Raw genomic sequence first — 1,096,162 nt, 5'->3', positions numbered from 1 at the left:
GCAAAGGAACAAAATAGGTGAAAAAGCATAACATTTTTCATCTGGTCCTTTTTTGGCCTGGCTAAAATTTTGGGGTTTTTTTTCATATGTCTTACACCTGGAATGTAGATAAATTGGTTCTTGGCATATTTCACTCCAGCTGGATTTCTAGGCTAGTAATCTATGTTTCATGGTGCCCAGAAAAAGAGTTAGTGTATGGCCCACTGCAAACTCTTTTATTATGACACGCAGAAATATATATATTGGTTGCCATGTTGACCTTTTCTATTAGGATTTGTTTTGTATTCTTTCTGTAGCACCATAATGTGCTTGGTGCTGTGCAGATCATTTGAATAGATCTATGTCCCAGGAAATTTACAATCTAAGTTTGGTAAAGGATAACAAGAGATGGACAGTGTGAGGTATGGATGAAAGTTACAATAAACATAAGAGAGGGTTTTGTTCCTACACATCTTAGTTGTTGTTTTTTTAAAAACTAAACTATGCTGTATACAGGTTTCTTTCCTGTAACCAAACCTGCATGCTGACGTAGGAGGAGAATCAAGACAGAAGGGCTCACCTTCATGAGATGTATAGAGAGGATATAGGTATTGTATGAATTTATTAGGACAGAACCTAATTACCAAACTAGCTAATTTTTAAAAGTTAGCTGTAAGGCTGCATAACACCCAAGTTAAGAGAGACTGAGATTCAAGAAAACAGCATGTCTCAGTTCTCAAGTCTGGAAGGAAACATTTGCATATTGAAAAAAGGGGCAATGTAGTCTAACCCTTAACTGGTTGCCTTTGTGAATTGTTTTTTTTTTTAAACATACAGACATACATTGTATCTGATTAGGTTAATTCATGAAATGTGCAGTGAGGGGATGGAAATATAACACTCCCCATTCATCATCTTCCTGAGAAGTCAGTTTGTCTATAGCGTTGTCAATGTTTTTTTCCTTAGTTACCAGTTACTTACCTTATTGGTGTAACCCTTTTGCCCATCAGAGTTGGCAGCAACAAGGGCCGGGTTCAATATCTAGGGGATCCAGTCCAATAACACAATGCAAACCGGCTCGAGCCCCCACCCAGTGACCTGGGACAAATATATACCACCCCCGCTGGGCGCCTCCAAGAGGCAATACTTCCCCTCTCGCAAGCACATAGTCTGAGTGTAGCAAAAAGCCTTTTAATAACAGAGAGAAACAATGTGGCATTATGTTGGGGAAACACCACCAACAGGATTCATAACACAACCCATGAGCAAAAAACCCACCCCAAGCAAACTGGGACGTGTCCTTTCCCTTTGGTTCTTGAGTCCAGCAACCCCAAATCACCCAAAGTCCCAAAAGTCCAATGACCCAAAAGTCTCTGTCCCTGGTCAGGGCAGCCCCAGAGTTCGAAAGTTTATCTGTGGAGCTTTACCTCCCAACCTGGGTGGAGATGGGATGGGGGTAAGAGGCACCTTACATGATCTGAAGCTGACCGCCCCACAGCCCCATAGGCCTCCGCTCCGCTCTGCCAGCCGCCCCACGAACTCCTTCGCTCAGCCCCGCTCTGCGGCCCACAAGCAGCTCCCACCGTCCCACGAACTGCTCCATGTCCCACCAGCAGCTCCTGCCGTCCTACAAACTGCTCCACCAGCCTATCCACAAGGCACTCCAGCCGTCCCGCAAACTGCTCCACAATATATCTTCAGGCTCCCACACAACGCTCAGTGATTTCAGCTCTTTAGTGAATTCAGCTTGTAGTAGGGGAGCCTCAGTGCTGGTGCACCATTAGCCCAAAGTGAGCTCAGCAGCCTGTAACTAGACTCCTAATGGAATCAAAATTAGCTCTGATATTCCACAGTGGAGAGAGGAGGAAGTGCAATTAGCATGTAAGGCCCTCACCAAGGAGCCCATGCTACCAAGTATTAATACTTGTCCCCAGCCTCTCTTCCGTCCCAGAGTTTTAAAACCCATGACCCTTGCCTAGCGAGTGCTACTTAGTTGATGGTGAGTCCCTCCATCATAACGAAAGGCCACGTACAGTTCCAAGCACAGTTCCCATAATCAGCGTAACAACAATTTATTCTTCCTGCCCCAATAACAGAGACACTGGGGATCCCACAGCAGCCAAAGTGACCATTTGGGCAGCTATGGCCTCATTCTAGGCGGGGTGGGTGTGCCTATGCAAATTAGATCGGCCCCTGAAGTTCTTTTCCACAACTTGCCACACCTCACCACCAGATGTCAGGGTGGAGCTCATCCTAACACTGCTTACATTGGTCACCCAGACTCAACCATAACCTGTTTTCTTGGAAGAGCAGAAGCATAGTAATTGGTGTTTTCTAGTGATTAGTGAATAGCGCTGGCAATCAGGACTGCTATAGTCATTGCCCAACTCGGCCACAGATGTGCTGGGTGACCTAGGGAAAATTACTTTCCCTCTGTGTCTCAGTTTATGCAATGGGTGTAATACCTCACATTATGAGGCTTACATCTTTTTGTGAAGCACTTTGAGATCCTTCGTGCTACTTAAGTTCAAAGTATTACTAATAGTCAGAAGTGATTTTTGTTGTTCCTACCCTTGCAATGATGAGTAAGAAATTTTGAAACAGTTGATGCAGCAGGTTCTGGTGTGTAACTGCCTAGATAGTGTTCTATTTTCTCCTGGGAGAACAATGCAATGATTGTTCATGTTTGCAAACAAGATCCAAAGGACATTTAATGTGACCAGATGTTCATGGTCTTGCCATGATGAAGAGTTAAGAGTGAGGGATGTAAAGATTCCTTCCCTCATCTTATATTTGCTGATATCTGCATATGAACTTTAAATCTTTAAGATTGCTAATATATGGAGGTCATTTGACTGTCACATTCCTGGTGATTTAGAAGTACAATCTTACTGCTCAAGGAAGTATATATTTATAAAGTGTGTATATATATATATATATTTACTTTTACTCTCATCTTTGTTGATTTCTTTAGTGGAATGCTAGAATCAAAGAGCTTCAGAGGTTTGTTATCTGTAATCAAGAGGGCATTGATTGAATCCTTTGAACTAAGAGAACAAATTTCTTTAAATATATTGCATATTTCTAATGCAGAAAAAATAGTCTCAGCTATAGTCCATTTATCTTGAAACTGAAGGCTTCACTATCTGTCTTATCTGTTGAGCTGAAAGAACCTTTGACGTCTGATTGCTTTGCAACTAAAAATACTTCCTTTTGGTCCTGCAGTCTTACAACTAAGCTAATATTTTACTAAGTTTTAAATTCCACTCCCTAATCTTTGTAACACCAAGTAATTTTTGCTAAAATAAGTGCTGTCCTAATGCCACCAGAATGCCATCCTTCCACTGCGAAAAATCAAGATCGCTCTTCTCTAAATAATGGCTCATTTTTTGCTGCCATCTGCTGTGTATACAAACTGAGTGGAACACTCCCCTCACGGCCTAGCCAGTTGACCTAGATCCTAATAAAACACTCTAATTTTGTGTTATTAATTATATTAATGTGGCTCATTACTGATGGTGCCATAGAAGAAAGGAAGTCCTAATAAGCGATTTAATATGATCCCAGCATAAATACAAACTGATGTATAGTATAATGTATTTGAAAGTACTTTGAAGTGTGAAGAAGCGTATACATTTTCAGACACTTTCTCTGGTATGTCATATATCATGTAGGTACATAATAATGATTCCAGTCAGAGAGACTCAGGAAAGTGAGATGATACTCTGATCTGTTTGATTTCTGTAAAACAACTGTTTCACAACTGATGGCACACATTTCTCCAAGATCTAACTGCCTACACAGTCAATTAAGCAGAATCTGTAAGACTGTACCAGTGCCATCTGGTGACACAATAATACAGTATGGTTTATTGCAGCATTAGAATTCCATTTTTTTCTATAGCTTTCAGCTGTGGAATATTATTAGTCTTCCCTGCCCAAAAGTTGATCTAAATTTTTGTGTATAGTTGTAATTGGTTAGTTTATATAATTTCTTTAACATCATCTTTGTTGTTACCACTTAATATCTTTGAAGGATACAATGTACACTTTAGTTGAGTAAAAAATATAGATCAAATTATGGACTTCTTTATCTTATTTCGGTTGAAATAACACATTGAGGAAGTCTGTGGGGGCCTGAAAACGAAGTGATATTTCAGTGCTTTCTACTTACTAAAGTCTAGGGAAGCTGTAATTCTCTGTTGTTTCTCTACTATTGTAAAACTGTATCTTCCAAAATAAATAGACAGCACAGTGAACTCCTGTGCTGTGATTTGTTATCATTTGGAAAGCAATTGAAAGGAGCATTAACTCTCCTGGTTATGATATATAATTTTTAGGAGCTTGTTGCATTCTACATATGACCATGTATGTGTGTTGGGGGGCGGGGGGTATGCATGTGTGCAGTACGCTCCTGTTTATCCAAATGTCCTGGGGAACATCTGACAATTTCAGACAACTGGATGTTTGGATAAATGGAAGTGCTATTTTGAGCTGCAGTTTCACTGAAATAGAAATTTGGGGAATGGAAGGAGCAATGCTTAATACTTTCTACCTGATGGAAAAATATATTGAATATATTGAACCGTCAACATTGTATTAAAATCACAGTGGACATAGTTTCATTCTCAATTTTTTTTTTTTAAATCTGACTGCCATTTGTGAGGATTTCTTTTTTTGTACAGCATTCTGGCAGCTGATGCAACAGTAGCGTCCGTAAGATTCTGTATTCATCTGGTTTCCTAGCCAGATAATAACTTTCTCCAGGTAGTTGGTGGACTCACCATCACTTGGGATTCTCACATCATCTTGAGTTTGTTCATTACTGATTTCACGAACTTTGGTCTGCTCCCGCTCTAAGTTAGATTGCAGACTGTCACTGTCAGACAAGTCACTATATCCCTTATCGGCTCCCTCAGTCTGGGCCCAGTGTTCCACCTCTTGGGCATTAAAAGAAAATTGTTTGGCAAAGAGGTTGCTGACTGGGGGTATCAGATTCAGAGGCATTTTTGGGAAGCTGCAGCAGTGTATACTTAGCCTAGCTTTTTTTTTTTTTGGCGATGTTCGGATATCCTTCCATGACTTGGCCACCATATGGATGGCATCCTTAATCGACATTCACTTGATAATGTAAGTCACAGTTAGCTTCTTGTTTTCATCATTAAGGACATAGTGGGGCAATTTGCCTCTGTCCATTCTTTAGTGTTGCCAACACCTTCTAGTCCATTGGTTGAATTTTTGCTGGGGAGTTAGCCAGCAAAAATTCACATTATATGGACCATCAGCAGTTCTGAAGCTCTCTGTCGGTGCATAGTCCTTTTGAACGAAGAAAGGACCATGCAGCAGGGGTGAAGTTATCAAGAACGAGGCACAGAAGAGCTCAGTGTTCATCCATGCACTCATCTGGGCTCTGTAAATCATAGGAAGGGAGGCAAGGTTGATGTGCTTAAAACATTAGAGGTTGGCCAACTTCCCAAAGAGTAGGAGAGGTAGTTTATGCGGTGTTACTACAGGCTAATATAGTCAGGCTCTCCTTGTTCTTTTTGAAGCCTGGGTCACAGCACTAGTCAGAAGAGGCCACCGTTTTTTCTATCCAAACACCGCTGCCCATGGCTGCAGCAATGGTCCGCAGCTTGTCCCTCACAGATATCGCAGACAGTGGAGTTACCAGCATTGTGCAGCTGTGCCACATCAACAATTTTTTCTCCTCTTTCTAGGTCCCTGAGAATCTTTAGTTTCTGCTTTAGATTCAACGTAGATATTTTTCTTTTTGGTATTGTCCTGCCAAGCTGCTCTTGCTGCTGCCGAAGTATTAGGTCTCAGGATATGTATCCACCTAAAATGCTACAGCAGTGCAGCTCCCCCACTGTAGTGCTTCTGTGTAGACCTGTGGTTCTCAATCAGCAGCCCGGGGCTGCTTGCAACCCAGTCAGCACTCAGCTTGGCCCATGTGACATCCTCAAGGCCATGCAGGTAGTGTATATATATTGGGTGGATACAGCCCGCATAATACATAGAGAGCTGCAAATGTGACCCACGGTGGTAAATAGGTTGAGAACCACTGGTGTATACAGTACCTATGCCAGTGGGAGGGCTTCTCCCAATGGGATGAGTAATTCACCTCCCTGAGAAGCACTAGCTAGCTCAACGCAAGAATTCTTCCGTCAATCTAGTGTAGTCTACAGCAAGGTTAGGTCAGCATCCTCTCGGGGGGTGGAGTTTTCACACCCTAGAGAAACATAACTGTACGGATGTAAATTACTAGTGCAGAATGGGCCTCAGTTATTGCAGGTAACTGCTCATACAGAGCCACTGATTAGTTCTAACTGCTATTTGACACATTATTACTAGGTGATTAATGTACAGGGGTGTGTGTGTCAGAAACATACTGTGGATTCAGATGATTAAGCTTTTTGGGTAAAAGGAATTCGGATAACTGGAATTATACTGTATGTGTATATTTGCTTATGTAAAAATAAATTTTCAGATTAACAGTTTTGCACTTAATGTAGGTTTTATATCTTAGTCAAAAATATGAGATTTCCTAAGATTTGGTTATTTTAATTACATAAAGCATTCAGTAGTGATCAAAGAGCAGTACTTACTGAGCTTTAGAGAAAGAAGGGAGAACAAGTATACTTCTTTGAAAGTTGCTATTAGCAACTTATTAGCACATAGCTCTATGTAATGTCCCTGATACAGTGACAGCTATAAATATATGTGTTTTGTAACCTTGTATGTCAAAACAGGCCAATTTTTGCTGATGGCAGATGCAATAAATTCTTTATCTGTATCATTGGCAAGAGATAATATATCAGAAAATGCTACATCTTGAAAAAGATTATTCTGAAAATTGCAGAGCCAAACAGTTATTTATCTGACCTTAGCATGTTGAATTTGATCTATCATTCCCAGGGGTAACTGGGATATTAACTATTTGAATCCTATTAGACAAAAGTATGTATCAATTTCAAGAGGCATTTGTCAGAATCTCCTGGTTTTCAGACTGTGCACAAACTGAGCATTTAAGAAAATTTGGGATTTACACCTGCATTCCTTGATTTCAGTGTGAATTCAGGGTATTCAATGGGAGTTTTGGGTGTTTCAAAAAGTGAAGGGCAAGATTCCTACTGTGTACTTCATTTTTTTTTTTTTTGTTACAAACTTGGGCAACAAGCGGGTTTCAGGCACAGGTTGGAACCTAAACATTTAGAAAGATTTGGTAAAATGGAATTGCTCCAAGCAACCATCAACATGTAAATGAAAACCAGAAAGGTGTTTGGCTAAAACAATGGAGAAGTCTAGTTTTAGGAAATGGTGAACTCATGCATTATGAAAAATTGAAGTTTAGATTTGGTAAATACAAAGAAAAGTGATTTTCAGAGATTTTGCTTTAAAATATAATCCATTTGCAAATTTGAAACCCATGTTCTGCTAATGATTAGAAATCTTACACTTTTTTAAATTGTTTCCATAAAAATCTCTGCAGTTCACTTTTTAATATTTGCATTTCTTTGCAGATATGAAGTAAGTGCATATTTGGGGAGGGTAATGGCTGCAGCTCTCTACAATTATCCTGTTTGGGACATACGACATTAATACTCAGTAGTGGTTAATGCATCGACTATAGCAGTTGCCTGGACGAGACTGTTGCATCAATAAATCAGAGTGACAGCTCTGATATATTTAAGACCAGATTTCTATTTAAAGCTCAACTGTTCAAAGTAATCTAAAATTAATTTGGTTAATCATATTGCCTTGAAATTTGGTGTACTTCTTGTAGGTGTGGGGTGCTGTTAGTGACCCAATTTTGGGTCCACTTGACAAAACAGTTTCCAAGATACAGTCCTCGGGGGGGCGGAAGCTTTTCTTAAAGTTGACACATTTTGACAACATATTTTGCTCACAGGTACTGACCTGACCAGGGCTCAGATCGTTGCACCAGGGTCTCCAGTGCTCAATGGTTACCCCAATTATCTGGTTACCCATCTGAATGTAAAAGTGTAGTTGTTGTTCTACATCAGCCATATGAAGAAGAAACCCAACAGAATGTATAGCCCGCACTAGCCCTTTGGGGATAATCAAATTAAAATGTTATTTGAGCAAGATTTTTTTGTCCAGCTACGCGCACACAGGTTCATAGGCCTACTTGGGTGGCTAATGGATTATGCTGTGCACATAAGCTAACTTTCTGGAAAGCTACCTCAACATTGCAGGAGCTGGGTAGATCTGAGCACTATTCTAGGACTCTGAGTCCTAATCCAACCCAGGGCAGAAATCTCAAGTTAATGAGGCAGTCACGTTGGTCCAATCTGCCTTTATAAAAGTTTTTTTTCTTTTTTTTTTTTAATTTTGAGGAAATGTAATCTGAATACAGCAGAATATTCAGGAGGTACTGAAACGATTTTCTGAACAGATGATAAACTACACAAGCAAATGCTCACTGGGAGACAAGGGTAATTAGGGTGAAAGAGTGGATGGGAATGTGGGAGAGGGGTTGCAGGATTAGATGATGGGGAGAGGATGAGGACTTGGGGAGTGAGAAGGGAGGAGGTTGGTCAGGTGGGACACAGGGAAAGGAAACATGGGGCTGGGTGATGGGGACTGTGGAAGAATAGGGGCAAGGGCACCTATTAGTCCATGTTCCCCTCCAATGCGTGTGCCATAATCTGAGGGCACCCAGTGCATCCGTGGGGTGTGAACCCCCTCCCTGCCCCTTCACATGAGCCAGGTTCTCAGGGGCTTGCTTTTCTGGGGGAAAGGGGTCTGAGCCTGTCTCCCTCTCCCCATGTGAGCCAGAATCTGGGGAGACCTGCGCCTCTGGGTGGGGATAGGAGCATAGAACTGGCATGCTCAGAGCATGCACCAAGAACACACTGCTGACACTGGGGTGAAGAGCTGAGAATGGGTGTGTTTGACATATATCAGAAATTCTCCGACACGGCGGTTGGGGGTAGGAAGGGAACACCCACTGACATGAACAAAGGAGTTCACACATCTAATAGCTATTGTTTCAGGCTGTATTAATCTATTTCAGCTGAGAACAATTCATTGACTGGGCCACTTCATACCTCTCGGGGCCTGCTATGCTGCTGATAGATGTGGAGTGCCAATTCCTTCCATTCTCCATCTAATTTCATAAACAATTATGGAGCACCAGCTCTGCTCTGGCCTTAACTCTATGGGCTCATCTACGTTTCAAATGCTATAATGGCACAGCTGCACCACTGTATTGCTTCAGTGTAGACACTACCTATGCTGATGGGAGCTGTTCTTCTGTCAGTGTAGGTGATCCACCTCCCCAGAAGACAGTGGCTAGGTCAACAAAAGAATTCTTCTGTCGACTTAGCGCTATCTACATAGGTATTTAGGTCATCTTAACTATACTGCTGGGGGGGGGGGGCTGGATTTTTCACTCCCCTGACTGAAACATTTAAACCAGCCTAATTTTCTTGTGTTTGAGTTTTGCTGATCTTGATGTTCTGGAAGGGCACAAGCTATTAGCCAGCAAACTGAACTCTATGGCCATGAAGTTTGTTGCCATTTAATAAAGTACTAAGGTTGGATTACAAGGTAAGGTTTATAGTACTTTTAGAATCTATTATTTCATTGTTAATAACAGCTATTAAGGTGATAAGATATGTGTTATTTCCAAATAAGCTTTTGTAGCGCCATGGAAGAATGAGCCCTTGATATTGCTGTTTATATTGTACAGAGATAGTCACTCTTAGAACTGAACTTCTGAACTTGGCAGCCTTGGCCCAATAATAATGCAAAGATTAAAATATCAGTGTTTTGACAAACCATGGACGTACTGAGGTTGTGCTTGGCCTTCATGTCGTGGTCAATATAGAAGAATTTATAAACTGAACTTTCATAAAATGATGTTTTTGATAGACATTTCTTAAACTTGCCTCATGCTAAAAAATATATTTTACAGCTCCTAATATTATTGATGTATGAGCTTCTTATCTTGTACTGTCACTGACTCATAGGGGTAATAATAATAATAATTGCAATAAATCTAGAAAGCTTTCATGTTACTATAAGAATAACCTGACTTTCCTTCAGACAGCTAGAAGTTCATGAACAAAGAGAAGTGGGATAGAAAAGCTGCACATTTTACTAAGGGATTATTTGAGTTTCCAGAATTCTGAAATCTTTAATCAATTATATACTCTAAGGTAAGATTCTCTGTTTTGAAGTTTAGTCATTTCTATTTAGCAAATACTTTTGTTGCTGGTGGTTTTGTTTTGGCACTTTGCTTCTAGCCACCTTGAAAAATGCATGATTAGCCTCCCCACCCCTTAATACAATTAGGCTGTGAAGCACTGATTCAATATAGTTTGCTGGGTTTGTAGTACCATGGAATTGGAGGGTGAAACAAACAAAAATATTTTATGTAGCAAATTGGTTTGACACACAGACTTTTTTAATGTTATTTATAACTGACATCTTTTAAAACCACGTGACACCTTTTCCAAAGAGTTTAACTCCTTTCAATCAGTTGTTTTGACTGTGTATATATCACCTCTGTAAATTAGAAAAATGGCATAAGATGAGGCTATAGACTTCTTTTGTAGAGAACAACCTCTGTATTTAGAGTAAAATATAATAACATTTGTAATCATGAAACCTATACACACTAGGTGTCCCTAGCCTCTGTTTGCCAGAAGCTAGGGAATGGGCAACATGGAATGGATCACTTGATGATTACCTGTTCTGTTCATTCCCTCTGGGACACGTGGCATTGGCCACTGTTGGAAGATAGGACACTGGGCTAGATGGACATTTGGTCTGACCCAGTATGGCCATTCTTATGTTCTTATACAATAGCACAGGGACATATTCAAAATAATCTGGACAAATTGGAGAAATGGTCTGAAGTAAATGGGATGAAATTCAATAAGGACAAATGCAAAGTACTCCACTTAAGAAGGAACAATCAGTTGCACACATACAAAATGGGAAATGACTGCCTACGAAGGAGTACTGCAGAAAGGGATCTGGGGGTCAGAGTGGATCACATGTAAAATATGCGTCAACAGTGTGACTCTGTTGCCAAAAAAAAAAAAAAAGCATCATTCTGGGATGTATTAGCAGGAGCGTTGTAAGCAAGACACGAGAAGTAATTATTTTTCTCTACACTGCACTGATTAGACCTCAACTAGAGTATTGTGTCCAGTTCAGGGAGCCACATTTCAGGAAAGATATGGATAAATTAGAGAAAGTTCAGAATAGAGCAACAAAATGAATAAAGGTCTAGAAAAACCTGAGCTATGAGGAAAGATAGAGAAAATGTGTTTGTTTAGTCTGGAGAATAGAAGACTGAGGGGGGACATGGTCAAGGGGTAAATAACACATTCTGATTCACTTTCTCTATATTAGTCATGATTTCATAGACCTCTAGCATATCCCCAACCCCTCTAGTTGTCTCTTTTCTAAGCTGAACAGTCCCAGTCTTTTTAACCTTTCCTCATTTTTTGTTGCCCTTCTCTAAATTTTTCCAATTCTAATATTTTTTTGAGATGGTGGGAGTGTGTGTGACCATAACTGTATGCAGTATTCAAGGTGTGGGTGTAACACATATTTATATAGTGGCATTATAATATTGTCTGCCTTATTATCTATCTCTTTCCTAGTGGTTCCTAACGTTTGTTAGCTTTTTTGACTGCTGCTGCACATTGAGCAGATGTTTTCAGAGAACATCCACAGTGACTTCAAGATCTTTCTTGAGTGGTAACAGCTAATTTAGACCCCATCATACTGCATGTGTGGCTGGGATTATGTTTACCAATGTGCGTGACTTTGCATTGATCAACATTGAATTTCATCTGCCATTTTGTTGCCCCAGGCAACAGTTTTGTGAGACCCCTTTGTAACTCTTTGCAGTCAGCTTTGGATTTAACTAAATTTTAACTAGTTACGGAGAGGATATCCCCTTTTATCCTTCGAGTGCCTACTTATTTTTTCCCTCGATTTGTTCTTGGAAACAGCTGACCTGTTTTGGCTGAAACTTTCCAAAACAACTCAACTTTAGGCAGAAACCCAGCACGGAAAAGTTCAGCCCCAAATGGTTAAAGATTGGCAATTATAAGGAACTGAAAACAGAGGGAGGGGTCAGGCAACCATCATCATGGGCAGTGCTACCCAGTCCTTCTATAGTCTACTTGAAAAATTCACAGCACAAGCTTTAGCATTGTGCTTCCTTCCATCTGTGTGGTTTGATATATTGTCTGTATGATAGTAAAATAGCATAAGGATGCATAACAATGTTAAAGGTGCAGGGGGAAATCAAAACTTCCCATTAAGGAAAACATTACTGAGGGCACATGTGCAACCCCAGGAAAATATATAGTTAAGGACGTGATACATTTTTAAAGTCCACACCCAGAAAAGACAACACCCATGTAGCTGAGGTAACTGTTGGTTAAATCTATCCACTCCTTTCAGCACTGACTAGGAAGAAAGCTGCGGTGATTTTCATTTACTATTTATAAAAGATCATGGTGTGGCTGAAAGACTTGGTGAAGCAAATCTTTATACAAAATGTGAACCAAGAGTATAATATACAGTATTTTCATCCTAAGGAAATTTTATCTTCAATATTGATAATTTCAGCAGGTAAACTTTAAAAAATCATATAAATTATAGGTTTCAGAGTAGCAGCCGTGTTAGTCTGTATTCGCAAAAAGAAAAGGAGTACTTGTGGCACCTTAGAGACTAACCCATTTATTTGAGCATAAGCTTTCGTGAGCTAATGCTCAAATAAATGGGTTAGTCTCTAAGGTGCCACAAGTCCTCCTTTTCTTTTTGCATATAAATTATGTTGTAACAGCTAAAGTAGCAAAATATTTTCCATTATAACCCTCTGTTTTTGAAACATTTTGCTCAGTTGGTCTCTCCACATTGTTTTGGAGAGCTGGGTAAAACATATTTCGGGCTTTGTAATGTCATCACAATCACGACGTTTTCCAAATGGAAAAATATGTTGCTGAACGATGACACTTGAACTTTGTCCTGTGTCCAGTTCCAGCTGAGTAGTCTGTGTTTGCTAAGTTTAATAATGTCATTTGTACAATGAATTCTGTACGTTTTCAGAAGTGCTCTGACATATGCACTGTAGGGTATAAGCTGCTATATTAACCTCAGATATTCTGTGAATGGAGGATTTTTCATCTACTGAAGGGCTTCTAATCAGTTAGGGCTTATTTAAAAGTCAAGCACATTTTGTGGGAAACCCAGGACATGGTAGAAGAGATAGTTCTGCATCTGCTGTTCTCCCTATCCAAACGTGCCCTAGATAGGGAGCAAGGAGGTCCCTAAAGGGAAGGAGTTTGGTATGATCTGAAGTTAGCTGTGACATTGGAGGACATGGCCTAAACTTGCTTTGGACACACTGAACTGGGATCAGTGTGCTGACTTCTATTTGAATTTCTTACAGCTTCTTCCTCTTCTTTTTTCTGTAGTTTTTGTTCCTGCAATGGGTGAAAAGTGCAAATCCCGTTTCTCATGCCTGGAAGTGGTGCTCATTGTCCTCTTCACGCTGATGACAATAATTGCTTTGATTCTTCTCATTCTTCTCTTTGCCCCTAAAAAAAGCAGGACTGCAGAAAATAACGGCAAGTTACTTAAAGGTATTTTGATTCCATTATCAGATGCCATGCAACTGTTTTGATATAGAACGTTTTCCGGGCCTTGATGAAGCTTCATGAACAAAGGCTGAAAATGAATTTATTACAAACTAACTGGAAGTGTGTGAATTTATGATACTTATTTCTATTATGTTGATGTTTAGTTAGAGGCATCAGCTAGGATTTGGTCCCATTGTGCAGTGCACTATATAAACACATGGCGAGTGAGATTTCCTGCGCTCAGGATTTTACAGCGTAAACAGGCATGATAGACTAACGTGGAAGAGGAAACAGAAACAGAGAAGTGAAGTGACTTACTCAGAGTTACACAGCAGAGACAAGAATAAAAAAAAATCCTTGTTGCCTGACTTTCTATCCAGTGCGGTCCCCACTAGACCAGTGGTTTTCAAACTGTGGGTCGCGACCCAGTACTGGGTCGTGGAATGTAAGGGTTGCAGTGGCTTTGGTCAGCGCTGCCGTCCGGGCCGTTGAAAGTCCCATTGGTGGTGCTTCCTGGCTAAGGCAGGCTCGTCCCTACCTGTTCTGACACCGTGCTCGGCCCTGGAAGCAGCCAACAGCAGGTCCGGCTCCTAGGCAGGGGGATCATGGGGCTCCACGTGCTGCCCCCACCCTGTGCACCGGCTCCGCACTCCCATTGGCCGGGAAGTTGGGGGAGGGGTGGTGCTTGCAGGCGAAAGCTGCATGGAGCTTCTTGCGTGCCTCCACCTAGGAGCTGGACCTGCTGCTGACTGCTTCTGAGGTGCAGTGCCGTCTGCTGTGCCAGGATAGGCAGGAAGCCTGCCTCTGCACCCCTGCTGCACTGCTGCACCTGAGTCCCCCCCAACCTGGAGCCCCCTCCTGCACCCCAAACCCCTCATCCCTGGCCCCACTCCAGAGTCTGCACCCCCCAAACCCAGAGCTCCCTCCTGCACCCCAAACCTCTCATCCCTGGCCCCACCCCAGAGCCTGCACCCCCAGCTTAGAGTCCTGACCCCCTCCCGCACCCCAACCCCCCGCCCCAGCCCAGAGCCCTCTCCCACACCCTGAACCCCTCATTCCTGGCCCCACCCTGCAGCCCTCACTCCTGCACCCCAACTCCCTGCCCCATCCCTGAGCTCCTATCACACCCCAAACCCCTCATCCCAGCTCCATTGGGTCACGGGCATCAACAATTTTCTTCAACTGGGTCACCAGAAAAAAGTTTGAAAACCACTGCACTAGACCATGCTGACTGCCATATATTGCTTAACAACTGAGTCATAATAATTATAAAATGAAAAGTGTCTTGCCCATCAGTCACTGGGAACTTAGGCTCCTACAACTACATTTTTTTCATAGGAAGATCAATCTTTGAATTAACTGAATATGTCATCCAATTATGCACATACACATTTGTGGTGAGCAAAAATTTGTTTGTATAGTCTGAGTAGATAGACATAGGTATACCCTGGGTTGTAGGTACTAGGACCCACTTGGTAACATGACTCAGCAGAAGTAACTGCTTGTCTGACCAAGGTCTTAGAACCTTCCACACTGTTACACCCCTGTTGTGTCCAACCTGTTCTAACTAAGTCTCTATATGAGGCTTCCTTGTATGTAGAAGGATAACAACACAGAGGGTGAGATTGTGTCTTGCACCTCAAAGCAGCCCACTCAGAGCCTAAAGGGAGGATGTGCTACGGTGGTTTTAAGAAGCCTTTGCAGTCTGCTCATCCTTGATTGCTACAAAGGCTACAAGGGGCTCCAGCATAATTTAAATAGTACTCCGGGCATAAGTTATGGCACCCTTCTTGAGCTGTCATGGGGGCCACTGTGTGCCTGAAATCTTTGCAGTACTATAAATAGTGCACTACCCGGCCAACCTACCTCACACCCTGAGCACCACCCCTTCCGTCTTTCAAAGGGGGCCTGGGAGGGCAGCCTTATGGCTGTTGCCCTCAGTATTTGCATCAAGAAATCCTTCCTCCGCATTTCTGGAGCTTGTAGGCCCCCTTTATGCTGCTCCAGTTCTTTTACCTGGTGTAGAGAAGTTGGAGTGGGGGGTGAGGATCTGACCCCAAGAATTAAATGTTAAGTTTTGACTAGGCCCAGGGTTTAATGGTCTGTTTTTCATCTTTATTTATTACAAGTTTGGTGATTTGTTTTTCTGATTCAAACAACTGTCAGTAGGTGTGAAACACTGACTGCCGTGCCACTACCTATCTTAGGGTCTTTATGAAACTACCTGGGTTCCCATCCACTTCTTGTGAGGATGAATACGAAATTGAATAATGTTATCAGCAGAATAACCTCTGAGTTATTTATTTTGATGTTAAATTCAATTTAGTTTTCACTTTCCCCACATTTTCAGTTTTGATATTCAAAAGAGTTTTGCCCTGACAATGCAGAACTGCATCATAGAAGTTGTCAAGGACAAAGCTGTAAGTTTAGCATATTGAAGAAGCATCATTGAAAAAGAAATTATCCCATTATGGTTAGAGAGTTGGACTATATACATAGGCCTGGAACATATTTTTCAGCAACAGCCGTTAAAAAAGCTGGCAGAAGCTCTATGTGCATGTAATACTGAACTATGTTGACACAAACAGAATATTGATGGAGCTGAGAGGACTTATTTCAAAGGTTAGTGTACAATGATTGTGAATTTTCTTCAGCCTATAAGTAGGACCATGGGTTGCCTGCTCTGAATGCAGGGATCTGAAACCCCATATACGCTACAGGAAGCTAGTTTTGATATCAGGTTCAAAGATGGTAAATCCCACAGCCATTTGGCAACCATAATATTAATGGGACTGCTCACCATACACAGTAGTTATAAATAACAGAAAATTTACCACATAACCAGTTCCTCCTTGTTCAGTTTTGTGAGAAAAATGTGTCTGTTCATTTCTGATATGTTCATTGCATTCGTGTTTTCACTCATATTAACTCAAATCCCTTCAGCTGATGGTCCTAAAAACTACCTGATTGGTGTTGGTCGATCTGACTGCACTGGACTAGTTGCAGAAGTCCCTTTGGTATGTACAGGAACTTAATAAAGTATCTGTGAAACATGTTATCTTAGTATTCTTTCATGTACCAAATCCCATGGCTTGTATAGCACTGCTATACAGGATGTTTTCTTTACAAATAGAACTTTACATTGCATTTACATTACATGGGGCAGGATCACCCTTTGTTTTCAGTCTGTCAATCTGCATAGAATGAATGTCTCAAGGAACCATTCTTCAGAAAATTTGCTTTTTTTTGCTGCCCAGATATTTAAATACTGAATCACCAAATATTAATTTTATTCAATGGTTGGTAGACAGAAAACGGAAAAATCAGATGGGAAATATTTTTTTTTATTTTAAAACTTACATAACTATATCATGAAAGCTGGTGAACATATACGCTGTATAAATGTAATACTCATGGGGTGTGTATGTGCATTGATAATTTTTTTACTGTATGCTATTCTAACTTACCCCTCCAAGCTCCCCTCCCACAGCACACTGCGACCCCACTCCTCTGTCTACCTCCAGGTGTTTCCTGCCTCCAAACAGCTGTTTGGAGGAGCTTAGTGCTTTCCAGGAGGGAGGGGGAGGAGCAGCGGGGAGCCGCGCGCTCGGGGAGGAGGCGGAGAAGAGGCAGGGCAGGGGCAGGGATTTGGGGAAGGGGGTGGAATAGGGGCAGGGAGGGGGTGGAGTTGGGGTAGGAACTTCGGGGAAGGGGTGGGCAGGGGCAGGGCCTCATGGAAGTGGTGCAGTGAGGGTGGAGCCGGGAGGGCAGGCTTTTGTACTTTTATATGAAAAGGTATCAGTGATGCGGCCCTTGGGCCAATGTACTAGTCCTCATGTGGCCCTCATGGTGATTCAAGTTTGAGATCCCTGAGTTATGGGATACTTAATATTAGGGCTGTCAATTAATCACAGTTAACTCATGTGATTAACTCAAAAAATTAATCGTGATTAATCGCACTGTTAAACAACAGAATACCAATTGAAATTTATTGAATATGTTTGGATGTTTTTCTACTTTTTCAAATATATTGATTACAATTACAATACAGAATACAAAGTGTACAGTGCTTGCTTTTTATTATTTTTATTACAAATATTCGCACTGTAAAATGATAAAAGAAATAGTATTTTTCAATTCACCTCATGCGAGTATCGTAGTGCAATCTCTTTATTATGAAAGTGCAATTTACAAATCTAGTTTTTGTTACATAACTGCACTCAGAAACAAAACAATGTAAAACTTTAAAGCAGGGGTTCTCAAACTTGGGGTCGGGACCCCTCAGAGGGTCGTGAGGTTATTTTGGGGCGGGGTCACGAGCTGTCAGCTTTCACCCTAAACCCCACTTTGCCTCGAGCATTTATAATGGTGTTATATGTGTTTTTAATTCATAAGGGGGGGGGGTCGCACTCAGAGCCTTGCTATGTGAAAGGGGTTACCAGTACAAAAGTTTGAGAATCACTGCTTTAGCGCCTACAAGTCCACTCAGTCCTACTTCTTGTTCAGCCAATTGCAAAGAGGGCATGCTTCCATGCTGATGATGCTCATTAAAAAAATAATGCATTAATTAAATTTGTGGCTGAACTCCTTGGGGGAGAATTGTATGTGTCCTGCTCTGTTTTACCCGCATTCTGCCATATATTTAATGTTTTAGCAGTCTCGGATGATGACCCAGCACATGTTGTTCATTTTAAGAACATTTTTGCTGCAAATTTGACAAAATGCAAAGAAAACCAATTTCTGAAGACAGCTACAGCACTCCACCCAAGATTTAAGAATCTGAAGTGCTTTCCAAAATCTGAGAGGGACAAGGTGTGCAGCATGCTTTCATTTTAAAAGAGCAACACTCTGATGTGGAAACTACAGAATCCGAATCACCGAAAAAGAAAATCAACCTTATGCTAGTGGCACCTGACTCAGATGATGGAAATGAACATGCGATGGTCTGCACTGCTTTGGATTGTTATCAAGTAGAACACGTCATCAGCATGGACGCATGTCCTCTAGAATGGTGGTTAAAGCATCAAGGGACATATGAATCTTTAGCGCATCTGGCATGTAAATATCTTGCAACGCCAGTTACAACAGTGCCATGCAAAATGTCTGTTCTCATGTTCAGGTGACATTGTAAACAAGAAGCAGGCAGCATTATCTTCTGCAAATGTAAACAAACTTATTTGAGCAATTGGCTGAACAAGAAGTAGGACTGATTGGTCTTGTAGGCTCTAAAGTTTTACATTGTTTTATTTTTGAATGCAGGTTTTTTTGGTACATAATTCTACATTTGTAAATTCAACTTTCATGATAAAGAGATTGCACTACAATCCTTGTATTAGGTGAATTGAAAAATACTATACCTTTTGTTTTTTACAGTGCAAATATTTGTAATAAAATAAATATAAAGTGAGCACTGAACACTTTGTATTCTGTGTTGTAATTGAAATCAGTATATTTGAAAATGTGTAAAACACCCAAAAATATTTAAATAAATGGTGTTCTATTATTAACAGCACAATTAATCATGATTAATTTTTTTAGTCTCTTGACAGCCCTACTTAATATATAACCTATATCATTCTGCTTTTAATGGTTAGCTGTAATTTGGGTCCTGTGATGATTTTGCATGGAGAAATATATGCAAGTGGAAATATGTATCAATAAATTGGTCAGTGTGGGGTTGGCCTAATGCTGTGTTCTGCCGCAGATGGGCTATGCCAATCCAGACCAGCTGGCTGGTGGAATTCTCTCTCGTCTATATAGTCGAGCTTTCATTGTGGCAGAGCCTGATGATTCCAAAAGAGTGGTGTTTGTTAGTGCTGACATAGGCATGGTGTCTCAAAGACTTAGGCTGGAGGTATGTGAATAAAATCAATTGCTCTTTCCTTTTTGTGTTAGGTTTATTATTATTAACAATAATAAAAATAAATATTGTCATACTTACCCCAATCAGGCTTGCAGCATCATTGTTTTAGATGCTATATAAACATGTAGGAAGAGGCACTCCTTGTCCCAAAGAGCTGACAATTCTTTGATGGACAAAGGAGGGCTTTTATTATGTTTGTATTAGTGGAAAACTTAGCAACAGATCATGCCTGACAGTCCCCTGTAATATATGATTTCCAGTACTACTTAGTGGTGCTAACAGGTGTACAGAAATTCTGAAAATTTATTTAGAATAAAAATTTGTAAATCAAAAATGTATTTAATTGTTTTCTGTTTAGCTAACAGAATAGGTGGCTTCTAGATGATGTTTCAGTGCAGGTTATGCTACCTCAGGTAATTTAATTATGTTGAGTCTAGTTTCAGCCAGAAGTTAAAATTGAGTATTTTAATCTCTCTGATGTCTCAGGCACCCAGATAACGTATGATACTTATTCTTGTTTGTGGTGCGCACTTGGTTGCCAAAGCACAGTGGCACATATTGTTTTCTTGCCTGTAGTGCCTTCTTGGTAGCCGGCGAGCTAGTGTGGGGTGAATATCATCAATTAAGTGTTCCTAATTTACATTCTTAGAAGATCAAACTGGTGAGAGTGTCAAGAAAGGGTGTATGGTGGGAAGAAATGGAAATCCTCTATGTAATTTTCATATGTCTTGTAATAATATATAAGACTGGCTATAAATAAACCAAAGCAGCCTTTATTTACTGGATTTAACAACTTCAAGGGTTCTTCACTGACTGGTCAGATACACTTCCAATTACTCAGTCATTAGTGGGTCAGGGAGAGGGTAGGAGGATGGATATGGGAAAGGAGGACTATGCTATTACCAGAAAAATAAAAAAAGAAAGAAACCCAGGATTATACATGTCTATTACCGCCTTGATGCAAGGACTGACTTTTCAGGCATGAGAGAAAAACACTCCGTAATTACTGCCTCCTTCCTTTTAGGTAATCAAGAAATTGAAGAGTAAATATGGGGAGCTATACAGAGAAGACAATGTTATATTGAGTGGCACTCACACCCATTCAGGACCTGCAGGCTATTTCCAATATACTATCTTTTTGCTAACTAGCAAGGGACTTATCAAACCATCCCTTAATGCCCTTGTAAATGGGATTATAAAGGTAGGTGTTTTCAGTTAAATTTTCTCCCTAACATGTATGAACATGTATAGCAGGGATAACCTTTGTGTTATATTTTTATTTATTAGTATAGGAGTAGCCAAGAACTGTCATGGGGAGATTAGTTTTAGTGTTTCATGACATCATCATCTTATTTGTTGAAATATTTTAGATTTATCATGACCAACTTGGTCAGGTTAGCAAACAAAATGCTGCACTATTTCTTTATGAAGAGATGATTTAATATTACTTAAAATGTTAATTAAATTTGACTGATATTAGCTGTTTTAATTTCTAAAGGATAACACTACATCAAATGTATATATAAAAAAAAGTGCAACAAGCAATAGCCGCAGATCATCTATTGTAGGTGTAATGATTCATCTTTCCTTGTCTGGACTTTTAGTAAGGTCCTTAGACAGAGAAGACTCAAACTTGCTTTCCATGTAGCACCTCTTCATTGTTACTGTACTGATTTTCCTTGCCTTTCTGCTTTTCAGAGCATTGATATAGCACACCAGAATATGAAAAAAGGAAGACTTTTTATCAATAAAGGTTTGGTAGAAAATTGCCAGATCAACAGAAGTCCTTACTCTTATCTTCAGAATCCAGAGTCTGAAAGAAACAGGTGAAGAAGAAGGGGGGAGCTGTAGCTCTTAAAAACAGGCATGAACTATTGTCAAAAAATGTTTGAAAAACTACATTTCTGTATGTCATCAAAGGCAAATCAGATGTGGAAATTGCCCTAACCTGGGAAATTCAGAGCCCAACTTTCCCCCTACCAGGGGATGATGGGATCTGGGAGTTTTTAGCAACAATAAAGTGCAGAAAACTGCAATTTTATGCTGATAGTAGCCAACGCCAGGTGGCTCATGCTCACTTTTTTACTGTGCTCCTGAGAACATGTGCTGGTACCTCTGGTATCTTTCTGTGTAGGGAATCTTCTACCTTAGATGGCCTCATGCTGGGTTTTTGAAATTAAATAAAGCATTCCAAGGTTAGCATTGTGGTCAGATACACCCTCTTCCGATTGGAAGAACTACTATGTTTAAAAGAAACATTTGGGCATAATTACTGGCAGCTAAGAAATTAAACAGATTTACTGGGCCTGATTTTCAGTCACACAAGCCTCCTTTATGGCCCACTATCAGTGTAAAGGGGCCTTAAATGGGATCAAATAGCCCCTGAGAATACCCCCAGGGGAGGGCCTTCCTGACTGGGGAAGGGATTCTAAACCAGCCCCACTCACAGCCCGTGGTGTTTCTAGGACATTGGGTCACACAACACTATATCTGTTCTCTGCTACCCATGGTCCATAGGAAGCCTCAAAATGCAGAGCATAAGTTACAGAGGCTCAGGGCTATTCTAAGGTTGCACTGGAGGCTGCCCCCCAACCCCTGCAATTGCCACAGAATATGGGATGCCCAAAGGGACCTACAAGTCATTTTTGTCACTCCCCATTCCTGAGGGCAGAAAAGCAGTAACTGAGAATCTGGCCTCTGTGTTTCATTTAGAAAACATGCCACTGTTATAAATTCAAATTTTGGTTAGACGGTGACAAAAATGGAAGGCAATATCTACAGTCTTTGTAGAAAATAGTTTTATATCACAGCAAAATGAGAGTTCAGTTTTCTTCAGGCAGGCAGCATATAATACAGAATGTGACTTTTGTCACTGAATTCAGCAGCATTTTACCATAGCGCCTTGTAAATATAGCAGTTGGAAACTGATTATCTCAATTCATTTTCTTGTTTGGCATATAACAGAGTCATTTACAGATCATGATGTTGGTTGTGGCATTAAAGTGATTTCTCTGGTTTGTTGTCCAGGTATTCATCAAACACAGACAAAGAAATGGTGGTACTGAAGATGGTAGATATAAATGGACAGGAGCTAGGCCTTCTCAGGTACTGAATCCAAAAGTAAAATTCACTCTCAAACACTAAAATATAAGCTATGCCCCCGAACATGTCTTGTCTATTGACTGAGTTCTTTGTAGTCATCAAAAATGTCCATGATAACCTTTCTCCTTGAAGTCATTCATTCAAATCCCTCTCATAGACCAATGGCAGTGGGGGCTAAGGTAGCTTTAAGCCACCTTTGCACCCTACCCATTTAAGTTATGGCCACCTCCCCAGGCTGCCTCATGGCCTGCAGCACTGCCCCAGATCTCCTCAGGTCAAAATGCTGTGGCCCCGCCTCTGGCACACTCCCTACATCAGGGCTTGTGAAGGAGTCCGTGGAAAGCAGCCCTACAGCTGTCTTTCCCCCATAGCAACTGCACCAAAGGAATCCTCCCCTCGCTGGATACAGGGCTTTTAGGGTCACTTTATGCTACTCTGGCCCTTTTACCCAATGCAAAGCAGCTGGAGCAGGGGATGAGGATCTTTCTTCTTGAGTCTATTTCTATAAAATGCCCCATATATTGTGTAAAATATGCCATTGTCTCACTAAGGCCCTGACTTCATGTGCTGAGATATCATGTAAAATGGTGCATGTCAGTAACTCATTTTCTATTAAGCGATTTGAAGCGGAGTGTTTGGCTGTACAAAGTTCAGAAGTCAAGGCCAGGCAAACAAATAACAAAACTTGCAATACTTGCAATACTTACCCAACCTTACTAAACTGGGAGGAGTGGTAGATACGCTGGAGGGGAGGGATAGGATACAGAAGGACCTAGACCAATTGGAAGATTGGGCCAAAAGGAATCTGATGAGGTTCAATAAGGATAAGTGCAGGGTCCTGCACTTAGGATGGAAGAACCCAATGCACAGCTACAGACTAGGGACCGAATGGCTAGGCAGCAGTTCTGCGGAAAAGGACCTAGGGGTGACAGTGGACGAGAAGCTGGATATGAGTCAGCAGTGTGCCCTTGTTGCCAAGAAGGCCAATGGCATTTTGGGATGTATAAGTAGGGGCATAGCGAGCAGATCGAGGGACGTGATCGTTCCCCTCTATTCGACATTGGTGAGGCCTCATCTGGAGTACTGTGTCCAGTTTTGGGCCCCACACTTCAAGAAGGATGTGGATAAATTGGAGAGAGTCCAGCGAAGGGCAACAAAAATGATTAGGGGACTGGAACACATGAGTTATGAGGAGAGGCTGAGGGAGCTGGGATTGTTTAGCCTGCAGAAGAGAAGAATGAGGGGGGATTTGATAGCTGCTTTCAACTACCTGAAAGGGGGTTCCAAAGAGGATGGCTCTAGACTGTTCTCAATGGTAGCAGATGACAGAACGAGGAGTAATGGTCTCAAGTTGCAGTGGGGGAGGTTTAGATTGGATATTAGGAAAAACTTTTTCACTAAGAGGGTGGTGAAACACTGGAATGCGTTACCTAGGGAGGTGGTGGAATCTCCTTCCTTAGAGGTTTTTAAGGTCAGGCTTGACAAAGCCCTGGCTGGGATGATTTAACTGGGAATTGGTCCTGCTTTGAGCAGGGGGTTGGACTAGATGACCTTCTGGGGTCCCTTCCAACCCTGATATTCTATGATTCTATGATTCTATGAATGAACAGCTGAGTGGGGTCCAGCTCTGTCACAAGGGACCTGAAGCTTTATTGTGCAGGGGGATTTTTGTATCTCTTTTTTCACCCTGCTGCACACAGCTGTGCACTCTATAGGTGAGGGGGAAAGGTTTGTTACTTAGGCAGTTTGTAACACGGAATAAACCTTGTTATTTTGCAAGATTTTGTATGTATTCATATCACATGTCACAAAGTGCCATAAAACACCTCCTTGCATTAAACATCAGGGTGCAGACATATTAATAAACATTGCGAATTTATAATATATACCTCTTTACTACGTGAGACTGGTGGCAATTACTGAGCCTAAAGCTGAAAAACAATTTGCATTACAAACTCCTCTTTTATAGTTCTCCTAACTTTTCAAACCTTTCACCTTTTGAGTTGAACATTTCTGTGCTTGGTCCCTGCTTTTTCTTTCTTTCTGTGAGCAAAATTGCTTCAGCCACTTTTTAGTGACAAATGGGGACAAAGTGCACTTTCCCACTGTGACCAGCTTTTTTCTGTGGGAATAACTCCAAGAGTTGGCATGTAAACAGAGCTCGATGACCAGTATTTGCTTTTAAGTTTGGGGGGAAAAACTGAATCTAACAAAATTATGAATATTTGAAAATGCAGAAGTAAGCATGTGCAGTCAGACGTTCAAAGATGCAGTGAGCATATGACCACAGGTAGTGAAATACACAAGTGGACACTAGGGGCCTATTAGCTTTTAAGCAAGGGCAAGCCGATTTGCTCTGGGGAAAGAGGATGGCAAGCTGTGTCAATGAATGGCACATGGAGCTGACGTACTTTAAGCTTCCATGGGAAAACAATGGAAGTTTTTTCATGTACAATCAGAATTGTGCAACATAAACGTGCAAGCTGTGCCCTTAGAGTCTGATCCAAAGTCCATTGGGGTCAATGAAAAGACTACCATGGACTGCAATGGCTTCGGATGAGACCTTTAGCCCGTCGTTCTATTCTTTGGCGAGCTGACGTCTGTTATAGAACAGGGAGCCTTTATTTTTTACACCTTTATTTTTTCCCTTAAAAAAAGAGAAGGAAATCAAATGCAAAAAACTGACTAAATTAATGATGTACTTCTAATTTCACAAAAGTCAGGAAAGACAAAAGTTCAGGACGAAGCAACAAAAGTAATTTTGCCTCCTTGTTGGTACATTTTAGGATAGTTGTGTTACTGAGTGTGTGTGTAGCCCACAAACCTGAGACTTCGGAACCTTAGTACCTGAGCCTCTATTGCATGAGCTAAAAGTTACATGGCTCTGAGCTAAGGCTGTAGCAGACCCATTAATTTCCAAGTGGTCTTGGTGCCACTAGAGGGGACAGAGCACCGAACCCAGAAGGTGTGTGGGTTACATGATCACAGGTTATTTTAGTTACTAGTATATCAAACCTAGTAAGAAATGATATTGTGCTATATCCTCAGCAGCCTGCAGCTTGGGGACTGGAGCCACACTACACCCTGATCCTCAAGCCACCAGGCACCGATCTATTCTGAGAAGCAACTCACAGCAGCCTCAAGCTGAGCCAGCTGCACTGGTCCCCAAGGTCTCATGAATTTGGAGTACTCTTTGGTAGTAGGGAAAGAATGGACTTCCCCAAGCTTTTGAGCATGACAGCTGGCTGTAGCTAAAGATAGATTTTGATCAGATGTGTGTATTCAGGTGGAGGTTGAGAGATGGAGGAGGGAAGAGGGGGCAGCAACTCAACATTTGCTGATATAGCTCCAAATAACTACCTGGCTCTTTTTCCCAAGAGGAAAGATACCAGTAGGTCAGCTATAACTACTATTAGTGAATGCATTTCCTTTAATATTTGTTTTCTGATTGTTTATTAGCTGGTTTGCAATTCATCCTGTCAGTATGAACAACACAAATCTTCTCGTAAATAGTGACAACGTGGGCTATGCATCTTACCTCTTTGAACAAGAGAAGAATAAAGGACTGCTTCCTGGAGAGGTTGGACTATGTTATGGCTATCCTGAGGAGTGGGGGATAAAACATAAATAAAAAAGGGCCAATAAAATGTCTTTTATGGATAGATGCAGTCTCATTCAAACCGTGATCGTAAACTGCAGGACAAATACTGCAGATGCACAGTAAAGACATATCATACATTTTAGTATCTACTTTTTCCAATTATAGAAAAGAGAAATTACAAGGCAACTGCTGACTATGTATTGCTTCCCAAAATAGCAATTGACAACATTTATTTAGATTTCAAGGGACATTGCGATCTGATGAGATCCAAAATTTGATCTAGATTTTTTTAAAAAAACACAATTTTCTAATGACATTTGGTTCGATAGGAACTACTCACATGCATAAAGTTGAACACATGGGTAAGTGGGATTGGGGCTTTGTAGGATTGGGGCTTTGGTCAATTTCACTTTATCATTGGTTTCTATGCAGTTCTACTTTCTGGTTTTCACAGGTTCTTGGAATTCTGCAGTATTTGGAATTCAAAAACTGTAGGACCATATTATTTCTTTGAAAAGACAAGGTTTTAATTGAAATATAAATATATATTTAAAATAGAAATGGGTGAACCTCATGTGTTCAGAGCCCTTTGGAACTATTTAAAAAGTTTTTTCTATTAGGTGAACAGCCGTAAAAAGCAAACCTGACAGAAGTGGTGCCCTATTTATATCCAGCATAGAATATAAATTCACTTCTTTTCCCTTAGAATTTTTCTATTCTATTACATTTCCCCCCTCACAATTGGAAAGCAAGCTAATACCCATTAGATAGAGTCCAACCTTTCAAACCAAAGATGTTTGAATGAGTTGGAAATTAGACAAAAAAAGTTTGCTCATACCTACATGAAAGCATTTCTTTTTGAGGATAGATTTTATAAAAACGTTTATTAAACCCAAGACCCCAATCTTGCTGCCAAGGTTGCAGTGCTATTCTTACTCAAACTAGCTAGACCAAAGCAATCTTGGATATGTCTACATGTGCTGCAGTCATACCTCTGATTGCAGTGTAGACATACCCTAAATTGACATGTTATGGAGGGTGAGATATGCCATCTGTAAAGGCTTATCAGAAAAGTTAAGATGAATCAACTAAAGCTGTGAAACTAAAGCACGTTCAAAAGCTGTGTGGATGCTCTCATGCTAGAGTAAAGTGACCTTGAATGAAAGCATCAACACAAAGTTTTAATGCACTTTAACTTACGCACGTTAGCATCACAACTTTAGTTAATTCATCTTCACTTCCCTAACTAAGAGGTGAATACTGCATGTGATGAATTAGGTTACATTGTATAAATGTGTAATCTGTCCTTGATCACCCATTCAGTTTGCTACCTTTAATGCTAACTTCTTCTGTCTGTTTCTGTGCTCAGTGGCTCACTCAAATCATCAGAACAGAGAATGTTTTAAGCTAATCATCAGCTAAATCTGTCAGTAGAAATCATAGTGAAAAACAAGAGGTAGAATGGGAAAGTCAAGCAAAAGTGATGGCAAGGATTGCTAGAATTCAATATCTATAAATAAGAATTTACAAGACATTGGGCTAAGTCACTTAACCACTTGTGCCTCAGTTTCCTCATCTGTAAAATGGGAATATCAATACTTAATTATCTCTAAATTGCTGAGATGTGTGAAAGATTAATGTAAAGTGCTTTGTGCTCAGGCGAAAGAGATATATAAATTCAAGGTAATGACCTTAAGTTTCTATTTGAAATATTTAAAAAATCCTTACTGCAAAAAACGTAGGGCCTACATTTTCAAAAGTAATGTTTTTAGGCGCTGAAGGTTTTGAATGCCCAACTTGAGGCACTGATTTAGGGGGCTAGGTGCTCAGCATATTCCTGAGAATCAGGTTCCTTTAACGTAAGTCAAGTCAAAAATTCAGTCATCCAGAGCTACTAGTCACTTTTGAAAACTTCACCAATGTCCTATCACTGCCAACTGTATATGATATCAGTGATGATATGATTTTGCACATGTTGTTTGCAGCCCTAGGGGAATTTACACAAGCAGTTTGTTATTTTGGCAGTTTATGTTTATTTCACATCTTTGTATTACATGACGGGATTTTTTTTATTGAAACACCAGTATACATCTGATGTCCGCAGGTTGATGGCAATCAGTGCAAGAGACAGCAAAAGCCATAACACTTTATTTTCTTTTGGCAGGGATCTTTTGTAGCAGCCTTTGCATCATCCAACCTGGGAGATGTATCACCCAATATCAAAGGCCCACACTGCATAAACACGGGAGAGTCATGTGATAATCCCAACAGTTACTGTTCAGTCGGTGGGGTAGGTATATATCATTTTAAGGTAGATTTTAAGTATGGAATTGCAAATATAGGGCCAGATTGTGGTCCACCCTGCTGTAAAAGGATGTAAAGTGCTCCTATACTGGTTACCCATATGGGCAGCCTCCTTGGGGCTGCCACTTACTCATCCTGTACAGCAGGGGTCTCCAAACTTTTTGGATCATGCACCCCCAAGGCCAGCTCTAAGGAAGCGCAAAAAAAAAAAAAAGGTAAGAAAAAAAGAGAGAGCTGCCACCGAAGACTCAAAGGTCTAGGAGCGCAGCTGCCCCCATGCCAGCAGCGCTCCTTCGGTGGCGCGCCTTCTGCTGCGCACCCCCAGGGATGGCCTCGCGTGTCCCCTGCGGGGCACGCACCCCACTTTGGGGGCCACTGCTGTACAGTGTTGCTAGCATGCTGGGGGGATGTACACTGTGCCATGGGTAAAATGCTGATTTCAGGGAGGCAGATTACGGACTTTCAATATGCAGCTGGACTACAATACAAAATCTCTGGGAAGTTTTGGGTCAAGCATAAAATCAATATAATATTACAGTAAATAGCAGAGGATACTGCTCAAATCCTCCATATTTGAACTTACTGCAAGTTGCCAAAGAAATTCCAGTCTTCCATGAAAGTCAGCACTGGTATGCTCAGAAACCACAGATCTTGCCACAGAATTTAGTTCCAGTTTATAAAACAGTACCTGGTGCATGGATTAGTTTGTGTTTTAAAAGCAAAGATTTTTTCATGAAAGTGATCACAATAATTTGTGCCCTCATTCACAGAACAATAAAAGCTTGATATTGCTAGAAGGATGTCTTCTCCATTTACATTTGTTTAATTATTTGCTTTAAAAAATCCTTAACAGGCTAAAATGTGCATGGCTGCAGGTCCTGGCAGTGATATGATTGAAAGTACAAAAATTATAGGACAAAATCTCTATTTGAAAGCAAAGGTAAGTTAAACTGGGCTCTTTTTACTTGTGTATTCAAATGCAATTATTGGAAAAGCCAGTAAACATTTTCTTTATGACAAGTGAGTTTCTGAAATTTATTTTGCTAGAGATATTCTCAAAACATGTGGGTCAAGGCTGCAGGCCTACAGCTGTGCACTTAGATCCATATTTATGTATCTAAGTAAAAGTTGTCGGAAGTTCAAAGCAGTCACATTTTTATTTAGGTACCCAATTTTAGGCACCAGCATTTGAAAATGCTATCTTTTTATCTTAGCCTCTCTGTTCCTCACTGTACATTTCTGTAAAATGTGGATGATACCTACCAACCCCACAGAGAAGGTGTGACAGTTAAGTAGCTAATGTTTGCAAAGAGCTATCTAGGTCCCCAAACTCACAAGTGCACATGACTCTTTCACATAGCCTTTCAGTGTCTTGGGTTCCCCAGAACCCCAGCTTATCTGGAATCAGGGCTGTCTGGGGGGCAAGTGGGGCAATTTGTGCCAGGCCGCGGGCCCCACAGACAGGGCAGGGGCAATTTTGGCTGCAATTTGGGTCTTTCAGTCCCTCTCTTCCTCAGCGGCGGCACTTCAGCGGCAGCTCAATCGCTCCACTTCAGTCTTCTGTGGCAATTCAGCAGCAGGTCTTCCTGTCCTCTTCTTTCTTCAGCAGCACGACTTGGGTCTTTCTTTCTTTCTTTTTTTTCCGCCGCTTGGGGAGGCAAAACTGACTTTTTTTATGGAAGGGGCCCCCGAAATTGCTTTGCCCCAGGCCCCCTGAATCCTCTGGGCGGCACTGTCTGGAATATCAGTCCTGGCAAAATTCTTCCAAAATCTGATAACTGGGCACATATGTCATCATAAGTAGCTGGGTTCTACTTCTGCCACAGAAGCTAGGGAACAGAACCAAAAGGTTCACCTTTCCCCACACTTTACATAAATTATTATCATTATTATTATTTTTACACCAGCTAGTAGAGGCAAACCTTTTCCTACAGGAATTGCATTATGTATGTATGTATGTATTTATTAATTGCATTGTGATAGCTTATGCTCTAATAAATTGGTTAGTCTCTAAGGTGCCACAAGTACTCCTTTATTATTGAGGCTGGTAACCAAGAGTAACAGACCTCAGGGGTGTTCTTTTCAGGCAGATGGTAACAGATGCTTATCTCCCTGTCTGGTAATTGTGCAGTGTGTATTGTCTTGCCTCACAATGCATGACAATTTGCCTACTGAGCCTGAGGCTAATCAGTAGATTATGATAGTGACAGGAGAAAAAAGCCACAGGGAAAAACAACCAGCAACCAGTGGATTGATCTGATATATCTAAGGGTACCAAGACACACCCAGAATCCTTTACCTAGGAGACAAGTTGACTGTATGTCTTGCCTCATAAAAAAGGAATCTCAGCCTGCTTGGCTGGAAAGTGCTGGTGAGCGATACTTTATTAGACAAGAGAGTAACTTGTTAATTAAGCCTAGTCTCTAGAATGTGTGTTATGGTTTTATTTTGTATGTAATCATTTGTTTCCAATACTTGTTATCACTTGAATCTTTATACTTTGTTAATTAAACTTTTACGTGTTTTCATTATAAACTAAGTGCTGTATTTTATGTGGAAAAGAGATCTGAGGTGTAACTGATAAGCTGCAGCATATTGTTCCTCTGGGAGCAGCTGATCCATGAATACTGTGAGTGCCCAGTGGAACAGGGGCTAGACATTCCAGGGAGATGCTCCGAGGGCTCAGGGGTTGGAGAATGCCTATTCATAACCTGTAGTGAGTGAGTGGGGCCTGTGTAGGCTTAGGGGGCGTGCTTGGGTTGCCTCTAGCCAGTGGACTCCTAGCTGGCATAGACAAAGCTTCCTCATGCTAAGGTGCCTCGCAACCCTGGGTGCTCCTGGGAAGCATCACAGTAATGTTCAAAGGCCCAGTCAAGATAGAGACCTTACCATGATGCTAGGTGGTGTGGGTGGCATAAGAATCAATATACAATAGCCTCTGTAGACTAGAACTATGTTGTGCACTGTAATATGTCAGAACACAATAAATATAGGCCTTCTCCACTTCATAGCTAGACATGCCCCAAAATGCTTTTCTTTCCTGAAAGAGAGACCCAAGGAAGCCACAGATTTCATTTTTCTTCTAACCTGAAACGGATTCTCCTTTATCCATACTATCTATTTTAACGTTTGTCAAGGACAGCAGAGGAGGAAGTGCAATACCATTGCGCTTGGAGATTTCCGTGTCAGCAGCTTGCAGGGTCTGGAACAGATTCAGTGAATTAATGACAACAGCAGACTTGATTATAGCAGTTTTCTTTTTAATTGCCATTTTTGAGTGTTTGCAATAGAATTGCTCTAAAATGACAGTGATTTGTAGGTTAGTGGATATTCTAGTCTAATAGTACATTAGGGACTTGCATGTGTATCTAATTTAGAGGGAAATGCTTTTTCCATATATGACCTTTGTGGGTGGTGGTCCTATTGGATTTCAAAATATACATACCATAGTAAAATGATATTTCACATAGTTACATGAAATGTTACCAAATCTGTGTAACTTCTATTAATACTTCATATGTACTAGTTCTATGAACTATGAAAATTACTTATTATGGAAGATACCTTTTAATGAACAATTATAAATTAATTGTGAATTTAAATAAAGGAAATTATATCTTTGAATTATGAATATCTAATGATCAAACTAGAATCGAAGAATTGGGAAAGGTGTTTTCAAGCAGGTACATTTCCGCAAGGAGAGGGTCATCTAGGTTGGTGTTAAGATGAGAGAAACAAAAAAAAACTTCTACTATAAAATATGATGAGGCAACTTCTGTTCCTTAATGTTAGTCATTCCTTTTTGTTACTAACTTTATAGAATATCTTCACAAGAGCTTTTCCAGGTACTTGCGTGAGCTGTGCAACTTGTTTCATTTTGTATAATCTTTCTCTACTCCCTATTTGATATTTGAAGCCCTAATTTAATTTTGAAACTGCAATTCAGAGGTTCTGGATTGGTGGACTGCTGAAGGTCCACAGAAAACTTGCTGCACACCTGGTGCTAATTTTTCTCCTTATTTCCGCCTGATAAATGGTATGCAAGGCAGATACAAATATTATTCTTCCCTGTAAGCAATAGCTGTAGTTGCCATAGAGATGTTATGTGCTCAGGAATGGGAAAGGAGATGGTCTCTGCAACTGGGAAAAAGAAGGGGAGGTGATCCCTGAGGACACTCTCTCTATTGAAGTATGGCCCACATTGCAAAAAGGTAGAGAACTCCAGTTCCAGTTAACTTATTTTTGGACAGTTGCTGTCAGACACCCTCTTGAGTTACTCATTCATGGAGGAGAAAAGTGAGGTTGGTGTGAGTGACCATCTGCCTATTGCTTATAGGCAAAGTCACTGATGGAATCCTCTGCTCATGGGTCACAGAAAGCCCGATGAAAAAGCTGAAAAAGGTCCCACTAAAGGCTCCTTCGAACACTACTCAGAGAGGTAAACAACAGAGAGGGTGTGCAAAGAGTGGCCCCAGATAGATAGGGATGGTAGGGCATTGTTTATGCCCTAAGCAATGTCTGATAGTTTGGGAAGGATTTGGCTAATAAAGCACTAGCCTCTGTAACTGACCCACATCACAGAAACATGTTCTCAAAGATTTAAGCACATCATTTCTTCTACCTGAGGGACTAACGGCTTCCACCTGCTCCCAAGGAAGCTGAGATTGTATTAAAATAGTTCATATTTGTCTTGCATCTGTTTTTAACAGGTTCTTTGTGGTTCTATTTCAATAAAATATATTCTTTAGTTTTTGCACCCAGTGTTAATCAGTATAATATGTGTCTGTGTTTTAGGAACTGTATACTTCAGCTTCCCAGGAGGTAACAGGACCTCTCCATTCAGCTCACCAGTGGGTGAACATGAGTGATGTCACTGTCCAGCTCAATGCAACCCATACAGTAAGTACTGGGAATTTTCCTGCCTGTAGATAGGGAATCCTCATTAGAATATTCCAGGTAGAATTGTTGTGGTTTTACATCTGGAGTTGATATGCTGTATACAATCTAATTTTAAAATACTTTTATTAAGGGTAAAACATGTAAACCAGCCCTGGGCTACAGCTTTGCAGCAGGTACTATTGATGGAGTGGGATTCTTAAATTTCACACAAGGTAAGCAGAAGAACAGAGTCTGCAGATCTTGTTCACTGAGGTTTATTCTTTATGTGGCAATAATGCTCTCGGTCTTGTTCATGGAACTGTGCAAACACAGTCCCTGCCTCAGATAGCTTACAGTCTTAAAAATACAGACGAAGAGTGGGTGATAGGGATACAATGTATAAGGAAAGTGGCGAAGGTGAGAATTGGAACATGTCTTTTTACTTCCTCATTCATTCTTTATTTACAAATCTATCCCTAATTGCCCCCCTACATAACTATTGTTAGAGCTTTTATTTGATATTTTAAAAATCTTCCTTTATTTGCTCCCTCTTGCCATTAGTTCCCAATCCAGTGAGGAGGACGGTCCTTTCTATTTCTGTAATTCAGGGTCACTACCCATATAGTATGGTCACAGCCATGTTCAAAATGCTGATTGGTTAGAGCTGGAATATTTAAAGCAAACTATGGGAGTTAGGTGTCCAAAATCCCATTTTAAGATGAATGGATTCAAATCCCCTAAACTCCCCTGAAAATCCTAGCCTAGATACGTAGATACTTTGAGGAAATGCAGGTGAGGAATTAGACTTTGTCAAATATACACTGAGAAAAACCGAAGAAACTGTATTAAAAGAGGTTTCTACTTACAGGTTCACTAGAAGGCCAGCCGTTCTGGGAAATTGTTCATAACCAGCTGCTTGGAGAGCCGTCCAATGAAACAAAAGAGTGCCACAAACCTAAGCCTATCCTTTTAAATACTGGAGAGGTAGAGTGTGTTAGTGTATATCACTCTGAGCACAGCTAACGCTTAACTATGCTGGATTTTCCTGCCGAGAGAAAGGATATCCATTTCATTCCCGCCATAATTAAACTAATGATGCAGAAGTAAAGGCAATGAATGGTCGTATGACACTAATATTTTAAAGGGAATCTTACTTTAAAAGACATGAAAAGGAACACAAATATATGCTTATCAATACTCTGAAAAAGCACTAAAAGAGACAGGGTTTTTATTAGGAGAGAAGCATGATCTTCCATACATTCTTATTGTAGAACTTAAAAAAGGGGGAAAAGACATTCATGCTTCATAATGAAGGAGACATGTCTTTGTGATAAAATACAGTGCAGAAAATGTTCGAGAATGTTTGTCCTTATATAAAGATTACTACTGTGATGCTAGAAAGGGCAGTTTGATCTTTGGTTACCTGCCAAAATATATAATTTCATGGTAGAAGAGTTTTTGACTTGTGGAAATGTCTGATGAGAAATTTTGGACTAAAAGGGCAATGACATTAGAATTTTAAACCTTGTGGCTTGGGTAGCATGTCAAAGTTCTGGAATATTTAATTATATAAATGTAATTATATATTTGTAGCTCCAGTTACAAAAAATGGATAGAAAATAACAAAATGGGATTTGTTCTGAAAAAATGTAATCTGGAAAATTCAATCTAAAAAGAGCCCATCTATACTGTAATGCCAAGGAAGTAGTCTTAGAGCTGGAATGAGAGTGAACATTAAATTAAAGATAGGGAAAGATTTCAAAAGTGCCTGAGTGAATTATGATCTTTAATCCCATTTTCAAAAGAGACTTAGACATCTTACTGAAAGCCAATAGGGTTTAGGTTCCTAAATCACTTGGGGGCTTTTGAAAATTTTACTCATGATCTTGAAATATGATTTGGTGTTTTTTTTTAAAACAATATCTTTTTAAGCTGCCAGTTCCTAGGCATCATGTTGTTTTCACCAGAGTGCTCATGGCTCCTTTCTCTACGGTGTTGTTAGACTGCACCAAGAATGTTTCATACAGTTCTGGGCACCTCATTACCAGAAAGATAGTAACAAAGTGTTTAAATCCATGGAGGTATTGACCCATGGAGCACAAGGTAAAAGAACTAACTATAGACAAGCCAAATGCCAACTGAGGAGTGATATGATCACTGCCTACAAGTATCTGAAAGAGAGAGGAATTATTTAAAGCAGGTCAAGTAGGTAAATCAGAAGTAATGGGATAAAGTTAAACACAGGAAAATTTCGAATCAAATCATTCTTAATGGTGACATCTGTGAGATTGTGGAATAATGTCCCAAGAGAAGGGAATGAAAACCCATTGCTTCAGTCATTTAGAACTGAACAGAACAAAGCATTTAAGAACATAGGATTGGGAAGAGTGTTGCATGGGCATTTAGGCAGACTAGATAATACAATAGGTTTCTTCCATTCCTAATGAATATGGTTCTGGTTGAATGATTTAATGCATGGGTAGCCCAGAAGATAAAGTGAGACAAAGCATTAATTTTCTACAGACCAATGTAAATTTCTTACAAAAATAAATGTTTGCATCACTATTTTTATGAATATGGAAAGAACAAAACCAGATTGTATCTTATGGTCTTTATTCAAAAAAATGTAACACTATATTCTTTTTTTTCTTCTTCCAAGATTTCATTCCCTTATCCATGGCACCCTGAAATAGTTGATGTTCAGCTTTTTACCATTGGGTCCTTGGCAATCGTCGCTTTACCAGGAGAGCTGACGTATGTACTATTTTTACTCTTATTTTGTGTAACAAAGCAGACAGTTTTTATATCTAAAGAACACATAGTACTTGTGTATGCATATTTTTTATGGAAGGGATATAAAGCCAGAAACTACCTTATCACTGGTACAATGTGATGTGCAGCCACTGTATTTCAATGTCCATCCTAATGTTCTAACGCAGGTGCATTTTTGTGTGTGTGAGTGTGCGTGCAGTCTTTAACTGGACACATGGGGATTCCCTCTTCCCTGTTTTTAGACCAGCAGTTGCTGATCTATAGTTGAGGTTGAAACTGGCTTCCCATTCTTATAGCTGATCACTTTTTTGACAGAACCATTTTCCATCAGAAAATGTAGTTTCAATTCAATGGACAAAATTAGGAAAATTCTAGACCTCAGCCAGGGCCTGCATGATATCACATGTAGCTGATCAATTATTTATAGTCTCTTTTCCACATAGTGATGGTGATTTCTAAATGCCAAACTGTTGTAAAGGGGTGGGTTCTTTTATTGGCTCTAACTATACAGATAATTCAGGTGAGATTCAGCTGAGCATCCAGGTTTTGGGAGCCTTGTGTGATCCAAACCTTTCCTACTGATGCTCGTCCACAGTCCTTCCAACTCACCTTGCACTTCAGTATATCACACTTTCTCTACATTACTGGAGTTTAACATTACTATCATAATACTTCACAGGACAATGTCTGGACGGAGACTACGAGAAGCTGTTAAAAGTGTAAGTTACTGGCTAAAAACTTGAAGAGAACTTTTCTAGACAGCAGAGTTTATGGAACCTTTATTTTCTTGAGTCTATCATCTTTCTCTTGCCTCATACCGATATTGTTCCTTGGGGTGTAGCTGGAAGGTGTAATTTCCTACTTGAGTAGACCTACCCTCTCAAGCTGTGATTGACCTAGTGCACAAAAAATAGAAATGTAGCTGCAGCAGCGTGAGTAGTGGGATTGACTAACTGCCCAAGTACATACCTAGAGTTTTAGATGAGATTGTACTCAGGGCGGCTGGCCCCTCCTGTCACTAGCAACGTGGTGGCTAGTCTTCTGATTTTAGCATGCTAGACCCCATGCTAGATCCCCATTGAACTAGTGTAGATCCCCATTGAACTAGTGTAGGTGTGTCTTCTGAAGCTGGAGCTTACATCTCCAGCTCCAGTGTAGACGTACTCTTGGTCTCACATATTATGAAGGTATTTTTTTAAAATTAGTTGTGTATCTAATACAGGGGCAGGCAAACTTTTTGGCCTGAGGGCCGCATCGGGTTTCAGAAACTGTATGGAGGGCTGGTTAGGGGAGGCTGTGCCTCCCCAAACAGCCAGGTGTGGCTCGGCCCCCGCCCCCCATCTGACCCCCCCCTGCTTCTTTCCCCCTGACAGCCCCCCCGGGACTCCTGCCCCATCCAACCCTCCTTGTTCCCTGACAGCCCCCCGAGACCCCTGCCCCCATACAACCCCTGTGTTCCCTACCCTCTGACTGCCCTGCCCCCTATCCACACCCCCACTCCCTGAACACCACCCCAAACTCCCCTGCCCTCTATCCAACCTCCCCGCTCCCTGCCCCCTTACAACGCTGCCTGGAGGATTGGTGGCTGGCGGCACTACAGCCGTACCACCCGGCTGGAGCCAGCCACACCACCGCACAACACAGAGCAGCGGGTCAGGCCGGGCTCTGCCCCAGCTTGCAGCCCCGCCGCCCAGAGCATTGTGCTGGTGGCGCAGTGAGCTGAGGCTGCGGGGGAGGGAGGACAGCAGGGGAGGGGCCGGGGGCTAGCCTCCCGGGTGAGGAGCTCAGGGGCCAGGCAGGAGGGTCCCACGGGCCAGATTGCCCACCTCTGATCTAATACCTATCTATCAATCAGCATACCCCACCTCCCAATATGGCAATAAACAAACATGAGTGAAATCCTGGCCCCACTGATATTAATGGGAATTTTGCTATTGATTTCACTAGAGCCAAAATTTCACCCACTAACTCTATCAGTGTGGTGCCACCATGAGAATGATTAGAAACACTGTGAGAATCATAACATTATCCATCCATCATACTGAATATTATTTATTATTTTTATTCATCTTATTAATGACCCCAGAAATGTCAATACCTTCTTCTTGGACCAACATGGCTACAACAACACTAAATAGAAGATACGGCATGCGATGAATATAATTGTATATTTAATATTTATTAAAGTAATTATGTATTTGTACTCATCTTTCTTAGGAATTTGAATCCCATGGGACCCAGGGAATGAATGTCATAATTGCAGGCTTGTGCAATGTTTATACCCATTACATTACTACTTATGAAGAATACCAGGTAAAGAAAATAGCTCTAATATAGGACAAAGATGTTTACAGGACATGTTTACCATGCATTTTTACTTTTCAGTGATAATTTTCATGGGAGTTTAGATGTCTGTGGAATATTTTTTCTTTTTCACAAAGAAATGAAAACAGCAGCAACAACAAAATCTGTGGAAGAAATGCAGTGATCTTTTAATCTCTTTTGTAGGTTCAACGATATGAGGCAGCATCCACCATTTATGGGCCACACACTCTTTCTGCTTATATTCAGTTGTTCAGAGGACTGGCCAAGGCTATTGCTATGGTAATAAAAGATCATTTGAATCCGGTGTACACTTTCATATTTATATATTCTTTAGAAGTGAGGTTTACATAATTTTTCCATCCTATTATTTTAAATGCCATGGTCCTGATTCTCTGATCTGATCTAACTGCTGTATTGCTCTGGCGGTGCAAAATCACCAGAAACCAGCCTAATCAGCTTCCTGGGAATTTCCCTTCAGTAAACAGAATCTCCAGCTGGTACAGAAGCAGTATAGTAGGTCTATGTGTCCCAGTTCCTGGCCCTGCCATGAGGGTGATGTCAGTGTAGCTGGAAAAGCCTCTGCACTCTGACAATTCCTGGCTGCTAAAACAACCCTGTTGATCTGTGGACAGCTGCATGTACGTTAGATCAGCCCTTAAGTTGTTGCAGCTTTTGCTTGGGGCTGAACAGGATGCTAGCTCAAGCAAGAACAGGAGCTGCAACTTGGTGTAAAGTCATATGGAGATAAGATCGAAGAATGAAGTGGTGCTGAAAGTGGCATATAAACAAGAACCCTCTCACTTTTTTTGGTCACTTTCTTATTCTTGGCATTACAGCCAATTAGAGTCATTGTAGTTAATTAAAAAGACACATTTGACTTATTGGATTTTGTGAAATACATCATCATCTGTATATGATGTTTTGTCACAATTGTTTCACAGTAGAATTGACAAACAATATTTCTGCTTATTAAACAAATGTTCTTTTTTTCCTAGAATACAGTTCAGGATTTGCCAAATGGTCCAGAGCCAGAATTCTTCAGCGTAACCAACATAACTTTGTTACCTGGTGTTCTTGCTGATGTTGCACCAATCGGTAAAAAATTTGGGGATGTGTTACAGGAAGTACAACCACAGTACAGAGTGGTAAGACTGTGTGGGGAAATATCATTTATTTACTACTAGTCTGAATACTTGTCAGATTCTTAACTGTCTTCTTAATTAATGTGGGGTCTCTATAGAGACATAGGGCCAAATTCTGCTTTCGATTACACTGATGTTAATCAAAATTTACATCAGGATATATAAGAGCAGAATCTGACCCGTGATATCTAGACTAAGTAATCTGGAGCTTGGTTGTGATAGCAACTCAGTTTACCTCTGCGTGAGTTGCAAGAAAAAGTGAAACTGAAATAAAATTATAATAAAAGCAAATGAGAACTGAATAAGTATTCTGATGTTTATATAGCTGACATGAATGTCAAAATGCTCCTTTTCTTCCTTATTCTTTATAACAATAAACCAAACATGCCCCTTGAATATGAAATTCACATATGAATGAATTACTGAGTAAAGAATGTGCTTCTGAGAAGTGGATAATCACATCAGTGTTTTTATATTTAGGTTATTTGTCCTTATTTTAGAGCAACAACATAGATATAGATATTCTATCTGCCAATGTTTGTATAACGAATGTAGTTAAAATCAGTGAATAAAAAAAAAGAGCCCTTGACATCTCTCTATGAAGGAGAATCTTCTTCTTTCTATACATAAAATGAGGATTCATTGAAGTAGCAATTGTTGCATTATAATGTTTTGAAACAGAAATCTGATTGTCCTTTGATATACTTGCTTTGGAGTCTGAATAAGATAAAAATGTCATAAAGATTAATTATTTTAAATACTTGGCAAAATTAGGTTATAAGCTATTCAGAACAAGGGTCCTGTCGTCTTATCTGCACACTCTTGGGTGCAATAAAAGCAAGTGGAAGGTGTGAAGTAGCTACAATCTAGTACTTTAACCTTAAAATCCCACCTTCTTTTTTTTTTAATAGCTCAACTTAATGTCACATAATGGAATTCATCCAGCAGACAGGAGAGGTGGAATGTTAAGGCACTGTAGATAGTGGAATTCACGATAAAAAATCTACAATCCAATAGCAACTATTAAAATAATACAGAAATGTTAATAAAGATGTCTTAAATCGTTGATTTTATTATATAACGTATAGTCCACTCTCAAAATAAATTCTAACATTTCCTCAGGGAGAAGTTGCTGAAGCAACTTTTGTAGGTGCGAACCCCAGGAATTCTGCTCAGAACACTGTAAGTATAATTAAATTATGTTAGATTTTTCTATTCTTTCACAATGGCTAATGTTTAATTATTGTTCTGCTTGCTTACAAGGAGGACTTTGAGATACACCTTTCTAAAGAAAGATAAGGAGAAGAGAGAGAGAGAGTAAAATGAGATATAGAGGGAAATAAGAGGGGGAAAAAAAAGAAAGCAAATGGCATGGAGATAGAATAGGTCAGACATGGAAAGAGAAAAAGAGGCAGAGATGTTAGGCCTGCTCTACACCAGAAAATTAGGTCAGCATAACTGTCTCTCAGGAGTGTGGAAAATTTACACTTTTGAGTGGTGTCGTAAAGCCAACCTAAGACCCTATGTAGACAGCATTAGATTGACAGAAGAATTCTTGCATCTTCCTCTTGGGAAGGTGGATTACGTACAGTGAGGGGAGAGCCCCTCTCTTTGGTGTAGGTAGTGTCTACACTGAAGTGCTACAGTGGCGCAGCTATAGTAGCACAGCTGTGCAGCGATAGTGTTTTAAGTGTGAACATATCTTTACAAACACACACACACACAACTCTCAGAGAAGAAAATATTATTTGAGCTCTATTACTTTATTTTATTTCGGTGGCCAGTTGAATTAGTTGTAAACTGCAGGGAAGAGTCACTGAAGTTTAGAAGTTTATAAACAGTGATTCTTGCATATTATACTAAAACTATCATACTATAACTAGCCATTTACACTAGGATGAATACTGCACATTAAAATAATACATCCCAGATAAACCCTTCATTTTGGAATGTTTATAAATCACAACAAATGATATAGGTAAAGTGTCCTAAATATAATTTTCTAAACTTCCTGTAACTAAACACTCATTGGAGGCCCCTATTGGTTCATGTAAAAACACGTTCACCCTGTTTGTACTTACATGAGTTACTGACTTCAGCATATTCTTTGGGGCCTTACATTACCAGAAGCCCTTTGATTGTAAAGTTCCAGCTTGGAAGTTTGTCCAGCTAAGGGGATTTTGAGCACTGAATAGGAAAACTGCACAAAGTTCAGTCCTAGATAATTCATGACCTCTTCATACCATGTGAGTCAAAATTGCACATATGAGCAATGCAGAAACCTTTTCTCTACATTCTGGTGCAATTTAATGCAAGTCCAAGCTTTCATTCTCAGAATCAAAGTAAGTTCAAACCATTAACGTTTTTTTAAACATTTTTTAAAATAGAGAACAGACATGTCATATTGGTTATTTTTACTGGAAATTTGTTAAATACCATATATTTTGCAGTCTTCTTGCAATGAATGTGTCCTTTATTATACCCTACATTATATGTACAGCTTAGTCTTGTTATGTTTTGCCAATAAAAAATTAAAACAAAGAAAAAAAATCTGTTCTTCAATTTTAAGTTAAGCACTAGAAAGCTTACATGATTGGTCATTCAGTATCTGACTAGTTATATTAATTTTATTCCAGACTCACCAAACCTTCCTTACAGTAGAGAAATATGAGAATATTTCAGGAAATTGGCATGTAATGTATAATGATGCCTCCTGGGATACCAGGTGAGTAACTCCTCCAGGACTGACTCTGTTTCACAAATTTCACTGAGTATTAAGGATTCAGTGAACTGCTTATAAACGGGGGTGGCTCTACCAATTTTGCCACCCCAAGCAGTCGCTGCCAAATTGCCGCCGCGCCCGGAAGAGTGGCAGAGTTGCCGCCCAAAAGCCGCTGCCGGATTGTGGCCGCGGGACATGGCCTGCCGCCCCATTCTGAATGCTGCCCCAAGCACCTGCTTGGAAAGCTGGTGCCTGGAGCTGGCCCTGCTTATTAAAACCCCAGGGACCATGTTCTGGGACTCTTTTGCATTTTCCTCAAAAGGGGTGTACAATAACCCTGTAAGAGTGTTAATTGCACACACACATTCTGACTAGCCACTGTCTCATGCACAGTACCCCAGGGTAGTTTATGCCTATCCTTGTAGAAAAGAGTAACCTGCACACACTCTGGGGATACTTGAGCTATGGCTGTGTCGGTAAAATGCTCAGATCACAGCCTCCAGACCTGCCTTTGAACATCAGCAGAAGGTCTGTGAAGCAGCCTTTTTTTTAGGTTGGAATGCAGGGAGCAGAATCAGAGTTGGAACCATTCTGCCTTGTGTTTCCCCTTCTGGATGTGACTTTCCTTGAATGTATACAAACAGGAGGCAGATTTTAGAATTACTCACAATTACCGTATAACCATGATGAATTACTCACAATTACTATCAATATTGTGGAATGTAAGATAAATGAATAATTACTGTAAGAACAATGGGTAGAACTACCTCCTTCTGCATTGTTTTAATAATTTTTAATTAAATACTGCATTTTGCACTATAGTACTTATAAAGTAACTTATATGGACTAAAAAGGTTTCCTTCAAGCCCAGTCATTGAGATGTAAGATGTTGGTTCACTAGAAAGTCAAAAATCTTTGCTCTCTGCACAGGACTTGGTTTAGGGGTGACTTTATGCAGCTTTTGTACTTCCCATATTCTGGGGCTGCCTGCCTGGAGGCCAGCTGGCCCATGGCATAAATTAGAACCTCAGGGCTGCTTTAACTATATGAGGATGCTGGTCCAGCAGATGAACATAGCTGAATCACAAAGGCTTGGCTACATTACCTCTCCTCTGGCAATGGCCTCTGCACCAGGTGATGCAAAATGGAGGAGGTTGCATAGTGTTGCTCTGTGTGTATATAAAGTCTGCTGCAGTTTCCACGGTATGCATCCGATGAAGTGAGCTGTAGCTCACGAAAGCTCATGCTCAAATAAATTGGTTAGTCTCTAAGGTGCCACAAGTACTCCTTTTCTTTTAGTGTGGCTTTTTAGAGCTATAATCAGTAGAGTTAATAATGTTAAGATCCATACAAAGAATACAGAGGGGTTGTTTATCAGATCCTTGTTCAAAGAAGTTATTGCCTAATCTGATTAAAAACCGATGACTTATTTACCTCAGTCTCCTAAATATCAGTAAAAGGATGGAATCCCAAAAAGGTCCATTTTAGGATCCTGTAATGTTGGAGATATTCCAATAAAAACACCTTACACTTCAAAAGGAGAGAGACAATGTTCCCAGTATAACAGATTTACATCAGTAGATTCTGTTTCTCTGAATTTCTAATGGCTTCTTCCTGGTAGTGCATAATTTTCTCTGCCTGAGTGCAACCAATCACTTTCTGAATCTGATCTGGTACCCAAAGGATACTGATATTAAATCCACTGTCTCCTGAGACAGCTTCTGACACACTTTAGTAGCATACATAACAGCACTAAGCTTGGAGTTTTAGGAGATGGAAATCATGCCTGTGTTTATGGAATACAAACTGACATGCCCCTTTTCTACCAGAGGTTATTCTGGTCTTTTCCAGTGTATCTATGTATTTTGGGGGTTAGGGGGATTGTGTAGCTCTCTTATGTTGTCACAATATATTAGGATCCCCATTTCTGTAAATTTTCCTCCTAATATAATTTACTCAGATAAAGGTAGTGCTGTGTTTCATTACTTGTCAGTATTAATGTATAGTATGTCTATGCTTAGCAGCATAATAATAATTCCAGAAAGCAAGTAATGCTACAAACAAGGAATTTCTCCTTTTTTGAGTAACAAAATTTAAAACATTTAATAAAATTTCTATGAAAATTCCCACAAACTGGAAAGAGAAACTTCAATAACATACTCACTGTTATAATATTGAAAAGACTGGGTACCATCACACCCTTATTTTTGTTAGTGCACAAATAAACAAAATAAGTAAAGAGGTAAGATGCTGTAAACCATTGTGAACTCCATGTATATTTAGGGGAAGCATTTTCCAGTTGCAGTATTCCAGAATAATGGTCCTATTTAATCACACATGCTGACAGAGAGCACACATCTCTGACATCCATACCATTTAGGATTTAGGACAGCAGATCAATGGACAGATGTTTATTATTTATTGGTAGCACTGAGGATCCCAGGATCCCATTGTGCTAGGCTCTGTACAAACTGAACAAAAAACAAGGTTCCCACCTCAAAGAGATTATAATCTAAGTGCAAAACAAGACACAACAGACGTTGACAGTCACAATAGACAGGACAAGGAGGGAATGAATATGGAGATAAACTAATTTATTTTATAACCCTGAGAGGTGTTTCCCATTGGGGCTAGCTGGAAAAAAAACAATTCTGTTTCACAAAAAAATTTAGAGGTTTTGAAATTTGTTTTTATTCTGATGTAGAATGAAAATGAGACCTTTCAATAAAATTTGTGAAAAAGCATTGGTGTGTGTGTGTGTGTGTGTGTGTGAAATAGCTAATAGTGTGGTGGTTCAGGCTCTCACCTCGGATGTGGGAAACCTGCCTGATTTAGAGCAGAGCCTTAAACCTAGGTCTCCCACACCCCCAGTGAGTGCCCTCACCATTGGGCTATTTTGGGGGTCTTACTCTCACACCAGAAATTCCATCTTACAAAATGTTCCCAACAATTTTATTTGTCAAAATAGATACATAAAACATTTTGACAGAAACAAGTATTGTCAGCATTTTTGGGACTAACTCTGTTCCCCATAGGACATGCATCCCTGCTGAGACACATTGGTGTGGGCAGGGGGAGGAAGTTTTGCTGTTGTCTGATGTATACGGCACATGCTCTATTGTTAAAAAATTCAGGCTCCAGTTATATTAGCCTAAGGTGGTTCAGTTTCCTGAGCCCATTTTTAGCAATAAACATGAGGAAGGGGATGTGTGATTCTGGCACAGGTCTGGGACTCAACCTTATTTAGGTTCAATTTCCAGCTCTTTCACAGATTTTGCCTGACCTTTCACAATTTTCTTGCTCCATCTGTGCCTCAGTTCCTCTTCTGTTAAATGGGAATAATATTTTCTCATCTCACAGGGGAGTTGTGAGGGTAAATTCATTAATATGTAATAACCGTGATAATGATGTTGGGAGGTGCTCATTTAAATCGCTATGGGAGCCACATAATTACCTAGTCAGAAATATTTTTATCTACAGAAATAACCACTTATTTGTCATTTAGTGTTCCCTGGTGTATTTCATTGCTGTGCATTGTGTTATTAACAAAGCAACAAAAATAAAACACGGTAATTAAAAAAATCACAGAATCCTCTTGGGACAAATTGAGCCAGAGTGATTAGTTTAGTGTCTATGTCACTTAACTTGTAGTAAAAATATTTCTGTTCCATAATGGTTTGGCATTCAGATATGTTTAGTTCAGCCAGTTAGAGATCTTGGCTGGACTATTGCAATACACATTAACATGGATTATATTTTTAACCTGTAGTTTATTATTTTTCTATTAGATTTTACTGGACCAAAGGATTGCTTGGCCGCAGCAAGGCCAAAGTAGAATGGCATATTCCAAGTTCTACTGAACCAGGGCTCTACAGAATACAATACTTTGGGCACTACAAGGTTCAACCAATTCTGAAGCCAGCTCAGTTTTACCCATTCAATGGCACATCTTCAACATTTGAAGTTGTAAAATTGTAGCTACTTTCTCCTTGGGGACAAAAGGTTGCTTCATAGGAATAGTGTGTATGTTCCTGATTTTATATAAATATATAATTTGGAATTGTTGCTAGAGTACCAGTAATTCAATCTTGTTCTTGCTCTTTGGAATGATTTGCTCTATTTGATCTTCAGTCCTCCTTGGCTCTTCTGATGTATTTCCATTCTGGTTGCTCATGTCCAGCCCTGTTATCGCTGCAATCAACTCCCACTCTAATAAATGATTCACCGCATCCGATGAAGTGAGCTGTAGCTTACGAAAGCTCATGCTCAAATAAATTGGTTAGTCTCTAAGGTGCCACAAGTACTCCTTTTCTTTTTGCGAATACAGACTAACACGGCTGTTACTCTGAAACCATCTTTTTAAAGTCATCGACTGCACTTGAATTTTCATTCCTTATTTAATATAGAGCACTCAGAAAGAGTTGTTTCCTAATGGGGGTTATTTCAGACAATCCAGTCTATATAATATGGTGACCATAGGCATGCATACGGGGTGGGCCGGGTGTGCCTAGGCACACACTAATTCAGGGGTCGGCAACCTATGGCACACGAGCCGATTTTTAATGGCACGCTGCTACCTGCCGGGTCCCAGCCGCTGGCCCCGCTCAGCCCGCTGCCGAACCCAGGCTGGGACCCCGGCAGGCAGCAGCGTGCCATTAAAAATCCTGCCCACCCCGGCCCGCTCTTCTCCGCCCCCCCTCCAGCCTGGGGCAGGGTGAAGAAGCTTGGTCCTGCCGACTGCTGCTGCAAAGCAGGCAAGTTTCCCCTCCCCCGCCTCTTCCCCCCTCCTCCTCTGGCTCCCTGCTGCCGATCAGCCGATGGCCCTTGCGAGGGAGGGACGGGGAGAAGCGGAGCCACGGCGCGCTCGCTGCTCCGGAGAGGAGGTGGGGATGGGGCCGTGGGGAAAGGGGGTGGAATCAGGGCTTATCCCCTGAAGCTCCCTGCTGTGAGCCGCTCTGGGCAGGGGGCTGGGAGCACCCCCACGACCTCAGCCCATACCACCAGCCCTCTGCCCTGACTCCTACACCCTCCCACACACCCCCCTGACCCCTGCACCCCCTCACACACACCCAGCCCTCTGCCCTGACCCGTGCACCCCCCACGATGCCAGCCCTCACTCCAGCACCCCGACACATATCTAGCCCCCCCACTCCATACCCTGACTCTTGTACCCCCTCACTTGCCCCCAGCCCTCTGCCGTGACTTCTGCACCCTCCTCACACGCCCTTAACCCCCTGCCCTAAGTCCTGCATCCCCCACACATACCCAGCTTCCCCATGCCCTGACTCTTGCACCCCCCACATTCCCACCCCCACCCTGAGCACCAAACAGGAGCTCCTGCAACCTACCTCACATTCCCACCTGCACCCCTCACACTAAATGGGAGCTGCCCAGGTAAGCACTCCACACCCCAACCTCCTGCCCCAACCCTGAGCCCCCTCCCTCATTCTAGCTCCTGGCCAGACCCTACACCCCAACCCCCAGCCTGCTCCTTCCCCCCCAGCCCTGTGCTCAGTGCACTCCCACCCTCAGCTCAATGCAGAGAGAGAGGAAGAGGATGGGCTAGAACCAGGGAGAAGGTAGGTACCCACTCTGTGTGGGCAGGGCTGGGATCCCAGACCGGCAGTGGTCTGAGCGGGGCTGGCAGTGGGGACCCTGGCTGGCAGGAGCCGGCGGATGGAACCCCAGGCCGGCAGCGGGCTGAGCCGCTCAGCCCACTGCTGGTCTGGGGTCCCGGCCGCTGGCCCTGCTCATCACGCTGCCGGTCTGGGGTTCTGACTGCCGGCCCCTTGCCAGCCGAGGTCCCAGCTGCAGGCCCTGCTCAGCCTGCTGCTGGCCTAGGTGAATGGAACCCCAGGCTGGCAGCGGGCTGAGCGGGCCGGTGGCATAAGATCAGCATTTTAATTTAATTTTAAATGAAGCTTCTTAACCATTTTGAAAACCTCATTTACTTTACATTTACTCCGTGGGTGCTTCGGGGCTGGAGCACCCACGGGGAAAATTTGGTGGGTGCAGAGCACCCACCGGCAGCTCCCTGCCCCGCACTTGGCCCCAGCTCACCTCTGCTCCGCCTCTGCCCCTGAACGTACCGCCCCGCTCTGCTCCTCCGCCCCTCCCAGCCTTCCTGCGAATCAGCTGTTTGCGCAGTAAGCCTGGGAGGGCTGAGAAGCAAGCAGTGGCTTTGCTCTCAAGCCCAGGGAGGCGGAGGTGGAGGTGAGCTGGGGTGGGGAGCGGTTCCCCTGCATGGCCCCCGGCAGGTCCCTCTGGCTCTTAGGGGCAGGCGGGGTGGGCACCCACTACAGTGGCCCACGAGACCCTCTTGCCTGGTTCTGGGGGCAGTCGGGGACAGGGGAGGCCATGGGGCAGGAGTCCCGGGGGGTGGGGGGGCGTCAAGGAACACGGGGGGTTGGATGGGGCAGGAGTCCGAGGGGGCGGGGGCGGGCCATGACCCCCTCGTGGGGTGAGGAGGGAACCGGTTGTTAAGAGTTTGGCAGCTCATCACTGGCTGTACCCACATATGCTATATGGGTTTTCCTAATTGTATGTTATAGTTGGCAGTTGTGTTTTCCCCAAATAAAAGATTTGAATGGTTTGATGTTATAGAGGGCTCCCATATGCTTGTGAGTAGGAGAAGAAACCTTTGAAAAGCTGAACAGGGAGGTTACATTTTAGTTTCCTACAGCTCAGAATGGAGCATGCCTTTGGGCGGGGGCTTGAGCACATGTTTTATGGAACCTGACCTTTGATGCTGCAATCCATACTGACAAAAGGGTCACACAGGCAACCCCCTTTTTTGGTAATCTGAGACAAAATACCAATGCTCAGTTCCCAGGAAGCAACTGTGCCTCAGTAATTGTTGTTAGAGAAATTAAGACAGAGCACACATTCTCCTGCTGCTTGCAACAGTTCGCCCTTCACAAAGCCATCAAAGTTTAGCATGTTTTTAAGGGCTAATGCTGCTCTCATGCAAAGAAACTTGGAAAACTATGTGTAACAGCACCATCTAGTGACTCTCATTTTAATAATAAAAAAAATAATCCTCATTCCTTATGTTTCTGTGCACTTCTGCTGTCAGTATTTCTTACTCTATATAAACAAGAGCTGGTCAAACAATGCTTGTTTACATGCTGCATTTCAAAAATGCAGTTTTGTTGAAAGTAAAACATTTCACAGGAACATATGGATTTAAATGAAATTATTTGAAAGGCAACGTTATTTTTTTTTTCAGTAGCACTGCTTCAATTCATTTTGTCTTGGCTTTTATATTATTAAAATAATTTAAATATATGTATACAATATATTCTATTTAATATTTTAATACCATATAAAAGTTGAAATGAAATGAAATGAAATTACACTATTGAAACAAAACCGCCCGAATTTTTATTTAGCAAATTTTGTCTGTTCCTTTGGATTCAGACTGATATTTTCCTCCTAAATGTTGGAATTTCTTATGGAATGGAAGTTCTGGTTCCTGATTAGCTCTGATATAAATGTTAAATATCAAGAGTACCAGTACCTGTGAGTGTGCGCATGCTACAAATAATGGGATACTTACTGCCACCTTTGTAAAGCACTCTTGAGGTCTTAATACAAAAGATGCTACTGTAAATAAGTGCAAAGTATTAATAGTAGTAACTGGTTTAGAGTGAAAGTAATTTGAATCTTGCCTGAAATGCCTTGGGAAGATGACTCGAAGACTGGGATTCAAATAACTTTTTCTCTGTTGTCTGCCGTATAAACACTACAGAAATAAAAGAAAGGAAAAGCTAATGGAGCTATACCCTAAACAAGTGGTGTAACATAGTCCAGAAAGCAGACAAGTATAGCACACAAGGAATAGATAAATCAAAGGCCCTGCTAAATATAAATCCAGCAAAGATAGAATTTAAATTCTATACATTCAAAGATGAAGCAGACCCCAGGAAACCTTCTTATTTCAAACCCGTCTTCTTTCTCAAGGCATCTAAAAGCAACATATAGATATTAGTTTAATAGACTTTAGGGCCAGAAGGGTCCTTTATGATTGTCTGAACTCCTGCATATCACAGGCCATAGAATTTCACTCAGGTTTCAAAGATATTTGATATATTACAACAGCACATGTTAAAAAGTGTTTATCCACATTCTCCTGAGTGCCCTTTTTAGTCTGTCCCTTGTTGACCATCATTACATAGTATTCAAGAAGCAGAGGCTCTCACAGCTTCTCTTGCTGGCCTGGTGATACTGCATTCTAGAAGTTAGTGATAGTTTGGTGTGAGCTACTTAGATCAGTAGCTGATATAGTCGGCAGCCATTTAGAGTTAGCCTTCAGGCTGGTCAAGGTAGCTGACAATATAGTGTACCAAAAAAGGCTGCCATTGGAATTATAGGTAAGTAAATTGCCTCAGTTGCTTGTTGTAGGAGGATGTAGACTTCAGGCTCATTCTGAAAGAAAAGTGAGACAGCCTGCATGTGGCTCATGGAAGCAATGAAGAGGGATTTGGAGTGGGAACTCCTGGTTGCTTACAAATTATTTAACTCAACTCTTGTTTAGATCCTTCAGGAAACTGATGGGCAGGATCCCCGAGGTGGGAAAGGAGTCCAGGAGAGCTGGCTGTATTTTAAAGAAGAAGTATTGAGGCTGCAGAAACAAACAATCCCGATGTGCAGAAAGAATAGCAAATATGGCAGGCAACCAGCTTGGCTTAACAGAGAAATCTTCAGTGGGCTTAAACACAAAAAGGAAGTTTACAAGAAGTGGAGATTTGGACAGATGACGAGGGAGGAGTATAAAAATATTGCTCGAGTGTGCAGGGGTGTAATCAGGAAGGTCAAAGCACAATTGGAGTTGCAGCTAGCAAGTTATGTGAAGGGTTTCTACAGGTATATTAGCAACAAGAAGACGGTCCGGGAAAGTGTGGGATCCTTACTGAATGGGGGAGGCAACCTAGTGACAGATAATGTGGAAAAAAGGTGAAATACTCATGCTTTTTTTTGCCTCAGTCTTCACAGACAAAGTCAGCTCCAAGACTGCAGCAATGGCCAGCACAGTATGGGGAGGAGGTGAGCGGCCCTCATTGGGAAAGAACAGGTTAAGGACTATTTAGAAAAGCTGGACATGCACAAGTCCATGGGGCCAGATGCACTGCATCTGAGGGTGCTGAAAGATTTGGCTAGTGTGATTGCGGAGCCATTATCTTTGAAAACTTGTGGCAATCGGGGGAGGTCTCAGACGATTGGAAAAAGGCAAATATAGTGCCCTTCTTTAAAAAAGGGAAGAAGGAGAACACAGGGAACTAGAGACCAGTCCGCCTCACCTCAGTCCCTGGAAAAATTATGGAGCAGGTCTTCAAGAAATCCATTTTGAAACACTTGGAGGAGAGGAAGGTGATCAGGAACAGTCAACAGGGATTCACCAAGGACAAGTCATGCCTGAACAACTTGATTGCCTTCTATGATGAGAGAACTGGCTCTGTGAATATGGGGAAAGTGGTGGACGTGATATATCTTGACTTTAGCAAAGCTTTTTGATACGGTCTCCCACAGTATTCCTGCCAGAAAGTTAAAGAAAAATGGATTGGATGAATGGACTATAAGGTGGATAGAAAGCTGGCTAGATTGTTGGGCTCAATGGGTAGTGATCAATGGCTCCATGTCTAGTTGGCAGCCGGTATCAAGTGGAGTGCCCCAGGGGTCGGTCCTGAGGTGAGGTTTTTTTCAACATCTTTATTAATGATCTGGATGAAGGGATGGATTGCACTCTCAGCAAGTTCGCGGATGACACTAAACTGGGGGGGGGAGAGGTAGATACACTGGAGGGTAGGGATAGGGTCCTGAGTGACCTATACAAATTGGAGGATTGGGCCAAAAGAAATCTGATGAGGTTCAACAAGGACAAGTGCAGACTCCTGCACTTACAATGGAAGAATCCCATGCACCGTTATAGGCTGGGGACTGACTGGCTAAGCAGCAGTTCTGCGGAAAAGGGCCTGGGGATTACAATGAATGAGAAGCTGTGACCTTGCTGCCAAGAAGGCTAACGGCATATTGGGCTGCATTAGTAGGAGCATTGTGAGCAGATCGAGGGAAGTGATTATTCCCCTCTATTCGGCACTGGCGAGGCCACATCTGGAGTACTGCGTCCAATTTTGGGTCCCACACTACAGAAAGGATGTGGACAAATTGGAAAGAGTCCAGCGGAGGGCAACGAAAATGAATAGGGGGTTGGGGCACATGACTTATGAGGAGAGGCTGAGGGAACTGGGCTTATTTAGTCTGCAGAAGAGATGAGTGAGGGGGGATTTGATAGCAGCCTTCAACTACCTGGAGGGGGGTTCCAAAGAGGATGGAGCTCGGCTGTTCTCAGTGGTGGCAGATGACAGAACAAGGAGCAATGGTCTCAAGTTGCAGTGGGTAGGTCTAGGTTGGCTAGTAGGAGGGTGGGTTACCTAGGGAGGTGGTGGAATCTCCATCCTTAGAGGTTTTTAAAGCCCGGCTTGACAAATCCTTGGCTGCGATGATTTAGTTGGGGTTGGTCCTGGTTTTAGCAGATGACCTCCTGAGGTCTCTTCCAACCCTAATCTTCTCTGATTCTTCTATGATTCTATGATCTCAGTTCTCATGTGGCAAAAGAACTGCATTGTGGATGATAGTTTATGCATGAAGAGTTATGTCTCTGTGATTAGCACATAGTGAATCAATTATAACCCCTACTAAGTCTCAATAATGAATGAAGATTTTTAGTAGAGAAGAGAGCATGGGCTGTCAGGCCTGGTCTACGCCAGAAATGTGTTTCTGGTATAACTATACCATTTAAGTTCTCCCAGTGGTTTTGCCAGTATAGCTTATTCCAGCCCTCCTTGAGCTAAATAAACGATACCAGCAAAAAACAGTTTCACTGGTATATCTGCATCTGGATAGGAGCTTTTGTCAGCATGGGTTTGTTGGTTACAAACCTTACCTCATTATACCCATGACTGACATAACTATGCCAACAAAAAATTGTCAAGTAGCCTTAACATTACTTGGTTCTAAAATCCATTTTAGCACAGTAACTTCAATAGAATATTGACTCTGAGAGATATCATGGGGACTATTCAAAATACTGAACTGTCATTAATTTCACCAGCCAGTGGGTGACAGTGTTGTTCTACACAAAAACAAGGCTGTCACTAAATAAATTGATGTACGTAAAATTCAGTGAGAATGGTGACCTAATGTGTCAGATCTTCAGACATAGAACTATTAGTTTATAGATGCTTCTATCTTTCCCTAAAGTTGACCTGAAGAAGAACTCTGTGTAAGCTCGAAAGCTTATCTTCCTCACCAACAGAAGTTGGTCCAGAAAAAGATATTACCTCACCCACCTTATCTTTCTAGTATCCAGGGAGCAATATGGCTACAACACTGCATCTAAAATTTCTGTCCTTTAAAAACACACATTTGTGTCAGCAATCTAGAGTCCCACTTTTCATTATAGGACATGAAATAATTAGGGCTTTCAAGTGATTAAAAATTAATTGTGATTAATCATGCGATTAATCGTGCTGTTAAACAATAATAGAATACTATTTATTTAAATATTTTTGGATGTTTTCTACATTTTCAAATATATTGATTTCAATTGCAACATAGAATACAAAGTGTACAGTGCTCACTTTATTTTTGATTACATATATTTGTACTGTAAAAAAACAAAAGAAATAGTATTTTTCACTTCACCTCATATAAATACTGTAGTACAATCTCTTTATCATGAAAGTTGAACTTACAAATGTAGAATTATGTACAAAAAATAACTGCATTCAAAAGTAAAACAATCTACAACTTTAGAGCCTACAAGTCCACTCGGTCCTACTTCAGCCAATTGCTCAGACAAACAAGTTTGGTTACAATTTGCAGGAGATAACACTGCCCACTTCTTGTTTACAATGTCACCTGAAAGTGAGAACAGGCATTCACGTGGCACTGTTGTAGCCGGCGTCACAAGATATTTATGTGCCAGATGTGCTAACGATTCATATGTTTCTTCATGCTTCAACCACCATTCCAGAGGACATGAGTCCATGTTGGTGATGGGTTCTGCTCAATAACGATCCAAAGCAGAGTGGACCGACACATGTTCATTTTCATCATCTGAGTCAGACGCCGCCAGCAGAAGGTTCATTTTCTTTTTTGGTGGTTCGGGTTCTGTAGTTTTCACATCTGAGTGTTGCTCTTTTAAGACTTCTGAAAGCATGCTCCACACCTCCTCCCTCTGAGATTTTGGAAGGCACTTCAGATTCTTAAATCTTGGGTTGAGTGCTGTAGCTATTTTTAGAAATTGGTACCTTCTTTGCATTTTGTAAAATCTGCAATGAAAATGTTCTTGAAATGATTATGTGCTGGGTCATCATCCAAGACTGCAATAACATGAAATATATGGCAAAATGGGGGAAAACCGAACAGGAGATATACCATTCTCCCCCAAGGAGTTCAGTCACAAATTTTATTAAAGCATTATTTTTTTAATGAGCATCATCTGCATGGAAGCATTTCCTCTGGAATGGTGGCCCAACCATGAGGGGCATACGAATATTTAGCATATCTGGCACGTAAATACCTTGCAATGCTAGCTACAAAAGTGCCATGTGACCACCTGTTCTCACTGTTAGATGGCATTGTAAATAAGAAGCAGGCAGCAATATCTCCCGTAAATGTAAACAAACTTGTTTGTCTAAGCAATTGGCTGAACAAGAAGTAGGACCGAGTGGACTTGTAGGCTCTGAAGTTTTACATTGTTTTGTTTATGAGTGCAGTTATGTAACAAAAAAACTACATTTGTAAGTTGCACTTTCACAATAAAGAGATTGCACTACAGTACTTGTATGAGGTGAATTGAAAAATGCTATTTCTTTTATCATTTTTACGATGCAAATATTTGTAATAAAAATAATAATATAAAGTGAGGATTGTACACTTTGTATTGTGTGTTGTAGTAGAAATCAATATATTTGAAAATGTAGAAAAACATCCAAAAATATTTAATACGTTTCAATTAGTATTCTATTGTTTAACAGTGCGATTAATCGCGATTAATTTTTTTGAGTTAATTGCTTGAATTAACTGCGATTAATCGACAGCCCTAGAAATCTTTAAAATCTTTAAATCTTTACAATCTTTAAAAACGAAACTGTCAAAGAAATACTCTTGTAGCCTGATATGACCCCTGTTATGCTTAAGAGTCCACTGAAATGTTACATTATTTTGGAGAAAAGTGCTAGTTTTAGCTGGTAACGTGTTTTGCATTCATAACTTAAACAACCTTTATCTTTCTAGGGTTATCATTAATCTTTGTTAGTTACCATAAAGATATGCTATAAATTTGAGCCTGATCCAAAGCCTATGAAAGTAAATAGAAAGTTTACTCATAGTTGCTAGCAAAGGTACAGATAAAGATCTGTCTAGTTATAGTCTGGTATAGTGTTAAAATATTTTCATGTCACATGTCAGCAATAAGAAGGAACTTTGGTACTTAACATGAACAAAACACATCATTACTAGCCTGACGAATTCCTATGCTGTTGCTCTGCCTGATTAAGGACATGTCTGTGATTCACTGCAATGTGCTCTAATCCTCTGTGCAAGTGGCTGCTTCTCATTCATTTATGCATTATTATTTCATCTCTGGCAGTTTACATGCATAATTTACTTCTAAGTTAATGCAAGTTAAATGTATACATGCCTCTTTGTGGAGATAAGCATTTACTGCAGTCATGAGGGGCTAATGGTGTGAAGCCCCACCAAGCACATTCCCTCTTTTGTCTTCTTAAACTGCCCCCCTCCACCCCCCCCCCCGTACCCACCACACCAATTTTCTGCTAGTTCCCTTCTCTCCCAGCGCAGTCCCTGCCAGGGGAAGAAGTGGTGGAGGGGAGTGGGTGAAGGAGCTGGTATGATGGGGGCTGTTTTAGCTCTTGGAGTGTAGTGTACAAAGGGAGGAAATGTCTAGAGCTCTGAGTGCAGTTGTAGCACCATGAGGTGAAGTCCACCAATAAAGGGAAAGGTGATTTTCATCAATCTGGACAACATCCACATTTTCCCCCTAAAAGCTACTCCCTACGCTGAAAGAACCCGTTACTCCTCTAGCTGAAATGGAAGAAATCTCTGCTGTGGATCTGAAGGTTGTTGTCTCAGACTGTTGGGATGAAAAAAAATACATATATGTATGCAAGTCAGTGTGAGTACAAAAAAGCAATTGTTGGAGAGGATTTTCATTTTTTTCTGAAAACAGACCCTTCATGAATATCATGTCCACAGTATCCAAGAGAGGCTCCATCAACACTATCTTTATGCAAAGCCAGAAAAGTGCAAGTTTGACAAGGATGGTATTTAATTCATTGGGTATGTTATCTTGCCCAGATGACTGACCATGGAGATGTGCAAGGTCGCTGCCATATCTGATTGGGCTGCACCTAAGGATGTCCATGAGTTAAAGCAATTCCTAGGGTTCACCAGTTTTTACAGGCAATTTATTAAGGCTTTTCTAGCTTAATTACCCCTATGATTGCCCTTCTGTGCAATGGAACTCAGTCCATCTGGCCTCTGGGGGCACAAGCTGCCTTCAGTCAACAAAAAGAGACTTTCACCATGGTACATGTCCTGATCCATCTAGATGCCACAAAACTATTTACAGTAGAGGCAGACACGTCCAACTTTGTGCTAGGGCTGGTTTTGTCCCAACCAGTGGACCCTTGTGATCAGCTGTACCCCTGAGATTTCTACTCCTGTAAACTAACCAAGGAAGAGAAAAACTATGAAATATGGGTCAAAGAACTGCTAGTCATCAAAGCAGTATTTGAAGAATGGAGTCATTTACTGGAGGGAGATAGGTACTCCTTCCAGAGTCTGATAGATCACAAAAACCTGGAATACCTTTGGACAGCGAGACTCTTAATCAACATCAGATCCACTGGTCCCTCTTCTTTGCCTGGTTCGATTTTTGTGGTCACCTATTACCTGGGGGCCAGAAATGGACAGGCCAATGCCCTGCTCTGAAAAGATGAATACCATGAGTCTGGTAGGAAAACTCCCTCCATGATCAACAAGGTGTCCAACTTTGTTTCTGAGACAGTAGGGAACAACCTGATGTCTTCCATCTATTCCCTGTTACCCCCTGTCTCCTTTGCCACTCGAACCGGCCAGACCATGGGTGATGCTGGAACTGTTGTTGAGTTCAGGCTACAAGATGGCATTCTATTACAAGGACTATGTCTGTGTCCCAGACGGACAGTCCTGGCTTCAGGTCCTCAAGCTCTGCCATGTTACCCCTCTTGCTGGCCACTTCAGTTATTTCAAGAATTGGAACTTGGTCTCAAGGACCTTCTTGTGGCTAGGCCTGCATACCTCTGTCAAGCAATGTATAAAATCTGTGACCTCTGCACCAAATGCCCAGGCTCAAGGCTTCTTGGTCTTCTCCAGCCCCTGCCCACTCCACCTCAGCTGTGGTCCACCATATCTATGGACTTTATTGTGGAGCTGCTGGGCTCTCAAGGGCATACAATGATTTTATTGATGGTGGACCTTTTTGCCAAAATGGTACACTTTATCCCATGTCCCACCATCCTACGACTCCAAAGACTGCCTGTCTTTTCCTGAGGGACATTTTTCATTACTACCGATTGCCAATGGCCATCATGTCAGACAGAGGCTGTCACTTCATCTGCCATTTCTGGCAGCAGTTTCTAAGTCTTCTGGGCACATTATCCCAACTCTTGTCTGTTTATCACCCGTGCAATAATGGGAAAGCAGAGGGGATTAACCAGGTCCTTGAGCAATATCTTCGCTGTTTCGTGAATTACTACCAAGTTGACTGGATTTCCCTGCTGGCAATACTGGGAATGTGAAGTTAGGGGGACAGAAGTTATATTGCTGGGACCTTCTGGACGTGAGTCCTGGTGGCCCCGTGGAAAGGGGAAGGAAATTGGTCCCTGCCTTCCAGCTTTGTAGACACAATTACTCCACTGAAACTAACTGTCTTTGTAAGTGCTATATAATATATAATATGCTATAGTTGAGGCAGAGCTCCTTCTAAAGGAGATTTTAGTAAGTAATCTGACTTATTTTCAATGTCCTAGTGAAATAGAAAATTTCTATTCCCTGCCCGACATCTGCCTAGCTCCAAATATGGGATCCCACAGGAAAGGTTTGTTTTTGCTTCACTACCTCAGAGGTGTGTCAGATCCTCCCAGGAAAGCTCTGACAGCACCAGAGGGTGAGAACAGTCCCAACATAGTCGCAATCTTTGGCACCTTCTGTCCAATGAACCGATGTATGTGTGACCATCTTCAGGTTTTCCAGGTCTTCAATCTTCTCTCTGAAGGTTTCAATTCTCCATGTTTGTCCTATTTCAGAGAACTAATATGATTTTCAGCTGCATCTTACCATCCAACATGAGCATATTGCTTTAATTTAGGAAAGTATTATTTCTCTGATCTTCTTTGGGTTTTTGAATTTCAGTCACTGGTATTCATGAAGAAAATCTGACTGTTGCTTGATGTATCATCTAGTCAGGTGAGAAAACAAAGTGAATGGCAGTTTCTGAGAGCTCCAAGAAACCTTCTGAAGGAAGAAAAAAAACCTGAGTTCTGTGTTTGCCATGATTTTAAAAAGAAATGAAAGCAGGAAATAAGTGGAGTTAAATGAGGTAGAGCAGAAAATTAGTAAAGTAAATGAGCTAGAATAATAGAACTGGCAGAACAAATTCTTCTTGACGGAGTAAAGCTCAGAATACAGCTGACGTCCTTAAAATTCTTCAGAAATTGCTTCTGGGTATTTAAGGCTATTCTTCAGTTCTTCCTAGGCTGTTGTTTTTTTCTGATTAAGTATCTGCCCAGATTTGGGAACCTTCCTAGTGAGCTTTATATAATATAAATAGTTAGCAGAATGTTGAATTCCCTCTAATCATTAGGATTCAGTACTTCCATAAATAATGATATTGAAGAATGCTGGAACAAAGCAAATTGTAATGCTACCTATTCTAGCACGGGGAGCTCTGGACGCTACTGCCCAATCCAGTGGAACAGGTAAAATTCAGAATTAATGTAAAGCAGCAAAAATGTAAATATACACATTCAGGCATTTTAAGGAATAATTTCCATGTCTCTATTCTGAGACAAGCTCAATGGAAACTACATTATAACTTCTGCTCACACAAGTCCCAGATCTTGCAATTCTAGCAGGTTGCCAATAAGAGCATCATTGCTGACTGTCACCTCTTCTGTGTACCCTTCTCCACTGCCCCAGAATGAACTCACTGACACGGTATGATGGCTAAAGGTTTTGGCCAAAATTTTGTTTTGAAAACTTGATTGAACTAAATTTATCTACTGCAAGAGTTAACTGGCTACCTACTCACCCTGTCCTTCCAGTCAACCAATTCAAATTTTGGCTATAAAGATAGGCCATATCCTCCCATGCAACTATGAGATGGTCTCCTCCAAACTGCTCATTTCACCTCGTCTTTTCCTCTTGAAAGGAATTGGGGCTTGCAAATTGGAGTGGTGTCCCAAGGAATACCTCAGCATCTAAACTAACTGGTGATGGGGCCTTTTACTCCTGACCCCTCACCATCTGCCTGAGGTCCTGTACCACCCCCTTCTGGCTGACCACCCACTTGTTACTTTGAATACTCTTACCTCACCTCGTGTGTGGTCTATGCAGCCCCACACATTTCAGGGACTCATGTTTGAATGTATGTCAGGAACAAAACCATTTCCCCTGTTAAACACTCAACTGACCTTTTATTTTCGTCTCTCAGCCTGTGGGCTCTGCAGTTGAATGGGGATTTAAACTGTGGACGAGAGTGGGGTCATGTCTTAGACACAAATCAGAATCTTGTATCCTTATCTGCCCTGAGCTACACTTCCTTGTTCAGGAATCCTGACTGGCCTCTCGTTGCTGTACATACCTCCATATTACACAGTACCTGAACATAACAACACATCTATTTGGGTGTTTCTTCAGTAGAAGGTTAGTGCTTGGGAAACTGCTACTGTGCAGTTGGCCAATATAGTGGCATTTTTCTGACATTTTGCTTTCTTCTTGTCCTTGTTGGTACCGATACCAATGCTGCCTGATTGCACTTCGCAGAACAAGAAGGAAAAAACATCCATGTAATGCACCATCCAAATATATTTCTTTGTCTCCTTCAATAAGTATAACCTACAGAAGTCTCTTATCCAGCAAAAGGCTGCCTCTTGTCATGTCTGATCATTCCATTTACTTCTCTGCTAGCACTTTTCATTTGTGCCTTATTCCCTGACAGAGCCAGGTCTAAGCTAATGGTGAATGGGCTGAGACCGGTCATGCCTATGTCTATCATGGGGGGCTAGACAACCCAGCAAATGCCCTGTTCCCTTGGGAGTCTGAGGGGAAATTCACTGCACAGGCCAGACCCTTTGAGAGCTGGTTGTTATAGCCCACAGAAATCACGGCCTGTGCCAAGGTTAAGCATGCTGCATCCAAATGCATTTATAGCCTGGTGGTATCTTTAGACAGTGACTCTGTTTCCATTTGTCAGCGCTGTAACTGACATTTGGGATAATTTTACTCGAGATAGTCACCGCGTGAGCAGGAGAAAAGAAAATTACACAAACCCGGAACTTTTGTAAACATATATTTTCAATAAACTGCAACTTTTCAGATGTTAGTGAATACATTTGTGTTCTATGGGCCAAATTGTGTGTTGATATAAAGGAATGCAGCTCCACTGAATTTAATGAGGATACCCATTTACACCAACGGGAATTTGGTCTGATAACTACTGCCAGAAATCCAATTTCAATTGACATCTGCTGTAGCAGTCCCAGAGAAGGTTTGTCTTAATATCCCCCCTTTTTTTTCTTCACTTGAGTGGCTAGTCAAAGTTTGGTGCCCTGGGATGTTCCAGGTGGGAGAAGAAATTGATGGAGTATTGATGGTATTTTCTTTGATGCAATCTTGTTTATTTACAAGGAATGTACAAAGTCCTGCTTCTCTGAAAGCAGGAGGAATTACGAACAAAAGGAGCAGTTTCTTAGCTTACAGATACAAGCCTTTTTAACCAATAGACCTCAGTGCTCTCTTTCTCTAGCTTTTTTTCCAGGGTGTCACTGTGAACACTGGCTATAACTTGTCTTTCTCGCTTTTTTCCTTTGCCTCACTGTGTTCTTTCTGTTCTCAGTTTCTGCACATTCCTTTTCTCTCTCTCTCTCTCCTTTCTTTAGACAATGCCCATAGAGTGCTGGGCTCGTTGCTAAACAAATTAAATGGATGATCCTTGCACTGAGGAGTTTATAATCTAATTAAAGAAATGATTCAATCCTGGCTGAAATAGGGTGAAAGGGAGGGCAAGAGACTGATAATAAATTATGGGGTTACTTTCATTATGAGTAATATCTTAGTGGTATTTCTATATGTTCCTTTTAATATATTTATATCATATATTGAGTTATCTTAATCCATTCCATGGAATTTTATTAAATCTAGGTCCAGTAATCCAATTGAGAACAAGAATAAAATTCTGGTTTTCTGAAAGTACTAGAAATATCATGAGACATTTTCTTCTTGCAAGATTCCTCGTTCAGTTTTACAGACCTAAGAAGCACAGATAGTTTAGAAAAGATTCAGAGAAGAATCCAGAATTTTAAATTTGGCTTATATAACCAAAGTCCCAAACCCATCCTTCCTATAGCTCCGATTCAGATCTTATATATACCATTTACAAATTCTTAGATTTAATGGAATTTATAATATTTGTCTTGTATTTTATCTGTGATTTTACATTTAGCAAAGGCCTACATGTATGTGCCAAACCAGATTGTTTTTTTATATGAAGCTTGGGAATTTGGATTTGTGAGACATTCCATGAAGGAAAGAAAAGCAGTGAGCTTTTGAAAAATTGCTGTTTTTCTAATCGTTCAGGGCTGGCCAGCTTTCAAACAAATGCTGTTATCTGAAGTATTGGAGTGACCTTGACTGTACAAAACAATTTAGTACTGTCTACCCTGATGGACTGCAGTTGTACAGGAGGGACAGATTGCTTTGAAAACGCGTCAGCTCTGTAAACTCCGAACTGCTTATGCTGTGTGTGCTCTAGCTCAGCCCAAAGCAGGAGAGAGGAACCAAACTAATATTGAGGTTTTTGCAAGTTGCAGGCTACATTTTGGCTTGCTTTTAGAATAATACCTAGGCTCTTCTGCCTGTTTTATACACATGAACCCACCTTGGATTCCAAACCCCTTAGACTCCCAACTATTCAGTTTAGAAGTTGCATGTTTTCCTTAAAATTAAATAAGCCATTTAGTTCCCATTCCAGGAAAATAACCGGGCCTTTGGATCTTGATTGCATTATATCCTTATGGAACGTCCTTCTGAAATCCTCGTTTAAATTGAAGATGTTATATATCTAGTCCTGAGTGAGAGTCAGCAAAGGGCTCAGGGCTTACTGTTGCAGAGCCACTCCTATAGAGATCACCAGTACTTCTTTGTGAGTCTGGTGAGAGTGATCTGATGGGACACAGCATTGTTAAATAACATATAGAACTATTCCTATTGTAACAATTTTAAAAGCAAATGTAACTGTTTATTTTTTCCACTAGGTGGCACAGTTAAATTTAATTTCACTGATCACTTATTTATTATAAATGGAACATCAAATCAAAGATTAAGGGTGTTTTCAGATTTAAGATACAGTTTAATAATGATACATTTTTATTTGCATACTTATTGTATGGCATCACTGTATTTACATCACTCCATATTGAGATGTTTTTACGTACTATACACAGAATGACTTTAGATGAAGCTACGGCCAACTGACCAAAAAAAACCCAAAAAAAAACACTCCAACAGAGAAACTTTCAGGTTAGTTTAGAAAGTTTAATAATATTTCAAAGTCCAGTTAATGCCCTGTGATGAGCCTAGAATTACAAAATTGCTTCACAGTATTTAATCCAATTTACAATTTCCCTTGAATTCCTGATTCTTAGATGACAATTTTATTTTATTTTATTTTTTCAAAACAGATGATTGTCTTTCCAGTAAATGGATGGTATGATTTTTATTACATTTCACAGTATAGAACTCTATACAAATATTGTACTAAAAGTACAAAAATAAGTGCTTTATGCACACACTTTTTAATACTGTTCCTGTCTCTTTGCTTTGGCACCTGTTATAACTTACCTTATATAAATAGCTGGAAAAAAAGAAGTATATAGTTATTTAACAAATGAAAGGGAGAAACATTTTTTTTACTGACAGTAGCCTTTTTCACTAATAGTAGATGTATGGGTACATTAGTTCCTGGCAATTTTCACGAGTGTATCATTGCTAAAAATGATTTAAAACGGATATGTATAAGAGCAAATTGAGCTAAAACACCAACAGTACTATTAATTATTTAAACCTCTGAGTACAATGGCTGGGCTTAAATGGTTTCCATGCAATGCTGTCATTCTCTGCAAGCAAACAGTTCTGTAGCAATTGCAGAGGAGAATGCCATGGTTTTTTTTAAAATCACGTTAATGAGATAGTGTCTAAAGTGTATAAATAGAAATAAGCTCGTTAGCTCCAGCAGTTACAGAAGAACTGAACTTTCACAAATGTGGCCAGATCTTGCACTTTTTATTCAGGCAAAACATTCGCTGAAGTTAATGAGAGTTTTACCTCACCTAAGAAGAGCAGGACTGGGGCCCAATTCGTTTCAGTGACTCTGACATATGAATAAGCTTTTGACAATACAACAATGAACTAAATTAATATGACACTCTAGAGACTAGGGGGCACCAAAGAATTGACAAACAGTGTAATTTCCCTTTTGTTTTCCAAAAATCCTTAAAGGGATACTGCCAAGATGGGTAAACCCCAAATGATTTCGTGTCCCCTTTTATGTATGAGTACTTTGCACTTAGATACCACTCTCCATCTGAAGATACTAAGGTGCTTTACAGACATTAATGAATTTAATCTATGAAGAAGGGGAAAGGACAGTTTTATTAGGCAAGTTTTACAGATAAAGAAAGTGAGCACAAAGGCATTAAGTGACTTGCCAAAAGCAGGGTTCCTCATTCTAAGTGATAAAACCGTCCTCCTTCCTACAAACTTTGCAAAGCCAATGAGCTTGATTCTCCTTTCATGCTGGCCTAAATCAAGAATAATGCCATTGAACTCAGTGGAACTACATGGGTGTATATCTGGTACGAATGCAATCAGAATCAGACCATAAATATATATAAACTATTGTTTTTCTTACCAAAGCTAATGCTTTAAACCTTAAAATGAACAAACAACCTGGAAGCTGGAAACAGCATGGATAAGCAATCTTATGATGCCAAACCAGGGCATGGGTGTGATGGGTGGAGAGGAAATAGGCCTGATTCTGCTCCCATTGTAGTCCAGGGCAAATGGGCTTCAATGCCACTGTAGCAGGCCCAATGTTAAAAACATAGTTTACTCTCAAGCCTCCAGTGGGTTACAGAGAATAATGAACTAAAAAGAAAAAGCAAGAGTTTTAAAAATGATTACAAATATCTTGACAGTGTCCCTTTAAGTTTCCTATATAAATTCCATAGAGCATATACATTTAAAAGAGTGATTAGGGCTTAGAAGAGTGATCCCTGTCTCTCTATAACAAAGTTGCAAAACACTGCAGGAATAGGTAGACTAATAGCATTAGAGACTATACAATTTATACATTTGTTCCATTACTACTACAAGTAAGTCAACAAAAATACGAGAAAAAAGTAAATATAAACACTTAACTGTTACTAGTCTAGTAAACGGTATTTCATATACCAATGTGCTTTGAAGAGCTTTATATATATTAAAAACTCTACTTAGAAAAGCAAAATAATTTTCACAGTGTCGTTGTTTCACATATACTGGTTTACAAATTTGGGGCCTAATCCATTTCTCATTACAATCAAGGCAACACTCTTAACTACACTGGGTGCAGGCAGGATTAGGTAATTTTTTAGCACTGAGTGCCTCTCATGTGACCAGTGTGTCAGAGGGTGAAAGGTGGTGAAAGTTCTTGTTTTGCTCTTTGATGGAGAAGATGCGTAGCTGAAACAGTGGCATTAAAAAAATGATTGGTGACTACAATATGAAAATCTGACAGTGTAAATCCTCTCCATTAATAATGGAAGGGGTTTGTGGATAACGTTGAGATATAGACTGAGATATTGTAAGCTTCCTTTCTCTCTGTACTAAAACTATTATCTATGGGGACCTTAATAACCATTTATTAACTTGCATGACATTTTGTCACTAAAAAGAGACTAGTACTGAATTATTTTGAATAATAACTTATTGCGCTCTCTCTGTCTGTCTCCGAATTTTGATCTCTACTAGTTTTGAACTTATAATTGCCTCATACTCCTAATCGTGCAATAAAATATATAATTTTTTCAAGGAAGAGAGATTTGGGTGCGGACTTATTTTTCTTGATTTCATATGCATAGAGTAACATTTACAGTTCACCTAATAAGGAAAACCTAGAAATCCAGGACCATAGGATAAGCTTTCTTATTCTGCTCTTATATGTGCAAACTGTAGCATTGTCTCAAGAGCATCCTGTTAGAGTGAAGTCAGTTGTCATCAGAGCACCTTACAAGGCAGTACTTTGTTTCTATAAAAGCAAGTGTGTGTTGTACAGTGTGATCACTATTGTCTGCAGCTGCACAACTGTATTGTGTCTGGTTCTTGCACCTCACCCTACAAACAATCTGCAGTGTGTTTTCTTGCTGATTATTTCATTTCATTTCATTTCATTTCAAGCATTGCAAATTATTGATGTTAATTAGGTGCAACTTCTGTAATTTAGTATAGTTTAGTCTTAGCTCAAGTTTTATTAACTAAAAATGGGCGCAAACCAAAACCTCATATATGGACACTCTTGAATTTTGGGACAGGTGGGTCCAGATCTGGTGCCTCAGGTACACTTCTGCGTGATATGTCTGGAACCAAAGAGCCCTACATTTTCTATAACGTTTGCATATTTACAGTAGTAAAAAGATCAAGTCTCATATTCAGCAAACTCCTTTGGGCTTATCTTCTCAGAAATGTTGCAGCTTTCTGAGTACACAATTTCATAACTAGTGTTGACTCACTAAGCTTAAAGTGAAGTGAGTACCATAGGGGTACAGTGGGATACAAACTAGGAGGGTCTGTGTGGCTACAGTATGCATTATAGGCTCTACATCCCATAGAAAGATCATGTGAAAGGAGAATGCAAGCTTTCTGAGATGCTCAGAAAGACCAGTCTGCCATATTGTCCCCTCAGGAATTGGCGTGCAGTATCTTACAGTTGGAAGCTCTCCACATTTGGGTGTGATTAAAAGATGTGTGCTATACCTCAGTCTTTTCACTTGTTGGAGAGGAGATGGTTATTCCTGGGTAGGTCTGAGGTGACTGATATTGCAATGAAAGGATGATTCTCCCATGCTGTAAATCAAAGGGGAATTTTAATATCTAATATTTAATATCTAATAAAAGCTTGCCTGTATGATATAATGTCATTTTACAGCCTATAGACTCTGGCTCCTCAGGCTAATGGAGACATCAGATCGTTTCAACAGCTGATTTTTAAGAAACTTAAAAGGCATATATATGTACAATGGCTTTTGGGAGGTTCAAAAGATCACCATCAACTTGCAACCCTCAGAAATTGTAATAAGATCAGGCACTGCACAGACCCTTGCCATACTTGTTACAAGACTAATAAATATAATGGGAAAACATATTGTTCAATTAATTAGTCAAGGGCTGGCTATAGACTGCAACAGATGATATTTCAGTTATTAAATTGATACTTCATTGGATTTTGGCCAAAAGGCCATAAAAATTCTATTGGTTTAAATTATAATGCAACTTTGACATGGCTTCAGTGTCATGCTAAACTGTTGATGAACACACAGCTTTCTCCAAAGTTCCATTTTCTTACATTTTACATGGCTTTAAATTTCTCTTAGTATAATTTTTATAGTAGAGGACAATGCTCTCAGGGACAATAGGTAATTAACTGCTAGTGTAAGAGGGTGTAATTCCAAGAACTTGCTTACACCTGCGGTGAATTTGTCCCAAAGAGATGACTTGCGCTAGAAGGACAGTGACTTTCAGAGAGGTTTAGCAAGCATGATGATTAAATCTCACTTCTGAATTCTCATGGGCTGGTTTAACTGAAAATCAGCCACGATAAACAAGCCCTTTTTTGGATTTCACCATAAGTAGTTATGGGACGCTTTTCTAAATTATTTACTCTCTAGGGCAAAGGGATGGGAACTGAAAATACTACATTGTTTTGTTGAGATTTTGCCTTCTTCTATACAGACCTGAGCACTACAAGAAGATAGAGAAAACTCCAGTGACTGAAACCTATCCACTACATTAAACATCAAATCAGCTCTGAAATGCACATAAATAAGCACATCAGATTTTTCTGCTAAATGTGTGAAAACCAGCTTTTGCTGTCAGTTTCAACCTGGCCTTTGATATATTGGCCAGAGTTGTCAAAACATTTTAGATACCTAAACAAGCATTTAATGTCTCTAATCTAGTGTTTATATGGAAGATAGGCTCATATATGATTTTCAAAGGAAGCAAAGCTGTGTGCAGGACCTCTGTGCACACAGAGTTGCCTTAAATTTCACACATTGTTTGCTTGACCTAGGATATAGGAGGATTTTCTAGGTGGGTGGAGGTGCACATGGGTCAACATAGGCTCATGAAAGTTAGGCATGGTCAGGGCACATCTAACTCATTATGCTTGTTATGGATGAGCAGGCAGAGAATCAATTCCCCATTGGCTTATTTGAATGAGGTACAAGTACAAAAGAGGTATCCAAGGACACAAAAAGCCCCTCCTATCCATACACACAGCTGAGAGGAAGAAAGGAAAACAGAGAATGAGACATAATGTAGCTAGTTGGAGAGAGCCAGGCAATTAGGTACTGGACTGGGTGGTAGCCAGCGAACACAGGCTCGGCTGGGGATAGCATCGGAGCTTTGTTATGCGGAGGAAGTGAATTGTTTTGTAGAATGGGGTGAGAGGTTTTCTGTGTTTCTCAAGGGGAAGGACAGTGATCCCACCAACCATTCATGTCATACAGTAGTGGTTGAGGTGCAACACTACAACTCAGCAGCCTGCAAAGAGGATTCTGTTCTAACGCCTTTTTGCTCCTCTCCCCACTGTGTATAGCCCACTTGTGCCCCCGAGGAATTAGGGGGAGACTTAAAAAATTGTGGGAGTTGGGTGCCTAACTGCCCCCATTTATGCTTTTAAGTCTTGCTATGCACCACGAATATGGGTATGATAACATAGCTAGCTCATCTGAGATGTCTAACTGCTTTTCAAGCTCTAAAGTCGCTACATAATTGGGAATATTTCTGTGTTCAGCATGGATTGTTGTTTGTAAACACACACAGTAATATATACCTGAGAACCTTTAAGAACTTTTTCCTGGGCCAAGGTAATTTGTTGTTGTTTTTTTTCCAGTGCGAAAAATTGATTTTTAAAATTTGTTTTGGTATATGTTCCATTGTAAAACTATCAATCTAGAAGTATAAAACTATCACTAAATCTAAGTTTGGACAATAGATTAGTTTAAAATATTGAGGTCACAATAATTATCAGACTGAGCTAGCCTCTTGCCGCACTTGATTAAAAGAAAACATTGATTTAAAAAAAAACAAAACAGTCTCTCAAAACGTTCCATAACCATCACTACGAGTAGCTACTGCAAAGGCAGGGTAGGCTTCATACGTTGCGTAAGGTGCTAAATCTTGTCCCAGCGTCACTGCTTGTTTTAGTTGTGTAACTGGTACAGTAGCAGCTGGATTAGCAATGGTGTATCCTGCAATGAAAAACAGACACAAAAATGCATTTTGATGCAAATGTACCTGCAGAGCATGATATAGCTGATAACCATCCTTTTGTCTACATGATTACATAAACAGGTGAAGATTTCATTGTGAATGGTAACAGTATATTTGTCAGATTAAATATACTTACTTGTTCTGATGTCTGTGTTTATCAGATGTTATTATAAATGATCATTTTCTCTACTTTGTAGTCATATTGGACAGTGACAATTTTGGTATAGCTAGTTAGCAAAGTTTTCAAAAAGAATCTGTAAAACACATCATTTCCCAACTTTTCCCCCACCCTGTTATTCACTGAATGATTTTTCCCCAGTATTTGGTTATCTCTAAACTAAGGATGTTACTATAGGCCTATATACTCTACTTCACACTTGGCATATGAAGGACAAGACAGATACCTGTAGCACAAGAATGTTCCCGGTCAGGTTTCATGAGCAGAAATCTGTATAAATGATGGAATTGCATACTACCACTCAATCATGCTTATTCTCTACCATAGTCTCCTCTCAAAATGTGTGTGTATGTATAAGTAACATGTGTAGAGACGAGAGATATTTCCAATACATAAACTTGGGAAAATAGTGGAAATTACGCTTCATATGGCTATATAGCACACCTCCACAGCATGTCAGGTGGCTCAAGTGGGATGGGCTAAAGCGGGTGGTCCCAGGAACGGGGGGTTCCAGGGAGGGGTTCAGGTACTGATCCTGGGGTTAGGTGGGAGGCTGTGGAGAAGACTTGCATGTGGCCCCAGGGGCGGAGTTCAAGAGCAGCAAGACTATTGGGAGGGCTGGGCCCCCTGTGAACAGTGTTGCAACCCCATGCACCAGGGGCCAAGTTACAAAGCCTGGAGCAGATAGCTGAGCCCAGCCAGTCCCATAGGACAGTAGCTACTTCAGCCAGGACAGCAGTTTTGGGGGTCGAAGTGGGACAGTCTTGCAAAAGCCAGGGCTATTGAGAGGTCTGGTACAGAGAATTTTCCATCTGAATGATTTTTCAACAGAAAATACAGTTTCCAAAAATTGAAATGTTCTGTGTAAAACTTTTGAGTTTGCTGAAATTTTTTGATATTTTATCAAGAAAACTGAACCACCATAATATTTCATTTTGGGTTGGTTAGACCAGAAATCAAAATATTTTCATTTGTTGAACTGACACAAAACCTTTTGTTTAGAATTAAGCCAATATTAAACTGCAGTCCATAATCTCCCATGATGCAGCATTGTCTCCCCTCTGACCAAAGGGTGTGGTGTATCATGGAAAATGTAGGCACACCAGGGAACCTAGCCTATAGGGGACAGTGGAGAGGATCAGGCAATCGGAACGACAATTCCCATGAGGCAATGTACCAAAATAAGGAAATACAATTTAATCTTGAACTCGCTCAAAATGAAGTATTTTTGGTCAGTTCAACAAACCAAAAGGAAATATTTAAATTTGAGAGCATTGAAATTTTTTGTTTTTGATCAAAATTGCCCAAACATTCATTTCTGAACTGAAATTTTTCTAAGTTTTTATTTAATAAAAAATGCTGATTTTTCAACTTTTGACCCAATTGAGGACAGAAAAAAATGGGACGGAAATTCCAATTTTTTGCTCCGCTTTAATATATATGTGTGTACTGATTATGTCCGTATCAACTCCCACTCCATTCACTGTGAACACAATTGAATCACATGAATGAGAAGAGAAGTCCATATCCATGCCAGAAGTAAAGCAAATAAATGCACGTGGATTGGGATCTGCAGGCTTTCAGCCATCATTGACTAAGAGTCTTTGTTCATGAGTGATACTTCATGCTCCTCTGAAGTCACGCACATTTGAAAGCAAGATTTATCCCCACATGCCTGACTTAGTATTCAGAAAATTATGGAAATATAACGGCAAGTCAAATGTGTTGCGGGCTGAAAAGTTAATGTACGTGTATTTGTCAAGTTTCCAAGACAAATAAAAAGGGTGGGTGAAAGAAAGGGAGATATTATAATTAAGCAGTAAGTGGGGACTGGATTCAATAAAAAGTCCATTTGGCTTACATGCTGCGGAAGCCTTCACAAACCCAGACAAATTGATTTTTCTGTGGCTTTTGTGGACTTCTGTGGCAGAATCTGGAGATATATATATATATATATATATATATAAATTATTGAATCTGTCCTCAAGACACTGCAAAAAATTCAGTAGTATGATTAATGCATGCTTTGTGTGCAGTTTGGCTCAAGGCATTCCCAAGATCTCAGTGGAGAACAGTGTAAATGCAGTGTCTATAAATTGGATTTGTGTTTCTGTCTGACTTTTTCCACAATTTTCCGAGCCATTTTGGCTAGTTATTAAAGCTATTTATCAGAGATGGGCCCCCAGACTGGAATAATGAGTACTAATGCTTTTGAATTTTGGGAAAATTTGGATTAGTTCCTAAATTTAGTGATTGTCCTCATTTTTCTTGTGGGTCAAATCAAAACTGTAGCTCCAAACACTCCCAACTTTGAGGAAGTTCTGATGTAGATTATAGTTTATAGCTCAAGCCCATCTCCAATACTTATTTAAACAAGTTTTCTCCTCCCATCCCCTCTCACTTGATCCTACAGTGGAGTCATAGTACATCATTTGAAAACATGCATTCTTATGCCAGCAAACTATCATAACCCAGAGTATTATATTGTGTTCTCCATAAATAAGGGACAGGAATGGATGCACGTATATGTAGACAGATAGCCAATATGTGCATTTCCATTCAGTAGATTTGAATCTGAACACGCCTGCAATCCTGCTATATGTAATTAAGTAGCTAACAAAAATATATCTTCAGAAGAGCTTCTCAGTACAGACCTTCACATACCTGGAAATGCAGGAGCTGTAGCAGGAGTCTCTGCTCCCTCTGTGGGAATGCCCAGGGTCTGAAGAGTATATTCTGCAGCATAGGTCTTGGCTTCATCAACATATGCACTAAGCTTAGGAGGTGTGAAGGGATGTCTATGAATCAGAAATAAAACATTAGCTGTTTTTTGTATTCTAAGGATCAGACACAAACTCCTCACAGACCAGGACACACCAACTCAGAGTGGCACCAGCTCCTGCCAGAACAACAGATGCAAAACCTGCAGACCTACCTCCTCTGCTACAATGATCAAAACCTCCCACAATGCACCTTTCAAGGTCTATGAACCCTACACCTGCCTACCACAATGTGTGATGTATTTCATCCAATGCACTATACGCCCCTCAAAACAACTATGTGGATGAAACCAGACAAGCACTATGCTCCCAAATGAATTCAAATGATAAAAGACAAAAACACTGTATCACCCATGGGTGAACACTTTTCACAAAATAATCACTACATATCTGACCTCTCAGTCTTTATCCTCAAAGGAAACCGGCACAACATCTCCAAAAGATGAGCCTGGGAGTCTAAATCCATAACTTTGCAAGACTAAAAATCATGGACTGAACAGAGACACGGGATTTATAGCTTATTACAACCAGCTATAACCCACTTACTCTTACCATTCCTCCCCCCACATATGTCTTTGTTTCCCCTCTTCTTTCTTTCCCCCCGGATGACTGGAGGGGTGTTAACAGCTCACTAATGCTAGTTTGTTCTACCATGTATTTAGCTGTGACACTCTGGGTATGTCTATACCGCAATTAGACACTTGTGGCTGGCCCATGCCAGCTGACACAGGCTTATGGGGCTGTTTAGTTTTGATGCAGACATTTGGGCTCAGGCTGGAGTCTGAGCACTGGGCCCTAGAGTCTAGGCTCCAGCCTGAGCCTGAACGTCTACATTGCTATTAAACAGCCCCTTAGCTTGAGCCCGGTGAGCCTGAGTCAGCTGGCATAGGCCAGCTGCGGGTTTTTAATGGCAGTGTAGACAAACCCTCAGAGTACAATTCCCAGCACTGAAGAACAGCTCTGAGTAAGCTCAAAAGCTTGTCTATCTCACCAACAGAAGCTAGTCCAATGTAAGATATTACCTCAACCATCTTGTCTCTTGCATATTCTGGCACCAACAGGGCTACAACAAAACTGCGTCCTATTACTGATATTCTGTGAGAGAATACGTATTTGAGAAAAACACTACTATAAAAGAAAAACACTTACTTAATATTAATGTATGCACTAGTACACAAATGTTAGCAGCCTGAAGTTCACTGTTCATGCAGGAAAAAAAGACATGTATCTTGAAAACTTGCATATTTCTGCTTATTTTTGCAAACTTCCTCAAACTGGAGGTGTAAATAGATATATAAAATATCTTTTAAATATAAAATGGATATTTGCTAAATATGACTCATTAACCATTCTTTTTGCTTACATGATGTGGTGTAACCTGCTGAAATGAATCCAAAACATTGTTATGGGTTAGCAGTGAAAATGTACTGTATTTGATTTCTAGCTGGTATAATTATAGACAGGGTTAGTGGCTCAGCCTATTATTAAGGTTACCCAACACGTCCCATTGTAAGACCCTTTTATTTTGTTTATACTTTGCTAAATTTTAACAGTTTGGCCTGAAATTTTCCAAGCTAGTTGTCTGCCTCAGACTGATTTTAATTTTTTTAATTTGGAAAATTAAAAAATGGTTCAGCCATTTCTAAAAGTTGAGTCTATGGAAAAATATATTGTTTTTGCTGACTGTTAAAAAATCCTGCAGATCTTGTCTTTGAAAAGCTGTAGTGAGCCAATGTTTTGGAGCAGGGGCTTGAAATTTGGCAGAGAGTCATGGTGGCCTTTGCATCAGGATCTGATTTTTGCCATCCCTGTGAAAAATCAGGGAGAGAGTCATGCTGAGAGTTGTGGGTAGGGAAGGACAGATCTGACAAGGAGCTGGAATACAGAGGGAGAACTGGCACTGACTAGGCAAACAGACTGGGACAAGCAGTCGGTGGTGGGTGGACACTGAGTTTGGACGAGGAACTCGGGTTCTGTGAGACAGTGGGGATGAGCAAGATATATAAGGGTAGGATGGTGACTGGAGACCAGGGGCTGAGGCGACAGAGACAGATTAGCTGGGGGTGAGGAGGGAGGGAACTGAGACTGGCTGGACAAAAGTCTGGGGAAAAGGAACTTGGGGGAGATTGAGCCTGGGAGGGGGAAGACTACAGCTAGCTGGGCAAGAGGCCTGGGACTGGTATGAGAAGCCTGGGAAGTGGAGACTGGGATTGGGTAGATAAGGAGACTGGGATGAATAGCTAGGGTGGGGAAGAGTTGAACTTGGACAGGGGCAAGTTGGAGGGGATAAGGCAGAAACAGTCAAGCTTGAGGAGAATAGGCAGAAAAGTTTGAGCCCTCTACAGAACATTCCCCTCCAGACTGGGGAATAGAATCCAAGGTTCCTGAGTCTCACCATTCCTCTGGTGTCAGCAAATACCTGTGAAACCCACTAGCAGTGTGTGTGATAAATCCTCCTCTAGTGCTGGTTCATGTAGAGCATAACAGCCCACTACTGCTATTAGCTCAGGTGACAGAAGTCTGTGAGGTGGGTCTAAAGGTTCCAAACCTGCTGATGAACCATGTGGGTATCACTATGATGCCAGTTGATGGCTTGTCTGTTTATTCAGTTTGCTTTTTAAAAATCCTCAGAAATTACCCAGCAAAAACTATTTAAAAAACATTATTAAGGTTGAAAAGTCAAGCACCTAATTCTGGCATTTCCTAATTTTTAAGGTTGCCTGTGCAACTTTAATTTGTCTCCCTTATACAAATGCTCTGATACAGCCTTTAATTACCTGATCATATACTATTTTTTTCCACAGGACTCTTGCCTCATTCAGTAGACAGGATGGATAGTGCATACTGAATGAGTAGCTATCTAATGTTTTGTTCAATGTAGAGCTTTATCCTTCCTCTCCAAATCTAAAATTAATATAAATAGTGGTCTATGTAGTTGTTTCTAGCAATGATGCTGAATAAATAGAAAATTTTAAAAACTGATTAAAAACCATACAAAATGGAATAGTTACATACATAGTAGGATTCTGGCTGGCAAGGGCAGGAATAGTGATTTTATATAGGAATAGTTGTCTTTGGTCCTGGCCAATTGCAGAATGAAGCTGATAAACAGGTTGTCCCCAGTTATTTTTCTGGCAGATTTCTTCTAAGACCTATACGAGAAAAATGTATACCAGTTACAACCACATTTTAATGTTCTGTCCCATCTCCGGCACTACCTGCTGCAAAAATACATTGCTTTCCATTAGTTTTCATCTGTAGATTATATGCTCCAAATTCTTAGCTATATATATAACTATATACACACACACACAGAGAAGTTTTGTGTGTTTAAAGGGTCATAAAATCTAGGAATAGTGTAAGCAACTTAAACATTCAACCATGAATTATTTCATGAAGATAATTGTTATACCACTGAATCTGATGTATTTTCAGTTTAGCCCATTAACTGTTTTACTTTGATGCAGCATTGGAATAATTTCCTTTGACTTCTATTCATTAAGCCATTTATGTACTCCAGAATGCTGCATTTTTAACGTCTGTTAAAGAATTGTGACTGTATTATCCTTCACTTTTTCTCCGCTTCTTCTCCTGCTTAGTTGTGTGTAGTGAATGAATAGTGGGGGTGTATCCCTCTTCAAATTATTTGCCTAAAACCTATTTAAGTTACATTTCTGCACAGTTTACTGCAGAGGCTACTTGCTTGCTGATGCTCCTGGTCTGTAACAGAAATTCTAAATGGTATTGCCCTCTTCCTTTGCATTGATTATTCCACAAAATAAATCATTGTACTCAAATGTTATCACCCTACTTTATATTCCGTCTTCCAAATCACTGAATATATAGAGTGTCCCAAATCAGTCTTAATACTGATAATTAAGAGTCCTACTAGGGCTCACTTTCTACATAGCTTTCTATTAATGAGGTCCAAGCCAGTTGTTTGTTCAGACAATGTCATCCACCAGTTTTATGGATAGGAATCTTGACTGGATCCTCAAGGTGCCGGCTGGCTTTAGAATTAAAGGGGAATTAATATCCCCTTGGGTGCTCTGCTGCTCATCAGCCAACAAAGGAGATGCAAGGTGATTGGTTCTTGCTTCCCACAATTATGTACTTAAACCCCTGTACAGGATTTATCAGGCCTCTTGCCCCATGTTTAGCTAAACTCACCCACCCTCCCTCCTGATAGTTATATAACATAGGAACTGTGTTTTTATGTTGTTTTGGGACTGACTAATTACTTGTTTAAAAGTTCAGGAAGGAATTTTTCCCACTGGGGCCAAATTGGCTATGACCTAATGGAGTTTTTTGCCTTCCTCATAGTATCGGGAAGGCAAATTCAGGTTAAATAGGTATAGGATTTAGGAATTTCATTTGAGGAACTTTATGAATGTTAGTTCATTGCAACTTGAGGCCAGTGTCTGGTGTGGACAGAAGGCCAAAGGGCCAGTGACCAGACGAGCTGAAAGCCTTTCGCTGGTGGACCCCAGGTCTATGGGCAAGAGGGAGACTAGATTTGAGTTTGCAAATGGCAGTGGTACATAAATCTGTGCAGACCCTCTTTGGTACCCTCTGTCCCCTTTGAAGGGGAAGCGGGGGAAGATGAGAAGGTTCAGCAAAGCAAACTGTATCCTTGGGGTAGGCAGTGGAGAGTCTGCTCTGAGTTATGGGTTATATAATTGGAGCTATGTAAAAGTCTCACTGAACCCACGTATATGCCTGTTATTGGGAGATGTGGGACAAGGTTGATGAAAGATTAACGTTGGAGAAAAGCACTAACAAAGTTGCAGCCTACTGCCTAAAAATCATCGCCGTCTCTGTCCTCATTCACTTGCATATCCTGATCAAGTAGCTCTACCATATACCATGTTCAGTGACCTTAAAATGGAAACACACTACGGCAAAAAAGACTATCACGAGTTTTCCAGTTAAATTTTCATCAAGGCTGCCGCCTCTAAACTGTTTGTTCAGTGTTGTAATGATTTACACTTAAATTTGCTCAAAGTGCTTTATAAACACTAGTAAATTTACCTCCCTGCTGTCCTCTTAGCTGGGAAAGTATTAACTCTACTTTTTTGTAAATGGGGAAATTGAGGCAGAGGGCAGTAAATAGACTTCAAAATGTCATAGAGGAAGGTCTCTTGATTCTGTTATCTGATGTATCCACAAGACTATCCCTCTTCTAATGTGATAGACCTTATCTTTGTTTTATAAATGTGTGCAGGCTATTCATACTCATATTCATTCTTATAGCACTGCTTTGGACAAGTTTTTCAAGGCATCACAATCCATCCATCAAAACCACATTAGTGATTTTTCACATTTCAAATTTTACATATGTTCAATTTCATTTTTAAATTCTTATTTGAATAACAAACTCAGATTTCAGTTTGCAAATGGCAGGAGTTCATAAATTGGGTAGTTAGGCATCTACCTGATTCTCATGTATAAATGTAGCTTGTGTGCAAAAGGGCAAATGTTTGTGTATGCAAGAACTTATATATGAAAAATTGCAAATGCAGAATCTTAAATATGAAAAATTGCTGGCAACATTTTAGAAGCTGCTTTTAAAATATTAGCCACCATAGCCCAAAGCTAGTTTATGAACAGCTGGTTAGGCCCATTTTAAGATGTTCAATCAGTATTGAAATCCTATGTGAGACGTACATATATATAACAACTTAGCGGGGGAGAGGAAACAGAATTTGGAAGGGTCTGACATTAAAGCCTTTCTGAAATGGACCTAGATTAATGAATAATATTGACCAGATTCAAAAGTGAATCTAAACTACTGTCATTTATACCTTCTTCTATCCTGCCACCATGAGTGTGGGTTTGGTACTTTAATTTCTATCTGTGTATTAATTGTTTTTCCTTCTAAACAATTTTTTTTTTACTCCTTAGCCTGTCAGCTAGACTCTTTTAGATTCAGTAGGCCAAATGCAGAAGTAATGTGAAAGGAGCTATAAGTACTATGTTTGGATATGAGTGTGCTCTCAGTGAGTCTGCTTCTCAACTGTTATAATTTACATACTGAAGAAAGTATGAATTACACCAGAGTAGTTTGTCCCAGGCTTAGATTCACTTAAGCCCACCTCAGAATTTGTCACTGTGACAACATTTTGTATGTTCCTAAGGAAACCACTTTATCAAGAAGATTTTCATATTAAATAAATGTCAGTATCAGTTCTATTTCAGGTTGTCTCTTGTATATCCTTAAAATCATTAGAGGTAATTCATCTATAACTATCAAAGAACAGCCTCTGGGCACTGGGACACAGGATTCTCAGGAGACTCACATAGTCATACTTGTGATTAGAAAGAGAGAAATTTTCAACTGTATTTTAGCAGGAATAAGCATTCTACAACATGTTTCTTGTGCTAATTAACAGACCTCTTTTATTATAAGCAGTGTCACTTTTAAATATCAAGGGCAACATTTTCCAAAACATTTAATTGATTTAGAAGCATAAATCCCACCATGTGGAATTAAGTGGTGCATCATAGAAGATATCGTCCAACCAGGGAGCCTAGTCTATAAAGGAGAATGGGAGCATGAGGTACCTGAACTACACCTCCTGTCAGGCCCTGCAGTGCTATTTTTAAATGGAAATGTTTAGGTTTTCAGGTATTCCATATTTTGATGAAATATCAGAGTTTTCTGTGGAGAACAGAAGCTTTTTGCAAAAAACTCACTTAGTCAAAAACCCAATTCTCCACTGAAAAATAGTTTTGACAGAAAATTTATGACTGGCCTTAGCCCGTAGGTACTACTGTGATGGTAAGTATTAATAACAATAAGTTTATATCTAATCCAGAACTTTCCCAAAATTCAGGATGGTCTGAATTGAGAATTTTGCATTGCCCAATTAAAGAGAGAGCGGGCTCATCATATCATGAAGGCCAGACCCTCAAAATTCCAGGTAATTTTGTTCTGATCTGGGATTCTGTTTTGAGCCTTTCTCTAATTTCAACAAGTTTGTTATCTGTGTTGAGCCCAGTCCTGCATGTTTTACCTATAAATAACTTTGTGACTTCCATAGGAGTTCTGCTTTTGTCAGGGACTGAATGATTGGATCAGTACATTAAGTTTAAAAGGAGGCTTTGCTGAGAAAATATTCAGGTTCTCAGCAGTAGTCTTTCATGTTAGATTTCACAGTATGCATAAAGTTCTGCCCTCGGATCTGGCAAGTAACTCTCATTGAAATTATGAAAGTCAATGGGAGCTGACATGGTGAGAACTGAGGGAATGTTTAAGTTAATAATTTTTTATTCTGTTACCATATTGGAATGATTATTATAGTTTGAGGCCTCTAGCTATGTAATGTTAATATTGTGATATGCTGTGGAAAGCAGAAACTTTTTTTTAATATGTCCCCATTCTTTGTTTTTCTGTTTTAATAAGTGTTTTTCATTGCTTCCTAAACTAAATGTGTTTTTTAAAAATAAAACATATCAGTAATAATTTCTGAGTAGATATCTCTTTATTAGTGCACCTCCCAAGGATATGCTGGGGCTGAAGTGATAGTAAAAGTAACTTCAATCCAACTTGTGTAGTCTTCAAGAATAGTTGGAACAGGCCCTAAAACAGCAAAACCCTTCTTTAGGCCTAACAATGGTAACTAGTAGTTATTCTCTGTAATGTCTCTTTCAAAGGTGAGCAGATCACTGTGTGAACATACTTATGATCAACTATCAGCATTTTCAAAACAAGTAACCATTCAAACTGAGTCTAAATCTATTGTATTGCTCAGAAAGCATTAAAACGAAGACTAATATGGATCTGACCAGAGAAATTTTTCCTAATTTATTGTACCTACCTGAGGAGCAAGTTTAATTCCATGTGGTTTTAAAGCAATATGGTTCATTGGGGTAAGCTCCATTCCAGGCAAAAGATCATAGAGTTTGTCTTCTCCCCTCTTTTCTCCTTTGACCTGGTATCCACGACCCAAGCCAGTGTAAGCCAAGTATCCACGTCCTCCTAGTCCTCTAACTCCCGCAGCCCCTACAGGTACATTCATGTAAATTTCTAGGAATGTAAGAAGCATTAAACTGAATCAAATCACCGGAAAATCACCCTGATTCTTACTGTAATGGAAAAGTTAGCCCCATTCACTGATTTCTGATAAGAAGATGGGTAGGAACACTGACTGACTGAGAACTGCTGCACATTCATACCACACTATTCACCACGAAGTAGAACTCACAAGGGGAAGTTTCTTTATTACCTTTGGAGGAAAATACAATAATACCATGAATATAGAGCTAGTACCTACACAATTGTATCATTCTGGCTTTTATCATACTTCTTGGGGGGTTTATTTATGTTTAGTGCCTGTAATTTCAGGCTGCAAGGTATGAGCAGCATAGTTTCCTTAGAAAATTCACTGCAGATGAGAAGATATGGTGAATCAGGAAATTCTAATTGATTACAGTACATAACTAAGATTTTCCTTATTCCTATGGTATCACTTCTCTTATGGATTATCAATAATTTAATCAATATAAACCAGATCTCTACCCCCATATCTTTTAAATTGTTTTCCTAAAGTGCCTTGAGATGTTTTAGTTAGAAGGAATGTCCTAGTCGTTTCTGACTGACTTTCCCATCTTCTCTGTTCTGTTCAGTCAACATAGGGCTTAACTTTCCATTGAATTAATGCACAGATTACTTTTGATTTTTTGCCATGTTTCTAACCTGATTTACAGTTGAAGAGTAACAGGAATAGTTAAAAATTAGATTGATTACTGCCCACTGGTATAATTTAAGATTTTAAATGAATTTAGAATACATAGATTCCCCCCCTTCTTTGAACTAATGACTGTTTTCTCACATTACAACTGGTTCCTTTCAGAAGGATTGTTTGGGAATTTAGGAGATTAACAAGTGAGAGCATACTAAGGAAAAGTGAACTGAGTGATCTGGCAGTTTTGACACATTTTCCAAATGTAATTTTAATGGGTTTTAGATTTATATATGCACAGTAAAGCTAAAGTACGGGCAGAAGCAGTGCAAATTTCCCAAACCATACCATCCAGCCAATGTATCTTAATCTTTCTCTGAAGGGATCACTTCTAGGGGAGTTAGAGATTAGGTTAGTTAATTCAGTCCTCATCAACTCTACTGAGTACTTCAGACTGAGAACTGTTTTCTTTAGGACATCTTTCTACCTGGAAATGGGTTGAGAACACCATCTGATTTCACTTAGGACATCAGTCTTCTGTCAGTTGTTAATGATTTCAGTCACTACTAGACATGAGTGAGAAGACTTGGTTTTTGAACACCCCAGCATTTAATTAAACCATTATAAAATAAGTGGGCATGTGTAACATTCACACCTTAGTTTTGGGAATGTTTCGGACTGAAGGCTTCATTCAGGATTCTCGCTAGTCTTTCAAATATTAACTTTAACTTTACCAATCTCTTATGCTATCCATTCCAATAGACTGTTGTTTTTGTTTTGTTTTGTTGCAGGAAACAAAACACAAAACAAAACAAAAACCCTGCTAAGAAGCATGACCTTTTATCATGTTAAATAGTTAATGTTTTGTCTACACTGTGATAGAGCAAAATTGGAACTATATTTCCAAATCTGTGGCGTGAGATATAATAGGATCCCACACTGAAATACCAATCATTTGATTGTTTCAAAATTAAAACCCAACCAACAAGATAGTGCAACAAAACCATCCTCAGTTTTGATTTCTGTAGTCGACATACTTGAAAAGATACTTAATGTCGACAGTGTAACCTGTTAGTGCTTATGGCCACTTCTTGTAGCACAGTCTGAAGCACTTTCTTGTTTTCATCTCTGTTTTGGAGGTTCATTTGTCATTCCCTGTAATGATGCTGTAATGCTTCTTAGGGCCCCAGGATGACTAGGGTAATGGCCTTGCTAGAAAATTTTCTGGTTGTGGGGAGGTAAGAGTCAATACACAGAGCACTGAAGCTCCTGGGACTAGTTAGCTTTCCTGAAATCCAGCCTTGAGCCACTAAAAGGAGGAAAAAGTCAACTGCTAGGCTTCTGGGATTGAATCAACAGCCAGCTGTGGGCAAGGAGTTCTGTTGTGAGTGGAAAACTCTTGTTTTGTTTGTTTTTTTCCCTCCTGGGACAAAATGGAGGATTTTTGGTCTGTTTACTTTGGAGCAAGAGTAATTCAGAGACTGTTAAAAGACTTTAGGCTTTCTCCTGGGCTGATGAGGGAATATATATATTTTTTGTTTGCTTAGCCTGCCTGAAGGTTCTCATCCCCTTTTAAAGGAGAGATTCCAAAGACTGTGGCTATTTTGCAGTGCATGAAGGCTTTTAGTCTCTTTCTTAAAAGGATGCATGATCTGAGGCTATGCAGAATTATAGAAAGCTGGGCTATATGCATAGATCTGCCCCAGTGAATGGAGATTGTGGTAGGTGTAAAGAAGAGGAAGTAGCTGAGAAAAGCAGGAAATTTGGGAGACGATTGTGTGTTCCAGGAAGATTTATTGAATGTTTCAGTGCTAGCAATGGGAACTCCTAAGAACGGGTGGGCTGGAGTTCCTCCATAGTGAGGAACCATAGGACAATGATCATGAGACACTCCTCAGATCATTAAAGACTCAGGAGCAGCCCCAAATTATGGTCCTCTCCGAAGGACTCTGAAGTGCCTGAGTGATGGGGATATGCTTCAACTCATATAATCCGAGGTGGTTTATGCTAATTTCTCCATTTAGTTAAAACTGGTGGATGCCCTAAGGTTTTTAAAACTGTTTAGTGGAACCAGCTTTAATGTGGTGCATGGATATTTGATTTCATAAATTTACCTCCTACTCTAGCTACAAAGCTTTTTCAAAGATAGATTTCTGGGTTGCCATAGACATAGCTGCTGGAGTTACCTCTAATGGATGGAGTTCGGATAATGCCCCTACTGCTGAGGTCACCCTTGGTGGCAGGGAAATGAAGGTTAGGAATAGTCGTGAAGGCCTGAGGTGCATAGAAGACTGGAGCTCCAAGGTAGGCTGTGGCGGGATCATACACATGTCCAAATGTGTAAGTATATTCTCCTTGTGGCATGGTACCTCGTCCCCCTGTACCTCTGGTGTGTCTAACGTAACTGTCTTTGTCTACTGGTTTTGCTAATGTCACTTCAATAGAGGAACCATCCAGCACCTTTAAAACAAGGAGAAATGCATGGAAAAATGCAAGGGAAGCACAAATGCAGTACAATATCCAACATCATAATGACTGTTTTGTATAAGGCCAGCGAAGTTCTGCATTTTGTTAAGCACAGCTACTTAGGTGGGGTGGCTGAAAGAGTCTGAGAATCTTCTGCAGTGAAGTTATGTTCCCACGGGAAGAAAGGCCCCTGGCTGCTGTTGCAAAATGCGTGAACCATGGCAGTCTGCTCGTCTTCTGCCTGCAGCTGCTCTGAGGTTAGAGGAACTTGGGCTATATCTACGCTTGGAGCTAGAGCGTGTGATTCCCTGCTCCCAGGAAGCTAGCGCTCAAGGAGCTAGTGAGCTAAAACTAGTAGCGTAGCTGCGTGGTGAGTGTCAGCATGGGGTAGCTGCCCCAGGTACAAACCTTCCTGGACCTCATGGGGGTGTACTCAAGATGCTGGCCTGTGCTACCATGGCTACACCACTGTTTTTATCTCTATGAGAGCTAGCACAAGTATGCTTACAAGAGCCGGGAATCACAACCCCAGCTCCAAGTTTAGACATAGCCTTAGAGACACTCCTCTTCTGCCCACAGTAATGTGTGGATTCAATCAACCGCTCATTTTAAAACTACACTTTCTGAGAAGGTTCAAAATTAGGTAAGACCTGTTTGCCCCTTTCCTAACCCAAACCTTACCATTTATATTAACCTGAAAACAATAATAAGCATATGAAAACGGAATCCGGTTTTCATTGTGATGTTAATTGTAAGTACCACAACTTCAGTGTTGATTCCAATAGGTGATGCAAAATATGTATCAAAGGGCTTGATGCAATGAGGTACTGTAGTACAGCACCCTTCAATGGAAAAGTGACTGCATTACCTATTTTCCCAACATAGATGTTCAAGATAGTGATTGTACATCTCAGAACATGTGGAGTACATTTGTACATGCACAAGGTGGCTTTATTCGGCTTCTAGATTGAAAAGCACTGCAATTACAAGAAAAATAGCCTCTGTGAAGAGAGTTTTTGAGCTGTATGATACCTGATCAATGACTGTTTGTTTTACCAGAGACAAATGGATTAATTTTCCTAGCAAGCATGTACGCAGTTGCAATGCAGAGCCTATGGAGGGTGTGAATAAAATATCCCATATCGTTGAATTCATGGACCCTGAATTTCCTCTCTTGCTGTCATGTTCTCAGCACAGGAATATATTTTTAATATGTGTGTAGCTCCTATTAATTAAGTTGGGGTTATGTTAACACACTTTTTTGAACTGTACACTCTTCAGAGCAGGGGCTATTCCTATGTGTTTGGAAAGAATTTGGCACATTTGAAGTGATTCCTCAGTAGAAGCAGGAACAAAAGAGGGATGAGTAACACCCCATGATAAGTATGTAATACTATTACATAATATTATACACAATATTTGCAACATATGAAAATAATAAAATAGTTAACTCTTAAGACCTGGTTATTGCATTATAATGCCAAAAAATTGTATATGGCATTAAAATTGGCTGAATTCTGGAAGAACAACAACAGTTTTGACAGATCTTTGTTTGAATTCTGAACAGCTGTTTTGGTTTGACCATGTTTGTAGTCATCATTTACTATTGCACATTGCCTTGTTTTTTTGTTGACACATAAGGAAAAAAAATACAAAAAAAAAGCGCAAGCATGAGATTTTGTGACCTGTTATTCAGTATTAGTCATTTGTTCATTATTCTGTTTCTTGCATCGAATCAGAACAGAACACTACTATATGATTTAGGTGACCAGTTTCCCATTATGCAGATAAATAGTAAATAGTCAAAATGAATAGTTTGTGAACACCCAAAAGGCCGAAACTTGATCACATAAATTGCAAACAATTACAAAAAAGCAAATACAGTTGTATGACACCAATATACTATGAATGCTACTCGTGCAGCATTACCTTCCCGTTTAAGGCTTTCATAGCTTCAATTGCATCGTCTCTGTTATTAAAGTGTACAAATGCATAGTCTCTGATTTTCTTTATTCTTTCAACTGCACCTACAAAAATGTTGGGATATTAGTTCTGCAACTGTCTTTTCAAAGGAATACAGATTCGAAATTAACATTCTGGGTTGTGTTTTTAGCTCTCAGTTTTACAAAGCACAGTTCTGATCTGCAGATGCTTGTGCATATGAGTATCTCACTGAACTCAGTAAGATTACTTGTGTGTAAAGCTAAGCTTGTGCATAAATAATTGTAGGGTCATGATCAAAATGAGTAATTACTGAACCTGTCATGCTATTGTTTTAATTTGGTCTGATTACCCAACTCAGAATGTTACACTTCTCAGAGTTTAAAAGTTTAAACAGACGAAGTTAACTAAGTAGTCTAGAGACCTGATATTGCCAAGTACTTTTTAAAACTACATTGGTTTAGTTTTTCATTTATGGTTACAGAAAAGTACAGTTAATTGAACAGAAAAAGTAAACTTAAATATATGTGATGTTAATACACACTAAAATAAGAGTAACCCTCTTTTACCTAACAAGTCAAGGCAACCCTTGCAGTCCTATTTTCAGATATATGAAGTCAGCTACATCAGACTTGGTAAAAATCAGGGCTGAGAAGGAAACCATGTGCAGTAAATGGAAATAGAGCAATAACCTTTACCAAGTGCAATAGAACCATGATCTTAGCTTTTAAGTGAAGCTCTTAAGTATTCTAGAACCAGATATATGAAAATTAAAAAAAAAAAATTACAGTGAGGAGGTGCATTCGAGTGCATTTCAACTCTGAGGAATTTTTATGTCTGGTAGTCTCCACCAGGATGGCTGAATGCAACTGTCAGCTGGTTATGTAATATATTCTTGAATTATGTCAGATTCCATAGAACATTCACATTCAGTTTGTTTAAAATGTCATTTGGTGTCATATGCTTGCATGATGGATTCAGATTACTTCTGGGCATATGTGATACAAATTCACTTTGGTTTTGTTTATTTCTTGCAGCTTGTCCTGACTTTTACATCCAGGCAGCCTCAGCGCAGCCAGCAAGTTTAGAAGTACTAGTTTCCTTTTACAAAAATTTGCCTCTTTCTCACTTTATATCAGAGCCTTTTCCTGTGTTTCCACTGGCTACATGAGATGTGATGTGTGTGTCAGCACCCATTATAAAGTCAACAAACAGGTTTGTCATCTGTCTTGAAGAACTCAAAGCAGTCCTGATTTCTGAATATTTGTTCTACCCCCTGATTGCCAAGCAATTTTGCAGAACACATGAATATACAGACACATCAGCCACACAGCAGGAGTGGGGGGAACAAGGATCAGAGAAGATGAGTTTATAATTGATGGTGTATTGAATATGCATCAGTTTACAGATTTTCAGTGAAAATGTCAGATTTTTTAATCAATACAACAGGCCTTACTGCCCCATAACCTCAGCCGTGCTGAACACAATGCCATCAACAGCCTCAGGAACAACTCTGACATCATAATCAAAAAGGCTGACAAAGGAGGTGCTGTTGTCACCATGAATAAATTGGAATATGAACAAGAGGCTGCTAGGCAGCTCTCTAATACCACATTCTACAGGCCATTATCCTCTGATCCCACTGAAGATTACCAAAAGAAACTACACCATCTGCTCAAGAAACTCCCTGAAAAAGCACAGGAACAGATCTGTGCAGACACATGCCTAGAACCCCGACCTGGGGTATTCTATTTGCTTCCCAAGATTCATAAACCTGAAAATCCTGGATGCTCCATCATCTCAGGCATTGGCACCCTAACAGCAAGATTGTCTGGCTATGTGGACTCTCTCCTCAGGCCCTATGCTACCAGCACTCCCAGCTATCTTCGAGACACCACTGACTTCCTGAGGAAACTACAATCCATCGGTGATCTTCCTGAAAACACCATCCTGGCCACTATGGATGTAGAAGCCCTCTATGCCAACATTCCACACAAAGATGGACTACAAGCTATCAGGAACAGTATCCCCGAAAATGTCACAGCAAACCTGGTGGCTGACCTTTGTGACTTTGTCCTCACCCACAAATATTTCACATTTGGGGACAATATATACCTTCAAATGAGTGACACTGCTATGGGTACCCACATGGCCCCACAATATGCCAACATTTTTTATGGCTGACTTAGAACAACGCTTCCTCAGCTCTCGTCCCCTAATGCCCCTATTCTACTTGCACTACACTGATGACATCTTCATCATCTGGACCCATGGAAAAGAAGCCCCTGAGGAATTCCACTATAATTTCAACAATTTCCATCCCACCATCAACCTCAGCCTAGACCAATCCACACAAGCAGTCCATTTCCTGGACACTACTGTGCTAATAAGCGATGGTCACATAAACACCACCCTATACTGGAAACCTACTGACCACTATACTTACCTACATGCCTTCAGCTTCCATCCAGGACATACCACAAGATCCATTGTCTACAGCCAAGCTCTAAGATACAACCGCATTTGCTCCAATCCCTCAGACAGAGACAAACACCTACAAAATCTCTATCAAGCATTCTTAAAACTACAATACCTACCTGCTGAAGTGAAAAAACAGATTGACAGAGCCAGAAGAGTACCCAGAAGTCACCTACTACAGGACAGGCCCAACAAAGAAAATAACAGAAGTCACTAGCCATCACCTTCAGCCCTCAACTAAAACCTCTCCAGTGCATCATCAAAGATTTACAACCTATCCTGAAAAATGATCCCTCACTCTCACAGATCTTGGGAGACAGACCAGTCCTTGCTTACAGACAGCCCCCCAACCTGAAGCAAATACTCACCAGCAACCACACACCACACAACAAGAACACTAACCCAGGAACCTATCCTTGCAACAAAGCCTGATGCCACTCTGTCCACATATTTATTCAAGTGACACCATCATAGGACCTAATCACATTAGCCACACCATCAGGGGCTCATTCACCTGCACACCTACCCATGTGATATATGCCATCATGTGCTAGCAATGCCCCTCTGCCATGTACATTGGCCAAACTGGACAGTCTCTACACAAAAGAATAAATGGACACAAATCTGACATCAGGAATCATAACATTCAAAAACCAGTAGGAGAACACTTCAACCTCTCTGGCCACTCAGTAAAAGACTTAAGGGTGGCAATTTTGCAACAGAAAAGCTTCAAAAACAGACTCCAATGAGAAATTGCTGAGCTTGAGTTAATATGCAAACTAGATACCATTAACTTGGGTTTGAATAGAAACTGGGAGTGGCTGGGTCAATACACATATTGAATCTATTTCCCCATGTTAAGTATCCTCACACCTTCTTGTCAACTGTATAAATGGGCCATCTTGATTATGACTACAAAAGTTTTTTTCTCCTGCTGATAATATCTCATCTTAATTAGCTAGCCTCTTGCAGTTTGTATGGCAACTTCCACCTTCTCTGTATGTATATATATATCCTCTTACTATATGTTCCATTCTATGCATCCGATGAAGTGGGCTGTAGCCCACGAAAGCTTATGCTCTAATAAATTTGTTAGTCTCTAAGGTGCCACGAGTACTCCTGTTCTTTTTGCAGATACAGACTAACACTGCTGCTACTGTGAAACCTATTACCACTAAAGTTAATGGGAAATGTGGGTTTCAGAGACTCTTTGGGTAATCTGATCCATAGTGGCAGCTCTAGATTTTAACTCCTCTAAACTGAACAAATTGTTACTGGATGCTGCGTTACTGTCAAAAGGCTTTCCCAGTACAGGATCACTGGCTCAAATGTACAATTCAGTCCCAAGGTGTTGCAGTTCAGCATTATGTCCAGTGCAAGAGGCTCGAGGAGGGGGAAAATCATTTCAGACTGTTGCTGACATTTCTGAATATAATTTCACTATAACTAGAGCTGTGCTCGTTTCCCCAAAGCTCAGATTTGCTACTATATAACCAGTTTCTTAGAACATACAACAATCTCAAAAACAAGTTGTTTCAGAATTTTAATCCATCTAAAACAATAATAATAATAATAAATATTATTAATAGTAAAATAAAAAAGAGGGAGAGACAGAGAAATTTCCAGTTTCAAAATGATCAAACTGCAAAAACATATCATTAAAGCAAATGCAATTTAAAAACTTCCATAAACTGTTTGGAATCCATTTCCTTTGAGCAAATTTGGTTTAAGTAAAAAATGATGGAGTTTTATAGACACTTTAGGTGACTATAAATGTGTTTTTTAGGGAGTGCTAATAAGTTAAGTGTTCTGGAGCAAATTGGGATTAATAATGGAGGAAGAAGCTGAAAGTAAAATGATTTGTCTAACAACTTCATGTTTGCTAAAAGTATTATACTGAGGGATTAAGAAGACAGGAATGACTCATAAAGGAATTTCTAATATATCTTTCAGCTGCAGCCTAATGTGAAAAAGAGAAATTTATGTAGCAAAGAGAAAGCAGAAGAGTTAAGATGCTCTGTAATACAGCTTTAAACTTTAAGGAGAAAGTTAATAGAAGTGAGTTAAATTATGAATGATTTTCTGGTGCTGAGCACAAGAAAGTAGTGCAGAGATTGTTGTATTTCTTGGAGTTCCAAAATGCACTTCTTTATACAGAGTTGGATTTTCAAAAGCTTCTACATGATTTAGGAGCAAAACTCCCATTGAAAATTAATGGAACTTATGCTCAACTCATGTAGACACTTTTGAAAATTGCACCCTACATACTCATAGGTGGAAAGGATAATATTAGGATAATTTATGGATTAAATTATAAATATCGGTTTGTATTTTTATATAAGTTTCTGTATGTTATTCATTTCTATGATGGGCAATTAAGCTTATACATTTTCAAGCGTTGTATTCGATGCGAGTTCTGGAATGTAGAACATAAGTGAATTAAATCCAGAGCAACCCACCCATCTCACTTGGTGGAAAACATGAATGGACCTGCAGTGTGGTAGGCAGCTGGAGGGGGTGGGGAATACATGCCTGGGAACTCGGGGCAGGTTTTCCCCTGCCTCCCATTGGCCACCCAGAGGGAGATGAGATCTGAGTGGCCCCTCACCCCTATAGCCCTTTGTTATTTTAACAACTGCATGGGGTTTTTTGGAGTATCTAGCTCCAAAAAGCTGCTCCTTAGTGGCCCCACTCTCCCTCTCTGTCATTGTAATATAGAAGCAGTGTTTTTTGAGTGTTGTGGGCCAATTGCCTATTTTGGTATCAGGAAGGAATTTTTCCCTTTGGGGCAAAATTGGCAGATGCCTGCAGGGTTTTTGGCCTTTCTTGAACATCATGGAAGCACATTTTGGTTTAAATAGCAGTAGAATGTAGAAATTATTAGTCATTTGCAGGAAAGTTGCAACCAGAGTCCAGTGCGGTTACAAAGCCAAAAGGGCCAGCAGCTCTAGGTAATTTACTGGGATTTTGCTGATGGACCTTGTGCCTCTGGGACAAGAGCAGCCTGAATTCTTCACAGAGTGAGGTATCTTTTTAGTACCTTCTGTCCCACTTCTGGAGGTGGGGAAGGTGAGAGGATTCAGAAGAGTGAGCTGAGTACTATGCGTAAGCTGAGGAGAGTCTATCCTGAGTTATGGGATATAGGTTGGGAGCCTGTAATCCCATACTGAACCCACTCAGATGCCTGGTACTGAGAGATGGAGAAGGAGGGGCATACTGCCCTCTCCCCAGTGTTAATAACTTTGTGGTCTGTCACTTAAATCCCACCCTGTGCCTGTCTTCATTCACCTGCATGTCCTGGTCAAGTTAAATACGGGTTTAAAAAATCCAAGTGCTTTGTGATTCTTCAGTGCGCAAGTTTTATGTCAATATTCATTATGTAAAACCACCTTTAGAAAGCGTATGGAATTTTCAAAAGTCAGTCAATCATTGCGGGGAGGAGTGAAGCAGCCATACTGAATCACTCTCTTTTGAACATTGTCCTTTTTCATAGAAGAAGAATAGTGAAAAGAGTCTATCCCACTTACATAGGCTCGCTCTCCTGGGAGGTAAAACCTACCCCTGAAACAAAGCTAATGTTTAAAAAAATCAAAATAACCTTTCTGCAGAAATCAAGTTACTGGAGAGCATATATACAAAAATCATGTCACAACAGAAGTAATTTTTACTAACGTAGAATCCTTAGGACTTTTCATATACCATTTTGGACTGCAGCAGAGCTATTTGACTTGCCAAACCACCCTGAAAATGTCAGTTGTCCTGTCAATTAGAAAACAAGCCGCTTACTGGATGATCTAATGCCAGCAGTCGCTGTTTTAGGAATTTAAACTGGGTGAAAATTGTTTCAACACTTGAAGGTTTTACAGGGGAAAAAACAGCTATTTTATCCTTTATGCTGGTGTTCCACCAATTTAATATTTCAGAGAAACAGACCAACTTCTGTTAGTTTACTATAACTGAACAATATCTACCAATTTAATGGACTCAAACCTGCAACAGCTAAAAACCTACTTTATGTCATTTCCTACCTGGTTTAATATTGTTGAATTCTTTTTCAATCGTCTCTTCGGTGGTTGATAGCATAAGGTTTCGCACATACAGGATTTTAACTGATGACATTGTATCTTCATCAACTTCAACTTCTGGTTCTGCCCAGTCTACAGCAATAGGATGTCCCCATAACTGTATTCTTCCTGCAAAAAATAATAAATAATTGAAAGTACCATTGTTCAATTGGTTTCTAGGCATATTGATGTTTTGTATAACATTATGCTGTGGTAGTAGAAGTAGTAGAATGGAATGATTATACAGAAGGTCTAAAATTTCATGCTCAAAGCAATGGCACATATACCATATGTTTCCAGAAACAGATAGTCAGATGTCCAGATTTTATTCTTCTAGCACTGCAGATGTGCAGAATCCAACAAGGATGGAGAGAAAATATGGTACGGTCCTCAAACATTTTCATTCTATGAACCACTTAGAGAGATCTCTTAATGAACCTGCTTCTCTTCCAAAAATTCCTTCCCTCCACTGCTTGGTTTCAAAATGTTTCTTTCTGCAGCTGACTGGAAAGACTCCACTGACTACAGTATGATAAACACTGTGATTCTAAGAAGTTTAAGTAAGACTTATGTTCTCAGAAATTTGATTTGTGTGCAGTAGTTTGGTCCCTGTAGCATAGTGCTTCAATGGAAATAGCGAAGATAGGGGAATGCAAGGCAATACATTATTACAAGAAGGGCCTTATGTGGGGGAAAGAAATGTCACTGACTTGGTGTGTATTGGATGAGCCCCCCAAGGAGAAATTGTAACTGATTTGGGGAACTCTAAAGGGAAAAAATTAGATGGCTAAAAAATCAGTGCTATGGCAGCATCATGCATCTCATGTCCATAGTAATAATTTACATTTGGTTAATTAATCCACTGCTTTTAAATTCATCAAGAGTGTTGGCATAGCTTTGCATGCAGCCACAGAGCTGGTCTTGAGGTCATGCAAATGATGCTAATGAGCACTGGCAAGCAGCCTTGTGCAGAGGCACCTCTTGTCTCCTACAGATGGCAACAGTAACTGCTTCACCCAGCTTTCCTTCCATTCCTGCACATCCTGTAGGGAATTTCTCCTCTTCCAACAGTAATTGAAGCTTAGCTCAGCCACAAAAATCTCAGGACCTTATTTCCTGCCCAGTCTTGTCCTGGATTCACCCAATAACATCAGAGATGTTGTGACAAAGTCAGTGCTTTTTCATTGGCAATTTGAATGAGTTCAGTAAACCAGTTTTCTCCAGATGATGCATTTATATCCAGCCTAACAATGGAGGTTAACAGTGTAGTCCTTCCCTTATCTTGTCTTTCTATGATTTTTTTTTTACATTTGACAAAATAGAGACAAATTTTAGGGACTCTCCCCCCTTTTCCCTTGGGAACGGGGGTGGGGGGAGGAAGGGGAAGAAAATAAGGAGGGAAGGAATTTGAAAACTTATTTTTGTTGAAAAACTTGGAACATTTATGAAGACAAAAATGTTTCCTTTCAAAACAAGAAACTTTTTGTTCTAAATAAATCTGAAGTGAATTTGGCCAACTCTAGCTCTATATCTTTTCAGTGCTAGCCTAAACTTGGCTTGAACTGTTAATGACTAAAAGTAGTCATCTGATAGCTAATTGATAGCCTATGTAACATGTATGGCTTTGGTCCAGTTCTCAGTGGTCATGTTCAAATCATCATGAAATGGTAGAAATAACTGGCTGGTTTTGCTAGCACTCTCTTCAAGGCATAAATAAGCTTGGACGCTGAACTTCCCTCATACTAGAACTTGATAAAAAATTGCATGGAGGGAGGAGAAGAGACAATGTTTTTTTCAAAAATTGTGTTCCTATTTTTGACCACCTCTACCTCATTCCCTGAACTACCCTTAGAAATAGTCCCTCAAGCAGTGGTTAGGCTCATAGTATGATGTAGCTTGCTCTGCAACTACCTGAGTTCTATATATCCACAGAACAGTGGAAGCTTTACTTTTCAATGAGAGCTTAAATCTACCTTAAAGCAAAACATATCTTAAAACTTTGCCCACTGCATCACGTGGTGATATCACAGTATAATTTATTTAAAAAGCTTTGAGTGATATTAAGTTGGCCAGCTGCATATGATCTTAAATTATGCTCACATGCCAAGGTAAATATAGAACAAACAAAAATGGCTATCTAGCACCATACTTAAGCGGAAGAACATTTTACAATTATTTGACCCTCAAAGCACCTCTGTGAAGTATTATTCCTATCTGGCAAATAGGGAAAACTGAAGGAGTAGGACTTGGCCAAAGTCACACTGTGAGAGACAGAGCTACTTAGAGAATCTTGAACTCTTAACCCCATCTCCTTGCTTTTGTCACTATTCCACATTTCTGCCCATATGTAAAGTTCAGTATAAACATGGAACTTTTGTAACACTAGATGTGTTGTAAGAGTGATGGTACCAAGATCTAGTTCTCTTTTCTGACTTTCATTGTACACAATTTGAAGATCAAATATTGATGATTAATAATGCATAGTGACTTTCACATGATGTGTGTATTATGGAAGTGGATCTCTTAAAGGCCAGTTGTGTAAACTTATCTTGGGGACTGACAGTCAAGTTGGTTTCTTTCCATCTTGATCATTATCACAAGTATTAGAGGTTCTATAGGCCAATTATAAGATACCTATGTAACTCTACTGTATTCATATTACCCCCTTGGTAATACCTGTACAAACCTACTTAAAAATTAATCAGATCTCATGGCTAAATAATAGTAAACTTTGCTCATGTCTTCAAATGTAGCATGTAGTAAATTCTTATTCAAAGATAATCCTTGTGTAATATAAGTCTAGGCATAAATGCAATTCCTCATTAGAGATTTCTTCGTTAGGCTCCAGTTAGGAAAGCATCCCTGTTCAGGAAAATGCTTAAGCACATTCCTAAAGCTAACTATGTTCATAACCACTTTCCTGAATAAGTGCCTCAGACTGTATTCGCCAAATCCTGCAAGGTTCTGAGTACCATTGATTCCCACTGTAGTTAATGGGAGTCCCCAAACTTCTGGATTAGGGCCCATAAATATTCCCACATTCAGCAATCTTGCCATCTCCCACACCCTCCTGGGAAGAAAACAAGTTTTTTTCTTTAATGCAACTTTATATCCTTGCAAAATCTGTAGCAGCTATACTATCTCAAATATATTAGACTGCATCAGTACAAAGAATGATAAATGGAGTTTATCAGAGATTTATTTCTAATTTCAACAGAGATTGAGCCTAGCAAATCTCTTTGAACTAAGAAAATGGCCTAGCAGGGCTTATTCCACTGAATTCCACTAAATGGAGGTTAATCTGACCTGTATTAACTGCAAAAGTATTGTCTTTTGCAGCTGATTTTGATGTATATAATAAAGTACATGCATGTGTATGTGTTGGGTGTCTTTGTATTATGTGATGTGATGGTGGCAAAGATCACATTAGGCTTTGTATTAGAGTAGAACTGGTTGGGAAATTTTTGTTGGAATGATTTTTCCGATTGAAAATGTCCTTCTCCCAAAATCAAAACTTTCCATGGGAAAATTTCAATTTTGCCCCAAAGTCTCTTGATCAAAATGATGGCTTCCCAACTGCCCCCTTGGAAGGCTCTTTCCAATTGACAAAGCTTTCTGGGGGGGCGACCAAGACTGAGCTCCCTGTCTCTGCCTCCCAGTGTTCCCCCAAGTTCCGGGACTGGACAGTCAGCCAGCTGGGAGACTCAGCCCCCGTCCCTCGTGCCACTCCAGGGCAGTAAAGGCTAAGCATCCCATCTCTTTGCCTCGCTGGCTCTGGAGCTGGGGAGAAGTGAAGAAGTTCAGTAGCTAGGCTTTCTGCCTCTCCAGCAGCTCTCCAGGGCAGACAATAGGAAAGCTGAAAAATGTCAGTGTTTGCTGTTGGTTTCTTTAATGCTAAATGACCTCGTGAAGCGCCATAGTGAAGGAAGCTGCATGACCAACACTGCAGACAAACCTGGTAGCAGTTTTCTTCTTGCCATTGCTGCTGCTCGATGACTTTCATATTCCACAAAAGCAAAGCCACGGTTTTTTGTTTTGTCTGCTGCACTGGGATACACAATGACATCAATGACCCCATCTGTGACTTTCCTCATCTCTGCTAAAATTTCTTCTCTCTTCTTGTTTTTTGGGATTCCTCCTACAAACAAACGGCAGTTGTCTACACTGGCACAAACCCCTAGGAGTCGTCCATTCCTGCATACAAACAACAGTTCCAGTTTGTAATGAATCAGGCTCATTTCTTTGAGAAATCACAAGCCTCATCTTCCCAAAAACCATAGTTTAAAACTTATCAATCAGACCAGTCCTTTTGAGCAGTGTACTCCATCCAATACACAATCAGCAATTGTGCCAGACAAAAAGGAATATATTCAGAATTGATTTTGAATGTTCACACACCCACAACTTGAAGGTGAAATTGGAGCTGCAGGCAGTTATCAGTATTGTGAGAATATATTGCTTGGAAATAATTTGAGACTTTGGGAGAAATAAATTTCAATCTTTAACTTCCTAGGTGTTTATTTCCACAACTAGCCATTGAGGGTTGTCTTTACCACAAAACTTTACCATTGATGAACACAACAGTGAAGAATTGTGTTTAGCTAATATGATGCTGACCGTGATTTACAGTCACTGTAGACGAGGACAAATCATGTTCACCAAAGTGTCAGCTAACTGGGAAATCATAGTCAACCTGTGGGTCAGCACAACTGGGGGTCTGGGGAAACAACTTCTCACTGTTCTCCAGCCTGCATGATTCAGGCCATAGGGAGTGCTAATTCCTGTTCTCTCTGGGTGCTTCGTGCTTCTCTCTGTGCTCTGTGGAGAGTCCCAGAGAGTGAAGGCTCCTTCATTCATTCCCATTTTACCTCCTCTTGTTCCCCAGCCCCTCTGGAGGGCTTTTGAGGAGTTACAGCTTCCTTCCCCACAGGCCTTAAAAGGCTCTTCATTGCCTAGACAGCTTCCAAATTCCATCCCCAGACAGCCTTAAATAATACATCAGAAAGTCCAATCCCTCATGGGCCTTTGCATGATGCCCCACTCATACTCTGTGAACTTAAGAAGGCTCCCCGCCCAGTTCACAACTCCTCACAAAGCTCAGAAGGGGCTAGTCAGCAGCTCCTCCTGCCTCCCCAGGAGCCAAAATAGGGTTGTCAGAAAAGCTGATCCAGAATTTTTTGATAAAACACATTTTTGTTAGAAAATGCAGATTTATCAAAATGGAAACTTGTGTATTTTCATCAATGGGAAACTGACTGATTGTACAAGGGAATGGTGGATGATGTGATTTTAAGCTTTAGATAACTACACATTCATTTTTCAAGTCGCAGGAAAAATACATAATGTATAATAAAACAGACTAATACATCATTTGATTTCAACTTTATATGAACATACCAGTCATGCTTACCTAATTTCATAATTATTAAGTTGCTTGATTGCATTCTTAGCCTCCTGTTTGTTAGAGAATGTTACAAAGGCATATCCCCTATTGTTTCCATTGAAGTCCATCATCATTCTCATTTCATAGATTTTACCAATCTGCAAATGAAAAGAAAAGTCAATAACCCATTCTGAAAGGAAACTTTCACCAACAGCACAGAAGCTATTTACACAAAGCTGGTTATTTCCCTGACTGTGTCTTGTGTGCATATCACCTCAGAGTTGTTTGAACATCTCCATCAATGTGACCATCAGCCAGAACCTATTTTACTTGAGAGCTGTTTTCTGACCCATGAATGAAGTCAGAATAAATAAAGGCAACATATGCTTAAGTGACAGTTAGGGCAGAGTTAGCACTGCAAGGTAAATGACCTCTATTCACACCATCTGATAACACATTACCAGAGTTCCAATGTGTGCCTCAGGAACCGTACTGTGCAGTTGTCACAGTAATGATTTCTTGCACTGATTTGCTCTTTGTTTTTAAATATTTAATTTCAGTCTGTGCTAGGAAAGAAAAGGACTAGAGGCTCCAAAGTCACATAGCATCAGCCTCATTCTCAAAGTCAGTATGTGCACCTCAGTTAATCAAACTTTTTTTTGTGCCACTATTGGTGGGATTTTTCTCTTTCCGTATAGAATTAAGAATGGCAGTGAAGACTATTTAGAAGTGCTGCAGGAGGATGAGGATAAACTTTTGGGAGTTTCCTTATTTGGGAATGTGATTACCGTTAGTGATAGGGAGGGCACAGTATGTGCATGTCTTGATATAACCATTATTATCAAGTACCTGAGGTATGCTAAGCACTTTACAAAAAATAAGACATGGAGTGAAATCCTGGCCCCACTGAAGTCAATGCAAGTTTTACCACTGACTTCATTGGCGCCAGAATTTCACCTATGTTGTCCCTGCTTCAGGGAGAATACAATCTAATTTTGGAACTCATGCAACAAAGAGTAGAGTTAAAAAAAAATTAAGGGGGGGAGGCAGAAGCGTTACAATAATGTAATTATGTGGTGACTTAGGTTAATCAAATGATCATGTTGCTGCTACTACTTTCATGCTTTTAAACTACTCCCGTCTTGTGTGTGCAAAAATATGTGAGTGACTGCATGCCAGTTCACACATCCAATGACAGTGGCTGCATGTGCATATCAGTGAAGGCTGGTTATAACCTGTGGTGTTTCATGGTCCAGTAGGGGACGTTAGACAGGATGGGGCACATTAAGGGCCCTACACACCTGCTAGGATCTGGAAGGAGTCATTGAAGGAGCATGCTGCTCCTTTCAAAATCAGGTGGAAGGAATGCTATATCACGCTTTCTCTGCCCAGTGCTCCCGGAGGCATTCTGCTTGTATCAGCCCTTTGCAGATAGCATGCGTCAGAGCACCTCTGCTCAGCGCTTCTGCTCTATACCCCCACATTTCCGTAGCTCCAGACAAGTATAAGAATACAGCTTAGTCCTGTAATAGAAAGTGAGACTCAGAACAGATTTAGGTAACAGGAGCAAACTATACAGTAGCCTCACCAAACACAGAAGTACTATGGGTTATACACTGAGCAATGTACACACACAAAAGAATAGTCGCTAATGTTTGTGTATTAGAATTATATACATTTCAATTTTCCATTTGTTATTTCATGTACCAGGCCTTTGAAAATGCAGCCTTCTTTCTGCATACAGTTTTTTCAGGAGCATGTGTATAGTACAAGAGGAGGAAAATCTCTTAAATGTAAGACATTACTTTTTCACATAATGGAATAAGTTCATCTTCAAAAAGGTCTCGGGGTAATTTCCCAATGAAAATCTCACAGCCCCTCTCTGGTGGCGGGGCATCCCAACCAGGCGGTGGACCTCCATACTTTCTTTGTCCATTTTCCTGCATCAAAGAAAAGAAACGTAGTTTAAAATATATGGAATCAACAGAAATATCTCAAAATTGCCTTATTTGTTTCTGTAACTCTCCATGGACTTATCTGCATAACTGTGCCTTTCTTTCTATTCCCCCCCCCCTTCACTTGGCCTCTCTGCTCATCTAACACTGGCATCCTCTCTGACCCTTCATAAAATTCTGATTCAATAACATCCTTCTTTTCAGCTCTTGCCATCTGAAACAATGTCTCTGTGCAACTCTCCCTCATTAAGACGTGATCCAATGCCCAATGAAGTCACTCAGTATTTGCTAAAATGTTACCTATCTTTGTTTACTTAAAGTTGAACTATGTGGATAGACCCTAGTCAAATACTACCTTTCTGATGCTGTAGTGTTTAATATAACATGATGTATTGGACAAGGATGCCAGCCTGCCATAGGCTAAAATGTTGCCTGCCTAGCATCAATCTCCTTTTACAGAGTCAAAGTTTATAATTTACTAGTGTTTAATGAGCTTCAGAAAGCAACCAGGTGTCATAATCCAGCTCCACTGAAGTCAATAAAAAAAATCTCCCATCAACTTCAAGAAGAACAAGATCAGCAAGAACAAGATCAGCTCCTGTGTGCTTTCTACAGTGGCTAATGACAGTTTCCTGATGTACTTGAGAGAAGACCAGTTTGTACTGTAGACTAGAGAGTTTCTCTGAGGGTCACAAACAACATACGTTAGAGTATTGGAGAGATGAGTGTCTTGACTTGAGTTATTTTGGTCAACATTTTCTCAAATGTTTGAGTTGGCTTAAAAAGTCAATGTCCAATGGCTTTTCTAAACCCGACATGACATGTGCACTGAGCAGTTAGTTTTGGTTCCAGCCTAGTAACACATTCAACAAAAGTACAAGTTTTCAACAATCCGCCTACTGCTCGGAAACATTTAATTAATTATTACATGTATACTGGATTTTTGTAGTTAATGGTGAGCTTCTTATTATACAGAACAAAGAGATGAGCTTACATGTCTGTTCTTGGAAGAATTATGTTTCTAGGAGGTATGGGAAAGAGGAGAGGGTGGGACATTTACTAAGTTACAGCAGTGTCCACACAATGAGTTACTGCATGACAAGCTGGTCCACTGTAGAGTCACACCCTGGTTTGCTGTATAGACAAGCCCTAATTCTCTAGTTATTTGCCCTCCGAAGTCATTCCAACCATAAACTATTTAATAAACAGGGAAACTGTTTCAAGCTCCTTACATAGTAAGAGAGCACAGCAAAGTGAAACTGATTAGGATCTTGAAGGGAAACTAATTAGGAATATAAGTGATAAGGGACCAAGAAGTCTCTTCCAGCCTATTGTCTATGGATTACCACTTGAACAGATGTAGTAGTAAATTATCCATTTTCATTCTTACTGTAAACATTTTCATCATAATGGGAGAGTCATAACAGTACTTTCAGGAGTGAATTCCTGCAGTATCAAATTTTAAAACATTGAAGCTGGCAACGTTAAACACCATTTCCCTGAAGGTGTAATTCTGCTGAGTGATGCATGAACGTCTATTGATTCATTTTGTATAGCTAAGGTGCGATAAATCTGTTCAGTTTTGTCACATTCTTAATTGTGATTACTATGTAATGCATGCTTATGGATCCTGCAGGATCCATTCAAGAGAGGCTAAGTAAAAGGAATGAAAAAAAACCCCTGACCCAAAGTAGATTCAGATAAGAAAGGTTCGAGAAGATTTACTATGCCACTGCAAAACAAAGGACTGGAAAAACAAAACCTTTTATTTTAATTAGGTCATTGTGTTAATGTATTTGTAAGTGAATGGGATGACTCAGCAGAATAAAAAAAAACCCCTATTTCAGTCAGCAAGGTCTTCACCTCACTGGTTGAAAGAAGGAAAAAGTACTCCAACCCAATTCTCAGCTCTCCACAGATTTGGTGGAAGGAGGAAGAACTGTTTTCTTAAATCCTCTTCCCTTTTTGCAGGTGAGTGAGTGGGCAGTGGGGAGAGTGAGGGTGGGATAAGGGGCAAGCTAAGAGAGCAGATACTTGGGTACTGTGGTGATGAGTTTGATATAAAACACCAGAGAATGTGAGGAAAGGAATGGGGTGAAAGGAGAAATAGGATAAACTCTGAAAATGGCAGGGAGGGACAAAGAACCTGGGAAGCAAAGAGAAATAGAAAGGTGTCAAAGGAAGAAGAGATGAAGTAACTGAAAATGGAGGTAAATCAAATATTGAAAAATACAGATGAAGGTAAGAAAGAGAAAAGAAGACTGGGATAAAGAAACTAATGCAGAATATAAATACAGCAGACTTATGTTATTTTTATCTCACTTTGTGTAAAGTATAGTAGATAACAATGTTAAAATGCAACAAACCCAAATGCTTGCTTACCTATAATGTGTGCACTCAGCTTTATATGCTATATAAACACACTGTTTTTTGTTATTTTAATTGTCTGCCCTGTTGTTTTGGTAGCTCCAAGTTCCTTTTAGTCCAAAACTGCCTCTTTGGGCTACTGTGCTGCTTCTCATACTTCTGTCCCTAAACAACTGACAGGATCTGAGCCTTAGTAAACTCCATAAAACTCACTCTCATTACCATTTGCAATTATAGTCCCTTAGAGTTTACCAGATTATTTCATAGTATTGCCTAATTTTCTATTGCATTTGAAAATGAAATATGTTGAGGCCATGTTTGTTTTGAGGATGAGTCCAAAATTCAGTAAACAGATGGATAATTTGACTTTTGAAGGGCTCCCCTGCCTGCTACAAATTTAGTAAAAATAAACAAAGATGGCTCCCATTTTGAGACCTTCTCAAACAGACTTTAAACAAACCTCTGATTATTAAGGCTGATAAATAATCTCTCTCCTATGTCAGATAAAGTTAAATACTTAATCTTCAGAGACTAAAAATGGTCCCAGGATGTCAAATTCAGCCCTGGGCCTAAACACTTTTAAAGTTCAAAGGGTATCTTATTCAGGCCTGGTTTACACTTAAATGTGAGGTTGACATAGCTACAGGGCTCAGGGATTGTGAAAAATCTACACTTCCGAGCGCTGTAGCTATGCCGACCTAACCCTTGGTGTAAAAGCAACTAGGCTGATGGAAGCATGCTTCTGTTGAACTCACTACCATTGCTTAGGAAAGGGTATTCCTATGATGATGGAATAACCTCTTCAATTGCTGTAGGCTACAGGGTTAAGCCAGTATAGCTACAACACCTCAGCTCCGCCACTGTAGTCCCCACAGCGTGGACATTGAGTTTGCTTTGGTATATTATAAAGATAAAGTGCAGCTGTGATGTTCAGATTGCAATCCAAAACTTCCCTGAGATTCAGAGACATTCAGCTCTAGGTTTTTGGTTAGCTTATCATGACTGGTTACAGTGTAACAAAAAAATCAATGTAAGAATTCAGTCCTACTTATTAAAATAAGCATCTTTCAGACATACACAACAGAGAGAAGGGAAGAGAACCAACAAAGAAGGAAAGTTTCCTTGTTAAATATTTACCACTCAAGCCCTTGACACGACTACTTAATTAAAGCTAAAATTACATGCTATGCAAAAAATAGCACTCAAACATGTGACCACATGTTCTTACCTGGATCAAACTATATCCTGTGCGGTGAATTAATGCACGGAGAGCAGCTTCTTTCTGTGTGCCGGTCAAACCATCCCCCGATTTTTGATTTGATTCCATTGTGAGTGATTATCAGCAAAAAATCAGGTTAATTAGGGGTGCTCACTGCAATCAAATTTAAGATAAATTAAGTAAATTAATTTTTCTGGGAGGAGAAAGTCCATTTTACTGAGGATATTTACATGATTCATTCTCCCTAAATAAGTAAGTTGAGATAACTTTGTCAGAAAAACAAAAGGACAAAAAGGAAAGAGACCTCCCCCTTTACCTTATGCAGAGTAGGGACATGACACAACATGTTGATCCTGCATTCGCTTAGATTTATGTATGTGAATAATCCCATTGAACTAAATGACACGAAATCACATAATTAAAGTTGAGCAGAGTAGGGACACGACACATCATGTTGATCCTGCAATCACTTAGATTTATGTATGTGAATAATCCCATTGAACTAAATGACACGAAATCACATAATTAAAGTTGAGCATTTTTTGAAATGTTTGTAGGATTAGGGTCCTTGTGACAACTTTGGAAAACAAAGTGTCTAAGTACATATATGCAGAACCAAAGTCCAAAAAGACAACTAAACAGGATTGTTTACTGCAACGCTAATACAGCACATGGAGTGTAAAATATCCCAACCCTGCACACTTAAAATAATTTCTAGTATTACTTTCAATCTATCAGATAAACACTAAAATGTCACACAGTAGCTTCCTTTTGTATAACACATCATCTGTTTACTCCTTAATATTTTTTTAAGGCAGGGCTGAAATAATTGCTTTAACCCCACTTTTCAGGAAAGCAAGGGGTAGGGTGAATACAAATTTTAGTCTTTAAAAAACTGTGTATGGTATTTTGGGGGCCCCGTTGCTCCAACTCTTGTTCTTTCTTAGAAGCCCCGTATTCTGCTGCAAGTTGCTGCTGTCATCAGCATACCGTATAATAGAAACACCAGAAAGAGCAGCAGAGACCAACCAGCCTGCTGTTGCTTTAAAGTGAGTAAATTTGTCTGATAGGAAGCACCAGAATGAGTGAAACTGGGTAACCTGTTTCAGAGTAACAGCCGTGTTAGTCTGTATTCGCAAAAAGAAAAGGAGTACTTGTGGCACCTTAGAGACTAACCAATTTATTTGAGCATGAGCTTTCGTGAGCTACAGCTCACTTCCACGGTATGCATCCGATGAAGTGAGCTGTAGCTCACGAAAGCTCATGCTCAAATAAATTGGTTAGTCTCTAAGGCGCCACAAGTACTCCTTTTCTTTTTGGGTAACCTGTGTAAGTGTATTAGAATGAGAAATTGGGGCACCTGTGAGAGTGAGTGAGTGCAGTGACTACCCCTGAGTGGCCATATGAGTGATGAGCATAGGGGGTAGGGAGGGAACAGAATGAAGGAATATGGAGGAAGGGAAAGAAAAGGAGAAATCAGGCTGGGGAAAGACAGGCATTGAAAAAGGGAGAAGAAAAGAATATTGCCTGCCATAGAAAGAAGGAAGAAAACAAAAAGCAAAGACCACCTTGTCAATTTATTTTAGTTAAGAATATGTAATCTCAAAACATTGTAAATGGCACAATTGTATGATAGTTAGAAATATGCCATTTTTAGAGGGCCCCATAAAATTCTACTGTGCTTCCCCTCAGCACACCAGAATTGTTTGTGTATGAAGCATTTCATTATACGCATGTCTTATGCACCAAATTAGCCCAGCAGGAGGGGGGTAGAGAAAAAGGAAGTATTTTTGTAGGGCTAAAAACAAATAACGCAGAATAAATTGTGTTATATACGTAAAAATAAACCTTTATCCATTAATTTTCTCTCTAATGCCAAAATTATTTGATTTGCACTTGCTGTAATGTGTATTGTTTTGGGGTTCATTGAGAAGGACCACATTTTTGAACCAGGAAATGGCTAGCATGCTGCTAGGCTACTTGTTGGTGACTGGGACTACAGCAGACCTCAGAGAGAGCAGCAGGGGAGAATTAAAAATTCAGTAATGCTAGGACTGAATTAGTGCCTTGGTGCTTTGCCATTGCAGTTGTCCCAGTCACTGTGCAATGGCATGTGTTCTCTCTAGTTTGTTACCCTAAAAATACGAGCCTTATGTGTCGCACTTTACAGCGAAGGACTATGAAGTATTGTATTTCTTCTAAGCTAGTTCTCAATTTTTTTTTAAAGCCACTTGAGATGTAAATGGTTACAGCTGACATCTCTTCCTTGAGCTGCTGCTTGATAAATATCTGTACGTGGATACAACCTGCAATATAAGGGTCCCACCATTACAGGATGAGAGCCTGGAGATGCAAAGACAAGTGAATGTGCTTGATCTGAAATCAAGGGGATATCTCTTAGTGCATAAAGTCAAATGCATGCATGTGACCTTACATACCAATTTAGGCCTCAATCCTGTAACTTGACCTTTGCCTAGCAGCATGCTAGCTATTTCCTTAGGGGTGTGTCCTTCAGTGAGAAACTTAATGTCATGCAAAATGTAGTCACTATGGCTATGTATATATGTATATAGCTATTTGACTAAAAGTAATCTTTTTTTATTCCAAAAGTGGTATTTCTCTTCACTCACTCTTTAGTTTGATCATTTTGTATTTATAATTTCTGCTCCCCCTTTTTCCTGCCATGTTGAGTTGATCTGTAAAGATTTTAGGATGGACTTTAATTTTAATGTGTTTAAAATTGTCCTTGTGATTTAAAGTGGAACCAGTGATAGCTGCCTCAGAACGTTGTTACATTAATGAGCTGTTTTCAGTTTTACTTAACTCTCTAACTGTGAAGCTAAAGGAAATTACATAATGTACAGTGACTGTATCACTCTGAGGTGTCTCTTCTTAAGTTTATTGGCCAAATTGTGCTATCAAATGCATGTGTGACATTCCTATTGGAATAATTGAATGAAAGGCAGATTTTGGCCTAGAGGATTTTTGAGCAGAAATTGGGTCACATAATTGTACTGAACTGAGGTCTAAAGAACTCATGATCAGTTTTTGTTATGTGTTCATTGTATAGGTAAATGGACTCCTCTTCTTTAAGGTTTTGATAAAAGGCATAAAAACTACCTGGCTCCAAAATCTTCACTGACATTCAGTACAGTTAGCTTTATTTTCATATCTTATTGTTTTGTAGCTCTTGGTCTGTTGTTAGATTTATTTACAGTTTTCATTATCTACAATACAACTTAATGATGATAGTCCCTGTAATGTTGTACACTTGAACTATTTATCACATAGGGTTGGGCCACTTGGGATATCTATTCTGATTCTTTGCATTTTTGTCTTTCACTCCTTGTAATGTCTTAATTACCACTCATGTGCACTGGGTGGGCGATGGACTAGACAATATAATAGGTCTTTTCCACCTCTAATTACAGAGCGAATGTCTTCTTTTAAATCAGCTAAAGCCTAATTATTGCTTGTTTTATAGGCACATATTATTGTTACAGAAGCTGGTATATGTTTATTGCTTTGATTTTTTAAAAATAGTTATCTGAATTGCAATTAACTTGCTATGAAATATTTTTGTGAAAACTACAAGGAAATGTGTAATATATTTCAAAGCTGAGGCCCAAAGGCTACTCATTAGTTGCCAATATGACCCATGCATGACGTGACTTCACAACTTTATTATACTGCTCTAAGCCCTGATCCTGTTTCTACTGAAGTCAATGGCAAAACCATCATAGAACTCATCAGAAATGTTACTTCTATGGACATCTCCACAGCACATATGAAATATAATTTCTAATGCAAGAACTCCAGCTCTCAAAGCCTCTTTAAATTCCTGTCCTTACTTACCAATATGTGGTTCAGACCTGTCACAAGAATAGAAGTTTTTTGATTGATAAAGATGAAAAGGAGAAATAAATGAAATGCTCTGACGATTTTTTTCTAAAAATGAAGAACCTAACTGTTGTGTGTAATATTCTCTTGTTTCAAAAGTCAACAGCTAATCAATGACCACTTAAAGGAATACAATTTAAAAAAATCAGATACTGCTGTTGAGTACTCCTGTCACTTCCTGTGGTTTTACTGTTGCATTTTGTTTTCACAAGGCAACAAGTGGTATTGTTAGAAAACACCCACACACCTATGAGCTGCTAAAGGCCTCATGTCCTGAAACTCTGAGGACCTTCAACTCCTGTTGAAAATATGCACCACCTGACGGGACTGGTCCTTGCCAATGATATACTGGGATATCCTATATATATTCTGTACATTAAAAGTTATTTTATAGTTGCTAACTATTCAGGGAAATAGTAGAACTTATCTAGGCATTACCATAACAATCTCTGACCCACCTCCCCCCAAGTCAGGGATCTTCCCATAACCACATTTCAGATGCAGTTTGGAGATGGGAATCATAACTCCCTTTTGCTCTGAACCAGCTCTTCAACTCTTAATCACTTCTGATAAGCTTGGTCTGACTTCAGCTCATGTCTGAGGTGCCTCATAAGTGACTGGTTTCAACTTCGTTTGGGTTGAATTCCATTTATGGTAAATAAACAGATTTTACTAGCATAGCACAGAAAACAAAGCTGCAAAACAAACTCTAATGTTAGCTAAAAGACTTTAAGTCAGATTCCACTAACTAGCGACAATGTTTGATTTTCAAAGTATCGAAAAATGTACCTGAGCCCTAGTCATGCCTGAAATCAGATGGCCTTGCATCAGTTGCTGGTCAGAAGTTATGTCCAGGCTACACAAATAATTTCTCAAAGGCAATGCTGGCAAGGGAAACAATACTCACATTACAGTTCTTTCCCAGTCCAGCCAAGCTAATTTTGATCTTGTTGGTATTCATACACAACTAATTGAGCCATCAAATCATGGATTTCTATGATGCAGGTGTCATAACAGCTAATGTCCCGCTCAAAATCTGGAGGCAGGTACCATTAGATAACACTTAGTCCTGCCATGCATGCAGGGGACTGGACTAGATGACTTCTCGAGGTCCCTTTCCAGTCCTATATTTCTATGATTAGTATAACAGCAATGCCCTAAACCCAAATTTTTCCATTAAGGAATATATAAAAACTGAAGAGGAACAGGGATGAAACCACATGGCCCAAGAAGAATTCCACAGTCGAAGATTATGGGGTATGACCAAAATCAATTGAGCAACATTCCCATCCATACCCAACTGTGATCACACAGCAAAACCCCATTAGCTGTAATATCAAATGCTATTGATACACCTCCCAGGATCAGGCCTCTACTGTCCACTGAGGTAAATAGCTCAGTATTTTTGCCCTAAACTATTGTAAAGGCTGTCATATAAATCAAGTGATATCTAAGGAAGGATTTTTTAAAATTTGTGTAGGGGAATCAGCAAGTGGCAAAGAGATTATATAGTAGATTCTTTCCTACTCTCAATCCCTGCTGACAAGGTAAAGGATATGGCTAGGGATTTCTTATGCCCAGATGATTCTAATCGGACATTGGTCCTCTTGAGACCATTAGCAAGCGGAAGGTGTAACGAAGGCTACCGTGGTGCACAAACTGCACTATGTGCTCCTCTGCTATGGGTCAGTATCTGAGTCATATTTTTTTATGCTGTGTATCAGGGCCTACATTAGGAAATATGACAGGTTTCAGAGTAGCAGCCGTGTTAGTCTGTATCTGCAAAAAGAAAAGGAGGACTTGTAGAAACTTAGAGACTAACAAATAAATTTGTTAGTCTCTTTGGTGCCACAAGTCCTCCTTTTCTTATTAGGAAATATATTTATCTAGATGGAAAGATCACAGGTCAAACCCCATTTGCCTTACTAACACTGGTAGGCCTACTGGAATCTGTGAGTGAGGCAAGCTGAATTACTGCATTCTAATGAGTCACTTGCACAAGTGTGTTTCCATAGCAGCTGAATTTTTCAGGTTGTTACTTTCCTGCTGTCTCTGTCCTCAGCAGTGACCTAGATAGAGAACTACTGTAACAGCCTTTTTTTCAGTTAATGTGGTATGAAGTAGCCCCAGTTCCTGATCTGTACATTTCTGAAACCCCATGTAGGTTCCCATGAATGAATTCAGATTTGCCCACTTGAATGCTGCAGAGGTCTGTATTAGCCTTTTGCTCAGGCATGAATTTAATAATACATTGAATCCAAGTTTATCCAAAATGCTATAAGTACTTTACTGTATGAACTCTCTTCACCATTTTCTCATAACTGCAAAATGGTTAACATGATGATTTCATGTAGGAATCATGGTAGATAACCAACTAAATGTGCGCTTTCAGTGCAATGCTCTGAAAAGAAGCTGACAACTTGGAAAGGTTTCGGAAAAGAGCTACGAGAATGATTTGAGGTCTGGAAAATTTGTCTTACAGTGGAGGACTTAAGAAGTAGCTTGTTTCTTACCTATAAAAGATGATACATTTTTCATGACATTTGCTTCTTGGTTGTGATCTTTTGTGCTATACTCTGAGAACATTAATGTATACCTTATCAATTTAAAAATTATATTTACAATTAAAATTGTAAAGTAACTGATCTCAAAGATACCCAATACTGAAATTTACTATTTCTCCTAAGGTAGCAAAAGCAACCCAGCTGGTGTTGTAACTTGCTTTTTGGTGACTACAGCAGCAGAAAGTAAATGATTTACTAAAGTCCAGTCATTTCAGCCTCTCTTTGGAAACATTTGTCTGGTGGGAAGACCTTACTCTGACTGTATGTTACCTGGTAAAAAAATGCACAGAGTATGGATTTATGACTGTTTGGTATTGTCACACTCCTGCAGAGATTACTGTGTGTTTTGGTGACTTACGCAATGCACGGGCATTATGCTGGCAGTCTGCAGAGCAATGAATTTCAGACTGTTCTTAAAATGTAATGGATATGTATTTATACTGATCTGATATGTTGAAGACTATTGGAGAATTTATAATAGGTATATACTGTAACATATAACCACCATCCAACACACTCAGTCCTGCTTCAGATTTGAGAGGTATGTGCAATGCTGGCAGCAGCTTTTGCACTGTGGTATACTAGCAAGAAATAAATGGCTTTCATTATATGTGAAATCACGATTACCCTTATTTTTATTGATTTTATTCTTTTAAATCCTTGGATTGGATCAATTTGTTTAGACCACAGTATGTCAGTAGCCTGTTCATGAACTCCAGTGAAAAACCTACTTTCAGCAAGCTGTTTGAACTAACAGGTGAGGTACTTTCAGGATAACACAAGGTATTAATCACTGGAATCTGGTGTTGACTATTTTTAATTTATTTTCTAAAGGAGCCTGTGGGGAAATCCTTGCCTATCATGTTCCAAAAACATTTCCTAAAAGTCTTTCTGAGGGGTAAGCAGAAATAATTATCTCTGAACTTAACACACAGCATAACATTTTCACTGACAGCCATAAAAATCCTTCAAAAATGGATGGCAACAAAGTAGGACGTAGGTACCTCTGAGTTATGCTGTTACCCTCTTAAACTCTGATTGTTCCAGAGATTTGGTTTGTTGCTGCTGTTAAGATTTTTTTTAAAAAATAGTGTCTTTCAATAGGTAGAAACTATCCATCTGTGTGCTGAGAGTGGATTAACTTTTAACCAATTAAATTCACATACACTTTTTTTGAAAATTGATTTGTAATTCAGTTTTGTAATGTACCAGAAAACATTACTTGACTGCTGAATGAAGGGTTAAAAATTCAGAAAGTAGAAGCGGCTAAGAGGAGCAGCAGATTGTCAATTCCTTGTATAGCTTTTTCACCTTTGAAGTTACTGGTTCAAAACCCCATAGTAGCGAGTTCTTTAGCATCTGAAGATTGTTTTATGACTTAGGCTACACGAAATCTGGGCCCTTTCACAATTATTACAATTACTTAGAAGGAAACGGAGGGGAGGAGGGAAGGGAAACCTTGGCATGTCTGGATCAGATTTTCATTTGCAATATCTTCATGGATGCTTCTGTTTTTTAGTAGACTAATACCAGCTTTTGAACAGTGCAAAAGACCATAGGAGTCCACTCATACACAAGGGAGTATTCATCCTAGGATTGCCAGTTTTGGTTGGACATATTCCTGGAGGTTTCATCACATGATTTAATCTTTAAGTAAAGATTAATCTTTTATTCCTGGAACCTGCTGGACAATCCTGGAGGGTTGGCAACCCTAATTCATCCCTTCCGACCTATATTCTGCTTTGTGCTTTCTACAAGCTGCTATGTGAAGGGTGAATCATCCTCCCCTAAACCTTGCTCTAGCTCTTGCTATTTCATGTATATTGGGGACATTTTCCAAGCCATAACTCCCACTAAATGCATTTATAAATTAAATAAAAATATGTTCCCACAAGCATTTGGACCTACAATGACCCAGGATTAGTATCTGGTGCTACAACAGTGCAATATTATCATATTCTACACTACTAGGAATACAGCCTTCCCACTCTAGCCTTGAGTAACATGACACCAGCAAGGAGAATTGCTGCCATAGAAGTTGAGGGGATAATTATTACTTTCTCTGTTGTTTCTTGCTGAAGCCAATAATCAGTTAAGAAATGGACATTGCAACAGGGGAAAACCAATTTCAGTACTCATCATTAAAAAGCTGTTAATGACTGCATTTAAATCAATGGGTATGTTTATAAATACATCTTAATGAGCAGTGATCACTCAAGTAGTTAAATCTGTGACATCACACTGTTGAAAATATACTGCCAAGTTATCACTGGCTGAGAACCAGGAATATCGGATTGATTCCACCCCTTATACCCATTTGGCAAGTGCTCTAATATTTTTTCTTTTCTAAATGATTTTCTTTCACCTTTCTATGTTAAAATACTTTGAAAAGAAAATGTGAACATAGGCATAATAAATCCCCAACATAAGAAAAATCCAAGTTTATTATAGTATTATTTTGCTTATGTCATTTTACTCTAGTCGTCTATAGTATCTGTGTATGAACTATGAATCTTTCATCTACTGTGTTTTCCTGAGGCAATAAGCATTCAGGAACACTTGCTCCTTGAGTATAATTTCTGCGTGATGATGGTTTGGGGAAGCTCTGCTGAACATTATGCTTCATTTTAAAGTGAGAGAATAGGTGTGGTGATATAAAATATGAGAGCTATTTGTCAGATTAAGTGTGACAATGAGGTTCTGATCACTCATGGTCTTCAGAGGTATCTTCTTATTAGACTGGGATTGTTCACCCCCCCGAATTCTAATATGAATAGTTGTGTTCTGCCTACTGAAATCCCCTTGCAACTTCAATTGGTGCAGTACTCTCTACTTCCTTTCCTAAAACGTTGCGTAGCTCTTTTTACTAAAGAAATAAGTGCAGTTTGGTATGTGAAGTGATGAATCTTGAGAGTGAGAGAGGCAGAGTTTGTAAAATACTTTGTGATCTTTCAGGATGAAAGGCACTACATAAATGTTGCTATTTCAAAAATCAAATTATCTTGAGCCAAGTCCTGAGAGGAGCTGAACATATGCAAGTCAGTGGGAGTAGCTGCTGCAGTGGCAGAACCAACAGGGGGGCAAAGGGGATGGTCTCCCTTCCCCCACCCTGAGCCCTTTAGGTATATGCATGGTACTTTTTCAAACACATTTTTCAACTATTCAGCCTACCTCCTCCCCTCCCCCAACTCCTCTTAGTTACAAAACCTGGCTCCACTACTGTGCAACTGCTCAGCATCAATCAATTAGTTTGTCATGTGGCTGTTCTCTGTGGCACTGAACAGGGAGAAAGGATAAATTCACAATATTGAATGTGCTTTGGATAGAGAGGTTCTCAGTGCCCAAATTATGTACTTATGACACTTCAATATGCATTGTACAAAGATCAGTCTACCATAAAGCAGCTGATACCTTGAAATAATTTCTTACTCAGATGGAAATTTCCATTTCCAATATACTACTCTTTGCATTCAGGTCTTTCTTGTTAGCAATGCTCTTTAGAGAAACCTAGTTACTGTTTCCATGAATAAGATAACAAAATGGTGTTTATCCTGTGTAGATCAATATAGTGTCTTGTTTGAACATATTGAGTCATTCAAAGACACATCTAATGAAGGCCATTTTGCTGTCATACAGCAGTACCACTGCTTGTGAAGAGTAGCGTTCTTTGAAAACAGCTACTGAATTCACTAACTAAAAATGCATATTTACTTGAGAAACCATTCAGTTCTTAACTGGAATTTTAAGGATACTCTTCACCCCCTTTTAAGTCCTCAACTAAGATTCTTAATTAACAAAGTATTCTTTCTTAAACTATTTTTTCCAATTAATCCAAAGAGAAGAAATGTTTTGCTTTCCCCCAGGCTTTTACCCCAGAAACACTTAGGGTATTAAGCACTTTGGTTGGTTGCGTTTGCAGAATCGGGTCCTGTATTAGCAGTACAACCGCAGAGCTCAATTCTGACACCCTTACATATAGTATCTATCTTCACGTGGTCATAATGAAAATTATTACTACTCAGTGCCAATAGGGGTAGCAAAATGGGAACTCTGAAAGCTAACCTACATTTAGGCTATTCAAAAAAGCCACAGATGTGATGGGTAGTGATTACAGTCCACAGGTTCTTTACAAGATTAATATTAATATAAACTAAAAGCTTGTGCACACTCCATTTACATATCTTATTTACTCTTGAAAAATGGCTTATGCATATAGTTTAAAAAGATCTTAGACCACATAATTAAATATTTGTTCATTACCAATTGTTTGGGGCTTTTGAACGTGAAAGAAACAATCAACACAACTCTATTACAGAAAACCATAAACATGCCAAAAAACTCCCTCTAAAGATGACGTTTGTTACTGAATCTACTCCCCCTTTTATTTTAAACATCAAAAAAATCTAAGACTTTTGATTCGTTTAATAAAGAAGTCAACCTCACACCCACATGTGTGATCTTTGAAGCCTTATATATATATCTTGCGGGAGTGGGGAAGGAGAAACTATTTGAGAAGCTTAATATATTAAACATTATACTTTTTTCCCCCTGTTTTGATGAAGTTGTGTATATGAACTCAGGTATTTTGGAGCAGTGATTGCCTACAAAATGGAGAATAACATTTTATAAAAGGATGAAGAAATATTGTAAAAATAGATCTTGGGAAATATACCCAGCTTGTTGGTGAAATGATCCAATATCCTGATGATTAGCAATGGAAAGTTGTGATTTAACAACTCAAAAGTGAATTATCTTGGGTAAAATCCCCCTTCTCTTTCCTTCACCTTTTCACTATCCATAAAAAAATGATGGCAACGTTGGGCAGGTGGAGTTCTTTGAATGCCCCACTTGCTTTCTGAGGCTTGCAAAAGCTTTTGGCGGGGGTGGGGTGGGGTGGGGGGGCACTAGCTAAAGAGCCTGGGGCATAAAGACTGTAAGCTGATGTGAAATCTGATCAAGAGCAAGAAGTGCCGTCTCTAGCTGTTGTCACTACTATGCCTGCTTCAGCACTTTTCTGTCTGACACAACAATGAGCAATCTAGCACAGCCTGTGATGTTCAGTGGTGGTAAGCTTTCAAGAGTGCTCACCTCCTCATTGCTTCTGAGTTAGAGAAATTAACGCAAGAAATAAGCAGAACACATGAAAAGTGTGAATGCGGGTCCTTCCTATATTCTCTAACATGTGCATTAAAATTTTCCAGTGGCTCCTTTGTAGAAAGCAAGCAAGCTGTAATTAAAACACTCCTTACAAATCCTAGTAAAGCAGATAGCGATGAAAGCTGCTTTTAGCTAGATAACAATATTCCCTCTTTTTAGAGACTTAAGATGGAAAAACCAAACAACATGGACTGTACCTGAGCAATTTCAGAGATCACCACCCGGAAAAGTTCGCCTTGATTATGGGGAATTTGCGACGTGTCACTCTGGTTATTCTCTAATCATCATATCAAACTCCAAAGGTTCAGCAGCCTCAGCTTGGTTTACAGTCCCTGCAGGTTAAACTTTAACTCACCCTATCTCTCAGTTCCATGCAGCCCTTTGACCAGCTAATTGGGTCACTGCAGCTCAGACAATATCTACATGAACTGCATTTGTTTACAAAATTCAAAAGACTAAGTCAGAATTTAACTCGAATAGAAGTATATAAGCTGGGAATGCAATACCATTTTGAAATTGATTACGTTTAGTTTTTAATCTAATTTCCTGGTTCACACATCCTCACTTTAAAGATCAGATTCTTTAACTTTGTTCTCTTAACAGGGTTCTAATGTAGCTCTTGAGGGAAGATATGGGTGTCCTATCTCATCTATACAGTACCTACCCTGTCTTACATACTACTTTTGTTCAGGTATTTAGCTATAAGTACAATATTTAAGTCAGGTAAGAACTTTGTCCATATTACATAACACAAGCTTTCAGTCCATAAACTGAATAGGGTCTTACAACTTAGAAAATTGATGAGCATCACATAACCTTATTTGTTCTCCAAATAAACAGAATAATAGCTACAGTGGGAAATAGGACAAAAACGCATTGCCCATTGCAAAGAAATCTCAAGGCTAATTATGTCTTTCACAGAATAACACTTACGAACATACAGCCAATATGTATGGAAACACATTTTGAAAATCCCAAGTAGTGCTCTAACAGTTCAGTTTACATACAAAAATTTCATTGGTAGGTGCTGAAAGATGATTTCTCTTCACCCCTGTTCCTCTAAGAAAAATCTCAGTTGCAAATGAACTAAATACACAATACTTTTAAAATGCAACATTTAAACCTTTTAAGACTATATTTCCAGCAAGAAATAAGGGGGTTGTTAGGTGTGGGAATTGCATTGTGTTCTGGTGGTTTTAAAAAAAAGACCCCAAATCCTGCACAAATTTAAAACTGCTAAAACAATTTTTCAGTTATAAGCTCCTTTAATGTAAGAAAAACAGGCCACAGCTGCTTCTTGGATCTGGTGCACTTCAGTCCCAAATTATAACTTGCTATGCCATCAGAAAATTTTGCTTCCAGGAGCAAATCCATCCTCTTCTTCTTATAACCTCATATGAGTACCTATCCTATTCCAAAACATCTTGCATTACTTTTGTCACAATGGGAAGTATTTAGGTAATAAGGACCCGCTAGGGAATCCACAGCGATGAACAGGACCAGGGGAACAATGACAAAATATCCACTGATGAGGGAACTTCAGGGACTATAGTTTTGAAATGTTTTATTGCCTGCATTTTTAAATAGTTGTTTTTAAGATTTCCTCTTGTAGGAAAAAGAAAAGGAGTACTTGTGGCACGCCATTCTCCAAGGATTTCCAGAAATGAGTAGCCGTATCCCAGTCTGCCACACTTCCTCTGATAAAAGTAGAAAGATGAAAACTAGTTAGAAATTCCCATGAGCATCCCCCTTCTTGCCTCACCACCAACCTGCCCCCATGAAATCCTCCCTATGGGAGGAATACTGAGTCACAGACAAAACAGGAAGTGATTGATCAACCACTTCTAGATGAAAGTGGTCACTTATTCTTCCACACTATGAAGTCAGTGTATATAGTTAGACAATGCAAACACCATCACATATATAAACCAGCAAGAAAAAAAACATTGCCCCTTTGAGAAATAGCATATTTTGGAGACTTTCATGATGACTTCCTAATGGAGGAGAAATTAGTGATGCAGAGTCTGGATATATTCTTTATGCAACTTGTCCTATTTAAGAGGTCCTGGACCAGAGGTAGTTGCAAACAGCATGCAGGAAATTCCCTCTTTCAGGGGTCCCAGCTCAAATCCAAACACCTGGTTCCAAAAGAGCAACTCTACCCTAAAAGTTAACTCTAGTTAGATTAAGGAAGAGCACAACTTCCTTTGCTGCTTGGCACCTACGCTTCCCCAAGAAACTCAGTAAGAAAAGCAACATCCTACAATTTTCTAAAAACTTGCTCTCCTGCTTAAAAAAACCTGTAAGACTATTTATAACAGTGCCATCTGGTGACAACAATAATATAGCCCAAGATAGCAAATTGCTCATGGTATAGACCAGTGTTTTTTAACTTGTGGTCCATGGACTATGTCTAAGATTTCCAAAGGGGTCTGCACATCCATTCAAAATTCACAAATGAAAAAATGTTGAAAACCACTGGTATAGACAAAACCTAACCATCCCTATCTGTTCTTCACATAGCTGGAACAGGCTGTACATTGGATCTGTTGAGCAGATTGTAAATATTTCTGGGAGAGTGGAAAATCATCACACTGCTTTTGAATGAATTGCCAGAGATGGAGGCGAGTGGAAAGAGATTGATCGTGAAGTCCAACAGAAAAGTTTCCAGGTACTGTTTCCATCTAATGTCAGGCATCTAGACTGGCATAAAAGATCTCAAAGTAAGAATTAGTAAGTAAAGGAAAATTTCCCTTAGATTCCCTGAAATTAAGAATGAAGTTCCTGTATAATGGAAAATATTTTATTTCAATTTCAAATCTCTTCAGCACAATTTAATAATGAAATTAATATATCTGAATGACTTGACAGAGTGTGCTCTAATGTGGGTCGCCATGTTCATTAAAGTTTAAATATATAACGCTAAAGATCTAATCCTGCACATGTTTACTGCTGTCAGAATTTTGCCTTGCATCAGTGAGACTGCTCAGGGTAGTAACATTCCAGTTGATACAAACGGTAGCAGGTTTGGGCCCTAATAAGCGTTCTGGACTTTGGGGAGTTTTCCATCGTGCCATTGCACTGAATTAGTATTAAACTAAAATTTTTAGGGTTTGTTTTCAGGAATTTCAAATATTTATACAGTTTGCTGATACTTTAGAATTGGAAAAGTGCCATATCAGTGTGTGTCTAGTTTTTAAAGGAACTAGCCAAACTCCACAATGTGACTAGATTACAGAGGGGCTTACCCAAAGCGAGCAGAATCTATTTGTTAAACAGTGGAACTGAGTCATGTTAATAAGCCAAACAAATCTCACTGGCACTGCATTATATTTATCAATTTGATGGTGTTGCAGTGGCACAAGTTGGCAATACAAAAATTATTTTAAAAAAAGCATAACTGGAAAAAAGCCAGGAAATTCAGAGTTCAGAGTAAAATGCAGGGACAAAATCCTTGGCACACAGACCAAGAAACCAGAACAGTACAGGTGGTGTTTGTAGTATTTGTTTAATGACCATTGAATCTTCTGGTGCATAAGTATCAGTAGACACTACCTCACTTCTACCAGCACAGGCATGTGCAGGTAGCGTACAGTCTTGTAATATGCTTTATGCTGTGTTTATGCTTTTTGCAACCTATTACCATTCCTGTGGGAGCGTATTAAAGTTGGTGGGAGGTGATTGCATGTGCACTGGAAGGGAGAACTTGTATATAAGATAAAACACATTTTCTGACAACAGAAGCAATGGTGAACCATGGTATCCCAAAAAGTTATTCCTATTTTTAACTCTTGAAATGCTACACAGAGTTTACACTGTAGAGTCCTGAACCCAGGCTGTTTTGTTTTCGAGCATTGCGAGAGGAATTCAGTCATAAAGCTAAATGGCTTTCTAAATAATCATGGGTTCAAGTGAAGGCTGCCCTCTTGAGAGGGAACAGTAACATCAGCACAGCAGGAAGAGCTTCTGGGCCACAAGGATGTCACATGAATGCATGAGGTTCAGACCTGACTTCCTGCAGATATTTAATCTTTTGGGGCCAGATGGCCAGGAGCCCTTGTCCCCATCCTGACAGGTTTCAGAGTAGCAGCTGTGTTAGTCTATATTCGCAAAAAGAAAAGGAGTACTTGTGGCACCTTAGAGACTAACGCATTTATTTATTTGAGCATAAGCTACATCTCACTTCATTGGATGCATTCAGTGGAAAATACAGTGGGGAGATTTATATACATAGAGAACATGAAACAATGGGTGTTACCATACACACTGTAACGAGAATGATCAGGTAAGGTGAGCTATTACCAGTAGGAGAGTGGGGGGAAAAACTTTTTGTAGTGGGCCAAATCAAGGTGGGTCATTTTCAGCAGTTGACAAGAATGTCTGAGGAACAGTGGGGAATGGAGCAGGGGAATAAACAAGGGGAAATAGTTTTACTTTTGTAATGACAGATCCACTCCCAGTCTTTATTCAAGCCTAAGTTAATTGTATCCAGTTTGCAAATTACTTCCAATTCAGCAGTCTCTCGTTGGAGTCTGTTTTTGAAGTTTTTTTGTTAAAGAATTGCCACTTTTAGGTCTGTAATCGAGTGACCAAAGAGATTGAAGTGTTCTCCAACTGCTTTTTGAATGTTATAATTCTTGACGTCTGATTTGTGTCCATTTATTCTTTTACGAAGAGACTGTCTGGTTTGGCCAATGTACATGGCAGAGGGGCATTGCTGGCACATGATGGCATATGTCACATTGGTAGATGTGCAGGTGAACGAGCTTCTGATGTGATTAGGCCCTAGGATGGTGTCCCCTGAATAGATATGTGCAGCCACAAACCCCACCTTTTTAGAGGAGAGACTATATCAGATTCTCTGCAGACTTTTCCCCATCTTGTGAATATTTTGGCAAGTATTTCTCTCTTCTTTAAAGAGCTGTCCTGCTTCTTGTTTTTTAGTGACATGTTTAGGAATAAAATGTAATCACTCATTTTTTAAAACCCCATTACTGGTAAAAATTGTGCCGCTTGCTTGATGTTTCATTTTTCTGATGGCTAAATAGAGTAAAAATGCTTCCAACTCAAGAAACAACTTTTTTTTAAATTTAATTTGAACGAACAAGCTCCTTTATATTTTAATTGTTAGTTGTGTGCCATTGTGCAATCATAAAAGCATAATGAAGATTATGAACACTACAGTGCTAATAATGAATATTACAGTGCTAATAATGAACACTACAGTGCTAATAAACAATGGTCACATAAACACCACCCTATACCAGAAACCTACTGACCGCTATTCCTACCTACATGCATCCAGCTTTCACCCTGACCACACCACATGATCCATCATCTACAGCCAAGCTCTGCAATACAACCGCATTTGCTCCAACCCCTCAGACAGAGACAAACACCTACAAGATCTCTATCAAGCATTCTTACAACTACAATACCCACCTGCGGAAGTGAAGAAACAGATTGATAGAGCTAGAAGAGTTCCCAGAAGTCACCTACTACAGGACAGGCCTAACAAAGAAAATAACAGAACGCCACTAGCCCTCACCTTCAGCCCCCAACTAAAACCCCTCCAACGCATTATTAAGGATCTACAACCTATCCTGAAGGATGACCCAACACTCTCACAAATCTTGGGAGACAGGCCAGTCCTTGCCTACAGACAGCCCCGCAACCTGAAGCAAATACTCACCAACAACCACATACCACACAACAGAACCACTAACCCAGGAACCTATCCTTGCAACAAAGCCCGTTGCCAACTGTGCCCACATATCTATTCAGGGGACACCATCACAGGGCCTAATCACATCAGCCACACTATCAGAGGCTCGTTCACCTGCACATCCACCAATGTGATATATGCCATCATGTGCCAGCAATGCCCCTCTGCCATGTACATTGGTCAAACTGGACAGTCTCTACGTCAAAGAATAAATGGACACAAATCAGATGTCAAGAATTATAACATTCATAAACCAGTTGGAGAACACTTCAATCTCTCTGGTCACGCGATTACAGACATGAAGGTAGCTATCTTAAAACAAAAAAACTTCAAATCCAGACTCCAGCGAGAAACTGCTGAATTGGAATTCATTTGCAAATTGGATACTATTAATTTAGGCTTAAATAGAGACTGGGAGAGGCTAAGTCATTATGCAAGGTAGCCTATTTCCCCTTGTTTTTTCCTATCCCTCCTCCCCCCCCCGAAATTCTGGTTAAACTTAGATTTGTGCTGGAAATGGCCCACCTTGATTATCATGCACATTGTAGGGAGAGTGGTCACTTTGGATGAAATATTATCAGCAGGAGAGTGAGTTTGTGTGTGTGGTTTTTGGAAAAAGGGGTGGGGGGTGAGAAAACCTGGATTTGTGCTGGAAATGGCCCACCTTGATTATCATGCACATTGTAAAGAGAGTGGTCACTTTGGATGGGCTATTACCAGCAGGAGAGTGAGTTTGTGTGGGGCGGGGGGGGGGGGCAGAGGGTGAGAAAACCTGGATTTATGCTGGAAATGGCCCACCTTGATTTTCATACACATTGTAAGGAGAGTGATCACTTTGGATAAGCTATTACCAGCAGGAGAGTGAGTTTGGGGGGCGGGGGGGGCAGAGGGTGAGAAAACCTGGATTTGTGCTGGAAATGGCCCACTTTGATTATCATACACATTGTAAAGAGAGTGGTCACTTTGGATGGGCTATTACCAGCAGGAGAGTGAGTTTGGGGGGCGGGGGGGGCAGAGGGTGAGAAAACCTGGATTTGTGCTGGAAATGGCCCAACTTGATTATCATACACATTGTAAGGAGAGTGATCACTTTAGATAAGCTATTACCAGCAGGAGAATGGGGTGGGAGGAGGTATTGTTTCATGGTCTCTGTGTATATAATGTCTTCTGCAGTTTCCATAGTATGCATCCGATGAAGTGAGCTGTAACTCTCGAAAGCTTATGCTCAAATAAATTGGTTAGTCTCTAAGGTGCCACAAGTACTCCTTTTATTTTTGCGAATACAGACTAACACGGCTGTTACTCTGAAACCTGAATAATGAAGATGGTAGGAAGAACTCAAACCTCCCAATTAAGTGATTCAAAACATCTGTATAAAATATTGTGTAAGGGTTTAATTACACAGCCCCAAATAGCACAATAATAAAATCACATAAAATCAAAATCTTTGATTTCTCTGCCCGTTTTCATTATGTGTTAGTCAGCAGTTAGTAAACTGCCATGACACATTCTGTGCAGAGCTGGCTGGTCATATGGTGCTTGTTGATTTCATGGTGCTTGCTCTTCCTACTTGGTGAAACATCTGGAAATAGGTATCGAAGTGTTGTATTGCAAAAAAGGATAGAAGAATTGTTCTTTCTCTCACGGGGATTAAAATACTCGGCTTCTTTGTAATGGTGGGGTGGGGGGAGGGGTCTACGTTTTCGGATCCACTATAAAAGCCAAACGGGGCAGATTGCTTACAAAATACAAAGAATATGGCTACATCTCTATAGATGATCCACAGAAGGCTCACTGTACTTTTAGTGTTGTCTCCCGAAACACTCCTGCTATCTGCATATTTTTTTTAAACAGGGACCTGTCCTTGAAGCTGCCAGTTTGTGAAATTCATTTTTTTAATACTTGACATTTAATTTGTATCTTGTTAATGGAAATAGAAAATAAACCCATCTCTTTTTCCCTGATCCATGCACACTTGTGCACAGGAATGACTAAACATTTTCCGCACACTGACATTTGAAGAGAAAAGGCAGAGAGACAATTATTTCCTACATTCTTAATGTAAGGGAGTGAAATTCACCCATGAGTGAGGTATCAGGCTAGTGTCTCCACACTACTTAACCTCTGCAGAGGGCATGAGTGAGCAGAGTGGTCATACTATGGGACTTGACACATGCTTTCTGTGCTACAATGGGCCAGTCTATTCTGGATCCAAATAAGCTGAGGGGGCTATTGGATGGACTGGGAAGGAGCCATAGAATTTCAGACCCTCTAAAAGATGGCTGGTAGGGCAGCAGTTACTATCCAACCCATGACCAACACCACTTTTGGCATAATTCCAGAGGATCACTGCGGACATTGCTGGCATCAGCTGCATCCCAGTACTTGGAAGATTTTCTTAAGGCCATGGTGAAACAACACAATATGCAATTTCACCCACTGATAAAATAAACAACTGGAGATAATGCAGGGATTTTATGAGAGCCACCTTTTATCAGCGCTAGCATAGGGGATGGCAAACATTATATATACCATGCAGAGTTGCAGAGAACAATCACAAATACGACTGTATTAGAAAATTCATTGTTTAGTACTGTCTCCTTCCTTCTTGCACAGAATACCTCTTGATGAGCCTTCACAAAGACAGAGCATAGGTATAGCTGCCCACAGTTCCACTAGAATGGTAATAGAAAAGCCAAATAACTTTTCTAAAATAAGATTCAGGTGTCTGCAACAGACTGGTGGCACATTACAATGTGCACATTAGTAAGTTAATATGTCTGAGGAGACAGATACACATGAATTAATGGAACCACCTAGGGAAGCTGAGGTTTGGGCTCAAGGGGGCTCAAGCTCCATGAAGTGCTGGTGGAGCTGGGCCTACAAGTAGCATCCAGCTGGACTGACTCCTGGGACTACTAGGGTAGGCTGATCACTAAAAAAATTTGTGGTGACAGCAGGCTGAATGAATAGTTGTGAAACTATTCATGTTGCCCATGAAAATGTGACTAATGTTTTTTTTCAGAATATTGTGGTGCCTGTGGGCAAAGCAAAAAGTTCAATCATCTTGTGAGATTAGAGGATAATGAGGCTGGGGAATGGAAAACTAGCTGTTCCGATAACTCAGCGATGATGCGGGGGAGAAGGACCCTTCATCAGTCTGCGCTTATGTCTACGTAGGATGGGGAAAGGGGAAGGGTTGCAGTATCTTGTCCCAGCAACTGCTTGAGATTTTGTAGGCTTTCTGGCGTTGCTGTTTTTTCAGATTATCTGGTAGTCACTGCTTGCATTCTGTAAGGCTTATTGCTGGGTGCTAGGGTCCAAGAAAAGTGAAGGAACAGTGCTTAATATTTGGTACTTCATGTTCACAGCAGTTGCTGGGTACCAAAAGTTAATGACAGCTGCCTTAATGAAAATCTCATAGACTTATAGACACAGCTAGTGTCAAAGCACTCTGGCATCTCAGACACCCAGACAGAGCTGAAAACTTCACAACTTTAGCACTGTCCAGCTCCATTTTGGAGCTGCCCCAGATTTCCAAACCATCTAAAACTAAGCACTCAAAATACCTTATTGCACACCTGAGTCACCCTCCCCCTCCTTTGAAAATGACCTTAGCATGCACACTGGGTAGAAAAAGGCAAATTACAATTGTTAATATTGGGGAGTGAATTAAAGGAGCATGGGAGTGCAGGCCTACACTTCCAAAGTAGGCAGTGATTTCTGGAGGTCAGGCTTCAAACATTAGATCTGATTGCTCAGCAGTGCTGAGTCATTCATAGCTCTCATTGAGTGAGCTGGAACTGTAAGTGCTCAGCACTTCTGAAAATCTGATCCATTGCATTTCAAGTTTGGCACACACTATTAGTCTCTGCTTTGGGAATTTAAGCCTTGAATATGTCAAGAGTACATATTCCACTAAGAGAAATACCACCTCCTGTTTGGGGGTAATGAGGCTGGGAAATGAAAGTGAGACTTACAGACACAGACATTCCTTTAATGCTTTTTTATCTAGCAAATGAATCACCAGTGGTATGTGATGTCATTTTGAGCAATAGTGGGAAATACGTAGAAAACCCTTATATGTCTGTCAAGGCTTGTGTATTATATATTCTATTTAACTAATGAAGAAAAATCTTCTCAAAATAGCAATGTGAACATTTGAGATTTTTGTCTCATAGCCAATAGGGAATATTAATTGTAAACAAGATTGTACTTTTTTTCATCTGAGCCTTATTTTGTTGACTAAGGGGTAGACTGTGACTTTAAGCTGCTGTTCAGATTGGGGGAGGAGGCCAGAAGAATGGAGGGGTGCTGCCCTGACAGTAGTTTCCAGAAGCCTTATGCCTCAGGTGGACACAATGGGCTCTTTCCTGAGCCTCACTCTGCTCCCTATTCAAGGCTCTTGCGGCATAAAGGGAGAAGACAGCATCTAGATCTCCTCTGTTAGGGATTCCTCTGGCATGGACATAGAGCCAGCATAGCCAATTCCTGTGCTACCACCCCCACAACTGTCCATGCTGGGGGTCTGTTGGGGGATAAGAGGGAGCATGGCCAGTGTGTGCAGTATGTCCTGGCAATTCCCAGATGGTAGCAGGACCATTGTAGGTGTCAGTGGACAGCCAGGGTAGAATAGAGCAGCTCTCGGTGTAATTCTCACCATCTTAGAACTGGCCTAAGGCTCAGGGAGCTGCCGGTGCAGGTGAGTGTCTGAGAAGAAAACACTGTAATATAACCCAAGTGCACCCTATAGGCTCAAAATCCAGAGGGAAATAAAAATAACAAAAAAAAATAGCACACAAAAAAATGAAATAAAAAAAATTTGCAATAGAAATAAACTATCCCATGATTTTAAAACCATCTCATAACTTTTTGGGGGCCTCACTCATGACTTCTGAGCCTTCAGGGGTTAGCAATATTGGAAATGAATTCTATATTTCTGAAAGTGTTATTACCATAATCTAGCTTCAGTTCATGTGAGACCTGTCTCTGCACTCACAATCCTCTCTCTACTAGTCAACAGTCTTGCTGTGGTGGCTGTTGTAGCATGAAGGGAGAGGTGGCCAATCCACAAAGGGCTTTGAACATCAACAGAGAAGCCTTGAACTGAACTTTGTATTCAAAGGAAAGCCAGTACAGACTAGGTAGGGAAATGTCTTCATGTTCTTGGCAACCTGTGTTGCTAAGCAGCCTGGTTTTAAGGAGAAAGAATTATATATTATTAATTTATTTACTGTCTGTCTTTCCCATGAATTATACATTTACACACTCAAAAGATGCCAAGACAAAAACAGGCATATTATTCCATTGTACAACCACAAAAGATAAAACTGAAATGTCCAATGGGGTTTAGAAGCAGTTCTCACATTTCAAAGTCCAAGAAGTGGCCAGAGCAGAGGATATCTGACCTAAAAGCATTTACATTGGAAGTGGGTGCCAAGATTAGTGGCACATCTAATTTGGACACAAGAATAGCAATGGTGAGTAGGGCTGACCAGAAAACAAAAATTCTGATTAACAAACATTTCTTTTGGGGTGGCGGGTTTGAAATATTTCATTACAATGCAGGACAATATGAGATCTTTAGAAGCTTTATGAGGGGGGGAATCATCAGTGACTCTCACTCCAAAATAACACTTGCCTGGGATATGGGAGACCTAGGCTCAAGTCTCTGCTGCTCTGCCTGATTCAGAGCAGAAACTTGTGCACAGTGTGTGTGTGTGCGTGTCTCTTTCTCTTTCAGTCTCTTGTTACCACTGTTCTGCTTTGTATAACTAATTATTCATAGGGCTGGGGTGAGAGACTGACTCCAGGGCTCTAAATCCCTGCTCCAAATCAGGCAGGGCCAGGACTAGGACTTGGGTTTTCTATTTCTCTGGTGAGGGCCCTGATCACTTGGCATTCCTGCTCTCATTTTATGTTTCTGTGAAATGTTTTGGTTTAGACAAAATGACCTTTTTTGATAAAGGGAAGTAGTTTAATTGATTTTTTTTTATCAGCTGCAGTTGAGTAATGGATATTAGTAATTGTCAGCACAACACTGTATACTATCTTGAAAAACACAGAGTTGTTTGTTGGCAAAGGGAATAAAATAAATAAGATTTGAATAAACACACAAGGTAAGGCAATGTTAATAAGAAATATTCAGCATATAATATTTTGTGCAATGAGTGGTTAATATAGTAAGCAATGTTCAGGCATTGCAATTACTTTTCCAATAACTAAGACTTTCTATATTCAGTTCCTAGTTCAGTGCTGAGGGCTGTGTTGTTTTTTAAAGTCTGTTATCTTTCATGAGCCTTCATACCAATGACCTAATACTGGATATGATCAGAGACTTATGATTTTTTAGCTCTCCAGAGCTATGTGACATTTGTTAGTGACACTGATGGATCATGAGACAACAGATTTTAAAGATGTCATTTGGATTACTATTTTACTTCCTCCCGCTCCCACTTACATTCTTGTACTATTTTAATGGTCACTGTCATGAAAATAGCCTGAAGTAGGAGGTAATGTTTTCTGCCACCTGAAACAGGGTAATGCCATCTGTTAAGCAGTATAAAGCATTAATTTGTAACTTTAGATGTCTCATGAAATATTTGCTTCTAAAATCCATGTCAAAACTGAATTGTGAAAAAAGAAGATATGGCTTAATAATGGAAGCCGGCTGCAACCTTTACTATAGAGAGTACGCCTCCATAATATAATTTTAAAAATGAGTTGTTCTGTATCTGATGGGAGTGAACTTCTAACTGATGTTCCAGAGTATGACAATAGAACCAAGTTCCTGAGAAACTAATTATTTGCTAATTCTTTCTATTTACTCAGATAATTTCCCAATTTACCTCCTGGCCATCCTTTCCTCAATCATATATGTCTGGACACTTTTATTTCTCATATCACTAAATTCTGGTTTAGAAAAGAATAATGATATATCCTATTACAAATAGCATTAAAACTTCAATATATGACTAAGCAATGAGTTAAAAGCAACATATTTATATAGAAATATTTTATGAAAATATGAAGGAAAAACTTAAGAACTCTTTATGTGAAAAAATGAAGCTTTTATAGATTTTAGAATTTTTTGTTGACACAAACTTCTAAAAATACTCATTTTATAACAGAGAAAAATATTGTATAATGTCAGTTCTTTCCTTCCGACTAAATATACAAAATTAAGTTGGATGGCTCATCACTTTCGTTGATCACAGTTCTTGGGAAACAAATGGAAATATTACCAAACAGCAAATGCAAGCTGTAGGGGGACAAAAATTAAACAGTAATAAGTCACCAGGACCACCAGCTAGTATTCAACCAAGAGTTGTGAAGGAACTCAAATATGAAACTGCAGAACTAACTGTGCTGTGTAATCTATCATTTTAAGTCCACTTCTGTACCAGATGACTGGAGGATAACTAATATGATGATGATTTTTAAAGAAGGCTCATGAGGCGACTCTGGCAATTAAAGGCCCGTAAGTCTAACTTTAGTACCAGGCAAACTGATTGAAACTATATTAAAGAACAGAATTCTCAGACACATAGACAAATACAATTTGTTGGGGGAAGAGTCAATGTAGCTTTTGTAAAGGGAAATCATGCCTTACCAATCTATTAGAATTCTTTGAGGGGGGTCAACAAACATGTGGGTAAGGGTGAGCCAGTCAATATAGCATACCTGGACTTTTAGAAAGTCTTAAGAAAAATAAGTAATCATGGGATAAGAGGGATCAGTAACTGACAGGAAAAGACAGGAGACAGGGTAAGAATAAATGGTCAGTTTTCAGAATGGGGAGACAAGTAGGTAGTGGTGTCCCTCAATAATCTGTACTCGGACCAGTGCTGTTCAACATATTCATAAATGATCTTGGAAAAAGAGGTAAACATTGAAGGGCAAAACTTGCAGACACTACTAAATTATGCAAAATAGTCAAGTCAAAAGCAGACTGCAAAGAGCTACAAAAGGATTTTACTAAGGCTGTCAAGGGATTAAAAAAAGTAATCACAATCAATCGTGCGATCAATCGCACTGTTAAACAATAATAATATACCATTTATTTAAATAGTTTGGAATATTTTCTACATTTTCAGCAGAACTGTACTTAGCCTGCTTTGACTGTGGGGGTCACCCTAAACTGAATCTCAGTTACTAAGCAGGGGGAAAGGATGTCAAATTCCAGTGAAGGAGAGAGAGAGAGGGTGGGGACAGGTGTTCCTACCTGGTGGTGTGGGCTCTGCCTAAGTCTTAGGCACAATTTGACCCTCTTTTCTTCACTGTTGAAAGACCAAGCTGATTAAACTCAATAGAGAATCCTTGTTTTGCTCAGTGATCACTAGAGCTGAAATCACTGGTAACCAGGTGCTGAGCCTTAGACATAGGGTGCAACAATATTGCAGTGAAGGAGCCTGCACTAGGAGTGAGGTTCCCCACTACCTGCTGAAATCACTGAGAGCTGGGGTAAGTGGTGGAACCTCAGAACACAGCAGCCAGCGGTGGCAAAGAGCATCAGCAGAGGGGTGGTGGCAGTGGCCTGTGGTGGCAGAGTGAACAACGGCACTGTGGCAGAGTGAGTGGCAGCAGCAGCTGCTGATAGTGAAGGCAAAATGAAGAGTAGTAACGGTGAGCCAGTTGCAGAGGCTACTCCAGCAGCTGAGGTGTTGCTCGATACCTTCCCCTCCTGCACTCCCCATTCACATGCACTCATGTGAGCACACCTCTGAACTCTGGGTCTTAGCTGACCAAGGACAGCGACTGTAAGTGGGTGTAGTGGAGGGAGAGAGGAGGAGCACGTTAAAGGCATATTTGTTTGTTGGACTTTGACACCACAAGGTGAGAAACTGAGGCAAAAGATACCACCCAACGTACTTCAGGGTGAGTGTTACCTCACAGTCACAGGCTTTCAAATCATGATTGTGGTGTTTTCATGAATTAATGCTGGGGTCCTTTTCCTGCATCGTCTTTGCTATACACAGACTCAGTGCTTACGAGAGGGAAGTATTGCCTCTTAGAGATGCCTGGGTTAGTGGTTAATTCTCCCAGATCACTGGGTGTGGGGCTCAAGCCAGTTCTGTTTTGTGTTGTTGAGATGTACCCTTAGATATTGAACCCAGCCCTTGTTGCTGCCACCTCCACCTGGCAGAAAGTTTCCTTTAGAGTCTGTGATGTGCATGTCTAGGGGCTGGTCTACACTAACGCTGTAAGTTGATCTAAGTTACCCTAGTTCAGTTATGTAACTGAAGTTGACAAAACTTAGGTTGACTTAGCTCAGTATGGACACTGCTGTATGTCAACAGGAGACGCTCTCCCATTGACATAGCTTCCACCTCTCGTGGCGGTGGAGTACAGACATTGACAGGAGAGCACTCTCCCATCGACTTAGTGTGTCTTCACCAGATCTGCTAAATTGACACTGCTGCATTGATCGCAGCTGTGCCGATTTAGCCAGTAGTAGACATGGCCTGAGAGTGCCCCAATCATTTCTTTAGGCACTCCTCCTATTGGTAAGGTTAGGTCATTCAAACAGGAAACAAAAACCATGTCACATGACAGCTTCAAATGGCAAACTCCAGATGTTGCATACTTGAGAGAGCATTTCAGTTGGGGGCAGAGGGGAGGAGACCCCAGAACATAGGTGCAGATGTTTGTAAAAGGTATTCAAACAATTGCAAAATAATTTAAAAAATCATAAAAACCATGATCTCTCTGTAGACAATTTACAAACAAAGACTAAATCCAATAATTTGACTGTGGAACAAAATCCTTCAGGATCGAAGAACCAACTCAAACATTCACACTTTTCATTCCATATGCAAGATGCACGTGATCTTCCCAAACATATAGCATCACTTAATGCACTTGAATGTAGTGGCCTCATTGCCATAAAAAATTAAACAGAATAGAAGAAACACATTGTTTGTTTGTAACAAACAGTCTGACCAATGCTAGATGTTAGTCTTATAAAATGTGTACAGTAAAAATGAAGCAGTAAAGAACAGAATGCAGAGACTTGTTAAGAACTGTTTTATTTGTTTTTTATTCCTTTTTTCATTGCAAACAGTCTATTCTGTATATGCTGTATAGACAGTGACTTTTGACCTACTCATATTTTAAAAATATGGTGGCCAGTAAACTCATTTTCAGATCTCATTGCTAATTTTTAAATATGTTGCGTCCTTTTGTACTAGTATAAAATTAGACAACAAAATCAAACTTGTTTCAGAAAACTGCCAAGAGAGAAACAATGCTTGTTGAAATAGTGGAATTTTTCAAGTTTGGCCCAGCCTCTTAATGATAACATTAGTAGATGCAAGAGACTTAGTAGGTATAGGCATTTTGATTCTGTTCTTGTATCAGAAGTCATTTTGAATAAGCTTCTGTTTTTTCTTATCTTGGCAGGAGCTTAGCTAGAGATTGAGGCCATGAATGGGGTGACAAATTTATTTTTGTAAATAAACTATTTTTCATTAATAGTCAAAGACGTGTTCTGGAATGATGTACTGGTACTTCATTGAAATTCATGCTGATCATTGGGCTGATTAGCCCATGGGTGCTGGAGCAGAAAAAGGAAAACCAGTCTCATATATTCTGTAGTTGTCAGCTGTTCCGTCCCTTTTATGCCATTGGCAGGGCCGGCTCCAGGCACCAGCTTTCTAAGCAGGTTCTTGGGGCGGCATTCAGAATGGGGCGGCAGGCCGTGTCCCGCGGCGGCAGTTTGGCGGCAGGTCGGCAGCAGCTCCACCGCTGTTCTGGGGTCGGCAATTTGGTGGCGACTGCTTGGGGCAGCAAAAGTGGTAAAGCCGCCCCTGGCCATTGGTACACGTATACTATCTAGTGAGTACATTTTCAGGCCTCAGGGACAATAACCAAGGCATCAGGAGCCAATATGGAGCTGAGGAAGGCAACAGCACTGACATCAGCCCAAAATTTCAGTGTATAATGAATAAAGGTACATGAGTGGGAGATCATCTTAAAGGAGGAATATTTGGGGTGCGAAGTTGGAGAGCGGCAAGCCTAATGGCACAACTTTCGCATTCTGGGGGTAGGAAATAGTGAGTGTGAAAGAGCAGAATTGCAGATATGTAATTTAGGGTAAAACGATCTTGTGTGAGAGAGGGAGCTGAGTGGCATAGCTGTGGGGGGAGAAGGGCATTATGAAGCAGGACAGTAGCTTGTCTTTTGGGTAAAGTAGTAGAGAATGCTGGGTGTAAGAGACTAGGGAACAGGCTTGGGAGAAGATTAACTGAAGTGTAAAGCACTTGGTTTGGATGTATTTATTAATATTTGAAATGATTAATATCACCAAACACTAATTTAACCATAAATTCCTTTTTTTAATCTGAAGGCCAAATGGTATTTACACAATTTCTCTAAACATGCCTAAATAATAAGCAATTTACAACATCCAAACAGTAACAAAATATTTAACCATTTGATCAAGGTAACTACAAATGGGTTCACCCTTATTTCCAGTATGAATCCAAGTAAGATTTGCAGCCTTCTTCATTCACAGGTTCTTTCCTCTCTGCCTTCTGACTGCCCATCAGTTTTTTCCCCATTGCACCTGGGTTCACACAGGCTTTAACACTGATATGTTAACCCTGGTGAGTTGGAAAGGGCTATGTTGGCTCATTGTAAAACAGATTATTTATCTTATTTAAAACCATCTGTAATCACCCCTACTAGTCAGAGGCTGCCTTTTTAGAAACTTTCCCTTATTTCATTAGTGATTCTTTGAACCAGGCATCCTCCATATTTCATTCCTTCCTGCCTTATAACTTATTTTCAAGGCTTTCCTTCTACTTGCTAGTCAGATTCCTTCTTTACAACACACACATTTCCTTAACCAAACTTCAGCTAACTTTAATTCTTTAATTTCATATTTATCATACAACTTGGGGCTTTTTCTTGGTTTTGCGGCCTTTTGGAGATGGGAAAAGGGACTCTATTTTGGAGACATTTTCTTCAGATAATTATTGTAATTTTGACTCCTCTGTTAAAATGTCCTTGGTATGTTTCTGTCTCTTGGTCTGTTTTGATCCATTCAACCTAACAAACTAAAGAATGCAAGAGGAAAACTAATTCATAGCGGTTTTCCTAAGTTTCCTACATCTCCAAACACTCGTTTTATGATGTTTGTTAGTGTAATCAAACTTCCACTGTATCAGAGGAATACTTAATGCTTCCATTGGGTAAGACAAATGGCATTGTACAAGACCTTTGAAACCTGCTGGATTTCTGATTCACTTATCAAGTTTTTCTGATGATAAGCCCAGTACATTTGTGCTGAGTTTTGCCAGTTGTCTTTCATGAGCTGAGAATTATGTAAGGTCTGCATTGGGCATTATAACTGGATATTCCAAAGCAATAATAACTTAAAGCTTTTGGTGCTCATAAACTCCAGCTGGGTCAACCTGACCACACCTCGCCCTTACCTGGGCTTCCAGAAGCAGAGGACAACTGTATGGTCTTCTGGAATTCAAATAAACGTACAGAGCTAATCCTCTTTATCTACAGAGCTCCAGCTTGAGCTCTGTTCCTACTCCACACTTGACAGCTCTTGCAATAGGAGTACAACAGTGATGATGGAGCTCTTGGATTATTTATACAGTGGTTATGAAGGGACACGTTACAGGATATCAGAACATTATCCTATGGGGAGTGGAAGGATGGGATCCGTGGCTCAACAGCACCTTCCTCCAATCCCATGGAAACCCCTATGTGGGCATGTGAATCAGGATTGTTTGTGGAGAAGGGGGAATGGTTGGCTGGGGACAAGGACAATGATACTGACACTCTATGTACTGTTCTTCCCTCCAGTTTCCCAGGGCACCCAGCACAAGATAATATTAACCAAGTTAGCATTACATTGATAGATGTGGGCCACTGCACAACTGGGAGTCCTCTTGAGGAACAGTTCAGAGGCAGTGTCCATATTGGGAGACTATGCAGCCATGGGGGTTGAAGGCAAGTCGCAGCCACAGGGATGTGCATGAAATCAAACAGGATGCTCCTGGGCCTTCTCCTGTTTTCAGAGATCTGTGGGTTTAGGACTCCTGACTAATTCCATTGAGAAGAGAGGAAGGAAACCCAGCCTATCCACTGTGATTAGTCAGTGTTGAGGAAATGCTGAGAGCAAAGTTGCTGAATTTTCATAGTTTTTCTCTTACTGTGAGACAACCTACCCATTTGACATCCCTTTGGACTGGTCTCCACAATGGGGAGATCGACGCTTCTGCAATCGATGAAGCAGGGATCGATTTAGTGGGTCTAATGAAGACCCATTAAATCAATGGCAGAGCACTCTCCATTCGACCCCAATACTCCAGCTCTTGGAGAAGAGTAAGCAAAGTCCAGCAATCTAATTTCTCTCAATGAGAACAAAAATTAAAGCAAAGACAGAAATCCCAATTCCTTCCACACCCCCTAAAAACATACATGACTTTTGTTTGGTTACAGCCATTACGCATTCCAGGGCATGCATGTTAATCAGAATTCCTGGATTTTGTTCCCAGCTTTGCCAGTGGCTGAGTAAGTGGCCCTATGTGCTACAGAATTTAAAGAATTATTATACTATAATAAAACAATAACACTTCTCAGGTGCATGAAAAATATACCTGTGTCTTTTAGTATTAAACTATATTGCACACTCTCACATGTGATCTTACTGACATACTGTGTATAACTGTAAAAAGAAAAGGAGTACTTGTGGCACCTTAGAGACTAACAAATTTATTTGAGCATAAGCTTTCGTGAGCTACAGCTCACTTCTTCGGATGCATAACTGTAACACTCCTGTTCTTAGCACAGCGGAATGAATAAAACTTACAATGTGATTTAAAAAACATAAGTAATGAATTCAGAATTCATTAAATGTGTTTTTTAAAGGTTCTAAAATTGCTGTAATGTTATGGAATCAATATAGAATTGTTACCGAAAGTGTTACAATGAATTCACAATTTAAAGTTTTCTTACCCTTCAGTGTCAGAAGGAATGCATATCATTGCTTTAGTAAGTTCACAGAGAAATAAACACACATTGTAGAAGAATTATTGAAAACAGAGCAATGATAGAACTTCTGAACTTAATTACATATCTTTATAGCCTGTGGGTGCGGACAAGTTAAGCTGGGGAACACTATTCATTTGGCTACACCTGAGACAATTTTCATCTAATTAGGGATTGGCCCAAACCAAAGACCTAGATCTAAATATGTATTGCTACATCTTCCCATCTTTCTTTAAACAAGATATTCTTACTATTTATTAGTAACTATCTAACCATCTCAGATGTGCAAAAATCATCATTCAGTTTACAATTTGCTTATTTCTACATCTCTTCTCTTAAAGCAGTGCCATTTCCTATGTACATCCTTATTTATATGCTATTGCCAATGGAGCTGAGTAGGGTATAGCTGAGTGGGGAGGCCAAGTGACCTTATTCTATCAACATGCACATAAGCAAAAAAATTCATCCAGTTACAAGACAAAATTCTTTTTAATTCAGACATTTTTCTTCCACCCAAGTCATCGTTCAGGTATATAGTTTGTTATAAAAATCTTGAAAAGGTAGAGGACTGAAGCTGGCTTATGTTTATAGACAGACAATTTCCCCCTTTCCATTCCTGTAACTTTACTTTCATTCCCTGGGAATTCTTGCTGATGCCATAAAACAAAACATAGTTCTTTAGGATTCATTCTTCACAGTATGCCAACATTTTTATGGCTGACTTAGAACAATGCTTCCTCAGCTCTCGTCCCCTAATGCCCCTACTCTACTTGTGCTACACTGATGACATCTTCATCATCTGGACCCATGGAACAGAAGCCCTTGAGGAATTCCACCATGATTTCAACAATTTCCATCAACCTCAGCCTGGACCAGTCCACACAAGAGATCCACTTCCTGGACACTATGGTGCTAATAAGAGATGGTCACATAAACACCACCCTACACCGGAAACCTACTGACTGCTATTCCTACCTACATGCCTCCAGCTTTCATCCAGACCACACCACAAGATCCATTGTCTACAGCCAAGCTGTACAATACAACCGCATTTGCTCCAATCCCTCAGACAGAGACAAACAACTACAAGATCTCTATCAAGCATTCTTAAAACTACACTACCCACCTGCTGAAGTGAAGAAACAGATTGACAGAGCCAGAAGAGTACCCAGGCCCAACAAAGAAAATAACAGAACGTCACTAGCTATCACCTTCAGCCCCCAACTAAAACCTCTCCAACGCATCATCAAGGATCTACAACCTATCCTGAAGGACGACCCATCACTCTGACAGATCTTGGGAGACAGGCCAGTCCTTGCTGACAGACAGCCCCCCAACCTGAAGCTAATACTCACCAGCAACCACACACCAAACAACAGAACCACTAACCCAGGAACCTATCCTTGCCACAAAGCCCGTTACCAACTGTGTCCACATATCTATTCAGGGGACACCATCATAGGACCTAATCACATCAGCCACACTATCAGAGGTTCGTTCACCTGCACATCCACCAATGTGATAATATGCCATCATGTGCCAGCAATGCCCCTCTGCCATGTACATTGGCCAAACCGGACAGTCTTTACGTAGAAGAATAAATGGACACAAATCAGACATCAAGAATTATAACATTCAAAAAGCAGGTGGAGAACACTTCAATCTCTCTGGTCACTCGAAAAATGAAGTCCAGGATCTTTGTAAGAGACCATGCTGAAGCATGACTGATCAATGATTGGGAGTTGTTTCAGTTCTGGGAACTGCACACAGGTTGGAATCAAAGAAGAGAGAACCTGGCTGAGTGTCAGCATGTAAACAGGGAGGTGATATTTGGTCAGTATGATCTTCAAGAAGTAGCAGGCACATAAGGAAACAGACTGATGACCTAGGTAGTCAGCAAAGCAGTGTGAGATACCCGTAGAAGAACTTGTTTTGAGATGGGGATGCATCTACTCATCCTGCATCTCAGCAATCCTGCTTTCAAAATGTGTTTAACAGTGCATGTTAAAATGCCAGATATTTGCCAGAAAAATGTGTGTGGACTCAAGGCACTTAGAGGTAAAATAACACAAATTAACCCACAACAAATATCCAGTGTAGACAAGAGCAAATGGAATGTGGCTGCCCTGCTCTGGTAGTGCTGCTCTGCTGGGGCATCAAGGTGGGCTTTAAAACCTAACTTGTGAATTAAATGACTGCATACTTCTTCCCAATGTCCCCCTTAAAATGGTAAGTCCTTATTCACAGAGTGCAAGTTCCAACGCAGTACATATAACTACAACACATCTACTTATTAGAGAAGAGTATTTACAGGGTAACTGGTAATTCTGTTGTTTAATGACAGTTTAATAATGGGTGATAATTTTGTAATGATTTTTGGACTCAGTGTGACCTCTTGTAACTCTCTCTTCATTTGATCCCTTGTCTGGCTGGTGGACTTTACATGCTGCCATCTTCCCCCACAACTGATTTCACAGATGCAGAGCAAAATATATCAGGGAGGATATGTGTAAACTCTGTAGTTGTTACTCAGGCTGAACTGCCACTGGAATAAGCAAAGAACTGGCTCTTATTCTGTGTTGGGAGCTCACCTTGCATGGCTTTAGGTGGGAAAGTACTGCGAAGTGAAGTGGAATATTTCAGTTACACTGCAGATATGAGAAGTGACATGTGAGCTGGAAGAAACATTGGCATGAATACTTTGCTAGGTTTTTTTAAAATGCAACAAAACAGTATAAGAGAAGATTAAAATGTTAAGCTTTAAAAAAGTCACATGCTTGCAAAAATTAGTCTCTCTCAGAGGCACAACATGGATGGATGCCAACTTCTCTGTTCAAATAGAAAGTTTTGTAACAAATAATGTAAGTCCTTGAAGTTATCTTAATGAGACTCTCTCTAGTAGGAACACAGCTCAATGGTCTGCCAGGTCCTGCCTCATGCAAGTGCACATTTTAGTAAGTATAAAATGTATAAACAGATTCGAGATGTAGTGAGAGAAAAAGGAGATAAAGTGGGAACCTTTACGTTTTCTTTATCTCAGGTCTGTGTCGTCACCCTTGTGCTAACTTCAAGGTCAAGCAGATGCTCCCTTTACTTTACTGGGCTTAGCTTACTAGCTACTTGGATCTTTACAGGGCTAGACTGGAACCTTATGATCCGCCCCAAGTAAGGGGCAGTATGAGGCTGCACTGACCCAGGGGCAGACTTCTCAGACCTAACTTTTTCCCTGCTCTATGGGGAATTAAGCTGTTCATCCCTTTGGTGCAACTTACTCCCACAATCAGTTGCCTGGCATGTGGGAAAAGGGTAGAACCAAGGCTCCATTTACTGCCTGCTTCTGCCTGTCCACTTCTTGACAACTTCTGCAGCAGTGCAGTTGCAGCCCAATACTAGCTGCTTTCCCCACACCTTGATGTGACCTGCAATGCAGGTACCCTATGTGGAAGAATATAGGGGTATCTTAACACCTCTTATCTCTCTCTGCAAGCATATAGGCTAGCTCACAATGTGAAATAGCTAAGGTCTCTTAAAAATTGCTGAGGGCAGGCACAAGGGTTACTAAGAAGTCTTATTCCTCCTGACCATCTTTTGTTTTTTCCATTGAGCTTATGATATTTTGTTGATCTCTAGAAGTCTGGGGCCTGAGAGTTACGAGCTACAATGTCACACAAATTAGCTGAATATTTGTTCTGATGTATGAGATCCAGCTTGACCTCAGCAAGCAGGGCCAGCTCTACACACCAGCAAAACAAGCAGGTGCTTGGGGTGGCACATTTATAGGGGCGGCATTCCGGCGCCGGCCACGCCGCCTCTAGAAATGTGCCCCCGTTGCCCCAGTTCACCTCCACTCTGCCTCCGCCTGCTCCCCTGAGCGCGTCGCCGCTGTTCTGCTTCTCCCCTGCTCCCTCCCTCCCTCCCAGGCTTGCCGTGCGCCAAACAGCTGTTTTGCATGGCAAGCCTGGGAGGGAGGGAGGAGAAGCCGAGTGGCGGCACGCTCGGGGGAGGCAGTGGGGGTGAAGCAGAGGTGAGCTGGGGTGGGGAGCAGTTCTTCTACCCCCCCGTTACTTCCTGTGCTCCCCCCCCACCTTCGCTCCCCTCCACTCCGCCCGCTCCCCTGAACGTGCTGCCTCGCCCTCGCCTGAGAGGGAGGGGGAAGAAGCGGAGCGGCAGCATGTTCAGGGGAGCAGGCAGAATGGAGGTGAGCTAGGGCGAGGGGTTGGGGGTGGAGTCGCAGGAAGCAACGCGGGGAGGGGAAATGCAGAAGAGGCGGAGCCCGGGATTTGGGGAAGGGGTTCAGAAGGGGTGGAGTTGGGGCATAGGGGGCACGAAAAAAAGAAGGGGAAGCCAAAATTTTTTTTTGCTTGGGGCAGCAAAAATCCTAGAGCCGGCCGTGTCAGCAAGAAGGAGATATGAAAAGTAATGATGGGTCAAAATGATTAAATTTGAATCCAGAGCCTCATCCAAAAGTGAACTTCCCTGGGGATTTGGTTTTCAGGTTTAGTCTATTATTAGAGAAACCCAAGTCACAAAGTTACTATTCAGATCCGAATCTAAACTTTCCCAGAGTCTGGGTGGCTGGGTTGGGTTGATGTTCTGGATTAGATCCAACTCTAACAAAAAAATTGTTTGTGATGCAAGGGTAGTGGCACATATTTTTAGATGTGTGTGTACAAACCACTACATCAGTAAGTATTTAATATATTAGGTTGGAAAAAGGAATGCTCTGACTAGTCTGGGCAGACTTATGTAATTTGCTGCTCTAAAAGGAAACTTAATTTTTTTCTTTTTTTAATGTGTCTTTTTTGAATAAATATGAAAACATATTAGCCTTAGGTACATCAAGGTTTTTCTCTTCTGAATTCCAGTAACTGGTATTTTGCCAGCACCCTCAGTGAAGTTGCCCTGGCATAATTATATGTGGGAAATGTAGTCATTTTGAAGCACTGGTTTATACAAACCATTTATTTTCTAATGAGCCAAGTTTAGACCTTAAAAGTTTTCCTGATTAGAAAAATGGTGCTAGTTGAAATAATAATAATAATAATAATAAAACCCACTTCCTGGGGAGTCTTTTTCCACTCTTCCTTCCAAACTGTGGCAAAGGAACAGTCGTGAATGTCAGTTTAATGACACTTTTTTATATATAGGTTTCTTATGTTAGTGAAACTGAGGTGATCAGAGAGATTGAGGCAAGAGCGGTGCAAATTTCTCTAAGCAGCTCTGATTACAACATATTTGAATCCTAACCCCCAAATGCTCTTCTTAATGCAGTCTTAAGCCTCTGCTGAGCAGAGAATACCAATCATGTCAAATTTTGCCAAGATATGTGTGGTGTTGACAAATGTATATCTGGCTTTTCCAATCCTGGACAGGACTGAATTTCAGCCAGCTAAGTCTATTCTTGATAAGATGGTGGCTAAGTGATACTGGGGGAAGCAGCTTGGGGGGTCAGGGGGAATGGTAAAGAATATTTGCCCCTGTGATGGAAGGAGTGAGCTTTCCAATTTTCAAATTGCAAATATTACAACTGAATCTGCAAATCTGACATTCATTTTTAGCCAATTTTGAAACTAAAACTTGGCTTTTCCTGAGTAGTTGCATTAGTTTGCAGAAAATGACCATGAAAATCTAACGAAAAGGGCAGAACTTAAATTCACTTTCAAATTCAAAGGAATATTCAGTGAAAATTTGTTCCCTACTCCTCGCTCCTTTTGTGTTTAGATTATATTTAGATTTATAAAAGGTCAGTCTATTCTAATCTGTGTAGACTTCTCATAAAAAAAATCATTGCCATTAAGAGACCAACATAATTGTGAGACTGCTGTTATGCTAAGAAACTATCTCCTGAAGTAGTTGGAGGAATGTTCAGAACCCCTGATTTTAGGTCATATTTCCCAATGTCATGACTCCTTTTAAAAAAAAACCACCCTTTATTTTTGCCTTCCTCTTTTCTCCTAACAGCTCTGCCCATTGCAAGTGTGAGCACTGTAGACCCGGAGTAAACTCAGTAATGAATGGTACAAGAAACAGAATTTACCCTCTTGCCTTGCCCTGGCCTTTCTTCTGTGTGGCATGCATTCTCCCCCACCTTCAACCTCCAATTTCTGTTAAAGGCAATATTTACTGGGTAAACTACTTTATTTTGCTTGTCACAAGATTTACAAATCTCACTTTTCTGCCCCTTTGTGGAAAATAGCACAGAACCAAACTTGACTGTTTCTTACGGACAATTTTTTTTTTCACAGCTATTGTAGTAACTGTTTAATTTTATTTTACACAATGCTTAGCGAGTAATGCTGTTGACTTCAGCTTTACAAATGGAAATATCTCTCAATGACCTCTAATGCCATATATTCAAATTACTTGTTTGAGGTTCATTGACATTATGCTTGGCTACTCAATGATTAAGCAAAACATGGAAATTTTGAATCATGTACAAATACTTTTTTCTTGGAGTCTTTAATTTTACTCTGCTTACTGTTAATGATGGAAAACAGATCAGTGTTAAGTTTAGATGTTGATTTATTCAGATATGCATGAAGCCAGTCAAAATATCACAGATGTCATAAGTGTTGAGATTTGGCCAGCCTTGCCTCACAACAACAAAGTACTAGTGTTACTCCTTGTTAAGCACAACCTTCCCCAAATAGGGACCAATGTTATATTTTAATCTGAGCAGTCTTTCCTGTAGGTATTGAAATCCTTTAAGTGCACTATTTTTGGTTTTCTCTTATTTTGGTCCAACAAATTCCTATGTACAGAACTAAAAGCTAGTGAATAGGAAAGGAGACTAAACAGAAGCCATGTATGCTGCAGTTCCAAACTGGGATGGGTGGGATGAGGGAGGAAGATGATGGCGGTAATGCAGCCATGGAGTTTCTCCAGGCAATCTCCTTTCACATTTCAGATTCTCATGGAGACTGTAGTCCAAACATGGGCCCATTCTGTGAGCTGTGTAAATCAGGTATTCTTTTTCAAAATGTCACATTTAGAACAGTAATGCCAGGTTATATATTTACTATTTTGTTCTGTTTCCCTTCGAGAATATGAAAGAATTGTTTGAAGTAACTCTCCTGTAGGTGTGTTATTGCCCCTCCCTTGAAATGCATTGTAAATCCTCAGCAAATCCTCCTTGAAGTCTAGGGCTCTGAGTCTCTGGTGCGATGACACTCAGTTTGGAGGGGATTGGCACCAAGTAGTATATAGGAATTGGGTAGTAGCATATTAAATAGTTTGTGAACTGTCAAGTGGTGCTCACCTTGTCTGGTTTCAGAAACCAGCCAGAGCAGTAGTGTGTATCTACACTACAGTGTATACCAAGGTTTGTGGAACTCAGGATTGTGGATTTGGTGTTTCCAAGCCTACGCTTGAGTGTCCACAAAGAATTGTAAACCTGGGCTTACAACTGCTGGACCTGGCTCTCACTGCCATGTTAATAAGTCCATACTGCACTGCACAAGCCTTCTGACTCAGGTTTGCAGCTTCTGACTCAGGTCTCTGCATCCACACTGCAGAATTATAGAGCTTGGATCCAAGACACAGAAGGACTCAGGCTCTGACCCATCCTCTAGCACGATTCTAGGACCTGGGTCCTGAGTGCTTTCTGACCTAGTCAAACTGATTTGTGTGTGGACAGAAGGGAAGCTTGGATCAAACCTGAGTCAGAGCCTGGGCTTAGTGTGCAGTGTAGGCATACCCTATATGACTAGGCCTAGTCATACAGGGTATGTTGGTTGACGCTGTTCTCTGGAGCTCTGCCATGCCTATGTGGCTTCTAAATGTTATTTTGTTGTGTCAAGAGACAACACACCACATTGCAACTTCCTGATTCTGGGACTAGCTTGGCATTGGTTCAACCCCCAACATAGGTAAAACCTGCTCCTGGAGCCCAGAATACTGAAGCCCACCTCACCCCGGCTACATCCTTTTCTGTTTCACTTTCTTCAGTTCTGGGAGGATATGAATGGGGCAACATATGGTCTATGGCACCAGTCAGTCCTCCTTATGCTGGGTGAATTTCCTGTGGCTTGGTGGGTTTTCCAACCCAGTGTGCTAGCAGCACCCAGAATCGAGGCCAGGGAGTTTTGTTTCAGCAGACAGAAATTTCAGGTCCTGCAATTGCTGAAGCCCTACCTTTATTTTTCAGTGGAAGGTGCTCTAGCCAGGGCTCAATGGTGCTTTCCATGTCCTCCATGGGGGCAGGAAGGGGAGAGGATTGAATAGTGCTCTATTCAGCTGTGGATTCATTTAAGACCACAATATTAACAATAATGTTCTCACCATATAAAAGTAGGATGAGTTTACTACAATTACTCAATATCAGCTTATATTTTTTATTTGATATGAGACTTTAGGCTGTTTTAGCTAAGTGGGAGCTCTGCAGCAATCCCATGCTGAAGAGCTATTTCAAAGATCAGATTCTCATTCACATAAGAATTCTGGTCCGTGTCACTGTTTCAGGTGACTTATAGCTACTTGCTATTGGCTGGTAAATTGTAAAACACTAGTATGTATTTGTATGATAAAGAAGAGCATCTGAGAAAACTAGAGCTATGTCTGTGTGAAGAAGCCTTTATGTACAAATATAGTATGTAGCTGTGTATTATTCACAGACAAATGTCACCTTTATTAAATCCCATAATGTGACTGCGTTTTGCTGTTTAGGGGTAGAGGAACTCTGCAGTTTACTAATAAAATCTATAACTATGTGCATGTCATCCATTCTGCACTGAACCATACTAATATTAATTTGACATGCCTTTTAGAAAATGACTTTTGGCAGATACAAATAGACAGCATTCTAAGAAATGACAAAACGAATTTACCCAAAATATGGCTTTCAAGCCCCAGCAAAATTCCTTACATGTATTTTAAAAGAGAAATAACCTTGGAAAATAACTTTTTTTTTAAAAGTGTCTGTCATGCAGTCCAAAGTGGTTCACAACAGTGAGTACCAACCTCAGGGCAGACTGTCAAAAAGCAGGGCAAAGACTCCAAACTGGTTGTATGCTCTGTAATTAGATTTCACTAACTTTGTAACAAATGTGATCTCCTAAAGCCCTAAAACAGTCTTACTGTGGAATCACAGATGGTCTCCTTGGGCACTCCAGTCTATCTTGCAAGCCCAGCAAACTAAATTTAGTGACAGTTGATTGCTATATACCATTGCTATACAGTGTTTCTCAACAACTGGTCTGTGGACCAGAGCTGTTCCCTGATATCTTCCTGACACAGTTAGGAAGGCAGCCAGCTGGTCCCTGGTATCAAAAAGGTTGAGAAACATTGCTATATGCCAAAGATCACAAAAGATTCAGGTTGCTTCCAGTCCCAAGAGACCAGTCACTTACCCAAGGTCAATTTGTACCTTAGATCTCTCATTAAAGATAGTGCTTGTAGCCAATTGTATAGTAAACTATTTTAGGATTTATTAACTAGGAAAAGAAATGCCTTAGTACAAAGTTAATGCATGCAAACCTATACACACACATGAAGTACAGCCTATAGCTTTAAAAGGTCACAGAGTTCTAATCTGTCAGATCAGAATGTGTTTTAGGGCTAATCCAGGTTGACCCATGGGATCTCTGCTTTGTAACTCCAGCCCTGAGAGAGTGAGACATACCGGACTATGTGATCAGGAACAGTCAACATGGATTCACAAAGGGCAAGTTATGCCTGACCAAGCTGATTGCCTTCTATGATGAGATAACTGGCTCTGTGGATGAGGGGAAAGCAGTGGACATGATATATCTTGACTTTAGCAAAGCTTTTGATTTGGTCTACCACAGTATTCTTGCCAGCAAATTAAAAAAAGTATGAATTGGATGAATGGACTATAAGATGGATAGAAAGCTGGCTAGATCATCAGGCTCAATGGGTAGTGATCAGTGGCTCCATGTCTAGTTGTCAGCTCATATCAAACAGAGTGCCCCAGGGGTTGGTTCCGGGGCCAGTTTTGTTCAACATCTTCATTAATGATCTGGATAATGGGATGGACTGCACCCTCAGCACGTTCGCGGATGACACTAAGCTGGGGGGGAGAGGTAGATACACTGAAGGGTAGGGATAGGGTTCAGAGTGACCGAGAAAAATTGGAGGATTGGGCCAAAAGAAATCTGAGGAGGTTCAACAAGGACAAGTGCAGAGTCCTGCACTTAGGAAGGAAGATCCCAATCACTGCTACAGGCTGGGGATTGACTGGCTAAGCAGCAGTTCTACAGAAAAGGACCTAGGGATTACAGTGGACGAGAAGCTGGATATGAGTCAACAGCGTGCTCTTGTTGCCAAGAAGACTAACGGCATATTGCGCTGCATTAGTAGGAGCATTGCCAGTAGATCGAGGGAAGTGATTATTCCCCTCTATTTGGCACTGGTGAGGCCACATCTGGAGTATTGTGTCCAGTTTTGGGCTCCCCCGCTACAGAAGAGATGTGGACAAATTGGAGAGAGTCCAGCGGAGGGCAATGAAAATGAATAGGGGGTTGGGGCATATGTCTTACAAGCAGAGGCTGAGGGAACTAGGCTTGTATAGTCTGCAGAAGAGAAGAGTGAGGGGGGATTTGATAGCAGCCTTCAACTATCTGAAGGGGGGTTCCAAAAAGGATGGAGCTAGGCTGTTCTCAGTGGTGGCAGATGACAGAACAAGGAACAATGGTCTCAAGTTGTAGTGGGGAGGTCTAGGTTGGATATTAGGAAAAACTATTTCACTAGGAGGATGGTGAAGCACTAGATTGGGTTACCTAGGGTGGTTATGGAATCTCCATCCTTAGATATTTTAAGGCCCAGCTCGAAAAAGCCCTGGCTGGGATGATTTAGTTGGGGTTGGTCCTGCTTTGAGCAGGGGGTTGGACTAGATGACCTCCTGAGGTCTCTTCCACCCTAATCTTCTATGATTCTATAACCGCTCCTACATGGCGACCGCCCCTCCATCGCAACCTCCCCTCCACAGTAACCACCCTCCGATTCTGTAATTAAAGATTGTATCATCCTGCATTTGCAGTAGGGAGTAGAATTAGGTTGCACAGGCCTTTCCTAACTTTTCGAGTGCTTGACTTCGCAACCTTAACTTTCTTTTAATGTAATTCACTTTTATGTAGACTGCAGTATGGGATATATATGGAACAATATGATTTGACTGAGTGGTCATGGGATGTAGATGTGTAGTTTCTGAGTTTAGATTTGCAGCAACTGAAAGTTAACTTTGGAGAGCTGTTTTGTGGCGTATGTGAAATGCATTTGAGGTCTCAGTTCAAGAACATCAAAATGGGCATCATGGGTCAGACCAATGGTCCATCTAGCCCAATATCCTGTCTTCTGACAGTGGCTGGACGAGATGCTTCAGAGGGAATGAACAGAACAGAGCATCTATCAAGCGATCCTTTCCCTGTTGTCCAGTTCCAGCATCTGACAGTCAGAGACTTAGGGTCACCCAGAGCATGGGGTTGTGGCTCTTATCATCTTGACTAATAGCCACTGATAGACCTATCCTTCATACACTCATCTAATTCTTTTTTTAACCCTGTCAAGGTTCCTTCCCCACTCTGAACTTTAGGGTACAGATGTTGGGACCTGCATGAAAGACCCCTAAGTTTATTCTTACCAGCTTAGGTTAAAAACTTCCCCAAGGAACAAACTTTGCCTTGTCCTTGAACAGTATACTGCCACCACCAAGCGTTTTAAACAAAGAACAGGGAAAGAGCCCACTTGGAGACATCTTCCCCAAAAATATCCCCCACAAGCCCTCAGCCCCTTTCCTGGGGAAGGCTTGATAATAATCCTCACCAATTTGCATAGGTGAACACAGACCCAAACCCTTGGATCTTAAGAACAATGAAAAATCAATCAGGTTCTTAAAAGAAGAATTTTAATGAAAGAAAAGGTAAAAGAATCACCTCTGTAAAATCAGGATGGTAAATACCTTACAGGGTAATCAGGTTCAAAACATAAAGAATCCCTCTAGGCAAAACCTTAAGTTACAAAAAGACACAAAACAGGAATACACATTCCCTCCAGCACAGCTTATTTTACAAGCCATTAAACAAAAGAAAATCGAACGCATTTTCTAGCTAGATTACTTACTAACTTTACAGGAGTTTTAAGGCTTGCATTCCTGGTCTGTTCCCGGCAAAAGAGTCACTCAGACAGCCCAAACCCTTTGTTCCCCCCTTTCCAGATTTGAAAGAATCTTGGCCCCTCATTGGTCATTTTGGGTCAGGTGCCAGTGGGGTTACCTTAGCTTCTTAAACCTTTCAGGTGAAAGGATTTTGCCTCTGGCCAGGAGGGATTTTATAGCACTGTATACAGAAAGGTGTTTACCCTTTCCTTTATATTTATTGACAAACCCATTTACATTTTTGGCCTTCACAACATCCCTGGCAACAAATTCCAGAGAGTGACTGTGCATTGGGTGAAGAACTTCCTTATGTATGTTTTAAATCTGCTGCCTATTAATTTCATTGGATGACCACCAAGATTCTGCAATGTCTATTATAATAATATCCTCTGCTTGATACCAGTACATCCCTCGGTCCACGCCGCTTCCAGCAGCTCCCATTGGCCTGGAGCAGCGAACCGCGGCCACTGGGAGCTGTGATTGGCCGAACCTGCAGATGCGGCAGGTAAACAAACCGGCCCAGCCCACCAGGGCTTTCCCTGCACAAGGAGTGGAACAAGTTTGGGAACCACTGGTCTAGAGTATCCCCTCTAATAAATCCTCCCCTAAGGGATGACTGTCTGAACTGTGTGCTTCTTCTGGTCATTTCACTTCAAAATCTAGTTGTCATTTTATCACAAGTCCACAAGAATTGGCACTGATTAGGGCCTGTGCCAAAGCTAATTGGAGTCAGTGAAAAGATACATATTGACCTTCTAGTAAGCTCTGGATCAGGTCCTTGTTTCTTCTTCCTTTCCTCCCCCCATTTTTTAAAAAAATTATTTATTGAAGCAAGAACTGAATGAACACTGAGCCTGAACCACTCTTTTCTAGAGATGATACCTCTCGGCAACAAGGTGTAGTGTTTTGGCTGAAGAGACTTCCATTTTGCTGCCTTCATATTAAGGTCTTTGGGAAGTTGTCATTTCCCTGTTTTCTGTAGTGCTCAGGTGCCCTGTAAGTGCACTGGTGCTCCACAAGTATTTCCTAATTTTGTGTGTGTGTGTAAAAGAAATAATTCTTATTAAAGTACTGATAGTGTCCTAGTCTACCAAAATACTGTAAGTTGTCTATCACTTGCTATAAAGTACTGGAACTGTTAGCATTTGAATTATGTCCCAACTGGCCCCTCATACTATTCTGTTGTTACCGCCTTTTGATCAGATTGATTAGGCAAAATGTTGAGGTCCTGTGAGTTGTTTACGTTCGGAGGAGAAATTAATGATGATGGAGTCAAGTATTTCTCTGCATCCTGTTTTATTACCATAAACTCCTATTTCCCTGAGCATAGTAGGAATAAAACAGTAGGAGACAGTTTCTTTCCTCACAGTTCGAAGACCCTTTCTAGACAGTTCTTTTTTTTTTTTTTTTAGCTTTTCTGAAGGGTCATGTTAAAAGGCCTTCTCTGGCTATACTTGGCTTTCTGCTGCCTTCTCTGTTTTCTAGGGTGTTTATTTCTCCCCTCACTCTTCCCACTTGCATATTGTGCACAATCTACCCAGTCGTCTGCCCGTACCTTTATCAGATCTGTGGGAAACCCTTTAGGCCGAATGGCTCAGCTCCTACTCCAGCCTTGCATGTGGCCTCTCTTTTGAGTGGAGACTCTGACTGTTTCAGCTGGCTATTTCACAAGAGCTCAATTGCTTTACTTTGAGCCTGAATGAATGATGGTTGCTAGGCCTGCCACTTTCAGTGATGTTTCACCCAGCCCCCCAGTATAACAGCATAGTGTTCTTTATTTTGTTACATGTTTCTTATGAACAGTAATCTATTTACATTTGTTCTTTCTTGGGAGGGGAGCTTTTTATTGGACATTTCTTCACTTGGTAAGAGAAGTTAAATGAGGTAACTGGGTTTTATTTGAGGATGGTATAACAAAGAGAGGGAAAAATTATTTGACTATTTGATGGGAATACTGACTTTTTTCCCCCTGTTGTTACCATCAGGTTCTAAAGTCCTGTAAAAATATGAATTGCTGTATTATCTTCAGGACCATCAATTTTATCAGTTAGCTACTATCGGAGTTCTTTAAAAACCTTTAAGATTGCAGACTTTCACTGCATATTGTTCCACTGAAGTGCAGCAAGGTCACTCAAAGCACTATGGGAGACCTAACTGCTCATATTTCATAACAGCCACAGGTGATATGAGTAAGTGGTTATAACTAACTAAATCACTTTGAGGAATGGCTTTAAGAGTCTTTGATCATATTAAGCATCAGGAGCTATGAAAATGCACCTGAATTATAACTAAAACACCAGAATGCATTTGGATTGCTAAAGGATACAGCTGAATTTAAAATATTCCTGCAAAATATATATATATATTTTTAAACCCCTGCATTCTTTATCAGATTTAGATTATGAAATAAATATTTTTATACACAGACTATTGCAAAGCTTTGAGTTTAAAATTCAAATCTTCACCGCACTGAAACCCATCTGTTTACCAACAATGCCTTCTAACAAACCACTTCAGATAAAATGAACTCAGTGACGTGGTGAGGGATTTAGATAATGCTATGACAGATTATGAAAAACCAAACTGCTATAGTTTAACATCGGTAAACAATGAATAAGGTATTTGGTGGTTTTCTGATACAGTAGACTTTCAGAGTTTACTTTCCATCTTTACGGCAAACAGCTCTGTGTCTCTTTGTGAGTGATATAGTGGTAAGTGCACACTGATTTTGAGCTTTAGAGACAGAGGGTTGGCTTCTTTTCCTCATGACAAACTGGTTAAGATGAAATTCTTTCCCATGCAAAAAGCCTACACAAGACCCAATAAAAGCTTACATTAAGGCTTGGATCTGTTTGCTCTGTGTATGAGGATGAATTTCACACTTACCGAACTAAACAAACTGACAAGGAGAACCATGCCTGTCTTTTATCATTTGCCGCATAAACTCTGGCCTTGATCCTGCAAGCATTTATGTGTATAAATAACGAGGCGTCCTTGTGGCACCTAGGGACTAACAAATTTATCTGGGCATAAGCTTTCGTGGGTTAGAACCCACTTCATCAGATGCATGGAGTGAAAATACAGGAGCAGGTATAAATACAAGAAAGGATGGGGGTTGCTTTACCAAGTGTGAGGTTAGTCTAATGAGATAAATCAATTAACAGCAGGATACCAAGGGAGGAAAAATAACTTTTGGAGTGGTAAGAGAGTGGCCCATTACAGACAGTTAACAAGAAGGTATGAGTAACAGTAGGGAGAAATTAGGATTGGGGAAATTAAATTTAGGTTTTGTAATGACCAACCACTCCCAGTCTCTATTCAGGCCTAATCTGATGGTATCCAGTTTGCAAATTAATTCCAGTTCTGCAGCTTCACGTTGGGGTCTATTTTTGAAGTTTTTGTTGTTGAAGAATTGCCACTTTTAGGTCTGTTATTGAGTAACCAGATAGATTGAAGTGTTCTTCTACTGGTTTTTGAATGTTATGATTCCTGATGTTAGATTTGTGTCCATTTATTCTTTTGCATAGAGACTGTCCAGTTTGGCCAATCTACATGGCAGAGGGGCATTGCTGGCACATGATGGCATATATCACATTGGTAGATGTGCAGGTGAATGAGTCCTTGATGGTGTGGCTGATGTGGTTAGGTCCTATGATGATGTCACTTGAATAGATATGTGGACAGAGTTGGCACTGGGGTTTGTAGCAGGGTTTGGTTTCTGGGTTGGTGTTTTTGTTGTGTGGTGTGTAGTTGCTGGTGAGTATTTGCTTCAGGTTGGGGGGCTGTCTGTAAGCTAGGACAGGCCTGTCTCCCAAGGTTTGTGAGAGTGATGGGTCGTCCTTCAGGATAGGTTGTAGATCCTTAATGATGCGTTGGAGAGGTTTTAGTTGGGGGCTGAAGGTGATGGCTAGTGGGGTTCTGTTACTTTCTTTGTTGTAGGTGACTACTGTAAGACAGGCCCAACAAAGAAAGTAACAGAACGCCACTAGCCGTCACCTACAGCCCCCAACTAAAACCTCTCCACCACATCATCAAGGATCAAATGACTGATTTTTTTGCTCTTTTAATCACCTAATAAGATAGATACATAAGAGCCAAATTCTCAGACCCTTACCCAGGCAAAACTCACATTAGCATCTTACTTTTTCATATTTCTATAGAATTGTCATTTAAAATTTATTTTTTCAAAGATGAACACTGTCTACACCAGGAGTTCAGTCGGTAAAACTGCCTTGCTTATGGGTGTGCTCATTTTCCACACACCTGAGCGATGTAGTTATCCAACATAAATTTGTAGCATAAACTATGGCTTAATCTGCTGTGCAACTAAGGACACATAAACCAGTACCCTGACTTCTCTGAGAAGCCAGTAACATTGGCAATTATTTGAATTTTAAAACTTTCACTTAATTGCATGAATAGTAAGATTCTTTTCAAACAACTGGATATGGAGACAAGATTGAGGACATCTGAAAACAGCAAACAGCATACCAAACAGAAAGCCAGATGGTGAAATCCTGGCCAGTAAGGAAGAGTCAGGACTGACTTCATGACTTTAAAACCATCTGAGGAGAGCCTAACTACTTTACCAGATATTGAGGGGAAGTTTGCATCTTTTAATAGGCTCCATGATATATTTGTTTTTGTAATATAAAGGCAGTGTGGGTGGGTGGGTGTGAGTAATGCCCTCTAGTGGCTATTCCACAGACAGGATAAGGGACTTGCTACTTTTACTACCAACTAAGGGAAATCTTTTTCAGCTCAAGTGGTATTAGAGATCATTTTTTTGTTGATTGGAAGGACTAAGATTCTAGTCTCAGTTCTCCAGCTGTGTGTGTTGTTTATCTAACATTTGTGTAAATGATCTAGAACACATGGATTATCCGCAAAATATAGAAATTTTGATAGAAAATGGAAACTTCCTTCAAAATATTGAAGGGAATGTTTTTAAAGTGCTTTGACCACTCTGTTTTTGTTGTGAGGAACATGTAGTCATGGAAACAGTCCCTCAAAGAGCCACTGTGCAGAGTACTTGGCTTGTTGTAGTTCACTTTTCACCACAGGGGGTGCATTCCAGTAATTTTTATAAATTATGTAGTTTGTGAATGGCTTGGGATTCTTCAGGATGAAAGGTGTGAAGAATGTGTGTATGTATATATATCCCCTAAGACAATGACGTTATACCCATATGCTATTTCTTCCCCATCTCTCTAGTTGAAAACAAGCAGTCCTGAGTTTGGATTAACTGTGCTTGATTTTTCATTTTAAAAACTATTGTTGCATAGCCACTAGACATGCTGAGATCCTGGACCTGCGCCACTAGGCCATCCGTGAAGTGTGGGAGACCGGGGGGCCTGCCCCTACTCCATCCCAGCGGGGGCTGCTGCAGGGGAAGGAGTGAGGCTGAGAGGGGAATAGAGGTGCTGCAACATAACTACTACTTTGATCAGCTGTGTCTCAAACTGCAGGTAATGTTTAGGACACTATTTTCAGCTTATCAGTTACTACACTAAAATGCTATTCCAAAATTGGTATCAGAGTTGCTTATTGCAATGTAGTTGAATCAAGACTAAAGAGTGTCTCATAAAATACGTCCCAAGTTTCATGTTGTCAACATGAAAATTATTCTGATAAAATGAACTTTAACCCAATTTTAATGCAGAATGGTTTTATGGATGTCACATTTTTATAATGACCTCAATATGTTCAATCTAAGTAAATACACTTAAAGTGTATCTTGCCTATACTAAGGGAACACATATTCCAGATTTTTTTCATTTTTTACCTCTACTATAGTTTTAATTACAATGACAAGTATGACTAAAACAATTTTTTTCTTCACTAATGCTTAGTTTGAAAATATTACCATTCAAAGCATAAAGACTAAACATCTATACACATTATTTTCCTTTAATAAGCACTAGCTGTAGCTTGGTCAGTCCCTCACCTGATAATACAGATATTACATACCAAGTATGTTCAAAAGAAACCAAAAGTTTTATTCTGCAAAGTCATTCATGTCTGTACTACCGAAAGACATTTTTTTCCATAACATCGTTTGATCCTGCTAATGCATTACTGTACTAAAAAAAATCCCTCAGTTTGACGTGAAGTTCAATGAAAATGTGGTGTTTTGTTTTTTTTTCAAAAGTTTGTGTCTTGGCTATTCCGTGATTCAAAAATATATACTGAGTCACTTTGATCATTGACGGGATGTGATGTCAATGAGAGAATTTCACTTGTTACTTTTGGATGATTTTGCTCTGCACAGTAAATCAGTATTTGTAGTCCACACAAATCTTATAAAGTTCACAATTCAAGCAGGAATTAACAGATTTGTAGCTGACGCCAGAGATTATAACTTTTCTTGAGCGGTCAGCAATGATTCCCGGAATATTTTTGCTCTCAAGGTATAATGTGATACACAGATTAAAAAAAGAAAAGGAGTACTTGTGGCACCTTAGAGACTAACCAATTTATTTGTAAAAACTTTAGCATGACTTATTACCTGGGCATATATCATAGGGACTAGTATATTTTGTTTTGATAGCATGAAAAACTAACAACACTGTTAACTTAATTGATTATCATACACATTGTAAGGAGAGTGATCCCTTTACATAAGCTATTACCAGCAGGAGAGTGGGGTGGGGGGAGAGAAAACCTTTTGTAATGATAAAACACCCATTTTTTCATGATTTGTGTGTATAAAAACATCTTCTGTATTTTCCACAGTATGCATCCGATGAAGTGAGCTGTAGCTCATGAAACCTTATGCTCAAATAAATTGGTTAGTCTCTAAGGTGCCACAAGTACTCCTTTTCTTTTTGCAAATACAGAATAACATGGCTGTTACTCTGAAACAGATTAAAAAGTGTGTGTACTTTTTTTACCCTTTTTTTTTATCTTGAATTTCACACAGTAGCTGACAAATTCCAGCACAGATTTATTTCAAAGGAGATCACTTCAGTGTGGTAAGGTGCTACTTTTAAGCCTTTGTAGACTAAAGAATTGCAAATATTAATATTTTCAAAAAGTATATTGATATAATCTAGTCTAAATACAAATATTGAATAACTCCTAGATTATGATGTGAGCTATCAAAATTCAGTTACAAGAGAACTACTCATTTTGAAAGGTCCCATGGTAAGAAAAAACATTGGCGACACCCACATCCCTCCGTCTTCTACAATCAGCTATAAGAGGATACCCAACAGCGTGGGAGCTAATATCCCCATTTTAAAGACCCTCTTCAAGACGTCATGTAAAGATGCTATTATTACCGTTGGCACTTGAGACCTCCTGGCAGCAGTTTTCATATTGATTTAAGGTATAGAGTTATACAGAACACATTGTAATAACCTAATCTTGAGGTTACATGGGCATTGATGATGGTAGCAAGGTCTATATCCAGTTGAAAACGTCTCAGCCTCCTACACAGACACAGATATAAAAATACCCATCCTGGTACTGCTGTTATCTGATCATCTAACAGAATTTGGGTGTCTGACTGCCAAATTGCAAACTCATCTAACAAAACTGGGTCTCAAAACCTCTGACAGAGGGGCAGATATAACACCCTCCAGCTGCATAATTAGCAAATTTACATATATCCTCTCAATGACAAAATGTCCCAAACCATCTTACTTAATTCTCATTTGTTTATTGTGACTGTTATTAAACAAGTGGCAGATTGGACAAATGGCCAGGAAAGAGTATAAAAATATTGCTTGGGCATGCAGGAGTGAAATCAGGAAGGCCAAATCACACTTGGAGTTACAGCTAGCAAGAGATGTTAAGAGTAACAAGAAGGGTTTCTTCAGGTATGTTAGCAACAAGAAGAAAGTCAAGGAAAGTGTGGGCCCCTTTCTGAATGAGGGAGGCAACCTAGTGACAGAGGATGTGGAAAAAGCTAATGTACTCAATGCTTTTTTTGCCTCTGTCTTCATGAACAAGGTCAGCTCCCAGACTACTGCACTGGGCAGCACAGCATGGGGAGGAGGTGACCAGGCCTCTGTGGAGAAAGAAGTGGTTCGGGACTACTTAGAAAAGCTAGACGAGCACAAGTCCATGGGGCCAGATGCGCTGCATCCGAGAGTGCTAAAGGAGTTGGCGGATGTGATTGCAGAGCCATTGGCCATTATTTTTGAAAACTCATGGCGATCGGGGGAGGTCCCGGATGACTGGAAAAAGGCTAATGTAGTGCCCATCTTTAAAAAAGGGAAGGAGGAGGATCCTGGGAACTACAGGCCAGTCAGCCTCACCTCAATCCCTGGAAAAATCATGGAGCAGGTCCTCAAGGAATCAATTCTGAAGCACTTAGAGGAGAGGAAAGTGATCAGGAACAATCAGCATGGATTCACCAAGGGCAAGTCATGCCTGACTAATCTACTTTCCTTCTATGACGAGATAACTGGCTCTGTGGATGAGGGGAAAGCAGTGGACGTGTTGTTCTTTGACTTTAGCAAAGCATTTTACACAGTCTCCCACAGTATTCTTGCCAGCAAGTTAAAGAAGTATGGATGGGATGAATGGACTATAAGGTGGATAGAAAGCTGGCTAGATTGTCGGGCTCAACGGGTAGTGATCAATGGCTCCATGTCTAGTTGGCAGCCGGTATCAAGTGGAGTGCCCCAAGGGTCGGTCCTCGGGCCGGTTTTGTTCAATATCTTCATAAATGATCTGGAGGATGGTGTGGATTGCACCCTCAGCAAGTTTGCAGATGACACTAAACTGGGAGGAGAGGTAGATACGCTGGAGGGTAGGGATAGGATACAGAGGGCCCTCGACAAATTAGAGGCTTGGGCCAAAAGAAATCTGATGAGGTTCAACAAGGACAAATGAAAAGTCCTGCATTTAGGACGGAAGAATCCCATGCACTGCTACAGACTAGGGACCGAAAGGCTAGGCAGCAGTTCTGCAGAAAAGGACCTAGGGGTTACAGTGGACGAGAAGCTGGATATGAGTCAACAGTGTGCCCTTGTTGCCAAGAAGGCCAATGGCATTTTGGGATGTATAAGTAGGGTCATTGCCAGCAGATCGAGGGACGTGATCATTCCCCTCTATTCGATATTGGTAAGGCCTCATCTGGAGTACTGTGTCCAGTTTTGGGCCCCACACTACAAGAAGGATGTGGAAAAATTGGAAAACATCCAGCGGAGGGCAACAAAAATGATTAGGGGACTGGAACACGTGACTTATGAGGAGAGGCTGAGGGAACTGGGATTGCTTAGTCTGCGGAAGAGAAGAATGAGGGGGGATTTGATAGCTGCTTTCAACTACCTGAAAGGGGGTTCCAAGGAGGATGGATCTAGACTGTTCTCAGTGGTAGCAGATGACAGAAGGAGGAGTAATGGTCTCAAGTTGCAGTGGGGGAGGTTTAGGTTGGATATTAGGAAAAACTTTTTCACTAGGAGGGTGATGAAGCACTGGAATGCGTTACCTAGAGAGGTAGTAGAATCTCCCTCCTTCAAAGTTTTTAAGGTCAAGCTTGAGAAAGCCCTGGCTGGGATGATTTAGTTGGGGATTGGTCCTGCTTTGAGCAGGGGATTGGACTAGATGACCCCTGAGGTCCCTTCCAACCCTGATAGTCTATGATTCTAAGGCACTGATTACATCATGCATTTCTGTAGAATAAATGTGAAATACCATACTTACATTTTAAATATTTGGTCTGTCAGCTGTAATGAGAGGATAAAAGATGACATGAGATTATATCATGAACTTTTCCTGGCTGAGAGAGAATGATTGCTTAATGAAAACCTTCTAATGTGTTGTACTTCTAAAGAGATTCATAAGAATCAAAACATTGATAGACGGAAACAAATGGATCTAGAGATGTGAACACTGAATATGACACAAATAATCCATCCTTAAATCCTTTCTGTCATTTCAATTTGAAAAATGAGTAACTGTTTTTGAGTAAAATAGTTTTATGGGGCACACCTTGAACGTCTATCAACTTTCAGCCTTTAATTTAGCAATTATCTGATATCCAAAATCTCTGAAGAAAAGAAAAACACTACCACAGGAAGGATGCTAGTTTATAAAAGGCATCCGCATGCTCTGTGTGTTCACCTCATTGAACTGGTCTCCATACAGAAATGGTTCAGAACCTAGCGTGGCCCTGGTTTTTATTTATGCATCTTCAACAAAAGGTGTAAAGTTGAGGTGGTAAATACTGACTTGGACTTATGAGTGAAAAATTAATAGACAGCTTGTCAAACTCTTTAAATTACAGAAAAGAGAGACCCAACACTCTCACAAATCTTGGGAGACAGGCCAGTCCTTGCCTACAGACAGCCCCCCAACCTGAAGCAAATATTCACCAGTAACCACATACCACACAACAGAACCACTAACCCAGGAACCTATCCTTGCAACAAAGCCCATTGCCAACTGTGCCCACATATCTATTCAGGGGACACCATCACAGGGCCTAATCACATCAGCCACACTATCAGAGGCTCGTTCACCTGCACATCCACCAATGTGATATATGCCATCATGTGCCAGCAATGCCCCTCTGCCATGTACATTGGTCAGACTGGACAGTCTCTACATAAAAGAATAAATGGACACAAATCAGACATCAAGAATTAGAACATTCATAAACCAGTCGGAGAACACTTCCATCTCTCTGGTCACGCGATTACAGACATGAAAGTTGCGATATTACAACAATAAAACTTCAAATCCAGACTCCAGCGAGAGACTGTTGAATTGGAATTCATTTGCAAATTGGATACAATTAACTTAAGTTTGAATAGAGACTGGGAGTGGCTAAGTCATTATGCAAGGTAACGTATTTCCCCTTGTTTTTTCCTACCCCCCCCCCCCAGATGTTCTTGTTAAACCCTGGATTTGTGCTGGAAATGGCCCACCTTGATTATCATACACATTGTAAGAAGAGTGATCACTTTAGATAAGCTATTATCAGCAGGAGAGTGGGGTGGGGGGAGGTATTTTTTCATGCTTTGTGTGTATAAAAAGATCTTCTACACTTTCCACAGTTTGCATCCGATGAAGTGAGCTGTAGCTCACGAAAGCTCATGCTCAAATAAATTGGTTAGTCTCTAAGGTGCCACAAGTCCTCCTTTTCTTTTTGCGAATACAGACTAACACGGCTGCTACTCTGAAACCTTCAGAGTCTAACACTGATAACATTCTTTTGTGAGTTGTAAATATATTTCCTAAATAAAAAGCATAAAAATGTGACACGTAGGTAGGTAGACTGTGCTGCACAGTTGATTTTCTAATACTAAAAGTGGGATAAAACTCAGTGAAATATGTTTCTACTTTCTTGCACCACAGCAGAGCTATCACTTATTAGGCACTCTCTGGCATGGCCAGGCTTAGGGAAAATGGCACCCTGGGTGAACTTTCTTTGGCACCCCTTTGAGTACTGCTCCCTGAGCAGTGGGTGGCAGACAGAGCAGCAGCAGGTGTCGCGTCGGCAGCTCTGCAGGTGTCATGCTTCTGGGACCGTGAAGAGAGGACTCATGTGAACACCTGGTCCTGCCCCATAGCCCCATTTCTCCCCTCCCCCCACCTCCTGGATGGGCACAGCCCTTGTGAAGCCTCTTGACCACAGCGCCCTGGGCGGTTGCCCACCCACAAGGATAGCCCTGTGCTCTGGCACTAATAAGTACCAAATACCACATACATCACTTCCAAAACCTTAACCTTTAAATATTGATATATTTGAACCTAATCAGACAAGCACTTATTTAAAACATTGGGTCCAATGTATTCTCACTGAAGCACTTGGACTTTTGAAATTAACATTAGTGGGAGCAGGATTGGGCCCATAGGCTTTGTGTATTACTTTGTGACAGAAAATTAGATTTTCTCCACACTCCCTTTGAGGCAAAACTCCCCAAAAGGGTGAGAACATCTGTGCTGTACTATGGTCATTGTTATTCCTTAGTCAGAGAGGTACTTATTCTGAAGAGTTTTGTAATTGGCAGCATTCAATTATACATGCAAGCTATTGTTGCAAGTATTTGTAGGTAGCTAAATAATTGCCCTCATTCTCCAAACAGTTGTTGGGTCAGCAGTTTACTGAATTGTAATGGACAGCAGAGGTTTGGGTGCCTGAGAATATCAAATTAGAATGTGTTAAGTACAGTGTGCTTAAAGGAAAAATACATTCTGTACATTTCAAAACACAACGAGGTTTTGCAACAATGAAAACATACATTGATTTTAATCAGTGTTGCATTTGTTAGTTCCTTATGATGCTATATTAATTCACTTAAAGGAATGTGCAAGAAAACTACAGTTGAAACCCAGACAGAGAACAGTAAACCCTAAAATGCTACTCCAGGGCATCCTTTGAGATTCATACATTTAATGTGAAGCACCAAAATAAAACAAAGTTTTTCTATTAAAAGGAAGGCTTTCTAGCCGTTGTAAAATAAAACAGACAATAGTTACAATAGAACAACCCAAGAGCAGTCAGTTCCACAAGATGAGAGAGTCTGTGTGGCCATGCACTCAAATTTAGTTGAAACCTATGAATGGTTCTAGCATGGTTTCCCAAAACATAGAGTGATTTGTTTTTTCTGAGAATCTGTAATAAAAGTAAGTTATAGACTGCTTGACTGGGTACAATGTGTTTTACAAGGAATCTCTCTCTATGCTGTTCATGGGAAAACATGCTGAAACTATGCTGGGTTTGAAATGTGATAATTACCTTAATGGTTTTACAAAGTCTATGTGTGCAGATTATCAAGCAGATGAGCCAGGAATGACCAGCCAGTCCAATGAACTGATTAAACTTTTTTATACTAGTTCCTATGATCAGGAAAATTTGAGCACTACAGGACCTACAGCAAAATTCTGACATATTAGCCAGATTAAGTTGAGATCTGAAAAGAGGTTTGGTGGAGGATTCTGTCTTAAAAAATAATGAGGAGTCCTTGTGGCACCTTAGAGACTAACATTTATTTGGGCATAAGCTTTTGTGGATTAGAACCCACTCCACTGATGAAGTGGGTTCTAACCCAGGAAAGCTTATGCCCAAATAAATGTGTTCGTTTCTAAGGTGCCACAAGCACTCCTCGTTATTTTTGTTAGTCTGATACAGACTAACACGGCTACCACACTGGATCTTGTCTTTGTTACATTCCAGGAGTGAGCTTAAAACTGAGATTTTAGAAACTTTAATATACTTGAGGCAGCCTGCATAAACCTTACATCAGTTTAGTCACACACACACACACCCCAACCATGCCTTGCTTCCACACTTTGTTCCCCTTTACCTCTTCAGCAGTACTCCAAATCCTTAAAGGGACAGTCCACAGGTAAATTAACTTTTACATTCCCTTATGAATGTTACATTTTGAAGATTTTTTCTTGGAGAAAGAGCTAAAAGTTTTTCTTGTAAAAGTCTTTCTTTCTACTTTCTTGCTCTCTGGATGAACAACTCTTAACTAGTATTAAGCTAAATCCAAAGTATTTTGAGCCTGAAGGCACTTTGAGAGTTTTGGTTTTAAGGAATGTCCTAACTTGAGATTACAGGCCAAAACTTGATCCTGTTGAAGTCCAAGAGAATTCTGTCCATAGAACTTAACTTTTTGGGGGATTTAATTCATGATGCTGAAATAGGAATAGTGTTGTTTCCGGAACTGAAAAAATTCTTTGAAACATTTACATATTGCACATAAATTAAGGGTCCACTAGGGAAGACATACTTTGTTAGAGTGAGCATTGGCATTTTATATTAAAGCCAGGCCCAATTATTTCTTTCCCTCAAACGCTTTATAATGTGAAAATACGTGGTATTTAAGGGGTTTGAGTGTTCTATCATTAATGAATCAATTAGCAGTCAAAATTAATATTAATGAACTCAGTGAATCATCCATTTCTATTTCTTGAATGATCTTTACTTCATCAGAAGCCAAGTGATTTCAAAGTGGAAATAGTTTAATTTCTTACTAAGTGTCAGCCATCACCTTTTGGCTATACACGATTGTTTTTCCTTGTAAATTAAATGGATAACTGACCATATTTAGAATGACTAAACACAGTAATTCAACAGTATATGTCACTTAAATGTTCATTCTTTTCATTGTTCAGAATTTTGCTCACTCAAGGGATCGAAAACTCTTCCTGAATTAAACTGATAGAAAAAGTCACATCAACTAAATTGTGATGGCTGTAAAAGGAAGGTTGTATGGCTTGCAACAAACTACCTGTTACATTAATTTCAGCAAGTGTTTAAACAAAAATAAATGCCAAATCCTTTTTTCAAAATGAAGTATGTATATCTTCTAGTGTTTCATTCTCAAGTCTGGTTTCAGAGTAGCAGCCGTGTTAGTCTGTATTCGCAAAAAGAAAAGGAGTACTTGTGGCACCTTAGAGACTAACCAATTTATTTGAGCATAAGCTTCCGATGAAGTGATCTGTAGCTCACGAAAGCTTATGCTCAAATAAATTGTTTAGTCTCTAAGGTGCCACAAGTACTCACTCTCAAGTCTGTTTCAGATAACATTTAAATTCGTAGCTATGTATTAACATGTAGTTATAATCAAGTGATTTGGTAAATAATGTGTATAACTGATGCAGCATGTCACATCTGCTAACAGACAGCCCCCCAACCTGAAGCAAATACTCACCAGCAACTACACACCACACCACAAAACACTAACCCAGGAACCAATCCCTGTAGCAAACTTCGTTGCCTACTCTGTCCCCAGATCTACTCTAGCGACACCATCAGAGTACCCAACCACATCAGCGACACCATCAGAGGCTCATTCACCGGCACGTCTACTAATGTTATATGTGCCAGCAGTGCCCCTCTGCCTTGTACATTGGCCAAACTGGACAGTCCCTACGTAAAAGAATAAATGGACACAAATCGGACATCAGGAATGGTAACATACAAAAGCCAGTGGGAGAGCACTTCAATCTTCCTGGACATTTTATAACAGATTTGAAAGTAGCTATATTTGAACAAAAAAACTTCAGAAACAGACTTCAAAGAGAAACAGCAGAACTAAAATTCATTTGCAAATTTAACACCATTAATTTGGGCTTGAATAGGGACTGGGAGTGGCTGGCTCATTATAGAAGCAGCTTTGCCTCTCCTGGAATTGACACCTCCTCATCTATTGTTGGGAGTGGACTACATCCACCCTGATCGAATTGGCCCTGTCAACACTGGTTCTCCACTTGTGAGGTAACTCCCTTCTCTTCATGTGTCAGTATATTTATGTCTGCATCTGTAACTTTCACTCCATGCATCTGAAGAAGTGGGGTTTTTACCCATGAAAGCTTATGCTCAAATATATCTGTTAACCTTTAAGGTGCCACCGGACTCCTTGTTGTTTATCTGCTAAGTATAGTGACTGGAAACAAATTTGCCACTATAAAAACTGTAAAGAAAGCTGTATTAGTCAATAATATTTTGCCTCCTGGAAGTAGTAAAAAAGTAAAATTATTAGCTAAGTTAAGATTCCAGAAACTTTGTGGATATTTTTGTGACTACTTGATATAACATACTGAGCTAAGTGTTACCACTTAATAAAAAGAAAGCCTTTGTTTTTGTTTTGTAAATTAAAGTGGCTCAATACAAAAGACATTAGTGGAAAATAAATATGGAAATTCAAAACTAGATTTTAAGGTAGTTATTTCTTTAAAATTTACACAGACCTGCAAGCCCATTTTTTGGGCGTCATGTCAAGTTGTTTTTGATACAGCCTCTGCTGAACATTCCTTATTTGGCAAATGAGTTTGTGGTTATTTTCCATCAGTTCTGTCACCTGCCTAATTTTAAAGAGCTATATTTGATACTTAAAGTGAGAGTTGCCTATTCCTTGGTACATTTTGGGTCAGTATATTTAGTACTGTGTTCAAATGCAGTGGATTAACTGATCTCAGTTAGGAAAAGATGGATTATACCTTTAAGTAGACTTCCACAAATACTGTTGCTAAAAATGCAGTGTGCTTTCAAAACTGATCAAATATAAACACTGACTGGTGTTCACAGTCTATTTCAGCCATGCCTGGTGTCATTTTCCCAAGATAATCTTCAGTTGTCATACTAAGTATGTTGGTTTTATTTTGGCTCTTGAACTTAATTATAAGGAGTAGAAGGCCTTTCGGATTTGTCACAGATGAGATGGTGAGCCTTTTAGAGAAACATTTCATTCTCCAAATAGAGCTTCTCTAGCTTAATGTATTTGTGGTTAGCCAGGTGGTGGTTAACAGCTGTGTGATGTTGCTGGAAATTGTAATCTAACACATACATTATTCAGCATAACAAAACATAAGGAGGAAGGTATATGTAAAATCGATATTATTTTGCACAAAGCAGTTTAAGCAAGAAAAACCCCAGTTATGGCTTAAATCCCTCCTTTAGGATGTATCTATGTCAGCATTGACCCCCTATTGAGATCTGCTTCCCACAATGGGAGCTGCTGGGTGCTCAGAACTTTTTGAAAATCAGACCACTTATTTAGGTGCCGTGGTGTTGAATTTTCAAAAGTTCCCAAATGACTTGGGAGCAGAAGTTCTACCAAAAGTTAAATGGAATTGTGTTCCAAAGTCACTTTGGCTCTTTGGAAAATCCCCCCACCAAATAACTGTTCAGGAGAACTAATTTTAGGATCTGATGTTTGTGCTCAGGTTAGTTCTGAGTAACAACAAAAAAAGGGTTTTCTGTTCTTTCCTATTATGGGTCCATTTGATGGTCACTAGACTCCATGATGATGGCCATGATTCCCTTAGGCTTTTGGTTAACATACTCAGCATCACTCTTTCCTGAGAATTATAGTTTTGGCAATGTAGAAGGATATCACTTCTGAGCTGTCTGCTAGCTCTTCCCTTTAGAAGGGATGGCCTTTTAAGAAATTGTGTGTTCAACTTTGTCTGTGCCAGCCTCCCCGAAAAGAACCTTAAACCTTCTACATCATGGAGAAGTGTTTTCTTCAGTCATTATCTACAAGATGAGATAATTGAAAGTGATGCTACAATATAGAAAATATAGAAGGATCAACAGGTAATATTTTGGTCATCAGCACCCAGAAACAAGAAATAATAAATGAATTTATCTAGGCAATGGATATAATTTTTTGTTTGAGTTATGAGGTTTTGTCTGAGGAATCTAAGGATCTAAGAATTTGACATTAGTCTGTTTATAATCCATATCAATAAAAGGAATTAATGAATGAATCCTTCTATGGTAATTGTTGGGAAATGAAAGCAAACCTTAAGAGACCTATTAATACATCCTGTACATCATGCTGCACAGCGGTTTTGTGAATGCCATTGACATTTCGTACCAAAGAAATATGTAACATATTACATTGAGTTGTTAATCCCTGATACATGAGAGCTGTTAACCCTAACTACAATTTTAAATTAATCTATTAACCCTGTTACTTTTTCTGTAAGAACTGCATGTTTTGTTGGCCATAATTTCTTATGGAACCACCTTTTAAATGACTATGAAGTCAGACATGGGATATGTAGTCTTTTTGAACAGTCTCATTAGATTTGGAGATGTTATCTCCTTTGTGAAATGGTTAACATAGAAGCAAAATCTTAAAAGCAAACTTTCACCACCTCCTGCACCGAATGAATCTATGGAAAACAGCAAAAAGTGCCCATCTGATAGATACATAGTTAGGTCAAGGGGAAAGAAAACGGTTTTATCAGTTTGTCATTTCGCATTAGGCTATTGGAATATTTGCCTTATGAAGAATTTAAGCTTTGTTAGTCTTTCTCATTCAGCTTTGTGTCAAGATTCTAATACCTCATCCTTTAATGATTGAGATCCATAGTTACTAATGTTTTGGATCAAATATTTATGTGCAGTAAGCTTATTTCATGGTTAAAATGCCATTAGCAGTCTATATTGTAAGACTGACAACAGAACTCTGAAATGTGGTGTTTTCCTTCCCTGTCAGAATTCTGATAACATCTCCAATTTTCTTGGCTTGTTTAAGTCCTTTTCCAGCAAGGTGCTTAAGCTCAAGCCTAACTTTAAACATGTGAGAAGTCTTACCACTGAAGTGTTCAAAGTTAGATATGTTGTTAAATACCTGTTGAATCTTGGTCTTTTACCCAAAGATCTTGCAGAAGAAAATGAAAAAATAACAGAGGACGGTTGAAATTAAATTTGCCCCAATTTTCCTGTGAGTGGTTTACAGTACAATTTATAATGAATATTTGCCATTGGTGAAAATTTTGTGTTCCAGTATAGACATTTTAAGAAGAGTATAACAGCTAGAATATTTTAATATGACCTGACTTCCACCCATTGTCAACTAGACAGTAGTAAGGGTAGAAATAGAAACCCTTTGTCCGATGGTAACTAATTTTTGTTTTCTATTTAAAATGGGGAGAAGAAACCTTGAAGTTCTTTTTGACTTTTGAAACCTACGTGTTTTAAAACGTCTTTCAACATACTTTAAATTTTTCAAAGATGGGGATGATTTTGTAGTCCAGAATAGTAACCTCAAAGTTGTGGCTGATGCAGTTCATAATTTCTGAAGAAAATATTCTCTAAGCTTGCTCTACATGCCCATTTGAACAGTCTTTATTCACTGCTGCATCATCTAGCTTCAGATCAAGCAGTCTGATTGTATTTTCTCCCTTGATTCTACATAAGTTCTAAAGCTATCTCAATTCCATGAGCTCTGATTGCAAATATACGGTGTCAGCAAAGAGTATACTAAATATTATTTGATATAAACTGACTCTTGCTTTACTAGAGAACTGTCAATGGCTCCACCAGCAAGCACTGTAATAAAACCCACTTTTCTATATGCATTGCTGGAATACTTCCTGAAGAGACTTTGTAATTGCTTATCTAATGTCTTTCATTCCTTGATTATTGTTATAGTTTGATCTAAGCTACTGGTTCAGCCTTTGAGACAACTGTGAGCTATTTCAGAGGTATCCATCCCGCATACAGAGGGTGAAATTTTCAAAGTGGCTTAGGAGCACAAGTTTTATTGAAAGTCAGTGAGATCTGGTGCTGTACTAGGTTACTGGTCAGGCCAGAGAACTGAACTCAGTAATAAAAAGTTGTCACCTAAATTATTTTTATTGCAGAAGTAGAGTCAAGGGATGAAGTGGCCTGAATGAGGAGCATTCCAAAATAAATTAAGAGGCAGATTTTGTAGCACACTATTTCATGGTGGATTTAATCACCATTGTGACAACTTTTACTTTCTGAAGAGAGGATCTCTTCATGTTTGAGGCTTTAGAGCTAGAAAAAGTTATGCTGGAGGTCATAGCCCTGGAAGATGATCATATTATTAAGTTGTTATAATTACTTGAATTTAAATGTATTGATGTCCACTCCAATTCTGTCTCAGACTTGTGATGGCAATGCCATTTTAATTTTATGTTAAAGCAAGGATAAACTAAACATATAGGACCAAGTATGAGTCATACTCAATTTAAAAATAACTAAATAATAATAAAAAATAAAACAGCCCAAACTAGAACAAGCATAATGCAAAGAAATGCAATCATAGCAGCAACTCTATTTACCTGAGAGAGGGAGACTGAAACCTGGGACAACTGTTTCTTTTCAGCCAATTACTACATCTTAGCTGTTCATGGATAGGTGATCAGAATTTTATTCTAGTTTGTGGTCACATAAATAAATAAAGTCTGTATTGCAATGCACAAGCATATGGGGCAGAGGTAAATTTTATGAATGGAACCTTTTATTATAATTTCTTGACTTTAACTGCACAACTAGGCAACCTCGGTGTCCCTTTAACATAATTTTAATGGAATTTTCTAGGGTTTTCCCCCTAATAGAGAAGAGGAATAGAATCATTTTTTGTGCACATCATGGAATACCTCACATAATCCACAGAAATGAGCCCTTCTTTTGCACAAGTTAATAGCTGCACAATTTACAAGTTGTGATGCTTTCTCAGGGTGCTCAGGACTCAATCACCTTGTCTCCCAGCTAAAGAAGTGCTTGTGCTTAGCTGGGTATCAGCTCCTTGACACCTCCAATCAGTTAGGTACCCAAACAGTGTCTTCAATGCAATGCTAGCCCTCACCATCCTTGGCAGGTTAATAGGTGTACTCCAATCCCTGAGCCCCTTTGAAGTATTCTCCTGTGTTATCCAGCCACTGTCACTGGCTACTCACAGAAATACCACATTTGCTACCCACCAAGGGACTGTGTACACACTAGTTTCTGTGATTCAACTGAGGGTCAGCTCCTATGTAACATCACAGCACTGAGATATAGTAAAAATAATCACAAGTTTACTATCAGAGGCTCAGATCTGAGGGTGAGTGAGGGTAATGGAAACAAATTATTATATATAGATCAAAATTATAACATGCTTCCTAGAGTCTAAACTTTAACTTGCTAAACCCTTGTCTAAAGTAGTTTCTCACCTAAAGCAATCTCAGTGTCTCCAACCAACTTCAGTGGGATCCCTCTTTAATGAATGCAAAAAGCACTGTCCTTTTTGCTTCCTCAGTGAAGGACAAAAAGGTGTCCTTTTGTCTTCTCTTATCTCCCCGAAGTCCATTATATGTACCCGGGATCAGATGCATCACTGTCCACCGAGTCTATCCTACAGTGTGCTGACTTCGTACGGAAATTGGGCTTCTGCTGTGTTGGCTTACACTGCTTGATTTACATGAAAACTGAGGCAGACAGGTGAATATACATCCTGTGTCTAACAGAAAACAGTTTGTCAACCCTGTTTTGATTCAGTCTTTAAAACTTATTTATCTCTGTGTGTACACACAACGTCTTAATATTGTCCGTACATACATTTCATGACACTAATGACCAGTGTGATCCTGGCTTTCATTTAAGATCTCACATGACAGTCTTCATAGATCAATACTATGAAAGCAATGTGCTATGTGTAGTGAGTTTGTCAGGTCTGATAGGAGTTGCTGTTATATAATAGTGAACCCTTTGCTAGCTGGTGTAAATGGTCCTCTGTGTCATACTAGTGAATTAAGAAAGAGCTCCTCTGGAACACCTTGGAAGCACCTCTTTGGAGCACTACACGCCTCCAGTGTACTCTGGCATTGTGTAAGCCACACAAATTTAAACTTTTTGTCTAGGGCAATTTTAGTGGTAGAGCTTTTAAAACAAAATTGAAATATATTTTTGGCAATATGGAAATTATTCTCACTTCATTTCAAAACTACTCAACTATGTTTGCTCAAACTGAATTTACTTGCAGGCAGGTATCATATATGGAAAGTTTCAGGCAATACATTAAGTTTCAGAAATATACGAGTTGACCAGAAATGGGGCTTAAAATAGACTTATGCAACCTTAATTATAATGGGCCTTGATTAATGCTTTGCTGTGTAATAAAAAAAGTTGCAACATTCAAGGAAGATTTTGGTCAGATACTCTGCAAAATACATACACATTGTAGTTTGATTTACAAAAGCTTCTTATGCCTTTCCAGGATGACCAGTTTTCTGTTCACATATTTACAAACTAACCTGTGGGGGAAAGGAAGTCTAGTTAACTAGTTTTGAACTATATATTGAAAAGGTTATAAACTATATTTCCATAATATAATGTGAAATATATTATACATTCAGTCCTGATTCTGGTAAGAATGATAGTAATTAGGATAGGCATGCCACAAAATTAATTCGTTCTAACTCCAGTCTCATTGTAAATGATCTTGAATACTATAAAATAATGGGGAAGCAATGTGAAACTAAAAAAAAATGAAACTAAGAGAGATCATATTATTAAAACTGCCCACTAAATACTATGCAATGTCTTCTTTCTATTATGATATTCCAACTAGTAACTTCATAGTCAAACAATAGCTAAATTACATGTTGTTTTGTACTTAGTATCACAGGCACAAACAGTTTTCAGTACTGATTAATCGCTGTTTGGGTTTTATTATGACATCTGCTTTATTCCACATGCAGATGCTAATACATGAAACATTCTCACACTCTGTAAGCCCATGACATTAATAAAGAATGCGCTTATCAATAAAATGCCAGTAGCAGACATTATAAAGAAGACACACTTCTGCATTTTTGGTCATGTCATACAATTTTGAATGTAATTTATTAGAATTGAACCTATTCCCAAGATGTACATTACCACATCAACCAAATAAAGCTAAAACCTAAAATAAGAAATTGTGTAATTGAAATAGAGAAATTAACTGTTCTAATGAAAGAATGAACTCTGTTTCTGAGATTCTCCCAAGAAGGAAAAAAGTATATTTGAAAAATGTAGATTAAATCTAAATCTGGATGGCTTCGGCAACTAGTGATGAGATACATCACTAGAGTAATTTACCTCTAGTTCACCAGTTTGAATATAGCCCAGGTAAACACTGACCGCAAGTCATTGCCATGTGATGACTGCTCATTGGCCTGTATAAAGTGAGTTGGTGACTTCGGTCAAGTTCCCCTTGATCAGTTGTCTGTTTGTCAACAATCACTTCCACAACTGGCAATCACTGAAAGCCAAGGAATGAATAATCATAAAGACAGGAGCCCACCCAAAAGGGGGTAGAGGAACTTTAAGGAAGCAATTTGAGGCCATGCTGTGCCTGTACAGAGGATAAAATAGTTCAGTTTCCACTGCTAAGTGTCAACCCTGCAGCCTTGAACACTGTATTTACTTCACACACAAACACAAAGGAATATAGCTTTATAATTTCAGCTAAAGTAAATATAAAAATGGGGAAGCTCTTTCTTGCTGTTCGGCCTCTTCTTTACTGCTAATTGACCATATGTCATTTGGATAAAAGAATAATTTAGCTTCACATTAAAAAAAATAAGGCTACAGTTTTGTCACTCTTGAATTATGTCTTAATGATATATGTGGACAGACTCAAAGCACTTACTGAGTCCACCTAGCTCCAAACTTTTCTTAAAAATCATAGGTCAAATCTGTGGCCTTAATTCTTTTATACAGCCTCATAATTTGTGCATGAGGATTTCAAAGAAAAATAGTAGGGACCTGACACCTTTTGATCTGTTATACACTAAAGGTTTACTGGCATAGTTTCTAATGGGATAATTACAGCCACAGTCTGAGTAATGTCTACATGCTTTTCTTTTGTAAAGTGATCTCTTATTATTAGAGGGAGTTGTGAATGAAAAACGGAGGCGCTGGCTCTTCCTGGTTCAATAACTGGCATGTTCTGTGTGTCTGTTTTCTATAATGCTGAGTAACAGTGATTCAGTTTAGGACCAGGAGTATGCTTTGGAAATGCTAGCCCAGCCCAATAGTTACTTTCAGGAAATTAAATTTGCCCCTTTTATAAATAACATACATTCTTCTTCTACAAGTAGTGTCCTATTGGTGCGCCACTTCAGTTGCACATACACTCCATGTGCTTTTGATCAGAGATTTTCAGTAACAGTGCCCATTCTGCCCAAATATGCACTCTCTAGTCCTCCTCGTGCCCCTTACTGAGGATATATAGAGCTGCAGGGGTGAACTACCCTTAGTTCCTTCTCAAATGCTCTTCGGCCTGAAAGCCGAACATCTAATTTGCCCACTTTACAGTAGTTTGTAGCTTTAGTTTACTTGAGTTTACATAGTTAATTATTTTATTATTTGATAATTCTTTTACTTGGGGCTTTTCTTTCACTCCTTCCCCGCATCCCAGCTCTCCCCTTGTTGAGCAAGCCTTGAGACCAGCCTCCAATCCAGGCTTCAATAATCCTGCTGTGCAACAACCTTTAAAACCCACTTAGCACCCCCCCCACCAACTTCTATGTTCCTGTCACAAGGCCTTCGTGGTATAAGAATGGCAGTACCAATAACACGTCCACAAATACAAGCTCTAAATCTCCCACCAGAGAAGAGATTTCTTCAAAGAAATCTGTCACCACACAAAAGGACCATTTTCAGAAACTTCAGGTTGCAAAGTGAGTACTATTGAGGCTCCATGTGGTTCCAGTATAGGAAATTTGTTGAAGACTTCAACTTCTCCAGGAACCACGGTACCAAGCATGCGTCTGTATTGAAACTTCTCCTGGTATTGACCAGACATAGCCATTCCAGCAGAGATCATATTTAGAAAAGTTCTACACCATCAGACTTCCCTGTACTAACCCTGGTACCCAAACTGCTGCCCCAGGCTCTTATACTAGTGCACCAGAAGATGACAGCTTCTACAATACCATCTTCGTCCAGCAAAAATGCATCACCAAAGCATTCAACATCCTCAGTACCAATGCTATCTTGACAGGCACTGATGTCCTCAGGTACAAACATCGGTCATCTGTGAATCCTATCAAGTTTCAGCTCACCTATGTCCAGTACTGTGGGAGTTCAGATAATCCAGAGATCTATTTGTTTCTGAGTCGTCAGAGTCCCCATGGCTAGCTGGTACCTAATGTTAGTTGATAATGAGATCTTCTGGGTCACTGAGACTGTTTTTCCCTGATAAACACTCTGGGGGACAACAGTCCCTATTTTAATGATCGGTTCTACCTTTGGAGTATGTTGAGAAGGATTCCTCTGATTTTCAGATTTCTGTCCAGGGATCTCCTATCTACCATACAGGGCACTACTCTCCTCTGACCTATACTGAAAGAGAAACTCTGAGGGGAAATATGATCTCAAGTCCCACCTCACTGATATGACCAACAGTGGATGCCTCCTTCCCTATCCTCTGGGCCCTCTTGGTGGCCTTATTTGAATCTGTTGGCTCTATATCACCAACAGTTCAAGAGCTCTAGTTTCTCCTGTGCGGAACGTATAGGGAGACATTTCTCTGTTCCAATTCTCCCTCATCAACAGCCTGAACATATGAAGGGGACTTTTGAGGAGCAAATAGTCAAGCATCTTGGTTGCAATTATTATGAAATTTCTCTATGGAGATTCAGAAGAACTTCCTTTTGATGTATTTAAGCTCTTCTGAGTCCACAGATAAATCTCTTGTGCAGGGCAAGGGGAAGGGTTTCTATTCAGACTATGTTCTTGTTCCAAAAAAGAATGGGGGATGGAGACTGATACTAAATCTTAGACTTCTAAATGCATTTGTAAAATCACAGCAGTTCAGGATGGCTAATCGTTAGACTCAGATTGGTTCATGGCCTTTGACTTTCTGGAGATGCATTTTCATGTTGTAATTTATCCCTGTCTCACAAGAGGTTTCTTTTGTTTTACATTCCGTCAGGATCACTTCCAGAATTCAGTGCTTTCTTCTATCCTAAGGGTGATCTCAAAGATCATAGTACCAGTAGCCACTCTCCTAATAGTCTTCCCCTGTGTTGATGATTGGAAGTTCTTCCTCCAGTTCAGACAACCATGTGCCTGTTCCAAAGGTTAGGTCTTCAGCTCAACATCAAAAAGTCAACTTTGTCCGCAGAACACCTGAAGTGGAACGTCCATGTGAAAACTACTTGAAGGTTATTCACTTTTGTGCAGTAGCTGGAATTTTGTGAGATATGTCCCCCTAAGGGTGCTCCACTACCTTCACCCCTGTCCCCTTCTTTTCTGCTTCAGAGTCCTCCATCTTGGGGCTTTGCCATGGAGAAGAAACTGAGAATGGTTTGCCTGTGCAGCTTTATATATTTTTGGTACAGTCGCAAGGAGGACTAGAACATGTGCATGTGCAAGGCAATATGTGTCTTGAACTCCAGTTACTACTGCACAAGATGAATAACCTCTCCCTGTCACTGTGATTGTTCCTCTGTAACTTGGACTTAGTGATTCAAACCATGAAACATGCTTATTCAAAACATCACCTCTGGAGAATCTAGTGTGGATTGGCAATTTCCTAGTAATACTATTCTTAAAGTCTGATGCAAGATCCTTTTTTGCAGATATAGTGGATCATTATAATTAAGGCCCTATTTTAATTGTGGGATGATTATCAAATAGTTGTGGCTGAGTTGCAGACAAGACATGGAAAATCATAGAAAAGTAATTAGTGGACCTTTATTAATTGAAGTAATTTGGAAAAGCCAGAGAAGACTTATTTGTTTTTTTTTTAATTGCTGAAACAATATAAACACTCAAGTATTATGTTATGCTTGCTAATTTTTTGATAACCAGACATTTTGCTGCAACTATATTAGTCATTAATGTGTGGGGCTGACAGCGGGAGCCCCGTCGTGCCTGGGGTTGACAGCCTGAGCCCCAGCCACTCAGATAAATGGAATTCACCTGTAATAATGGGGGGGAAAGGTGTGTGTTGCAAACCTCAAAATGTATTCAGAATTGTGGGCTGTGCAAAGTAAGTTAATTAAAATCAAAATTGCAGTGGAAGCCTAATATTGCAGGATCTGCAATTTCCCCAATATCACAAATTAAGTAGGGCCTTATTTATAATTGCTTTGGGTATTACAAATTGGTCTCAAAATTATAGAAACTTAAAATAAAAATGCAATTGTAGAGCACTGACACTGATGCCATTACAAAGTCAGCATTTGTCAAAAGCTGCAACTTAGAGGTGTCTGAGATACTACAGGGTTTTTTGCTATACTTACCATGGGAAATAAATATAACTTAGCAGTAATTATTAGCAAAGGTAGAATGTTTATTGGCAACCATTTTTGTTAAAAAGTGAATAAAACACTGTTTGTATACTTTAGCAATGGAACTCTTTGCTATCGCCATCAATATAATGGCTTCTATGACATTACCAAAATCTTTAATGAGAGGTTAGATGAGACCCTTGGAATTTTATCATGTATTCTGTTGATTATGTGTCACAGTAGAGGCTAGAAGAGCTTTTCTTTAAGGCTTTTCTGTAGCAAGGACAGGGAATTATCTATCTGTATGGAACTCTTCTGGGTTTACGGGTGTGTTGGTAGCATGATGAACATGATCTGCCTGAAACCTAGAATAGGCACAAATGGTTCTTCCTGTGATAATGTTTTTGTTTATTGGCAAGTAAATGAATCACATTAGAAGTAGCTTGATGATCACTATGGCATTATGTAAGCAGGAGGTAAAGAATACCCAGTTTGTCCGGGCTATTTGTCGGACTTTGAGCTCTCCTAAATCCAAGTGGTGCTTGGTGGCCTCAAGAGACTTGCGTTCTTTCCAACAGTTGAAGGCTAATGGGGAGGTTCTGATCCTGCAGCTTGTGGAAGTATGTAAAGTCTCTCTGGGAAGGCAGAAACTCATTTATATATAAAGGTGTAAAAGTGTGTTCCAAACTTAATAACAAGAGAGAATGTATTTTGTTCTCTCTTCTTGAGGGAGGTTATTGACAAGCGATTGAAGCTACCTAGCCACAGCCCTCTGGATCAGGCTAGCTTTTATGACCTCTTTTAATGTGGAATGATAAAGTCTGCATTGCATAGAAGCAGCTCCAATCAATTTGGTAGATCATATTCTCCTAGCAATGTACAAAGGATATATGTCCTTGCTGATGATGATAGTTCTGCAAGTGACTTTTGACACAGTCGATCAATGGAATGGCTAGCTAGGTTGAACTTTCTCTTTAATGGAACTGAGGTCTCAAAAGCTGGTGATGGGCACTTGATGTCATTGCTCAAACATTTCCCATTTGGGGTTCTGCAGGATTTTATCTTGCCCCTCCCAAAAGCGTATAAGCCTACATGTCACTGAAAGTGGCTGAATATACATAATGTTTTGGTCCCTTTAACTGTTGCTACATTGTAGGCTGTCTTCTGTCTTTGTGATTATCTGGCAGATGCTTTTATGCTTAGATGAGATACGGTTGCTTTAAGCTGAACCTGGATAGATGGTGGCATTGTTCATGGTTGGGGGAAATGTAGATATTCTGTGAACTGGAGGATAACTTGTGCATGCACATTACTCCAGGAGTGAGACTGACATATGTCAGATAGGCCTGCAGTTTAGTGGTCCTCATAAATTGCTATCTCAGCACTGAAGACCATATTAAATTCCACTCTTATTTGGGCTTCTCCTGAAATTGACTTTGAAGCTGTAGCAGTTGCAAAATTGTCACCAATCACCTTCTATGATTTATAGTAGCTGTCAGTGAGCTAACAAACTTGGTGTGTGTGTGTGCGTGTGTGTGTGTGTGTAAATAAATAAATAACTGTAACCCTTAATGTAGGTCCCAAGTAGTCCAATGACTGTGTTTTCCTCTGTTCCTCAGCTGACCTTTGTTATTTTGGAGGTATTAATTAATAGTCCAGCAGGCACTTTAGATGCACAAATAATTCTGTATTGAAGTGGAGACTATGGGGTCTCATGTGGAGGTGCTGAAAGACCAGGGATTACAAGAAGGTGGTGTTTCAGCTTCTATCTGGACACATTGTTCTCCTGGGCTCCTAGTGAAGTGCTGCATAGATGTGGGAAAGAGCTGGCTCAGCACTGTGAGCAGGGGTTAAAGCAACTGGCTCCTCACCATACTTAAATAGACCTTGTAGTGGAGAATGGTGAAGGAGGAATAAGGTAGAGGTAAAAGCCTGCAGCTCAGTGACTTTGGTTCACGCCACTGGTTCCTAGCAGCCTCCACACAATATATGGTTTGCTGTGACCTCTGACTTTCCCCTTCTAAGGGTTGTGAGCCTTAATCTGAAAACTCCTATTGTAGTTAATTCCATTGGTTTATATAGAAATGTGCAGATATTAATCATTAAACTGCACATACCTTGTTAAAAGAAAGTATGACCTATCAATTGTTTTTATAATACTTTAAATTCAAAGTACTAATGAAGTTTAAATTACAAGAGGCCAATCGTGATCCATACACAGAACATCTTTTGTTGCTGGTCTCTTTTAAAATGCCAAATTGCATTAGGTGCTTTACTAAACAGACAAAAGATAAGACTTGGTCTGTCCCCAAAAGATTACAATATAATTGTAGATGTGTTTTGTGGACACAAGGAGCATAATTAACAGTAGGAGAGAGAGGGGGTAAGCAAGACCAAGGATTACAGTAATGTAGTCACACTTTACTCAATTTAAGCATACATTTGTCTTTAAGCATACATTCATGGTTCAATGTAGTCCGTGGATGTCCCACACACAATGGAGTTGCAGGATGATTCCGTACTTACATGGGTCTCTACTCATGTGAGAAGTTTCATTTACTTCGCTGGGAGCACTCATGTAAATAAGGGTTTCTAGGATCAGGAAACCTTCCTTCCTTTCTTGACTTCATGCTTTACATAATTTAAATGAGAACAACAGGCCACTCCATATCTATTTTCAATTTCCAGTCTGAGTGGAGTGTAATACATTTTAAATTAAGAAAGCTGGGTCAATTTTGGCACAGGGGTTAATATGACCTAATAAGATTGGAATTATACACACACTATCCAGCCTCAAAAATAAAATTTAAAGTGAGCATGCATTATTTAGCAGACTGTACAGCACCAGTCTCTGTGGAGCTTCAGAGGCAATTTATAATGATATATTATACTGTGAGCGCCCCAAAATAACAATGGGCTTGATCCTGTTCCCACTGAAGACATTGGCAAAACTCCCATTCACTACAGTGGGAGTAGAATAGAATCAAATAATTGATGGACAAATGAGTTCTCTAGCAGGTGCATGCTGTAAATTAATATTAGTATAATATAGATTTTTGGACACAGTAATATTGTGTTCCTAAGCTTAGCTCATAATTCCTTTGAATGGCAATGCTGAACAGAAACTTTGAACTTCAATGTTCTGGAAATCTTGGAAAAATTATATTGTTGGCTCTTTTTTTGAGAAGACTGTTTCTTCTCAAACCAGAGATTCAAATTGGAAACCCCAAACTACCAGATGTTCTTCTTTTACAAATAGTATGGGAAAGCTGCATGTAGTTAGCTTGGTAAATTTTAGACTTAACCACTAGCAATTTGTCTACAATAATATTTTTCCCTAATCTTGAAATTAACACCACTGTGTTAAACCTCGTAATACGACTATAGAAAACTGTGATCTAGGGATTGGAGAACCTGTTTTGCCAAATGTAAATTGCTTGTGTACATCTGTTGGTCTTGCCTCTTATTTTGTAAGATCTTCAGGGCAGGAACTGCTTCTCTGTATGTGAAGTGTCTAGAACAATGGGAGATTGGGACCTTCAGGTGCCACTGCAATATTAGTAACAGATTTTTGAAAAGAACTAAACAAAGTTAAGACACTTGATTTGATTTTGGCAAAACCTGCATATCTTTTTCTTTTGTGTTTCTGTTTTATTTTCCTGGAAGTCCTACAAGCTGGAGAAGAATCAAACAAGAATCTGAGTAGCACAGATTTCCATTTAAAAATAAGTTTTTATCATTTTTTCCTCAAAAACCAAGAGTTTAAGGCGGAAAATGTTTAATAAAAATCCAGAAGTGGGAAAATAAGGCTTCTTGAAATTTTATTGAATTTTATTGAATTCTCCATTTCTATATACCTGATCCAAAATTCCATGTAAGTACTACAGGACTGGACTGCCTTTAAAGCATTTAAATATTTTTTTCTTAATTTTAGGCTTTTCAACAAGTGTATGGATAGCAATCATATCACTTGTGATCTGTGGGTGTCTTTCCATCATTCCCGAAAGTGTTCTGGTACTGACCCTGGAAGCAGTCATCAGGACCATGTAGCATAAAACGAACTGGTAAATGAGCTATTTGAGATCAGAGCACAGCTGAACTTTGTATCTGACTTGTTTTTTCAGTCTTGAATAATGTGATTTATTTGTAAAAAGCGTGTTGCCTTTGTTCTAAAAGTCATTTTTGCACACAAGATGGCGCTGTTTTCCTTTTAATGAGAAGTGTGCAACAAAACGAAGTTTCAGCAATCTGTCACTGATTTACGGTGTTATTCACATTTCTGATTCACACGTGTTGAAATAAGACTCTTTGAAGAACTCCCTTATTAAACATATTTCCTCTATATGAATGCTTTTAAAATAAATAATGGTGGCGGGTTCACAAATTCTGTAGCTGAGGATTTTTCAAACTATTTAAATACTTTTATTTCAATTAGAGAGACTTCATTGGGGCAAGAAAGCAGAAATAATTTCCCAAGAGAATTTAAAAAAATCACTTAGAATAGTTAAATGGAGGTGGCCAACTTGACTTTCTTTTTTAAATTGATATAGCTTATTTTTTAAAGTGTTCTTTCAAGAAAAGGAAATGCTTTCCCTCTCACCCCCCTTCCTTCTGTGTTCACATTTAGAAGGACTTTTTGTGGGGACCTGAGAGCATGACACCAGACATGCTTAGCCCCACTCTTTCTCCTTTCTTTTCACGCACACAAATGCCTAAATGCAGTCTTTTGACTTTGAGTTTCATCCTTGCTGTTATTGTTACTAGGAAAGGACCTTCCAGCTTGAAGTACCCTTCAGGAAACTGTGAACCTAACAATGCTCATACTGCTGTCAAATGCACAAAGGTAAGAAACTAAAAAGAGAGAAATATATTTTTCTTTTTATCTCTTTAAGCCATGGGGGCATTGAGTCTGAGGGGCTTACTGTAACACAATTTTCAGACAGAAATGTGATAGTAAAGTTGAATGGTGTCCTTTTTTTTTTAAAAGCTTCCATAAAAATCATGTGTAGTAGTCTATTCCTAATAAGTACCATAAGGGTGATATCCTGGCCCAGTTTATGTCAAGGGCAAAAATCTCATTTGACTTCAGTGGGGCCTGATATGAGGCATCACTGTTTGGTATCATATGAAATGTTCCATTGACCTCACCTATTGTACCTGTAATAGATCAGATTCTGATCTCATTTACACTAGTGGAAATCCTAAGAAATCCCACTGATATCAGTATAGTTGCTTAGCACTGGAACTAGATAATATGAGAACCAATCTGGCCTAGGTTATATGAAGGAGTAATAAGAAGAATAAGTATGAATTTAGAATGCATTTCCATGTGCTGTGAATCACCGAGGCCCACATCCTGAAAACTGCACCATGTAGAGGCCTATTAACTTGCATGACACTTTTTATTTTGCTTATCAGTCAACTTGCTACAAATTTTAGATTTTATTGGATTAAAATTCTAACTTTCAGAGGCAGTGAAAGCTCTTTCTACCACCATTTGGTGAGTATGAATGATTTTTTAATGTTATAAAGAGGCATTGTTACAACAAGAGTAACAAGCAAGTACTTGGAAGTGTACTCTGGTGTTAGAGCCTTATAGTTTATAAGTGAGAGAGTGAATTGTTGAACATTTAGTACTATAATAAAGAAATACTGAAAATGCACTTCAGATGGGATGCAAAAATTAATTTGATAAGAGGCTATGCTAATAGTAAACTGTAATATCAGCAGAGGTATTTTTTAGAATAAAAGTTGCTAAAATTTATTTAGTGTCATGGGTGCATAAGGTGCTTGGTTTTAAAATTACATTCCTTCCATATAATTACTGGGGTTATGATAATGTAAAACTAAGCTGCTTTAAGCAACCAGCGATTGGAATTTTTATGGTGTTTTCTGAAGATGGGAAAAGCAGTTCTGATGCCCCATTTGTCCTCTTTTCCAGGAGATAACTAGTATCTACTATCAAACAAATACTTTTTTTTAAAGTACAGTGAAAATGGTGCCCTATCAGTGCTCCTCATATAAATTGGTAGAGTATGAGTAGAAGGTCATCAGATTTAAAACAGAGAAATAATTCTGCACACTGAGCTTCTAGGTACCTAAAGACTCAAACGACTGACAAAACAACTATGCCCATAGATTTTTAGGTGTCCTTTGCCATCAACAGCTACTTACTCTTTGTTACCTTTCAGTTCATGAACATAAAACAGTACAGTCGTGGCCTCACTTAACGATTTAGTAAAAATATTGAAGCTTTTTTGTGGGAAAAGTCCTGATTCTTGTGTCGAAATCTAATTACAAGTGATTATACACTCTTCTTATACAACAAACTGGACCACAAAAGCCTTGTCATGCAACCCAGATGAGCAGTGGCAAGAGATGGGAGGGTGGGGGGTGGAGAAAGAGAGAGAGAGAGAGAGAATGGATTCATGTAGTTATTAGCTGAAGACGCTTTAATATTTATGAAGTGTTCTTTTTTTTTTTAATCCAAAGTCTTAGGATCCAGTTACAGGGAGCTGCGTCACCCTCTAGATCACATGGTAATTGTTGCTATTTCAAGGATCAAGTCTTGCAGAGTGGCACAAAGCCCCCCACCCACTTCTTTTGTACCACTTAATGTCGGACAGTGATTATTGTATGATGGAGGGAGAGCTGCTGTTCTGATCAAACGCAGTTTAGGAGCTCAGTGTACTGTGCATGCTTCCCCCTTTACCCCCCCCCCCCCGAGTGAATTTGGCGGATATCAAGGGAGGAAGGACAGCTCTAATTGGTTTCTCAATGAAAGATAATCACCTATTCCCAGCAGAGCGTTCGGATTAGCACTCAGCATCTCCTCTCCACTGATTTCAGATTTCTCTGCCTCCGTTTACAGCCCATTCAGCAGTAAGTGGATCGAAGAAAGCTGTTCACCATCCATTAGTGGCAGCAGATCTCCCTGCTCACTTATTTAGAAGCTTCATTCACTCAGCGCTCGCCTTCCCTGCTGCTGCAGGCTAACAAAGTTAGCAAAGGTTGGAAAATGAGCGAGCTGGAAGGGGACTTTGCCAAGATTTTGCAGCTGAAGGAAGAGAGAATTAAAGAGTTGGAGAAGCGGTTGTCAGAGAAGGAAGAGGAGATCCAGGAACTGAAAAGAAAACTGCACAAATGCCAGTCAGTGCTGCCAGTGCCTACCACCCATATCGGACCCCGCACTACCCGGGCACAGGGCATCTCCGCGGAACCCCAGACCTACAGGTCTTTCCACGACCTCAGGCAGGCCTTTAGGAAATTCACCAAATCGGAAAGGTAGGACCAGCCGCTGGGGACATGGGCAGACCCCCTCTGCCCCAGGTCGCCGCCAGCATCGCGTTAGGTTTCGGGAGGGGTGGGCACAGATCCTGTCTCCTCGGGGCTCCGCGCTCCTCCGGTTTAGGAGACCAGGTGGCAGACGGTAGCGAGCCGAATGAGAGGAGTTGTCTCTGCCCGTCTCGGGCTGCTGTCAGGCCGGGGACGGGTCAGAGCCCCGAGCGAGGCGCGGGCTGAATCCCCCCCTGCGGGGCAGCCGGAGCGGGGAAGCCTCACAAAGTTTCTTTGGGCTCTTGTATAAATCGTGGCTGACTCCAACCCTCCCCGGCTCCCAGGCTCGGGCGAGCCGCCTTCCCTGGCGCCCCCCGCCTCCCGGCAGCGGTCAGGACGTCCCGGGACGGGCAGGGTCACAGCTCGCTCCCCATCAGCGTGTGCTCCCTGGCTGTTGTTGAGCGTGCCTGAGCGCTCTGCGCATGCTCCCTAACCACCCTTGGCCCCGCCGGACGGACACCACAACTTGCTCCCTCAACCCAATGGCGGGGGGGGGGGGAGCGGGGGGGTGTCTGATGTGCACTGGGGCGGGCGGGCGCGCGGTTCAGGACTGGAGACCGTGACAGCGGAAAGCGGAGGGGGAGAGAGCGGCTGAGAGGCAAAACCCGGCTCCCGGCCCCCTCCTGCCTGGCGGCTGCTGCTGCGAGACTCCCGGACACCGGAGAAGCCCCATCGATCGGCTCCAGCCTGAAAGCCCCTGTGGGCAGCCGCGGGAGGAAGCCCAGAGCGCATTAGGGGCTTTTAGGCGCGGGAAGTGCAGAGCACGCAGTGCACACTGCAGGATATTGGATATCCCATTAACCCGAGCGTCCCCCGCCCGCTCTGTCCCGGGGGGTGCGGGGCTGGGCGGGGAGCAGCGGTGCAGTCACGCTGCCGGGAACCCGGGGTGGGGGAGGTTCAAGCAATAGGCGCGTGACAAGTTGCTTGGCGGTGGCGCCTCGGCTGCACCAGGGGTCACCCCCCCAGAGCCCGCCCGGGGGCCCCCCTGCTTTGGGCCCGGGGGGGGGGGGCTGCTGGCGAAGTGGGGGCCTGCCCTGCCGTGGCGATGGAAGCGGAGGGAGAGGGCAGCGGTCGCTGCTCCGGGGCCCGGCCAAGCTGGCAGAAATGTCCGCTCCTCTTCTCCGTCCGGGGCTGGAAACTTTGAGCCTTCCCCGCCTACAGCCACAGGGGCAGAAGAGACATTATCCTCCCCCTCCCCCCCAGCTGCCCTAGAGACTCTGTTCCCCGTCCCCTACTAATCTCCTGTGCGGGAGCCGCGCTCCCCGCCTTCCCGAGAGAAGCGCTGGGTTCAGAGCGCGGCCCGCGGGGCGGCGAGGGGGTGGCCTGGGAACAGTGGAGAATTGTTAGTGCGAGGGCAGCACAGTTCCCCAGTGGGCCTGTGTGAGAAACGTCTGTGAGCCTGTGTTACAGACACAGACCATTTGAAAGAGCCAGAAGGGTGTGATTAAAAGTTGGCTTCGTCACAGCGTCAACTGCTGCCTCTGTGTGTGTGTGTTTGATGTGATTCCCTTGACTATTTCCCAGCTGGTTTGGGTGACTTACTCCCCTCCTTTCTAGCAGACCCAGACTTCGACCTGTCTGCCTCTTTAAGAAACTCAGTTCCCCAAAGATTGATTTGGGTGTAAGCCTGATTCCCCCCCCCCCCTTCAATGGTTCCTTTGCTACATTTCGCCAAGCTTTTTAATTGCTACTTGAGGACTGGGTTTATTTTAAAATTCCTCTCAGTCTGACAGTCCTGCTTTTCAGGCTGGAGGGGTTTCCACCAGAGCTTGAAAGAGGGCACTGTGGGTCTACAATTAAAATTCATTTGGGCTTGCAATATGGCATTCCAAGTGATAATTGTCAAGTGTGTGACATTCCCCCTGGAAAAGCCTTTAAAAAGAGATTTGGTATGGAAGTGGCAGCCACCAGCCCCCTCCTGCTGTGTCCAAAGTCGAGAAAAGCTCCTAGTGGAGGGATCCTCTAGCTGCAGACAGATTATTCATTCTATTAGATGTGTCAAAGCACATATTTTTCTTGCAATATACTTTGCAAGTATGTCCCCACTTCCTCCTCTTTCTGGTTTACACTAGGACAGCGGGTAAACTTTTCCACTCAGTATTTGGGCTCATGCTTTAAAATGGAAACCATAAAGTTTATTTTCAGCAGGCTGACTCACTATAGTGTAAAGAGTTATGACAAGTATAATATATGGATATAGCAATGGTTGAAATTGGGGGTGGTGGGTGCACCAGAACATTTAAAGGAGCAGTATATGGTTAATAGCAATATCAAACAATGCCTTTTTTCTTTGTCAGAAGAATATGGCTGATTGGCTCATTCAGACCCAATATTTTATTCAGAAATAAGGGTGTGCCCTTCAAATTTCTGACATTCCACTTTAAACGCTTTACTTTTTAAATGTTGGTCTTGTTCTGGGTTCCCTTGCTAAAAGTTGAAGTAATCTTGATAGGTTTATTGGGGCTGAAAGAGACAGTTTTATAGAATGACTGATCCTACAATAACATAGCCTCAAGCACTGTGCCAGTGACAGCTGTTAAAGTTATAAAGTCTTTAAGGTCTTCTTTTTAATTGCAGGACCACTTTGAGATTTCTCATCAACTGCAGAATAAACGTACTATGAATATTTTGTTCCCGTTTAGAACCTGAAAATGACACAATAAAAACTATGTATGTGAATATGATTGTTACTGAAATTGTGTTCAAAATATTTGAATTTCAATATCTATTTTTCTATTATTGTGTTCAATTTGAACACAATAATAGAAAAATAGATATTGAAATATTTATTGCTACAAAATTAAAACAAACCTCTCTAACCACAAACTATAATCACTACTCAAATGCCTTATGATACATTATCCAGATTTACTTGCATTAGTGGAGTGTATATATTAAGACCTCCATAAATAATCTTCACAAAATGCATATGTCATCAGTGAAAACAGGGAGAAAAAGAGATCTGGGCTCTTAGCATATTTCAAGCAAATAATTACATTATTGAGAAAATATAAAAATCCTACTGATTGAATAAGGCCTGTGGACATTTCAAAATTCATAGTATCCATCAAACAGATGACTGAAATGTACAGCATTATCTGAATCTATACTATGAATTGCCCCCAACCTGATATTCAGTGGATGAGACAGCTGTCAATTAAAAAAATTAAAAATAAAAAGCTAAAATCGGCATTGGAAATGAACCCTTTTCTTCAAATTAAAACAAACTCATCTTCACTCTTTCACAAGTGTTGTTTCTGAAACTAAATATGTTTTCTTCAACAGCCAGGCATCTGCAATATGTGAGCTGCAAAAACCGGAAGACCTGCATTTTTAAAAATTTGGCCAAATTATCCATAAAGAAATCAGCTTGGATCATAGGCTATTTTGGTTGTCACTTCAGAAAACTGCTCTGCATTGGACAAATTGTTATAAAATATAACTTAACATGGCCAAAACCAAGCTCCCGATCTTTCTCCCTACATCCCTCTCCTCCCCTGTGCTTGTAATGGTGAACAACACCATTGTCCCTGTGGCTCAGAACCTGTCATCTTTTGGCCTTCTCCTTTGACTCATGCATCCAGACCATATTGAAATCTTGTCACTTCTTCCTGTGCAATATTCCAAGATTCAGCTTCTGCTGTCTCCCCATGTTGTCAAAAACTCTTGTCCAATTGTGATCATCTCATGCCTTAACTATTGTAACCTTCTCCTCTCTGGTCTTGTAATACATATAGAAAACTACAACCTGATAACAGCCAGAGAGGTGACAAGCTGTGACCACTACTAGGGACTGGCTAGGGATCAAACATTCTATTATATTTGTTGCTTTGTCTCCCCATCCTGCCCGATTTTTGTTCCATCCATCTTTTACTTTTTTGTCTTTTAGCCTCTGAGCTCTTTGGGACAGGGACTGTCATTTGTTGTGTTTACACAGTGCCGAGCACAATTGGGCCCAATCTGATTGAGGCCTTTAGGCAGTACTGCAGTGGGAACTTTTCTCTCTTCCACCAGCAAAATGCCAGTTAATGAGTTAATACTTGCATATCCTTAACAATTTTTGTTTCTCCTCTGAAAATTCTCTCCAGTTTGTCGACATCTTTCTGCCACTGAGGTGCTCAAAAAGGGATACATAGTTCTAGGTGCATTCCTCCAGGCCATAGCGGAGAGATGATTTTCTTGTTCAATGATGCCTCTGTATGTACATTCCAAAAATCTCAATGACTTTTTATATTGTTGCATCATACTCCAAGTTCACATCCTCTGTCACCCCTTTCAGCATTTCTACTTTCCAAATATCTCCCTCACATTAATTATCTGTGTTTTCAGACTGTTTTTATCACATGTATTTGTTTATATTTTTCCAGAGTGAATCTCATTTTGGTCTTGTTCCTGAGAGATGCTTCTGTCTTCTGTAGGAGTTGCAGGTGCTCAGTATTTCACAGGATCAGACACCTATTTCTTGAACATATTTCTAACTTTGTAATATATTCTGCAGAATTTTTCCATTGTTAATAATTGTATGAGTCCTATGCCCTTACTGCTGGTTGCAACATTTTTCAATTTAGTGTCTGAGAGTTTGTTTAAGGCTTTGAGTTCTTGTCCCATATAATTAATTAAGTTAAACAAAACTTGGCCCAGTAATGATCCTTGCAGCATTCACTAATCAACCTCCTTCTCCTCCATTTACTGCCAAACTAATGTATTGAAAATTAGTGTATCATTCCTAACTATTTTTGCTTCATGGGTTTTCAGGGGGCATGGGTTATATCAAATCCAATCTTTCAAATATACAATGTATCAAAATGTTAAAATGATTTGCTGAAGTCCAGGTATATTGCAAGGCTCCAACTACTGTGTTTTGTTTGTCCATTAAGCCTAAACCCTGCAGTTGACTGAAAATGAGATCTTATTTGTGTGGAATTATGCTTATAAACACATGGTACTTAGTAATTATGTTCCTACATGTTTAATAATTGCATGGAATTTTGTTCCAGTATTTTACTAGGGTTAAAAGTTTGAGTTTCTAGATAGTAAATGCCAGGTAGATGTGGTATCATTTTTCTCTAGGTATCTCGATGATTCTCTGACTTTTCACCTAAAATTGCTAATAGATCAGTATCTTCATTAACTAATCACCTTGGAACTCCAGGATATGATAATATATATATATATATGTGGGTGTTTATCTCATATAGGATTTCCATTGTATATTTAATTTTTCCAAATATTCCTCTGTCTGCTTTTTAGCAATAACTACTGACCAACTACTCTTATTGTAGTTCTTTAGAGCTGAAATTGATTTGGAGAGTACAGGATGAGGCTCATTTCTAAATCTGGAGACAACTTCCATATAATAGAAGCCAATAAGATATTTAGACTAGTTGATTAATCCTAGTTAACGCACGGGATTAACTCAAAAAAATTAATCATGATTAAAAAAATTAATTGCAATTAATCGCAGTTTTAACTGCATTGTTAAACAATAGAATACCAATTGAAATTTATTAAATATTTTGGATGTTTTTCTACATTTTCATGTATATTGTATTCCGTGTTGTAATTAAAATCAAAGTGTATATTATTTTTATTACAAATATTTGCATTGTAAAAATGATAAAAGAAATAATATTTTTCAATTCACCTCATACAAGTACTGCAGTGCAATCTCTTTGTTGTGAAAGTGCAATTTACAAATGTAGATTTTTTTTTTGTTACTTAACTGCACACCAAAACAAAACGATGTAAAACTTCAGAGCCTACAAGTCCGCTCAGTCCTACTTCTTTACATTTACAGGAGATAATGCTGCCGTCTTCTTATTTACAATGTCACCAGAATGTGAGAACAGGCATTTGCATGGCACTTTTGTAGCTGGCATATGCTAAACGTTCATATGCCCCTTTATGCTTCGGCCACCATTCCAGAGGACATGCTTCCATGCTGATGATGCTCGTTAAAAACATAATGTGTTAATTAAATTTGTGATTGAATTGTATGTCCCCTGCTCTGTTTTAGCCACATTCTGCCATATATTTCATGTTATAGTATTCTTGGATGATGACCCAGCACATGTTCATTTTAAAAACACTTTTACTGCAGATTTCACAAAAGGCAAAGAAGGTACCAATGTGCGATTTCTAAAGATAGGTACAGCACTTGACCGAAAGTCTAAGAACTTGAAGTGCTTTCCAGAATCTGAGAGGGACGAGGTGTGGAGAATGCTTTCAGAAGTCTTAAAAGAGCAACACTCTGATGTGGAAACAAAAGAGCCCAAACTACCAAAAAAGAAAATCAACCTTCTGCTGGTGGCATCTGACTCAGATACTGAAAGTGAACATGCATCGGTCCGCACAGTTTTGGATTGTTAGCGAGCAGAATCCATCATAAGCATGGACGCATGTCCTCTGGTATGGTGGTTGAAACATGAAGGGAAATATGAATCTTTAGCGCATATGGCATGTAAATATCTTGCAACGCCGGCTGCAACAGTGTCATGCAAATGCCTATTCTCATTTTCAGGTGACATTGTGAACAAGAAGCAGGCATCATTATTGTCTGAAAATGTAAACAAACTTGTTTGTCTGAACAAGAAATAGGACTGAGTGGACTTGTAGGCTCTAAAGTTTTACATTGTTTTATTTCTGAATGCAGGTTTTTTTGTACATAATTCTACATTTGTAAATTCCACTCTCATGATAAACGGATTGGACTACAGTACTTGTATTAGGTGAATTGAAAAATACTATTTCTTTTGTTTTTCTACAGTGCAAATACTTGTAATCAAAAATAAATATAAAATGAGCACTGTACACTTTGTATTCTGTGTTGTAACTGAAATAAATATATTTGAAAATGTAGAAAACATCCAAAAATATTCAAATAAATGGTATTCTATTATTAACAGTGCGATTAACCCCAATTAATTTTTTTAATTGCTTGACAACCCTAATTTAGACCAATATTGACATCAGTCTATCCTTAAGTTTTGAATTGTTCTTAATTTAACCCAGTAGGGCCTGATCCACAGATGTCAATGGGAGCCTTCCTTTAGATGCCAGTGGGCTTTATATCCCTTTGCTTGCCCGAAGAACATTGATAATTAATTACTCTATATATTTATAACAAATATTATTGTAATTTATACAAATGAATCTGAAATCCTCATACTAAAGAACATTAAATAAACACGATAGAAATTTTGAAAAACAATTATCTTACTGAGCACAGAAAATAGAGTAAATTGTAGATATGAAATGTATTTGGCAGAATGTTAATATTATTGTTTTGTTCTATTTCATTCACAATTTAATGGGTCAGCATTTTAAAGTTTCACTATGATCTGAAGAAATTTGTATTAAAATAGAAATACATTAATATTTTCCCTTTTTATATGCAAGTACTTCTCTTTTTCGCCTTAATCTTAAAGATTTGCACCTATAAGACTAATACTGTTTTTTTTAAAGGTCACTAATTGAGGAGTAATTTGTCTTCACATAACAGAATTAGTGTTATATGCAAACATCCTGAAAAGACTCTTAAACTATATCACTCCAAACTATTGGATAATATAATTTAGTTGTAATGAGAAAAGAAAAGCATTCTTGCGTACACTTCTATAGATTTGTGAATATTCTGGTATAAATTAAAACCTTGCAAACTTTACAGATAGTCATCCTATCAATGACGGCAGGTAGCTTTCTATGTGCGTGTGTGTAGTCTTCTAAAAAATGCAATTCTTTCTGATTTTGAAAGGGGTTTGTGTGTAAGTAATTTTGTTGAAGAAATAAATGTGCTTGTTTATAAATCTCACAGAAAACTTTCGAGGAAGGGGTCATGCTGCCTTTTGAGTTTGAAATAGACCTAGCATTTTGTTGACTGGGGGAAAAAATTGATGTGATTGAAGAAAATCATTAACACCACTCCAACGGTAATAGCATGTAATCTTCTATATTTGTTTTTATATTTACATACCATGGGTGTGTTTAAATACTTATGTATATAGATACAGACTACTAGATGAAGTCTAAAAGGTCTGTCCTCTAGTTGCTGGTTATCTGAACCTAAAATGGAAAAAAATCCCCTAAATTATTCCTTTATAGCTTAATAACAGCTATATAGCTAGTAACTAGGTACTATGGGCATGTCAGTAATGTCTGAGAGAGATAGTATAGTATTCCTAGTTGTTAAGCAAAACTTTTGGGCACTGAGCACTTCTCATGTACAAAGCACAGCCAAATTTTAAACATGTTTTGGTGCCTAAAGATGCAGATATGTTCTTAGTGGGATTTTCATACACCCTTATTTTACTGTTTCCACAACAAAGTAGCAAAATGGAAATGATCTGTCCACTGTAATTTTGCTGCAAGGAGTTTATCCCAAACTATTCAAAGGTGTTTTTGCTTTTATGTTCAGAAAGAAGAGTTATAGTGTTTGCCACAAGATGGCAGTGGGACTTAATGTTTAACACACAATTTTGGGGTGTGTTTCGGTTTCCGTCAAAAATTCCATTTTTATTCTTTGTGCAACTACTTGTTCTCCTGACAAGCAGACATAATTCAGCTTTCCAGAATCAATAAACCATACCACGTCTTAATTTTTATGTCTTTGACATTGTCTAATACGTCAAACTATAGGAAAAGAATGTATAAAGAGAACACTGTACAACTTTTCTCTCTTCAATACTGCTAGATTTCAACATACACCTGTATGATTCATCCAGTATAATGCTAGGATTTGGCTCTTCCAACATGATCTCAGGGAACATTGTTGATGAATTCCCCATAACTCCATCTTAATAACATTTGGAATAAACAAGTGTCTAAAAATTTTTCTTGCAATATTTAATCATAAAAAATATCATGTAAGGTCTAGAATCTGACTAGGTACAGTCCTGAGTACACAGTGGTGGTGCATAAATTGCACCACTCTAGGGGTAGTCCCAGGAAGTATTGTGACTCAGAAAAACACACCATTGAGTCAAATTCCTCTTGCTCCCAGAAGCTAGTTACCCGCTGACCTTTATTACTAGCCATAAATTATGACTGCTCATGCTGGCTTGGATACTATAGGCAGGGAGTGGGGATGTAGCCAAGCTTTCGTCCATTCCCTGCTCTCCTCCATCCCACTTGGTTTGGTAAGGAGTAAGCAGGTGAATAGCATCGCTTATTCCTATGTGCCTGGATCCAAGGCCTCAGAAGCCTTCTTAAAGGCATTTTTTACTTCCTTATGCATTTGCATCAGCATCTAGTCCTATGATTATTTTTTTTTGCATCCTCTGTTAAAGGAGAAAGAACCCATTCCCCATAGCTGAGGTACCATGGTAGGGGATGAGTTAATATGAGGTCATGTCTAATTCACTGCACCATTGGAAAATACCATTCAGCCTTCTTGTATGAAACCTATGTAATTCAGCTCTACCTGTGTGTCTACTCACAAGAACAGCCAAGAGGCTGGAAATGAAGTGATAACTCTGGTGCCATGGCTTGTGTTTTTTATACCCTTGATGGAGACTTAGTACAGTGTATTAATACATATAGAAAGCAAAACTTGAATGATGCTAAGGTTAAATCTTTAATGAAAGAAAGGGAATTCAGATCTCAGGCTTTCACTACGTTATGCATAGAGTTTCTTGGACTCTGGATCACTTGCTGATAGAGATGGAGTGGCTGCCCTAAAACAGTATTTTCTTGATTTTTTTTGTCATGTTAAAGTTATTAAACTGTCTTGAATGATTTTTCGGTGTGTTTGTTATTTCCATTTGGCTTTAAATCTTTACTAAAATCATAATTGTGTAAAGATAACTATAAATGTATATGGAACTCCATTTTCAATATAATTACTGTAGCATCTTTTGAGGTTGTAAAGGCTTTGTTAAATATTTTATGACCTTTATGTCTGAGACTCTGTCCAAGGTGCTTTGGGGTGTGTCACAATAGGCTAAGCCTCCTCATGCTCCTAGGTAACTACAATATGCAGAAAACAGTTACAGGTGGTTAATAGTCAACAAGATAGATAACCAAAGAATATCTTCTTTGTCTGTCTAGGTTAGCCACCACAACCTATTCAGGAAAAGTATAATTGTTTTAAAGGTATAGTTTAAAAAGAAAATCTCCATGTTAGTCATCCTACAGATTACTGATACGATGCCATCTGGCTTCAGTGTGTTGCGACAGGGCATACTTTAAGTACTTAGTCCATGGCTGATTGACACAAAAGATCACAATGGCTTCATTAGAATCATTAGGCTCTATTATGTCAATATATTTTAAGGAGCCTTTATTCCATAGATCCTTTCGTAGAAAGTAACACAGTATAAAAAACCCTTATGAAATTTTTGATGCAAACTAACTGCTGTGTGCATGCAGCTGCTACCTCTAAATGGTAAATCACTCATTTGCAGTTGTATTTCAGTAATAAATACAGAAGCATAACTCTACTTTTGACTCACATCCTGCAAAAAGAATCCCTTTTGCTAATGCAGAGAGCATGGTCTTGCGAGGTGATTAGTGTCCTTACCTTTGAAAAGCAGCTAACATGTACTTGAAGCAACTACTTTTATTATTTCGTTAGACGCCCGAGCATTTTGCAGGCCTTGAGAGAAGATGATCTGTTACCGGAATTCTACTGTAACTTAAAATATATATGAACATTCTGAAAAGTATGGCTGAATCTAAGCCTGATCCTGAAAAATCTATCTTTCTTGACTAATCCTTTCTCGTTCAAGTTGTCCTGTAGAATTCTGTTGTGCAGAGGTCTGGGCTTTAAGTTGTCCAAGGTAACAAAAGTTCAGTTCAGCTCGTTCCATAAGTGTTTAGAAAAGTAAGCAAGAGCTGCAGACAAGTATCCAATTACTAACTGGATCACTTAAGTAAAAAGAACTCCAGGTACAATCAGGGGTTGGCAAAACCACAAGCTGAAAGATCCCAGAAAAGAGAGGAAAAGCTTATAGTTTAAAATCACTGAAATGTGGTGTGGTTGATTTTAATGGGATGAGGATATTCTTTTATGTGAGGAGCACTGACAAGAATAGTGGGATGGGTGGACTGCAAGGAGTGAGCTTCGCTATCATGTCTGCTAACCCCACCTTCTCCGGAGAGCCACCATGAACTGTTTTGTTTTCTTGATGCTGAAAGGCAGTTAACAGGACCAGGCCATTGAGTGGAAATCAGCAGCTTCAGCTAAATCCTGAACAACACCTGAGATGTGAGCCTGAGGTTTTTGCTGTCACCTTCTCCCTCGTGTCACTCTGCTCTTTCCCATCTTCCTTCCTACCTTGCTCTTTCTGTCTCTGTCTACTAAGAGTCTGGCATAGCCAGCAGAGACAACTTCACCTTTGCAGTGCTGCTGTGGCCCTGTGACCAGAAAGGCAAGCTAAGCAAAGCCTTTACTTCTGCCAGCACCTGTCAGCCTTTTATTAAGTCTTGGAGTGGCTGATCAGACTGTGTGCTGGGTCTGTTTATCCAGAAGTGAGATGGCAAGTGAGAGTCAGCCGTGGAGATAGAAGTTGCATTTTCTATCTTTGCTATTATTTTCTCTCCCCTTTTGTTTGTGTCTTTTTTTCCCTTGAAGGAAACAGAATTGACCTTGAACAAGTTTGACTTGATGCTGTTTTCTCTAAACTAACGTTTTCTCCACAAAAACAAAAAAACAAAAACCCAGTAAATACTACTTTATCTCCATCTAAAAGGTTATCAAACAGAGGTTTTCCCTGTGCAAGGCTATACAGCTACAGAAAAAAGGAATAAAGGATATCATTAAAATGAAAGTCTTACTTAATGTTTTAACTGTTTTCTATTTTCTGTGTCTTTAGTAAAAGGCTAAAAAGATATTTAATCAGGCTTGTTCCAATGGGACTAAGCCAGCAATAGCTTGACATAAAACTCTGGACCACACTTAACTGTTCTATGATATAACAGTGAACAAGGGTTTTATTAACATCTTATCCCTGGGTTGGGCCCAAGATACCTGCTTATCAACACAACACTTCAGTGGGACTCATCATATGGAGTAACACTTGCAGGATTGGGCTCAGAAACAAAAAAAGATCATCCTGTCTTTTCCCCTGCCAATACAGAGTTGTCCCCAATAGTGTATTCTTGAATGCTTTGTTCTGCCCTCTTTTAAATTATGTAAGTGATAGGACTTTCACTGCTTCCCTGGGGAGACTAACCCACAATCAAGCAGACTTCACTGAAATTGAGAGATCACAGTATAATGCAACTTTAGCCTGGAGAAAATTTTCCTGGTTTTTTTTTTTTAATAAATACCTAAAAGTGTTATATATAACTTTATCATAGCATTGCCTGGAACCACATCTATAATTTTAAACTGTTTCTGTCTCTCAAATCTTTCATCTCATCTTAAAAATAAAAAAAGGAAAGTTCTTTATGTGGGGGATATTATCTTTCAAAATAACATTTGGATATAATAGAAATTATATGTGTGGACTTTGGAAAGGAAAAAAAGTTAATCTCTCATTTGCTGTTGTATTTTTAAGAGCAGTGCATAGATTTAGACATATATGGCATTGTAAGCTACTCCACTACAGTGGGCTTTTTTTTTTTTTTTTTTAGTCACACAGAATGTAGTTTTCATAAGAACTTTAGGCTACGTTATCTGAAAGATGGTATAAAATATATAATATATGAATAAAAATAAATTCCTCAGGGTGATAAAGTGTAGAAAAGGAAAATTATATTCAAAGGGATAAAATAACAAAATTAAGCCCTCTTTGCAGCCTAACTGACAGACATAGGAAAAAAAGCCCTCCCAAGATACCCGTTCAGTCGCACCTGGAGTTAGATGCTGCTCCTGGAAAATATCTTGCACAGTTCGAGTTCTGTGAGAAAGTTGTAATGCATGTTGACCTCGTTGCTGCAAAAGAAAAAGGATTGTTTCAACATTTTATTATTTAGCTTTTTAATATTCCATTCATGGAATTTCTTTAAACATCTTTGTTCCCTTTGTGTTAAACAATTTGTAGATGAGTGTAATTAAAATAGGTGGACAGTAGAAAAGGAATAACTAGTGAAAGTAATAAGGAAATAAAATGAAAAGAAAATTCTTAATCAAATCCAAAAGTGTCCATTTTAGCAGAAGAAGCTAATATATTGTAATACCAGTTATCATTGCTTGTAAACAGCAGGATTCATTAGCACAATATTGCCTTTTTATTTTGGGGTAAACTCCTCCCCTCCCTCCCCCCACATATAACCTGAGCAAATAGGCTTTGTGAATGATACTACACCAGGGTTGTTGAGGGGAGTATGGAATTCACTGCTTCAAGCCATGGGCAGGCCATGGCCACTCATACACAATATGTAGGTATGACAATTTTGATGTATTCTAAGACTATCTTTCACTAAGTTCGCTGTTTACACTATTCACTGCTCACTAGGACTCTTGAATTCAAATCCAATTGAAAGAGAGACATGGTATAATGGTCTGTGTACTAGAATAGAGAATTTGAATTCCTGAGATTAATTTGCACCTCTGACACTTCCTGTGCCAACATCTATCTAATCTATATTTCCAAGCCTCCTATTATCTTAGTTCTGCTGGTGCAGTGCCTGGGGGGAGCCCTGATGTTGAAAAACCTGTTAGGAGGGTGATTGTGATGGCTAACCCCCCACAACCTCCCTGCTACCAGGAGTGATCACACTTGACACAAAATTGGACAGTCATGATTTGGGAATGGGTTTGGGCATGGCAGCAGAAGGGTGTATTGATTCAGTAGAGTCTTCAGTGAGGTTCCACTTACAGGATTACTATAGAGCTCCTGACAGATTAAAGCTGTCCACCCCAATGAATTCCTGTTGGGATGCAGTGGCTCTTTCTGGTGCTGGGAGAGGCAATTTGCCTGATTCTAATTGTATATATATATTTTATTAGATGCTGTTCTTTAGTGGTTTCCTTGTTGTTATTCAGTGGGCTCAATTCTGCCCCCAGATACACAGGCACAATGTGCATTGGCATCATTAAGAGTTGTGATGGTGTAATTGAGAGCAAAATTAAACGTATGAAGCAGTGTACAGCACTGGTCCCTGAAACCTGTAATTTGTTTACCTATAACTGTGGAATAATGTTGCTTGTAGGTTATTTCAAGGACACACTTCTTTCTCTAATCTGATGAACTGGCCGAGACCTTTTAAAAAGGATGGTGAAGAAAAGGTGTAGAGGTCCCAGCAAACTCCTTGGTTCTTCAATGTGTATTCTGCTCAGCATATCTGTGCCACGTATGCTGGAGCTGGAGATTTCTTTCCTGCAGCAATACCCGTTGGTACGACTTGCCTCAAACCCCCTTGTGGCCCCTCCTGAGGCTTTATGAGGTTGGCACCACTCCGACCTCCTTTGTTCATCTTATTGCCAGTGGCTTTAGTCAGAACTCCCCATGTGTGAGCCTTCTACAGTTTTTCTTTGCATCACACTTGTGTCATTGAGTCTTACCCTATAAATAGTTAGTACTTGTAGTTTATTGTAGTTCTTAGTTCAGTTATTTTTTATACTAATTTGTTGTGCTTAGAACTGGAGGGTTTGCACCATTCTCCAGTTTTCAAATGTTGCCTGTTGTGGGAGCGGGGTCTTGATCCCCAGCAGTGACTCCTATGCTCGCTGCTTGCTATGTGTAGACAAAGATCACCTTAAGGGAAAGTATAATATCTGCTGCTCCTTCAGAAAGAGAATGCAGATTTCACGAGACCTTTGCCTGAAGCAGCACCTGTTGGAACAGGCTATGAGGCATTCATTGGCACAGGAACCTTCTTCAGCCAGTGGGACTGGCTGTCCTCAATCATCTTCCGCTTTGTTGGTAATAGTGGAAGGACTCCCGGGCTCTGATTCTTCCCTGAAAAAGGGAAGTGGGTTGATCCACATCTTCTCACGTATCTCGGAAAAGGACCCATAAAAGGAATCAGGGATGTTCAAAGTCAACAAGAGATTTGTCCTCTTCATCAAAAACAGTCGCACAATGTTCACAAGAGTCAGGCATCCCGGGTAGAGCTGTGCCATTAGCTTGCATCTCCCTGGTATCAAGGCAAGAAAATTCCAGTGCTGTATTGTTGACTCTGATACTGTCTGGGAGACAGCTGCCAATTCCAGTACCTATGGATAGTGTGGTGCTACTTCTTTCCATACTAATGGCGCTAAAAGCCTATGTGGCAGTGATGGACTTATTCTACCTTCCCACTAATTGAAGAGGAGGACATAGTATTGGTACTGCTGGCTGTCCAGGCTCCTCTGCTTCTACATATTCAGGGCTAGTGCTGCTACAATGAATGGCTTTGGTACTGACAAAAAAGCAAGCACCTTCCTTGGTGCAGAGGCCTGTAGAGCTGGTACCGATACGGTCCTCATCCCAGCACAGTCTACATCCCCTATTTCGGCATCTGTCACTTTGGCACCTATGTACCCCCACCAACTCTGTTATGCTCTTTGGCACTGACAATGGAAGATTTCCTGGTACAGGACCCTTCGGTGGAGAACTCTACTTCGAGAGGCTTTTCCAGTACCGACAATGGTTTCTGACCTTTGTACTGACTTTGCCTGTCGCCCAATGGCCTGTAGGTCAGATGCAAAGTGATACTGCAATCATTGTTCAAGTAGACTCCGAACCCATCCCCCAAACAGTACTGCTTGGGAGTCATCTGAGTGGAATACAGACCTGCAAACACTCAAAGAAGAAAAAAGCTTACCAACCTGTTCTGTAACTGTTGCTCTATGAGATGTGGGTGCAGACTTGTGTTCCACAGTCTTCCCTCCATTCCTTCTCCATTGGAATTTTAAACTACCTGCTCTGGGGTGAAGCAACTGAGGGTGGGATCAGGATGCTGTTGCCCTTATATTGCCTCTTCAGGAACTGTGAGGGGGTAGGGTGTGTGCACTCCCCTGACTGGTACTGTTGCGGAGGGAAAACCCTCCAACAGCAGTGCGCTTGGCATGAACAAACCTGAGTGGAATGTACACTGACAGAGCAGGTTAGTAACCATTTTTTTGTTATGAAGGCAACTGTGCTTTTAGAATGTACATCTTGGAACATGAACTATGTAGTTTGAGAAACTGGTTCTTTATAAGGAAAAATAAGTTCATTTTTGCATGTGTGTACATCCCCAGAGCAAAATTGTGCACTGATTTTTTTCACTCTTCTGTTCCTCTGAAGTAACTGATTTTGAATGGGATGCAAGTCAATGCAGATTTTGATCCATGATGTTCATTTGAGGCTCATCTATTCTGAGGATAGTTTTCTAAACAAGGCTTTGAATAAAGTGAATCAGACTTGTGGCTGGTGTAATGGGTTTTCTTGTAACTAAAATTAGCTCATCAAATAGTACCAGGCCAAATGAATAGTTTTTTAATTGAATAAATAATTTCCTTTTTATTAGGCCTGGCTTTACAGTAAATGGGCCTATTAGTTACCTTTAGATTTCACAGTGCAATCTGATTCATTCACTTACAAATGAATTAACTAACGTTGTTTCTCATAATCAAAATTTCAACTTGAATAGGAAATATATATATTTTAAGTCCCTTTACACCATTTTTTAAGAAGGCGCTTTGAGGGACATGTAAGGAGGACAGATTTTTTATTTTTTAAATTCATTGTTGATGTAGCACAGGGGTCGGCAACCTTTCAGAAGTGGTGTGCCAGGTCTTCATTTATTCACTTTAAGGTTTTGCGTGCCAGTAATACATTTTAACGTTTTTTAGACGGTCTCTCTCTATAAGTCTATATATTATATAGTAAAACTATTGTCGTATGTAAAGTAAACTAGGTTTTCAAAATGTTTAAGAAGATTCATTTAAAATTAAATTAAAATGCTGATCTTATGCTGCCGGCCCACTCAGCCCGCTGCCGGCCTGGGGTTCCATTCACCTAGTCCGGCAGAAGGCTGAGCTGGGCTCTGGCTGGCAAGGGGCCGGCAGCCAGAACCCCAGACTGGCAGCGGGCTGAGTGGCTCAGCCCGCTGCCATTCAGCCTGCTGCCAGTCTGGGGTTCCGTCCGCCAGCTCCTGCCAGCCAGCGTCCCGGCTGCTGGCCCTGCTCAGCCCACTGCCGGTCTGGGATCCTGGTGCTGCCCACATAGAGTGGGTACCTACCTTCTTCCTGGTTCTAGCCCATTCTCTTCCTCTCTCTCTGCACTGAGCTGAGGGTGGGAGTGCACTGAGCACAGGGCTGGGGGTTGGGATGTAGGGTCTAGCCAGGAGCTAGAATGAGGGAGGGGGCTCAGGGTTAGGGCAGGAGGTTTTGGGGGTGAAGTGCTTTCCTGGGCAGCTTCCATTTGGTGCGAGGGGTGGGGGTGGGAACGTAGGGGGTGCAAGAGTCAGGACATGTGGTGTGGGGGGGCTAGGTATGTGTTTGGGGGGATGCAGTAGTCAGGGCAGGGGGCTGGGGGCATGTGAAGGGGTGCAGGAGTCAGGGCAAGAGCTGTGTGGGGGCTGGGTATGTGTGGGGGGTGCTGGAGTCAGGGCTGGGGTCAAGGCAGGAGGCTGGGGTGTGCGTGGGGTGCAGGGGTCAGGGCAGAGGGCTGGGTGTGTGAGGGGGGATGCAGGGGTCAGGGCAGAGGGCTGGGTGTGTGGGCTGGGGTCGTGGGGGTGCTCCCAGCCCCCTGCCCTGAGCAACTCACGGCGGGGGGCTAGAGTGGATATGCCCTGATTCCGTCCCCGTCCCCACCTCTTCTCCGCCTCCTCCCCGGAGCAGCCAGCACGCTGTAGCTCCGCTTCTCCCCCTCCCTCGCATGGGCCATCAGCTGATTGGCAGCAGGGAGCCAGAGGAGGAGGGGCAGGAACCCAGCGCGGGGGGTGGGGGGGGGGAGAAGAGGCAGGGGAGGGGAAACTTGCCTGCTCTGCAGCAGCAGTGGGCAGGACCAAGCTTCTTCACCCTGTCGGGGGAGGGGCGGAGAAGAGCGGGCCGGGGTGGGCAGGATTTTTAAGGGCACGCTGCTGCCTGCCGGGGTCCTGGCCTGGGTTCGGCAGTGGGCTGAGCGGGGCTGGTGGCTGGGACCCGGCAGGCAGCAGTGTGCCGTTAAAAATCAGCTCGCATGCCGTCTTTAGCACACGTGCCATAGGTTGCCGACCCCTGATGTAGCATATCTGTGCTATCTGCTGAGGCATTTCATAAGGCCAGATGCCTGAAAGACTTCAGTGAGAAGTCATGCCAATTGTCCAATACAAATATAATATATTATTGTATATAAACATTTAAAATTAGAAAATCAAAGTAATTAAAGAATGCAAGTTCAAAAACATATCATTTGAACATACAAATTGGAGCCTTTCTTCAATCTTTAACTTGCTAAAACAACTGCATTAGCAACAGTATTTACTAATACAGCACCAGATGTTCATTGCACTTCATAATGAAAAGACATTGTCCCTACCCTAAGGAAATCATGATTTGAAATAGGTAAGACACAAAATGAGAGAGAACACCTTACTAAAGGTGGGCTAATACTACAAAGAAAGTCTGACTACTTGCTTCAATTTTTAAATGAATTGGCTCGGTATATGCTTGCACCACTTTTGCATTTGCGTTCTTGGGTTATCAGTATATACTAATGCACATTTTCCCAGAATGTGCACATGGAACTATTTGTGCCAGGGTGCTTGCAAGAGAATCAATACTACCTGACTTAGCTGACCAGTTACAACTCAGCACAGGTAAGATGTTTAATCTACAAAGTTTTGAATGCTCTGAATGAACTTGTCACAATCTTTAAAATGAAGATAGATTGCTTTAAATTGTTTAATAAATTCAGCTAATGAATGACAGTGTTACATACCATGATATGCTCTGATTTTTAAAAAAAATAAAATCTGCAGACAAATTATGAATAGTTCATTCAGTTTTAAGATGTATTCAGTATAAGGCCATCAGGTTTGTTGATTTCCATATTTTTTTAATAAAGATTTATTTATTGTAGTTAGTTTGGCATGGGAGTATGGGTTTCCTTTGACAAGGCATTTGAAAGAGGTGGAGTTTGACGAGGTATTTGGAGCCAAGAATGGAGGTAGTATGGCATATGACACCTAGGAGATCATTCCAGCTGTATTTGAGAAATCTGTATGAGAAGGCACAGAAGTGGTTATGGAAGAAGGATACAAAGTGTGTGTGAAAGGAAGGAGAAGTGGCAAAACATAGGGTTTTAGCAGTCAGAGAGAAGCAGGGATGGAGATATGTAGAACCGTGAAGGTAAAGTTGAGGATTTTGATTTTGATTCTCTCTCCATGCAAATGTCTAGAAAACAGAATGCCCCAAACATTGAAATGTTTAACCCCAAAGCTAAAAAATTTTATGCTGAGAGGAAATGATGCCAATGTAACAATTTAAAAATTTTGGTTTTTTTTTTAATTTACAGTATACAGTAAAAATAAAACACCCTTAGATTTTGCACATATAGAAAATTGAGAACAATTACAAATTGTGTTGGAAGGTGTTGTGAGAGTTTTATTATTTTTTCTGCCATTCTGAAGCTGCTGTATCAATCAATAATCAAAGATTATTGCAAGGATAATTTCATTTTAATTGAGAAATCAATACATTTCTACTTAAAATAGTTTTTTTCCCTTTAATATAATTTATATGACTCAACCAAATTTTTGTTTTAAGAACATAAGAATGACTGTACTGGGTCTGACTGGACCATGTAGCCCAGTATCCTGTCTTGACAGTAGGCAGTGTCAGAAGCTTCAGAGGGAATGAACAGAAGAGGGCAATTATCAAGTGATCCATCCCCAGTCATCCAGTCTCATCTTCTTATTTTATCATTTATATGCTTACGTGGTGCCCCATGTCCAAAATTGATTTTTTTAAAAACTTTTTTTTGGTGCTTTGCATAGTATTGGTAAAATATGAATATTTAGTTCTCTTCCTATCATGTGTTATTTATCCTCTGATGCATCCATTGTCTTGATTACTGGAAGGAACAAAAATTGAGTGTGTAATATTCAAAGATCCCAGGTGGATTTCCCAAAGTTTTCTGAATGACCTGGAATTCATGCAGAATTTTGACATATATAGCATATGCCATTAAACAAGACTAATTATAATGCAGAAGTGCAATTATGGTAATTGGAATCAATCAGTGGCTGTGAGAATGACAGGCCCCATAAGAAATTACACTTATTAAATGTGTCCTAAAGGAAGGTTTCCAGTTTGGATATTTTTGTATTGCTTTGAAGAATCCCCTGAAGCGAAAATAGTACAGAATTAGATAATGGAAATGGGGGCATTTTAACAACTATGGAGCCAGATCCTGGCGTTTGGCTTTCGTGAGAATTGCTGGATTGGGCCGTTAGTTTAGAATTCTGCTACAAAGTATAGAATCATGCGGACATTTTTCATCTTCAGGTTTTACACTTCAGTGGAGGTAACAGGTGGTGTTGGAATTACTGTCTTTATGAAATACTCTAGGAAGATTGAAAAAATATGTAATTTTTTTTTTAAAAAACTGTGTGCAGGGAGGAATATAGCATATTTACTGATAATTTTTAGCACAAAGAAACGAGATTTTAAGTACACCTGAAAAGTGAATTAAGCTATTAGCAAACTTTCAAAAAATGGATGTGTCTAAATTCTGAATACACGTTCATTTTATAATATAAAATTGTTGTATTGTAATTAGAGGATGGATTTATTTAACCTCCATAGGAGTATGTCTATTTCTGCACACCCAGGTGTGTGTTGGTTATTGTATTAGTTGGTACAGTTCAACAATGTAAGACCATGCCTTTTTGTGAAATATGTGAAGTCTGGATTCTGATCTGGGGATAAGGATGACTATTATTGGACGAACAACAAGAAAGAAGCAAACTGAAGCAAGAGACAGTGTTTCCATAAAATCTTTAAACAGTTTTTCATTCTACCTCTGTAACCTTGAGGTCCCAAGGCTCCCTCTCTGCTAGCATGAACCCCTAGCTTTCTCATTTCTCAGGGTTCAGACTATAATCACTCTTGAGCCTCTTTTTTTGTGACTTTGGCAGTGCTGGGTCAGTGGATTCTACCTGTTTGTTTTACATCATCCAAGAGGAGAGCTTTTCTTATATTCCAAAATGGACAATCAGCATTTGGTCCCTCAGTATGGACAGCCAAATACAAATTATAGTTACTATTTATTTAAGTAAGAAAGGAAGCAGAAAAAATCCTCAGACATAAAGAAAAGCATTGTTCTGTTCTTTCCTGTGCAAGGATTGCACAGAACCTCAGTGGATCAAGTAGACATTCTTATTAAAGAGGTTAAAGGAAGGTCATTTACATGTTTAAATCTATTGAACAAATTCTCTGCTAGCATAATTCTGACTTCAATGGAGTTATGCCAGCAGAGAATTTGCTCTCAGGTCTGTACCTTTCCCTTCCCATCCTCTCTCTCCCTCTCTCTCTCTTCCCTCCCACACCCCACCATTTACGACCAGCTGATGAGCTCTTTTTTCTTAGCTTCCTAATAGTCTGTTTTCTCCCCCTCTTTCAGGAAGAAACTCCTCTAGATAATCAAACTAGTCTTTTATATAGTCAAACTCCTGCCGTATTACTTCCAGTCCATGTTCCTGAGGCATGTTTGAACACATTTCTTGCCCCTGTCCTCCTTGGGGAGTCTTCCTGTACACAAGTCCATAACATATGATAATTTTTGTATGATTTTTAGTAAGGCTTTTGATATAGTCTCTCATGACATTCTCATAAGCAAACTAGGGAAATGTGATCTAGATGAAATTAGTATAAGGGTGGGTGCACAACTTGTTGAAAGACTGAACTAAGAGAAGTTGTCAATGGTTCATTTTCATACTGGGAGGGAATATCCAGTGGGATCCTACAAATGTCAGTCCCTGGGTCCACTACTATTCAATACGCTTATAAAATTTGCAGATGACATTAAGCTGAGAGCAATTGCTAGCACTCTGGAGAACAGGAGAAGAATTCAGAAGGACCTTGATGAACTGGAGAATTGGTTTGGTTTCAGCAAGATGAAATTCAATCAAGACAAGTGGAAAGTATTACACTTATGAAGGCAAAATCAAAGGCACAACTACAAAATGGGGAATAACTGGCAAGTGGTAGTACTGCTGAAAAGGATCTGGGTGGTAGAGTGGTGCAGTTGAGAAAAAAGGCTAATAGTCTGGGGTGTATTAACAGGAATGTCATATGTAAGACATGGGAGGTAATTGTCCTTCTCTACTCGGCACTTGCGAGGCCTTAGCTGGAGTACTGTGTCCAATTCTGGGCACTATACTTTAGGAAAGATGTGGACAAATTAGAGAGAGTCCAGTGGAGAGCAACAAGAATGATAAAAGTGTTAGAAAATCTGATCTATGAGGAAAGGTTAAAAGTGGGTATGTTTAGTCTTGAGAACAAAAGACCCAGGGGGACTTATAATAGTCCTTAAATATTTTATGGGCTGTGACCAGTTGTTTTCCATGTCCACTGAAAGTAAGACAAGTAGTAATGGGATTAATCTGCAGAAAGGGAGTATGACATTACCCAGGGTACAGTCTGGACAGTTGAACAGCTGTGTCCCTTCAATTCTCCAGCCTGGGATTCCTTTTACACTGCTTTGCTGTGAGCATAATCACTCCTTGTCAGCTCACACAGCCTCCAGCCTGTATATTACTCCCAGCTATACTATAGGAGTGCTAAGGCCAATCACTTTTAAATTACACTGCAGCCGAACACCAGCATTTCCAAGTCCCAGATTTCCCCCCAGAAATGTGCGTCTTATGCTGCCCAGCCCTCTCCAGGTCAGTGCAAGCACCACACGCTCATATAAAGTCTGTCATTTTATTAGAAAATGATATGCACAAATCCTGTTATCTCAAATAAAGTTTCCCAAACACTTCAATTCAAGAACACTGGTTTAGATAAAACGATAAACAAGTTTATTAACTCCAGAAGGATAGATTGTAAATGATTACAAGTAATGAGACATAAAAGTCAGAATTGGTTGCTGTCTCAGTGCAGGCAGACAGTGCCTTCTTCATTCCCTTGTGTGGCTAGAAAAGACCAACACAGAGGAGGAGGAAGCCAAGGCCAAGGATTTCCAGAATCATTTTCCACCTAAGAAACAGATCTTTACATTGTGAACATGAATTAATTCATTTTAATACAGTAAGAAAATGCTACTCTGCATTATACTGTCCCAAACATTTAGCACAATCCATGTGTACAGAGACCTTCTTTCATCTGGTAAATATGTAGTTGGAGATTTTTTACTTTGGAGATTGTGCAATTAAGGATTACCTCGCCGCAACTCATTTAATACAGACAGTAGAGTACCTTTCCTTCACCAGGACATTTCCAACTGCAGGAAAGCTTGGTATTTTCCCCCAAAGTCTTTCAGTGCAATTGAAATACCTTGAACTAACCACAAGTACATAGCTCAGGAACTTGAACTACGACTGTCTCCTTTTTACTTGCAGTATCTGTTCTGGAGGAAGGGCAGAAAAAAAGCCAGGGAAAAAAGTGTGGAAAGCTTTGGTGTTGCTAAATTCTGTGACACGTTACTGCTGTTTTTCAGGAAAATTTCCCCTTACTTATCCATGTCTTGTTGCTTTCCTATTTTGTTCTAAGACTATTCAAATGTACTTGACCTCTGAAGAGTTACTAGATCACAATGTCTTGTCTGTAAATAAATGCAGCTTTGCCAAAGTCGCAGAATAGCAAGAAGGATGACAAGATGAATAAGATATATTATCTACATTCCACTATAGCAGCCTTAATTGCAATTAGTTTAGAACAAGAGGGCAGGCATTGAGAAGACTAGCATACCAACTTCATAGGCTACTGTGGCTTTAAAAATCTGTTTCACCTTCAGAAGAGTCATCAGTAAACAGATGGATTGAAAGGATTAGTTAGCTGATACCACTAGCATCAACAATTGCTGCTTTAAGGGTTAACAAGGGGGCATGAGTCTTGTTTAAATCTCCAGGGAATGGGTGAGATAAACAGCTTCACCCTTGATATTTCTGTAGTGCTGCAAAATTATATAGCTTTCTTTTTCAGCTATTTCTTTATACAGAAAAAAGAATTCTGTCTAACTAGAATGTCAGCTTCCTCAATAAGTGTTTGCTTTTGGCTCCTGGAGATTTTCTGCACTACATTCAACAGCTATCCTGCAGTCCTATCTTGTTTTTCAGGTTATTGTGTAACACTCAATTGTACATTAAGCAAATCAAAGGATATCTCAATAAGTCATGGCTAAAATCGTTAATGGATTTGGGCGCCTCGCACTGGGCAAATAAGTTTGAAAATTGTGTTCTATATATTTAGGGTTATAACTAATTTGTATTACAGTACTACTGCCCAACCAAGATTGGGTCCCCATTGTGCCAGGCTCTGTACAAACACACAGTGACAGCTTCTGCCTCAAAGAGTTTACAATCTAAATAGACAAGACAGAAAAGGGTGAGCAGGGCAACTGAGGTACAGAGGGTGAAGTGACTTGTCTAAGGGCATATAAAAGGTCAGTGACAGAGTTGGAAATATTGTACCTCTATTCTTTGTTTGATTCAACCCCTTCCTATCTGTCTTACATTGGACTGCAGGGTAGGCAGCAATTCTGAAGTTCCTAGATAAATCACACAACACACTGTGGAGCAGGGACTCAAACATCAGCTCTGAAAGTAGGCAGATAGGCCTCTCCAACATGAGCTAAAAAAGATTGTCCTTAGATGGCAATATTTGTATTTGTTGTGGGCCCGCCGTCAAAGACAAAAGTGTGTGTGTGTGTGTGTGTGTGTGTGTGTGTGTGTGTGTATATATATATGTGGGCCAGCCATCAAAGGCAAAATTGTGGATGGATGTGTGTGTGTGTGTGTGTATATATATACACATATACCCACCCACCCATACATGTGAAGTCAGTACGTTCTAGGAGAAAGGACTGTGTGGGTGAATGGACTAGTCTGTCTGTTTGAGATAGAGAGAAAGGATGGAGATAGAGGGTACACCATTTTTCTTAGGAGGGATGTAATTTATTTTTATCCATGGACGCTGTCTGGCAATAAAATAAACCAAATTACACCTAACCGAAAACATTTAAAAATATGCATAATCACATAAGACAGGCATTCAAAATCCAGTGCTTTCCAATTGATGTGAATGCAGTATATCTTACATCCCAATCTAATTTCTGTTACTTGCTGCTTGCTAGCAGGAAAATGGCAGTTTCGGCTGATAAGTTTTGTATTTTTAAAACTGACTATGTTAATTAAAAAAAAAACTTCAAATGCAAGTTAATTTTGAAACTTTTGACAGGTCTGGAGATTTTATTTCTATTTTCTTTTAAAATAATACCAAAAAGCACATCTTATGCTTAAAAAATAAGTTTTACAAACAAGTTTGTTTCCGCGTTTTTGAAGGGCCCATTCTTTGCATTGACCAGAATGCAGCTTTTTAATAGTGGAACAATGTCTTTGCTACACCAAAGTGCATAAAAGTCTGTTATACTTTAATCAGTAGGTGTAGTAGAAATAAAGCAGTTTGGCATAGCTGCTACACGAGATAAATATCTCCCACTTTAAAAATAAGTGTCTCAGCTTGGCCTCAATGTTTATCTTAGATAAATGCCAAGGCAAAGAAAAGGCATTTATCTACTAACAAGAAAAGTATGTTATAATTACAAAAGGGGAACACTCCGTAGAAGTGTGATATTTGGAAGAATAAATAGTTGTCAAGATCAGTAGGTGAGGTTGTCCAATTAAGGAATTTCATTCCAGAGTGCCTAAACTGAGAGTAAGGAATAGCCAGCTCTCAGCAGGGCTTATTTGTGAGGTGTGGATTTCCTATACACTTGGCCCAGTGTTCTCGGTACAATTCTTACTCTTTCAAATTATAAAATTAAACTGAATTCCAACAGTAGGGATTCTCTTTTTATAGACTTTTGTATTTACTTTATATTTGGTGAAAATCTTGGGGAAAAAGCCTTTTGTTTTGTTAACTGAATAATGTTAACTGATCTTGACTTTGAACATCCTGCTAACAATTGTATCTAGTATTGATTTTCTTGGAAAGGCATTGAGAAAGGGGAATAATTCTAGAAGTAGCTGAAGCCTGAGAAATCCTTGAACTTGGCAACTTAGGGTGCAGGACTTGGTTTAGGATTTATGGGTACATTCAATTATCTACTCCTTGCAGTTATCGATGGGCATGAAGTACCCATCTTACTTTGTTAGCGCCTGACTTTAAAACCATTGGCTGTGAGGTATTGGGACATTTGTGATTCATAGCAAGAGCTAATAGAATCCTTCTTGAATCACTTTGTTATTTTCTTCGTGGGAGATCCCAGAGGGTAATTTGGGGGAAGTGCTCTGCCGTGTAGGCTAAGTACAGAAAGTTCTAGCTCTTCACCTTTCCATCTCAGCATCTGTATAGGAAGGTTGGTAGGGATTAGTAAGAAGCCATGAGTTCAAGCATCTTTAGTTCTTTGAGTCCTCTCTACATCTCCATGTCTTGCACCCAACTGATGCAGTGAAACGAGTAACCTTGTAACTGAATGAGACTGAAGCTTGCACAACAGCTAGCTGGCTGAGGCTCAGCTCGCACAAGACTGAGGTAATGGGGGAAGCAACAGAAGAGGTGGCAAATATAGTCACAGTCTGAACACAGATTTACCATTTAGCAGCCTTACTAGATTGTTGGGCTGCTCATAGATGCTAAGTCAGCGGCTGTAAGAAGAGCACTTTCTTTGTGCACCTGATGAATTACCTTATTAAGGCCATTCCAAAACCTAAGCTAGTGTAGAATGTGGCTGTGCTTTAGATAGCAAACACATCACTCACGTGTGCTATAAAAAAGCTTAGGAGTAAATTTTGTTGCAAAAATCACTGACTCAGGAAAAAATTATCTTTATTTCTAGTGTGGACTAGAAATTGTTACCTTGGAATCTGCAGGTTGCAACTGTACTAATCAATGATCTACAGTAATCTACAATGTTAAAATGTTTATTTTTATTTTTTTCTCTGAGCTTTTATACATTTTTAACATGAGCTGTTATGGTAATACCTGTCCTTTAAAATATAAGTTGTTTTGATGAAATTCTTGGGTACATATGAATTCACAAGTCTATACATACTGCCGGTATTTTCTATAGTTTCCTGAAGAGAACATGACATTTACATGTCTATGTTTTAATGATTGCATGTTAAATATTACATATAGAGGGCTGGCACAAGGTATCAAAACTAAGCTGTCTGCTGCTATCATGGCAAAGCAACAGCTGCAGGGGACAAATGCTACATGTTCTTTGCTTAAGTTGTGGGTGGTGTCACTTGCTGAGGTCCTGGCAGTGCTGGGAAAGCTTTGTTATGAACTCTGAGGTGGTTCCATGTACTTTATGGCTGGTGAAGGGCAGCAGGGAAGTACTGAGATGGGCCTTATCAACTACTTCCTTCAGGAGGCTAGGGTCCTAGTTCCCTTTTTCTCTGTCACCTTTTAGGTTCCAGGCTTTTGTAGATAGAGCTGATGAGGGATGTGGGATGATTGGTTCTGGGGTCTTAGTCTTCATGGTAGACCATATTTTATAAAGGATGTTGCACTGGGGCCTGACTGCTGCCTCTGTAGAGTCTTATCTGAGTTGTGTGCAGCACCCAGAGCTTCGCCTGGTACTATATTGAATTTCAATAATTAAATAAGCAAGTTTAGGGAGGTATTTTTTTTGTGCAAGGGTCATGTACATTTGCAGTCCCTGTGCTTTCCTGACTGCAGGAATAGCTCCCTAGGGCAATAGCCACCCCAAAAAGGACAGAGAATGGTGGGGAGAAGTCATAGCCATGGGACCAGTTACCTTCCATGGCCATTCATCAGAGCTGGATAGTCACAGAGGAAGCGAATATTGTCCCCTCCAAAGGAGCGGTGGGACTGGCACAGTTGCTGCCACGAGGAAGCTCAGGAAGCATTGTGAATTCATGATGCACAGTTGTTACTGTTCTTACTCTTTTATTATTTGTTTCCCAACAAATCCTATGTCCTCCTTATGCTAAGTGTTGTACAAATACAAAAGCACAGTCCCTTGTCCTAAAGGGCTTACATGCTAAGAGAGAAGGGGAGGGCAGGAGAGAAGAGAAACAAACAGGAAATAAATGGATCAGCTGGTAGCCACCATGTCTTTATGACGCAGCAATGCTTCTGGAGCTCCCTTCTGAGCAGTGCCACCATGAACTGCCACTATCTCGGTCAGACTTGGGCCTGTACGGTACATCTCACTCTGGTCTTGTAGCCTTTATTTGAGTTTCTCTTTTTGTGCAGTTTCCATTGTAGAATTCAATCATTGCATAGGATTTTATTGTTCTGAGGATTATGTTTGAGGATTATGCCTTTGGCTATATTTGCTGTTGTTTCCCATTTTCTCAAAGACTGTGTGAACTAAGTGATGTCACATGGTGGCACCGGCCCATTAAGAAGAAAGAGGCTAGAGACCAGCAGACTGTGGGAGATCCCCAAGGGAACTGTAGCTGGTTCCTAGGAGAAAGTTGAAGGTCAAAGAGCAGGAACAATGGTTTGCCAGATGGCTGCCCCAAGCGGGAGAGCCAGGGCTAGGAGAGAGTAGAAGGCCAGAGAACAGCAGAGGGAGTTGCCTGCTGACTTCAAATCTGAAGGGATGAAGATAGGAGGGAGAACAGCAGAGGGTCTTACCCACTAATACATCCAGGATGGTAAGCTGGAGCCAAAAGGGCGAGAGAGGGCTGAGGACTAGGGGAAGTGAGGGATGTTCCCCTGGTGAGGATGATCTCCTAGCAGAGATGCTGTGGGGGCTCCTGCTGGAAAGAGTGGGGTTGCTCTCCTGCTGGAGGAGCTGGGGTGGCTGTCCTGGAAAAAGGATAAGGACCAGAGAAGAGCCCAAGTGTGGTGGAAGATGCCAGAGTGTGGTATGTGCTACCCTGACAGACGAGATGATGTGGGATTTTAAGGATTTCATGCACTGGGGTAATAAATGGAGTGTTTGCACCAAGTTTTTGTTTCAAACCAGCCCCAAAAAGGCTTGTGTAGGGTTACTGGGGACTCTGAAGGAGGGAAACTGAGGTGAGCATGCCTGTTCTGCCACAATCTGCCACAGGAGAACCCCTCAAGTAGGAGCTGCCCTGAACATGATCTTTGAGTAATCATTGAGGAGACAGAAAAGGGGTCATTTGGCATCTTCATCACTGGAATAATAATACACAGAACCTTGTGTATTCTACAATCAACTACTGAAACTTTGGAATCTTGGAAATGAACTTCAGTGCTGTTTTAGGAGTCTAGCTGAGGTGTTAATACAGCCAGGATACAGAGAGCATGCAAAGAAGTAGGTCTAGGCTTGCAGACTACAACACACTGCAACTGGTTAACCTAAGTAAGGTTTGATTTAGAATAGAATAAGCAGTGAGTACTATAGATCTAGAGAAAATAGAACTAGAAGCAATAAGTGCTTTATCGGTTTGAGGTAAATTATGTTTATTTAGCCGTGTACCATTTACATGAACGCTTCTGTAAACATCTCCCCCTCTCCATCATAACAAGGAACAGAACTCAAAACTATCATCTCGGAGAGCTGTGAGATAGCAGTGTCATGGTTCTGTGTTCTTCTTTGCTCATTTTGCTGTACCAGCTTTTGTTACCTTAAGTTGGACTTGTGAACAGCCATATTAAGATACTAGTCATAACTAGGCTTTTAAATAAATTCCAGTGGAATAGTGCAGGTTGAAAGAAATATCTTATTGGTGTTCTCATAAAGGGTGGGTACTGTGACTCCTCATGTTTACCTGAAATCCTTGAGACTTTATTTTGCAATGTGATGCAGTTTAATACAGTGGTTCTCAAAGCCAGTCCACCGCTTGTTCAGGGAAAGCCACTGGCGAGCCGGACCGGATTGTTTACCTGCTGTGTCTGCAGGTTCGGCCGATCGTAGCTCCCACTGGCAGCGGTGCGCTGATCCAGGCCAATGGGGGCTGCAGGAAGGGCAGCCAGCACGTCGCTTAGTCCGCACCGCTTCCTGCAGCACCCATTGGCCTGGAGCAGTGAACCATGGCCAGTGGGAGCTGCGATCGGCCAAACCCTGTGGACACGGCAGGTAAACAAACTGGTCCGGCTTGCCAGAGGCTTTCTCTGAACAAGTGGCAGACCGGCTTTGAGAACCACTCATTTAATGCACACATTGGGGCTGTTCTTGTGACTTAAAACATCAAATTAAATTAAATAGTACACACGTTTTTACACTCACACAGATGCATCCGCTTTGGAAGCAGAGTAATTATATTGGAATAAAGAGACTTTTATTTCAGAATACAGCCACAATATAATTATTCCACTATAGCTATGCCAGTCAATTTCCTCATGTAGATGAGCCCATGGATGGGAGACAGCTTGGTATGATGGAGAGGGTGACCATGGGCAAGACATTTAACCTCTCTGTGCCTCTGAGCAGGAGAGGCTTATCAGCCAGCGCAGGCAGTCCACCTAGGAGAAAGACAACACTGATTTCAAACCAAGTATGTCAGGTCTGGCCAGCCGGTTTGCAGAAGTTGTGCCAATCACACATGCTGTATGGGTTGCACCACTGAACGCAGCTAATGGTCAAGGTGAAGCAAGCCAGCAAGATAAGTCCATAGAGATATACTGTGTGTTTCAAAATCAGTCCAAGTAGTAAATCAAAGCTTAATTGAGAGACCAAATGAGTACAAGCTTAGGGTAATTTCTTAATTCAGTAGGAAGGACCTGGCGATATTTGATATATGCAAAGGTGGAAATATGCTGTTCATGCTTAAACATCAATAGCTATGAATCACAGCAGAGCCATGAATTAACTTTTAACAAGGTAACGAATATATATATTTATTAGGATTGATTTAATTAAGACAAAGTTTATTATTTAAACACTGTCAGTGGTTGGTTGATCACTGTTTTGTTAATTACATTTGATGCATTAAATTATTACTAGCTTAAGAATAATACATTAATGTCAACTTTACAGCAGAAAGTAGAATAAAATGTATAAAATTGGTATATAAGGACAAATGAAGGACCTCTGATGATGCATCAGAGTGAATTAAAACAAGTTTCAGATAAAATCTGTTTTTACTTGCAAATACTAGCGATGGCTGAGAAAATGGTGTTCAGTTCTGGATTGTGGTTAGACTGGGGGCTTGGGTCTAAGGCAAAGTCAGGCTATAGTTTAGACTTCATAGTGTCAACAAATCTTGCAAATGGTTCTCATGAGATTTGAGCCCAGAATTATTAAGTTTTCCTAAGATCAGCTTGTACAGTGGAAAACCAGCAAGGTCAGTTGCTCTTAGAATAATAAATATCCAGCACTCGTACAGTGTTTTTCATCTGTAGATCACAAAACGCTTTACAAAGAAGGTCAGTATCATTATCCCCATTTACCTCAGATGGAAAAACTGAGGTAAAAAAAGGGAAGTGACTTGCCCAAGGTCATGAGCAAGATAGGAGCAGAGCTGAGAATAGAACCCTGGTCTTCTGAGTCCCCATCCAGTGCCCTAGTTACTTCATAGGCAGAAATCTCATGAGAACAGCCCGTCTCATGACATTTCAGGGACATCCAAACCAGAACAGGAAAAACAAGCTGCTTCTCAGTTTTGGATCCAATCTGGAGCCAAAGGTACTGGAGTGGGAGGGGGTCAGTCCTGTGAATTTGAATCCTAATCTTGCTGAAATGTGCAGGGATTTAGAGTCAAGTTTCCAGATGGAATACCCCCTAGACATCTCAATTCCTCACTCCTGCACGTAACGATCAGTTATATATTTAAAGCTTTGTTGTTTTCTCCTTTCTCCTTCCTAAAGTGCTCACACCAAATGAACAAATGATCTCAGATGGCCCTGTGAGTGCTTCCACTATGAATGCACTTGCAAATGCATGCATTTATGTGAATATGAGCTTCCCCTTCATGTGAACAAAACCTACCTAGCACAAATTTTCATGGCATGTGATTGAACTGAAATCTAAGTAGAATTCAATGGAATGTTTAGAGGATCTTTGTCATAGGGTGAAGTGCACTATTTCTGTACTGTTTCTAACCTTGCCAAGAGTCAGGAGTTGCACAAAATTCCTTAAATTTGTCTGCACTAGACCTTTTTCCCCCAAGAGATTTCCCACTGCTGCTATCATTGGTACTGCTCCACTAGTGGTGACAATTATGAGAGTGCTAATGTTGAGTGATTACCAGCGTTTCAACCCGTGTCATCTAACCTTGCTCTGAGCAGCATTACAAGACTGAGCAAAATGCTGACAGTGGCATGTCTATGCAAGTGCTCCCACTGTCACTACTAGCAAAGTTGCATTGATGATAGCACCGGTGAGAAATTTATGGCGGGGGGGGGTGGAAGGGGGGAGCAGGGGAAGTCTAGACTTTCAACTTTCATTCCCAAATGGTCTATTTTTCCCCTCAGAATGTTGTCTCTACATTATGATTATAAGACAACACAGCAGTCTTTATGACCGTGAATTACTATTTTCCACCAGGGCAAGTGGAATATGTCTATGAACTTTAAATAACCTTACAATCGCCATCTGTTTTAAATATATCCAAGTAATTACTAATGTTGTGCTATCTTACTTTTTTGTTCTAGAGTGTCTGGTTAAAATCTGTTGCATGAGATGCATTGTAAATATCTGCTGTGATTCACTGCTTTTATACAAATGACAGTTTCTGATCCAGTATTTAAGTTCCAGGAAGTGACGTGTATATCCAGAGTGCAAAACACTTGTGTGTTTTTAATTCTTGCGTGGGTCTCTCTGAAAGAAGGAGCTCCAAAGATAGCTGTGTGATCACTACTGTGCAGCTAGCAGTCAAGGAGTCATCTCTTCAAAGAATCAGCAGATGACATACAAAATTAAATGAAACATGGTGGGTTTTTTAAAAAAAAGGATGAGTCACATGTCATTCATGATCAAAGTTCTTAGCGTTCTTTTCTCTGAACTTGGCTGGCTTTATAGCTCAGGAGAAGCTAATGAATATTTTAAAAAAGAATACCAAAGTAGCATGAAAGGTTTTTCTATTGATTTTCATGCTACATTAAGAAAACAAATATGTCTGTCGTAGGCTAACGGATGAAATCTATATATTTCCTTTTATTGCATAAGCTTTCAAACCGTATTTGGCTGGTGCATTAACCTAATGCTTTAGTAATAAAGCATATGTTTGTTAGGCCTGAATGCCTCATTATTGGGACCCTGATCCATATATGGTTGGGACCTTCCATTCTAAGCAGCTGGAATGGAAAATCTGCCTCCTCCATGACAGCTTCCTCCCCCCCCCCCCAGACTTTCAGGAGGGCCTTCTGTGATCTGGGATTCCACAGCGGGAGGTTGTATGGGGCAGATGATTGGCCTGTGGTTAGCTCAGTGGTAAGAATCAGAAATCCTGGCTCCATATGAGTCAGTAGGAATTTCGACATACATGTCAATAGAACTAGAATTTCACTCACAATATACCAGTAGGCTATAAGGTGTAATTTCAGAAGGGATGATTTTTTTTTACTTTGGAGAATTATCATTGGTTATTGGCTGTATGAAATTTTAGTTTGTACTGACTTTGCTTGTGTTTTTTATGTAGCCTGTTGTAAAACTAGGCAAATATCAAAATGAGTTGATGTACACCTTGGAAGACCTCTGCATACCCCCAGGGATATGTGTACCACTGGTTGAGAACCACTGGTTTAAACCATGCTTAAACTGCTTTAGTTAAATTTAATAAATGTACTGGATGAAGCTAAATTGTTATAAGCATGGCTTCAATGTGTGTGCGAAACTGAGTTAGCTACATGTGTAGCTACACGCTTCCCAAGGGTACCCAGGACTGTGAGATACCTCGTTACCACCAGCCCTTAGTGTGAGGGAGCCTTGTCAGACCATGACTGCAGGGGTCAGCCCCTTTAACTCTCCCAGCCACAGGCTACACAAGCACTTCCCTCTCAGCCCATGTTGGCTAGTGATAGGCACACTTCACCCCCCCCCCCCCTCGGCCTCCCAGTCTTTTGAGCATCCCTCTGTTGTAACCAGTGCCTTCTCCACTGAACATTTACAGAATTGCCAAACCTGATCTTTCCAAAGGAAGAGTATACTGCAGCTTACTAGTTACACCTCAAATCACAGCTCCGCTTAACACACAACACTTAGATTTGTTTATAGAGAAAGGAAGTATGTTTATTTAACAAAGAACAGAGCTTCAAATGATAGCAAGCTGAAATACTGGAAACACAGGTTTACATGTAAAACAAAATTATAACATGCATTCTCAAGCCTAAACTCAATTAGCAAGATTAACTCTTATTAGTTGTCTCACAACTAACAAGTGAGAAGTTGTCTCACAGCATTTTTCAGCCTGGGTGACTGAGACTTTTTTTGGAGGCCAAGTTTTCATCCTTCCCCTAGTGAAGGATGCCTGGGTGTCTTTCTGCACCTCTAGATGTATGAGCTCAGGCCTTTGATCTTCACCTGAAAACAGGGTCCGTTCCACCCCTTTGCTGATGACCTTTTTCTGTTAATTTTCCTTCTGAAGTCCTCTCATACTTCATTAGTATTTGACTCTGTATGCTAATAGACATCTAATGTAAGACACACAATGGTCAACCAGGGAGATGCTTTCCATCTTCGACTTTCTGGAACCTGACTTAAGGCACAGTACCTCTGGGTGTCCTGCCTTTAACTACAAGGCCACAGGAACATATTTTCCAATATACATATATATCTCCTTATGTATTATCCACACATACAGTTTGCAATGATTATGATGTTTTAGGTGACACAGGCTTTCAGTGTCTTCTGTGGAGACCTTACATGATGCTCCTTAGTGAACTAGACTGTAAGTAGGGGGTAGTAGTACCAGGCCCAGGGGTTCCCTGTAACACTTAGCCACCTCTAGTTGGCATCACAACATGGTACAAAAACATGTATTCTTCATCTTTGCAATATTGGCAGATTAAGTCACAGTAAAATAATAATTTAAGAGATTTATTTTTTTCTGGTTAGAATATGAAGGCTGTTATTCAGATGAGAGAATATTGTTTTTCATATTTATGCTCTATTTTGATCCATAATGATCAGACTGCTTCCCAGTTCCCAGAAGCAAGGAGGAAGAGCAGGTGAGCCATGCTTATTTTTAGTCCTGCAACTGGTTGGCAGGCATGTATGGGTCTATTTCAGCAGTGGTGGCTGGTGCCTACAGAAATTGGTTTATAATTATCAAAATGAAAAACTAGGACACTGGTTGGAGTGTGTAGTTACAAGGAAGTGTTTTATTGAGGGATAAGAGAGGTTGGTGGAGAAGCAGGAAGAAAGAGGGCTGCCCTCTCTCCTGCTCCCCATTTCAGAATGAAAAACTGGGGTATATGTCCTACAATTCTGCAATGCCGTTTTGTAAAATTAGACAACAGACCACTCCAACTTTGGCTTGAAGTGAGAATTACAAACAGAAGGATTTTTGTATTTTCAAGTTTCAGTGTGAAAAAGGATCAGTTTCCCAGCATGTCACAGAAAAGTGGAATCTCAGGGATGTGAAATTACCTGAAACGAATAGCCTAACATGTTCATCTGAATATACCTCTCCCCTGCAATATACATGTGTTTTTTGTGCTGCTTTAGCATTCACATTCTTAAAGGAGTAAGATGATGTTTGGATTGTGGATGTGAAAACCATGATGACTTTTGTCATAGCATTTTGTTGAATTATTTCACAAACCAAAATTATGTGCTTGGAACAGATGTAGGAGAAAAGAACCATTTTGGAGAGGGGAAAAGAAACCATATCAAGGACCAATGAAGAATGATTTCATAGTAATTTTGCTGTCTGTTTAATCTCTTCTGATTAGGCACAATAAAACAGTGTCTGAAACAGTATATTAGCTTAGTGCTGTCCTAGAGAACGGAATACACTCAGCTGGTGCTGATTTCAAGTCAGCAACTATAATTATGGGGGAGAATCCAAAACAGTTAATGCTGTTTTATTATGCCAGTTCTCTGCCATAATTATATGCCTGCAAATTTTCAGAAGGAATCAGAGGCCCTTGAGATGAATTTACTTGAATAATAACAAGAAACAATGTACATAATTTGATTCTTTCTTGATTTACTAATATATTGAAATTGTAAAGATGCCACAAGAAAACATGAGTTCCAAAATATGCAAGATTTGAAAAGACTCTCTTCAACTAACTCTATTTATTTACAATGAATAAATTAATAGTAGCTGTTGAGAGCAGCTCACTCAGTCCCAGTGCTGTAAAACTTTTGTCTATTTTGGTTTTTTGTAAGATGTAGATGGTGTGCTAAGTGTCTGTTTCATAGGATTTAGGTTGCAAAAATAAATGCCCCTTAAGAATACATCTGCAAAGTGATATGCAAACTGGTGACCCTAAATAATTATACCAATATAGAAATAACAGGTCAAAAGTCGTGTTCAGAGGAGGAGATTGGATAGGGCCTGGTCTAGAGAGCATTTCATCTCCATGTTTATCTTTTATTAATCCTCTTATGAGTTGGCTGTGTCCAAAAGGCTACAGCTCCTTCATTGGTCAATACAAGTGAATTGGTGATCTCATATCAGTTACTGTGTGTGCACTCAGAAAAGCCATTCAGAAAACAAAGTAACCCTATCGTTAATTGGCATCCTTCTTGACAATATAATCTATGTTCAGGAAACATAAATACCTCAGCTTCAAGGAAGAATGGAGCTAGCCATAAAGGAATCAGAGAGGGGGTTAGCGGGAACTCAGAGGAGGTCAGATGTTTGTAACCACTAGAGGCAAGAGGTCACTGTGATATTCTACATGACTGGAGACAGATGAGGATACTTAGGCTATGTCCACCAGAGAGAAGAGAAGCAGGAGGAATTCCACGCTGCTAGAAATTTCAAATTGATACCAAACTCCTTTGAGTTCATTTGTGTCCCAGGGGTGAAGAAAGAAGGCAATAGATTATGAAAGTGAACCACTGGCTAAGTAAGTGGTATGGGGTGGAGAGTTTCGGTTTTCTGGCATGTTGGTCCACCTTCTATAGGGATGTACGGCTGTAGAATTGTTAGGAGAGCATTAAACTCATTGCAAAAGATGAGGGTAAAAAGAGCAAAAATATGAGCACTCAGTTAACACTAAATCAAGATGCTGAGAACAAAATCAAGAAAATAAAGGACACAAAGAGAAGATATTTAATTGCTTATACACCAATGCTAGGAGCATACCATTTTGTTTATCTTTTTAACAGTGCAAATATTTATAATAAAAATAATAAAAAGTGAGCACTGTACACTTTGCATTCTGTGTTATAATTGAAATCAATATATTTGAAAATGTATAAAAACATCCAAAAATACTCATAATACATTTAAATTGGTATTCTATTATTGTTTAACAGAGCAATTAATCTGCTATTAATCATGGCGTTTGTTTTAATCTCACAATTAATTGTGATTATTTTTTTTAATTGTTTAACATCCCTACTCCCAATAAAAGTTTATTTTCACATTCACAGGCATAACTCTCATTTATTTTAATACCAGATCTACACACATTCCTGTCAATTGATGGAGAAAGAGATCAATATTATTTCCAGTACATTGGATCTAAAACTTTTTTGGAAACTGGTGACTAACTTTTATTTACACTAAGGCTACTTTTCATCCCTCTGGCAGTGTAAAGGGGCTTTAAAGAAGGTGCAAACGTAACTGTATAGTGGCCTTAGTGTAAGTGAGAATTTGACAACCTGGAGAACCTTATGATTGGATATTTCTAGCTTGGAGGCCATCCAAACTGGACCATGCCCTTTCCTCACCGAAGGTGGACTAATGTTCCAAAAAACCAAAACCCTTTGCCTTGTACCACTTACCTAACGAGTTGTTCATTTACAGAAACATCTATCTTCTATCTTCCTTCACTTGCAGGGCAGGAAAGATCTCTGAGAAGATCACTTGTATATTTTTCTCCTACAGCACCTTTTTAAATTCCTTGAAGTCATCTATAATCTGTGAGGTATTCCATGAAGCAATGCCATTAGTGCCAGTGTGCACCATCACTAATGGATCTTGGCCCACTGCCTTCAGAAGCCTATCCAGTCTTAGTCATGTTATGTGTCTTGTCTCCAGGCAGAACGTTTTTTCTATACTTCTTAGCATAGAAGCTTTGACAAGGATCATCTGTCTTCCTTGGATATCTCCTTGTGGGCATGTTTTAGTGTCTTTCAGATTTGGCTGAGCAGCTATCCACACATTATGTCATGTACAGCTCTCCATTCCATTTGATGAGCTCAATTATCAGATATTTTCTGCAGTTTCCAAGCTGAGAACATAATGACTGGGTACCTCTAGCTATTTGGCCCTCTTCTCTCTGGTGGGCACAACTTGCCTATCCTCTTCCACCTCCACCAGCTCTGTGGAATGCTGCCTGCTCCTCTTGTCTGTAGTGGTTATGTACTGACAAGCTTCCTCTCTGGTTTCCATGGTCTGCTTCCTTCTTTCTTGAATCTGTGAAAGGAAGGGGTCCCAGATTTGCTTGTCTAAGAACTCCTCACCCTCTGTGGTGCTCTCGTACTATGTCTATACTTTCCACAAATCTCTTCTTCCAGCATGGTCACCAGCTTGTACTTCCTATAGAAATCCCTTCTGGCTTCCAGCAGGAAAGAGAACATGATGCATCTATTGTTGGTCACGATTAATGGAGATAGATCAGTGTAAAACTGGAGCAATCCAGTGGTGAATCACGGCTGACATGGGGGCTGTCTAACAGTTTTGGATATATGTGTCTGATGGACAAAATAGGCGATGGAAAGGGTATTTGGAACAGTAGGACTGGTTTAATCAGAACCTCAGATTAATGGTTATTTTTGTCTTCCCTCCCCCCAAGTTTTAGATCCTCTCAGACCTCAAGTTTTAGCACCTTTTGTCTATTTCACTTTTTGATCTTTGGTTTTCATAGTCATCAGTCCCATATAATGATAGAATCATTAAGACTCCATTATATGATTTTAGACATTGTTCCCATTATAGATAGGTTCTGAAAAGTATTTTTAATACTGGTTTCAATTTAAAATCCTTATGTCCTTCCCCATTTTTTATTTAAAAAGCCATGTACTCAAATATCCATTTAAGGCTTATACATTAAGATGAAATAAAATAATGAGATCAGAGCTGTTCATCAGTAAAGCAATGTGTCCGAAGAGATTCCTGGCACAGCATGAAAATAAATAGCACTTGTAACATTATTTTAAAAGCAAAACCATTATTTCATCATATAAAGGATTGAAAGCAGATTTTAGAACTTTCTTTCAAATAAAAGAGAACCAAATCACGGTAAAAAATTTAAACAAAACATACTGGATCAGATTCTTTTGTGAGTTACACCACTGTAATAACAATGAAAACAAGTTAAATAGATATAAATGAAAACAGATTCACCTTCTGGAAAAGCTCCAAAGCAAAAAGTTAAGAGCTAGATTCTCTGGCCCATCCCATTCACCCTGTACTACCGAGGTGGTTCAAAGGGAGCAAAGATTGGCCATATTCCCCTAACCTGGGGCTCCTGTGACATGGATGAAGTTCCAGTGGGCACATATCTAGCAAAGCCAGCTCTTATATGGCCCTCCCTGCAGCCACTGGCACAGCTTCTGGTTAAGGCTAAATTCCACTATTTTTAAAGAGGCAAGACTCTCATTCAAATCCAGGGGATTTTTGCAGGCACAAGAAATGCAGCATGTGGCCCTTAGGAGACAATAACTGAGAGGTGTGTGTGTGTGTGTGTGTGTGTGTGTGGTGGGGGGGTGGGGAGGGAAGAGGAACCATGAATTTCCTTGAATATTAACTGGCTTCTCCATCTGGAATAAAGGGGTCAAAACATTGGGTGGGGCGAAGCTTTATTTTAGAGCTGCACGTACATATAAATATATTTTTAAATTAAAGGAGATAGATTACTGCAGGTGATGACAAATGTGCACAATTTAAGGTCCACAGTTGTGTGCAGACAATGTTACAAAATTAAGTATACAGATATAAGCAGAAGACAATTCAACAAGGAGAAAAGTTATTCAAGGCTTGGGCTTATATAAATTATTAGGCTTTTTTAATGCTAGTATTAAGGAACCATCACATGGAGTGAAACCATGTAGCTAGATAGTTTATTTCCTACGGTGAGGATTTTTCATTCCTAAGGAATCCTGCAAGTTCAGAAGCCAATTACCAGTTAGCAGACCATGCTGAATCTTCCATTCGGCTGCTCTGATCATCTTAGTGGCAAGTTACAGTAGCTGGAGAAAAGCTTGAGTGACTTTCTTCAATTTGTTCACCAAATGCTAGTCATGCAAGAGTGGTGGCAAGACCCTTTCCCAAATAGCAATAAGAGCATTGATTCCAGAAAAGCGTGATAGTGTGGTAAAACTGTCACATACTGTCTGGTTTAAATGGCCTGTGGCTCCATACCTTCTCCAAAATGCATCAGTCAGAATTACCCATATTAAAACAGTTTATTGGCAGCTAATGAAAGTTGTATAAAGTAAAATTTTTTTTAAAATTGGTAATTAAATGACTTTTATAGCTGTAAACATCACTGATATGCCCATGAATTTTAAACTACTATTCTTCAGTATGAAGTAAATTAAAATACCTTTGGCAGGCTATGGCATTGGAACTACTAATCGTAGAGAGAGTTTAGAGGGCAAAAAGAAACTAAATATAATGTAGGTACCTTTTGGACAGGAGTGAAAACGCATGATATGTTAGAGTTCATTTAAGGGCTTTAAAAATGCCTTTCTGTTTTTGCAAGTAAAATGTCTGATCTCAAAACATTGTATAAGGGGGAGTTTACTAATTGGATACTTTCTGAAATATGGTCTAGTGTAATGATTTGGCTGTTTTGCAACTAAATGACAAAACTGAAATATGCTTCACACATGACAATAATTAAGATCAGATGACAGATTGAGAACAGGGATGAGCCTGGATATGGGTTAGAGGGGAGAGAGAACAAGAAATTAAGTAATGTAGTTAATCTTTTCCATGTGTTCAGAGCATGTACAGGGTTGTGTGATGTTGGGATATATTTCGGTGACTCTAAAAGCACAGTTGACACACTGTTGTCATGTTATATACCTAAAAGAGGGCATGTACTGTATCATTAGAAAACTAACTTTTCATGGTTCATTCATATTCTTGTGTGATGTATGTCCAGTAAACCCACAAAGGACTTTATAGATATGGGCTGCAAATATGTTCTTAAAACACATTTGGCAAGGTATTGCCTAAGCAATTTCTGTTTCATACAGAGGAATGTGGTTCCACCTCCTTGACTGTGTCTCCGATGTAAACTCAGCCAAGTGTGACCAGAGACAAAGAAAACCACATTTACACGCCTGGTAAACAAAGCCATCAGGAGAACAAGTGGGGAAAGGTGACTATTGAACAATCTTGACCAGGGATGGAGACTGCACTTCCAGGAAGCCTTGCTGCCTCTTAAAGCAGGGTCAGTGAACTCTGGGAAGATATGAGTGAGAGAGCCATTTTGGCATCCATCACTTGAGGGACTAAAGGGGTCAGAGCTCTTGAAATCTCCAAGTGTTGGATCCTTCAAACAAGGGGGTTGAAGTTTCTGGAAACTAACTATAGGTACGAAACCTGGTTAGGCAAAGACTGTAACTTGCTGAAATTAAGTTTTAGTCTAGAAGCATAGTTTTACTTTGCTTGCTTGTAACCCTCTCTATCTTTATGCTGTATGCTGGTATCACTTAAACCTATAACCTTTTGTTTAATAAATTTGTTTTACTTTTACTATAATTCAGTTCAGTGCCGTGATTAAAATAGTGTGTTAACCACAGTTAAGGTAGTAGGCGGCTGAGTACTGTCTCTTTAAGGGAGCAGTGAACTTAATAACTTCTGTAAGTGTTCAGTGAGAGGGGACAGATGGTTTTTGAGAAATTTGGGCTTGGGGGTGGGTGTTACCCTGCAAAGGTAACTGGGCGGTGTAAAACAGGGTGTGACCTGGATGCTCCTATGCTGGCTGTTGGTGTCAGTTTTGTGAGTCACAGCAGCATAGAATATAAAGCACCCAGATTTGCAAGGCAGGCACCCCAGAATATCACACTTTACTAAGTACAAATGGGGGGTTGGAGCACTGAAAATTAAAAAGAATTATTTTGGCTTGGGTTTTCAAGTGCTGATGGTAAAAGTATGGCAAAGCCAAGTTGCCTTTTCTTTCCTTTGGCAGAGTCTTTTAGCTTCAATGACTTTGACAGAATGTTTTAGTTAGTGTTCTGAAGGGGAAGAGAAAGATTCTGGTACCATTAGTAGAAGAATCTGAGACCAATTAAGTCAGGATAAAAATATTCGTTTAAGCCATTTGAAGATTCCCTCTACCTAGGGTAATCTTTGGGTGGCATAGAACTGCTATACTAGTTACTATACCAACTTGTCTCCTAACTGCCGGTGTATGGGCAGGATCCCTATGTATCAGCAATCTTGAGTTACTGGAATGGCCCTTTGGTCTATCAGCAGGCAGTGTAAGTTGGAACAGCCTGAAAGCTACTTTATCTTGTGCTGGAGACGAGGGGTGAGTGTCCTTCTATCACACCAAGTCATAAATTAAATGATAACATCTCATCATCATAATCATAAATCTGGTAAGCAAATACTAAAATCTCATCATTGTACTAAAATACTGTGGTCCTGATTCTCTTCTCACTTACATTGGTTTAACATTAACTTCAGTGCAGTTACACCTATTGACAGCAGAGTAAGAGGAGGGAAAATCTGGCCATATGAATGAAAAAGATATTGAAGTCAGTGCTGAGACTTCAAGATTTCTCTAAGTGTTTATGTACTAGGGGAGGAAGACTTTGTGGGGGAGGAGAGAAAGAAAGGAATGATAGATACAAAATATTTTGAGATCCTTTCTACACCTACTGCAAAATAATTTGAGAATGTGTAATAATGTCAGACTATTTTTCTCCAAAATTAGTGTTTACTGACAAAGAGTAAAATGAAGTGACTACTTCTTTCATATTTTTTCAGAGAAATAAAATGGTTTATGGAAGAAGGTGCTGGAAGTTCCATGCCTAGCAGCTTGGAGTTCAAGTAACACACCTCTTGAAAGAGCAGATACGAAACCTGATGAGGGAAGTGAAATCCAGAAGATGGCAATTGGCATGCTATTAGGACGCTGTGTTGAAAAAAATTATATAAAAAAATCTTATTTGCCAGTGAATGAAAGAGAAGGCAGTGTTGGGAGGAAAAGTTTTATATTTGTTGAAGGTTTGCACAGAGCCAAATCTTTCGAGTGCATGAAAAATACTTTTAAATTTAGGTCCTTACCTTATGCTTCGAAAGAAAGGAGTCTTAGAATTTCCTGAAAGACATAATTCTTTAAATAGATGGTTTGAGCAAGGTACAGTACATAAACAGTGGGCCAAACTCTGCCCTCAGTTACATCCATGAAACCTCATTGGCTTGAGTGGGCTTACACAGATCTGAGGGCAGAATTTGGCCCAGGGAGACCCACGAAAATTGAAAAGCTTCAGTGTTCAGTCACTGGTATTTTTATCTGAAAAAACAAAACAAAACAAACAAACATTAGGCAGGGTGAAGCCTGTGTGGTTTGCTAGCACACAAAATTTGGCCATATTAAATATTTTCACTGCTGTCAGGAAGAAGATGACTATTAGCAGTAACTATAAATGGAGGGTCCATTTAGGTGACTGGAACGTTCACAAACAAAAAATCTTCACATAGAGCGAAGTTTGTAAATTATCTACTAGTGGGGTTTTTTTTTATAATAATCCCAGTGTTTGAAAGTCTGGAAACTCAAAAATTATAAGGATAGTTAAACAGCTAAGTATCAAAAAGTCAGGAAATAATGAGGGTTCTGATGCCAGCTCTGCACTCCTTACCTTTACTTACCATACAGGTTCCACTGGTGGCAGAATGCAGCACATGGCTACCACAATAATGAGCTCTACAGGGAAAAAAACCCCACCTAATATAGAAAAGAATGCTACTAATGGTTACTGAAAGCAATTTGTCTGTCCTTTTGTGTATGCGGTGTTTGACAATCTTGTAATCTTTTGCAATGCAGTGATTGTAAGTTATGACTTCCTTTCCAAGCAATGGTAAAAGTAGACTAAAAAAGGAAGAGGAGCTCTCACTAGAGCCACCAGCCAAGGAGGAAGGAGAGTTCTCTTTCTGCTGTTAGCAGGGGAGCATGAGATAGACTCACCATACCTTCATTATATTAACCCCTGCTTCCACCCTGGCACTGATGTTCTTGGACCTTTCTTGCTAGGGTGTGTGGGCCCCTGTATTCAAGGCAAATATATAAAATGCTGATCTCTGACTTATATCTCAAGAGTGTGTTTTTGCCCGATTATAGATTCGTGGAGTTTAAAGCCAGAAGGGATTATTTGATCATCTAGTTTGACCGCCTGTGTATCACGTGTTAGGTCTCTGGGTGAAGATATAAAGGAGACCTGGGGTGGAAAACAAGGGTGATGTCCATGGTAGGGGTCTCCTACTGGCCACCAAATCAAGAGGAGGAAATGGATGAGGCATTTCTACAACAAATTAGAGGTAGCCAAATCACAGGATGTTATAATGGGGGACTTTAATTATCCTGATGGCTATGGGAAAAACAATATGGCAGGATACAGGTATTGAACAAGTTCCTACTATGTATTGGAGATAAGATTTTGTTTCAGAAGGTGAAGAATGTTCCTGTGGAGTTGCTATTTTAGAATCTGTTCTGACAAATCGGAGGGAACTGGCTGAAAATCTGAAAGTGGAAAGCAACTCGGATGAAAGTGACCATGAAATAATAGTAAGCCATGATCCTAAAGAAAGGAAGGAGTCCAAGCAGCAAAGTGCAGACTTCAGCAAAACTCCAGCAAATTCATGGAATTGGTGTGGTCCTAGGTGGAGGGTTATCTAATGGAAATGGAGAGCTGGCAGTTTCTCAGAGACATTAAAAGCACAACAGCAAACTATCTTGATGCAGAGGAAAGATAGGAAGAATAGTAAGAGACCAATATGGCTCCATCAAGGGCTCTTTAATTACAAGAAAATCAAAAAAGGAAGCCTACAAAAAGGAAACGAGGAAATATTTCTAAGAACGAATATTAATGGCATAGCACAAGGATGTAGGAACAAAATCAGAAATGCTAAAGCACAAAATGAGATAAAACAATAAAGGGACATAAAAGACAATAATAAGAAGAAGTTCTAAAAGAAGTAAGAGAACGACAAAAAGTGTAGGTCCATTACTTAACTGGAAAGGAGAGCAAATACCAGACAAAAAGACTGAAATATTTAAAGGGGTTTTTATTTGTCATCAGTAAAAAAGCTAATTGTGACCAGATGATTAACACAATTAATATTAACAAGGCAAAAGGATCTTAGGCCAGAATAGGGAAAACAGGTTAAAAATACTTATCTAAGATAGATGTATTCAAGTCAGCAGGGCCTGAGGAAGTTCATCGTAGAGGACTGAAACTAGACAAAGTAATCTCCGTACCTTCAGCAATTATCTTTGAAAACTCATGGAGGACAGGTGAGGTTCTAGAGAACTGGAGAAGGGGAAACATAGTACCTATCTATGGTGTGAAAAGGAGGACCCTGGGGCTTATAGACTTCTGTCTAACTTCAATATCCAGAAAGATACTGGAACAAATTATTAAACAATCAATTTGTTCAAATTTGGAGGATAGTAATGTGATAAGTAATAGCCAACAGGGATTTGTCAACAAAAATCATGCCAAACCAATTTTTTTTTTACAGGGTTTCTGGCCTAGTGGGGGGTGGAGAGGAGCAGTAGATGTGATATATTTTGATTTTAGTAAGGCTTTTGGCACAGTACCACATGGCATTCTCATGGGCAAACTAGGAAAATATGGTCCAGATGAAATTCCTGTGAGGTGGATGCAAAACCGGTTGAAAAACCAAACTCAGAGTAGTTATTAATGGTATGCTGTCAAACTGGGAGGAGGTATCAAGTGGTGTCCTGCAGAGTTTATATTTGGTCTAGTGCTATTCAATATTTTGATTAACGACTTGGTTGGTTGAATGGAGAGTGTGCTTATAAAATTTGCAGAGGACACCAAGCTGGGAGGGTTGCTAGCACTTTGGAGAACAGGATTAGAATTCTAAATGACTGTGACAAATTGGAGAAATGGTCTGAAGTCAACCAGATGAAATTAAGTAAAGACAAGGGTGAAGTACTGCACTTAAGAAGGAAAAACCAAATGCACAACTACAACATGGGGAATAAAGAAGATGCTGAAAAAGATCTGGTGGTAATAGTGAATCACAAACTGAGTATGAGTCAGTGTGGTGCTGTAGCAAAAAAGGCTAATGGTGTTCTGGGATGTATTAACAAGCATGTAGTACATAAAACATGGGAGGTAATTGTTCTTCTCTACGTGGCACTAGTGAGGCCTCAGCTGGAGTAGTATGTCCTGTTCTAGGCACCACACTTTATGAAAGATGTGAACAAATTGGAGAGAATCCACAAGACAGCAACAAAAATAAGAGGCTTAGAAAATGTGAGGTATGAGGAAAAGTTGAAAGAATTGGTCATGTATAGTCTAGAGAAGAGAAAGTTGAGGGGTGACTTAAGTCTTCAAATATGTAAACAGTCATTATAAAGAGGCTGGTGATCAGTTCTCCATATTCACTGAGTGTAAGACAAGTAGTAATAGGCTTACTTTGGAACAAGGACGATTTAGGTTAGTGTAGCGGGGTTGTCACCTCACTCCGGCCCTGAAGGTGTTAAAGCAGCCCTGGAGAGGGCTGCGGCGGGGAACAGCTAGGCTGATTGGGGGAAGCAGCCACAGCTGGGGCCATGCCCCAGTCAGGCCACAGCTCGCCATTATAAGAGGGCTGTGGGCCAAAAGTTGTAAGAGTCTCACTCTATCCCTGGGGTAGGAAGGGCTAGCTGCTTGAGAGCAAGGAACCTGAAGCAGAGCAGAGCAGAGCAGTGCTGGGGAAGGGCAAAAGGAAGGGGGGAGCTCTAGCCTGGTAAACCCCCCAGGCAGCAGGCCTTGGTGAAGGCCTACAGAGGTACTGGGGCTGCAGAGGTGTAGCCTGGAGACAGGAAGAGGCAGCAGGTCCTAATCCCTTGCCAGTGATGAGTGGCCATTACAGACTGCAGTCTGCCCCCGTGAAGGAGGTAGAGTCCTGTGAGAACTACATGTGCAGCTAATATCTGGGATACTGTGGGATGTACCATGAGGAAAGGGCTGTGACTAGCATTTGCTCTCTAATGTGTGAGTTTGCAGTTTATGGGCTCTGATCTTGAGTTTTCTTTGCAGAGGAAGGGGAGGAGTTCTGTTACCTATAGCTGAAAGTTACGTGGGGATGACTGTCAGAAGTAAGACGGCAGAGATTTGGATGGTATCAACCTTTAAGCTGTGTTTTTTTTATTTTTGACTATTTTTGTCTGAGTGACCAGGGCAGGCTTATAACGTGATGATTTGGAGCAACTGGAGGCAAATTTCATAAAATAAATGTATTAAAGATGTCTTGGTTCTTCATGCATTTTGGACTTCCTATATTAGCCACACCAGTACCTAAATGGCAACGGAACTTTTACATCCTTTTCTTTCAGCAAATCTTTTTATATGTAGACCTCGCTATGAGCAGGGTTTCCAGAGCCATGTTTCTGGCAAATATGGTTGGTGTCTAACCCAAGTTTATGCTTATATATTGGTGTCTATTTACAGTATAGTATTATGTGTTTTTTTCTGACCATCCAATATTCCTAGCCATTTGGTTACTTAATATACAGTAAATAAACATAGCAATTGTGATTGTCTCTTCCTCTCATAATCCTAATAGTTGTCTCACTGCAGAATCTACACTTAACAGTATGTCCAGGAAATAATTATATGATCCTTAGATGTAAGGAACTATATAGAAAGGTCCCTGTTTCTGATATTTATTCCCTACTGTTACAAGCAAAATGTACATAAAGTCTCGCAATATAATTTATTGATCAGTATAGATATTCCACAATTTCTTGGTATGTGTAAAGAATTGGGACCTATCTTATACTGCCCTCCTCTGACTGAGCCCGGTTTTGCTCTTGCTGAGCCAGCTCACTCCAGGGGGCAAAGATAGGGAATAAGTTAAAGTCAAGAAAATATTGATTCTACTGAGCTGTCAGCAGAGATTCCTCATAATCCTAAGAATGCTAGCTAAGGTACTCCATATTGCACAGTGCATGATTGTTAGGGAACTCTGTTAGTTTCTTGGTTCGTACGCTGGGGATTATGGGATGCATGGGCAGACAGCTCAATAAAGACAGTAACTGACAATAGAGATTTCTGCACTGAAGTCTTGCCACCTTAATGTATAATAGAAAGACTAACCAAACCACTTGCTGTGTAACAGAGAAATCTGTTTTGTTTCCTTTGAACTTATCTGTGTCCTCCATAAATCAACCACTAGAGGGTAGAAAGAAATAATGCACTGATGGCATTTGATGGCTAAAAGCATTGCCTCCCACTTCCCTCCTGTAATCTCAGTGGTAGTTTCAGCAGATAAGGTAATTCTGAGTGTGGAATTTGCCCCCCAGGGGCAGCACTTTGCTCCATCTGCCAAGTCTAATAATTGGAGCTGGCTCCTAATAACTTTGAAAAGAAATCTAAAGTATAAATAATTAATACCTGTTAAATAATTCAAGATGAAATATGGTACGTTAATTTAGCAAACTGAACTTGATAGGAATGTGTTTTATGGGTTAATAAAATAATTAATCAATTAGTGGGATCTTTCAGTAAGTTCACTTTTATGATTTGCATTCTTAGGCATTGAGATAAGCCACATACTGTAGAAAACAAAAACTAGATTTAAATATATGGGTTGAATTTTAAGGTTAAATTATGAAAAAGCAAACTTTATTCCAATATGATTGTATCCAAAATGAAATATCTAACAGATTTTTTTTTCTATTTTGCAATTTATTTTCTTTGTAATGTTTTTTAAAAGTCATAGTCCCTGGTAGCTTTAAAAACTTGACACTGTTTCAAAATTTTGCTAGCATTGTGATGGAAGAAGGAAGGGGAAAGCTATCTTTTGAATAACTGTCTCTCGTGTTCCCTTTTCTTCCTACTACTTCAAATCCCTCCTAAAGACTCACTCCTTCCACAAAGTTCACAAACAACTAACTAAAATCATTGAATAGTGTTCTCCACCCTAATATAATGTATCTTAAGGGGATAGGAAAGCTAAAATGAACATAAAGATACTTACTTTTGTAAGGAAAGCCCCAGTTCCACAATAAGAAAAGGAGTACTTGTGGCACCTTAGAGACTAACCAATTTATTAGAGCATAAGCTTTCGTGAGCTACAGCTCACTTCATCAGATGCATATCGTGGAAACTGCAGCAGACTTTATATATACACAGAGAATATGAACCAATACCTCCTCCCACCCCACTGTCCTGCTGGTAATAGCTTATCTAAAGTGATCATCAGGTGGGCCATTTCCAGCACAAATCCAGGTTTTCTCACCCTCCACCCCCCCACACAAATTCACTCTCCTGCTGGTGATAGCCAATAGAAATAAATAATATACAAAACCGAGCCCTAGTTCTTCAAACACTTATGTGAGTAATTTTAAACTATGAAGTAGTCCCACTGAGTTCAATAGAACTACTTGTATAAATTTACTCACGTGGGTAAGTGTTTGAAGAATAAGGCCCAAGTTATTTTTTCGGAGTTGTGAATTTAATTAAGATCTGAAAGCACTGTACAAGGCTTCTCCAGTAGAATGCATAACACAGCTTAATAAAAAGCAAAACCATAAAATTAATTTGTCATCTTAGAACTCATTGATTAATATTAATTGAGGTTTTAGAATTTACTAATGGTCTGTGACCAAATCTTCAGTATTTTATCTGCATCATACCTCGCTGCAGACAAATAATCTGAGGTTTTTCATGAAAGCAGAGAATTTTTTTCAAACCATATGAATTGGTGTGTATTAATGTATGAATGATGATTTTATAGAACTGTATATAGTGTTTCCTGTGGAAGTATACCCATGATGACTCTCCCTACTTAAATATATAAACAGATGCACATTGATCTTTTTTTTCTTCTCCCCTCCCACTTTGGCATTTTCTGTGTGTATAGACTAAGGGCCTCATCCTGCAAATTTAAGCATATGTAGAACTTCTTACATGAGTAGACACATTGATTTTAATGACACTACTGTTGTGAATAAAGTAGTGTACATGCTTAAATTTTTGCAAAATCAGAGTCTTAGGCAGGATATCTCAAGAAGTTTGTATTGGATTTTGAAAATATATCACTTTAATTCTAAGTTTATTCTCTGCTCCTGCTCAGTTAAATATTAATATATGTTGATTTTTCTTATAAAGGTGATTTTCATTTATTCTTGAGTTTTAACTGATATATCACTACTTTTTTAGTTTTCTGCAGTGAAGTGGAAAATCTATGGGATTATTTTCCCTTCCTCTATGTACCTCCATAAGTTTTAACTGACAGGTAAATGTGTTCATTGAAGAACTGGTAGGGCTGAGAGATCCAGTATTATATTGCTGGCTTTTGCAGGATGATTGTTTAAAGCACAGCTGAAAGGCTTTATTGCAAAGGGTTGTTTTACATTTTCTAGGTCTCTGGTGGTGTAAAGAGAAGGGAGTTCTTAGCTTAGAATCTCAAGACCAAGGCTTGAGTATTTTTGGTGACAGATTTTCATAGAATCATAGGACTGGAAGGGACCTCGAGAGCTCATCTAGTCCAGTCCCCTGCACTCGTGGCAGGACTAAGTATTATCTAGACCATTCCTGATAGGTGTTTGTCTAACCTGCTCTTAAAAATCTCCAGTGATGGAGATTCCACAACCTCCCTAGGCAATTTATTCCAGTGCTAAACCACTCTGATAGGAAGTTTTTCCTCATGTCCAACCTAAACCTCCCTTGCTGCATTTAAGCCCATTCCTTATAGTCCTAGCCTCAGATTAAGAACAATTCTTCTCCCTTCTCCCTGTAACAACCTTTTATATACTTGAAAACATTTATCATGTCCCCTGTCAGTCTTCTCTTTTCCAGACTAAACAAACCCAATTTTTTTCAATCTTTCCTCATAGGTCATGGTTTCTAGACCTTTAATCATTTTTGTTGCTCTTCTCTGGACTTTCTCCAATTTGTCCACATCTTTCCTGAAATGTGGCGCCCAGAACTGGACACAATACTCCAGTTGAGGCCTAATCAGCATGGAATAGCGTGGAAGAATTACTTCTTGTGTCTTGCTTACAACACTCCTGCTAATACATCCCAAAAAGATGTTCGCTTTTTTTGCAACACTGTTACACTGTTGGCGCATATTTAACTTGTGGTCCACTCTGATCCCCAGATCCCTTTTCGCAGTACTCCTTCCTAGGCAGTCATTTTCCATTTTGTATGTGTGCAACTGATTGTTCCTTCCTAAGTGGAGTTCTTTGCATTTGTCCTTATTGAATTTCATCCTATTTACTTCAGACCATTTCTCCAGATTTGTCCAGATCATTTTGAAATCCTATCTTCCAACGCACTTGCAATCCCTCCCAGCTTGGTATCGTCCACAAACTTTATTAATGTACTCTCCATGTCATTATCTAAATACTTGATGAAGATATTGAACAGAACAGAACTGGACCCAGAACTGATCCCTGTGAGACCCCACTCAGTATGCCCTTCCAGCATGACTGTGAACCACTGATAACTATTCTCTGGGAATAGTTTTCCAACCAATTTTGCACCCACCTTATAGTAGATCCATCTAGGTTGCATTTCCCTAGTTTGTTTATGAGAAGGTCGTGCAAGACAGTATCGAAAGCTTTACTAAAGTCAAGATATACCGTGTCTACCGCTTCTTCCCTCCCCCCACCCCCATCCACAAGGCTTGTTACCCTGTCAAAGAAAGCTATCAGGATGGTTTGACAGGATTTGTTGTTGACAAATCCATGCTGACTGTTACTTATCACTTTATTATCATCTAGATGTTTGCAAATTGATTGCTTAATTATTTGCTCCATTATCTTTCCGGGTACATAAATTAAGCTGACTGGTATGTAATTCCCTGTGTTGTCCTTATTTCCCCTTTAGAGACTGGCATTATATTTTGCCTTTTCCAGTCTTTTGGAATCTTGATGACAAGTATCAATATACAGATGTAATTTGTTTTTTGGTTAATACCAAATAATAGGAATATCATTTATCAATAAATGTGAGGGGCTAAGAAAAGTCAACAGTTCCAAATGAGCACAGTATAATTTTTTAAAAAATCAGACACCAATTCACTAGAGATGATTCGCACAGAGCACATTTTCATGTATGTGTGCAAGTTCATGAAACTGTTATAAATGCTTCCAGATATTTCAGATCTAGTCTTAAGGTTATTATAGGGCTATTTTAGAATAATATTGTTAGGACATAAATGTCTATGGCCAGAATTGACTCCCCTTTCACAGGGACACAAATTTCATAGAATCATAGAATATCAGGGTTGGAAGGGACCTCAGGAGGTCATCTAGTCCAACCCGCTGCTCAAAGCAGGACAAATTCCCAATTTTTGCCCCAGATCCCTAAATGGCCCCCTCCAGGATTGAACTCACAATCCTGGGTTTAGCAGGCCAATGCTCAAACCACTGAGCTATCCCTCCCCCCGATTTGCAGAATTGCTCATTTTTATGCCACTGCTTTGACATCTTATGTGCTGATTTCGGCATGCACTCTGTCAAGACTTAAGCTACTAGTTCAACATTACATTTTTGTTACTTAAAACAGAGGGGCATCATATGGACTAGTACATTTTGGAAGCTTGTAAATGTATTGGGCAATTTGAATATCCAATATAAAAGGTGGCTGTTGCCACCTTTAATGACATTATTTTTAGGCCTGGTCTACACTAAAAAGTTAGGTCAACCCAACGTGTTGCTCAGGATGTGAAAAATCCATATCCTGGATTGGCATAGTTAAGCTGACCTAACCCCCAGTGTAGACAGTGCTAGTTTACGGAATAATTGTTATGTTGACCTAACTACTGCCTCATGGGGAGGGGGATTATCTTCATCAGTGGAAGAACCCCTCCCATGAGCATTGGTAGTGTCTACTCTGAATCACTACTGTGGCGCAGCGGCAGTAGCGTTTCAAGTATAGACGAGCCCTTAGAAATGCTGAGGCAGATCCTCAGATGGTGTAAATTGCCACAGCTCTATTGACATCCGTGGAGCTATGACAGTTTTCATCTGCTGAGGTTCTGTCTCACTGTCTTCAAAAATGGCACTCCCGTGAATTATATTACATTACAGTTCTTTAGTTTGTACTTACTAGCTAATGCTATTATTACCAGAAGCACAGCCTTTCATAAAAAATAATTCCCATTTATGTCAAAGTATGATTTGCAAGTGAATAAGAAGGCTATTTAAAAGGTGTCCTATGGGTCATCAGAGGGAACATTGTACTACTCAAACCTAAACCCTCACTAGTTTAATGTTTAGTTCAATATTAAAAATTGAACTTGCAGGCATCCAGCTTAAAAAAGAGCTAGTTAGAAAAAAGTGAACAGAACCTGTGTGAGCAAAGCTCAGTTACATCAAATTCTAGTAGTAAAACACATTCAATACTCAGGTCTCTGCACTTCATGAATAAACCAAGATTTAATTATAGGTGGGGCTGGTAGCGTCACCTGTTAAGGTTGCATGTCACTTTGCATTATAAGACACTGTTTTTAATTGCTTATAACTTTGCCAGACGTTAACTGTTTGGGCTGACATTTTCCATGACCAGTATCTGCCTGAGGTTGCATATTTTTGGAAAATTGCAGCCAAAATACTATAGCCATTTCTGAGAAAAGGGTTAGGGGAAAATATGTTCTGCTCACGTTAAAAAAAATTCTGGTGACCTTTTTTTCAGAAAAATTATAGTGCCCACATGCTTTGGATCAGGAACTTGAAATTTGGCAAGGGGATGTCTTTTGTGTCAAGAGTCTGCCTTTTGCCATCCTTGTGAAAATCTGCCTAAATTTGGCCATGTTATAAACCTTTGAAAAATTGCAGTTCACATATGCTCAGTAGAAACTTCTTCAATTTTAGCTGCTAAAATTGAAGAAGATTCCATCCTTGCTAAGAATGATTGAGCTTCATAGCATTTAGGGACCAGGTTGTGCATGTGCCATCCCCACATAGTAACTGATCATTCTCCTGCCCTGGGCAGCAGGGCAAAAGCCAAACTTTCCTTCAAATTGCTGCTCCAGGCCAGGGAGGGGCCAGCCACTAGAGCTGACAGCAAGAAGACTGTCTCCCTCACTCTTCAGCGATGTACCTGCATGCAGCATGGAGGAGGAAGCAGCCTGCTTCAAATCTAGAGGGGGATAACAGCATGACAAAGAGGAGTAGACTGGAACAAGGAGTCTGGTGAAACTGGGGCTGGATGGCAACGGGGCAGAAACTGATTGGGATTTGGATGGAGAGACTGGGAGCGGCTGGGCAAGGAGACTGGGACTGAGGTCCATGGGAGAGACTGGAACTTAGTTGGCTAAAGGGGAATACTGAAACTGGACAAAGAGCTGGGAGGAAGGGCAAGACTGGGACTGGCTGGACAAGGAGATTGGGACTAGAATGGAACCCAAGATTCCTGAGTCTCATTGTTTCTCTGCTGTCAGCAAATACCTTTAAAACCCACTGGCAAAATCTCTCATCCCCCCCTAGTACTGGTCCACACAGAGCATGACAACCTAGTGTTGCTATCAGTTACTCCATTGGCTCAAGTAACAGAGGTCTGTGTGGTGGGTCTATAGGTTCCAGTCCTGGTGATGGCCATGTGAGTGTCAATATGATGCCAAGTAATGAAGGGCGTTTTTGTTTTTGTTTTCTTTTGAAATCTTAGGAAATCACGGTCATGTTCTTGGGTGCAACCCAGACCAGTGATGGGTTGTCACTTCCTGCCTTGTAATCCTGGGTTCCTCAGAATGCTCTGCTGCTGTAGTGCCCTTTTCTGCACTGTCCCAGCCAGCATACCATCCGGCACTGAGCATCTGTGTTAAAGAGCTCTGACTCAGCAATTCTAATTCCAGCAGCCCACTTATTATGTCCCCACTACATGCTGGTTACACCTGGCAAGATGACCCAATGACCCCCAGTCCTGAATTTTTCCAAAACCATGTGTTCTTCATTGTCCAGCCCTCCCTGGGACCATTCAGAGAGAAATCAAGGTTCATTTGTTTCTCTAAAGACATAATAACCAGCAGTTTACCTCACAGACTGGTGTTAGCATTCACTTTAAATCAGCCACAGCACTGGGGTGGTTTAGATTAAAAATAAAAAGTTTATTAACAGGAAGGGATGAGATTTTAAGTGAGTTTTAGTATAAAGGATAGCATTAGAAATGGTTATAAGCAAATAAAGGTGAAAAACACTTTCTAGCGCTGTCTTAACAGAACAAGCTCTATGGCCTTTGTTCAATATAGTTTCCTTATCAATCTACCTTCAAGCAAGGTGCTGACTGCCCCTCTGTTTAGGATCTCCTTCACAGCCCACATGCTCCATTTAGTTGTCATCTTAGGTGAAAGACAACTTGGGGTCTTTGTCCTCTTGTGTAGTTCACTAAAATAGATTCTTCTGAAGGTTACTATCCAAAGTAAAGTTCATTCGTGCTGTGAAAAAGGTGACATGGAGTCTTCTGGTAAAGGAAGTTTCATGAAAATTCATCTGTTTCCTGCAATCTCAACCACTCAGCATCAGAGCGGAGGGAGATCTCCCCTTGTTGGCTTGATGGTCCTGTTTACCTTCATTTGTAAATTGCGCTCCCATTGTTTTAGTGTAACTTGGAAGTACCTTCAAGGTAGCTGAACCACATTCTTTTGTCTATGATGGGGTAACGTTAGCCCTGCCTGGCAGACATACTTGGATTATCCCTAATATGTTTGTAATTTTGGATTTGTTATCCAGACATACACCACATAATATTATTGATCAGTATGTGATTAGTTTTCTATTGATATTTTAGATGACACCTTCTAGACACAGTTTATTTTATTATTGAGCTGGGATACACTGAACTGGTCACACTAGTTGAAACGTACTACCAGATATCAGTGAGCGCCTTACTCTCTTGCACTGGGATGCTGTTAGGGTCACAGTCATACATAAAGATACATTAAAAGAACATTGTTAAGGTTGCAAAGTCAAGCACTGAGAATTTAAGAAATGCCAGAATTAAGGTGTACAACTTTAATTTGGCCCCTTTGTATGTGTTAGAATACAATCTTTAATTACATGATCACTTTTTTTTTTTTTTACACAGGATCATGTAGTGCACAGATCATTCAGTGTCTCATTCAGTGCACAGGGTGCATGGTGCTCACTTAATGAGCAGCTATTCCATATTTTGTTTTATAACTCACTGTTTAATGTGTGGCACAGTGACCCGAGGACTTATTTATTGCACACTATTCAAATCTTGCCAGGAAGACAGAATTATTTGTTTCCTTATGGGCATTTCAGTGGTGCTTATCATTCTAGTATGTGCATGCTTCACAAACATTAATGAATTTATCTTCAAAGCTCCTGTGAGGTGAGAGTGGTATTCTCTCCATTTTGCAGATAGGGTGCTGAGGCATAGAAATAAATGAAAAATATTAGGGCTGTCAATTGCAGTTAACTCAAGCAATTACTGCAAAACAAATTAAGTATGTTTAAAAATAGCCATGATTAATTGCAGTTTTAATCGCACTGTTAAACAATAATAGAATAATAAAAAATGTTTACATTTGCGGGAGATATTGCTGCCTGCTTCTTATTTACAATGTCACCTGAAAGTGAGAACAGGTGTTCACATTACACTGTTGTAGCCTGCGTTGGGGTATTTATGTGCCAGATATGCAAAGTATTCATATGCCCCTTCCTGCTTCGACCACCATTCCAGAGGACATGCTTCTATGCTGAATTTAAATTGGTATTCTATTACTGCTTAACAATGCGATTAAAACTGTGATTAATGGCGACTATCAATTAATCTCATGATCAACTGTGATTATTTTTTGAATCATTGAACAGCCCTAATAAATATATCCACTAATTTTGGGTGTCCAATTTGAGAAGACTAGAACCTTATTTTTCAGAGTACTTAGCAATGTATAGAACTTTACACATTCAAGTCCAGTTTCCATTGACTTCAGGTGCAGCTGTGAATTCTCAGCACTTCTGCAAATCAGGCCCCAGGGTCTCAAGCTGGGCACCTAGAAAATGAAGAACACAAATTAATTACCGCCAGTGAGAAGTTTGGATTAGGACCTCTGTGGCTTAGACAGAGGTAGAAAACATTCTTCCTGCACAGCATTTAATCATGCCTTAATCATGAGACCATCCCTTTTCCCGGTTCCATCAACTTTTTTTTTTTTTTACATTACTGTACTCAAAAACAAAACAATGTAAAACTTTAGCACCTACAAGTCCACTCAGTCTGGAACCACAGTTTTAATTGCACACCTTCCAACTTCTGCAACAAACCAGGTAGTGTCCTACAGACAATAGTCTTCTTTACTACATAACCCCAGTTACTCCTTAGAGATGTCCAGGCTGTGCACTGAATGAAGTGGCGGTCTTGTGGAAAAATAATGTGATTGTGTAATTAAAGACTGTATTATAGTGCATGTGAACAAGAGTACTGAATTAAGGTTTCAGAGTAGCAGCCGTGTTAGTCTGTATCCATAAAAAGAACAGCAGTACTTGTAACACCTTAGAGACTAACAATTTTATTAGAGCATAAGCTTTCGTGAGCTACAGCTCACTTCATCGGATTGAATTCAGGTTGTACAGGCAACCTTAGTGCTTGACTATGTAACCCTAATAATGATCTTTTTACATAGTTTTTGTGTGTAATTATGGTCTCACAGCTGCAAGACCGTAATTACAATTGCATCAGAATTTTCTGGCTTGAGAGCTATGACTTTCTGAATATTTACCTTTTTAAAAAATGGGGGTGGGGGGGATTATAGCTGAGTTCCTACTTAGTTTTCTGTCAAATAATTTAAAAAAAGTCACTTAGAAGTTGCAATAAAACTGAAGTTGTGTTAAAATTGTTTTGTTTATATAAAGTTCAAGTTAATTACTTACAATATATTGGTTAGCATGATGCTGAGTGGTGAAATATGGACCTTCACAAAAATAACAATGGCAATAAAACTATACATTGAGACAACAAATGTGTAAGTGCTTTTTTTTAAAAAAAGAAAAAAGCAAAGGAAATTCACAAAAACAAAACTTCCTTTCATAGGAATTAAGGTAATCAATAAAATAAACTATGAAAAACTAAGAAAAACAAAATTAAGGATTAATAAGGATTATAAAATTGCAAAGTCAAGCACTGTCAAGTTAGGAAATGCCTGAATGAATATTCTCCATGCACTCATATTTTGTTTCCCTTTGTGTGTAAGTATGTATGATACCACCTTTAATTACATGCAGAAGTGACTTCATGTGAAAAGTTTGGTGTGATTTGCCCATCATCACATAGGAAATCAAAGGGAGAGGCAGGAATAGAATCCAAGTCTCCAGGGTAGCATTCAACTTCCCTAACCATTAGACTATTTTTCTCCCCCTTCCTACAGCCCCCTGTCTTATTCATTATAAACCTTCTGACTTCTGCAATAAATAAGGCAGGAATCCTACAGGAAATATGGGATCAGGTAATTAAAAATAGTCTCATAATGTATATGCACAAGAGGGACAGTGTGCAGGGAGTGAACAGGTGAGCTTGCACGTTGATCACTTATTCTAATTAGTTTCCCAGAGGAAGCTAGTTGTGGTAATTATCTGATCAGGTTGGTGGGGCTGGGTGGGGTAAAAATTCAATTAGTCTATCAGCCCAAGTCTGATAGAGACACAGAAATAAAGTGCCCAGAGGAGGAGGGAAAATAGATTGAGAGAGGAGGGGAATAGGGCTAGCTGAGGCCAGTCATACAGAGGCCTCAGAGAAAGGAGACCCCTGTTCCCCTCAGGTCCTAAAAAAGCATTGTAGATATAGTGAATAAATTGTTGCACGGAGTCTGTAATGATTTTGGTGGAGGTAACTTGAAATAAAAAGTCACTGAGTGTACACCTGGTAGAGTTGGTGCAGTTCTGCAGGGAAGAAAATAGGAGAGGAGCCACAACCTGTTACAGGGCTGATCTAAGGTTGTATGGGTAGTGTTCATTCTGGCATTTCCTAACTTGAGTGCTTGACTTTGAAATATTTTAATTGTTAACTTTGTTTAATGTTAGTTAAGATTGCTTTCACCAATCAACTAAAGCAGAAGAAAAATAGGAATACAAAGGTTTTCGTTTTTGAATAAGAAATGTGGAGCTGAGGACTTGGTCTCATTGAAATATATGGCAAAACTTCTATTGACTTCAATTGGGCTAGCATTTCATGCATAGCAACTAGTAACCTTTGGTGTAATGGCATTGCATTCAATGCCATTAAACTAGGGATAAAATTTGTCCCTGTTAATGTCTTAATTTAGTCTAAGGTTTTTCTTAGTGTTTGGCTTTTTTTAGTTCTTCTGCCTCCTCGTAAATTTCTCAAATTGAAATACTTAAAATTTTAAATAACAGTACACTTGCATGTATAAAATATTACTTTCCTGCAGTGATCATATATTGATTTTCTCCCCTCCCTCAGGATTATGGTCAACTACCACAGACCTGTTAGTCTCTCTCTCTCAATCAATATAAAATTTCTTCTGAAAATTACATTTTTAATGTACTTTGTAAAATTTAACATCTCTATATTTAAAGAGCTATGGAATTTTTTGAGATGATGGATAAAGTTGCCATTTTAATGGTCTAAAATATTAAATCTGCTTTAAACTAGTTGAGTTTGATGAGCACTGGGAAAACAATGATTACAAAGTGATTTTAGTAAGATAATCAAAAATATTTCTATATTTTGGTATTAAAAACCCCCCACAACAGAGAAGATTGAATATATTTTTACTGAACAGCAATCGTTCAGTTTTTAAGTATTTTTGTTCAGATTGGTCATGTTTAAGAATTAGATTTGTCTATTAATGTTCATAAATAGAAACTACAGTATTAGGTTTTTGTGCCCTTGAATTTGTATGAAAGCCTTCTAAGTTATCTGTCCATTATTATAAAGGCAATAATGGTCTAATACATTATTTTTAGGTCTGGAAGCCAGGAATTCCTTAGTTCTAATCAGGCTTCTTCCTGTGACTCACTAGTCTTGGTTCTGATAGTGATTTAAATAAAACACTTCATCTCTTTGCCTGCCCCCATGGGAATTTCTGTAGGATATTGTACAGAATTATATCCCTGCTATAAGATTCTACAGAAATCTTAAAACAACCTATAGAAAAGTTACAATTCTCTATTAAATTACACAGAAGCCTTCCATAATGGGATTAATTCCCCTTCTGTAAAATGGAGATATTCCTCTGTCAGAGAGAGTTCTTGGGAGAATTCATTAGTTAATATTTGTACAGCATTTTGAAACATTTAAGAATGCTAAGTATTATCCCAAAGTCCAACTTGAGTACAAAGATTATGGTGGATGGGTTTGGCAAGGAGAAATAAATGCACACAATCTGCAAGTGCTTCATTCACACTCATTTCTTACCACCCTACATATCTTGGAGTCAGAGCAGGGCAAAGGTTAAGCATCCTGCCCCCTCCTCCTGCCCCCCAGCCCCAAACGAGATTCAGGGTATGGAAATGATGGGGTACAACAAAGTTTTGTGTGGGGGCATTTTACATTTGTTTGGCGTCTTTTCTGAATATTGTTACATTCCTGCCAGACATAGTCAAAAATGCTTTAATTCAGGTCCAAATGTTTGCTAAGAAGAAAAGCTGTCATTGCAGGATGAGATGTTACCCTGCTTGCTTAAATAAAATGTATTATTCTAAATGCAAATATGATTCTTTAAAAATGTTATGTTAACTTGCTCTAAATTCTAATAATAAGACAAAGAACCAATTATAGAATATCCTTTTAGTTACAAAAGTAACAATGTTGCTGAATATTATCATACTGATTAGATGTACTACAGCTTGAGTTTGGATTGTGTTTCTTAATGTAACTGCATGTATTTGGATTTTCACTTTCAAATTTTTGTTTTCATATTGATATTTGTTTCATTTTCAGTAATAAAAAGGGTCTAGAGAGTGGTTCTGGTTGTCATCGAATTAAAGAAGCTGGACACTAGAGGGTGCAATTGTACCTTAAGTTTTGTCTGGTCTTTACAAAAATTAACATTAAATAACAAGGGAAAAAATCTGAAGAATGTAATACCTATAAAGCTATATACCATTTAAGGGAACATATTGAAGGCTGAATACCCATAGAAAGATGACAGGGAAAATGAAGGTTGAAATTACGTTATGCCAAATGAAAGAGTTTAAAACAATCCAATTACTAGATACTTATCATAGAATATCAGGGTTGGAAGGGACCTCAGAAGGTCATCTAGTCCACCTATCCTTTATGTAAACAATCATGTATTTTATAATAAAAGAACAGTGACAATTTACAAAATTGTCTTGAATTAATAATCCTGGCTCTCAATAGAGGACACACAATAAATTTACTTTCTATTTTCCATTATTGAACACCTGCATTTTGGCAATGATGGATAATATTAATCATTTATATTATACCAGCAGTACATCCATTAACAAGGTGTCTAATGCTTTTAATTTGAGACGGAGGTTGGACTTCACATGGATGGATTCTGTATGAAAAGTTATCATGATTGTTTGGGGCAAGGTTCAAATAAGAGCACGGAAGATAAAGCACTAGTCTTAGCCAAAATCTCCTCTTTCATAGACACAGATTAACCATGAAAGGTTGTGACCATCATAGGTTTGAGACTGAAAAGATTTGTTAGCAAAGCACAGACCAGCAGAACCAAGGGTCTTTTGTTTTTCCCTTTTGAATGACCATTTGAAAAGGTATTTTTATTGTTTATTGAGAAAGTTTGTATGAGTTAATATCATTGATCTCTTGGGATTAAATTCATCTCACCCCACACGGCAGAACAGATATGAAGGTGAAGGGGCATAGGTGAAGCTGTCATGCAGCAGGATATGTACTGTCTGCATACTACAGAGAGGATTCCATGTTGGATCAGGAAATTTGAAGCTAGCAGTGATTGTGGAGGTAGGCTCAGGGGGTGGTCACTGGACCAGTGATTGCGTAGATCTGCTTGCTACAAATTCCTGTATAAGCAAACTGTGGTCATAATTTCAGCTCCTAGAATAGAGTAGTGGCCACATAATAGCCTGTTGATGGGGATGAAATTCAACCCTAGTTCCCAAACCCAGGGTGGGTCATCCTTCATGTATGCACATAGAAAAACTTTGTTTCACAAATTTGGTGTTGGTGTTTTGTGAAGGTGTGAGCAAGAGCACCGTTCATGTCCTGAATTACAATACAATTCCAGGACAGTCAAGATTTAAAATAAATAAAAAAATTCAGGGTTGCTTAGTGCAAAATCTGACAAAAGTTGATCTATTATGTTTTGATGAATGCAGCAGTTACTTACTAAAAATATTAACAAAGAGAAGAGTGCTTTTTTTATATAAAGAATTTTTGTATTAACCTAAACATTTCTGCACACTCCAGGGATTGATGCTGATTTATCTTACTCCATGTAAATCAGAAATAATTCAATTTAAATCAATGGAGTTACAACAATGTAAAATCTGTGAGATCAGAGTTTGGTCCTTGACCTTTAGATTTTGCTTGGATAATCCCTGGAGACTACATCAGTATTCTTAGCATAAAAAACTCTAGGCTATGAAACAGTTGTGACTTCAGTGTGAGAAAGCGGCATATGATGATGGAAACCAGCTTTTTTAAAGTTACGCCCACATTGGAGTTGCCTCCTGAAAGAGAGGCTTATCATTAATGGAAACCTGTTAATATTCTGGATATAAAATCTTCATGGAAAACTTCATGGATTTCTAAAGCCTATTGAGATGCCCTACCTAAGTGAAACTTTTATAGTTGCATTGGACACATAGATATTATAAAAAAAGCTTCAGATTAAATTCTTTCATTTTAGTCTCATTTAGTCAAATCAAAAAGAAAAGGAATACTTGTGACACCTTAGAGACTAACAAATTTATTTGAGCATAAGCTTTCGTGAGCTACAGCTCACTTCATCTGATGCATGCAGTGGAAAATACTCTTGGTACAGTGTGTATGGTAACACCCTCCCCATTGTTTCATGTTCTCTGTGTATATAAAATCTCCCCACTGTATTTTCCACTGCATGCATCCAATGAAGAGAGCTGTAGCTCACGAAAGCTTATGCTCAGATAAATTTGTTAGTCTCTAGGGTGCCACAAGTACTCCTTTTCTTTTTGCAGATACAGACTAACGTGGCTGCTACTCTGAAATTAGTCAACTCAGTCTCTAAAAAGGAAGAAAAATGTAAATTGCACTGAAACTGATCTGCAAGAAGAACATGTATCTCCTTACAAATAGTGCAAATACATACAATAGAAACAAATATTTTATATGTATGTATACTCACAGTGGATATGGAATAAATTTAATAAGTATTCCATGTAAATTTGATCACTTAGGCTATATATTTGCTTATGAAGCACCCATTAATAAACATAACACACAACAGAACCACTAACCCAGGAACCTATCCTTGCCACAAAGCCCGTTGCCAACTGTGCCCACATATCTATTCAGGGGACACCATCACAGGGCCTAATCACATCAGCCACACTATCAGAGGCTCGTTCACCTGCACATCCACCAATGTGATATATGCCATCATGTGCCAGCAATGCCCCTCTGCCGTGTACATTGGTCAAGCTGGACAGTCTCTACGTAAAAGAATAAATGGACACAAATCAGATGTCAAGAATTATAACATTCATAAACCAGTCGGAGAACACTTCAACCTCTCTTGTCATGCGATTACAGACATGAAAGTTGTGATATTACAACAAAAAAACTTAAAATCCAGACTCCAGTGAGAAACTGTTGAATTGGAATTCATTTGCAAATTGGATACAATTAACTTAGGCTTGAATAGAGACTGGGAGTGGCTTCGTCATTATGCAAGGTAACCTATTTCCCCTTGTTTTTTCCTACCCCCCCCCCTCCTCAGACGTTCTTGTTAAACCCTGGATTTGTGCTGGAAATGGCCCACCTTGATTATCATACACATTGTAAGGAGAGTGGTCACTTTAGATAAGCTATTACCAGCAGGAGAGTGGGTTTGTGTGTGTGGTGGGGGTGGGGGGGGTGAGAAAACCTGGATTTGTGCTGGAAATGGCCCAACTTGATTATCATACACATTGTAAGGAGAGTGATCACTTTAGATAAGCTATTACCAGCAGGAGAGTGGGGTGGGGGGAGGTATTTTTTCATGCTTTGTGTGTATATGAAAAGATCTTCTACACTTTCCACAGTATGCATCCGATGAAGTGAGCTGTAGCTCACGAAAGCTTATGCTCAAATAAATTGGTTAGTCTCTAAAGTGCCACAAGTACTCCTTTTCTTTTAACTTTTAAAAATTAGAGGGTATTTTAATACTGGTAGAGTAATAGACCTGTATTACTCATCCAATTTCAAATATTATTTGAGATATTTTGAAGATTGGCTAGATCAATACAACAGACATAAGCATGATAGTTAAGTGGTACATTACTAGCAAAAGGAGGTAAGACAAAGGGCCATCAGGGGGAAAGTCCAGGACTAGACACCAGGAACTGACAATAGAGCTGAATCTGTTAGTATTAGTAGTTGTAAAATATCACCAAAAAGCTTTTTTTTACTGCTTAAAAAAAGAAAAATGTTATGGAAAAAAATGTCTTGGATAAAAACAATAAACATCTCACTATTTCCTGATATGCCTTTCTGAAAACATTCTGTTGTTATCAACTATTTTGCTATCTGAGAACTACAATAAAAAAGCATATTGGGAAGGTTGATAGAGGCTTCGGTAGATGAAGGATGGCACCACTAGAACATTGAGATTTAAGTGGAACTGAACATAGATGTTTGAGAGTTTAGCTGAGATACCAAATAATGTTTTAAAAGTAGAATGCCACTATAGTACATTTTAGATTAACTTGTAAAATAAACAAAGTTGATATTTTCACTCAAACCATAGTATATTCTATATACTGATTTTTGTCAATATAACACAGACTACTGGTGTAACAAATCACCATTCATAGATGTATCAAAAACTTATTTAGTTGTATTACAGTAGTGTCTGGAGGACCCACATCTGTTAGGCTTTTTACAGAGTAAGGCTTTGTCTACACTCGCACTTTTGTCGGTAAAACTTTTGTCAGTCAGTGGTGTGAAAAAAACGCACCCTGGATTGACAAAAGTTTCACTGACAAAAGCGCTGGTGTGGACAGCACTATGTTGGTGGGAGATGCTCTCCCGCCAACATCTCTACTGCCGCTTGTTAAGGGTGGTTTAATTATGCTGGCAGAAGAGCCTTCTCTCGCCGGCATAAAGTGGCGACACAGGAGACCTTACAGCAGCGCAGCTGCAGCGGTACAGCTGTTCCACCATAAAGTCTGTAGTGTAGACAAAGCCTAAGAAACAGTCCCTGTCCTGAAGAGCTTACAATCTAAATAGACAAGCCAGACAAAGGGTGGGAGGGGAAACAGAGGCATAGATACAGGACAGTGACAGAGAAGAGAATAGAATATGTCCTAGTCTGGTGCCCTCTCATATGGTCCATGTACAATAATTGCCAAACCTTTTCACTGAACAACCTAATAAAAATATTTTGAAATATGCTCGTTTAGCATGTGAAAAGATGACTGGCTGTATAAGCTTTATCGTTTAACTTAATTATCTCCTGTGCCAAAGCCATTACCTGTCTGTAAGGATTCTTTCATCTCTGTAAAGGAAAATTTGCGATCTGCATGAAGCTTTCACTTATACTTGCCCCACCTACTGTGTGCTGATTTTTATCTTTCACATTTCTCATTTAAAATGCAAACTGTAGAGTTACTAATCATCCAGTTTTCATCCTGATGAAAAAAATATAAAGGACTAAGAATTGAGTTGCTTTAGTATGGAAATGCGAAGGAGGGGGAGAAGGTACAGGGAGCCTTCCCCATCCTGAGTTGGATGGGAGCAGCTAGAATGGCAGTGTTTGTGTTCGCTAAGTGCAAGGAATGGATCATCTAGGATGACATGGGGTACTCCATGCTTTAAAGAGTAGATGGGTGGAGGTCTACCCAGGGTGCTGCTCTCTGAACACTGACCAGCAGTCGGAGGCCTTGTTCCATACACTGTAAAGGTGAGTATGGAATGAGGCAATGCTCCAAGGGAATCTCTGCTCTACTAAATGCCTCATTCTATATGATGTAACATGCACATAAAATGACACAGAGCTCTGTAGGCCATTATGGTCACAACTTAGTTACATGATCACATAATATTTTTTCTCAAGATCTCTGTGCTATTGTGTACAGAATGGATAGTAAATGAGGCAGGATTGTAAGGACTGAGTTATGGGGAACCCCTACCGAGTTCCTTGGGAGAGGGGGGCTGCATGATTACAGTGAATGAGGAAGAGGATCATACACTGACTACTCAAGATAAAAAATTATCTGAGCACCATCCATCCTGCACACTGATGACTGAATTAAGGTAAATGGAATGTGAGAGTCTGATTGGGGCCTGAATGAGGCAGGACAACCAATTTCAAGGAGCAGGCCCGGCTTCCCTACCCTTATCACAGATCCTGCACCTTCAAGTGCCCTCCACATTTTGCAGCCTCCCATATACCCTCCTCACCCCTTGTAAAGGACTGTACATGACGATCAGAGTGTGACACATACTTGGCTTATATTTAACTTCATCAGTCCTTAGGTTCATATGTCAGTAGCTTTAGCTGGAAGGAAAAGGAAGCTGCACTTACAGGGTTTTCCTTATTTATAAGTGGTGCTTTTGCTGTAAGCAGTTTGTGCCCTGGGACTGAGAAGAGCTTATCTGTGCAGGGATGTAGTCAATGTCTGACTGCAGTAAGTGGAAAACAGCAGTAAGAACTTGTTTTGGTAGCATTCAGAATGCTTAACATGTCCCCCTAAAGATTATTTAAGGTATCTAATTCCCCACTCATTTTGAAGATGCCTGTGACCTGATCCATCTTACACCACCATGTACCTCTGCTCTACACTGGACTGACTTATTCACATAGTCAGCCTTATGTGCTTAGGGGCGGAGGGAAGGGCGGAAGCATGGGCATCAGGTGAAATACTGGCTCGGGGAGGCTAGCCTCCAGACCTGCCCCTTCTGCCCTAGGCCCTGCCCCTTCCATGCCCCCCACCCTCTGGAGCCCAGAGGTCTTCCCTCCCCCCCCCCACTGTGGCCACTGGCCCCTGCCCCAGACTAGCATGCGCAGTCCCAGAGCGCCAGGAGGCCAGGCAGTGCGGCCCCAGTACAGGCCCCAGCTGGGGCCATGGCACAGGGGAAGAGCCGCCCTCAGATTGGGAAGCAGGATGGGGACTGGGGGTAGAGTGTGGGCAAAGCCACACCTGGCTGTTTGGGGAGGCTCAGTCTCCCCCAGCCTATGATACCCACTGCCTATGGGGGAAAGTAAATAAAACTTCAGCTCAGGGGTGCAGGAATACAGTTGCTCAGTATCAAGGAACTCACTCAATTGTGCTCCTGTTCTATTAGGAAGTATAGGCTGCTGGCCTACCTCCAGGTCCCAGGAAGGGACCCACACTCAGAGTCTCTTCGGGCCTTTCCTTCAGGGCACAATTTTATTCTTCAAACATCAAACTTAAGCAAAACATCAAAACAGAGCTGTTCTTCTGCTCATCATTGGCTATATCTCCCAGAATCATTTCCCCTTGCCTCTCTCTATGATGAAAAAAGGACACACTCTTCCCTTCAATCACCCTGCTTCAGTGCCTATCTCAGCAGCCCATCTCTCTCATACAGCAGTGTACCTCTGCCAATACTTTACAGGGATCACCTGATCCCTTCCATGCTGGGTCTGATTATAGAACAAGGCTGGATGACTGTAGAATCTCCTGGCCCTGAAAGGGCTGACAATCTTCTCTATGTTCATTTTATCCTGTGCCTCCATGAGGTAGCTGTGCAGGGAATGGGAATTATTCTCTTCCAAATGCTTCACAGCCCCAAAAGAACGGAGAAAGACTAGGTGTTGTCCGTTTAGGACATTAAACAACAGCAGCAAACATCTGGATGAGGTATCCTACTCATCTGCCAACTATAGGGGACAGAATGGAAGCTTCTAATTCCACTCAGATGAGGAGGCGGCGGACCCATTAGTCTCTGACAGACTCTCCCAATTAAAGGGGACTCTCTTTTTGCCCCTGCTTGTCTTAACCTCAGTGTTAGTGTGGCACTATAAAAAAATCTTCCAATAAAAGAGTGTCTCCTTTTCTGTTCCTAGATGATATGGCTAGCCTGTTAACAGAGGGTTTAGTTGGTAGAGTGTTTTAGGCAGATTGGTCCTTTAGCAACCTTCCTGACAGCCTGCCAGTCAGGGAGGAACCTACTTACTCATCATGGGACATAGAACACGCACGGAGCACCTTGAACGTTTCCTTGTTAGTGTTTTATGGGTGCAGAGAAAGAGACAATGCCCCTGGTGAAAGGGGGAAAGATTATGGGACCCTGGCAGAAAAGTGCTTTGGTGGTATTACATGAGTATTTCTCAAGTGGAGGGAGCCACCGGAGAAGCAAACAGCTTGTGTGACTGCAGAGGCAAAGTGGATTGCAGAGGATCTGTGCCTTCTGTAGTCACAAAGGCAGATTAGGGCCTTTTTCTTAGTCAGAGAAAAAACCCAGAGGGGACAATTATGGTGCTCTATGGGAAGGACTGGATAATAGGATCCTTGAATGTGTATAAAAATGCTTCATCAGGCACTTCACAAAATATTTTAAATATTTTAATATCATGTTTAAAATATCTCAACTTTAAAATTTTATGCATCTTCAGGAAATTTGCCAGTTTTGCCTCAGTATTTTTAGTTTTCAGAGTGGTAGCCATGTTAGTCTGTATCAGCAGAAAGAATGATCTTGGGAGACAGGCCAGTCCTCGCTTACAGACAGCCCCCAGGCCTGAAGCAAATACTCACCAGCAACCACACACCACACAACAAAAACACTAACGCAGGAACCTATCCTTGCAACAAAAGCCATTGCCAACTCTGTCCACATATCTCTTCAAGTGACACCATCATAGGACCTAATCACATCACACTATCAGAGGCTCATTCACCTGCACATCTACCAACGTGATATATGCCATCATGTGCCAGCAATGCCCCTCTGCCATATACATTGACCAAACCGGACTGTCTCTATGCAAAAGAATAAATGGACACAAATCAGATGTCAAGAATTATAACATTCAAAAACCAGTCGGAGAACACTTCAATCTCTTTGGTCACTTGATTACAGACATAAAAGTTGCAATTCTTCAACAAAAAAACTTCAAAAACAGACTCCAAAGAGAAACAGCAGAACTGGAATTAATCTGCAAATTGGACACCATTAAATTAGGCTTGAATAAAGACTAGGAGTGGATGAGTCATTACAGTAACTAAAAACTATTTCCCCATGCTAATTTTCCCCCCACTGTTGCTCACACCTTGTCAACTGTTTGAAAAAGGCCATCCTGATTATCACTACAAAAGTTTTTTTTCTCCTGCTGATAATAGCCCACTTTAATCGATTGGTCTTGTCAAGAGTTGGTATGGCAACCCCCATTTTTTCATGTTCTTTGTGTATATATATATGTAATCAATCTTCCTACTGTATTTTCCACTGCATGCATCTTATGAAGTGGGAATTAGCCCACGAAAGTTTATGCTCAAATAAATTTGTTAGTCTCTAACGTGCCACAAGTACTCCTCATTCTTTCAGTATTTTTAGTGTTCCCGGTTTCCTGTTCTTCCGGTCCCCAAACCAGGATTTGCAGGTGCAGGCTCACCTCCAGAAAGGCTGAAGTGAAGGGGGTATTTAATCTTTTTAGAAAATCTCACCAATGCAGTAATTTCCTCTTGGATGCTTTCTGTCATTCATGTGTCTAACTTCTATGGTTCAAAGGTCCATAAAAGACTACAAGAAATCTAAATCTGATTTTTTGTTGTTGTTGCAGAATAGGGTGAGGTGAGAGAAGCAGAATCCATTTATTACGTAGATGATTTTGTGCTATTATGTAGTAGTAAAATCTTTTCACTTACATGATATGGGCATTCATTTTTGCTGTTATGTCTGTAACGTGATATCAACAGCTAAGTATATTACTAGTTATAATATAGTGCACTATTATTTTCCTTTTTTATTTGCAGCAAGCTTTTTTCTTCAGGTTTTCTTTTTAAATTTAATAGATCTTGAGGTTTTTTTCTCACATATTGTCTGGTTTTATCTGTTCAAAATGATCCTTGCACCAGGGTGACTTTCCTGGGCTGGCAGACTGGAAAAGTTGCATGTTCTTTACAAGTGCTGCCTCTAATTGTTCCTTTTTGATAACTGAAAGAATCCAGGTTTCAGAGTAGCAGCCCTGTTAGTCTGTGTCCGCGAAAAGAACAGGAGGACTTGTGGCACCTTAGAGACTAACCACTTTATTTGAGCATAAGCTTTCGTGAGCTACAGCTCACTTCATCGGATGCATGCAGTGGAAAACACAATGGAGAGATTTTATATACACAGAAGACATGAAACAATGGGTGTTACCATACACATTGTCACAAGAGTGATCAGGTAAGGTGAGCTATTACCAGCAGGAGCTGGGGTGGTGACCTTTTGTAGTGATAATCAAGGTGGGCCATTTCCAGCTGTTGACAAGAACGTGTGAGGAACAGCACCCTGACAGCAGGATTGTCTGGCTATGTAGACTCCCTCCTCAGGCCCTACACTAGCAGCACTCCCAGCTACCTTCGAGACACCACTGACTTCCTGAGGAAACTACAATCCACTGGTGATCTTCCTGAAAACACCATCCTGGCCACTATGGGTGTAGAAGCCCTCTACACCAACATTCCACACAAAGATGGACTACACGCTATCAGGAACAGTATCCCCGATAATGTCATTGCAAACCTGGTGGCTGAACTTTGTGACTTTGTCCTCACCCATAACTATTTCAGATTTGGGGACAATGTATACCATCAAATCAGCGGCACTGCTATAGGTACCCGCATGGCCCCACAGTATGCCAACATTTTTATGGCTAACTTAGAATAACGCTTCCTCAGCTCTCGTCCCCTAATGCCCCTACTCTACTTGTGCTACGTTGATGACATCTTCATCATCTGGACCCAAGGAAAAGAAGCCCTTGAGGAATTCCGCCATGATTTCAACAATTTCCATCCCACCATCAACCTCAGCCTGGACCAGTCCACACAAGAGATCCACTTCCTGGACACTACAATGCTAATAAGCGATGGTCACATAAACACCACCCTATGCCAGAAACCAACTGACCGCTATGCTTACCTACATGCCTCCAGCTTTCATCCAGACCACACCACATGATCCATTGTCTACAGCCAAGCTCTACGATACAACCGCATTTGCTCCAACCCCTCAGACAGAGACAAACACCTACAAAATGGCTATCAAGCGTTCTTATAACTACAATACCCACCTGCTGAAGTGAAGAAACAGATTGACAGAGCCAGAAGAATACCCAGAAATCACCTACTACAGGACAGGCCCAACAATGAAAATAACAGAATGCCACTAGCCGTCACCTTCAGCCCCCAACTAAAACCTCTCCAACGCATCATCAAAGATCTACAACCTATCCTGAAGGACGACGCATCACTCTCACAGATCTTCGGAGACAGGCCAGTCCTCGCTTACAGACAGCCCCCCAACCTGAAGCAAATACTCACCAGCAACCACACAACAAAAACACTAACCCAGGAACCTACCCTTGCAACAAAGCCCGTTGCCAACTCTGTCCACATATCTATTCGGGGACACCATCATAGGGCCTAATCACATCAGCCACACTATCAGAGGCTCGTTCACCTGCGCATCTACCAATGTGATATATGCCATCATGTGCCAACAATGCCCCTCTGCCATGTACATTGTCCAAACTGGACAGTCTCTAAGTAAAAGAATATATGGACACAAATCAGACGTCAAGAATTATAACATTCAAAAACCAGTCGGAGAACACTTCAATCTCTTTGGTCACTTGATTACAGACATAAAAGTTGCAATTCTTCAACAAAAAAACTTCAAAAACAGACTCCAACTAGAGACTGCTGAATTGGAATTAATTTGCAAACTGGATACAATTAACTTAGGCTTGAATAAAGACTGGGAGTGGATCTGTCATTACAAAAGTAAAACTATTTCCCCTTGTTTATTTCCCCTCCTACTGTTCTTTGTAAAGTGCTGGAAATGGCCCACCTTGATTATCACTACAAAAGGTTTTTTTTTCTCTCCTGCTGGTAATAGCTCACCTTACCTGATCACTCTTGTTACAGTGTGTATGGTACCACCCATTGTTTCATGTTCTCTGTGTATATAAAATCTCCCCACTGTATTTTCCAGTGCATGCATCCAATGAAGTGAGCTGTAGCTCACGAAAGCTTATGCTCAAATAAATTTGTTAGTCTCGAAGGTGCCACAAGTACTCCTTTTCTTTTTGAAAGAATCCACATACTAAAAAAGGACCTTGAATCCCCCTACAACCATAAGATAATAACATTCAATCATGAGACACTGACATGATTTCAAGCACATAAGAATCATTGGTGTTTAAGGTGCACTGTTCAGTGCAAAAGATTCTAGCTTTTCTGGACAGCTGTGTTCTCTCTTTCTTGTTCCTCCAAGTGGAGGAGGGAGTGGACTTTAGTTTTTGTATTGGCCATATATTCATTTAATAGCGCTTACTGGGAAAAGGAAAAAAGTCCAGAAACTTCCTCAATCATAAATATCATGAACTACTGATGTTTATTTAGGAGAGAAAAAGGAAAAATACACTGCCTGCCATCATTAAAAAAGGGTGAGAGTTATTGTAACTTAGTCTTAGTAAAGTAGACTTCTATGAACCAGTAACTACAGAAACCACACTATTAACTCCTAGAGTTGAATTGATTCCTAGTTCATTAATCTGATTCATATTGTATGGCTCTCTTATACCTTTGAGAGGCTGTGCTGTGCTGTAGCAACGGAGGGCGGGGGGGGTGTAGAGCCTGAATGGGAGTTGCTGGAGGCATTCTGTGAAGGACACAAGCAGACAGAATGCTTCTGAGAGCACTGGGGAATATGCTCAGAAATGACAATGCTTCACTGTTTTATAAGGCATAATGTGTGCTTTCCCCCCTCCCCTCCCCTCCCCGCTCCCCGCAGTACTATCCTCCATTTACAAGAAAATGTGCACAGGGAACAGATCCAGAGCCAAACCCACCTGACCATGCCTCCTCTAGGGTGTGGAGTGCCCATGACCTTGCTGACCCCTCCCCCCATACCCCATTTGTGCTGGAGGAGAGAAAACACAGACATTCTGGATACCCTCTGTGTAGGTGCACTAGAGGGAGAGACTGAGGGTCAGGTTCCATGCTTTCTTTCTCCTACTTGTTTTTTTAGTCCTGTTGGTATCCTGAATCTAACCTTTGTAGACTTTATTAATTTAAGGATGTAATGATAATTTGCAGACATAACATCTTGGACTGTGATCTTCTCAGATCCCCTAAACTAAACCAGGTCAGGTTTGGTTAGCCCCTCCTTGGAGACTTCAGGAAAAACTCATATGCAGGGGAATGGTGTTGGTGTTTCAGTAGGTGGCACTCTTTCCTCTGAGTCAGTACCCCAAAATAATGATATAAGGGAGCAGTGTGAAGCTGAAGGTATCATCTCTCAGATGGGACAGAATACATCTTTTCTGATGAAATGTAAAACTAATGACCACTTGTCACCAAAGATCATATAGCACTTTTTATTGCTAGAATTCCAGTGTGAATCAAATTCCAGTTTACTTACACACTACTTATCTGAATTTCCACCTGTAGTTTTAATAGGGCTTGCTCTTCAGTTCTTGACTTAAACTGTAATGTAGTGTTGCTGTACACTGTTAAATAGTAATGTATTCCATTTCATAAGTGGTTCCATTCTATTGGTAGTTAGAGATACATGTGATATTTATTTACAGAACTCTGGCATTGTGTATCCGTATTTCTACTGCTTGTGGGAAAATGTCCTATAAACTCCCAGCAGTTCAGATCTCATAAACCCTGCTTCCTACTTAAAACTGTAGTCTGATCTCCTCCTACAAATAGTTTGGAGAGGAGCCAGTAACAGGACTGCAGTGGATTAAACCAGAAAAAATATCCCCAGCTGGAGGAGGATATTTAGGCATGCATAAACCGTGCAGCTCCATGCAGCTCTGGCTCTTGGGGGTACCTCTCAGCTACTCTGGCTTGTTCCAGCCTGATGGTGTCAAATCTGATCATTGAGAGGTGCATATTTTCATTCTGATTGAAGGGTTTTAAAATATCTGTCTTCAATCTGGAGGATGGCCGTTAAGTGGAAGTGCTAGCTGCGGCTGTTGACAGACAATCCTTGCAGAAGGATTAGTAGCAATGCCATTTAAAACAGAGGAGCTAGGAATATAACGACTATTCTGAATCCTGGTGCAGGAGCTAGGAAAATAAGGACCATCCAACTTTAAAGGGATGTATAATCCCTACTTTCAGGAACAGAGGTGTGTGTCCTCTGTGGTGGGCTCATTCTTTCGGGCCAAAGATTGGAAGTCTTGTTAGATAATGAGTATGTTTCTGAGTGCTAGCCCTTTTGGACATGAAATTACAGCTATGTGATCTGAAATAGACTTGGGGGATCCACAAGAACACTTACTCTTACAAAGATTTACACTGCCAAAGATAGATAGATTACAGCTAGAATTGGTTCTGTTCCTCAAAGAAGTTGCAGCCTTCTTGTGTATAAATTGCCTTTTTGTTTTCATTCATTTGACCACTGCCTTACCTATGAGAGTATGGCAACATTTAATGTGTGCAGCATCTAGAGCAGATACTTAAGGGAAACTAATTGGCCACTCTAAAATCAGAATTTTACCTTGGGGTACGTAGCTGCACATGAACTCATTAACTGTAGGCCCTTTTGTTTGTGTGCCTCATTCTTCTACTGTGGTTTGCTCTACACCATGGAGCTCTAAGGTAGGTGCCTCACAAGGATTCCTCAACTGGAAAATAGAAGCGTTAAATTATTCACTTAATACTTACGAAATGCACAGAGAATTGGGATTAAAGCACTGTGATAAGGTGGCTGGCCCCTGTAAATGAAGCAGGTCTGGCACCCCTGTACTGGAACAGGTGCTCCCTGTCTGGCCAATTAAGAAGATGGGGCAGCAACTGGAGGCTATAAAAGATTAGGGAGTGACCCAGTGAGCGAGAATTCTAGTGAGTCAGCCAAGAAAAATCAGGCGAATCAAGGAAGTCTGTGTAGACAACTGCAGAGAGCAGAAAAGCTGTCTAGAAAAAAAGGAATGAGTGGGAAGACAGTGGAGGGGCCAGCTGGCTGACTTTTAAGGGCTAAAGCCAATGGGAGAAGGCTGAAAAGGGCTAGGGCCTAAGAAACCAGTGAAGGGGCAGTTTGCTGTCCTTCCTGAGCCACAGAGAGCAAAGGCTGGAAAGGACTGAAGTCTGAAAATAAACAAGGGATGATGGCTTTAAGCTGGAGCCAACAGCTTTTGAGGGCTGAAGGTGGGGAGCAGTGAAGGAACTTACCCACTTACATTTCCAGGGCTGGAGAGCTGGACCCAGAGGAACCACCAGAAAGCCAGGGTGCGTGAGGGATACTCCTAGCCAAGAGGCTGTGGGGGTTCCTGTAGGAAGAGCAGGCTTGTACTCCAATTGGAAGGGCTGGAGTGGCTTCCCTGGTAGAAGGATTGGAGAAGACTACAACGAACAGCCCGGGCACGGTGAGTGCTGCTGTGGCTGTGTCAGAGAGCCAGGTGCGATCAGGGATGTTGAGGTTGTATTAGATCTATTGCCTAGATTATAGTGCTGGGACTTCATATACACAGGGTTTTCTCTTCTGATAAATTAACTCTCCAAGGGCTCTTTATACTCAGAAAAACACTTTAAACTATTTGTGGGGTCTATGATACAGGAAAACTGAGTTCAGTGTGTCTGTCATGGTGCAGCCTGCCATGGAGGGTGCTCTAGGTGGGGCTGCCTCATGACAAGCACATTTTTTTGTAGAATTTTTTAAAAATTATTTTTGAGTGGGACAGCCCTCCAGGTCCCCCAAAGACAACTGTCACTGAGAACACAAATGAGATCACTAACCCATAAGCTGCCCCGGAGATTCAAAAAAGGAGATACATGCTGATTTCACAATTGCCCTTTGGTGTCCTTAGGACATTAGAAAACAAATGCTATTAAGCTAATGTCAACAGTCTTCAGAGTTGATCACCTGGGAAGATTTGGCTGATAGTTGGTAAAGTGCATTGGGATTCTTTGGGATAATATTATCCTTACGTTTATTTGTTACATTATTTGTTTGCTGCAATGTGTCACTCAGACTGTCTTTGGATCTCATGGTTTCCTTGGCTACCACAAGAGCCTGTCCTTTATGCATAATCATGTTTTTTATTTTAGAAATAATTCAAAGTAACCAATTTTATTGCTCATAAAAATGAGAAGCCAATAGCAATGGCTTAAGCAACAGAGTAAGCAGAAGATGTGTGCACTTTTATAACCATTGCTGTCAACCTATTTCAGAGCATGGTGCGTATGATGCTTCATAAAACACATCAGTCCTGACCTTCTACACCTTTGCCAGCATTATTGATCTAGTGTAATTTCATGGATGTCTTTTCTCTGACAAGTAAAATACAGATATCTAGATTGTAGGTTATGCACTGTTAATGAAATCTAAATAAAATAATTTTATGTAGCTTTGTTATTTATTACTCAAAAGTTATATAGAACAATTTTCATTTTGTGTAACAATTGTTTTGAAGTCTTGGCTTGAGTCAACAGCCTTAATCCATTATCTAGGTGTCCGTGTCCAATTTGATAGAGAAGAAAATGAAAAATAAACACATACTACATCCATTTTAACATTGGTTTCTAGTTTGTAAACAGAGTATATCTGCTTAACTTTAAAATTGAAATATTGTGATAGTATTGGGTGTTGTGAATCTTAGTAAATTGTGCAGGTTTTATTTAAGTGGGGTAAAATATGCAGCACAATTGGTTCTGAAGTTAAAGCACTTTAGAAAATGTCCATATTTTGCAAAGACAAATTAAATTGCATCACTTTTGGGTTTAACACAAATGCAGAGTCAAAAGATTTAAACTGCTGTATATTTATTTGAAATGGTATTTGAACATTACGTGTAACCCAAAGTTGTTCCTTGAAAATTATATAGGGGACCAAATATATTCAAGCAGCACAGAGGCTCACAAAATATTTATGGTAAGTGTCCAGCCCTTTAAAAAATACTTTGCATACAGGATTTCTGAAGTATTTCCCCCCCTCCCCCCCAGCTCTTCATTCTTCTTAATATTATAGAGACCATCAGCAGGTGGAAAGCTGGGATCGTGGAGTCAGTCAAATGACCATAATCAACAACAGAAAAATTAAAAACTGGATCCATCTGCAGTTTGTTGTATCTTGTATATTTTCAATCATGTGCCCTGAATTATACTTTCAAAAGAGGGAACAAGTCTAGCCACTCCTACCACACACACAAAGTTTGCAGCACTCATGCGGTAAGATGTCAGGGCTCAAACATCCATTTATGGCACCCTACCACTGCTATATTCTACTAATTTTGGAGCTTTGCCCCAAAATTCTAATGCCTAAAAGGAGAACAGATGTAGCCACTTCTACTGCACTGACAAAAACTGAACCATACCACATCTTGGTACATGAGGGCTGCAAAAACCCACATCCAGTACCTGGATCTCGGCAACTTCTGTCCCTAAACCCTTAAATTGTATAATTGCGATAGAGCACAAGTGCTGCCTGTGCATGGAGCCCTGCTGGATCCTTCCATTTTTGGCACCAACCCCCAGGTTGTACTGTCCTGTCCAAACCTATATCATTGCTCTACTAGACAAGAAAATCTATGCTCCAGCACACCATTTGCAAGACCAAGCTAAAACACACATTTTGTGCCTGGGTTTTGCTAGATCTGGAGAAAGTTCTATTGCACATGTAGAAGCCAAGTGTGTCTGCTCGGATTCCATTATAAAAATATCAACTGATACATCCTGGCCCATGAACATGTGAAAAATCCAAATAGACACCTAGATCCAGCAGGGTATAGCCAAGTTTTTTTTTTTTTTTACTTACAGTATGGGGATTTAGGGCCAAAAGATTTTGTGACTTTACTGGACAGTGGAAATGGGGTGGTTGCTGTCAAAAATTGGCAGGACCAAGATGCCAGGTTCTTTGCACTGTTGTTCAGTTGGAATTTGGTTTGGTCTGGCTTTTTTTTTTTTTTTAAATGCAGTAGAATAACACTCATTCTCTACGGATGCGGTGGAATTTGGGAGATGAGGGATAAAAACTGCCTGGATACAGCTACTGGAACATTTTTATGCCCTTATTCTCTTGGAATGCATCAGAGACCAGAAACTTTTATGAACCAAGTGGCTTGTTCTCTATTCATGTAGTGGTATTTTGGGGATTGGTGCCCAGCACGAGCAGAATCCACCAAGATTCAAGTGATGTCAATTTTTTTTTTGAAGCATCCATGCACTAGGATGTGCCAGGGTACACACTTTTTTTTTTTTTTGGTGGGGTGGGGGGGAATGCAGTAGGAGTGACTATACTTGTTCCCTATTCATGCTGTGCAATTTGGGATGTGGGCCAAACCCCTGCAAGATCTAATAGGCACCCTCAGTAACACTATGAGCGGATCTTGTGCTTAGCAGTCTGTTTCAGGCTAAATGAGAGTTTAAGTTTCTTCTAAATTTAAAACCGACTTACTGGACTGTGAAACATTAACCGTAGTTGCTTATTTCTAATAGTTGTAATGACAGTGAATTAATGAACAAAGTGATGGCTGTAAAATCTGAATGCCTAGGAAAGGGGGAAGCAAAGAGATCCTACACTGTAACTGTACTGGGTAGAAACAGATCAAGTCGCGAAGATTTTTTTCTGCAGTTGGAGTAGATTTAGCAGCCTGATGATGTATTTCTTTATTTGAGGAAGTGTAACGGGTGGAATCTCAACCTGTAGCGAACTGCAGCCCTGTCGGCTGCCGGCCGTGCCCCGAAAACGTGGCATTGAGCATTAAGCGGCTGGAATGCAAAATCGCCTTCTGATGCCCCCGCTTCCACAACAGTGTCGGGGCAGAGGCTCGGAAACCTCGCTAGCCTTCAAGCAGCCCTACCAGTGCCACAGTCCTAGGGGCCGTGCCTGTGCAGCGGCACCCTGCAGACGCCCCTTTCTCTCGGTCTCCCCCGCCCCGCTCTGGCTCTGGCTCTCTCCAGTCTAGCCTGACGCAGGCAGATCGAAATCACCCTTAACAACCCAGCCTCCGGTAGAGTGGTGCCGGTGGGGTTCCGTTTAAGATTATGTCTCTAATCCTCCTTCCGTAGCTCAAGCGCGGCTCGCTGCCAAATCGCCCAGCCAGCCGGCGCAGGCTGGAGGCGTGTTTAAAGGGCGAGCGGAATCTGCCGGCGGCAGGTCGATCGGGAGCGATCGGCAAAGTTGGCTGAAGTGGGAAGCTGCGGCTACTTCGGGGAAAGTTGCTGGGAGCGGGGGAGAGACCGGCTGCGGAGGAAGGCGCCCCTGGCCCGAGGAGGAGTATGGGCACTTTGCGGGATTTACAGTACGCGCTGCAGGAGAAAATCGAGGAGCTGAGGCAGCGGGATGCTCTCATAGACGAGCTGGAGCTGGAGTTGGATCAGAAGGACGAACTGATCCAGAAACTACAAAACGAGCTGGACAAGTACCGCTCGGTGATCCGGCCCGCCACCCAGCAGGCGCAGCAGCAAACCTCCAGCACCCTGCAGGGGGAACACAGGACCAAGAGGCAGGCAATTTCAGCCGAGCCCACCGCATTTGACATCCAGGATCTCAGCCATGTCACCCTTCCCTTCTACCCCAAGAGCCCACAGTAAGCAGGGTTTAAGCGTTGTGTACATCCTGTCTTTGGTAGTTGAATGGTCTCTGTATTGTCTGTCCATCCACTTGTTTAGACGAGTCCTGCACCTTCTGCTTTCCATTTCTGTTCTCATTCTCAGAAATATGCCTCCTAACGCTTCTCTTGGGCTGCCCACATTTCTTCAGCCACGGTAACTGCTCGCATCCCTATTCCGTGGTGTCTTTGTCAGAGGTCCAGGTATTCCCGAACCCACTGTGAGCAGAGTTCCTAGACCGTGAAGGGGGAAAGCGCATTCTCCCTATTACTGGGGTGAAATTGCCCTTCCAAAAAAAAAAAAAAAAAAAAAAAAACCCGCTAACGCCTGCTTCATCAGACTGTCTTTTCCAATGTGGTACGTTTTTATGTCTGTTTTTGTGCTCATGGTTTCTGCCCTGAATTTGTCCGCATTGCTGAATGGTTGGCGTTTGAACTCTATGAAGCAAAACAGAATTGACTCTCCTGATTATTTTTCCCCTCTAAGAAAGGTGTTACTAATTCCTGAGCTGCTATAGTTAGCACCCAGAATTTGACAGGCAAATCCAGTCTCGTGATTTCTTTCTTTCTTTTTTTTAATTTGGTATTGCATCTGACAAGTGTGGGGTTTTTAAAGGTCTTATCTGACGCAGATCCTTAGTGTTACTGGTTTCATAGCGCTCTGCACAACTGCTTTGCATGTTTCCTGAGGTCAAGGCAGTATCTGAGCTGTGGCTGCTGGCGCTGTTGTCAGGTAGCTAAGTTTGCACATTTTTAGGTTTAAACATCATCCTCCGGGACGCAGAACTTGGATATAAAAATTGGCTCCTGGCTGTAGCTTAGCAGCCAAGCCTACCGAACTACTAGAGGAGATTTAAAATATAAATCCGACACGCAAGAGTCGCTATACTGCATTTCAGTCATCACCGAGGTTGTGATACAAGTGTCTCAACCAAGGAAATTCCGAGGTTAAAAGTTGCGTTGCATGTATACACTGAGCCAATTATGGCTAAGTATTGGAGCAGATGTTGTCATGCGGCACTGGGAAACTCCTACACTGTCTATGCGCAACAGGAGTGAAGGGCTGAGGGGAAGAGTGTTTGTTTCCTTGCTTTTTTTGGTTTTATTTCCATCCGCAATAGTCTTTGTCTACATCATTTTGTAACTAGACTGCTCTAGCTGTAACTTGACTGCTGAAAATTTGGCGGTCGTCCTTGGTTCGGGTGTGTAAAGTGTTTTCACTGGTGCTCCTCATGCAGCATCTCCCCTTCAGTTTGGAGTGAGAGAAGGTGTTCATGGTTTGACTGGGCAGGGACTGTAGGTATTTGCGGATGCTGTTTAGAAGGGAGTGTCTGCTGATTTTTGAGCTCCAGGAGCAGTTTTTGTAGCTCAGCTAATAACGCTTACTTGGCGACACAAGTTCTCACCCCACTTCTAACTTAGTCTTGTAAGGTATTGGCAGACATACCTGTGTATCTAATGAGGCATGTGGCCTTGTCTACTTAGGCACATTTGGCTAAGGAGAAGGTGATAAACTAACAGTTCCCTGGATAGTTCTGTGGCATTTTATGGAGAGCTTTGGAGTAACAAATATCAAGCAATTAAATTTGTTAAAAGATAAAATGAGAGATAATTAGTTTGGGGTGAACAACGATCAACACCAATAAGAGACCTCTTGTCAAGGAAAAATATAGCCGATCAAAGCTTTGCTGACGGTGTAATGTAGAGTGAGAGGTGAGGTGAAGTTGGTGGGTGAGTGACAGGTGTGGGGAGTTCCTTACCTGCCCAACTACAGGACAAGTGGGGAAGAGCCTAAGGTTGAAAACAATGCGCAGGTTTCCATCAGACTCACGTTCTGAGTAACGCCCTGCCTTTCTTGATATTACTCCTCCCCGCGCTTGCGAGCTTTTTCAGGAGGGGAGAAAGCTACTCCTGTGACGTTCGCCACTGTGCTGGTTTGGTTGTCAACACACTAGATGAAGGGACAGTTGCAATAAATCTCTTTCAAGCTTTAAATAAAATTGGGAGATCATCTATCCTTGTTTTACACTTGCCGTCACAGACTATGCAAATTGGTTTAAGTGAGAAAACTGAGCACGTATGGAAGAGAGACACTATCCTCCATACAGTGCTTAATATCTTTTTCACTCCCCAATAAATGTTGATGTGTTTTGGTCTCATAATCACGAAAAAGCTTGTATACTCTTTAATTCATGTCTTATATCAGAACACCACACGCAGTTTAATGTGTTATCAGCACGATTATTTTTAAGTCATTTTGGAAATTTTTCATTTTTGATATATAAAAAAGGTTTGCAGTTCAATATCTTAACTTAGAACATTCTCTTAGACCATAAGGTGAGTAGGAATTTGTGTGGGTGAAGCAAATCTGCTAGAGGAAATATCTCCTAAGTAAAATATATACCCAATACTAAAAGCTAGCATTGAGTCTCTTGTACACATTACAATAGGCTAGCCTCTTTCTGTTAGATTCAGTTCACTGCTTGCCTAATGTTTTGTTTTATTATTTGACGTGTCCAAATGTATTTGTCTGGTCTGTAACCATCAAATGTGTCTCATTAAGAGTTAAAACTCAGAATCCCTGCTTCTGGGAAGTCTCTCTCCCCCCCCTTTCCCCCCCCCCCCCACTAAAGCTAGTCAAAGGCTGGAAGGGGAGAGGGGCCTCATTAAGTCATATCTGTCTGATGTTTATAGCTGGCATTTTCCTTACGGTATGAGCGGTTAGTGAAAGGAAGGTGGGGGGGGCGGGCGGGGATTTCTCACAACAGCATGGCTTATGGGTTATTTAGGCCATTCTTGTACTACTTTTTCTGATGTGGGAAGTATGAAGCAGGGCACTCCAGCAGTTTGACACGTGGCCCTTGTATTCATTCCAGTCTGTATCGGATTTCCCATAGAAAAGCCTTTGAAGACTCTCTTTATTTGTGTCAGTGAAGCATAATAAGCAAGGAATAATATAGGTCTGCACTGTCCCTCAGTCTGGCTGAAGTGAAAAACAAAGTGGCTAACAGATCTGGAAGTTTGAAAGTGAGCTATACATTCACTGAAGTGGTTCTTGGAAAGTGACATAATGCAATAACTCTGATAGGTAATACAAGATCAGGAAAGTTTATGCTCAGATAAATTAGTTAGTCTCTAAGGTGCCACAAGTACTCCTTTTTTCTTTTTGTGGCTACAGACTAACAGGGCTGCTACTCTGAAACCTTAAATAATTGGGTTATTGATTATGAATATCCAGATTGTTTTATATACATAGGTTTAAATTACCACCTTTTAAGCAAGTGAATGTGAGCACATCTTGTGTGGAGATATTTTTAAATATCTGTGTAGTGTATATACAGCACCTTTGTCTAAATCTAATAAACCAAGACACCAGTCATATCACTTTTAAAAAGTTAATTCCAAGTCTGCAGGCCCTGTGTACAACCAGGTCAAGTTTAGTAATTGTGGCTAATTTTTCTTCTTTTTTTAAAGAAAAAGGTGGTTTAGAAAGCACCATTCAGAGTTTACAGAAATATCTTGCATAAGAACCACTTTCCCTTCAAGGTTAAGGGCAATTCAGATCCAGTTGTGAGAGTCAGAAATAAGATATGTAATTCACTGTGTTATCCAAATATTGACGGGGGGGAGGGTGTGTGTGTCATGAAATCATACCAAAATAAGGTACTTTGCTGGCATCCTTTTATTTAGGAAACTAATTCGCAAGAGTGCACTTCTAATTCTCTCTGGCCTCTTTAGGTAAGGGAGTGATTTCCTGCTGTAGTTTGGTTGAATTTTTTCAATAGTTTAAGAATGTAACTATAATGTGTACTTTTGAGTGACTGTAACATTTGACTGAGAAGATTGTTGCATCCCTTCAGGAGGAAAAGGGATTGTATTTTAAAATACATCATTCCACAGAGTACTCATTCCATTGTGAAACCTTACACATCTCATCCTATTAATTATTTCAGTGCTGTATATCCCTTGCAGCATGTCCATAACCCTCTTACAATTAGTAGAGATCACATGGCTTTAATAAAAGACAGGAATCATTAACACGAGGTGAAGGGCAAGCATGCCTTCTATATTTCGCACTGTTTGGCTCAAGGTTTGCAGCAGTTATTGCGTTTCCCTGCAGTTCTAGGTAGAAGTGTAGTTATGTGTTTAATTTACTTATTCATTAATAGCCATTTAGGAGAAAATCCTCCAACTCCTTTCAGTTCTTCCATGGACACTAGGACAATGAAGACATCAATAGGCTCTTTTGAGAGGAGGTAGTGGGATAGTTTGAGGGGCAGCCAAATTCTGTACCCCAGAAAAGGGGGTTTATAATGGAAACACTAACAGATCCTTTAATACAGAGGCACTAGCTGCTGCCACTAGAATACAAATGGCAGTTTTCTCTGGCTGCTGGGGCCCCATTTCCAGGCTTGTGTTCCTTGTTTCGCTGAAGACTAGGATTTGGTTTCCTGATGGGGGTGGAGGGGAGGGGGTCAGAGGGAAGCAGACTCTGTTTCTATTGTTGCTGTTGGCTGCGAAGGCCTGGTACTTTTTTTTTCTTTCCTTGTCGGCCTAGCAATGGAGGAGCTCCAGCGTATCCTAGCAACCAGTGTCTAACGCTCGCCTGCGGGTCTCTTCGCCCTCTCTCCTCTAGGTGCCTGCCCAGGCCCATGAATTGGCTGGGTTCGCCCGTCAGCCCAGCCGCGCGCACTGGCAGCGGAACGCCGCTTTACAGCTTACTAGGCAACAAGCCCGCAGCGAAAGCGGCACCCCAGGCTTCGAGGGCGAGCCAGTTATTGCAATCCTAGCTTTGGTGCTTGAAATTCCAGTCTGAATTGGCTAGCAGCTGCTGCTGCCTCCCCCTGCTCTCTCCTGTTAGTATCCGGTATGCTGCGGGCTCGGCTGCCTGCAAGATATTTCAGCTATTCAGTCTGAAGGACAGTGCATGGGAATGTTCTCGGTAGAGTTCACAACCCCTCCCACAGCTAACGTGTGATGGGGGGGAGCAGTACCAGGTGAGACAGTCCCAGGAAGGCTTCCCTTTGTCTCTCTGCAATAGAATAGCTCTTTAAGACCGGAAACTAGCATTTGGGGAAGTGTTCGAAGGGGTCGGCAGGTCCCAGACTCTCCTGCGGAGTCGACCTGAACTGTGTGTGTGTAGAATGGGAAGAGGGAGGCGCTGAGGATGGGGAGCAGAGCGAGAGAGGGGATACTGGTATTTCCACCCCCACCTCAGCTTGGACACCTGGGTTACCTAAAGGTATGGTCGTGGGCGGGGAAGTACAGGAGACCTGGCCTGTTTTGTGGGGAAGTTTGGGGAGAAGGTTGCACACATTCAAAGCTCCCTTCAGACCTGCCCCCGCTTGTGCTGTATTTGCAAGTCATCAGTATCCTGCAGCGGCTAATTCCCCTCTTTGCTGGGGGGGCAGCGTTTCCCCTACGACGCAGCTCCTGGGTATTTGCGATGGTGACTACTAGGTTGCATCGTAGGAAGACGTCCACCCCTCGCAGCTCCAGACTGTAACAGCCTTCTCTCCCCCCCCCCCCCCCAATCGTCTTCCCAGCCAGCTGAAGTTTTTCCATAGATATTTTTCCTTTTAAGGCAAATAGCCGGAGCTCAACACTGGATCTCGAATTGAAACAGACGGCTCCAGTAGAGAGACAAGCAGAAAAGAGAGAGACACCCCCCCGCCCTCAAGCCCAGTCCGCCCCCCACCCGCCCTTGTCTGGTTAATTACAAAACATCCGGGTTCATATTGTTAGTCGATCTCACCGCTCTGCGAGGCTCGACGGAAACGAACGAGCAGCGGTGACTAGGGGAGGTGGCGACACCTGGGAAGAGACTAACTACCTGGGTCTAGTCCGATATTGTAGTGTCAATTTTCTCCTCCCTCTTCCCCCCGCCCCTTTCAAATTGTACAATAAAAATACAGGGAACAAGTCTTCCTGCTCCAGTCCTACTGCACAGAAGGGGGGCGGGAGGGGGAAATCTGGACCTTGCCACAGCTCTCCTCAATACAGCCCCCTTCCCACCTCCACCCACTCCCCCACCAAAAAATGGGTCCAGCACCTAATCCAACCTATAGCTACGCAAACTTTTGCTTCAAATTATGGTGTTTAGAAAACCTGTGTAACCATTCCTACCACATGAAAAACATGTTTTTGACCCTGGCACACAGGCTAAAAGCTGGCTGTGGCTCCCAATTCCACAGTGAAGTAAGAGCAGCTACACTTGTTTACTATTTAGCTTGCATAGTTTGGGGGTTAGGGTAAAAAGAAATTGCTCATATCCAGGTTCTGGATAGGCATTTTTGGCCACACTCTTGTGCCCCCAACACACCGAGGTCCCTATTTTTCTGGGAGAGTAGGAGTGACTCTTGTTTTTGATCCCATAGAATTTGGGAAAGTGAGGCCCAAAACTGGCAGAATCCAGGTATATACATCTTTTACTCCCTCCTCTCACCCCCAAGGCTGTATATCTCTGAACTTCCATTGAAGCTCTGGCCCAGTTGCCGCCACCTCACCAGCCCTCTTCATTTCTGGATTCAGGCTGATGGAGGGTACTGGTAGCTTATCTCTCCCTCTTACTGTAAATTCTTTGATAAATGGTTAGACACTTCTAATTGTTTCTGATAGGGCCCCTTTAAAAGTGTAATTTAATAATTTCTTAGGGCTAAGAATGGCAAAAGGAAAGGCTTTATATGCGAGATGCATGTTTAATATAATTGCAAATACCTCTGATGAAAATAAGCTTAATCTAATCAATGTCAGTAGCAAAGTATTATTTTCCTCTCTGTCTTAGCATATGAAAATGTATTCAGCAGCTATATAGCACGTAAAGCACAGTAGATGTAATAAGGATGTCTGGAGTACCAGAGGCGTTAATTACAGAGGGACGTTAATCCTAAGGAAAAATAAATTTATTAGGAATAAATGTTTGTCACACATTTGTTGTACCTAAATGTCATGGATAAAATCACATGAATTTGGATAGGTAATCTTAGTTTCTAATTTAACATTTTATTCTCCAGCAATTTGGTGTGAAGGAATCTGAATGACTGTCAAAGCACTAGAAAACCCACAGGACCCTGCCTTGTGATTTTCAGATAATATTACCAGATTTAGGATTTATCACATTAAACTGTGTGGTCAATAAATTGACTGTAAAGCTTGTGGAAGTGATGTGACTTGAAGCAAAACAAGTTCTGAATTTGTGCAGGGTATCGTAAAATATAGAGAACCTGGCAAAGTTTTAATATATCTAGTGTTTCTAATAATTCAAGCTTACTTCCTCATCCCATGGTTTGTTTTTTTCTGTACATGTTGGTGATAATGGACGATAAAGTGGATAGAAAGCTGGCTAGATTGTCGGGCTCAATGGGTAGTAATCAATGGCTCTGTCAGGGTTCCCTCCCCACTCTGAACTCTAGTGTACAGACATGGGGACTCACATGAGAGACCCCCTAAGCTTATTTCTACCAGTTTAGGTTAAAAACTCCCCAAGGCACAAATTCTCTCTTGTACCTTGGATTAGGTAACGCTGCCACCACCAAGTGATTTAGACAAACTCAGGGAAAAGACCACTTGGAGTTCCTACTCCCCCGTAATATCCCCCCAAGCCCCCCCTCCTTTCTTGGGGAGGCTTGAGAATAAACAAGATGAGCACAGACCAACCTTGTGGTTTTTTTTGTTTGTTTTTTTTAGTGTCCTAAAAAAACCCCAATTGGATTCTAAAAGAAACAGAACTTTATTAGAAAGAAAAAAAGGTAAAAGAAACACCTCTCTAAAATTAGAATGGAAGATAATCGTACAGGGCAATCAGATTCAAAAACACAGAGGATTTCCCTCTGGGCCAAACTTTAAAGTTACAAAAAGAAAACCAGGAATACACCTTCCGCCCAGCACAGGGAAAATCACAAGCCAAAACAAAAATAAGCTAACTCATTCCCTTGCTAGTACTTGCTAATTCTAATGGAATTGGATTGCTTGCTTCCTTGATCTGTGTCCAGCAAGCACACAGAACAGACAGACCAAAACCTCCTCCCCCGCCACCCCCCGATTTGAAAGTATCTTGTCCCCTTATTGATCCTTTTGGTCAGGTGCCAGCCAGATTACCTGAGCTTCTTAACCCTTTACAGGTAAAAGGATTTTGTGCTCTGGCCAGGAGGGATTTTTATAGTACTGTATACAGGAAGGTTGTTACCCTTCCCTTTATATTTATGACCGGCTCCATGTCTAGTTGGCAGCTGGTATCAAGCGGAGTACCCCAAGGGTCAATCCTGGGGCCGGTTTTGTTCAATATCTTCATTAATGATCTGGAGGATGGCGTGGATTGCACCCTCAGCAAGTTTGCAGATGACACTAAACTGGGAGGAGTGGTAGATACGCTGGAGGGTAGGGATAGGGTCCAGAGCGACCTAGACAAATTAGAGGCTTGGGCCAAAAGAAATCTGATGAGGTTCAACAAGGGCAAATGCAGAGTCCTGCACTTAGGACAGAGAAATCCCTTGCACCGTGACAGACTAGGGGCCGAACAACTAGGCAGCAGTTCTGCAGAAAAGGACCTAGGGATTACAGTGGACGAGAAGCTGGATATGAGTCAACAGTGTCCCTTGTTGCCAAGAAGGCTAACGGCATTTTGGGCTGTATAAGTAGGGGTATTGCCAGCAGATCGAGGGATGTGGGCATTGGTGAGGCCTCATTTGGAGTACTGTGTCCAGTTTGGGGCCCCACACTACAAGAAGGATGTGGAAAAACTGGAAAGCATCCAGCGGAGGGCAACAAAAATGATTAGGGGACTGGAACACATGACTTATGAGGAGAGGCTGAGGGAACTGGGATTGTTTAGTCTGCGGAAGAGAAGAATGAGGGGGGATTTGATAGCTGCTTTCAACTACCTGAAAGGGGGTTCCAAAGGATCTAGACTGTTTTCAGTGGTACCAGATGACAGAACGAAGAGTAATGGTCTCAAGTTGCAGTGGGGGAGGCTTAGGTTGGATATTAGGAAACACTTTTTCACTAGGAGGGCAGTGAAGCACTGGAATGTGTTATCTAGGGAGGTGGTGGTGGTGGTGAAATCTCCTTCCTTTGAGGTTTTTAAGGTCAGGCTTGACAAAGCCTTGGCTGGGATGATTTAGTTAGGGATTGGTCCTACTCTGAGCAGGGGGTTGGACTAGATGACCTCCTGAGATGCCTTCCAACCCTGATATTCTATGATTGTAGCCTAATGCATTATGTTATGCATTTAATATTAAAGTTCTATACAGTTACCTTAAATAATGCTTTTATTCTAAATTAAAATATTTTACAATGTAACTATTACAGTGAGAGAGGGTGATTTCCATGTTAATTGGCCACAATTTTGCAGGTAATAAATATGCTTTGCTCAAGAAAATATCAGGTATTTTTCTTGAACAGTCATGAGACAGTGGCATGAAGCCTTGTGCCTAAGGGTAATACCTTTTCAGGTAATGTGTGAAGTCTTCTGGAGATATACTGTTCATCATCCTAACTGTCCAGTCAAATCTGTAAATTATGGCTTTGATAGCATTTCTAACTTGAGCCTCAGAACTATGGGAGGGAAAGAGAGGGAGAGAGTACTGTCATGCCAAAGAAGAAAAATGAGAACAGTGAGTTTTGCCCCTCTGGAGTTATTGTTTATTATAGAATATAACATGTATTAGTCACACTCTGCCAGTTGTGCATGTGCCTAGATAATGTACTGTATGAGGAAGCTGATACAACTGATACTCTTGTCATTTTTAGACTTAGTTTATTGAAATCCATAATGACTGAACTACAAGTTTCACGTACATATTTACATGCAAAGAAGATATCTTCATTGGGTTTACGTGGGTTTGGCAGGAAAACATGTCTTTTTGCTTATATAATTAAAGTCAAACTAGCAGACAGGCAAACCTTGGACTAGCTTGTGATGTTCTGTGAAACAATTATGGCAGCAGGGGAAGCTGGATACAGAACAGAAAATAACCCGGAATATGCATCACAACCAGTAACATGCACATGGGCAAGGCACGATCAGGGCCTTATTGCAAGTAATTCCATTGACACAATGGGATCAAACCTGCAATTTAGAGGAGCTTTGAAGGTCGCTGGAATGCAGAACTACTTGGCCATGTCCACTTTCCCCAGCTATACATCTGGTGTACTGTGACTTGAAAGTGAAGCAGCAGACATCTTCAGATGACTGGTTAATACACCTTTACAAGATCTGGCCCTGCTAACATGAATAAGGACTAATCAAATCAATAACAGTTAATTAATCTGGGTCCTGGAAGTGCATCATAGGGACTAGGAAAAGTGATCCTAGACATTTTAGAAGGCACTATGCAGTTAGTTGTATGGACGAATAGTACTGGAATGAAGCTGTAAAGTAGACTTTTTGTGTATGAGAAGACCCTTGGTCTAATATTATTCACATGACTGAGACTACTTATCTGAGTAAGATTGGCAGGATTTGGTCCTATTATAATTCTAAACTCATGAAGTCCAGATTTTGGGGGCTAATAGTAATACTGAACACATACAATGTTGCATATGAAAAGCTGTGTACAATAACAAACTGCAGCAACCCTCTGAGGATTTTCTGCAGATGGAAAAGTTGAGTCACAGAGAAGTTAAATAGCTTGCCCAAGGTCACACAGCAAGTCTGTCAGAGGCTAGAGCTGGGATTAAAACCCAGTCGTTCCTGGCTCTTTATCCCATAGCTGGATCACAAGGGCTAGGTAATCGATCGAGAGCCAAATTTTGATTGCTTTAGTCAGACAAATAGTGATTTTAATTTCAATGGGACTACTTGCATGAGAACAGTGAACAGAATATGGCCATAGGTTTGCTAAACACAAAGATTTATAATTAAAAGTAATGCCAGCCGAAAATTTTCTTATAACTGAATAGCTTAAAAGAAGTTTGAATAATTGGCAAAGATTTTGGGATAGCTGACTAGCTTTCTACTATGGAAAACTGGTCAGGAAATCCTATAACAAGTCTTATTTTCCTATCTGTGAAAGTTGTCTCTGTTTTTCATTGCCTCCAATTTGATCTCCCGCATGTTGATATACAAAATAGCATCAGGCATTAAAGGGATTATGTTAGACTGAATTTGGACCAAAATTGAGATTTTTTTTTAAAAATATTTAAATCTAAGACCAATAGGGTTGCCCACAATTAGGGAGTCTGGGAGTCCTAATTTTCCCCAAGAATCAGGCTTTCATGCAGTTCAAATTTGCACCAACATCAACGGGCTTGTGCCCCTTGATGCCTAGAACATTCCCTGAAATTTTCAATTGATTAGATATGTCACTCCAAAGTTATTGGGTTACAGAGAAGTGCCGTTGAGTTGAGTGTTGGACCTTACTTCACTCAGCTATGGCCGAACAATTCACTCCGCTTTTATGATTAAAGATGCTATTAACTTCTCTGTGATATGATTTGATTGGAATCAAATCAGGGAATATGACTAAGAATGCTTTTTTAACAACGGTTAAACTTTATACTGGCTATTTTCCCATAGTAAAAACAAAAATGATTTTAAAAAAATTGTCAGAAACAAAAGCAGATTTATGCTTTTGTTATACCAATAAAATAAAAACCAGCAGGATCTTATTAAAGGGAAAAAGGCAAAATACCACATTTATTGTGAATCCAGAAAGAATCATAGTAAGCAATTAGTTATAGCTATAACATTCCATTCAATCTCATATTTATTCATACAAACACACACACACACAGGTTCTGCAAGGTTGTTATCATAGTTACCAGCCTTAGAGTTGCTCATGCCAAGCCACTGGCCAGGTGGCCTGGACATGAGGAGGGAGCAGGGCCTTGTCAGTTGCTCATCTGATGCTCCTGGAAGTTGGTTTGCAGAATCAGACCCCAAAGTTCTCACTTTCTAGAGTCCATTTTTATAGGAATTTCTTCCTATGCCACTCTATGGGAATTGCTTCATCATGCTGTTGCTGAATCAATCAGCGGATGGCACATTCCTGACGGCTCCGTGCTGCTAGATGTTATCTTGTTCTTTGGTTCTCCCATTCTTGAGGCTGTTGGGTGGATTCCAGTCTGCCCTCCGGGGGTCCTCTGGTTATTTCCACTTGACGCCGCCTTCAGCCGATGGACACTGGATTCTTAGGCTGGCACCTCCCTGATCATTCAGTTATTATCCACACCAAGCATCCATCCACATACATCCTCTATCTCTATTTTAATCACAATTGTTAATACAACAAAAGGGCGGGGAGTCTCTGGGTGCTGTTTCTGTTGTTACAGAGTATTGCTTTGAGTCTCTCTCTGTGTGAATTGCTTTGAGAACAGATTCTGTCTTAGAATGTACTAACACAGTTAGCAGCTTGCAAGTTTCACACATAGAGAGAGAGAAACAGTACCAAAAACCAAGAGACCTCTTAATTAGTAATACCCTGGAATTTAAACTATGGGGAATCAAACTCATTTGTGATTTTATTACAGAACTTTTTTGATATGATCCAACACTTTCTGAAGGCTGTACAGTTTGTCCCTGTGGAAATAATAAAATTATGCTGGGAATACAAACTTAGTTTTACAAAAAGTAAACAGCTAATGGGTGTACAGTGTATATTGAGCCTAATCTTATTCCCATCAAAGATAATGGGCATTTTGCCATTGTCTTCCGTGAGAATAGGGTTGGGACCATAAAAACTAGGGTGGCTGATTAATCACTGTTAACTCACGCAATTAACTCATACAAATTAACTGCAATTAAAATTAATCATGATTAATCACACTGTTAAAGAAAAGAATACCAATTTAAATGTATTAAATATTTTTGGATGTTTTTCTACACTTTTCAAATATATTGATTTCAGTTACAACACAGAATACAAAGTGTACAGGGTTCACTTTATATTTTTGATTACCAATATTTTCACTGTAAAAATGATAAACAAAAAATAGTATTCACTTCATACAAGTACTGTAGTGCACTCTCTTTATCATGAAAGTGCAATTTACAAATGTAGATTTGTTTGTTTTTTTACTTAACTGTTTTGTTTTTGAGTGCAATGTAAAACTTTGGAGCCTATAAATCCACTCAGTCCGACTTCTTGTTCAGCCAATCACGCAGACAAACAAGTTTGTTTACATTTACAGGAGATAATGCTGCCTGCTTATTATTTACAATGTCACCTGAAAGTGAGAACAGGCATTCACATGGCTCTTTTGTAGCCGGCATTGTAAGGTATTTACATGCCAGATATGCTAAACATTCGTAGGCCCCTTTCTGCTTCGGCCACCGTTCCAGAGGACATGTGGTGATGCTTGTTTTTAAAAAAAGAGTTAATTAAATTTGAACTTCTTGAGGGGAGACTTGCGTGTCTCCTGCTCCGTTTTACCCACGTTCTGGTATATTTCATGGTATAGCAGTCTCAGATGACAACTCAGCACATGTACAATGACAGGTTTCAGAGTAACAGCCGTGTTAGTCTGTATTCGCAAAAAGAAAAGGAGTACTTGTGGCACCTTAGAGACTAACCAATTTATTTGAGCATAAGCTTTCGTGAGCTACAGCTCACTTCATCGGATGCATACCGTGGAAACTGCAGCAGACTTTATATACACACAGAGAATATGAAACAATATAAAGTCTGCTGCAGTTTCCACGGTAGGCATCCGATGAAGTGAGCTGTAGCTCACGAAAGCTCATGCTCAAATAAATTGGTTAGTCTCTAAGGTGCCACAGGTACTCCTTTTCTTTCAGCACATGTAGTTCATTTTAAGAACACTTTCCCTGCGGATTCGACAAAACACAAAGAAGGTACCGTTGTGAGATTTCTAAAGATAGCTACAGCACTCGACCCAAGTTTTAAGTATCTGAAGTGCCTTCCAAAATCTCAGAGGGAAGAGGTGTGGAGCATGCTTTCAGAAGTCTTAAAAGAGCAACACTCTGATGTGGAAACAATAGAACCCGAACCACCAAAAAAGAAAATCAACCTCCTGCTGATGTCATCTGACTCAGATAATGAAAATGAACATGTGTCTGTTCGCACCGCTTTGGATTGTTATCGAGCAGAACCCATCATTGGCATGGACACATGTCCTCTGGAATGGTAGTTGAAGCCTGAATGGACATATGAATCTTTAGTACATCTGGCACATAACTGTCTTGTGATGCTGGCTACAACGGAGCTGTGGGAATGCCTTTTCTTACTTTCAGGTGACCTGACATAAATAATAAGCAGGCAGCATTATCTCCTGCAAATGTAAACAAACTTGTTTGTCTGCGTGATTGGCCAAACAAGAAGTTGGACTGAGTGGACTTATAGGCTCTAAAGTTTTACATTGTTTATCCGTGTGATTATTCATAATTGATTTTTTTAATCCTTTGACAGCCCTAATAAAAAACACATTTTTCTTATGTAAGTATTTTCTGTAAATTACACAGCACTCTTCCATACAATCTAGTAAGAAGAAGACTTATTTTTTATCAGTTACCAAACTTTTAAAAATGCTGTGAATATAAAATTGGGAAATCTGCCAAAATCCCACAAATTCATTTTCTACAAAGAGGAAATTCTACAAGTCATTTATATCTACAAGAGTTATGATTTAAAAAAAATGGTTGTATAGCCTTGGGGAAAGTACAAAACATATAATATATACAAGAGATTTAGTTGAATCCCTTAGAAAGCTAACTTGGTTCTTTGAAGACATATGCATACATCTTTTGTGGACCAGAGGCATATTTTCAAGTGATTATAATAGCAATAAAGTAAACCAGAAATATTTATACTGAGGTGCTCTTTCTAGTTCAGTGTGTTTGCATAAAGTAATTTATAAATGGTACATTTGTCTCAGTTTAGATGGAACATAAGGGCCCAAAGAGTCAAAGGTGTCTATGTCCCTGTAATTGTCTAACTTGAAACAAGGTTTGGTATACAGAGATCTTAGCCTGCTTAGTATCATGGCAACCACTATTAAAAATCCTTTAAAATATTTTAATAAAGGTACTGAAAAAGAAGAAAAAACAGTTAAAGCATTTGAAGTGTGAAATATTATATAACTCTCTCATTATAACATATTTTATTCCCGTTCCCTTTCCCTTTAGCTGTGGAGTTGTTAGAAGGTGACCTCCCATACTCAACAGTTTCTAAAATGGTATTAAAGATGGAAATGACTGTCCTTTTTAAGGGAACAGAGAAAAAGTTAGATGAGATGGTCTGGAGCAGTGGTTGTTTCCTAGAAGACAAAAAAGACACATGCACACAAAAAGAAAGAAAATGCAACTTCTGTCTCTGCCTTTGGCTCTCATTTGCAACCTGACTGTTTGGAAACACACAGCCCTAGCACATGGTCTTACGAGCTGACAAACATGTACCAGCAGCATGGGCTGTTTTGGGCATTAATTTTACCAGCTGCTGGTCACACTTACAGCAGCATAGGCAGACTCTTAGTAGACAGAATGCAAAATAAGAGCAATAGGAAAAAGAAAATGAGGTGTGAAGGGGTGGTGGGAGGGGGGTGGGAGGACGTGACCCAGCTTTAGCACTTCAGTGTAGATTCTACCTATGCTAGTGGGAAGGCTTATCTACCTCCCTGAGAGGCAATAGTTAGGCTGATGGAAGAATTCTTCTGTTGACCTAGAACTGTCTACATTGAAACTTAGGTCACCTTAACTGTGTTGCTCAAGAGTGTGGATTTTTTTACACCCTAGGGTAGTGTAGTTAGGTCAACCTAATTTTTTAGTGTAGACCAGGCCAGAGTCTCCCAGCCCAGATGGTGTGTAGCCAGAGCCAATGGAGGAGGTGATGTCATCTGGGTCCCTCAGTTTGGGCAGGACTTCACTCAGGATCAGGATGAAGAACGTCTGACGGTGTTATGGTAGATTTCTGGGGTCCATGAGACAGCAGGGGTAGCAGTCATGATGGTAAAGCTCACTCCTTCCTTATCTTTCAGTGACTAATCATTGCATTCACTCCTCTCCCCCAAAGTCTTTCCTTTTAAGGACACCAAAAGGGTTCCACCCATCTCCTCATTACTTTAGTAACCAATTAGGTTTCCTGATTTCCAACACACCAATTTTGGTTCATTGGTTTCTGGTCCCACACTTTGTCACACACTGTGGTGTAGGTGGTGCAACCAAGCAGTCAAAGCAGGAGTCAGGCCTAGTGGTAACAACACAGCTAGAAGGCAGAACCAGAGTCCTGGTCACAAGGCAAGACAAGCCAATGGTCGGAATCCCGAGTCAGAACAGAACCAGAGTTGTGGTCAGGAGACTGGTCAGTGGTCAGAGATGGGGTTTGGAGCAGGAACAAGTGCAGGTCGGAGCTACAGGAAGCATCCGTGGCACAGCTGTGGGTGGAGACCACATTGAGCAGCTGCTGTATTACTGTTGCTACAAGGCTTAAATGATGATCTGCTGACTTTTTGGTCCAAGCAGGGAGCACAGTCTCTTAGTGAGAGCTCATTGGGTCTACTCAAGCTTGTGGGGTTGCCAGGCGACCTCACCCTGAGCCAGCTGTGTTCCTGACATACTTTTCTTGTTTACTAGTGTCAAGGTTCCTCCCCCACTCTGGACTCTAGGGTACAGATGTGGGGACCTGCATGAAAAACCTCCTAAGCTTATCTTTACCAGCTTAGGTCAAAACTTCCCCAAGGTACAAAATATTCCACCCGTTGTCCTTGGACTGGCCGCTACCACTACCAAACTAATACTGGTTACTGGGGAAGAGCTGTTGGGACGCGTCCTTCCCCCCAAAATACTTCCCAAAACCTTGCACCCCACTTCCTGGACAAGGTTTGGTAAAAAGCCTCACCAATTTACCTAGGTGACTACAGACCCAGACCCTTGGATCTTAAGAACAATGAACAATCCTCCCAACACTTGCACCCCCCCTTTCCTGGGAAATGTTGGATAAAAAGCCTCACCAATTTGCATAGGTGACCACAGACCCAAACCCTTGGATCTGAGAACAATGAAAAAACATTCAGTTTCTTACAAGAAGACTTTTAATAAAAATAGAAGTAAACAGAAATGAAGAAATCCCCCCTGTAAAATCAGGATGGTAGATATCTTACAGGGTAATTAGCTTCAAAAACATAGAGAACCCCTCTAGGCAAAACCTTAAGTTACAAAAAAGATACACAGACAGAAATAGTTATTCTATTCAGCACAATTCTTTTCTCAGCCATTTAAAGAAATCATAATCTAACACATACCTAGCTAGATTACTTACTAAAAGTTCTAAGACTCCATTCCTGGTCTATCCCCGGTAAAGACCAGCATATAGACAGACACAGACCCTTTGTTTCTCTCCCTCCTCCCAGCTTTTGAAAGTATCTTGTCTCCTCATTGGTCATTTTGGTCAGGTGCCAGTGAGGTTACCTTTAGCTTCTTAACCCTTTACAGGTGAGAGGAGCTTTCCCCTGGCCAGGAGGGATTTCAAAGGGGTTTACCCTTCCCTTTATATTTATGACAACTAGGCATGATCTGAACACACTCCATGAGTTATTAAAGTAGGCCTTTTTGTCTAGACTAATTCAGCCTGTCTATTTTTTATACCTCTTTTCCATCAACATTTATTATTATAGGTTGTTGTAATTATTTTATGAACTTTCATCAACTTTCCCATAGCTAGGCTCACAAGTGGTTTAAGTGTATAGGCCCAATTATCACAACAGTCCTTGCTGCAGTAACTGGGAGCTTTACATTAACTAAATTCACAAAATACAGGTGCTTGAAACCCATATATTCTGTTTTTAAAATGAGGTCAGTAAAAGCCATGACTAAATCATTAGAAACTAAAATTCATTAGGGAGCTCTCATTTGAGAACTACACAACCTCCAAAATACAGCTTAAATTATTACTATCTAAAATGGAGGGAGAAAAAAGCAGTCAAAGCTTACAAGTAATACCAGCATCTATACATTAGTTACTTTACATTATGGCTTCAGTGTTTCACTGCAGAAAATGACATCTCAAGAACAATGTTGTAATTGAAAATGGTGGTCAGTCATTTTAGCACATAGTAGGGGGACAGCATTATAGTAGGTTACAGGCATCATATCACCTGATGGGGTAATAATGAGAACTGAAGTCATAAACTAATTTAATTTGGCATATATCCAAGTAATACAAGATAAATGCATTTTTCATGTGATCCTATTTATTATTCTTTTGACCGTAATTAACATTTAAAAGTAACCACAATGGAACAGTGATACAATGTTAAACTGACTGAATGTGGTTTCTCTTGGTTTAAAAAAAACAAAACAATTTATGTACACAGGGAAATCTGTTAATTCTCAATTAAACAGGGAAATTCACTAATGTCAGTAAGTTTCTGCTGGTAGCAAAAGGTTGTGAGTTCCACTCCCTGGGGTTTTAATCAAATGCTGACATTGTGATGTAGTATCAGTGCAATGATGCACTATTAGAAATGTCAGCTTTCAGATGTGATGCTGAACAGAAGTCCTTTCTGCCTGTCTTTGTGGCTGTCCAGTGGGAAGTTAAAGATCCCAGGTCAGATTCTCTCCTGCTGTTGTGATCATTCTGTACCACTCAGGCTGTATAAAATGGCTGGTATCTGGTGCTAGCTGAGAATGTCCCTCCGCTATCCTGATGTGAAGGAATGATATGAAGAATAAGATGCCAATGTGGCTTCACCAGGAGCTCTTTAATGATCTGAAAATCAAAAAGGAAGCCGACAAAAAGTGGAAATGTGGACAAATTGCTAACTAGTACAGAAGAATAGCACAAGCATGTAGGAACAAAATCAGAAAGGTGGAGGCACAGAATGACTTACGCTTAGCAAGGGACATAAAGGTCAATAACAGGTTCTTTAAATACATTAGGAACAAGAAGAAAAAGGGCAAGTGTAGTGTAGTAGTGGGCGGGGGGGTGGGGGGAGAGCTATTAGCTCATGGATTTAAGAAAGCTGAAGTGTTGATGCCTATTTTGGTTCAGCCTTCATTTAAAAAGGTTAAAGATGGCCAGATACTCAAAACAATTAATATGAACAACAAGGGGGAAGGAAGGCAAGCCAACATAGGGAAAGATCAGGCTAAAGAATATTTAGGTAAGTTACATATATTCAAGTTAACAGGCCTGATGAAATTCATCATAGGATACTTAAGGAACTAGCCAAAGTAATACTGGAACCATTAGCAATTATCTTTGAGAACGCCTGGAGGATGGGTGAGGTCCCAGAAGACTGGAGAAGAGCAAAGGTAGTACTTATCTTTAAGAAGGGGGAGCAAAGAGGACCATGGTAATTACAGACCAGTCAGCGTAACTTAAAAACTTTTAAAGATCCTGAAGCAAATAATAAAACAATCTGTAAGTACCTGGAGGTTAATAGGGTTATAAGAAATAGCCAGCACGGCTTTGTCAAGAACCAAATAATTTCAAACCAATCTAACTTCCTTCTTTGACATGTTTACAGACTTTGTGGATATGGGGAGAAGCAGTAGATGTGATATCTTAATTTTAGAAAGGCTTTTGAGAGAGTTCCACATGACTTTCTCATAAGCAAACTAGGGAAATGGGATCTCGATGAAGTTACTACAGTATAAGGTGGGTGCACAACTGTACTCAGAGTAGTTATCAAAAGTTTGCTGTCAAACTGGAAGGGTATATCTAGTGAGGTCCCTAACGGGTCCGTCCTGGGTCCGGTACTAGTTAATATTGTGATTAATGACTTACATAATTCGTAGATGACCCCAAGCTCGGAGGAGTTGCTAGCACTTTGTAGGAAAGAATTAGAATGCACAATGACCTTGAGAAATTATTGAATTTCACCTTGTTGAATTCAGACCAAAGACAAGTGCAAAGTACTTCACTTAGGAAGGAAAAATCAAAGGCCCAACTGCAAAATGGGGAGTAACTGAAGAGGTGGTAGCCCTGCTGAAAAGGATCTGGGGGTTATAGTAAATCACAAATTGAATGAGTCAACACTGTGATGCTGCTGAGAAAAAGGCTAGTATTCTGGGTGTATTAATGGGAATGTTGAATGTAAGACATGGGAGGTAATTGTCCTTCTCTATTTAGCACTGGTAGGGACTCAGCTGGGGTATTGTGTCCATTTCTGGGTACCACACTTTAAGAAAGATGTGGAAAAATTGGAGTAAGTCTAGAGGAGAGCAACAAAAATGATAGAAGGTTTTGAAAATCTGACCTATGCCGAAGGCTTTTAAAAAAACTGGTCATGTTTAGTTTTGAGAGAAACAAGACCGAGTGGGGACCTTATCAGTCTTCAAATATGCTAAGGACTGTTGGAGGATAGTGATCGATTATTCTCCATGTCCACTAAAGATAGAACTAAAAGTAACAGAGTCAATCTGCAGCAAGGGGGATTTAGGTTAAATACCAAGAAAAGCTTTCTAAGTATAGGGGGCAGTTAAACTCTGGAGTAGGCTTCCAGGGAGGTTGTGGAATCCCTATCATTGGAGGCTGTTTAAAAACAGGTTGGGTAAACACCAGTCAGGGATGGTTTAGATTTACAGCTCAGGGGGCTGGATTTGATGACTTCTCAAGGTCCTTTCTAGCACTACATCATGGAGGGCCGGTGACCCGACCATCGGGGGAGGCTAGCTCCCAGCTCCTCCTCTTGTGTCCAAGGCCCTGCCCCTCCCTATCTGCATCACCACCGCAGCCCCCAGCACCGGGTGGCCATGGGGCAAAGCCCCTGCCCCAGTGCTCTGGGCGGCACAGCCAGCCCCAGTATGCCGGGCGGCAGCGCTCCCAGCCATGGTGTTCCGGGCGGCCAGGTAGTGCGGCCAGCCCAGGTGTGCCAGGCAGCATGGCCCCAGCACTAGCTGCCCTGACTCCCTGTGGGAGGCAGGCCAGCCAACCCCTGTCAAGGCAGAGCACTCTGGGAACTGCAGGAGGGGACCTGGCCTGGCCTGGCCTGGCCTGGGGGCAGAGTGCGGGCAGGGCCATGCTAAGATGTTTGGGAAAGCACAGCCTACTCATGCCTACGATACCTGCCACCCATGCCTTACATTTCTATGATGCTTAGGAATAAAGGCACCACATTCTCTGGTGTGGTGTAGCCAGAGCAAAATGACCCTAAAGTTGGTGTAATTGGACAAGAGAGGATCACTGCTGTGTAAGCATGATCCCTCAGTGGCATAGTGATGACAAACAGGGTTTTGTGCCCCTCAGTCTGTCTGCTGCTGGGATGGCCAAGGATAGTATAGGCATGACCAGGTTGAGCCTATGCCACAATGATTCCCCAACTGCTTTTTAGCTCCTTGAGGCTGTTTGTATTAGGCATAAATTAAAGCAATCCTTAGGATACTCTTACTTTGAGCTCTGTGCAGGACAGGACCCTGTGCATGGAGTGCAATGGTGATATTTAAAACCACCTTTTCACATGTACTCTGACCTGTGCTCTGCCAAAGCTTAAGATAGTGCCTAGACTGTTTGAAGATTTTATGGGAAGAAGCTTTTCCTATGATATTTAAGTAAGTTAAATTGAACAGTCTTCAGTTTGTTCCCCAAAGTGAGTATTTTGTTGTGACCAACTCTCCAGACTCATTGTGAAAGTACAATTAAGTTCTAGCAGCTTGTATTCCTGAAAGCATTGTGCACCTTACAGGTTGGGTAATTACTCAGAAAAATGAGCTAATGTCCTAATATTACAGGGGAATTACTATACCAGAACAGAGCAATGGCATATCTAACTTCTAGCAGTAATCTACACTGAATGCTTAAGAGGAAGGCAAAACACATACATGCCCACTGCACAAAACATAATGTTCTCTGCCTCAGAGGTGATTTCATGAGTCAAAGGAAAATTTGTTCTGAATCATATATTGATGAAGAATTTTATGTATTTTTAGAGAATACTGCAAAGGACACACTGACGTGATATGTCGCTGCTTCTTTGACTGCTTGTGCTCTTTGGTACAGATATTGTATGATTCTAGTAGTCCAGAAGCACAGTCACATACCATGCCTTATCCAACTATGTTAAGGGTAATGGAGATACTGAAATCTTTTTTCGTTAAATTGTGGCTGTTGGTAGTTCTGATGCTAGATCCATTGTTACCACTCCATTTAATGTCATTGGACACCTTCAATGCCCTATGTCATTGCTACTTCTAGTCCACTGGCTTTCGTTCTGCATAAGACCTATTAAAAATTCCTAAAATTTTTACGGTTTAAAAGAGAAACATTGGCTGGAAGTGTCTGAATATGTAGGGTTTTTTTGGAAAAAAAAAAAAAAAGACATAATTTGGAAGAAATCAACCTAGGGTATATATGTATGCAGAGAAATCCATACCACTACCTTGTTTTTTATATTTTGTGAAAAGTTGGTGGAATGAGGAAGACCTTTAGTACAATGAAGCTTATTACTATTATTTTTCCCCTTTTTCTTCCTCTAACAGCAGTGATGGTTCACTGTCCTCTGTAGCAGCAAATCAGATGGATTGGTTATAAAATGAGTGTAAAAGATAGGCGCATGTATACTCCGTAGGGTGTTTACTAAAGTCTCTGCAATTGCATTAAAGTCTATTAGCTACAATGGTAGACTGCATACCTAACCTCCACAGTAGGGTTTGTGTCATGGAAATAACAGCATACTTGTGGTACAACAGCAAGCACAAGAAACTACATTTTATAGTGTTCATGCAGTCACTGGTTTCCTAGGAAACTAGTATCTGAACACACATGGTAAAACTTTAGCGTTGGTGGTTGGTTTTAAAGTATATCAATAGAAAATAATCTCAGACTTTTTAAAACAGAGACATTAGGATTCAAACGATTGGACACTGTGTAAGCCTTGTTTATGTTAGCAAAAATCTTGAAATAAAATATTGCTCGCTAAAACTGTGGTCGAGCCAGACTGTAGTAATTGTGGGGTTTTTTTCTGTCTGTGGCTGCATTTCCCCCTTTCCCCCCCTGCCCTGAAATCTGTCTGTGATTAGGTTTATAAGCATATGTCTTAGAGATGCCTGTCTTTAGAATCCACAAAACTGTTGTGACATATGAGTCTCAGACCAGATCCGGGTACATTATAAGAAATAGATTTGAAGATTTCACTGTCAGAGCAGTTCATTTTGTTCAAATATTTAATTTTCTGCGAGCTGAATGAAAATCTTAACAAATACGAGAGATAACTAACATCTGTCTGTTGCTCAAACCTGAAACCTGGATCTTGGACAACAAATAGCATATTTTAGATATAAAAATATTTGTATTTTAGGTACAAGAAAAATATGTAACTAATTTTACACAGGCACACTAATATTTATACTGACTTTTAAAATGGCACAGTTGTTGATTTTTAACATACATAATCAGTAGATTCCAATATTAAATAGAGTGTGTGTGTGTATATATATGATTCTGTCCAAAAAAACTAAGCTTTGCGAGTTCAGAATCTCCATTGGTTTCTGCAGCTTGGCAGCCACAGCCTAATTCTGATTCAATAGTTTAAAAATAATTTCAGACATGGAACACTGGCTTTAGACTTTTCATCTCATCCTATTCCTTCCCTTTTCCCCACCCCCATAACACATTTCCTCGGACTGGCCAAGGCTTATGACTATTTAACCATCTGTCTGATGTGGATTTTTGCACCAAATTCACAAGGGGAGAAGGATTCGTTAGTGTCCGTGTGGCCCAAATATAAATGGAAAAAAACGAATTTCATGAGATGGACACCCTTTCTGATGAATTCTGTGGCTCAGACAACAGAGGTTCAAGATCAGCCAGTAATAGCATGATTTAAACTTATATTCTCTATTGAATTGGTGATTTGCTTTATTTAATCACAGTGTGTCACACACGAAAGAATGCATTTAAGCTGTTAAGTGGGTTCACAACACTGACAATCAGAATAGCTGTGGAGATGTTTTGAAAATGCTGAACTTTTAACATCTTGAAAAATCCCTTCACTAAATGGAAACTAAAGAATATTTCTATCATCAAATATTTGCACCTTCCTCTTTTATTATTTATTTTTTGTACTGTAAAGTGCATTTACATTTGTGGTGATTGTTCTTAATTTCATTATTGTTTAGATCAGTCATTAGCACTTGCTCAATTTTGTAAGGGAATGTGTATCAATCTGAATTTTCTGGTGGGTAGTTGATACTCAACCAGAAATTCGAGATGAATAATTTTTTTTTTAATTGCTCTGAGAGGGTCCTTTTTCATGTTTTGGAGTGGTGTAAAAATTATTTAAACCAATGATACCCAAATTGTGGCATTGAAGCTCAGTATATCTCTTGTGGAAACCCATGTCTGATTACAGCTCTTCTTGCTTTGCTTGGTCTTGACTAGACTGAGCAAAGTGTCAATTTGAAGAACTGACCCTTAAGGCTGCAGAAGTTTGCTGGGCAGGTGGGCTGTCTTTTGCAGCAAAAAGGAGTTGGTGGTAAGGAGGTGGGGGAGAAAAGAAAAATACCATTTACTTCTCTGTGCAACAGCAAGTGAGGCAGAGAGGAATCTAACAAACCCTATCAGTATTTGGGAACAAGGAGATGAAGTGGGGTGGGGAGGATGTAATGAGATTCATTTTATGCAGAGATCCACAAAATAGTCACAGCACCACAGGCTAACAGTTTTTCCCTTCTGACAATGCAAAGCCTAAGTGGTCACACACTGCACAGCTGCTGAAGGCTGAGTACATTCCACCCACCAAGAGCTCCTTGCATTCCTCCTCACAAGCTCCTTGTGTGTCATCCTCTCACCCTCCTCTATTTCAGGGACTTTTTGCAAGTCCCCCATTTCCCCCTCTGCCAGATTCCAGGGGTGTGTCCCCCATGTTCCTCCCTTATACCATCGTCCCGCCCCATGGCTCCCCATTTCTTCCTCCCCACTTCCCTGGCAAAGACTCTGTGTCCCCATTTCACCCCCCCTCCCCCAATACCAGGGTCCTGCATTTTCTACCCTCATGCTAGGGGCTCTGTGCACCCTCCCTCTACCTGCAGCACCAGGCAGTCTTGGGAAATGGCTTTCCTGATGTTTGTTTTGCACCAAAATCAATAGGCTTGGAATTGATTGGCTATGCATTCCAAAGTTATCACATTACGGACAGAGAAATGCCATCAAACTGTTAGATCTTACTTTGCTTGGCCAAAAAGCAGATAATACCCATACTCTGCCGTAACAAACTTATGATGTAAGGGACACAAAACGAGACAGGACAGTTTGCCTTGTAACATTGCATTAATTCATGATGACATTGAGTTATATCAACAAGGCATCATGATTCAAACAATCCAATGACAGAATGTCAAGCTATGATTATTTGATGTTTCTCTGTGACTCCATTTGATAATAAAAGCTCTTCAAGGATGCAAACCACAGCTCCAGTATTATGAATCTTGTTTATTTTCCACTGAATGTATCCGATGAAGTGAGCTGTAGTTCACGAAAGCTTATGCTCAAATACATTTGTTAGTTTCTGAGGTGCCACAAGTACTCCTTTTCTTTTTGCGAATACAGTCTAACACGGCTGCTACTCTGAAACCTGTTTATTACAGTGGTGTCTAAGAACCACCAAGACGGGGGGCCCCACTATATAAACATAGAGAAGTAGGCACTGTCTAACTTCGCACATACCTCAAGGTACATAAGCATGTGTCCAACTTTTAGCAGATGAATGGTGCTTTAAGTTATGCACTTATTAAAAACTTGCTGAATTAAAGCCCATTGCCTCTATTTTCCCCATGGTACTGTGCACACTGAAATCCCATTAATACGAGTGGAGTGGCATGCATTGAGAGAAGAACAGACTCCATATTAATCAGATATTTGATTCACTTTCCATAATGGAAGTCTAGACAAATGACGGGAAGAAATGCAGAGCAGATACGCAATCACTTTTTCTACAAATAATCTATCCAAAGCAGGTGTGTCAAGTTGCTCTTATTTATGGAGCAACTCTGGATAAGGCACTTGTAAATCATAATGATGTGTGTGATGTAAGAATTTAAATAGAGAAGATTCTATTTTATTTGATCTTGCCTTGGTTGAGACCACTGCTTGCCTTTCAAGAATGAAAAGCATAGCCTGTGTTGGCGCTGGGAGATAGGCTTGTTACTTGGGAATATAATTACTCTTTTATTGACTTCCATATTTTGGGGAGTGCAGGTGGTGCAACTTTTTGTTACTTGTTAACTGCTCAGATGTGGCATTCATACTCACAGATTGCATTGGCAGGGTCAGATCGTGTGTCTTCTTTGGAGACAGCATAATATTCCCTTGCATGGTTTCTATTGTCCTACAGCAAAGAGGAATGCTACATCTGTCGCTTTTCTCCATATATTTTGTAGATTTATTAATCTGCTTGCAGGAAGGGGTGGGATATGGAGTATGGAAGCGTCTTTGGAAATATGGCAGGTCTGAATTCCATAGTATTATAGCCAATAATCACAAACCAGGTTTAAGTGCCATTGTTTGTTTGATACCAGGCACTGGGGGGAAAACTAGCTTTGATTCTTCATCATGCCAGACCTCTGCTCCAATTATGCAAGAACATCTGTTACACCTTCTGCTTTTACAAGTATCATTATCTTCCCATCAACCATCCTGGCAGGTACTTCACAAACATCTGTTTTCTAACACCAAGAACAGATGATCATTTAGTCATCAAAGCCAAAACCATTCTGCAATCTTTTCTCAAAGTTTCAGTCACTCTAGTGTGTGACACAAAGGCATGATTCCTCAAATCACCAACCACATAAGTGGCAAAAGTAAAGCACTTCAAGTTGCAGTGGGGGAGGTTTAGATTGGATATTAGGAAAAACTTTTTCACTAAGAGGGTGGTGAAACACTGGAATGCGTTACCTAGGGAGGTGGTAGAATCTCCTTCCTTAGAGGTTTTTAAGGTCAGGCTTGACAAAGCCCTGGCTGGGATGATTTAACTGGGAATTGGTCCTGCTTCGAGCAGGGGGTTGGACTAGATGACCTTCTGGGGTCCCTTCCAACCCTGATATTCTATGATAAGTCTAAAACGCCTATCATGAATTTAAATTATACTTGTGTGATTTATCTCTAAACCATCAGCCTTGGTGTGATACCACATGCATAGCATATCAGGAAGTGTTCATGTAGCAAAATATTTTGTGAAATCACTCAGTGTAATTGTGACATATCCAGGGTACAATCTGAGCTGGTGAACAGTTGTCCCCTCAGGTCTCTAACCTGAGGTGCCTTTTACACTGCTTCACTGTGAGAGCTACCACTCCTCCTGGTCTGCTTACACACAGCCTCCAGCCTGTAAATTACTCCGTTATATTGTCTGAGTGCTGTAGCCAGCCACTCTCTTGATTTCATTGCAGAGTGACACCAACAAATTCCCAGTCACAGACTTTCCCCAGAAAGTGTATGTCTTGTATTGTCCAGGAGAGAGCTGGACAGTACAATTTCGTATAAAGTCCATTTTATTAATAGAAAATTACATGCACAAACTCTGTTATCCCAAATGGAATTTCTCAAACACTTCAACTCAAACACACTGGTTTATATTCAACAATAAAACAAGTTTATCCACTCCAAAGGGATAGATTTTAGTGAATAAAAGTAATGAGGCATGAAAGTCAGAATTGGTTACGAGAAAAAGAAAAGTAAAATGCAACTAACGCCTAACTTAAACTAGAGTGAATTCAGAAAGCAAAGGTTTCTCACCACATTTCAGCAGTCCTGCTGGCTGAATTTGTTTACGTCTGGATCCCTTCCCCAGTCCAATGCTGCTTCTTTTGTTCAAGTGCTGTGGGCAGAGAGAAAGGGAGGAAGGATTTGGGGTCTGCCCTACTTTTCTTAAAGTTCCTTCCCGTCTTTGAGAAGCATTTCCAGCTGAGGTTCAGGAGACAAAATCCCATGATGTTTCTTTTTAAGATGTAAATTTTTCATGTGTGTCCCTTTTCCTGCCAACTAATAGGCACTTAAGCAGGTGATGGCCCATTTCACCTGTTTACACCTGGCTGAGGTGTCTGCTTGTCTTTTGTCTCTGAGTAACTGATTTGGCTGCTCCCCAGACTTGGAGTATGTTTTAGTAACACCATACAGTGGAATCTTATAATGTCACATACAACGTGTCCACACAGTTTATTAGGACAGTATCGACCAGCAAGTTGAGTTTCAAATGATACCTCACAAGCTGAAATTGTACAAAGATTATCATAAGGGTGCAAAGGGTGAATACAGGGATACAGAGCATCACAGTAATAGGCAATTGTAATTAAGAACTAGATCAATTTATTGTAACACCTTTGAAAAAAATTCTATGCTATGGAAAAGAATCTGCAAGTAGTGAGAATTTCTTTTGCCATAAGACAAAGTGGTCTGAAGAAGATTGTATAATTGCATTTAGTAGTAAGTAATAGTACTTGCTGAACATAAAATTTCAAGACAAGGTTGTAGTGGTAACATTGTCACAAAATGGTGCAAATGGATAAACCATTTTTGTTTGAGGAAAAGCTTTACAAAATGAATATTTTCATAAATCTACTAGCCTATGGCATTTGGAGTGTGTGGAAACTGGTAGCACATGTACAGTAGATGGAGAACTGGCTGACTTGTGAATTGCAGCAGTACACAGGTCTCCAGACATGACTGAGAGAACCAGGTAGGACCTGCAGAGGCAGTAATTCCTAAGGAAGGAGAGAATCTTCAAAAAATTTGGTGTAAATAGGTCTAGAAACAGCCTTAAAGATCTAAATTTTAATGCTTTGATTATGCTATGGTCAAATTTACGAAATATGGTAGTTTTGTAATCTTGTTCTCTGTATGTATTCTGAATCTGAGTTTACTGAGCTTACTTTAGTGACATTATTTTTACCTTTTTGTTAGCACTGTGGAGCTCATACAGCTACTATTGAGTGTGCTGCATTCTTTTCAGAACAGCATGTATTCAGTAGAGTCATTTAATAAGTTCTAGTTGAAGTATCATAGAAACTGGTGGTACAACACAAGCCAGAAACTAACTTGATTTCAAGTTCCCAGGCTAGTCACTGTGCAGCACGTTAGAAACGTGTTGTCCTGATTCTCCAGTCAGACGTAGCTGACAGTGCTGAACACAGGGATCTGGATGTGGCTCCCTAATTCAGGGACACTTTGCTCCAGGAGGGGGTCTACCCTCTTCTTCCACTTCTGAGAAAGCTGGTGTAATGTCTCTTATGCTAGGAAAGGCTCCGAGGTAGCATTGCTCAGCTTTGCCAAATCCTTACTGTGACGTGCCCTCATCCCCCTTAACCTCCCAGCCTCTGCTTATCTCCATTGCTTCCGCCTGTTTGGTGCCATTGGAGGTTCTACTTACACAGGTAGAACTATCTGCTGGGAATCTCGGGGCGTTTTAAGGCCACTCTGCACTGCTTAAGTTTTTTAGGAGACCAGAGAATCTGCCCATATAGCTCTTTATTGGTAAAGGTAATACAGGGGTCACCGAGAGACAATAAATATTGAGCTCCTTGACCCTTTTTTGAGGATCACTTTCTAGAATCAATGGCACTTTTAAGCAGTGCCCATATAGAGGATAAGAGTTGCTACCTCAGCAAATCAATGTAAAAATATTGACAATGTTTCATATTTTTAAAAGGGGTGGGGCCATTAGCAAAAAGGCACTTTTTTTCTCTTGTATGCCCTTTTTTGTTTTATATAACTGTATCTCCTGTGCCGTAAGTATCTTGTCTCTCGCTTAGTAGGCTTGATAAAATTGCAGGATCCTAAAAGGGTGTTTGTGTTTTGTCAGTAGGTATCATTGGAGAAGCCAACGTAGAGCTTCTCCAAAGCAATTCCTGGAAGTTAAATCAGTTGTCTGGTTGCATAACTACTTCCTGCACATTTCTCAAAAGATAAAGCATACCCTGAGGGTGATGAAGCTTCATATCTGGATTGTGAAACTTCTACAGTTTGAGGATTAATTTTTAATTTGGGTGATTAGTAGAAAAAAGCATGACATTCATTGTCTCCATTTAGCAAGCTGCGTATATAACATTCCCTTTCTCATGTGTAAAAAAAATTAGAAACATTTCTGAATGGAGAAAACAGGGGTGTATGTGGGGCAGGGGAAGAGGGTCCCTCTCTGTGATGCTGCCTAGGAGTCCCTTGGGTTGTGAGGTGCCTCACTTCCACCTCCCCTTAGGAAGCATGTCTGTGCCTGCTGTGAGTCAATTCCCTAACACCGCCAGCCTCTGGTACCACAAGCACTGCCTTCTAGGCCTCTGTGGGCTCTTCTCTCTCTTTATACGTTAATGATAAGTACAGTTCAAACCCCAAGTCCTCTAAGTGTCTCCCTGGAGTGCTCAGTCCCCAATCCACTGGACACTCACAGAATTTCCAGAGCCTCTATTTTCAAAGGAACAGTACACCACAGCTTACCAGTTACACAGTAGAATACAGCTCTGCTGAACACACACTACTTAGATTTCTTTACAGAAAAATAAAGTATAAATTTAACAAAACAGAGATTCAATGATAGCAAGCTGAAATATTGGAAACAAAGGGTTACATCAGGGATCAGAAACCTTTGGCATGCAGCCCGCCAGGGTAAGCCCTCAGTGGGCTGGGCCGGTTTGTTTACCTGCCATGTCCACAGGTTTGGCCAATCGCGGCTCCCACAGGCTGCGGTTTGCCGCTCCAGGCCAATGGGGGCTGCAGAAAACGGTGGACAGCACATCCCTTGGCCTGCACTGCTTCCCGCAGCCCCCCATTGGCCTGGAGCGGTGAACCGCGGCCAGTGGGAGCCGCGATCAGCCGAACCAGCGGACGTGGCAGGTAAACAAACTGGCCCAGCCCACCAGGGGGCTTACCCTGGTGGGTCACGTGCCAAAGGTTGCCGATCCCTGGGTTACATACAAAGTAAAATCATAATGTGCATACTAGAGTCGAAACTTAACTGACAAGATATTCAGAAAATATCTGTGTAGAGAAAAAGCTCATCCAAAATCCTTCCACCATATTGCAGTTTTGCTTGGCTGTGATCTTCCAGTCATGAGGCAAGCATGCTGTCTTCTTGACTCCTCAGTGGAAGGATCCAGCGTGTGTCTGTCTCTATAGTTTATATACAGTGTTGTTGTAGCTGTGTTGGTCCTATGATATGAAAGAGAGAAGGTGGGGTGACGTAATATCTTTTATTGGCCCAGCTTCTGTCAGTGGAAGGTACAAGCTCTCAAGCTACACAGAGCTTTTCTTCAGCTCTGTCTCTGCTTCCTTCCTTGGACATGAAGGAGAATGCTGTGTTAGCTCCATGAAGAGAAGTTCTGATCCAATGAAAGATATTACCTCCTCTACCTTGTTTCTCTATGGGTATAGTCCACAAATCCATTGTCTTCACTTGCAAACAGGATAAGCCCTGCTGCTTGTGTTTTCCTTTCTAGGATCTCCCCAGAGTCTTTGCAATTACTGGATTAGGATTTTGCTCAGATTGGAAATAGGTGTACATTGTGAAGTATGATACTCAATTTACATGTAGACAGAGCGATTAAACAAATATCTTCTGCTTGAAAGAAACCTTTTTTTTTCACATTAGGTGACCAGCTCCAAGTCCAGACATTAAGAACATAATGTTAGGTGTATATGGACGTAACTCCTCGCATATTATCTGTGCGTACGTTTCACAATAATTATGAAGACCACTGTGATACAAGCTATCAGCAGAGACCTTGCATGACTCTCTTTGGTGAATTACTATGTAGATACACTGGGTCTTGCAGCCTTTATGCACCCATCTGCCAGTTGGCACCAAAAGATCCCTGGATCACGCTCCCTACCCCCACAAGTGTCCATTGATTAGTCACATTTAACGAAGAAAAAAATATGTTTCAGCTACATAGTGCTTTTTATTCAAGGATTTCAAGATGCTAACTCAATTAGTCTTGCTTGCTAACTGAACAGACTTCTGTAGAAGACAGCACTTGTGTTCTGAATGCTATCTTTTACTATCATCTGTCTAGAATAATATCCCTTCGGTCAAAATTATGAAATGAATATCTAGATTTGATTGTAGGTGTTAGAGAAAAGCAGTACACTATGTACATTTATTTTCATTGTTAGCGGCTCGATTCACATCCAAGCATGACAAAGCAGCAGTCTGTTCAGAGCTTCCTCATATAAGGTTGACTAAGAACATATGTTATTACTAGCACTCTCGCTGAAATCGGGATGTGTACAGTAAAGCTTAAAATAGCTTTCATGGCCATTTAAGGCAAGTATTGGCTCTGAAAAATCGTATTTAGTAAGGACACAAGCAAATTGTTATAATGCATCCACAGAACCTAAAATCTTAGTCAAAATGATGTATGGCATAGCAAAACTTTTAACTGAGTAGCTAGGCTGTATTGAGAAGCCAAGTCTACAAGTTCTTCTTTCTGTGATGCACAGACACCCCTCATAATTTCTGCTACAGAAAGTCCCAAAATGATGGCAATAATTAGCCTTTTGCTGTGTGTGGCTTTTTTTTCTCCCAAAAAAGTTTTTATTCATGAACAAAAACTCATGAATTTGTTCTTTCACCAATTTATTTCTGTTACAGTAGTGCTGGCACTAGGTGTTATCTGTTTTAGCTCCTTCCAATTACAAGTGCAAAATACTGTTCGTTCCTTCCTAAAAGGAGAAAAGTATGTTTAAACTTCTGCCAAAACAGGTGTAGGAGTAGGGGGTCATTTAAAAAAAAAGACTTGTTTTAATCTGCACACTGGAAGAAAAGTGTTCTGTAACGACAGAATAATTTAATACTGAACTTTGGTCACCTGTAGTTGTAAGAAATATTTTATTCAATCTGCCTCATTATTCCTTTCCTATGGCAGGCTAATGTTAATACATTTTAACTAATTTTATCAAATTAGAAAAAGAGACAGTAAGCATGGGGTATCCAGTGTGCTATCTGAGATTAACTGGATGCTGACCAGAAGAGTTGGTTCAATCTGTATTTACAGTAGGTTATACAGACCTTAATTTAATGCATCTGGTTTTCAAGGCAGATTATTAGGTTTTTGAAAAGTCCTAATTTTTTAATAATTGAAACTATGTTATACCTACTGAGCAATTGCAGTTAAGAACTTGGTGATTGGAAGTTAGATTTTATAGTTTATTAAATGGCAAACTGCAAGTCTTTAAAAAGCCTAACACACACACAGAACAGTTACACATTCAATATTAATTTATCTGTCTAGCTGTGAGCTAATAAGCATTGATTATTTTACAAAGTCTTCAGCCAATATAACAAACCTAAATTCCTGTTTAACAAGAGTGCTTTCTTTTACTAAATAAAGCAGCAGGAACTACGAGTAATTTATACAACAGAAGCTCCATGATAGTTAGATCATATTTAGAAAGAGTCCAGAACTTCTCTATCTAGAATATCTTCCAGTTTTGGTGAGAGAGGCTATTCAGACTATCAGTGGTGGATCTGAACATCCCCACCTCTGATATTTTCTTTTTTTCTTTTTTTTTTTGGTCAGAGCTGAATCTGGAAACGGTTCTATTTCCTAGCTCTGTTTCAGATATAGTCAGTCTTCAGAAAACGCACTCAGAGGGGTAGGACAATTGGACAGCTCTGGTCTAGTCACCTCTTGCTATGTGTGCATTGCTCCCGTTGACATTGTAAAAGATACATGTGTTTTGAGAGGAGAATAGGCCAGTCTCTAATTAGACTGCATAGACTGCATTCCTATTTGATGTTGGTTCCCTAGCACAAGACAGTATAGAACTCTGCTCTCAAACATTCACTAGTCCCTTGAGGTACTAGCAGGTGAATCTCATTCTGCACGTAGCTGCTTTAGAGCCCCAGTTCTTGAACATTTAACTTCCTGGCCATAGCCAGCTAAGGAATTTTCCCCATATTGTGACTTCATTCACTGAAGCCAGTTCTAGCCTCCAACAGTGAGCTGATCTGGAAGGTATTTCTGTGCACTTTCATTGATATGCTGTGTTTCCTTTTAGTTCCTCAGGGCACCACCTAGGCTCTGGGGCAGGCCCCTGCACTCACATGGGCTTCTAGTCTGCAATGTCTGGGTATTCCACTAAAGTCATAAAAGGCTGAGCCCCACACAGTCAGTCCCTTCCATAGTTGTCAACAAATGCAAAAACAAATTCTCTTTCAGAGAGCCTTCAGCTGTGGCCCCAACAAGGCTCACAGGCTTCTATGAAGAAATAATCCTCCCGAAGATCAGTCAGTATTAGTCTGCCCTTCTTTCAGGGAGGGACCATCACACAGTGGTCATCTGAGGAGCTCTTGCCTAAAGCCAGCCCTCTTTCTAGGAGAGGAAGATTCAAGGTCTTCTCTCTTTTTGTCTGACACAAACTGCTGTTTTAAGGTCCTCTCTCCAGGTCTGACATCTCTCAGAAGTTGGCCGGGATGGGGGGTTAAGGCTGGCTGAGCCCATAATAATTTATTAGCCCTGTGTTGCCCAGTGTGGGGCACCTTTTGACTAAGACCACTGAGATGGGCCTTCAACCCCCCGGTGTCCTGAGGACTGTTTTCTGTTTTGGAGACAGCCTGTCTCTCTTAGAGTAGAGAGAAAACATCAAATTCCAACAAAAAAAAGAAGTCTTACATACTTAATCTGGATACTTTGCAAAACTCAGCAAGATAGGTACACTAAACGTAATTAAAGTGAATATAAAGGAAAATATATGTGCATAAAGCAGCATCCTTTTCTTGGCTCTGCTTTGGTCAGAGAGATGCAGTCAGCAATTCCTTTCTTTTCTAACTCGGAGACTGATCTTGTATCAACGCACACCTTCGTTATTGTGGCCCATTATCTTGTTGCACTTGCTCTTCTTTCCCCTGATTAAATCTTGTCAAGAGAGATAATTTGATATTTAAGTTTACAGAATTCACCATCATATCTGGCATCTTTCACAAAAGGTATTTACTCAGCTGTTCTGGTTGATTATCCCTAAAATGGTGGTCCCCAAATCCATTCAGGGTTGTATTCATTACTAGACTTCCTATTCCATTTTATCCTGAAATAGCCCTTTTGAAGGCAGATGTGCACATACAATAAGTGTTTTTAAAAATGAATTTCCCCTCTCACTCGGGAAGATCTTTAGAGATGCTAATTTATTTTTCAAATATTTAATTGTGTGTAAACACAGGTGTTAACTGTCTCTCACAGGTGTCACTCACTGTATCTTAATGGGATGAAGGGGTGTGTGTGTGTGTGTGTGTATTTTATTATAAATCTCTATTAGCAATGTTTGTCCTCCTCCTCGAAAAGAAATATAAGCTATGGATAGCTACCCATTCCTCTGTCAGAATCACTTTGCAAGTTTCCTAGTTAACCATCTGAACCAAGTTATTTTCATAACTGATTTTTTTATAGTCTTTTCCTATGATAAATACTCTTTGGGCATCTATTACCTTGTGGAGCTATTTGCTTTAGCTAAACAAGGATTTACTGGAGTGCCATGTTCATGACATTACAGAGGCACTGGGAGTTGCTCCTCAAAATGAAACTCACTGCCCCAGAGACCCCCAAATCTTTGAGAGCGAGGCATGTTCTAGTCTTGTGTCGGTGAGTGTGATGTCCCTATAGTTACAGTGAAATAATTACAAAGAATATGGTTTTCTATTGCCTAGACAGATAGGCTTTGAAAGACATTACTAAATTTTAGGCTAAAGGTACACTTTAGCTTGGGTGATTGGGACATTGTATTGACATTCTTCCATGTAATTTTTGCTTGCACTTTAATGAGGAAAGCTAAAACATGATATAGTGAGCAAAACTGCAGGTGAATTGCATATTTTTTTTAAAAAAATTTAAATGAAGAAGATAATTTCAGCCTAGCAGTAAAATATATTAATGGCATATTTAGATATTCACACTGGGGTGCACAGTCAACACAGCTTATAATTTGGAAACTCTTTCTCATAAGGAAGTAAACAATAAAACTTTAGAAACAAGTGTGACAAATACTCTTCATGGTGTGGTGTGTTTGTGGTGTGCGTGTGGTGAGTTTTTTTTTTTAAAGACCAAATGTTTCATTTTTAAAAAAATTTAGGTCAAAAACCACATTTAATTTCTCTAGGGTCTAGGTTTTTTCAGTTCCAAACACTCCATTTCAAAAGTTGTGTACTAGTCCAAAAGTGGTGGTCCCTTCGTGTTGTCGAATACCCTTCTTGCCAGTGAACTGTTGTACTTTGCGTAAGTGAACACTTCTAAAAATTCACTCTAATCACATGATCATGAGGCTTACAAATTCTCCTGTTGAGCAATGCTTCTGTTTTCTTTTTTAGTTAAGATGCTGGGAGGAACACAAAACAGGTTTTGTACTGCACTTGATGGAAAATCAGTTGTTCACAGGTGTTATGCATGCATGTTAAAGGAAAAGGGGTCTATTTTTCCTTCAACTTTGGACTTGACTTTTATTCTGTTTCCAATCCATGAGGTTAGAATATCTGTCAAACCTAGGAATGATTATATTTAAAATTCTCTTAAGAAAAAAACACAAGAAAAATATTCCCAAAATACACAAGTAAAATACAACCACCTAGTGTAAGGAGATACAGCAGCACAAACAAAATTTAAAGATTATTGCTAGGCCTAGATTTCTGCCTGCTCCATTTTACCTCTAAGATTTTTTTTATAGAAGGACATTTCCTAGAATTCCCTATCCAAAAGATTTAAAATCTTCAACCACTTTGCTCCTGTACAACAAAAAGCCATAATACTCATATGCTACACATATACCTTAATCCACTCCTTAATGCAAAATTCCCATAGTGAAAACATATTTTTATTTAACCTCCCACAAATAATATGTCCTGTAACAAAATTGCCGCAAGTACAAAACTACATCTGAAAAAGGGAATAAGTTTGATCTCTGATTTTTAGGCTATCTTCTCAAGCATATGGAGTCTAAGCTTCTGCTTGCATATTTTATATAGGAAGATTCAAACCACACATGCGAGATCTAGGTACAACCACCAGAAGTGTGTGTGTGTGTGTGTAAACAGGTTTCCCTCAACTTTTTGCTGTTCTGGTGGTGGTCACTTTGATATGGTTAATGGATTGAGACATTTTCACTGTAGATCCCTCCATAACTTCTGCATCTTTGATTGCTCAGAGTGAGTAGCAGTTTACAGCTTTCACAATTTAGTTGCATAAGCAAACATATAATTTACAAACCAAAAAAGAAGATACCATATGTGAATCAATATGCATGAGTAATCTGGTATACAACAACCCTCTCTGGATTGAATATCAGTTTGGTAATCTGATTCTTCTGTACTCTTCCCATGAAAGAACAAGTTACTTTTATGTCCTAATGGCTACTTCTGCATCCAGAACCTTCTAAACATCTTTCTTTTTGTACTGTACATGTAAAACCTTAATATTTCCTGATTATTTTTTTCTCCCCTTTTGGTAAATTAACTTTGCATTCTTTTAACATAATGGATAATTCTTAGGTTCTTTTTGTTCGTGGTGTGTTTTTTGGTTTTTTTTTTTAAAGACTATTTTTAAATACTTTTTTAAAGACTTTTTTTAAACTATTTGGCCAGTTACCACCAGAAATCATCCTCTTCTGTAGGTATGCCCTGCTTCAGGACAGCAAGTATAAATTTAACATAATGTACTGTACTGAACAGAGAAGGACTTAAGCATGTGTGTTAAAAGCTTTCCTGAATCAGGACTTTAATGGGGAAAGGGTTGATAGATGAAAGCTTTGTAGATGTCATGAATGACTTAAATCAAAGGATCACAGGTAGGCAAGCGTTATAACAGTAACTTGAAAATACTCTGTAAATTTGGTAATAATCACATCCTGAATTAATACGCTTTCCAGCTTTTTCCCTTGGAGTTTATTAGCCCGTGGCATGGATAATGCCTTATAAAAAGGAAGTAACTCAAGGTATCATTTGAATTAAGTTTCTCTACTTCTCATAAATTGCCTTTGAGACTTTTACAGACAGTTTGGGTCCCATTGAATAGCTAATGGAAAGCTAGATTAGACAACATTTCCTGGTACTTGCTCCCAGACTGTAAATAGGAAATGTGTATCTCTGTTGCCATGTTTTAATTTTGTAGCAAAATGTCCTCATTTTAAAACATCATGTGTGATGGATTTAAATAGGAGAATACTGTGGTGGTAGTCTGGAGTCCTGCAGGACTTACACTCTAAAAGGGCCTGATCCTACAGCATGTCTCTTTTACAGTAGTCTGTTGAACTCCAAGTGGGAAAGGACTGCAGTCCTAGCTGCTGATCTGGAGGTATTCAGAGACCATTCCAAAAAGGCAGAATTTAACCCTAAATTTAAACAAACCGAATGGATTTATTTGCATGTAATGAAATGAACTGTATTTGGCTCATAGGAGTTTTTTTCCCCCCCATCACAGTGATGTAATAACACAAGAAAGACATACTTTTGATGGTTCTAAGGGGTCAGTTTGCAAGAGATAGACCTCACCAACATTAAGATTTTATTTTTTACCTTCCTGAACTCCATTCTCCTCAGTAAGCATTTATTGTGTATCTCATAACCCAAAGCCCTGCAAGTCCTTCCCTATTATATGTGGTACTTAGTCTGGGAGCCACTAACTGAGAATTTTTGTATGGGTAGGCTCCAGGCAAGTTTGTTTCCCATCTGTGATGATCTGCATGAAATTTCCATATTGAAGAGTCAAGCAGTTAGTTAAAAATAAGATTTATTAAGTATATAGAGAGGTTCAATTTAAAACATCACTTTTGTACAAAACTATTCTGGTTTTCTGGAAAAACTCTATCAGATACTTCAATTACACCTAAGGGGAACTGAAGACAAAATATGTTACCTTCTGAAAAGGCACTTTATTTTCTCTAGTCGTCTTAGCCAGCCAGTCTGCCTGATATATTTCCTTCTAGTTTTGCCCCTAGCTGCTTCCCTTCAGGTGTTTCTGGTGTAGCTGGTATGTTTATACTGGATGCCCCAAGTTATGTTCCTGATCTCTGTTCCTAAATTTGTTCTGGCTTGCGTAGAGTGCTGTTTCCCTTCCCATATACTTGGTCCACCTTTGTTTCTCTAAATGTCCCTTTTGAAGGTACAAACCACACAAATGGCAGCCTGTCTAAATCAGGGAAATTGGCACCAGTGTAAACTTCACTGGTGCAATCTTCACCAAAAAGTAGAGAGTAAATTCCATTAAGCATGCTCCAGTTCATGCCATGCAGCACATCCACATTAGGGCTAGGGGTGGGTTCAGCTATACCAATGCACATTTTCCTGATGTTATGCAGGATCTGGGTCTTTCCATCCACATTTGCATTTTCTCTTTCCTCTCCTTTGAGTGATTGTCGGATGTTGAAAAATCCTTTTGGGATGTTAATTAAACTTTGTTCTTGTATTTATTGTATGTCACTGAAATTGTTGTTCTAGCAGACAGCTAATTGCCTGCTTTTAGCCCAGTGTTTCAAGAGACTGGGATCATATTCTTAACATGAATTCTGGTTTCTCTAAAATGTGAATTACTGACAGATTAACTCCAGTCTGTCACATGAGGTTTTGGTGCATTACTGTGTACATTACTAATTACTGTAGCATTAATTTCTCTTGTAATCTAAGGTTGTGTAGTACTTCATGTTATTTTGAATTGCCCACTATAGTAAATCTTCCTATTTTAGTGAAACTTCTCACATTTTATGCAGGTGTTATCAACAGCTTGTTCGCTAATTGGGCCAAATTCTGCACTGAAGTGTGCCCACTTCCAAAAAGCAGCTCTACACCTGGCATAGGTGGATCACTCCAGTGTAGAGAGAGGCTCTGTGGGCAGATAGCTAGTGTAGTGGCTTCTGAGCCAAGTCTTCCCCTTGCTGGTGTAGGGTGTGTAGCTGTATCTTCTGTGTGTTCTGGCAGTCTTCAACTGCCATATTGGCTCCTTGGAGCTGTTGGCAGCGACACAAGTTAGAGATACTCAAACATACACACTTGAGTACAGAACTGTTACACAGCCAGCTCAGGCTTGGTAACTTGAAAGGTGGTTTAAAGTCACTGTTGAATCTTCTCTTGAGAGGAGGTCACAGCTGAAGATCTGGGCCTTTATATAGCACAATTATTTAAATAAATGTTTAAGATACTCTTTTTCAAATCCTATCAGTCCCAATATAATTAGTTTGGTGGCTGTCCTATTGCCTTATTGATTATCTTGATGGTATTAAAATTGACTTGGAAAAGATTGAAGTCTATGGAGTTGTTGAGTGCCATTATTTCCCCTCTTATTCCTGATAGTTTCTCCATTATAATTAATCATTAACTTCCTCAGAACACAATGACTGCTTATTGCCAGGGTTCCTAACTATTCTTGTATCTTCCTTTAGAGAGTAATAAGAAAATGAATAAGTGCTACTTTCTAGTCTGAGTGTCCCGTAAAAATTAAACTCCATATTAAATAAATATTCATGAAAGGGAACTCTTCTTCAAATGGGGTCATCTGGAGATAGCCTGCTCCATTAAAAATATTGTAGGTTTATTTTACTTACAGATGGCCTCCATTGGGATAGCAAATCAGAAAATACAAATGAAATAGTGAGTCTCCTTCAAACATAAAAAGAGAATGCAGTAACTGTCCATTATTAAACCACTTACTCTTGATTGAAAAGAACATACTTTGGGGCTGTCTATCCTTCTCTGTCAAAAAGTTTAGATGCATACTTTTCTTAGTTCAGGGATTGATGCAATTTTATAAAACTAAAAATTAAGGAATAATGGGTGATAAAATATAAGTTTCATTATGCTGTGTATGAATTAATTTCACATGCTTGGATAAATATCCTATATAAAATACATTTTTAAAATCTGAAATACTTCCAAAATTAATTTTATTGTATGAAAACTGTGTTTATTAGACAAGCTAGAGAAAGTTAAGTATCTAGGAATGGTACTGGACTTACACAAGTAATTCTGTATATTACCAGGCTGACAAATATCCACCCCTTGGCACAACAGAATAAGTCTTACTGTAATCATGACCATATATTTGCACTTAATTTTGGATTAGTTCAAGTTGAGCATTATTTTATAAAATGGATGCAAAAAATCATTGATTAAAGGAATTCACGTTGCTCAAGCAATTTTTTTTGAAGGTGGTGATAGGATGTGAACACTGGCATAAGCTTACCTGTGTAAACACTGGGGGATTCATTCATTCATTCATATGTGGTTTCTCTGCATGAAGAGGAAGACTGTTTACAGACATTGAAATAGTGCTCATCACTGTGGTTGTTGTCTTCTACTAAAAATGTCTGTCTAAGGCTGACTACTTCTAAAAATGACTATTTTTAATGATATGTTGATGGGTAAATGTGATTGAAATCAAGATTATCCACAATAGTCTGTGGAGACATTTATTTGTATGATTTTTCACTTTTGGCTAAGATGAAGTATTATCAATATAATATTTGGCATATCTTTTGTCTCGTCAGAGTGTCCTGTACTGGTAGGGAAACGGTCTCAGTGATTTAGTGGGTCGTAGCCTTAATTTCTGCAATCCTTCTTCATGTGCTTCTTTGTAGGACCTTCATACGCTGTAAACATACTATGTCTGAGCTTTCCTTACATGGAGATAGGAAGTCTGTGTGAAAATGTTACCAATTCCTGTAGTTTACTTGTATCATACTTGCTCTGTGGCTTCTGTTCCCCGAAAGAGAATTCCTAATGGTTTTTCTGCTCCTTTTGCCTGCTTTATCATTCAGACTTTCTGAGGCCCCTTCTGGAGCCCCTGAGTTGTGTTCCCCCTACCTTTACTTTTCATAGTCTGCAATAATTTATATAATTTTCTGTTGCCTCCCTAACTGATCAGATTTGGCTTTCACTCTGTGTCTGAATTCCCTACAGTCACTTGATGGATATTCTTATTCTTATTTATTATGAACACTCTCTATTTGAAAGAATTGGACCTTATTTTATCAAGAAGAGTCTTGTTTTGACAATTAAAACTGAAATAAATGTCTGTAAATGTAATGTTAGTTGATACGATTAACGTGGAGGTTTCTGTTATATTTGTTGGCACTCTGTGAATGTAAATAATGAACACTCTGGTGTGGTGAGCATCATCTGTTTTTTTTTTTTTTTTTTGAAGGGTAGGAAGCACCAAGAAAGCACTTAGGCAAATCACAGTATTAAAACAGTACTTCTGAGAGCATGACAAAGGCTCAGTCTTGTAGTAGCATAGAGAAGCCAATGAGGGAGGAAGCTGAATATCCATTTCTTCATCCTTATAAATTTCCATAGTCTTTCATTACCAAGAACAAAAGCAATAAAAGAATAGGTGTGGTTTGGGTTGTTTTTATTTGCTTGCCCTAGTAATCATAATGATGACATTTTAACTTTAATTAGATATCATGAAAGTAAAAAGTTTTCCACAAAGCTAGTCTAGCTGTTTTTCTAAGTCATACTGAAAAGGCTTCTGTGCTCCAGACACATCAATTAGGTCAGTGCTGTTTGTGTTTGATGTAAAGCATTTTGTTTAGAATATTTCAATGAAATAGAAGATTGAAAGCCATATTTGACATTAAAGAATAAATTCTATGCCTAACATAAGGTTGATCTGTGTTTTCCCAATACACTTGAAACACACATGCTATATGGAGTAATATCCACAAGACTTATTTTGAAAGACAATTTCTATAATGCAAGAAAAACAAGTGTATTTTTAAGTACGTATTTTCTAGATTTTCATTTTTGTTTTAAGCTTCTAGAGCCACAACCTGGGCTCCTGTTCAAGAAAATGTGGTTGTGTCTTGAAATAAACTTGTTTTATATTGCTAGATTATACTTTCATATAGTAAACTTCATCCCAGTGCTTAGACTCTACACATGGTCCTACCTACCACTTGTGCGTTTGATCTGGGGAAAGGAGTTTAACATCTACTCTTAATAGTCGGACTAGGCACTGAGGAAATGTGCAGGAGGAAAAGGTGGAAACAACACTGCTCCGTTAGGACCAAGCAGCCACCTCATGAACAGGGAGGATGGGAGGAGCTGGGTGGCAGCGAAGCATCCTCTTGTAGCTACCACCAGCATGTTGGTGTGCAAACAGCTGCTGAGAAGTTAAAATTAACATCATGCCAAGGGTGTGTGATTCCTGCATGTTCCCCGCATATCTTGCTTCCACTTTATGTGGAGCTTAAGTGTTGCATACAGTTTTGTGAGGGTCTGCAGCACTAGAATGAATTTAACTGAGAACGGCAGATCATTTGGCAGGTTTCAATTGTCATTGCTCCATTGAAGTATATTGACTTCAGTATAACGATAACAATTTACACTGACAGAAAATATGCTCTTCTGTCTGAACGTCGAATATAGTAGTGACAGACTATCTGGTAATGTACTGTATAAGTAAACTGACTACCCAGGACATGAACCATCTAAGCCTTTTAGATGTGGGGCCTGATTTTGATGTCAGTTTCACTGGGGGAAATCATGAGACTTCATTTAAATCAAAAGGAGTACTTGTGGCACCTTAGAGACTAACCAATTTATCTGAGCGTAAGCTTTCGTGAGCTACAGCTCACTTCAGCGGATGCACAAAAGTGAGGTGTAGCTCACGAAAGCTTATGCTCAAATAAATTGGTTTGTCGCTAAGGTGCCACAAGTACTCCTTTTCTTTTTGCGAATACAGACTAACACGGCTGCTACTCTGAAACCTGTCATTTAAATCAAGTAATCATCTGGTGTAAATGAAATCAGAAGTAGACCCAAGGAGTCACTAATCAAATTAATCAAGTCAAAGTGCTTCAATACAATAAGATACCTTTTACATCTTCTTTATTATAGATAGATAGACTTTGAAGTGAATTTTTAAAATTCAAATTCTTACGAGCTTTGTTATCCTGGAACAGGCCAATAGATCATTTGGTCCACTATTTTGAGTCCACAAAAGGACGCTCCTCACCCCACAGACCTGGCATATTTTGTAATCTAGTATAAGGAGCGGGTTTTGGGGAAAATAACTCTTCCTAACACCAGGTGATGATTGACTTACTGAACATTAATACTCCCTCTTTTAAAATCCCAGCTTGTTGTAAATGTAGTAGCCGTTTTGTTTTTGTTAGTGTCTGCTCTCTAAAAAGTAAAAATCATTTGCACTCTAATCAAATGTTTATATAAAGCCAACATGTAGAGTAAAAGTGTATATGTGTGTGATCCCACAAATGCTAAAGACAAAGGTATCAAACAGAGATGGATTAATGACAAAGATATTGCTTCCAAATGATCCTTATTTAAATTATCTTTGTTAATCCCTAGTTTGTACACATACCATCCTCAGGTATTCATTTGTACAAAATCCTTTAAGAAGCTTTTTTTTAAATTGTGTTGTGATCTTATTACTCTGTACTAACAGATGGCTTAAGATGGACATGATAGACAATCTGAGGGAAATATGTTGAGCATGAATAATAGTACACTATTTAACAGTTACACCTGAGGACTCAATATAGGAGACGATCTTTCACGTAGTAGGAGTTGATGATACCTCAGTAAAAACTTTCTAAAATATTTAGAAACGATTCTGTTGGTCATAGAAAATATATATCCTGTGGTGGCAGAGATACTGAAGTACTTCTGAAAAAACAGGTTAAACTGTACATTCAGCTATACATTCCAGAATATTCTAAGAATAAGGATGTTAAAATAACTGGTTAACAATTTATACCTTTTTATATTCTCGATGTTGACAATAAACTGCTTTCCTGCTAACACTATCAAAAGTTGCTACTTAAGCTGGGAACCTCTGACTTCTACTTCTAAAGCAATTGCGTGCAAAAAACCCGAACGATTGTATATTTTTTGCACATGCTAATAAAATAATTCCTTAAAGACACCACTAATGTATAATCAAATAAATTAATTCTTATTTCTGTAATAATGTTTTCTATGTTGTATTTAATGAACTTTTGGAATATCCTTAATACTACAGAAGGAATGCCCAACATGTACATTATTGCAACTTTTTGTATTCTCTATTTTTTGTCATTATTATACAAATATAAATAAACTACAAGTCACAAAATCTTAAATTTCTCTTTTGTTTTGTGTACATTGAGAATAAATACTGGAGTAGTTACGTTATTCTCATGACATCAGTATAAACATGAAACCTGTAGGTAAAAGAGATGACAAAATTATAAGTATCGAACTCTACTTCTCTTCAAAACTTGATATGTCTAATGTACTATTTATGATAAGCATTCACAAGTTAACAAACACGTGCACATATACCCCTTTGTATTTTTCATTTCTTCACAGATGGACTTTGCTTTCAGATTTTTTGGGAAAGTATTGGAATCTTTACAAGCAAATACATCCATCAGCGCACCAGGACACTGTGTGAATGTGCTAAACTTCACATACTGTTAATTAACTAAATTGTCAGACAAGTGGATAAATCTTGCCTTTCTTGCCATAGGTCCAAGGATCTAATAAAGGAGGCAATCCTTGACAATGACTTCATGAAGAATCTAGAACTATCTCAGATCCAGGAGATTGTGGATTGTATGTATCCAGTGGAATATGGCAAAGACAGTTGCATCATCAAAGAAGGAGATGTGGGTTCACTGGTGTATGTCATGGAAGGTATGGTTTGTAACCCTGACACTTTGACCATTTCAATTTTTCCTTTTCATCTTATCAGCCTGCACCGAGACTGAAAGTATATTTCCTGACACAGATCTATTTTTATCTGTAGGGAAAGCGTGTGTGTGTGTGTGTGTGTGTGTGTGTTTGAAAAAGAGGTGAAATACGACTTAGATATGATTACTGACTGATTGTATGGTCTATTCGTTTTTGAAATGTTAGTACTAGAATTCATTGTGAGCTAAGGCCCTGACCCTACATTGAGGTCCACTAGCACTGACCTGAACCTGCGTAAAGTTCTTTGAGTTTATGCTGGTAGATCTTGATGTAAGCTCAGAGCATAAAGAAAGAAGGATGGTCTTGTAGTTAAGGCACAGGACTGGGGCTCAGAAGAGCTGACTGTAAAATGGTGATAATCTATTACTTCCCCACCTCCTGGAGCATCTTGTTTCTGAGACTGGCTAGTACCAGAGGCTTCAGAGAGAGGTGCCCCTGGCATTGGCCACTGTCAGAAACAGCTGGACTATGGTATATCTGGCTGGTATAGCAAAATAAATATACATGCAAACAATAATTTTCCTATTCCTTGTCAGAAACATCTCTTATAGTTATGTTAGTTTGTTACACCAGGTAAACACTGAAGAAGAACGTAGTTTTGAACTGTACGTACCATACTGGTTCAAGTCTCTGAACAATGTACTGGAAAACATGTATCTATGAATTCATTTCCTATACTTAGATTGTTCATTTAAACAAAAGGATGCTTAAGGCAGTAAGCCATGCTTTTAAACAAAATTTCTTGCCAAACTCTTAATAATGCTCTCCAGTTGCAAAATTCTTCAGCAGTTTCCTAAAACAGCTTTCATTTTTCCATCCTTTTAAGGCTAATTCCTTTCTCAAGGCACAGATTTGATTTCTTCAGCTTTTGATATTTATATATTTATGCATTAGAACAATATTCTGCACTGTGAATTAGTAAATGGGAGAGTAAAAAAACCAGCTCGCTAGACAGGTTTTTCCCATATTATATGAAAAGGCAAGTAATTTAAAAAAAATCAGTTTGATTGTATGAAATGTCAGAAATAATCATTTTTACTTAACTTTAAAATGTACCACGTTGAAACAGAACACTTGTTTCAAATGTGGGGTTTTTTTTTATTTTTTTATTTAGTAATGTGGTAAGTTAAGGTTCATAGACTTTTGCATGCATTGTTCAATGCCATCTCTCAGTACAAAAGATTTCCAAAATGCTCAAAATCCAAACCTGTGCTAACGCTAATATATGCAAGGAGCATGGCTGGTGACAGCCATTCTTTGCAGCATCGTCCCTTGGTAAATCTGAGAGGAAATAACTACAGAACCAATGTTGACTCTGTTGGTTCCTGTTGCGTGCCTTGGAGAGGAATTTTGGGCCAAGGTACAGGGACGAATGCGAAGAAAGGGTTCCTCAGGCTGCCATTTTGTCAGTAGAATCTGGTTGGGGAGTACTAAAGAGGATTTGACTCTTCATTGGAAGACCTGGGCTTACATTACTCCATGAGAGTTATAGAATTTCTATAGACTTTAGTGTTAGTTTCACTGGAAAAATCTCTCATTAGTTTACTATCAACACTATTTTCTCAAATCACATTGAAAACATTCTTTTCATGGATTCTATTCTTTACTTGTAAGGGAATTCTGCACCAAAAAAATAAATTCTGCACAAAATATTTTAAAATTCTGCAAATTCTATTTGTTGATAAATTAACTGTGGAGTCTTCACCATGGCAGCGGGGAGCACAGACCACTGGCTGAATGGAGAAGGGAGATCCTGCACCCGGGACAGAGACTTTGGTGGTGAGGCTGCACCCTTCCCTGACACAGGGCAAGGTCAGGCTTGCCCCAGACACATCCTGGGGTCCTGCCCCTCTGTGCCAGGTGTACCAGGTGTGGGCAGGCACGCTCAGCCCAGCAGGATCCAAGTGTGGAGGAGCTTAATGTTGGGGGATCCAGGTGTGGGGCAATCTGGGTGCAGGCAGCTCAGTGGGGAATTTGGATGTACAGGAGCTTGTTGGGGGAGGGTTCTGGGTGCAGGGGCAATGGGACTCTGCAGGGGGGATCCAGGTGAAGATGGTTGGGGCTCATGGGAGGTGTCTGGCTGTGGGGGGATCGGGCTTGGCAGGGGGGATCTGGGTGCTCTGAGTGGGGCTCAGTCAGGTGGGGACTTGGGTGCGGGAGGCTTGTTGGGGTGGTCCAGGAGCAGGGGAGTGGGACTTGTCGGGGTGTGCGTTTGATGAGCCTGCTTGATGGGGGAGCTCCAGCTGCCACTGCTGCCACCATTGAGGGGGACACATGCTGGGTTTCTGATTTACCACTCCACACACCCCTCTATTCCCTCCTCTTCTCTACTACCCCTGCCCCTCTTCCCTGCCCCACTGCTGGCACTCACCGTTGTACGGAAAACAAGATGGTGGCCATATAGGATACCAAGCGCACATAGAAGGGAGGATGACTGGCACTAGGACCCAGGAGGTGGCCTCCAGCTGCAGAGTCAGCAAACTGAAAGGGCTCTCTCCCTCACCTGGACAGCTCTGCACTTGCAGAAATGGGGATGAGGGGGAGAGGCAGTGGCATGTGACCCTGCATACCCCTTACATGTTGCCTCTGGGGGGGAATGCCCCCCAATCTATGCCCATAGGCATCCCCAGCCCCGTGGTGTATAAAACATGCTAGTTCCACTGGATCTAGTGGAGTTTTGACAGTTAAAGTCCCTGTGCTCCATAGTTTGAATTCCTAATTTTTCTTCAGTTCCCTTTCCATGAACATTAAAAAAAAAAAAAAACAACTATGTATGTTTGCAGAATTCCAGTGTGAACGCTGTAGATCTGAGAATCTTGATAGAGTATAAAGCTCCTAAACTCTGGCTTGACCACGAGGGGTTTTCTATGCTTTGTAAAGGTAATTCCAGATCTGCTAAATTCCTTAGCCTAGATTCTGTGGTTTTACCTGCCAAGAACAGCCCAGGGAAGGATTTATGACTGAGTTACAATTCCCTCCTTGGTTCTCCACTAGCTCCAGCAGGGAAGTAATCTGCTATTGCCCTATATATCAGATTACTTTTCCATCTGTGATAGCTGGTGTACTGGGAGTCAGTCTGTCCGTTCCCCACCCTCAGCTACAAATATGGGTCCTCTGACTCCAGTTCCACTGACTATGACGCACTCCCCACTGCTCAAGCCCTGACCAGTGATGTGGGTAGCATATGCTGGGGCTTTCTATGCCTCCCTTCTCCATTGCACAGATGCATAGAGCAATAGACAGCCTTGCCTTATAAGGGCTACTGAGTGATCTCTATAGAGCTACATCTTGTAGTACCATTCAAGAAATAATTTTTAAATGTCTACATAAAAATTGAGGCAATTCTTATGGAACAGCTTTGATTAAGGCAATTCAAGTTGTAAATAATTATACATTGAGCACACATCATTAGAACATTATTAAAAAGTTAAATATTTAAAGTGAAAAATCACACTTAAGGCTCCTAAAATAATGTTACTACTTCCACATCACTCTCTACCATACTGTCTTCAGTGTAACCCCTCATCACCAGTACAAAAATACAGTAACACTATGCTAAATCAGGACCCTTGACTGTACATCCTTTCAAACTGTTTTTTGATTTTTTTTTACTAACTAGTGTAATTATTTACACTTTTAACTCTCAGATAAATTTTGTCTATAAATTCTACACATAGAATTATGACATTCTCTCTGTATGCCTTCTTTTTGCCAATCTTTCTTCTTGGTTTCAGCTGAAGTGGAGAATGAAGGCATTACACAAGGACACGGATCTTTCTCTGACTTCATGTCAGGTTGTGATTGAATTACCTCTGAAATTAGAGGTATTTAGTTTCAAAGAGGTTATTTTCTTGTTTTTATTCCTTTGCTCCCTTCCCCCATCTTTTTATATATATTTATGTATAATATTTTTTAAAGGTGCCATGCATCTTCGTTCACTTGATCCAGAATTAAACAGCTCCTATTATGAGAATTTTTTTCAGTTAAATGAGTTCTACTTTACTTAATCCCAAGTCTATAGCTCTTACAGTTCTTTTGTTTCCCTCATTACTCACTCCTCCACACATCTTTCTGTTATGCAAGTACTGATTTTTATTCCTTTCCCGAAGAATGTTCTATTGACTATGGCTTTAGCCTAGGACTTGGGAGACATAGGTTTGGGTCCCTCCTCTTCTAAAGACTTCCTGGGTAATCTTGGGGAAGTCACTTAGAGTGTCTATGCCTCAGTTCCCAAGCTGTTAAATGGGTTAACTACACTTCCTTATACTTCCAGGGGTGTTATGAGGAAAAACAAATTAAAGCTTGTGAGGTGGTCAGATACTGTGGTAATGAGGGCCATATGAGCACCTTAAAAGGGTTGATACAGCACTGCTTATAACTCAATGGTTTTGTCATTTAACAATGATTCCCTCATGCAAATAGATGAAATAAAAATAGATAATGAAATAGGGGATTTCATGTTCTATTTGTGCATCAATGATATTCCTACCTATAGTCATTAATGTTCAACATTTCCTAAGAGCATAAGGGTATCATACCCATTTTCATGTGAATGAGGTCTTGAGTAAATTTAACATGAGAACATCGTATATTAATACTCTGAAGAACTTTGGCCTTATGTAAGTAAGTTTCTCTCTGTGATCATTGTCATGTAAAGTCCACATGGTAAGCTTACTCTATTACTCTATAACTCTGCTGAAGCCAATGGAATGACACTGATGTAAAGTGACAGGAGAATCAGCTCCACTGTCTCTAGTTTCTAACATCCAAGTGCATATTTATTTGTCATTTACTTAATTTTCTTCAGAAAAGAAATTAAAATATGTATTCAGTCTGTGCACCATAAGTTATTTCAGCATTATTAACATAGTGTAAAAGCTAACTAAACTTAATTTAGTCAGTCTTCAAGGCAAAGGGGCTAGGTGGTGGAACTATTTTTATAACTGGTTTTCATCGTGTTTTATAGACCTATAAGAAGACACAATCCCTTCTTTGATCTCATAATCTAAATAATATATCAGAACAAGTAATGACAATATGGCATGATGGCCAGATGGTAGTAAAGGGCTAGGAGAGAACAGCAAGCAATGAAAAGGGAATGGTGCCAGCAGAAAGGGCTGTTTGCTCAGGATTATGTGAAGTTTTTGTTCTTTATCTCATTTCACTTTTTTTTCTCTCACTCTTTGTTCTTATGCTTTCTGTTTCTTTCTTTCATCATCAAGAAGTAGAGCTGCAGTGGGTAGGGCCAGAATGGAGACCAATGACGAGAAGATAGATGAAGTGAGATTTGAGGAAAGATTGAGGTTACTTGGAACGCAAGAAGAAGGCAGTCTTGTCTTTTTCTACATGTGTCAGATGGTATGATAAAAGACATATAATTGTAAATAGGGGAAAGAGACAAGAGCAGCAATAATAGGAGAAAAGAAGGTGAAGCATAGGATGCAAGAGAATAAGAACAAGAAGAGGTTTAGACAGGTTCAGAAGCATACAGAGGTTTGAACATGAGGGCAAGTAGTTTGGTCTTAATGTGGAAAAAGTATAGAAGCTGCAGAAGGGAAATGAGAAGTGGGTGACATGTTCACAGTGATGTGAGGAAAATTTTAGCTACAACATTTCGGATAACTGAAAAAATTTGAGAAGTAGGAAGCAGGACTTTTAAGTATGCCATATTTTGTGGAAATTCAGCATTTTGATTTAATTAGACTTTCTGTTCAATGGTCCCACAAAGTCAGAATGAGAGAGATCCCCATCCAAATACTTTTTAGCCTAAGGAAAGGTTCATTCATCTGGGAGTCCATGTGTGACCTCTACTGATTGCTGTTTATATTTCTATGCATTTATTATTGAACAAAGCCTCATCCATCTCCCCTAGAAGATACACAAGTATCATTCCCATTTTACAAATAAGTTTACTGAGGGGTTGCACAAAGTCACCTCAGGGCATGGAGGGTGTTTACAGTCTTGGCTGAGCTCCCTCTCTTTGATGAACACCAGTTAGCTGAATTTGGATCCATGATCTGGATCTGTGTGCTTCTAAACTCGCCTGGGCAGGCACCAGCCACAGTCTCTGGCTTCTCGGACATACCTCCTGAGTGCCAGTATTTCTGTAAGTACTGATAAAAAGGACTTGCATATAAATGCCAAGTACACCATTAAAGAAGTATTTATAAGTACAAGTATGCTGTGGAAATAGTACTTATGTGTATATAAGTACAAGTACTTTCAACACCTGTATTCCCTGCAATTGTCTGTCTAATATATGGATGACAACAACCTAAGTAATATAAGCACAGTGTGGAAGAGAAATAAAAAGAGCAACAGGATTTTATTCATATATACAAGTAAGCATTGAATACCATGAAAAAATCTTTCAAATGTAAATAAATTTATAAATTTCCTTTTCATTTTGTTTGTGCATGTGTGTGGGCATTTTTCTTCAGTACCAGCATAATTTCAAACATGTCATTCTGAAGACAGTTCCTTTTTGGCAAAAGGATTTGTCCATAGGGTAGGCAACTCTCCAGGATTGTCCCAGAGTCTCCAGGAATTAAAGATGAAGCTTTAATTAAACATTGTCATGTGATGAAACCTCCAGGAATACATCCAACCAAAATTGGCAACCCTATTTGTCCAGCATTACAGAAGAGAAGGGAGTGGGGCATCATCCTGCTGCTGTAGCAGCAGGGCCAATGAAAAAAAACAACAACTGTCAAATGGAACTCAGGGCCTGAGCACCCAAGCCAATACAGTGGGCAATGGGGGCCAGCCAGAATGCAGAATAGCTGTGATTGTTTAAAAAAAATTGTTTTTAAAAGTACTTAGATTTCAAAAAGTTATTTATGCTTTTTAAGTACCTTTTTAAAAAGTACCTAAATGTAAGTCCTAAGTACAGAATATTTAAAGTACTAAGTACAAGTGTGAAAAATACCTCAAAATACTTAAGTACATGAGAACACTGCTGGGTACAGACTGTCTGGTACTACCTCTAGGAAATGGTACCCCAAATCCTGCTGCCCTAGGTCCCCCAAATCAATTTTGAGCACCCCCAAGACCCCGTAATTATTCAAGCACTCCCTTCCCTTAACCGTGCCTTCATGGGTACTTTGATTTATAGTTTGTCCCTTCAGGGACACGTGGTAGTTGAAGCAAGTAATGTACAGACTTTGCAGAGGAATTTCTAATCCAATCACACTTTACTCATAGACAAATCGAAAAAGGTGCATGGCTATGGTGCCAGAATAAGGGGTGATGGGGTCATGGCGAGCAATGGAGGGAGGGGGGGGTGGTGGAGAGGAGGGAGCTAGGTCTTAGGGGTGGGGGGAAAGGCAGCACAGGAGCAGGGCCTCAGGGGAAGTGGTGGGGCAGGGTCTTGGGGAGAATGGGTGGTGTGTGGGCAGGGTCTAGGGGGAAAAGGCTGCATGGGGGAGTAGATCCACAGTTCAGGCAGCTGTGCCCTCCTCCCCCAGTTTTAGGGTATGTCCTCCTCTCCTGTGCATGGATCTCTGGGCAATATAATAACCACGTGTGTGCAATTCATTCCCTTGTATTCCTTGCCACTTTTGAGTGTTCTTTGGATTTTGTTCACTATCTTCAGGGGTCCCAAGGCTCCAATTCTGGACTCCTCCATCTCAGGTTTGTCTTCATGGCCATGAAGACTTCTCAGAGTCCTGCAGCAGCCTTCCTTCCATTGTTCATGACAGACAATTACTAAGTTCCCCACTTAATGAACAAGATTCTTCTTCTTTCTTTTTTTTTTTTAAACAGTAACTCCTAACACTTTTTTTCATCTTTGTTTCTTCATGTCTGTTGGGGATTTTCCACTGCTCCAACCCCACCCTCTGCAGACAATGTGGGGAAGAACCGATTTCATTAGGCTGAAGCCATCTCCTTTTTCAAGGGTGCTTCCATCTGAATGGAAAATTATTTAAATTAATGACTCTTAATTGTTCCTGTCAGATCTCCCTAGCCCAGGTGACACAGCTCATTAGCAAATGGCTTATTTAGTACACCCTGAGGCACTGAAGGATACAGCAATTTCATAACATCAACCAGAAATCATAAGTTTTGCATAAATTAGACTGTCAGAGAGGAAATAGAATCCAGGTCTCTAAAATGGCATTCTCAAGTCACATCTGCTCAGCTTTTCAGAGTGAACGTTCCAATGTGCGTTTGGCTGTCCTGTCTGTAAGCACTTGACTACACTCTCCTGTCAGGAATAGAACACAACTTTCTGCTGTTGTCTTGCAAGTGGTTATGACCTGCTGAGAGAGCTTATGTCATTTTCCCCACCTAGGTCCACAGAGAGGATAACAGTTATTCCTTTAGCACAGAGGTTCTCAACCTTTTTCTTTTTGAGGCCCTTCAATATGCTATTAAAAACCCAACAGCCCACCTGTGCCACAATAAATGGTTTTCTGCATATAAAAGCCGGGGCTGGCATTAGGGTGCAGCAAGCAGGGCAACTGTCTGAGTCCCCATGCCACAGGGGCCCCTATGAAGCTACATTGCTCAGGCTTCAGCTTTAGCCCCAGGCAGCGGGGCTCAGGGACCTGGGCTTCAGCCCCATACAGTGGGTTTCGGCTTTCTGTCCTGGGCCCCAGCGAGTATAATGCTGGCCCTGCTTGGAGGTCCCTCCGAAACCTGATCAAGGCACCCTAGGGGCTCCCAGACCCCTGGTTGAGAACTACTGCTTTAGCTGAAGTGATAAAGGTCTGTTCTAGAGATCTGAAAGTCCGGGTTCAATTTCTGCTGACAGTCCATTGGGGGAGTAGTCTTTATGGCTGGTGGAATGGAATTTCTCCAGTTTTCTTTCTTTAAAACTGAAAAAATATCCTTTTTAAAACAAGTTTTATAGTTGAAACCAATATAATCTGTCAACTCTGGCATGATGCTTAACAAAATACAGGTGTCCCACTATCTGGCCACTTTGTCACATGCCTTGTGTCATACGTTTAGAGGTTGAAGGTTGGGAGACAAGGCAAGGAGGCCAGAATGGATTGTGTAAGTCAAGGAAGTAGTGGATAGTGCTAAGACTGTATGGAAAGTTCACACTGAAACCAGAGCCCAATCAAAATGAGGTTCTATGACACTTTTAAACCTTAGTCCAGGCTTGGGAACCAGTATGGGCTCATGCTATTTGCCCAGTCCTTCTCACCATTTTCAGTATTTCTCTGCCTGTGTTTTAGTTATGTAGTCCTCATCACTTATCTAAGTAGTGAAAAAATAGAAATAACAGCAACTCTCCCTGTTTCCCATCGTGTGTCTGTGTGTGGAGTGGGATCGGGGAGGAGAAAGAGAGAGAGAGAAGACCTTTTCCGGGAAAGCTAAGTTGAAGAAATGAATTTTGCTTTTTGATTAGAAAGTAATTATCCTTCTCTCTTTTGTGGGAGTGAGCTCTACAGTCTAGTGCCCATGAAAGTTCTGTCTCTGACACTCATGAACCTCTGCTTCTTTGACAGTGTGTTCTAGTGTAATGTAGTTGTCATGAGAGATTGTAGTCCTGGAGGGAGAAGTGATATCTTAGGCAGTTTGGGCCAGTCCCTTGGAGAGTTCTGCATATCAAGACAGACCTTGGACTAGAATAATCTGCACTATAGAGCAAGTACAGAGAGTGGACTACCCTCCCATTTGTGTATAATCTGAATTAGCTGCAGAGACATCCCACAATCCCTACCAACACCTTGGAGGTTCCTTAGAAAGCATGCTGTGGTGAAGAAATTGATTTTTATGATGTGAACAAATATCCACTAGAGAGAGAATTCTCCAGATCACCTACAATAGGCATGTTCCACTGGAATGATGAAATTTTCAATGACCAGGTGGAGACTTGTCTCTTGCACAAACAATAAAAATCTGCTGTTACCTGTACATGTAAGATAACATCTTTGCCTGGAATCAAGCCAGTTTGCCCCAGCAGAGAATAATTTGAGAATTAAATAAATTTAGCAGACATTTTATGTTAGTGTTTTGGTTTTTAAAATCATATGGGGTATATGTTTTACTTCTATGTGCAGTTGAATTGGTTCTTTGTTTCCTGCTTGAGAGCCGTGGTTTCCCTCAAAGCCTAAGAAGTGGTAGTCTCAATCAGACAGTCACTTTCTGCCCTGATATTTCCCTAAGTGTCCCCACCACCTTTAACTTAGTCTAAGGGCATGTCCTCACTAGCAACGTGGGTGTGTAGTGGCAGCACCAGCAGTGGGGAGAGCTTTCCCAGTGCTGTAAAACCCGGCTCCATGAGGGGAAGTAGCTCCCAGCACTGGGAGGGGGGCTCCCAGGCCTGTAGCACTGTCTACACTGCCACGTTACAGCGCTGAAACTTGCAGCGCTCAGGGGTGTGTGTGTTTTTTCACACTCCTGAGTGAGAAAGTTGCAGCACTGTAAAGTAGCAGTGTAGACAAGTCCTAAATGAAAAAAAACCAACAGTTCAGGGTCAGATATAGGGGGAGGCCCAGTGAAGTTATTTGTTGTCTTGTACCCTCTCTTTAGGCAAAATATTGCTGGAACTTCGCAATTTTAAACATGTTGTAAAAATTGGAAAAGGTACATGTGTAAAGAATGTGCAGCATTTTCATACATCCAGCTCTGCTTTGTGTTAACAGTTCTGACTTGTGTGTGGAAGTTACTTCTCACTAATGATGTGGTATGATATACGCCATGTCTAAAACCAAATGTTTCCTCTTGTGCTCCTTCTCTGGAATTTATCTATATCAGTGTGTTCTATCTGATGGTTGGATTACAAAAGAAAAGGTGGTCAGTGTGACATTACCCATGGTACACTCTGGACTGTTGAACGGAGGTGTCCCCTTAACTCTCTCACCTGGGATGCCTTTTACAGTCAGAACAGCCATCCCTAGCCTGCTCACACAGCCTTCATCATGTAAATTCACTCCCAGCTGAACACATGAACACTCATGAATTACACACAGGGCAACACCCACGTGCTCTCTAGTCCTAGCCTTGTTCCCCCAGAAAAGTGCATATTATACTATCCAGCTCGCTATTGAACAATGCAAGTACCGTAGAACGGCCGTCATTTCATCAAAGGAAAATGTTCACCAGCCTAGTTTATCCCAAATGGAGTTTCCCATACAACTTAATCCAAAAACACTGGTTAAGATTAAACAATAAAGTAAGCTTATTAACTACAGAAAGATAGATTGTAAGTGATTACAAGTATTGATGCATAAAAGTCAGGATTGCTTAAAAAAAGAAAATAAAAGGTATTAGCTTGTGTATTACTCTAATTTAACATGCTAAGTAAACTTAAAAGCAAAGATTTTGTCTCACCATGCTTTGTTGTAAATTTCACAGGCTAAGCCTCCTTCGAGCTTGGGACCACTCCCCATTAGTTTTGCTCTTTGAGAATCGTTGATGTTGAAAAGGAAGGAGGAGAAGTAAAATGGAGGCCACAGTCTCTCTCTGATACCACCCTCCCCTCTTTGAGGATTACCCCCCAACTGGGGTTCAGGTCACAAGTATTCTATTGCGGTCATGAGGCTTGAAAAGTTCCTGTGACGCAATGTAAATTTCTTATTCACGCCTTTCTTCCTGCCAAGGAGTAGCTGTTTAACTAGGTGATTATGCTGATAATTGGCTGGGGGCAGCAGGGTATCTTTGGATTTGAAGAACTTGTTTGAGTCTGCCTTTCTAACTTTGGAACATGTTACAGCAATGTTATACAGCAGAAACTTATAACTTTACATACAATATTGGTACAAAGAAAAGGAGTACTTGTGGCACCTTAGAGACTAACCAATTTATTTGAGCATAAGCTTTCGTGAGCTACAGCTCACTTCATCAGATGCAGACTGTGGAAACTGCAGAAGACATTATATACACAGAGACCATGAAACAATACCTCCTCCCACCCCACTCTCCTGCTGGTAATAGCTTATCTAAAGTGATCACTCTCCTTACATGTAAGGATGTCTTCTGCAGTTTCCACAGTATGCATCCGATGAAGTGAGCTCTAGCTCACGAAAGCTTATGCTCAGATAAATTGGTTAGTCTCTAAGGTGCCACAAGTACTCCTTTTCTTTTTGCGAATACAGACTAACATGGCTGTTACTCTGAATATTGGTACACATATTTTACCAGGACAATGACTTTTCAAATGATACCTCACAAAATGTATCATAGTCTTGTAAAAGTGATAACCATAATAGTATAGACTGTCACAGTCAGCAAGTATAATAGATAAACCTACTGATAATGTTCATCTTATAGGCTCTCATATGAACCTCAAATATGCCATTCTAAACAAATGTTTTGGCATTTAAAAAAACTTTTAATACGTCTAAAAAGAAATTTGTTCATGCTGCTGATTCGTAAAGCATGGAAGAAAAAGTGTATTTAACTGGGAAAAAAATGTTACTTGTTCCCATACCTGAAGATATTCATATCTGAATTTTTACCATTTTTTCATTTTTAATTTTCTATCACAGTAGTGATGGATACTGTATATTACTCTGCACAGTCAATGCTTTTCATAACTCTGACACAGAATAGAGGTTCTGAGCACTCAGTCTCCATCCATACCTCAAACTTTGAAGATGTTCAGATTGAAATCTAATATCAGATCCATCCCTAGTCTTGACTGCTGCATCAGATGTGTTATATTTTGTTGTTCTTAGATTTAAGTTACCAAGAACACATTTCTCAAAGAATGTTCATTTCAGGTAAACAGTTCTGCTGTTTCTGTAACTGTTTCGTAATGGTACTTTTGTGTTGTTTATCCATAATTCTACAGCCTCAGTGTTTGTTTGGTGAATTGACCAGATACCAATGACCCTGAATGGGCACCTGGGGAGAGTGGGCTGCATTGTGCATATATTCGTATACATTAAAATGCATATGACTATATTTGTATACGTGGAGAGAAATAAAACATAATTTGGTTAGTATTTCTTAAATCCCATTATAAGTTGACAACACAAGCACAATTTTTTTTTTAAGAAGACTTCTTCCACAAACTAGAAACTGTAGGCTTTTTATTAATGCAGTGTGAAAAAGCTTGCAACACAAGAAAATCACCATAAATTATACATTGATTCAAAAAAGCTATACAATTCCTGCAGCAGTCTCAGATGTGGCTTGGGCAACCAATTTTGACATTTAATTGACGGCCTTATGCATCTAAATAGCTTTTTGTGAATTTTAAAAATGCAAAATCCATCAGTGTACAGATAGAGAAGGAGCCTGTAGCTCGCTTTTGTAGGTGAAGACTTCTTAAATATTATTGGGGGAAAAAAATCTGAAATTGTTAAAATTGTTTAAATTTAGCATTACTACAATTGGAAGTCATGACACTTGGATGCTTTTTTCAAAATAACAAGAAGTTATTACTAAATACCTTTACATTAATAATCTGTGCAGTCTTTTTCATGCATTTACTGTATAAGCCTATATTAAAATGTATTTGTTTCAGACTATTAAAAACAAGGTATATGTGAACATTATTAAAAAGATGTGGGAACAAATGCTTTTGAACCAATAATTGTCAACCTACTTCTAGCAATCTTCAAGATTTAACAAGAGTGTTGTTGAATGTTCAATTACTCTGCTTATTTTTTCCATATCAAAGTAATATTAAAGAGCATCTGTTGAAGATGGTCAAACTCTTAGGAAAAAAGTTTTTCTGTTGTGTTTATGTACTGTCATTTTTATATTTAGCACAGTAAAAATCAAAGTCCTCCATAACTGCATATCTACTTAGTGTAACCTTTCTTTCAAAATTCAAACTACCTTAACAGTTATGCTTCTTGAAAATAATTTTTTATTCCCTAATTCTAGAGAGAGATTATTCTGCTTCCTGTGGATATTAATTTGTAAATTACATGGTCACATTTGAATAACGCGACTAATAAAAAATTGTATTTTGTTATTGGCGGTGTTTGGGTGCCTTATGTAATGAGTATACACATATATACAGAATGATAGTAGTTACAGGTATAGCTGGTCTGGAAGTTGTCAATGAAACATTTTTTGGTGGAAAATATCAATTCATCAAACTTTCTGCAGAAACGTATCTATTTAAACTCTTGTTGAAAAGTTTCTAACGTCCAAGAAGGAATTACTTATCAGAGAGTGAGGGAGAAAAATCCCACATCCAAAAATATCCAGTAGCCCAGTGTTTAGTGTAGGAGATGCCTGATTCAGAACAGGGACTTGAGCCTGCTAATCCCATGTAAGTGCCCTAAACACCAGTTTATCTGTCTCTCTCTTTCAGTCTCTTCTGTTGCAGCTATTCCACTTTGTAGAAATAAATATTAATTGGAGCAGAGTGAAGTGGAATGAAAATTCCAAAACCTCAATGTTTTTGTGAACTGGAATTTTGTTTCCTGGCCAGTCTGAGTTACAGGTCAAATACATTTGTTTTACTTTTTCTGTATAGCAAAAATTTTTTTTCTCGATATTTTTCTAAAACTTACACAATAATGCTTAGCACTTTAAATAACAGATAAGAGAGGATGTGTTTATAGATGTACAAAATAATGAAGAATACTGTGCAGAGATGTTATATTGGGTGTTTCAATTTACCCTTTCTCATAATAGATGAGAAGAAATCCAATGAATCTGTAAAACAGCATATTTAAAACTGATTAATGTGTTATGAAAATGTATTTCCATTTAACTGTGTAAGTTTGCTGCTATAAGAGAGCTTAATCAAACTTAGCAGAATTAGAAAAAATTGTTAGACATTTATGCAGATAATGAAAACATCCACAATTACATTAGAAAGGATTAAAAACAAAAAGTACAAAACCCATATGCTTCAGGACATTAATTACTAACTAGTGGGAGGGGAGTAAGAAGAAACTTCCATAATGGGCAGGTTATTCCATAATTGTCATTGTAGAGGTCTGTGGTGGTGGTTTGTTTTGGTTTTTTTGGGCATCTTCATTTATGTATCTAGCACCAGCCAGTGTTAGGACATGATACTGGGCAACATGGGTTATTGGCTGTACAGAGAGGTATCCTGTGTTCCTCTGTACCAGTTTAATAATCAGGAGGGAAAAAAGAACTTTAGCATTTAAGAATGTTCACCAACTTTATAACATTAAAATTCTAATGTGGGCAGAGTATTAGTTACTTTCTCATTTGGTCTTGTGTTTAATAATTCATTTAACCACAGCAATATTTAAATTAAGTAATGGGCCCTTTGCACCTTCCAATGAGAGAATCTGTGGGAGGGACTGAGGGAGTGGAAAATTCAATGAGATTTTCCTTGAGTTTTCTCCTGAATTGTTTAGGCAGGACGGATGGTGTTTCCTCTTTGGAACAGGCTGCTGAGCCGGCTAACTCCTTGAGGACCACCTTTGTTTGATAGCTAATCCAGTCTGATCAGATTTATATATGTTTCAGTGAACGTACTGTGGCCAGTGTAAAGCTCAACAGTTCAATACTGGAAAAAAAACAATCCAAACATAGGCTAATGAATCTGATATTACAAAGTACTTCCGTGTAACCACATTTAATTATTAATAAAACAATTTCTACATTAACTAAACATCAAGACAAACTCACAAATATATAAACAATAGAAGAATGAAATATAGATAGTGCTTTTATGTATCTATTGGGTACTGAATAGTGAAGTATCTCATCTGTTCACAGGGTTGAATTGTGATATATAGAGCTTACCCATTGGGTTGGCATGCAAATATAAATGGTCAGTTTTTCATAAAATCTTTTTTTATTCTCATACTACAATGAAGAATTTGTTCTAAAACTGAAGGTGGAAGGCAATTTGGGTGAAAGTGATCATGCAATGGCAGATTTTCATGATTCTAAGGAAAGGAAGGAGTGAGAGCAGCAGAATGAGGACAATAGACTTCAAAAAAGCAGAAGTATTGAACAAATTGAGAACTGGTAGGTAATGTCTTGTGGGAAGAAAATCTAAGGGATAAAGGCATTCAGAAGAGCTGGCAGTTTTTCAAGGAGACAATGTTAAAGGCACAACTGCAAATTATCTGGATGCGAAGGAAAGATTGGAAGAATAGTTAGAGGCCAATATGGCTCCATCAGAAGCTCTTTAATGACCAGAAAATCAAAAAGGAATCCTACAAAGTGTAAATATGGATGAATTGCTAAGGAGGAGTACAAGAAAATAGCACAAGCATGTAGGAGTAAAATCAGAAAGGCAAAGGGACAGTGTGAGTTACACCTAGCAAGGGACAACAAGAGGTTAGAATAGAAGGCAGTAAGAAGTTCTTTAAATAATTAGGAGCAAACGAAAGAAGAAGGAAAGTGTAGGCCTTCTATTTAGCAGGCAAGGAGTGCTAATAATGACATCAAGAAATCTGAGGTGTTTAACGCCTGTTTTGCTTCAGCCTTCACTAAAAAGGTTTAATGGTGCCAGATACTCAACACAAGTAATATTAACAACAAAGGGGAAAGGCACACAAGCCAAAATAGGGAAAGAACAGGTTAAAGAACATTTAAATGTTAGATATATTCAAGTTGGCAGGGCCTGATGAAATTCATAAGGAACTAGTTTAAGCCGTCTCCGAACCATTAGCAATTATTTTTGTGAACTCATGGAGGACAGATGAAGTCCCAGAAGATTGGAGAAAAACAAACATAAAACCTATCTTTACAAAAAGGGGCGGGGGGGGGGGTGGAAGAGGATCCAGGGAATTATAGACCAGCCAGCCTAACTTAGATAGTTGGAATACTGAAACAAATACTGTAAACAATTAATTTATAAGCATGTAAAGAATAATAGGATTATAAGACAGCATGGATTTGTCTAGAACAAATCATGCCAAATTAACCTAACTTCCTTCTTTGATCCCATTACTGGCCTTGTGTATAGTCGGTAAGCAATAGATGTGATATCTTGATTTTTAGTAAGGCCTTTGACACAATCCCATATGACTTTCTCATAAGCAAACTAGGGAAATAGGGTCTAGAAGAAATTACTATAAAGTGGATGCACAACTGGTTGAATGACCATACTTGGAGTAGTTATCAATGCTTTGCTGTCAAACTGGGAAGGCATATCTAGTGGGGTCCCAAAGGGGTCTGGTACTATTCAATATTAACATTAATGACTTTGATAATGGAATGGAGAATATGGTTATAAAATTTGTGGATGACGCTAACCATTTTGGATGAAAAGATTAGAATTCAAAAGGACCTTGACAAATTGGAGAATTGGTCTGAATTCAAGAAGATGAAATTCAATAAAAGTAAGGGCAAAGTATTTCACTTAAAAGGAAAAATCAAATGCACAACTGCAAAATGGGGAATAAGTGGATGGGTGGTAGATTGCTAAAAAGGATCTGGGGTTTATAGGGAATCACAAATTGATTATGAATCAACAGTGTGATTACAGAATCCTAGAATCATAGGACTGAAAGGGACCTCGAGAGGTCATCTAGTCCAGTCCCCTGCACTCACAGCCGGACTAGGTATTATCTAGACCATCCCTGACAGGTGTTTGTCTAATGTGCTCTTAATCTCCAATAATGGAGATTCCACAACCTCTCTGATGTGACTGAGGAAAAGGTTAATATCTTCCTGGGGGTTATTAAAAAGACTGTTATATGCAATAGATGGGAGATGATTATCCCATTCAACTTGGCACCAGTGGGGCCTCAGCTGGAGTCATGATCCAATTCTGGGTGCCACACTTTAGGAAATACCTGAAGAAATTGGAGTGAGTCCAGAGGAAAGCAACTAAAATGATAAAAGGTTTAGAAAACCTGACCTATGATGAAAGGGTTTAAAAAATCTGGGCATGAGTTTTGTTTTCAGTAAAGAAGACTGGGGGGACCTGCTAAGTCTTCAAATATGTTAAGGGCTGTTATAAAGAGAACTGTGATCAATTGCTCTCATGTTTGCTGGAAGTAGGATAGGAAATTAGCTTAATCTGCAGCAGGGGAGATTTAAGTTAGATATTGGGAAAATCTTTCTAACTATAAGGGTAGTTAATCTCTAGATTAGTCTCTATACTTTCTAAGGGAGGTTGTGGAATCCCCATCATTGGAGGTTTTTAAAAACAGGTTGGACAAGTACCTATCAGTGAAGGTCTTTGAGTTCCTTTCCAGCCCTACATTCCTGTGATTCTATGACCTGAAAATTCTGGGAAAGTACAAATATTTTACAAATGATGTGTGGTTTCCTCTAGGGCTTATTCATATTCACATTTATTTGATTATTCTTAACATTTTTGCCAACCATGTCTCAGGGTTCTTGGAAATATGTTACTTGTTTCTTTCCTCTGAGAGGTCACACTTAGATGTGATATGAAGAAAGCAAAGCAGGACTAAATTCAATCAAATCAAAAGCTTGGATTGATAGGGATGAATACTTTGAATATATCAAGTAGAATATATCCTTTTGTAGAGGTATTCATGCACTTGGTTTCCCAGTAGCCAAGTATTCATTTCCCCAGTATTCTACCTTTCTAGCGAAGAACATGCATAGCTATGGCTTCCTCCTAAAGGAGTTCTGATCCTCACAAATGTTAGTGTCAGCCATAAGTAACTATGGGAAACAGATTTCAGAGTAACAGCCGTGTTAGTCTGTATATGCAAAAAGAATACCAGCAGGAGAGTGGGGTGGGAGGAGGTATTGTTTCATGGTCTCTGTGTATATAATGTCTTCTGCAGTTTCCACAGTATGCATCCGATGAAGTGAGCTGTAGCTCACGAAAGCTTATGCTCAAATAAATTGGTTAGTCTCTAAGGTGCCACAAGTACTCCTTTTCCTTATGGGAAACAGAATAAATGTTTTTTCTCCCCCTTTAAATAGGGGCATGACTGACATTCTGTGCCATTTTAGTTTTGTTTTTCAGCAGTTATGCAAAATACTCTTTTGGTCTTGAATGGTTTCTTTTACCAAATGAATTGTTTAAATAAAGATCACATTCATTTTAGTGGTAGATGAAAAAGGGGAAAAGAATACGTCTTTCTCCTTTGCTTACTGTCACTCCCGCGCCCCACAATTGCATGACTCCTATTTAATTTAAAACTCCCACAACTGAAAATTAAAATAAAAGGAATTTTTATTGTAATACTATACATAAACATGCTCGGAGTCTTGACCTTTAATTCTTCCCATTAAAGTGTATGTACGTCAATGGAAAGAATACAATGTTAGAATCCGAAGCCATTATTCAAGGAATGTTAAATGTAAATCTTTCCTTTTATGATTTTTATATTTGTTGTGTAGTTTTTTGTGGTGATTCTCAAAGGTGACCTCCAAAAGTAACTGGGTCTTTTGCCCATTTTTTGCTGCTTTATAATGCATAAAGAAGACTTTAAATGTTTTTGTTTTGTTTGTGTTTTTGTTTTTGTTTGTTCTTTTTCTGCCTGTTCTATACAATGAAAGCTCAGGTCCTGTGTATTTTGGAAGACTCTCTTATGACTGGAGAGTTAGTAAAAGGATGAGAGAATGAAAACTGACCAAATGAGAAGGCAAGGGATTTTTAGTCATGTTGTTTAAAACTCTGTGGACTAAAAGCTTTGGCAGTGGCTGAGGAGTGCAGAGCACAAGTTAGTAGGAATGGGCAGTGAGTTGGGACTTTAAGCCATCTCTGTGTTCCTCTGCTTCTGGGACAGTGGTGTGCTGGTTCAGTCCCTCATAAGTAAGAAGTAAAAAACTGAGAACCACATGTGCTAGTGATCGCTGAAGATCTAACACCACTTTTTTAAAATCAGAGTTTAACAGTATATGTGCACATACCCTACTCTTGGATCTTAGGTGATTGCTAGTTGGTCTGGATTTAGTTTTAGTGATAATTTATGACCATCACTGCTTAGTGCTGCACTGAATAGAGGAACAGAGGCTAAAAACAGGGAAAGGGCACAGTGGCTAGAACTTTTAGTGCTTATACATACTCCCTCAAACCTTTCATTTTGTTGCTGTTTTTTTATTTGTAACACACCCAGAGGTAAGCTAGGTGTGCCACAGAATACAGTTAACAGGTCCCTTCCCCAAGGAATTTAGGGGTAGATCCATCTCCCATTCAAATCAACACTCATGGACCTGAATGAGAAAGGATCAAATCCTTACACTCTAGAATTTAGGCATGACATAAATGGATAGTGAGCATAAACAAGAGGTAATATAGTGGGTTGGACAGGGATGTGAATACAATCATACATAGATTCATTTCTATACATTGCTTAGTGAGCATTCTCCCCCCCCCCTTTTATTTTGGTTTTTGTTTGGTATAGTCAATTCTTGTAGGCTTCACTGTATGAGTGAGCCTCTGAGAGGAATTTGAATGATGGTCCCAGGAAACAAATACTTCATAAATATCAAAATGTGTTATCTATATTTGCACTGCATTTTCCCAATAAACGATGAAAAGTACAAAATATCAGTACAGCTCTTTAAAATTCAGCTCTAGATAATTATTAGGTGCCTATTTAATTCTGTATCATTAAAAATCTGAAAGTTATCCACCAGTTGAACTTTTTAATGACTGGCAATACCTTTTGGAGTATCTTCCATATTATGATTTCTAATTCTGGTGTAAAATATTTGAAACTAAACTTGTGGAAATTATGATTTAGAAACTAAAGACATATTAAGAAGTTTGTAATCCTGTTGCTAAAGATTCGTATTAAGGAAAATACCTTTCTGGCCTTGGTTTAGGAGAGCAATTTCATGAAATATCATTGGGAATATATTCTAATATTAAAAATAAGGCGGCAGTAGATGTTCTCGATGGTGCAGATTTTGAAAAGGCAGTATATAAGCCTGTTATAGTTATAAGCCACATCCTTCCAATCCTGATCCGTAAGGGACTCCTTTTTTTCACAGCCTAAATGAAATAAACTCTTTTTATCCTGGAGAAGAGGGAGGAAAAAGGAAAACCACTCTTTAAAATAATGAAAAGCTTTGTAATAACTTCACATTTCTCACATCTATCTTGTCTTTAATTAAAAAACACATTGAGAGCCTTAAGAAAAAGCAGCTTTCAGTTTAGCCATATTTTATGCTATCTCTTGCAACACAACTATATGGAATGTTTTTATAATTCTATTGTTATTCTCTAGGGACAGTGGAGATTTCCAGTAACATAAAAAGGAGGTTTGTTTAGGATTAGGTAAAATAACTTAGAAACTACTCCCCAAAATTCAGTACATATTTTTTTGAGTAGATTCTTTCTGAGCATTTGAGTTCTGCGTTTTTTTTTTAATTTTGTTTGTGGATATTGTTGTTTTGTTTTAATTCAAGGGCCATGCTCAAGGTGTTTAAAACAAAATATTACTCTACTTTTCTGTGTGGTCTTTGTTCGGAAGGTCTTTTATAACCATCTGAAAATATGACACAAGATTTACTGTAAGACTGATAAATTGGTGCATATTCTCTATAATGGGAACTAAAGAGAATCAGTGGCAAAGCTCTATTGATTTCAATAGCATAAAACCATATGCATCTGATGGAATGACAAGTCACAGCTATTTTGTTAACAAATTTCAAATAGGTCATTAATACATTGCATACAGAATGAATACATTGCTAGATTTCAGAGGGTAAAATTTTCCAGTTCTGTAAGCAAAGAAAGGTTATTTTTGTGTTTCTAATTCTTAATAATGTAGTTTTAACACTATGTGACACACTATCTAGGGGCTTTGGAAGCTAATAATGTGTATATTCTCTCTAATTTAATGGTAAAAGGACCACGTGGCTTCTGTGTCTGCACATGGGCATCAAGTGGATTTAAGTCTTCCTCTTTTTGCCCATTTGTGATGTCGGCAGACTGAAGCCTGCATGCACAGGGGAAGATTAAGCCAGTGCCATGAGAACACTACTTCCCCTCTGTGAGCAAGTGGCTGGGTATTGGGTGACGTGTCTAGACAATGCACTAGACAAAACAACTGATCTGCCAGGGGGGAGCTCTAGTAATTTTCTACTGGTGAAGGCCTGTAGGAGATTACTACCCCACTGGAGCAAGGGGGTAAGAGGGAAGGAATTGTCCTCCTTCCCCATGCTGCTGCTGAAGTGGAGCATCTCTGTGCTGCTTCTTATGCATGACACATTGCATATGTGTAATCTATCCCACCATAGTTTTTTAGGTCCTGTTTCTGATGTGATTTCTCAGCTCTTAAAGTCATTCTCTCAGACAGATTATAGTTTCCTGCCTATCTGAATTAAACAAGGACAGTTAATTTAACAATTGAAAAAACATACCTTAGATTAAACAAAATTCCTATTTGGTGATCAGAATTTGATGTGCCAATTGGCAGAGGGCATAAAGAGGTCCCTGGATTACTTCATTCCAGCACATCCTTGTTCAAGGAAGAGGGCCTTGAGTCAGTTCAAATCTTTATGCCAAAAGCTCTTTCTTTGCTCATCTCTGGCAAACCAGTTTAAATGAGCATATGGTGGTGGTACCTCTTTGGTGTTTACAACCTAAGTAACACACCTTACAACCTTAACTACCCCACCCCCGCACCACACTGTTTTTTGTTTCTTGGAGTTGTGGTAACCCTACTTCACCTGCACTGAATTGTATGCAGTCACCAACCCACAGTGATGATTAACCCATTCATACACTGAATACAACATGGTCGTGTGACAGGGGGCTAGCTATAGCACCCTGGTCACCGAGGTTGCTGCAGCACAGACAAAGCTTAATGTGGAAGCAATTAACCAGTTTCTGTTGGGGTGGGTGGGGTTACTGACACCTGAGTGGTAATTGCTGGGCTAATGAGGTAATTCACTCATTAACTGGGAGGAATAGGGAGCTTAAAGGTTGAGCTGTGGGATGTGAGCCAGAGCTATGTATAAGTGCAAGACAGAGTCCACCATGGACTCGATTATTCTACAGCAGTTCATGCAGAGCCTCTCCTGGAAAAATACCCAAAGCAACCTTTCTGCCCCTAAACCTTATTGATTTGATGATATACTGAAATCAAGGGTTGTTTGTATGGAGGCTGCTAAAATTGCTGTCAGGCCCCCTGCCCTCTCCTGTTCATTCTCTCTCTCTCTCTCTCTCTCTCTCCCCGGGTGTGTGTGTGTGTGTTTATTTTTATGGGAAGTATGCTGACAGAATTGCAAGATGGTAACTAATGCCAGAGATCTTCTTTAAACAGGAGTTTTTCATGCAGAAGTCAAGGCAGCTTTGGACTGTATTAACAGGGAATTCAGTTCTAAATTGGTGGAAGAGGAATGTTTCTGCCCAGGTACATGACTGTGCCTGATTGGTACAGGATAGTAGAAAGCATGAAGGGTCCCATGTGTGTTGATCATTTAAAGGGAACAATTGGGCCTAAGAAATTCAAGAACCAAATTCCTCACTTGGTTAAATTACCAAAATTTAATCCTTGATTATAGCCTGTTTCTGGTCATTGTCATTTACCAGCTAAAATAATCTTAAATACTTTCTTTCCTCACAATATGAGCCTCTCTGCAGTTATCTTCACAGCACCCACCAAGCTGCAAACAGATAACAACATTGCAAAACTGACCAGGCTCACAGTTAAACTCCACCCATGGCCTTTGTTATTTATTAGACTCACTTTTTGTTGGCTAGGATTTTCCTGAGTGGCAGTATTCAGGACTTGGGAGTTATAGAGGCCTGTGATGCCCATAGATTTTCTGAATTTTTGGCGTTATTAAATGTTAATGGCAATTTCAGCTTACTTTCCATCTTTAGTTTGTAAAGTAAATGTATAACCTATTTCATTGCAAAGATAAAACTGAATTGTCTTGCCATGCTGTGAGTTAGACTGTGGAGGGATGAGGCTGTGGAGCTGCAGTAGTCAAGTGCAGGGTTTAGGAGCCACTTTTCCCTAGCAGGACAGGTCTAGCAGGGTTTTGGACTTAGTGGTCATTACTGGTACTGAAGAGAAAGTGTGCATTCTTCCTGGGGTCTGATTCTGCATGGCAGGAGGTATCCAGTGGGCTAAGGGAAACCATTCAAGGCCCTGACTGACTCGAAATTGATTGGCCCACAGCCCTTTTGGGGTCATGAGGTGCCACTTGGATCATGGACTAGTGCTAGATCAACATTCTGCATAACTCATGTACAAGTGTAGTGGGAATGAGGAGAAAAGAGGGGTCTTCCCCCTCCCCCCAACAAATGCTGATATATCACAGGAAGACTTTTGCACCAAACCTTCAAAATATAAACTCCTCTCTGGACAGAGTCTGACAATTTTTCAAACATTCTTATATTCATGATTATCTCCAAACCGTACAATGAGTACATTCTGCAGACATGGGACCAAACCACCATCTTGGAGGTCTTTCCAATATTCCTAAGGCTAACCATAACAATGTCACATGGAGAATTGATCAGATTTCCCACATTTCTTTACTATTGACCTTTAATTAGTCTTCTCAGTGGCCAAACCCTTGTTGGGGATAAATATGATGAGCGACATCCTCAGGTAGTGTAAATCGTCACCGTTCCAATGAAATAAAGGTAGCTACACTCATTTATGTTGGGTTAGGACCTGGCCCTCTGCATTTTACATTTGCTCTTAAAACTGCATTATTTATCATAGCAAGAAGATAGTTACATTAAACTTATTTACATTGTATACTGTCAATGGGGAAAAAGTTAAAAAGGAAAAAAATCCACCCAGACAAGCAGAGGATCACTGGGCACAGATAGTGTTGGGGAGAATGGGAATTGAGAAACAGTATACATATATGGGGACAGGTAAGCAATTTTTCAATATAAAATCTGACACAATCACTGTGAAGCAGAAACAAGATATTAAATTAAGCAATAACATTTGAGGCCCATGGCATTTCATATGTAATTAATGACTGGATGGGGTTAATGGATAGAAACTCTCTCAGACCATCATTAACCCTGAGGAAATGCCAGTGATGTTCTTACAAGTATTCCAATTTTTTCACACCTTTAATTTAGTACTGGCTTCTACTGTGCCTTTCCCATAAATATTTGTGAATATGAGCTCTGCTACAGATAAGTTATTTCTGACTTTTTATTTGTTATGACAATGTTATATAATTTGCTAATTGTCTGTCAAACTATGGCTGTGACATGGGAACTGAGAGTTTTTTAGGAATATGTTGGTTTGAGGATAGAAACCAGTCAGGTATCAGATGGTATTTTTGTGTTGAGGAAAAGTGTGTTTTATTTAAAATTCCAAAAGAACTGGATGGAATCACCAAATAAAGTTTCAAGTAAAAAGTATCCTTAAACAATAATTTAGTTTTTGTTTTGCAGTTCTGGCCATTATTAATATTAGTGTTTTTTCTAAAGTGCCTATCAATGAAATATCCAGGTGGCCCTACATTTGTTTGTCTTGTACAAAGAAGGGTTTCCTTCATCACCCCCTCTTACTACAGAGCTGTTTAGTATGAGGATGGATCCACAGTTAATTAACAAAATGACCGCACAAAGATGTGAAAATTGCACCGTTCCTTGAAAGTGGTAAGATTTTGGCTCTGCCTAAGTTCCAGCAGGAGCTTGTTCCACAGCAACAGGTCCTCAAGCAAGACAGCTTGATCCTTGGTTCCTGAAAAATGTATTCTGCACTTCATACACTACACTGCCCCAGCTCACTCTGCTGGTGCTTTGGGCACAGAGGGAGAAACAGTCCCTGAAATACCTCCTATTTTTAAACAAAAATTTTCAATTGGGCTCAGAACTGTATTGGAAGACTTTGAAGCATTGGCTTGATATGTTCTCGTCTTTGTCTTGATTGATTGCTGCATGCTTTGCAAACTTTGTTTCCCTGAGAATAAATCTACTTGAATTCAGAAGCTTTCATGCCAACAGTCCCATCACTTCCATAATCATTAAGAAGCCCACATTCACTGCAATAAAAAATATATCCGGAAATGCAAAACTAATCTAATTTCTGACCTCTGATTCATGGGGACCATCACTTAATATGTTGACAAATTAGTGCATTTTACAATAGTTGAAATGGTCAAGATAAATACTAATATGTTCATACATCAGAGAGCAGAAAGTTTAATTGGAACAATTGAAATAGACCTCTTGAAAAGGTGATATAAAGATTAAAGACTTAAGTTATCTGCCATGAAGGAAAATGTGAGAGTATTACCATAAATCCATGGTGCGCACTACCATACTACAGAGGGTTATAAAAAGTAAATATTAAATACTTGCTTTATGTCTTTCACAGGAAGTTGCTTCTAGTAAAATGTTGAATATTTGTAGCCTTGCTGTGAGAGACCCATACCTTGTCTTTCAAATATAACTATTTTAAAGGTGCACAACTGTATATATGGAAATTCACCCACAGTTTTACTTAGTTAGCAAACTACTATTCTTATGTTAATCTATCTTTTAAGTAACAACATTTACAGCATGTATTAGCCAGAGATATGAAAGAGGAAAGAGGTGGTGTTCTGCCATCTGAATTACATAGATGTCACTCCCACACCTGTGCTATGTCAACAGCTATAATTTCTTTCATTTTAACAGTGTCTTCCCAGGTGAATACCATTCTGCTTGGGCACACACTGAAGTTCTAGTGACCGGAATCATCATCATGCTTCTGCTTTTGTTGTTGTTTAAATAGTGAAAATAATTGGTGCACTTCAATTCCCCATCTACTAATGAATGTATTTGCAGGAGTTACATAATCTAATCAAAAACATATCACATTTACAAATAACCAAGTTAAAAGAACATTTCTATTATTTAAAGCTGTGTTGGTGATTAAAAATGACAGTATTAGAAAGGAAATAATTATTTAAACCAGATCAGGTTAAAACAGGCATAGCTACAGCTAACTTGTTCCTTATCTTTAGGATTCATAAATACATAGGACTCATAACTGGGGAGAGAAGCAAGTCAATGTTTTAATGTAAGAACAGTTTAATAGATGGACAATGTAGGTTTCAAAGTATAAATGACAGCTTTTACTTAATATCTGCTCCCTGTGTGTCTTTGGGTCATTTGCTTACTTCCCTGACAAAAGTAAGATTTCCTCTGTTAGAATAGCTGAGCTAATATAAGCAGAGAATGAGCTGGTTCCTATTTCACCCTTTGCAGCATCAACTGAGCTAATATAAGCAGAGAATGAGCTGGTTCCTATTTCACCCTTCGCAGCATCAACTAAGCTATCAACTGAATTCTAATTGCAGAACCTTTATTACTGGAGATGATGTGAAAGCCAGAGAGCTTGATTTTTTTTCCTCCAGATCCCAGGTTGAATTTGTAGGTAGTTCTGGCAGTTAGAAAAATAATCTTATGTGTAAACTGAGCAAATTTACTATATGTGAGTCGCTGAGAATAAATCTGGCAGTGTGTTATCACTTTTCAGAGCGTAACCAGGAACTCTCTGCCTAATGTGCAGTTAATGTTGCTGTTTATCTTGATATCGTCTGTGTATATAAGCTTAACTTTCTATATGCAATAAATGTGAAATATTTTCATGTGTTACTTCTTTGTTTGTTTTTCACTAGGACAAAATCTTGCTCACACAAGTGGGCTCATAGCATAAAATTCTGGCCCCACCGAAGACCATAGTAATTTTGCCATTGACTTAAATGGGGCCCAGATTTCACTCATAGGGTCACAAAGGCAACAAAATCAGTGCAACATAAAACAGGGTTAGACCATGAAGAGCAGAACTCAAGAGCTTACATCCCAGTGCACTGTGGAACACTTCTCTGCGGGAGTTTACACTGTGCCTCTGAGTGGGCATTTATGTTGAAAGACCAATGAGTCATCAATGGTAAAACTCACTGTCTGTGCAGTACAGCGGACATTACTATAGCCTATTGGCTGTAATGGCAAATGTGGAGCACCTGCATTATTGTTCTTCTGTCTGGGGGAAGGATTTAATTCCTTGTATTCCTATGAATTTCCCTTATTCAAAGCCCATTTACTTGGTCTTTGTGGAGTATGAATGGATTTGGACCCTAAGAAACTGGTAAGAATAAATCTATTTTATAGGAAAATAGGAACAGAAATTCTAAAATGGGAACTGGTAGGACTGAGCCTCTGCCCTCAGACAATGCGCACTCAGTTTCATGAATGCAATGGGAACTTTTATACTGACTACAGTATATTAATAAAAAAACGGGGGCGGGGGGAGAGAATTAGTTTTGCTGTTGTGATTTTTGTAACAGGTAATATTTGTCCTGTGGGTGCAGAGAAATGTTGATAAACTTCTGATACAAATTACTCTGACGTAAAACATTATGAAATAAAAAGCAGCCCTTCAGGTGCTGCAGACATACACCTGTTCTAAGCAGATACTAGACTGATGTCCCAATAGATTACATTACAGTATCCTCTGGGCTAATACTCCTAGAAATGTGTAGGAAGCATCTATGATGATGATGAGGAAAGTGGGTTAGGCCATGTGTCTCAACTCATTTTGTAAGTGTGGGGAGGATGTCCAGTTCAAGTACTCCATAGGGAACGCATCCAGTGACCAGATAAATGGCCTGGTAAAGGATTAAAAAGGAGATGCTGTATAAAGGAACAGAATGGGGGAGAAGGGAATTCAGGGCTCCTATCATTGGTACAGCAGGGAACCCCCCTTTCTTATAGCCCACCTAAACCCTCCTACAAGGTATGGATTTAAGAGGTTTGAAAATTTTGATCTGAGTCTATAAACAAACTCTTAAATTGTAAACTCATTGTTTGACAGAGACCATTTCTACCTGTATATTAGTACAACATGTAGTATGTACCTGATCCTGATAGAGGCCTTTGGTTGGTAACACAGTGCAAATAACTAATAATTGATTTTTGACTGTTTGGTATGATGTACTAATATATAACTGATGACATCAAGAAAGCTGAGGTGTTTAATGCCTATTTTGCTTCATTCTTCATTAAAAAGTGTAATGGTGACCAGATATTCAACACAATAAAGGTTAACAGCAAGGATGAAGGAATGCAAGCCAAAATAGGGAAACATCAGGTTAAAGAATATTTTAAAAAGTTAGATGTGTTCAAGTCTGCAGGGCCTGATAAAATTCATCCTAGGGTACTTAAGGAACTAGCTGAAGCCATCTTAGAGCTGTTAGCAATTACCTCTGAGAACTCCTGTAGGACGTGAGTTCCCAGAAGACACGAGAAGGCCAAACATAGCACCTGTCCTTAAAAAGGAGAACAAAGAAGATCCAGGGAATTCTAGACTAATCAACATAACTTTTTTTTTTATGTGGAAACATACTGGAACAAATTATGAAACAATCAGTTTAAATACTCGGAGGATAATAAGGTTATAAAGAATAGCCAGCATGGATTTGTCTTGAAGAAATCACATCAAACTAACCTAACTTGCTTCTTGACAGGATTACTGGCCTAGGGGGCAGGATGGAAGTGCCAGATGTGATATCTGTACAGCTTTTGACACAGTGGCACATAGGCAAACTAGGGAAATGTGATTTAGATTAAATTTATTGTAAAATGGATAAGCAGCTGGTTGAGTGACTCTACTCAGAGTATTTATCATTGGTTCTCTGTGAAACTAGGAGGGTGTATCTCGTGGGGTTTCACAGGGGTCAGTCCTAGGTCCAGTACCTAGGTTTTCATTAATGACTTGGATAATGGAATGGAGAATATGCTTATAAAATTTGCAGATGACACCAAGCACTTTGGAGGACAGGATTAGAATTCAAAAGCACCTTGATGAATTGGAGAATTGGTCTGAACCGAACAAGATGAAATTCAATAAAGATAAGGGTAAAGTACTTCAGTTAGGAGGAAACATCAAATTCACAACCACAAAATGGGGAATAACTAGCTCAATGGTATTATTACTGAAAAGGATCTGTGGGTTATAGTGGATCACAAACTGTACATGTGATGCAGCTGCAATAAAGGCTAATATCCTTCTGCAGTGTATTAACAAAAGTCATATGTAAGGTATGGGAGGTAATTGTCCTGCTCTAGTTGGCATTTTGTGAGGCTTCAGCTGGAGTATGGTGTCCTAGGCACCACACTTTTGAAAAGTTGTGGAGAAATTGGAGAGGATAGCAACAAAAATTATGAAAGGTTTTGAAAACCTGACCTATGAGGACAGGTTAAAAAAAGGGGGGGGCGGCATGTATGGTCTTGAGAAAGAAGACCGAGAGGGAGACCTGATAGTCATCTTCAAATATATTAAGGGCTGTTTAGAAAGAGGATGATGATCAATTGTTTTGCATGACCACTGAAGGTAGGACAAGAAGTAATGGGTTTAATTTGCAGCAAAGGATATTTAGATTAGATATTAGAAAAACCCTTTCTAACTATAAGGGTAGTTAAGCTTTGGACTAGACTTCCAAGTGAGGTTATGGAAGGTTTTTAAAAACAGGTTGGAGAAACACTTGTCAGGGATGGTCTAGATTTACTTGGTCCTACCACAGTGCAAGGGCCTGTACTTGATGACTGCTCAAGGTCCCTTCCATTTCTATGATTCTATATAACAAGAGAGAGAAAGAGTGGAGGAATTGGGCAGAAAAAGGGTTCCATTTAATATAATATTAAAAGTTGTTTTCAAATTGTAGCTGTCACTAGGTAACTTTGTTTTGGCACTAATGCATGATTGTCCATTGTCTCTAGCATCATTACAGAAGACCTCTAGACATAATTGTATCTTTCGATAAAGTTGCCATTTAATCAGGCACACTTAAGGAAGACCCAAAAAAGGTGTGTATAGGATCATAAAGATTAAAAAGGCCTTTTTGATTATCAAACCCATTCTGGTTTCTATATCCCCTTTTCCATGCTGCTTACCAAGATAAAGCATATTTCTTGAAACATTAAAGTTGCTAGATGATAATATTGTCAATGTCTAAGAAATAATTCACCTGTTATATCCCCTTCTCAGTTTCTTCATCACATAGCTGTTACATATTCTTAAGGCAGCTTTCTATTTCAGGTCAGTTTTCTATTTCTGAAACTATTTAAATGAAAGAACAGCACCAGTATATAGCATACTATATCCTAAAACTGGCATGAATCTAAAACCGTCTACCACAGACAAGTTTCATAGTAGCAGCCGTGTTAGTCTGTATTCACAAAAAGAAAAGGAGTACTTGTGGCAACTTAGAAACTAATAAATTTATTTGAGCATAAGCTTTCGTGAGCTACAGCTCACTTCATCGCTTATGCTCAAATAAATTTGTTAGCCTCTAAGGTGCCACATGTACTCCTGTTCTTCTTACCACAGACAAGTTATTCATAATGTCAGTAAGCAATAATTTAGACAATTATGTGAACTAAAGGAATCCATTTTACAAAGATTGCAAAATCTTTCCATCAGCACCATATCACAAGTCAGTAACTCTGATAAACGATTTTGACTTGCAGCTAGTGTGTTGAAGGTTTGAAATAAAGTATAATGAATTCCTACATAGCTTGTGACAAAAAAGCATCTCTAGCTTCTTTCAAAACATGTTATTGATCTATGAGTGTATAGAGAGAAGTAAAATTCTGCTATTTCATGTCCTCTAAGTGAATGGAAAAAAGAGTTAGTAAACAGAGGAGGTCCACTGAGAAAATGGCAATTAAGAGGGGGAAAAATGGTGTGACTGGGTGCTGTGATGGAAAGAATAAGTGAATGAAGAAAGAAAAGGAGTACTTGTGGCACCTTAGAGACTAACCAATTTATTTGACTGTTACTCTGAAACCTGAATGAAGAAAGTTAATCAGGACCAGTTCCTGCACACACATCTCTCACAATGACTGACTATAATGGGAATTACGTGCCAGGAAGAGCTGCAGTATTGGCCCCAAATGATGGCCTGATGGTTAGAGGCACTGAACACCTGCAGCATTGACTTAAAGGGGAGCTGCTGCTGCTTAACATCTCTTAGTAACAGATACTGAGTGAATAAGAAAGTCTAAATAAATGAACATGCAAGCAAACAAATCCATAAGGAGTGAGCAAACAATAAGTAGGATGAATGGCTAACGGTGGTGTGAGTTAACCTGAATTGACAAATTGAGTAAACCCTAGTGACCATTCAGAAGACTGATTAAGAAGTGACACAGCTGAGTGATGAGTAAGCTAAAGTGAGTGAGAAAGTATGCCATAAAGTGACACAGCTGAGTGATGAGTAAGCTAAAGTGAGTGAGAAAGTATATGAGCATCAATAAAACAAGTGTGCCCAGAGAGCACAATGCCCTTTCACATAATCAGAAACCTTTATATTTGTTTGCAAAAATCACAGTTTGCACTGTGTGGATATGTTTAAAGAAGACATACATGTATGGAACAGAGAAGATACCACATGTAGTTGAATGAATACATTATAGAGTATGAGTGTTCTAAACAAAATGCTCCTGAATGATCTTCAGGCAAAAGTTGCTCCACTGAATGCATCCAATGAAGTGAGCTGTAGCCCACGAAAGCTTATGCTCAAATAAATTGGTTAGTCTCTAAGGTGCCACAAGTACTCCTTTTCTTTTTGCGAATACAGACTAACACGGCTGCTACTCCGAAACCTGTCATTATGCAAGGCACTGAATTTAGCCGTATGGAGTGGAAATCTATCAACTTCATGAAAAAACTCATACAGATACAGACAGACATCATCTTCCTTTCCAAATGCAAACAGATGGACATCATACAGTCCACTGAATGCATCCGATGAAGTGAGCTGTAGCTCATGAAAGCTTATGCTCAAATAAATTTGTTAGTCTCTAAGGTGCCACAAGTATTCCTTTTCTTTCAGTGGAGAAAATTGTGAATAATTCCAAATAACAAATATAGTAGACAATTTGATAATCTATTCATCAATAGTTCACAAACATAATAGAAAGGTGAAATTGTTCAATTTACTTGTAATGAATTATTTGCAGAGTTCTACCTAAGGCTTCAAAGGCTGAATATTTTATTTTAATTTTTCAGAGCTCTTTTTACTTTTCACCTGTGTTTTAAAATTCTAGTCCATTATCCTAATAAGCTTTTATGCATTAAAGGCTATGTCTTGAGCCTGGTTTATGTTACAGTAAGGAACTCATAAACCCATCTGACTAAGTAAATCAGCTGTACTCCAGGTCAGAGTATGATATTGCATAAATCCACACCTGCTTTGCAGGTGGAATATGAAGAGTTGCGTGTAAATAAGCTGCAAGTTTCCTTTCTCTCTCTCCCTCCTCCAAAAAGCTGTTCTCAAGAGATTTGCGACCAAGTCTTGCAAATTTGGTAGGTTCAGATAATCCTCCACTCTACTGTTTGCTTATCTAAACTGATCTGAGTCTTTTGAGATATGCCTGTTTACTAGCTAAGATTTTTAAATATAGTTTTTCTTTGTCTTCACCAGGATCATCTCTATTTTTGAATCTCAGATTTTTCTTCAGGAAAGCTTTTTAAAAACCCAATAGGCCTACTCAACAGGGAATCCTAATCCTAATCCTAACAAGAATGTGTTTTGGTTCACATGCAATACTGTATAAAATAGCACCACTGAAAGGGTTTGGGGAAAAAATGGAAGACATTTTCATGGTATCAATGAAGAGGATAGATGGGAAACACTTCTTTTATTCAAATAAAAATTCTCAGAATTCTACATGGGTAATTCAGAATAGCCATTGGTTCACAAATAGCTTCATGCTTAATATAAAATATAATATTAAGGCAATGTTTTGTTTGAAAATTTAAATGTACAAAGCCAAGAAATATAGTTATGTAATAAATAAAGCTATAGTTCTCAAAACAAGTGAAACTCATTAACACTGTACACAGTAGACTGTATTACTCAATATACTGTTACCTTAAGAAAAATGGGGATAAGTTACAGTGGCTGTAGGAAACATCTCTTTGGATTTACTGAATTTGGTCCATTTAAATTTTCTGTCATAATATTGTACTAATATTGGGTCAGATCATACCCAATATGATAATATGCCTACAGTCAGTGGGGGATACTTCTTAAAATTGCTGTCAACATATGCTCTATTACCTTATGCTAAGGGAAGTTATGTACTATGGTGAATCCAATATTACCCAGTCTCAATACTAAAAAATCATGAATCAGCTCCAGAAATTTTGAAATTAGCTTAAAATTACACTTTTAAAAAAATTAATAAATTAGGGGTTCTTTTTATTTGCCTTCTGGTATTTGAGCCTTTAGCGGATAGGTTTTCAAGCTTTTCTCTGCGACCATTAGGGCTAGAAACTTACTTTTAAAAAATGAGAACTAAGATTCTTAAGTAATCACATGACTGTAGAAGCCAGAACTTAAAAAAAAAACAATTATTGTGAGATTTGTGATAAGATTGAGAGATATATTCTCACTATATTACTGACTCCTGAGTGACTGAGCAAGACAATTCGTCGTCTTGGGTTACCTACTTGCACCTAAATGGTGAAAATAATACTTACCTCTATAGTGATGTTCTGAGGATTAGTTAGTTAACATTATCACAACATTTTGAAGAAACACTAGATAAGGTTGAGAATTATTCTTGGTTTCTTATTGTCTAATTACATTTACAAAATAGGACAAAACATGCATTTTTCATAGAGGATTTACATGATTGAGATTTAAAGACAAAATTCAATATCTTCCATTGTTTGAGCAGTTATTGTACCATGTTGGGTCCCAGGATATGGGTGAAACATGGTAGGTGAGGTATTAGCTTTTAATGGACCGACTTCTGTTGGGGAAAGAGATGAGCTCCACAGAGCTCTTCTTCTTTGCTTGTCTCTTTTACCAACAGAGTTAGTCCAGTAAAAGATGGTACCTTGCCCACCTTGTGTCTCTCATTTAAAAACAAAGCAGTTTGTTACTTAATTACAAAAACACCCAAAAAACTTTAGATATGGAAAAACATCTTTTCCCACATTTTTTTATAACTTAAAAAAAATAGCTAGTTTTTCTTTATCTATGATGTAACAGTCTGTCACTGTACAAGATACTTGACAATGGAGGCTAATAATGATTGTGTCTCCTCAAGCAAAACAATAATGTCACTATTATGATACATAATATATTTTCCAGTGTCTGTGGAATTGCTTGGATTGTGGTTCCCCTCCCCCGCAAGAAAGAGTGGGTTTTGAGTAATCTAATAGCAAACTGAAACCTTATATTTATTGGTGCTGTCATAAATATAAAGGGAAGGTAAACACCTTTAAATCCCTCCTGGCCAGAGGAAAAACCCTTTCACCTGTAAAGGGTTAAGAAGCTAAGACAACCTCGCTGGCACCTGATCAAAATGACCAATGAGGAGACAAGATACTTTTAAAGCTGGAGGGGGTGGGGGGGAAACAAAGGGTTCTCTCTGTCTGTGTGTTGTTTTTGCCGGGACCAGAGCAGGAATGCAGGTCAGAACTCCTGTAAAAAGTCAGTAAGCAATCTAGTTAGATATGCATTAGATTCTGTTTTGTTTAAATGGCTGAATGGAATGTATATTCCTGTTTTTGTGTCTTTTTGCAACTTAAGGTTTAGCCTAGAGGGATTCTCTATGTTTTGAATCTGATTACCCTGTAACGTATTTACCATCCTGATTTTACAGAGGTGATTCTTTTACTTCTTCTTTAATTAAAATTCTTCTTTTAAGAACCTGATTGCTTTTTCATTGTTCTTAAGATCCAAGGGTTTGGGTCTGTGTTCACTTATGCAAATTGGTGAGGATTTTTATCAAGCTTTCCCCAGGAAAGGGGGTGTAGGGATTGGGGAGATTTTGGAGGGAAAGACGTTTCCAGGTGGGCTCTTTCCCTGTTATATTTGTTAAACGCTTGGTAGTTGCAGCAATAAAGTCCAGGGACAAAAGGTAAAATAGTTTGTACCTTGGGGAAGTGTTAACTGAAGTTGGTAAAAATAAACTTAGGGGGGTTTTCATGCAGGTCCCCACATCTGTACCCTAGAGTTCAGAGTGGGGAAGGAACCTTGACAGGTGTATATTTCTAAAATATGCTGTATGAAGTATACTGAATATTATCAAGCAGGAAATGTATGATTTACTTTTTCATGTTACAAATTATGGAAACATTATTTGTGCCCTTTATTGCTGCTTTTTAAAGACTCTCTTATACAGATATTTCAAAAAATACACTTTTTTTCCTTTTTTTGCATGTTACAGCACTATCAGCTCTTCTGTATTTTGGGTGGGGAATTCTTTGGAAAACTAGAGAACTGCAGTGAATTAGTAACAGTGCAATAAGCTGAAACCTGAGCTAATGTATGACACCTAATGCAATGATTAGAATAGGTGTACTGTGTATTGATATTAAATAGACAAGACTTTCAAACAATAGTTTTCAGTAAATAATTTGCTACTTAATACACAAGAAAATGAAAAAAAAAGGGGGGGGGAAGGAAATCTACCCCAAGTAGTGATTTCTAGGGAGAAGAGACAGAGATTGCATGGAGTCTTCTAAGCACTTTGCTGCTGGTGGTCATCTTCATGTGGAGGACACTCATGCTACAGTGATGGAGCACTACATTTGTCTGAGTTTAACATTTTCACTGTTATAACGTACATCAGTTAAACTGCTGTGTCATACTCAGATTTTGTGTTTATTTTGTTGTGTTAAACTGTGCAACTGAGCCTTGTGTCTACACCGTGCAGTTGTAGTGCCTAGTCATATTGGTCGCTATTCTGGAGTTCTTGGGACTATTCCCAGGTCTACTCCCATTTTGGTCAGTTTTCACACCAGATTGTGGGATTCTTCCTAGAGGCCATGGGGAGTTTAGGCATAACTCCTATTATTTCCTCTCTGTATCCCAGAGCTCACCTGGTGCCAGTGGCATTCCCAAATTAATCTGTCATCATGGAGGAGGCCCAGGGGTATCCTATCCATTACTGAGTTAGAAAAGCAAATTATGGTGTATTTGAGAGCCTGCATTGTGGTGTCTGTGGCAGCAATCAGGAGGCAATGGGAGATTTTGCATTCATTCAAGTGGAGATAGTGGAAATTGAATTCTCAGTCTGATCAAATCCCAGGTGAATTTCTCTGATTTACTTTCTGATGACTTTCCCTCAGTGGAACTGTGCTTTTGGTTCAGGCCAATGAGACCAGAGAGTTCTGGAGACCTGGGATGATTAGCACCAGTTCACCACCTTTAATGTTGGCTGGTTGGAAAAAGTTCCCTATGCCAAGATATACAGAAATTAAATTCTATTAACAAGAATGAAACAAGGAACTCTCTCTTCTTTTCCTGTACCATAGATATTAATAGGGTGAATGTACCAACTCTGTAAATCTATCTCCCTGGCTTACTGGAAATCTTAACCAGGGCATGGAACTACTAACATCAACCAGAGTTACTGTAGGATGCCTGTGGGGTGTGCTTTTGGTAAGCTGGTGGAGGTTTCTGATTACTTTGACTGTGCTGTGGATCAACTGTCCCACATATTAACTGTTGTATTTTTAACAACATTTGTGGAGCCACAAAGAGGAAGTATTTGCTGATGACTGGGGATAAGAGATGTCAAGGTTCCTCCCCCACTCTGAACTCTAGGATACAGATGTGGGGACCGGCATGAAAACCTCCTAAGCTTACTTTTACCAGCTTAGGTTAAAACTTCCCCAAGGTACAAATTAATTTTATCCTTTGTCCTTGGAATAACCACTGCCACCACCAAACTCTAACTGGGTTTACTGGGAAACGTAGTTTGGACACGTCTTTCCCCCCAAAATCCTCCCAACCCTTGCACCCCACTTTCTGGGAAAGGTTTGGTAAAAATCCTCACCAATTTGCATAGGTGACCACAGACCCAAACCCTTGGATCTGAGAACAATGAAAAAGCATTCAGTTTTCTTACAAGAAGACTTTTAATAGAAATAGAAGTAAATAGGAGTAAAGGAATCACCCCTGTAAAATCAGGATGATAGGTACCTTACAGGGTAATTAGATTCAAAACATAGAGAATCCCTCTAGGCAAAACCTTAAGTTACAAAAAAGACACACAGACAGAAATAGTCATTCTATTCAGCACAATTCTTTTCTCAGCCATTTAAAGAAATCATAATCTAACGCATACCTAGCTAGATTACTTACTAAAGTTCTAAGACTCCATTCCTCTTCTATCCCCGGGAAAGCAGCATACCGACAGAGAGAGACCCTTTGTTTCTCTCCCTCCTCCCAGCTTTTGAAAGTATCCTGTCTCCTCATTGGTCATTTTGGTCAGGTGCCAGCGAGGTTACCTTTAACTTCTTAACCCTTTACAGGTGAGAGGATTTTTCCTCTGGCCAGGAGGGATTTTAAAGAGGTTTACCCTTCCCTTTATATTTATGACAAGAGATATGGAAGCTATTTACACTGATTTTTATTTTGGATATAGTCCAGTTCATTCAATTAGATGCTCTAGACATTAGCATTCCAGTGCTGCAATCTTAGCTGTGTCTGGATGTGTTCCTCACTTCACAGAGCAATGAGGACAATGACCTTCTCACTGCTGCGGCAGATGAATGAGGCATTGTGAACAAAGAAAATGTTGGTACTGAAAAAATGGAATTTGCTCACTTTGAAAATAGTTCACAAATGTCACCACTACTAAGATAACCTCAAAGCAATTCACTGTAGAATATCAACCAGACAGGTCATTTCTGCAGCGAGGGACAGCTAGGAGAAGACTTATTTACATGTATTTAGTTACCTTGGAAGTGGGGATATATCCATACATGCACTATACTGTAGTAACTCTCACTGATGCAGACTTCTCTTAGATATGAATAGGGTAATTTGCATTGATGGATGCCCAGAACACCACTGATAGGAGACGTGTGCAGATGCATGACAGATCCCACCAAAGGAAGGGAAAGACGATTCTTGATGGTACTTTCTAATTCAAATAAGCTCCAAGATAGAAACTGTGTTTTTAAGGTTCATCTTCATATATGGTATGTGATGACATTTCATACCAAATATTTAGTTTCTGACAATTTAAAAAAAAGTTTATTAAAATTACTGCTAAAGTTGTGTAGCTTAATCTTAATCTACATTGTGATAAATATGCCAATTTCCAATTTTGACACATTTTAGTCATTTTGTACTGTAACTAAGTATCAGTGAGTTGGATTCCAACTGCCCCTGAGGCAAGCTGCTGGTATTTGCATTTGAATTGCTTTCCTGAGTCAGTCTAAACTTTAATTTTCAATTTCTCAATTCTTTTGCAGTTCAAATTAATCAAATAAATTGAAGATGAAATTTTGCTGGCTCTGTTCCTATAGTTACAAGTGTCACTTTTGTACAAGTTCAGGAGTAAGGCTTGCTGTCTTAGTGTTTCCTTGTTTGTCCCGTTCCAGTTAGGTCCTGAAGTCCCATAAAGGATAGTGTACTTTTGCTTGGTCTGTGGCATTCGTACTCAAATCAGAAGGTAGAAGGCAGGGGAGAAGCTAGTCAAGGGGAGAGGCTAGTCATTAGGAGAGCGGGGGGAGGGTGTGGGGAGGTGGAGCGGTGGGGGGGCATTAGCTAGACTGTAAGCTCTTTAGTGGGCAAAGACCATTTTCCAGCCTGGCTATGTACGTATAGTGCCTAATATTATGGACCCTAATCCAGATTGGGGTCTCTAGGTTGAATCACAAGAGAAGTAAATGAAGATGATAATTTGCTTGCATCATAAGAGTCTGAAATCACTTCAATTTTTTCAGTACATTTTAAAATGTTTGGATGACATGAACTTTCTTCTATATTGATGTTGAATCTTGAGAATAAAGTGAAGCAAAATCAGACAGCCCCTAATACAAGTATATGTGGCAGCCCACAGTAACACTCAGCTATTGATTCAGTACATGGATGAAAGAAAAACGTAACTTGATTACACACACAAGGCCTGTTTCCTTAACAAGAAAATAGGATTATAAGTGGCTGTCTAGCTTACAATTTGAATGCTAAAAATAATAAAATGCACCAGAATATGGTATTTGTTCCCATTATTATGTATTTTATTGGTTAAGCACTGTCAGTGTTTGTGGCCCTGTCAATGAGCTCATAGGGAAGTAGTTTCACATGACAGTAAAAGTCAATTCAATACACCAATCCAATGGTAATCCAGCCTGTAACAACCAGCATGGCCATCATTACGGAGGTAGTGTGACCGTAAGAGTACCCCGGAGGCTCGGGGGTTACCTGGTATTTAGCAATTAATCTGAGCTGGCCTGATCAGCTGAGTGTATCCCACATGCTGTTGTCATGATATTTATTTAAAAGGTGTCTTGTAATATTGTGACATTCTACAGGATGCAACCTGAACTGCTGTGTCCCCTTAGTTCTCCAGCCTGGGATGCCTTTTACACTGCTTGCTGTAGTGGACAGCAAACCACTCTGGGCTCTGAGTAACAGCCGTGTTAGTCTGTATTCGCAAAAAGAAAAGGAGTACTTGTGGCACCTTAGAGACTAACCATCAGATGAAGTGAGCTGTAGCTCACGAAAGCTTATGCTCTAATAAATTGGTTAGTCTCTAAGGTGCCACAAGTTCTCCTTTTCTTTTTGCACGCTGGGCTCTGTTCACTCTCAGCCACCAGGATTCAAAGTCACTCCCACCTGAGTACATGAATGCTATGCCCAGTCATCCATGAATACAAGGCAACACCCATATATCCCTCAGTCCCAGGCTTGCCCCCCATTCCCCACAGAAGTGTGCATCTTGTACCATTCAGTAGAACACTGGAGCATACAAGCTCATAAATTAGTCCATCATTCGAACAAAGGGTAACAAATACATACTTGTTGTCTCAAGCGGAGGCTTCCCAAATACTTCAATCAAACACACTGGTTTAGATAAAACAAGTTTATTAACTAGAGAGAGATCAATTTTAAGTGATTTACAAGTGATAAGGCATAAAAGTCAGAATTGGTTACAAAAGAAGTAAAAAGATAAAGCCTCAATCTAATAGCTAATAGTTCTAAAAGCAAAATAGGTTGTCTCACCATTAGCTGCAATACAATGCACAGGCTGCTTCTCTTTCCAGTCTAGGAGCACTCCCTTTAGTTTAGTATTCTTTAGGTATTCATTGATGTCAGGGGAGGCAGAGAGGCAAGGTGGCCCAAGGTTTTTCCCCCACCCTTCTTATGTTCTGATCCTTTGTACTGGAAAAGTATTTGCTGGGTCGTGGGGTCAGTAGTTCCATTGCAAACGTGCTCTGCAAGCTGCCCTTCAGGTGAATTGTTTTTAATTCCCCTGCTAGTGACACTCCAATGAAGGTGCCTAGCTGGCGTGCCAGTGTGCCTTTGAGAAAATGGTCTGAAGGCGTTACCCAGAACGACATTGTATTTCAGTAACAATCAGAAGTAAGATCTCCATAGATTCATATACAATGTTGATACACACATTTTAACAGGTCAGTGAAGTTTAGTAGATCATCTTTTCAAATGATACCTCACAAGGTATACTTTGTACAAAATATATCATAACCATATACAGTAACTCCTCACTTAACCTTGTCCTGGGAAATGTTGTTTCATTCATACATTGCTGATCTATTAGAGAACATGCTCTTTTAAAGTTGCGCAGTGCTTCCTTATAAGGTTGTTTGGCAGCCGCCTGCTTTGTCCGCTGTTTGCAGGAAAAGCAGCCCAGTGGAGCTAGCGGGTGGGGGCTTGGGGCTGCAGGCCCACCCTCTTTCCCCTATCAGCTCCCCTAAGTTCCCTGTGCAGCAGCTGCCCAGCAGGTTATCAATTGCCAGGCAGTTCAGCTGTCCCTCCCCCCCACTGCCATGTGCTGCTCCTGCCCTCTGCCTTGGAGCTGTTCCTGGGAGCTCCTGCTTGCTGTGCGGGCGGGGGGGGAGGGGTGCTGATGTCAGGGTGTTTCCCTCCCTCCACTCCTGTACCCCATCTCCAGAGAGTGGAGGGGAGGTTGGGGAGGGGGGGAAGACAGGGCTCAGGATGGAGGGGCTAGCTGGCAGCAGCTGTTGTCTCAACTTTTCTACTGAAAGAGGCAGTGTACTTAGAGTGGGGTCAGCGTACTTAAAGGGGCAATCCGTGTCCATCTCTCTCACACACACATGCACCTCCTGGCACTTTGAAAAGTGGAGGGAGTTGTGTGCTCCAGTGGGATCATCATCACGTTCAGTTTCCACAGGGAATGTTTGCAGCCACTGCCATGCATCTATTGTGTCTCCTCCCTCCATTGATGCTGCCTTGTAGAATGTGAGGCTACATTAATAACGTGTTAACCCTTGAGGGCTCAGCCGAGTGCTAGTTCATCATTTAGCAGCAAGGCTTTCCCTGGGAAATATCCCACCCCCTTCCACCCTCTGACGCCACCACCTCAACCAAGCTTCACAATCATCATTGCTGTGTACAGTATTAACTTGTGTGTATGTATAAATAAAATGTCTTGTGTCTGGCAAAAAAAAATTCCCTGGAACCTAACCCCTGCTACTTACATTAATTCTTATGGGGAAACTGGATTTGCTTAACATCTTTTTGCTTAAAGTAGCATTTTTCAGGAACATAACTACAACGTTAAGCGATGAGTTACTGTACAAGTGGTGAACATGAGGTACAGGGTGTCACATGGGGTACGGTATCACAACTATATCATTGGAAAACTAGTAACACATTGATCATTATCTTGTGTGATGTATGTACAGTTAATATATGGAAAATTATAAATATGTTCTGGAAATGTGTGTGGCAGGTACAGTATAAGGCGCCCCAACCTATTCAAAGGAATGCAGTTTCACCCGCTTGAATGTGGCTCCAGTGTAAATTGTCCCAGAAGAGACCATGGAAGTATATTTACATAAAATGTAAACAAAGCCATCAAACTATAGGGGGGAATAGTCACTTAACTATCACGACAGGGAGAGGAGACTGCAAAAATTAACATGGTCTCAGCTCCCTAGTGGACACAACAAGCTGAGCCCCCAGAAGGGCTTCCTGACTTTGAAACCAAAGATAAACTTTGAAAATATAAGCAGAGAGAGTGAGCCATTTTTGGCATCCTTCACTGGAGGAGACAAAGAAACCAAGCACTTTGGGCTCTGTTTGGATCATGGCTAAAGACTGGCCAACCATGTTGGAAGAATGACTATGGTGAGAAAGCTATTCTGAACAAAAGGCTCTAGTTTGTTAACTTTAATTTTAGTCTTAGAAACATATTTTTGCTGTTTCTTTTTAACCATTTCTTTCCCAATTTTTTCTCCTTGGTATCACTTAAGTATCTATTTTTGTTAATAAACTTAATCTTGGTTTACTATATAACTATCTCAGTGCAGCGTTTCAAACTGAAGAGTAAAATCCTCAGCCAAACTATCAGTCGGATGCTGTGTTCTGTCTCTTTAAAGGAGCAGCAAACTTAGTAAGGTTTTGTGAGTGAGAGGGGCTGAGCACAGCAGAGGAGATGGTTTTGGGGAGATTCAGGAGCGGAAGGCCTTTGGTATCACCCTGCCAAGGAGTAACTAGGCTTAAGAAAGCCAGGGTGAGGTCACTGTACTGCTGGTGTCCAGGCTGTAAGCCAAAGCTGCACAGCACAGAAGCACCCAGGGTTACAGGGCAGACAGTATCACAAGCCCCTTACTGATCTGGGCAAACCCCCAAAACAGCACAGGCAGGACATAGTTTTATTGATACATTTTTCTAAATGTTTTCATTACTTTGTGTGAATTTGCCATTATTCAAAATGACTTGCTACTTGTTTTTTTCTGAACAAATGTGTATTGATCAAATAACTTCCTATGCAAATCCTTCTTTCCTAGAAAATAGAATTATATGTGCATTTGTCACAGGCTTATTCTTGTTAAGCTGATCATTTCAGAGGTTATGCAGGGTTATGTATTCTTCCAACCCTTCATTCTTTCAAGGTGACATTTCCTAATTAAAGAATAAAATACGACAGTGCATAGTGAACAGCACAGCTCATTATTAAATGACACCAGAGGTGATATCCCCAGCCACCTTCTTCTCTTTTTTACTCCTCTTCATTCACTTTCAGTACACAACTCGGTTGGTTGTAAGACAAGTCAGTGAAAGAATGAGTGCAGTCAGATATGTATGCAGTGTACGCTGATTGAGGCTATTATAAATTTTGTAAAGCTATAGCCTTAGCCTCTGGATTTCCTCTACGTTACTTTTGTCTTTAAAAATTGGTTACTGCACCAATAAGCCTTTTTTTCCTTCAAAAATCTAGTTTCTTGTAAATCCTAGACATTATTAAATCTGTCCTGTGTACAATAAGAGCTATCATAAAGCATGTGCATAGCTTTGTTTGTTAGGAGCTACAAGAAGTTGTGTGGCCTCTTAAGGAATCACATGAAGTGAATCAGAGATTCAAAGCTACAGACCAATACAAAACTTGAATTAAATGCAGCCTATTCATCTAACCTGGTTATTAAAAACTTCTGGGGGGTCAGAATGAGTTTCCATGACACAGAGAAAAAAATGGGTGAGGTAATATCTTTTATTGGACTGACTTCTGTTGGTGAAAGACACAAGCTCTTGAGTTATACAGAGTTCTTCTTCAGGTCTGGAAAAGTTGCTCAGAGTGTCACAGTTAACACAAGATGGAACAGAGTGTAAGTAATTAACACACATTTCAAGGGACCATTCAAGACGAAGTGGTCAATACCTCTGCAGTCATAGGACAAAAAGTGGGGGGTGAATTTAGTGGGTTATAGATTGTTGTAATAAACCATAAACCCAGTGTCATTATTCAGACCATGATTTTTACTGTCTAGTGAAGTTATGAATTTAAGCTCCCAGGTTCATCATTTCCTTGACTGAGAGGTCAGCTGTGGATTGATCGTTTTGTGAAAAGTATTCACCCACAGGTGATGAGGAGTTTTTGTCTTTTATCATTTTCCTGTGTAAATTTATTTGAGAGTAATATTTGTAGTAATAGTCTAGTTTCATCTACATGGTTATTGGAGGATTTAGTGTGTTGGATGAGGTACATCACCCATTGTGATAGGCATGTGTAGGACCCATGAACTTTAAAAGGTGTGTTGTGGGGGGTATTGATTATTGCATGGTGGAGATATGTCTGAAGGTTTTGTATCTGTTCTGGCTGGGTCTGGGGCCACTTTGAGTTGGTGGGTCCTGGCTGGTGGGAAGCTTGCTTCTAATTATGAGGTTGGGGACTTGTTTGAAGGCCTGAAGAGGGGGTTAAGGAAAGGTGTCTTTCAGGTTCATTGGTTAATGATAGCCGATATGGGTTCCAGTTGGACTGGTAGGTGAGAATTAGGGGTGTGTGGTTGGAGAAGGAATTTTTTTTCATATTGAAGCAGATTCTCTGGGGGATTTGGGTGGCCCATTCCACGATGAAATCTACTTCTCTGTCATTGTCTGGTGAAGGCAGTTTAAGTATGTTAATGTTTGTATCCTAGACTTTCTCCTTGGAGCATATTCTGTGATATCTGAGTCCCTGGCTGCTGCTAATAGATTTCTTGCTGTGTGTGGGTTGGTTACTGGATCTGATAAGGTAAGTGTGGTGATCCATGGGTTTCTTGTATATAGTTGTGTGTGGGGTTCCATTGTTGAATCTGATTGTGATGTCAAGGAAGTTTAATGGTAATTGCAGATAACACTCTCTAGAATACTCCCACACTAAGTCGGGAGACTAAGCCGACCCACTGCCACACACCTGGGCCATGGTGGCCCTGCCTGCACTCCCCCTTGCTCCAACCCTTCTCTGAGTCCCCCATTGCCTGCCGCTGCCTGGTGAGTCCCTTCTCACTCCTCTCTTCCACTCCACCCCCACCACTGGAGGTCCCCACTACTCACCACATGCCTTTCTCCCTGCAAGACCTGCCCGCCAGTCATCGCGTCCCTCCTCATTCCCCCTCCCCGTGAGATCTCCTGCTCAACAAGTCCCTCCTCACCCCTCCTCCTCCATGAGAACCCCCCCCCGCCTGCTGCGTCACTCCTCTCCTCCATCCCCGCCTCCATGAGACTCTCCTGCCTGATGCTTTCCACGCCCCTTCTCATCTCCCCACCCCACCCCGGTCAATGCAGGGGAGAGAGGTGGTGGTGGGGGGCCGAGCAGGGAGGGGGACAAATGGGGGAAGGAGCAGGTCTAGGGCACAGCAGAGGCAGAGTGTGGGTGGGGCCAGGGGCAGAAGAGGCGGGGCTGCGGGCAGAAGAGGTGGGACAGGGTGCTAGCCTCCCACAGAGGAAGCTTCACCTGCCACCCATGCATGAATGGGCACTACAATATGTGAGAGACAAGATGGGTGAGGTAATATCTTTTTCTGGGACCAACTTCTGTTGGCGAGAGAGAAACGCTTTTAAGTTACACAGAAGAAAAAGAGCTCTGTGTAGCTCGAAAGAGCGTCTTTCTCACCAACCGAAGTTGGTCCAAAAAAAGAAAAAAAGAGAGATTACCTCACCCAGCTCGTCTCTTTAATATCCTGGGACTGACACAGCAACAACAACACTGCATCTTTACAATATGTGTTAACTACTTATGCTGAACTATCTGTTCCACCTTGTGTTTAGCTGGGGCACTTTCCCTTCCCAGTACCTTTCTCAGATCTGAAGAAAACTCTGTAGCTCAAATCCTTGTCTCTTTCACCAGCAGAAGTTGGTCCAATAAAAGATATTACCTCACCACTTTCTCTCTCTAATATTCTGGGGCCAACAACATTGCAAATTTCCACTACACAGGTAGCTGAAAACTAGAGAATTACAATATAAATATGGTACTTGTATTCCTAAACCTTTCTTGTTTTACAAAGGACACAGTTTAATTTTTAGCTCTAGCTTGTCTCAGGATTCAAGTTCCGTAATCACTTGGGTTTGCAGGGGTGAGCTATTATATCTCAGCTTGCCCTCCAGCAATAAATTAAAATCAGTAGAAATTGGTTGACTAAAACTCCATATACCAGTTTTAAAATGTAGATTACAAACTATTGAACATATTTAATGTGGAAATTAATATTTGTGATAATATGAACATTAATGTGGGGAAACCTTGAACCATATATTGGTCACCTTTGATTCTACAGCAGATCAGAACTTTTCCTTCCAACTCTTTTTAGTTAAAAATACTTTAGTTTTTGTCAAAACAAATTTATGATGGAAATGTCTGGTTTTGACAGCATTTTAAGTTTTTCCATCAAAAACCTAAAAAATCCTAATGGCCAAACAATTTTTAGTTTTCAGACTTTTGATTAAAACCTTAGAACTTCAGAAGAAAAAAGTCAAATAAAATGAAAACTTTGTAGTTTTAATCTAAATATTCCGTGAGGACAAAAAACATTTCCCAATCAGCTATGATTAATTCCTCTTTGGGCCTGAAACTGAGGTCATTCATGAAAACGTGAATTTCTTCAAGTATAACAATAAAAGTAAAATAGGTTATGGTCTAAATGGTATCTCTATGCTGTAATTAAACATCTCAGATTTATGGGGCTCGAGCTACAGGGCTGTTTATTTGTGCTGTAGATGTTAGGGCTTGGGCTGGAGCCAGGGCTCTGGGACCCTCCCCGCTTCACAAACCCAAGCATCTACACCACAATTAAACAGCCCTGGTGCCCAACTCAGCTGACGCAGGCTAGCTCTGGATTTTTAACTGCAGTGTAGACCTACCCCAAATCCCTAATAAAAGGGAAGGAAGCTATATAGTTTAACCAATTAAAACATCTCCTTATCAATTTACTTTGCATATGTCTTCATTGCTGATGAAACATTCTTCAAAGTATTCTATCTGAGAAAAAAGCTAATAACCATGTTTTAAATTTCCCAATTTTAAAAAAGAAACAAAGTATAGAAACAGACACTCATCCATTCTTCTTTTTCACCTGTTGTGCCTTTTACTTTGTCAGAAGGGTCAAAAAGTAGATCTCATAAAAAAGGGCAAGGTTGCTTTTTTTATAATAGTTAAACAGTGTATTGAAAATGTGTGGTTTCTGACTATCCGTATATATCTCCCTCTTCATGCCTGTAGGAAGGACAGATGAAATGCACCCAATTATACTGAAATTGAACCAAACAGATGTTGATATTACTCATCAGTATGCAGGGTAGCCAAAGAGCAGTAGCTGTATATTGGAGTTAATATTATAACAGAGAACCTTACAGAGAGGACAGTGGATTCAGTTAATGCTTTTTATTGCAACAGAACAAGAATAGCATACAACTGTCAGACATCCTTCAGGGTATAAACCAGAAACATTCCAGTCACCTACAGTTCATGTTTGTGTCTGGCTGGGGAACAGTAGGGAAAAGTTCACAGACCTCTGTTTGCTGCATTCCACTTTGCTGCTGTTTTTAACCCCCCGCTTCAAAAGCCTTTTTATAAATTGGTAGCAATATCCCAAGCCAAAAATATGTGAGTAGTGCTTTAACATTTTGGCAGAGAGCTATTATAATCGTTTAGTTGAATCACTTTGTTAGATTGCAAACATGGCAGATAAGCCATGTATTTACAGTTTATTGACACAACAGGATTAAATGATAATACACCATTCCCTGTCATTATACATGTATATTGTCTTAGGTTTACTTAATAACATATTTCCTCATCAGAAAAATGGCAGCAATCTAGGCATCATTGTTCAAGGAAAAAGCAAATACAATCCATTTACCAGTATTTGAGCCACTTGAGAAATGTTTGTTACAGTAGAGCTCAGTAGTGGAGGGTTCATTTTCATGGTAACTTACATGAACGAGGAAGCTGCTTAAATTCTCTCTCCTGTAAATCAATCTGTTCCTGATGTTTTTTAACTGAAAAAAATGAGAAATGTCGATCTCCTAGTATGGAGTCGGCAGGGAGGGAGAGTGCAAGTAGGAAGAACTTAGCTAGAACATGAGCAATCTTTTTATTTATTTTTATTTTTGGGGTTTAAAACACAAAAAAATTCCCATACAAATTGCACCAGGTGCCCTAACAATTAATTAAAAGTAGCAATAACACAATTATGACCATCCAGCAGCTTTTAGCTCTCATTCTGGTAGCAAATTGACTGAAGCAACCAGTAAATCAAAGCAAGAGAAGATAAGTGCTATTGAATAGCCCTGAAGCCACATTTTCAGCAACCGCAATAGTCCTGTATACCATGTAATTGTTTGCATTCTTGTTTCCTTCAAATAGGCATTCCACCCCCCCTCCAAAAAATAAAAAAAATCATACAGTAATTATGAGAAAAAACTGTTTTGTCTTTGTTTCATGCTTGTGTGTGTGTGTATGTGTGTGAGGTCAGCTATAGCTCCCTTTCTGATCTGATTTGATCCTCTCAATGCAGGCATGTCAAAGCACAGAGAAAACTGATTTTTAAAAGATATATTTGCTTTCTTCTATTATATCTTGGCAGGGCTAGTCCAGCTGTCCTGTTGTGCCCACAAAAACTGCTCTCTCCCTCATGCAGTGCTTCCTAACTGTTGACTTTTGAGGAAAATACACCCTATTGTGGGTATAGTGTAGCAGGGGTGGAAATATGCAGACTACCTGTAGAATCATCAAAAATCCTTCCTTCCAGCAGTGAAAATTGAGATTCTTGTTCTGACACTGTTACATGCATACAGTGAAACAATAGGCCATTGTATTAGACAAGTTTAAGAGTCCACTTAATAGTGCTGCCGAACGTATAATTCTGCAAAGAGACTACTTCATTTAGCAATTGATTTAGTCTGCTTGTTGCATAAGAGAGGTTTCATATGTTTATATACATTCTGAGGTACATATTTCCAGGAAAGAGAGATGATGATTTGGCCAATGTTGGTGTCCAAGAAGCTGTTTTCTGGCTAATGAGATGTTCTGCTCCCTGATAGCATGTGCAAGGTTCCAATCACCTGGCAGATTCACAGACATGACTCTGCCATCACTATGAGTAAGTCATAAGCAAAATCTAAATTATGCACTGTGATAATCCATAATATGATGACTATACAGATCCCATGTTTGTGAGCCAACTGCAAACACAAAATATGCTTCCCCCCCTCATTTCCTATATCTGCTTCCCCACCTGTGTCTGAAAGATTGGAACAAAGAAAGGTGCTGAGCATCAAGCAGAGGAGCATTTATCTAGTCAATGCTGAACTGCCTACTGGAGTAAATGAGTGAGAAGAACAGATTGGCAGAGTGCTGTTCTGTCTCAGAACCAGGGGCATCTGCTGAGAGGGTCATTTTCCCGTCTCCTATTTTTATGAAACATTACTTCTCCCTGTTTCCTTGTTTGCTTTTTAACTATTTGAAGCAGCATCTCCTGCCTCTTCTCTGTTTCATATTCTGCTTTCCCCACTCTCCCTACCCATTGACTTTCCTCTCTGTGCTACAGCACAAGGTCCTTTAATTTGTGCTTGTACCTAATAGACTTAAAAGTGAAATGTAGCTAGTTTGGGATGTTCCATTGTCTTCAGATAAGGGGCAAGGAATGATGCTGTATGATAAGAAAAGTGAAACTTGTTCAAGACAATACATTTCTGTAGGGATGCCAACAAAATAAAAAAGCTATATTGGAGAAGGGGGAAGGCTAGGAAGAGAGACAACTAGAGAACAAGTCCTGGGGAGATGCTTCTAATAGTGGTATATAGGAGACATGGTGGATAGGAGAAAGGAGTTACTTGCATTATGGACCTGTCTGAAGTTGGCATTTTGGCAGGTCTGTATCAGATCTGATGTATTCCATCTAGTGTAAGGTAATCACATCTGTGTACATATCACAAAAGGCATAAAACAATCAAATTGCAAAACTGACTCTCATTATAGAGTGAGTCCCTGTACTGGATCTCTGTGGGGTTTTGGATAGTAAGGTTGGGAAAGAGTAGAGCTGGGGAGATGCTGATCTCCATTACATGCTTTCCTCCAGCGGTGGCAGATAGTTAAGCATTGATCCTCATTTACGCTAATGGTACTAGGCACAGCATCAGTTGAGGCTTTAGGTCTGCTTCCCTCTCAGGAAGGTGTGTTTTGCATGGGGCGGGCAGGCAGTCACTGGAAAGGGGACACCGCAGCAGTGCAAATCAGATGGGCAGTTCATAAAACTTGAGTTTCCTTTCCTGTGATCCATGGGACTAAAAGGTCAAACTTCCTACTTCCATGAGGAAGTACTACACTGGCCCTCACAATTTATTTGTTCACACAAGAAATATTTATTTTGGGCTAGAACTGGGAGTCCTCATTCAAGAAAAATACCACAAGGAGTTCCGAATCATGTCTTTTGCAAGAAATATATTGGTTTATACAGAAAAAGAAATGATAGGAGAATCTGATGTTATAGGTTTCTCACACCCTCTTCAAGCAACCAGAATCTTTAGAACTGAACCCTGATATAGTTTAATATTTGCAACATTTGTCATAGACCAGAATCTGATTCTTTTTTATTACCTAAGATATTATCCATATGGATAATATATTGTTAATAGATGCAGCACTTCTGCCTAATGATGGAAAACTAAGCCAGTTCTCATATTAAAAAAACCCCACAGGTTTTAGTTTGCTCACTGTCTAAAGAAACGTCAGGAATTTCAAGCATATTAAATAATTGTTGCAAGTCAGGTCCTTATTGTATCTAGAGTGCAGCAAATGCAGACTTCCATTTTATTTTCATTGTAGTCCACCCATGAAGATAATAGTGCACAAGGGTTCTGGGGTTTATATGTGGTGTTTTGCTTAGGAATTTCCTTCATAGTGACTTAGTGTTCTATTATTCTTTAATATGTGAGCAGAACCCTTTTCAGGGAACAGAATAGAAGCCATGAAAATGCAGACTGCCCACTTACCCTGTCTTGCTCCTATTTTATTAGTGGTAAATAGAAGGTGAAAACAGACCTGGTATTTGCATATTTTTTTTCCTGTCTGAGGAGCATTATATTGTACTACCAGAAGTTGGGGAGGGAAGGATAGCTCAGTGGTTTGAGCACTGGCCTGCTAATCCCAGGGTTGTGAGTTCAATCCTTGAGGGGGCCATTTAGGGATCTGGGGCAAAAATTGGGGATTGGTCCTGCTTTGAGCAGGGGGTTGGACTAGATGACCTCCTGAGGTCCCTTCCATCCCTGATATTCTATAAGTAATTCATCTTAGTAGTTCAAAATATTATTGGTTTTCAGTTTACGTGGCATATCTAGAAAAAATGATTCTCTAAAATTGTGCATTTTTTATACCTTGAACTTTGTTTGAGAGTATTTACAAAATATATTTTTCATGTTCCAAACTGTAATGTTTGAATAGACTCATCTGTGGCCATAAAACAATACAAACTGTTAAGATGCTATTTCAGAAAAATTGGATCCTGCCCCAAGCACCTCAGAAGTTTTCTTTTCCTTGTGTGACAGAGTGCTTTCTTTGTGTTCATGGATCAGTCTGCTGTCTATAATAAAGTGGAAGCAATTACAGTGGCACTTATGAGTGTCTTAAATTAGCATTCTTAATGATCTTGAAAGTAAAAAGAGATTGTCTTTCCAGAAAAACATGTTTTTCTAACCACCTGTAGGATGTAGTATTGTAGGATGGCTGGGTATTGAAATAGAGCACCTAAAATTTCAATGCTAAACTGCATATTTTACACGCCTAATCACAGGACTCAGGTTTTCAAAGAGAACATTATTTTGTTTGTTTTGGGAATTCAATAGTTTTGCTTTAGGAGTTTCTTGCAGATAGAGACCTCCTCAGTGTCAGCTACAGGCCAGCCTTTAGCAGCAGCACGCTCCCTGACATTCTGTCCCCTACAGTAACTCTCTCAGTTACAGTGTGTTCCAGTATTCAGCAACTACTATTACATATATTTCTATTTCCCGCTCCCCCTAAAATGCAGCTTAGTTTTGGTGGCTGACCATGTCCACCAAACTGTAGACTTGAAAAAGCTGATCATATGTCAAATGATCATATGTCATTATATCTTTTGGCTGTTGTAGTCTATCTGATTGTCTCTGAGGTTTTCCTACAGATAGTGGTACCTCCTCTTGTACTGATATAGTCTCATTTCCTGATGACTGTAGCTGAGTTATGTGTTCTTCCAAATGTTCTGAAATGGAGTCATGAGCATGCAGTTCAAGATCAGTAGGTCCCAATCCCTCTGGAGATGGCTGTATATGGCTGGAGCTGTTAATGAATTTGCTTGCTTCTCTGTGCAGAATGGTTTTTGTCTTGTAGCAGGAAGATAAGATAAGCGGGGTCAACTGTTGAAACTGGTTCAGTTCCAAAAATCTTCTCTTACTGAGCTTTCAGAGTCTTCTAGAACAGTCTGTGATTCCTTCAGTCATTCTGCAAAGATGCTCCCTTAATTTGGAAACATCTTTCCTGTTGGATGGCTCTTGACTTTCCTGTTCAGAAATAATGCAGTCACTGGGCACGAGCAGGTTGTGATTAATGATGCTACTTCTCCCCACTCCACTTTCTGTTTTAACCTCACACACATAAGGCTGTCTTTTCTTTGTCTCGTAGTGACTATATGAATCTGATCCTCTCAAAATGCTCAATGTTTTCCTGATTCTCCCTTCTCTGACAGATTCCTCACCAACATGCAGCCAACCAGGCTGAAGCTCAAGTTCTTGCACTTTTCTGTCATAGTATTCTTTTTCTTAGTAACTGATTTCTGAATATTGTTTTGTGCAATATAGTAAGCTTCTTTCATCTGCCTCTTCCAGTGCTCAGCATATCACTCATCAGTGTCACTTTCTGGATTTGGACTCAGTCCAAGCAATAAGACTTTAGGTAGCTTTGGGTGTTTCCCATTCAAAAGGGAAGACTCTTCTTCACCCTTGATCAACCTATCACTTTACTAATTGTGCAATTATAGGCATGCACCACTTTGTGCTGATACTCCTTCCAGTTTGATTTCTTATCTTTCTCAAGAGTTTTGAGCATGGAGAGTAAAGTTCAGGTAAAACACTCAGCTGGATTTACTTGAAAATGGTAAGGAGTTGTTTTTAGAATTTTGGATACGTGTGCATTCTTGGAGTTTTTTAAACAGCTGGTTCTCAAATTCCTTTCCTTGGTCATGGTATATTTTTGAAGGAAATATAAATTTCATTATAAAGTCATTGACAATTTTCTCAGCAGTAGTTCTGCTTTTTGTAGGGTATGCATGAATAAATTTTATGATATTATGCACAGTCACCAGGATCTTTCCTACCTTATTGGATGTGGAGCTTGCCAAGCCAATTTGCAGCAGCCTCATCAGTGAAGTGTAGAGCCTCACACCATCATCAAATCTGATTACAGGGCACTCATCAATTATGTGTGACCTTGTCTGTCTCTCTTTGGTCACAGCTGCATGTTGGATCCTTTCCTTGGCTCCAGATGTGAAGGTTGGCTGTACGTTGGTCTTGGCCAGTTTGAAATTGGCTCAGAAAGCTCCACGAGTGGCATGGTAAATCAAAGGTGGATACACACGTTGTTGGGTCAGTTATAAGAGACTGGTTTCTGATGTCAGCTGCAGATCATTCTTCCCACCACATCAACATCACAGAGAAATATGGGCAGGGCAAGTGGGCCCACAATAGGTACCTTGACAACAAGCACACTTTTTGTGGTCAAAGAGGTCTGTGCATAGTGCTAGGCTTGAGTTTGCCCTAATTCTCTCAGCCATTTAGGGTGTATCATCCTCACAACAGATGTGTGGAGGAGTTAAGTTGCTTAACTCAGGAAGCCACAGTACTGGTGTGGGTTGAATTATCCCACTTATGCTATGTAGTGTTGAGTGTAGCTTTGTGTCAACCAACTTGATAGGAAACAAATGAAGCCAGACCAGAGCTATGATTAGAAGCATTTAATTCAGGCAATGTCATCACATACGTTAGATGGTTATTATCACTACAGACTGTAAGTGAAGGTGATTAGAAAGGTTTGGAGATTACCTCTTCTGCTTCTAACCCACTTTAGAACTAGAAACTTCAGTTTCCCAGAATGCAAGTGGTAGTTCTTCTTTGTAGGTGTCAGAGTTCTGGATCTACAGGCCCAAAAATCACCTAGAATTTTCCTTCTTAAACTGGAACAGGACAGCCCTCAAGTCCTCATTTGAGTTATTAGTATGCAAGGTGATTGGGTTCTGGAAATCTGGGTAGGCCATGACTGGAGGAGTGGGCAGAGCATGAATCAGTTGTTCTAAACTCCTTGATGTGGTTCTGTCCATACCACCAGTTGGTTGGCAGGTAGCTGTCCAGTTCCTTTCACATGTTTGTCTTTTTCTTTTGGAAGCCAGGATGTTCGGTACTAGAAAGATTGTGCAGTGGTTTCGCCACCCATGAAAAATCCTTTATAAACCCTCTGTAATAGCTAAGGAACCCAATCAGATTTTTTTCCTTCCCTCACCATGGAAGGAATCTTTCCTTTCAAAACCTGTGCAGCAGCTATGTCTTTTGGATCCCTCAGCTGACAATATCCTTCCACAGTAACGTATCCCCTCCTTGAACAAATCTCATTTATTTGGTTGCCATTTGCTACCACTTTTCTGCAGTCTTTTGAAAATTTTCCTAACGTCTTCCATACAGTCCCTGAAATCTTTGTTGTAGATAAGCACATCATGAAGGCAGAGTGTAGAAATTTCATCTGTCAAATATTTCATGCCTGCTTCCATGCAGCAGTGTTATGGCTACAGAGGCATCAGTAAGTCCAAAAGGAATGTGAACCCATTGACATCCCCGGGCTGTAATGAAGGCAGTCAGATGTGTACTTCCCTCACTTATAAACTGCGATAAGCTTTACCTTGATCAAGGATAGAATACCATAAATTTCCACCCAAGTGGAATCTCTCGAATTCTGCGCATAGGATTTCTATCTGGAATAATTTTTATTGTTGTTGATGTTGCTTTTGTAGTCCATACTTAGTCGTAACATGCCGTCTTTCTTTCTGACACAAACCATGGGTGAAGATTACGTTGACTTACATTTTTTTATCCAACTTTTGGCAAGATGATGTTTTATATAGCTCTTCACTTCTTTATACAATGTCGGAGATAGCATTATATGTTTCATGGAAAGGAGTCTTGTCAGCTAGGTTAATATCTATTTTCAAAACACTCTACATCTGAATCATCTCTTGAAAAGGTGTTGCATTCTTTGCTCAGCATTCCTCTGACTTCCTGTTCTCCCTCTGAAGTGTTGTAGAAGGGTCCCATATTTTGTTAGAGGCTGTGAAGTGCCAAGCAATATTGATTGGTTATTGTAATGCTCATTTCCTTTCAATTCCACTTCCTGGCTTCTGTAGTAATTGTGAGGATAGATGGTCTCAACAAGCTATAAACAAGGTGACATTGTGTTCAGTGACATTCTTGACATTTACTGCAATCTGATGAGATTTTCCTTTTGGGAGACTATTAAGGGTTCTGTAATATCCAGACCTTCAGGCCATGATGCGGTTTCATTTGGAATAAACCGTATGTCTCCCTCTGTGGAACTGTTTGTTTCCTGCTACACACGTCACTTTAATGGGTTGTCCTCTTGGAATAGTGATCTCTCTTGTTTCTATATTGACTGTTTAAATATCCTCTGTCCTTTTGTTCTTCTGCTGTATAAAATTAATTAAATTAATTATCTTTGCTCGATTTACCTCTGTGAAGTGCTGTGCTTAAAAAAGGAGCATTAGCTGTTCTTTGAATCATTCTAATAATTTCTTTAATGATGTTGAAGCCTATTACAGGTTGCTTTATGCTAGTGAGTTGTGAGGAGATAGGGACACACGACTTAATAGTATGATTGGCAGTAGGTAGTGATAAGCAGAATTCTATTTAACCCAACGTTCAAAAGGAATTTTAGTGCCATTGTCTGTTTTTATGTCTAGTCTTTCTTCAATGTCTAACAATTCTTCAGTGGATCTTAGTTCCAGCTCTGGAAGATGGTCATCCTTCCATTGTCAATAATTGATATCTGGGCACCTATGTCCCATGATGCTTTTACTTTCCTATCATTGAGATTATACCACACTAAACACTTTATTCCAACTCACTTGGCAACTTCTCCTTGCTATCTAGAAGTATTTACATTTAAAACTTTGAACCACAGGATTAGGTAATTTATTACTGTTCTCTCCAGAGCTTTGCTGTGCTTGGCAGATAGTTTTGTTTTCTGTAGTGCTAGGTGACAATTCCTTGAACAATACCTTCCTGAAGACCCGTTGAACACTGCCTAAATTGTCCTTTGTCTCCTTTTTATTGGCAAAATGATTGTGACTCTCTCATTTCCCAATTGCTAGTATTGACCTCATACTCAATATTCTCTTGTCCATTGTGTACTGCCAGCACACTTGTAGCCATGACTGCACCTTTCAATTGACTTCCTTCATGGGCAATTTTGACAGTGTCCCTGGTAACTCTTCGGCATTTGTCCTTTCTGGATAGCATAATATGGGGAATTTTATAGGTCTTGCCTGCACTCATGGTCTTTGACGTTTTTGATTGCTTCATTGTTCTGTTCCATCTGAGTAGCCAATGAATTTGGCTTTGGCAGTTGTTCTTTGAAAGTAATGAGATCTTTAGTTTCTCCTTCTTTCAAAACAGAGTGCATAGCATTTATTTATTTATTATTCAGGGGACACCATCACAGGGCCTAATAACATCAGCCACACTATCAGAGGCTCGTTCACCTGCACATCCACCAATGTGATATATGCCATCATGTGCCAGCAATGCCCCTCTGCCATGTACATTGGTCAAACTGGACAGTCTCTACGTAAAAGAATAAATGGACACAAATCAGATGTCAAGAATTAGAACATTCATAAACCAGTCGGAGAACACTTCAATCTCTCTGGTCACGCAATTGCAGACATGAAGGTCGCTATCTTAAAACAAAAAAACTTCAAATCCAGACTCCAGCGAGAAACTGCTGAATTGGAATTCATTTGCAAATTGGATACTATTAATTTAGGCTTAAATAGAGACTGGGAGTGGCTAAGTCATTATGCAAGGTAGCCTATTTCCCCTTGTTTTTTCCTACCCCCCCCACCCCAGACTAGTTCTGGTTAAACTTGGATTTGTGCTGGAAATGGTCCACCTTGATTACCATACACATTGTAAGGAGAGTGGTCAGTTTGGATGAGCTATTGCCAGCAGGAGAGTGAGTTTGTGTGTGTGTGGGGGGGGGGGTGAGAAAACCTGGATTTGTGCTGGAAATGGCCCACCTTGATTATCATGCACATTGTAGGGAGAGTGGTCACTTTGGATAAGCTATTACCAGCAGGAGAGTGAGTTTGTGTGTGTGTATTTTTGGGGGGGAGGGTGAGAAAACCTGGATTTGTGCTGGAAATGGCCCACCTTGATTATCATGCACATTGTAGGGAGAGTGGTCACTTTGGATGGGCTATTACCAGCAGGAGAATGGGGTGGGAGGAGGTATTGTTTCACGGTCTCTGTGTATATAATGTCTTCTGCAGTTTCCACAGTATGCATCTGATGAAGTGAGCTGTAGCTCACGAAAGCTTATGCTCAAATAAATTGGTTAGTCTCTAAGGTGCCACAAGTACTCCTTTTCTCATTACAGAGTGTATGGTAACACCCATTGTTTCATGTTCTCTATGTATATAAATCTCCCCACTGTATTTTCCACTGAATGCATCTGATGAAGTGAGCTGTAGTTCACGAAAGCTTATGCTCAATAAATTGGTTAGTCTCTAAGGTGCCACAAGTACTCCTTTTCTTTTAGCATTTATTTGTAATAGCTTCAGTTGCCCTGATGCTTAGTTTTTGCTGGTGCTCCATTTCAATGCTTCAAGCAGTATTCATTTTTTTCCAACAAAAGTTCATCAGATACATTTAAAAACTGTTCGTATTTACAGGTCAGCTGTAATGTTCTCATTATGTAACCTAGACAGAATAGACTGTAGAAACTGACTTTGGACTAAGGCTGATACTTTAGTATAGACTCTGTCTTCTCTGATGCAAAGATAATTTTTTGATGAAGATCTATTGCACATACCATGAAATCCAGTGGAGTCTCTTTAGGTTCTTGAACTGCTTCAATTAACTACTTCAAAATAATAGAGTTCTGTGGCATTTTCTTCAGAATAATGTGTTTGTAGGGTCTGACTTAGTTTGAGCAATGTGAGGTAACTCTTGCCCTCCAGAGTTTTAATTCTGCGCTGACTGCACAAATTGCACTTTCTATAATTTCTGGCTCTGGATAAACCTTTCTTTAATCCCTTTTCAGTTTGGCATTCCAGACTGCTATATTTAACTTGTCCTGTTGTGTGGAATAATCAATCTGACCTGTAATTCTGAAACCTTTCTAAGTACTAATAGCAGATTTTGATGGATCTGAGGTTGTTTCCTTATTACTGTCATTTTCAGGAGGCTGTACTGATTCATTTCTCATCCTCTTAGCTCTAAATTGCTCTATTGTCTTTTGATGCTGCAGCACTACCTGTTCCATGTTCTGACAAACTCCCAAAGCTTCTTTCCACTCCTGAGAGGGGCTTTCTTGTTTTGCCTTTTCTGGCTCTGATTTGTCTTTCCCATTTTGAGTCCGATCCTAAAAGTGATTGTTCAGATGGAGCAAGATGGACATTCCTTCCACCTCCATTGAGTTAACAGATTCACTCTCTAAATGCTGGAGAATATAGTTGGTCAAACCTCTGTGGCTTTTGAGCCTTATGTTTGTTTGATCATCCTCTGCGATTTGCAGCCATTCAGTTACACTCAGGGGATTTTGCTCGGCTAGGAGCCACAGGCACCTCTCAGTCTCAAGCAACAAGTTGTTAGTCACCACTATTTTGTATCCTATTCAACTGCACTCCTTCAAATGGGCCCAGAAAAAATAATCTCAGTGGGGCCTCCAAATTTGTTACACCCTTAATCACAAGACTCATCTTTTCAAAGAGAACATTGTTTATTCTGGGAATTCAAACCTTTTGCTTTAGGAGCTTCTTGCAGATAGAGACCTCCTTTACGACCAGCTACACGCTAGCCTTGTTCATATACATTGAATACTCTAGCCTCTATGGTAGCTCATTCAATGTGTCTCAATGCTGTTCTTAAAGGGGCATATCCCATTTCTCATTATATTTATCTCTATTAACAAAAATATGTACAAATATTATAAACAATATATTAAAATTATTCAAAATTATTACTAAATATAAACTGTTTGAATCTTTTTTTCTAAAACATCTGTTCCAGGGACCTCACACAAGCTAATAGTAATTTTGATACATGTATAATATGGTCATCATATTTTCAAAATCAAATAGTGGGATGCTTTGGTGGGAACATGTTTTAGGGTCATGAAATCTACTTGAATTCAGTATTTTAAACCATATGTAATAAGATTTCAGATCAATATGACATGGTTTCCTAACTGTATGAAACCATATGTTATCTACATAAAAAATCCATATGCCTCTGGTGACCATACAGACAAGGGAAGTGAGGAATGGAAGAGCCAGCACGTATTTCACCGTAGGTTTCAGAGTAACAGCCGTGTTAGTCTGTATTCGCAAAAAGAAAAGGAGTACTTGTGGCACCTTAGAGACTAACCAATTTATTTGAGCATAAGCTTTCGTGAGCTACAGCTCACTTCATGAAGTGACCTGTAACTCACGAAAGCTTATGCTCAAATAAATTGGTTAGTCTCTAAGGTGCCACAAGTACTCCTTTTCGTGTTTCATCACATTTACCAATTCTCTTTAGGGCACACAGCAGGGTGCTTGCACTGTCAAACCTGGCTTGAGTATGTAGATGTGTATTACTGTGCTGTTGCCTGACAAGTTATGACATGTTTTGGCCTTGAATGATACTTAGCTTGAAATACTTACTATGTGATGAGAGTGAAATGGGGGTTGTACAAAATATTAGATGCAAGGTAGAAAATAAGGGCAAAATGACGTGAAATTCCTGGAAGACATAAAGATCTTGGTTTTCTCCTCTCCCCCATCCACCCACAAAATAAATACCTTATTTTGCTCTTTAATTTTAGTGATTTGGGTTGGCTACTACTTTGCAAACTCTAGGGTTTGGAGGCCTCTAGATCTCAGAAAAGGCTCAGGGGTGGCACAAAGGGAATTAGTCACCCATAGAATCTCCTACTGATACCAAGGTGGTGTGGAACAGGCTTCCTCTTCCTGGTCCTTGAATAATATTTTAGCTGTTTTTGGAAAGCAGTCAGCAGGTGGGAGATATTAATATCATTCTGGAGTTGCTGGTTATGGCTACATAGTTAAGATTGCATTGACTCTATATTGATATAAAACTATATAATGCCTATTTGTGAACATAAGATCAGTTCTCTTAAGTAACATGAGTCACTTTTTCATTCAGGTCCTGGTTCTCTTGCAAATCGATGACTGTAATTTTCCTCCTTACCCCGGACCTGTGCCACCTCCCCCACTTAAGTTCTTTAGAAAGGCCATTGATAAAATCACCTTCCCAGTCCATCCCTCTTATCATGTCACACATACCCCCTCTCAATTGCCTTAAACATAAACTGCTGGTCCTTGCCTTCAAGTCCCTCCACAATTTAGTTCATTCTTATTTTTCTAATCTCTTACATCACTGCTTTGTGACCCACCCCTTGGCTCTGACAATAATGGCAGCTTCCCACAGGCACCTTCCTCCATGCATAAAAATTCTAGCCCCAAATCAGTTTTCACAGCCACTACTCTGTTTTCCTTCAGATCCCTTCTTAAGACCCACTGCTACTGTGACCTTCATAGTAAACTACCTAATGATGGTGTCCAGATAATATCCAGATAGCTAGCCTGTTTATTGATTCAGTATTAACTCTTGTTCACTCATCTCATTTAAAAAACAAAAAAAGCCCCCCACCCCTTACTACCTAAATAATGTGTTGTCTTGTGTATCTCATACTGCCACCCTCTGTTTTGTTTTTACCCCCCTGTTGTGTCTTGTTCATATTTAGATTTTAAGCTTTTTGGTGCAGGAAATGTGCAGAGACCTCTAGCTGTGGGAGAGGCCCCCTTCTGGCTGAACAGCTCCGCAGCAGGTCAGGGAGCCCTCTGCAGCCCCTCTCTTACAGCAGAGAGTGAGCGGGGATGTGTGGAGCTGCAGAGGGCTTCCTGTGCTGCTACAGCGCTGGTGATCCCCTCTCCCTGCAGGCACAAGGTGCAGGGAGGGTTGTGGCCCTCGTGGGGTGGGGCAGAGCAGAGTCCTGGCCGAGGTATCCTTCGTAGCCTCACAGTGTCATGGGAGTGAGCGAGCCGGCCATGACAGCAATGCTGCAGAGAGGTCCCTGCGCTGCTGCTCCTGCCTTCTCAGTTATCCCAACTCCTGATTATCTGAATAAAATCTTTGTCCCCCAGGCTGCCTGGATAATCGGGACCATATTGTACATTCCTTAATCATTCCATCCCCTCACTTCCAGCATACGCTTCCCTAGACCGATTCAAATGCAACCCAAATCTTTCATGAAAGTTCCATCCAAAAATAGTAGAAGGTTTATATTTTCAATTTTCTTGTTCGTTTGTTTTTAAATACCTGGATCCCTGACGGATCAGTTCAGAAGATATAGTGATAAAAATTGCATAATCCTAGTATCTTTTCTTTTACCAAAGGATCAAGTTTAAAGCTTGAAGTTGATAAAATGTGAAAACTCTGGAAAGCTCAACAATGAAAAAAAGTCACTCAAGTCCAACAGGAAATTTATCCGCTTCTAACATTTTGCAGTCCTTATGCCAAGAGGGTATCTATTTTAAACTGTAAAGCATCTGGTTAAAGTATTGCTTATAGCACCCCCTAGTTAAAAACAGTATCCTAATTAGTTGCTAAACATTTTTAATTAATTCTTCGGCAAAGTCTAAACTGATATTTTCAAAGGAGGCTTAACTCACTACAGTGCAATATCTAGCAGGTAAATAAAGGATTTACCCCAGAACCCTACATCTGTAGTGTTTTTCTCTGCAATTGTTTATTCTAGAAAATGGAGTTCCCAGCAAAATGGAACATAAATGAATAGGACAAAACACTCTGAAAACAGTGGGAACTCCCAGGATAGAGAACAGCTTTTACTATGCATTAAAAGTGCCAAAATGTATGTGATGACTGTCATTGCATTGTATTGTATGTGCTATAACCACCTGTACAATGCAACAAATGATGGAGTTTATAAAAACAGTTAGTGAGGAATATGAACTATTTCTGAATTTGACAAAAACAGGATGTAAGTGGACATCTTTATTAATGGACAAGCTGTAGATGAATTGCAGTTTCTGAGATCATATATATCCAATCAAGGAGCTGTTCCAAAGAAATGAGAAGATAAGGAATTGCTTGCTCAGCTTAAGAAAATCTGGCATCTCAAGATATATGAAAGTGTGACTGGTGAAAAGTCTAATTTTTTCCCATAGCGATTTATGAATGTGAATCGTGGGAAATTAATGCTGCTCACAAGAAAAAATAAACAAATTGTTAAAATGTGGTGCTGGTAAAGACTCTTGAGTATCTCCTGGATGGGGAATAAAAAAGGAATGACTGTTTAGAAATATTGGAGGGAAACAAACCCTGATGTCAGAAACCAACAGATGCAAACATAAGTACTTGTTTCAAAGTAACAGCCGTGTTAGTCTGTATTCGCAAAAAGAAAAGGAGTACTTGTGGCACCTTAGAGACTAACCAATTTATTTGAGCATAAGCTTTCGTGAGCTACAGCTCACTTCATCGGATGCATACTGTGGAAAGTGTAGATCTTTTTATACACACAAAGCATGAAAAAATACCTCCCCCCACCCCACTCTCCTGCTGGTAATAGCTTATCTGAAGTGATCACTCTCCTTACAATGTGTATGATAATCAAGTTGGGCCATTTCCAGCACAAATCCAGGGTTTAACAAGAACATCTGAGGAGGGGGTGGGGGGGGTAGGAAAAAACAAGGGGAAATAGGTTACCTTGCATAATGACTTAGCCACTCCCAGTCTCTATTCAAGCCTAAGTTAATTGTATCCAATTTGCAAATGAATTCCAATTCAGCAGTCTCTCGCTGGAGTCTGGATTTGAAGTTTTTTTGTTGTAATATCGCAACTTTTATGTCTGTAATCGCGTGACCAGAGAGATTGAAGTGTTGTCCGACTGGTTTATGCATGTTATAATTCTTGACATCTGATTTGTGTCCATTTATTCTTTTACGTAGAGACTGTCCAGTTTGACCAATGTACATGGCAGAGGGGCATTCCTGGCACATGATGGCATATATCACATTGGTGGATGTGCAGGTGAACGAGCCTCTGATAGTGTGGCTGATGTGATTAGGCCCTCTGATGGTGTCCCCTGAATAGATATGTGGGCACAGTTGGCAACGGGCTTTGTTGCAAGGATAGGTTCCTGGGTTAGTGGTTCTGTTGTGTGGTATGTGGTTGCTGGTGAGTATTTGCTTCAGGTTGGGGGGCTGTCTGTAGGCAAGGACTGGCCTGTCTCCCAAGATTTGTGAGAGTGTTGGGTCATCCCTCAGGATAGGTTGTAGATCCTTAATAATGCGTTGGAGGGGTTTTAGTTGGGGGCTGAAGGTGACGGCTAGTGGCGTTCTGTTGTTTTCTTTGTTAGGCCTGTCCTGTAGTAGGTGACTTCTGGGAATTCTTCTGGCTCTATCAATCTGTTTCTTCACTTCTGCAGGTGGGTATTGTAGTTGTAAGAATGCTTGATAGAGATCTTGTAGGTGTTTGTCTCTGTCTGAGGGGTTGGACCAAATGCGGTTGTATCGCAAAGCTTGGCTGTAGACAATGGATCGTGTGGTGTGGTCAGGGTGAAAGCTGGAGGCATGTAGGTAGGAATAGCGGTCAGTAGGGTTCCGGTATAGGGTGGTGTTTATGTGACCATCGTTTATTAGCACTGTAGTGTCCAGGAAGTGGATCTCTTGTGTGGACTGGACCAGGCTGAGATTGATGGTGGGATGGAAATTGTTGAAATCATGGTGGAATTCCTCAAGGGCTTCTTTTCCATGGGTCCAGATGATGAAGATGTCATCAATATAGCGCAAGTAGAGTAGGGGCGTTAGGGGACGAGAGCTGAGGAAGCGTTGTTCTAAGTCAGCCATAAAAATGTTGGCATATTGTGGGGCCATGTGGGTACCCATAGCAGTGCCGCTGATCTGAAGGTATACATTGTCCCCAAATGTAAAATAGTTATGGGTAAGGACAAAGTCATGAAGTTCAGCCACCAGGTTAGCCGTGACATTATCGGGGATAGTGTTCTTGATGGCTTGTAGTCCATCTTTGTGTGGAATGTTGGTATAGAGGGCTTCTACATCCATAGTGGCCAGGATGGTGTTATCAGGAAGATCACCGATGGATTGTAGTTTCCTCAAGAAGTCAGTGGTGTCTCGAAGGTAGCTGGGAGCGCTGGGAGCGTAGGGCCTGAGGAGGGAGTCTACATAGCCAGAAAATCCTGCTGTCAGGGTGCCAATGCCTGAGATGATAGGATTTCCAGGTTTATGGATCTTGGGTAGTAGATAGAATATCCCAGGTCGGGTTTCCAGGGGTGTGTCTGTGCGGATTTGATCTTGTGCTTTTTCAGGGAGTTTCTTGTGCAAATGCTGTAGTTTCTTTTGGTAACTCTCAGTGGGATCAGAGGGTAATGGCTTGTAGAAAGTGTATCACATTAGACACAGAGATGGAAATAAATCTTGGGAAAGTTATTATGGAAGGAAAGGTCAAGGGTCATCCTAGTGGGCGGGGGGGGGGAGGGGAATCACCAGAGAGGTGATGGATGGTGTGCACTGATCACTGGAGGGTCAGCAGCTGAGTGCTCAGTTAGGGATGGATCCTGAAATCTTCTGAAAATTCTGCTATGATGTCACTGATATTCAGACATGAACAAATAGATTTACTTACTTACTTATTGTATCCACAGATGAACTAGTCTGTAGTTAATAGTGTTCTAAGTTTTATGAGAAAGTCAAAGTAGAGCTCAGGACTAAAATTCTTGTTTGTATACGTGATATCAACCCAGTTGTCATCCCCCCCAATCCCCCCCCAAATCTAATTATAGTAAAATATACAACCACGTCTTTCAATATATTGCTCATGTCCTTGTCATGCTGATGAATGTGGGGGGAAATAACAAGATAAAAATATTTACTTAGGATTTTAAATATTTTAAAAATGAATGTTTTCCTTAAAATACAATTTATATAATTTAGAACCAGTTTAACCCCATTCTTTTATAAGACATCATTACCATACATTTTCAACTACTTGCGAGAAGTTTATGGTCGCTAAATATATCTGGAATGGTGTTTGACTATACCGTGGTCTGATTACACCATTATTTGAGCTTGTGAAAATATGCAATGAGTCTCCACAAAAGATTTTTAATTAATGTGTTTTCCCTGAAACACACTGAAATGTAGGGCCAAACTCTTGCTTCATTTACTTCAACTGAGCTACTCCAATTTACACTACATTAGGATCCAGCCCAAAGTGAAGAGAATAATCTCACTGAATCTAATATTTTGTCAAAAAATTAACTAGAATATTTTTTTACACTTTCAGAATAAATATGTTCATGGAAAAATATAGATTTTCATTCAAAGGAATATGAGTTACTAGGACTGGCAGCTTTTGATAGAAATCAATATTTAGTTTCAGCTCTAATGCATTTTAATCTTTAGTGATATATATCACATCAATATGTTTTTGTAGTTGAAAATATTTACTATAAGTAAATCCCTCCATCCTGTATTTGTCATGCTTTGAATTTACCCTGAGTTAGATTAAACCAAGAAAGAACAGGAATACTTGTGGCACCTTAGAGACTAACAAATTTATTAGAGCATAAGCTTTCATGGGCTACAACCCACTTCAGCAGATGCATAGAATGGAACGGTTTCAGAGTAACAGCCGTGTTAGTCTGTATTCACAAAAAGAAAAGGAGTACTTGTGGCACCTTAGAGACTAACCAATTTATTTGAGCATAAGCTTTTGTGAGCTACAGCTCACTTCATCAGATACTGTATGCATCCGATGAAGTGAGCTGTAGCTCATGAAAGCTTATGCTCAAATAAATTGGTTAGTCTCTAAGGTGCCACATAGAATGGAACATATAGTAAGATACAGATAAGTTGGAAGTTACCATACAAACTGTGAGAGGCTAATTAGTTAAGATGAGCTATTATCAGCAGGAGAAAAAAACTTTTGTAGTGATAATCAAGATGGCCCATTTAGACAGTTGACAAGGTGGTATGAGAATACTTAACTTAAGGAAATAGATTCAATACGTGTAATGACCCAGCCACTCCCAGTCTCTATTCAAACCCAAGTTAATGGTATCTAGTTTGCATATTAATTCAAACTCAGCAGTTTCTCGTTGGAGTCTGTTTTTGAAGTTTTTCTGTTGCAAAATTGCCACCCTTAAGTCTTTTACTGAGTGGCCAGAGAGGTTGAAGTGTTCTCCTACCAGTTTTTGAATGTTATGATTCCTGATGTCAGATTTGTGTCCATTTATTCTTTTGTGTAGAGACTGTCCAGTTTGGCCAATATACATGGCAGAGGGGCATTGCTGGCACATGATGGCATATATCACATTGGTAGATGTGCAGGTGAACGAGCCCCTGATGGCGTGGCTAACGTGATTAGGTCCTATGATGGTGTCACTTGAATAAATTTGTGGACAGAGTTGGCATCGGGCTTTGTTGCAAAAATAGGTTCCTGGGTTAGTGGTTCTGTTGTGTGGTTGCTGATGAGTATTTGCTTCAGGTTGGGGGGCTGTCTGTAAGCGAGGACTGGTCTGTCTCCCAAGATCTGTGAGAGTGAGGGATCATTTTTCAGGATAGGTTGTAAATCTTTGATGATGCGCTGGAGAGGTTTTAGTTGGGGGCTGAAGGTGACAGCTGGTGACGTTCTGTTATTTTCTTTGTTGGGCCTGTCCTGTAGTAGGTGACTTCTGGGTACTCTTCTGGCTCTATCAATCTGTTTTTTCACTTCAGCAGGTGGTATTGTAGTTTTAAGAATGCTTGATAGAGATCTTGTAGGTGTTCGTCTCTGTCTGAGGGATTGGAGCAAATGCAGTTGTATCGCAGAGCTTGGCTGTAGACAATGGATCGTGTGGTGTGTCCTGGATGGAAGCTGGAGGCATGTAGGTAAGTATAGTGGTCAGTAGGTTTCCGGTATAGGGTGGTGGTTATGTGACCATCACTTATTAGCACAGTAGTGTCCAAAAAATGGACCGCTTGTGTGGACTGGTCCAGGCTGAGATTGATGGTGGGATGGAAATTGTTGAAATCATGGTGGAATTCCTCAAGGGCTTATTTTCCATGGGTCCAGATGATGAAGTTGTCACCAATGTAGTGCAAGTAGAGTAGGGGCATTAGGGGACGAGAGCTGAGGAAGCGTTATTCTAAGTCAGCCATAAAAATGTTGGCATACTGTGGGGCCATGCGGGTACCCATAGCAGTGCCGCTGACTTGAAGGTATATATTGTCCCCAAATGTGAAATAGTTGTGGGTGAGGACAAAGTCACAAAGGTCAGTCACCAGGTTTGCCGTGACATTATCGGGGATACTGTTCCTGATAGCTTGTAGTCCATCTTTGTGTGGAATGTTTGTGTAGAGGGCCACATTCTGTCACCTTCAGCCCCCCAACCTTCTTTTTGCGGATATAGACTAACACGGCTTCTACTCTGAAACCTGTCATTAAACCAGGCATTTCTTTATATCATTAGTGAATAATAACTAAAATCAAGTCAATAGTTTTTTAAAAAGGAAAAATAAAAAGGCATTGTGGACCAATTGTCTAATTAGGTGTATAATTATGACTCTACATCTATTTGCCATTTTAAAATAATTTAACAAATGTATTTAACTTAAAACATGCATCCATTTAATACAGCAACTATGCTAACCCACTTCAGATTATCCATATGCCTTAATTTGAGGAAGGCAGAGGTGTTTGACTTGAATATGCTGTCAATGTACCACTATGACATCACATATGCAAAGGATAGAGACTTATGAAGGAAACATCACATTAAACTTTAAAAAAAATACTGAAGTAAAGGAATATTTAATTGAAACAAAGTAAAAGTATGACTCAAAACTTCAGTTTGATTTTTATTTAATACCAAGTGTTTGTTTACATTGTATCATTACTGGTGAAAACTGCAGTGCTATTTTAATCAGGCAATTTCTATTTTCTCCTTCATTTATCACTGTTTTATCATTTGTTTTTGTAACATTTGGTTGTACTTTCCATACACAGTGTGCTAGATGACAAAAAGCCTAAACATTTGTTAGCAACAGAAGAAAGCTCTGAGGGTTCTTGCACATGATTTCAGTTACCACCTTGATACATTGAAATGATTTATTTAAGTGTATAATAAAAATGTGGAGTTGCAACTGTATATGTTCTTTCCTTGGTTGATTTTTTTTTTTCAATCTGCCTCAATTTACTAGCTGAAGCAGTGCACTTAGTTTGGTCCACTCTGAAACTTTCATACTTATTTTTTAATGATCCTTTGTTTATTAATAACCATGGAAGTGAATTATCTGCATTTCAGAAAAGGTCACTAAAGCACAAGCATGATGTCCTGGTTCTCATATAGAAAAATAGCAGACATATTGTGTTAATGCATTGGGTAATGCATTTACTCAGGTAGAAGGCAGACCGTATTACATTTCTGCCAGCAATAGTAATATGAGAAATCATTTTCTGCCCCCTTTGTGTGGAAATCTAGAAAAAGCAATATTTTTAGTCCAGAAAATTCCATTCTCTGGTTTGCAGTCAAGTAGTAAATTAACTCCAAGTTTATCTTGTATACGTATCCTTACATTGACTTGCTTGTTCTTACCTTTGTAATATAATTGGCTTATACAGTCTATTGTTTTGTTTTGTCCTTGGACCTTTGCTCATTTGGATCTTCCCACCATTCATATTTTAGACTTTTGGAATCCCCGAGTCAGTAAATATAAGCTTAAAATTTATGGCATATTGTGCATACTTTAAATGGATTTGTGTTTTACTTGATCTGTGAAGCATGCTAGAACATTAATATAAATAGACATTGATATTTGATTTAAGAATAGGTCTGAAAAATAAGGGTGAGGGGCTGCTTGTCCTCACCCTCTGTTGACTTCAGTGAGAGTTGAGAATGTTCAGCATTTCACAGGAGCAGGCCCTAGGTAGGAAGCTCAAAATTTCATTTCTATTATAACTCTAAAATAAAAGTAGAAGAAGAGGCAGACAATGTAGGTTTGGAAGGTAGGAATAGGACAAAATATAGAATTTCAATGGTGCATGAAATGATCCTTTCATGGATTCTCTCCAGATGAATGTGAGGAAGCAGTATATAGATTTTTTAAAAGAACAGAAAAATGTAACGTTAAGGGTGGCCTCATGTTTTGTTTACACACACAAACTTCTTCAAGTGGGTGTTTTGGGTGCAGAAGAAATGCAGGATCTGGACCCAATTAATATGTTTATATATCTACTTTTGTAACTGGAGTTTTGCTTAGATAAATAGAAGTCTAGATTGTGTATTCCTCTGGAATCTTTCCTTGATTTAGACATTTAATAATCCTCTCAATAGCATTTTAATTAAACTGGTAAATTGTCTTTGTTTGAAAACTACTTTTTCTTCGGAAGGTTTAAACAGAAGTCACCATCTCCTGCTAAATTATTTCAGAAAAACATCAGATCTCTAGTCTCACTTTTCCCCCCCTGAATCCTGAGGTTATTCTGATAATTTCTGACATTTTCCAAACTTATATGTACAAAGATTAGGTAACTGTAATTTAAGCGGATTTGTTCCAAATGACCTTGTATACTTGAAACTAGGGAAGATGGGGAGGTGTTTGAATAGCCTTCTTGCAGATTATTTGGATGGTTCACAGGACCCTTTAATGCAGTGGTTCTCAAACTTTTGTACTGGTGACCTCTTTCACATAGCAAGCTTCTGAGTGCGACCCCCCCTTATAAATTAAAAGCACTTTTTATATATTATATATATAAAACGCCATTATAATTACTGGATGCAAAGCGGGGTTGGGTGGAGGCTGACACCTCGCGACCCCCCATGTAATAACCTCATGACCCCCTGAGGGGTCCTGACCCCTAGTTTGTGAACCCCTGCTTTAATGTAAGAAATTTCATTTCAAAACCATAAATAGAGGAATACTTGCAAATAGGTCAGTGAACTCAAGCATCAGCGATTTTAAACAAGTGTTCATAATGAAGGTGAAGTTTCCACAATGACATTCAGCCACCATCAATAGGGCACTTTATTCAGACTTTGGTAATATTAGTCTATTTAGTTAGCCCCAGTTCAGACTGTGAATATGGGGTCATTCAACATGCTGAAACCTATCCCTGATTGGATTCTTAAAATTTTATTTTAAAAAATGTTTCTTTTTCTGGTAACTTTTTGCAGGGTTGATTGAATACACGTAGCTTAGGAAAGTCATCATCATCCTTTTAAGAAAATTAAATGGTTGGTCTCCTTAATTAGTGTAACTACATAGTCAGCAATGAATGTCTGGTTGACTGGGTTACTCTCTGCATGAATCTTATTTTTGCTGCTTCTGTTCTGGAAAGTAAATGAATAGCTGTAATCCAGTTATACTCCTACATATTTCCACAAACTGTCTTTCCAGCTGCCAAATGCTGACAAGTAATTTTGATTGAATAGTTTTTGCTTGGCACCCGAATGATACAGAAACAGGGTTGCAATTGACAGTCATGAATACAAGGGAACAATTTTCAAGGACAGGTGTGCATATCAGTCAGGTCTGTGAGGAAAATGTAGAAGCAGTGTCCAAATGAACAATCCTCAGAAGGTGAAATGTTGTGATTTACAAGTGACAACATACTTCATACTTTTGAACCTCTAAACTGGCCTTACAGACAAAATCCAACATATGGCCTCATAATGAGTCACATTAACAAATTCAGAAATAAATAGCACAGCAGAACTGGTTGTGAACAGCCTTCTCGTCTAATAGAGAATGATAACTAATTTCTTATAAAACAGCTGTTTACTAGGTATGTAATATTGCTGTCTGAAATAGTGACACATGATGCAGTAGACTATATTAAGTGTGTTAATGAGATGAATATGACAGTGGTTTGCTATTTTATAATAAGATGACCAGATATTCTGATTTTATAGGGACAGTCCTGATTTTTGGGTCTTTTTCTTATATAGGCTCCTGTTACTCCCCACTCCATGTCCTGATTTTTCACACTTGCTGTCTGGTCACCCTATTTTATAATGACATTTATTAGCACTGGAATAGGGGTCGTAGCAATCCATAAGGATGAATGTACAAGCAATTCCTATCTTGAAAAAAATACTGCAGTTTCAAAGGACAAATGAGAGAAAGTTTAATAGTTTTGGATAACGATTAAAATCTTGTGGGTTGCTCCTCATACCAGAACAGCCAATTAGTGGACAGAGATTTTCCTTCCTTTTCATTTTAGCTCAGCATACTTGTCTCCTGTACCTTACCAGACATCAATCATGGCAGCTCTATGATGGAGTCCAGCCTCAGAAATGCCCAGATGTATGGTTTTCCCTTGAAGCCAGCTGTGGGACCGATCTTTATGGTGTGAAAAGCCAGCAGAACAGTCTGAAGATATCTGATTTTTAACTTATCCATCTATTCATGGCCTATCCACTTTATGCATGAGAAGAAAGGACAAGGATCCCAAACTCTGTTATTGAGGAGAACTTCACTTCACCAGCTTCTTTCCTTTCAATCCCAATATGTATTCAGAAATCAGGAGGCATAAGTTAGCTAAGCACAGAAGGAAAAGTAGCCCCATCATAAGGTTGTAAGCTGCACAAAATATCAAAATTCATCTCCAGGCCCTGCCTATTGGACCTCTGAATCCAGGCCTCACCGCTACCTTGAATGAGAGAAGACTCTTTTCAACACCTTCACTAGCACTCACTCATGGGGAGGACAGACCTGAAAAGCTTTGGAAGTTCTTGCAATCAGACAGACCCTCTTGTAAGTGTCAATCTGCAAAGTCCCTTCCCTACATAAATTTTATTTTTGTCATTCATATTCCTATCTTCAAAAAAATTACTAACAGTTCAAAAAAGATGGGATTGAGGGGGAAAAGTCAATAAGGTATTGCAGAACAACAAAATATTCTCTGACTTAGATTAAAATACCACACAACAACTACATAGCTCTCTTTGAAGCAGAGAACTGAGCTGACTTATTTCTTCCTAATTCACAGGCCGCCAGCCCTCATTCAACCCTTGCTTTCACCAATAACGCTAATATTACTTTAGAGAGACTTTTCTTCACAGAATTATTGGAAAGGGGAGAGGGGAAGATTCTTGGGAGGATGGTGAATAGTTTACCATCATCATCATCATCATGGCAAATCCCAAAGGGCCATGCCTTCATTGCAAGAATACAAACAAGTGTGTTCATGCCTGAGGTCACTCAAGATCATTGTTTTAAAAAAAAAATTTCTTGTCACAAACCTGTGAAAATAAGAGTTAAACATAAGAGCGGTTATTTTAATAAACATGCTTTAGAAGGTGTTTGAATGAGTTTCACCCGAAGGTTTTAAATACAAACCAGTCAGAAAAAAAATCCTAAAGATTTGCACTTAGAACACAATCTCTAAATGGAAAAGTAGCTCCACTTTCCCTACCACCTTTACACACACACAAAAAAGGCTTATTCTGAAACTAATCAATCATTACAAAGACAACACTAAAAATAAATAAGGGAATTTTAACGGAAAAAACGCAGCAGACCTAAGCCACTTAGAAAGTCAGTCAGCCAGTGGAATAACAAATAGTAATAGAAATTAGAACAGACAATATCAAACCCCACTCACCCAAAGCAGATCATTAACAGACATACATACAAGAGTTCAAAAAAGTACCATTTGTGGGAGAAGTGACTATAGAAATAGGTTTCAAAACCAATGGATAATGAAGTTACATAGAATTATTTGGACACCTACTTCTTCCTCTGTTATATATCTATATATGTATATATAGATGTGGGTAAGAGTGTACACCTTAATTTCATTTTTTTCCTTAGGACAGGTGAAAAGATGTGGCATTGCCCTTGATTCTGTGGGCCAGTTTGATGCCTTATTCACGATGTGTAGACCCTGGTAATTCTCACACTGAGTTCAGTGAAGCTACTTTCAGAGTAAAGTGCCACTCAGCATACCTAGTGCCAATAGTATTAGAATCTGACCGTGTGCATTGTATTTATTAGAAATTATTTACATACACTGTTTCTGAATACTTTATACACCACCTTATATTATTTATGACTTAGTAATATTATGTACATATATCAAGTCTCTCTAAGTAAATATGTTCTTGTTTTACACACAACTTATGAGGAAGTGGAGCAATGCGTTTCTATTAAATTCATGCTAATATAAAACTGTAGCAATATTTTGACAGTACCTGAAGAGTAATCCCTTGTTGCAAAGTTTATATGCTCTTTCTGTTTTCATCACTGAATGCAAGAAATGTTTTTGGTGAAGTCCTCCTAGTCAAAACACCAATGTTATCTTTTTCTATTTTCAGAGTTAATGTAAAACAAGGCTTCCACTGGCAGCCCATGTAGTGGGACAGTGCCCGTCCGCATACATTATCACACTTCTTTTTTTTTCTCTATGATGGAAACATTTCAAAGTCTCAGATTCACTGTACAACTATTTATTTTTATAATAAAAAATCTTAGTGGAAACCTTTTATATAAACCTAAAATCACGCAAGCTGAAAGGATAAGTTCTTATCAGTTTAGAACAGAATGATACCTTACTGATCTATGATTTTTTTCACTATGCAACTTCTATAGAATCTGTTTCATGTAAAGCATTTGAAAAAAAGTATTATCTGCTATGTTGTTGTGTCCATCCCACACAAGGCAGAGCAGATTAGATTAGTTTAATTCACCTGATAGGCTGCACCTGGGGGAAAGCCAGGGCTTGAAAGGCTAAATGGTAATGAAGATCAGCTGGGCAAGGGTAAATTGAGCTTGTAAAAAGCCAGCAAACTGAAAACAGTAGGGTACTGCAGGAGAAGTAACCTGCAGTTACTCTCTGGGAGAAGGAAGATGTGTTTAGGGCTGTAGAGCTAAGTAGTCTGTAGATACTTGCTGTGATGAGGGAGTTTGAGCTGGAAAACCCAGAGGATAAGGAGACTAGAAGATAGAGCAGAGAAATAGGAAGGAATTCAGGGAAATAGCAATAGGGTCTGGGAGCAATGAGATCATAGTTAGTGGATATAGGGTCCCTGGCCTGAAACCTGGACTAGTGGGCAGGCCCAGATTCCCCTACAAGTGGCTGGGAAAATGTTACAGGATCTTGGCATGGATTGGAGAGTATGAGGACAGTTGATCCAGTGAGAATGGGATACCCCAGAAGGGGAGGACTATAATGATTTTGCCAAAGGGCCAAGTCATGAAGAAGAAGGAGCACTCTGAGGCCCAGAAAAAGAACCAGGCGAGGCCGCAAGGGACCTCAGGCCTCAGTGGAGCTAATCCCCAGATACAGTCCCAAGGAGGCACCCCAGTGGTGAGTAAATCCTGTAACATCTAGAATAATCAGAGTCCATCCTAATTATTTCAGATAACTTTGATTAGATTAGAGGGGTAGCTGTGTTAGTCTGTATCCACAAAAACAACAAGGAGTCTGGTGGCACCTCAAAGACTAACAGATTTATTTGCACATAAGCTTTTGTGAGTAAAAAACCACTTATTCAGATGCATGGAGCAAAAATTACAGATATAGGCATAAATATACTGGCACATGAAGAGAAGGGAGTTTACCTTGTAAGTGGAGAACCAGTGATGACAAGGCCAATTCAGTCAGGGTGGATGTGGTCCGCTCCTTATAACTGATGAGGAGATGTCAATACCAAGAGAGGGAAAATTGCTTTTGTCCAAATAAATCTGTTAGTCTTTAAGGTGCTACCAGATTCCTTGTTGTTTTTATGATCAGATTGTTTTAAACAATGTTGCCTGTGAATTAACAAGGTGAAAACTGAAGTCCTGTGAATTTTCATTTACTATTCCAGACTGAAGGTTTCCCAGCCTTACCAGTTAATCAAGCATAATGCCAGAACAGTGGGATTTTTATAGATGTTTATTTACCTGAATATGCAGAAAGGAACCTAGTGGGACTTTAGGCACTGAGATGTTTTTAAATAAATGAGAGCTGAACTCCTAAGTGCTTTGGAAAGTGCCTGTGTGCATTTTAGGTGCCTAATTACCTTTAGTAATCTGGTCCTGGGGTGATTAGAACTTTGCTGCAATTGTTTCAGAATTCTGCAGCTTCCCTTGTGTTCCCCAGTGGTCATTCTGCCCACCATTATGTTCTCAAATTATTACGTTACAGTGTAAAGGTGGAGAGAAATATTGTTGCCGTGCAAGAGCAGTAAGCTATGATCAGTCTTTGTTACAACAGAGCTTCCCAATCAAACTGAATTCTGATTCAGAAATATGAAAAATGCCAGATCTTCGCATTTAATAAGAATTCTTGTGGTTGGATTAGCCTAGCAGACCACCAAAAGGAGAAGATTTATTTAGAAATGGCTAGCAGTCCTGTAAATGATTTCATGCGTCGCTTTCCTTCATGTAGAGAGATGTCCACCACAGCTATTTAGAAAATGGTGATCTTGAGTATCACTTTTTGGGGGGCGATGGTCCCATATTATTTGTCAGTGGTTCAGCTGCCTCCAGCCTTAACAAAAAGATCCTTCAGCACAGAGCCACTTTTGACTTCTAAACTCAGCAAGGGGACTTTCTGGGTGTTAGATTTCCCAAAAAGCTTGATAGTCATTTCACAACTGATCTTTAAATCAAAGCTCAGTACAGTTGAGAACAAATTTACTCCCTCTTTTGAGGGGAAAATACTTTCAACTTTGATGTCATGTTGGGCTTTTGACTACTACTGGATGTCCAAGAAGTCTTTGTTGAAAGTGTCAGGTTTGACTTATAAAACTGTAAATGAGGAATTCCTGTGCCTCGTTGGTTTTTTTGCTGATACAGACTAACACAGCTACCACTCTGAAACTTGTTATCTTAGGCTTCCTCTTTCATCTCTGTGATCCCACAGCAGTTATGACCAACTCTGCTGCTCAAGTTTATGGACCTCAGGCTTTAAATAAAAAAGGCCTAATAGCAGTGTTAACTCAGACGGGGCCTGTGACTCTGGAACTTGCATACCCTTCTATCATCTGGTCATCTACAAGGCCTATATACAGTATTTTCCCAGGCTTGCCCTATGAGGGTCGGTTGAGTTGGGGCCTCAGTGGGGAAGAAATTTATTTTTAATATGGTGGAAGTTTTTTTTTAAGTTCTTTTTTTTAAGACGTTGATTGATTTAAATGTCTCTATTTAAAGCCTTGAAGGTGCTTTGAGGTACAGATAGATGCTTCAGCAACTTGAAATAAATAAATGAAATTTCTGTGCTAAAATATGGGTAGTTGTAAGTTATGTGCAGACATGTATCTTCCTTTCTAAGTCCTTTGTTACTTAGAATCATAGAATATCAGGGTTGGAAGGGACCCCTGAAGGTCATCTAGTCCAACCCCCTGCTCGAAGCAGGACCAATTCCCAGTTAAATCATCCCAGCCAGGGCTTTGTCAAGCCTGACCTTAAAAACCTCTAAGGAAGGAGATTCTACCACCTCCCTAGGTAACGCATTCCAGTGTTTCACCACCCTCTTAGTGAAAAAGTTTTTCCTAATATCCAATCTAAACCTCCCCCACTGCAACTTGAGACCATTACTCCTCGTTCTGTCATCTGCTACCATTGAGAACAGTCTAGAGCCATCCTCTTTGGAACCCCCTTTCAGGTAGTTGAAAGCAGCTATCAAATCCCCCCTCATTCTTCTGTTCTGCAGGCTAAACAATCCCAGCTCCCTCAGCCTCTCCTCATAAGTCATGTGTTCTAGACCCCTAATCATTTTTGTTGCCCTTCGCTGGACTCTCTCCAATTTATCCACATCCTTCTTGTAGTGTGGGGCCCAAAACTGGACACAGTACTCCAGATGAGGCCTCACCAATGTCGAATAGAGGGGAACGATCACGTCCCTCGATCTGCTCGCTATGCCCCTACTTATACATCCCAAAATGCCATTGGCCTTCTTGGCAACAAGGGCACACTGCTGACTCATATCCAGCTTCTCGTCCACTGTCACCCCTAGGTCCTTTTCCGCAGAACTGCTGCCTAGCCATTCGGCCCCTAGTCTGTAGCGGTACATTGGATTCTTCCGTCCTAAGTGCAGGACCCTGCACTTATCCTTATTGAACCTCATCAGATTCCTTTTGGCCCAATCCTCCAATTTGTCTAGGTCCTTCTGTATCCTATCCTTTCCCTCCAGCGTATCTACCACTCCTCCCAGTTTAGTATCATCCGCAAATTTGCTGAGTGCAATCCACACCATCCTCCAGATCATTTATGAAGATATTGAACAAAACTGGCCCCAGGACCGACCCTTGGTGCACTCCACTTGATACCAGCTGCCAACTAGACATGGAGCCATTGATCACTACCCATTGAGCCCGACAATCTAGCCAGCTTTCTACCCACCTTATAGTGCATTCATCCAGCCCATACTTCCTTAACTTGCTGACAAGAATACTGTGGGAGACCGTGTCAAAAGCTTTGCTAAAGTCAAGAAACAATACATCCACTGCTTTCCCTTCATCCACAGAACCAGTAATCTCATCATAAAAGGCGATTAGATTAGTCAGGCATGACCTTCCCTTGGTGAATCCATGCTGGCTGTTCCTGATCACTTTCCTCTCATGCAAGTGCATCAGGATTGATTCTTTGAGGACCTGCTCCATGATTTTTCCAGGGACTGAGGTGAGGCTGACTGGCCTGTAGTTCCCAGGATCCTCCTCCTTCCCTTTTTTAAAGATTGGCACTACATTAGCCTTTTCCCAGTCATCCGGGACTTCCCCGGTTCGCCACGAGTTTTCAAAGATAATGGCCAATGGCTCTGCAATCACAGCCGCCAATTCCTTCAGCACTCTCTGATGCAACTTGTCCGGCCCCATGGACTTGTGCACGTCCAGCTTTTCTAAATAGTCCCTAACCACCTCTATCTCCACAGAGGGCTGGCCATCTCTTCCCCATTTTGTGATGCCCAGCGCAGCAGTCTGGGAGCTGACCTTGTTAGTGAAGACAGAGGCAAAAAATTACTTCTTCTGTAATTCAGTGCTTTCTGGGATCTGTGAGATTTCTTGTACTTGCCCCTTCACACTCATTTCTTAGAATTTCCTCTTGTTTTCTTCCAGATATTGGGTAGCAGAACTGCTTCTGAGTCTTAGCTTCTCTCTCATCTTATATACACACAAGAACTTTCCCTACTCATCTCTATCTCCAGTCGAAATGGGTGCTATATATAGAACTTCTTAAAAAAAAGATCATACCCAGTTCTGCTCCAAATCTTACTTTTTAAACTATTTTAGAACTAATAATAGTTTTAAGGACTTGATCCAAGCTAAACACAGACTCTTTTTATAAATGATTGATATACTACATTATTATTTTTATGCAGAAAGTACATATTCCCAAGATCATCTAGAGAACTATCTATTGCTTAGCTGGCACAGAGGACTATTAATACTACACAGATACTTTTCCAAAAAGTACTTCTATTTCTGTTCAAAAGTTACATTTACACTTTTGCCACTGGTTCCTTGAACCAACAGAAGTATGTTTTACATTGGTGCCAAAACTAGCTCCAAGGCGCCAGACTGCTCAGCTCACAATAATCAGATGGCATATTGTTCATTGCCTTTGGCAATAACCTATACCCTTATAATATTTTTCATAGTGATGCAAGGATTTTCAATACTCATGATCTATCAACATGATCTATACCTTCCCTTTGTGCTCATGGTAAATAGTATGTTTAAAGTAAATGCTTTTTGTGGGGGGGGTGTTTTTTTGTTTGTTTGTTTTTTTTTGGCTTATTAGTCGCAAAGATGACACCATCAGACTTTCCAGAGGTTGAACCAGAGGGGGGAAGTGGTGAGAACTCTATTGGCTTGTGTTAAAAGTAATATTGATTTAGTTTCTACTTGTAAAGGGACACTGTCAGTTTGCATTTTTTAAAGTTAAAGTCCCAATTTTTGCTTTTAAATGAATACCAGGATATATATATATATATATATATATATATATTTTAAAAAAAACTCTTAAATTGAATATATATATCTGCTCTTGACATTTATGAGGTTCCTCATCTTGGCAAGTGGAAAATTTACTGATTATGGGGGATGGTGAAATTTGACTACCAGAACGTGCTGTCAAATGCACAAAATACATAAACTGATGGTAATAGAAATTTTTTTTCCATCTATGTTCATTCATTTCTCATATTCTTGGATGCTTTTTCATAACTATAGTAGGAACAACATTTTCAGACAGAAATATGATTAAGTTGACATGGCCCTTTAAACTGGGCTCTTTTCTTTCCCTTTTATTTAAAATTCATTGAATGTTGTACCCCCTTGCATCTCTTGGTATGCTGTATTGGCCTTCTGTAGGCAGGCCTAACTGTTGACAGCAATGACCAGCTCAGGAAAGCATGGCACCATCCAAGACTATTAACAGTGGCAGTTAGACGACAACACAATTAATGGAAATTTTTATAGCTGGGATTAACTGGATGGGAGGAGATAAGAGAAAAATGAGCTAGAAAGAGGTACCCCATTTCTATTTTGTCCTACACATATGCCTCAAAAAATTGCCATGGGAATGATTTTGATGTCACTAATGCAATACTATGATTTCAGTGTAAATTAATTATGAAGAAAAGGCAGGCTGTAAGGGAACAAAGCATTGCTACTTTAAATGGATTTAATTTTACATTGGTCACAAAGTCTCTTCTGTTTACTAGTAGAGCTGTCGGGCAATTAAAAAAAAGTAATCGTGTGATAAAAAAATTGAATACCATTTATTTAAATATCTTTGGATGTTTTCAATTATATTGATTTCAGTTACAACACAGAATACAAAGTGTACAGTGCTCACTTTATATTTTTGATTACAGGTATTTGCTCTGTAAAAAAACAAAAGAAATAGTATTTTTCAATTCACCTAGTACAAATATTGTAGTGCAATCTCTTTATTATGAAAGTTGAACTTACAGAGGTAAAATTATGTACAAAAATAAAAAATCTAAAACATTAAGGCCTACTTCAGTCCTACTTCTTGTTCAGCTACTTGCTCAGACAAACAGGTTTTTTTACATTTGCAGGAGATAAAGCTGCTTGTTTAGTGTCACCTGAAAGTGAGAATAGGCACATGCATGACATTGTTGTAGCCGGCATAGCAAAATATTTACGTGACAGATGTGCAAAAGATTCATATGTCCATTCATGCTTTGACCACCATTCCAGAGGGGACACACCCACGCTGATGATGGATTCTGCTCGATAAGGATCCAAAGCAGTGTGGACTGATGCATGTTCATTTTCATCAGCTGAGTCAGATGCCACCAGCAGAAGGTTGATTTTCTTTTTTGGTGGTTCTGTAGTTTCTACATCTGAGTGTTGCTCTTTTAAAACTTCTGAAAGCATGCTCCACACCTCATCCTTCTCAAATTTTGGAAGGCACTTCAGATTCTTAAACCTTGGGTCAAGTGCTATAGCTATCTTTAGAAATCTGATATTGGAACCTGCTTTATGTTTTGTTGGATCCATAATGAAAGTGTTCTTATATCAAACAACATATGCTGGGTCGTCATCTGAGACTACCATAACACACAATATATGGCAGAATGTTGGTAAAACCATGGAAGGAAGGAGACATACAATTCTCCAAGGAGTTCAGTTACAAACTTTATTAACACTTAAAAGAAGCATCCGCATGGAAGCATGTCTTCTGGAATAGTGATCGAAGCATGAAGAGGCATATGAACGTTTAGCATATCTGGAACATAAATACCTTGCAATGCCGGCTACAAAAGTGCCATGTGAATGTCTGGTCTCATTTTCAGGTGACACTGTAAATAAGTAGGGGGCAGTATTATCTCCTGTAAGTGTAAACAAACTTGTTTCTCTTAGTGATTGTCTGAACAAGAAGTAGGACTGAGTGGACTTGTAGGCTCTAAAGTTTGGTTTTGTTTATGGAGTGCAGTTTATGTACTAAAAAAAATCTACATTTGTAAGTTGCACATTCATGATACAGTACCTGTGTGAGGTGAATTGAAAAATACTATTTCATTGTTACAGTGCAAATTTTTGTAATCAAAAGTAATATAAAGTGAGTACTGTACACTTTGTATTCTGTGTTGTAATTGAAAAGGATATATATTTGAAAATGTAGAAAAACATCCAAAAATGTTTAATACATTTCAATTGGTATTCTAGTGTTTAACAGCGCGATTAATCACACGTTTAATTGTGATTGATTTTTTAATCGTGATTCATTTGAGTTAATCACATGACTTAACTGTGATGAATCGACAGCCCTACTTACTATATACCACTTCCTCCCCAACACATCTTCGATCCTTTGTTCACACAGTGTATAGAGAAATTCAGATTGAAATATTCCTTTTAATTCCATTTTTATTATGGTCTCATCTTTTTTAGATCAAGTTTTATTGCTAGTGTACTTTCTCTGCATTGTGTGCATCATGTACAGTTGAACCTCAGAGTTACGAACACGTTGGGAATTGTTTGTAACTCTGAACAAAACATTATGGTTCTTTCAAAAATTTACAACTGAACATTGACTTAATAAAGCTTTGAAACTGTACTGTGCAGAAGAAAAATGCTGATTTCTTTTTATTTTATTTTTATTTCTATTTTTTAATAGTTTACGTTTAATACTGTACTGTATTTGCTGTATATGTGTGCTGCTTCCTGATTGCATACTTCTGGTTCCAAATGAGGGGTGTGGTTGACTGGTCAGTTCATAACTCTGGTGCTCATAACGCTGAGGTTCTACTATAATAGTATATTTCCCTTGCTTGGTTAAGTAATTTAAACAGCGTTGGTGCTTCATGGCATTTCTATATGCTTTGCCATTTTTTTAAAGTTTCCCAAGCAGGGGCGGCCCTTGACGAGCTGCAGCAACTGAGTTTCCTCGTGTAATGCTGAGCAGATAATTTTCTTTTATTTCCATCCTTAGGGAGGGGAAATTCATGAACTTGTTCAGGTCCATGTTCTACAAGAATTCGCTGCACACTGTCATCACATCTGGGCCATGAAGCTGGGCCCCCATACTGTAACTTGTTTGTAACATTCTCATCCTTTTCTTTCCTTCTACTTCATTTACTTCAATTACTGCATGTGTCTCTGAAGATGAATAAATTTTCTCCGCTTCCATATCAGTCTGATGCTGTGAGCTGCCTCCATCTAGAAGTAAATTTCCATCATCTTGATGTTCCAAACCGCTTCCATGCAGATGTGAGCTAACCTCCTCTCCAAATAAAATTCCTCCATCTGGATGCTGTGAACTGTTTCCATCTTTATTTGGATTAAAGAGAAGATATTTCAAGAAGGATCCTTGCTGTTTTCCTTGGACCTTTTCCTTCTCAGCCTTTGATTTACAATACTCAGCTCCTGAGGGTTTTCTTTTTTCTTTTCTTGTCATGGGGCATTTGAATATTGTTGTGTACTGTGCTCCTGACCGCAAGCATTATAGCGTTAAGGATGGTTGACACACCCACCACATGGTTGGCGATTTAAACCATATTGCAGCCATCCCAACATGTCTTTTCACTGCTTAAAGGTTCAATGATTAGTAACATACACTCACTTACCTATTAAAACAGTTAGTTACAGCATTTACATGGAAACAAAATGACCTTTTTCGACATTATAACCCGACACTGGTTGTTTGAAAAGTGATCCCCTTTCTCATGGTTACCCGCTTGGAGTGTGATATCATCACTTTCATAGTCTATTAAGTGTTAATGCTGTTCCTTTTCTTTTATTTATTACATGTGAACCAGTTATAACAAAGAAAAGTTCATAATTATACAACCCAATAATAATGCTAAGGTTTAATAACGCTTAAAGATACTCACATTTTGCATTTACATTGCTGAAAGATGTTATTCTTTATTCTTTGACACCAAGAAACACAATTTTCCACAGTATTCACTCGATTCTTAACCACCTACCCGCAATGTGTGTTAAAATGACCGTTTGACATGTATCAACTCACAATATCTCCACTCTACGTGAATTTCTGGCTATGCGACCTTGATGTATATTCGAGTTAGGTGTCACTAGCATTGCAGCTCTTACCGCCGGTGGATGTGTTTCATTGTGGCTGAGTTATTGCTTATTACAAAATTACAGAGTGGGTCATCTTGACCCTACATCACAAATTAAAAAACAATTTTGCTAAAATATTTATTAGTTGCAGTAAATTAAAGATTTGACATTAATAAATTCTCAGAAATGTAGAGAAGTGAATTAATTCATATTCCATCCGTAAATGCACAGGAATTTAAATAATGACATCTTTGTTTTATATGTATTTTTTTTATTTTCATTTTTTTAATTAGATTTTTTCCTCAAATTTGGCGCCCCATTTAACTTGGCACCCTAGGTGACCGCCTAGTTTGCCTATATGGAACGGCTGCCCCTGTTCCCTAATATGACTACACCAAATGTACCAGAATTTAGAATTGTAGAATATTCTCAACTTTTTGCACAAATAAGCAGTTTTTATTAATGCTTGTGAGGGTCACACATCTGAACTTCAGTATATTAAGAAGAAAATGTTTTATGTTATTTTTTGTTTTGACCATATGTTGGATCCTCTTGTCTGGCTGTGGTGTGTATGCACAAGATCAAAGGAGGGAAGTAAAGATTGTTTTAAGCTACCTTTGTAGGGCCAGTCAGAAAATAATGCAGTGCTTGATCTAAATGAGAGAAGACCCAGGGCTCTAAGAGTTTCTCCCACTAATCAGGGATAACCAAAGTAAGACTTGCTGTCACAGCTGGAGAGTACATGTGATCAAATGTTTGACTCCTTTATCCCCATTTGGAAGTTAAGGTAGCTTAAGCGCGGGAGACGTCCTGAATTGGTCCTTTGGAACTCTTCAGTTGAAGGATCTGCATGTGCTGATTACCTTCTTCAAATTGCTTTGCAGGGTTATGTCCAAAAGTAATCCACTTTGAGCTGGCCTGGTCTAATGTTACATGCTAGATCTGTTTTATACTGGGTCAAGGGTCATTACAATTAAATAAGGCCTATGTAAAGTACATAAAGTGAAGCCACAATTTCAGAAGTGTCACTGTCTAGTGATCTTTGTGTGCCTTTTTAGACACCTTGAAGGCACCTAATTTTTAGAAAGGGCTCAGCACCCACCCTCTGAAAATCATGCTAAGGTGTCTTAATTTGGAAATGCAGAAACTGACCCACTCAAGATCAATAATTACTTTTGAAAGTCTTGTCTGTAATTCAGTAGGAAATGGCAACTCCCAACCACTGGCAAGTTCAGTTCGCTATATTTGATGGATTTGGAGACTCTTGTTGTTCTCTTCCAAATTCTCATACAATTTCTCTCTTTTGACTTAAGTCCCATTTCTTTCAATTTCATGCAGTGCAGGAATGTCATCTTGGCTTAATAAACTGCGTGAGCACAAAAGCAAGCCGTGCTTATACGTTTGTTTTAGTTTTTCTAAGCCTGGGCAAACACTTGATTTAATAAAGTAAAAAAAGTTAATTGGCAGGTATAGAAAATGGAAAAACATTCAACATTTATTAGACTGATAGTAGTGAGCATTTTATTTTTTTTAAGAGTCTGCTAGTTCCCCATCAGGTCCATATGTTGGCAGTAAATTATACTTTTTTAAATACAGTCTGGTTTACAAAAACATGTTTGGATTTTTGTTTTTGTTTTTTAGAATAAACCAGAAGCTGTGTATTTTATTCCCGTTTCAAATTTACAGTACTCTTTGGCATTAGTAGTAACTGTGCATTGAAAGTTAACACAAAATACTGCTGTGCCTTTTTGCAGTCAGACTTGGGAGATTTAATCAGTTTGCAAATGCTATTTTTATTAGAATAAAAATAATTCAGATTCAACACATAATTAGCATATACAGAATATGAGTTTGGTTACTACATGAATCTTCTAATACCTAGAAAGATAACAATACAGATAAACAGCGCAGTAAATCTGGTCAGACTTTACTTCACTGTCAGATGTCTATTTTTCTGCCTGCAAGCAAAAATAGTGTGCTTTAATGAAGCTTTCAGCACTTTACCACATTTTTCCTCATTAAAATCTCCATTTCAATATAGAAATGAACCACATGGCAGATTTCATGAATTTTCTGGAACAGATGGCTTTCATTGCAGTTGAAAAAAAAATCGAACTGTTCCTGAACACCGATCAGTATTTTTGAGGCAATTAACTACTTTGCTGTAGGAATAATTGATCATTTTTTTTAAAACAGAGAAACTGACCTAAGTTCACATATACTGATTCATATGAATTAATTAGCTAAGTGAAGTTCAGAACTCTAAATATTGTTTGAAATACAGGTGATATGGTTTTCAGCAGAGGTTTTGTGATGCAAATGATTTACTGTAGTTTTCAAATTTCAGAATATTTTCTGACAATGAATTAAGGAGAATTTTTTTGCTCTTAAAAAAAGCCTACTTATTGCACAGGTGACATTTCAGTGTCTGCATGTTTGAATGAACAGAGTCTTTATTAAGAGTGTGCCTACCCTTGACAAGCTCCATTGTTTTAACCTCACCATTAAGACTGCTTTGGCAATGAATGTGAATGATGGCTTCAAGTGGAGTATAACGTAGCTTTCTGTGTCGTACACTGCACTGATAGCTGGTTTCCAGCTGTACTGCTGGTCCGGCTGATTGCAGATTGCTGTAGGCTAGTCCAGGGAGATCAGACCCTGATTGGTCTATGCTGCTGACAGTGGACTGAAAAACAAAGTGGGAGGTGACTGCCTCCTACAGCCCAGCTAATAGCAAGCCCCAGGCTTGAGCTGTTACGATTATCCTGACACTCATTTCTGCTTGGTAGTCTTTTTGTGATCCCTCTCTGATTGGAACTATAAAGTGGCATGCTTCCCAGGATCTTTTTTCTTTTTCTTACTCATTGTCTTGGTCTTTGTCGTCTTGAGCTGAACCACCTCCTCTCCACACAGCATCATGGTTTGGTTTGGTGGACTGTCAGGAATCCAAACATGCCCCATATCATGAGTCAGTCAGAGGTAGCATTGAATTATCTGGAGTTGTTCTTTCAGATTAAAGTTATATCACAAGGACAATTAAATAACTGGTTTTTATATTCCATTTTTTCATGCAGCTTAATTAGGGTGTGTTTATACCTTGGTTGGGTGGTCATATAAGCTCTTTGGAGATGCATCTATATATTTTCTCTTTCGGTCTCCCAAGACAGCAGGTTGAAGCAGGTTGTTCATCTCCCAGACCCTGGGCTCACTACAACAACTTCACAAGATGAGGCTTGATCAGGCAAATCATGGGAAATGCACTTATTTGTTTGTGCTGTATAAAACAGGGCTTCATTGTTGGGAGAGTGCATAGACACCACACATCCATGTTCAGGTTTTATCCTTGTGGTGAGACAAGCTATTTAAGGAGGAGCTTTGAAGGCTAATGACGTTTGGCCCTCTGCACAAAAGTTTCATTGTTTCTATAGTTCACATGGGAAGAACTATTTATTTGCTAGTATTTCCATGATGGAGACTTCCTTGATAGAGCAGCTCCATAGGACAGGGGAGAGGGTAAAGCAGGATGCTAGACAGCCACAAAGTCATGCTATGCAGATGGCCCTACCCTCCTTCAAGTCCATGGGCATCTGTGGGTGTAAAGGCAGAAGTGCTTCAAACCCCACTCCCAGGATGATCCCAAAATATCGTGCAGAAAAGATTCTGTGACAGGGAGCACAGACCCTGTCCCTGGGGTGGCAGGGAGCCGGGCTTCTGCCTAATCTACTGACATCCACTCTTGTAGGGTATGGTATGTGACAGGGTGTGCAAACCCCTTCCCTAGGCTGGGAAGGAAAGAATTAACCCTCTTGAACTGGACAGAGTTACAGCTGTTTACACCAAGTGCAAAGATATTCAGAAAGTGATAGAAATAGCCTTAGAATAGCGGGGGAGAGGGACCTTTTGTAGTGATAATCAAGGTGGGCCATTTCCAGCAGTTGACAAGAACATCTGAGGAACCGTGGAGGGGGAGAATTAACAAGGGGAAATAGTTTTACTTTGTGTAATGACCCATCCACTCCCAGTCTCTATTCAAGCCTAAGTTAATTGTATCCAGTTTGCAAATTAATTCCAATTCCTTAATTAATTTGCAAACTGGATACAATTAACTTAGGCTTGAATAGAGACTGGGAGTGGATGGGTCATTACACAAAGTAAAACTATTCCTCCCCCTCAACCCCCCCCCCACTATTCCTCAGACGTTCTTGTCAACTGCTGGAAATGGCCACCTTGATTATCCCTACAAAAGGTTCCTCCCCCACTCTCCTGCTAGTAATAGCTTACCTTAAGTGATCACTCTCCTTACAGTGTGTATGGTAACACCCATTGTTTCATGTTCTCTATGTATATAAATCTCCCCACTGTATTTTCCACTGAATGCATCCGATGAAGTGAGCTGTAGCTCACGAAAGCTTATGCTCAAATAAATTTGTTAGTCTCTAAGGAGTCATAAGTACTCCTTTTCTTTTTGCAAATACAGACTAACACGGCTGCTACTCTGAAACCTGTCTTGATGCCAGAAGAGAGTCTAATAAAGCTATTAGAAAGGTGAACAGTTGGCTTTGGTAGATTGAATGTCAGTTTTCCTAAAAATGCATGCTGTATCTGTCTCCAAATCTCAGACAGAGCTCCTCTGGCTTTAGTGGATTATGGACAAAAACAATAAGAAATTCTAACCACGATAGAAAAGATCACAGTTAAATTAAATATCTTAAAGATGAAAATTTGAAAGCAAAGCTCCCCATTTTATGTGAAGAAATATTATTGGTCAAGGGACTGATCAGAAATGTCAGTTAATTGTTGATGGTCAATACTGAGTCACATTTAATCCACTAATGATCAAGTGCTTTCACACTAGTAAACAACTATAAATCAAAATTATGATTTTATTGAATTAAATCCAAAATGGACAAAGTCTGTAATTTTCATTGAAAATGGACAAATTAGACACGGCTTCAAGTTAAATATAATCTAATAAAGGCTAGCAGAATCCTATAAACTAGAAATACAGAGATCAGCTCTGAAGTTAATGTGTTGCCATGGTTATTTTTAGTGGATTGCATCTTGGGAGAGTGAGATTTCTTTCATTTGTACCGTACGATAAACAAAGCTAACTTATTTGTTAAAGCAAGCTGCTAAACAAGCAGCTGATAATATTTTGCTGAATTAATTTAAAGCAAATAACTATGCACAAGAAATTGCGTAAGCTAAGAGTGGGGTTGAAAATGCACACACCTCTTATTTAGGTGGAAACAAAGCCCTTTTTTGCGTTTGATTGGGGACTATCAGGATTTTCACATTTATGGGAGAGTGACGGTAGATGCTCCTTTCCATAGGTGGCTGAACATGCTGCCCCTATAGAGTTCCCAGCTTCTGTTCAACTCGCTTCCCTTCTGCAGCCAGAGCTCTGATGCTGAAAATGACTGTCTAGGTTGGCTTCAATTCAATTTTCTTTTATTCATTTGAGCCTAAAACTCAAAGGAAACTTGAGTTGGTGTGAACCCAACGTTAAAAACTGAATAAAGTTCACAGAATCCTCTGTAAACTAAAAAGTTTTATGCACAGTTCTAGTTGCAACATAATGCTACTAAACTAATTGAACTGTGCACTTTCTTCTTACAGTTTCTTATTCATTCTCTTCCATTACTCAAATCAAATTTATTAACCCAGTATCTTAATCATAATCATCTTAGTCATAATGCTCAACAAAATACATACAAAAGTTAATATCCTCACATGGCAAAAATAAAAGCAAAGATGCTCCTAGAGTCTATTTACATTTTTTGAAATCGTGCCTAGAATATTATACCAAAATAAAATTACAAACATTAGGAACAAATTGATCCACTTCAACTTGAAAAGAGCATTAATTTCACACAACTTTTTTCTTCTTTTTGCCATCAACCAGGCGAAAAAGGCAACTGCCCATCCATGTAACTGAAACATTGCTGCATAACAAATGTTCCAGTTTTTGAACTAATCAGGAAAGTCTTCTGAGCCAAGATTGGAGATAGCCATTTGACAAATAAAATGGCTAATAAGTCTCCAGTATGTAATGTGGCAACTCTCAAGCCTGGCCTGACTCACAGGGGTAAAATCAATTAAGATCTGTAAAACCATAAAGGTCCTTTTTATCTTATTAAAATTTCCAAATATTTTTTGAATCTATATAGCCATAACTTCCAAAATAAAATAAATGAATTTTTCTTGGCAGCAAGTTCAAATTCCTTCCAAAGGGCCATTTGATATTTTTCTTATTTCACAAATTTTATATTCCCATCTAAAAATAATTAATTTTCTAATAGAATCCAGTTAACCATTATTTCTAAAAGCTCTTGCTTTCCAACAGTCTGAAGCAGTTTCCTATAACTGAAGCGTTTTCCAAATCATACCAGATAGTTTCATCCTGTAAAAGATTAAACCATCCTTCTTGATAGCAAAATCATCCTGAAGGTTTTTCTTAATAAGGGCGGTGACTACTATACAGATATGGAATACCTCCTCAAGGTCTGATAGTTGGTTCTTCAAAACTAACAGATCACTGGATGCACATGTCTTTGATTTTGAGTTTACCTAAAGGATTCCATTTAACTCCTCTCAAACTTATAATGTCAGGAATGGGGCAAAATGTGCCCGAACCCATATTCTCCATTACCCTTCCCATCTCCCCCCATAAAAATGTGGCAGATGAGCAAAAATTTACCTGAAAGAGATTGGTGACCACTATCTGTTTTAAAAGTCATTAGAAAAACAGGTCCAATTTAAAATCGGGACTGCAATATAATCTGTAACACTGGTCCCTCTAGATGAAGTGAAGGCAAAGTGGCTCTCCACCTCATCACCATTCAGCACCTCCAACCAAAATTAATTTTAAAGTACTGAAAATTACAACCTGGGGTATTTTTCACCTGGTTCAGAGATTTAGGGGCAATTAAAGGAAAAGCTCCTTTCACTAAGTGAGAAGACAGATAAAGAATTTCCCTATCCCACAACCAAGTCATAAATTTAAAATCACCCAGAACAATAAAGTTGGATAATGGATACTTTCTGTAAGCGAGTCATTGAGAGTTTCAAATTCCACACAGAGAAACACACACAAAAAGAGAGTCCAAGAGGAGAAAATAAACATTCAGGAACAATAGAGACAGATTTATCTTGAAAAGGTAAAGCTAAAAGACCTGAAAATAGCGATTACCTGATGTTAATTGATAGTTATGACATTTAATCTAGTGGGGATGAAGAAGGCCAGACCACATGCTAGTCTACCTCTCTTATCTTGCTTAATAACCTTTCTAAAAAGGATCCAAAGCCCCTTGGAGGGAGTCGAAATCAGATGTGGATAAATAATTCTTACAATCTAAATTCTGAAGTTTACTTTCAAGGCCAGCAATATGCCATGAGACCATCTTGATGCAAGATTTTATACAATCTCAGTCAGGCCCATCTGATCATTCCACTTCCATCTCTAGGGTCTTTACTGAGAGATTGTCTTGGTACTCTGTTGCATTGTCTGTACAGTTAGGTCTGTTTCTCCCAGAATGATGATCTGTAACCCGATGATTGACTCGTGGGTTTTGAGCAATAAGCCTAACTCTTGGCCATTTGGTTTCAGCCAAATAGGCCATAGACTGACAGGATTTACAAGAATGACTGGTAATTTGTTATGTAGAGCAGAAATTCTCTCTGAATTCTTTAAAATTGTTTCCCTTTAACCTTTTCTACTGAATAGCCTTTGTAGCTAAAGAGAGCTCTCATACTCCAGATTTTCTTAGTAGCCCCCCAGTCTTTAAATTCTGCCTCCACTCTTGTAATCCTGTGTTGGAAACACTTTCTATCTTTTGAATTTGATTTCTGGGAAAAGAATAAAACACTGCTCTCTCTAAGACTATGTATATATGGTGCTGCAGTCAGGCCTCTCTGGCTTACCTTTTCCTCTAGAAACATTATTAAAAACTGAACCACAGCCACTTATACCTAGGATTTCTTAGGGTATGTCTACACTACGAAATTAGGTCGAATTTATAGAAGTCGTTTTTTTAGAAATCGGTTTTATATATTCGAGTGTGTGTGTCCCCACAGAAAATGCTCTAAGTGCATTAAGTGCATTAACTCAGCAGAGTGCTTCCACAGTACCGAGGCTAGAGTCGACTTCTGGAGTGTTGCACTGTGGGTAGCTATCCCACAGTTCCCGCAGTCTCCGCTGCCCATTGGAATTCTGGGTTGAGATCCCAATGCCTGATGGGGCTAAAACATTGTCACGGGTGGTTCTGGGTACATATCGTCAGGCCCCCGTTCCCTCCCTCCCTCCCTCTGTGAAAGCAAGGGCAGACAATCGTTTCGCGCCTTTTTTTTCCTGAGTTACCTGTGCTAGCCGTGTGGAAGCTTGCAACGCCAGACAGCTACCGGTCAGTTGGGAATCAATTTGGAGTGGGCAAATCTACTGTGGGGGCTGCTGTGATGCAAGTAGCCCATGCAAAGATCTGCTGATATCAAGGGTAGTGACCCTGGGAAATGTGCAGGTCATAGTGGATGGCTTTGCTGCAATGGGATTCCCTAACTGTGGTGGGGCCATAGACGGAACCCATATCCCTATCTTGGCACCGGAGCACCAAGCCGGCGAGTACATAAATCGCAAGGGGTACTTTTCAATAGTGCTGCAAGCTCTGGTGGATCACAAGGGACGTTTCACCAACATCGACGTGGGATGGCCGGGAAAGGAACATGACGCTCGTATCTTCAGGAACTCTGGTCTGTTTCAAAAGCTGCAGGAAGGGACTTTATTCCCAGACCAGAAAATAACTGTTGGGGATGTTGAAATGCCTATAGTTATCCTTGGGGACCCAGCCTACCCCTTAATGCCATGGCTCATGAAGCTGTACACAGGCAGCCTGGACAGTAGTCAGGAGCTGTTCAACTACAGGCTGAGCAAGTGTTGAATGGTGGTAGAATGTGCATTTGGATGTTTAAAGGCGCGCTGGCGCAGTTTACTGACTCGCTTAGACCTCAGCGAAACCAATATTCCCACTGTTATTACTGCTTGCTGTGCGCTCCACAATATGTGTGAGAGTAAGGGGGAGACGTTTATGGTGGGGTGGGAGGTTGAGGCAAATCACCTGGCTGCTGGTTACGCGCAACCAGACACCAGGTCGGTTCAAAGAGCACAGGAGGGCGCGGTACGCATCAGAGAAGCTTTGAAAACCAGTTTCATGACGGGCCAGGCTACGGTGTGAAAGTTCTGTTTGTTTCTCCTTGATGAAACCCCCCACCCCTTGGTTCACTCTACTTCCCTGTAAGCTAACCACCCTCCTCTCCTCCCTTCAATCACCGCTTGCAGAGGCAATAAAGTCATTGTTGCTTCACATTCATGCATTCTTTATTCATTCATCACACAAATAGGGGGATGACTACCAAGGTAGCCCAGGAGGGGTGGTGGAGGAGGGAAGGAAAATGCCACACAGCACTTCAAAAGTTTACAACTTTAAAATGTATGGAATGCCAGGCTTCTGTTTTTTGGGCAATCCTCTGTGGTGGAGTGGCTGGTTGGCCGGAGGCCCCCCCACCGTGTTCTTGGGTGTCTGGGTGTGGAGGTTATGGAACTTGGGGAGGAGAGTGGTTGGTTACACAGGGGCTGTAGTGGCAGTCTGTGCTCCAGCTGCCTTTGCTGCAGCTCAACCATACACTGGAGCATGCTGGTTTGATCCTCCAGCAGCCTCAGCATTGAATCCGCCTCCTCTCATCATGCTGTTGCCACTTACTCTCTTCAGCCCGCCACCTCTCCTCCCGGTCCTTTTGTGCTTTTCTGCACTCTGATATTATTTGGCTCCATACATTCCTCTGTGCTCTGTCAGTGTGGGAGGACAGCATGAGCTCAGAGAACATTTCATCACAAGTGCGTTTTTTTTTCTTTCTAATCTTCACTAGCCTCTGGGAAGGAGAAGATCCTGTGATCATTGAAACACATGCAGCTGGTGGAGGAAAAAAAAGGGACAATGGTATTTAAAAAGACACATTTTATGAAACAGTGTCTACACTCTTTCAGGGTAAACCTTGCTGTTAACATTACATACATAGCACATGTGCTTTCGTTACAAGGTCGCATTTTGCCTCCCCCCACCGTGTGGCTACCCCCTCAACCCTCCCCGTGGCTAACAGCGGGGAACATTTCTGTTCAGCCACAGGCAAACAGCCCAGCAGGAACAGGCTCCTCTGAGTGTCCCCTGAAGAAAAGCACCTTATTTCAACCAGGTGACCATGAATGATATCTCACTCTCCTGAGGATAACACCGAGAGATAAAGAACGGATGTTGTTTGAACGCCAGCAAACATACACTGCAATGCTTTGTTGTACAATGATTCCCGAGTATGTGTTACTGGCCTGGAGTGGTAAAGTGTCCTACCATGGAGGATGCAATAAGGCTGCCCTCCCCAGAAACTTTTTGCAAAGGCTTTGGGAGTACATCCAGGAGAGCCACGAATGCCAGGGCAAATTAATCCTTTCACATGATTGCTTTTAAACCATGTATAGTATTTTAAAAGGTACACTCACCGGAGGTCCCTTCTCCGCCTGCTGGGTCCAGGAGGCAGCCTTGGGTGGGTTTGGGGGGTACTGGCTCCAGGTCCAGGGTGAGAAACTGTTCCTGGCTGTCGGGAAAACCGGTTTCTCCGCTTGCTTGCTGTGAGCTATCTACAACCTCGTCCTCATAATCATCTTCTTCGTCCCCAAAACCTGCTTCCGTGTTGCCTCCATCTCCATTGAAGGAGTCAAACAACACGACTGAGGTAGTGGTGGCTGAACCCCCTAAAATGGCATGCAGCTCATCATAGAAGTGGCATGTTTGGGGCTCTGACCCGGAGCGGCCGTTCGCCTCTCTGGTTTTCTGGTAGGCTTGCCTCAGCTCCTTAAGTTTCATGCTGCACTGCTTTGGGTCCCTGTTATGGCCTCTGTCCTTCATGCCCTGGGAGATTTTGACAAAGGTTTTGGCATTTCGAAAACTGGAACGGAGTTCTGATAGCACGGATTCCTCTCCCCATACAGCGATCAGATCCAGTACCTCCCGTTCAGTCCATGCTGGAGCTCTTTTGTGATTCTGGGACTCCATCATGGTCACCTCTGCTGATGAGCACTGCATGGTCACCTGCAGCTTGCCACACTGGCCAAACAGGAAATGAGATTCAAAAGTTCGCGGTTCTTTTCCTGTCTACCTGGCCAGTGCATCGAGTTCAGAGTGCTGTCCAGAGCGGTCACAATGGAGCATTCTGGGATAGCTCCCGGAGGCCAATACCGTCGAATTGTGTCCACAGTACTCCAAATTCGACCCGGCAAGGCCAATTTAAGCGCTAATCCACTTGTCAGGGGTGGAGTAAGGAAATCGACTTTAAGAGCCCTTTAAGTCGAAATAAAGGGCTTCATCGTGTGGACGAGTGCAGGTTTACATCAATTTAACGCTGCTAAATTCAACCTAAAGTCCTAGTGTAGACCAGGGCTCAGTCTTAAATCTGAAATATTTTCAGTTGAACAAGGTTGAGAGGTTGGAATACCTCACAAAGGACCATAGTACGGCTCTCTGTCGGAAGTATGAGAGAATTGTTTGGATGTTGGCATTACCCTTCTGACACATACTCAACTCTATCTGACTAGGCCTGGAACAGGTTAGAATCACAGAGTATCAGGGTTGGAAGGGACCTCAGGAGGTCATCTAGTCCAACCCCCTGCTCAAAGCAGGACCAATCCCCAATTTTAGCCCCAGATCCCTAAATGGCCCCCTCAAGGATTGAGCAGGCCAATGCTCAAACCACTGAGCTATCCCTCCCCCCAAACATGGTTCAGCTGTTCCAAATCAAAGGGAATGCCAAATACCCTATTGGGGTAGCAGTTACCAATGTGGGGTGTCAGGGTAATAACGCTTAAGATTTTTGGACTCTTGCCAAATATGCCACAATCTCCCCAACATAGCCTTGAAGTTAAAGAAAGGTTTCTCTGAGTACCTGAAATGTCTTTAAAAATCACTTCCATTAATTTCTGTATCGTCAAACAGCAATCCCAAAGTATTGGCTCTGTTGATAAAGCCTAAAGGTGGGGCATTACTATTTCCACATGAACAACTGGGGGAGCAAGCAATATCACGGTAAATATAAAAGAGAAGTTACTGAATGTTATTGAAGCATTACCTGAGCATGTTCATTACTGGGAGCCAAACACTCAACCAGAAAACTCAGACTGGGGCTGAGACAAGAGTATGATAGTAGCACTGGTGAATCACAAAATTCATCAGATAATATTTTCCATAAGAACTTTGCCTAAAAGTAACTGAGTTGAAATTGGTGTATAAGAACATGTAAAACTTTAAATTGGGGAGATGGTATGTACCTTTGCAGCTTCCCCTCCTCATCTCCCACCGTTCACCAATAGTATGTGGGATTATAAAGACTCTAATCTTGCTTTGGGCAACATTGGAAATCCAGGCCGCAGACTCCAGAGCAGTATCCAGGGAGCCACAGGGCCAGACATTTTGGCTTTGATAGCTAGTGATAACAATCACTTCTGGGGTTAGTCTGCTGGATACAGGTCCCTACCAAGGACAGACCCAACCAATATAGATCCCTTCCGGGATCACTCTCACTGGAAACCGTCTCTTCTTCTTCCTCCAAGTCAGTCTCTGCTTGCTCTCCACAGCTGAGTCTGCTCCTGTGCCAGCAGCTGCTGCCACTGCTTCCCAAATGGTGGCCCAGGTCTGCCACATCCTGGAGCTGGGAGAAAAAGGATGCAGTGCATCCAAATCGTTCTCACAAACTCAGCCTTAACAATTCACTATGTGGGAAGCCAGGAATCACCGCTACTGAAGCTGCCAGGCAGCTCTGCTGATTCCAAAGAGAGGGATAATATTTGGAATGAAACAATACTTTTAAAATTCTAACACTATCATATAATTAGTGGGAGGGATGACACTTTTGGCTGCTCTCTGTTGACTTTAAAATAGGCTTACGGGTGAGCTAGATATTCCTGTTCAAGTTAAATAAAAAAACAGACTTGACTTCCGCCCAACACTTGAACTGAGCTCAAATCTATTTTACACACTGAAGAAGTTTACATAGGGACCTCTCCTTCAAAAAGATTTTTTTGTGCGGGATCCCATCAACTTCAGTGAAGCACAAGCAGATCTTTTTGCAGGGTTAGTCACTCAATTTATCACCCCAGGTCTCTTGTTTCCAGGTTATTTGCCATGGGGCTGGAAGCAGAAGCACTGAATAGCTAAATTCCCTTTTTGAAGCAATTTCCACCCTTGCAAAAAGTTAGGAGTACAGGAAATCTTTCAAGAGAGTCTGTTCTCCTGAGATTTTTCTAGCCTGGTTACTACATCAAAGGAGTCTTGATATGCACTTGAACTTTTCAATGCTTATCTGAACAAAAATGAGATTTTGAAAACAGTTGACAGGAAATGTTTATTGTTGTAACTAAAATAACCCCCTATACTTTACTTATAAGTCTCTCTATTTTTCAAAAAATGTACAAACTCTACTATTAAAACCATGGGCATAAAAATGACTTGCACTAAAACAGAGATGAGGTAGGTAAGGTAATATTTTTTTATTGGACCAATTTCTGTTGGTGGAGGGTATGAGCTTTCAAGCTACACAGAGAATTCCTACTTTCTTTTTTCTGTCTCTTTCCCCTGTACAATTGCTATAAACTAATTACATGCACAGTTTCCTTTTTTATTTGTACGCTATTCGTTGAAGCCTGGAAGAAGGCAGAGCTGGGCAAGAGAAAAAAATTGTATCGCTCACATTAACTTTAAAACATTTAAAACCACAGCTTGTACTTATTATTCTCCAAGAATAGAGGCATGCTCCCTGTATTGTAAACACTTCAGCATTTTGAATTTCTTTAGTCATTGTAAATGTATGATATCAAGTGTTAGAGATAGTTTAATGCATTTTGATACGTGAGGCACTACAAATAATTTTCATATATATTCCATAGGGCAACAAGAAACTATGGTAATTGCAGGTCCCAGTAATTTACGCTCAAGTTTTCTTTTGCCTCTGTTACCAACAAGGGTTTTATTAGTAATCAGAGAGACCTCAGAGCCAGCTTGATTAATTTATTATTAGGTGGTACTAATGCATAATAGAAAGGCACAAACATATCACAGTCCATAAATCCCTGTTGCAACAAGATGCCAAGCAGCTTGCACTGTTGTTTGGATCAATTCTGAAGTTAGCTTGCAATCTGGTACAGTAATATGGCTGCATATAGTTTTACCTTCACTTATTTCCTCTTCCTCTGACAAACAACTTATTTTTATCCATATATTTCCAATATATTTAGATGTCTGTTTATCTGATGAATCAGATTTTTGCTGACTTAAGTGTTTGTACTTGTTTGTTATGACATCAGTAAAAAAAACAAACAAACCCAAACCCTTCTTAACAATACTAGTAAAGATTACGTCTTTCTGGTGATTCTTAGGAGATTAGTATTTTTCTCTTTTCAGCATGACACAAGCATAAGCAAGCTATAGGCCACACAAAAGCCTGTCCCAAAAGTCAACATCCTCAATATATCTAGCTAGCACAATTATTACAGATAAGCAATAGTGTCTTCAGAAAGGTGGGCTACATCTACCCTACCTAATGGGCTCTATGCTGGTGAAGAGAAACACATCTCTTACTTGTTAAGGGGCCTCCTCTGATCTTTTTTTTTTTTCTCCCTGGCAAGCAGTACCAGTTCCTACAGACTTGTCAACTTTGGCCCTTGAATCCATCATAAAAAACCCTCTATTCAATTGTAGTTTAAATCTTGGATTAGATTGTGAACCTCTTTCCTTATTTTGGGGTTTATCATGTTCCATGTGTAATTATGAAGCTACATATAAAGTAATTTCCAAAAGCAGGAGAAAGTCATCTATTCTTCCATTTTTAAAGGTGCTCAGATCTCTCCATAACTTCAATTTCACTCTCCAACGTGGGGAGGAGGGAGCTACGGTAGTCATACAATGAGTTGTTCAGCTGCCCTCAAGGGAAACGAATCCCTCCAAATATTAAATGGAAGAGCTGAGGAGGATTGGGTAGGCTCTACAACCATGCACCTTTTGTCTGAACAGAGACCTGAAATGGTGCAAATGAAACAAACACACACACATGCTCTCACTTTCCCTTTTATTACTTACAGATCTTGGAAGTGATGCTTGAGGGGAGTGAATCTTAAACCACTAAGGAATTTAAAGATCATAACTGGTACCCTGAATTTCACACAAGAATTCACTGGTAGCCAGTGTAGTGTGGAACAGAGATAAATAGATATTCTAGCTAGTTTGCCTCTCTCCCAATTAGCTGAGGTCCAGTTGGCAGTTTAGATTTGTGCCTAGAAGTAACAAACTATGCATGTCCAAGGAGAGGACTGGGGGTAAAAATTTCCAGAGCACCTAGATGAGTTTGGAGGCTAAGGCCAACTTTTAAAAGTGACATAGGCTTGATGTTGACTTTCAATGAGACTTAGTACGTAAATGACATAGAAGCCTTTTGAAATTTTACCCTGGATGGGAGAAGGATGAAATCTTCTAGCCAGATGAAGGCGGAAAAAATATTTCTGGCTATAGTTGTAATTTGTGAATCTAAGTGCATTTAGTAAGGCCCTGAGACTGCATAATATGCTAACAATGGGTGCGCTTTCATCCTACATTGTTGTATTCTCCCTACCAGTTGGTATCCTTTCTCTTTTCTGGACTGAACTTAAACCAATCAATTTTCATCCAGCTCTCTTTCTCTATGCTCATCTAATCCAATAAAAAGAGTCAAAAGCAAATTTCATCAGCATATTTATCCATTTTAGGGGGTTTTATACTACTGTCCATCACTATAGTAGCTGAGCACCTTCAACAAAATAGATAGTGATAGTAGTTATCCAGCTCATGTTGCCCCCTAAACTTCTCCTGTGACTTTGTATATACCTTGGAGAGGTAAAATGTTTGAGTCCTAAGCAAGGGAAGCTCCAAGGGAAGAGGAACCATCACCCTTCAACACCCTTTGGTATCTGTCATACAGCAATGCATAGAACCATTCTTATGACATTCCATCCATCTCTTCAGGGTCTCACTATTGAGTTAACATTATTTCATGGTGTTGCAGATGCTGAAGATATTGCAGAATTAGGAAGGACCTCTCACCTTCCTAATTGCCATGAGAAGATATTGAACTACTGAAGTTAAAACATTTCTGTATTGTGTCCTGGTCTGCTGATTGATATACAAAAGAGGGGAACTAACAAAGGAAATGAAAATAACCCTTATTTTGAAACTTTTTAAAAAACTTGGAGAAAAATATTTGAATTTTCAGGTATTCATTAAATTGCAAACAATATTTGAAATGTGCTTTCTTAAGTAGTATCTTCTTTCAAATGTGATATGCATGTACACTCCTAACAATACTCCAACAAAATGCAGTTTGGAGAACAATTCCCATGGAAATAAGTAGGACTTGTGCTCTTATACTCCTCAGATATTTTCAAATATCTCTCCCCTAGAGATTCTGAATTCAGGCTTTGTTGTCATTCTCAGTATGAATGTAAATTGATGCTACAAATGCAGCATTTGTAAATATTCATATTTTGGCCTACTGTGCAACTAAGCGCAACTTTCATTCAGTGTCATACAAATTACTGGTGCCATTTGCAGAAGTAATTTGCACTGGGAGTAGATCTAGTAGGTGTACTTTTAAAGACAATGCTCTTTGTCTGTAAATGTCACTCTGGAATTCTCCTCTGCCATTATTGCATGGAAAACGTGTGTCCCTTCTCTCGACGGGCAAAAATATGATGCTGGATGGAGGGTGAGTTTATTTATGTTTGCTCAGTTGAATGATCTTAACATGACTGAAAAGCTCTCAGTCCTTGTTATGATGCAAGTAAATATGTTTTAAAGTTCTATTAGCTGGCCAAGTTTTAGCCTGGGGAGAACATAGCCTCAACATGGCTTCTAAGATGGCGCTTCAATCATGGGGCCTTTCAGTCATGTTAAGCTAACATGATTGAACACACACTTTTTATCCATTAAGACAGGGCCATGGGAAGTCTACTTTGTAGGTTATTAGCAAAGCCAGCTAGATTGCCACAGTAACTCCTTGTGGTTCCTCTCTAGAATGCCTTTCTTCTTGGTGTAGACAGAAGGACCAGCCATAAATCTTATTTTTGATATTTCTGGTATATGTTCTCTTTAACAGGACAAAAATGAGAGCTGCATATAGGAGTGAGGAGATTATAAATCATTGTTTAATTCACTGGGGGGTGGTTCCTATGGGAAAGGGGGTGGGGTTATATCCAGTTCAGATACAACAATGTGAGCATCTCTGGATGAGGGATTTATATGCAAAATCATTTTTAGATAGATGCAAAGAGGCCAATTGATTATTTTTCTGTAGTCCAAAAAATAAGTAAATAAATGGAAAAGTTACCAAATTAACAATCGTGAAAAATTCATAAACGCTACAAGTAGAATAATGAAGAATGGGCAATGGAGGTGCACTATTTTTAGAACAAATATATATTATACATTTTAAGGATCTATTCTTTCTTTGGCTCCTGTAACTTGCAATGGGCAAAATTGTCCCATGAGTAAATATTTCAGTTCTGCTTTTTTCTTGTGGTTTTGCTCAGTTAGTGTCTTGTGTGATGGATATAATGAATTCCACTTAGAAAGCTTATACTTGTGGTTCTCCATAGGCCATGGTCTGTCTTTTTGCTTGAGTTACTTGCATTGTGCTATTCTGGCCATGCGGTATGGAACTTTGAGTAATTTTCAATAGAATTTATTCACGTATTGGCCTACTAGGCAAAGCAGGTTAGGTAGCTGCATAGATAGTAGGACCAGTGCGCCTCCATTGCCCGTTCTTGTTATGTTTGTAATGTGTCTTTGTCTCTGTGCTACTCCTTTAGGCATGCACAGAGCCTGGTCACAATGTTCCTTTTGCAGAGGCAGAAATTAGATGGTTTCGCCAAGAGAGAATTATGAGATGTCAGTGTTACTGCTGGGGATTTTGGGGTGGGGGAAATGTTGCTTCTCTCAGGTATGTACTAAGCAAGATACCACAAATCCTATCAGTAGCTGGTGATTATGTTTTCAGTCGTTATCTAACTCTGGAGCGCTTTCCACTTCAGATTGTCTCAGGCCATCACCCACACAACTCCACAGGACAACTTTCTGATGATCTCTTGAGACCTTACCTAGATACGTTGTCCATATCTTGCAACATTACTAGTCTTGTAAAGATAGAGGCACATCAGATCATCTTGGAAAGACCCTAGAAAATGCTAATTGCAGTAGTAGCCTCTTCAGGTGCTGCTGACATCACTTGGAGCCCTGTAGCTGCTCTGGCTGTGAGACTAACACAGCCTTGAGGTGTATTATGTTGTCAGGGTAGTGCAATCTTAAGGTATTATAAAGACAAATACTTTTTCTTTTCCTTCAGGTGACACCAAATTTCTACTGTGAAAGGTAGCTTCTTGGAACAGCTATACAGAGCTACAACATTACTCTTTCTCTGGCTTATGATGGTGCAGGGAATCAAATTATTTTAATTTGCAATGATCAGACTGAATCAGCTAATCACACGACTAAGAGGACTAGTTCATGGCACTATTATATCCAGTTCTTTGCAGTTTGGTGTGGGATTCTTCATGGCAATCAATATATATATTTTTTACTTGCATAAAATTTAACCAAAATAAAATAATCATACATACAGTATTCTGGTAATTTTGCTTGCATGAGGTGAACCAAGCCCATAAAAAAACCTTCTGTTGCACAAGCAGCCAATTTGAATTTGTCAACTCATTTTGCTGTTTATTAGAAGAAAATAACTCTGCGATGGAGTATAACCTGTCTTGTGTGCAGAATAGTCTGCAAAATGTATATTTAGTCACATCTGCATTAACATCTGTATTTATACGCACAGGCATATGCTACACAGTGATGATAGTTCAGGAATGTATTGTGTTCTCTTCCTAATCGTGCGCTCACTTGCACTCTGTCAGATATAGTGTATTGAAATTCAGATTGCCCTAATTCCCTGCAAAATCCAACTCTGGAGGGAATTTTGCTTTTTTAATAGTCTCTACTCCATATACAGCATTAGAGCTTAATTTAGCAATTAATAAAAATATTCTGAGGATTAGCACCAGTTACGAGGGCTGCTTCAATATAATTTGCTCCTTTTCCCCCTAAACAATTGTGGGTGATTCTTACTGTCTTTCTGTGTGTGTGTTGTGAAGTTTTAAGATAAGGTGTAGCCTTAATGAGGTTAATTTCCTATCATTATGACTAAGGCTATTAAGAGAAGTGATTTTAAAAACTGCTATTGTGTGTAAGAAAAGAGCCTATTATCCTCTGTGTTACGAGATAAGGACTATATTCTTCTTTACAACATGAAACTCACAATATGAGTTTATTGTAACCATCATATAACCAAACCTTTAAGATGTTGTGAATGTTCCTCTGAGAACAGTTTTCAAGTGATTGGAAAATTGCTGACAACTTTTTCAAGAGAATAGATGAGGCATTTTTATTTTGGACTGCAAGATAAGGGTTTTAATAAACAAATATACAAAGCATTTTGAGATTGTTAGTAAGCGTGTATTTTCCCCATTTGCTTTTGAATTTGTCATTTTAATCTTGTGATCCATACTCAGATAAGTGATCATCAGATTTCACTCATGTCCAAAAGCATGGAGCATGCAAGAGTAATTCTTAAAAGCTTTGGTGGTACTAGGGCTTAGAAAATTCTAAAACCAAAATAGAGCCAGCACATGCTGCAGAATCTCTATTTCTTTACCAACAAGAGCTAGGTTTAATCCTCGATGTGAAATGCTAGCAGCATTGTAAATGTGAATTCTCCTCTTCCTTACCATGTATTTTCCTTTCCTGCTAGAATCAAAGTTGAAAGATACTTAAATTTTGAAATAAAGAACAGACAAATGTGGTGTCCGTTATGAACAATATTAAATGTAATTTCTGAAACCAGGTGACAATTTACATCGCAAAGTGAACTCCCCAGGCACACATCTATTGTCAGACCTGCCAAATCTCATCTCGCTGAGCAAGGCTCAACCAACGTCTGGCGCAGCACATGCCTTTTTAAAATATATAATATTTTAAATTTTTAAAAAAAATTTGGGTGTTTTGTTTTGTTTATTTGGGGGAAACAACTGGGGAAAATGTTTTTTTTGCATCCGTACAAGCTTTTATTTTTAACATTTCAATTCCTTACAGCTTTGGGATGTAGCAATTTGAAAAGTTGTTATTAGATCTTTAATATTAATCTACACTATGAAAACAAATGTACAAATCTTACTCATTGGGTTATATTCTGACCATCCCTACTGTTACCTGGGGTTCTTTCAACCCAAAGCTCTTGGTAACTTTTACTCTGTGCGAGGTGGTGTCAGGAAATAAATCAGGGGAGACACGGCCGTCCGACCGATAGACAACACGAGTGCTTTCACTTAAAGCTAAACTTTACTTAGTCTCAAGCACTTATACACATGTCTGCAACAGGTTAGTAAAACACCCCAACCCTTGATAATTACCAAAGCTGAGTGTGGCTCTCAAGTGGCACAGCGGCAGCCTGTCTGCTAGTGGGGAACACAAGATGCATCCAGAGGGAGAGTCCAGTCCTGAAGAGTCCCCCTACCTCAAACTTATACATTAGTAATAGAATGACATGTTCCTTAAAGCAAACTTGTTAAGTAAGCAGTTTCAATGGTCAAGCAAGAGGTTCCTTCTGATTATCGATTAACCAGGTGTGGGTTTTTCCAGAGTTTGCAGCCTCGAGGCTACAAATAGACATTCCTGGGGCACATCCTGCTCTTCTAAGATGCATGTATCAGCAACTTCAACACAATTCTTATCAGGAAGGACGCAGGGTCAAGTTGCCCTGTCTGTGGCACCCAACCCCCCCTCCCCCGCCTTGGTTAAACTGAGACTGCTGAATGGCCAATTTACAGCCTGCTGACTTGGCTGTTTTTAGCAGTAAGCCATAGTGGTTTCAGGCACTTTACTGGTTTGCCAAAGTCTCCCCTTACACTACAACCTTGCAAACCCATTGAAGCCAATGATATTCGGGAATGTAACTGAAGCGGAGTTTGGGCCAAATGTACTAACACACGAACTGGGGAGATTTTGACATGTTCACTGGAGGCACTTTCATGAGTTTGTTCTCATATTCCCATTTTTCCCTTTCAAATGGAGATTCCTCCCCCCCCACACCCCCGTACCTTTCAGTATGGGTATCTGTCTTCTGATAGATTGGTAATGATCATTTGATGGTAATGTGGTTTTCCATTTTTTTTTCTTTATGATGATTTCCTCTAGGTTATTAGATTATGGATGTGATTTTTTTTAAAGGAGCCTTAAGGGAGATAGGTTCCTAAATCCCACTGAATTTTAGGAGGGATTGACTCTCATAAGCCTTTATAACGAACACAGCCTACAATATGTTGGTTCTTCAAGATTCTTAGATGACTGAAAGTATTTGTCTGAGAGGATGGCAAAGCTATGGGTGAAACCTGGAATTCTGTTGGATTTGGGCCCAGATCCTCTGATCTGAAAGTCAATGGTGGTGGTCTGGAGAGCACGGGAGCCTGACACAAACTCTTAATGTGATTTGTTTATCCATTCTGAGTACAAGGCATGACAGCATAATTAACAAGGTGACACAGTAAAATGGACTTGATGGAGAATTTCTTTTATTCTTTGGGCATTTCTAGGGCTTATTCTGCCAGCGAGGCAAAGCTCAACAGTTGGTTAGAGATGAGATATCATTAGTAAAGAATATGACAACTTGAAAGCTCATTCACACTTACTATGAAAGTAATGCAAACAAGGTGTTGGGGTCATTCTATATGCAGTCCAGATAAGCAGGATTTTGTCTACTGATCAAGTAATAATACAATTTGGTGATGGTGTGAATCCAATGCTCTAATTTATGCATAGTCATACAGTATTCCTAGAGTCAGATTGCTGTGTAATTAAATACTCATTGTAAAGTGCTTTGAAGACTAAAGTAGAGATGAGTGCAAACCAAATTCCTGCATCTGAACCACCCTAATTTTTGAGTGTTCCTTTCTAATTCTGAACTTGCTAGTGTTTGTTATTATCATTATTAGGACTAATGAAGCTGAAGTAGATAGAGTTGGTTGATTAACATGGTTTGTGACAGTTTAAGTGCTGCCCACAGGATAGATAGTATATGAAAAATAAAGGAAATAGACAAGAGTCTTATCGATTTCACTCTGCATTCTGCTTAGTAGAGCTATAAGCAGCAGAAGAGGCACTGAAATTGATGCAGACAGCACTGCACCTGTTTTGTATTTGGTCTGTTACCTTTTGAAGTTTATCTTTTCAAACTCTTATTTTCAACAAGAGTGATCAACAGGGTGGATTACTTTTGATTATGATAGTGCAGGTAGGCAGCAGTGAAAAAAAGTGAGTTCCTCATAAACTTGTTAGGTTGTGAATCTGTGATAGTGAGAATCACTATCAAGTAATGTGAGGTGACAAATCTGCACAAGTTCTGTTTCCATGTTGTTTTGAGATTGGAATAGTACACCAATTACTTATTAAAGTGTTTACAAAGAGCCAATGTTTCATGTTTTTATTTTCTTACTGCTCACATATATCTGGCTGTCAGGGTTCCCTCCCCACTCTGAACTCTAGGGTACAGTTGTGGGGACTCACATGAAAGACCCCCTAAACTTATTTCTACCAGCTTACAGTAAAACTTCCCCAAGGCAAAATCTTTTTGCCCTTGGAGGGTTCGCTGCCACTATCAAGGGTTTGAACAATGAATTAGGGAAGAGTCCACTTGGAGACGTCTTCCCCCAAAATATCCCCCCAAGCCTTACACCCCCTTTCCTGGGGAGGCTTGAGAATAAACAAGATGAGCACAGACCAGCCTTGGGTTTTTAGGCGCCTAAAAACCCAATCAGATTCTTAAAAAAATAGAACTTTATTAGAAGAATAAAACAAAGATAAAAGAACAACTCTGCAGAATTAGAATAGAAGATAATCTCACAGGCAGTCAGATTCAAAACATAGAGATCCCTCTAGGCAAAACCTTAAGTTACAAAAAGAAACAAGAACAGGAATACACATTCCCTCCAGCACAGCAAATGTCACAAGCCAAAAACAAAAGAAAATATAATGCATTTTCTAGCTAGATTACTTACTAACTCTATAGGAGTTGGATTGCTTGCTTTCTTGATCTGTCCCCGGCAGAGACATCACAGAGACAGACAAAGCCTTCCCCCGCCCCCACCCCACAGATTTGAAAGTATCTTGTCCCCTTATTTGTCATTTTAGTCAGTTGCGAGCCAGGTTACTGGAGGTTCTTAACCCTTTACAGGTAAGAGAACTTTGCCTCTGGCCAGGAGGGATTTTATAGCACTGTATACAGAAAGGTGATTACTCTTCCCTTTATTTTTATGACACTGGCACTTAAATGTAAATAAATATCAAATATGGCCAGATATAATTAAATATGATCAGTCAACCCACAGCACAAAATCAGCAAACATTCAAATGTATGCAGAATACCTTAGGTGTTTTTTAAACATTCTGGCATTAAGGGCTTCCTTCCGACCTTTCCTTTTCTTATATATTCCTGTTTTTGCTGATAAGGAGATTGTCTCCACAATTAGACAAAGCTTTGCAATGGGTTTCTGTATTTTCTGTTTCCCATATTTTACAACCCTCTATCATTTGTACAAGAAGGCTAATTCACAAACATTTTGTTGTTTTTATCGTTAGTTTTATGTACTGATTCTCTTAATGCACTCAGTGCATTGTATAAATTCAGTATAACATCTAAATTCAACTGCCTACAGTGGACAGCTCCCCGCCCTGTAACTCCCTGAACCACCCCTTTATAAATTGGTGAGCAATCACAGTCCAAGTCAGTAGGCGAATAGATAGAAGGAGCAAGTTTCACAGCCTAGTCCTCTCCAGTAATAGAATCCAACCTCTAGTTCCCAAATGTGCCTGTTGGAACAGTAGCTAAAATATCTTGGCTTATTAAATTAAATTACTCTGGCTGCTGGTGTTGCGTCCAGTTTTATAATTTAACACACTGCACTGTAGGAGTCTAGCATTGTAAACACCAATTATAAGGACAGTAGCAAGCCTAGCAATTATCTGAATACTCCAAAGAACATTTGACTTTGTTATTCACAGCTAGCAACCTTATTCCTATGAGCTATGTCCCATGGACAAACACAAACATTTGTGTCAGCAGCATTAATTAAAACAGACTGCAAAGTTAACATCTCATTAAAGTGACTGAGGAGAGCACAAGTCTTTTAATGTTATTGTTTAACATGTTTCGGCTGCAAACTCAAACTCCCCACTCTCTCCCATGAACACCACTAAAACAGCTGTCCATCCCACATGTGTCTCACGTCCCCTCCCTGAGGAAAAACTAAAAAACTAGTGCATCTTTTTAAACTGTGGAGATCTTTGCAACCAGATGGCTAGCAACTTTATTTTAGTAAAACCTTAAAGGTTGGAGTTGACCATCCTAGAGGGTTGTCCTGGAGACTCCAGGAATTGAAGATTAATCTTTAATTAAAGATTGTCATGTGATGAAACCTCCAGGAATATGTCCAACCAAAACTGGAAACTCTATTAAAGACACTATCAAAATCTTTCCAAAATCTGTGCCTGGGAAATTCTTAGGTCCTGGTCCTGCAAAAACATAGACACGCAAGTAACTGTATGGCCCATATCTTCAGAGATGTACTAAAGACACAACATTCAGCCCTTGATTTCAAACACCCTAAAGTTCAGGAGTATCCATATTTTGGTTGTTGGTTTAGACTCCTTTCTATATAGCATTGAAATTCATGGATATCCTGTGACAATATTTCTGTTGTTCTGGGTGGTAGTAATTGGAAAGATATCTGTGACATGTTGTGCATTCATGTACAACACTGATGGGAGTAATATAGTGAAAGAATTTTTTATTTTTTGTAATATAGTGAAAGAAATCATTCAAGCAGGGCTTTGTGCGTGTTTTGGTAAGTAGGTTAAGAAGTTCTGGAGAAATCTTGTATGAATATATTCAGTAAGAACAATAGTTTCTTAAAATAGTAGTAAAATGTAGAAGGCTGTAAATAGTTTCCAAAATTTGAGTGTGAAAGTTTAAGTATTCACTCAGATGTTCCTATACACAGGTAATGAAGTATTTGTGGAAGTTTATAGAGTCATGGGCCAAAGTGTCATTTAGAAACTTCAAGACGGAAAAAGGGGTTGTTTTTTTCTCCCAAACATTGCACAAAAGATTATTTTCCAACGGCAATGGTAATTTATCGCTATCCACTTTGCCTGATTATATGATAGTGGTTCTGGATTTTTGCACAAAGATGAAGGTATTTCTAATTTACTAATCTGCAGATCAGTAGTTTCTAATCTATAAAATACAGCAGTACTTAATAAATACAAGTGCCTTTTCTATTGTATTGTACAATAGCTGTGTACATTTGATAGTTTTAGAACAGCATGCTAAATTTTAAATAAGGTGTAGGATAGAACCATCAGGAACATATTGTAGAGTATGTATATGCTCTTTTTCATTTAGCTAATTTAAAAAGTTATACTGAGCAGAAATGTTAGGTTAATTACCATACCTAATTGTGTTATACTATAAAAAAGAATTTTAACAAGCCTATAAATTGAAAGCTAGCTATTTCTGTTTAAAAAAAGTCTAATTTCCATGAGTGGCTGCATTAATTTTATGTAAAATTTTATTCAGGATTTTAAACAGCAAATTACAACTCTCAGATCTAGAAGATTTTCCTTGGTAGGAAACACTAAAACTGAAAAGAAGAGTGTGGTATTGTCAGTTTAAACAATGAAAATGATGATTTGTGTTCTGTTCAAGGGGAGCAGCTTGACAGCTTTTCAGTTACAATACAAGTAGATAAGATCCAAGATGAAATGCAGCTAATAATAGTAATTCTTTTTGTAGAAGAGAGTTTTCCGTATCTCATTGTCTCACTGATGATCTGTGCTGCTTAAAACACAGGGTTGGAACGTGGAGAAAAAGGGCGCTACTTTTACTGATATGAGTAAGAGGTGGAAGAATCAATATCTAAGCTGCAATGATGATGATTCAAGGACTCATTTCGGCCCTTTCCCTATTAAAATGTTTGTGTCTCAAGATATTTTCATTGTTGTGGATTGGATGCCAACAATTTTATTGTTATGCAGAGCAAATGGGTACATGTGATTTTGCATGTTGGTTGAGGTTGAGATTCCAAGGTACAGTTATGCATTTAAGTATGGGTATACAATCACCTATGTTTCCTTGTGTGTGGTAATGACTGACATCCAAATATTATTTGCTCATGCATAGTATCAGTTTTTTTATTTCAGAAGAGCCACCTTTATAAGGCTCTTCTGAAATACATTTATATCATTTTGAAATGATAAATACAAACCTATAAACATCAGCTTTTCCCATTATTAAATACGATAAGGGATATCCTCTGAAAAAGTCTTTCAAATAGGTAGAAGGAAAAAATCCCTTATAAAATATTGTTTATATTTTGTGTGGATTTGATAATATGCCATATCAATTTAGAATGTGTTTTATTCCTGACTAGCTGCCTTCTGGCATGTAGATAGAGCTAAGAAACAGAACAGATTAGGAGATGTATGTTCAGTTTTAGAATGAAACATTTGGAACAGTCACATAAACCTTTATATCATCTTAAGTTGCTGAAGTATCACAAAGCTCTTCACAACAGCTTTGAAATTAAAGTTAGGTTAAAATTAATTTGTTAAAAATCAGATAAAATGCATCGAAGTGAAATGTTTTAGGTTTAGACTTAAACAAGAGATAACTTAGTGACTTTAATGTTGTTAGTATTTCTGTAGACAGTGGAAAATATTCAACACTAGAATACCCAGAAGAGGAGAGAAGAGTCAAGTAGAGGAAATAGTAATAATGTTCAAGCTGAAATGAGGACACATGGCCCCTCAAGCTTTGTCTAATATTTACACCCTCCATGTTTACTCTAAGTTCTTGCGTTAATGGTTACAGCTTTTATTGGTGCCTTGATGTATACATAGAACACATTAATTTCCTTTGGTATAAGGCTTTTCAAAGATCCCTATTCCTTTTCAAATTGATACCCTTGTGTGTTTGAAACTCTTACCCTCTCAAATACATTTATTTTGCATTTACAGCGGTATTTTTGGTGCTCTTTAAAATGTTACACTCCCATAGCCAGGATCACTTTCTGGTGTGTTTTCCTCATTTTCTTTGAACAATGAGAAAAAAAGTAATTTTTCCCAATAAAATCCTCCTCATCAGTCCCCAAGTTTCTGAGGCTATCCCGCAAGGGCCGTGCAGTTCCTCCCAGTGATTCTTTGCTCCTTACTTGTAAAATCTTTCATTGTTTGTTAAACAGAGCATTTTAAATTCTTTTCATTTATATAATCTACTCACTACATTTTTTCTCCTCTTCTTTCTTTATCCCCTATCATTATCCCTTTTCTCTATCACTTTGTCTTCTCCTCTCATTCTCTGTTCAACAGAACTATTTTCCTTGTGCTGGTAACATGACGTGTTTGATTCTGGTCTGGTGTCTAATTTTGATACCACTTGTTCTGATTGTTAAGTCACCATCTGTTAACAATTTTCTAATACACTTTTAACTGCATTTTATTGGAACCTCTGTGGCAAGATGAAGAAGTTGATCTAATCTGTCATCACTCAGTCTATTCTGTCATTCTTCTTTATTGTTGCCTTAACGTGAAGGAGAAAACTAGTTTTGCACACATTATGCAAGATTCATGCTCAGCAATTGGAAAAAGGAACAGTTTAGCCAGAAGACATGTTTTAAACTTGTCTGTGAAATCTTTTTAATTTCGTGAACTTCTATGGTAGTGGATTTGATTCACTGGATAATGTTGTGGTAAATGCTCTTTATGTAAAATTCATGTTTGCATTTTATTTTTGTAGGCTAAGTGCATAAGAGAAACGAATCAGGCTCATGCCTTTAGCCTGTCCTATATACCTCTATATTGCTCTACTGCCTCCTCTCCCTCCCCCGGACTGTCCTCCCCACCCACACTGGGCACAGAAGAATGATCATAATCCTTTGTTTAGACACACTGGGCAAAAAAAGTTGTATTGCTTTTTAATGGAGTAAATTAGCAGTTGGGTGCAAGGCATTAAAAAATAGTTATAAGAGGCAAAGCATTTTAACTTGTGCCAGTGAAGCATGAAGCAAATGGACTGTAATTGCCACTCTGGAACGCTTTACCTTTCATCTCTTTGACATGTAACTGAAAAGGTGGCCTTGTCAGGCATAATGTTCTGGGTGCCCTTTTACACTATACCCTGAACGATGTATTTCTTGTTTCATTCTTTGTACATTTCAGATTCTTAATTCTGCTTTTGCATCCATCTTTGGCTATGACTAATTCACAAAATACACCTGTTTTGTGCATTAATAAATTAACTTAGCCCATAATTTTCTTTTCTACTTAGAATTTTTTTCCTGTTACCTCGCTGAAATTTCTGCTTAATTTGAAAGCTTTGGTCACCAGATAAATCTAGTATACTTGTAATTAATTTTTAAACAATTGGTTAGTGGTCATATTATGATATCATTTGAAAAACATTTTAGCAAAATGATGAAACTATGAGGGCATTCATCGGATATCACTAAAAGAGTTGTGAATACTGGATCAGCTGATAACATTGCTTCTCAAGCAGCACTATCATCCACTTTTAAAGGCTAGAGAATCCATATATGTTGTTTAACTAGCACTCATGATACTTATGAAAATGTCAGTAGTTATTAGCAAATCAAATAACCGTACTGATGCACACTTGATTATGGCTTTCAGACGGTTACAGTGCACAGTTAATGTATAGTTATGAGACTGTACTGTTCTCAGCATGTGGAAGGAATGCACACTGAAACTCAGCAATTGTACCTTCAAAATTATGGTTAAATAGAAGAAAGTATCCTTATGTGAAATGACAGAATTAATGATTTTTTCCCTGCAGTTCTAGTCATCAGTGACATCAAGGAAAATCATTGCTAGTAGGTTCCTACTAGCATTTGGTTGCAAAACTTGCAAAACAATCAGTTAAAATTGCAAGAGTTCAGATAGACTACATCTACCTTCAGGAATTTTTACAATAAGTTCTCACTTTTGCTAAGATTTCTTCACCCCCATTCTGGAGACCTATTGTGACATCCTGGAAGGGGGGGGGGGTCCTATCTGTGATTTGAAAAACAATGAGTTGAGGCTAGGAAATACATTTGATTTGCTCACATTAAGACAAGAGACTGCAGTGCTTATCCAAACACACCTCCCACTGAGCACATAAGGGAAGCATTGATTCATTATCAGTAGGCTCGTAAAGAATCAGATACGTATTTTTACTAGTGGCACAAGAACCACCAAAAACATCAAGCATCTTAAGTTTCTGTTTGGAAAATCAAGGAAAGCTCTTGTAAACATTGAGTGCAATTTTCCTTTCTGGATAAGGTTAATGAGAAAATTCTGGTGAGGTTGCTCCCACAAGCCTCTATACCTCAGATTTCCATGAAAGGGAGTGCAGTTGACTGACTCCCATTGGCCTCCAGCTAACTTTGCTGGAGAGGTGTGGGTGGAACTCATTCTCCATCTTTCCTTTCCTTGGGGAAAACATTTGGAACACACCTTCTGTGCTCTTCAGAGGACCTACCCCGGACCTGGATTGCCCTAATTCAGGCACGCATAGAGTTGGCAAGAGCGTGGAGGGGGGCTTTAACCCCTCTTACTTCCCTGTTTGGTTACATTAAGGCTAGTTCCCACCATGGGCTTCATTAGTAGTTACATAACTCCTTGGCTATAGACTATTTTTGTCCATTCTCTTGATGTTTATTTCTTTAATATATGAGTGAATTTAAAAAATCATGACTTTTGAACAGCTTCTAAATGTACAAAGCAACCTCAATGTGAAAGTAATCAAATTTCCTATTTCTATTGTAATCAAATGTTCAGTGAATACAGAAGGATATTACTTCAGCAATTTTGTTTGCCTAAGTTGTGCCAGGCAATACCCACAGTGATGCATGCTTGAGGCAGATAAAAAAAAATTAAGCTCTTCCTATGAATTAGGTGAAGTGGCTGTTACAGTGAATAAACCAAGGAATCCAAAGAAGACTTCAAAATTATGATCTTATTCTGGCACAAAATAGTTTAAGCCAGAGGACTTAAAAAGCTGCTATTACATATTTCTTATATGTTTGAATAAAAACAATAGGATCTTTGCCAAATTCTTGAGCAAGAACATGTGGTTTGAATAAGAACTGATGATGCAGTCTTGTTGCTTTGCATGCTGAAAGTCACATGGCTTTTTTTCAAACCATATCTTTGTACCTTTGTTCAATTCTCATCTACTGTGCAGCTCATGAAATAGCTCCATCTTTCATGTGTAATTAGCTGACCTTGCTTTCCCTTCAAATCTATGTCAGAGGGCAAATTTTCCATTCCCTATTATTATGCACTCTCTGTTCATTTGAATTATTTATGCAGTTGATCATAAAATGACGATAAACATGTGCTTTTGAAAAAGCTTAGTGTGAGATAGGTTCATTTTAAATATAATGTACCTAATTATCCAAATAAAAATCTTATTTGCTTAGAAAATAAATAGAATTGGATGTTTTGAACAGTATTTACTAGCAATGTTTTAAAACAACATGCTGTTGCATTGAGCTGCTGCCATGTAGCAAAACTTCATTCAGGCAAACTAAGGGTCAGATTTTCAAAGGCATTTAGATATTTAAAGATGCAAATAGGCTTCTCGTGCAAGTTTCAAAAGGACCTAGGTGCCTAACTCTCACTGGAACCCTAGATGCTTTTTAAAATTCCATTGCATCTTTGAACACCTAAATATCTTCAAAAAACCTGGCCCTAATGTTCGGGGGGGGGGGGGGGTTGGGGAGGAGGCAGATGTGGCTAAAAGGGTTTCTGTGTAATGACCAGCCAGCACAACTGTCAAGTATTCTCTTTAAAAAATTTAGTTTTCTCCTCACTTCTCCCTGAAAGAGTAGCAGAAACAAATGTATGAGTCCCAGAAGTTGTTTACTTTTTTCTTCTATGGAGAAAGGTCACATGATTACAATGAAGAAGAAGAGAAGTAAGTTTCTGGTTCTTGTCTCTAGCAAACTGTTGGTTTGGAGCTGAAGGGAGGGGCTCGTGTCTCCCCCTTTTTAGGCTAGAGAGCATGGCTTCATGCCACCTCTCCTAAACCTGTCCAGCCTTTGTGCTGTTCTGTGTTCCTTCTGGTCCATTGTCTTCCTACATTCCTACCCCTCCACATATCCATTGTCTCCTATGTTTCCCATCTGTCTCTTCCCTTTTTTTTATTTTTTTTACTCCACCTGGCAGCTGCAACACGTCAGTTTATATCATGAATGTTTAAAATGTATACATGTGAACACTGCTGTCCAAAGATAGTCCAGGCTAGAAGAAAGGGGGAAAATACAATGAGGAAGAAGTTGGTAATCAGTGGGACAGGTGCAGCATAAGAAACTTTAGAGGAGAGAAGAGAAAATACTTCACTCTGACATTCCCTATAGAGTCACACCCAGTTGCTATCTCCAATGTCTTCACTATGAAACCAATGTCTTTATCATATTTATTGAACACCCTCTGAATTCCTGATTGGGCTTGCAGTCCCCAATCAGGCCTCAGTTAATTGTTCTCTAAAATTAAATGGGTTCTAAGGGGATTTACTCCTTCTCTGCTATAAAACAAACAAAACACACCACGTGCATTTTGTCCTATCAGACTTGAGAGTTCCCTTTTCAATTTGTATGCAGAAAATGTTTGCAGCCATACTAGTCCTTGAGAATAAGGGCACAAGATAGATAATGTGGTACACTTAATTGGTAGTTGGGTTTCTTGGTACCTTTTATGTTGGTTAAGAAAAAATTCTTGTCATGTTTTTGTCAGATTATATCCCCTCCCTTTTCTATTTCCCATTTTCATTTATTCTTCTCTTCTACTCATTGTCAGGCCACATTGTTTTTGAAGGGTCAGCTCATGTGGCTCCAGCTTAAATCTTTTGCTACCTCTCTGAGGGTATATAAAATCAAAGGACAGTTGCAAAACTACATATTTATATACATTGGGTGTAATAGCTATACTGAGTATTTCGACTTTATCTTCACTTGATGGGATGTCATCATTATCTACTCATAACTATGCCACTCAGGACTGGAGAGGTCATCCTTCTTCCTGAATATAAATTCAGTGGAATTCACTTCTTGTGAAGTCTTTTGTCCTCTAAAAAGTTTAATTATTAAAAAGTTTCAATGGAAAAAGACCTGTGACAAAATGTTCCCTTTCCTTCACCTCTGCATTGGTGATGAGACCACTCTCCTGATCCCCTGCAGTTGCAGAAGAGGCTGGAAGGGGCATGTGTGTGTTCATGTTCCTCTTCATTCTCCACTGAGACCAGGTACAGCAAGACTGCATTGGCTCCCTTTTCATTTGCTGACGGGAGTAGCTGAATTAAGACTATCCTAGAAGATTCATCTCTTTATTCCTCTGTCCCATGTCATATTACCAAAATCTTTTCTCCACTGGTTTTTGGTGAGGGGAGCCACTGGCCCACTGACAGCCCCTTATGCCCTTCAATGATGTCATCGGCAAAGCAATGTCCTGGAAGTCCTCTATAGTATGCAGGAGATAGCATTTTTTTCCTCTATGCTCTGTCCTTCTTCCTGATAAAGGTGAAATATTAGACCCATTTAACTCATTGGGAGTTTTGAGACTGACTTCAGTGGGACCAGGGTTTCACTCATGGTAACCACTGCATTTCAGGACTTGCACACCCACACATGGGTTCAAGATTACTTCCTTAAAGCAGTTTTGCTGTAACATAGTGTAACAATGTTTCTTTTTGCATAGTGTTGTTGTCATGAATATACATATGTGATAATTGCTGCCATTCCTGCTACAATCTAGGATTATACTGGTTTATAATCTTCTGTTTTCAATGTTCATAACGATTTTTTTAAAACCTGCACCTGTTAGGCTGAAATTCTGTAGCCTTGGTCTCTGCCTAAAAGTGATTTTTTTTTCCATGGGGAAGCAAAGTACAGTCAATTATCCAAACGTACTGTCATTTTACCATTTTACCAAGAGGGTCCTGAGATACAGCCCCCTGGGAGAGAAATCAGGTTTTCTTAAAGCTGACACATTCTGGCAATGTTTCTTTGCGCCCAGATGCATACAGACCAGAACAGGGCTCAGATTGTTGCCCCACCATCTCAGAGCTCGGGGATTAGCCCAACAGAATGCATGGTACCCACTATTCCTTTGAGGGAAATCAAATTTAAATGTTCTTTGAAAAGGAGTTTGCTTTGACAGTGAGGCAACATGGGGTTTGGGGACCTTTTTAGATGCCTAATGAATTACTCTGAACACGTGTGGACAGAGGAGTTAACAAGGTTTTTAGTCTTTGAAGTTCCATATCACCTGGTTCTGTGAAGGGGTTACACTGTAGTCCTTTGGACCAGACCCATGCAGGTAGTCTTTGTCCCTCCTTGGGTAGAAATTTGGCAAATTTTCAAAGGCATATTGCAGAAATCTTGATTCTGTAAGGCTTTTATTAACAGTAAAACCTGCCTTAGTGACCATTTCTGAAGAGACCACCTGTCACAAGTGACTACTTGCAGAGGCCATGGAACACCACCACTCTCTCTAGTGTGCAAACCTTTGGAGAAAGACCACCTCTTACAAGAGACCACTTTTGCTAACCCCCAGGAGTGGTCGCTTTTGGAAGGTTTTACTGAATTTATTTGGGGGGAATGAAATGAGGTTTTTTTTTTCCTCAACAAAAACAAGACTTGTAAAGGGAGGGACAGTTTTGTGGGTGGGAAAATAGGGGTGAGAGGACTTTGGGGCTGCATCAAGGGGACGGTGATAAGAGGGGCTGGGTGGTAGAGGAATGCAAGGTCTTGGAAAAAAATTTGAAGGAGAAAGTAGTTAAGGACATTGAGGTCACTGGTAATTGGGACAAAATACAACGTGGTTTTACAAAAGGTAGATCTGCCAAACCAACCTGATTTCCTTCTTTGAGAAGGTAACAGATTTTTTTGACAAAGGAAACGCAGTGGATCTAATTTACCTCTATTTCAGTAAGGCATCTGCTACCATGCCACATGGGGAATTACTAGTTAAATTGTAAAAGATGGGGATCAATATGGAAATTGAAAGGTGGATAAGGAATTGGTTAAAGGAGAGACCACAACAGGTCATACTGAAAGGTGAACTGTCAGGCTGGAAGGAGGTTACTAGTGGAGTTCCTCAGGGATTGGTTTTGGGACCAATCTTATTTAATCTTTTTATTACTGACCTTGGCACAAAAAGTGGTAGTGTGCTAATAAAGTTTGCAGATGACACAAAGCTGGGAGGTATTGCCAATACAGAGAAGGACCGGGATATCATACATCAAGATCTGGATGACCTTGTAAACTGGAGTAATAGCAATAGGATGAAATTTAATAGTGAAAAGTGCAAGGTCATGCATTTAGGGATTAATAACAAGAATTTTTGTTATAAGCTGGGGACTCATCAGTTGGAAGTAACAGAGGAGGAGAAGGACCTCAGAGTATTGGTTGATTACAGGATAACTATGAGCTGCCAATGTGATATGGCTGTGAAAAAAGCTAATGTGGTCTTTGGATGCATCAGGCAAGGTATTTCCAGTAGAGATAAGGAGGTGTTAGTACTGTTATACAAGGCACTGGTGAGACCTCATCTGGAATATTGTGTCCATTCTGTATGGTCTCCCTTGTTTAAGAAGGAAGAATTAAAACTGAAACAGGTACAGAGAAGGGCTACTAGGATGATCCGAGGAACGGAAAACCTGTCTCATGAAAGGAGACTCAAAGAGCTTGGCTTGTTTAGCCTAACCAAAAGAAGGCTGAGGGGAGATATGATTGCTCTCTATAAATATATCAAAGGGATAAATACTAGGGAGGGAGAGGAATTATTTAAGCTCAGTACCAATGTGGACACTGTAACAAATGGATATAAACTGGCCATCAGGAAGTTTAGACTTGAAATTAGAAGAAGGTTTCTTTCAGAGGAGTGAAGTTCTGGAACAGCCTTCCAAGGGGAGTAGTGGGGGCAAAAAACGTATCTGGCTTCAAGACTAAGCTTGATAAGTTTATTGAGGGGATGGTATGGTGGGATAGCCTAATTTTGGCTATTAATTGATCTTTGACTATTAGCGGTAAATATGTCCAATGGCCTATAATGGGATGTTAGATGGGATGGGATCTGAGTTACTACAGAGAATTCTTTCCTGGGTGTCTGTCTGGTGAGTCTTGCCCACATGCTCCGGGTTTAGCTGATCGCCATGTTTGGGGTCAGGAAGGAATTTTCCTCCAGGGCAGATTGGCAGAGGCCCAGGAGGTTTTTCACCTTCCTCTGCAGCAAGGGGCTGATAAAAATTAAAATAAATTAAAAGTGCTATAAATATTTTTCTAGTAAAAATGGTATATGGAATCATTGTGCTTTAATGCCCTGATCCTGCAAACCCTTACACATGTATTTTAACTGTACTCCTATGAGCAGTACAAATACTCATGGCAGAATAGTTAAACATGTATGTGTGAGCAGGATTGGGACCTAAATGAAATAGCCTCTTAGAAAATGCTGTTTAACTTGTAACAGGACTTTAGTTGGTGCTTGAGCATAAACTAAATAAAAGGCAAGATTTTAGTTATAAGATATCACATAGGTTCCAGTGACAAAAACAAGAGGAACTATTCATTCCACAATGAAACACCAAATAAAAATACAGAAATATGAAATATACAATAACATGAAGTGAAAATGCAATTATTTTGCAGGAAGTAGTGAGATGATATCACCATATGTATTAAGCAAAAGAATAAATATGGTGTTAGAGATAATTGTTTACTGAGATACCTGCTAGCAGTACTATAGTTAATATTCCTAGGTGAATAGCATGACTGTGTAACATTTACTTTTAATTTAATGCATCTGCACCTTTTCCTAGAAAGGCTGTATGCGTTGTTCCTTCACAATGTGTGACTGTGTTAATTAGACACTCCCAATATATTGGAGCCATTACTGTCTGTTGTCAATGAACTGAAAATAATGGGTTACTATGCAATTTTGAACCAAAGCTTTTAGATCCTTTCAGCAGTGTTCAAAGTATGATTTAAGGATGGATGGGTGTACACTGTGGATCAGTGTATATCAATGCAATTTTAAATATCTTGTTGCATATGTCATACTTTCTTTGTCATTGAATCATTATGGCACTCTTACTATGTTTTATAGACTTCGGTTGAAATTCCACTAGCCCTGCAATTATCCTTACCATTCCTGACTGCTTTCATTGGTCATTTGGTTGGTTGGTTTTAATTACAGGAAACTCTCAAATGATGATGAGCCTAAACTAATTGGCTGTATCCCTTTAATGTTGCTAGAGCAAGCACTTTCTAACCCTTGATGTAAAAGTGCCCAGATGCTGCAGGTCACGGATATGCTTTTGTGAAATCATTGCCCATGCAATGCTAACTTTGAATTTCTTGCTTTTTGTGTATATCTATAGTGCAGTTGAAGGTGTAGTTTCCATCTTGGGTAGATGTACCTGCTCTTGCTTTGATCAAGCCAACATGCTAAATGTAGATAGTCACTGCAGCATGGGTGGTGGCCCAGGCTAGCTGCCCAAGTACTTATTTAGGCTTTTGAAGATGTTGTGCAGGTTTCCTTTGAGGATGAGAACTGACTAGTCATGTATGGAGTCACCACTTTGTGAAAAAATGTTTTCATAGGTGATAGTATTTTTGTCTTATTTTTCTGTGTGAGTTAATTTGAGAGCATAGAGATTGTCTGTCTGGTTTCACCCACATCATTGAGGCATTTGATGCAGTGGATGAGGTATATATTGTGACAAGGATGTGCAGGACCCTTGGATTTTGAAAGGTGTGTTGTGGAGGTATTGGTCATCGTAGCAGTGGAGAAGTGTTTGCAGGTTTTGCATCCGTTCTGGCAGTGTCCGGTGCTGCTTTGAGTTGGTGGGGCCTGATCTATGGGGAGCATCCTTCTGCTGATGAGTTTGGCCATGTTAGGGGGTTGTTTGAAGGCAGAAGAAGGGGTTTGGAAAAGATTCACATGGACAATAACACGCTATTGCTTGTGGGTGAACACTTTTTCCAAAGTGATGACTCCATATCTGACCTCTCAGTTCTCATCCTCAAAGGAAATATGCATAACACTTTCAAAAGACAAGCCTTGGAACTCAAATTCATAAAATCTGCTGAATACTAAAAACCATGGCCTTAACAGAGACCTTGCTTTTATGGCTCTTTAACACTTCTGCAGTCATAGGATAATGGAGGGTTATCAGGCACCAGGATGTGTTTACAAATTGTTATAATTACCACTTCATTTTAAGTGGTCTCCTACAATATGTGTGACCCCCTAATGCTTAACAATCTGTCCAACCTTGTATTTAGCTTGGACACTGGTTACCTTCCCCAGACCGGACCTAAAGAAGAGCTCTGTGAAAGTCAGAAACTTGTGCCTTCCAGTAACAGAAGTTGGTCCAATAAAAAGACATTACCTCACCTACTATCTTTTTTTTTATTTTTTTTTCATTTTAATTTCATGATAAATTTCAACTTTCACTTCTGATTTGGAATAATTGCTTTTTTCAAAATTTTGGGATTTCTTGCGTAATGGAAATTGTGGTTTCTGACCAGCTCTGTGTAAAATTTTGTTTGATCTGTCTATCTTCTTTACTAAATACACTAATACTTTGCACCATTAGCTGTGTTCAGCAGTGCAGACATGTAAGAGCATGTATGATTGGCATAACTATTACAAACCAGCTGGCCAGGCCCAACACTTAGTTTGAAATCAGAGTTTTCCTTCTCCGAGGTGGACTGCCTGCCATGGCTGATGACCCCCACCTGCCTGATAGAGAAACAGAGAGGTGAAATAACTTTTTCAAGGTCATTCAACAGCAGAACCAGAAATAGAATTCAGGTCTCCTGTATCCCAGTGCTGTAGCCTCTCCATCATCCCACACCTCCTTGGGTTGTGTGTCAGTGAGATTTCAAAAGGGTTCTGGTATGTGAGAGGTGGGAGAAGTCATGGATCTTGTTGAGTGGGTCAGATCAGCATTTCTGGGGTGATAAATTTATAGACAAGTTTACCTGTCAGCAGTCACACAGTGTATTTTGGGGACAAGATACTTGTGCATTATTATATGGGTAAAATAAGATGCACTAGGTGCCAACAAAATAGCTTTCTAAATTGAGTGACTGCACCGTACTTTAAGCGGTGGGAGTGGGGACATTGTCTGACTTGCCGGAGGGAAGGAATATACCTCTTTAAGAAGTAGACAGGCATGGACTCTGGTGCAGCCACAAAGCAGGTCAGCATGTGGATGCTGACTCATTTCCCCACCCCATTACCTGTCTAGAAAGGAGCGGAGAATATATAGCAGTAAGCAGGGTGAGAAAAGCCCGCACCCAGACCAAGCGGAGCAGCACCCTCCCTCCCACCCTTGTAAGTGGCGAAATACCAGTTTGGTCAGGATCCACTATGGACACTGCGCTCACTGCTCCTTTCTCTGGGTGTGGGAGGGGAGCCTGAAAGAAAATTTCCTTCACTGCCTGATTGGCCAAGGCACAGTGGAGTTTGTTGCACCTTCCTCACAGCAGGTTCAGGGGGTGTAGTTAGGACAAGCATGGAACGGAAGGTAGGTTATGATGTTGCAACTCATTATGTAAGCATTGGATGGATGTCCAGGGCAGGTACTTCATAAGGAGTGATCAGATAAATCAAATGAGGCTTAAGGTGGACTTTAAAGGAGGAGTTTGTTCAAGGAGCAGAAACAGGGGCTCCCATGACTGGCAAAACAGTGAGCCAACCCACCTCCTTCTTTATAGGCCACCTTAACCCACATTTGAGGGGAAGGGTGGTAAGGTCCTAGCAATGGGTTGGTTGGGGACCAGGATGAAAAAGGGTTGGGGGCTGATGGAGGCCCCCAGGATAGACATTGAAATGGTCATGAATTTAACTACTCTCTACACTTTTTTATTTTCTGGGTACTCCCAGACTGTTGATGATAAAGTTATAGCCTAATTAAACCATATCCAGTGATTCCTGACCTCCTTCTGATATAGCTGGACAATGAATACATCTTAGAAGGATGGGAAAATAGAATACTTTAGGGTGACAAACTAGCCACTGAAATGCATAGTATTTCTATGTTTTATAAGATACAGATGAAGATACAGAATGTATACATTTCTGTGGAATTCACCATAATCTGGAAAATTGCAGGTCTTGTTTAGTATGGAGAAAGTGTTGAGGCTCTCTCTCTGGGATATTAATTAGCAAATTAAATGTAATCCTAAATAATAATGGTACAGTATTTGAGTTCTGCATCTTACTCTGATCCTAATGAGTGTCCAAGGCAGTTTTGTCTTACCAATTGCTTTTTTGATTGATTGTTTTCAGTTATATTCTATTTGAAATATGATGGTTTAGTGACTGTAACCATGTTTAGTGATATTAATTCATCAGTGTAACTTTAGGCATCATGTAATACAAGAATTTAAGTTTGTAGAACATATGAATTAAAAACCTGGAAGCTAGTGGTCAGTGCAAAATTTGTCTTTGGTAAATTTATTTTAATATTATAGGCTTGAATGTAAATGTTTCTCAGGGGGCATCATTATAATATCCAGATCAGGTCTGACTGTAAGAATTGTTAGTTCTTATTTTTTAAAGGGCATAATTTTGCCTTATTTGAAATATATTTCTTTATCAAATAAGGCAAAATTATTTCCTTTAAAAATGGAAACACTATCAATTCTCCTATATACATGTTTTTTCAGTGCGAGTAGCAAACTAAAGTGGTATCTCTGAAAATAATTGCAGAATCAATTAAGAACACTGTTGTTATAATGACCTTTCCTGGGATTTTTGTTTGTTTAAATCACTGGCATCAGAATCCTACTGGTTAAGCTTATTTGTTTTACATTTCTGTACTTTGCTCTGAAATAATTTTTGCTGGAACATAGTATGTTCACGTATTCTGAACATAAAAACACCTGAGAGGCAAGTAAAGTAAATTTTAAGGTACTGTTTTGTATTCATCCTGGCATCTTGATAATTGTACATTATACTACCACACTCATTGATAGTTTTGTTTGAATTAGACACTGTCTGTTTCTGTGCAGTAGCCTGAACTTTAAATTACAGTGAATCTTTATACTTTTAAAGTAATCTAGAGTAATAAAATATAAATGCGCTTTAAGCACTTAGCTATGTATGACATGGTTCCTTTCAATAACACTGCAACAAATCCTAAATGAATCCATAGCACACCATGATCAAATAGAGCTCAATTTCAAATCTGCTCTTTAGTATCACAATAACATTCCTTAATGAAGAATTCCTGGCCAGAACAGTTGCAGAAAATATTCTTATTTCATATTTCCCTGGATGACTAAACTATTCTTTATCTTAGATTTTGTATAAGGGAACTCTGGTTTATAATGGAATATGGTGGGATTATTATCTATTTCTAGTGCAATACTTGCCATGACCACTAACAAAAAGAATGTATTTTGTCTCTCTCTTTTTTTTAATATGGTAGAAGCAACAAATTTTGCTAACTTTTATTCTAATCCTTTTTTCTTCAGCTGAGGCGTCTAGAAATTTACTGGAAATCAAAATCCTTTGTGTGTATTGCAGCTCAAATATGATTGTTCTTGTTTATGATTCTCTTCCTTTATTTCTTACTCAGCTACCTTCCCTAGGTTCAGCAAATACTGTAGAGCAGTTAGCAGTCTGGAAATGTGTCTTGTCAGTCTCTCATTGACAATGATCTGTCATTTGCCCTGGTTCATGACAGTTGGTTTTTAATGCAACTTATAATTTTCTGTGGACAACCTAGACTAGCAATGTCTTTTTCTTTCAAAGTTCATTTTTCACTTGTAGCAGCAGACTTTCAGTAGCTAAAAGGTCTTTGATGAAGACAGAAATAAAATACATCAAATTAAAATATTCCGTTTGGCTAGTTTTCTTAAACCATTTTAGATGAGTGCAACCGACTACTGGGGCAGATCTGCCTTGTTTGTTTTTTTTTTTTATATACAATGAAACATTTTCCATTTCATTTCATGTCTGGCTGTCGCTCCTGTCAAGACAGAAACCTTTAAGGAATGCTGTGAATTTCTCTCTGCTGTTTTTTCCTGTCTCTTACCTCAAAAATGTAACTGTCTGCCAAAACACACATTTCTTCTATCAGAAATCATATACTTGTCTTTAACTTGTGTTCTTTAGCAGTAGATAGATATGGAATTTATTAGCACAAGGCTTATAAATACACAAAGGCCTGATCTTGCTCAATGCATCAATGGGAATAGAATGGGTTTTCAAAGTCTCTTATTGGTATCCAATTAAGAGCCTTTCCTTTCCTCTGTGAAAGCAATACTTTAATAAGATCATACCAAACTGTGGTTCTTTGCTTTCAAAACAAAGGCTAAGAAACATCTTTTCTAGACTCGTCCTAATGCTCTTCAGAGACATGTTAACTTAAATTGAATATTCTTCTCAGCTTCTCTTCATATTTACTTTTTTGAACAATATTCATGGAACATTTTTTTTTCGTGAAGGTATTACAATATTGTAAGTAGTAATACTATACATACCAGCTGCTTCTGGGACTGCATGATACCTACCAGAACACTGCATGATCCGTCTGATTCTAAATGCCTCCTGTCTTCTTATAGATGCAAATAGTAGTTGTTAGTTCACTGGCAGAGCAAAAACTGTAAATTATTCTCTAAACTTTAACTTATACGGCATGATCTCTTGCTGGTTTCATGCCACTCTTTAGTCCTTTGACTTCAGTAGAATTGCTTCTGATTTATGCTGGTGGAAGTGAAATCAGGCTCATAGTTCTTAACTCAACCAGTGGTGCTGAAAGTCAAATCTCAGTACTAGCACTGCCTATAATATTAAGTGTGCTGAAGAACACAGGGAGTTTTATTTTAAATGCTTTATTTGTTCTGGTCACTGAGCTCCAAAAATTAAACAAAAGTACTCCATTTTCTTTTTAGTCAAACTTCTCATTGAGGACATTAGAGAACATGAGATCTGAAAATGATCTGAGGCTATCTGTGTACAGATTTTCAGTGGTGCAGCAAAATACGTGTCACAGTCTAATATAGATCAAACCTGGATTCAGAAAAAGTCAATGAAAGCTTTGGATTCTGTTGTTCCTCTTGTGTTGTTATTACAAACCTGTTTGGAGAAGACTTGAATGACTTGTAAATAGAGACTGCTGCTACTCTGTAGGTGTTGGAGTATAGTATGTGCATATGGTGTGGTATGTAAGTCCCACAGTGGTAGTCAAAGGGTTAATGTGAGCCTGTGGGCTCAGTTAGTTCATCTGATTACACACCTCAATTTGTTATCAGATCCACAAGTTAGGCCTTCTTCATAAATAAATTTGCTCAGAGGACGAGATCCAGGAGGGTGGAGACTTAAGGCAAGTGTACACTACAAAATTAAGTCGACCTAAGTTACATCAATGTTAGCCACCACAGTAATTGTGTCGCTTTTACATGTCCACACTACACATCCTCACCAGGAGCACTTGCACCGATGTAACTGTCAGTGTGGGGCATTGTGGAATGATATCTGAAAAGCAGCAACAGGTGATGTAAGCAAGGCAGTGTCTACACTGACACTGCATTGACCTAACTACATCAATCTAAGAGCTATGCCTCTCACAGTGGTGGAGTTATTAATTTGGTGTAGTGGGTGAGTTACATCAGTGGGAGCTGCATTTTAGTGTAGACACTTAGAGTTAGGTTGATGTAAGCTGCTTAATGTTGACCTAACTCTGTAGTCCTAGACCAGGCTTTAGGAGAGAAGAAGTCTAAGGTTTCCTCTCTCTGGGAAAGGAATCATGTCAAAACTACTGGAGCACAGCGAGCCTGGGGGTCCCTGAAATAGTGGCTACTGTTCCGGGAAAGGAACAGGGAGCATAAAGCTCAAGCTTGGGATAGACAGAAATGGCTTAAATTACATTTTGATTTCATTTGGGTTTATTGGGTTTTGCTAGACGAGGGAGGCCCAGAAACCTGTGGTACAAAGGGAAGCAGCAGTGCTGAGGATCTGTCCTTATGGTTTTTATGTTACAGAATAGTACAATGGCTCTAACTCTTGAATATAATAAGTTCCAGGTTGCTGAATGAGCAGAGTCCTGTTACTTTTTCTGAGGACGGATTTCTAGGGAATCAGTGCCAATCTTAATATTAATTTTAAGTCAGTCATTCCATTGTAAAATGAACATCTATTAGTATTATCATAGTGCTTAGGCTCCCTAGTCATGGACCAGGACCTCACTGTGCTTGGTGCTGTGCAAACACAGAACAAAAAGAGAGTCCTTGCCCCAAAGAACTTGCGATCTAGGTATGAGGCAAAAGACAACAAATGGATGCCGACAGGAGGCTACAAAGAAATAATGACAATATTGATCATCATGATAGGCAGTGGTCTCTGTACACCAACGTAAAGTTTTTTTGTAGGTATCACAGCGAAGGAGAGATTTTTGAGAAGGTATTTGAAGGAGCATAAGGAAGTAACTTTTCAGATGTTTATGAGAAACACCTGCTGAATGTATGCAGCAGCATGGAAGAAAAATGGGCAAGTAGATAGTGGAGTCTGGCATCATGGGCTGATTAGAGATGAGCACTGACAGCTTGATAGCAAATGAGAGATGATAGGGTGGGGATTGGCCATGAAGATCCTTGAAAGAGAATACAAGCTATTTATATTTGATGCAATAGAGAAAGGGGAGCCAGTGGAAGAAGATCATGAAAACCATGTCAAGCCTGTCAAAGGCATCTGACAAGTTAAGGAGCATGAGGGTAGAGTACTGGTACTGAGCTTTAACTATGAAGAGATCATTAGAAACTTTGAGACTAGTTTCAGTGTAGTGCAAAGGTTGAAAGCCAGATTGGAGAGGCTGAAGGATGAAGGAGAGAAACTGCAGACAGTGATTGTAGACAGTGCATTCAATTAGCCTAGAGATGAAAGTGAGAATGGGAGGTAGTTAGAGAGGCAAGTGAGGTAAAAGGTGGGTTTTTTAAGAGATTAACCCATGTTTGTATTGTGAGGGGAAAGGACCAGAGGACAGTGAGAGGTTAAGGAGAAGAGTGAAGAGGGGATGAAAGTGGACACAAGGGAGATCAGGGAAAGATGGGGTCATTGGGGCAAGTGGAGGGAATAGAGGAGGAGATTCGATGAGAAATTCCTTAATCTTTGACAGGGGAGAAGGAAGATTGGGTTGTAGGAAGGGGAAGGAATGGCAAGCTGAAGGGAAGGGGGAAGGTCATTCTATTGTCAGTTTTCTCTTGGAAGAAATCAGCAGGATCATATGCAGAGAGAGAAGTGGAGTCAGGAGGTGCAGAGGGTTTGAAGAGTGAGTCAGAGGTGGTGAAAAGGTGGCTGGGATTATAAGCATGGGGTTCAATTGGGTTGAAGAAGTAGAATTGTTTAGCTAGCAAAATGGCAGACAGAAAGGAAGAGAGAATGAATTTGTAAGGAGGAAGTCAGCCTGGTCATGAGATTTTCACCAGACACCTTCTACAGCATGAGAGCGGGGATGAGCCAGGCTGGAGATCAGTAGGTAGATCTTGCAGTAAAAGAGCAAGGCAAGAGTGAAGCATGGAGAGAGTCAACAACCACATCAGTGGGGAAAAAAATAGGGAGAAGGGGCCTCATAGCAGACAGGGTGGTATCAACACTTTTATGGTTTGGAAGTCACAGAAAGATTGAATGACAGGGCATGATGGGGACTTGCTGATGGGTGATGCTGAAAGAGACCGGGTTGGTGGGGGAGAGGGAACTCCAGAACAAGAAGATAAATTGTTACTGATTTATTTAAAAATAGAAAATTCAAGGCAGTGTATTGTTAGCAGACATTTTGTACAATTCCATTTCTAACAAATCCTGTGGAATGTTTTCTTTATTGTGTTACTGACTCAGCCTTGGCAGAAAAAAGAATAATACTTAAAGCATGGACTTAGGGAAACACAGAATTAGCTAAAGAAGCATAAAGAATTTCATATGGTGATATCTACAGTACGCTTTTTGCGAGTGGCCGTTCTTTTCACTACATGGTAATGATGATAATAGAGTTGCTTTATGAGCAGATGCAGTGATCACAGTAATTGGAAATAGGATTTTCCTCTTGCCTGCATTTTCAGAAAGAACAAGAGCAGTGCATGATAGAGAGGGCTCAAAAGATATATCAGTGTTAATATTAGAACTTCTTTATATAGTGGTAATGCTAAATCTTAGGATATTTCCCCCCATTTTCAATAGAGCATGAACATCTTGTCTAAATAATACAAACTTCTTAAGATGCAACTTCAGAGCTCTGTATGAGATCTGCTACAAAGCCCTACAGGAAAAGAACACTAAACCACTTATAAAAATGCAGATTTCACCAATAAATGCTCTGCTAAAAAGAATAGTTAGTGAAAGCAAGTTTTAAATCATTTTTTTGTAAATGTGTTCGATTAGCAGATAGTGGTTTTTTATGTATTAGCATTATTCTGCGCTCATCATTCCCATGATCACATCCTCCCATGCACTAGGCTGTAAGCATAAATTTATAGTGCCAGATAAAACTGTGAAGAGCCAAAATTTTGCAAAAATACAGTGCAAGCTGCATGTAACACTTTCTAAGAGTCTGTTTCCTTATATTCAGTACAGTTAGGGTGACCATATTTCCCTATGCTGAATACGGGACACCTGGTAAAATTACTTGTATTCAAGCGAGTTCAGCGGCAATCAATCAGAACTATGAAGTGCAAATGTTCAAATTAACATCAAGTTGACTGAGCCCCTGTTAAAAATAAATACTGCATAGTTGGATTCTTTTTATTTACCTTTTTATCTTTAAGGCTTTAGGTTTCACATGGGGAGAGCTGACTGTCTGAATCTCTCTCTCTCTCTCTCGCACACACACCCGCCCCCCCTCTCTCACGCATGCGCGCGCACACACACACACACACACACACACACAGAGTGACTGACCAACCCAACCCTCCCTGCCCAGTGCTCTCCATGCCTGACTGGACCCCCGGGACAGACCCGCCTCTCCTAGTATCTGGCGCCATTTTCTCAAGGCAACGTGTGTGTGTGTGTGTGTGTGGAGGGGAAACGCACAAAGTCATATGCCATCTCACCCCAAATTTCTGCCAGGGTTCGCACCAGAATGTGGCCAGTAGCAGTCTTTTGGCGCTGTGCGGGAGGGAAGGAACGGGAGCTGCTTCCAGCCGCAGGGGAGTGAGGGGAAGGGATGACCTGGCCTGTGTCTTTGCAGAGATCATCTCTTCCCCCACCCCCACTTGTTGGAAGCAGCTTGTACCTTCCTGCCTGCACAGTGTCGAAAGGCAGCTAACACCTTCAGGCTCCTGCTGGCCACTGACATAACTCAGCTGCCTCCTGTCCTCTGGCTACAGTGCGGGCAGGAAGGGGTTAAGCCCTAAGGATGCATTGTGCATCAGGGCCTAGGGAACCTGACTAAAGGGGCTTCAGTGAACCCTGCCAGAGAGGTGGCTCAGCAAGACGGGGTGCTGGGGATGGAGCAGCCCCGCACTCCCTGGGGGTAGGACCCAAAGAGGTAAGCACACTCTTTGTGCCCCCCAAGTCCCTGCCCAGGGGGCTGCTTTGGAGCCTGCAGGGTTGGGGTGCGAACAGGCTGGAAATTGCTTCCCCTCTGCCACTCCAGAGCTTAGCTGAGGGGTGGAGAAGCTTTCCCATGCCAGAGCTGTGTGGGACTTTGGCACCGCAGAGCTTGGATCCTCCTGGACAGCGCCCCAGGCCGGAGGGTCTTCGGCTTTCCTGCGTCACTGGCCCAGCCAGAGGCAGTGGGGGAAGGAAGGAGCCTGCCAGCCAGGCTGTTGCTCCGACTGGGGGCTGGTTTTCTGCACAGTGCTGGGAGCAGGAAGTGCCCCGCCAGGGCGGGGAGGGGGGATGTGGAGGAGCAGCAGAGCTGGGCGGGTGAAAGGGCAAACCAGGGAGAGGACAGTGAGAGGGGGAGCACATAAAGGGCCAATCTCCCCCCCCCAGCACTAATCCCCCCCAAACCCAGAACCCCTTCCCGCACCCCAAACCGCTCATCTCTGGCCCCACCCCAGATCCTGCAGTCCCAGCCCAGAGCCCTGCCCCCCTCCTGCACTCCAACCCCCTGCCCCAGCCCTAAGCCCCCCTCAAACCCAGAGCCCCTCCTGCACCCCAACCCAGAGCCCTCTCCCACACCCTGAACCCCTCATTCCCAGCCCCACCCCACAGCCCACACCCCTGCACCCCAACCCTGTGCCCCAGCCCTGAGTCCCTTCCACACTCCAGACCCCTCATCCCCAGCTCCGTTCGGTCGCTGGCATCAACAATTTTCTTCAACTGGGTCACCAGAAAAAAAGTTTGAAAACCACTGGACTAGATGACCTCTTGAGGTCCTTTCCAGTTCTATCATTGTAAGGTATTTGACTAGGTACCGCACAATATTTTGAGTAAAAAAAAGTGAAACAAACAATCTTGAACAATCGAAAATGAATATGGCACAATTACATGGATTAAAAGCTGGCTAACTGATTTAGGTTTCAAAATATAAGTGTAAATAGAAAATCCTTATTGAGTGGTTTTGTTTCCAGGAGAGTCCAACAAGGATCAGTTCTTGGTCCTATGCTATTTAACATCTTTACTTGAAAGAAAACTTAAAATCATCACTGATAAAGGTTGCAGATGACACAAATTGGTGGAGTGGCAAATAATGAAGAAGACGGGTATCTGATTTGGAGTAATTTAGGTCACTTGGTGAACTGGGCACAAACAAACAATAGAAGTTTGAATATGGCTAAATGTATACATCTGGGAACAAACAATGTGGGCCATACTTACATGATGGGGGACCTTATCTTGGGAAGCAGTGACTGTGAGAAAGATTTGGGACTTATGGTGAACAGTGAGCTGAACATGAGTTCAAAATATGACGCTGTGGCCAGAAGAGCTAATGTGATCCTGGAATGTATAAACAGGAGACTCTCGAGTAGGAGTAGAGGTTGTTTTACCTCTGTATTTAGCACTGGTGTGAGAGCTGCTAGAATACGATGTTGAATTCTGGTGCCCACAACTCAAGAAGGATGTTGACAAATTGGAGAGGGTTCAGAGAAGAACTGTGAAAATGATTAAAGGAATAGAAAACATGTCTTACGGTGACAAGATACATAGATTAAGCTCTTTGATTCTAAGAAAGAGAAAGTTAATGGGTTACTTGATCACATTCTATAAGTACCAGCATGGGGAACAAATATTTAATAATGGGCTCTTGTATCTAGCACAGAAATGTATGCACAATCTAGTCACTGGAAGTTGAAGCTAGACAAATTCAGACTAGAAATACATGTTTAACAGTGATAGTAATTAACCATTAGAACAATTCACAGGGGTCATGGTGGATTCTCCATTATTGACCATTTTAAAATCAAGATTAAATATTTTTCTAAAATAATTGCTCCATGGATTATTTTGGGGGAAATTTTATGACCTGTGCTATACAGGAGGTCAACCTAGTAATTTGATATTATGGCAAAACGTCAATCTTCAGTGTGCCTTGTAGTGCTCCTGCATATTGGTGTTGCTTGGCAAACACTTGGTTACTTGGTTTTTTTGTTTTAATTTTCTGTCTTTCCAGCAGCACTTTTATTTGACCCTGAAAGTTTCTGCAGACCAGCTGTCTGCTGCCAACATAAATTCTTGCTGAATGTTTTATTCAGTTGTTATCATAATCCGGCTGTCTACATATCTGAAATCTGCCATAAAAGTACGAGAGTGGTGACTGTACTTTTCTCCCTCAAAAATACGTATTTTAGATCTCTTTAGTAGAGCTGAGCTAATAATGGATTTTTTTCGGTTTGGTGGTCAAGTCCAACAAATAATTTTGTTTCAGGTCAAACTAAATATTTTGTTTGATCTGAAACTATTTTATTCACCTTGTTACATTTGCAGATGTGTTAGATTTCTTAAAGTTTTTAAACAAGTCTAGTTAAATTTTGAAACTTTTTTTTAAAAAACTCTATGGTTCATTTGACATTGTGAAACAAAGCATTTTGATTTTTCATTTGAAACCATTTCATATTTTTTATTCAGATGAAAATGTTTGAATAGTTTTGGTTGTGTTGAAATGGCCTTTTTATTAATAAACTTTTTGACTAAATATTGTCATGCTGCTCTAACTTTTTCTTCCTCTCTTGAGCATAGCTATTTTTGTCTTTGAGTCAGCCAGCACTGCTGTTTAACATCAGGAGAAATATAAACAAAAATGAATTAATTTTGGAACAGGTGCTCTGGGAGATGCCATGTATATTATCATTCTACCCTCTCTCCCTGTTACTTTCTGTCTGTCTTCATTGCAATTTTGCTTTTCTTGGCCATGGCAAAACAATCAAGATTTTATTTTTCCAACCTGTACTGAAAACGAATTTGTTCTTGGTGGTCTTGCACATGCTTAGAGAGTGACCTATTGAGAAAACTTAAGATTTTATATTCTTTTTTTTTAGGTGTTGAAATTTTGCTATCAAAGGTACTCTCTTACTTTTTGTGTGTAATAGCTCTCACTTGATCCAAACTAAGATACTTACTCACTGCAATGCATTAAACTTTAAAGCTTTGGATTGACACTTGCAAACAAAACAACTGGTAATGTAGTTAATTATTTTTCATACTCAAAGAGCAAACTGATACCTTCAGCATAATAAGCTTTCTTTGATATCAAGAGGAAAAACTAAACAAGGAAGAATTGAAGCAAGGTCTCCATGTGAGAGCATGAGGTCTTTGTTTCCCCTGGCTGTGTGTACTGATTACTGAGGACAAAAAGATTGCTGAACTTTTCACAGGAGAGTGCTAGATATGTAAAAGTTCAGCATACAGAAAACACATTGTGCACAGTCTTTTCCCTTTTGGTATCTACTGTACATAAGCAAATGTACATTCTGCATATGGAAGCTATTTTGTATTTGGAATTTTGCTTGAGAAATTTGTCAGTATTGGTATGTAAATATAAATATAACCTCACAAAAATGTGTATTGTTTTTAGATTTTCTTTTCAAAGGAAACAGTTTGTGTTTAAGTAACCTTGAACTGAGTGGACTGTTTTGGATTATTGTGTGGTTTTCATAAATTAGGCTCTGGATCCAGTATTTTAGTAAGACTAGTAGTTAGCAAGTGGAGCTTAAATAATATTGGGTTGCCTGCCTAAAGTCAAGGCTAGGTTCTGAGTCATTTGGTTGAGATGCAATAGTTTTGTGATAGGTTGAGTTAAGCCTCCCTGAAGCTTGTGGGTGTACTTGCTGCCCTCTGTTTAAGATAGTAGAAAGTTAAGCTCCTTTATGAAATAACAGCCAACACTGTTGAAAACAAACGCACATCCAAAGCCATTAGAGCATTTGAAGTATGTGGCTGGGGACAGGCTTTTCTGGGTGGTGTTTGAATAGGGTAGGGACTAGCAAAGAAGCAACTAGAAAGAAACAGATAAAGGAAGCCCCAAATACAACCTGGACAATCAAGGCATATGGCCCTGAGAGCAGTGATGAGCTGCCAAAATCTTAACAACCTGTTCCCTATAAAAAGTTCTGATTTAAGGGATGTGCCACAGGATGTATTTTTTGTACCAATAGGGTTACCATACGGCCGTATTTTCCCAGGAGGAATTTTTAAAATTTAAAATTTTTAAAATTTAAAAATTCCTCCCGGACGACAATTAAAAAAACAAAAAGCATGACATGTCCGGGAAAACACAGATGTATGTTAACCCTACCTGAAGTTCTTTTTTAAAAAGATGGGCCTGAACTAGAAATGAGCTCCGTTTCACGTGTGTGGGTCCCCACCACTCCCTGGGGGTGTGCTAGGGTGATCGGATGTCCTGATTTTATAGGGACAGTCCCGATTTTGGGGTCTTTTTCTTATATATGCTCCTATTACCCCCTACCCCCGCCCTGATTTTTCACACTTGCTGTCTGGTCACCGTAGGGTGTGCACATGTGTGGGTCCCAGCTGCTCCCTGCCCCCCTCATTGAAGAAGGTGTGCAGAGTTACTGCCCTGGAACTGCAGGGCACCAATGGATGTGGGGCCAGCTGCTGACAGGGGCGTGGGGCAGGACTAGCTGGAGGCAGGGGGTGCAGGGCTGGCTGAGGGCAGGGCAGGGCAGGGGGTGCAGAGCTGGCTGGAGACAGGAGGGTGCAGGGTTGGCTGGAGGCAAGGGGGTATGGGGCTGGCTGGAGGCAGGGCAAGGGATGCGGCAGGGGCTGGCTTTGGGCAGGGAGGTGCGTGCGGCAGGGGTTGGCTGGAGACGGGCAGGGGGTGCGGCATGGGCTGGCTGCGGGCAGGGGGTGTGGCATGGGCTGGCTGCGGGCAAGGCAGGGGGTGCAGGGCTGGCTGGAGACGTGGCAGGAGGTGTGGCAGAGGATAGCTGGAGGCAGGGCGGGGGCTGGCGGCAGGCAGGGCAGGGAGTGCGGCAGGGGCTGGCTGGAGACAGGGCAGGGGGTGCGACAGGGGCAAGCTGCAGGCAAGGGGTGCGGGGGTGGCTGGTGCGGGCAGGCGGTGGCTGCAGGCAGGGGATGTGGGGGGGGCAGGCTGTGCAGGGGTGGCTGGAGGCAGGGGCTGGCTGCAGGCAGGGTGGTGGGTACTCATGGGGAGAGCTCGGAGCAACCCGAGCAGTAGGACGCAGCCCAGGCCCAGCAGAGCAGCTGGGGACCCACCAGGCAGCAGGGGGAGCCTCAGGGCCAGGGGTCGGGGCAGCAGCAACAGGGCTCGTGGCCAGGGCCAGGCGGCAGCCCACATGGCTCCCGCAGTGCAGCATCCCCGGTGCCTGGAGGAGGAATTACATCACTTCTCGGCCAGAGCCCATCAAAGCCTCAGCGCCCCCCCTGCAGGGAAGTGGGTTAACAACCGGTTCTAAAACTGCTTCAAAATTTAACAACCAGTTTGTGTGAACTGGTGCGAACCGGCTCCAGCTCACCACTGCCTGAGAGAAGCCTAAAGAGAGAGTTGGAGCAGGGGGGAAGAGGCTTACCAGTGTAAGCAAGGAAACTATTTCCTGTTTTTTTCTCCTGTGACCATGGAAATATGACTTTGTACATTCTTTGTAAATGAACAAGATTGCATGAAAGGTACCTGACTCCATCATCAGTTTCTTCTCCTTAGCAGAATATCCTAAGAGATGCCAAATTTTGGGGTAGCTGCTTGGGTCAAAAGGGGTAACAGACTTCTGAATGATATGGGGTTTTGTAAGGTTAACAGGTATAAAGAGTCTCTTGGTAGCATTCAGTCAGCAAACAGTGCATGCTCATGCTGTTCTTCTGTTAAATCCAGATGCATCTATAAATCTCCATGTTAAGAAGTGAACGAAAGTTGTAGAAACAGCACTATACAAAGAAATGTGAATATTTTGTCATTGGAACCTCTTATAACAAATCTGTTGTAGCCTTTTTTATTCTGGTATTGGAGCAGAACTGGGGATCCACATATTTCTAATGTTTAAAAAGGGAAATGAAATCATTTTATGTAGTATGACAGGTTTCAGAGTAACAGCCGTGTTAGTCTGTATTCGCAAAAAGAAAAGGAGGACTTGTGGCACCTTAGAGACGAACCAATTTATTTGAGCATAAGCTTTCGTGAGCTACAGCTCACTTCAGCGGATGCATCTGATGCAGTGAGCTGTAGCTCACGAAAGTTTATGCTCAAATAAATTGGTTCGTCTCTAAGGTGCCACAAGTACTCCTTTTCATTTTATGTAGTAGTTCTTTTCAACACATTCGATAGCAGAATGTTTTTGTTTTTCACTTACCTTCTTCTTGAATTTCTTCCTGCTCATGAAGGTTTTTTGTAGTAAAATAAAAAGTGTAATTTGTCTTGGATGTGCTCTTTTAGCAAACACTTAGACGTAGTGGCCTTCTTCATATGATTTAATTGTACTTAAAATTGTAATTGCCATCTGTCATTTTGAGCTATCAATTCCATGAAACAAGGCATATTACATTTAATCCCAACTACTAGTTAACCAGACTCTAATGAGCTGGGATCAAACAACAATTCCAGATCTAACTTTCTAACACTCTAAATTTCACAAATGTGTGGATTTTGGATTTTTGGTTGCTTTGTACCTTTCTCTTATGTATACTGTTGAATTCTGTTGAGAATTCTGGTAAAGTGTTGGTTTTGGAAGCATTTTAGAAATTTTTTGCATGACAACTGGAAAGAAGTTAATGTTCAAAATTCAACTATGTTTTCCTTTTAAATGTCTTGTTCCTAGAAAGAGAGAAACTGCTGAAAGAGGACCTCATGAGAAGACATTTAGTCTGACATTTTCTTTTGCCATGACTGGGTTACAGCTCAAGCATGTGTGTTCCTTCACTTCATTTTTTTTTGCCTTTCTCTACTCCTCTTTCAACAGGCAAATCATTAGGCCTCTTTTCTAGGGCTAGTGAATGGTACTACTTGAAGCAGTTAATCGTTATAAATGCTCTTTGTGGTTGCCTCCATTAATTGTTGCATTGCAAAGCACATAGATAGCTATAAAGATTTTTCTCTACCCACTGTAAAATGTTACCACATCACTGAAGTGGTGCTTTTGCTCACATGTCCATGGGCGTATAAGAGGTTTTCCTGCAAGAAAAATTGTCTGTTGCTTTTAGGTAGTGCAACAACTGCAGCTGCAGTATTTTTGGTAAAACTGTTCAGGGAAAGATGTGGTGCCAATCTGAACCAAACCAACACACCCTTTGAAGTTCACTCATTACTAGTTTTGGTACTGTATGAAATTAGATTTTGCAGTCCCTGGATATGTCTTGAATTTGTATATTACTTGAGCATGTTTCTCTTTATGAACTAGTCTCACAACTCTGGCTGCAAGGGATTTCTCAGTCCCTGTATTTTACCATTCACCATGAGTCACTTTTGGTTTGGAATTTACTTACCTGGGGCTAGGTTGTGCTAGGCTGACTTCCCTAAAAAGGCACAAAGGCTGCCTGATCTATTCTTTTATTGTGATTGACAAGGTGAAGGAGTTATTATTCCTTTTTTACATGATGCCTAAGGGTCAACCAAGAATGGGGCCCCATTGTGCTAGGCCTTTTACCAACACACAGAAACAGACAGTCACTAACCTGAAGAGCTTACAAATTAAATAGCCAAGACAGAGACATGATGGAGTAAGGGGTATAACACATAAGCAGAATGAACAATGTAATGGTGGCAAACAATGGTTAGTTCCACAATTTTTGGGGGGGCAGGGGTTAGTTAGGAGGGGATAAACTAAATGGAAGGAAGGAAAGGAGTGAGGGGGAAAGGGAAGACAGGGTAAGGGGCAGGTGTGAAAAGATTGAGAGAGGGTGAGGGAGAGGTTTGGAGCAAACAATCAGTCAATACAGAAAGTCTCTGAATGTCTGAAAATCCCTGTTTTGGCTACTTCTGTAGCTGGTCCTACTGGCTGGAGTCTCTTCCTGGTTCCACTCTACTGTTTCTCCCTAAGTCCATGTGTCGATGGGGAGGGGAGGCACCACCTGTGTCCTAGTGACTCAAAAGTGTGTATGGCAGGATCTCCCATGCACCGTTTTGGGTACGGAGAGATTACTGAGGGGGGGAGGGATGGCCCTGAATGGGCCCCTTTTTACCTTTTTGCCCCACTACAGACATCAGTCTCCACTTTGGTTACTTCAAGTTCAGCAGCTGCTTCGGTGGCTGGAATCTCTGGGTGATTCCTGTCTGCAGTTTTTCCCAAGGCTGCTTGTTGGGGGAATGAGAAGTCTCCACCTGGGTCCTGATGTCCCAGATGGGAGTTGTGGGAGGAGAGGATCAAGAGGTTAAACTCATTTTGCATCAGAACTTGAAGTGAGATCATGGAAGAGGGAGACCAGATGAGAATGGCTGAAAGGGTGACAACAGGAAGAAAATGGGAATGCATGATTCCTGCATCAGTTGGAGACTGTAATGGGAGTGCTGGTGTCTTTCTAGTCGTGAGAGTTCAGGGTGACGCATGTAACTGTACTGTTTATGAGAAGTAAACAATTAACTTCATGAATTTAGCCTGTCTTTTTCTGTTTGCAGAATGTCTCTGAGCACATCGCAATTAGTTCATTATTCAAATTTACTCAATTAATGTTTTGGCCGTATATTGTTTATGCTCAGTTCAAAGAATACTGATGCTCAATATTTGAAATTCGAGCCATGCTGCCTATTTGTGATTGGTGAAATAATATTCTCTGTTGCCTGATTGGGTGAACATAATTCTTAAGAGTGGGAACACGAAAAGTTAAACATGTTCTGGGTTTTGTCACTTCCAAATAAAAATCCTTTAATTGTCTAGACTGTGTTTGAGGGAATTTCTCTCTTACGCATAAACATATATCTCAACCTCTCAAAACTCTGGCAAACTATTTGAGAACACAACCAATCAAATTCCATCCTACAGTTGTTTCCTAGGTAACCAACACAGCTACAGAAAGAATTTAAAATACTTGCATCGTTTCCTATTTGAAATGCTAAAATATTATAAAGTATGTGAAAATTATAATATAAATTTACAAAGCAGATGGAAGTAGGATTGTTATCTTTAGTGGTACGGGATGGTTCTATGACTCATACACCAGTGAGGAGAAGAATATTGTACCACTAACATCCTGTGATGTTGCACTCCATATGTTCATGGAAATATGGTTATGAGTGTAAATATAATGTAACTGGAATATGCTTTATGCAAAAGGTCTCTTGTAAGGTATCATTACAAAGCTTATAATCTACTGAGTGTGTTCAATCTATTTGTATGAATGTATCATTCTTGTATCTGAAGCTAGAAATATGAAGTATTACTTTAAAGTCCTATTGCAATTATGCAAAGTGTGGGCCATTAATGGTGGTTTGGAATCTTGATGGCTCCCATTGGCTAGAACAATTAGGTCTATTTACCTACAAGCCTTCCTGTGTAGGTGACATGGGTAATGAGGAATGAGGTCTTACAGTGACATGTGACCATGTCACATGATACTGGAATCCATCTTAAACCTGATGCTTTTCCATTTAGAAGGAGGGGTGGGGACCTAGAGAGACAAGAGTCCCACCTTGGGCCAAAGCTAGAAAAGGGGATGGAACAGAACAAAGGGGGCTGCCAGTCATGAGAAATCCCCTAGTTACCACCTGAGCTGGAACTAAGAAGGTCTGTACCAGGGGAAAGGATTTGGCACAGACTAAAAAGGAGTCTAGTCTGTGAAAGAAGCTTATTGGAACATCTCTGAGTGTAAGATTTACCTGTATTCAGTTTCTTAAACATATTAAGCTTAGACTTGCATGTTTTGTTTTATTTTGCTTGGTAACTTACTTTGTTCAAATACATTTGTTAGTCTCTAAGGTGCCACAAGGACTCCTTGTTGTTTTTGCTGATACAGACTAACATGGTTACCACTCTGAAACTTTGTTCTGTCTGTTATTACTTGAAACCACTTCCACTTTTGTTTATTAGTAAACAGAGTAAGTGATTAATACCTGGGGGAGCAAACAGCTGGGCATATCTCTCTATCAGTGTAAAAGAGGGCGGACAATTTATGAGTTTACCCTGTATAAGCTTTATACAGAGTAAAATGGATTTATTTGGGGTTTGGATCCCATTGGGAACTGGGTGTCTGGATTCTGGAGACAGGAGTACTTGCTGAAGTGTTTTTTCAGTTAAGTTTGCACTTTGGGGGCATGGTTCAGACCCTGGGTCTGTGTTACAGCCGTCTAGCATGTCTGGCTCAACAAGGCAGGGTTCTGGAGTCCCAAGCTGGCAAAGAAAACTGGCTCAGAGGTAGTTTCAGCACATCACGTGACAGTCCCAAGGGGGTCTCTGTGACCAAACCCGTCACACATCCATTTACTGTTTGTTCAGAGGATAGGTGGTATTTAGAAGACTCATTCATGAAATGGGAAACTCCAAATTTGTCATGACAGGTATATCTAACTAACAATTTTGAAGATGTTTATCACCATGTTCTCTAAGTGCTATAGCAATATGCCTGTTTAATGCAAGGAAAAACAAGTGTTGTAAATCCTAATAGTTAGGGGCACAGCAGACTGTAGCCATTTATCTGGTCTTACCTGAGGGCCTATTTCATGGTTCTGGAGCAATGGTTAATAGAAGCCCTTGCCAACAGCTTGTGTTCTTCAGTGCATTGCAAATAACTTTACCATCCACATTCATACAGCACCCAAAACTTCAGAGTGCATTTGTAAATAACTTTACCATCCACAATTTCAAATGAGATGCCCAACATTTCTCTTGTGTAACTGAAACCTACAGCATACTTCTATCCCTATATCCCTCTCCATGTAGACAGAGTTCGCTTTGGAGCTAAAAGAAAAGGAGTACTTGTGGCACCTTAGAGACTAACCAATTTATTTGAGCATGAACTTTCGTGAGCTACAGCTCACTTCATCGGATGCATCACGAAAAGCTCATGCTCAAATAAATTGGTTAGTCTCTAAGGTGCCACAAGTACTCCTTTTCTTTTTGCGAATACAGACTAACACGGCTGTTACTCTGAAACCTCTTTGGAGCTGGTACTTGAATTTTCAAGACTTACTATTCTGGGCTATTTAAGTGTTCAGTGGCAATGACTTTAGTACATTCATTCATTATCTCATTCCCTCCATTAAAAAAAGTGAAATAATTCCAAGTGGGTTCAGACTCAACTCTTATCAGGGTATGCACTTTTGATCTTATTTTCAGGGTGTTTATATGATTCTGGAAATACTTTTTGCATTTGGCAGGTCAAATCCTGCAGGTCAGAATCAGAGTGTGTTCATTCTCTGTCAAGGTGGAAGACGTTTCTTGTTCTGTCTAAAGAGGCTGGTGAATCTATTTAAGGTTTAGCATGTTTGCTTCATACTGCTTCATGGCACTGAACTTCTCTGTTAGTGAAATATCATATCAGTCATTTATCCATAAATGCTGACAGCCTGAATCCTACATGATCCTTACTTTTGCATGATTTTCAAAGGTGTTCATGCAGCTAATGAAGTGATAAGGAGGGAGGCTAGTCTGATGATCGTGGAAAATGCACTTCAAGTCAGATTGATTGCAGCATAGAGAGTTTTTACATTCCAGTGCTGTGAGTGTGACAGAGAAAACAAGTTGTTGTTTACTCATGTTATGTTACAGCCAGTAGAACAGCACAGAGTGATGGGCAGTCTAGTGAAATCCAACTTGTCTTTAGCACTGTTAGGGTCAGTCTTTCTCATTGTGAACTCTGTTTGCTTTGACGAAAAGACTGATTAGATTCAGAGAGGTCTGGCCAGCCTTCTGTAAGGAGTATAACAGCAGAGGTTATAAATGAACTGCGTTTTTGGTGTAGTTTGTATTCAGATTTGCTCAGTGAGGCATAAGATGTATTGGGGCAGATGCAGCTAGATATGTATGAGATGGGACTTTACCGTCACCATTAATGAAGACCAGTGAGGAGGTTTGGGGCTTGTTAATGCTTCCCTTTGTGGAGCCAGTCACCTTTAAACAGGTGGTAAAGCAACTGCTCAAGTAGTCATCACATCATTAAAACATTATTATTATTTGTTTTTCACTCTCTGACTTACCATTAAAAGGAAGATATGTGAAAGTGGTATTGGAGCCATATTTACTTACATCATGACCTCCTGGGGGGGGGGGGGGCTTAGTTCTCATCAGTCTGGCTTCTGGCATGTGTATATCACAGAGATAGTTCTGTTATCTATGGTATACAAACTGGTTCTGAAGATGGACTCTCATAAAGTGTCTCTGCTGATTTGTTAGATCTATCAGCAGTCTTCAGTTCCATTGACCATGTGATATTATTTACTCTTTTGGGGAATCCTGCAGGATTGGATGGCAAGGCTCCTATGTGATTTTATTCTTTTTATGCAAAGAGAAGGGGATGAGGAAGTGCAAGCTGTGCCAGCCACTGCTCCCTGTTAAGTGTGTTTTTATAAACGAACTGCCTTTTTTTTGATGGAGTTCACTGTGGAAGGTATTGAAATGTTTTGGCTCTCACCGTCATCAATATCCACATAATGTTTAGGGGCAAAATTTTCAAAAGCACTTAAGTAACTCAGGACCTTAAGGCACTTACAAGCCCAAGTCTAAATGAAAGCTAAAGTTAATATAGTTGTCCACTTGAATGGGATGAAATGCTGTGAGCAAATAATACCGGTGCTTTACACTCTTCACTGTCCACTTGCTTATGTACCATTTCAACTCAAGGTGTTGGTTGTATTTTATAAAGGTTTCTTGGGTCTTGGATCCAATTTTCTGAGATTTTGTCATCCTCCCTTTGCCCTGTCATAGACGTTACAATTCACTGGGCTGTTACTGTCTATTGCTACGTTTATGTATCAGCTCGTGGCAAGAGGTTCTCATTGAAAGGGCCATGCCAGTGTTTTTCCAAAGCTTAGTTTAACTCACTTCAGAGCACAGTATTATCCTTGTTTGATCAAGTCTTTGAGAGAGACTTGAGTTGATTTAATAGTAGTATTGGTATTTAGTGGTGTTCTGTAAGCTGAAAGATTGGCTTTTGTGCTCTTTTGTGTGTGTGTGTGTGTGTGTGTGTGTGCTTTTTTTTTAATAAATGTAAAGAACCATGGTGCTTGGTGAACACCACTAACATCAATTTCTAGGTAAATAATAGGATTGTGAGTAAAATCATTACAATGGCTATTTGGCAAGTAATTAACCTTATAATGGAATTCACAGTATTCCCTCTGCTATATTAAGAATAGAGTCTTCCAGTGTAATAAGTTCAAATGTGTAAAGAATTGTAATTTTTAAGCACTGTATTTGCCTGCCCTGTCAATAATTCCTACTCCTTCCTTGCCCACTTTCTTCTGTTCTTTTGCCTCACCTGTTCTTTTACCTCCTCATCTGTTGTCATACAGCAGCTGCTGAAGACGATTCTTCAGAACACCAAACACTTTGTAACATGTGGCACCTTCTTTTAAAACCTGCACATATAGGTGTGAAGGATCCTGTAGTGTATCGGAGCATGTAAGATGCCAGCTGTCACAGCTCAGCTGAAAAGAGATTTCTGCTGTAAGCAACAGCAAGGCTCTCTGGATTCTTTCCAATTTAAGAGTGAGAAGTGCCAATCTTTAAAAAAGGGAAGAAGGAGGATCCTGGGAACTACAGGCCAGTCAGCCTCACCTCAGTCCCCGGAAAAATCATGGAGCAGGTCCTCAAAGAATCAATCCTGAAGCACTTACATGAGAGGAAAGTGATCAGGAACAGTCAGCATGGATTCACCAAGGGAAGGTCATGCCTGACTAATCTAATTGCCTTCTATGATGAGATTACTGGTTCTGTGGATGAAGGGAAAGCAGTGGATGTATTGTTTCTTGACTTTAGCAAAGCTTTTGACACTGTCTCCCACAGTATTCTTGTCAGCAAGTTAAAGAAGTATGGGCTGGATGAATGGACTATAAGGTGGGTAGAAAGTTGGCTAGATTGTCAGGCTCAATGGGTAGTGATCAATGGCTCCATGTCTAGTTGGCAGCCAGTGTCAAGTGGAGTGCCCCAGGGGTCGGTCCTGGGGCCGGTTTTGTTCAATATCTTCATAAATGATCTGGAGGATGGTGTGGATTGCACTCTCAGCAAATTTGCGGATGATACTAAACTGGGAGGAGTGGTAGATACGCTGGAGGGCAGGGATAGGATACAGAGGGACCTAGACAAATTGGAGGATTGGGCCAAAAGAAATCTGATGAAGTTCAATAAGGATAAGTGCAGGGTCCTGCACTTAGGACGGAAGAATCCAATGCACAGCTACAGACTAGGGACCGAATGGCTAGGCAGCAGTTCTGCGGAAAAGGACCTAGGGGTGACAGTGGACGAGAAGCTGGATATGAGTCAGCAGTGTGCCCTTGTTGCCAAGAAGGCCAATGGCATTTTGGGATGTATAAGTAGGGGCATAGCGAGCAGATCGAGGGACATGATCGTCCCCCTCTATTTGACATTGGTGAAGCCTCATCTGGAGTACTGTGTCCAGTTTTGGGCCCCACACTACAAGAAGGATGTGGATAAATTGAAGAGAGTCCAGTGAAGGGCAACAAAAATGATTAGGGGTCTGGAACACATGACTTATGAGGAGAGGCTGAGGGAACTGGGATTGTTTAGTCTGCAGAAGAGAAGAGTGAGGGGGGATTTGATAGCTGCTTTCAACTACCTGAGAGGTGGTTCCAGAGAGGATGGTTCTAGACTATTCTCAGTGGTAGAAGAGGACGGGACAAGGAGTAATGGCCTCAAGTTGCAGTGGGAAAGGTTTAGGTTGGATATTAGGAAAAACTTTTTCACTAGGAGGGTGGTGAAACACTGGAATGTGTTACGTAGGGAGGTGGTAGAATCTCCTTCCTTAGAAGTTTTCAAGGTCAGGCTTGACAAAGCCCTGGCTGGGATGATTTAATTGGGGATTGGTCCTGCTTTGAGCAGGGGGTTGGACTAGATGACCTCCTGAGGTCCCTTCCAACCCTGATATTCTATGATTCTAAGTTGTTAGTTTGAAACAGTGGGCAATTTTTCACTTCTTATTTACTATTATTACAAACTGTAGAATATTTGTGGTGCAGTTAGCCACATTATCATTTGTAAGGATGAATAATCACGCAAATCACTACCAGGAAAGAGCATGAAGCTTGATCTCCTAGAACATGAGCTCTGCTCTATGTAGTGCCATACCACCAAACACAATACATACGTCAATTAGCAATAGGTAACGTAAACTCTTTAATTTTCAACCTTTTAATTGTCAATCTTTATCTTCTCTCAGGAATGCCCATTTAAAGGTGGTTGTAGGGTACTAAACGGAGTACAATTCTACATGCCACATGTCCATAGGACCTTAAAGTGCCTTTTTCCTTCTTCTATTTTTGGATTATATTTTTAAAGTAGAGATAAGATGAGGAGGTAGTGTTTAAAACTGAATCTGGGAAAATAGGGTCCTTTTGGTTTTAAATGTGACCCAAAACCAAAACTGCAGGGGAAACTTGGCTTTGGGATTTGAATCTAAACACACTCACCCGCAACCTTGCCAAATCAAAAGTTTTTTACTTGAGAGGCTGGTTCAGGCCCAACTTGAGGTTAAAAACAACAAGTAGGAGTTGCACATAACACTAAATCCTGTGAATATAGGATACATGCATGCATTTAGCAAGGAATGATTTGATGATTTATTCCATATACCCTGGAGAAATTCACCTATTTTTCTTTCAAGTTTCTTTATTTGCAGTAGCTTTAAACATATTGGATATGGCATATTTAACACTAAAAGAGTTGCACTGTAAAACTATAACATTGGGGAACTATTAGTACTGATTTGTAAGTCCTATTCAAAATTATACAGAACTTTCCATCTTGCCCTCAGATACAGAATGAAAACTATTATAGAAGAGAAGACGTTGGCGCTTGAATGACCCTCTTAGTTCCTATCTCTTTGTCTGTACTGTAACGTCTGTCTTTTAGATTTAGATTGTAAGCTCCTTGGAGCATGACCTATGGCTTCCTCCACATCTGTACAGATCTGAATACACTGCCAGTACTCATTAAAAATCTAATTTAGATAGATAATAGGGTATAGGTATCTCAGTACAATGCCAACCAACCCCTCTCAGTAAGAGATTTACCTGAAGTCCTTACTCTTTATTCTTAATCAACTTTTGTTGATTTAAATGTGAGGTCTGCCTGAATAAGTATTAAATAGGAAGAGGAGGATAGGAGCCCTAATAATAAATAAAAATAAAGTCATACATCGACATGAAAGTTAATGTTCTGCAACTTCCTTGGGCGTTCACAAATGGTTCAACAGCAGATGAACAAATCCTAGGGCTAGAGGAATGGGTGTCAGGTTTCATGTTTACTGTTATGTTGGGGATTGGGTGAAATCTCACTGAAGCTCATGGGCATAACAGCCAGTCTTCATTCAGGCTAGATGTAAGACGGCATTTAAGTTCCTTTAGGGAATAAGATAGCTGAAAAAATAGAGCCCGCTATACAAAACAGGGGGCTCATGCAAAGCTGGTTACAATTCTGATCTATGTGGGCAGAAGGGTGTCATTGGGGGCTAGATGCAAATTCAAGAGGCTGGATATTGTTTGGTTGGAGCTGGTTGTGTGTGAGAAGAAGCAACAGAGTAAGCACAGGAGAAGCTGACAGAGACAGCCAGAGAAGCACTTGTAGCATGATCCTGAGAAAAAGCTGAGGGCACAAGTGCTTTTTGGGTAGAGTTCTAGCTTGAACCGGGCTTGGAGCTGTAAACAAAGGAATTGTCCCCTGCATCAAAGAAATACCTGACTCGTCCTCCATTTCTCCCCCAATAGAAACAACCAGCAAGACTCCAGCTATTGGCTAATCTCTCGGATCAAAAGAAGTAACACTGTAATTATTTATTATTAGAGATAAAGTTGAATCAAAATCACTTGACGAACACCCCCAAACCGTGGGTCTCAGGTCTGTGCATGTCTTTTATTATTTTATTTTTATTTTATTCATTATGTTTAATATTTACAGGGTGCTTTACATTTTCAAAGCCCTTCAGGAACATTGCACTCTGTTACGTGGTAGAATATCAGTTTCCCTTTTGCAAATTGTTTGGGATGGTTAGTGGAAAGAGGCTGTTGTCTTTGCCCAGAAAAGCTGTCACATGGAAATGGCATCTGGTGTAACAGCAGCTTTTACTGGAGCAGTGACAGTGAAATTTGGTTTTAAAGTGGTGAGTTAATTTGCTGACTTCATTTTACTCGTTACTAGTTCAGAGGATAGCAGCAAAACTCATTTTCTTCTGTTTCTTTCCTTTCTGAATCCAGAGAGCTGACTTTTAGTTCATGACCTTGATCTCTAGACAATTTTTGCAGTAAATCAGCCTTTCTAGTGTTTATTCACGTGCAGTGGAAAGGATCTCAAAAATAATAAACATTGAATAAAAGCACTGAAAACATTTTTGTTTGTTTGAATAATGCAAAAAATGAAAACGCTTTGGCATCTAATCAGCCTTAATTTGCATAGGAAAAATGCCTCCAACACAGTAATATAGAGGTGGCGTTTTTTGTGTGTGTGTGTATGTGGAGGTTGCTTAAAAATTTTAAAAGATTTTTTGATTATTCAGGTGCTCCAGGTTTGAGTATTATCATATGATGGAAATCCTGAACAGAGTTAGTGTTTGTACTTCCAGTAATAAAAGCAGCATTCAAGCAACCTTCTGATCAGATGGAAAATGAGAAACGTAGAGATAATGTGAAGAATTCTTTAATTTCCTTTTCCCCTGATTTTACTACCCACTATTGAGGCAGCTTTGAGGGTAGTGTGCGCAGCTTTGTCTAGAGCATCGTGGACTGTCCGGCAGGGTGTGATGGGGTATACCAACCCCACACTGAGCCTGCAAAGATTAACAAATTTATGTGGGCCTACTACACATCCCCACCGCACTACGCCTGCACTTGCTATCAAGTAATGAAGAGGCCCTTGAAAAGAGAAGAGAATTACTCTGTAGTTGGCTGACTGGGAACTGGCCTCCTGCTCCTTGCTTCATACTGACTGCCTCTGCCTTTTGGAGGAAGATAAGCCTGGCACGGGCTATTGGTTCGTTTTCTTCATTGGACTCTTTCTTTGACTTATTATAAAGGGACTATAGGGCTGTCTGTCCTGACTGGGAAAGACCTGAAAGACCTAATGACACTGTTGCAGGGAACCCCTGCTGAGAGGTGGGTGTGGGGAATTGTCTGAAACTTGAACTTTTTGCATCCCACTTGAGTTTGCACTGTAGTTTGTCCTGGATCCCGAAGTGTGGTCTCACAAGTGTTTGGGGTAAATTGTTTGGCTGTTGTTTATCCTATCTAAATATGATAAGGTAGCTGCCACGTAACTTACTCTTCACTTTCCCAAAGCTTGGAATCACTGCGCTGGGCCAGGCTGGCCTCGATTGTATAGAAGCATCCATACCACACTTGACTGTCTTTCACACTGGGCACTGCATAATTAATAATACATCAGTCAAATTATAATAAATCATGCCAGGCTGATATTTACAGATATGAAGGAAAATGTTCTGAATCTATATTAATAGGGCTTATCAGAGATAGTAATAGTGTTTGGGTTGAATTTCAATGGCTTGTCATTTGAGCAATGTAAATGCAAGGAAAGGGCAATATACACTACAAGGTTACTTACTTTGTATTGAAAAATGTTTAACTGTTTGAGTTCACCTTGACTTTATTATGGCAAGTGAGAGCTCCAGGTATATAAAACCATGTAACTATGACTGTTCTTTTGGTATTAACAGATCAGCTGGACATAGTATATTTTTGTGTTGCTGAAATTTTGCCTTTGTTTGGTCATCCTTACTGATATCCTTTTTCTATTATTACAATTAAAACAGACTGAGCAAGAATTAGCTAGTTGTGGTGTCTAGAAGCTATGATTGATGAGTGCCTTAGAAATGTATTAATGATATCATTATCAATAATCATAATCTCCTTTTGATGTTTGTTCATACATACACTAATAATAAAATGAAGAATTATCAATGAGGAACAGTGCTTTTAAAAAGCTTCACTAAAAGGACATGTTCTGTTTGATCAAAACATCAATACAGCTACTAAGTGAATTCTCTTTGAAAGTTAAGCATTTTTATTTTGACTGTTGTTCAGAGAAGAGAAAAAGGAGAAGTAGCTACTCTGGATCGTGATCTCATGTCCTGTGTTTCACAGATCAGTCTCATGTAAGCACAAGCAAAGGCTTTTATACCTATAACATGTAGGGCAAAACCCTGCTTTCTGTAAGTGCTGTAATAGTGGAAAAGGGTAAGGGATGCTCTTCACTCTCATTCCGTAGGCAGAACAAGGGACCAGATCTCCTCCTCCTGCTGAAAAGTCCACATGAAAAATCTGCTAGGATCTCTCATAGAATCTCTTCCAAATTTTTCTAATGGTTGGAGTGGAGCCAGAGACTTTTTCCTTAAGAAGAACTAAACGTTGAGACCCAAACTCTGCATGTTTTCCAGATCTTCTAGATGTTCTAGATCTCAACATAAGGAGACATAGAGCCTTATGTTGCTACATCACTGCTTGCTCCTTTTCAGCTCCCTGATGTTGTACCGCCTCAGTCCACAGCTAATTAACTACCCCTTCAATGGGGGAGTTCCTCAGCCTGGAGTAACTCAGGATAGTTCTTATAGACTTAGGATGTATTAATTTACCTGTAGATGCCTCAGTGCGTTGGTGGATGGGAACAATGAGCTTTTCCCTGCTGCTGCTCCTTCACCTCTCTCTGGCAGAGAATCTTGGTTTCTAATTTTGTCAGTGTAAGACACCAAGAGGATATGCATTTCTTAAAGGTGCATCTTATATTTGAAGATATTTAATACATTTTGAAGGCTAAAGCAGATAGATCTGCTTAATGCTAAAATTCTCTTCTGAAGAAATTATGCTCTGTGTCTGGACTCTGTACAGCAACTCAAGATTATCAGGAAGCAGTCTGCAGCATATTTTACTTGAGAGCCTAGGCTTTCCTTCCCTTTTGCTGTCTCGCTAAAAACTCCTTGAATTTCCAATTTGTTGTAGATGTTTACGAATATTATAAATGTACAAAGCTTGATCTTCAAGATAAACTTTATTTTAGTGGAATTCCTTGAATATGAAAGGGGAAAGGAGTTTTTTTTTTTCAGTAAAAGAGCAACTGTTTTCAAAATACTATACTGCACAAGGAGTCAAAAATTGCTGTGGGAATGTCTCCCCCTCCCCCCCGTTAATTTTTTTACTGACCGCAAACAGTGTTTGTAGTTTCCTTTCAATAAGTTTTAAAGGCCTGTGATGTGATGGTCTATTCAGGACAAATTGCTTTGCAAACAGTGTCAGTAAAGTGATGTCAGATTAGGGAATCTGGTGTATTAATAATTACATGATACCGATAACCAGGAACTAGCTCAGAGGTAGCCTTGTAAAGAGCACTGTATTAACATTATGGCTTCCAACTCTTTGCATCCATCCGATGGAGCATGTAGGTATGTAACGATGTGATTCTATAACTGTTCACTTCATTCTCCCTTACTTATTGCTTGTTCTCACTTGATGTGTCTCATTTAAAAATACACAGTTAAATCCCTGTGTGGGGACAACGTCATCTTGTATAGTTGTATAGAGCCTATCACAATGGAGCAACTAGGTCTTTGGGTAGTACTGCATATAAATATTGCCTGCCTCTTTCCCTGCAGCTTCAGACTCAGAGCTTCTTTTCCTGGGGCCTAACTCCATCCATGAGTGGGGCTGAATGTTCTGGGCCATTTTAAAACAATCACACATGTTTACTGTGTCTAAAATCTTCTCTCACCATTCCACTTCTCTTCCTCCACTCCTTTCTCCTGCCACCCAGGAATCACCAGTTTGATTTTCAGTGTGCCTCTCTTATTAGTCAACACTACTCTGAGGCAAACTATTGTTGCTTTTGCCTGTTTTTTTCCATTAGGAGGAGAAATTGATAGTCAGGTTTTTCCATTTAGTAAAATCCTGTTTATTTACTAGGTCCCGTTTTTCTGAGTACAGCAAAAATCAACAACAGGAGGCAATTTTCTGGATCACAATTTCCAAGCCTTCCTTTGCAGCTGTACTCTGTACTCTGGCTTTCTCTCCGAGGCACACACTCACTGCTCTCTGGCTTTCTGGTTTTTTTTTCCTCTCTCTCTCTCTCTCTTTCTCTCTCTTTCACTCACACTCGGCTGCACGTATGCATGCATGCATGCATTTATAACCTGCAACCAAATCAATGATCCAGCCCCTTTATCTGCAATCAGTCTACAAGGAAGCCCCTCAGTCCACCCGGCTCAGCTTCTACTCTGGCCTTCCCATGCTGTCCTGTGCCTTGGGTGGTGGCTTCTATTGTTTTAATTATCTCTAAGCAAAAGATCATGTAATCACTTGATAAGTTTGGGATGACCTAACTAACTCAGTCATAGTATCGCCACTTATGAATGATGTGGCCATGCCAAGAACATGGCAGTAAAATCCTTATACAACACTACATAATCAGGTTTTCTCTCTCACTGTGGTTTTTCAATTTAAGAAACTATATGCAGTTATTGCAAAAAATGTTTCATTTGTATTTGCTTTGTTTAAATTTGATTTCACTGGTCATGCTTCTACACCTTTTGAATTCACTTTCTGTGATTTGAGTTTTATTCTCACAAATGTCTGTGAAAAGCAAATATTAAATCCACAAACCTCACTGAAATTGGCATATTTGATATAAATACACACACAAATTGCTGAAAGAACATTATTTTGGGTTGCAAAGTCAAGTGCTCAAATTAAGAAATACCAGAATTAGGGTGACCTGTGCAACTTTAATTATAGGCAGTGTTACCAGCTCCATCTATAATATGTTTGATGCAGCAGAGAGAGAGGTTTCCCAAAAATCCTAGCCAGACAGAACTGATGCAGAGGCAAAAGGAGGCTATACAAAATCTAGCTACTCCTTGCAGTGATGACCATGCACATCACACAATTGCTTTGTAATAGTAAGGAGAGAAAATTTGTACCATGAGAGAGGCTTACAGTAGACAAGTATTACTAAGAGTTGCTGGGGCAGGCAAGGAAAACTGTGAGCACCTTCTAAAATTTCCTAATCCTGGTTATCTGCTGCCTCTTCCTGATTTCAAAGCCCAAGTGGATTCTTCAAATGCTCCTGTCCAGTACAGTTTCAATCCACCTCCCGTGGAAGTTAATGTAAAACTCCTGTGCACTTGTTAGTTGGACTGATCCTTTCCAGAATTTCATTTATCCAAGCAGAGAGAAGAAACAACAACATGTCACTTGTGTCACTTCACATGCTAGAGGACCATACAAGCTCCTAGATACTTAGAACTAAAGTGCAAGTCTTAAAACTAAAAAGAAATAAAATATTTTAATATAAACAAATGCAAGTCATATGTCACTGTGGTAAGATAATTCATTTATTTTTAATTTATGATGAAAGAAAATAAAGTATAAAATGAATTATATTCTTGTTGAGAAACTTGTTAGCAAGGTATATTCTACTGCTTTTATTAAATTGAAGTTCATCATAAAGCACTTTTTGAGATGAAATCTAAAAGCCTAACTACTTGGAAATGCTCAGTTAAAATAGACTTATGCCTTAAGATCTTTTTTGTTTTGTTTTGCCAGCTAGCTAACACTGCTGCTGTTCCAAGTATCCAGTATCCCAGCAAATGATTCATAAGCAGCCTGACTAAAGAAATTCATCAAAAAATGTGAAGGAATCATTGACTCTCATTCATTGAGTAAATTATTCACTGTGAATTATTGTCTCTGATCAATGGGAGTTGTAAGTGCTGAGGAGAGTTGCTGGTGCTGCAGAGCTGTTAATGAGGCTACTGCTGCTGTTCTTGGAACTCCAGTGTTAGCTGCACTAGCCGAGAGTGTAGCTTCTGGTTCAGCAGACCTCAATGTTGTTCATAAAGAAGACCACTGGCTTGGTTCAGTGGTGAACGTGCTCAGCCAGGCCAGCTAAGCAGAGTACTAGAGGCCTGTCCAATGGGTCACAGGGATGCTAACACATGTACACCCATGTCAAGGTAAAAGCTCCGTGAAGATAATGGAATGCTGTCGCCTTGTTCGATATGAAGATGCCCCTCCTATGACTTCTCCTTTTATACATTGATATATACATATCACAAATTACATATCACATGCCATATGCTTTCCATTATTATTCTGTACATTCTACCTGCTAGTTCACACAAAACATCCTTATCCATTATACTGTCCTTCCCTCCTCATCTTACAAAGACTCTGAGAGTCCCTCTACCATCTGCTAGGAATGTGTTTATGCAGTTACTTGAAAACTCTGGGTGTTTCTGTACCATATAGCCTGATCTGGGGTGTGTAAGTATTGTTGATTTAATTTATCAACTTAATTTAATTTTAATTAATTTTAATTACTAATATTTATTATTATTATTATGGGTTTAGGCTCACCAATAGGTTTGATCAGAAGATAAAGTTCTTGTCCCGAATCAGGGTCCTCAGAATTTATAAGGGACTCTTGGGGGTATGACGGGAAGCTCACACTTGGACACATATAGTCATAAAGACTTTTTTATTAAAATCAATTAAATAGTAAGCAAATGGTAAAATAGTCAAAGTTACAAAATTACAATTGTATTACGGTTATTCAAGTGATACATATGGTAATACAATATTATGTACTGTAAAACTCACACCCTGTTTTGATAACCTGGTATTGAAAGACACAGGACCTCGCCTCTAACGGTTCCCGTTTCTCACCTCTTGCAGAAGTGTGCAGAGGAAACTAATGTGAAGAGCTGTCAAAGCTGCTTTAGAATTTACTCTCTAACTTATATAAAACCTAATACACAAACTAAGAATAAACGTTTAGGGAACCCAAGCTTCACCTAGTCCCTTTAGAATTTAAAGTTTGAAAAGAAAATAAGTATGGCCTATTTATAGTTAATAGCCGTCATAGATGTATATCATCGATATGTAGTTGAAGATGAAGATCTAGAATAGATGAGATGAATGAATCTTGGAGATAAGAATCTAAAATATCGAGGTGGATCACCTCTTTTTATAGGGCACCAGTGCCGGAAATCCTTCCTCTTATGCCCAAATTTCATTCCTCCCCCCCCAGAAATGTTAGGGTACACTTATCCCATAGGCTAATATGTACGTACGTGTTGATGACAGGTATGTATGCGCTTGTGGTGTACTTGTTAAGTCTGTGGGTACAACTTTGAAAACCCCCCCCATGCCATCCTTCATTGTCTGTTCGTCTAGGTAAAGGTCTTAGACATAGGTGTGGGTGCTTTATCTATTTGGGTAACAAGATGAAGGTCAACTTTACTTTTCTGGGTAAAAGGTCCCAATATAGGTATGCTAACTTTGCCTTAGTTTAGCATACAGGTTTTTGGCCTGTAGGTCTCTTGCATTACAGCCAAACTTATTTTTAATATAAATCTATAAACCTATTACAATACATCAAATACTTAAATGTATAAGAAAAGATATATCTATGCAAACAAGCAGATTAATCTTTAGGGCTACAACCATCCTGTTAGGTCAGGAATGTGCTTACTCAGTTGACTAATACCTAGTGTGTTGCTATTCTGCCAAGACCAGCCCTACTCTGGTTCACAGACTTTGGTTCTTACTGTTATTTATGCCTAAAGCTCCAGCAAGGCCTAAACAAGTGAGCGCTGTTCACTGTGAGTAAAGATTGCAGAATATGCCCAGAGAGAGTTAGTGAGATGGGGATGTACAACTGCAACATACAATGTTCTCTTTTTAAATTCATATTGTTCTACTAATATTTCCCACGAAAGTATTATGAATGTAAGAGAGATGTTTTAAAGCCAAGAGAAATAAACTGTATTGAAAACTCACTTAGTAATACGAGGATGGATGCAGTGTTTCACGATCAATGGGGTACGTCTTGAAGCCGTGCATGCAGTTGTAGCTCTGTTTTGTACTTCCATTTTAATTATCTGCTGAATTGCAGCACAGTGCTTTTGCTGTGCGAGTGTGGGGGGAAGATAAGAGCCCATGAAGAAAGAGCAGTAAATCTTCCATGACTTCCTTTCAGTTCAAAAATGATCCAGAATAAGAGCAAAAAGGAAAGGGGTTCATATGAAAATCTTTCAGGGTTTTATGGCAGTATCTACATTTTAATATGTTTTTAAAATCTTTTAGATAAAGGCAGTAAAGTGGTTTTTCTTTCCTGAATTTTTTCTCCACTAAATTGAACTTGATATAAATGTTTACATCAGCATTTTACATAGTTCTTGAATTGAACTTGTTGCAGTGACGAGCTTACATAACAAACATTAAGTGGTTTCACCTTTCATTAATATGCTTTAATACACTAGAGAATATAATCTCAATCTTAGTACATAGGTTGATGAAAATTGTTTTCAGATAGTAATTGATTTTTTTTCAATTTTAGTGTGCAGTAATCACAGCTGTTCATAGTTGTTTTTGTAACCCTATCAGGTTTATAATTTGACCGTATAAAAGACTTCAATTTCTCTATTTCCTGCAATTTACTATATTTATTTACTTATCTATTTATTCTGTCTTTTTTCCAGTTGTATCTGTCTAATGCTCAAGGCACATCACAAATATTTAAAATGTGAAATGTAGAAGATAACAAATTAACTGTAGAAAAATAGATCTGCTGAGGGGAAAAAAATGGTTCAAGCACTAAGAGTGAAATCTCTCCCATCAACCCTTTCTGGCCACCAATTAGTTCTTCCTATACTTGAGGGAAGTAAAGGAAAACTAGTGCATCTTACAGTGTGATTTATGGGTCACCAAATCCAGGCTTTAGTGCACAAATGGTGAAAGTGAATTCTTGATCCAAGTATTGGGTAGATTGTACTCATACTAAAATTTTGATCCCTCCCCCCCCTTTTTATTCTGTTTCACAAAGATCAGGTCATATTTTATTCACTTTTATTGGATATTTGAACAGTATTAACATCTTACTTTCTATGTTAGACAACATAACCAGAGTCTAAGCAATTTAGTGTGGCTGGCCATAAGCCAGATTCATTGGACATTACAGTCTAGAATCTAGGCATTCATTCATGGCTATATGATGTCATTTCAACTCTCCTTGACATTCACAGCTCATCAGAAGCCAAGAGTTAATGAATCAGTCTGTGGTACACAATCAATTGTAATCAAAAGGCCAAGTTTTGCTCTTATGTAAATGGAATTGCATGTGTGGAACGGAGGGCAGAATTCAGCCCATACTGTTTGAACAGAACTGACCATATAATTTTTAACAGTGTAAATCAATTGACTATTTTCTAAATATAAAACAGTCCTTAAGTTTGTACAGTCAGTCCTCTTCCATGTCCTGTTCTCTTGGTCCAAATTAATGCCCTCACTGCTGTTTCCACTGTCCCCCAGGAACCTAGGTTCAAGCTGAAATTAAATCTTCCTAAGTCCCTCTATCTTTAAGAAGCCCCTCCACAAAAAACTGTTCACTGCTGCTGCTCCTTATGTTTCCTCCTAGCCCAGGGGTTCTCAAACTGGGGGTTGGGACCCCTCAGGGGGGTCACAAGGTTATTATATGGGGGGTCACGAGCTGTCAGCTTCCACCCCAAACCCCAATTTGCCTCCAGCATTTATAATGGTGCTAAATATATAAAAAAGTGTTTTAAATTCATAACCGGAGGAGGGGGGGCAAGCTCAGAGGCTGGCTGTGTGAAAGGGGTCACCAGTACAAAAGTTTGAAAACCACTGTCCTAGCCTCAAGCCATTAGCTCACTCCCACTTCACTCTCATTCTTCTATAGAGATAATGAGCCACCAGGTGCCACATTCTTCAACATCTCTTTCCTCCTTGGAAAGACGAAAGTAGGCAGAGGAGCTGTAGCTTCTCTCCCGTCTCTTGGGTTAGTGGAAAAAAATGGGTGGATGCTCTCCTGCCCGATTCTTCTCCTGAAGAGCAAGGAAAGGCAAGTTGGGAGTGTTTCTCACTTGCAGAGGTGAGTGGGGGTGTCTTAGGAGTATGTTCTCTACTCCCTCCCTTCTGTGGCAAGAAGGGAGCAAGTAACAAGGACCTACAGTGAGGGAGAGGGAATCATCTGACTTTTGAAGGGCCCACCACATTTGGTGGTTTCTGCTCAGAGTCCTTGTGCTCAAGCAGGTCTCTGGTAACAATGCAGGCTGCAGGGATGAGTTGCAGTAATGCTGCTGCAGGCTTAATCTACTTCCTGTATCCAGTCCACAGCAAGTTCAAGGGATGTTGTATAACAACACATAGTGCTGTTCCTAGGAGCAGCACTCAGGTGCTGGAACAATTTGTATAGTGGGGGTGCTGCAAGCCATTGAACCAAACTGTAAACTCTGTATATGATGGAAACCACTTCAAGCAGGGGGTGAGGCAGCACCCCTAGTTCCATCACCTGTGCCAGCACTAACAGGAAATGTCTGTAGAACGGTATGGAATATACTGTTTGTCTTTTAATACTGAAATATTTATAAGAACATCCTCCCTTTGATCTTGGAGGTGAAATTCAGAAGGGTTATTTGTACTGCTAAAAGTTTCCCTGGCCAAAAAAAAAATTATTTCATCGCTGTTTTATCTATAGCCTATGGTGAATGCCTCTTTGGATTGCGAAAATAAACCGTCCAGGCCAAAACAAAGCAAGGCTGAGGCAACCCACTCTTTTTTGCTTGGCTGAAACAACCTAGCAAACCTTGTTACAAAGTACTACAATAAAATTGTATCTGAATGAGGAAATTGTTAGATGACATTTACGGTGACAAGGTGCAGAGATTAACATTTCCCTTAATATATTTTTAATAACACTTGTCCTACTGAGACCTACTAGATGGGTCATTTGTACAGATTTATGTACTTGATTTTTCCTTTGCGTACTTGTTCCCTTTTGAATCCTGGTCCTTACGCTGTCAGAAAAGCTTTCATTAGAATATATCCTTTTTTTGTTAACCTTCTTCAGCAGAGCACTTTGACAGAAGTCGGAAGTATTAAAAGAAAATGTTCTGTTTTATTTTGACATTGATGATATCATAGGTGCAGGAAGTAGGAGTGTGTGTGTGGGCGGGGTGTGTGTGTGTGTGTGCGTGCGTGCAGCCACACCCCCTGTCTTAAAGTAGTTTCCATTATATCTAGGGTTTACAGTTTGGTTTAATGGCTCTCAGCACCTCCACTATAAAATTTGTTCCGGCACCACTGGATGGTATGTTGGAAATGGTGAAGTTCTTAGTACATAAAACCCTCTTATCCCTTAACCTGTAACTCTGTTTGTCTCTCTGAGCAACATTTAATTTGTGTTCTTTAGTTGGATTTGTGAAAACAAGTCAAACGACATCCTGTACCCAACAGGTAATCTTAATCCCAGCAATCTCATAAACATCCTGAGACCAACCTAAATGGGAAATTTCCCACCTTAAACCCTTCCTAATCTTATGAACCATGCATGCCCAAAGGGAAAACAGGCTAGCCAAAGCCATGTTGGTGTGGTGGCTCAGATTCATAGCCCTGCTGCTGTTAACAGTGGGTGGGGTCCTCAAAGGGCTGATTAGAGTAACTTTGCTTTAGGCAGCCAGCTCTCTGTCTCTATTAATGACTGCATGTGACATCTCTTACTCAGTTCCCAACCTCACATTTTAGTTGGCAGCACAATGAACTATTCCCTGCAATTCAGTTGGCAGCAGTCCCTTTCTTACTTACAGCCGGAAAGGGTGATTAATACCCATCTGGGCTCAAATCCTGCACTGTATGCAGAGTCATTGACTTACTCCCTTGTGTACTGCTTACATTGTGCAAGAAATTAAAAGCATCCTATTCACCTCATCCCCTCCCACACACGTGTCTGAGTCCTTGGAGCTGGCTGTGGCAGAGACTAGCACCTGGAGGCCAGCCACAGCTTCCCATACGTAATGTTCGACCTCAACCACACAGAACCTGCTCTGCAGAAAGCAGTGTTGTATATGTAGTTCTCACAAACACAGTGACAATTTTCTTCGTTTCACTGTGTATGAAGGTCAGGTTTTCTGCATAGTTGTGTGAGAACAGAACCTTTTGCCTTGGGATCTCTCTGTCTCTCTTGCTGCCCTTTGCAGCTTCCTGAGGGTGAGTGCAGCTCCTGGTTTTATTTTTGCTTTCTCTTTCCACACACACACTGCTCAGTTTTTCAGGCCTCTTGTTTTGGGGGACGGGGGAGATTGGGCAAGTCGCTCTGCTGCTGGACTGGCCTACAGTCTTCTGTGAGCACCTTTTCTGGCTTTGGTTCTGATATTTGGTTTTTGCACAGTTTTTCTTATTCCAAGGCATGTCCTGTCTGTGGATATTGAGGCTGTGCTGCCTTGTCAGCTGTCTGTAACATTGTCTGGCTATTGCAAATGCACATTTGTGCCATCCTTTTCTGACAGTGGGTGCTTTCTGTATCTGGATGCCAGCATGAGTGTGCCAGGTCCATTGTTGAACATAAATGGCCCGGTACCCTGTGCTGTGTGTGGTGAGCTGAGATTGCTTCTGACCATATGGAATGGCTTGATCTGATTTTATGCTCAGGTGATCTTCCTCTGTGATAACTCTTACTTTGAGGCACGTGTGTATGAAAGGACCTACTTTAGTCCTAGTGTTTGACTGCCTCTTACGAAACGATCTCTTTCTCCCCTGTAGCCTTTAGTGCTGATTTCAAGGTTCCTTCCCCACGCTGAACTCTAGGGTACAGATGTGGGGACCTGCATGAAAACCTCCTAAGCTTACTTTTACCAGCTTAGGTTAAAACTTCCCCAAGGTACAAATTAATTTTACCCTTTGCCCTTGGAATTTCCACTGCCACCACCAAACTTTAACTGGGTTTACTGGGAAACGTAGTTTGGACACGTCTTTCCCTCCAAAATCCTCCCAACCCTTGCACCCCACTTCCTGGGGAAGGTTTGGTAAATATCCTCACCAATTTGCAAAGGTGCCCACAGACCCAAACCCTTGGGTCTTAGAACAATGAAAAAGCATTCAGTTTTCTTACAAGAAGACTTTTAATAGAAGTAAAGGAATCACCTCTGTAAAATCAGGATGGTAGATACCTTACAGGGTAATTAGATTAAAAAAATAGAGAATCCCTCTAGGCAAAACCTTCAGTTTCAAAAAAGACACACAGACAATAATAGTCATTCTATTCAGCACAACTCTTCTCAGCCATTTAAAGAAATCATAATCTAACACATACCTAGCTAGATTACTTACTAAAAGTTCTAAGACTCCATTCCTGTTCTATCCCCGGCAAAAGCAGCATACAGACAGACACAGACCCTTTGTTTTTTCTCCCTCCTCCCAGCTTTTGAAAGTATCTTGTCTCCTCATTTCAGAGTAACAGCCGTGTTAGTCTGTATTCGCAAAAAGAAAGGAGTACTTGTGGCACCTTAGAGACTAACCAATTTATTTGAGCATAAGCTTTCGTGAGCTACAGCTCACTTCATCGGATGCATTCCCAAAATTTGCATCCGATGAAGTGAGCTGTAGCTCACAAAAGCTTATGCTCAAATAAATTGGTTAGTCTCTAAGGTGCCTTTTCTTTTTGTCTCCTTAATGGTCATTTTGGTCAGGTGCCAGCGAGGTTACCTTTAGCTTCTCAACCCTTTACAGGTGAAAGGATTTTTCCTCTGGCCAGGAGGGATTTTAAAGGGGTTTACCCTTCTCTTTATGACAGGTGAAAAGAGATGTAGAGTACTCTACTGCCTTGATATACCAGCCCTATTCTATTCTGTCCCCTAACACAGACATTTGGGATGTAAGCAGTCTGTAGTAGGTAATGTATGCATAGGAGCTTACTATTGGTGTGCCAAATGGTATGCAACTGGTGTGGGATATGTAACAGGGATTGCTCCCCTGATTAACTGGTTTATCCACCAGAATCAAGGAGTATCTGCTTTACAGATATGTACCCTTTACCCCAGAAAGGGCCTAGGGCCTTAATATCTAATTACAGCTTTATCTACACTATCTCATCAAACAGAAGGTTCCTCAGCTTCAGCCTCTTAAGGGCAACCAGCATTCTTTACAATGCATTTCATGGTCACTAAACCTCAAAGATGGATGAATATTTAAGGAGCACAGTCTTGAGCCTTATGTTTCAGGAGGGAAAATCATTTCAGTACAAGAGACTAAAGTTTTGGTTCATTAGGTCACCACATACAATCAGCTACTCTTTTTATGGGTATTTTTCTATTGCTGTTCAGGGATCTTACTAGGAAGCACGGGATATAATATATCTGTGCTGTAGTAGAGATTACAGTGTTCTCTACTGATGAGTAAAATATTGGGAAACGCTAAAGATCAGTTGTGCAACCGAGGGGAAAGGCAACCATTCATACAAGTGGTAGAAATAGGCTTTATTCAAATCACCTAGAGAAACTGAATGAATGAATGTATGTATGAATGAAAGGAATGAATGTAGCATCTTGAAAAATCAGAAGAAAGCCATGTAAATGAAATTTATTCTTACTTCAAATGTATTTATATAGCATCCATCACGAAAAGATCCTTATTTAAGTCCAATCATTGACTGCTGCTCCCCTCCCAATAAAGGCTATAAATAAAATATAAAGTCTGAGAAAATATTTTTTTGTGGATGGTAACCCACTCCACTTTGCTTCTTCTAAGCCCCTCTCACCTCCATCAATCTTCTATTTTTGTGTTCTTCTTTAGGTAATATCCACTTCTAGGGACTAAACTTTAGTCTGTACACCTAACATTGGTACACTGATTTATTTCAGGTTTCAGAATAGCAGCAATGTTAGTTTGTATTCGCAAAAAGAAAAGGGAGTACTTGTGGCACCTTAGAGATTAACAAATTTATCTGAGCATAAGCTTTCGTGAGCTGCAGCTCACTTCATCGGATGCATTCAGTGGAAAATACAGGGGGGAGATTTATATACACAGAGAACATGAAACAATGGGTGTTACCATACACACTGTAACAAGAGTGATCAGGTAAGGTGAGCTATTACCAGCAGGAAAGAAAAAAAAACCTTTTGTAGTGATAATCAAGGTGGGCCATTTCCAGCAGTTGACAAGAACGTGTGAGGAGCAGTAAGGGGGAAGAATAAACATGGGGAAATACATTTACTTTGTGTAATGACACATCCACTCCCAGTCTTCAGTCAAGCCTAATTTAATGGTGTCCAGTTTGCAATTCCAATTCAGCAGCCTCTCATTGGAGTCTGTTTTTGAAGGGTTTTTTTTTGTAATATTGTGACTTTTAGGTCTGTAATCGAGTGACCAGATAGATTGAAGTGTTCTCTGACTGGTTTTTGAATGTTATAATTCTTGATGTCAGATTGGTGTCCATTTATTCTTTTATGTAGAGACTGTCTGGTTTGGCCAATGTACATGGCAGAGGGGCATTGCTGGCACATGATGGCATATATCACATTGGTAGATGTGCAGGTGAACGAGCCTCTGATAGTGTGGCTGATGTGATTAGGTCCTATGATGGTGTCCCCTGAATAGATATGTGGACAGAGTTGGCAACGGGCTTTGTTGCAAGGATAGGTTCCTGGGTTAGTGTTTTTGTGTGGTGTGTGGTTGCTGGTGAGTATTTGCTTCAGGTTGGGGGGCTGTCTGTAAGCAAGGACTGGCCTGTCTCCCAAGATCTGTGAGAGTGATGGGTCATGGGTCGCCCTTCAGGATAGGTTGTAGATCCTTGATGATGCATTGGAGAGGTTTTAGTTGGGGGCTGAAGGTGATGGCTAGTGGCGTTCTGTTATTTTCTTTGTTGGGCCTTCCTGTAGTAGGTAACTTCTGGGTACTCTTCTGGCTCTGTCAATCTGTTTCTTCACTTCAGCAACCTATTGTAGTTGTAAGAATGCTTGATAGAGATCTTGTAGGTGTTTGTCTCTGTCTGAGGGGTTGGAGCAAATGCGGTTGTATCGTAGAGCTTGGCTGTAGACAATGGATCATGTGGGTGGTCTGGATGAAAGCTGGAGGCATGTAGGTAAGTATAGTGGTCAGTAGGCTTCCAGTATAGGGTGGTGTTTATGTGACCATCACTTATTAACACTGTAGTGTCCAGGAAGTGGATCTCTTGTGTGGACTGGTCCAGGCTGAGGTTGATGGTGGGATGGAAATTGTTGAAATCATGGTGGAATTCCTCAAGGGCTTCTTTTCCATGGGTCCAGATGATGAAGATGTCATCAATGTAGCGCAAGTAGAGTAGGGTCATTAGGGGACAAGAGCTGAGGTAGCGTTGTTCTAAGTCAGCCATAAAAATGTTGGCATATTGTGGGGCCATGCGGGTACCCATAGCAGTGCCGCTGATTTGAAGGTATACACTGTCCCCAAATCTGAAATAGTTGTGGGTGAGGACAAAGTCACAAAGTTCAGCCACCAGATTTGCCGTGACATTATCAGGGATAGTGTTCCTGATGGCTTGCAGTCCATCTTTGTGTGGAATGTTGGTGTAAAGGGCTTCTACACCCATAGTGGCCAGGATGTTGTTTTCAGGAAGATCACCGATGGATTGTAGTTTCCTCAGGAAGTCAGTGGTGTCTCGAAGATACCTGGGAGTGCTGGTAGTGTAGGGCCTGAGGAAGGAGTCTACATAGCCAGATCATCCTGCTGTCAGGGTGCCAATGCCTGAGATGATGGGGCGTCCAGGATTTCCAGGTTTATGGATCTTGGGTAGCAGATAGACTACTCCTGCTCAGGGTTCTAGGGGTGTGTCTGTACGGATTTGTTCTTGTGCTTTTTCAGGGAGTTTCTTGAGCAGATGGTGTAGTTTCTTTTGGTAACTCTCAGTGGGATCAGAGGGTAATGGGTTGTAAAATGTGGTGTTGGAGAGCTGATTTATTTCAGTTTATAAATATCTGTTCACACAGAGCTTTTGTCACATGTACAATGACTATAAAATAGTAATTAGAACTTGATTCTTCCAAGTCTCCTACATCTCCATGCCCAAACCTCTTATTACTCCATTCATTAATTCATTCTTCCCTAGTCCCCCAGACAAAAAGCCAAGAAGAACAAAAGAGCCTTTCAGCCTGAGTTGCTGGTAAACAGTTATGGGCTTTGGGAAACCCAGGAGGAAGAGGAAATACTCAGCCGCAGGCACTTTAGCAACTTTGTCAAGGGATGAGGATAGAAGCTGTTTGAGGTAACCAGAAACCATCCCATTCAGAGCTTTCTAAATTAAAACCAACATCTTAAATTGCACCTGGAAATGGATACATAGGCAGTTTCATGTACATTATGGAATATGCTCCCTGAAAGACACTGCTTCTAACAAATGGACCACTGCATTCAGACCCAGCTAAAATTAATTGCACTGCTAAACAATGGAATACTAATAGAAAGTTATTAAATATTTTTAGATGATTTTGTACATTTTCAAATATATATCCATTTCAATTATAACACAGAATACAAAAATGTACAGTGCTCACTTTACATTATTTTATTACAAATATTTGCACTGTAAAAATGATAAAAGAAATAGTATCTTTCAATTGACCTCATACAAGTACTGTAGTGCAATCTCTTTATCATGAAAGTGCAACTTACAAATTTAGGGTTTTTGTTACATAACTGCACTCAAAAACATAACAATGTAAAACTTTAGAGCCGATAAGTCCACTCAGTCCTAATTCTTGTTCAGCCAATTGCTCAGAGAAACAGGTTTGTTTACATTTACAAGAGATAATACTGCCCACTTATTAATTATAATGTCACCAGAAAGTGAGAACAGGCTTTTACATGGCACTTTTCTAGCTGGCATTGCAAGATATTTATGTGCCAGATGTGCTAAAGATTCATATGCCACTTCATGCTTCACCCATGATTCCAGAGGACATGCATCCATGCTGATGACACTCGTTAAAATTATAATGTGTTAATTAAATTTCTGACTGAACTCCATGGGGGGAGAATTGTATATCTCCTACTCTGTTTTATCCACATTCTGCCATATATTTCCTGTCCTAGCAGTCTCAGATGATAACCCAGCACCTGTTGTTCATTTGAAGAACTCTTTCACTGCAAATTTGACAAAATGCAAAGATACCAATGTGAAATTTCTAAAGATAGCTACAGCACTTGACCCAAGATTTAAGAATCTGAAGTACCTTCCAAAATCTGAGAGGGATTAGGTGTGGAGCATGCTGTCAGAAGTCTTAAAAAAAGAAGCACTCTGATGTGGAAACTACAGAACCAAACCACCAAAAAAGGAAATCAACCTTCTGTTGGTGGCATCTGACTCACATAATGAAAATGAACAAGTGTCGGTCCGCACTACTTTGGATCGTTATCAAGCAGAACCCGTCACGAGCATGGATGGACTCTGGAATGGTGGTTGAAGTATGAATCTTTACCGCATCTGGCGCACAAATATCCTGTGATGCTGGCTACAACAGTGCCATGAGAATACCTGTTCTCACTTTCAGGTGATATTGTAAACAAGAAGGCAACATTATCTTCTGCAAAAGTAAACAAACTTGTTTGTCTGAGCAATTGGCTAAACAAGAAGCAGGACTGATTGGACTTGTAGGCGCTAACATTTTATATTGTTTTATTTTTGAATTCAGGGGATTTTTTGTACATAATTCTACATTTGTAAGTTCAACTTTCATGATAAATAGATTGCACTATAGTACTTGTATTAGGTGAATTGAAAAATACTATGTTTTGTTTCTTACAGTCTAAATATTTGTAAATAAAAATAAAGTGAGCACTCTACATTTTGTGTTCTGCGTTGTAATTGAAATCAATATATTTGAAAATGTAGAAAACATCTAAAACTATTTAAATAAGTGGTATTCTTTTATTGTTTAATAGCGTGATTAATTGCAATTTTTTTAAAATGCTTGACAGCCTTAGTCTTAAAGTTTAGCTCCACGCGGGATTCACTACAGTAATTGAGGAACAGAAGCCTGGATCACAGCAATGAAATCCACATCTGAAAGAAAAAGTTTGCTACCTTCTGGCTAAGTGCAAATGATAAAAATAACTTTTGGTCATGGCTATTAACTGTTCACCCAGAAGCATCTGAGAATCCAACAGAGACTCAGAGGTTGCAAACCTGAAATTCATCCAGATGAAGATTATATCAATTCTGCCATTTATGCCCCTAAACTATATGTAGTAGTAATCACTGCATTCACTGGCATTTCTGCAGAGAAAGAGATACATCTCAGATGAGTATTTTTGCAGTAACAAAGGAAAATTATTCAAAATGACTCTGTTGCTCAGAGTTTAAGGAGGAAACACATTCAAAGAAAAATATACAGGTGACAGGAAGGGCCCTCAAGAGTGAAAGGAGAGGTGTGTGGGTGAGAAAAAGAAAAGGGTCAGAATGCACAATGGCCAGGATGTTGGCCAAAGGGAGAAGTGTGAATTGCTATGGCTCAGCAGCAGCTGCCACCCTATTTTGGGACTTCTGTATATCTTATGTATTTCATTCCAATGGAATCTAGATTAATAGCAACCCTTTTAACACCTCCCTCTGTTTTAAATACATATCAGCTATTGTAAAATGTCAGTTTGGAATGTAGACTGAATGAAGGCGAATCCTCACCCCTATGGACAATTGAAAATAACCAAACCTTCTTTGGTTTCCAGTTGCTACCAGCTAGTCTGAATTTCAACATGCATATGTTTACCTGTGTGCCACTATTTAAAATGTTTGGCTTTCAAATCCTCATATGTTTTATTGCAGTCTATCGAATTCAAACATGAATAATTAAACTTTCTTTTGACTCTCTGAAGAAGATACTGTTTTATGGCATTACTTAGCATAAAGTGATTTATTGTGAGCTGGAACAGTTGATTGTATGAAGATCATCACCTGTGTTTTCTGAAAGTTATTTTTTACTGTATGCTATCAGATTTTTTTCCCAGGGTCAGGAGCTTGACTTGATAATACAGAACCAAAATGTGATTTACCAATCTATATTACTTCCATCGCTTAATGTCAGTGCACTGATTTTTTTGCCTTTGTATGATGTGCACAAAGAGTAATAAATCATGTGTGACTGAACTGAGTCAACATTCTTATTGGTAAACACCAAGTAACATCTAATGAAAGTACACGTTTTAGATATTAAAGGTCTAAGATATTGGCTTACCCTGCAATATTGCAAATTATAGCTTTATTGACATAATGGGTTGCTTATTGAAAGTTGCCCAGTGTATACTTGATGCACACAAATTATTAAAAGTCAGTTTGCTCTTTCAAGGAGAGACTTTTCAAGTACATCTGACTGAAAAGTGACATGTATTTACACAATATATATTTCTCATTTTTTAAAAAATGCCTCTTTCTATTTATCAAATCTGTTTTTTAAACAAGGGCTTCTCCAGTCCAGCCTATCTTCTCCTACAGTGTTTACCCAGACCACTCTTGAAATTAATTTTATAACTAAAGAATGTTACCTCTGTTTACAATGGATTGGACTCAAGTGTTGTACAGCTGTGTGCTGGCCCTCTTCCCAGGAATGAATTTCACCCACTGTTCCTTATGTGTTGACTATACCATGTAAAGAGAGCATCACAGTAACTCTGTAAAGATTTTGAGCAACCACTCCATTCATTCAGACACAAGCTTATGTACTTTGATCACATCAGGTGATCAAACTTATGTACTTTGATCACATTCCTTCCATAAATTTCTCAAGGTTGGCAGGTTATCACAGTAGATGACCAGTAAGGAAATGGATAGATGGTGTGCCACAGATCTTTGGGATTTCAGCTGTTGACTATTTGAAGTTAGAGATGGATCGAGAAGGCTTCTGAAATATCTGCCAAGATGTCACCAATATTCAGAAATGAATACATGGATTTTATTTACAGCTCTGATGTATACTGAAACAAAGTTAAAATGGTCAACTTATAACTTTGTATCTATGACAATAGACTGTGATGCCAGGGTTAGGACTTCACTGCAGAAGCATGACAGATACGCTGATCTGTAAAGCAGACAGTTCTTAAAATTCATACATCTGTGAAAAACTTTGGAACTCATTTCACCCTGAAACCCGACTACGACATCATGCTCTCTCCTCAGGTCCATGTGGGATGGGTAGAGGTGATAGAAAGGAAGGGCACCCAGCAGCTTGTATCAAACAACCTGCAAGCACCATCCCTACCCATACAAGCACAAGTCCACTCAGCACACCCAGTAGCCCACAAACTCCTGTTCAGAAGCCAGCAACCCAGAAGCTCTGAATCCAGAACCAGCATTCTCTCATGGCATTATTCCTCCAGCCCCAAACCTAGCCCTCCCACTCAGCACAAGCAACCCCTTCCACTCCTATATCATACTCCTTGCATCCCTAACCCTCACTATCCCAGCATTCCTGGCAGCAAGGCCCCTCCCACACCAACATCTCCCACTGTGCATAAAAATACTATTGCTGATTTCTTGCTCTTGGTTTTACAAGTCAGGCCACCTGCACCATCTGTTTCTTCTTTTCCTCACAGCCCTTCCATTCATGGGGTGGATTCAGCAGTCTAACTCTACCAGACCAAAACAAGGGGGGTAGAAAACTTACCTATGAAAGTTTTCTATCAGAACATGCTGATTTGACTGAATCAAAATGTTCTGTGGGAATGTGTTGATTCCATCAAACATCTTGATGGAAAGTGGGCAGGCTCTGAGGAAGATTAAGTTACTGTGACTAAAGGCCATTTCACTCCTGAATGAAAGAATCCACAGGATGTCATGGGGTTGGGTAGTTAATGAGCTATAACTTACGCATGTTGATTTCACACCTTTAGTTGATTTGCCTTTAACTTTCTTGAGTAGACATGCCCTAAGCAAATGAGATCCTGCATTAAATATCCACCCTTGCCTTTGCCGCAGGTGTTCATTGCCATATTTCATATCCTTACTCCCCTTACCTATGCTCCCTGTTCTTCCTGCTTAGGGGCCTGGCCACCTGGACAAAATTTGTTTTTGTTCTGTTGTTTTCCGAGCCATTAAAGCTGATGGCATCAGGTACTTGATAATGACCTGTAAGCATAAACTATTGGATGCCTCTTTAAGAAAAGAAAAGGAATACTTGTGGCACCTTAGAGACTAACCAATTTATTTGAGCATAAGCTTTCATGAGCTACAGCTCACTTCATCGGATGCCACTTTTATGTATCTGATGAAGTGAGCTGTAGCTCAGGAAAGCTTATGCTCAAATAAATTGATTAGTCTCTAAGGTGCCACTCGTACTCCTTTTCTTTTTGCGAATACAGACTAACACGGCTGCTACTCTGAAACCTGTCTTTAAAAAAAGAGCCATATCCCTCCTGCTCTTCAGTTCTGACTCAAAGAACCCAGCTACTCCCTGGAGCAGGACATACATCTAGTATGTCACATAACTCCAAGTTGTCACAGAGTCAAGTATGTTAATTAGTAAATAACTCCATATTCATCACATATTACTATGCAGTGTCAGTAAAATGTGAGATTTAGATGTTTTGCAGTATGAAAATATTGGTGGACTTTGGTTCTGGATGGGAAAGACACGGCAGTTGGTATACTGACTCTAATTTTTCTGGAATTCTATACATATATTTTCTGTCCATGTCTCCTTTCTCTGCAGCTTTCCTGGGATATGTATTGTCCACCTGGCATCCTTCAGAAAAGGGGCTAGAGCTTTGTTGGGAGGAGGGAAGGAGATACCAATTGAAGAATCTTAACATGTTTTAGAAATTACAGCTCAGTTTCCTTGCTTTTCTGTCCTTAGTTTGTCTTTTTCAGACTGAGCACAATAAGAAAATCTCTATTAAATCTGATTCATCTTGTATCATTTTCTCATTAATCAGTTACTTTATTTTTTTAAATTATACTTGTGCAGTGGACAAAAGAGCTGATTGCTAGCTTTGTCTCATCAAAACTGTTTTGGATGTTTGGGAGTTATGACCATTTGCTATGTGGGGGTAAATTTTTGGAAAATATTGCTGGAAAGATACATAAACAAATTTGGTTAAACAAATGAGTCGTAAGCTGTGCACCCTCTGCTTATCCTGTACGTGGACTAATATGAGGATTCACATATTTGGCTGCTGTTGACAGCTGTTTCATATTCTTGGTTCTTACCTTGATTGTTTCTGGATGGGTTTTGACATACCTGACATCCAATATAAAAAACTGTACCCAAAGAGGCATGCTGCTTTTCACAGTCTCTCACCGGCCGGCAGAGTTGCAAAATGTCCTTCCTTCATCTGCAGAATGCTCATAGGTGTTTAGACAGGCTTGGTAGTCATTGCAAGCAGTAAAGTAAAAGCAGTAGAGTAATAACATCCTGAAAAGAGAGCCTGCTTTTTGGTTTTCCTCTTTCAGTTTGGAAATAAATAATACTGACGGTATAAATGTAGCATCTCTGTAGCCTTGCTGTTAATTTTTCCCCTAGTTATAGTTCTATGATGTGCTCATTTTCCAGGGAAGCTTCTCTGTGTTGTCTCTGTGTGATTTTTCTGCTGTTACAGATTTCCCTGCATTTTGTTAATGATGCTAACTGTTCTGTTGCATAGGTGTAGCAATGCTGATTAACTGCAACCTCCCCTGTGCTGTATTTAGTACCTAACATTTATTTTGTCTTTAGCAGATGTTTCTGCCTCAGATCAATAGGGAGTTCATAGATCACTTCACACCTTCTGTATAGCAATGGAAACCAGCCTGAAGTACAATCATGATATTTTCACCTCCCAAGATTTAAAACAGTTCCACACACACTCTTATTCATTACTGTGTTTGGTCACTTGGATGGTAGAGAAGAATCCAGCTCAGATTACACATATTAACAGTTTGAGGAGAGCAAAATTTCTATGGTGTTTGCTTCCAGTGGAGGCTAGCACTAATGGGGCATAATAAGGGGGAAACCTCTGTGGTTACCTTGAAGGATATATTTGCCTTGAGAGGAATACATTGCAATGATAGCAGTCTAGTTTTTTAGTCTGGTAAATGAAAACGAAGTCTAATAGTCTATTATGCTAACCACTAATCTAACTTTCTTCAAGAGTTTTACTGCAAAGCAGGATGTTTTCCCATTTTTATATTGCATGAATGTACGCCTGATTATTAGGAAGAAGTGAACTAGCTAAAATAATAAATGACCAAACTGAGCCAACCAAAACCTTTCTGAAAACAGGGAAAAGTTTAATTATGTTTTTTTTTGTTACAAGTTAGAGCGGGTTGGAAATTTTCCACCATTTTTTTTTCAGTTGAATTTTTTTTTTCAGTTAAATGGAAAAACATCTGGTTTCATTGAAATGTTTTTGGGTTGTCATTTAAAGTGAAAAAATTCAAAGAAAAATTTTTGACAAAAACATTTTTTGTTACTGAAATTTTTCACAAGGGGAAGAAATATTTTCCTGACAAGCTCTATTTTAAACATTAAAATATTGATTAAATATTGCATTAAACATGCAAAATTGGAATTGGAATGGAAATTGGAGTTGGAAATACATAAATACCACTCACTGTAACTCACCAGAAAGCTGGGCACACTCCGAATCTCAACAGAAAATCTAGTTTACATGAGGCCTTATTCTGCACCATTTGAAATTAATGGAAGCTTTGCCATTGACCTGAATGGGTTCAGGATCGAGCCCCTATTTTCCAGCCTAATTCTGAGACCCAAGAGATCTGTGTAAGCTTGATTAGTTTAGTTTAACTTGTTAACGTATTAATTATTTATTAATAAAGCACTGAAAATGTGCCAGGAACACCAAACACATAATCGAAGACAGTCTTTTCTCTGACGAGCTAGCCACTGCTAATAACATTACTGAAGAGAAAGTGAAGAGAAATAGTGCAAAAGAACTGGATGAGATTTACTTTACAAATAACTAAAGATTAAGAACCCAAATCCCTTCACATTTATGACTCTCACTGAAATCAGCCTATTTTATTTCCACAAGAAAAATGTAGGTGGAGATGATAACCATCTGATGCTCTTAGTAGATACTGGCAACTAGCCAGGTAGACAATGATTTCTCCCTGCTCTCCTTATCTGAGAGAACAGCATTGGCCCCTTACTCTAAGAGTTTAAATATTCTGTAAAACACTTTTTTATCCAAGAGATTTGACTGACTTAAAATGGAGATAAGAGGAAGAGGAGAAATACTGATAGGACTTCAGCACAGAAATCTAAGGACATATAACTGGTTTGTTAGTATTTAAGGAGGACTATGTTGTTTCCAAATTTTACAAAGAGAACTTTTGTTTTAAAGACTTGATGTTGTAATGTTTTGTTTAGTTTCTATTACCTGGCTTTCCAGTGGTGTATGGTAATGTTCCATCAACCACGTTCCAAATATTATAATAGTGTAAATATCAAGAATACCAAGAATATCAATGATATACCTTCAAACTAAAATAATTACTTAAAAGATATATAGAGGCTTTTCTGGCACAGAGACAACATCTGTTGTTCTGGTGGGATAACCATCTCCTTTCCATAGACAAGGGAATATATCTGTACTCCTCAGGCTGAAGTTCTCTCGGGTACTTTGATACTAATGATCACGAAACAAACCTGAGACATGGAAACACCAAGAAATGGCTCCAGTCTTTTCTCTCTGACCAAACCCAGGGCTCCATCCCCCATATTAATTCACATCTATATAAAACTAATGAGAGACCTAGTGAGGCTACATGGGCTGAAGTGCTAGCAGTATGCAAGAGGCACCTAATTTTACATATTCTTTTTGGAAACATAACCAGCACCATTTCCCGACTCTCTGAGCCTGGATATAGTTGAGCTGGATAAAACTGAATCCAGAAAATGCTGGAGTGATGTGTCTAGAAAGAGAAGTTCTTTGAAGAACTTGCCTTCTTCAGGTCATCCCCCAACGTCAAGGGTATCTGCCTTCAGATTGTTAAGTCAGTTCACAGCTTTGGCATCCCTTTTGACTGCTCAGTTTCCACTTCCATCTGCAGCTGGCCAAAAGATATCTGATTTTATAAGACACCAGATCTGGTTACTATGATCCATAGATTCATGACCTCTAGGCTTAAGTATTACAATTTGTTGATCCATGTCTTCCATGGCAAAAGATCAGAAGATGGAGGCAAAGGTGAGTTTCAGCCACTTCTTGTGCTCTTCCAATTCTCAGGCCAGAATACTTTCTGGCATAAGTGATCTCTGATTTTTGCCCAGTTGTTGTTGAGAAAAATGGGCCATTCCAAAAGCCAAGACACAGTAGAGTGGAAAGATGCACGAGCCATGTATGCTATCCCTTAGTTATGTTGCCAGTACCAAGTGCTGGACAAGGAGGAGTTTAGTATGAGTTGCTGAATAGCTGTATTCTATCCCTGGATTCCCCTATGTAGGAGTTGCTTCCTTTTCTCTGCCTGTGGAACACAATAACTTAGTCTTCTGAGGGTTCTAATACTTTGATCTAATTCTGGTTGTTGATTTTTGGTGTGGATGGTTTTGGTGGCCTGTGACATACTACAGGAGGTCAGACTAGATAATCTGGTGTTCCCTTTTGGCCTTGAACTCTGATTCAGGAGGCTAGAGCTCCTGGGTTTATGGCTACTTTGTCATCTCTGAGCTGACCTCTGCTTAGCAGAGACCAATTCAAGATATCTATCCTGATATTCAACATCCTCTACGCCATTTGAGGTAACATGTTACCTATGTCGTCTAGCTATCTGAGACAACTCTTTTCCTCTGCAGTCATGGTCTCTGATAACAGATGCATTTCACAAGAAGTCAATTGAGTTATATATGGGATGAATTTGACATATATATAGTAATCAAATTGTGTGTGTACACCTACATGTACAAACAATTTTAATACTACATGGATACTTTCTCTCTCACATTCATTTTGGGTTTTTGTTTCTTAGTTTTGTGAAGCTATTAGTATTTTATATTGTGCCTCTCTGTGTAGTAAGAGGTTATTTATATAAAATTCATTACAAAAGCTGGGTGGACAAATACGTATCTACTATAGCCAGCATGCATTTTTCCACAACCAAGGCTTGCTTTTTGTTGTGAGGGACGGTATCTGCCCACTTACGTGTAATTAATAGATAATGGTGGATCATGAATGAAAGAGAGGCTGAGGTTAGCCCTTTGAAAAGCAGAACACTCAATCTCTGGTCATGTTTCAATGTCTGCAATAATGAGACATTGCAATGTGTGCTTTTCTTTACTATTTAGTGTAGTACATACCAAATGTTTTTCATTTTAACAAAAAATTAATTAAAATTTCCCTACCTGGTCAGTTCCAATATTTCACAGCATTATAGTTTCTAATGTTTGATTTTAGATAAGATCCTAAAATACTTCTAAAATATTTTCAAAAGCCAGGAAATGAAAAACAGAATGCTGAAGAATAGGGGAGGAGCATTATGGCTAAAAAATCCATTTGAGTAGCATAGTCCAACATCTGTTTAAAGCAGATGAACAAAAATGCATCTTGTGCCCTAGTGAATGTCAGAAAAAACCATAGTGTTGTGAAATATATCAGATCACCCAAGTGGCACAAAGGTTCTGGAAGGATATGAAAGAAGCCAGGATATGTTAGTGTTTAAACATTCTTTAGTAACCCAAAGAGTTCATTTACTGAAACCCAGAAACTGTAACGACAACATATCAACTGCATTATTTTGTGAAGAATTAAGACTGGTGCAATTTTAGGCACCATAATCTAAATCTTGTTATGTGCTGCTGTGTCTCTCCCCCCTCCCCCGCACCAAGTAATAATAATGTAAGGCTGGAAGTGACCCCAAGACATCATCTAGTCCAGCTCCCTGACACTGAGGCAGGATTAAGTATGCCTAGACCATCACTGACAACTGTTTGTTTACCCTGTTCTTAAAAAACCCCAGTGATGGGGATTCCACAACCTCCCCAGATAGCCTGTCCCAGTGCTAAACTATTTTTAGGAAAAACTTGCTAATTATAATATCTAACCTCAGTCTCCCTTGCTGCAAACTAGGCAAATTACTTTTTGTTCTACCCTCAGAGGAACAATTGATCACTGTCCTCTTAACAATCTTTGACATATTTAAAGACTGTTATCACATAACTCCCAGCCCCCACCCCAGACTTCTGTTCTCTAGGCTACCCAGGCCCATTTCTTTCAACCTTTCCTCGTAGGTCATGTTTTCCAAATCTTTTGTCATTTTTATTGTGCTCCAGTTTGTTCATATCTTTCTTAAAATGTTGTGCCCGGTACTGGACACAGTATTCCAGCTGAGGCCTCAGCCGTGCCAAGTAGAGCAGAACAATTACTTCCCATGTCTTACATACAGAAGTCCCATTAATATATCTCAGAATGACATTTGTCTTTGCAACAGCATCACACTGATTCATATTCAACTTATGCATTATAAAACCCATCTCCTTTTCTACAATACTGCAGGCTACCCAATTATTCCCCATTTTTTATTTGTGCATTTGATTTTTTTTTCTTTTAGTTCAGTGGCTCCTTCTTCAGTTCCTATACTAAACTCCACTTGAGTGGATGGTTGAATTGGTCCCTAGATTAGACGATGCACAGTTTAACTTTGGAGACACAAAGTTACATATAAAAATATCCAAGGTATACTGCAGTTAAAGCATCAATTTAGGTGACATTGTCTTTTGATGATACTGGTGTAAAAGCACTAGAAAAAATCTGAAAAATGTTGACTTCCAGAGTTCTTTCCTGCACTGCACCAGTACACTGCAAGTGAAAGCGGTAAATTAGCCATTTTGGTGTGTGTGTTTAACAGTTCTGTCCAAGTCCAACACATGTTAAATACCATCGTGAAGTCCTGTTCATAGTGATCAATCAACAGATGTATGTAATGATGTGTCAGGCTCATAGAAGTCCAATGACTCAATATTAAAAAAGGGCAAACTGCACCTGTTAGGAAGAGCACTTGCTGGCACTGACTTAAGTTATCTGGTGCCAGTCAGCAGAGAGAGTGTAAATGATTCCAGTTTAAGGATCACTCAACCAAAACCTGAATTTTAAATGAATACAGAAGCTAGCTAGGGAGGAATGTCTGTTGCAGCAAACCCACCTGCTCTTTTGGGGGAGGAGGATTTTATATTCTGTTATTTTTTTTCATTGAGATTGCAATTTACTGTCTCTTATCTAGAGAAATACTAAAATGGAAAAAAAAACTTTGCAAATATTCAGATGAGTAGTGAATGCATTATCTATGAAAGGTGTATGTAGTATTCTTCACTTCCATTATACAATCTTCTTCATTTCCCCATAGAAGGCTCAACACCAATATAATAGATGGATGAGGATGAGCTGACCATAAATCTGTTTATATCCTTCACCTCACTCATTGATTTTAGGAAAATAATTACTTTTCTTGGATTTAATCTTACCTGTTTGAGATTCCCAAAACTGAGAAATATTAACGAATACGTTCCGAGATTGTCTGAGTGTAAATTTAAATTGAACTTTATCTTAGCACACTTTAAGTCATCCATAATAAAAGGCTGAAGGATTATCAACGATGAGAATTTTAATGTTTGATCTTAGTTACTTCTATGAGTTTGCCTTATTTAGTGTAATTATTTTAGCACATTTAGGAAAACATTCCCAGAAAAGCAGATTTTGTTTCTTTTTTATCTTTTAAAAGGAAAATTGGGCAGGCCTAAGAGCAAGAACACCAAACATGCCTCAAGCCCACCAATTCTCCTCCTTCCCTCTTGTCTCCTTGCCCACACCTGCTTGAAGCAGGTGGCAGGTTCCTGTCAGCTCTATTTTTTGTTTTTGTTTTTTGGGGGGTTTTTTTGTTTTGTTTTTTTCATTTTACTGTCTCTTATCTAGAGAAATACTAAGTTTCAATCTCAATGAAAAAAAAAAAACACAGCAGAACACAAAATCCTCCTGCCCCAAAAGGTTCACTGTCAGCTCTGCAGTTGCTGTTGTCTATAAACAAATTCTTATAGGTGCACCACCAACAAAATAGCAGAACTGGCTGTCATAAAGTCCTGTCAAATGCACAAAGTAAAATCTCATGTCACTTACAATAATTTCAGGGATAATCTGAAACAATAGTAGGTTCAAAATTTGAAGATGGGAAGATAAGTATTAAGTTGACGGTGTCTTGTAAACGCACATAATTTTTTAAAGATTTCTTTTTAATCCATGTTTGAGGAGAAAGAATTGGTCCCCTGTCTTTATTCTTCATTAGATTCCCTAAGCAACCAAAGGAGTAACTAGAATCCATTTAGCATAGGCAAGAAATTCATTCTCAGCTTTAACTGTGCTGTCACAGATGAAAAGTATTTGTTAATGAATTATGTCAAAAAAGTGAAGAGGTTGAGGTCCTCACAAATCACTTATGACATTAGTGTACACTTCATTGGGATTTCTCACTTATTACTGTCACAAATGTGTCTTGGAATTTCTTTTCTGTGCTAAATGGTTTCTAGCTACTCCCTTGTTCTTCAAAGAAGACTTTTTTTTTAACCTGCTGGACGGTGTCCAGGAATATTGTGTAAAAGACTGCAGCAATAAACCTAATAGATGCATTTCAAATGGTTTTATTAGGAAGGTTAGGAACATCTCATTTTTGTACTTGCTCTTTACGTTCTCTTATTCCCCAATTAATACTCTGTTTCAAGATGCACGCCTCCAGTGGCTTTATTCTCAGAGCATTGTCCTATTGATTTTAACCTTGTGCTACACTTGTATTACAAACTAGCTCAATATATGAGTATTGGTGCTGATGGCAACATTGCAAAATGTGAAGAGTGTTCCTTCTGGGAATTGAATTTTGTAGCAAAGTAGATTATAGTATGTTCAGTTTGTAAGACTTTTAGATTCTGGAGCAAGTGCTGTCTGTTTATCTGTGTTTGTACAGTACCTCTGCATAATGGCCCCCAATCCTGACTAGGACCTCTGGGTGCTACCATAAGTTTAAATGTTTATGAATAATAATTTTTGGATCCTTCAGACTGTACCAGGGCTGTCTAGAAACATAAAATATTATAATTTAGATTTAATATAATTTAAGACAGAGACTCTAGTTCAGGATTTACTTGTGACTACTTTTTACTGTCGCTAATTATTTCTTATGCACTACACTGACACAGGTAGAAAACTCCTTCAGGCTGTTTATTCTCCTGAAATAATTCATTAGCAAATTGTGTTCATCCATGATAATCACAGTTAAATTGCTTGCCCTTTTAATAAGGGAATGCTAGTCACTCCCCCTAAATAACATTGTTACCCAAGATTTTCAGAACCCAAAGCACTGGTAACTTTATTGTTTCTCTCCAGGAAGTGTCAGGAATAAATCTAGGGAGCAGAGCTCATCCATCCGATAAATAATTGCTACAAACAAGAGTGCTTTCACCTAAAACTACTTTTTTATTAGATCTCAAGCAAACACACAAATGTGCTGTCACAGTAGTTTTAGAGCATCTCAAAACATTTATATTCACTTAAAGTTAAGAGATGGTTTCAAGGAATCAGTGGCCAGGCTTCAGGTGGCCCTTCCTTCCATCTGACTGATGGAGAGCTTAGATGCCAAATCCTTGCCCAAAGAAAACTTCCTTGGACAGCTCCAAAGCACGCTTTCTAATTATACTTTTTATAAATTTTCTCCAAACAAAGCACATAATTTATAATAGCCCCTAATAAACTAACAATTTCCCTAGGAATAGAAAAATAACAATTCATTATTCTCATTATCAGCAAAGCACTTCTAATCATAATAATAATGCAACTTGCATGTCAGAGGTGCCTAAAACCAAAGTTGTCTGTCCAAACGTTCCTTCTGTTTTCACAGAACCTTAACTCCCTGTCCCAACCTCCCATTCTGATCAGCAGAGCTGCAAAAGTGCAGCTTTATGGCTTTGCCTCTCAAGTCCTAAGATTATCCCTAGATATTTGACGTTTGGGTTTCAGCTGTCAGTGGTTAAACATACAAAGTGGCTGACTGCAATATTGTCAAATTTGGGGGCGACAGCATAAGTGCTTTACAAGTAGTTTGTTTTGGGTAGAAATATCATAGTAGGTTCAATGATAACATTTACAGGCAATTTAATTGGAGGAAAGAGATTATAGAAGGTGTGGACCATAGTCTATCACAGTTAAACCAGTAAATCTATCCAAAGTCCAGTGAAGTCAATGGAGTTATTCTCTGGATTTACAATGAATGGTGTAGCTGAAATCAGAATCTGACCCTGAACGAGTTCAAGTGGATTTTTAATTTTTGTAACTCAGGCTTTCACGCAGTTTCTATGGCCCACAGTCTTGTTTGTGCTATTTTATAACTCATTCTGTAAAGTAATGTTGTCTAAGGTACTTTTACATTCAATAGTCAATATAGATATTATTAGTGCTTCAAGTTTTAATCCACACGATTAACCCATTTCTTCTGAAATAACGTTACTTATCTTATTTGTTTCTGTCTTCCTTTTCTTTTGCACTGCAAACCCATTTTGTGTTCTCGTGGGCTTTCCTTCACCTTCCCCCTAAGTGAATGGACTCCTCTCATCTAGATTTTTGCACCAACATTCTTACCCTTAAGGCCCACCATAAATTTTTTTTTTCAGGTACTCTCAATCCTTCAAGGTTGCTCTCTGCCTCTAACCTCATTCATTTCCACTGAATGCATCCGATGAAGTGAGCTGTAGCTCATGAAAGCTTATGCTCAAATAAATTGTTTAGTCTCTAAGGTGCCACAAGTCCTCCTTTTCTTTTTGTGAATACAGACTAACACGGCTGCTACTCTGAAACCTGCCTCTAACCAGTTACTCACAAATTTTGGTGATCAGTTCCGTTATTTCCTTTCAGTATTTTAGAAAGAGTTTTCCCAGAGTTCATAGAAACTTAGGATCAGATCTGTTCCAATCGTAGGAAATCCTTTTCTTGAGCGTAATTCTTGGTTGAAATCTAAGAATTATTTTCTTAAAATGTTTCAGGCCTCAGAGATTCTACATGTTAATAGACTCTACGTGTCTATTTCAAAAGTCAACTCATTCAATGCCAAAAGACCACAGCAGTCAACAGTGCATGAAAATGTTCAAGTGCTACATACTACTGAATTGTGTGCTTTAGACCTCATGAAACTTGCCAAATATTCGTTCACTATAAAAAGATGGAAAATATTTTCATTTATATTATTCTGAAATAAATTATTTTCCCCCTCCTTCCCTCCCCTTTTTAAAAGTTATCACTCCTGAAAGACTGAAACTCAAGCAAATAGTAAGGGCTTGTTTACATGAAATGTTACTGCGTGGCAAGTCAGGTTGTGAAGCTACAGCGCACCAGATTTTGGCATAGTAACATCCCATGTGGGCACTGCTACATTGCACTAAAAGTTCTGTAGTGCAGTTTGACATATTGCTGTTTGAAACGGTAGCATGACAAAGTGCACTCCAAAACACTTTTAATGCACTGTAGCAGTGCCCACATGTATGTTACTGGGTGACAAGCTAGTGTGAACTGTAGATTCACACTTTGGCTTGCAGCACAGTAACTGTATGTAGATAAACCCTAAATGGAGGCAACTCTACGTTGCTAGTAAGTTTTAAACAACAAACCGAGGTGATGCAGCAACTCTGCATAGATATCCCTGTAGATGTTTCAAACTTTCCTTTTGGAGTATCCTTTCTTAAAATGTGCCTAAGATTTCCATTGGAACATAGAATTTTACCATATTGGATCTCACCACTGGTCCATAAAATTTGCTATCCTGCCTCTAGCAGTGACAAATAAAAGGATAAAATAAGTCAACCCACCTGACAAATTGTGTAATATTGCACATGAGAGAATCTGCTGAAGAAATGGGCTTTACTATCTTTTGGTCCTACTAACAGGTATCAGATTTAATTTTATGTAAAATTTTTTCTTTTAAATATTATAGATAAGTCTGATAGAATTGCCTATTATTAAAGTTGTTCAATATTTCCCTAAGACCTTGTTTTCAACTGCTTGTAACTTTACCAAACTTTAACTGTTTTGGGGGCTGAAATTTCCATGCCAGATGTCCTCCCCAGGCTGACTTTTTTGGGGGGGAGTGGGGGGAGATTACAGTCAAAATGGTTCAACCATTTCCATGAATGAGGCTAGGAAAAATGCATTGTTTTGCTAATGTTAAAAACTTTGGCAACCTTTTATATGAGAAGCTCTAATGCCCCCATGCTTTGGAGCAGGGACTTGAATTTTTGTCAGGGGGTAACCTTTGTGTCAGGATGTACCTTTTGCCATCCCTGTGAAAACCCACCCAGATCCAAATTGGTTATACACTTTTAAAAAATCAGTTTGCATGTGCCCAATCGAGAATTCTTAGGTTTTAGCCGCTAAATTGCATAAAGATTCCAGTTGTGCTGGACATGATCCACCCTGGAGCTGAACAGGACTTTCCCTGCAACTGCAGATCTGGATACTGCCAAGTCTGAGTGCAGAATCTGGAACTGACAGCAGGGAGCCTGCATCTACTGTGCTTTGAATGATTTCCACCTCCCCCTCCCCCCCCCGTTCTCTCCCCAATCCAAACACACACCTAGACCCAGGCAGCATGGGGGAGGAAGCTTCCTGGTTCTAATGCAGAGGGGATAATAGCCAGACCTGCCAGGGGAGGGGATTAGATTGTGACAGGGAGCTGGAGGAGTGGAGCCTGGGACTGGAGGCTGGCAGGATGTAGAGGTATAGTAAAAGTGGGAATTGCTGTGGGGGAGTCTGACTGAGCACTGGTCAGAGGGAGGAAACTGGGATTGGTCGAGCAAAGAGACAGGGAATGATGGGAGAATGGAATGGGGAATTCGGAAGGAAAAGGGATCAGAAATCTGAGGAGTGGAGATTGGGAATTTCTAGAATGGTACTGGAACAAAATGCCAGGGATGGGGAAGAGTTGTCACTGCAACATGGATAGGTTAGAAGGGACAGGGCAGAAGGGGTCATGGCTGGGGGGGGGGTGTGGGGCAGAAGAGTCCATGACCACCAGAAAGCAGTTCTTCTAGTGCCTGGAATGGACCACAAGATTCCCAAGTCTCACCATTCCTCTGCCGTCAGAAAATATCTGTGAACCAATAGGAAAAGTATCCCATCCGCCCTCTAGTGATGGATCACACAGAGCATGACAACCTATTAATGCTTACTTTGTTATTCAAATGGCAGAGCTGTGTGGTATATCGAAAGATTCCAACCTTGCTGATGACCCATGTTGTTGTTAAGATGATGATGCGTGTTGCAATGTCTGCCATGTGTTTGGTTTTTTTCAGTTTGCTTTTTTAGAACTTAGAAAATTATACACAAAAAGCTATATTAAAACAATATTTAGGTTGCAAAGTCAAACACTCAAAAGTTAGGAAATACCTGAATGTAAGGTTTCTGTGCAAATTTAATTTGGCCTCTTGTGCAGATGCATTATGATCCAGTCTGTGTAATTACATAGTCACATACTACTTTTTCCACAGGACCCCTGGTTCATTCAGTGCACAGGATGAATCTACTCAGGAGATGATCAGGGCTGTAAGCAGGAAGCTGTCTGTAGGACCCCACTTCCATTTCTTGCAGAAGCTGGAAGTTGTATAGTGAATAAGATGGGGTTGCAGACAGAGAGAGGCTAGTTTCAGTGTTAAGGCACTTTAATTATTGCCTTGGAGAATTAAATTCTCTTCTTGTCTTTGTCAGTGTTCCTCTGTGATTCTGGGCAAATAGCTTAAAGCTGATTTTCTTCACATAGGTCGTCACTAATTGTGTGATGCCACCCATTTGCCTGACGGGGGTGTTGTGAAAATACATATTAATGTTTGTAACACACTCAGGCTATAGTGATGACCAACATAAAAGAATCCACGAAAAACTAATAATTCTGTCTTAACAGAAGGGTTTGAATAGTGTTCAGTAAATAAGGCATGGGCCAATGAACAATGAGGAGAAAACAACAAATTGAATCGATGCTTACTCAGTGAGCACAGTTCATCTTGTGGACAGAATGAGGCAGGGAGACTGTTGGAAAAATAGCCTGTGATCATGTAACTAAAGACTGTTTCATAATGCATATGCACAAGGAGACCAAATTAAAGTTGTACAGGAAACCTTTGCAGCCTAAATGAAGTTTTTAATGCTTTTTGTGTGTAATAGGCAATAATGGATCAGTCCCACTTCTTGGAAAAACTCATCATTGTCTGAAAAGGTGAAAGATCTAAAAGGTGAATAGTAATGTGAATACTAACAATGCTGATAGATATTCTCTATTATATGCTTTCTCAAAATAAAAAACTGAATATCAAAAAAAGATTCAAACCCCTCAGTCACTTTATATTTTGATCCTGCAGGAGAAAAAACAAGCTAAAAATATCATTTTTTCCTGACATTAATGGTTTTACACTAAGATAGAAGAATATTATGACAGTATAGCAACAAACATCATACTGGTACAAAAGCACACTTCTGAAACAAAAGGAATATTTTAGAGGCTGTCTAAAAGCAAAAAGAGTTAGGGTGAGAGTCTGTTGTCTGCTGGTAAATTGTTGAAGATGTTCTTTGAATTAAAATAGCCTCAGGTAGTTTTTGATGCACTTCTTTAAATTGTTAGGAGGAAAAGTGAAAGCCAATAATATACCTCTAGATTATTGGCCATTATATGAATTACATGCACACAGACAAATTCTTGACGTCAAGTTAATCTGTTTTCTTCTGCACAGGAAATAGAAAATGACCATTTAATTATCAGAAGAAAAAATTATCTTACTAATTGAGAGAGTCACATTAGGCCTATTTAGTTTATAGTCTGATTTATTTGAGAAACTTGAATGCAATTCAGCTAAGGATGCTGTTTAATTTTTAATTGGGTGGACTTGGTATGCTAAAGTACCAAATGTTCCCATCATAATCCAAAAAAAGTCTTTAGCTTGTTTTTATTATTATTTTATTTTAGAGGACAAGAGAATGTACTTGTTCATAGTAAAACAGGATTTTCTAAGATGGAAAATTTCCCAGCAAGTATTGTGTCAAACTTTATGCAAAAGTAGTATTTTATGTATGAATACACACGTGTGTGTCAATATATAACTAATAATGGGGTCAATCTGATAAGATCAAGATTTGGTCCAGTTTCATCAGGACTCAAACATTTGGATATTTACTCAAAATTTATCCAGACTTGTCCACAACTGTCTCATCCCTCCCATATTTCTCCCTAATCCTGTGAATCACTTACTTGATTATGATGATGGTTCATGTATAGTCTTTCATCCTACAGAATTTCAAAGTGTCTTCCAGACTTAAAATATTGCCATGGATCACTTCATCTACCACTGAAATGCAACTTTTGAGTTGAACTGTAGTAATTGGTTAACAGCTCACAACAACAGTATACTACAGGTTAGCACAGAAATAAAGAACATGCAACTGAGTCTACAGGTGTCTTTTATTTCCTTTCCTAAATCTACCCCATCTCTGTTTCTGTTTCTCTATGCTCCTGCCTCGTTGCTTTCCACCTCAACGTTTCCCTAAATTCTGAAGGATGGCAGTAAGGGAATTTGTTCTCATCTTTCCCCTGGTCATGGGAGACCAGTCTTGCCTTGCCTTCCAGGCTCTCTTTTTCTGGCCTGCTCCCTACCCTGCCCATTGGGTTCTCCATATTCTGGATGGCAGGTAGGGTGAGCATGGTTGGTGTCTGAGACTCCCACCACTCTTCTCTCAGCCAGTTAAGTCCCTTTTGCCTTCACTTCCTCCCCACCCAGGGCCCTCTGAGGCTGCAGGCTTCTTGGGTGGAGGTAGGACTGTCTCTGTTCATCTCTCTACAGTTGACGACTGGTAATGAGAAAAGAAACAGTGCCAGAGAGGAGTTTGCTCAATTCTAGAAATCCATGAATGCTAAAAACTTTCATTGTCACCAAGAAAAGATTCATAAAGGACCGGTACGGTCATGGTGAATGCCTCTCTTTATATTGGAATCAGACTGACTCATCAAAAGTACCTTTACTTTTGTGTAGACAACAATCATTACTAGTACAATTCCTACCCTTTGACGTTGCTTAGCACCAAGCTCATAGGCAGTAGCTGAGTATAGTGCTAGGCGGTTATTGAACCATGCCTTGAGTGTCAGAGCACTGATGGGCAGAAAGTGGTGTTTTAAGGTGTCGAACACCAAGTAATTTTTATCCAAAAATTTACTTGAAATGTATAGACTACAGAAACAAGAATGATAGGCCAAATCTTAATAGTTGTCTGTCTTAATGCTAGTTAAGGAACATGACTTTGATTTATTGTTGTCACTTGGGGGTGGTTCTCACCATGTTTTAAGGGACACCACAATTAAAGACAAGCAAAATAATCCTGATTATTAACTTGAGTATTTTATTTTTGAAGAAAGGAAAAAAGGAAACCAAAACAAAATAGAACACAAAAAATAAAGAATAATTTCTTCAGGTACAATTCAGTTGCTTCAGTTAGTCTCTCTGTGGAGAGCTTTCAATAAAGATTACACATTTTGGGAGTGGGTCTACCCTGCTGTGGACACTCTGTTCTAGTTAAACTGAAACTTAAATATATTATTCCCAAAATCAGAGTAAGTCCTATATGAGTGTACCATGGATGATAGATATCTATAGATGGGCAAAGGGATTTACTTAAGGGTCCTTTTTGTATAACCTGAACAGTTTAGAAATGGACAAAGGCAAGTACTCTTATCTAAGACCTTTGAAACCAAAGAATTTTTTTAACTCACTTATTTAAAAGAAGCTATTCAAGGAGTGGTGTTGAGACAGGCAAATTAATGATTATTAAGCATTTTAAATTCAAATTAAATCCCACTATTTCTTTGTCTTTCCAGGAACACCTAGTATAAAGAATCTGATATTTGACAGGAGAAGTTGTATCTTAAATTACAATAGAGTTTCAATAGCCCATTGTAAATATTACAAGAGACATTTAATCCCTTGCAGTGTTCTTGCTAACTCCATTTTATCAATGATGCTGAGATCTGAGTGATGTCATTGTCACACTGTCTGGACAGACTGTCAAAAAGAAGGCAGAGACCCCAAACTGGCTGTATATTCTGTAATTAGATTTCACCAACCCAGTAACAAATGTGAATTCCTGAATACAACAACAATCTTGCCATGAGACAGTCCCCTTGGGCATTCCAGGTCTATCTTGCCACCCAGGCAAGCTGGACTCTAGTGATGGTTGGTTGCTATACATCAAAGATCGAAAAGGATTCAGATTGCTTCTAGTCCCAAGAGACCTGTCACTTAACTCCAGTCAATTTGTACCTTAGACCTCATAGCAAAGACAATGCTTGTAGCCAATTGTATAGTAAATTTACTAAGGATTTATTAATTAAGAGAAAAAAATAGTTATTTATAAGTTAAACCAGGCAAACATATACACAAATAAGTTAGTCTATTGTTCTAAAAGGTGACAGAGCAATAGTAATGTGTCAGCACTAAATGTCTTTTCGGGCTAACCCATGTTGACCCTGGGGATCTCTGCTTCTGTTTCATAGCTCCAGCCCTGCAAGAGTACAAGCAGCAGAAGAGATGAAAAAATTTCTTGTTCACTACCTTATTTCCTTCTTCCAGAGTTCAAGCTGATGGGAAGGGCCTTTTTGCATGTAACCTCTTCATGGGCGTGGAGGGGCAATTAACAAAGTCTTTGTATTGTGTTGGCCCATTTAATTTTGGTAGCCGCCTTAATGAGCAGGAGATGATCTCTTCGGACAGGTTGACAGCTCCAGAGCAAACATTTTTACAGTTAGAAAGCAAAAAGTTAAATATTACCTTTATAGCAAGTTATAAAGATATTATAAGAGAGATTAATGCATTCAGCAATTCACAAGCATTTCATGAGGTATAAACACTGAGCATATTATGTTCAACACCCATTTTAACAACACTAACACACAGGTGAAATGGACTGGTTTCCAGCAATGAATTTGTCAGTGATCGGCTGAGGCCTAAAGCCTTGGCAAAAGCTGGCACCTCGTTTGCCAGCATCACGGTGGTCATATTGCAGAAGCAGTGCTGGGCTGGAAAGTTGCCTCCTGATGTTGCCTGGTGGCTTTTTGTTGTTCTTAGCTGTCTTATTGCTGTTTGCGTATAGCGATGAGTTAAAAGGCTCAGGTGAGATACAAGACCTATGAGTATAAGAGAATAGGCATGTGTAGGAGTGCATTAGGCTAAAGAAAAGCAAGAGCATAAAAGTACATGTCTTAATTCATATTCTTCTCTTTCCATAGTCTCTCTGAAGGTGGAAGAGACACCTTCTCTTTCAGGGACTTAACTGGCTTCAAATAGTAGCTGCTTTCGTCTTTCACTGGCTCTGCACCTTCATTAGATGATGTTGATAGCATATTCATGAGCTGAGGATGCTATCTGCAATGCATATGCAGCAGGGTTGTATTTCTTCAACTTTATGGTTATATTGTTTTTGTCTTTTTCTGGTGAGAAATTCTCAGAACACCTTTAAGGTTGGAGTATTAACTCTTTCTTTTATTCAGTTAATATTTTGAGATATCCCTTTAATTCCATCAAGGTGTAATAGTCATTAAAATTCTGTTTCAAATTAATCTAAACACTCTATTTCCTGTATAAAAATCTGCTAGCTTCTAAAATGGCTCTTTTTAAACTTAAATGATCCCTAAAGAGAGTCTTTAAATGTAATTGGTCATCAAAAAAGATACTGTATTTTCTTAGCATCCTTGGAGAAGTTCTTGTTTTTCTGAGTTTGGTAAGGAGTTGCATAAGCATTGCCAGAGAATTATAATTTCCCAGATAATTAATTTCCCAATTAATATAAATATTTTTACTCAGATTGCTTCTTACATTAGTAACTAGTTATAGCATCAAATGACCTTGCTATATTTGTACATAAAGTATCTAACTACTCACAGCCATTTACTGTTAGAAGAATGTTTACATTTAGAAACAAAATATTTGAAAATATACATGTCGAAAGAAGCTTTACCATCTTGAGCAGTTGAGACACAGCAAAGGTTTTTCACCTTTAGGTGGAAACATGAGTTGGACGTAACCAATATCATCTTTAATACATTTCTCAACCACAAGTGTTCTCTTTAACATCTGAAGATTGCAAACTTTATTGAAGAGGATCTATTTTATTAAACACTAAAGACATTTCTAGAATCCTTTGGCTTTAAAAAAAGGCTTTTCTCTTTGCAAAGAGGTAGCCTAAAAAAACACTTTTCTGACTTGGTATATAGCTGTGATAAGACATCCTACCCATCACTTCTTTTGGCATATGTTAAATAAAGAACATTGTCATAATCTTTTACACAATCAGGCCTTTTTCTAAACATGAATATATTACCAAGTTTTTAAATCTCAAGATCATGTCGGAATGTCTTCTATAGTGTAGAAGGGGAGAGGTCTCCTGTTCTTTGAGAAGATGTTCTTGTTCAACTTTTTAACCAAATAATTCTTAGCTTTACAATATACTGTTTGTAGTACATTTACAATTTGCAGTTGGACACACATCAAATTCTGTATGAGGCACAATTCACAATAACTATAATTTATATACATCCTTCAAAACCTAGTATAAGAGAGGATAAAACATTAAAGCAAAATAAGTGATTAAGCTGCATCCCAATATCAGTGTGAACACTTGGAGGTAATAAATATGATTTTATGGCTTAGGAGATGTCATTCCCTTGACACCTGGTTGACAGAAAGCAGAGCATTCCTGAGAACTTCCTCAGTTAGTGTGAACGGTTAATCTAAGTAAGTAACCAACCACAAACATAAGCATGCGAGCTATCATAGTCTCCAGTCATCATGTGTGTGAAAATAAGTTTACTTATCTCCTAAGAGTCAGTAAAGGTGAAGCAAAGATTGTAATAACCTAAAATATAAGAATGAATATTTTTAATAAACATCTTTGCATCAATATTGAGGTCTACCCCCATCAGCATCCATGTGTGCCCAATCCTAGTAACTGGGTGGTTCAGGTCCACACACAGAAAACCTGGAGGAATCACTGATAGTGATGTGTGCCCTACTTGGAGACCATATGACTATGGACAAACTGGAACAAATTTTTTCTGAAATGTACCCAGAAAATAGCCTTTTTTCAATGCTATCTGGACTCTGCCATAACCAAGGCTTCCCTTGGATGTTTCCCAAACCTTATTCCTTCTTAGGCAGACCCTCAATAATTGTCAAGAGTTCTAGCTAAGAAATATGTATCTCATGGCCTCCTCTGTATGCACTGCTTCTTTACATTTGACTACAGAGGGCTTCAAAAGAGTAGGATAAAAATTTTTCCAGTGGAAAGTATTCAAACATGAGCCCATTTGAGAAATGAATATAAAGTTATGATTTTACTTTAATTCTTCTAACTGTACAATAAACACCACAATTAAGAGATACGTTTGATAGATTTTGGCACACTCCAGTGCATAATATAGGCTATTGTAATTCTGCTTTTGAAACAAACGAACAAACAAAATATTAACAATCTTAATCAGACTAGACTTGATCTTGGCCAGCCATAATGCAATTAGAGTTTTAATTGCCTAGCAATTAAATTTTTCATTACAAAGCAATTTGCACTTACAGTTTTAAGTTACAAATGCTTAACTGCAGTCCAGCATTACCAATGATTTGGGAAGCAAAACTAGGTGTCTCATGGAACAGGGTGGGGGAGGGGAGTTATTTATTTGGCCTCTGCAAATTTATTTGGCAGTCATGCTAAGCCACAATGTTCTTATCAACAGTGTTCAAGGCATGAAGACCTGCAGGAAATTGAGTCATTTTGCAGTCCTCAACAATGTGTGTCATAGTTTGTAGCTGCCCACATAGACATAGTGGACTGTCTCTAAAACACCACCAAAATTCCAGTGCAGCACGGAAGGCGGGTAGGAAACAGCGTGAGGAGGAAGTAGAATAATTTTTGTTCAGTGCATAAACACTTTAAGGCAGGGACTGTCTGCTACTCTATATTTTTTACAGTATCTAACAAATTGGGACCCCACTCTTGGTTGGTCCCTAGGAGCGATCATAAACTAATAAACATCATTAACAAATGATCATCATTAACATCGTCTACATGCGTCCGACGAAGTGGGTATTCACCCACAAAAGTTTATGCTCCAATACGTCTGTTAGTCTATAAGGTGCCACAAGACTCTTTGCCATGATTAACAAAGTTAATAGCAGTAGTATAGGAGGCTACAAACTTTCATGGACCTGCCTACAGCAACTGACAGATGTGAATTGGGTGTGAATACTGGTGCCAGGTTGTCCACATAATTTCAGTTTGTGATTTCCATAATTTTAAGAGCTTTTTGTTTAAATTTTTGTCTTCAATGCTATGTTTTCTTTTGAATTGTACTTGGCAATCTCAACTATAACTTAGCTTCTTCTGTTTTGGAACTGGAGTATAGTAGAATGGGCTCTGCTAAAAACTTTTATTTATTTATTTTTTGGAGTCCTTAGCCTATCAGAAAATTTCCAACAAAGCTCTGTTTCGTTGGAAAATGCTAGTTCCTAGAACCTGAAACATTTTGTGGAAGCATCTCAGATTGGATGAATTTGTGGTGAATCAAAGGCAGTGTTTCTGCCTCGTTTCCTTCCTGCTCACCAGACAGCTTGAGGATAGCCATGCCATGTGGACTGCCCGGAGGCAGGGACCCTAGTCTTTCAGGATCTCTGGTTATGAGGAGAGAGCCATTCCAGAGTTTCCAGGGCTCCCTGCTTGCTAGAAGCTATAGGATCCCCAGTACAGGGCAGTGCATGTGGTGGGACTGCCAAGTAGCCAAAGACCCAGGGAGCCCAAGCAGCTGCTGAGTGAAATTGACATTCTTGTCAGTTCCAGGGTTGCTAATAGCAAGAATGTCAATTTCACTCAGCAGCTGTCTGAGGCCTGGGGAGCCTATTTTGTTTCAGAAACACCATGTGTCAGTGTTTCTGAAACAAAATAAGTTTGGGATTTCTGGTTTCAGCCAGCTTGGTTAAATTTACCCTTGTGTTTACCATATTCCCTATTCACAGCGTGGGGAATAGTCTATAAGCAGTAGTATGGGAACATATTGTGAGGCAGTAAATATTAAGATTTTAATGGTGCTCCATGGGAGTGGAGAGCTGAGAGTCTGGGTAGCAGCCAGGCTCCAGCTGGGAGCTGAGAGTCCAGCGGCAGCTGAGCTCCCAGCTGGGAGCTCCGCAGGGAGCTGAGAGCCAAGGCTCTCAGCCCCCCCACACTGCTCCTCTTAAATTGTTACACGCGTTCCTGGTGAAGATGCGCACCACTGACAGAAAGAAGGTAGCATGGACATGAAAAACGGCTGTAATTGCTGTGGTAGCTGTAAGTTGATCTAACATTGGCCGACTTAGTTGTGTAGAGTAGACTTGCCTCAAGTATACACTCCAAACAGAAAGAAAAGAAATAATTTAACAAACCTAAAATGCTATGAGGTTAACAATTTACATGTGTTCATTGTCTAGCTATTTTCATATCATCACACAAGAATTTTATTTCAACCCAAATCTCTCTGAGGATTTCCCCTTCTCTGAGTTTCCTTTCATCATACTCTTTGAAGTGTCTGTTGTTTTTGTGGAACTTGCTGGCTGTGACAGTCCCTGCCCATTCTGTCCAAGTGGGGGAGTCATTACTGTCATGACTTGCCCAGCCTCAGCTTCCACAGTTATGTTCTCAGTTCTGGGTGGCAGCTATGCTGAAATCTAGTATCTCTGATAGTTTTTAGATGGTTCCTATAAACCTCTGGGTTTAGTCCTGGGACCTAACTATATTCTATACCCCACTTCATTTATCTGGGTCAGAAGTGTATAGGCTACCTCCCAAGGTTTATCCAGCTTACAGCTCCTGTCATTCTTTCTCATAGGATTGTGGAACTTGAGCAGGTCTCCTCTCTTAAAAGTTTCCCCATATGTACTTAAATAGAGTCTCCATTTTGTCAGAGGCTATTGTCAACTTTTTCCTAGCAAAGGGGTCAACTTCTTGGATTGTAGGGTTTCTACATAGTCCAAATAGGTCACATCATTTTGTTCCTCTTCAGGAACTCAATACCAGAGGTTTGCTGGGGTCCTTAGCTCATGCTGAAAAATGGGGAGTGATGGGGCACACTTTGTACTCATTGACTACTGTTCCATGAGCCATCAAAAAGAATGGAATGTGCGGGTTTCAGTCCCTAGCCACCAGAACCCCCAAAGTCCTATTGAAACTTTTCACCATCCCATTCAATTGTGTATGTGCTGTGATTGTGTGTGTTTTGTGGATGCCTAGAATCACTCAAAGCTGTTAACCTTTTAGATTCAAAGTTTCTACCTTGATCTGTATGCAGCTCACCCAGGATCCCAAATATGGTGAAGAATTCATTCACTAGGATCTGTGCTACTGTCACAGCCTCTTGATTTCTTATTGGACAAGCCTCAAACTGTTTTATGAAATAGTCCATAGCTACCAGCAAGCATTGATGTCCAGTCTCTGTCTCAGGCCAGGGCCTAAGCACATCAACTGCAAAGCACTCTATTGATGGCCCCCTGAGATATTACCACAGAAGAGTTCACCCTGTTTTAGGGGGAGTGTGCTCTGCAATGCATGACATTTCCTGCACCAGTTTTCTACATCCAGTCTGCATTTTACCTAATGGAAATTATCCCTTAACATGGCTAAGGTTTTTGCAACCCTAAAATATCCGACAGTTTTAAGATTGACATAATCTCAGAACCTCCTTTTTCAGTTAGTACCTGTATCCATCTCCTCTACAATATTTCGTCTTTAAATTCCAAGCTTTCCCACTGTGACCAGAAAATTTTACTGTGGTATTGTGAGAGGTTGCTATATTCCAGGGTAGCTGTATTTGCCAGTTGATTTTCCAATCACACTCTATCCTGATATCAGGATCCTTTCTTTAGGAAATTTAATTGCTCTGGGATCTGTTCCTATAACCATATCCCGATCGTATGAAACAGGAACATGGGTACTTCTGTGAATTAGAGGAAGAGAGGCACCCCCATTTCCGTGAGCAACTAATTCCTTGCTCTCCTGCCTAGGGCAATGTTTGCCATTAGCCTTCCAACAAGGCCATCTGGACAAAGCATCTGTATAAACATGCTTTATAGCTACCAGGCCCATGGGTAATTGTGAAATCATAGCACTGCAGTCTCTTAAATCACCTGGCATGCTGTCCCTCAGGTTTCCTGACTCTAAAAAGCCATTGTAGGGAACCATGGTCTGTCCTGACCATAAATTTCCTCTACAAATAGTGATGAAAATGTTCTATAGATTTAAACCTGGCTAGGAGTTCCTTTCAGGTGGTGCAATAATTTCTCTTGAACTTAGATTTTTGCTATAATAAACTACCTACCCTCTCAAGTCACTTGTATTCTCCTGCCAGTACTGCTAAACCATGAAGATCTAGCACCTGTATCCAATAAGAAAAAGGGTCTGAAACATGGATAGGCCAAGACAGGAGCACTTGCCTAGAGACTCTTTCAACTCTGAAAATGGTACATCACACTCTGCTGGTTTCCCTTTCTCATCCAACCTATGCAGTGGTTTTGGATTATTGGTAAACCTAAAAATGATCTTTCTGTAACAGGTGCACAACCCTATAAAACTGCACATCTGGCCAGCTCCCCAGCACTCGCAATTCTTCAGAGCCTCAATTTTCTTTTTGTTGGTGGAAATTCCCTTCTTGCTAATTGTGTGCCCAAGGTAAATTAATTCCTTTTGGAAAAACTCCCAATTCTTTGTGTTCAGTTTCAAATTGGCAGCCTTCCATTTATCACAGACCATTTGTAGATGTATGGTCAAATGTTTTAGCATGCACCAAGATAAGATCTAGGTGTAATAATAAGTAGGCTAAGAGGGGCATGTCATGTAATACTCTCTGTTAGCCTCTCAAATATGGCTGGCGTATTACACAAGCCAAAAGCCATCACTTTAAATTGCCACAGGCCCAGCCCTCCTATGAAAGCAGTTTTTCCCCCTCTTTCAGATTAATTTCCACCTGCCAGTACCCACTTATAAGATCCAGTGTGGAAAACAATATTTAACCTGCCACAGCACCTATTTAACCTGCCACAGCAATAGGGTATCATCTATTTGCAATAATGGATAAAAGTCCTTTAAAGTGACTTCATTTGGTTAGCGATAGTCTACATAGAATCTGATGCTACTATCCATTTTCTTACCCAGAACTATGGGTAAGGCCCAAGCACTGGTTGAAGGCTAAAATATGCCTTCCTGATAAATTACCTCAATGGCCTGTGCTCAAATCTTCATCCAAGATTTAAAATCCTGTTGAAGACAACTCCTTTTAGACAATTGAAAATATCTATAGCCTGTTAGTAAGGCGAGATGGGTGAAGTAATATCTTTTATTCGATCAACTTCTGTTGGTGATAAATACGCTTTCGAGCTTACACAGAGCTCTTCTTCAGGTCTGGGAAACATACTCAGAAGGTCACAGCTAAATAAAAGTTGGAACAGATTGTTTAGCATATGTAATTAACACATTTCAAGGAACCATTCAAGGTGAAGTGGTCTATTAACATCCTTCCAGTCATAAGAGGGAAAGAAAAGGGGGGAAGGAAGAAGTCCTCCACCATGATGACTACATTAATGAAGACAACTCTGATACCACCTATTGTATAGAATTCATATAAGACCCCACATCATAATTTGCCCAGTAATTTAAGGATATCCTCAAATCCTTCCTCCAAAAACTCCATGAGAAACTCTACAAATTCATCCCCCATGAACCCACTCTCAGTGACCATCTACATGTTCCCCATAATACATAAACAAGAGACCCGGGCAGACCCATCATATCTGGCCATTGCACTCTTACTGAAGGAATATTGGGACTCATAGAAACCATCATCTCATCACACAAAGGGCCAGCTTTCTTCAGGACACAACCAACTTCCTCCACAAATTCCACAATATTAATGACCTCCCCCAGAACACCACCCTTGCCACCATGGATGTCACTTCCCTATACACCAACATCCCTCCTAATGACTGCATAGCTGCCTGCCTCAACTACTAATAAGAGAATGGACAACCCTCAATGGACACCCCTAAGACATCACCAAACTCATTCATTTCATCCTCACCCATAACAATTTTACATTCAACAATGAACATGTCAAAACTATGGGAACAGCCAGGGGTAGTTGAATGGCTCCCCAGAAGGCCAATCTCTTCATGAGCCATCTATATGAAGAATTTCTGGACAAATGCACCACCAAATGGATGATATACCTAGGATACTTCAATGATATTTTCATTCTCTGGTCAGACAACTTGAACTCTTAGTGTCTTTGCTAGACACTAAGAAATTATGCACTGAGTAAAGACACTGGATTTAGGGCTGATTACAACAATTTATAACCTACTATTCTTTCCTCCCCCAACCTCCCGCCAGCTGCCTTTTCCATTTTCCTTTCCCCTGTATGACTGAAGGGATATTAATAGGTCACTTTACTTTGAATGATCCCTTGACATTTGTAAAAAGAAAAGGAGTACTTGTGGCACCTTAGAGACTAACCAATTTATTTGAGCATGAGCTTTCGTAGCTCATAGCTGTAGCTGTAGCTCACGAAAGCTCATGCTCAAATAAATTGGTTAGTCTCTAAGGTGCCACAAGTACTCCTTTTCTTTTTGCGAATACAGACTAACACGGCTGGTACTCTGAAACTTGACATTTGTGTTAACTACTTATGCTAAACAATCTGTTCCATATTTTGCTGTGACATGCCAAGTATGTTTCCCAGACCTGAAAAAGCGCTCTGTATAAATTCGAAAACTTGTCTCTCTCTCCAACAGAAGTTGGTCCAAAAAAGATATTACTCCACCCATCTTGTCTCTTTAAAAACCTGGGACCAGCACAGTAGCACCAACACTGCATAAACTGTCTTAGTAGCATTTCACTATTTTGCATGTCCTGGGCAAAGGCAAGAAGTGAAAATGCCAAAGTACACTGAGAGAAACCTGACCCACAAAGGCCAGGAACCATTGGACATTTTCTTAGAGAGCTGGATCTCACAAGTAATCTCTGGATAAACATCTGAATATATTTGTGTTTAGTGGTTTTTACAGCACCATGCAAATTTATGGATCTACGTATGCAATACATATAGCATATAAAATATCCTCTCTTAGCAACATGCCTGTAAGTATACAGGCAAAAAAAATAAAAAGGATTAATATGATACATTTGAATATTTTTTTAATGAAAGCAATTAACTCTATATAAGAAAGTTTTACTTTTTTACTTTTTCTTCACTTAAAAATTAGATCCTTCTAGCTATGTCACTCAGGCTGTAAAGAATTTTGCATCCTGTGTAATGTAGTTAGTCTACCTAACCCTCGGTATAGATGATGCTAGGTCAATGGAAAACTTTTTCCATTTAACCTAGCTACTGCCTTTCAGAAAGGTGGATTAACTACACTGATGAAAAAAACCCTTCCATCAATATAGGAAGCATCTGCACTGTGAGACTACAGCAGCATAGGAGCAAAGCCATAGCTGTAGTATAGATGTGATTCATTGGTTAAGCACTTTGTAATGGTTATGGTAAATTTACATCAATATAACAAAGATCAAAGTTTGACCCCACTGCAGCTATATGAGAGAAAGTCCCATTTAAAAATGGCCTAGATAATCCAGGAGTACTTGTGGCACCTTAGAGACTAACACATTTATTTGAGCATAAGCTTTTGTGGGCTACAGCCCACTTCATTAGATGCATGCAGTGGAAAATACAGTAGGACGATTCTATATACACAGAGAACATGAAACAATGGGTGTTACCCATGTTAGCTTGAAATTCAACCCATTTTCAAGTTAGCAATATGTCTGCAAAAATGCAGTGTTCTTCAGTCTTTTTTGTCTCAATTAAAATGTCACTTGCTTTGTTCATTGTTTTGCATTACCCAGATGTGAGTGGAAATTACACTTCAGATTTTCAAATTTCAAGCTGGATTGATTGACTTCATTATTTGGTCACAGAATCTCTTGGTATTTCTTCCAGTTTTCTGATTGGCTGGATCCACTCCATATGTTCAGAATATATTCTTCTCAGTGGAAGATAGTGCCAACCAGAAAAAAAAGAATCACAAGTGGATCAAATTAATTCTGTTATTTATACCTGTACTGCTCCATTTACTTTTTAGGAGATGAATTTGGTCTATTTTCTGTTTCTCTAACATTTAACATTTAAAATGATTTAACTATACAGGTTGGGAACTGAGTACTTTTTCCAGGATATGAAATTCTAATTAAACTATACATTTCTTGTATCATATTACAAGTGGAACAACCCCTGCAAATTTCTTTATTTGCTGTGGTATCAGAGCACTAGTATGTTTGTCTGTTTTATTGATTCCTGCCCTCCTGTAGGCTATTATCCTTTCTATCCTTCACTTACGCACTCTGGGAACAAATTCTTTGCACTATTGGCATTAAGCCTCATGTTTATTAGTGTATTGCTCTGTAAGGGAACACATGCCCCAGAAATGAATTGGAATTCTGTTCTGAACCAGAGGCATTCCTGACAAAATGAAAAGGCTCAGGAGGTGCCACAGCAGAGTGGGTCCTACATTCACAAAATCAGCCTCTTCTCCAAAAAGATGCAACTAGAAAAGAATTGTACTGGGACACTGAGGACCAAGCTTGGAAGCTACTTAAATAGCTTCTTGAGCACTGCTTCTCTCAAACCAGACAATTCTGCCTCTAGATCTGTGGGAGTTGATACCCCAAAATCTAGGTCCAATTTCCTAAACCCAACAAGGAGATCCCTTTTGTCAAGGAAGCACTTTCCAGAGATCGACCAGGGTTCAGGTTGCCCAGGAGGAAAATGAGGTGGAGGGAGGTGGTGTCTGCTGTTGCTGTTAAATTTGGAAAGGAGGCTTCTTCTTGTGTCAGTTCATCTGGAAATAGATGAACATGCTGCCATGGAGTCCATGAGGAACAGCAGGAGGCTATTGAGGATTGGAAAACCAATATTAATTGCTAAGAGATAGCTACAGATGGAGGTCAATCCACCTTATCCCAGTGCACTGCCAGTGACAGCATCTCTAGTTTTCAGGAAGCAGAGCAGCAGCTCCAGCAGCAAGATATACACTGAAATGTTGTTCTTACTTTTACATTTACTATGTCTTCAGAAGTGTTGTGATGCTAGCTGGCATACCTCTCCACCTGAAAACATCCAAATGTGGAATGCAATGTGTGACAGACCCAGAATGAAGGACACAAATATTTTATTCGTGCAGGAAACTTAAAATGACGTGGGGATTCATTTCATTAGCATTACTGATTGGTTTTTTTTATAGTCTTAATTTCAGGATTCTTTATTTCTTTTGTAAATTTTCAACAGTATAAATGAGGAGACACCAAATCTGGGTGGAGTGCAGGTAACTTTGGGACTAAAGTGAGAAATATTACTAAAATTGAGGTAGGCATGCTAATTGGGAGCAGTATGGAAAGACAAAACATGATAGTTTGTAGTCCTGTAACTGAATGTAGTGTATAGATCAAATTCAATGCTGCTTAGATTAATACCAGAGGAATTCTGCTCTTTGGGACAATGATAGTGTTCCACATGATGTTACTGCAGCAACTCGGCTCCATATGCATGTACATATACAGTACCTTTTTGTCTAAACGATGCCTGCTCTTCTGATCCTGCTGCTGGTAGTGTTTGATGCAGTGTGATGCTCTTGATCTCTGTGCCCTTCCTGCTTTGCCTAAATTCGATCATTCTCACTTTGTTCTTTTTGTTTAATGCCATACTGACAAAAATGCTGGTACTTGACTTATCAATGTTCTCTTTTGTTGAGAATATATGTGAAAAAGACAATTCATCTTACAGGTACTACATGCATGGGGCCAGATCCAATCGAGCAATGTTGAGGATATGGCACATTCAGTATCATCAGATCACAGATAACAGAGCAGCAAGAGCAGAATTTCTCTCATATTATGTGCAAGGGGTATAAATAAAGGGGAGAACAGAAGCAGTGAAGTGCAACGTCCAAGTATTGGAACAGGATAATGGTTAAGGTGACTGTTGACACTGGACTCACGGACAGGATTTATTTTTAAGTTAAAAAATCAAAAACCCATTGTAGTGATAGTAATTAGGTCCTCAATAAGTGGTAATGCTGGAATTTTAGTGGCAGAGTTGCCCTGGTTAGTTTTGATACCACATAGTATTTTGAAGTGTATAATGTTTGTAATGACCCAAGTATAAGAAGATGATTTACTGTATCTTCTCATGTTTTGGATTATATTACGTTTGTACATTTGCTTTCCACTTAAGTGTTGTTGTTGTTTTTTTAAGTTGGAGTTGTGGATCCCTTTTGAATCAGTACTTTTATTAAGCTTTTTGTTGTTTTTGACCTCTTCCCTATCATAGCCTGGGATCTAGTTTTTCCTGGGCAAAGGCTTGTGATAAAATCTGGCCTTTCTCCTGTCCTGTCCTCTAAAATACTTTGGGGGGAACCCAGGTCATAATTGAGGGAAGGAGTGTTGAGTGGTTAGAACACAGAATTGCCAACAAAGGGCTGGAGAATTAGTGCTGGCTCTGCTAGTAGCTTGTGTGACCTTGGACATTAAATTAACATCTGTGTGCTTTCATTTTCTCACCTATTGTAAATGGAGATGCTAGCATCACCCTACTCAATAGGTCTGTGAAGACTAATGTTTGTAAAGCTCTTGAAGACTCTGAGGTAAAGGTGCTATCAAAACAAAGAATATTACTTATATCATTAGCAGTTCACAAAGGTGTTAATATTCACTAGTGAAATTGTAGTTCCCAGAAATAAATGAAAGCATCTGAAATGAAAATGCTGAGTTCAGAAAGGCAAAATCTCTAAAATGTCTTAAATACCGTTGTTGCAAACAACAAATTTGCTAGTTTGTCCTTTCTCATTATTCCATACTGTAGATGTGTATGTGTAGATTGTGTAAATTAAACTGTACAAAGTCTTCTTTCCTAACACAGAGCCCATTCTTCTATTCAAGTTAATGGAAGTTTGGCTGTTGGTTTCAGTGGTTGAACCCATGTTATTACATGGATAGTGTACTGCCAGGATTCCTTCTAACTTATTCCTTTTAAAGAGCCTAGTCCTGCTAAATTCTTCCTGCTCCATCCATTTTGTTAGATGCTCAGGAGGCTGGCTCAGCACCTCTAAAATCAAGCTCATATTAGTGGCAGTGAAAAATAAGGTTGTGGTGTTAATTGATTATGAATTGAGCTTGTGAGGAACCAAAAAATTGTGGTTACAGTAGAACCTCAGAGCTACAGACACCTCAGGAATGGAAATTGTACGTAACTCTGAAATGTTTGTAACTCTGAACAAGACATTATGGGATGCTCCTCAAGGAGGACTGCTTGGAGCGGGGGCTCACATCTGTGCCTGCAAGCTTCAGCATCTTCACCTCCTACCTGGAAGTGGGGGTGTGCACAGTTGGTTCTAGCCCTTGGCTACAAGGGTGATGCGTGAGGCGCCCTTGGTCATCGCAGTGTCAGAGGTCATGCGGTGCAGGCTGTGGGCCTTTAAAACTGAGCTGCTCCTCCAGAGCACAGTGTACAGGCAGGAGCTTGGGAGCCAGCTCCAGCAGCAAATACTCCAGACCAGATTCCAGCAGGAGCTCAGGAAGTTTCTTTCCCAGGGAGAGAAGGGAATTGCACCTGTGGCTTACAGGACAGCTTCAGACCCCAGCATTACTCCTGCTGTGCCTGCTGGGGGGCTCACAGCTGTGTCTGTGAAACTCAGTGTCTTCACCTCCTACCTGTAAGTGGCTGCCCCCCCGTGTGGCGAGTTAGGGGTGGAAACAGGCAGCCCAGATGTGCCTACCTTTAAGATGCAATATAGGCACAGTACAGTATTTGCTGGTGGGGCAGGAGGTGTTTGGGTGTTTTTGTTTTTTTTCTTGGTCTCCACCGCTGCCTGATTGTTTACTTCTGGTTCCACATGGTATCCGGTTGATCTGTCAGTCCGTAACTCTGGTGTTTGTATCTTTGAGGTTCTACTATATTTCCAGGGAAAGTGTGAGACATTTTTGTAATAATAGGTGACAGACAAAAACTGTGTGTGTTAAAATCAATGTAAAATTAAATATAAAAACACCGAAACCCAAAGGTCAGTTTCATAAAAATGATAATGGGTAGAAAACTTTGTGTGAACTAATGAACAGATGGGATTCTCACTTGTTACAATTCAAACAACAAATTTTAATATATTTATAGAAAACAAACACTTTAAAGATAACTGTCACATGTAAATTTGGGAGATGCAAATATCCTTCTGGTTTTTGTATCACAAGAAGTCCTCCACAACTTCTTTCTAGTCAGCATTTTGGATTCATTCCTTAGATGGAATATGTCCTATGGTCATTTTTCATTGTTAATAAAACCAACAATTTTAGTTTGCATTTACGAACGTAAGAACAGCCATGCGGGGTCCATCTAGCCCAATATGCTGTCTTCCAACAGTGGCCAGTTCCAGGTGCATCAGAGGGAATGAACAGAACAAGTGATCCAAATGGGCAGGGAATCAAAACCATGTTCTGAAATGTCCCTTGCCTCTGTTTGTCAGAAACTGGGAATGGGAATGGATGGATAACTTGATGATTTAAATATTGTTTGAGTTGGTGGGTTTTTTAACAAATTTAAATTGTAACCTGTTAGAGATCCACAAAACTTGTCTGAGAACATCCAAAACACTGGTGATTGATTAGCGGTTCCCATGGGCACATACAAAAAACTGGATTTCGTCCCTCAAATATGCCGCTCCTTACAGCCACCTCACCTTTTAAATTCTGTATTTATCTATGTATCTGCTGGTTATATTACAAGATCAGTGTCAGTCTTTCAGTGAATAGAAAACTCGAGGCCAGTTTTCTATTGTTAAAATTCTCATTTGTTGTTTTTTCACTTTTGAATAGAGCTGAGTGAAATTTTTTTAAGTCACTGGCTTTTTATTTTGTAATGGACCTGAACCTGTTTTGAGCAAGTTCCTGCCTTCCCAGAGATTTCAGGAAGCCTTTGATTTTATGCTGAACTCTGCAATTTCTACTTAAAACTCAGAGTGGAATGTAGTTGGTACAAACACATACAAAACAAAATAATAGTGCTAATTTCTGTCATTCTCACCACCCATGAAGTGAAATCGGTGAATTTATCTTGACTCTGTTTCTGAATTCTAATGCATAAGGCAATGATTCATTCATTACCTCCTCCATTATCCATTTTGGTTTAAAAAATCAGCCCCTAAAAGGCAACTCTCCAACTTGCATATTGATAGAAAAGGCTAATTCGATAACAGAATCATGAAGATGGTTGTGGGATTCCCCCAAATCAACTGGGACCCTATTGAACCATTTAGTTTTTCAATCAGTAGTGCCTTCCAACTAAGGATTTCAAAGTACTTTGCAACAATTATCTAGTAGTCCTCACATTACCCTGAGGTAGAACAGCAGTACCTCTACTTTGTAGATGTGGAAACTGAGTTATAAAAGGTTAAGTGGCCAAGGTCACAAGGGAACTCTGTGGCAGAGCTGGGAATAGTGTTGTGGCTTATGACTAACTGTCATATTTTTACCATATATAATTATTACAGTATATCCTTCCTGGAGAATACACAACATACAAAAAGAGAAAACTGTCAAAATATTAAGGTTGCAAAGGAGTTAAGGCCCCAAACTCCAGCTTGTGCTTGAGTTAGGTGACCCAGGGTCATATGGCTGCATCAAGAAGGTGGAGCCTCTTATGAGATGGGCTGTCTGTTTACACAGAGATGAGACTGGGAGGGAAGAGGATGGTTTTCTTGCAGTAGGGCTAGAGTGATGGCTTGCCAGGACTCAAACTATCCTGGTGGAATGAGAGCAGCAGGGAGCAGAAAGAGCTGAGAAGCATAGTGGACCAGTGAGCACTCAGGTGGAGCCATGATACATGGTTGGGCCAAAAGAGGTGTCTGAGGGTTACTGGGTTCAGAGAAGAGCCAGGTGACAGCGGGAATGGGGATGGAACCTGTAACCTTGTCCAGCTAAACTTGATGTAGAAAAATAGAATGGGAATGTGTGCTGAAAGGAACATGTGAAGACTATCCGTGACTTGAATGGCTAACAGAGCTGTTTGTGGTGGAACCAAATGTCTCACTACAAGAAGAGGCATGTTGATCAAAAGTCCTGGGTCTGTGGGAGTTGTTTGGAGAGTTGGACTGGAAACTGAGGTGCAGACAGATGATTCAGTGGGTTATGCTGACTCTAGTAAAGTCCCGTTCAGAGCTTGAACTCTGTGTAGAATGTTGGAGCAATGGTGATGCATATGCTATGTTCTGTAATGATGGAGGGTGTTGGGAATATGCCCTAAACAAACCGATCCGTGGATACAACAAAACAGAGTTACCAGTTTTCAATAGCTTGTAACTTGTCCAAATCTGAACTGGCACCTATGAAGTCTTGATCCCAGGAGTATCTTCCTGCCAGACTTCAAGGGCCTTTGCAAGTCACAGAAACTTCAGGCTTTTTCAAAAAAGCTATTTTTGATGAAATTGTTAGGCAAGCAAACCCTAGCTTCTGCTGCTACCCCTTTAATAATATGGAGAAACATATCTGTAAGTTAGAATTGAACTGATAGTTTTCAAATGGGAAGAGAGAAGTGGAATACATACAGAATTTTAAAATATAAAATAAGGAGAAGGTTAAGTTCTAATCTCTTGGTACATCACTGCTACCAAGATCAGACTCTGGATGTATATTCCTAAGTATAAAAAAATGGGATTTGACATTGATTATAAACATAATCTGCTTTCTGAAGCAAGAGATCACATCTTGGACAGTATGACAGAATTCATAGTGCTTTCAAACAATGTAATCTCTTTAACCATTACGGAAAAAAATTGGTGGCTTTATTTTCTCTGAAACCATTTATGAGCTGTAAACAGTCAGGCAAAGTCATTCACTTTGTAAATATTTGTCATTATCCTTTCTGCAGAGCACTCTGTGGAAATATCCATGCTGTAGCTCTGCAGAAACTCTGCAAAATCCTCTAATAATCCTGCAAAACTCTGCAAGGCTGTACCAAGTATGTACTTTCACATTCTGAATTTTTTTGGAGAAGCACTGGAAATTTTGACATCTATTAACTGATCAGGTGGAATAACAGTACAGTAAAAGCTGTGTTATCTCGCACTTTACCACCCAGAAAGCTCTAGAAACCAGCATTTCAGATATCCATTAGAAGTCGGGTTGGCACGGGGCTGGCTCCCTGCCTGGCTCTGTGTGGCTCCCCGGAAGTGGCGACATGTCCCTGCTACTCCTAGGTGGTGGAACACCCATGGGGGCTCCTTGCGCTGCCTCCACCTGCCCCAAGCGCTGGCTGTGGGTGGAAGCAGCGTGCAGAGCTGCCTGGCCACGTCTCTGCCTTGGAGTAGCCGACACGTCTCCAATTGCAGGGAGCCGTCCAAGGTGAGTGCCTCCCGGATCCGGCACCCCAAGCCTCCTCTCGCATCCAAACTCCCTCCCATAGACTGTGCCCCAGCCCTGATCCCCATCCCGCATTCGAACTCACTCCCTCCATTGGTAAGTATTACTCTTAGTTAACTGGAATTTTTGACTACCCAGCATCCCCCCATTCTCCCAACATGCCGGATAACAAAGCTTTTACTGTACATGGTCTCAAACCACTCCAACAGACTAGAATAAAATACATCTTGGAAATAAAGATTTTAATGCAGTTATTAAATGAAAAATTTCCAAAAGCTGTGTGCCTAAGGCGTAGACCATGAATACCAGGAGTGAAATTCTGGCCCATTTGAAATCAGTGGCAAGATCCACACATGTCAGTTAGCCTGGGACTTCACCATTGGTCTTCTATGCATTCTGCTGTGTTCTACTATACATTCTAACATTTCCACTCATCCCTCTTTATTATGTATGTTGATGAACACATTGTTTATTGGGTATTTGGCAGTGGATGATTTACAGGGCATAATCAGTGGCAAGTATTAATATCTGGTTTGAGTAACACAGTATCTTTAGACTTTCATTTCCCCTTTCACATTTACAGCATTGACATACAATTTATTTCCTGCTGTTATGTTAGGACCTGCAAAATTGTGCACCCGATGCTGTACTGATCCACAGTAACTGGAAAACAGCTTCCCAAGAGAATTCCATAGAGCCCTCCTAGGCGGCTGCAACTGTGTTGTGTGCTAATAACATGGGTGATGATGCTTGAGACTGCTGCTGATTATAGATTGGGGTTTCTTTTGTGGTGATGGTGAAAGATTTGGTCTCAGTATTGCAGGTTTATTCTGTTACCCAGGATTATTTACACATGTGGGATTGAGGCAGCTTTTGAAGAAAATGTGAGTCTATCCATCGTAGTTCTTCTAGTATTAAGCTACTTTTCTACAAAAGGGACATAGAAGAGATTGTTTTTCTCTTTTGGGCAGGTTGTTTCTAATCTTCTAAAGCTCTGCTCTGCAACCGCTCTTCTCTGCAATGGCAGCCTGGCTTCAGTGCATGATAGCAAATTTAAGTGAAATTAGATTTAACTGTTTTTATAATCTAAAGGAAAGACACATAGCAATTTGTTTGAGAAACTGCTGATGCTGCTCTCTGTGGTATTTACTGTACAATACATGGAGGAGTTATCACAAGAAAGGTCTGCCTTTGTCAATTCATTGCTTTCCTATAAACAAAACGTGGTAAATGTGAACAGCATGTATAAACTTTTTCTGTCTTGGACTCGGTTTGGATCTTTAATTTCCTTCATTCTACATAATCCTAGATACATAATCTGGCACCATGCCATTATTCATTATTCTTTTTTTTTCTTTTTGTACTTCCCTACAGAGAACAGCTGCCTTCAGGAGTCTGTCAGTAATGCATTAAAAGCAAAGCCAAGCCTCGGGGCTGCTGCACCTTTACGTAATTTCTGTTGTCAAGAAACAATGATATGCGTTGTTTTGTTTTTCTTAATTCAGATGACTCTAATAACAAAAGCTACCTGTAACAGTTTATCTTTTCCCGCCTATTTAATGTACACACTCAATGGTGGTATCTCATTGTTAATACAACCTACACAAAGCATGTAAAATACATGATTAAATGAATAACTTGACCCAAACTGTGATTTTTAAGGTGATTGTTTCTATACTTTTTCTCAAATATGAAGCTGAATTTTTCTTTGGGCTTGTTTACGCTGTCTGTTAGTGCATGGCAAGCCAAGGAATAACCGTACAGTACTCTAGCTTTTGCTGCACAGTAACTGCCTGCATGTACCCTGCTACCATGCATTAGAAGTTTTGTAGTTCACTTTGGCATATTGCTATTTCAAACAGATCATGGAGATAAGCCATTTCTTGCAATATTTGTTTTAGTTTTACGTCGCGTAGTTTATTTGAATAGCACAGAAGTAAATACACTCTGAGATTTTGATATGAGTTCCACCTTATCAATTGCACAGCAGTGAAACCACAAGACTGATTCGTAGTTTGAGGATTTATTACATAAATACACACATGTAAGCAGCCAGTATGCATGCACAGGAGTGATATACACAAAGATAGGCTATGTGTGCCTATCCTACGCTCTAACACTTTAGGAATAGATGTGTTTTTTACACAGTTTTTCTTGAATTTTTCAAAGTATCATGAAGGGCATGTTGGTTCTTCATTAAACACAGCCTCCACTATATTCAACTGTGGACCAGAAGTTGATATATTCAAGGGGTGTGTGTGTGTGTGTGTGATGCACAAATCTGTGCACACACGAGTGTGAATATGCTTGTTTGAGATGGCCATTTGACTCATGCATGACTCAGTGGAGGCCACTGATTTAATGTAAGCAAAAAAGTATTACATTCATGTAAAGTCAAAATTGGCAGAGGTGATTACATCTCATTTGTTTGTTTATTGTTATTGTTTGAGAACAATCAAACATGAATTCTAAATACCAAACTTAGGTGCAACAAAAAACAAAACAATTCAGTAGGGTACTTAAGCGAGTGCCTAACTTTAAACATGTGAGTAGCTCCATTGATGTTAATGAGATTACTCTCATGATTTAAGTTAGGCATGGGCTAAGCACCTTACTGTATCAGTGCCTTGGAAAATGTCCGTGTACTGTACGTAATACAAAAATAATCTGAAATAATAGAAATAAAATAGCATTTATTCTCACATAAAAAGTTTGCTTTAAAAAGATAGGGTTGAAATTACATTTAATTGGAATCCAACTCATACACCAATTATCCAAAATAACACTTTTGGTAGAAAAATTGTACACCTTTAAAAATCACCCAAACATTAAAGTCTGAAAAAGAACAGATTCCCCCTTCATTGCTCACTATAAACCTCATTCAATTTATACTGTCCACCCCAATTGAACATCAACCACTCCATGCACACATTTTATTCCATAATAGAAATATTTGGTTGATGTTTAGTGTTGAATTATTTGTTAACTATCTAAAAAGGAAATGGTACATTAAGTTATGTCAGAGTTCTATATGTTTTCTCGTAGTGTGAGATGCTGATAGAACAGAATAATAATATGGATAGTATTGGAATGATTGTTCTGCTTGTTCTGAAATGTGTGTGTTTATAGGGTGGCTTAGGTTTATGTAAATGTATGTAGATTTTGTATTCTTGAAGTAGATGCAGCCATGTATTCCATTTATTTGCTGGTGCACAGAGCACACGGGAGTTGCCTAACAGCATCCCTATAAGGCCAGTACTGCCCAGACTCACTCATTTCTTTCTCACCACCCATGGTGAGAGTTCATACTCTGTGTGGTGTTTTCACCTCACGCTTTTGGTCGTTTTCTGATAATTTTTTTTCATGTATATAGTACTTAGTACCTTATGTAAAACTTTGTGTTTAATATAGTATTAGAGTAATTGACTGCCCTGTGCGATGCCCTCATTGTGAGTTGGGAGTGGGGGAGGCAATGAGGGCATCACAATGAGGTGCTTCTTGTCTCAGTGAAGGATGCATTAAAGACCTGTGCTCCATCTGCAAGTCGTTCACAAAGAGGACTTGTGAGATACTTGTGGCTGAAGCAGCACCTTCTTGAGCAGGCTATGAGACCTCCTTTGGCACCAAGGCCTTTGTCTGATCTGCAGTTGACTTCAAATCCAGCAAATGATGTTGCTCTACATTTAGGCTATGGTGTTTTCCCCAAAGAAGATGGCAAGAAAGAAGTCCCATAAAACAAAATTGGGACCATTTCAGGGCTCAGGAAGACTCCTCCTCATTTACTAAGAGGAGCGCTGGTTGGCATAGTACACCATCTGGCGCATAGGATGGAGCAGATCTGTCCAACCACTTCCTAGTATTGTGCCTGTACTCTCAACTCCATTACCAGCCAGGAGGTGTCCATTGAGTCTGGTACTGATGATGCCAGTGCCAATTATTTCCACATTGACAGCATACCAGGAGGCATCAGACCTGCCTTCAATCTGAGCCTGCAGGGTTTATAGGTGCAGCCACGCTTCAACCCTCCATCTGACATCCTTCTGATGCTTGCTTACCTGAGACCTGTGAAGCTCAGCCCCAGTTTGAGGGTCTGCAGCTGAAATCCTTTTTGCCAGTCCCAGAGCAGCTGATTGGCCTGCTGGCCCTCCTTAAGCCAGTAGCAGGAAAAGGTAGCTGTCTGAACAAATTGACTCCACTCTGTTCTGGACTCTGTGCCCTGTTCTGCTCTCCTGTCTTGATTTCCTGGCATCTGATTTTTGGTTCTGACCCTCCAGTTTGTCTCCTGACTCTGACCTCCTGCTATCCTGACCCCGCTGACTCCTGTTCAGGAAAGGGGTTGGAATGGGGGCTGAGAAGGGGTGGGAAGAGGTGCGGCAGGGGTGGGGCCTCACGGAAGGGGTGGAGTGGGGGCGGGGACAGTCAGTGGTGTGGCCCTCGGGCCAATGTACTAGTCCTCATGTGGCCCTCATGGTCATTTGAGTTTGAGACCCCTGATATAAATCCACACTTAATGACAAAAAGTCCAAGAGGATGGACTTGATGGCAAGAAAGATTTATACCTCTTCTTCCCTGCAGATGTGCTTTGTGAACCAGCAGGTATTGCATTCTACATAGGACTTTGTTAATTGGGTGGCCATATCTAAACTTGTGGATAAGTTGCCAGAAGCCTCAGCGAAGAGTTTAGGGAATTAATTTTACAAGGCTTATATGATGGCCAAGACCTCATTGCATGGGTTCTGGATGTGGCGGATGCCTCATCCAGAATTAAGAATTGGTTGTGACAATGAGGAGGGCCTCATTGCTGTAGTATTTAGGCATTGCTCCCAAAGTGCAGCAGACAACTGAAGATTTACTTTTTGATGGACGAGTTTTGTGTTCAGAAAAAAAAGATGAAACACTGCACTCTTTTAGAGACTCCTGAGCTACTTTGTGTTCTTTGGGAGTATATACCCCAGCTGTGAAGAAACGCCACGAATAGGAGCAACCGCAGCAATACCGCTTGCAGAATTTCTTTGGACAGTCCTCCCCTCCTGTAAGGCAGTGGGGCTACTCCAGGAATGGCCACAGATGCCAGAGGAGAATGTCCTCTGGTTCTGGGTTTAACCAGCTGGCCTCCCCCATCCCCCCCACACCCCATCCACTGGCATTCAGGAAGGGCCCATTTTGACTCGTGTCCTGGACAGGAGTGGTGACCTCTCCTTCTCTGTCCCTTCTTGGGGGACTGGCTGGCTCATTTTTGCTTGGGACTCAATTACCATGAACAATCTGGATTCTAAGCACCGCCAGATTGGGTTATGCCATACAGTTCCTCTCCATCCGTCCTCTCTACCCCTCCATACCCCATTCCTCTTCGGGGACACCTCTTACAAGATTCTGCTTCTCAAGCAGGTTCAGTCTCCAGTGACATTGGGGGCTGTAGAGAAGGTTCGCCTTCAGCATTGGGGATGGGAGTTCTACTCCTGGTATTTCCTGATCCCAAAGCCCAGGGGAGGGATAAGAACTATCCTTGATCTCCGTGATTTCAACAAATACATCAGATACATCACCCTAACAACTATCCTCCTTAGCTTTAAATCATGGCGACTAGTTTGCTGCCCTGGACCTTCAGGATGCTTATTTCCACGTAGCAATCCTTCTTAGTTTCAGGCAGTTACTCATGCTCGTCACGGCTGGCCAGCACTAGCAGGACACTTTGCAGCCTTTCAGTCTGTCTTGCACCTCCTGGATTTTATCAAGTGTATGATTATGATAACAGCATACCTCAGGAAGAGGGGAATTCATATCTTCCTGCATCTGGATGAGGGAAAAGTCCAGAGAAGAAGTCCTCTGTCATGTTCAGTTCACGCTATGCCTACTTGATCATCTAGGCCTAAACAGTGGGAAGTCAGCACTGGTTCCAACTCAAAGAATTGAGTTAATTGTGACCCTGCTAAACTTAAGCTCAAGAGCATTTCTACTGGCTGAGCAATTCCAGTCAATTTGCCACCTGTGTCTGGAGCTGCAGTCTTAACCCTACACCACAGCTGGGTAGGCCATATGATTGTGTGAACACAAGTAGTCCAATATGCCAGGCTGTGCCGGCATCCTCTTCAGATGTGGCTAAAGTCAGTCTATCATCTGATTCGTCATCCCTTACACAGGTCCAACTTCCCCGCCAGTCCTGGACTCCCTACTGTGACAGACAATTTACAATGTATGCGAGGGCATTCCTTTCAGTCAGTTCCCACCAGCCAGGACTATGGTCACCGATGGCTCCTTACTAGGTGAGGGACAGAATCTGGGATCTCTGACAGTTCAAGGCCTGTGGTCAGAACAGATCTTTGAGCTTCATGCCATCTAGAATGCTTGTTAGATCTTTGATGATCACAGCAGGAACTTAGTTTTCATACTCTCCGACAATACCACTGTAGTGTGTTATGTGAACAGACCAGGGGGAGTAGACGCCAGTGTGCTGCAACAAGAAGCAATCAGGACTTCCTTTCTTGTTTCAGGGAAAATATTATCTCTTGGCTAATCATTTACTGGGGAATCAGAATCACCTGGAGGTTCACCTCAGCAGAAATTTCCACCTGAATCACTAGTGGTCTCTGAAGCCCCATGTCCTGCAGACCATTTTTCAGTTTGGGGAATCCTGATGATTGACCTGTTCCCCATGAGAGATGACAAGAAAGGCTGTTGTTTTGCTCCTGAAGAGTTCTCAGTCCAAGCTCCTTGACTGATGCTTTTCGCTTGAGCTGAGAATCAGCACTACTGTATGGTTTCCCCTCCCATTCTGATCATCCCACAGGCATTTCTCAAGTTGAACTTGCTCTTTGTCATTGCTCCATCATGGCTCAGGCAATGTTGGTTCTCCAGTTCCTCATGTTATCAGTTCAGCTCCTGTATCCCTTCCTCTTTTACCCCAACTTCCCGATTCACTGTCCCAGTCAGGTTTTGCATTCAGCTCTCTGCAATCTCACAATGTGGAAGCTGCATGGTTTGATGAGGAAGAGTTTCTGAACATCATTCCTATCTGGCAAATCTTGCTTAATAATAGGGTGCTCTTATTGGGCCTGATCGCAAGTTACCTTGGCCTGTTATTACCGAATAGTCCGGGTGGAGCTAGTAGTGAGCTGTCTTTGACTGGCCGGGCTGGCTTGCAGCCACTCCAACTGAATAAAGAAGTGAAGAGATAAGCAAGGCCCAAGAGTGTTAAGTGTGGGAATAGAAAGCAATAGTGTTTCCTGCCAGAGCCTGCTTGTGGATGTGTATGCCCCCGAGAAAGAGGTGATGATAAAAATGGCTATGAGAATTGCTTTAGACGAACAGTCTCACCTGCGGACCTTGGCCATGTGGGTGCCCAGGAACTCCCCATGCTGGAGCAGTGCCTGCTATGAGCCCTCAAGGACAAGCTGGAGGGTCCAGGATTGTCTGTAGCAGAAGGGGCATAAGCATTGATTCTTGCTTGCCTGCTTGCGTGCTGGAAAGCATGTATTTAGTAACGCGTGAAGGCTGGGTAGCTTATTGTATTTTGGCAATAAAACCGGTTATACTTACATCTGGTGTGGCTTCATTGAGTGTATCCGAGCCCCCTTTTGGCATGGCAGCTCTTGATCACAGCAGCCTATTTAGCCAAGTGGAAGTGGTTCTCAAAGATGGGCAGTGTAGTTTTTGTGAAAAGAGACCATTAAGATCATCTGGTCTGACCTTCTGCAAAACACAGACCAGATTATTTTATTCAGTAGTTCATGAGTGATGAAGAGTTGAATGGCAATATGGAATTGTCTATTCATTCATAGAGTTTAAGGCCCGCAGGGACCACTAGATCATCTAGACTGACCTCCTATATATATCGCAGGCCACCACCACCACCCAGCATCTGAGCACTTAACCCAACAACCAAAATTAGACCAAAGTATTATGACCTATAGAAGAGTAGACTATTATGTGTCACAGGCAGAGAATGGGAGGGAGCAAGGTGCACCAATGCCTGAGGCCCCCACAAAGGCAGGGAGATGATTAAGTGAACTACCCAGATAAGCTGGGCAATAATAATTTCCTCATTATTTTTTAAAGGTTTAGAAGTTTTGTAAACTGTATAATATTTTTGCAAGGGTACTATATATTGATTCCCATAAAATTCACATTCAACCTTAACTGTGTTTTAATGACCGGGTGGGGGGAATGGGATGTAACTTCTCATATAAATTATAGTTCATGATGCCACTCATGCCTGTTGCACCAGAATTTTCATGATGCATATGAAATTTCACTAATTCTTGCCAGCAGACATTCTGTAGAAAGGTTTTTGCCTTTTTGTGGAATTGGTGGAAGAAAGCTACATTTGTAGAACCCTACTCCAGAAAGAGAGCAATAGTTAAGGGGTGTGTGTGTGTGTGTGAGTGTGTAGGTGGTGTTGGGGTTTTTGGTTGGTTGCGTCTTTTTTTCTTCATTATTCACTCCTGTCTTGTTTCCCTTTCTTGTGAGCTTTTGTCTCACTATAAATGGCAACACTGGGCATAATAACCCATGCATTCCCCCCACATTTTACTATACTTACTTTTCATGTTGTCCCTTATGAATCGTACTTCAACACTATTTTTAAACCAGTATGCATATAGTAGGTGATGTGGCTGTTTTCTTTCAATTTTCCTCCTCTGGCAGTCTTTTCTCAGTAATTATTCGAAGAATATAAATTGGCACTGACCTCCTTTCTTTCTCCGCAGCCCTTTCTTTTAAATACTCCGTATAGTTCTACTATATGAGTACTGTTGGTAAGCAGATAAAGCAGACTTGTCCGAGAAAGAAAAGATACTCTAAAATGTGAATTAAATAATGACCATGAGTCAAAGTAATTTTCCTTTTGATGATAGCTGCCTTATTCATGGATGAATGTTTCCAAGGATTACTTTTTCTGTTAAAATAGAGCAAAATTAGTCAATATGTTTTTCATGTATGATGTTAAACGTGAATCTCCTGATTTTTAATACAAAACATCTGAGAGAATTTCACTTGAAAGGCTTACGTAAAATAAACTACATGTTGTTCTAGTATGCCATTAAGCTTTTGTCTCATTAAGAAACTTCAATAATCAATACCTCTTTATAAGCTTTATTTATAAAATAATTGTTTCTAAGGATTATGATATAATTCCCTTTCTGTAACATACTTTTAAATTAGTTTTAGAATTAAAGGATTCTGGTACTCTCAATTCCATTTTATCTAGAACAAATTTTCAGAACATAGCTGAGAAAGAAGCTTGCAACTTAAAATGGTATTTTTTCCCCCACAGATGGAAAGGTTGAAGTGACAAAAGAAGGCGTGAAACTGTGTACCATGGGACCTGGCAAAGTATTTGGGGAGCTAGCCATCCTTTACAATTGTACCCGGACAGCAACCGTCAAAAGTAAGACAATTTTAGAATTTAAAAGCTTCTGAATATTTACACAGCTATTAATGTTTGACTTGAGTACGCTTAGATCAGTTATCAGTTTCATAGGGGGTTCTTGACTGAAAAACATTATTAAAATATTTCAGTTTTATTAATTCAGTCCCCTTTCTCCAAATTTTGGATATTGTAGCACGAATATGTTGTACCCTGGTATGTGTTTCATTCTTTGCATTTCAGCAGAGTTGAGGTTTTCTTTGCTGAAAGGACTTCATAAAAAAGAAAAGCCAAGTTTCTAACTTCTTAAGTTGTGTTGTATCTGCAATACATTTTCCTCCACTCAAGCTCTTTAAACTCATGAAAATGAAAGAATATTTTCCCATATGAAACAAAAGGAACTTCAGTAACCAAGTTGTCACCAAAGTATAATGAATTCTCCCTCTTCTGTATGTTGGAGAGGCTGATGGCAGCTAATAGATATAAACTGTTTTGGCATCGTCCACTTTATCATTCCATTGTTTCACTTTCTAGTTCTGCTAGGAAAGTCCAACAACGAGCTTCACTGACAGTGATTTCATTTGTTTGGTTTGAACCCCCTGATGAAGCTGCTTATTTTATGCATTAATTTAAGTCTTTTTATGATGATTATTGAGTGCACTATGAGTTTGAAGAAGAAAGGAAGAAAATGTCTCACTTGTGCATGACATTCAGCTCCAACTTTGTTCTAGTAGAAACATCCCAGATTTGTGTTGTGACTTACGTTAGCTCATACAAAAGTGCAGCCTGTGGCTAATTCAGTGCCTTTTCTTGCTACATTCTGAGGGTTAAGCAGGGGCCCCAAGGATCAGAAGTTTGATAATGAAGAGTCTGGCTAGGAGGGCAAAGACTGAGATAATCATACCATATGACTTCAGGTCTTGAAAACGTGGGTAGTTCTCTTTCTAAGGTTACCATAGGATTTAGTATCTCCGTAGTCTCCCATTGCACTCCAGACCTCCCATTGCACTCCAAGACACATTCTCAGCCAACACACCACAGTGTGGAGCCAAACGTGGCTTTGGTATTGATATGGACACAGAATGGCACGTTCCTGTCTTTATTTTCCCCACTCCATGGCGACCTATTATATGATGAGGATGCTGGAACTTCAAATGTGGTTGCACCAGATAAGAAAATGTCCAGTAGCTTACAGGTTTAGCCTTCAGAAAGAATTCTATAAGAATTGGAGATACGTATTTTTCTGGACAGGTCAATTTCAACTCTATGAAATAGCTAGTTAATGTATATTGGAATGCCCCTGATTCTAAAAGTCCTTTTTTTGCAACACAAGCTGACAAGCAACTGGATGGTGCTCATCCCCATGTTAAATTCAGTTGCCATTTTCCATTGTTCCTCTGTAAAACAATGTGTTCTATGAACATGCTGTGCAAAAATGTGTTGAGAGGCGTGAGGGAAATTTTTGCCTCATACATGAGAACTTTTTAAAAAATATGTGTCATGTAAAATGAGATTACAAGAGGTCATTCAGACTTGTGTTCACACATTCAGAACCAGGGATGGTAAAATACACTGACAGCCCTTTCTGATCTTGAAAATAAGAGGATGGTGATGACCTGTGAAATATAGACTCACAAGGTTTCTATAAGAAATAACAAATAAAGAATACTTTTGTTTTAAAGACTATCTTAAGGCAGTGGTGGTAGATAGGTAATTGGAAGAGTATGGAAGAAAAAGGTAATATAAAAACCAATGAGACATGTCAGACTCTATGTGGAAGAAAAAAAAATTGAAAATCCCCAGCCTAAAAAAAAAAGCAGAATTATGGCAGAAATAACAGAAAGGTAAAGGTAGTTAAATGTCCTGGAAAACCAAAGCTCTTCACAGTCACAGACAGTGTGGCCCAAGTGATATGTCATTGCAAGAGAATGGGAATGAGAAGAAGACAATGAATTTCTAAAATAGAAAATAAGGAGATAGTTGTTTGTTTGTTATCATTAATGTTGACTTTTGTATGCTGTTCATTTCCAGCCAGCAAATGAACAGACAAAAAAACAGTAACTGTATTGCTAGTCATTGTTCGTTTTATTATACTTATTATTTCTCACTCTTTCCTTTCTCATTAGCCTTCTTCTAAACTGTTGATTGGTGCCTACTTGTAACTGCATCTTTCTTTGCTTATTAAATTAGGGGCACTAGTAAAGTTGGTCCTATTGCCACCCTGAAAGACCTTTTCCTTAAGAAAGAAGTTGGAAGCATTATTATTAAGCATTCTCTTGCTTTCCCACTGGCATATTAAAATGGTAGTAATTATGCACCTTCTTCTGTAGGCAGCTGTTGTGAATGTAATCTCATTTAGAATGCTAACAAGTGACTTTAATGCAATTTCTCTCTCTCATTATTGCACTAGTAAGTGAGTAGCAGTCATGACTATAATCAGCTCTATATCCTTTCAAGTCTAGTGACATGTGAGGTCACCATTTGACTTTTTTGGAGCCATTTTGGCTAGACCTACATGTATATATCCACGATTTTTAGGTGCATGGAACAGTTTAGGAGACATTATTGACTAATAAAGTTAAATTATAACAATAACCACTGACAATCTTATTAAAATATCTGTGGGTTTTTTATTTTTTCTGTGTTTAAACAATAAGTAAACATACTTGTTAAAACTCTAGAAAGTTAAGTGCTAGTAAAAATGATAAGTCTGAGGGGAATGATTCAGCTGAAACAAGTACCTTGGAGAGTAAGTTGCTAATCCTTTATTTGAGGAAGTAGGTTGACTAAATAACTGTGATGAAAGTAAACATTCATCTGATTTTACTGATGGTGATTATAAAATATACCAAGGGACATATTTTGTCTTTTATGAAAAAAAGTTAAAAGAAAAAAATTCTGTTGTAAACCACTGTCTCCATGCCTCTCCCTCCTCCTATTCAGGACCTCAAACTTAACCATGAGAAGATTAAATTTGGCAATCCCAACCATACCAGAAATAACTACTTATAAAGTTTGTAAAAGCAAATTTTAATAAAAGGTACAACACTTTAAATACACTCACACATGAATGTGATGAATGAACCTGTCTTACTGATGAAAGGTGTTCCGCGGCTGGTTAAAATAGGGAAATAAACAGATTTAAGTCTCTTGTGATCAACTGGTGAATGCAATTCTTTTTTTCATCACTTCCAATTAAAAGTAACTTGACATGCGATATAAAAGAAAGAAATTGTGATGAAAATGTTCAAGGCTCTGACAACTAAATATAGGCATTCCTTCAGCAACAACCAAAATCTGCTGATTTCCTAGCTAGATAGAGAATTGCAGGGAGCTCTCACAGAAGAGGCCTGTCATTTTGTCTTGCCATGGCCCAGGCTTAAATTATAAAGACAGATGAGACTACTATGATCATCTAGTCTGACCTTCTGTATACCACAGGTGATAGGACTTCCCAGAATGAATTTGTTTGTACTACAGCATATCTTTTGGGAAAAAAAACCAGCCATTTAGATTCTCCATTACTGGATACGTTTATCACAATGCTTGGTAAGCTATTCCAATGGTTAGGTATCCTCATTGTTAAAAATTTACTCTTTACTTTTAGTCTGAATTTGTCTAGCTTCAATTTTCAGCCACTGGAACTTGTTATACTTAAGTGTGGTGGAATGAAGGGTCATCTATGCTCAGATATTTTTGTTCTTTATGTAGGTCTGTGATCAAGCCACCCCTTAACCTTCTCTTTGTTTAGATAGACTCAAGCAGCTCAACTTGTTTATAACAATAATGCATATTTTCTATTCCTTTAATAATTCTCGTGGGTCTTCTTTGAAACCTCTCCAATTTGTCAGCATCCTTCTTGAATTATGAGCACCAGAACTGGACACAGTATTCCATTGATGGCCATGCCAGTGCCAAATATAGAGGTAATATAACCTTCGTAATCAAGATTCTTCTATTTATACATCCAAGGATTGCATTAGCTCTTTTGGCTATGGATTTGCACTGGGAGTACATGTTCAACTGATTATCCACCAAGAGCCCCAAGTCCTTTTCAGAGCCACTGTTTTCCGTGACAGAGTTCCACCATCCTGCAAACCTACATTCTTTGTTTGTTCTTAGATATGACTTTATTTAACCATATAAAAACACACATTGTTTCCTTGCATCCAGGTTACTGAGCAACCTGGAAAGCCCTATATCAGAGACCTATCCTCTTTATTATTTACTATTCCTGCAATCTTTGTGCCATCTGCAACATTTATCATAAATGGTTTTGTTTTCTTCCAGTTCATTAATAAAAATATTAAATAACATAAGGCTAAGAACCAGTCCCTGTATGACACTGCTAGAAACACCTAATCAGTGCTGCTAAGTAAACATCAGATTGAATGAAGGTGTGATTCACTGGGAAAATAGTCCTAAGCAGGGTTTGAAGTTCCCTGGGGTGCTGATGAGATTTCCTGATCATTCCTGCCTGGTTATTCAGTTCCCTCATGAAGTCTGAAGCAAGAAGAAATTAATCCCTTTCTTCCTTGTGCTCAGTATTACCAATTTCCAAGCTGTCTGATGAATGCTTCTACCCCATTATGCATGAACCGATCATTCACATTCTGTCCTGAGAGAACAGCTCCACTCGTTAGATGTCATCAAGGTAAGCTAAGCATGCCACCCAAGATAAATTATTGAAGGTTTTAGAAAGGGTTGATAGCTGATCATTCAGAGAAACCAGCACGTGTACTCTGAATTCAGAGTGTCAAACTGGTACTTCATCTAATAAGTGCCACCTCACATTAGTATTACAGGAGTTGCAGCTGCAGGAAACTCATGCCATTGCAGAGCAATTTAAACTGTCCAGAATTCATTGGATGACCTTTATTGAAGCTCACTAGTAGCACACATTTTTAAACACTTTCTTAGAAGCACAAGCCTGATGGTCTATGAAACAGTGAAACTATGAGACATAGGTACAATGTTTGAGATCTGTGTAATAAGGATTTTGTTCTTACTTGTTGCATTGGCACCATGCATGGGCACTGCACCACATCACTCCGGCTGAAAGTGAGAATCTTTGACTACTCCATGAAATGTCCTGAATCTGCATTCACCTCTTGTGTGTCCTAGCATAAAAAAGGATGTTGTCTTCAGTAGAAACACCAGAAATATACCTTACAAGGGCAGGCTTAGCACCAGAGCCTTCAGTTGACTGACTTATCAAGATAATTTGCTGAAAAGTCACTTTTCCTGAGAATTGAAAGCTGTTGTTCTTAGACAATCTTGGTCATCTTATTAATAAGACATGAAAGTATAATCAGCAACGTAAGTGTTTTCAGTTTGGTAGATATTTTATGCCTCCGATAGCTTTTAAAGTCATATCTATTGTGCAGGAAAGGATAAGAGCTTTTGAGAGGTGTACATCTTACGTTGCAAGCTATTTGTAGAGATACCGGCTCAGTTGCCTGAAATATATATGAATATTGACATTTCCAATTTGAGAAATCTAGTCTTTTTTTTTTTCTCCAATGTTTTCCATGACTGATGTTTGGTCTCTAAATATCACAATATCTTTGAAGGTTTCCTACTCTTGGCATCCAGCAGTTCAGAACACACTATGGTTTCAAATCAATTGTTGTATAATCAGTTTTCATTATATTTCAGCATTTTTCTTTTTTTTCCTTTGAGCTGGCATTGGGACAAGTTGCCACTGTCCTTTTCACAAAATGTCCTACCTTCTTTGAATGAGAATAAAGTTCCAACAAATATTCAATTGCATATGCAATGCAGTCATATAATGCTCAACAGCACCTTGGGGCCTCATGTGTTGATATGTCACAAAATGTGAACAATCTTGTCATGTTTCTTTGTATGGATACTTCCACTTTGATTTTGTCCATAATAATGTTATTAATGGGGCTACATTCTGTGTTAGTCTACACTGATCCATTAGCGAGGATTCTCAGTTTACAATATAATGGCCTTAAAGGGGTAAACCATTACAGAGCTTATATATCTCTTTAAAAAGAGCTTAAGATGCATTGAATTTATATTTTTTTGCAGGCAATCTGGGACACTACTTACCCTACACATTTTAGTCGCAACCAACATATTGGGAAAATCTAATCTAAGGGAACTACTACAGATATTTCTTTATTCAATTAATATTTAGCACAATATTGTGAAAGTTTAAAGGAGGGTAGGTTTTAGTCTTAAGGATGAGAGAAGAAATAGGGTCTTTTGCACTCCACCAGCATAAGCTGGCTGTAGTGGTAATTTAACCAATGTAAGGGTGAACTGCCTTTTGGTGGCACAGAGCTAGAACAGGGGCTCTTATAAAACTCAATATCCATGTTTCCAGTGAAGCAGAGAAAAGGGAGTTTAATCAAGATATCCTGTGCTATTCTAAGCCTCAGATGCAATATTGGTCCCTTGTAGCTGTTGTAGCCAAACGTAACTTACAGCATCGTAGAATAGCTCAAAAATGATGAAGGAGTAATGGCCGGCACAGAGCACCATCAGAATCCAGGGAGTGCTATGGAGAGACTTAAGCTATTTTTGACCATCACCCTAAGACTTATGTTCTATACAGAGGATCTGGCCTATTGAATTCAATGTACCAAGATCATTTTGACTTCAGAGGAGATGTTGGCCAAATTAGACCATTTTATTGGGAAAAAAATCATTTGTTCTCACAACCTAAGGTGCAAAATTTAAGTTAGAAATTAGGTGAGGAAGCAATGATACCATAAACTCTTCCTAAAGAAAAGGAAATTATGCCAAAAATTTTAAAATAGGAGTGTGAACAAGCTCCTATATCCATACTTAAGTGCCTAAAGTATTAGTGTCCAGATTGAAGTTTTGATACCCAACAGCTCCTATTGACCTCAATGGGTACTGCTGAGTGCTTGGCATTTTTGAAAATCTGGCCATTTATTTAGATACCTAAATATGATTTTGGAAGCCTAATTTTAGCGTCCTAATTTTGAAATTTTTCTTTTGGTTTGCAAATACTAGAGCAAAAAGAGGATGTGGAGAGTCCCCTTTATATGTCTCCAAGTGTGTCATTATCATGGTTTTTCTCAAGTACTTTGCTGGCCCATGATTTCACTTTCACCACAAATACCTCTAAAGCAAAACTGACTACTCTTCTTGAATTGTGTTTCACTCAAAGTTCTTTCAAGGCCAAAATACAAAACTTGAAGCTGCAGACAGCTGAAAGTAGAAACATAGCAGAAAGGACTGAACTTCAACAGTGTTTGCCTTCTTCCCTTGTTCCTTGAAATCATGAGAACTCATGTTGAAATTACCAACCTGATCCTAGTAGTATGCCAGAATAAAGGGAAAACAGCCCCGGTTTTTAATTTCTGCAGATATGCATCACTCTATATTTGGTAGTCACTTTAACCCTCTGCATGGAGCAACGTTTGTCACAGATAGACTTCTGATCACCTATATATCCTACATTATTATTGCATCATCTACATGGGAAACTACTTTAACTTCTTAAAATGGTAACAGTTAAAACTGTAGTTTCAGGTCACTCAGAGACCACATTGTTTGCAGGATTAATTCTAAAAAGAGCATTTTAGTATTTTATTAGTATTCTACATAGCAAATGTGGATTTTTTTTGTTTGTTTTATTTGTAGCTACAATACTTATGCCAAATAAATGTATTCTAAGGAGCAAGATAGCAATAGGATTCTTAATATTTCACTCCAGAATCACCGGCTCAAATTTGACAGATTGAGATGGTGACTAAGAGGTCTTGTCCCCTAGAGACTGTTCAAAATGAGCAGGTAGACAAGTGTCTGAACCACAAAAACACCATTGCAACTGACGCTAATCAGCAATCTTGCTGGCAGATCCAACAGAGGACGAAGACTGGGTATGTTATTGGTTGGTATGAATAAGCCTACTCATCTCCAAAAGTAGCTTGCCAAATCATGAGAAAGCAAATTGGTGCAGTAGCTTGCACTGTCCATGTTGTACTTGCTTCATGGCTTTGGATTTCTGACTGGACCAGAGACCTTTACAATACTGTTTTCTTCACATCCTTTTATAGCCCCACTTCCTCCAAGCTATTTCTGCCTACTCCTGAACAATACGTAGTGGCTTCCCTTTGCACCTAACCTTGTAAGTTAAGTTGTTGTATGAGGCGAAGAGCTACTAAGTGGTTGTACATTTAAGCATCTCTGAACACTGTTCATCAGCTGAGTGTTGGAACAAAGCCAGAAGTCAAAATTCAGTTGTTGTTTAGAGAGGTATTCCATTGCTCTTCCAATACCAGCAACATATGCAGCTATTAGCAGAAGCAGGCCAGGATTAAATAATTTGGGGGTCTAGTGCATTATGGAAATGAATCCTATGCATACTTTACATAAACTAGAAAGCAAAGCATCCTTTCCCCACACATATGGCACCTTTGAGCACCAAATACCCCTACAACCCTGCACCAGCCCCCACTTATCCTGACAGCCCACATGCACATCTCAGCTGCCCTGACATACACCCTGCTCACCAGCCCTTCACCCTGCAGCCCTCCAACACTCCCCATTCACTCCATAGCCCATGAACAACTCATTCTCAGCCCCCCACTGACTCATCCCCATTCATCCCCTCCTACTTTGCTCAGAGCTCCACTCCTGCCCTAGGCTAGGGTGGCTCCACTTTCTCCCAGCACCAATCCTGCACTCACATGGCCCCAAGCCACTCGGGTTTGGCATGGCTGCCTCCATCATGCTGAAGGAGTGGCTGGCCCAAACTTGAGTGAGCAGTGTTGCAACCCAACACAGTGGTTTGGCCTGGCTGCTCCTCCATCATGATGATGATGGGGAGAGGGCCAGTGAGACTAAGCCAAATTTGAGTAAGTGGTTGTGTGACACATGGTGTCACAGAGCCAATCAGTTTTTTCATTAGCTTTTGTTTTGTTTAGTTGTCTTCCCTCCCCACAAGTCACTGGGGCCTCCTGAGATAGGGGCACTGTGTAAGAACACCAAGTACAGTTTGTGTGTGTATGGGGGTGGAGGGGGTGAGAAAACCTGGATTTGTACTGGAAATGGCCCACCTTGATTATCATGCACATTGTAGGGAGAGTGGTCACTTTGGATAATCTATTACCAGCAGGAGAGTGAGTTTGTGTGTGTGGTTTTTGGAGGGGGGTGAGGGGGTGAGAGAACCTGGATTTGTGCAGGAAATGGCCCACCTTGATTATCATACACATTGTGAAGAGAGTGGTCACTTTGGATGGGCTATTACCAGCAGGAGAGTGAGTTTGTGGGGGGTGTGGGGGGGTGGAGGGTGAGAGAACCTGGATTTGTGCTGGAAATGGCCCAACTTGATGATCACTTTAGATAAGCTATTACCAGCAGGACAGTGGGGTGGGAGGAGGTATTGTTTCATGGTCTCTGTGTGTATATAATGTGTTCTCCAGTTTCCACGGTATGCATCCGATGAAGTGAGCTGTAGCTCACGAAAGCTCATGCTCAAATAAATTGGTTAGTCTCTAAGGTGCCACAAGTACTCCTTTTCTTTTTGCAAGTACACATTGGTTAATCTGGGCCTGAGCAGAAGAATGTGGTTTGAATGAAAGGGATTCAGGGAAAGTCATGTGGAAAGACTCCTGGTATAGACACACCTTGGCTGCACACAGCCCAGTCGCTCTCAACTCAGTCACATGCTGAGCTACATAATTCAAAGCCACCCAGAAAACCAGTTGGAAGGACAACATAGAACAATCAACTCCCCTATTACAGAGTCATGAACCTTGGATACAAGCAAGATAGTGTCCTTGAGGGGGATGGAGTGTATGTAAGAAAGACACTGACTTCCCCCTTTGTCAATTCTCCAGACTATACTTTTTATTTGTTATTTGGATCATGACCTATAAGACCTACAGACAAATCTGCTGTGATATATAACATTTTGCTAACACGAAACTTAACAGTAACAAATATTTTGTGAAAGTGAAAAATTAAAATCTAGTTGCTGAATGAGAACTCAGTTCAAAAAGTGAGAAACCTAAAAATCTTAGAAAAATACTATTAGGTAGGGATAAAAGGAGAGGTCAGAGCAGGTATTTTACTTCTAATGCAGCATACTAATTCACAGATTACACAAGCGTAATATTTTATGATATAGATGCTTCTAAATAAGAAACTGAAACAGCATGCATTCCAGGCGACTGACAGAGAAAACAATTAATTATAAATGCAGTTATCATCTCTAGGTGTAATGAGGAAGAGTGATCCTGCACTGTCATACTTCTTCCACCACCCTGGAGAAAAAATGAGGTTAATAGATAAAACCTTGCTAATTAGGAACTTTCACTACATCCTGTTAGGGAACTAAGTAAAGGAAAACTTTGTTCTGCTTATTCCTCTGAAAGCAGAGCCTTATTTACCACTGGAAGAATCAGAAAGAGAGTGAGAGACCAAGATAGATAATGTAAAAATTGAAAGTGACTCTATTTATGAGGAAACATTAACAATGAAGCAGTAGCAGGTAGTGAGTCAAAGTGAAAAAGTCAACTTGTATGTATAATCAAGCTTTTTTAAAAAATCAATATTTGATAAAGGAGTAGACTTGTTTAGCCAATGCAAATTTGTTTCACATGAACAATGTGCAATAGTTGTTATGACTCTTAAAGAATAATCCCAATAGCTCTAACACTCAAGTAAATTTTGAGAACAAAATAGCGTTAAGAATGGAATAGATTATCAATGCACAAAAGAAAGATGTTTTGTGTGTTTAAGAGATGTCCTCTGTGTCCAAATTACACTTTTTGGAGTAGGCATAATTCTTTAAATATATATATATATATATATATCCATTGCCCCTTCATGAACTACAAACCTGCAGATGTAACTGTACTGAATTCAGAGGGGGCTACACTTAGCCTGAACTGAGATCCATATGTTTAAGAACTTTAAATATGAATAAACTAGAGAATCATAAACTAAAGACATTAAATTATAAGTTATGCAAGTCTCTTTGTTAGAACTAAAATTGCTTCTCCACAAACAGAAGAATAATAATTGCTCCAGTTTTTATGCCTATCAGCAATACTAATTGTACAAAAATCACCTCTATATTGCAGAGCTAGGGGAGCAATTTTTCTGTTTTGCTGCAAGCTAGGATAAGTTGGAACAACTCTTTATTGAGCCCTCTGGATATCCATCTCCAGCATAATAGCCAGCTACATTTACAGAGAATGGCATTACATTGACAAAGATAATTTGCTGAGAAAACTAAGACAACAGACTTTCAGTTGTCTATGAAAACAAATAAAGCTACTCAGGGTAAGAACCATTTTAAAGCCTTAGTAATAGAAAGTTGTCTTTTACTGTGTTTGTTATATAAACCTACTGTGGAAAGTTTATTCAGTGCTCATTGAAACAATCAAATTGCTGTAAGAAAGATAGCAATACATTCTAGGTATTCAGATACTTGGTTAAAGTCTATCGAGTATTACTTATATTTGTCAAAGAATAAAACATTGCGAAGCCTTCAATGAAGATCAGGCCTCAATGCATTTTGCATTATAAAAGGATGAGTGGCCCTCTACATGCTTCGTGATGGGTAAGTGAGAATACAATACTTAGTTTATAAGTAAATTTTAAAAATCACGTTAATAAGTGGAACTAATTAGCAAGGTTAAAGCATTTTAGAATATTTGAAGGAATAAACTTGCCCTCGTGCTGTTGATGTGCAGAAACAATTCTGGGGACAAGTGATAACTTCAGTCTCTGGGGCTGTCAGTCCATGAGCGTTGCACGCACATACATAAAACTCTTCTAGAGGTTTTCATTTTTCTCTCTTACATAAAATGTGACAAAATTTTAAGTTCTACAATAGTTTAATATGTCGCTCCTAATACAACATTAACTTAAAGTTGTGGAAAGCAATCAAGAATATAAGCACTTGCCTAATCTTTTTATTATTATTTTGTTATTTATTTGGAAATGGAGATAAAAACACAGAACGGAATGACCGTGAAAATATTTGGATTTGGTTCTGATTGTGATTAAGCCTCTCAGAAATGTTGGCCTTTGTTTAAACTTGTATCCTTTCAACATGGTTAAAGCATTTTGTAAGCATGATGTCAATTTGTAGCCTTGGATTTCAGCATTCAAATCAGTGAATAGAGTATCAGGGCAATGCATCATGACATGATCTCAGTGCAACTCTAGCATTTCCAGATTTTTACTACAGATGGTTGCATTCCTAAACACACTGTACAGTTCTTGTTCATCTCAAGTTTTCTTTATTTTCACCACAGTTTTCAAACTTTTAAGCTGGAACTAGTCTCCAGCCCATGGACTGAATCAGAGTTAACTGCTGCAAATACAGATATAAATAACAGCAGAGGGAAAAGAAATGTCAGTGTATAAAAAGGGGGGAAAGAGATGTTCTCAAATTATGAGCAACTCAGCAACTGCAGCATGTCATCTACATGGCTCCATATGGAATTCAAAACAGACCGGTCACTGGGTCTGTTCCCCCTTCCCTCTTCTTCTAATCCCTCTGCTGCGACCGAGGGGTTAGAAGATATGGGAAGGGGGAGGAATTCCCAAATTCCCTAGCATGAGATGGACAAAGAGGTGTTCTAGGAACCCCGGGGTGGGGGCTTGGGAGCCCTGGAATCCTCTCTGCACGGACAAGGGGCAAGGCCCAGTGCCAGCGATAACAGGTCACAGCATGGTCTGTCTCCCTACCAGGAGGATGCCACTCTCTTGGGAAGTAGCTTGGGTACTCAAGAGGAAAACTGTCCTACTGCTGAACTAACTATATTAGAGGTTGTGGTGCGGGGAGGGGAGTGCATCCAAGAATTGATTCAAGTTGTGCCTGCTGTTGCTTCAGAGGTTGTATCAGCAGCATTACAAGGTTTGTGGGTCGCACAAAGTCAGGAGGTGAATGAGCTACCATCAGGACGGGAGGAACAGTGTGAGAGGCACTACTGACAGGTGTCTGTGATCAGATTGGGCGTGGTTGCAGGACAGCAGGGCTCAAGCGGGAGAGGTGGATTGTGCATGGTGGGGGGAAGAATGGATTTGCATCCCAGGGATAATTATGGGGCAGGGGAGAAAGCAAATTGGTGCAGGAGCTTGCACTGTCCATGTGATTGTGACAAGTGTGGCAACTCGTAATGGTGTGGGGGACTGTGGTGGGACTCAGGGCCCTTACTCACTGCTCCACATGGGGGAACTAAATGGGAGAGGGAATAATAGCCATTTATCCCCTCCTTACAGGGCAGGGGACAATGAAGCCAGCAGGGTAACAGCCATTAGGCTAATGGAGGGAACTGGTGTTCTAGGTGCTGGGTCTGTAATAACTAGGGTAGGCCCAGCTGTAATCAAGCAGTGATATGATACATTTAGGGGCATGGCTTGGTTTAATTATGATGAAGGGTTGAGGGCTGCAACACAAACTGGATTTGGTGGGACATATCGTATCATACACTGTGGTTAGAGTGAATGACACCATGAGGGCATGGTGGTCACTCTAGCACTGGCCTGTTCATTCTACAGGAAGCCAGGTGATGCTTGAGGCACATAATGACATCTGGTCAGCATTTGACAAAGGTGAGTGTTTTCAGACCATCTGCATATTTAGACAAATGTGCCTTGGGGGCAATACAGCTTGACATTGCTATAGGAGTCGAGGGGGGCCGCAGTATGGTAACAGGATGGGGGGGAAGTTGGGTTGAGGAGAGGGTGAGCTGAAAGTGGGGCGCTGGACAAAAGCTCCATCTCTGATTAAACTGGGAGTGTTAAGGGTTCTCCTGACAAAATAGATGGGGCATATTTATGGGCCAGATTTACTCCAGGGTTTAGGATCCCTTGAATGGGGGAAAAGAAGCCATGTAATGTCCAAAATAAGTTCTCAGTGGGGCTAGGTCATATTGTAATGAAAAAGATTGCACAAGAATTAAAGGGCTATTAGAGTGGGAAGGCCATTCAGTCATTTACCTATAAAGAAGTTGTGGGGTTTTCCCCTCGTCTTGGTCCCTAAGAAAGCCCCAGGCAAATATTGCTTGATGCATCACCTCCATACCCACAGGGCAGCTCAGTTAACAATGGAATAGACCCTGGCTGAATTTTCCATTTACTATTCCTCCACTGATGAGGCTGTGTGCATGATTAGGTCGTGTGCTGAGGGGTATTGATGGTGTAGTGTGTTGTCAAGTCTGCTTTTCAATTGCTGCTAGTGTATCCTTCCGAGTTTCACCTTTATGAGTATGTTTTCCAAAGGATTGTATTTTTTGGAATAAATCTAAGTCCATGAGATGTTCACTATCTTATGTGGCATTTAAAAAATTGAGAAAAATGCTCCACTGGGCAGCAGTGTGGGAATCTGGTTTATAGTAGGAAGTGCACTACAGAGATGACTTTTTGTTTGTGGGCAGAGTGGATTCAGACAAGTGTGCTAACCTGATCGATACCTTCCAGGCTCTGTCTGATAAATTGGGGGTACCTCTTGTGAAGTTTAAAATGCTTCAAGTGGAGTGGGTTCAGGGGTATTTTACCAAGGCAGGTGGTATGCTCAGAAATGTCCCTCCAATGGCATACAAAAAGGGAAAGTAAAGGATACAACATTCCTGGAATATTTTCCCATTCTAGGTGTCAGTGATGATTTGGGGAACAGTTTTCTAACAAAAGGATGTGTTTCCGGTGTGACAACATGGTAGTTGTACATGTTATCAATTGCCAGTCCTCTGGATCACTCAGGGTTTTGAAGTTAGTCTGGGTATTGGTAATCCAAATGTTTATTTTGCAAAAACATGCCCACAATAATGGCATAGCTGATGCATTGTCTTGTTTTCAGATGGACAGATTTCAGGAGCTGGCACCAGGAACCAGCAAGGAACCTAAACAGATGTTGCTAGAAATCTGGAATGTTGGCAAATGATGGCTTTCAGTGTAGTGCAGCAATCAGTGGCTCCCATGGACATTTAGGAACTATGAGAGAAGTTTTAATGGTTTTGTGCCATTTCAGGAGAGGGCCATGATGTGTCTGATCCTGAAAAAACAGGCGTGTCAGTACGTGGTGTCACTGGCAACCGCAGGACTGGCATCATTGACCATTTCCACTCACCTATTGGATCTGACATAGAGAACATAAGAATAGCCATACTCGGTCAGATCAAAGGTCCATCTAGCTCAGTCTCCTGTCTTCCAATAGTGGCCAGTGTCAGATGCTTCATGGGGAATGAACACAACAGTGCAATTGCTGAGTGATTCATCCCTTGTCGTCCAGTCCCAGCATCTGGTAGTGCGAGGCTTAGGGACATTCAGAGCATGAGGTTGCATCCCTGACTATCTTAGCTAACAGCTATTGATGGACTTACCCTCCATGAACTTACCTAATTCTCTTTTTAACCCATTTATGCTTTTGGCCTTTACAACATCCCTTGGCAATGAGTTCTATAGGTTGACTGTGTGTTGTGTGATAAAGTACTTCCCTATGTTTGTTTTAAACATAGCTGCTTATTAATTTCATTGGGTGACCCCTGGTTCTTGCGTTATGTGAATGGTAAATAACACTTTTTCTCCAGGTTTCAGAGTAGCAGCCGTGTTAGTCTGTATTCGCAAAAAGAAAAGGAGGACTTGTGGCACCTTAGAGACTAACCAATTTATTTGAGCATGAGCTTTCGTGAGCTACAGCTCACTTCATCGGATGCATACTGTGGAAAATACAGTGAGGAGATTTATATACACACACAACATGAAAAAATGGGTGTTATCATACACACTGTAAGGAGAGTGATCACTTAAGATGAGCTATTACCAGCAGGAGAGCGGGGGGCGGGGGGAGGAGAAAACCTTTTGTAGTGATAATCAAGGTGGGCCATTTCCAGCAGTTAACAGGAACGTCGGAGGAGCAGTGGGGTTGGGGGAAATAAACCTGGGGAAATAGTTTTACTTTGTGTAATGACACATCCACTCCCAGGCTCTATTCAAGCCTAAGTTAATTGTATCCAGTTTGCAAATTAATTCCAATTCAGCAGTCTCTCGTTGGAGTCTGTTTTTGACTTAATAGCAGCGCAACGGGGGCTATGGGCTGGGGCAATTCAGGCAATTGGGAGTTGGCATTCTAGTGCATGCAAGACCCATCTGAGATCTCAGGCTGGGAATCAGAGATAATTTTTCTGGCGTTTCTGTTCAGACAATTGCAGGTGCACCAGGCACATGATGGTGTGGCTCTGCAGGCAGGGTATTGTTTACTCTGCGCATAGGCAGGCTTCTGGGTTGTTTGGAGGTTCACAGCTGGGCCTCAGTGGTAAAGCAATCCTGAGATGGCACGGCAGGAAGGGCAAGCTAAGGGACCAGCTGAAGCCCCTTATATTTTCTGTGGTGACCCAGGAGCAAGCACTGAATGTGATTGTGGTTCACGTTGGGGAGAAATGATCTGGGGAGGTGTGAAGGTGTTGAATTGATGCTCAGAGCCAAGACAGATTTGGGATGTATCCTACTTTTTCCAGGAGTAAAACTTATTTGGTCTGATGTTGCAACGCAGGGCTAAGTAAGGATCTGTGAAGCCCCTGTGGGTCGACAAGGCTAGGAGCTGTGTGAACAGAGAGGTGGCCAAATCCATATGTAGTCAAGGGGGTATTGGTAATTTATCATGTGGGCATAGTTTACGGGGCACCAGAGTGGTCCTGACTGGGGAGCTGATACGTTTTTGGTCAACATTAAAAAAGGTTTCAGCAAACGTGTGGAAACTCAGCAAGGTATGGGGAGGAGGCAGCCAAGCTAGCTGCTTAAGCCTTCTGGTAGCAGATGTCCAGTGCAAGTACTCGATGGGGAATAGATTCGATGATCAGATAAAAGGATTTGTAAAGGATTTAAAGGCCATATTCTTTGAAGAAGTGAAGACGGGGTTCAGGGTTCCTACAACTGGTGTGGTGGGGAGTCAACTCCTGCAATCCTTTATAGCTTCTTTATCCTTTGGATAAGGAAGGGTTGGTTGGGACCGGGGTGAGTAAAGGAGAGGGCTGATGACAACCCCCTGAGTATATGGAAAAGATTAAGGAATTAGCTGCTCTGTATAATTTTATTTGCCAGGTACTCCCAAACATTTAAGAATAAAGTTGCCACCTAATTAAAACTACATCCAGTGTATCCTGTCTTTTCTCTGGCATAGCTGAACAATTGAGGAAGCTGAAGAGCAGGAGGCACCATAACTGAGTGATGAGCCTGGGGAGGATTAGATAAAAGGACACTTAGATGAGATTTAAAAAAAAAAAAAAACTGTGCTTCTTTGTATGATAAACTCATGGATTTGTGGAGCTATGTTTTATGTACTCCATGTCCTCCCTTAGCACTTGAAGGAGTCTGTAGCTGCTTTGCAATTATATTAAAATATAGCATATGTCTTTTCTAACTGTATACAGTAATTTAGCATATTGCCTTTTGTATACTACTACAGGATTATCTGAGCAGAAGGGTTGGATTTTCATCACTTCATTGTAGTTTGAAGAAAATTATCCATTTATCTTCAAGAAAAGTGGAAGAGCTGCTCATCCTTTCACCTCTGATGTTTCAGCTCTAAAGACTCTTATCAGTGTTTTTATTATGCTAAGTACAACTAACTTCTGGTAAATAGTCAGATTTGGCAGAAAGCATCTGTTTCCTTTTAATAGCAAATTAGTAATATAGTAGGAATTAGTTGCTTTTTATTACCCACTAATTTTCTCCTTTTGAGGTTTATGCTGCTAAAATACTCATTACTCCTATTGTGTTCACTCCTGAATACATTTCTTTATTAAAATGTATCTCTGTGCATGCATGCATGGTTTTGCGATAAAGTGCGGGAGATGGGTGGGCGAGGGAAGGAACAGGGTGAAATAGGAACGGGGGGGGGGGGAGAAGAGTGTTTTGTTTTTTTTCAGTCTTACCATCCACACAAGTTAAAAAATGAGTCAGTTTCCCCAAAATCAAGAGATTGGCATAAAACTCATGAAATTAAAAATAATTTTTGAGGGAGTTCTTATTTCTTTGCACTGCCTTCACGTCATGTAAGGGCTAGAAACTTACTTTTTACAAAAGAAAGCCCACGCTCATGTGTTGGCTTGAATTCAACAGGCAGTGCTTTAAGAAAAAAACTAGTTATCACATCATTCACAATAAAAATGTGAGAGTTGGCAACATTGTATTTGGCACTTTCTTCAATAGTATATGGCCTTCCTGACTTCTACTGACATTGATCATGTAACTTCACGGGCAGTGCAAAGAAAAGGCACTTTATTCACAAGTTTATGAACTTGTGTAGATTTAGTTAAATGGAAGCATGTGGTGAGTTGGCTGCTCATGATGTAATGCTGCTGTGTTGAAGCACTGTTACTGCCTCCAGTAGTTTTCACTGTAGATTTTTTTGGTGGTTTGATGTTTAGTTTGATTTTTTTAAAAAATCCCTAAGACTAATTTTTCTCTTTAAACAATTTGCAACTAAGGTATCTCTGAGTATCTTTTTGCTTAGCAAAATTCTGATTTTCATTTGTTTAACTTAAGTCCCTAGATCTTTTGATTATTTTAAATTTATTTAAAAACTTTTATTTATTTGTTATTCTTCAATTTTTAATGCTATCGTTTATTATGTTGACCTGCAGCTGGCTTCCTCCCCCCTCCACCCGCCTGCTTTTTCTAGCTTTTATCTTGATGCTGGGAGTTTTATGGTTTGATTTTATTATTTCCCTTTACACAGCTCATTTTACCTTCATTGTTTGTTTTTGTCTGAATTGTTTGTCTTCCTCTCACTACCATTAAACTTCTTCTGGATTATGTTTTTACACTGATTACCTGCTTTGTACATGCTGCTCAAAGTTTTCCCCTTGGCCCTTCTAGTTCATGATGTGTGTTAATACTGTTATTACCTTTATTAGATTACTATGTATACTTTGGAGTGGGAGTTGTTATGCATGTGTTCTCTATTAGCAGTGCTCATTAGACTGGAGGAGGAAGTGGTGATTGTTTTTGGAGCTGGATGAGCTGTTTGAGTGAAGATATTAAGATCTTACTTCAAGGAAGACACCTGTGGGTGTTTTTGTCTGGCTTACAGAGAATTTATGGTGCAATTAAAGTTGCTTGCAAAATTCAGAAAACGTTGTGCAGCAGAGAATCGGAGTATTAGTTCCTGATTCAGTAAGGTACTTAAGCATATGAATCTTGTTGAAATCAATGGAACAATTCACAGTTAAACTTAGATACATGCATAAATACCTTGTAAATTGGGGGCTTTGGTGAGTTTTGTTGTGTGCTGTTTGCCTGATAACTTTTGCAGTTTCACTCCAGTTTGTTCTAAATATTCTTGGAGTTCTGTATTTAAAAAAATCATAGATTCCAAGGCCAGATGGGACCACTGTGATCATCTAGTTTGATCTCTTGTATACCAGACCATAGAACTCCCCCCCCACCAACCCCCCCCATATAAAAACCTAGAGCGTATCTTTTAGAAAAAAAAACCTAATCTTGATTTGAAAAATGTCAATGATGGAGAATCCACCATGACCTTTGGTAAGTTGTTCCAGTGGTTAATTACTCCCACTGGTAAACATTTATGCCTTATTTCCAATATGAATTTGTTTAGCATCACCTTCCAGCCATAGGATTATGTTTATATATTTCTTTGACAGAATGAAGAGCCCATTATTAAATGTTTGTTCCCCAGGTAGACAGAATGTGATCACTTCATCCCTCCACCTTCTCTTTATTAAGCTAAATAGATAGACTCAAGGAATGCTATCACTATAAGCAGTGTTTTCTAATCCTTTTAATTCTTATGGCTTTTCTCTGAACCCTCCAAATTATCAAAATCCTTCTTCCCAGGATAGTGTCCCCATCCTGTAAGTGTGGCCTACAAACTTTGTTCCTAGATGTGTACATTTATATTTAGCCATATTAAAACACACATTGTTTTCTTCCACCCTTACTAAGCAAAATTACTGTTTTGAGTTAACAATATTTTATTTACCAATATATTTTGGTACTTTAATTTTTTCAGGATCATTCGCTAAAAAGTTCCACCACCATAGGTTAATAGTTAGCATTCACAGAAATTTCTGTATTGGTATATATTTATTATATCTCTTATGTTTTCTCTATTGTCTACTGCACTATAGAACTTAGGAGTCAGTTCAGCTAGGTGTCTTACCCTCCACCCCCATAGCCTTCTTCTAGCTTTATCAACCAATCATCTGCTGGGATGAATTTTATAACTAAGGACATCAACAAGATTAATTGGTACATTTCCTATTGACAAAATTTGGCCTGCAGACCTTTACTACCAAGAGTATTTCACAATATGTGTCACTGTGTAGTTCCATTGGCTTAGTAAAACTACATGAGGAAGTAAAAATAAGCACAGCAGTAACCACATGCCCATAGTTTCTGGCAGTCTTTTTTGATCATCTCATCACCCAGCAGATATTTGATTACATAAGTTAATCAAAATTATGGCTGTTATATTAAAGATGCACATGTTTGTTTTCAGTATGCATGCTACCGTTCTGGTTTTTGCCTCCACTTCCGATATTGTTTCTGCAGTGAAGTGGCAAAGCCTGACTTATCTCAGTTCTGAGCTGCATCTCTCAAGAGATGTGTGTACCTGGAGAGATTGCCTAGGGGATCGGAAGAGGGGCTTTATTCCACCTTTGTATGTTATGCTAGGGTCTGATTTGGCTCCCACTGTAATCCAGAACAGTGTCGTCTGGATTGCAGTGGTTCCCAGAGACTGTCAGGCAGCCTGGGATAGCAGAAAGGCAGATCAATTTGGCCACATCCAACGCTCCACATATCTCCTCTAACATACTCCCTGACCTGTTATGCTGGTCCTCTGGTGCCTTGGGAACACCACTGTGCCAAGGGAGATCCTTAAGAGATGGGGGATCTGGCAGCTGAATGTCCTCTGTACACTGCAGTAATGGTTTAAATGGATTGTGATGCAGTCTAGCTTAGGGCTGCAGTCTTATGGGAATATTTCCTGTTATTTGAAGAGGGCATCTATTCTTTGCTGAAAAAATTGTTTTTACCATGAAGAGGACCCTAATAAAAATGTCTTTTTTTATAACTTATCCTCCATGGGAAAAGAAGAAACAGAACAGCAGAAGCAACCCTCTGTAAAAATTTCTGTGAGAGGTTTCAGTGGGTTTCTGTGACCTCCAAGTCTTCACTGGTCGTGGTTTCTGTAACCTCCTTTCTCTGCTTTATTGCAGCATGGTATTTATTATAGCTCTGTGTCTGCTTAAATAGCTCTTCATGTTATAGTTACTTTGCATCCATGAATATATCAGGCCTGATTCTCCCTTCCCTTATGCTCATGATAATGAGGAATAACTTCATTTACATCATGTAGTATTCCTACTAGTTACAAAATTATTTAATAATGGAGCAATAGCCCAGCAATAGGTTGGGGATCCTATTTGATTTAGTGCCTATGTTACTTTTCAATATATGTTAATTGTTTTCTCGTTAGTTGTTATGTCTTGAAGAGGGGTTGGTTGGGTTTTTTTGGTCCTGTATTATTAATTGTCTGCAGCTTTCCTTCAGTATCTACCTTTAGGCCTTAAAGAGGTATTATAATGAAAGTACCTTTAAAACTCTCTGATAGTTTAAATAAAGAGCAACAGTTATAATTAATACTACCTATGTTTGTTATGGTTAGCATTTTAAGATGGATCATTGAGGAACTGGACATGCTTCCTTACTAATTTTATCTTGTAATGATTTTAAAGCACCTAGGAAAATATAGCACTGCAAAAAAATTCAGACCATTAAATTTCTTGAAGAGCATAAACCAGACTTTTCCTGTAAAGGTAGTTACTGTGGAATGTGTATCTGAAGATTTGGAATTAATGTATGTTTTTATAAATTCTCTCCTGTGTAGTAAACATGTAACCTATAGTCCGATGTCCTATGGCAGAAGAGAAACCTTTTTCTCTTCAATTATATTATTTAAAATAATTCTACTCCCTCTTATTTGAAAGGTAAGAAATTGTTATCTTTCCCCTTAATAAAGAAAGAATACTGGAAACTTTCAATGTAAATCCAGGTTAAAGAACAATACTGACTCCTCTCTTTAGCTATCTCCAAATTAGAGCAAAATTCATCACGTCTGATATCGGGAAGGTATCATTGCCATTTAAGGGAATTTAAGCATTTCAATAGATATTTAAATACTTCTGAAAATGTAATTTTTTGAATTGTGGTCTTAGATAATCTGGGAAATTTATACAGTTAAACGTATTTAGAAATAGATTATGACCTTTCTCATTCAACCCATGAAGAAGTGGTGAATATTAAGAGCAGCTGTAAAATAATTACTCCTCAAGAGCTTCATTTTCATCCTTTTAGTCATGCCTCTAAAACATTATTGATGCATGAAATGATAAGGCTAGAATAGTTTTGATAAATGAGATGATTGAACTTTGCTAATGATATAAAACCTTTGCTTTGAGCAGGATTTGACACACAAGAAAACGCAATAATATGATTTTCACTGCACATTCACTTACATTCTCATCAACACATTGTTTTCCTTTCAGACTAAAATATAGACGAATGAGATTTTATGATTATATGGGCTCAATTCTGCCACACTAACATGAAGTAGTGTCTTAAACTGCTAGTGTGCCTGTTGAAATCATTGATGCTAACTGTGGAGTAAGGGACTAATCAATGTTAAGATAGCAGAAAAAGACCAATAGAAATGATCAACCTATTTTTGGAACAAGAGAAACCTTTCCAAGTCTATTTCTCCATCCAGAGCCACTTGAGAAGAGTCTGATAAAATGAAATTAGCACACACTGTATTACCAAACACCCACAGAAAAATAGATTATTTTTATCGGTATTTTTATCCTAAATTATCTGATATCAGGTTTCATTTGGCTGATAGCAGACGTATTTTTAAATCTACATTTCTTCATTATGGGAACTACACTTTTCTCCGTGAAATACCGACCTACCAGTCCAACTCCCATTAAAGCGAGTAAACAAAGAAAACGCACCTAACAATGGCCTTTACTGGAATAGGATTGGACACTTAATTAGTCAAAAGAAATATGCATGCAGTAAATATCACCTTCAATACCAGAGCACAGTACTGTATATCTCCGTGTTGTTATGCTGCTCATAAGAAAGGATCATTGCTCACCTGGACAACCAAATAATAACAAATGTCTGAGCATAGTAATAGTTGAAGGCCCAGGCTCTTGTATTACAATAAGTATACTTTTGTGAGGCTCTTGTATTACTGAAGGTCTATCGGGCATCACGACGACACCTGTACCTCCAACTTGATCAGTTTTATGCCCAAGTATATAATGTGTCAATTTCAAAAAGTATAAACATGTTTAAAGAGAGTCACTTTTTAATTATTTAAGAGCATGAGTCCAATCCCACAATTCTTTTGCTGTTGAAGTAAATTAGAGTAGTGCTTGACTGAGGACTGCACCAGTGGACCCTGTAGTAAATTGTTAAATATTAGAGGTTTGGGGAAGTTTGGCAGTGTTTTCACTTTTTAAGGCTTGAGCCTCCTCTCAAATATGCTGGTGCTGAAGAGAATGTATCCAGTAACATTAGCAACTGGGCTTGCACATACATGCTAAATAATTGATTTTTGTAATATACAGGTCAATGCAGCCATGTGTCTAAAAGAAGTCTTGAGCCCTTAGCTTATCTGCTCTGATTTCATAAATTTAATATTCTTATATAATTACTTGTTGAAAACTTTAACCAGTTCTATTAAATGTAAAGGACATCTGGGGAAGTAGCTCATACCAATGACTTGACTGGGTTAATTGTACTTAACAAACTCTTTGCTTGCCCACATAGCAGTCTCAAAACTGACCTCAAAAAATTATAAGTACTCTCAATGTATTCTGAACCTTACTGGGCTCAGAATTTCACACGATGTTACAATGTAACGTTTCCTTCTTTTTAAAATTTATATTGCCATCAGTTCACTAGTGTTTAACTGTGTTTTAGCAACAATTCATTTTTAAGAAATGTCATGACTGTGCTATCACAATTCTGAATTATAAAATATTACACAAGGCAAATTGGCAAGATTTTTCATTCCTTCTGACCTGAGAGAACAGTCATCACTTAACAAATAGAAAATCAATAATTTGCAGTTACATACATTAACTTGTTAATTTTTTTATTAAAACTATTCCTTCTACTTCACTTATGTCCTCATCCTGCTCAATGGCAAAGTTCCAAATTTCTTTGAAGGAACAAGATCATGACCACATAGAACATTAATTGAGCAAATGTAAAAACAAGGTCTCTGAGACCCTATAACTATGATATCCATTAAAAAGTCAACCTTACTAACATTTAGTACATGCAGAGTAATTGTAGCAATGTCAGTCTCAAAGTTTAGTACACATTTAGTATTTAAAGTTTAAGGAATTACTGCAGTATTTGAAGTGACAGTGTGGAACACGGTTGAAATGGAGCTTGCTAAAACACACACGAGTCTTAGATCAAGAAAAGTGCAAGTAGAGCTGACTTTTAAAACTCATCGTGTTTAGAAATTTTAAACAACATGGTCCAGTGCATCAGCAGCTCTAGGACCAATGCAAGGAGAAGCCTCATCTAATTTACAGAAGTTGCTGTTTAGATAATAGTAAACTTATGTTCTGCAAATGAACCATTCTTTCGTCCTTTGGTTCAGTGAACCACTTTGAAACCATAAACAATTAGCTTGAAATTAGCTTGAAACCTACTTTCATGCTCATTTAAAAAAATCTCTTCAGCAAGTCTTTCTTCCTCAATCCCCTTGCTCTTTTTACTCACTCATTCTGTAATTATTTTAAATCTTGAGGTGAGGTGGTTCTTCCCCTTTTGTAGAATGTTCTCCTTCAAGTGGTAATCTCTCTCTAAAGCAAAATTAGTATGCAACACATGAACACTTGTATTCTTTTCTCAGCACTGGTTAAAGGGCATCACTAGATCTATAAAACCATTTAAAGAGCACATACAAGATGTCAAAAGCGTATTCATTGACAGATTGCCATAGTTTGTTGCATTATATCATGCTTTATAAGGGGGAAGAAGAGACAGGAAGTGTAATTCAGTGCAATCTAAACAGATACTTCAGTTTACCTATGAGAGAAGCACTCATTGTGCAAAATCCAAATTATGTAGTGCAATAACAAAAAATCAAGATATTCATGATGTTAAGGAAGTTACAAGTTTCCCTTGCTGTCCATACTGAAGACACGTAGGCTGGGTATAGTAAAGTTGACAGTCAAAAACTACACTTTCCTTTACTATGGACATTCAAATGCACAAGCAAAGCTTACAGATGGGGTTGCTTCAGACAACAGCTGGGAAACCAGTGTCTGACTGGATTGTCATAGCAAGGTTTACTACTGCCTAGAATAAATGTTGCATAACAGTGGCCTGTGATTATGCACCAACAGAAGCAGTGGAACAGGAAGCTGATTTTATGAACAGCTGGCTCACGTTGCAGATGAGTTTCCTGTTATGATTCTGATAGTGGGAGATATGAATGCACAGGTTGATAGCAGACATGGTAAGCAAATGAATAGTGTTGGACAACATTGCATCAAGACAGCAAACATTAATGAGGAAAGATTAAGAGTTTGCTGTAAGAAGCACAATCTGATTATTGACAGGTACTGGTTTTCCTCACAAAAATGTGCACAAGGTTATATGGAACTCGCCAGATGGTCAAAACAAAAACCAGTTTGACCATGTTGTTATCAGTAAAAGACATTAGATGGTTAGATGTTAGGGCTCGTCTACACTAGAAAATTAGGTTGACTTAAATTAAGCCAACCTACAGTCACTGTAGTAAGTAAATCAGCTGTTGGGTCCATGCTACCCTCATTCTGCCAGTGGTCCGCACCAGGAGCGCTTGCACTGACTGAAGTGAGGCATTGTGGGGCATCAAGAAGCCAGAGTGTGGGGCACTGACAACTATGTGGGCTCACAGCTGGACCTCCCCCTCCCCTCACCCCAAGGCCTACAGCCCGAGATGTGAGCCAGGAGTGGGTCTCAATGTCACAGCAAGGAGCCTACCAGTGGTGAAATTGACTTTTTTTTTCCAGTTTCATGGCTGCTATTTCACATTTCTTCTCCAGCTCTGGCTGTCAGCCCTAATGGGGCTCACAGCTGGAGTCTCTCGACCCCACCCCTGGGCTGACAGCCTGAACTATTAGCACAATGCGGGGCTCACAGCTGGAGCCAGAGACCAAATGTAAAACAACAGCAGACACAAAACTGACAAGAATATCAATTTCACTTCTGGTAGACTCCCTGCTGTAAAACTGAGCCCAGTGCAGGGCTCACAGCTTGGGCTGTCAGCCCTGAGGTGAGGAGAGGAGGGCTCCCACTGTGAGCTCCACACAGGACCGCTCAGGCTGTGCACCCTGGGCTGGGGTGGGAGTGTTGCTGCTGTGAGTCCCACTGCCAGAGGTAACAACCTGGAGTCCTGCTGCCTCCTCCTAGTGAGGGATTGAGTGTGAGGGAGGAGACCCGGAGCCTGGGTGGCAGCTGGGCAGGCTCTCTTTCTCCGCATCCATCAGTGGGAGGCGGTGGCCAGGCTCCAGTCTGTCAGCCCAGCGGCTGGGCTCCAGGCTGTCAGCCAACAGGCAATGTAAGTAACAGTGTGTATACAGACACTGCATCACCTTAATTACATTGACCTAAGCACTATGCCTCTTGCAGAGTTGGAATTATTAGGTCGATGTAGTGGGTGACTTACATTGGCGGGAGCACCATTGTAGTGTAGACACTTACATAGTTATGTTCACATAAAGCAGTTTATGTTTACCTAACTCTCTAGTGTACAGCAGGCCTTAGTCTATAGAAGTGCTGGGTATGTCAGTGATAAAAAACTACTAATGGGAAAGGTTAAGTTCCAGTCCAAGAAAAAGATGGGCGCAAGTGCAACTGGAGCCAAATCTGATCTTGATAAGTTAAAGGTTAGCTCTGTGAGGGTGACATACAGGGTGACACCTGGAAGGAAATACCAGATGATTGGTACCACTGTTGCCTTTAGACATTTCTGAAGAAAAGAGTTCCTGACAATCTGCATAACTATAGATGTATAAGCTTATTGTCAGTACCAGGAAAAATCATGAGGAAATAATTATCTATAGATTAAGGCCAATTTAGAGGAAGCAGTAGGCAAGGAATAGTGCAGCTTCAGACCAGGCTACAGCTACATTGATCAGATATTCATGCTCTAATAATTGATGGAAAAAAGTGATAACTGGGACTAAAAATGTTTGCTATTTTCATTGACTTCATAAAGGCATTTGATGAGGTTTTGAGAGAGGCATTATAGAAAACTGCAAAATCATATGGAGTTCCAGATAAGATAAATGCAATTATAAAAGCCATGTACGAAGACTCCTGCAGTGCACATAAGAATTTGACTCAAACCAGTTATTTAATTTCCCACAAAGTTTGGTGGAAAGAAAGGGGTTATGAAATCACTGTCACTTTTCATCATGTTCTTAACCTGGACATTAAGAATTTAGATGAGTTGGAGTGTGTGACATTAGATGATCTAGGGTTAAACTCCTTAGCTTTTGCAGATGATGTACAGCTGGAAGATGTTTGAATGAATGATGATACTCTTCGCAACCTTGGAAAATTAGTGTAGTCGGCTTGGATTTAAAATAAATGCCAAGAAGACAAACTGGTTGAATCTTGGATCGGGGACAATAGATAAAATGTTGAAATGCAGCAGCTCTGAAGTTGTATAACAAGTAGAATCTTATGTGTAACTAGAAAGCTTGATCAGTGCTGATGGTTCCATCAAGGCTGAGATTAAAAGGAGATGTGCCTTAGCCACAAGTGCTGCACAGAAATTGACAAAGTTATGGACTGATTAAACATTACCTTTGGTGCCAAAGTGAACATTTATGAAAGCAGTGTACTAACAGTATTACTCTTTGTGGCCTCAAAGCAGCTGCTTTAATTGAATAGATATAAGAACTCTGGAGGAAGTAGAGATGAGTTGTTTGGAAGATATGAAATGTAAAAGTGGGAAAAAATTCAGGCAAATGAAGTTAGGAGGGTAGGATGTGAAATCTGGGTATGGAATTGGCTGCAATCAAAAAATTATGATAGTGGGGACACTGCAAAACACAAACAGATGATGAAGGCAAAAGAAAACAATACAAACACAACCAAGGTCAGTCCAATCTAGAAGCTGATCACCAACCAAATGGTAGGATGTTGAATGTAGGAACATGACCAAGATGGGCTTAATGGAGGAACAAGCCAGGGACAAGAGTTAATTTCAATGCTGTACTGCTCTCTGTGTTTGCAAGACGGCTGTGGGATGAAAGGGAGAAAATATTCATGCTGTAAATTATGGCAGGAAGTATTCTCTTCTTAAACATCCCCTTGCATCACTCAGGTTAATGTTTCCTTAATTCAAATTGTTATGCTATACAAAGCACATGGGATCATTTATAAGAGAGAAGGCAAATACACCATATTTATTGAAAATACAACAGTTAGCATATGCTTTTCAGTCACACACACATACACATCATGCACACAGTCCTGCCAGTTGATGTTTTTATACTTACCAGTCTGGAGTCTGGATCAATCTAGTGGCCAGCCAGAATAGTCGCAGAGGGGAGCTGGGCTTTGTCGGTCGCAATCCGATGCTCCTGGAGTAGTGGCAAGACAAACCCTAAATCCCATGGCAAAGCACCCTATTCTTATAGTTCCTTTTCTCTGTTGAAGTCTATGGATTTTGCTGTGTCAGTTTGTGACAGGTTACTCCTTAATTCGTGTCATCTTCTGATGTAAACATTCCAAAACACCTCTGAGGGGGTTATCCTGTCCTGGTTCCGATTTAATCAATTGTCCTGTCTTTAGGGGTGCCAGCCTTCACCTCAGGGTTGTCAATTTGCCCTTCCTTCATTATGGATGCGGGTTCCCACAGAGACCTCCCTACCAACACTACAAAAAGAAGGATTCTAGGTGGACTCCTCCTGAAGGTCAAAACAGCAGACTGGACTTCTACATAGAGTGCTTCCGCCGACGTGCACGGGCTGAAATTGTGGAAAAGCAGCATCACTTCTCTCATAACCTCAGCCGTGCGGAACACAATGCCATCCACAGCCTCAGAAACAACTCTGACATCCTAATCAAAAAGGCTGACAAAGGAGGTGCTGTTGTCATCATGAATAGGTCGGAATATGAACAAGAGGCTGCTCGGCAGCTCTCCGACACCACTTTCTACAAGCCATTACCCTCTGATCCCACTGAGAGTTACCAAAAGAAACTACAGTATTTGCTCAAGAAACTCCCTGAAAAAGCACAAGATCAAATCTGCACAGACACACCCCTGGAACCCTGACCTGGGATATTCTATCTACTACCCAAGGTCCATAAACCTGGGTGCCCCATCATCTCAGGCATTGGCACCCTGACAGCAGGATTGTCTGGCTATGTAGACTCCCTCCTCAGGCCCTACGCTACCACCACTCCCAGCTACCTTCGAGACACCACTGACTTCCTGAGGAAACTACAATCCATCGGTGATCTTCCTGAAAACACCATCCTGGCCACTATGGATGTAGAAGCCCTCTACACCAACATTCCACACAAAGATGGACTACAAGCCGTCAAGAACACAATCCCTGATAATGACATGGCTAACCTGGTGGCTGAACTTTGTGACTTTGTCCTTACCCATAACTATTTTACATTTGGGGACAATGTATACCTTCAAATCAGCGGCACTGTTATGGGTACCCGCATGGCCCCACAGTATGCCAACATTTTTATGGCTGACTTAGAACAACGCTTCCTCAGCTCTCGTCCCCTAACGCCCCTACTCTACTTGCGCTATATTGATGACATCTTCATCATCTGGACCCATGGAAAAGAAGCCCTTGAGGAATTCCACCATGATTTCAACAATTTCCATCCCACCATCAACCTCAGCTTGGTCCAGTCCACACAAGAGATCCACTTCCTGGACACTACAGTGCTAATAAACGATGGTCACATAAACACCACCCTATACCGGAAACCTACTGACCGCTATTCCTACCTACATGCCTCCAGCTTTCACCCTGACCACACCACACGATCCATTGTCTATAGCCAAGCTCTGCGAAACAACCGCATTTGCTCCAACCCCTCAGACAGAGACAAACACCTACAAGATCTCTGTCAAGCATTCTGACAACTACAGTACCCACCTGCGGAAGTGAAGAAACAGATTGATAGAGCCAGAAGAGTACCCAGAAGTCACCTACTACAGGACAGGCCTAACAAAGAAAATAATAGAACGCCACTAGCCGTCACCTTCAGCCCCCAACTAAAACCCCTCCAACGCATTATTAAGGATCTACAACCTATCCTGAGGGATGACCCAACACTCTCACAAATCTTGGGAGACAGGCCAGTCCTTGCCTACAGACAGCCCCCCAAACTGAAGCAAATACTCACCAGCAACCACATACCGCACAACAGAACCACTAACCCAGGAACCTATCCTTGCAACAAAGCCAGTTGCCAACTGTGCCCACATATCTATTCAGGGGACACCATCACAGGGCCTAATAACATCAACCACACTATCAGAGGCTCGTTCACCTGCACATCCACCAATGTGATATATGCCATCATGTGCCAGCAATGCCCCTCTGCCATGTACATTAGTCAAACTGGACAGTCTCTACGTAAAAGAATAAATGGACACAAATCAGATGTCAAGAATTAGAACATTCATAAACCAGTCGGAGAACACTTCAATCTCTCTGGTCACGCGATTACAGACATGAAAGTTGCGATATTACAACAAAAAAACTTCAAATCCAGACTCCAGCGAGAGACTGTTGACTTGGAATTCATTTGCAAATTGGATACAATTAACTTAGGCTTGAATAGAGACTGGGAGTGGCTAAGTCATTATGCAAGGTAACCTATTTCCCCTTGTTTTTTCCTACCCCCCCCCCAGACGTTCTTGTTAAACCCTGGATTTGTGCTGGAAATGGCCCACCTTGATTATCATACACATTGTAAGGAGAGTGATCACGTTAGATAAGCTATTACCAGCAGGAGAGTGGGGTGGGGGGAGAGGTATTTTTTCATGCTTTGTGTGTATAAAAAGATCTTCTACACTTTCCACAGTATGCATCCGATGAAGTGAGGTTTAGCTCACGAAAACTTATGCTCAAATAAATTGGTTAGTCTCTAAGGTGCCACAAGTACTCCTTTTCTTTTTTACAGTCTTTTTACAGAGACCTTTGAGAATACAAACAGTGTCAGTTTATTCTGAATCTCCTTAACATAGACACAATACAAGATCCTGTCTTTTACTTACTAAACCTTAAAACAAAGAAACGTATATTTAACTCGAGTGCCTAATTTGTAATACATATAGGAAACCCTAGTAGACCTTAAAACTTATCCTAAAACAAAAGGGTGACCATAATCAGTCATAAGGATTGTTTTGGTCTGTCCCTGCCTTAACATCAGTACAGACACTGGCAGTCTGTCAGATGCATTCCTTCCAATGTCCCAGAGAGTCATTTCTTTCTGCTATTCAAAAAGGGTGGCTGGTAAAATGAAATCAAGACGTACATTAGTACCTCTATTCTTATAGTACAATTATAAAATCCTGCTCCTACATAATCCTTCTTTCACATTCATTTATTGTCCCTTAAATATTTAAGTCAATTTTGGCAAAGTGTTTTACTCCAGAAATTCTGATTCCTAGTGCCGTATAATTAAGTGTGAAGTAAATTATGTTTCAACTTGAATAGTTAATATTAAAGGCAAACAACTGAAGACTTCTCAGTTACTTCAGCAACATGCCATTGACCCAGTCATGGAGATTTGGATATGTGGATGATCTTGAACTTGTCATCCAAGCAAGCACTTTTACCCAAGAGGAATGCATCCTCACAGAAAATCTGAAAAAAGCTGGAGGAGTACTACCGGTTATGGTGACTCCTTTCAAATCCTCAAAAAACAGCTGTCTTCACACTCCACCTGAGGTAACATACAAAGAAATACCCATATGTCACCTTCTGCAACCAAACTCAGGCATGAGGTTGCCTGAAGTATCTTGGAGTAGTTCTGGATCGCAGCCTTGCATACTGCCAACACCTGGCAAAGATTGCTACCAAGATAAAGGCTAGGAACAATATAATCTACAAACTAGCTGGGACTAGTTGGAGACCAGAGGCTCACACCTTGGGAACAGCCACATTGGCCCACAACATCTCAGCAACTTACTATTGCGCTCCAGTACAGCTAGGCAGCGTATATATGAAACTTGTTGATGTTCAATTAAACACTACTAGGAGAATTGTCACAGGAGTGCTTAAGTCACCACCAACAGTATGGCTTTCTCATCCTCGTGCACACCTTATCATCATCCCGCTGAAGAGAAGTAGCAATAATACAAAAATATAACCATGAAATACCAAAACCAGACTTGCTCATCTGTGAAGCTCTCCAGCCCCCCATGAGATGCTGCTTTAAGTTCAGGAACCTCTTCTGATTAGTGACCAAAACTATTAAAACCTCATGATTGACACCAAAAGACAAATATGGAGGCTATGAGAAAATAGCAGACTCAAGAATCAAGACCTGATTACAGACCAACCACCTGCCTTCACCATGACACATAAAATATGGATCACAGTGAACTGCATCCAAACCTCACAAGGGCATTGGAAACTGAATATAGATGAGAAACTTGCTTAGGCAAAGCTTGTAACTTGCTGACATTGTTTTAATCATCGAAGCATATTATGACTTTTCTTTATACCTTATATTTGGTATCACTTAATCCTATGTCCTTTTGATAAATAATCTTGTTTTACTTTTACAGTGAACAAATTCAGTGCTGTGACTGAAATCAAAGTGTTTGTCTAACCCTGGTTAAATTAATGAGCTGGAGTGTATTGTTTCTTTAAAGGAGCAATGAATTTAATAATTTCTGTGAGTATTCTCGGAGAGGGCTGGACACTGCAAGGAGACTTGTCTGGGGACCATTGTTTGTTACCTTCAAAGCAAGGTTTGGATTGGCAGAGTCCTGAAGAGTTTGCTGTCTGGGCAGACAAGCTGGTGTATCAGAGAGCTGTGTCACAGTTTAGTAGTAGCAAAACTTTCACTTCCTGAGGCTGGGGTGGGGGTGGTAACATGGTAACTTAAAATTCTGGGAACCTCAGCAAATTGTCATATGGGCAGGAAATTTTGGGGAAATTCAGGACTGGGAGGCCCTGAGGTTGCGAAAAGTAACTGGGCGGAGGTATCTGGGAGTGACTGCATGCTTGTATGCTGGCTGTTGGTGTCAGGACTGAGAGTCACAGCATTATAGCATTTAAGGCACCTGAGCTGCAGGCCAGCCGGTGACACACCCCTTACTGGTGTGGGTTGAACCCCAAACCTGCACACTTTGTCTTCCTATACGCTTGTATATTGACTTGCACATCTGGGGACCTAGTGTTAAACTAAAACAGTGTTACTTTCCTCCTTCTCCCAAAGAACACGACTGACCTGTAGCATACAAATCATTTGCAATCTGCTGCAATACAGGAAATGTATATCACATACAATCAAATTCCTCATCTAGCACTTTTGAGCAGATGAAAACAGTTGCTCGTTTTTCATTTTCCTTTTAAGATTTTGATAAAATACTAAATCACCTTGAGCAAAGCGAGACAGCAGTCCACCAGAGCAGGAGCACAATAAGAAAAGCTTAATTCTTCTGTGCGAATGGCCAAAAGGTAGAATGGGTTTATTATGGACAAGTTGTAACATAATATTAACCTTTCCCACACAGAGCCAGAATGAACACACTGTCAAGTTTTCCTCCAATAATAAAATACCAAGCCATCACTGAATGTAGATGAGGGTTGAGAACAACCTATTCAGAGGTCTGGACTATAGACACGGAACTGAAACAACTGCCCCTAAAAGCTCTTAATATGTTGTTACACCTTCCACAGTGCTTAGATGGTATATGCTTTATGGAGAGATTATGTGGGCTCTCTGCATTTCATACTGTCTTGAAGAGATTGGTAACCGTTTGTTTCTTCAATTAAATGGAATGATAGCAGTGGCAGCAGCGTACGTAACTATACTAACCTGTCCAGAGAATCAGTCTGCGAAGACAGGATAAGTTAATTTTTAAAACAGACCTTCATGAATATGGGCCAATCTCTCTAACCGCTAGGAATTAATGTTCTCAATAGTGTATGAAGTTGTGAAAAAATCTGAATAGGAAAAGGAGGCTTTTTCTTCTCCTGTTTGAAAGCTAATTTTTCAGATTTTGCAGAATTCAATCTACATTTCCACAAATAAAAGCTATGGTTAAGCTCAGACTCACATAGCTGTATTTCCTGAAGATCTATAAATTCTGGGTAACTTTTCCAAAAGCACCTAAGTGATTTAAGAGCCTCAGACTTGATCCCAAAGAAGTCATTGTGAAACTCCCATTGATTTCAATGAAGCAGGATCAAGCCCTAAGTCACCTTTGAAAATTGAACTTTGACTCCTAAGTTATTTAGATGCTTTTGAAAATTTTGCTCTTAATTCAAACAGAAATGTGTCTGTGCTTTATTTAATACTCATTGGGCCAGCTTCATCCTTAATATAATTCCATTTATACTGATTACATTTCCACCAGGAATGAACTGTTCATTTGATTTTTGTTTCACAAAGTCCATTTTGGATGATTCTTTTATATACAAAGTATTTCAGAGAAGTGTTTTTTAAGTTAGGGAGAAGTGGTTGGGAAAAAGTAGTGAGTATATGTTAGCAAGCCTTCTTTTGAGATGCCATTGTGTTGCTACAGTGATATATCAGTTTAGAAAGAATAACTAGTGATTTATCCCAGTTGCAGTCGCTAAAGAGAGATTTTCTGGTAGTAGAAGGCAGCATTTGCATTAAAAATTATTTGTTATGCTTATTTCACTTTGTGTGCGTATGTGTATATATATATGTATATACACACACATGCATGAACCCAGACATTGCATGAGAAGGAGCTAAAATCTTCATTAGAATAATATTCTAACTATAAACCGATAATCAACAATTGATTTGTAGTAAAGGAAAAAATGTATAGGTTTTTAATATAGTTGGATGCCACAGATGTGGTATTTAGCTATTAGTATTTGAATAATGTCACTCTGTAAATAGGCTAATATCTGTAATTTCTTTTCACTTAGATTCTAAAAACATTCCTGGCAAGATTGGATTTAAAATTCTTTAACCACCAATCTTTGAAATCTCTTGGATACAGCGTTGTCATGGGGCCAATGGCCCTCCAGGAGAATTAGGTCCTAATTGGCCCATGAGGACGGTGTGGACTACACCTGGGGGAAATCAGGTGTTCCAGGTGGTGCCCCTCTAGCTCATTAGAACTGGAGCAGCTGAATTAGGAGGCTGCTAGAATAGTATAAAGAGGAAGGTGCCCTAGGGAAAAGGGAACGCTTTGCAGGCAAGCTCTGCGGTTGCTACAGGAACCCACAGGAATTGCGGGAAACATGTCCTGAAGGAAGGTTAGGGTCAACCATAAGAGCTCCTAGAGAATCATCAGAGTCCCTGGGGGAAGGGCGATCCTGTCAGTAAGCTCCAGGAAGCAGGGGCTGATGTCTGACAGTACAGCAGAGAGGCCTACGGTCTGAGTCTGCCTCCAGAGTAGAGAGATGGAAAGCTGAAGCTTATTCTGTAAAGTGAGAGAGACCCCCTAGAGTGGGACAAGTAACTGAGAAGTTAGTTCTCCAACAAGTAGTACATGATCCAGAGACTGAATCCCAGTGTGAGAGGTAAGAGGGACTGCTGGCAATTTACTGATAAGAAGGGGTAAGGAGAAGAATAAGACTGTGGTAAGGAAGAAACAGAAGCCTTGGAAAGTTTCTTTATTGGTTTAGTGGATGTTGCTAGATAAAATCTGCCCCGGATACAGGAGTGATAGAGGCAAAGCCTGAGTTGAGACTGATTTATATGACAAAAAGGGGAGACTGAGGCATGGCATGGTGTCAGGGCTGTGACAAGGATAAATTAATCACAGAATTTTTAATAAAATATGAGCTCAGAGTATTAAAAGAGTGAAACTTACATTTCTCTCTGAATATAATTAGAGTGGGAACATTTTATTTGTTCTACGACAGCACTAGAAACCACCAAGACAACAGACTTTGACAACTATATTTACTTCATGGTGGTATTTGCAGAGACCTTTGCTTTTGAGTTGAAATGTAATCATGGTTTGAAATGTGTTTAACAGTTTTAATCTCTGTAGCCGCTCCACAATTTCAAGTAGAATGAGATAATAAAACATTGTCATTATAATCATGAAAAGAGAAGGCAGATAGAGTCAAGAGGGAGCGTCAAACACATGCTTTGATAATTATCTCGTTTTCTCAATATTGTTTGCAATTTGTGTATCTGACAACAACATAAAGTGCAGTTGGCACAGTGGTGGGGAGTGCACTAGAAATGTAAACATGTGTCTCCTACCTTTTATATGACCCATAATAAGTATTCCAAATTGCTGTTGTTTTTCATGGAAATTTGGATTAAACTCAAATGTCTGAAGTCAATTCAGTAATTCAATTAGTAGTTCATACTTCTCATAGAAATTACCTATTGAGAGAGTAATACAATTTTTTCTATATTTTGTTTCCCAGTGTTCTGTTCTTATATCTAGCATATCTATGTTCATGTTCAAAGAAAAATCCATAACAGACCCACTCAGATCCTCTATTTTTTTTAAATTTAATTTCTCTTAAATGGAAGAGGGAGGGGGAAGTAACCACTTCATGGCTTGATATCTGTGTTAAACAAGTTGGCATGTGGGGATTTATAGAAATTGATGCTGAGTGATTCCTGGCATGGCAGAGAATCAAGCTGGAGTACTTAGAGTGCAGTAGAGTGTGCATTGAGAAACTCAATGATGGTTTTTATTTCCTTAAAGAGAGATCTTTCGGTTGAAGCTGTCTAGAAATTATTTCCCTGATGTGTGGAATGAAAATTACATTTATGAAACCAAATCATTAAAAGTACTACAAGTGCTCCTATTTAAATCATTTGAGTACCAGTGAGTTACTCCAATAATGCAGTGATTTGTATCAGTATTCCTTGGAAATTTTTCAGGAGAACAGCATTCTCTCTATTGAAATGTTGCTACCAGCTTGGTGTATCTACCACTTGTAATAGTTTCTATTCTGTCAAATCCTATTTGAGCTTAAGTGGTACATGGTTATCTTGCATACTCCCCCCAACAAAAAAGTAAATCCTGTTAACCAAAATCAAATGATAATGCAACATAAGTGACCAACACTATGAGCCTAATAATATTATCATAGAAGCATAGAATATCAGGGTTGGAAGGGACCTCAGGAGGTCATCTAATCCAACCCCATGCTCAAAGCAGGACCAATCCCCAACTAAATCATCCCAGCCAGGGCTTTGTCAAACCTGACCTTAAAAACCTCTAAGGAAGGCGATTTCACCACCTCCCTAGGTAACCCATTCCAGTGCTTCTCCACCCTCCTAGTGAAAAAGTTTTTCCTAATATCCAACCTAAACCTCCCCCACTGCAACTTGAGACCATTACTTCTCATTCTGTCATCTGGTACCACTGAGAACAGTTTAGATCCTTTGGAACCCCCTTTCAGGTAGTTGAAAGCAGCTATCAAATCCCCCCTCATTCTTCTCTTCTGCAGTTCCCAGTTCTTCTCTTATCCCAGTTCCCTCAGCCTCCCCTCATAAGTCATGCGCTCCAGCCTCCTAATCATTTTTGTTGCCCTTCGCTGGACTCTTTTTCCAATTTTTCCACATCCTTCTTATAGTGTGGGGCCCTAAACTGGACACAGTACTCCAGATGAGGCCTCACCAATGCCGAATAGAGGGAACGATCACATCCCTCGATCTGCTGGCAATGCTCCTACTTATACAGCCCAAAATGCCGTTAGTGTTCTTGGCAACAAGGGCACACTGTTGACTCATATCCAGCTTCTCGCCCACTGTAACCCCTAGGTCCTTTTCTGCAGAACTGCTGCCAAGCCGCTCGGTCCCTAGTCTGTAGCAGTGCATGGGATTCTTCCGTCCTAAGTGCAGGACTCTGCACTTGTCCTTGTTGAAGCTCATCAGATTTTTTTTCGCCCAATCCTCTAATTTGTCTAGGTCCCTCTAGGTCCCTCTGTATCTTATCCCTACCTTCCAGCGTATCTACCTCTCCTCCCAGTTTAGTATCATCTGCAAACTTGCTGAGGGTGCAATCCACGCCATCCTCCAGATCATTAATGAAGGTATTGAACAAAACCGACCCCAGGACCGACCCTTGGGGCACACTGCTTGATACCAGCTGCCAACTAGACATGGAACCATTGGTCACTACCCATTGAACCCGATGATCTAGCCAGCTTTCTATCCACCTTATAGTCCATTCATCCAGCCCATACTTCTTTAACTTGCTGGCAAGAATACTGTGGGAGACCGTGTCAAAAGCTTTGCTAAAGTCAAGGAATAACTCATCCACAGCTTTCCCCTCATCCACAGAGCCAGTTATCTCATCATAGAAGGCATTTAGGTTAGTCAGGCGTGACTTGCCCTTGGTGAATCCATACTGACTGTTCCTGATTACTTTCCTCTCCTCTAAGTGCTTCAGAATTGATTCCTTGAGGACCTGCTCCATGATTTTTCCAGGGAGTGAGGTGAGGCTGACTGGCCTGTCGTTCCCAGGATCCTCCTCCTTCCCTTTTTTAAAGATGGGCACTACGTTAACCTTTTTCCAGTCATCCAAGACCTCCCCCAATCGCCATGAGTTTTCAAAGATAATGGCCAATGGCTCTGCAATCACATCAGCCAACTCCTTCAGCACCGTCGGATGCAGCTCATCTGGCCCCATGGACTTGTGCTCGTCCAGCTTTTCTAAATAGTCCTGAACCACTTCTTTCTCCACAGAGGGCTGGTCACCTCCTCCCCATTCTGTGCTGCCCAGTGCAGTAGTCTGGGAGCTGACCTTGTTCGTGAAGACAGAGGCAAAAAAAGCATTGAGTACATTAGCTTTTTCCACATCCTCTGTCACTAGGTTGCCTCCCTCATTCAGTAGGGGGCCCACACTTTCCTTGACCTTCTTCTTGCTAACATATCTGAAGAAACCCTTCTTGTTACTCTTAACATCCCTTGCTAGTTGCAATTCCAAGTGTGATTTGGCCTTCCAGATTTCGCTCCTGTATGCCTGAGCAATATTTTTATACTCCTCCCTGGTCATTTGTCCAATCTTCCACTTCTTGTAAGCTTCTTTTTGTGTGTGTTTAAGATCAGCAAGAATTTCACTGTTAAGCCAAGCTGGTCGCCTGCCATATTTACTATTCTTTCTACATATCGGGATGGTTTGTTCCTGCAACCTCAGTAAGGATTCTTTAAAATACAGCCAGCTCTCCTGGATTCCTTTCCCCTTCATGTTGTTCTCCCAGGGTATCCTGCCCATCAGTTCCCGGAGGGAGTCAAAGTCTGCTCTTCTGAAGTCCAGGGTCTGTTTGCTGCTGCTCTCCTTTCTTCCTTGTGTCAGGATCCTGAACTCGATCATCTCATGGTCACTGCCTCCCAGGTTCCTATCCACTTTTGCTTCCCCTACTAATTCTTCCCTGTTTGTGAGCAGCAGGTCAAGAAGAGCTCTACCCCTAGTTGGTTCCTCTAGCACTTGCACCAGGAAATTGTCCCCTACACTTTCCAAAAACTTCCTGGATTGTCTGTGCACTGCTGTACTGCTCTCCCAGCAGACATCGGGATGATTTAAGTTCCCAATGAGAACCAGGGCCTGCGATCTAGTAACTTCTGTTAGTTGCTGGAAGAAAGCTTCGTCCACCTCATCCCCCTGGTCTGGTGGTCTATAGCAGACTCCCACCACAACATCACCCTTGTTGCTCACGCTTCTAAACTTAATCCAGAGACTCTCAGGTTTTTCTGCAATTTCATACCGGAGCTCTGAGCAGCCATACTGCTTTCTTACGTACAATGCAACTCCCACACCTTTTCTGCCCTGCCTGTCCTTCCTGAATAGTTTATATGCATCCATGACAATATTCCAGTCATGTGAGTTATCCCACCAAGTCTCTGTTGTTCCAACCACATCATAATTCCTTGACTGTGCCAGGACTTCCAGTTCTCCCTGCTTGTTTCCCAGGCTTCTTGCATTTGTGTATAGGCACTTAAGATAACTCGCTGATCGTCCTGCTTTCTCAGTATGAGGCAGAAGTCCTCCCCTCTTGCGCTCTCCTGCTCGTGCTTCCTCCTGGTATCCCACTTCCCCACTTATCTCAGGGCTTTGGACTCTTTCCCCCCAGTGAACCTAGTTTAAAGCCCTCCTCATTAGGTTAGCGAGCCTGCTTGCGAAGATGCTCTTCCCTCTCTTCGTTAGGTGGAGCCCATCTCTGCCTAGCACTCCTCCTTCTTGGAACACCATCCCATGGTCAAAGAATCCAAAGCCTTCTCTCTGACGCCACTTGCTTAGACATTTGTTGACTTCCACGATTCGACGGTCTCTACCCAGGCCTTTTCCTTCCACAGGGAGGATGGACAAGAACACCTCTTGCACCTCAAACTCCTTTATCCTTCTTCCCAGAGTCCTGTAGTCTGCAGTGATCCGCTCAAGGTCATTCTTGGCAGTACCACTGGTGCCCACATAGAGAAGCAGGAAGGGGTAGCGATCTGCGGGCTTGATGAGTCTCGGCAGTCTCCCTGTCACACCGTAAATACTAGCTCCTGGCAAGCAGCACACTTCTCGGCTTTCCTGGTCAGGACAGCAGATAGATGACTCAGTCCCCCTTAGGAGGGAATCCCCGACCACCACCACCCGCCTCCTTCTCTTGGGACTGGCGGTCATGGAACCCCCATCCCTAGGACAGTGCATCTCATGCCTTCCAGTTGGTGGAGTCTCCTTCTTCTCCCTTCCCTCAGATGTATCATCTAGTCCACTCTCTGCATTAGTACCTGTGGAGAGAACATGAAAACGGTTGCTCACCTGTATCTGCGTTGCTGGTACATGGATGCTCCTCTTTCTTCTTCTGGAGGTCACATGCTACCAATTTTCTTCAGTCTTTATGTCCCCTCTGTGCAGCCTGCTCTGAATGGTTCATATTTAACTCACCTTTACAAAGTACTATGGAAAGAAAGAATTAACTTGTGGCTGGAATTCTACTAGTAAAGGCTGCCTGGGGTACTTGGTAAATCAGCATACCTTACTCACAACTACACGCACAGAGTACAGTTCTTCTTCCTACCCCCAATGAAAAGACCTCCCACTAACCCTGCTGTGCTGGTGCAGGCCTAGAACCTGCCACTGTCTCCAAAAAATTAGACAGCATGGGGGCGTGTGGGTGTTGCCACTAGTGTAACACAGAGATTAATCAAACATGTCATCCACAGATATCAGTGTCTTACAAAGATGAGTAGGCATTATCATCCCTATATTAGAGGGGCTGAGGCTCCTGGCCAAAAGTTACTCAGTCAATCAGTGGCAGAGATAGCAACAGAATGTTGATCTCTCAACTTCCTGGATTATGCCCTGTCCAGTAAAACACATTCTGCCCTTGGAAAGGTGTCAACAACTTCCAGTTAAATCAGCCAATACTTAAATTTATTCTTCATGTAAATCTCTTCAGTTGCTTTTGAAGATTTTCTTTTATTTTAAATCTGGTGTCTGAGGTTTTTTTAGCCTAGGCATTTTAATGGTTTTTTTAATCCTTTCCACCTGATCTGTGTGATTTATTATTATTATTATTCCCCGCCCCTCCACCTCCCTATCATTGTAAGAATCCTAGAATAGTCTTATTGCTGTGAGACACTGTGGGAAGAATGAAGTTTGTTTTGTTCCAAGGTTGGAGTTTTTTGGACTAAAAGTCCTTGTCCCTTACCTTCTACAGTAATAAAATCCAACAGTGATTAATACTCTAGTATATCATGTCTCTTAACACCCTGACAATATAACCATTAGTACTTTAATCGATGCGGGGCCAGAGCCTCAGCTGTTGTAAAACAGCTTAGCTCCACTGTTGGATCATTTACAGCAGCTGCGGATCTGCTCCATCACTGCTAAATGCTTTTGTTCAGTTTTACTTCACATTCAAATGTTTGCAATTAGAGTATTAATATATTATAGTCTGATTTGAATTTAAGAAATATATTTTCTATGAAAAATTAATTATAATTAGAAACCGTGACCACACTTATATTTCTTCATGTCATTACCACAGTTCATCCTTATGCTTTTTGTGAAACAGGTTCTGCAAATAATGAAGGTTCTTCTTAAATATTAGCACAATTTGAAACTGGCAATTTTTAGCAATCATTTTATATTCTGTATGGGGAGTGTGTGTGTGTACTATATATGGAAGAATTCAGTATGTCACTAACAGTTTTTAGCAGAGGTTGTCCCAGTTCAAAAACCCACATCTGGGTACTCCAAACTGTGGTGTGTTAGAAATCCTTATCTGGAACTGAAAGTGATAATGGAATCTAAAAAGTTCCAACCCTTGGACACTGTCATTTTGCTGTTTTCAGTTTGGAAGACCTAACGACTCTTGTGCCTAGCACAAGTGTTCTCTAGGTCAAATCAGAGCCAAGGAATAAAAGTTCCCTGTCAGGAATTAAGCCTTTAATCATGTATTGCTTTTCCCATGTGCCCCCCCCCAAAAAAAAGTAGTAGATAGTGATACACGTTCAGGATTGATGCTTCTCACACTAAGTATACTTTCTGCTCACTCAGACACCTCTAGATCTACTTGCTGTACCATATGTATGGGAGTCTAATTGGATCTAATTTATGTGCCAAGGAAATGGAAGAAAGCGGAGGTTAAAGTAGTTTTGAAGGCAGCTTTTATTTATACCCGCTTACATCAGTTCAAACATGTCTACATGGGGACCTTGTGGAAAGTTAGGATGAGTTAATTTAAGTGTGAAATAAAAGCACATTGGTGAAAGCCTATTAAACCCTTATGTGGAAGCACTCATTTGCTAGTTAGGGGCCTTAGTTCACTGTTGCTTAATCGAGAGTTTTAGTTAACTTGTCTTAACTTTCCTGAATGTCCCTGTATAGACATGCCCTTCTGTTTCCTTATATGTGGGTAGCATGGGGCTAAGTATGTGAAAGGGATTCTTATTGAATGTAAAGTGGTCTAACTTATACCGCTTATGTATAATTTCAGAATATGGCTCTGGAAATCCACAACTATCACTGAATCACATGCATCAATCTTAGCCTGGGTTTTCCATTGACTTAAGAAAGTATAAATGGAAGTGAGTTCTCCCTAGCTGACATGGATTTAAAGGATTAGGTAAACACAAGCAAATGAAAGGTTGTCTTTATCCCCTTGAGAAAACCAGAATCTGTTTTCTGTAATCAGTTTTTTAAATCTGGCAAGTTGGCAAAGAGGAGTGAAGTGCCAGTAACAGAGTGTTGAGTAGAAACCCCACAGGAAAGTTTTGTACTATAAAATTAACAATTTTGTTTAGTAAAGAACAACTCCCTAAGGAAACACTACAGAATGTTTCTTGAATAGTAACATTAGTGTAAATTGACAAGTGCCTGTGTAATCAGAGGAGTGCTGAGGGAGAGAAACAAAGTTCCTTGTAGTTTGGTATAAAAATTGAGTTGTTAATTTATAGTAGCGCAATAGTTGTTAAAAGGTGACAGTTGGAGGTCTGCATGTTTGTTAGGCAGGTAAAGAACTCCTGAATCTAGTAACTACCTTGGAACACATAAAGACTATACTAACTGGATTTGCAAACTTCCTGAAACTAGGGATTAGATCAATCATTTGGCCAACTTTTTTCTCTTTGAAAGCATCTTCAAGTACTGACATTCTATCCACTTTCCTTGTTCTGGGAGCCCCTCTAGAATCCCACAAGTCTCCTTGGCTCCAATTTTGGCTGTGACAGTTGATTACTCTTTTGTAGTTGCCACAGGTTTTATCGTCCCATAGAATATATAAATAAAAATGAAATTGGGGTTATAAAATGTCATTCATGTTTACGTGTTCCCTCAGAAGAGGAGGATGATTCCTTCTTTATTTGTTCTTAAACTACGTTACTTTGACAGTTTTTCTTCATCATGCTAAATCCACTGAGCATGTTACACTGAGTCATCAGTCTATTAATGGCTTAGTATCAGCATTAGAGATGGATGAATAATTGATTTTTTTTGGTTTACCTAGTACACCAAAAATCAGGGAAAATTTTCAGTTCAGCTCCAAAAATGTTCAGAACTTGTAAGCTAATTTGAAAAGTCAATTTCAGACCAGCAAACCGCGCGTGTGTGTGTGTGTAAGCAAATTTGAAAAGTCCATTTCAGACCAGCAAACTGTGTGTGCATGTGTGTTCTCTTCTGTAACCATAAGCCCAATGTTTAGGGCACTTGCCTGGAATGTGAGAGACCCAGGTTTGAATCCCCACTCTGGAGTGGGGACTTAAACTTTGATCTCACCCTATCCTAGGTGAGTATCCTAACCACCAGGCTATCCTCTAGGGAGGATCTCTCTCAATCTCTCCCATTGATGCTGTTCCACTTTGTATAACTACTTAAATATTCATTGGGCAAAAAGAGAGCATGAGAATATCTCTATAGTCTGGTATTAAAAGGCACTCATCTGTGAATCCACATCTCCTATCTTCCAGGTGAGTGCTTTAATTACCAAGGGCTAGTGTACACTAGAAGCGCTACCTCAGTGCGTCTGGTGAAGACACTTTATGCTGACAGAGAGCTCTCCTGGAAACTATACCGATTGCGTTTGAAAGAGCAAATGGAGGGGGGCAGGGGGCAGCATGTCTGGCTACAGTAATTACATTCTAACATATTAAGGGAACATACTTAGGTCCCAATTATCATAATTTTATTAGGTTTAAGCTTAATTTAAGGAGTTTTTAGTTGTACTGCCAACATATAAAGGTAGAAAGATTAATGTGCTACATGTGAAAACTAATCTAAGTCTTAACATGAAAGATCAGAGATAAAAAATGAGAGAAACTGATATAGACAACAAAGAATACTGATTGTGATAAGCATGAGGAAGAACATTACTTAAGTAAGAATTGTTCTGAAAGCACTTGATGAGAGAAGGTAATATATTAATACTCTAATATTTTTTCACTTACAAAATAGCACACCTATCATTTTAGTCAACATGATCTCTTAAACAGCATTTTAAAGGAAACGTTTTTATAGTGAAGTCATTTTTGTCAGAGAAGCACTTCACTGTAAAAGCAGAGATTCCACTGTAAGTGGAATTGCAGTTTGCGCCTTGTAATGTATAGAAACATCCAGGACTTTTATTCTACTTTAGACAGAGTTTAGCTACAGCATATCTGAATTCACTAATAATGGATTTTTTTTTTTTTAGCAAACGAACAACTTTTGTGCCATTTTTTCCAATATACAGTTTTGGGATTTAAGCAAATACTTTTTTGTTTTACCCTGTGCATTTTCATGCCGGTGAATATATACTGAATGTATCTATTTTAAGAAGGACAACACACTTTTTTTCTGTTTTTATACCAGATTTATTCATGAAGCCAAGTTTTTATATTTGCAATGAAATTATGGAGATGCCTGATGGAAACTCCAGAGATATAGTTAAGTTCTAAAAATCCTGTTTTTCCTCTACAGGTAGGTGTCCAATTGGTGTGAAGTTTCATACAGAGTGAATGTTTATACCCTTTACCTTTTTTGTTCTGTTTCTTTTCAAAATTTTTAATAGAGAATCTTTGAATTTGGACTCTGGCTGAAGTTTTTCTTTGGCAGTCGTACTTTCTGTTATCAACTGATACCTCTTGACAAACATCGTCAACACAAAAATTGGTAGAGGTGGATCCTCAGTAGAACTCATGCAATGGATAGGTTTTTGTTGGATTTAGGGTCATTTTCAGTTGTCCTTAGTGTTATAACAGTGCACACCTCCCCCATTCCCCATGGAAGCCAGGAGCGCATTAGTCTGATGGACAGGGATCAGGTGCACGTAAGTCTGATTGATGTTTATGGAGGCTGAATGCACGCAAGCCAGATTGATGGGTCTCAGAGTGCATGCAACCATTTCTATAAGGTGCTACACTGTTCTGTCAAATTTTATTTTATAACAGAAGCCTTTACACAGTTTCTCGCATATGCGGGTGATGTGCAGCTACTCTTGGGTAAATTATTTTCCATCAGCCACTTTTTTACACCCCTCTCTCAGTCCATCTTCTTCTTTAACAGCTATTACCAAGCATTTAAAAAACAAAGGAAATTAGTAAATGAAAAGCCTTGGTTGGAAGCCATAAGGGTTGCTACACACACAATATATTTGACAGAAAAACATACAAGTAAGGAAATTGAAAGTTCAGCCACCTAAGGTTACATACACTCTTCCTCTCCACACACAGACACAAGTCTTACCATCACCACAGCCATTAGCATACAGCACAGACTGCTCACCCCAGCCTTAACTTGAGGGATTCTAATTTTCTATCCACTCTATTTAACCACCCTTCTGCACAAAAACCTTTACCAAACCACCCTTTCTTAGCACAACCAACTAATATACCAAACATTCACAGCTACTGCTGCTGGGGAAAAATATATCCTGGTAAAAGTTTGTGTGCAGAAGGGCAAAAGAGGGATAATAACTAACTACTTCATAACAAATACCGTGTGTATTAATTATATTATTCTTTTGCTCATATTTCCATTCTACAGCAATAAAAATATTTTAAAATGTGTTGTATTTTATTTTTCATTGCTTAAAAAAGAAAAAGCTGATCTTACTAATTAGCATACATATATTTAACTTAACTAGGTTTTATTAAAAACAATGAGGCACCTTAGAGACTAACAAATTTATTTGGATATAAGCTTTCGTGGGCTAAAACCCACTTCATCAGATGCATGGAGTGAAAAATACAGTAAGCAGGTAAGGCAACTCCCATCTTTTCATATATATACTGTTTACTGTATTTTTCACTCGATGCGTCTGATGAAGTGGGTTTTAGCCCATGAAAGCTTATACCCAAATAAATTTGTTAATCTCTAAAGTGCCACGAGGGCTCCTTGTTGTTTTTACTGATGCAGACTAACACAGCTACCACGCTGAAACCTGTCACCATGCTAGGTTTTATTAGAAATCCCACACTTTTACCATACCATTTTTCCATTTAACTTAGTGTCTTCCTTCTAGAGGATGGTGAAAAACTTCCGTAATGCGCCTAATTCAGTAGCTCGCAAACTGGTGTCTATATGGAGTGCTTGCTGGTGGTCTGTGGTGAGGTGGCTGATCGCATGGTACTGATTTGTCATCCCTTTTTTCCTACCTGCTTAATTTCTGTAAAAGACAGCTAAAATATTTACTTTCTGTCATGGTTACAGGGTGAGCTGCATTTTAGACCCCTTTCAGACCCACTCAGGTGACAGTCCTGGCTTCCTGCACTTTTCTCAAAGGTAAACCTGTGCGGTCCAACAATTCTTAGACTGGATCTCTGAGTTGCAGCCACCCTGTTTCCTAACTGTGTTGGCACGACAAGCCCAAAATGTTTGGGACCTGTAAACCCTTACCTTTGGGAACCTGTGACCAGTAGCTGATTAAAGTGACTCAAAAACAGCTTCCTCAAAATAAAACATCATTAATTCACTCAAAGGCATATAGCATGCAGAGAAAACTGTTAAAACAATAAAACCCTATACTCCTATTTCCTCTTGTCTAAACCATAATCTTTCTTTGCAAGGTTTGAGAAGTTCCTCCACCTCTGGGGTGGGAGAAGCAGACTGTATTGCAGCAGCATTTTCTTCATCTCTCTGTTAGAAAGCCACATGCAGCAGCTGCTGCCAAACTACCTAACCCTACCTTTCTGCCTGCCTTCTTTAAGGTTTTAGTATCTCTTTGGATCCAGGTTTGGCCTGGGAAGAGTAAACATCACCAGCCTAGTTGGAGCCAGGCTGCAGGTATTCCCCAATTAATATCTTTCCCCATTGTTTCTGCAAGGAGCCTTGGAATTCTCTATCATAGTACCATATCTTTGTCATAGTGTCCTCCTTTGATTTCGTGCTATGCAGTCAGTCACACAGATAAACTGTGATGCACATGAAATTGGAAAAAAAAAAGACAGATGTTTCCCTTAGTCTCCACACATTCCATGTAAAAAGAAAAGGAGTACTTGTGGCACCTTAGAGACTAACCAATTTTTTGAGCAAAAGCTTTCGTGAGCTACAGCTCACTTGCACTTCATGAAGTGAGCTGTAGCTCACGAAAGCTTATGCTCAAATAAATTGGTTAGTCTCTAAGGTGCCACAAGTACTCCTTTTCTTTTTGCGAATACAGACTAACACGGCTGTTACTCTGAAACCTAACATTCCATGTAGTGAGTCAATGAGTCACTGTAGTTGACATTGGCAATAAAATAATTTACCTGTGAGAAGGAAAGTGATCTCTACATCCACAAATGGAGAAGGGAAAAGGTCCATCCAACTGGCTTTGTTTATTAAGATGTGGTTCTTGCTGTGAAAAAAATTAGAAACTCTTGAGCTAACCAGTTGCCCAGTGCTATATAGGAGCTGTGGGGAAGCTTCCGTCTCCTGCAGGTGATCGCTCTAAAAGCTGAGAATTTTTCCATATCTGCTTTTCTTACCCTTTAAATTCATCAACTGTCTCTTAGTTCATATATGTGTAGTAAGGGTCAAATGAAGGCTTGATCAGTTTTTACTATAGTCTGTGATTTTACTTGTAAATATATAAAACATTATATTGAATCAATGAGAGGTGATGGTGTCATTTTAACTGACATTTTTCATAATGTAACCACGGTTCAAGATATTCTTCTCTTTTCTCGTTCTCTCCTTTTTCTTTTTTAATTTTCCATCTATTTTAGCATATCATTTAACAGCCTCCAGGATCTGAAGGTTGGGTTGTTGCTTTTTCCATACTGGAATGTTCAATTAAGTTAGATAGAAATGTGTTTCTAGCTCATGTGGCTGGGGTGCTCAGGAGACAGGCTGTCACCAATATGATAGACTAAAACAAGGTGGGAAGCGTTTCTTTTGTTGCAAACAATCTTATGGTTAGTCCTAATGTGCAGCTGCTATTTGTATATTAGCAGCATCAGCAGCTTTGACTGTATGTGTTTTTGAAAGTGACTTGACTCTAGGGGAAATACAGTTTTAATGAAATGAGTACCTTTTCATTAAAGATATAGCTTGATCAAACCATGAACCAGGATTTTAAGATTTCAAAACTGTGAAAACAGCTTCTTTAAAAACCAAACAAAATTGCTTATCCACCTATACTGAAAGGACAGGAGACACTTCGTATGGATTTAATCAGGCTGCAACTTTATTATTAGATGTCTGAGGCTAGCTGGCAGTGCAGGCAACTCCATGTTCATTCAAATAATTACCCAGGGCTTCCACCAGCCCACTTTCCATCCAGGTCTCCCAGCAACCCATGGGTTGGACCTTACCATCCATCGCCCCTCATAGGAGGGTTAAGGTGGGTTATAAGAAAGGGAGGTTGGCTCCCTGCCATACCAATCATAGGAGCCCCGACCCCGCCTCGGTTCCATTTCTTTATCCAGTACCTCCTTTTTAAGTTCTTTACCAGACTATTTATTTGGTCACTGAATGCATTCCTTATAGAGTACCTGCTCTGGACATCTGCCCCACGCTTACAAAATGAGTTGCGACATATGGCCGAAACGCCTTTCCTCTTCACCGTAGTAGGTCTTCACTGACACCTGCGGTGGAGAAGGTGAAAACCTCCCACTCCACCTAGGCCAATATGGGTGTGAGGGAAAAATTCCATCCCAGAACCCCTAAAAGTAGTGACTAGCACAATGCCTGCAGCAGATCCTAACCAAAAATGATATTCACCAACTCGACAGAAGGAAGGGCAAGTGCTGCCTTGCCTGCTGCCCGGATAAAGGACTTCTAATGCCCAGGCTTGTGCCTTTTAAACCTTCCACCATACGTTCCCAGGAGATGAGCCATCATCGCCAAGCTGATCCCCCACCTGCTCGTTTTGCGGCAGTTTCTGACCTCTTCCCCTCCACCCATAAAGCACTTCCTCTGGCAAGCCCAGACAACGTTCTCCCCTCCCCTACACACACTTCAGGTGCAGTGTGGACAATCTGTGGAAACTGAAATCTTCCTGAGCTCCATCATTACTTTTAAATGTCTTGCTTTTAGCTGAAGTTATCATGCAAAAGAGATGGAGAATAACTAGACCCTTGTCATTGCATATGCTATATTTGTATTTCAAACTTTGGTTGACATAAGTTGTTGGCATAAAGCCATTGCAGTTAGTATATCGCTCATGCATATACTCCTTGTGTCAGTGCTGCGTGCACTCACCAGGAGTGCTTGTCAATGCACAGTGTGGTGCACCATGGATAGATATCCCAGTGTGCAATTTCCCATCATCCAATGCACTTGGGAAATTTTAGCAATGTGTGTGGAGCAGAAATGAGTGGCACAGGTGTGATTAGGAGCAATGGGCCAAGTTCTCATTGTGTATTTTTCTCCATCCCCTAATGCCATCCGTATGCATTAATTTTTGTGCCTTTTTAAAAGATACCGCAAAACTTCTTGCTGCTGGCCATTTCTGACAGAAGCATGGAGCCCGTATACCTCTGCAGTATTATGAACATTGCAAATGCAGGATGAACAAGCAGAGCCACAGAAAGAACTGCAGCAGTAGGGGACATGATGATGTTGCGAAGGACACATTGCTGTGGGTCTTAGTAAAAACCAAGTCAAGGGTGGTGGCATTCATGGAGCAGCTGCAGACAGTGGAGAGCCACTTCTGGGCCTGAGATATCAGCACTGACTGGCGGGATCACATTGTAATGCAGCTTTGGGACCATGAACAGTGGCTGCAAAACTTTTAGATGCAGAAGGCCACAGTCCTAAGATCTGTGTGCCAAGTTTGCCCTAGCCTTCCAGCACAGGGACACCAGAATGAAAACTTCACTGACAGTGGAGAAACAAATGGTGATCACTCTATGGAAGCTTACAGCACAGGATTGCTACCAGTCAGAGGGAAATCATTTTGGCATTGGAAAATCCACTGTCGGGGTCATTGTCATGCCAGTGTTCAGGGCCATTATTTGACTCTTGCCACACAGGACTGTGACTCATGGTAATGTGCAGGACATATTGGATGGATTTGCAACAATGGGGTGATAGACAGTATACATATCCCTATTTTGTCACCAGCCTGCCTTGCCACAGAGAACTTCAAAAGACAGGGCTATTTTTCTATGGTTATGAAACCATTGGTGGATCACCAGGGATTCTTTGCTGATTCAGTGTTGGCTGGTCAGGGAAGCTCCATGATGCTCACATCTTTAAGAACGCAGGACTGTTCAGGAAGCTGCAATCAGGGACATTTCTTTCCCAACCAGCAGATTACCACTGGCAATGTCAAAATACCAACAGTGATCCTGCGGGACCCAGCCAACTACTGCTGCCCCAGCTCATGAAGCAGTACGCTGGCCACCTCAACAGCACCAAGGAAAGACTCATTTATTAGCTCAGCGGATGCAGAATGACTGTTGAATGCCCTTTTGATAGATTAAAGGGACACCGGCATTGTTTACTCACAAGACCAGATCTGGGTGAGAAAAAGATCCCCCTAGTTATAGCTGCCTGTTGTGTTCCGCATAATATCTGTGAGGCAAAGGTAGAAAAGTTGCTGCCAGGGGGGAGGTGGAATGGCTGTCTGCTGGATTCCAACAGCCAGTCATAAGGAGTATTCGAGGAGCTCTACATGAAGGTATGTGGCTGAAGGAGGCCTTGAAAGAGCACTTTAATAGTCAGCCACAGTAATGTGGTATGGCATAATGTACTCTACCTGGTCCTGAAGTTTGGGGGGCTATTAGGAGCTTGGAGTGCATTTATGAATATAACCCGGTCTGTTAATGCCCCAGTTATTTCTTTGATGCTTTCTCTACATTTATACTTATGCTGTGTTTGTCACTGATCCTATGCGTTCCACCACCCTGAACAATAACAAATAGTGTGTGCTTTCAGTAGTGCTAGGCATTCTGCTGCATATGTTGCGTAGGAATAAAGATGAACTATTTACCAAAAAAGTAAATGTTTATTGCATACTAAAATCAGTGCAAAATCCAATCTGCAATTAAAATAAATACAATAAAAATTTCTAAAACAAATTAACGGAACAGAACTTAAAAAGGGAAAAGACTTCTACTGTCTCTTTCAGTGGTAGGGGTAGGAATGCAGCCCCAATGCCATGTGGAATATTGGGGGTTTGGGAAGTGCTAAAATGGAGTTCTCCACTGACTGCAAACAGATGATTGTTGAATCTGCACTTCAACAAGAATCTGCAGTCATTTGTGTTTGCTGCCGGAAAAGCCGCATTATGTCCTGGTGCATCTTCCTTTCTGACTCCTGGGTCTTTCTCCTGTCTGCTATTTCCCTCTCCATACTGTCTACAGTATTAACCCTCCAGGCCCTCTGTTCCCAGTCCAATGCTGCACTGGCTTGCAGGATGTCTCTGAATGCTCCCATGTCCTCTTCTTTCTCTTCACTGGGGTCAGGCATTTGATGGGTGTGGAGGGGGACCCTTCAAGGCCACTGTGGCAGTAAATAAAACACAACAGAAAGCAAAATGTAAGTTTCAGACCTCCATTCTCTTGCTCTCCTAAAGTTTTAAGCAAGGCATGTTGATTGACACTTCAACCCTTGGAGCGTTTGTGTGCAGCAGTGGTCTCCACCCCCAATCATGGTGAGTATGGCACAGCAGAGGCACCAAGGGATGGGGGGACAGGACAAGGAGGGAATTGTTTAGTTGTGTGAAACAATGCAATTTCAGTTCCTATTTCCATGCAGGGCAATGGCTCTGGGCACTGGCGCTGTTTTCCATAGGCAGTGGTGATTTTAGCTGATATCTTGCTCCTGAAGGTAAAAATGGCACAGAGCGCAGCAGCTGCTGGTGTTGCGAAGCTGGCTGAGCCTGTATGCTGCTAGCCTGTTCACTGCAATGATGCCTGTCAAAGTCATCGCAGACTGGCATAGGAAAGGTGTCCTGCCATAGAGGAAGAAGTAATGCAGCCATCCCTAGAAACCTTCAGAGAGGATTGCAGAGTACCTCCATGACAGTTTCATAGAGATCTCTCAGGATTCAAGGGACTTCCCTGTGTAGATAAATTACTTTGCATGCCTCCTCCCCTCATAATTCTACAGGGGAATGAAAAGCAAATGACAATTCTATCTCTGTTGTACTACTACCTCTTCTAGTACAAGTAAATTAATGAAAAGTTAATATCTGTGTCCTGCTATGTTGGGGTCAGGAACCATCTGAACATTTAAACAATGAAATGGGAAATGCTTTCATAAACTTACCCGAGGTTCCTTCTGCTGCATTGGGGTTGCCCATGCTCAGCTGGCTAGACTGTGGTGGAGTCTCAAACAGATCCTGGCTTGCGGCACAGCTGGAGCTCTTGGTCGCATGGCTCCTATCTTCTTCCTCTTTGCTGTTCATGTCATGCTCCTTGGGTATCCATGGTGCTGTGCAGGGTAGGGTCTTTGCCAAGTATGATCTGTAGCTTGTTGTAAGAGCGGCAGTTCTGTGGCTCGGCCCCAGATTGACTGTTAGCTTACCTGGCCTTCTGGTATGCCTGCCACAGTTCCTGTGCTTTCAAGAAGTGCTACTTCTGATCCCTAACATACCTCTTCACCTGGATCCTTTGTGCGGTCTGCATTGCCATGACTGCTTCATAGCTGTGTCTGCAGAACCTCTTCTTCCCACAGGTCCAAGAGATCTAATATCTCCTGTGTGTTCCAAGCAAGAGCCCATCTGGAGTGTGCAGTTGCCATGGTTGGTTGAGTTGCACACAACAAGGGTGTGCTTGCAGGATGTGCAATCAGGAAAAGACATTTCACAAATATGCAGAGTTTTTAAAGGTGGCGTGGCTTCCAGTCTCAATGATTCCTGGGCAATGTTCATATTTGTTGTTAGAGAGCTTATTCCTTCACTCTCCCACTTCCCTAGTCCTTCTCGCATGAACAGAGAGCAACAATACCCGAAGTCCGAAGGTGCAAACAATTCGATGTTTATTGGGGTGAACTTCCAGCAAGCTTAAATACAAGTTCCTTTTCCTTATTTTCGAATCCCAACTTACTTCCTGTTTGCCCCTAATTTATATAGGAATATTCTTAGCTATACCTTAATCAATCATTCTACTGAAATTTAACTAACCAATCCTAACATATTGTAACATGATTAGCTAACCAATTATATCCCACCACCTTAATTAGTTTACACCCAGCAAAATTAATTATACAGCAGACAGAAACAATCACAGAACCAGACAGAGACCATGCCAATAAACAATAGCAAAGTGGGAACTATAATGACAAAACAATACAGATGTGAGGATTTCACAACTACATCTATAAAGACATAAGAGTTTCCCAGCTGTGTCTGTTGATAAGTGAGTTCTTACCAGACAGAAAACTATCAACCTAAATTTCCTTTTACATCTTCTAGGCACTTCCCTTTCTCTGGAGGCGAGAGGCACTATCAGGACAGGATTGTATTCCTAACAGCCCAATAGCACCTTCTTTCAATGTGACTAGTTTGGAATGTGAGAATGTGACCGGTCGCTTCCCAGCTTATGGCTGCCTCTGTCGCTTAGCCAAAGGCCTTAGCCTAAGAACAGGGCCTCAGACTGTCACAGTAAGAGAAGGACCTTACACTGGCAGACAGTGATTTTGATTCTTTCTTTTATACCTCTAACTAGCCAAGTGATAAGAATACACCTAAATTTTTAAATACAGGCCTTTGCAGACAGGCCTGAATATCTATATCCTAACATTTGTGACCAGAGTGGACAGTGTCTGGCATTGCGGGACAGCTATTGGAAGAGTGTTAGGGTTGACATACAGTTATGGTTGGTCTACACTCACATTGTGTTGACCACAATAGGTCGGACATGGCTCAAAGCTCTTTGGCGAGGTGGTGTTTTTGCCCCACTGTAATGGGGAGATTACATCGGTGAAAGACACATTTGATTGTAGACACATGCACAACTAGGTTGGCACAAGGTAAATAATTCATCTTTATGTCAACCTAACTTTGTAGGGTAGACCAGGCCATAGTAGACAAACTCACATTGTTAATATTATTGTGACTGTTACATTTCCAGTGGGGGACACACACCCTAATGAATTCTTGCAAGGAAATGGCTGGCTGCAATAAGTCCTTTTTCCTGTGTGACCACTGCAGACTCTATTAGTGCACTTCATTTGTGACCGTCAGAGGTAAATCTCAGACCGGAATTTTCTGCTTGTGTTGAACTGATATTATCCTCTTCGTGTCCTGCTTGGACCATGTAGCTCCTATCTACAAATTTATCCATTCATTTACTAAATCAAGTTCCCTTAATCCACTGTGCCAGGGATTTCAGCTTCTTCATTCCCATCATTTCCTTCTCCTTTGCTCCATATACCTGGAATAACCGCTTGCTCCCAATGTTCTGGGCTTCCTCCTCTTTATATTTAAATCCCTCTGGAAAACATGTTTTCTGAGAGGCTCAAAAAGGCTAACCCACATCAGCATTACCATTATAAATGCCAACACAGATGTCCCCTCCCTAATATAAATGTTTTTAAAATGTTGACAACATTCTGCTGCTACTGTCCTCTGGGCCACCCGGTGTATTGTTGCCTAATCTTTGCCTTTTAGATTTATAGCCTACAGATGGATACATCTGCATGGATCCCTGTATGGAACCCTACTGAAGTGCATCTGGGTGATGAATTGGGAAGATGTAGCCCTTACATTATAAGGTCTCCAGAGAAATTACTGTTTTTGTTTTTCTTAAATGCTGTTAAGCACTTAGTCAGTGCTTAACAAATTATTATTAATAATAATAATTGGTGCTTCCCTGGAAACCAGCTTTGAGAGTTTCTGGAAGTTTGACAGAGCCATTAGGCACGATTCTAATCATACGCTGACAAAATCCATTTAAGTCAAAGTAGCAACGTTAATTGATTGTGGATCTTGTAAACCTAGACACTCCTCCCCCAAAGTTCACAGTGTGTCAGAGTCATACTTTTTTTTTTCCTGAGCTGGTTAATCCACCCATAGGTCTGGCTTATCACCTATCAAAAAAGCAATGGCTTGCTTTACCAGCGCACATGTCCTCATTTCAGCCTATAAAAACAGGGCCTGTGTATAGAGTATTCATGTTCCCATATAGTAGATCCCTGGTATCTCCTTATTTTGCCTGAATTTTTGACAGATGCTGCATTTTTAACCTTTCCATGTCCCTAATACAGTTTATCAAATAATTTATCAAGTTTATTGATTCCTTCACATAATCCATACTACAAAAGAAAGATGACTCAATTTCTCTTAATTGCTGTTCACAAACCACCTGTTGATGGATAAATTCTGTTAGCATCCTAATAGGTTTCAGAGTAACAGCCGTGTTAGTCTGTATTCGCAAAAAGAAAAGGAGTACTTGTGGCACCTTAGAGACTAACCAATTTATTTGAGCATAAGCTTTCGTGAGCTACAGCTCACTTCATCGGATGCATACTGTGGAAAATACAGAAGATGTTTTTATACACACAGACCATGAAAAAATGGGTGTTTATTACTACAAAAGGTTTTCTCTCCCCCCACCCACTCTCCTGCTGATAATAGCTTATCTAAAGTGATCACTCTCCTTACAATGTGTACGATAATCAAGGTGGGCCATTTCCAGCACAAATCCAGGTTTTCTTCCTCCCCCCTGCCCCAAACCAAACCAAACCCACTCTCCTGTTGGTAATAGCTTATCTAAAGTGATCACTCTCCTTACAATGTGTATGATAATCAAGGTGAGCCTAATAGGGTTATATTGTATTTCTAGGATTCATAGTTAGACTACAAAATCCCATTATTAGTCCAGTGATTAAAAATATTGCTCTACAGAATAAGATTTCCCAATAGAAAGTCCAAGGATGTGCATGCTTACAATTAAGTGCTTACCTTTTAAAATTTTTTGGGGTTTTTTTGTGGCAGTTTGGGGCAGGGGGGGAAGCATAAGAGGACATTTAGTAAAAACACTTCAATAGATTAGATCAGTTCAGAACACTATACTGATAGTCCTTCCACAATGTATCCCTGTTCCATAGAGAGAGTTATTCATAATGTAAATGTAAGAGAGATCTGAAAATGGTCCAACTATGCCACTAAATTCCTATATGAGCATTTCAGGTCACTTAATCTCTGCACCTCAGTTCCCCATCTGTAAAATGGGGATAATGATACTTCCCTATATTTAAAGGGGTTTGTGAGGGCAGATCCTCAGGTAATGTAAAGCAGTGTAGCCCCATTAACTTTGCTCTTTACCACTTGAGGATCCCTCTCATTATTAATTGTGAAGCTACAAGATATTATGGTGGTAAAAGTCACATAAGCATATAGTATTTCCTGAAAAACAGAGTCTATAAGTGAACTAAAGAAAACCATACATTCTTAGTAGTTTTTACTTGCATAAATGTGTTAAGCATGGCCATGGGTTTGATGTGTGTGTATATATATCACCTAACAGAAATAGAAACAACTTATCCAAACAGAATGGTGTATATTCTTTTCTTAGGTTGTTTTAAAACCTCTTCTGATTTTAATGCACAAAAGTCACTAATCCCCTCAACACATTTGATTGTTATTATTACTAAAAATGCTATAAGTAGAAAAATGTTTCTGAAATTATAACATTTATGTTAATCAGTAAACATGGGGGTTTTGCAATTACAGAACTAATCTTTCTTGGGCTGAACATTCATATGGAAAACCTAAGTCCAGGGGGAGTCTTGATGCCAAAATTATAAACCACTGCAAGTAGGATGCATAATGAAAATGAAATCCAGACAAAATTGTCACTGTTAGTAGCACTGCTGAATGCCACTACAATATCATATCATATATTCACCCATACAAGATAGAAACTAAAGAAAAATATTTCCATTAGGAGCAGAACCAAGCAAATAACTTGTTGCCTGCCATTTTACAAATCAATGGTGCAGTTCACCTTTGATCTGGAGAATATAGGGGAAATAAATTACAAATTGTGCTATTTCCAATACAGACAGTTGATAATCATGATACAACTGACTTCTTAATGTTTTATAGCTGTACCATAAATGGAAGATTCTTGTAAATCAATATCCATGCCAGCCATCAGTTCAATTTGTTGCTCATTGAAATGGACAGTCTCCCTGTTATGAGGGGCAAGCTAAAAGAGAACTTCCTACTTTTTCATGCTTTGGAAAAATTAGACTGTGATTGGTTGAATCATACAGACTTCTTTAATATTTGTTCTTGGAAAGTTAAACTCACTCCTAAGCTAAAGGTTTGCAAATGAATTAAATTTTAGTGGGAATTGGACATCCAAATCCCTTATGTGGCTTTGAAAATCTCACTTGTAAAGTTTATAATCATGCCAATGTTTCCGACAATAGAAAGTGAAGTGATACATATTCTATCCTGTTCTGGTGAACAACAAATAATAATTTGCAAGACAGGGTAATGTAGTTAATATATTAAAGTATTTATGTAGTTGAAGACAACAGAAATGCAACAAATGTATTTTCTGCCTCATACCAAAACTAAAAGCAGGCAGGGGAGAGGGAAAGGGAGATCAATCAGATGTCACTACTAAGGCCTTAGCTAACACAACTTTTCAAACACACCACTTTTTCCCCAATCTAGACTAGACCTAATGGTGTGCACCTGAATGAGGTTTTGTGGAAAAAAGAGCATGTGGTCATGTGAAGATTATACCATAATGTATATGCACAAGGGGAAGAATTATGGGTGTAAAAGCAACCTTAATTCTGGGATTTCCAAACTTTTGAGGTCTTTGCTTTTCAATTTTACTGTTCTTAGCTTTTTTTTTTTTTAATGGAACGAACTAACAAACTACATATATGGTGATGACAGCCATGTGATGCATTTATTCACATACTGTTGATGACTACGACTCCACCCTGTCCAATGATCCATTTCCCTCCGGACTATTTCTAACATCTCAGATCTTGAAGCAAATGCAAACACACAAAAAGCCTACTACAAAAATATTTCTCACTTTTCCCCAAATTTAAAATAATACTGGACTGAGGCCTGTTACTGATAATATTCACCGCAGCCTCATTGACCGATTCAACATCTAATATCTTGTCACATTTATGCTTTTGTAACAGGGAGATTCTCAGCTTCCCATGGAACCCAACGTTTTCTTATGCCACTTATTTATGAATAAAACTACCTCAGAAAGTTTGTAGAGGTTTTTAAAATTAATTACGGTTTTCTGTTCCCTTAACAATTTAATACATGACACTAAAAGACTTTGGCTTTACTGATGGAGGGATACAAAAAGTGGCCTAAAAATTTAAAACTTTTTAAATAAATGCTTTTGATGTTTGAAATATGGCCTGTAAAGCACATACAATGGTGCGGTGTTGTATAAAGGTTTTACTGACATTTATTTGGTGTGACCTGCGTATCATTCCTGGCTTCACCAACATCAGGCAATATAACAAACCCAAACCCATGCCAATAAAACCTTTATCCCATAATACACTAGTCTGTTTTCTCTATTAACCACCTGTAAAAGAAACACAATGGGAAAATATACATTTACGTTGTTTCAGTGCTACTCAAATAGCTACTGTCATTCATTTAAAATGCCCTGTATTATAGCAGTTGTCAGCCCATTTTGTCCAAGACTTACTTTAAAATAAAGGAGGAAAAAATATTGCCATTAGGACACTACCTTTGCCATCTTCAAAAGAAATGTCATTTTTCTCAATGGCAAAATGGCTGGACTTTGTTTTAAAGAAACAAATAATTGCTACATATAAATATGCCTCACAAATTACTTAAATATACATTTGTTTTGCTGCTGTTCTATTGATCTAATATTTGTTTTGAACTGAAGGACTAATGAATCAAGATAGATGTGCCTCAAAGTGAAAGAACAAATTTAAAATACATTTTCTAGTCATTCATGCAAAATTTTAACCAAAATACCATATTTTATGAAGTAACTTGAATTTTGGCATTAAACTTTCCCAACTAATCAGTTTAGAAGCTGAGATGATTTATCTGTATAGCACAAACTGTGTGCTAAGCATGTTACAGACCAGTATAAAGATAAGGGAATAAATCCTGGTTTCATTATATTCAATGGCAAAACTCTCATTGTGTTTAGGAGAGACAGGATTTCAGCTAAGATCCCTATCCAAAGACCTTACAGTCTAGATAGAAAATGTACAAATATAGAAAGTGGCATGGACAACAACAAAAATAGCTTGAACAAACAATGAAGCTGACTATAAATGAGAGAGTGTCAAATGTGGAAAGTAAATAAAGAGGAAAAGTTGTGGGAAAACTTTGTCTTATAAGCAGTTTTACTAATATTAGGTATTACTAGTAGAACTGTTTGTAATTTTTTCATCAAAATGTTCTTTCAGTGGAAAATGCTTTTTGTCAAAATGGAAATGTTTGGGGAAAAGTTTATATTTTGACAAATATTCCCACAGGAAAAAATATTTTGAAATACAAAAATTGGGAAAAATGTTATATCAGGAAATTCTGAAATTGTTTCAAATATTATTTTTATATACATTTACATTTTCTTGTTAGTATTACTACTGATATCATAATGACAATAGTTGAAATATTCTATTTTATTTTATTCTTAAAAATTATTAAGGCAACTGCTATTTAGTACTTTTTAAAACATTTTTCTTTTCTTTTCTAGATTTAAGTGTCTCTTGTTTGTGTTGTAATGAAACAGTTTGACACGTTTCTGTTTCTCTCTCTCTCTTTCTCCAGTTTATTAACAACTTGTTTACACTGCCTTTCCCCAGGTGTCGATCCTATAATTGCACTCCTTATTTTCCATGTTCTAACTTGGCAAGGATTGACCTAACAAACTACTTTGCGGAGCAGTTAGTTCTGGATTGCATTTTAATGTGTGGTTTATTAGGATCAATTTACAAAACAGTAATATTTCCTACTATATTTGAATAAGTACCTTTTATGACAGCCTGGAAGGGAAGGCTTGTTAGTAAACTGGAGCAAAGAGTATGGTGTAACGTAGTCTGTAAAATTTTGATCTGCTGCTTCAATTATTTCAGTTCAGTAAAGGTTGGCTGAAGTCTTTTCTGGGAGCGCACTTGATTCCACTTAAGACAGCTAAACTCTCTATTTTTTTCTCTGACAAACATTAGTGAGAGTTAAATCTTTTGGAACACTAATTCATGTAATGTAGTCATGCCCTAGTGTGACCACATACTGATAGGAGATACAAGATCATTTTAAAAAGATTACAAATACAAATGTCCTGATCCATCCCAGAGGACATTGTACTTGTAAACCAATACGGGGCAGAGAAAGGAGATCAATATGTAAGTGAGCAGCAACGTCTCTTGGAAGACACTCTTCACATGCGGAAATGCACTGGGATTTCTGTCTGTAACAGTGGCAAGGGTGATTTGAGCTGAAATGAATAAGCTGAATGTTTAAGAACAATATAACTAACAGTATATATGATCATCACTATCTCCTATTTCCAATGCCAAGGTTGGGTAGAATTGACTTCTGTCAGGTTTTTTTGACCTAGGTAAGTACCTAACATGCCATCCATCTCAAGTCTAGGACCATTTTACAGATGAGCAAATGAGGCACAGAGAGGCTAAGTGACTTGCCCAAAGTAACAGAGGAAGTCTGTGGCAGAGCAGGAACATGACTCCAGGTCTCCCATGTCCTCTGAGGGTATATGGATTCCCTTTTTTGATGGTTAAAGTGTTGAAAGGACAAACTTACTTGGAATGTGATCCAACATGAAAGAAAAATCAATGTGTCTTGTTTGTTATTGGGGATAAAATAAGTAAAGTTCAGCAGGGGAGGAGAAGTATGGCCTCCCCTCTTCTATTAAAAAGCAGAAAGAATCTATGAGAGACTCTTCCTCCTCTCCCTGGTGTGAGGGACCAACACTTCCACTTTGGCTGGTGTAGTAAAAGCCCCCTTTCATTTTTCAATCTACTTCAATGACTACTTATGATGATAACAATTAATATCCTAATTTGTTATGTGTACTTTTCCAAATGAAAAGGAACATATTACTAAGGGAATGAATGAGGTATGTTGAATTTCATGTTGATTTATAGCTGAGCTCTACACACCTGCAGGATTCCTCTTGCAGATTTATGACCTTATTCAACAATCTTTTTAGGGGAGAAGACTCTGCAGTCTCTCCCTCACCCCCCTCCAGCTCTCCTCCTAGAACCATCCATATTGTGTGTGCAATATAGCCAAACCCAAAGGTTCAAAAACCATGAGACAGTCACTATAAAAACATGAAATTGCCCCCCAAATCATGGAATTATTTTTTAAGATTATATTTTGTTTTTTGGACTGTTGCTTGATTTTGTTGAACTCCCTCTGCCTATCCCCGTGTGTGCATGTGACAACTAATGTTTTCGGGGTCAGGTGATTTTGGCCTCGAAAACAGGAACTCTCACTCCTACATGTGCCCACCCACTGTCCAGCAATTTATTCTGCCCCTCAGCCTCCACATCAGTTCTTCCCACCCACATCAATTCTGCCTCTTTGTTCGTTCGTTCTGTCCCCAAAGATCGCATCTCTGCAGCTCCAGGGAGTCTTTACTTGCCTCCCAGGACTGCTGCAGGGTCCCTTTTTCATAGATTTAAGGTCAGCAGGGACCATCATGATAATTTAGTCTGACCTCCTGCATATCGCAGGTCACATAACCTCACCCACCCACTCCTGTAATAGACCCATAACCTCTGGCTGAGTTACTGAAGTTCTCAAATCATGTAAAAGACTTCAAGTTACAGAGAATCTACTATTTACATTTGTTTAAACCTGCAAGTGACCCGTGCCCCATGTTGCAAAGGAAGGTGAAAAACTCCCAGGTTCTCTGCCAATCTGACCAAGGGGAAAATTCCTTCTCTACCCCAAATGTGGTGGACAAGACCCAACAGCCAGACACCTGCTAAAGACACCTTTATTTAACTCCAAGCATTCCGCATCTAGAGTCCCATCACCAGCCACTGAAGATATTTGCTGCTAGCAGTTGTGGATTGGCTACATGCCATTGTAGGCAGTCTTATCATACCATTCCCTCCATAAACTTTTCAAGCTCAGTTGTGAGGCCAGTTGGGTTTTTTGCCCCGCACTGCTCCCCTTGGAAGGCTGTTCCAGAATTTCACTCTTCTGATGGTTAGAAACCTTCATCTAATTTCAAGCCTAAACTAGTTGATAGCCCGTTTATAGCCATCTGTTCTTGTGCCTACCTTGGCACTTAATTTCAATAACTCCTCTTCTCCCTGATATTTATCCCTCTCTCCTCAGCCTTCTTTTGGTTAGGGTAAAGAAGCCAAGCTCTTTGAGTCTCCTCTCAAGATAGGTTTTCCATTTCTCAGATCATCCTAGTCACCCTTCTCTGCACCTGTTCCAGTTTGAATTCACCGTTCTTAAACATGACCAGAACTGCACACTGCATTCCAGATGAGGTCTCAGTGTCTTCTATAACAGTACTAACAGTACTAACACTTCCCTATTGCTACTGGAATACCTTGCCTGATGCATCGTAGGACTGCATTAGCCTTTTCACAGCCACATCACCTTGGCAACTCAGAATCATCCTGTGATCAACCAGTACACCCACATCTTTCTCCTCCTCTATCACGTTCAACTGGTAAGTCTCCAGCTTATAGCTAAAATTCTTGTTGTTAGTTTCTAAGTGCATGACCTTGCCCTTTGCACTATTAAATTTCATGCCGTTTCTCTTACTCCAGTTTTCAAGGTCATTCAGATCTTCTTATATGATATTCTGGTCCTCCTCTGTATTGGCAATACCTCCCAACTTTGTCTTTTCTGCAAATTTTATGAACACACTCACACTTTTTATGCCAAGGTCATTAATAAAAATGTTAAATAAGATTGGGCCCAAGACCAATCCCTGAGGAACTCCATTAGTAACCTCCCTCCAGCTTGACCATTCACCTTTCAGTATGACTAAATGTAGTCTCCCCTTTAACAGTTCCTTATCCACCTTTTAATTCTTATATTAATCCCCATCTTCTCCAATTTAACTGATAATTTCCCATGTGAAGGTATCAAATGCCTTACTGAAATCCTTATAAATTAGACCTATTGCATTTCCTTTGTCCTTTCTCACCTATCCCAAGATGGGTGTTGCAGGGAGGGAGACAGGAGGAGCAGACGAGCCATCCTGTTACACTCAGGTTGGGCTGGAGGGGAAGATGCAAGCCACCCTGAGCTTCTGGGCTCTTTCTTTCTGCTCCCTCATACCATCTTTCTTCCTATGAGAATTATGTTGGCTTTTGTGAGGAGGGGGATAGATCTTTGTGTGCTTCCTGCAGAAGCCCTCCTGGGTGTAGAATCTGATGCTTCAGAGGAGTATTATGCTTTCCGGAGTGTAGGGACTGTTTAATAATACCCAAAGTGTGGAAGCAATAGTAGTGGGCCACCAGAAAGAGGTAGTTAGAGGGAACAAGTTAACTGGGCATTTCCCAAAACTACTGAGTCATAAATAACTCTCAATACTGAATTTGTTTTATTTCTTGAGTCTCAGTTTTTGTCTTAGCCTTAATTAATGTATCACATTAAGTGATAGTTTCATTATACCTTAATGGTGGTAATACTTCACAAGTTGGCTTTTGTTTATTAAAATTCACATGAACAGGTTAATATTTTGGGGGGCTGTCAAGGTTCCTTCCCCACTCTGAACTCTAGGGTACAGATGTGGGGACCTGCATGAAAACCTCCTAAGCTTATCTTTACCAGCTTAGGTTAAAACTTCCCCAAGGTACAAACTAATTTTACCCTTGGACTTCCACTGCCACCACCAAACTTTATCTGGGTTCCTGAAAAAACGTAGTTTGGACACGTCTTTCCCCCCCAAATCCTCCCAACCCTTGCACCCCACTTCCTGGGGAAGGTTTGGTAAAAATCCTCACCAATTTGCATAGGTGACCACAGACCCAAACCCTTGGATCTTAGAACAATGAAAAAGCATTCATTTTCCTTGCAAGACTTTTAATAGAAGTAAAAAGAACCATCTCTGTAAAATCAGGATGGTAAATACCTTACAGGGTAATTAGATTCAAAACATAGAGAATCCCTCTAGGCAAAACCTTAAGTTACAAAAAAGACACACAGACAGGAATATACATTCTATTCAGCACAGATATTTTCTCAGCCATTTAAAGAAATCATAATCTAACACATACCTAGCTAGATTACTTACTAAAAGTTCTAAGACTCCATTCCTGTTCTATCTCTGGCAAAAGCAGCATACAGACAGACACAGACCCTTTGTTTTTCTCCCTCCTCCCAGCTTTTGAAAGTATCTTGTCTCCTCATTGGTCATTTTGGTCAGGTGCCAGCGAGGTTACCTTTTAGCTTCTTAACCCTTTACAGGTGAGAGGATTTTTCCTCTGGCCAGGAGGGATTTTAAAGGGGTTTACTCTTCCCTTTATATTTATGACAGGGGCGAAGCCATCTTTTTGACTATTTACTATCTTCTATGAACATTAAATGCATTCTGGGTCCATTTCCAAATGTTTAAACCCATATAATTAAATTGATTGGTAGGGTGTATGAAAAAAGACAGTGTTAATACATCATATGTTTGACAAGTGTGAACACAAATGTGAAGTGAATGCAAAAGTCATTTGCTTTAAACTGGCAAACAGATTCTGAGAGCATAAGATAGATGATGGATGTCAGGGAAATCAGCTCTACCTGTCTGATATTGTTACACTTTTCTAACTTAAATTGTCATTTAGCAACTTTTACAATGACAAACTGTATCTTAAGATCAGCTTTCACTATTACTGGCCTATTCCTCCTAGTGAGTCAAAATTCTAAACTGTCTGACATGTCATTTTTTTAGCACACAAAACATTTCTAAATCAAGAATGATTGGCTTATGAGTATGCTGCTCCTATGGATTCACTCTCCACTTTCACAGCAAAAGTACACTACAGTGGTTTACTATCATAGCTCCTTATGGAAGGCGCTGAAAGTTCAAATCAAGAATGCTCCTAGGCTGTGGGATTTTTTTAAAACAAAGGCTTTTTTGGTCAAGGAATGTGTAGACGGTAGCTGAGAGTTGTGGTGTGTCTGTGTGTTTCCTCAAGCTCAGTCTGATTCTGTTCAGCAGTCAAAACAATAATATGGAATACCTTAGAATTTTATATAATTGCTAGAAGTGGGAGGTCAGTTAATTATATTTGGCTCCTTTTTTCACCCGCATCAGAAAATTGGGGAGGTTTGTGTTATACTGTTGGATATACTCCCAGTCAAACTGCAGTGAGGCATTAATATCTCACAGGAAAAGAAGAAAGAAATGCAAGGCACGATGTAAATGCCAAGTATTATTATTGTATTAACTCTCAATGCAGTTTTATGTCTGAAATCATAGGGCCAGAACCTGGTTTTATCAAAGTCAGTGGGATTTTTGCTATTACCAGGATTAGGCCTCCAATACCTAGTTATGACACTGGAATGGAAAGTGAAGACAGATGGAGGAATATGTAATCAAGGCAGAGTAATAAACTGTAACAAAGCAGAGGGGGAAGCTGTATGGATCATTTTAACGTTGATACCTGCAGTAGGTATTCAGCTCTTGTTAAGACAGAGTGAGAAGAGATCACTAGCTTGAACAGTGACCAAGATACAAGACCCAAGAAAGAAATGCTAGCATGAAGATGAGACAATATGCTTGATAGTAAAGAAATGCTGCTAAGGACATCTTGACCCTAATAAACAGCATGCTGTCTTATTTTCTGGATGCTAGAAAAAACCACCACAATAAGAATTTCAGATATCATGAAGAATGCAGTGGAATTCTCACTGATTATTGTCCACACATCCACAATAACATCAATGAAAGAGATGCTATAATCAGGCCCCCTGGTTGTCTACAGCATAATGTAAATTCTTTGAAATGAACCCTTCAATTCTGTGGCAAGCATCCCTGTGGCAATGTTAACATATTCTATCTCCATGACATTCCCAGCCCTCTCACTCTACAAGAACACACAATAGAACATAAAACTAGTCAGTGCTAATTGGGGAGGAGGGGAAGGGGGTTATTTGGCAATTTGGACATCCTGGTGGCAATGGGGCAGGCACATGCCATGGAACACTGATTCTGGGCCTGGGAAACAAGCACAGACTGGTGGGACCACATAGTGTTGCAGGTCTGGGATGATTCCCAGTGGCTGCAAAACTTTCGCATGTGTAAGAGCACTTTCATGGAACTTTGTGACTTGCTTTCCCCTGCCCTGAAGCACAAGAATACCAAGATGAGAGCAGCCGTCACAGTTCAGAAGCGAGTGGCGATAGCCTTCTGGAAGCTTGCAACACCAAACAGCTACCGGTCACTTGGGAATCAATTTGGAGTGGGCAAATCTACTGTGGGGGCTGCTGTGGTCCAAGTAGCCAATGCAATCACTGACCTGCTGCTATCAAGGGTAGTGACTGGGAAATGTGCAGGTCACAGTGGATGGCTTTGCTGCAATGGGATTCCCTAAGTGTGGTGGGAGTGGGACCGGACCACCTTGGCAGCCAGTACATAAACCGCAAGGGATACTTTTCAAAGGTGCTGCAAGCACTGGTGGATCACAAGGGACGTTTCACTGACATAAACGTGGGATGGCCGGGAAAGATACATGACGCTCGCATCTTCAGGAACTCTGGTCTGTTTGAACAGCTGCAGGAAGGGACTTACTTCCCAGACCAGAAAATAACTGTTGGGGATGTTGAAATGCTATAGTTATCCCTGGGGACCCAGCCTACCCTTTAATGCCGTGACTCATGAAACCGTACGCAGGCAGCCTGGACAGTAGTCAGGAGCTGTTCAACTACAGGCTGAGCAAGTGCAGAATGGTGGTAGAATGTGCATTTGGACGTTTAAAAGCATGCTGGTGCAGTTTACTGACTCGGTTAGACCTAAGTAAAAACAATGTTCCCATTATTATTGCTGCTTGCTGTGTGCTCCACAATATCTGAGTAAGGGGGAGATTTTTATGGTGGGATGGGAGGTTGAGGCAAATCGCCTGGCCACTGATTACATGCAGCCAGACACCAAGTCGATTAGAAGAGCACAGCAGGGCACGCTGTGCATCAGAGAAGCTTTGAAAACCAGTTTCATGACTGGCCACACTAGGGTGTGACAGTTCTGTTTGTTTCTCCTTGATTAAAACCCACCCCCTTGGTTCACTCTACTTCCCTGTAAGCCAACCACCCTCCCCCCTTGGATCACTGCTTGCAGAGGCAATAAAGTCATTGTTGCTTCAAAATCATGCATTCCTTATTAATTCATCACACAAGTAGGGGGATAACTGCCAAGGTAGCCCAGAACGGGTGGGGGAAGAGGGAAGCACCAGGTGGGGTGGTGGATGAGGGGAGGAGGGAAGGACAAGGCCACACTGCACTTCAAAACTTATTGAATGCCAGCCTTCTGTTGCTTGGGCAGTCCTCTGGGGTGGAGTGGTTGGGTGCCCAGAGGCGCGCCCCCCCACCCCGGGTTCTTGGGCATCTGGGTGAGGAGGCTATGGAACTTGGGGAGGAGGGTGGGCGGTTACACAGGGGCTGCAGCGGTGTCTGTGTTCCTGCTCCCTTTCCTGCAGCTCCACCAGACGCCAGAGCATGTCAATTTGATCCTCCAGTAGCCTCAGCATTGCATCCTGTCTCCTCTCATCTTGCTGCCGCCACCTCTCATCTCACTCGTCCCCCCTGTCCTCGCTTTCATTTTCTGCTTTCCTGGACTCTGACATTGTTTGCCTCCATGCGTTCTGATGAGCTCTTTCAGTGTGTCCTGCAGGTGCACACAACTGCTCCGGCGGGTGCCATTGCGCCTGCGAGCACAGTGTTGAGAACCCGTAATATAGTCTATGCACAAATGTGAGGAAGATGGGAAACCAGCAAGAACTGGAAATATCAATGAAGAGAGAGACTCTTGTCCACTTGGAATAATTTTAAGACTGGTAACATGATTTCCATTATATTGTAAGTGGACACAATCTGCCTAAGGAAAAGGAAGATGAGATGGGTGTAGGGGTAGCATTAGGCCAAATGTATTCACAAATCCTAGCGAGTGTAGTTTGTCAATGGAGGTGTGTGGCTGTGAAATTTAATTGAGAAAGATTACACAATGAATTACAGAGGAGAAATAAGTATTTTTTAAAAAAATACTTGTTCCATAGGTGTTCTCTCATACAATTGTATTACAGTGTTGGATTGTTTATATCTTTTATTTTGATTATATTGGGTTATATTTTTTAGCTGTTCATTGTATTCCATTGCTATTACACATGGATGGTTGTTTGCTTTCACTGACTATTTTTCCATTAGACTGTGACGGATGTAGAACTAGTGGACACAATATATGAAAAGATAAAGATTAAGAAATACAATTAAGAAATATAGGTAAGCATATTTTATCCTTAATCATAACCACAGCAAATCAATATAATGGTTTGAAATAATATTTTTAGAAGTAACCACAAAAAAGACAAGATGCAAGAAAAAGCCAACATCCAGTAAATATCATGTTTCAAAAGCTCTGCAGTCACTGTGAAAAGCTTTTTAAATAAGCAGTGTAGCTGAATAAAATGGTATTTTTCAGTGTTTTAAAACAAAATAGTCAATTTACCTGAAAAATTAAACACAGATTATCGAAGTAGGACATTTACCTGAAATATGTTAATTTAAAATAATGCTCTTCAGTGTTTTTGAAATTCAAAATTAAACATAATCAGGTAAACAGTAGCAAATTCTTGGTGTAGTAGTTTATTGTAACAATCACTTATTTTTACACTATAACACTAGTGGAGTTAATTTTGGCTCTGATTTATTTTTCCTTGGGCCTCATTCTCCATATTTCAGTTGTACCTCACTAATAACACCTGAACGCAAGCAACTGAGTCGTGATAAAATGTACAAGTGGCTATATACAAATGATAGAAATCTAAATACTAAGATGGGTGAACAAGAGTGCATATAATTCAGTGAGGATATTGATATAATAGGCAACATGGAAACTAGGTGGAATAAGGATAATCAATGGTAAACGGTAATAACAGGGTATAAAATATCTAGGAATGACAGAGTAGGTCAGGCCGGGGAGGGAACATCATTATATATAAAACAAAGCATAGTCAAATAAGGTAAAAGTATTAAATGGAAAAAATGTACAATAGAATCTCTATGGATAGAATAAAAGGAATATAGCAATCAGATGATACTACCAACCACCTGACGAGAATGATGATAGGGCTTGTGAAATGTTAAGGGAGGTAAGAGAGGCTACAAACACAGAAGGCGCAATAATAATGGATGATTTCATATTGACTGGGTATATGTCACCTCAGGATGTGATTCAGAGATAAAATTTCTAGAGACCATAAACTTGGAGTAGCTTCTTGGAGTAGCTACTCCTGGAACCCACAAGGAAAGAGGCAATTCTTGATTTAGTACTAAATGGAGCCCCAGGAACTGGTACAAGATGTGTAAATATGGCTGAACCACTCAGTAACTGGTCACTGAAGAGAAGCTAAATGAATTATTTGCATTGGTCTTTGCTACAGAGGGTGTGAGTGAGACTCACACTCCTGAGCCATTCTTTTTAGGTGATAAATCTGAGGAGATGTCCCAGACTGAGGTGTCAGTAGAGGAGGTTTTGTAACAAATTGATAAATTAAATAGTAATAAGTCACCAGGACCACATGGCATTCACTCAAGAATTCTGAAAGTACTCAAATATGAAATTGCGGTGAATGCATCCGATGAAGTGAGCTGTAGCTCACGAAAGCTTATGCTCAAATAAATTTGTTAATCTCTAAGGTGCCACAAGTACTCCTTTTCTTTTAACTGTAGTACGTAACTCTGTACCAGGGGACTGGAAGGTAGCTAATGTAACACCGGTTGTTAAAACTGATCCAGAGGAAATCCTGGCAATAACAGGCTGGTAAGCCTAACTTCAATACTAGTTAAATTAGTGGAACCATTTGTAAACAATAGAATTATCAGTAAGGCTACGTTTTAGTCACAGGTACTTTTAGTAAAAGTCATGGACAAGTCATGGGCTGTAAACAAAAATTCACGGCCCGTGACCTGTCCATGACTTTTACTATATAGCCCTGATTAAATCTTGGGGGAGTGGCCCAGGGGGCGCTGCGGGTGTTGGGGGGGTGCCACAGGTGCTGGGGGGGTCACTGTGGATGCTCAGGAGGGCGTAGCCTGGCAAGAGCCATGGGTACTTGGGCAGGGGGGTGCCATGGGTGCCTGGGGGGGCATGGTGGGTCTTAGGTGGGGGCTGGTGGGGCTGGGGCAGGTTCCTTACCTGGCTCCTGGGAAGTGGTGACCTCCAGCTCCTAGCTCCGCATACTACCTCCACTCCCCCCCAACCCCTGGTTCTGCAGCTTCCATTGGCTGGGAACCATGGCCAATGGGAACTGCAGGGGTGGTGCCTGCAGGTGGAGGCAGCATGTGGAGCTTGGAGCAGAGGGAGGGGAGTTCCTGTTGCCCTTCCGGGGAGCCCCTCCCCCTCAGATAAGCACCACCCCGCACCCCAATCCCCAGCCCTGAGGCCCCCACACCCAAACTCCTGCTGCTGGAGGGCGGGGATGATGTGACTGCTCAGGCAGCTCCTGGGCCAACTGCACGGGCTGCTACAGAAGTCACAGCAGTCATGGAAAGTCACGGAATCCATGATTTCCACGACAGACAGGGAGCCTTAATTATCAGACACATAGATGGACACAATTTGTTGGGAAACAGTCAACACAGATTTTGTAATATTTTGTAATGTGCCATGCCTCACCAATCTATTAGAATTCTTTGAGGGGAGTCAACAAGCATGTGGACAAGAGTTCTTCAGTGGAAATAGTGTACTTCGATGTTCAGAAAGCCTTTGACAAAATCCTTCACTGAAGGCTCTGAAGCAAAGTAAGCAGTCATGGAATAAGAGTGCATATTAAAACCACAATGAATAATACAGCAGTAAAAGTAAAAATTATGTCACTGATGTCTAAATTTTATTATTTAATCTTATCATTTTCATTAAAGGCACATTTTCTTCATGTAATGCAGGAAAGATTATTTAGCATTCAGCTGTCTGCTCTTTGTTTGAAGTTGGTCATTTAATGGCACCAAGTTTTGACATCTAAAATCTTTTGGCAAGAACCTCATTTATTATGTATTGTGAGTTTAATTCATTATTTGTTTGACTTTATAAGGAGCAAAAGAAATAATGGATTATATAAACTGTGTGACACTTAATGAAGATAAAGAGTAACTTAATTTCTATGTTAATTCCTTTGACTGAAGTGACAGTATGCAGCAGCATAACCTTTAAGGTAAACTTAATTGCTCCATTTATGTACATGTATATGAAAATAATCTAGTTTAAATATCCATACGGTCTGGATCCATTTTATTGCAGAACACCTCAATTCAGACTATTAATTGGAATTTTATAAATTTAAGGGCAACATTTCTGGAAAAACAATCTCTACTCATAATACCTATTTACATATGTGCAATGCATATGATAGTAATGCTGTGAAGTTTTTTTCAAAGTGTGAATGGTGGTAGGAATACTCCCTGAAGTAAATTGTTCTTAGTTTTTTGGGGGTGCTCCCATGATTGTTAAGTTGCGATAGAAATAGGTGAGTTTTTGTCATGTTTCATTTTATGCTTTGTGATTTCCAAGATTTCAAATGTGGAGGGTATATCACAGAATATTCCCATACCAAGACAGTGGCAAGAACATTTTCCAGGTAGAAAATACATTTAGACGCTGTAATATGTCACCGGTAAATAATTAGCTTTTACTCAAATAAATTTGTTAGTCTCTAAGGTGCCACAAGTCCTCCTTTTCTTTTTGCAGATACAGACTAACGTGGCTGCTACTCTGAAATCTGATACTTTTCACATAATATTTTCTTTCTTTAAATAGTAGCAGAAATAACTACTGAAGTCATTTTATTTTTAGGGCCCTATTCAGGATTTCTTTCACAGGCAAAACTCTCATTGACTTTAAAGATGGTTTTGCCTGAGTAAAAAGTACAATATTGGGCTTTTGACTGCAGTATTGCCAATCCTAAGCATTTTAAAAAATGAGTAAGGCACCCAAAATCATGGGATTAAAAAAAATTGCTTCCTTTTATTTGCCTTCTATTTTTTACACATTTAGGATTAATGTTTTCAAGATTTCCTTCCCAATCACAACGGCTAGAAACTTCATTTTTTTGAAAAATGAAAGGTGAGATGCTCGTATAATCACAAAACTCCAGGAATTGGGGCTTTAAGAAAAACACTAAATATTATGAGACTCCTGATCAGATTATCGGAGTTGGCAATACTGTGATCGGAAATAGTTTAGGAATTGATCTGGTAAGTTTTTTTTTTTTTTACTTCCTGCATGGTGAATGTAACTTTGTAGTTGTTTTTGTGCATTATACCTTTTTTAGTGTTTGCCACAAGTGTTTGCCATCGCAAGTAGACAGATGTTCCAGTGTAGCTAGACCTAGCACACAAAAAATAGTGTTGTGGAATGCAGGGGTTGGGAAGAATTGTACTCCGGTATCGAGCCACTGCATGTGCCTCATTACAATGAATGGAGGGCCCAAAGCTTCAAGTCCAAATTGAGTTTCCAGTGCCCGGCAAAGGGAAGAAAGCTGCATAGAGCATACTTTAGCATTCTATTTATTCTACTATTCTAGCATTCTATTTTAGCATGTATTTTCTTGATTTTATAACTGTTTTGATGATCTATGTAAGTCAAAAACATGGGCAAAATTCCAGTGCACCATGGATCTTTACATACAATATGGCTTTTTGTTGCACATTTCACATTCATTCTGTGTGTAGAACCCACAATAACAAACCCACAATAACAACAGTGAAAGCTCGAGAGTTGTTCATGTGGAATAACAGTGAAAATAATTTTACTGAAGTTTTAAATTCCAAAGGTTACTGTCCATAAAATAACTAATGTCTATGACAGAAAAAATGGCTGAGTTTAACTCCTGTCATCCTAAACTTCATATTTGAGACTTAACGAAGATATAAATAATGTTTAACCAAATTCAGGTCTCAGATTGTAAAGGGTGAACTTATATTTGTTCATTATTTCATAATTGTTATAAAGTCATGTCATAGAACAGGGGCAAGTAAGCTTCCTTGATTTCCATCCCCTCCAACTCCCCGTGTTCATGGCTAATGCACAAGAGGGTGTTAAAAATGCATTCAGCAGGTTGCACTGAAACTGATTTTGGTTTTAGTATATTGATATCACCTACATAGGTCAATGTCTACAAGGCATTATGAGTGCATTACAGACTTCATATGAGTTCCAAAATTATCTTAACTGGCTCAGACATTCTGTGTTTTAGCTTATTGACCGATTTACTTATTGTATTTAGCACAAACATTCTCTTTTAAGCGTGATGATTAATTTACCTCCCTAATCCGGTCTTCTAAAGAATGACCCCTTCTCTCCATGTGTTTAATTACCCATGTCATGCCAGGCCCACCTACATGAGGCACAGCAGGGTCTTGAATCTGAGTCTCCCATATCCAAGACTAGTGCCCTAATCCGCTGGGCTGGGCTGTAGAGTATGAGATTCATTCTCGCCTTTCTTCCCCTAACCATTCATGATTGACCAGAGAAACAAGGGACCCAAAAACCTTTCCGATGAAAGTGTTGGGGAAGCCAGTATATTTTTGCAAAATGTTTCAGCTTCAACCAAATAGCATAATTTATTGATAATGTTCTGACCAGTTCCAATACCTAGCAATATAATATTTTTTCAGCAAAACTAGGGAAAAGACTTCTTTATTTAAATTGAATATTGAATCATTATAAAGGACACTGTGCTTTTGAAATATTTACTTTTAGTCCATAACAGTAGCTAACCTGGAAAATTATGACACTGGGCCAATTATATCTCATGTATCAAATTCCATTGAAATAGAAATCAGTCTGAGGAGCTATATGTTCTGCATTATTAACAAAGTAACATAATGAAAGTTTAAAAAGAAAAAAAATATATTAAAGAGGTTGAGAAATTGCTGTAGCAATTTTCATGTCAAATTTTTCACTGTTTGGCTTCTATATCATATTTCCTGAACCATAGCTTTGCAACTGCTAAGGCTTTTGATCCTCTGTAGGATATAAATAAGACAATTGCTTATTTTCAAGCAGCAGGTAGAGTGGAGGATGCAAACAAGCCCACTTTTGCAGGAATCAAGGGTTGCCCATTAGTAGCAACTGAAGTACTGATTCAGGTATAAAATTTAACATATCTCTTCACACTTGAAATCTACTTGATTTCAGTATTTGATATATAATCCTGATTACTGGGATTGAAAATTTTGTCATCTTTGCATTAGCTTGCCAAGTGAGATTCGTAGTTAAGAGTTGTTACTTCAATAAATTTTGTTCATTGTTAAAGCAGTGTTATATTCAGTAGTTGGCAGTTTTATCAAAGGAATAATGTGGTCATGGCTCGGTGCTATAGGTTTATAAAAGTCAAAAATCCTAATAAGCTTTGATTATGTCAGGATTTTTCATTCTTCTCAAGAGGAGCTATTCTGCAAGGTTATTTATAACGTACCTGAGATGTAGAAATGGTATCCAAATTTATGTGCTATTAGAGAGCAAAATCCTGAATTTTATTCTTTCAGTAGCATAGTTTCAGAACTTCAGTTCCACTGACCTCCTTAATGTGATTCTCCAGTGAAGTTTACAGATGGTACATATAGGTGTATGCTGACCTGATAATATTATTTTTACTTTTTTCTTCCTCTCTACTTTTCTGTCCTTTGGTTGGAGTCGGGGAGGAGATAAACAAGAGGATAAGTACCAGGGAAAGTGTTTATCTTCTTTAGAATGTTATAATCCCAAAACTCAGTTCTGATTACTGTAATTTTTTTCTCAGCTTGATTGTCATGTCTGGAATCTAATGCCAGTTTGTGGAGTTTAGGATCTGTAGCATTTCACAACATTGTTATTAGTTGTCTTTGATTGCAAACCATACTCTGAAATGACAGTTTCCTTGGCACTAAACTGAGTTCTCCAAAATTTAAAGATAGGACTTTTCACAACCTTTTGCTGTTGGCGAGGCCCCAGTGCCACCAGTAGAACCATTAACCCTTCCATACTCTGCGTCTCTAACACAAATTTAATTTGTAGATTGAGATTAAATTAAGCCACATGTATACCGTTGTCCAAAAGAGAAACACCAAACCTTACGCAATCAGGTGTATTAGCTTCTTACCTGACCAACTGTTACCATGTCTAGGAAGATCCTGGTGTGTTCTGGCTTTTCCTCCATGTTACTTGTTCTATCATTGTTTTTTGAAAGTCTACCTTTTAGCTCTTGCTGATTATCCTCTTTTGTCTGCTTTCTTCTATTGTGAATCCTTTTGCCTGCTCAATGTCTGCTTCAAGTCAACTTTGAAGGGCATTAAAAAGTCAAAATCCAGATTTTGATGGCGGAATATTTTGCTTTTCAACGTGCATCTTCCCCATCTCTCTCTTGGTACCCTGTGCCACTTTTTTCTGAGATATAGATTTCAGAAAGAGAAAACTCTGGTGGACCAGGTACACTAATCTGGAAGTGGTATCCCTCAGGTTAGTGGTGTTTAGCATTATGACCACCCTTTCTTCTAATATAGACAATTGTATTACCCTAATATGTTGTCAGTTCTGTGACCTCTGGCTGACATGTATATATCAGAAACCATCAAGAAGAAAAGACTTTGACTTAGTCCTGTGCCAGCAATTCATTGCTGAAATACAATTGTAGATACATTATTGGGGCTCCTGCTGGAGGTTTGATGTGTCCACAAAAGCCACATTTGAAATTTATATTACTGTAACTCAGATCAGAAACAAAATAATGTAATACAGACTTCATATCCAAGCAGTTACCTTGCTTGTAAGTTACAGAGCTGTCTAAAACTCAAGTGTTCCTTTTCAGATTGGTTGCGTGAATCCTTTCTTTGGGTTTAGTTCATTAGGTTTCATACCCCGCAAGTTTTGTTTGAAAAATCCTAAATCTCAGACTGAAATGCAAGAGAAATGTAATAGTTTTGACCGTTTTATGATTTTGGTGCAAAACCGCATATCAGGTCACATTCAGTCCAGATTGTGTCCGAAAAGCCAACAATCTTTAGAATGTCTCTCCGTTTATATGGTGTGAGTTCCAAGTTTAAAACAACAGCTGAAACCAGATAAGCAAGTTTTATGATTTTCAGTCTAGTTGTTAACAGTATACGAAGTGCAGGTGTGGGTTACTTAATTCTAGAAGCACAGTATAATCTAATACACTGAATACAGAAGTTTAAATTCAGGAACTCCTAAGTTCTAATCATGGGTGTCTGCCAGATGATCACAGTGTGGCTAGGGCAAACTATTTAATTTCTATATGTATTGGCTTTCGCAAAACAGAGTAAACATTTGCCTACACTCTATGGGTGTAGTAAAGATTAGTTCGTTATTTAATATTTGTACAAGATTTTGTCATACTTCCTAAATTCTGTAGAACTATGAGTTTACATTAAGAATTACTTAATTGCAAGTCCTGGTTTTTTCCCCCATAAGAATGCTATGAGTAACTTCAGCTTGTTTTGATAGTTGATAGTGAACAGTTACTTCAAGATGTGAAATTACCTTTTTCCCTTTAATATCATTCTCTTTGTAGTACTTGGAGAGAAACTTTCCCTCTTTCATCCACTCCACCTCCCACCCTCCCTTCTTTGTTCTTTCTGATTTGAAACAACTTTCACCTGGTCACAAAAACATTGTATTAACAACAAAAAGTATAATATCTAATTTCAACTCTTTGATAAATGTAAAGTACATGACATTCCTCAAGGGCAAAAGATATTCTGCAAAATAACCACTGATAATCTAAATCCCTAAAAAGAAATGCACAGTTCTTTCAATTAGTACAACACTTACATTTTCACTGTGTTCTCTTTCCTATAGTCTGGCCTTTTGTTGTTGTTGTTGTTTTCCTTTTAGGGTTTCCTTGAGAAATATATATTTTGTATTCCTAAAAACACTTTGCTTCCTCTTCAGGCAATAGGGTGATGTTGTAGCCAGCCTGGTCCTTTCTCTGAATCTCCCCCCTCTCCCTTTTGCAGGGTGAGAAATAGAAGCATGGATGTCTAACTGCAGTATTAAGACAAATATGTAACAACTGGGAATAGCAAGCTTTAAAGATAATATATATTACACACACAAATCTTTGGTAAAAGACCATTATTAAGGATGCAAAATCAAGCACACAAAAATTAGGAAATGCCAGAATTAAGGTAGTCTGTGCAACCTTCATTTGAGTTCCTTGTGTGCATGCATTATGATGAGAGCAGTTTGAATAATAGAATCATTTCATGCCAGCCCAAAACAAATATTTTTTGGTAAACTGAAAAATATAAAAAAAACTTGAGGGATTCATGTTGAACAAAATGCTTTGTTTGCCCAAAATAAAATATTTTGGTTTGGTTTTGAGTTTTACGTTTTAGAAAATAAAAATGAAGTCAAATTCTAAATTAAGTTGTTTTGAAGCAATAAGTTGAAGCTTTTTTATTTAGAAAGTGTCCAAATGAAATGTTTTGACTTTTTGAGAAATATGTATTTATTGAAACAATTCCTCAAATTTGACGTGAATTCGTTAACTGTTCCTGTGAATCCGAATCTGTGTGTGTCGATAGGAAAAAAGGGTTTTGTCTGAAAAAAAAAATTGCCCATCTATCTCTAATTATGAGGCAGTCTTTAATTACACATCCTTTTTTCCACAGAAAGCTACAGAATTTGCTAAGATCAGTTTTCCTGTACCCACATCACAATAATCTTTGTTCTAGACAAACAGAGCATTTGGTTCTTGTCAAGGTTCCTTCCCCACTCTGAACTCTAGGGTACAGATGTGGGGACCTGCTTGAAAACCTCCTAAGCTTACTTTTACCAGCTTAGGTTAAAACTTCCCCAAGGTACAAACTATTTTACCCTTGGACTTCCACTGCCACCACCAAACTTTATCTGGGTTCCTGAAAAAACGTAGTTTGGACACGTCTTTCTCCCCAAAATTCTCCCAACCCTTGCACCCCACTTCCTGGGGAAGGTTTGGTAAAAATCCTCACCAATTTGCACAGATGACCACAGACCCAAACTCTTGGATCTTAGAACAATGAAAAAGCATTCATTTTCCTTGCAAGAAGACTTTTAATATAAGTAGAAAAGAATCACCTCTGTAAACACAGGATGGTAGATACCTTACAGGGTAATTAGATTCAAAACATAGAGAATCCCTCTAGGCAAAACCTTAAATTACAAAAAAGGTTGTAAGACACTCAGACAGGAATATACATTCTATTCAGCACAGATATTTTCTCAGCCATTTAAAGAAATCATAATCTAACACATACCTAGCTAGATTACTTACTAAGTTCTAAGACTCCATTCCTGTTCTGTCTCCGGCAAAAGCATCACACAGACAGACACAGACCCTTTGTTTTTCTCCCTCCTCCCAGCTTTTGAAAGTATCTTGTCTCATCATTGGTCATTTTGGTCAGGTGCCAGCGAGGTTACCTTTAGCTTCTTAACCCTTTACAGGTGAGAGGATTTTTCCTCTGGCCAGGAGGGATTTTAAAGGGGTTTTAAACCCTTCCCTTTATATTTATGACAGCTCTATTACTTGGTTACCCCTCCGTAAAATGAAGACCATTACCATTCTTACTTACAGTGCACATGCTTTGCCCTGTCCTTGTAAACCCGAGGCTAACAACAATTTATACATATATAGCTGCTCCAAGGAGGGTCTATAAAAGCACCTCCTCCAGGAACAGGAGGGTATTGATAAATTGTATAGTCAATTGCCTGACAACACTTGGGTTCATTATGAAGTCTACTTAAGAGGCTAAATAACTAATATCAGATTTATTGCTCTAACCCAATATAGTATAGGAAAAGGGTTCTATATGATATCAGTCTCTGAGAAGCCATCTCATGCCATGATGTTACATCTACTTTATGTAGAAGATGTGCTCCCAAAGTTATACCCCCTAAAACCATCTTTTTATACCCTACCTGCTCACAAGTAAAAAGGTAAGTGATCTAAAACTAGGTTTAATCTTTCTACCTTTTTTTTTTCTGGTACCATGGTGTACCCCTTATCTTTTTGCTCTGACAACGTGCATTTCAGACACTAAAAGATGTGAAGTCACCTCCTAGATTTGTACTAGGGTAGATCAATCATATGTCTTGCCCTCTTCCTTTGGGATATTCCAGTACAGACCTGTGAGAGTAACTCCCTTTCTGTTGCTATGGTAAAGCACTCATCTCTCCTGATCTTGACAACGTCCCTATTTGCTCAAGCCCAAACTTATTTGCATGAATGCAGGGGATCATGGAATATTTAGCATACGTGAGCAGGGTTATATAAAAATAATAGGCTAATTTAGGCTATGTAACTTCTATTTATGCTTAATGCATGCAAAATATATGTGGTATGGGTAATTCAATCATAAATATGATATATATCAGTTTACAAAGGTAGACAATCTTCAGAGAAGCCTGGACCCACGGTTCCAAGGCTGCATTAGTAGCCCTGAATGGGAAACTTTATTGTAATGTGTTAACTGCTGTTCATTGCTGATAAGGATTCCCTATGAAAAAAGAGACATGAGTAACAAACAGGATTTTTCCCCTGAATCATTTCACTTGTCATTGTTTACTTTCTTCAAAAGGATGTTGAGTGGAGCTTAGTGAGTAATTTGTAACAAATAAATGACAAATTTTTGCTTCATTTTCTATTCACAAGATGCCTGTTTGCAGATTACAAATTTATTTATTTCAATTTATACTCAGAATAATTTCTCTGAATGATTTCTGAGGCCGATCCTCAGCTGGTGTAACTTGACATAGCTCCTTAGACTTTAGTGGAGCTAAACTGATGTTCACCAGCCGAGAATCTGATTCCTGGGCTGTAACCTGTTCACAAGAAGTTTGCTGCAACTCTTCACTATTCAAAATTTGAGTTCTTTACTGGGGATACCAAGTGGCTTACATTGTGTTTTTTTGTTCCTTGCTTGGGTGAGAGTAACTCTTAGACTCTGATATAAATTGCAAATACTCATGATTATGAATTTGAAACTTGATTTTAGGAAACATTCACAATTTTCATTTAAAATTCACCGTTTTTGCAAACATTCCTGTCAGTAAACTTGTTCACTAAAGTATTCATGGACTGTGAAGAGAAAAGCTCTGAACACAATCAATTAGTTTTAAAATGAGGGTAATAGTAATAGAAAAGTCTGCTCTAATCTTAATCCTGTGAAGAGATGCACATAGGGACACTTACAGCTGTTCAGAATCCCAGTAAATCAATTAGAATTTATAAGGGCATAAAGTGTGTCTCTTTGCAAGATCAGAGCTTCTTTCAGTAACTGCTTTGAAATCCATGTATAGAAGGCACTATGGAAAGACTCCCATTGAGCTTGTTTGGTTTTGGGTCACGCCGTATATAAATTGTAAGTATCATTTAGTATTATTATTTGATTTTTATTATATGAAATTCTTTCTTTAAAGTAAAACCTTTATTGGAGAGATTTTTTTCAGAAAGCTTCCAACTTGTTTCACAGCCTTACGCCCTCACCCCTCCACAAAAAATACTCACCTGTTAAGAGCTCACATACCCATAGAGTCATCCACAAAGATTGCACTGAAAATTAAATGATGTCTTAGGATTCTGACTATAGAAAAACTAAAAATTAATACACTGTGTACAGTATTTAATAACTGGAAGAGGATTGCTGCTTTTGAACTTTGCGGTGCATGTAAATTATCTTGATGATTGACTTAGTTATATTCATTAAAATTTTCTCATAAAATAGATATAAATAGCACTTCCTTCTGCAAATTGATCAGGTATTGGTGTTTCACAAATACTTGTTCAGTGGACTTAAGGAACCTTTTTCTAAAGCTAGTTTTGAGAATCATTGGTCAATCATAAGGCAAAATCATTTTGCTTACTGAAAATGAACCACTTGTTAAATGAACCATGATCCATGAACCATGAATACTTTTAGCATTCTTTAAATCAGTAGAAGTTGTTTACATAACCCTTTGACAGCGTTCAGTGGTTTTGGATTTAATGTTAGTATCCATTTTTAGTCATTTCTGGTGATTCTTTTTTAATTCTCAAAATAGAAATACAGTGGGAATAATCTGGAATTATTAAGTATTAAGATGTCTGGAAGTGCCAAGTGATTTTTTAAAAAAAAGAATCAAATTACAATTGCTTTATAGCTTTAAATTTCTAGATTATCATCACTTATTTATAGGTCATTGTAAACTTGCACTGAGCAATTCATGTTACCAGTTTTAAAAATAATATTCACCCAAAAAACTATATTAAAAGAAAATAATTTAGATTGTCAAATCATGCACGCAAACAGTGCCAGACTTGTGGTTGGCTGTGCTATCTTAATTCTACCTTTTTCTGCATCCAGTTTGTGCAATAAATGAAGCAGGTATCTGTGGAAAATGTAGTATGCGCTGATGTAATTAAAGACTGTTATCATAATGCATACAGACAAAGGGTGGAAGGGGGGGAAAATTAATGTTGTATGGGTAAACTATGGAACCTGACATTTCCTTACTTTTGAGTGTTTGTCTTTGTGCCTAAATAACTAACTTTTTGTGTGTGAAATTTTGTACTTTTGAAATAAAAAAGGAAAAATTATATTATATAGAGCTATAATAAATCCTCCCCAGCTCTCCTCATGTATTGTCAGCAAGATTTGGGCCCTGAACCTTCAGCAGTGCAGCACAGACTGCTACCACTTAAGCTCCAGGACTAACTACATTAGTTGGCACCAGGAGAAGGCTGTTACCACATCCAAGTATAGGCAGGTGGCACTATGTGCTGGGTCCAGGGTTGGCTGAACCCAGCTTATCTCTTTCCCCCACTCTGGTAGTTGGGGGAGCTCCTGTCCCATGTGGTGCCCCAATGGGGCACTGCTGCTTTGGCAGGAGCATGAGCCTGTTTTTTGTTTGTTTGTTTGTTTGTTTGTTTGTTTTAAGAGAGACAATGTTCTAGTGGTTGGGGCACTAGCTTAGTACTTGAAATATGTGGGTTCAATTCACAAGGTTCCTGAGTGATGCTGGACAAGTCACTTAGTATATCTGCATTTCAGTTGCACATTTATAAATTGGGGATAGTAGCCCTGTATTACCTCATGGGAGAACATGTTACATGTAGTGAGGCACTCACATATTACAGTGATCAGGAACATATATGTACCTTAGCTGGATTCAATTATTTTGGCCGGATGCCAACATTTTGCCAACAAATGCAAGCAAGAGAAATGTAATGGTAATTTTAACAGTTTATAATTCAGAGATATCTGAGACAAGATTAAGGCATTTCTTTAAGCTAAGGGTTTTATCCTTGCTGAATTTCAAAGGCCTGTGGCAAACAATGTAGGTGTTAATTTTTTTAAAAAAAGAATCTTTTATAATAAGTCTCCCTTATTTCACAATGCCAAAAAGTATCTCAGTGGAATAGATGATTACTTGTCCTTTATATTAATGTCACTTTCATGATGATGTCATTAATTCCATTAGAATTTCCATCAGAAATATATTTTGTAAGCTTCATCCAACCACCAGATATATAGGGGATGCATCACTTAATATTTTTTTTAAAAAATCATCTATTATGCTTGCTTCCTTTATCTTATTTTCTAGATAAGTTATGATGTGCATCTGCCTATTGCAGTGAAAGATCAAGCTTTAAGAATCCATTCCTCCCCCAGACAATATCTCTGGGCTGAAATTATAGCATGTCAAATCTCAGCATATAGCAGATTTGTTTACTAGTTTTGAAAAATATTTATTCTGTTTAAAGTCAGACCTGCCAAAAAGTATTGAATGAAATTAAAAATTGGCAAGCAATTACTCTACAATATAGTCCAAAAAATTTTTTGTTTGGGATTTTTTTTTTAAAAGGCCATCTAGTTATTGTAGTTAAAAAGGTCAGTGACTGAGTTGGTGAGCTTGGAAGTTTGACTTTACAATGATGTGAAGTATTTGACAGAGTCCTCCTAATTCCTCACATCCTTCCATTTCTCATAAATAAATAAAATCCTGCATTCCTTTATTTGGCAACAGAGAGGGAAAGAATGTTTGCATATATAGGGCCCTCATTCAGACATAAAGTTCCTCGCAAAAACACATCAAGTAGGTGAAAGAATCTCTATTCAAAAATATAGGCCTGGGTGGCCAAACCACAGCTCACGAGTTGCATGTGGCTCTTTTACAGTTAAAATGCTGCTTCTGGAGCCCCCCACACCTCTCCCAGTTCTTGGCCTACAAGACTGGGGGTGGGGAGGGGAGGAGAGTTCAGGGCTCCTGCCGCCCTGCGGTGGGGTGGTGGGTCATATGTTACATTTCACCTTAGATTTGTCTGAATGGCAGTGGTGATGAAGCAAAATTAAGTTTTGATTTTTAAAATAAAATTAAAGGAGATTGTGAACCAAAAAGTCAAAAAATGTTCCATAAAAAAAAAAGTGAAAAAGCATTTTTATCTGTTTTTTGGCTGAAAAATTTAACCAAACTCTAGTCCTTCTAGTGGTGGGGGGAACTAGTTCTGGTAAAACAACTGACTCAAGCCCTCCCCAAAAACTTAAGATGAGGCGGAAGATTTTAACTTTCTTGTTCTTTTTAATTTATTTTTATTGTCATTTTCATATGCCTGTTCACTTTTTCCATTTAGTCAGGGCCTGAAGGATATTCTCACAGTAAAATTGAGCTGGCCAGAAACTATCTGTAATCTCTTCAAAAAGTCTATTCTCATGAGACTTCTAAGCTAATTTCTAAGATGAAGAGGTCAAGATAAGCTTTTGATAGTCATCTGAAATTTTAAATGTTTATCTGAACCAAATATTTTGCTATTTATAGAAAATTAATGTATAATGCTACATTTCAGAATTTTGAATTCTTTTGCAAGTCAATTAAATAGGAGTCTTCTTTGTTTCAGAGAAACCTTGTGTGCTCACTGGACATTAAGTATTCCTTAATTGCACTGCTGATTGTAAAATTTTACGTGGTTTTGATGTCTCTATTAGTATTCATCTGGAGAAAAGAGGTACACACAACAGTGACAAAAGTTAATTCTTTGAATGCATAATCAAAATGAGGGGATGCTAGATAGTGCTGATGGAGTCTGGTCTATAATTAAACGTCTGTCAGCATTTTGATTATTAATTACTATTTTCAGAGTTTTGTAGCTGGTTTGTAAAGTTCTGTTTCAAACTGAAATGTAGCTAATTTAAATTCATTTGAGTTTGGGACAAACAAAAGCATGCTATTGGTTGGGGCACCTTTTTGTTGCAGTGAAGACAAAAAAATCCCATTTACATTTCAGAAGAGAAACTTGGGCACAAATGGATAGCTAACCCTTGTGGAGACTGTAGATGTTTCATTCAGCTTTCACATTAATTCAGTGAAATCTGGAATTTTGTAATATTGAATTTACTGAATACATACAAACTTTAATACCAAAAGAACTCAAAATATTTTAAAAGAGCATCTTCAAATTATACACACGCATTGCTTCATCACCACTGCCATTCAGTCAAATCTAAGGTGAAATGTAACATATGTTTAACAGTGCACAGCAATCCTACAAAAGAATTTTAAGATAGGAAGCGAATATTGCATCCAGCTGGGAATACTAGGGAATTTTATGTAGGCAGAATTTAGCTACCTCCATTGGAATTTTGTGAGAATACCACAGCTAAATTTGTACTCTTGCAAAGAGTACCATTGAAACTGTAATGACCATATGTTGCCAGGACTTCACCTGTCTGTCTCGTTAGAAATAGAATAACACTCTTCCCCCTAATATCCTATTGGGGAATTGTTTGACTAGTTACTCAGAAGAATGTTACCTGTTAAATCACCAAAAATTCTTCCTGCATTACCTCAGCATTCTTTAGGGAGCTCCAAGAATTAATTTTGGTTACCAAAGAATTTGGTAAATTCTTTAGGGAGCTCCAAGAATTAATTTTGCCTGATCCTATTTAACTCGTGAGATCTTATGGCTTCAAAGTATGAGGTTATACAGTAAGGCAAGAGTTCTAAGTGTTGGATATATGTATGACTTTTGTCAATTTATACCAGATTGATAACATTATTTTAACAAACTTTTTTGTAAAGAAATGCTATAATTGTGATTTGCATAATGAATACATCAGCACAGCTTTTTTTGCATAAGGAAATAGAATCTCTGTCTTCAGACTTGTGGGAGCTTACCCCTCAAAGCTTCTGGGTCATGCTTAAGTTCCCAAAAGTATTGGGTTGGAAGTTTGCCTTGTTAAACCTTTCTCTCAAAGGCAAAATCTTGCTAACTAATAAATTGGGAGGGATTCTATTCTCCCCTTGATATCTGGGCATATCAATGGAAAATATATGCATGTCAATGAGAGAATTAACTCCTACCAACCCCAAACAGAGCAGTTTACAGGACTAAAGTTTAATCTTTTTTTTCTGATGAGGAAATGAATGAAGATCAGCTGAGGTTCCTCGTGTCCTATCTAATTGATAACATTAATACAAAAGCCTATAAATTCATTCAAAGATGAACATTTTTAAAAGCACTAATCCACCAGCATCATACTGCTATGATGTTGTCAGTCATTAATGTTTGTTTGTGTACAGATTAGAAGAGCAGAAACTACATATTTATATTTTACCATTAGCTTTTTCTGAGAGGCTGTAGCTAGACAACTAATTAGCAGGTCTTGAAAGGTTTTTAATTTCAGAAGATTACTTGATAAATTATTAATACTGTCTGAATACAAGTAGTATGAACTGAAAATTAAATTATTGTTTTGGATTACAGAAGGCAAAATCAATATTGGCTCTTAAATACAAAAGATTACCTTGCGTTTATATCAAAGTGGAGGAAGCAGCTTGCATGCTCCAGTGAAAACTTTAGCTTTTCATGTAGCATTACAAAAATAAGCTGGTTTATTTGCTGTTTTAGTATCTTCATGGGATTTAGCAAAACTTACTATTTCTAAGTGCTCAGTGTAGTTTATTAACTGAAGCCATCAAACTGTTTTCCATCTACAAATCATTTCCTCCCTTCTCTAATCCCGGTTCCCAGACAGAGGCTGATATCAGCCATCTTGAAATTATGGTATAGTAAAATGCTATACTGAGGTCTGAGCAGTAGTTACAGTGGGGAACTGACCTGGTTGGTGGGTGCGGGAGGAGGGTTGTGGTGGTGGCGGCTTAAAGTTAAATCGTCATCCCTAACATATCCTCATGCCCCACTTTCTTCACATGTCACAACTACCTCCTTACTGCTGAGCCCTCTTCCCCATCTTCTCTCTGATTCTAGCAACCAGACCACTCACATGGCTTCTGTGTCCTCTCACCCCTACCATATACAGCAATGAGATTATTTTCTGAGGAGATCCATGCAAGAACTCAGTGAAAATTTTTGCCCTAAATTTTTCTCCTCCAGAAAAAAAAGTAGATTAAAGTTGACTGAAAAATTTTGTGAATTCATGTTGAATTCGCCAAATTGTTTTGGATAGGGGCAAAAATCAAAAAGGTTGAAAAACTCCATTTTTACACTTTCTAAATTAAACATTTTGATTTTTTTTTTCAATTTTAAGTGACTTTTCATTTCAAAATATATTTCAATTTCATTTAAAAAATTAAAAACATTAAAAAAATTAAAAACTAAATTAAACACTTTTGGGTTGAACAAAAGATTTTGTTTTACGCAAAATATTTTTGACTTTTTGGTTCACCAAAAATTTTGAAAAATTTCAGTTTTGGGTTGACCAGAACATTTTATTACTATTATTATTTTATTTATTCACAGTGGCCATTGGGGGAAAAAAACCTAGTTATTAACTCACCTCTAATCCTTGCCGATCGAAGGGTATCTGAGAAGGCTAGCAGAGGTTTCACTATAGTCCCATAGGTGGGATAGGGACCCTACACTGTATCTTTTCTCACAGTACTCTTCTCTTCTTCAACTCTTATCCTCTGAGAATGTGTGGCAGCAGCTCTTTCTCTCCCAATTACTGCAATAGTTGTTTTTGTTCACTTTTCGTTTCTGTGTTTACAGTGAGGAATACACTTCTGATGTCGCTAAGTTTACTCCTCTCCTTTGGTCTGAACTCCTGCTCTCAGAATGAGGAGTACTTGTGGCACCTTAGAGACTAACACATTTATCTGGGCATAAGCTTTCATGAGCTAAAATCCACTTCATCAGATGCATGGAGTGGAAAATACAGTAGGCAGGTATATATACACAGTACATGAAAAGATGGGAGTTGCCTTACCAAGTGGGAGTTCAGTGCAAATGAGATAATTCAATTAAAGTGAAAGTGGGCTATTATCAACAGTAAAATACCAAGGGAGGAAAAATCACTTTTGTAGTGGTAATGAGGCCAATGTAATCAGGTGGCCCATTTCAAACAGTTGACAATAAGGTGCAAGTAACAGTAGGGGGAAATTAGTTTTTGTAGTGACCCATCCACTCCCAGTTTTTATTCAGGCCTAATTTGATGGTGTTCAGTTTGCAAATTAATTCCAGTTCTGCAGTTTCTCATTGGAGTCTTTTTTGGAAGTTTTTTTGTTGAAGAATTGCCACTTCTAAGTCTGTTATCGAGTGTACAGGGAGATTGAAGTGTTCTCCGACTGGTTTTTGCATGTTATAATTCTTGACATCTGATTTGTGTCCATTTATTCTTTTGCATAGAGACTGTCCCGTTTGGCCAATGTACATGGCAGAGGGGCATTGCTGGCACATTATGGCATATATCACATTTGTAGATGTGCAGGTGAACGAGCCCCTAATAGAGTGGGTGATATGGTTAGGTCCTATGATGGTGTCCCTTGAATAGATGATGCGCTGGAGAAAGATCAAGCGCTTATTCATAAGCTAGACAACCATGTGAGGAATTCTGTAAACTATTTTCAGATACTTGATAAGGCATATATCTTGTTTTAGCATTAAACTGTAGTATTTCCATTGTTTGAATACTATTTCTAATAGCACAGAATTTTTTTCCAGAAATCGCTACAGTAGTTCAGAAGCATCCCTTATGTAGACAACCACTATTTATATCACGAAATCTGTAACACATATAGGAGAAATTCTCCTATTTACTTTTATATTAAGTTATTTCTTTGAATCCCATAAATATAAGAAAGCTGCACCCGGAATATATTCTTGGTACTTACCATGGAATACTTACAAAATGTTTGGGGAAATAGATGATCCACTTGTCTCATTTATGTTAAAACTCTTCTCTGGGTTTTGATCGTTTTTCACACTTTACATAAAATCATTGGTTGTATATCACATTCAAGTGTTGTTTGAATTATTGCATCATTGTTTCCTTTCTCTGTATGAACTTTTGCAGTGTAAACAAATTACCAAGAGGAAGTGTTTGTCATTGTGGAATAACAAAGATTAGACTATCTGTCAAGTGAGTTGACTTAATGTGTGAATGCAATCAACCTGATCTAAATGACAACACATATAGAAATAAATTATGCTTCTGAAAGAGCATCATTACTGTGTTTTTGTTGCATTAGAACATCATTTACATTCAAAATTATACAGAATGTCAATGCTCTTCAAGTTTTCAGTTCAGTTGAAGTATAAAAAGTAGCTTTGGACAGACCTGTGATTGATCGATCACCACTTAAGTGACTGGTTAGCATGATGGCCCAGTGACTGTTAGGAACCTCCTACAGCAGCTATTTTCCATTTTCCTCAACTCCTAATGTGAGTATTCTCTATTTATCTATAAACCCACTCTGATGAGTAGTGGAAATGCAAAATTCTTCACATTGTTATGCCAAAGTACCAGAGATCTGTTTTCTGCATGAAGACAACTCTCCACGCACATACTGGTCTGTCTTCTGAGACCACTAACAATGATAAAACTAAGTTTCAGTTGTGATGGAATTGTTTATAATATATGTACCTGTCCTCTAAGAACTGGAATTAAAGAATTAATCTATTTCACATGAGTTACCAAACTGCCATCAGATGGTCTCAATAATTACAAGTGGTAAACCACAACAACTTTATAGATTCAGTTTTAGTAAACACTCAGTCTAGATTCTTTATCTGAAATTCCTCAACCTGAAAAATTAGGCTGGAAATCTGATGAGGACAGGGTTTCTTCTAAGATTTCACTTATGTTCTTGTCTGGCTAGAAATGCTTTGAGAACAATTTAAATGAATTGCCACATATAGAGTTCTGGGCTTACATGGAATAGGGAGAGTAGCAATAAGCAACATGCAATAGTCATAATCATAATCAAAATGTAATAATTTTAATACATTTTTTTCAAACTCCAAAGGTTTAGTTAAACTTTGAGTTGGTGGTTCTTTTATTCTAACAGTTTTGCCCTTCCCTACTACTGATTTAATCATATCTGTCATTTGTTTGATGCTTTCATTTTTGGTGCAGTCCAGTACAAACAGTACCTAATTAATGCTCACAGGTGAGGTTGGTAAACGTTGATATTCCTGTTTCACATGAGGAAGATGAGAGACAGAGAAGCTAAGTGACTTGCCAACTCAGTGGCAGAGCCATGATTAGAATTCAAGAGCTCCATGATCTCAGCTTCATGCTCAGACCGTTTGACAGCACTGCTTCTGTCATACTCATGTGAGTTCGTTTTAAAGCAGTGAGCTAGAGGTGCAAGTTCATGTTTCATTAGCTAACCATCATGCCAAAATTGTTTTCAGAAAACTATTTGAATAAGTATCTTCCTCACCTCAGATGCATCATGAAAAGAAATAGCAGTATGTCAGAATAGTGTTTGATACTCAATGCAGTGGAATGGTTAAGGAGCAGTTCCTTTGATGTATTATAAAAAAACCCCAAAACCTCACCATGCAGTTTCTCTGAAGAAATTGTGCTAATATAATAAATGCTGGAAAATACTTTCTTATGCCTGCATAAAACTCCACATGTTTTATCTAAAGCTTGCCCCCTGGCATGGATGTAGTCCTTTTTGCTTTATAACTCATACATATTTTTTCTACACCTTCCTTACATGTTAAGAATCTAATGCAATATTCTCCAATAAAAAGATATTTATATTATCAGTCTGTTGGTATGTTTATGGAGAAATAAGATCACTACCCAGTGAAGTGTCCTTGTTATGCAAAAATATTAATCCTGGCTTGGTCACTGGCACAAAGGATAGCATTTTGAGCTGTTGTGTGAGAAACCGGGGCTTGGGGGCTGCCATGAAACTTTAGCTTCCTGGGTGACTGTAAACCAGGCATAATGCAGAAAGGATGTTTGTGTTGAGGGAAAGGAGCTAGCTGAGTAGTCTCCATTTAGCAGAGAAGCTTTAAAGGTCACATAAAAGGCTGAGAGTTCTGGGATACAGAAATGGTAGAGGTGTGGTGCCTGAGATATGTCAGGAGTATAACTGGGATTACTTAGAATGATAGGGCGGGGTTTTTTCTCTCTTTTTTAAATATCTAGCCAGCAAAAGCTGGAATTCTTTCCTAATCACTTGCCAGCCATTTGTTAAAAATAAAATTCTGAAAACGTTGGTGTAGAAATAACAAAAGGGATGCTGCATGGTGGGAAAAAAGCAGATAAGTTCTTATGTTAAGATACTACATAAAAGGTAACTTCTATGCATTATATCTTCCCCGTGAACATAGATTTCTAAAAACAACATTTCCTCTTTTGGGGAGAAAATTGTTTTGGCACCAAGGAAAGTGAGCTCTTTTACTTTCCAGAGCTAAACCTGAGGTGTACTCGTTGCTCATTATAAGAACTCTGTGTTGTTTCTCATGCAGGAAGTCTGAACAAAGTTAATATCACTGTGGTGATATTCAGGCTTCTTATTATTGATGTGCATCTCAGCATCACCCTTTTTTTAAATCTATGTATTTATTTAGGAATGTTTAACAGATGTGAAAATCATTGCCATATAAATATCAGAGACAAAATGATAATCATTACAACAGTAAGCTTTTGTTTAGAGAAACAATGTTTTGTAATAAAATCATCAGATCTCTCTATTTAGCAGGATGTTACCATTTTACACAGTAAACCTTTCTCCACTATGCAAGCCATGATGTTTCTGGTCATTTTATTAAGTTAAGTGAACCTTCTTATTACATCTATTTATCAAATATGACAGGTCTATTAAATGTTAAAATATATAAAAATATCAACAACAACACCACTCAACAGGTGTGCTGGGTTATTTTTGCAGTTCAATGTACTTTGCCTGAGTATTGAATAAATGGCAACCAAATATCTAAATATTTATTTTCCTGTGTCTATTTTGCTGGGTATGTAATTGGAGTATTAATATTTTAGAGGCTTAAAACTTGATTATCAAAATTAACCGAGGACTAAATTTTTTCATATAAAATCTCCTGCAAGAGACATTTTGTTTCACCAAATTTCAGGAAAATTAGTTTAGCCAGTTATAAACATTTTTAAAAGTAGCTGAGCAGATTAAAATAGGGAGCAAAACCATTAGCTTTTTCAATAGGTTCTGATTGTATCAAACTTATAGCTAAGTTTTTTAGTCTTTTCAGTCCAAGGTACACGGTTTATGTGCATGTAATGGGTACATAAGTGTTGTGATTTATCAGTGATTGGTGGAGGCATTTGGACTGAAAATTGCAGAGCAAGAGTGCTTCAGTGAGACCTCAGTGGAATGTGTTTAGAAGTAGAATTTTGTGCATGTTCTAAATGTGCAGTATGAACTGTCGCTAGTGTGACACCCCGATATTCCCCACTGTCATGTAATTAACATATGTTTTGTATAAAGTATGTCCTGTGAGGTATCATTCTAAAAGTCTTGATCTGCTAGACATTAATATCTCATTGGATTGCATGTGTTATCCTTGTACGTGAAGTTATGAAGTTTGGCTATGTATGTGTTACATGAAACGTGAGCTTGAAAGCAGCCTTTCAGGTACAGCAATAAAAAGGCCAGGCAATGTTAGTAGCTTATTGAGGAAATGCACACAATCACAAGGATTACCCCAGGAACTGTGTACAATAGAAACCTCTCAGAGATTGCACTACACAATAGGAATTGTTTAACCCAGGTCACAGGAAAAGAGCTTTCCAGCAAGTAGGAAGAAGATATACAAGGGGGACAATGACATCATGAGGGGACCTCACTCTCCCTGCAACAACACATCTGGAAACACCCGAGGGGCAAAGAGTGAACTGAGGGAAGTGATGGTCCCGGGCTAGAAGGATCTTTAGCCTATGTATGAAAACCTGGGAAAGCCAAGGCAACTTGTGCCTTAAGAATCTGCCAGCCTAAGTATCACTCAGGGGTGAGAATTCGCTAATTATATCCTACCTATCTAGTGTGTTAAGGTCAGTTTGCAGGTTTTTTTTTGTTTACAAAAGTAATCTGCTTTGATCTGTTTGCTATCACTTATCACTTATAGTCACTTAAATCTATCTATTGGAGTTAATAAACTTCTTTTTGTTTTATCTAAAACCAGTTTGTGGAATTCATAACTGGCGGGCAAAAAGCTGTGCATATCTTCGTCCACATTGAGGGAAGGGGTGGATTTCATGAACTTACGCTGTATAGTGCTCTGTGCAGCACAAGACGATACAATTTTGGGTTTACACTCCAGAGGGAAACTCTCTAGCTGAAGCCTTCCCATGCAGTACTGATTTCAGTGTCTGTGTCTTTCTGCAGCTGTGTGTGTGCTAGAGGAGGCTTGAGGGTCTGGCTCAGCAAGACAGTGTAAGGGAGCCCAGCCTGATGGAACAGGCTGGCTCAGTGGTACCCCAGTACATCAAATAGCACTCCAGAGGGTGGACAATCTGTCACAACTAGCATAACCTCTAGGTGGTAGCTGGTCCATGTGGACTGGGGGATGTGGACATAGCCACGGCACCAACTCAGCTATTAACATCATCTTTGGCATGTAAAGTATTTCTGGACATGTGCGTCAGCCCTTCTGTCTTGTTCGGAGAGCACAAGCTGCAGTGTTTAGGATATGTCCTATATGTAGACCTGACTGAAAATCAGAATTTCTGTCCCATTTGGAAATTCTGATATATTGCCATTTGTTTTCATCTCAAAGTAGGAAAAAGTCAGATACTGAAATTTTTGGTGAAAAATAGTTGAGAAAAATTTTGATTCAGAAATGTCAAAATGTTTCTATTAAAACAAAACATCTTGACATTCCCAAATTGAAACTTTTCATTTTGTTGTGTTGAACCAAATCAAGTCATTTTGTTTATTAGAAACTGCATTGAAAAATCATTTGGACAGATCGTTCCTGACCAGCTCTATCTGTATGGATGCGTGCCGGGGAGTGGGGGAGGGGACATGGCTCTTTTGCCCTTCTCCCATCACCTCAATGCAAGGGCAGACACAATTTGGCTTTAAGTGTCCTCTTGCTGTTTTGTGTTATTGTGGGAGCATCCATTTGTGTGCACAAATCAGTTTATTTGATGTGCAGTTGCTTGAGCATACATGCAAAATTTGAGTATGAACATTTAGAAAAAATATTCAAACCTGGCTGAAAATCTTACCCAGCTTTTTTGAACAGTTAAAAGGGAAGTCATAGAAAAGGACATCTTTCTTTTTTTTTTTTTCCAATCTCTGTAGTTAAACAGTTTAGGCTGGTCATGAGTAAAATCTGACTTTTGCTTGCTACTGATTTTTAAAATTTTCTTTTTAGAATATATTGTTTGGATGAAACAGAGTAGGAAGAACTCCTTGCAAGACAGTTTGTGGTGTAAATGTCATAAGGTTAATGATCAGCATGTGCTATTTGCATGTACTTAAAAACCCTCATATAATATTGCCTATAATATATGCAATTGCTTGGGCATTTAGACCAGTGTTATTCAATCTTGAACAGTTGAACATCCAATTAGTCACTGAATGGAGCTTCAGAAAACCATAAAATAATCATGACCAACATTCTGACATTGCATTGATTAAATTGTCATCATTACTCAAAGAAAGAATGAAAACATTTCAGAACAGTGTCAGGATTGCTATTATTTTGTGTCTCTCTGCTATTCCAATGGACATATTTTCTCTTTTTACCACACCCTTTCTGTTTGCTGGCAAAGACAGAGGAAAGCCTGACAAATTCAGTCAATTTCTGTAGTGCTCTCCATTCAGTTTTGCATGTATAACGGAGTGTGGGAAGTGTTCTTGTGATCATCAGCACTTGACTTCCTATGTGGTTAGAACTGTGGATTCAAGAAGAGCCTCTATAAAACTCCAAAGGGTGAGTTGGGACTCAAGGAGGCAAATTCTGATCTTACTTGCAGCCCACACAACCCCAGTTAAATCAGACTAGCCGCTGGGATATGTGATTCCTTCTCTCCTAAATGCCTTATAATGATAATAAGGGATGTCTTGTCAAAGGAGAAGGAGTATAAGAAAAAAGACTCCAGTAATCTACACTTAAGATAGGTTTTTAAAAATAATTTCTAGTCTCTATTTCTTTGTGTGTCTAGTCTGTCCATGACTTTGTAATCAGGTCCATGACTGCTTTTAGGGATTAGCCAGGATGACACTTAAAGAAACAGTATACTGTGTATATATAAAATGAAGAACAGCAACAAAAGTAGAATGGAGAGCTACCATCCTCCTAAAATGAGGACATTTTCACCATACATTTTAATGCTATTGTTTTGCCTGCGTCCCTGAAAACTATATGGCCAGTGGACAAATAGAATATTCCATGCTTCAATAGGCCATAATAATGAATTCTTCTTATAATATCTAGATGTATTTGTACATGATTTTTTTCTACCCTGACCTGGGCAATGGCTGCTATTTGAGATTTCATAGGAAGGGGAGCCCCTTCCCTCAGTAATGTTCATAACCAGTTATGGATTCATAGATTTTAAGGCTTGAAGGGATCATTATGATTAACTACTTGGACCTCCTGCACAGCACAGGCCATAGAATTTCATCCAGTAATTCCTGCATCAAGCCCATACATTTTTGTTGAGTTAGAGCATATCTTTTAAAAATACCTCCTTTATGCAATGCTTCCAGTACATAAGGGGATAATTTAAAATCTGTTAAAGAAGGATTAACAATGTGTGGAGATGAATGAAGTGTTCGTCTGCAAGCACACCTTATCCCCCATGATTCTCCAACACACTATGTAGCTTGGGCTTCATAGAGCCTTTAAGAAAAGAAAATAGTGTCTTATATAGGCTGGCTAACATGTTGCTGACTTATGTGATCTCAGGGAGATTGTGTATCTATGATTTCTTTTCTTGTTTTACAGACTCCTCCTTAAACCAAACATTTTTATTGGGTTTATTGTGGTCTGGTAAAAGAAAAAAACAATATATGTATTGTTTACCCTGTCTGGTATATATTTTGATCTTTGCTTAAGACTCAAGCAGACCTTTAGAATATGGGTGAATAAGAAATACAACAATGTAACCGGGGTCCCGGGGCGGAGGGGGCACACTGAGATTACTCGATTAGGGCAAACTGCAAAGAAAGGGGCAGCTAATCCCCAAAATTGATGGATATTCCAATACTTAAATTTACCAAACCAGCACAAAACAGCTTCTACAATACCTTACTGGTTGCACAGAAGCCGAAACACAGTTCCCTTATAGCAACCCAGCCTTGGGCTTCCACCCAGACACCCAAGTCAAATATGATGAGGGTTACTAAAAATCTTATTCATCATATAAGAAAGTTCTACCAATCCCAAAGGATTGGACACATTACCTCCCAGGTTAATGAATATTTCAGATCTTACCCAAATACATGTTTATACCCAATTCTTATTAAGTTAACTGAAATTTATAAAAAAGAAAAGTGTGTGTGTATTGGTTAAAAGATACAAGTATAGTTTATAGAAATCAGTTTCATAGTAGAGATGGAGTACTTGTGGCACCTTAGAGACTGATGAATTTATTTGAACATAAGCTTTCGTGAGCTACAGCTCACAAAAGCTTATGCTTAAATAAATTTGTTAGTCTCTAATGTGCCACAAATACTTCTTTTCTTTTTGTGGATACAGACTAACGCGGCTGCTACTCTGAAACCTGTCATAGTAGAGATGGTGAGCTTTGTAGTTGCAAAGAGTTCTTTCAGAATTAGTCCATAGGATATAGTCCAATGGTCATATCCAGGGTGATCCAGGTGGGACTGGAGATCTCAGTCTTACAACTCAAGCTTCCCCTGCATAAAGCATCAAGCAGATCTGAGGGTTTTTATATATTTCCAGGCCGTCTCTTGACAGCTCGGAATCCTTAGGGGAACAAAAGGCAATCATTGAGACTTTGAAGTAAACCTATTTCCTAATCATCACCGGTGATTAGCTACACAGATTTATATAAGGCAATTGCCTGTTTTCCACCATTCACAGGTGATGTGCTATATATTTCAATACAGTGATATCAATATATTTACAGTTCATTTAAATATTAAGATCTCCTTTGGATCTCTGAATTAACAGAATACAGCATAGATAGGAACTGTCGGATTACATTGCTACCCTTGAACGATATGTATGTAAACACGCGAAAACATAAATATTATCTATCGATGTCCCTACAGTTTGAATTTGGGTCATTTATCCTGCAGGAGGCTTAACCCTTTCTGGCCACATGTCACACAATGTAAAAAAGAGAAGAAAAGCCATGTGCTATATCTATCTAGGCCACCGCGGTGTTTAGAAATTATCCTTAATTTCCTAATTGGTGAAATAGTGACATTTAATATATTCTCTTTAGTATTTTAGAACAATATTTCTACAATGTTGTCCTCTAAGTTCACCCAATATGAAATACTCTTATCTTCAAATAGTCGGGTACTTGAATAGCATCACAAATATGTCAGGCTAAACTGTAATATTACCTTAGTCTGAGGCATCCTATAGCTGTACTGTCACAGGAACTGTGATTCAGTCACAATTTGGTCCTTGTCACTCCCTTGCTCCATGGGGTATGAACCCTATTTCAGCATTTTGCTGACTCAGTTTACTTCCCGCAATGTGCTATCTTACCTGCACTGGCTAGCACATTAGTTGGGGATGGGAAAGCAAAGTCAAGGCTCCATCCACTTCTTGCCCTTGCTTGTCCACTCCCTAGTCTCCCATGCAGGAGGTGGAGTAGCAGTCCAGCAGTTGTTCCTCTACCCAAGATACAAGTAGAAAGCATAGGGGTTCAAGAAGCACCTAAGGCAGAATACCTGAGGGCCCTGCATTCCTGTTGACTTCACTAGGAATTGCAGGCACTCAGAACTGCACTGGATTTGGCCCAAAATGCTGCTGAGTGCTTGTACTGAATGATACTGTGTGACAGAAAAAGAACGCTATAGTTAATAGCATTATTTCCCTACATAACACAGCTTTGCATATCTGTGGCATATTTGCTTAATTACTTTACAAAACTGATATTTTTAAACAAACAACAGAAGCAGTTTCCTTTTCTAATAACATGGGAAACCAAGAAGATACTGTTCTCAACCTTTATAAAGAAAAAAAGATGAATGCCTGAATCTTTAAGTAAGCAAGCAGAGAATTTTTGGCTACTAAAGCTGAATGTCCTTAAACTTCCCAAGAGATTAACATTAAGAAAAAGAATGAAATGAATTGTTTCCAAGATAATTTTGAGTAGATAGAAAATCAATTTAAAGACTAAAAATATTAGTAAATCATCAGAAGGGTTTTGCTACTTTTCTAGTCAGTGAAGTCCATTTCTCTCAGGACTATAAAGTTAAATGTCAGTGCATTCTGCCAGTGTTTATAGCATATGAAATTAATGTATAAGAACTTGAGAAGGTTAAATGTACAAGATAGGGAGTAGTTTTTTAATGGAGTTTGATAGAGAAGAAAGAAGAGGGTTTTTTAAATACATTTATTGTTCAAAATTGCTATCAGCCATCAGAGGACTGCAGGAAAGTAAGGATAGTGGCTGTAAAGGTAGGTCACAAGTTACTAGGATGGGAGTGATGCAAATGAGATGATGTAATGTTAATATTGGAGTAAGTAGGCTAATACCTATGTAAGCATCTGAACATACACAGCATGAACTTGATGTTTCAAGAAGCCTAAGCAAACTGAATTGAATGTTTATGCAGTTTTTAAAAAATGTTGTGCCTTCTTCATTGAAAAATGTGACTCCTCAGTATTTACTAAATGCTCCATGAAGTCAGAAATGATATCAAACCAAAGATTGAGAAAGCACTTCCTCCAAGTCCACTAGCTTTGCCTAGAAAACCTTCCAAGAGAAAAGCCAGTGTAAGCAAGTGTTTGAAATATTTCTCTTCACCATTGGGCTGTAGAGAATATACCTTCTGTTCAAGGAATGACATTGTTCCACAAGTAGGGCCATGCAGCATACGCTCTGTTCCATGGCCAGCCAGCAATCCAGCCAGCACTGAGTGAGTGGACAATGGCCTGGCCTATTTCCTCTTCCTTCCTCCACGGGGTGCTAGCAGGAAGCACATACTGCAATTGCACCTGAGTTCTACCCAAGCAGCCCCAGAAGGGGCAGGCTCTTTGCACCACCCTCTTTCCCACTGTCCAGTAGGTGACCAAATATGCCATAAATGAAATGAAAAATGATCTTTATTCAAAGATAGGTCAACCAGTTAAAGTCCAAGCGGTGTATGTGCCTGTAGAGCAGCCAGATATTGACATAGATTCATTTGTAGTTAAAGTAACTCCATAGCAAACTACATCAGGCAAATTTGGCCCCTTATTAGTGGCAGAGTCATGTCCTTTAAACTGGAGCACAACCTATGTTATTCCAAGGAAAACACATAATATAGTAGCGAGAGGAACTGTACAGAAATCTAAATCAAACTCTGTTTCATAGTGAGGAAAAAGATACTAATACAATGATCATTAAGTATTACAACTTGCACTTGGCATCCCTTCGTCAGTTACTTAAAGAGAACTAGTAATGAAAAATCTAAAAATATAGTTAACTTCTCTCATGTTGAAAAGGTAACTAGTAAGGATATTTTTCTTCAACTTTTCAGTATGCGGTAGGGCATATGTTGCAACTCTTTATTTAAGTGTATAGCGGATGTTCAGTGCAGGTACTCCATAAATTAAGACACAAAAGAATGGATAACTGGCTTGGAAAAGGAATTAAGGAGAGGTGCTTGGTAATTGAGCGAGCTGGGGACAGTTGGGGACTCCTCTGATTGGTACAGCAGGGAGCCAACCCCCCATCATTATAGTCCGCCTTAACTCCTCCTATGAGCGGGGGTGGTTGGTAAGGTCCCGGCAAGGGAATTGCTGGCAGGACCTGGATGAAAAGGGGGGGAGCTGGTGGAAGCCCTAGACCCACCCCCCCGAATTGGCTGGAATTGGAGGTTCCCAGCAGTGGATCTGCTGGAGGGACATGAACAGAAAGGTGGAGGGGGGTGCTGAAAAAAGCACTCCCTCCCCCCCCAGTGAATTGTGGGGGTTTTCACCTGCACTGCACATTTTATCCGCTGGGTGAGTCCCAGACATCTAATAATAAAGTTGCGGCCTGATTAATCCCATATCTAATGTCTCCTGTCATTCTTTCGGCATAGCCAGACAATCACAAACAGGGAGAACAGACAGCACAGTTGGAGAATTTTCAGATGTCTTCCAAGGCCTAACATGTCTGGAAGGAGAATATTGCCTTATGACAAACAAATCTGTGACTGCTGTGATCCATCCACAAAGAAAAGTTACATTTGCTCTAAGAGAAAAATTAAAAACTAACTTGATAATATGGAAAAGTGGGAGTTCTTCCCCCATTTGCAACATGATGGGATCTGAAATTGTGATAATTTAGTTGCTGAAAATACCCTGCTTTAATTGTTGAAGTGAATGTGCACCATCAACAGCTCAAGTTGAGGGAAGTAGAAAAGTATTTTCTTAAAGATACTCAAGAAGTTTTGATGTTGGTTTATGGCCAAGAATCATTAGGAGTCTCTTTGATAGTACTGCATCAAATCTCTAGGTAGAAGAAATATGCAGTTCCAGTGATAAAACTCTCATGTTGTGCTTTATTACCTCTTAATATCAGCTATAGATATACCTGTTTGTGTCTCTGACATCTCTACTTTGTCTTGTATTAAGCGTTATTTGACAGCTAATACAGATGTTAGTATATAAGGTATTGTACAGCTACATATAAGCATTTGTGAGTGTATTTGCATACTGTTGTTTTTCCACACTGTAAGGTTTGGTTTGGTTTTTAACTGGAATTTGTGGCATTCTCCAGGCATTATAATTTGTTTTAGTGCCAATGATTTGTATACTACTTTTTGGAGAGATTGTTTTGTTTTGAGTTGGTTTCTTTTCCTGGTCAAAGGACAATATAACTATTCTTGTGCAATAGCCTATAGAGATATAACTCCATAGAACCACACTAATCTGCACATTTTTTTATAATTACCCAAATAATGGTGCTGTCTTCCCACTTAGCTATAACACTTTGCTATTATATCTTTGCTGAAAAGTTTTCTGTTGCTAGGACTTCCTTCTTTGGCAGAGTGACTGTCCTAGTGAATAGCGGGAGAAATAGTAGACATGGTATATCTGGACTTTAGTAAGGCTTTTGACACTGTCCCACATGACATTCTCATAGACAAACAAGGGAAATATGGTCTAGATGAAATTACTCTAAGGAGGATGCACAACTGGTTGGCAGACAGTAATCAGCGTAGTTTATCAGGGGTCTCTTTTTGGATTGGTACTAGTCAATATGTTTTTTATTAATTACTTGGATAATGGAGTGGAGAAGTGGAGAGTATCTTATAAAACTTGTGGATAACAAGTTGGGAAGGGTTGCAAGCACTTTGGAGGACAGGACCAGAATTCAGAGTGATCTTGATAAATTGAAGAATTGGTCTGAAATCAACATGATGAAAGTAATGAAGACAAGGGCGGAGTACTGTGTTTAGGAAGGAAAAATCAAATGCACAAATCCAAAATGGGGAAAAACTGGCCAGGCAGCAGTACTGCAGAAAAAGATGTGGGGGCTATAGTGGATCACAAATGGAATATGAGTAAACAGTGTGATGTTGTGGCAAAAAGGCAAATGTCATTCTGGGGTGTAGTAACAGGATTGTTGTATGTAAGACATGGGAAACAATTGTTCTGCTCTGCTTGGCACTGGTGAGGCCTCAGCTGGAGTATTGTGTCCAGTTTTGGTCACCATGCTTTAAGAAAGATGTGACTAAAATAGAACGAGTCCAGAGGGTGAGTAACAAAAATGATAAAAGGTTTAGAAAACATGACCTGTGAGGAAGTATTAAGCATGTTTATTCTAGAGAAGAGAAGACTGAGAGGGGACATAAGTCTTTAACTATGTAAAAGGTTGATATAAAGAGGATAGTGATACTGAGGCAAGGAGAAAAAGTAACCTGTTTAGTTTGTAGCAGGGGAGATCCAGGTTAGATGTTAGGAAAATGTTAAGCACGGAAACAGGTTACCTAGGGAGGTTGTGGTATCCCCACCATTAGAGGTTTTTAAGAACAGGTTAGACAAACACATGTCAAGGATGATCTAAATATACTTAATCCTGTCTCAATGTGGGGGGATGGTCTAGATTACCTCTCTAGGTCCCTTCTTGCTCTACATTTCTAAAAATCTGTGGTTATTTTTACAAAGTATACTACAATAAACCTTGGTAGCACTGTCCTTAAAGTAGCTTGTTAATGTTAATAATTAAAATTAAACAACATAAAAGGACAAAGTACATTATGTGGTCCATATTCTTGTTTTTTTTATTTGTTCACTTATTTGCTAATTTGAAAAATCTAGCAAATCCTGATCTGTGTCTCAGCATTTAGTGCAATTTAGTGAAGTTATATTTTATAAACTTCACTGTAGGATCCTTCAGGAGAAACTCTATATAATTAAAACAAGGTAATTATTATAGCAAATTGAGTCTATACCAGAGGCACAACCAGCATTTTCCTAAGCAATGAGCCAATGTTACCTGCCAGGTCCTCACCAGGCTCCTATCTCTCCTTCTGGAGTAGGTCTGGAAGCAGAAGTGAAGAAAGCAGCATGAAGAGATGGGAGCCCAGGGTTCTGGGAAGCAGAGACCTGGGTCTGGGAGATCCTGCGGGTAGGAGGAGCTGCAGCTCCAATCTAGTTAATCTCTGACAACTTCAAATCATAGCTTCTTTCCATCTCCTGCAACCAGCCCTGGAGAGAGACTGGCAGGACCTCTTTTCTCGTCCCTGACCCTCCTACCAGAGAGACCAGGCAAGACAGTGAATTTGTGGTAGCATCTCTGGTCAAAGGGGGGATCTGGGCCATCCCCTTGTTGCATCCCTAGTGTACACTAAAAATTTGTTCCATGTATCTAATCCTTTGTATTCCAATGCCCCGACCTCAGGATTCCAGTAATTTGCTTAGCTACTCATTGCTGATTGTTATAGCACCAGTTAAGAACTGGTTACTGGTATATCAAGCCTTTACTCCTCCATCAGTGAATAATTAACTGTATAGTGCAAGACTTAAATATCAGAAATAATTGCTTCATTAACATGTACATATGGATTATAAATGTTCTCCAACACTCATACAGTGGAGACCTAATTTTGTATACTTTTAATAGTCCGAAGCAAAAACTATTCAATCGTTTTAGTTAGAGCCTATTATTGTATTAGTGTTTTGCAAAACTTGAAGGGAAGAGAGAAAAATCTTTAAATGCAATTACTTTAAAAATTCTAGTTGCTATAACAACAAGATGCAGATCTTGATGAGTTTCCCATAATGTTTTTAAAAAGTTAAGGTGCCATAACAACAGAATGTTTTTTTAAAATTTTTGGTAACCAATATTGTTGGCTTTCAGAAGCAAGCTGGGTTTCTTTAAAAAAGCACAAAACCCCACATGCCTAGAGGCACACAGTACAATGTGGTTAATGTTCAGATCTCCAGTGGAATAAATAGCAATTAATACATTTAGCTGTATGCTTTTCTTTAAATTTTTAACATGGCTATTTACAATAATGAACAGTGTTACAGTAAATATACCTTTCTGGAATCTTAAAACCACTTCTCTTTCAGATAATGAGTAATTTTTAGAGATACTCAATTGTTTTCAACCTGTAGGACCAGAAATACTTTGCAGTGAAGTGAATTTTAAAGGCTGGAGAACAATAGAGTGGATTCCATAAAATTGGAGAATGTAACACACTGCAGTATTTACTATTATCACAGTGCATTTCCTTAGTTGGAATGGAAAATACTAACAATATTGCATTAACTATGAGAAGTGGTAAATGTTCAGTTTGGGCCACTTTGAGTTCAAAGAGAAATAACTGTACAATGACACGTTCTTCATCTTTTTTTAATTAGATTTTCTTTATGCCTTCTTCAGTTCTTTTCAACATAAACAATTTGGTCTCACACCAATAATATGAAAAAGTAATACTATTTTACATAACTAATTTTTATTACTATACATTTTATTACACCACAAGAGCTGTTTCTGTATTGACAAAATCATTTTTATATTGCTGTTATCTGTTGGTTCTATGGATGTCAGGGTTCATATTTTCTGTGAACTCCAATTTTGAAGTGATCTAAATCTAAGTTATATAACTTTCTAAAGAATTATTGCAATCAATCACAGCTGGAACAGCCAGTACAACATTTTTTCAATAGTAGGATCTCAAATTAGTAAATATTACATTTTTTAAAAGTTATATTTTCCTATATATTTTTCTCTATTTTTAAAATTAGAGACAAAGACATATTATTTGAAAACCAGAAAAAAGTAACAGCACACTGTAAATATGGAAAACATCATTTCGTAACATTGCAGACTAACTACATGTAGTATCCGCGAAAAGAAATGTAGTACTTGTGGCACCTTAGAGACTAACCAATTTATTTGAGCATAAGCTGTAGCTCACAAAAGCTTATGCTCAAATAAATTGGTTAGTCTCTAAGGTGCCACAAGTACTCCTTTTCTTTTTGCGAATACAGACTAACACGGCTGTTACTCTGATACATGTAGTATTACTCTGTAACATTGCTTTTACAGCCGTTTCAACGTTATCCAAAGAAACACAGTAAATAAATAAAACAAGGTAAATCATTCATTTAAGTTGTTTTGGTTTAACTGTGCAATGTGATGTTCCTACCACATCATTGACTTGTCTAGATTTTCTTATCACATCAGTCACTCCTTCCCCTCTCTGCCATGTCTCATTTTCAAGATGCTAAATCAAAGTATGCAGTGTGATTGTTGTCACATGTACGATGAAGGAAGTTTGTGCTTTCTTTTTTACTGACTGTTATTTTCCATTATTACTATTTTAGAAGTAGAAAGAGGCATAGAACGATCATTCAGACTGAATATCTTTTTCTGAGTTGTGGATAGTATCGGTGTTCTGTCTTGTTTTGGAATTTCAGCTAATTTCAGAGTCATTCTAATTTGTGAATTTAAACAACGGATACTTGAAAGTAATCACTGGCTAGATGACTGACTTAACTTACTGGAAGTTGGGAACTTTTTTACAGTTTTCATGATAAAAAGGGATCTTCTTTTAAAGGTAGAGTAAATGAAAATAATATTTTATTTCTGCTGTAACTGTATTAATGTAGGACACAATTGTGCCATTTTGGCATAGCTATTCATAGAGAGTGGTGAATATTACATCATCCTTATGGTACCATGGGGAGAAATTCTGCTTCAGAGAACTGGAATTCTTCTTGTAATTTACCAGCTTGCTTATTTCTACCTCCTTCAGAAGATGCAGTTTATTCCCTCCACTGCACTGTTCTGCTGAGGCAGTATAGTAAGAGGGCAGAAAATAGCTGAGCTCCTCCCTTGTCATTCCTGCCTACTTTATTGGGATACTGTGTTTCTCACTTGCTGTAAAGAAGGATTATAGTTTTGCCTTGCACTTTAACCTCCCACGTATTAAGCCATTTAAGTTCCTTCCTGCCATTCCATGTCTGAAAAAGGGTCAAGCCCAGTCTTGCCCACAGAGTATTGTTGTATAAATGCAGTTCAGGTCTAGATAAGATCCATAACGAATATTTCCAAAATCCAAGGGTTAATTTCTACCTCATCCCATAATTCAAAACACACTAACTAAAAATACTATTCAGATAAACTTTAATCTAGAGAATGATGTGCATTTAAAATATACTATACTTTCTTGGTCCAGAGCTGGGGGCTGCATGTAATCAGATTATTAGATCTGGTCAGATATTTTTGATTCAAGACTTCAAGTGACTGTTTAGATCACTACTGTGTGACAGAAAGAGGAGAATTTTCATTACCTGGTCATTTTAGTTAACGAGGAGCAGGTTTTCATCACAAGTATAAGGTGGTGGGAAGAAAGCATGTTCAATGGGTCCCAATGGCCTAGTGCAAGAGGCTTGCAATAGAATTTGAAGAGACATATTTCATAGGAAAGCCTGCTTGAAGAATTCATCAGGGAGGCTTATTTTGCCTCCTCTAAGTATCAGTTGGGAAAATAATGTAAATCTGAAGGTTAACACAGCTTAATTGGGAAACCGTTGTTAAAGGTGGGTATTTTTGTAGGCATTATGGCAAAGAAGAATGTTAAGGAGGGAATTGAAGGTGTGTAACCCTTTCTACCAGTGGTGGCAGAAAAAAGGCCTCGGTTCTTACAATCGCAGAATCATAGGTTTAGAAGGAACCGTGAGGGTCATCTAATGTAAACCCCTGCCAAGATGCAGGATTTGTTATGTGATTCAATTTTTTAGGGAATTCCTTCTTATGACAGAGTGCTGAGAGCTATTAGCTGACCCAACACTCTGGTCACTTAGGCTTTAACTAGTTTCCCCAGAGACACCCTGATTGAGGGCTGTAAGACTTAGTTATGTAATCAGACTATGGGTTGATGAGCTAAAGGGCTAGTTGTCCCATCATCTGAAAAGATAGTTAAAAAGCACAGGAAAAATGCATAAGGGAGGAGAGAGGGCTAGCAGAGCCCAGGGAAAGCCAGGTCTCCAGCTCATAGAGTCTCATAGACTTTAAGGCCAGAAGGGACCATCATGATCATCTAGTCTGACCTCCTGCACATCGCAGGCCACAGAACCTCACCCAGCCACTCACCTAGACCCCTCACCTCTGGCTGAGTTACAGAAGTCCCAAAATCATGATTTAAAGAGCCCCCTTCTGATTTAAAGACTTCATGTTACAGAGACGCCACAATTTACACTAGTTTAAACCTGCAAGTGACCCGTGCCCCATGCTGCAGAGGAAGGCGAAACCCCCCCCATGGTCTCTGCCAATCTGACCCAGGGGAAAATTCCTTCCTGACCCCAAATACGCTGATCAGTTGGACCCTGAGCATGTGGGCAAGACCCACCAGTCAGACAGCTGGGAAAGAATTCTCTGCAGTAAGTCAGAGCTCTCCCCATCTAGTGTCCCATCATCGGCCGTTGGAAATATTTGCTGCTAGCAGTCACAGATCAGTCGTAGGCAGTCCCATCATACCACACCTCTATAAACTAATCAAGTTCAGTCTTGAAGCCAGTTCGGTTTTTTGCCCCCACTGCTTCTCTTGGAAGATTGTCCCAGAACGTCACTCCTCCGATGGCTAGAAAGCTTCATCTAATTTCAAGTCTAAACCTGTTTTTGGCCAGTTTACATCCATTTGTTCTTGTGTCTACATTGGTGCTTGATTTAAATAACTCTTCTTCCTCCCTGGTGTTTATCCCTCTGATGTATTTATAGAGAAGAATCATATCTCCCTTCAGCCTTCTTTTGGTCAGGCTAAACAAGCTAAGCTCATTAAATCTTCTCTCGTAAGGTGAGTTCTCCATTCCTCCGATCATTCTAGTAGTAGCCCTTCTCTGAACCTGTTTCAGCTTGAAATCATCTTTCTGAAACTAGTGAGATCGGTTCCTCTTCTTGAAGAAAGGGCTGATGATCGAAGGACCCTGTTGGTGGAATTGCTGCAGGGGGATTATGATGGTATCTTGGTGGAGGTAACATAAATTTAAAAAACTCAGAGGTGTTGACAATCGACCCCTGAGGGATCCCAGGGCAATTGATGATCCTGCTCTGTTACACTTCTAAAGACTTACGTAACACTGGCTTTATTCCCCCACCCAGGAACCTGAGAAACTATATACGCAGCCCTGGGCACCCCGGAATGGACGATACGTTCCCCAATTACAAACACTGAGTCCAGGGGTTTAAAACAAAGAGAGTTTTATAACTGGGACGAGGGGAAAAACAAAATAAACTTGGGAAATCTCAGCAATTAATAAATTATATGAAGTAATACTTCCCTCCTCCCCCAGATATCTTAACAATAGTCCCAACCTCAGTCCTCTTCTGAGAGTTGTGAGTGGCTAACGCATACTCATCACTTCTGACCTCCCCAGTTTGCCCACTCAGTTTGGTTTCTTGGATTGGGAATCCAAGGATTCTGAGAAGTCAGTGCTGCTTGGGCTACTCAAGGGTCTCTACCACCTGACCCAGCTGAAGTGATTTCAGATACTGGATATGGAGAGCTGTATCAGAGTCCCTTAGGTAAGCTGTTGCACTCTTTGCAGCCTCAGCCCAAGGTGCCTCAGCTCTGCACCATCTGTCACCTCAAATTTGCCTCAACTCCGCACCTGCCATTGCCAGAACTTGCCTCAGCTCTCCATTGTCCACTGTTTTGTGCTATCTCAGTTAAGCTTCTTAAAGAAGAAGCAGTGGTACTAGGACTCTTAACAGAGTCCTGACCACCAGAAAGGCACTCCTTCTTTTTTAACCCTGTCTACGTTCCCTCACCCAACTGTGCCTTGACTATGGTCTTGGGCAAGGTGACCCCTGTCAGACTTGGTGTCGCTCTCTTGTCCCTTCACTTCTCAATATGGTGAATAGTAAACTCAAAACTTAACTAAAAAGAAAAGGAGTACTTGTTGCACCTTAGAGACTAACCAATTTATTTGAGCATAAGCTTTCGTGAGCTACAGCTCACTTCATCGGATGCATACTAAACTTACCTTAAACTTAAAACTTAACTGTATTTTAACAAAATGCCCCAAATTTCAACATAACTATAATGTACCTGAGGCCTGGCCCATTCACGCAACAGATGATGGCAGAGAACTTCCTCCTTAATAGAGCCCCAGCCCATCTGAAGTTCTCAAGCAACTCCGGCCCGTTATTCTCTATTCACCAACAGATGCAATAGTGAGCTCCCAACTTTCTAGCACTTGAGACCACAAGGCTCATAAGAGGATAATGAGATATGTTTACAAAGAGTTCTTCCCAAGTATGAGGAGCAACATGAGGGAAAATGTAACAAGTGGGTGAGGAAGACTGCTATAACTAGCTGGTGGGAGTCAACATTTCAGTCGTGAATGAGAGAGGATATAATGTGTAGGGCCTTGAAAGAGAAGACAAGTAGTTTGTTTGATATGAGAGAGAAGGGGAAGCCAGTGAAGGGATTGAAAGAAAGGGGTGATATGATCAAAATGGTGAACCAAAAAAATGTTTTTTTCAGTAACGTTCTGAATGGATATGAGCAGAACAAGATTGCATTTGTCAAGGCCAGAGTCACTCATAGTTGAATCTAAATTATCAGAAATGCAAGATTTGTCCTCTAAGTCACACCTATCTGTTCTGAACAGGCTGATTGTTGAAGACAGTGTGCTGACGTCTTGAGACTACCCCAGCAATTCCTGCTCCACAGCCAGTCTTCCATTACCTACTGGGATACCTCCATATACTTTCCTGCATTCCTCTGGTATGGTTGTTGAGCCCTCCCCTTACTTTCAGTGAAGTTGCGCATCAGTTCTCTGTGCACTACAAACGGAACAAGCTCTTTCTTTTTGTATCAGAAAGGAAAAAGTTGCCTAGTTTTGTAATCACTGTGTAAGGTCCCCACCAACAATGAGTAAATTTGGGGTGTTCTTTTTCCAGGCGATTTTTTCCAGTTGTACAGCCACTCCTCCTCTCCTTCCTGGATGGGTACATAACTTTTCATTTTCATGGAATCTTGTGCCTGGCATGCTCACGTCTGGCTGATCTGTTCCTCCACCTTCTGGAATGCTATCCTCTGGTCATTGATGTAACATTCTTCCCTGTTATTCACCTGTGTAGGTGCAGAATGCCTTGCCAATTCTTGCTTCCTGAATATCAAGTCACAGGGAAGCATGGGTTTGCAGTGTCCAAAAATAACTTCATGAAGAGGGTAATGGATCGTTAAGTGCCAGCTGTTGTTACATGCAAAGATGACAAAAGGTGACTTCATATCCCAGTCTCATTGGTCTTCACTGGCTAAGACTTTAAATATAGAACCAATGGTGCAGTTTTCTCTCTCCACTCCCCTATTACTCACAGAGTGGGCAACACTGGTCCTCACCTTGGTTATCTGGAGTTATCAGAAAACTTCATGTCACAACTGTGATTCAAATTCCTTCCCTGATCATTGCAGATGCACCTCAGTGGGCCGAACTGCAACACTATGTATTTCATCAATGCATCAGTAACTGTCTCAGTCCTCTTATCCTTCAGGGGTTGTACCATCACATATTTTTAAAAGGTGTCACAAACTACCAGCAAATAATGATTTCCAGCTGGTGTTCCTGGTATGGACCTTTCATGTAAATCTGTATGGCCTTCTAGTCCTTACTAGGGTGCAGCATTTCCCCTAAAGGAGTTCTGCTTCATCTTGTTGGTGCTTTCCTATCTTAACAATTAAGACAGGAAAGTACTCAATCCTTAACATCTGCAACTTGCCCAGCCAAAAAAATGTGTCCAATACTTGGCTTATTGTATTTTCATACCCCAGACAGCCTACTGCTTCATAATCATTAAGAAGCTCCAATACCATTCAGTGTAAGCATACTGCCAAAACAATCCTGTTACCTTCAGACATCAGCAAGTTGATAGCCAGATCAGTGAATAATAGCTCATGAACTGCACTGAAACTCCCTGCTCTGGGTCTCCTTCAGTAGATCTGTTGGTGCATTGGGGTCCAGAGACTATTCTTGCCAGATATCTTCACAAAACCAAGCTGGGTCCATTCTCATTGCCCTGACCTAGCTTAGTACATCAGCCACCACATTTTGCTTTCCAGATTTATGATGAACTGTGAACATATATTCAGACGGTTTGTGAATCAGTCTCCACAGGTGTCCTTCTGGGCTATGCTTTGTAAGGAGACACTGGACTGTGGTCTGTGTACACTGTGAATTCTGTACATATGAGGGCCTCCGGAAGAGTTAGACATGCCAGTGCTGTAACTGAATACTTGGTTTTCCTCTTTTAACTCGCAACCTCCAAAAGCCACCAATCTCTGCCTACTGAGCTCATCAATTTTTCCAGTGCAAATCCAACACTGATCTTTTGAGGTATCACAGGTTACCATGAACGGATGGGATGGATCTGGGAATTCAAGCACAGGATGATTTAAAAGTCCTTCCTTCAGTGACTCAAATGTTTTTTGGTGTTCATCAGTCCAGACCAAGTTGTTCTCAGTTAGCTGGTAAAATGGTGCTGCTGTCTGCTCTGTGAATTTTTTTTACAAATCTCCTATAGAATCCACAGAGGCCTTCAACCCTCTGTATCTCCTTCACGTTTCATAGTACACAGTACCTTTTATAACATCCCTTCTTATTTTCTCAGGAATAAGCATGCCTAGTTTTTTAACCTTTCCTTTCCCTTATAATTTATAGACTGGATTTCACACTATTTGAGCTTATGCTATTCAATTGCTCTATTTTTTTCACTTACGGAAATAATGTTTTTACCATGTATTCTGAACACTTTTGCTCACTATTAGGCAGCACATATTTCTTTTAACGCAGTCAGTACAATGGGAGGGATACAAATATCAATTTCTAGTTGCATGTATCTCAGCTGGATCACAAATATATCTGTTGTCTAGAAAAGTTTGTTCCTCACTATCAATTCTGTTGACTCTTATTGTTGCCCTTTCCCCTTACGAGTTCAGTGTATTTTGATTCTTCTGATGGTGCAAGGCAGTGCTTGTGCTCTGCATAATGATCATGAACCTGTATTTGTCTCTGTCATTTTCTTGATGGTCTCCTAAATGTTTCGCTGATCTACTTTGGCCTTTGTAGACATATTAGCTTAATATGTATCTGACAAGTTTAACCCTAAATGGAAATATTAGTTCCTTTGCAATCATATTCCTTGACATATATATATATGTCAATCTAACTTTTATGTGAAAGGAATATGTTAATGAATCATGGGCCCCCAAATAGACCAGTCCTGAAAACACAGAATTTTTTAAAAATGTTCCCTTGAGAGTGGAAAATAACTACCTGGACTTCCAGAATGAAGCCAATAATAGCATTAATATCCTTACTCATAAGCTGAGTGACCCAGCAGCTGACACAAGACACAGGATTGCAATTGTAAAAGAGTATGTGTGTCACACTGTTCCTTGCTTGGCTCCCTGTCACCTCCATTCTTGTGATCCCCAAGGATGGATGGTGTGGAGAGCATTAGCTAATGTATTTGGCCTCTCTAACATCCTGGGAGACCTTATGCAAAGAAGTTATTAAGGCAATTTGTGTTGTTGTTTTTTTAAAATGATTACATTAACATCCTAGATGTGACAAGATGTGTCACTTCTGAGCATGGAGGAGGAAAATCACTTTGCATATTCCCTCTAATCAAGTTGTAGAAAACATTAGAGTAATGCTGTCCTATTTTCATCTAGGCTTTTGTGCCACACCCATTCCTATGGCATCTGACTACCTCATCAGAATATCTGAGCACTTAATGGGTTTAGTTAATTTAGGAATGTCCCAATGAGCCAGATGATCAACAATGCATAAGCGAAGAAGGGCATTCGCTGTCCGTCGTTTCATTTTGATATTTACATTACTTCTCATTGTCAAGTGAAATACAGAATCAGTCTTCAGTAAAAGTAGTTCAATATCATGTCAGGGGGTATGGATCAGTGTTCACGTTGCATTCCCTGTCAGTGCCCGGCCGGGGAAACTATTTTTCTAGTTTGGTTCATTTCTGCAAAGATCAAACACTACAGGAAAAAATCTCCCCCTTTTCCATGTGCGAGGATTTATAAACCTGATACTAATAGAGCACTGATTGCTGTGGTTGACCATGAAACGTTAACAGAAATTTAACATGAAATTCATATTGTGCACAAATGACGTTTATTGACATAAAAACACATAAATAGTTAAACAACATAAGAGAGAATTTCATAAGTAACAACACAAGTGAGTAAAGATCATTTTGAATGAAATACAGTCTCTAAACTATATTGATGTTTTGCTAACTTGGCCTAATATTTCCTTCATTGATAGCTGGAAATGGAAAATGCTTTTTCCCTTGCTTGTATTTTGATATCAGGAGAAACTATAGCCCAGTAGGATGACAGGTTGAGAAACATTTTGTGGATGTATAAAACATTTAGACTGAGGCACTGGATCATAACTCCGCTAATGTTCTGAGATGTCAATCACTGTTTTATATTTTTTTCAATAAGTGTTCCTAGAACAGCTTTCCACTTTACATTACAGTCATCTAAAGTGAAGATACAATGTGACTGAATTATCTTACTGATGGTCTGGTAATGTTATTTTTATGACTGCCTAAAAGTTCCAGTTGTATAGGGTTTAAGGTTTCATTCTGTACCACTATTTTAAAATTAATATACAAAGACAAGCAAAAACCCACTTCTTTTTTTCTCTGAAGGCATGGAAGTCTTTTCTGCTTTAAACCACAGAAATCATAGCTGAAAACAATTGGCATGGTACTGCATTACAGTGTTTCATCATAGTGGAAAAATCCAAACAATACCATTCTTAGCAACAAGTAATATATCCAGACTGGGAAATGAAAATAAGCATAAAATGCTTAATGCTTCCACAACACATTATAGTTATAATAGTATGTATATAACATGGCCCTATTGTTGACATCCAAAATGTGGGAAAAGAGAATATTTCACAGTTGTGCTTTCATTATCATTAAATCATCCTTTCTTATGCAAATGTTTTCAGAAATGGAGGCCACTGCCTTTAGTAGAATTTTTGGGGCCTTTTTTTTTTATTGTTTGTTTTGTTTTTAATGTATACTTATAGCTCAACTGGAAGCAATAGATGTTAAAATATCTGATTTTTTTTACACTCAGTTTAATACAAAACATAAGAAACAGCAATACCAGTAAATCCAGTAGATTAAAGTTTTATGTAGATATAGTGTTTTAAATTCTATGATGCCCGGACCCAGCACAGATTACAGCAGCCTGGGAGCCATTCTAAAAAGTACCACTTTGCAGCTTTCCCCAGGGGGATGGAAATCTTTTTTTCCATATTTTGATATGAAAAGAACCAACCACTTGCAAAAGTGACCCAAAATGAACAAACTGATTAATCTGATTCTCCCAGATTCCCAGAGCTAAGATTTGTTCTCTCAAATGTTGCTAGTATTGACTTTTGCATCATTTTATTTTTAAAAAATCAGTTATAAAAGGGATTAAAGTTACTTCTAGTTTTAAGAAAGTTATGCATAATGTTGTTTTAAGGTTAACTTATGATTTAGGGCCACTTTGTGACCTTGACTCTCTTCTGAGGCAGATGGGTAAAGGAGCCGCTTTGTGCCCCTGCTTGAGCTAGGTGCATTGTGGGTAGCAGCATAGCAAGGAGATCAACTGCCACAGGGCTGATGCTTCCTCTCTCCCATTAGTGGGTCAGCATGAGCAAGGGCAAGGAGTTGGCAGAATTGTGGCTAAACAGCTCTCCCCCAACACGCTCGTCAGCACATCTGAGCAAGTGTATCAGGAGGAGTAACTTGTTAATGGTGTTAAACTGGGATATGTTGCAAATATTTTAACACTGAGCTTCCACAAAAGTCTTCCCCTTTAGTCTGTGTTGAACTGTCTCCCCAGGGTGAATGTGCTGCAAAGAGAGGAAATGAGATAGACTGGGGAATATTACAGCACGTTATTCAACTGAGTTGTATAGCCACTTGATTTATTATTTTGCATGTGTGTCACATATCCAAAATTTCCACTAGCTGTTGTGTGGCAGAAGCTTAGTTTTTTTTTTTCTTCACAGTGGTGTATATATAAATGCAAACAATACAAAATTGGAGCTTTAAATTTGCTTTTTAATATTAAACTATCTAAAATAAATTCTGAAAGTAAAATTGCCAAAACAGTATTCTATAATTCCTTACCACCACAGTGACTGTTGGTTATACTGTTTGAAAAATAGTCTGTTATACAATGTTTTAATAAGTTAGTTCAATGGGAGATAAGCATCTACTTTGGTGGTTTTTATATAAGAATGTTGGAATGATGCTTGATACTGATTAGAGCTAGTCAAAAATTTTGGCTGGAATATTTTTCTGTTGAAAAAATGACAATTCATCATAATCTAAATACTGATTATTTGGAGGATCTGTTTAGAGCTACAAGTGCTGTTAAAAGGACTGCTTCTGATCCAAAAATCTTTCCTCATACAATTGTTAAGTGGGTGAAGAAGGGGGATTGTCTCCTTACTGTACCAGACATTAGGAAACCCACCCCAATTCCTCACCTTCTTTAAATGCCTTCTCTTAATCTGTTTCTGGTTCTGGTTCACTCATGTTGACTGAGTACCAGCTCTGGGCATCTGCCAAATTGTGACTAAATGAATTTTACACCTACCCACTGGGACCGTGAGCTGCTGAGTGGAAGGCAAAATAAAACCAACACTTCCCAGGCCTTTCTGGTAATGTGGTGAAAAATTTCTTCCCGGATCTAAAAAGGCAACAAGCATGATGCCTACAGCAAAGCCCCAAAACTGAATCCTAATCTAATCCCGAAGTGAGCAGGTGCGAAGAGAGGTTTAAATCCCAAAGCACAATGGTGTCCCAGACAAGAGGAAGAGCTATCTAAGCCCTCCCCATGGGTGTGCGGGAGCCAATAAGTTTACTCTGCACCCTTCAAACCAATCAATCAGCTTCAGAGGCCATAAAGAGCTTGAGTGCCCACAAGGACGGGAGGAGAGTTGCAATCCTTAAAGGGACCAAGGCTTTTTGTTCCCCCACTCCCAAGGGACAAAGTATACCAACCTTTGAAGCTGGGTCTAGGAGAGCATTATATTTATTATGGGCACAAAAGAACAACATGTTCTTAACAAGACCAGGGAGAGAAACCTCAAACACAAAGTAAGGGAATGACACTAATCTAGGACTTGAGAGACATGTGTTTAATTCTTAACTAACCCACAATGGATTTCCTTTGTGACCATGGGCAATCACTTAGCTTCTCTGTGCCTCAGTTCCCCATCTGTAAAATGGGGATAATAGTACTGTTCTGCCTTTTGAGGTATTGTGAAGGTAAATATATTAAAGATGGAGATGTGCGCAGAAAATATGGGATGGGGAGCATCATAAAAATACCTTATCTCTAGAGAGAGAGTTATTTACAATAATTATAATTCCTATGTAGTTGACAAAACATTAAGATATGGATTTATGTTCATTAGCTTTACAATCATAATATCACAACATCTTTGGAGGGCTGATAGGGTACATTAATAGTTTGTTTTCAAGTTAAAAATTGTGTATTAAAATTAACCTATATCCCTTTGTTACTAATACCTTAGATTAGGCAAAATGAAATGATTTAATACATCTACTTTACATTAATCATTTATGCTCTTTGTGTACTTTGCTCTCAGCTGGTCATTTTCACTGTTCCTAATCAGTTTCATTTTCTGGTTCTAATGCATTAGCAATGGCACAAAGTTTAGGCTACAAATACTGCAGGGAGAAGTATAAATGATTAAAAGAGGTGTTTTCATTTAATTTTTTTTAAAATGTCATGACATCTTTAAATTTTCTCTTTACAATTAGTAACATTCAGTGTTTTTAATGGACCTGAAAGATATAGGAGACAGTTTCTGTTCTCATTTATGCTGGCGTAACTGGAGTAAAAGAATGAACTCAGCGTCTGGACCATGGTGTGTAATAGTGTGTGTTGTTACAGTGGTTTCTAACATAGGTGACTGATATTATGCATTTTTTTCATATTATACTTCCTGTATTCCAATTCTTTGAATTTTTTTCACAAGTTTTATTATATTCAGTGCATTTCTTAGAGCCTTGACATTCAGCCCACAAGAAAGTTCATGGAACATAAAAGGCAATATAAAGATTTCTTAGCTTATTAAAGTTGCCATAAACATACAATAAAATATTCAACAGGATGACACCTTTGTATTGGTGCAAAAAATTGTCCTTCTTTTCTATGAAGGCCTTAAAATCAGCTGAATTCATATTTCATAAGAATAGCAGTTGGTGATAATCAATTGAAATAATCTATAAACTACTAACACTGACCCCCCGACCCAAGCTTATTTTCCCCTCCTTTCTCCCCTGTGACTGGAGAAGTATTAACTAGCCGCTTCTCCTTGATTAGTCCCTTGAAATATGTGTTAACTAACCAATTTGTTCCACCTCGTATTTAGCTGTGACACTCTGAGTACATTTCCGAGACCCGAAGAAGAGCTCTGTGTAAGCGCAAAAGCTTGTCTTTCTCATCAGCAGAAGTTGGTCTCACCCATCTTGTGTCTCTAACTGCAATTTTTCTCATCTCTTCAGTGCCTTTTCATTTGTTAATTTCAGATGTTGACTCCCTCCTTCCACATATTTCTCCCCTCCCCCCCCAGAAAATTCAGGAACACGGGAAAGAGAAAGAGAGAGAAAATGGGGATATGGAATCATGGGAGGGGGGAGTGGTGAGAGAGAGAGAGAGAGAATGGGGACATGAAATCATAGTCTGTGATGGCAATTGCTTGGAGATTCGGTGGGCGGTGAGACAGGTTGTGTTCCTGAGCAATGCAGGAAAAAGAGCAGCATAAGGAAAAGACACAATGTGGTAGAAGTGTGCAGCCAGTGTGGGGTGAAACAGAGCAAGCCAGGAGTAGAAGAAGAGAGTGTTGAAACATTTAGATGATGATGATGATGCCAGGCCAGGGAGTTACTAATCACGATCTGGTTCTCAGACTTTTCTCCCCCACCTGCCACATCATCATCTAAATGTTTCAACACTCCAAAAGCACGGCAAATCTTTTACTCCAAGAGAGGTTTCATTATGTCAGTGAAGTGACACTTTGGAACCAAGAAGAGATTTCATTATGTCAGTGAAGTGACACTTTGGAACCAAGAAGTTAAGATTAAGTAGACAATATGCATCAAGGCACAATGTTTTTGGTTTTTTATATGTTTGTTTAAATAATTCAGTTGCATTGCTTTGAGTAAAAGCAAGACAAGCCTTGCATATTTCAAATGGTAAGTGCAAGGCCAAGTTACAGCAGGTTTCAAAGATTTTGGAATAAAATTGGTGCGGTGTGGTGTAAGAGCAAGACCAAGAGGATATCTTTGTGCACATCTGAAATGAAGCCCAGCCGGTAAAAGGATCCTGCACATTGGGAAATATATTGTTCATCGGTGCATTAAACAAGTTTTTTAAAGCCCTGTTGCTTCTCTCCAAATAGCAGCATTTCCCCAAATCCCATGAGAAAATTCTTAGAAGCCCTGAGCATATTTGTAGCTAATATAGTATTTTGTGATTTATAGTCCAATAAAATATTAATACAAATTATTATGAAATTGACCACTACAGAAAAGCATAAATAGTTTGATAATTTATTCTAATTCCCTTAGCAAAAGTGTTTCTGCTTTGAAATTGATTGTATTAAATGCTGTCCTTTAAACTTTTCAATTAAAAAATCAATGCCTGCAATGTGCATGAACCTGTGTAGCAACAGCCAACATCACAGCAAAGTAGTAAATCCCCTTTGGAATCACAAGCATTGATCTCTCCCAGCCCACTGAAAACTCATTCTTCTGGCAAAGTGAGATCCACAAAAAGAATTACATTTCTAGCAGTTTTGTTTATGTAACTATTAAACTGCTCATAATCCTACAGCTCAGGGTATGAAGGGAGAATATGTATCAGTGGCAGAAGCTACTAAACAATAATACAGAGGCACAAAAGGCTTGCAGGGGAAAGATAAGGGAAATGCTTAAAACAAAAAAAAAATTCAGAATGAATTAATGTTATCCAAAGGAGTTAAAGAAAATAAGGGATTTTATAATGTTATGAGGGAAAACAGAGACACTAGAGTGAGAATAGAGTAGGTCATTATTAAAGTATAAGGAAGATGAAAAAGATTAAAATCTGTATTTAACATGAAATACAAAGAAGAGAAGTTTGGATAACTACAAAAAATGATGTTAAAAATAACTTTTGATAACCGTCAGGTAAGGGAATCTTTAGAAATTATGAATTTATACAAATCAGCCAGTCAAAATTATTCACATGCTATGATATGAAGGGAATTAGCTAATGGGTTTACTGTATCACCTTCAATTTTCTTTGAAAAATTATGGAATAATTTTCATAAAAGCAAAGAAGAGTGACCATAGGAATGATTGCTTCATAAGCTAACTTCTCCCTCAACTAAAAGAAGGAACAGCATTTTTGGAAGGAAAATTACTAGCGCCTAGACTATTGCTTTGAATACTGTAGGAGTGGCGTTATGTACCCTAGCAGTAACAGAAGGCAGCATTATTACTGTGGAAGTCATAAGCCCCAGCTCAGCAAGGTGCTTAAGCCTTTTTGAAAATTTTTGAGTAAAAAACCAAAAGGTTTTCATTTTTCAGTCATCAAAGTTTTTGGTTCAGGGAGTTTTTCATGAAAGAAAGAAAGAAGAAAATCTGCTTTCCATGGAAAATTTAGACAATTTCCACACACACAAAAATCTCAATGGAAAATTTTGAGCCTGCCCTAGTATCAGGGCCATATTTTTTCCAGGAGGACCAGGGTAGCGTGTTGAGCAACAGACTTGTTACACCTGAAGTAGAGGAGTACACTGTTGGCATCCTATTATCCCCTTCTCACACCTGCTTGTGAGGATTGCGAGACCACTCACATTGCCTAGGCACTTTCTATCTGGGCTAACGCTGGCAGCTAATCCTCCACCCTTCAGTTTCCCAATATTGACAGTCAAATTGTATGTTTTTCCTTGTATAAGTGTGCTAGAAGGCTTTGTGCCTTCTGCTAACTGTACTGCATCCATGAAGTTCCAGCCTCAATTTAGCTCTAAACATCTAGAGGTTAATGGATCTGTTAGCAATAAACTGTATTGCTATAACAAGAATAAGAAGACAGAGGCTTATTTAATAGAATTATTAATTTAATGGATGAAAGAAAGAAAGCAGATGCAGTATATTTGGTGTTTAGTAAAGAAGTTGATCCTGTTTTGCATGTAGTCTTAATTAATCACTTGGTTCAAATTAGCCTGGACAGGAAGACTGACTGACTGAAAACTGGCTTAAAGAATGAAAAAAAGGGACATTAGATAAAGGACAAAAATTTCATATAATTTCCACAAACAGAACACAATTAAGTTTCAAGCAACACAACACTCACAACCTGGCACAGTCCCTGTCTCTGGAGAGTCATTGGATCCCATTGCCTCTAAGCCCTCAGCTCTGGGTAGAACCAGGTCACTGTGTCTGTAAGGCACACTCAGTGCTTCCTCAGTGTTGCACCTTGCTATGAGCGATCTGAGTTTCTCAATCAACCCTTTTAGGGACAACATGGCAGGCAAGCCAAGAAGTTTTTAAACATAGTCACTTTTACTATGAAGCACTAGAGAGTTTACAGATCTGTGCAAAATAATAGTCCAGGGAGAGACTGTCTGATTTCACTCACTCTGTGAATCTGAGATCTGGTCTGTCCTTCAGGAAAGGCAAAGTCCTTTCTGCCTTGTCTCTGCTAAGCCCAGTCTTCTGGTAGTAGTAGATAGTAGGTAGTGGTAGTAGATAGCCAGCCTTGCTCAGAGAAGCCCTCTCCTACACATTTTTGCCCATATATGCCATCTAGAATATGCCATATCCTTTTCCAGTCAGGCTTCTTCCACTGTCTTAAGGTGATGGGCCTGCAACTGAGAGCCAATCAAAGTTGATGGTTCTAGATTGCTCTAAGATGGCTTTTCAGCCATAGTCATTCAGCTAGGTACCAAGCTGCTACTACAAAATAGGTGCTCTAAACCCCATTAGAAGTTACGCTATGAAATGAAGATTAGAATCCAAAATGGAGGTTTGAAATACAAATTGGAATTCACAATTTGATACAGACATACCCGACTCTGCCACAACAACATGAAACACTCAGCAAAAATACACTTGGGGATATGAAATGGATAATATGTAAATTGAGCTTTCCAGAGCTACTCCTTTCTCACAGGGTAAAGTAGAGAGTTTAAATCCTCTAAGCCTTATACCTCTGAGATTTACATAAGGACACAAGCAAATTGGAGAGAAGACACCATACTTTTGTTTACTGCACTACTCTGCCCAGACTTCTGGAAACTTCTAGTCAATACTGAGCATACTTGGAAGATTAACATTTGCATTAGCATAATCGCTGCCTTTTTAAAATCATATAATCCACCTTCCATAGCCAATCCAATGCTAATAACAAAACACCTATCTGTACACACCATAAGAGTGTTGATTTAGAAGTTAAACAGCAAGTTTGACTTTTAGAATTCCCTTATGGAGTTGTTTAGGTAAATATCAGACTTGTTAACTCATGTTAAGGTCTGGATTATTTCAGTTGGGGAATCAGCTCGTGTTTTAGTGTTATTTCTTTGGTGCTGTCATAAATATAAAGGGAAGGGTAAACCCCTTTGAAATCCCTCCTGGCCAGGGGAAAGCTCCTCTCACCTGTAAAGGGTTAAGAAGCTAAAGGTAACCTCGCTGGCACCTGACCAAAATGACCAATGAGGAGACAAGATACTTTCAAAAGCTGGGAGGAGGGAGAGAAACAAAGGGTCTGTGTCTGTCTGTAGTCGTCTTGGCCGGGGACAGAACAGGAATGGAGTCTTAGAACTTTTAGTAAGTAATCTAGCTAGGTATGTGTTAGATTATGATTTCTTTAAATGGCTGAGAAAAGAATTGTGCTGAATAGAATAACTATTTCTGTCTGTGTATCTTTTTTGTAACTTAAGGTTTTGCCTAGAGGGGTTCTCTATGTTTTTGAATCTAATTACCCTGTAAGATATCTACCATCCTGATTTTACAGGGGGGATTCCTTTATTTCTATTTACTTCTATTTTTTATTAAAAGTCTTCTTGTAAAACACTGAATGCTTTTTCATTGTTCTCAGATCCAAGGGTTTGGGTCTGTGGTCACCTATGCAAATTGGTGAGGCTTTTTATCCAACATTTCCCAGGAAAGGGGGGGTGCAAGTGTTGGGAGGATTGTTCATTGTTCTTAAGATCCAAGGGTCTGGATCTGTAGTCACCTAAGCAAATTGGTGAGGCTTTTTACCAAACCTTGTCCAGGAAGTGGGGTGCAAGGTTTTGGGAAGTATTTTGGGGGGAAGGACGCGTCCAAACAGCTCTTCCCCAGTAACCAGTATTAGTTTGGTGGTGGTAGCGGCCAGTCCAAGGTGTAATATTTTGTACCTTGGGGAAGTTTTGACCTAAGCTGGTAAAGATAAGCTTAGGAGGTTTTTCATGCAGGTCCCCACATCTGTACCCTAGAGTTCAGAGTGGGGGAGGAACCGTGACAGGTGCGACTCAGCAGGACTCTTTGGAATGAGGTTGCTTTGGTTTACCCCTTTTCCCTAGATGTTGGGCAGTGTCTTAAGATATAGGAAAAGAGAGGACAGACATGGGGGACTGGATCTTAGGCTCTGGCTCAGACATCAGGGCAAATGTAATCTTTTGGCAGTTATGTTTGTTTTCAGGATTGAATTATGAATTACAACAACTCCTTTGATAGGACTGAGGCTTTGGACACATAGTGTGTCCTCTATGGAGTTGAGGAATACTGTGGAGACCAGAGATACCAGTTTACTGTATATTTAATTACAAGTTAAAGTTGTATTCAGTGGCCTTTCAATCCAGTTTTGTGTAACTTTGTATTTATTGGAGGCATCACAAGTTGCAATTGCAATGAGAGATTTTTTATATTCTATAAAACATTTATTGGGTGACTGGAATAATAATAATTTACCCTAAGGCCTCCAAAGATTGAAACCACTCTTATTTTTGGGTTAAAAGTTCATCTGTTATTCTGAACAATATGACACCTAGGTGTAAATATTCCCCAGAGCTGTAGCTTAAGCCTCTTCTTCTCTTCCAGGGGATGGTATCACCAGTATTTGGAGCAGCTTCTCCTCTCTCCTTGTGAAAGTTCAGTCCTTTTTTTTTTTTTTGGTGCCTCCATTCAGAGTGACTCCTCATTGTGCCATATATCTAGAAGAGTCATCCCTTGACAAATCAGTGATAATACTCGTAGCTGGCAAAGAATGTAAAGCCCAGTACACAGGGGACAATAAAGTAAATAAAATAAGTGCCAGCAAAAAAATGACCCATTAAGAATAATAGTATAAAAGAGTTGTGATCTTTAATAGAATGGGAAAATAGGATCTGGGGAAAGAAGGGGTTAAAGTTAATTAATAATTAACCAACAGTTATAAATAAGCTGACTCTTCATCTCCTAACACTCCCAAATGCCTCGAACCCCATGTCTCTTCCTGGCACTTTCCAGAGACAGATGGCATAGCTGAGGTTGCATGGCCTGAGTGACATATTGTAGCACTGCAGTGTTGACCAGCTTAAATAAAAGTTACCTTTTTGTTTACCTCTGGGTGGGGCAGAGGCCTCTCCCAACTCTAGTTGGGCCCACTGCTTTCCCTAGTCTGGAAACCTTCTGTGATCTCAAATGGCTCTTGGTAGCCAGTACCAGGTCTCTCATCTCCCTCTCTCTGGATGCTGGTCATGGCAGTTCTGGAATCACCTGATCCCTGCAGCTGGACTCTGAGCAATGCAACTCTTCAGGAGGAGTGGCAGTTTAGCCTGAGCCTTGTTGCTCTTCCCGCTTCCAAACACACCCCCAGCCCCTTTTTTTTCTGTCAGGCGGACACTCCCCTTGTGAGCTTGCTGGGGGCTGTTCAGCCCTGTCTTGTCACTGGGCCAGTGGAAAGTTCATCCAGAGCAGTCCATGCAGAAACCTCTCTAATCGGCTCCATCAGGGGTTTCTAATTTATTCTGTCCCCACCCTGACTCCAAGCATGTTGGGAATGGGATCATAGGACTTTGGTCACCATCTTAATTGTAGACCTTTAGGGAGGGCCTTAGAGTCTTAGACTGGACATCCAAGAGTTGGGAAACCCTCAGCAGATTACGTAAGTATTTCCCTGTGATAGTTCATCTAAATCCCTATTTAAAAAAACCCGTCTGAGATTTTTATCAGCAAGAACATACAACCCCCTTTTAGGCCGTATTCTCACATACATACATAATGTGATGAGTATATATTTGCTTATAACCATATTCTCTAGTTGCTCACAGGAAAAGATCTATGTTTTCTCTGTTCCCAGGAATGTCGTCATCCCAGTAAATTAAAAAAAATATTCTAATCAAGGTGTATTTAGACAAATAATAAATTATACTAACCATGTCACAGTGAAGTAACACACTGTACAAAGCTGTGTCTAAGCAATTACCTATAAAATGCAGCTAATAAAAAACCCTGGCTAGATAGATTTTACCGTTTTACTCAGCTTTATTTGTTGAAGAAAATAATCTGCCAATGTATGGCCCCATTAATTTCCCTTTAGCCAATATTGCTTCCAGTGTTATGGGCCAGTTGTTCACTATGCCTGGGAATGGTCATTCTAAACCAGTCTAATTACTTTGTACCACAAAGTGAGCATGTTATAATGCAATCTGGTTTTGTTTTGGTTTTTTTGTTTTTTTTTTAATTTATAAACAAGTAGCAGCATATGTCCGCAAAACTACATTACATTTAACTTCTGGGACTGGGAATCTCATAATGTAGATGACCACAAATCATAAGACAACAAATTCTACTGTCAGAATTTGAGCATAAGCCAATCACCATTCTCTTTAAGAGTTTGAAACAGACTGCACAAAATAAAATTCATTTAAAATATTCCATGTTTTGGGGTTCTGTTACTTAGCTGGGATATAAATATCCTTCAACTTCATATATATTAGAACCATGCATAATTCAAAGTTTTTGTTTTGTAGAATTTCTATCACTCTTATGTACTTATATGGCTCCCATCTCGGTAGTATCTGAGCAACTCAAAGTCTTTAATGTATTTATCCTCCCAATATCCTTCTGAGATGAGAAGGTACTATTAATCCCACTTATTATAGATGGGGAACTGAGGCATAAAAAGATTAAGCGACTTGACTAGCATCACACAGGATGTCTGTGGCAGAGCAGGAATTAAACCTGGGCCTACCACATACAAAGCTCGGGCTATAACAACTGGAACATCCTAATTTCACATGAAGAATTTTGGCTTTTTATGTTATGTAGTTTCTCCACAAATTTTGCTTAATGTGAAATGACAGCTAAATATCTGTTTTGCATCAGAATATATGAAGTTAAAATATCTGCATGATTTTGATGTAAAACTGATTTCTCTCAAAAATTGTGTCACTAATGCTTTAAAAAAGTGAGACAGAGGCCTATTTTTGAGCTCACAGCAAAATGGGGAAAACGATGGTATTTGTATTAGTTGTGCATTGTTTGTACAGTTCTTATAAAGATGCTGGATTTTTTTTAAAACATATTTATCACTTCAGAGTAATAAGACATTTCATTAAATGATACAAAACAAAAATGTTCATACACTAAAATAATCTTTGTCTTAAAAGAAGAATTCTCAGAAAAAAAGAAAGCATCTTGAGGAATAGAAATAAAAGAATATAAAGGAGGTTATACTTACATGATATGTTTCTCCAATAGTAATTAGCTTTAATCTGATTTTTGTAAGAAACCAAATAAACTTAGGGACTAAATTAATTACTAAATATTTAGTAAAGTGTGTAGTAAAAGAAAATGATCATGACTCCTGAGTTAGGCAGGTAGACTGTAAATGCATAGAGCCAGATTCAGATAACATTACTCATGTTGTATAGTACCTTACTCCACAAGTAGTCCCACTGACCAGGTGGAGTAATGTGGTCTTCATTGTGAGTAAGCCCATAGAAATTGAAAATAACGTTCCCAAATACTTTGGTGTTTTCTGATTTTTGTTCAGTTCTGTTAAGACGATTTATAATTAGGGCTGGTCAAAAATTCTCCATCAAAACTGTTTTTGACAGAAAATGGAGTATGACTAAGCCACATTTTTTCATAAAAAAGGCTGTCTGCTTTCTATAGAAAATGTTGACTTTTTGTTAAAAAATGGAAGATTTGAATTTGGAAATGCTGTCATGGTGCCTCATTAGGGTTACAGTTTTAGATGCTTTTTGTCCCTGTTTTCTTCTATGAGCTCCTTATTGTCTGTTAAAATGCACTGTGGCCCTGGGACTCCCATAATGCACTACTTGCCTCACCAAGAAAAGAGCTCAGCATGTAGAAGAGAATGGGAGCATAAGGCCCGCAAGTGAAAACTCCCACTTGGGAAGCATTTCTGAATTGAAATATTTGATGTTTTGTGGAGAGGCGGTGGGGTTTGGGAGGGCATTTTCCAGTCAGCTCTGTTTATCACACATCTAAGAGGACCAAAACCCCATTTAAAGGAAAAGAGAAAGTTACTCATGAAAAAAGCAGAAACATTATTTGCAAATAGTGTTGTGGAAAAAGATAATGGTGAGAAACACCGTAAACTCCTCAAAGTAGCATAGGGCCTTATCCAAAGGCCATGGAAGTCAAAGGAAGGACTCCTGTAGACTTCAAATGAACTTTGCATGAGATTCTTTGTGCTATCTGGTAGGCTTTGAAGTGCTTACAGTTCAATTGTCCCTTCTTGCAGGAAAACTCTCAGAATGAGACAGTTTAGGGTAGGAAGACTCCATGAGAATTCTTTCATGAAGTTTTCACCAGATTGTTCTGCTGGAGGGGAAGAATGATCAATGGATAGGTCTTCAAATGTCTCAGATCCCTGGGGATCTGCAGCAGGCAGATTTACAGCTTTGGAGGATGGTGAGGTGAAATGGAGGCAGCGCAGAGCTGGTACACGCAAGAAACTGGAGAATTCAGGGAACAGGATTCCCTGCATGCTCTTACAGTTGGGAAAAGGTAGACTTTGACAATTTTTTATGATATTTGCTATTAGGAATATAGAGTGAACTTATTGTCTAGACCACTGTCTGCTACATTTTGTTTCTTTATTCTGCCTCTTCAACTAGCCAGAAGACAATTCTGATGGCTCTTTGTTGAGATTTGACTTGTTAAATTGTGTTACTTAAGAACACTGTGAAAGTTTCGATGTGATTTAGGGTACAATCTTTACAGAAGATAATACAGTAAGTTTGAAGGCTTTGGTTGAAAATTGAAGACATGCTGGTAATGATCAATGTACAAGACACTAATCTAACTGAGAATGCTAAACTAAAGATTTAAGAAATTGAATTGTTGACCTGGAAAACAGGCTCAGATTAAGAAATGTCAGGTTGGTATGATGTCCTACAGACATAGGGACAGCAAAATTGAGATATCTGGTTTTAGCAGAGCATAACTGGAGACAGATAATTTTGGCCTTCTTCTGCAGTGTGCTTTCAGTCATATCACTATTACATCCCAAACGTTGTTTGTGAAACATATATTGTTTATATGAGACAAAACTTTTTTTGAATGTAGGATAAATATTTTTAATTTTTCATATAGTCTGTCTGTCTGTGTGTTCTATATATTTTTATAGTGAGAAGTGGTAATCCACTCTGGAGGTCACAAAGAAGTGGATCAACATGACCAAGTCATCATCTGCCTTCTAACCCTAGAAGATCTTGAGATATAGAAATGTGAAATCATGACATTTATATGCATAGAAAAGCTAATTTGGGTCATTTTAGAGGACTCTACTGTTTATATTGTGACCTGTATATTTGCACTAAAGGTAAATAAAGCACCCAGCATTAGAATAATCCATCAATCAAAAATCCATGTAGATAAAGCCTTTATACAACATCACATTATCTCTTCATGTACTCTGTATTTATTCTCATACATATGTCCTAAGTGCCAATTAAACTTTTTCACAAAACCATACCATTATATGATACAACAAAAGCTACATTAGATATGTTTAAAAGTTTTAAAAATTACCGTGGGGCTTGTAACAGGGTGGCTTGCTCTGAAGGGCCTTGGCCTAGCCAACCCTGAATACACCTGGGTTGAATCAGGTGGTTCAACTGCAAGAACAGTGGGATGCTGCAATGAGGAAGAAGCTGGAGAGAGAGGTGCGGTGTCTTGCCTTGCTGTGGTGTTGTGCGAGTTGCTAAGAATGCCAGAGGCAGTACACGAGGGAAGAGTTACCTCTGAGGACAGAACTCAGGACCAGCAGGGTAATTGTTATGCTGTTTTCAATTTTGGTTTGCTGTGTTGGGAAAATGAAAATGGAATAAAAGCCTGGCCAGAAGAGCCTGTGAGCCTTTATTTTTTTGATGTGAATAGAATAGGAGAGTGGTATGAATAGTGGAGGAATTGGATGATGCAATGCCACAGAATGACCCCGATTATGAGAGGGCAACCCTGCTGCAGGACTATTTCTTTTATTCTTCTGCATCTAAAACAAGGTACACAGGTCAAAAACAGTCATCGTGGCATTAAGATGATTTTGTAGGTGAAGTCTCCTTTTGCGGAAAACAGGTGAAAATCCTATTTCTTTATATTCATTATGAACTATTTCTACAGTGACAGCAACATCAGGATAAAGGCATTGTACTAGGTATTGTACAAATCACAAAAAGACAGTCCCTGCTCCAGAGCGCTCTCAGACTAGGATTTAGACAGTATGCAACAGATGACTGACTAGACAAAAGGGAAGGGAGGGAGACAGAGTGACTTGTCACAGTCTTTATTTGTTCTTGGTATTTCAACTGATTCAGTCACCAGAGAGGATCAGTCTGAGAGGACAAAGTAATCTGCTAGGTGTTTTGGAGAAAGGTGTGGTTAAAAAGTCATATTGAACTACCTGCAAAGCATTTCAGTGTGTTCTTGCCTTTCAGAAGCAAAGCTCTAGGCAGGGCTTTCTGTTACTGACATGAATTTATTACAAGTCCTGTCATTTCTTGAAATATGCAGGAGGATATACTTTAGTGGGCATGGCTTTTTAGGATCATTTGTTTGTTTCAATTTCTATGTTTTCCTTTTATTTTGTTTTTAAAATGTGCCAGTACAGGGATCAAAGGCTGCCAAGGGCCAAAGATTGTATGACCCTGAAGCCTCATATTGTACATATGGAAATACAGGGCAAGCTACTTTTGAAGCCTTATTTCTGGAGCTCTGAAAATCCACGGATATCTGCTTCATATCCATGGATAACTGCAGACTGTTTTTGCGGATAATGGATTGGATGCAAATACAACCACTCTGGGCTCTACTCACTGGTAGCACCTGGCCCGCGGCATCTGGCTCAGGCAGCCCGGGGGGCCCAGCTTGCTCAGGGCTGGCGACCAGTGCCTGGGGCTGGGTGGTACATCAGAGTTGGGCCTGTCCAGCACCCGCTCACTGTGCCACTTCCTGTCCAGCGACTCAGGCCCCTCAGGGAGCGCCAGTGTACCCACCATGTCCCGGCCTGGCAGCACTAGTTGTGCTCCCAGTACTGGACCCAGCCCGCTGGATCCTGGGCACCAGGGCCTGCCCCCGGCCATGGGGATTGGAATAGGCAGGGCCCTGGTGCCCCCCCCGTGATGCCATTCACACTGCTGCTGCTTGCCATCGCTAGCGAGCCACCGGGAGCAATATGCAATGTGACGCCCTTTCCCCCCACCCCTCCCTTCTATGCTACCCCTTCTCCTCGAGACCCCACCCTCGCACTGCCTCTTCCCTGCAAGACCCCATCCCCACTCACTTGCTCGCCCCCCCCCCCATTGCTAGCCTTTGTGAGATGGCTTGCTGCTGCGGATACAGGAAAAGATGTCTAGCAGATCACAGGTCAGATCACAGGTTTTTCCTGGGGGATGCAGATCCACACTTTTGTATCCGCGCAGGGCTCTACTTATTTCTAGTAGTATTTGAATAGTGATGATTGGTCCACATGCCAGGCATAGCAGGGTGAAACTCACAATCCTCTTTGCTGCTTCTACTGATCTGGTGCTGTCCACTAAAGCTTTCCTGTTTACATAAGTTTTTTTAACTCAGAGAATTGGTAGGGAATGTGGAAACTTTGGAGTGTATTCCAAAGCAAGAGAGTTGAATATTACAAACACTACAGTAAATATGGGAAAGGAAAGAGATATGAAAAATAATCCATACTAAGGTTTTAGTACCGTTATACAAGGCACTGGTGAGACCTCACGTGGAATACTGTGTGCAGTTCTGGTCTCCCATGTTTAAGAAGGATGAATTCAAACTGGAACAGGTACAGAGAAGGGCTACTAGGATGATCCGAGGAATGGAAAACTTGTCTTATGAAAGGAGACTCAAGGAGCTTGGCTTGTTTAGCCTAACTAAAAGAAGGTTGAGGGGAGATATGATTGCTCTCTATAAATATATCAGAGGGATAAATACCAGAGAGCAAGAGGAATTATTTAAGCTTAGTACCAATGTGGACACAAGAGCAAATGGATATAAACTGACCACCAGGAAGTTTAGACTTGAAATTAGATGAAGGTTTCTAACCATCAGAGGAGTGAAGTTTTGGAATAGCCTTCCAAGGGAAGCAGTGGGGGCAAAAGATCTATCTGGCTTTAAGATTAAACTCGATAAGTTTATGGAGGAGATGGTATGATGCAATAACATGGTTTTGGTAATTAAATATTCATGGTTAATAGGCCCAATGGCCTGTGATAGGATATTAGATGTGGGGGGCGGGATCTGAGTTTCCCAGGAAAGAATTTTCTGTAGTATCTGGCTAGTGAATCTTGCCCATATGCTCAGGGTTTAGCTGATCGCCATATTTGGGGTTGGGAAGGAATTTTCCTCCAGGGCAGATTGGAAGAGGCCCTGGAGGTTTTTCACCTTCCTCTGTAGCATGGGGCACAGGTCACTTGCTGGAGGATTCTCTGCTCCTTGAAGTCTTTAAACCATGATTTGAGGACTTCAATAGCTCAGACATAGGTGAGAGGTTTTTTGCAGGAGTGGTGGGTGAAATTCTGTGGCCTGCGTTGTGCAGGAGGTCAGACTAGATGATCATAATGATCCTTTCTGACCTAAATATCTATGGATCTATGAATGTAAGACACTTAGTTGCTAGCATTTGTGGGTATCACAACATGATAACATGACACTACAACTGGAGAAAGCTATTTCTAAAATTCCTACCAGTTTCTTTCACTTACAATGGCATAAATCAGGATCAACTCCATTGAAACTTTGTTACACAGGTGTAAAACTGGTGACAGTAAGAAGAGAATCAGGCCTTTGGATTTGGGTAAATTAGCTGTTTCTATTTACTGTATATGTAACACACTTCTGAACACAGGTTCTGGTATTTGACAGCACCGGATTCTTTATTTCACTTAGTACAAACATACCTGTAGCACAGAGTGACGAGAGACTCAGAAGTGTGTATGAAACAGGGCTCAAATTAAAATTTCTGCCCTCCAGTAAGCAAGAATAAGGACTGCTTAGGAATTACCACCTCGGTAGAACTCAGTGGGGTTTGTCCAGAATTTCAGCCACTGGGTGCTCCCTTTTGAATATGCCTTACATATGCATTAAAGAAGAATTTGCCTAACATTGAGTTGGGATTGAATGGAGCCCATTTTATTCAAATAATGTAATGTCACAAGTGATGATATCCTAAAGTGTTTTTGATATCAGCTTCCCCCTTAATGGCATTCAAAAGAAAAATGGACAGTTATTTGGATGCCAGAGGATATTTAGCTATAGTTAGGATTCAGTGATTTTAGTCTGGCCCCAAATTTAGCAATCTAATCCTCTGTATACATTCTGAATTTTCCTGCTGGACATATTCAATGAGGCCCTTAGGGAGACTTTGCCTTTTCACTGGGAGTAATGAATGGATACCATTTGATAGGACCAGGTTAGCTTCGCTCAGATGGGGCCCAATTTCTGTATTCTTTGTGCATCCACATCACTGTGGAGCTCATGATGTTCAAGGAGTGCAGGATCAGGCCAATGAACCGTGTCCTGTGTTAGAAGAAACACAGACGTTGTGGAAGTTTGGTACTTCCTGATGTTGCTTTCTGTGTTTCTGTAATTCTTATCAGCTCAAACAGAGCCCTGCTTTAATTTCAAATATTTCAAGATATGGATTTAGAAACATTAATTTGAGATCCATAAAAATTGATAGTACTGATATGCTAGTCTGTAGTAATTCCAGAATAAGCTTCAGCTACTGTTTATGCCTTTATAAATAGACACTAGTGGACTGATTTTTTCTGGTGGAAGGAGGATCACATTTTATATGAGTCCATCCCAATTGTAGTGCCCAACCCTTAAATGAAAAAAATACCAGCAAGATCCTGTTTCCTGCTGAGGTATTCAATGATCAGGTAGGTAAAGACAAGCCATCAGGAGGACAACTGTTATGTCAGTGGTGGGACCCTTGTTACTGAGCTGATAGTAAGCAGCCCAGATGGAACCAGCATCACCCCAACAGGGGCTCTCTAGTACCATATATGAATAAGCTTCTCAAGCTTACATGAGCCAATACTTCTGGGAAACGTTTTGCGTAAATTAGGGGGTTTTGCTTAGACTCAAATTGGCTTGAATATGTGGTATTCGTAGACATGATTGATTTCAATAATAATGTTTTAAATTTATTATAAGGAAAATCATAGGAAAATAGAAGCCTGTATTGTTGTACGTTTGACTTGTTTCCCTTTTAAGGTCCAAAGCATGAAACTAATTGAATAAATTAAAATAATTTATAAAATCAGCTTCAGTGGCACTAGAATTCAACATTTATGTGATGTGCAAAACCTTCTAGAGAGGTTAACATCAGGTAACTGTATCCATGATGAAACTCCTGTAGTCATTGAGTCTTAGTTTAAGTAATCATCTAACTTAAAAAATCTATACTAGAATAGAGAATTACATCCATATAAGTGAGAGGTTTATTTTTTTTTCTATTGGTTTAAAGTTACCAGTTTAGTACAGTATCATGGAGGGGGAAATGCAAGGATTTTACCAAATGATCTTCAACAAAAGCTAATTTAATCAATGCAGATATAATTTTAATCACAGCATGTTGTAGCTATCACTTAGAAACCATTAAAATTGACTAGGGAGGCATATAAAGAGTAGCCCAGTGAATGGGATGTTGGACAGGAAGTCACGAGATGTTTTGGGTTTTTTTTCCCCCAGCTCGGCCGCTAACGTGCTGTGTGACTTTGAACAGGACAATTGAAACAGAGTGTGTGTGTATAGCCAGATACACACACACACACACACACACACACACACTCTCTCTCTCTCTCTCTCTCTCTCTCTCCCCAACAAACCTCGCTATTAAGAAGTGAGCATTTATTCACTTGTGAAATATTAGCTTACAGTGAACTTCTAAATATAGTTTTTTTTTAAAAAAGTAATATCACAGATACTATTGTGTGGTAATTCGACACACAAATGTTGTAATGGTGACCACTCTATTCTGGCAGTACCATACTTAACGCTGGGTTCTGTTTTGCACTGAACATGGGAATCCAGCTTCTGTTTTTTATATGAAGATCAGAGTGTATCTACTCTAAATTTTCAGTTTATAATCTGAGTACACCTTAAATTTGATGAAGATTTTCAAGTAATGTTAGTTCGTTTGAGTTCTAATCTTTTAAAGATAAACCTAAAACAGTTTACTTTGTGAGTTTCAAAATCTTTTGGGCTTCTATCATAAAAACTATAAACAGTACAAAGTCATATATTTGTATGTAACTGAGAATTTTAGGAGTGTCTCTGGGTTTATATAACTTTTTAATTATCAAACTATTAATACTATTAATCGTAACTGAATTTTATGCGCTGGCAGTTTACCAATAGAGAACATGATTTATATTGACTACTCCTGTCCTTTGATATAGTATGTGGCAGGCTTTTTGAAAGGCTTAGGAGAGTTTTGGCTTATGCCCCTAATAATATTCCTTTCATACAAAACTGGGAGCCAACAAAGTGAACGGGTTATGGATCTGGCTAGTCCAGGGATAGCTGTTATTGGCTATGTTGATTCAAGCCAGGATCTCCAAGAAACTGTTTAACTGGTTTAGGAATGGGGAAATTTAAAAGAGAAATTCAGAAACCAAGATAAAATTGATAGCAAGAAACTCAAATACTTTTGAACACTAGATAGCATAAATCATTAGTGGGACCAAGTTGCAGACTTCTTTATTTTTAGAGACAGATGGGGAGGAGGGAAGAAGGTGTCACATTTTGTCTATGAATTATAATTCTTTTCTTTTTTGATTTGAGGATCCTGCAGAGAGCGAATACTCTAGTTTGATTGAATTTGATGTACAAATGTGGCCTTTTTCTTTCCACTACGGTTAACTTGCTCAGCAGATTCTTTAAGGATAGTTCATCTTGATTTTTTTGTGAAGTGCACTACATTGCAATAATTTACTCGGAATGCATATCTAGACTAGAAGTCAAATAGTTCTTAAGTCAATGCTTTTAAGGACAATAGTTTGTATACTAATTCACCCACACATTAAAGATCCCAGGATGTGTGACCCACTGAGCCCCTTCTGAGTAGTGATGAGCATCGTGAACTCCTGTTGACTTCAATATGCATTGAGGAAGGCTAAGCATATCACAGGATTAAACCTCGGAAGCAGATGTGTCTTCAAAGGGAAATTGGCTTAGTTGTTTTCTCAGCCAGGCATCTTATGATGTCTATACAAAATATTTTTAAAAAAATGTTTTATCGCTTTTCAAATACAATTTAGTGGAACTTTTGAGAAATAGGGTTTTTTTTTCCCTTATGCCATTGTAGTTTCTTCATCTGTGGACAAAGTGACAGTATGTAATTATATTCCAGTGTTGAACAGATAGAAATATGTTAATCCTGTTTTCATCAGACTGCTGAAAGATGACTTTTATTGAATAGTTAAATGTGCATAGTTTAATAATAATAATTTTCCATTAGTTTTACCTTTGTGGAGACTTACTTGAAAGGGTATTTCCTTTTCAATCTAGGTCAATTTCAGGGGAAATTAAAAAAAATATATATTACAGACTGAAAGTACCAGAGAAGTTGTTTGCCAGTGAATGAATCACACTAGTGCAGTGAATGGGCTTGTTTTACTGAGACCAATGCCTCATTCAGGGTCTGCCCACTGTTGCCTTCAATGGGCTTTGTAGCAGGGCTGTATAGTGTGCTGTGAATTAAAGTATAAGGTGTGTTTGAAAGATATGGATAAAATTATTGAGTAGCTGTTGTATTCACTGAGCATTATTCATCCTAAGCAGTGAATGAAAGACTATTCTTGTGGGGTTAAAATGCTATGTGATTATATATATAAAGTCTATCATAAACTTTACACTGCAAGTTGCACAGATAACCTTGACTATTTTATTTCCACACTTTTGAAGGCTTCTCTTTGAGTTACATTGTGCCTTTGGCCCTTGCTCAAGGCCATGCCCAATGTGTTATCTGTGCTATCCCACGAGCAGTCCTGAATGGCAAAATGATTATGGAGCTTATTTTTCCTCAGTTGTTCTGAAGAGGAAGGAGTTGATTTTCTTCTGGTCTGTACCAACAGCAGATTATGACATTTCCCATGACGTACTGCCATGCTGGGATGTATGTCCCACCCTCCCTGCTCTTCATTGCCTTTCATCTCTGATGGGGAGTGAGCAGGCATGCAGCACCTTATGCCCTTGCGTGCCTTTTCCCAAGGAATAGTAGACCATACCAACATGAAAGGGGGTGGGTGCTCTCATTTTCCTTTACCTGCATAGGCATGTAGTCCAAGTGACGATATAGCTGTTTGTAAACTTAATATGTTTTTTGTATGGAATACAATTCATAGTATGTAAATGCCTGAAAGGTGCTATTATATGAATATTGTTGTTCTTAGCTGGAAGTTCTTAGCATATCTTATGGCAATGTATAAAACCCATAGGTTACCATGAAATATTCAGAAAGAAAAGGAAAACCAACAGAACATAAGAAAATTTAGCATTTGAGACATTGTGATGTATAATTGTTAAACAATGTAGGTTTGAAATTGAAAACAAAGTAGGTAGTTATCAATAAACCTCTTGAAGGGGATGATGGAGGGTTTTCACAATAAATAAGCAGGGCCGGCCCACAACATTTTGGCACCTGAGGCAGGGAGCTCAAATGACTCCCCCATGTCCCCTCTCTTGGGCCAAAACTTTGAAAGGTCTCAATTCTGACTTCTTCCTGTTCTCATGGTGCTGCTCTGCTACCCCAATAAAGGAGAACTAACAACTTAAAATGCCTTGTTCAAAAATTTTAAGTAACACTTAACTTTCAAATGCCTGAACAGCAAATGTAACTTTTCTTGTCTGCATAGTAAACCCTGGCATTTTTATCTGTTTGAATAATCAAAGTGGTGCTTTCCGTGCCTTCTTGGTTGCAAAGATTTGAACTGCTTCCTGAAGGTCCACAGTCTGGGCCAGCTCATGCTCTATTGAGATGGTTGCAAGGCCGACCAGCTTCTCCTGTGTCATTGTGGAGCGTAGATGGGTTTTTATTAACTTTAGCTTGGAAAAGCTGCGTTCTCCACTGGCAACTGTTACAGGAAGTGTTAGAAGTATGCGCAGAGCAACAAAAGCATTTGGAAAGAGGGTGGTCATCTTATTTGTGCACATATATTCAGAACAGCCTTTGGAGTTGATTCTGCTGAAATGTATCTTGAAAGGGCTTTCAGTTTATCATCTAAATCACTCGCATCAATATCACGCATGTTATCATGTGTCAATACTGTCTCTAGTGCCCTGCATTGCTGGTGTCAGTCTTCTTCAGGTACAATGAGGAGTTTTGGAATATCATACAGCATTCCAAATATACTGCTGTGTTCCTTGAGCTGCATGAAATTTTCAACTGACTGTATTGCACATTTTAGCACCTGGTTAAAGAATTCAACTTTGAATTGTTATTTGGGGTCTCTTATGGGATTATCCCATGCCTTGTAATCAAAATGTTTTCTTCGGTGACTCTTGTATTCTTGAGTGGGTGGGAAAATACCTTGAGCATAAAGTTCCTCTGCCAACTTCTGTGCACTCTTCAGAACGTTTTGAAATCCCTCATCTGACCGGTGAGACTGTAGGTATGACTTTGCTCTGACCAGTTGTTCCATTGCTCCAGATATATCAAGGTCAACACCTTGGAGTCTCTTGCTTACAACAGTTATTTCAAACAGTATGTCATGCCACAACACTAAGCCACATAGAAATTTGAAGTTGCGTATGTTTCTGGTGATTACATTTCCCTCTGTCACTGTTCTCCCATGAACAGTTCCTGTCATAGCATTATCCTCCATAATGGCAACTATGGCATCATCTATCTTCCCAATTTGGTGTTTGATAGGGTTTATCGCCTCCACTCGACTTCCCCATCATGTAGCACTCAGTGGTTTCCGTGTCAGAGAGGATGTTCCCAGATGTTGCTTAAAAATTTGCCATCAATGAGTTGATGCAGAGAAAAATACATAGATGCTTTGAATTATATTAAAAAGTTCAGCTGCCTCACTAGAAGCTGATGTTGCATCACTGACCACCAAACTCAATGAATGAGAACTGTATGGGACAAAAAAAGCTCGAGAGTTTAACTCTTGGATCCGTGTCTGCACTCTTCTGTTCTTTCCTCTCATGTTGGCACCATTATCTTAGGCTTGACCTCTCATGTCAGCTATCGCAATTCCCGTATCTTTCAGCTTTTTAAGAAGCACATTTGTCATACCAGCTCCTGTAGTATCATCAATGTCAATAAATTCTAGAAAATGCTCTCTAATGGTCATGATTGCAGGGACATTTTCACTAGGTTCTGTTGTTACAAAATGCACCATTAAAGTCATTTGTTCCATATGGCTGATGTCAGGTGTGCAGTCCAGAATAACAGAGTAATATCTTGCTGACTTCTGATCTGCCACAATCTTCTGTTTGACTTTTGTTGCCTGTAACTGGTAACTGATTTAGTTGGGGATTGGTCATGCTTTGAGCAGGGGGTTGACCTCCTGAAGTCCCTTCCAACCCTGATATTCTATGATTCTATTATTCTAACTGTATGATTTCATTTTGAATTGTATTTCCAAGGTAGTGGTGTGTGTACATTTCTTGGATGGTGACTCTTCTGAGATGCTCCTGGAGTACAGCATCAAACTCAGCCACCAGCTCCACAATTTTAAGGAAGTTTCCATTGTTTGGCACATACAGCTGATCTGAAGTGCCACACAGTGCTAGGTTTTAGTTAGCAAGCATTCTCACAATGGCAATGAGCCTTTTCAGAACATTTTGCCAGTAAAGAGACTCTGATGCAATCTTCTCTTGATGCTGATGCTCTGTGGTGGCCTTTAACCTTAGTCTCAAGCTCTTTCCACCTGTGGAATGCTCTCTGGTGATTTTCTGCCTTCTCATGGCATGCCAGATTTCATGCCAGATTTTCCAGTCCTTTGTTCCTGTAGAACCCAATGTGGCTGGAACATTAGACTGGAAGAGTTTGCAACAAAACCAGTATGCAGCATTCTGGGTTTTTGAGTACATAAGCCATGGCCCCTCCACTTTGTCACCATTGGGGATTTCATGCCAGTAATGTGTTGGATGGAAACTTCTATTTTCATTGTCTTTGGGGAACATGAAGTTTTTCACTTGCTGTGGCCCATGCAGTACAAGGAAGTCCCTCAGGCTACTGCTCAAGTGGGTCCACAGTCCTGGATCATCTAGACTTAAGGAACTAAACTCAGCAGCAGCTGTTTCTTGCACCTCCACCACACTCTTCTCTGATCTACACTTTTCTTCAGGAATGTGCAAGGTTACATCCATTTGAGATGGAGATATGGATGCTGCAGTAGCTGCCAGGTCACCTGCATGCTGACTAACTGGAAGATCAGGCATCTCCTGACCACTCGCATCCTCAATGGGACCGGAAGGCTCACCGTGAACATTTGTGTCTGTGTCTCAGGAGAGCGCCTTCCTGCTCAGATAGAAAAGCTTCCTTTGCTTTCTTTCTTTTTCTGAATGCTTCCCCAAAGGGGTGTTTTCTTCTTTCACTTATGACTGCTGTTCTGTGCCAGCTATAGTGGCTCTCAACACTCAGTTGAAGGGGACAAATAAGCAGGCTGGTAGCAAGGCCTGAGTGAGGGAAGATATCAGCATCTTAAGGGCCTAACTGGCTCCTACTACTTCAGTTGACTGCTTGTTCTCCTCAAGTGGGTTCAGGAAGCCGCAGAAAACAGGAAGCTCCCTGCGAAGCTGGTGTTAATCACTCCAGGATCCTGGGGGTGCTAGAGAGGTACATAAGAGACTCCTCCTCCTCTCTCTCCCTGCAGCTCCTGCTACTTTCTGTCATTCCCTCTCACCTTTTCTCCTGCCTACCTGTTATGTCTCTTGTGCCCTCCTTCCTCCAGCACAGCATTCCACCCTCTCTGTGCATTTAGAGCAGAGAGAACACATATGCACCAGCAGCAGACATAATTTTCTACACTCTGGGTCCTAGTGGCGCCCCCACACAATCTGGCACCTGAGGCACCCGCCTCAGTTCACCTCATGGTAAGGCCAGAATAAGCAGGTTTTTCAAACTTCACATTACATTTTTACTGTGATATCGCAGGGACATGTAGGTTAAAGACTTTATCTACTATTAGGTGGCTTTTGAACTGTGTTTATGGTCTAATAAGAAAATCAAGAATGTATGAAAACTTTAATTATATAATTTAGAACCAAAACCATTTCCATTTATGCACAGATAGTGCTCCCTCTGTCATGAGCTAATGTTATATTTTAATAGGACGGTTGCAAGGATTAACATGTCATATGTATTGCATGCTTTGATGAAAGCAGAATTAATATTCTTAACTTTGATCAATGAATAATAAAGTGGAATTTTATACATAGCAAAATATTTCTACTCTGAAATGTTTCTAATCTTTGTCTTATTCTCAGATTCATATTCATAGCTAGTATTCAAGACCATTCAGAATATTATAAGCTTCAGGGTTTCAATAGAAACTATGCAAATGAGGTATACATTTTACTAAAACTGTCACAAAATATATTTTTTCATGTGTTGAGGTTAAATACTGTAGGCTTTTCAAATTTCAGACTAAATTAAAATTGGCAGGGTTCAACTGATTTAAATCCACAAAAGGAGCTTAATTTTGGTGAGGAATAAGAAATTAGAAACCTTGCAGCTATTGAGTGATTTTGGTGGATTCCCTGGAATTGGTTCTGAATTAGATTCTTTAAAATCCAAACTTGGTGGTCTAGAGTCAAAATCCTATCTATTTTCAGTAGGCTTTGCATATCCAGTGGCACTGAGTCTGGCTTTATATAAACAGTATATCTTGTTAAGGCTAGTATATATTCCATTGGAATTTAGATATCACGGCTGACAAGTGAGTCCTTGCAGGTGATACTTTGATGAAAATATCTTTATAGATGCTGATCCAGTTCTAGTGGAAAGAAAATTGTAATATAGCAATACTGTCACAAAGAAGTCTGCAAAAAGAAAAGAAGGACTTGGCACCTTAGAGACTAACAAATTTATTTGAGCATAAGCTTTCATGAGCTACAGCTCACTTCATCAAATAAATTTATTAGTCTCTAAGGTGCCACAAGTCCTCCTTTTTGTTTTGCGGATACAGACTAACATGGCTACTACTCTGAAACAAAAAAGTCTGTACAACTGATTTCCAGTTGTTGCATCTTGCTTCCTCAGAGTGTAAAATAAAAGGAAACCACATTGCTTGTGTTTCAGAATCCTTGAGTTTTAAGCTAACATTTATGCTTCTGTGACTTTATGACAATCTTGTCTAAAAATTTTTTTTTCCTTATACATCTGTCAGCATTTGGTTTTGCTATGATTTAGTTACTGAAACGTTAATGTTGCTTGGCTGCAAGAATAATAACTCAGGAAACCCAAGCCTCCAATTTTTGTAAACACTTCCTTGTTGGATTATAGTCAATGCATTCCTCGAGGTAAATTTTAAAAATGTAAGATTTAGGAGTTTGTTTATTTGAGGCAATAGGGCCCCTGGGATTCAAGATGTACTTCCTTTTATCCATCAACCTTTGTCAACAGAGCTGTGCCAGGGAGATGAGGCCATTGGATGAATTCCTGACACCACTGAAATCAATTGAAGGTTTGTTATGACTTCAATGGAGCAATTGTGTTCAGCTATTGTGTTCAGTTGAGGGTACACAGAGTCTTGTTCACACTTTCATTCTTAGCCCCATTCTGTAATACCTATGACCAACAACTCCTTCACTATTACCTCTATCGCAGCAGCAGCAGTAAATATGGTACTTACATCCCTGTAAGGATACTTCTTGGAGAAAAGACACAGGCACTGCAACCTGAAGTTGGTATGGAGGAGCAAAACACAGTGTGTGGAATTCTCCAAGTGGTCCTCATTTTTAATTTGTATATATAAATGAACATGCAAAAACAAAAAATTCTCAGTAAACAAAACTAAAGCCTGAACAGTGTCATCCCAGTGATAATAACTCTAACTGGAACAGACTTTCCCCTCATTTGGTCTAACCAATTCCTTTTTGCTTGCTGACTGAAGAATAAACTTGCTTTGGTGGATTTGAATAAACGGTATCTCAGGGACAGCTGTCACATCTCTGGGAAACTGCCTTATTCCTCTTCCATGGTCCCTCAAGGGCACCCATTCTAGGCTCCCAGCTCCTCAGTAATCAGTTTTCTAGGGTGGAGATCTGAATCTCTCTTCCCTCTGACCATGATTTTCCCCAGGCTGCACAGTTTCCTGCCTACACTGCGATATTCCCAGCAAGCCAAGTGGCCTAAACAGGCCAGCCTCTGCACTTTGCACTTCTCTGCAGAGGTTAACGACATCATTTCCCACAGTTAATTTACCATACTCTGCTTTCTAAGCCAGCACCTTTATTCTTCAGGTGAAAGCATGACAGAGAAAATATATTAAAAGCAATAAAAGAATTTTCACACATACTAATAAGCTTTCCAGAGATCACCCCACAACTTCCACAAGGGCTCTAGTAGGAGTCAGTCCTTCCAATCCCACAAAATGGTCTTTCTGTGGTTACAAGTTTATAATGGCCTTAGCTCAGAACGAGAACAACCATGAAAAGTTCATTCTTTCCTTTATACAGCTTGGGCCTTTGATCTTGGTGTAGGTGATCTGTAATAGGTGATCATCAGACAAAGGCCCTTCCTGCAGGGTGTAGCTTTTTTTGCATAACCGTGGGTGGGAAATTTGCATTCAGCTCCCCCTAGATATTTCCCAGGAAATCCATTTCACATGTGTTGTCTCAAAAGACCATTCTTGTCTGCCATATTGTTCAAGATAGTCCTTTGATCATCCAGGCCCACAATAATACATAACTTTTGTATTTAATACAATGGACGCCAAAGAAACATAATTCACTATTTTTTTCAAGGATATTGCAGGAAACTGCCATATTGGTCACAGCAGTTTACTCAGCTGGAATGACATTTGTGTTTTCATACAAATATATTAAAACAATGTTTTTTTAAAAATCCAGAATCCCTACTTTAAAAGATTTGCTGTTAAATGAATCAGCTATCATCAAATATATTTGTGTGGGGATATTAATTAAGAAGTTTTTTAGGGACTAAGTCATGTATTCTTAAATAAAATTTTCCTCCCACATACACCTATACTTTTCAATACCCATCAATATCCATTTAATTTCCCACTTTATAACTGCACTTATGTCATTGATGTTTATTAAAAATTCTATATACTATATCGAATTTACATTAGAGCTACTAAAACTTAGCTATGTCTGGTATTCCAAACCAAACCTACTTCTGATTTATGGTAACTCCTAAAAGAAATGAAGTTGCTGTCTCTAGGTTCTAATTTTTTACAAATGACCGGAGTTAACAATCGGGAATGTTCTGTCTGGTTCAAAACTAGTAATGCTATAAGAATGATAATTTTTATAAGTGTATGTGTGCTTTAAATAACACATTTTTGCCATATTCCCAATGGTTGTGTTTAAATAAAGGCAATAACCTCCAAATTCTGTAAAGCTTTTAAGCACATACTTAAAAGTAAGTACCTGCTTAAATCCATCACTATTCAGAAAAGCATTAGGACAAAACATGTGCTTAAGGGTCTGATCCAGCTCCAGTTGGAGTCAAAAGTCATTGGTTCACTGATGGAAGACCAAGTCCTAAATATTTTGCTAAATAGGGTTGGACTTAAGTAGATGCTTAAGTGTTTTGCTAAATTGAGGCCAATATCTTGAATTCTAGAAATGAAAAATACAGGAGCCATTGAATTGTGACCTTAAAGTCACTGGACCTGATTGTCTTCTGTCTTACACCTTATATGGTCATTTTTTCCTGTATAAAATGAGTGCAAAGTAAGTGTGTAATCATAAACCAAATCATAGTGGTAGCATTTTGCGCTCTTCTCCCCAGATGGAAATAACTGCACAAGATACAAAGCAGTGGAGAATCAGGCCCATATTCTTAGGGATAAAGAGTAGAGAACACCAAGAAGATCTGGGTCATGTGGGTATATGTTTAATAACCTGTGAAGTGCTATTTGTGCAAGCATGTCTTTAACAAGAACTTTGATTAGCTAAATCCCTTAGCTCAAGCTGTGTCGACTCTTTGTAGATTTTAACTTATGTCAACAAACGGAAGATTAATTGAATTATTATGACTTTTTTGTTTGCTGGTGTAAAATAGGACAGTTCCATTAACTTCAATGGAGCCATACCCATTTACACATTTGGCCAAGCTTTTTTCTTGGAAATGATTTTTGTCACAGTAATTTTATTGTCACTTCTGTCACTCTCTGCAGTTGAGTTTTCCCTATTGGGTGAGGAATACCATACAGTCAGAGCCAAGAAATTCAGGTTTATTAATTCAAACTTTATTTGATCCAAAAGCATGGTCTTACACTTATAATTACCATAAAATTAATGGCAGACTCAGAAAAATGTATACATCAATTATTTTTTCCTGGAGCATAGACAAGTCACAATAAACTTCTCCTATGAGGTTCCACCTATCCGCTTACACTCTAGCATTTATATATCATTCCATATTATATGACCATCCAATCAACATTAAGCATTGTGTCTCACATAATCTGTACAATGCACATGTGCAGGCTTCAGTTTACATAAACTTTGCTATTTTCATGTCATGTCCGTTTTCCAATTCCTTATTTCCATTGACCACACACTGATAATATCAACTTGCTCAGTTTAGGGACTTTCTTGTTTTTGTTTTTGTTTTTTCCCCTAATAAGGGACTTTTTGGCAGAACACTTTATGTATTTGTTGTACTAATTACTTTCCTCTGATCTGTGTCCTTCAACGCAGTATGTTCCATAACCAAAACATCAACATTGTCCTGTTCAACAACTATAAGCATTATTAAGCAAGTTCATGTAAGGAGAATTTAGTAAAGCAACATCATCTCAAGCAAAGATTAGGCTGAAGCCAGCTAGCCTAGTATAAATATTATGTGGACCATTGAAATTCCTTCACTATACTTGACCAATGCTTATGACATTTCGAACACCTGTAAGTAGGCACTACCTGAAGTGAAAAATTCCATACTTCCCTTCTATGTCTCAGTATTCAGGCATAGGACAGAGAATGTATCAGTTCAAAATGTCTTTCTATTACAAATTAGCAGATATTTTATGTGGAACCTTCTCATTTCTGAGAGAATATTGTTTTGTCTGCAAACTCTCCACTTTGTTTCTGGCTGGTTACAGTGATCTCCATTGTGTGTGTCCTGTTACTGTATTTTGTCCCTTCTGCCAAGAGATAAGCAGTGTTGGGTGTTTAGAATGCATCATCTCCTTGCTGGTAGAGAAACTGATGACACAGACTCAGGATATTTTCCTTTAATTTATTTTATTCAAAAGACCTATTTACATTGAGTAAAGAAGGCAAAACAATAGCAAAGTTTCAGAGAGTTTTTTCCAGTGCAGGTCACCTTTTATCAGCAGTAGCCAGCCTGGCTTTGCCCAGTCAAATGCTTTCAGGTATTTTGACAAGTCTCACTTAGGTTTAGCCCTTTTTATGGAGTTACTATCTAATTATGGAGTTCATATCCAGTGTCCATTTTCCAAAAATTCTGTAATACACATTCACTTCCACCTTTGCTATAACAATATTTATTTCACATCCCTCATTTTTTATTACTACATTAGATTAATTTACTCATTAATTTGAGCCACAAACATCAAAATAATGGAAGAACCAGGAACATAAGAACATACATTTTTATAAGTGCTTTATGTCATTGTTTAAACACTATTTACTTCAACAGTATTACAGTACCAAGGAGCTTTGATTGCTATGAGCGAGTAGCCAGACAATAAGAGGTTATTGAATCCAAGTGCTCTTAAAGCAAATAAATGTGATGTTTCAAAGTGTTTTTTAATGCTGGGTTTCTACATTAAATTACCTGCAGGATTGCTGATACATACATTTGACAAGAAAATTCTTAAGGACTTTTTACCCTAAAGGTTTTATCCTCCGTTTCACATACAACAGGTACTGCTGGAGGAAAATATGTCAGGTTCAGAATGTTCTGTAGTGCCACTAAAAATCACAGCTATGATTATTTTTTTTTGCCTGTTTTCTTTGTTTTTATTGTTATCAGTGATCCTGAGGCTTAGCTTCAGTACACAGCAATCCACTGGGAAATTAAAAGGAAACTGATACTGGTAGTTCTCAAGTAGTATCATACACAGAGCTCTGTGAACTGCAGAAAACTAGCACTAGCATCTGGATTAGCAACTTGACAGGGTCTACAGTTTCCAGACTGGCAAAGAGGACAAGATGAATTAACTAGGCTGAAGTAGAAGGGTACTCTATGTGAAGGAGTCAACTGAGCATAGAGTTCACAATCAGAACAGCCTGGGGATAATCAAGGAGACTCCCTGCTTTGCTCTAGGATGGATCTATTTAAACAGAAATAGGAAACTGAGCAGGGGGAAAGAGACTAGAATTCTGGAAGGCTAGCCTGGCCAATCAGAGAGACATTGTTTTGGATTTTAAGTTTTGTAGCTCTGAACCAGGATCCTGAGGTAAGGGCCTTTGAAGTGTCATTTCACATCCTCCTTCCATGGGACTTCAAAGGAGGCACACTTCTTTTGACCAGTTTGTTTTGGCTTCTCTTTGTCCTGCTTTGTGCAAGCAGATTTATTGATGCCTCGTTGGGGGAAAGTAAAACGGGGTTCACCCGCAGTGCCACATCTTTCCACAAGGGGGCATATAAGGTGGCCTAGCCGTTCACACATGGCTCCTGAACATGGCCTTTTGGGAGCTCTCTTCCTTCAAGAAGGCTCATGGAGGAGGTCCTCTGGTTACTTGTGAAAAAGCAACAGGCAAAGTGTGACAGGAAGTGCTAGCTCCAGGAGGCACTGCTGGCCACCTAGCAATGTCTGCAGGAAGCACACCTGGCACAGCATGAGGGTAACCAGCAGCAGACTGGAAGAAAAGGGAACCTAAGGGAGAGACCTGCCCTGGGGTTAACCTGAGCCTTGCTTTTACTGAGCCAAGCATTGATGACCCAACAACTTTGGAGTGGGTCGCTACCATGGTCAGGTAGGAAAGAAGTTCTTGGGCAGTGCAACTGGTTTCCTAGCTTATCAGGAAGGCACAAGCAGTCTATTGTGTGCTGAGTGTGGGCAAAGCTATGAAGAGGGCCACAATGGATCGGATCGGCCTTTTCCTAGAGATATATCAGAAGTTGTTTCAGGCTGAACTCCTCTCCATTGGGGCAGGTGCATATGCCAATGGCAAATGACCCTGAGAACCAATTACCTGATGGCTGAGTCTAGAGACCAAGACTGTGGAGAAACTAATGGACAATATTGTCCTGGAGCAGTATTTGCACATCTTCCCAGTCTTGGTACAAGCCTGAGTTCAGTGTTTTTGGCTGGCATCTACAGGAGAGGCTGTAGAATGACAGAGTTTCCTGGAGGCTGAAGCTCTTACAGCTGGAAAGCCAAGACCCACAATGGGTCAGCCCAACCAGAAATGATGGTGGGAGACACCCCCACAAGACCCCATAAAATGTTGCATAGTTGGTCCTCTCCAAGCAGAGAAAATTCTAGACCAGGGCCTGTCCATGACAACAGCCCCAGCTTGAGGTACTAGCATCCTAAAGACCCGAACCTTCAGGGAACTGCTAGTTCCTGCCTTTGAAGGACTGGTGGTATGCTATTATTTCAGGCAACCAGGGCACATCCAACATGAATGTGACCAATGGAATTTGACTATCTAGGGTCCTACTTTTGTCAGTCTGGAGAAGCACATGGCCAACTTCTACAGTCAACCATGGGACTTGTATGTAATCCAAGTAAAAAACGGTGGAAGGGCTGATGACTCAGGCTGTGAGCTAACCTTGCCTCAACGAGACCTAGTTTCACCCAAGTCCTTAGATCCAGAACAACCTGATCCAAATTTTGTGCATCTACTGGGAGAGTTGAACTACATAATCTTGCAATTGATGAACCAGCTAGGCTGTCTCCAAGTAGGAGAGGCAGATTGCCTACAATGGCCAGTAATCCTGGGATGGGACTAGAAACATCTCCCAGCACTCTTGGAAGGAGAATCTGTCCCCTTTTCCCAAACCCCCTGCAGAAGCAGGAAGATTCCCACTCAGAGGATGGCTAGAATCTGTTCCCCATCACCTAATGGGACCATGTTGAAATTTTCCTAAAGTCTTGGAGCTTGCGAAAGCAGCAGAAGGCTGGGAAGGTTGGGCAAGTCTGGACCTGTGCTGAAGGTGACTCCCAGGAACCTGAGGATGACCCTCCCCAGAGGGTAGATCCTGAAAAGGGGACTTCTCAACAGATCAGATTTCTAATACTCAGGGAAGGGACACTACAGTGCCTTGAGTGAAAATTTTGACACTGTAGCAGCCCAACACAATGACCAGATACTCCAGGAATGTCTTACCCAAGTGGCAGCTCTCAGTGGAGTGTTCATGATGATTGATTTACCACCAGTTTCCCCACTTTGAGTTATGGAGGAACATACTGTACTGGGTGAAGAGACACCCTCATACGAAGGAACTCTGATACCAGCTTCTAGTTCCTAAACCTGCACAGTGGGAGTTTCTACAACCACAGCTGGGCACCTAGGTAGGCTTAAAACCAGGAAACATTGTTGAACCAGTTCTTTGGGTTCTTCTTTCTCCAGGCATATATAAAGAGGCAGCAGATTTCTGCCTCTCTTGTCCTGATTATCAGAGGGTAGCCCCAAAAGGCTGTGTCAAGCCCCTTTAATCTCCATACACCTCATTTCAACACCTCAAAGACGGTTGGAATTGATATAACAGGCCCCCTAGAAAAGAGCGCCCAAAAACACAAGTTCATTCTGATACTCATGGACTTGCCACACAGCGTCTTGTGGTGTTTCCCTTATGAAATAACATAGTTTTTATGATTGTGCAGGAACTATAACAAGTATTTTCCTGGCTTGGCCTTCCTTCAGAAGTCATCACAGAAGAATTTGGTGTCCAATGTGCTCCATCAGGTCGGGGACACTTTTGAAAATAAAACTTCTTCATAGCACCATCCACCACACTCAGACCAGAGGAAAGCCTTAAATCTATGTTAAAGAAGTTTGTGGGGATGGAGGCTCCAGACTTGGACGAGCTGCTCCCCTATGTTTCATTTGTGATGTGCATGGTGCCGCAGGCCTCCACCGGTTTTTCCCTTCAAGCACCTTTATGGGAGGCAGGCCCAATGTACCATAGATTTGGTTAAAGAATCCTGGGAAGCCCAACCTATGCGCAAAACCAATATCCTGCAATATGTCATCCAGATAAGGGAGAGGTTAGAGCACCTAGGCATAGGCATGGGAACTAGGGGTGTGGCAGTACCTGATACAGGAAGATCCCATGTTTCACTGTGAAAAGTTTGCACACGCTATCAGAATAGAACTAGCATTATTTTGTGATTCTTGAGATTCCTGGAGCTGTGCTGTACCCATGTGGTGTGAGTGGTAATTGCGCTTTTACACATGGCTTTTGAACACACGTTTTAGTTTCCTTAGCTGGCTTTCAGCACCCCCACTATAAAAAGTGTTCCAGAGCCACTGCCCTTAGTCAACTTGGTCACAAATAACCTCTCTCGGGCCAAATAGGTGCAGCACTACAATAAAGGGTCTAAAGCTACAAAATTTCACTCATGAGATCTGGTGCTCCTACTACTTCCCAGCTCAAAGAGCAAGCTCCTGACTAAGAGACAAGATCTGTACAAAGTGTTCTGTCAGGTGGGACCCATACATTATGAGATTCGCTGCCTAGGCAAATGGAAACAAAGACATGTAAATCTATTAAAACATTGGAGGATACAGGAAGACCTCTTCTTTCACCCAGAAGAAGGAGAAGAAAGAAGACTTCAGGTGTGGAGGAAGTGCCACTGCGGAGTGATTAACTAGCAAACAGAGGGCAAATGAATAATCTCCTGAGAGCCTATGAGGACATGTTCTCCCCAATACCAGACCCAGCTAGGATTTCTGATATTTGGCTCCAGCTCTATGGAAATCAAAGCGATGTTAAAGGTGGAGGATATGGAGGACTTCCATAATCCCTGGTGTAGTCTGGTGGTCCTTGTGCCAAAACCTGATGGGACTGTCCGATTCTGCATTGATTTCAAGCAGGTAAACACCATCTCCAGCTTTAATGTGTACCCAATGCCCTGGGCTGAGGACCTGCTGGACCATCTTGGCCAAGCTCAATATATTACAACCTTGAATTTGTCCAAGGGCTATAGGCAAATTCCCATTTCCCCTTACTCCTGGTTGCTACCCTAGTGTTCCTATTCCACATTGTCACAATGCCCTTTGGGTTACAAAGTGCCCCAGCTACCTTGCAGAGATTGATTGTCACACCCTCCTCATTACTACACATCAGCCTATTTTGATGATAATGTGGTCTACAGTTGGGACTAGTTCACCCATCTCTGGAATCTGGCTGTGGCCCTGCAGGCTGAGAGAGGCCAATCTCAGCAAACCCAAGAAAACAGGAGACTGACTTCTTGGGTGAATAAGGTTGAAGCACTATCTAACACTCAGACCCACGAACTATGAACAAGTATGATCTTTTCTGGGCCTAGGTGGATACTACAGAGGGTTTGTGCTAGATTGTGCCTCACTGACTGCCCCTCATGTACCTTGTCAAGAAGTCAGCCCCAACAGGTCACATGGTCACCCGAGTATGATCAGGCATCTCAAGAAATTAAGCACCTACATAGTAATCCCATTTTCCACATCCCTGATTTCTTGTGATAATTTATTCTGAAGATAAACACCTCACTTTAAGCTGTAGATGCAGTCCTCTGTCAACATTCCAAGGCCACGAGCACTTCATCCTCTATATGAGTAGAAAGTTCCTGGACTGAGAGAGATGGCATTTGGTCCTTGAAAAAGAATATTTGGCTATACACTTGGCAGTGAAGGTGATGAAGTACTACCTGATGCACAGTTTGTCCTGGTCACCAGCGATGCTGCTCTGTGGTAGCTACAGACAATGAAGGACTCAAATGCCTGTATGACCCGATGAAACTTAGCCTTACAACTCTTTTAGTTCCAGGTGGAATACTATCTTGGAAAGGACCATTAGCATGTGGACTTCTTCTCATGAACAAATAAAGACACTGAGATATTTGATAAGTGCACCGACTGGTCCACTCAAGGGAGGAAGGAATGTGAATGAATGTAGTACCCTTTTAAGAGGCAGCCAAGTGTTCATGATCAGAACAGCCTAGGTATAATCCAAGTAATTCTCTGCTCTGCCCTAGATCTGACCTATTTAAGCAGGAAGCTGAGCAGGGGAGAAGAGACTAGAAGCTGTCTAGCTTGTAAGGAGAGGTAATCTCTCTCCAGCTCTGGATGGCTAGCCTCACTAGGTACAGAGACATTGGTTTGGATTTTAAATTGGGAAACTCTGAACCAAGGTCCTGAGATAAGGGCCTTTAAATTGTTGTTCAAAGTTCTCCTCCATGGGCTTCAATAATGAAAACATACTTTATTTTGATTTAAGTGTTTTGGTTTTTTTTGGTGGGGGAGGGAGGGAGAATGGAGGGGAGCTTCTCTTTGTCCTGATCTATTAAAACAGATTTACTGACACCCAGCTGGGTTGTCAGTACCACACATGGCCACAAAGGAGCATTTCGGACCCTCTTTATGTGCTATCAAAAATGAGTAAACTTTCTAAACTAAAAAAAAAAAATTAAAAATTCACTTTTCAGATTAAATTGTCAAAGTCCACTCTCCAGAACACAAGACCTCCTTGCCTCACTGAATTCCTTAGTTTCGCAAAGCTAGAAGTCATAACCGTTCCACCACCACCCCTCACTTTTAAAACTCTCCTCTGTACCGAATACATAGATTTCGTCTGTAATGCTTACTTAATATAGTCCTGCTATTAATTAACTTTTTGTCTATAGATATTACACAGAATATTCGTTACCTGATAACACCATTGTTCAACCAAGAGACCAGAGTACAGTTATTACTTTAACAATACTGCATTTCAAAATGTTGTTATGGAAACTTCATTCAAGGGCATCTGTTCCAATATCCCAGACTGTACAATAAAAACTAAAAAGTACGAATAGTAGGACTTCAGAGTGTTTCTTGTACTTCTCTATGGCAGCCCACACTGAGGAATGAAGACACTTTTGAAAGTGATCTTAAATAATGAGTGTATGGGAGTCCGTGATGTGGTATGTGATGCCACAGCTAAGTTTTAACCTAGAGTTGCTGCTGAAACACAATACTGTCCAGAAAGCAAAGGTAGAAAAATCTTTCTATAATTCTGACTTGCAGAGTACACAGAATAATATGTAGTGTTTCAACAAGGAGCACTTTAATCTTACAGTTGATTCCCAGACTGCAGATATGCATAAAATTATATAATCCTAAAGTACATTCTGAAAATTGACCTGCAAATAGGCATTCTAAGCCTTCCATTATATTTCTGAATTTGTACACTTCTTCAAATGAACAGACTCATTATACATGTTCTGTGCACCCAGTGGTTCCCATATAGAATCAGTGAGTATTTAGGTCTTGAAAAAAATAGCTTTTCAATTTGTGTATTCAATATTTTTTCTTTCTGCTATGAAAAATTTAACCTTTCTTTCTTCAGTAGGACATAATGCCTTAGATTTTTGTTTTTTCTGGCACACTGGCCAAATGCCCTCTTGTGAAAATGGATACTTTCAGTCTAGTAAACTGGGGAATTACTTTATTACTACATCGGCATGCTGCTTCAGTGTAGTCAATATAGCACTTACATAAATATCTGAATGCAACTATTGTCTCTGAGAAGAAAACAGCAACTTTTTTTATTTAAAGAGAGGAAAATATGACATTATTCTGTGGTGCAGAAAGTCTAATGAGTTCAGTTCTTTAATAGTGATGTTAATGTCACAGTATCTTGGCTGATTCAATTTCAAGGAAGGACGCATTTCCTGCCGTATAAGAATTGAAGGTTAAAAATCTCAGTGCAGTTAGCTGGCATCGATTTATTTCTAAACTTGCCAATGTCATTGCCAGCTTTGCCAGTAGCTGAATGTAATTACACATATATAATAATTAGTTTATTTTATTTACTCTGTTAATAATTAAATGAAATTTGGCAAACCCCCCCCCAAAGCAAAAGTTGTTTTTTATAAATGTATTTATCTGGCTTTCACCATGTTTGATAATTTAACACACAATAAATATACCCCAAAAAGAAAAGGAGTACTTGTGGCACCTTAGAGACTAACCAATTTATTTGAGCATAAGCTTTCGTGAGCTACAGCTCACTTCATCGGATGCATCCGATGAAGTGAGCTGTAGCTCACGAAAGCTTCTGGTCAAATAAATTGGTTAGTCTCTAAGGTGCCACAAGTACTCCTTTTCTTTTTGCAAATACAGACTAACATGGCCGTTACTCTGAAACCCCAAAAAGAGAAATTCATACCATTCCACAAAAATAGATGGAAATTAGTGTGCAAAAGCAGATCCCTTTCAGATTTCATTCTACTTTTTTCAGAAACTGTTAAACTGCTTGTTTCTCAAATCAAAACCTCTTTTTATTTATTTAGTTCTTTTGAATTTTGGTGCTCATCAAAGGGAGGGACTAGTAACACTGGCTAGAATAAAAAATTAGTGGAGGCAGGTGCTGAGACAGTTTCTTCAGACTGAACTACTGCTACCCACCTTAGTCTTGACTTTACAGTACCCCTTATCTTGCAGTCCAGAGCGACACCTTATGTGCCCCCCTGCCACCTACAGCTGACCTCTGTGTTGCACACAGTTTTAGAGAAGTAAGGTGTTCCTAGAATGCTGGTGCCCCTACGCACGTGCCTACTGTGCCTAATTGGAAATCCGGCCCTACGCTATTGAGCTTATTTTCAATGGTGTCCTACATAAGATTGTCATTTCACAACAGACACCTTGTGCCCCTAGGCTCTGTGTGGGTGCAGGTTTTAGCCTTTGTGGAGTCCATTTCCAGATTAAGGCCTAGTTATGGTGCCATGTAGTAGCTCACTCCCTCTCACCCCAAAGCATAATGCTTTGAACTGTCCTTTAAACAGTAGAGGAAATAGACATTCTCAACTGCCTGTTGGTTTTCTCAGAATAATGTGCCTTTTTGGTTTTGGATGGCTATATAGAAAACAGGTTTAACATGCCAAGATTTTTTTTTAACTTCATCCAAGGTATGTTGGTTTACAAAGTGGTTAAAGAAATCTGTATGGTAATTAATTGTCTTTGAATCCCTAAAGCCCAGATATGTCTTCCTCTAAGGACTTGATTCAGCAGCTACTGTACAGGAAATTCTATTGATTTCAAAGTTAGTTTTGCCTGAATAGGGGTTGCAAAAGTGGGTCCAGACTCCTACATTATTTGGGGCCTACTCAAAGGTGAAAGTGGGCCGGTAGGGGCCGGTACGGCGTACCACTAAGAAGTGGCTGCCAGTACCAGCGCGTACACAGCCGAGGTTGCTGTGGCAACACTTTAATGTCACTGCCCCTTCCCCCCGCAGGCCACCGATGGTGGGGGGGGCAAAAGGGGCAGCTGCCTCAGGGCCCGGCAATTTAAAAGGGCCCAGGGCTCCCGGCCGCCACCACTACCACAGCCGCAGCTGGAGCCCTGGGCCCTTTAAATCACCAGTGGGACCCCAGGCGGTGTGGGCCGGACAGCATGGAAGGGCTGACTGGGGGAGGCTCACCCCAGTCCTGCCCCTTCCACCTGAGGCACCACCCCTTCTGGGGGCCCAGAGCCAGGACTCCGTACTGGTAAGTCTTTTATGTTACTTTCACCCTTGGGCCTACTCCTGCTCTTTAAGCCAGTGGTAAAACTCCTGTTTTCTTCAGAGGTGTGGTGTTGGACTCTTGATAATGTGAGACTTTGGTAAATGTGACTGAGCTTATTTTGATTTAAAACCACAGAGAAGGGGAAAAAATACACATCTTTGTTTATGATGAAAATTCAGTGGATCTCAAATCATCCCACAGCCAACCATAAAAGATTCCAATTATGCAAATTTACTTTCTTTTCTAACGAAACAAAAATACCAAAGCCTAATTAGGACCATAAAAGACTGATGCAGAGACTACATGCTCAAATGGCAAGTGTGTGTATTTCAATACATTATTTACTGTTGTAAATACAGTACTACCTTGATGAAACCAATTGAAAGTCTCTTTATTTTTCTATTAAATTGCCACAACATTTTGTAAGAAAAGTACTTTAATATTTGTCTAATTAGGAAAGTAATATATTGATTTGACTAATTTGCAATATTGTTTATAAGAAAGGCCAAAGATGGCATACAAAGAAACAAATAGCTGTGTTATCTAGATATAGTTTTCAATAACTCTACTGAAAAGGGGCTTTAAGAGCTAGCACAAAGCAGGTCCTTTTCCATACAGTTTGGTTCATCATGTTTGAGATATTACATTTTTGTCTATTTTGTGTTTAAACAGGATAACTGTTAAGAGTTCCTTAAGGGCCTTTGATGTTCTGTGAAGTGTGGGGGGACAATATCACAGCTTTACTGTTAAATCTTTTCAATTAAGATCTGATTTGCAAGCTGACCCAGTAGCTTATAAATAGTGTTGGGGGTTGTAACTCAGAAGATTTGAGTTTTGGAACAAGTCTCTCCTACCTTTCTCGCCCGTTGCCTTATCTTTTTTTTCTTGTCTCATCTTCCTGTTCTTTAAGCATTGTTCTTCGCCTTACTGTTAAGTGAAAACAATTGTTGCCAAGCAGTGAGAGAACACAGCATCTGGCATGTGGAATGCACAGTTATCCACTGTTTTCACACATGGCAGGCAATCAGGGAAGATTTCTGTGATCTGCCTGTGTGAAATTGTAATTCTAAGAAGCCAATTTTTGTGTGCTTGTCTCCTTTATTAGAATTAATCTAAATACTCATTCCTGGTTAGAGAGATTTCACTGAATAAAAATCTTTAAACTGTCTTACATAGAATCCATCGAAGAAAATTCCATGCGTTTCACAGGTTTGTTTTTAGACTTTAATAATCTGTCAACAGTAATTGCGTTTTGGCTACATGAAGAAAGTCTTTTCTGTGCTGTTTAAGTAATCAAGATCAGTACTTAAGTAACTATCTCATCAGCAAAGTTATTTGAGTACTACACGTCTTGACTGCTCAAAATATCAAATGGAAATAATCACCACCTATTAATTTTTGTTTGGGGAAAATGACTTTTTTCATTTTCCATTCTTAAGATTCATATTTGTATTCAAAAATCAAGACCATAACCAAAGAGTTTACACACTTTCATATGTGTAAAGCCTAATATACTTTTTTTTCATAACACTTTACACAAGAGTGTTGTGCAACTCCATGTGTCCTGGCTAAATTCCTGTTTGACAATTCAAACAGCGTTGGATTTCTGATCCGTGATCCATTAAGTCAATGAAAAGTCTCCTACTGATTATGGTTGGCTTTGGATCAGGCTCTTGGAGTTCCAGTCACAATGAACAAAAAGGTACTCATTTTTCATTCACTTTCTAAAGAAAGGGTAGAATATTGGAGGTCTTTATTCACCAGTACAAGTTGGGTTATCCTATGATTGATGCTCCCATTAATCATATTCAGGCCCTAATTCTGCAATCCCTTGCTCACATGAGTTGTCCTTATGTGAGCAGACTCAGGTATTCATATAAGTAAATAAGGTTTTCAGGATTGGGCCCCCACTGTTGACTACATCAAATTTAGCTTGTGTGAGCTGTCTTTACCTAGCTAGTTATTTAATCTATCCTTCCTCAGATCTGTGGTATTTGTAAGGCATCTATAACCTTGATAGCACAAATATCACCCCCAAAGTGCGGAAGGCTCTCTACTCCTGGTCACTAGGTTAAGAGCTGGAGGAGGGGATTTATTAATACCAGCTGTAGTAATTAAAGTTGCCTGATCGTTGGTATGCTGTGGATGTGTTCCTTCTTGGGTAAGGGAGTTTGGGACTCAGGAGGGACATTATAATTAATATTTTTGTTTCACGCTCGTCTCTTGTACTGTATCTCCACTCCTCATTAGTGATCTTGGGGTGGAATTATTGCTATGTTATTCATCTACTGTCTAATGGGAACAGGCAGGGTAGACAGTGCAGCTGAAGACTGTATGGTAAAAGATTTTTTTTTTCATCAGTGTATTTAGTGCAAGGGGATGCCTGAAATTTTGTAAATATTTTTAGCAGGATGCATTTCTCTGCCTTCTGTGTCAGGGTTAGAACAATGGCTTTACCTGGATATATGTGTTGGATATATAGCATGTATCCTCAAGTGCTGTGAGTTGTCTTGCTAATACAAATAACTGTCTTTGAGTTGTCTGTGAATCAAGCAATTATACCCAATTCATCTTTATGCAAGTCTTATTCTGACATTTAGGATTCACTATTGCTAGGTGCTGAGCTTTCTGGCTCTAATCCAGCAAAGCAGTTAAGCACAAGCAGTCCTATTGACTTCAGTGGAATTTACTCATGTTTAAAGTTAAACGTGTGCTTTGAATTCTTTTTGTCTTGACTTCTTTGGGCCTTGTATTAAACTATTAACAGAGCAGTGAAGGCATGTATAGTGCAAACAAGAGGCAACTAAACAATGGAGTAGTGATGGTGAACACAGGAACAAAACTAAGCAGTGACTCACCAGTATTGGATACTTTAAAATGGCAGCTGCTGGCTATGTCAAACAGCACATTTGCCTAACCTGACCCAGTGATAGTATGCTAGAAGCTCCTCCCTCTAGATGCACCCTCTCGCCATCCTCTCAGTTGCATTTCCTCACAATTGCAATTGTCTCCACCCAGTCTGTAGCTCCACTATCTAGCTCTGTATTCGATATCTAATGGATGAGAATCCAGAAATGATAGAAAACAAATAGAAATTACTCTTAGAATTGCATAGAGAATTACATCCTTTCAATAGCATTCTACAGGCTGATTTACAATTATATCACTGTTGTTGTTCACAATTAAATTCTATACGACTTTTCCACAAGAGGTATTTCTGAGAGGCTGGAATTTGATGTAAGGGCTGTGCTGATGCATTCTAACAGGCCAAAATGATTATCATTCAAACTGTGAGGCTGATTTATTGTTATTATTGTATATTCACACGTATACTGAATACTTAATGTTTTGTCAATGGTTTCTAGCTAAACTAACGTATTAAAAACAAAGAAAAATTCAAAAGAGGTAGTTAGTAGTTTCCCTGGAGTTTTTCAGCCCTTGAATTCTGTTCTGTGACTTAAATTGACTAAAATACATTTAACTCCTCAAGGGACTCTCTCAGAAGTCAATAGGAGTTTAACCATTAGGCGTATCTTGCTCCCATTAATCTCAATCAGGGCATGTTATTAATATGACAACATAACTGAACAGAAATTATTGTAGGTACACAGCAACTGAATATGGAAAATATCAGCTGAGCATGGAAGAGACAAAGAATTAAGTAGCTACAGTGTGCGTGAACCAAACTTTGTGAAATTATTAGAAATCACAATGATGAATGGAATTCTTGCTAACTAACAGCATTTCAACATATAGCAGTTAGCTGTCCTTCATGATGAAATTTGTTTTAGATGCTGAATTAATTATCCAGTAATTTTTCTTTTCTGTGACTGATTTACTTCTTAGGCATTGCTGTTGCTTATATGTTATACCCACCCAATCAAATAAAACAGTTCATGATATCAAAACATTGTAACCTAATACTTGCCAAAATATCCAGAGTTTTATGCAGTATTTTATTATTACCAGTGTTTGTTCACAAAAATATATATCTCCAGTATACCACAGTTAATTTGTAATATAAAAATACTGACATTAATGGCATTCTGTTTATCTTATAGCGCTACAGATTGAGGTAAAAAGTGCTGTGATTATGAGGACACGTTCAAATGGTCAGTCAGGACGTAGAATTAAATATATTATAAATTAATGCAGAATTATGCTAAATAATGATAAAGCAGGAAAGAAGATGCAAATATTAAATATGAGAGTATAGCTGCAGAAAGGTGGGCCCTGGCAATGCGTCTCCCAGGTCCCCCTAGCTACAGTGTGAACTGAAGTTTCAGCCAATTTCACTTCTACTTATGAAGCTGTAAGTTGTGCTTACTGTATTCAGACCAATGGTAGAGAGAGTGCTAAACTGAAACACCTAAAATTCAGGTGAATCTTCTCATTTTTCCCCCTTATCAGGAAAATCTCCTTGTTTCACCACACTAATTATATAATTAATAAGCATAATGGCTTATTAAGCATTCAATCAGATATACAAAAGCAAAGCTCAAGTAGCAGTTCTGTTCAGTGTATTAAATAAAAAATATTTATGAGATAGACAGTTGGCATGCTAAGCAAGCTGTTTGTTAAATTTGTGCCAATGTACATAGGTAGTTATGGCTAAATTTCTCAGGATCTAACTCTTTAAACTTGGAATTCTGTAGTGAAAATTTGATATTGCTACACTAACTTAAAAGTAATCAAGCTAAGTTTTGGTATAAATACTAATTACAGCTATCATGCATATAAACGAAAAGAATTACCATTGCAATAGCTATATCCAAAAAGATAAGGAGTGTGTTATGTAATCAGTAAGTAACACTAATGCATGGAAGAAAACAGGTTGTACTACTCTGATGAAAGATGATAAAACTGCAACTCAAAGGTAAAATGCTTTTGCAAAACAAATATACATTGAATGATTCAACTTCTTGTAGTTTTGATCTCACAATTGTATTCATTAAATTATCCAATGACTAGCTTTTGGATTTTCTTTTATTTTTCCACGTATAAGGTAATACACTGATTACGTTGGGGGCAACATAACAGCTAACTCTCTACTTTATAATGAAAGATACTAGTTTTCAGTAGAAGGCTGAAAACTCACTTACAACTTCTGAGACTGAGGCCCAGATCCTGAGCTGCTGTAAATCGCCAAAGCCACTATCACAGCCCTGGTAAAGCTCCCCCGTGCCGGACACTCACAGGTGTCTCTGTGATTGGGCCCCACACAATGGGCTTTTAAGCTTCTTGAAATGAGCACAGTCCAGGCACTGTCTTTGGCTTTAGAGAGAAAATTCATTATCTCAGAATTCATATATTGTACATAGACATTCTACAAATCGTCAGAGCCCCTTTGGCTTCAGTGTAGTCCTGTAGGATATATATCTCAGGATCTGACCTTTCAAGTCTAATCTGTGCATCCCTGTTGTAAAATGTCTGATATTTTCCATTAGGAGAAATACAAGTTTACAAATCAGAAAACTGTGACAGCCTATAAATCAAGAACAATGTGAAGTTCCATGTTAAATTGTAGTTAGGGCTGCCAACCCTCCAGGATTGGCCTGGAGTCTCCCAGAATTGGCATCTATCTCTCAGTGACTATTGAAAGGAATCCGGGAGATTTTAATAGGATATTTTAAGAAAAGGACTTTGTGTCGTGTTGGGAAAAAAATCTCCTGGAATAGCTTCAGTCAGAGTTGACAACCCTAGCTGTAGTGTTTGAAAGACCACATAGTCAGATTTTTAGGGGCAGAATGACGATTAAAATGATCTAATCTGATTTCCTGTATGACCAAGGCCATATAACTTTATCAAGTGATTCCTGTGTCAAGACCATAATTTATGGTTGAGTTACAAAACCTCTAATCAAAATCATTTTGAATTTCAGAGGAGTTGGGATCCAAATCTGGTTTTAGGGATGTGTAATAGATTAGTTTCCAGTTCTGATTCAGATGCAGCTGTTCTCATGAGATTTCACCACAAGTTGGCAGAAATCTCACATAATGTGTGTGTAAGCAAGGATTCTGTCACCTAGGGCCTTCTTCTCATAAGAAAACCTCATTAGATTTTAGCATCACTGAATTCAAACTTTAACCCAAACTGTAGCCCTGGTTCAGCTTTAAAACTGAAGTTTAATCTAAACCTAATCCAGATCTGAGCACAGGCTTCTTGACATAAGAATGTAAGAATGGCCCTACTGGGTCGGACCAAAGGTCCATCTAGCCCAGTATCCTGTCTTCCAACTGTGGCCAGTGCCAGGTGCCTCAGAGGAAATGAACAGAACAGTTAATCAGGTGATCCATCCCATGTCACTCATTCCCAGCTTTTGGCAAACAGAGGCTAGGGACACCATTCCTGCCCATCTTGGCTAATAGCCATTGATGGACCTATCCTCCATGAATTTATCTAGTTCTTTTTTGATCCCTGTTATGGTCTTGTCCTTCACAACATCCTCTGGCAAGGAGTTCCACAGGTTGACTGTGCATTGTGTGAAGAAATACTTCCTTTTGTTTTAAACCTGCTGCCTATTAATTTCATTTGGTGACCCCTAGTTCATGTGCTATGAGAAGTAGTAAACAACACTTCCTTATCTACTTTCTCTACACCAGTCATGTTTTTATAGACCTCAATCATATCTCCCCTTAGCTATCTCTTTTCCAAGCTGAAAAGTCCCAGTTTTATTCATCTCTCTTCATACGGAAGCCGTTCCATACCCCTAATCATTTTTTCTGAACCTTTTTCAATTCCAATATATCTTTTTTGGGATAGGGCAACCACATCTGCACACAGTATTCAGGATATGGGCGTACCATGGATTTATATAGAGGCAACATGATATTTTCTGTCCTATTATCTATCCCTTTCTTAATTATTCCCAGCATTCTGTTCGCTTTTTTGACTCCTACTGCACATTGAGTGGATGTTTTCAGAGAACTAGCCACAATGACTCCAAGATTTCTTTCTTGAATGGTAACAGCTAATTTAGACCCCATCTTGACCCATCTTCAGTTATTACTATCTAACAAAGCTGTGCTTACACTTTTAGCTTACTTTGTCAAAAAAATATTGAGATCCCTAAAAGTCTCTCAGCAGGAAGCATCAGTTGTTGAAGACTAATAGATGCTACACCATTTATACCAAAGCAGCTCTGTGGACCCCATTATGTTGCTGCTTTAAAGATCCAAAGAAATTAAATGATATTGTTATATAGCTGCTACGTTCCTTTTGGATAAATCTCTATTTCACACAGCATACCACCACACTTTAGCATTAATTTGTACCCTTGTTAGTTCTCAGCAGAGAAGTACAAAAGAGTGAATGTGTTTTGAAAGAGAACTATATTTTCAACCACATAGCTGGTTCCTCCAGATTAGAAGTAAGGATTTCATTTTAACAAGATCCCTTGCTCCCTTTAGCTGGAGAAAGTTTTTAAAAGGAGAAAACACCTTGTTTGACAGTCTTCTGAGTGGTATTAAAGGTGGTAATAACCTCCTGGAGAAAAGAGAAGACTTCAGTAATACAGCCAGAGGTTATGGGCCTATTGCAGGAGCATATGGGTAAGTAAGGTTCTATCACCTACAATGTGCAGGTTGTCAGACTAGATGACCCTTCTGGCCTTTATGGACTTGTCTACACCACAGTAAAACACCTCCAGCTGGCCACATCAACAGACTCAGGCTCACAGGGCTCAGACTGCAGGGCTATAAAATTCCAGTGTAGACTGTTCAGGTTTGGGCTGGAGCCCAGGCTCGGGGGCACTTCCCCCTTGCAGGTCCCAGAGCCCAGGCTCCAGCCCGAGACCCAGTGTCTATACTGCAGTTCATAGCCTCATGAGCCTGAGTCAGCTGACACAGGCTAGCCACAGGTGCTTTATTTAGGGTGACCAGATGTCCCCTTTTTAAAGGGACAGTCCTGTTTTTGGGGACTTTTTCTTATATAGGTGCCTATTATCCCCCATCCCCTGTCCCATTTTTTCAGTTGCTATCTGGTCACCCAGCTTTACTGCATTGTAGACATACCTGAAGTCTGAATCTAAGAGAAGCAGGGCAATCCTGCTACATGCGCAGAAATTGGAGAAACACAGAACTTCAGTGCCCAGCACTACCACCTGCCACTTTTCACAAACACTAAACTTTTAAACTTTAGTTTAAAATTAGCAGACTTTTTTTTAAAGTGAGAAATTACTTCCAACAACTTTTATTGGACTCTACTTTTCCGTAGTTTCCATACCAGATCATTTATATATTTTTAAAAGTTGTCTTAATGTGAAAATTCATGAAATATTTGTAAACTATTTTTCCATCACTTAATAAAGTAAGGAGTTAATTTCTTTTGAACAGTTGGTAGATGCTATACCATGTCATTTTGCCATTTCATTTCAGATGAGTAGCCAGACTGGCAGTCATAGTTTGGCTTGCATAGTAGAATAGCTAAGGTTTGCCTAATTACTAAATATGTACAACACATTAGATTGTAAATATATGTATACAAACAGTACTCCAGGATAGCACTTGAGATCTCATTTGCTCCATTTCACTTCAGGATTTAGATCCTTAGTAATCGTTGAATAGGTTAAGATGATTGGTGAACTATATCAGTTTGGAAAAAGTATAAGCCTTCCCAGACCTCACAATACTGTTAGAATGCATGCATGATTACAAGATACTGTTTCTTTCTAAGAATGAACTTAGCCACGCTACAGAGAAACACAAAATGGATTCATTCATTACAGGTTTCAAGGAAACTATAATCCAGAGGCACATTGCATGTCTAACGAAAGATTACAGTTTCCATATAATAATCATGGGTTTTGTGGTTGAATAATAAAATGGCTGTATGACAGGGTCACCTTGTTGCTCATTAAAGAGAATAATTTCTTCAATACATTTTTTCATGCCTTTCCCAATGGCTCTTACAGGAAAAGGAATAAGATGTCAGAAAAGAGTAGAGTTCAGAAAAGTTTTTAGGTTTAGACAGTGTTTTTTGTTTGGACTGAAGACAAAAATATGCTCTGAGGCATAACCCCAAGGGAATGTTTAGCACCTTTATCAGTTACTTTGTTTAGCAACTTGACAGGCAACTGACTGAAGTAGGTTCACTCTGTTTACTATAACCAGGAAACACAGGGTTGCCTCGGGGCCATGAAGGCCCCTGAGCTGGAAATGTATTATTTTAAGGACTTTTCAGCTTTTTCATGTGAAAATACAAACTATTGAAGGTTAAATCATTTTGTTTGACTCGACTACAGTCATTAAAAGTAATAAAACTTGCGACTTAAACATATGGGTGTTAAGCACTATGATGATGATGCAGAATCCAATTTGACAGTGAGATGTTCAGCAACGACAGTGAAGGTGTCCCAGAGCAGGGCTACTATGCAGTTCTTCTGCTTCAAACATGCAATTCTGTGCCGAAGAAAAAAAACATTTCACGGTCATTTCCTTGCTACTCATACCCTTATAGAGTACACAGGCTGGAGGAAGTAGTTTCAGCTACACAGCAGAGATGAGAGTGTGGGCTGAGCAAGTCTGGCTCCCTCTCCATTACTCCCCATACTTTGTTGTCTGTGTGTGATATGCACTGGGCAATATATGTAAAGTAAATTGTGACTCTTTTTACGAAAGTACTGGAGCAATAGACACTGTGTGTAGGACACTTTGTCATCAGTCCTGCTTGTTGGATGGTCATGACTACTTCAAAGACAATTTTATGCACACTAACGTGCTGTCCCCAACAGCTGAAGAGCAAAAGAGCAAGGTACAGGGAAATGGCTTTCCATCACAAATAGCTTATAGAACAGCCTACTGAAGTGTTAACATCCACAATTACCATTTCACAGCATCCAGTATACTGTAGTTATTTTATGTGCTTAGAAAAGCAAAGAACTCTGGGATCTCAGACATCATATGGTAGTTACTTGTTTATGCGTGACGACTTTATCACAGACACGACCTCAGACTGAACTGCACAGAGGAAAGCAACAGGTGCTCCTGGATGACCTCACTTATAGGACAATTGAGAGAAATTGAAAGATGTACTGCCAGCTTTGGGTTAAGGATTGACCAAATAGGACAAACTAAAAATAAACATTATTATAACTTCTGCAACACCAATATGTGTTATCTCTGTAACCCAGGACATGGACTTCTTTGGCAATGTTGTATATTCTTATATTGTACACCTGACGCCCTCTCTTTTATACTTTATGCAAGAAAATAATTTGTACCTATAGCATGGTATGCACACCCTGTCTTCCTTTGGGGCATGGCAGGGTTGTGATACCACCATGGTTACAGTCTACCAGACGGTCTTTAAGCTGAAAGTGGCAAGGTCCAGAGACCCAATGCATTAAGGGGTCAGGACAGTGCAGCCCAATGGCCAGTGTCAATACAGTGGCCTTTGCATTCAGGGCTGTGAGGCCTAGCAGCCAGAGTCAATACAACAGCCCTCAAACACAGGGCAGTGCAGCCAGTACCTGGGGGGGGGGGGTGTGCACTGCCTGGGTGGGGGCATGGCTGCCCATGTAGGGGGGCCCAGGCCCACCTGACTCCACGCACCGGGCCCCGACCCAGGGTCCTAACAGCGGTGGAGCGTTCTGCCACTGTGTCAGCAGGGAATCTCACTGAAACACACTGGTACCTCCAACCCGAGTGAGGTCACTTGTTCTCCTTCCCTGGGGTACTTCCTGAAGCTATAGTCCATATGGCATTGGAGTCTCTGGGCTCCTCAGTGCGGGCGATATCCTGGGGCTCCGTTGGCCACATGCCTCCTGTCCGACTCTGGCTCCCACATGCAAGGGCTGGGATGGCTCCTCAGCAGGAGTCTCCCCCAAAGGGTCTTCCCCTCCAGCGGTCAGCCAAGAATGAGCTGGGCCGCTTCTTTTTATACTGAGGTAGCAGTTGGAGCATGCCCAACATGGTCTGAGGGGGCGGGACTTCCGCTGCCCATAGTGTGGAGTTAACTTCTCTTGTCCAGTGCGTGGTATGCACAGCCTGTCACAGTACCCTTTAACAATTCAGTTTGTCTTTAATAGAATAAAGGTATTTACAAGTTAAACATTAAACAATGGATACTATATTATAGTATCTAAGAGACCACAATTACTTCTGAGTTTTATAGAGGAAAACTGATTTCTTACTTACCAGTACTGTGGGCAGTTCTGACATTTTAATGACAGCCATTGTAACTTTCTACTAGCTGCCCTTGTATGTCCAGCAATAGAGGAGAAAGTCTGCAAAAATATTGGTTCGATATATGCAAATCAGCCAACCAGTACCTTGATATTTTCAATGCATTATTAGTGTTTTCTGAGCATACATCTTGTGCTCCACTATATGCTACATTAATGTTTCACCCTGAAATATTCTGGGTTTGGGGAGCGGCCATCAGTGCCTACCTTACTGTCGACAAGTTATCTCTGTATCACATGCTCAAGGAGTCAGCTTCTTCCTCTCGTGCGCCTAAGCCTGCTAACACCCATACTAGCATTCTACAGTTGTATCTGATCATGTTTTGGAGAATGGAATATCCCTGATTTAACTTTTGCTTTAATGAATATCTGGAACAATGTGCAGCTGCTTAGCTTCTTTCTTCATTTGACAATACAAAACTGCACCCAGAATGACTCTCATTATTCGTTAGACCTTGAAAACATTAGAAAACCCCCCTGAATCATGTCTCTTCCAGCTGCAGCCATGAAAATGTTTCATTTCAAGACTGTTGAATGATTTAATTGGCAAGTGTATTTTTCTGCCTTTCCTTGTCATTTCTGCCTGGTTCCTTGACAATTCTCTGAAGAGAAGCAGCACGTAACTGACAGCAAGAAACTCCAGCATCGGTGGCCACATGAATAATTGCTGACATATTCCTACAAAGGCTTAATTTGTTACCAAACAGAATTGCTAAAAAATGCTGCCAGCAATTTGGGGAGTTTTGCCAAAAAATGCAAGCCACAGATACATTTTAAAATTAGAAATGCAATAATATATGAAGTAATTTAGTGTGGTTAGTGTGGAAACCCTATTGTGGCACATGCTTATGCCAAATATTTCTAAGCAGGTGAAATATGAAAATAGATTGCACCATAGCTGCATTTACAGAGAGGGAAGAAAGGTAGCAAACAAAATGAAAGTTGCTTTTAATGTGTGAAATCCTGGGCCCACTGGAATCAATAGGGTTTTTGCCATTAACATCAATGGGGCCAGGATTTCAGCTAGTAGGTTGTTATGAAAACTTGATTCTGTGGAAGGTATGTTATTATAGAAAAAAGTAAAACGTTTGCAGGTAAATTGTATATTCCAGTAGGAAATCCATTAGTAAATAATACTATAGTTTTAGAATAAAAATATTGAATATACATTTACGTTTTTTTTCCTCACTGAACATTGGAGGTGGGTATAACAATTCTAAGATGTACTAAAAATCACGCTCTGCCATTTTGACTTGCGGACTACTCCTTTTTGCTGATAGTTTCTTCACCCCAAATGTACTGATCTTTACATGCATTAGTGATACGACTTAACTGTATCACAGTTTTCAAAAGGAGATTTGTGAGGTGGCAGTAACATGATATCCCATGGAATAGCCAGAATTTACAGTTAAATGACTATGTCGTTACTGAGTTGGTGCTATTGAATAGTGCACCTCATACTGTACACGACACTGTACACATGAACGTCTCAGGTCTCCTTAATTAAAAGCATAGAAAAATTCAAATCTTTTTAGTACTTATGCACATGCATAACTTTCTACTAAAAGGTTTTAAAAACAAGAAGAGCAACACTACCATACTCTTTCCCAGTAAGAGCTTAGGTTCAAATCTGCATTATTACGCCTTTTATCAAAACATTCTCATATTTCACTTAAAGACAATGAGACCTCTCTGTAGGATGACCTATTACTGTACAGGACACCTCAGGTATAGGTACAGGACACGGTAATAAAATACCTACGGCTGGTCCCACAGCCCAGGCTCTAGCCCAAGTCTGAATGTCTACACTCCAATTTTATTGCCCTGCTGCCTGAGACCTGTGAACTCAAGACAGCTGACATGGGCAGGCCACAGGTGTTTTATTGTGTTGTAGACGTACCGTTAGAGCAGTGGTTCTTAACCTGGGGTGTGTGCACCCCCGGGGGGTGCAATGCGAGACATGCCAGATTTTTTTAGAAGGTAAATCATCGAAAACACAAATTAAGCATAGGCATGTAAGTACAACTACTTTGTTTCATCAAACCTATGTATGTATTAACATTATAATTTTTAATGATTACTGTAATCTGTAATATACCAACAAAAATATATATAGGTTTAAAAAACTGACCTACTTCATCGATTTTTGATAAGGGGTGTGAGAACATATTTTGAGAACCAGAGGGGTGCAGGCTGCAGTAAAGGTTAAGAAACATGCATTAGAGGCTAATGAGAAGTTTTATTTCTGTTTCTGTATGCACTATTTTTTTTGCTTCTTGAAAGAAGAAGGTATTCTTAGACCAAAAGTTTCAACTTTGTACTCATGTGTTGGTGGAAGTTGTAAATGTAAAAGACAAAAATTTGATCTCCTCTGCATTTTAATCTGCTCAGATACAAAGCTTCAAATGATCACCCATACATGTTTAGCTTTGTAGACATTTGTGTTTTGACAAGGGGAAATTTCTCTAGGGTGCATATCCTTTTTATAGTATGCAAACAAAATGTATGTGTGGTGTTTTCTGTGTATTGTTTTTTCCATGGTATCATTGTATATTACAATGGCACAATTTCAGTGCAAATAATGAAATTAAATTATTCATAGAATGGATTTCTATGCTATGAATCTTTATGGTCAAATTTTGTTCTCTGGTTAGAACACTTCCTAACAATTTACATGCACAATTTATTGTACTATACATTAAGACACTAAAAATGTTAAAACAAAGATAAACATTTAAAACTAACAGCAGTAAGAAAAAGGCAATTAAAACATTTTTTTTAAAATTGTTGATCTAAATTAATCACTGACCAAAACTAAAAACTCTGCCCACAGTTCTGAAAATACATCTTATAATATCGTCGATACAATTACATTCTGTAGCCCTTTCTTTAGGCAACTTATGTACAGCCAAAATAATATTGCACACAGGAGGTTGCATCATAGTCTGTTAGAGAAAATAGTATAGGAGGAGAAATCTGAAAGGGGGAGGGGGAGCAATGCAGCCCAACCCGTTGCAAGATTTGCTGCAGAGCATTATCTCAGAAGAGCTCTAACAGCTCATTATATCCAGTGGTCATTTTGACAAAAATACACATCCAAAACCCCCTGCTGGTCCATTGAAAATAGTGCATTTAACAGAAATGATCTTCCTACAAAACTGGTGGCTTATAATGGAAATACAATCATCGAAATAGACTGCCCAATCTTTGGTTAGACAATATAATCATTTGTTCTCCTTTATCATTGTCACATTGTATCACAAACAGCTTTGTCCTAAAATGTGACTATAATATTCAGCGGATCTGTTACTAATTGAATTGGGGGGAAAGGACAGCTAGAACAGCAGTGGTGGAATTCTTGCTCTGAATTGGATCAATTTTGGCAGAAAAAGGTTTTGAAACTTATAGTTTCAGGAGGTGGATGCAGGAGGTGGATATAAGTTTCTCTGTCATATCACCTGCAAAATCCTAACAAGCAGACCTGTTAATTACTTCATTAATCCAGAGACCAGGTGGGTGAGGTAATATCTTTTATTCGACCAACCTCTGTTGGTAAGAGAGAAGCTGCTCTTCAGGTTTGGGAAAGGTTCTCTTAGCATCACAGATAAATGCAAGATGCTAAACAATCTCTTCCATCTTGCACTTGGCTGCGATGCTCGGAGTAACTTTCCCAGACCTGAAGGGGAGTTCTGTGTGGCTCGAAAGCCTCTCTCTTTCACCAACAGAAGCTGGTCCAATTAAAGATATTACCTCACCCACCTTGTCTCTCTAATATCCTGGGACTGTCATGGCTACACTATATTGGCAAACATTTTATCAATAACTTCCCTATTCCCACAGGTGGAAGATGTTATATTTTTTAAAAATGGCAGGTATTATATCGAAACATATAAATAAATGTAACACTACCTTTGATTAATGGACTTTGTCTACTGCTTGTTTTAAAATTTAAAATCAAGGGTCTTGTTGGCTAGTTGTGAAGAGCATTTCTTACCATCTGCAATTTGCAAGAGGCTGCATCCTTTTTCTTGCAGGTGTGGACCTCCACCTGGTTACCCTGGTATCAGTCTTCTCCAGGTTATATTATCAGAATGACAGGTTTCAGAGTAGCAGCCATGTTAGTCTGTATCCGCAAAAAGAAAAGGAGTACTTGTGGCACCTTAGAGACTAACAAATTTATTTGAGCATAAGCTTTCGTGAGCTACAGCTCACTCCATCGGATGTCATGTGCATACAGCCTCAAACGTGTGGTGCGGATGGGGGGAGAGGAAGCATAGCGGCTCCTTTAAGGTTCCCTTGGAGTTTGGGAGGGTGGGTGGCTGGCAGGCAGGAGTTGGGGGAGGAATCACCTGAGTGGGTGAGTGAGCCAATGGGGTTCAGGAAAGTCATTGGCCCCAGCACACCTGGGAGAGGGTATACACACCCTATCACTCCAGTCTGAGCCCCCTTCCCATGTCTTGAGCTCAGGGACCTGGGCGGGTGGGCAGGGTTGGGGGGTTAGGAGGTGGCAGGTATCCAGTGCAGATACTCATTCCACGGAGGGACCTGTTCCCTGATAAGTCCACTTCTAATATCAGTTTAAGGGGAAGGTATGCTCTAAAAAGCTGGGGAATAAGGCTGGGGATCCTAATGTTTGGTATAGTGAAGAGACAACCCCTTCTCCCCAATACCTTAACTCTCATTTGAGGGAAGAGTGGTGGAGTCCCAGAAGTGGTCTGAGATCAGTTGTGGAGGGGTTGAGGGACTGATGGCAACCTTACACCAGGTGAAAATGAATGAAGGATTAAGGAAGGAATGATGGCATTGTGCCACTTATTGCCAGATGACTTAAATTAATAGAGTTGCAGTCTAATTAAACTACATGACTTGCATCCTCTCTTTCTTCCCTCACGTCTGGGACAAAGAGCTTTGTATGGTTCTATCTGTCAAACCTCTATCCTCCTTTAGCTCCTTGAGCTAAACTGGATACCAAATGAATCCAGGGTGAAATTCAGTGGTGTTGGTTTTGACCTATAAAGTTTTTATGGTTTGAACCTTAATCGTGTGACATGGCAGCAGCTGCAATTGTCGAAAGTGCTTGAGTTAACAACCCTCTGATTTAATTAGAAAGGCTTGTGACAGGATATTCTCTCTCAAATTTATCTCTCTTTGGTTTGCTTGGTTGATCAGAAACCAAATTTGGCAACCTGCAAGACTCACCTGTTTTCCTAAGCTTTTCCAGTAGGAGCCAAAGGTCTACTTTGGCACTAAGATTTGTAACATGTGCCTTGCTATGCTCATGGTGTTTAAAATTTGTATTTCGAATGGGTGTAATGTGTTGAGAGAACCTGATGAGTGCAACTAGAAAGCAATCGGTATTAAATAAATAGAGAAAGAGGGCAATGGTAGAACTTGATATGGAAGGTATGATTATTAATACAATAATTATAATTTCTATCACACTGAAAAGGAACCTTGTGTGTGTGCACAACGCGCTTGAGGCTTTTCCCACTGTACGTTTAGGAACCTTTCTCATACTTGTGAACAGTATGAATTGAAGTGTTATGATCTGTTTCTTCCTGTTACATATTTTGCATGAGTTTATATATAGTATTGACACAAAATATTTTGATTATACTGCATTTAGGGACAAATAGAACTTCTCTAACCAATAATGATTATTATAATCATAGAATAAGTTACACTGAAGAAGGATAAAGTAATTGGGCTTGAAAAGAGTCTGAGAATCCAAAGGATAACATCTGCAGTGATTTATAAAAATTTGCAACAAAAGTCTTCTTAAATAAAGATATTTACATTACTGGAGTAAGCTGCTGCAAACAAATCAATACTAAACTCATCCAAAAGCAGATATGATTGCTTGAGAAATGGTGGAGCTGCCAACAGTCAGTGCTGATATTTTTTTTGAATCTGTCGTCACTGCAGATGTGATTGTGTGAACCGTGGCACCTCTAATTAAATAGTGCTCTTTTTAAAATAGTTCAAATTCCACTATTTTAATTTTGGTTTGAAATTTCTGCATTGATGTTCAGCTGACTTGTTTGATTGGTGCTGCATATTGACATTTTTACCTTCAACAAACATTGAAAATATAATGAGAAAAACTTGGTAGTGGAAGGTAACTGCCATGCTGATTTTCACAGCCACTGAGCTCAATATTTTCTACTTGCAGTAAAAGCAAGCAATTGATTCATTTTAGACATCTCTTCATAGAGATTAACCTACTTGGAGCTGAAAAATTACTGGGAATTAAGGATAATGTTAAACAACATCTACAAGGATAAACATTTTTAAATTAATGGGCCCAGATAACTTATACCAAAGAGTCCTAAGAGAGTTGACTGAGGCCATCTCTGGCCTGCTGGTGTTAATTTTTAATAAAACTTGAAATACCAGTGAAATTCCAGAAGACTGGAAGACAGATGATGTTTTGTCTATATTCAAAAAGAGCAAATAGTATTACCTGGATAAGTGTAGGCTAGTTAGCCTGACAATCACTGACAAAATAATGGATAAGCTAATTCAGGATTCAGTTGATAGAGAATTCAAGGATAGGAGTATAATTAATGCCAGTCATTATAGTTTTATGGCAAATAGACCTTCTGAAGCTAACATGATTTTATTCTTTGATAAAATTACGAGTTTGTATGATAAAGGTAACTGTGCAGATGTTATATACTGTAAGGTATTTGACTACCGCATTACATTAAAATTAAATTACCGCATTACATTAAAATTAGCACTATATAATGCATTAAGAACAGGCTAACTGATCTCAAAATTGCAATTGTAAATGGGGATCATGATCAAATGAGGGGGTTTCTCGAGGGGTTTCACAGGAAAGGGCACTAGTCCCACCACTGGTCAATATTTTCACCAATGATCTGGTAGTAAATATATAATCATAAATATATAATGATAAAATTTGTGGATACAAAGATTCACAGAGTAGTAAATAATGATGAGGACAGGGCAGTCATTTAGAATGATCCTGCATGAAACTTCGAGGGAGAAAGACAGGTTGCAGGAGGGAAGTGTTTGGAGGAGGCACAAGGAAATTAGTCTGTATGCACATAGCTTGAATGCTAGCTGCAGTTGCAACACCTCTATAAATAGTTCTCTTAATCAAGAGCCAGTTTAGCTCTTTACAAGTATGAAGTCCTTTGATTTTAGGAAACATGGAGTCTGATGTCAATCTAGTGAGATCCGCAGCAAGGAAGAGAGTGTGATTTACAGGCAAACAAAGCAGCACCTATAAACAGAGCAAACAGGCAGCATGGAGGCATTCAGACTGTCAGGAAAGCTGTATTTCAAGACAAAGAATTTTGCAGAAGCAGGGAAACAAAAAATGATTTTGTATACAGCACGGACCATGGGAGGCAAACATGAAAAAATGAAGATAAAACTTTTTTAATTATATCATTGATGAAAAAGGACAAAAAATGAATGAGACACTGTTGCCATGAATAATGGCAGAAACACTTGAACAAATGATAAAGGTGTCTGGTAAGTACTGTGATCCCAGAAAGAAAGAGGCTGTATAGAGGAAGCATTTTTAACCTGAAATCAAGAAACAGAAGAAGGGATAGATATTTACGGAGCTGTGAACTCTGGTATTAACGTGCAACTTTGGAGACATAAAAGACTCACTAATTAGAGACAGGATCATTTGTGAGACATTTGATTCCAGTTTACAGGACAGATTGTTGAGAGAAATAGAGCTAACCCTAGAAAAATGCCTCCAAATAGCATGGCCAACTGAACTGTCCAGGGAAAGGATCAAAACAATGCCACCACTAGTGCAGAACACGTACACCGGATCATACTGAAGGAATCCAGAAGACAGGACAGAGACAAAACAACTGAGAATGAAGCACCATGAAAGGCAGAAGGAAAATCCAACCTGAGACTGATGGTGCAAGGGGAATGGGAAACAGAACCCTTTATGTTGCAGCTACCCTTCGAAGAAAAATGTAGCAGTACATGAAATAACTGAGGATGTAGAGACTTCAGATCAAGAGAAAGATGTCTTGCAGTGTAACTTTAATAGAGCCAAAGACTCTCAAAATAAGCTGCAGAAGAAAGCTGCCAGCCATTCAGCTGCCATATTTGTATCTTTACTATTAGATCAATGAGCAATTGGCTAGCAGCTTTCTGTATTTGAATCTATTCAAATCACTCTGCAAACATCTTCCTCTTCATTCAAAGTCTCTATGTCCTCAGTCAGCACTTGGCCACAGCATAGTTTTATTGACTGTCACCAGCATTTGGTCACATTTCTCCATTCTAATATTGTTGCTTATTAGCGTTACTAGGATTACATTGCACCTGGCTCCACAATCCTAGCAATACTGAAAAGCAGCAATGTTAGAATGGAGAAAACTGTCAAGTAAACTGAAGATCAGTATTGATTCAAAATCACTGAACAGAGAACTGAAAAGAAGTAACTACTTCATTACTTGTGACTGAGGACATACTACCTCATCTATCCAGGTCAAAAGTGTTCACTATTTGTGATATCAAGAATAGATTCTGGAATATTGGTCTAGATAAGCCATCCATCAACCTAACAACTTTTGTCATACTCTTTGGCAGGTATTGCTGGGTACAAAGGCCTATGGACACTAACCCAGAGGCAGAGGTGTTCCAATGTAAACTGAACCAGAGACTCCCAGGCATCAAGATTGTAGTGAATGAGATTCTTAATGTAGTAGAAGGAAATGTAAAGGAAGAGGCAATCCAAGAACAGAGTACCAAGCTGCGACAACTCTTAAACAGGTGCTGGGAATAAAATATTAGGCTTAATGCAAACAAGCTGAAGCTGAGGAGAACTGAGGTTCCCCACATTGGACATGTGTTGACTTCTGTGAGATTCTAACTGGACCCAAAGAAACTGAACTATTAAGGAAATGTCCAAACCAAAGGATGTGAAGGGAGTCCAGTGATTTATAGGGATGGCCAACTGTCTTTCCAAATCCTGTACACACCTATCACAAGCTTGTGAACCCTTGAAACAGTTAAAGCACAATGATGCAGCCGAGTAATGGTCAGAGCCCCAAGAACAGGGATTTAAAAGAGTAAATAAAATCATACGCAAAGCATCGGTCCTTTGAAGAAGTAGCACTGATACAAAGCCAGAAGCCCATAGCATTTGCTGGTAGAACCGTGGCGCGGATAGAAAGGGGATATGCCCCTGTTAGAAAAGGGACTACTGCCTGTGCTTTTTGGAATGGAACAGTTAATTGGTTCGCTTTGGGCACAAGCTGGTTGTGCCGTCTGATCACAAGCCGTTCCTGAAGCCTCTGCTGACTGCACCCAAGCAACTGCCACACGACATTGAGACCCCAGTGTGATGACTTGAGGATAAAGTATTGCCCAGGAAAATCACTTCTGGTGGCAGACACACTGAGCAGAGCATACCGTCTAGAGTACAATACCCTTTCAACTGATGTGAGGCTCCTGGCAACCAAACAGGATGGGATGCTACAGGCAGGGAAATGATTCACTCTCCAGGGTTGGCCAGATTGCAAGGAGCAAGTGCCTTTTACTAACAGTTGAGGGATGAGCTGTGTGTGCAAAATGGGATTTTGCTTAAATAATATTAAGCACTAATCCCCAGCAGATTTAAGAGTTGTTATCAAGAGGAGGGATACGTGCCTCACTCCTGTGAATAGATGCTTGCCTAAGACAAGCCAGGCCGTGTAGCTATTGGACAGTCATGAATGTCCAATTGAGAGTGTACATGAAACAGTGTGAAGAGTGCAAAGAGTTTTTAGTGATTAACAACAGAAAGAGCTCTACAGGCTCATGAAATCCCAGCCCTAACCTCAGAAAAAGTGGGAACAAGCCTGTTCACTTCTAAAGAGACAGACTACATGAGGTAGGTGAGGTAATCTCTTTTATTGGACCAAGTTCTGTTGGTGGCATGGACAAGCATTCAAGCTTCTCAGAGCTCCTCTTCAGATCCGGGGAAGGTAACGAGTGTCTGAGTATATATAAGTTGGGACAGATTGCTAAGCATGAGGGGTTCACACATGTTACAGGGATCATTTAAAATGAAATGGCAATTAAGGGTTATCAGGCAGTTAGACATTCCAAGACACTACTGATTTGCTGTCAGGACCACGACATGGGCCATCTAACCTAGTGGTTAGATCAGGGTGGTAAAGCCTAGCAATCAGAGCCAGAGTCCAAGCCATGGGGTCAGAGTTGGAATCAGAAACCAGAAACAAGCACCAGGTTCAGTGCATCAGCCAGTCAGGAAGTCTCTCAGTTGTCAGACTATTTCCTATGCCTCTTTCTGGCTTAAATAGTGTGGGTCAGCCAGTGGGTGAGGCTGATTGTTGTTCCCTAGACAAGATCCTCATGGGCGGTGCCTCTGGAAGTAGTCAAAATTCTGTTAGCCCCTCACTTCCAGCAGTTCTGAATGAGCAGCCCAGTAGTGAACAGGGTGTGAGGGCTGCCTGGGACCCAGAGGCCCTTACATATCCACCAGAAATTCAACATCAACAGCCCCCCAGCCCCGAACCTCTCCAGGGATGTCATCTCCCTATACACCAACATACCTCACCATAATGGCATCGCTGCCTGCCTCAAATACAAACATTTTGCCAAATTCATCCATTTCATCCTCACCCACAACAAACACTTTGTCCAAATCATGGGAACAGCCATGGGTACTATAATGGCTGACCAATATGCCAACTTCTTCATGGGCTTCCTCGAGGAAGAATTTCTGTAAATTCTGAGATACAGAGGTAATATTTTCATCCTCTGGACAGATGATATAAATTCCCTCAGATTTCCATCACAACTTCATCAACCACCATGCATCCATCAAATTCTCTCTAGAATGCTCCCATACTAGCATCAACTTCTTGGATACCAGGATCTGATTCAATAATTGAACCCTACAAATGACTATATATAAGAAACCCAGGGATCACTACACTTACCACCACAGATCCAGTAATCACCCCAGACACACCAAGAAATCTGTTATCTACAGCAAGACACTCAGATACCACAGTATTTGCTCCAAAGAAAAAGTCTTAGATAGACACCTAAACACACTAAAAAAGGACACTCCACCAGAGTACTTGTTTGCATCATGGAATGAGCCATAAAAATACCCCAAGACAACCTGCTTCAATACAAAAAACACAACACTGACATCTAGTTGTCCCTACCACCCTACACTGAAACCCACATGGGTCTCATCAAATAATTACAAATGATACTTGATGGGGACAAGTTTCAGAGTAACAGCCGTGTTAGTCTGTATTCGCAAAAAGAAAAGGAGTACTTGTGGCACCTTAGAAACTAACCAATTTATTTGAGCATGAGCTTTCGTGAGCTACAGCTCACTTCATCGGATGCATGCCGTGGAAACTGCAGCAGACTTTATTTATACACAGAGAATATGAAAAAATACCTCCTCCCACCCCACTGTCCTGGTCAAACTGGACAGTCTCTACGTAAAAGAATAAATGGACACAAATCAGATGTCAAGAATTATAACATTCATAAACCAGTCGGAGAACACTTCAATCTCTCTGGTCACGCAATCACAGACATGAAGGTCGCTATTTTAAAACAAAAAAACTTCAAATCCAGACTCCAGCGAGAAACTGCTGAATTGGAATTCATTTGCAAATTGGATACTATTAATTTAGGCTTAAATAGAGACTGGGAGTGGCTAAGTCATTATGCAAGGTAGCCTATTTCCTCTTGTTTTTTCCTAACCCCCCCCCCCCCCCCAGATGTTCTGGTCTAACTTGGATTTAAACTTGGAGAGTGGTCAGTTTGGATGAGCTATTACCAGCAGGAGAGTGAGTTTGTGTGTGTATGGGGGTGGGGGGGATGTGAGAAAACCTGGATTTATGCTGGAAATGGCCCACCTTAATTATGCACATTGTAGGGAGAATGGTCACTTTGGATGAGCTATTACCAGCAGGATAGTGAGTTTGTGTGTGTGGTTTTTGGGAGGGGGGTGAGGGGGTGAGAGAACCTGGATTTGTGCAGGAAATGGCCCAACTTTATTATCATGCACATTGTGTAAAGAGTTGTCACTTTGGATGGGCTATCACCAGCAGGAGAGTGAATTTGTGGGGGGGGGGGTGGAGGGTGAGAAAACCTGGATTTGTGCTGGAAATGGCCCACCTGATGATCGCTTTAGACCGCCTATTACCAGCAGGACAGTGGGGTGGGAGGAGGTATTTTTTCATATTCTCTGTGTATAAATAAAGTCTGCTGCAGTTTCCATGGCATGCATCCGATGAAGTGAGCTGTAGCTCACGAAAGCTCATGCTCAAATAAATTGGTTAGTCTCTAAGGTGCCACAAGTACTCCTTTTCTTTTTGATGGGGACAACTGTACTGAAAGAAATCTTTCCTGAATCCTCTCCTCTGGCCTTAAAACAACCCCCCTGATCATCTGAAGCAAGCTCACAACAGTCCAGGACACACCAACTGAAAGCAGCATCGGACCATGACAGAACAACAGATGCAAAACCTGCAGACATATCTCCATTGCTACAATGATTAGCACTCCCCCTCCGACCCCCGCACAACACACCTTTCAAGATCCCTGGGTCCTACACATGCCTATCACAACATGTGGTTTACCTCATTCAGTGCATCAAATGCCACAGCAACTATGTGAGTGAAACTAGAAAATCACTATGTTCTTAAATGAATTCTCACAGAAAAATAATAAAACACAAAAACACCCTGTCACCCATGGGTGAACAGTTTTCTTTAAGTGACACTCCATATCTGACCTCTCAGTCCTTGTCCTCAAAGGAAACCTGCACAACACTTTCAAAAGAAGAGCCTGGAAACTTAAATTCATAACTCTGCTGGCCACTAAAAACCATAGATTAAATAGAGACTTTGGTTTTATGGTTCATTACAACAATTTGCAACATACCCCATTGTCTGCTTACCCTTAATTGCCCACTTCAGTTTAAATGGTCTCCTACAGCATGTGTGAACTTCTGATGCTGAATAATTTGTCCCAATTTGTATTTAGCTCAGACACATTGGTTACCTTCCCCGGACCTGAAGAGCTCTGTGAAGTTTGAAAGCTTGTCCCTTCCACCAACAGAAGTTGGTCCAATAAATACATTCTTTCTCTTTCTCTCTCTCATCCTGGGACCAACATGGCTACAACAACACTACAAGGAACTATATGGTCACAGTAGATTACTATTCCAATTTCAGGAGGGTGGATTAGTAACCAAAGGAGCATCTTGCAAGGTATAGCATACCTGACACACTGCTCAGACAATGGGCCACAGTATATTGCAGCAGAATTCAAGTGATTCTATGCCAAGTGGGATTTTGAGCACAAGACCTCTTCGCTTGGGTGTGCACAAGGCAATAGGAAGGTAGAATCAGCTATGTATTAACCCATAAAGGTATTTAGGGGTCATAGTAGACAAGCAACTGAATATAGGCTCCCAGTGCAACTCTGTGGCAAAAAGGGCTAATGTGATCCTGGAATGTAGTGAGTAGCAGTAGGGAGGTGATTTTACCTCTGTATATGGCAGTGGTGAGACTTCTGTTTCTAGTTCTGGTATCCATATTTTGAAAAGGATGTTGAAAAATAGGAGAGAACGAAAAAGAGAGCCACAAAAATGACTCTGGGGCTGGAGAAAATGCCTTACAATAAAAGATTTAAGGAGCTCAATCTATTTAGTTTATTTAAAACAACAACACCACTGAGATATGACTTGATTACAATGTGTAGGTAACTTCACGGGGAGAAAATACTGTGTACTAAAGAGTACTTTAATCTAACAGAGAAAGGCATAACAAGAACCAATGGCTGGAAACCAGGCAAATTCAAATTAAAAATTATGGGCACTGTTTTTTAACTGAGGATGATTAACAATTGGAACAAACTACCAAGGAAAATAGTAGTGTCCCACTCTTGATGTCTTCAGATCACGACGTGGCTTTCACGAATATCTTTGATTTGCAGTAAATTAGCCAAAATGTATTTTGAACATTGTGTACAGCATAAGCCAAACAAAATAACACATCTCACCGCTGTACATCATACAGCATCTATTATGCCAATGAAAATAATAGTGCTGCCATTAGAGACAGTTCTAAAGTCATATTTTGTGTGGCACTACAATGGTTAGTCTGAAGTTCAAGAGTCCCTTCTGTGTAAATAAATTGTTACGGGAAAATAACTGAGAAGAAAATAAATACATACTTCAATTAGAGCTACAGACTGTAATCTTGTCCCATTTAAGCCAGTGGGAGTTTTGCCATTTACCTCAATAAGGCCTGAACTCACTAACAAGGTTTTAAGAAATAGTTAGTCAACACTGAATACCTAGAATATGTATATCACTTTCACATCATACAGTGGACCAAATTCTGCCCTTGGTTACACTAGAACAAATCTGGAGTAGCTCCACTGAGCACAATTGCGGTACTCTGGATTTCCACTGGTTTACAGTAAGAGTAGAATTTGGTCTTGTATATTTATTTGCTACTAGTTTTGCTCATAATCAAACATTTATTACATTTATTCTTAGACTGTAAGCTCTTCAAAGGCAAGCATAGTCCCTGCTTGTATGACACTAAATCTCTAACAGACTTCACACGGAAAGACCTCTGCGCCCACTGAGAGCTTCACTGACTTCATTGCAGTTGTGGCTCATGCAATGTTGTCCCTACGCTGCTCAGACCCTCTGTTGCCATAGAATAAATATTAAATAAGAACACTGAGTAATGTAAAGAAAATTATTATTTCAACTTAAATCTGTATTTCTTTGAGTCCCCCAGGCCACATGCAACGTCCTGAGAATCCTGCAATAAAAGACTTTGTTCCAAACGTGTCTTGTTTTGGAAAGTCTTTTTAGGCTTTACAAATGGGAAATTGTTGATATTTTTACAGTTGATTCTGTCTTTGTTGGCAGGAAATAGATTTTCTCTTTTTGCCAGGGAAAGATTCAGAATATATCCTTCTTACCTCATTGCCTAAAATGTGTTTGGTGATGCCAACAGCCCAGGAGGTGAGAAGGTAGTCAATTTTTAGGAAGCAGAAGTGAAAACAGACTGCTGAAAATGTTCTTTCCATGCTGGTCTTAAATGATCTATATGACACACTGATCATGATTAGGCATATACCAGAATCAGAAGGTAGAGAGATGTCATCTAGTGCATCATTTAGCTAATGCAGGATTTTTCCTGCATTGTCTTAGCTTTAAACATTTTGTAACGGTGTGACAGGATTTAAGATTTCCCACAAAGGGATTGCCAGGCTCTTCTGTTGACCTACCCTGTCAGCAGCAGAGACACCCTTGTGTAAAGCTGTTGCATACTTCTGTGTGGCACATTGTTGCAGGTACAGTTGTTAATTTCTCCAGGATAAAAAGTGTGGTGTGGCTTCCCTTTGTCCCACGAGCTAGGAACAGAGATAGGGAGAGGGCCCTAGAAAAAGCCAGGTTGCGGTGAGTGGGGAACCTGATTCAAGTTACCAGTAAAGTCAGACCTCAGGGAGGACGGTGTAAGTTTGACATTTTACAGTATTCTGTGGACTTTATTTGCAGCAGAGAAAAAATGCTCACGCCATGTTAAAGTGATTTTGAAAACCCGCTGAATCTTCCCCACTGAAATATATGGAGGGGTATTAGCTGTACTGTACTTATGTAATAGGAAGGATATGCTTTCTGTTAGTCTCCATCTTTTCACGGTTCAAATAATGTTTGGGCTTTAAAATATAAAACTGTGGTCATACCTATTGATTTGCATGTGATTTATTCTTGAGAGTAGCTCAGTGAAATATTTTTGTTCCATTCAATGTCTTATAGATTCTTCTCTCTTCTGTCAAATTGATTGCCCTTTCTGAACAAAAAGCAAGCATCTCTCCATGTCACCACAGTTTTTTATTACTAATGTTTGTGGATGTTTCCTGTGAAAATATACACATGTATAGATAGTATGCCTCTTTCAATTAACTAGTTTGACATTAATCAGTGAGACATGGCCCAATTCTGCACATGTTCTGTGTGTGGAATGCCTGCAAGATTGGGCCCAGAGTTTGGTAGGCTGAAGGCTGTACATGACCTATTGTAAAATGACTGTTGCTTTGGACAGTGGGATGACTATCATAATGTATTGTTTGAAGGTAGAAATAAAAATGCATCATCTCTTAATTCCATGTGATACATAGATGTGAAATCTAGTAAAACATATCAGGAGTCTACATCTCAATTATATTTGCATTTTTCAAGGAAATATAAATATTGTGGAATCTGGACAACTATAAAGTGAAAAGGTAAAAATTAAACTGCTAAGGCCACTGTCACTGATGTTTAATATGCTCTACAGTTTATAGATAAATAAGAACAGCTCTCTGGAATAACAAGACAAGCAAGTTGTGTTCAGAACAGTTTGTTTTTAGCTTTTTGCAATAGCGTAATTGCAGAAAACAAGTAAATTGAGAGCCTAGTGTAATGAAATGTGTAGATATTTGCTGTATCTTTTTCCCCAGTAGGAACTACTCAGGGCTCTTGCTTATTCATAAAATATTTGCATTGGATTTCAGTAACCTACGTTGTTTGCTGTCAATCAGAGAATGCGCTTAAAGAATTTTTTTACCTGGAAAATAGAAGAGAAATTGAAAAAAAGTATGATATAAATTGAATGAAACTACTCAAGACACTTAGCCCTTGGATACACTGTAGATCTTTCTACCATTTAAATGTAATGTGTTATCATGATAAATGCACAGATACTGTTGCGGATCAAGTGCACCCTGTCCCTTCTTGGGATGGGGTGGAGGTAATGATAGTCTCATGGCTGAGTATATACAACCATCCCTTGTCTTGGGATAGCTTCGCCTAGGGGCAAAAGTCAACATGGCTGCCCTATCTCAGGGCTGTGTGGCCTAGTGGCCAGAGCAAAAAGGGCAGCGCAGTTCAGCGGGGCTGTGTGGCCCAATGTCCAGAGTCAGTATAATGGCCCTCTTCAGTAGGGCTGTTTATTCTGGCAGCCAGTTGGGAGAGTGGGCCATCACTTGGGGTGGGGGGTGTTGTGGTGGCTGGATAGGGGGATCCAGGCATTCTCTGCTCCACTGGGTCCCAGCTCAGGGCCCTGTCAGTGGCAAGTATGCCTGCCACTGGGTCAACGGTGAATCTGCCCAAAACATGATGACCCCATGTGGCACAATAACGAGTCCCCCTGAGTTACTTCCTACCCTCTTCCTGATGCAGTGTTTCTGGCATCCCCAGGCTCCCCTGTCAGTGTGGTTCCCAGCAGCTCTGACACTGCTTGGGTGTCCACTATCTGGGGCTTCCATGGTTCCCAGGCTGGAGCTCGCAGCGTGTGTCTTCCCTCTTTGGTAGTCAGCCCTGAATGAGCCGATCTGCTCCCTTTTATATCTAGTCTCCAGCCAGAGCGTGTCAGCAGGACCACGGGGGCATGGTCCCTCGGCCCAGAGAATAGAGTTAATCCTCGCAATACCAATGTGGGGTAAGTGCACCCCATCATACGTACTCCAACTCCCCATTTTAATATATATAGTAAATCATCCTAAATACACTTGCAAATTGTGCTACCAAGCAGCAACCAAAATTACTTTATCAGAAAACAATACAAATAAATATTGGGGATTAAATTCTCTCTGACCAACATAATGAAGACTCAGCAGTGAAATACAGGCTAGGATTTAGCCCTTTTATTGTAATAAGTAAATGAGATGTTAAGGAACAAGTTTGGGGTAGCTCATAAACGTTGTTAATTATTAATGTCTCTTCACCGTAGTCTCTGGCTGCATTTTAAAACACACAGATTAAAAACGTTCCCTTTCCTCCCTGTGCAAGACCTGATCCTTTTGGCAAAACTACCAGGGACTTTAGTGGTAGTTCTCAATCCAGTGAAGCATGTGAGCGCATGCTTTACTTTAAGCATGTACATAGTACTATTGAAATGAATGGAACTATTTGCACTCTTAAAGTTAACATATGCTGAAGTGCTTCATTGGATCAGGTCTAGAGTGCTCTGCAGTGTCAGCACTTTACAGGATTAATCCTTTAGGGAACAAATACATTGCACCTCCCTCTCTGTATCAAAAAGTCACCCACTGTGAAAGGCCCTGAGACAATGCAAATATAGCCAGTTAAATGGGATTCCAAAATCTGCAGTTAGTATATGGATAGGTTTCATTTAATGTTAGCATAGAAGTGTCTGTATTAATAAATCTCTGAGCATGGGCAGAGAGACGTATGTGTTTCCAGAAGCCTGAGCAGTCTTAGATTGATTGGCTTCTGGGGCAGTTAATAAAAGTATGATACCTTTCATATGATACCTATTCATCTTGAACAAAGAGTTCAATCTCAAATAAATTTATTCTGGAACAAGTAGACATGGAACTCCTCCAGGACTTGCTTGGACACACAGTTGGAACTATTTGAGCTGTTGGAAGTGGGATTTAAAATAGCCACCCTGTACAAAATAAAAGCAGATGCTTTCAGCACCAGACTTCCTCCCTCACTCCTTTCAAATGTGTTGTATCAGCCAGGCAAGGTACTAACAAGCTTCAACAGGACTTCATTTTCAAAGTGGAAACCTCTTTACCAAGCTGCTGCTGCACCCTCTGTAGCTTTCTCCCAGCCTCTCAACTCCTCTCCCTCCTTCCTGTTTCCTGTCCTTTCACACTCCCAACAGCCAGTGCTCCCAATTCTAATAATTACAAGCAACATGTAAACACCACCACAAAATGCCTCCTTAAAACTCTGTTCTTCCCAAACTGTCAGCTTTAATCCAGCAGACTCAGAAGTGTCACTCTTCTTTCATCTATTTTTAAAACCTGCTTTACTAAATCCACTCTCTGGCCAACCACAACATCTTGTGTATGATTGTTCACTGTGTTGAGCACTCTTCACACTACTCCACTGGTGCAAAAGGGCCAGAAACTTTATGCATATGGACAGGTGCCAATTTCCTATGTAGGAGTGGTGTCTAAGTGGCATAGTAGATCAACACCTTCTTCTTCTTTTCAGTCACTGGCATATGAGATATCCATGCCCCAGCTATTCCTGGTTACCAGAATGACCCTGAGTATGCTGTAACTTATTCTCGCGACTAAACCAGTCTACCGCTGGCCCCAGAATCATGAAGCCACGTTTGTTTTCCCACCTCCATCACCTCTGATCAGTTCTCCTTTCCCTACCTCAGTGTAAGCAGGGATCCTTTCCATCCTAGTTGTTTTGTCCTAAAAGAGGTCTGTAATAACCTTCATTGTTTTTTCTCAAAGTCCCACTCCAGCTGTTCCGTGGTTTGGGAAACACCTTAAGGGTGTAGCATGATCAAAAATGATCTCGTTAGAATGTCAAACATTGCCTGTATTTTTAATATCATGGTTGTTTTTAAACTACACAGAAGTTATGAATAATCTTGAGAGAGTTATCCCATCAAATTGCCTAATATCATAGAATCCTTCAACATTTAAGATCCAGGCCAAGACTTCATCCCTAATTTTTGTGCTTGTCATTTTGTTTTGCAGAAAAAGATTTCTTTACCTTTAACATCAAATTGATTAAACTTTGTTGAAGTGCTAGAAAATCTTCCTCCATGAAGTGGACAATCAAGTTAATGTTTTCTCTGATATTTTTGTATTTGTATATAAAGATTATCATTGTATGTAAACATGTCCTAGTGTATACTCCATCTTAATAGTAGACAGTATTTACTAAGAAAAATATTTTTTTAAATCTGCAGTATTCCACAACGTAGGAAAACAAGTCTATAGGACAGAGGCCTTTCTTAAATTTTGCAGGTAGTGATTTCTCAGACTGGTGCCAGTATCAAATTTCTAGAAGGCTATGAAGGTCAACACATCTATTACACTTGCAGATCTTAACTATGTTGTAACATCAAGATCAACAATTTTAGAGGGGAAAGTACTTGAAATATGAAGGGGAATCTGGGGAACCCTTTAGTTCCTGTAGGAAATTCTATATACTGGTAATGTCAAGTGTTTTCATGAATACCATAACTGAGAGAGGTACTGAAATGACGTTTTGCTGCTTGTTAACGTGTATAATAAATGAGTTTTTCTTTCTTTTCCTGATTTCATACACCTTTGCAGCTCTAATTAGAATGGAGGTTTTTTAAGAGCTGTTGTAACAATAGAGATTGTTTTGTCAGAATGTGCCAGTTGTCAGTTTCTCATACATATTGAAGTCACACCAGACCTTTGTTTTGGGCTTTTTTGTTGTTATTATTATTCATGAATTAAAGTATCCAGCAGTGCAGAATTGTAAGAGAAAGTGTCTAACTGTGTAAATGGATTTCCACATGGCTTCATGCTGGTCTAGTTGCTTCAATAAGCTTTTTAGGAAGCCATTTAGCCATATTAGCCATTCATTGTAATAAGTGCTCAACCAATGGTGAAATATCCCAGAAATAGTGCCTTTGGAACAGAAAAGGGCAGTAAAATGATGTTTTGATGAATGTTAATATAATTAATTTTCCTTTTTCCTATTTTGTTAAACTGTGAATAATTATTTTTATGCTCCAAATCTTTTTATAGCCATTTTTGGTGATTATAAATGGAAAATGTATTTCCTAGTCATGTGTGTTCTTGGTTCCCCTTCACTAACCAAATCCCAAAGCAAAGTCATCTCAGTACTTATTCAGAGGTGAATTCTATATTCAGTCCTGCCTGAGACATAAAGCTGTCAATGAGAGATTTGTCTGAGTAAGGACTGAGGGAGGGATCTTCTGAGCTGCCCAGCACTCTCGACTTAGTATTGAGGATATTCAGAACTTCACAAAGATCCCAGTTCATAACAGTTCTTCAGCATATGCTTACCTTTAAGCACACAAGAAGTCCCACTGAAGTTAGAGAGTCTACACATATGCTTAAGTATGCTGAAATAGGACCAACATAATGGCAGCCAGATATAACCCCTAATTACTAACTATAAAAGCTATTTCATGCCCATTCTGCAGAAACTATATTCAATTCTGGTGATTATTCTGAGGAAGAAAGGGAAGGGATAATTGCCACCAAACACATTTCTAAGTAGCAGTGTTATTTTATATGATATGGGAGTTACAAAACAGCATACATTAAATGAGGTGGAAAATCTTGTTGATATGAGAAAGGGAGCATGTCTAGTTGATGGAACAGGGAACGAAGAGGAGGGAAACTTGAGTTCTGTTCATAGTGTCCGATATGATGATAAGCACGACACTGAAGATTTCTGTGCTTATTTCCCCTTCTGTGAATGGGTATGATACTTTTATTGTGAGGCATAATTAATGTTTATAAATTACTTAAACAGCCTTAGAGGAAAGGCTTCTGTGTGAAATGTATTAGTAGAATAGTAGCCATGATCTGGTTAGTAGACTGATTCCTCCTATCTTAGATCCAATACAGAGTAAAATGGTCTTTCTTCCAAAAGTGTGCTTCCCAGACTATCTAATCATTCTTTTTAATTTTCAACACTATTATGTGTTTCAAGGGTAACAGTTACTTTTAGAGAAAGAGCTATACTTTTCTGCAGTGTTTTAAAAAATTAATTTGGCTCTACTATGAAACAAACTAGTTCTGAGTCTGTGCAATGATCTCTTGAAAATTCATTCCAAGTTCTATGCCATCATTTACTGTCTTGCTACTTATTTAAAAAGTCACATCTGATACTGAGTCATCTTTTGTTTGCATTTTGAAAGAATTTTTCTTTTTTGTAAAATGACTTACACTGTCTTGGTTGATCCAGACTTTTTTGAGCAGGGGTGCTGGAACAATGTGTACAGTGGGGGTGCTGAGAGCCATTGAACCAAACTGTAAACTGTGTATATGATGGAAAACACTTCAAGCCAAGGGGTCTGGCAGCATCCCCAGCACTCCCAATTCCAGCAGCTATGTTTTTGAGTTTCTGGGAAGCAGGGAGGAGAGGAAACAAAGAAACAGTCAACAGTTTAACATTATATCCATCCCCACTCAAAAGCATCACCACTTAAAGAATTTTCAAAATTATTCAGCTACACTGAGTGCTTTTAAAGTTTTTGGGTGAAATCTTGGCCCATTGAAGTCAGTGGTTTACATCAATGGGGCCAGGAATTCAGCCTTGCGTTTTACCATGCTGAAAAATACCTCAGAATTGGGGTATTTCCTATACTTTAAATGAGTAATACCCCAAATACTGTGGAAAATTTAACTAAAGTATGTCAAAATTTTAATGGTATCAAATATATATTCAACCCACTTCTATTTTTCTCAGTCCTTGGCAGCAGTGACTCATTAGGTTATGAAACAAAGAGACTAAAGATCATGTTCATCCACTGTACTAGGCTTGGGTTTTTTTTACTGTTTTACTAGCTAACCTACTGTTCTGTCTCCAGAGATCATTTCCTGAAGTACAAGTTTTGCATAATTTTCAAATATGAAGTATTAAAGTATAAAATCTACTCTTTCAGCAGCACTGGCACAGATGATTTGTGCAGCCTGAAGTTTGAAAAAACAACTATGCACACAGCATATATCCACGGTAGCATTAACACAATGTTTGTTGTTAGAGAAAGCTGGAGGCAGAGTTCTCATTTACTAATGTATCTCTGGTACCATCCATACCAGTTTCCCATCAGCTTAAAATTGCATCATTTATTTATGATACTCATATACCCATATTTGTGATACTCATTGTGGTTTTAAACTACTTTGACTAGTCAAAAAGTAGAATATAGAGGTTTTGCAGATCCTTTACTAATTAGTTAATTACACTGTTATTATTTCAGTTTATCGTTTACAAACACATACAGTACTATACTAAATACAATTTCTTAAATATTTTTCAGTTTAAAGAAAGTTTAATTAAAAACATGGAAAGACTTCCATGTGAGGTAAATAAAAAAGATTAACGCTATATATTTTGCAGAGGAGATGCATGAGGTGACATGCTGATGGTATGTAAAATAAGAATAAATTAAAAAATAGAAATTTTCCTGTGGCCAGATTATTCCATAACCACCCATTATGAAATTTCTTGAACCATTCTTTGAAGCATTTGGTACTGGCTATTGTTGGTGTTAGGATGCTAGTTACATGGATCAGTGATTTGATCTGGCAATGCAAATTCTATGATCCTCTGTAATATGTAGCAAAAAACTATACGGAATACTGACAGTATAGAAGTTAACTGATCCAAAATTGTTCTCATAAATTATCTTTTAAATACTGATCTGCACACTGCAGATGAAATCCAGCCTTGCTGAAGTCAACGGGAATTTTGCCTTGACTTCACTGGGGCGGCTACAGTGTTTCCATCAGTCAGTTGCACTTGACTTACATCCTCTCTGCAGGTATTCCACCTTTTGTTGTGATATCAAGAATTCTCAGAAGCAAAGGGGAATCAAGTCTGGTCAGCTCATAGTTGGGTGACATTCACTGAACATCTTAGTGCTGCAGAAAGTTGTGATTCACTAGCTGGACCTCCTCCCTCTGAGTCAAAAATAAGAGTGCACAATACAACATTGACAGGTTTCAGAATAGCAGCCGTGTTAGTCTGTATTCGCAAAAAGAACAGGAGTACTTGTGGCACCTTAGAGATGCATCCGATGAAGTGAGCTCTAGCTCACGAAAGCTTATGCTCAAATAAATTTGTTAGTCTCTAAGGTGCCACAAGTACTCCTGTTCTTTTTTTGAAATTCTGATCTTAATTTGGACCCTGAGTCATTTCTGCAGACACCTCCAATACTTCATTACAGACCTCTCTGTCTTTCCCGAGCTTTACGATGTCTCTGTAGCTAATGATAAGACCACAGAACTGAAATGGATTTTTTAAAAAAAAACTATAAATAATTTTATCCTAGGAAATTGGTGGTGAAAAAAGTATATAGGCAGATGTGGGCTAGAGTTAATGTTAGGTAATCAGACAAAAAGTGCTTATACAGAATTGTACATTTGACACTGTACCAAAAAAAAAATATTTCCACTGGATTTGTTAAAACCTTGCGAAGAGGATTTTGTGCCTTCTGTGCCTTCTTCCTGTTATGTCACAAATCTTTTATTTAGTACACTTCCTTCAGTCATATCCTTTCCATTTGACCAAAGAAGTTCCAGTAGAAAGCTGTTTTGGGTTAAACCTGCTTATATAAAATGTTGTATTTTAGTCTGTTATTAATATTTATTTTTATCAATTTATCATTTTGGCAGTCAGATTGGATTAATCCATTCTTAGTTTGCTCGTATAGTTGTGCATCCAAGACCTTGGGACCTCTGCATTTTATCTCAGAGAAAACACGATATCTAAAACAGTGTTTGTTACCACATATCCTGTCTGATCTGTTCCCATCCCATCTAAATTAAATGTGGTGTCAGCACTGTTAGCAAGCATGGTGATTCTAGCATAAATAGTGATAAAGAAAACTTAATGTAACTGTCCACTAGCCACTACTACCCTTAAGGGGCAGACTACCCAGTCACATAAAGCTACTTGTGTTAAAGACAGGTATGATAAAAATACTTTAAATGAAACACTTATTAAGGAGACTTAAATACAATAATACTTCAATTAAGTAAACATTTATAAAAGACTCCTTCAGTTGAGACATTCTGAGTTAAAAAAACCCTTGATTTTCTTCTGTGTTATTTTTATTTTATTTTTATCTTAGCTTTTATTTACTTATGTTTTAAAACTGGGACATTTTATGGGAAAAAATGTATCATCACAATATTAAGTTTGTGAAATCAAGCATAGAAAAGTCAAGACATTCCAAATTTATTGAGTGATGTTCCGGCTCCACTGAAGTCAATGGCAGTTTTGCCTTCGACATCAATGGAGTTAGTATTCCACCCATTGTTTCTAAGATAATATTAACCATGTTGTTACAGGTCCTGATTCTGCTGTTCCTATGCAGGAGAAATGTCCGCTGACATTAACTGGAGATAGGCCAAATCAGGCTGTCATAATATTTTCTACTGAAGTGGAAAAAGTAGTTTGTGCTCATGGAATTACACGCTGTCTCCTAATTCCTATTCCCCCCACCTAATTCCTATTCCCCCCACTTTCCACTGGCTTCTGTCCTCCAACGGCCTTCTCTCCAACATCTCCAACCACTACTATGTCCCTCTCCCCCTCTATTTCTATCCCTCCCTGCTCCTGTCCGTGTCCTTCCCCATCCTTTAGTTCCTTCCACCCAGCTTTCCCCCCATATCCTCCCCAAACCCACCCCATTGCTTACCTCTCTGTATCCCAGTGTGGCTGATTTCTGCTCCTTCTCAACATTGCCAGCAGACAAAGGGCAGGCTCTCAACATATAAATTCTCACATCAGTGGAACTATGACAACTTATACCAGCTGAGGATCTGCCCCTATGTACTTAGTAAATACAACCAAACTGACCCTGAAAATAACTACTCCTAGATGAGTGAATATATGAGTTAAATACTGATCTCAGTAACACAAAATAATCATATGGAAACCCTGCCCACAGTCACATTAACACAAACTAATTTGCCAAGACACAAAGGACAGTAATTTGAGCCTCCTATAGAGTGCAGAATAGCACCTGGTTTACGTATATGGGTTTTTTGGTTAAAAAAAGGGGCAAAACTGAGTCTTAGAAGGTAATATGATGCATTAATATATAGCACATGCTAATGCTCCTGTCATCACTTAAAAAACTCTAAAGCAGTTTGTAACATAGATGTGTAAAAATATGTGCTTGAATGTAGCGTAATATGCTGCCACAAGTGAAAGGGGGATTAGAGTCCAATGTTGGGACTCACTTTTTTGCCCCTTTGTGGGGTTTTCCAAGCTACTGCTGAGGCCTTAGGATCTTTTCCCCTTCTCATTTTTCCCCCTTTTATTCTTAATGTTTTGGAGGGGGCAGCTTCTTGTACGAGTAAGATATTAGACAAACACAATTGCTTTTTAAAAAATGGATGTTATTTTCCCCTTTGTAAGTGGACTGGGTGATATAGTTAGACCTTAAGAAAATTAGCCCATGAGCACTACCAAGAGCAAAGCCATAACAGAGGCAGACAGAGTGCAGGCCTCACTGCACAGCTCTGAGTGCATCTATCAGTGCAGTGCCTACAGGAAAAGAGAGGCTTTCATTTTTTATTGAAAAAGTATACAAATCAAATTAGACAATATCTCATATATGGCCTGTAAACACTCCAGATATTCAAACATTTGGCTTACTTTTGAACAGCAATTGCCATCGCTGCTCCAAGTGAGCTATGTTGGTGTTTTGATATTCCCATTCAGAGTATATCATGGTTTTGTAATGCACATATGTGTACATTTCTGAGATATTTGAACTCAGCTCCCTGGAGATAACATTTATCTCATAGAACTAAACAAAAAGGATTAAAATGTCAAGGTAGGAAATGGAAAGCTAGGGTAAATGGCATAAGCTAACACAGATCAACCTAACATAGGCCTTTATTATCTGCTTAAGCTTAAATCATTTCAGAAGGCTTGTAAAAGTTTACATCTTACTTCACTTGACGACGATTATTGTGAAGTGTTTATAATTACAAGGTAAATCCTGTCCTTTGCTGCACAATAGTAATGGGTGTTGACACCTGCCCTCAGTGCACACATGCAAAAGTGGGATAGAATTCCAACACAGCCGTAGTTAGAGCTAAAAATCCCAGTGGGATTCAATTGCCACAATTAGATGGGGTATCTGCTGGTTAGGAACCATAGTCATATACCCAGCACACATACATCCATCACTGGAAATTTTTAAGAGGTTAGACAAACACCTGTTAGGGATGGTCTAGATCAGGGGTAGGCAAACCTTTTGGCCCGAGAGCCACATCTGGGTAGGGAAATTGCTTGCAGGGCCATGAATGTAGGGCTGGGGCAATGGGTGGCATGCGGGAGGGAGTGCGGGGTGTGGGAGGGGTTGCAGTGTGCAGGAAGGGGCTCAGGGCAAGGGCCTGGGGCAGAGGAGAGGTGTGGGGTACACAAGGAGGCTCAGGGAAGGGGGTTGGGGTGCAGGAGGGGGTGCAAAGTGAGGGAGGGGGTTGGGGTGCAGGGAGGGGTGCAGACTGCAGGAGGGGGCTCAGGGCAGAGGGTTGGGGTGCAGGAGGGGTGCAGAGTGTAGGAGGGGGTTGGGGTGCATGCAGGGGGCTCAGGGCAGGAACTTGGGCTGCGGGGTGCAGGAGAGGTTTGGTCTCTTGCCCATCGCCACTTACCTGGAGCACCTTCAGGGTGGCCCCAGCCCCACGCCGCTCCAGGAAGCGGCTGGCACACATCCCTGTGGCCCCTGGGGGATGGGGAGCAGAGAGCTCCCCATGTTGCACTTGCCTGACGGTACCTCCCCCGAAGCTCCCATTGGTCATGGCTCTCCACTGAAGTGTAGATGTGCTCTAGGAGGTGCAGGCCAATGGGAGTTTTGGGGGTGGGTGTGGGGTACTCACAGGCAAGTGAAGCGCATGGAGCAGTCTGCCTCCCCCCACCCCTCCAGGGGCCGCAGGGACATGGTGCTGGCCGCTTCCCGGAGCGGTGTGGGGCCCACCGCACCATGGGGTGGCAATCCCGTGGGCCAGATCCAAAGCTCTGAAGGGCCAGATCCAGCCCGCGTGCAGTAGTTTGCCCACCCCTGGTCTACATAATACTTAGTCCTGCCATGAGTGCAGGGTACTGGGCTAGATGACCTCTTGAGGTCCCTTCCAGTCCTACTATTCTATGATTCTGTATTAAGTATTACAACACACGCTAGCCTGACATGAACAATAGCTCCTTTTAGGAGCTATGGAGGTGCATCATTCAGTGAGATGCTCCTTGGCAGAATGGCTTTCGTACACACTGTAACTTCGGTGGTGTTCTGATTCTCTCCCCTTTTCCTTTCCTCTTATCCCCTCTTTGCTTAGAGAGGTTTGGACATGTAAGGGTACATCTACACTACAACTGGGAGCATATCTGGGATCAGGACAGGTGACAGCTTGGGTTAGTTACCTAAGTACAACCCCCCCTGGACACTCTGGGTCTGTACTTGGACAACTATACATCTGTTTTTAGCACTCGAGGTCGAATAGAGCTAGCATGTCTATCTATTCATACTGAAAAGCACATTCCCAGCTGAAGTGTAGATGTGCTCTAGGAGGTGAAGTTTAATCCTTGGAATGCAATAAGTGAACTGTTTTCATAGCTTTCTGTGCATTTTATCAGTTTTGGTTACTGACAATTTTTCCTAATACCAGAAAATGAAAAAAAGCAGATTCTTGGTTTATTTTGTTGAAGAACAACTGTAGTCTCTGTCTGACTGAAAAAAAAATGCATTAATGTTTTCCTGGGTCTCTGCAGCATAGCTTTATCTTTAGTCATTCAAATATAAAATTATTATACCTTTTGCAGAATATTGGATGACAATTTACTACTATAGATTTCAGTTAGGGGAAGCAGTGAGAAGACATTAGTATTAGAATAAACTCATATTCTTACTCACCAGTATTAGAAATTGGAACAAAAGTGTTTTAGAGTGCCGTCACTTATCTTTTTATTCTACTCCAACTAAGTACGTTCTCTCCATAGCACTTTTTGTAATATCCATACTTGGAGGCTGCTGGTAGTTCATTCATGAGGTATCTGGAAGGGTAAAATAATTTAATGTGGTGCTTCTATTTAGTTAGATGGGCATATGCTTTTCATCATTATTTTATATGATATAAACTATATAACATGAGTAGCTGAAAACCAAGGTCTCCTAGATCAAAGTAATTTTACAATAATTCCTCAGAAACTTATGATAAAAAAAAGGAAATTGCTTAAATTTCTGTTGGAAAGTTTTACAACTTGCTCCTTCCAAAACAACCCCAAAGACCTGAAGATGCTAGTATTTATTGTACCTGTTGTTTACATATATACGCTTCATTACGGTACTCACAGATCATTTGAACAACTCTTTGGATATAGAAGGTGTTACGTTCAGGGGCATAGTCCAGACCAGTGAGGGGTGGTGTGAACACCTCAAAATGCTCTGTTGCTGTGGTTCTTTTGTCAGGATGCTTCCAGCCCAGCATACAAGCATGCAGTACTTTGAGTGTCTGTGTCCTTTTTGGCCCTAGTTCAGTGCTCTGACCCCAGCAGCCTGCCTACATCACAATGTCCCCACTTTAGTCTCTATAACCCAGTTACTACATGCAGGGGAGACACCAACATGCTCCCAGTCCCGAGTATTCCCTGTGCTGTCTGCCCTGAAGTGTCCAGCCTTTTCCTGGAATACTCAGAGGAATAATAATATGGTTTGTTCGCTACTTTTAGAGAGACAAAAGCATATCACAGCTTATTAACTTAACTAGAGTAAATATACCCTTTGTTGTAAACAAGTTTATTAACAAAAGGACATAGCTTAAGTGATACCAAGTAGAAGGAATAAAGTTAGAAAGGCTTACAAACTAACAAAAGTAAAACTATGATTTCTAATGGTTAAGACCTAACTTAAGAAGCTACAGTCTTTGTTCAAGGTCCTTACAAATCTTCTGTGCCCAGAGACTTCAACCCCCATGGTTGAAGGACCCATCTTTCTCAGCTTGCAAGAGCTCTAGCCCTTGTGTATGTCCAGTGATGGATACCAAGATGGCTTCTCCTCTCCCATTTTATATCTTCCCAAACTTACTGTTTTATTCCCAAACTCGGGATATCATCACGCTGTTCTTCCCTTCCTGTGGACTTCCCATCCTCCAGCTGATTTGTATGTAAATAGGGCTTCCATTGTTTTTGGTCACCAACTTTAAAGCATAATATCATTAAGTATCCATATTTCCTCATATAGTGTTAATACATGCATATCTTTCACAATCATATTCATCACCAGTGTGTCAGTAGTTTTCAGAAAAGACCTTGCTTGGTACCCTTTTATAATACAGTAATATTGTACACAAGCAGTTGATTAAATGACTTACCATTTGATGTTCAGTCCCCCGGTTTCTATAGCCCAGGTAAAATTTCTCCCTGCTGCTGGGATATAGATGCCATGCTGTCTAATCCCCCGTGGAATAATTTTGTTTATCTTATACATAAATCAACCTTCATTGTGTCTTCCCGATGAGCAGGCTGGACAAACAAACAAATACATGTTCCTTTGCAAGGGTAGACTGGCTTATGCATTGCTTGCCAAACACATTTTAAAAACTAAATTCTAGCACATATTCATAGCTTTTTGCACATATCCTGTGCATACATCACAGAAGAATATTAATGATCAGTGAGTTATTAGTGTTCCAATGACATGCCACCTTTTAGTGCAGATTATGACAACATTGTGTTAGGAGCAGTGAGTGTGTCAGGCGTGACCAGAGCTGCTGATAGAATGGTGATCCACAAATGGGCCTGTGTGTTACAGTAGGCTAAAAACTACACTGAGAACATGAACTCAATATACTATCCCAGGCAATGAGAACATTTCAATTCCAATAAAATATTCAGCTAGTGTTGTAATTTATTTGTGATTGAGTCACTCAGTGATCCTTGGAAAAAATTAAAAGGTTTCACTAAGCAAATGAAAACTGGAATAGATAAGAAATTGTATGAGCAGCCTCAAGAATTTAGCTTCTTTTAAAATACTACAGCTGTTTAGTGTTTTATCCGTAGGGGTTTGTCTGTATGGTGAAGCTATTGCAAAATAAACTAGGGTGTGAATTTAAAGTATTTTAAAGTGTGCTTCCCAGTTCAGATGGACAGATATGCATTCACTCTGCTCAAGCTAGCACACTAAAAATAACAGTGTAGCCAAGGGTAGCACTGGTGGTGACTTGGGCTAGCCATCTGAGTACAAACCTGATTCCCCACCCATCCTTGGCTATGTACTTAGCAGCTAGCCCGAGCAGCTGCCTGTGCTACCCCGGCCACACTGCTATTTTTAGTGTACTAGCTCAAGCAGAGCTAGCTCACATCTATCTACCCAAGCTGGGAAGCACACTTCCAGCTACAGCACAGACATCTTCTAACCATTCTTTTTTTGTGGTTTAGAGCATATCAAGAGCTATTCTGGGCTGTTTCCCCATGTAGCCAAGTCCTAAATCTTGTGATTCTCTATCCACTGAGCCCTCTGAGATTTGACTTCGATTGGCAGAAAAATACACTGTTAAAGAAAATTTCATCAGAAAATATAAAAATCACATTTCTCTTCATATGCGGTGTTTGAATAAAGGAAGTTTATCAGGTTATAAATTAATTTAGATGGACATTAACATAGCACGTTATCACTTAATCTTTTCAGTTAATTCCACCATTTTATCTTCTTTCTTTGCATTTACTTTTGTGACACTTAGGGTACGTCTACATTTTGAGCTGGGAGTGTGATTCCTACTTCAAGGAGATAGAAGCGACCTTTGATCAAACTAGCATGCTTAAAATAGACTATAGCTGCAACAGTTCAAGCAGCAGGATGGGCTAGCCACCTTGAGTATGTGCCTAGGGTCTTTGACAGGCACATTCTTCCACAACATAATTTGGAGAGTCTAAAACCTTGTAAACGCTGGTTTTGGTGGTTTCATTATGGGGATAACAGAATTCTTAATTAACCATTGTAGCAAGTGAATGTCATTCCTATTGATTAGGACATCATAAAAAATAAATAACAGAGTTACTGCTAATGGACACACTACTAACATAACAGACATTTCATTTTAACAAAATAAAAATGGAAGTTCCCTAAAAGCAGTATATTCAATTGTATTTTTAAACTATTGGTTGTATCTGTATGTCGAAGAGCTCTCATCACTATAGATTAATTGAAGATTTACATATGCATTGCTTATTAATAATAAGGGAATTTCAGGGTCTAAATAATAAAATGATGCACAAATGTACTTCTCATTCAAAAAGAGTGATGATATTTTAAAAAAACTGTACGTTGTTGAAAATCAGCTCTCTGCCAGAAATTGTAACACTAGCTCATATCTGCCAAGAATTAAGGGCTAGTCTATGTGAACATTTTGATCACATGAAGCTGAGATGCGACTGTCCCTGTGGAACCTGCTGATGCACACTGACAGTTCATTAGTGTGCTTTGATTCAACCCCCAACTGTCCGCAATCTATATGCTCTGACAGACAGACAAACCCGAAGTCCCAGCAATTTCATTTGTTACCAGCAGTTTCCATTTTATCTTCCTTTTGGGGACACAATGTGATGAGTCAGCCACTACTGTTGACATGATGTAGGGTACACATATATAAAATATAGGCTGGTATAAAGACCTATATCTGGGTTGGATTAATTCAGACTGTGTGAATGCAAATGGCAATTACCCAGGAATTTTATTGTATTTGTTAATAACTATTATCAGATAAAGCAATTGCTTCCTTGTCTACATGAAACTTTAATTGTTTTATTTTGCACATATCTAAAGCATTTTAATGTGTAATCTTGGAGCATTACTGGCGTTCAGGGACATTTGGTCACATAAACATACAGGGTCTTATTTTCAGAAGTCATAGGAATTGTGGATGCTCTGCACCTCTGAAGATGAGATCCACAGAACTATGCACTACAAAATCATGAGTGAGCATACTCTCTTCTTGTTCACATTAATATTTTATTTTCATTCTTGGACCCTGACTCATATGGTTTTGGCAATATCTATGGCCTTCAGAATTTCTCTATTTGCAGTTCACTATAATTCTTTACTGTCTCTTTATATTCTTATTGATGGCTGACAATTCTGCATTTGAATGAGAGCAATGTGTTTTGTTTAGGAAGAGAAACGATGCCTAGCAGAAAGGCAAATCACATTTTCAATTACATTTGACTAGAATTGGGAATTTGGAGTACATAGGAACTTATTTTGAGAACTCCCAGACAAAAAATAAATAAAAGTGGAATTATGGTTGAGAGTACATAAAATATATTAGAGATATTATAATTATCTCAAAATCCAAGCATTATTAACCAAGGAAATTCAGATTCTTAAACTTAAATTCTTAAACTTAAAAGAAATCCAAAATATTAAAATATGGAAGTGCACAATTAGGCACCCAAACAACCTTAACTTTGCTCTGTAGTGACATTATGCAATAACCATATAATTATGATGAAGGCATATAGTTTGTGGTGCTAGATTAGATGCAATTGATTTTTGAAGACACATTCAATGTTTTCTGCCTCATGATGTTTAGATGACCTATCCTTTATAAGAAGTCTTGAGCCCCTTTTTCTGATCACAGATTACCTGCACACCTCCATACTTGTTGAATTAATCTAGAATCATAGAATTGTAGGACTGGAAGGGACCTCATCTAGTCCAGTCCCCTGCACTCATGGCAGGACTAAGCATTATCTAGACCATTGTTAGGGAAAAAGGGTTCCCCTCCCGTCTAGGGTTAGGAGGGTAGCCTTCCCTGGACTTCTGTATTAGCCAAACAAAACACAGAGTCTTGGCTCTTTGATAAAGTGAGGCACTTTATTGCTAGCGAATACGACAGCTGAAGGGCTCACCAATTCCTTTTCAGAGGAAAATGGTGAAGCCCCGAACAAAGAACAGGGATGAGCTTTTATAGCTTGGTTCAACATACATTGTGATATCTCTTCCAGTTCGAACCGGTTAACCCAGTCTGTTTGAAGTTCTGGGGTAGGTAAGAGCATGGAGGCTTATCTGTATAAGGAATTCTCTCCCCAAAAGCAGGGAGTGCAGGTTACACACAGTTCGCATTCTTTCTATCCATAAACAAAGTAGAAAGGACAGATAAGCATAGAAAAAAGACAGCAGCGTAGCTTTACATGATTATAGGGTCGCTTTCTGGGTTTTTTTCCTATCAGTTCCCCCCTTTGAGCCTGAAGATAATTATCTTACATGGCTCATTATTCATTGTTTAACATGTTCATGTGTTTCTCATCTTGGTTAACACCACCCTTCTTTACATATAGTATTTTTGCTGGGCTCATGGTTTTGGTACATACCCGGTGGAAGAGAGCACAACAACTGGACGCACAGCAAAACAGCAGACCCACAATCATAAGGAATCCCACTCCATACACAAACAAGGTTTTTAGCCATCCAAAGTTAGGCAACCAGCTGGTGAGCCAGCCCCACAAGTCAAAGCCCACACTGGGAGAAATAGAGGCCTGCTTATGAAAGAAGGCTGACACGTTTGCAATTATGTTAGTATCTGTGACTATGCGTCCGCTTTGATTTACATAAAGGCAGCATGTGGCATTGAGAAATGTGCACACCCCTCCCTGTGCACTTAAAAGCTGATCCAGGGCCAACCTGTTTTGCATACTGTAGCGAGCTAGTGAGTTTATTTCTTCTTGCAAAGCTTGGATTGCATCTCGAGTGGCGTTAGTAAATATTTCCATTTCGGCTGACATATTTTTTAGCGCGTATTCAAGTTGGCCCACCCCCACCCACGGAAACAGAATACGGAAGGCGCGCATACCTGTACTGCCTTCCTCGACAATAGGATTATAACTGGTATCTCGACGGGTTCGTCGGGTTGTGTCTCTGATTTCTATTAAGTCTCTACGATGCATCCCTCCTGGCCAGGCAAAGGCCACCGTGCATCTTCCCAACCACCTTGGGGGCAAGGTCTTTCCTGCCCAAGTGCCACATACCCACCATAAGTGATGATCTCCTAATACTATGCTATAGTTGCCTTTATTGCCCCCTGAGTTCTGAGATACTTCCTGCAATCGTCCCACCAGGGATGCAGCATCATCAGGATTGGGTCCTATTCCCCCCCATTTCCATAATGTAAGGCCGGCAAATTGAGTCGCATTTTCTCTGAGAATGTACCCCACATAGCCTCCAGCACGGGCATAGTTGGCTACCTCAGTACCATTGGGATACAGCAAAAGAGTAGTACTTGCATTGTTTCCCAAAATTAGAATTTTCTCACAGTGGGTTTTCGGGTATTTTCCCAGAGTAGTTTTGCCTCGGGTGCGTAGCGACCTCTTTTCTACGCACAAGGGGGCCTTAACGAGCAAGTCTGGGCGATGGTTCGGGATCCAGGTCCTAAAATCTATGGGTCCCCTTCCCCTTTTTCCCTTTTGGCCGTACCACGCCAAACCATTTTGCCAAGAATTGAGGAGCGCTGGAACCGGCAAAATGGGGAACCCTTGCAGTGAATGGGAAGAGAAGTGGGAACACACCCAACAGTCACTAACATTCCATGCGTTGGTTAAATTTTGGGCTAATTGTAGAAACGTATTTTTATCCCAACCCCCCAGGGCAGAGGTCCAGGTTAACGCCCATAGCCATACATACATTATAAACACTACCAGCTACTAACAACTCTAAAAAAAAAATAATATTAATACAATATTTGTAACAGTATACTAATACTCCAGAGTTCTGTAACTGCTTCTGATTCCGCTGATTGACCGGTACCCAGTTCATGTAGAAGCGGCGGTCGTGATGGGAGTCGTTGGGGATGTTGGAGCAGGAACCTTTTTACAGTGGCTGCAGTGCACCCATCTATCGATGCCCTCGACCTTCACTGCAGTTGGAGTAGTCAGAAGGACTTGGGCCGGGGCCGACCACCTTGGTTCCAGGCAATGCTTCCTTCGATGGATTTTAACACAGACAAAGTCTCCTGGAAAAAGAGAGTGCGCATAAGTATCAAGCGGTAAAGGTTGGGCATCTTTTACTCTGGCCCATGCATTACTCAAGGCATCTTGCAACATGCGACAATAACCCGCCAACTTATCTTGCCCAGCCATTAATGAAGTTTTTGCTGGGGCAAACCCGTCTACACTGGTTAGAGGAATCGGCAAGGGTCGGCCAAATAGAATTTCGAACGGTGTCAACGAATGCTTCCTATGGGGTGTATTACGAAGATTGGTTAACACTATGGGTAACACTTCAGGCCACTTTAATCCAGTCTGCTCGCATAGCTTTGCCAATTGGGTTTTTATCAGCCCATTCACCCTTTCTACTTTTCCTGAACTTTGTGGATGATAGGGGGTATGCAAGGCTTGTTTTATGCTGAGGGCCTTTGCTAAGTGTTGAATAATTTGGGAAGTGAAATGGGGGCCTTGGTCACTTTCCAAACGAGTCATTATCCCGAAGCGGGGCACTATCTCCTTGAGGAGACACTTCGCTACGGATACTGCATCTGCCCTTTGAGTGGGGAAAGCCTCAACCCACCCTGAAAAAAGATCAACCAGGACAAGCAAGTGTTTTAGTCCTGTCACTGGTGGTAAGTCCATGAAGTCCATCTGGACCACAGCAAATGGGTACTCAGGCAGTTTGCAATGTCCCATAGCTTGTGGTTTGACTGCTCCTTGGTGATTGTACCGTTGACAAAATTCACACTGTGCAGTGACGGTCTTCGCAGCTGCATGGACCCCCGGAGCAAAAAACAACTTCTCCATTTGAGCCACTAATCCCCCCTTTCCCAGGTGCGAGGCCAGGTGGAGTGCCTGGGAAACCTGAGGGAGGAGTTGTCTTGGGAGAACCGGACGACCGTCCGGGCTGACGTAGAGGTTGTCCTCATTTAGGTGGCATCCAATGGATTTCCAATGGCTAACTTCGGCCGGGGGCGTCGTCTGCTGGGCAGAGAGCAAAACGGCTGGCGTCACTGGTTGCAGTAGCAGGGGTGCCAAAAAAGGAAAAGGGGCTGGAGCCCCACAGAGGGCAGCATGACGGGCCGCCGAATCGGCTGCAGCATTTCCCTTGGAAACCTCGTCCGAGGCGCGGGAGTGGCCCTTACAGTGTGTAACCGAAACAGCTGCAGGAAGTTGAATAGCCTCTAACAAGGCAGAAATCAAGGCAACATGGGAGATCTGAGAGCCGCTGGAGGTAAGGAACCCACGATGCTTCCAAAGTTGTCCAGTAGAGTGGCATACCGAAAAGGCATATTTGGAGTCAGTATAGATGGCCACAGTTTTGTTTTCAGCTAATTGACAGGCCCTAACAAGCGCCACAAGTTCTGCTGCTTGCGCTGACTTTTGTGTAGGTAAGGCATGCGCTTCAAGCGTTGCCATCAGGGTAACAATTGCATAGCCAACTCGCAAGGCCCCAAACTCGTCCCGACAGGCGGAACCATCACAAAATAATTGGAGGTCAGGATTCTGCAATGGAATATCAGAGAGGTCAGGACGAGGCGTGGAGATCAAATCCACCACGTGGAGGCAATTATGGGGTTCCCCATCCTCAGGCAGAGGCAAAAGGGTTGCAGGATTCAGGACTTCGCAGCGGCGTAGGGTAACAGCCTGATTGGCGAGCAAGGCCAATTCGTACCTGGTCAGTCTGGCTGCTGTGAGGTGCTGCGTGGATCCATGATTAAGAAGTGCTGCAACGGCATGAGGCACTTGAACTAGAAGAGGGTGGCCCAAGGTAAGCCCCGAAGCTTTCTCGACCAACACGGCGGCAGCCGCAACAGCGCGGAGACAGGGCGGAAGACCCTGAGCCACTGGGTCAAGAAGGACCGAAAAATAAGCCACCGGTCGCTGGCCAGGCCCAAAGGGCTGAGTTAGCACACCAGACGCCGTGCCAGATTGTTCATGGCAAAATAAGGTGAAAGGCTTTGCGTAATCCGGTCTGCCCAGGGCTGGTGCAGAAGTTAATGCTTGTTTGAGGGCGGTAAGGGCGTTATTGTGTAGAGTCGTCCATGGTAAGGGTTCGGGAACGGAGTCCAGCAGCAAATCGGTGAGGGGGTGCACTAACTCCGCATAAGCCGGAATCCAGGCTCTACAATAGCCACTTGCTCCCAGTAACTGGCGGAGTTGCTTTTTAGTGGTAGGCCTTGGCATACTCAGAACGCTTTCAATCCTGTCCTGAGTAAGTGCAGTAGAAGCATATGAAATACGATGCCCCAAATATTCCACCTCGGGTTGGGCAAACTGTAGCTTGGAGAGTGCCACCTTGTGACCTTTTTCGGCCAATGCAAAAAGAAGGATTCGAGTGTCCTGTACACAGGCAGCCTTGGCTGTAGAGCACAATAACAGATCATCAACGTATTGAATCAAAGAAGAACCCATAGTCAACGAAATAGAGTCCAGATCTCGCTTTAAATACTGGCTGAAGATGGTAGGGCTCTCCCTGTAGCCCTGAGGGAGGCGGGTCCATACGTATTGACATCCGTCAAAGGTAAAGGCAAATAGGAACTGTGAGTCTGGGTGCACAGGGATGCTGAAAAATGCTGAAGACAGATCAATCACAGTAAAATAAGTAGCCCCTGGGGGAATAGCAGTTAAAATAGTTGCTGGATTGGGAACAACCGGAGCTCTCGGGATCACAATAGCATTAATCAGTCGGAGGTCATGCACGAAACGGTAAACCGGTTTGCCATCGGGGCCAGGCTTGGGTTTCTTAACAGGAAGAATAGGTGTATTGCAAGGGCTGGTAGCCTCCTTAATGATTCCTTGAGTTAAAAGCTGTTGTAGGACTGGCCGAATGCCCTCTATGGCCTCTTTAGGCAATGGATATTGCATTTTTCGGGGCAGAGGGACATCTGTACGGTAATTGATATACACCGGTTCTGCTGACTTTAAAAGTCCAGTTTCAGTGGACGCCGAGGCCCACAATGCTTCAGGAATATCAGATAACTCAGCAGGGACAAAGGGGGCGGTGGGTGTAGTGGCTAACAATGCCATTACCGTAGCTTCAGGGACCGAAGTAGGGACTGAGAGATATAGCCCCTCCGGGCTGCAAGTTATAGTTGCTCGTAGTTTACATAACAGATCTCTACCTAATAAATTTGCAGGACAGGAAGTTGCAATTAAAAAGCTATGATCCTCTGATAACGGGCCAAGCTGGACCGTTTGCTCCGCAGTTAGAGGAAGGGCGCACACGGTGCCACCAACGCCTATAGCTTTTACGGTTGCAGAAGTGGTAGGAAGGGTGGGGTCCTGTAGAGTACTTCTATCTGCCCCGGTGTCGATTAACATTGAATAAGTTTTTCCTCCCACCACAACTGGAAGCTCCGGGTGGTTTGCATCCAACTGCACTGTCCAAGAAGCGGAGGGGGTTCCTGGCGAGGGGGACGAAGCATTGTGGGTGGCTAGCTTTCAATCAGTACTTCCTTTTTCTCGCCCCCTTTCCTGTACCCTCTGGTAGGCTTGCATAAGAGGGTCAGCTGGCTGGAGGGGGTAATTTGGGCACTGGGCAGCCCAGTGTCCTTTTTGTCGGCACCGCCGGCACTCATCTGGCCCTGCCCTCCCGGGCCGTGGCTGGAAGCTCTGACCTTGTGATCCCCATCCCTGGGTAGAGCTGCCTCCTCTTCCGCCTCGTCCCCGAAAGCCTCCCCTCCTGCGGCTTGCATCCCGTCCCCGAGAGCCGTCTTGGAAACCTTGCAACTGCAGATTAAGGAGCTTTTCGGACCTCCTAGTGTCTAATTCCTTCCTATTCCTCCAGGCATGGGCTGCTAACCCCACCACCTCCTCCAGCGTTTTGTTTTCATAAGCTGGTTGACTACACACATACTTCCGAGCGAATGGTAATAAATTTTTTACATACTGGCCGATCACTTGTGTTTTCGCTACAGGGGAGGTTGGATCTAAGCCGCCGTGGTTTTTCAAAACCTTACAAAGGCGGTGGAAGAATTCCCCTGGGTGCTCATCGTGCTTTTGAACACATGCATCTACCTTTCCCCAATCATACACAGGCTTAGACATATCCTCTAATGCTTCTAAGATTCGCTTTCTCATTTTATCCCACTCTTGAACGGTCTCTGGAACATTCCAATCCATTTCAGGTTTCTCTTGCGGATAAGCCGCACTGCCTTGCACCGCCTCTCTAGCTTTCTTATACACCGTTTCCTTCTCACCCTCGCTTAGCACTTGATTTAAAATCATTTCCACATCGTCATAATTACAATTATACATTGTGAAAATACCCTTTAACTTTTTAATAAATTCTTCCGGACACTGTCGAAATGAGGGAAAAGTAGATGACCAATTCATTAGATCCGTGCTGGTAAAAGGGACATACACCATCTGTGTCCCCCCCCTACCGCTCGGCAGTTGTCGCATAGGCATTTGGACTGCACTAGCTATTGCAGCTCCAAGAACTTTTGCCTTAGGGGTGCCTAGAGAACCGTGAGACCGGGTCTTTGCAGGGGTTGCATCACTGGGGTGTCGCGGATCAGGACGTGTCAACCCCCTGGTAGAGGTGCCAGCCTCTGGATCGCCCCCCCGCTCTGCGTTAATTGTGGGGGTATCGGTAGCTAGTGGGAGAGTGGGACCGCTCCTTTCCCCGGTTGGGGGAGTGGGTGCATCAGGGTCAGGCTGCGGTACCCCACCCCATAGCCAGCTACATTCTTCCAATGGTATAGGATCCCCCGCTTCTTTCAATGGGAGTTGGGGATAAATAGACTTTGACGTTTTTAGCTTCTGGTCAGCATGACTAGATTCTGGATTGTATGGTGGGGGCCGCATGGCTTTAAGTTTTTCTACCTCAGCACGTAAACTAGTAGTTACACTGGCACTTTTGCGCCGTTCGGCCTCCCTTATCCATACATCAGAATACTTAAGTTGCCGCGGTTGTAAATCATACAATACTTTTCGTAATTGAACAATGTTATGTAACTCAAATGTTCCTTCCCCCGGCCAGCGATTTCCTGGTTCCGGGTCGTCTTGCATCATTCCCACCCAGGGACCTTGACACAAAAATATAAACTTATACAAAGCTTTGTTGCCATCCGATTGTAAGGCCTTGATATCCCTATCATAATGTTTTAACATATAGCCCAGAGGCGTAGAAGGATCAACAGTTCTACTGGACCCCCCCCCCCCATCTTTTTCCAAAGACGGGACCCCCGGCTGTTGTCTAGACAATCACAAAGGAAAAATTCAGAACTCACCAAGTTCCCACCGGCCGGTGTTCACCAATAGGTCCGGACCCTAGTGCCTTCGGGATGCCTTATTTCGCCGAAGCGGCGGGTGGAAGCGAGACGGGAAGCCTTCAGGGTTAAAGCAACCCGGGTGCCGGCAAGAAGGATTCAGAGTCCCGACCGTCCACCGGTCCGGAGAAGAGGCGATCCCGGACGAGCCCCCAAATTGTTAGGGAAAAAGGGTTCCCCTCCCGTCTAGGGTTAGGAGGGTAGCCTTCCCTGGACTTCTGTATTAGCCAAACAAAACACAGAGTCTTGGCTCTTTGATAAAGTGAGGCACTTTATTGCTAGCGAATACGACAGCTGAAGGGCTCACCAATTCCTTTTCAGAGGAAAATGGTGAAGCCCCGAACAAAGAACAGGGATGAGCTTTTATAGCTTGGTTCAACATACATTGTGATATCTCTTCCAGTTCGAACCGGTTAACCCAGTCTGTTTGAAGTTCTGGGGTAGGTAAGAGCATGGAGGCTTATCTGTATAAGGAATTCTCTCCCCAAAAGCAGGGAGTGCAGGTTACACACAGTTCGCATTCTTTCTATCCATAAACAAAGTAGAAAGGACAGATAAGCATAGAAAAAAGACAGCAGCGTAGCTTTACATGATTATAGGGTCGCTTTCTGGGTTTTTTTCCTATCACCATCCCTAACAGATGTTCGGAGATTTTTAAGAGCAGGTTAGACAAAGACGGAGATTCCACAACTGCCCTAGGCAATTTATTCCAGTGCTTAACCACTCTGACAATTAGGAAGTTTTTCCTAATGTCCAACCTAAACCGCCCTTGCTGCAATTTAAGCCCATTGCTTCTTGTCCTATCCTCAGAGGTTAACAAGAACAGTTTACCTCCCTCCTCCTTGTAACAGCCTCTAATGTACTTGAAAACCATTATCATGTCCCTCCTTAGTCTTCTCTTCTCCAGACTAAACAAACACAATTTTTTCAATCTTCCCTCATAGCTCATGCTTTCTAAACCTTTAATCATTGTTTTGCTCCTCTCTGGACTTCCTCTAGTTTGTTCACATCTTTCCTGAAATTTAGCACCCAGAACTGGACACAATACTCCATTTGAGTCTTAATCACCGCAGAGTAGAGTGGAAGAATTACTTCTTGTGTCTTGCTCACAACACTTCTGCTAATACATCCCAGAATGACGCTTGGTTTTTTTTGTGAACGGTGTTACACTGTTCACTCATATTTAGCTTATGATCCACTATGACCCCCATATCCTTTTCTGCAATACTCTTTTCCAGGTAGTCCTTTCCCATTTTGTATATGTGCGACCGATTGTTCCTTCCTAAGTGGAGTACTTTGCATTTGTCCTTATTGAATTCCATCCTATTTATTTCAGACGATTTCTCCAGTTTGTCCAGATCATTTTGAATTTTAATCCTAGCCTCCAAAGCACTTTCATCCCCTCCCATCTTGGTATTTCTGAAAACTTTATAAGTGTACTCTCTATGCCATTATCTAAATCATTGATGAATATATTGAACAGAACCGGAGCCAGAACTGATCCCTGCAGGACCCCACTCGATATGCCCTTCCAGCTTGACTGGGAAATCACTGATAACTACTCCCTGTGAATGATTTTCTAACCAGTTATGCACCCATTTTATAATAGCACCATCTAGATTGTACTTCTCTAGTTTGTTTATGAGAAGGTCATGTGAGACAGCATCAAAAGCCTTACTAAAGTCAATATATACCATATATATAGTCAATATATACCATATATAAAGTCAATATATACCATATCCACCACTTCCTCCCATTCACAAGTCTTGTTACCCTGTCAAAGAAAGCTATTAGGTTGATTTGACATGATTTTTTCTGAACAAATCCATGCTGACTCTTACTTATTACCTTATTATCTTCTAAGTGTTTGCAAATTGATTGCTTAATTATTTCCTCTGTTATCTTTCCGGGTACTGAAGTTAAGCTGACTGTCCTGTAATTCCCCAGGTTGTCCTTATTTCCCTTTTTATAGATTGGCACTACATTTGCCCTTTTCCAGTCCTCTGAAATCTCTCCTGTCTTCCGTGACTTCTCGAAGATAATCACTAATGGTTCAGATATCTCCTCAGTCAGCTCCTTGAGTATTCTAGGATGCATTTCATCAGGCATTGGTGACTTGAAGACATCTAACTTGTCAAAGTAATTTTTAACTTATTCTTTCCATATTTTAGCCTCATTTTCACTGGCATTCACTATGTTAGATATCCAGTCACTCCTAACCTTTTTGGTGAAAACTGAAACAAAAAAGCCTGTTAGCACTTCTACCATTTCCACATTTTCTGGTATTGTGTCCCCCCCAACCCCCCTTCACTGAGTAACAGGCCTACCCTTGGTCTTCCTCTTGTTTCTAATGTATTTGTAGAATGTTTTTTTATTACCCTTTTACGTCTCTAGCTAGTTTAATCTCATTTTGTGCGTTGGCTTTTCTAATTTAGTCCCTATATACTAATCTAATGTGAAAATAATAAAAATTTTCAACATGGCCACTACAGCACTGCAGGTGTGTATTTTCTCATAAATATTTGAGCCGGTATTTGTGATGCTTTTGCTTTCTGCAAATGTTATAGTTGATAAAACTCACAAATATGAATATTTGTGAATTAGAGGAGATGTGAATATCAGCTAAGTGATTTTATGGCTTTTATCCCCAAGAATATTTGTGAATTCTTTATGCCTAATTCCATTTCCCATAGTTTCCCTCTACTGGATATGAAGTTTGCTTGAGTTACTTCCCAAAAGCAAAAGTAGAAGTGTGGTGCTCTTTAAAGAGGAATTCTGATTCTCTACGTATTCTCTTAAGCGCAGCCCCATTAGAAATTTTTGTATAACCAAATTTCTAAGTTAATGTATGTAAAATGAAATTTGAATTTATTATCTAAACCAAGTCAGAGGTGATACTCTCAGAGGACCATTTTGGAGCCTGCATCTGTGCTTTCACTTCAAGTGAGAATACAACTTTAATATGAATTATTTTCCTTTCTCACATTGAGCACTCCTATTCCCATAAGACAGTACAGTTGTCTGAACATGCAACAACAGTAATACTTTTAATTGTAGTGTACATTTTCTGAAGTCACTGTTAAACTTTCACAAATAATTTCTACAAATGATCATTTAATCTGTCTACAGCAGGAATTTTAGAAATATCATAGTACAGATGCTTCTTAATACAGAGGTTGATCTCATGGCCACTGTACAGCCACCTCAGCTCCTGTTGTGTAGACCTTCTCCCCTCTCATTTATGATTGTGAGACATCCCTGTGGCAACTACAGCATTTGCCTCTGAAGAAAAATATTTAATTCACTTTTAGCTGTCTCATAATGCAATTTGACAGATGAGAATAGGAAAGAGAGTCAGCACCATGAGATCAGCCAGCTCTGTGTGGATGAATGAAAGTGCTTTGTGGACCACAAGTGTTCCTCATTCTCTAGTTGGGGACTTCTGCTATAAAGCATATGATGTGTTTTAATAATCCATGATTGAGAAACACTGGAATTTGTCATAGACACTGAAACCAAAGTTTGGGGGATAAATCCTCATTAAAGCAGGTTTCCCCATCCCCTTTAAAAGTGTTCTAACATGAAGATATAGTAGGACAGGGTTCTTGAAAAACCCTTTGACGCCGGTGGAAATTTTACCATTTACCTTGATGGCAGTAGGATCAAATCCTACTTAACTTTGTTCCCTCTAAATCATGGATAAGTCTAAATCAATTCTCAAATCATGTGGTATCAGTAATAGTGTATATGACATAACTTATTGTAGTGATTAATAGAGCCCCTTTTTTCCTTTCCTTCACCATACACTGTAAAAACTTCCTATGTGTATTTACTCCAACACTTTCAGATGACACAGTTCTTCCTAAGGCATTTTCCCAAAAACCCACATACCATGATGAGATCTTTGAGTAAAATTAGATCTGTTTTTGGATTGTGCATGTTTAGTCCATTGCCCAGTAGATTAATTTTATGTTAATAGTTTAAGTTTGTAAAAGCTAGTAATTTCCGTGTTCTCATGAATAATTAATTTCCTCTGCAGTTCACAAAAGGTTTTTCACATTTCAGATTTGCTAATTAAATTTTCCCCTTGTCTTGTTTTTTCCAGCTCTCGTAAATGTGAAACTTTGGGCTATTGATCGGCAATGTTTTCAAACAATAATGATGAGGACAGGCCTCATCAAGCATACTGAGTATATGGAATTTTTAAAAAGGTATGGCACATGTTTACTTTTTGAAAAATACATTAAAACTCCTGTCCTCACTTATGGCTTTTGGTGAGTGCAGTGTATTGATTGTCTCCTCTTCTAATGTGTTGTTAAACCACCTATATGCCATATCATACAGAAAAAAGGAGGAACACTGGAGATAGTAGTCTCATCACTGTTCATCTTCTAATTGTAAGTTATTGGTTTGCATCATCATTTGCAAAGAGGACCACATCAGATTGCACCAAAACACAGTTTGCATTTTAAAACTGAACACTTATGAGAGTCATTCAAAACTACTTCATTAAAGAAAACACATATCAAAGAAATGAATTATAATTATAATATATACATGAATTCCCAGTAGAAAAAAAAATCTAGCTTATATGCTGTTTAGGAAATCATTCATTTTAAAGTGCATTTTTGTTCCTCTGTCAAACAGATACAAAGGCAAGTGAAACCAAGTTTTGTTGTATAGGCTTCTATGGGGAATGGGTAAGTGGACTAATATAAAGAAGTCATAAAGTGATGTCTTCTTCTTCAAACCTGAATTTAATCTTACAAATTTGATTCAGTTTCTGCAGCCATCTCAAAGCATCATAAATCTGCCTTACTTTAGTAATGCATAATGCCCCAATAACTAAGTATATTATGGCAATAAAGAATGAAGTCAGTTTTATGTTGATGAAATAAGTTTTAAAAGGCCAAACCCTGCAGTTCTTTTTCTGGAAATTTACCACTTGAGGTCAGGGTGAGATTACAGGTAGCAACTTAATCACTAAATACTTCATCACACGTTTTTTCCTAGACAACAACCTTTCCCATAGACTTTAGTGCTACTGAATCATTTCCATTCCAATGCTCGTCCTTGTCACTGTGTGTCACATACAAGGAATTGGTGAGAGACTGGATGCTATGACTGAGTTGCTGAATAAATACATGGTGGAATCACCATTTCTCTCCTCCTCATAAAGTTTTGGGTGAGCAGGGATTCTCAGATTTGGCCTCTTCCAAAAAGAAATGAATTTTATTTAATTGCTGTTTTTGATTGTTTTTCAGTTTGCTTTCAGAAGTAATCATGACTATTTCAGTAATTTTATGATTAAATTTATTTACAAGGTATTTCCAAACCAGACCCTTTTAATTAAATGCACTATATGATACAGAAGTATTGCAAACAGTAAAAATTAGTGCAATAAATACTGAACAATGTCTCTGATGAATAGACATTTTATTGACAAATTATCCTTTCTGCTCTACTTTTTTCTTTTGTTCTAAGATGAAACATATATTTACCAAGATATATACTTCTTGATACTGTAACATAGTGGGGCTGCTAACATTGAGATCACAAATATTTTATATTATACAGTTTCATGTGGTTAATTTACTTTGTTTCTGACTTACTTTTCACACATTTTCTTTTTTTTTAAAGTGTACGATTATAAAACCATATAAAATACATTTACCCTTTCTTTCAAAAATATAATGTATGTAGAGGTAAGCTGAACTGACTCTGGAAAATTCAAATGAGGACTCTGGAAGAAGAAGGGATCCTGTGGGGGAAAAATAGTATGTAATTATACAGTTAAAGACTGTATTATAATGGGGGGTGGGGAGAGGCAGGCAAATTAAGGTGGCACAGACAATGACAAAGATCCATAACTGGAGCAGAAATAGTTCAGCATGACTTTAGACAAACAGGGAAAGTTGTCACAGTGGGAAGGTGTAGGAATTTGACAGTCTGTTCAGAATGCCTCAGTTTCACAATAAATGTGAGGTGGAATAGTTCCACAAAGGACAGGGAGTGACATAGCTGAGAGATTAATATTGTAATTAAACTCATGGCAGGAGTGGCGGGGGGAAAGATTTTCAGAGACATAAATGGCAGCTAGGTACCTAGCTGCTATATGTGCCTTTGAAAATCTCCCCCATAGATATCTTCAACTGGGAATCAAAAAACAATTAACTGGCCTGAACAACTTCCAAGTAGGACAAAATATGTAGCAAGAGGGAATTGAGAGTACACTGGGAATTGCCAGCTTCCTAAGAACTACTTGCAAGCCTAGCCAGTAGTTTGTTTCATTCCCCCATTCTTGGTTCTCTTTCTGATTTAGTGGGTGGGTAGCTCTACCTACCAATCCTCTAATTTCTCAATAATTCACTAGTTTTGGGAATTAATTCTCTGCTTTTTAAGTCTTTCTATTGTATAAACATTTACAATGTCTCTCAACGTTTTCACTTCTTATATTTCTGTCTTTTCTTTCTACGAACATTGTATCATTCTTTGTTTCATTATGCCCCATGAGGCTTTATCTCCTTCATAAGGTTTTCCCCCTGCATGGAATGTTACCATCTTTACAAAAGTTTTCTTGAGAGAGAGAACAAAATCTCTAACTTTTTGTCACCATATTGAAGATTTTTCTAAAACCATGAACCCAGATGTTAAATGTTGCCCTTATGTATTCCAGTGGATTACAAAAGTAGATGAATGTAAGATCAGTTTTGAAGTTAAGGCTTTTTGATTCTTTTTCAAAGCATAAGCTATATACTTGTTAAGCTCTTAAGCTTTGAGCTTTAATAGAGCTTTTCAAGAAGATTGTCAAGATTAATTTGGATGCATGTTTTATAGAGCCTGCCCAGCTTTAATTCGAAGGCAAGCAGTATGAGACAGAAATTGAGAAGAGCTTTCTCATACTATTTCTGAGGTTTTTTTTCTTGCAGCCCATTATAGTGTGGTGCACTGTGTATTCATTCTTATTGGGGATGATATTTAAAAGCAGGCAAATATATTTTTCCTTAAAAGTTGATATTTAGCATTCTTACAGCTGTTTCTATCTGTTCATCATTTATAGCATGAGACAAGATATTTGCGCAAATGTCATCAAATTCATTTCCCACTTTTATCTCAAGCTCAACACAAGTAAAATTAAAGTTTTTCAGTTTTTTTATTTTTAATGAAACATACAGAACATTGTGTTTTAAGCTATATCAATCCTCATTTTTTAATGAAGGAAACTTTACTTTAAATCCCCAAGATGAAGGTATGAAGATTTCATTTGTATAGCTTTTGTTACTAAGTTAATTGTAAAAAACTCTTGTTAAAAAACACAATGGCAATTCTTCTGACACAAATTTTCAAGTGAAACCTTGTTCACATGAATTCAGTAATAATAAAGTATTATTTTATGGTTTTGTGTTATCAAAAAGTTACAGTTCATTGCTGTGACATTACAATCATGAAATATGACAGTGTTCATCTTAATTAACATAAAAAGAAAAGGAGGACTTGTGGCACCTTAGAGACTAACCAATTTATTTGAGCATGAGCTTTCGTGAGCTACAGCTCACTTCATCAGATGTTTACCGTGGAAACTGCAGCAGACTTTATATACACACAGAAATCATGAAACAATAAGGTATTGTTTCATGATTTCTGTGTGTATATAAAGTCTGCTGCAGTTTCCACGGTAAACATCTGATGAAGTGAGCTGTAGCTCACGAAAGCTCATGCTCAAATAAATTGGTTAGTCTCTAAGGTGCCACAAGTCCTCCTTTTCTTTTTGCGAATACAGACTAGCACGGCTGTTCCTCTGAAACCTGTCATTAATTAACATAGTTTTACTTAGCAGAAAAATGTAATAGAAATTATGCTTTTGGTGAATAAATTAAAGTATTATAAATTTGACCTACCTGAAATCCACTGTGTTCCAGACTTTTTCTTTAAATAATGTTTCCCCTTTTATACCACAATTGCCTCAAGTGGTTGGTCAATATTTGGAGTCTGGCTGGGTTGTTTCCATTAGGAGAAGTTGATGATATAAGCCAGGTATTTTTCTGGTGCAGTTCTGTTTATTTACAACGAATGAACACAAAGTCCTGTTTTCCTGAATTCCATAGGAACAAACAAAAGGGGGCAGTTTCCTTGTTCAGAAATCCAAGCCTGCCTTTCCAGAAAGTATTATGCCCAAAGGAATCCCTTTCTCTTGACTTTCTCCCAAGGCCACACTTACTGCTTTTCTTGCTTTCTTCTCACTTCCCCTTGGCTTTCTAGTTGCTTTCTGCCCCTCGTGCACATAGCGGCAACCAATCAATCCACCAGCACTTGTATTGGATTTGCAATCAGTCCCCAGAAAAACACCTCAGACCATGTGGTTTAGCTTCTACTCAGGCCTTGTCATGCTGCTGAGGCCTTGGGTGGTGGCTTTTATAGTTTCAACTGTCACCACACAATAGGGCATTTTATTTCTTCTTCCATTTAGCCTGAATGAAAGGTGCATAGTACCACCCATCAGCTTTAACCAGCTTTTTGATTGATGGCAACCATTAACATCTCCAAGTATAACAATAATATGCTATTCAGCTGATAAATTATTAAAATAGCAAATATTTTATAGGACATACAGAAAGATTTTTGTGCCCATTTGTGACTTTTATCCTTCTAATCTGTGGTAATTAACACACGCTGTTTCCCTAAATTGTGTGCATCATAGAAGGAGATAAAATGAACCCATGCCGGTTTCTATATCACCAGAAAGGAAGTGGAAAGTAAATGATTGCCAAATAAAATGGGAAAAATCAGCATGTACATAAATGTTACTTATCTTTTTGAGGTGATGTTGGTGGGAAGATTTTTCTTTTTCTTTTTTCGGTGGTTTGTTACTGGTTTTCACGAAGATGAGACACAAAAACACTAATGACTCAGAAATTTTAGTGATAGTACCTTTTTGAGTTACTGAGTGAAACCAGGTATGTAGCGCATAGTATGATGGCTATTTATGTGAATCATTTTGATCCCTCTGAAGTCAATGGGGGAGGTTTGGAGTTCATTTCAGTGTAAGTAAGATGGCTTGATCCTGCAGGCCTTGCCCTTTGAGGCCTTTTCAGGCCTATAATTACATATCTGTATGTATGCAAGAGTAAAAGTTACACCAGTTATTCGTTTATAAACATAGGTTTCCAGCAGTTCATGGTATGTCTATAAATACACGCTCAAGGAAGGGATTTTCAAAACTAAGGGGCAGGTTCTCAGCTTGACTTCAATAGAGCTATAACTATATACCAACTAAAGGTCTTCCCCATTGGCCCTGATTTTGCAGCTTGTTCTGTGCGATGTCAGAGTTCTGTGCAGACTCTAGGCTTAACCCGCCTGAATCTCATAATAGGGTCAGGGCCAAAGTTCATAACAAAAATCTAAGTAATGTTTGAAATTTATAAAGCAAAAATGGTTCATTTTGACTTTATCAGTTCTGCATATGCAGCAATTACTTATGTCAAAGTTCTTCTGCTAAGGATTTTATTTTTTCATAATTAATTTGCATAGTTTAGTAAATTATTTGCAGTGTATTTTATTTCTAGTTATGTCATTCCACACCAACTAGGTTAACATAATGATCCTCAATGAGGACTACATCTATACCAAAATCAAGTTTAAAACTTAATCTTTTTATGGATCTGTTTAACAGGTAAAAATGTATTTCTCCACTATCTCAAATCTTACAAACAGCTGTATGGATTTTTTTCAAGCTTGTAAGAAAAACTCATTTTTAGGCAGGAAACAAGAATAGGACACATCTGTTCAAAAGGTAAATATATCTGAATTATTTTTTTTTGGGTGAAAACAGAAGATTACAATGGAAATTTAAACTATAGCAGGAATACACAACTTCTTTTATAAAAATATACAGTAGCTAGAAGTCAAATTATAAAAGTTTTAAGGAGTAACACAAATATCTACTTCCCAATAGACTAGAATGTCTCAGAAGTGTAAATATTGTACTTCTATAAAAACTGTCTAAATGTTCCATGAAAGATGCCTAAATGTTCCGATCCATTGTGTAAACACTGAGTCATCCAAGAGTCTGGAACAGATCCTAAGAATAAACTGAACATGTTCTTTGTAACCTTTAGAGGAAGGAATCTGACTTTAGGATAGGAAAGTTAAAGGAAGTTATACTCAAAACCCTTGATTTCTTATAAATAAGCCCCAGGGTATAATGCTAACAGAGAATAAAAAAGAAAATGAAAATCAGTAGTGTCGTGTCATTCAGAAGTTTTCATGTTCTGGCTTTGCAACATTAATGTCACCATTGTAATGTTACTAAAGCAATGTGTTTTTGATATTTAGTACTCTGTTCTAGCACTCTTTCTTGATATTATCCCAATCCTGAAGTCCTTTCTCAGGCCAAATTGGCTTCAACTGGAAGCTTGATCTGAGAAATAACTGCAGGATTGAGCTGATTTTATGCAAGAAACAAGGAAATATTTATTTAAGCCCAGATCTACAAAGGGATTCGGGCATTGCAACGCTGAATATTGCAATACGTAACTTTTAGAAAAATCACAGGGACAGCAATAACACAATCCACAAAATCTGATCTGAGTTAAGGAGTACTTGTGGCACCATAGAGACTAACCAATTTATTTGAGCATAAGCTTTCGTGAGCTACAGCTCACGTCATCGGATGCATACTGTGGAAAGTGTAGAAGATCTTTTATACACACAAAGCATGAAAAAATACCTCCCCCCACCCTACTCTCCTGCTGGCAATAGCTTATCTAAAGTGATCACTCTTCTTACAATGTGTATGATAATCAAGCTGGGCCATTTCCAGCACAAATCCAGGGTTTAACAAGAATTTCTGAGGAGGGGGGGAGGGGGTTAGGAAAAAACAAGGGGAAATTGGTTACCTTGCATAATGACTTAGCCACTCCCAGTCTCTATTCAAGCCTAAGTTTATTGTATCCAATTTGCAAATGAATTCCAATTCAACAGTTTCTCGCTGGAGTCTGGATTTGAAGTTTTTTTGTTGAAGAATTGCAACTTTCATGTCTGTAATCGCGTGATCAGAGAGATTGAAGTGTTCTCCGACTGGTTTATGAATGTTATAATTCTTGACATCTGATTTGTGTCCATTTATTCTTTTACGTAGAGACTGTCCAGTTTGACCAATGTACATGGCAGAGGGGCATTGCTGGCACATGATGGCATATATCACATTGGCGGATGTGCAGGTGAACGAGCCTCTGATAGTGTGGCTGATGTTATTAGGCCCTGTGATGGTGTCCCCTGAATAGATATGTGGGCACAGTTGGCAACTGGCTTTGTTGCAAGGATAGGTCCCTGGGTTAGTGGTTCTGTTGTGTGGTATGTGGTTGCTGGTGAGTATTTGCTTCAGGTTGGGGGGCTGTCTGTAGGCAAGGACTGGCCTGTCTCCCAGGATTTGTGAGAGTGTTGGGTCATCGTTCAGGATAGGTTGTAGATCCTTAATAATGCGTTGGAGGGGTTTTAGTTGGGGGCTGAAGGTGACGGCTAGTGGCGTTCTGTTATTTTCTTTGTTAGGCCTGTCTTGTAGTAGGTGACTTCTGGGAACTCTTCTGGCTCTATCAATCTGTTTCTTCACTTCCGCAGGTGGGTATTGTAGTTGTAAGAATGCTTGATCGAGATCTTGTAGGTGTTTGTCTCTGTCTGAGGGGTTGGAGCAAACGAAAGCTTATGCTCAAATAAATTGGTTAGTCTCTACGGTGCCATAAGTACTCCTTTTCTTTTTGTGAATACAGACTAACACGGCTGTTACTCTGAAACCTGATCTGAGTTAGGCACCTACGCTCCCTATACAATGAATGGGGAAAGATAGGTGCATAAGAATGTGATCCACAACAACCAGCATGCTAGGCAGGGATCCATCTAAGCTAGTCAATGAAAGATGCTGATCCCTGGGGCCTACACATACTGTCACAATATGTGGTGTACCTCATCCTGTACACTAAATGCCCCAATAACAACTACATGGGTGAAACCATATAATCATTACACTTTCAAATGAACTCACACAGAAAAATAATGAAAGGCAAAAACATCTAATCACTTCTGGGTGGGTGAATACTTTTTTCACAAAATAATCACTCTGTATCTGACCTCTGTCCTCATCCTCAAAGGAAATCTACACAACACCTTCAAAAGGTCAGACTGGGAGCTTAAATTCATAATTTTGCTAGATGCTAAAAATCATGGTCTTAATAAAGACATTGGATTTATGGCTTATTACAACAATCTGATACCCATTAACCTCCCTTTTTTGTCCTTTGACTGCAGAGGTGTTAGAGAGCCACTTTACCTTGAATGGTCTCTTATATTATTTGTTAATTATTTATGCTAAACAATCTGTTCCACCTTGTATTTAGCTGAGACACTCTGAGTATCTTTCCCAGACCTGCAGAAGAGCTCTGTGTAGCTCAAAAGTTTATCTGTTTCATCAACAGATGTTGGTCCAATACAAGTTATTACCTCACTCACCTTGTGTCTCTAATCCTGGGACCAACATGGCTACAACAACACTGCACAGAAATCTACATAGTCATTGAGGTACTGGCAATTAAAGTATATTCACTTACTATACATACCAACCTAACTAAGCCAATTTAAATCAGAAGTATCTTAGCCAAATTAATAATGACTACAGTAGGAAAAATTCTGCATATAAATTGGAAGAAGAATTGCCTTTTCTCCAGACTTTTGGGAAAGTAAAATAAAGCAAATTTCTGCTGGTGCTGTTGCTTATTTTCACCATAAATGAAAAACAAGTATTGCCAGTGAAACTATGAGGTATGTTCTGTGTCTAATTATTTTAATTAAAACTGTGTACACACACACACACACACACACAGAAGCACAAAATGCCTAATCATGTAAAATAAACATAAAATATTAACTAAAGTGCCAGTAAATTATAAAAAGGAAATGGTGACCCAAAATGAGAGAAGATTTGGGTCAGAGGGACTATTAAATAAAGGGAGAAATCCACTAGATTTTTTCATAGCTTGAATTTGTAGCCCCACAATAAAATCCTTCAACAAACCTCAGAACAAAAAGTTAGTGATTCATATACAGCAAACCTAGGTATCAGTTTCAAGTGTGTGACCAAATATTTCAACATATCAATGGTTTCTTCTATATCAATTATACCTAAAGGTTATTTTACTTAGGTAAAGTAAAAATATGATGTAAGCACTGATGCTGCAAAGACTTAAGCATGTGCTAAACTTTTCACATAGAGAGGAATCCCAGGAACTTCACTGGGGTTCCTCATAGGGTGTAAAGGTAAACATATACATACATCTTTGCAGACCTTAGTCCTTAATTTTTCTTTTAGATAATTCTTATATTTCAGCTACTGTTACTGAAAATAGGCATGTTACAGGGGAAGCAGCACCCATTTTGGTTTTGTAGTTCTCAAATTAGCTTTTTACTGGTACTACAAGTCTGCGTGGGATTGTGTAATGGAATGCTTAACTGTATTATACTGTTCAGCCACTATGTGTGTAACATATCTTAAACTCATAACAAATAAGCATTCCTGGCAGTGCATGAAAGGATCTTATAGTGAATGTGTCTGGTTTATCTCACTGTGAAGGAAGCTCTGGTACAGAAGTCTGATGTGCTAGTAGTGGTCCTGCAATCTGTATGACAAGCTGAACATGATATGATGGCAGAAGTAAACGAATGCCAGAGTTGAACAGAAACATGAGAAAAACAGCAACAAAAGTTGCAGATAGAAGTGTGGGGGGAAGCAACAAAGGTTGCAGGATCTTATCAATATGCTATTCCTCAGTGTACCACAGAGCTTTAGCATGGACAGCATGAAAGCAGTATTTTGCAAGATTTTGCATTGCTACAAAACACCACCAGGAAATTGGAAATATTCAGGTATCTTTAATGTATGCTATGGAGAAGCAGGCAGAGTATAACTTTAAATCCTTTGACTTTAAAGAAGACAGTTACAAAGATGATTATGAAAGGTTTCTGACTATGTTTGATGTATACTGCATACCTCAGATAAATGTGGGTTATTAAAGAGCTTGTTTTCACCAGAAAATTCAAGAAACAAAGGAAAATGCTAAACCTTTTGTAAGAGCTTTGCATGCATTGTCAGAATATTGTGATTTTGGGACAGCAAAACTTGAAAATGTCAGAGACAGGCTGGCTATTGGGTTAACAGACAAGAACCTTTTTGCAACAACTCCAGTTAAAGAGTGATCTAACCCTACCCATAGCAATCCAAATAGCAAAGCAGTCTGAACTTGTGAAACAGTGGAACAAAAGGCAGGAGCAACTTGAAAAACGTGAAATTAGTTTAGAATCTATAAACTGACATTGCATGAGTGCTAAAAGTTACCATCAAAGCCGTGAGGCTATAAAGAAATTCCAGACAAGTTACAAAGCCTTTCAAAATAAATGTACCAGACATGGAAAAATATACAGCCCAACAGGTGTATGGTTAGCCAAAAGCACAAGATGTAATAAATGTACAAAATATGGTCATTTTACAGCTGTTTGCCATACGAAAGCTGTCAGAAAATGGACTAATATCATAGACAATCAAGAGCCATTGTTTCTGGGGTCTATCATGTGGTGACACAGAGCCTGCCGGGAGAGCGAAACTTAATATTCATGATAAGACTACTAACTTTAAAACTGACTTAGGAGCAGATCTGATTGTCATCTCAGAAGGGATTTACAATCACCTTCCACCCCTACCAGAGCTAAAATCAACAGACACAGCCTTGATTAGTTAGTCTTGGAGGTATTCTGAACTGCATAGGCCGGTTCTTCATAGAAACAGCTTACAAAGACAAAAGCTCTCCATTCAGTGTGAATGTGATCAAAGACCAATGACTTTCTCAGCTACGGTGTGGTAGCCATGAAGGTCTGAGTGAGAAAGCTGGAAGAATTTAACAGAGTATTTGATGATATGGGATTTTTGAAAGGAGATCCACGACAAATAAAATTAAGAGACAATGGTGAACCATACAGGATACAAACACCTCTACCAGACATATCTTGGAAGAGATTAGCTGCAGATTTATGCAAATTCAGAGCACATTATTACTTGATTGTAATGGACTGTTTTTCACTTAACATGTTGCAGTGTTATTGAGAAATTGAAGTGCACTTTTGCTTACTATGCTATTCCAGAACAATTAGTGATGGACAATGAACCACAGTTTACTGCATCAGAATTTGTTATTCCAAATGAAATAATATTTTGATGATATTACTAGCAGCCCACATTACCCACAAGCTGTACAAACAGTCAAAAAAATCTTAGAGCAAGACGATCCATCCCTTGCTCTTCTGAGTTACAGATCAATACCTGTAACACCTACTAAATATAGTCCAGCACAACTCCTAAGGGAAGACAACTCAGAATTACTCTTCTGACATAAGTTCTTTTCCAATCTCCAGAGTGGCAAAATCAGATAAAAAGGCAAAAAGACCTTACAAACACTTTTATAACAGATGTCACTCAGAGAGCTGCCAGGTCTAGAACCTGGTGACAGTGTTTGTGTCAAACTAGATGAAGAACTCAAGCTATCATAAAGAAAAAGAATTATTATAGATTATGCCCAGATCATACGTGACTGAGGTTGACAGTAGAGTTTTCAGCAGAAACTGTCAATCTCTACAGTTTGCTTCTCGGAACAATCAAGTGAGGAAACTCTATGATGGCAGATGCAGAACAGGAAAAGGACTCAAAATTTCCAAACTAACCACAGCCAGTTGTTGCAACTAATGGACAGCCAGATCAGTTGTTACATATTCGGGTTGTGTAATTAGAAAACCAGTATGATTCAGAGACATTTAACAGACTGATCTATACTGAATTTTAAAGATAGCGTGATAGAGTAAATTTTGGAAATGGTAGGTATTTAAAACTACCATTGGAAGTGGAGGAAGAAATGGAATGCTAAACTGTATTATACTGTTCAGCCATTAGCTGGTGCCAAGTGTAGCATAGTTTAAGCTCACAACAGTCATTCCTGGCAGTGCCTTAAAGGCTCTCATAGTGAATATATCCTGTGTATCTGGCTGGGAAGGAATCTCTGTAGCCATTCCATATCTGGTACAGACACCTGACCTGCTAGTAGCAGCCCTACAAACTATTTTGTACAAGGTATACATGCCAGATGGCATCTGGGCCTGAAATTCAAACAGCAAATAAGCAATGAGTGTGCTGATGAGGATCAGCTAAGAGGTTCATCTGCTGAGTCCCAGTCTTTAAAGGTAAGAGAAGGGAGCAGCAGTGAGAGTGAAGTAGGAAACTGACTGAGGTGTATGTTCAAAGGGAATGATGTTAATGAGTTATAATTTGGGGGGGGGCGGTGGAAGGAGTAGGGACTGAGAATTATTTGGATATCTGTTAGAAAAGAGTACAAGAGTTGGGGTAATGGTTGGAGGGAGGGAGAAGGCTGTGCTGGAAAATGGGAATCTGGGAGTAGGATTTGTGTGAAGGAGACCTCTGTAGGGGATGTTTGTGACTATACCTATGTTTAGTTTAAAGGCCTGATTCTGTGAGGTGCTGAGCGTCCTCCACTCCCCACGAGCTCAAAAAACCTCTCAGGAAGTGCTGAGCATCTTGCCCGTTCAGGTCCTTATAGAATAGCTTGAAAAGAGATTGTGATGTGAGTTTTTTGGTATGTAAGCTAGGGGCCTAAGGACAGGTCTACACTACAGCAGGGATTGACGCTCAGAGATCGCTCCACCGGCGGTCAGTTTAGTGGGTCTCGTAAAGATCCTCCAAATCGACTGTAGATTGCTCTCCAGTCGACCCCTGTACTCTACCCCGACGAGAAGAGTAACATAAGTCGACGGGAGAAAATCTCCCGTTGACCCCCAGCGGTGTAGACCCGGCGGTAACTTGACCGAAGATATGTCGACTCCAGCTACGTTATTCATGTAGCTGGAGTAGCATAGCATAGGTCGACTACCGCAGTAGTGTATACATAGCCTAAGTGTGGAAAGGGAAGTATTTCTGAAATAGAGAACACACAAAATCCTGCCTGACTGTTCTGTACTTTTTTTACTGTGTTCCTTTATATTTAGTTTGCAGTCACAACACATGAGGATATTTTGAAGGAAGTTTATGTTTGCAAGCAGCTGAATGTAATAAAGTGGTTTTCACTAAACCAGAGAGCACACGCAGCCACTGGAGCAGAACTGAAATGATGTGCTGAAGTATCAAACTGTCAATTTCATACTGCCCTTTTAAAGAATATTTTTTCTGTTTCCTTTTTCCCTTGTGGGTCAGGTAAAGAATTTCTTAATTGTGCTTATAGTGAGCAACTCTTCTAGCCATAATCCAATTATATGAATCATAAGTCAGTATTTAAAGAGGATGTAGAGTAGTTGGTGTCTTTTTTTTTAAGTGTGGAAGGTTAACACTAACTGAGCATGTTTCTGACATTTAATCGAATGGAAGATTCCAGTGGTGCCCATATCTCACCAGCAAAAGTGGGAGGAGGTGAGGAGAAGGGAAAAGATTCTATGTTCCCATTGCATAAAAAAAATTGGATACCTAATTTCTCATACATGGAAATTTGAATAAAAGGTGGTAACAGATTTTCCTAACAAGTCTTAATCTGTCTTCCTTCTTTCCCTACTGGGAAGAACAGAAATAGCCAAAATGAATATCTGCCCAAGAATGACTTATGTCGTTAGCCTGTTGCCTTTCAAGGTTGCTCCCTTGCTCTTTGCTTAAATAAAAAGGCTTATCATGCAATCTATAATAGGATAAAAAACAACCTTGCTTGTCACACAGGACCCTTAAAAAATCCTGGGCAACTGGAGGTAGCCAGATTTGAATCTATATTAACCTGCATTCCAAACACATCCTGTTGTAAGGTGGTTCCCCTCCAATAGGTCAGAATACACACCAGCCTGGGTCGAAATAAGAAAAAGCTTAGCTGTGCCTTTGGTTCCCTCTCTTCTTTTATATATCTTAAAAGGCTACCCATGTGCTTAAGGAAAAATCCAGTCTTTACTGGATCTGCATGGGGCATCCTGAAATGCGTTAAGATGACTACAGCATCCAGTCTGACTAATTCTCTTCTCATACCACTTTGGGATAACCTGTGCCTCAGGATCAAGGCCAACTCCATGCTTAAGGCAATTCGGATGGAAAAAGGATTAACAAAAATTAGACATATAATACATGATGATAGTAACAGATGTAGACTCTGTAATCAGGCAACAGCAGTAAACACACAGTTATATTGATGAACAAACAATTTGATTTTGTCAACCAACAGCAGTGATAAAAGTGGAATCACAAGACACCTCATCTAGATTCTGAGATCTCAATATTCAGGGATTCAGGCATGTAACTGTAACTCCTTCAATTAGATGTGTAACAAATATCAGCTACTGCTGTCTCACACTTCTTCCTTTCAGTGGCTATGTTCCAGGATCAATGGAAGAATAGGGGACAATTGGTCTGTTTCAACTCTCTTACCTCTAGAAGAACATGTTAAGAAATATGGACACAAAAGTAACTTTGAAGGAATTACTTATAGGTGGCTTAATACTTTGCATATGCTCTCAATCTCAGCCTCAAAGAAAAATGTGAAAAACAACCTAGTTTTACTATCACAACAGAAACAGAGACGGTTTCTGGCTTAAAGTGAAAGATTCTCATTCTATAACCTTGTGATTCTTCCAGAACAAGATATTAAACAGTACGACTGGGCTCCAGAGCATTTGTTTAAGGCTAGACTGGCAATACACAGTGGTTGGAGATGCAAACAGCCACATGCCAACCTTTTACGCACATCTGTGTACCTATCAAAAATGCATGTGTGCTGGAACACCACATTCAGTGCTCTCTCAAAAACTTTAAGCATTGCTATCTTTCCTTCTCCAAGCCTGTGTTTTTTCAGGGTGCTTGAGGAGTTTATATTACCAGTTAACATAAAGAAATTGATTGTAGTAACTATTTTAGTTGCCAAAACAACTGAGCAAATGGAAATCTGCAATTCCTTCCCCACATAGAGGCTGGCTTAGTGAGCTCTCTACTACCACATTAATGGAAAAAAATGACTCTCATATAGATGCTTGGAAAAAATATGAGTCTATCTGGTCACTCATGAAACTATTGCATACTTTTTCAGATTAGTATATATTAGTCCCCAGTACACCTAGGTTATGGTCTCACTCACTTATTTATCTATTTAGTCACTTTAATAATTGATGACCTCTACGGCTTCAGGGGTTGGTTTGGTTTGGTTTGGTTTTTTTCTTCTGGGTTTTACAAGTAATGAACATTGAATTTAGTTTTTGTATGGTATATCCATCTTGTGCATGTATCGATGTATGTTTTGTTTCATTATGTGTTTATACTTTATATAAAAATAAAGTTTAAAAAATCTGTTAAATCTGCAGGGATTTATGTAACACATCACAGGCCTACCTAGAGGTGGGAGTCTGATTTTGAATTAGGTATGCATTGTATTTAACAGACTGATTAATACAGACTTGGGTGGATCTATATTCTCATCCTAATGTGGAGAGACTTCTGTGCATCACTAACCTTAAATGTTACTGGCAGTTACATGCATGAATCCCTGAATATTTAGATATCAGAATCTAGATGAGGTGTCCTGTGATTCCACTTTTTATCACTGCTGTTGGTTGACAAAATCAAATTGCTTGTACACCAATGTAATTGAGTGTTTACTGCTGTTGCCTGATTATAGATTCTACATCTGTTGTTAAGAATACCATTAACATGGATTGACTTTCTTATTTTCATATTGCTCTGCATACATTTAGTCTGCTGTCAGTAAAAGGATTCAACATTTAGGGTTTTTTTTATATTTCCATATGTACTCATTGCCTCTTAGCAAGTGTACAGTAAAGCACCGGGACCCTGCTGCATTACACACACCTTGGACAATGTCATTTAAAATTCTGATCTGCAATTAAGCAGTAAATAATTAAGTAGTTCATAATTTACAAAAAGAAGGTGGTAGATGGTTAATTTTCTCCCTAGTGTCCACCTGTGGGGCAATTTGGGATTTGCTAAAATGATGAATAGATATGTCTGGTAGGAAACACCTTGTTATAGAACTGCAGAGTATATAAATGGAAGCTACAGCCTGTACAACAAAGGCCACAGGCGGTAGCTGGTAATAAGGCATCTGTGGATCTTAAGGATTTTGAAGTATTTGACTTTTTTTTTTTTTACTGTTCTTTCTCTTCAGCCATGAGTTTTCTCACTGAGATAAGATCTAATTTGCTAGGGGGATTGTTCTATTACAAGACACAACATCTTCACATTTCAAAGGAAAACAAACCAAGAACCTTTTCTTTTTACCATGCAAGTACTTTTTCCCCACCAAAGTTACTGTAGCAGCTGATATGAAAAAGCTCAAAGAACGTGGTCCAGCTAGACACAATATTCTGTTTTGTATGAACTCACTTATATCCTATTTTAGATTGTCTTATTTTACAGGTTACAAGTCAATGCAGACAGGTGTGTCATAAAATGGATTTTAAAATGGTACGTGCGTGTATGACTATGAAGATTTTATGGGCCAATTTGTATGGAACGTGAAAATACTAAGTTTGATCTTTAGTCAGACTGACATTACTGCATAAGATCAAATATAATCAGAATATGGCTTTGTAACATTTCATACATAAGAAGGCAAGATGGACTGTATTGTAAAAGATGTTGTCATATAACGGTGGAAAATAGAAACTGCGTTCTGGAATATTGATCCTGTATGATAAATTCAAAATATATTCTAAAAAGAATGTTATGAGAATTAAATGGATTTCATTATTCAGTGTAATCAGGATGTATTGGAAGCATCAACAAATCCTCAAATGAGCGCATTGCAATAAATAATACAGATGTTGCACATTGGTGCTAACCATTCATCATCATCATCACTCCCATAACCACATTGGTTGTTGGGGCACCATCATTGATGAGCAATCAACCAATTGTCTCCACCCCTGACGATTGTGTGTCAGTGCTTGAGTGTCCGTGAAGTCCATTCCTGTCCACTCTTTTATGTTGTCAATCCATCTGTTCTTCTGTCTACCTCTTCTTCTCTTCCCCTGTACTGTCCCTTGGAGGATGATCTTGGATAGGCCAGATGATCTTGTCACATGGCCGTACCACTTCAGCTTGCACTTCTTCATGGTCGTCAGGAGGTCTTCATATGACCCAGTGCATTAGGTGGTGATGTTGCAGACCTCTTCATTATGACGTAGTCCAAGTAGGAGATGCCCAGGATTTTATGGAAGCATCTCATCTCTACTACCTGTATTTTCCATTCAAGTTCTGCAATAAGGGTCCATGTCTCACATGCATACAGAAAAATGGAGATGACCAATGTGTGCAGCAGTTTCAGTTTGGATTCCAGGGAGATGTTCTTATTCCTCCAAATTGGCTTTTGTTTGTGCAGTTCTTGCCCGAATTTCTGCCTTGGATCCTTCATCAGTGATGATTGCCCCCAAATACTTGAACTGTTTCACTGTCTCCAGCTCTTGTCCACTGACAGTGGTATCATATTTGTTCGTCATCAGCTTGGTTTTCTCTGCACTGATTTCCATGCCATATTTTGAGGAAGTTTCATCCAATCATTTCACAAGGTTGGCAAGTTCATCTTCGCTGCCTGCCAGGCCATCAATGTCATCAGCAAACAGAAGATTTGAGATTGTTCGCCCCCCAGTGCTTACTGTGCATGTGTGATCTGCTAGGCCATTGGTCATTTTGCACTCCAAGTAGAAGTTGAACAGCGTGGGTGAAAGAAACTACCAGACTCCGGTAGTGGTGCGAAACCATTCTCCTATTGTTCCATCAACGAGAACGGCACTGCTGGCCTTGGCATACAGTTGTTTAATGATAAGAATAAGCTTACGACCAATGTTGTACTTCTTTATGGTTGCCTAGAGAACTTCATGCCATACTCTGTCAAACGCCTTCTTGAAGTCAACAAAGACATGGTAGATGTCCTGCTGGTGTTGTAAGTACTTCTCACATAGAACACGAAGGTTGAAAATTGCTTCTGTGGTACTTCTTCCAGCATGAAAGACAGCTTGTTCTTCAGCAATGATGATATCTGCTTGTGGCTTCAAAATGTTCAATATGACTTTCAATATCACTTTGCTGGGTTGGCTAATAAAGCTTATGGTCCAGTAATTTTGACACAATTGCAGAATGCCTTTCTTTGGCAGAGTGATGATTAATGACTGTGTCCACGTGGAGGGCCAATCATCGGTCTGCCAGATCTTGTTGCAGATCTTGGTGAGTACATCTATTATTATTTCTTCTCCGAATTTCATCAGTTCAGCTGGGATGTTGTCAATACCTGTAGCCTTTCTGTTCTTGAGTGATTTCACAGCTGTCTCCACTTCTTCATGTAGTATTGGAAAATCATCCGCCTGTGCTGAATCTAGGCTGTCTAAGACACTAGGATCTCCATTTGTCCGGTGCAGTTCAGATCAGAGCAGTAGTTTGTTCGCCTATTGATGTCCCTTTCTTCTGTAAGACTGTTCCCTTCTTTGTCTTGATTTGTGTTTGCTTTGGTCCATCTTTCCATTCATTAGTTATCAACGACTAAAGGCAAGACAGTGCCCCACAATAAATGTTAACATATACCATAAAGTGTTTATAGAAATAAATGTAAGGAAAACTACACTTTTGTAGAATTATATGAAGATAAACGGAAGCGAGCAGCCTTTGAGGAAATAAGGGAAAAAACATGCCAGACTGTTCAATGGAGGTGCACAATGGAACATGTCTGGCTAGCAACCAGCTAAAGTAGGCTCAAAATTAAGACAGAACTTTCACCAAATCAAAGTAGTTCCATGTGGTAAAATATCCATATATTCTTTCTTGTGGTGTTAGCACTGGTGATGGTTGTTTTGCACAGAGGATTTTAAGGCCATAGACTAAAGCTAAAACTTTGAATATTGGTACTGCTGGAGTATCTGTAAAAACACAACAATTGCTGTGAGCAGTCACATAACCTGATTCATTCTGTATCCAAGAAAGATGAGGCTGGGGCTTTGACTGCAGTAGATCTGGGGATTAACTAAGGCTTTTGGCTTCTTTTAGATGTGGGGCCATGAGCCTTTATAAGAAGTTATTTTTTTTTATTTTTGTCCCCACCTCACATTCACATTTTTCCAACCCAATGCCATCTTTATATTTCTCATTAGTTATGGCTTTTTCCCTTGCTGAATATCAACATTTTCACTTTTCCAGTAACATAAGCATCCTTTGGCATCCTGGTATTACTCTAGACTCATGCTCATGTAAATGAGAACAGAGTCCGGCCCCATGGCTGTATTTCAATGGCTCTTCAAGCCCATCGCTAATGGTTACATGACTGACATTTCCGCTGTCTAGAGAAGGAAAACTGCTGTCAAGAATTTTTGTCAAAAAAAGATACTGTCTTGATTTTCTCAGTACTAGCTACTGTTTCAGTGAACAGACCACTGTCTGAGCTGCAAAAGAACCCAGGCTTATGGAGTACTTACAGACATACACTGCTGACAATGCTAGTAAATAAAAAATTAAACCTAATCATAGCTAGCCACAAAACATCAGACATACGTGCAAATGTGATAAAGAGTTAGACTGTATTTCTAGTAATTGTACTAAAGAAGCTGATACTGTAGTGACATTTTGACAATGTTATGTGGACATCTGTTGCATATAGCAGGGAGATTGTCTTTTCAATTGTTAACTAACATTTAGTAGAGGTTTTGGAGTTTGCTTTTTTAACTAGAAAGATGAAAGCATGAATTCACATACAAACTTATTATGTTTGAAGAGAATTTTAATATTCTGTAAATCTATTACAATGAGGCAGTGTTAACTGATGAGTATATTATGACCAAAAAAATGATAGACTGCAGAGGTAGCATGAGCTAGTGAACAGGTTCTGGGACAGATAGCTAGGAATTCCTGAGTTTTAGTCCTGGCTCTGCCTATCATTAGCCAAGGCCACACAGCAAACTTAATTATGTTCGCTGGGCCTCAGTGTAAAGCCTTTAGTCAGAAAAGTCTCAATGACTTCAGTAAACTAATATCAGTTCTCAGTTCAGAATTAATCCTCTCATCACACCCCTAAGATAGGCAATTTAATATTAATGTTAGAGAAACTGGCATAGAGGAGACTTCACTCTGGCATTGACTGCGCTCATTGACAATGCCATCTTCTAAATGTGTAAAATGCAGCTGATACTATTTGCTAACTTTCTGCAGAAGAGTATTGTAAGGACTGATTTTTTTTCTATCAAATTCTTTTTGATCCTTGTTTGAAATCACTCAAGGCCAAATTCTGTACTCAGTTACACTGGCGTGAGTCCAAAATAATGCCCCCAACACCAGTAGCAAGGAAGTGGTTGTAGTGCAGCTGTGCTCTGAGCCTGGCAGTTTCTATGCTGGCAGACGAGTGGCTCCTCTGCCAAATGCCTTTCCCACCGATAGCTTGCAAGCATCCAGCCCCATTTGCTGCAGCCACCTCTCACCTGAAACAGAGAGCTGAAAATGGATGAGGAGCCTGTGCTATCTACAAACAGGCAGAAGAGGAACAGCAGAAGGAGCATGGACTGAAAGAGTGGGCTGAAGTCAGAGCCATGGGAAAGAGGTATACAGAAACGAGCCATGGGGGAGAAGGGACAACAATGGAAAAGTAGTGGGAACTGAAATTTTACAGGGATTGTGTCACTGGCACCACCTCCAACTTGTATCTCTTTCTTAGCCCATAGGTGATTCCACAGATCCACCCATGGCGCACCTTTTGAGACCATGCCTTTTACAAAGACATCTGCATGGTGTTAACTCTGCGGACACTCCCTTTTCTGCTACTCTGTGGAGTTCAAAGACTTTGATCTCTTCAGGGGTGGCCTGCATAAAATGATCCGTGCTTTAATCCGTGAATCATATAGTCTTGTTAAAACCGAATGAAAAACAGGGAGAAAATCATATTAAAACAAAGAAGCAGTTTCACATCAGAATGTTCTTCAAATTTCAGTGGGGTAGTCTGACCAGAAGTTGGTCCAATAAAAGATATTTCCTCACCTACCTTGTCTCTCTCATATGCTGTGACCAGCATGGTGGCAACAAAAGCACTGACAATCTCTTGCAACAGCTATTTACCCAGTGGTGTATTACCACACCCAACAGGCCCCACCATTATATCTCTTGTTATGCCTAAGTCATCCTTTGAAAGTAGATATTCATAATGAATGTCTGAAAATATTTGCATTCCCTCATCGAGGAGATCATCCAGAGGAGAGATGCTGGATTGTCTGCTTTTAAAAGCTTTATTTTCTGGACAGATAGCTCTTGGCCTGCTAAGTGATATCCATTCCACATTCCTTTGTCTATTCTTAGAAATGTTGCTCATGGACTTTCAAAAGCCAGTTTCCATAGCATTATTTTCTATGTTAATTATCAATTATTGACAGAGATTCTATGTCACAGAATGTCTTTTTTCCAAGTAAAATGGGAGCCTGGGGGATACTTAAGGGTATAGTGTGTATCCTGGTGAATTTAGCTTATTTTTCCTCTATTTTTCTTTTCCTCCCCCATTTTAAGAAGTAAATAACTAAACTTTGCCAGAATGTGTACAAACCACTCTGATGACACTCAAGCCCTTAGTTTATTAGAAAAACTGTGCCTAGAAATATTTTTCACGTCAGGAGACTATTCTACAGATTTGTAGTTTTATTGGTTTTTCTGGTACAAACTTTATTTAACATTATTCTGATTAATTCTGATAAACACCTCATAAAAATAATATTCCAGTGCAACAGATGACAGATTTTATTCACATTTGCTGATGTCAAAAAGCTACATATGTCAGACAACTAAATAGATCCTTAAATGGTACCAAATAGAATAGTGAACCAACCTTCACCCATTGAAACAACAGATGTGGAAAACTGCTTTAATTTAACTCTGGATTTTTTAAAATTAATTATTTGTCATGAATTTTGAATCAAGAAATTCTATATCAATTATCAATGCATAATTTGCTTCTGTTTTGGTCTTGCAGTGATAGTAAAATAGGCACTGGAGCAGCTGGGTTATTGTAACATAGGTGTGGTCTTCGCCTATCACACATGTGGACCTCTTTTAATCTGTGATGTCTTCTCTTCTTGTTCTTTTTGCCATATACCTGTGTGAATGTTATTTTCCTATGGTTATGTTGTAATATCTCTTCTACGTTCTCAGTTTTCTAGGATTGCTCTATTATTTCTGAGCAAAATAACATAATTTTTAATTGTAAAATCTTAAAATAACCCAACAAAATAAAATGTGCAAAGTCAGTTAATCACTTCCATAAAATGTGCAAAGTCAGTTAATCACTTCCAGCTGTGCACCACACAGCTCAGGAACAGAGGGTATAATATTTGGAGCCCAGTGCATAAACTTTGGGTGTTGTGAAGGGCAGTGGGAGGTACACAGTGGCAGTGATTCCTACTGGTCAGGGTGAGGTATGCCAGGTTGTCTCAGGTGTATCTTTTTTCACAATAGTGCCACTGTATGGGGCACTGTCCTTTTAGCAACTCAGCCCTCCAGCTCAGCCCTCCACACATTCAAGTCCACCCCTTTCCATAAATGCGTAAGTCTTCAGAAATCAGCAAGGGCTTCAGACTTCTGTCATTGTTCCCTCTTTAGAAGTTGGTAGGGGAGCCTGGGCCCACACTCTTCACCAGGCTCTGAGCCAGTGGCCCAATGGTAGGTAGCTAAGCCCTGTATTTTGAGGAGCTGTGCAGCGGCCTCCCCGAAGGCACTCCCACCAATGTCTCCTCTTTTCCCAGGGTAAAGTAAAGTACTGAACACAAAATTTAAGTTTCTCACCTTCAAGTGTCACCAATCTCTCCTTTTCAGGCTTGGTTGGATCAGTATCTCCAAGCATCAGGCAGCAAGAGTTCCTGGGACACTCCTTCCCAAGGTCACACGTCTGCCTCCTTCCACTGCCTGCCTCCCTCCTGAGCTGCTCTGCTTCCTTTTGTAAGCTCTGCCTGCAGCTTGTGCGGGCTTTGCACATGCTGCAGGGTCGAACCATCTGGGCCCAGAGCGGCTCCCTTCTTTTCCACTGTGGGGTTTGTGTACTCCATGCCAGGTGGATTCTGAGCAAAGCTATATCTGTCATTTTCCAAATGGCAATGCCACCTGAATGGCGAAAGCAGAAAGAATCAAACAGTTTTACTGCACTCCCCTTGCTAAACATACTCTAGATAAATGGGATAAAAATAACTTAAATGTTTTGATTCAAAACTATCCACTCTCTGATGATCTCATCAGATCTTTCGGTCCTTTCTGCTAGTATGTGAATCTCGTGGTTATAACAACTGGAACTAGAGGGAGCGCTTGCTAGTGAGCCACCTCCTTGTCAATAGTAAATGTCTATCTTTTGAGAACATCTGGAAAAGTTTCCCATGTGCTGGGATTTCCTTGTCCCAGTATTTACAAAGCAAATACTTTGCCTCTGAAACCAAACAATCTAAAGATCTTAATAAAAATTTTGTGGAATATCAAAATCCTACGGTAGGAGAGGAACTTCTCAGGTTCTCCACACCACCAATAGCAGCAACTAATCGACTTCTCCTTCATTCCTAAAAAAATAGATTGGGAATTAAAGTTAGTTAAGGTTCCTTACATGGCCCTATGTAATAAAAATCATAAACTCATTTAACTTAGACGAGGCTTATCGTCTGTTTTATATTTTAATGTCACACACAGTGTCTGTGCTAACACTTGCAAGCTTGGTTTTCCAGGGTCTTGAGCACTCACAACTCCCACTGATGCCAAAATATTATGTTTTGGTTATTGTGATTCTAAATTGAAATGACTTTTTAAAATGTAAACAACATTTTTAAAATTGTTTTATTAAATGTAGCCACAATTTTTCAGTCTGATGCTTTGATTTGAAACAGTACATTTCTTTACACTGGAGCAATTAAAAACATGATCTTTCCTTTCAAGATCACATAGCCATTCATGCAAAATGCCACAGTGGGAAGTAATACTGCATTTGATGCCCACCACAAGTAACAAAAATAGGTCAAGCCATAGCAGCTTTGTTGCCATGGTGACTATTTAGTATCCAGTTGAAAGAGGGATGTGGGTGACTTACTGCATAAGTGCTAGGGTTTTTTACATTAGATGTACAATCCAACATTGGGTTTTAAATCAAACAGTTTATTTTTGTGAAGACCTGGTAGGAATCAATATTGTAATTAATAGTAGCCCACTTCTCTAATCCTCCTTTTGTAGTTTGATATCATTCTCATTCTCTTTTTAGAGTTTCCTACACCAAAGGATATGATTGAGTTTGAATGATCTTTTTGTGTCTGGGGGCTGGGGGATTTTCTCCTGTCAGCAGTGGTAAAATTGTCATAGCCTTAGGGAAATCGTGAACTATGTCTGTATCTTCACTAATTTGTGAATCTGACTTATTTTTTATAATACTGTGCTAACTTCAGACTCATAAAACCATCTCACATTTAAAAAGTACACCCTAGAAGGGTGAACATAGAAGCAGAACTCCCTGGAATAGTCATAGTAGGAACAGAACGCATTTGTTGACTTTTTATCCTTCTATTTGCAGAACCTACAACTGAAAGGACACATAAGGTTCTTGGAGTGGAAAATGCAGTAGGCAGGTATAAATACACAGTATGTGAAAAGATGGGTGTTCCCTTACAAAGCAGGCAAGCACTCAGTGCTAATGAGACAATTCAATTAAGGTGGAAGTGGGCTATTCCCAACAGTAGAATACCTTGTAGTGGTAATGAGGCCAATGTAATCAGGGTGGCCCATATCAAACAGTTGCCAAGAAGGTGTGAGTAACAGCAGGGGGAAATTAGTTTGGGGAAATTAGTTTTTGTGGTGACTCATCCACTCCCAGTCTATACCCACTGATAAACACCACTAGCTGTCACCTTCAGCCCCCAACTAAAACCTCTCCAGCGCATCATCAGGGATCTACAACCTATCCTGAAGGGTGATCGCTCACTCTCACAGACCTTGGAAGACAGGCCAGTCCTCACTTACAGACAGCCCCCAATCTGAAGCAAATACTCACCAGCAACTACACATCACACAACAAAAACACTAACCCAGGAACCTAACCCTGCAACAAACCCCGTTGCCAACTCTGTCCACATATCTATTCAAGGGATACCATCATAGGACCTAATCACATCAGCCACACTATCAGAGGCTCGTTCACCTGCACATCTACCAATGTGATATATGCCATCATGTGCCAGCAATGCCCCTCTGCCATGTACATTGGCCAAACCGGACAGTCTCTACGCAAAAGAATAAATGGATACAAATCAGACGTCAAGAATTATAACATTCAAAAACCAGTCAGAGAACACTTCAATCTCCCTGGACGCTCGATAACAGATTTAAAAGTGGCAGTTCTTCAACAAAAAAACTTCAAAAACAGACTCCAGTGAGAAACTGCAGAACTGGAATTAATTTGCAAACTGGACACCATCAAATTAGGCCTGAATAAAGACTGGGAGTGGATGGGTCACTACAAAAACTAATTTCCCCCTACTATTACTCACACCTTCTTGTCAGCTGTTTGAAATGGGTCACCCTCATTACATTGGCCTCATTACCACTACAAAGTATTCTACTGTTGAGAATAGCCCACTTCCACCTTAATTGAATTGTCTCGTTAGCACTGACCCCCCCCACTTGGTAAGACAACTCCCATCTTTTCATGTACTGTGTATTTATACCTGCCTACTGTATTTTCCACTCCATGCATCTGATTAAGTGGGTTTTGGCCCACGAAAGCTTATGCCCAAATAAATTTGTTTGTCTCTAAGGTGCCACAAGTACTCCTCATTGTTTTTGATGATACAGACTAATATGGCTACCACTCTGAAATAAGATTCTTAAACTGTAGTATATCCTTGTGGGAGAGCTCTGTCAGAGATTTTGAGCTGTTTACAGTTACCACAGGAAATCTCTTATTTTTCAAAATTAGCCAAGTGTTTTTGAGAAAACTGCAGAGAGAGCCTTCATGAGAGTTGCCTTTTATGTGCAACTTCCATATACATTATAAGAGAGAGAAATCTGTAGTAATGTTCTTAATTGATCTGTTACATATTGAGCTGATCGATGCAAGATTTTTTAAGGAGGTATGGTATGGTGTTTGCTCTTCTAATAGAATTTGATACAGCAGCTGGTCCTCAGCATCAAGAAAGGTCTGGGGGAAAAAAGAATTGAGAGGTGAGAATTAGGAGGGGATGCAATAATATTGAAGTTTGATTAGAAGGTATTATAAGGTAAAGGGTAAGTAGTAAATGTAAAGATTTAATAGGCCATGAGACATGGCCACTGTCTCTTTTATGTCTGAAGACTGCATTGTACTGGCCAAAAAACACCTGCAGAAAGTCTGAACAAAGACTTTGGACTCTGGGATGATTGACTGAGATGTCAGCCTTTTGCAATATGTAATACAGAGCTCATAAGGGCAATAAAATATTAACGTCTCTTTATTTTGAGAGTTACATTTGTACAACAAATGTTTGTTTCAACTTGCTACAAAAGCTAAGAATTTTTTAGTGAACACTTTTGCAGCGTGGAAGGCCTAGTTTGTTGCTATTTAAGTTGGTTGCTCTAAATAAAGTCTGTATCAACCTGTTTGTTTTAGCAGTGTTGTTGTTAGTAGTTGTGGTCTAGTACAACCCAGAAAACACATCAGGATTGGGGTCCTATTGTGTTGGAAGCTGCATAAACAGATCATAAGTGACATTCCCTACCTGAAGAGTTTAAAATGTAAAACAAGCCAGAACAGGTGGGTGTGACACACTAATGAGCAGAGGAGGGAGGATGGGGTAACAGTGATAGGAGCATAGAATCATAGAAATGTAGGGTTGGAAGTAACCTTGAGAGATCATCTAGTCCACTCCACTGTGCTGAGGCAGGACCACCCATCCTCATTATAACAGCTCTTAACACAGCTGTTATCAAACTGTGGGTCGTGACCCTGTTTTAATGGGGTTGCCAGGGCTGGTGTTAGACTTGCTAGGGTCTGGGGCCAAAGCCATAGCCCGAGCCCCACTGCCCAGGGCTGAAGCAAAGTCTGAGTCCCACTGCCAGGGCCCAGAGCCCAAGGCCTTCACCCCTGGTAGTGGGGCTCATGCCCTCTGGCTTTGACTTTGCCTCCCTCTCGCCCCTGGGATGGTGGGCTTGAATTTAAGCTCCACCCTCCCGCCTGGTGTGGGAGGGCTCGGGCTTAGGCTTTGGTCCAGGGCAGCGGGGCTTCAGTGGGCTCAGGCTTTGGTCCCTCCTCCTGGGGTCATATAGTAATTTTTGTTGTCAAAAGGGGGTCTTGGTGCAATGAAGTTTGAGAACCCCTGCCTTAACATATTTGAAAGCCGTTATCAGGTCCCTTTTCAGTTGTCTATTCTCAAAACTAAATATGTCTAGTTTTTTCAACCTTTTCTCAAAACTTTTCTCCAATTTGTCTACATCTTCCTTAAAGTGTGGTCCCTAGAACTGGACATAGTACTCCAGTTGATCCCTTACCAGTGCCACGTAGAGCAGGACAACAACTTCCATGTCTTACATACAACACTCCTGTTAATACACCCCAGAATTATATTAGCCTTTTCACAAGTGCATTACTGTGTTTCATATTCAATTTGTAATCCACTCTAACCCCACATCCTTTTCAGCAGTACTGCCACCTAGACAATTAGTCCCCATTTTGTAATTATGCATTTATTTTTTCCTTCCTAAATGTAGTATTTTCACTTGCCTTTATTGAATTTCAGCTTGTTGATTTCAGATAATTTTCCAGTTTCTCAAGATCATTTGAATTCTAATCCTGTGCTCCAAAGTGCCAGCAACCCCTCCCATCTTGCCATCATCCACAAATTTTGTAAGCATAATTTCCACTCCATTATCCAAGTCATTAATGAAAATATTGAATAGTACCAAACCCAGGACAGACCCTAGATCACAGTTACCAACTTTCACGTGATAAATACGCACCCTGACTTTCAAAATAAGCCAAAAATCAAGCTAATCCCATTTCAAACAAGGCCCAAACAAGCCAATCCCTAAGAACCCCAACACTCTGTGTAACTAGATCATCCTGGGTGCAGTCTGGGATTGTGGTGGGCCCGATGTGCACCCCTAACACTCTCCCCGCCCCGTTTCCCCTCCTTGCCAGGAACTGATTAAAAAAGAACAGAAGAAGCAACGAACTACAAGCCAAAAATTAGCCAACAAGCAACTCACAAGCCAATTAAGCCAAAAACAAGTCCAATTTCTGGGGTTTTTTCATGGGTTTCGAATGTCTGCCCTAGATACATCCTCACAATTTGACAGCAAACCACTGATAACTGCTCTCTGAGTACAGTCTTTCAACCAGTTTTGCACCCACTTTATGGTCATTTCATTGTGATCTCATTTCCCTAGTTTCCTTATGAGAATGTCATGTGGGATTGTGTCAAAGCCTTAGCAAAGTCCAGATATATCACATCTACAGTTTCCCTCTTACCCACTAAGCCAGTAACCCTTGGCAAAGAATGAAATTAGGTTCATGAATGTTCTTGACAAATCCATGCTGGATATTTCTGATAACGCTATTATCCCCCAGGTGCTTACACACTGATTGTATAATAACTTGTTCCAGTCTCATTCCTGGTATCAAAGTTAGACTGACTGGTCTCTAAATTCCCTGGATCCTCTTTGTTCCCCTTTTAAAAGATAGATACTACGTTTGCCCTTTCCCCAGTCATCTGGACCTCACCTGTCCTCCAGGAGTTCTCAGAGATAACCACTAACAGTTCAGAAATTCCTTCAGCTAGTTCCTTAACTACTCTAGGTGAATTTCATCAGGTCCTGCTAACTTGAATACATCTACTTTATCTAAATATCCTGTAACCCATCTTTCCCTATTTTGGCTTGCATTCCTTCCCCCTTTTTAATATTAATAGTGTTAAGTACTTGGTCACAACTGACTTTTTAGTGGTTCCTTAGAGTAACGCAGTACAATTTGCAGGTTTTGAGTCAGTTTGTGATTTGAGATCTAAATAATTGAGATACTAATGATATCTGTAATCTCTACTAGCCACCAGCTGTGAATATGAAAGGTTGTTAATACAATCAAGATGAAAGTCTAGTTTACTTTGAAAAGAAAGGAAAACCAAAGGAAATAGTGATCTAAATTACATTTCTGAGGATTAATGAATAACTTCCCAGCTGATGTAATATAGTTTCTTCTATATAGTTATGTATGAGCATGATGAATTACAGTGTGTAAAGGGATATCTGGATTCACAAATGAAAGAACACTAACAACTATAATTTAAGTGTGTTCAAATTGTTTGTATGGAAGCCACTTGATCACTCTCTCTTTTCTGCTGAGAGACTGTATAACATTTTTGGGAGAGGAACTGTGGTGATGAGGAGTAAACTATTGCTATTCTTTGTGAGCTTGCATACGGAAGTGTTTGTCCTTTTTTCATCACTCATCATAGATTATTCACATCACATCACTCATCATAGATTAATCATCTTACAGCTCAGTATTCTCATTAATAAACTTGAAGAAATTAATTCCTAATAGCCCACATAGAGAGGAAACATTCTAATGCAAAAATGATAATTGATGAATTCTTTGTCTCTCAAGGGCCATTCTTGTTCCCAGGCCATTTAATAAACCTCTGCTAAAATTCAGTTAAACATGAAATAATAAGTAAGGTATTAAAAGATCAGATTACTTCAACTATTAACAATTGTTAATAAGCAGAAAACACTTAAGATGATGTTATGACACAAAAAAATGTGGCTTCCGTAATGGAGACCCTATAAGGATGAGTTCATGTCTCAATTTACTTTCTTTCAAACAAAAGTAAAATAGTAAAAGCACTAAGAAGCTATGACTACAGTGTAACTAATTGTGACTTCATCTGGAAATTGAAATGAAACATATTCAATTTAGATAGTTTTGTTCTGAGAGCATATTTTTTTGATCTTTATAGAAGATCTGAAGGAGATAATTGTTGATTGCAAAGAAATAATGTTAAAAAATAAAAACATATTGAGACTGAAGATAAGCTCTTTGAAAGGCACCTGGGAGTAAAGCAAAAGCCACCAGATTTCTTGTATATGTATTGCATGCTGAACTGTATTAAAGTTTAAGGGCCAAATGCAGAAGAACTGTTGCTTTCATTACAAGTTAAGCTTTAAATTTGGTTATCTGTTAGTAAGTAGGCAATTAGACAATTCTTTGAAACATTTCAGCAAGGAATATTGTGTGTAATTCTCTTTTCCACATTACATAAAGATGCTGTAGCTACAGTCAGATTTAATGCACTCTGCATTAGAGATTTAGTCTTTGGAGAAAGAGCAGTTAGTTTTTGGTGTATTTACCTGGGTTTAGTGAAATACTGCGACAATGTTTCATTGCCATGATCATACAAATACTATGTTGTATAATAATAATAATAAAAACTTTTCACATTTTTAGGCATATAGGTTGAGAACAAACTATTTTAATGTACTGTAGTTGTAAAATAAAGTTCCAGTATTAAGTCCTCTAAGCATTGTTGTCAGTGTTTGTCTTGTTTGTTTGTTCGTTCTTGCTGATGTGGATGGAAAATGGTTCTGCCTACGGTTTGGTAGGCCTTATGTGATGGGTGATTTGGTAGGTGTGACAATTCGGAGGATCTGTCTGTACAACTTGTAAAATTCTGCTTCAGATTGTGAAGCTGTTCTTATGAAAATTGCTGTGGCATGGAATCTCTCTCTATATAGCCTCCACTGCTGACAAGACTGTAAATGCTCATCTCCAAGATGAAAGCCAATGGAGAGTCATCAACCTTAACAACTGTGCACTAAGGAGGTTGGCTGGACCTGGGAGAAGCCACTTCCTCTAACTGGTCTGTAGGGGGCTATGTAAGAACGTGCAACCCTGGGGATTCTGGGCCACTGATGCTTTTACATAGCCACTGGAGGCTTAGACTGGGCATTTACTGGAAGACTCACGAAGCTAGGCTTGACAGGAAGCACTGCTCAAAAGGGCCTGAGTGGCACCCTCTCAGAGCCTACTGATTGGCTGATACTAGTATTTAAATCAGGAAGCGAGCCTGAAGAGCTGTCTGAGCAACAACACAGACTGGCTTCCTGCTTCTGCTCCAGACCCTGCTTGCAGTAGACTCTAGGTTCTGGCATCTGACCTTGCGTAGGTCTCGACATTGCTATTCGATTGCTGTCTATAACCTGGTGCCCAGCCCCAACTTCCTAATATTCTGACCCAGCTCGACCACAACTCTGCTATTCATCTGCTACCTTGGTGCCTGACCCCAGATTCCTGGTATTCTGATCCAGTGTCACACCTGAAACGTGGTTGGTATGACCTACTAGTCGGAGCAGGGGTTGGGAGTCAGGCTGGGTCAAATATCAGGTGGTCAGAGTCTGAGGCAGGCAAGAGGGCAAAACTGAGAGTCAGGTGTCAGGAGGCAGGCAGAGACAGGTTATAAAGAGTGTAGCAGCCAGAACAGGGATTGCAGGTGAAGCAGTCTTAAGCAGGGAGAACCCAGGACTGGGGTCTTATGGCAGAGTTTAGCTTCTATTCTGGTAACAGTTTGCAGATCACTGGGTGGCATATTGGAACTTACTAGCTCTGAAGAGCCCTACAGACTAGGGTTAAAGACCCATGGTCCCTGACATCTGGCTTGACTCTGACCGTGCTATCTGCCTGCAACTTGGTGCCCAACCCTGACTTCTGACCCAGCTCACTCGTGACCCTGCTACTCATCTCCTGATCACAACTTAGCAGCTGACCAGGGCACACCAGCCATCCACAGCCCAACCATGACAGCTGTAGTTTGGAGAGTGGAAAATTACCAGGACAAGGGAACCAGATAATGGTGGCAGGACATATAAAGTTGAGGCATTCAGAGTCATGCAGGAAGCTTTGAGCATGAGTGAGGGGAAAACACAGGCAGACTTTCATAGGAGGGGAGACCTACTTTAGCTGCAGGACCAACCAAGCTCAAAGCAAGCTGATTAGGAGAGATAGAGGTTCCATGATTGACAATGCAAGCTGGATGGCCCCACAGGACTCGGATCCCAGCAAGGAATGTTCTAGGGTGGTAAGGAAAGTGAGGAGGGGAAATGTGTTCAGGGTTTATTTCTGTATAGATCTCTGTGTTTCTCATGGTTTAGAATCCTATGCAAAGTCTCTGTGTTTTGTGTTACACCCCAGAAAAAGCGTACAGCTTGAGTTCTGGGTGATGGTGTGTTTAAGCTACAGGAAGAGTACTTTTCCCAGAGGCTGGACATTTGGGCTGTGAGATTTCATGTCTCAGGAAGGAGTGCTAGATGGACAATGTGCACCAGGAGTTTTCCTAGTCATTCCAAGCTAAGGAGAGTGCATGGACTCTGTTCGGACTCTGGAGGCTTACAGCACATGGGATCCCGATGTTGGATCCCCTTACAGCAATCTGAGAGGCCAAGCGTGGGCACTTGACTAGATTGTAACAGTAAGCAAAAGAACAGAATCTAATATAATTGAACGTACACTTTAGCCTGACTATCTGCAGAGAAGTTAAGGCATAAAGATGGCAAGTGGCAGCCTTGTTCTGGGCTTTTTCTACAAAAAACCCTCTGAATTACTGAGAAATACTGATGTATACAGAAAGGAAAGATATAGTCCAGATTTCTCCTATGTGAGTTTTTGCTTGATACTGCTAGTTGTTTTGTAAATAAGGTTAAAATTCACCGTAATGTTATCAGGGAATGTCACTCAGATATGGTGATTATCAGTGAGATTTCAGAGGAGGTTGCCAGCCAACACAAAGTACGTAAGATGGTCGACCATGAATGTGGTTGATTTAGGATCTAAATATTTTGGCTTAAATGTTTCTTTCCATCTCGTAAATCAAAACATTTAGCTTCAGAGTCCTCTGATCTGATGTCTGCATTGCTCTTACAGTTCTCATAAATAATATTATCTTTGGAGATGTCAGTATGGTTGTGAATGGCAGATCTAATTTTTGTCCTGTATTTTCCTGGAAGTAAATTTTCTGGGCTTTACCCAAAATGTTGAGGTGACCAATAGCTGTTAGTAAACTTTTAGGATAAATACCTGTATAATGTAAAGTAAATCTGCTGGGTGGTTGATATAACTTGCCCTACTGTACATATAGCTTTTTGGAACATTTTCTAATATGAAATCATGAACTCATATCTTAAAATATGTGTGATCATTATCTGTGCCCTTTTATCCTCCCTCAAATCAGGAATAGGATGAATTCCATTTCCCCATCTCAAATACATATTTAGAAATTGCATGCATTTATCTTCAATGTTATGGAAGAAGTGCATGTTTTTTTCCATGAAACCGTAGCATTTGAGGGAGAAGCTGAGCCCAAAATGAATTTGAGTTAATGCGCTTGCCTCTGGCATTGTTTCTTTGAGTCCAAAGAATGTTCTATGTGTTTGATTTTTAGCACAGCAATAACATGTTGATCTTCTATTTTTTGTACAAAGTATAAAACATCCTTGGATGTACTGAATCCATTAATGTACTCATACAAAGACCACTGAAGAAGGAGTATCAAAGAGTTCAAAAGTCACAGAGATAAAACAGTGATGGAATGTGCTTCAGTATAGAAGACCCTGGGAGTTCCCTTTGGACTCTTTCCAGCAGGACAGGGGACAGCTGGTAGTAATATAACTTAGGTGAAGGAATGCAGCCAGCACCATGTCTTGTGATCTGGTAGTTGGCTCTGAGGTACTGCTGTACGGAAAAAACGGATATTGCCATTCACAGCTATGAGGAAGATGCTGCGTTCATGCAGAGAACTAGGGTAATTTGTAGAGAAACACTGGGAGATGGCATTATACTGGCATGCCATGGCATTAGTAAGGTAAAGTCCTTACTGGTGTTGGAACCTTTACAAAATGGTTGCCTAAGACTTAAATTATGAAGCAGCAAAGTGGTGTCATGCAAATTATCTCCCCATAGAACCTGTCTGACACCAGAATGTGTCATTAAAAGTATTTAGCTATTTTTAAAGATTTCAACTAATACATCTCCGTCACATCGTGAATACTAGCTCCAGACAAGCAGCAGACTTCTCGGTTTTCCTGGTCGGGGTGGCAGATAGATGACTCAGTCCCCCTGAGGAGGGAGTCCGCAATCACCACCACCACCCGCCTCCTTCTCTTGGGAGCAGTGGTCGTGGAACTCCCTTCCCTTAGACAGTGCATCTCATGCCTTCTAATCAGCGGAGTCTCCTTCTGCTCCCTTCCCTCAGATGTATCATCTAGTCCACTCTCCGCATTCGTACCTGTGGAGAGAACATGAAAACAGTTGCTTACCTGTATCTGCATTGCTGGTACATGGGCGCTCCCCTTTCTTCTTCTGGAGGTCACATGCTGACAAATTTCTTCACCGTCCTTCTGTCCCCGCTGCGCAGCCTGCTCTGAATCTTCAGAATGTTGTGCCCGAAGAAGCATATCCTGACATCTGTCCAGGAAATCTTCAGTTTCTCTTATGCAACACAGGGTTGATACTTGTTTCTCCAGACCTTGAACCTTCTCTTCCAATATGGAGACCAGCTTGCACTTTGTACAGACAAAGTCACTTCTGTCCTGTGGAAAAAGACAAACATGGCACATCCTGTGCAGGTAACAACAGCTAAATGCTCACCATCCATATTACCTCCCATCTAAGAGCTTCCTCAGGTGTTGTAGTAACTACTCAGAGAAGCCTGCAAGATGAAAGCCTCAGTGGGCTCTCCCCAGGCGAACTTCCAGGCAAACTCCCTCTGTTAGCTCCGTTGTTCACTCACTCAATAAGTTTTTTGTTCACTCCCTCTGAAGCATCTGGTCTGGCCACCATTGGAAGAGAGGATACTGGGATAGATGGACCATTGGTTTGACCCAATATGGCCATTCTTATATTCTTAACCTCAGCCAGCAAAGCAGGATGTCCAAAAATTACCTCCTTTGGGGAACACTAGCATGGAGGGGATGGAGAGTTGTCCAAAAAGTTCAACCACTGTGCACTCCCTTTTGCGTTACTGTGCACGCCTTTTGTGAATGCCTTACATACTGAGTACAATACTGTATTTGGAAAATCAGTTTCTTGATATTACTAACAACTGGAAATCCCATAAATAACTGAAAACTACAAAGGATGGTAAAAAACTTCAGAAGGACTTAATGAAACTGGCAGATCAGGTAGCATGTGATACAAGGTATTAGAATAGAAAAATACAAGGTAGTGCAAATTGGGAAAATAATTTGAACTCCTTATATAGACTGATGATGATGAGCTCCTAGCCAGCAGAATTCTCTCCGTAAAAAGAACAAGAAATTCTCATAGCTCCATGAATGTGCTTACATAATGTGCCTCAGCAGTTCAAAAAGTAATCAGGATGGTTGGTTGCATTTAAGAAGGTATAGAAAATTATATAATTTTCTATCTTTTTTTGTATTAAAAACAATGCTACAGCACAGCCTTATCTGGAGTGCTGTTGAGTTACGGTTGTATCAAGAAAAATCTAGGTGAGATTAAAATACCCAGAGAAAGGAAATGAAAGTGGCTAAAGGTTAAGTGGTTTTGCATATTACAAGTGACTGCAAAGAATGAAATTATTTTGCCTAGTAAAGAGATGGCTAACAACTGATTGGCTGAGGTATAGAACAAATCAATAAGATACTCCCTTTTTTAATACAAAAACTGAGATACTGAACATTTATATAGAATATTTAAAATTAACAAATGGAAATGCATACTTTTTGTAACACTGGCACAGGAATGGAATGACAGAATAGGTTATTGAGAGAAATAATTAAGCAGGGTTTTTGAAAGGTCTGAGCATTTGCCAGCATAATTTTTAGGAGCATAACATTTGCAGCTCTGTAAACTAGAGTTAAATAAACCCCTTGAAAAATCAGAGTCCTTTCTCAGGACATAAGACAAGTGCACACAGAGGTTTGGAAGGAACAGACATACCCTCCATCACCTACAGCCCAGCTGTTCTCACCCACGCAGTATGTGCAAGGATGAAAGATCGTAAGAGCCATAACTGAAGTCTTTTTGCTCCCCGTGTGTAAGAATTGCTACTGTCTAGTATTGCTAGTGTAAGCGGGGGAATAGTCCCGTTATTGTGGGGAATCTTCCTGGCTTCTGCACTACCCCGGTGAAGTGGGCTAGCGAAAGGATCTGAGTCCTCGCTCTCACTTCCTTTACTCAGTGGCCTCCCTGCCCTTGAGGACTCCCCTTCCGCTCTCCTGTCTGGCAGAGTCCTCGTAACCCCAACAAGGCTGGGCCCAGGATTCATGGGGGGCTCGACCCCCAACCCTGCTGTGGTCACCTAGGACAGGGGCTAGGGTGTCCCCACTCCAGGGTACTCTCTCTGCACTGGGCACTTCTCTGACCCACTGACCATTACATACAAGTGAAAACAAATGCACGTTATTTAATCAACAATTAAAAAGAATAAGGAAAAATGGGAAAGGTTAAAGGAAACCCATCAACCTGCTCTGTGGCAGGGAACATCACAAACAGTGTCTCTGGAATATAAGGGTAGTTCACAGTCTGTTCCTTGTAAGTCCCAGGCCTCCTTCTCAGGCCCTGGCTGTGCTGCAGGGATGCTGTGGGTTGGACACTTGCTCTGGTGGTGGCCACACGCTCTCAGGCTGTAAGTGGTAGAACCCTTCTTCCCAGTGTCGCCCCCCACCTGGCGGGGTTACAATCCAAGCCTGGCCTGCAGAGCCTCTTGGGTGAGGCGTCTCCCTGTGCTGGGCCCGTTGCTCAGGGTCCCCCTCGCTCTCCCCAGCTGCTCACCGCACCCAGCTCCAGACTGCTCCAGCCCCAGCTCCACCACTCTGTCTCTGCGCTACTGCTGCTCTGCCTCTAGCTCCCTGGGCTGCTTCTTTGGCCTCTCTGCCTCTGGTTGCTACAGCTCTGCGCCCAGGACAGGTCTGCTCTGCAGGCTGCTTCTGTGACTCTGCTCCCAGCACTGACCTGCTTCCTGGGCTGCTTTTCTGGCCCCTCTGGCTCTGGTTGCTGCAGTTCTGCTCTCAGGGCAAGTCTGCTGTGTCTGGGCTGTGCCTCTGGCTTTGGGGCTGCAGCTCTGTTCCCAGGACAGGGTCTGCTCTCTCTGGATCTGGCACAGCTCTGCTCCCCAGCTCAGCTTGGGCCCCTGCTTTCTCCTTAGCTCGGCCCCACTCTGTCTGACCCAGGCAATTCCAGCTCACACACGGAGGACGGGACCTCCCTGGCCTCCTGACTCCCTGATTAGCCTGCCCGCCCTGTCATTCAGGCTGACCTGGAGCATTGGCCTCTCCCCATTGTTCCTGGAGGCTGTCAGTCTCACGGTCTTGATTCCTCATCGACCCTTCCCCCTTTTAGTACTGGGAGCTAGCAACTAAACACCCTCACTGAATGTTAGTAAGGGGGCAACAGTCCCCTTACACTAGCATCCCAAAGGGAATTAGGAAGAGAGAAGGCTCCAGAGGCATATAACCTCACTTGGGCTTTCCCTGCATGTCTGGCAATTTCAGGAGACATTTTGATTCCCTGAGGCAATGTCCCCTGGAAATCTACCCATACCAAAAGCCAGTGGCTTAAAGGCACAGGTGAGCCCAATTTATTTAGAACTATAATTAGGAAATGTGTCAACTGTGTGGCCATTTTCAGATATTATTACCATAATGAGAATTTGTTATGAAAGAAGTTAATATTTTGATTACATGCCATTTATCATGACATTAACATTAGTCACATATATATATATGTACACACTCCTTTAAAGTAAGTACAATGTGTCAAACAACTAATAGAATCCCTGCCCCCAAAAACTTACGCTATAAACAGGTACAAGCAGATGCAACAGTTAACAATATTCCATGGTACAAGCTGAGAGTAGCTCAAAATCATTATATGTTCTTAAACTGCTGTCCAAAGAGGGATTTCAGAATTCAGCCCAGAGTCCAGGAAGATGAAGAGTGGGATGAAAAAAAAATGCACTCCTTTAATGTGTAAATCTGAATAAGAAAAAAGCCTTGTATCTTCACAATTAGGTAATACGCTCTTTGGGGCAGGGACTGTGGGGTTTTGGTTTGTTTGTTTGTTTAATTCTGAAAAGGGTCTTAGCACATTTTCCCATGCCATGTAAAGAAATTGTAGTAATAGTCATGTCTGACAGAATGGCTGTCTGACTTTTAGGCACCATAACATTTTTCTTGCTATGTTATGTATATAGTATATAACATGATACATTTTTTTCCAAATTAAATACCAGTATATAAAAAAGCCTGGTGAATAGCCCTGGAGGGATATTTAGAAATTAGACCACTAAGCACCCATGCACCCATGCAAAGCCAGAAATTCAGTGTTGAAAGCACTTGGAGGCTAATTTCAGAATCAGATTTGCATTTGCTTACATCCTATCTGCAACACAAGGCTTTTTTTTAAAACTGCTACCTACTATGTGTATTGTCTCCCTATGTAAATATCCGCCTTCTTGATTCATACTGAAGAAATACCTATTAAAAATTCCAGAACTCAAATTAGGTTGTACCACTCTTTGGAAACAAAAACAAACAAAAAAGGGGAAAACTTTACAGGTTCAACCAAGAAAAAGCAATATAAATGGACATCAAAGAGTCTTCTCTTAGTCTGCTCAGCCAGAAAGAAATTGATTGAAATAGTAGTTGCATATGCTGAGAGGTATTTATGAAATACACTTGTGTTTTGTAACCTGTAGGCTAATAATCCATTAACTCTAAATAGAATTGCTTGATTTAAAAGCTTCTCTAATAATTGTCATAGTCGGTTATATCTAGTATTCAATTGCTTGGTTTTGATGTGTTAATATCAGAACTGTGTAATAAAAACAATGTAAGATCTGTGTTGCTGACGTCAGGGAGGTATAGGAAAAAATAACACGCACTGGGTAGAATTTAAAACTATACATGTTTTCCTTTCAAAGGCGGGATGGCAGACTTGGTCTAGGCAAAATGGATGCAGTGCACCGAAGTGAGATCTGATGTTCTTTGTGTCCTTTAAATAAATTATCCATTTTGAAAGCAACGAATAAGTAAATATTTGGGAAAGTAATTGATGCTAGATGAATGGAGAGTTTAATTTCATAACTTAAATTGCATTTCAGGCATTCTTACATATATTTTTCCAGTTAACAATTTCTTTGCTTTGAATTTATTTATAATATATTGTAGCTGTGTTTAAATTGTGTTTTCAAAGCAATTGAATTTACAAACTTTATTTTGAATACCCTAAGCTTATCCAATTATTTCTTTAATAGAAACTATGATCTAATCTAAAAAAAGCTGGATGTTATTTCTGTGTTGTTGTTGTTTTTTAAACTTCTTATATTGGAAATATAATGTAACACAATGGAGGCATACTGTCCACTGATAATGTTAGACACCTGAGGAGTAAGGATTATACTGGCAGGATAAAAAAATTGTAATTACAGGCAGCAGAGAAGCAAATTGTTCTTCTATTTTCTTTAACTCAGTGGAAGAGATGAAATGTATTTTACAGGAATATAAACCATATGGCAGGGGTTCTCAAACTGGGGGTCGTGAGGTTATTACCTGGGGGGTTGTGAGTGTCAGCCTCCACCCCAAACCCCGCTTCGCCTCCAGCATTTATAATGGTGTTAAATATAAAAATGTATTTTTAATTTATAAGATGGGGTTGCACTCAGAGGCTTGCTGTGTGAAAGGGGTCACCACTACAAAAGTTTGAGAATCATGCCAATTATATACAAAAGAAAAAAAGGGAGAAGAGAGTTGGAGAGACTTCCTACTGTTTTCCCCAAACTGAGGGTATCCTCTGGAATAGATGTATGCGGAGGAAGTGTGTCTCTGAACTGTCTCACGTTCCCAAGCCGTCCATGGTTCTCTTAGCAGCAGAACCCTGATACATCTAAGCTGCTCCTTTTCTGGCCAGTGTCCTTGGCACCACATTTCAGTGGACTTCCTGAGTGCCTCGATCAGTGCTGATTCTATGAAATGAGGTGACTTTGATGTGTTGACAGGACCATAATATACCCACAACTTTAAGGCATAAAAGAGATTACGGTAGAACAGATACTGGCCAAGTTGACCTGGTACACAAAAGGATTGGGGGAGTGCAGCCGAAGCAGCAGCATTCACACTAGATCTGGTCAGGTGTTTTCGGCAAAACAGTTTTTTTGTCAGAAAATGCTGTTTTGTTCAAACTGAAACTTTTTGCAGGAATGTGCCAGATTTGACAAAACTTTCATTGAATGGTTCTCAGGTCCAGGCTGACCACCTGCCACTGAGTAGCCTGGTATTAGAGTACTCAGCTGGAATGAGGACGATCCAGGTTCAAGTCCTTGGTCTGACTTCACAAAGCGGTGATTTGACCCTGGGTCTCCTACATCCCAGCTGAGTGTCCTAATTGCCATAGCACTGGCTATTTTGGATTGCGGGGGCTGGTCTTTGTCTCTCTCATTTTTGATGAAAAACTTCAAAAGATCTCAGTTTTGCCCTGATGCAGAACTGGAAAATTTTCAAAATCACAAGCCATTTTCACCACATGGGAAAATAATTTCCCACCTATCTCTAATTCCCTCCCATCCCTCAAGTGCCCCAAAACACTGCATTACTGGGGCTCCCTGGCATTTGGGAGGTGGTGTCCATCCAGCTGAGGATCAACCTCCCTAAACAGCATCAGCTACAGAATTTCTATTTGATAGCTCAGTGTGATTTAATGTCTACAGTTTCATCATTAACTCCTGAACCGTTTGGCAACATGTCAGAACTCTCCCATGGGTAGCATGCCAGTGACAGTACTGCTCTTTGGTTATCTATTTTGGAGCAGTTCCTGGGGAATAACATAGAAAGGCTGTAATTGAAGGGCCACACGCCATAGGCCCATCTTACAAACCTCTCTCTGCAGACAGAATAAATTGGTTTCCCCAATAATTTTCCTCCTTCTATAGGAGACAATGATTTGTGTGAGAGCTTATAATTCTGTAAAGTGCTGCAAATCTTATAAAAGGTGCTATATACCATAAATTAATTTTTAAATTGGACTACATCAACAGTCTTTACTTGGTCTTCATCCAGGCAAAAATCTGCTTACCTTCAAGTGGAGTTTTGTCTGTGTAAAGATTAGGGTCTGTAGGATCTGTCCCAATAATAATACTAATAAAAGCAGCTATAAGCAGTGAATTAAGAAGACACACCATTTGTTAGTTTTAAAAAATTCACACAAGGTAAATGTCCTGAATTACAACCTAAAGGTCAGTAATGTCTTTTCCATCACTACCTCTAAAACCAGCAAATGAGCACACAGCAAAGACACTGACACTATTCTTCAAATAGTCAGGGACTTGCTGTTAGTATATTATTGCCTCTGGCAAATCTTGAAGTCAGCATCCCTTCCGTATCTCAAAGCAAGGATCAATTATTAAAGCACACTGTTTAAGATGTCCTTGTGATGGTGCAGGTCAGAAATTTAAGAGGATGTTTTTGATTTCTGCTGATAGGTAGGTGTCATAGTAATTATTTCTAGCAATGACTTTTTGGATATCTTGCAACACCTGTTGAAATATTCATTGCTTTCACAAAGACAGTGTGTGGACAGAAGGGTCTCTGAACACATCTGTTAGGCTTTCTAGAGATACAGAACAAACATGTATATTAACATCTGCTCTTTTTTGGATGAGTCTACAGAAATCTGGTTGCTTTATCATAGTGCAATGGAAAGGAACAAGGAATGTCTTGGTTCTTTACCCCTCTTTTCTTCATAACTATATAAAACCAACTATTGGTGAGGAGTGTACTAAATAGCTTCCTCTAAGGCCATTACCAATGATGTTACATAGATCAAAAGTGCTTGTATTTGTATGAGAGTTGTTATTGTCACCCTACCCATGGCATTTAATTAGCATAAGATGCTCTGGTTCAGTGCGTGAGAAACTCAAGGTCATTCGTGAAACTAGTTCTCCGGCAATTCAGCATGTGATACAATTGGTAAACTGAGGGTAACCCATACAAGCTCTGTGTTGTTCCCTAACAGGAATAGTTACAACTGTGCAAAGCATTTTACGAGTATCATTTTCTCATTATTCACTGTTACAACATGCTGTTCTGACCATTCTTGGAGTCATTTTGAAAATATAGACACACATTTTTTCTCACATTTGCTTTACCAATAATATAATCAGTCGATATTCCAGAGCTTCCCAGAGAAATAACTGTTTTTTCAAATGAAGAGTCTGATCCTATGAAGTGTTGAACCAAACTGCAGCTCCCTTTGGGACTCAACTTGGTTTCAACGGCTTTGCAGTACTTTTGACTCTGACTCCACAACTGTGAATTTCTAATTTTTTTTTTTTTTTTACATTTTTCAACCCATTGCTCCTTTATATAATTCTGGGAAAAAAATGCATGGTGAACTGGTAGAAAATATCCCTTCAGCGACATTGGAAAAGCAAAATATAACATGGGGATCGTATTAGAGCAGTGAAAATAGCATGACAAATAGCTTCTCTGTGCACTGTGGAAATAATATTGTCACTGTCTTCACAAAACCAATGTTATTATGGCAATTTACTGTCAAGTGTAGTAGATAAATCCATTACACTGAGATTAGATGTTGACAATATCTTAAACCAATTTAAACTGAGCATCTAGTTTTGGGAAACATAACAAATGGTCCACAAGTACATATAACTTACTTACATGCACTGTGCCTCCAAAATACTAACCAGTCTTTAATGACTTTTTAAGTAAAAAATGTAGAAATGATCCAGGGAAAATCCTAGTTTTAGCATCCACTGACACTAAGGAGATAAATCAAAGCACATCAAGACATTAGCTAATCTATTGCTACAAAGAAGTGGTTTTGTTTTAGTTCGCTGCAGTGTCATAAGAAGGAATTCTGGTTAATATAATACAATTTTGCATCCTCATTTTAACATTTTTTGTGCCAGGATTTTCAAAGGTGCCGAAGGGAGTTAGGTGTCCAAGTCACATTAGATCTCAGTGAGATTTCAGCACCTAATTCCTTTATGATCTTTTAAAACCATTTTACCTATGGTCCATATTTTACTTATCCTTGATTATTTATGGAGCATTTAAAAGATAAACTCAGCTTGATACAGTAGCAGCTAATTGTACTGAGCCACAGAAAAAAATGGTTTGTGACTGACTTCCGAAATTTGGGGATCATGGAAATGAAAGGCATGCAATATAATGAGACCCCCAAGGTGTCTTAAATTGGGCATCCAAAAATTGATGCACTGAAAATTGTTGGATACTTTTGAAAAATGCTGTCCTTTCACTAATGAGACCACTCCTGGGAATTTCTAACTGTTACTCAGAAATAGTCTTTCTTGATTATTAGAGATTAAACACATGAAAAATGGATTAATGGGTTTATATATATATCTGCCTATTATTCCCCCCTTTGGACATGACAGCGGCTGTTTTTAAAAAAATTGCAATACTTCCTGCAGGATTTCAAAATGAGATGTAGAGAGAGGGCTGTCTTTCATAATGAGCCATTGTCAGATGGAGACAGGGTGAGAGAAAAACAGACTTAGGAAGAAAAACTAAATTAACTTCCGACAAAAGAGAATACCTGAGAAGCCTATTAAAAATTAGAACTCTATTGACCAAAATAGGGTGATTAATCACTGTCATAAATATAAAGGGAAGGGTAATCACCTTTCTGTATACAGTGCTATAAAATCCCACCTGGCCAGAGGCAAAACTCTTTCACCTGTAAAGGGTTAAGAAGCTAAGGTAACCTAGCTGGCACCTGACCCAAAATGACCAATGAGAGGACAAGATACTTTCAAATCTGGAGGTGGGGGAACAAAGGATTGGTCTGTCTGTGTGATGCTTTTGCCGCGAACAGATCAGGAATGCAGACTTACAACTCCTGTTAAGTTACTAAGTAATCTAGCTAGAAATACGTTAATTTCCTTTTGTTTAATAGCTGGTAAAATAAGCTGTGCTGGATGGAATGTATATTCCTGTTTTTGTGTCTTTTTGTAACTTAAGGTTTTGCCTAGAGGGATTCTCTATGTTTTGAATCTGATTACCCTGTAAGGTATTTACCATCCTGATTTTACAGAGGTGATTCTTTTACCTTTTCTTTAATTAAAACTCTTCTTTTAAGAACCTGATTGATTTTTCATTGTTCTTAAGATTTGGTGAGGATTCTTATCAAGCCTTCCCCAGAAAAGGGGGTGTAGGGCTTGGGGGGATATTTTGCGGGAAGACATCTCCAAGTGGGCTCTTTCCCTGTGCTTTGTTTAAAATGCTTGGTGATGGCAGCATACGGTTCAAGGACAAGGCAAAGTTTGTACCTTGGGGAAGTTTTTAACCTAAGCTGGTAAGCATAAGCTTAGGGGGTCTTTCATGCAGGTCCCCACATCTGTATCCTAGAGTTCAGAGTGGGAAAGGAACCTTGTTGCGGTTCAAATACAAGACAGAACAAGGCTTTAAGCAAGCAAGCAGGCTGGTCTGCCGACGGGCTGGTCTCTTGTCAGCTTTCCACCCTCTCTTTTATTCTTTCTCTCCCCCCACGCTTTACATACTCCAACAGATAAAAGGAATACACTGGCTTTGTTTAATATTCTTATTTACCAATATCTATCTACCGCATTCCTTGCTCTCGGGCCTTGAGCCCAGTCCTGGGAGGCTTCCCACGGTTCATGTCATCTGGGAGAGATTCCAAGGTTCATGCCCTTGAGAGGATCCGTGTGTGCACTGCTCCTACACAACACTCCAGGTGTGCCCTGAATGTTGCCAAGTGCATGAACCTTGCATGAATGCTACAGAACCTTGACAATCACATTAACTAGTGCTTTGAAAAGTAGAGTCTAGAATTACAATGTCTGCCCTGTGATTACCGCATGTCCCTTCTCTGTAGTGAAATGACCATCGGATTGACATAGCTGTGAATCCACTGACCTTTCCCCTCGCCTGCCTCACTCTCAATGCAGTCAAAATAATATGGTGTATTCTAATACTGTGGAACTCTCTTCCACAATAATTAAATGCTTCAATGACTCTGTATGAACTCCTCATATCTGGTCCATACAGACATGCATACGATTAAACCACATTGGTTCTACTGCTGTCAGGGTCCTTTTCCCCTGTGGAAAGGGGAACAATGTTTGTTTCATAGTCAATGCACACTGGTTTCATAATAAAATATGTGTGCTGTAAATGATCAAGATTTGTTCCACACATTGTCTATTGGCCAGTGTAATCCATCTGTCAATCTAGGTATTATCTTTTCACCACAGGGTGTAGAAGTTGTTAAGAGTTCTAAGAAGAAGAACATAGTCTTTCACTCTTATTTCCTTTCATCAGTCTCTTACTGAAATAAAAATCAGTGCAGCAGGTCATCTAATTATTGCATCCTTCACACTTTTCTACATGTTACAGTCTTTAGTAGATACATAGGTAATTGTTTTTGGAGAGAAATCTTAGTATGAGCCATTTTCAGTAATGGAAGTAGTTTATTTACCAGAGTAATGACTATGTTATGGTTGGCAGAGCTGAAAAGGCTTTGTAGCCTTTTCATTTTCATTCTCTTCAAGATGAATGAGTGTGAATGATTTTAGAGCCATTTTAGCTTTAGCACAGCAGGCAGGTCATCTGTGACAATCACAGAGCAAATAAATTCTCCTTTCCTAAAAGTGGTGGTATTGAGCTGATTTCCCCCAAACCAGATGCAACTGTAATTAAAGTGTGAGTTTAGGAGCCCCACATTTCTTTGTCTTTTTTCTATGCTTTTTTGTAAGCAAAGTAAAATATACTGTGAATTGCTGCAGGAAGACTAGATTTGTCTTATCGGTCATAATTGTGATAGAGTATATATGGAGTCTTTGGAGAGCTCAGATCAAATCTTAATTCATCTTTTTGTGGGGTTGTTTTTGCCATTCCGTGCCCATTTACTACCTCCCCTCTTCCACCCCTCCAAGAATATCTGTGACACTGACAGAAAGGAGGAGTCGTGTTTCATTGTTTTCACGGTGTATTTCAGTGTGACATTTGACAACACAGGGCTGCCATGAGTCAAATATCTCATGTGATATCACACACTTGACAGCCCTTTCACACATTCCCACAACTAGGCTGAGATATTGACCTATAAGCAGGGCAGTAGGGATGGCCTGTAATTGCTACTGCCAGCTACCAGAGGCTGCTGCTCCACCTACTAGATTAGAGCAGGGAAGGAGCAGCCAGAAGTGGAGGCAGCAGGAGCATCAAAAGCAAGCATGAGTGGTGACAGAAGGTAAGGTGACTAGGCCTGGATCTAAGAGCCCTCATTTCCCCCACCCTTCCAAATTCTCCTCCCAGGCACCTCCACACAGTCCCTGGTCAAACCCCAGCTTCCCCTCCCTAGATATCCCCACCAGGCTCCCTCTAGCCATCCCCAGCTGGCTTCCTCCCCAAAAGGCTTCCTGCTCATCCCCAGCAGCTAGGTACAACCTCCAGACATTCTAGCATCCCCCAGACACTTCTCAGCATGCACCCAACTACTTAGAACTTCCAAACATCCTCCAGCACAGATGCACCCACCCAGCGTCCTATCCACCATAGCTGCAATGATTTGTACATTTCCATATCCTACCCCAAACTGGGGTATATTGATCATAATCTGAAGTGTATAGTTATATGCAAATTTCTTACAAATATGTACATTGCTCTTTAAATGTTTACATGAAATGTCCCACGTGGAAGAGCACAGAATTTGGCAGCTCTGGAAATAAGGGCCTTTCTTGCATTGGGTTGTACTTTACTCCACAAGCAGTCCCACTTATTTCTGCTGGATTGTGTTACACATACCAGACAATATATGTAAAGGTGACAAAATCTGGCCCTCAAGGTAAAAGTAGAAGCTAAGTCTCTACGAGGCTATTTTCCATGGAAAGCGGTGCCAATATTCTACAGATAACTTCCTTGATTATTTTTCAGAAGTATTTTGTACAAGCAGATCAGGTAAGCAAAAGTAAATCTAAAAAGAACAGAGATAATAATGGAGAAGGTAGTTTTAGATCTGTGCAGACACCAGCTGGACTGTGTGTGGTGTGCTGCTTTGATACACTAGTTCCAGAACGCAAACACAAGACCAAGGATATCGCAGTAAATGTATGTTTTCAGACTTCAGTGGATAAGGTTCAGCTCAAGTTATTTCCTTCTCATTTTAAGGTCATGATTTATCATGAGGATGGCTGCGCCAGCAATTTATTCCTTGACACTACTTGCAGACAACTGGACAGCTGCCCGTTGGATGGCAATTCTAGCTCAAGTTCTTCAGAATGTAGTTTTTTGCCAGTAACCTAAATCAAGTGTCAGATTCTACTCGGCAGTATTTATCTTGAAGTCTTTGAGCTCAGAAAGGCAATGCCCTTTTGGCAATAGTGGGGAAGGCACTTGCTGTGAAGAAAGGATAAGCATCGTAAGATACTTTGATCCTCATTCCACTATGTTGATACAAAAATTAGTTTCAGGAAATGGGCACAGACTGCAATTTTATTTCCTTGTATTGATTTATTTTGAGTTTTAAAATGCATGTAACTATGTGGCTTAGGTGAAACTATTGTAACAATTGCATGTATTACAATATAAATCAATGGGAAATTGTGAAGTGTTCCTTTTGTAAGTAACCGACTAGGACTATCTGTAATACACACTAATGCTATACATACCCTCCTTTCAAAAGCTTAGCAAAAAAAAGTTTTTGCAGGTTTTGCAGCATGTTCTTGAAAGTCAACAGATGTTTTCTTTCTTGAATTGAGAAGGGAAGTTAGTCAAGGGCATCTTACTAAGAACACCCTATTTCCAGCCTTCTCCAGTTTAAACCATGCAGAGCCTACTCCAGTTTAAACCATACAGTGACTGCATTAGCTGATCTCACCACACAAGGAGATAGGTGACCTCTTGGAATCTAAACAATTTAAATGCTTTATAGATCAAAAACAGCACTTTGAATACACTTTGAATTACACCCAGAATGAATTGGAATCCATTGCCAGCCTCTGAGCAAGGTGTGGTATGATTTCTGTAATAGGCACTGCAAAGCAAGCAGCTTTCTATATTCTTCACTTCCATGCAGAGCACATAGCACTAACCCAAAAGGAAAAAATAGTAATCTTAGGTATCTGATACCAGAACATCCAGAAGGAGTTTGATAGCCACATGAACCCAGGTCACAAACAAGGGATCCAAAACAGCCTTCTCTGTTTCTTCTTCTTTGTTCCTCAACCTACAAGCATGTCCTCATGCCTCCCTGTGTTGTGTCTGAGCACTAATCCAAGACTTCGTTGTACAGATGTGTTGAACAGGTGGGCCAAGGAATAGAAACCCTTTGAATGCCATATAAAAGAACCCTCAGAGCTGATGAGTAGTAACACAGTATTACTCCTGATATCTTTCAAAAAGAAAGAATCAGCTAATGGAGAAACCATCTATCCTGCAGTGTGTATTGACAATCAAAGAACACGTTGTGGTTAATGGTTCTGAAGACAGCAGATGGACCAAAAAGTCTTCATAGACATTTGAACTTCATTCACCACTAGGAGGAAATTATCAGCCAACACAACTAATTCTGTTCTCTGTGCCATACCCAGACTTAAAACCTAAAATCACTTGGTCAAGGAGACTAAAGGAATTCCAATACGGTGTTCATCGTGGCTTCAATAATGGCAACAATTTGCTATCTATTCTATTACTTCAGTCATCATTTTGACAAAGCTTAGTATGCCAATTGGTAAAAGACCAAGGTTTATTGGCCCATTTTGTTAAAATTCAATTTCCTTACACTGTCTTGAACGATGAAAAAACTAACCAGGTAGAAACCCACACAGAAGAGGTGTAACATCTTGTCAGTCCCAACATTTCATACGCTGACATTTCTGAGTAAAAAGCTGCAGTGCAGCTCCTCCTGCTCAAGCTTCCCAGCCTCAGCTGTCATTCTGTAAATGTAACTCTTAATCACACCCTACCATTACCTTTAAATGTTTAGCTTAAAGGCATCTATTAATTGGAATTGGTGTGAAGTTTTTCAGGAAGGTCATTTATGTTGCATGCTATGGTTTCCTACCATGGTTCAGAACTGAAGTACCCAAGCAGAATTTTATATTCAAGTGTCAGCAGTCCACCAGGTCAGCTAGTGTGAGCTCTGCAACAATATCCATACCCAATTATTACTGCCTAAAATGGTCATGTACGTTGTAACCTGATGTCATGTAGAGCAGACACTAGGGGATGGATTTTCAACAGTGCTGTGCTCTCACTTCTACAACTGATGCCAAAGGAAGCTGTTGGGTGCTCAGCATCTGAGAATCTGGATCTGGGATTGAACAAAGTCTCTTATCCAAAAACCCTCTACAAGATGTATAAAATACTTTCTGTAAATATCTTTGACTACAGGACTTGGCATATAATAATTGAGGAATAAGTAAAAACAATGCAAGCCAGCTCAGTTTTAATTTAAAATCCAGAAAATGAAAACTGATGATCTTAACATAAAAATGGAATTAGTAGCTCTGATCCATAGCCTCTTACAAACTTTGCTATAGATATGTTTGAATTGATAAACACTAGGTACTTCTCTTGCTGTCTTTATTAGTTTGCTGCATACCTTTTGAAATCCCATCTGAACTGGTTATGTACAACTTCACTCCTTCAGTTCTTAACCACTAGTCTGAAAATTAGTTACTATGCAGGGGTCCCATCTCCGTTCTCTGAACAATAATTTCAGTTGAATTTTGGGGTATGCAAGTAATTAAGTATTAGCATTCATTAGGGACAGATAGAGTGAGTACATCTAAGAGCATTCCAGCTTTGCCTTATGTAGCACCATCTCAATACCTGCAGTGTTTCCTATGAGAAATACCTAGGCAATAACATAGATGTTGACAAAATGTGATATTATCTAAGGCAACTGGAAAAAATAGTGTTCACTGTAAATAGTTCAGGAGAAAACATGAATGTGCCTGAATGGGCATTGCCAGTCTGCTATAATGATGAGACAGCCTGCTAGAGGAGTCCATGAGGTGGGAGGCGAGAGTCCATTTGCTTTTACATGTCTGGCCAAGAAGAACCTTGTGGTTCAGAAACCCATCTCTAAAGTCCAAGGAGAATCGGTACCATTTGTTTCTAGATAGCAGTTCCAGAAGATCCCTGGCCTTCAAAAGCTCCTCAGACACTGGAGGGAAGGGGGGAAAGAGAGGGATATCCAATTTCTCCTGCTCTTTGGGGAGAATATCTACAGAAAACAGGGAAGTGAAAGAGGTTGGGATTAGGTTCTCCAGCAAGTGTGTTGAATTTTGTGACCTTGACGGTGTCACTCCCGTAGTTAGCATGAACTGATGCCTTTCCTTTTAAGATCTTACTTTATGAGCTTGCATTCTAATTTTTCTTTTTCTGAAGATAACAGATTTTTCTTTATAAATTAACATTACATCCAGAATAACGTTTATTCTGTTTTACATATTTTCAGACTTTGCCTTCTCCACTTTTAAGCAATCAACAAAAATAAGGTTTTTTTCTACTTGCAGCCTTCTGAAAACATTGTATGTAAAAAGTTAGAAAAATATTAAGCCTTGTATCACCCCAGTTATTATCTTTCTACTACATATCTTTTTCTTCATGACCACTTTTTTCTTATCTCTTTGCTAATGCTGTAGTCCTTGCCTATGTTATTCTTTTTGAATTTAGCCAAAATTTTCAAACATGGTTGACTGAATATGGGTTCTGGTGCCTAATTGAGGATGCTCATACTTGAAAATATTGGTCTTTGTAAGTAAATGTGTTGTATAATATAATATCAAAAATTTTCCTGAAATCCAGCTAAGTCTATTGTTTTTTCCTCATCTATCAATTTGATAATATCAATAGAAGAGTTATTCATGATTTTTTATATATCAAGTTAATTATCCAATACATTTGAGTTATACATTTATAATGTTGCACATTTCATAATCTTATCCATCTTCATAATCTCGTTCCTTATCAGTGTATCATCATCATCTCACATCTCAAAATCCTCATAAAATCAGGCTCACAGATCAATAATTGTTTTTTCTATCCCGTTTCATAAATATATTCTTTCTACATTTTTATAAACTTGTCCATCACTGTGGTATCTGAGCATCTTCCACAATGTAAATACAAGCTAACTGTATTACCACCCTCCAGTCATTTAGAAGCACCCTGGTCCTTTCTGAGCTATCATAAATCCTTTCTAAAGGCTTTCTGTTTACTAAGATATTTAATTTTGTAATTCTGGGATATAATTTGTTTGGGACTTGTGTTTTATCAACATTTCTCATTGTCTAATTATCTGCTCCATTGCAGTGAAAAAGCTTTAGACATTTCTTCCTTCCTTCACCCTTTTATGTTGTGAACTTCATTTTGTTTAAATACCCTAAGCTTTTGACAGTAGGACTATTTAGTTCATTGAGATTGTTTGTCTGATACAACATACACAAAGCCATTTCTCTTATCTGCTTAAGAAACAGGCTTCATAAAGGTTTTTTTTCTACAACTTAGACTGCAATGGATCTATTACCTTCATTGTAGCAAAGTTTTTGCAGAAGATTCTGTGTTCTAAAAGGGAAAATACTTTCATTAAAAATGTGGTGTGCTAAATTCTGTCCTAATTCTGATTTCGGTGAAATTTCACAGTGCAAAATTTTGGACAGCTATCTTTTGTAGGAAATAATACTCTATCAGTTCATTCTTTCTGATTCTTCTTGTGAGAATGGTAAAGCTGGAATAATGAATGTCTGTAATACATGGATATCAAAGCAATAATTTCTGTCCCATCTTTTTACTTTGGTCCACAGTATAGTAGCAGCAGTGTACCTCCATTAGAAACAGTGTTTTGCAGAAAAAATACTGTGAATGACAGAAGCTTGCGCTTACATTTTAAAAACCCTTACATTTGCCAAAATGTATTTATTACTGGAACAGCAAGCACTTAATTACTCTGAACACTTCTGCATCATTATTTTTATAGATTGGATGGGATTCATATATTTAGATGTTTGCAAAAGCCTTTGAAAATTACTGTCAGTATCTAAGTGATCCAAAGCCCATTGAATTCAATGGAAAGGGTCTCATTGATTTCAGTAGGCTTTGTAACAAGTACTAATTGTATATGTTATTTATCTCGTGATTTAATAAGTGGCCAGTTGTGCCTCAATTAGTAATTAATAATACACAGTTGATTTATATATATTTCATTAATATTTAATAAATGATGACTGATTCTGTCTACTTTAAGAACTTACTATAAACCATGTCACAGAACACATTAATTTTAAGCTCATATAGGGAAAAATTCTGGTAAACACATGCTCAAAAATGTTCACTGGGAGTTTCACATGAGAAGGAGATTTGGCCCCAAATATGATACTGTTGCTATTTGGTATGGAGCATATTATAAACTAACATAAATAGTGTTAATGTTTTGTTAATTTGGGGATTTATCCTAGGAGTATTTAGCAGCCACAAATGCCATAAACAGCAATGGGAATTACAGATGCTTCACTCCCTTGCAGGACTGAGGACTCACAGGAGCCCAATTCTGTGAGGTGCTGAGTACCTTTAACTACTTTGATGTGCAACAAGAACAGTCAGTACCTCTCAAGACTGGATTTACTCCACCTGCATAGAACCAGACTTTATATGGCTGGAATATTGACCACTTAGCGAGGTGAAATCCAGCTCAGGTCCAGAGTCCAGGACTGCAGCACTGCCTCTTTCACCCCTACCCTAGCATTAGGTTGCTAATATGCGCCACAATCTGTGGCCATGGTACTCAAAACAAGTATAATTGGGGACTGGGACTTTGGGATCTTTGGTCCCTCCCTGGACCGTTTCTGGGTTACCCCTTGGCTTTCCACACTGGACTATATGGGGCTGCCAAGAACGATCTGTGCCTCATGTGAGTGTGTGCACACCCATGTGTGGCTGTCCTGCCAGCAAACCCCCAGCACAGTCCTTGTGGAAGGTTTCTGCGATGCAGAGAGCCTTCTGTTGGCTCTCTACACTATGGGAGGATTCTATTTCAGTGATCTAAAAAAGGCCTGAACCCACATCTACCCAGGCAAAAATGACTGATTCATTTAGGGTACACTTTACCCTGTATAGAGGGCCCACCCAAAGCCTATACACCACTCATCTCCCACATACATTCTGTTCTGACAGCTAAAGTGGAATGTAAATGATTGGCCTTGGGCTGGCCCTTTGCACAGGATGAATTTCATCCATAATTTGCTGCTTCTACTAGCCCTCTCTCATACAAGTATTGTTAAAATGAAGAGAACATAGAAGCCTAATATGTCACTTAGTATGGTTATAAAAATATTTTAAATTGGCATTTAATTAGAAGAATAATGTATTTATCAGAGAAGTTTTACAATGGTGTTAACATTTAAATCTAAAATAGGATTGGAAATGTTAATCAAAGTTAATGAAGAGCGGGGTGGGGGAGGGTTTAAACTGTAACACTTGAAAAAAATCAGATGAAATTTATTTCAAGTGGTTTAAAAGATAATTTAAAACATAATCCAATGTGAACACATCTCTGTGCTCACTCTGAAATGAACATGATTCACATGAAGGAAAAATAGTCTGATGGGAGCAGAGACGAGGGACCCGGGTCATGACCAGGGACCACAAATGGTAGTGGGTATAAGCCACCTTTTTAATGTTTTTGTTTACTGCTGCTTGGCAATCAGAACCAAGATTTTCATAAATAAGACCCTAAGATTAGTCTCCTATATCCTGATTTTGGCTCCTAAATAAATGGGCTAATTTTCAAGAGTTTGGAGCATCTAGTAGCTCTCATTGAGGTGAACTGGGAGCTGCTGGGCAATAAGCAATTTTGAAAATCAACCTAATTATTTAGAATCCAAAATTTAGATTTAGGAGCCTACATTTAATTTTTGTGCTTGAAAACTTTGGCCCAGGGATTGTGGCCCACTCAAGTGTGCATAGAAGCTGCACTTAGAAGAAAGTGAGAGCAGGGGCAGCCAAGAAGACAAGCCACTCGGAAGAGTTTGTAGCATAGTTTCATTTAGCTGATCCCCAATATGAATTTTTGAGAAGATATTCACATTTCACCTTATACAGGAAAGGCGTAGCTTCAAAATGTTTATTCCATGTAGCTTCCTGTTCTGTAACCATTGAATGTCTCAATTATACCCAAGGAGACATAGAGAAATAAGAATTCGCTGTGTATGCTACTTTTATGATGATCAATCCTGAAGAGTTATGCTTATTAAGCTAAAATTGGTAGTTAAGAACTACAGTACAAGATTGAGTCCATATTGATTATAAATAATAAAGTTGTTTGGCTCTCGTGGAACCTTGTTGATTAACTGACTTTATGAAATAAACTAACTTTATTAATTAAACAATAGTTCTTTTCCATTTTATATTGCAGTGTTCCAACATTCCAGAGTCTTCCTGAAGAGATACTCAGTAAGCTTGCAGATGTCCTAGAAGAGGTAAGTGATTTTAATTCTTGAGGATAGTATGAGGTCCATGGCCTGTAGGCCCTCTTGTAGGAAAATCTTCTAGGCTCTCTTCAGAATTCACAGCTTCACAGTTTTGTTCCAGATCATGGTTATCTGTTCCATTATTTAGACATAATGAGCTTGGTTAAACCCTGAAGGTGCAGATAGTGAAACTTGCATCTTTCTACATTCACTGGAGGACAATATCAGCCTTGGAGGAGGGTGGTAACCGTATGTCTATTGCCCTCCCGTTGAGATTACAGCAGGGTAGGGCAGACATGTCCAGATATAACAGATGCCCTGCTGGAAGGGTCTGCCCAAGAGCTATACCAAATTAATTTTTTTCCTAGATGAAATCCTGATTCTGCTGAAGTCAATAGGATTTTTGCTACTAACTTCAGTGAAGCCAGGATTTTACTGCTGCCCCCTTCACATCTTTCTGGTCTATGCTCGCTGACTCTGGCCCTCCCAAGTGGAGTGGGGATTGTGGCCAGCCTGCTCCACTGCTCCCATCCTCTGGCAGACTTTCCACCACGGGGTCAGTAGCCTAAATCAGGCTCAGCATACAGATTTGGCTCATTTAGTCTGAGAGGGAGATCAGTGATCATTTAGGAAACTTATCTTGGAAGTTTCTTTGCTAATTTAGGGCTTTAGCCTGCAAGTTGTTGAGTGTTTTCAACTCCCAAAGCGGTTAGTACATTCTAGGAATCTGGCCATTTCAATACTCTCTTGGCTTATGAATTTGTTTTCACTTTCCTTCTGCTTTGTACATGTGCCACACAAAATATATTTTGATTTAGTCTTTGTATAAAAACTAGCAATAAGACATTTGATATATTTAGTGACATGCTTTTAATGAGTCCTTAACAGGACTTGCAGCATTTTGGGGTTCCTGTTTGCTCTCATAAAATTAATTTAAAATAATTACATTGCATATAGCATAGTTTGTATTTGCCTACTTAACTGCCCATTTTGCACATCAGAATTACACACTTCTGTATATTACAGGCACAATTAATGAGACCATTACAAATTTAACTTGTATGCTTTAAATGTTTGATTTTTTTTTTCACAACTTGACCAACAAAACCAATAGTATAGCCATGTAGCAAAAGAATGAAGGCATAATACTTAAATAGTCATGAAAAAAGCTGATTTTTAACTTCCTTTTAGTTCTGCAACCTCTATTAATATGCTGTTACTTTTCCTTTGCTTTCTTTTGTTTAATATGTGAGAAAATTTTGCAACCTCTGTTTTTATTAGAAATCTAAGCAAAACATACATTTGTCAGGCACAATAAAGTAATCATGGGGCATTTTTATTTCCTGTCTTGCTGCCAGAGAAATGTTTGTGGTATTTTGAAAAATAGCCATAATAATTCAGAATGCTGTAAATAAACCTGTGCCAAATTAAATCTGTGTATATCAAAAATACATGCTTAACTGGAAATAGTTTAATTTATTTGGATCATGTTAACAATATTAAACTCTATACATCAGTTTTAAATGAAAATATGTAAAGTCAATAAAATACTTTTCTAGCTACACATTAGCTGTCAGGAAAAAAAAAAACATGATGAACAAATGAGATACAAAAATATAAAAGTAAGTATTCCTGGGAACACTTATCTAGCATTACTTCTGTTAATTTTACATTTATGAGTAAAACTAGCAAGATTTGACTCTTTAGTTTTATGTTGATCTCTTGAGTTATAAGAAAATAGCTATCAAGAAAAAGGGTGAAGTATAGAAACAAGCTGAATCCTAACTGGAAAAAATAAAAGAGACACAAGTTGCATAACATTAATGGAAATGATGTTAGTGCTTTGGTAGGAGAATATATCTTTTTCTTTTTAAAGTGGTTTGCCCTGTGTAACCAATACCTGTATGGAGCCAATTATTTAATGCTAGACTGTACACTCCTCTATCAAGATAACTGGTTAATTGCATCTAGTCTGTACTAGATGATCCATTAGAGGACTTTCCAACAGACATTTTTATATTTCCTAAGTGGCCTAAGTTTGCTTTTCACTGTGTTATTCTTTGTTTTCATGTAACAAATTCTTCATAAACTATAGAATTACCTGTAGTACTTACTGCAAGGCTGTATACTTAATGTTTTACAAAATCAAACATATGTAAATGAATTAACAAAGTAATTGTATTTTTATCTTAGCTTTTACTCTAACAAAAATTGAATGAAAGTGACTGACTTGGTACAGTGTGAGGCAGGGAATAATCTCACTCTTAATGTCACAATTTAATACACTGATTCTTCTTAAGAAACTCTGTGAATCATAGAATCATAGAATATCAGGGTTGGAAGGGACCCCAGAAGGTCATCTAGTCCAACCCCCTGCTCGAAGCAGGACCAATTCCCAGTTAAATCATCCCAGCCAGGGCTTTGTCAAGCCTGACCTTAAAAACCTCTAAGGAAGGAGATTCAACCACCTCCCTAGGTAACGCATTCCAGTGTTTCACCACCCTCTTAGTGAAAAAGTTTTTCCTAATATCCAACCTAAACCTCCCCCACTGCAACTTGAGACCATTACTCCTCGTTCTGTCATCTGCTACCATTGAGAACAGTCTAGAGCCATCCTCTTTGGAACCCCCTTTCAGGTAGTTGAAAGCAGCTATCAAATCCCCCCTCATTCTTCTCTTCTGCAGGCTAAACAATCCCAGCTCCCTCAGCCTCTCCTCATAACTCATGTGTTCCAGTCCCCTAATCATTTTTGTTGCCCTTCGCTGGACTCTCTCCAATTTATCCACATCCTTCTTGAAGTGTGGGGCCCAAAACTGGACACAGTACTCCAGATGAGGCCTCACCAATGTCGAATAGAGGGGAACGATCACGTCCCTCGATCTGCTTGCTATGCCCCTACTTATACATCCCAAACTGCCATTGGCCTTCTTGGCAACAAGGGCACACTGCTGACTCATATCCAGCTTCTCGTCCACTGTCACCCCTAGGTCCTTTTCCGCAGAACTGCTGCCTAGCCATTCGGTCCCTAGTCTGTAGCTGTGCATTGGGTTCTTCCGTCCTAAGTGCAGGACCCTGCACTTATCCTTATTGAACCTCATCAGATTTCTTTTGGCCCAATCCTCCAATTTGTCTAGGTCCTTCTGTATCCTATCCCTCCCCTCCAGCGTATCTACCACTCCTCCCAGTTTAGTATCATCCGCAAATTTGCTGAGAGTGCAATCCACAACATCCTTCAGATCATTTATGAAGATATTGAACAAAACCGGCCCCAGGACCGACCCTTGGGGTACTCCACTTGATACCGGCTGCCAACTAGACATGGAGCCATTGATCACTACCCGTTGAGCCCGACAATCTAGCCAGCTTTCTACCCACCCTATAGTGCATTCATCCAGCCCATACTTCCTTAACTTGCTGACAAGAATACTGTGGGAGACCGTGTCAAAAGCTTTGCTAAGATCAAGAAACAATACATCCACTGCTTTCCCTTCATCCACAGAACCAGTAATCTCATCATAAAAGGCGATTAGATTAGTCAGGCATGACCTTCCCTTGGTGAATCCATGCTGGCTGTTGCTGATCACTTTCCTCTCATGCAAGTGCTTCAGGATTGATTCTTTGAGGACCTGCTCCATGATTTTTCCAGGGACTGAGGTGAGGCTGACTGGCCTGTAGTTCCCAGGATCCTCCTTCTTCCCTTTTTTAAAGATTGGCACTACATTAGCCTTTTTCCAGTCATCCGGGACTTCCCCGGTTCGCCACGAGTTTTCAAAGATAATGGCCAATGGCTCTGCAATCACAGCCGCCAATTCCTTCAGCACTCTCGGATGCAACTCGTCCGGCCCCATGGACTTGTGCACGTCCAGCTTTTCTAAATAGTCCCTAACCACCTCTATCTCCACAGAGGGCTGGCCATCTCTTCCCCATTTTGTGATGCCCAGCGCAGCAGTCTGGGAGCTGACCTTGTTAGTGAAAACAGAGGCAAAAAAAGCATTGAGTACATTAGCTTTTTCCACATCCTCTGTCACTAGGTTGCCTCCCTCATTCAGTAAGGGGCCCACACATTCCTTGGCTTTCTTCTTGTTGCCAACATACCTGAAGAAACCCTTCTTGTTACTCTTGACATCTCTGGCTAGCTGCAGCTCCAGGTGCGATTTCCTGCCTGTGCTTCCTCCCGGTATCCCGCTTTCCCACTTACCTCAGGGCTTTGGTCTCCTTCCCCCGGTGAACCTAGTTTAAAGCCCTCCTCACTAGGTTAGCCAGCCTGCTGGCAAAGAAGAACGCAGCACAGGTGCACTATATTTTTCCAATACCTTCTAAAAGAGCTGTTAGCTAAAACCCAGAAACTAAAGACCTGTATTTGTTATCCAAAGCAATTGTGGAAATGTTAGGAAGACAGTGAGAAAATGACCATGTATGATAACATGACCACACCTTTAAAGTTGATAGAAAAATTAAAATTACTTATTTAGCAGAGATAAATTGAATGTGAATTAACAAAACATGAGTGCAATTCTCCTCTGTCTTCTAGTGGTTTCACACTAATGTAACATCACTGCAGTCGCTCATGATTTATACCAGAGTGAAAGCAGAACCAGGCCCATTGACTTGAATGTGAGCAGATTTGAGCCCCAATTAATAATTGTGTTGTAGTTTTGTCATCTAATTTATTCATATTAACTAGGTAAATTTTATCTTTACCTGTACAGATAGAATTTGACTACAAATGTTGGGTGTAACCCGTGTACTTGAAATCAATTCTGCTCTGTTACTAACCCAACATAGTTTAGAGCAGTCTCAAAGCTTCAAACTGCACCAACTGGTAGTGGCCCCCAAGGGCAATTATAACAACTGGGGATCACCAGAGAACACTGCATTCTAGACAACCCTTGGCATCTCCTTAAAGAGGCAGAGAACCAGAATTTTAGCTAGCTAGCTGATTCATACCAACTTTCTGCCCTTTTCTGATGCTAGGGTGATGAAAAGTGGCTAGAACAGAGCAAAGGAACTGTTCTGTTTTTTTTTTAATTAAAATGATTATATTCATATATTTTTTGAAAATGTATGAGACTGAAATTTTTATTACCATTTTTCAAAGTGTTTGGTCACAGCTGAATTTTTTTTTCATTTATTTCAAAACCTGAGAACCTTTATGTTTTCAGGGTTTGATGTATGTTGTTTTAAACTAAGTCACAGTTGTCTGTGTTGAAGCAGTTCTTTCTGGTCTCTGACTTTATTGGGTTATTTATCCTTGGGCTTGCCAAACATGCTAACTCTGTCAATAAGTAAGATGTGTCTGTGGCTTATATGAGACTGATTTTTTCTTTTGAGCATTGTGGCTGTGCATATCATCTTCTAGTTGGTGGTTGTTTATCTATAATAATAAAATATATAGATATTTTCTATATGAAAAATGCTGTACATATTATCAAAAAGACATATGGCTGACTTTTTAACATGACCAGTAAATGTCAAATAGGATGCATAAGTGTATTGTGAGTCTGAATCATGTTGGGATTTTCCATTTGGCTTATCCAGAACATCTCATCCAGTTCTGGGAGTACATTTCATCTAGTTCTCTGGGAGTCCAAAAAACTTAGTTCAATTCCAACTCATCACTCAGGTTACTTTAGGCAAGGATCAGATGTAAGGGGTTTAGGTACATAGTGATATCACAATTCCAATTCATGTTATACATCACACAGTTTATATACATTTTTCCTAACTACTAAAATCTGAATTTCTTGAATCTAATTGGTTTGGACATTGTATGGATTATGTAGGAACCAGTTCTTTATGTCCTTCCCTTATCTGCATTTTAAGTTTATCAGTTATCCCACTTATCTCAACTTGCCCTGGAGATATTGTCTCCAGCAAATGGTCTGTCACACCCTTGTTTACAGATTCACTCAAAATCGTATGGCCTGTCCACCTTTGTTTACAGTTTAATCTTTCACTCAAATTTCACGTATGTCCAGCAAGATCTATGATGACAAACTGGCACCCAAAGACTGGCTTATGAACTCTACCAGAACTACTATACAAACAATACACCACAATATAAACTGTGCTTCAATGGGCATGCCAGCCCATGACTTCTTCCTACCCGTCTCCACTCCAAATTGACCAAGATTTTAGCAGTAGGAATAGACCTGAATGGGCAGATTAAAGAGATGTAAAAAAAAAAAAAAAAGTGGTGACAGGATTGTCAAGAGCCTGGACAGGAGCGGGAAGGAGAATAGATAAAGATTCTCCATGGTTGTCTGCCTACATATCTACATCAGCTATATAGTCTTGTGTTTGCCTGCTACCAATGTAAAATCTACTGTCCAAATAAACTGTGTTGCACCGAAGGAAACTATAAATATTCAATTGCTATAAATATTCATTGACTATAAAAATTATGTACAAAAAGAGGGAAATTCAGTGAAAAATGAAGTGGTTCACAATAGTTCTATAGATAGGACAGACATTTAAAAGTCCTTCAATATATAAAGCTGAAACACCTCATGTAAATATACTGGAACCACCCCACCCCACCCACCCACCCTTTTGTTGCGGGAGTTCCAGTATATTTACATGTTTTTATAGGAAGTCTCTGTTTTAATAGTTTCTGTTTCCCTTAGCATATTACAAATTTGCATCACTTAGTTTTCCCTCATCATACAGTTAGTAACTCACTTAAATTAATTTATGAAGAAGACAGATGATTTTTCCTATTTAGGAAACTTTAAAAGAAAATGTAATAAACAGTTCCTTTTTAAAAATATGCATAACCAGTGCTTGTCTTCTAGCAATTCTTTACCATGTATGTGATTTGGAAACAGAAAAGGAATCTGTGATGAGCTCTAAATCAGCTCTATTGAAAATGTTAGAAAGTACTTTGAAGAGCCGTGTAATATGCATAGCAATTTACTGCAATTGGTGTGATCTGCAAACAAAAAATGACTCTGTGATGAACTGCAAATGAGTTGCCTACTATCAACATTTTGAATTCTATTCACAAAATATTTAAGGTATTAAAACATCCCTCATATTATGGTAAACTGGGAAAATGTTTTTGAAAACTGATCTCACTTTCTTCGTTAGTTATACCTGTAAAACAATCTACCAGAAGTTATCTCTGGTCTCTTGGTTTGTGGAGCAGGCCAACTTCATACCACCACTCAGTATCTTATCTCTGTTTCCCTTCTTTCCACCCCCTTGCTCCCACATACACCCATATACCTCATGCTGAAGCCTACCCAAGTTACCGGAAGTCCTAGTACCATAACAGTCTGTATAGCCTCTCAGTAGAGGCCTATTTTCTGGAGGGCTTCAATCTTGAAGACAGTGAAAATTTTAGCCTTGTATACTCGTGTTTTGGTGGGAAGAGCAGGGGGAAACTTTGACTCAGCAAATACTACTTTACTTCCTGGCTGAGCTGTGGCACAACCCAGAGAAACATAATCCTTAGTAGTTCCCCCAAAGAGTTGTACTAGACCTGTGCTGTTCCACATATTCATAAATGATCTGGAAAAAGGGGTAAACAGTGATGTGGCAAGATTTGCAGATGATACAAAATTACTCAAGATAGTTAAGTTCAAAACCGACTACTAAGAATTACAAAGGGATCTCATTAAACTGTGTGACTGGCCAAGAAAATGGCAATGAAATTCAGTGTTGATAAGTGCAACATAATACATAATCCCAACTATATATACAAAATGATGGGGTCTAAATTAGCTTGTGCCACACAAGAATGAGATCTTGGAATCATTGTGGATAGTTCCCTGAAAATGTCCACTCAATGAGCAGCGGCACTCAAAAAAGTGAACAGAATGTTGGGAATTATCACTTGATGAATTGCCCTGTTCTGGCGACTGTTGGAAGATAGGATCCTTGGTTAGATAAACCATTGGTTTGACCCAATATAGCCATTCTTATGTTCTTACGATGTACACAACATCACACTAGTCTAATCTCCAGGTGCTGAAGGCATGGATCACAATAGTTATCTTTAGTTGCTTCACTTAAAATCTTGTTCATCTTTTTGGTGATTGTTTTTTGGTTAATACTTCTTTTTAAACAAAAAGCTGATAGAACTGACTAACACAGGACAAGATCTGAAAATGATCAAACAAACACAGTGAGCTGTGTTTATTAAAGATGGACCGTGCTTCTGAATTACTGACATAGTTTGCTGTAATGTTAAAAAAAAAAAACTACATCATTCAGTTTAATGATATTTCTGTTAATTGCTCAACATTCTCACCTAGCTTTTCCTAATTAGAAGCCTGATCCAAGGAAACATGAGACTTTCCATTGACTTCAACACACTTTGTATCAAGCCTTTCTTCCTCCCCGTCTCCCCCCACTTCTACAATGTAACATTAATACATAGCACAAATTCTCATGATTACAGTGTTTAACTGAAACATAAAATTCTGAATATAGTTCCCCCCGCCACTTCCTGGGCAAAGTTATACATGAACACTGTCAAGGTTCCTCCCCCACTCTGAACTCTAGGGTACAGATGTGGGGACCTGCATGAAAACTTCCTAAGCTTACTTTTACCAGCTTAGGTTAAAACTTCCCCAAGGTACAAATTAATTTGTCCTTGGAATATCCACTGCCACCACCAAACTATAACTGGGTTTACTGGGAAACGTAGTTTGGACACGTCTTTCCCCCCAAAATCCTCCCAACCCTTGCACCCCACTTCCTGGGAAACGTTTGGTAAAAATCCTCACCAATTTGCACAGGTGACCACAGTCCCAAACCCTTGGATCTGAGAACAATGAAAGAGCATTCAGTTTTCTTACAAGAAGACTTTTAATAGAAATAGAAGTAAATAGAAGTAAAGGAATCACCCCTGTAAAATCAGGATGGTAGATACCTTACAGGGTAATTAGATTCAAAACACAGAGAATCCCTCTAGGCAAAACCTTAAGTTACAAAAAAGACACACAGACAGAAATAGTCATTCTATTAGCACAGTTCCTTTCTCAGCCATTTAAAGAAATCATAATCTAACACATACCTAGCTAGATTACTTACTAAAAGTTCTAAGACTCCATTCCTGTTCTATCCCCAGCAAAAGCAGCATATAGACAGACACAGACCCTTTGTTTCTCTCCCTCCTCCCAGCTTTTGAAAGTATCTTGTCTCCTCATTGGTCATTTTGGTCAGGTGCCAGCGAGGTTACTTTTAGCTTCTTAACCTTTTACAGGTGAGAGGATTTTTCCTCTGGCCAGGAGGGATTTTAAAGGGGTTTACCGTTCCCTTTATACTTATGACAAACACAGATTAGAACAAGAAAGATACATAGTGCTTGTGCTTAGCATTTCCTGGTTTTGCAAATATTTAGTGCTCTCTCTCCCTGCGATCTCTTTCGTGGTGAATGCTAAGGGTCAAATCTCAGGTATCAGGCAATCAGGTATCTGTAATTCTCTGCTCTTCAATGCATCATGTCACAATTACCTTCTAAGTTTAGAACCCATTGATATTACTGCATGGCACAGAAGATGATGCCTTAAGCATATTTAAATAATAACCTTAGGGGGAAAATGGATGTGAGAGAAATTTCAAATAAATAAGGGGAGAGGGTCTTTCTGGAAGCAGCAGCAGCAAAACTGCTTTCTCCATTTTAATTCTAAAAGATAAAATATGGCATTTGCTCAAACGAAGTTACTGTAGCTTATGGGCATTGTTGTTGCCAAAGGAGGCTGTGGATTATAGTTAGAGCTGGGCTATTCGTGGGAAAGATTATTTCTAAACGTTTTGTCAGATTATGGAAATATATTTCAATTCTCCATGTTTGCATTCCTTTGTTAATAGCTTTTCATGAACATGCCTCCAAATTAAGTTTTGTTTGTACAAATGGGCAAGGAAAAACACAATTTGGTCCCAATCCAAATTTTTTATGACTAATCAAAATATCGTAGTAAGTGGTAGTGCAAATAGTTTATTAGCCATCTAAGGTAAGACTTCTAAATTAAATATTAGCACCATGTAGCAGAGCAGCAGCCACCCACCTCATTGCACATGGAAGCAGGGGCAGCCCTAGACTCGCTGCCAGCAACTGGTGCCCTAGGCAAACCATGCAATCGGCACCTCCACCCCCAAAGTCCAAGGGCAGATCTAGGCTGAGGTTTTTGGTAAAGTGGGAAACATTTTGCCCCTTTTTTTCCTTTTAATGTTTTTTAAGCTCTTTTTTTTTTTAAACAGAGGCTTAATTATTCGGTTTGTCCGTCCGTCTATCCAACCAGTGTTTCTGAGATCTGATAAAAGAGAGAGACAAAATTTTCAGAATAGATTTGTACATGACAGCTAGATGATATTTCAATCCAATTTCAAATAAAATGCATTAAAAATGTTAATTATAATTTTTATTATTACAAATCCACAATCATCCATTATGCTATCCTGCTTTAACTGCCATTACCAGCACATCCAATATAGAAAGAAATAAGAAAACTCTACAATGAACTTTAACATGTTTTTACGAAACGCTCCGAATAAAATACACTCTGTGCTCTTAAAACATGACTTTTCTTGCTTTAAGTTTTGAAAATTCAGTCACTAGTTCTTTTAGATCCAGTTTTCCAGCTATTTCATGCTCTATTGCCATTGTGGCAAGTCCAAGAAGTCTCTCTTGCACCATTGTTGAATGCAGATATATTTTTATCAATTCTAACTTTGAGAAGCTACGTTCCCCATTAGCTATGGAAACTGCAAAGTTAAAAGAATGCGTAGACCTATAAAAATGTTTGGAAAACTGTCTGTGAATTTATTTTCACAAACAAACTTCAGTACTTCTTCAAGAGTGGAATGTTTCTTAAGTCGTCTTGAAAAAAAGTCTGAACCTTACTACACAAATCTGTAGCATCAATGTCTTTTGAATTTTCATGAGTCAATACCGACTCCAGTTTTACACAAAATTCTCTTATCCGTTTTGCTGTTTTCTTTTGCAAGCTTTGGATATCATATAGAAATCGAAATACTAACTCTAGCTGTTGCATCTGTTGAAAACTTTCGTCAACAGAGTGAATAGCAGTATCAAGGACTGTGAAGTAGAAATTCACTTTCAACCTTTGTTTTGGGTTATGAATGGGTGTGTCTCATCCTTCATATGAAAATGCTGTTTCTTTTGCCGAATGCGAACTGGCTCTGGTTCAAATTCTGTTGGAAAGTCTATTTCTTCAGCAAGCTCGAGAGAATCTACCAGTGTTCTTTTGAACCGTTCATCACTTCTGAATTCCTCCAGAATATTTTTAGTTTGCTGCAGTTTTTGAATAGCAGAATGTATGTTCAAGTTCTTTTCCTGAAGCTGCTTACTAGTGATGTTAATCTCAAAAAGGATATTAAAATGAGTGAAGTCACAAATTTTAACTTAGAAAGGCCATTTGCAAGAGCTTCTGCATCTGAACATGCCGTATTGCCAGATGATCCAGTAAAAGTAGTATCATCAGAAATTCCAATTAGGGCATCATAAACGTTTCCAAGTTCATCGTGAAGAAGCTTCAGAGCATCAATGCAGCTCCCCCATCTTGTCTGACTAAGTGGTTTCACAGTTAGAGAATTCAGATGGTGAGTCTGAATATTGCTCGGGCATGTAGGAATGAAATTAGGAGGGCCAAATCGCACCTGGAGCTGCAGCTAGCGAGAGATGTTAAGAGTAACAAGAAGTGGTTCTTCAGGTGTGTTGGCAACAAGAAGAAACCCAAGGAAAGTGTGGGCCCCTTAATGAATGAGGGAGGCAACCTAGTGACGGAGGATGTGGAAAAAGCTAATGTACTCAATGCTTTTTTTGCCTCTGTCTTCACGAACAAGGTCAGCTCCCAGACTGCTGTGCTGGGCATCACAACATGGGGAATAGATGGCCAGCCCTCTGTGGAGAAAGAGGTGGTTAGGGACTATTTAGAAAAACTGGACGTGCACAAGTCCATGGGGCCGGATGAGTTGCATCCGAGAGTGCTAAAGGAACTGGCGGCTGTGATTGCAGAGCCATTGGCAATTATCTTTGAAAACTCGTGGCGAACCGGGGATGACTGGAAAAAGGCTAATGTAGTGCCAAGCTTTAAAAAAGGGAAGAAGGAGGATCCTGGGAACTACAGGCCAGTAAGCCTCACTTCAGTCCCCGGAAAAATGGAGCAGGTCCTCAAAGAATCAATCCTGAAGCACTTACATGAGAGGAAAGTGATCAGGAACAGTCAGCATGGATTCACCAAGGGAAGGTCATGCCTGACTAATCTAATCGCCTTCTATGATGAGATTACTGGTTCTGTGGATGAAGGGAAAGCAGTGGACCTATTGTTTCTTGACTTTAGCAAAGCTTTTGACACGGTCTCCCACAGTATTCTTGTCAGCAAGTTAAGGAAGTATGGGCTGGATGAATGCACCATAAGGTGGGTAGAAAGTTGGCTAGATTGTCAGGCTCAACGGGTAGTGATCAATGGCTCCATGTCTAGTTGGCAGCCGGTGTCAAGTGGAGTGCCCCAGGGGTTGGTCCTGGGGCCGGTTTTGTTCAATATCTTCATAAATGATCTGGAGGATGGTGTGGATTGCACTCTCAGCAAATTTGCGGATGATACTAAACTGGGAGGAGTGGTAGATACGCTGGAGGGCAGGGATAGGATACAGAGGGGACCTAGACAAATTGGAGGATTGGGCCAAAAGAAATCTGATGAGGTTCAGTAAGGATAAGTGCAGGGTCCTGCACTTAGGACGGAAGAACCCAATGCACAGCTACAGACTAGGGACTGAATGGCTAGGCAGCAGTTCTGCGGAAAAGGACCTAGGGGTTACAGTGGACGAGAAGCTGGATATGAGTCAGCAGTGTGCCCTTGTTGCCAAGAAGGCCAATGGCATTTTGGGATGTATAAGTAGGGGCATAGCGAGCAGATCGAGGGACGTGATCGTCCCCCTCTATTCGACATTGGTGAGGCCTCATCTGGAGTACTGTGTCCAGTTTTGGGCCCCACACTACAAGAAGGATGTGGATAAATTGGAGAGAGTCCAGCGAAGGGCAACAAAAATGATTAGGGGACTGGAACACATGAGTTATGAGGAGAGGCTGAGGGAACTGGGATTGTTTAGTCTGCGGAAGAGAAGAATGAGGGGGGATTTGATAGCTGCTTTCAACTACCTGAGAGGTAGTTCCAGAGAGGATGGTTCTAGACTATTCTCAGTGGTGGAAGAGGACAGGAAAAGGAGTAATGGTCTCAAGTTGCAGTGGGGGAGGTTCAGGTTGGATATTAGGAAAAACTTTTTCACTAGGAGGGTGGTGAAACACTGGAATGCATTGCCTAGGGAGGTGGTGGAATCTCCTTCCGTAGAAGTTTTTAAGGTCAGGCTTGACAAAGCCCTGGCTGGGATGATTTAATTGGGTATGGGTGCTGCTTTTGAGCAGGGGGTTGGACTAGATGACCCCCTGAGGTCCCTTCCAACCCTGATATTCTATGATTCTATGATTCCATGAGTCAGAATCTCCCAACGTTGTGTTGAGCCTGAGAAAAACACATAAACATGTTGCACCAGGTCAAAGAGACTGCTTGCCTCCAAACAGCATCTAGCAGCATCATTGACAACCAAATTCAGAGAATGCACACTGCAAGGAGCTAAAAAGGCCCTAGGATTGATTTCCATCATTCTCCTTTGCACACCATTGTCTGTACCCTTCATATTACTCCCAATTATCATAGCCCTGGCCACGTACGTTTTCAACAGATAATGACATTATTTCAAGCTCTTGTAGAATAGTTTCAGTCATAAATGCTCCAGTCGTCTCCTTCAGTGGAACAAAACCCCAAAAATGTTCCTTTATGAGCACTTCAACATTATCTTCATCTGCAGACCTTTCCATATGCACAAAATGAATGATTGTCGTCATTTGTTCAATATGACTCACATTGGTGTACAGTCCAGTATTATTGAAAAGTATTTTGCAGAATGGGCAGTTTCTACAATTTTCTTTTTAATGGTATTTGCTAGGATTTGAATCAGTTCATTCTGCATATTTTTTCCTAAGTAATAAACCTGTGTTTCATGATCAGTTATTTTATGTAGATGCTCCTTCATGACTGGATCAACATAGCTAGGTATTCAACAAATTTTAAGAAGTTTCCGTTACCTGGAGTGTATAATTTTTCATTTCTACCGTGGCCGCGGAATGCTAAATTTTGCCCACCAAACTCTCACTAAAGCAATCAGATGCTCTAATATTTGCTGCCAATATTCTTCTTTTTCCTTGGTCACACGTAAATTTTCTTCATCAATAGTTTTTCCTTTTTTCAATTGTAATTCAAGTTCTTTCCAATTTTGAAAACATTCCAAATGTTCTGTACTTCTTTCATGTAAAGAGAGAATTGAAGATACGTTTTTCCAGTCCTTCGAACCATTTTCAGTAAGTGATGTACCAACTGCTTGATTTCTAAACAACTTGCAGCAAAAGCAAAACACAGAATCCTTCAACACTGAATATTGTAACCAGTTTCAATCAATTTCTTCCACATTAATAAGTTTCCTCTTGTATGCTGAGCAGAGAATTTTCTTTTATTTCCATCCTTAGGGAAGGGAAATTCATGAACTTGTTCAGGTCCATGTTACATGAGAATTTGCTGCACACTGTCATCACATCTGGGCCATGAAGCTGGGTCCTCATACTGTAACTTGTTTGTAACTTCCTCAGCCTTTCTTCCTTCTACTTCATTTACTTCAATTACCACATGTGTCTCTGAAGATGAATAAATTTTCTCCACTTCCATATCAGTCTGATGCTCTGAGCTGCCTTCATCTAGAAGTAAGTTTCCATCATCTTGAGTTTCCAAATTGAGTTTTTGTGGATGTGAGCTACCCTCATCGCAAAGTAATGTACCTTCATCTTGATGTTCCAAACTGCTTCCATGAGGATGTGAGCTAACCTCCTCTCCAAGTAAAATTCTTCCATCTGGATGCTGTGAACTGCTTCTATCTTTATTTGGATTAAAGAGAAGATATTTCAGGAAGGATCCCTGCTGTTTTGCTTGGTCCTTTTCCTTTTCAGCCTTTCATTTACGATACTCAGCTCCTGAGGGTTTTCTTTTTCCTCTTTCTGCTATGGGACATTTGAATATTGTTATGTATTATGCTCCTGACTGCAAGCATTATAGCGTTAAGAATGGCTGACACACCCACCTCAGGGTTGACGATTTAAACCACATTGCAGCCATCCCAACATGTCTTTTCACTGCTTAAAGGTTCAGTGAGTAGTAACATACACTCACTTACCTATTAAAACAGTTAGTTACAGCATTTACATGGAAACAAAATGACCTTTTTTGACGTAATAACCTTACACCAGTTGTTTGGAAAGTAATCCCCTTCCTCATGGTTATCTGCTTGGAGTGTGACGTCATCACTTTCATAGTCTATTAAGCGTTAACACTGTTACTTTTCTTTAATGGACCTTATTTATTACATGTGAACCAGTTATAACAAAGAAAAGTTCATAATTATACAGCCCAATAATAACGCTAAGGTTTAATAATGGTTATTATTGGAAATAGCCCAACTTGATTGTCATGCACATTGTGTAAAGAGTTGTCACTTTGGATGGGCTATCACCAGCAGGAGAGTGAATTTGTGTGGGGGGGTGGAGGGTGAGAAAACCTGGATTTGTGCTGGAAATGGCCCACCTGATGATCACTTTAGATAAGCTATTACCAGCAGGACAGTGGGGTGGGAGGAGGTATTGGTTCATATTCTCTGTGTATATATAAAGTCTGCTGCAGTTTCCACGATATGCATCTGATGAAGTGAGCTGTAGCTCACGAAAGCTTATGCTCTAATAAATTGGTTAGTCTCTAAGGTGCCACAAGTACTCCTTTTCTTTTTGCGAATACAGACTAACACGGCTGTTACTCTGAAACCTGAAATAATGGTTAAAGATACTCACATTTTGGATTTATAATGCTGAAGGACATTATTCTTTATTCTTTGGCACCAAGAAACACTATTTTCCAAAGTATTCACTCGATTCTTAACCATCTACCTGAGACATGTGTTAAAATGACAGTTTGACATATATCAACTCGCAATATCTCCGCTCTGCATGAATTTCTGGCTATGCGACCTTGATGTATATTCGAGTTAGGTGTCACTAGCATTGCAGCTCTTGCTGCTGGCAGATGTGTTTAATTGTGACTGAGTTATTGCTTATCAAAATTACAGAGTGGGTCATCTTGACCCTACGCCACAAATTAAAAAACAATTTCGCTAAAATATTATTTATTCTTGCAATAAATAAAAGATTTGACATATTAATAAATACTCAGAAATGTAGAGATATGAATTATAATTCATATTCCCTCCGTACACACAGGGGAATTGAATAGTGACATCTTCATTATTTTATTTGTATTTTTTCATCTTTCTCTTTTTTTCATTTCATTTTTTTCAGTTTGATTTTTTTCCTCTAATTTGGCTCCCAATTTAACTTGGCACCCTACGCAACCACCTAGTTCACCTATATGGATGGGCCGCCCCTGCATGGAAGTATATAAAGAGAGAGATTCTAGTTCACCACTGGTTACTGGGCTGTATACAAGAAATTACTGGATGAATTTCTGCAGTCTGTATTATGCAGGAGGTCAGACTATATGATCATATCGGTCCCTTCTGGTCTTAAAACTTGAGAATAATTGACTGTGTAGAAGATCTCACAACATCCTGTTTCTTCGGGAGCTTACTCCTCATTAGCATCAGTCCCAGTGTGTTCTGATCTGACCTGATTTGAAGTTAGGCATATTATGCTTCCTTTTCCACAGCAGAATGCAAATGTTAATGAAATTCACTGCAATTTCCCCATGCCAAATATATAAGAAAAAAGGGGATAACTTAATAGGGCCACTTCTCTCAGGCATTTTCCGTTCTTACATATATATGAACGTGCAGGTGAATTCAACTCTCATGTACTTATATGTCACAAAAAACAGAGAGAGAAACAAAGCTACAACTACACTGAATACAAAAAAACAAAGACATTTGGGGGAGAAAGGAAAAACAGATATTTTCTCTGCAGCAGATCACTGTGGTCTGCTGCAAGCAGAAGTGCCATGGTGTGGTGATTTAACTGTGCTGGTGATGCCCATTTTAGAACTTACCCTGGTGCCTGTATTGGACTAAAAAGGATAATTTGGCACACCCTTTCCTCCCCTCAGTTCTCTTCTCCCACTGTGAGTAATGATGACTATTAAAGAAATAGAACCATTCTTACTTAGCACAGCAGAGGGACAGATTTCTTTAAATTTCCCTTGGGCCACAGCTACAGCACTGATCTGCAGACACTTGTGGGGATCTGCTCATGAATGTCTACCCCACAACTAATGTTTTGTTTTATTTTGTTACCATGGTGAGTGGTAACAGAAATTTGGAGATCAACAATCCAATAATATACTTGTAAGGTGAAAAATCCAAGTTTGTTCACAAGCAATTTGCAAAGTAAAACAGAATTTCATCAGAAAAATGGTTCAACTATTCAGTTTGAGCTATAATTATAGCATAATCCCCTTTTATTTTAATTTAGCAAACTTTGTTAATTAAAACCAACATTGAAGACACACTGCTACAGTGAAAATTCATTAACAAGTTGATTATGGGATTTCATAGAATCATAGAATAACAGAGTTGGAAGGGACCTCTGGAGGCCATCTAGTCCAATCCCCTGCCCAGAGCAGGACCAATCCCAACTAAATCATCCCAGCCAGGGCTTTGTCAAGCCTGACCTTAAAAGCTTCTAAGGAAGGGCATTCCACCACCTCCCTAGGTAACACATTCCAGTGTTTCACCACTCTCCTAGTGAAAAAGTTTTTCCTAATATCCAACCTAAATCTCCCCCACTGCAACTTGAGACCATTACTCCTTGTCCTGTCATCTGCTATCACTGAGAATAGTCTAGATCCATCCTCTTTGGATCCACCTTTCAGGTAGTTAAAAGCAGCTATCAAATCCCCCCTCATTCTTCTCTTCCGTAGACTAAACAATCTCAGTTCCCTCAGCCTCTCCTCATAAGTCATGTGTTCCAGTCCCCTAATCATTTTTGTTGCCCTTCGCTGGACTCTCTCCAATTTCTCCACATCCTTCTTATAGTGTGGGGCCCAAAACTGGACACAGTACTCTAGATGAGGCCTCACCAATGTCGAACAGAGGAGAACTATCACATCACTCAATCTGCTGGCAATGCCCCTACTTATATACCCCAAAATGCCATTGGCCTTCTTGGCAACAAGGGCACACTGTTGACTCATATCCAGCTTCTCGTCCACTGTCACCCCTAAGTCCTTCTCTGCAGAACTGCTGCCTAGCCATTCGGTCCCTAGTCTGTAGCGGTGCATTGGATTCTTCTGTCCTAAGTGCAGGACTCTGCACTTGTCCTTGTTGAACCTCATCAGATTTCTTTTGGCCCAATCCTCCAATTTGTCTAGGTCCCTCTGTATCCTATCCCTACCCTCCAGCGTATCTACCACTCCTCCCAGTTTAGTGTCATCCGCAATCTTGCTGAGGGTGCAATCCACACCATCGTCGAGATCATTAATGAAGATATTGAACAAAACCGGCCCCAGGACCGTCCCGTGGGGCCCTCCGCTAGATATCGGCTGCCAACTAGACATGGAGCCATTGATCACTACCCGTTGAGCCTGACAATCTAGCCAACTTTCTACCCACCTTGTAGTGCATCTATCCAGCCCATACTTCTTTAACTTGCTGACAAGAATACTATGGGAAGCTTACTGTGGGATTTGACTTGTTAGCTCCTTTTTAAAAAGTAACTTATTATTTTTGGGATTACTATGCCCGCCGTAGCACGGAGGAAATGAAAAACAGAGAATCTGAGTGAGTAATTGAGTTATTGATTCAGGGATTGGTCACCTAAGCTGTACCCAGATATACTTGTTTTGTTCTGTGAGAACTGAGTGAAAAGTCTGATTTGCCCCAAGCATTACTAACTGCTCTAGAAACAGAAACAGAATTCAACCAGGTAATGTCTTGCATGAATAATTTGGATGGAGAGTTTGAGATAATGGAGCAGCATGTCTCACACACAGAAACTGATCTGAAAACCCAAGACAAATAAGGGTGAATGCTTATTTTAACTTATTCAATAGCATGGTGAAGAACAATAAGGGAGAGTACTGCCATTTACAATAGAGGTGCTGGAAAGTCAAGTTATGTCTTATTTCTGGACTACTGATGGAGAAAAGAGGGACAACCTTATTGCTTTTTTTTGAAAGAGTGAATATCACATTCTGCAGCTACAAATTGAGGATGATCTGTCTCAGCAAAGCATATAGATTTCTGTAGGGAAACAGCAGTGAGGGAACTATAAATGGGTGAACCAATAGCTGCAAAATCTTTGATCTACGAAATAAGGGTAGGATTTTCAGAGGAGTATAATCCCAGTAGAGGAAATGTCATAGTCCTTTTTTCACAGATTTAAACTCAAGCATTCAGACTTAAAAAAGAAGCTCTAGCTTCAGGATGTGATAGGTGGGATAAGTCTGTACTGAATTATGAACTCCAGTTTTTGTTATATGTTGAGCACATGTCTTAACTTGCCTGAGGTCATCTTACTGCATTGCTTTTGAGATAGTGCCTTGCCCAGGAAAGGGGCTAGGCACCTTTTGAAGGACTAAGCCTTGCTATCAAAACTTCAGTCTAGTGCCATCAATTTTGAATGACTCTCGATGGCTGGTATTTATTCTACACAAGGGCCCTCACATGGGGCATGCATGACTGGAGGAGAGGGGCTGGAGTATCCCAGTGGAGGACATGGAAGAGACAGAGACTCTACTTGATAGCGGGGAGTCCACCATCATCACATGTAAGGTGGACTTCCAGGAGAGTGGAGGCAGGATTCATTCTAGCTTGAAATGCTGACAAACCTCAGACTCACAAGAAGGGGTGAGACCAGACCAGGAGAGGGTGTTTTCTATTATTTTTAAAGATCTGTAATTCTCAAATGTTCTCAGAGTAAAGTTTCTGTGGTGAGGAAGTGCCTTGGTTAACCCTTTATTCCTTGATTGCCTTCCATGTTGTTCTGAACGGGTTAAACACTTGGAATGCCCATTGTTTCTGTGGCACTCTGGGAGAGTAAGTGACTGGGGGTCTCGGGAAGCCTGATGCTGACTTTGGGCAGCTGGTCAGTGGCACTCCATGTGCTAAAAAAGGATATCAGATAAGAAATCTGGGAGCCCTACAGTCCCAGAGCTAAAAATGGTGATTAGACTCTATCCAGACCCAGTTGGCTTGAAAGTGGTGTATGGTGCCAGGTCATAATACATTGTCACGGATTTAGTGAGAAAAAAAATAGCTGTTTTGTACCCTGTAAAACTGTCTTCTCTTTATAAAGCCTACTTGTTTTCTGTGGGGCACTGCAGCATTGCAGCTGAGATTTTGTAAGATTAAATGGGCAAAGCTTTGAGACTTGAATACAAATACTGAGCATGTGAAATAACAACCCTGCCACAGTTCTTTCCATCTTGATATTCTGTCACCTCATTTAAATATACTATTTCTTGTCATCTGGTAATTCTAAGGGACACATGATGAGATTGATTGAAAGCACAATGTCCTTGTTATCATTTATTGTAATGCCACTCATCTGTTTTGTTCACAAACACTGAAGCTGAATGCAGGCCAAGTTGAACAAGTGCAACTTTATTAAACCCTGTGCACCACTCTGTCCACATGGCTCAGTTGCTTCCACCTAGCTACCCATATTCCCTGTTCGGCTGGTGCCCTGTCAATAACAATAACATTCCCTCCCAGGAAATGTGGGCCCATTTACTCCGATTCCACCGATCATGATAAATCTTTCCTGTTTTTCAAAGATTTTAATATTAACAATAAAAATAATATTAATAATTGACACACAGGCCCCCAGCCCATGTCCCTTTGCCAGAGGTTGTTAGCACACAGCTGAGTTGGAATCTCATCTTTACTATAGATTCAGCTGGTTACATCATCTTTTAAATAGTTTGGTCTTGTCAACAGGTGACCATACAACAAGTGACCTAGCTCTATCTTTCTATCACCTGTCTCTTTGTCTAGCAAATTATCTCTCCGTGGAGTCTCCTCTCTCCCTGTAGGTTGGCCTCTGGATGATTCTGTTTCTCAATTCCATGATGATTTCTGTAGGATCCTCTCTGGCTGTTGTGTTTGCTGGCTCGTAAGTGCCTCTTGTTCTTCGGATCACTTTTTCCTCTTGCATAGTCACCTCATATGACCTGGGTACCACTGCATCCCTTCTAACTCTTTTAGTCCACTCCTTGTACATCTCTCTAATGGCTGGATCCTCAGAGGAGAGCCTGTCTCCAGGCCAGTAGGTCTTTGGCTGGCCTGTCATATTCTAGTGTTTGCTTTCTCTGATAGTTGGCAATATCCTCTTGGTATCTTCATTCTTCTGGCTGCAGCAGGTCTCACCTCACTGATAGCAGGATTTTGGTCCTTTGTCCCATCAGTGCCTGCACTGTACCGTTCTGGCACCCTTTTAAAAATGCTAACAAGAGTTCTGAACCAGAAGAAACACCCTAGCTGTTGTTTGTTCTATCAGGCAGGTCATCTACCTCCCAAAAATTTGAATATTAGACCACTGTAATCAATTACTGCTGTCCCTTAAAGGTAAATAAGTCCACGCCCACCTTTTCCCATCGTTGGGTGGACAGCTCATGTAGTAACAGTGTCTCTTTTTCCTGGTGTTTACTGTACAACTGGCAGTAAACACAGCTCTTTTTATCAAGGAGCAGAGCTGTGTACTCATTCCCCACCAGTAAACATGCTCTTAAGCCTAAGGCACCTGTCAATGCCCAGGCGTGAAGCATGTATTTTTTGCATGACATCCTTATGTAGTGAGGCAGGGACAACAGCTCTTTGTCCTGGAAATATCATTCCAGGACAAAATATGATTCTGCTCCTACTAGTACTTGGCTTTTGTCTTCTGGCTACACTGCTAGTATCACTTTCTTGACTGTCTGCAGTTGGATGTCCTTTTCTGTAGCCTCTTTTATTTCCACCAGCTTCACTGATGAAATTGGGAGATAGTGCAGCATGTTAATGGATTGAGTGCCCTGATCCCCCTTCCCCCAACTCTTTGATATTGGGTGTACCTGTCCTTCTCAGGATGTCGGCTCACCCCAGTAATCATCCTGGACAATATCTGATCTCTGCCTGGTAGCGCTGGATGCATATCAACATGCGCTGCAATTTCTTTGAATCACTAAAGAGTTTTCCCATAATTGTCTATAGGTGTTTGGGTTCTGATTGCACTATTACTGTGTGGCCATAGGTACTTATGGAGTTGTTCCATTCCAAATACCATAGCCAGAAGCTCTTTTTCTATTTGGGCATAGCCCTGTTCAGTCTCTGACAGGGCTCCATAGTGTAAGCAACCAGGTGCTCCTGCAAATAGAGCCACACACAGTCTTTTCTCCAGTATCAGTGAATGTCCTGACTGGTAGTACTTCAGGACAGGGACATCCATTATCCTTTGTTTCAGTGGGTCAAATGTTTGCTGTTGGGGACCTGCCTGGTCTCACTCGACATCCTACCTTGTGAGCTGATGTATGGTTTCTGCTACTGCAGCCAGGTGTGAACAGAATGTGGACAGAACAATTATCTTTCCTATGAAACGCTATATCCCTTTCACATCCACTGGAGCTGGCATGTCTCTGACTGCCTTGATCTTGTTGGCATCTGCTTTCAGCCCCTCTGCTGTGAGCAGATGTCCAATGTCACCTCACCCTGTTTGAGTTACATTTTTTCTGGGGTGTGCTTTATGTTCTTGTCCCTGCATCACTATAGAAAAGCTTGTAGTTGTATATCATGGTCTCATTCAGCTTCTTTTGTATCATTGTTCACTTCAGCACAATGTGGATATAATCTGCACTTATTTTCACCCCAGAAAGTCCTTCCAGCACCTGGAAATCTTTTCTGGAACACCTCAGGTGTTGGGCTTGCATCCATCATCATGTGCAACCTCTGTAGTGACCAAATGTTGTTGCAAAGTTGTCAGCAAGCTGGACTCTTTATCCAGGCTTATGTGCCAAAACCCATTCTTCACATCACAGACAGTAGAGATTCAGGCTTTGGAGAGTTCTGGCAGAATGTAAACAATTGTGGGCAATGGATAGTGGCATCTTATCAATGCCTAATTCAGTGGCTTTGGGTCTATACCGATTCATAATTTACCTGATGGTTTCTTTACCACCACCACCATGCTGCCTATCCAGACTGTACTGGTCTACAGGTACTATAATACCCCTGCTCTCAGACTTCTGATGTCCTTGCTTAGTGGACTACATAGTGCCACTACAATTTTAATTTATGATAAGCATGAAGGTTTCATTGTGGAGTCTACTTCCAGTCACAGCTTGCCTTCAAGGCACCTGTCTCCTTTGAAAACATCCCCTTGTGCTTTTAAAATTCTCTGTTGTGTGTGGGATGCCTAATTTTCCTTCTTGTACTGAAGCTATAAATTCTGATGCTGCACCCAAATCAGATCCATCACTTGTATGGCTGTATTCCTCAAGAGGGGTCTGTGGTGCTTACCATCTACCACCACAAACTTCAGTTGGTACCATCTGTTATTTTTCAGGGTAGTTACTATGAGTTTAAATTTCCCTACAGGCTGCATTACGCTCTCCTTTTACAATGTTTGATCATGGCTGCTTTCTGTAATGGGTGTGTTCATTTCCCATTCATCCTGAGGAATCACATTACAAGAGGCTTCGCTATCAAGCTGCAATCTCACAGAGTGTTTCCCTATTAACATTGTTGCATGCTAGGAGGTTGGTATTGTCTCTTTTTGTTTTCATCTCCTGACATCCTGAACCTGATATACTCTCATACTCAAGGAGAGACTCATGAGGTCATCCCCCCTGTCTGATGTGCCATCTTCCTCTTACACAGGTCTAACTGAATCTTCCTATGACCTTCTTCTGCTCTTGCACACACTGCTAAAATGGTTCAATTTGCCATGCTTTACAATGCTGTCCCAGTGCAGGGCACTTCTCCTTCACCTACTCATGCTGTCATAAATTTCTGTGATTATGTGTATTCAATTAATCAAATTCAATTTACCAAACGCATTCAATTTATCAAATTCATTGTTGATAAATGCATAGTAATGCACATTGGAAAATATAATGCCAACTACACATATAAAATGATGGGGTCTATTGGCTGTTACCACTCAAGAAAGAGATCTTGGAGTCATTGTGGATAGTTCTCTGAAAACATCCACTCAATATGCAGCGGCAGTCAAAAAAGCAAACACAATGTTGGGAATCATTAAGAAAGGGATAGATTATAAGACAGAAAATATCATATTGCCTCTATATAAATGGTATGCTCACATCTTGAATACTGTGTGCAGATGTGGTCACCCCATCTCAAAACAGAATATATTGGAATTGGAAAAGGTCCAGAAAAGGGCAACAAAAATGATTAGGGGTATGGAACGGCTTCTGAATGAGGAGAGATTAATAAAACTGGGACTTTTCAGCTTGGAAAGGAGACAACTAAGGGGCAATATGATTGAGATCTATAAAATCATGACTGGTGTGGAGAAAGTAAATAAGAAAGTGTTATTTACTCCTTCTCATAACACAAGAACTAGGGGTCACCAAATGAAATTAATAGACAGCACATTTAAAACAAACAAAAGGAAGTATTTTTTCACATATTGCACAGTCTGTTAAACTCTTTGCCAGAGGATGTTGTGAAGGCCAAGACTGTAACAGGGTTCAAAAAAGAACTAGATGAGTTCATGGAGGATAGGTCCATCAATGGCTATTAGTCAGGATGTGCAGGGATGGTTTCCCTAGCCTCTGTTTGCCAGAAGCTGGGAATGGGTAACCAGGGATGGATCACTTGATGATTACCTTTTCTGTTCATTCCCTCTGGGCCAGGTGGCATTGGCCACTGGATACTGGGCTAGACAGGATACTGGGCTAGATGGACCTTTGGTCTGACCCAGTATGGCTGTTCTTATGTATGGACCCCTAATCACCTACTCTCTTTTCTATTGTCTCACACTGCATGTATTTCTCGGGTGTTATGCTTCGTAGAGTTTTTATCCTTTGACTAGAGGCTTCCTCTGCACAACCCATGTCTAAGCATCTGTCTACTGTAAGATCACCTTCCCCTTCCTGGAGTGACTGCTCTCACAGATAGTGATCCCCAGTGTCACAGACTACCCTGTCCTGATTCAAGGAGTCTGTCAAAAATTGCCAAAAGCCGCCAGTGCATCTAAGGCAGTAACTATCCCCTCCCCTTCAGATTGGTCTCTAATGAAAAACCTGTGTTGCTCCACAGTTTTTCTGTGCTTTCGGGAGCAATAGTTCTCCAGGGCTCCTAGGACTGCTATGAGGCTTCCAGCAGTGGTGAGATTCAAAGTGGTGCAAACCTCTCTATCTTGTTCCCCAATAAGGTAAAATAACAGTATTGCTTCCCAACTGTTGTCATCTTCCTGAATGGCCAGCTAAGTGTACAGCTCGAACTCCTCCTTCCACCAGGTCCAACATGGAGCTAAGTTTGTGTTTGCAAAATCCAGAGCTCTGGGGGGCTTCAGACAGAGTTCCATGACTCTCACTGCCAGCTGCTGCATGTAAGAAAACTCACAGCTCTGATACTGCCACCATGTTTCATTAACAAAGAGCAAAGCGGAATGCCGGTTAAGATTAACAAGTGGAATTTCATTAAACCCTGTGCACAGCTCTGTCCATGTGCCTGAGTAGTATCCAGCCTAACTCCCCACATTCCCTGTTCCCCTGGTGTCCCATCAATAACAGTCCCTTCAGGGCACATGAGCCCTCTGATCCAGTTCCACTGAACTTAATACATCACAAGTGGTATTATTTTGCCCTAAATTTTCATCTCCAGACTATACTGAATCGAATACTTTATGGATTTACTTTGCCTTGTATTAGGACACTGCCCTAACAGTTTATTTTGTTGCTATTTCTGTTAATTTTCATATTTTTCTAATTCATTACGACTATTTATTTGAGCAAGGTGCCTGAATTTGACCCATAATGCTCTATGGGCATTAACAGTCGTATATTTCCTTGAGTCCATATTCAAAGCATTTGCAAAAGTGCTTGTGATTGATATTTTACAAACATACTCCCACATTTAAAGTTGTTAGGAGTTTTTAGTCTTGATCAGAGGGAGGTATGTGTATATATCTAAGAATATCTGAGTTTATTGTGATCTTTCTAGTCCGAACATTTATCATTCTCCATTATTGGTACTGTTACTGCTAACCTCTCGATTGTTTGCTTTTTAATGATCTCTGATTGTTCCAGACATTCCATCAGTACATTTTTCACACAGATCATGTGCATCAATACATGACTTATAAAACCTTGGAACAGTAGGTCAAGGACAGACTCTGGTTTAGCTTGAAATTAATTTATTACACCAGTGCCTTCTTTAGAAGTCTCTTAATGTTGTCAGTTTTTTCAAGTAATCTATATTTAGAGTTAATTTTATGTTAAATTCTTTACAATCTGTTCATATCTCTTGGGAATAATGCTGGAAGCTCCCTTTCTTCAGCAATAAAAAGAGACAAGTCAGCTTTTAAAATCCCCAAACTGGACTTGAGCCACAGTGTGACCAAATTTTGAATCTCTCCAGTGTACATTTTGAGCCGTATTGCAGCTCAAGATACCTCTTGCATTTAAGACATGCTTAGACAAGTGTCACAAATGTTGCTGTATCTGTTCCTATCTCAATGTGTTTTCCATTTATAACAGCTATTATTTTAATTTCATCAAAATATATGCAGTACATTGGCAGTTTTTTTATCACCTTGACAGTTATCCTTTGCCATTTTAGTGAGACTGGGTTTGTCTTCTTTAGGTAATGCTAGTACATCTTCATCTGCTGACTATGTTAGTTGGGCTTTTATTTTGCTCCTTCTCTGTAAAGTTTCCAGTATATTTGCTTCTCCCCTTCTCTGTTTTTAGGTAGTTAAATATTAATGAGTCTTCTTTTTCTATGTTACAGCTATTGTAATGATCATAAATGTGACCACTCCACTTACTGAAAGTAACTTCTCAATTTAAAATGTCTAAGCTAAATAACCTTGATCACATATAAACTTGACTTTTCTTTCCCCTGTATATTTTTTCAACAGCTTCATTACTCCTTGTAATATTAAATGCTTTTTTGTATGAAGTCAACCTCAGCTAAGTGTCTGCACTGGATGTGAATGTTAAGCGAGCTACAAACCTATGATCATGAAAGACTTCTTCCAAATATACATTAAAATCAGAGGGCTCTGCTGATTTTAAAAAATGGTACCATGAAGAGATAACATCCTTTACTTTTAGGGAGTGAATTTTAAAATCTCTCAAGAATCAGATTGTCTTAGATTGAAAGCTCCAGATAGGACTCTTCAGGAGGCTTTCTAGGGGGCAGATAGATTCCGCTACATAGCAAATGAGTTTTTTTCTTATTTTAGTTGATAAAAAGCTTGTTTCATTTGTCCTGGGGGAATTCTGCACCAAAAAATAAAAAATTCTACTCACAATATTTTAAAATTCTGCATATTTTATTTGTCAAAATAACATAATATAATCATGCCAGTTTCATTTATTTTGGTGATTTATTTCAAAATACCTGGCAGCAAGCATGTCTGTAACAGTACAGACAAAAAGTGATTCGGGAAATGTTTTTCTGGCAAATAGATTCCTTACTAGGCATAGTAATGCAGAACTTTGAGTAATTCATTTAAACTACAATACAGAAATGTATTTCCTGCACCCCTCAGAAGCAGTGCAAAGGCTTGGGGGAGTCAGTGGTCACAGGGGAGCTGAGGGATAGGGAAGGAGCCAGGGAGTGAACCTGAAGGATTATTGGGTGTGGGTGGGGAAAGTATGGAATAGCGTTTTTTTTTAAGGGGGGAATTTTAGGGAGTTGGGGGCTTTCCCATGCAGACCCTGGCTGATCCATAGCCTCTCCTATTCAGTCAGGCACATCTGCCCCTGCCCCCTGTGTACCTGCACCTCTTACCCCCTGTGGCCCTGCAGCCCTCCTCCCATTCAGCCCCGGCCTCAATGCTGTCACCCCACTAGCTCCTGAGCCCATGCCCCAGTCTGTCCTCCCACTAGCTCTTCAGACCCCAGTCTTTGACCCCCGCACAGTAACCCCATGTTCCCCACTCTGTCCATCCTGTGCCTCCTCACCAGGCCCTGCTGTGAAGAATGCAGTCTCTCCCTATCCCTCTCTGCCCACTGGCTGCCCTCTCTTCTGGTGCCACAGCAGCCCTGGTGGGCAAAAGGTGTAACTTCAGTGCCTCTCCAGCAGAATCTATATTCTGCAGAGAAAAAAAAATCTGTGCAGGGACATGAATTCTGTGCATGCACAGTGGTGTAGAATTCCCCCAGGATTGAACACAAACTGTAAAATCCATTGAAGTAGAATCATAAAGTTCCAGGGGAACTCAGAAAGAGAATTCCACATGCCATTGCCATTTGAAGTTTATCAAGAAATATCTTAAATCCAAGCCCTCTCCCTTCTCCCCTGCCCAAATACAGATGCTCTTTCAGAAGGCTGGCACACTGTGGATTTTTGAACTGAGATTACTCAAACACAGTTGGTGCAATACAATAGCTCACTGTGTTGCTTCAGAATACACACTAAAAGTCTGACCATTCTTGCAGGAAGTTGCAATATATAAAATGGAGCTAGAATCGCCAACTAACTTAAGGTATGTGTACAACAATATTATGTTTACCAAATGTAAAATCCAATCGTGTTAAATATTAGCTGCTTTGGTTTGGCTGTAGTAGAGGAGATGAGGGCTCAAGGAGCCCCTTATCCACAGCATACCTGTGCAAGAGGTAGCCATAGTTTCATTGCAAAGTGTGAGGGAGCTCAAGATAGGAGGCTGGGCAGCATTGCTAAGTTGTGGGGCCAAGCATATAGAACAGCACTGGAGAAGCACATGTAACAATAAATTCACAGGTAAATTCATTCAGCAACCCTGGAGTCATTATGCCTGTTTCTGGCTTCCAGAGACATGACATCTCAAGAGGATCCTATTGCTCCTTCTCCCCACTCTGCTAGTGAAACTGCAGCCTTAGTAATTCCCTTAAAGTCTATCAATATACCAAATTCCTTTCTGAATCCACAGATACAGTATTTAATTTTATTATTTAATATTTCTTGCATCATCTGTAAGTATATTAGCATATCCTATTCCTCAAATGCTCCATTCTGTGTACACTCTCTTGACCAATTTAATTTAGCACCCTGCTACATTAGATGTATACAGATAACCCTTCCCCCATTAATAATCTCCTTACACCCAGCTCAGCTGGTAAAAGGAGGCACTCATTAGACTTTTTTTGTGCTGACCATCAGGGAGTAGGCTACAGCAGTGACACAGCTGTAGTTTCCATGGCACAAAAAAATATGAATGCAATGGTGGTTGGAGTTACAGTATTCCAGTTTTCATTAATATATTTACAATAGGATTGTGTACACGCACTAATTAAAAATTAAATCAACGTATTTTAAATCCCTTCTGTTATCTTTCAGTGATAAGATACTCATTTGTAAAATTCCCACATTAAGATCACAGGGTCCAGTTTAAGCAACTTTATAAGCATACGTGTTTGTCATTTGATGGGATGGATTTCAGCAAGCTGTGGCTATCCATGGAATATATTACTATATAATGTGGTCTGGTTGTTTCACTTAAACATCTTTCCCAGGTCATCTATCCCAGCTATTAAAAAAAATCTTCAAAGTTGCTATTTTTTATGAACATTCTCAGATGTGTTCCTAAGGATTCGCAAATATGAAGGAAGGAGTTATGTAAATCTGTAACTTAGTGTTTACACTTGCAGACTGGTATTTCTTCACAAATTTGCAAGATGAATGTGAACTTTTCAGTGAATACAGAACAGGAAGGTCACAGATAATCATGTGGTAGATCATATGCTCTAAGTAAATATGTCCCCAGTGAGCAGGCTTTGCACTTTATTTCCCCGTACTTGGGTTAGCTAATTATTTGCAGTTTTATCATCTGAAATTTCTCTAATCTCCCACAGGTCTGGCATTCAAGAATCCCTGGTGTGTGTGGCGGGGGGGGGGAACAGAACATTGTACACTGTGTATCAGCCAATTATCGCCTTGAAGTGAACATTAAAGGATTTTTATTAGCTATTCATAATAATTATTTTATATAGGTTAAGACCTTTCTGCTAATTCAAAAGTTGGCAGCTCTATGACAAACAACATACATTTAGAGCATGACCACACGTTTTGACCGAACTGGGGCATGCTACTCAAAAACTGTGCTTTGGGTGGAAATGGAATTTTAATTTTGATTTAAAATTTCTTTAAATGTGGTTAATTTTGCAGCTCTTTGTTCTATTTAGGCAAAATATATAAAGAATTATAACTTGTTGTAAATACATTTGCCTCATTTTTCTGCAGACAGTTCAAAATTTGTCTGGCTAGAACTGTCCTTTATTTCTACTGTTGACCTGCCTGTTTGTTCCTGTTTTCTGACAATCCCATCATAGGCAGACTTTCCTCCCAGGCACTGAAAAGAAGTGCTACTTTTGATAGTATCAGCTCTTTGCAGGCTGAAACAAAATCCAACAGCTAATGAACATTAATGACCAAGCAGGCACCCCATTAGCTGGTATGAAGCGTTAAGCAAATCTGTTTTTCAAGTGAAGAGAAGCAACAAGAAAGCAAATGGTGTGAGGAAGGGGAAAACAGTGGGAAATAAAAAAAAAAAACCCAAAACTATTCAAAGGCAGTCCAGTCATATTTAATCAGAATTTGGTTTCAGATTTACCTGCCACAGGGGCCTGATTCTGCAATATGCAAAGAACCCTCAACTCCTGCTTGGCCTAATCCTGAGAAGTGCTGAGCACTTGCAGCTCCCTCAGGTGGGGAACTGAGAGTGGCAGAGCCCATCTGTTAGCCCTGTAATTACAAAAAACCTTTCTAGCCTTAAACCATCAGGCTGTAACATACAGCTGATGACTTCCAAACAGAGGAAAAATAGGTCCTGGAAGATGGCCCTCAAGAATGGCTCTCAGGGAAATGTGAAAAACATTCTGCCTAGAATCAATTCTGCTTATAGCATTTTTGAAATTTCTGTAGCTTTGTTGCTGTTTACAGACTGTACATTGGTATGAAAAAAGAGTGCAGGTTTTATGGTGCAGCTTGACTGAGTTTGGTGCAAGACCAAATGGGGGTGGGCCTAAGTGATAGTAAGGGCTAACAGGTACCTTTTGGTCCCTGATGTAAAATACAGCAGAAAGTGCCTTGTTTTACTTGAATTGCCAACAGTCCCTGACACCATTCAGCCATCCAGGCATCAGCTGGATGCAGGGTTGCACCATCACACGCTTTCTCTCGGGCTGTCCTTGCACCTACTGAGGAGAGTGTGGCTAGCACAGGAGCTACTATGGCATGTATATACCGCTGTAGGATTCCTCCACACTGGGGCCACTTTACATGCACAAAGCAGATTTAAGAGCCCAAGAATTGGGCCCAGGATTATTGTTGTTTGAGTTTTTCTCTGAAAGCTTTTTCCAAAACTAAAATTATAATCCTCTATTGTGATATTGTAGTTGACTGGGACAGTTGACTGTATAATGTCACAAATGAAGGTTTAAGCTTTAGATGCTGTAGGTAAACATAGAAACAGGAGCAGATTAAGTTTAATAAAAAATGTTTTCAGATACTTCCTAAAGTATCATAAAAATACCAAACATCTAACATGCAGGCTGAATGAATTGTTTCTTAATTGCTTGCCAAAGGAGTCTAGTTTTCTTGCTGCTTCCAGACACCGGTCATCTGGGGCTATTATTCTTAATCTTTGCAAAAATGTCAGGTACTGGATCATTTCATTCTGGCAGAGAAAAACTGGGAGTGCAGGGATACATAACTCCTAAGCTTTATTTGGAAAATCAAGTTTGCCCTCCCTTTACATTAAACTCCATCCCACTCTGACTTCAGGTGTCTTCAGTGAATGGGCAGGTGGCCCACTGACCTCTAAATCCCAGGTATAGTACTATTGCCTCCTCAAGCGGGGGGGGGGAGGCTACTTCCTCTTTCTGCATCAGTGTGGAATACCATGAAAGGCACTGCAGTCCCACAGCTACCTCTTAACTGGCCTTTTAATTTATTCTCAAGCCAAGACATCCCAAAGTGCTCCATATTAAAGGAAAACCAATTCTAGTTCAAGAAATTAACTTGGTTTCAGATTTTGTCCTAAAAGTTTTGTACAGCCCTAATTGCTACCATATAGTCTTTCATCAGTGTTTGATGGATACACTCACTTTGTCATCCTACTCCAATTGCTAATTTTCCTTTCACTGACCCTTCAAAGGACCTGACAAAAGTGTCATTAGAGAGAAAAAGAAGCATTTGCTGGTGGGATGGTATCTGTCTCTGACTGGGAAAGGATGAAGTCACAGCTACCAGATAAGCACAACTTAAAGGGAAAGCCATCAGGGTCAGCTGGCTTTCTGCCATCTTTCTCCCCATCTCTAAGTCTAGGAGCAGCCTGGACTCAACTTGAGCTTCCAGCACAAGATAAACAACGCATGATGGGCCATTATGTTCACCCAGGATCATAAGAGGACAGCACAAGCTAGCCATTTAGCCTCCCTGCCCCTTCCCAGTCCTGGCATGGCCCCAGAATTCCCACTACGCTGAAACAGAAGCAGCTGACATAAATGCCTTTACGTAGTAAGTCACCTACACAAGGAGAGTCCCCAGCTGCCTTGTTAGGGCAGAATTCTAGCTGCTTTTGTACTAGAGCCAAGGTTTTGGCCCTAAGGCTTTATACACTTTTACTTGCACCAAAGAACATCTGATTTCCAAAATAAGATAGCAAAAAGTCTCCTAAAATAAGTTTTTCTGGTAATGTCAGCAGTAAACTCAAGAAGAATTTTGCAATCTTTCTTCTACATGACTAGCAGACGTGTACCTCAGACCCAGGTACTCTTACTCTTTTTTAATGAATTTCTTTGTTCATGTGGGACGAGTAAAGGGGTCTATGGGCCACAGTAAGAAATGAGATCTGAGATGTAGACTGAGGTGAGCTAGGGTACGAGGCCTCAAAGGTGCACTTGAAAAGTTAAAACTTGATTCAATGAGGTGTCTGAGAGCTTTTGAGGAAGATAACTTTAGCCTAATAATGCAAGTAAATCTCCCTGGTTAAATTATGCCAATATGATTTTTTTCAGATTTCAGATTTTTTTCAAAAATACAAGATCTTTTGTAATATACACTCTGTGATATACATAGTTATATCCAATGAGCTCAAAGTGCTTAACATACATTAATTTTACCCCAGGTAATTATTTATACTCATTTTACATTAGGTAAAATGAAATGTAATGAGATTAAGAACTTGACCCTATAAGGTGCTGACTGCCCTCAAATCTTGATGCAGTCAGTGAGAGTTTGAGGGTATTTGGGACCTCACAGAGTGTTGCTCAGCACCTTACAGGTTCCATCCATATGTAATTTGCATAACAGTATGCCAGAGACAGTCAGGATCAAATCCAAGAATGTTGGGGTCCAGTTCTCTGCAGTAAACTCTACATGACACTCCATCTCCAGTTTGTATCTTATGTTAGAAACATTTATATAGTACTAGGCAATGGCATTTGGACTTATTCTGATTTATTATCTGACCCTCATTTCTTCATAGAGACTTTTTCTGGTTTATTTTGAGAGTAAAGTTTACTAAGTAGTTTCCATCCTATGGGTCTTTTCATCTTGTCCCTGTGAGAATAGATTGTTACTTTGAGCTCTGATGCATGTTTTCAATCTGTGAATACCAAAGATGAAAACAAATGTGAAATGCACCTTCTCTGTTCCTGTTCTGTTCAAAGAATGCTCTTCCACCTGCTTCGTTTGAATAGCAGTTTGTAAATATCTATTGTTCACATGTCCTGGAATATAAAACGAGGCTATTTTTTGTAATCAGCTTGCCTGATTCCTTCTTTTGCAAAGCTGTTAGAAACAAAATGTAATATTTATGTGGAAAATTTGTCCTACTGCAAGTTACCATCCTGATGCTCTATGAGTATAATACAGCATTAATATGAAAAATACAATTAGTGACTATATTAGAAGCAAGGAATAATTAATTTGTAATGTATGTTTTTTGTTCTATCCCAATCTTCTATTTCTCTTACAAGTTCATCCAATACCATTGCCCACAGTGACACCTACTGGTACCTTTAAGAAAGCCAGACTTTACCATAATATACCATTTGTGCAGTGAGACAATTAGTTACTGTCCCCTTGATTTTCCTTTCTTCATGGAGACAAAAGCAGCCATCCAAGGAATGGCTGTCAACTGCCACACCAAAACTGAGAAAGATGTTATACACTGTGTGCTAGGATGCCCATCTGTAACACTTACTGGGGCAATTAAAGAAGATCTTAAGAGCAATGTGTCCAAGCCTCAGCTCTGTGCCAAGCAAAAGCTTGAGTTTTTAAAATGGCTAGATATTCAGCTGTGGAGAATTAGGTGGTGCAGGTAAAATATAGCAGCTGGCAGGTGGGTGTTACTGCCTAGAGTTTATTTTTGCCTTGGGAAATGAGTACCTTTACTTGCTCTCATTTGAGTAACTTTCCATTTGTTCACCACCAATGCCTGCATATATATTAAACATTCAGTTAAATTCTTAAGAATGTATAAGTTATAGAATCTTATTTTCTAGCACTTATCCAGTGTTTTTGATATGTCAGTTTTAATAACGGTGGTGACTTAAAAATGCTTTTATGATAGCAGAAATAACGTTCACCCTTAATCCTTGAAATACTGGCACTGGACATCTTAATAGATAGCCACCTGACTAAGCAGCTGAAGGAGAAAAGGCATTAGAAACGGAGTCAGTGATGTTGCAAAAATTGAAATCTTCCTATTTCCATATTTCACAGCATGCAACATAAGGGTATTTGAGATAGATTTCATTTGTCTAGGTGGGGTTGTTGGTTTTTTTTGCTACTACAGGACTTCAGTGAAACTCTATCTGAAATGACTTTCCCACTTCTCTATGGGCCAAATCCTGACCCGTAGCCCCAATTTGTGACCGGGACACAAATACAGAAAACATCAGATTCAGTATAGTTCCATTGCCCAGGATGGGAAGAAGCCATAAAGGAGGGCTTCACATTCTTTGTGTATTGTGGATCAGCTCTCTATGACAACGCATGCAAAAGTGGGATAGCATGCAAAAGTGTTGGGGTGGGTCTGCAATGATGTCAGTCCACTGGCCAAAATGCATATGTAGTAGTGGCTGCCACCTCACTGTATCAGTTCTTCATGTCATGGTCCCAGATGGGGGGAAGATTTTTTTCCCTAATCCCTATGTATTTCCTATGTGCAAGCCTGTTTACTTGTCTTTTCTCATCAAATACCTGGGATGCCATCCTTTCTTGCAACCTTCAAGATAGGGAAGGAGTGTATGGAGCCACAATTGAGAGGAAAAGAGAAGTGCGTCTGGAGCACAGAAGTTCTCTGGCAATCTCCATTTACCAGAATGGTTCTGGGGGTTCTTTTGCAGCCAGGTGCAATTTAGAACAGCCCTGAGATGTGTCAAGTCAGAGAAGTTTCAGACAGGAGTTATATGAATGAGCTGGAAAACATTCCTTTCTGGCAGAGACTAAAGGAGCTCAATCTATTTAATTTAAAGAGGGAAGGTCTAGAATCTTAGGAAGAAGTTATCTAATACCAGTTAGCTCTTTAATCAAGCAGATAAATGCATAATAAGATACCACAGCTAGAAGTTAAATTAAGCAAGGTTCAAACTGTAAATAAGGCACCCAAATGTTTAACAGTGAGGCTACTCAACCCCTGGAACAAGAATGGATATCTTTCTAAAAACAGTAAGCTCTAGCTCAACCACTGGGTTAGATGCAGAAATCAGTGTATGAAATCTGTGGTTTGTGTTACCAAGGAGATCAGACTAGATGATGATGGTGGTTCCTTCTGGCCTTTAAAAATCTACGAAATGAAGGAATATGATACTAATCTACAAAATCTTCAGAGGGTTGAGCCCAGGCTGCATCAGGTTGTGCCGTTCACATCCAGATCATGAACTTCTATGAGAGTTATGATCTTGGGGGATAATGGAAGTTTTAGCTTCATGAATTTAGGCTTGTGAATGTAGTAGACAGATATGTTTTGGTGCATGGCTTTAATCCACAGTAAATTAGAGTGACCATGAAATTTATCACCTATGGGACAAAATATAAGATTCATCTTTTGGGTGTAACTTCCTTAAAATATTTATATATATTACACATCCTTCTCATCAAAAGGAAGATCAGGGAAAAGAACAAAAGATCCACACTGATTGGAATACACATGCATTTTTGTAAAGCACTCATATACCAAAAACATGAACAAAGTATATATACTGACAGAAAATCAAAATTTGACCATATGTTACAGCATCAGTTACTGCAACTAAAAGTTTGCATGTTCATTACATCTGTGTGTTAGGATTGGATGAATTTTACAATACATTTATATTTGCAACTGTATATTGTTGGCTTTACATTATCTTATATAATATTAAATATAATAGTTTTTATCTTTGTTTCCACTTTACAAATTAAAAACTTTTTTAAGGGAAAAAAAGAGTTGGACTAATGGAAAATAAAAAAATTGCAAAATACCTTTGCAGGGTCCACACAATATGGTCTGTTTGTATGTCTGATTGTCAGATCAGTTTCCTGTTCGTGTACTTTGTGTTGTAGATAACTGTTTATTTTAATTCTACCTAGATTGTGTTAAAACTGAATTAGAAAGACATATTGCAAAGTACACTATTTATTCTAGCTTCTAGAACAACAGCTATTCAGGATGTGCTGGGATAAAGCCTGTTGCTGTCTCAGCGGATATTTATTTCCAGTTCATATGTACTGGATTATTCATACATTGCTGAATAGCAATCATTGTTAAAAAGGGAGTGGCATATGTAGAAATACCCACATACTGCAGCCTTGTTTGCATTCCTCAACTAAGCTTCCTGTGATGCTTTATTGTATGTATTTAAAGTACATAATTATAAAGTAATATTGAGAATCTGACTTGTTCAATTGCTTGAATGAAACCTTCATATTACTTTATTGGACATAAAACCAAACTGTCACCTGATATAAATTGTCTTATTAAAAACAAGAGAAATCTCCAAGAAGTTGCATTGACATGCTAATAGATTCAGATATGATTTTTGTGGGAATTCTTCACAGGTTTTTCCTAATTTCTCTTATTTTCTACACCATGGCTGATATACATACCATTCTTCATTCTACTGTAATTTGACTGCATTTACTACTGTTTTTTTTTTTTAAAGGCAGAATTATTTTGCCCAACTTGTGTGTATATAGCAGTTGATTGTAGTTTTAATTAACAGGAGCTAAAACTATTGTTTTTCACAAACTGTAATAAATACCGACAATATATACGTCCAAAAAAAAGCTAAAAGTCTTTGCCTGCTGGTGTTCCACTTATTCTGTTGCACTTGGCATTAGCAACTTTAGCAAATTATATTTTTATTATTTAAATTCCAGTCATTATGTGGATGCTTTGCATTAATAACGTTCACAGGCATGCAGAATGAAATACAAATCCTAATGTGCTTGCTTTAGTCAGACATCTTCTTTCATCACTTGGTGTATCAAAGCTGGAAACAATTGCTTGCCTCCATTTTTGGCCTCAGGTGAATCTGATCTGTCTCATATGAAAACATCATATACAATTAGAATATGATTGTATAAAATTACTCTTTAAACATGCAAAATGTAATAGAAAATTATACCTTTTCTATAGAACTTTTAAACCAACCTATACATTGAATAGAGATTTATAGCTTTGCTATATGCTTCTGTGTTGTTGATTCATGTGGCAAGATAAGGGCATTATGGTCTGTAAAAGATTAACAGGTCCCTGTCTGTCAGGTGGATGCTTAGGAAATGATATAAAAGGAAGAGGAAGCTGGGTCAAAGGGGAACTAAAGAGTAGGATGTCCCCTCTCCCCTCCTGGTTGGTTAAAGCAGGGAAAACCTATGGAAATTGTTGCCCAGTGTTTTCCAGTTGATTTGGCTTTTTTTGTTTTGTGGACAATAAAGGAGAGAGCCTTAAAAAAACTCATGTGTCAAGCTTTCTATCCCTTCCTTGGCCTATCAGCCTATGATTGGTTTAAAACCTCTATTCAAAAGTTATATTTCTCATTAAATTGTACAGGAGGTTTCCATAAGGGGTGTTCCCAGTAATAAAGCATTTCTTATTCCACTTTGTATCCTTTATGACTGCTGTAGTCATAAACAGTTCCTGGGCACTACAAAATGTGAACCAAAATTTAAAAAAAATAAAGCAAACTAGTATTTGCCCTAAGTGAGCAAGGTTAGTTTGCTTTATGAACCAATCACCCTGAGGAAATGGCAATATGCTTTTGAATAAGGAGATTATAAAATTCCTTTCCTACTTTTTCCCAGTGGTGCATAAATGGAATTTACCTTTCCTGCTGAAACATTACCCTTGCTAAATAAATACATGTGATAATTAAGGTGGGATGTTTTATATTCAGTTAAATACTGAAAAGCCATGACATTTTAAAGAGCCAAATATTTTTATCTTCCCCGCCCCCAGTCCTGGAACTGATTTTTGGTTGGTGACCCCAATACAATTTAGTACTGCCTCAGCAAAATCACAGCAGTGCTCCAGCCACATCCCTGCCATGATCAAGAACGATGGGGCACTGAGGGTTGGGCGTGATGTAGAATAGTCCCAGCTGTCATTTTGTTTCCAACTGCTTTGTGTTGCTAGATGGCAGAGGATCTGGAGATGGAGAAGCTAACTAAATAGCCAGCTCTGCAGCCTTGCTCACCTAAACCACCGACAGAGTCCAATGAAAATTTTTGGTATAGAAAGAATGAGGGTCAGACCTCAAATGAGAAATGCTGATACCCAATTGCAATCTGAAATTATCCCAGGATGCTCCATGACTTTTGTAACTATGAGCTGACTTGAGGTCATTCCTGTAATAATCTCTACCAAATGGAAGCTGGGATGAAAATTCTAGGCACAAAATTGTTGGTGGCAGAAGGAAATACTAATATAAAGTGCTCTCATAAAAATGGAGAGCATTTTGAAAGCAAAACAGAAAATGAGAAGGGATTTTTTTTCTACAGATAATGTTCTTAGTACCTTATTTCAGTCATACTTAAAAGGTTAGTATTTGACAACAACAAGAAAATCTAGCTGTGCAGTGTAAAAACCTTAGTCATTTTTACATGTTATACACCAGATGGAAGGGCAAAGGTCAGAACAGAATGAATCATGTTCAGCCTCTTTCTGTGGCCTCTTATTGTACGCAGTAAAGAGAACTTTGATCCCCTGACTTCAGTTATTAGATTCTTCATCATCAGTGTGAAGCTTTGATAACAGATGTCTAGCATTAGAAATGAAATATTAGCTGGCATGTTGACTCCATATGCTTGGGGGCTATAACATCTACAGTCTGCTTCATTTTTCATATTCACATTTCCCACAGTTAGGTCAGAATTCACAGTTGTAGTATCAGGAAGGCTCTTGATCTCAATGCCGCTAACAGTGCATCTGTACCTCTAGGAAGGGGAAAGTTAGAAAATTCTTCTATCTTGAATAGGCACAGTTGGCTGACATGGTTTTGGTCACTTGTAGAGTGATCTACTTGGGAAGTCTGTAAAGGTACTGTAGGATGTATTACTGACCATTTCTTTAAAAAGAAGGTGAAAAAATTAAAGAACATTTTCCAGTAAAGTTAAATAAAAGCTGTCACCTCTGATTGAGTTTTAATTTTGCAAATAAATAGTTTAGCAAGTAAAATCTGACCTAATTAAAATATTGTTAGCCAGTTAAGTGACTCAAGATTGTTGTAATAACTAGAGAGGAAGGATTGTTCAGTGGCTAGGGACTCACATCAGATTTAGGAGACTGGGGTTATAGTCCATGCTCTGCTACAGACTGTCAATGGGATTTTGGCTCCTAAGTAAGTGCTTAAATCATTTTTAAAAATTAGACTTAGTCTCCTAAAACAATTAGACATTACAGTACTGAGGTCACCAATGCCTAAATACCTTTTAAAAGCCCCCATTACTGCAGTAATGAGGAACATATAAGTACTTAAGATAGGTAGAACTTGTGATTTGGTTCAGATAGTAACCATCAATTTGTACTAAAAGACTTCTGTATTAACAACTGAAAACTATAGCTGTCTGGATGTTTATCTAACTTCATGGGTCGGGAAATAGGACCATGATTTGGTATTTCAGCCTTTGGTCCTGATTGCAGAATCATCTAGAAAAAATACACAAATGATATTGAAGCTCAAAAACAATTTAGATGTGATGTGAGTTTGAGGAGAACTCAAGGTTCATTTTATCTAGTATTCAGAAATATATCCTAGGAGGTACATATCTGCCCGTTTATGCTTTAAGATCCCATAATAATGCTTGATATTATTTTTCAATATGTAATTGAATCAACCCACTGCCAGGGCTACCAATAACAAAGGAAGTATTTGTGGGAGAAACGCTGCAGGAACAAATCAAAGGTAATCTTTGCGCATGGCTACATTTGCAGATGTAGAGTGCTTTGAGTTAAACCCGCCTTTGGAGAGTGCAGTAGGGAAAGCGCTGAAGTCTGTCTACACTGACAGGAACAAGCGCACTGGCGTGGCCACATTTGCAGCACTTGCAGCGACATTGGGAGTGATGCATTATGGGTAGCTATCCCACAGAGCACCTCTTCCCATTCTGGAGCTGTGGCTTGTGGGAAGGAGGCGGGGGGGCGGAGCATTCTGGGTCCTGTCCCAACGCCCCGTGATACATCGGTTTGCATCCTTGTGCTTCCGTCCACATTTGGCGCCATCTTTCAATGATTTTTGTACTGCGCGCTCTGTCTTCCCTTTCAGTCTGCAGGAATGGAGCCCAAACTGCTGAGAAGTATGCTGATGAATCTCGCCAGCACATCACGTTTGGCAGTCGAGTTATTCCTTATGATCCAAAGTGACAGTGAGGGTTCCGACGATGATATTGACTCAAGTAATGCATGTAACATGAGTTTGCTTGTGGCATTCACGGACATGCTCACCACCATGGAACGCTGCTTTTGGGCTCAGGAAACAAGCACTGAGTGGTAGGATCACATCGTCGTGAAAGGCTGGGATGACGAGCAGCGGCTGCAGAACTTTTGGATGAGAAAAGCCACTTTCATGGAACTGTGTGAGGAGCTCGCCCCCACCCTGCGGCGCAAGGACACGAGATTGAGAGCTGCCCTGATGGTGGAGAAGCGAGTGGCTATTGCAGTCTGGAAACTGGCAACTCCAGACAGCTACCGATCAGTCGCTAACCAGTTTGGAGTGGGAAAGTCGACCGTTGGAATCGTGTTGATGCAAGTTTGCAGGGCCATTAATCGCATCCTGCTCAGTAGAACCGTGACTCTGGATAATGTGCATGACATTGTGGATGGCTTTGCACGAATGGGTTTCCCTAACTGTGGAGGAGCAATAGATGGCACATAAATTCCAATTCTGGCACCAGCCCACCTAGCCTCTGAGTACGTTAATCGGAAAGGGTATTTTTCTATGGTTCTCCAGGCACTTGTGGATCACCATGGGCATTTCATTGACATTAACTCAGGCTAGCCCGGAAAGGTGCATGATGCACGCATCTTTCAGAACACTGGCCTATTCAGGAAGCTGCAAGCCAGGACCTTTTTCCCAGACCAAAAGATCACCGTAGGGGAAGTCAAAATGCTCATTGTGATCCTTGGAGACCCCACTTACCCTTTAATGCTGTGGCTTATGAAACCCTACACAGAAAGCCTTGACAGCAGCAAGGAGCGGTTCAACAACAGGCTGAGCCGGTGCAGAATGACTGTGGAGTGTGCTTTTGGCCGTTTAAAGGGCTGCTGGTGCTCTCGGTATGGGAAGCTGGACCTGGCCGATGACAGCATCCCCACAGTTATATCCACGTGCTGTACCCTCCATACCATTTGTGAAGGGAAGGGTGAACGATTCGCTCAGGCACAGAACTCGGAGGTTCAAAACCTGGAAACTGAATTTGAACAGCCAGCGAGCAGGGCTATTAGATGAGCCCAACGTGGGGCTGCAAGGATTAGGGATGCCTTGAGGGAGAAATTTGAGGCTGAAAGCCACCAGTAATGGGTAGTGCCCTGCATGGGAGTGAAGTGCAGTAGTTCCAATGTTCTTAGGAATTTGTGTTTGCTACGCTGACTTGCAGTGCCTGTTTCTTTCCTAGGCTAAGGTATCTTTTACTTTATGCAATAAAAAAGAATGTTTTCAAAGCCAAAAAATCCATTTATTGAAAAGAAAATTCATTTATTGAAAAGAAACACAACTGCTTGGGAAACAGAAAGGACAAGGGGGTGGGGTGGGGAATGGTACAATCACAGATTTGCGTATGTTCTGTTATCATACTCAGCCTTCCTGTTTGGAGTGCTGTGCAATGAGTGCTGCAGTTCAGGATGGCTATACTGCATGGTGATGAGGGTTGATTGCAGTGGGTAAGGGTCATAGTTTTCAGGGCTGGGTGGTGAAGCTACAGGTGTTGGAGGCAGCTGGTGGCAGTAAGAACCTGGATGTTGGGGAAAGTGGGTTGGAGGAGACATGGGGGCACAAGGGAAAGAGTTTTAGGACAAGGGCTGCAGTGGGGGTCGGGCATGGTAATGTTCCGCCTGCATGGCTGCAAGCCCCTGGATCAAGTCTGCTTGGCGCTCCGTTATGCTTATCAGCCGATCCGTGCTTTGCTGCCAGAGCACTGCTTTTGTGCCAGCACTCCTCGTTCTGCTGGCGGACCCTCCTTTCACTGTCCCGCCACTCCTGCACTTTTTGATTTTCATTACTTGAATGCTGCATTACTTCATGCAACATGTCTTCCTTGCCTCTACGTGGCCTCTTTCTGATTCTTTGGAGTCTTTCAGCTGGTGATAACATGGATGGCTGAGATCTCTGTTGCATTTTGCTTTTACAGATGCAACCTTCTTAACAGAGGCAGCATCGTTCACACCAGACAGAGTAATGATTCCCCCGTACTTGAGGGCAAGCACAGTCTACACAATAGCATAATTTGCCAGTCCCAAAGCGAGCGCGTATAACCCACGGGAGTAAGCACAGGCTCAAAATGGGGAGTAAGCTCAGGCTCAAGCGTGACTGATTGATTCACAGCTGTACTGTCCTCTGGGTTTCTGTGCCTTGGGGAGAACCAACAGTGGCAGGGGGCCCCTATACTGAACACTGTCCCCACATTTTCCACGGAAGTTCATCCTGGAAGATATCTTGCTGCTGAGGGTGACCTGGGAAGCAAGGGAGGGTCTTCTACTGCCATGCAGCTTCCTCCCTGGCCCATATGCAGCTTGCCCGTATGCAGCAATGGTCCCCCCGCCCCTCACAGGACAGTGGCGCGAACAAGTTAGCCTTACTGGGACAAGGACCACAGTGGCTCTCCCAAGAAACCTGCGCAAGTGCATTGCCCAAGTTCTGGATGAGACCTTTGAAGAGATCACTGAGGCCGATCACCATGATGTAAGAGAGCACATCAACGCCCTATTCCACATCTAGGCATGCATACAGCCCTAACCCTCCTCACTGCAAGAACCTGCACCGAATAACTTCCTTCCCAAAATAAAAGCCGCTTATCGGGAACCTCCTCTGGTGTTTGCATGTAGTGGAAAATACAGTGGGGAGATTTTATATACACAGAGAACATGAAACAATGGGTGTTACCATACACACTGTAACCAGAGTGATCATGTAAGGTGAGCTATTACCAGCAGGAGAGTGGTGGGGGGAACCTTTTGTAGTGATAATTGAGGTGGGCCATTTCCAGCAGTTGACAAGAACGTCTGAGGAACAGTGGGGGGTGGGGGGGATAAATATGGGGAAATAGTTTTACTTTCTGTAATGACTCATCCACTCCCAGTCTCTATTGAAGCCTAAGTTAATTGTATCCAGTTTATTTTGGGAAGGAAGTTATTCGGTGCGGGCTCTTGGGGCAAGGAGGGTTAAGGCTGCATGCATGCCTAGATGCGGAATAGGTTACAGTGTGTATGGTAACACCCATTGTTTCATGTTCTCTATGTATATAAATCTCCCCACTGTATTTTCCACTGAATGCATCCGATGAAGTGAGCTGTTGCTCACAAAAGCTTATGCTCAAATAAATTGGTTAGTCTCTAAGGTGCCACAAGTACTCCTTTTCTTTTTGCGAATACAGACGAACACGGCTGCTACTCTGAAAAATATTTAGGTACGGCATGACAAAGAATATTACTTTCTATGGCTAGAAAGCCAGGAGGCAGCTAAATGAATTCTATATCAGTCTTGGAGTTCTCCATGCCACAAAAATCTTTAGTGGCCTGTTAAAAGTAGCTTTATGGCCCCTTTGTGTCACTGAAGTTGTACTTTGGCCCAAGATTGGGTCCAGAATATATATCATGCTATTATTCTGTTTTCTGTTCAAGTATGATATGGATATGTACTTAAAAAGTAATTTTAAACAATATAGTTGGGCTAATTAATTATGTAGTCATGTAACTGTTTTAACAGATCAGAAAAGAGACGATTGGGGCAATTAATGATGACAGCATAGCTGGAGTTTTCTACTTATAAATCTATTTTAGTAATCTGAATAGGGTTCTTAATTCATAATACTGTTTTATTTTAGTTTCATGCTTCATTGCCAGTTGGCTACAAAGCTGAAATAGGTTTTCAGAGGACTGGTTTAGTTTAATTTTCTCTGAAGTAAGATGTTGGCCACTTCCTGAAAGACATGTCTAAAACTGTATAAATTGATTCATGTGGTATTTTGTATTTGAAAACTGGAAACTTGTCAGTATTCATTAACTTAATCCAAGACTGACATTCATTTGTCAGTGAATATAGGTTGGGCTCTTTTCGGATGTGGTGGTGTTTTTTGTATTTTATTTTTTGTACAGTAAAACTGAAATTCTCCCGAGGAGGCACAATCATACATTTATCCCAGGCAGACTTTCAAAGCAAATTATTCTCACGGCACAATGACAATTTGATACTATTGAAAATTATCATTTCTTTAGTAATTTTTTTGAGAGCAGAATCAAGAATGTTTTTCATTTTCACACATCTCTGGTAATGTAATTTTTAGATTAATTTTCCAAGTTTTGTCATTGGTAAGACTGTTGTAACACAACCTTAGGTATCTTATTCCATTTAGAAAAGTTGCTGTTTCATAGATACCTGATCTGATTTTAATTTCTATCAGAAATGTAATGAAAATCATTTTGTTTTTTCCAAATCAGGTGCCAAAACAACTCAGTGGTAATAGATTAAATTTATACACTCTGGGCCAAAGTCTGCTCTTGGATACACCAATGTAACTCCATTGATATTAATAGCTACTCTACATTTACACTGGTTTAACTTAAGCAAAATTTGAACCTCAGTACAGAATGTGTGCAGGCTGATAAACATCACAGTTTATTCACTGTACACTTTTGAGAGAACATATTTATAATTAAAATGTTATTTTATATCAGTTGATAGAATCCATAGATGCATAGAGAGACCTATATGTTGTAATAACTAGTGTTAAGTTTACTGATTTCCTATTCTTCAGGTATTAAGTCCTAACAGTTTTTACATCTAGAAAAACTAAAGGGATTGCAAAACTAAAACAAACTGATTTGCTTATTGTTTAGGTAGGGAGGATTAAGTGGTTGAGGTAAAACCTGATTCAGAATGGATAAACCTTCCAGTATCTCTGCAGCTGCCGATTTGTAGGGTCAACTCCCATTGACATTTTAGGGAGTTTTATTTGCATATGGAGAGGGGAGTACATTCCTTGATTACTACCTTTAGAAGAAAATGTTTCTTGGCAGGTCATTGAAAAAGTTTCTGAATATCTCCAATTAAGATGTTTTTTTATTCACTGTAATAAACTGGAAAATTAGGTTTGTTCCTCATGGCAATGCAGCTAGTTTGTCTGAATAAGCATAAGAAATTTGTTACAAATTAAGGAAAATATGTGCAATAAAATATGTTGATTTACATGGTTTACTACAAATTTCATCTTTGCAAGAAACTGCCAATTTAATTCTTGTGGAACTGATTTATGGATTTCTGGATGGAAAATTAGTGCTTCACCATTCTCATTCTTCCATTATAAAAGGAAACACAAATGAGAGAAATTAAGGAAACAGGGAAGGAAAGCACCACTTGAAGAAAAGTCCTGTTTTTTTACAGAAAAAAAAGCCTTGCATTTTTACTGTATTTCAGTTAAAAATAAAGCAAGATAAACATTTCTTAAAAGGTGTGTAAAATCTACTATGGATATTTTACAGTGCTGTGGTACTAGCAAAATATGAGCCGTCTGGGTTCAGATTGTAGGTCTTCAAAACAAAGATGTTCTATCACAAATCAAAATGGAAACTGGACTCCATATACTGTAATGTAGACTAGGAATATTTTTGGACAGTATAAACAATGTAATACAAAATTTCCTTTCTCAACAGTTAAGTATAACTGTAGAGCACTTTAACAAAGCAAGGAGCTCATATAGGAAAAATAAGTATAAAAAAGAAGCAATTTAATCAATCGTAGTCCTGAGTCATGTGTATGAATATTTGGAAATAGACTAAAATGGGTAAACTGATTGGTTAAGATGAGGATATGGGACAGTGGATGTATAGGAATAGGTCTCAATCCTACAAAGGTTTATGCACATACTTAATTATAAGAATATAAACCATTGTGACTACTCACATGCATAAAGTTAACCACTTTCTTCTTTTGGTAACTGTTCTGAATCCCAAGTGGAAGCTTCATTGCCTTTCTTGACTTCTCATTGTTCCAACAGTGATCACAAGTATCAACCAAAGCAATTTATTCACTCAGTGCCAACTGTCTCATTTAATAAATTTTCACCTGCTTAAGTGATTGCTTATTGGTTTAATCCTCAGCTATTTTTAAAATCAGGTTAACTGATTAATTATAGTATGCTGCTTGTGTATTCTACACTTAATTAGTTTAATCACTCAGATGACTCTCCACCTATCTATGCCCCAAACACTTACTGTCTGCTAACGTCAATCATTTAATTATTCCATCCCAATTAATTGATTACTTGATTTCCTAATTCCACTATCACCGTATTCCCCAATTAAATTGCTGTCACTAGCCATGCTAGCCATTACCTCACCCTTTCTTTATATCATACCCTTCTGCGGTGTCATCGTCTCCTTCTCCCTCATAACCCTCCACTTTCTCCTACCCTATCTCCACCTCCCTTTTCCTTTTGCCCATTCCATCTACAGCTCCCATAGGCTTTACAATCTCTATACTCTCTCCCCGTGGCTCATCCCTTGTCTTTATTGCCATCTGTCCTGACCCATGCCCTCCCTTTATCTCCAGTCTTTTCTCTTCCTACACCTATCTCCATCTTCATCATCATCTCTGTCTTTAGATACTTCCCTTCAAACCTCAGACCATCATCGTTCTCTTTCCTACTCTCTGCTCCCTCTGGAATGGCTGTTGCATCTCAGAAAACATCATTCCATCCATGACCTCTCTATATCTGTTTCCCTCTGTTTCCTTGCATTCACAGAAACTTGGATGTCTCCCTGTGACTGTACTGCAGCTGATTCTTATTGTGGTCTCTCTTTAGCCATCCTCAAATGAATGTGTGGTGGAGGTGTTGAGCTTCTCTCCTGTTCCTGCTGCTTCCCACCTTTTCTTGCTTCCACTTCTCACTCGTACTGATTTGAACATCTTTCCATCCAATTATTTTCTTCTCTCTGCACCCATGTTGCTGTCTTCTACCCTACCTCTAATCTTCCACCATCTACTATTGTGTCTTTGGTTCTTCCTCCTCTTCTCCTCCCCTTCTCTAAACTTCGTGCTCACTACTTATTTGCTCAGTTAGACATCTGCTTCCTATGCTTATGGCTGATAAGTAATATTTCTTAGCCTCAATCATTACCCTTCTGTAGATGTGTATACATTTTCTGTACAAAAGATGTTCCGGCTCCTCTGTCATTTCTCTGTAGCCTGTGACCCACTGGTTTCAACTCTCAGCACTAATCATAAAACCATGGTAGCAATCTGGACACCAGGGATGGAGTATGATAAAGACCAGCCCCTGTGGTAGTTGTAATAAATGTTGAAGAGTTGATCAAAATCCCAGTTGGAAGTAAAGAATATATATACCTCAGCACCAGTGCGTAGCAGTAGCTGTCACTAAGGCTATTCACAGTTTAGAGAAACTGCATTCTAAAATAGTCTTTCATTCTACTTATAGCTATAGTATGGCTGTAACTAAAGTTAAAAGCATTGTTTGCAATGCTTTGTGTTTATTTGGGTATGGAACCTCTTTATTGGAGATACACTATTTTTTAAATAAATATTTTCTTTCCTCCTTCTCCTCCTGCAAGGATACAAGCTGCATTAAGATATGAAAGTATCTGTAAATTCAACTGCATAGATAAAGATAAGTCTTAATGGGCCCATCCAGCCCAAAACACTATATCTGCAAAGTCTGCTGATGTTCCACAGTTTATTTGGTATTCTGAGGGTCTTTCCTCTTGGAGGTAGCATTTATGCACAAATCCTCATTTGCCCAAGACAGTCTATAGTTCAACCAACCCTATGGCTTTGGGATGTCCCTAAACATGCTCATTATTGCTCTGAGCCTCAGTGCCTTGATACGGGCCAGACTTTTCACTGCCTGTCTGAAAGTCTTCTGGGAGACAATCTTAGAGGCCATGTAATCTGAAGACATGTCTCCTGCCTGAAAAATAGACTGTGGGATCAGAAATGTCAACCAAAGAGATAACAGAAAAAGGAGACAAAATAGTCTGGGGGTGGGGGGAAGGGAGGTCTCTCTTAATTGAAGGAGACCCACCAATGATCTCATTCAGGTCAGAGGATAGGGGAAAAAATCCCAGCTACATGTAATTTATTTGAAAGAGGCATGAGGGGCAAGAGACCCCTCTTTTCCCTCACCAGGGTTGTAATAACTTTCACTTCCTGAGTGGCGATGGGATGGGATGGGATGGGGGATGAGAAGGTGAGTTTAGAATCAGGAGTGGAAAGTCCTTTTACATATTTTTCCCATGACACACCTCTGACCTTTTCCCCCATGGATCCTGAACCAACCTTCACCAAATAGGTTATCTTACATGGTCTCCTGGAGTTTACATACCTCATAAAATTGCATTTTATGAGTGATGAATAGACCCCAATTGAATCTAGAAAGAAATATGAGGAAAAAGCAACAAAAGACAGCTTTGGTGTTTTTAAGGATAGTGAGAAGACCGTGTGATTGAAGTGTACAGACACTTACTGCAATCGTTCTTTTGCTCAATATTATTTGGCTTAGTGTGCTTGTTCAATAATATATGCCTATTTCTCCCCAAAACCTATTGCTATTAGGTTTTACACAACATACTGTGAAAAATACTCCTATATCTCCACGGTATATAGACACAAAGATAGTGTAATGTTTTTACTGCTCTGTTTGTATACCAAATATCAGAGGGGTAGCCATGTTAGTCTGTATCCACAAAACCAACGAGGAGTCTGGTGGCACCTTAAAGCCTAACAGATTTATTTGGGCATAAGCTTTCGTGGGTAAAAAACCCACTCCATGCATCTGAAGAAGTGGGGTTTTTACCCACAAAAGCTTATGCCCAAATAAGTCTGTTAGTCTTTAAGGTGAGACTGGACTCCTCATTGTTTTTGTTTGTATACCAATGACTTCTAGATAGATGGACTCAGAACTGCGCAGATGTGCTTAATAGGCCCTGATACTAACAGACTTACGCATGTTCTCTTTTTGCTCAAGTGATGGGGCACCTGTGTTTGAAGGGGAAGACTTGAGTTCTGTTCCTACTGGCACCATGACATTCCAAATGGTCTTATCAGTGACAATTAAGAAGCACCTAGATTACCGCAAATGTATTATAATAATTACACTAGAACCGTGCAAAGCTTTAGACTTGAAATCAGCCTTGGTGAAAATCTGACCTATATTTGTGAGGCAGCAGGACATTGGAACATTGCGTGTATCCATTACTGTCCAACAGCTCTTTTAGTTTTAAGGGTTTTTTTTTTACCCTTCTTAAACATCTACAGTCTTTTCAAAGTTGTTATTCATGCTGTATTTTGAGTTCAGCTCAGATTAATTGGAATAGATCAGATGAGGCCAGTCACATTTTCTAATATCACTGCTAGCCTCAGTTCTGTTTCCAGTGAACCAGGAACCCAGGAAAATGCATGCAATCTATCAGATGCAAAACTTGCCTGTAGTTTGCAACAAGAATTGAATGTGTGAAAGCCAGATTCATTTGAGCGTGAACTTCATGCCTTTCTTTACTCCCTTCTCTCCTTCATCACAATAGAGGGAGCATCAGGGGATGGGTGGGAAGTGGAAGGGTCTGGCAGATTCTAGTCTCCTTCAATTCAGCACCATAGAATACAATCCAGGGAGTGAAATGCTGATACTGCAATCTCTTCAGTTCAGCAACCCCATTGATTGCAGTCAGGGAGTGATAAGCATGGGGGTCTGCAAGCTGCTAAGAATGCTCTTCCCTCCACTGAAAGCCTGGCTGAGATCAGGACATGCTCCGAGACTCCCTTCTTAGTCCTATTTGGAACCAAGTAAGGTTTTCCCCAAAAGTCTGAGCAGATTCAGTGCAGAACTCTATCCCCACCTCTAGAGCAGTACCAACGACCCATGCCAGGATCCTAGGCCCGTGCCATGCCAAGCTGGATCAGAGGGAGTGAGGAATCACCCAGCCTGCTCATATTTCAAGGAGGCACTCAGTAGGGACTTGTGACCAGTGGACAGGGAACAGGTCCCTGTGACCCAAGAGGATGGAGTGTGAAAGAAGGAACAGGGGAGCCTGTGATCTGGCAAGGGCAAAGTGAAGCATGGGGGCATCAAAGGGGGTAGGGAGGAGACAGGAAGTGGAACAGAGGAGGGCTACTTGTTCTCTTTCAGGAGCTGGGGAGCAGTGGTAGGAATTGCTGCAGAGGAGCTGTTCAGGAACAGTTTTTATTGATCGGGGAAGGGGGAAGAATTGGTTGTTTTTTATTTGAGAGATCAGAAACAACTGTTGTGGGGAGAGGAAGAGGACAGACATCAGAAATAATAGTCAAGAAGGGAGAGGACAAAGGGAAATATCAAATTGCCACTGTGACAACCAGCTGGAGCTCCTAGAACCGTGGGCCATGCTATTACCTCTCTCAGCCTCAGCAAATGAGAGCTTTGCTGTTGCTAAGCTATGTATTAGCTCCTTGACACACCAGCCTGTCTGCCTTACCAGCAAACACTTCAGGACTTTGCCTGTCCAAACTTTGCCTAGCAGGTAACAATCAGTTAACCCCAATTCCTGAGTTCCTCAGAGATGTCTTTCTGCCTGAGTTCCTCAGCCCCTCTATCTGTAGCACTCTCAAAACGTATCAAATTCACTGCTCCTTTAAAGAGACCGCATACAGCAGTTTATTAACTTAACTGGGATTGACAAACCCTCCACTTCAGACAAAGCACTGAGATGATTTATGGTAAAAGTAAAACAAGTTTATTAACAAAAGGGTTTAGGTTTAAGTGGTACCAAGTAGAAAGAATAAAGATAAACATGGTTACAAAGAAACAAAAGTAAAACTTGCTTCTGAGACTAACACTTAATCAGCTATAGTTGTTGTTCAAGATGGTTTCCCTACTTACAGCAACTTCTAAAGCATGTCTGGCTGTCCTAGCCAGGAGCCATCCTTACAGAATCAAAGTGCTGGGTTCTTTGTTTCCTCAAGAGATGGATAACTTGGGGTTTGGTCTCCTCTCTTTATAGTCCAGAAAACCTTTGACATGTATTCTTCTGAAGCGTTTCCCCAGATAAAGATCCTTTGCTCTGCTGGGTATAGTGGCCATGCTGTCTGGTGTAGACTCCATGCTGGTTCTTCCCCAGCTGGTGATTTTTACAGTTAAATGATGTCTTCTTGCAATCTCTGATACAAATGAATATCCCACTGAATTTGGCCACACCTTATTTGAAGTGTTGGCCTCTTTCCTTTGTGTGGTGAAAACCTGTTTATCAACCCCCCTGACATGCCTGGTTTAAACACATTTTAGTCACATATTTCCAGCACATCTGTAAAGTTCTTTGTGAGTGAACCATACATATGCCACAGAAGAATATTAATGATCAGTGAATTTTTAGTGTTCCAGTGATATTATTGCATGCCACCTTTTGGGTAATATCATGACTGCAGTGTGCCATCTGACATTCGGGTGCTCTTAGGGTCACACCAACCTCAGCTCCACCACTCATAAAGGGCACCAACAAGCACTGCGTAGCATACTCTCCTCGCTGCCAAGCACCCAACAGGGTCTTCTTGCCATGTTAGAATCTTGAATTATAGAACTACCATGCCAACCCCCAAAAGATGTAAATATGCAATTAAAGGAGTGTTTAATCTGAGAACATAAAATTGGGAACATTTATTAGATTTTAAATGTTAGAGGTGATGGGATTTTTGTGGCTTTATTTGTTTGGAATCTAGTGGACTTATTTTGCACAGAATTCATTTTAAATTAGTAATATTTGGACATACCTTTCAGATCCGATGTTTCTTGGGCTGCACATTAAAACCTATAGAAAAGAAAAAGATTAAGAAGTTATGCCATTCTATTTGTTAGTCTAATTGGAGAAACTGATATAATCAAATTTTGAGAAGCATGCTATTTTTCAAGTGAAAGGATGTGAGCATTCAACACCTTTTGTTCCGATAAAATAGTTATTTGCTAGAGTAACGTTTTACCACTTACTGTTTGAACTACAGTTAGTGATATTTGCAGTGCTCATTTACTATTTTATTCAGTGAATCACATAAGCTTTTCCTAAACTACAGACTCACACTTCGGAAAGATGCTAAAACAACTGCAGCGACGATGAGTAAAAACTCAATATTTCCCACCCTGCAGTGATTTGCATTACTACAATATCTTCTAAAGCTCTTACGCTATCTTATGATAGTCCTATTAAATACAGTGGAACTACTGATATTCAAGAGATATCGTACTAATGTAAATGTGTGCAGAATTGGGCCCTGAATCAAGGAAGACACCCAGTTACTAAAGGTACTAGAGGTGGTGAATGCTGAGATTTTAATGTGATTTGATGTGGGAATGTTGAATATGTGTATTATTTTTAGCTCCATTGTTTTACTCTAGGGCATGAGAAAGCCACAGTAAATAAGCACTATGAAAATAAAATGTTTACTTCAGAAGCTTCACAAAAATGAGTACTCTAAAATTTAATATAAAATAATTTTTGATCTTAATGTGCACATAGGCTCTCCTTAGTGGAGCTACCAATCTTATTTTTAAGGCAGATCAGTGGATTTATAATCCTTTAAGAGAACAGTAAAGTTATTGGAGAATAATAAGTGCCAACTGTGAGAGGGAGAGAGATTGTGGCCCTAAGTTGCTGCTGTTCCACGCACTGGAATTCCCACTGAAGTTAATGAGAGCTTGAAGTGGCAGGATTGAGTCTAATATTTATGCCTCATACAAATCATAGTGACCAGTCTTATCATGGGCCAGACTGTGCCAGCCTGCTACTTGGGTGCATGGGGCAGGGGGTTCAAGAAGCCACCCACTTTGTCTCCTGTATAGTTTTAAGGCAGTCACTGTACTCCTGAGAGTGCAGGGATTGCCATCTACCTAAATCCCTTGGGGCACAACTGAGGGAGTAGGCTGAGGAGCCGTAACCCCTGCAGAATGGCCAATTAAGCTGCTCAGGTATGAGGAGGTTGTATGCTGCACTACCCCTCCCAACCCCTCAAGAAATGTAATAGCCGGCATGCTCCTCCTGTGTGTTAAGGAGAGTTTTCCCACTCACAGTTCTCTCTGCAGCCATAGGCTTTGTATTGCCCCCTTATGTGGTATTTTAAAGACTATGTCTGAGCCCACATTTGTCCAAATACCATCTATCCCCTGCCTATATTTAACTTTTCTATTCTTCTCTTTTTTTGTGTGGAGGGGAGGGGTAAACTTAGTTGATGTTCGAAGGGACACTCGAGTCTGTAAGGCCAAAAATACCCTCCTCCCCCAACTGCAATTTGGTTTGTAGGGTGAGCTAGCAGAGCAATGAAATATTATAATAATTTTGCCCTTCCAATGCTTGAGTGCAAGATTGCGGTATATTTCGCTACCCTTTTGGCTCACAAAAGTGAAACACAGTCAAAGCTGACAGTGAATGTTTGCAATGTGATCCCTCAAGAATATAACTGTGAGGACACTCAGTAATCTGAGCTTGTTTTTGAGGAGTCTTCAAGAAAAGAAAGTTCGATGCTTTATCAGTACTGCAGTTGTCATTTCGAAGAGTTAATAAATTATTTAAGATGAGATATACATAACAGAAACCAAATATTTTGAAAATTGCTTACATTTGGAGCCCTGTCAGTGTGCTTTTAAATATTTCTTAAACCGCCAGTAACATAACACCTTTAAACATACAAAAAACACAACAACATATCTTGGTATAAATGGATTATATATTCAGAACTGTCATCACAACCACATTACCATCACCTGTGCATGTGGTGCAAACCTGTGGCTTATTAGCAGAGCAGTTGGCTGCAGTATGTGAAGCCAATAACTTCAAAACTAGCCTTGTAGTTTTGTTCCCCTTATTTGACCTTTCAACATGTTTTGGCCCAACCACTATGCAGCTGACATGTTCTACACTGAATTTTAAACATAAAGCCTATTTTTCATCTTTTTAAAATGTTCTGAATATAAATGCAAAAGTAAGAAGAATCCAGCTGGAGAAAAACAAGGTATTTTTTAAGTTTAACCATGCAGACGGTCTAAGGAGTGAAGGCTTCTGTTTTAGGCTTGACTGAGCATTGACATAGTACTAAAAGCTTCTCAGTTTTTGATACAGTGCACTGCAACAGAAACTTTGATTGAGGCTGCTGAATGACAAAATAGGCTCAGATAATCATAATGGACAAAAGGCTGCTCCCTGCACCTCCCATACACTCTAGAGTGGGTGTTCAGAGCTAGAAAAAAAGCAGGCTTAAAGTCTTCCTAATGAGAGGGAAATGGGATTGTCCTTCACCTAGCCTCATACTGCTGTCCTTACTCAGAAAAAATCCCATTAAGTGTAAGGTATGAATGTGTGCAAAGGGGGATTATAATGAAAACCCTTTTGGAAACATGGAGTCACAGTGAGTAGCTGCTATAATATTTATCAAGAGTAGAAATCTGGACCTCATACTCTGATCTTAATAAAAGTGTGTTGATCACTGTGCCCAGTCCCAGCCACCACCTTACTTTTGCAGCCCCCTCCTCCCTCTGCAAGAAAAAAAAAGAGTAAGGTTAAAGGAAGTTCAGTGTGAGGTCACATTTTATTTCTCTTTTAATGTAGGAAATAAATTGTGCCAACTTTTACCTTCCCTCATGGGTGCTGTAATGCATACTCACTGAGAATCTTGGATGTGCTTAGACATCATAAGCCAAAGTATTGTATACAACTTTTTATAACCCATTTTATTTCACCTCATTAGGTTTTGTTTGGAGTTTTCCCTATCTAAGGACTTGCAGCTTTGGTTCAGAGATAACAAAAAGCTAATATAGGGCTCAATAAAATAGTTATTGTCAAACTTTGGTGCAGTTTGCAACTAATACCCTAGATGACACAGGAGAACCTTACCATTTCTGACTGTGTCAGTCTGCAAATTGATAATTCTCGCAAAAATCCAACTACTTCTTAGAAAAGATTTAATCACCGAGGATGGAATTCACCCTTGCATCATAGGCTATATGCTGGCACTCTGCACACGGATGCATTTCACCCAGAGTGCTTTAGTGGAGTCTCATACTAAAATTTCATTACTTTTTCAAAATATACTACAGTAAATTTTTAGCACAAAAAATGGACTCCATTCTGTGAAATGCGAAGCTGTTCCTATGAGGAATGCAGCACCATACACCCCTGTGGAGTGGGTTGAGCATCTCAGAGGAGCTAGTCTGTATCTCACAAGATCCAGACCAATGAGTATAAAATATTTCTTTTGTAAATGTGTGCAACATCCTAAAGTTAACTGGGTCTTTTGTGGAGAGACGTACTTAAACATTACAGTGATGGGCACTATAGAAAACCTTAGGACAGACAGGCTGGGTCCAAGGATCATTTTGTAATGACCTACGTGTAAATTATGCTGATGGTTCTTCTAGGTTGCAAAGGCTTAATATTGATCTGGCCACTTATAATGGAAAATGTTTTGAAGTCACAACTATAATTCCCCTTTTCATATACTTATGCCTGCCAAGTTTTGAACCTTTTGTGTTGATACTACTATGCTTTGTCTTTGAACAAAGATGCATTCATTTACTATTTTATTTTATTTCATTTTATTTTAATGTATCCTTTCAGATTTTGGAGTGTTCGGAAGAGTAAAATATACACTTAACCCCCCCCCCCAAGTGTGAACTTTTTTAGCATTAAAAATGGCTGATGTTTGAAACTGGGTACACATAATTTTATATATAAGAAATTCATTTATTTGAGATATGGAGAAAACAATTAAAAGCAACTGAAAAATCACTTCTGAGCCTAGTCCTTGAACATATCAAGATTTTAGCAGAGTTTGAAAAAGCCCAATCTCCTCCCACCTTTCCCTTTGTGAAGTCACTGCACATTCACTTTGTCTAAAGTAGGAGGTACAGGGGCTTTTTCTGGGACAATTTGCATGAGGATTATTGTAATTGTGTCATTAAAATAAACACAGGAAAATCCAAAAATTATCCGTAGGAGATAGCTAGTTGCAGATGAAGAGAAAAAAAGTATTCATCTTGTACGTTTAAGGTGTCTCTGGACTTCTGCTGTATTCTGCATTATTTTGCAAACTCTCAGCTTAACTTGCTATATTTTTCTGTTGTGCAGACAGAGCCATCAGAGTAACCAGTCTGCAATGGTCCTGTTAGCAAAATGATTGCAGAAGGATATTTCCAGTCAAGCAGCCACTGTAAAGTCTGAAATTGAAAGCATCCATTTAAATGACATTAAGTATAAGCAATTTTCTTTTTTCCCTGTAAAATTAAATACAAAAAGGATAAAAATGGTTCTTATGCAATATTAAGGCTGTACAGTTAAAAACCACAAAAAGACAAGAAAAACATTGTTTCCAATTGCAAGATTAACTTGGGTTTTATCTACATGGGTTTGGTAATGCATTCTACAGTGGTATTAATATGTTACTGATTAATTCATCCCTGTAGACCTTGCTGGTGCACTTTAATATAGTGCTGTTTGAAACAGTACTATGTTAAAATGTACTAGCAGGATCTAGATCGACCAATTAATAGCAAGACGTTAGTGCGCTTTAGTAGTCATACGCTGGTGGAGCACATTACCCCACCATATAGACAAGCCTTTGGTTATATTCCTCAGACACAGTATTTTCTTTTCCTGTTTATTCCTGTAAAATATTTAGCTTAATATATTGATTTTTATGTAAGAAAATCTGTAGTGTATAGGATAGGATATGCAATGGAGTTGCAGTAGAGTTGCTATTGTGAACTTACCTTTTGCATTTTCTAACATTGTTACTTTAATTCTGCAATGTTAACACTGCATTAATATTGGACTGGTTTTGCTCATATTGTTTTGAGTTTACAAGTGTTCTGACCTCTCATGTCCTTATGCTGTTCTTTGGAAAAAATGAAAATTATTTTAGATATGGTTAATCTAAATCAGGGTTACCAATTATTGAGGTTTTCTAAGGACAAGCCATCCAATGGCTTGAATAGTTAATCAAACCTAACCTCCCTCAGAACACAAACATAATCATTGGGATGAGTATCCAGGACCCCTCCAAAACAGTTTTCTTTGGCAGTGCTCATAAGTACCTGGCACTATGCTGTAACTCTTGGCCTCTGATATCTTCTAGCTCAGAACTCAGTTAAATAAGGAAGCATTTTGGTGTGCAAGTCCATTTATTGTATTTTATATCACTATAGGCAAACAGATATTTGAAAATACTGTAACTTTCACAACTATTTATTGTAAATAGAACAGCTTATAATAGATATGCTGGCTCAGGAAAAAGAGAAAAGACTAAGGGCAAGTCTACACTAGCACTTATTTCGATACAACTTAAGTCACTGGGATGTGGAAAAGCCATCCCCCGAGTGACATAAGTTACACCGACTTAAGTGCCAGTGTGGAAGTGGTATGTCGGTGAGAAGCTTCTCCCGCCAACAAAGCTATTGCCACTCAGGGAGGTGGAGTAATTATGCTGACAGGAGAGTTCTTTCCCGTTTCCATAGCACGTCAGTACAGCTGCATTGCTGTAGCGATTCTGGTGCAGACTAGCCCTAAGCTATTTCTCAGAACTTGGTGGTAAAATTTAGAGAAGTAGATATGTGCATGTGAGCTGCACAAAACTAAGGTTGAAATCCTGGGTCTGTTGAAATCAGTGGCACATTTTCCACTGTCTTCAATGCATCTAGGATTTCACCCTGAATGCTGAACACTTAGAGCAATTATATTAATGAAAAATTTGAGAAGTAAAGAATGAATCAATACCACAAAATTCAGATCTGGATCCTAGTTCAGATTTTGAAACCATCCTTCTCTCCTAAAATCAGGGTGTTCAAATCAGTAGTTTGATACATCTTCTGAATTATGTACTCCTGACTAATGGGCTACATTTTGTGATGAGCCTCCATAGTTATTTTACTAATTTACTAATTATTAGTTATTTTACTAATTTACTACTCCATAATTTTATCCCCAGAATTAGTTGTAGGTATAGAATTACAGATTCAGTTAATTGTACCAGCTGCTGACGCTGACCATTATCATAGAATATCAGGGTTGGAAGGGACCTCAAAAGGTCATCTAGTCCAACCCCCTGCTCAAAGCAGGACCAATCCCCAATTTTTGCCCCAGATCCCTAAATGGCCCCCTCAAGGATTGAACTCACAACCCTGGGTTTAGCAGGCCAATGCTCAAACCACTAAATGACTATACCCATTTATTCAGACAGACAAATAATTAGCCTTCTTAATGGGTGCAGCTGCAGGTTCAAAAGATTGTACGGATACATAATTATATGTCTGCATTTTATTACAGATGCCAAATTGTGTCTATGAGATTGGAATCCAGGATGGAGCCTTGTTAAAAATCCCGTCATATATATGTGTTAGTTTATATAAAAAGAAAAGTAGTTTTAATTTCTGAGAGGATTAATTTTAAAGCAGTGATTTGGTTAGCCCCATTAGTAAGAGTTTCAGAGTAGCAGCCGTGTTAGTCTGTATTCGCAAAAAGAAAAGGAGTACTTGTGGCACCTTAGAGACTAACCAATTTATTTGAGCATAAGCTTTCGTGAGCTACATCGGATGCATCGATGAAGTGAGCTGTAGCTCACGAAAGCTTATGCTCAAATAAATTTGTTAGTCTCTAAGGTGCCACAAGTACTCCTTTTCTTTTTATTAGTACGAGTAACTTCTTTATAGCAACACTCAAAATAGCATTTATGTGCGGCAGTGTTTTTCAGTTTTAGGGCCAGATCCTGAACACCACTTCATCCTGTTCGTGCTACTCCAGCAGTGCAAAAGATGTTAGAAAACTGGATTAATTAGCTGGCTGGGGGTTCCTTTAGCTCTATGACACCTGTTCTTGCCTGTCATACCAATATAGGAAACATGTTGGAGGTGGAAGCAGGCATAGCTGGACAGCACCATAATTCTGGTCATTGTGGGTCAGTGGAATGGTCTCTAGGGATTCAAGACACCCCTCTCCTGATTCACACACCTTATGTTTCAGCCAGGAGAGGTGGTTGGCTGCACAGACAAACTGGGGCAAGCTCTTTCCATCCAGGAGCTTTGGGAGACATTTTGTAGATTGCCTCCCAGTGTTCCCTTTGGTACAATATGACTCATCACAACCACCAACATTTCCATACATATGTTACACATGATACAACCTAGCCCTCAGTTTTGCAGGGACAGATACATTGTTAAAAGCATTAAGAAATGTAGTGCAGCTGCACAAACCAACTTTATGAGATATAGAACTGTCATTTTCTGTAAGTATTTTCTTATCCATTGTCTTTTTCTTAAAAAGTAAAAGACGCTTTTAAAATTGTGCAAGTAAAGTGTTACTGCTAAATATCATTAGATTAACATCTTTTTTGAAGGAGAAAGTAGTTAAGGACATTGAAGTCAATGAAGTCAATGGTAAATGGGACAAAATACAACATGGTTTTACAAAAGATAGATCGTGCCAAACCAACCTGATCTCCTTCTTTGAGAAAGTAACAGATTTTTTAGATAAAGGAAACGCAGTGGATCTAATTTACCTAGATTTCAGTAAGGCGTTTGATACCGTGCCACATGGGGAATTATTAGTTAAATTGGAAAAGATGGGGATCAATATGAAAATTGAAAGGTGGATAAGGAATTGGTTAACAGGGAGACTACAGCGGGTCCTACTGAAAGATGAACTGTCAGGCTGGAGGGAGGTTACCAGTGGAATTTCTCAGGGATCAGTTTTGGGACCAATCTTATTTAATCTTTTTATTACTGACCTCGGCATAAAAAGTGGGAGTGTGCTAATAAAGTTTGCAGATGATACAAAGCTGGGAGGTATTGCCAATGTAAAGAAGGACCGGGATATCATACAGGAGGATCTGGATGACCTTGTAAACTGGAGTAATAGTAATAGGATGAAATTTAATAGTGAGAAGTGTAAGGTTATGCATTTAGGGATTAATAACAAGAATTTTAGTTATAAGCTGGGAACGCATCAATTAGAAGTAACGGAGGAGGAGAAGGACCTTGGAGTATTGGTTCATCATAGGATGACTATGAGCCACCAATGTGATATGGCCATGAAAAATGCTAATGCGGTCTTGGGATGCATCAGGCAATGTATTTCCAGTAGAGATAAGGAGGTTTTAGTACCATTATACAAGGCACTGGTGAGACCTCGTCTGGAATACTGTGTGCAGTTCTAGTCTCCCATGTTTAAGAAGGATGTATTCAAACTGGAACAGGTACAGAGAAGGGCTACTAGGATGATCCGAGGAATGGAAAACTTGTCTTATGAAAGGAGACTCAAGGAGCTTGGCTTGTTTAGCCTAACTAAAAGAAGGTTGAGGGGAGATATGATTGCTCTCTATAAATATATCAGAGGGATAAATACCAGAGAGCAAGAGGAATTATTTAAGCTCAGTACCAATGTGGACACAAGAACAAATGGATATAAACTGGTCATTGGGAAGTTTAGACTTGAAATTAGACGAAGGTTTCTAACCATCAGAGGAGTGAAGTTTTGGAATAGCCTTCCAAGGGAAGCAGTGGGGGCAAAAGATCTATCTGGCTTGAACTCGATAAGTTTATGGAGGAGATGGTATGATGGGATAACATGATTTTGGCAATTAATTGATCATTAAATATTCATGGTAAATAGGCCTAATGGCTTGTGATGGGATGTTAGATGGGGTGGGATCTGAGTCACCCAGGAAAGAATTTTCTGTAGTATCTGGCTGATGAATCTTGCCCATATGCTCAGGGTTTAGCTGATTGCCATATTTGGGGTCGGGAAGGAATTTTCCTCCAGGGCAGATTGGAAGAGGCCCTGGAGGTTTTTCGCCTTCCTCTGTAGCATGGGGAACGGGTCACTTGCTGGAGGATTCTCTGCTCCTTGAAGTCTTTAAATCACGATTTGAGACTTCAATAGCTCAGACATAGGTGAGAGGTTTTTCGCAGGAGTGGGTGGATGAGATTCTGTGGCCTGTGTTGTGCAGGTCGGACTAGATGATCATAATGGTTCCTTCTGACCTTAGTATCTTTGAATCTATGAAAATACATGTGACATTAGATAGACCTCACTGGTCTTTGGGAATGTTTTCTAGCATGCTGTGTAGTTATTTTTAACAAGCCAATTATTTCTAACAAGCCATTTGCAGAAATGTTCATTTACTTCAAATGAAGCTATTGTGTCATCACCCATTAAGATTTAAGCAGAAATGTCTTGTGCTCATTCCAATGTAAAATGTTTCCAAGAGTTTCCATATATTGATAAAAAATGATGAAAGTGAACTGTTGGACACTGATCTTGAAAATACTTATATAAAGCAGTAGCTATAGTTATCTATTAGTGTTTGCAGGATCAGGGCCATGAGGTTTATGTGGATAATAGTTAACTGAGACAAATAGTAAGAATTAAAGTACTAACTAATTTATCTGATATGGAATTTGAAAGGAAGAGAGAGACGAAGATAGAGCATCCGATTCTCAGATGGTGTAAATTGATGGAGCTATGCTGACTTACTACAGTTGAGAAACTGGTCAAGAGACTTTAAAACAGCTAATAATTGGATTGGATTAACATTCTCATTTTACAGTTCCTCCTAAGAGGCTTGATTCAAAGCCTGCTAAAGTCAACTGAAATCTTTCCATTGACTTCAGTGGGCTTTGGAAAGGGTCCCTGATGAATGGGAATCTGAGGTTTTTCTAATATATTCATAATATTTATTATATTCAGATGAGTATTTTTGTTCATTTGTCCCATAAAAATATGCTTTGAATGTGGAACTTTTCTAAAAAATGTTCAATCATTGAGAAACGTTATTAATGTATTTTTTTCTTTCTGACCTGTTTCTTTTTGTAAATGTCATTCTCTAATTTACTCAATCACTTTTAGGTTTGAGACTTGGGGACCTTAAAAGTCAAAGCTGAGTGTTCATAGCTTCTCTCTCTCTCTCTCTCCCTCTTGTGACTATGAAAAATATTAGTTATGTGCTTACAAGTATCACAGCTTCAGGGTCAACTGCACCTTTGACCCTCTCCCTCAAGCCCTGCTCCCCCGCCCCCCAGTTTTCCTCTGGGACACTCTTTTAAGATTCCTGGCTGCCACTTGTCAATTGTCTTGGGCAGAGATCCATGTCTCTCACCCTCCAGAACAAGAGTTTAGGCTTTCAGTCCCTCTGCACCTCACTTTGGTTTCCTCAGCCGGTCTGACAGGGGTCCAGCACCTGTGATTAACCTCTCTCCAGGGACTGTAACAATATACACCAGTTACCCGCCAGCCTTCACAAAGTAAATTGCATTCATTCTTAAGATAAAAGCATTACAGAGAAAGCATTTATTAAAAAATGAAATAACTTATACACATGCTAAAAGCTTGCCAGAATTCACCGCAACTCCAACCTAGGGCTCTTGTAGATTTGAGTCTTTCAAATCCCACAACTGGGCTTGCCCACTTGGTTACAAGTCCGTGTCAGTTTTCAGAACAGGAACAAGAACCTTGACTGTCCAGTTCAGCTGTTTCTTTATATAACTTGGACCCTTGAGCTCCAGTCTTCAGGAACAGCTATTCACCAGTTAAAGGCCGTTTCTTCAGGGCATAGCTTCAAAACTGGGTTTTTTGCATAACCTTTTTCATTGAACGTAAAGGGAAACTAAAAAAAAATCAAACAATGAAAAAACTTATTGGTCACTTTATTAGGAAGAAACATATTGTCTAATGTTTCTGTGTCTTCTTCTTTACATATTTGTACACATGCATCTCATTCTTGGTATGCATGCATCCCATGCTCAGGAGATCAGAACCTTTTAACTAGCAGTGTCCATTAGGATTAAGTTTGCATTTTGCATGACTCATGCTACCCCTTCCAATGGCATAAAGGGCAGAGTAACCCTAACTGTCACCATTCAGTTCCTTTTTACCACCCGGGACAGTGAGACTGGACAGTGTCAGTGTCCTCTTAGCTACTGTAGATTCTCATTATATAGTTGTTAGTGTAGTTACTGTACTTACTTTCTTTTATTTCTTATATTTTTGTTCTAGCCTTTTGCTGCACATGCATGCCACGCGAACGCACCCAAACACCCACACACAAATAAATAAAGGTAGTGTTAGGCTTCTGTTAGCTAGCTGCCCCAGTACTGGGGCAATCAACCGTAGGGAGTGAATCAAAATGTCCAGGTTTTAAAACTTGTGCATTGTGTGATATGGCTATCCCCTTGAATGATGGACACATGGGGTGTATTTTTTTGCCTAGGGGAGGGTCATATCCCCCACCCCACCCCATGTGTACAGTTTGTAAATATTTTTCAAAACACACACAGAAAGCCAGCAAGACATGTTTAAAACTGTTCCTGATGGAAAAGCCTGCGAGAGGAGCATCTGACTCTGAAGTTCTCCTAAGGCAGTGATTCTCAAACTTTTGTACTGGTGACCCCTTTCACATAGCAAGCCTCTGAGTGCGCCTCCCCCACTTATAAATTAAAAACACGTTTTTATATATTTAACACCATTACAAATGCTGGAGGCAAAGTGTTGTTTGCGGTGGAGGCTGACAGCTCGCGACCCCCCCCCCCTGTAATAACCTCGTGACCCCCTGAGGGGTCCCGACCCCCAGTTTGAGAACCCCTGTCTTAAGGGAAGAAGCTCCTGTTCCTTCTTCAAAACTTCACTTATTTCAGAGGCTTCAGACAAGGATTCTGGTTGTTGAAGGAACTTACTGGCAGTTGAGGTCGCTCTACCTTTTATACCCTCGGGACTGCTAGTATGGGGGTATGTAATGGCCTCAGTGGACACCATTGATTAAAAGACTCTGATTTCCTGTGCATGGGATGCAGGAGCTCAAAAAGCAGGGTCTACATGTGCACAACATCTTTAAGAGCCACAGTTACTTTACTAGAACCCTTCTAGTGTCCTCTGGGATAATCACACTTCTGCTTTAACTTCTTCTGTGTTGGGCTAAATTCTGCCATCCGTGTACTGCCAGCCCCTGGTATTACACTGAACTGTCAGACCAATTTCTGTGGCAAAACACACTAAATTATGTAGCAGTGCTAATTTATTCTATTTCCATGAGATAACCTTCATCCCTATTGTCCCATGCTTACAAAAACACACATTCGTGGTTCTTGGTATGTAAAATTAGTCAATTATTATTTCAGCAATGACTAATTTCAACTTTTTGCTGTTTTCTTCAGATGACTTGCCTCCATGGGCCTCAGCCACCACATGGTTGTCTAGGCTGCCCAGCTAGGGAAGGGGAAGCTTGTAGCTAACTTCGGTGGCTCATCTCCCCAGCTATTTGGGCCTTGGCTACTGTACTGTTCTCCAGAGAACCAACCTTAACAGACTACATTTCTAATTTCTCCTGCTCCTTGGCTAAACTGGACTCCAGCACTGACTCCCTCCTATCTAGCTCCCGGAAGTAGTGTGTCAAGTATACAGTGTAATCCAATTAACTTTCTCTGTGTGGAAAGAAGGGACATCATCTGCCTCCAGAGCACTATGGCCTCTTTCTCCTAGACTCTCTGTAGAGCACTCCGTGGCACTGGATTCCCTAGAGTTAGGAAGCGGCAGGCACATAGTAGGCTGGAGGTAGAGACTGAGTGTTCACACATTGCGTGGGAGAAGTGTTGCGTGAATGCATATGCTCTCTCTAGTTTGGCCTCAAAGAGATAATGTGGGAAAATACCTAAATCCTGGACTTAATCCTCCAAATCTTTAGTCAAACAAATAATGCTTGATCTCACAGGTAGTTCCATTTGTCACTGGGACTACTTCAGGAATAAAGGTTATTTGCAGAAATTGGCCCATGTTGTTAAAAAACAGTTTTTATGTATTTACTTCCTAAGTCCTGCTTGAATAACATTTTAAAATTCATTTTCTGATCAATGTGTGTCTTGGAGTCTTCTCCCTCCTAGGAGATATACCTTAATCACCTAAGTAACACTCAGGTTTCATAAAAATATACACAAGAGGGTGAATTAGCTCTCTTCACCCTGGGTGGCGCCCTCTGAAAAATACAATCATGGATATACTGCTACTGTGTGATCCAATTTTCTTGTGAAAGTGCAGAGTACTCTTTTCTGGAGTAAGGCAGGGTCTGGAAGTCGAACACTTCGGAATTCTAATCCTGACTGGTGATGACTCTATTTGTGGTCTTGGACAAGTCAGATAACCATTATGCTTCAATTTTCCAACCATAAAATGTGGATATTAATACTTATTTACATACCTCATACTGGTGTTTTGGGATTTTTACTTAATGTGTGTAATGGGCTTTGAAGATAAGAAAGAATTCTATAAATGCTGAATGTTTGTTTATTTTTAAAGGCCCCCTTTCCAAATAGACTCTCTAAAATTTTTACTAGAGAAGACCCGTTAAAAATTAGGTCCTTTAGTGCAAGTGTAGACAAATAACAATCCCAGCAGAAATGTAAGTTGGCTATGTCTCTTATCTGCTTAGCTCGTGACTAGGACATAACAACCTCATTAAACCTGCTTGTTCGCCTTCCTCCTTTTTATTTCAGTTTTTTTAATTCAGATTTCATTGCTTCTACATCTGTTACCATTAAAACTTTCAGAACTTTATTTTCATACTCTTTCATTCAGAATATTGTTTCTATACTGTCTGTGGGTTGGTTTTTCACATATGAACCAGCTATAAAAAGTGTTTTGTTGGTTAATTCAAGTCATGTTGAATAATACTCCCATATACATGTTGAGCAAATATTACCATCTTTAACTTGCCTGACAAACAAGAAAGGCGAGGAAGATTGTTATTAGTTCTATTCTTTTATATAGCATTATGGGGAGCATGGCACTTTGCACAGATTCTTGCACCAAGGAGCATATAGTCAAAATAAATGGAAACAGTAAAATTAAAAAGATGAAGCATGAGAATGAGCAGAGTTGATTAATGATAGGAAGTGGGAAATTCTGAGAAAGAGTTAGCGGATTCTTGGGTAGTGTAGTGTGAAAAAGACATGGAGTCAAGCGTGAGAGGAGAAGACTAAAGAAATTACAGGGAGAGCATATGTCTGGAGAGATAGAAACAAAGGATGAGATTAAGCAGCATGAATGCTATGTAGAAGCCTAAGGTGGTAAACAACAAGACTGAAACTGATTTGGAAAGATATAGGAGGCCAGTGAATGATGGAATTCAGTGAGGAGTCAATGATCAGGATGCAAAGAGAGCTACTGTGTTTTGGATGCCCTAGAGACTGAAGTGCTTTGAAGGTTGCAAAAAAAAGATGATATAGTAAAGAAGGCAAGAGACAGTTATGTTTCAGCAGATGAGAGGGAGAGTAAGGGAGATTTTAGAGAGCCTGAAGAGACAGGATTTGGAGAAAGCCTGAATGTGGGGGGTAATTAATAGGGAGGAGTCAAATATGACAACTAGCTTGTGAGTCTTGATAATGGGGAGGTTGATGCAGAGGCAGTGTGTCCTGGTGAATAGAGCACAAGATTAGGACTCAGAAGTTCTGGGATCTATGTCCAGCTCTGCCACTGGCCTGCTGGGTGACCCTGGACAATTCACGTCACTGCCTTGTGCTTCAGTTTCCCCATCTGTAAAATGGGGATAATGATATTGACCTCTTTTCTAGAGCATTTTGAAATCTATGGATGAAAACATTTTTCAGAGGTTGTTGTTGTTGTTATGTTATTTATTTTGTTTATTAAAAAGGAGTGAAACAAAAGAGCTTGGGAGGAAAGTTTAAGTTTAGCTTTTGTCATATTGAGTTTAAGATGTTTGTCAGACTTCTAAAATGAACTATGATGCACTCAGAATGGCAAGAAAATATTGGACAAATGACAGAGAGCATAGAAATAGTGAGACTTGTTGACAATGAGGGGATAAGAGAGGGAGCAAGGGGGGATAGGAGTTTGAAGGTATATGATCAATAGACAGCTGAAGGATTGGAGGCAGATAGGAAGATCACAATAAATAGGAAACATTAGGATTAAATGCAATTGTTTAGTACCCTCTGTGGTACGAGAATGTCACCTAAGCATTGCTCAGCAGAGAGATATTTCTTTGAGGCAGGTAAAAGTCTCTTTTAGAAAAAATCAATCTGCTTACATGTTTAGATGTCCTGTGATTATTTATCCCAGTCACCTTTCACCACCACCTTTCAAAGGCTGAGGAAATATCACATCTCTCTTGGTACTTTTGTTTGTCTTTCTGTCCACAGATTTTAACAGGGATCCAGTGCACCAGTTGCATTGTGAAGATTAACTTCCCATCCAGAAGTTCTGGAAACTTTCTGCCCAGCATTTTCAGTGACTAGTGATATTCCTCAATTTTTGGGTGCCTCTCTTGAGGCACCATGAAAGCATTAGATTTTCAGAGAATAGTGCTCAGCACTTTATAAAATTGGCCCCTTCAAGGGTTTCAGGTTGTTCACGCAAAACTTTATGAACTCAAAATCCCTATCATCAAGCTGTGTCAGGGACCGGAAGCTCCTAAGTTTGTTCTTGCAGAGTTTCAGGGATTCCACTTGAACATTGTGGCTCTTCCAACTTTGCCACATGGGGGGCAAGAAGGGAGTTCTGCTCCCAAATCCAGAGGCTCATGAGAGACTCACCAGAAGCCAGGGCCTTCTGCACAGCAGCCAGAGTAATATTTCCATGGAGTTTCCCTTCCTGAAGAGTCATGAGAATTATTCAGCATTGGTGACTCACCATAAATTAATGTCTCTTTGATTATATTTTTTCTTTAGATTGTAACGGATATTCAGAAACTGGAGTTACCTTCTGATGCTAACATTTTCAGTTTTCTCTAACATTTTTGTCATGATCAATCAATGCAAACATTGTACAAACCTCTGTAGACTCAAACTAATTGCTTTTTAGGAATAAAATATCTTTGTCAATTGAATTATTGTTTAATTAGACATGAATACTTGCCTCTCCTACCACAGAGCTATTTTACTTTATATTTATTTGCTCCTAAATCAAGTGCTTCCACAACAAAGATTTTTTTTAGCTATATTCAGTATTTTACATGAATCCTAAAATATCTTTTCATTGTAGAGTGTTGTTACCTGAGTTCAAGGGAGACCAAAAAGACTGAGAGTGAAAATGATAGATCAACAAACTGATTTGGAAAAAATAAGGATAGTTCCAAACCTCAGCCCATTTTGAAGGTTCAGATTAGTTCAAATGAATTCCTTCATTTTGAGTCAAGGTCTTTTCCACCTATACTTCTGCTGATATACTACTTTGAGAACACAGCAGATTTGTCAGTCTTTGCTGGGCCTTGCTGCAGTCTTCAAATAACACGTTCACTAGAACTTAGTGTTTCAAAGGTTCATATTGCTATCTGGGGGAGCACAAGAGGTCTGAATACAGTAATCATTACTGCATTAAGAACATAAGAATGGCCACACTGGGTCAGACCAAAGGTCCATCCAGCCCAGTATCCAGTCTGCCGACAGTGGCCAATGCCAGGTGCCCCAGAGGGCATGAACCTAACAGGTAATGATCAAGTGATCTCTCCCCTGCCATCCATCTCCACCCTCTGACAAACAGAGGCTAGGGACACCATTCCTTACCCATCCTGGCTAATAACCATTAATGGACTTAACCTCCATGAATTTATCTAGTTCTCTTTTAAACCCTGTTATAGTCCTAGCCTTCACAACCTCCTCAGGCAAGGAATTCCACAGGTTGACGGGCGCTGTGTGAAGAAGAACTTCCTTTTATTTGTTTTAAACCTGCTGCCCATTACTTTCATTTGGTGGCCCCTAGTTCTTATGTTATGGGAACAAGTAAATAACTTTTCCTTATTCACTTTCTTCACACCTGTCATGATTTTATGACAGGTTTCAGAGTAGCAGCCATGTTAGTCTGTATTCGCAAAAAGAAAAGGAGTACTTGTGGCACCTTAGAGACCAACCAATTTATTTGAGCATAAGCTTTTGTGAGCTACAGCTCACTTCATCGGAGCTGTAGCTCACGAAAGCTTATGCTCAAATAAATTGGTTAGTCTCTAAGGTGCCACAAGTACTCCTTTTCTTTTCATGATTTTATATACCTCTATCATATCCCCCCTTAGTCTCCTCTTTTCCAAGCTGAAAAGTCCTAGGCTCATTCACCACAAAAGCCTGATAAGGCCACCACCATTTATTTAACCTGTGGGAAATCTAGGTCAAAATTTTAGGTGGGATGCTTTAAGTTGATTTACCTCTGCATTTGCCTGTTATTGATCTGCTGACACCCAACACCTTTGAAAATCATACCAGTTATTTAGAAGCCTAAATATGGATTTAAGGACTTAGCTTGGAACATTTTATTTTTTTTGTCTAAATTCACCAAAATTACATTGATTGGTGTAATACAAGGAATTTCATCTAGCCCATTTTTCGACACTCACTCTGACTGGATAGGACAGAATATTATCAGTTAATTTTAGTATAAACCAGGGGAACAAATCAAGACTAATAATAAAACTTATTTTAAGTAAAAATAACTCCTAAATAAAGCCACTGATAACAGGAGTATAAAATAAGATGAACACCACAAACATAAATGAAAATATTTGGAAAAGGACCACTGTTACAAGCAGTTTATTACCATAGTTTTGGTTTGTACTGGATGCTCTTCAGAAAAATTCCTATGTCTTGTTCCATTAGGATACATGGATTGAGGACTGAGGATAAGGCATCCAGACAAAAGCTGGCACTAACAAAATAATAAGAAAAATGGACAAGACAAAATGATTTATTTTTCACTGTTATATTTCTTGACATAGGGTAATTCTTAACTCGTGACAGATGACAGGCTTGGATAAAACTCATTCAGGCTTACTGCCTCCCTAAGAGTTATCTTGTGAAACTGCTGGACTACAAACTGAGTGACAGCCTGATTCCTTTTGTTCTTGTTAATTTTTCCACAGACGCATTATGAAAATGGAGAGTACATTATCAGGCAAGGGGCTCGAGGGGACACTTTCTTTATAATCAGCAAAGGAAAGGTAAGTTGTTGTCACCCCTTTCAAAGCAAATGTCACGTACAATGATGGTGTAACTCTGGGAATGCAGTGTCAATCAATCCTTTTCTTGCAGGGCCACAAATGTTAGAACATTTCACATTTAATTAAACTTCTTGGCACAGTGTCAGTTGGGGAGAAAAAATCCACACACACCCCAAAGGCAGATCTCACACACTGTTTTACACGTACTCACAATGAACACTTTTTGGTTCATGAAAAATGTTGTTAAGCCACCTTGGTTGCATGACTAGCAATATCAAGACTTTATTTACAACATTTCTAGTATAGACATCATCTAAGACTGCCAACATGGGTGCCAGTTATGTTGGTAGGTCTTGTAACATGGATATATGCCTTCTAGGAATGAGACATAACAACTACTATTGAGTTTCGTTTAGTCAGTGCAAAGTTGGGCTAGATGTGATCCAGAAATACATATTTTAATCCCTTGCTCTAAATATAATAATTATTATTTATTATTTGTATTGCTGTAGCACCTATATGTATATACCATAGATGGATAGAACAAATAAACACTGACTGAACACTTATTTTTTTGTTAAGATTTAAATCATGGGGACCCACAGAACTGCTAAGCTGTCTTTCTGAACTAAAATAAAATATATTGTACCATATTTCTATTGAAATTTCTAAAATTTGGTGCCTTCTTTGATGCCTTAGCCTCTACTCAGCAAGTTACAAGGGGGGAAATGCTTTAAACCTCTTAGTTTTCTTTCACAATCTTGGTAGCTTTAGACAATCCTTTTTTGACAGTTGCAAATTCCATTTTATTTGGTGTTAAGCTTGGCAAACACATTGCTCCTTACCACAGCAGGATGCAGATGTTCAAGGGAAGGCACTGCAATTTCCCGCTGCAGAGAATACATACTGAAACACAGATAAAACTAAACAAAAGGGGACAGATAAATTGGTGGGGTCAATCCCAACCTTCTTTTTACCGTTCTTATATTTACACAAAGTCACAGGTTAATACAGGCAATTTATTATGAAAGGCAACAAAAAAGCCCAGATATTGGGGAAGAAAAGAGAGAGTAGTTTAGTTAGTTCTGACATGACTGCCACACATACAGGGGTGTCTTCTGAGAGAGCATGTGACATTGCTAGCTCACAAGTACTGAAGCTAGTACTCTGTCTTGCTCACATTCCCTCTGTCTCTGTAACCCATATTTATCAAACAGCTGAAGTCAAATGTTCACTAGAGGGAAAAAAAGCTGTGTGTATTTTCCATGTGAATAAGTCAATCATTGGCAGGTTTTCTAAATGGAGTACATTATGGGGTGTGCATTTATTATGAAGCCTCAGAAAGTTCCTTTATGTTATCCTCCCCCTCCTTCTCCTGTACTCCTCCCCCTTCCCACCCCATCCCTGTATCTTTCATAATACTCTCAAGCTTTTCCAGCTTCTTCTGATCAGGAGTAACTGATCCCATCATAATCTTTTCCTTACCTCTCTGAAGAAGGAAAACCATGACACAAATGATCCCCACATGAACATTCCTTTCCAGACACACTGGCCTTATCTGTATCCTCCTCTACTCGAAACAGGTTGCACCCTGTCCTCTGTACTCAGAAGAGTCCCCAGATCCCTGATTGGCAGATTCACCAGTCAGTGTGCAAAATAGACTGATATTTCTGTGCACCCAATTGTCATGGTCTGCCACTAACAGCAATGCCACAATGTTATGGTGGATATCTACATGGGGTCTAAATGTTTTTTTGGCAGACTCCCTTTTCCCTTTATTGCTTATTCCCATGTTGACTGTGAGAGCTGATGGGCAGCCAAGGCAGTTGAAATAAAACAGTGCTTGCTGAAATTTGCCTCAGGCCCTTGACCAGAGACTTGAGATGGAGGCTGTTACAGGGATTCCCACTGTGCCCTATTTAACTATTAGTGTGCACATCCACCTCACTACTACAGATTTCCAGAGAGGACTGTGGTGAAAGGTGATGGATGGCGAAACTGGAGATCAGTAAATTTAATAAATGCCTTTGGCAAGTATATGAAATCTCTGCTTTATATGGGAATGGTGCCATGACAACAACACAGCACAGGCCTGAGTTCCCAGGACTCACCGCCAGAGCCCTGGCACTCAAACAGTTAAATAAGATGGATTATAGTATATGACCATACCTTGCACAGACATGGCCACCCAACATCCCAAACTGAACCCTGGGTCAGACAGTTAAATAAATCAATCAAGGATCTGACTGCAGCCCACGTGCCTGGGCATGTACATGCTGCATGCAATTAATTGGTTTGAATATTTAGAAGACCATTAGTTATAAAGCTGTTTCCAATTTCTGATATTCATATAGCTCAGTGTGTCCAGCAGTGATATCTTGGGCAAAACCTGACAGAACTGAACAAGAAAGGTCCTAAAAATTCCTTAATCCTGGCAGCGTAGCTCCTCTCACAAATTACTCCTTTGGTCTCCCAGGGTATATCTACACTGCAATTAGAAACCTGCGACCGGCCCATGCTAGCGGACTCTGGTTTGCTGGGCTTGGGATAAGGGGCTGCTTAATTGCAATGTAGATGTCTAGGCTCAGGCTGAAGCCCTGCTGCTGGGATCCTGCAAGGTGAATAAATTGTTTACTACCAATAGTTTGCACTCTTCTGCTCACCACATGCTGATAGTCTGGCACCGTTCAGTGCTCAGTCAGTAGAGTGAAATCATGTGCCATGCTGTGCTGTAGCATGCCATTTTTCCTGTAAAAATCAATGTCACAAATGTAATAGGTGCATTATTGGTGCCATATTATCTGGTGATTAATGTGTATCATCACTTTAAACTGTGATCCCTTGGCATTTCTTTTCTAGGACACACAGAGGATCACAGAGCTAAAATGTATTAAGTCTTTCTTTACTTAGTTTTTTTCCATCTGCTACAAACAGTTTTATCCAATCTGTTACGCTTTCCCTACCCTCATCTGATCTTTGATAACTCACTGCAAAACTTTATTGTAGGCTGAGTGCTCATTAATGACTCAAAACTACTATGTTGAGCACCCATACCAAGAGACAGTAGACGGTAGAGGAAATGGGTTTTTTTTAGGTTTTCACAACAAAATTAAACTAGAAAGCTTTCCATATCCCCCATATCAGAACTAAATTAAACTGTTTGAAATCCCAGAATGCTTTGTGAATTTGCATATGCAGAACCTGAGATTTTCACAAAATGCAAGTGGGATTTGCAAATTTGATCTAAGGGTGAAATGTTGCCATTTTCCTCTGCCCACTAAATTTCTTGCACTGGATGTTGCACCTGGCCCAGCATCCTCTCTCAATCTGACCATTTTAAAACATTCAGAGTTCACCCTTGTTAAGTCTAGGTTCAAAGAAAAGAATTGCCTCTCATATGAGGGTCATATACATCCCAGATCTACCTATCACCTTTTCAAGGGGTTTCTGAATCTTTGGTGGACTAATGGAGTGTGCTGTATTATCCTTAATACTAGTGGTATATCCAGAAAGGATTTGCCTTGCAGTAGTTGCTAGGAGTTTACCAATTTGTCATGGAGACACAACAAGCTACAAGGAAATCAGGGTTTCTTATTATCTTAATGCAAAGTAGAATGGTCTTCAGAAGAGCAATTAGAAGATATTAGAAGAAAAATTAAAAAGAATTAGCACCTCCAGTGCTGGAACTCCATCTCCTATGGATATGAAGACCTCCAACCATTGTGTATTGCCCATATATATATTTTTAATCTGTGCCTACATCAGGCTCACACTATGCATCATTTTTCAGTTGTGTTGGAAATCCACTTTTCATCTGCAAAACCTGCTTTTCTTTTTCACAGCAAAAAAATGTCAAGGCACAGCTGCAGACTGCCACTTTTCATTCATTAAATTGGCAAAGGTGGTTAAAGGCTGTTAAGCCACATTTGCAGTTTTTAATTTTATTATATTGCTTTTTATTTTCATTTTTTAAATCAAAAATACATGGAAGTTCTTTATTTCTGCTCCAGCTAGCATTTGGGGTCCATGACTGTGTCCTTTCATTGCATTCAATGATTCAAAGAGGAAGGGTTTTCATTCTGTAATGAGAAAAGGAGGACTTGTGGCACCTTAGAGACTAACCAATTTATTAGAGCATAAGCTTTCGTGAGCTACAGCTCACTTCCTCAGATGCATATCGTGGAAACTGCAGCAGGCTTTATATATACACAGAGAATATGTTCTCTCTTCATTTCAGCTTGTAGACTAGTTTCCTGATTAGTGAATGGTGCAGAACAGAATAACCTAGAACTCTGTAAAAAGAAGCCCACATAATAAGTCCATCTTGTAATATAAAAGATTTGGACCTCCAGTTCTAGAGCTGACTCCATACAAACAGACCCCTGTGCTCACACAGTCAATTGCCAGATTGGGGCCTCAAACGCAAAAATAAATGAGAGGGCACGATTCATATTAGTATTTTCAAAAATAATACATACCCCAATAAAAAGTAATTATACATTTCCATGAATGGCCTAAGAGGCTTGTTTGGGGAACTGGCCATAGTAGTACGCTTGATTACATAGATCTAAAATGGTGATTGGCAAGGCTCTAAGGAAGTTCAGGATACAGGAATTATCAAGTTAACCAGATAGGAACCTGAATCGGTTATTAATTGAAAATGCCATCAGATGACTCATACATTCCCAAATGAGTAGGTTTTATTAATAAAACATTTTGGTTTTTTTCTTTTCCACAGGTAAATGTTACTCGTGAAGATTCACCCAGTGAAGAGCCAATCTTTCTCCGCACTTTAGGGAAAGGAGATTGGTTTGGAGAAAAAGCACTTCAGGGGTAAGTACTACAAATTATATAGCTGTTCAACTGTGATTCACTGCAGATAGGGATTCTGGAATAGCTTATTGGGGTCTTGCAGCTAGAAGATAGAACTGAATTCTAAGCAATCTTGCTGAGTCATCGTCCTGGAGGCACTGATAACCAGTCTGTAGTGAAGGTTTGTTGCATTGGAATTTGGCCTTAACTTGGTATTAAAATCCCTGTTTTGTACTTAAATGTCTGAATGTAGACCTCAATTTGGGTCTGATAAGCTTTTCTTATTTTTAAAATTTTCCACCTTGTGGTATGTTTCATGTGTTGGGTGAGCACATAACAGCAGACTGCATGTAAAGTGGTGGTGTGCACACTTGAGCAACTTAGACTGTTTTTAATGAAGTGTTTTGTTTGGGAGTTATAACTATGCTTGGAGGGAACTTAAAGGTGTAAATAGGAGTCCACCATACATGTTATATGTCCACCATTTAATACTTAGTCCTGTCATGAGTACAGGGGACTGGACTAGATGACCTCTTGAGGTCCTTTCCAGTCCTATGATTCTATGTTAATATTAAATAGGAGTATAGAAGTGTAATACTCTGTATACACTGTAATAGAAGTGTAATATTTCTTCAATGGTGTACTAAAGGTACATAGGGAAGGCAATGTAGAGACTTTTTATAGGTTTAGATGTACAGTAGAACATTCAGGGATATAGTTGCATGACTCCTATTAATGTTAGTGGGCACCATACAGTTAAATCTCCCATTCTTAAAATTTACCTCTGCCTATAAGCTCTATGGCAACCTTTCCTTTTCTTTCTCATATTGTAACCTCCACATTCAGTCATTTACAAACCAGTCTTCGTCAAAAGAGCCCAAGAACCCTTTTAGCCAAATTTTGTGGCACTTCTGACATCTAGAGAGAACTGGCCAACATTATTACCCATCTCAAGTGTCCAAAACTCATGAGTCAGAGGCAGGCCCACCAAAACCACGAGATCAACTTAAAAACCATGAGCTTTTTTAAATAATAAATTTGAGGTTATTTTAATTTGCCTTCTGATTTTCTAACCTTTACGGTTTACTTGAGCAATATATCCAAGCTTTTCTCTGTAGCCATGAGAGCTAGAAACTTTTTTTTTTTTATGAAAACTGAAATTCTCAGAAAACCACATGACTCCAGGAGCTTGGGTTTCAAGAAAAACACCAAATATCATAAAACTTGCAAGAAAATTTTGAGAGTTGGCAACTCTGGGCCAAATAAGTCTGGAAACAAACAGGTCTGAGAAATAGAAGAATGCTCATAACGCACCTTCTCAAACAACTTCTAATAATACAACTACTCCAGAGTTTAGGTTCTTATTTTTTAATAACGAATTTTTTAAAAAAAATTCAAATACAGTTGTGTTTGTTAGCTGCCTTAGACTAAAATGAATTAATTCACAATAGGTATTTAAACAATTTGTATATTTTAAAATATTCAGTATAAAATGGCTTTTATCTTCTGAAATTAACCTGAAATCTTGCTATAATTGGTATTGTATTTTCAATGTATAGAGGTAGGATAATACCCAGATGCTTTTTGAATGAAAATGTACATATCTGAGATACTGCAGGCTCAGTTTACTAGTAAACTCAGTAATGCTGTAGGTAGACTTAAATTTGATAGTTTGGAAGTATATCTGCAGCTAGATAAATAACTGACAAATGTATATGTGTATATATATATATATATACATATATATATAAATGTTTAGACGTCACTGTTGTTTACTGCAGGATGTGTCTATATGCTTCTATTAAATGTTTGTGAATATGAGTTTAATATAGATAGATATAGACAAGCGGTACATGTTTTCTTTTGATATTTTCTTTGTACCTAGTTAACAGCTAAAGATAATTTTTCAAAGCTTTCTTTGGAATTTTTAGTCATGTGACACCCATTGACTTCAATTGGAATTGTTCAACAATAACTTCATCCAATGCTGTGAAAATTTACCCCACAGTGATAATGTGTTAAAAATAAAAACTGAGCTTCATGTGTAATTTCATATGCATTTTATCCAGTTACAATTAATAGCAATAGGGAGTATTTTACTATTTCAGCAATGCTGAATAGTTGCAGTCTTCATTATGCATACTGCTGCACAGAAGGAATTTGGATAACAAGTATTTTGTATGATACGTTGGAAATACTTACGCTGACGTACAAGTCCTGTGATAACATGCATTATCCTATTTTTCTAGCCAGTACACCACACATTTCATTTTACACTATCCCAGTCACAATAACAGAAACAAAACAAGTCACAAAATTACCACAGCCATATTTTTTACAGTAATAGTTAAACTTCCCAACACATTTGCCTTTCAGTTTCCTGTCTAATTCAGTCTGAGATGACAATATATACTGTAGGACTAGAAATAGTCACTGTACATTATTTTTTGCTGTATTTCATAGTTAAACTAATTTTTGACAATTTTTTAATATTGATTATTTCTAGCAACAGGCAGGTGGCAGGACTCATCTACATAGTCCAGCAGGGAGCATGAAAATAATGTAATGTAAACATCTATTGCACCTAAACAGCCCTATAGTAGCTTATCCATTCTGTTGTGCTCTTTCTGTACCATACCAATGGAGAATAACATCAGCAGCTGAATTCTAGCATTTTCCAAAAATGTGAGATACAAGGGATTCTAATCTGTAGTGTAGATACACTAATGCAGTGGTTCTCAACCTTTTGGGGCTCAGGACCCGTTTGTAAATGTTTATGGCCTGTCACAACTCAGTAAATAGTCTTGGGGTGGAGGCCATGGGGCAGAACTGTAACTAGGCATTTTAGCTCCGGGGGTGAGCAATCATATTTTGTGCCCGCCACCAGAGGTGACATGGGGGGAGGGGCCCCCAATTTTTTAGTTGTCCCACCCCTCCAACCCAGACAGCCTGGGTGGCCTGCTGAGGTTCATCAGAGGGTGGAGGTGGTGCTCCTCTACCAAGCCCCACCTCCTAGCATCACCTGCCTGAGCCACCCAAGCTCTTGTGCTGTGAGGCTGGCTGGGCTTGGCTCTCCACTCCGGGCATTGCAAACTCCAGGGTTGCAGCGCCATTCACCCCTGCCTTCCTTGCTGAACCAAATTTGTGTAAGTGGAGTTGTGACCTGACTCATGAGGTTGCAGTGCCACTCACTCAAATTTGGCCTAACAGACTCCAAACCTGAGTGGTGTTGGGACCCTGGAGGTTGCAGGGAGGCAAGCCCAGCCAGGCCTTTGGGACAGGAGCCACCTGTGACCCTTTGAAACATTCTGGTGACCCAATTTTGGGACCCAACCCTCTGGTTGAGAACCTCTGCACTATTGTACCCCTTTCAGAAATCCAGTGTCAGTGTTTCTAGAATATGGTGTTCATTAAACCCATCTTCCTTGTTCCCCCTCTTTCCTTTCCTCCTGAAAGCTTCAAAATGTTATCTCACTAAGCTCTCAGCTCTTATTGACTAAGGATCCCAACAGTCACTTCCAGACTCTCATATGCCATATGGCAATGTAAAGCCTGCCAGGTCATTAATAACCATTGATAACTGCTACAGAACCTTGGCAGTACATTTTTATAATTCTCAACAGATTGAACAAATATCATTATTCTATAAGCTATATGAGTACAGTGTAACAGCCTATTACAATTAACACCTGTGAATCAAATGTACTCTTTCTTTTTGCTGCTCTGTTGTTTCTGTAAATTAACTGTGGCTCCTAAATTAGGGATTTTCAACTACTTTTGACATTATTAGCATATTTTTATGCTGCTTTTCTTTGGAACTTGCCAAATAATGCCCCTTAAAATATACAGCTTCATCCTTTAATTTTCCATGTATTTTTTTTAAAAGGGGTTGGCAGTCAATGGAAGGATAGAGTAACAGTGAAGGAAAGAAAACTTTCCTTAATTTTAACACTCCAGTGAAATCATGTAAAAAGAAGTATTTTTTCCATTTAAATCTTTCATGTGGATGGAGGGAGAATTGTGAGGAGCTGCCCTTCTTCTGGGTAGATGAGGAAGGACGTGGTACTTGATTTGTTTAGCCAGGCATTTTGAGCCTGACAGACTTTCCCCATTCCTGAAATTTCCTATGTTGTGAATTTTAGTTAAAGTTTCAGTATTGCCAACTTGCATTATTTTTAATGTAAGTCTCACAATATCTGAATGTTTCTATTATTTATCTATTTATTTGTATTACTGTAGTGCCAAGGAGGCCTAGTCATGGACCAGGTGTTGGATCATGCTAGGTGTTGTACAAAGACAGGAAAAAAAGGCAGAACAAAAAGACAGACTCTGCCTCAAGTTGCTAACAAGTATAAGACCAGAGACAACAGATGGAGGTGTACAAGTAAACACCGTAATACTATTGGTCAACGTGATAGGCAGTGATCTCTGCACACCAACCAGACTAAACATTGTTAAGCTTTTGTACGCATCACAGTAAAGGAGCGTGTTAAAGAGGGATTTCAAGATAGACGATGAGGTAACTTTGCATATGGGGAGTGCCTCCCAACTGTGTTGGGCAGCCTGGGAGAAAGCACGAAGTTGTTTGTTTGAAAATTTAACAAGTAGGCAGTGGAGACTGGCATCATGGGTTAAATGGAGGTGGACATAAAAATCTTGATAGGGAATGAGAGATGATAGATAGGGTAGGGATTGACTTTGAAAGGCCTTGAAAGTCAAACAAGCATCTAAAGTTTGATGTGATCGAGAAGGGTGAGCCAGTGGAGGGATTGAAACAAGGGTGTAATCACAGACAGTGGGTGAACCCCCGCTTTGGGGAGGCAAGCCCACTGGACATGCCCCATCCCCCTGAGGCCCCATCCCCTGCATGCTGGAGCCCCAAACCCCCCATAACAGAAGGAGCCCTGAGGGCCCCCCCGCAACTGTAAGAGTCCCGGCCTGCCTACCCCAGCCAGACTGGGCTGTCCCCGCTCCCAAAGCATCGGTCTGGTCTTAGCCACACTGGGCTGAGCCACCACAACCCTGCCAGGCCGGCAATGCTAGGCTGAGCCACTGGGCCAGCCGGGGCCACGCCAGGCCCCTGAGCCGTTGGCCACGCTGAGTGCCAGGCTGAGCCGTCGCCGCCTGGCCTCCGGCCACACTGGGCTAAGCCGCGGCCATGCTGGGCTGAGCTGCTGCCCCCGACCCCAGCCACATCAGGCTGAGCTGCTGGGCCGCCCCCGGCCATGCCGCCCCCTCCCTGAGCTGCTGGCCAGGCTGAGCCCCCAGTCCCACCAAGCACTGGGCCGGGCTGCTCCTAGCCAGCCCCAGCACACGGAGCCACCTCACTCCCCCGCCAGTTCCTCCCGCCCACTGCTGGCTCACCGTGTTCCTTCCTCACTCCCCTGCCCCCGCAGAGGAGGGACCCGGCAAGCAGTGGCAGGCAGGCAGAAGCAGCAGCAACAGACGATGGGGGCCTTGGGAAGGGACAGGGGCATGGCCACTGCGGATCTGATGTCTGGCAGCGTGTCGGTGGCAGCTGCACCAGGGAAGGCTTAGCCTTCACTGGCATATTATACCTGCCGTCCATGGGTGTGATATCGTCAAAGTAACAGGATAGGAAAATGATCTTTGCAGCAACATTCTAAGTGGATATGAGTGGGAGGAAATTGCATTTGTCAAGGCCAGAGAGCAGGAGGTTGCAGTAATTGAGACACAGGCTAATGAGTGCTTAAATGAGAGTTTTAGCTGTGTAGATGGATAAGAAAGGCCATATCTCAGAGATCTTATGCAGAAAGAATTGGCAAGATTTAGCCTGGATGTCAGGACCTAGCGAGAGGTCCTAGAGAAAGGCAAAGTTTTTAATTCTCATTAATTTCTGATTTCTACCTTTAATCTCATAAAGCTTTGCCCTTCTCCAAAATGGCCACCAATTCCCATTTCTGCAATGGAACTGAAGCCACAGTTTACCCTTGGAAGGATGGATGCCATTTAAACCTTTACAGGTGAAAGTGAGGCTGCTCCAGCAAACTGCTGAAGTTTGTGTTATGTAGGGCTTGCATTTAGGCCTCTCAGAGCAGGTTCTTACTGTAATACATGTGCTCATGTTGAAACCATATCTTTTTGGATCTAATTTTTTTAAGTATGTTCTTTGTGTATTTGTGTTAAATGTAACAGGCCAAATCCTAAAGTCAATGGCAAAATCCTACTGAGGTTTAAAAGCAGACACATTATCTCAAACTACTGCTTTCTACCAAATACAGTTTATCACTGATGGGGAAAACTCACTTTCTGAACCTTTCTGAAGACGTTCTAGAATACATTGGAACACCATTAAATAAAGAATTAGAAACCTGATACTCAGAGGTGCTGAGCATCTGCATATCCTGTTGATTCATGAGGAGTTTGGGGCACTCAATATTTCTCAAAAGCAGGCCATACATACACAGCTTCAATTTTTGCTATCCAATACACTGAGCATTATATTAAAGAGTGTCCTTTGTGTTTCTTCATACTAGAAACACTGAATACGTATGTTATGGTAGTCATTAGTGTTGTTGTGTGTTTTGTTTATTTCATAGAATATCAGGGTTGGAAGGGACCTCAGGAGATCATCTAGTCCAACTCCTTGCTTAAAGCAGGACCAGTCCCCAACTAAATCATCCCAGCCAGGGCTTTGTCAAGCCTGACCTTAAAAACCTCTAACCAATGAAATTCCACCACCTCCCTCGGTAACACATTCCAGTGCTTCACCACCCTCCTAGTGAAAAAGTTTTTCCTAATATCCAACCTAAACCTCCCCCACTGCAACTTGAGACCATTACTCCTCGTTCTGTCATCTGGTACCACAAGAACAGTCTAGATCCATCCTCTTTGGTGGTGTTGATATTTCTGGTTGTGATGCTATTTCTTATTTAAAAAAATAAATAAAAAGATTATGGCATTTTTCACTACAGTTGCTATTTCAGTATTAACTGTTATCCCCAATCCAAAGTAGTTGCATTTATTCTCAATTTCACAACAATAAGCAAATGTTTCTAGGAATAGGAAAATAATACTGGTGCTCTAAACCAAAAACAGGACTCTTAACTGTGACGGGTTGCGTCACAGAAACCCCCTTGGGACTGCCACCTGATGTGCTGGGACTACCTCTGAGCCTGTTTTCTCTGGCAGTTTGGGACTTCAGTACCCTGCCTTCTTGTGCCAGATACGCTAGCCTGCTACAAACACAGACCCAGGTCTGAAACACTTCCCCCAAAAGCTGCAGGATTAACTGAAAACAGCTTAAGAAGTGCTCCTGTCTCCAGCACCCAGATACCCAGTTCCCAATGGGATCCAAACCCCAAATAAATCCGTTTTACTCTGTATAAATCTTATATAGGGTAAATTCATAAATTGTTCGTCCTCTATAACACTGATAGAGAGATATGCACAGCTGTTTGCTCCCCCAGGAATTAATTACTTACTCTGGGTTAATTAATAAGTAAAAAGTGTTTTTATTAAATATAATTTAAGTGGTTCCAAGTAATAACAGACAGAATAAAGTAAGTTACCAAGCAAAATAAAATAAAATATGCAAGTCTAAGCCTAATACAGTAGGAAACTAAATGCAGGTAAAATCTCACCCTCAGAGATGTTCCAATAAGCTTCTTTGACAGAGTAGACTCCTTCCTAATCTGGGTCTAGCAATCACTCATACCCCCGTAGTTACTGTCCTTTGTTCCAGTTTCTTTCAAGACAAAATGGAGGGGTTTCCAGGGCCTTATATAGTCTTTCTCTTGTGCAACATTACAGCCACAATATGGGGTCTCTAGCCCCTGAGCAAGTCATATGTCTATGAATGTTTCAGCTTTTTGTTTACATGTTAGTTTGAACATTCCCAGGAAGCTCAGATGTGGATTGGTGTCTCCCAAAGTCCACTGTTAGTTAAGTACTCCCAATTACTTGAATAACCCCTTCACACTATAAATAGTGTATATGGATGTAGCTTTTAAAAACAGGCGCAATGTTTTCAACTATATCTTTGAGATAGTAAGATGAAAATTGTAGCTTGTTCTGATGTTTCCATCAATATATGTTCAGTGGATTGTCTTTGAATAGAGTATATTTTATGCTGTTACCCCAAGAGGTAGCTAGTTCTGTGTGACTGAGGTATATATTGCTGATGTGGGGAAAAAACAAACAAGTTTACTGAAACAAAATGTTACTCATGAAGAAACATAGTTTGTTCATTTGTCCATCTAATCTTTCTTTGAAATTAATGTATCTGGGTTTCACTTCTGTGTTTCCATTACAGCTTTATCTTCTTCAATTATGTTGGTGTTCAATCCATTCAAATATATATTTTTCTGCAAATAATTTTTGTGGTTTAGTTAAATTACAATGAAATGCATTTTTTAAATTTAGTGGATTACAAACATAATATAGTACAATGATGACCCATTTGAGGAGACTAGTTTGCAAATCTTGTGAATTACTTTAAGACAGTCCATATTGAAAAACCACGTGGAAGGCTCCCTGCACAAGTCTTGTACATATGTAAAGGGTTGGGTGATAAACCATATCTGCTCATCTCTGCACCAGCTGGAAGCTCAAGGTTAAGGCAGGGAACTCTGTGAAAATAGTATCCTCTCTGATCTGTTTTCCCTTCCACAAAGAGCAAAATATGTATTTTCTAAATCCAGATTTAGGAAAACAAAACATGCATGCATGCAGAGAGACGCACAAACTCATGCATGCTAGATTTGTAGTTAATACAATGAACTGGGACGCAACAGATCTGGGTTCAGTTCCTGGCTCTCCACAAGCGTCATGTGTGGTCTTGTACTTAATCTTTCCCTCCGTTCTCTGTCTTTCTCCTAAATCTTGTCTGGCTTGTCTGAAGAGTTTACAGTCCAAATAGAGCAATGACTATCTCTTACTAAGTGTTTTTATGGAGCCTAGCACAATGAGGCCTCTATCTTGGTTGATGTTTGTAGATATTACCATAATATAAATAATAATAATAATAATTAACACTTCTTTACCATTCTAGATCAGTTAAACTGGGTTTTGATGTATTTTTTTTGTATCCTGGATTTGCTTTTGTCTTTTTGAAGGAAGGGGCTGGGCCAGGGAACTTTCTTTAGTTGTATAACATTTTGATGTGTGTGGTGGAAAAGGTCATTTTGTGAAAGAATATTTTATTTTGTTAATTGAATAAGTTGACTTACTCTGCCATCCCACAGACCATTTGAATAGTGAATGTGTTGTAAGATGTATCTTATAGGGGTATCTTCCATTTTCAAGAGAACTCTTACTGATTTCCATGTATATCTCCCAACCTCCTGCTTAGTTATTCTGCTACGAATTTTAAGATTAAGAGTATTAAGGTTCTTGGTGGAATGAGGATAATCCATGGGACACAGTAATACCAGGGTATAAAATATATCAGAAGGACAGAACACATTGTGCTGGTGGGGGAGTAGCACTATATGTGAAAAAAAGAATAGAATCAAATGAAGTAAAAATCTTAAATGAACCAAACTATACCACAGAATCTCTATGGATAGTAATTCCATGCTCTAATGATAACACTATAGCAGTAGGGGTATATTACCGACCACCTAACCAGGATGGTGACAGTGACTGTGAAATACCCAGGGAGATTAGAGGGGCTATTAAAATAAACAAAGTAATTATGGGGTATTTCAACTATCCCCATATTGACTGGTTCATGTCACCTCAGGATGGAATGCAGAGAGAAAGTTTCTTGACACCTTAAATGACTGCTTCTTGGAACCACAAGAGGAGAGACAATTCTTGATTTAGTCCTAAGTAGAGCACAGGATCTGGTCCAAGAGGTGAATATAGCTGGACCGCTTGATAATAGTGACCATAATATAATTAAATTTAACATCCTTGTGGCAGGGAAAACACCATAGCAGCCCAACACTGTAGCACTTAATTTCAGAAAGGGGGACTACAGAAAAATGAGGAAGTTAGTGAAACAGAAATTAAAAGGTACAACACCAAAAAGTGAAATCACTGCAAGCTGCATGGAAACTTTTTTAAGACACTATAATAGAGGTTCAACTTAAATGTATACCTCAAATTAAAAAACGTAGTAAGAGAGCCAAAAAATGCCACCATGGCTAAACAACGATGTAAAAGAAGCAGTGAGAGACAAAAAACATCCTTTAAAAAGTAAAAATTAAATCCTAGTGAGGAAAATAGAAAGGAGCATAAATTCTGGCATATGAAGTGGAAAAATATAATTAGGAAAGCCAAAAAAGAATTTGAGGAACAGCTAGCCAAAGACTCAAAAAGTAATAGCAAAAAAAAAATTTAAGTACATCAGAAGCAAGAAGCCTGCTAAACAACCAGTGGGGCCACTGGACAATCGAGATGCTAAAGGAGCACTCAGGGATGATAAGGCCATTGTGCAGAAACTAAATTAATTCTTTGCATCGGTCTTCATGGCTGAGGATGTGAGGGAGATTCCCAAATCTGAGCCATTCTTTTTAGGAGACAAATCTGAGAAAATGTCCCCGATAGAGGTGTCATTAGAGGAGGTTTTGAAACAAATTGATAAACAATAAGAAGTCACCAGGACCAGATGGTATTCACCCAAGAGTTCTGAAGGAACTCAAATGTGAAATTGCAGAACTACTAACCGTGGTCTGTAACCTATCATTTAAATCAGCTTCTGTACCAAATGACAGGAGGATAATTAATGTGATGCCAATTTTAAAAAGGGCTCCAGAGGTGATCCCGGCAATTATTGACCAGCAAGCCTGACTTCAGTACCGGGCAAACTGTTTGAAACTGTAGTAAAGAACACAATTGTCAGTCACATATATGAACATAATTTGTTGGGGAACAGTCAACATGGTTTTTGTAAAGAGAAATCATGCCTCACCAATCTACTCGAATTCTTTGAGGGGGTCAACAAGCATGTGGACAAGGGGGATCCAGTAGATATAGTGTACTTCGATTTTCAGAAAGCCTTCGACAAGGTCCCTCACTAAAGGGTCTTAAGCAAAGTAAACAGTCATGGGATAAGAGGGAAGGTCTTCTCATGGATTGGTAACTGGTTAAAAGATAAGAAACAAAGGGTAAGAATAAATGGTCAGTTTTCAGAATGGAGAGAGGTAAATAGTGGTGTCCCCCACGGGTCTGTACTGGGGCCAGTCCTATTCAACATATTCATAAATGATCTGGAAAAAGGGATAAACAGTGAGGTGGCAAAATTTGCAGCTGATATAAAACTACTCAACATAGTTAAGTCCCAGGCAGACTGAGAAGAGCTACAAAAGTATCTCTCAAAACTAGGTGACTGGGCAACAAAATGGCAGATGAAATTCAATGTTGATAAATGCAAAGTAATGCACAATGGAAAACATAAGGTACAGATAAGACAGAAAATATCATATTGCCTCTATCTAATTCCATGATACGCCCACATCTTGAATACTGCTTGCAGATGTGGTCACCCCATCTTGAAAAATATATATTTGAATTGGAAAAGATTCAGAAAAGGGCAACAAAAATTATTAGGGGTATGGAATGGCTTCCATATGAGGAGAGATGAATATGACTGGAACTTTTCAGCTTGGAAAAGAGATGACTAAGGGGGGATATGATAGATGTCTATAAAATAATGACTGGTGTGGACAAAGTAAATAAGGAAGTGCTATTTACTCCTTCTCATAACACAAGAACTAGGGGTCACCAAATGAAATTAATAGGCAGCAGGTTTAAAACAAAAAAAAGGAAGTATTTCTTCACACAACACACAATCAACCTGTGCGACTCTTTTCCAGAAGATGTTGTGAAGGCCAAGACTATAACAGGGTTCAAAAAAGAACTAGATAAATTCATGGAGGATAGGTCCATCAATGGCTATTAGCCAGGATGGGCAGGGATGGTGTCCATAGCCTCTGTTTGCCAGAAGCTGGGAATGAGTGACAGGGCATGGATCACTTGATGATTACCTGTTCTGTTCATTCCCTCTGGGGCACCTGGCATTGGCCACTGTCAGAAGACAGGATACTGGGCTAAATGGACCTTTGGTCTGACCCAGTATGGCCATTCTTATGTTCTTACATTTGTTATTATTTGTGCTGTAACTTCTACCTTCTGTAACCTCAAACATCTCTGTAGTGTATTATGCATCAGTACACATAAGCAATTCACATTAATGTTAAGAGTATTTTTATGTATGTAGGAGTGGTAAATCTCCTCTGTGACTGCCCAGAAACTTTTTAGGCCAAATTTCTACCCTCAATTTAATTTTCTTAAATCATTGTGATCAGAATTTAGTTCTATTCATCTTTATAGATATAGGAACCTGTGTATAAAAAGAGGAGGAAATAAAACATGTAGCCATGTTGGAGTAAGAATTTGCTTTGGGAAGTTAGAAATAATGTATGTTGAAATGTTAATGCTTCTTTAGATCTCGAAGGCAGTCTATAGAGTATCAAAACTTTAAGGTGTTTTTTTGGATTCATGAACGAACCACATATATTCCCTAAAAAGTTTTCTGAACATCTAATAGCTGAAAGGCCTATGACCAAAATCAATATGTGAAACATCAATAAGATATTAGAACATTGACAGCACTATTGATTTTTCGTATCCTCCTTTTTAATGTAATGTTTTTGTTTGCTCCTGCTGTAGACAATATTACGAGTCAGTTGCCAGAATAGCTGTTACTTTCATTTTGTCTGCCCCACACCTCATGTATGTTGCTGGGGATATTTCTAGAACCAACTGAGCTTAGCCCTACTATAATTCTAATATTGTTTATTTTCTGCCTTTTTCGTATTTCTTACACAGACAGGAAATCCTCAAAAAGTAAGACAGTTTGGTTCAGATAAGACCCAAAATATTTGGATGTCCATCCAAAACTTCAATGTATTTGAACGTTTTGAAACCTGCTTTCCATCTTCAAAGCCAACCAGATCCTTCTCCTAAGATAACCTTTTCCACCCTAGCTACCTGATCTTCATCATCTCACTTCCTTCCTGTACCACTCTTCAGCGAGACTCCTCTCATCCTGGAATCCCTTTCCCCTAAGTCTTTCCTTTCCCAAAGCCCTTACATATCTGCCTGAGCTAATATCCTATGTAGCCCTTCAAGGGTTATTTGATTTGGTTTAATTAACTATCTAATCTGGGATTGACTATTTTTGATTACTTAATGTTTAGAAAAGAGGTAATTTGCACAGTGAAACTGAGTTGCATGTTATATTGTTCATTTCCCTCTTCTAATTTACAAAACTCCCCACTTAGTGAATTTAACACCTCCCCTGTGACCTGAACATGTCCTAGAAAGACAAAATGCAGAAGGGTAATGGGTCTCTTTTTAAAAAATAATAATAAAATTCAATATCCTATTGAGATCTATCTCCTATCTAACAATAGGAAACAACTGTTATCTCTCTCAGTTACTTATCAAATATTTCTTATTTTCCCCTTCATTTAACACACAGAAGTTGGGAGTTTATTACAAATCTCCTGTAGGGACAGAGAATACAAGTTTTAATTTACTAAATTTATTGCCATTTCTCTCAGCCCCTGTTTTGCCTGAACAGTTGTGTGTTGTAAAGTCTTTTGAATGTCCTTGACTAAACTTATCATTGAATATCAGTATGGTGTATCATGTTAGTTGGACATTTTGATTGCACAGCACTGTGCCTTCCATTAAAATCTTAGCAACAGTTGACTTGTTAACCTGATTAATTTAGGTTTTGTATATTTTTGATGTTGCTGCTGGAATGTTTTATTCTAATCTGACATGTACTAGTAGCTAGGAAGTAGTGATCAATCAGGTGTGTATGTGGCCAGCACTAGTCTGAGCTCAGACCAGGTTATTTGACAGTATAGTTGGGTTCTGGTTCTGGAAAGCAAAGAACTAGCCTCCCTGTTTTTTCAACAAGGTGTGCTGTACAGCATGCTGTTTCTCTCCACTGGCTCATTCAGTGCTATGCTTTGACTGGTGCTAGTATTGTCCTTACCTGCTGTCATTTTCAATTAAAACATTTTCTTCCGTCAGTGTCTGTTATGAATTTAGACTATTGGAAAGGTGTGGGACGCTTTCGACTGACCAAGAGTGAGGAATTTGATCACAGTGGAGATTTAAAATTACCTATTGTCCCATGGAGATATTACTGGGGGGAGGGGGGGGAGGGGGAGGGATACTGTGAATCCTAGCCCCTGAACAGAACAGATTATATGCTGGAATACATCTCTTTCCTGCATTACTGACTGTATCACTGGCAGGATTAACTTGTATTATGTAGCTGTAACACTAAGAACTCACTGTATTGGGCTGCTCTCATATTGTTGAGTTCATTTATGGGACTGGTTCCCTTTCTTCCTGTCATAAATATAAAGGGAAGGGTAAACCCCTTTGAAATCCCTCCTGGCCAGGGGAAAGCTCCTCTCACCTGTAAAGGGTTAAGAAGCTAAAGGTAACCTCGCTGGCACCTGACCAAAATGACCAATGAGGAGACAAGATACTTTCAAAAGCTGGGAGGAGGGAGAGAAACAAAGGGTCTGTGTCGGTCTGTAGTCGTCTTGGCCAGGGACAGAACAGGAATGGAGTCTTAGAACTTTTAGTAAGTAATCTAGCTAGGTATGTGTTAGATTATGATTTCTTTAAATGGCTGAGAAAATAATTGTGCTGAATAGAATAACTATTTCTGTCTGTGTATCTTTTTTGTAACTTAAGGTTTTGCCTAGAGGGGTTCTCTATGTTTTTGAATCTAATTACCCTGTAAGATATCTACCATCCTGATTTTACAGGGGGGATTTCTTTATTTCTATTTACTTCTATTTTTTATTAAAAGTCTTCTTGTAAAACACTGAATGCTTTTTCATTGTTCTCAGATCCAAGGGTTTGGGTCTGTGGTCACCTATGCAAATTGGTGAGGCTTTTTATCCAACATTTCCCAGGAAAGGGGGGGTGCAAGTGTTGGGAGGATTGTTCATTGTTCTTAAGATCCAAGGGTCTGGGTCTGTAGTCACCTAGGCAAATTGGTGAGGCTTTTTACCAAACCTTGTCCAGGAAGTGGGGTGCAAGGTTTTGGGAAGTATTTTGGGGGGAAGGACGCGTCCAAACAGCTCTTCCCCAGTAACCAGTATTAGTTTGGTGGTGGTAGCGGCCAGTCCAAGGATAACGGGGGTAATATTTTGTACCTTGGGGAAGTTTTGACCTAAGCTGGTAAAGATAAGCTTAGGAGGTTTTTCATGCAGGTCCCCACATCTGTACCCTAGAGTTCAGAGTGGGGGAGGAACCTTGACACTTCCTGAGCCACGTTTGGCAATCACAAGAGTCCTACCATCTATGGCAGTAGTTCTCAGACTCTGGCCTGAGAAGAGCTGGCCGGTTACGTTGTACTGGCTCTCTTTCTTCCCAGCTGCTAAATTGTATTAAAAGACAGCTAAAAATACATTAAACTTTCATAATTTTGCTTTTCTATGTGAGCAATTGCTGCAGTTGCCACAAGGGTGTCATTATCATGAATGGGAAAGGGAGTGGGCCACACTGTGAAACTGTAAGGAGTCCTCTCGATTAAAAATGGGAAGGAAGGTGATCTGAGCAATCCTGTATAGGAAAGAAGGTATCCATGGCACAATTAGTCTATAAAGAGCGGATCCAAATTATGAAAATATTGGAGGACACCACCCCTACAACAAATGGATTGTGTTCGTAAAAAAACATCATCCCATTGCCTTCTTCATGCCCAATCGGAGCTGGAACATTTACCTAGGTGCTTTAATCTCTGAAGGAGGAATGTTAAAACTACAGTTTTAACAAAAACAAAATCTATAGCAGCAGCAGGTTTTTGGATGGTGGTTGGGTTTTGGACAAAACAGCACATCTGAGCTGTGCAAACATTTTAAAATATATTCATCTTTTTATTAACCTTGCAGCATTTTTAGCTAGATCAGCCGACATACCTCAATAAACAGGCACTATAACTCCATCCCCTACTCCAAATAAATCTTCAGGACCTTTCCTGTACTTCTCTCTCCCACCTGATCCATCAGAAATGGATTCATGCTGTCAGGGAAACTGGTTGTGTTGCAGAGCTTGGACCAAGGGACTCATTTCCATCAATACAGGGCTCCTTGAATTCTCACCTCAGGCTTCTAAAAGGAGGAAGATATAGTACAAAAATATCTAACAGAGATGAAACACAGGGCTTGAGGCTACAATGCTTGTTTAGAAAACCCTCAGTGAAATAAGGCCTGCAAGACTGGACAAGCAATAGTAAACAAAATGAGGTATAAACATGTAAGGACTTTCAGCTTTTGTTTTACAGGGTGTAAAACTTGGGGAAATATTTTTTTATCTTCTTCCCGCCAAAGAAACTGAATAATGATTTTTTTCACATAATTGCAATTCATAATGATTTAGCTTTCTTTCCTATGTGCAGCACTTATTATGTAGTGAGGATAACTCAATAGATACATCTCTCTGGCACATGACCTGTAAACACCGATAAAAAGTAATTTGGCCTATCAACTACTCTTTACTTTTATACTAAACATTACACCATCTACCATATCTTTTACTGGACTTTACATGGACTTTTTTTCTTATTAGATTCTCCACTTAAGATAAATTAATGCATGTACAGTATAAAATTACTAAGATCCAATTTTCAGAATGTTTATATGTAATCGATGATCAACGGTTTCTACAAGTACTGGTCTTTGCAGAGTAACTGTGTTCTACCATTTGTGTGTCCCACTCCTGGACTCCAAGCTGAATGACCTAAGAAGCATATATATAAATTGTCCACCAATACCAAGATGATGGGTAGTTATACTGTATATCAGAAAGTTTTGCTTGTGTTGTCCAATGATTCATTCTTGTTCCAATTAGGGAATCTTCTTGTAACCTTGTAACCTTTGAATTTTGTATTTTTTCATTATTGAAAATTAACATTGGTTACTTAAACAGTGAACGGAGTATGAAAAGAAAGGGGTCACAGGATGTATTGCTTGATTTTTAAGATTATCCTTCTAGTGATCAACTTATCATTATTATGGGGATGTAGTTCACATTTAAAGGATAATGGAAATTCAAGAATGTGATCAACACATTCTCTCTCAAATACATTATTTTCTCCTAAGTAGTCAGGCAGCTGAAGTCATGTCATGTGATACTACAAATGTGATAATATCTATTTCAATTCAAACTTATTTAATGTTTGTTTTTGTAAGAGATATAAAGTAATATTTTCCCCTCATTTGGTGCTCATCTTAAATGATTTAGTGAAATTTGCCAAACTGGGATCTCACTTTTCTATGAACTTCTGATTGTCACGGAGTACCCTTTCTATAAAGGTGTTCTGGAAATAGCAACAATCGATTTCAGTATCACTGTTGTTGACAGATAATTGTTTGACCAATGATCTGTGTTTTGCTAATCTATATGTTGGTGATATATGAAGATAATATGCAGCTGTGTTTGCTGATGATGTTGACTTTCATATTTGTGTCTGAAAGCTGTACAAGTTTTTAGATTTGAGCCAGCTGGCAAAGAACAGAGTAGTTTCTCTTCCAGGTCTAAACATGCCAAAGGTTTCCTCAGGACAAAAGCATATGGCAAGTACAGCACTTGAAAAACAATGAGATGTAGATGAGTTACAAGTATCAGAATAACACATACAATCCGTTATCCTAGTTCACATCTTCTCTTATAATCTTTTGGTTTCTTCCTTTTGGCTTTAGGAACCACTTTTTAAATGTAGCCTGCTTTGTAAAAGTGACTCACTACATGGATATTAAGCTGATTAGTTTGCCCAGAGATAGCTTTAAAGCAGTTACAAAATGCTCTTGCCTTCTCATGTTTCTTTTAGTGTGTTGGATAAGTTGTTTAGGGTGAGAGCTTTTAGTCACCTAGATTTCAGTCACACCACCATTTGGCACATCTCACTGATTGAAATTTTCTTGAGGATGACTTCTCTAGTTAACGATGCTGCAATGGATTTTTTTCATGCTTCCTTCTTTCTCCATGCTTTCAAGTGGAAAAATTGTAAATATAAGTTGAAAATGATCATTTGAATGAGCTCCATTCAAGGCTTTGTTTTGATGGGCACCTAAAATGACTCAAGTAGCTATTAGATTTATCGAATGTGGGTATAAAGCAGGAGATTGTTTTTCAGCTGCCTCATATACCTTCCCCAAATGTCTTGCCTCAAGACTCTTGGATTGATGTGAAATTGCCTAGGAAATTAGATGTAGATATATTTTATAATAAAGCTGAATAAAAACAAAGTGTTCCAATCCAACAACGTTAATAAATACTGCACTAAGAGTTAGGAACAAATGAATATAAACTGGAGCTAGAAGATCAGTGAGCACTAAAACTGGAGTCTTTTGTGTCTTATCAGTCGTCTGCCTTCTGTGCTGAATTTCAAATAACCATTTTGCATTTCAAAAACATGTTTACATAAAATACATAATAATGAAAATAATTTGATACTGATGGAAAATAGAGAATCATGTTAATAAAAAGAAAAGGAGGACTTGTGGCACCTTAGAGACTAACAAATTTATTTGAGCATAAGCTTTCGTGAGCTATGAAAGCTTATGCTCAAATAAATTTGTTAGTCTCTAAGGTGCCACAAGTCCTCCTTTTCTTTTTGCGGATACAGACTAACACAGCTGCTACTCTAAAACATGTTACTAAAACATCTGCAAATAAAGTATTTTCTGTGTGCTGAAACAAAAATCACAGATTTTTAATTTATTCCATCAAATAGAAAATTTTCTTTTGACAGGAGTCCATTAGAAGACAGTTACCAGTCTATCTAAAATGCCTGGATAGTTGGTTTATATACGTTTGTTAAAAGGAGAGTAGTAAAGTTGCCTCTCGGCTTGATACAAAAACACATTTAATTTCTACAATAAAGTAATGTTCAAAAACAGTATAAATCAAGTGAAACTAACAAATAATCATGTCATTTTGAATCTTACAAGAATATAAGAAGGCGAGATATTAATTGAATGTATGATTGAACAGAATCAAACCCCATGAACTAAAAATTTACGATACTTAAGAAGGTATTATATATTGTTATACCCAAAAGGCACAATCGTACAGTCTTTACTCAAGGAAAACTGATACTGACTTTAGTTGGAGTAGCAACACGTAATACTGGGCACTGAGATTTTGCCAAAGTAAAGACTGCAGAATTGGGTCATCAGATATTACTATTATTTTATTATTATGAATATACTGTTATATTTGCATATATACTGTATGGTGATTGCTCTTACCAACTTTACTGTGGGAGGTCTTTATTTTGCCTTTGTTAATGTTATTTCAGAATTTGCAATATACCCCATCCCTAATCTAATCAATACCAGGTAATATTGCAGATTCTGAGGTACTGTTATTTAGTTATCTGAGGCATCTGATAAGTTTTAAATGGTGACTGCTGTTGTACTGGATGTAATATTGCAATGTTTGGCAGCTGGGAGTGAGTCATAGGTTCTTTCCTGGGATGTGAAACTCTATAAGGTGAGGACAGTCTGTTGTTAGGGGGACCATATCTGGCTGCTTTCGTGTGTATAAATAAACAAAATAGTGTGGTTATTTAAATGCGCAATCATTAGATCACATAGTCAATTTTAAATTTCATGTGCTCTGAGAATGTACATCCCAGAGTACAGTTTGCCTTTCACAGTATACAGAATATGAAACTGACAACCCGGCAGTGCATAGCTGAGGAGATTTCACCAGACATGCTGGTCTTTTGCCAGTGCTGTGTGCGTCCTCATAACTGCTCCCTTCTGCCTTTCAAATGGCATCAGAAGGGGCCCAGCTGAGGCCTTTCTTCTGGGTTTTTGGGGATGTCTATTTTAAATCTCTTGCATTCTGAAGTAGAGATGTTTGGAAAATGGATTTTATATCCTGCAGAAAAATCCACTATTTTGGTATTTGTTTTGAACCTGAAATGGGACAAAGTCAAAATATATGAAGAACGTATGCAGTTTTGAGATTTCAGACATTTCAGAATGCTGAAATGCCAATTTGAAATCAAATGTTTCATTTAGAATTTTCCAAATTTCTGAAATTTTAGTTGCAATAAAAAATTTCCCATGAAAAATGTCTGTGTTGTCGAAACCTCATGTTTCCCTGGGAAAATGTTGGGGTTTAAAATGTCAGCCAGCTCTTTCTCTCTGAATGATACCTCACAAAACCCCAGAGTATGTGAAACCTAACGCAACATGTGATATACTTCTTGTTCTATAGCAGCTCTTTTTAAGAAGTCCCATTATAATCAAGCCATTGGTCTTGAATGCCTGATCGTTCCTGGATGTTAAGTGGGTGAACTGACTTTTGCGGATGAATATATAGTAATTCTGTAAGATTACTTAACAATTCAGAGTAAGATCCTTAGCTGGTGCAAATCAGCTATGTTCCTTGATTTCAGTGAAGCTACACCCTTTACAGCACCTGATCATCTGAGCCATTATGTTTAGACGAGGACACCAGTGCACGTATAATATGTGGAAGGAAAAATAGTGCTGGTTGGCTACAAAAAGAAAAATATTACCCCAATATTCTGTTCTAGTCTGTTTTACAATCCCACAGCAACATCAAAGTGGAAGCACAACAGGGAGCTGGTAGACCAGACCTATTCTGAATGTTCTGCAACTCCTGCAGCTGAAATCCTGGTCCCATTGAATTCACAGATCTCCCACTGACTTTAATGAGGCCAGAATTTCACCCTCCATTCCTATCAATATCATTGAAATAATCAGCACTGGAGGGCTGTCTTTCTAAAACTTTGTAGTTTACAAAAGTAAATAAATAGAATATCTTTAGGACAATTTAAGAGTGTCTGTTTATGAGATAGGACAGCAACATATTGTACTGCTGCCATTATGGACTTCTGGATTCTCTGGGCTTGTGTGTAGTTGGTCTCCTGTGGGAAGAATGCAAAGCAATTTAGACTTGGAGCATTTTCTTCCTTTGTTATCAATTTTTTTCTCTTTCTCCATATTTCTTTGAGGCTCATTACTATTACTAAAAGATACTGAACATGAAAACAAACTTTACAGGTTTTTAGAAAAATCCAACTTTTAAAGAAACATTTGTAATTTTAATAAAGTTTAGATTTTGCCCAGGTCACTCTGCAGAGAAGAGGAGTTAATACTATTGTAGACTTGATATTTTTAAGTATAAGTTTCTGTAACACCACTGTGAGTACATGTTGTCCCTGAACAACCTAGTTCCCTTTTTAAACTGCTATCATCTAGGTCAAGATCACAGCCCTGGAATGTGCAGCATCAGACATTAGCTTCAGATTACATTCTAAATACAATATTCTGCAATCCAAATGTCTTTATTTTGAGTACCAGATTATTAGTATATAACGAAATAATTTCAGAAAGCATAAAACCAAATAAACTAATGCTAAAGAAAATTGGTATTCATTTTTTATAATTCTGTAATACTAAGAATATTACATGCCTTTTAATGGAAAAGGATGAGATCAGATCTCATTATGTTGGGGGCATTGGCTTTATTTTCTATTGGATAATAAAATTATTAAGTAAGTCATGGGGCCTAATGACAAATATCATTTTTTTCTAGAATTTTATCAGGTCCAGGCACAGACATGCTCATTCTCTCTCTTGCGCTCTCTCTCTCTTGTGCGCTTTCTCTCTCTCTCAGAAACAATGGCTTCTGTCTAAATAGCAGGGTCAATGGTTGACTTCAGTGAGACATGCCTAAAATCACATGTTTAATGTTAAACATGAAATTGTTTGTAGGATTGGAACATTAATATAAACAGAACTGATCCCTATTTGAATGCTCATTCCAGGATCTCTCTAAATAAAAAGATAATTTAAGATCACCACTTTCAAGAAATACTTATTTTAAATGGTAATGAAACCTCCTACACATAACAATCCCCTTTGACAACACTTAATTTAAGAATTTGCTTCTGCCTTAAATACTTAACAAACAGATTCATAGATTCAAAGTATGATTGTGGTCATCTCCTCTGACCTCCTTTATAACACAGGCCATAGAACTTCCCCCAAATAGACCTTTTTTAAAGGATTTGGTTGGCATTGGGTTGGTAAAGTTTTCAGGACATTCTTGATGTTGAGTTTAAGATTCAGCAATCTCTCGCAGGATCACATCCAGTGAAATAGGAATATAGATGCCTAAATAAACCTTAATGCAAGCATGTCAAACTTAGTTGCATAAATAGCAATTCCTTCTTTAGCTTCTGGTCCTGCAAGTTGTTTTGCCTTACTCTTGAAGTTAGTGGTACTCCATACAGGCCCCATAATACAATGAGGTCACGGTTTGTCCTATATGCTATATAAACAGTATATTCTGTACCCAAAACATTTTGGGTCAGATTCCGATATCCTTACAGTGAATTGTACCTTATACGACAAGTAATGCCACTGAAGCTAATAGAACTACTTGTAGAGTGAGGTACCACTTGATGTCACTAATCTGAATCTGTCCCCTAGAGTCTGTTTTGCCAGTTCCCTTCCTTAATCTGCCAAGAAAACACAGCCACATTTTGGGCAATATGACCTTCATCAGAAATGTCTTCATGGTTTCACTAAGAACAGGGGAGGCTAATTACTCTCTTGACTTGAATTTGCCCCTGTACTTTTAGAGCAAAACTTAATGGAGCAAAATAAAATATTTGTTTCCTGCTGTTCAGCTGTATTTATATTCTCTTCCATTCCTGTCAATGGCATCACTAATATCCATAGAGCTCTTGAACCTGTTTATTTTTCATCCAGTGCCTGCACCCCAAAAGGTTTTGCAACTGGCAATATGAAAGGAAGTCAAAGCTGCATGGGGTGTATTGGGCCACTGCAAGCAAGTAGGGAAGCTTTATAGCTCCGAGAAACAAACATAAGATTACTTTCTAGGGAAACAAATCTATTGACGTGGGATGTAAAGGTTACATGTTACATTGTGCTGAAGGAGAAAAATGTTTATCAAAAAATAAGACAACAGATCCTCATTTTTATTTAATTAAAGAGGTGGGTGTTTTACATAGAATATGTTTGACATCAGCTGTTTGTTCATCTGATGTTCTAATGACATTTTTTCTAGGGTTGGGCACACTTACCATAATTAATTATGCAGAGTAATGGTATGTAAACAGTTGAAATGGCCCTGTGGAAAACACAGTTTGTGATTATGTTAGTTATGGGTCCTAGAGAAAGAGAAGGATTTGGTCCATATGAATCAGGATTTGGTCCATATGAATCAATCTTACCTATAAACAATGCCCTAATGATTGCACTTGACGAATGCTGTGTGGCAGCAAGGAGCTCCAGTCATCACTGTGTCAAGCTGAACTCAGTGATCGACTCTGTCCTTCGTATCATCATTGGTGCAACCCAGACAACTTCAGTCTCCAACCTCCCAACCCTGAGCTGGCATTGCTCTTCTGGCAATTAGGTGTGATGGAAGGGCCCTGGCCACATTATTGTGTCCAGCCAACTGCCAAGACAGCTTACATCACAATTTCATCTTCAAGCCACATCAAAAACACTGGTTAAAATCAAGAGCCCCTTTTCTGAAACAGTTGAGCCTCTTCAACTCTACATCAGGCACAAACTTTCTAAGGAACAGCATCAAAAAGTGATACAGGACTACATTTTGGATTGATCATGGCACATTGCTTGGGTGATAGACTATTGAGCTCTCCATCCCCTAGTCTCTCTGGATTAGTTCTCGCACTCTCTTCAGAACAACTATTTGACTCAAAAGATCCTTCTACGTTACAACAGGATACGTTGTGATCATAGGCAGTTTAACTTGCATCTTTATCATTGGGCTTCTTGAGCTCCCTGTCCTGTCTCCTGTGGAGCTCAAGAACAGTGTGTCATCTGGTTTTGCACTGCCTTCTTTATCATCTTGGCAGTGGATGGATGTGCTTCATGTCTCCGGATGATGTTTGTATGATAGAGAGGCTACACTGATTACCCAACATGTAATTCATTGTTTGTGCCATCAGAATCCATATGCCAGAAAGGAGACTTATAAACTGAAGAAACAAAGTCATTTTCCTTTAGTCTTAGAAAGAATTATCTTGTGAGACTGGAGTATGTCTGTGACTGAGAGAGTACAACAAATACATAGGAAATATCATTTCTAAAGCATTTTGAAACAGTAAGTATAATTAAGGCAATTAACATGGAATAAATAAATGTTTTCTCACACCTATGTTTAATCTTCTTTTTAGTATAAATGACTTTCAGATTTTCATGGGTTCATATCCATTTTGCAGGTGATTGTGCAAATGATTGGTAATAGTATAGGGAGCTTTTCACCGCTAAATCAGTGGTTTGATCCAGCCCAGATTGCAAATGACTGGCACAAACTATTTAAAGAGTGCTTGGTGGTCTGTCTGAAATAAGCTAGTGATGTCAGACTAATTTCTAGTGGGCAAGGGTGTTCATGTCACAAAAACCATCACCTGTTGTGGTACCTTTTTGTTGCTGTGTCAATAGAGAAGCCAAGAACTGAACAGGTTTAGAGCCTCTTATCCCTAAAAGTGGCCTTTCCTCCTCAGGATTGAGGCATATTAATTCGGGGATGTGGAGCAAGAGCTGAAGGACTGTCACACAAGCAACTTTCATGAGTACTACGCTTTTTTTTTTAAGGTAGGTTTTAAGGCTACCTTCATACCCCCTCACACGTTTCCTGTATCAAATATGGATCACCCTATAACTTGACAATCAACAGCATATTAAAATGTAATTTTCCAAGAATTCTTGTCATTACCATAACCTTTTTAGGACTCTAAAACTGATCTATTTGTCTCTCCTTCACTTTGCATAATGCTTGTTTGTGTCAGTGATAGTCGGAGGCATTTGTCCATAAAAAAGTAAAGGGCTACATTTTCAGTTACAACCTTTAAATGTGAAAAAGTCACATCAAATATTTATATACAGAGGTATATAAGCCTCCTTCTGTCCAATAAGTGAACATAAATAGATGTGTGTGCACTCCTACAGCTGACACCCCATTAACTTCAGTGGGACTCTACAAGGATGGGGGCAGGCTGCCTTCATTGGAACCACTTCAGACCTTAGAAATCAATTTGAGACTGGTTGGAAATGTCTTCTTTTGTGTTTTGGTATTTAAAAAATAAATAGACTGCATTATCAATATACAAACCCTGCCTTTATTTTAAGCAATCAATAAATCTGAGCATGCCCTTCCAAATGTGCTCTAGTGGCCTTATTACAGCGACAGAACTCAGTGTGCATAGGCCATGTCACCTTTATTCTGATTAATGTAATTAATAATGTTTTCCAACTGATTTTTTCTACTGATTTTCTGACAAAAATATCCTGGGTATAATCATTTAAATCCTCCCACAAATGTTTATTAACACAAAAGACCTAAATAGTTAAACCCTGCAAATATTTAGGAATATTCCATGATTGTATATGCTTGACAATCCATTAACAAATGATGGGAAGGCAATGATTACTCGAAATACTCACACAAATCATTCTTTTTGTTTCCATTTTAAAGTCCAATTTACCTTTGCTCTTTTAAGATCTATTGTTGTTTACTAGAGTGGGATTTACGTAGATCATCTGGAACACTTTGTAAATCAGTCAGTCTGTGGAATGGAAGCTGTACTGCCAAGTTCAGCTGTAACCTTCATAGCTTAAATTGTGGGAGAACCTGGTAACATGAACTACAAAGATATTTATTATAGTGTTGTTCAGTAGCGCCACTGCAGACCAGGGACTTTCAGGCTTTCCTTTGTAGTTCTTTATTATGAGAAATTTGTAACTTGTTGGGAAAATACTTTCTGAGCTGAAACGTGTCTAATAAGTATTTTAATTCATAGGAAAAATATCATGCAATGGTTTTGAGTTATAGAAGAATGTAAAAAGAAATAATTTGTTATTTATTCTGGGTTATTCAGTTCTAGGATTCCCACAGAACAAAAAAGAAGATATCTAAAAGTCACAGGAAGAGTAATTAGTCGAATATGCATGCTAAATGTGTTGCTTTTGTTGAAATAAAGATTTAGGAATAATTTATTTTTTAAAAGCAAGGAAATGTCCTAGGTGGGAGGGTTGTGTGCATTTGGTGAGTTGTAGAACGTATAGAGAATTTTATAAACACTAACTGTTTAATTGTCACAACCCACCTGAGGCTGAAAATGTGGAATCTGAGAGACGTTAATCAACATTTTCAAATGAGTGTATAAAAAAGAAGACACCTAAATCCATATTTTGCCAGATAAAAAACAGTGCCACTCACCCATGGCTGTCACCACACCCCTCATCTGCACCATATCATTTGTCTTCCTCTCCCTTACCCATCACCGGCTCCATCTCTCCTTCCTGGATATACTCACTCTTCTACAGTTCCCACCCTTCTACGTACATCTATTCCTTTCTCCACCCCAGTCTCCCCTTTCTGTGCCAACAGAAATCTAGATTCCACATTCTCCTCACCTCTGCTGACATTTTTACATTCTTCGTACAACTCTGAACCATTTAATCATATTTTTCCTATTCATTATGATCTCAAGACATCATAACCATCCATGACCTCTTCATATCTTGCTCCCCCCAGTGCCTGCCTCTCACAGAGACCTGGATTCCTTTGTCTGACACTGCCTCTGCAGATACCCTCTCTTATGGAGGCCTCTCACACTCCCCACCCATGATCAAACTGTGATGGGGGTGTTGGCAGTGGTGCTGGAACAATTTTTATAATGGGGGTGCTGAAGGTGGAAGCCATGTATTTGGGGTTGTTACTACTTCAAGCATCTCATTTTAGCATCTATGGGAGTTAGGCTTCTTCTCTTTCATTCCTGCTGTTCCAAACCCTCCCTTTTCTCCCTTTCCATTCATTTGAACACCACTGCATCTGACTCTCCTCTCCTCTCCTTCTCAGTGTTGCTGTAATCTACCATCCAGTCAAATCCTCCCCATCAATCTTTCTCTCTGATTTCAACTCCTGGTTCTCTCTCTTCCTCTTCTTACAATCTCCCACACTCATCCTAGTGATGACCCATCCAACTCATTAGCTGCACTTTTCCTTGCTCTCACATCATTCAACCTGCAGCCCTGGTTCCCACTGTCCAAAAGACTTGACTTAGTCTTCATCAAGCACTTCTCTCTCTCTGATCTCTGTCGCTGAGTTCCCCCGTCTCCAACTGTCTCCTGGTCTCTTTCAGTATCACTCATCAGCCCCGCTCCTTTCCAATCTTTCATTCAGCTTTTCTATGATTTCCAGTCCATCAGTGTTGATGACTCCTCATCTGCTATCAGCCCTCTCTCCTCACTCTGCTTTCTTCCCTTTTTGCATTGCATGGTGGTTAATTTTCTCCATTCTTCACTCTATTCCACCCTTAGCTTGTTCGCTCCTCTCTCCCATCTCAAGACCTGCCTTGCCAAACCCAAGCCCTGGCTCAATCGCAACATCTGCTTCAACTGAGCTGCTGAGTATCTCTAGTGAAAATCCCATAACTTCTTCCACTACAGATTTGTTCTCTTCTCCTTCAATTCTGCCATCTTCTTAGCTAAACAACAATACTGCTCCAATTGCATTGAATCCCACACCTGAAAACCGACCTGCCTTTTCACCACCTCTGACTCACTCCTCAGACCCTCCTCTCTTCCTGCCTCCTCCATTTGCACATAATCTCACTGATTTATTTCCAAGAGAAATTTGGCAAAATATGATGTGACCTTTTATATTAATGTAAAAGGAAGTTATGGGCCCCAAAAGTAAAAGGTATTAACATGACCTTGCCACTGTCCAAAATTAAACAGTTTTAAACAAGGTTCAGGGTTTGGTTCACAGAGATCTCAAGCTGCTTAGAACCATGGCATACACACTATTAAAATTCCTTTTGTCTTTTATTAAAGATACAGAAAAGAAGGGGAAACTGTTAAAGTATTTGAAATGTAAAGTATTAAGAGAGACTTTTATTTTAACAGCATCCCTTGTTCCCTTCTCTTTAGCTGGAAAAAGTTTTTAGAAGAAAAAAAAAACCCTTCTCTGACAGTCTCTTAAACGGCATTAAAGATGGTATATAACTATTCTTGTGGGAGAAAGTGAAGAAGTTAGTTGAGAAGGGCTGGAGCTGTCATTGCTGAAGTCCAATCCTATTTTCTAGAAGACAAAACTGGACAAACACACATAAAAAGGAAGAGATAACAATAGCAAAGATTGAAAATGAAGATTCTGTTTCTGGTGTTGACAGTCTTACTTGCAACCTTGCTGCTGGAAAAAACATAAGGATAGGACATGGTCTTATTAGCCAGTTGTACTAGCCTGAGGCTGTTTGGGGCATTGCTTTTAGTTGTCTTCTGGTCACAGGTTTACAGCAGTGTTGCAAAAAAGACCATCTTGATTGGCTAAGCCCAGACTCTTATTAGACAGAAGGAAGGAAGGGAGGAAAATAAATAGGTAGAGCAGGAAAAGGACACATGGGGGAAGAAGAGACAAAGTTTCACATCCCAGATAGAGTTCAGGATTTAGCTAGAGCTGGTGAAGGTGGCAGTGTCATCTGTATTCCTCTCTCTGGCCCTATTCGGTAAGAACATCTCTCAGGATTAGGGCAAAGGAGATGGTGAGGGTGGCAGCCATCATGGTGACACTTGTTCCTTCCCTTTCCCTCATTTTCCACCCCTGCCCCCTCAAAAACTCTCTTTTTGAGGACTTAGAAAGCAGAGTGGTGGGTGGAATAGCCTATCCCTTCATTATTTTGTCCACCAATTAGGCTTGATTTTCAACAAGCCAATTTTGGTCCATTAATTTCTGGTATTACACTTTTCCTGTTTACCAGGTGTGATCCCTGAGTTATATCAGTTGGCCTTTTAGTAATTCTAAATTACTAATTTAGAATTAGTAAATTAATTAATTAGTAAATTACTAATTACTAAATCACTAATTCTGTCTCTCTTTTGCATCTTTTCCCATCAACATTTATTATTATTTGTTATTGTGACACTTTATTAACTTTTATTCACTTTTCAAAATTGAGTTTATAATTAGGGTAAATTTCTATGCCCAATTATTACAACAGACTTTCTCTTACTCCTTCAGCTCTCTCCTTCTCTCCTGTCACAGGCATGGAAGTTTCTCATCTGCTTTCCTCCTGTAACCCCTTCAGTGATTCTCATCCCATCCCCTGATCTCCCTTGTGCCAACTGTGAAGAACTTCAAAAAGATCTCACAAAACTAAGTGATTGGGCAACAAAATGGCAAATGAAATTTAATGTGGATAAATGTAAAGTAATGCACATTGGAAAAAATAACTCCAACTATACATACAATATGATGGGGGCTAATTCAGCTACAACAAATCAGGAAAGACATCTTGGAGTCATCGTGGATAGTTCTCTGAAGACATCCACGCAGTGTGCAGCGGCAGTAAAAAAAGTGAATGGGATGTTAGGAATCATTAAAAAAGGGATAGAGAATATTTTATTGCCCTTATATAAATCCATGGTACGCCCATATCTTGAATACTGCATACAGATGTGATCTCCTCATCTCAGAAAAGATATACTGGCATTAGAAAAGGTTCAGAGAAGAGCAACTAAAATGATTAGGGGGTTGGCACGGGTCTCATATGAGGAGAGATTAAAGAGGCTAGGACTTTTCATCTTAGAAAAGAGGCGACTAAGGGGGGATATGATAGAGGTATATAAAATCCTGAGTGGTGTGGAGAAAGTGAATAAGGAAAAGTTATTTACTTGTTCCCATAATATAAGAACTAGGGGCCACCAAATGAAATTAATGGGCAGCAGGTTTAAAACAATCTTTCACTGTGATGTGCAGCAGTGTACCCCTGCACATATACAGAGTCCCATTGACTTCACTGAGGGCAAAGAGGTTAATTCACCTGAATCACAATACAGAATTGTGGCCTAAAAGATACACCAAGTGCCATCTTTTGGACAGCTTGAGGTTCTAAGAGTCTCTGAGAAAGACATTAATCGTTTGGCATTTTACAAGAGAAAATTCTACCTAAGAGACTTAAAAACACTTTGAGCACTGAGACAATCTGACTCTTTTGTACAGTTGGTTTATTGCCCTCCTGCTACAAAGCAATTGCAAAATGTTTAGGTTTTATACTAATCCCAATGTGTTTCTTTGTGAGAGATTTGACATTTTACAGATAAAGGCACCTTATTTCTAGTCAAGAAGTCACACTAGACTTTTCCCCTCTGGTTTGTCACACCCAAAGAAGTAAAACCTGCCCCCAGTTATAAATTGTAAAGTTTAATAATTTAAAAGAAATCCTGTTTTGCTACACTGAGGTTTGAGCCAAGACAGCTGTCTCAAAGACTGAACTTTGTGTTGATGAGTTGCACACACATACTTTTCCAAGCCCCCCAACTGGATCAACGGGCAGCTTCATCCTCTCCTTCCACAAGGATGGAGATGACAATCTGGCCCTTTATTCACTTATTCTGAATCTTCCTTGTACAGCTGATTAATAAAGATGTTAAGCGGTGCTGGACCTAATACCAACCCATGTGACCCTGACATGAGGCATCTCTCCAGAGCTCAATACATTTACCATTACTCTAATTTATGGTCCTTCACACAGTTTTTATTCCATGATTTTAAGCAATTACCATCCCTCCATTGCCAAACCTGATGTAGAATGATGATGCAGATAGTGAAATCTTCTTGAGACTCAGTATTTTGTTTTTAATTGTCCTGGGAAAGAGAAAGGGGAAGAAATCTACATGCCAGCTATTAATATATGAAATGGGGTTTGATACACAAACTTGAATTCAAATATTCAGGCACACAGAAAACAAACAAGATGAAAAGATTTTAAAAGTTTAAGATGTAGCAAATACTAGAATCTTTGTCTTAATATGGGTAATGTTTCTCACACATGACTTGTGGCAAATGCACCTAAACCAAAAATAAATTCTTTCCTAATGAGTACATATTTTCCAACAATTGAATTGAATTTCAGGATAGTAAATAGGTTTGAGATAGTGAAAAATAATGTTGAACATTATAAGGTCTTAAAAAACAAACACTGGAGCTCTCTCTTCATTACAAGGAATGTAATGGGGCAGAGAGAGGAGGGAGTCGTAAGGCTAACACATGAGAGCACGAGGGAATGTACAGAATCATCATGGAACTGCTATTATTAAAGAACTCTTTTCTTCTGGGAAATCTCTGTTAAAAATAGGAGTAAATTAATTGGATTCTAAAACTGCTGTTGAGTGAAACTAAATTCACTACAAAGAAATGAAATTAAGTTTTGACATCCACCTCTTCCAAGATTATCATAATGATCTCTTGCATAACACAGACAATAGACCCTCTCCCAGTACTACCTGATTGTGAATTGTATTTGATTTACGCCTGATGCTGAATTAATAAAGTGGTTGTCACAGGCATCTACTGAAGAATCTTCAGGGGGATGCAAGAGACTAGAACCGTGGCGAGATCTTTGCAATTACAGCATTTTACAACAGATAACTTCTTGCTATGCATGAGTTAATAGCAAAGAATAAAGAAGATATTTATCTGCAAGCTTTTTCACCCTTGAAAGACTGTGTGGTAGCAGTGACTTGCACTGAGGACCACAGTACTCATTCTCTGATCCTTAGATATGTGCTCCTCACTGATCTACCTCTGGGGGCCATTCCTTCCTGACCTTATAAATCTTCTAAGAATGAAAGAAGGTAGACAGAGGTCATGTGAGGAGCACTTGTTGGGTTGAAGAATATTGCTTATAACAGGGCAGAGAAGAACCACTTCAGACAAGAGTCTTGAGTGATTTAATCTTTAGAAAATTCTCCGAAGCCCAGCACTCAACTCTCAACACATCTGATTCCATACACACATCAGAAAACAGTTAATATGTTTATCCAAAGAGGGTATATTATAAGCATTAAGAAAAGGGATAATTTTCAGAGAGACCTCAATTTGGTGTGTGTGTTTGTGTTTTTCAAATGCAGCTTTGCACCTACTATGTCTACACGACGAAATTAGGTCGAATTTATAGAAGTCGGTTTTGTAGAAAGCGTTTTTATATAGTTGATTGTGTGTCCCCACACAAATGCTGTAAGTGCATGTAGTCAACGGAGTGTGTCCACAGTACTGAGGCAACCGTCGACTTCTGGAGCGTTGCACTGTGGGTAGCTATCCCACAGTTCCTGCAGTCTCCACCGCCCATCTGAATTCTGGGTAGAAATCCCAGTTCCTGATGGGGCTAAAACATTGTTGTGGGTGGTTCTGGGTACATATCGTCAGGCCCCCTTCCCTCCCTCCCTTCCGTGAAAGCAAGGGCAGACAATCGTTTTGCGCCTTTTTTCTTGAGTTACGTGTGCAGACGCCATACCACAGCAAGCATGGAGCCCACTCAGCTAACCGTCACCGTATGTCTCCTGGGTGCTGGCAAACACGGTACTGCATTGATACACAGCAGCAGTTTATTGCCTTTTGGCAGCAGACAGTGCAGTATGACTGGTAGCCGTTGTCGACATAGTCCTGGGTGCTCTTTTAACCGACCTTGATGAGGTCAGAGGCACCTGGGCAAACATGGGAGTGACTCAGCCAGGTCATTTCCCTTTTAAGTTTCGTCTCATGGCAATTCAGTCCTACTGGCAGTGCACTGTCTTTTAATCAGCAGCCAGCAGAAGACGATGGCCAGTAGTCATACTGCACCGTCTTCTGCTGAGCACCCAGGAGATGACGATGGCTAGCGGTCGTACTGCACAGTCTGCTGCCAGCAAGAGGTATAAAGATAGATGAAGTGGCTCAAAACAAGAAATAGACCAGATTTGTTTTGTATTCATTTTCTTATCCCTCCCTCCGTGAAATCAACAGCCTGCTAAACCCAGTTTTGAGTTCTATCCTTGAGGGGGACATTCTGTTTCTTGCAAAGCCACCCCCTTTGTTGATTTTAATTCCCTGTAAGCCATGTTGTCAGTCGCCCCTCCCTCCATCAGGGCAATGGCAGACAATTGTTCCTCGTCTTTTTTCTGTGCAGACACCATACCATGGCAAGCATGGAGCCCGCTTAGATCACTTTGGCGATTAGGAGCACATTAAACACCACACGCGTTATCCAGCCGTATATGCAACACCAGAACCTGGCAAAACGAAACCAGGCGAGTAGGCGATGTCAACACGGTGATGAGAGTGATGAGGACATGGACACAGACTTCTCTCAAAGCACAGGCCCTGGCAATGTGGGCTTCATGGTGCTAATAGAGCAGGTTCATGCGGTGGAACGCCGATTCTGGGCTCGGGAAACAAGCACAGACTGGTGGGACCTCATAGTGTTGCAGGTCTGGGACAATTCCCAGTGGCTGCGAAACTTTCGCATGCGTAAGGGCACTTTCATGGAACTTTGTGACTTGCTTTCCCCTGCCCTGAGGCGCAATAATACCAAGATGAGAGCAGCCCTCTCAGTTGAGAAGTGAGTGGCAATAGCCCTGTGGAAGCTTACAACGCCAGACAGCTACCGGTCAGTTGGGAATCAATTTGAAGTGGGCAAATCTACTGTGGGGGCTGCTGTGATGCAAGTAGCCAACACAATCAAAGATCTGCTGATATCAATGTGCAGGTCATAGTGGATGGTCAATGTGCAGGTCATAGTGGATGGCTTTGCTGCAATGGGATTCCCTAACTGTGGTGGGACCATAGACGGAACCCATATCCCTATCTGGGCACCGGAGCACCAAGCTGGCAAGTACATAAACCGCAAGGGGTACTTTTCAATAGTGCTGCAAGCACTGGTGGATCACAAGGGACGTTTCACCGACATCAACGTGGGATGGCCGGGAAAGGTACATGACGCTCGCATCTTCAGGAACTCTGGTCTGTTTCAAAAGCTGCAGGAAGGGACTTTATTCCCAGACCAGAAAATAAACGTTGGGGATGTTGAAATACCTATAGTTATCCTTGGGGACCCAGCCTACCCCTTAATGCCATGGCTCACGAAGCCATACAGAGGCAGCCTGGACAGTAGTCAGGAGCTGTTCAACTACAGGCTGAGCAAGTGCAGAATTGTGGTAGAATGTGCATTTGGACGTTTAAAAGCACACTGGCGCAGTTTACTGACTCGGTTAAACCTCAGCGAAACCAATATTCCCACTGTTATTACTGCTTGCTGTGCGCTCCAAAATATCTGTGAGAGTAAGGGGGAGAGGTTTATGGTGGGGTGGGAGGTTGAGGCAAATTGCCTGGCTGCTGGTTACGCACAGCCAGACACCAGGGCGGTTAGAAGAGCACAGGAAGGCGCAGTGCACATCAGAGAAGCTTTGAAAACCAGTTTCATGACTGGCCAGGCTACGGTGTGAAAGTTCTGTTTGTTTCTCCTTGATGAAACCCCCCCGCCCCTTGGTTCACTCTACTTCCCTGTAAACTAACCACCCTCCCCTCCTCCCTTCGATCACCGCTTGCAGAGGCAATAATTAATAATTATTAATAATTTATTTTTATTATATTATTATAATTATTTTTATAATATTAATATTAATTATTAATAATTAATAATAATTAATTCATCACACAAATAGGGGGATAACTACCAAGGTAGCCCAGGTGGGGTGGTGGAGGAGAGAAGCACCAGGAGAGGTGGTGGAGTCGGGAATGCCAGCCTTCTGTTGCTTGGGCAATCCTCTGGGGTGGAGTGGCTGGGTGGCCAGAGGCCCCCCCACCGCGTTCTTGGGCGTCTGGGTGAGGAGGCTATGGAACTGGAGGAGGAGGGCGGGTGGTTACACAGGGGCTGTAGTGGAGGTCTGTGCTCCTGCTGCCTTTCCTGCAGCTCAACCATACACTGGAGCATATTAGTTTGATCCTCCAGCAGCCTCAGCATTGAATCCTGCCTCCTCTCATCATGTTGCTGCCACCTTTCAGCTTCAGCCCTCTCTTCAGCCCGCCACCTCTCCTCCCGATCATTTTGTGCTTTCCTGCACTCTGACATTGTCTGCCTCCACGCATTCATCTGTGCTCTGTCAGTGTAGGAGGACAGCATGAGCTCAGAGAACATTTCATCGCGAGTGCGTTTTTTTCGCCTTCTAATCTTCGCTAGCCTCTGGGAAGGAGAAGATCCTGTGATCCTTTAAACACATGCAGCTGGTGGAGAAAAAAAAGGGACAGTGGTATTTAAAAAGACACATTTTATAGAACAATGGGTACATTCGTTCACGGTAAACCTTGTTATTAACATTACACACATAGCACATGTGCTTTCATTCCAAGGTCACATTTTGCCTCCCCCCAGCACGTGGCTAGCCCCTCCACCCTTAAGAAAAGCACCCTATTTCAACCAGGTGACCATGAATGATATCACTCTCCTAGGGATAACACAGAGAGATAAAGAACGGATGTTGTTTGAACACCAGCAAACATACACTGCAATGCTTTGTTCTACAATGATTCCCGAGTACGTGCTATTGGCGTGGAGTGGTAAAGTGTCCTACCATGGTGGATGGAATAAGGCTGACCTCCCCAGAAACCTTTTGCAAAGGCTTTGGGAGTACATCCAGGAGAGCCATGAATGCTAGGGTAAATTAGTTGTTAAACATGCTTGCTTTTAAACCATGTATAGTATTTTAAAAGGTACGCTCACCAGAGGTCCCTTCTCCACCTGGCAGGTCTGGGAGGCAGCCTTGGGTGGGTTCGGGGGTACTGGCTCCAGGTCCAGGGTGAGAAACTGTTCCTGGCTGTCGGGAAAACCGGTTTCTCCACTTGTTTGCTGTGACCTAGCTACAGCCTCATCATCATCATCTTCCTCATCCCGAAAACCTGCTTCCGTGTTGCCTCCATCTCCATTGAAGGAGTCAAACAACATGGCTGCGGTAGTGGTGGCTGAACCCCCTAAAATGGCATGCAGCTCATCATAGAAGCGGCATGTTTGGGGCTCTGACCCAGAGCGGCAGTTCGCCTCTCTGGTTTTCTGATAGGCTTGCCTCAGCTCCTTAAGTTTCACTTCCGTGTTATGGCCTCTGTCCCTGTTATGGCCTCTGTCCTTCATGCCCTGGGAAATTTTGACAAATGTTTTGGCAATTCGAAAACTGCAACGTAGTTCTGATAGCACGGATTCCTCTCCCCATACAGCAATCGGATCCCGTACCTCCAGTTCGGTCCATGCTGGAGCTCTTTTGCGATTCTGGGACTCCATCATGGTCACCTCTGCTGATGAGCTCTGCATGGTCACCTGCAGCTTGGCACTCTGGCCAAACAGGAAATTGAAATTCAAAAGTTTGCAGGCCTTTTCCTGTCTACCTGGCCAGTGCATCAGAGTTGAGAGCGCTGTCCAGAGCAGTCACAATGGAGCACTCTGGGATAGCTTTCGGAGGCCAATACCATCTAATTGTATCCACGGTATCCCAGATTCGACCCGGCAAGGCTGATTTCAGCGCTAATTCCCTTGTCAGGGGTGGAGTAAGGAAATCGATTTTAAGAGCCCTTTAAGTCGAAAAAAAGGGCTTTGTCGTGTGGAGTAGTGCAGGATTAAATCGATTTAATGCTGCTAAATTCGACCTCAACTCCTAGTGTAGACCAAGGCTAAGATCTGTACATGCACTACTGAGCATTAACACTTATGTGAATGAATGAATGAATGATAGATTCTGTCAGTCGTGTGCACAGGTGATGGAATTTACACACACACACACACATATGTAAGCGCTCCAAATGTGCGCACACAGGTACTGGTGCTTGAAAACTGTGAAATCTACTTTTGAATATTGGACTTTAATTCTACATCAGTCGCTGAAATATAAATCATTGAGGGAAATATGGGGGATTATAAAGACTGAGATGAAATTTGATCAAATGAATGTTCACAATAAAAACAAGTTATTTTTCATAAAGTAAATAAAAACAAGTTACTTTTCAATATATTTGTCCTGTACTGTTAACAAGGCATTGTTAGTCTTTAGCTTTTTTAATGAATTTAGTAAAGATTTATGTTCCTAATTAACATGATAAAATTGCACTGACTGATTCAAGTCAAGTATTTTTAATAAGATGTCACAGGTACAGTAATATTAACCTGCTAAAAATTCTCTTCACATGGAAAATAAGAATAATTTTTTTAATCGATATCTCAGTCAAGTTTGATAAGACTGGTATTTGTAAAGAAAGATGGGGAGAGAGATGTGGGACTCTTGGCCTCACTCAACTCTAACTCATATTCTGTTGACAGCTTTCCAATCCCCTTGAAGACATTTTGGAACTGGTCCTTAATGTATGCGACACTCCTCTAAAGAATACATTTGGTAGAGGGCCCAGGGTCTGACATGGTTTCAACCCTAGTATTGGTATACTTTTACCTTGCACAATTACAAACATTATCCTTTCTGCATTGTCTTTTACCTTTATTTCAAGCTTATATATGCCAACAGATGGAATCAGCTCCCCACGCTAAATCCTGAGCTTTGCTTGTTTTTTTCCAATGTGCCTTATTTCCACCTTCCCCTCCTCCCCACCCTCACCTCCCTTCTTTAAGCCTGTGTAATAGATTCTGGCACCACATTTACTTGTGCACCAGTGTCCAACTTAAAAAGTCACAAAAGTTCCATTTGTTTCTAAAGTAATAGTCCAGTCACTTGGTGCTGCTGTTTCATGTACAGTTCCTTTGAAGAATTCTTCTTCACTGGTTCTTGTGCTGTTCTCTTTGTGGTACAGGGTGTGTACACTTCCTTTCTGTTCAAGCACATGTTGTTCCTGCCTGCAAACTCTTGCAAAGTGGTTACGTTTTTTGCAGCTGCAGCATTTTCCACATTGCTGAGGTATATGTCTGCCATCACAAGGGGTGTAGCTCTTTGTATTTCCTTTTGGAAATTCATTCTGACTGTTTTGGGTTATTTTTCAGATTTCTCTTTAGATTTCTAAAATCTGTTTGGTCTCTGTAGCTAGTTTTCTGTAGCTTAGAGGAGTGGTAATCCTGTCTAATGGTTCAGTGTATCCGTTTCTTTCCAATTGCTTCCATCTGGCCTCTGTAACCTCAGATGCCTGACAAATTCTGATTGCCTTTTCTAAATTCAAATTGGGATCTTCCATCAGTCTCTTTCTGAGCTTTATGTCTCCGATCCCCATAACAATCTGGTTTCTAATTAGGAAATATGTGAGTCTCCATAATTACATGGTTGACTCAGCAGTCTGAGAACAGTCATAAATTCTTCAAAAGTTTCTCCCCCTTATGTGAAAATTGTATCTTTCAAAAGACTCATTCTTTTGGGGGCGGTGGGAGGTATTTTTCTTTAATTTTTGCAGCACTGTCTCATAACTAGCCTGCTCTTCCTGGCTTAATTATAAAATATTTATATACACCTAGTGCATCAGGCTCAGCTATATTAAGGAAAACAGCTACTTTTTGTTTATCTGCTTTCTCAGTTGCTCTGCTTTCCAACATGTAGAGAATGAACTGCTGCTTGAAACTCCTCGGTTTGTCTGCTGCATTGGTGAAGAGTTTGAACTCCGAGCTGCTCCATTTGCTGTCTTTGTCCTCTTCACCCTATTCCTGTTACCATGAAATATTCATGTGGATCTTATGAAGGAGATTTCACTTAGATAGAGCTAAGAGAGATCGTTCTTCATTACAAGTAAGACCTGGACCATTTGCAAAGTCTGACCATTCGCTAAGAGTCTCTGTGTCTCCCCACCTCCTTGTGCTCAGTCAGACTAGATGGAGCCAGCTCCCAAGGATGGCTCTCTTAAAGAGATATCCTCAGACAAAACCCCCTGAATTTTGTATTTTAGGCAAATAATGTTTTTAATGGGATTTAGACCCAAACTCTAAACCTTAGCCAAAATATAATGCTGCTTCTGGATGCCACATCCTCAGCATGGAGGTGAAACATAACTTCAACAAAACATTTTCAGAAATGTTTGGTCTGGCCAGTGTAAATGAGGCCAACCTGTTTTAAAATTATTTTCAGAAATACTGTTCAAGCCTAGACCCCTGGCTTGTCCCTAACTACACCCATAAACTAGCTATTTTTGAAACCTGTCAGCTGGAATCTCTTTTAAACTAAAGATGGGCTTGATCCACACATTTCAGATCCAGTTTCAAACTAAAATCTGGATTTTCAAGATCTCTCAAAACTGGTTTAATTCCTATTTGAAGTTCTGATTCAGCCCATCAAAGAGAGTGATTGTAATCAGAGCATTTGGATCTGAGTGTGAGTCTCTTGCTCCTCAAAGTACACAGGTATTTGGATTCATGATTTCTTTTCAGGTTCATTTGTGGTTTAACCAGAGTTCAAATTGGTTTACAAACATGACTGAAACCTACAGGGGGTATTAGGGGGCAGAAAGAGAAACCATGGGTGAACAGTCAGAGAGAGGAGTGAGTGAGATCTTCTCATCTGAAGTGAAGCTGCAGAACTGGAATTAATTTGCAAACTAGATACCATCAGATTAGGGCTGAATAAAGACTGGGCGTGGTTGGGTCATTACAAAACCTAAATTTAATTTCCCCAATACTAATTTCTCCTTACTGTTACTCACACCTTCTTGTTAACTGTCTGTAATGGGCCACTCTCTTACCATTTCAAAAGTTATTTCTCCTCCTTTGGTATCTTGCTGTACATTGATTTATCTCATTAGACTGACCTCACACTTGGTAAAGCAACCCACATCCTTTCATATATTTATACCTGCTCCTGTATCTTTTACTTCATACATCTGATGAAGTGGGTTCTAGCCCACAGAAGCTTATGCCCAAATAAATTTGTTAGTCTCTAAGGTGCCACAAGGACTCCTCTGTTTTTTTAAACAAAAAGGATGACCTCCTTATCACTGCACCAACATTTAGCATTCTTATAGTAATTGATATGTGAGTGTTTCGAGTATAAATTCCCTATTTCCAAAGTTTCAGTACTCAACACTTTAAATTCACATCAGGCTGAAATATATCAGACAGTGTTTTAAAATGCATTTTGAAAAAGACCTATTTGGCTCATTTAAGATACAGATGTGAAAAAGAGAGACTACGTTTCTGAAGTGATATTGTGGTTTGAAACGTAGCTGTAGCACATACGATAGCTACTTACAATGGGGTTTTTACTGTGTGTTCTGTGATGCTAGTCACTGAATTCTGCATCCTGGTATGTGGGTGTTCAGCAGTGCATGCCTTGTAAAACCAGTGACTGAAGTGACAAAATCTCGCTTATCAGGGGTAGAATTCAGTCTAGTGCCTATGAATTCAGAGGGGAAATAACTGTTTATCAGCATGCCCAAATCAATATATTAAAAAGATACAATATACACTGTTTGACTAGTTTAATAGAATTTTACAAAACAATTGCTTGGGAAAGGTTTCCACACATAAGAAGTTGGGAAATGGGACAAATTAGGTAAAGGAGTGAAGAAAAGTCAGCTGTGGTTGGAAATCTGCATACATTGGGGTACTGAAGGAATCCTATAACTTGGAATTGAAAGAATGGAGAAGAGATCCTTTAAGTTCCTGCTTTAAATTAGTGTTAAAGTAATATAATATTCATCAACAAGACATTATGTGTAAGACATGGGGCCGAGAATGAAAATCCATCATATTCCTGTTGGTGATAGGTGACAACCCTAATTGCCCTCTTAACACTTGTATCATACTCCCAGCAACATAATTTCTTGTAGGTCAAATGAATGGCATCCCCATTGGAGCCAGAAATTACTTCATTTCTTTTTAAGTCAGTTCTGTGACCTGGATAGGATTTTTAAGATGACAGACCAAAGCTGTTCACTGCAGTATTTATGATACTTGTAGAAGGACTGGTTGTAAAATTTAATTAAATATTAAGGCTATTTAAAAAACTCATATATCAAAAAATAACAAAAAATAATTCTTGCAACTGAGATTTTTTAGATTCACAAGGGGCAATTCCATTCAACAGTGTGTGTTTAATTCAGTACATTGTCATTTTTTCTTCTGCAGCTACTACAGAGTACAGCTGGAGTATGTAAGAGGCAAATAGGGAGTCAAACATTTTGCATATTGCATATTAATTCCATGATACTTCATTATTATTAATTTTGTTATGAGTATAATAAAAATTGCAATACATTTAAAAAATGAGGTCTCTATAATCCTTCATTAAGTTAGACTTCTTAGTGGTTTGTGACATGACAGAACAGTGTGTGCTGAGGTACCCCCTCAGAGCAGGAGCCATTCATTGTTGGCTGGATGTTGCAATGGCTGAAAAAAGAAAAATAAAGTACATTTTTGGTAGTGTATCAAATGCCTTTATTTGCTTGGCTGTTGGGTGTGTTCTGCACATATTGGTAATGTTATTGGATTTGATTCTTTACTTGTCACTCTCGTTTCTTGCATTTACTCTTTAAAAAGCACAGCACTGGTATTCAGAGCAGCATTTATTTAGAAACTAAACATTCAGCTACCTGCTCTCCCACTGTTTGTGAGGCCACGGCTGATTGCTGCTGTAACATCCAGAATTGCTTATATGTGCACCCTCTTCTTCCAAGTTTGTGCTTTTCATTACTTTGGGATAACTAAGTGTTGGCTAGTCAGTCCTTCTGAGCTAGTATTGTGCACATTATAATAAAGCAAAGTCAATATGGGTGAACCAGAGCCACTAAATGTTCACAGTTTCCATTCAGTTTGGATAAGGTTACAAAAGTACAGATGCTGCTTATCTGAATACCAGAGAATAGGGCCGGGGGGGGTGGGGGTGGGGTTGTACTTTCTCACAAGGTTTCAAATGTTTTGTCATTTGGCTCATGTTGTAAATATCATGTAGATAAAGTATTTTGTTCATCTTTAAAGGATGTTGTTCATCAAAAACTTTTCTTGTATCTGCAATAACAACAGTATTTGGAGACAACAGAGTGGAATAGCCTCCATCTTTTTTAGTTACCTATATTGTGCTTTCTTTCTAGTATTTTAATAGATAGATAACTCTACCCAAATAAGAATAGCAAAGTCAAGAAATTTTTATTTTTTGTTTGTACAGCGCCTAGCATAATGAGGTCCTGGTCCATAGTTAGAACTTCTAGGCACTATGGTAATTAAAATAATAAATAATATACTTTTTATGTTTTTGACTGAAAACTTGTGGGTTTTAATGTAAGGATTCCACATCCGTCTGGATTTAGCAATGCTTTTTGAAAGGCGCAGGGTTTTTAACCATTATAAGCCTTATCCAAATCCCATTTTAATCAATGGATTTTTTTCATTTACTTCAGTGGGCTTTGGATCAGGCCCAGTAAGCATTTTTTACTAAACATTGTGCTTAGATCTGGTTTAGATTAAAGCTAGGGCTCAGGATTCAAGTTTAAGACCAAATCAGTCCTAGTGGTTGTAGCCAGTGGTGAAAAAAATATTATGATTAGTTCTTGTGGGATTTCAGATGCATCCAAATCAGAACCAGAAAATAGTCCACATCCACCTTCAAATTAGATGTTGGGGAAATTCTGGAATCAGAGGGTTAAATCCACGTAGCCTGAAATGTAAATAGGTTTGGGTTCTGAGTTTGAGGTTCTGGTTTAGGCTTGGCTACACTGTTTACTAATTGAGCCAATTGGAAAATGGATACATGCACTATTCTTGACTATAATGAAAAGAGACTTTTCACATCACCATCCATTATTCTAATAAACAGATACATAGTGATTCCAAAATTAAATGCAAAGAGTGTATTTTTGGAAAGATCTTTTATTGGACAGCAATGCAGTTTTCCATTATAAGACTACAACGTGCAGAGAATGGTAATATCTAAGCCAAAACATCTAATGTGAAAAAAAAACATTAGAGAGAGACCAGATCAGCCATAAAAAGAATTGACCTAAATAGCCATGCAAGAAAAGTCTTGACCCTTCGCCACTCTGTAATCCCAAGCATGTGTTTATGAAATCTACGTGTAGGAGTGGCTTATTTTATAGGCGTGTGATAATAAAGAAAAATATAATTATCCATACCTATGAACAAAACCAATATGAAGCTAGTTTAGGATTTACCCCTGAAAGGCACTTTAAATTGTGGTAAACTACCTTTGATACTTGCCATTCAGGTATCTGGCAGCTCTGTCACCCATATGTTTTCCCTGTTTGAATATTTCACCATCACTCCAAATCTTCCATAACCAAATCTCACCTCAGTTTCTGCTTCAGACAGCACCATTCCTAGTATGCTACTGCTCATTCTGCAGTGTCCCTTAGTTCAAAGGAAGGTCTGTTGAAGTCAGTTTTGAAGCAAACCTCTGATTATTGTGGGCTTTTGTAACTTCCTTCACTATTATGGTAAATAGCCAGTAAGATAGCATGCAACCCATGCGGTTCACAATCACATTCACTTCAAAGTAATGAAGAAAAGAGAGATAAAAGGGTTTGCACTTCAACTGCCTCTAAAAGGGAAGAAAAAGGCTTTTTTTTTAAACAGTATAATAATTACTTTTCTGTAAAATCCTAAATGGAGAAAGTGCACCTATAGTTTTTACTGTGAGATAGCTAGGTGAGGTTAGCAATACACCCCAGGCTCATGGTTGACCTAGCTTAGTTTACCTTATGGTAACACTACAGTGCCATGTTGATACTATGTTTTTACAACAGGATAGCTAGATAACTAGTGCAGAGTAATTCTCTCTCTAAAAAATCCTAAATGGAGACAAGCTACCTATAGATTTTACTGTAAATTAGGTAGGCGAGGTCAGTTTATACCCCATGCCCATGGTTGACCTCACTCTAGTGCCTTGTCTCCACTAACATTATCCTATGGTAAAAACACACCTTTTTTGTCAGTAAAGTCATAGCCTCTGGCGCACATCTCCACATTCTTGGTGTCACAGGTAAATTAAGAACTACCAGCAAAATTTATGCCTGAGGATATTCCAGATCAAGCCACCAGAGTTAAACTAGTTTTCTGGGCCTCTAATCTCTTCGAGAAATGGAGCTTTCATTCATTCTCTTGTTAGAAGCTCTGCCTTTTTTACTAACCAAAATGAAGAGGTTTCTACAATATCCTGAAATTCTTTCTTTTAAGACTTAATACTCTCATTCTGGGAATGATCTTGCAACCTCTTCTGATATATGATCATCTCTATCTCACTCTTAGAGAAGAAACTACATTGTCTGTACCAAGACTCAGTTCCTTACAGACTGTAACCATTGGCCTAATTCTGCATTCCTTACACCTTGCTAGGGAGTCTATTTTATTCTGAGTGACTCAAAGAGAAGAGTACCTCTTGTTGAATCAACATAACTACTTCATGCAACATTGAGATTCTTCCTTGACGTGCTCTTGTCCAAGCATAAATCTGACAGGTCTCAGTCTGTGTAACAGTGTGATTTGGCCCTTAAGATCCAGGAATCCTGAGGCTAGCCAACCCTGTTCAATCAGCACTATCTGTGGCATAATTAATTAGCTCCTTCCCAGTTTGAGGGGACTAGACTAATTGGAGTCAGGTGACATCCTGAAATATCTAAGCCATATAAAAGGGCTGAGAAAGCTCAGTTTGGGAGTGGGGCCACAGAGAGCTGTTAGGCTTCTGTGGAAGACTGTGAGTGAGGGTCTGCAGGACCCTGGGAGGAGACTCCAGGGAAGGAGCCTGGGAATCAGGGCTCTATTTCAGAGCCAGAGAGAGACTGAAAGTTAGCCCAGAAAAGACTGGGAAATAAACCCAAAGGGCGGACTGATGAGGAACCCAAGTGGAGCAAAGGAACTTTTGGTTTTGTTTGGACTTTTGTTACCTCAAAAGGGGATGGAACCCATTGGAGGCCTCAGCCATGTGAATCTCCAGGAAAGACAGAAAACCCCTGTGAAGGAAATTGAGGCAGGGAGCACCTTCAGTGCCATGCTCAGCAGACACAACCCATGATAGTCTTATTACCCTTTTCCTTCTCAACATATTCAAAACCCAAAGTATCTTTCCAGCCACACTTCTAAAATCCTGTCTACCTCTGGATTTGGACTACTGTAACTTCATTCTTCTTCGCATTTCTGACACTTTTATTCTCTTCCAGTTTATCTAAAATGACACTAACAGAGTCATTTTCATGTGTTACATTACCCCCTTTCATAAACCCCTTTCTCCTTACTTTAAAATTCCTTGTCCTTGCTTCCAAGGTTTCCAGCTCTGCTTCTGCCTACATCACATCATTTGATATGCACCACTCTGTTTAAGACCCTGCACACTGACAATTCTGCTTCACTCCATGTCCCCTTGTGCAAGTGCCCCACTGCCTTCTTTTTGTCCTGAATTAACCTCCCCCAATCCTTTGCAGCTTTTCAACTCCCCCAGATCCCTCCTCAAAACCCACTACCCCCCACCCGGCCCCCAGTCCCTATGATGATCAGTTTAGATTGTAAATTCATTCACTTGTTATATAAAGTGCCATGTACACCTATAATGCTATATACTGTACAAATGTTAATGTGTGGATTATTAAAATATAGCTCTGTGGTATTATCTACATATATCTTTCATTTGCATGAGATTTTACAATCTACTGTATATATGCTTTTTCATTAAGAGAATGTGAAGGAGTGTAATAATTGCTGTACAGGTTGGCTTTACATTTCTCCATAAATTGAGCTCTGGAATGTTTAGTCTGGTTTGAGACCATGGTGATGATCTATAAGAGAATGACTCGGAAGTCAGCAGTTTCTGGTTTATTTTGTGTTCTAATGTATTTTGCTGGTGGTTCTTAAAGGCTGGAAGTACTGCCAAGAAACCGCTTCCTTCTACTTTTCTAGCTTTGATGTAAATAAAATAAGAAACCTCTTTTGGTTCTTTCATTTTTTTCTAATTTATTTTGTATTTTTTTCAGTCTTCAGCAAATGGATTTTTTTCCAGGTTTTTCTGTACTTCCTAATTGTGCAACCAGACTGTGCTCCAAACAGCACATAACCATTCTTCCCAGTAAACATCAGAGCATATGTATAGTAATCATGTCTTTTATAGCAACACCTAGTGTAAAATGGACCCATGTCATTACTTTTCTAACTAGTAAAATTGTGCATATAAAGATACAAATACTTTTACAAAAAAATGTGAATCAAAATTATGTTTCTTCTCGAGGTGACCCTCAAAGGAAAAAAACAACTTTTGCCCCCTTTTGCTTCTTTATGATATATAATAGCTGGAAAGATTGCTTTTTGTTATTTTAAAAAGCCTTTTTCTGCTTGTAGTTTATGTTAGAAATTCAGGTCCCATTTTTCAGAGTAACAGCTGTGTTAGTCTGTATTCGCAAAAAGAAAAGGAGTACTTGTGGCACCTTAGAGACTAACCAATTTATTTGAGCATAAGCTTTCGTGAGCTACAGCTCACTTCATCGGATGCATACTGTGGAAACTGCAGAAGACATTATATACACAGAGACCATGAAACAATACCTCCTCCCACCCCACTCTCCTGCTGGTAATAGCTGGTAAAATCTAAAGTGATCACTCTCCTTACAATGTGTATGATAATCAAGCTGGGCCATTTCCAGCACAAATCCAGGTTTTCTCACCCTCCCCCCCCCAACTCACTCTCCTGCTGGTAATAGCCCACCCAAAGTGACCACTCTCTTTACAATGTGTATGATAATCAAGGTGGGCCATTTCCAGCACAAATCCAGGTTTTCTCACCCCTCCCCTCCAAAAACCACACACACAAACTCACTCTCCTGCTTATCCCATCTTGGTTTTGAAGACTGTGGGATGACGAGAGAACTAGTTAAAAGGTGAAATCGTAAGAGCCAGGAGAGTGAAAGTTGAGCAATTGAAAGGGGGAGGGATTTTTAGTCACAAATGCTTTGATTTTTAATTTGTTGCTAATGCCTATTTAGCTTGAGTCTTTTGGATAAAGGAAGCCTCTGTTAAAGACTCAGCACCTTCACCTCTTCAAGTTAGAGTCAGAACTCACAATAGAAATTCCTAAGACCTCCCTGAGGTCATCCAACAAAGCCAGGGAAGACTGCAAAGAAGTCTTCAAACCATCTTAAATATCTAATAGAGGATTCCCCCTCTGTAAGACCTCTGGGGTAGCGGGCATGTCTGGGTGAAGGGCTTGGCCACAGCTGAGCATCAATTAAACCAGCAGAGCCTCCTTAGCCAGACCATAAAATCTGCCCCATCATGTTCTGTATTAAATTAGAAGAAAAGATATAAACTAGGCATCTAGTAATGTTTAATGAAATCCTGCTATCAATTGATGAAGAACTGAAGACTAAGTACTTAACAGCACTCATTAACTGATTGACTCTTTTTAAATGTATTCCTTACATTTCACAAATCTGTTAAGATGTTGCCAAGGCTTTGTAGGAGAATCCACTTTGTTTGTTAAATGAAAGTAAAAGTTGTACCATTAATGATTAGATAGAAATTGGGTCAATCCCAGAATACTGTTGCATTGACAGCCGGTGTGTTTTGAAGTGCAATTGTATCTCAAAGAAATTGAAGCATTAGTAGTTCAAAGAAGTCCTGAAAATAGTATTCTCAGTCATTAAAGGGATCGTTCACATTATTTTTCAAATATAGAGATTTGTAATTGTTACATCTAGACTTTGAATCATGATGGCAGTCCAGTGGTTTTCTTGAATATTTCATAAAAATATAACCTCCCCCCAAGTATGATTTAACTAATAAACGAAAAGGTAAGGAACTCCATACACGTCTTGTTGTCTGTGAGCTTACCTGCCATGGTATTCACACTTTAAAGTAAAATATAGATTACATATAGAAAAAATAGAAAGTAAGCACTAAAATAAAGAAATTAGCATAAGAACAAAAAAACATAAGAATGGTCATACTGGGTCAGACCAAAGGTCCATCCAGCCCAGTATCCTGTCTGCCAACAGTGGCCAATGCCAGGTGCCCCAGAGGGAGTGAACCTAACAAGTAATGATCAAGTGATCTCTCTCCTGCCATCCATCTCTACCCTCTGACAAACAGAGTCTAGGGACACCATTCCCTACCCATCCTGGCTAATAACCATTAATGGACTTAACCTCCATGAATTTATCCAGTTCTTTTTTAAACCCTGTTATAGTCCTAGCCTTCATAACCTCTTCAGGCAAGGAATTCCACAGGTTGGCTGTGTGAAGAACTTCCTTTTATTTGTTTTAAACCTGCGGCCCATTAATTTCATTTGGTGGCCCCTAGTTCTTATATTATGGGAACAAGTAAATAACTTTTTCTTATTCACTTTCTTCACACCACTCATGATTTTATATACCTCTATCATATCCCCCCTTAGTCTCCTCTTTTCCAAGCTGAAAAGTCCTAGCCTCTTTAATCTCTCCTCATATGGGACCCATGTCAACCCCCTAATCATTTTAGTTGTCCTTCTCTGAACCTTTTCTAATGCCAGTATATCTTTTTTGAGATGAGGAGACCACGTCTGTATGCAGTATTCAAGATGTGGGCGTACCATGGATTTATATAAGGGCAATAAGATATTCTCCTTCTTATTCTCTATCCCTTTTTAAATGATTCCTAACATCCCATTCACTTTTTTGACTGCCGCTGCACACTGCATGACTGTTTTCAGAGAACTATCCACGATGACTCCAAGATGTCTTTCCTGATTAGTTGTAGCTAAATTAGCCCCCATCATATTGTATGTATAGTTGGGGTTATTTTTTCCAGTGTGCATGTGACGTTTTAGGAAAATAAATCTAGATTAGACCATGCTTATAAGGTTTAAGAGCTGCCAAATTAAAACCTGAGTTGCACGGGAGGCTAAGAGAGTACAAACTCTGTTAGTACTGGTCCTATCAGTGGGAAGGTTTCAAGGCTCCATTGAATTTTGTGCTTTATTGGATGTGGGATGTGTGTGGGGTGAGTCACAGGTCTTACATAGTTGGTTTGAGATGTGTCTGAGTAAAACTGCAGTCTGAGAAAGGAAAATACCACTGAAGGAAAGGCAGCAGCAAGTCCTTTCCTATCTATATTCCTGCACTATTTGCTGTGCAACTGCATCAGCAGGCTCCAGGTTTTAAATGGTCTTTAGCTACTAAGGGCATGCACACTTTGTAACTTCTGTCAGCTGAGCTTATTGCACACATCAGGGCTCCTTGCACCTCTCCATTCCACCACACAAACTTCCTGTGTGCCACTCTCCCATCCGCCTTTATTTCAGAAGCTCTCTGCATCTCTCCCCAATCTCCCCCCTCACAGAAGTGCTGTGTGCCTCCCTTCTGTCTCCCCCTTACCAAGGTCCCTACTCATTCTCCCCCACCCTGGCAGGGGCTCTGTGTGTTCCCCCATTCTTCTCATGTCTGCATCTCCTATACCAGAAGCTCCCTCATACCTCTCTTTCTCCCAATGCCAAGGTCATCCACTCTCTTCCTCCTAGTATAGGGAGAGAGAATGGGGAGCAATGGGATGAGGGAAGAGACATGAGGGACACACAGAACCTCTGACATAAAAGAGGGGGTTTGCAGGCAGCCCCTGAAATGAGGGGTGGCATACAGGAAGGTTGTGGGGCAGAGGAGGAGGAAATGGAACTGTTCTACATGATGCCTGGTGCAATGCCATCACCCATGGTCACTCTGGCTGGTGCAAGAGTCCTTTGTAGGAGCAGGAGGGGAGGGAGGAATGCAAGGAGCCCAGAGTATGTGCAAGAAGCTCAGCCTAGTTATTATCGCTCAAGGATCTAGTGGCTTCATTTACTTAATGATTAAAAAACCTCCAAGGATAATCAAATAAATGATTGTTTAAAGTTATCAGAAGAAAAATCTTGAAGTATAGAATGTAATCAGCAGCCTATCTCAGTAAGAGACTCAAAGCCCCACCTCCCCCTCCCCAAAAAACACCTTCCATTAGAGCTGTTATTGGTGTGAGCCAAGGAGACAGATGTCACCAGCAGAAAAAAATAGTTGCACAACTTGTCCTGTAATTGACATCCATAAAGGAGAAGTTGTAAATAACACTTCAATATCCCATTGCAACTGTTGCACCTTAACTAGCACTTGAGCAGAAATATTGTTTTAAAAATATAATCTCAGTTTAAAACTATCAATTAATTTCAGAAAAAAAATTACAAAAATGTTCTTTATTGGAAAATATTTTATTATTTCCAAAGAATACAACTAGCTTTGGTATATGAAGGTGTTTATTTTAATAGACAGAACCACTGCTTGACACTTAGACATAGTAAAGAATATGTGATCCAAAACATCTGACATGTAAAAAAGCCAAATTATAACAGATCAGCCATATAAATATTTTGAGAAAAAAGAGTTAAGTGTTGCTCTGCTCTTGCAGATAGTAGACACACGAGTACAGGCACTTACTAGGTGGAGTTTTATTAAAGAATCTTCTGTATTGGTGTAAGGGTTACCACTTGTAGCATTGGTGTTTAAATGGTTACAATAATATAAATAAGACACAATTAGGAATAACTTGTTCCCCCCTCTATGTGTGGCTTTATGTAAGGAGTAAGTTAGGCCCAGCTGAGGTAGCATGACATAATAGTTAAAGAGAGGGGCTGGCAGCCCTCCGTTCTATTTCTGGCTCTGCTAATTACTGGCTGTATCATCTTGGACACATAAGAACATAAACATAAGAACAGTCATACTGGGTCAGACCAAAGGTCCATCTAGCCCAGTATCCTGTCTTCCAACAGTGGCTAATGCCAAGTGCCACAGAGGGAATGAACAGAACAAGTAATCATCAAGTGATCCATGCCCTGTCACCCATTCCCAGCTTCTGGCAATCATCGTCTACCTTCACGTCACCAAGGGTCTATGCCCATTACTCTAATAGCATCTAGCATCCATGGTCCCACATTTGTTGTCTGAAGCCTGTAATACCCTGTATGATAGCTAGGGCTTTCATTCACAGTCAGTCGCAAACTTTAGCTTGTACAAATTTAGAAAAAAGCCTTTTAAATACATCATGCCTGTACCCCTTTCCCTCCACTGTTAAGAGCATAAGAACAGCCATACTGGGTCTGACCAAAGATCCATCTAGCCCAGTATCCTGTCTTCCGAGTGCCAAGTGCCCCAGAGGGAATGAACAGAACAGGTAATCATCAAGTTATCCAAACCCTGCTGCCCATTCTCAGTTTCTGACAAACAGAGGCTATGGACACCATCCCTGCCCATCCTGGCTAATAGCCATTGATGGACCTATCCTCTATGAACTTATCTAGTTCTTTTTTGAACCCTGTTATAGTCTTGGCCTTCACAACATCCTCTGGCAAAGAATTGCACAGACTGAATATGTGCTGTGTGAAAAAAATACTTCCTTTTGTTTGTTTTAAACCTGCTGCCTATTATTTTCATTTGGTGACTCCTAGTTCCTGTGTTTTAAGAAGGAGTATATAACACTTACTTATTTACTTTCTCCACACCAGATTTTATAAACCTCTATCATATCTCTTTTCCAAGCTGAAAAGTCCCAGTCTTATTAATATTTCCTCATACGGAAGCTGTTCCATATCCCCTAATCATTTTTGTTGCCTGTTTCTGAACCTTTTCTAAATCTAATATCTCTTTTTTGAGATGGGGCGACCACATCTGCACACAGTATTGAAGATGTGGGTGTACCATGGATTTATATAGAGGCAATATGATACTTTCTGTCTTATTATCTATCCCTTTCTTAATGATTCCCAACATTCTGTTTGCTTTTTTGACTGCTGCTGCACATTGAGTGGATGTTTTCAGAGAACTATCCACGCTGACTCCAAGATCTCTTTCTTGAGTGGTAACAGCTAATTTAGACCCCATCATTTTATATGTATAGTTGGAATTATGTTTTTCAGTGTGCATTACTATGCATTTATCAACATTGAATCTCATCTGCCATTTTGTTGCCCAGTCATCCAGTTTTGAAGGATCCTTTTGTAGCTCTTTGCAGTCTGCCTGGCACTTAACTATCTTGAGTAGTTTTGTATCATCTGGAAATTTTGCCACCCCACTGTTTACCCCTTTTTCCAGATCATTTATGAATATGTTGAATAGGACTGGTCCCAGTACAGACCCCATGGGACACCACTATTTACCTCTCTCCATTCTGAAAACTGACCATTTATTCCTACCCTCTGTTTCCTATCTTTTAACCAGTTACCAATCCATAAGAAGACCTTCCCTCTTATCCACCATTTCCCATTGGCTTCCAAGCTCAATCTTCAGGATCCTTAACAGTTTGGCACCAGGTTACATCTGCAACTGTTTTTTTTTTCATTTGTAACCTGCCAAGACAACTGTATCTATCAATGCCTGTGACGTTATTGACGTGAACTGTGACCGTATAGATCACTGTTGCAACCAAGGTCCTATAATTGCACCAAATCTTGTAGAAAGGAGGTAAAGTAAGGTGTCTATGAAAATGTTGTAATTTGCTGGTTATAATTATGCTGCTGTATGTGTGTATCATTTTTGTATTTGAAGTTATGAATATTGGCTATGTATTTGTATCTCAATGTGTTTGATTCTAAGTAGCATTAGTGAAGCATTTGGTCAGCTTCTTGAGAAAGAGTTCTTCAGATTAAGTGCCCAATCAAGATACACTTAACTGACAATGGACCTTGGGAGACTCCAATCCACATATGAGGAGCTTTCCTGGGAATGTTCAAGATAGCATGGGAGCAATGGCTGCTCCACCTGTAAAGAACTGAGTTATGCATGGACATGTGACTTGCCCATGTGACTCCAAAGTCCATCTTGCTGCCATGATTTTCCATAGTAAGAACAAAAGGGTATCCTTCCACATGGCAGAGGATATAAAAGGCAGCTACATCTTCTCCGTTTTGTCTTCAGTCCTGCTTCTTACCTCTGGAGGAACTTTGCTACAATGAAGCTCTCATCTATATTTCTTTCTTTTTATGAATAATCCTTTAGATTTTAGATTCTAAAGGATTGGCAACAGCGTGATTTGTGAGTAAGATCGGACTTGTATATTGACCTGGGTCTGGGGCTTGGTCCTCTGGGATTGGGAAAACCTTTTTTCTTTTACTGGGGTGTTGGTTTTCATAACCATTCATCCCCATAAGGAATGGTGCTGGAACTGGAGTATCTGAGGGAATTGCTTATATGACTTCTAGTTAGCCATTGGGGTAAAACCGAAGTCCTCTCTGTTTGGTTGGTTTGGTGTGCCTTAATAATAAAGGACACCGAGCCTTGAGCTGTGAATGCCCTGCTTGAAGCAATTTGTCCTGAATTGATACTCTCAGTTGTGTCCCACCAGAGGCCGCATCGTTACAGCCTAGGAAGAAAATCTTCTGGAGTTGGAGGCAAGATATTCTTGGTGGCTGATTTAAACTGTGGAATACATTTCTGGAATAGATTAGAAAAAAGCCCGTGTCTAAGCATCTTCAGTGTGAACCCCACCTACCTGTCATAAAAAATGAAGATATGGGGAGAGAGAAGATACAAAATGAGCAGGCTGGACAAGCTTATTGACTCCAGATCTTACAATGATTAGCATGAGGCTCAGGTCATGATTGTCTCAGGCCCATGGGGCTGTGATGATTACTGATTGAACTGAGTTTGGATATAGCTTTTACTGATAATCTTTTCAGGCTTTTGCTGGCATTTTCCTCTATTTATTTCTTCCTATTGCAAATTATGTTGGGGAAGGATGCAAGATTGATGTTGGCTCAATTGGGAGTGGTGAGATAGGTATGTACATAGAGGCAAGAGTGCTCAAGTTCCAAGGGGACTGAGTTAAGATGAGCTGTTGGTGAAGGTCTGGAGTTGTGCAAAGTTTCCACAGTACACCAAGTGGTGTTGACACATCTGGGCACTGTGCTGTTGGTGTGCTGTGGGAAGGAGGAGAGGTAGTGAAGCTTCACTCCAGAGAAGTGGAAAGTAGCATTGCAAATGAGAAGCATTTTTATTTTTAATTCACAGATGTTATTTGGGTGTAGGCTGCATTTACCTTACCTTTGTTCAGAGGTATTAGTGATAATTGTGATGCCTTCTGGAGCAGACCCATGAATTACAGCTGCTGAGCTAGTTCTTAGGCTTTGTCTTCAGTTGGAAAAAGATAAGCTCCCAACTTGAGTTAACTAACACAAAGTAAAATCCTAGTGAAAACCAGGCAGTTTTTTGTTTTCATCCATATTAGCAGCTTAAGTTGAAAACTGTGGGGGAGCCCAGGGTTTATCTTGACCTGATAAGTCATGTGAAAACTACAAAACTGCTTTGTCTTCACTAGAATTTTTCCCTGTGTTTAGTTAACTTATGTTAAGAATACACCTTTTCTCCTAGTGAGGATGAGGTCTTGGTGACAGGGAAGCTTTCTATGTTCCTGCCTGCTGGGTGTTTCTAATACATAGCATCTAAGTTCTGAGTCAGTGCATAGCACTCTGCATTAGCACTTGGCCTACAACTAGATACAAATTAAGCTGTTGGTTATCATCTGTAAAGTCTTGAATAGTCTGAATCCTAGGCATCTGAAAGACTGCCTTTTCCACTCTCCCCTGCTATGGCTGTTACATTATGTTGTACAAGTCTTGCTGTCTGTCCCCCATGGCTGAACTCCTGGGGCATGGCTTCAGGCCATTTTTAGTGGAAAAATCTTGGCACTGAAATTTGCTCCCTCTTACTCTTTACCGCAGCCCAAGATTAACAATTTTAGGGAATCAGTGCAACACATATTGTTCATGTTGACATTTTTTTTTTTAATTTAAGCCTGAGTTTTGGAAGAGTATACATCCCATTACTGATTCCAGGTAGTAGAAGTTAGGGTCAGTTTAATTTGTACCAATTACTGCCAACGCTTGTTTGTATTAATTCCCTTTATATGTAATGATGGGGACAATAAGAATAAATGAAACCCCTCTATTTCAAAAAATATCATTGCTTTGGTTACATAATTCAGTCCTCTATAATTTCAGATCTACGGTTGGATAATAACAATACCTAGCTCTTCTATAAGGCTTTTCATCCATAGATGTCAAGTGGCTTTCCCAAGGAGGTAAGTAACATTATCCCTGTTATATAGACAGGGAAATGGAGGCAAAATCAGTGAAGTGACTTGCCCAAGGTCGCTCATCACGCCAGTGGCAGTGCTGGGAATAGACCCAGGCCTCCTGCATCCCAATCCAGGGCTCTGTCAAGAAGGCCACCCTGCCTTCCAAATAAATATGAATAGTTAAAAATAAATACAATCATTACAAAGTCATAATATTTTTCTTTTAGAGCTTTTGGATAAAATATTTAAAATAAGACATTTCTAATAGACTGGAATTAATTTGCATCATTCACCAAACAAAAAAGAATCAAAAGCACCCTAGCATTTTCCTATGATCCATTCTTTATAAAATAATATCCATAATTGTCATGAAACAAAAGGTAATTCACAGGTCTTACATACAATCTTGGCAGGATTTCAGAGCATCCTTTGTAGTAGGATTTTTGAATTAAAATTTACTGTGATATTAGCAGTAAGTGTCTGGAATCTCAGCATGATTTTAGAAGCTTCCAGCAGAGTAAGGGAAAGAGCAGAATTTTTGGATAGAAATACCTGTTATCTTGGTGGGTTCCTGGAAAAACTGTTTCAATATGACCCCCAAATCTTTAACTTTAAAAGCGTTAAAATAACAACAGTCAGAAGGAGCACACACAGCTATCTCTCTTTCCTATAAAATCCTCCCTGAGGCTAAATCTTTTCAGTTGGAATCCACTGTGAATGCAGCTAAATATTTGATACGGGAGTCCAGAATAAGTACTATTTATATTCTACCAGATGGAATAGAGCTATGAATTACTGTAAGCGGTTGGTACATTTTTTTCCAGCCTATACAGTGAATCATAAAACTTAATTTTAATGAGTAGAGGAAAGGAAGCTATAAATAATGCCTGTAAAACTTTGTTGTTGGACTGAAGTGAAATGGTGGGCTGAAGGAAATGTTTTTCTTTTCCAAAGCAGGTGTGAATTGTTGTATGAGCTAATTATATAGCAATGTACATAGTGCTTCTTCTAATGTTATTTCAGTCTGGCGCTGTTTCATAACCAAGTTTCTCTGGGATTGCATTTCTTCCAAAAAGTTGTAATTTCATTGAATGCATTACTTCTGCAGCAATTTTAATAATTCTGTATCTTAGATAAAAAAAGAATCATACTTCATTACAGTGGAAGCTTTTTCAGGTTGCACATTTCACAGGTTTTCGATGAACATTTATTTCCATATTTGATTACACACTGATTTAGGTGTATAACTATTATTTAGGCTAACAGAGTTATGCTCAGACATTGCCATCAAGGTGAGAATGTATCCCCAAGGTTTTCTTACCAGCATCTGCACTGCTATATACTTTATGAGAATACATGACAGATGATATAACTTTACAGCAGACATTGTTACATTGTTTTTTCTTTTCAACATTGTGAAAGAACATGGTCTTCCATGGTTTAATTTTATAAATTCAGGCAAGAATAAAAAAACATTTTATGTCTATAGGAAACTATAATATTTAGAAACATATCCCCAGTTTATAGGGGGAAATCTTTTTAAAAGTGTAAACAGTCACAAAAAGCATAGTTCTTGCAACTCATAAAACAAGAGAAGAATTTGACTTGGAGCTACTGAAGTACTCCTGATTTGCAGGATAATATGGGAAGTGGTCTTGCAGCGGGCATCAGCTTAAAAGATCTCTTTGGCATTAGAAGAGAGGATATCTCTAAATAGTAGTAGAGGCATTTCAGAAGCACCTAAACTACAGGTCCCTTGGGGACTATGAATTACACACTAGTGACCAGTAATTGCCTGCTGTACGAGATTTAATGTGGCTCTGCTTTGTTGGATACAAATTGAATTTTGCTAATATTGCATGGTAGCTTGTTATGCACAGATGGTTTCCAAAAGAATAGTTACATTCCCTTCATTACAGTTCAGTTGGAGATCTATGCTTAACCATATTTCAGTAACAAATAATAAAAAAGTTTTTAGGAAATGTGGCATAAATTATATTCACGGGGTTTTATGTAAATTAGAACTATTTCCTCTCTTTCTTCCCCCTACTTCCCAAATGTGGCATGGTGGATGGGCCTGGGAGCAAAGACTCACTTTTTAGGATCTTCAACAACCTTCAGGCAGCAATGCCTTCAGGAGATATCGTTCGTAATTCGACTTCATTTCCCCAAAGAGAAGTGGTGGCAACCTACATTGGTTTTTGTACTGGGGAAGGGCCAATGACACTTTCTTCTGATGGCACTGCTAGCACAGACGCTGAAGCTAAGAGCAAAAACCGAAGGAAACTGGAGCTCATATGAGGAATGAAAATTCCACTGATCCATGCTTCCTTTGTTTGGGATGGCAAAAAGAGAAGGTGCCAGGAACAGTAAATTGATTTCTGGTAGCTAATGGCAGGTGCCCAGCTTGTGAGCTGTGATTTTTCCACTTTTATTTTCAGAAAAATTACAATGACAAGCCATCTTAGGGTCCGAATCTGATACCCTTTCCATAGCAGGACTGTTCCTGGAGGAAGGTACTACTTCACATGATTGGTTTACATTTTGAAAGCTCTTGCTACATAGAAAAGGTCCAGGTCAAAATTTTCAAGCACCTACGTTACTTTTGAAAATGGGTCTTAGGCTCCAAGTCATTCAGATGATTTTGAAAATTTTACCCTTGATTTTTAAATAAAAAAAGAAGGAAATAAAGCTTCAGTATTCACCAGTCATAGGGAAACTTCTTAGTCTTTTTCAGGAAGAACAACATTCTGATGTACCTAAGATGCTAATGTATAACTTCCCAAATATACCTTTCTTTATTTCATCACTGATCCTGTGCACTAGTTCTTGTCAATATTTTCTTAATATACCTGATTTGAAGTTTGTAGAATGAGTCATTTGAGATAAGTCAAAGCAAGTAGAAGTTAGAAAAAAAATATTGATGCACAAAAAAAGTTCAATATTTCTACTGTGTCCCAATTTAGGACAAGAAAAAAAATCTCAAGCTCTTGCAAGATGGGGGAAAAAACATTTCCTGCCCAGCTCTAATTAGTAGGTAACTTTTTACAGGACTTGTCTTCACTGCAGTTTTATCTGGCAGTATAACTCAGGTGTTGCCCTTAACCCACTTCTCATCCACATACCAAAATCTCTATCTCCAGTTAAGCAGTGCTTTAAACTCAAGATAGTTGGCCTGTTACGGAGCATGGGTTGCAGCCTGAGTGTTTCTGACATTTGAGATAGTAATGCAGTGAGGATAGAGCTGCGGGCTACACCTCGAGTTAGCTCAATTCATCAGTTGCTAATCCAGTCACTTTGTGCTGCTAATCACTTTGCTTTAATCACTTTGCCTAGCTGTAGTGTTGTTCCACTCAAGCTAGGCTAACTCAAGAGGAGCATGGATAACACGAGTTAACTCTGCAGTGAAGACATACCCTTAGTGTAACAATCTATTGAAGACTCAGTCTTTTTATGGTCCATGTACCACTTTTCACTTTCTATGAAAGGAGAGCGAATTTTGAATCCTCTGATCATTATTGGTGCTGGTGAATACTGTAAAACATTTTAAGAGCTGTTCACATTTTTAAATGAATTGCTTAATTGTGTTTGCACCATTTTTTTGTGTTCACTTTCCACAAATATTCTAGAACTGAGTTTACTGGTAACACAACAGCAAATTTTAAGCAAACTATTCACTGAATAAATAGTCTATTTCAGTACAATTTGTTTTTAGGATTACATTAATTTGATTATTTTGTATTATGGTAACACCTAAGAGCCAAGTCATGGACCAAGACCCCTTTGTGCTAGGTGCTATACAAACATAGAACAAAAAGACAGTTTCTGCCCCCAAAAATTTACAAATTAAGGCTTTGTCTACACTAGCACTTTTGTCAGTCGGGGTGTGAAAAAACACACCCCTCACCAACGTAAGTTTCACAGACAAAGTGCTGGTGTGGACGGCCCTATGTCAGCAGGAGAGACTCTCCTGCCAACATAGCAAACCCCACACATTGTGGGTGTTTTAATTATACCAACAGGAGAGCTCTCTCCCGCCAACAAAGAGCGGTACAGTGGCACGGCTGTAAGCCTGTGTCTACACTGTCCTGTAGTTCAGCGTACAGGGGTGGGAATAACAGTGTGCACCAAAGTACTGCACTGTAACTCACCGGTGTGGATACTGCTGGCACAAGGTAAAAGGTTCCTAATTCACACTAATGTAATCTTATTCAAACCGGATTACATTAATGAGGACTAAGCACCTTTTCATTCATACCTTCAACAGCTACACTGGGGAGTTACACACTGCAGTTTGGTGCATCCTCCTATTCACACCCCTATAGTCCAAACTGCAGGGCAGTGTAGAGAAGCCCTAAGTAAATATAATCAGACAACAGAAATGTACCATGTAATCTATGTCTCCAATCAAAACTGCAAATTTCACATATGAAATATTTCACTATATTCATGAGCCGTTCATTGGAACACCAAGAATTAGTCACAGAAATTATTCACAACTATGTTTAAAAATGGTTGTTTGTAGGCAATTTGTCAGCAGAAAAATGATTAAATTCACTGAAGTATACATAACGAATTAATCACCCAGCTCTAAAAGGTGAAATCTACCTGTATGCACACCTATTCTCCTCTAAAATGACCCTTAATGTGTATTTCAGTAGTAGTACCCTGATTTAAAGTGATATAATACACTTTTAAAAGTTCTAGTAAACTTGAATCATATTTTTCCTTTTAGAATTTTCTGTTCATTTTATCAAGTATCTTAATTTGAAGAAGAATCCTGCTGACCCTGTAACCTGAGACATAATGTTTGTCACATTGTATGAAACTGCTGAGCTTGATTCAAACAAATAATAAAAGGTTTTGGCATTCAGATTAGTTTGTCCCTATGTGCAGGTTAACAGGTGTCCGCTTAAGTATGTCCTGGCAGAAAGGATTTGCTACTACGTCTGTTGACAGCAGGCACATTGCACCAGAGCTGTAAGAGAGAGTACCAGTGATGAGAATACTGCCTTCTTGCATTAACTATATGCTTCTTTGTGGCTGAGCAATATACTCTGCTTACAGTTCCCAGTGATACACAGTAGATATCCCCACAGCAGCTGTGACCTTTTCCAAGCCTAGAAGTTTTAAGTTCCAGAGCTAGTCCAGAGGACAAGATGCAGGAGCTGGGCAGAAAGAAACAGCAGTTTTCATAAAGGCAAATGGTGGATGCGAACATCGCCTATGGATTATTCAGACAGTAAAAGTGACTCTTCCGATGAAGACTGCTGTTTCTCGGGAAGTAGTGAGGAAGAGTCCAATGATGAAGTTGAGAAAATATCAGAGTCAGTGTTCACAAAACAATACTTAAAAAATATTTCATGTTGGATTGTTTGCTTGTTCTGCATTGTAACTAATGGCTACCTTTAAGTGGCACACTTTTAAAAACTTTTGACTAAAAACTTATTTTAGCATAAGTCTAAAGTTTTATTAATCAGTTGCATGTTTGTAGCTGTGAATGCAATTTTTATAACCTTAACATTAACTAGTATAATAGTAAGAGAATTGGTATTAATGTGTACATATGTTGTGGAACAATATATGTACTGTATTTTAAAGTTGATATGCATATTATACTGTACTTGTACTAATGTTTCTGTACTGCTAAGAATACAAATAGTCTTTTTCTTCTGCTTTTGAAAGTTTGAATAGGCATTTAATCTTAACTAGAACAGGATTGCCGAACACCAGTTAAATAAACTCCATAATGTGGCAGCTGGCCAAGTATATGATATCCTTTTAAAAATGATTAAGCACAAAACTTACAGTATAGTAATGCTAAGGCTTCTTACAAAATGCTGAAAAAAGCAAGGAAATTCTGAGCTATCCTGTCTCTCTGTTCGGTTCCAATAAATCTGTTCGCTCAAGGCAGTGCATACTGTATGGCATACAAGCTAAGAGAATCCGCGATAAAAGGGCATATGTGCTACAGTAAGGAAACAGAACATTATGCAGGTAGTGGTACGACAGCAACAATAATTTCCTTCCTGTTGTGGGGTGGTCCGAACCTTAAGATTTTTAACATAATAGTAATGGCATGATTTCCTTTTTGAAAAATAGTCGTGCCACAGTAGCATATAGACAACTGAATGGATATTGTTTCATTTTTACCTAATAATGACTCTTCTTCAGCAGCAGCTGAGTGTTGTGGAGGCAGTTTTCTCAGTTACTGCAGGAAGGGAGTACCTGCTTTTCTTCTGCAGCATCCCCTTTGGCTGAACAGTGTCTCCATAGATTCAGAGTAATAGTTATTCCATCATGAAGTCCCATACAATGAAAATGTTATGGCATCGTTCAATGGCCTGGAGACTTGCACCAAAGTAATTTCCCCGGTGTCATTTAATGTTGTAGCTTCATAGTATGGCAATGATACAAGAGTCTCCAATTACATGAATTTTAATTGTTTGGCTTTTAAATTTAACATAAAATCAGCTTCATAATTAGGTCCTCATAAACTAATGTTAATATTGTTTTGCTTTCCTAATTGTATATCAAAACAATATTACAAAGAGACCAGCATAAATTTCACTGCTCCTGCTACAATATGAACACACCATGTAAATGCATTTCATGTGTGGTTTTTTGTTTTTTGTTTTAAATTGACAAGAAATGAATCTCCTTGTTCAATACACGGAGTTTTTCCAAACTTATGAATATCATGTTTTGGCCTGATTCACCACTATTTTGTCATCATTTATGCATATGTAAAGAGTGTGCTTAAAAAAGAAGACTCTGATGAGTACCAGTTGTAGACTTTTACACCCACTTTGCACAGGTTAGAAAGACTAACCAGGGTACACAGGAATGAGGAGCATCCAGCTCAATTGCCAATGAATTTTCATCTGTAAAAATAATGACTTAGTTAATCAATGTAAACTGAAACCATAACCATCTCTATTTTTACCACTTTATAATTTGTAAATTTCAATACAGTTAAAGTCTCTTTTTATGAAGAAAAAAATGGCATCTAGGGTGACATTTATTCTAAGCTTCAGTTAGGACTAATGAACAGCTAAGGGCTTAACTCAAGTCACGGATCTGTTTGACTGAAATCAAATGTTATGATCTGTAGCCATGTATTGCAGTATGATCTAGAACAGGAGATTGAAGGATTCATTAATGAAGATTCAGAAAGTAAACTAAATGTATTTCTAGGTGAATGTGTGGTTTGAAATGACACATTTTAGTTCCTGAAGAAGGATTTAAAAATGAGAGTTTCAGAGTAACAGCCGTGTTAGTCTGTATTCGCAAAAAGAAAAGGAGTACTTGTGGTACCTTAGAGACTAACCAATTTATTTGAGCATAAGCTTTCGTGAGCTACAGCTGACTTCATCGGATGCATACTGTGGAAAATACAGAAGATGTTCTTATATATACAAACCATGAAAAAATGGGTGTTTACCACTACAAAAGGTTTTTTCTCCCCCCACCCCACTCTCCTGCTGGTAATGGCTTATCTAAAGTGATCACTCTCCTTACAATGTGTATGATAATCAAGGTGGGCCATTTCCAGCACAAATCCAGGATTTAACAATGGGGGGGGGGAGAAAACCTGGATTTGTGCTGGAAATGTCCCAACTTGATTATCATACACATTGTAAGGAGAGTGATCACTTTAGATAAGCTATTACCAACAGGAGAGTGGGGTGGGGGGAGAGAAAACCTTTTGTAGTGGTAAACACCCATTTTTTCATGGTTTGTATGTATAAGAACATCTTCTGTATTTTCCACAGTATGCATCCGATGAAGTGAGCTGTAGCTCATGAAAGCTTATGTTCAAATAAATTGGTTAGTCTCTAAGGTGCCACAAGTACTCCTTAAAAATGAGAGTGGGATTTTCAAACATGCTCAGAAATGGCCTAACTGCTTCCACTAACATCTATAGTAAAACTCCCATTAATACTGGAGGTCCTGGTGACGTCAAGGAATTATGACGTGATTGGAATAACAGAGACTTGGTGGGATAACTCACATGACTGGAGTACTGTCACGGATGGTTATAAACTGTTCAGGAAGGACAGGCAGGGCAGAAAAGGTGGGGGAGTAGCACTGTATGTAAGGGAGCAGTATGACTGCTCAGAACTCCGGTACGAAACTGCAGAAAAACCTGAGTGTCTCTGGATTAAGTTTAGAAGTGTGAGCAACAGGAGTGATGTAGTGGTGGGAGTCTGCTATAGACCACCGGACCAGGGGGATGAGGTGGATGAGGCTTTCTTCCGGCAGCTCGCGGAAGCTACTAGATCGCACGCCCTGGTTCTCATGGGTGACTTTAATTTTCCTGATATCTGCTGGGAGAGCAATACAGCGGTGCATAGACAATCCAGGAAGTTTTTGGAAAGCATAGGGGACAATTTCCTGGTGGAAGTGCTAGAGGAGCCAACTAAGGGGGGAGCTTTTCTTGACCTGCTGCTCACAAACCGGGAAGAATTAGTAGGGGAAGCAAAAGTGGATGGGAATCTGGGAGGCAGTGACCATGAGTTGGTTGAGTTCAGGATCCTGACACAGGGAAGAAAGGTAAGCAGCAGGATACGGACCCTGGACTTCAGGAAAGCAGACTTCAACTCCCTCAGGGAACGGATGGGTAGGATCCCCTGGGGGGCTAACATGAAGGGGAAAGGAGTCCAGGAGAGCTGGCTGTATTTCAAGGAATCCCTGTTGAGGTTACAGTGACAAACCATCCCAATGTGTCGAAAGAATAGTAAATATGGCAGGCGACCAGCTTGGCTTAATGGTGAAATCCTAGCAGATCTTAAGCATAAAAAAGAAGCTTACAAGAAGTGGAAGGTTGGACATATGACCAGGGAAGAGTATAAAAATATTGCTCGGGCATGTAGGAATGAAATTAGGAGGGCCAAATCGCACCTGGAGCTGCAGCTAGCAAGAGATGTTAAGAGTAACAAGAAGGGTTTCTTCAGGTATGTTGGCAACAAGAAGAAAGCCAAGGAAAGTGTGGGCCCCTTAATGAATGAAGGAGGCAACCTAGTGACAGAAGATGTGGAAAAAGCTAATGTACTCAATGCTTTTTTTGCCTCTGTCTTCACGAAAAGGTCAGCTCCCAGACTGCTGCGCTGGGCATCACAACATGGGGAATAGATGGCCAGCCCTCTGTGGAGAAAGAGGTGGTTAGGGACTATTTAGAAAAGCTGGACGTGCACAAGTCCATGGGGCCGGACGAGTTGCATCCGAGAGTGCTAAAGGAACTGGCGGCTGTGATTGCAGAGCCATTGGCCATTATCTTTGAAAACTCGTGGCGAACGGGGGAAGTCCCGGATGACTGGAAAAAGGCTAATGTAGTGCCAATCTTTAAAAAAGGGAAGAAGGAGGATCCAGGGAACTACAGGCCAGTCAGCCTCACCTCAGTCCCCGGAAAAATCATGGAGCAGGTCCTCAAAGAATCAATCCTGAAGCACTTACATGAGAGGAAAGTGATCAGGAACAGTCAGCATGGATTCACCAAGGGAAGGTCATGCCTGACTAATCTAATTGCCTTCTATGATGAGATTACTGGTTCTGTGGATGAAGGGAAAGCAGTGGATGTATTGTATCTTGACTTTAGCAAAGCTTTTGACACGGTCTCCCACAGTATTCTTGTCAGCAAGTTAAAGAAGTACGGGCTGGATGAATGCACTATAAGGTGGGTAGAAAGTTGGCTAGATTGTCGGGCTCAATGGGTAGTGATCAATGGCACCATGTCTAGTTGGCAGCCGGTGTCAAGTGGAGTGCCCCAGGGGTCAGTTCTGGGGCCGGTTTTGTTCAATATCTTCATAAATGATCTGGAGGATGGTGTGGATTGCACTCTCAGCAAATTTGCGGATGATACTAAACTGGGAGGAGTGGTAGATATGCTGGAGGGCAGGGATAGGATACAGAGGGACCTAGACAAATTGGAGGATTGGGCCAAAAGAAATCTGATGAGGTTCAATAAGGATAAGTGCAGGGTCCTGCACTTAGGACGGAAGAACCCAATGCATAGCTACAGACTAGGGACTGAATGGCTAGGCAGCAGTTCTGCGGAAAAGGACCTAGGGGTGACAGTGGACGAGAAGCTGGATATGAGTCAACAGTGTGCCCTTGTTGCCAAGAAGGCCAATGGCATTTTGGGATGTATAAGTAGGGGCATAGCGAGCAGATCGAGGGATGTGATCGTCCCCCTCTATTCGACATTGGTGAGGCCTCACCTGGAGTACTGTGTCCAGTTTTGGGCCCCACACTACAAGAAGGATGTGGATAAACTGGAAAGAGTCCAGCGAAGGGCAACAAAAATGATTAGGGGTCTGGAACACATGACTTATGAGGAGAGGCTGAGGGAACTGGGATTGTTTAGTCTGCGGAAGAGAAGAATGAGGGGGGATTTGATAGCTGCTTTCAACTACCTGAGAGGTGGTTCCAGAGAGGATGATTCTAGACTATTCTCAGTGGTGGAAGAGGACAGGACAAGGAGTAATGGTCTCAAGTTGCAGTGGGGGAGGTTTAGGTTGGATATTAGAAAATACTTTTTCACTAGGAGGGTGGTGAAACACTGGAATGCGTTGCCTAGGAAGGTGGTGGAATCTCCTTCCTTAGAAGTTTTTAAGGTCAGGCTTGACAAAGCCCTGGCTGGGATGATTTAATTGGGGATGGGTCCTGCTTTTGAGCAGGGGGTTGGACTAGATGACCTCCTGAGGTCCCTTCCAACCCTGATATTCTATGATTCTATGATTAATACCAATGGGACCAGAGTTAGGCCAATGCTGAGGGCTTTTGAAAATCCCACACTAATTGAGCCTCCCACAAGGCACCATCCCTTCCCAAGCTCCCTAATGTGCAGAGTGGAGAGTTCATACTGAACAATGCCTTGGATGTGATGTAGCCTGCTGTATTTTGCACCCATCCCAAGGAGCAACATTGTGTGGATGGGAGTGAGTGCATCCAAGGTGCACTAAAGAAATAATCCCTGGACTCACTTAAGTGCCTGGCCTGTGATTGTTCCTAGTCCTTGTACAGGACACCCAAGAGACTGGAAGCTTTGGGAATCCTTCTCTCCGTACCTTCCACACTACGCACAAAACAGTGACTATTTAGCTCTAAAAGTCATTAGTTATTGAGAATGATTCAGTTATATTTCTGTAATGAGATACTGTAAGGTGAAGTAAGGAGCAGATGAAATGTAGTTTATTGGTGGAAGACATGACTTATAGCCCTGAATATATGTATTTTTTTAAAAAAATATGTGACTGTCTAATTTTCTGACAACTATGATTGTTATTGGCTTATATAAACAGTATATAGCAAAGAACAAACCACTCATTAGGAAAGTGAAAAACATGGCACATTACCTAACTGAATATCTGATGTTATCTACAAAGGGCAGTTATATTTCTGTTATTTCATTTGTATGAAATTTTTTTTAAAACTTGAACATGCTTAAAATTTGTGTGAATTATGGACACTTTTCAGTGATCGATTAAATGTAAAACTGTGTAACATACAAATTTCTTCCATGAGATACTTTAATGACTCTAAACTATGAAGATTGTTAGCAGAAAGTTATATCTTACTTAAGAGATGTTTTTTTCTTTTAGGGAAGATGTCAGAACAGCCAATGTCATTGCTGCTGAAGCAGTAACTTGTCTTGTCATAGACCGAGAGTAAGTATATTGTTTTCTTATCATACGATACTGAATATCTTCAGTTGATACTCATTATAGTTCTTAACTAGTGACTTTGATCATTTTGCAGGGAGATGTTGTTTAACTTTCATTTTAAAAACTTGATTGATGACTTTGGTTGATACATTTATAAGATTTTATCTATTATTAAACTGCAACTGAATAATGCTTTTAAAAAAACCCTTCCTGTATACAATTTAATTTATGAACAATTCAGAAAACACCGGGGTTCTAGCCAGTATACACAAACAGTGGACGTTAGGACTGTCAGCTAAGCAGCTTTCATAACACATTCACAAGCCGGGTATATGTTACATAAAATAGACAGTATGCGTCATCATTCCCTGGCGATAAAGGGAAATTACTTAGCCCACTCATTTTAGCAAATATTCAATAAGAAAACTATGGACCAACTATCACATTTTATCTGAACAATTCTGTACAGACATTTTGTTTGTCTTGCAGCTTAATCACAAGTACAATTAATAAATATAGTCATTCAAAAATTAATCCTAATTGGGTTATATTACCAGTTGGTCATTTTCCAGTCTCATACGTTTTCATTTCACCATTAAAAATGTTCCCGTACTAGTAAGAAATCACACATTTAAATGTAAACTTCTAAGACAGTAGTTAATCCACAGTATATACTGGCAATTCCTAGCAATGTTCTGCAATTAAGGGAAGAGTAGTTGCATAACGCTATTTATAGCTCAAGGCAAGCATAACAGTTCTGTGGCCCTAGAGAGTCTGTTTTACAGCTTTTAATTGATTATTTTATATATGCAATAGTAAGTGGAGAAGCTTATCTTAGTACAGTGAAAAATCTATTTTGAAGTATACAAAGTACATATTTAAAGCCTTGGTAAAAAAAACCTGTTTACATTAATACCTAGAGGATTTTGTCTTATCTTATATATTATTCAAACTGCACTTTAATTTTAGAAGACACATCATATATTTCATTTTTCACTGGATTATAGTTGTCTATATTATATTGTTATACTATCTATATTATTACCTCTGCTTGCAAAGTCACCAGTGTTGTTCTAAGTTTGCATTTTTCTAATTTCAGTCATTTTTGAGTTATCTGCCTGCAGAATTTCTGATTAGAAAATGCAGGGGTTGCCATTTAAAAAGTCAACATTTACTAACAACTACTATACTGTGGCATATATGGTAACCCTGCGTTTATCTATACCTGTAGAACAGGAAATTATTTGGATATTTCACATGCTGCAGTCTGATAATTGTTGAGAAATACTGTGCAATTACTGAGTTCACATTCAAGTAACTCTGAACTTAGGCACCAGTTTTGTTCCCACTTTCCAAGAATATTTGCCTTTGGGCTGAACTAAACATTAAAACATTAAGCCTGAAAGGAATTTGAAAATGTGAGCAACAGGAAGGGAGGTGTCAATGGAAATTAGGACTCTACTTCACCTACAGTGGCTGATACTGTGCCCTCTATTATGGACAGAGCTGGGAGTGATGCCTAGAAATAAGTTTGTCTGACAATTTCCATTAGAAGACCCTGTTTTCAGTAGCTTATTACTTTGCTAAACTTTAACCATTTGGGCTGATATTTTTGATGCATGCGTCTGCCTCAAACTGAATTGTAATGGAAAGTTCCAGCAACAATGATTAGCCATTTCCAGAAACAAGAAATGGAAAAATATATTGTTTTGCCAATGTTGAATTCTTATGTCAGATTTATTTAGAAGCTCTAGCACTTCCTTGCTTTGAAGCAGGGACTAGAAATTTGGCAGGGAGGGTTCTGTACTCAGAAAAATGAAAAATGTCTTTTGGTAGCCTTGTAAAAATTCACACAAATTTGGCCAAATTATAGGCCTCTCAAGTTTCTGCTTGTACTGAGCATGCTCCAGCCCTGGGTTGTAGGGGCTGAATAGAACTTTCCCTGCAGCTGCTCCTCCCAACTGCCAGGATCTGCTGTGCTACCAGAATTAAGAGCAAGGATATTGTTTCTCCTGTACTCTGAATGCTCCCTTCCTGGAACCTGAGTAGGAGGAGGAAGCAACTAGAGCGAAATAGAGAGCAGCGGAGAGTGCACGGGGGCACAGAGCTGTGGGGCGACGGTAGTAGTAGAAGGGTCCAAAACCAGTAGAACACATTCCCTTCCAAACCCTGTAACAGAACCCAAGACTCCTGAGTGTCATTAGTTCTCTATTGTCTAGATAGTCTCTATTGTCTAATAACTGTGACACTATTTGACAAAATATGTATCTTATCCCCCTCTAGTGGTAAGATTGAGGATAACAACCTTGGCTTGCTACCAGTTACTCCATTAGCTAAAACAGTAGAAGTCTGCTGTTAATTTGAAGTTTCCAACCCTGCTGGATTCATGGACCCCCAACTAGAGAAGACTTGCAGTGTGTCAGTTTCCATTACAAATCCTACACACTGGCCATGTTCCAAATAACGTTTTGGTGAGGTTTGTGAATGTGGCGCAAGTTCACAGTGAAACTGGGTTAAGTTTCAGCTGCTGGTGAGACGTTTGGGTGGAAATCACTCAGAAGTCTTGTTTTGCAAGGTTTAAGTCCAAACCCAGGCCAAAGCAAATACGTTTTGGATGAGCTCATTTCAACATTATTTCAAACCTAAAGAAATCAAAGTGTGAAAGAAGGTTTGCATGAAATCACTGTGAACTGAAATCACCAAGTGAAACACAGCTCTATGTGCTAGGCAGTTAGGGATTGAACATAGAATGAAGTAGGCAAAATGGTATCATGTACTGTGCTTGAATTACCATACATTCCCTGCTTTCATATCTCAAGAAGCTTTTGTTTTAGTAAATAATAAAGTACTCACAGTGTCAAAAGTGGCAACATATGCTCTGCAACAAAACAACTAACCTGGTCAGCATGATGTGATTATTAGCTTGCATGTTTATGTAAAGTTTGTCTTTGAACAATATATCTCCAGCAACATCTATTGATCTACAAGTCGAGAGACTAGAAAACTAACATTCTGAAACACAGAGAAAGGGAACAGTGTGCAAAGTGTTAGCTATTCAGATCCCATTAAAGTCATTTGAGTTCATGCAGCTGAAAACACATGTAATTCTGAAAATGTACCCCTGATGTTAAGGGAGGTCTCCATTTTTTATTTCTGTCAAAGGCAAATAGGGAAGATGGAGATTTTACAAAATTCATTGTGAGTCACCACTCCTACACCATTTCTCCTGTCACTACCACCTACATAGTACAACTTATACCCAGACCCATTTCTCGGGTTGCATTTCCTGACCACCTGATCTCCTGAATGCACAGTATATTAATGTTTCTTCAGACCATCATCTTGGCCAGCTTCGCACTTTAACCGGCCTGTTAAGGATGACACCATGAAAGTAACAACTCACAAACTTTTGTTAATCATTTGTTTTGCGATCTTATTGGTCCAGGGCTGCCAGGTTTGAGGCAAGCAAACTGCCAGTGTAGGCCAAAACAGCCCTCCCAACATTTGGGAGTCCCTGGTGGAGTTATATGTAGGCTGGATGAGCCACCCCTTAAAGGCAATAACTATTTCCATCCTTTAAGTGCGAGGTGAAAATGAACAAAGATCCAGCATGTCACCTACTGCCACAGTTTAGGTCTCTGGCTGGTGAGGCCTGACAATACCCACAGGTTGGCTGCTGCTTCTCCCTTCAAGGGTACTACACCAGCCAGTTGGTTCTCTGGAGTGTGTATGCTGTTTCTATTTGTCTCTCTATAAGAGTACTCCTGCTGCCCACTACCCTAAAAATATGTGTTCTGTCTTCAGAGGATTTAATTCAGTTTTCCTTCTCCTGGGTGAGTTGTCTGCCTGCAGCTAAAGGGCCCCACCTCCCCTGAGCAGCCTGAGCAAGCATAAGACACTCACTTTTCACACCCCCTCTTTTTTATTTGTAAGACCACCTCCGTGAGAAGAGAAGTGGTAGGACTTCAATTGTCAGAGGCTGTGTGTGTTAGGCTGGCCATTTGGAGTATTCTTAATAGGACTGAGAGCTCATCTCTCACTAGGCCATGGCAACCTTTCCATTATCCTGATGGGGAAAGTAAAATAAGAATTTGAGATGACAGAGCAAATGAGGATAACAGCCTGCATAAAGGAAAACCACTCCTTGGGGTGCTGAAGTGTTCGTAGTGCTTCCACCTAATGGTAACATAAAGATCCATGCTAATCTAACAAAACTGACAAAAATGTCTACTGGAGGAGAAATGTTCTTTCCACCATCAATGAAATACAGGCTCAGCTGGCATAGTTATATGCTGAGCTTGGAAATCTTCAGCAAGCGGGTTTGACATTGAATGATAAATGCCAGCTCACAACAGAACAAATAAAGTATGTTGGTCACTTCGTTAGTTTCTGTGGGAAAGAAATGTATCCAAATTATATGCAGCCCATATTAGAGCTTCAGGAGCCAAAAGATGTGGTAGATATCCAAAGGATCATGGGAATTGTGAACTACAAGGCAAAGCTTATATCACCACATGACTGACCTTACAAAACCCTTCAGAAATGTTGAAAAGCCTAGACGTGGGATTTTCAGCACCAAAAGGCATATGCAAGAACTCCATTTTCTTGTGATCAAAGGTATGGCATAGGTAAACATGAACATTTATAGTACTCTTTTATTTGTCAGGTATCTTTGCTTATTTTCCCTTGTGGTTAAATTCTACCCACAATTGCAGGGTTGTACCATGTGTATATCTAAGGGAATATTTGCCTGTGTTTTGTGAAGCCCCGTGTTAAATCAAATAAAAATGGTTACTGTTAAAATATTTCCTCTTGTTATACTTCTGTTCATCCAGTTTAAATGGAAAGAGGCTTGTATAACGGAATTTGGCTCTGGAAATCTTTGCACCTCTGGTCTGACACCGCCAGAGTTTAACTTTCACTGCTCTCTGAAAAGATTATATAGGCTTTTTGTGGAATAAGGATGCAATAAGAAGGAAGACTTACTAGTGCTAATGAGTAGATTGGGAGGGTACAATTTGAAATTTTATGAGTAAGTTTTGTATAAAAATTGTGTAGATAATTTATACACTTTCAATATGGAGGAGCTGTGTTTTGTAAACCAAATTAAAGAAAGAAAGGAGAGGATTTAGTTGTGACCATTCTGCATGTAGAAAAAATGCAAGAAGGGGAAGGGTGAGAAATCCAAAAATCATTTTTGGTATGATTTTGAATATAATTCATCATGAAACTGCCATATATTGCCCATCAGGTATACTGAGAGGGAATTTTGGCATTTGCCCCACAAGCTGAGCAAAAAATATTTATAGAGATGGGGATGAATCACAGGTTTCTTCCGCATGTAGGGGTGTTTGAAAGTTCTGATGAGGCCCATCTTTTATTTATATTTGCCATTTTTGTAACATTTGCATTTACATTTGTATTGATCTTTTTCTGGTATTCCAAGATGAACTAAATATAAATGTTCAGGGTAAAAGAAGTACAAAATCAATAGGTGTAAATGTTTCAAAGCTGTAATATGACAGCCAATAAAACTTGAGCTACAGCTACTGCTAAAGTAGCCTGTTCATGATACAGTGCTACATGGCATTTGCCGTTACAGAATGATAGGTGCTCCCTTGCATTTGACAGCATGCAATAAAATACAATATCGTTATTCCTTTTGTTGGTTAATTCATTGAGCAATGTTAGGCATTTTGTCAAATGCTTCATCCTTGTTGTCAGCCCTTTAACCAAATGACTGACAGGCTTAATCATTTGACTGACTGAGGGCCAGATTTTTAAAGGTATTTGGGTGCCTAAAGATACAGATAAGTGCGTAGTGGGATTTTAAAAAGAAATGGGCGTTAGGCTCCAAGGCACTTTTGGAAATCCCATTAGTCTCCTACCTGACCTTTATGTGCCTAAATACCTTTACAAATCTGGTACCAAGTGACTAGTATAACAGAGCAGTTGTGACATATATGCAGTGTAGTTGTAGCCATGTCGGTCCCAGGATATTAGAGAGACAAGGTGGGTGAGGTAATACCTCTTATTGAACCAACTTCTGCTGTCTCTCTCACCAACAGAAGTTGGTTCAATAAAAGGTATTAGCTCACATACTTTGTGTGCTGACATATATGTTAAACTATTGATTTTACTCTTCTGAGTCTGAAGAAGAAAGAAACAAAGAGAATAGTTAAATTTTTTAGTTTCTCTTCACTATCTTCTTCAATTACATGTTAGTTGCAGCAAAATGTCTTAACAAAACAGACCTTAAATAGTTCAAAGGCTGTTACCAGTGAGACCCTGGGGGGCAAACAGGCCACCACTCTGGCAAGGAAGGGATTAATGAAGACCAATGAGCCCAATTGGATTCACTCTGCTACACCTGTAGAAGATATCAGATGTGCAGAGGAGAATTATATAAAGGAAGCCCCGCTCAATTTAAGGCTGACCAGGAAGGAGAGCAGAGTTCTCAGCCAAGAGCTTGAGAGAGCTTGCTGCCTGGATGTGCCTCCTGGTGAATGGGATGACCAGAACCAAGGAGACTTACCAAAAGGATTGACTGCATGAAGACAAACTCTGTGTAGAAAGTAGGAGTCCTGTCAAAGACTTGTTGCATGACCCTATTTTGAGCTAATAGTATTCCCTTTCTTTTGGGATTTTAATAATTCAGCAGCTCAAATATTGGAACTCCCATCACAATCAAATGCATACACATGCCTGTGAAAATCAAACAACAAAATCTGTTAAGAACAAAGCTGAACTTCTAGGCAAAGAGAGCCACTGTTACTGAAATTTTGAGTTGTGAACTGTTTTCTTCAAAAAGAAGAAGATTGTGACAATGAGAAAACTCTCAAACATATGGTATCAAATTTAAGCATAAATCTATTTTACTTGATTTCCTAACACACGTAGATACAGTGTCATGACATATTTGTATTTAAACAGGAGGTGTCTCCTCCACTGACCATCTTTTTCTTTAGTAGATTCTGCTATAAAGTCATTTGCATGATCTCAACCATTTTTGTTGAAACTTTGATATCATAAACACGTTTATATGTCTCTTCTGTTTCTCCTGCTGTGTCCTGGATTGAAAGTTCATATTAAAACACAAATATCATCAGCAGTGGGATTACAGAATATTGTTGCAAAAAAAAAAAAAGTAAACACCATTGTCTGTGAGGAAGGAGAGGGTACAGAAAGCATCCTGCTACCCTTGTGCCCCAGTTTTGGGAATGAGCGGCTGGTGCTACATATCCTACAAAGGGGTGAGCTTATGACCTTCCCTTCCTGCCAGCCTGCAGCCTGCCAGCCCCACTAAGTGCCTCATTCGCACTTCCCAACTAAGACACAGTGCATTCAGGAGCACATGATGACGATGCTGTCCTCTCCCCAGCTCTTTTAGCAATGCAACAACTGAGCCCAAATGTGCTACTTTCTGCATGGAAATGCTTAGAGGAATGGGGAGGTGGTGCTGTGTTTTTTTTGTTGTTGTTACAGATATCTCCTTACTCTAAAGCCCTTGTTTTAACTTCTGATGAAATGGCTGTGAATTTGGGGATTTCAGCAAGGGTGGCTGTGTCATCTCTCTATATGATGAGTTGTTTGACACACAGCTGAAGCTTGATGGAAAGTAAAACAGATTTCATTCTATCCTAGCACCACTGATCTTATACAGGCTGTGGTTTAGGATTAAACATTCTTTTGAGGTTTGTTTTATTAATAAGTAATGATATTCCACAAGGTCCTTTCAAGCCCATTCCTCTCACAGCTTTCAGGAGACCTAAGGCTGGGGTAAGATTTGTTCATGGAGACAGTTGGATAGAAGAAGAAGATGTAAAATGCTATAAGTATCCTGGTACACTGCTGAAATCCTGGGGAAAGTCAGCTTGATGCAGTGGTGGAAGGTTGGAATGGAAGAAAAAGAGATTATTCCTATGGACCTTAGGATCCAGCTGTATCCTAAGCATGCAATGTTTGAATATTTAAATAGAATATTAATAATAATAGACTAATTTTTGTAGTACTTCTACATTTTCTTATTATTCTATTACATGCTGTTTCACTGTGGAAACACTTATTCATGAACATTGCAAAAAATAATTTTCATAACTACATTCAAGCATATCTAAGCTATCATTTTACTCCTCTGTCAGTTGGCAAAATACCAGGGGCATTACAAAATATATGGGGCATTACAAAATACCAGGGGCATTACAACAGCACCTCCTTCTTGCTCACATATTTGTAGGTGGTGCAAGCAAACAATAATATACATAAACTCATCTCTTCTTTCTCCTTGTCATCTTTCACGGATTTGGCCAGTACTCATAACCCCAAATGGCATATAGTTGGCACTCACAAGACACAGATGCCAAGCTGTGAAAGGTATTCTTGCAGAGACATCTGGCTGATTGGCAGGCTTCACTAGCAGTAAAGCTGATGGGTCAGGAGTTGCCTATGTGTATGCCACAGGGTTATATTATGGATAAGTTTTGTCTGCTATAGCTTTAGCTTTTTGTCCTTTGACTACCTTACATTCAAATCTTTATAGAAGAGAAAATACTGTACAAATCGCCCATGAAATCTAGATTCAGAGCCCAAAGATTTAATAAGATGTTTGTCAATGAACATATTTTGTGTATGTATGTTTTGATTTCACTGTTATCCAGATAAGAGTTTGCAGCCACGCACATGGCCAGGTTTCTTTGCCAAAGACAACCCTGAAACCATGGTACAAATTTATACATATTTTTGAAACACTACTGAGTAATCAGCTCCTTTGTGAAAAGAGGTCTTAGCTTAATCACGAACACATCTTAAGAGTTAAAATTATAGCCCTTAACCATGGTAAAATTCTTAAAAGGACATAATTTTCATGGAAGCTCAAAGATAGTCTTTCATTTCAGTTTTTAGTTAATGCATTTCCTGTTGCTTTTACTAAGTTGTGTGTAAATGGTAGTGTATGTCATATAATTTCAAAAATTCTGACTTCAACGAAGTGGCAAAACTAAAGAGTTGTGTTGTGTGTATGTTTATGTGATATTTCAGTCATAACCATGATTATTATTACGTAAAAGGCCATGTGTAAAGGGAAGCTGATGGTTATTGCACTATATACACAGTTATAAATAACCCTCATTATTACGACTTTTTTGCCTAACATTTTATAGAAATTATAAGCAAAATATGGCCATTGCAGTCAGTCAGAGTTTTGCCACCGAGTTCAATTTGATCAGTCCCTAAAACAGCTTGAGGAATAAGATTGGGCCTTACTTTTAATTTATGTATGTGTTATTATTTCTTATTAAACATTTATGAAAGTGTTTTGAAAATGAAATGTGAGGTGAGCATATTAGTTCTCTACTTCTTTCTCTTTGTGTCCATTCCCAGCTTCTGTTGATCATATCTGTCCTTATTGATAGATCAAGGTCAAGATGATGACATGCTGTTGAATAAACATATTTTTCTTGTTTTAATTCCATATTAGAAAAGTCATATATCTTAGAAATTTCACTTTATTCTTACAGCTCTTTCAAACATTTGATTGGAGGTCTGGATGATGTTTCCAATAAGGCCTATGAAGATGCAGAAGCAAAAGCAAAGTAAGTGGCAACTAATGATTTTGGCTTTAACCAATTAATCTCAATGTACTGCCTATACCCTGTGTTTTAATTGAAATCAAATCAAGAAATTTTTAAAAACATACACTTTTTATTACATGATGCTATAAAATAGGAAGTGAAATGTCTGATAGGAAATAAAAGAAATATAGTATAATGCTTTGTTAATCTAAAGAGTTTAATTTTAAAAGTGATTGGCAAATAGTTGTCATGAAATATTTTAAGGTAGGAATTAATGTATGTCAATTCTAAACTGATAAAAAAACCTCAAGATGACAAAGACATTGCCTCAGTAGAAATTATTGACATATTTTGGGCTATTTTCAAACAGTCCTGAGTTTTTCAAACCTTAGCAAATAAAATATGTTCTGTAAAAGAAGGTTGAAGAGGGGAAAGGCGAGTAGTTTTTGAATGATACAGTTACTTTGCTATGGAATAATATTTTCATCCAAAATACTGGCTTAAAGTATTCCTTCTAGAAGTTAAGACTAGTGTTTAATCACTTCAAAATGTTTTAAATAATAAAAGTGCTAACAAACAGAAACAAGAGCTGCAACAATTCCCACTTGGTCAATATCTTCTGCTTAACAGAAAGACTTCTATATGTTTAGACTCTAGGGATGGAATCCAGGAAGGGACTTAGGTGTTGCAATGCTGAGCACCTTGGGTGCCTAGAAATTCACAGGAACAAGTCTGATTCACAAAGCCTAGTGAACCTCTCCCTAATGGGGAGAGAAAGGCATCTTTGAATGTGATCCACAAAAGCCAGCATGCTAGGTGGCTCCCTGCCTATGCTAGCCAATGGAAGATGACAATGTGCTAAAGAGTGGCCCTTTCTCAGAGAAAAGCTCCTAAGTCCAGGCTACAGTGAGGCACTTAGCTCTGCTACGGACCCACGAAAAGGAATTTCTTTCCTGGCTTAGGTGCCTACATAGTTTCTTGCAAGAATAATTTAGGTATCGGCATAGAGGAGGAGGTGGTGGTTATGTCCAACTTTATAACTTTTGGCCCACTGGTTAGAACACTCACTTGGGATGTGTGATACCCATATTCAATTCCCCCACTTCCTGGCAGAAGGGGAGAAAAGATTTGAACAGGGAAGTCCAACCTCTCAGGAGAATGCTTTGACTACTGAACTATGGGATGTTCTGATCTGGGGCTCCCTCAGTCTCTCCTGTTGAAGCACTCTGGTTAAATCATGAAAGCGTGATTGGTGGGAGAGAGTGGGAATGACTCTGTAGTCCAGTTGTTAGGACACCCACCAAGTTTCACACATCCCAGGTGAGCACTCTAACCACTAGTCTAAAGGTCATAAGGTGGGTGGCAGCACCACAATCATCTCTTACTCCTCTTCTGGACAGCCTTTGAATGGGGCCCAATTCAGCTGGTGTGCCCAAAAGGCGCTAACCAGATCCAGCCCCTGGAGCAAGTTAGGTGAATGAACGACTGTCTTCCCTGGCTCATGAATCGTTTTGGGGTTTAGCAGGAGATAGGTGTCCAGGTGCCTAAAATTAGGCAGCAATGCATATGCCCAGAGGAAAAAACTTAGGCACCAAATGAGCTTTGTGAATTACAGGGTTCAGCAGGAGTTGTGTGGCTTGCAGTAGGGGATTTAGGCACCTAATGAGCTTTGTGAATTTCACCCTAAACCTTTAGCTTTTCCAGGTAGGCCTGGAATATCCTTCTTAACACTTCAGAATAAATGAATAAAATCAAGATTTGCTCAGATAAAGGTTAATAGTGACTTTAAACACAAGTGGCTCTAAGTCAAGAATAATTTAAAGAGAAACTGAAGCTATTGTATAAAAATCTGATGTTTTCTCTTTTGCAGATCTCTTTACCATTACCACTTTAAGGAAGGCAAAAGATTAGATATTAGGGTTCTTCTCAGAATCAAACAGTTGAAAAGTGTGACTATCATAGCCTTTCAGTTCTGTTGGCCTAAATTAAAGCTTACTACTAAAATATACATAGTAGTTTCGCATTAGTCTTTGTGGGCTTAAGGAAGTCTGTATGAAGAATGTATGGTTTTATTGTAGAGAGAAATGGAAAGGAACTAAATATTATTCGTTTTATAAGAATTGAAACTCAAAATTCTTCTGTCATATAATAAGTCTGTGTCCCATTTTCAGTGTCTTGCATTAATTTTGGTAATGCTGGAGTGTGCCAACAGAATAAAGAGACATTTTCTGTTTATCACTCCAAACACCTTTTTTAACCTATTGCACCTCTCTATTAAGTTACTTTTCTCCTCATTGTGCAGAATTATGGCCCCGTAACAAAATATATAGGACTTCATCCTTGATTCCTTAAATAAATAAAACTCTCATTGATTTCAGTGGGAATTTGGGGTACAGAAGGAATGCTGAATCAGACTTGAAGTGATGATCTTGCAGCAGATAACTAGGCAGACCTCCTAATTTTATTTTAATGGTCAGTAGCAGCTTATACAAAGACCAATTTTATGAAGTTACTGTAGTCCAGTAAACTAACCACAGGCAACTAAACATTGCTTTGCAGAGAGAGAGAGTTACATATATGCCATGTCAGTGCTACTATTTAGATTTCCAGGGGGATAATGTGGGGAGAAAACTTGGTAGTAGGTGTTGGGATTTGCTGAGTAATATAACTCAATTATTGCATACACAGCCTTTGTTAGACCTTCACTTTCTAATTCATTAGCAGCTAATATAAGATGAAAAAAAGTAATGCACTCTCTTCATCATTTCATAGAAAATCCTCTCAGGTTTATGTCATTTAAAGCCATGTTTTTGATATGCAGTATGTGCTCCTCAGATAGGTGAGGTAGGTGGGTGGTTGTGGTCTAAAAACCTAAACAGATTAAATTACATTGATATGCACGTCAACATAAATATCATGCAAGAAAGTATTTTCAATGTCCATTGACCACTTTTAAGGCCTTATGATCACTTGGCTCATTTAGCCCAAATCCTAGTAAAACTCCCATTGACTTTAGTAGATATTTTGCTTGAGAAAGCCTGCAGAATTGGATCTCTTGTGGAGCAATCCATTTTTTTAGAAGCTAGAATGTCAGTAGATAGCTTAACATTCTGCTGTACTTTTATCTTGTGCTTTTCCTTGTTTGTTTTCTAGTGCTCAATATTTCACACAACAAGAAAGATGAGGCAGAAGATTCCTAATGTTAGAGAGACCTTAATTAGATGGACAGTTTCACAGTAAGAAGAACAGACAAGCTGTTATGGCACCTTCTAGGTCCTTACCTGCAGTTTTACAAGTCAAGGGTTAGCCCTTGCATACAATCCCAAGGTGCCAGAGTCAGCAATCATGCCATTGCCCCCCATATAGTGACATTTTGACTTTAAAAAAGCAGAAGTCATCAGTGCTGTCTACCTTTACAAAGGTTATAAAGGAAATGTTCTTTCAAAAGATATGGCCTTTATTAGTTAAATACCACATCTGGATTTGCTTGACTTCTTGAAAGCAATTGCCTGGAAAAGGCATGAATAGAACAGTAGAAATGACTGAAAAGCTATGAGTAAAAGGAGAAAATTTGGAACCTGCTTCGTCACTCAACAGTTGTTATATCTATGTCTGACAAGATAAAATTCCTCTTGGAGAAAATCTACTTGGCAGAAACTTTAACCTGGATTATTTTTCAAACGGCTCTTAATTAACTTCAGCTAATTGCTCTTTAAGGGTTTATCCTTTCAAAATTTAAGACTATGAAGTGAAAGAGTTTCGCATAGAAAGCATGAGACACAATTGTGCTTTAGCAAAGTGCTGTGATTTGCAATAACTGAAAATTGCATAATAGTATTTTGTCACTTAGTAGTAGCAAGCATCACATGTTCCGCTGTTTATGGTATATCATAAACCGTTCTTTGAATGAATAAGGATTACTACATAACCTTACATCAGGTTCACTAAAAAGATCAGAAATTTAGCAAGCATCATTGGAAACTATAAATAGTAAGGACCTCATTCTAAGAGGTGTTGACCACCCTCAACGTCAGTTCAACTGAACATTATATCATATTGATGTCTGCCATTACTTGCTATAAAAGTATGATGGATTTTAGCAGCTCAGAAAGCCAACAGTTTTTAATATTTTAACCATGGTGTTTTATTATTTCAATGCATACTATGTCCTCATGTAATTAACACATATTTATTAAGCCAAGAGGAATAGAAAATGTGAAAAGTATAAATATTGTTTCTGATGTGTTATAGATAGGCTGGTAACACAGTAACACATTTTATTTACCATAAGCACACTCCAACCCTCAAGCCCTCTGAGTGTCTCCTTGGAGTGTCCAGCTCCTGATTCACTGGACACTCACGGTATTCAGATTCACTACTTCCAAAGAAACAGTACAGTTTACCAGTTCTACCTCCAATCACTGTTCCACTTAACACACAGCACTTAGATATGTGTATAGTGAATTCAAAGTTCATAAGTTTATTTAGCAAAGCATGGAGATTCAAGTAATGAAAATATTGGGAACAAATGGTTACTTCGAAAACAAAATTATAACACACATTCTAGAACCTAGACTTAATTACCAAGATACTCTATGTCTTGTTGAGTTTGGCTCATTCAAATTCCTTGCAGTACTTTTTAACCAGACTTGGCTGTGATCCTCCTTTCATGAGACAAGTATGCTGTCAGCTTGCTTCCCTGGTGAAGGATCCAGTGTGTTCCTTTGCCTTCCAAGATATACAAGTTCTATCCTTTGTTTTCATTTATAAACAGGATACCCTCCCCCCTCTTGTTTTTGTTTCTTCTTGCAAATTTTCTCTTTCTTGTAGATTTCACAATTTCTTGACTTGCACCTGGCTTGGTATACAAATAGATCTTCATTGTGTGGCAGACAATACACATATGATGAAATAGGGAGGTGGGTGTCTGTTACCTCCTGCCTGGAAGGAACATGTCCAAGTGACATCACTTCTTGGTGACCTTTCTTGACTCCAGGACCTTAAGAACCTAATTTTCAGTATAGACAAATAACTTCTTAAATATTATCCATCCTTACATTTAGGAATGATTATGATGACCAATGAGCTACTGGCTCTCAGTAGAGATCTCACATGTCACCCTTTGGTGAACTATTACATATACATCTGACCCCGAGGAGTCCTGTAAAATCCTATTAACCCACTGTGCACTCTGCCAGTTGGCACAAAGAGGTTGCTGGGTCACAAAGAGAAGCATACATTTAACATGATTCTTGTTCCCAAGAATAACAGTAATCGCAGAAGAACCACAATGCATACCAGTGGCAGGATCCCGTTCAGCAAACATTACATAATAAGTTGAATTATTATTCATTATATATAAAGAAAATTCCTAAAAAGAGAGCACCTGTTTTCTTAAATTAATTCCAGGTGGAGCCACTGCTGAAGCTCTAACAAATCCAATAGGAAACAGGTGGCTTCTAATGCAGTTATTGAAATCACATGGGGTGACAGAGTTCTTAGAACTCTATGAATTTCACATACTCTTAGAGAGAGTCTGATGCTTTTCTCCCCATCACTTCTACTGGGATTTTTCCATGTTCCATAGATTCCTGAAGTTCTTCACATTCTACACCACTTTAACCACTACCAGGGCCAGATCAAGGCAATCTGGATCCCTTTGCACACCACAATATGAGACCCTCTGCAATTTGGCCTTGTCCCTCCCTGGGGTGGCAATGGCAAGGGGGGACACATCCCAAGCTAGAGCAATGGGTCAGCAGCATGGGGTCACCTAGAAGCAGCAACAGGAGCAGTCCCCTCTCCCCATATATAGGCAGGCTGGCAGAAGTGTACGCCACCCAGTATTTTCCCCAGTAACCAGGGCATACATGCTTAGTGGGCTAAATCCCCTGCAAGCTTCTCCTCCTGCCACATAGAATCCCCAGGCAGTGTGTCATGAAATTAACACCCTGTTGAGATACATGCAGCAGTTCACCTATCTCTCAGAGCGATTGTTCCAGACCATCCGCAGAATCAAGCAGATGTTGTTTTGGTTATGCTCAGATTCCATTTTAAAAAGTTTTTGATTTTTATAACCCTGAGGGCTTACTTTTTTAAAATTAAAACTGAGATTCTGCCCTCGTTACCTGATACTAGGAGCTGTGGCCCAAGTCAGGGGCCTATGTCTTAATCTGGCCCTGACTAATAGTTTTCCTCATCGTTACCTTAGCTGTGCTTTAAGACCTGTATTTACAGTCACTGTCCTTTTTTTTCTAAGGAGGCTTAGATGAGCTGCATCCAAACCTATCAATGTTTTTCTTTGACTGATCAAAGGAGTAACTGTCATTTCACCACTTCTCTTTCATCACTCCTAGCAAAATCTCATTTTTCATGCAGCTTATTGACTTGTTTCAGTGAGGTTTTTTTATTATTATTTTTGCTGATATATTTACATTTTACTAGTCAGAATTAAATTCTCTCCCTGGTGTTATATATTTTCTCTTTCCCTTAGGCTTTAATAATAATATTTATACTGGCATTGCTATTTAAAATATAGTTCTATGACTTGAGCAAACATGAGTTTACTTTGCCTGTCCTGCATTCTTTTCATTGGCTGCCTATAGAGTAGCAGGTTGTCATTAAGTTAGCACTATTGGTTTTTGAGCCCCCACTTCAGCAAAGCATGTAATTACTTAATCCATTCATGTGCTTAAAGTTAAGTGTGTGCTTAGCTGAATTAAAACTTATTCCTGGTACTGACAGGTATCTTGTCTTTGGATGCCATCCGCTTTTTAAGGATTCTCCCCCACCTCCCCACACACCCATTGTCTGAAGTCACTCTTGTTGTGTGAGTTTTCTAATATGGAACTCACTGTCTCCTGAAATCCGTCTCATTTTTCTTGTTTTTAAAAAATAGATGTGTTGCTTTTTTCTTCAGTGTTGCTTTTTTGTTTTTATTATTTATTTATTATCTATATTTATTACCTTCCTTTGCAATCTTTTCTTTCCTTTTGTTTTTTATTCGACCTCCCTCATTTGTTTATGTATGTTTGAAGGCTAAAAAGAAGGTATTTTATTAGGTTTGCATTATAGTGACTTGCTGGAGTCACAGGGGAAGGGAGAGCAATGGCTGCATTCAGTGAAACACATAACCAAAAAAGCAATTACTATTTAACTAAACCTAAATAATGGCAAGCCATTAACAGAAACTAATGGCTGTATTTCAGGGTTAAGGCTCACAGTCTGGGGATCCTCAGGAAACTTAAAATTTGGAACTGTCTTTAAAAATTTAAGCTTTAATGCATTGTACTTGGGGACATTTAGGGACAAATTTTCAAAGGGCCTTCATAAATGATCTGGTGTATCCATTTGTGTACACAGATGAATTTGTGAATTCAAAGGTGCACATTCTGGTGACTCCCTATACACATGGGTAAAGGTTGGAATCTGCCTTTACCTTCTTGCTTAGATGAAGGTAGTGGGGTGCAATGGGCCTGCCAGAGTGAGTGACTGGTAGCCCCTAAGAATAATTCCAGTTAAGTCAGCCAGGATTCTTTCTGGGGACTCCAGCTGCTGTGTGGCCCATCAGCTCACCATCAATTCATATGAGGTCATGTAGGGCAAAATCTAACCCCAAATGGGCAATTGTCAGTTCAAGTGCCTCGTTTGTTTGTGCAAATGGGAAGGGTCTGCATATGCAAACTGTATTTCCAAGTGCATTTTTGCAAACCATATGAAAAGATGGCCCTTTAATATAAAGTGATAGCAGTCCATGGATTTTGTAGTGAATATTAGCAGAATGTTATCAACTACGGTATGTTAACAGAACATTATCAACGTTATCCGTATGTATATGTATTAGAAAGGGCTTTGTTTTTGTTTATGTTTCTTAGAAACATAAGCCTGGGAACATTTTTAGCCATGCTGAAAATCAACATTTTAGAATCAAGTTCAAAAATAGGAACTATGTGCCAATTAGAGAGAATAATGTAATTAGGGTCTTATGTTTTTGCTGAGCCTCAAATATTTTCTCAAATAATAGACTTACTCATGGGATCAGGGGTTTCTCTATTATAAAAATTATTTTCTGGCTCATGGCAGTGCAAATATTTAGACAGTTTGAGCATGTGGAAACCATTTTTTCAACTTGGCTGAAGGCAGTGCCAGGATATACACACACACAAGTGTAGCCTACAAATTCAAAAAGAGTGCTAATGCTATCAAAGCAGGATTTCCAGTTTCCTCTTTCAGGTCATGCAAATAATGAAAGTGACTCTCCTAATCAGTTAGTGTAGTGGAGAAGAAAGCTAGTTTGGCCTCAGCAGTTAAAAAAAAGTGCACTACAGACATTTTATTAACTAAAATTGTACAACAGTTTTAAATATATTAACACTGTGAAATGCATATCGAACACAGTGTTGTAAATGATAGATTTTAAAATATTTGACAAATTGAGGGATTTTTTCTTTTAATTAGAAAGCTTAGAGTGTAACAGGATGATCTGGATCTCAATTATTTGTGGCTTTTATGTTGCAGCCCACTGTTAATTGTAGTTTTTATCCTAGTATATCAGTAGGATTTCTTGTTAAAATTGATGTAATCAATAGGCACATATGTGGAGACAGAGAAACAAGGAATGGAATTGTCAAATTATTTTAAAAGATAAGACCACATCACAATATATTGCAGTATAGTCATTCTTGACTGTATGTAATGAGGGTTGCAAAATAAAGTGTTTCCTTTTTAAATCAGAAGACATTGCATATTGTTATTCCTGAAAAGACTTACACCAGTTATATTGTGCGTCATATAAAGGCGCAACAGCAAACTATTCCGATGCAAAGAAAAGTTAGGAAGAATAGTAATGTTGCTGGCATCCAGTGCCGAGAGGCTGAACAACAGCTTGAGTTGGTTCGTTACCCGGTGTGCTACACCCAATAATCACAACGGGGTGGAGAAGCAGAAAAGTTTATTTGCAGCTGCAAAAAGGTACAGGGAGAATAAAATCTCAAATCCTGCACCATAGAACAGGAAGTTACACAGGCTTTTATACATCCTTTTTCCCAGCATACTTATCCAATAGCAAGCTGCCCCAAGTATCCATATAGCCAGCCAATCCAGTTCCCAGCTAGTTCCCTGATTCTCTGTATCATTTGTTAAACTATACATAAAGCTGCTTTATTCAGCATTGTTCTTCCATATCTCCCCTGTTTGGCCTTGCTTAGTTTCAGGCAGTCTGACTCTGCAACATATTGTTGCAGATTCTTAGCATAACTGCTGTGTGTGCCTCCAGGCGGGGGGGCCAAGGACACTTGGGCCTAGTACGCAGAGCTGCTGCGAGTGCCTCCAGGCAGGAGGGGGGCCAAGGACACCTGGGCCTAGTGCGAGGGGGCTTTATCGACACTCGGGTCTTCCATCCCCTCGAGTTACCTAGTGTCCATGCCCCAGTGTCCCCAACAGTAAGAATCCAGTATGGCTCCATCAGGAGCTCTTTAATGACCTGAAAATCAAAAGGACCCTAACAAAAAGTGGAAACATGGAAAACTTGTGAAGGATAAGTATAAAAGAATAGCACAAGCATGTAGGGACAAAACCGGAGAGGCTAAAGCACAAAATGAATTACACATTGCAAGGGATATAAAAGGTGATAAGTTCTATAAATAATTAGGAGAAAGACAAAGATGAAGGTAAGTGTAGGCCCACTATTAGTGGAGAAGGAGAGCCAATAACAAGTGAGCTGAGGTATTTTAATGTTGATTTTTCTTCAGTTTTCATTAAAAAGGCAATTCATGACCACATACTTTAGGCAATTAATGTTAACAACAAAGGAGAAAGAATGAAAACCAAAATAGGGAAAGAACGGGTTAAAGATAGGTTAGATGTATTCAAGTCGGCAGGTCCTGACAAAATTCATCCTAGAGTACTTAAGGAACTAGCAGAAGCAACCTTTGAACCATTAGCGATTATTTTTCAGAACTCAGGGAGAACAGGTGAGGTCCCAGAGGACTGGAGGAAAAGCAAACATAGTACCTTTAAAATGGGGAACAAAGCAGACCTGGGGAACTGTAGACCAGTTGTTATATCTTACATACCTGGAAAGATACTGGAACAAATTATTAAGTGATAATAGGCTAATAAGTAGTAGCCAACATGGATTTGTCAAGAAGAAATGACAAACCAACCTCATTTCTTTTTTGATGGGGCTACTGACGTAATGACCGTCCTGCACCTTTAAGTGGGGGGGAGGTGGGGGAGTTGGGCGTCTGGCCGAATGAAGGGAACAGTGTGTGATTCAGGAGGGCCAGGGAGCAGTGGGAGAGTGCTAGAGGGGAAATATATAAACTCAAGGCTAATTAAGGCGAGGTCCCCTGTAGACTAGGGAAGGTGGCTGCAGGTTAATTGGAGCACCTGCAGTCAATCAAGGCCCTGTTAGGAACCTAATAAAACCCCCTGTTTCAGGCAGACAGGGGGGGAGGAGGAAGGAGAGAGGACTGGAGCTTGGAGATGTGTTGAGAGATTTGGAAGACCTGAGTAGTGAAGTAAGGGAGACCCTGCCCCAGCAGGACAGGAAGACTCCATTCCCCCCCAGCACCTAAGGACCGAGGGTAACCCCACCTAAGGGGGACAAGGGTAAGAAACCCTCAGGGGTTGAGAGGGGCTGGGACTCAGAGCGAGGAGCAAACCCAGACCCCTCCCCCACTTCCCTCCTCTAGCACCTTCCCAGGCTTGTAGCGGGGCCCTGGGCACCCAAGAACAGGGGCAAAGAGTGGCATCTTAGCTCCCCGCCAAGAAAAGCACAGGAGCCACCAGACTAACATCAGCCATCTTGTCACAAGTGCTTTATGGCTAGCGGTGGCAGGGAGATGAAAACTGTTGCAAAAGCGGACAGCATGGTTGCTGCCTCATCCCCTAGGAATGCAGGGTTTAAAAGGGGAAGCCCTGTGCCTGAAGCTCCCTTTTACATGGAGCAGTCTGAAGCAGGACTCACCCTGCCTCCCCTTTATGTGGTAAAATACCAGGTTTGGTCAACACCTGCTGTGAGCATTACGCTAGCTACCCTTTTTTGCCGGGGGGGGAAGACTGGGAAGGAATTTTTCCCTTACCACCTTTTTGGCTTGGATGCAGTTGGGGTTTTTTGCCTTCCCCACAGTAGGTTCAAGAAGGGCTCTATTCATGCATGGCCTGAAGGGCGGTAGGCTATATGTCGCAACTCATTATTTAAGTGTAGGGCAGATGTCCAGTGCAGGTACTCCATAGGAAAGGTATACAATGACTGGATAAATGGCTTGGAAAAGGACTTTAAAAGAGGTGTTCATGAAAGGAACAAACAGGGGGCTGTTGGGGATTCCTATGATTGGTACGGCAGGCAGCCAACCCCCCATTTTTACAGCCCACCTTAACCCTCCTACAAGGGGGGTGGATGGTGATATCCCAGCAGTGGATTTGCCGGGGGGAACCTGGATGGAAAAAGAGGGGGAGCTGGTGTGAGCCAAGTATGATAATGTCCCAGCAATAAATTTGCTGAAGGGACTTGGATGGAAAAAGAGGGGGAACTTGTAAAAGCCCCCTCACCTCCAGGCAATTACAGAATAAACATGGGGTTACCTGCACTGTACACTTTTATCTGCCGTGTAGTCCCAGACATCTAATAATAAAGTTGCCTCCTAATTAAACCCATGTCAAATGTCTCCTGTCCTTATTCGGTATAGCCAGACAATGAATAGGAGGGAAGAAGACATAATATATCTTGTGGTGGGAGATTCTCAGATAAATCTTTAAAATTAGAGTTTTAACTCTTTTAATTCAGTCAATTTTCTGACACATTTCTTCAGTTTCATTAGTGTTTAACAGGTATTGAAATTATTTTCAACAAGTCCAAACACTCCTGTTCCTTATATAAAGGGTTTAAATTCACCAATACTCATTTAAAATTAAATATTTCTTTGAGTCTTTAGTTTAAATTGTTGGTAAAGATGTTGTTGATTCGCTATAACAACTTTTGGAGAGATGATAATTCTTGTTTTCCTGAGCTGGGTGAGGTAGTCACTTGAACACTGTCAGTGATCATTTAATTCTGTATTAGTATACATGTTCTATACTTACATGCCTTCTTGTATTAGTAATCAGATTAGCAAGGTCATTAGATTCCAGGTGAATACATAAAGCATTTTATCATTTACATAGCAATGTTGTTAGGAAATTCTATTAGGAACTAACATATTTGCAAGTACGCATTTCACAAAGGTATTTGCCATTTCAATATTTAAGAAATAAACAAAAGTTTTAAAATATTTCCAGCTACACACATATTTCCTAAAGTTTTAAGGACACAATCAGAGCTTTTGCTTGAAAGTGGGGTTGGTAGAGGCCCACTTTACCCTGAGGTTTCATTGCTCTGATAATACATCTCTATAGCCATTTTGCAATTTAATACATAAAGAAAATTCTCACATTCTTTTACAGGATGTAATCAGGTTGCCTTTGCTACGACCCCTTGTGGCTCATCAAGGTAGAACTCACTCTGTCAGTAGGACACTGTCTCTGTGAGGTCCAAGATAGTGCTTTAGCCCTCCAGCCAAGGTACATTTCACTCCTGCCCCTTCAGGGATGTTAAGGTCCAAAGGAAATCTGGAACACAAAATAAGCACAACTCAAAACAGGGTCATCTGACAAACCTTCATTGGGAACCCCCCTTCTATTCCAGGCTTGCTTCTAAACAGTCCATGCTTCCACCTATCCCACAGGGTCTGATTGTCCCATCTAGCTGAGGCTCATTCATCCAGCAGTCTAACCTAATCTCTGGGCATCAACAAGGCTTCTCTCCATTCAAGAGAAGCAGAACTCTGCTCTCCTTCCTGGTCAGCCCTGAACTAGTCTAGGTGTCTTTCTTTTAACTCCCATCTCCACGTCTGATATTTGCAGGGTGTTGCAGGACAGAGCCAGTTGGGTCCATGAGCTCTTATTAACCTCCTCATTGCCAGTGTGGAGCCTATCTGCCCTATCATGCAGGACCAGGTCTTTCCTAAAACATTTTCCTTTACAAAGTTTGTTTTCTTCAGATGAAGCATTATAGCTATACCAGACTGGTATCTTGTTCAAGAGGGAGGTGTCCTGATCTAGATGACAATCTCTTTGTTTATCTCTTTACCCAAGGTCTTTAGAGTTACAATCTGTTTTTATAGCAATTAAACTTCTATTAAATATTTTGTGCAAAGCAAAAATTTAGTAACCTATCCATCTTTTAAACATAGCACAAAATAAAATAGGATAGAAGTTGAAGCAAAGTAAAGTTAGAAAAGCTGCCTTTTAAAGTTTATATAAACACACTCTGGTGGTCATAAACAGTATTACAACCAAGGAGGTGTTATCTTCCTGACATTCGCTTGCCTTTGGGGTGCCAGAAAGCAGAAGCCTTTTGTGGTTTCTTCTGAATATTTTATAGCATAACTAATTTAAATGTATGGAGGTATTTTTCTTGCCATTCATACTTGTAGCTAATATTCAGTAAAGGCCCAGAGAAGCTTGTAAAATATCATTTTTGCATCAATATTGATGCATCACAAGGCCCATACTAGGTTAGAGACGAAGAAATGAATCTTCAGCACAAGGGCTTGTGAAGACCATGAATAACATTCTGGAGAAAATAGAAAATATTTCTATAAAATGGAGACTGGAAGAGTGTTACTGATGCATATGTATCCTACAACAGGTCCACTCTTATGTATATTTGTTTATATAAAGTAGTCAGAAACATATGACCATTACTTTGAACATTTGTCTAAATTACCTTATTTTTTTCTGGAACAATTTTTCCATGGGTTAATGCCAAGAATATTTTACTGATCCTGTTAAGGTCCTTACAGTTTTGCATAACAATCATGGGAGGAAACAGTAGCTCAAAGTAGGGGACCTTCAGCACAGATCTCTTCTGTACCAGAACTCAGCTCAGCAATGCTGGGGAAGGCTTTAAGCCACCTTTTCATTCACTCAAACTCCGGGGCTGTATATTTGTCCCCCAGTCTCAACGCTCTTCTAAATTGCACCAGTTTGTAATCAACCCTATGGTGGTTTTACACTATCAGGGATCACCAGGGTGCTGGGTACTCTAACTTTACTCCCTCTCATTACTAGGACTTAATTTGCAGTACAGGGGACATAAAGCAGCCTCTCTCTAGAGGCCAGGATATGGCCTGTTCCACTTATTTTCTCTATAGAATGCCATGCACACCTAAGGCTGCCAATTTTGGTTGGACATTTTCCGGGAGATTTTATCACATGACATAATTTTTAATTAAAGATTAATCTTTAATTCCTGGAGACTCCGGGACAATCCTGGAGGGTTGGAAACCCTATGCACACCTATAGTGCTGCAAATGTCAAATACTGATAACTGTCAATACATTATCATTAAAACTCTTCACTGATGCTTCCAAGTTACATTTTAGGAGTTAGGGTGCTAGAAATATTCCCAGGATCATTTGCTATTTCCCTTATAAAGAATGCAGCTGTTATTAAAACCAATGGGAGATAGATCAGGCCCCAAATTTGGAACCAAAAACTGTGTAAGGCGACATTTAGGAGAATGCTGAGAGAGGTGAGAAAGAACACTATAGTTAGGGATACTTGTCAGTCTTTCTATGTTAATAGTCTGAAATCAGATTAGTCAGCCAAAGAAATGGAACTCTCAGCTGGGGAGAATTAGTGAGCAGGGCCAAGAAGGCAAAATTCAGATAGGCATAGAACAGGATTCCTTGTTACCCAGACATCCTCCCTTCATTCAGGAGTGCTGGGGCTGTGTGTGAGGAGCAAAGCTGGAGAGGCAGATTGGGCAGCATCAGAGGGTGAAGTACATGGTAGATATTGACACATCCATTGGCTTTTCCTAATGCATGTGAAAAAGGTTAGAGCACATAAAGAAATAACTTTGTTTAACAGGAAAATTTTCAGAAAGGTCTGTGTCTCTGGTGTGTTAGTTATATTTGTGTGTGTGTTTAAGTTTGTGATGTCTGTGGCTGTTTAGCTGGAGGAAAAGGGGAAAGGAGTGTGTTAGGAAATTTCAAAGGTGAATGAATATGAGGATGGACCTAGGACAGGGAGTCCAGGAGGTGAGACTAGCACTTGTGGGTGAGGAGATTGGGACTGGGATGAGAAGCCTGGGGAGCAAAGACTGAGACTGGCTAGTAGAGCAGCATGGACTGGGAGAAGGAGCCAAATGTGGGAAAGAGGCAGGGCTGGGACATGGACAGGTTGGAGGGGACAGGGCAGAAGTTGTGAAGCTTGGGGAGGATTGGCAGAAGAGTGTGCCTCAAAGAGCACACTCATCTCCAGAGTCTAGAATGGAACCCATGTTCCTGGTTGCACAAGTCCTCGTCTGTCAGCAAATTTTCTGCGAAACCCACTGGCAAATACCCCATGCCCCTCTACTGCTGGTCCTCATTACTTAGCTCAAGTGGCAAAGGTTTGTGCAGTGGATCTAAAGTTTCCAACTCTGCTGCTGACCTATATGCATGTCAATATAATGCCTTTTTTCAATTTGCTTTTTTAAAAACCTAGCAATTTACAACAAAACAACTATACTAAAAGAAAATTATCAAGATTGCACACTAGTCACAGGTGGTCACTAATAGTGTGTCCCTCATTTTCTGGGTACCTAACTTCAGACTGTGGGGCCTAATCAAGTGTTGAGCACTCTCAGCTGCATCTGAAGACAATATGAAGTATTATAGAATGCTCAATACTCTGAAAAATCAGGTTCTAGTTATCTTAGTGGATACTTTTTTACCTTAATCTCTCCATGTCTCAGTTCCCTTTCTGTAAAGTGGAGATAATACATGCTCATTTCACAGGGGTGTTGTGAAAATATATTCATTATTCATCCATTTCTCACTTTCCTTCTGGCAATTCCTCATCATCTGCTGTTGAAAGGATAATAAAGTGAGCTCACAATTTAATTAATCACACTTTTAATTTTTGTATTTAGACTGAGATTAGAACTTTAAAAAAATGTGATAAAATGAAATTTGAGCTTGTAGGAAAACCAAACTTATGTAAAAAGAACAGGAGCATTTGTGGCACCTTAGAGACTAACAAACTTATGAGAATTTGTAGTAAATCTGTCAACATATAATCTGCCCTATCTGCTTGGCTGTTAACATAAAATTCTCTGGAAGTTTAATAGATTTATTAATCATAGCTAAATTAAAAGACAAGAGAATTTGTCCACAGTTGTATTTCAAATACATTTTTGCTTTAGTAATGGGAGTTAATCAGTTCTCTCTCTCTCTCTCTCTCATACCCACACACATATACACTCTAACCTTTCGGTTTTTAACTTGTGTTTCCACTCCATGAATCCTTTTTCAAATTACATTTCCTGGGGTCAACACACAATACCAAAAATCTTTGCTTTCATAAATATATAAAGGTAATGTATTTTATTGCTACCAAAAATAATTATCTATTTAGCCTATTAAAATAATGTTAAACCACATACTGTATCTATAAGTGCAACACCAATTTCACTTGTGTACCCCAGGGAAGAAACTGATTCACTGAATTTTGATTTCCTACTACTAATCACTGTGTTGTGAAGTAACATCTTCAACCAAATTAATCAAAACCGCAGATGCATTTTAAAATGTTTAACTATCTCAGTTGAAATTAAATCACAAGATTTTGTAGATTTCCTAATCCTTTCTGTTTTAAGAAGATGATTTATAATAAAGGTTACAGAATAGCAGCCATGTTACTCTGTATCTGCAAAAAGAAAAGGAGGACTTGTGGCACCTTAGAGACTAACAAATTTATTTGAGCATAAGCTTTTGTGAGCTACAGCTCACTTCATCGGATGCATGTAGTGGAAAATACAGTGGGGAGATTTTATATACACAGAGAACATGAAACAATGGGTGTTACCATACACACCGTAACGAGAGTGATAAGGTAAGGTGAGCTATTACCAGCAGGAGAGCGGGGGTGCGGGGGTGGAACCTTTTGTAGTGATAATCAAGGTGGGCCATTTCCAGCAGTTAACAGGAACGTTGGAGCAACAGTGGGGGTGGGGGAAATAAACCTGGGGATATAGTTTTACTTTGTGTAATGACACATCCACTCCCAGTCTTTATTCAAGCCTAATTTAATGGTGTCCAGTTTGCAAATTAATTCTAATTCAGCAGTCGCTCGTTGGAGTCTGTTTTTGAAGTTTTTTTGTTGAAGAATTGCCACTTTTAGGTCTGTAATCGAGTGACCAAAGAGATTGAAGTGTTCTCCGACTGGTTTTTGAATGATATAATTCTTGACTTCTGATTTGTGTCCATTTATTCTTTTACGTAGATTGCTGGCACATGATGGCATACATCACATTGGTAGATGCGCAGGTGAACGAGCCTCTGATAGTGTGGCTGATGTGATTAGGTCCTATGATGGTGTCCCCTGAATAGATATGTGGACACAGTTGGCAACGGGCTTTGTTGCAGGGATAGGTTCCTGGGTTAGTGTTTTTGTTGTGTGGTGTGTGGTTGCTGGTATTTGCTTCAGGTTGGGAGGCTGTCTGTAAGCAAGGACTGGCCTATCTCCCACGATCTGTGAGAGTGATGGGTTGTCCTTCAGATTAGGTTGATCTGAATTTTAAGGTTGAATTTTAGGTTGATCCTTGATGATGCGTTGGAGGGGTTTTAGTTGGGGGCTGAAAGTGATGGCTAGTGGCTTTCTGTTATTTTCTTTGTTGGGCCTGTCCTGTAGTAGGTAACTTCTGGGTACTCTTCTGGCTCTGTCAATCTGTTTCTTCACTTCAGCAGGTGGGTATTGTAGTTGTAAGAACGCTTGATAAAGATCTTGTAGGTGTTTGTCTCTGTCTGAGGGGTTGGAGCAAATGCGGTTGTATCGTAGAGCTTGTCTGTAGACAATGGATCATGTGGTGTGGTCTGGATGAAAGCTGAAGGCATGTAGGTAAGCATAACGGTCAGTAGGTTTCCGGTATAGGGTGGTGTTTATGTGACCATCGCTTATTAGCACTGTAGTGTCTAGGAAGTGGATCTCTTGTATGGACTGGTCCAGGCTGAGGTTGATGGTGGGATGAAATTGTTAAAATCATAGTGGAATTCCTCAAGGGCTTCTTTTCCATGGGTCCAGATGATGAAGATGTCATCGATGTAGCGCAAGTAGAGTAGGGGCATTAGGTGACGAGAGCTGAGACAGTGTTGTTCTAAGTCAGCCATAAAAATGTTGGCATATGTGGAGCCATGCAGGTACCCATAGCAGTGCCGCTGATTTGAAGGTGTACATTGTCCCCAAAAACTATTTTCCCCATCTTTATCCACCCCCCCACACACTGTTCCTTACACGTTCTTGTCAACTGCTGGAAATGGCCCACCTTGATTATCACTACAAAAGGTTCCCTCTCCCTTCCCTTCCCCCCACTTTCCTGCCAGTAATAGCTCACCTTACCTGATCAGTCTTGTTATGGTATGGTATGGTCAGTTTGTATGGTAACACCCATTGTTTCATGTTCTCGGTGTATATAAAATCTCCCCACTGTATTTTCCACTACATGCATCCAGTGAAGTGAGCTGTAGCTCATGAAAGCTTATGCTTAAATAAATGTGTTAGTCTCTAAGGTGCCACAAGTACTCCTTATAATAAAGGTGCATTTCTTGCACACATTATCTTAATGGATAACTCTTCTTTATTTCATTTAGAAAATGTGTGTGCGTGTAGGGAATATCATTCAGCTTTGATGGTTGCTTGTGTGCTTCATCAAGTATTTTGAATTCATTTAGGAACCAATAAATAGAAATATGTTGGCAATATTCCAGGTAAGCTGACTGTGTCTACTTTTACATTTAAGAAAGTGAGGAGTAGTCCATGTTTTAATGTCTTGACTCAGCCCCCATGGATGCTATTGCTGTGGGGTGGGGAAACACCTGACTTCTGGGACTCTTTGTCAGCTGCTTAAAATTCAGTATCTTCATAGCTTGTATTCTAATTGCATGCACCTATGGGAGATGAATGGCTCAAGTCCATCATTTCAGGATTTGAAAACTGAAAGATGTTTTATGATATTCTAATAGCCTATGATGCCTACACATTATTTTTAATATTTATGTACAAATTGAAATGCAGTGTATTTGGGTTTAGTTTTCAGTGACCATTTAGTCACTGAAACAATGTTCAGTAGGCTCACTCTTCATTATTTTCCATCATGTGTTATCAGCAAGAAAATAAAGCTCTGAAGTTCATGTCTCAGGAAAAAGAAAGACTTGCATGTAAATTCATGCTGTTTCAAATGCTCCCTTGTTAGAAATTAAATTTGACATTTGAAAAAAAAAGTTTAAATCGTTTTATCGGTCCATCCTTGACTAAGCCTCCGATTAGACCATGAAGGGCCAGATTCTGCAAGGTAAGGACTATTTGTGAGGTGCTGAACTCCATGAACTTGATTCACATTCCATGGGAGTTGACCATGCTCAGCATCTTACAGAGTCTGGTCCAAAATTAACCATAACTGCACAACTGACTTCCAATTTATTAGATAAAGAAGCAATGTTAAGGGAACTTTCTCTCTAAGAAAACATAAAATATGTCTTCAAGCTGTTAGCTGGGGAAGTTACTGTCTCCTTTTGAATGTCTTCCAGCATTTTGCAGGATTGTTGTGAACTTGAAAAAACGTATTCAAATGTTTGTTTGACCTGCAGCAATGGCTGAGCCATTTAACAGAAAACCTAACATTAAAAGGCATAGTTTTGGTCATGCCAGGGGCCATAACAGTCCAGAAGGCAATAGAAGCTACCAATAATTAATTCTTTCCTTGATGCCATTGGATGTCAAGTTTTGACTTTAACAAAAAGACTGATTCTAAACTCACTTGACCTGCATAAATATCTATTTTATTTCCTACTAGTTTTTAACAGAAGAACATCAAACACTCTGAGTGCTAATAATGAAGGGTGAAGGCCCTGCACTAGACTCCCCCATTCCACATAACCCCAGTGCGAAGGCAATACAAGGAGGCTAAGTGGCCACACATGGAATTTCTGCATCCTCTGTGTGCTATGGCAGTGTTGCCACATAGGCTGGCATGAAGAGCGGCATTAGCGGTGTGTTGGTTGGAGGCTAGAGAATTGTGCATGGAATCTGCAGTTACATATATTCAATGGCCCTAACACCCCATGCATCCAGGGTGGATGGATAAGCAATGCTATTCTAGTATATAAGCTGGAGTAGTGGCTGTAAAAGGAAATTGTGCATCAACCGTGCTCCACACTCTAGTTGGGGTGGTCAATTTTGACGCCAATAGCTTCAGTGCACTTCATCAACATGAAACTTAATTATTGGTTTCACACAGAAAGTTGGAGCAGAGGCAGGAATTATGCCTAGTTCTCCTGAGTTCCACTCCAGCACCTTAGCCACAGGAATGTCCTCCCTTCTAGAAAGGATGCTCCTAGCAGCTGAATAACTTCCTCTGAAAATCTAAGACTCTTTCCAGGACCAGCATATATAAAGTGATTGACTTGCTCACTTGATGGTTCATAAGACCTCAGCCTAAATCTGCTCCAAATTTCTTCTAAGACAGCCTTCAGTTTCTCACGAGGGGCTTCCATATGGGATTATGCCTCAGTTACCTCAGAGTATGATTGTGCCCTGTGCTATGAAAAAAGAGATTTGCATGGTTCCCAAGGAGAGCTTTATGCCATCTTTGGTCTCCTTCAATCCTCATACAATCTGCACTAGCTTCCAATGTGGCCCAGGTTCTGGCTGCTGTGACTACCACCCTGCACTGGTCACAAGGAGGGCAGTGCCTCTGGTGTCCTTGCACCACCCAAGGATCCCCATACGCAGAGGAGAATCTCTAATAGCAGATCCACTGGGATTAGTGCTGCTTTGTGCCAGGGAAAAAGCACAAATGTGCTCTAATCCACCAAATAATCATGGCCTATAGTTGTAATTCTACTGTTTTTTTCAGTTTTGTAAGTCCTTGCATAGAGTCAGAGGGTGGTGCAGCTGCAATTCAGCTGAGGGATACATTAGTTCAAAGAAGAATGGGGAAGGGAATAGAAACCTTATCCCATGTTACTACTCTAATCTATGAGTAGTCTCCTGACCAGTGAATTCTCTCCATTATAAGAAATAAATATCACAGGTAAGTTTTCTAATTTCCCCTTTTACTTCTTTATTGCTTCTAACAAAGGACGTGCCTGCCATGTAGTGCTCCCTGTTGGCAGAGTGTGGCTCTGTAGGCACTCCTTGCCTCAGTATCCTCCTCCCCAATATTTTTTGTCTCTCCCCGGGATTTAGGTGTGTCAGCTCTCTGGCTGAGTCACTCTGATATCAGTCTCCATTCAGGGTAACAAAACAGGAGCTTTAGGAACATAAAACATAGATTGGAAGGGACTTCCCCAGGGCTGCTGAACTCTGCCTCCTACCATCACAAGTAACCCTATTCTAAAATTCCACTCATAAATTTGTCCATCTTTCTCTCAAAACTAATTAAGTTGTTTGCCCCCACAGATCCTATTTCATCCCATTTCTGTCACTCCAGTGCCATCCAGATCTTCCTGAATACTATTCTGATCCTCCTCTGTATTGACAATGCCTCTCATCAGCAAATTTTGTTACAACACTCCTACTTTTTGTTCCAACATCATGAATAAAGATATTGACTAAGAATGGTCCTTCAAGAACTCCCCCTAGTAACCTTCCTCCAGTCAGATAATTCACCTTTCGGAATAACCTCTTGTCTTCTCTCATTTAGCCAGTTCCTTATCCACTTTATAATTCTTTTACCAATCCCCATCTTCTTTAATTTAATAATTTCCTATGTGTTACTATATCAAATGCTTTAGTTGAAGTCCAAATATATTAGATTTACTGCATTTCTTTTATCTAAAAAAACAGTTATTTTCTCAAAGAAGGAATCAGGTTAATCTGGCATAATCTATCTTTGTTAAACCCATTTTGCATTATATCCCCTTTTCCATTTACTGCTAAGAATGTAATTATTCTTTCCATCACAATATGTCCAAAGTCTTGCAAACTACTGAAGTTACCCTAACAAGTCTGTGATTGCCTAGATAACTGTTTCCCCCTTTTTTTAAATATAGATCCTATGTTAGCTATTCCCCAGTCATACAGTGCTACGCACAAAGAGATAGATGTATTAAAAACCTGTGCTATCAGACTAGCAATCTCATGTGCCAGTTCTTTCCGTATACAAGGATGGAAATTATCCAGTCCCCCAGAGTTGAGAACATTAAGCTCTTTGAGTTTTGCTTCCACTTCAGATGTAGTAATTCCCATTTCTATACACTCATTTCCATCAGTCATCCTGCCTTCATGTCAAAATTCCATATTTTCATTCTGACTGAAAACTGAGGCAAAATATTCATTTAGTTTCCAGTCTGTACCTAGATTATCTTTAATCTCCTCTCCTTCCACACTGCATTTTGGTCTGACCTCATCCTTCCTTATTCTTTTTGTATTTATATAGCTAAAAAACTTCTTATTTATTTTATTTCCTTGGCAAGATCTAATTCAGCTTGACCTCTAGCGTTCCTCACTTTACTGCTACATTTTCTAACCTCCAAGATATACCTTTACTAATCAATCTCTTTTTGATTCCCTTTAGGCTCTCTGCTTACTCTTAAAATCTTTATGAAGTGGTTATTCTTTCAGCTGGCATCTGGATGCTTTCCCAATAGGTTTTGTCCTACTTGGGTTCCTCTTCAGCACACTCTTTAGGTTCAGTTCCCACTCCCTTCTGGGTTACCTCTCAGTCTCTCTGCCTCCCTCACTCCTTCCCTGGAGCCTCCTCACTGTCTTCTGAAGACCGTCACTCATGACCCTTCACAGGAGCTTGTCTACTCTGTGGTTCCACTCTCAAACAGAATGTTCAATCCTTTTAAAGAATCACCCAACTGATAAGGCCAGATGTGTGTGAGGGTGGCTAATCTAGCACAGGTGTGGCTGAGCACAGCCACCTTTAAAGCCAGCCAATCTATGATTGCTTCTATTCTTCTTCCCTCATATGCAGACAGCAGAGCTCTATGTCCAGGTTCCATAATGATGGCATCTATATCAAGGAAGGCTAGACATTGTAAACCATCCCCCAGATGTAAAGGCAGGCATTCTTCCACCACATGACATATTGTCTGCAACGCTACCCCACAGTCACAGCATGCTGGTGCATACTTGCAGCAACTCCAGGATGAGCCAGAGAATAGCCTGTGAAACCTTGCCTAGGATCTGTGATCAAGTGGACAAGGATGCAGATGTAGCAATGGACTCGTGAATTTACTTAGTATGTTAGACACTTTCCCACCGATGATTTCAGTCTGTAAGGATGTAGTTTTCAGCTCCCTGGCAGCGCTGGTCATCCATACATGGTAAGGGGAAGGTAACATTCTAGTCCAAGAGTGCACAAGCTGCTATAGCAAAAGCATTTTGCAAGATCAGCCATGGTGTCACACCCTGGTTCACAGGAGTGGAATTCCTCCCTGGAATATAAGCAGACCTTTAAGTTGGCACTACATATTGTTTCCTGTCTAAGAATGGGGCATCAGTCACCTGGAGATATAATAAGTTAATTTCATCTGTTGCAACTCCCCAGGCAAACTTAACAGAAATGACATCTTGTCAAAGGTCTGGCGGAACTATATCCACTAGCAGATACAGAGTAGAGATTGGTTTATAATTCAAGCAGCCATAATAAGAGTGGATGAATTCACGTCCATCACTACAAGCTGAGCGTGCTGGCGGCACCACAGACTGCAGTGCAATATTCAGCTGGACCAAACACCAGGATCCATACAGAGGCATGAAGGACCAAAGGTCTGCTCCCCAATAGTTTTCATATCAAGGCAGTATAGGAAGAGATCTTCATTTTCGTGTGTTCCAGGTGAGGCTACTTTGTTAGGCTACAGTTGAGTTTTACTCACAAACGTATGACATCTGGATGTAATGGCAGTAGCTGTTCTCGGACATGGAGTGAGACAGGGTGGTTGACAAAATGTTTAGTTAGACAGAAAGTAGTATCGCTGTCTTGCTTTCATTGAGAATTAGTCTCCAGTGCTGGAAGTAAGTTGTCAAAGTATTCATATCTTGAATTCCCTTGAGGAATTCCACCATGATTTCAACAATTTCCATCTTACAATCAACCTCAGCCTGGTCCAGTCCACACAAGAGATCCACTTCCTGGACACTACAGTGCTAATAAGCGATGGTCACATAAACACCACCCTATACCAGAAACCTACTGACCGCTATGCTTACCTACATGCTTTCATCCAGACCACACCACATGATCCATTGTCTACAGACAAGCTCTACGATACAACCGCATTTGCTCCAACCCCTCAGACAGAGACAAACACCAACAAGATCTCTATCAAGCGTTCTTACAACTACAATACCCACCTGCTGAAGTGAAGAAACAGATTCACAGAGCCAGAAGAGTACCCAGAAGTCACCTACTACAGGACAGGCCCAACAAAGAAAATAATAGAACGGCACTAGCCATCACCTTCAGCCCCCAACTAAAACCTCTCCAACGCATCATCAAGGATCTACAACCTAATCTGAAGGATGACCCATCACGCTCACAGATCTTGGGAGACAGGCCAGTCCTTGCTTACAGACAGCCGCTGAATTGGAATTAATTTGCAAACTGGACACCATTAAATTAGGCTTGAATAAAGACTGGGAGTGGATGTGTCATTACACAAAGTAAAACTATTTCCCCATGTTTATTCCCCCCCCCCCACTGTTCCTCACACGTTCTTGTCAACTGCTGGAAATGGCCCACCTTGATTATCACTACAAAAGGTTTTTTGTTTGTTTGTTTGTTTGTAATAGCTCACTTTACCTGATCACTCTCGTTACGGTGTGTATGGTAACACCCATTGTTTCATGTTCTCTGTGTATATAAAATCTCCCCACTGTATTTTCCACTACGTGCATCCGATGAAGTGAGCTGTAGCTCATGAAAGCTTATACTCAAATAAATTTGTTAGTCTCTAACGTGCCACAAGTACTCCATATCTTGGTTCAGATTCCCTTCAATCCTATGGAAGTCATTTCTGGTGTCAGTAATACAGATGTCATCAGCATACACATACTTTTTGACCTATGTTTCAGGAAGCTCACATGTATATATTGAACAAAAGGGACACCAAAACTGACCCTTGAGGAAGGCCATTGGGGAGATGTTTAAGGTGACTGATTTTCTCCTCAACATGCAGAATAAAGCTTTGATTGCTAATCATTTCTTGAATGAACCACACCATCAATTTACAAGGAACAACGTGCAGCAGCTTGGCAGTCAGTCTAACATGCCACAAACATGCCATAGGCTGCCATGAGATCAATAAGAACTGCACCAACTTTCTTTCCTGACTCAAATGCATTTCCTATACCTTGATCTTGGGTGTATAGTCCCCTCCTGAATCCAGCCTAAACGCAAGGCAGTTGAGGATCGACTGATTTATTTTTCCACTTCTATTAGGATGGCCAAACCAAGACAGCTATGAAAGAGTGAAATGGATTATTTTCTGGATTGTGCATCATGAGCAGAACTAAGGGCCAATTCTACAGATTTTTAGTGAAAATATACATCGTCGAAACTAGGTTCTAGTTTCATGTCAAATTTGGCCCTCAGTTACGCTGGTACAAGCCAGTTGTAGATAATGGGATTACACAGGTATTCCAAAGGCTGAGTTTACGGACAATGAGGTTGAACATGTTCAGAATCTTCATTACCGATGATTATAAACAAGCCAGAAAGAGCATGGCTTGACTTTCAGATCCTAGAATAATTTTGCAGGACTTGAGTTAATTGTGAACTGAGCCTATTTGATATAGAAGACATTGAGAGACAGTAAAAAGGGAACAAACAATGATATATGTATACACATTTTTTCCAGAGTAGAATCTCTCTTTAAGGGCCAGGATTCTGATTTCATTTTAGACTGGGGTAAACCAGAGTAACTCTGCTGAAGTCAACTCCAGTGGCTTTAATAGTGTTACCCTTTACACTAGCACAAGATCACAATCTGGCTCTAAGACTAGATTAAATCTTAAAATATAATATATTGCTACAATCCTGCACACCCAAAACTCCAATTGTAATAAACTGTAGTCAGTGGGAATTTGGGGTGCACAAGGAATGCAGGATCTGTCCCTCACTTGTGAAAGCAAGTTTTAGTAATAAAAATGTCTAATTTTTATTCTATAAAAAACAGTATCACTTTGCTAATAACAGGTTTCAGAGTAGCAGCCGTATTAAGCTGTATTCACAAAAAGAAAAGGAGTACTTGTAGCACCTTAGAGACTAACACATTTATTTGAGCATAAGCTTTCGTGAGCTACAGCTCACTTCATCGGATGCATTCAGTGGAAAATACAGTGGGGAGATTTATATACATAGAGAACATGAAACAATGGGTGTTACCATACACTGTAACCAGAGTGATCACATAAGGTGAGCTATTACCAGCAGGAGAGCAGGGGGGTGAGGGGGGACCTTTTGTAGTGATAATCGAGATGGGCCATTTCCAGCAGTTGACAAAAACGTCTGAGGAACAGTGAGTGACTTCTAGATACTCTTCTGGCTCTGTCAATCTACTACAGGACAGGCCCAACAAAGAAAATAACAGAACGCCACTAGCTATCACCTTCAGCCCCCAACTAAAACCTCTCCAACGCATCATCAAGGATCTACAACCTATCCTGAAGGGCGACCCATCACTCTCACAGATCTTGGGAGACAGGCCAGTCCTTGCTTACAGACAGCCTCCCAGCCTGAAGCAAATACTCACCAGCAACCACACACCACACAACAGAACATTCAAAAACCAGTCGGAGAACACTTTAATCTCTTTGGTCACTCGATTACAAACCTAAAAGTTGCAATTCTTCAACAAAAAAACTTCAAAAACAGACTCCAACGAGAGAGTGCTGAATTGGAATTAATTTGCAAACTGGATACAATTAACTTAGACTTGAATAGAGGCTGGGAGTGGATGGGTCATTACACAAAGTAAAATTATTTCCCCATGTTTATTTCCCCCCCCTCCACCCCCCACTGTTCCTCACAGGTTCTTGTCAACTGCTGGAAATGGCCCACCTTGATTATCACTGCAAAAGGTCCCCCCACCCCACCCCGCTCTCCTGCTGATAATAGGTCACCTTAAGTGATCACTCTCGTTACAGTGTGTATGGTAACACCCATTGTTTCATGTTCTCTATGTATATAAATCTCCCCACTGTATTTTCCACTGAATGCATCCGATGAAGTGAGCTATAGCTCACAAAATCTTATGCTCAAATAAATGTGTTAATCTCTAAGGTGCCACAAGTACTCCTTTTCACTTTGCTAATAGTAATCATGAACTGATTTCAGACTTGAGAATGTGTATCTAATTTATTTTATAAGATATAACGTTATTTGGCTTACTTATTAGAATGCAGTGCATACATAGTACCTACTGTTTGCATTTATATGTCTAATGAAACATAACATTGTCAGTTTAGACCTGTTCATTTGTATTTTACGATTTCACTCTTTAGTCCCAGTTTCTATGGAAACCCAAATTGGTATGACAATAGAGAATAAGAAATGAAGACAGTTCTTCAAAAATATAAATGATCTCAGTGCAGAATTCCCAGGATTATATAGCAGCCAGAAACAATCTAAGTATGAGCACGTGAGCTGTATATGTTGTGAAAAGAAAAATACATGCAAATTAACTGAAAGTGCAATAAGTATAAAGTGTAAAGCTTAATTTGTGATTGGCCAGCTTTTGATAATGTTTACCTAAATGTTAGAATAGTTGTGTGATGAGGAAATATACGAGGAATATAGAAACCAATCATCAATTTCAGATTTTATTGCTATTTAATTAGAAGGAATTCCAGTGCACCAAACAGGCTTAAATAATCATGTCTCTGCCTATTTTATATAGCTATTAATATCTTATGACTTGAAAATACATTATATCCAGTTAAGGACACATTAAATTTGTAAGGAAAAAATCCAATTATATTATTTAGTGTCTGTTGCTACCGTATCTGCCATGTGTATGAAATAACTAGAAAGACCTCCTAAAAGCACTTTTTACATTCTGTGCTATATAAATAAATTTCTGGGTCACTTAAATTTGAAAGGGACTTTGGGATAAGTGTGAATTTAACAATTTGAGTATATCAGCTCTACCATATTTCAAATAAAGTGGTACTCTTAGGAGCTTATGATGTACAAGAGGAGTATGACACCACTCAGGAGGTCTGGATTTAAAATAGCATGTCTTCTGGAGTGCTTCTCAAAAGGATGTATGCAGAAGGATTTAATGATGCTGATGACTATTCTCTGACGCAATTACTGGCAAGTTTCATAAAGCTGCCCCTGAAACATTTCAGTGTACTATTTAGTTTTGCTTTTAATGTCCACATGCATCAAGGTCACTGTTTCTCATCTGTGTCCCTAAATAGTTAGAAATTCTTTAGGTATTTCTTTGAGAATTAATTGTGGTGTGTACAACACTTTGAAAATAAAACAGCCTACAGAATGTTAGGTCTTATTATCATTATTTTATAGACAAATTCAAGTCTGTTTCAGCACTTCCATTTATAAAGCGTATTTTGCACGGTGTAATGACTCAAATCATACAAAGTTCTTCTAGATTACAATGTGACATACAAGACTTCTCTTGTCTGTATTAACTTCCATTAATACTTTTTAAAAAATGTGTTTCTGAGTATCACAACAGCCCTCCAACAGTTTCATATTAATTTGTACCTCTCGCGCCGGCCAGGGATGTTGTGCCTCTGTGCTTGTCAACGTGCAGCACGATATATATATATGCCAGTGTTACGGACTGTCTGTTCTCTTTGGCGGGCATCTGATTTCTTTGCTCCTCCTCCCCAGAGAAGGCATAGCACAGCTTATTTCTTGCTCGGACTTCTCCTAACTTCTGTGCATTCATGGGGCAATTATATGCGAGATGACCATTTTTTGGCAGATATCCTTAAGAGAGTTGATTTGGAGTGGTCATGCCCTAGCTGGCTTAGAGAGAGCAGATTTCCCACTGGGTGAAGGATCCTCCATAACCCCACCTTTTGAACCTGTTTTGTGCCAATCCTTTGTTAACTCTTTATCTACCCCAGGCCAGCACTTCATATATATATATATATATCTATAATGCTTGTTTGCCTGCCATGGATAGTGTTTTGGAGTTACATTCAATAAGGCCTGCTCTTAACTCATGAGAATACAGTTTACAGAACTGCTTTATTCCCATCACCTCAGCAGCCTCTTCTGGCATGGAAACCCCTTTCCCATACATCTATTCCCTTATATACTCTCCCAAATAAGTTGCAAATTCAGAATAAATCTTAAAACTCTTTTTCTGAGCTCACTGAAATTTCTTTCCATATTCTTCAAGGGTTAGTTCAAATGTTTGTAGCAAAGTGATTTTAAACTTATTATATTCCAAACAATACTCATAGGTGAATGAGTGGAGAGTGCCTTACCATTCAACAAAGGAGCTAGAAACCACATCTTATTAATGCCAGTCACCTGGTTAAATGTGCACCCCCTTTAAATGAACATCTATACTATCCCCCTCTTTATATTCATGTATTATCCCTGTGGTCTGTGCAATTAGATGTGTGGTTTTTGTCTCCATTTGCAATCATTCTAGTTCATGCTGGCATCCCCTTCCCCACTGTCTGAACTTCTTTCCCCCAGCTGCAGTCTCTCCCAATATAACCTGAACTTATCCAGGGCACTCAGCCTGGATGATGATCTAGTGTTTCTCCTGTTGGGGTAGACACACCTTTCATCTTCACCTTTTCACCTTTCATCTTCACTCGCATTTGCAATGTGCAGGAGGTCAGACTAGATGATCATGATGGTCCCTTCTGACTTAAAATCTTTTAGTTCATGATTCTTCCTCTGACTTGAATTCTCAGGGTTAGCCTGCTCCAGTTCACCCTCCCTGAGCCTCTGCTGTCTGGACTGGTTCTTGGCACCGTTTGTTCCTGTTTACCCTGACTTGAGGTATCTCCAATCTCTTCAACTTCTGAGCCTTTATTTGGCCCTGGGTGACCACTCTAGTCATGGTCCCACTGATACAGCATATAGCAGAGCTGCTCTTTGTTAAGATGTTAAAATAGAGATTTCTTGCTCTGCACAGCTCTGTTAGCTGCTTCTACTTTAACAACTCATCAGCTCTGTCTTTTTCCTATTATCTTAAACAGAAAATAACAGATTTTTAAGACGGCTATTTCTTATAGGTTTTTAATCATATTTGTGATTGTGGCCAACACCATTCCCAACTCTCATCTCCTCCGAGGTCTTTCTGCTTCTTCCATTCTTCACATTCTGATAATAAAGGATATAGTTGCCCATGCCCCCTTGACCAAGACTAAGAGGGATGGGTCAGTTCCAAAAACACTTTAGGCTGTGGGTTCTCTTTCTTCTCAGGAACATCTGCATGGAATTACCCATCCACTAGTAATCTTAACAGCAATAAAAACATCCACTAAAACAGAAAATGAAATGAAAACAAAAGAATCAATTTGCTTAATATGGCTAGATTTACATTTCTCAAAGCTAAATTCTGCAGAGGCAGCAAGTTGGCCTAATAAGAAGACAGAGCTCTGCTGACTGGAGTGGGACCCTTGTAGCAGGGTTTGTGGGGTGGGATTTCCTGTTTCAAACAGCACTATGTGAACACACACTAGGAAACTTTTAATGCACAGCAGCAGGGTCTGCATAACGACACATTGGTGTGCTTTACAATTCAGAACCCTGTAGTGTACATTGCCATGCCACGTGGACAAACCCTGAATATGCATTTTCGTACTTGTCCTCATATATGCTCAGATAACTGTAAAGTTTAAGAAAACCACAGGTGCTTCCCACCCTCTGCCCCTCTGTTGTGTGCAATTATAAAACAAGATAGTCAGCCTTTTGCTGAATGGTGCATGTTAAAGAGAAAATCCTCCTCACCTTACTTATGTAAAATTCCCATTAACTTCAGTGAGTTAAGAAGAGCAAGAAGTCAGGTGAGCAACAACATTTGGTTCTATATCTACTAGAGGGCAGTTTACAAATGGTAGCCTGGATAGATGGCCATCTTTCACTCTGGCTTTTTCCTTTTCTTTTTCCGTTTAAAAAAGAACTCTTTTATTCCCCTTTAAAAATTCTCCCTGAAAAAAAATAGAAACAACTAATGTTTTACAAAAAAGCCCTCAAAAATCAGAAAATGTTATATTTAGGTTTGACTGTGTAACCTTAACTGTTCTCTGTTATACTTCTGAATCTGAATTGTCTATGAATTTCATCTATAGTCATAAATTATGTTAGAGAGAGAGATCTTTGTAGAATGTTTACTATATCATACCGTATTGTTTGAAGTGAGGCAGTGTTACCTAGTAGATAGAACACTGGCTTGGGATTCAGGAGAACTGGGCTCTGCCACTAGCCTGCTGGGTGATCTTGGGTAAGTCATTTCACTTCCCTGTGCCTCAGTTTCCCCATCTGTAAAATGGGGTTATTCTACTGACCTCCTTTATAAAGCACTTTGAGATATATTGATGATAAGAGCTAAGCATTATTATTGTAGTATGTGATCACAAAATAGAAGATTGTGTCATGATTCATTCATGCAGGAAAACTAAGTTAAGATGGCATATTTAACTATAACGTTTTCATTTCCTGACTTGATTGTTTTTAATATAATATATAAATATGTATCTGTGTACTATATACTGTTAAAAGGCATCTTTTGTTCCAGTGCTGGGTATATAAATTAGTTCAAAAATAATGCAATGAAGTCATATTAGAACTATAAGATAGGCAAAATCAAATCAGAGGGGGAGTTAATATTTAAGGAACAAATTCACATATAGCATATACAAGCACAGCTCTTACTGAAATCAGTGAAAGTCATGCTAGTTTGTATCAAAGCTGAATTTGTTTCATAAATATATATGAGTACATATTATCTAGATAAGAAAATCTTTGTTCTCTTGGATAAAAGAAAATATTTCACATTTTACAGTAAATGCAATTGTATTAAATTGAGCTGACTTGGGACTGGATAACTCAGGGGTCTTGCATAAAGATACAAAGTGTTTCACATTTACATCATTGTTCTAGCCTGGATCAACAGTAATTGAAAGTTATGTTACAGCCAGTTAGTGATCTTTATTAAATGAGTTGGTGGGCTAAGTTTCTATTGCAAAGTTTAGTGGGTTGCATGGCGACTGGCCAGATGAAGAAAATACTTTTGTAAAAAATTCTTCTTCTGGTTGAGGTATCCTAATGACACGGTGTCATAAATATAAAGGGAAGGGTAAACCCCTTTGAAATCCCTCCTGGCCAGGGGAAAGCTCCTCTCACCTGTAAAGGGTTAAGAAGCTAAAGGTAACCTCGCTGGCACCTGACCAAAATGACCAATGAGGAGACAAGATACTTTCAAAAGCTGGGAGGAGGGAGAGAAACAAAGGGTCTGTGGTTACTAGGAACGGTTTGTCAAAGTCTGGGGCCCTTAGTACAGGGTCAGACATGAGTGTCGCTTTAAGCTTGTTAAAGGCCTTCTGACACTTTCCGGTCCACTGAACAGCATTTGGCTGTTTCTTTTTGGTTAGGTCTGTCAGTGGGGCAGCGATTTGGCTGTAGTGCGGTACAAATCATCTGTAATAACCGGCCAAGCCTAAGAAGGATTGAACCTGTTTCTTTGACTTTGGGACAGGCCACTTTTGGATAGCATCCACTTTGGCCTGTAGGGGGCTGATAGTTCCTTGACCCACCTGGTGTCCAAGGTAAGTCACTCTGTTTAGGCCTATTTGACACTTCTTAGCCTTAACAGTTAGTCTTGCCTCCCTTATGCGCTCAAGGACTTTTTGTAGATGTTCCAGGTGGTCTGCCCAGGAATCCGAAAATATGGCCACATCGTCAAGGTAGGCGACTGCATATTCTCCTAATCCCGCTAGGAGACCATCTACAAGTCTTTGGAAAGTGGCGGGTGCATTTCGCAGCCCGAAAGGGAGTACATTAAATTCATACAGCCCGAGATGTGTGATGAAGGCTGACCTTTCCTTGGCAGATTCATCTAGCGGTACCTGCCAGTACCCCTTGGTTAAGTCCAAGGTAGAGATGAACTGGGCCCGTCCCAGTTTCTCTAATAGTTCATCAGTGCGTGGCATTGGATAGTTGTCTGGGCGAGTTACAGCATTTAGCTTACGGTAGTCCACGCAAAAACGTATTTCCCCATCTGGTTTGGGAACTAGAACCACTGGAGATGCCCATGCACTTTCAGAGGGGCGGATTACACCCATCTGTAACATATCCTGGATCTCCCGTTCTATAGCAGTTTTAGCTTGAGGAGACACCCGGTAAGGGTGGACCCTAATTGGGTGAGCATTACCTGTGTCAATGGAGTGGTATGCCCGTTCAGTCAGTCCTGGGGTGGCTGAGAACGTTGGCGCGTAGCTAGTGCACAGCTCCTGGATCTGCTGTCGCTGCATACACCCAAGGGTCATGGAGAGGTTCACCTCTTCCACACCACCAGCACATTTCCCTTCGTAATAGACACCTTCAGGCCACTCAGCGTCGTCTCCTCCCTGGGCTGTAAACTGACAAACCTTTAATTCTCTGGAATAAAAGGGCTTTAGAGAATTAATATGATACACCTTAGGCTTTCGGTTGGAGGTGGGGAATGCTATGAGATAATTAACAGCTCCCAGGCGCTCCTGGACCACGAATGGCCCTTCCCACGATGCTTCCATTTTATGGGCCTGGAGCGCCTTTAAGACCATGACCTGGTCTCCTACTTTGAAGGAACGCTCTCTGGCATGTTTATCATACCAGGCTTTTTGCTCTTTTTGAGCATCCTGTAAGTTTTCTCTAGCAAGGGCTAAAGAGGTTCGGAGGGTGTTTTGTAGGTTGGTTACAAAGTCCAGAATGTTAGTTCCTGGAGAAGGTGTAAATCCCTCCCATTGCTGCTTCACCAACTGCAATGGCCCCTTAACCTCACGGCCATATACAAGTTCAAATGGGGAAAACCCTAAACTGGGATGTGGTACAGCTCTGTAGGCAAAGAGCAACTGCTGCAATACTAGGTCCCAATCATTGGAGTGCTCATTTACGAATTTACGTATCATGGCCCCCAAAGTTCCATTAAACTTCTCCACCATGCCATTTGTTTGATGATGGTAAGGAGTGGCAACCAAGTGATTTACCCCATGAGCTTCCCAAAGGTTTTTCATAGTTCCTGCCAGGAAATTAGTCCCTGCATCTGTGAGGATGTCGGAGGGCCAACCTACCCTGGCAAAAATGTCTGCTAGTGCCTGGCACACACTTTTAGCCCTGGTGTTGCTTAGAGCTACTGCTTCCGGCCATCGGGTGGCAAAATCCATGAAAGTCAGTATGTACTGCTTTCCTCTGGGTGTCTTTTTCGGAAAAGGACCCAGAATATCCACAGCTACTCGCTGAAATGGAACTTCAATGATGGGGAGTGGCTGGAGAGGAGCTTTGACCTGGTCTTGGGGTTTTCCCACTCTTTGGCACACCTCACAAGACTGGACATAGGTAGAAACATCCTTGCCCATTCCCTCCCAGTGGAATGACCCCCCCAAACGGTCTTTGGTCCTGTTCACCCCAGCATGGCCACTAGGGTGATCATGGGCTAAGCTCAAGAGCTTGGCCCGGTATTTAGTTGGAACTACCAACTGTCTCTGAGGATGCCAGTCTTCCTGGTGTCCCCCAGGAAGAGTTTCCTTGTATAAAAGTCCTCTTTCTACAACAAACCTGGATCGATTAGAAGAGCTGAGAGGCGGTGGGTTGCTCCGTGCCGCCGTCCACGCTCTCTGGAGGCTTTCATCTGCTTCCTGTTCGGTCTGGAACTGTTCCCTTGATGCTGGAGAATCAGTTCCTCATTGGATTGGGGACATAGGCTTGGTCCCTCTGGAAGCGATATAGGGGATGGAGCTGTTTCTGTTGACTGTGAACCGCTCTCCGCTGGTGCACTATGTTGGGATTCAGGCTCCGGCTGAGCCTCTTGTGTAGGGTTATCGGCTGCTGCCAGTTCAGGTTCGGTGGGGCCCTCTGGTGTACTGTCTCTGTCATTTTCTGTATGGACCTGCTTGTGGTTAAACAAAGGATTATCGTTTCCAGTGATCTCAATTTGGTACATTTCATGATCCAAGAACAAGAATACGTTCAGATTATTATGAGTCAGTATAAATGTGTGTGTGTGTGTGTGAAAACTGTATATACTATATATATATATATATATATAGTATGGCTAAAAGCTTTATGTATATTTTGTTTTGGGGAAGAAGAGGGAAAAGATTACCAGTAAGCAATGTGTTCTCTTCAAGTATTGTCATTCGTGTGCAGTAATGCCCTAACTTCCAAGTCTAAGGAGAACTAGTTAGATAAACATTGCAGTACTACTCTCCTGAACTGGATATCACATGTGGAATGCTGGAGAAGACAGAAATGCTGTATGGTTTTTTTAGATTTTGTTGAGTATCGTATTTAGGGGGGAAAACAGTTAAACTGATTTGGTGCTACTTTGACTACTTTAGATAAGAATTCAGGGCTGGGTGTAGAAACATCTCATTCTTCTAGAATGCTTTATATGGAGGTTCTTTAATTAGGGCCTGCACCACACTGACTTTTCTTTCTGATGTTATTGTTATGAAGAATGTAGTATTCAGGGACATATATGCAGTAAATACTATCACAAAATTTCCAGTGGAGATTCTATCAACTTGTTGAGCAGTAGATGTAGATCCCAAGAAGACGGTTCATGCTCAGATATGATAGTCATAAACGTTAAGTGTGAATCAGTCATTTTAGAAATTTTGTAACCTCTGGATGTCTGAATGCAGAAGATCCATGAAATAAATTAGGCTGATGTGATTGCTAGATGAACTTTGACTATATACAGTATTTAAAAAGATTTATTTAATGATAACAAATAGTCCAAAATAACAGATATTGAAGGAAAGGCTGTAGTAAGATGTCTCTGACGTGCCCAGATAGAAAATCATTTCCATTTTTCAGCATAGTAGATAGTTTGTGACTTTCTAATATGATTTTCTGCACCTTGAAAGAATACTCACAGTTCCACTCTGCCAGGGTTTTATGTTCTAGGCAGCCAGTTCTAGGGATTTGAAATTTAAAAGGAGAATTTGACCATCTTTTAGAGAAGAGATCTCGAAGAACTAGGAGCAGGAAAGAAACTTCTCTGTCGGGTTTAGGAGGTCTGAATACCAGATGAGATCAGTTTGAGGCTATCAGTAAAACTTCAGGTCTGTTCTGTCTTCCTGATGACTTAGGAATTTAGGGGGTTCAGAAGAAATTCATATGTCTTGTGCCACAAGAAAAAGTCATATGGAGCTAAGAAAGTTTCATAATTTTCGGTCTGCAAGGTTTCAGAGGAGTATGACTTCCCTCCCAGTATGTCTAATCTCCTGTCTTACTTTGCTTGAGCAGATTTGTGGGTTATCTCTGAACCAGCCTTCTCATTGAGCTGTAGGTGCTACTAGGGAATTTAGTTAGCGATATTTGAGGAAGAAGTCAAAGCCAGTCTGAGGGTATTAGGAATGGAAAGAAGCTTGTTCCCCACTTATAAATTGTGATCAATTCACCCCTTAATCTTCTTTTTTTGTTAAGATACATAGATTGAGCTCACAAGGCATGTTTTCCTATCCTTTCATCATTCTCATAGCTCTTCTCTGAACCCTCTCCAATTTGTCAACAACCTTCTTGAAGTGTGGACGCCAGAACTTGACTCAATATTTCAGCAGTACAGTCGCACCAGTGCCAAATACAGAGGTCAAATAACTTCTCTACTCCTACTGGAGATTCCCCAATTTATACATCCAAAAGTCGCAATAGCCCTTTTGGCCACAGCATCATATTCGGAGCTCAAGTTACTCCTTGGCGGAATTCTGCAACAAAAAATTAAAAATTCTGCACACAGTATTTGCAAATTTTGCAAAATTCTGCATATTTTATTTGTGAAAATAACAAATATAATCACACCAGTTTCAATTATTTTTGGTCATTTGTTTCAAAATATCTGTCAGCAAGTATGTCTGTAACAATACAGATAACAAAAAAGATTCAGAAAATGCTTTTTCGACAAATAGATTCCTTACTAGGCATATTAATACAGAACTTTGGGAAATAATTTATTTAAACTACAATACAGAACAGTATTTACTGCACCCCCCCAGCAGAAGTGCAAAGGCTGGGGGGAGTCAGGAGTAACGGAGGAGCTGAGGGAGAGGGAAATAATTGCTGGAAAGAGCCTGAGTGTGAACCTGGGTGTGACCTTGCCCTCTGGTGGACAAAAACTGCAGCAATTTTTCAGCAGAAGCTTTTTTCTGTGCAAAAAATTAAAAATATGCATGGCTCATTAATTATGCATGTGTGCAGTGGTGCAGAATTCCCCCAGGAGTATCATGTTCAGCTGATTATCTACGCCCACCCCAAAATCTTTTTCAGTGTCACTTGCTTCCCAGGATAGAGTTCCACTCCTATAAGTATGGGCTGCGTACTTTGTTCCTCGATATATACATTTATGTTTAGCCATATTAAAACTTACATTGTTTGCTTGTGCCCAGTTTACCGAGCAATCCAGATCACTTACTATTAGTGACCTGTCCTATTCATTATTTATCATTCCCACAATTTTTGTGTCATCTGCAAACTTTCAGTGAGGATTATATGTTTTATTCTAGGATCGGTCATTAATAAAGACGCTAAATAGCATAGGGCCAAGAACTGATCCCTGCAGGATCCTCCTAGAAACACACCTGCTTGATGACGATTCTTCTTTATAATTACATTCTGAGACCTATCAGTTAGCCAGTTTTTATTCAATGTAATGTGTGCTATGCTAATTTTATATTGTTCTAGTTTTTTAATTAAAATGTCGTGCAGTAACAATTCAAACGCTTTACAAAAGTCTAAGTATATTACATAAACAGTGTTACCTTTATCAAACAAACATGTAATGTCATAAAAAAAGATACCTAGTTAGTTTGACAGGATCTATTTTCCAGAAATCCATTGTCATTAATTAATTACCTTTTTAAAATTCTTATTAATTGAATACCATATCAGCTGCTCTATTATCTTGCCCAGGATCAATATCAGACTGAGAGGCCTAATATTAGGTGGGTCATTCTGTTTACCCTTTTTAAATATTGGAACAATCTTAGCTTTCTTCCAGGCTTCTGGAATGTCCCCAGTGTTCCAAAATTCACTGAAAATCATTATTAGTGATCCAGCTCCTCAGCCAGCTTTTTAAAAATTCTTGTATGTAAGTTATCTGGACCTGCTGATTTAAAAATGTCTAACTTATGTAGCTTCTGTTTAAAATCCTCCTGAGATACTGGTGGAATGGAAAGAGTGTTATCATATGACATGACTACATCATCTGTTTGTTTTTCCCCAAATTCAGAACAGAAAAATGTATTGATCATTTGTGCCATTTCTGCATTATTTTTGACAATTCCCCATCATTCGCATCTAGTAATGGACCAATACCATTGTTCCTAACATACTTAAGAAACTCCTTCTTATTCTCCTTAAATCTGCTGGCTTTAGATTTTTCCTTATGTCCCTTTGTTTCCCTTATTAATTTTATGTAATTCCTAGCATCTGATTTATATTAATTACAACCAACTTCTCCCTTCTTCCATTTGTTATATATCTTTTTTTAGCTTCCTTCATAGAATCATAGAATATTAGGGTTGGATGAGACCTCAGGAGGTCAATCCACTAGTCCAATCCACTGCTCAATGCAGGACCAACACCAACTAAATCATCCCAGCCAGGGCTTTGTCAAGCCAGGCCTTAAAAACCTCTAAGGATGGAGATTCCACCACCTCCCTAGGTAACCCATTCCACCCTCCTAGTGAAATAGTGTTTCCGAATATCCAACCTAGACATCCCCCACTGCAACTTGAGACCGTTGCTTCTTGTTCTGTCATCTGCCACCACTGAGAACATCCTAACTCCATCCTCTTTGGAAACCCCTTCAGGTAGATGAAGGCTGCTATCAAATCCCCCCTCACTCTTCTCTTCTGCAGACTAAATAACCCCAGTTCCCTCAGCCTCTCCTCGTAAGTCATGTGCCTCAGCCCCCTAATCATTTTCACTGCCCTCCACTTTTCTCTGATTTGTCCACATCCCTTCTGTAGTGGGGGGGACCAAAACTGGACGAAATACTCCAGGTGTGGCCTCACCAGTGCTGAATAGAGGGGAATAATCACTTCCCTCTATCTGCTGGCAGTGCTCCTACTAATACAGCCCAGTATGCCGTTGACCTCCTTGTCAACAAGAGCACACTGTTGACTTATATCCAGCTTCTTGTCCACTGTAATCCCTACGTCCTTTTCTGCAGAACTGCTGCTTAGCCAGTGGTCCCCAGCCTGTAGCGGTGCATGGGATTCTTCCTTCCTAAGTGCAGGACTCTGCACTTGTCCTTATTGAACCTCATCAGATTTCTTTTGGCCCAATCCTCCAATTTGTCTAGGTCACTCTGGACCCTATTCCTATCTACTTCTCCCCACAGCTTAGTGTCATTCATTTCCCTCTCAATCAGGTCATTTTAACAACTGATATGGCCTTTTTCTAGATTCTGGGATTGTGGCTTTGGGGACATCTAGTAAAGTGTTCTTACACAATTCCCAATTATCATTCACCTTTTTCTGATTAAATTCTTCCTCCCAGCTGATTTGGCTCATCATTATTTTCAGTTTTGTGAAATTGGCCCCTTTTAAAGCACCAACTATATATATCATTGTCCCAAGAAGGGGCTTTCTGTAAATCTGGAGTCACAAAGCATAGGAACCAACCCAAGCTGTGGTAGCTACATGGATCTAAGAACTCCTGAAATGTACCTTGGATTCAGATGCCATCAAGCTTGCAGACCCCTACCTATAACCTCAAATAAAATAATAGGTGAGGGATCTCTGTTCAGGCATAAAAAGGAACAGTTGGAAGAAGGAGACTGGACAGTCTTAAAAACCCATAATCTGGAAACCTATTGGCACTTGGATTCAGATTGACCAGATGATGCGTTGGAGAGGTTTTAGTTGGGGGTTGAAGGTGATGGCTAGTGGCGTTCTGTTAATTTCTTTGTTGGGCGTGTCCTGTAGTACAGAAAATAACAGAACGCCACTAGCCATCACCTTCATCCCCCAACTAAAACCTCTCCAGTGCATCATCAAGGATCTACAACCTATCCTGAAGGATTACCCATCACCCTCACAGATCTTGGGAGACAGGCCAGTCCTTGCTTACAGACAGCCCGCCAACCTGAAGCAAATACTCACCAGCAACCACACAACAAAAACACTAACCCAGGAACCTATCCTTGCAACAAAGTCCATTGCCAACTGTGTCCACATATCTATTCAGGAGACACCATCATAGGGCCTAATAACATCAGCCACACCATCAGGGGCTCGTTCACCTGTGCATCTACCAATGTGATATATGCCAGCATGTGACAGCAATGCCCCTCTGCCATGTACACTGGGCAAACTGGACAGTCTCTACATAAAAGAATAAATGGACACAAATCAGACATCAAGAATTATAACATTGAAAAACCAGTCAGAGAACACTTCAATCTCTTTGGTCACTCGATTACAGACCTAAAGGTGGCAATTCTTCAACAAAAACACTTCAAAAACAGACTCCAACGAGACTGCTGAATTGGAATTAATTTGCAAACTGGATACAATTAACTTAGGCTTGAATAAAGACTGGGATTGGATGTGTCATTACACAAAGTAAAACTATTTCCCCTTGTTTATTTCCCCGCCTACTGTTCTTTGTAAAGTGCTGGAAATGGCCCACCTTGATTATCACTACAAAAAGTTCTCCCCCCCCCAATCCCCGCCCCTGCTCTCCTGCTGGTAATAGCTCATCTTTCCTGATCACTTTTGTTAAAGTCTGTATGGTAACACCCATTGTTTCATGTTCTCTGTGTATATAAAATCTCCCCACTATATTTTCCACTGTATGCATCTGATGAAGTGAGCTGTAGCCCTTGAAAGCTTATGCTCTAATAAAATTGTTAGTCTCTAAGGTGCCACAAGTACTCCTGTTCTTTTTTACGGATACAGACTAACATGGCTGCTACTCTGGAACAACTACAGTACATCACCTCGGGTCCAAATGTTCAGTACCATAAAGGAGCATCTGTGATCCCAACATTCACTGCTTTCTAGGTGGTTCCAAATTTGGTGCTTATATCAGTGGGGATGTATAATGACAATACTTAATAGTCTGTTATTTGGAGGAACGTGTATTTACACTGTCTAAGAACTTCATCTTCTAGACAGCCAGTATCAAGAAAAAACAAAGAAAAAATGCTTTGTGACAGCATTACACTCCAATTCTAAAGAAAAACAAATAATAATTGTATACTAGCCAGACACATTGAGAAAGCAATAGAAATAATGCAGAACAATATATCAGCTGAGCAGAGACAAACAGCATACGAGAGAAGAGAAACATAATAAAAGGAAAGAGAAAAAAGTGTGTTTAGTAGGAGTAGTGCAGCAGAAATGAATGAGAACCCCTGCCTGCTTAATAGCACTTAACTCTAGTTATTCATTATGGGTGAAATTCACCTCCTTTCCTACCTACACAAAGCATAAGTAAATGCAATTTGTGCTGCAAACTAAGCCAAAGGTATGGGAGAAAAAGGTCTTGGGCAGGCCTGGGGATGCATCCCAGCCTTTGGATTGGAGTGCAATAGCATTCTCTGGTCCCTCTGTGTACCCTTATGCAGAGATTCCTGGCCACTGGATCTGGTGGCTCAATTCAAAGATTGTTGAGGTCCCTTTCCTGGTCACTATGCCAGCAAACCCTTCCTACACAGGGCTATTATAGGAACCCTGGGACCAGAGTTTTATGTGGGTCCTCTTCAAAGGGATATATTCTGTGCTATGAGGAAAAATATATATTTTATACTAATGTTGGCTAATACATTAATATCTATTTAGAAAGTAAGTGCTTTTTAGCTTTGGTAAGTGCAGACATTCCGTATCATTATAATTCCCTTGTGTAACTTAAAAATTATATCTGAACTTGCCTGTAGCTCCTTTTACAACATGATTGAATTCGTTATTATTAATCAGGAGTCAGCTGTGTTTTACCGTAAAATGTTTTACAGTAAAATTCTACAATTATACTTGTTCAACATGTAGCTGAGTTCAGCCCTTCTTGTATTCATTTTCAATTCTGCCTTGCAGCAATAGGAGCTAATTTGAAACCACTGTTGCTAATACCAGGAAATGTAGAACCCATTAAAGTTCTTCTGGGAGTTTCAAGTGACGATGTGCCCATTAATGGAGAGGAAATGTAGAAAGATGATCTTCAGAAGAAAAGCAGGTGTAAGGCTAAATAGTTCTTTCCCAAAAGTCATTTGTTTTTTCCATTTGGCTGATGAGTGTTTTTGTTCCACTATAGAATAAATGTTGCTGTATATCAGGTCTCTTCATGCCCTTGGAAGAAATTGTAGAAAAATGACCTAGTATATTTTTGTAGTTTTACTGAAGACAATATTAAGAAAAAAGTTCCTTACTTATCAATGGATGCACATTATTTTCTCTGGTTTCAGAGTAACAGCCGTGTTAGTCTGTATTCGCAAAAAGAAAAGGAGTTCTTGTGGCACCTTAGAGACTAACCAATTTATTTGAGCATGAGCTTTCGTGAGCTACAGCTCACTTCATCGGATGCATACTGTGGAAACTGCAGAAGACATTATATACACAGAGACCATGAAACAATACCTCCTCCCACCCCACTCTCCTGCTGGTAATAGCTTATCTAAAGTGATCATCAAGTTGGGCCATTTCCAGCACAAATCCAGGTTTTCTCACCCTCCCCCCCCCCCACACACACAAACTCACTCTCCTGCTGGTAATAGCCCATCCAAAGTGACCACTCTCTTTACAATGTGTATGATAATCAAGATGGGCCATTTCCAGCACAAATCCAGGTTTTCTCACCCCCCCACGCCCCTCCAAAAACCACACACACAAACTCACTCTCCTGCTGGTAATAGCCCATCCAAAGTGACCACTCTTCTCACAATGTGTATGAAAATCAAGGTGGGCCATTTCCAGCACAAATACAGGTTTTCTCACCCCTCCCACCCCCTTTTTTCAAAAAAACACACACATAAAAACTCACTCTCCTGCTGGTAATAGCTTATCCAAAGTGACCACTCTCCCTACAATGTGCATGATAATCAAGGTGGGCCATTTCCAGCACAAATCCAGGTTTTCTCACCCCCCCCCCCCACACAAACTCACTCTCCTGCTGGCAATAGCTCATCCAAACTGACAACTCTCCTTACAATGTGCATGATAATCAAGGTGGGCCATTTCCAGCATAAATCCAAGTTTAACCAGAACGTCGGGGGGGGGGAGGGGTAGAAAAAAACAAGGGGAAATAGGCTACCTTGCATAATGACTTAGCCACTCCCAGTCTCTATTTAAGCCTAAATTAATAGTATCCAATTTGCAAATGAATTCCAATTCAGCAGTTTCTCGCTGGAGTCTGGATTTGAAGTTTTTTTGTTGTAAGATAGCGACCTTCATGTCTGTGATTTCGTGACCAGAGAGATTGAAGTGTTCTCCGACCGGTTTATGAATGTTATAATTCTTGACATCTGATTTGTGTCCATTTATTCTTTTACGTAGAGACTGTCCAGTTTGACCAATGTACATGGCAGAGGGGCATTGCTGGCACATGATGGCATATATCACATTGGTGGATGTGCAGGTGAACGACCCTCTGATAGTGTGGCTGATGTTATTAGTTATTATATGTAATTTTCTCTGTGATGGTGTGTGTGTTCTTCTTTTTAAGCAGCAGTGGAGCCAACTTTAAAATATTTTAATGTATTTTTACAATAATGCTGAAAATGACTTAAAGATGGTATTGGACAGTATGTTAGGCAGGAGTTTACAATGAAATATTGGAGCAAAAAAAGACTTGTGATTTGGGTCTTCATATACTGAAATATCACATCATGAATAAGGAGGGAAGACACTCTCTTTATCTATGACTGGTCAGGCTACTCTTGCAAAACCAGTCCTGGGCACTTCATTACCAGAAAAATATAGACATATTAGAAGGACTTTAGAGAAAATGATCAAAGAAATAATAACCACCATAATATCTAAATGTGGTGGGTGGATTCTCGACCCTGGTCTCTTTGCAGCACTGAAGAGCTACAAGCAGAGGGTAAACTTACCACAAGTCTCTTGCTGGGGATACTTCTCGTAGGGAGAAGTCCCTAGCAAGAACGGATCCATCTTCTATACTTCCTATCCACAACCACCAGTGCATAGGATTTATGGGACAAGAAATATGTGTTGTGAGGGCAGGCACAATGGCCAGAACATCAAGCATTCTGGCAATCCCCATATGGCAGAGGACCATAGTCAGCTACCATAGTTTAGAGCATCCCCTGGGATGTGCAAACCTGTGAGGCAGCGAATTAGAGTGCAGTAATTGGCAGCTGACAGTCCAGCTCCTCTACTTCATCTGCTATGTATAGTTTGGCCAATTGACAATATTGCCCAACCAAGAGGAAGAGTATCACAAGCAAAACTGATTTCTTTGAAAAGTATCCTGCTTCTTCTACACTAGAATTTCAGGATTTACAATACAGCCTGTCTACATTAAAAATGTATCAAAAACCATCCAGTTTTATCTCTCTTGGCTGGCCCCTTTAACTTCTCATGTTCTACCTCAGTAACTGGCTGAGCTTGTCTGTTATGATTAGGGTTAGCAGAATTCAATTTTTAGTTTTGAATAAGTTTGACAAATAATATTGATGTTTATTTTTAATCTTTTGATTTTTATTGATTTACATTTTCACAGTTGTAGGAAATTAGGACGGGGGGAGAGACTCAGACAACAATTATTTAATGACAATAGATGTTGCGATTCAAAAAGTTAAAGTTTCCAACTATTAGAACACAAACTGTCAACATCACATGTCAAAATGTACAAAATATACTCATTAAAACAAGCTATAATTCTCAAGCAACATTTTTCTTAGTTTGCCTATCTGTAAATTCAGTTAGTATCGATGGAAATATTTCTCACAGGTGAAATCAACATTTACCAACATTGACTGATAAAAATCTAATCCTTCCAAGCCTAGTTATGCCCTTTGTGCCATCCTGGTCAGTTACAACAGGCATCTTCTCCTGCACTACACTTCCCAGGATCATCATGGTTTGTGGAACAGCTTGACCTTGTAAAATTTGAGGTTCAGTCGAGCAAACAGCTTCACATTCACCATCATCAGCCCTCTGTGATCTTCAGGGAAGTCAGGCAGGTGCAGAAAGGTGGCAGAACCCCAGCAGGATATAAGGTTCCCCTAAATATAGTGTATAATTTAATAATAATTTTCCCTTCTATAGCACTGTCTCAAAATGGTTTGCAGATATTAATGAATTAAGCTTTATAATACCCCTATATGGTAAGTGGTTTCTTTATTTTACAAATGAAAAAACTGAAATACAGAGAGGTTGTGTCCAAGGTCACAGAGGAAGTCTGTGGCACAATTAGAAATAGAACCTTATCTGCTGCCTCTCAGTTTAGAACTCTAAGCAATTTAACACCACAGATCTCCACAGATCTACAGCTGCTCACTGTAGTTGAGGGAGATAATTTTTGTCAAAGGAGTGAAAAATCAATTTTACCCGCAAAAAGTATTGATAAACTGATACATTCTGGCAAATGTAGAATTTTTGAAAATTTGGTGTTAAAAAAACCTCCCAAACCTGCTTGACTGTGAAAGAAATAGTCTTAAAAACTCAAGATTTAAAACTTGTAACTACAAAAGGAGTGGAATTTATTTTTCTCAATAAATTGTACATAAATTCTGAAAATACACTATGTGTATCATCATCTATGTTCATATGTACTTAAATTTGGAAAATATTTCTTTAAAGAAGAAGAAATTCATTATGTTCCTAAACAATGTCTATGAATGCAGGTATTTTCAAAAGAATAATCTCTTTTTGTGATAAAATAATGTTTTAGTATGTTGTGTTAATCTTGAAAATGTCAAAGTAGTGAGTTGGGAACAAAAATGCCTTTAGAAGGCCAATGCTACTATAGTTTACAAAAATTGAATTGTTAGCAAATGTAGAACACAAAAATAAAGCTTGCATCATATATAAGAACATCTGCCAGAGGCAAGAAGTAGACTAAAGTATTTAAAACAAACAAATATGTAGAGGTGAGCTTATATTTTGCTTGGGAAAACCTAATACACTTATGCCCTCTACTGGAGGTATGAGAAAGTGACAGAAGCTTTTATTGAGTGCTGGAAAACTGATGAATGGGAACCAGCAAAGAGGCATCACAAAACAATAATGAGCTATTATTAAACTGATTACTGTAAATCTTAGTGCTTCTCAGAAGATCCCCTTACCTTTTTTTTGTTCACCCCATCTACTCTCAAAAACATACCCTCACAGTCTTCCTTTACTCAACCATCATCTGAGGAAGATTGAACTGTGGAAATTATCAAAGCAGTTCCCAAACCAGCCAGTTGTCTCTAAAATAACACAAGGCATTGTGTTATCCACTCTTGTTGCTTTCCAGGATGAACACACTTGTTTCTGTTACACTCGCATGCCTTCTCAGCCTAAGGGTGTGTCAGTGCTAGAGGAAAACGTGAGGAGTTTTACATGTTAACTAACATTTGTAACATTCTAGTGTTGACAAGGCAGTTGTAGTTTTCACATATGTTATCTAGTTGAAGTAAACCCTGGGCTCCTCCCTAGTGCTTACCTAGACCTGCGAACGTGAAAACTACAGACTGTCTTGTCTACACTAGAATGTAATCACATCATAGCTACCAGGGAAGTATGCAGTTTTCCCATGTTAGCAGATTTAGTAAGTACACAGGGGAGAATGGGCAGCGGTGGGGGAATCCCTAGGCTTACCTTAACCAGCTAACATTTGCAAAAACTACACTTGTCTTGTCCCACTAACATTTTACTACATATTAGTTATCATATGTCAGATATGTGGTTTAAAAAAAACCAAAATACTATTTTTTTCCTAGTGAAGACATGGTCTAGAGTGAAGGCCTGAGTTTGAGTCTTCGATTTTAATCCTCAAATGTGAGTAAAACATGAGACAGCCAGGCTAGGCCTCTGATACACAGAAATAAAACTCTCCTAGTGATCTCATTTAGTGGTGAGTAACTCCTAAGGAAAACTAAAACAGAGATGCTGATTTTCTACTCCATAGACACAATGAATCATACTAGTTTTCTAAACTAAATGTTGTTGGTTGACAAACATAGTGACACAGCAAGTATTCAAATCTTTATAGCATTTTATAAACTTGAGAGGATTTACCACAATAGCAGCAATAATAGGGCTAAATATATGAATATGCTATTACCAGCAGGAGAGTGGGTTTGTGTGTGTGTGTATGGTGGGGGTGGTGGTGAGAAAATCTGGATTTGTGCTGGAAATGGCCCAACTTGATTATCATACACATTGTAAGGAGAGTGATCACTTTAGATAAGCTATTACCAGCAGGAGAGTGGGGTGGGAGGAGGTATTTTTTCATGCTTTGTGTGTATATAAAAAGATCTTCTACACTTTCCACAGTATGCATCTGATGAAGTGAGCTGTAGCTCACGAAAGCTTAGGCTCAAATAAATTGGTTAGTCTCTAGGGTGCCACAAGTACTCCTTTTATATATGAACCTAATAACGTTTAATGCATCCCACAACTTTATCTCCCCATCAAAATCAACAAAACCCCCTTCCCGCCTATACCTATTTTATATTTTAGTACATCCATATACATAAATCTACTTCTTCCCAGCTCCCACCCTTCCAGAATGTACTTCTGAAAGATCTGGAAAAAAAATATTTTTCCAAGCATGTCAAGGTTCCTTCCCCACTCTGAACTCTAGGGTACAGATGTGGGGACCTGCATGAAAACCTCCTAAGCTTACTTTTACCAGCTTAGGTTAAAACTTCCCCAAGGTACAAATTAATTTTACCCTTTGCCCTTGGAATTTCCACTGCCACCACCAAACTTTAACTGGGTTTACTGGGAAACGTAGTTTGGACACGTCTTTCCCCCAAAAATCCTCCCAACCCTTGCACCCCACTTCCTGGGGAAGGTTTGGTAAAAATCCTCACCAATTTGCATAGGTGACCACAGACCCAAACCCTTGGATCTTAGAACAATGAAAAAGCATTCAGTTTTCTTACAAGAAGACTTTTAATAGAAGTAAAGGAATCACCTCTGTAAAATCAAGATGGTAGGTACCTTACAGGGTAATTAGATTCAAAACATAGAGAATCCCTCTAGGCAAAACCTTAAGTTACAAAAAAGACACACAGACAGGAATAGTCATTCTATTCAGCACCGTTCTTTTCTCAGCCATTTAAAGAAATCATAATCTAACACATACCTAGCTAGATTACTTACTAAAAGTTCTAAGACTCCATTCCTGTTCTATCCCTGGCAAAAGCAGCATACAGACAGACACAGACCCTTTGTTTTTTCTCCCTCCTCCCATCTTTTGAAAGTATCTTGTCTCCTCATTGGTCATTTTGGTCAGGTGCCAGCGAGGCTACCTTTAGCTTCTCCTGAGTCAACAGTGTGCCCTTGTTGCCAAGAATGCCAATGGCATTTTGGGGTGTATAAGTAGGGGCATTGCCAGCAGATCGAGGGACGTGATCGTTCCCCTCTATTCGACACTGGTGAGGCTTCATCTGGAGTACTGTGTCCAGTTTGGCCCCACACTACAAGAAGGATGTGGAGAAATTGGAGAGAGTCCAGCGAAGGGCAACAAAAATGATTAGGGGACTGGAACACATGAGTTATGAGGAGAGGCTGAGGGAACTGGGATTGTTTAGTCTACGGAAGAGAACAATGAGGGGGGATTTGATAGCTGCTTTTAACTACCTGAAAGGTGGATCCAAAGAGGATGGATCTAGACTATTCTCAGTGATAGCAGATGACAGGACAAGGAGCAATGGTCTCAAGTTGCAGTGGGGGAGATTTAGGTTGGATATTAGGAAAAACTTTTTCACTAGGAGGGTGGTGAAACACTGGAATGCGTTACCTAGGGAGGTGGTGGAATCCCCTTCCTTAGAAGTTTTTAAGATCAGGCTTGACAAAGCCCTGGCTGGTATGATTTAGTTGGGATTGATCCTGCTCTGGGCAGGGGGTTGGACTAGATGGCCTCCAGAGGTCCCTTCCAACTCTGTTATTCTATGATTCTATGATTCTTAACCCTTTACAGGTGAGAGGATTTTTCCTCTGGCCAGGAGGGATTTTAAAGGGGTTTACCCTTCCCTTTATATTTATAACAAAGCACATTTAGGAGAACTCACACACCACCCTATGAGCAATTTTTTTGTTTTTTGATGTCTCTGGAAGAAAGGTCAGGCATGTCCTCCGCACTTCAGAAATAATTTCCACCTCCCCTCTCCCAAGAGAAGAGCATGTAGAGGAATAGATGTCATGCCCCCCTGGGCATGCTGCCTACTAACAGACTGGGCCCATCATGGGAAGCAAGCTGGAGGGTGCCATGAGCACATTCCCCTTCCAAGGACGTTCAAAGATGAATTTTTCTTTTTTAAGCACAATCCCACCATGAGCATCCCTGGAGGGAGTGAAGTGCCACATGACCTCAGATTCAGAGCTGTATCCCATAGGCACAATCTACCCTTTACTACTCAGTTATTTTGTTGCTGCCAATAGGAACACAAAAATGGAAACTATTGAAATGATACAGACGAGGATCACAATACATTTTGGATTTGTTGTGTTTCGTTTGCAAAATGTTTTAGTGATGGTATGTGATTTCTGTGTGCCATCATATGAATTTCATTATGTTATACTGTGATACAGTAGGCTATTGGCATTGTTGAGTTAAAAGAATATTCATGTGAACTTACTACTGATCAGTAAGAGTTTGACTCTGATTATGCCTTCAGCAAATATCCTACCTCACCTTTCAGAAAGGATATTTCAAGCCTGTCCAAAATATTTATATAATACAAACTTTTTGTCATATTTTGAATAGTTGCAGTTCTTCAGCAAATAACTTTTAAAACTGCTTCACTGTTTGATATAGGTTGCAGTGGAAGAACACTACTAGTAGCTCTTTTAGAAAACCAGTGTTTTCCTAATCATCTCAGAAGATGTCGCAGAAGTTCACTAGAGAGAGACTTACTCTGTCCCTGAGGGTTTTAAAATGTTTCCAAAATTTAAAACACACATAATTTTTTCCAGGTATTTACTGATGTTTCAGCCATTGGAGCCTTCAGCAGCAAGGCTAGAGTGACTGAAATACTACTTAATCTGTGGACTGAATGAAAGACTTAAACGTATTAAATAAAATTTTGGAAACTTCTGAAACCCTAATACAACAAATAATTCTCATTGGTGCCTTCTGGAAATTCTTATGAGCTGCTGAAGCTTGTCAGGAACCACAGACTCCCACCCATATTTTCATACCTGCTAAAGCAAAATTGTAACACTCTTACAATAAATCCAGGTCTCCTTAGGAATTTACAGTAGATTACGCAGCCCACAGTACATGGAAATGTCTTTGAGCACCCCTTGATAGGTGAGACCATGGGTTGGCAGTTGACTACTAAGTGTTGAATCAATCTTTAACAAGTAAGTCTTTGCCTGTAAAGGAAAACCTTTAAATGATGAACAGGTTAATATGGCTGTTTCACACAACACTCCCAGAGCAGAAATCCAATCATGCAGTATTACTTGATACCTGTGTGACTTCAATCAATAAGTAATTAATAAAGAACATGGTAAGTTGCACATATATCTATGTATAATATCAAGAGGTCATGAAAACAAGGCTGAGCGCACCTGATCTTTTCTTCTCTTTCCTTTTTTTATTTTTTCTTTAAAAAGCAATCAAGTTCTTCATCAGAGCATTGCTGTTGCCATGGTGAACATTTACTTATGCAAGCAGTGCAGTCTTTTTACATTCAGCCTAGAAACAGGGGGGTCATCAAGTGTTTACGTGCTTAGATGAGCAGATTGTAAATTCACAGGCTCTAATTAGCAGTATGCAATACATTTATAAACTCCTGAGATTTTGTAAAGCGGTACAAAAAAGAACAGAATTAACTGAACAAAATGACTGTGATTTGACCAATTGGAAGCTGTAATTGTACTGCTTTTTCCTTGAGACTACATGCTACTTATGGAGGAGGTGTTAGCTAATGTTCTAACACCAGTGCACCTCTTCCTTGCCAAATGCTGCAAATTGCGTTTGAATAAGTATTTTGCTCTTCTTACAAGTATGGTGTCAAGCACTTGCATTAAGTCTATTTATTGATCTTAGTTATTCTTGAGGTGATAGATTCGCCATTAAAGAGCACAGTACTTGTCATAATCAAAGTAAGTACCTCATGTCTAAAGTCAAAGTACACAATTCTGGCACCTGTGTATATAACCATCTCCTTCTGAGAATAATATATGGGGTAAGGACAGAATTATACATGGCATATAGTATTCAGGGATTAATTTCAAGAATCAAACAGGTTCTCAGCACATTCAGAAAGAAACAGAAATTTATACCAGGTGAATTAGATTAAATATTTAACAAAATGTTCAAGCAATTTTGAATAAGATGTCCTCGGGAGATAAACTTGCTATGGGAGGAAATAGCAGATACCCAATTTTTATAGATTAGAGGCTATATTGTCCCTTCTGTTGTGCAGCAAGGAGGATCTCAGAGTAGGCAGAAATTCTGTTGCAGTGGGTCCAGAACTGACAGAGGGAGAGAGAGAAACTCATCTGCACAAACACTGGTTGGAATTTTATTGGCTTAGGTGGCATGGCCATCCAAAGGAGTCAGATGTGGGGATAGGCGTTCTACACAGCAGTGTCTTCATAGATCACTTTTTTGGTCGGTCCTCTTCCCCTTTCCCCAATCCCTGCTGGTTGGTAGAATATATTTAACCACAAGACAAGGACTGATGAGATAGAAAGAGATTAGTTTTTCCTCAACAGTTCAGGATGGGTGGAGGTGTCTCAATGTTTGTAACAATGTTAAATATGTTTAATTTGCATTTGTCTATGTAGAGGATTCTCGTACTTTTCCCTGGTATTTTCTTTTAAATAGAGATGCCATTTGGTGCATTCCTATGGAAAAAAAGAGTGGTCTTCAGATATTTCTTTATTCATCTAAATTATGTTAATTTCTTTCAGTCCTGTTCCCTAAGGATTTTTTTCTATAGAAATCAAATGGGAGGAAAACTTGAAGCCTTATCTTCCAAACATGTTTTTCATATGCACGCTCAATTATAGAAAAGACAAAATTGATGAATGGGTGGTGAGTAGTAAAAGGAATTTAGTGAATTACCTCCCAGTCCTGAGATTTTGAGGACAGGTGGGAGCAGGTAAAACTAGTGAGCCTAATACTTAGAATGTGAGACTTAATGTACTACTTCATTCTGATCATTTAAAAATTAGAGTTTTAGTACTAGATTCTGCAGTAATACCTGGACTCTCAAATCATGCCTCTCACTGAATACTAACGAAGATGCCCAGTGGCCAAGCCTTAGCCAATGCAGTTTATGTCAATCTCTTGCTATCTTTCCCTCCTCCATATCTGCCTGCCTAAACAGCCTGGATTCCTCTTCCCAAAGGAAATTGCTTCAGCATGAAGAAGTGACGAGATTAAAAAAAAAAAGGAATTTAACCTGTGGGATGGAAATGGATTCAGTAATTGCAAACAACGTTCTGCACCACATACTAGGAGAGCTATCACCTACGGTGATACTGCCACTGCCAGCTGTGTCAGCTCTGTTGCAATCAACATGGACACTGCAGGTCACTGTCCAGTGTTAAAAAGTTCATAAAGCCAAAGTGGTAGCACTGCACTCACAGTTTATGCTCATCTTCTATGCAGACAGGCTTAGCATATCACTGAGCCCTGCACACATTTCTCTGCAGTATTAGTCTAACACTATACCCCTGTTGAAACAAGGATGGCTGAGGAAAAGGAAAACATCTCTACAGGGAGTAGAGACTAGGTATGGCCAGGGCATAGAGGCTTAAATATAATCCAGTGAAAATAAATTATGTGTATAGTGGCCATTTTTTAACTTCTGCCAAACAGGACTAATGGCTCGCTTGAGAGTGCTTATCACCAGCATTGAGAAGAAAGTGATAGCAGGGGCAGCTTTGAGGACCAGCCGTTGGCACAGTGTTTGAGGTTTCTAATAAAACAGCATCTCTCCCAGCCAGCTGCTGGTGATGCCTGCTGGGCACAGTGTCCTTGCCAGTTTGCAGGCCCTCTCAACGTATTTCCTGTATCATGAGTAAAGCAGAAAAGAAATTTTGATGATTCCTTGAACGCAAAATGTTTCATGGAAATGTGTGCATTTTGACAAAACTGAAAATACGTGTTACGGTTTTCCATTAAAAAATGGTGTTTCTTTCGGTTTTTTTTTTTTTAATTTTACAATATAAAATGAAGAAAGTCAAAATCATAATGAAACATATTGATCTTATTTAAACAAAAATTTTAGTTGATCCCAAACAGAATTTTTTCAGAATTTTGTTTCACAGGAAGTTTCAAAAATGTTTAGTTTAGTTCCATTTCTGAACAGAATTTTTTTCAAAATCCTGAGAAACAAAAAATCTGGCTCCCAGCCAGCCCTAACCCTGTGACTCAAAGCACCAATCTCAGCAGCCCTGTGAAAGGCTGTTCTATCAACCCACACCTGCACTCCACCAGAATGGACTCTGATCCAAAATCAGTGGGAATCTTCCCATTGACTTCAGTGGGCTTTGAACCAGGCCTTTTGAGCTAGTCAGAGACAGAGTCAAAAATATTTTTTGCAGGGATGCTTTAGCAGTACAAGTAAGGGAAATGAACTCTACCAGAGGGAGGAACTCTCAGAGACATCCTTACTCCCTTACAATCCAAAAACTGAGTTTTTATATGTTCATATATTCAGGTATGTATATAAACTTGACACAGTAAAGTGTATCAGATGCTCTGTAGCCATTATGGGCCTTGTTTCATATTATGGAAAGATACAGTGTTAAGAAAAATGTCTTTATTAAAATTAAGTAATAAAAAAAGTCTTGTTACCAGCGATGTTCAAATTTTAACTCATCTATTTTAATTAAAATAATTAAAATCCCTTGTTCCTAGTAAGGGCTAGAATTGTGCTGTATGAGAAGTGCAAAAGTATGTTGGAAACCGTTATAAGCTTCTTGCTTTGTTTTGTTTTAAATTATCTGGGTCTAGTCTAGTTTTTAATGAAGTCAGTGGCAAAAGTCTCAGACCAGGCCTCGGCACTCTTAAAAATCAATATGATGTTTTCAAAAAATTTTGCACATGCAATAAATAATTGGCTCCAGGACTGAACCCTGCCTGACAAACTCCAGCTGGCATCACATGTTTATGGCTGAGTTTTAAATTGCTGGAAGTAGGGGTTATACTGAAAGTGATAAAGCAACTGTTGGATGGATGAATTGGTTGCAGTGTCAACAACAGTGTTCTGTTTAATTGTTCTAAAGAAAATAAAAGTACAAAATAAAAGGAAAGATGATGCCTATTTAATCAGTCACATATATATGGAACATTATTGAGTATTCTTTCAGTTAGATAGATAAAGTTCCATTGAACCCAATGGAATTTCATATTTCATTTACTTGAATTATTTGAGTACCCATTCTAAACACTAACCACTTTATTAAACCACAAATAATATTTCATGACACACTATGGGGAATTCATGTAGGCACTTGCAGCCCTTGTATGCAGACTTCACAACTGTAAAAGCTCAACAATGCCACTGTATGCTCACTGCCCCTTGGAAAATATCCCTGGTGTAAGGGTTTCCCCAAATGATCAGCATAGTCAGCTCTACACCACATCATACAGGACCCTTGAGTTTATTCTAAGCACAGGCTATTTCCAGTGGTACCCATGGGTTTGGTTATAGCCAGGACACAGCCCTTGAGTCTGCCCTAACATTTCATAGAATCATAGAATATCAGGGTTGAAAGGGACCTCAGGAGGTCATCTAGTCCAAATCCCTGCTCAAAGCAGGACCGATCCCCAATTAAATCATCCCAGACAGGGCTTTGTCAAGCCTGACCTTAAAAACTTTTAAGGAAGGAGATTCCACCACCTCCCTAGATAACACATTCCAGTGTTTCACCACCCTCCTAGTGAAAAAGTTTTTCCTATTATCCAACCTAAATCTCCCCCACTGCAACTTGAGACCATTACTCCTTGTTCTGTCATCTGCTACCACTGAGAACAGTCTAAAGCCATCCTCTTTGGAACCCCCTTTCAGGTAGTTGAAAGCAGCTATCAAATCCCGCCTCATTCTTCTCTTCTGTAGACTAAACATCCCCAGTTCCCTCAGCCTCTCCTCATAACTCATGTGTTCCAATCCTCTAATCATTTTTGTTGCCCTCCACTGGACTCTTTCCAATTTTTCCACATCCTTCTTGTAGTGTGAGGCCCAAAACTGGACACAGTACTCCAGATGAGGCCTCACCAGTGTCGAATAGAGGGGAATGATCACGTCCCTCGATCTGCTGGCAATGCCCCTACTTATACATCCCAAAATGCTATTGGCCTTCTTGGCAACAAGGGCACACTGCTGACTCATATCCAGCTTCTCGTCCACTGTAACCCCTAGGTCCTTTTCTGCAGAACTGCTGCCTAGCCATTCGGTCCCTAGTGTGTAGCGGTGCATTGGATTCTTCCGTCCTAAGTGCAGGACTCTGCACTTGTCCTTGTTGAACCTCATCAGATTTCTTTTGGCCCAATCCTCCAATTTGTCTAGGTCCCTCTGTATCCTGTCCCTACCCTCCAGCGTATCTACCTCTCCTCCCAGTTTAGTGTCATCTGCAAACTTGCTGAGGGTGCAATCCACACCATCCTCCAGATCATTTATGAATATATTGAACAAAACGGGCCCCAGGACCAACCCTTGGGGCACTCCACTTGATATCGGCTGCCAACTAGACATGGAGCCATTGATCACTACCTGTTGAGCCCGACAATCTAGCCAGCTTTCTATCCACCTTATAGTCCATTCATCCAGCCCATACTTCTTTAACTTGCTGGCAAGAATACTGTGGGAGACTGTGTCAAAAGCTTTGATAAAGTCAAGGAACAACACGTTGACTGCTTTCTCTTCATCCACAGAACCAGTTATCTCGTCATAGAAGGCAATTAGATTAGTCAGGACTTTGTCTTGGACTAAATTGGCCTTGGCAGTCCTTAGATCAGGGACTGATACCCTCCCCTTCAGCTCTTCACTGGACTCAGCATCAGTGCAGAGATGATTCCCCATGTTAAGTCATCTCAGTAGGTTCAATGAACTGCCCAAGGGGAAATAAAACCTACCCTTCTTAACATCAACACCTATCAGCAGTCCCACTACCTCTCCATCCCAGCAATCCATCTCCACCAAATGCCCAAGAAAGAAGGTGGGCTTTTCAGCCTATGTGAGTAGCAGGGCAGAATTCGGCATTGAATACTGTAAGTACATGATATAACTATTTCTGGGTGGCATTTTTAAAAGCACCTAAGGGAGTTAGGCATCAAGTTCCCATTGGTTTTCAATAGAAATTGGATGCCTAACTCCCTTAAGGCATTTTGAAAATCCCATCCTCTGTCAATAGCATTCCATACGAATAGCTATAGAATTTATAAAAGCTGGAGGAATTGGTGTGAAATATCTTTTGTGAACTCTTGTTCAGTTGGCACAATAAATCTGAGCCTAGAGTAGAGCTTTAATTCTGTTTCATGTTAAGAATTTTCTTACATCAAATATATTTGGTGTCTGAGCTGATTACATTAAAATTTCTGTTGTTCTCAGGCATATCAAATGTACAATTTAACATTTTAAGGAAGTTACCAATTTTATTTGAGGACTGCAAGTAAACTCATTAATACTGTGACCAAAGATTTGCTTTGGATTTTCTTTGTCTGTCCTTACAATAAGACTGACCCAGTGAATTGCTCAGTAGTTTTTTAATCTAATTGCAAAATTGTCATGCAAATTGGTCAGATACAAAATCTACTTCCCAAACTTTACAGTTAGGATGATAATGAAAAAACATGTTACTCTCCCATTAAAAAAATTATTTATTCCTGACAAATGGGCAGATAGAATTTTGTAAGATGGCAGTAAACAATGTGTGAGCCACCTAAACACATCTTGTTGCAATGAGAAGTTTCGGAGGCATAATACACATTTTTTCCTGCCAACAGGTTGAATTTGGACTCAGACAAAAGCAAAAACAGTGACACTTTTTGAAAAGAATAATGTATTTTTTCACTTCAGAAGAGAGCAGGTTATCAACTTAGCAAACCATAGCATGAGATGAGCCATTTCTGGCAATCTTTCTCACTTTATTTGCAGGGTTATCAGGTTTGTTTTTCAATTAAGGCTGATCAAGTACTCTCCACACATTATTTATCCAGAGAAGGAAAGTGCTCTTGATATAATCCTACTAACTTCTAGTCATAACATGTGTAAAGTACCTTTAGGCATAATCCTTTTACTAAGTAGCTGCTATTATTTTATTTATTTTTTTCATTTAGAAATACAACTGTATCAGCTTGGAAATAAGATATGACTTTGCACATGTATAATAGGAGAAGAGCATTCTCATTTATTGTATCTAAGATAAATCTGAGTGCATTCAATGGCAGTTCTGTGTAAAACTGGACCCATTACAATACCTACTCTGCAGTGTCCTTGAATTCGGACTTATTTGTCTGAGTATTAAAATAGTTCAAAAACATTAAAATTATTATGAACCAGTTGTGAACTTAGATACTACATGCATATTACTTAATAATTCTATTTCTTAAGTAATGTAGTTTGAAAATAAATAAAAATATTTTTCTAGTGAAAAATCACTTCTCTGTTAGTTTTAACTTTATGTTTTTAATTTCAGATCTCCTTCCCCTTCCAGAGGAAGTTAGTGATGCCATAGCTTTAATGTCTCTTTTAGCTGCAACTCAATTCACTTTCTGTTAGAAAATCTAAACTAGGAGGTATGCTATTTCTCCTGATTTGGAATTCATTAAAGGCAAGTACACTGTAAATTAAAGTGGTGGTAGGTTAATCCAAAATGCATAGCTTTAGCAACATTAGCTTGAAAAGAAAGAAAACCTTTCTTTTTAATGCAATTGTCTGTGAAGCTGTAACTTTCAATTGCATAGTTGCCACGAGCACAACAAGCTCACTATTCATTGCTTTTAAAAATCCAAATATAATCTCTCTGATTTGGATTTTCAGTAGAAAGTAAAAAGGGTAAAATGAAGTGGTAGCAGCTAAACCAGGAATTAAAGCCACTGCACTGCTGACCTCAGAAGGATCTTGGTCTGGAAGAAGGAGACCTGAACTAAAGAAAGGTTTTATTACACTCTTCTTTTAGAATATTTTTCCTGCTAATATATATTTCTTTCTCCCTTTCTTTTAATATTTATGAAAAAGTAAGATTAGGGTGAAAGATTAATGTGATGGTTTCGTCCTTGTTACTCTTTGGTGCTCTTAGGGGGAGTGCAGCAAATACCTGTCTGTTACTGTTTAAATGAGTAAAGATCTGTTTTTATTCCAAGTGTTGATTATGTCTGTCCCCTGTAGATATGGTCTACCATGAGGACAGCAAATAAGTGCAGAAAATGGACTGTATGGACATACTAGAATGCCTCCTGTTCCATATACATGTGGAAAGGGCAAAAGGTCCTGTTCAGAATCATAGCAATAACAGGCCAGCCCCTTCTGGTGAGCTGTAGAGGACAAAAATGACAATCCTGCAATAAGAGGATGTCAAAGTCTTGTTGTGTCATTATTTTTATCTAACAGTGCAGTGTCTTTTTCGAATCATTTTGTCTTTTCCTATAAATGGAGAAGTCCCAATATGATTTTGTGATACTGTATTAATAAATGAACTAATAAACTAATCTGATGTAATGGGACATTACTAGTATGATTTGATGGGCCATAAAAATGAATACAGTTTTCTGTACTACTATATAACTACTATATATTTGTCAGTAAAATAATTGAAAAAAAGGCCTCTTTCTTGACATTTTTATCTTACCAATGGCAGTGTTCATTCAAAAAGGGTCTGTATGAAAGGGCATTTTTGTGCCATGAAAGAGCATCTAAAAATCAGTTAACGGGTACCTGGAGGTAGGAGATACAAAACATAGGCATTACCTATACAAGTGTTTTTTTCCACTCAGGAAAATTCAGTCTACTGCTGTTGCCTCTTGTACTCAGACTTGGACATCTCAGCCATCACTGCACCTAATGATAACTTGGGGGTCAATCCTGGGAGGTGCTGAGGTCCTTCAGCTTCCATTGAAGCCAGTGGGAGCTGGGGATGCTCAGCACCTTGCAGGATTGAATCCTGAAAGAGTAATATCATCTTCATAATTCTTTGTACTACAATGGTCCATTAAGGGACATCTCCACCAGCTGTGTGTAATATTGAAGATGACCAACACACTGAGCATACGATAGAAGATCACTGGTGCCCACACATAGGGTGGGAGCTCTGAGAGGATGACTGACAACACCTCTGCAGCTGTTCAGCCTTATAAAGAAACACAAAATGCCTCTCAAGAATCTGCTTACAGGCATTTCCAGGCTCTGGATCATGCTGCTTGTAATATATTCTGTCCATCTTCCGTACTTCTCTCTGTTGCCTGAATGTGGCTAAAGTGTGCAAGTTGATTTATCGTCTGTGCCCCACACAAACAGGGCATAGTTGAAGGTAAGGATCTCATGCAAAACTGACATGAGAAGTTTATTTTTTGCTTTTGCCCATGTGTTCGTTCATAAATTCCATATTCTCCAAGGGTAAATCACATATAGTAGAAATAAAATATTTCAAATTTGACCTTTAAATAAATATCCTAATCTACATTACAAAAAATTGGACAGTCAATAATACAGTGGGAATGGAAACAATAATACCATTTACCTCTTGTTTACATTACTAACAAATATGAATACTCTTTGCTTGAATTTAATCCACCAGTGCCTAGAATTGCACTTCTATTTACCAACTGGTGTACACAAATCTAATCCAGAAAATGTACCTAGAACTGGGGTAGAAAGTTATCTGTATAGCCATCAGAAGCCATGGGAGGGCAGCAGTTTGTATATTTTACAAGGTACAGTGTGAATATACTAGATTATAGAGAAGAGAAGTGAGAAAAATACTTTATTATCGAAATGATCAATTATTTTTCATAAACTTTGTTCTTAAGTGTTCAAAGTTGCAGTTTCATTAGGTGAAATTCATTCTTTCAGTAATTTAAACCATCTTATCACCTTCAATTTGCTTATCCTAAAAAGCAGATTCATTACCATCACTGAAGAATCTGTTGCTTGCTCACAAATTTTCAATACACAGTTCAGGGTAACAGTTCCTCCTAAAACTGTTCTGGTGCAGCGGTTGATTGCCTGTGTTATTTAATATAATCAAACCCACCAATTTTAGAAGTTCTTGTCATATTACAAAATATCCCCAGCTACATAAGCACCTGTGTAAGTTTAAGCACATAAATCCTAATGTATTCAATGGAATCCATTCACATATTTACAGCTACATATGTTAAAGTATCTTGAGGCCTTAGAGATGACCCTAAGTTGCAATGGCTTTCCTTCTGCTCTCTGTGTAACACAAACACAAGATTCTATAGGGATGAAATCCTGACCTCAATTAAGTCAATAAAAGTTTTGCTATTAATTTCAGTGAGGCCAAGATTTCACCCAGGGAGGAGATTAGGTGTAACGTGCTTTCTGAAACAAATCATAATGATTTTGCATCAGTTCCCGTTTAGACCAAACACATCCCACTAGTGTACGTCTAATTCTGCACAACACATATATAAGTATTCCAGTGGCAGAAAACGAATATCAAAGATGGCAAGTATGCCACTTTACAAAGCTTTTGTTTGAAGCACAAGAAAATCAGTAGGCAATGATAAACCACAACAAAATAAAGGTCAGTTCAATGATATTGAAATTGAGATAGTTAAGGTCACAATGCATAGAATAAAGACACTTTGTTTGACTTCTTCATAGATTATTTAAATTACATTCTTTAAGCAGAGTGCTCACAGAGAACTAAAATATTCTTTTTGACTATTGGGAAGAAGGGATTTAGACGACGAATATTTTTTTAATTTAGATTGTGTTATTGAATGTTTTTTTGATTAAAATACAGGTTGATTCCTGGAGCTAGAACAAGTACTAGTTAGCACTGTGCAGCCTTCTGCACTAGTCCTACAAATGTGCCCACTCCGGATCCAATTTATTGCAGATTCTTACTGAGCAAGCAATATTTATTGTTTGGAAATAAGATTTGCTTTTGCTGCATTGTCCTGTGCCAATTAAATAGGTTGAGATTATAAAGCTTATTACATATTACACAACATATGTGGCCTACTGTAGGCGAGACTTGAACAGAGTCGTCCAGATGCTAGAAAGCTAGTTTATCTAACATTCTACAAAGAGTCCAAAAATCTCTTCTGCAAAATTGAGCTGAGTATGGCAAAATAGCTAGAATATGGAAACAATTCAGCTGGCCAATAAAATGGAATGTAAAACCCAAGAAATTAGCCATTGAATAAACGGATATCATTGAAAAAGACACAGAAATTCTTTTTTCTTTAAAGTCATTTTATTAGTTTCAGTGAGTTTATTGTTGGCTCCCAATTGGTTACAATTTACATCTAGTTGGCAGTGTACATAGAATTAAGCCAAGTTTTGTATTGGAGATGACTGCTTAGTAACAGATGTCTAATGTTTCCCAACACATTAAGTTCATTTATTAGCTAGCTCAGTAAAACTAAATAATAGGGTAATTACAAATTTCTGTTCTTGTGTCATTTTCTCATTCTTTTTTGAGTGCCTGAGTGATTAAGATTGTGGTGATTCTTGATACATTTCAAGCCCTATTTAAAATTTATTTCAAAGTAATTCTTTGTAGTTTTATGCAGCAATCTGTTTGTTAAATAGTTGGAAAGTGGACATTCCAATATACTATGCAAATGGCCAAAAGCTTTCCTCACCACAACCTCCCAGCATAACATGTGTTATACAAATACTAAAGCTTGATTCAGTGACTGCTGTTTGAAACTAATGGGAAATTCTGTGCAATGGGATTTCTGCACAGTGACCAGCAACAGGTTGGGGCCTCTTAAAAATTTTTTTTTTAATATATAACTTCAGTTAATACTAAATATGGTATAAAATCAGGACACTGATTGGAACTCTTTGAATTTTGAGAAGGAGGTGGTTTGGATACAAGCCCTAGGGTGATCAGACGTCCCGATATTTAGTTGTTTGTCCCGCGTCCCGACTGGTGTATGGTCGGGACGCCATTTGTCCTGATATTTTGCTTCGGCGGCACTCTGGCTTTTTTTTTTTTTGGCTTAGGGCGGCAAAAAACCTAGAGCCAGCCCTGGTGTGGGGGGTGAGCCTGTGGCTTCCCACACCCCCCCCATATGTCCCAATATTTTGTTCTTGTCATCTGGTCACCCTAACAAGCCCCCAGACCAAAACCTGCCAAAACAAGAACCAAAAGAAGCCTGATTTCTAGTATTTGTTTTGTTTTCTGAGATATCAAAAGGATAACCATTTTCATGAGATTTCAGAAAAATAAGGTGGCAAAATTGCTTCTATGCAGATTTGCCAAAAATTTTAGTAGAACAGCTCATGAGATTTTGTCACCGTCAAAACTGAACTATAGCTTATGTTTTATTTGGATTTGAATACCTCCTTTTCTGTCCATTTCTAACATAAATGGACATTAAACATCCAAGGCAAGGAGATTAGACACCTAAATGTTTGCTAAAACAAGGGGAATCTCTCCCATTAAAAGAGTGAGGTATTTCTTTATCTAAGGAAAAAAAGATCTTGAAGGAGTTAGGCAGACAGTTCCCATTGGAATTCAGTAGGTGTTGATTGCCTAACTCCCTTCATCTCCTCTGAAAATCGCTGCCTAAATTCTTGAAAGCAGCTTAAAGAAGTTTGGTTGCTTTGCATGGATAACTTGGGTTATAAGGCATGTTTGGTTTTTTTCCTCCTATCAGCTGAATACTTCGGTGAGAATCCATGTTCGCTAAGAATAAACTAACTCCCCCTTACACATTTGACACATCAACTTTTTTTTGTTTGAAAAAGTTCAATCCACCTTTTTTCCTTTGTATTCTCACTTGTCATTTTCCTGGCCCTCGGCCTGGTGGTTCTAGGACCACAAGTGGAAATGTATAAATATCTTGAGAAAGGTTGTTCTTGAAATATTTCTTCACCCAAGTAAGGAAAGAAGTACCAGAAATCTCAGTATAGCCAATTTCTTTCAAATTCACTGAGCTGCTATCCAGATCCAAGAATTTCTGAGCATTTGAATATGGTCCAGAGAAGTATTTGGACCTTTGCATACTGAACCACACTTCAGAACCTCTCTGTGGCTGCTCATTTTACCTCTATACATTAATTACTTAATTAAATTATATAACTAAATATTATTTTTATGGCTGTCACCAACCCTTCCAGAGGTCAAAAAGGATCATGGCTAGTTCAAACAAACCTGGAGACCCAATTTATGAGGCCAGATATCTAGTATATAACCTTCTCCCCTAACCTACCTCAAACACTTCTGCCATGCCAGCTGGAGAAAGGTTTTAGAATCTCTGTCATGGAAATCATTAAGAAATAGGACCAGAACTTGTGTGTATATTTTTCCAAGGGGATTCAAGTTATTTCAGATTGTACAACACCCCAGTTATCACTAGAGCATGAGTAATAAACATCCCACTAGCATTTCATCCTGTCCCTGCTGGGGTGGGTTCCCAAGGACCTGAATGTCTCTGGCAGCAGCTGCTTCTTTGAACTGCCCAAAACAAGACATGCCTGTGTATATACATTATTTAACTTTCACGTGTATCTGTATTTCATTGAACTGCCCTCCTATTCCTTTATGACTAAATGCACTTTGGAGAATATTTTTGGAATTAAGCAAATTCACTATAGAATAACTCATGTAACGTGTAGTTGGTAAAATTATAAGATACAGCTTCTCTTTTACATGAAATTGAGAATTCTTATTTCAATGTTGTAGACAGAATGGTTTGAACGTACTGTATTTGCCCATTGTCTGTCATTAGTAGTGTGACTGAAACTGATTCTGAGAGACTGCACACTCCAGTATCTCTCAGTTTTTGGTTTAGAAAGCAGCACACAATCAAATTAATGGATAAGAAGAAAGTAGCTTGAAGTCATATCCTTTTAAGGGTAACTAGGATAAAGGGTTGATTCCTAATTTATGGCATGAACAGGCATGTTCTCACTCTGATATTTTTCTTTAAATTATATTATAGATTTACTGCTAGGTTTTCCCAGTGTTAAGTTATATGACACCTGTTAAAGTTAGCTCTACAGCTAAAACCCAATCCAAATCTTTGACTCTTAGAGGTAGGGGCTAAATTTTCTCCTTAGATATGTACAGAAAGCTTTCCATGGCCTGTGGGCCAATCTTTTAATTGACACCCAGGAAATCGAAAGTAACTGACTTCAGTGAAGTTACTCCAGACTGACTTCAATTTTTTCAAGGATTTACATGCACATATATAAGGGCAGAATTTGGCCCTAAATAATTTTCCTTAAGATGAGGATAGGATGTGAGTCTCCTACTTTTATAGGAGGTTGAATGGGATTAGAGTTTGACCTTTACTTTTAGGAATGAAACAGAATTAGGGTGTAATTATCATTTTTAGACAAAATAGGATTGTTGTCTGGTCTGTACGCTTTCTTTTACATATATTTTTGTTTCAGAATATATATAATTCATTTCTTTCTTTTCTATAATGCCCATGACAAAGTATCTGGGACACTGTACAAAATTTGCTCTGCAGTCTTCATTGAACTGACCGAAGACCAGCCTATCTACCAGAAAAAATTAGCCAAACAGAAGAAAAAATAAATAGTGCATTGTAGAAGCTTAAAAATGTTTTCTTTTAATTAACTTTTTTTATTAAGACAGAAAACCCAATTTAAAAGCTGTCAGTAGAGCATCAATTTTTGTGACTCTACACAGAAAGATGAAGAATATATGCTCGCTGCAAAATGCTCTTTTGTACTGGGGGTTTCAAAGAGGGTTCGTGGAATACCCATGAATCAGAAAGAGCACCTGTTCTTCTGTACTCTATTTTGGGATGTTGGGGCAGGCTTTCTCCTCTCAAGTGGAATTGTATGAACTGTACATAATTTATGCAGCACTCTGCAGTCTTTCAGCATAAAAGGCATTATAGAAATGAAAACAATTTATTCCATGTCTTTCCTATGTAAAAACTGATCATGGAGGCCTTAACAACATTTGAAAACATGCACTTAGCATGTCAGATCCCCTGCTTCCTCAGCATTGGGGAAATCCAATCAAGTTTCCCAGGACTGGACTGCCGGATCCTATGCCTCCCTGACATCATGGGTTGGCCAGGATGGCACTCCCCAAGTGCATATCACATGTGCTATGTTGTGGAATAAATGACTTGGTTTAGTGCATATAAAACTCCTCATTTGATAAACCCAGTCACCACATTGTCTTGCTCCTTCCCGCCACACCATTACAAAATGAGTTTCCACAGGTACAGGCCAGAATCAGGATGGCTAATGTGGTGCTTTGTGACTTGGAAATGGGAAGCATTCCATCAGTTGGTTCAACACTGGGGTGCAAATCCTTGACAGGATCTCAGCCCTACCATTACATCTAAACCCTAGAAACTATTAAATGTAGCAAATCAGCCAAAAGGGCTAAAATATCAGAAGTCACAAACTGTATATATTTATACTTTAAATCGGTCCAGGCAGCCAGACTGAAGTAACATCTTTCCTGACTGGATTGCAACTGCTAATATAATTTGTTCTTTGTTATTTAGAAATAAGGAGATTTATAAGTAGACCTTTTATTTACCGACAACACTTAGTTTTTATGTTGCCAGTTTAATATGCACATCATGGCTAGTATAAAATGATCAGTAAGCAGCCATGTCATGCAAGGTTATTCCAAGTACTAAATAGACTCAGCACTGATTAGCTTTCAATATCAGATGCAGTCAGACTGCTCTGGCCATAGGCTCAAGGTTATTGAGAGAATCTGACAACATTATAAATAATAAAGCAGAACTCAACTATTTTGTCATCAGAAACTACAAGATAGGATTGCCTTATATTACATTTTAATTTGGTCTTTGTTATATTTGGCCACTCCAAGCTCCTTCCCTGCCCCCATCCCCTATCCCTTTTTGTTCTGCTCCTTTGTTACCTTGGAACAGGTCAACTGCTGCTTTCCCTGCCCTCACAATGGCCTTTCACTTTTAAAAAGAATAAAGAATGTTGGTTTGAGGGGAATAAAGTGGGAGTAAATTAGTTACATTCCATTATCAAATTAAATTAGATTATTCAGTGACAGCCCTAACAGTTTAGATAGATAGATAAGCTACATTAAAAAGATAGGTGGATGGATAGGTGTATATGATCATCTATAACATTTTATCATGATTGTATTATTATGAGAAAATATTAAAACCTTATCTGTAGTGAGCCATGCTTGCTTGTTATGTTATCGTGAAATAGCAGTTTGTAGGCTATTTGGATCCTCTAAATGCAAAATATTGGCATAAAATTAAATATTATATATTGGAAAACTCACTAAACAATTCCTACCCTGCATGCTTGTGTTCATAATCCTGTCAACATTACTTTCACATACAATTCTGTGTTCCTGAAGGTCAAAGGTTGTATTTGACTATGCACATGCACCGGGGACTTTTTTTGGCAGCTGAATGCCTCCTTGTCCAAAGTTTATTAAGTGGGTGGCTCCTGTTCATCCATCTGCCTTCTGAGCCTTCTAAAAATACCATAATCCTCAGCAAGGAGATATTTTAAGGGATTCATATTCACAAGTATATTTGTGGGAAGCTTATTTTGGCAGGCTTGCATGTGTCAGATTTGAATGCTTGCATAGTTAGTGCTTTGTGAACTTTTATTGCAAGCCACTTGTACACAGGCTAAAGAGAGAGCTTCAGGTCTGTGGGATACTAGTTGGGAATTTCTGCTCCAAGTAGGCTTATAAATGTAAAAGAAGTGAAGATGCATTTTTAGGAATGTTAATATGTGTCTGAAGTCATTCATTTCAGACATTTGCACACCAGCCCTCAGCTTATTGGATCTAATTTCATGTAACTTGGCTGTGATTGTTCTCCAGGGACTTTAATGATCTTGCTACTTTCAATAAACATTTATAGAAACTACTGCCAGCCTGTGGATAAGGGAAACTCATATGAGAGACTTTATCTTCCAAAAATACTAAAAAGCAAAACAGTCCACAGCAGAAGATTAATAGGAAGTGTCAAAATGTAGCATTCAACTGATAACTGGAATTGAATTACAGAACAAAAAAATTGTTTTATAGACATGCAGTAGGAACTTTGATTTTCCTACTTTGGGGGGAAAGTGCAAATACATGTTATACTTTACAATTGGGACCAACAAAACTATGAGTGTGAACAAACACAGACTTTGAGACAAGATGGAAGTTAAACAGGTAAATCCTGTTCCACACTCATGCCATTCAGGTACAATCTTACGCAATACCCAGGTTTGCACCTCTAAGAAATTTCCATTTTTTCACATAAAAAAATCCAGATATGAAGCCGAAGCTGCCTTCTTCGCCAACCTGAAACTGTCTGATTTCAACATCATTGACACTCTTGGAGTTGGAGGTTTTGGACGAGTTGAACTGGTAGGTAACCTTTCTTTGTTTTTTAAATAACTTTGACCTCTATATAATTGTATTGTTCTGGAACAAATGCGGCTTTCCCCTCTTTTAGTCGTTCCTCATTATAGGACTTGATTTACTGTAAATTAACTACATCCAGGATTCTAAAGTTTCCAGTAGCTGAGGAAAGCTGCATTACGTTTTACAGTGAATAGAAATGAATGAACTCAAGCAGTTAACTTTAAGGAAATCCCGTCACTAAGGGCTTCATTCATTTTGTCTTCATCCTCCAGTGTAGTCTTATGTTTAAACAGTACTACCTATGAACATAGCTTACATTTTATAAAAAAAATATGATATGGGTGAACACAGAAATGTTAAAGATAAAATGTAAGCAGAAATCTAAAATCTTAATTAGTGATAATTTAAAAAACAATTCAGAAGCAGAGACAAATAATGCCATTGATTAACAAGAAAACTGGATTCTGTAGCTATTTTGTAATATGTGGTTTAATTGTAATAACAGAAATTCACAGAAGAATGTTCTTTGCTTGCAAAATTTGCAAGGAAGAAATATAAATGATGCAAAATCTACCTGGGCATTTTGGTATGTATGGATAGTTTGTTTATCAAAAGCAAAGATTAAGCAGGGAAAAACATGAGATGTTATCAGTTGAATGACCCATTTGAAATATCAAGTGAATAAGAAACTTATGTTAATAACTGAAGGTTAGTTTATATTACTGTGCTGACCAAAGAGTCCTTGATATATGACACTAGTTCAGTATGTTAGGAACTCCTATAAGTTATGTACAGTGCAGTAAACAGAGTTACTGATGCCATCTCAAAAATGAAGGGGAACCCCCGTTCCATAAAAGTATAGGGATAACACACTATTTTTACATTAACGCCTTAGTGCTGAGATCTTGACAATCACCAAAAAGTAGTGAAACATATAGCCATCAATCAGTATTTGTATTATTACTTCTGAAATATTGTAAAAATAACACTGGATGTTTGTGAAAGTTGCTAAAAGCCAGTAAATTCTATGTTAAAACTGTGACCCTCTGATTTACATCATTTAGCTGTGCCTTGTGATTATAGCACATATGTTATGTCAAGTCAGAGTACAGAACTTTGACTCTCCTGACCTCTGTTAGGTTAGGAATCTTAACTTTGTCTCAACATTTTGTAATATTGAATGACATACGTTTCATTTGTTTGATTTTATTTTTGAGAGGGTTTTATTTGGTTTGTTTTTATTTTGTTTTTGGACTTTTGTTTTTATTAAAATTTAACCAAAGATGATCCTTCATGGGAGTTTGTAATAGGTGTATCTTTTAGCATTGTTGTTTCTAGGATCCTAATCCTGTAAAAGATTTCTGGACTTAGGACATAACTTGAACTGTGTTATTCATAGCCAGTTATGATGTCTGTGCCTCCAACTGGTTATAACATTAGTCAGAAGTCATATCATGTGGGCAGGACCTAAGTCAATACCGATTATAGTATGCAAAACAGGACTTGGTTGAGAAACAAGAACAGACACAGCAACATTGGTGCTATAACCTCAGTGTCTATGTAATATAGGAAACCTATTAAATTTAACACCGAAAAAAGATCCACAAATTTGATATTAGGACTTCATACACTGATGATGAAATACTATCCAGTACAAAGGGCAAAACCCCTCTAGCTAAAGGCTTGAATGAAAGCTCAGTGTTCAAATGGCCTTATTGGGATCCTCTTCAGAGGGGAATTTAACCTTAACCAACAAAACATTTAAGATAATGTTGTTTCTGAATAAATTCCAAGTGTGTTGCTTAATTATACAAGAAGGTTTATATTTTCTAGTCAACCTGCCCCTTGTTCTTGATTCAGTCACTGATGACAAATTTTTTTGTTTGTGACATCAGAATTATTGACACTATAATTACAGTTACATTCATTGTTGTACTAGTCATTAATGAACCAGCCAGTAGAAGGAGGTTGATTGGAAAAGAGATGTTTTTCTCTCCCAAAAGTATCTTGATAATCAACAATAATTAGACAGGAAATACAGAAAACATATGTGAAAATTTAAAAGCTTTCAGCCTTCATATACTAAGGGACTTTAGTCACAGCCACAGACCTGGTCCTAACAAAAATGCACACACAGTGGTTCAAAACTGCAGTCAGGACACATTTGTCTGGCTATGCCGAAAGAATGACAGGAGACATTAGATGTGGGTTTAATCAGGCCACAACTTTATTATTGACAGATGTCTGGGACTAACCCGGCTGATAAAAATGTGTACAATGCAGGTGCAAAATTTATGTTCCTCCTGCAGATTTACTGCCGGGACCGTACCAATTCCAGGGGTGGAATTTATCTATTTATCTATGTTCTTCCAGCAATTCCCTTGCCAGGACCTTATCACTTCCAGTCAGCTCCGGGGGGCGGCTCTCACTAGCTCCCCGCCCTTGCCCTTTTCGTCCAGGTCCCTCCAGCAATTCCCTTGCTGGGAACTTACTGACCATGCCCCCGCGCAGGAGGGGGTTAAGGTGGACTATAATGATGTGGGGTTGGCTCCCTGCTGTACCAGTCATAGGAATCCCCAACTGCCCACGGCTTGCTCAATTACCAAGCACCTCTCCTTAATTCCTTTTCCAAGCCATTTTTTCATTCTTTTGTGCCTTAATTTATGGAGTACCTGCACTGAAACATCCGCTATACACTTAAATAAAAAGTTGTGACATATGGCTTACCGCCTGTCATGCTATGCATGAACCGAGCCTACCTGAACCTGCTGTGAGGAAGGCGAAAAAACCCCCACTGCACCTGGCCAATATGCTGGTAAGGGAAAAATTCCTTCCCAGCCCCCCTTAGTGGGGCGGCTAGCTTAATGCCCACATCAGATATAGCTAAACGCCCGGCATATTTGTGATCTAATTAGGGAGGGAGGATGGGTGCTGCCCGGCCTGTGCTGAGTCAAGAGGGAGGGGCCAAGCCCAACTGACCTTTTAAACCGCACATTCCTATGTGGTGAGTCATTTACCACACGGACTGCTTTTTCCAGCAGATCTATGTCTTCCCTTCTCCCCCAAGCCAGAAAGTATTGCCTTCTTCTCCCGGCCAGCCAGACAAACTCCTCCCTGCTTAAGTGCAGGGTTGTGATCATATAAGCTTCTAAATAGAGATCTAGATGCCTAACTTTAGGTATCCAATTCTGAAAAAGTTGGCCTAAAAAAGTGTTGCATATAATTGAATAGTTATGATATATTACCACTCAAATGACCATGATTGTTTATGATAGATGATTAGCACTTTGCATATCAAATTACTATATAATTGTCACAGACATTAGTACTTTTAAAATAAGTACCAGGGTAGCTTATGATTTAATATCATTCTTCATCACACTAGAAGATATGTAAAACATTTTTTCTTGACTTAATTTAGTTTTTTGAACTTTTAAACACTTTTCAAAAGTTGTCATCACTGTTCCATATACTGGTAGGAGAGCTGGCTATAAAAGGATGACTAATTCACCTTCACATAAAGACCAAGCATATCACATTATCTTGCATTGCCACCTGTTTCAGAGAGAAATCTATCTTGCCTAAAAAAAAGTGTGATATGACATTTTACAATATGAACCTATAAAGTGTTGATGCTATATGTACCAAGGAAATCTATTTCCAGCTTTTATTACATAAGCATAATAAAAATGTTATACAAGCTTGTCATCATGTAGCAGGGGTGAAATTTGTTGCTCAAAAATGTTATAATTATTGTGCTTCTCCAGAAAAACTGTGATCAAGTAAAATGCACTATATTGGAAAGAACAATGTTTATAGTTTAATCTCAACTTTTGCAGTGATAGCTTTCCCATCCCCAAGGTATGACTTTAAGCCCTTCAATAGTGTACCCAGTGATGAGGTTAGAAATTGGAATGTCTGGGATTCAAATCCTGGCTAAATAGCAAGAATGTTACTATTGGACTGTAGTTTAACTTTCAGATATGGTTTGTATAATATAAGGATGATACTCCAGACACTTCTGTGAATGCTAGACTGTTCTGAGAGTTCATCCCTTGACTCAATTTAGATGCAGGTACATGTCTCTTGGTGAGACAGTCAGTTGCTTAATTGTCAATTCTATGGAGATTAGAATGGAATTGGTTGGTATTTTTGTAGCAAAAAGTTGAAATGTAGCAATCATATAAAATCATCTGTAATGAAAATCTTAGCTGTCAAATGTGGTGATGTGGTCTTTCCTGTGTAATTTTGTTGTCTGTATAAGTTAATAGAGATTTCCAGTAGGCTTGTATTGTTATACATGGAGTTTGCACAGTTTTTGTTAGATATCTGACCTCTGTTCCATATTACTCTTATCATCATGGGTGCCGTTTTTGTCCTTTGCCCCCAACAGACTTCCTCTGTAGTAAGCATCGATCAAAGTCTTTTACTGGAAGGAGAGACCAGAAGAGGCTCCAAAGTTGTTACTGCTATTCCAGCTATTAACAGTCTTGTTAGTTATAAAAATAATGGCACATTTCAATTAAGCAAAAACCAAACTAGCTTATGCTTTTCTATCAAGCACACACCATATGCCAATTCTTTCCTTCCACATAGAACCATTAAAGAACTCTTGGCTCCTGGTAAAAGGGACTGTCCATGAATTCCAATTTTCTCACTCTCCTTCTACTGGCAGTTTGTTGGCTTCTATGTTGTTTGACTCACTTAGCCATTCTCTTCGCAACTCAGTCCTCCCTTCCCCATCACCCTGCCTGATATGTACATCCAAAATATGGTGCAATACACTTATGATCAAACTAGTACTCACTTTACCTAAGACAAAAAACAGCTATTGAATTAATAGATGTCTGATGTTGATACCACGAGGACGTCACTGAGGTAGAAAAAAAGCTGGAGCTTCACTTTGAGCTGCAAGTGAACATGGAAGCGTTTAATGCTATGTAGCTGGGACAACAGAACCCAATGTTTCTGGTTGTCATAACCGATGGAAACTATAACCAGAGCGTTCATCCCTGAAAAATACGTAATAGATACATTCATTCAAACTTACTCTGTATCAGCATGCACTGCTTACAAAGCTAATTGTCATTAAATTCCATTCAGTGTTTACATTGTAGTGCACTCGGCTGGAGTAAGCATGGCGAAGAACAATACTAACATGTAAACATGCAAATAATAGCAGGGTTTTTCATACGGCAAATAGAGACATAAGACGCACATAACTACAAGCTAACACGAATTCACAACAAAAATGTGATACCTGGTGGAATGTACAGACTGTATAGCCCTGGAGGCAAGTTTATAGAACAACCATAAAATCTCACCATAATATAGACAAAGTAAGCTAAGGGTTCTTATTTACAAAGAGTTGAAATTGTGTCTAGTATTCCTAGTCCAAAATATGTCAAAGATAAACAGAACTGTTCAGACAGCCCACAATCTACACATGTATTAGACCTTGTAGCATTCCCAGAGCTACCCTCATACATTGCTAATGTCTGCCAAGTAGGTAGAAACTACTCCAGGAAATATCTTCCGAAGCTTGATATCCAGGCCCTTGGACAGTTGTCCAAGGATGTGAGAAAAGGAAGTAAAACAAGCTATCTAGGTATTCTGTTTTTAATTACATAACCTAACAGAAAAAAAGCCCAAAACATTCACACAATGATGCTGATTCTCCTAGGACATCATTGTGGGGGAAAAGAAGGAGCTTTTTGACCAAGCCCAGCTGTAGTCTACAAAGGCAAATCCCTCAATGCTATCTCTCTCTCTATCTCACTGTTGACTCATTTACTTACATGGTGTCAAGGTTCCTCCCCCACTCTGAACTCTAGGGTACAGATGTGGGGACCTGCATGAAAAACCTCCTAAGCTTATCTTTACCAGCTTAGGTCAAAACTTTCCCAAGGTACAAAATATTCCACCCTTTGTCCTTGGATTGGCCGCTACCACCACCAAACTAATACTGGTTACTGGGGAAGAGCTGTTTGGAAACGTCTTTCCCCCCAAAATACTTCCCAAAACCTTGCACCCCACTTCCTGGACAAGGTTTGGTAAAAAGCCTCACCAATTTGCCTAGGTGACTACAGACCCAGACCCTTGGATCTTAAGAACAATGAACAATCCTCCCAACACTTGCAGCCCCCCTTTCCTGGGAAATGTTGGATAAAAAGCCTCACCAATTTGCATAGGTGACCACAGACCCAAACCCTTGGATCTGAGAACAATGAAAAAGCATTCAGTTTTCTTACAAGAAGACTTTTAATAGAAATAGAAGTCAATAGAAATCACCTCTGTAAAATCAGGATGGTAGATACCTTACAGGGTAATTAGATTCAAAACATAGAGAACCCCTCTAGGCAAAACCTTAAGTTACAAAAAAGATACACAGACAGAAATAGTTATTCTATTCAGCACAAATCTTTTCTCAGCCATTTAAAGAAATCATAATCTAACACATACCTAGCTAGATTACTTACTAAAAGTCTAAGACTCATTCCTGGTCTATCCCTGGCAGAAAAAGCATATAGACAGACAGAGACCCTTTCTTTCTCTCCCTCCTCCCAGCTTTTGAAAGTATCTTGTCTCCTCATTGGTCATTTTGGTCAGGTGCCAGCGAGGTTACCTTTAGCTTCTTAACCCTTTACAGGTGAGAGGAGCTTTCCCCTGGCCAGGAGGGATTTCAAAGGGGTTTACCCTTCCCTTTATATTTATGACACATGACATTCATCATTGTTATATCTAAGCATCTTCCATTGAGGTGACAATCTGCTCATATGGTGTATGAAGTCAAGTTACTGAACATTAAATTGATATGGAATGTAAAGAAACATTATGTAAAATAAAAATGTCTTTTAGTGTTTTTTTTCCTGAAAAATAATCCAATTATCTTAATTTCTGAAAAATATCCTGCACATTTTCATTCTTTTTGGGTGACCTAAAATTTAAATGAATGTTATTACCCACAGAATGTCATTTTCCATTAAGGTTTACCACATGTTCACCTGCCCCCCAACAGCAGGTCATATCTTCTAATTTATTTATTACTGTTATTATTGCTCTCTGCTTTCCTCCTACTTTCAATCCTTTTTTGGAACTATCTGCCCCAAACTCTATATATTTTAGACTTAAATGCAGGTTATTCTTGCCAGCATTGGAAGAAGTATATCAGCTTATCTAGAGACATAAATCTAAATTCAAAGCTGCAAGAAAACTGAGTCAAGTGAAGGGGCTCTGAGCACAAGTAGAGTAAAAATCAGTTCCTTTGCTGAGCACATTTCTTTAGTAAATTGACTTATGCAGTTATCATCTCAGAGATGCATGACTATCACTCAGAGACCTTGCCAGATGAATGGCAAAGAGAAGGTTTTAAATGTCTAAAGCTGTGTTTGTAAAATTGCAAAATTAGTACCACTACTCCACACCTAATCATAGACATGAGTGAAACCATTGTCCAATTTGATATCATATCTGAAACTATAGTCAACTCTTTAGGTCCTGTATGTCAATCAAAACTATTGACTATGAAAAGCTCATCTTTCCCACTGTCTTCATGGATATATAAGTTGATAGTGAGCAGTTGATATACCTAATATTCAAATATAAAGCACTGCCAAAGGGCAGGATCCTGTTATTGGTGCCATGTGGACAAAGAGATTGTGAAAACTAAATGATAAAGAACTGGGTAAATTAGTCTGGTCTTTTAGATCTCAGTTCAGCAAAGCACATAATGATGTGTTTAACACTGTGCATGTACTAATGTTCCATTACTGTCAAGAACGTGCTTAACTTCTTTGCTGAGATGGGATGGACTTAGGCATATGGTTAAAGTTATGCATATGTTTAAGAATTTTGCTTCATTGGGCCTGTACAAAACAGGTTTTAAACAGACAGTATGGGCATTTTTCATGCTAATTTACATTTTAAGAGATAGCTGGCCATGGAATTATTCCTCGAGCACTATTAAATTTGCTGCAGCCTCTAGGCATTCTTGTAAATAATCCTTTTTATGGCTTTCCAGAAGCCCTGCTTGATTAATTAGCTGACTTGGGAAAATCTAATTTTATTCCAACAGGATGACAGAAGTGAGATTCTGGCACTTATTTGGGTATATTTCCACGTGCATAGAAATTCTCTGTTTTTATATAAGCAGGCTTTTCTTCCTCCCTCTTTTTTAGTTTGCAAAGAATAATACAAGGTTTAAAGAAAGCAAGTTTTGTGTGTGTGTGTGTGCACGTGTGCACATATGCACACAAGGAAACAACTAGGGGCCTTATCCTGGAAGGTTCTGAATCCCTTCCTTAAAAAGAATGGGTATTCTGAATGCCGTAATTGGCAAGGAAAATGACGTTCTGTGAAGGAACTTGAAGATTAGAGATCTGAGTAAGAACTCCACATAAAAGTGACATGGAAAGCCCACCACCTTAGCTGAGGATGAAAAAAATGTTGTTTAGAAAGCACACACACACACACAAGACTGGATAATTATTTTTGAAGGCTTTGAGTGACAATGTTATACTTGGCTTGAATACTACAGAAAGAGTGAATTTTCTTTATTTGTCTTTCTCTGATTTTTAATATTTATTGAAAGCGTTGTATTAAAATACTTTTTGAGTGTTACTTTGTATATGGAAACTTACCCAGAAAGACTGACATGGAGTTCCAAAAATGATGAGATATTGTCTGTGGCACATCTATCAAATCTATCATTTATGCTTAATTTTCTTGACTGTAGTGGCTAGGTGGATATGAAAAGGGAAAAATGAATAAGGAATAAAGAGTTTGATTGCTGTTGTATTTGTTTTTTGTTTTTGCCAATTGGCCTTGGTAGGTTGAATTTTTTTTTTTTAAGATTAGTGAATGAAATGATTTGAAAACTTTGCAACTTACAATCTATTTGAGAGTAATAAGTCCAATAAATGTAAATAATGAGTGAAATCCTGGCTCCATTGGCATCAGTTACAAAACTCCAATTGACCTCAAAGAAGCCAATGTGTTATACAGCTTGCTCTGACAACAATGTGTAGAAAGAGGATTTGTTTTAAATCTAGATTTCTTAATTAAAATGGGAAATAAAAGTGAGCATGTGAATGATTGTAGAACTGAATATTATTTTCAAGAAAAACAGTAATGTGATTTATATTTCATTTAATATATATTAACTAAATAACACTTATTCTAGTACTTAACTTTTATTGGGATGACTTTATGCATAGAATGGTATGTATTACTCACATGTTTTCTTCTGTTCTCTCCAACGTCTTTGACTGTAAGATTTGCCTTTAAGGTTTATACTGGGACAAAAAGTTAAATAAGTACTCTCTGGTAAAAGCATAACATATGTTGTCAAAAGCCTGAATATAAATTCTTAGTAGTGGAACCAAAATACATTGTTAAAGATTGTTAGCAAAGTGCAATATTTGATTAAGTGGGTATGATTAATTAAATAGGCAAATTAATTTTAATAGGATCATTAGCGTGCATGTTTATGAACACATCTCCGTACAATGTATAATTTTACAGGTGATTTCCTCCCATGTTCCATAGCATTCAAAATTAAATTGTCTTGCATAACAATACGACATTTAGTGCTCTCCACAACAGAGGTTTGTCATTTAATTAAATCTAATCTTTTTCAATAACAAGGAAATAAAGCCATTTGCAAGTCCTGGATTTACGCTGCTATCCACCACAAACTCAATTCTAACTTTTTTTTTTAATTTCAAGCATCACAATTAAAACAAAGCCAGAAACTCTAAGTTCCAGAATCTGCCACCCCTTACTCACACTAAGTAATATCTTAATAACTTTAAGTGGGCTACTCATGAGATAATGTGCTGCACAATGACCCTGATCGAGCAGATTTAAGCCACATTTTTAACTTTAATCACATAAGTAGTCCCACTGATTCCAGTGGGATTACTTATGTATTTATAGTTCAGAATATGCTTAAGTGCATCCTATATCAGGGCCAATTTTAGTAAGGATGCAGAATCAGGCCTTAAATAAATGGGTACAGTGCATTCAAAACATTCACTGTACCAACAAATCGGAAATAGTGAATGCAGAAAAATACTTGGAGGCAGATATCTTCCAACAAATTTTTTGCGAGCACAATTTGTAAAGCAAAAGAGTACTATTAATAGAGAAAACAATTTCATGTTGGGACAACATGAATACTTTTGGAATTAAAAATATGTACTCTTTTACTTGGAAAAAATATTTGCTACTCCTGTTCATGCAGCAGTTCAGCTGTTAGGATTAAGATAACTCAGCTTGCATTCTCTTTAGCATATCTGTACTCTAAATGCTATGCTCAGTGACAGCTGCTGCTATTTTAGTTGGTCAAACATACATATTTTGGAGACCAGAGAAAGCAGGAAACCTTGTAGATGGCAGGAGAGAAAAGGCACTTGTATTTTAATTGGTGGATAGAGTTTTTGAGTGAGTTATTACTATCACGATAAAGAGATAGTAGGATGAGCATGTAGATTTAATCTGTTCCTGTCCACAGCAATCATAGTTTTCTGAGTTTTGTTATGTCAAGATATCTCTATTAACTGTATTACAGGGTATTTGCAGACAATTTCAAAAGTGTCAGATGATCCAGATGATCCTCTTTTGTTAAGAGGTATCACCTGTGCTAGCCATTTACAACCCACACTTTGCTTCTCTACAGAGGAAAAAGGACACTAAACTATCTAAACTCCTACATGCCACAAGGGGCCACAACAGTGGTTCCCTTAACTCACCCAACAATATTGTTAATCTATCCAGCTATACTCTTAGCCTGGCAGAAGAGTCTGTCCTATCGCGGGGCCTGACTTTCTGCCCCACCGCCCACACAATCACGATACAGTTTGCAGTGACCTAGAATCCTACTTTTGACGTCTCTGACTCAGGGAATATTTCCAACACACCACTGAACAGCGTACTAACCCACAGAAACTTTCCTACCAACGCTACCGAAAAAAAAAAAAGAAGGATTCTGTGTGGACTCCTCCTGAAGGTCGAAACAACAGACTGGACTTCTACATAGAGTGCTTCTGCTGACGTGCACAGACTGAAACTGTGGAAAAGCAGCATCACTTGCCCCATAACCTCAGCCGTGCAGAACACAATGCCATCCACAGCCTCAGAAACAACTCTGACATCATAATCAAAAAGGCTGACAAAGGAGGTGCCGTTGTCATGAATAGGTCAGAATATGAACGAGAAGCTGCTAGGCAACTCTCTGACACCACATTCTACAGGCCATTAGTCTCTGATCCCACTGAGGGTTACCAAAAGAAACTACACCATCTACTCAAGAAACTCCCTGAAGACACACAGGAACAAATCTACATAGACACACCCTTAGAGCCCCGACCAGGGGTATTCTATCTGCTACCCAAGATCCATAAACCTGGAAAGAAAGAACAGAGCTATTCAAGAACAACTTTGTGCATCCCTGCCATAGTCCACAGGCATTTCAATAATATCAAAGGTATAATAGTCAAAACAAATTGCACGGTTATCTGACTTCCATTCATCACAAGAGGACCAGTGCAGTCTCTGTACCATACTGTAAACCCAGATTATGACAGGGGTCAAGATCATCATGAGGACTCCAGGGCCTGCTTTAACTAATCACAACCTCCTCAGTAATATTCACTAAAAAATCCTTCCTTTGGAAAATTATTTCACATTCTAGTAAATATTTGTTAAGGGTTAATTAATCAGAAGGATGACTAACAATTTATCAATACAACTCTAATTGAAACTACATACACATTGCTAATACATCATGGAGTGTCTTTAACTATTTTCCCATGAAGGCCTTTTCTTTTCCTCCATGCTAACCATTCATTTGGCTGGAAGTCTGGAAAATGTTTTCAGGGTTAAAATGCCTATTTGTCTGTGAAATATAACTTCATTAAAAAAAACAGTCTTTGCATGCATTGTGTGTGTTGGAAGCTAAAGCATTTTACACATCACAAGCAGAGCAGCAACTTTGGAGTAGTTCCAGCAGAGAAACATTTCTCGTTAAGCTGAGCGAGCCATGCAAAAGCCAACTGAGGTCTATCGAAATAAGAATTCAGAAGAGTGAGAGAGGTCGATCTGTTTTCTTCTGTTCTCCCAGATGTTAGCAACTTGGCCTAACTAATTTTGTATGGATATTACTCTAATTATTGAAAGCTCTTCACCTCTTTCTGAATGGATTTTTAAAACATTTCTTTACAAGGATCTGGCTCTAATCCTCTAATCTGAACAGTTATTTTTAAACATCCCAACAGCCAGAGAGCAGAAAACCCTTGAGCTGTTAAAGACATTTTGAACAGTAATATTTTCTCAAAGCAAAGAGGGTAGAAGCTGTCATGTGAATTCATAACTGTTGGCAGCAAAGTGATGCCCATTTCAGTTAAATGTCCTCATGTTTTCCTCATGTTTTCTTCGAAGAAGCTTGTCATATTAATGGATTTTCAGAATCTGTTCAGGTTTGCTTAAAAGAAACCTGTTGAACTTTAATATTAATGACTCAAAATACTGTAATAAACAAATGATAATGGGAGTTGGTTCATCACAATGAAACATGGCATGACTGGACTGTCATGTGGAGTGGTAGTGGTGTCAGCTTTGTGTATGGGCAGGGGCTCGTAGTTTCCATACCACTGACCCATTCATGGATTTTGAGGACACCTCCCTGGCCCACTTATATTGTGCATCCCAGGCATACACAACCATTTGCATCTGTTTGCTTTGCCCCACCTCCCCTTCCCTGGTATTGTTCTGTTTTTCCCTTTCCTGTTTTTTACTGCTAGATTTCCCATTATGCTCTGAATTTCAGCCACCTCCCTTTTAAAGCTCTTCCCTCATTGCAATGAGGGAGGGGGAGAGGAATTACCTTCCTGGAAGTACACAGGAGGTTTGGCTAGGGAGATTGATAGTTATTTATTGCAACTGTAGCAGGTGCCCAGTGCAAGTTCACTGAGGTAGCAGGAGGGCCAGATTTGCTGCTGCAGTCCAAGGCAATATCAGGGTGATATCGAGCTGGATTCTTGCTGCACATTGCTTGGAAAGGTGAGGGCTACGCTGCCTGGTGCAGAAAGAGACTCCCCTCCCTTAAACCCACATTCCACACATGAGGATATGGCGCTTGCTTGGTGCTGATCATGAGTTAGATTTTGCATGAACAGGCGAGGGATAGTCTCATGTTAAGAATTTACTTTTGTTTGTTTGGGAATTGTTCTGAACTTAATCTAATGGGTAGCTTGTGTGGGGAGGAGACAGCTGTCTGTTTTCCCTAGTACTGTTACCTTTAATTTATGCTAATTAAAGTTGCAGACACAACTTTACCAAATCTCTATACTGTGTGTCCTATTCTCTCTGGGCCAATAAATGGAAACAATTTTTCCCATAGCATTTCTGTTGTTACCATTGCAGACTGATTTACGTTTAAACAAGGTTTCACCTCACTCTCTGTCATTGGGATGCAGTTCATTTGCAAACAAAAGAGTCCTTCAGAGCTGTCTAATCTAATTCATCTAATCTAATTTTATCTCTCAACCTAGATTTTTATACATCACCCTTCAGCATGGAATCTGACCATAAGTTCTGTCTCCACTCTCTGCCTTATTCCTTTTCCTTTGCATTTCAGTTAGAATGCATCAGTGTTACTTCAGTTTGCAACTGTGTTTACTGAAAAGAGTGTGGAAAGAGAAACAGGAATTCTGCTTCATAATTTCATTTGCAACAAACAGATCAAAGAAAGAGAAGCCATGCTCAGCAATAACTTTTAGGCTTTGTGTTTTTAACAAGCTCAATGCAAAAGGGACCTTGCCCAAGACATAAAAATAGGGACATACACTCCTCAGTATACTGAGAGCTCTCTAGACTGCTCTAATACCAGGTTCAGTGTTCAGTCTGTTTTGCATTCCACTACTCAGTCTGTGCAGATTAGAGGGAGCACTGAAGTAGTGGACCAGATATCAGAGCAACATGAAGATCTTTGAACACAGTGGGAGGCGTGAAGTGCTGCTTGGATTGGATACACACACACACTGTCTCTGGAATCCTGGGCCCTTCTGTGAATATAAGTTCTGAATATTGTCATTGCTTAGCTGATTCCAACTTCTCTACACTTTTTCCTTACACAGTCTCTACCCCTTCACCGATTTAAAAAAACATAATATTTAAAAGGCTCTTCACATGGGTAGTGAGAGTTGGCATCCACTTCTGGAGACAAGTCCTTTGTTCAGATCTATGCTGCTCTGAAAGCTGAGAAGACTGAAAAGAAGACTGTAGAGGGGTGGAAGGAAGGATAAATGACCAGTATGTTTTCCAGCCTGTAAAGAACTGATAGGGGAAAAGGTCAGCCAGTAGCTACTATGTAGACCCTCGCAGCTACTATTCTGGCCTCAGGAGCAGGTGATTGGTGTGATTGATGTGGTTCTGTCCAGCAGGACTCCCTCTGAACCTGCAATTATTCTAGGGCCTTTGAAATTTGCTGTGTTGTTAAAGGCAGGTTTTTAAAATTCCAAAAGGATGGCTCATTTGCAAAATTCCCCAATAATTTTGCTTCATACATTCCACGGCAAGAATATTTGGCAAATTTTTGTGGTGGATTTCCCAGAAGGCTGAACTAACTTTCTACTGAACATGTCAGCCTTTTGATGAGTTGGGATACACAAACATTTTTGGCTTCTGTGTCCTTGTGTGGCATTTTCTTGTCAAAACTGTGGCCAAATGTTCTTGGCTGCCCTTGTCTCATTTGGTCAATAATGATCATTATATGGAAAGTTTAAGCTTTTTTTTTTTTCATTTTAAAAATTGTAATTTAAAAAAATGAAAGTCCTATTAAGTGTATGACTTAATTAGGAGACCACATCATTCATTTGTTAACGAAAGATTAATCTTTTCCCATCTAAATCATTGGGCTTAAGAAAGGTCAATAGTTACTGAAAATCATAACGAGATGATGACTGTTCAGTGGATTAACAGAAATGAGTTGGTGGACTGAATCCAGGAGTTTACATCATAACCTCAACCAGCACAATTAGCACTATTTGGCAATCTCAGCAGAAACACCAAAGATGGATTGGGCATGGAGACTTACGAGATTTGAGGCTCCCTGAAGAGGGTGGGGAAGTTTACAGTGGCAACACCTGTACTTTACCTGTAATCAAATGCAGGATTTCCATTTCCAGGCTGTAAAATCAGCATTAAGTTCACTTCCAAAAGGTCTGGCAAAACCCATAGGAAGGAAGGAGATCCAAATTTAAGCCTCTGGGTCTGAAACTCCCTGGGTTTGTTTGGTGTCTCAAGAAGATACAATACAAATTAATCCCACACTGATCTCAAACTCTTGCAATACCTATGTGATTTAAAGTAAGTTAGGAATGTGAGTGGAAAATTTGACTGAATTTTCTTGTGGCTGTAGGTCAATGCCTTGCATTGGTTAGTTGTTGCTTTTTGTCTGTTCTGTATGGAGCTGAGGGTAGAACTGTTATTAGATAATAAGAAAACTGCTGAGTTTTTTTCTGTCCAAAAAGTAACTACTTTTGCACTATTTATTTATTTTGAAGCTTCCTTGGAACCTTCAGTAAGTTACTTGCATCACTAAAGCCAGTCATTTAAAAAAAAAAGGTCTTTGATATAAATGACATAACCCTTAGCAAAAATCCATGCTCTTAGAATGACCTACTAGAAAGGGAAGAGGAAGTATGATTTATTGTTATTACCAGTCATCATAAAATTTTAAAAGTTATTGATCTGAAAATCACTCAGATCATTACAAATGTTTATTATATGTCAACGTTAAAAATAAAGGTAGGCAGTAGTAATGCCCTATAAATAAAATTCACATATAAAAAATGGAACACTAAATATAATTTAAAAAATTCTGTGATACAGATTAGGCTGAGACTGGTTGCTAGTACTTTAGCTTTTGTGTTCAATCTTCTAATGATTTTCTGTTGATTCCATTGTTTATATATTCGTTGTTTTTCTCTGAACTATTTATCTATAAAAAATAAATGACAAATGAAAACAAGTCCTGTTTGTAATGCCCGCAGTACCACCATGGATGGTGCACTGGCTTTTGTTTGAAATTATTAATGTTGGCAGCTGTTTTCTCTGTATTGAATGCATATTTCTGATAGAAGACTGAGAAATGTGGGTACCTGACAGAGCAAACTAGATTTTGCAATGTCACTGTTACAAAGAAAACTATGTTTAGTCTCTCTTCAGTGCACTCTTGGGGGGACAGGTTTTACTACCTTTACCCCTTTCTGGGTACAACCCTGCAATCCTACCTCTCTTAGATTGAATCTCTGTGCTACAGACCCCCAGTTTCCCAACTGTGTTAACCCAACAGACTCAATTGTTTCAGAGTAACAGCCGTGTTAGTCTGTATTCACAAAAAGAAGAGGAGTACTTGTGGCACCTTAGAGACTAACCAATTTATTTGAGCATAAGCTTTCGTGAGCTACAGCTCACTTCATCAGATGCATACTGTGGAAAATACAGAAGACGTTTGTTTTTATACACACAAATCATGAAAAAATGGGTGTTTATCACTACAAAACCTTTTTTGTAGTGATAAACCTACAAACATCTTCTGTATTTTCCACAGTATGCATCCGATGAAGTGAGCTGTAGCTCACGAAAGCTTATGCTCAAATAAATTGGTTAGTCTCTAAGGTGCCACAAGTCCTCCTTTTCTTTTTGTGAATACAGACTAACACGGCTGTTACTCTGAAACTTAATCTTATTAGAATTCATCAGTCTCACACTGTGTCATACAAACTACTTGTCATGAGATTCTGTAGCCTTTTTTCATGAGGCAGCAAGCAAATGTGATATGTCTATGACAAATGTGAAGAACTATAATATAACCATTTCTGTAGAGACAGACCCGCTTGCAGAACTCACAGGTGCTAAACATAACACTATAGTATGGGACAATCTTGAACAGATTGGCTGTGAGTCCAAACCAGAGTCCGAGCATGCCCTTGGTCTTCACAATTTACCTAAAGCAGTCAACCATGCCAGAAAAATGGACATTATAGATAAAACTTCTGAAGTAGAATTAAAAAATCAAAGAGTTTATGATAAAAATGTTATATGTGTAAAAATGGATTGACATTTATTAAACATTGTTGCTGAATCACATGGGCAAGCGTTGCTCTTTAAGTAGTGCTATCTGGTGTACATTTATACCAGCTGAGGATCTACCCCTTGGTTTAAATTTAGTATATCCATATGTGTTACCCTGGGTTTAGAGAGGACAGCTGTTATGTCAGTTTAATTTCCAGTAAAAGCTCTGATTCTGAGCAAATCAATCTACAGATCTTTCCACTCTGTTGTTACACAGTTGGCATGAACTGAATCATTTGAAGTGTCTTCATAGCCACTCAGCAAGGATTGATGGGAAAGTGGAAGGATTTAAAGATTATAGTTTTCAAAGACAGGCTAGGAAAATTTGTGAAGGTGACTTTTCTTAGACCAACCTAGATTTTTTTTTCTTTTCTCTTAAGAAAATATGGTTGTCATTTTTTTAATAAAAATGATTTTTTTTTTAAATTAGGCTGTTTCATCCACATTGTCCCTTCCTCAGAAACAAACTAGAGTTCTGATCTGGCCTGCATTTCAAAATCCTGGGTACATTGATAGAGAGGTTGTAAAATGAAACCTGAAAAGGAAAGCTGACTTCGTCTCTGCGTTTTTGTAAAAATTGCCAAATAGCATTTGTATAATACACTGCGCTATATGGAAAAAATTGAATTAGCTATGTGCACTCTTCACAATGTGACAACATGATGTGATATGACTGGTTTACTGTAACAAGAGAAGGAATTTAGCAAAGTAGTAGGTCAGTTGGGCGAATTATCAATTTATTCTGTCATTTGGTGATAGCTACAAGGAAACTGGTTGGAGGTCAATTTTCCTTTTCTACTGCATAAAAGATCATGTGAATCACTCCCAATAATCCTAAGATTATTAAGTGCATGTCCGCTTGTCTACCAATTTGCAATTATATTCCATTTGTTCAGCATGGGAGGTTTTTGTTTGTTTGTGGTCTTGGGTGGCTAGACTATAAGATATCACTTAGCCAACTCTAAGAAATTTTACTAATTTGTGGAGAAGGGAGGAGACAGGACAGATCTCTTCTGTTAGTTCTGCATTCTTGAAAGCCCCTCAGATGCCATACCAGTAAATTCTTGTCTGTGAAAGCAGATTAATATATCAGGCCAAATTCTCTGTTGACTTAAACACTGTTCAACTCCATTGTCTGCAAATGGATACTGATGTCAATTCACAGGATGTAAGTCAATGCAGAATTTGGCCCACTGCACATAGGGAGATATTCTGACTTGTGAGGGATCTTAAGTGAATCCTGTGCTTAGGCTAAGCAAAAAAAAAAAAAAGCTTAAACTTTACAGAAATCTGTTTTCTTAACAAGAAAAATAGATTAGTTGACAGTCAAGGTTAAAAGTAAAGACATGCCAGAGCAGCACCATTGGAAAGCTAGCTTTGCTAATCCATTTAAATCTTTCAAGGACTACAGTTCCTTGTCAGAGTCAGTGAAAATGTGATAGTTATAGAAAAGATTTTTATTAAAGTTGTACACTTATTAGAACCAGCACCTTTATGCTGTGAGTATAACTGAAAGAAATATATAATGCTGGTGTGGCTGTTTTTCCCCTCAACACAGAAAGTTGTTGTAAGTGGCTTTTCAATTCAATGGCATACAGTACTAGCAAATGTATCAGTGGACAGGGTGTAGCAATATGCCACATGTTTAGAAATCTGGTTTACAGTGAACAAATCCAGTGAGTTGAAACTTGTGTTTTATTAAGGCATTAGAAACTGGGTAATTTCCAAATGGTTATTCCCTGGAGGGGCAGTTAATTTCCTAAGAGAGAAGCTAGGAACACTGTGCTAGAAAGAAGGGAGGGTTCCTAGCTCTTGGGAGCTGAAATGGATCATAACTTATGCCGGAATAAATTATTGCTGCTACAAAGTCTCCTCCTGTCCTTCCTCTGGCCTGGCCTGGCCTCTTAATGTGACCTATCTACCCATTCTGCCAAATCCTTCTCTTGTCCTAGAAATCAGGAGTGGGAGATAGGTTGCACTGGGGTGTCATGCTAGGAACAGGAAAAATCGATCATGAAATTCAGAGTTGCTCTGTGCGGGGAGGATGGGTCAGTTGAGGAGAGTAAGCATTCCAGGAGTATGAGACTGCTGTTCCATTGAAGAAGGGGTGTTCTGGTGTGCAGTCATGAGGTTGGAAATTGTTAAAAAGGTAGGAGAAGGAGACAGCATATTTGTGGTGGGTGGAGGAACTGAAGGAAAGTCAATTTGTCAGTCCCTCTGAGATTGCAGAATACTGAAGACAAGAAAAAAAATCTTTAGTACATCTTTAGTGCTCTAAGAATTAGGTTCATTTTTATTTCAGTTTGTTTAATTATGTTTATATCCCCCTATGAAACAAACTTTCTATTCTCCAGAAGATCTAATATTTTTGGAAGGAGCTAAAATGTGCCCATCTAAAATTCCAGATTGTTAGGGAGTCCAGATCATTAGGGAGTTACGGGCACTGCTTCTAACTAATATATTTGCCACTTTTATTTAAGGTCCAGTTGAAAAGTGAAGAATCCAAAACATTTGCAATGAAGATACTGAAGAAACGTCACATAGTGGACACAAGACAGCAGGAGCACATACGCTCAGAGAAGCAGATAATGCAGGGGGCTCACTCAGACTTCATTGTGAGGTACTGTCACTATACCTTATAAACTCATTTCACCTTGAGAATGTTCCAATCTTGCTATTGTTTCTTATAAAATTGTAGTGTGTTATGGAATTGGTCATGAATTGTCCCACAAGCACTATAGGTAAAACACCGTTTGATTGTAGTTTGTCTCTGTCAAGGAACTCTGCAAATATGGCACCATAGTGTTCCATGTTTATTGTCTCTCAATGAGTTGACAAGTCTGCTCGGTATTTTTAACTCTCAGCCCTGCAAACTCAACCTAGATTCTGGAAGTCAAGCTGTACTCTTTCTGGATCATGCAGCAACAGCAGTAGTAGAGAGTCAACAATATTCAGCAAGTCTTTTGATTATGCACGTGCCAAAACAGAATCTAGCTGTAACAGAAAATTATCCCTTAGCCTTATTGGCTCTCCAAGAGTAAAAAGCAGTAACACCAAATGTTGATCAGAAAGATAAGCAGATGTGACTCTGAATATGTAATAAGAGGCCATAGTCACTTTTCTGACCATAATCACACTTATGTTATCTGACACGGAGTATCCCTTAAAATTGTGAATATTTGGGGGGAAAACAGGATGGTGAGATGCTCCCTTATGTATTCAAGATTATTGTAAGAGCCTTGGACAGTTGAAAAATCTGACATTCAATAAATATTGCCAAAGTATTGGCAATATTCTTTAACAAATTAGGTAAATTAATAAAACTATCATCCAAATCATTCTCTCTGTGGTAAAATCCATACACAGGTCTGTGGGGGATGAACTCTTCAGGAGGACACCCTTACAGAGATCCCCCCCCCACACACACACACACACATGCTGCAACACCCTACCGAAACCTGGCAGATACCCTGATTCATGTGCCTTTGCACCAGCTCTGGCCTTTGGCAGAACCCTCACTCCTTTGCAGCTGAATTCCACTGGAGATGGGGGCTCAGCAGAAAAGATAATATAGCATGGGGCTTTATTGTTTACCCAGGTAAACTCCACAGAGCTGGAGCAGAGATGATGTGTCCCTAACATACTCACTTCTCCCCTGGTTGTCTAATCTCATTTTCTACCTCTGTGCAGACCTTGGATGGCAGAGGGGCCTCTGTGAGGTTTAAAAGAAGAGGGAACAGGAGGCTGCTAAGTCTTACTTTCACTCTGGAGGAAGGAGAGCTGCACACAAAAGATTTCTCTGTGCCTGGATCTAGACCTATAAAAGTAACAAATACTGTCTCCTAGTATTGAGATGAAATGGAACAATAACTTTGCCAGGGAGTTACCTGTATATTTCTGATGAGTAGTGGTTTATTTTCCTGTACTCTACATTAGACATCAGACAAAGAGAAATGTTTTCTAGTGTCTTATCTTACATGAGCATTAAATTACACAGGCTTGAAATGAAAATTGTATATATATACATTTTATTAGGGATTAAAGCACCATCTGTTATAGCCTTTGTAATATGTTTATTTCAACCTCATGCCTGATTCATTTGCCACAACAATTGCTGTATTAAGTAAACAGAGTGGCACTATGTAATGCTTCAATTATCTTACACTTTGCTTTTCTTTTATATCTGATCCATAAAAATGCCACAGTTATCTAGATTTGAGATAGCACTGAAATTGCAAGTACTCCTTATAGACTATTACAGCATACAAATTATTTTCTAAAGTTTTTAATGTGCCACTGTCTGAATCAATATACTAATGTAATGAAAGGTGCCATTATATAACAGAGCTACAGAATATGTCCACTAAAAACATAAAGGATATTTTAACATAATTGAAAGAGAACATAGTCTTAAGATGAGGAGCCTGATCCTGCAAACTTTTACATGACTAGTACCATTGACCTCAATAGCTGATGAAATATATTCTAATCAACTTTTTCCCTTCTTTTTGTGTGTAAATAATGCTTATGTAAGATAAACAGAAATACTTTCCAGTATCTTATCTTAAGGTCTATGAAGAATACTGGAAAAGAAAGCACTAAAATAAGGTTGCTCATGTAATGAACCATTTGCAAGACTGCTATAAGGATGGATAAACCTAAAGATGTTAAAATTGATCAGAAACTGTTTAGATAGGTTTATGCTACATACTTATGGTGGCATGTAGAGTATATACTCAGTAGCCCCACTTCCCCAGCATGGGTATAAATATCAGAGTAGCTGGTGAGAAGAGTAAAGAGATGCCCAAGTACATGCCCTCCATGGCTTTCTACTTCCCCAAGTCATGCCTCCCATCTACATTGCTATTTTTAGCAATATATTGTCCTGTTGCTGGATCCTTTCCAAGATCTTAACCATAATAAGTAGTTAATTAAATTACTCTAATTTTGACTAACTATACAAGTTTGTACTGAAGCCTAATAAGTGTCAAAATAAGGTGCAAAATTTACCAGTATTTAAGTGAGGATCTAAAAGATGGGTTCATTTTTCTTTCCTTTAATCTTTTGTGACCACATATGGTACTTTTTAGCTACGGTGAATCAAGACTAATGTTTCACAAGTAGAGGAGCATTTACTGTTTTTAACTGTTTTTTTCTGTGGTTATTGACACTTTTGAAAGCAAGAGACAAGTAACATTGACTCAAACTTTGCCAGCTTCCTAACACAGGTCAGCAAGTGCTCCTCAGTCCTGACCTGGATCCTAAGCCTTAGACTTTTCCAGTAGAGGTGAAAAGATGAATAGTTATGCCAAAATGTGTGATAGTTTTTTTATTACTATTGTTGTTATCATTAGTACCCTAAGTGACAATGTGCGGTGTGCTCTACAAACAGAGACCAAAGACAAACTCTGCCCAATTTTGTAATGTAATGTCCAATAGGGACTATGTGTTTCATGTTACCTCAGCTAGTATTTAACCAAATACCTCCAAAAATAAAAGATTAATGCATTAAACAACTGCATCTTGATCAATCAAGCATCCCGCTAGTCTGTCCTTGCCTCATGGCATATGTCACACAACAGCTCCTTGAGAGGTATAACAAAGTACGCTTTTTACTTTGAACTGCTCGATTTTGCAACACCTTCTGTTTTCATTATAAAAAGAAAAGGAGTACTTGTGGCATCTTAGAGACTAACCAATTTATTGGAGCATGAGCTTTCGTGAGCTACAGCTCACTTCATTGGATGCATACCGTGGAAACTGCAGCAGACTTTATATACACACAGAGAATATGAAACAATACCTCCTCCCACCCCACTGTCCTGCTGGTAATAGCTTATCTAAAGTGATCATCAAGTTGGGCCATTTCCAGCACAAATCCAGGTTTTCTCACCCTCCATCCCCCCACACAAATTCACTCTCCTGCTGGTGATAGCCCATCCAAAGTGACAACTCTCTACATAATGTGCATGATAATCAAGTTGGGCCATTTCCTGCACAAATCCAGGTTCTCTCACCCCCTCATCCCCCTCCCAAAAACCACACACACAAACTCACTATCCTGCTGGTAATAGCTCATCCAAAGTGACCACTCTCCCTACAATGTGCATGATAATCAAGGTGGGCCATTTCCAGCACAAATCCAGGTTTTCTCACCCCCCCACCCCCATACACACACAAACTCACTCTCCTGCTGGTAATAGCTCATCCAAACTGACCACTCTCCAAGTTTAAATCCAAGTTAAACCAGAACATCTGGGGAGGGGGTAGGAAAAAACAAGGGGAAATAGGTTACCTTGCATAATGACTTACCCACTCCCAGTCTCTATTTAAGCCTAAATTAATAGTATCCAATTTGCAAATGAATTCCAATTCAGCAGTTTCTCGCTGGAGTCTGGATTTGAAGTTTTTTTTGTTTTAAGATAGTGACCTTCATGTCTGTGATTGCGTGACCAGAGAGATTGAAGTGTTCTCCGACTGGTTTATGAATGTTATAATTCTTGACATCTGATTTGTGTCCATTTATTCTTTTACGTAGAGACTGTCCAGTTTGACCAATGTAAATGGCAGAGGGGCATTGCTGGCACATGATGGCATATATCACATTGGTGGATGTGCAGTTGAACGAGCCTCTGATAGTGTGGCTGATGTTATTAGGCCCTGTGATGGTGTCCCCTGAATAGATATGTGGGCACAGTTGGCAACGGGCTTTGTTGCAAGGATAAGTTCCTGGGTTAGTGGTTCTGTTGTGTGGTATGTGGTTGTTGGTGAGTATTTGCTTCAGGTTGCGGGGCTGTCTGTAGGCAAGGACTGGCCTGTCTCCCAAGATTTGTGAGAGTGTTGGGTCATCCTTTAGGATAGGTTGTAGATCCTTAATAATGCGTTGGAGGGGTTTTAGTTGGGGGCTGAAGGTGACGGCTAGTGGCGTTCTGTTATTTTCTTTGTTAGACCTGTCCTGTAGTAGGTAACTTCTGGGAACTCTTCTGGCTCTATCAATCTGTTTCTTTACTTCCGCAGGTGGGTATTGTAGTTGTAAGAAAGCTTGACAGAGATCTTGTAGGTGTTTGTCTCTGTCTGAGGGGTTGGAGCAAATGCGGTTGTATCACAGAGCTTGGCTGTAGACGATGGATCGTGTGGTGTGGTCAGGGTGAAAGCTGGAGGCATGCAGGTAGGAATAGCGGTCAGTAGGTTTCCGGTATAGGTGATAGCCCATCTTTATGTGACCATTGTTTATTAGCACTGTAGTGTCCAGGAAGTGGATCTCTTGTGTGGACTGGACCAGGCTGAGGTTGATGGTGGGATGGAAATTGTTGAAATCATGGTGGAATTCCTCAAGGGCTTCTTTTCCATGGGTCCAGATGATGAAGATGTCATCAATATAGCGCAAGTAGAGTAGGGGCTTTAGGGGACGAGAGCTGAGGAAGCGTTGTTCTAAATCAGCCATAAAAATGTTGGCATACTGTGGGGCCATGCGGGTACCCATAGCAGTGCCGCTGATCTGAAGGTATACATTGTCCCCAAATGTAAAATAGTTATGGGTAAGGACAAAGTCACAAAGTTCAGCCACCTGGTTAGCCGTGACATTATCGGGGATAGTGTTCTTGACGGCTTGTAGTCCATCTTTGTGTGGAATGTTGGTGTAGAGGGCTTCTACATCCATAGTGGCCAGGATGGTGTTATCAGGAAGATCACCGATGGATTGAAGTTTCCTCAGGAAGTCAGTGGTGTCTTGAAGGTAGCTGGGAGTGCTGGTAGCGTAGGGCCTGAGAAGGGAGCCTACATAGCCAGACAATCCTGCTGTCAGGGTGCCAATGCCTGAGATGATAGGGCGCCCAGGATTTCCAGGTTTATGGATCTTGGGTAGTAGATAGAATATCCCAGGTCGGGGTTCCAGGGGTGTGTCTGTGCGGATTTGATCTTGTGCTTTTTCAGGAAGTTTCTTGAGCAAATGCTGTAGTTGCTTTTGGTAACTCTCAGTGGGATCAGAGGGTAATGGCTTGTAGAAACTCGTGTTGGAGAGCTGCCGAGCAGCCTCTTGTTCATATTCCGACCTATTCATGATGACAACAGCACCTCCTTTGTCAGCCTTTTTGATTATGATGTCAGAGTTGTTTCTGAGGCTGTGGATGGCATTGCGTTCCGCATGGCTGAGGTTATCGGGCAAGTGATGCTGCTTTTCCACAATTTCAGCCCGTGCACGTCGGCGGAAGCACTCTATGTAGAAGTCCAGTCTGCTGTTTCGACCTTCAGGAGGAGTCCACCTAGAATCCCTCTTTCTGTAGTGTTGGTAGGGAGACCTCTGTGGATTAGTATGTTGTTCAGAGGAATTTTGGAAATATTCCTTGAGTCGGAGACGTCGAAAATAGGATTCTAGGTCACCACAGAACTGTATCATGTTCGTGGGGGTGGAGGGACAAGAAGGAGAGGCCCCGAGATAGAACAGCTGCTTCTGCTGGGCTGAGAGTATAGTTGGATAGGTTAACAATATTGCTAGGTGGGTTGAGGGAACCATTGCTTTGGCCCCATAGTCACTTGAGATTATCAGGCCCATAATGCTTAACACAAACAGAGCCCTGTGCATGGGTGTTGTCATAAATATAAAGGGAAGGGTAACAACCTTCCTGTATACAATACTATAAAATCCCTCCTGGCCAGAGCACAAAATCCTTTTACCTGTAAAGGGTTAAGAAGTTCAGGTAACCTGGCTGGCACCTGACCAAAAGGACCAATAAGGGGACAAGATACTTTCAAATCGGGGGGGGGAGGGGTTGGTCTGTCTGTTCTGTGTGCTTGCCAGACACAGATCAAGGAAGCAAGCAATCCAGCTCCATTAGAATTAGTAAATACTAGCAAGGGAATGCATTAGCTTATTTTTGTTTTGGCTTGTGATTTTCTCTGTGCTGAGAGGAAGGTGTATTCCTGGTTTTCTTTTTGTAACGTTAAAGTTTGGCCCAGAGGGAAATCCTCTGTTTTTGAATCTGATTGCCCTGTAAGATTATCTTCCATTCTAATTTTAGAGGTGCTTCTTTTACCTTTTTTCTTTATAATAAAGTTCTGTTTCTTTTAGAATCTGATTGGGTTTTTTTAGTGTCCTAAAAAAAGCCAAGGTTGGTCTGTGCTCATCTTGTTTATTCTCAAGCCTCCCCAGGAAAGTGGGTGGGGGGGCTTGGGGGGATATTAGGGGGGAGTAGGAACTCCAAGTGGTCCTTTCCCTGAGTTTGTCTACATCACTTGGTGGTGGCAGCATTACCTAATCCAAGGTACAAGAGAGAATTTGTGCCTTGGGGGGTTTTTAACCTAAGCTGGTAGAAATAAGCTTAGGGGGTCTCTCATGTGGGTCCCCACGTCTATACCCTAGAATTCAGAATGGGGAGGGAACCCTGACAGTGGAGAGGGAACCCTGACAGGTGTAATTGCACAATTACAGAATATACTACAGAATCCACTCATTGCTGAAGAATTTTGCTCCAGAATCTAACCTTTTGAGATTTTTTAAAATAATGTTCTATATGATGTGGTTGCAAAGAAAACCTTCCAAATGTGAGATCTGAGTGTAAACAGACATAGCATAGTATGCGTCTTTTTTCAGAGAGCCTGAAATGATAACTCTCACAGACATAACAATAGCTCTGAGAATAGTTCGCCTCAGTGCTGTGGTAACTCTGAAATCTAATGATAGTGATTTAAATGTCAACACTGGGAGCTAATGTACTTATACAACAAACCCAAACTGTCTCCCAGACCTTAACTTCCAAGGAGCCAAAAACTCCAACGGTCCTCTACCCATCTGCCAAAATGTACAGCTTCCTCCCAGAAAGATTCTGCAATGCAGCTTCATGTTGTCAGTACGAAGATCTTCAGCACCTTTAAAATGAAAAATATATGGCAGAGTAAAATTAATTGAGTTTAATATCAAATGAGATAATATAATAATGTAGAATTCTTTGTATTATTTTCATCTTTAATTAAATAAACAAACTCAGTGTATTTAATTTATCTGAAGCTGGTACACAACTTCCAGTCTGCTTCACAAGAACGTTGCAGAAATGTGTAGTAGGGAATGTTTTCCCATAGAATTTTGGTCAAGCCTGACATACAGTACATGCTGAATACATGTTACTTGCCCCAACTATCTCATTAGGCAGATTTTCCCACATATTCAATCATCCTGGATGATGAAACAAGCATCTTTTGATATTTTTATAAGGTCTATGAAATGTATTAGCAAATTGTGTTAAATTCTTACATGAACCAAAATTAAGAGACATTCTTTTGAAATTATTAAATGAAAGGAAGGCTTCAGATCTATAGATTGACTCCTTACTTTGAAGGATAAATGATATACTCATTATAAGAAATGGTGTACATATTGTCTTGCTTCTCTTTCAAGTGATCTTGGAAAGCAGCAACATCAGGCTAAGTAGTTAGAAATATCATGCCCTAAATTTAGTTCCCAGGGTAGCAACATCATCCTCTTATAATACACTTCAACACTAAAATACTGTATCTGTTCTGCTGAAACATTTCAAGTATGATACAACAGAATTAAGACAGTAAATGATAATCATGGTTAATAAGGAGTGTGAAGTATCACAGGAATATATTTTAACAAAAAGAATGCTTTAACTTTTATCGCATTTTCTTGTTTGCAAATAATAGGCTATACAGGACATTCAAGGACAGCAAGTATTTATATATGTTGATGGAAGCCTGTCTAGGTGGAGAGCTTTGGACAATTCTCAGGGACAGGTAAGAAATTTTAGAAACCTATCTGGAAAGGAAAATTATATGTCAGTATGAACTGTAATGTTGTATATCTTTATTCCTAGCAGACAATCTCTAACATACATTAAAGGCAAGATCGCTAAATCTCACCAAGCTGTGCTTGGCACAGGACACAAAACGTGGAGAAAGTCTTGTTTCCCTCTCCACCCCATCCTTGATATGACCAGTGACTAAAGTGGCCTGTCATAACTTGGAGTAACCTAAGGGTTGCTCTAAATTACACTAACTAGGACAGTGATCACTCCACCAGCTGAGGATTGTCCTCTACCACCTTACCATGCCCCCTTCCAGACCCTTCCACTTAGCCTGAGTCTCTTAGGAACCATAAAAAGGAAACAGAGCCAGGGGAGAGGATCTGATTTATAGTGTCCTAAATTGCAAAGAGTGTATGCAGAACTTTCACCCAAAATATTTTGGGAGGGGGAGTGAGTAAGGGAGACAGAGGGAAGAAGCAAGCAAGAGGAGGCAGTAGCCTCCCTTATAAACTTTAGACTAGCCCAACAGTGAGCGCACTTACCTAGGGGAGACCTGGGTTCAATTTCCCTTCCCTGATGTGAAGCTGGAATTTGAAATTGGATCTCTCACCTTACAGATGACTTCCCTAATCAAAGTTATTGGATACTTTTAACATTAGTGTGTCTGGCCCAAATTCACAAAGCTACTTAGGCACCTAAACCTGAGACTTAGTCGGGTTGAGGTACCTAAGTCCCAGTTTTGGCTCCACCATGATTCACAAAACTCCTGCTGAACCCCATAGTCACCTAAACTCACTCAGCACCTAAGTTTTCAGAGTAAAAGTTCCCTATGTGCCGCCTGTATTTCAGCCTCTGATGACGTGTGTTGCTGCCTCCCTTTAGGGATATGTGTACACTGCAATTAAAAACTTGTGGCTGGCCTGTGCCAGCTGACTCGGGCTCATGGGGTTCGGGCTAAAGGGCTATTTAACTGAAGTGTAGGTGTTTGGGATTGGGCTGGAGCCTGAGCTCTGGGACCCTGTCAGAGGGTCCCAGAGCCCAGACTCCAGCTCAAGCGAACATCTACACCACAATTTTACAGCTCCGTGGTCAAAGCCCTGCGAGCCCAAGTCAGCTTACAAGGGCCAGCTGCAGGAGTTTAACTGACGTGTAGATATAGCCTTTGTGGCTCCCTCCGTCTGTGTCTCAGTTCCTCATCTGGGGATAATATGGGGATATTAAATAGAATGGGGATAATAGCCCCTTACTCCACAGGGGTTTTAAAAAGATAAATTCCTAAATATTTTTGAAGCACCTCAGACACATAGTATGAGTGCCATAGAAAAGCCCATGGGGGAATTAATAATTCTGTCATCAGATCAGAATTTGAATACTGTGTAGCCAATAAGGCATGGGCCAATGAACAATGAGGAGAACACAAGGTGCTCAGGCAACTTTAATTCTGGCATTTCCCAACTTTTGGTTGCTTGACTTTGTAACCTTAATAACATTCTTTTATCTTAGCTTTTTGGGTGTAATATATATGTTACGTTCATATGAGGGGAGATAACCATGTGATAAACTGTACACAAACACTCTATAAATATATGTACACAATTAGAAATGTAATAGATATGATTACATTTGTAAATTGAATGTTGTTCTCAGAGTAAACAGGCAATTCAAACATTAAAGGAAAATGGAGCTGAAAACAAATATAAAACTGATATTTTAATTATCTCTAAGACGTTACTTTTATTTTTTTATATATTCTTCTTCTTTTAAAAATCTGCTTGCCTTCAATATATTTAAAAAGCATTACAACTCCAAAGCTAACAGGTGTCTGGATTTATTCTTTTTTAATTTTTTTCAAAAGTCTGATACATTCTTTCATTCTTTTGCTCTTTGAATTGTGGTTTCTACTGCCATCTAGCTTAGAATCTGCACATTTATTTTAGTTTCAGTTAGTAGAACTCAAACAATTCTGCTGTCAAAAACTAATTATGATTTCAAGTAACTATAAATTAATTCCGAAAGATTGGGAAGTGATTCACTTCTTTAAATAGTTTCCAAACTGGTAATAAAATAAGACTGCTAATGCATTTTATGCTAAATTTGAAATTAACACTTCAAATTCCAAGTAATAGCTTTTTATTTTTGTCTCAGTCATGAACAGTATCTAACATTACTCTTTGATCCATTTTAATAGTTCTAGTTCAAAACTTATATATTATGTACATATGAAAGATGTATGATACAAATTTTTCTTTGAATTACATATTCTTCTTTTTTGTTATGACTTCATATTTATTTCATAATTGTGTCTAATGTAACTTAATATTTTGTTAAGTTTGGAACTTTGGTTTAAAACAATGCTTCATGTGAATTCAACTAGTGAGTAAAATGCTAACCTCATGAGTGGAAACCAAACAGAAATGAGTTTGCTAATGGCTATTTTCCAATTAACAGAGGGCTTCCAAACTGTGTATATATTGTATTGATTACATCAAGGAAAGTGAGTAGATCGGACTGGCTATTGAAGAGTCCATTAGTAGGAGGAAGTAAGTGGGTCTCCCTTAGGGTTGCTAACTCTGACTTAAGCTATTCTGGGAGATTTTTTTCCCCAAGGTGACATAATGTCATTTTCTTAAAATATCCTATTAAAATCTCCTGGGTTGCTTTCACCGGGAGATCAATGCCAATTCCGGGAGACTCCAGGCCAATCCTGGAGGGTTGGCAACCCTAGTCTCCCTAATTATAAATATAGAAGACTAGTTTGGCAGCTAAATAGTAAATAGCTAACCTATAACTGGATAGTAGCTATTCCTCTGATCAATTTGAGATACCAGTATCTTCTCTTTCCCACCTGAATAAAACATAAGCGCAACTTGAACTAAGAAGCTTTCCTTATTAATCTCAAAGCTATAAACTTGCCTTTCAACAAATTAGATAGACAAACAGAGAAACATGATTGTATCATATCTATACAGCTATTTCACAGTATGTTTCCTTCTGGCAGCTAAGGAGTGGCTAGACTAAGATCATAAAATATGTGAAACGTACTGTCTTGATGCCACAAGTCCTTGACGTAGTTACAGACAAAACTTTTTGAAAAATATGGTTTCATAGTGAAATTGTTTTGAACTATAATTATGTTTTAGGGCTTGATCCTTCAAGGTGAAGTAAGTGGGACTATGCATCTGTTTAAGAACTTTGTTGGAATGGGCCAGAACACTTAGCATCTTGCAAGGTCGAGGCCTTAAAATCTAGAGTAGTAAATCTACGTGGTCTTGCTTCCCTACATGCATAGCAGAGATTAATTCTTGTTAAACTTTATTTCATTGCTGTAATCATAGTGACATGCAGTAATGGTACAACCAAATATGCAACATTAAATGCAAATATTTTGAATGGCCACCAGATCTTTTCCCATTGTCTTTTATATAGAGGTTCATTTGAAGATTCTACGACCAGATTTTATACAGCATGTGTGGTGGAAGCTTTTGCCTATCTGCATTCCAAAGGAATAATTTATAGGGACCTCAAGCCAGAAAACCTTATTCTAGATCACCGAGGTTATGCCAAACTGGTGAGTGCTTACAATGTCTTTTTTTCTGTGCAGCAAAAAAATACTACAGTGCCATGTTTACTACACTAGAGTTAAGTCTCCATCGCCTTTTCCATCAGAAACTCCTACTCTAAGGAGTTTATAACTCACCCACAAAATAGTACTTCTGGCTGAAACTTAGCATTCAGAGTTGCAGTCCCAGAGTAAATTATTTAGAGAAGAGAACTAGGAAAAATCCTTCTAACCATTTTGATGCATACAGGGGCAAAAATAGAAGTTTACAATAGATGTTTCAATATTTTATTTGGCTGACGCTCATGAATCGCTTTACAGCCTACTGGTGCCAAATCCTGATGTGAACCAGTTGCTTTGCTTGTTTAAAAAAAATAATTATTTGTTTTATGGACATATTAATCACATTTTGTTATTTCAAGAAATGATTACTCTCATTAATTGTTTTAAATCCTCAGGCTTGTCCTGCTAAAGTGTAGCTAATACAGAATGTTGCTGTATTAAGAGGCTTTTTCTATTTAGTTATTTTTTAAGCCTAAACTTCTAGATGAAGGCCTCAATCCTACAAGCACTTATGCATGCGCTTAGCTTGAGGCACAGGAGTATTCACTTGATTTCAAGTAATACCCTTCGACTGTTGCTTTGAATTTCGTATAGCCACTCACATGCCTAATGTTAAGCATGTTTAAAAGTGATTGCAGGATCAGGCCCTAAGTAATCTGAGAGACAGGTAAAACAACATCACTGCTGCCAGAGTTTTTACATATCTGTGTTACCTGATCTTGTTACTCCCTTTTTGAAATCTTTACATTGGACATTAGAGAAATTCTAGGTAGTCAAAATGTAGCAATGTATATTAGGTTTCATTTAGATTTGCTTAACAATGTTGGGCAACTAACAGGCAGGGGAAAGGTAACCCAGATTTGTGCTCACTTTTTAGTTAGTGGGCATAAATAATAGCCATTTAGACATTTTAATTACCTGATTTCACCTGCAAACCAGGAAATTAAATAGTCAAATATCATTATTTGCCCCTGCAAAAGCGGAAGCTGGAGCTGTAAAGGTCTGACTGGCTCTCTGAAAAGTATCTGCCATTAGACATGTGCACATGACTACTAAATATTAAGGACTGAATTATGTCCCTTCATGGACAACTTGCTAGAAGAATGAGGGTCCAGAAAACCTTTCCTTCCTCATTTATGCTTCTCCACCCCACCACACACACACACACACACACCTTCATCCCTACCCAGGCAAAGTGTAAGAATAAAATGCTGCAGAGAGTATTTATATGTACGTTACTTTAAAAGTCTTTTATTTTAGTCAGAAATTATTGATTTGAAGCAAGAACACAATATGCAAACACCTGCATAGTAGCATGACTAAAATATTCACCCTGAATCTATTAAAATAAGGGTAGGTTCAGGTTGTAGGCCAACCAAGCAAACATCATCCAGGAACACAAAGTGTTTGCAAAACTAGACATAGGCAATTCACTTAACCTTGGGCTTTCCATCCCCACACTCTTGTCCAGAAACATTTTGTGAACCCTAAATTTTAAAGTGACTTTGAGGGAAGGCAACTGGGGAGGAGGAGATTTTTCACTTGTTTATCCAAGATATTTGTTGAATTACTGCTAGAGCTCTCCTGTTGGCTCAGCGAGTCATAGGACCTCATGAGTTCAAACAGAGAAGTTTCAGTAGTTGGCAGCTAAAGTTCCACATCTTTTGACAACCATTTTAAAATGCAGTATAAATGGAGTTTTTAGTTTATTGAAAAGTGATCTCTAGCTTGCAGTCATGCCCTCCGTTTGTGGTTTCAAGCTTTATATCATATTGTCAGCCACTTTTTCAAATTGTGAAGCAAACACTTTCCACTAGAAATCTCCAGAAAATATGTCTATATTTCTATATATGGTCAATAAGAAGGTGGCATTCTTTTATTTCTTTATCATCCATGCCTTTGTCACTACATTACTGGATTATCCAGAGCTCTCAACATGGAGCTATAGCTTCAAAATATTCAGACATTGCAGTCAGGGCAGAAAGCAGCAACCTACTTTGTAAGAGTACATTGTACTTACACTTCACCATCCACATGGGCTACAGAATGATTTTTCTGGTGAAATTTAACATGTTAGTTTTCAGCTAGAACCATAAATAATTTTGTCCTGACAACCTGAGAGAGCATCTGACTCCCAATCTGATACTGTGGCAGTAGCAATCACTGGAGTTGCTTGAACACCCTTGTGTAAATAGGAAGGGACAGATGGCAGACCCTCAGATGGGGTCCTTAAATTAGAAATTAATGTCCTTCATCCAACTGTGTCTGGACTTGGTGATCTTCTTAATACACTGCAAGTCTCACCTATTTTCCTGGGCTTTTTCCAGGGAAGGGGATTTATTAAGTGGAGCTTGTTCTGAGTGTACCAGAAAATTTAAGAGCTATGGTGTTATGGGATTGTTTTTACTGTCTTTTGGTGTGTTTTCGGTTAAATGTTGTGGCCCTGATTCTGAGTTTCACCATGGCCTCCGTAAACCAGCTCTGGCATTAAGCTGGAAAATTCCCTTCTGAGGATTCCAGCATAAATCAGGGATATTCCCAAGTGGTGCAGAGCCATTCTCCCAATGCTGTATCTCCATGCCACAGATAGCATGCCAGAGGTGTAGCTAAGAGTTAAATGGGTTGTGTCAGGGGGTGGAATAGATGTGTACAGAAAGATGCTCACAAAAGACAGATTTACAGAGAAAACCTCATAGCTATAAATGGAGCTCTCCATAGGCAGTTGTTGCTCAGCACCCATCATTCAACCCAGTAATACAAAAGGATGGATTCTAGTCTGCTTATATTTGTTAATTTATTTAGATTTATCTCCAGCTGTACCTATCAAAATTCTCCAGGTGCTGAGAAGCAGTTAAAAGCACAAAGGCCCAATTCTGAGTTTAGCTTGGCAGAATTTGGGATGCAACAGGTGGCTGTATGCCATTTTGGTCCCTGGTCTAAATTATAACAGTTGCTGGGGCTGCTCTCTAGCATTTATGCTCTGCTGCAGTGACACTCTGTGGGTTGTTATTAAAAACCCAGAATAACTGAAGTACAGTGCCATCTCCTTAGCTGGGTGACAAATTGTTTTACTGTACCACTCTTTCTATTAAGTGAAAGTGAAACTTGAGGGTCTCCCTGGATACTGTCATTTTCAAAGCATAGAACTTTGTTCCACTGGCAGCCCCTGATCAAATCCCAATTGATGTGGTTCCATGTGCTAATCAAGGGGAAAAAATGTGGCCAACTGAGATTATTTTTTGTCATTGTTTGCTCTGTCTAAATTGTAGTTCTTGGGAACTGTTCAGATGGCATGAGTTACCATAGGAAGAGGAGAGCAAGCACAGCCTGCAGGTCAGGGCCTGTTCATGCTGCTCTGAACTGGTGCCTATCCTTTGATCTGGCCCTAATAAACTGACATGAATAGTTCATTACTCAGACAGGAGTTTGGTATTAAAAGAGGAAAAAAATGTGAGCCATGTGCAAATGTCCATCACTTGAACAGGGCAGACATTGATGCATGAATTTATTAGAACAGATCTAGTAACCACTAACTACCAAGAGATGTTTGGTTCGTTGTCACTCTCTCTTCTTACCTCAAAAAAAGCACTTGAGTTTACACTATGAATGCTAACTCAGGAAAAATGTCACACGGTGGTTGTATTTTATTTTTTAACAACCTAGCAAGCTCTGGTTTATGATAATATTCCCATGAGGAAACCTTTATTTCTGCTTTGCTTCACTCTAAGAAGAACAGAACACATCACTGAAACGTCCTTTATTTTTCTGCATTGATGGAATTCCTTTCCTTTCACAGGTTGATTTTGGCTTTGCAAAGAAAATAGGATTTGGAAAAAAAACATGGACTTTTTGTGGAACTCCAGAGTATGTAGCCCCAGAGATCATCCTGAACAAAGGTCATGACATTTCAGCAGACTACTGGTCACTGGGAATCTTAATGTATGAACTCTTGACTGGCAGGTATGGGCATTGGAACTGGAACTGCTGATAAAAATAGATCAGCAAATTACAGAATATTTCTGCCTTTGTCACTTTGATTAGAACAGTGGAAGACTCAGAGCTGGCATCTGTGATGATGACCTACAACAATCTGAAAACTTTACTGTTAAACCTAATCATTATTAAGAGCTCTCAAATTACAAGGAATTTTGTCACTAGGCAGTTTACAACTTTATTATGAAACACATGTAAAATGATACCAAAATCATGGCTATACTCTACCCTCATTTTCCCCGAGAATTCCTAATGAAAAAGGTGGAGCTGAATTTGCTGATGGGTGGGGGACTGAGGAGAGAGGTTTGCAATTCAGCCAGTGAGACATTAGGGCAGTGGAAGCTAGCAGCATCTGAAAGAGTAGGCAAACATAATGTGGTACAGCATCTTCAGTTTTTTCCTATTATAGCCAAAAATTTACAACAAAATGACACATGAATGCTATCACCTCATGACCCTTAGACGCTGCTCTTGCCTGTACTCATTAAGCATTTCTCAAGGCATCAGTGCTTGAAGGGCTTCCCTGGCACTGCTGCCTCAGCTCTCAGCTCTCCAGCACACAAGGCAGCAATGTCAAAGGAACTGAGTGTGTTCGCACTGAGGCATCAAATCATCAAGAGCAATCTATGGTTCAGTGATGCTCCTTAGTTGTTCAGGATGAGGTTCGAGATATATGCCAGTGGCAGACAAGAGAGAATACACCAGGCTCTCCAATAGGCATCCTGCCAGCTCTGCAGGAGGGGAACAGGAACATGACCCTGTCTCATCCCATCCCTTAAAGTTAACTTCCTCCTGTGGGCCAGGACACAGGCATGCCCATCAATTTGTGTTTCTTAGCTATTCTAAGTCAACAGCTAATGTTACTTCCATTCCTCGCTGAGAACAGCTCATTGGTGGCATGAAGGACAGCAACGTCCAGAAAAGTTATAATACACAAGCTATAATATTTCTTATTGTGTGGGGTCATAAACTCCTCCTCCTTTGCCTACCACTGTCAATAGGAGTTACATATATTGAATAAGGGGAGAGTTGAGCCATTAACATTGAAATAATGCAGCTTTTTCAAATGAGAGTCTCAAACAGGTAAGTAGCCCAGTTATAGTTATCTAGTGTATTCTACAGAATCATTTGAACAATTTTTAAAATGTTTACTTTAGTATCTGTTTTATACATAAAAGGTTACTACTATTTCCATGATTCAGAAATTTATTAGAATGTTTCCATTTACATAGAGTTCCCTAAAGGAACTTATTAAAAACACCAGCAATGAATCACATTTGGGATAGAAGATGCAGAACAGACTCAACAAGCTAGGTACAAAGTCAGTATTACTATCACAGATTCTGCATAGTAAAGTCCCTGAACTATGACAAAAGGTCAAATTTAAGTTTTCATTAAAAGCTATAAATAATTAAAAAGGCATACCCAGACTCCACTTTAAACAGTTCAATTTCTAATCCCTATGGGCACTCAGAAGTGAAAATACACCCCATCAGCACTTGTTGCTAAAAAAAACCCCTGCGTCTTTTCAGAGATCTGTGAATGGATGTCGGAAATAAATTATACAATCAGAACAAACTCTACAGAGCAAACATCCTATTGAATAATTTATTTTTTAATGTTACCATAAAACATAGTCCAGTTACCTATAATTCAGTTCTTTTTTAATAATTTCCATTGATAGTATCAATATTTATTTTAAGAATGTTTTCTATTTTTATCCATTTAAATTTTCACAGTTGCGGGAAGTAATGGGGGTCAGATAATAGGAGAATCAGCAGTAATTATTAAATGACAATTGATTTTGAGATTCAAAAAGTTAAAGCTTTATAACAGTTAAAATACAAATGGTCAACATCAAATGTCAAAATAGACAACAGTAAATTTCTTAACTCAAACTAAGTTCTCAAGCAGCATTTTTCTTGCTTTGCCTATCTACAGATTTAGATTATCAATGGAAATATTTTTCATTGTCTTATGTGTGCATAGTGAAATCGAAGTTTACCTGTATTTATCAATAAAATTTGAATCCTTCCAAGCCTATTTATAATTTAATCAAATTCTCTGTTAAATGTTGTATATGCTGTTAATAATTATACATAGATTTTGTCAAAAACCCACAAATATCATGTGGATTTTATTATCATAGTATAAAAATGGCATCATCTGTATGTTTAAATTCATTTAATGCACATACTGCAGGCACATAGCATTTGTCATAACGATCCATTAACTCTGATTTCCTGGTAGTGGCTTATATCATTTGGCTTCAGCAGGAGGTAAAAACAAAGTTGTACATGGCTAAGATTTTGTCATGGATATTTTTAGTAAAAGTCAGGGACAGGTCATGGGCTTCCGTAAATTTTTCTTCATTGCCCTTGACCTGTTCCTGACTTTTACTAAAAATATCCATGACAAAATGGGGAGCTGCTGGGTAGCTGTGGGGCTGGCTGGGAGCTCTTCTCGGGCCCCCACCCATGGGGGCTCAGAGCACCACTTGCAGTGGCTGGGACCTGCAAGGGGGCCAAGCCAGGAGCTGCAGAATCCCCCCGCAGCGGCTCGGAGCGCCCCCGCCACCCAAGACAGCTGGGAGCTGCAGGGTACCCTTTACCACCCGTGGCAGCCGGGAGCTGCGGGGGGTCCTCCTGCTGCCCACGACAGCTGGAAATTATGGGGTCCCCGTCGCCTGTGGTGGCTGGGAGCTGTGGGGTTCTCCCATTGCCCGCGGCAGCTCGGGGAGCCTCCGCTGCCTCTGGCTGAAGTCAGAGAGGGCACCAGGATCCTGCAGTTCCCAGCTGCCGCAGGCTGAAGTTATGGAGATCTTTGGAAGTCACAGATTCTGTGACTTCCGTGACAAAATTTTAGCCTTATACATGGCCAATGGGGTTGGAAAATACTCCTGATATGCAGGAAGCATGAAGATCACTTTCCCATGGCACCAGTTTTGAACTAATATAGTATCTTAGAAAGACATACCACCCTCAGCCTGTGTGTTAAATCCCCACTAGCCTATATAGTGTTCTTACACACACATTAAGGGTACCCTTTAACACAGATAACTATGCTAAAGGATAACAATGTTCCCGTTATTTGTCCACCAGTGTAGATCCCTTTAAAATTTGAACCAATTTTGAAACTGAATTTCACATACACTTTATGTAAACATATATTTCTGTGTCAGTTCTAAATTTTGTTACCTGTCATTTTTCAATGCTCTAGATGTAGCATTACAGACAAGAAGCAGCTAGTGACTGTTTCATCTTCACTAGACCATCCGTTATTGGGAATATATCTATCAGGTCTACCCTCAATACTCTTGTAAAACTTTAAATTCAAAGAAATATAACAAATTTGAATCTTACTTTTGGCCATTGAACTTCTGTACAGAACATATGCATTTTTAAATTGATATTTTCTTACATTACACATATCTTATAAAAAATACTTACATCTTAAATATACAATAACTTAAAAATCTATGCAGAACAACATAGTATTTCACAGTATTACATGTTTACAAACAATTTTTAAATATTTTAAGTATTTTAAATATCCCTAGATGACTGTGCATCAGAGGAATACATGCATTTAGTCTTATAAACTACTCTTGCTGAAGGTACAGAAACTTCTGTACAATGTCTCATTATTCAAGGTCTTGCTACTGAAAATACTAGTCCCATATATTTCTTTGAAGGCTGTTTAATGTAACTTCAAAATTAATTGGAAGGAGCAGCATCTTCTCATCCTCAGGAGCTGTAGTACTATCTGCTGCCCATGTGCACCTCCTATGCAATGATTTTATCCAGTGGATCCACACAGTGACAAACACACTGGCCGTACACCCAGCCTCCCCAGCTACAGAGAAAGACACCAAGGATCATAGGGCCCTGGACTGTCCCCAGCATAGCTTTGTTACATTTATCAAAAATACACAACAGCTTCATTATACCCTTTTCTTCATAACGTTCCCAAAGAGGATGGATATTGTTTGTTATATTGCTACTTGTCCAAATTTATCGTGCATAGAGGACCTCATGGTCTAAAGATGTGCAAATAAGTTAGAAAAGACTCTTTGAGAATTTAGATTGTACAACACTTCAGTTTGCTAGCTCTACAAAATGCTTTTTTTCTGTAGGATAGTGAAAATTTAACTGTCAAGATGGGTCTGAATCTGCCACTGGTGTTGGATGAATTTCCCCCATGAGACAGGGCTAGATTGTGACTTTAGGCATAGCCCTACGTGGTACGTAAACTACACTAACCTTGGAAAATATTGTCACTCAGAGAAACACAGCATGGAGTCACAGCTCTTTCCTTGCCTCTTTCTTGTTCTTGGGGGTAATAAGCCAGCAGTAAATTACTCCTCACTCTGTTCTGGCTCAGCTATTCTGGCCATTGAGCAAGGCGTCTAACTTTTTCTCACCCCTTCTCCACTTGCTTCTGGTAGGGAGAAAGCGAGTTAATCCCACTTACTCCTATGCATCTGACCCCAAGACCTGGGTAACCTGCCTTAAGGTGTAAGAGGGGATTTCTTACTCTCTTTTATGGGTTTGTAGTCCAAGTCACAATCTAGCCCAAAGTGAACAACCTATACCATCCATATTTAAGGGCATTTTGTTCACCTATCACTGTACTCTGACATGTCTTTGTGCTTTTAAATGAGAGTATTTATTCCATCCTCTATCCAGTGCCATTTGAAAAGTGATTATATAATAAGTGTAGTACAAAAGTAAGTCAGGAAACAGGGGACCTGAGATCAGGACTGAGTCCAGCCCCTTGCTTCTTAGGCTGGCAGAACATGGGATCACGGCTGAAATAGGATGTTTAGCCCATATGGAAGAAGGACTGCCTTTAATTGCTCTTTAATTCCCTCTCCTACCAACCCTTGGAGCAACATTGATGAAGTCCAGACAAAACCACACCCAGAACTCTTTGGCCGTAGAAGGGATTACCATGGCATGGACTTTGGAGATGAAAGGGAACATCCTGGAGAACTTCCTAAAGGATATAAAATAAAATGTTAATGGTCCAGCCTTTCAATATTCCTGAGAGCACAGGATAAGAAATATTATTACTTTTGTAATTTATCTCCTCTGATTTGTTGTATAATAGGATGGTATGAGATTTAAAGACAGACCTTTAACTTTCACTTTCCACCCTCCTCCCACTTCCTAAAGTCCACCTTTCTCAGGCCCAGATCCCATGAAGACCTATAACATCATATTAAGGGGGATTGACATGATTGAATTTCCAAAGAAGATTGCCAAAAATGCTGCTAATTTAATTAAAAAACTATGCAGGTAAATACTTTAAATACAATAACCTTTATCTTATGAGTAAAGAAATATGTCTTTCTGAAAAAACATTATTAAACAACTTTGTCACTCTCTTTATAGGGACAATCCATCAGAAAGGTTAGGGAACTTGAAAAATGGAGTAAAAGATATCCAAAAGCACAAGTAAGTGTGTTTCACAACTATCAATTAATTGCTTTCATATGGAAAAATTGTTCATTTCAGACACAAAACACTTCTGAAAACATTTCTCTTCTAACTGGTTCTTTGGATGTTAGGTTATTTTACATTATGTCAGCAGTCTTTTCATATTTTGGAGTCTATTCTAGCCTTCCTTACATGGCAAATAGGGTAGTATGTTAAGTGAATGAGCTTTTTTCCTTAAATTTGCATCCAAATGGCATTTTGCAATATGGAAAATTAAGTCACCATCAGTTTATTTTTAACCCCCTTGTATATGCCACCAGTTTCCAAAGTCATCTTTTGCTTTTAAACTGTGCCTATGCCCCCGTGGTTAAGCCTATAGTTCCTGTTGATCCTATTCCATTGGCACTGATAGTATAGAGCCTCTGACTGATATTTCACTTGCTCTTCTTGGTCTCAGTAGTTCAGTCATGGGCGCAGTCTCCACTCTGCTTGACATATCAATAGCAGGTAAAACAGAGCATGGAGTGCCAGCATCTATTGGAAGGAAAAAATTTGCCTTTCCACTCTGCCCTGTGAAAGTGGTATGAGTCTTTCACTGCTTCCTCCTTGCTCCAAGAGGGTAGCCCCGTAGACAGTTCTCCCCCACCTCATCCCCAATCAGTTTAGCTGTGCTGGCCACTATTTTGGGTGGTGGAGCCATGACTCTACCCACTCTCTGCTTAACTGTTTGAGCAACCCCTTACTCCTATGCAACCTGATCTAAGGTCTGTGGAGGCACCACAAAGGCATGGGGACAGTGCTGTGCTACTTTCCCTTATAATCTGTGCAGGCCTGCAGCCTGAGCTACAGTCTGGCTCAGAGGATCTGAATAAAGAACTTTGGGAGTGTGGAACCCACAAAGACCCTGCAGGAGGTAAGAAGAAGCTGTCAGGACACCTGTAGTGAAGACTGGCTAGGTCACACCCTGAGCAGTCAGGAGGATGTCACCTAGTGCACTTTTCAAATCATGTGTAACTTACGCCACCCTTTACATCACCATGAGATTTCTGTGCATATTTTGGTTTGCATAAAGAAAAACTTCAAAAATGTATTTCATAAAATCAACAGAAAAATTATGATGACTATAAATCAGATGATCTGAAGAAACTGCATGTCGGAATTAAAAATCTGTTTTAAGCTATTTGAATCATGTTATGTGTGTTACAGTGATATTTGAGCTGTATATCTAACATCTTGATTTGTCCTAACATTATCCCCTTTCTAGATGGTTTGAGGGCTTTAACTGGGAAGGGTTAAGAAAAGGTACATTGACACCTCCTATAGTACCAAGTGTAAGTACACTTCTTACTTTTGTCCTTGCCAGTCAATCAGGAATGGTTTCCTCTGTGTCATTTGTGTAAAGTTCCAGTATACCTATACCTTAGTAGAGGTAATAGTAGCACGCAGCGAAACTTGTCTGAAGATACTTACCAAAGACCAGTAAAAAATAGATCACTTATGACAGGTTTTCTTTTATTAATGTCAAATACATTTTGTCTTGTGGCTGAGTCTTCATCGGGAGGCCCTGTGATTAAATGTTCTTTCCAGCAGCTGAAGTGGGGTGAGCCTGTCACTAAATGAGTTCTTCTTTCTCTTTGCCTTTCTCCTTCTGCACCACAGGGTTTTTGATCTCTCAATATTTCCTATCTTTTTTCTCTCTGTTCTGTCTTTTTTTCTTTCTTTTTGCTCTTCTCTTCTTTTGGGCTTTCCTCTATGCACTATTTCCCCTTCCAACCCTCTTTGTGCCTCTTCTCCTTTTTTCAGCCATCATATACTATGTAAAGAACTTGTAGACAAGTCAGTTACAGTTAACTGGGAAAGGACTCGAGAGAAAACAGGCTACAATACAAGTTAGTTTTGTTTTACAGCAGAGCTCTTAGGCTGATGCCTTTCTGGGAGCTCTTTACCCACAGAGCCTGAAGGGAAACTGAATAGTCAATGTAATCCTTTTCCCATTCTCCATCTTCAGAAACATCAGCATCAGAGTGAAATTTAACAATCTTATTTAATTGCACTTTGCTACTCACTTCACCCACAGAGATGGGCAGCACAGATACATCAGCAGATGTCATGATCATTGTACAAGGCTGTATGACCCTACTTCAGTGCCAAGTTGTTCCTTCTCTTAACTGTGACAGAGCAGAAGAATCCTGTGCCCTCCCCTCTCTGTATGAGATGGGGAAGATGCAGTCACTCAGTGACTGAAAGGAGTCTGTACCCCCCAAAAAAGGTTCAGAGTAAGGGGCACTGCCAGTAATGTTTAAAATAATATTTGTGAACATAAGAACGGCAATACTGGGTCAGACCAAAGGTCCATCTCGCCCAGTATCCTGTCTTCCGACATGGCCAATGCCAGGTGTCCAGAGGGAATGAACAGAACAGGTAATCATCAAGTGATCCATGTCCTGTTGCCCATTCCCAGCTTGTGGCAAACAGAGGCTAGGGACACCATCCCTGCCCATCCTGGCTAACAGCCACTGATGGACCTATCCTCCATGAATTTATCTAGTTCTTTTTTGAACCCTGTTAAAGCCTGTATTCTATTTATTTACTTCTTGAAGACAGTAACAGATATTAAAACTGATTCTTCTTTTTTAAAAAATCTGCTGTTCATTCTGTTTGTTAACTTTCTCTCAGTATGGCCAATGAAAACAAACTGGTCAATTTCACTTGTTTGTCAATATCTATTTATTTCATATTTGGGCTTATGTGCACTACTAGCAGAATGCTGCAAAGTTTAGGTGGAAACACCAGGAAGTGTTTGTGTTTAAAAATGTTTCTATTGGATTTTTAATTTAATAGAAACATTTCTACAGTTTTGTAAATATTTGCTTATATAAAATGTATATATATATTTGTGCTAAATCTGACTTGACAATGTGTCTTTAACAGTTACTAGTTGCACTGCAAGGGAGCTCACTGTCGATATGATGCTCGATGACGGGGCTTGTTGTGTTCATCACTTATCGCAGGCAGTCCCCTGTGAAAGATTGTTGCTAACAAAAAATTTTACCGTATTGTAAAACAATGCATTCCACAGTCTTCAATTAAACTGTTCACATATTTTTCAGAAGAGTCAGACATATATTTTTTAAGGATCATAATTCCTTCCAAAATATATTAAGGAGCTAATAAGTATTGATGCAAATGAGGGGCACTTATTAATTTTGGATTGAACCCTTTCATCCAGTTAAGATGTCTGTGTGCCATCCAATAACAGCCTCCTTCAAGAGGACATTATGCCATCCAGAACTTAATTATATCCCTTATGTTGTAGCCCTTAGATTGTGGCAATGCACCCTCCAGATGCTACGTATTCCTGGAGATTTCTTCGCATGAGATAATCTTTAACTAAAATTAATCTTTAATTCCTGGAAACTCCAGGCCAATCCTGGAGGGCTGGCAACCCTAACTTTAAATCAACCTGGAAATTGATGTTGGTGCAAAATGTGGTAGTCTGCTTAGCACACAATCTTTTGGGAGCACAGTGCCTTGGGATCTGTATTGGCTACCTCTTATTTTCCAAGCAGAGTACAAGTATTGGCTTTGCTTTAGAAATAGCTTGGAACCTGCCCTATTGAGAGACAACCCCTCTCCCTATGCCATACCACCTCAACTGCATCAGTTGAGCTAGTTAAAATGGCTCTCCTTTCCTATAAAAGAAGGGGAGCTGTCATTGTGAACTTCTTTGGTGGGCCCTGACCTTTATAATTCACCCACTCTGTGGTTTAAAATTGGCCTGTCTCAGCATACAGAGCATGCTGCAAGGTCCATCTTTTTACACTAGATTTTTTGTATGGGAGGAGAATGATAATAACTGGTATTTGTGGGAGTGGTTGGACACTGTTGATATGCTTTGTTTTTATGGGTGTGGAGTACTCTGGGGGTCTTATTTGATCTTACATCTTTGGTTATTTTCTTCATCTGAGGAAACCACTGGATTTTTTTGCACCACCATAGTTTTTTAATTACATCAAATGCACATAGACATCAGCATAAAGAAAAGGAGTACTTGTGGCACCTTTAGAGACTAACCAATTTATTTGAGCATAAGCACAAGCATCCGATGAAGTGAGTTGTAGCTCACGAAAGCTTATGCTCAAATAAATTGGTTAGTCTCTAAGGTGCCACAAGTACTCCTTTTCTTTTTGCGAACACAGACTAACACAGCTGTTACTCTGAAACCAGATATCAGCATAGTCACTTTTTAATTTTTGTTATACATTTCTAAAAAAACCTAAATAAATACCCTAGCAGTGGTAGCTTTTAGATGACAGTATTGCCAAGGTACAGATGTATTTGCTCTCCCTTTTCTTTGAGAGCTTTTACTAGTCATATTTAACTAGTGAGCTTTTCCACAGATAAAATGTGTTAGTTTAGTGAATGATGTTGAAAGAGCATTGTTTTGAGATAGGAAGATGGTCTTCCTAAAGGTCCCTAAACAAAGATTTTGTTAAAATCAAAAGCAACTGATGTAAACACATTAACTGTTCATTTGATAGGTTGCATCTCCGACGGACACAAGCAATTTCGACAGTTTCCCTGAGGACAATGATGAACCGCCACCTGATGACAACTCAGGATGGGATATAGACTTTTAATGTATTTCTCTTACCTGCTTCTGCCTTGCTGAAGACAGCTTCCTGAGACACAGCTGCCAGCAAAACTGAAGGAATTGGGGAGGATTAGTGCTCGGGGTCACCATGATGCCTTGATTGATGCTGCTACAGTAACTACAGTGGCATTAGGACTTATTGCTTAGATGACAATAGTGCTCTTCACATGTTTTATGTTTGAACTTAAAATAGCAGTTGACATGGTGGTCCTGAAGCAAGCCTTTTCACCAGTAAAGAAATATGTTTTCTATCACTGCAATTATCTTGCTATGCTCTAATTATAATTTGAAAGATAATAGTGTAAGATACACTTAAAGCCAGTATTTTACAGCTAGAATTATCAGTAGGCTCAAATAGTAACTTATTATGTACTATAGTTATCTATGGTACAGAATGTGGGGTACTCCCACACTTCAGAGTGAGTTTGTAGGGTCTTTTACTGCAGGCCACTGTGAATACAAAGGAGGACCACAAAACAATTGGTCAATGAGTTCATGTCAAAGCAGTGCTAAAAGTTGTCCTTTTTTCAAGCAGTGTTCATGACAAGACTGAATGTTACCTTTCCTTTCTCTTTCTGACAGATTTTTTAAACTGATACAACAAAAGCACAACTGCTACAGATTCTGTTGAGAACTGTTAAGGCAGGTATGGGTCGGTTTTCGCATACAACTGAGAACATGATGTAACAAACTTTTTTTTTCCTTTTGGTACAATAAATATTTGCATGAAAAAATCATTATTATTCATTCTACATATTAAAAAACTGTGCTTAAATAACGGTCCTAGAAATAGAATGACAACAACCGACTGGTCTTATTAATTATTAGAAATAAAGACTGATCTTAAAATAACCCTTAGCTTTTAGAGCCCAAGGAAGAAAATCTAAGACCCGTAACATACTGTATAGGTGCTATGTACGTCTTTCATCTGTGAATATAAATGTTCAACAGTCAATAAGCATTTCAGAGATATGTAGCAAGAGACATCATCTTTAGTGATGCTCTAAAAACAGAGAATCCTTTAAGTCTCCACATTTGCATCTTCTCTGCTTTTACTCTGCAGTATTTGGGAGCCATCATAGTATTCTTACTTTTCCTGCTTCTTTAACAATATATCAATACCGAGGGCAGTTTGCAGATGACCTGGCTATATTTTTAGCACTATATTTTTAGCACTATATTTCAAAATGTAACTAAACCAACGTTTTCAGTTACAACATAGTATTATAACAATGAATCCTAATACTCTGCCTGGAGTAATGGATGGCATTCTGATGACAGACCACATAAGTGGAAAACTAATGTGAGAGCAACACAGGTCTACTGTATTTGTGAGAGATCTGCTGGCATGTATATCTGCAGTACACAGACACTTCAGTGATTATACTGAGGTGCTGCAATGGCTATAGAATTAAGCCACCACAAACTGCTATAAAAAAGACAAGGGAAAAGGATACTATAGGCCTGAATTCTTTTCTCACTTCAACTGCTTTTACATCACTGTAACTCCAGGACATCAGTGGAGTCAATCCTGATCTACAATGATATGAGAAAAAAATCAAACCTTATTTGCCAACTAATCAGAGATGTGTTAGATTGAATGTAAGTTTACCCCCTCACATTTATAAGAGGCATTAGTTTTCAGAATTTGCAATAGATTTTACCAGGGCCCCATTATATTCATTGGAGCAGCATATGATGCCACATCTGATTATACCATGTTATAGAGTCAAAATATGTGACTTAATTTATTGTGCTCCAACACATTATATATGTATTGAAGCCGTTAAAAGATCAACATTTCCCACATTTGGTACCACACAGTTATTATGGATATCTCCTGTTCTAAATTTACGGGAAGACTATGGTAATCCCAAATAACACTGTGCGGTAACAGTTAGCAGATGTTAGTTTTTTGTGGTGACCACTGTACGTGTCCTAATACATCAGCATATTAATAGCATACATGATTTTTCAAAGCATGGAAATTTAGGATCTGATCTTATCCCACTGAAATCAATAGAAGTTTCACTACTGACTTCAACAGGAGCAGGCCCCTGTGAAGATTTTGTGGCATTTTTGTCTTTACCTTTAAATACAGGAGAAGCAAATAGTAGGGGATTTATCAATAATAGAATGCCTACCATGAATACATTTTAGCAGGTTTTCATATTCATAAGGACATACATTGGCTTAATAAAGCATTTTAAGGATAACATTGTCAAAGTAGAATAATGAATATACCAACATCATGTCTACAATTTGCCAGCAGACTAGAAAGCCTCACTTACCGCAGTTTCCTTTAACTAACCTATTTAATTTATTTTTACAGTTACATATAGTAGGATGAGGCAATATCAGCAGCACAACATAACTGCAAATTACTTCTGCTATTCATTAATCATGTGTGGCATTGCATTAAGGTTTGTACACTCTGAAGCAATCATAAAAATAATAATAATTACATCTATGAGGAACTACTTGTATACAACAAGTATACCATATACTTAATTTTAAACATTTAACTTAGGGATTTAAAATACTGTCCGAAAGCAGACACTAGATACTAGAGCTAAAACAGTCTCATAGTCATCTTAGTAAAAAAAAAAAAAGTGTATTCACCTTATTTCTGCATTAAAACTGGATCCCTTCACCCCCATTGTCTGACATGGAGTGATGTGGCCATATTGGACAGTGAAACTTGTTTAATTTGTTAATTGACTTTCTTGTTATACATAAGGACATGAAGAACAAGAGTTTATCATCTCTCTCAATTCTAAATAGTCATTATGGTATGAGTACTTGGGATTCAACTATCAGTTACAATGAACTGAAGAACTGCCAAGAGAAAAGAGTGTCACAATATTTTTTGGGTGAACTGAAAACAATACAGGAAGAATGTTTCAAAATGAGCTTGTTATCAATTACTTTTGTTTGTTCCTATCAGTTTTGTCCTTGTGCCACATACAATAATATCCAAATCCTATGGCATGCTGTGTATTAATACAAATTTATTTTGATATAAATCTTCACTCAACTTTCATCTTCTTTACCAAGTATATTTTAAATAACTTAAATTATCATATGTATATGAATAACCCCTTCATTTATAATTAATATATTTGATTTACATATATACATTCACATAAATTGATGGCCTCAGTATTTCCACTTGCCTTTTTTTTTTTTTGCCTCCTTTATCATGTATGGAAAGATGATGTATTTACATAAGGAGAAATCAGCTACCATATTTAAAACAAGTGTGTTAGCACTGGGTTCATAAGATACAGATGATCTGTAGCTCATTACACTGCTGCATTATTCATAAAAAAAACCCTCTTATTTAACAATAGGACCATAAGCAAATATTTATGTAAATAGATATTCTTCGTGTTGATATTTTGTGGTACTCATATAACTTTTTATTTGGAGTTCCATGGCATTATTACTTCATTTTTCTTATTTGTAATGTAATGTTTTAGATCAAAGTAAACTTGAATTAATGTCATAATTGTCAGTATTATTGAACTTTGTCAACTGTACTCTTATTCATCTGTTCCATAGTTTAGAACATGACCTAGCTATTTGGCATTGTTGCAAGTGCCTTAAATTCATGGCATCCTATAAAAATACAAATTTGGTGTTATGCTGCATGACAAAGACAAACACACCTCAAAATGTTGTCCTTTCTTAGCTTGCTGCGTTTTACAGTTCTTTCTGCTAACAATTTATAAGCCTTTATTATATAATATTGAAGAATTACAGAAATGATGAAGTTGTTCTCTTATTTCTGTTAAATGTACCAGAGCTGTGAATCTGTTAATGAGATACAGCGTCATTTCTGTGAAATGTATAAATGTACGTGCAGGTCAAATTAATATATGACATACTATCAGTCTGTATACAGGTATTCCTGTTTTGCTAAGCTGTGCAGATTTAAAAAACTATAGTGCAGTAAAGTTCTAACATATCGTATTTTATACACTCCATTACAAATGTTCCACACAGACAAATGATTAGCAATTAACTGTAATTTACACCAAACAAAATCACATCTCAACGTGAAACCAATGACTACAAAAGAAATATCTTGTTGCACCACTCAACAAAACAGGATCAGTGCTTTATATGAGCTCTTGTATATGCAAATCATTTCTGAGGCAAGCTCTCAACACACCTAGAAAGCTAAATATTGAAAGTATGTTATTAGTTCTCTTCTTCCATAACTGTCTACTACATAAACAGACATAGTACTGAGACTTTGACAATTTCTCAAATGTTTCAGGCTTTACTAGCAAAGGGAAATTTCATTCAGAGTTGCCTACCATACTTATTCCAATGTATGCTGTTTTTACACTGGTTGTTTCTTTTGTATTCTTATGGCTATAATTCTTTGGTTTTCTTCTTACAATGGATTCTACATGAAAGAGTTTTTTGTTTGTCAAAATACAATGTCTGTCATCAAATGGTCATTGACCAGTTGCACTCTTTTGATGTAGATTTAAGAACTTTTTTTTGTAAACTTAACTGCTTTTGTTTTGCTCTGTATTTTCCCTGCAGCTGTAATTGCTGAGTGCCTGTTGTATACTTTATAGAGTTGAAATAAAAATAATTACTTTTGAACATTGTTTTGATGTGCTCTGCGATGTCAGATTTCTAGTTTTGTACAAGTTGTACTTCAAATCAGAATCTAATCATATTTTATTATATTTTATGATGATACATGCTGACACATGATCTAACAATTGTTTAGAAAGTACTTCTAGACTGAGTACTCTTAAAGCATTAATGCAGTCATGTCCTTATCTAAAACAGACACAAGGTGACCATACTGAAGAGGCGAGATTTCCATGGTGACTGAAGTGTGATGTTTCATTTGAACATCACAGATATGTTAGATGGCATACTTGAATGTATTTATGGTACCATCTATTTATGTGTGTGTACAATTATTAGAGGTTGTAAAAGAATTATGTACCTCTACTGTTATATCTGTGTTTCTCTGTTTACATAAATATATATGTAACATGCATACTGAAAACAAATATACTTCCAAAAAAAGTAAACTGAATCCCGAAGAATACTGTTTGACCATAAATAGTACATGTGCTACGAAAATGAAAACAGATGGATGGCGATAAAACAAAAAGTAGTCTGTCATGGCTGTCCCTTATCCCTGTCATGTCTAGAGATAGTGACTGACCAACCGTGGACAATATGCCAGGAAAATGTGGATTACTTCAAGCCTACCCACAGACAACGCTGTAATGTAGGTCTCAGCTTTGTAATTAGAAAGCCACATGAGTTCTGCAATGCTGAGTCAGGGGTGCTTGAACAGCAACACCCCCTGTCTTGAAGTTGTTTCCATCTTATACAGGATTTACAGTTTTGTTCAATGGCTTTCAGCACCCCCACTATATAAACTGTTCCAATGCCACCGTGCTCAGGATATGAGGAGTTACTGCCTGATCTCATCATCTCAGTAGTAAATGTGGATCTTGCAAAATAGCAAGATTAGGGCCTGAGTTTGTGTGCTAAAAGCTCAATGTGTACAATAGCTGCCCTTCCCTATTGAGCAACTCATTTAAGCATCTGTGTAAATCCCACTGAAATGGAAGTCAAGCAGATGCTTAAATGCTTTGCAGCAAATACTGAAGGAAGTGAAATAAAGATCCAAGTAAGAGAAACTATCCTTCAGCCCCCCAGTAAGGAAAGCCCCCCTTGAAACTTGATATATGGGGAGATACTGAGAAAATATCATAACTGTTTTCAGGATCTGGTTATTGCAAATGTTGCAGTTTGTAGACAGATAAAAATGGCCCTATTTGAATGGATCTAAATAGCTCAAGTAATTTACAAAATTAATGAAGTACCCCAACAGTCCTATAGGCTAGAAAAGAGATACTGTACACAGGGATCACTTCATGCACTACTGATATGCAGCCACATCTGACATAGAATGCAACAGCTGCTTTACAGCAACAGTTTAGGAAATGTAAAGATTAATTCAGTTGAAAATTACAAAGATAATTTAGTGTCATCACATAATTACCAGAATCAGATTTTGGCCAGAGGTGATGTTAGCTATTCTATGCTAAAAATAACATGAAGTCATGGGTTCTCTAATGACTATACAAATGTAAAGATCATGGTTTCACATCTCATCTGAGAAACAGCGGCACAATACCTAAAACACCATGCTCCAACAATGTTTCATCACTGATTCAAAGAGAAGTGTCTTGCCTACACCACTTCCTGCAACACCTGATGTGTTCTTTGAAGGATGCCCATCCAATTACTGACCTGGCCTGATCCTGCTTTGCTTACAAGATCTGACAATACCCTAGCACAAGGTAACAAGAGTATCAATAACACTGTATGTGGGTGGTCAATACTGTAGTTCTAATTAAAGGGTTGTATCTTCTGAAGTAAACACCCAAGCCTTAAGGGAATTAGCATTTATGATCTGCAAAGCTTTGATGAAGATGGTATAGTTGCAGTATTTTTTAACCTCATTTTACTTTCAAAACAATCTTTTAATACCATTTTCATGCTGATGATAGTTTAATGATATTTTTATCTAACCTTAGTAAAGGAAATGAATAAAATGAATAAAACTGCACTCCCTGTAAATAGAGAAAGTCTGTTCAAAGGAATGAGAATGAATTAAGTAAATTGGCCAGGTGGAAGGAAAATAAATACCTGCTGGAGCCTCCCACCCACAGCCACTAATGCATTTTATGCCACCACCATTGTGATATATCATTCTGTTTTAACAAACATCTGCCTGCATCACATTAAAGATGTCGCTCCTTTTTATAGCTTGGAGTAATTCCCATAATAAAGCCCCATCCAGCTTCAGATGAAATCAAGAGGAATTTTGCAGTTGACTTGAATAGGAGTGGAGTCAGGCCCTAAGAGACTTACATTATAGCAACAATGCCACTCTTGAGCAATGTTATTGCATGGTTTTCCAAGTTCAAGTTTCAGAAGCAAAATAAATTCTCAGTAAAAAAATCTATTCTCTTATATTCACACAAATTAAATGCCATCAGTTAATCACCCAAATGCAAGCACTTTTCTACTCTTCTACAATCTGCCTACTGATAGGGGGGAAAAGGGATCTCAGATCGAAATTCACTCTGGATAGAGGAGACAACTATCCCATGAGGAATAGTTATAGAAAGTGGTTTTTCACTACCTAGCTCCTCTTTTTTCTCCCTTAGGAAAGTTGTCATTATATGAAGCTTATGAAAAACCTCCTGTGCACCAAAGGTTCAGAGCCTTCACATCTCTGGAGATACTCTGGAAAGTTAGGTACTATCCCCAAGTCACTGTACATTAGTGTCAGGAGAAACCATGTGCAGTACTGTTCTGAGGAATGGAACCCACAATTACTAGATCCATAACATTATTGCTGCTATCTTCAAGACAGAGTTTATGGATTATAGCATAAAACAGTAAGTATTTAAATCCCTAAATTCCCCAGCCCTTGTGGTTCTCAAGTTCTATATTGGATTCTTTCTCCTTCTCTGCCAATGGAATGAATTATGGTAATAAAGTCTCCTTGTTACTTAGGAACTCTCAATCCCAACTCATTAGAGAATGCCTAACCTCCAGCAACTGGACAAGAGCCACACAAAGAGGGTCCCAGGTAACCAGCTGCAGTATTTTTTGGCCTCATTTTACTTTCAAAACCATTGTCATGCTGATGATAGTTTCAGCTGACTAGTTTGTTATAACTGTCTGCCAGGCTTCCCCTACAAAATTATCAGATTTAGCTACATTATTTTTTCCTCATTCCTCCCTCTATTGGGTGGAAATGCCTGATTAACAATTTAAAATCATTCCTCCTATTGTTTCAAATGCTTTCAAGGTGTATTGTTGTTTAGTGAGGTAATACTCAAATTTTAGAGTGGAGATGCCCCCAGTGTCTGTACCGGGTTTACAATGGCACCAGGCCCACATTTGGAAGGGGCCCATAATGACTATTTGGAGGCCCACAAAGGGTTAATCCAGCCCTGGCCAAGCCAAGCAATGTGCTGCAAGGTGTGCTCGGAGCTGTAGTTCGCGTGAAGCTGCCTTCCACCGGGGCCCTTGGACCTGCTCTGCCAGCAACACTAGTAGTCCCATAATGCCCAGCACCATCCTGTGAGCTGCCCCAGTTGAAGTGAGTGGCAGGAATGGACCAAAAAAAGAAATAGTGCAGGGAGAGGGTTCCCGGTGCTGGGGTGCTGATCCTGCCACACCGCCCTCCCCATGGGGCACGAGCGCCTCACCCCCCCCCCCACCTCCGAGTCTCCCCTGGTCTCCAGGGTAGCAGCAGCAGTGCTGTGACTCCCAGCATGTGGCCCCCAGCAACCCTGATGCCCAGCTGTGGGCTCCTGGGCACCGTCTTGACCCTGCAGCTTCAGCCCAGGTGTGTGTGTGTGTCTCCTCAGCTGCCATTGGGGGGCAGTGTGGGGGAGGCTGGTTCTCTGTGTCCCTCAGAGCCGAGGGATGGTGACAATGGGGCTGGCTGCCACCACCCCCTGCCACTGAGAAGGCCCAGAAACTTCTCCCCTGCACTCCGGGGAGGGATAGAGCGCAGTTTGGGGGCAAGGGGCAGTTGTGGGGCAAGTCCAAGTGCGACGGGAGAGCCAGCGGTGACTCCTTGGGAAGGGGGTAGGAGAAGCAGGGTGTGAAGATCGGGGTTGGGTGTGGAGGGGCAGAGGGAGAGGAGTCTGAGATGAAGGTGGGGTTGGGGCTGTATGTGGGAGCAGAGGGAGGGAGGGGAGTCTGGGTTGAAGGTGGGGTTGGCTCAGGGCACGGGAGGCAGTAGAAGAGAGGGAGACAGCCCTGGGGTGAAAGTGGGGGGTTGACAATAGCAGGGTGATTAAGGAGAGCCCTTGTTTGAAGGTGGGGGTTAATTGTGTGTGGGAGGACAGTAGGAGGCATGGGGAGAGCCCAGGTGTGAAAGTTGGGGTAGGGGCTTAAGGCTGGATTGTGTTGGTAAATTGTAAGTGTGTGTGTACCTGTCTGTCTGTCTGACCCTTTCTCCCTGCAAAAGACAGGCACCAACAATTTTCCTCCTCACACTCCAGCACAGTAACTTTTCTGTTTAAAGTCATGAGGGATGGTGAGGCAAAGGGAGAAATAGACTAAAGAAACTATTTTTTTAATATTTAAACATTACTGCATCAAAGTAGAAAATCCAGCTTTCAAAAAATGTATTTGCGAAACATAACTGTAGGTAGAGGAAGTGGTGGGGAGATGCAGGTGCAACTCCACTGACTGCTACATCCAGGCTTTATATGGCTCATAACTGTGCTAAGTGAAGACTTGTGTTCAGGTCCCCAAGCAGGCCCTGAGCAGTTAAACTAAAAAGACAAAAGCCCACGGACACAAGTAAACCAAAATCAAGAATATTCTGGGTACACTGATGATTGCCCACTTTGTTCTCTGTGGGCTGGGTGGAGGTTTCAATCAACCATAGCTTCAAATATCTTACTTTGTTTTTGAATAAATGTTTTCATCCCCACCCCAGCAGTCCCATGACAGCAGTGGTGCCGTCTATATGGGACTCACTATATGGGAGCCCACAACGATGTTTGGCGCCGGGCCCCCAAAAGGTTAGTCCGGCCGGGCCCAGCCTTTTGTAGGTGCTTTGCAAACTGACCCTGAGCGACCACAGGAGGGCGCTGAGCGCGTTACTTTTCACTGTCCCCTGCCAGACAAGGCCCCGCAAGTCCCCAGGAAACGCTTCAAGCCAATCCTCCCCTTCCCGTCTCATGCAGGCAGAGGGCCGTGCGGCTCTTTGGCCGGCCGGCCGGCGGGCCGGAGACTCGCACTGCAAGCGAACAGCGCGCACTGTCGTGGGAATGGATTTGCGGCCAGGCAGACGCTGCCCCAGGCTGTGGTGCTGAGCACAGTGGCTGCGCAAAACCCCAGCGAACGGACTGTTTGGGGCCTCGCCATGGAGGCTCACGGCTGATTAAGACCTGGGATCCCCGGCGCCTTTGATCTCCGCTTATCAAAGCGAGCGCTCAGCAAGCTTCGCTTGACACGCTGAGCAAACACAGCCCCGGCCCCAGGGACGGCGCTGAGCCCTGTCAGCTGCCGAGCCAGTGAGCCGGACGCGGCGTGGTGCGGGGAGCCCGGCAAGCCGGGTCCCCCCGCAGCCCCAGCCCGCGGGGCCCAGAGGGCTGCGAAGCAGCCCCACCCTCAGGGCGGGAGGAGACACACGGGGCCTGGGGGGGGGGGGGCACTGGCCCGTGCCCAATCGCAGCGCACACGGCGCCATGCGGAGGGTGGGGGGCCGCTCTAGGCTGTGTGTAACGTGCAGGCTGGCACGGCGCCGACCCTGCAGCGCTGCGCAACGTGGAGGCTGGCACAGTTCCGTACTAAGGAAGCGCGAGTGGGGGAGGATTAGCCGGGCACGTTACTGACCTTCAAGCCCATGGCCGGAGCCTGTGCAGCGCAGCCCGCTCGCTTCCAGCGCTCCGAGGTACCCAGCGCGCCTCTTCTGGAGCACGTGCTGGGCAGCCCGAGCGGCTCGCTCTGCTTTTAGGTAACCGAGGGGCTGACTGGCTTGATTTGGAGCCAGCTGTTACAGCCCTGCGGAGGCACAGGGCTGGGAGTCTTATGGGAAGTGCGGCAGGCTGCCCCAGGGAAATACTGCGCTAAATGAGAGCAGAGAGGCGGGAATACCCGCCTTTTAATGGGTGAGAGCGCGCAGCCAGGGCCGGGCATAAATGATGCTGGGAATAAAGTGATAACTCTGTGTTTTCTTGGGAACTGATTTGAGGCCTTAGAGGTTCCTAAAGGGCTCAGCTAACCATGTTGACTAATACAGCAGCTAATAGTCCACATGAACTGCGTCCTGCAGTGGGAGCCCACCTAACCCGTACAGAGGTGAGTCACATCCTTCCAGACCTCAGCACCATGGTTTCCCTAGGTGCGCCATTCTAAAACAATACATAACCTGCAGCATAGGCAGTTAGACACCAAAACCCAGAGCTGAAGACGGGCTCTGTGTAATATGTGTGTATACGCCAAAACTTGTCTCTTGCACCTTCTTAGTCCAATAGAAGATACTCCCTCACCCACCTTGTCTCGCTCATAGCCAGGGACCCACACAGCTACAACAACATTTGCAAAAAAGTGGTCGTCAGACATGTTCCTGTTCAAACAGATTTTATTCCTCATGGCAAAGCCCTAATGAGCTATGCCAAGCCTTTGTTTATTTCCTATTAGCCGAGATAAGCTTGCCTGGAAAGTTTAACCTCACACTAAAAGGCCCGATCCTGCCTGTAATTACAGTAGTAACCCTAGATCACTGAACAGTCCCTTTGAAGTCAATGTGCGAGTAAAGGTTACAAATCCAGACCACCGCTTGCATATGCCGCAGTGGGATGATGCAATGTGTTTTTAAAGCACCAAACAGCGCTACTATCCCATTAAGAGCGGAAAGGGGCTGCTTTGGTAGCTCAAAACCTGTCTGGCAGGTGAAAACCTCACAATCCAGGCCTCTAAAATGCGCAACGCCCCCCCAAAACCAGAGGGGGCGAGGCAGGCTCGCTCAAGAGCCATTGTTATGAAATCCTGGCCAAATCGTAGGAACAATATACAACCACTTGCTGCTGCGGCTGTTTGACATCCGGCTAGAGCGTGGGGAGCGCGAATTGTCAAGTCGCCCCGTCCCCAGGCGGGGATGCTAAGTCGCCTCTTTACAGCAAAGGCTTATTTTGTAACTTCGTCCCTTTGCACTCCCGAGTCAGAATACCCCTTGAACTTATGTGTCACAAAGTTATGACCTATTAGTGCTTCCCAGTGCCTAAAAGACAGTTAAAAGGACCGGCAGCGGCGCCTTATCACTACGTGCTAATCAACCTAGGTTTGTTTTAGGAGGCTTCGACCAGATAATTAATTTGGCACACTGTTTTCGGCAGCATGGCGCTGCACCAGCCTTTGATCTCCGTTGTATGTTTAACCAGCGTCTCCCATTACACTGAGGGGGCAAATGCTGCCAGTTGAGGAAAGCATTTGAATAAAGTTAAAACACACCTCTTGAAATGGGGACTTGACAGCTTCGGACTCTACCTCGCTTTCCTACATTTGTACAGGACAAACCATCCTTGAACTAATTTGCAACTAACAGATACCAGGCTCCCTCTAAATATCCCATCAAAGGATAATTAGAAAGCGTGGCCTCCATTCTTACGCAGCGTTTGATGTGGAAATTAGGTGTGTTTTGTTTTGTTCAAAGAAGATTATATACAGTGAAAAACGCCAACTCAAACAGCACCCTCCGGGAAAACGATTGCGCCTCGTTAAATGCTCCCCTCACACGTAACAGAGCCGAGAAATGTTCGGCTCCCCCCCTGAATACACAAAAGTCCACCCTGGGGGGACTGGTAACGTGGTTGGGCAGCTGATCCTGAGCACAGGCGACACCCAGCGGCCCCGACGGAGGGTGGGGGTTCGGCGCCGTGTGACAACATGTTTTAAAAGGAGGGATTTAGGTCACAAAGTGTACGCGATTCCCACAAAACAGGCAGCCCCCGGTGCCCGCAGCTCAGCTCGGGGCTCCCGGCCGCGAAGAGCCTTGTGGCAGCACCAGCTGCCTGGGAAGTCGCTGATCATTTTCACGGCAGCGATTGCGAAATTCCCCTCTTGGGACTCGGCCAATGAGGAAGCCTTTGGGGGGGTGGCAGCAGCGCAACCCCCAGGCTCGCTTTGAAATCTCATCTTTGCCTGTGGCGCCCTCCCCCTTCACCCCGTAGGGGCGGGACCACGAGCCAGCCCCCGGGAGTATAAAGGCAGCAACAGGCGGGCAGGTAACCGCCAGTGGCGGGCAGCTGTGCGGAACATCTCTCTGCGCCACCGCGGGCTTGCGCTCGGCAGCGGCGCCCCAGCCCACCCAGCGTACAGCTACCGCGCGGGTCCCTTACCTCGTGCGGGCCGGATCTGACCCCCCCCCCCCCGGCTGCAGCTCGCTGCCGCTTGGAAGATGCTGCTGTGCGCGGAGGGCGCGGCCCGCCTATGTGTGGCGCTGGCGGCCGCTTTGTGCTGCCGCTACCCCTGGGCAGCGTCGGCGTCGAGTGCCGGGTTCGGCTCCAGCCTCCTCAACTCCAACGCCATCAAGAACCTGCTCCCAGGCGGCGGCGCCGGCGCCGGGCAGGGGGGCTCCTTCGCCAGTGCCGCGCCCGCAGACTCGGCCCTGCTCGAGGCGGGCAACAAGCACCAGGCCGTCGAGACCCACCAGGTACGTGAGCGGCCGGTGAGCGGGGCGCCAGGGGCTCCTCTGCCCCCCCGCGCGGTGCGCCCGCTCACTGGCGCTGTGTCTCCCTTGCAGCCTTTCACGTGCTCCGAGGACGAGGACTGCGCCCCGGACGAGTTCTGCTCCGGCGCCCCGCGCGGGGCCGGCTCCGCAGTCCCGCTCTGCCTCGCCTGCAGGAAACGCCGGAAGCGCTGCCTGCGCCATGCCATGTGCTGCCCGGGCAACTACTGCAATAACGGTGAGCGGCGGGGTGGGGTGCGCGGCGCTGCCGCGCTGTTGGAGGGGCGGGGAGGCTGGCCCTGGCCCGGCTGCAGGTGCAATAGCTAGACTCAGATGGGTCCCAAGGGCCGTGTGTCTGCGCTACTGCGGGGAGCACCCGCCTACCCGATAGCTGCGCACCTGCGGGGTACCCTGCTGGCGTGGCAGCCTCGACCGGGGCCCTGGTGTGTTACCCAGGCTGTGCTGACTCCTGCCCTGTTTCCCCGCTCAGGGATGTGTGTGCCATCTGAGCAAGGTCACTTTCTCCCCGGGGAGATGGAGGAGACCATCATCGAGAGCTTCAGTCCTGACCATGGAATCCCAGACTTGCATCCCAAAAGGACCACATCCCCATCCCAGCTGCACCACCTGAAAGGTAAGGGGGCCTGGTGGCTCTTCACCTAGCAAGTGTAACTAGGTGGGGGTGGGTTAGCTGCAAACCTTGCTTTGGCTTCCCCTTATTCCTGCAGTATACTAAAGCCTTGTGTAAAAGGCATTTTAACTGAGGCACAGTGCAACTGGGGTTTCTGCCAGAAATACCACCTGAGGAAGCAGTGAGGCTAAATGCAGCCATCCAGCTGCTTCTCTGTGGCTCTTTCCCCCTCAACTACTTTCTGACAAGCCCTAGACAAAGTCTGCCTCCTATACTGCAATTGCTTGTTCAAGGCTTTGCTGTTACTCTCCTGCAATCCAGCCAATTTACCACAGGCTTTTAATCACTTTCTCCTTTCAAAGGTCAGGAAAGTACCACCTGCCTCCGCTCTTCCGACTGTGCTGCTGGATTGTGCTGTGCACGTCACTTCTGGTCCAAGATCTGTAAACCTGTCCTTAAGGAAGGCCAAGTATGCACCAAACACCGAAGGAAAGGCTCTCATGGCCTGGAGATTTTCCAGCGATGCTACTGTGGAGAAGGTCTGTCCTGTCGGCTACAAAGAGATTATGCAACCACCAACTCTTCCAGACTGCATACTTGTCAAAGACATTGAACACCACTCCTCACTACATATGATGGACTTTGGAGGAGGTTTCTGGGCAGTGCATTGTTTGTGGGTTTTGGTTTTTTTTTGGCAGTTCATCTCTAAGGATGTACAGATTTGGAAGTTACACTAAGTACTCTGCTATTTCCCCTTCCTACAGCTGGAATATGAAGTTTGTTTCTTTAAGAAACTTTCAGTGACTAATTGCAGTAAATTACTGTGTTGTAAATATTCAGTGTGGCACTTAACTGTACATATTCCAGAATTTTAATTTTTCTAAAGGTGCTGCATGATCTCTAGTCTGCTATTGTGACACATCTTGTACACACTGGTTTTATATCTTCCTAAGTCTATGAATTGTCCATCTGGAAGTGAAATAAATAACTTAAAAAAAAAAAAACCACCTGGCATTTACTGATAAATTTCTCCCTACCTCTGCTCTAAATGAAAAACCATCTGAAGTTGAGCTTAAATAACACAACTTGTTAACTCTACAATGTGATGTCCCAAACGGATGTACACTTGTCATAAAAAAATTATATGCATATAAACTGATATGTCTCCTTTTCTTAAGGATCTGCATAGGAAGAGGTGCATAGTTGGTTAAATATGAGGGGGGAGGCTTGGTAAATGGTGGTGGTCTCTGTTTCCTTTCCCTCAAAATAGGTCAATTGCCCTGGAAACCATAAATCCTAAATTGTGGATGCTCTTAATGGGGAGGAAAGAATCATCTTATCCCCAAATGTGTGCATTTGCTTTCACTACCTGTGTGTGTGTGTGTGTGTCCTATGTATAAATAACCCTAAACGAGTCCTCTTGCCACAGACAAAATGCATTTGATAGAGGGGAAGTATGTGTGGGGATCAGATATCATCACACTACTTGAAGAGAGCATTCAGGACGGCCTGAGTAGGAGAAGGCTAACCCCTACTCCTTCCTGAGAGATGAAGGTGGTTGCTATCACTCTCTCCATTCATTTGAGGTTTAATGTGTGAAAGTTGTTTCTGCTGGCTAGCTTTAGCTCCCAGTGTCTTTTTCAGGAGCTTGCATCTCAGCCATTAAACCAAAGAAACTGGATACATCTCCTAGACTCATGCATCCAAGTGGTAGAGCTTCAGCTGGTGTGAGTTGCTATTGGCTCCACTGGTACTTTTTAATCCCTCCAAACATGCACACAATTGTTGTGACAAGTCACTTTTCTTCCAGTGTCTTACCTTTGTGAACTTCAACTCTAGGCCAGCCTGTGAGAGGGGCTCAGGAGTCTGGGCTGCCTGCAAGTGTTGCAGGAGAAATCTTTTTCCCCTCCAAATCACTGTTTTACTTTGTTTGCCTGCTGAGCCCAAATCACTGTGATTGCCTCTCCTAGGACGTGTGGAAGCAGCACTTTATTAAATGTGAAGGCAGCTTTAACGTCCTGTGAAATGCACTCACATAGAAATGCAGCCTTTTCCCTACAGTGCTTTAATGTTACTGAAGTGAGTTCAATTTCATCTCAAGGGGCTTCAGCTAATAATGTCTGTAGCATTGGGGCTTGCTTAATTCAGTGACCAATGGGGCCATATCAAAGCACAGGAAATTGGCATGTTGTGACACTGCCTTTTAGTGGTAAATTTCACCTCTGAGATTGAAACGCTCTTTCCCCTTGCAGAGATTTAAGCATCAGGAAGATACAGTTCCCACTGATCTAAGGTCAGGTCTCAGGAAGACACACTAGAGGGGAGGAAACAGGAAACCACTTGCTGCAAAGTGAAGAAAGAGGATCCTTCTGACTCAGAGGAAGCAGCAGCCAAGTCTTGAAGGGGGAAGTGCACTTAAGTTATCCTTCTTCAAACCACTTCACCCTTAGGACTGGATTTCAGTTTCACCTGGAAAATGGTAAGGGGGTTTTCACATAGGAGGGCAAGGATCTTGATGTTTTACCAAGTAATAAATGGAACTGTTTCCACCCACTTGGTTTTCTAGAACCATAGAATAGAATATCAGGGTTGGAAGGGACCTCAGGAGGTCATCTAGTCCAACCCCCTGCTCAAAGCAGGGCCAATCCCCAATTTTTGCCCCAGATCCCTAAATGGCCCCCTCAAGGATTGAAGTCACAACCCTGGGTGCAGCAGGCCAATGCTCAAACCACTGAGCTATCCCTCCCCCCATTAAGGCCATTCATAGCAGCCTCTGAATAATCCAGGGTTCTTTATGATGAGAAATGAGCCAATTGTGATCTACGTTACTACAGTTATGGATTAAATCATAACCCAGGGAAACACATTTCTGCAGCATCATGCTGGCAGCATTTCATTTTATATCTTATTTTTATTAGCACCAAAAGCATGCAAGATACCAGTGCAAAATAAGTTTTTACTTTTGTTGCAGTGAGCCATGTATCTGAAACGCCTCAATAAGCAACTCAGCTTTTCTGGTCAAGAACTTAACATAATTGGACTATGTTGCTAGTTTTTTTTAATGCACATAAGTGGCATCTGAGCCCTCAAGATAACTTGGTGAGAGTACAAAAGTCAATGCATATTGGGCTCAGTTGAGCAGTGATGGTAATTGTAGTGTAAATTGCATGTTCAGACAGTATGTTCAGAAAGTGGTAAAGTAACTCAGTGGTTTTTGGCATTTGGTTGGTGTTAAAAAATGAATAACTTTGAGGAAAGCACAAGTGTAAACTAATTGGGTGTGGATTTGCAGTGGGACCGCATACTTTACCATGCATACTCTTGTACCTTTCTTCTATAGTCCTCCTTCCAAGTTATCCCCTGGTTTTGGCATCTGTTTGATGCTATTGTTTTATAGGGGCACCGATCATGATAGTATCAGAGGTCTAGATTCACAAAGGTACTTAGGTACCAAACTCTGGGGTTAGGCATTTAAATCCCAGTTTTAGGCTCCAATTCATGAAAATCCTGCTGAAGCCTGAAGGCACCTGAACTCACTCAGCACCTACGTTTTTGTAGTAAAAAGTTTCCTGGGTGCCTATGTTTCTGCCTCAGGGTATGCACAGTGGTGCCTTACGCTAGGTATCCAGATGCCTGTCTCCTGCCTGAGCCCCAGAGCAATTCACAAACTCAGGAAGATAGGCTTTGGCTGCCTAATATGTGTTTGGGATCCTATCTAATCAGCATGCTCAGAGGTTCACACAGAACAGCTGGGGAATGAGGAAGAGGAGAACCTCCCACAACTTTTATCCCAGTGATTAGGTTATTCAGTGTGTCACATTACCTGTCCAAAAGAGGGGAAGGGATCTGTCAACTCTCAGGTGAAACCCTAACCTCTGGGTTATTGGATATTCTGACGTAGGGCACCCTCAATTGCTCCTGTGGAAGCTGTTCCACATTGGAGCAGAGGGGCTGGACTCTTGCATCTCCAATATCCTGAGACAATGCTCTTACCACTAGGCTATAGAGTCATTCTGATGCTAACATGTTTTCCCTCTCTCTCTCTGCACCCAGTGACTCTTTATGTGGGAGTGGCAGATCCCTGACAAAAAGTTATGAGGGAGGTCCTCCTCCTCCTCCCTCTCCACAACCCTGGCTTCTTACAAAAAAACTCCTTAGATGCCTAATTCCAAAGCGGGGTCATTGCTGACTTATGCCAGTGATGAATTTGGGACATTTTTTTCATTCAGGGTTTTTGTTTGCTCCATTTCTCAGGATACAACGCCTAGTGTTTTTTCTTTTCCATGTTGGAGATTTTTGAGGGGGGTGCTAAAAACACAGTGCTTTAGGGGAAGGGGAAGTGGGATATTGTGCGTGTCTGTGTTTTCAACCCTAGTTTACTTTTGTTTACCTTTTATCCTTCAAAGAGTACTCTGACAAAATAATGAAGAAACATTAAAGAAAGCTATAATAATAACTTTGAGATCTGAAAAAGTATGCTATATAAATGAAAAGCACTTTCCAGGCATTAATTACTTATTTAAACAGATACACACAATTGTCCTGAAGTCACACAGGGTGAAATTCTCCCCTGTCCAGAGGGCTATCAGAAGCTCCATGAGCCATTTAAGTCCCACTTCAAATCGCAATTCTTAGCACAGAAGAGAATTTCACTGCTACTGCATCATTTGCAGAGGCCAACACTCAAACCCCAAGATTCCTGATTCCCAGTCTTGTGGTTTAACAGCTACACAGACTGCCTCCACTATTCATGACAAAGTAGAAGTTATAAAATGAAAAGTTGTTATAATTTTAATAACATTCTCCTAAACATTTTTCTGATGCTTTTTTTTACCCTTTTGTTTCCTGCTGGAATGTATTTTTGAAATGTTATAATCGTTTACTTTCCAGACAAATCTCTGCTTGTATAAACAAATGTTTCAAATAGGTCAGTAATAAAATCCCTTCATAAAAGAGACATTCTTTGTTCAGTAACATGTTCTTACATTTGAGATGATGATATCATTATTTACACAAAGTTATGCCAATCTTACTGGCATATGGTGAAATGAAGAGGACTGTACTACTGCAGTTTTCCCTATGTCTGATTATTGATTGGTTCATCCTCAGGGTAAACATCTTATTCTTTAGATTCAACTCCCATTTTTATACTTCTAAACATTATTTCTGATTTATCGTAGGCCCAATATAGAGCTGCATCCTTGCTCAAGAAAACATTTAAGTATGTGCTTAATTTCCATTGACTTCAGCGGGACTTAACTTTAAGTGTGAGTTTAAGAAGGTGCTTAGGTGTATCCTGATTTGGGACTGCATCGAACATAAAGTGATTAATTAGGCCAGGCCTCCTCAAGTTCAGTCTCCCAATCTACAAGTCTAGTCACTAGACACCAGTGACTCCTTTAATAGATAAATTTATTTTGCTTGAGGGCAGTGTATCAGGAGCACTAGCATCAATAGTAATGTCTATTAGTATCACAAGCAGTGTGGCGTGCAATTAAAAAAAACACAATTGTCCAAAATAATGAATAAAACTTCCACTATACTTATGTGGTGCAAGAAACAGTAATACGTGTTTTATACTTTTGCTTCTGATGCAGACCCACCCTCAGAGATTTCAGAAAACAATATTGAGAAAAGTTTTTTATTTTTATAGAAATAATTTGTTGATCCAACAGAGAACGCAGCATGCAAGTATTTCAAAAACATGAAAGCACTGCACTCAGAGAGCAGGTGAAAAGCTTAATGGAAGTAAGGCTATATAGAAAAGCTGTTAACTACAAAAACATTTACCCTAAACCACCTGCTTAAGCTGTTTTTACTCTCTTCTAATTTGTTGGATTCAGGTCTCTCTATAATTGAGCCCTGATGTCATTTGAGTTGGGAAAAATCCATACAGGTGGCTTAACATCTAATTATTTCATTCATAATGAAAGGCACAGGTGTAAAAGTATAAATGTTGTTTTCTTTATGTTTTGCAGTAAGTCACATTTCTTCTTTAAACAAAATAGCTACATCTCTGGTAATCCAAAGTGATGTTTATGGTTCCTTTTACCTTGTACTGTTTCTTGTACTTGTTCTTTATCTGTGTCTGATTTGTGTCCCTAATTAAAACTTTTAATTGTGCTTGAGGGTAACTGAGAAACTGAAATGGAAGGCAGTTCTAGGCAGCAGCTCTTCTGATCTTTGATCTTCTGTTTCACAGACTTTGTGATTTGTTTCTCTTTTAGTTACTAACATTTTATTAAAGATAAGCAATTGTTGAGAGTTCAAGTTGTTTCCTTAAGTATTAAAAGTTATACAAAATTAGGGAATACAACAGAGTTGTGACAGTATAGGTTGTGCTCCACTAAGTACACACCTGCCACTTTAATAGTGCACAATTCGTGAACCAGAAAGGAGTATCAGGCCTATTGTTTTTATAAAAGTTTACATCAATCCTTTATCGGTTTCTCTTTCCTCAGCTAGTTCATCTATTCATACTTCTGTTAGTTGAGCTGTGTGGCTTACTGTGTGGGCTATACCTGCATTTGAGGATAAGTTTGGGTCCGGGTTTTAGGCTGGCAGTGGCTTTGAGTCTCAAAAAAATGCCTTACATGGGGACCTATGCTGACAGGACTCCACTACATTTAGGCAAGTGGTGGACACTACCAATTTGTCACCTGAATTTGACCTCTCTACACAAATACCCCTCATACATCATTTGAAAGCTTATGACTACTTTAAGATGTCTGATGTGGAGCTTTTAAGCGGTGCTTTTACCATAGAAACTGATATGTCACTCTCAGTCAACAGATTACAAATGACCATTTTGAAGTATTTGCATTTTTTTCTGTTCGTTTAATGACTTCTTTCTTTATGACCTCCAAGCATCACAAAAACAATTGAAAGGGTTAAATAAAACCTAATAGATTTGTGCAGGTATTATTTAAATATAATAGTGCTGGTGATATTTCTAGTCAACATTATCATTGTCTTGTTCATTTATGATCTCTGTCTTCATTGCCTTGGCACACACACAGTTTTGTACAGGGAAGATTGTGCAATTAATTGTCTGTAGTCAGAACAATGACCTTTATGTTTTTATCACCAAAAAGAGCGTCTCCAAAATGGTAAAGATGTAACACTAGGTGTTAGTGTCCTGAGAAATGCAGCAAAAAATCCCTTGAATACAGGAAGTAGTTCATCATCCACATTTTTCCATTCATGTTGCAATAATGATCTAATATCTGGTTTACCTATGTAAGTGGTGGTAGTTGGCGAGTAACTTGTCTTTTTTTGATGAGTAGATGGAGGCACAAGTAATTCCAGTCTCTGTGCCAACTTCCTTGCTGCAGAAATTGTGGCTTGTCTGTCATACTCTCCCAATTTGTCAAGATATCAGAAGCTTCCTTTGTGTGAACAATATCAATGTCATTTGGCAATGGTAGGACAGCATGGTGTAGTAGTCTTCTGATACCAGGAGAGACCCAAAGAGCATTCATTTGTAGGTGACAAGAGTTTATTTTCTCAAGTATTTTTCATGGCAACTTGATTCTGGATGTGTTCTAGGTTTTTCAAATGCTGTACACAGCAGGAGAGACTGATTGCCCAGGGAAAATAAGAGACTTTTCTTTCCCAAACTTATTTCATGTGAAGCTGGAGTATATGCAGACTGTTCTTGAAATATGACTCTAGTCATTGAATGGAAGGTATTCTTTCCATCAGTGGGCTCTACACTGATGTCTATATTATCATCTCCTTCACGGATGTGATTTCCACCTGCAGGAAGTGGAACAATTCCATTTGGATTGAACAAACCTTCCTGGAGTCTTTCCACTTCAGTGTTTGCAGCATTAGTGATGAACCACCTTAGCTCATAATTGATACAGAATCCATGAAGCTGTAGTATGTCAGCATCATTGTTGACCCAAACTCATGATGTAACTGTGCACCAAGGCTAATGTGTAGTGGTGTGATAATTTCGGAACTATTAAATACCATACACTCCATAATTGAAAAACGCCTTCTTTAAATGTCTTCTTTTTGAAACTTCTTGTTGGCTGAGTTATAGGCTTCTTTATCTATCAAACTGCTGCACCAACAGGCACAAAAGTAGCTGACCTCTCTAAACTACAATCACCTGGGTTTGAATAATGTTCTGAGGCTTTTATTTTGGCCATTTCAGACCAAAAGATTTAAGCTCCTTCATATAAAATCACTTGTTTATTTGAAAGCTGTTCATCAGGCTCACTTGCCGGAAAAACATCCACAAAACATTTGGATGACTTACTGGTAAGTTCTTGCTTCGGATTACTAGCAGCTTGTGCAAAATCACCTAACATTATTGCACTACATGGAAAGATGGTAGAATTGCCTTGTCCATGCCATGCATGGAATGAATTTGCACAACCATAGTATTTGCCTTTGGTTGTCTACTGGAATTGCTTGTCATTTCTACATCAGGAGGAAATAGAGCTTTAGATCTCTGCAGCAGCATTCTTGTTCTACATAAGATCTGTCTCTTCAATCAGTTGATAATATGTAGTGTCATAAGGTGACTAATTGTTTCAGTGTAACTAGATGGTTTTGCTTTAATATTAGTTTTACTCAAGTAGGAATAAAGGCATATTGAGTGAAACTGCATCCTTTGCAATCAAGCTTTTGTGACAAAGTTCCTGCTCTACCTTGGTGGGTCTTGCGCTTATTGGCAGATTTGCTCGCCTTGGAGCTTCATGGCAGCCCTCAGCTTGGCCGTTTTTCTGAACTCACAGTCCTGGTCGACTCCTCCTGTGTCTGACCAGGAGTTGGGAGGATTTGGGGGGAACCCGGGCCCGCCCTCTACTCCGGGTTCCAGCCCACGGCCCTGTGGAATGCAGCTGTCTAGAGTGCCTCCTGGAACAGCTGTGCAACAGCTACAACTCCCTGGGCTACTTCCCCATGGCCTCCTCCCAACACCTTCTTTATCCTCGCCATAGGACCTTCCTCCTGGTGTCTGATAATGCTTGTACACCTCAGTCCTCCAACAAGAGCGCATGCTCACTCTCAGCTCCTAGTGCCTCTTGCTCCCAGCTCCTCATCACACACACCACAAACTGAAGTGAGCTCCTTTTTAAAACCCAGGTGCCCTGATTAGCCTGCCTTAATTGATTCTAGCAGCTTTTTGATGGACTGCAGGTGTTCTAATCAGCCTGTCTTAATTGTCTCCAGAAGGTTCGTGATTGTTCTGGAACCTTCCCTGTTACCTTACCCAGGGAAAAGGGACCTACTTAGCCTGGGGCTAATATATCTGCCTTCTATTACTCTCCTAAAGCCCCCTGGCCTGGATTTTTCTTACTTTTTGACCCTGCTTTAGTTCCCCCCCCCCCCCCGCCGCCCAACCGGGCCAGACGCTTTTTTTGGTTTTGGTTTTTTTTGCTGCCGTTCGAGTGCTGGTCGGTTGCCAGCTTGCTGCCAGCCCCTCCCCCCCCCCCCACGCCTGCTCTCGGACACTGCTATTTGCTCCAGCTGAAACCCCCCGTTGGGGGGGGGAGGACTGCCGACCCGCTACCCGGAGGAGGGGAGTGGAAGCCCCCAGACCCAGCCGTTCTGCTGTATGTTTATGGGCGAGAGGAATCTTCTTATCTCTGCAACATTTTTGGCCTGCTGAAAGCCTTATTATAAAGCTGGAAGAGAAGACAGCCTGTCAAGGTTCCTCCCCCACTCTGAACTCTAGGGTACAGATGTGGGGACCTGCATGAAAAACCTCCTAAGCTTATCTTTACCAGCTTAGGTCAAAACTTCCCCAAGGTACAAAATATTCCACCCGTTGTCCTTGGATTGGCCGCTACCACCACCAAACTAATACTGGTTACTGGGGAAGAGCTGTTTGGATGCGTCTTTCCCCCCAAAATACTTCCCAAAACCTTGCACCCCACTTCCTGGACAAGGTTTGGTAAAAAGCCTCACCAATTTGCCTAGGTGACTACAGACCCAGACCCTTGGATCTTAAGAACAATGAAAAAGCATTCAGTTTTCTTACAAGAAGACTTTTAATAAAAATAGAAGTAAATAGAAATAAAGAAATCCCCCCTGTAAAATCAGGATGGTAGATATCTTACAGGGTAATTAGATTCAAAAACATAGAGAACCCCTCTAGGCAAAACCTTAAGTTACAAAAAAGATACACAGACAGAAATAGTTATTCTAGTCAGCACAATTCTTTTCTCAGCCATTTAAAGAAATCATAATCTAACACATGCCTAGCTAGATTACTTACTAAAAGTTCTAAGACTCCATTTCTGGTCTATCCCCAGCAGAAACCAGTATAAGACAGACACACAGACCCTTTGTTTCTCTCCCTCCTCCCAGCTTTTAAAAGTATCTTGTCTCCTCATTGGTCATTTTGGTCAGGTGCCAGTGAGGTTACCTTTAGCTTCTTAACCCTTTACAGGTGAGAGGAGCTTTCCTCTGGCCAGGAGGGATTTCAAAGGGGTTTACCCTTCCCTTTATATTTATGACACAGCTGACAGGAAAAATCACCAAGGGAAGCTACTAACCATCGTGGAGGGAGCCATAAGACTGAGTAATTTTTGAACTATACGCTCGTGTGGGGGGCGTTTGACTGTGTCCTAATTGCGTTTGTAGGGGCACAGGGGGTGTAGCACGGAGCTGCCCTCCCCGATCCATCGGTGCCCCCCCAACACAATTACAACCGTCACGCCCCACCCCCCGTCGTCCATCCCTGCTGGCAACTTGCCATCTGCCTTTGGATTCAGCTGTTTGCTTTGAATTTTGCCGTTTCGGACCAGACACAACAGCCGACCAAACAGGACTCTTTGGACAAAAGCGCGTGGGTCCACGTCCCCCCCCCCGGACTGTTTACCCCACAGTTTGCCCCTATTACCGGACCCCAATTCCTGTTTTCCTCCCCCATCCAGTCTGATCCATTTGGCACCCCCCTCTCTCCCCGCCTGCAGCCCAGCAGGGAGGAGTGGTTAATCTGCTTCGCCCTCCTCCTTCTGGTATTTCCCCATCTCTCCCTGCTCACAATGGCGGGGAAATGAGAGGGGTGAGACCCCTCTAACAACCTCAGTTGCCCCTCCCCCACCTACCCCCATGCCCAATCCCCAAGCCCCCCCCCCCACTGCTGCCTAAACACCTGCCACCGCCCCCGCTGGGGCATCGGCAGCAGGAGGCACTGGGGCGATTACTGTTGCTGCTACGCCCACCGCCCCCCCCCAGATTCTAGGAAACCCCCCCCAGTTGGCCGGAAAGGCCAGGGTGTGAAGAAAGGAAAGGGCCCCGCTAAAACCCCCAGGCCCTCCATGGCAGGGGTTGCCCCCGCCGCTGTAGCCTCGTCATCGACCATGGCGTCCCTCCCGGCTGTTCCCTCCACCTGCTCTGCGAGCATCCTTTCCCCGGCCCCCAGGACGTATGCCCGGGCAGTGGCAGCCCCCCGCAAGCCTGCCGCCTCGTCATCTCGCCCACTCACCGCCTCCGCTACAATCAATAGTGGCCGGGGCCCCTTTCCCACCATGAACAGGAAGCATGGCGTCCGTTGCCTCCTGGTGCCCGCCTCGTCCCACGTGGAGACATACGTGCAGGCGTTGGCGAGGGTGGTAGGACCCATGGCTATTGTGGTGGCCTCCAAAATGTACAGGAAGGTCGTCTCTTTCTTTTCTTTTCATCGGAGGCTGCCGCCCAGGAAGCGGTGGAGAAGGGCCTGGCGGTGGGGAGGTGTTTGTCCCCCTGGAGCCGCTAGAGGACCTGGGCATTCGCCTAGTCCTCACCTCCGTCCCTCCCTTTCTACCCAATGCCGCCCTGTTACCCGCTCTCTCCACCCTGGGGAAACTTGTTTCTGTCATCAGCCCTCTCCCGTTGGGCTGCAAGGACCCCACCTTCCGTCACGTCCTCTCGTTCCGCCAGCAAGTGCAGCTTCTACCGCCGCTGCGTGACGGAGAGGCGCTCGAGGGGTCCTTCCTAGTCCCCTACCAGGGAGCCCACTATCGGGTCTTTTACTCCATGGGAGAGGCCCGGTGCTACCTCTGCTGCTCAGCGGGGCATGTCCGAAGAGCCTGCCCTTTGACCCAGTGGGGAGGGGCACCCGAGACCCCCAAGACCCGGCAGGACATCGGCTCCGTCGTTGCCGACGCCCCTGGCTACCCGGCACCTGAAACCACCTCCCCTCCTGCTCGATCCACTGCTGCTCCCGTCCAGGCCCAAGAGACACCTCCCCCGCAATGCCCAGATGAGCAAGGGAGTCCCACCCTTGCTATTAACAATCCAGCAGAGCATATGGAGGAGGGTGCAGCAAAGATATTACCGGGTATAGGAGAGGGCCCGCCCCAAGGAGAACCCCCCGCCTCTCATGCTGCCTCACCGTTACCCCCCCCCGAACCCCTGAACCATCGCCTCCGCCCCCCGACACGACCCCTGCTAACCAACCCCCAGACGATGCTATGGAGGGTTGGATCCTAGTCCAGGGGAAGCGAGGCAAGCGGAAGGCTTGAGCTCTGCTGCACCCATCCGATGCGGAGGCCACCCAGAAGACCAGGAAGGGAGGCACTGATACTGAGCCTTCCGCTATGCCCACAAGTGAGATCCATCCGCCGGTGTCGGGAGGGGAAGACAGCATGGCATTGGAAGGTAGAATCTCCCCTCCACGGGAGACCCTCCCCTCCGAGACCCCTGAGGAAGCCCCTTCTACCCGGATACCACCCGAACCCCCCCGCGAACCCCGAAGCGACCGTCGAGGCAGGCCCCAGAGGAGAGGCCCCCGGGGTAGCAGAAGACGACCTCTCCTCCATGTATGAGGAGATTGAGGCCCTAGGTTTGACCCCGGTCACCCAGGGAGAGGATGATCTACTGCCGGCTGGCCTTGATCTGGGCAACCTCACCCCAGTCCCCCTTTCCCCATGCTCCCTCCCCCTAACCGCCTTCCCGAGTGGGCACCCTACAGAAGGTGGTCCACCATCTGATGCCATGGCCGCCAAATCCACCACAGAGCCTGCGCCTAGCATCAGTGGGAGCCCGCTCCCTCACCCCTCACCCCTCGAATCTGCTCAGGAGGCACCACCTCTTAGCTGCTTGCCTCCCGAAGCCCAGAGCCTTGCCTCTGCCCCGCCCCCACCCCTGTCCCTGCCCAATTCACCTCCTCCTGCAATGCTATTGCCACCCCTGGGGTTATTTCTTTCCCGTTTTTTGCGGATTCCCCCCAGGGAGCAGCCTTTGCATTTTCCTGTTGCGACCCATTAGGACCTGCAATTTTCCCTCTGCCATCCCCTTCTACCCCAAGGCGTGAGATGGACCTAATAACTTTAGCCTGTCAGACGCCCCATCGGTGGTCCGCACCCTGCCTGCCCACCTCAGCGGACCACGAGGCTGCACCAAGAGCCCCACCAGGGAATAACCCAGAAATCGCAACCCCACCCCCCCATGAGCTGCGAAATGCATTGCAGAAGTTTTTAGAAAACATCCGTGGCTCCTGCAACAGGGTACAGCTGGCTCTCCAGCTATGGGGGGACTTTGATCAAATCCTCCAGGCCACAAGGGCCCTTATAAAGGAGGGTAGAGGGCAAGGAAGGCACCGTGCTGCGGCCTACGGGTGGGCCCGCGGCTTCTGTAATGATTTACTCACTTACGGGATGGGTCACGGATTGCTGCACGACCCGCCGGGGGCCGCGAACACCCCCACCAATAAGGAACCCCCACCCCCCCAGCCCTCCCCATGACACCTCTCATTATCGCAACTTTGAACACCAGGGGCTGTAGGATGGCTCTCCGCAGGTCCCAGGTGCTCTCTTACCTTCGGGAAGGGGGGTACTCTGTAGTTTTCCTGCAGGAGACCCATACGGATCCGACCGCCGAGGACAGCTGGCGGCTGGAGTGGTGGGACGGGGTCTACTTTAGCCACTTCACGATTCGACAAGCTGGAGTGGCGACCCTGTTCTCCCCCAACCTACGGCCCGAGGTGCTAGGGGTCACTGAGGCCATGCCGGGCCACCTACTGCATCTCCGAGTCTGTATGGAGGGGCTCATGGTCAACTTTGTTAATATCTATGCCCCGACAACGAGCCCGAAGCGGCCACAATTCTATCAGCGGGTGTCTGACTTCCTCAGCACCCTAGATTCTCACGAGTGCCTAGTCCTGGGTGGGGACTTTAACACCACCCTCAAGGAACAGGACCGCTCAGGGGCCGAGCTGAACCCGGCCGCCCCGAACATTCTCTGAGGAATAGTCAAACATCACTCCCTAGTGGACGTCTGGCATGACCATCATCCAGATGACATTTCCATGTTCACTTTTGTCCGGGTGGAGGCCCATCTGTCACACTACTCTTGGTTGGACCGTATTTACTTATCCCGTTTCCATCTTTCACAAGCCTACTCCTCCAACATTCGGCCGGCCCCATTCTCCGACCATCATCTAGCCACCATAACAGCCTCCCTCCGTGCAGAGAGGCTGGGGCCGGCCTACTGGCATATTAACAACAGCCTGTTGGAGGATGAGGGCTTCGTGACGTCCTTCCGGGAGTTTTGGCTGGCCTGGCGAGAGCAGTGGCGTGCCTTTCCCTCGTGGGATCTAGGGAAGGTGCGCGCCAAGCTCTTCTGCCGTGACTACACTCAGGGCACCAGCCGACGGAGAAATGTGGCAATAAAGCAGTTGGAACGGGAAGTCATAGAGATGGAGATGCGTCTGGCCGCCAGCCCCGAGGACCCGCTCCTCTGCGGAGCGTGCCGGGAGAAGCGGGAGGGGCTCCGGGCCCTCGAGGACCATCGGGCCCAAGGTGCCTTTGTTCGATCCCGCATCCGCCTCCTTCGGGAGATGGACCGCGGCTCCCGTTTCTTCTATGCCCTGGAGAAAACGAGGGGGGCCAAGAAACACGTCACCTGCCTTCTAGCAGAAGACGGCACCCCCCTCACGGATCCGGTGGAGATGTGTGGGAGGGCCCGTGACTTCTACACAAGCCTTTTCTCCGCGGATCCGACTGATCCTGGCGCTTGCAGGGTGCTCTGGGTGGAACTCCCCACGGTCAACGTGGGTGACCAAGACCGACTAGAGCTGCCTCTCATCCTGGCCGAGTTCTCGGAAGCCCTCCGTCGCACGCCCACCAATAAATCTCCGGGCATGGACGGGCTGACCGTGGAGTTTTACCGCGCGTTCTGGGACATCCTTGGCTCAGACCTAGCCACTGTCTGGGCCGAGTCTTTGCAGGGCGGGGTCCTCCCTCTTTCGTGCGGGCAAGCAGTGCTCACTTTGTTGCCGAAGAAGGGGGACCTTCGCGATTTACGAAATTGGCGTCCTGTCTCGCTCCTTAGCACAGACTACAAAATCGTAGCAAAAGCAATCTCGCTGCGGCTAGGGTCCGAGATGGCAGACATGACCCACCCAGACCAGACCTATACTGTCCCGGGTCGCAGCATTTTTGACAACTTATTTCTAGTCCAATACCTTTTGGAACTCGGGCGTAGAGACGGCCTGTCGTTCGCCCTCCTGTCACTTGATCAGGAGAAGGCATTCGATAGAGTGGACCATGGGTACCTCCTGAGCACTCTGCAGGCGTTTGGATTCGGACCTCAGTTTGTGAGTTTTCTCCAGGTGCTGTACACCTCCATGGAGTGTCTGGTCAAGCTCAACTGGATCCTGACCGAACCGGTCAGCTTCGGGCGAGGAGTGCGGCAGGAGTGCCCCCTGGAGCATACTGGTGCACGCCTTCCTGCGCCGCCTCCAAGGGCTCCGATACGACCGGCAGCTCTTTTATCTCTGTCCAAGAGGTTTTCCGCAAGACCTCCTCCGGACCTGGAAACTGTTTTCAACAACCAGGTCCGTGGTGGTCACCGTGGGAGCAGATCTCCTCGTGGAGCCCCTGCTACACAACCCCCAGCTCCATGTGCAGGTGGCGGAGTCCCGCTTAGTGCGCCAAAGTTTGGTCCTGGCGGAAGTCACGAGAGTTGGAGACCTCCTGGACTACGACCGGGGAGACTGGCTGGATCCCCTGACGCTCGCTCGGTGCATGGGGCTCTCCAGACCTCGTACCCCCCAGCGCGTACTTCAGGAAGTGCAGGCCGCCTTGACGCCCGCTGCTCGGGCTTATCTCAACCGGGTTCTGCTCGAGGGCGCGCCTCGCCCACTCTCTACCGTAGGCCCGCCGGACCTTTCAATTGGGCCCCTACCCTGTAGATCCCAACAAGCCCCTCACCCTTTCACTGCGAGCCGGCTGCATGAACTGCAGCCGGTCAGCTTCCAAATCGCGCCACGGAAATATTTATACACACTCACGCTTCACACCCACACCCTGGTGTCCCACCCCGATACAAAGTGGCGGGACCTCCTGCCACCTTTGGAGGGTGAGCAACCCTGGTGGGCCAGCCTGTATTCCACCTTGGTCCCGAGGCCCGTCGGGGACATTAGTTGGCGGCTTCTTCACGGAGCTGTGAGCACGGGCGTGTTTTTGACACAGTTCACCCCCATCCCGGATACTTGCCCTTTTTGCAACGTGAGGGAAACCCTGGCACATGTATATTTAGAATGTGCCAGGCTGCAGCCCCTTTTTCGGCTCCTCACGAATATTTTATTACGCTTTTGGCTCCACTTTTCCTCTCACCTTTTTATTTACACACTCCCCATCCATGGCCCCACAAAATTGCGAAATCTCCTGGTTAACCTCCTTCTAGCCCTAGCTAAAACAGCCATTTATAAAACCAGAGAGGGGAGGTTGGCTAATGAAGCGTCCTGCGATTGTAGGGCCGTTTTCCGATCCTCAGTACATTCACGTATCTGGACGGAGTTCCTCTGGGCAGCGTCCACTGACTCCCTTGACGCCTTCGAGGAGCGGTGGGCGCTGTCCGAGGTTCTCTGCTCGGTGACCCCGTCCGGTTCCCTCCGTCTGACCCTTTGATTGAGGGGAAGAGCGAGAGACCCCAGCCCCAGCCGTTGCCGCTGTAGATACCATCATCACTGTCACCTAGGACGGGTCCTATAACATGCGGGTGTACACCCCACCCCCAAACCGCCCACCCTGCAGCCATACCCATCTTGTCGGGCACTCTCAGGAGAGGAATAATCGGTGACATGGGGCGTGGCACTAGGTAACTCGAGGGGGTGGAAGACCACGAGTGTCGAGGAAGCCCCCCGGCTCTGGGCCCAGGCTAGCCTGAACACTTCTCCCTCCTGAAGGCTGCTGTGTTATACCTTCTGTTTGCTCTTGTTTTGTTGCATAGTTTTGCTTTATCCTCTTTGGTGATTTTTTGTAAGTGTTACACAAATAAAATTTTTTTCTGCTTCAGAAAAATTACTCTCCTATTGCCATCTGGCCCGACCCTGTCACACTTTATACAGATATTCTGCACAACATGTCATCATCTCATCCTTGGAGCTGCCTCCTTAGGTTGGTTCCTCCCTCAAATATTTCTATTTTATGAAGTTTTTTGTCTTTGTGTATTTTCTCAAGCAAACAATGCTACAGGACCAATTGCTGGAGGATGTGCTTGCTCTGGTGGCTATGGAAGCAGGTGAACATTATGTTATCTGATCAGACTCAGAGGTTTTTTTCTGTTCTGGGCTCAATACAGCTCAGACATATGTCAAATTTGACTTTGTTGTTTATTTCTGAGAGTACTGGTGGCACAACACCTAAACTGGAAAACTGATCCAGTAGCTGCCAGTATAATTCATCTCTCCTGGATTCTCCTGCTAGCATCACGGAATTCTGTACCGCACTGGTGACTTGACAGTTTTGTATTTTTTGATTTTCTTGACAAAACATATTTTTCAAAGTTTGTGAAGAGTCTCTTCATATACTGTAACTTTCCTGTAGAGATAAAATTTCCAAAGTATATTGTTAGCATACCACCACTTTTCATCTGTACAAGTATACAGATGTGCTAAATTAGATATATATTTGAGTGTTAAGATAGCCATATTTGTTTAATGAGCACTTTGATTGAAGCCCAATATGAGCCAGTGTAGTCTCATCTCTAACATTAATAGTGACCTGTGGATAAGTCAAGTATCAGAGGGGTAGCCGTGTTAGTCTATAAGGTGCCACAGGACTCTTGGCCGCTTTTACAGATCCAGACTAACAGATGTATAGGAGCATAACCTTTCGTGGGTGAATACCCATTTCGTCAGATGCATGTAGTGGAAATTTCCAGAGGCAGGTATAAATATTCAAGCACGAATCAGGGAGGATGAGGCCCTCTTCTAGCAGTTGAGGTGTGAACACCAAGGGAGGAGAAACTGCTTTTGTAGTTGGCTAGCCATTCACAGTCTTTGTTTAATCCTGAGCTGATGGTGTCAAATTTGCAAATGAACTGAAGCTCAGCAGTCTCTCTTTGAAGTCTGGTCCTGAAGTTTTTTTTGCTGCAGGATGGTTACCTTTAAATCTGCTAAAGTCTGTGACTTTATCCTCATGCACAATTATTTCAAATTTGGTGACAATATATACCTCCAGACCAGTGGCACCACTATGGGCACCTGCATGGCCCCACAATATGCCAACATTTTTATGGCTGACCTGGAACAACGCTTCCTCAGCTCTCGTCCACTTATGCCCTTTCTCTACCTACGCAACCTATATTGATGACATCTTCTTCATCTGGACCCATGGGAAGGAAATCCTGGAAGAATTCCACCATGATTTCAACAGCTTCCACCCCTCCATCAACCTCAGCCTGGACCAATCTACATGGGAAGTCCACTTCCTAGACACCACGGTGCAAATAAGTGACGGTCACGTTAACACCACCCTATACCGAAAACCCACCGACTGCTATGCCTACCTTCATGCCTCCAGCTTCCATTCCAGACACACCACACGATCCATTGTCTACAGCCAAGCGCTGAGGTACAACTTCATTTGCTCCAACCACTCAGATAGAGACCAACCCCTACAAGATCTTCACCAAGCATTCTCAAAACTACGATACCCACATGAGGAAATAAGGAAACAGATCAACAGAGCCAGATGTGTACCCAGAAGCCTCCTGCTGTGAGACAAACCCAAGAAAGAAACCAACAGAACTCCAGTGGCCATCACATACAGTCCTCAGCTAAAACCTCTCCAATGCATCATCAGTGATCTACAACCCATCTTGGACAATGATCCCTCACTTTCACAGGCCTTGGGAGGCAGGCCAGTCCTCGCCCACAGACAATGTTGGCATATTGTGGGGCCATGTGGGTGCCCATAGCGGTGCCACTGGTCTGGAGGTATATATTGTCACCAAATTTGAAATAATTGTGCGTGAGGATAAAGTCACAGACTTTAGCAGATTTAAAGGTAACCATCCTGCAGCAAAAGAACTTCAGGAGCGGACTTCAAAGAGAAACTGCTAAGCTTCAGTTCATTTGCAAATTTGACACCATCAGCTCAGGATTAAACAAAGACTGTGAATGGCTAGCCAACTACAAAAGCAGTTTCTCCTCCCTTGGTGTTCACACCTCAACTGCTAGAAGAGGGCCTCATCCTCCCTGATTGAACTAACCTCGTTATCCCTAGCTGGATTCGTGCTTGCATATTTATCCCTACCACTACATGCATCTGACGAAGTGGGTATTCACCCACGAAAGGTTATGCTCCTATACGTCTGTTAGTCTATAAGGTGCCGCAGGACTCTTTGCCGCTTCTGTGGATAAGTGTGTCTGAAATAAAAAGCTAGTTTCTAGAATATGTTAAAGGCTAATAATACATGCACAGACAATTACAAATAAAAACCTTCTACCAGGCAAACTAGATGCTACATTGTAGGTACAAAAGCCTACAAATGGAAAAGCATTACATTGGGAATTCTCATATATTTATATCTACCCACTATGTAGTACAAACTGTGAGCATGCAGTCTACTGCTACTAGTGCACAGCCTTCAGTGTGAGACTGATCTGGTCAGCAAACTTCATCTGAAAATAAAGACTACTATAATCACCTGTGAGATACTCTGACAATTAAGAATATGCGATGGGGAATATTTCATGTTAGTATATTGCAAAATGTTGATATTCATAATTTTTGCCACTTGCTAAACAGCTTCATTTTTTTCTGGGGAAAAAAAGATACTTGACCATGTAAAACCAACGAAAATCTTATAATACATTGTCATTTGGTAGTTTTGACCAATAAAGACCACATTAAGGTGTTGAAATTCATTTAAAACAGTAAAAGCTGTAGTCATAGTTCTGTTTCATATTTACAGTGTTTCTGGAACTGTGCAAAAACTGATATGCACTTATTTTGAGTTCCATTGTTTGACCTTGCCTACATCTATTTGGCACCACTCGACAGCTTCATATCATACCTCATATAAATATACATAAAATAATCCTTCAAACGATACCCACCATGTTTGAGTTGAGTGGATACATCAAGCTCCAAAAATATGGCCCTTTCTGGAGAATTGCAGCATGCCTAATTACCATGTGGCCTCCTGACTAGACATAAAAGTGGAAGAAAATGAATGTCAAAAGCGGGGAAAGAAGGTGTACACGTGTTAATGTTTGAATGCTAAGGACACTGGTATGAAAAAATATTAAGATGTACCAGTCCATCACTGAGGTTAGTAAATCCTTGTGTGTTGTGAATCCATTAGCAGGCAGTTCAAGTAAATAATACATCCATCAGCATGCCACACAGACTGGCATAAACTATGAAAGAGCCATCAGTGAAATATGAACAAAACCAGAATCTCAAAATTTAAAACTCTGTAAATTTTGGGGGTGATAAGTGTACCAGTTTCAAGTCCAGGATCTGAACAACTCAAGTCAGATCCAAAAGGGGAAAAGACCTATTTTTCAGTTTTGAGTTGGATCTTGTTTTTTAAAAAAAAAATCAGAAGACCTCAAGATGGTGGAAATCTCACAAGAAAAATGGATTGTGCAAGATTTCCACCATTCACTACAGCAGAACTCTTGAAATATAATGGTGCTTTTGAATCCTATTTCAAACCTTCACCCTGATTCAAATTTGAAATGAAAACCTGAAACTTATATCTGATCTGGATTGGAATCCTCAGTCCATATTAAATATGTGTTTCATTGTTGTTTGTTTTATTAGTTAGTAATCGAATTATGAAATCTGAAATGTTAATCTATCCTACAACATCACACACCTGCAGGAATTCTTATGGCAGGGCAGTTTATTTGACCCAGTTTACCTTCATGGCAGCTGCATTTTTACATTTTTCATTGTTCAGTGTGCAGTGTTTAATACTCCAGACCGACAATTAGTTAAAAGATGCCAACTCCATGGAAAATTAATTATGGAATGTAAGAGTCTTTATATGTTATGTAACTCAAGTATGTGCTATCATCTAAGGAGTTATTAGCCAAGCGAGTTGCATTGGAGGAGAAGAGGTTAGAAATGGTAAGAATTAGTGAACAAGCAACAGGAACAACAACGCATCAGAAAAAAAAAGTGTTTCACTATCAATAAGAAGTGTGTGCTGTGTAGGTTTTTTAAGTATTTTGTATTTCACTGATATTAATACACTATTAGTACAGATATGGCAATCTTTCTGTTATGTAACTTTACAATCAGTCTGCTGGTGCCTGGACTGCATTTTAAACTGATAACAATCCAACACAATAAATGGTAAAGCCATTCTTTTTCTCAGTGAAACACATCTGTCTCTTTGCCTTTTGCTTTAATGTTATTGGATTAATAGAAGGAAAATTAAATCAACATTATTAGTAAAAAATACAATAATGAGGATGATGGGCCTGGAGAACATTGTGTGGTTGATTGCCAAGTGGAAGGGGAGTGTCATGAATTTTGTATTGTACATATTCTATAATAAACACAGGTTAACAGTGTTGTGGCACTAGTAAGGTACTGTGAAAAAAATCCTCGGTGACGGCAACAGCAAAAGAAAATATTTTTGTTTCTACAAGCTTCCATGGAAATAAAACACAGTATCTGTGAGTAGTAAAAATATGGATTTTCTCATAGTTCCAGTGGGACTGTGGTGGCATAGTGGGTTAGTTGGTCTTTCATCTCTGGAAATATGGGTTCGGGCTATGGCTTTATGTAGCGCATAAATGAAAACAGAAAAGGAGTACTTGTGGCACCTTAGAGACTAACCAATTTATTTGAGCATAAGCTTTCGTGAGCTACAGTTCACTTCATCGGATGCATACTGTGGAAAGTGTAGAAGATCTTTTTATACACACAAAGCATGAAAAAATACCTCCCCCCACCCCACTCTCCTGCTGGTAATAGCTTATCTAAAGTGATCACTCTCCTTACAATGTGTATGATAATCAAGGTGGGCCATTTCCAGCACAGATCCAGGGTTTAACAAGAACGTCTGGGGGAGGAGGAAAAAACAAGGGGAAATAGGCTTGAATAGAGACTGGGAGTGGCTAAGTCATTATGCAAGGTAACCTAAGTTAATTGTATCCAATTTGCAAATGAATTCCAATTCAACAGTCTCTCGCTGGAGTCTGGATTTGAAGTTTTTTTGTTGTAATATCGCAACTTTCATGTCTGTAATCGCGTGACCAGAGAGATTGAAGTGTTCTCCGACTGGTTTATGAATGTTATAATTCTATTTCCAACATACCTCTGAACAACATACTAATCCACAGAGACCTCCCTACCAATACTACAAAAGGAAGGATTCTAGGTGGCTCCTCCTGAAGGTCGAGACAGCAGACTGGACTTCTACATAGAGTGCTTCCGCCGACGTGCACGGGCTGAAATTGTGGAAAAGCAGCATCACTTGCCCCATAACCTCAGCCAGGCGGAACACAATGCCATCCACAGCCTCAGAAACAACTCTGACATCATAATCGAAAAGGCTGACAAAGGAGGTGCTGTTGTCATCATGAATAGGTCGGAATATGAACAAGAGGCTGCTCGGGCAACTCTCCAACACCATTTTCTACAAGCCATTACCCTCTGATCCCACTGAGAGTTACCAAAAGAAACTACAACATTTGCTCAAGAAACTCCCTGAAAAAGCACAAGATCAAATCCGCACAGACACACCCCTGGAACCCCGACCTGGGATATTCTATCTATTACCCAAGATCCATAAACCTGGAAATCCTGGATGCCCCGTCATCTCAGGCATTGGCACCCTGACAGGAGGATTGTCTGGCTATGTAGACTCCCTCCTCAGGCCCTACGCTACCAGCACTCCCAGCTACCTTCGAGACACCACTGACTTCCTGAGGAAACTGCAATCCATCGGTGATCTTCCTGATAACACCATCCTGGCCACTGTGGATGTAGAAACCCTCTACACCAACATTCCACACAAAGGTGGACTACAAGCCATCAAGAACACTATCCCCGATAATGTCAAGGCTAACCTGGTGGCTGAACTTTGTGACTTTGTCCTTACCCATAACTATTTTACATTTGGGGACAATGTATACCTTCAAATCAGCGGCACTCCTATGGTTACCCGCATGTCCCCACAGTATGCCAACATTTTTATGGCTGACTTAGAACAACGCTTCCTCAGCTCTCGTCCCCTAACGCCCCTACTCTACTTGCGCTACATTGATGACATCTTCATCATCTGGACCCATGGAAAAGAAGCCCTTGAGGAATTCCACCATGTTTTCAACAATTTCCATCCCATCATCAACCTCAGCCTGGTCCAGTCCACACAAGAGATCCACTTCCTGGACACTACAGTGCTAATAAGCGATGGTCACATAAACACCACCCTATACCGGAAACCTACTGACCGCTATTCCTACCTACATGCCTCCAGCTTTCACCCTGACCACACCACACGATCCATTGTCTACAGCCAAGCTCTGCGATACAACTGCATTTGCTCCAACCCCTCAGACAGAGACAAACACCTACAAGATCTCTATCAAGCATTCTTACAACTACAATACCCACCTGCGAAAGTGAAGAAACAGATTGATAGAGCCAGAAGAGTTCCCGGAAGTCACCTACTACAGGACAGGCCTAACAAAGAAAATAAAGAACGCCTCTAGCCGTCACCTTCAGCCCCCAACTAAAACCCCTCCAACGCATTATTAAGGATCTACAACCTATCCTGAAGGATGACCCAACACTCTCACAAATCTTGAGAGACAGGCCAGTCCTTGCCTACAGACAGCCCCCCCAACCTGAAGCAAATACTCACCAGCAACCACATACCACACAATAGAACCACTAACCCAGGAACCTATCCTTGCAACAAAGCCCGTTGCCAACTGTGCCCACATATCTATTCAGGGGACACCATCACAGGGCCTAATCACATCAGCCACACTATCAGAGGCTCGTTCACCTGCACATCCACCAATGTGATATATGCCATCATGTGCCAGCAATGCCCCTCTGCCATGTACATTGGTCATACTGGACAGTCTCTACGTAAAAGAATAAATGGACACAAATCAGATGTCAAGAATTAGAACATTCATAAACCAGTCGAAGAACACTTCAATCTCTCTGGTCACACGATTACAGACATGAAAGTTGCGATATTACAAGAAAAAAAACTTCAAATCCAGACTCCAGCGAGAGACTGTTGAATTGGAATTCATTTGCAAATTGGATACAATTAACTTAGCCACTCCCAGTCTCTATTCAAGCCTAAGTCATTATGCAAGGTAACCTATTTCCCCTTGTTTTCTCCCCCTTTCCCCCCCCCCCCAGACGTTCTTGTTAAACCCTGGATTTGTGCTGGAAATGGCCCACCTTGATTATCATACACACTGTAAGGAGAGTGATCACTTTAGATAAGCTATTACCAGCAGGAGAGTGGGGTGGGGGGAGGTATTTTTTCATGCTTTGTGTGTATAAAAAGATCATCTACGCTTTCCACAGTATGCATCCGATGAAGTGAGCTGTAGCTCACGAAAGCTTATGCTCAAATAAATTGGTTAGTCTCTAAGGTGCCACAAGTACTCCTTTTCTTTTTGCGAATACAGACTAACACGTCTGTTACTCTGAAACCTGTCCAAATGAAAACAGAGTACAGTTTCACGTGATAATGTTTTCTACATGCAAGTATCTCAGAATGCACAGCAGTTACAAGTTACAATGAAAATATTGCACTAAGGTAGGGACAGTTGGCAAGCAGAAGCATGAAGGGTTGCCAGAGGAGACCCAGAGATATTTTCCCAGGTCACATCATGACGCTGTCCTAACTAAGAGTGACCTGACGGAAGGGAAGGATGGGGCTGCAGGGAAATGCTCTAATGAGGGTAAGGCTGATGAGTAGTCAATCCAAGACATGGTCATGGAGAAGCCTGATACTTGGGACAGGGGAGGAAAGAAAGGGAGTGTGTTCGCTAGCTGTATAGGAGGGCTGCTATAAAAAATAATTTTTATTAGTTGAATATTATTCCATCATTGGACAGGCCCCAATGCTGGAGAGGAGTAGGGGCACTCAGGAGGAGATGGATACTCAATTCAAAAAGACAGTTTTCAGGAAAAATGGATTAAGAACCTGCTGTGATTGGTGTTGAGGGTTAACCTGCTGAGCTATTCAGGGGGGTACACTTTCTGAAGGTGGGAAGCCAAGTTAGGGAGGCAGGAGGAATGTGGTCAGGGAAGCTGCTGGGCTGGGAAGGAAAAGTCTGCAAGGGCGGTTTGCAAGTGTTGCAGCATCAGAACAGATTAAGGCCTCAGCTAGCTTTACTCTATCCTTAGAGACCAAGAAAGAGCAGTTAAAGAGATTTTAATTACTCTTTTAGAATAAATTTATTTATATTACAAGAGTAATAATAGGTGAGGAGAGAGCTATAATATACACACCAGCATCGTTTTCAAGGATTTTGTTTTCAGTAATATCAACTCTTTCACTGAAGTCTAGGAGGTTAATTATTGAAGATCATTGTGCAAGAGTTGGTTGTAGGACAGAAGTTGTTAAACATGTTGGGGTCAAGAGTAGGCTTCTTGAGAAAGCAATAGCAGTAATTTAATTTTGCCAGCCTTCCTTCTGCCTCACACACACACACATCCCCAAATAATGAAGTATGAATTTCCAGAAGTCCAGAACAGGTGCATTAGCTGAGATGTGTGGAGAACCCTGTACAGTACCAAGCTGCGCTAATTCCGATGCTAGCTAGTAAGCGTTCCTTTACAGTATTTAAGTACCCAATGAGTTGTCAGTTTAAAAAGTCTCTCTGTATCTAGTGAATTTGCTTTGATATGAGATTCTCTTTCCAGAGTGCAAATAGCTGGTACCACTTGAATCAGTTGTTCTTAGCTATATGGTAGGTTCCTAAAATATGATTCCATCATTAGTAATTCCTGAAGTGCTATATGAAATTTAAAAAAGAAGCTTAGATATTGTCTAACCTGCTAAACCTTGTTTGGATCTTGTTTTTAGGCTGGCAGATTTTTCTAGACAACGTGAGATAAAGGATTGTTGTGGCATAAAATGCTTGTAAAAGAAACTGCCAGTCAACTGTGGTCTTTATTATCTAATCAAATCTTGTCTTTCAGCAAGGCAAGTTTATTGCTCTCAGTTGTATTATGATTGCCTGTTACCAAACAGGTGTTAGTACTGTACAACTGTTTACAAGACAACTGTTTTGTAAATGCATCAGCAAGTCTATCAGAAAAACACTGACTTTCTGTGTTGCAAATGTTCTACATCCCAATGGTTTAAATGTATTTAGTGATAACTTTGAACTTTTGATTGTATGCCGCAGTCTTAATAGGTATTTGACTTTCTTTATTAAAATTCAGAAACTAAATGTTTCTAAAATTGGTATAAAATGCTTCAAACATTTTAAAGTTGCCTGCTAGTTCCTGAATATTTTGCAAAAGAGCAACTGTACACATTTCACTTCTGTGGTATAACTGTTATTGGCTTGAACCTTGTTCTCTACCTTTTAAAACTCCATCTGTTTAATTAAATAGTGGTACTAAATCTAGGGAAAGGCACATTTGTGTGCTCGTAAATTTTTGTAGGTGACTGTAAAGGACACAGGGCCCAACCCTCAGGTTCTGCACACTGTGCTTAGCACAGGCCCTCAGGTGGGAAAAAAAAGCCACTCAGCTACCTCTCCCCTATCTCAGGTGCCCATTGCAATGCTTTAAGCACAACGATGCTGTGGCCAGGCCTCCTTCCCCTCCCTACATCCAGCATGCCCTCTACACTGCTCCCTTCATTTTAGAGTTCCCCTTCAATTAGGGGCCAGTTTAATTCTGCTTTTTGATGCAAGAGTGCAGATGTTAGTGGGGTCATGGCTCACCCCTCCCATTCGGGTTTTCTGGTGCTGTCCGTTTTACTGAAGTGCCCAGACCCCTTAGCTCCACAAACACAAGGAGGGGGTTTGTGTCTGACTCCTGCACAAAGGGAATGGAGAAAACTCTTGGTGCCCTCTTCACTTTTCTTGTGTCGCTGTGCCCAAACTGAGCACAATTCACTTTACACAGTGAGATACGTTTCTCTTTACACCATACCCATGTCTATAGTATAGAAGTGTTAATCCCAATTGCTGTACAGGAACAGGGTCTTTGCACACTTCTGCTTATTTTAGTAGTCACCATCAAAACTAATTCTGCCCAGTTTAATTGTTTCCCCTAGATTTGTGTATTGAAAGGATTGATTTTTTTTTTAGTTTTTCCATTTTAACTTTTACATTTTGGAAATGAGTTAGAAAAGGAGGCTGTGAGGAGCTCACAAAATTAAAAATGCCAAAGAGGGAGAGGAACCAGGGCTGGGAGGAATAAACCTTCTATCAGTGGCAGCTCCCAGTCCCCTTCTAAAACATTGTTTAAAGGCAGAGAAAGTCAGAGGCAGATGGTACAAGACAGAAGTACTGGAGGAAGAGTTGGCAGGGACAGACAGTGCATTGGCAGGAATGGCAGGGGTAGGAAGGTAATGGCGTAGATGGCACATTGCCAGGGATAAGGGGACTAGTGGTGGGAGGCAGAAAAAACACTGATGAATAGTAGGGACAGCTGGGATACTTGCAGGAGCCATAGAGTGAAAAGAAGCTAAAACATCTGGCAAACATTTTGCTAACTTAGTCCATTCTATTTTTAGCACCTTTTGAAACCTAATTTCATATTGGCCAAATGACTTTCTTAAGCTGCTGGTTTTTTCTCATTCATTTTTTCTACTCAGCCATTGTGTTTCTTTTGCGTCACTTTGCAGTGGGCCCCACTGAGTCATACACCATTTTACTATTAAAGATATTCTCTAGTCTGTTCCAATTCACTAAAAGACATAGGTGCTGGTGGAATCTACAGAACTCCCAGGAATGAAAGCACCACAAGTGTCATGACCTTCATCACAGATTGTTAGCAAGCCTTCATCCCAGGTTTCTAAATTGTTGGAGCCAGCCCCATTAGCTGTTAACTCTTATCTTTGCTGGCGTTTGCAACTAGAGGATGGGATCACACAGCCTACTAGTGTGTTATATGTCACTGGGGCAGGGAGGGTATAGGGATTTGTGGAAGACGGCTGAGTACATTTGGCAATTACAAAGGGGATTGGATGAGTGCTTCTCGTAAGGGGTTTTGTGGGATCGTTAGATGGCTGGTAGAGTCAGTTGGATGCTTGTCACTCCGGGTTGTGGGAGTAAAAAATGTCATGATGGAGGAGAATTTGGCAGCTGGAATAGGGTTGTCAGGTCATTGGCTAAAAGAGAACCAATACATCTCTAAACTAGTGTCTCAGCAGGGGAGTGAAGGAGAATATATTTTTTCAATATTGTTGTTCTCCAGTATGTGTCATTTTTATTCCATGTAATATTTTTTATCTTAAATACTAGTGTACTTATTTGGGTTTGTTAAGCCTTTTTAAATATCGTGTCAGTTGACCTCTAAGCTAGTTGCAGATAAGAAAAATCCACTGGATGGTTTGTTATAAGGAATCCTAATTGAGTATGGCCAATTGAAAGAAAGCTGAAACAAGGTGGGGACATGCCAGTAGTTCCTAGAATGCCATTCTAGAACTATATCTGTGCAGAGTAATATCTGAGGAACCACATTACTGCATTTTAGTTATACCTTGGCTTTCTATTTTGCAGAGACATCCGGATGTGACCATTTCAATATGGAAAATTTTAAAAAAGAATTTATAAACATCTCTTCCAAACACTCAGTTACATCCTTTATGACAAGAGGGAGACACTTGAAAATAATTGGAAATAAGAGCTAAACAACCACTGGAACAATTTACGAAGAGTCATGGTAGATTCTCCAAAACTCACAATTTTTAAATCAAGATTGGATGTTTTCCTAAAATACATGCTCTACAAGTTATTTTGGGAATGCTCTGTGGCCTGTGTTATACAAGAAGTGAGACTAGATGATCACCATGGTCCCTTTTAGCCTTAGTATCTATGAAAAATGTCCTAAACAGTATTCCAAATAAGGTTATTTTTCTCCAAATGAGACTTCATATACTTGTACAGTATGTGATGAACACATTTAAAATCATCTGAGATAAACAGGAAGGAGCAGGTTTGATTTTGCTAAGATGTGTGGAACATCATGTTGAATTTTGCTGATTTTCAGGTTCTTAGGGTTTTTTAAGGAAACAGATGCTCACTCAGAATGTGACCATAACAAACCTTCTAAAGAAGTGACTCTCTCATTCCATCTTGAAGATTTTTAATGTACAAACATTATCCTTTACCATCTTCATCCTTATCATTCCTTGAATGAAGACGATTGATGTGGTATTTGAGTAGATCTGCAGCTATGACTGTAACCTCTGTCTAGAAAGCTTCTTAAATCTCTTAAACTATCTCCTTCGTCATTAGGTCTGCTTTTTATCTCGAGGAATGTACTAAAAATCATACAAAGTCATCAGGCAATTCGTCTTTGGGTTTTTTTGTTTTTATTATTATTACAATACAAAACTAAAATTGTTGTTGAACCATATCAAAATGAGCTTGCGACAGCATGATCTCTTTCTAAAGTGGAAATTTTTTCTTGGTGTATGGACAACAAGCCTAATAGTGGATGGCGTGACTGCACTAGAGTCACAAACAGCAAGGGAGAGAGATGCATATTTCAGTGGCATTCAGAGGGCAGATATTGGATTGGAGAGGGTCTGGTAAAAAAGTGAAGGAGAGGAACTCCAGATAGTTGTTCTCAGCAAAGTCACTAATGACAGTTCCAAAGCTCAGAATTGGTATTCCATCTTCCTCGACCGGTCGCTGCCTTCAACATGGTAAGCCATGCTCTTAGTCTCAAAATCGTGTCCTCCCTCAGCTTTTGTGACTTTCCTTTCCTGGTTGTCTTTCTATCACATTGTCACCATTTCCTCATCCCTACATCAACTTTCTGTGAGGGTCCCTTTGTCCATGTCCCCCTGCTCTTCTCCCTATACGGCCCGTTTCTGAGTGATCTCATTCATAAAAAAATTCAACTATCACCTGCATGCTGATGATTCTCAGATCTCTCTCCACTCTTGACATGTTTCCTTCTGTCCAAACTAAAATCTCAGCCTGTCTGATGTCTTCTTGTGGATGTCCAGTTATCAGATTAATCGTGATGTGGCCAAAACAGAGTTCTTAATCTCATCCCCTAGACCTCCCTATCGTTGTGAACATCACCAGCCTTCCTGTCACTCAGGACCTGTGACTTGCATGTTGTTTTTTAACTAGCCCTCTCTTGACTCATTCCTTTGTTCAGGCTATATCTAAATCTTCCTGCTTTTTTGCACATCATGTCTTAAGATCTGGCTTTTCCTCTCTGTCCACATAGTTAATCCTTTCATAAACACATTTCTTGACTACTGCAACCTTCTCTCTGACCTTGACATATCCCACTTACATCTATTCAAAATGCTGCTGCAAATATCATTTTTCTGACTTGTCCTTTTGTCAACATCGCCCTCCTCTTTGCATTCCTTCACTAACTCCCCTTTTTCCACCATATCAAACACAAACAATTCATCTTCACTTGAAGAGCCATCATGGCCTACCCATATTCTCTCTCTGCCACCTGAGATGATCTCCACCTCTACTCCTCTAATGATGCCACTCAACTGCCTAGTTTTCAAGTTTTCAAAGATGCATCTTGGTGCTTTCTCCCATACAGCATTTTATACATGGAAGGAACTTCCCATTAAAATCCACTTCATTGTCTTCCTTTATGTTTTTCCTTAAAACACTCCTCTAACATGAATGCATTACAAAACAAACAGACAAACAAAAATACCTTGACAATGGTTAGGCAACTGGTGTGCTGTGACTGCTGCTTAGTATGCTGACCAGTATCTTCTCATCTATTGTTCTGTGCTCCCCTTATCCCATCTGTTTGGTGCAGCCACCTGTTGTCTCTCTTACCCTTAAATGGTAAGCTCTTCAGGGCAGGAACCATCTATTTGTTATATGTTTGTACATTGCTTAATGCAGTCGGGCTGGGCTCTCTAGTTACCAACACAATGGAAATAAATAATGATGCAAATGTTTTCTGTTTCTAAAAAGTGTCAGAGAAAGGGGGAAGTCCAAAAGCAACTTGTTAAAGCATGCACTTAAATGATTAAGATGGGAAGGACGCATGCTTATTACAACTTAAATCATTTGCATAAACCAGAGAAAACCAGACTTCTAGAGCTGTATATTTGTTAAAAGCAACCTTGCCCGTTAGCTTTTGTTTCACTGAAGCACATGCTGCTCCTTAATAAACAATACCCTATGTGGAACTGCAGTTTGGTTCAAACACTAAAAATAAAAACAGTTAACATGTAGATATTTAATCAGATGCATGCTGCTCAAAAATTTAACTTCTAATTGGCTTGCAGCTATTCTATAACTAAGAACTGACCCTGTTGAGTTTAAAAGAGATTGACCATCTATGAAAACGGGCACTTGAAACTATTTTTTTGTGACAACATTCTGATCTTTAGTCAAATGACAAAAAAATGTGTATTTTACAAAAAAATCTCACATGGACTCTATGTTTGCCTGCTATTTACCTTTCTCTTGGTGCTGTTTCATGGCTATTTTGAGCACGTTGATATTTGTGGGTAAGATTCAGCTCTTATTCATCAAGGCCAGTTTCTATGGTCTCTCTTTGCTTTCCTCATTTAATTTGGGGTCTGGATGAAACTGAACTGGTTGAGGCTCAGTTCATGCAACACTAAAGTGGTGCTAACTGGCTGGCAAAAGCATCTAGCTTTCTGTTGAAGAAGAGTGTCCATCCTCCTATGGTTTGAAGTCTCAGGCTCTCTTCTCAGCAATCAGCAGTGGATTCCTTTCCCAGCTATCATTTATTTAGTTTGATTTTATTTTAATGCACTGCTTCTTCCTTGCTGGATGCACAATATAAACACTTTAAAATGTTCCAGATAAACTAGTAACAAATTAGTGGTTTACGCTGTGTCCTGCAGCTGCAGATAAGGGTGGGGCTAAAAGGGTACAGGGTT

At 40.0% G+C, this 1,096,162-nt stretch overlaps 4 protein-coding genes across 8 annotated transcripts; 3 read left to right on the top strand and 1 right to left on the bottom strand.

The window, feature by feature from the left end:
• The first annotated feature begins 13,461 nt into the window (after positions 1–13,461).
• Positions 13,462–46,518, top strand: LOC140915344 (putative neutral ceramidase C). Its single transcript, XM_073354928.1, has 20 exons — positions 13,462–13,615; positions 16,556–16,629; positions 19,317–19,466; positions 20,500–20,676; positions 21,174–21,301; positions 22,503–22,580; positions 26,037–26,157; positions 28,343–28,468; positions 29,336–29,422; positions 33,277–33,381; positions 33,512–33,593; positions 34,229–34,344; positions 36,020–36,114; positions 36,812–36,851; positions 38,350–38,445; positions 38,641–38,736; positions 39,453–39,602; positions 40,722–40,781; positions 42,236–42,324; positions 46,110–46,518. Exons 1-20 carry the CDS (start codon positions 13,462–13,464, stop codon positions 46,297–46,299), a joined length of 2,214 nt encoding a protein of 737 aa, XP_073211029.1. The 3' UTR covers positions 46,300–46,518.
• A 20,251-nt stretch (positions 46,519–66,769) lies between these two features.
• Positions 66,770–114,592, bottom strand: A1CF (APOBEC1 complementation factor). Of its 4 annotated transcripts, none has more exons than XM_073353696.2 (12): positions 114,532–114,592; positions 102,723–102,866; positions 98,978–99,112; positions 97,200–97,330; positions 95,745–95,983; positions 91,754–91,918; positions 85,236–85,333; positions 83,027–83,300; positions 79,977–80,185; positions 75,172–75,308; positions 72,041–72,174; positions 66,770–69,176 (listed from the first exon to the last, which is right to left on the bottom strand). In XM_073353696.2, exons 2-12 carry the CDS (start codon positions 102,819–102,821, stop codon positions 69,025–69,027), a joined length of 1,773 nt encoding a protein of 590 aa, XP_073209797.1. In that variant the 5' UTR covers positions 102,822–102,866; positions 114,532–114,592; the 3' UTR covers positions 66,770–69,024. The 4 variants fall into 4 exon arrangements, with proteins under 4 accessions (XP_073209797.1, XP_073209798.1, XP_073209800.1 ...); XM_073353697.2 differs by having other exon boundaries at positions 79,977–80,161; XM_073353698.1 differs by having other exon boundaries at positions 69,098–69,176; positions 72,031–72,174.
• Positions 114,593–151,569: 36,977 nt separating this feature from the next.
• On the top strand, positions 151,570–1,054,589 carry PRKG1 (protein kinase cGMP-dependent 1). Of its 2 annotated transcripts, XM_073353692.2 has the most exons (20): positions 151,570–151,646; positions 177,382–177,460; positions 179,489–179,901; positions 305,327–305,493; positions 519,699–519,812; positions 730,329–730,434; positions 784,729–784,792; positions 855,568–855,645; positions 860,384–860,478; positions 926,884–926,949; positions 936,462–936,536; positions 1,004,300–1,004,396; positions 1,024,010–1,024,149; positions 1,032,189–1,032,278; positions 1,035,716–1,035,857; positions 1,039,708–1,039,871; positions 1,045,082–1,045,204; positions 1,045,301–1,045,363; positions 1,046,610–1,046,676; positions 1,049,887–1,054,589. In XM_073353692.2, the coding sequence occupies exons 3-20, from the start codon at positions 179,636–179,638 to the stop codon at positions 1,049,983–1,049,985; spliced, it is 2,016 nt and encodes a 671-aa protein (XP_073209793.1). In that variant the 5' UTR covers positions 151,570–151,646; positions 177,382–177,460; positions 179,489–179,635; the 3' UTR covers positions 1,049,986–1,054,589. The 2 variants fall into 2 exon arrangements, with proteins under 2 accessions (XP_073209793.1, XP_073209792.1); XM_073353691.2 differs by lacking the exons at positions 151,570–151,646; positions 177,382–177,460; positions 179,489–179,901 and adding an exon at positions 259,500–259,989.
• An 8,195-nt stretch (positions 1,054,590–1,062,784) lies between these two features.
• Positions 1,062,785–1,064,836, top strand: DKK1 (dickkopf Wnt signaling pathway inhibitor 1). The gene is made up of 4 exons (XM_073353695.2): positions 1,062,785–1,063,245; positions 1,063,336–1,063,498; positions 1,063,751–1,063,894; positions 1,064,254–1,064,836. The coding sequence occupies exons 1-4, from the start codon at positions 1,062,991–1,062,993 to the stop codon at positions 1,064,502–1,064,504; spliced, it is 813 nt and encodes a 270-aa protein (XP_073209796.1). The 5' UTR covers positions 1,062,785–1,062,990; the 3' UTR covers positions 1,064,505–1,064,836.
• The last annotated feature ends 31,326 nt before the right edge of the window (positions 1,064,837–1,096,162 follow it).

This window comes from Lepidochelys kempii, chromosome 7 (assembly GCF_965140285.1).
Source record: "Lepidochelys kempii isolate rLepKem1 chromosome 7, rLepKem1.hap1, whole genome shotgun sequence".
NCBI lineage: Eukaryota > Metazoa > Chordata > Testudines > Cheloniidae > Lepidochelys > Lepidochelys kempii.
The sequence above is the reverse complement of the archived record's forward strand: the minus strand, read 5'-3'. Positions and strand labels throughout refer to the sequence as shown.

What these genes read in the sequence shown, in the direction of transcription:
- DKK1 (XM_073353695.2), top strand. Translation starts at nt 1,062,991, where the DNA reads ATGCTGCTGTGCGCGGAGGGCGCGGCCCGCCTATGTGTGGCGCTGGCG. An exon ending in AGGCCGTCGAGACCCACCAG is followed by an intron (nt 1,063,246 to 1,063,335) that starts GTACGTGAGCGG and finishes TCTCCCTTGCAG; the next exon opens with CCTTTCACGTGCTCCGAGGA. An exon ending in CCAGCTGCACCACCTGAAAG is followed by an intron (nt 1,063,895 to 1,064,253) that starts GTAAGGGGGCCT and finishes CTCCTTTCAAAG; the next exon opens with GTCAGGAAAGTACCACCTGC.
- PRKG1 (XM_073353691.2), top strand. Translation starts at nt 259,679, where the DNA reads ATGGGCACTTTGCGGGATTTACAGTACGCGCTGCAGGAGAAAATCGAG. An exon ending in CCGGACAGCAACCGTCAAAA is followed by an intron (nt 519,813 to 730,328) that starts GTAAGACAATTT and finishes TGTTTTTTCCAG; the next exon opens with CTCTCGTAAATGTGAAACTT. An exon ending in TTAATTAAAAAACTATGCAG is followed by an intron (nt 1,045,205 to 1,045,300) that starts GTAAATACTTTA and finishes CTCTCTTTATAG; the next exon opens with GGACAATCCATCAGAAAGGT.
- A1CF (XM_073353696.2), bottom strand. Translation starts at nt 102,821, where the DNA reads ATGGAATCAAATCAAAAATCGGGGGATGGTTTGACCGGCACACAGAAA. An exon ending in CAGGATATAGTTTGATCCAG is followed by an intron (nt 99,113 to 102,722) that starts GTAAGAACATGT and finishes TCTTTGATGCAG; the next exon opens with GAAAATGGACAAAGAAAGTA. An exon ending in CTTAATAATTATGAAATTAG is followed by an intron (nt 95,984 to 97,199) that starts GTAAGCATGACT and finishes GTTTGTATGCAG; the next exon opens with GAATGGACGACTCCTAGGGG.
- LOC140915344 (XM_073354928.1), top strand. Translation starts at nt 13,462, where the DNA reads ATGGGTGAAAAGTGCAAATCCCGTTTCTCATGCCTGGAAGTGGTGCTC. An exon ending in CAGGAGCTAGGCCTTCTCAG is followed by an intron (nt 22,581 to 26,036) that starts GTACTGAATCCA and finishes ATTGTTTATTAG; the next exon opens with CTGGTTTGCAATTCATCCTG. An exon ending in AAGGACTGCTTCCTGGAGAG is followed by an intron (nt 26,158 to 28,342) that starts GTTGGACTATGT and finishes TTCTTTTGGCAG; the next exon opens with GGATCTTTTGTAGCAGCCTT.